The following is a 1,153,433-nucleotide window of genomic DNA, read 5'->3' on the forward strand; positions in this document are numbered from 1 at the left end:
TACGCTTCAGGATGCAGAGACCGACCTCATGACTATTACGGTGCAAAACGCTATGGAAATGTCCAATAATTACCAGCATACTGGTGGTTTCAGAAGGGTCAGGATGAAATCTGAAGCACGATCCACACTTTTCCCACCTCAGGCAAATATGCACTTACCAACTCTGGAGGTAAACCAATCAAAGGCAGGGCTGACAGAAGCCCCGCACTTACACCCCACCCAGAAATCTCAACTACCAGGCAGGATTCTTATGCTAATGCCAGAAACCTGCTCGGGTTCTGAAAATCATGGTGAAACCACAGTGGAACACTACTTAAAAGAACACTTTCTTTGTAGTCTCTAGGACCAACTATTGGAAATGCCAAGTTGACTGGTCCTCAGCCTGCTTTCGTCTGTGAAAACTCTCGTATGCTTAAGGATGTAGAGACCAATTTAGGACAATAACGGGGAAAAGTGCTACGGAAAAATACTAAATAGTTCTCCACCTAGCGGTTATTTCAGAAGTTGTGCCACACACCTCTTAGAAACATCGAGTTACATTGGCCTAGCCTTCGATTGGTCTGGAGAAGGAATCGCCATTCCTAGCTGATGAATCAAATGATTCTGAAAGGAACGGTGAAAAGTGCGGATCCTGTTTCAGTCTTTAGACTGAAGCAAGATCCGCACTATTCACCTGTCCCACAAAGGCGCACTTCTCATGTCTGGCGCTAGTCCAACAAACCCAGGACTAACAGAGGCCCTGCACTTGCCACCCCAGAAAAATATCTCATCTCCAAAGAAGGATTCTTACGCTAACGGTTGAAAAGGGCTCCCGTTCTTGAAACGGTGGTGAAAGGATGGTGAAATACTACTGAAAACAATCCTATCTTCCCAGGCTGCGGTGCCAGGTTTGGGAAATACCAAGTTCCCTGGTCCTCAGCAGAGGGATCTCTGATAAAAGCATCATAGGCTTCAGGATGCAGAGACCGACCTCATGACTATTACGGTGCAAAATGCTATGGAAATGGCCAAAAATTACCAACATACTGGTGATTTCAAAAGGGTCAGGACGAAATCTGAAGCACGATCCACACTTTTCCAACCTCAGGCAAATATGCACTTACCAACTCTGGAGGTAAACCAATCAAAGGCAGGGCTGACAGAAGCCCCGCACTTACACCCCACCCAGAAATCTCAACTACCAGGCAGGATTCTTATGCTAATGCGAGAAACCTGCTGGGGTTCTGAAAATCATGGTGAAACCATAGTGGAACACTACTTAAAAGAACACGTTCTTTGTAGTCTCTAGGACCAACTATTGGAAATGCCAAGTTTACTGGGCCTCAGCCTGCTTTCGTCTGTGAAAACTCTGGTACGCTTCAGGAGGCAGAGACCAACATTAGGACAATTACGGTGAAAAGTGCTACGGAAAAATACCAAATAGTTCTCCACCTAGCGGTTCTTTCAAAAGTTGTGCCACACACCTCTTGGAAAGATCGAGTTACAGTGGCCTAGCCTTCGATTGGTCTGGAGGAGGAATCGCCGTTCCTAGCTGATGAATCAAATGATTCTGAAAGGAACGGTGAAAAGTGCGGATCCTGTTTCAGTCTTTAGACTGAAACAGGATCCGCACTATTCACCTGTCCCACAAAGGCGCGCTTCTCATGTCTGGCGCTAGTTCAACAAACCCAGGATTGACAGAGGCCCTGCACTTGCCACCCCAGAAAAGTATCTCATCTCCAAAGAAGGATTCTTATGCTAACGGATGTAAAGGGCTCCCGTTCTTGAAACGGTGGTGAAAGGATGGTGAAATAATGCTGAAAACAATCCTATCTTCCAAGGCTCCGGTGCCAGGTTTGGGAAACACCAAGTTCCCTGGGCCTCAGCAGAGGGTTCTCTGTGAAAAGCATCATACGCTTCAGGATGCAGAGACCGACCTCATGACTATTACGGTGCAAAACGCTATGGAAATGTCCAATAATTACCAGCATACTGGTGATTTCAGAAGGGTCAGGATGAAATCTGAAGCACGATCCACACTTTTCCCACCTCAGGCAAATATGCACTTACCAACTCTGGAGGTAAACCAATCAAAGGCAGGGCTGACAGAAGCCCCGCACTTACACCCCACCCAGAAATCTCAACTACCAGGCAGGATTCTTATGCTAATGCCAGAAACCTGCTCGGGTTCTGAAAATCATGGTGAAACCACAGTGGAACACTACTTAAAAGAACACTTTCTTTGTAGTCTCTAGTACCAACTATTGGAAATGCCAAGTTGACTGGGCCTCAGCCTGCTTTCGTCTGTGAAAACTCTCGTATGCTTAAGGATGCAGAGACCAATTTAGGACAATAACGGGGAAAAGTGCTACGGTAAAAAACTAAATAGTTCTCCACCTAGCGGTTCTTTCAGAAGTTGTGCCACACACCTCTTAGAAACATCGAGTTACATTGGCCTAGCCTTCGATTGGTCTGGAGAAGGAATCGCCATTCCTAGCTGATGAATCAAATGATTCTGAAAGGAACGGTGAAAAGTGCGGATCCTGTTTCAGTCTTTAGACTGAAGCAAGATCCGCACTATTCACCTGTCCCACAAAGGCGCACTTCTCATGTCTGGCGCTAGTCCAACAAACCCAGGACTGACAGAGGCCCTGCACTTGCCACCCCAGAAAAATATCTCATCTCCAAAGAAGGATTCTTACGCTAACGGTTGAAAAGGGCTCCCGATCTTGAAACGGTGGTGAAAGGATGGTGAAATACTACTGAAAACAATCCTATCTTCCCAGGCTCCGGTGCCAGGTTTGGGAAATACCAAGTTCCCTGGTCCTCAGCAGAGGGATCTCTGATAAAAGCATCATAGGCTTCAGGATGCAGAGACCGACCTCATGACTATTACGGTGCAAAATGCTATGGAAATGGCCAAAAATTACCAACATACTGGTGATTTCAAAAGGGTCAGGACGAAATCTGAAGCACGATCCACACTTTTCCCACCTCAGGCAAATATGCACTTACCAACTCTGGAGGTAAACCAATCAAAGGCCTGGCTGACAGAAGCCCCGCACTTACACCCCACCCAGAAATCTCAACTACCAGGCAGGATTCTTATGCTAATGCGAGAAACCTGCTGGGGTTCTGAAAATCATGGTGAAACCATAGTGGAACACTACTTAAAAGAACACGTTCTTTGTAGTCTCTAGGACCAACTATTGGAAATGCCAAGTTTACTGGGCCTCAGCCTGCTTTCGTCTGTGAAAACTCTGGTACGCTTCAGGAGGCAGAGACCAACATTAGGACAATTACGGTGAAAAGTGCTACGGAAAAATACCAAATAGTTCTCCACCTAGTGGTTCTTTCAAAAGTTGTGCCACACACCTCTTGGAAAGATCCAGTTACTCTGGCCTAGCCTTCGATTGGTCTGGAGGAGGAATCGCCGTTCCTAGCTGATGAATCAAATGATTCTGAAAGAAACGGTGAAAAGTGCGGATCCTGTTTCAGTCTTTAGACTGAAACAGGATCCGCACTATTCACCTGTCCCACAAAGGGGCACTTCTCATGTCTGGCGCTAGTCCAACAAACCCAGGACTGACAGAGGCCCTGCACTTGCCACCCCAGAAAAATATCTCATCTCCAAAGAAGGATTCTTACGCTAACGGTTGAAAAGGGCTCCCGTTCTTGAAACGGTGGTGAAAGCATGGTGAAATACTACTGAAAACAATCCTATCTTCCCAGGCTCCGGTCCCAGGTTTGGGATATACCAAGTTCCCTGGTCCTCAGCAGAGGGATCTCTGATAAAAGCATCATAGGCTTCAGGATGCAGAGACCGACCTCATGACTATTACGGTGCAAAATGCTATGGAAATGGCCAAAAATTACCAACATACTGGTGATTTCAACAGGGTAGGGACGAAATCTGAAGCACGATCCACACTTTTCCCACCTCAGGCAAATATGCATTTACCAACTCTGGAGGTAAACCAATCAAAGGCAGGGCTGACAGAAGCCCCGCACTTACACCCCACCCAGAAATCTCAACTACCAGGCAGGATTCTTATGCTAATGCGAGAAACCTGCTCGGGTTCTGAAAATCATGGTGAAACCATAGTGGAACACTACTTAAAAGAACACGTTCTTTGTAGTCTCTAGGACCAACTATTGGAAATGCCAAGTTTACTGGGCCTCACCCTGCTTTCGTCTGTGAAAACTCTGGTACGCTTCAGGAGGCAGAGACCAACATTAGGACAATTACGGTGAAAAGTGCTACGGAAAAATACCAAATAGTTCTCCACCTAGCGGTTCTTTCAAAAGTTGTGCCACACACCTCTTGGAAAGATCCAGTTACTCTGGCCTAGCCTTCGATTGGTCTGGAGGAGGAATCGCCGTTCCTAGCTGATGAATCAAATGATTCTGAAAGGAACGGTGAAAAGTGCGGATCCTGTTTCAGTCTTTAGACTGAAACAGGATCCGCACTATTCACCTGTCCCACAAAGGCGCACTTCTCATGTCTAGCGCTAGTTCAACAAACCCAGGATTGACAGAGGCCCTGCACTTGCCACCCCAGAAAAGTATCTCATCTCCAAAGAAGGATTCTTATGCTAACGGATGTAAAGGGCTCCCGTTCTTGAACCGGTGGTGAAAGGATGGTGAAATAATGCTGAAAACAATCCTATCTTCCAAGGCTCCGGTGCCAGGTTTGGGAAACACCAAGTTCCCTGGGCCTCGGCAGAGGGTTCTCTGTGAAAAGCATCATACGCTTCAGGATGCAGAGACCGACCTCATGATTATTACGGTGCAAAACGCTATGGAAATGTCCAATAATTACCAGCATACTGGTGATTTCAGAAGGGTCAGGATGAAATCTGAAGCACGATCCACACTTTTCCCACCTCAGGCAAATATGCACTTACCAACTCTGGAGGTAAACCAATCAAAGGCAGGGCTGACAGAAGGCCCGCACTTACACCCCACCCAGAAATCTCAACTACCAGGCAGGATTCTTATGCTAATGCCAGAAACCTGCTCGGGTTCTGAAAATCATGGTGAAAGCACAGTGGAACACTACTTAAAAGAACACTTTCTTTGTAGTCTCTAGGACCAACTATTGGAAATGCCAAGTTGACTGGGCCTCAGCCTGCTTTCGTCTGTGAAAACTCTCGTATGCTTAAGGATGCAGAGACCAATTTAGGACAATAACGGGGAAAAGTGCTACGGAAAAATACTAAATAGTTCTCCACCTAGCGGTTCTTTCAGAAGTTGTGCCACACACCTCTTAGAAACATCGAGTTACATTGGCCTAGCCTTCGATTGGTCTGGAGAAGGAATCGCCATTCCTAGCTGATGAATCAAATGATTCTGAAAGGAACGGTGAAAAGTGCGGATCCTGTTTCAGTCTTTAGACTGAAGCAAGATCCGCACTATTCACCTGTCCCACAAAGGCGCACTTCTCATGTCTGGTGCTAGTCCAACAAACCCAGGACTGACAGAGGCCCTGCACTTGCCACCCCAGAAAATTATCTGATCTCCAAAGAAGGATTCTTACGCTAACGGTTGAAAAGGGCTCCCGTTCTTGAAACGGTGGTGAAAGGATGGTGAAATACTACTGAAAACAATCCTATCTTCCAAGGCTCCGGTGCCAGGTTTGGGAAATACCAAGTTCCCTGGTCCTCAGCAGAGGGATCTCTGATAAAAGCATCATAGGCTTCAGGATGCAGAGACCGACCTCATGACTATTACGGTGCAAAATGCTATGGAAATGGCCAAAAATTACCAACATACTGGTGATTTCAAAAGGGTCAGGACGAAATCTGAAGCACGATCCACACTTATCCCACCTCAGGCAAATATGCACTTTCCAACTCTGGAGGTAAACAAATCAAAGGCAGGGCTGACAGAATTGCCGCACTTACACCCCACCCAGAAATCTCAACTACCAGGCAGGATTCTTATGCTAATGCGAGAAACCTGCTCGGGTTCTGAAAATCATGGTGAAACCACAGTGGAACACTACTTAAAAGAACACTTTCTTTGTAGTCTCTAGGACCAACTATTGGAAATGCCAAGTTTACTGGGCCTCAGCCTGCTTTCGTCTGTGAAAACTCTCGTATGCTTAAGGATGGAGAGACCAATTTAGGACAATTACGGTGAAAAGTGCTACGGAAAAATACCAAATAGTTCTCCACCTAGCGGTTCTCTCAAAAGTTGTGCCACACACCTCTTAGAAACATCGAGTTACATTGGCCTAGCCTTCGATTGGTCTGGAGAAGGAATCACCGTTCCTAGCTGATGAATCAAATGATTCTGAAAGGAACGGTGAAAAGTGCGGATCCTGTTTCAGTCTTTAGACTGAAACAGGATCCGCACTATTCACCTGTCCCACAAAGGCGCACTTCTCATGTCTGGCGCTAGTCCAACAAACCCAGGACTGACAGAGGCCCTGCACTTGCCACCCCAGAAAATTATCTCATCTCCAAAGAAGGATTCTTACGCTAACGGTTGAAAAGGGCTCCCGTTCTTGAAACGGTGGTGAAAGGATGGTGAAATACTACTGAAAACAATCCTATCTTCCAAGGCTCCGGTGCCAGGTTTGGGAAATACCAAGTTCCCTGGTCCTCAGCAGAGGGATCTCTGATAAAAGCATCATAGGCTTCAGGATGCAGAGACCGACCTCATGACTATTACGGTGCAAAATGCTATGGAAATGGCCAAAAATTACCAACATACTGGTGATTTCAAAAGGGTCAGGACGAAATCTGAAGCACGATCCACACTTATCCCACCTCAGGCAAATATGCACTTTCCAACTCTGGAGGTAAACAAATCAAAGGCAGGGCTGACAGAATTGCCGCACTTACACCCCACCCAGAAATCTCAACTACCAGGCAGGATTCTTATGCTAATGCGAGAAACCTGCTCGGGTTCTGAAAATCATGGTGAAACCACAGTGGAACACTACTTAAAAGAACACTTTCTTTGTAGTCTCTAGGACCAACTATTGGAAATGCCAAGTTTACTGGGCCTCAGCCTGCTTTCGTCTGTGAAAACTCTCGTATGCTTAAGGATGGAGAGACCAATTTAGGACAATTACGGTGAAAAGTGCTACGGAAAAATACCAAATAGTTCTCCACCTAGCGGTTCTTTCAAAAGTTGTGCCACACACCTCTTAGAAACATCGAGTTACATTGGCCTAGCCTTCGATTGGTCTGGAGAAGGAATCACCGTTCCTAGCTGATGAATCAAATGATTCTGAAAGGAACGGTGAAAAGTGCGGATCCTGTTTCAGTCTTTAGACTGAAACAGGATCCGCACTATTCACCTGTCCCACAAAGGCGCACTTCTCATGTCTGGCGCTAGTCCAACAAACCCAGAACTGACAGAGGCCCTTCACTTGCCACCCCAGAAAAATATCTCATCTCCAAAGAAGGATTCTTACGCTAACGGTTCAAAAGGGCTCCCGTTCTTGAAACGGTGGTTAAAGCATGGTGAAATACTACTGAAAACAATCCTATCTTCCCAGGCTCCGGTGCCAGGTTTGGGAAATACCAAGTTCCCTGGTCCTCAACAGAGGGATCTCTGATAAAAGCATCATAGGCTTCAGGATGCAGAGACCGACCTCATGACTATTACGGTGCAAAATGCCATGGAAATGGCCAAAAATTACCAACATACTGGTGATTTCAAAAGGGTCAGGACGAAATCTGAAGCACGATCCACACTTTTCCCACCTCAGGCAAATATGCACTTACCAACTCTGGAGGTAAACCAATCAAAGGCAGGGCTGACAGAAGCCCCGCACTTACACCCCACCCAGAAATCTCAACTACCAGGCAGGATTCTTATGCTAATGCGAGAAACCTGCTGGGGTTCTGAAAATCATGGTGAAACCATAGTGGAACACTACTTAAAAGAACACGTTCTTTGTAGTCTCTAGGACCAACTATTGGAAATGCCAAGTTTACTGGGCCTCAGCCTGCTTTCGTCTGTGAAAACTCTGGTACGCTTCAGGAGGCAGAGACCAATATTAGGACAATTACGGTGAAAAGTGCTACGGAAAAATACCAAATAGTTCTCCACCTAGCGGTTCTTTCAAAAGTTGTGTCACACACCTCTTGGAAAGATCCAGTTACTCTGGCCTAGCCTTCGATTGGTCTGGAGGAGGAATCACCATTCCTAGCTGATGAATCAAATGATTCTGAAAGGAACGGTGAAAAGTGCGGATCCTGTTTCAGTCTTTAGACTGAAACAGGATCCGCACTATTCACCTGTCCCACAAAGGCGCACTTCTCATGTCTGGCGCTAGTTCAACAAACCCAGGATTGACAGAGGCCCTGCACTTGCCACCCCAGAAAAGTATCTCATCTCCAAAGAAGGATTCTTATGCTAACGGATGTAAAGGGCTCCCGTTCTTGAAACGGTGGTGAAAGGATGGTGAAATAATGCTGAAAACAATCCTATCTTCCAAGGCTCCGGTGCCAGGTTTGGGAAACACCAAGTTCCCTGGGCCTCAGCAGAGGGTTCTCTGTGAAAAGCATCATACGCTTCAGGATGCAGAGACCGACCTCATGACTATTACGGTGCAAAACGCTATGGAAATGTCCAATAATTACCAGCATACTGGTGATTTCAGAAGGGTCAGGATGAAATCTGAAGCACGATCCACACTTTTCCCACCTCAGGCAAATATGCACTTACCAACTCTGGAGGTAAACCAATCAAAGGCAGGGCTGACAGAAGCCCCGCACTTACACCCCACCCAGAAATCTCAACTACCAGGCAGGATTCTTATGCTAATGCCAGAAACCTGCTCGGGTTCTGAAAATCATGGTGAAACCACAGTGGAACACTACTTAAAAGAACACTTTCTTTGTAGTCTCTAGTACCAACTATTGGAAATGCCAAGTTGACTGGGCCTCAGCCTGCTTTCGTCTGTGAAAACTCTCGTATGCTTAAGGATGCAGAGACCAATTTAGGACAATAACGGGGAAAAGTGCTACGGTAAAAAACTAAATAGTTCTCCACCTAGCGGTTCTTTCAGAAGTTGTGCCACACACCTCTTAGAAACATCGAGTTACATTGGCCTAGCCTTCGATTGGTCTGGAGAAGGAATCGCCATTCCTAGCTGATGAATCAAATGATTCTGAAAGGAACGGTGAAAAGTGCGGATCCTGTTTCAGTCTTTAGACTGAAGCAAGATCCGCACTATTCACCTGTCCCACAAAGGCGCACTTCTCATGTCTGGCGCTAGTCCAACAAACCCAGGACTGACAGAGGCCCTGCACTTGCCACCCCAGAAAAATATCTCATCTCCAAAGAAGGATTCTTACGCTAACGGTTGAAAAGGGCTCCCGATCTTGAAACGGTGGTGAAAGGATGGTGAAATACTACTGAAAACAATCCTATCTTCCCAGGCTCCGGTGCCAGGTTTGGGAAATACCAAGTTCCCTGGTCCTCAGCAGAGGGATCTCTGATAAAAGCATCATAGGCTTCAGGATGCAGAGACCGACCTCATGACTATTACGGTGCAAAAATGCTATGGAAATGGCCAAAAATTACCAACATACTGGTGATTTCAAAAGGGTCAGGACGAAATCTGAAGCACGATCCACACTTTTCCCACCTCAGGCAAATATTCACTTACCAACTCTGGAGGTAAACCAATCAAAGGCAGGGCTGACAGAAGCCCCGCACTTACACCCCACCCAGAAATCTCAACTACCAGGCAGGATTCTTATGCTAATGCGAGAAACCTGCTGGGGTTCTGAAAATCATGGTGAAACCATAGTGGAACACTACTTAAAAGAACACGTTCTTTGTAGTCTCTAGGACCAACTATTGGAAATGCCAAGTTTACTGGGCCTCAGCCTGCTTTCGTCTGTGAAAACTCTGGTACGCTTCAGGAGGCAGAGACCAACATTAGGACAATTACGGTGAAAAGTGCTACGGAAAAATACCAAATAGTTCTCCACCTAGCGGTTCTTTCAAAAGTTGTGCCACACACCTCTTGGAAAGATCCAGTTACTCTGGCCTAGCCTTCGATTGGTCTGGAGGAGGAATCGCCGTTCCTAGCTGATGAATCAAATGATTCTGAAAGGAACGGTGAAAAGTGCGGATCCTGTTTCAGTCTTTAGACTGAAACAGGATCCGCACTATTCACCTGTCCCACAAAGGCGCACTTCTCATGTCTGGCGCTAGTCCAACAAACCCAGGACTGACAGAGGCCCTGCACTTGCCACCCCAGAAAAATATCTCATCTCCAAAGAAGGATTCTTACGCTAACGGTTGAAAAGGGCTCCCGTTCTTGAAACGGTGGTGAAAGGATGGTGAAATACTACTGAAAACAATCCTATCGTCCCAGGCTCCGGTCCGAGGTTTGGGATATACCAAGTTCCCTGGTCCTCAGCAGAGGGATCTCTGATAAAAGCATCATAGGCTTCAGGATGCAGAGACCGACCTCATGACTATTACGGTGCAAAATGCTATGGAAATGGCCAAAAATTACCAACATACTGGTGATTTCAAAAGGGTCAGGACGAAATCTGAAGCACGATCCACACTTTTCCCACCTCTGGCAAATATGCACTTACCAACTCTGGAGGTAAACCAATCAAAGGCAGGGCTGACAGAAGCCCCGCACTTACACTCCACCCAGAAATCTCAACTACCAGGCAGGATTCTTATGCTAATGCGAGAAACCTGCTGGGGTTCTGAAAATCATGGTGAAACCATAGTGGAACACTACTTAAAAGAACACGTTCTTTGTAGTCTCTAGGACCAACTATTGGAAATGCCAAGTTTACTGGGCCTCAGCCTGCTTTCGTCTGTGAAAACTCTGGTACGCTTCAGGAGGCAGAGACCAACATTAGGACAATTACGGTGAAAAGTGCTACGGAAAAATACCAAATAGTTCTCCACCTAGCGGTTCTTTCAAAAGTTGTGCCACACACCTCTTAGAAACATCGAGTTACAGTGGCCTAGCCTTCGATTGGTCTGGAGAAGGAATCACCGTTCCTAGCTGATGAATCAAATGATTCTGAAAGGAACAGTGAAAAGTGCGGATCCTGTTTCAGTCTTTAGACTGAAACAGGATCCGCACTATTCACCTGTCCCACAAAGGCGCACTTCTCATGTCTGGCGCTAGTCCAACAAACCCAGAACTGACAGAGGCCCTGCACTTGCCACCCCAGAAAAATATCTCATCTCCAAAGAAGGATTCTTACGCTAACGGTTGAAAAGGGCTCCCGTTCTTGAAACGGTGGTGAAAGGATGGTGAAATACTACTGAAAACAATCCTATCTTCCCAGGCTCCGGTGCCAGGTTTGGGAAATACCAAGTTCCCTGGTCCTCAGCAGAGGGATCTCTGATAAAAGCATCATAGGCTTCAGGATGCAGAGACCGACCTCATGACTATTACGGTGCAAAATGCTATGGAAATGGCCAAAAATTACCAACATACTGGTGATTTCAAAAGGGTCAGGACGAAATCTGAAGCACGATCCACACTTTTCCCACCTCAGGCAAATATGCACTTACCAACTCTGGAGGTAAACCAATCAAAGGCAGGGCTGACAGAAGCCCCGCACTTACAACCCACCCAGAAATCTCAACTACCAGGCAGGATTCTTATGCTAATGCGAGAAACCTGCTGGGGTTCTGAAAATCATGGTGAAACCATAGTGGAACACTACTTAAAAGAACACGTTCTTTGTAGTCTCTAGGACCAACTATTGGAAATGCCAAGTTGACTGGGCCTCAGCCTGCTTTCGTCTGTGAAAACTCTCGTATGCTTAAGGATGCAGAGACCAATTTAGGACAATAACGGGGAAAAGTGCTACGGAAAAATACTAAATAGTTCTCCACCTAGCGGTTCTTTCAGAAGTTGTGCCACACACCTCTTAGAAACATCGAGTTACATTGGCCTAGCCTTCGATTGGTCTGGAGAAGGAATCGCCATTCCTAGCTGATGAATCAAATGATTCTGAAAGGAACGGTGAAAAGTGCGGATCCTGTTTCAGTCTTTAGACTGAAGCAAGATCCGCACTATTCACCTGTTCCACAAAGGCGCACTTCTCATGTCTGGCGCTAGTCCAACAAACCCAGGACTGACAGAGGCCCTGCACTTGCCACCCCAGAAAAATATCTCATCTCCAAAGAAGGATTCTTACGCTAACGGTTGAAAAGGGCTCCCGATCTTGAAACGGTGGTGAAAGGATGGTGAAATACTACTGAAAACAATCCTATCTTCCCAGGCTCCGGTGCCAGGTTTGGGAAATACCAAGTTCCCTGGTCCTCAGCAGAGGGATCTCTGATAAAAGCATCATAGGCTTCAGGATGCAGAGACCGACCTCATGACTATTACGGTGCAAAATGCTATGGAAATGGCCAAAAATTACCAACATACTGGTGATTTCAAAAGGGTCAGGACGAAATCTGAAGCACGATCCACACTTATCCCACCTCAGGCAAATATGCACTTTCCAACTCTGGAGGTAAACAAATCAAAGGCAGGGCTGACAGAATTGCCGCACTTACACCCCACCCAGAAATCTCAACTACCAGGCAGGATTCTTATGCTAATGCGAGAAACCTGCTCGGGTTCTGAAAATCATGGTGAAACCACAGTGGAACACTACTTAAAAGAACACGTTCTTTGTAGTCTCTAGGACCAACTATTGGAAATGCCAAGTTTACTGGGCCTCAGCCTGCTTTCGTCTGTGAAAACTCTCGTATGCTTAAGGATGGAGAGACCAATTTAGGACAATTACGGTGAAAAGTGCTACGGAAAAATACCAAATAGTTCTCCACCTAGCGGTTCTTTCAAAAGTTGTGCCACACACCTCTTAGAAACATCGAGTTACAGTGGCCTAGCCTTCGATTGGTCTGGAGAAGGAATCACCGTTCCTAGCTGATGAATCAAATGATTCTGAAAGGAACAGTGAAAAGTGCGGATCCTGTTTCAGTCTTTAGACTGAAACAGGATCCGCACTATTCACCTGTCCCACAAAGGCGCACTTCTCATGTCTGGCGCTAGTCCAACAAACCCAGAACTGACAGAGGCCCTGCACTTGCCACCCCAGAAAAATATCTCATCTCCAAAGAAGGATTCTTACGCTAACGGTTGAAAAGGGCTCCCGTTCTTGAAACGGTGGTGAAAGCATGGTGACATACTACTGAAAACAATCCTATCTTCCCAGGCTCCGGTGCCAGGTTTGGGAAATACCAAGTTCCCTGGTCCTCAGCAGAGGGATCTCTGATAAAAGCATCATAGGCTTCAGGATGCAGAGACCGACCTCATGACTATTACGGTGCAAAATGCTATGGAAATGGCCAAAAATTACCAACATACTGGTGATTTCAAAAGGGTCAGGACGAAATCTGAAGCACGATCCACACTTTTCCCACCTCAGGCAAATATGCACCTACCAACTCTGGAGGTAAACCAATCAAAGGCAGGGCTGACAGAAGCCCCGCACTTACACCCCACCCAGAAATCTCAACTACCAGGCAGGATTCTTATGCTAATGCGAGAAACCTGCTGGGGTTCTGAAAATCATGGTGAAACCATAGTGGAACACTACTTAAAAGAACACGTTCTTTGTAGTCTCTAGGACCAACTATTGGAAATGCCAAGTTTACTGGGCCTCAGCCTGCTTTCGTCTGTGAAAACTCTGGTACGCTTCAGGAGGCAGAGACCAACATTAGGACAATTACGGTGAAAAGTGCTACGGAAAAATACCAAATAGTTCTCCACCTAGCGGTTCTTTCAAAAGTTGTGCCACACACCTCTTGGAAAGATCCAGTTACTCTGGCCTAGCCTTCGATTGGTCTGGAGGAGGAATCGCCGTTCCTAGCTGATGAATCAAATGATTCTGAAAGGAACGGTGAAAAGTGCGGATCCTGTTTCAGTCTTTAGACTGAAACAGGATCCGCACTATTCACCTGTCCCACAAAGGCGCACTTCTCATGTCTGGCGCTAGTCCAACAAACCCAGAACTGACAGAGGCCCTGCACTTGCCACCCCAGAAAAATATCTCATCTCCAAAGAAGGATTCTTACGCTAACGGTTGAAAAGGGCTCCCGTTCTTGAAACGGTGGTGAAAGCATGGTGAAATCCTACTGAAAACAATTCTATCTTCCCAGGCTCCGGTGCCAGGTTTGGGAAATACCAAGTTCCCTGGTCCTCAGCAGAGGGATCTCTGATAAAAGCATCATAGGCTTCAGGATGCAGAGACCGACCTCATGACTATTACGGTGCAAAATGCTATGGAAATGGCCAAAAATTACCAACATACTGGTGATTTCAAAAGGGTCAGGACGAAATCTGAAGCACGATCCACACTTTTCCCACCTCAGGCAAATATGCACTTACCAACTCTGGAGGTAAACCAATCAAAGGCAGGGCTGACAGAAGCCCCGCACTTACACCCCACCCAGAAATCTCAACTACCAGGCAGGATTCTTATGCTAATGCGAGAAACCTGCTGGGGTTCTGAAAATCATGGTGAAACCATAGTGGAACACTACTTAAAAGAACACGTTCTTTGTAGTCTCTAGGACCAACTATTGGAAATGCCAAGTTTACTGGGCCTCAGCCTGCTTTCGTCTGTGAAAACTCTGGTACGCTTCAGGAGGCAGAGACCAACATTAGGACAATTACGGTGAAAAGTGCTACGGAAAAATACCAAATAGTTCTCCACCTAGCGGTTCTTTCAAAAGTTGTGCCACACACCTCTTGGAAAGATCCAGTTACTCTGGCCTAGCCTTCGATTGGTCTGGAGGAGGAATCGCCGTTCCTAGCTGATGAATCAAATGATTCTGAAAGGAACCGTGAAAAGTGCGGATCCTGTTTCAGTCTTTAGACTGAAACAGGATCCGCACTATTCACCTGTCCCACAAAGGCGCACTTCTCATGTCTGGCGCTAGTCCAACAAACCCAGAACTGACAGAGGCCCTGCACTTGCCACCCCAGAAAAATATCTCATCTCCAAAGAAGGATTCTTACGCTAACGGTTGAAAAGGGCTCCCGTTCTTGAAACGGTGGTGAAAGCATGGTGAAATACTACTGAAAACAATCCTATCTTCCCAGGCTCCGGTCCCAGGTTTGGGATATACCAAGTTCCCTGGTCCTCAGCAGAGGGATCTCTGATAAAAGCATCATAGGCTTCAGGATGCAGAGACCGACCTCATGACTATTACGGTGCAAAATGCTATGGAAATGGCCAAAAATTACCAACATACTGGTGATTTCAAAAGGGTCGGGACGAAATCTGAAGCACGATCCACACTTTTCCCACCTCAGGCAAATATGCATTTACCAACTCTGGAGGTAAACCAATCAAAGGCAGGGCTGACAGAAGCCCCGCACTTACACCCCACCCAGAAATCTCAACTACCAGGCAGGATTCTTATGCTAATGCGAGAAACCTGCTCGGGTTCTGAAAATCATGGTGAAACCATAGTGGAACACTACTTAAAAGAACACGTTCTTTGTAGTCTCTAGGACCAACTATTGGAAATGCCAAGTTTACTGGGCCTCAGCCTGCTTTCGTCTGTGAAAACTCTGGTACGCTTCAGGAGGCAGAGACCAACATTAGGACAATTACGGTGAAAAGTGCTACGGAAAAATACCAAATAGTTCTCCACCTAGCGGTTCTTTCAAAAGTTGTGCCACACACCTCTTGGAAAGATCCAGTTACTCTGGCCTAGCCTTCGATTGGTCTGGAGGAGGAATCGCCGTTCCTAGCTGATGAATCAAATGATTCTGAAAGGAACGGTGAAAAGTGCGGATCCTGTTTCAGTCTTTAGACTGAAACAGGATCCGCACTATTCACCTGTCCCACAAAGGCGCACTTCTCATGTCTAGCGCTAGTTCAACAAACCCAGGATTGACAGAGGCCCTGCACTTGCCACCCCAGAAAAGTATCTCATCTCCAAAGAAGGATTCTTATGCTAACGGATGTAAAGGGCTCCCGTTCTTGAACCGGTGGTGAAAGGATGGTGAAATAATGCTGAAAACAATCCTATCTTCCAAGGCTCCGGTGCCAGGTTTGGGAAACACCAAGTTCCCTGGGCCTCAGCAGAGGGTTCTCTGTGAAAAGCATCATACGCTTCAGGATGCAGAGACCGACCTCATGACTATTACGGTGCAAAACGCTATGGAAATGTCCAATAATTACCAGCATACTGGTGATTTCAGAAGGGTCAGGATGAAATCTGAAGCACGATCCACACTTTTCCCACCTCAGGCAAATATGCACTTACCAACTCTGGAGGTAAACCAATCAAAGGCAGGGCTGACAGAAGGCCCGCACTTACACCCCACCCAGAAATCTCAACTACCAGGCAGGATTCTTATGCTAATGCCAGAAACCTGCTCGGGTTCTGAAAATCATGGTGAAACCACAGTGGAACACTACTTAAAAGAACACTTTCTTTGTAGTCTCTAGTACCAACTATTGGAAATGCCAAGTTGACTGGGCCTCAGCCTGCTTTCGTCTGTGAAAACTCTCGTATGCTTAAGGATGCAGAGACCAATTTAGGACAATAACGGGGAAAAGTGCTACGGAAAAATACTAAATAGTTCTCCACCTAGCGGTTCTTTCAGAAGTTGTGCCACACACCTCTTAGAAACATCGAGTTACATTGGCCTAGCCTTCGATTGGTCTGGAGAAGGAATCGCCATTCCTAGCTGATGAATCAAATGATTCTGAAAGGAACGGTGAAAAGTGCGGATCCTGTTTCAGTCTTTAGACTGAAGCAAGATCCGCACTATTCACCTGTCCCACAAAGGCGCACTTCTCATGTCTGGCGCTAGTCCAACAAACCCAGGACTGACAGAGGCCCTGCACTTGCCACCCCAGAAAAATATCTCATCTCCAAAGAAGGATTCTTACGCTAACGGTTGAAAAGGGCTCCCGATCTTGAAACGGTGGTGAAAGGATGGTGAAATACTACTGAAAACAATCCTATCTTCCCAGGCTCCGGTGCCAGGTTTGGGAAATACCAAGTTCCCTGGTCCTCAGCAGAGGGATCTCTGATAAAAGCATCATAGGCTTCAGGATGCAGAGACCGACCTCATGACTATTACGGTGCAAAATGCTATGGAAATGGCCAAAAATTACCAACATACTGGTGATTTCAAAAGGGTCAGGACGAAATCTGAAGCACGATCCACACTTATCCCTCCTCAGGCAAATATGCACTTTCCAACTCTGGAGGTAAACAAATCAAAGGCAGGGCAGACAGAATTGCCACACTTACACCCCACCCAGAAATCTCAACTACCAGGCAGGATTCTTATGCTAATGCGAGAAACCTGCTCGGGTTCTGAAAATCATGGTGAAACCACAGTGGAACACTACTTAAAAGAACACTTTCTTTGTAGTCTCTAGGACCAACTATTGGAAATGCCAAGTTTACTGGGCCTCAGCCTGCTTTCGACTGTGAAAACTCTCGTATGCTTAAGGATGGAGAGACCAATTTAGGACAATTACGGTGAAAAGTGCTACGGAAAAATACCAAATAGTTCTCCACCTAGCGGTTCTTTCAAAAGCTGTGCCACACACCTCTTAGAAACATCGAGTTACAGTGGCCTAGCCTTCGATTGGTCAGGAGAAGGAATCACCGTTCCTAGCTGATGAATCAAATGATTCTGAAAGGAACAGTGAAAAGTGCGGATCCTGTTTCAGTCTTTAGACTGAAACAGGATCCGCACTATTCACCTGTCCCACAAAGGCGCACTTCTCATGTCTGGCGCTAGTCCAACAAACCCAGAACTGACAGAGGCCCTGCACTTGCCACCCCAGAAAAATATCTCATCTCCAATGAAGGATTCTTACGCTAACGGTTGAAAAGGGCTCCCGTTCTTGAAACGGTGGTGAAAGCATGGTGAAATACTACTGAAAACAATCCTATCTTCCCAGGCTCCGGTGCCAGGTTTGGGAAATACCAAGTTCCCTGGTCCTCAGCAGAGGGATCTCTGATAAAAGCATCATAGGCTTCAGGATGCAGAGACCGACCTCATGACTATTACGGTGCAAAATGCTATGGAAATGGCCAAAAATTACCAACATACTGGTGATTTCAAAAGGGTCAGGACGAAATCTGAAGCACGATCCACACTTTTCCCACCTCAGGCAAATATGCACTTACCAACTCTGGAGGTAAACCAATCAAAGGCCTGGCTGACAGAAGCCCCGCACTTACACCCCACCCAGAAATCTCAACTACCAGGCAGGATTCTTATGCTAATGCGAGAAACCTGCTGGGGTTCTAAAAATCATGGTGAAACCATAGTGGAACACTACTTAAAAGAAAACGTTCTTTGTAGTCTCTAGGACCAACTATTGGAAATGCCAAGTTGACTGGGCCTCAGCCTGCTTTCGTCTGTGAAAACTCTGGTACGCTTCAGGAGGCAGAGACCAACATTAGGACAATTACGGTGAAAAGTGCTACGGAAAAATACCAAATAGTTCTCCACCTAGCGGTTCTTTCAAAAGTTGTGCCACACACCTCTTGGAAAGATCCAGTTACTCTGGCCTAGCCTTCGATTGGTCTGGAGGAGGAATCGCCGTTCCTAGCTGATGAATCAAATGATTCTGAAAGGAACGGTGAAAAGTGCGGATCCTGTTTCAGTCTTTAGACTGAAACAGGATCCGCACTATTCACCTGTCCCACAAAGGCGCACTTCTCATGTCTGGCGCTAGTCCAACAAACCCAGGACTGACAGAGGCCCTGCACTTGCCACCCCAGAAAAATATCTCATCTCCAAAGAAGGATTCTTACGCTAACGGTTGAAAAGGGCTCCCGTTCTTGAAACGGTGGTGAAAGCATGGTGAAATACTACTGAAAACAATCCTATCTTCCCAGGCTCCGGTCCCAGGTTTGGGATATACCAAGTTCCCTGGTCCTCAGCAGAGGGATCTCTGATAAAAGCATCATAGGCTTCAGGATGCAGAGACCGACCTCATGACTATTACGGTGCAAAATGCTATGGAAATGGCCAAAAATTACCAACATACTGGTGATTTCAAAAGGGTCGGGACGAAATCTGAAGCACGATCCACACTGTTCCCACCTCAGGCAAATATGCATTTACCAACTCTGGAGGTAAACCAATCAAAGGCAGGGCTGACAGAAGCCCCGCACTTACACCCCACCCAGAAATCTCAACTACCTGGCAGGATTCTTATGCTAATGCGAGAAACCTGCTCGGGTTCTTAAAATCATGGTGAAACCATAGTGGAACACTACTTAAAAGAACACGTTCTTTGTAGTCTCTAGGACCAACTATTGGAAATGCCAAGTTTACTGGGCCTCAGCCTGCTTTCGTCTGTGAAAACTCTGGTACGCTTCAGGAGGCAGAGACCAACATTAGGACAATTACGGTGAAAAGTGCTACGGAAAAATACCAAATAGTTCTCCACCTAGCGGTTCTTTCAAAAGTTGTGCCACACACCTCTTGGAAAGATCCAGTTACTCTGGCCTAGCCTTCGATTGGTCTGGAGGAGGAATCGCCGTTCCTAGCTGATGAATCAAATGATTCTGAAAGGAACGGTGAAAAGTGCGGATCCTGTTTCAGTCTTTAGACTGAAACAGGATCCGCACTATTCACCTGTCCCACAAAGGCGCACTTCTCATGTCTAGCGCTAGTTCAACAAACCCAGGATTGACAGAGGCCCTGCACTTGCCACCCCAGAAAAGTATCTCATCTCCAAAGAAGGATTCTTATGCTAACGGATGTAAAGGGCTCCCGTTCTTGAAACGGTGGTGAAAGGATGGTGAAATAATGCTGAAAACAATCCTATCTTCCAAGGCTCCGGTGCCAGGTTTGGGAAACACCAAGTTCCCTGGGCCTCAGCAGAGGGTTCTCTATGAAAAGCATCATACGCTTCAGGATGCAGAGACCGACCTCATGACTATTACGGTGCAAAACGCTATGGAAATGTCCAATAATTACCAGCATACTGGTGATTTCAGAAGGGTCAGGATGAAATCTGAAGCACGATCCACACTTTTCCCACCTCAGGCAAATATGCACTTACCACCTCTGGAGGTAAACCAATCAAAGGCAGGGCTGACAGAAGGCCCGCACTTACACCCCACCCAGAAATCTCAACTACCAGGCAGGATTCTTATGCTAATGCCAGAAACCTGCTCGGGTTCTGAAAATCATGGTGAAACCACAGTGGAACACTACTTAAAAGAACACTTTCTTTGTAGTCTCTAGTACCAACTATTGGAAATGCCAAGTTGACTGGGCCTCAGCCTGCTTTCGTCTGTGAAAACTCTCGTATGCTTAAGGATGCAGAGACCAATTTAGGACAATAACGGGGAAAAGTGCTACGGAAAAATACTAAATAGTTCTCCACCTAGCGGTTCTTTCAGAAGTTGTGCCACACACCTCTTAGAAACATCGAGTTACATTGGCCTAGCCTTCGATTGGTCTGGAGAAGGAATCGCCATTCCTAGCTGATGAATCAAATGATTCTGAAAGGAAAGGTGAAAAGTGCGGATCCTGTTTCAGTCTTTAGACTGAAGCAAGATCCGCACTATTCACCTGTCCCACAAAGGCGCACTTCTCATGTCTGGCGCTAGTCCAACAAACCCAGGACTGACAGAGGCCCTGCACTTGCCACCCCAGAAAAATATCTCATCTCCAAAGAAGGATTCTTACGCTAACGGTTGAAAAGGGCTCCCGATCTTGAAACGGTGGTGAAAGGATGGTGAAATACTACTGAAAACAATCCTATCTTCCCAGGCTCCGGTGCCAGGTTTGGGAAATACCAAGTTCCCTGGTCCTCAGCAGAGGGATCTCTGATAAAAGCATCATAGGCTTCAGGATGCAGAGACCGACCTCATGACTATTACGGTGCAAAATGCTATGGAAATGGCCAAAAATTACCAACATACTGGTGATTTCAAAAGGGTCAGGATGAAATCTGAAGCACGATCCACACTTATCCCACCTCAGGCAAATATGCACTTTCCAACTCTGGAGGTAAACAAATCAAAGGCAGGGCTGACAGAATTGCCGCACTTACACCCCACCCAGAAATTTCAACTACCAGGCAGGATTCTTATGCTAATGCGAGAAACCTGCTCGGGTTCTGAAAATCATGGTGAAACCACAGTGGAACACTACTTAAAAGAACACTTTCTTTGTAGTCTCTAGGACCAACTATTGGAAATGCCAAGTTTACTGGGCCTCAGCCTGCTTTCGTCTGTGAAAACTCTCGTATGCTTAAGGATGGAGAGACCAATTTAGGACAATTACGGTGAAAAGTGCTACGGAAAAATACCAAATAGTTCTCCGCCTAGCGGTTCTTTCAAAAGTTGTGCCACACACCTCTTAGAAACATCGAGTTACAGTGGCCTAGCCTTCGATTGGTCTGGAGGAGGAATCGCCGTTCCTAGCTGATGAATCAAATGATTCTGAAAGGAACGGTGAAAAGTGCGGATCCTGTTTCAGTCTTTAGACTGAAACAGGATCCGCACTATTCACCTGTCCCACAAAGGCGCACTTCTCATGTCTGGCGCTAGTCCAACAAACCCAGGACTGACAGAGGCCCTGCACTTGCCACCCCAGAAAAATATCTCATCTCCAAAGAAGGATTCTTACGCTAACGGTTGAAAAGGGCTCCCGTTCTTGAAACGGTGGTGAAAGCATGGTGAAATCCTACTGAAAACAATTCTATCTTCCCAGGCTCCGGTGCCAGGTTTGGGAAATACCAAGTTCCCTGGTCCTCAGCAGAGGGATCTCTGATAAAAGCATCATAGGCTTCAGGATGCAGAGACCGACCTCATGACTATTACGGTGCAAAATGCTATGGAAATGGCCAAAAATTACCAACATACTGGTGATTTCAAAAGGGTCAGGACGAAATCTGAAGCACGATCCACACTTTTCCCACCTCAGGCAAATATGCACTTACCAACTCTGGAGGTAAACCAATCAAAGGCAGGGCTGACAGAAGCCCCGCACTTACACCCCACCCAGAAATCTCAACTACCAGGCAGGATTCTTATGCTAATGCGAGAAACCTGCTGGGGTTCTGAAAATCATGGTGAAACCATAGTGGAACACTACTTAAAAGAACACGTTCTTTGTAGTCTCTAGGACCAACTATTGGAAATGCCAAGTTGACTGGGCCTCAGCCTGCTTTCGTCTGTGAAAACTCTGGTACGCTTCAGGAGGCAGAGACCAACATTAGGACAATTACGGTGAAAAGTGCTACGGAAAAATACCAAATAGTTCTCCACCTAGCGGTTCTTTCAAAAGTTGTGCCACACACCTCTTGGAAAGATCCAGTTACTCTGGCCTAGCCTTCGATTGGTCTGGAGGAGGAATCGCCGTTCCTAGCTGATGAATCAAATGATTCTGAAAGGAACCGTGAAAAGTGCGGATCCTGTTTCAGTCTTTAGACTGAAACAGGATCCGCACTATTCACCTGTCCCACAAAGGCGCACTTCTCATGTCTGGCGCTAGTCCAACAAACCCAGAACTGACAGAGGCCCTGCACTTGCCACCCCAGAAAAATATCTCATCTCCAAAGAAGGATTCTTACGCTAACGGTTGAAAAGGGCTCCCGTTCTTGAAACGGTGGTGAAAGCATGGTGAAATACTACTGAAAACAATCCTATCTTCCCAGGCTCCGGTCCCAGGTTTGGGATATACCAAGTTCCCTGGTCCTCAGCAGAGGGATCTCTGATAAAAGCATCATAGGCTTCAGGATGCAGAGACCGACCTCATGACTATTACGGTGCAAAATGCTATGGAAATGGCCAAAAATTACCAACATACTGGTGATTTCAAAAGGGTCGGGACGAAATCTGAAGCACGATCCACACTTTTCCCACCTCAGGCAAATATGCATTTACCAACTCTGGAGGTAAACCAATCAAAGGCAGGGCTGACAGAAGCCCCGCACTTACACCCCACCCAGAAATCTCAACTACCAGGCAGGATTCTTATGCTAATGCGAGAAACCTGCTCGGGTTCTGAAAATCATGGTGAAACCATAGTGGAACACTACTTAAAAGAACACGTTCTTTGTAGTCTCTAGGACCAACTATTGGAAATGCCAAGTTTACTGGGCCTCAGCCTGCTTTCGTCTGTGAAAACTCTGGTACGCTTCAGGAGGCAGAGACCAACATTAGGACAATTACGGTGAAAAGTGCTACGGAAAAATACCAAATAGTTCTCCACCTAGCGGTTCTTTCAAAAGTTGTGCCACACACCTCTTGGAAAGATCCAGTTACTCTGGCCTAGCCTTCGATTGGTCTGGAGGAGGAATCGCCGTTCCTAGCTGATGAATCAAATGATTCTGAAAGGAACGGTGAAAAGTGCGGATCCTGTTTCAGTCTTTAGACTGAAACAGGATCCGCACTATTCACCTGTCCCACAAAGGCGCACTTCTCATGTCTAGCGCTAGTTCAACAAACCCAGGATTGACAGAGGCCCTGCACTTGCCACCCCAGAAAAGTATCTCATCTCCAAAGAAGGATTCTTATGCTAACGGATGTAAAGGGCTCCCGTTCTTGAACCGGTGGTGAAAGGATGGTGAAATAATGCTGAAAACAATCCTATCTTCCAAGGCTCCGGTGCCAGGTTTGGGAAACACCAAGTTCCCTGGGCCTCAGCAGAGGGTTCTCTGTGAAAAGCATCATACGCTTCAGGATGCAGAGACCGACCTCATGACTATTACGGTGCAAAACGCTATGGAAATGTCCAATAATTACCAGCATACTGGTGATTTCAGAAGGGTCAGGATGAAATCTGAAGCACGATCCACACTTTTCCCACCTCAGGCAAATATGCACTTACCAACTCTGGAGGTAAACCAATCAAAGGCAGGGCTGACAGAAGGCCCGCACTTACACCCCACCCAGAAATCTCAACTACCAGGCAGGATTCTTATGCTAATGCCAGAAACCTGCTCGGGTTCTGAAAATCATGGTGAAACCACAGTGGAACACTACTTAAAAGAACACTTTCTTTGTAGTCTCTAGTACCAACTATTGGAAATGCCAAGTTGACTGGGCCTCAGCCTGCTTTCGTCTGTGAAAACTCTCGTATGCTTAAGGATGCAGAGACCAATTTAGGACAATAACGGGGAAAAGTGCTACGGAAAAATACTAAATAGTTCTCCACCTAGCGGTTCTTTCAGAAGTTGTGCCACACACCTCTTAGAAACATCGAGTTACATTGGCCTAGCCTTCGATTGGTCTGGAGAAGGAATCGCCATTCCTAGCTGATGAATCAAATGATTCTGAAAGGAACGGTGAAAAGTGCGGATCCTGTTTCAGTCTTTAGACTGAAGCAAGATCCGCACTATTCACCTGTCCCACAAAGGCGCACTTCTCATGTCTGGCGCTAGTCCAACAAACCCAGGACTGACAGAGGCCCTGCACTTGCCACCCCAGAAAAATATCTCATCTCCAAAGAAGGATTCTTACGCTAACGGTTGAAAAGGGCTCCCGATCTTGAAACGGTGGTGAAAGGATGGTGAAATACTACTGAAAACAATCCTATCTTCCCAGGCTCCGGTGCCAGGTTTGGGAAATACCAAGTTCCCTGGTCCTCAGCAGAGGGATCTCTGATAAAAGCATCATAGGCTTCAGGATGCAGAGACCGACCTCATGACTATTACGGTGCAAAATGCTATGGAAATGGCCAAAAATTACCAACATACTGGTGATTTCAAAAGGGTCAGGACGAAATCTGAAGCACGATCCACACTTATCCCTCCTCAGGCAAATATGCACTTTCCAACTCTGGAGGTAAACAAATCAAAGGCAGGGCTGACAGAATTGCCGCACTTACACCCCACCCAGAAATCTCAACTACCAGGCAGGATTCTTATGCTAATGCGAGAAACCTGCTCGGGTTCTGAAAATCATGGTGAAACCACAGTGGAACACTACTTAAAAGAACACTTTCTTTGTAGTCTCTAGGACCAACTATTGGAAATGCCAAGTTTACTGGGCCTCAGCCTGCTTTCGACTGTGAAAACTCTCGTATGCTTAAGGATGGAGAGACCAATTTAGGACAATTACGGTGAAAAGTGCTACGGAAAAATACCAAATAGTTCTCCACCTAGCGGTTCTTTCAAAAGCTGTGCCACACACCTCTTAGAAACATCGAGTTACAGTGGCCTAGCCTTCGATTGGTCAGGAGAAGGAATCACCGTTCCTAGCTGATGAATCAAATGATTCTGAAAGGAACAGTGAAAAGTGCGGATCCTGTTTCAGTCTTTAGACTGAAACAGGATCCGCACTATTCACCTGTCCCACAAAGGCGCACTTCTCATGTCTGGCGCTAGTCCAACAAACCCAGAACTGACAGAGGCCCTGCACTTGCCACCCCAGAAAAATATCTCATCTCCAATGAAGGATTCTTACGCTAACGGTTGAAAAGGGCTCCCGTTCTTGAAACGGTGGTGAAAGCATGGTGAAATACTACTGAAAACAATCCTATCTTCCCAGGCTCCGGTGCCAGGTTTGGGAAATACCAAGTTCCCTGGTCCTCAGCAGAGGGATCTCTGATAAAAGCATCATAGGCTTCAGGATGCAGAGACCGACCTCATGACTATTACGGTGCAAAATGCTATGGAAATGGCCAAAAATTACCAACATACTGGTGATTTCAAAAGGGTCAGGACGAAATCTGAAGCACGATCCACACTTTTCCCACCTCAGGCAAATATGCACTTACCAACTCTGGAGGTAAACCAATCAAAGGCCTGGCTGACAGAAGCCCCGCACTTACACCCCACCCAGAAATCTCAACTACCAGGCAGGATTCTTATGCTAATGCGAGAAACCTGCTGGGGTTCTAAAAATCATGGTGAAACCATAGTGGAACACTACTTAAAAGAAAACGTTCTTTGTAGTCTCTAGGACCAACTATTGGAAATGCCAAGTTTACTGGGCCTCAGCCTGCTTTCGTCTGTGAAAACTCTGGTACGCTTCAGGAGGCAGAGACCAACATTAGGACAATTACGGTGAAAAGTGCTACGGAAAAATACCAAATAGTTCTCCACCTAGCGGTTCTTTCAAAAGTTGTGCCACACACCTCTTGGAAAGATCCAGTTACTCTGGCCTAGCCTTCGATTGGTCTGGAGGAGGAATCGCCGTTCCTAGCTGATGAATCAAATGATTCTGAAAGGAACGGTGAAAAGTGCGGATCCTGTTTCAGTCTTTAGACTGAAACAGGATCCGCACTATTCACCTGTCCCACAAAGGCGCACTTCTCATGTCTGGCGCTAGTCCAACAAACCCAGGACTGACAGAGGCCCTGCACTTGCCACCCCAGAAAAATATCTCATCTCCAAAGAAGGATTCTTACGCTAACGGTTGAAAAGGGCTCCCGTTCTTGAAACGGTGGTGAAAGCATGGTGAAATACTACTGAAAACAATCCTATCTTCCCAGGCTCCGGTCCCAGGTTTGGGATATACCAAGTTCCCTGGTCCTCAGCAGAGGGATCTCTGATAAAAGCATCATAGGCTTCAGGATGCAGAGACCGACCTCATGACTATTACGGTGCAAAATGCTATGGAAATGGCCAAAAATTACCAACATACTGGTGATTTCAAAAGGGTCGGGACGAAATCTGAAGCACGATCCACACTGTTCCCACCTCAGGCAAATATGCATTTACCAACTCTGGAGGTAAACCAATCAAAGGCAGGGCTGACAGAAGCCCCGCACTTACACCCCACCCAGAAATCTCAACTACCTGGCAGGATTCTTATGCTAATGCGAGAAACCTGCTCGGGTTCTTAAAATCATGGTGAAACCATAGTGGAACACTACTTAAAAGAACACGTTCTTTGTAGTCTCTAGGACCAACTATTGGAAATGCCAAGTTTACTGGGCCTCAGCCTGCTTTCGTCTGTGAAAACTCTGGTACGCTTCAGGAGGCAGAGACCAACATTAGGACAATTACGGTGAAAAGTGCTACGGAAAAATACCAAATAGTTCTCCACCTAGCGGTTCTTTCAAAAGTTGTGCCACACACCTCTTGGAAAGATCCAGTTACTCTGGCCTAGCCTTCGATTGGTCTGGAGGAGGAATCGCCGTTCCTAGCTGATGAATCAAATGATTCTGAAAGGAACGGTGAAAAGTGCGGATCCTGTTTCAGTCTTTAGACTGAAACAGGATCCGCACTATTCACCTGTCCCACAAAGGCGCACTTCTCATGTCTAGCGCTAGTTCAACAAACCCAGGATTGACAGAGGCCCTGCACTTGCCACCCCAGAAAAGTATCTCATCTCCAAAGAAGGATTCTTATGCTAACGGATGTAAAGGGCTCCCGTTCTTGAAACGGTGGTGAAAGGATGGTGAAATAATGCTGAAAACAATCCTATCTTCCAAGGCTCCGGTGCCAGGTTTGGGAAACACCAAGTTCCCTGGGCCTCAGCAGAGGGTTCTCTGTGAAAAGCATCATACGCTTCAGGATGCAGAGACCGACCTCATGACTATTACGGTGCAAAACGCTATGGAAATGTCCAATAATTACCAGCATACTGGTGATTTCAGAAGGGTCAGGATGAAATCTGAAGCACGATCCACACTTTTCCCACCTCAGGCAAATATGCACTTACCACCTCTGGAGGTAAACCAATCAAAGGCAGGGCTGACAGAAGGCCCGCACTTACACCCCACCCAGAAATCTCAACTACCAGGCAGGATTCTTATGCTAATGCCAGAAACCTGCTCGGGTTCTGAAAATCATGGTGAAACCACAGTGGAACACTACTTAAAAGAACACTTTCTTTGTAGTCTCTAGTACCAACTATTGGAAATGCCAAGTTGACTGGGCCTCAGCCTGCTTTCGTCTGTGAAAACTCTCGTATGCTTAAGGATGCAGAGACCAATTTAGGACAATAACGGGGAAAAGTGCTACGGAAAAATACTAAATAGTTCTCCACCTAGCGGTTCTTTCAGAAGTTGTGCCACACACCTCTTAGAAACATCGAGTTACATTGGCCTAGCCTTCGATTGGTCTGGAGAAGGAATCGCCATTCCTAGCTGATGAATCAAATGATTCTGAAAGGAACGGTGAAAAGTGCGGATCCTGTTTCAGTCTTTAGACTGAAGCAAGATCCGCACTATTCACCTGTCCCACAAAGGCGCACTTCTCATGTCTGGCGCTAGTCCAACAAACCCAGGACTGACAGAGGCCCTGCACTTGCCACCCCAGAAAAATATCTCATCTCCAAAGAAGGATTCTTACGCTAACGGTTGAAAAGGGCTCCCGATCTTGAAACGGTGGTGAAAGGATGGTGAAATACTACTGAAAACAATCCTATCTTCCCAGGCTCCGGTGCCAGGTTTGGGAAATACCAAGTTCCCTGGTCCTCAGCAGAGGGATCTCTGATAAAAGCATCATAGGCTTCAGGATGCAGAGACCGACCTCATGACTATTACGGTGCAAAATGCTATGGAAATGGCCAAAAATTACCAACATACTGGTGATTTCAAAAGGGTCAGGATGAAATCTGAAGCACGATCCACACTTATCCCACCTCAGGCAAATATGCACTTTCCAACTCTGGAGGTAAACAAATCAAAGGCAGGGCTGACAGAATTGCCGCACTTACACCCCACCCAGAAATTTCAACTACCAGGCAGGATTCTTATGCTAATGCGAGAAACCTGCTCGGGTTCTGAAAATCATGGTGAAACCACAGTGGAACACTACTTAAAAGAACACTTTCTTTGTAGTCTCTAGGACCAACTATTGGAAATGCCAAGTTTACTGGGCCTCAGCCTGCTTTCGTCTGTGAAAACTCTGGTACGCTTCAGGAGGCAGAGACCAACATTAGGACAATTACGGTGAAAAGTGCTACGGAAAAATACCAAATAGTTCTCCACCTAGCGGTTCTTTCAAAAGTTGTGCCACACACCTCTTGGAAAGATCCAGTTACTCTGGCCTAGCCTTCGATTGGTCTGGAGGAGGAATCGCCGTTCCTAGCTGATGAATCAAATGATTCTGAAAGGAACGGTGAAAAGTGCGGATCCTGTTTCAGTCTTTAGACTGAAACAGGATCCGCACTATTCACCTGTCCCACAAAGGCGCACTTCTCATGTCTGGCGCTAGTCCAACAAACCCAGAACTGACAGAGGCCCTGCACTTGCCACCCCAGAAAAATATCTCATCTCCAAAGAAGGATTCTTACGCTAACGGTTGAAAAGGGCTCCCGTTCTTGAAACGGTGGTGAAAGCATGGTGAAATCCTACTGAAAACAATTCTATCTTCCCAGGCTCCGGTGCCAGGTTTGGGAAATACCAAGTTCCCTGGTCCTCAGCAGAGGGATCTCTGATAAAAGCATCATAGGCTTCAGGATGCAGAGACCGACCTCATGACTATTACGGTGCAAAATGCTATGGAAATGGCCAAAAATTACCAACATACTGGTGATTTCAAAAGGGTCAGGACGAAATCTGAAGCACGATCCACACTTTTCCCACCTCAGGCAAATATGCACTTACCAACTCTGGAGGTAAACCAATCAAAGGCAGGGCTGACAGAAGCCCCGCACTTACACCCCACCCAGAAATCTCAACTACCAGGCAGGATTCTTATGCTAATGCGAGAAACCTGCTGGGGTTCTGAAAATCATGGTGAAACCATAGTGGAACACTACTTAAAAGAACACGTTCTTTGTAGTCTCTAGGACCAACTATTGGAAATGCCAAGTTGACTGGGCCTCAGCCTGCTTTCGTCTGTGAAAACTCTGGTACGCTTCAGGAGGCAGAGACCAACATTAGGACAATTACGGTGAAAAGTGCTACGGAAAAATACCAAATAGTTCCCACCTAGCGGTTCTTTCAAAAGTTGTGCCACACACCTCTTGGAAAGATCCAGTTACTCTGGCCTAGCCTTCGATTGGTCTGGAGGAGGAATCGCCGTTCCTAGCTGATGAATCAAATGATTCTGAAAGGAACGGTGAAAAGTGCGGATCCTGTTTCAGTCTTTAGACTGAAACAGGATCCGCACTATTCACCTGTCCCACAAAGGCGCACTTCTCATGTCTGGCGCTAGTCCAACAAACCCAGGACTGACAGAGGCCCTGCACTTGCCACCCCAGAAAAATATCTCATCTCCAAAGAAGGATTCTTACGCTAACGGTTGAAAAGGGCTCCCGTTCTTGAAACGGTGGTGAAAGCATGGTGAAATACTACTGAAAACAATCCTATCTTCCCAGGCTCCGGTCCCAGGTTTGGGATATACCAAGTTCCCTGGTCCTCAGCAGAGGGATCTCTGATAAAAGCATCATAGGCTTCAGGATGCAGAGACCGACCTCATGACTATTACGGTGCAAAATGCTATGGAAATGGCCAAAAATTACCAACATACTGGTGATTTCAAAAGGGTCGGGACGAAATCTGAAGCACGATCCACACTTTTCCCACCTCAGGCAAATATGCATTTACCAACTCTGGAGGTAAACCAATCAAAGGCAGGGCTGACAGAAGCCCCGCACTTACACCCCACCCAGAAATCTCAACTACCAGGCAGGATTCTTATGCTAATGCGAGAAACCTGCTGGGGTTCTGAAAATCATGGTGAAACCATAGTGGAACACTACTTAAAAGAACACGTTCTTTGTAGTCTCTAGGACCAACTATTGGAAATGCCAAGTTGACTGGGCCTCAGCCTGCTTTCGTCTGTGAAAACTCTCGTATGCTTAAGGATGCAGAGACCAATTGAGGACAATAACGGGGAAAAGTGCTACGGAAAAATACTAAATAGTTCTCCACCTAGCGGTTCTTTCAGAAGTTGTGCCACACACCTCTTAGAAACATCGAGTTACATTGGCCTAGCCTTCGATTGGTCTGGAGAAGGAATCGCCATTCCTAGCTGATGAATCAAATGATTCTGAAAGGAACGGTGAAAAGTGCGGATCCTGTTTCAGTCTTTAGACTGAAGCAAGATCCGCACTATTCACCTGTCCCACAAAGGCGCACTTCTCATGTCTGGCGCTAGTCCAACAAACCCAGGACTGACAGAGGCCCTGCACTTGCCACCCCAGAAAATTATCTCATCTCCAAAGAAGGATTCTTACGCTAACGGTTGAAAAGGGCTCCCGTTCTTGAAACGGTGGTGAAAGGATGGTGAAATACTACTGAAAACAATCCTATCTTCCAAGGCTCCGGTGCCAGGTTTGGGAAATACCAAGTTCCCTGGTCCTCAGCAGAGGGATCTCTGATAAAAGCATCATAGGCTTCAGGATGCAGAGACCGACCTCATGACTATTACGGTGCAAAATGCTATGGAAATGGCCAAAAATTACCAACATACTGGTGATTTCAAAAGGGTCAGGACGAAATCTGAAGCACGATCCACACTTATCCCACCTCAGGCAAATATGCACTTTCCAACTCTGGAGGTAAACAAATCAAAGGCAGGGCTGACAGAAGCCCCGCACTTACACCCCACCCAGAAATCTCAACTACCAGGCAGGATTCTTATGCTAATGCGAGAAACCTGCTCGGGTTCTGAAAATCATGGTGAAACCACAGTGGAACACTACTTAAAAGAACACTTTCTTTGTAGTCTCTAGGACCAACTATTGGAAATGCCAAGTTTACTGGGCCTCAGCCTGCTTTCGTCTGTGAAAACTCTCGTATGCTTAAGGATGGAGAGACCAATTTAGGACAATTACGGTGAAAAGTGCTACGGAAAAATACCAAATAGTTCTCCACCTAGCGGTTCTTTCAAAAGTTGTGCCACACACCTCTTAGAAACATCGAGTTACATTGGCCTAGCCTTCGATTGGTCTGGAGAAGGAATCACCGTTCCTAGCTGATGAATCAAATGATTCTGAAAGGAACGGTGAAAAGTGCGGATCCTGTTTCAGTCTTTAGACTGAAACAGGATCCGCACTATTCACCTGTCCCACAAAGGCGCACTTCTCATGTCTGGCGCTAGTCCAACAAACCCAGAACTGACAGAGGCCCTTCACTTGCCACCCCAGAAAAATATCTCATCTCCAAAGAAGGATTCTTACGCTAACGGTTGAAAAGGGCTCCCGTTCTTGAAACGGTGGTGAAAGCATGGTGACATACTACTGAAAACAATCCTATCTTCCCAGGCTCCGGTGCCAGGTTTGGGAAATACCAAGTTCCCTGGTCCTCAGCAGAGGGATCTCTGATAAAAGCATCATAGGCTTCAGGATGCAGAGACCGACCTCATGACTATTACGGTGCAAAATGCCATGGAAATGGCCAAAAATTACCAACATACTGGTGATTTCAAAAGGGTCAGGACGAAATCTGAAGCACGATCCACACTTTTCCCACCTCAGGCAAATATGCACCTACCAACTCTGGAGGTAAACCAATCAAAGGCAGGGCTGACAGAAGCCCCGCACTTACACCCCACCCAGAAATCTCAACTACCAGGCAGGATTCTTATGCTAATGCGAGAAACCTGCTGGGGTTCTGAAAATCATGGTGAAACCATAGTGGAACACTACTTAAAAGAACACGTTCTTTGTAGTCTCTAGGACCAACTATTGGAAATGCCAAGTTTACTGGGCCTCAGCCTGCTTTCGTCTGTGAAAACTCTGGTACGCTTCCGGAGGCAGAGACCAACATTAGGACAATTACGGTGAAAAGTGCTACGGAAAAATACCAAATAGTTCTCCACCTAGCGGTTCTTTCAAAAGTTGTGCCACACACCTCTTGGAAAGATCCAGTTACTCTGGCCTAGCCTTCGATTGGTCTGGAGGAGGAATCGCCGTTCCTAGCTGATGAATCAAATGATTCTGAAAGGAACGGTGAAAAGTGCGGATCCTGTTTCAGTCTTTAGACTGAAACAGGATCCGCACTATTCACCTGTCCCACAAAGGCGCACTTCTCATGTCTGGCGCTAGTCCAACAAACCCAGGACTGACAGAGGCCCTGCACTTTCCACCCCAGAAAAATATCTCATCTCCAAAGAAGGATTCTTAAGTTAGCGGTTGAAAAGGCTTCACTTTCTTGAAACAGTGGTGAAAGGATGGTGAAATAACACTGAAAACAATCCTATCTTCCAAGGCTCCTGTGCCAGTTATGGGAAAGAGCAAGGTACCTGGGCCTCAGCAGAGGTTTCTCTGCAAAAAGCATCACAGGCTTCAGGATGCAGAGACCGACCTCATGACTATTACGGTGCAAAACGCTATGGAAATGTCCAATAATTACCAGCATACTGGTGATTTCAGAAGGGTCAGGATGAAATCTGAAGCACGATCCACACTTTTCCCACCTCAGGCAAATATGCACTTACCAACTCTGGAGGTAAACCAATCAAAGGCAGGGCTGACAGAAGGCCCGCACTTACACCCCACCCAGAAATCTCAACTACCAGGCAGGATTCTTATGCTAATGCCAGAAACCTGCTCGGGTTCTGAAAATCATGGTGAAACCACAGTGGAACACTACTTAAAAGAACACTTTCTTTGTAGTCTCTAGTACCAACTATTGGAAATGCCAAGTTGACTGGGCCTCAGCCTGCTTTCGTCTGTGAAAACTCTCGTATGCTTAAGGATGCAGAGACCAATTTAGGACAATAACGGGGAAAAGTGCTACGGTAAAAAACTAAATAGTTCTCCACCTAGCGGTTCTTTCAGAAGTTGTGCCACACACCTCTTAGAAACATCGAGTTACATTGGCCTAGCCTTCGATTGGTCTGGAGAAGGAATCGCCATTCCTAGCTGATGAATCAAATGATTCTGAAAGGAACTGTGAAAAGTGCGGATCCTGTTTCAGTCTTTAGACTGAAGCAAGATCCGCACTATTCACCTGTCCCACAAAGGCGCACTTCTCATGTCTGGCGCTAGTCCAACAAACCCAGGACTGACAGAGGCCCTGCACTTGCCACCCCAGAAAAATATCTCATCTCCAATGAAGGATTCTTACGCTAACGGTTGAAAAGGGCTCCCGTTCTTGAAACGGTGGTGAAAGGATGGTGAAATACTACTGAAAACAATCCTATCTTCCCAGGCTCCGGTGCCAGGTTTGGGAAATACCAAGTTCCCTGGTCCTCAGCAGAGGGATCTCTGATAAAAGCATCATAGGCTTCAGGATGCAGAGACCGACCTCATGACTATTACGGTGCAAAATGCTATGGAAATGGCCAAAAATTACCAACATACTGGTGATTTCAAAAGGGTCAGGACGAAATCTGAAGCACGATCCACACTTTTCCCACCTCAGGCAAATATGCACTTACCAACTCTGGAGGTAAACCAATCAAAGGCAGGGCTGACAGAAGCCCCGCACTTACACCCCACCCAGAAATCTCAACTACCAGGCAGGATTCTTATGCTAATGCGAGAAACCTGCTGGGGTTCTGAAAATCATGGTGAAACCATAGTGGAACACTACTTAAAGGAACACGTTCTTTGTAGTCTCTAGGACCAACTATTGGAAATGCCAAGTTTACTGGGCCTCAGCCTGCTTTCGTCTGTGAAAACTCTGGTACGCTTCAGGAGGCAGCGACCAACATTAGGACAATTACGGTGAAAAGTGCTACGGAAAAATACCAAATAGTTCTCCACCTAGCGGTTCTTTCAAAAGTTGTGCCACACACCTCTTGGAAAGATCCAGTTACTCTGGCCTAGCCTTCGATTGGTCTGGAGGAGGAATCGCCGTTCCTAGCTGATGAATCAAATGATTCTGAAAGGAACGGTGAAAAGTGCGGATCCTGTTACAGTCTTTAGACTGAAACAGGATCCGCACTATTCACCTGTCCCACAAAGGCGCACTTCTCATGTCTAGCGCTAGTTCAACAAACCCAGGATTGACAGAGGCCCTGCACTTGCCACCCCAGAAAAGTATCTCATCTCCAAAGAAGGATTCTTATGCTAACGGATGTAAAGGGCTCCCGTTCTTGAAACGGTGGTGAAAGGATGGTGAAATAATGCTGAAAACAATCCTATCTTCCAAGGCTCCGGTGCCAGGTTTGGGAAACACGAAGTTCCCTGGGCCTCAGCAGAGGGTTCTCTGTGAAAAGCATCATACGCTTCAGGATGCAGAGACCGACCTCATGCCTATTACGGTGCAAAACGCTATGGAAATGTCCAATAATTACCAGCATACTGGTGATTTCAGAAGGGTCAGGATGAAATCTGAAGCACGATCCACACTTTTCCCACCTCAGGCAAATATGCACTTACCAACTCTGAAGGTAAACCAATCAAAGGCAGGGCTGACAAAAGGCCCGCACTTACACCCCACCCAGAAATCTCAACTACCAGGCAGGATTCTTATGCTAATGCCAGAAACCTGCTCGGGTTCTGAAAATCATGGTGAAACCACAGTGGAACACTACTTAAAAGAACACTTTCTTTGTAGTCTCTAGTACCAACTATTGGAAATGCCAAGTTGACTGGGCCTCAGCCTGCTTTCGTCTGTGAAAACTCTCGTATGCTTAAGGATGCAGAGACCAATTTAGGACAATAACGGGGAAAAGTGCTACGGAAAAATACTAAATAGTTCTCCACCTAGCGGTTCTTTCAGAAGTTGTGCCACACACCTCTTAGAAACATCGAGTTACATTGGCCTAGCCTTCGATTGGTCTGGAGAAGGAATCGCCATTCCTAGCTGATAAATCAAATGATTCTGAAAGGAACGGTGAAAAGTGCGGATCCTGTTTCAGTCTTTAGACTGAAGCAAGATCCGCACTATTCACCTGTCCCACAAAGGCGCACTTCTCATGTCTGGCGCTAGTCCAACAAACCCAGGACTGACAGAGGCCCTGCACTTGCCACCCCAGAAAAATATCTCATCTCCAAAGAAGGATTCTTACGCTAACGGTTGAAAAGGGCTCCCGATCTTGAAACGGTGGTGAAAGGATGGTGAAATACTACTGAAAACAATCCTATCTTCCCAGGCTCCGGTGCCAGGTTTGGGAAATACCAAGTTCCCTGGTCCTCAGCAGAGGGATCTCTGATAAAAGCATCATAGGCTTCAGGATGCAGAGACCGACCTCATGACTATTACGGTGCAAAATGCTATGGAAATGGCCAAAAATTACCAACATACTGGTGATTTCAAAAGGGTCAGGACGAAATCTGAAGCACGATCCACACTTATCCCACCTCACGCAAATATGCACTTTCCAACTCTGGAGGTAAACAAATCAAAGGCAGGGCTGACAGAATTGCCGCACTTACACCCCACCCAGAAATCTCAACTACCAGGCAGGATTCTTATGCTAATGCGAGAAACCTGCTCGGGTTCTGAAAATCATGGTGAAACCACAGTGGAACACTACTTAAAAGAACACTTTCTTTGTAGTCTCTAGGACCAACTATTGGAAATGCCAAGTTTACTGGGCCTCAGCCTGCTTTCGTCTGTGAAAACTCTCGTATGCTTAAGGATGGAGAGACCAATTTAGGACAATTACGGTGAAAAGTGCTACGGAAAAATACCAAATAGTTCTCCACCTAGCGGTTCTTTCAAAAGTTGTGCCACACACCTCTTAGAAACATCGAGTTACAGTGGCCTAGCCTTCGATTGGTCTGGAGAAGGAATCACCGTTCCTAGCTGATGAATCAAATGATTCTGAAAGGAACAGTGAAAAGTGCGGATCCTGTTTCAGTCTTTAGACTGAAACAGGATCCGCACTATTCACCTGTCCCACAAAGGCGCACTTCTCATGTCTGGCGCTAGTCCAACAAACCCAGAACTGACAGAGGCCCTGCACTTGCCACCCCAGAAAAATATCTCATCTCCAAAGAAGGATTCTTACGCTAACGGTTGAAAAGGGCTCCCGTTCTTGAAACGGTGGTGAAAGCATAGTGACATACTACTGAAAACAATCCTATCTTCCCAGGCTCCGGTGCCAGGTTTGGGAAATACCAAGTTCCCTGGTCCTCAGCAGAGGGATCTCTGATAAAAGCATCATAGGCTTCAGGATGCAGAAACCGACCTCATGACTATTACGGTGCAAAATGCTATGGAAATGGCCAAAAATTACCAACATACTGGTGATTTCAAAAGGGTCAGGACGAAATCTGAAGCACGATCCACACTTTTCCCACCTCAGGCAAATATGCACTTACCAACTCTGGAGGTAAACCAATCAAAGGCAGGGCTGACAGAAGCCCCGCACTTACACCCCACCCAGAAATCTCAACTACCAGGCAGGATTCTTATGCTAATGCGAGAAACCTGCTCGGGTTCTGAAAATCATGGTGAAACCATAGTGGAACACTACTTAAAAGAACACGTTCTTTGTAGTCTCTAGGACCAACTATTGGAAATGCCAAGTTTACTGGGCCTCAGCCTGCTTTCGTCTGTGAAAACTCTGGTACGCTTCAGGAGGCAGAGACCAACATTAGGACAATTACGGTGAAAAGTGCTACGGAAAAATACCAAATAGTTCTCCACCTAGCGGTTCTTTCAAAAGTTGTGCCACACACCTCTTGGAAAGATCCAGTTACTCTGGCCTAGCCTTCGATTGGTCTGGAGGAGGAATCGCCGTTCCTAGCTGATGAATCAAATGATTCTGAAAGGAACGGTGAAAAGTGCGGATCCTGTTTCAGTCTTTAGACTGAAACAGGATCCGCACTATTCACCTGTCCCACAAAGGCGCACTTCTCATGTCTGGCGCTAGTCCAACAAACCCAGGACTGACAGAGGCCCTGCACTTGCCACCCCAGAAAAATATCTCATCTCCAAAGAAGGATTCTTACGCTAACGGTTGAAAAGGGCTCCCGTTCTTGAAACGGTGGTGAAAGCATGGTGAAATACTACTGAAAACAATCCTATCTTCCCAGGCTCCGGTCCCAGGTTTGGGATATACCAAGTTCCCTGGTCCTCAGCAGAGGGATCTCTGATAAAAGCATCATAGGCTTCAGGATGCAGAGACCGACCTCATGACTATTACGGTGCAAAATGCTATGGAAATGGCCAAAAATTACCAACATACTGGTGATTTCAAAAGGGTCGGGACGAAATCTGAAGCACGATCCACACTGTTCCCACCTCAGGCAAATATGCATTTACCAACTCTGGAGGTAAACCAATCAAAGGCAGGGCTGACAGAAGCCCCGCACTTACACCCCACCCAGAAATCTCAACTACCTGGCAGGATTCTTATGCTAATGCGAGAAACCTGCTCGGGTTCTTAAAATCATGGTGAAACCATAGTGGAACACTACTTAAAAGAACACGTTCTTTGTAGTCTCTAGGACCAACTATTGGAAATGCCAAGTTTACTGGGCCTCAGCCTGCTTTCGTCTGTGAAAACTCTGGTACGCTTCAGGAGGCAGAGACCAACATTAGGACAATTACGGTGAAAAGTGCTACGGAAAAATACCAAATAGTTCTCCACCTAGCGGTTCTTTCAAAAGTTGTGCCACACACCTCTTGGAAAGATCCAGTTACTCTGGCCTAGCCTTCGATTGGTCTGGAGGAGGAATCGCCGTTCCTAGCTGATGAATCAAATGATTCTGAAAGGAACGGTGAAAAGTGCGGATCCTGTTTCAGTCTTTAGACTGAAACAGGATCCGCACTATTCACCTGTCCCACAAAGGCGCACTTCTCATGTCTAGCGCTAGTTCAACAAACCCAGGATTGACAGAGGCCCTGCACTTGCCACCCCAGAAAAGTATCTCATCTCCAAAGAAGGATTCTTATGCTAACGGATGTAAAGGGCTCCCGTTCTTGAAACGGTGGTGAAAGGATGGTGAAATAATGCTGAAAACAATCCTATCTTCCAAGGCTCCGGTGCCAGGTTTGGGAAACACCAAGTTCCCTGGGCCTCAGCAGAGGGTTCTCTGTGAAAAGCATCATACGCTTCAGGATGCAGAGACCGACCTCATGACTATTACGGTGCAAAACGCTATGGAAATGTCCAATAATTACCAGCATACTGGTGATTTCAGAAGGGTCAGGATGAAATCTGAAGCACGATCCACACTTTTCCCACCTCAGGCAAATATGCACTTACCACCTCTGGAGGTAAACCAATCAAAGGCAGGGCTGACAGAAGGCCCGCACTTACACCCCACCCAGAAATCTCAACTACCAGGCAGGATTCTTATGCTAATGCCAGAAACCTGCTCGGGTTCTGAAAATCATGGTGAAACCACAGTGGAACACTACTTAAAAGAACACTTTCTTTGTAGTCTCTAGTACCAACTATTGGAAATGCCAAGTTGACTGGGCCTCAGCCTGCTTTCGTCTGTGAAAACTCTCGTATGCTTAAGGATGCAGAGACCAATTGAGGACAATAACGGGGAAAAGTGCTACGGAAAAATACTAAATAGTTCTCCACCTAGCGGTTCTTTCAGAAGTTGTGCCACACACCTCTTAGAAACATCGAGTTACATTGGCCTAGCCTTCGATTGGTCTGGAGAAGGAATCGCCATTCCTAGCTGATGAATCAAATGATTCTGAAAGGAACGGTGAAAAGTGCGGATCCTGTTTCAGTCTTTAGACTGAAGCAAGATCCGCACTATTCACCTGTCCCACAAAGGCGCACTTCTCATGTCTGGCGCTAGTCCAACAAACCCAGGACTGACAGAGGCCCTGCACTTGCCACCCCAGAAAAATATCTCATCTCCAAAGAAGGATTCTTACGCTAACGGTTGAAAAGGGCTCCCGATCTTGAAACGGTGGTGAAAGGATGGTGAAATACTACTGAAAACAATCCTATCTTCCCAGGCTCCGGTGCCAGGTTTGGGAAATACCAAGTTCCCTGGTCCTCAGCAGAGGGATCTCTGATAAAAGCATCATAGGCTTCAGGATGCAGAGACCGACCTCATGACTATTACGGTGCAAAATGCTATGGAAATGGCCAAAAATTACCAACATACTGGTGATTTCAAAAGGGTCAGGATGAAATCTGAAGCACGATCCACACTTATCCCACCTCAGGCAAATATGCACTTTCCAACTCTGGAGGTAAACAAATCAAAGGCAGGGCTGACAGAATTGCCGCACTTACACCCCACCCAGAAATTTCAACTACCAGGCAGGATTCTTATGCTAATGCGAGAAACCTGCTCGGGTTCTGAAAATCATGGTGAAACCACAGTGGAACACTACTTAAAAGAACACTTTCTTTGTAGTCTCTAGGACCAACTATTGGAAATGCCAAGTTTACTGGGCCTCAGCCTGCTTTCGTCTGTGAAAACTCTGGTACGCTTCAGGAGGCAGCGACCAACATTAGGACAATTACGGTGAAAAGTGCTACGGAAAAATACCAAATAGTTCTCCACCTAGCGGTTCTTTCAAAAGTTGTGCCACACACCTCTTAGAAACATCGAGTTACAGTGGCCTAGCCTTCGATTGGTCAGGAGAAGGAATCACCGTTCCTAGCTGATGAATCAAATGATTCTGAAAGGAACGGTGAAAAGTGCGGATCCTGTTTCAGTCTTTAGACTGAAACAGGATCCGCACTATTCACCTGTCCCACAAAGGCGCACTTCTCATGTCTGGCGCTAGTCCAACAAACCCAGAACTGACAGAGGCCCTGCACTTGCCACCCCAGAAAAATATCTCATCTCCAATGAAGGATTCTTACGCTAACGGTTGAAAAGGGCTCCCGTTCTTGAAACGGTGGTGAAAGCATGGTGAAATACTACTGAAAACAATCCTATCTTCCCAGGCTCCGGTGCCAGGTTTGGGAAATACCAAGTTCCCTGGTCCTCAGCAGAGGGATCTCTGATAAAAGCATCATAGGCTTCAGGATGCAGAGACCGACCTCATGACTATTACGGTGCAAAATGCTATGGAAATGGCCAAAAATTACCAACATACTGGTGATTTCAAAAGGGTCAGGACGAAATCTGAAGCACGATCCACACTTTTCCCACCTCAGGCAAATATGCACTTACCAACTCTGGAGGTAAACCAATCAAAGGCCTGGCTGACAGAAGCCCCGCACTTACACCCCACCCAGAAATCTCAACTACCAGGCAGGATTCTTATGCTAATGCGAGAAACCTGCTGGGGTTCTGAAAATCATGGTGAAACCATAGTGGAACACTACTTAAAAGAACACGTTCTTTGTAGTCTCTAGGACCAACTATTGGAAATGCCAAGTTTACTGGGCCTCAGCCTGCTTTCGTCTGTGAAAACTCTGGTACGCTTCAGGAGGCAGAGACCAACATTAGGACAATTACGGTGAAAAGTGCTACGGAAAAATACCAAATAGTTCTCCACCTAGCGGTTCTTTCAAAAGTTGTGCCACACACCTCTTGGAAAGATCCAGTTACTCTGGCCTAGCCTTCGATTGGTCTGGAGGAGGAATCGCCGTTCCTAGCTGATGAATCAAATGATTCTGAAAGGAACGGTGAAAAGTGCGGATCCTGTTTCAGTCTTTAGACTGAAACAGGATCCGCACTATTCACCTGTCCCACAAAGGCGCACTTCTCATGTCTGGCGCTAGTCCAACAAACCCAGAACTGACAGAGGCCCTGCACTTGCCACCCCAGAAAAATATCTCATCTCCAAAGAAGGATTCTTACGCTAACGGTTGAAAAGGGCTCCCGTTCTTGAAACGGTGGTGAAAGCATGGTGAAATCCTACTGAAAACAATTCTATCTTCCCAGGCTCCGGTGCCAGGTTTGGGAAATACCAAGTTCCCTGGTCCTCAGCAGAGGGATCTCTGATAAAAGCATCATAGGCTTCAGGATGCAGAGACCGACCTCATGACTATTACGGTGCAAAATGCTATGGAAATGGCCAAAAATTACCAACATACTGGTGATTTCAAAAGGGTCAGGACGAAATCTGAAGCACGATCCACACTTTTCCCACCTCAGGCAAATATGCACTTACCAACTCTGGAGGTAAACCAATCAAAGGCAGGGCTGACAGAAGCCCCGCACTTACACCCCACCCAGAAATCTCAACTACCAGGCAGGATTCTTATGCTAATGCGAGAAACCTGCTGGGGTTCTGAAAATCATGGTGAAACCATAGTGGAACACTACTTAAAAGAACACGTTCTTTGTAGTCTCTAGGACCAACTATTGGAAATGCCAAGTTGACTGGGCCTCAGCCTGCTTTCGTCTGTGAAAACTCTGGTACGCTTCAGGAGGCAGAGACCAACATTAGGACAATTACGGTGAAAAGTGCTACGGAAAAATACCAAATAGTTCTCCACCTAGCGGTTCTTTCAAAAGTTGTGCCACACACCTCTTGGAAAGATCCAGTTACTCTGGCCTAGCCTTCGATTGGTCTGGAGGAGGAATCGCCGTTCCTAGCTGATGAATCAAATGATTCTGAAAGGAACGGTGAAAAGTGCGGATCCTGTTTCAGTCTTTAGACTGAAACAGGATCCGCACTATTCACCTGTCCCACAAAGGCGCACTTCTCATGTCTGGCGCTAGTCCAACAAACCCAGGACTGACAGAGGCCCTGCACTTGCCACCCCAGAAAAATATCTCATCTCCAAAGAAGGATTCTTACGCTAACGGTTGAAAAGGGCTCCCGTTCTTGAAACGGTGGTGAAAGCATGGTGAAATACTACTGAAAACAATCCTATCTTCCCAGGCTCCGGTCCCAGGTTTGGGATATACCAAGTTCCCTGGTCCTCAGCAGAGGGATCTCTGATAAAAGCATCATAGGCTTCAGGATGCAGAGACCGACCTCATGACTATTACGGTGCAAAATGCTATGGAAATGGCCAAAAATTACCAACATACTGGTGATTTCAAAAGGGTCGGGACGAAATCTGAAGCACGATCCACACTTTTCCCACCTCAGGCAAATATGCATTTACCAACTCTGGAGGTAAACCAATCAAAGGCAGGGCTGACAGAAGCCCCGCACTTACACCCCACCCAGAAATCTCAACTACCAGGCAGGATTCTTATGCTAATGCGAGAAACCTGCTGGGGTTCTGAAAATCATGGTGAAACCATAGTGGAACACTACTTAAAAGAACACGTTCTTTGTAGTCTCTAGGACCAACTATTGGAAATGCCAAGTTGACTGGGCCTCAGCCTGCTTTCGTCTGTGAAAACTCTCGTATGCTTAAGGATGCAGAGACCAATTGAGGACAATAACGGGGAAAAGTGCTACGGAAAAATACTAAATAGTTCTCCACCTAGCGGTTCTTTCAGAAGTTGTGCCACACACCTCTTAGAAACATCGAGTTACATTGGCCTAGCCTTCGATTGGTCTGGAGAAGGAATCGCCATTCCTAGCTGATGAATCAAATGATTCTGAAAGGAACGGTGAAAAGTGCGGATCCTGTTTCAGTCTTTAGACTGAAGCAAGATCCGCACTATTCACCTGTCCCACAAAGGCGCACTTCTCATGTCTGGCGCTAGTCCAACAAACCCAGGACTGACAGAGGCCCTGCACTTGCCACCCCAGAAAATTATCTCATCTCCAAAGAAGGATTCTTACGCTAACGGTTGAAAAGGGCTCCCGTTCTTGAAACGGTGGTGAAAGGATGGTGAAATACTACTGAAAACAATCCTATCTTCCAAGGCTCCGGTGCCAGGTTTGGGAAATACCAAGTTCCCTGGTCCTCAGCAGAGGGATCTCTGATAAAAGCATCATAGGCTTCAGGATGCAGAGACCGACCTCATGACTATTACGGTGCAAAATGCTATGGAAATGGCCAAAAATTACCAACATACTGGTGATTTCAAAAGGGTCAGGACGAAATCTGAAGCACGATCCACACTTATCCCACCTCAGGCAAATATGCACTTTCCAACTCTGGAGGTAAACAAATCAAAGGCAGGGCTGACAGAAGCCCCGCACTTACACCCCACCCAGAAATCTCAACTACCAGGCAGGATTCTTATGCTAATGCGAGAAACCTGCTCGGGTTCTGAAAATCATGGTGAAACCACAGTGGAACACTACTTAAAAGAACACTTTCTTTGTAGTCTCTAGGACCAACTATTGGAAATGCCAAGTTTACTGGGCCTCAGCCTGCTTTCGTCTGTGAAAACTCTCGTATGCTTAAGGATGGAGAGACCAATTTAGGACAATTACGGTGAAAAGTGCTACGGAAAAATACCAAATAGTTCTCCACCTAGCGGTTCTTTCAAAAGTTGTGCCACACACCTCTTAGAAACATCGAGTTACATTGGCCTAGCCTTCGATTGGTCTGGAGAAGGAATCACCGTTCCTAGCTGATGAATCAAATGATTCTGAAAGGAACGGTGAAAAGTGCGGATCCTGTTTCAGTCTTTAGACTGAAACAGGATCCGCACTATTCACCTGTCCCACAAAGGCGCACTTCTCATGTCTGGCGCTAGTCCAACAAACCCAGAACTGACAGAGGCCCTTCACTTGCCACCCCAGAAAAATATCTCATCTCCAAAGAAGGATTCTTACGCTAACGGTTGAAAAGGGCTCCCGTTCTTGAAACGGTGGTGAAAGCATGGTGACATACTACTGAAAACAATCCTATCTTCCCAGGCTCCGGTGCCAGGTTTGGGAAATACCAAGTTCCCTGGTCCTCAGCAGAGGGATCTCTGATAAAAGCATCATAGGCTTCAGGATGCAGAGACCGACCTCATGACTATTACGGTGCAAAATGCCATGGAAATGGCCAAAAATTACCAACATACTGGTGATTTCAAAAGGGTCAGGACGAAATCTGAAGCACGATCCACACTTTTCCCACCTCAGGCAAATATGCACTTACCAACTCTGGAGGTAAACCAATCAAAGGCAGGGCTGACAGAAGCCCCGCACTTACACCCCACCCAGAAATCTCAACTACCAGGCAGGATTCTTATGCTAATGCGAGAAACCTGCTGGGGTTCTGAAAATCATGGTGAAACCATAGTGGAACACTACTTAAAAGAACACGTTCTTTGTAGTCTCTAGGACCAACTATTGGAAATGCCAAGTTTACTGGGCCTCAGCCTGCTTTCGTCTGTGAAAACTCTGGTACGCTTCAGGAGGCAGAGACCAACATTAGGACAATTACGGTGAAAAGTGCTACGGAAAAATACCAAATAGTTCTCCACCTAGCGGTTCTTTCAAAAGTTGTGTCACACACCTCTTGGAAAGATCCAGTTACTCTGGCCTAGCCTTCGATTGGTCTGGAGGAGGAATCACCGTTCCTAGCTGATGAATCAAATGATTCTGAAAGGAACGGTGAAAAGTGCGGATCCTGTTTCAGTCTTTAGACTGAAACAGGATCCGCACTATTCACCTGTCCCACAAAGGCGCACTTCTCATGTCTGGCGCTAGTTCAACAAACCCAGGATTGACAGAGGCCCTGCACTTGCCACCCCAGAAAAGTATCTCATCTCCAAAGAAGGATTCTTATGCTAACGGATGTAAAGGGCTCCCGTTCTTGAAACGGTGGTGAAAGGATGGTGAAATAATGCTGAAAACAATCCTATCTTCCAAGGCTCCGGTGCCAGGTTTGGGAAACACCAAGTTCCCTGGGCCTCAGCAGAGGGTTCTCTGTGAAAAGCATCATACGCTTCAGGATGCAGAGACCGACCTCATGACTATTACGGTGCAAAACGCTATGGAAATGTCCAATAATTACCAGCATACTGGTGATTTCAGAAGGGTCAGGATGAAATCTGAAGCACGATCCACACTTTTCCCACCTCAGGCAAATATGCACTTACCAACTCTGGAGGTAAACCAATCAAAGGCAGGGCTGACAGAAGGCCCGCACTTACACCCCACCCAGAAATCTCAACTACCAGGCAGGATTCTTATGCTAATGCCAGAAACCTGCTCGGGTTCTGAAAATCATGGTGAAACCACAGTGGAACACTACTTAAAAGAACACTTTCTTTGTAGTCTCTAGTACCAACTATTGGAAATGCCAAGTTGACTGGGCCTCAGCCTGCTTTCGTCTGTGAAAACTCTCGTATGCTTAAGGATGCAGAGACCAATTTAGGACAATAACGGGGAAAAGTGCTACGGTAAAAAACTAAATAGTTCTCCACCTAGCGGTTCTTTCAGAAGTTGTGCCACACACCTCTTAGAAACATCGAGTTACATTGGCCTAGCCTTCGATTGGTCTGGAGAAGGAATCGCCATTCCTAGCTGATGAATCAAATGATTCTGAAAGGAACTGTGAAAAGTGCGGATCCTGTTTCAGTCTTTAGACTGAAGCAAGATCCGCACTATTCACCTGTCCCACAAAGGCGCACTTCTCATGTCTGGCGCTAGTCCAACAAACCCAGGACTGACAGAGGCCCTGCACTTGCCACCCCAGAAAAATATCTCATCTCCAATGAAGGATTCTTACGCTAACGGTTGAAAAGGGCTCCCGTTCTTGAAACGGTGGTGAAAGGATGGTGAAATACTACTGAAAACAATCCTATCTTCCCAGGCTCCGGTGCCAGGTTTGGGAAATACCAAGTTCCCTGGTCCTCAGCAGAGGGATCTCTGATAAAAGCATCATAGGCTTCAGGATGCAGAGACCGACCTCATGACTATTACGGTGCAAAATGCTATGGAAATGGCCAAAAATTACCAACATACTGGTGATTTCAAAAGGGTCAGGACGAAATCTGAAGCACGATCCACACTTTTCCCACCTCAGGCAAATATGCACTTACCAACTCTGGAGGTAAACCAATCAAAGGCAGGGCTGACAGAAGCCCCGCACTTACACCCCACCCAGAAATCTCAACTACCAGGCAGGATTCTTATGCTAATGCGAGAAACCTGCTGGGGTTCTGAAAATCATGGTGAAACCATAGTGGAACACTACTTAAAGGAACACGTTCTTTGTAGTCTCTAGGACCAACTATTGGAAATGCCAAGTTTACTGGGCCTCAGCCTGCTTTCGTCTGTGAAAACTCTGGTACGCTTCAGGAGGCAGCGACCAACATTAGGACAATTACGGTGAAAAGTGCTACGGAAAAATACCAAATAGTTCTCCACCTAGCGGTTCTTTCAAAAGTTGTGCCACACACCTCTTGGAAAGATCCAGTTACTCTGGCCTAGCCTTCGATTGGTCTGGAGGAGGAATCGCCGTTCCTAGCTGATGAATCAAATGATTCTGAAAGGAACGGTGAAAAGTGCGGATCCTGTTACAGTCTTTAGACTGAAACAGGATCCGCACTATTCACCTGTCCCACAAAGGCGCACTTCTCATGTCTAGCGCTAGTTCAACAAACCCAGGATTGACAGAGGCCCTGCACTTGCCACCCCAGAAAAGTATCTCATCTCCAAAGAAGGATTCTTATGCTAACGGATGTAAAGGGCTCCCGTTCTTGAAACGGTGGTGAAAGGATGGTGAAATAATGCTGAAAACAATCCTATCTTCCAAGGCTCCGGTGCCAGGTTTGGGAAACACGAAGTTCCCTGGGCCTCAGCAGAGGGTTCTCTGTGAAAAGCATCATACGCTTCAGGATGCAGAGACCGACCTCATGCCTATTACGGTGCAAAACGCTATGGAAATGTCCAATAATTACCAGCATACTGGTGATTTCAGAAGGGTCAGGATGAAATCTGAAGCACGATCCACACTTTTCCCACCTCAGGCAAATATGCACTTACCAACTCTGAAGGTAAACCAATCAAAGGCAGGGCTGACAAAAGGCCCGCACTTACACCCCACCCAGAAATCTCAACTACCAGGCAGGATTCTTATGCTAATGCCAGAAACCTGCTCGGGTTCTGAAAATCATGGTGAAACCACAGTGGAACACTACTTAAAAGAACACTTTCTTTGTAGTCTCTAGTACCAACTATTGGAAATGCCAAGTTGACTGGGCCTCAGCCTGCTTTCGTCTGTGAAAACTCTCGTATGCTTAAGGATGCAGAGACCAATTTAGGACAATAACGGGGAAAAGTGCTACGGAAAAATACTAAATAGTTCTCCACCTAGCGGTTCTTTCAGAAGTTGTGCCACACACCTCTTAGAAACATCGAGTTACATTGGCCTAGCCTTCGATTGGTCTGGAGAAGGAATCGCCATTCCTAGCTGATAAATCAAATGATTCTGAAAGGAACGGTGAAAAGTGCGGATCCTGTTTCAGTCTTTAGACTGAAGCAAGATCCGCACTATTCACCTGTCCCACAAAGGCGCACTTCTCATGTCTGGCGCTAGTCCAACAAACCCAGGACTGACAGAGGCCCTGCACTTGCCACCCCAGAAAAATATCTCATCTCCAAAGAAGGATTCTTACGCTAACGGTTGAAAAGGGCTCCCGATCTTGAAACGGTGGTGAAAGGATGGTGAAATACTACTGAAAACAATCCTATCTTCCCAGGCTCCGGTGCCAGGTTTGGGAAATACCAAGTTCCCTGGTCCTCAGCAGAGGGATCTCTGATAAAAGCATCATAGGCTTCAGGATGCAGAGACCGACCTCATGACTATTACGGTGCAAAATGCTATGGAAATGGCCAAAAATTACCAACATACTGGTGATTTCAAAAGGGTCAGGACGAAATCTGAAGCACGATCCACACTTATCCCACCTCACGCAAATATGCACTTTCCAACTCTGGAGGTAAACAAATCAAAGGCAGGGCTGACAGAATTGCCGCACTTACACCCCACCCAGAAATCTCAACTACCAGGCAGGATTCTTATGCTAATGCGAGAAACCTGCTCGGGTTCTGAAAATCATGGTGAAACCACAGTGGAACACTACTTAAAAGAACACTTTCTTTGTAGTCTCTAGGACCAACTATTGGAAATGCCAAGTTTACTGGGCCTCAGCCTGCTTTCGTCTGTGAAAACTCTCGTATGCTTAAGGATGGAGAGACCAATTTAGGACAATTACGGTGAAAAGTGCTACGGAAAAATACCAAATAGTTCTCCACCTAGCGGTTCTTTCAAAAGTTGTGCCACACACCTCTTAGAAACATCGAGTTACAGTGGCCTAGCCTTCGATTGGTCTGGAGAAGGAATCACCGTTCCTAGCTGATGAATCAAATGATTCTGAAAGGAACAGTGAAAAGTGCGGATCCTGTTTCAGTCTTTAGACTGAAACAGGATCCGCACTATTCACCTGTCCCACAAAGGCGCACTTCTCATGTCTGGCGCTAGTCCAACAAACCCAGAACTGACAGAGGCCCTGCACTTGCCACCCCAGAAAAATATCTCATCTCCAAAGAAGGATTCTTACGCTAACGGTTGAAAAGGGCTCCCGTTCTTGAAACGGTGGTGAAAGCATAGTGACATACTACTGAAAACAATCCTATCTTCCCAGGCTCCGGTGCCAGGTTTGGGAAATACCAAGTTCCCTGGTCCTCAGCAGAGGGATCTCTGATAAAAGCATCATAGGCTTCAGGATGCAGAGACCGACCTCATGACTATTACGGTGCAAAATGCTATGGAAATGGCCAAAAATTACCAACATACTGGTGATTTCAAAAGGGTCAGGACGAAATCTGAAGCACGATCCACACTTTTCCCACCTCAGGCAAATATGCACTTACCAACTCTGGAGGTAAACCAATCAAAGGCAGGGCTGACAGAAGCCCCGCACTTACACCCCACCCAGAAATCTCAACTACCAGGCAGGATTCTTATGCTAATGCGAGAAACCTGCTCGGGTTCTGAAAATCATGGTGAAACCATAGTGGAACACTACTTAAAAGAACACGTTCTTTGTAGTCTCTAGGACCAACTATTGGAAATGCCAAGTTCACTGGGCCTCAGCCTGCTTTCGTCTGTGAAAACTCTGGTACGCTTCAGGAGGCAGAGACCAACATTAGGACAATTACGGTGAAAAGTGCTACGGAAAAATACCAAATAGTTCTCCACCTAGCGGTTCTTTCAAAAGTTGTGCCACACACCTCTTGGAAAGATCCAGTTACTCTGGCCTAGCCTTCGATTGGTCTGGAGGAGGAATCGCCGTTCCTAGCTGATGAATCAAATGATTCTGAAAGGAACGGTGAAAAGTGCGGATCCTGTTTCAGTCTTTAGACTGAAACAGGATCCGCACTATTCACCTGTCCCACAAAGGCGCACTTCTCATGTCTGGCGCTAGTCCAACAAACCCAGAACTGACAGAGGCCCTGCACTTGCCACCCCAGAAAAATATCTCATCTCCAAAGAAGGATTCTTACGCTAACGGTTGAAAAGGGCTCCCGTTCTTGAAACGGTGGTGAAAGGATGGTGAAATACTACTGAAAACAATCCTATCTTCCCAGGCTCCGGTGCCAGGTTTGGGAAATACCAAGTTCCCTGGTCCTCAGCAGAGGGATCTCTGATAAAAGCATCATAGGCTTCAGGATGCAGAGACCGACCTCATGACTATTACGGTGCAAAATGCTATGGAAATGGCCAAAAATTACCAACATACTGGTGATTTCAAAAGGGTCAGGACGAAATCTGAAGCACGATCCACACTTATCACACCTCAGGCAAATATGCATTTACCAACTCTGGAGGTAAACCAATCAAAGGCAGGGCTGACAGAAGCCCCGCACTTACACCCCACCCAGAAATCTCAACTACCAGGCAGGATTCTTATGCTAATGCGAGAAACCTGCTCGGGTTCTGAAAATCATGGTGAAACCATAGTGGAACACTACTTAAAAGAACACGTTCTTTGTAGTCTCTAGGACCAACTATTGGAAATGCCAAGTTTACTGGGCCTCACCCTGCTTTCGTCTGTGAAAACTCTGGTACGCTTCAGGAGGCAGAGACCAACATTAGGACAATTACGGTGAAAAGTGCTACGGAAAAATACCAAATAGTTCTCCACCTAGCGGTTCTTTCAAAAGTTGTGCCACACACCTCTTGGAAAGATCCAGTTACTCTGGCCTAGCCTTCGATTGGTCTGGAGGAGGAATCGCCGTTCCTAGCTGATGAATCAAATGATTCTGAAAGGAACGGTGAAAAGTGCGGATCCTGTTTCAGTCTTTAGACTGAAACAGGATCCGCACTATTCACCTGTCCCACAAAGGCGCACTTCTCATGTCTAGCGCTAGTTCAACAAACCCAGGATTGACAGAGGCCCTGCACTTGCCACCCCAGAAAAGTATCTCATCTCCAAAGAAGGATTCTTATGCTAACGGATGTAAAGGGCTCCCGTTCTTGAAACGGTGGTGAAAGGATGGTGAAATAATGCTGAAAACAATCCTATCTTCCAAGGCTCCGGTGCCAGGTTTGGGAAACACCAAGTTCCCTGGGCCTCAGCAGAGGGTTCTCTGTGAAAAGCATCATACGCTTCAGGATGCAGAGACCGACCTCATGACTATTACGGTGCAAAACGCTATGGAAATGTCCAATAATTACCAGCATACTGGTGATTTCAGAAGGGTCAGGATGAAATCTGAAGCACGATCCACACTTTTCCCACCTCAGGCAAATATGCACTTACCAACTCTGGAGGTAAACCAATCAAAGGCAGGGCTGACAGAAGGCCCGCACTTACACCCCACCCAGAAATCTCAACTACCAGGCAGGATTCTTATGCTAATGCCAGAAACCTGCTCGGGTTCTGAAAATCATGGTGAAACCACAGTGGAACACTACTTAAAAGAACACTTTCTTTGTAGTCTCTAGTACCAACTATTGGAAATGCCAAGTTGACTGGGCCTCAGCCTGCTTTCGTCTGTGAAAACTCTCGTATGCTTAAGGATGCAGAGACCAATTGAGGACAATAACGGGGAAAAGTGCTACGGAAAAATACTAAATAGTTCTCCACCTAGCGGTTCTTTCAGAAGTTGTGCCACACACCTCTTAGAAACATCGAGTTACATTGGCCTAGCCTTCGATTGGTCTGGAGAAGGAATCGCCATTCCTAGCTGATGAATCAAATGATTCTGAAAGGAACGGTGAAAAGTGCGGATCCTGTTTCAGTCTTTAGACTGAAGCAAGATCCGCACTATTCACCTGTCCCACAAAGGCGCACTTCTCATGTCTGGCGCTAGTCCAAGAAACCCAGGACTGACAGAGGCCCTGCACTTGCCACCCCAGAAAATTATCTCATCTCCAAAGAAGGATTCTTACGCTAACGGTTGAAAAGGGCTCCCGTTCTTGAAACGGTGGTGAAAGGATGGTGAAATACTACTGAAAACAATCCTATCTTCCAAGGCTCCGGTGCCAGGTTTGGGAAATACCAAGTTCCCTGGTCCTCAGCAGAGGGATCTCTGATAAAAGCATCATAGGCTTCAGGATGCAGAGACCGACCTCATGACTATTACGGTGCAAAATGCTATGGAAATGGCCAAAAATTACCAACATACTGGTGATTTCAAAAGGGTCAGGACGAAATCTGAAGCACGATCCACACTTATCCCACCTCAGGCAAATATGCACTTTCCAACTCTGGAGGTAAACAAATCAAAGGCAGGGCTGACAGAATTGCCGCACTTACACCCCACCCAGAAATCTCAACTACCAGGCAGGATTCTTATGCTAATGCGAGAAACCTGCTGGGGTTCTGAAAATCATGGTGAAACCACAGTGGAACACTACTTAAAAGAACACTTTCTTTGTAGTCTCTAGGACCAACTATTGGAAATGCCAAGTTTACTGGGCCTCAGCCTGCTTTCGTCTGTGAAAACTCACGTATGCTTAAGGATGGAGAGACCAATTTAGGACAATTACGGTGAAAAGTGCTACGGAAAAATACCAAATAGTTCTCCACCTAGCGGTTCTTTCAAAAGTTGTGCCACACACCTCTTAGAAACATCGAGTTACATTGGCCTAGCCTTCGATTGGTCTGGAGAAGGAATCACCGTTCCTAGCTGATGAATCAAATGATTCTGAAAGGAACGGTGAAAAGTGCGGATCCTGTTTCAGTCTTTAGACTGAAACAGGATCCGCACTATTCACCTGTCCCACAAAGGCGCACTTCTCATGTCTGGCGCTAGTCCAACAAACCCAGAACTGACAGAGGCCCTTCACTTGCCACCCCAGAAAAATATCTCATCTCCAAAGAAGGATTCTTACGCTAACGGTTGAAAAGGGCTCCCGTTCTTGAAACGGTGGTGAAAGCATGGTGAAATACTACTGAAAACAATCCTATCTTCCCAGGCTCCGGTGCCAGGTTTGGGAAATACCAAGTTCCCTGGTCCTCAACAGAGGGATCTCTGATAAAAGCATCATAGGCTTCAGGATGCAGAGACCGACCTCATGACTATTACGGTGCAAAATGCCATGGAAATGGCCAAAAATTACCAACATACTGGTGATTTCAAAAGGGTCAGGACGAAATCTGAAGCACGATCCACACTTTTCCCACCTCAGGCAAATATGCACTTACCAACTCTGGAGGTAAACCAATCAAAGGCAGGGCTGACAGAAGCCCCGCACTTACACCCCACCCAGAAATCTCAACTACCAGGCAGGATTCTTATGCTAATGCGAGAAACCTGCTGGGGTTCTGAAAATCATGGTGAAACCATAGTGGAACACTACTTAAAAGAACACGTTCTTTGTAGTCTCTAGGACCAACTATTGGAAATGCCAAGTTTACTGGGCCTCAGCCTGCTTTCGTCTGTGAAAACTCTGGTACGCTTCAGGAGGCAGAGACCAACATTAGGACAATTACGGTGAAAAGTGCTACGGAAAAATACCAAATAGTTCTCCACCTAGCGGTTCTTTCAAAAGTTGTGTCACACACCTCTTGGAAAGATCCAGTTACTCTGGCCTAGCCTTCGATTGGTCTGGGGAGGAATCACCGTTCCTAGCTGATGAATCAAATGATTCTGAAAGGAACGGTGAAAAGTGCGGATCCTGTTTCAGTCTTTAGACTGAAACAGGATCCGCACTATTCACCTGTCCCACAAAGGCGCACTTCTCATGTCTGGCGCTAGTTCAACAAACCCAGGATTGACAGAGGCCCTGCACTTGCCACCCCAGAAAAGTATCTCATCTCCAAAGAAGGATTCTTATGCTAACGGATGTAAAGGGCTCCCGTTCTTGAAACGGTGGTGAAAGGATGGTGAAATAATGCTGAAAACAATCCTATCTTCCAAGGCTCCGGTGCCAGGTTTGGGAAACACCAAGTTCCCTGGGCCTCAGCAGAGGGTTCTCTGTGAAAAGCATCATACGCTTCAGGATGCAGAGACCGACCTCATGACTATTACGGTGCAAAACGCTATGGAAATGTCCAATAATTACCAGCATACTGGTGATTTCAGAAGGGTCAGGATGAAATCTGAAGCACGATCCACACTTTTCCCACCTCAGGCAAATATGCACTTACCAACTCTGGAGGTAAACCAATCAAAGGCAGGGCTGACAGAAGCCCCACACTTACACCCCACCCAGAAATCTCAACTACCAGGCAGGATTCTTATGCTAATGCCAGAACCCTGCTCGGGTTCTGAAAATCATGGTGAAACCGCAGTGGAACACTACTTAAAAGAACACTTTCTTTGTAGTCTCTAGTACCAACTATTGGAAATGCCAAGTTGACTGGGCCTCAGCCTGCTTTCGTCTGTGAAAACTCTCGTATGCTTAAGGATGCAGAGACCAATTTAGGACAATAACGGGGAAAAGTGCTACGGTAAAAAACTAAATAGTTCTCCACCTAGCGGTTCTTTCAGAAGTTGTGCCACACACCTCTTAGAAACATCGAGTTACATTGGCCTAGCCTTCGATTGGTCTGGAGAAGGAATCGCCATTCCTAGCTGATGAATCAAATGATTCTGAAAGGAACGGTGAAAAGTGCGGATCCTGTTTCAGTCTTTAGACTGAAGCAAGATCCGCACTATTCACCTGTCCCACAAAGGCGCACTTCTCATGTCTGGCGCTAGTCCAACACACCCAGGACTGACAGAGGCCCTGCACTTGCCAACCCAGAAAAATATCTCATCTCCAAAGAAGGATTCTTACGCTAACGGTTGAAAAGGGCTCCCGATCTTGAAACGGTGGTGAAAGGATGGTGAAATACTACTGAAAACAATCCTATCTTCCCAGGCTCCGGTGCCAGGTTTGGGAAATACCAAGTTCCCTGGTCCTCAGCAGAGGGATCTCTGATAAAAGCATCATAGGCTTCAGGATGCAGAGACCGACCTCATGACTATTACGGTGCAAGATGCTATGGAAATGGCCAAAAATTACCAACATACTGGTGATTTCAAAAGGGTCAGGACGAAATCTGAAGCACGATCCACACTTTTCCCACCTCAGGCAAATATGCACTTACCAACTCTGGAGGTAAACCAATCAAAGGCAGGGCTGACAGAAGCCCCGCACTTACACCCCACCCAGAAATCTCAACTACCAGGCAGGATTGTTATGCTAATGCGAGAAACCTGCTGGGGTTCTGAAAATCATGGTGAAACCATAGTGGAACACTACTTAAAAGAACACGTTCTTTGTAGTCTCTAGGACCAACTATTGGAAATGCCAAGTTTACTGGGCCTCAGCCTGCTTTCGTCTGTGAAAACTCTGGTACGCTTCAGGAGGCAGAGACCAACATTAGGACAATTACGGTGAAAAGTGCTACGGAAAAATACCAAATAGTTCTCCACCTAGCGGTTCTTTCAAAAGTTGTGCCACACACCTCTTGGAAAGATCCAGTTACTCTGGCCTAGCCTTCGATTGGTCTGGAGGAGGAATCGCCGTTCCTAGCTGATGAATCAAATGATTCTGAAAGGAACAGTGAAAAGTGCGGATCCTGTTTCAGTCTTTAGACTGAAACAGGATCCGCACTATTCACCTGTCCCACAAAGGCGCACTTCTCATGTCTGGCGCTAGTCCAACAAACCCAGGACTGACAGAGGCCCTGCACTTGCCACCCCAGAAAAATATCTCATCTCCAAAGAAGGATTCTTACGCTAACGGTTGAAAAGGGCTCCCGTTCTTGAAACGGTGGTGAAAGCATGGTGAAATACTACTGAAAACAATCCTATCTTCCTAGGCTCCGGTCCCAGGTTTGGGATATACCAAGTTCCCTGGTCCTCAGCAGAGGGATCTCTGATAAAAGCATCATAGGCTTCAGGATGCAGAGACCGACCTCATGACTATTACGGTGCAAAATGCTATGGAAATGGCCAAAAATTACCAACATACTGGTGATTTCAAAAGGGTCAGGACGAAATCTGAAGCACGATCCACACTTTTCCCACCTCTGGCAAATATGCACTTACCAACTCTGGAGGTAAACCAATCAAAGGCAGGGCTGACAGAAGCCCCGCACTTACACCCCACCCAGAAATCTCAACTACCAGGCAGGATTCTTATGCTAATGCGAGAAACCTGCTGGGGTTCTGAAAATCATGGTGAAACCATAGTGGAACACTACTTAAAAGAACACGTTCTTTGTAGTCTCTAGGACCAACTATTGGAAATGCCAAGTTGACTGGGCCTCAGCCTGCTTTCGTCTGTGAAAACTCTGGTACGCTTCAGGAGGCAGAGACCAACATTAGGACAATTACGGTGAAAAGTGCTACGGAAAAATACCAAATAGTTCTCCACCTAGCGGTTCTTTCAAAAGTTGTGTCACACACCTCTTGGAAAGATCCAGTTACTCTGGCCTAGCCTTCGATTGGTCTGGAGGAGGAATCACCGTTCCTAGCTGATGAATCAAATGATTCTGAAAGGAACGGTGAAAAGTGCGGATCCTGTTTCAGTCTTTAGACTGAAACAGGATCCGCACTATTCACCTGTCCCACAAAGGCGCACTTCTCATGTCTGGCGCTAGTTCAACAAACCCAGGATTGACAGAGGCCCTGCACTTGCCACCCCAGAAAAGTATCTCATCTCCAAAGAAGGATTCTTATGCTAACGGATGTAAAGGGCTCCCGTTCTTGAAACGGTGGTGAAAGGATGGTGAAATAATGCTGAAAACAATCCTATCTTCCAAGGCTCCGGTGCCAGGTTTGGGAAACACCAAGTTCCCTGGGCCTCAGCAGAGGGTTCTCTGTGAAAAGCATCATACGCTTCAGGATGCAGAGACCGACCTCATGACTATTACGGTGCAAAACGCTATGGAAATGTCCAATAATTACCAGCATACTGGTGATTTCAGAAGGGTCAGGATGAAGTCTGAAGCACGATCCACACTTTTCCCACCTCAGGCAAATATGCACTTACCAACTCTGGAGGTAAACCAATCAAAGGCAGGGCTGACAGAAGGCCCGCACTTACACCCCACCCAGAAATCTCAACTACCAGGCAGGATTCTTATGCTAATGCCAGAACCCTGCTCGGGTTCTGAAAATCATGGTGAAACCGCAGTGGAACACTACTTAAAAGAACACTTTCTTTGTAGTCTCTAGTACCAACTATTGGAAATGCCAAGTTGACTGGGCCTCAGCCTGCTTTCGTCTGTGAAAACTCTCGTATGCTTAAGGATGCAGAGACCAATTTAGGACAATAACGGGGAAAAGTGCTACGGTAAAAAACTAAATAGTTCTCCACCTAGCGGTTCTTTCAGAAGTTGTGCCACACACCTCTTAGAAACATCGAGTTACATTGGCCTAGCCTTCGATTGGTCTGGAGAAGGAATCGCCATTCCTAGCTGATGAATCAAATGATTCTGAAAGGAACGGTGAAAAGTGCGGATCCTGTTTCAGTCTTTAGACTGAAGCAAGATCCGCACTATTCACCTGTCCCACAAAGGCGCACTTCTCATGTCTGGCGCTAGTCCAACAAACCCAGGACTGACAGAGGCCCTGCACTTGCCAACCCAGAAAAATATCTCATCTCCAAAGAAGGATTCTTACGCTAACGGTTGAAAAGGGCTCCCGATCTTGAAACGGTGGTGAAAGGATGGTGAAATACTACTGAAAACAATCCTATCTTCCCAGGCTCCGGTGCCAGGTTTGGGAAATACCAAGTTCCCTGGTCCTCAGCAGAGGGATCTCTGATAAAAGCATCATAGGCTTCAGGATGCAGAGACCGACCTCATGACTATTACGGTGCAAAATGCTATGGAAATGGCCAAAAATTACCAACATACTGGTGATTTCAAAAGGGTCAGGACGAAATCTGAAGCACGATCCACACTTTTCCCACCTCAGGCAAATATGCACTTACCAACTCTGGAGGTAAACCAATCAAAGGCAGGGCTGACAGAAGCCCCGCACTTACACCCCACCCAGAAATCTCAACTACCAGGCAGGATTGTTATGCTAATGCGAGAAACCTGCTGGGGTTCTGAAAATCATGGTGAAACCATAGTGGAACACTACTTAAAAGAACACGTTCTTTGTAGTCTCTAGGACCAACTATTGGAAATGCCAAGTTGACTGGGCCTCAGCCTGCTTTCGTCTGTGAAAACTCTGGTACGCTTCAGGAGGCAGAGACCAACATTAGGACAATTACGGTGAAAAGTGCTACGGAAAAATACCAAATAGTTCTCCACCTAGCGGTTCTTTCAAAAGTTGTGCCACACACCTCTTGGAAAGATCCAGTTACTCTGGCCTAGCCTTCGATTGGTCTGGAGGAGGAATCGCCGTTCCTAGCTGATGAATCAAATGATTCTGAAAGGAACAGTGAAAAGTGCGGATCCTGTTTCAGTCTTTAGACTGAAACAGGATCCGCACTATTCACCTGTCCCACAAAGGCGCACTTCTCATGTCTGGCGCTAGTCCAACAAACCCAGGACTGACAGAGGCCCTGCACTTGCCACCCCAGAAAAATATCTCATCTCCAAAGAAGGATTCTTACGCTAACGGTTGAAAAGGGCTCCCGTTCTTGAAACGGTGGTGAAAGCATGGTGAAATACTACTGAAAACAATCCTATCTTCCTAGGCTCCGGTCCCAGGTTTGGGATATACCAAGTTCCCTGGTCCTCAGCAGAGGGATCTCTGATAAAAGCATCATAGGCTTCAGGATGCAGAGACCGACCTCATGACTATTACGGTGCAAAATGCTATGGAAATGGCCAAAAATTACCAACATACTGGTGATTTCAAAAGGGTCAGGACGAAATCTGAAGCACGATCCACACTTTTCCCACCTCTGGCAAATATGCACTTACCAACTCTGGAGGTAAACCAATCAAAGGCAGGGCTGACAGAAGCCCCGCACTTACACCCCACCCAGAAATCTCAACTACCAGGCAGGATTCTTATGCTAATGCGAGAAACCTGCTGGGGTTCTGAAAATCATGGTGAAACCATAGTGGAACACTACTTAAAAGAACACGTTCTTTGTAGTCTCTAGGACCAACTATTGGAAATGCCAAGTTTACTGGGCCTCAGCCTGCTTTCGTCTGTGAAAACTCTGGTACGCTTCAGGAGGCAGAGACCAACATTAGGACAATTACGGTGAAAAGTGCTACGGAAAAATACCAAATAGTTCTCCACCTAGCGGTTCTTTCAAAAGTTGTGTCACACACCTCTTGGAAAGATCCAGTTACTCTGGCCTAGCCTTCGATTGGTCTGGAGGAGGAATCACCGTTCCTAGCTGATGAATCAAATGATTCTGAAAGGAACGGTGAAAAGTGCGGATCCTGTTTCAGTCTTTAGACTGAAACAGGATCCGCACTATTCACCTGTCCCACAAAGGCGCACTTCTCATGTCTGGCGCTAGTTCAACAAACCCAGGATTGACAGAGGCCCTGCACTTGCCACCCCAGAAAAGTATCTCATCTCCAAAGAAGGATTCTTATGCTAACGGATGTAAAGGGCTCCCGTTCTTGAAACGGTGGTGAAAGGATGGTGAAATAATGCTGAAAACAATCCTATCTTCCAAGGCTCCGGTGCTAGGTTTGGGAAACACCAAGTTCCCTGGGCCTCAGCAGAGGGTTCTCTGTGAAAAGCATCATACGCTTCAGGATGCAGAGACCGACCTCATGACTATTACGGTGCAAAACGCTATGGAAATGTCCAATAATTACCAGCATACTGGTGATTTCAGAAGGGTCAGGATGAAGTCTGAAGCACGATCCACACTTTTCCCACCTCAGGCAAATATGCACTTACCAACTCTGGAGGTAAACCAATCAAAGGCAGGGCTGACAGAAGGCCCGCACTTACACCCCACCCAGAAATCTCAACTACCAGGCAGGATTCTTATGCTAATGCCAGAAACCTGCTCGGGTTCTGAAAATCATGGTGAAACCACAGTGGAACACTACTTAAAAGAACACTTTCTTTGTAGTCTCTAGTACCAACTATTGGAAATGCCAAGTTGACTGGGCCTCAGCCTGCTTTCGTCTGTGAAAACTCTCGTATGCTTAAGGATGCAGAGACCAATTTAGGACAATAACGGGGAAAAGTGCTACGGTAAAAAACTAAATAGTTCTCCACCTAGCGGTTCTTTCAGAAGTTGTGCCACACACCTCTTAGAAACATCGAGTTACATTGGCCTAGCCTTCGATTGGTCTGGAGAAGGAATCGCCATTCCTAGCTGATGAATCAAATGATTCTGAAAGGAACGGTGAAAAGTGCGGATCCTGTTTCAGTCTTTAGACTGAAGCAAGATCCGCACTATTCACCTGTCCCACAAAGGCGCACTTCTCATGTCTGGCGCTAGTCCAACAAACCCAGGACTGACAGAGGCCCTGCACTTGCCAACCCAGAAAAATATCTCATCTCCAAAGAAGGATTCTTACGCTAACGGTTGAAAAGGGCTCCCGATCTTGAAACGGTGGTGAAAGGATGGTGAAATACTACTGAAAACAATCCTATCTTCCCAGGCTCCGGTGCCAGGTTTGGGAAATACCAAGTTCCCTGGTCCTCAGCAGAGGGATCTCTGATAAAAGCATCATAGGCTTCAGGATGCAGAGACCGACCTCATGACTATTACGGTGCAAAATGCTATGGAAATGGCCAAAAATTACCAACATACTGGTGATTTCAAAAGGGTCAGGACGAAATCTGAAGCACGATCCACACTTTTCCCACCTCAGGCAAATATGCACTTACCAACTCTGGAGGTAAACCAATCAAAGGCAGGGCTGACAGAAGCCCCGCACTTACACCCCACCCAGAAATCTTAACTACCAGGCAGGATTCTTATGCTAATGCGAGAAACCTGCTGGGGTTCTGAAAATCATGGTGAAACCATAGTGGAACACTACTTAAAAGAACACGTTCTTTGTAGTCTCTAGGACCAACTATTGGAAATGCCAAGTTTACTGGGCCTCAGCCTGCTTTCGTCTGTGAAAACTCTGGTACGCTTCAGGAGGCAGAGACCAACATTAGGACAATTACGGTGAAAAGTGCTACGGAAAAATACCAAATAGTTCTCCACCTAGCGGTTCTTTCAAAAGTTGTGCCACACACCTCTTGGAAAGATCCAGTTACTCTGGCCTAGCCTTCGATTGGTCTGGAGGAGGAATCGCCGTTCCTAGCTGATGAATCAAATGATTCTGAAAGGAACAGTGAAAAGTGCGGATCCTGTTTCAGTCTTTAGACTGAAACAGGATCCGCACTATTCACCTGTCCCACAAAGGCGCACTTCTCATGTCTGGCGCTAGTCCAACAAACCCAGGACTGACAGAGGCCCTGCACTTGCCACCCCAGAAAAATATCTCATCTCCAAAGAAGGATTCTTACGCTAACGGTTGAAAAGGGCTCCCGTTCTTGAAACGGTGGTGAAAGGATGGTGAAATACTACTGAAAACAATCCTATCTTCCCAGGCTCCGGTCCCAGGTTTGGGATATACCAAGTTCCCTGGTCCTCAGCAGAGGGATCTCTGATAAAAGCATCATAGGCTTCAGGATGCAGAGACCGACCTCATGACTATTACGGTGCAAAATGCTATGGAAATGGCCAAAAATTACCAACATACTGGTGATTTCAAAAGGGTCAGGACGAAATCTGAAGCACGATCCACACTTTTCCCACCTCAGGCAAATATGCACTTACCAACTCTGGAGGTAAACCAATCAAAGGCAGGGCTGACAGAAGCCCCGCACTTACACCCCACCCAGAAATCTCAACTACCAGGCAGGATTCTTATGCTAATGCGAGAAACCTGCTGGGGTTCTGAAAATCATGGTGAAACCATAGTGGAACACTACTTAAAAGAACACGTTCTTTGTAGTCTCTAGGACCAACTATTGGAAATGCCAAGTTTACTGGGCCTCAGCCTGCTTTCGTCTGTGAAAACTCTGGTACGCTTCAGGAGGCAGAGACCAACATTAGGACAATTACGGTGAAAAGTGCTACGGAAAAATACCAAATAGTTCTCCACCTAGCGGTTCTTTCAAAAGTTGTGCCACACACCTCTTAGAAACATCGAGTTACAGTGGCCTAGCCTTCGATTGGTCTGGAGAAGGAATCACCGTTCCTAGCTGATGAATCAAATGATTCTGAAAGGAACAGTGAAAAGTGCGGATCCTGTTTCAGTCTTTAGACTGAAACAGGATCCGCACTATTCACCTGTCCCACAAAGGCGCACTTCTCATGTCTGGCGCTAGTCCAACAAACCCAGAACTGACAGAGGCCCTGCACTTGCCACCCCAGAAAAATATCTCATCTCCAAAGAAGGATTCTTACGCTAACGGTTGAAAAGGGCTCCCGTTCTTGAAACGGTGGTGAAAGGATGGGGAAATACTACTGAAAACAATCCTATCTTCCCAGGCTCCGGTGCCAGGTTTGGGAAATACCAAGTTCCCTGGTCCTCAGCAGAGGGATCTCTGATAAAAGCATCATAGGCTTCAGGATGCAGAGACCGACCTCATGACTATTACGGTGCAAAATGCTATGGAAATGGCCAAAAATTACCAACATACTGGTGATTTCAAAAGGGTCAGGACGAAATCTGAAGCACGATCCACACTTTTCCCACCTCAGGCAAATATGCACTTACCAACTCTGGAGGTAAACCAATCAAAGGCAGGGCTGACAGAAGCCCCGCACTTACACCCCACCCAGAAATCTCAACTACCAGGCAGGATTCTTATGCTAATGCGAGAAACCTGCTGGGGTTCTGAAAATCATGGTGAAACCATAGTGGAACACTACTTAAAGGAACACGTTCTTTGTAGTCTCTAGGACCAACTATTGGAAATGCCAAGTTTACTGGGCCTCAGCCTGCTTTCGTCTGTGAAAACTCTGGTACGCTTCAGGAGGCAGAGACCAACATTAGGACAATTACGGTGAAAAGTGCTACGGAAAAATACCAAATAGTTCTCCACCTAGCGGTTCTTTCAAAAGTTGTGCCACACACCTGTTGGAAAGATCCAGTTACTCTGGCCTAGCCTTCGATTGGTCTGGAGGAGGAATCGCCGTTCCTAGCTGATGAATCAAATGATTCTGAAAGGAACGGTGAAAAGTGCGGATCCTGTTACAGTCTTTAGACTGAAACAGGATCCGCACTATTCACCTGTCCCACAAAGGCGCACTTCTCATGTCTAGCGCTAGTTCAACAAACCCAGGATTGACAGAGGCCCTGCACTTGCCACCCCAGAAAAGTATCTCATCTCCAAAGAAGGATTCTTATGCTAACGGATGTAAAGGGCTCCCGTTCTTGAAACGGTGGTGAAAGGATGGTGAAATAATGCTGAAAACAATCCTATCTTCCAAGGCTCCGGTGCCAGGTTTGGGAAACACCAAGTTCCCTGGGCCTCAGCAGAGGGTTCTCTGTGAAAAGCATCATACGCTTCAGGATGTAGAGACAGACCTCATGACTATTACGGTGCAAAACGCTATGGAAATGTCCAATAATTACCAGCATACTGGTGATTTCAGAAGGGTCAGGATGAAATCTGAAGCACGATCCACACTTTTCCCACCTCAGGCAAATATGCACTTACCAACTCTGGAGGTAAACCAATCAAAGGCAGGGCTGACAGAAGCCCCGCACTTACACCCCACCCAGAAATCTCAACTACCAGGCAGGATTCTTATGCTAATGCCAGAAACCTGCTCGGGTTCTGAAAATCATGGTGAAACCACAGTGGAACACTACTTAAAAGAACACTTTCTTTGTAGTCTCTAGTACCAACTATTGGAAATGCCAAGTTGACTGGGCCTCAGCCTGCTTTCGTCTGTGAAAACTCTCGTATGCTTAAGGATGCAGAGACCAATTTAGGACAATAACGGGGAAAAGTGCTACGGAAAAATACTAAATAGTTCTCCACCTAGCGGTTCTTTCAGAAGTTGTGCCACACACCTCTTAGAAACATCGAGTTACATTGGCCTAGCCTTCGATTGGTCTGGAGAAGGAATCGCCATTCCTAGCTGATCAATCAAATGATTCTGAAAGGAACGGTGAAAAGTGCGGATCCTGTTTCAGTCTTTAGACTGAAGCAAGATCCGCACTATTCACGTGTCCCACAAAGGCGCACTTCTCATGTCTGGCGCTAGTCCAACAAACCCAGGACTGACAGAGGCCCTGCACTTGCCAACCCAGAAAAATATCTCATCTCCAAAGAAGGATTCTTACGCTAACGGTTGAAAAGGGCTCCCGATCTTGAAACGGTGGTGAAAGGATGGTGAAATACTACTGAAAACAATCCTATCTTCCCAGGCTCCGGTGCCAGGTTTGGGAAATACCAAGTTCCCTGGTCCTCAGCAGAGGGATCTCTGATAAAAGCATCATAGGCTTCAGGATGCAGAGACCGACCTCATGACTATTACGGTGCAAAATGCTATGGAAATGGCCAAAAATTACCAACATACTGGTGATTTCAAAAGGGTCAGGACGAAATCTGAAGCACGATCCACACTTTTCCCACCTCAGGCAAATATGCACTTACCAACTCTGGAGGTAAACCAATCAAAGGCAGGGCTGACAGAAGCCCCGCACTTACACCCCACCCAGAAATCTCAACTACCAGGCAGGATTCTTATGCTAATGCGAGAAACCTGCTGGGGTTCTGAAAATCATGGTGAAACCATAGTGGAACACTACTTAAAAGAACACGTTCTTTGTAGTCTCTAGGACCAACTATTGGAAATGCCAAGTTTACTGGGCCTCAGCCTGCTTTCGTCTGTGAAAACTCTGGTACGCTTCAGGAGGCAGAGACCAACATTAGGACAATTACGGTGAAAAGTGCTACGGAAAAATACCAAATAGTTCTCCACCTAGCGGTTCTTTCAAAAGTTGTGCCACACACCTCTTGGAAAGATCCAGTTACTCTGGCCTAGCCTTCGATTGGTCTGGAGGAGGAATCGCCGTTCCTAGCTGATGAATCAAATGATTCTGAAAGGAACGGTGAAAAGTGCGGATCCTGTTTCAGTCTTTAGACTGAAACAGGATCCGCACTATTCACCTGTCCCACAAAGGCGCACTTCTCATGTCTGGCGCTAGTCCAACAAACCCAGGACTGACAGAGGCCCTGTACTTGCCACCCCAGAAAAATATCTCATCTCCAAAGAAGGATTCTTACGCTAACGGTTGAAAAGGGCTCCCGTTCTTGAAACGGTGGTGAAAGCATGGTGAAATACTACTGAAAACAATCCTATCTTCCCAGGCTCCGGTGCCAGGTTTGGGAAATACCAAGTTCCCTGGTCCTCAGCAGAGGGATCTCTGATAAAAGCATCATAGGCTTCAGGATGCAGAGACCGACCTCATGACTATTACGGTGCAAAATGCTATGGAAATGGCCAAAAATTACCAACATACTGGTGATTTCAAAAGGGTCAGGACGAAATCTGAAGCACGATCCACACTTATCACACCTCAGGCAAATATGCACTTTCCAACTCTGGAGGTAAACAAATCAAAGGCAGGGCTGACAGAATTGCTGCACTTACACCCCACCCAGAAATCTCAACTACCAGGCAGGATTCTTATGCTAATGCGAGAAACCTGCTCGGGTTCTGAAAATCATGGTGAAACCACAGTGGAACACTATTTAAAAGAACACTTTCTTTGTAGTCTCTAGGACCAACTATTGGAAATGCCAAGTTTACTGGGCCTCAGCCTGCTTTCGTCTGTGAAAACTCTGGTACGCTTCAGGAGGCAGAGACCAACATTAGGACAATTACGGTGAAAAGTGCTACGGAAAAATACCAAATAGTTCTCCACCTAGCGGTTCTTTCAAAAGTTGTGCCACACACCTCTTGGAAAGATCCAGTTACTCTGGCCTAGCCTTCGATTGGTCTGGAAGAGGAATCGCCGTTCCTAGCTGATGAATCAAATGATTCTGAAAGGAACGGTGAAAAGTGCGGATCCTGTTTCAGTCTTTAGACTGAAACAGGATCCGCACTATTCACCTGTCCCACAAAGGCGCACTTCTCATGTCTAGCGCTAGTTCAACAAACCCAGGATTGACAGAGGCCCTGCACTTGCCACCCCAGAAAAGTATCTCATCTCCAAAGAAGGATTCTTATGCTAACGGATGTAAAGGGCTCCCGTTCTTGAAACGGTGGTGAAAGGATGGTGAAATAATGCTGAAAACAATCCTATCTTCCAAGGCTCCGGTGCCAGGTTTGGGAAACACCAAGTTCCCTGGGCCTCAGCAGAGGGTTCTCTGTGAAAAGCAACACACGCTTCAGGATGCAGAGACCGACCTCATGACTATTACGGTGCAAAACGCTATGGAAATGTCCAATAATTACCAGCATACTGGTGATTTCAGAAGGGTCAGGATGAAATCTGAAGCACGATCCACACTTTTCCCACCTCAGGCAAATATGCACTTACCAACTCTGGAGGTAAACCAATCAAAGGCAGGGCTGACAGAAGCCCCGCACTTACACCCCACCCAGAAATCTCAACTACCAGGCAGGATTCTTATGCTAATGCCAGAAACCTGCTCGGGTTCTGAAAATCATGGTGAAACCACAGTGGAACACTACTTAAAAGAACACTTTCTTTGTAGTCTCTAGTACCAACTATTGGAAATGCCAAGTTGACTGGGCCTCAGCCTGCTTTCGTCTGTGAAAACTCTCGTATGCTTAAGCATGCAGAGACCAATTTAGGACAATAACGGGGAAAAGTGCTACGGAAAAATACTAAATAGTTCTCCACCTAGCGGTTCTTTCAGAAGTTGTGCCACACACCTCTTAGAAACATCGAGTTACATTGGCCTAGCCTTCGATTGGTCTGGAGAAGGAATCGCCATTCCTAGCTGATAAATCAAATGATTCTGAAAGGAACGGTGAAAAGTGCGGATCCTGTTTCAGTCTTTAGACTGAAGCAAGATCCGCACTATTCACCTGTCCCACAAAGGCGCACTTCTCATGTCTGGCGCTAGTCCAACAAACCCAGGACTGACAGAGGCCCTGCACTTGCCACCCCAGAAAAATATCTCATCTCCAAAGAAGGATTCTTACGCTAACGGTTGAAAAGGGCTCCCGATCTTGAAACGGTGGTGAAAGGATGGTGAAATACTACTGAAAACAATCCTATCTTCCAAGGCTCCGGTGCCAGGTTTGGGAAATACCAAGTTCCCTGGTCCTCAGCAGAGGGATCTCTGATAAAAGCATCATAGGCTTCAGGATGCAGAGACCGACCTCATGACTATTACGGTGCAAAATGCTATGGAAATGGCCAAAAATTACCAACATACTGGTGATTTCAAAAGGGTCAGGACGAAATCTGAAGCACGATCCACACTTATCCAACCTCAGGCAAATATGCACTTTCCAACTCTGGAGGTAAAGAAATCAAAGGCAGGGCTGACAGAATTGCCGCACTTACACCCCACCCAGAAATCTCAACTACCAGGCAGGATTCTTATGCTAATGCGAGAAACCTGCTGGGGTTCTGAAAATCATGGTGAAACCACAGTGGAACACTACTTAAAAGAACACTTTCTTTGTAGTCTCTAGGACCAACTATTGGAAATGCCAAGTTTACTGGGCCTCAGCCTGCTTTCGTCTGTGAAAACTCTCGTATGCTTAAGGATGGAGAGACCAATTTAGGACAATTACGGTGAAAAGTGCTACGGAAAAATACCAAATAGTTCTCCACCTAGCGGTTCTTTCAAAAGTTGTGCCACACACCTCTTAGAAACATCGAGTTACAGTGGCCTAGCCTTCGATTGGTCAGGAGAAGGAATCACCGTTCCTAGCTGATGAATCAAATGATTCTGAAAGGAACAGTGAAAAGTGCGGATCCTGTTTCAGTCTTTAGACTGAAACAGGATCCGCACTATTCACCTGTCCCACAAAGGCGCACTTCTCATGTCTGGCGCTAGTCCAACAAACCCAGGACTGACAGAGGCCCTGCACTTGCCACCCCAGAAAAATATCTCATCTCCAAAGAAGGATGCTTACGCTAACGGTTGAAAAGGGCTCCCGATCTTGAAACGGTGGTGAAAGGATGGTGAAATACTACTGAAAACAATCCTATCTTCCAAGGCTCCGGTGCCAGGTTTGGGAAATACCAAGTTCCCTGGTCCTCAGCAGAGGGATCTCTGATAAAAGCATCATAGGCTTCAGGATGCAGAGACCGACCTCATGACTATTACGGTGCAAAATGCTATGGAAATGGCCAAAAATTACCAACATACTGGTGATTTCAAAAGGGTCAGGACGAAATCTGAAGCACGATCCACACTTATCCCACCTCAGGCAAATATGCACTTTCCAACTCTGGAGGTAAAGAAATCAAAGGCAGGGCTGACAGAATTGCCGCACTTACACCCCACCCAGAAATCTCAACTACCAGGCAGGATTCTTATGCTAATGCGAGAAACCTGCTGGGGTTCTGAAAATCATGGTGAAAACACAGTGGAACACTACTTAAAAGAACACTTTCTTTGTAGTCTCTAGGACCAACTATTGGAAATGCCAAGTTTACTGGGCCTCAGCCTGCTTTCGTCTGTGAAAACTCTGGTACGCTTCAGGAGGCAGAGACCAACATTAGGACAATTACGGTGAAAAGTGCTACGGAAAAATACCAAATAGTTCTCCACCTAGCGGTTCTTTCAAAAGTTGTGCCACACACCTCTTGGAAAGATCCAGTTACTCTGGCCTAGCCTTCGATTGGTCTGGAGGAGGAATCGCCGTTCCTAGCTGATGAATCAAATGATTCTGAAAGGAACGGTGAAAAGTGCGGATCCTGTTTCAGTCTTTAGACTGAAACAGGATCCGCACTATTCACCTGTCCCACAAAGGCGCACTTCTCATGTCTGGCGCTAGTCCAACAAACCCAGAACTGACAGAGGCCCTGCACTTGCCACCCCAGAAAAATATCTCATCTCCAAAGAAGGATTCTTACGCTAACGGTTGAAAAGGGCTCCCGTTCTTGAAACGGTGGTGAAAGGATGGTGAAATACTACTGAAAACAATCCTATCTTCCCAGGCTCCGGTGCCAGGTTTGGGAAATACCAAGTTCCCTGGTCCTCAGCAGAGGGATCTCTGATAAAAGCATCATAGGCTTCAGGATGCAGAGACCGACCTCATGACTATTACGGTGCAAAATGCTATGGAAATGGCCAAAAATTACCAACATACTGGTGATTTCAAAAGGGTCAGGACGAAATCTGAAGCACGATCCACACTTATCACACCTCAGGCAAATATGCATTTACCAACTCTGGAGGTAAACCAATCAAAGGCAGGGCTGACAGAAGCCCCGCACTTACACCCCACCCAGAAATCTCAACTACCAGGCAGGATTCTTATGCTAATGCGAGAAACCTGCTCGGGTTCTGAAAATCATGGTGAAACCATAGTGGAACACTACTTAAAAGAACACGTTCTTTGTAGTCTCTAGGACCAACTATTGGAAATGCCAAGTTTACTGGGCCTCAGCCTGCTTTCGTCTGTGAAAACTCTGGTACGCTTCAGGAGGCAGAGACCAACATTAGGACAATTACGGTGAAAAGTGCTACGGAAAAATACCAAATAGTTCTCCACCTAGCGGTTCTTTCAAAAGTTGTGCCACACACCTCTTGGAAAGATCCAGTTACTCTGGCCTAGCCTTCGATTGGTCTGGAGGAGGAATCGCCGTTCCTAGCTGATGAATCAAATGATTCTGAAAGGAACGGTGAAAAGTGCGGATCCTGTTTCAGTCTTTAGACTGAAACAGGATCCGCACTATTCACCTGTCCCACAAAGGCGCACTTCTCATGTCTAGCGCTAGTTCAACAAACCCAGGATTGACAGAGGCCCTGCACTTGCCACCCCAGAAAAGTATCTCATCTCCAAAGAAGGATTCTTATGCTAACGGATGTAAAGGGCTCCCGTTCTTGAAACGGTGGTGAAAGGATGGTGAAATAATGCTGAAAACAATCCTATCTTCCAAGGCTCCGGTGCCAGGTTTGGGAAACACCAAGTTCCCTGGGCCTCAGCAGAGGGTTCTCTGTGAAAAGCATCATACGCTTCAGGATGCAGAGACCGACCTCATGACTATTACGGTGCAAAACGCTATGGAAATGTCCAATAATTACCAGCATACTGGTGATTTCAGAAGGGTCAGGATGAAATCTGAAGCACGATCCACACTTTTCCCACCTCAGGCAAATATGCACTTACCAACTCTGGAGGTAAACCAATCAAAGGCAGGGCTGACAGAAGGCCCGCACTTACACCCCACCCAGAAATCTCAACTACCAGGCAGGATTCTTATGCTAATGCCAGAAACCTGCTCGGGTTCTGAAAATCATGGTGAAACCACAGTGGAACACTACTTAAAAGAACACTTTCTTTGTAGTCTCTAGTACCAACTATTGGAAATGCCAAGTTGACTGGGCCTCAGCCTGCTTTCGTCTGTGAAAACTCTCGTATGCTTAAGGATGCAGAGACCAATTGAGGACAATAACGGGGAAAAGTGCTACGGAAAAATACTAAATAGTTCTCCACCTAGCGGTTCTTTCAGAAGTTGTGCCACACACCTCTTAGAAACATCGAGTTACATTGGCCTAGCCTTCGATTGGTCTGGAGAAGGAATCGCCATTCCTAGCTGATGAATCAAATGATTCTGAAAGGAACGGTGAAAAGTGCGGATCCTGTTTCAGTCTTTAGACTGAAGCAAGATCCGCACTATTCACCTGTCCCACAAAGGCGCACTTCTCATGTCTGGCGCTAGTCCAAGAAACCCAGGACTGACAGAGGCCCTGCACTTGCCACCCCAGAAAATTATCTCATCTCCAAAGAAGGATTCTTACGCTAACGGTTGAAAAGGGCTCCCGTTCTTGAAACGGTGGTGAAAGGATGGTGAAATACTACTGAAAACAATCCTATCTTCCAAGGCTCCGGTGCCAGGTTTGGGAAATACCAAGTTCCCTGGTCCTCAGCAGAGGGATCTCTGATAAAAGCATCATAGGCTTCAGGATGCAGAGACCGACCTCATGACTATTACGGTGCAAAATGCTATGGAAATGGCCAAAAATTACCAACATACTGGTGATTTCAAAAGGGTCAGGACGAAATCTGAAGCACGATCCACACTTATCCCACCTCAGGCAAATATGCACTTTCCAACTCTGGAGGTAAACAAATCAAAGGCAGGGCTGACAGAATTGCCGCACTTACACCCCACCCAGAAATCTCAACTACCAGGCAGGATTCTTATGCTAATGCGAGAAACCTGCTGGGGTTCTGAAAATCATGGTGAAACCACAGTGGAACACTACTTAAAAGAACACTTTCTTTGTAGTCTCTAGGACCAACTATTGGAAATGCCAAGTTTACTGGGCCTCAGCCTGCTTTCGTCTGTGAAAACTCACGTATGCTTAAGGATGGAGAGACCAATTTAGGACAATTACGGTGAAAAGTGCTACGGAAAAATACCAAATAGTTCTCCACCTAGCGGTTCTTTCAAAAGTTGTGCCACACACCTCTTAGAAACATCGAGTTACATTGGCCTAGCCTTCGATTGGTCTGGAGAAGGAATCACCGTTCCTAGCTGATGAATCAAATGATTCTGAAAGGAACGGTGAAAAGTGCGGATCCTGTTTCAGTCTTTAGACTGAAACAGGATCCGCACTATTCACCTGTCCCACAAAGGCGCACTTCTCATGTCTGGCGCTAGTCCAACAAACCCAGAACTGACAGAGGCCCTTCACTTGCCACCCCAGAAAAATATCTCATCTCCAAAGAAGGATTCTTACGCTAACGGTTGAAAAGGGCTCCCGTTCTTGAAACGGTGGTGAAAGCATGGTGAAATACTACTGAAAACAATCCTATCTTCCCAGGCTCCGGTGCCAGGTTTGGGAAATACCAAGTTCCCTGGTCCTCAACAGAGGGATCTCTGATAAAAGCATCATAGGCTTCAGGATGCAGAGACCGACCTCATGACTATTACGGTGCAAAATGCCATGGAAATGGCCAAAAATTACCAACATACTGGTGATTTCAAAAGGGTCAGGACGAAATCTGAAGCACGATCCACACTTTTCCCACCTCAGGCAAATATGCACTTACCAACTCTGGAGGTAAACCAATCAAAGGCAGGGCTGACAGAAGCCCCGCACTTACACCCCACCCAGAAATCTCAACTACCAGGCAGGATTCTTATGCTAATGCGAGAAACCTGCTGGGGTTCTGAAAATCATGGTGAAACCATAGTGGAACACTACTTAAAAGAACACGTTCTTTGTAGTCTCTAGGACCAACTATTGGAAATGCCAAGTTTACTGGGCCTCAGCCTGCTTTCGTCTGTGAAAACTCTGGTACGCTTCAGGAGGCAGAGACCAACATTAGGACAATTACGGTGAAAAGTGCTACGGAAAAATACCAAATAGTTCTCCACCTAGCGGTTCTTTCAAAAGTTGTGTCACACACCTCTTGGAAAGATCCAGTTACTCTGGCCTAGCCTTCGATTGGTCTGGGGAGGAATCACCGTTCCTAGCTGATGAATCAAATGATTCTGAAAGGAACGGTGAAAAGTGCGGATCCTGTTTCAGTCTTTAGACTGAAACAGGATCCGCACTATTCACCTGTCCCACAAAGGCGCACTTCTCATGTCTGGCGCTAGTTCAACAAACCCAGGATTGACAGAGGCCCTGCACTTGCCACCCCAGAAAAGTATCTCATCTCCAAAGAAGGATTCTTATGCTAACGGATGTAAAGGGCTCCCGTTCTTGAAACGGTGGTGAAAGGATGGTGAAATAATGCTGAAAACAATCCTATCTTCCAAGGCTCCGGTGCCAGGTTTGGGAAACACCAAGTTCCCTGGGCCTCAGCAGAGGGTTCTCTGTGAAAAGCATCATACGCTTCAGGATGCAGAGACCGACCTCATGACTATTACGGTGCAAAACGCTATGGAAATGTCCAATAATTACCAGCATACTGGTGATTTCAGAAGGGTCAGGATGAAATCTGAAGCACGATCCACACTTTTCCCACCTCAGGCAAATATGCACTTACCAACTCTGGAGGTAAACCAATCAAAGGCAGGGCTGACAGAAGCCCCGCACTTACACCCCACCCAGAAATCTCAACTACCAGGCAGGATTCTTATGCTAATGCCAGAACCCTGCTCGGGTTCTGAAAATCATGGTGAAACCGCAGTGGAACACTACTTAAAAGAACACTTTCTTTGTAGTCTCTAGTACCAACTATTGGAAATGCCAAGTTGACTGGGCCTCAGCCTGCTTTCGTCTGTGAAAACTCTCGTATGCTTAAGGATGCAGAGACCAATTTAGGACAATAACGGGGAAAAGTGCTACGGTAAAAAACTAAATAGTTCTCCACCTAGCGGTTCTTTCAGAAGTTGTGCCACACACCTCTTAGAAACATCGAGTTACATTGGCCTAGCCTTCGATTGGTCTGGAGAAGGAATCGCCATTCCTAGCTGATGAATCAAATGATTCTGAAAGGAACGGTGAAAAGTGCGGATCCTGTTTCAGTCTTTAGACTGAAGCAAGATCCGCACTATTCACCTGTCCCACAAAGGCGCACTTCTCATGTCTGGCGCTAGTCCAACAAACCCAGGACTGACAGAGGCCCTGCACTTGCCAACCCAGAAAAATATCTCATCTCCAAAGAAGGATTCTTACGCTAACGGTTGAAAAGGGCTCCCGATCTTGAAACGGTGGTGAAAGGATGGTGAAATACTACTGAAAACAATCCTATCTTCCCAGGCTCCGGTGCCAGGTTTGGGAAATACCAAGTTCCCTGGTCCTCAGCAGAGGGATCTCTGATAAAAGCATCATAGGCTTCAGGATGCAGAGACCGACCTCATGACTATTACGGTGCAAGATGCTATGGAAATGGCCAAAAATTACCAACATACTGGTGATTTCAAAAGGGTCAGGACGAAATCTGAAGCACGATCCACACTTTTCCCACCTCAGGCAAATATGCACTTACCAACTCTGGAGGTAAACCAATCAAAGGCAGGGCTGACAGAAGCCCCGCACTTACACCCCACCCAGAAATCTCAACTACCAGGCAGGATTGTTATGCTAATGCGAGAAACCTGCTGGGGTTCTGAAAATCATGGTGAAACCATAGTGGAACACTACTTAAAAGAACACGTTCTTTGTAGTCTCTAGGACCAACTATTGGAAATGCCAAGTTTACTGGGCCTCAGCCTGCTTTCGTCTGTGAAAACTCTGGTACGCTTCAGGAGGCAGAGACCAACATTAGGACAATTACGGTGAAAAGTGCTACGGAAAAATACCAAATAGTTCTCCACCTAGCGGTTCTTTCAAAAGTTGTGCCACACACCTCTTGGAAAGATCCAGTTACTCTGGCCTAGCCTTCGATTGGTCTGCAGGAGGAATCGCCGTTCCTAGCTGATGAATCAAATGATTCTGAAAGGAACAGTGAAAAGTGCGGATCCTGTTTCAGTCTTTAGACTGAAACAGGATCCGCACTATTCACCTGTCCCACAAAGGCGCACTTCTCATGTCTGGCGCTAGTCCAACAAACCCAGGACTGACAGAGGCCCTGCACTTGCCACCCCAGAAAAATATCTCATCTCCAAAGAAGGATTCTTACGCTAACGGTTGAAAAGGGCTCCCGTTCTTGAAACGGTGGTGAAAGCATGGTGAAATACTACTGAAAACAATCCTATCTTCCTAGGCTCCGGTCCCAGGTTTGGGATATACCAAGTTCCCTGGTCCTCAGCAGAGGGATCTCTGATAAAAGCATCATAGGCTTCAGGATGCAGAGACCGACCTCATGACTATTACGGTGCAAAATGCTATGGAAATGGCCAAAAATTACCAACATACTGGTGATTTCAAAAGGGTCAGGACGAAATCTGAAGCACGATCCACACTTTTCCCACCTCTGGCAAATATGCACTTACCAACTCTGGAGGTAAACCAATCAAAGGCAGGGCTGACAGAAGCCCCGCACTTACACCCCACCCAGAAATCTCAACTACCAGGCAGGATTCTTATGCTAATGCGAGAAACCTGCTGGGGTTCTGAAAATCATGGTGAAACCATAGTGGAACACTACTTAAAAGAACACGTTCTTTGTAGTCTCTAGGACCAACTATTGGAAATGCCAAGTTTACTGGGCCTCAGCCTGCTTTCGTCTGTGAAAACTCTGGTACGCTTCAGGAGGCAGAGACCAACATTAGGACAATTACGGTGAAAAGTGCTACGGAAAAATACCAAATAGTTCTCCACCTAGCGGTTCTTTCAAAAGTTGTGTCACACACCTCTTGGAAAGATCCAGTTACTCTGGCCTAGCCTTCGATTGGTCTGGAGGAGGAATCACCGTTCCTAGCTGATGAATCAAATGATTCTGAAAGGAACGGTGAAAAGTGCGGATCCTGTTTCAGTCTTTAGACTGAAACAGGATCCGCACTATTCACCTGTCCCACAAAGGCGCACTTCTCATGTCTGGCGCTAGTTCAACAAACCCAGGATTGACAGAGGCCCTGCACTTGCCACCCCAGAAAAGTATCTCATCTCCAAAGAAGGATTCTTATGCTAACGGATGTAAAGGGCTCCCGTTCTTGAAACGGTGGTGAAAGGATGGTGAAATAATGCTGAAAACAATCCTATCTTCCAAGGCTCCGGTGCCAGGTTTGGGAAACACCAAGTTCCCTGGGCCTCAGCAGAGGGTTCTCTGTGAAAAGCATCATACGCTTCAGGATGCAGAGACCGACCTCATGACTATTACGGTGCAAAACGCTATGGAAATGTCCAATAATTACCAGCATACTGGTGATTTCAGAAGGGTCAGGATGAAGTCTGAAGCACGATCCACACTTTTCCCACCTCAGGCAAATATGCACTTACCAACTCTGGAGGTAAACCAATCAAAGGCAGGGCTGACAGAAGGCCCGCACTTACACCCCACCCAGAAATCTCAACTACCAGGCAGGATTCTTATGCTAATGCCAGAAACCTGCTCGGGTTCTGAAAATCATGGTGAAACCACAGTGGAACACTACTTAAAAGAACACTTTCTTTGTAGTCTCTAGTACCAACTATTGGAAATGCCAAGTTGACTGGGCCTCAGCCTGCTTTCGTCTGTGAAAACTCTCGTATGCTTAAGGATGCAGAGACCAATTTAGGACAATAACGGGGAAAAGTGCTACGGTAAAAAACTAAATAGTTCTCCACCTAGCGGTTCTTTCAGAAGTTGTGCCACACACCTCTTAGAAACATCGAGTTACATTGGCCTAGCCTTCGATTGGTCTGGAGAAGGAATCGCCATTCCTAGCTGATGAATCAAATGATTCTGAAAGGAACGGTGAAAAGTGCGGATCCTGTTTCAGTCTTTAGACTGAAGCAAGATCCGCACTATTCACCTGTCCCACAAAGGCGCACTTCTCATGTCTGGCGCTAGTCCAACAAACCCAGGACTGACAGAGGCCCTGCACTTGCCAACCCAGAAAAATATCTCATCTCCAAAGAAGGATTCTTACGCTAACGGTTGAAAAGGGCTCCCGATCTTGAAACGGTGGTGAAAGGATGGTGAAATACTACTGAAAACAATCCTATCTTCCCAGGCTCCGGTGCCAGGTTTGGGAAATACCAAGTTCCCTGGTCCTCAGCAGAGGGATCTCTGATAAAAGCATCATAGGCTTCAGGATGCAGAGACCGACCTCATGACTATTACGGTGCAAAATGCTATGGAAATGGCCAAAAATTACCAACATACTGGTGATTTCAAAAGGGTCAGGACGAAATCTGAAGCACGATCCACACTTTTCCCACCTCAGGCAAATATGCACTTACCAACTCTGGAGGTAAACCAATCAAAGGCAGGGCTGACAGAAGCCCCGCACTTACACCCCACCCAGAAATCTTAACTACCAGGCAGGATTCTTATGCTAATGCGAGAAACCTGCTGGGGTTCTGAAAATCATGGTGAAACCATAGTGGAACACTACTTAAAAGAACACGTTCTTTGTAGTCTCTAGGACCAACTATTGGAAATGCCAAGTTTACTGGGCCTCAGCCTGCTTTCGTCTGTGAAAACTCTGGTACGCTTCAGGAGGCAGAGACCAACATTAGGACAATTACGGTGAAAAGTGCTACGGAAAAATACCAAATAGTTCTCCACCTAGCGGTTCTTTCAAAAGTTGTGCCACACACCTCTTGGAAAGATCCAGTTACTCTGGCCTAGCCTTCGATTGGTCTGGAGGAGGAATCGCCGTTCCTAGCTGATGAATCAAATGATTCTGAAAGGAACAGTGAAAAGTGCGGATCCTGTTTCAGTCTTTAGACTGAAACAGGATCCGCACTATTCACCTGTCCCACAAAGGCGCACTTCTCATGTCTGGCGCTAGTCCAACAAACCCAGGACTGACAGAGGCCCTGCACTTGCCACCCCAGAAAAATATCTCATCTCCAAAGAAGGATTCTTACGCTAACGGTTGAAAAGGGCTCCCGTTCTTGAAACGGTGGTGAAAGGATGGTGAAATACTACTGAAAACAATCCTATCTTCCCAGGCTCCGGTCCCAGGTTTGGGATATACCAAGTTCCCTGGTCCTCAGCAGAGGGATCTCTGATAAAAGCATCATAGGCTTCAGGATGCAGAGACCGACCTCATGACTATTACGGTGCAAAATGCTATGGAAATGGCCAAAAATTACCAACATACTGGTGATTTCAAAAGGGTCAGGACGAAATCTGAAGCACGATCCACACTTTTCCCACCTCAGGCAAATATGCACTTACCAACTCTGGAGGTAAACCAATCAAAGGCAGGGCTGACAGAAGCCCCGCACTTACACCCCACCCAGAAATCTCAACTACCAGGCAGGATTCTTATGCTAATGCGAGAAACCTGCTGGGGTTCTGAAAATCATGGTGAAACCATAGTGGAACACTACTTAAAAGAACACGTTCTTTGTAGTCTCTAGGACCAACTATTGGAAATGCCAAGTTTACTGGGCCTCAGCCTGCTTTCGTCTGTGAAAACTCTGGTACGCTTCAGGAGGCAGAGACCAACATTAGGACAATTACGGTGAAAAGTGCTACGGAAAAATACCAAATAGTTCTCCACCTAGCGGTTCTTTCAAAAGTTGTGCCACACACCTCTTAGAAACATCGAGTTACAGTGGCCTAGCCTTCGATTGGTCTGGAGAAGGAATCACCGTTCCTAGCTGATGAATCAAATGATTCTGAAAGGAACAGTGAAAAGTGCGGATCCTGTTTCAGTCTTTAGACTGAAACAGGATCCGCACTATTCACCTGTCCCACAAAGGCGCACTTCTCATGTCTGGCGCTAGTCCAACAAACCCAGAACTGACAGAGGCCCTGCACTTGCCACCCCAGAAAAATATCTCATCTCCAAAGAAGGATTCTTACGCTAACGGTTGAAAAGGGCTCCCGTTCTTGAAACGGTGGTGAAAGGATGGGGAAATACTACTGAAAACAATCCTATCTTCCCAGGCTCCGGTGCCAGGTTTGGGAAATACCAAGTTCCCTGGTCCTCAGCAGAGGGATCTCTGATAAAAGCATCATAGGCTTCAGGATGCAGAGACCGACCTCATGACTATTACGGTGCAAAATGCTATGGAAATGGCCAAAAATTACCAACATACTGGTGATTTCAAAAGGGTCAGGACGAAATCTGAAGCACGATCCACACTTTTCCCACCTCAGGCAAATATGCACTTACCAACTCTGGAGGTAAACCAATCAAAGGCAGGGCTGACAGAAGCCCCGCACTTACACCCCACCCAGAAATCTCAACTACCAGGCAGGATTCTTATGCTAATGCGAGAAACCTGCTGGGGTTCTGAAAATCATGGTGAAACCATAGTGGAACACTACTTAAAGGAACACGTTCTTTGTAGTCTCTAGGACCAACTATTGGAAATGCCAAGTTTACTGGGCCTCAGCCTGCTTTCGTCTGTGAAAACTCTGGTACGCTTCAGGAGGCAGAGACCAACATTAGGACAATTACGGTGAAAAGTGCTACGGAAAAATACCAAATAGTTCTCCACCTAGCGGTTCTTTCAAAAGTTGTGCCACACACCTGTTGGAAAGATCCAGTTACTCTGGCCTAGCCTTCGATTGGTCTGGAGGAGGAATCGCCGTTCCTAGCTGATGAATCAAATGATTCTGAAAGGAACGGTGAAAAGTGCGGATCCTGTTACAGTCTTTAGACTGAAACAGGATCCGCACTATTCACCTGTCCCACAAAGGCGCACTTCTCATGTCTAGCGCTAGTTCAACAAACCCAGGATTGACAGAGGCCCTGCACTTGCCACCCCAGAAAAGTATCTCATCTCCAAAGAAGGATTCTTATGCTAACGGATGTAAAGGGCTCCCGTTCTTGAAACGGTGGTGAAAGGATGGTGAAATAATGCTGAAAACAATCCTATCTTCCAAGGCTCCGGTGCCAGGTTTGGGAAACACCAAGTTCCCTGGGCCTCAGCAGAGGGTTCTCTGTGAAAAGCATCATACGCTTCAGGATGTAGAGACAGACCTCATGACTATTACGGTGCAAAACGCTATGGAAATGTCCAATAATTACCAGCATACTGGTGATTTCAGAAGGGTCAGGATGAAATCTGAAGCACGATCCACACTTTTCCCACCTCAGGCAAATATGCACTTACCAACTCTGGAGGTAAACCAATCAAAGGCAGGGCTGACAGAAGGCCCGCACTTACACCCCACCCAGAAATCTCAACTACCAGGCAGGATTCTTATGCTAATGCCAGAAACCTGCTCGGGTTCTGAAAATCATGGTGAAACCACAGTGGAACACTACTTAAAAGAACACTTTCTTTGTAGTCTCTAGTACCAACTATTGGAAATGCCAAGTTGACTGGGCCTCAGCCTGCTTTCGTCTGTGAAAACTCTCGTATGCTTAAGGATGCAGAGACCAATTTAGGACAATAACGGGGAAAAGTGCTACGGAAAAATACTAAATAGTTCTCCACCTAGCGGTTCTTTCAGAAGTTGTGCCACACACCTCTTAGAAACATCGAGTTACATTGGCCTAGCCTTCGATTGGTCTGGAGAAGGAATCGCCATTCCTAGCTGATCAATCAAATGATTCTGAAAGGAACGGTGAAAAGTGCGGATCCTGTTTCAGTCTTTAGACTGAAGCAAGATCCGCACTATTCACGTGTCCCACAAAGGCGCACTTCTCATGTCTGGCGCTAGTCCAACAAACCCAGGACTGACAGAGGCCCTGCACTTGCCAACCCAGAAAAATATCTCATCTCCAAAGAAGGATTCTTACGCTAACGGTTGAAAAGGGCTCCCGATCTTGAAACGGTGGTGAAAGGATGGTGAAATACTACTGAAAACAATCCTATCTTCCCAGGCTCCGGTGCCAGGTTTGGGAAATACCAAGTTCCCTGGTCCTCAGCAGAGGGATCTCTGATAAAAGCATCATAGGCTTCAGGATGCAGAGACCGACCTCATGACTATTACGGTGCAAAATGCTATGGAAATGGCCAAAAATTACCAACATACTGGTGATTTCAAAAGGGTCAGGACGAAATCTGAAGCACGATCCACACTTTTCCCACCTCAGGCAAATATGCACTTACCAACTCTGGAGGTAAACCAATCAAAGGCAGGGCTGACAGAAGCCCCGCACTTACACCCCACCCAGAAATCTCAACTACCAGGCAGGATTCTTATGCTAATGCGAGAAACCTGCTGGGGTTCTGAAAATCATGGTGAAACCATAGTGGAACACTACTTAAAAGAACACGTTCTTTGTAGTCTCTAGGACCAACTATTGGAAATGCCAAGTTTACTGGGCCTCAGCCTGCTTTCGTCTGTGAAAACTCTGGTACGCTTCAGGAGGCAGAGACCAACATTAGGACAATTACGGTGAAAAGTGCTACGGAAAAATACCAAATAGTTCTCCACCTAGCGGTTCTTTCAAAAGTTGTGCCACACACCTCTTGGAAAGATCCAGTTACTCTGGCCTAGCCTTCGATTGGTCTGGAGGAGGAATCGCCGTTCCTAGCTGATGAATCAAATGATTCTGAAAGGAACGGTGAAAAGTGCGGATCCTGTTTCAGTCTTTAGACTGAAACAGGATCCGCACTATTCACCTGTCCCACAAAGGCGCACTTCTCATGTCTGGCGCTAGTCCAACAAACCCAGGACTGACAGAGGCCCTGTACTTGCCACCCCAGAAAAATATCTCATCTCCAAAGAAGGATTCTTACGCTAACGGTTGAAAAGGGCTCCCGTTCTTGAAACGGTGGTGAAAGCATGGTGAAATACTACTGAAAACAATCCTATCTTCCCAGGCTCCGGTGCCAGGTTTGGGAAATACCAAGTTCCCTGGTCCTCAGCAGAGGGATCTCTGATAAAAGCATCATAGGCTTCAGGATGCAGAGACCGACCTCATGACTATTACGGTGCAAAATGCTATGGAAATGGCCAAAAATTACCAACATACTGGTGATTTCAAAAGGGTCAGGACGAAATCTGAAGCACGATCCACACTTATCACACCTCAGGCAAATATGCACTTTCCAACTCTGGAGGTAAACAAATCAAAGGCAGGGCTGACAGAATTGCTGCACTTACACCCCACCCAGAAATCTCAACTACCAGGCAGGATTCTTATGCTAATGCGAGAAACCTGCTCGGGTTCTGAAAATCATGGTGAAACCACAGTGGAACACTATTTAAAAGAACACTTTCTTTGTAGTCTCTAGGACCAACTATTGGAAATGCCAAGTTTACTGGGCCTCAGCCTGCTTTCGTCTGTGAAAACTCTGGTACGCTTCAGGAGGCAGAGACCAACATTAGGACAATTACGGTGAAAAGTGCTACGGAAAAATACCAAATAGTTCTCCACCTAGCGGTTCTTTCAAAAGTTGTGCCACACACCTCTTGGAAAGATCCAGTTACTCTGGCCTAGCCTTCGATTGGTCTGGAAGAGGAATCGCCGTTCCTAGCTGATGAATCAAATGATTCTGAAAGGAACGGTGAAAAGTGCGGATCCTGTTTCAGTCTTTAGACTGAAACAGGATCCGCACTATTCACCTGTCCCACAAAGGCGCACTTCTCATGTCTAGCGCTAGTTCAACAAACCCAGGATTGACAGAGGCCCTGCACTTGCCACCCCAGAAAAGTATCTCATCTCCAAAGAAGGATTCTTATGCTAACGGATGTAAAGGGCTCCCGTTCTTGAAACGGTGGTGAAAGGATGGTGAAATAATGCTGAAAACAATCCTATCTTCCAAGGCTCCGGTGCCAGGTTTGGGAAACACCAAGTTCCCTGGGCCTCAGCAGAGGGTTCTCTGTGAAAAGCAACACACGCTTCAGGATGCAGAGACCGACCTCATGACTATTACGGTGCAAAACGCTATGGAAATGTCCAATAATTACCAGCATACTGGTGATTTCAGAAGGGTCAGGATGAAATCTGAAGCACGATCCACACTTTTCCCACCTCAGGCAAATATGCACTTACCAACTCTGGAGGTAAACCAATCAAAGGCAGGGCTGACAGAAGCCCCGCACTTACACCCCACCCAGAAATCTCAACTACCAGGCAGGATTCTTATGCTAATGCCAGAAACCTGCTCGGGTTCTGAAAATCATGGTGAAACCACAGTGGAACACTACTTAAAAGAACACTTTCTTTGTAGTCTCTAGTACCAACTATTGGAAATGCCAAGTTGACTGGGCCTCAGCCTGCTTTCGTCTGTGAAAACTCTCGTATGCTTAAGCATGCAGAGACCAATTTAGGACAATAACGGGGAAAAGTGCTACGGAAAAATACTAAATAGTTCTCCACCTAGCGGTTCTTTCAGAAGTTGTGCCACACACCTCTTAGAAACATCGAGTTACATTGGCCTAGCCTTCGATTGGTCTGGAGAAGGAATCGCCATTCCTAGCTGATAAATCAAATGATTCTGAAAGGAACGGTGAAAAGTGCGGATCCTGTTTCAGTCTTTAGACTGAAGCAAGATCCGCACTATTCACCTGTCCCACAAAGGCGCACTTCTCATGTCTGGCGCTAGTCCAACAAACCCAGGACTGACAGAGGCCCTGCACTTGCCACCCCAGAAAAATATCTCATCTCCAAAGAAGGATTCTTACGCTAACGGTTGAAAAGGGCTCCCGATCTTGAAACGGTGGTGAAAGGATGGTGAAATACTACTGAAAACAATCCTATCTTCCAAGGCTCCGGTGCCAGGTTTGGGAAATACCAAGTTCCCTGGTCCTCAGCAGAGGGATCTCTGATAAAAGCATCATAGGCTTCAGGATGCAGAGACCGACCTCATGACTATTACGGTGCAAAATGCTATGGAAATGGCCAAAAATTACCAACATACTGGTGATTTCAAAAGGGTCAGGACGAAATCTGAAGCACGATCCACACTTATCCAACCTCAGGCAAATATGCACTTTCCAACTCTGGAGGTAAAGAAATCAAAGGCAGGGCTGACAGAATTGCCGCACTTACACCCCACCCAGAAATCTCAACTACCAGGCAGGATTCTTATGCTAATGCGAGAAACCTGCTGGGGTTCTGAAAATCATGGTGAAACCACAGTGGAACACTACTTAAAAGAACACTTTCTTTGTAGTCTCTAGGACCAACTATTGGAAATGCCAAGTTTACTGGGCCTCAGCCTGCTTTCGTCTGTGAAAACTCTCGTATGCTTAAGGATGGAGAGACCAATTTAGGACAATTACGGTGAAAAGTGCTACGGAAAAATACCAAATAGTTCTCCACCTAGCGGTTCTTTCAAAAGTTGTGCCACACACCTCTTAGAAACATCGAGTTACAGTGGCCTAGCCTTCGATTGGTCAGGAGAAGGAATCACCGTTCCTAGCTGATGAATCAAATGATTCTGAAAGGAACAGTGAAAAGTGCGGATCCTGTTTCAGTCTTTAGACTGAAACAGGATCCGCACTATTCACCTGTCCCACAAAGGCGCACTTCTCATGTCTGGCGCTAGTCCAACAAACCCAGGACTGACAGAGGCCCTGCACTTGCCACCCCAGAAAAATATCTCATCTCCAAAGAAGGATTCTTACGCTAACGGTTGAAAAGGGCTCCCGATCTTGAAACGGTGGTGAAAGGATGGTGAAATACTACTGAAAACAATCCTATCTTCCCAGGCTGCGGTGCCAGGTTTGGGAAATACCAAGTTCCCTGGTCCTCAGCAGAGGGATCTCTGATAAAAGCATCATAGGCTTCAGGATGCAGAGACCGACCTCATGACTATTACGGTGCAAAATGCTATGGAAATGGCCAAAAATTACCAACATACTGGTGATTTCAAAAGGGTCAGGACGAAATCTGAAGCACGATCCACACTTTTCCCACCTCAGGCAAATATGCACTTACCAACTCTGGAGGTAAAGAAATCAAAGGCAGGGCTGACAGAATTGCCGCACTTACACCCCACCCAGAAATCTCAACTACCAGGCAGGATTCTTATGCTAATGCGAGAAACCTGCTGGGGTTCTGAAAATCATGGTGAAAACACAGTGGAACACTACTTAAAAGAACACTTTCTTTGTAGTCTCTAGGACCAACTATTGGAAATGCCAAGTTTACTGGGCCTCAGCCTGCTTTCGTCTGTGAAAACTCTGGTATGCTTAAGGATGGAGAGACCAATTTAGGACAATTACGGTGAAAAGTGCTACGGAAAAATACCAAATAGTTCTCCACCTAGCGGTTCTTTCAAAAGTTGTGCCACACACCTCTTAGAAACATCGAGTTACAGTGGCCTAGCCTTCGATTGGTCAGGAGAAGGAATCACCGTTCCTAGCTGATGAATCAAATGATTCTGAAAGGAACAGTGAAAAGTGCGGATCCTGTTTCAGTCTTTAGACTGAAACAGGATCCGCACTATTCACCTGTCCCACAAAGGCGCACTTCTCATGTATGGCGCTAGTCCAACAAACCCAGAACTGACAGAGGCCCTGCACTTGCCACCCCAGAAAAATATCTCATCTCCAAAGAAGGATTCTTACGCTAACGGTTGAAAAGGGCTCCCGTTCTTGAAACGGTGGTGAAAGCATGGTGAAATACTACTGAAAACAATCCTATCTTCCCAGGCTCCGGTGCCAGGTTTGGGAAATACCAAGTTCCCTGGTCCTCAGCAGAGGGATCTCTGATAAAAGCATCATAGGCTTCAGGATGCAGAGACCGACCTCATGACTATTACGGTGCAAAATGCTATGGAAATGGCCAAAAATTACCAACATACTGGTGATTTCAAAAGGGTCAGGACGAAATCTGAAGCACGATCCACACTTTTCCCACCTCAGGCAAATATGCACTTACCAACTCTGGAGGTAAACCAATCAAAGGCCTGGCTGACAGAAGCCCCGCACTTACACCCCACCCAGAAATCTCAACTACCAGGCAGGATTCTTATGCTAATGCGAGAAACCTGCTGGGGTTCTGAAAATCATGGTGAAACCATAGTGGAACACTACTTAAAAGAACACGTTCTTTGTAGTCTCTAGGACCAACTATTGGAAATGCCAAGTTTACTGGGCCTCAGCCTGCTTTCGTCTGTGAAAACTCTGGTACGCTTCAGGAGGCAGAGACCAACATTAGGACAATTACGGTGAAAAGTGCTACGGAAAAATACCAAATAGTTCTCCACCTAGCGGTTCTTTCAAAAGTTGTGCCACACACCTCTTGGAAAGATCCAGTTACTCTGGCCTAGCCTTCGATTGGTCTGGAGGAGGAATCGCCGTTCCTAGCCGATGAATCAAATGATTCTGAAAGGAACGGTGAAAAGTGCGGATCCTGTTTCAGTCTTTAGACTGAAACAGGATCCGCACTATTCACCTGTCCCACAAAGGCGCACTTCTCATGTCTGGCGCTAGTCCAACAAACCCAGGACTGACAGAGGCCCTGCACTTGCCACCCCAGAAAAATATCTCATCTCCAAAGAAGGATTCTTACGCTAACGGTTGAAAAGGGCTCCCGTTCTTGAAACGGTGGTGAAAGCATGGTGAAATACTACTGAAAACAATCCTATCTTCCCAGGCTCCGGTCCCAGGTTTGGGATATACCAAGTTCCCTGGTCCTCAGCAGAGGGATCTCTGATAAAAGCATCATAGGCTTCAGGATGCAGAGACCGACCTCATGACTATTACGGTGCAAAATGCTATGGAAATGGCCAAAAATTACCAACATACTGGTGATTTCAACAGGGTAGGGACGAAATCTGAAGCACGATCCACACTTTTCCCACCTCAGGCAAATATGCATTTACCAACTCTGGAGGTAAACCAATCAAAGACAGGGCTGACAGAAGCCCCGCACTTACACCCCACCCAGAAATCTCAACTACCAGGCAGGATTCTTATGCTAATGCGAGAAACCTGCTCGGGTTCTGAAAATCATGGTGAAACCATAGTGGAACACTACTTAAAAGAACACGTTCTTTGTAGTCTCTAGGACCAACTACTGGAAATGCCAAGTTTACTGGGCCTCAGCCTGCTTTCGTCTGTGAAAACTCTGGTACGCTTCAGGAGGCAGAGACCAACATTAGGACAATTACGGTGAAAAGTGCTACGGAAAAATACCAAATAGTTCTCCACCTAGCGGTTCTTTCAAAAGTTGTGCCACACACCTCTTGGAAAGATCCAGTTACTCTGGCCTAGCCTTCGATTGGTCTGGAGGAGGAATCGCCGTTCCTAGCTGATGAATCAAATGATTCTGAAAGGAACGGTGAAAAGTGCGGATCCTGTTTCAGTCTTTAGACTGAAACAGGATCCGCACTATTCACCTGTCCCACAAAGGCGCACTTCTCATGTCTAGCGCTAGTTCAACAAACCCAGGATTGACAGAGGCCCTGCACTTGCCACCCCAGAAAAGTATCTCATCTCCAAAGAAGGATTCTTATGCTAACGGATGTAAAGGGCTCCCGTTCTTGAAACGGTGGTGAAAGGATGGTGAAATAATGCTGAAAACAATCCTATCTTCCAAGGCTCCGGTGCCAGGTTTGGGAAACACCAAGTTCCCTGGGCCTCAGCAGAGGGTTCTCTGTGAAAAGCATCATACGCTTCAGGATGCAGAGACCGACCTCATGACTATTACGGTGCAAAACGCTATGGAAATGTCCAATAATTACCAGCATACTGGTGATTTCAGAAGGGTCAGGATGAAATCTGAAGCACGATCCACACTTTTCCCACCTCAGGCAAATATGCACTTACCAACTCTGGAGGTAAACCAATCAAAGGCAGAGCTGACAGAAGCCCCGCACTTACACCCCACCCAGAAATCTCAACTACCAGGCAGGATTCTTATGCTAATGCCAGAAACCTGCTCGGGTTCTGAAAATCATGGTGAAACCACAGTGGAACACTACTTAAAAGAACACTTTCTTTGTAGTCTCTAGTACCAACTATTGGAAATGCCAAGTTGACTGGGCCTCAGCCTGCTTTCGTCTGTGAAAACTCTCGTATGCTTAAGGATGCAGAGACCAATTTAGGACAATAACGGGGAAAAGTGCTACGGAAAAATACTAAATAGTTCTCCACCTAGCGGTTCTTTCAGAAGTTGTGCCACACACCTCTTAGAAACATCGAGTTACATTGGCCTAGCCTTCGATTGGTCTGGAGAAGGAATCGCCATTCCTAGCTGATGAATCAAATGATTCTGAAAGGAACGGTGAAAAGTGCGGATCCTGTTTCAGTCTTTAGACTGAAGCAAGATCCGCACTATTCACCTGTCCCACAAAGGCGCACTTCTCATGTCTGGCGCTAGTCCAACAAACCCAGGACTGACAGAGGCCCTGCACTTGCCACCCCAGAAAATTATCTCATCTCCAAAGAAGGATTCTTACGCTAACGGTTGAAAAGGGCTCCCGTTCTTGAAACGGTGGTGAAAGGATGGTGAAATACTACTGAAAACAATCCTATCTTCCAAGGCTCCGGTGCCAGGTTTGGGAAATACCAAGTTCCCTGGTCCTCAGCAGAGGGATCTCTGATAAAAGCATCATAGGCTTCAGGATGCAGAGACCGACCTCATGACTATTACGGTGCAAAATGCTATGGAAATGGCCAAAAATTACCAACATACTGGTGATTTCAACAGGGTAGGGACGAAATCTGAAGCACGATCCACACTTTTCCCACCTCAGGCAAATATGCATTTACCAACTCTGGAGGTAAACCAATCAAAGGCAGGGCTGACAGAAGCCCCGCACTTACACCCCACCCAGAAATCTCAACTACCAGGCAGGATTCTTATGCTAATGCGAGAAACCTGCTCGGGTTCTGAAAATCATGGTGAAACCATAGTGGAACACTACTTAAAAGAACACGTTCTTTGTAGTCTCTAGGACCAACTATTGGAAATGCCAAGTTTACTGGGCCTCAGCCTGCTTTCGTCTGTGAAAACTCTGGTACGCTTCAGGAGGCAGAGACCAACATTAGGACAATTACGGTGAAAAGTGCTACGGAAAAATACCAAATAGTTCTCCACCTAGCGGTTCTTTCAAAAGTTGTGCCACACACCTCTTGGAAAGATCCAGTTACTCTGGCCTAGCCTTCGATTGGTCTGGAGGAGGAATCGCCGTTCCTAGCTGATGAATCAAATGATTCTGAAAGGAACGGTGAAAAGTGCGGATCCTGTTTCAGTCTTTAGACTGAAACAGGATCCGCACTATTCACCTGTCCCACAAAGGCGCACTTCTCATGTCTAGCGCTAGTTCAACAAACCCAGGATTGACAGAGGCCCTGCACTTGCCACCCCAGAAAAGTATCTCATCTCCAAAGAAGGATTCTTATGCTAACGGATGTAAAGGGCTCCCGTTCTTGAACCGGTGGTGAAAGGATGGTGAAATAATGCTGAAAACAATCCTATCTTCCAAGGCTCCGGTGCCAGGTTTGGGAAACACCAAGTTCCCTGGGCCTCAGCAGAGGGTTCTCTGTGAAAAGCATCATACGCTTCAGGATGCAGAGACCGACCTCATGACTATTACGGTGCAAAACGCTATGGAAATGTCCAATAATTACCAGCATACTGGTGATTTCAGAAGGGTCAGGATGAAATCTGAAGCACGATCCACACTTTTCCCACCTCAGGCAAATATGCACTTACCAACTCTGGAGGTAAACCAATCAAAGGCAGGGCTGACAGAAGCCCCGCACTTACACCCCACCCAGAAATCTCAACTACCAGGCAGGATTCTTATGCTAATGCCAGAAACCTGCTCGGGTTCTGAAAATCATGGTGAAACCACAGTGGAACACTACTTAAAAGAACACTTTCTTTGTAGTCTCTAGTACCAACTATTGGAAATGCCAAGTTGACTGGGCCTCAGCCTGCTTTCGTCTGTGAAAACTCTCGTATGCTTAAGGATGCAGAGACCAATTTAGGACAATAACGGGGAAAAGTGCTACGGAAAAATACTAAATAGTTCTCCACCTAGCGGTTCTTTCAGAAGTTGTGCCACACACCTCTTAGAAACATCGAGTTACATTGGCCTAGCCTTCGATTGGTCTGGAGAAGGAATCGCCATTCCTAGCTGATGAATCAAATGATTCTGAAAGGAACGGTGAAAAGTGCGGATCCTGTTTCAGTCTTTAGACTGAAGCAAGATCCGCACTATTCACCTGTCCCACAAAGGCGCACTTCTCATGTCTGGCGCTAGTCCAACAAACCCAGGACTGACAGAGGCCCTGCACTTGCCAACCCAGAAAAATATCTCATCTCCAAAGAAGGATTCTTACGCTAACGGTTGAAAAGGGCTCCCGATCTTGAAACGGTGGTGAAAGGATGGTGAAATACTACTGAAAACAATCCTATCTTCCCAGGCTCCGGTGCCAGGTTTGGGAAATACCAAGTTCCCTGGTCCTCAGCAGAGGGATCTCTGATAAAAGCATCATAGGCTTCAGGATGCAGAGACCGACCTCATGACTATTACGGTGCAAAATGCTATGGAAATGGCCAAAAATTACCAACATACTGGTGATTTCAAAAGGGTCAGGACGAAATCTGAAGCACGATCCACACTTTTCCCACCTCAGGCAAATATGCACTTACCAACTCTGGAGGTAAACCAATCAAAGGCAGGGCTGACAGAAGCCCCGCACTTACACCCCACCCAGAAATCTTAACTACCAGGCAGGATTCTTATGCTAATGCGAGAAACCTGCTGGGGTTCTGAAAATCATGGTGAAACCATAGTGGAACACTACTTAAAAGAACACGTTCTTTGTAGTCTCTAGGACCAACTATTGGAAATGCCAAGTTTACTGGGCCTCAGCCTGCTTTCGTCTGTGAAAACTCTGGTACGCTTCAGGAGGCAGAGACCAACATTAGGACAATTACGGTGAAAAGTGCTACGGAAAAATACCAAATAGTTCTCCACCTAGCGGTTCTTTCAAAAGTTGTGCCACACACCTCTTGGAAAGATCCAGTTACTCTGGCCTAGCCTTCGATTGGTCTGGAGGAGGAATCGCCGTTCCTAGCTGATGAATCAAATGATTCTGAAAGGAACAGTGAAAAGTGCGGATCCTGTTTCAGTCTTTAGACTGAAACAGGATCCGCACTATTCACCTGTCCCACAAAGGCGCACTTCTCATGTCTGGCGCTAGTCCAACAAACCCAGGACTGACAGAGGCCCTGCACTTGCCACCCCAGAAAAATATCTCATCTCCAAAGAAGGATTCTTACGCTAACGGTTGAAAAGGGCTCCCGTTCTTGAAACGGTGGTGAAAGGATGGTGAAATACTACTGAAAACAATCCTATCTTCCCAGGCTCCGGTCCCAGGTTTGGGATATACCAAGTTCCCTGGTCCTCAGCAGAGGGATCTCTGATAAAAGCATCATAGGCTTCAGGATGCAGAGACCGACCTCATGACTATTACGGTGCAAAATGCTATGGAAATGGCCAAAAATTACCAACATACTGGTGATTTCAAAAGGGTCAGGACGAAATCTGAAGCACGATCCACACTTTTCCCACCTCAGGCAAATATGCACTTACCAACTCTGGAGGTAAACCAATCAAAGGCAGGGCTGACAGAAGCCCCGCACTTACACCCCACCCAGAAATCTCAACTACCAGGCAGGATTCTTATGCTAATGCGAGAAACCTGCTGGGGTTCTGAAAATCATGGTGAAACCATAGTGGAACACTACTTAAAAGAACACGTTCTTTGTAGTCTCTAGGACCAACTATTGGAAATGCCAAGTTTACTGGGCCTCAGCCTGCTTTCGTCTGTGAAAACTCTGGTACGCTTCAGGAGGCAGAGACCAACATTAGGACAATTACGGTGAAAAGTGCTACGGAAAAATACCAAATAGTTCTCCACCTAGCGGTTCTTTCAAAAGTTGTGCCACACACCTCTTAGAAACATCGAGTTACAGTGGCCTAGCCTTCGATTGGTCTGGAGAAGGAATCACCGTTCCTAGCTGATGAATCAAATGATTCTGAAAGGAACAGTGAAAAGTGCGGATCCTGTTTCAGTCTTTAGACTGAAACAGGATCCGCACTATTCACCTGTCCCACAAAGGCGCACTTCTCATGTCTGGCGCTAGTCCAACAAACCCAGAACTGACAGAGGCCCTGCACTTGCCACCCCAGAAAAATATCTCATCTCCAAAGAAGGATTCTTACGCTAACGGTTGAAAAGGGCTCCCGTTCTTGAAACGGTGGTGAAAGGATGGGGAAATACTACTGAAAACAATCCTATCTTCCCAGGCTCCGGTGCCAGGTTTGGGAAATACCAAGTTCCCTGGTGCTCAGCAGAGGGATCTCTGATAAAAGCATCATAGGCTTCAGGATGCAGAGACCGACCTCATGACTATTACGGTGCAGAATGCTATGGAAATGGCCAAAAATTACCAACATACTGGTGATTTCAAAAGGGTCAGGACGAAATCTGAAGCACGATCCACACTTTTCCCACCTCAGGCAAATATGCACTTACCAACTCTGGAGGTAAACCAATCAAAGGCAGGGCTGACAGAAGCCCCGCACTTACACCCCACCCAGAAATCTCAACTACCAGGCAGGATTCTTATGCTAATGCGAGAAACCTGCTGGGGTTCTGAAAATCATGGTGAAACCATAGTGGAACACTACTTAAAGGAACACGTTCTTTGTAGTCTCTAGGACCAACTATTGGAAATGCCAAGTTTACTGGGCCTCAGCCTGCTTTCGTCTGTGAAAACTCTGGTACGCTTCAGGAGGCAGAGACCAACATTAGGACAATTACGGTGAAAAGTGCTACGGAAAAATACCAAATAGTTCTCCACCTAGCGGTTCTTTCAAAAGTTGTGCCACACACCTGTTGGAAAGATCCAGTTACTCTGGCCTAGCCTTCGATTGGTCTGGAGGAGGAATCGCCGTTCCTAGCTGATGAATCAAATGATTCTGAAAGGAACGGTGAAAAGTGCGGATCCTGTTACAGTCTTTAGACTGAAACAGGATCCGCACTATTCACCTGTCCCACAAAGGCGCACTTCTCATGTCTAGCGCTAGTTCAACAAACCCAGGATTGACAGAGGCCCTGCACTTGCCACCCCAGAAAAGTATCTCATCTCCAAAGAAGGATTCTTATGCTAACGGATGTAAAGGGCTCCCGTTCTTGAAACGGTGGTGAAAGGATGGTGAAATAATGCTGAAAACAATCCTATCTTCCAAGGCTCCGGTGCCAGGTTTGGGAAACACCAAGTTCCCTGGGCCTCAGCAGAGGGTTCTCTGTGAAAAGCATCATACGCTTCAGGATGTAGAGACAGACCTCATGACTATTACGGTGCAAAACGCTATGGAAATGTCCAATAATTACCAGCATACTGGTGATTTCAGAAGGGTCAGGATGAAATCTGAAGCACGATCCACACTTTTCCCACCTCAGGCAAATATGCACTTACCAACTCTGGAGGTAAACCAATCAAAGGCAGGGCTGACAGAAGCCCCGCACTTACACCCCACCCAGAAATCTCAACTACCAGGCAGGATTCTTATGCTAATGCCAGAAACCTGCTCGGGTTCTGAAAATCATGGTGAAACCACAGTGGAACACTACTTAAAAGAACACTTTCTTTGTAGTCTCTAGTACCAACTATTGGAAATGCCAAGTTGACTGGGCCTCAGCCTGCTTTCGTCTGTGAAAACTCTCGTATGCTTAAGGATGCAGAGACCAATTTAGGACAATAACGGGGAAAAGTGCTACGGAAAAATACTAAATAGTTCTCCACCTAGCGGTTCTTTCAGAAGTTGTGCCACACACCTCTTAGAAACATCGAGTTACATTGGCCTAGCCTTCGATTGGTCTGGAGAAGGAATCGCCATTCCTAGCTGATCAATCAAATGATTCTGAAAGGAACGGTGAAAAGTGCGGATCCTGTTTCAGTCTTTAGACTGAAGCAAGATCCGCACTATTCACCTGTCCCACAAAGGCGCACTTCTCATGTCTGGCGCTAGTCCAACAAACCCAGGACTGACAGAGGCCCTGCACTTGCCAACCCAGAAAAATATCTCATTTCCAAAGAAGGATTCTTACGCTAACGGTTGAAAAGGGCTCCCGATCTTGAAACGGTGGTGAAAGGATGGTGAAATACTACTGAAAACAATCCTATCTTCCCAGGCTCCGGTGCCAGGTTTGGGAAATACCAACTTCCCTGGTCCTCAGCAGAGGGATCTCTGATAAAAGCATCATAGGCTTCAGGATGCAGAGACCGACCTCATGACTATTACGGTGCAAAATGCTATGGAAATGGCCAAAAATTACCAACATACTGGTGATTTCAAAAGGGTCAGGACGAAATCTGAAGCACGATCCACACTTTTCCCACCTCAGGCAAATATGCACTTACCAACTCTGGAGGTAAACCAATCAAAGGCAGGGCTGACAGAAGCCCCGCACTTACACCCCACCCAGAAATCTCAACTACCAGGCAGGATTCTTATGCTAATGCGAGAAACCTGCTGGGGTTCTGAAAATCATGGTGAAACCATAGTGGAACACTACTTAAAAGAACACGTTCTTTGTAGTCTCTAGGACCAACTATTGGAAATGCCAAGTTTACTGGGCCTCAGCCTGCTTTCGTCTGTGAAAACTCTGGTACGCTTCAGGAGGCAGAGACCAACATTAGGACAATTACGGTGAAAAGTGCTACGGAAAAATACCAAATAGTTCTCCACCTAGCGGTTCTTTCAAAAGTTGTGCCACACACCTCTTGGAAAGATCCAGTTACTCTGGCCTAGCCTTCGATTGGTCTGGAGGAGGAATCGCCGTTCCTAGCTGATGAATCAAATGATTCTGAAAGGAACGGTGAAAAGTGCGGATCCTGTTTCAGTCTTTAGACTGAAACAGGATCCGCACTATTCACCTGTCCCACAAAGGCGTACTTCTCATGTCTGGCGCTAGTCCAACAAACCCAGAACTGACAGAGGCCCTGCACTTGCCACCCCAGAAAAATATCTCATCTCCAAAGAAGGATTCTTACGCTAACGGTTGAAAAGGGCTCCCGTTCTTGAAACGGTGGTGAAAGCATGGTGAAATACTACTGAAAACAATCCTATCTTCCCAGGCTCCGGTGCCAGGTTTGGGAAATACCAAGTTCCCTGGTCCTCAGCAGAGGGATCTCTGATAAAAGCATCATAGGCTTCAGGATGCAGAGACCGACCTCATGACTATTACGGTGCAAAATGCTATGGAAATGGCCAAAAATTACCAACATACTGGTGATTTCAAAAGGGTCAGGACGAAATCTGAAGCACGATCCACACTTATCACACCTCAGGCAAATATGCACTTTCCAACTCTGGAGGTAAACAAATCAAAGGCAGGGCTGACAGAATTGCTGCACTTACACCCCACCCAGAAATCTCAACTACCAGGCAGGATTCTTATGCTAATGCGAGAAACCTGCTCGGGTTCTGAAAATCATGGTGAAACCACAGTGGAACACTACTTAAAAGAACACTTTCTTTGTAGTCTCTAGGACCAACTATTGGAAATGCCAAGTTTACTGGGCCTCAGCCTGCTTTCGTCTGTGAAAACTCTGGTACGCTTCAGGAGGCAGAGACCAACATTAGGACAATTACGGTGAAAAGTGCTACGGAAAAATACCAAATAGTTCTCCACCTAGCGGTTCTTTCAAAAGTTGTGCCACACACCTCTTGGAAAGATCCAGTTACTCTGGCCTAGCCTTCGATTGGTCTGGAAGAGGAATCGCCGTTCCTAGCTGATGAATCAAATGATTCTGAAAGGAACGGTGAAAAGTGCGGATCCTGTTTCAGTCTTTAGACTGAAACAGGATCCGCACTATTCACCTGTCCCACAAAGGCGCACTTCTCATGTCTAGCGCTAGTTCAACAAACCCAGGATTGACAGAGGCCCTGCACTTGCCACCCCAGAAAAGTATCTCATCTCCAAAGAAGGATTCTTATGCTAACGGATGTAAAGGGCTCCCGTTCTTGAAACGGTGGTGAAAGGATGGTGAAATAATGCTGAAAACAATCCTATCTTCCAAGGCTCCGGTGCCAGGTTTGGGAAACACCAAGTTCCCTGGGCCTCAGCAGAGGGTTCTCTGTGAAAAGCAACACACGCTTCAGGATGCAGAGACCGACCTCATGACTATTACGGTGCAAAACGCTATGGAAATGTCCAATAATTACCAGCATACTGGTGATTTCAGAAGGGTCAGGATGAAATCTGAAGCACGATCCACACTTTTCCCACCTCAGGCAAATATGCACTTACCAACTCTGGAGGTAAACCAATCAAAGGCAGGGCTGACAGAAGCCCCGCACTTACACCCCACCCAGAAATCTCAACTACCAGGCAGGATTCTTATGCTAATGCCAGAAACCTGCTCGGGTTCTGAAAATCATGGTGAAACCACAGTGGAACACTACTTAAAAGAACACTTTCTTTGTAGTCTCTAGTACCAACTATTGGAAATGCCAAGTTGACTGGGCCTCAGCCTGCTTTCGTCTGTGAAAACTCTCGTATGCTTAAGCATGCAGAGACCAATTTAGGACAATAACGGGGAAAAGTGCTACGGAAAAATACTAAATAGTTCTCCACCTAGCGGTTCTTTCAGAAGTTGTGCCACACACCTCTTAGAAACATCGAGTTACATTGGCCTAGCCTTCGATTGGTCTGGAGAAGGAATCGCAATTCCTAGCTGATAAATCAAATGATTCTGAAAGGAACGGTGAAAAGTGCGGATCCTGTTTCAGTCTTTAGACTGAAGCAAGATCCGCACTATTCACCTGTCCCACAAAGGCGCACTTCTCATGTCTGGCGCTAGTCCAACAAACCCAGGACTGACAGAGGCCCTGCACTTGCCACCCCAGAAAAATATCTCATCTCCAAAGAAGGATTCTTACGCTAACGGTTGAAAAGGGCTCCCGATCTTGAAACGGTGGTGAAAGGATGGTGAAATACTACTGAAAACAATCCTATCTTCCAAGGCTCCGGTGCCAGGTTTGGGAAATACCAAGTTCCCTGGTCCTCAGCAGAGGGATCTCTGATAAAAGCATCATAGGCTTCAGGATGCAGAGACCGACCTCATGACTATTACGGTGCAAAATGCTATGGAAATGGCCAAAAATTACCAACATACTGGTGATTTCAAAAGGGTCAGGACGAAATCTGAAGCACGATCCACACTTATCCAACCTCAGGCAAATATGCACTTTCCAACTCTGGAGGTAAAGAAATCAAAGGCAGGGCTGACAGAATTGCCGCACTTACACCCCACCCAGAAATCTCAACTACCAGGCAGGATTCTTATGCTAATGCGAGAAACCTGCTGGGGTTCTGAAAATCATGGTGAAACCACAGTGGAACACTACTTAAAAGAACACTTTCTTTGTAGTCTCTAGGACCAACTATTGGAAATGCCAAGTTTACTGGGCCACAGCCTGCTTTCGTCTGTGAAAACTCTCGTATGCTTAAGGATGGAGAGACCAATTTAGGACAATTACGGTGAAAAGTGCTACGGAAAAATACCAAATAGTTCTCCACCTAGCGGTTCTTTCAAAAGTTGTGCCACACACCTCTTAGAAACATCGAGTTACAGTGGCCTAGCCTTCGATTGGTCAGGAGAAGGAATCACCGTTCCTAGCTGATGAATCAAATGATTCTGAAAGGAACAGTGAAAAGTGCGGATCCTGTTTCAGTCTTTAGACTGAAACAGGATCCGCACTATTCACCTGTCCCACAAAGGCGCACTTCTCATGTCTGGCGCTAGTCCAACAAACCCAGGACTGACAGAGGCCCTGCACTTGCCACCCCAGAAAAATATCTCATCTCCAAAGAAGGATTCTTACGCTAACGGTTGAAAAGGGCTCCCGTTCTTGAAACGGTGGTGAAAGGATGGTGAAATACTACTGAAAACAATCCTATCTTCCCAGGCTCCGGTGCCAGGTTTGGGAAATACCAAGTTCCCTGGTCCTCAGCAGAGGGATCTCTGATAAAAGCATCATAGGCTTCAGGATGCAGAGACCGACCTCATGACTATTACGGTGCAAAATGCTATGGAAATGGCCAAAAATTACCAACATACTGGTGATTTCAAAAGGGTCGGGACGAAATCTGAAGCACGATCCACACTTATCCCACCTCAGGCAAATATGCACTTTCCAACTCTGGAGGTAAACCAATCAAAGGCAGGGCTGACAGAATTGCCGCACTTACACCCCACCCAGAAATCTCAACTACCAGGCAGGATTCTTATGGTAATGCGAGAAACCTGCTGGGGTTCTGAAAATCATGGTGAAACCACAGTGGAACACTACTTAAAAGAACAGGTTCTTTGTAGTCTCTAGGACCAACTATTGGAAATGCCAAGTTTACTGGGCCTCAGCCTGCTTTCGTCTGTGAAAACTCTGGTACGCTTCAGGAGGCAGAGACCAACATTAGGACAATTACGGTGAAAAGTGCTACGGAAAAATACCAAATAGTTCTCCACCTAGCGGTTCTTTCAAAAGTTGTGCCACACACCTCTTGGAAAGATCCAGTTACTCTGGCCTAGCCTTCGATTGGTCTGGAGGAGGAATCGCCGTTCCTAGCTGATGAATCAAATGATTCTGAAAGGAACGGTGAAAAGTGCGGATCCTGTTTCAGTCTTTAGACTGAAACAGGATCCGCACTATTCACCTGTCCCACAAAGGCGCACTTCTCATGTCTGGCGCTAGTCCAACAAACCCAGGACTGACAGAGGCCCTGCACTTGCCACCCCAGAAAAATATCTCATCTCCAAAGAAGGATTCTTACGCTAACGGTTGAAAAGGGCTCCCGTTCTTGAAACGGTGGTGAAAGCATGGTGAAATACTACTGAAAACAATCCTATCTTCCCAGGCTCCGGTCCCAGGTTTGGGATATACCAAGTTCCCTGGTCCTCAGCAGAGGGATCTCTGATAAAAGCATCATAGGCTTCAGGATGCAGAGACCGACCTCATGACTATTACGGTGCAAAATGCTATGGAAATGGCCAAAAATTACCAACATACTGGTGATTTCAAAAGGGTCAGGACGAAATCTGAAGCACGATCCACACTTTTCCCACCTCAGGCAAATATGCACTTACCAACTCTGGAGGTAAACCAATCAAAGGCAGGGCTGACAGAAGCCCCGCACTTACACCCCACCCAGAAATCTCAACTACCAGGCAGGATTCTTATGCTAATGCGAGAAACCTGCTGGGGTTCTGAAAATCATGGTGAAACCATAGTGGAACACTACTTAAAAGAACACGTTCTTTGTAGTCTCTAGGACCAACTATTGGAAATGCCAAGTTTACTGGGCCTCAGCCTGCTTTCGTCTGTGAAAACTCTGGTACGCTTCAGGAGGCAGAGACCAACATTAGGACAATTACGGTGAAAAGTGCTACGGAAAAATACCAAATAGTTCTCCACCTAGCGGTTCTTTCAAAAGTTGTGCCACACACCTCTTGGAAAGATCCAGTTACTCTGGCCTAGCCTTCGATTGGTCTGGAGGAGGAATCGCCGTTCCTAGCCGATGAATCAAATGATTCTGAAAGGAACGGTGAAAAGTGCGGATCCTGTTTCAGTCTTTAGACTGAAACAGGATCCGCACTATTCACCTGTCCCACAAAGGCGCACTTCTCATGTCTGGCGCTAGTCCAACAAACCCAGGACTGACAGAGGCCCTGCACTTGCCACCCCAGAAAAATATCTCATCTCCAAAGAAGGATTCTTACGCTAACGGTTGAAAAGGGCTCCCGTTCTTGAAACGGTGGTGAAAGCATGGTGAAATACTACTGAAAACAATCCTATCTTCCCAGGCTCCGGTCCCAGGTTTGGGATATACCAAGTTCCCTGGGCCTCAGCAGAGGGATCTCTGATAAAAGCATCATAGGCTTCAGGATGCAGAGACCGACCTCATGACTATTACGGTGCAAAACGCTATGGAAATGGCCAAAAATTACCAACATACTGGTGATTTCAACAGGGTAGGGACGAAATCTGAAGCACGATCCACACTTTTCCCACCTCAGGCAAATATGCATTTACCAACTCTGGAGGTAAACCAATCAAAGACAGGGCTGACAGAAGCCCCGCACTTACACCCCACCCAGAAATCTCAACTACCAGGCAGGATTCTTATGCTAATGCGAGAAACCTGCTCGGGTTCTGAAAATCATGGTGAAACCATAGTGGAACACTACTTAAAAGAACACGTTCTTTGTAGTCTCTAGGACCAACTACTGGAAATGCCAAGTTTACTGGGCCTCAGCCTGCTTTCGTCTGTGAAAACTCTGGTACGCTTCAGGAGGCAGAGACCAACATTAGGACAATTACGGTGAAAAGTGCTACGGAAAAATACCAAATAGTTCTCCACCTAGCGGTTCTTTCAAAAGTTGTGCCACACACCTCTTGGAAAGATCCAGTTACTCTGGCCTAGCCTTCGATTGGTCTGGAGGAGGAATCGCCGTTCCTAGCTGATGAATCAAATGATTCTGAAAGGAACGGTGAAAAGTGCGGATCCTGTTTCAGTCTTTAGACTGAAACAGGATCCGCACTATTCACCTGTCCCACAAAGGCGCACTTCTCATGTCTAGCGCTAGTTCAACAAACCCAGGATTGACAGAGGCCCTGCACTTGCCACCCCAGAAAAGTATCTCATCTCCAAAGAAGGATTCTTATGCTAACGGATGTAAAGGGCTCCCGTTCTTGAAACGGTGGTGAAAGGATGGTGAAATAATGCTGAAAACAATCCTATCTTCCAAGGCTCCGGTGCCAGGTTTGGGAAACACCAAGTTCCCTGGGCCTCAGCAGAGGGTTCTCTGTGAAAAGCATCATACGCTTCAGGATGCAGAGACCGACCTCATGACTATTACGGTGCAAAACGCTATGGAAATGTCCAATAATTACCAGCATACTGGTGATTTCAGAAGGGTCAGGATGAAATCTGAAGCACGATCCACACTTTTCCCACCTCAGGCAAATATGCACTTACCAACTCTGGAGGTAAACCAATCAAAGGCAGAGCTGACAGAAGCCCCGCACTTACACCCCACCCAGAAATCTCAACTACCAGGCAGGATTCTTATGCTAATGCCAGAAACCTGCTCGGGTTCTGAAAATCATGGTGAAACCACAGTGGAACACTACTTAAAAGAACACTTTCTTTGTAGTCTCTAGTACCAACTATTGGAAATGCCAAGTTGACTGGGCCTCAGCCTGCTTTCGTCTGTGAAAACTCTCGTATGCTTAAGGATGCAGAGACCAATTTAGGACAATAACGGGGAAAAGTGCTACGGAAAAATACTAAATAGTTCTCCACCTAGCGGTTCTTTCAGAAGTTGTGCCACACACCTCTTAGAAACATCGAGTTACATTGGCCTAGCCTTCGATTGGTCTGGAGAAGGAATCGCCATTCCTAGCTGATGAATCAAATGATTCTGAAAGGAACGGTGAAAAGTGCGGATCCTGTTTCAGTCTTTAGACTGAAGCAAGATCCGCACTATTCACCTGTCCCACAAAGGCGCACTTCTCATGTCTGGCGCTAGTCCAACAAACCCAGGACTGACAGAGGCCCTGCACTTGCCACCCCAGAAAATTATCTCATCTCCAAAGAAGGATTCTTACGCTAACGGTTGAAAAGGGCTCCCGTTCTTGAAACGGTGGTGAAAGGATGGTGAAATACTACTGAAAACAATCCTATCTTCCAAGGCTCCGGTGCCAGGTTTGGGAAATACCAAGTTCCCTGGTCCTCAGCAGAGGGATCTCTGATAAAAGCATCATAGGCTTCAGGATGCAGAGACCGACCTCATGACTATTACGGTGCAAAATGCTATGGAAATGGCCAAAAATTACCAACATACTGGTGATTTCAACAGGGTAGGGACGAAATCTGAAGCACGATCCACACTTTTCCCACCTCAGGCAAATATGCATTTACCAACTCTGGAGGTAAACCAATCAAAGGCAGGGCTGACAGAATTGCCGCACTTACACCCCACCCAGAAATCTCAACTACCAGGCAGGATTCTTATGCTAATGCGAGAAACCTGCTGCGGTTCTGAAAATCATGGTGAAACCATAGTGGAACACTACTTAAAAGAACACGTTCTTTGTAGTCTCTAGGACCAACTATTGGAAATGCCAAGTTTACTGGGCCTCAGCCTGCTTTCGTCTGTGAAAACTCTGGTACGCTTCAGGAGGCAGAGACCAACATTAGGACAATTACGGTGAAAAGTGCTACGGAAAAATACCAAATAGTTCTCCACCTAGCGGTTCTTTCAAAAGTTGTGCCACACACCTCTTGGAAAGATCCAGTTACTCTGGCCTAGCCTTCGATTGGTCTGGAGGAGGAATCGCCGTTCCTAGCTGATGAATCAAATGATTCTGAAAGGAACGGTGAAAAGTGCGGATCCTGTTTCAGTCTTTAGACTGAAACAGGATCCGCACTATTCACCTGTCCCACAAAGGCGCACTTCTCATGTCTAGCGCTAGTTCAACAAACCCAGGATTGACAGAGGCCCTGCACTTGCCACCCCAGAAAAGTATCTCATCTCCAAAGAAGGATTCTTATGCTAACGGATGTAAAGGGCTCCCGTTCTTGAACCGGTGGTGAAAGGATGGTGAAATAATGCTGAAAACAATCCTATCTTCCAAGGCTCCGGTGCCAGGTTTGGGAAACACCAAGTTCCCTGGGCCTCAGCAGAGGGTTCTCTGTGAAAAGCATCATACGCTTCAGGATGCAGAGACCGACCTCATGACTATTACGGTGCAAAACGCTATGGAAATGTCCAATAATTACCAGCATACTGGTGATTTCAGAAGGGTCAGGATGAAATCTGAAGCACGATCCACACTTTTCCCACCTCAGGCAAATATGCACTTACCAACTCTGGAGGTAAACCAATCAAAGGCAGGGCTGACAGAAGCCCCGCACTTACACCCCACCCAGAAATCTCAACTACCAGGCAGGATTCTTATGCTAATGCCAGAAACCTGCTCGGGTTCTGAAAATCATGGTGAAACCACAGTGGAACACTACTTAAAAGAACACTTTCTTTGTAGTCTCTAGTACCAACTATTGGAAATGCCAAGTTGACTGGGCCTCAGCCTGCTTTCGTCTGTGAAAACTCTCGTATGCTTAAGGATGCAGAGACCAATTTAGGACAATAACGGGGAAAAGTGCTACGGAAAAATACTAAATAGTTCTCCACCTAGCGGTTCTTTCAGAAGTTGTGCCACACACCTCTTAGAAACATCGAGTTACATTGGCCTAGCCTTCGATTGGTCTGGAGAAGGAATCGCCATTCCTAGCTGATGAATCAAATGATTCTGAAAGGAACGGTGAAAAGTGCGGATCCTGTTTCAGTCTTTAGACTGAAGCAAGATCCGCACTATTCACCTGTCCCACAAAGGCGCACTTCTCATGTCTGGCGCTAGTCCAACAAACCCAGGACTGACAGAGGCCCTGCACTTGCCAACCCAGAAAAATATCTCATCTCCAAAGAAGGATTCTTACGCTAACGGTTGAAAAGGGCTCCCGGTCTTGAAACGGTGGTGAAAGGATGGTGAAATACTACTGAAAACAATCCTATCTTCCCAGGCTCCGGTGCCAGGTTTGGGAAATACCAAGTTCCCTGGTCCTCAGCAGAGGGATCTCTGATAAAAGCATCATAGGCTTCAGGATGCAGAGACCGACCTCATGACTATTACGGTGCAAAATGCTATGGAAATGGCCAAAAATTACCAACATACTGGTGATTTCAAAAGGGTCAGGACGAAATCTGAAGCACGATCCACACTTTTCCCACCTCAGGCAAATATGCACTTACCAACTCTGGAGGTAAACCAATCAAAGGCAGGGCTGACAGAAGCCCCGCACTTACACCCCACCCAGAAATCTTAACTACCAGGCAGGATTCTTATGCTAATGCGAGAAACCTGCTGGGGTTCTGAAAATCATGGTGAAACCATAGTGGAACACTACTTAAAAGAACACGTTCTTTGTAGTCTCTAGGACCAACTATTGGAAATGCCAAGTTTACTGGGCCTCAGCCTGCTTTCGTCTGTGAAAACTCTGGTACGCTTCAGGAGGCAGAGACCAACATTAGGACAATTACGGTGAAAAGTGCTACGGAAAAATACCAAATAGTTCTCCACCTAGCGGTTCTTTCAAAAGTTGTGCCACACACCTCTTGGAAAGATCCAGTTACTCTGGCCTAGCCTTCGATTGGTCTGGAGGAGGAATCGCCGTTCCTAGCTGATGAATCAAATGATTCTGAAAGGAACAGTGAAAAGTGCGGATCCTGTTTCAGTCTTTAGACTGAAACAGGATCCGCACTATTCACCTGTCCCACAAAGGCGCACTTCTCATGTCTGGCGCTAGTCCAACAAACCCAGGACTGACAGAGGCCCTGCACTTGCCACCCCAGAAAAATATCTCATCTCCAAAGAAGGATTCTTACGCTAACGGTTGAAAAGGGCTCCCGTTCTTGAAACGGTGGTGAAAGGATGGTGAAATACTACTGAAAACAATCCTATCTTCCCAGGCTCCGGTCCCAGGTTTGGGATATACCAAGTTCCCTGGTCCTCAGCAGAGGGATCTCTGATAAAAGCATCATAGGCTTCAGGATGCAGAGACCGACCTCATGACTATTACGGTGCAAAATGCTATGGAAATGGCCAAAAATTACCAACATACTGGTGATTTCAAAAGGGTCAGGACGAAATCTGAAGCACGATCCACACTTTTCCCACCTCAGGCAAATATGCACTTACCAACTCTGGAGGTAAACCAATCAAAGGCAGGGCTGACAGAAGCCCCGCACTTACACCCCACCCAGAAATCTCAACTACCAGGCAGGATTCTTATGCTAATGCGAGAAACCTGCTGGGGTTCTGAAAATCATGGTGAAACCATAGTGGAACACTACTTAAAAGAACACGTTCTTTGTAGTCTCTAGGACCAACTATTGGAAATGCCAAGTTTACTGGGCCTCAGCCTGCTTTCGTCTGTGAAAACTCTGGTACGCTTCAGGAGGCAGAGACCAACATTAGGACAATTACGGTGAAAAGTGCTACGGAAAAATACCAAATAGTTCTCCACCTAGCGGTTCTTTCAAAAGTTGTGCCACACACCTCTTAGAAACATCGAGTTACAGTGGCCTAGCCTTCGATTGGTCTGGAGAAGGAATCACCGTTCCTAGCTGATGAATCAAATGATTCTGAAAGGAACAGTGAAAAGTGCGGATCCTGTTTCAGTCTTTAGACTGAAACAGGATCCGCACTATTCACCTGTCCCACAAAGGCGCACTTCTCATGTCTGGCGCTAGTCCAACAAACCCAGAACTGACAGAGGCCCTGCACTTGCCACCCCAGAAAAATATCTCATCTCCAAAGAAGGATTCTTACGCTAACGGTTGAAAAGGGCTCCCGTTCTTGAAACGGTGGTGAAAGGATGGGGAAATACTACTGAAAACAATCCTATCTTCCCAGGCTCCGGTGCCAGGTTTGGGAAATACCAAGTTCCCTGGTCCTCAGCAGAGGGATCTCTGATAAAAGCATCATAGGCTTCAGGATGCAGAGACCGACCTCATGACTATTACGGTGCAGAATGCTATGGAAATGGCCAAAAATTACCAACATACTGGTGATTTCAAAAGGGTCAGGACGAAATCTGAAGCACGATCCACACTTTTCCCACCTCAGGCAAATATGCACTTACCAACTCTGGAGGTAAACCAATCAAAGGCAGGGCTGACAGAAGCCCCGCACTTACACCCCACCCAGAAATCTCAACTACCAGGCAGGATTCTTATGCTAATGCGAGAAACCTGCTGGGGTTCTGAAAATCATGGTGAAACCATAGTGGAACACTACTTAAAGGAACACGTTCTTTGTAGTCTCTAGGACCAACTATTGGAAATGCCAAGTTTACTGGGCCTCAGCCTGCTTTCGTCTGTGAAAACTCTGGTACGCTTCAGGAGGCAGAGACCAACATTAGGACAATTACGGTGAAAAGTGCTACGGAAAAATACCAAATAGTTCTCCACCTAGCGGTTCTTTCAAAAGTTGTGCCACACACCTGTTGGAAAGATCCAGTTACTCTGGCCTAGCCTTCGATTGGTCTGGAGGAGGAATCGCCGTTCCTAGCTGATGAATCAAATGATTCTGAAAGGAACGGTGAAAAGTGCGGATCCTGTTACAGTCTTTAGACTGAAACAGGATCCGCACTATTCACCTGTCCCACAAAGGCGCACTTCTCATGTCTAGCGCTAGTTCAACAAACCCAGGATTGACAGAGGCCCTGCACTTGCCACCCCAGAAAAGTATCTCATCTCCAAAGAAGGATTCTTATGCTAACGGATGTAAAGGGCTCCCGTTCTTGAAACGGTGGTGAAAGGATGGTGAAATAATGCTGAAAACAATCCTATCTTCCAAGGCTCCGGTGCCAGGTTTGGGAAACACCAAGTTCCCTGGGCCTCAGCAGAGGGTTCTCTGTGAAAAGCATCATACGCTTCAGGATGTAGAGACAGACCTCATGACTATTACGGTGCAAAACGCTATGGAAATGTCCAATAATTACCAGCATACTGGTGATTTCAGAAGGGTCAGGATGAAATCTGAAGCACGATCCACACTTTTCCCACCTCAGGCAAATATGCACTTACCAACTCTGGAGGTAAACCAATCAAAGGCAGGGCTGACAGAAGCCCCGCACTTACACCCCACCCAGAAATCTCAACTACCAGGCAGGATTCTTATGCTAATGCCAGAAACCTGCTCGGGTTCTGAAAATCATGGTGAAACCACAGTGGAACACTACTTAAAAGAACACTTTCTTTGTAGTCTCTAGTACCAACTATTGGAAATGCCAAGTTGACTGGGCCTCAGCCTGCTTTCGTCTGTGAAAACTCTCGTATGCTTAAGGATGCAGAGACCAATTTAGGACAATAACGGGGAAAAGTGCTACGGAAAAATACTAAATAGTTCTCCACCTAGCGGTTCTTTCAGAAGTTGTGCCACACACCTCTTAGAAACATCGAGTTACATTGGCCTAGCCTTCGATTGGTCTGGAGAAGGAATCGCCATTCCTAGCTGATCAATCAAATGATTCTGAAAGGAACGGTGAAAAGTGCGGATCCTGTTTCAGTCTTTAGACTGAAGCAAGATCCGCACTATTCACGTGTCCCACAAAGGCGCACTTCTCATGTCTGGCGCTAGTCCAACAAACCCAGGACTGACAGAGGCCCTGCACTTGCCAACCCAGAAAAATATCTCATCTCCAAAGAAGGATTCTTACGCTAACGGTTGAAAAGGGCTCCCGATCTTGAAACGGTGGTGAAAGGATGGTGAAATACTACTGAAAACAATCCTATCTTCCCAGGCTCCGGTGCCAGGTTTGGGAAATACCAAGTTCCCTGGTCCTCAGCAGAGGGATCTCTGATAAAAGCATCATAGGCTTCAGGATGCAGAGACCGACCTCATGACTATTACGGTGCAAAATGCTATGGAAATGGCCAAAAATTACCAACATACTGGTGATTTCAAAAGGGTCAGGACGAAATCTGAAGCACGATCCACACTTTTCCCACCTCAGGCAAATATGCACTTACCAACTCTGGAGGTAAACCAATCAAAGGCAGGGCTGACAGAAGCCCCGCACTTACACCCCACCCAGAAATCTCAACTACCAGGCAGGATTCTTATGCTAATGCGAGAAACCTGCTGGGGTTCTGAAAATCATGGTGAAACCATAGTGGAACACTACTTAAAAGAACACGTTCTTTGTAGTCTCTAGGACCAACTATTGGAAATGCCAAGTTTACTGGGCCTCAGCCTGCTTTCGTCTGTGAAAACTCTGGTACGCTTCAGGAGGCAGAGACCAACATTAGGACAATTACGGTGAAAAGTGCTACGGAAAAATACCAAATAGTTCTCCACCTAGCGGTTCTTTCAAAAGTTGTGCCACACACCTCTTGGAAAGATCCAGTTACTCTGGCCTAGCCTTCGATTGGTCTGGAGGAGGAATCGCCTTTCCTAGCTGATGAATCAAATGATTCTGAAAGGAACGGTGAAAAGTGCGGATCCTGTTTCAGTCTTTAGACTGAAACAGGATCCGCACTATTCACCTGTCCCACAAAGGCGCACTTCTCATGTCTGGCGCTAGTCCAACAAACCCAGAACTGACAGAGGCCCTGCACTTGCCACCCCAGAAAAATATCTCATCTCCAAAGAAGGATTCTTACGCTAACGGTTGAAAAGGGCTCCCGTTCTTGAAACGGTGGTGAAAGCATGGTGAAATACTACTGAAAACAATCCTATCTTCCCAGGCTCCGGTGCCAGGTTTGGGAAATACCAAGTTCCCTGGTCCTCAGCAGAGGGATCTCTGATAAAAGCATCATAGGCTTCAGGATGCAGAGACCGACCTCATGACTATTACGGTGCAAAATGCTATGGAAATGGCCAAAAATTACCAACATACTGGTGATTTCAAAAGGGTCAGGACGAAATCTGAAGCACGATCCACACTTATCACACCTCAGGCAAATATGCACTTTCCAACTCTGGAGGTAAACAAATCAAAGGCAGGGCTGACAGAATTGCTGCACTTACACCCCACCCAGAAATCTCAACTACCAGGCAGGATTCTTATGCTAATGCGAGAAACCTGCTCGGGTTCTGAAAATCATGGTGAAACCACAGTGGAACACTACTTAAAAGAACACTTTCTTTGTAGTCTCTAGGACCAACTATTGGAAATGCCAAGTTTACTGGGCCTCAGCCTGCTTTCGTCTGTGAAAACTCTGGTACGCTTCAGGAGGCAGAGACCAACATTAGGACAATTACGGTGAAAAGTGCTACGGAAAAATACCAAATAGTTCTCCACCTAGCGGTTCTTTCAAAAGTTGTGCCACACACCTCTTGGAAAGATCCAGTTACTCTGGCCTAGCCTTCGATTCGTCTGGAAGAGGAATCGCCGTTCCTAGCTGATGAATCAAATGATTCTGAAAGGAACGGTGAAAAGTGCGGATCCTGTTTCAGTCTTTAGACTGAAACAGGATCCGCACTATTCACCTGTCCCACAAAGGCGCACTTCTCATGTCTAGCGCTAGTTCAACAAACCCAGGATTGACAGAGGCCCTGCACTTGCCACCCCAGAAAAGTATCTCATCTCCAAAGAAGGATTCTTATGCTAACGGATGTAAAGGGCTCCCGTTCTTGAAACGGTGGTGAAAGGATGGTGAAATAATGCTGAAAACAATCCTATCTTCCAAGGCTCCGGTGCCAGGTTTGGGAAACACCAAGTTCCCTGGGCCTCAGCAGAGGGTTCTCTGTGAAAAGCAACACACGCTTCAGGATGCAGAGACCGACCTCATGACTATTACGGTGCAAAACGCTATGGAAATGTCCAATAATTACCAGCATACTGGTGATTTCAGAAGGGTCAGGATGAAATCTGAAGCACGATCCACACTTTTCCCACCTCAGGCAAATATGCACTTACCAACTCTGGAGGTAAACCAATCAAAGGCAGGGCTGACAGAAGCCCCGCACTTACACCCCACCCAGAAATCTCAACTACCAGGCAGGATTCTTATGCTAATGCCAGAAACCTGCTCGGGTTCTGAAAATCATGGTGAAACCACAGTGGAACACTACTTAAAAGAACACTTTCTTTGTAGTCTCTAGTACCAACTATTGGAAATGCCAAGTTGACTGGGCCTCAGCCTGCTTTCGTCTGTGAAAACTCTCGTATGCTTAAGCATGCAGAGACCAATTTAGGACAATAACGGGGAAAAGTGCTACGGAAAAATACTAAATAGTTCTCCACCTAGCGGTTCTTTCAGAAGTTGTGCCACACACCTCTTAGAAACATCGAGTTACATTGGCCTAGCCTTCGATTGGTCTGGAGAAGGAATCGCCATTCCTAGCTGATAAATCAAATGATTCTGAAAGGAACGGTGAAAAGTGCGGATCCTGTTTCAGTCTTTAGACTGAAGCAAGATCCGCACTATTCACCTGTCCCACAAAGGCGCACTTCTCATGTCTGGCGCTAGTCCAACAAACCCAGGACTGACAGAGGCCCTGCACTTGCCACCCCAGAAAAATATCTCATCTCCAAAGAAGGATTCTTACGCTAACGGTTGAAAAGGGCTCCCGTTCTTGAAACGGTGGTGAAAGGATGGTGAAATACTACTGAAAACAATCCTATCTTCCAAGGCTCCGGTGCCAGGTTTGGGAAATACCAAGTTCCCTGGTCCTCAGCAGAGGGATCTCTGATAAAAGCATCATAGGCTTCAGGATGCAGAGACCGACCTCATGACTATTACGGTGCAAAATGCTATGGAAATGGCCAAAAATTACCAACATACTGGTGATTTCAAAAGGGTCAGGACGAAATCTGAAGCACGATCCACACTTATCCAACCTCAGGCAAATATGCACTTTCCAACTCTGGAGGTAAAGAAATCAAAGGCAGGGCTGACAGAATTGCCGCACTTACACCCCACCCAGAAATCTCAACTACCAGGCAGGATTCTTATGCTAATGCGAGAAACCTGCTGGGGTTCTGAAAATCATGGTGAAACCACAGTGGAACACTACTTAAAAGAACACTTTCTTTGTAGTCTCTAGGACCAACTATTGGAAATGCCAAGTTTACTGGGCCACAGCCTGCTTTCGTCTGTGAAAACTCTCGTATGCTTAAGGATGGAGAGACCAATTTAGGACAATTACGGTGAAAAGTGCTACGGAAAAATACCAAATAGTTCTCCACCTAGCGGTTCTTTCAAAAGTTGTGCCACACACCTCTTAGAAACATCGAGTTACAGTGGCCTAGCCTTCGATTGGTCAGGAGAAGGAATCACCGTTCCTAGCTGATGAATCAAATGATTCTGAAAGGAACAGTGAAAAGTGCGGATCCTGTTTCAGTCTTTAGACTGAAACAGGATCCGCACTATTCACCTGTCCCACAAAGGCGCACTTCTCATGTCTGGCGCTAGTCCAACAAACCCAGGACTGACAGAGGCCCTGCACTTGCCACCCCAGAAAAATATCTCATCTCCAAAGAAGGATTCTTACGCTAACGGTTGAAAAGGGCTCCCGTTCTTGAAACGGTGGTGAAAGGATGGTGAAATACTACTGAAAACAATCCTATCTTCCCAGGCTCCGGTGCCAGGTTTGGGAAATACCAAGTTCCCTGGTCCTCAGCAGAGGGATCTCTGATAAAAGCATCATAGGCTTCAGGATGCAGAGACCGACCTCATGACTATTACGGTGCAAAATGCTATGGAAATGGCCAAAAATTACCAACATACTGGTGATTTCAAAAGGGTCGGGACGAAATCTGAAGCACGATCCACACTTATCCCACCTCAGGCAAATATGCACTTTCCAACTCTGGAGGTAAACCAATCAAAGGCAGGGCTGACAGAATTGCCGCACTTACACCCCACCCAGAAATCTCAACTACCAGGCAGGATTCTTATGCTAATGCGAGAAACCTGCTGGGGTTCTGAAAATCATGGTGAAACCATAGTGGAACACTACTTAAAAGAACACGTTCTTTGTAGTCTCTAGGACCAACTATTGGAAATGCCAAGTTTACTGGGCCTCAGCCTGCTTTCGTCTGTGAAAACTCTGGTACGCTTCAGGAGGCAGAGACCAACATTAGGACAATTACGGTGAAAAGTGCTACGGAAAAATACCAAATAGTTCTCCACCTAGCGGTTCTTTCAAAAGTTGTGCCACACACCTCTTGGAAAGATCCAGTTACTCTGGCCTAGCCTTCGATTGGTCTGGAGGAGGAATCGCCGTTCCTAGCTGATGAATCAAATGATTCTGAAAGGAACGGTGAAAAGTGCGGATCCTGTTTCAGTCTTTAGACTGAAACAGGATCCGCACTATTCACCTGTCCCACAAAGGCGCACTTCTCATGTCTGGCGCTAGTCCAACAAACCCAGGACTGACAGAGGCCCTGCACTTGCCACCCCAGAAAAATATCTCATCTCCAAAGAAGGATTCTTACGCTAACGGTTGAAAAGGGCTCCCGTTCTTGAAACGGTGGTGAAAGCATGGTGAAATACTACTGAAAACAATCCTATCTTCCCAGGCTCCGGTGCCAGGTTTGGGAAATACCAAGTTCCCTGGTCCTCAGCAGAGGGATCTCTGATAAAAGCATCATAGGCTTCAGGATGCAGAGACCGACCTCATGACTATTACGGTGCAAAATGCTATGGAAATGGCCAAAAATTACCAACATACTGGTGATTTCAAAAGGGTCAGGACGAAATCTGAAGCACGATCCACACTTTTCCCACCTCAGGCAAATATGCACTTACCAACTCTGGAGGTAAACCAATCAAAGGCAGGGCTGACAGAAGCCCCGCACTTACACCCCACCCAGAAATCTCAACTACCAGGCAGGATTCTTATGCTAATGCGAGAAACCTGCTGGGGTTCTGAAAATCATGGTGAAACCATAGTGGAACACTACTTAAAAGAACACGTTCTTTGTAGTCTCTAGGACCAACTATTGGAAATGCCAAGTTTACTGGGCCTCAGCCTGCTTTCGTCTGTGAAAACTCTGGTACGCTTCAGGAGGCAGAGACCAACATTAGGACAATTACGGTGAAAAGTGCTACGGAAAAATACCAAATAGTTCTCCACCTAGCGATTCTTTCAAAAGTTGTGCCACACAACTCTTGGAAAGATCCAGTTACTCTGGCCTAGCCTTCGATTGGTCTGGAGGAGGAATCGCCGTTCCTAGCTGATGAATCAAATGATTCTGAAAGGAACGGTGAAAAGTGCGGATCCTGTTTCAGTCTTTAGACTGAAACAGGATCCGCACTATTCACCTGTCCCACAAAGGCGCACTTCTCATGTCTGGCGCTAGTTCAACAAACCCAGGATTGACAGAGGCCCTGCACTTGCCACCCCAGAAAAGTATCTCATCTCCAAAGAAGGATTCTTATGCTAACGGATGTAAAGGGCTCCCGTTCTTGAAACGGTGGTGAAAGGATGGTGAAATAATGCTGAAAACAATCCTATCTTCCAAGGCTCCGGTGCCAGGTTTGGGAAACACCAAGTTCCCTGGGCCTCAGCAGAGGGTTCTCTGTGAAAAGCATCATACGCTTCAGGATGCAGAGACCGACCTCATGACTATTACGGTGCAAAACGCTATGGAAATGTCCAATAATTACCAGCATACTGGTGATTTCAGAAGGGTCAGGATGAAATCTGAAGCACGATCCACACTTTTCCCACCTCAGGCAAATATGCACTTACCAACTCTGGAGGTAAACCAATCAAAGGCAGGGCTGACAGAAGCCCCGCACTTACACCCCACCCAGAAATCTCAACTACCAGGCAGGATTCTTATGCTAATGCCAGAAACCTGCTCGGGTTCTGAAAATCATGGTGAAACCACAGTGGAACACTACTTAAAAGAACACTTTCTTTGTAGTCTCTAGTACCAACTATTGGAAATGCCAAGTTGACTGGGCCTCAGTCTGCTTTCGTCTGTGAAAACTCTCGTATGCTTAAGGATGCAGAGACCAATTTAGGACAATAACGGGGAAAAGTGCTACGGAAAAATACTAAATAGTTCTCCACCTAGCGGTTCTTTCAGAAGTTGTGCCACACACCTCTTAGAAACATCGAGTTACATTGGCCTAGCCTTCGATTGGTCTGGAGAAGGAATCGCCATTCCTAGCTGATGAATCAAATGATTCTGAAAGGAACGGTGAAAAGTGCGGATCCTGTTTCAGTCTTTAGACTGAAGCAAGATCCGCACTATTCACCTGTCCCACAAAGGCGCACTTCTCATGTCTGGCGCTAGTCCAACAAACCCAGGACTGACAGAGGCCCTGCACTTGCCACCCCAGAAAATTATCTCATCTCCAAAGCAGGATTCTTACGCTAACGGTTGAAAAGGGCTCCCGTTCTTGAAACGGTGGTGAAAGGATGGTGAAATACTACTGAAAACAATCCTATCTTCGAAGGCTCCGGTGCCAGGTTTGGGAAATACCAAGTTCCCTGGTCCTCAGCAGAGGGATCTCTGATAAAAGCATCATAGGCTTCAGGATGCAGAGACCGACCTCATGACTATTACAGTGCAAAATGCTATGGAAATGGCCAAAAATTACCAACAACTGGTGATTTTAAAAGGGTCAGGACGAAATCTGAAGCACGATCCACACTTTTCCCACCTCAGGCAAATATGCACTTACCAACTCTGGAGGTAAACCAATCAAAGGCAGGGCTGACAGAAGCCCCGCACTTACACCCCACCCAGAAATCTCAACTACCAGGCAGGATTCTTATGCTAATGCGAGAAACCTGCTCGGGTTCTGAAAATCATGGTGAAACCATAGTGGAACACTACTTAAAAGAACACGTTCTTTGTAGTCTCTAGGACCAACTATTGGAAATGCCAAGTTGACTGGGCCTCAGCCTGCTTTCGTCTGTGAAAACTCTGGTACGCTTCAGGAGGCAGAGACCAACATTAGGACAATTACGGTGAAAAGTGCTACGGAAAAATACCAAATAGTTCTCCACCTAGCGGTTCTTTCAAAAGTTGTGCCACACACCTCTTGGAAAGATCCAGTTACTCTGGCCTAGCCTTCGATTGGTCTGGAGGAGGAATCGCCGTTCCTAGCTGATGAATCAAATGATTCTGAAAGGAACGGTGAAAAGTGCGGATCCTGTTTCAGTCTTTAGACTGAAACAGGATCCGCACTATTCACCTGTCCCACAAAGGCGCACTTCTCATGTCTGGCGCTAGTCCAACAAACCCAGGACTGACAGAGGCCCTGCACTTGCCACCCCAGAAAAATATCTCATCTCCAAAGAAGGATTCTTACACTGACGGATGTAAAGGGCTCCCGGTCTTGAAACGGTGGTGAAAGGATGGTGAAATAATGCTGAAAACAGTCCTATCTTCCAAGGCTCCTGTGCCAGCTATGGGAAAGAGCAAGGTACCTGGGCCTCAGCAGAGGTTTCTCTGCAAAAAGCATCACAGGCTTCAGGATGCAGAGACCGGCCTCATGACTATTACGGTGCACAACGCTATGGAAATGGCAAATAATTACCAACACAGGGGTGATTTCAAAAGTGTCAGGTTGAAATCTGAAGCACGATCCACACTTTTCCCATCTCACGCAAATATGCACTTACCAACTCTGGAGGTAAACAAATCAAAGGCTGGGCTGACAGAAGCCCCGCACTTACACCCCACCCAGAAATCTCAACTACCAGGCAGGATTCTAATGCTAATGCGAGAAACCTGCTAGGGTTCTGAAAACAATGGTGAAACCACAGTGGAATAATACTTAAAAGAACATTTTCTTTGTAGTCTCTAGGACAAACTATTGGAAATGTCAACTTTACTAGGCCTCAGCCTGTTTCATCTGTGAAAACTCTGGTATGCTTAAGGAAGCAGAGACCAACCTTAGGACAATTACGGTGAAAACTGCTGCAGAAAAATACCAAATAGTTCTTCACCTTGCGGTTCTTTGAAAAGTTGGGCCAAACACTTCTTGGAAAGATCGAGTTACTTTGGCCTAGCCTTGGATTGGTCTGGAGAAGCAATCGCCGTTCCTAGCTGATAAATCAAATCATTCTGAAAGGAACGGTGAAAAGTGCGGATCCTGTTTCAGTCTTTAGACTGAAACAGGATCCGCACTATTCACCTGTCCCACAAAGGCGCCCTTCTCATGTCTGGCGCTAGTCCAACAAACCCAGGACTGACAGAGGCCCTGCACTTGCCACCCCAGAAAAATATCTCATCTCCAAAGAAGGATTCTTATGTTAACGGTTGAAAAGGCTTCACTTTCTTGAAACAGTGGTGAAAGGATGGTGAAATAACACTGAAAACAATCCTATCTTCCAAGGCTCCTGTGCCAGCTATGGGAAAGAGCAAGGTACCTGGGCCTCAGCAGAGGTTTCTCTGCAAAAAGCATCACAGGCTTCAGGATGCAGAGACCGGCCTCATGACTATTACGGTGCACAACGCTATGGAAATGGCAAATAATTTCCAACACACTGGTGATTTCAAAAGTGTCAGGATGAAATCTGAAGCAGGATCCACACTTTTCCCATCTCACGCAAATATGCACTTACCAAATCTGGAGGTAAACAAATCAAACGCAGGGCTGACAGAAGCCCCGCACTTACACCCAACCAAGAAATCTCAACTACCAGGGAGGATTCTAATGCTAATGCGAGAAACCTGCTAGGGTTCTGAAAACAATGGTGAAACCACAGTGGAATAACACTTAAAAGAACAGTTTCTTTGTAGTCTCTAGGACGAACTATTGGAAATGTCAACTTTACTAGGACTCAACCTGTTTCTTCTGTGAAAACTCTGGTATGCTTAAGGATGCAGAGACCAACCTTAGGACAATTACGGTGAAAAGTGCTACAGAAAAATACCAAAAAGTTCTCCACCCAGCGGTTCTTTCAAAAGTTGGGCCACACACCCCTTGGAAAGATCGAGTTACTTTGGCCTGGCCTTGGATTGGTCTGGAGAAGCAATCGCCATTCCTAGCTGATGAATCAAATGATTCTGAAAGGAACGGTGAAAAGTGCGGATCCTGTTTCAGTCTTTAGACTGAAACAGGATCCGCACTATTCACCTGTCCCAAAAAAGCGCCCTTCTCATGTCTGGCGCTAGTCCAACAAACCCAGGACTGACAGAGGCTCTGCACTGGCCACCCCAGAAAAATATCTCATCTCCAAAGAAGGATTCTTATGCTAACGGTTGAAAAGGCTTCACGTTCTTGTAACAGTGGTGAAAGGATGGTGAAATAATACTGAAAACAATCCTATCTTCCAAGGCTCCCGTGCCAGCTATGGGAAAGAGCAAGGTACCTGGGCCTCAGCAGAGGTTTCTCTGCAAAAGGCATCACAGGCTTCAGGATGCAGAGACCGAGCTCATGACTATTACGGTGCACAACGCTATGGAAATGGCAAATAATTACCAACACACTGGTGATTTCAAAAGTGTCAGGATGAAATCTGAGGCACGATCCACACTTTTGCCATCTCACGCAAATATGCACTTACCAACTCTGGAGGTAAACAAATCAAAGGCTGGGCTGACAGAAGCCCCGCACTTACACCCCACCCAGAAATCTCAACTACCAGGCAGGATTCTAATGCTAATGCGAGAAACCTGCTAGGGTTCTGAAAACAATGGTGAAACCACAGTGGAATAATACTTAAAAGAACATTTTCTTTGTAGTCTCTAGGACAAACTATTGGAAATGTCAACTTCACTAGGCCTCAACCTGTTTCGTCTGTGAAAACTCTGGTATGCTTAAGGATGCAGAGACCAACCTTAGGACAATTACGGTGAAAAGTGCTACAGAAAAATACCAAATAGTTCTCCACCCAGCGGTTCTTTCAAAAGTTGGGCCACACACCCCTTGGAAAGATCGAGTTACTTTGGCCTAGCCTTGGATTGGTCTGGAGAAGCAATCGCCATTCCTAGCTGATGAATCAAATCATTCTGAAAGGAACGGTGAAAAGTGCGGATCCTGTTTCAGTCTTTAGACTGAAACAGGATCCGCAGTATTCACCTGTTCCACAAAGGCGCTCTTCTCATGTCTGGCGCTAGTCCAACAAACCCAGGACTGACAGAGGCCCTGCACTTGCCACCGTAGAAAAATATCTCATCTCCAAAGAAGGATTCTTATGCTAACGGTTGAAAAGTCTTCACGTTCTTGAAACAGTGGTGAAAGGATGGTGAAATAATACTGAAAACAGTCCTTTCTTCCAAGGCTCCGGTGCCAGCTATGGGAAAGTGCAAGGTACCTGGGCCTCAGCAGAGGTTTCTCTGCAAAAAGCATCACAGGCTTCAGGATGCAGAGACCGACCTCATGACTATTACGGTGCACAACGCTATGGAAATGGCAAATAATTACCAACATACTGGTGATTTCAAAAGTGTCAGGGTGAAATCTGAAGCAAGATCCATACTTTTCCCATCTCACGCAAATATGCACTTACCAACTCTGGAGGTAAACAAATCAAACGCTGGGCTGACAGAAGCCCCGCACATACACCCCACCCAGAAATCTCAACTACCAGGCAGGATTCTAATGCTAATGCGAGAAACCTGCTAGGGTTCTGAAAACAATGGTGAAACCACAGTGGAATAATACTTAAAAGAACATTTTCTTTGTCGTCTCTAGGACCAACTATTGGAAATGTCAACTTTACTAGGCCTCAGCCTGTTTCGTCTGCGAAAACTCTGGTATGCTTAAGGATGCAGAGACCAACCTTAGGACAATTACGGTGAAAAGTGCTACGGAAAAATACCAAATAGTTCTCCACCTAGCGGTTCTTTCAAAAGTTGTGCCACACACCTCTTGGAAAGATCCAGTTACTCTGGCCTAGCCTTCGATTCGTCTGGAGGAGCAATCGCCGTTCCTAGCTGATGAATCAAATGATTCTGAAAGGAACGGTGAAAAGTGCGGATCCTGTTTCAGTCTTTAGACTGAAACAGGATCCGCACTATTCACCTGTCCCACAAAGGCGCACTTCTCATGTCTGGCGCTAGTCCAACAAACCCAGGACTGACAGAGGCCCTGCACTTGCCACCCCAGAAAAATATCTCATCTCCAAAGAAGGATTCTTACGCTAACGGTTGAAAAGGGCTCCCGTTCTTGAAACGGTGGTGAAAGCATGGTGAAATACTACTGAAAACAATCCTATCTTCCCAGGCTCCGGTCCCAGGTTTGGGATATACCAAGTTCCCTGGTCCTCAGCAGAGGGATCTCTGATAAAAGCATCATAGGCTTCAGGATGCAGAGACCGACCTCATGACTATTACGGTGCAAAATGCTATGGAAATGGCCAAAAATTACCAACATACTGGTGATTTCAAAAGGGTCAGGACGAAATCTGAAGCACGATCCACACTTTTCCCACCTCAGGCAAATATGCGCTTACCAACTCTGGAGGTAAACCAATCAAAGGCAGGGCTGACAGAAGCCCCGCACTTACACCCCACCCAGAAATCTCAACTACCAGGCAGGATTCTTATGCTAATGCGAGAACCTGCTCGGGTTCTGAAAATCATGGTCAAACCATAGTGGAACTCTACCTAAAAGAACACGTTCTTTGTAGTCTCTAGGACCAACTATTGGAAATGCCAAGTTCACTGGGCCTCAGCCTGCTTTCGTTTGTGAAAACTCTTGTACGCTTCAGGAGGCAGAGACCAACATTAGGACAATTACGGTGAAAAGTGCTACGGAAAAATACCAAATAGTTCTCCACCTAGCGGTTCTTTCAAAAGTTGTGTCACACACCTCTTGGAAAGATCCAGTTACTCTGGCCTAGCCTTCGATTGGTCTGGAGGAGGAATCACCGTTCCTAGCTGATGAATCAAATGATTCTGAAAGGAACGGTGAAAAGTGCGGATCCTGTTTCAGTCTTTAGACTGAAACAGGATCCGCACTATTCACCTGTCCCACAAAGGCGCACTTCTCATGTCTGGCGCTAGTCCAACAAACCCAGGACTGACAGAGGCCCTGCACTTGCCACCCCAGAAAAATATCTCATCTCCAAAGAAGGATTCTTACGCTAACGGTTGAAAAGGGCTCCCGTTCTTGAAACGGTGGTGAAAGCATGGTGAAATACTACTGAAAACAATCCTATCTTCCCAGGCTCCGGTCCCAGGTTTGGGATATACCAAGTTCCCTGGTCCTCAGCAGAGGGATCTCTGATAAAAGCATCATAGGCTTCAGGATGCAGAGACCGACCTCATGACTATTACGGTGCAAAATGCCATGGAAATGGCCAAAAATTACCAACATACTGGTGATTTCAAAAGGGTAGGGACGAAATCTGAAGCACGATCCACACTTTTCCCACCTCAGGCAAATATGCATTTACCAACTCTGGAGGTAAACCAATCAAAGGCAGGGCTGACAGAAGCCCCGCACTTACACCCCACCCAGAAATCTCAACTGCCAGGCCGGATTCTTATGCTAATGCGAGAAACCTGCTCGGGTTCTGAAAATCATGGTGAAACCATAGTGGAACACTACTTAAAAGAACACGTTCTTTGTAGTCTCTAGGACCAACTATTGGAAATGCCAAGTTGACTGGGCCTCAGCCTGCTTTCGTCTGTGAAAACTCTGGTACGCTTCAGGAGGCAGAGACCAACATTAGGACAATTACGGTGAAAAGTGCTACGGAAAAATACCAAATAGTTCTCCACCTAGCGGTTCTTTCAAAAGTTGTGCCACACACCTCTTGGAAAGATCCAGTTACTCTGGCCTAGCCTTCGATTGGTCTGGAGGAGGAATCGCCGTTCCTAGCTGATGAATCAAATGATTCTGAAAGGAACGGTGAAAAGTGCGGATCCTGTTTCAGTCTTTAGACTGAAACAGGATCCGCACTATTCACCTGTCCCACAAAGGCGCACCTCTCATGTCTAGCGCTAGTTCAACAAACCCAGGATTGACAGAGGCCCTGCACTTGCCACCCCAGAAAAGTATCTCATCTCCAAAGAAGGATTCTTATGCTAACGGATGTAAAGGGCTCCCGTTCTTGAAACGGTGGTGAAAGGATGGTGAAATAATGCTGAAAACAATCCTGTCTTCCAAGGCTCCGGTGCCAGGTTTGGGAAACACCAAGTTCCCTGGGCCTCAGCAGAGGGTTCTCTGTGAAAAGCATCATACGCTTCAGGATGCAGAGACCGACCTCATGACTATTACGGTGAAAAACGCTATGGAAATGTCCAATAATTACCAGCATACTGGTGATTTCAGAAGGGTCAGGATGAAATCTGAAGCACGATCCACACTTTTCCCACCTCAGGCAAATATGCACTTACCAACTCTGGAGGTAAACCAATCAAAGGCAGGGCTGACAGAAGCCCCGCACTTACACCCCACCCAGAAATCTCAACTACCAGGCAGGATTCTTATGCTAATGCCAGAAACCTGCTCGGGTTCTGAAAATCATGGTGAAACCACAGTGGAACACTACTTAAAAGAACACTTTCTTTGTAGTCTCTAGTACCAACTATTGGAAATGCCAAGTTGACTGGGCCTCAGCCTGCTTTCGTCTGTGAAAACTCTCGTATGCTTAAGGATGCAGAGACCAATTTAGGACAATAACGGGGAAAAGTGCTACGGAAAAATACTAAATAGTTCTCCACCTAGCGGTTCTTTCAGAAGTTGTGCCACACACCTCTTAGAAACATCGAGTTACATTGGCCTAGCCTTCGATTGGTCTGGAGAAGGAATCGCCATTCCTAGCTGATGAATCAAATGATTCTGAAAGGAACGGTGAAAAGTGCGGATCCTGTTTCAGTCTTTAGACTGAAGCAAGATCCGCACTATTCACCTGTCCCACAAAGGCGCACTTCTCATGTCTGGCGCTAGTCCAACAAACCCAGGACTGACAGAGGCCCTGCACTTGCCACCCCAGAAAAATATCTCATCTCCAAAGAAGGATTCTTACGCTAACGGTTGAAAAGGGCTCCCGTTCTTGAAACGGTGGTGAAAGGATGGTGAAATACTACTGAAAACAATCCTATCTTCCCAGGCTCCGGTGCCAGGTTTGGGAAATACCAAGTTCCCTGGTCCTCAGCAGAGGGTTCTCTGATAAAAGCATCATAGGCTTCAGGATGCAGAGACCGACCTCATGACTATTACGGTGCAAAATGCTATGGAAATGGCCAAAAATTACCAACATACTGGTGATTTCAAAAGGGTCAGGACGAAATCTGAAGCACGATCCACACTTATCCCACCTCAGGCAAATATGCACTTTCCAACTCTGGAGGTAAACCAATCAAAGGCAGGGCTGACAGAATTGCCGCACTTACACCCCACCCAGAAATCTCAACTACCAGGCAGGATTCTTATGCTAATGCGAGAAACCTGCTGGGGTTCTGAAAATCATGGTGAAACCATAGTGGAACACTACTTAAAAGAACACGTTCTTTGTAGTCTCTAGGACCAACTATTGGAAATGCCAAGTTTACTGGGCCTCAGCCTGCTTTCGTCTGTGAAAACTCTGGTACGCTTCAGGAGGCAGAGACCAACATTAGGACAATTACGGTGAAAAGTGCTACGGAAAAATACCAAATAGTTCTCCACCTAGCGGTTCTTTCAAAAGTTGTGCCACACACCTCTTGGAAAGATCCAGTTACTCTGGCCTAGCCTTCGATTGGTCTGGAGGAGGAATCGCCGTTCCTAGCTGATGAATCAAATGATTCTGAAAGGAACGGTGAAAAGTGCGGATCCTGTTTCAGTCTTTAGACTGAAACAGGATCCGCACTATTCACCTGTCCCACAAAGGCGCACTTCTCATGTCTGGCGCTAGTCCAACAAACCCAGGACTGACAGAGGCCCTGCACTTGCCACCCCAGAAAAATATCTCATCTCCAAAGAAGGATTCTTACGCTAACGGTTGAAAAGGGCTCCCGTTCTTGAAACGGTGGTGAAAGCATGGTGAAATACTACTGAAAACAATCCTATCTTCCCAGGCTCCGGTGCCAGGTTTGGGAAATACCAAGTTCCCTGGTCCTCAGCAGAGGGATCTCTGATAAAAGCATCATAGGCTTCAGGATGCAGAGACCGACCTCATGACTATTACGGTGCAAAATGCTATGGAAATGGCCAAAAATTACCAACATACTGGTGATTTCAAAAGGGTCAGGACGAAATCTGAAGCACGATCCACACTTTTCCCACCTCAGGCAAATACGCACTTACCAACTCTGGAGGTAAACCAATCAAAGGCAGGGCTGACAGAAGCCCCGCACTTACACCCCACCCAGAAATCTCAACTACCAGGCAGGATTCTTATGCTAATGCGAGAAACCTGCTGGGGTTCTGAAAATCATGGTGAAACCATAGTGGAACACTACTTAAAGGAACACGTTCTTTGTAGTCTCTAGGACCAACTATTGGAAATGCCAAGTTTACTGGGCCTCAGCCTGCTTTCGTCTGTGAAAACTCTGGTACGCTTCAGGAGGCAGCGACCACCATTAGGACAATTACGGTGAAAAGTGCTACGGAAAAATACCAAATAGTTCTCAACCTAGCGGTTCTTTCAAAAGTTGTGCCACACACCTCTTGGAAAGATCCAGTTACTCTGGCCTAGCCTTCGATTGGTCTGGAGGAGGAATCGCCGTTCCTAGCTGATGAATCAAATGATTCTGAAAGGAACGGTGAAAAGTGCGGATCCTGTTTCAGTCTTTAGACTGAAACAGGATCCGCACTATTCACCTGTCCCACAAAGGCGCACTTCTCATGTCTAGCGCTAGTTCAACAAACCCAGGATTGACAGAGGCCCTGCACTTGCCACCCCAGAAAAGTATCTCATCTCCAAAGAAGGATTCTTATACTAACGGATGTAAAGGGCTCCCGTTCTTGAAACGGTGGTGAAAGGATGGTGAAATAATGCTGAAAACAATCCTATCTTCCAAGGCTCCGGTGCCAGGTTTGGGAAACACCAAGTTCCCTGGGCCTCAGCAGAGGGTTCTCTGTGAAAAGCATCATACGCTTCAGGATGCAGAGACCGACCTCATGACTATTACGGTGCAAAACGCTATGGAAATGTCCAATAATTACCAGCATACTGGTGGTTTCAGAAGGGTCAGGATGAAATCTGAAGCACGATCCACACTTTTCCCACCTCAGGCAAATATGCACTTACCAACTCTGGAGGTAAACCAATCAAAGGCAGGGCTGACAGAAGCCCCGCACTTACACCCCACCCAGAAATCTCAACTACCAGGCAGGATTCTTATGCTAATGCCAGAAACCTGCTCGGGTTCTGAAAATCATGGTGAAACCACAGTGGAACACTACTTAAAAGAACACTTTCTTTGTAGTCTCTAGGACCAACTATTGGAAATGCCAAGTTGACTGGTCCTCAGCCTGCTTTCGTCTGTGAAAACTCTCGTATGCTTAAGGATGTAGAGACCAATTTAGGACAATAACGGGGAAAAGTGCTACGGAAAAATACTAAATAGTTCTCCACCTAGCGGTTATTTCAGAAGTTGTGCCACACACCTCTTAGAAACATCGAGTTACATTGGCCTAGCCTTCGATTGGTCTGGAGAAGGAATCGCCATTCCTAGCTGATGAATCAAATGATTCTGAAAGGAACGGTGAAAAGTGCGGATCCTGTTTCAGTCTTTAGACTGAAGCAAGATCCGCACTATTCACCTGTCCCACAAAGGCGCACTTCTCATGTCTGGCGCTAGTCCAACAAACCCAGGACTAACAGAGGCCCTGCACTTGCCACCCCAGAAAAATATCTCATCTCCAAAGAAGGATTCTTACGCTAACGGTTGAAAAGGGCTCCCGTTCTTGAAACGGTGGTGAAAGGATGGTGAAATACTACTGAAAACAATCCTATCTTCCCAGGCTGCGGTGCCAGGTTTGGGAAATACCAAGTTCCCTGGTCCTCAGCAGAGGGATCTCTGATAAAAGCATCATAGGCTTCAGGATGCAGAGACCGACCTCATGACTATTACGGTGCAAAATGCTATGGAAATGGCCAAAAATTACCAACATACTGGTGATTTCAAAAGGGTCAGGACGAAATCTGAAGCACGATCCACACTTTTCCAACCTCAGGCAAATATGCACTTACCAACTCTGGAGGTAAACCAATCAAAGGCAGGGCTGACAGAAGCCCCGCACTTACACCCCACCCAGAAATCTCAACTACCAGGCAGGATTCTTATGCTAATGCGAGAAACCTGCTGGGGTTCTGAAAATCATGGTGAAACCATAGTGGAACACTACTTAAAAGAACACGTTCTTTGTAGTCTCTAGGACCAACTATTGGAAATGCCAAGTTTACTGGGCCTCAGCCTGCTTTCGTCTGTGAAAACTCTGGTACGCTTCAGGAGGCAGAGACCAACATTAGGACAATTACGGTGAAAAGTGCTACGGAAAAATACCAAATAGTTCTCCACCTAGCGGTTCTTTCAAAAGTTGTGCCACACACCTCTTGGAAAGATCCAGTTACTCTGGCCTAGCCTTGGATTGGTCTGGAGGAGGAATCGCCGTTCCTAGCTGATGAATCAAATGATTCTGAAAGGAACGGTGAAAAGTGCGGATCCTGTTTCAGTCTTTAGACTGAAACAGGATCCGCACTATTCACCTGTCCCACAAAGGCGCACTTCTCATGTCTGGCGCTAGTTCAACAAACCCAGGATTGACAGAGGCCCTGCACTTGCCACCCCAGAAAAGTATCTCATCTCCAAAGAAGGATTCTTATGCTAACGGATGTAAAGGGCTCCCGTTCTTGAAACGGTGGTGAAAGGATGGTGAAATAATGCTGAAAACAATCCTATCTTCCAAGGCTCCGGTGCCAGGTTTGGGAAACACCAAGTTCCCTGGGCCTCAGCAGAGGGTTCTCTGTGAAAAGCATCATACGCTTCAGGATGCAGAGACCGACCTCATGACTATTACGGTGCAAAACGCTATGGAAATGTCCAATAATTACCAGCATACTGGTGATTTCAGAAGGGTCAGGATGAAATCTGAAGCACGATCCACACTTTTCCCACCTCAGGCAAATATGCACTTACCAACTCTGGAGGTAAACCAATCAAAGGCAGGGCTGACAGAAGCCCCGCACTTACACCCCACCCAGAAATCTCAACTACCAGGCAGGATTCTTATGCTAATGCCAGAAACCTGCTCGGGTTCTGAAAATCATGGTGAAACCACAGTGGAACACTACTTAAAAGAACACTTTCTTTGTAGTCTCTAGGACCAACTATTGGAAATGCCAAGTTGACTGGGCCTCAGTCTGCTTTCGTCTGTGAAAACTCTCGTATGCTTAAGGATGCAGAGACCAATTTAGGACAATAACGGGGAAAAGTGCTACGGAAAAATACTAAATAGTTCTCCACCTAGCGGTTCTTTCAGAAGTTGTGCCACACACCTCTTAGAAACATCGAGTTACATTGGCCTAGCCTTCGATTGGTCTGGAGAAGGAATCGCCATTCCTAGCTGATGAATCAAATGATTCTGAAAGGAACGGTGAAAAGTGCGGATCCTGTTTCAGTCTTTAGACTGAAGCAAGATCCGCACTATTCACCTGTCCCACAAAGGCGCACTTCTCATGTCTGGCGCTAGTCCAACAAACCCAGGACTGACAGAGGCCCTGCACTTGCCACCCCAGAAAATTATCTCATCTCCAAAGCAGGATTCTTACGCTAACGGTTGAAAAGGGCTCCCGTTCTTGAAACGGTGGTGAAAGGATGGTGAAATACTACTGAAAACAATCCTATCTTCGAAGGCTCCGGTGCCAGGTTTGGGAAATACCAAGTTCCCTGGTCCTCAGAAGAGGGATCTGTGATAAAAGCATCATAGGCTTCAGGATGCAGAGACCGACCTCATGACTATTACAGTGCAAAATGCTATGGAAATGGCCAAAAATTACCAACAACTGGTGATTTCAAAAGGGTCAGGACGAAATCTGAAGCACGATCCACACTTTTCCCACCTCAGGCAAATATGCACTTACCAACTCTGGAGGTAAACCAATCAAAGGCAGGGCTGACAGAAGCCCCGCACTTACACCCCACCCAGAAATCTCAACTACCAGGCAGGATTCTTATGCTAATGCGAGAAACCTGCTCGGGTTCTGAAAATCATGGTGAAACCATAGTGGAACACTACTTAAAAGAACACGTTCTTTGTAGTCTCTAGGACCAACTATTGGAAATGCCAAGTTGACTGGGCCTCAGCCTGCTTTCGTCTGTGAAAACTCTGGTACGCTTCAGGAGGCAGAGACCAACATTAGGACAATTACGGTGAAAAGTGCTACGGAAAAATACCAAATAGTTCTCCACCTAGCGGTTCTTTCAAAAGTTGTGCCACACACCTCTTGGAAAGATCGAGTTACAGTGGCCTAGCCTTCGATTGGTCTGGAGGAGGAATCGCCGTTCCTAGCTGATGAATCAAATGATTCTGAAAGGAACGGTGAAAAGTGCGGATCCTGTTTCAGTCTTTAGACTGAAACAGGATCCGCACTATTCACCTGTCCCACAAAGGCGCACTTCTCATGTCTGGCGCTAGTCCAACAAACCCAGGACTGACAGAGGCCCTGCACTTGCCACCCCAGAAAAATATCTCATCTCCAAAGAAGGATTCTTACACTGACGGATGTAAAGGGCTCCCGGTCTTGAAACGGTGGTGAAAGGATGGTGAAATAATGCTGAAAACAGTCCTATCTTCCAAGGCTCCTGTGCCAGCTATGGGAAAGAGCAAGGTACCTGGGCCTCAGCAGAGGTTTCTCTGCAAAAAGCATCACAGGCTTCAGGATGCAGAGACCGGCCTCATGACTATTACGGTGCACAACGCTATGGAAATGGCAAATAATTACCAACACAGGGGTGATTTCAAAAGTGTCAGGTTGAAATCTGAAGCACGATCCACACTTTTCCCATCTCACGCAAATATGCACTTACCAACTCTGGAGGTAAACAAATCAAAGGCTGGGCTGACAGAAGCCCCGCACTTACACCCCACCCAGAAATCTCAACTACCAGGCAGGATTCTAATGCTAATGCGAGAAACCTGCTAGGGTTCTGAAAACAATGGTGAAACCACAGTGGAATAATACTTAAAAGAACATTTTCTTTGTAGTCTCTAGGACAAACTATTGGAAATGTCAACTTTACTAGGCCTCAGCCTGTTTCATCTGTGAAAACTCTGGTATGCTTAAGGAAGCAGAGACCAACCTTAGGACAATTACGGTGAAAACTGCTGCAGAAAAATACCAAATAGTTCTTCACCTTGCGGTTCTTTGAAAAGTTGGGCCAAACACTTCTTGGAAAGATCGAGTTACTTTGGCCTAGCCTTGGATTGGTCTGGAGAAGCAATCGCCGTTCCTAGCTGATGAATCAAATCATTCTGAAAGGAACGGTGAAAAGTGCGGATCCTGTTTCAGTCTTTAGACTGAAACAGGATCCGCACTATTCACCTGTCCCACAAAGGCGCCCTTCTCATGTCTGGCGCTAGTCCAACAAACCCAGGACTGACAGAGGCCCTGCACTTGCCACCCCAGAAAAATATCTCATCTCCAAAGAAGGATTCTTATGTTAACGGTTGAAAAGGCTTCACTTTCTTGAAACAGTGGTGAAAGGATGGTGAAATAACACTGAAAACAATCCTATCTTCCAAGGCTCCTGTGCCAGCTATGGGAAAGAGCAAGGTACCTGGGCCTCAGCAGAGGTTTCTCTGCAAAAAGCATCACAGGCTTCAGGATGCAGAGACCGACCTCATGACTATTACGGTGCACAACGCTATGGAAATGGCAAATAATTTCCAACACACTGGTGATTTCAAAAGTGTCAGGATGAAATCTGAAGCAGGATCCACACTTTTCCCATCTCACGCAAATATGCACTTACCAAATCTGGAGGTAAACAAATCAAACGCAGGGCTGACAGAAGCCCCGCACTTACACCCAACCAAGAAATCTCAACTACCAGGGAGGATTCTAATGCTAATGCGAGAAACCTGCTAGGGTTCTGAAAACAATGGTGAAACCACAGTGGAATAATACTTAAAAGAACAGTTTCTTTGTAGTCTCTAGGACGAACTATTGGAAATGTCAACTTTACTAGGACTCAACCTGTTTCTTCTGTGAAAACTCTGGTATGCTTAAGGATGCAGAGACCAACCTTAGGACAATTACGGTGAAAAGTGCTACAGAAAAATACCAAAAAGTTCTCCACCCAGCGGTTCTTTCAAAAGTTGGGCCACACACCCCTTGGAAAGATCGAGTTACTTTGGCCTGGCCTTGGATTGGTCTGGAGAAGCAATCGCCATTCCTAGCTGATGAATCAAATGATTCTGAAAGGAACGGTGAAAAGTGCGGATCCTGTTTCAGTCTTTAGACTGAAACAGGATCCGCACTATTCACCTGTCCCAAAAAAGCGCCCTTCTCAGGTCTGGCGCTAGTCCAACAAACCCAGGACTGACAGAGGCTCTGCACTGGCCACCCCAGAAAAATATCTCATCTCCAAAGAAGGATTCTTATGCTAAAGGTTGAAAAGGCTTCACGTTCTTGTAACAGTGGTGAAAGGATGGTGAAATAATACTGAAAACAATCCTATCTTCCAAGGCTCCCGTGCCAGCTATGGGAAAGAGCAAGGTACCTGGGTCTCAGCAGAGGTTTCTCTGCAAAAGGCATCACAGGCTTCAGGATGCAGAGACCGAGCTCATGACTATTACGGTGCACAACGCTATGGAAATGGCAAATAATTACCAACACACTGGTGATTTCAAAAGTGTCAGGATGAAATCTGAGGCACGATCCACACTTTTGCCATCTCACGCAAATATGCACTTACCAACTCTGGAGGTAAACAAATCAAAGGCTGGGCTGACAGAAGCCCCGCACTTACACCCCACCCAGAAATCTCAACTACCAGGCAGGATTCTAATGCTAATGCGAGAAACCTGCTAGGGTTCTGAAAACAATGGTGAAACCACAGTGGAATAATACTTAAAAGAACATTTTCTTTGTAGTCTCTAGGACAAACTATTGGAAATGTCAACTTCACTAGGCCTCAACCTGTTTCGTCTGTGAAAACTCTGGTATGCTTAAGGATGCAGAGACCAACCTTAGGACAATTACGGTGAAAAGTGCTACAGAAAAATACCAAATAGTTCTCCACCCAGCGGTTCTTTCAAAAGTTGGGCCACACACCCCTTGGAAAGATCGAGTTACTTTGGCCTAGCCTTGGATTGGTCTGGAGAAGCAATCGCCATTCCTAGCTGATGAATCAAATCATTCTGAAAGGAACGGTGAAAAGTGCGGATCCTGTTTCAGTCTTTAGACTGAAACAGGATCCGCAGTATTCACCTGTTCCACAAAGGCGCTCTTCTCATGTCTGGCGCTAGTCCAACAAACCCAGGACTGACAGAGGCCCTGCACTTGCCACCGTAGAAAAATATCTCATCTCCAAAGAAGGATTCTTATGCTAACGGTTGAAAAGTCTTCACGTTCTTGAAACAGTGGTGAAAGGATGGTGAAATAATACTGAAAACAGTCCTTTCTTCCAAGGCTCCGGTGCCAGCTATGGGAAAGTGCAAGGCACCTGGGCCTCAGCAGAGGTTTCTCTGCAAAAAGCATCACAGGCTTCAGGATGCAGAGACCGACCTCATGACTATTACGGTGCACAACGCTATGGAAATGGCAAATAATTACCAACATACTGGTGATTTCAAAAGTGTCAGGGTGAAATCTGAAGCAAGATCCATACTTTTCCCATCTCACGCAAATATGCACTTACCAACTCTGGAGGTAAACAAATCAAACGCTGGGCTGACAGAAGCCCCGCACATACACCCCACCCAGAAATCTCAACTACCAGGCAGGATTCTAATGCTAATGCGAGAAACCTGCTAGGGTTCTGAAAACAATGGTGAAACCACAGTGGAATAATACTTAAAAGAACATTTTCTTTGTCGTCTCTAGGACCAACTATTGGAAATGTCAACTTTACTAGGCCTCAGCCTGTTTCGTCTGCGAAAACTCTGGTATGCTTAAGGATGCAGAGACCAACCTTAGGACAATTACGGTGAAAAGTGCTACGGAAAAATACCAAATAGTTCTCCACCTAGCGGTTCTTTCAAAAGTTGTGCCACACACCTCTTGGAAAGATCCAGTTACTCTGGCCTAGCCTTCGATTCGTCTGGAGGAGCAATCGCCGTTCCTAGCTGATGAATCAAATGATTCTGAAAGGAACGGTGAAAAGTGCGGATCCTGTTTCAGTCTTTAGACTGAAACAGGATCCGCACTATTCACCTGTCCCACAAAGGCGCACTTCTCATGTCTGGCGCTAGTCCAACAAACTCAGGACTGACAGAGGCCCTGCACTTGCCACCCCAGAAAAATATCTCATCTCCAAAGAAGGATTCTTACGCTAACGGTTGAAAAGGGCTCCCGTTCTTGAAACGGTGGTGAAAGCATGGTGAAATACTACTGAAAACAATCCTATCTTCCCAGGCTCCGGTCGCAGGTTTGGGATATACCAAGTTCCCTGGTCCTCAGCAGAGGGATCTCTGATAAAAGCATCATAGGCTTCAGGATGCAGAGACCGACCTCATGACTATTACGGTGCAAAATGCTATGGAAATGGCCAAAAATTACCAACATACTGGTGATTTCAAAAGGGTCAGGACGAAATCTGAAGCACGATCCACACTTTTCCCACCTCAGGCAAATATGCGCTTACCAACTCTGGAGGTAAACCAATCAAAGGCAGGGCTGACAGAAGCCCCGCACTTACACCCCACCCAGAAATCTAAACTACCAGGCAGGATTCTTATGCTAATGCGAGAACCTGCTCGGGTTCTGAAAATCATGGTCAAACCATAGTGGAACACTACCTAAAAGAACACGTTCTTTGTAGTCTCTAGGACCAACTATTGGAAATGCCAAGTTCACTGGGCCTCAGCCTGCTTTCGTTTGTGAAAACTCTTGTACGCTTCAGGAGGCAGAGACCAACATTAGGACAATTACGGTGAAAAGTGCTACGGAAAAATACCAAATAGTTCTCCACCTAGCGGTTCTTTCAAAAGTTGTGTCACACACCTCTTGGAAAGATCCAGTTACTCTGGCCTAGCCTTCGATTGGTCTGGAGGAGGAATCACCGTTCCTAGCTGATGAATCAAATGATTCTGAAAGGAACGGTGAAAAGTGCGGATCCTGTTTCAGTCTTTAGACTGAAACAGGATCCGCACTATTCACCTGTCCCACAAAGGCGCACTTCTCATGTCTGGCGCTAGTCCAACAAACCCAGGACTGACAGAGGCCCTGCACTTGCCACCCCAGAAAAATATCTCATCTCCAAAGAAGGATTCTTACGCTAACGGTTGAAAAGGGCTCCCGTTCTTGAAACGGTGGTGAAAGCATGGTGAAATACTACTGAAAACAATCCTATCTTCCCAGGCTCCGGTCCCAGGTTTGGGATATACCAAGTTCCCTGGTCCTCAGCAGAGGGATCTCTGATAAAAGCATCATAGGCTTCAGGATGCAGAGACCGACCTCATGACTATTACGGTGCAAAATGCCATGGAAATGGCCAAAAATTACCAACATACTGGTGATTTCAAAAGGGTAGGGACGAAATCTGAAGCACGATCCACACTTTTCCCACCTCAGGCAAATATGCATTTACCAACTCTGGAGGTAAACCAATCAAAGGCAGGGCTGACAGAAGCCCCGCACTTACACCCCACCCAGAAATCTCAACTGCCAGGCAGGATTCTTATGCTAATGCGAGAAACCTGCTCGGGTTCTGAAAATCATGGTGAAACCATAGTGGAACACTACTTAAAAGAACACGTTCTTTGTAGTCTCTAGGACCAACTATTGGAAATGCCAAGTTTACTGGGCCTCAGCCTGCTTTCGTCTGTGAAAACTCTGGTACGCTTCAGGAGGCAGAGACCAACATTAGGACAATTACGGTGAAAAGTGCTACGGAAAAATACCAAATAGTTCTCCACCTAGCGGTTCTTTCAAAAGTTGTGCCACACACCTCTTGGAAAGATCCAGTTACTCTGGCCTAGCCTTCGATTGGTCTGGAGGAGGAATCGCCGTTCCTAGCTGATGAATCAAATGATTCTGAAAGGAACGGTGAAAAGTGCGGATCCTGTTTCAGTCTTTAGACTGAAACAGGATCCGCATTATTCACCTGTCCCACAAAGGCGCACCTCTCATGTCTAGCGCTAGTTCAACAAACCCAGGATTGACAGAGGCCCTGCACTTGCCACCCCAGAAAAGTATCTCATCTCCAAAGAAGGATTCTTATGCTAACGGATGTAAAGGGCTCCCGTTCTTGAAACGGTGGTGAAAGGATGGTGAAATAATGCTGAAAACAATCCTGTCTTCCAAGGCTCCAGTGCCAGGTTTGGGAAACACCAAGTTCCCTGGGCCTCAGCAGAGGGTTCTCTGTGAAAAGCATCATACGCTTCAGGATGCAGAGACTGACCTCATGACTATTACGGTGCAAAACGCTATGGAAATGTCCAATAATTACCAGCATACTGGTGATTTCAGAAGGGTCAGGATGAAATCTGAAGCACGATCCACACTTTTCCCACCTCAGGCAAATATGCACTTACCAACTCTGGAGGTAAACCAATCAAAGGCAGGGCTGACAGAAGCCCCGCACTTACACCCCACCCAGAAATCTCAACTACCAGGCAGGATTCTTATGCTAATGCCAGAAACCTGCTCGGGTTCTGAAAATCATGGTGAAACCACAGTGGAACACTACTTAAAAGAACACTTTCTTTGTAGTCTCTAGTACCAACTATTGGAAATGCCAAGTTGACTGGGCCTCAGCCTGCTTTCGTCTGTGAAAACTCTCGTATGCTTAAGGATGCAGAGACCAATTTAGGACAATAACGGGGAAAAGTGCTACGGAAAAATACTAAATAGTTCTCCACCTAGCGGTTCTTTCAGAAGTTGTGCCACACACCTCTGAGAAACATCGAGTTACATTGGCCTAGCCTTCGATTGGTCTGGAGAAGGAATCGCCATTCCTAGCTGATGAATCAAATGATTCTGAAAGGAACGGTGAAAAGTGCGGATCCTGTTTCAGTCTTTAGACTGAAGCAAGATCCGCACTATTCACCTGTCCCACAAAGGCGCACTTCTCATGTCTGGCGCTAGTCCAACAAACCCAGGACTGACAGAGGCCCTGCACTTGCCACCCCAGAAAAATATCTCATCTCCAAAGAAGGATTCTTACGCTAACGGTTGAAAAGGGCTCCCGTTCTTGAAACGGTGGTGAAAGCATGGTGAAATACTACTGAAAACAATCCTATCTTCCCAGGCTCCGGTGCCAGGTTTGGGATATACCAAGTTCCCTGGTCCTCAGCAGAGGGATCTCTGATAAAAGCATCATAGGCTTCAGGATGCAGAGACCGACCTCATGACTATTACGGTGCAAAATGCTATGGAAATGGCCAAAAATTACCAACATACTGGTGATTTCAACAGGGTCAGGACGAAATCTGAAGCACGATCCACACTTATCCCACCTCAGGCAAATATGCACTTTCCAACTCTGGAGGTAAACCAATCAAAGGCAGGGCTGACAGAATTGCCGCACTTACACCCCACCCAGAAATCTCAACTACCAGGCAGGATTCTTATGCTAATGCGAGAAACCTGCTCGGGTTCTGAAAATCATGGTGAAACCACAGTGGAACACTACTTAAAAGAACACTTTCTTTGTAGTCTCTAGGACCAACTATTGGAAATGCCAAGTTTACTGGGCCTCAGCCTGCTTTCGTCTGTGAAAACTCTCGTATGCTTAAGGATGGAGAGACCAATTTAGGACAATTACAGTGAAAAGTGCTACGGAAAAATACCAAATAGTTCTCCACCTAGCGGTTCTTTCAAAAGTTGTGCCACACACCTCTTAGAAACATCGAGTTACAGTGGCCTAGCCTTCGATTGGTCTGGAGAAGGAATCACCGTTCCTAGCTGATGAATCAAATGATTCTGAAAGGAACGGTGAAAAGTGCGGATCCTGTTTCAGTCTTTAGACTGAAACAGGATCCGCACTATTCACCTGTTCCACAAAGGCGCTCTTCTCATGTCTGGCGCTAGTCCAACAAACCCAGGACTGACAGAGGCCCTGCACTTGCCACCCCAGAAAAATATCTCATCTCCAAAGAAGGATTCTTATGTTAACGGTTGAAAAGGCTACAATTTCTTGAAACAGTGGTGAAAGGATGGTGAAATAACACTGAAAACAATCCTATCTTCCAAGGCTCCTGTGCCAGCTATGGGAAAGAGCAAGGTACCTGGGCCTCAGCAGAGGTTTCTCTGCAAAAAGCATCACAGGCTTCAGGATGCAGAGACCGACCTCATGACTATTACGGTGCACAACGCTATGGAAATGGCAAATAATTTCCAACACACTGGTGATTTCAAAAGTGTCAGGATGAAATCTGAAGCAGGATCCACACTTTTCCCATCTCACGAAAATATGCACTTACCAAATCTGGAGGTAAACAAATCAAACGCAGGGCTGACAGAAGCCCCGCACTTACACCCAACCAAGAAATCTCAACTACCAGGCAGGATTCTAATGCTAATGCGAGAAACCTGCTAGGGTTCTGAAAACAATGGTGAAACCACAGTGGAATAATACTTAAAAGAACATTTTCTTTGTAGTCTCTAGGGCAAACTATTGGAAATGTCAACTTTACTAGGCCTCAACCTGTTTCATCTGTGAAGACTCTGGTATGCTTAAGGATGCAGAGACCAACCTTAGGACAATTACGGTGAAAAGTGCTACAGAAAAATACCAAATAGTTCTCCACCCAGCGGTTCTTTCAAAAGTTGGGCCACACACCCCTTGGAAAGATCGAGTTACTTTGGCCTGGCTTTGGATTGGTCTGGAGAAGCAATCGCCATTCCTAGCTGATGAATCAAATGATTCTGAAAGGAACGGTGAAAAGTGCGGATCCTGTTTCAGTCTTTAGACTGAAACAGGATCCGCACTATTCACCTGTTCCACAAAGGCGCTCTTCTCATGTCTGGCGCCAGTCCAACAAACCCAGGACTGACAGAGGCCCTGCACTTGCCACCGCAGAAAAATATCTCATCTCCAAAGAAGGATTCTTATGCTAACGGTTGAAAAGTCTTCACGTTCTTGAAACAGTGGTGAAAGGATGGTGAAATAATACTGAAAACAGTCCTTTCTTCCAAGGCTCCGGTGCCAGCTATGGGAAAGAGCAAGGTACCTGGGCCTCAGCAGAGGTTTCTCTGCAAAAAGCATCACAGGCTTCAGGATGCAGAGACCGGCCTCATGAATATTACGGTGCACAACGCTATGGAAATGGCAAATAATTACCAACACAGGGGTGATTTCAAAAGTGTCAGGTTGAAATCTGAAGCACGATCCACACTTTTCCCATCACACGCAAATATGCACTTACCAACTCTGGAGGTAAACAAATCAAAGGCTATGCTGACAGAAGCCCCGCACTTACACCCCACCCAGAAATCTCAACTACCAGGCAGGATTCTAATGCTAATGCGAGAAACCTGCTAGGGTTCTGAAAACAATGGTGAAACCACAGTGGAATAATACTTAAAAGAACATTTTCTTTGTAGTCTCTAGGTCAAACTATTGGAAATGTCAACTTTACTAGGCCTCAGCCTGTTTCATCTGTGAAAAGTCTGGTATGCTTAAGGAAGCAGAGACCAACCTTAGGACAATTACGGTGAAAACTGCTGCAGAAAAATACCAAAAAGTTCTCCACCCAGCGGTTCTTTCAAAAGTTGGGCCACACACCCCTTGGAAAGATCGAGTTACTTTGGCCTGGCCTTGGATTGGTCTGGAGAAGCAATCGCCATTCCTAGCTGATGAATCAAATGATTCTGAAAGGAACGGTGAAAAGTGCGGATCCTGTTTCAGTCTTTAGACTGAAACAGGATCCGCACTATTCACCTGTCCCAAAAAGGCGCCCTTCTCATGTCTGGCGCTAGTCCAACAAACCCAGGACTGACAGAGGCTCTGCACTGGCCACCCCAGAAAAATATCTCATCTCCAAAGAAGGATTCTTATGCTAACGGTTGAAAAGGCTTCACGTTCTTGTAACAGTGGTGAAAGGATGGTGAAATAATACTGAAAACAATCCTATCTTCCAAGGCTCCCGTGCCAGCTATGGGAAAGAGCAAGGTACCTGGGCCTCAGCAGAGGTTTCTCTGCAAAAGGCATCACAGGCTTCAGGATGCAGAGACCGACCTCATGACTATTACGGTGCACAACGCTATGGAAATGGCAAATAATTACCAACACACTGGTGATTTCAAAAGTGTCAGGATGAAATCTGAAGCACGATCCACACTTTTGCCATCTCAGGCAAATATGCATTTACCAACTCTGGAGGTAAACCAATCAAAGGCAGGGCTGACAGAAGCCCCGCACTTACACCCCACCCAGAAATCTCAACTACCAGGCAGGATTCTTATGCTAATGCGAGAAACCTGCTCGGGTTCTGAAAATCATGGTGAAACCATAGTGGAACACTACTTAAAAGAACACGTTCTTTGTAGTCTCTAGGACCAACTATTGGAAATGCCAAGTTTACTGGGCCTCAGCCTGCTTTCGTCTGTGAAAACTCTGGTACGCTTCAGGAGGCAGAGACCAACATTAGGACAATTACGGTGAAAAGTGCTACGGAAAAATACCAAATAGTTCTCCACCTAGCGGTTCTTTCAAAAGTTGTGCCACACACCTCTTGGAAAGATCCAGTTACTCTGGCCTAGCCTTCGATGGGCTGGAGGAGGAATCGCCGTTCCTAGCTGATGAATCAAATGATTCTGAAAGGAACGGTGAAAAGTGCGGATCCTGTTTCAGTCCTTAGACTGAAACAGGATCCGCACTATTCACCTGTCCCACAAAGGCGCACTTCTCATGTCTTGCGCTAGTTCAACAAACCCAGGATTGACAGAGGCCCTGCACTTGCCACCCCAGAAAAGTATCTCATCTCCAAAGAAGGATTCTTATGCTAACGGATGTAAAGGGCTCCCGTTCTTGAAACGGTGGTGAAAGGATGGTGAAATAATGCTGAAAACAATCCTATCTTCCAAGGCTCCGGTGCCAGGTTTGGGAAACACCAAGTTCCCTGGGCCTCAGCAGAGGGTTCTCTGTGAAAAGCATCATACGCTTCAGGATGCAGAGACCGACCTCATGACTATTACGGTGCAAAACGCTATGGAAATGTCCAATAATTACCAGCATACTGGTGATTTCAGAAGGGTCAGGATGAAATCTGAAGCACGATCCACACTTTTCCCACCTCAGGCAAATATGCACTTACCAACTCTGGAGGTAAACCAATCAAAGGCAGGGCTGACAGAAGCCCCGCACTTACACCCCACCCAGAAATCTCAACTACCAGGCAGGATTCTTATGCTAATGCGAGAAACCTGCTCGGGTTCTGAAAATCATGGTGAAACCACAGTGGAACACTACTTAAAAGAACACTTTCTTTGTAGTCTCTAGTACCAACTATTGGAAATGCCAAGTTGACTGGGCCTCAGCCTGCTTTCGTCTGTGAAAACTCTCGTATGCTTAAGGATGGAGAGACCAATTTAGGACAATAACGGGGAAAAGTGCTACGGAAAAATACTAAATAGTTCTCCACCTAGCGGTTCTTTCAGAAGTTGTGCCACACACCTCTTAGAAACATCGAGTTACATTGGCCTAGCCTTCGATTGGTCTGGAGAAGGAATCGCCATTCCTAGCTGATGAATCAAATGATTCTGAAAGGAACGGTGAAAAGTGCGGATCCTGTTTCAGTCTTTAGACTGAAGCAAGATCCGCACTATTCACCTGTCCCACAAAGGCGCACTTCTCATGTCTGGCGCTAGTCCAACAAACCCAGGACTGACAGAGGCCCTGCACTTGCCACCACAGAAAAATATCTCATCTCCAAAGAAGGATTCTTACGCTAACGGTTGAAAAGGGCTCCCGATCTTGAAACGGTGGTGAAAGGATGGTGAAATACTACTGAAAGCAATCCTATCTTCCCAGGCTCCGGTGCCAGGTTTGGGAAATACCAAGTTCCCTGGTCCTCAGCAGAGGGATCTCTGATAAAAGCATCATAGGCTTCAGGATGCAGAGACCGACCTCATGACTATTACGGTGCAAAATGCTATGGAAATGGCCAAAAATTACCAACATACTGGTGATTTCAAAAGGGTCAGGACGAAATCTGAAGCACGATCCACACTTATCCCACCTCAGGCAAATATGCACTTTCCAACTCTGGAGGTAAACAAATCAAAGGCAGGGCTGACAGAATTGCAGCACTTACACCCCACCCAGAAATCTCAACTACCAGGCAGGATTCTTATGCTAATGCGAGAAACCTGCTCGGGTTCTGAAAATCATGGTGAAACCACAGTGGAACACTACTTAAAAGAACACTTTCTTTGTAGTCTCTAGGACCAACTATTGGAAATGCCAAGTTTACTGGGCCTCAGCCTGCTTTCGTCTGTGAAAACTCTCGTATGCTTAAGGATGGAGAGACCAATTTAGGACAATTACGGTGAAAAGTGCTACGGAAAAATACCAAATAGTTCTCCACCTAGCGGTTCTTTCAAAAGTTGTGCCACACACCTCTTAGAAACATCGAGTTACAGTGGCCTAGCCTTCGATTGGTCTGGAGAAGGAATCACCGTTCCTAGCTGATGAATCAAATGATTCTGAAAGGAACGGTGAAAAGTGCGGATCCTGTTTCAGTCTTTAGACTGAAACAGGATCCGCACTATTCACCTGTCCCACAAAGGCGCACTTCTCATGTCTGGCGCTAGTCCAACAAACCCAGAACTGACAGAGGCCCTGCACTTGCCACCCCAGAAAAATATCTCATCTCCAAAGAAGGATTCTTACGCTAACGGTTGAAAAGGGCTCCCGTTCTTGAAACGGTGGTGAAAGCATGGTGAAATACTACTGAAAACAATCCTATCTTCCCAGGCTCCGGTGCCAGGTTTGGGAAATACCAAGTTCCCTGGTCCTCAGCAGAGGGATCTCTGATAAAAGCATCATAGGCTTCAGGATGCAGAGACCGACCTCATGACTATTACGGTGCAAAATGCTATGGAAATGGCCAAAAATTACCAACATACTGGTGATTTCAAAAGGGTCAGGACGAAATCTGAAGCACGATCCACACTTTTCCCACCTCAGGCAAATATGCACTTACCAACTCTGGAGGTAAACCAATCAAAGGCAGGGCTGACAGAAGCCCCGCACTTACACCCCACCCAGAAATCTCAACTACCAGGCAGGATTCTTATGCTAATGCGAGAAACCTGCTGGGGATCTGAAAATCATGGTGAAACCATAGTGGAACACTACTTAAAAGAACACGTTCTTTGTAGTCTCTAGGACCAACTATTGGAAATGCCAAGTTTACTGGGCCTCAGCCTGCTTTCGTCTGTGAAAACTCTGGTACGCTTCAGGAGGCAGAGACCAACATTAGGACAATCATGGTGAAAAGTGCTACGGAAAAATACCAAATAGTTCTCCACCTAGCGGTTCTTTCAAAAGTTGTGCCACACACCTCTTGGAAAGATCCAGTTACTCTGGCCTAGCCTTCGATTGGTCTGGAGGAGGAATCGCCGTTCCTAGCTGATGAATCAAATGATTCTGAAAGGAACGGTGAAAAGTGCGGATCCTGTTTCAGTCTTTAGACTGAAACAGGATCCGCACTATTCACCTGTCCCACAAAGGCGCACTTCTCATGTCTGGCGCTAGTCCAACAAACCCAGAACTGACAGAGGCCCTGCACTTGCCACCCCAGAAAAATATCTCATCTCCAAAGAAGGATTCTTACGCTAACGGTTGAAAAGGGCTCCCGTTCTTGAAACGGTGGTGAAAGCATGGTGAAATACTACTGAAAACAATCCTATCTTCCCAGGCTCCGGTGCCAGGTTTGGGAAATACCAAGTTCCCTGGTCCTCAGCAGAGGGATCTCTGATAAAAGCATCATAGGCTTCAGGATGCAGAGACCGACCTCATGACTATTACGGTGCAAAATGCTATGGAAATGGCCAAAAATTACCAACATACTGGTGATTTCAAAAGGGTCAGGACGAAATCTGAAGCACGATCCACACTTTTCCCACCTCAGGCAAATATGCATTTACCAACTCTGGAGGTAAACCAATCAAAGGCAGGGCTGACAGAAGCCCCGCACTTACACCCCACCCAGAAATCTCAACTACCAGGCAGGATTCTTATGCTAATGCGAGAAAGCTGGTCGGGTTCTGAAAATCATGGTGAAACCATAGTGGAACACTACTTAAAAGAACACGTTCTTTGTAGTCTCTAGGACCAACTATTGGAAATGCCAAGTTTACTGGGCCTCAGCCTTCTTTCGTCTGTGAAAACTCTGGTACGCTTCAGGAGGCAGAGACCAACATTAGGACAATTACGGTGAAAAGTGCTACGGAAAAATACCAAATAGTTCTCCACCTAGCGGTTCTTTCAAAAGTGGTGCCACACACCTCTTGGAAAGATCCAGTTACTCTGGCCTAGCCTTCGATTGGTCTGGAGGAGGAATCGCCGTTCCTAGCTGATGAATCAAATGATTCTGAAAGGAACGGTGAAAAGTGCGGATCCGCACTATTCACCTGTCCCACAAAGGCGCACTTCTCATGTCTGGCGCTAGTCCAACAAACCCAGGACTGACAGAGGCCCTGCACTTGCCACCCCAGAAAAATATCTCATCTCCAAAGAAGGATTCTTACGCTAACGGTTGAAAAGGGCTCCCGTTCTTGAAACGGTGGTGAAAGCATGGTGAAATACTACTGAAAACAATCCTATCTTCCCAGGCTCCGGTCCCAGGTTTGGGATATACCAAGTTCCCTGGTCTTCAGCAGAGGGATCTCTGATAAAAGCATCATAGGCTTCAGGATGCAGAGACCGACCTCATGACTATTACGGTGCAAAATGCTATGGAAATGGCCAAAAATTACCAACAAACTGGTGATTTCAAAAGGGTCAGGACGAAATCTGAAGCACGATCCACACTTTTCCCACCTCAGGCAAATATGCATTTACCAACTCTGGAGGTAAACCAATCAAAGGCAGGGCTGACAGAAGCCCCGCACTTACACCCCACCCAGAAATCTCAACTACCAGGCAGGATTCTTATGCTAATGCGAGAAACCTGCTCGGGTTCTGAAAATCATGGTGAAACCATAGTGGAACACTACCTAAAAGAACACGTTCTTTGTAGTCTCTAGGACCAACTATTGGAAATGCCAAGTTTACTGGGCCTCAGCCTGCTTTCGTCTGTGAAAACTCTGGTACGCTTCAGGAGGCAGAGACCAACATTAGGACAATTACGGTGAAAAGTGCTACGGAAAAATACCAAATAGTTCTCCACCTAGCGGTTCTTTCAGAAGTTGTGCCACACTCCTCTTAGAAACATCGAGTTACATTGGCCTAGCCTTCGATTGGTCTGGAGAAGGAATCGCCATTCCTAGCTGATGAATCAAATGATTCTGAAAGGAACGGTGAAAAGTGCGGATCCTGTTTCAGTCTTTAGACTGAAGTAAGATCCGCACTATTCACCTGTCCTACAAAGGCGCACTTCTCATGTCTGGCGCTAGTCCAACAAACCCAGGACTGACAGAGGCCCTGCACTTGCCAACCCAGAAAAATATCTCATCTCCAAAGAAGGATTCTTACGCTAACGGTTGAAAAGGGCTCCCGATCTTGAAACGGTGGTGAAAGGATGGTGAAATACTACTGAAAACAATCCTATCTTCCCAGGCTCCGGTGCCAGGTTTGGGAAATACCAAGTTCCCTGGTCCTCAGCAGAGGGATCTCTGATAAAAGCATCATAGGCTTCAGGATGCAGAGACCGACCTCATGACTATTACGGTGCAAAATGCTATGGAAATGGCCAAAAATTACCAACATACTGGTGATTTCAAAAGGGTCAGGACGAAATCTGAAGCACGATCCACACTTATCCCACCTCAGGCAAATATGCACTTTCCAACTCTGGAGGTAAACAAATCAAAGGCAGGGATGACAGAATTGCCGCACTTACACCCCACCCAGAAATCTCAACTACCAGGCAGGATTCTTATGCTAATGCCAGAAACCTGCTCGGGTTCTGAAAATCATGGTGAAACCACAGTGGAACACTACTTAAAAGAACACTTTCTTTGTAGTCTCTAGGACCAACTATTGGAAATGCCAAGTTTACTGGGCCTCAGCCTGCTTTCGTCTGTGAAAACTCTCGTATGCTTAAGGATGGAGAGACCAATTTAGGACAATTACGGTGAAAAGTGCTACGGAAAAATACCAAATAGTTCTCCACCTAGCGGTTCTTTCAAAAGTTGTGCCACACACCTCTTAGAAACATCGAGTTACAGTGGCCTAGCCTTCGATTGGTCTGGAGAAGGAATCACCGTTCCTAGCTGATGAATCAAATGATTCTGAAAGGAACAGTGAAAAGTGCGGATCCTGTTTCAGTCTTTAGACTGAAACAGGATCCGCACTATTCACCTGTCCCACAAAGGCGCACTTCTCATGTCTGGCGCTAGTCCAACAAACCCAGAACTGACAGAGGCCCTGCACTTGCCACCCCAGAAAAATATCTCATCTCCAAAGAAGGATTCTTACGCTAACGGTTGAAAAGGGCTCCCGTTCTTGAAACGGTGGTGAAAGCATGGTGAAATACTACTGAAAACAATCCTATCTTCCAAGGCTCCGGTGCCAGGTTTGGGAAATACCAGGTTCCCTGGTCCTCAGCAGAGGGATCTCTGATAAAAGCATCATAGGCTTCAGGATGCAGAGACCGACCTCATGACTATTACGGTGCAAAATGCTATGGAAATGGCCAAAAATTACCAACATACTGGTGATTTCAAAAGGGTCAGGACGAAATCTGAAGCACGATCCACACTTTTCCCACCTCAGGCAAATATGCACTTACCAACTCTGGAGGTAAACCAATCAAAGGCAGGGCTGACAGAAGCCCCGCACTTACACCCCACCCAGAAATCTCAACTACCAGGCAGGATTCTTATGCTAATGCGAGAAACCTGCTGGGGTTCTGAAAATCATGGTGAAACCATAGTGGAACACTACTTAAAAGAACACGTTCTTTGTAGTCTCTAGGACCAACTATTGGAAATGCCAAGTTTACTGGGCCTCAGCCTGCTTTCGTCTGTGAAAACTCTGGTACGCTTCAGGAGGCAGAGACCAACATTAGGACAATTACGGTGAAAAGTGCTACGGAAAAATACCAAATAGTTCTCCACCTAGCGGTTCTTTCAAAAGTTGTGCCACACACCTCTTGGAAAGATCCAGTTACTCTGGCCTAGCCTTCGATTGGTCTGGAGGAGGAATCGCCGTTCCTAGCTGATGAATCAAATGATTCTGAAAGGAACGGTGAAAAGTGCGGATCCTGTTTCAGTCTTTAGACTGAAACAGGATCCGCACTATTCACCTGTCCCACAAAGGCGCACTTCTCATGTCTGGCGCTAGTCCAACAAAGCCAGAACTGACAGAGGCCCTGCACTTGCCACCCCAGAAAAATATCTCATCTCCAAAGAAGGATTCTTACGCTAACGGCTGAAAAGGGCTCCCGTTCTTGAAACGGAGGTGAAAGCATGGTGAAATACTACTGAAAACAATGCTATCTTCCCAGGCTCCGGTGCCAGGTTTGGGAAATACCAAGTTCCCTGGTCCTCAGCAGAGGGATCTCTGAGAAAAGCATCATAGGCTTCAGGATGCAGAGACCGACCTCATGACTATTACGGTGCAAAATGCTATGGAAATGGCCAAAAATTACCAACATACTGGTGATTTCAATAGGGTCAGGACGAAATCTGAAGCACGATCCACACTTTTCCCACCTCAGGCAAATATGCACTTACCAACTCTGGAGGTAAACCAATCAAAGGCAGGGCTGACAGAAGCCCCGCACTTACACCCCACCCAGAAATCTCAACTACCAGGCAGGATTCTTATGCTAATGCGAGAAACCTGCTCGGGTTCTGAAAATCATGGTGAAACCATGGTGGAACACTACTTAAAAGAACACGTTCTTTGTAGTCTCTAGGACCAACTATTGGAAATGCCAAGTTTACTGGGCCTCAGCCTGCTTTCGTCTGTGAAAACTCTGGTACGCTTCAGGAGGCAGAGACCAACATTAGGACAATTACGGTGAAAAGTGCTACGGAAAAATACCAAATAGTTCTCCACCTAGCGGTTCTTTCAAAAGTTGTGCCACACACCTCTTGGAAAGATCCAGTTACTCTGGCCTAGCCTTCGATTGGTCTGGAGGAGGAATCGCCGTTCCTAGCTGATGAATCAAATGATTCTGAAAGGAACGGTGAAAAGTGCGGATCCTGTTTCAGTCTTTAGACTGAAACAGGATCCGCACTTTTCACCTGTCCCACAAAGGCGCACTTCTCATGTCTAGCGCTAGTTCAACAAACCCAGGATTGACAGAGGCCCTGCACTTGCCACCCCAGAAAAGTATCTCATCTCCAAAGAAGGATTCTTATGCTAACGGATGTAAAGGGCTCCCGTTCTTGAAACGGTGGTGAAAGGATGGTGAAATAATGCTGAAAAGAATCCTATCTTCCAAGGCTCCGGTGCCAGGTTTGGGAAACACCAAGTTCCCTGGGCCTCAGCAGAGGGATCTCTGATAAAAGCATCATACGCTTCAGGATGCAGAGACCGACCTCATGACTATTACGGTGCAAAACGCTATGGAAATGTCCAATAATTACCAGCATACTGGTGATTTCAGAAGGGTCAGGATGAAATCTGAAATACGATCCACACTTTTCCCACCTCAGGCAAATATGCACTTACCAACTCTGGAGGTAAACCAATCAAAGGCAGGGCTGACAGAAGCCCCGCACTTACACCCCACCCAGAAATCTCAACTACCAGGCAGGATTCTTATGCTAATGCCAGAAACCTGCTGGGGTTCTGAAAATCATGGTGAAACCATAGTGGAACACTACTTAAAAGAACACGTTCTTTGTAGTCTCTAGGACCAACTATTGGAAATGCCAAGTTGACTGGGCCTCAGCCTGCTTTCGTCTGTGAAAACTCTGGTACGCTTCAGGAGGCAGAGACCAACATTAGGACAATTACGGTGAAAAGTGCTACGGAAAAATACCAAATAGTTCTCCACCTAGCGGTTCTTTCAAAAGTTGTGCCACACACCTCTTGGAAAGATCCAGTTACTCTGGCCTAGCCTTCGATTGGTCTGGAGGAGGAATCGCCGTTCCTAGCTGATGAATCAAATGATTCTGAAAGGAACGGTGAAAAGTGCGGATCCTGTTTCAGTCTTTAGACTGAAACAGGATCCGCACTATTCACCTGTCCCACAAAGGCGCACTTCTCATGTCTGGCGCTAGTCCAACAAACCCAGGACTGACAGAGGCCCTGCACTTGCCACCCCAGAAAAATATCTCATCTCCAAAGAAGGATTCTTATGCTAACGGTTGAAAAGGGCTCCCGTTCTTGAAACGGTGGTGAAAGCATGGTGAAATACTACTGAAAACAATCCTATCTTCCCAGGCTCCGGTCCCAGGTTTGGGATATACCAAGTTCCCTGGTCCTCAGCAGAGGGATCTCTGATAAAAGCATCATAGGCTTCAGGATGCAGAGACCGACCTCATGACTATTACGGTGCAAAATGCTATGGAAATGGCCAAAAATTACCAACATACTGGTGATTTCAAAAGGGTCGGGACGAAATCTGAAGCACGATCCACACTTTTCCCACCTCAGGCAAATATGCATTTACCAACTCTGGAGGTAAACCAATCAAAGGCAGGGCTGACAGAAGCCCCGCACTTACACCCCACCCAGAAATCTCAACTACCAGGCAGGATTCTTATGCTAATGCGAGAAACCTGCTCGGGTTCTGAAAATCATGGTGAAACCATAGTGGAACACTACTTAAAAGAACACGTTCTTTGTAGTCTCTAGGACCAACTATTGGAAATGCCAAGTTTACTGGGCCTCAGCCTGCTTTCGTCTGTGAAAACTCTGGTACGCTTCAGGAGGCAGAGACCAACATTAGGACAATTACGGTGAAAAGTGCTACGGAAAAATACCAAATAGTTCTCCACCTAGCGGTTCTTTCAAAAGTTGTGCCACACACCTCTTTTAAAGATCCAGTTACTCTGGCCTAGCCTTCGATTGGTCTGGAGGAGGAATCGCCGTTCCTAGCTGATGAATCAAATGATTCTGAAAGGAACGGTGAAAAGTGCGGATCCTGTTTCAGTCTTTAGACTGAAACAGGATCCGCACTATTCACCTGTCCCACAAAGGCGCACTTCTCATGTCTAGCGCTAGTTCAACAAACCCAGGATTGACAGAGGCCCTGCACTTGCCACCCCAGAAAAGTATCTCATCTCCAAAGAAGGATTCTTATGCTAACGGATGTAAAGGGCTCCCGTTCTTGAAACGGTGGTGAAAGGATGGTGAAATAATGCTGAAAACAATCCTATCTTCCAAGGCTCCGGTGCCAGGTTTGGGAAACACCAAGTTCCCTGGGCCTCAGCAGAGGGTTCTCTGTGAAAAGCATCATACGCTTCAGGATGCAGAGACCGACCTCATGACTATTACGGTGCAAAACGCTATGGAAATGTCCAATAATTACCAGCATACTGGTGATTTCAGAAGGGTCAGGATGAAATCTGAAGCACGATCCACACTTTTCCCACCTCAGGCAAATATGCACTTAACAACTCTGGAGGTAAACCAATCAAAGGCAGGGCTGACAGAAGCCCCGCACTTACACCCCACCCAGAAATCTCAACTACCAGGCAGGATTCTTATGCTAATGCCAGAAACCTGCTGGGGTTCTGAAAATCATGGTGAAACCACAGTGGAACACTACTTAAAAGAACACTTTCTTTGTAGTCTCTAGTACCAACTATTGGAAATGCCAAGTTGACTGGGCCTCAGCCTGCTTTCGTCTGAGAAAACTCTCGTATGCTTAAGGATGCAGAGACCAATTTAGGACAATAACGGGGAAAAGTGCTACGGAAAAATACTAAATAGTTCTCCACCTAGCGGTTCTTTCAGAAGTTGTGCCACAACCTCTTAGAAACATCGAGTTACATTGGCCTAGCCTTCGATTGGTCTGGAGAAGGAATCGCCATTCCTAGCTGATGAATCAAATGATTGTGAAAGGAACGGTGAAAAGTGCGGATCCTGTTTCAGTCTTTAGACTGAAGCAAGATCCGCACTATTCACCTGTCCCACAAAGGCGCACTTCTCATGTCTGGTGCTAGTCCAACAAACCCAGGACTGACAGAGGCCCTGCACTTGCCACCCCAGAAAAATATCTCATCTCCAAAGAAGGATTCTTACGCTAACGGTTGAAAAGGGCTCCCATTCTTGAAACGGTGGTGAAAGCATGGTGAAATACTACTGAAAACAATCCTATCTTCCAAGGCTCCGGTGCCAGGTTTGGGAAATACCAAGTTCCCTGGTCCTCAGCAGAGGGATCTCTGATAAAAGCATCATAGGCTTCAGGATGCAGAGACCGACCTCATGACTATTACGGTGCAAAATGCTATGGAAATGGCCAAAAATTACCAACATACTGGTGATTTCAATAGGGTCAGGACGAAATCTGAAGCACGATCCACACTTTTCCCACCTCAGGCAAATATGCACTTACCAACTCTGGAGGTAAACCAATCAAAGGCAGGGCTGACAGAAGCCCCGCACTTACACCCCACCCAGAAATCTCAACTACCAGGCAGGATTCTTATGCTAATGCGAGAAACCTGCTGGGGTTCTGAAAATCATGGTGAAACCATAGTGGAACACTACTTAAAAGAACACGTTCTTTGTAGTCTCTAGGACCAACTATTGGAAATGCCAAGTTGACTGGGCCTCAGCCTGCTTTCGTCTGTGAAAACTCTGGTACGCTTCAGGAGGCAGAGACCAACATTAGGACAATTACGGTGAAAAGTGCTACGGAAAAATACCAAATAGTTCTCCACCTAGCGGTTCTTTCAAAAGTTGTGCCACACACCTCTTGGAAAGATCCAGTTACTCTGGCCTAGCCTTCGATTGGTCTGGAGGAGGAATCGCCGTTCCTAGCTGATGAATCAAATGATTCTGAAAGGAACGGTGAAAAGTGCGGATCCTGTTTCAGTCTTTAGACTGAAACAGGATCCGCACTATTCACCTGTCCCACAAAGGCGCACTTCTCATGTCTGGCGCTAGTCCAACAAACCCAGGACTGACAGAGGCCCTGCACTTGCCACCCCAGAAAAATATCTCATCTCCAAAGAAGGATTCTTACGCTAACGGTTGAAAAGGGCTCCCGTTCTTGAAACGGTGGTGAAAGCATGGTGAAATACTACTGAAAACAATCCTATCTTCCCAGGCTCCGGTCCCAGGTTTGGGATATACCAAGTTCCCTGGTCCTCAGCAGAGGGATCTCTGATAAAAGCATCATAGGCTTCAGGATGCAGAGACCGACCTCATGACTATTACGGTGCAAAATGCTATGGAAATGGCCAAAAATTACCAACATACTGGTGATTTCAAAAGGGTCGGGACGAAATCTGAAGCACGATCCACACTTTTCCCACCTCAGGCAAATATGCATTTACCAACTCTGGAGGTAAACCAATCAAAGGCAGGGCTGACAGAAGCCCCGCACTTACACCCCACCCAGAAATCTCAACTACCAGGCAGGATTCTTATGCTAATGCGAGAAACCTGCTCGGGTTCTGAAAATCATGGTGAAACCATAGTGGAACACTACTTAAAAGAACACGTTCTTTGTAGTCTCTAGGACCAACTATTGGAAATGCCAAGTTTACTGGGCCTCAGCCTGCTTTCGTCTGTGAAAACTCTGGTACGCTTCAGGAGGCAGAGACCAACATTAGGACAATTACGGTGAAAAGTGCTACGGAAAAATACCAAATAGTTCTCCACCTAGCGGTTCTTTCAAAAGTTGTGCCACACACCTCTTTTAAAGATCCAGTTACTCTGGCCTAGCCTTCGATTGGTCTGGAGGAGGAATCGCCGTTCCTAGCTGATGAATCAAATGATTCTGAAAGGAACGGTGAAAAGTGCGGATCCTGTTTCAGTCTTTAGACTGAAACAGGATCCGCACTATTCACCTGTCCCACAAAGGCGCACTTCTCATGTCTAGCGCTAGTTCAACAAACCCAGGATTGACAGAGGCCCTGCACTTGCCACCCCAGAAAAGTATCTCATCTCCAAAGAAGGATTCTTATGCTAACGGATGTAAAGGGCTCCCGTTCTTGAAACGGTGGTGAAAGGATGGTGAAATAATGCTGAAAACAATCCTATCTTCCAAGGCTCCGGTGCCAGGTTTGGGAAACACCAAGTTCCCTGGGCCTCAGCAGAGGGTTCTCTGTGAAAAGCATCATACGCTTCAGGATGCAGAGACCGACCTCATGACTATTACGGTGCAAAACGCTATGGAAATGTCCAATAATTACCAGCATACTGGTGATTTCAGAAGGGTCAGGATGAAATCTGAAGCACGATCCACACTTTTCCCACCTCAGGCAAATATGCACTTACCAACTCTGGAGGTAAACCAATCAAAGGCAGGGCTGACAGAAGCCCCGCACTTACACCCCACCCAGAAATCTCAACTACCAGGCAGGATTCTTATGCTAATGCCAGAAACCTGCTGGGGTTCTGAAAATCATGGTGAAACCACAGTGGAACACTACTTAAAAGAACACTTTCTTTGTAGTCTCTAGTACCAACTATTGGAAATGCCAAGTTGACTGGGCCTCAGCCTGCTTTCGTCTGAGAAAACTCTCGTATGCTTAAGGATGCAGAGACCAATTTAGGACAATAACGGGGAAAAGTGCTACGGAAAAATACTAAATAGTTCTCCACCTAGCGGTTCTTTCAGAAGTTGTGCCACAACCTCTTAGAAACATCGAGTTACATTGGCCTAGCCTTCGATTGGTCTGGAGAAGGAATCGCCATTCCTAGCTGATGAATCAAATGATTGTGAAAGGAACGGTGAAAAGTGCGGATCCTGTTTCAGTCTTTAGACTGAAGCAAGATCCGCACTATTCACCTGTCCCACAAAGGCGCACTTCTCATGTCTGGTGCTAGTCCAACAAACCCAGGACTGACAGAGGCCCTGCACTTGCCACCCCAGAAAAATATCTCATCTCCAAAGAAGGATTCTTACGCTAACGGTTGAAAAGGGCTCCCATTCTTGAAACGGTGGTGAAAGCATGGTGAAATACTACTGAAAACAATCCTATCTTCCAAGGCTCCGGTGCCAGGTTTGGGAAATACCAAGTTCCCTGGTCCTCAGCAGAGGGATCTCTGATAAAAGCATCATAGGCTTCAGGATGCAGAGACCGACCTCATGACTATTACGGTGCAAAATGCTATGGAAATGGCCAAAAATTACCAACATACTGGTGATTTCAATAGGGTCAGGACGAAATCTGAAGCACGATCCACACTTTTCCCACCTCAGGCAAATATGCACTTACCAACTCTGGAGGTAAACCAATCAAAGGCAGGGCTGACAGAAGCCCCGCACTTACACCCCACCCAGAAATCTCAACTACCAGGCAGGATTCTTATGCTAATGCGAGAAACCTGCTGGGGTTCTGAAAATCATGGTGAAACCATAGTGGAACACTACTTAAAAGAACACGTTCTTTGTAGTCTCTAGGACCAACTATTGGAAATGCCAAGTTGACTGGGCCTCAGCCTGCTTTCGTCTGTGAAAACTCTGGTACGCTTCAGGAGGCAGAGACCAACATTAGGACAATTACGGTGAAAAGTGCTACGGATAAATACCAAATAGTTCTCCACCTAGCGGTTCTTTCAAAAGTTGTGCCACACACCTCTTGGAAAGATCCAGTTACTCTGGCCTAGCCTTCGATTGGTCTGGAGGAGGAATCGCCGTTCCTAGCTGATGAATCAAATGATTCTGAAAGGAACGGTGAAAAGTGCGGATCCTGTTTCAGTCTTTAGACTGAAACAGGATCCGCACTATTCACCTGTCCCACAAAGGCGCACTTCTCATGTCTAGCGCTAGTTCAACAAACCCAGGATTGACAGAGGCCCTGCACTTGCCACCCCAGAAAAGTATCTCATCTCCAAAGAAGGATTCTTATGCTAACGGATGTAAAGGGCTCCCGTTCTTGAAACGGTGGTGAAAGGATGGTGAAATAATGCTGAAAACAATCCTATCTTCCAAGGCTCCGGTGCCAGGTTTGGGAAACACCAAGTTCCCTGGGCCTCAGCAGAGGGTTCTCTGTGAAAAGCATCATACGCTTCAGGATGCAGAGACCGACGTCATGACTATTACGGTGCAAAACGCTATGGAAAAGTCCAATAATTACCAGCATACTGGTGATTTCAGAAGGGTCAGGATGAAATCTGAAGCACGATCCACACTTTTCCCACCTCAGGCAAATATGCACTTACCAACTCTGGAGGTAAACAAATCAAAGGCAGGGCTGACAGAAGCCCCGCACTTACACCCCACCCAGAAATCTCAACTACCAGGCAGGATTCTTATGCTAATGCCAGAAACCTGCTCGGGTTCTGAAAATCATGGTGAAACCACAGTGGAACACTACTTAAAAGAACACTTTCTTTGTAGACTCTAGTACCAACTATTGGAAATGCCAAGTTGACTGGGCCTCAGCCTGCTTTCGTCTGTGAAAACTCTCATATGCTTAAGGATGCAGAGACCAATTTAGGCCAATAACGGGGAAAAGTGCTACGGAAAAATACTAAATAGTTCTCCACCTAGCGGTTCTTTCAGAAGTTGTGCCACACACCTCTTAGAAACATCGAGTTACATTGGCCTAGCCTTCGATTGGTCTGGAGAAGGAATCGCCATTCCTAGCTGATGAATCAAATGATTCTGAAAGGAACGGTGAAAAGTGCGGATCCTGTTTCAGTCTTTAGACTGAAGCAAGATCCGCACTATTCACCTGTCCCACAAAGGCGCACTTCTCATGTCTGGCGCTAGTCCAACAAACCCAGGACTGACAGAGGCCCTGCACTTGCCACCCCAGAAAAATATCTCATCTCCAAAGAAGGATTCTTACGCTAACGGTTGAAAAGGGCTCCCGTTCTTGAAACGGTGGTGAAAGCATGGTGAAATACTACTGAAAACAATCCTATCTTCCCAGGCTCCGGTGCCAGGTTTGGGAAATACCAAGTTCCCTGGTCCTCAGCAGAGGGATCTCTGATAAAAGCATCATAGGCTTCAGGATGCAGAGACCGACCTCATGACTATTACGGTGCAAAATGCTATGGAAATGGCCAAAAATTACCAACATACTGGTGATTTCAAAAGGGTCAGGACGAAATCTGAAGCACGATCCACACTTTTCCCACCTCAGGCAAATATGCACTTACCAACTCTGGAGGTAAACCAATCAAAGGCAGGGCTGACAGAAGCCCCGCACTTACACCCCACCCAGAAATCTCAACTACCAGGCAGGATTCTTATGCTAATGCGAGAAACCTGCTGGGGATCTGAAAATCATGGTGAAACCATAGTGGAACACTACTTAAAAGAACACGTTCTTTGTAGTCTCTAGGACCAACTATTGGAAATGCCAAGTTTACTGGGCCTCAGCCTGCTTTCGTCTGTGAAAACTCTGGTACGCTTCAGGAGGCAGAGACCAACATTAGGACAATCATGGTGAAAAGTGCTACGGAAAAATACCAAATAGTTCTCCACCTAGCGGTTCTTTCAAAAGTTGTGCCACACACCTCTTGGAAAGATCCAGTTACTCTGGCCTAGCCTTCGATTGGTCTGGAGGAGGAATCGCCGTTCCTAGCTGATGAATCAAATGATTCTGAAAGGAACGGTGAAAAGTGCGGATCCTGTTTCAGTCTTTAGACTGAAACAGGATCCGCACTATTCACCTGTCCCACAAAGGCGCACTTCTCATGTCTGGCGCTAGTCCAACAAACCCAGAACTGACAGAGGCCCTGCACTTGCCACCCCAGAAAAATATCTCATCTCCAAAGAAGGATTCTTACGCTAACGGTTGAAAAGGGCTCCCGTTCTTGAAACGGTGGTGAAAGCATGGTGAAATACTACTGAAAACAATCCTATCTTCCCAGGCTCCGGTGCCAGGTTTGGGAAATACCAAGTTCCCTGGTCCTCAGCAGAGGGATCTCTGATAAAAGCATCATAGGCTTCAGGATGCAGAGACCGACCTCATGACTATTACGGTGCAAAATGCTATGGAAATGGCCAAAAATTACCAACATACTGGTGATTTCAAAAGGGTCAGGACGAAATCTGAAGCACGATCCACACTTTTCCCACCTCAGGCAAATATGCACTTACCAACTCTGGAGGTAAACCAATCAAAGGCAGGGCTGACAGAAGCCCCGCACTTACACCCCACCCAGAAATCTCAACTACCAGGCAGGATTCTTATGCTAATGCGAGAAACCTGCTGGGGTTCTGAAAATCATGGTGAAACCATAGTGGAACACTACTTAAAAGAACACGTTCTTTGTAGTCTCTAGGACCAACTATTGGAAATGCCAAGTTTACTGGGCCTCAGCCTGCTTTCGTCTGTGTAAACTCTGGTACGCTTCAGGAGGCAGAGACCAACATTAGGACAATTACGGTGAAAAGTGCTACGGAAAAATACCAAATAGTTCTCCACCTAGCGGTTCTTTCAAAAGTTGTGCCACACACCTCTTGGAAAGATCCAGTTACTCTGGCCTAGCCTTCGATTGGTCTGGAGGAGGAATCGCCGTTCCTAGCTGATGAATCAAATGATTCTGAAAGGAACGGTGAAAAGTGCGGATCCTGTTTCAGTCTTTAGACTGAAACAGGATCCGCACTATTCACCTGTCCCACAAAGGCGCACTTCTCATGTCTGGCGCTAGTCCAACAAACCCAGGACTGACAGAGGCCCTGCACTTGCCACCCCAGAAAAATATCTCATCTCCAAAGAAGGATTCTTACGCTAACGGTTGAAAAGGGCTCCCGTTCTTGAAACGGTGGTGAAAGCATGGTGAAATACTACTGAAAACAATCCTATCTTCCCAGGCTCCGGTCCCAGGTTTGGGATATACCAAGTTCCCTGGTCCTCAGCAGAGGGATCTCTGATAAAAGCATCATAGGCTTCAGGATGCAGAGACCGACCTCATGACTATTACGGTGCAAAATGCCATGGAAATGGCCAAAAATTACCAACATACTGGTGATTTCAAAAGGGTCAGGACGAAATCTGAAGCACGATCCACACTTTTCCCACCTCAGGCAAATATGCATTTACCAACTCTGGAGGTAAACCAATCAAAGGCAGGGCTGACAGAAGCCCCGCACTTACACCCCACCCAGAAATCTCAACTACCAGGCAGGATTCTTATGCTAATGCGAGAAAGCTGGTCGGGTTCTGAAAATCATGGTGAAACCATAGTGGAACACTACTTAAAAGAACACGTTCTTTGTAGTCTCTAGGACCAACTATTGGAAATGCCAAGTTTACTGGGCCTCAGCCTTCTTTCGTCTGTGAAAACTCTGGTACGCTTCAGGAGGCAGAGACCAACATTAGGACAATTACGGTGAAAAGTGCTACGGAAAAATACCAAATAGTTCTCCACCTAGCGGTTCTTTCAAAAGTGGTGCCACACACCTCTTGGAAAGATCCAGTTACTCTGGCCTAGCCTTCGATTGGTCTGGAGGAGGAATCGCCGTTCCTAGCTGATGAATCAAATGATTCTGAAAGGAACGGTGAAAAGTGCGGATCCGCACTATTCACCTGTCCCACAAAGGCGAACTTCTCATGTCTGGCGCTAGTCCAACAAACCCAGGACTGACAGAGGCCCTGCACTTGCCACCCCAGAAAAATATCTCATCTCCAAAGAAGGATTCTTACGCTAACGGTTGAAAAGGGCTCCCGTTCTTGAAACGGTGGTGAAAGCATGGTGAAATACTACTGAAAACAATCCTATCTTCCCAGGCTCCGGTCCCAGGTTTGGGATATACCAAGTTCCCTGGTCTTCAGCAGAGGGATCTCTGATAAAAGCATCATAGGCTTCAGGATGCAGAGACCGACCTCATGACTATTACGGTGCAAAATGCTATGGAAATGGCCAAAAATTACCAACAAACTGGTGATTTCAAAAGGGTCAGGACGAAATCTGAAGCACGATCCACACTTTTCCCACCTCAGGCAAATATGCATTTACCAACTCTGGAGGTAAACCAATCAAAGGCAGGGCTGACAGAAGCCCCGCACTTACACCCCACCCAGAAATCTCAACTACCAGGCAGGATTCTTATGCTAATGCGAGAAAACTGCTCGGGTTCTGAAAATCATGGTGAAACCATAGTGGAACACTACCTAAAAGAACACGTTCTTTGTAGTCTCTAGGACCAACTATTGGAAATGCCAAGTTTACTGGGCCTCAGCCTGCTTTCGTCTGTGAAAACTCTGGTACGCTTCAGGAGGCAGAGACCAACATTAGGACAATTACGGTGAAAAGTGCTACGGAAAAATACCAAATAGTTCTCCACCTAGCGGTTCTTTCAGAAGTTGTGCCACACTCCTCTTAGAAACATCGAGTTACATTGGCCTAGCCTTCGATTGGTCTGGAGAAGGAATCGCCATTCCTAGCTGATGAATCAAATGATTCTGAAAGGAACGGTGAAAAGTGCGGATCCTGTTTCAGTCTTTAGACTGAAGTAAGATCCGCACTATTCACCTGTCCTACAAAGGCGCACTTCTCATGTCTGGCGCTAGTCCAACAAACCCAGGACTGACAGAGGCCCTGCACTTGCCAACCCAGAAAAATATCTCATCTCCAAAGAAGGATTCTTACGCTAACGGTTGAAAAGGGCTCCCGATCTTGAAACGGTGGTGAAAGGATGGTGAAATACTACTGAAAACAATCCTATCTTGCCAGGCTCCGGTGCCAGGTTTGGGAAATACCAAGTTCCCTGGTCCTCAGCAGAGGGATCTCTGATAAAAGCATCATAGGCTTCAGGATGCAGAGACCGACCTCATGACTATTACGGTGCAAAATGCTATGGAAATGGCCAAAAATTACCAACATACTGGTGATTTCAAAAGGGTCAGGACGAAATCTGAAGCACGATCCACACTTATCCCACCTCAGGCAAATATGCACTTTCCAACTCTGGAGGTAAACAAATCAAAGGCAGGGATGACAGAATTGCCGCACTTACACCCCACCCAGAAATCTCAACTACCAGGCAGGATTCTTATGCTAATGCGAGAAACCTGCTCGGGTTCTGAAAATCATGGTGAAACCACAGTGGAACACTACTTAAAAGAACACTTTCTTTGTAGTCTCTAGGACCAACTATTGGAAATGCCAAGTTTACTGGGCCTCAGCCTGCTTTCGTCTGTGAAAACTCTCGTATGCTTAAGGATGGAGAGACCAATTTAGGACAATTACGGTGAAAAGTGCTACGGAAAAATACCAAATAGTTCTCCACCTAGCGGTTCTTTCAAAAGTTGTGCCACACACCTCTTAGAAACATCGAGTTACAGTGGCCTAGCCTTCGATTGGTCTGGAGAAGGAATCACCGTTCCTAGCTGATGAATCAAATGATTCTGAAAGGAACAGTGAAAAGTGCGGATCCTGTTTCAGTCTTTAGACTGAAACAGGATCCGCACTATTCACCTGTCCCACAAAGGCGCACTTCTCATGTCTGGCGCTAGTCCAACAAACCCAGAACTGACAGAGGCCCTGCACTTGCCACCCCAGAAAAATATCTCATCTCCAAAGAAGGATTCTTACGCTAACGGTTGAAAAGGGCTCCCGTTCTTGAAACGGTGGTGAAAGCATGGTGAAATACTACTGAAAACAATCCTATCTTCCAAGGCTCCGGTGCCAGGTTTGGGAAATACCAGGTTCCCTGGTCCTCAGCAGAGGGATCTCTGATAAAAGCATCATAGGCTTCAGGATGCAGAGACCGACCTCATGACTATTACGGTGCAAAATGCTATGGAAATGGCCAAAAATTACCAACATACTGGTGATTTCAAAAGGGTCAGGACGAAATCTGAAGCACGATCCACACTTTTCCCACCTCAGGCAAATATGCACTTACCAACTCTGGAGGTAAACCAATCAAAGGCAGGGCTGACAGAAGCCCCGCACTTACACCCCACCCAGAAATCTCAACTACCAGGCAGGATTCTTATGCTAATGCGAGAAACCTGCTGGGGTTCTGAAAATCATGGTGAAACCATAGTGGAACACTACTTAAAAGAACACGTTCTTTGTAGTCTCTAGGACCAACTATTGGAAATGCCAAGTTTACTGGGCCTCAGCCTGCTTTCGTCTGTGAAAACTCTGGTACGCTTCAGGAGGCAGAGACCAACATTAGGACAATTACGGTGAAAAGTGCTACGGAAAAATACCAAATAGTTCTCCACCTAGCGGTTCTTTCAAAAGTTGTGCCACACACCTCTTGGAAAGATCCAGTTACTCTGGCCTAGCCTTCGATTGGTCTGGAGGAGGAATCGCCGTTCCTAGCTGATGAATCAAATGATTCTGAAAGGAACGGTGAAAAGTGCGGATCCTGTTTCAGTCTTTAGACTGAAACAGGATCCGCACTATTCACCTGTCCCACAAAGGCGCACTTCTCATGTCTGGCGCTAGTCCAACAAAGCCAGAACTGACAGAGGCCCTGCACTTGCCACCCCAGAAAAATATCTCATCTCCAAAGAAGGATTCTTACGCTAACGGCTGAAAAGGGCTCCCGTTCTTGAAACGGAGGTGAAAGCATGGTGAAATACTACTGAAAACAATGCTATCTTCCCAGGCTCCGGTGCCAGGTTTGGGAAATACCAAGTTCCCTGGTCCTCAGCAGAGGGAACTCTGAGAAAAGCATCATAGGCTTCAGGATGCAGAGACCGACCTCATGACTATTACGGTGCAAAATGCTATGGAAATGGCCAAAAATTACCAACATACTGGTGATTTCAATAGGGTCAGGACGAAATCTGAAGCACGATCCACACTTTTCCCACCTCAGGCAAATATGCACTTACCAACTCTGGAGGTAAACCAATCAAAGGCAGGGCTGACAGAAGCCCCGCACTTACACCCCACCCAGAAATCTCAACTACCAGGCAGGATTCTTATGCTAATGCGAGAAACCTGCTCGGGTTCTGAAAATCATGGTGAAACCATGGTGGAACACTACTTAAAAGAACACGTTCTTTGTAGTCTCTAGGACCAACTATTGGAAATGCCAAGTTTACTGGGCCTCAGCCTGCTTTCGTCTGTGAAAACTCTGGTACGCTTCAGGAGGCAGAGACCAACATTAGGACAATTACGGTGAAAAGTGCTACGGAAAAATACCAAATAGTTCTCCACCTAGCGGTTCTTTCAAAAGTTGTGCCACACACCTCTTGGAAAGATCCAGTTACTCTGGCCTAGCCTTCGATTGGTCTGGAGGAGGAATCGCCGTTCCTAGCTGATGAATCAAATGATTCTGAAAGGAACGGTGAAAAGTGCGGATCCTGTTTCAGTCTTTAGACTGAAACAGGATCCGCACTTTTCACCTGTCCCACAAAGGCGCACTTCTCATGTCTAGTGCTAGTTCAACAAACCCAGGATTGACAGAGGCCCTGCACTTGCCACCCCAGAAAAGTATCTCATCTCCAAAGAAGGATTCTTATGCTAACGGATGTAAAGGGCTCCCGTTCTTGAAACGGTGGTGAAAGGATGGTGAAATAATGCTGAAAAGAATCCTATCTTCCAAGGCTCCGGTGCCAGGTTTGGGAAACACCAAGTTCCCTGGGCCTCAGCAGAGGGATCTCTGATAAAAGCATCATACGCTTCAGGATGCAGAGACCGACCTCATGACTATTACGGTGCAAAACGCTATGGAAATGTCCAATAATTACCAGCATACTGGTGATTTCAGAAGGGTCAGGATGAAATCTGAAATACGATCCACACTTTTCCCACCTCAGGCAAATATGCACTTACCAACTCTGGAGGTAAACCAATCAAAGGCAGGGCTGACAGAAGCCCCGCACTTACACCCCACCCAGAAATCTCAACTACCAGGCAGGATTCTTATGCTAATGCCAGAAACCTGCTGGGGTTCTGAAAATCATGGTGAAACCATAGTGGAACACTACTTAAAAGAACACGTTCTTTGTAGTCTCTAGGACCAACTATTGGAAATGCCAAGTTGACTGGGCCTCAGCCTGCTTTCGTCTGTGAAAACTCTGGTACGCTTCAGGAGGCAGAGACCAACATTAGGACAATTACGGTGAAAAGTGCTACGGAAAAATACCAAATAGTTCTCCACCTAGCGGTTCTTTCAAAAGTTGTGCCACACACCTCTTGGAAAGATCCAGTTACTCTGGCCTAGCCTTCGATTGGTCTGGAGGAGGAATCGCCGTTCCTAGCTGATGAATCAAATGATTCTGAAAGGAACGGTGAAAAGTGCGGATCCTGTTTCAGTCTTTAGACTGAAACAGGATCCGCACTATTCACCTGTCCCACAAAGGCGCACTTCTCATGTCTGGCGCTAGTCCAACAAACCCAGGACTGACAGAGGCCCTGCACTTGCCACCCCAGAAAAATATCTCATCTCCAAAGAAGGATTCTTACGCTAACGGTTGAAAAGGGCTCCCGTTCTTGAAACGGTGGTGAAAGCATGGTGAAATACTACTGAAAACAATCCTATCTTCCCAGGCTCCGGTCCCAGGTTTGGGATATACCAAGTTCCCTGGTCCTCAGCAGAGGGATCTCTGATAAAAGCATCATAGGCTTCAGGATGCAGAGACCGACCTCATGACTATTACGGTGCAAAATGCTATGGAAATGGCCAAAAATTACCAACATACTGGTGATTTCAAAAGGGTCGGGACGAAATCTGAAGCACGATCCACACTTTTCCCACCTCAGGCAAATATGCATTTACCAACTCTGGAGGTAAACCAATCAAAGGCAGGGCTGACAGAAGCCCCGCACTTACACCCCACCCAGAAATCTCAACTACCAGGCAGGATTCTTATGCTAATGCGAGAAACCTGCTCGGGTTCTGAAAATCATGGTGAAACCATAGTGGAACACTACTTAAAAGAACACGTTCTTTGTAGTCTCTAGGACCAACTATTGGAAATGCCAAGTTTACTGGGCCTCAGCCTGCTTTCGTCTGTGAAAACTCTGGTACGCTTCAGGAGGCAGAGACCAACATTAGGACAATTACGGTGAAAAGTGCTACGGAAAAATACCAAATAGTTCTCCACCTAGCGGTTCTTTCAAAAGTTGTGCCACACACCTCTTTTAAAGATCCAGTTACTCTGGCCTAGCCTTCGATTGGTCTGGAGGAGGAATCGCCGTTCCTAGCTGATGAATCAAATGATTCTGAATGGAACGGTGAAAAGTGCGGATCCTGTTTCAGTCTTTAGACTGAAACAGGATCCGCACTATTCACCTGTCCCACAAAGGCGCACTTCTCATGTCTAGCGCTAGTTCAACAAACCCAGGATTGACAGAGGCCCTGCACTTGCCACCCCAGAAAAGTATCTCATCTCCAAAGAAGGATTCTTATGCTAACGGATGTAAAGGGCTCCCGTTCTTGAAACGGTGGTGAAAGGATGGTGAAATAATGCTGAAAACAATCCTATCTTCCAAGGCCTCGGTGCCAGGTTTGGGAAACACCAAGTTCCCTGGGCCTCAGCAGAGGGTTCTCTGTGAAAAGCATCATACGCTTCAGGATGCAGAGACCGACCTCATGACTATTACGGTGCAAAACGCTATGGAAATGTCCAATAATTACCAGCATACTGGTGATTTCAGAAGGGTCAGGATGAAATCTGAAGCACGATCCACACTTTTCCCACCTCAGGCAAATATGCACTTACCAACTCTGGAGGTAAACCAATCAAAGGCAGGGCTGACAGAAGCCCCGCACTTACACCCCACCCAGAAATCTCAACTACCAGGCAGGATTCTTATGCTAATGCCAGAAACCTGCTGGGGTTCTGAAAATCATGGTGAAACCACAGTGGAACACTACTTAAAAGAACACTTTCTTTGTAGTCTCTAGTACCAACTATTGGAAATGCCAAGTTGACTGGGCCTCAGCCTGCTTTCGTCTGAGAAAACTCTCGTATGCTTAAGGATGCAGAGACCAATTTAGGACAATAACGGGGAAAAGTGCTACGGAAAAATACTAAATAGTTCTCCACCTAGCGGTTCTTTCAGAAGTTGTGCCACAACCTCTTAGAAACATCGAGTTACATTGGCCTAGCCTTCGATTGGTCTGGAGAAGGAATCGCCATTCCTAGCTGATGAATCAAATGATTGTGAAAGGAACGGTGAAAAGTGCGGATCCTGTTTCAGTCTTTAGACTGAAGCAAGATCCGCACTATTCACCTGTCCCACAAAGGCGCACTTCTCATGTCTGGTGCTAGTCCAACAAACCCAGGACTGACAGAGGCCCTGCACTTGCCACCCCAGAAAAATATCTCATCTCCAAAGAAGGATTCTTACGCTAACGGTTGAAAAGGGCTCCCGTTCTTGAAACGGTGGTGAAAGCATGGTGAAATACTACTGAAAACAATCCTATCTTCCCAGGCTCCGGTGCCAGGTTTGGGAAATACCAAGTTCCCTGGTCCTCAGCAGAGGGATCTCTGATAAAAGCATCATAGGCTTCAGGATGCAGAGACCGACCTCATGACTATTACGGTGCAAAATGCTATGGAAATGGCCAAAAATTACCAACATACTGGTGATTTCAAAAGGGTCAGGACGAAATCTGAAGCACGATCCACACTTTTCCCACCTCAGGCAAATATGCACTTACCAACTCTGGAGGTAAACCAATCAAAGGCAGGGCTGACAGAAGCCCCGCACTTACACCCCACCCAGAAATCTCAACTACCAGGCAGGATTCTTATGCTAATGCGAGAAACCTGCTGGGGTTCTGAAAATCATGGTGAAACCATAGTGGAACACTACTTAAAAGAACACGTTCTTTGTAGTCTCTAGGACCAACTATTGGAAATGCCAAGTTGACTGGGCCTCAGCCTGCTTTCGTCTGTGAAAACTCTGGTACGCTTCAGGAGGCAGAGACCAACATTAGGACAATTACGGTGAAAAGTGCTACGGAAAAATACCAAATAGTTCTCCACCTAGCGGTTCTTTCAAAAGTTGTGCCACACACCTCTTGGAAAGATCCAGTTACTCTGGCCTAGCCTTCGATTGGTCTGGAGGAGGAATCGCCGTTCCTAGCTGATGAATCAAATGATTCTGAAAGGAACGGTGAAAAGTGCGGATCCTGTTTCAGTCTTTAGACTGAAACAGGATCCGCACTATTCACCTGTCCCACAAAGGCGCACTTCTCATGTCTAGCGCTAGTTCAACAAACCCAGGATTGACAGAGGCCCTGCACTTGCCACCCCAGAAAAGTATCTCATCTCCAAAGAAGGATTCTTATGCTAACGGATGTAAAGGGCTCCCGTTCTTGAAACGGTGGTGAAAGGATGGTGAAATAATGCTGAAAACAATCCTATCTTCCAAGGCTCCGGTGCCAGGTTTGGGAAACACCAAGTTCCCTGGGCCTCAGCAGAGGGTTCTCTGTGAAAAGCATCATACGCTTCAGGATGCAGAGACCGACCTCATGACTATTACGGTGCAAAACGCTATGGAAAAGTCCAATAATTACCAGCATACTGGTGATTTCAGAAGGGTCAGGATGAAATCTGAAGCACGATCCACACTTTTCCCACCTCAGGCAAATATGCACTTACCAACTCTGGAGGTAAACAAATCAAAGGCAGGGCTGACAGAAGCCCCGCACTTACACCCCACCCAGAAATCTCAACTACCAGGCAGGATTCTTATGCTAATGCCAGAAACCTGCTCGGGTTCTGAAAATCATGGTGAAACCACAGTGGAACACTACTTAAAAGAACACTTTCTTTGTAGACTCTAGTACCAACTATTGGAAATGCCAAGTTGACTGGGCCTCAGCCTGCTTTCGTCTGTGAAAACTCTCGTATGCTTAAGGATGCAGAGACCAATTTAGGCCAATAACGGGGAAAAGTGCTACGGAAAAATACTAAATAGTTCTCCACCTAGCGGTTCTTTCAGAAGTTGTGCCACACACCTCTTAGAAACATCGAGTTACATTGGCCTAGCCTTCGATTGGTCTGGAGAAGGAATCGCCATTCCTAGCTGATGAATCAAATGATTGTGAAAGGAACGGTGAAAAGTGCGGATCCTGTTTCAGTCTTTAGACTGAAGCAAGATCCGCACTATTCACCTGTCCCACAAAGGCGCACTTCTCATGTCTGGCGCTAGTCCAACAAACCCAGGACTGACAGAGGCCCTGCACTTGCCACCCCAGAAAAATATCTCATCTCCAAAGAAGGATTCTTACGCTAACGGTTGAAAAGGGCTCCCGTTCTTGAAACGGTGGTGAAAGCATGGTGAAATACTACTGAAAACAATCCTATCTTCCCAGGCTCCGGTGCCAGGTTTGGGAAATACCAAGTTCCCTGGTCCTCAGCAGAGGGATCTCTGATAAAAGCATCATAGGCTTCAGGATGCAGAGACCGACCTCATGACTATTACGGTGCAAAATGCTATGGAAATGGCCAAAAATTACCAACATACTGGTGATTTCAAAAGGGTCAGGACGAAATCTGAAGCACGATCCACACTTTTCCCACCTCAGGCAAATATGCACTTACCAACTCTGGAGGTAAACCAATCAAAGGCAGGGCTGACAGAAGCCCCGCACTTACACCCCACCCAGAAATCTCAACTACCAGGCAGGATTCTTATGCTAATGCGAGAAACCTGCTGGGGTTCTGAAAATCATGGTGAAACCATAGTGGAACACTACTTAAAAGAACACATTCTTTGTAGTCTCTAGGACCAACTATTGGAAATGCCAAGTTTACTGGGCCTCAGCCTGCTTTCGTCTGTGAAAACTCTGGTACGCTTCAGGAGGCAGAGACCAACATTAGGACAATTACGGTGAAAAGTGCTACGGAAAAATACCAAATAGTTCTCCACCTAGCGGTTCTTTCAAAAGTTGTGCCACACACCTCTTGGAAAGATCCAGTTACTCTGGCCTAGCCTTCGATTGGTCTGGAGGAGGAATCGCCGTTCCTAGCTGATGAATCAAATGATTCTGAAAGGAACGGTGAAAAGTGCGGATCCTGTTTCAGTCTTTAGACTGAAACAGGATCCGCACTATTCACCTGTCCCACAAAGGCGCACTTCTCATGTCTGGCGCTAGTCCAACAAACCCAGGACTGACAGAGGCCCTGCACTTGCCACCCCAGAAAAATATCTCATCTCCAAAGAAGGATTCTTACGCTAACGGTTGAAAAGGGCTCCCGTTCTTGAAACGGTGGTGAAAGCATGGTGAAATACTACTGAAAACAATCCTATCTTCCCAGGCTCCGGTCCCAGGTTTGGGATATACCAAGTTCCCTGGTCCTCAGCAGAGGGATCTCTGATAAAAGCATCATAGGCTTCAGGATGCAGAGACCGACCTCATGACTATTACGGTGCAAAATGCTATGGAAATGGCCAAAAATTACCAACATACTGGTGATTTCAAAAGGGTCAGGACGAAATCTGAAGCACGATCCACACTTTTCCCACCTCAGGCAAATATGCATTTACCAACTCTGGAGGTAAACCAATCAAAGGCAGGGCTGACAGAAGCCCCGCACTTACACCCCACCCAGAAATCTCAACTACCAGGCAGGATTCTTATGCTAATGCGAGAAACCTGCTGGGGTTCTGAAAATCATGGTGAAACCATAGTGGAACACTACTTAAAAGAACACGTTCTTTGTAGTCTCTAGGACCAACTATTGGAAATGCCAAGTTTACTGGGCCTCAGCCTGCTTTCGTCTGTGAAAACTCTGGTACGCTTCAGGAGGCAGAGACCAACATTAGGACAATTACGGTGAAAAGTGCTACAGAAAAATACCAAATAGTTCTCCACCTAGCGGTTCTTTCAAAAGTTGTGCCACACACCTCTTGGAAAGATCCAGTTACTCTGGCCTAGCCTTCGATTGGTCTGGAGGAGGAATCGCCGTTCCTAGCTGATGAATCAAATGATTCTGAAAGGAACGGTGAAAAGTGCGGATCCTGTTTCAGTCTTTAGACTGAAACAGGATCCGCACTATTCACCTGTCCCACAAAGGCGCACTTCTCATGTCTAGCGCTAGTTGAACAAACCCAGGATTGACAGAGGCCCTGCACTTGCCACCCCAGAAAAGTATCTCATCTCCAAAGAAGGATTCTTATGCTAACGGATGTAAAGGGCTCCCGTTCTTGAAACGGTGGTGAAAGGATGGTGAAATAATGCTGAAAACAATCCTATCTTCCAAGGCTCCGGTGCCAGGTTTGGGAAACACCAAGTTCCCTGGGCCTCAGCAGAGGGTTCTCTGTGAAAAGCATCATACGCTTCAGGATGCAGAGACCGACCTCATGACTATTACGGTGCAAAACGCTATGGAAATGTCCAATAATTACCAGCATACTGGTGATTTCAGAAGGGTCAGGATGAAATCTGAAGCACGATCCACACTTTTCCCACCTCAGGCAAATATGCACTTACCAACTCTGGAGGTAAACCAATCAAAGGCAGGGCTGACAGAAGCCCCGCACTTACACCCCACCCAGAAATCTCAACTACCAGGCAGGATTCTTATGCTAATGCCAGAAACCTGCTCGGGTTCTGAAAATCATGGTGAAACCACAGTGGAACACTACTTAAAAGAACACTTTCTTTGTAGTCTCTAGTACCAACTATTGGAAATGCCAAGTTGACTGGGCCTCAGCCTGCTTTCGTCTGTGAAAACTCTCGTATGCTTAAGGATGCAGAGACCAATTTAGGACAATAACGGGGAAAAGTGCTACGGAAAAATACTAAATAGTTCTCCACCTAGCGGTTCTTTCAGAAGTTGTGCCACACACCTCTGAGAAACATCGAGTTACATTGGCCTAGCCTTCGATTGGTCTGGAGAAGGAATCGCCATTCCTGGCTGATGAATCAAATGATTCTGAAAGGAACGGTGAAAAGTGCGGATCCTGTTTCAGTCTTTAGACTGAAGCAAGATCCGCACTATTCACCTGTCCCACAAAGGCGCACTTCTCATGTCTGGCGCTAGTCCAACAAACCCAGGACTGACAGAGGCCCTGCACTTGCCACCCCAGAAAAATATCTCATCTCCAAAGAAGGATTCTTACGCTAACGGTTGAAAAGGGCTCCCGTTCTTGAAACGGTGGTGAAAGCATGGTGAAATACTACTGAAAACAATCCTATCTTCCCAGGCTCCGGTGCCAGGTTTGGGAAATACCAAGTTCCCTGGTCCTCAGCAGAGGGATCTCTGATAAAAGCATCATAGGCTTCAGGATGCAGAGACCGACCTCATGACTATTACGGTGCAAAATGCTATGGAAATGGCCAAAAATTACCAACATACTGGTGATTTCAAAAGGGTCAGGACGAAATCTGAAGCACGATCCACACTTTTCCCACCTCAGGCAAATATGCACTTACCAACTCTGGAGGTAAACCAATCAAAGGCAGGGCTGACAGAAGCCCCGCACTTACACCCCACCCAGAAATCTCAACTACCAGGCAGGATTCTTATGCTAATGCGAGAAACCTGCTGGGGTTCTGAAAATCATGGTGAAACCATAGTGGAACACTACTTAAAAGAACACATTCTTTGTAGTCTCTAGGACCAACTATTGGAAATGCCAAGTTTACTGGGCCTCAGCCTGCTTTCGTCTGTGAAAACTCTGGTACGCTTCAGGAGGCAGAGACCAACATTAGGACAATTACGGTGAAAAGTGCTACGGAAAAATACCAAATAGTTCTCCACCTAGCGGTTCTTTCAAAAGTTGTGCCACACACCTCTTGGAAAGATCCAGTTACTCTGGCCTAGCCTTCGATTGGTCTGGAGGAGGAATCGCCGTTCCTAGCTGATGAATCAAATGATTCTGAAAGGAACGGTGAAAAGTGCGGATCCTGTTTCAGTCTTTAGACTGAAACAGGATCCGCACTATTCACCTGTCCCACAAAGGCGCACTTCTCATGTCTGGCGCTAGTCCAACAAACCCAGGACTGACAGAGGCCCTGCACTTGCCACCCCAGAAAAATATCTCATCTCCAAAGAAGGATTCTTACGCTAACGGTTGAAAAGGGCTCCCGTTCTTGAAACGGTGGTGAAAGCATGGTGAAATACTACTGAAAACAATCCTATCTTCCCAGGCTCCGGTCCCAGGTTTGGGATATACCAAGTTCCCTGGTCCTCAGCAGAGGGATCTCTGATAAAAGCATCATAGGCTTCAGGATGCAGAGACCGACCTCATGACTATTACGGTGCAAAATGCTATGGAAATGGCCAAAAATTACCAACATACTGGTGATTTCAAAAGGGTCAGGACGAAATCTGAAGCACGATCCACACTTTTCCCACCTCAGGCAAATATGCATTTACCAACTCTGGAGGTAAACCAATCAAAGGCAGGGCTGACAGAAGCCCCGCACTTACACCCCACCCAGAAATCTCAACTACCAGGCAGGATTCTTATGCTAATGCGAGAAACCTGCTGGGGTTCTGAAAATCATGGTGAAACCATAGTGGAACACTACTTAAAAGAACACGTTCTTTGTAGTCTCTAGGACCAACTATTGGAAATGCCAAGTTTACTGGGCCTCAGCCTGCTTTCGTCTGTGAAAACTCTGGTACGCTTCAGGAGGCAGAGACCAACATTAGGACAATTACGGTGAAAAGTGCTACGGAAAAATACCAAATAGTTCTCCACCTAGCGGTTCTTTCAAAAGTTGTGCCACACACCTCTTGGAAAGATCCAGTTACTCTGGCCTAGCCTTCGATTGGTCTGGAGGAGGAATCGCCGTTCCTAGCTGATGAATCAAATGATTCTGAAAGGAACGGTGAAAAGTGCGGATCCTGTTTCAGTCTTTAGACTGAAACAGGATCCGCACTATTCACCTGTCCCACAAAGGCGCACTTCTCATGTCTAGCGCTAGTTGAACAAACCCAGGATTGACAGAGGCCCTGCACTTGCCACCCCAGAAAAGTATCCCATCTCCAAAGAAGGATTCTTATGCTAACGGATGTAAAGGGCTCCCGTTCTTGAAACGGTGGTGAAAGGATGGTGAAATAATGCTGAAAACAATCCTATCTTCCAAGGCTCCGGTGCCAGGTTTGGGAAACACCAAGTTCCCTGGGCCTCAGCAGAGGGTTCTCTGTGAAAAGCATCATACGCTTCAGGATGCAGAGACCGACCTCATGACTATTACGGTGCAAAACGCTATGGAAATGTCCAATAATTACCAGCATACTGGTGATTTCAGAAGGGTCAGGATGAAATCTGAAGCACGATCCACACTTTTCCCACCTCAGGCAAATATGCACTTACCAACTCTGGAGGTAAACCAATCAAAGGCAGGGCTGACAGAAGCCCCGCACTTACACCCCACCCAGAAATCTCAACTACCAGGCAGGATTCTTATGCTAATGCCAGAAACCTGCTCGGGTTCTGAAAATCATGGTGAAACCACAGTGGAACACTCCTTAAAAGAACACTTTCTTTGTAGTCTCTAGTACCAACTATTGGAAATGCCAAGTTGACTGGGCCTCAGCCTGCTTTCGTCTGTGAAAACTCTCGTATGCTTAAGGATGCAGAGACCAATTTAGGACAATAACGGGGAAAAGTGCTACGGAAAAATACTAAATAGTTCTCCACCTAGCGGTTCTTTCAGAAGTTGTGCCACACACCTCTGAGAAACATCGAGTTACATTGGCCTAGCCTTCGATTGGTCTGGAGAAGGAATCGCCATTCCTGGCTGATGAATCAAATGATTCTGAAAGGAACGGTGAAAAGTGCGGATCCTGTTTCAGTCTTTAGACTGAAGCAAGATCCGCACTATTCACCTGTCCCACAAAGGCGCACTTCTCATGTCTGGCGCTAGTCCAACAAACCCAGGACTGACAGAGGCCCTGCACTTGCCACCCCAGAAAAATATCTCATCTCCAAAGAAGGATTCTTACGCTAACGGTTGAAAAGGGCTCCCGTTCTTGAAACGGTGGTGAAAGGATGGTGAAATACTACTGAAAACAATCCTATCTTCCAAGGCTCCGGTGCCAGGTTTGGGAAATACCAAGTTCCCTGGTCCTCAGCAGAGGGATCTCTGATAAAAGCATCATAGGCTTCAGGATGCAGAGACCGACCTCATGACTATTACGGTGCAAAATGCTATGGAAATGGCCAAAAATTACCAACATACTGGTGATTTCAAAAGGGTCAGGACGAAATCTGAAGCACGATCCACACTTATCCCACCTCAGGCAAATATGCACTTTCCAACTCTGGAGGTAAACAAATCAAAGGCAGGGCTGACAGAATTGCCGCACTTACACCCCAACCAGAAATCTCAACTACCAGGCAGGATTCTTATGCTAATGCGAGAAACCTGCTGGGGTTCTGAAAATCATGGTGAAACCATAGTGGAACACTACTTAAAAGAACACGTTCTTTGTAGTCTCTAGGACCAACTATTGGAAATGCCAAGTTTACTGGGCCTCAGCCTGCTTTCGTCTGTGAAAACTCTGGTACGCTTCAGGAGGCAGAGACCAACATTAGGACAATTACGGTGAAAAGTGCTACAGAAAAATACCAAATAGTTCTCCACCTAGCGATTCTTTCAAAAGTTGTGCCACACACCTCTTGGAAAGATCCAGTTACTCTGGCCTAGCCTTCGATTGGTCTGGAGGAGGAATCGCCGTTCCTAGCTGATGAATCAAATGATTCTGAAAGGAACGGTGAAAAGTGCGGATCCTGTTTCAGTCTTTAGACTGAAACAGGATCCGCACTATTCACCTGTCCCACAAAGGCGCACTTCTCATGTCTGGCGCTAGTCCAACAAACCCAGGACTGACAGAGGCCCTGCACTTGCCACCCCAGAAAAATATCTCATCTCCAAAGAAGGATTCTTACGCTAACGGTTGAAAAGGGCTCCCGTTCTTGAAACGGTGGTGAAAGCATGGTGAAATACTACTGAAAACAATCCTATCTTCCCAGGCTCCGGTCCCAGGTTTGGGATATACCAAGTTCCCTGGTCCTCAGCAGAGGGATCTCTGATAAAAGCATCATAGGCTTCAGGATGCAGAGACCGACCTCATGACTATTACGGTGCAAAATGCTATGGAAATGGCCAAAAATTACCAACATACTGGTGATTTCAAAAGGGTCAGGACGAAATCTGAAGCACGATCCACACTTTTCCCACCTCAGGCAAATATGCATTTACCAACTCTGGAGGTAAACCAATCAAAGGCAGGGCTGACAGAAGCCCCGCACTTACACCCCACCCAGAAATCTCAACTACCAGGCAGGATTCTTATGCTAATGCGAGAAACCTGCTGGGGTTCTGAAAATCATGGTGAAACCATAGTGGAACACTACTTAAAAGAACACGTTCTTTGTAGTCTCTAGTACCAACTATTGGAAATGCCAAGTTTACTGGGCCTCAGCCTGCTTTCGTCTGTGAAAACTCTGGTACGCTTCAGGAGGCAGAGACCAACATTAGGACAATTACGGTGAAAAGTGCTACGGAAAAATACCAAATAGTTCTCCACCTAGCGGTTCTTTCAAAAGTTGTGCCACACACCTCTTGGAAAGATCCAGTTACTCTGGCCTAGCCTTCGATTGGTCTGGAGGAGGAATCGCCATTCCTAGCTGATGAATCAAATGATTCTGAAAGGAACGGTGAAAAGTGCGGATCCTGTTTCAGTCTTTAGACTGAAACAGGATCCGCACTATTCACCTGTCCCACAAAGGCGCACTTCTCATGTCTGGCGCTAGTTCAACAAACCCAGGATTGACAGAGGCCCTGCACTTGCCACCCCAGAAAAGTATCTCATCTCCAAAGAAGGATTCTTATGCTAACGGATGTAAAGGGCTCCCGTTCTTGAAACGGTGGTGAAAGGATGGTGAAATAATGCTGAAAACAATCCTATCTTCCAAGGCTCCGGTGCCAGGTTTGGGAAACACCAAGTTCCCTGGGCCTCAGCAGAGGGTTCTCTGTGAAAAGCATCATACGCTTCAGGATGCAGAGACCGACCTCATGACTATTACGGTGCAAAACGCTATGGAAATGTCCAATAATTACCAGCATACTGGTGATTTCAGAAGGGTCAGGATGAAATCTGAAGCACGATCCACACTTTTCCCACCTCAGGCAAATATGCACTTACCAACTCTGGAGGTAAACCAATCAAAGGCAGGGCTGACAGAAGCCCCGCACTTACACCCCACCCAGAAATCTCAACTACCAGGCAGGATTCTTATGCTAATGCCAGAAACCTGCTCGGGTTCTGAAAATCATGGTGAAACCACAGTGGAACACTCCTTAAAAGAACACTTTCTTTGTAGACTCTAGTACCAACTATTGGAAATGCCAAGTTGACTGGGCCTCAGCCTGCTTTCGTCTGTGAAAACTCTCGTATGCTTAAGGATGCAGAGACCAATTTAGGACAATAACGGGGAAAAGTGCTACGGAAAAATACTAAATAGTTCTCCACCTAGCGGTTCTTTCAGAAGTTGTGCCACACACCTCTTAGAAACATCGAGTTACATTGGCCTAGCCTTCGATTGGTCTGGAGAAGGAATCGCCATTCCTAGCTGATGAATCAAATGATTCTGAAAGGAACGGTGAAAAGTGCGGATCCTGTTTCAGTCTTTAGACTGAAGCAAGATCCGCACTATTCACCTGTCCCACAAAGGCGCACTTCTCATGTCTGGCGCTAGTCCAACAAACCCAGGACTGACAGAGGCCCTGCACTTGCCACCCCAGAAAAATATCTCATCTCCAAAGAAGGATTCTTACGCTAACGGTTGAAAAGGGCTCCCGTTCTTGAAACGGTGGTGAAAGCATGGTGAAATACTATTGAAAACAATCCTATCTTCCCAGACTCCGGTGCCAGGTTTGGGAAATACCAAGTTCCCTGGTCCTCAGCAGAGGGATCTCTGATAAAAGCATCATAGGCTTCAGGATGCAGAGACCGACCTCATGACTATTACGGTGCATAATGCTATGGAAATGGCCAAAAATTACCAACATACTGGTGATTTCAAAAGGGTCAGGACGAAATCTGAAGCACGATCCACACTTATCCCACCTCAGGCAAATATGCACTTTCCAACTCTGGAGGTAAACAAATCAAAGGCAGGGCTGACAGAATTGCCGCACTTACACCCCAACCAGAAATCTCAACTACCAGGCAGGATTCTTATGCTAATGCGAGAAACCTGCTGGGGTTCTGAAAATCATGGTGAAACCATAGTGGAACACTACTTAAAAGAACACGTTCTTTGTAGTCTCTAGGACCAACTATTGGAAATGCCAAGTTTACTGGGCCTCAGCCTGCTTTCGTCTGTGAAAACTCTGGTACGCTTCAGGAGGCAGAGACCAACATTAGGACAATTACGGTGAAAAGTGCTACGGAAAAATACCAAATAGTTCTCCACCTAGCGGTTCTTTCAAAAGTTGTGCCACACACCTCTTGGAAAGATCCAGTTACTCTGGCCTAGCCTTCGATTGGTCTGGAGGAGGAATCGCCATTCCTAGCTGATGAATCAAATGATTCTGATAGGAACGGTGAAAAGTGCGGATCCTGTTTCAGTCTTTAGACTGAAACAGGATCCGCACTATTCACCTGTCCCACAAAGGCGCACTTCTCATGTCTGGCGCTAGTTCAACAAACCCAGGATTGACAGAGGCCCTGCACTTGCCACCCCAGAAAAGTATCTCATCTCCAAAGAAGGATTCTTATGCTAACGGATGTAAAGGGCTCCCGTTCTTGAAACGGTGGTGAAAGGATGGTGAAATAATGCTGAAAACAATCCTATCTTCCAAGGCTCCGGTGCCAGGTTTGGGAAACACCAAGTTCCCTGGGCCTCAGCAGAGGGTTCTCTGTGAAAAGCATCATACGCTTCAGGATGCAGAGACCGACCTCATGACTATTACGGTGCAAAACGCTATGGAAATGTCCAATAATTACCAGCATACTGGTGATTTCAGAAGGGTCAGGATGAAATCTGAAGCACGATCCACACTTTTCCCACCTCAGGCAAATATGCACTTACCAACTCTGGAGGTAAACCAATAAAGGCAGGGCTGACAGAAGCCCCGCACTTACACCCCACCCAGAAATCTCAACTACCAGGCAGGATTCTTATGCTAATGCCAGAAACCTGCTCGGGTTCTGAAAATCATGGTGAAACCACAGTGGAACACTCCTTAAAAGAACACTTTCTTTGTAGACTCTAGTACCAACTATTGGAAATGCCAAGTTGACTGGGCCTCAGCCTGCTTTCGTCTGTGAAAACTCTCGTATGCTTAAGGATGCAGAGACCAATTTAGGACAATAACGGGGAAAAGTGCTACGGAAAAATACTAAATAGTTCTCCACCTAGCGGTTCTTTCAGAAGTTGTGCCACACACCTCTTAGAAACATCGAGTTACATTGGCCTAGCCTTCGATTGGTCTGGAGAAGGAATCGCCATTCCTAGCTGATGAATCAAATGATTCTGAAAGGAACGGTGAAAAGTGCGGATCCTGTTTCAGTCTTTAGACTGAAGCAAGATCCGCACTATTCACCTGTCCCACAAAGGCGCACTTCTCATGTCTGGCGCTAGTCCAACAAACCCAGGACTGACAGAGGCCCTGCACTTGCCACCCCAGAAAAATATCTCATCTCCAAAGAAGGATTCTTACGCTAACGGTTGAAAAGGGCTCCCGTTCTTGAAACGGTGGTGAAAGCATGGTGAAATACTATTGAAAACAATCCTATCTTCCCAGGCTCCGGTGCCAGGTTTGGGAAATACCAAGTTCCCTGGTCCTCAGCAGAGGGATCTCTGATAAAAGCATCATAGGCTTCAGGATGCAGAGACCGACCTCATGACTATTACGGTGCAAAATGCTATGGAAATGGCCAAAAATTACCAACATACTGGTGATTTCAAAAGGGTCAGGACGAAATCTGAAGCACGATCCACACTTATCCCACCTCAGGCAAATATGCACTTTCCAACTCTGGAGGTAAACAAATCAAAGGCAGGGCTGACAGAATTGCCGCACTTACACCCCACCCAGAAATCTCAACTACCAGGCAGGATTCTTATGCTAATGCGAGAAACCTGCTCGGGTTCTGAAAATCATGGTGAAACCACAGTGGAACACTACTTAAAAGAACACTTTCTTTGTAGTCTCTAGGACCAACTATTGGAAATGCCAAGTTTACTGGGCCTCAGCCTGCTTTCGTCTGTGAAAACTCTCGTATGCTTAAGGATGGAGAGACCAATTTAGGACAATTACGGTGAAAAGTGCTACGGAAAAATACCAAATAGTTCTCCACCTAGCGGTTCTTTCAAAAGTTGTGCCACACACCTCTTAGAAACATCGAGTTACAGTGGCCTAGCCTTCGATTGGTCTGGAGAAGGAATCACCGTTCCTAGCTGATGAATCAAATGATTCTGAAAGGAACGGTGAAAAGTGCGGATCCTGTTTCAGTCTTTAGACTGAAACAGGATCCGCACTATTCACCTGTCCCACAAAGGCGCACTTCTCATGTCTGGCGCTAGTCCAACAAACCCAGAACTGACAGAGGCCCTGCACTTGGCATTCCAGAAAAATATCTCATCTCCAAAGAAGGATTCTTACGCTAACGGTTGAAAAGGGCTCCCGTTCTTGAAACGGTGGTGAAAGCATGGTGAAATACTACTGAAAACAATCCTATCTTCCCAGGCTCCGGTGCCAGGTTTGGGAAATACCAAGTTCCCTGGTCCTCAGCAGAGGGATCTCTGATAAAAGCATCATAGGCTTCAGGATGCAGAGACCGACCTCATGACTATTACGGTGCAAAATGCTATGGAAATGGCCAAAAATTACCAACATACTGGTGATTTCAAAAGGGTCAGGACGAAATCTGAAGCACGATCCACACTTTTCCCACCTCAGGCAAATATGCACTTACCAACTCTGGAGGTAAACCAATCAAAGGCAGGGCTGACAGAATTGCCGCACTTACACCCCACCCAGAAATCTCAACTACCAGGCAGGATTCTTATGCTAATGCGAGAAACCTGCTGGGGTTCTGAAAATCATGGTGAAACCATAGTGGAACACTACTTAAAAGAACACGTTCTTTGTAGTCTCTAGGACCAACTATTGGAAATGCCAAGTTTACTGGGCCTCAGCCTGCTTTCGTCTGTGAAAACTCTGGTACGCTTCAGGAGGCAGAGACCAACATTAGGACAATTACGGTGAAAAGTGCTACGGAAAAATACCAAATAGTTCTCCACCTAGCGGTTCTTTCAAAAGTTGTGCCACACACCTCTTGGAAAGATCCAGTTACTCTGGCCTAGCCTTCGATTGGTCTGGAGGAGGAATCGCCGTTCCTAGCTGATGAATCAAATGATTCTGAAAGGAACGGTGAAAAGTGCGGATCCTGTTTCAGTCTTTAGACTGAAACAGGATCCGCACTATTCACCTGTCCCACAAAGGCGCACTTCTCATGTCTAGCGCTAGTTCAACAAACCCAGGATTGACAGAGGCCCTGCACTTGCCACCCCAGAAAAGTATCTCATCTCCAAAGAAGGATTCTTATGCTAACGGATGTAAAGGGCTCCCGTTCTTGAAACGGTGGTGAAAGGATGGTGAAATAATGCTGAAAACAATCCTATCTTCCAAGGCTCCGGTGCCAGGTTTGGGAAACACCAAGTTCCCTGGGCCTCAGCAGAGGGTTCTCTGTGAAAAGCATCATACGCTTCAGGATGCAGAGACCGACCTCATGACTATTACGGTGCAAAACGCTATGGAAATGTCCAATAATTACCAGCATACTGGTGATTTCAGAAGGGTCAGGATGAAATCTGAAGCACGATCCACACTTTTCCCACCTCAGGCAAATATGCACTTACCAACTCTGGAGGTAAACCAATCAAAGGCAGGGCTGACAGAAGCCCCGCACTTACACCCCACCCAGAAATCTCAACTACCAGGCAGGATTCTTATGCTAATGCGAGAAACCTGCTCGGGTTCTGAAAATCATGGTGAAACCACAGTGGAACACTACTTAAAAGAACACTTTCTTTGTAGACTCTAGTACCAACTATTGGAAATGCCAAGTTGACTGGGCCTCAGCCTGCTTTCGTCTGTGAAAACTCTCGTATGCTTAAGGATGCAGAGACCAATTTAGGCCAATAACGGGGAAAAGTGCTACGGAAAAATACTAAATAGTTCTCCACCTAGCGGTTCTTTCAGAAGTTGTGCCACACACCTCTTAGAAACATCGAGTTACATTGGCCTAGCCTTCGATTGGTTTGGAGAAGGAATCGCCATTCCTAGCTGATGAATCAAATGATTCTGAAAGGAACGGTGAAAAGTGCGGATCCTGTTTCAGTCTTTAGACTGAAGCAAGATCCGCACTATTCACCTGTCCCACAAAGGCGCACTTCTCATGTCTGGCGCTAGTCCAACAAACCCAGGACTGACAGAGGCCCTGCACTTGCCACCCCAGAAAAATATCTCATCTCCAAAGAAGGATTCTTACGCTAACGGTTGAAAAGGGCTCCCGTTCTTGAAACGGTGGTGAAAGCATGGTGAAATACTACTGAAAACAATCCTATCTTCCCAGGCTCCGGTGCCAGGTTTGGGAAATACCAAGTTCCCTGGTCCTCAGCAGAGGGATCTCTGATAAAAGCATCATAGGCTTCAGGATGCAGAGACCGACCTCATGACTATTACGGTGCAAAATGCTATGGAAATGGCCAAAAATTACCAACATACTGGTGATTTCAAAAGGGTCAGGACGAAATCTGAAGCACGATCCACACTTTTCCCACCTCAGGCAAATATGCACTTACCAACTCTGGAGGTAAACCAATCAAAGGCAGGGCTGACAGAAGCCCCGCACTTACACCCCACCCAGAAATCTCAACTACCAGGCAGGATTCTTATGCTAATGCGAGAAACCTGCTGGGGATCTGAAAATCATGGTGAAACCATAGTGGAACACTACTTAAAAGAACACGTTCTTTGTAGTCTCTAGGACCAACTATTGGAAATGCCAAGTTTACTGGGCCTCAGCCTGCTTTCGTCTGTGAAAACTCTGGTACGCTTCAGGAGGCAGAGACCAACATTAGGACAATCATGGTGAAAAGTGCTACGGAAAAATACCAAATAGTTCTCCACCTAGCGGTTCTTTCAAAAGTTGTGCCACACACCTCTTGGAAAGATCCAGTTACTCTGGCCTAGCCTTCGATTGGTCTGGAGGAGGAATCGCCGTTCCTAGCTGATGAATCAAATGATTCTGAAAGGAACGGTGAAAAGTGCGGATCCTGTTTCAGTCTTTAGACTGAAACAGGATCCGCACTATTCACCTGTCCCACAAAGGCGCACTTCTCATGTCTGGCGCTAGTCCAACAAACCCAGAACTGACAGAGGCCCTGCACTTGCCACCCCAGAAAAATATCTCATCTCCAAAGAAGGATTCTTACGCTAACGGTTGAAAAGGGCTCCCGTTCTTGAAACGGTGGTGAAAGCATGGTGAAATACTACTGAAAACAATCCTATCTTCCCAGGCTCCGGTGCCAGGTTTGGGAAATACCAAGTTCCCTGGTCCTCAGCAGAGGGATCTCTGATAAAAGCATCATAGGCTTCAGGATGCAGAGACCGACCTCATGACTATTACGGTGCAAAATGCTATGGAAATGGCCAAAAATTACCAACATACTGGTGATTTCAAAAGGGTCAGGACGAAATCTGAAGCACGATCCACACTTTTCCCACCTCAGGCAAATATGCACTTACCAACTCTGGAGGTAAACCAATCAAAGGCAGGGCTGACAGAAGCCCCGCACTTACACCCCACCCAGAAATCTCAACTACCAGGCAGGATTCTTATGCTAATGCGAGAAACCTGCTGGGGTTCTGAAAATCATGGTGAAACCATAGTGGAACACTACTTAAAAGAACACGTTCTTTGTAGTCTCTAGGACCAACTATTGGAAATGCCAAGTTTACTGGGCCTCAGCCTGCTTTCGTCTGTGAAAACTCTGGTACGCTTCAGGAGGCAGAGACCAACATTAGGACAATTACGGTGAAAAGTGCTACGGAAAAATACCAAATAGTTCTCCACCTAGCGGTTCTTTCAAAAGTTGTGCCACACACCTCTTGGAAAGATCCAGTTACTCTGGCCTAGCCTTCGATTGGTCTGGAGGAGGAATCGCCATTCCTAGCTGATGAATCAAATGATTCTGATAGGAACGGTGAAAAGTGCGGATCCTGTTTCAGTCTTTAGACTGAAACAGGATCCGCACTATTCACCTGTCCCACAAAGGCGCACTTCTCATGTCTGGCGCTAGTTCAACAAACCCAGGATTGACAGAGGCCCTGCACTTGCCACCCCAGAAAAGTATCTCATCTCCAAAGAAGGATTCTTATGCTAACGGATGTAAAGGGCTCCCGTTCTTGAAACGGTGGTGAAAGGATGGTGAAATAATGCTGAAAACAATCCTATCTTCCAAGGCTCCGGTGCCAGGTTTGGGAAACACCAAGTTCCCTGGGCCTCAGCAGAGGGTTCTCTGTGAAAAGCATCATACGCTTCAGGATGCAGAGACCGACCTCATGACTATTACGGTGCAAAACGCTATGGAAATGTCCAATAATTACCAGCATACTGGTGATTTCAGAAGGGTCAGGATGAAATCTGAAGCACGATCCACACTTTTCCCACCTCAGGCAAATATGCACTTACCAACTCTGGAGGTAAACCAATAAAGGCAGGGCTGACAGAAGCCCCGCACTTACACCCCACCCAGAAATCTCAACTACCAGGCAGGATTCTTATGCTAATGCCAGAAACCTGCTCGGGTTCTGAAAATCATGGTGAAACCACAGTGGAACACTCCTTAAAAGAACACTTTCTTTGTAGACTCTAGTACCAACTATTGGAAATGCCAAGTTGACTGGGCCTCAGCCTGCTTTCGTCTGTGAAAACTCTCGTATGCTTAAGGATGCAGAGACCAATTTAGGACAATAACGGGGAAAAGTGCTACGGAAAAATACTAAATAGTTCTCCACCTAGCGGTTCTTTCAGAAGTTGTGCCACACACCTCTTAGAAACATCGAGTTACATTGGCCTAGCCTTCGATTGGTCTGGAGAAGGAATCGCCATTCCTAGCTGATGAATCAAATGATTCTGAAAGGAACGGTGAAAAGTGCGGATCCTGTTTCAGTCTTTAGACTGAAGCAAGATCCGCACTATTCACCTGTCCCACAAAGGCGCACTTCTCATGTCTGGCGCTAGTCCAACAAACCCAGGACTGACAGAGGCCCTGCACTTGCCACCCCAGAAAAATATCTCATCTCCAAAGAAGGATTCTTACGCTAACGGTTGAAAAGGGCTCCCGTTCTTGAAACGGTGGTGAAAGCATGGTGAAATACTATTGAAAACAATCCTATCTTCCCAGGCTCCGGTGCCAGGTTTGGGAAATACCAAGTTCCCTGGTCCTCAGCAGAGGGATCTCTGATAAAAGCATCATAGGCTTCAGGATGCAGAGACCGACCTCATGACTATTACGGTGCAAAATGCTATGGAAATGGCCAAAAATTACCAACATACTGGTGATTTCAAAAGGGTCAGGACGAAATCTGAAGCACGATCCACACTTATCCCACCTCAGGCAAATATGCACTTTCCAACTCTGGAGGTAAACAAATCAAAGGCAGGGCTGACAGAATTGCCGCACTTACACCCCACCCAGAAATCTCAACTACCAGGCAGGATTCTTATGCTAATGCGAGAAACCTGCTCGGGTTCTGAAAATCATGGTGAAACCACAGTGGAACACTACTTAAAAGAACACTTTCTTTGTAGTCTCTAGGACCAACTATTGGAAATGCCAAGTTTACTGGGCCTCAGCCTGCTTTCGTCTGTGAAAACTCTCGTATGCTTAAGGATGGAGAGACCAATTTAGGACAATTACGGTGAAAAGTGCTACGGAAAAATACCAAATAGTTCTCCACCTAGCGGTTCTTTCAAAAGTTGTGCCACACACCTCTTAGAAACATCGAGTTACAGTGGCCTAGCCTTCGATTGGTCTGGAGAAGGAATCACCGTTCCTAGCTGATGAATCAAATGATTCTGAAAGGAACGGTGAAAAGTGCGGATCCTGTTTCAGTCTTTAGACTGAAACAGGATCCGCACTATTCACCTGTCCCACAAAGGCGCACTTCTCATGTCTGGCGCTAGTCCAACAAACCCAGAACTGACAGAGGCCCTGCACTTGGCATTCCAGAAAAATATCTCATCTCCAAAGAAGGATTCTTACGCTAACGGTTGAAAAGGGCTCCCGTTCTTGAAACGGTGGTGAAAGCATGGTGAAATACTACTGAAAACAATCCTATCTTCCCAGGCTCCGGTGCCAGGTTTGGGAAATACCAAGTTCCCTGGTCCTCAGCAGAGGGATCTCTGATAAAAGCATCATAGGCTTCAGGATGCAGAGACCGACCTCATGACTATTACGGTGCAAAATGCTATGGAAATGGCCAAAAATTACCAACATACTGGTGATTTCAAAAGGGTCAGGACGAAATCTGAAGCACGATCCACACTTTTCCCACCTCAGGCAAATATGCACTTACCAACTCTGGAGGTAAACCAATCAAAGGCAGGGCTGACAGAATTGCCGCACTTACACCCCACCCAGAAATCTCAACTACCAGGCAGGATTCTTATGCTAATGCGAGAAACCTGCTGGGGTTCTGAAAATCATGGTGAAACCATAGTGGAACACTACTTAAAAGAACACGTTCTTTGTAGTCTCTAGGACCAACTATTGGAAATGCCAAGTTTACTGGGCCTCAGCCTGCTTTCGTCTGTGAAAACTCTGGTACGCTTCAGGAGGCAGAGACCAACATTAGGACAATTACGGTGAAAAGTGCTACGGAAAAATACCAAATAGTTCTCCACCTAGCGGTTCTTTCAAAAGTTGTGCCACACACCTCTTGGAAAGATCCAGTTACTCTGGCCTAGCCTTCGATTGGTCTGGAGGAGGAATCGCCGTTCCTAGCTGATGAATCAAATGATTCTGAAAGGAACGGTGAAAAGTGCGGATCCTGTTTCAGTCTTTAGACTGAAACAGGATCCGCACTATTCACCTGTCCCACAAAGGCGCACTTCTCATGTCTAGCGCTAGTTCAACAAACCCAGGATAGACAGAGGCCCTGCACTTGCCACCCCAGAAAAGTATCTCATCTCCAAAGAAGGATTCTTATGCTAACGGATGTAAAGGGCTCCCGTTCTTGAAACGGTGGTGAAAGGATGGTGAAATAATGCTGAAAACAATCCTATCTTCCAAGGCTCCGGTGCCAGGTTTGGGAAACACCAAGTTCCCTGGGCCTCAGCAGAGGGTTCTCTGTGAAAAGCATCATACGCTTCAGGATGCAGAGACCGACCTCATGACTATTACGGTGCAAAACGCTATGGAAATGTCCAATAATTACCAGCATACTGGTGATTTCAGAAGGGTCAGGATGAAATCTGAAGCACGATCCACACTTTTCCCACCTCAGGCAAATATGCACTTACCAACTCTGGAGGTAAACCAATCAAAGGCAGGGCTGACAGAAGCCCCGCACTTACACCCCACCCAGAAATCTCAACTACCAGGCAGGATTCTTATGCTAATGCGAGAAACCTGCTCGGGTTCTGAAAATCATGGTGAAACCACAGTGGAACACTACTTAAAAGAACACTTTCTTTGTAGACTCTAGTACCAACTATTGGAAATGCCAAGTTGACTGGGCCTCAGCCTGCTTTCGTCTGTGAAAACTCTCGTATGCTTAAGGATGCAGAGACCAATTTAGGCCAATAACGGGGAAAAGTGCTACGGAAAAATACTAAATAGTTCTCCACCTAGCGGTTCTTTCAGAAGTTGTGCCACACACCTCTTAGAAACATCGAGTTACATTGGCCTAGCCTTCGATTGGTTTGGAGAAGGAATCGCCATTCCTAGCTGATGAATCAAATGATTCTGAAAGGAACGGTGAAAAGTGCGGATCCTGTTTCAGTCTTTAGACTGAAGCAAGATCCGCACTATTCACCTGTCCCACAAAGGCGCACTTCTCATGTCTGGCGCTAGTCCAACAAACCCAGGACTGACAGAGGCCCTGCACTTGCCACCCCAGAAAAATATCTCATCTCCAAAGAAGGATTCTTACGCTAACGGTTGAAAAGGGCTCCCGTTCTTGAAACGGTGGTGAAAGCATGGTGAAATACTACTGAAAACAATCCTATCTTCCCAGGCTCCGGTGCCAGGTTTGGGAAATACCAAGTTCCCTGGTCCTCAGCAGAGGGATCTCTGATAAAAGCATCATAGGCTTCAGGATGCAGAGACCGACCTCATGACTATTACGGTGCAAAATGCTATGGAAATGGCCAAAAATTACCAACATACTGGTGATTTCAAAAGGGTCAGGACGAAATCTGAAGCACGATCCACACTTTTCCCACCTCAGGCAAATATGCACTTACCAACTCTGGAGGTAAACCAATCAAAGGCAGGGCTGACAGAAGCCCCGCACTTACACCCCACCCAGAAATCTCAACTACCAGGCAGGATTCTTATGCTAATGCGAGAAACCTGCTGGGGATCTGAAAATCATGGTGAAACCATAGTGGAACACTACTTAAAAGAACACGTTCTTTGTAGTCTCTAGGACCAACTATTGGAAATGCCAAGTTTACTGGGCCTCAGCCTGCTTTCGTCTGTGAAAACTCTGGTACGCTTCAGGAGGCAGAGACCAACATTAGGACAATCATGGTGAAAAGTGCTACGGAAAAATACCAAATAGTTCTCCACCTAGCGGTTCTTTCAAAAGTTGTGCCACACACCTCTTGGAAAGATCCAGTTACTCTGGCCTAGCCTTCGATTGGTCTGGAGGAGGAATCGCCGTTCCTAGCTGATGAATCAAATGATTCTGAAAGGAACGGTGAAAAGTGCGGATCCTGTTTCAGTCTTTAGACTGAAACAGGATCCGCACTATTCACCTGTCCCACAAAGGCGCACTTCTCATGTCTGGCGCTAGTCCAACAAACCCAGAACTGACAGAGGCCCTGCACTTGCCACCCCAGAAAAATATCTCATCTCCAAAGAAGGATTCTTACGCTAACGGTTGAAAAGGGCTCCCGTTCTTGAAACGGTGGTGAAAGCATGGTGAAATACTACTGAAAACAATCCTATCTTCCCAGGCTCCGGTGCCAGGTTTGGGAAATACCAAGTTCCCTGGTCCTCAGCAGAGGGATCTCTGATAAAAGCATCATAGGCTTCAGGATGCAGAGACCGACCTCATGACTATTACGGTGCAAAATGCTATGGAAATGGCCAAAAATTACCAACATACTGGTGATTTCAAAAGGGTCAGGACGAAATCTGAAGCACGATCCACACTTTTCCCACCTCAGGCAAATATGCACTTACCAACTCTGGAGGTAAACCAATCAAAGGCAGGGCTGACAGAAGCCCCGCACTTACACCCCACCCAGAAATCTCAACTACCAGGCAGGATTCTAATGCTAATGCGAGAAACCTGCTAGGGTTCTGAAAACAATGGTGAAACCACAGTGGAATAATACTTAAAAGAACATTTTCTTTGTAGTCTCTAGGGCAAACTATTGGAAATGTCAACTTTACTAGGCCTCAACCTGTTTCGTCTGTGAAGACTCTGGTATGCTTAAGGATGCAGAGACCAACCTTAGGACAATTACGGTGAAAAGTGCTACAGAAAAATACCAAATAGTTCTCCACCCAGCGGTTCTTTCAAAAGTTGGGCCACACACCCCTTGAAAAGATCGAGTTACTTTGGCCTAGCCTTGGATTGGTCTGGAGAAGCAATCGCCATTCCTAGCTGATGAATCAAATGATTCTGAAAGGAACGGTGAAAAGTGCGGATCCTGTTTCAGTCTTTAGACTGAAACAGGATCCGCACTATTCACCTGTTCCACAAAGGCGCCCTTCTCATGTCTGGCGCTAGTCCAACAAACCCAGGACTGACAGAGGCCCTGCACTTGCCACCGCAGAAAAATATCTCATCTCCAAAGAAGGATTCTTATGCTAACGGTTGAAAAGTCTTCACGTTCTTGAAACAGTGGTGAAAGTATGGTGAAATAATACTGAAAACAGTCCTTTCTTCCAAGGCTCCCGTGCCAGCTATGGGAAAGAGCAAGGTACCTGGGCCTCAGCAGAGGTTTCTCTGCAAAAAGCATCACAGGCTTCAGGATGCAGAGACCGGCCTCATGACTATTACGGTGCACAACGCTATGGAAATGGCAAATAATTACCAACACAGGGGTGATTTCAAAAGTGTCAGGTTGAAATCTGAAGCACGATCCAAACTTTTCCCATCTCATGCAAATATGCACTTACCAACTCTGGAGGTAAACAAATCAAAGGCTGGGCTGACAGAAGCCCCACACTTACACCCCACCCAGAAATCTCAACTACCAGGCAGGATTCTAATGCTAATGCGAGAAACCTGCTAGGGTTCTGAAAACAATGGTGAAACCACAGTGGAATAATACTTAAAAGAACATTTTCTTTGTAGTCTCTAGGACAAACTATTGGAAATGTCAACTTTACTGGGCCTCAGCCTGTTTCATCTGTGAAAACTCTGGTATGCTTAAGGATGCAGAGACCAACCTTAGGGCAATTACGGTGAAAAGTGCTACGGAAAAATACCAAATAGTTCTCCACCTAGCGGTTCTTTCAAAAGTTGTGCCACACACCTCTTGGAAAGATCCAGTTACTCTGGCCTAGCCTTCGATTGGTCTGGAGGAGGAATCGCCGTTCCTAGCTGATGAATCAAATGATTCTGAAAGGAACGGTGAAAAGTGCGGATCCTGTTTCAGTCTTTAGACTGAAACAGGATCCGCACTATTCACCTGTCCCACAAAGGCGCACTTCTCATGTCTAGCGCTAGTTCAACAAACCCAGGATTGACAGAGGCCCTGCACTTGCCACCCCAGAAAAGTATCTCATCTCCAAAGAAGGATTCTTATGCTAACGGATGTAAAGGGCTCCCGTTCTTGAACCGGTGGTGAAAGGATGGTGAAATAATGCTGAAAACAATCCTATCTTCCAAGGCTCCGGTGCCAGGTTTGGGAAACACCAAGTTCCCTGGGCCTCAGCAGAGGGTTCTCTGTGAAAAGCATCATACGCTTCAGGATGCAGAGACCGACCTCATGACTATTACGGTGCAAAACGCTATGGAAATGTCCAATAATTACCAGCATACTGGTGATTTCAGAAGGGTCAGGATGAAATCTGAAGCACGATCCACACTTTTCCCACCTCAGGCAAATATGCACTTACCAACTCTGGAGGTAAACCAATCAAAGGCAGGGCTGACAGAAGCCCCGCACTTACACCCCACCCAGAAATCTCAACTACCAGGCAGGATTCTTATGCTAATGCCAGAAACCTGCTCGGGTTCTGAAAATCATGGTGAAACCACAGTGGAACACTACTTAAAAGAACACTTTCTTTGTAGTCTCTAGTACCAACTATTGGAAATGCCAAGTTGACTGGGCCTCAGCCTGCTTTCGTCTGTGAAAACTCTCGTATGCTTAAGGATGCAGAGACCAATTTAGGACAATAACGGGGAAAAGTGCTACGGAAAAATACTAAATAGTTCTCCACCTAGCGGTTCTTTCAGAAGTTGTGCCACACACCTCTTAGAAACATCGAGTTACATTGGCCTAGCCTTCGATTGGTCTGGAGAAGGAATCGCCATTCCTAGCTGATGAATCAAATGATTCTGAAAGGAACGGTGAAAAGTGCGGATCCTGTTTCAGTCTTTAGACTGAAGCAAGATCCGCACTATTCACCTGTCCCACAAAGGCGCACTTCTCATGTCTGGCGCTAGTCCAACAAACCCAGGACTGACAGAGGCCCTGCACTTGCCAACCCAGAAAAATATCTCATCTCCAAAGAAGGATTCTTACGCTAACGGTTGAAAAGGGCTCCCGATCTTGAAACGGTGGTGAAAGGATGGTGAAATACTACTGAAAACAATCCTATCTTCCCAGGCTCCGGTGCCAGGTTTGGGAAATACCAAGTTCCCTGGTCCTCAGCAGAGGGATCTCTGATAAAAGCATCATAGGCTTCAGGATGCAGAGACCGACCTCATGACTATTACGGTGCAAAATGCTATGGAAATGGCCAAAAATTACCAACATACTGGTGATTTCAAAAGGGTCAGGACGAAATCTGAAGCACGATCCACACTTTTCCCACCTCAGGCAAATATGCACTTACCAACTCTGGAGGTAAACCAATCAAAGGCAGGGCTGACAGAAGCCCCGCACTTACACCCCACCCAGAAATCTTAACTACCAGGCAGGATTCTTATGCTAATGCGAGAAACCTGCTGGGGTTCTGAAAATCATGGTGAAACCATAGTGGAACACTACTTAAAAGAACACGTTCTTTGTAGTCTCTAGGACCAACTATTGGAAATGCCAAGTTTACTGGGCCTCAGCCTGCTTTCGTCTGTGAAAACTCTGGTACGCTTCAGGAGGCAGAGACCAACATTAGGACAATTACGGTGAAAAGTGCTACGGAAAAATACCAAATAGTTCTCCACCTAGCGGTTCTTTCAAAAGTTGTGCCACACACCTCTTGGAAAGATCCAGTTACTCTGGCCTAGCCTTCGATTGGTCTGGAGGAGGAATCGCCGTTCCTAGCTGATGAATCAAATGATTCTGAAAGGAACAGTGAAAAGTGCGGATCCTGTTTCAGTCTTTAGACTGAAACAGGATCCGCACTATTCACCTGTCCCACAAAGGCGCACTTCTCATGTCTGGCGCTAGTCCAACAAACCCAGGACTGACAGAGGCCCTGCACTTGCCACCCCAGAAAAATATCTCATCTCCAAAGAAGGATTCTTACGCTAACGGTTGAAAAGGGCTCCCGTTCTTGAAACGGTGGTGAAAGGATGGTGAAATACTACTGAAAACAATCCTATCTTCCCAGGCTCCGGTCCCAGGTTTGGGATATACCAAGTTCCCTGGTCCTCAGCAGAGGGATCTCTGATAAAAGCATCATAGGCTTCAGGATGCAGAGACCGACCTCATGACTATTACGGTGCAAAATGCTATGGAAATGGCCAAAAATTACCAACATACTGGTGATTTCAAAAGGGTCAGGACGAAATCTGAAGCACGATCCACACTTTTCCCACCTCAGGCAAATATGCACTTACCAACTCTGGAGGTAAACCAATCAAAGGCAGGGCTGACAGAAGCCCCGCACTTACACCCCACCCAGAAATCTCAACTACCAGGCAGGATTCTTATGCTAATGCGAGAAACCTGCTGGGGTTCTGAAAATCATGGTGAAACCATAGTGGAACACTACTTAAAAGAACACGTTCTTTGTAGTCTCTAGGACCAACTATTGGAAATGCCAAGTTTACTGGGCCTCAGCCTGCTTTCGTCTGTGAAAACTCTGGTACGCTTCAGGAGGCAGAGACCAACATTAGGACAATTACGGTGAAAAGTGCTACGGAAAAATACCAAATAGTTCTCCACCTAGCGGTTCTTTCAAAAGTTGTGCCACACACCTCTTAGAAACATCGAGTTACAGTGGCCTAGCCTTCGATTGGTCTGGAGAAGGAATCACCGTTCCTAGCTGATGAATCAAATGATTCTGAAAGGAACAGTGAAAAGTGCGGATCCTGTTTCAGTCTTTAGACTGAAACAGGATCCGCACTATTCACCTGTCCCACAAAGGCGCACTTCTCATGTCTGGCGCTAGTCCAACAAACCCAGAACTGACAGAGGCCCTGCACTTGCCACCCCAGAAAAATATCTCATCTCCAAAGAAGGATTCTTACGCTAACGGTTGAAAAGGGCTCCCGTTCTTGAAACGGTGGTGAAAGGATGGGGAAATACTACTGAAAACAATCCTATCTTCCCAGGCTCCGGTGCCAGGTTTGGGAAATACCAAGTTCCCTGGTCCTCAGCAGAGGGATCTCTGATAAAAGCATCATAGGCTTCAGGATGCAGAGACCGACCTCATGACTATTACGGTGCAGAATGCTATGGAAATGGCCAAAAATTACCAACATACTGGTGATTTCAAAAGGGTCAGGACGAAATCTGAAGCACGATCCACACTTTTCCCACCTCAGGCAAATATGCACTTACCAACTCTGGAGGTAAACCAATCAAAGGCAGGGCTGACAGAAGCCCCGCACTTACACCCCACCCAGAAATCTCAACTACCAGGCAGGATTCTTATGCTAATGCGAGAAACCTGCTGGGGTTCTGAAAATCATGGTGAAACCATAGTGGAACACTACTTAAAGGAACACGTTCTTTGTAGTCTCTAGGACCAACTATTGGAAATGCCAAGTTTACTGGGCCTCAGCCTGCTTTCGTCTGTGAAAACTCTGGTACGCTTCAGGAGGCAGAGACCAACATTAGGACAATTACGGTGAAAAGTGCTACGGAAAAATACCAAATAGTTCTCCACCTAGCGGTTCTTTCAAAAGTTGTGCCACACACCTGTTGGAAAGATCCAGTTACTCTGGCCTAGCCTTCGATTGGTCTGGAGGAGGAATCGCCGTTCCTAGCTGATGAATCAAATGATTCTGAAAGGAACGGTGAAAAGTGCGGATCCTGTTACAGTCTTTAGACTGAAACAGGATCCGCACTATTCACCTGTCCCACAAAGGCGCACTTCTCATGTCTAGCGCTAGTTCAACAAACCCAGGATTGACAGAGGCCCTGCACTTGCCACCCCAGAAAAGTATCTCATCTCCAAAGAAGGATTCTTATGCTAACGGATGTAAAGGGCTCCCGTTCTTGAAACGGTGGTGAAAGGATGGTGAAATAATGCTGAAAACAATCCTATCTTCCAAGGCTCCGGTGCCAGGTTTGGGAAACACCAAGTTCCCTGGGCCTCAGCAGAGGGTTCTCTGTGAAAAGCATCATACGCTTCAGGATGTAGAGACAGACCTCATGACTATTACGGTGCAAAACGCTATGGAAATGTCCAATAATTACCAGCATACTGGTGATTTCAGAAGGGTCAGGATGAAATCTGAAGCACGATCCACACTTTTCCCACCTCAGGCAAATATGCACTTACCAACTCTGGAGGTAAACCAATCAAAGGCAGGGCTGACAGAAGCCCCGCACTTACACCCCACCCAGAAATCTCAACTACCAGGCAGGATTCTTATGCTAATGCCAGAAACCTGCTCGGGTTCTGAAAATCATGGTGAAACCACAGTGGAACACTACTTAAAAGAACACTTTCTTTGTAGTCTCTAGTACCAACTATTGGAAATGCCAAGTTGACTGGGCCTCAGCCTGCTTTCGTCTGTGAAAACTCTCGTATGCTTAAGGATGCAGAGACCAATTTAGGACAATAACGGGGAAAAGTGCTACGGAAAAATACTAAATAGTTCTCCACCTAGCGGTTCTTTCAGAAGTTGTGCCACACACCTCTTAGAAACATCGAGTTACATTGGCCTAGCCTTCGATTGGTCTGGAGAAGGAATCGCCATTCCTAGCTGATCAATCAAATGATTCTGAAAGGAACGGTGAAAAGTGCGGATCCTGTTTCAGTCTTTAGACTGAAGCAAGATCCGCACTATTCACGTGTCCCACAAAGGCGCACTTCTCATGTCTGGCGCTAGTCCAACAAACCCAGGACTGACAGAGGCCCTGCACTTGCCAACCCAGAAAAATATCTCATCTCCAAAGAAGGATTCTTACGCTAACGGTTGAAAAGGGCTCCCGATCTTGAAACGGTGGTGAAAGGATGGTGAAATACTACTGAAAACAATCCTATCTTCCCAGGCTCCGGTGCCAGGTTTGGGAAATACCAAGTTCCCTGGTCCTCAGCAGAGGGATCTCTGATAAAAGCATCATAGGCTTCAGGATGCAGAGACCGACCTCATGACTATTACGGTGCAAAATGCTATGGAAATGGCCAAAAATTACCAACATACTGGTGATTTCAAAAGGGTCAGGACGAAATCTGAAGCACGATCCACACTTTTCCCACCTCAGGCAAATATGCACTTACCAACTCTGGAGGTAAACCAATCAAAGGCAGGGCTGACAGAAGCCCCGCACTTACACCCCACCCAGAAATCTCAACTACCAGGCAGGATTCTTATGCTAATGCGAGAAACCTGCTGGGGTTCTGAAAATCATGGTGAAACCATAGTGGAACACTACTTAAAAGAACACGTTCTTTGTAGTCTCTAGGACCAACTATTGGAAATGCCAAGTTTACTGGGCCTCAGCCTGCTTTCGTCTGTGAAAACTCTGGTACGCTTCAGGAGGCAGAGACCAACATTAGGACAATTACGGTGAAAAGTGCTACGGAAAAATACCAAATAGTTCTCCACCTAGCGGTTCTTTCAAAAGTTGTGCCACACACCTCTTGGAAAGATCCAGTTACTCTGGCCTAGCCTTCGATTGGTCTGGAGGAGGAATCGCCGTTCCTAGCTGATGAATCAAATGATTCTGAAAGGAACGGTGAAAAGTGCGGATCCTGTTTCAGTCTTTAGACTGAAACAGGATCCGCACTATTCACCTGTCCCACAAAGGCGCACTTCTCATGTCTGGCGCTAGTCCAACAAACCCAGAACTGACAGAGGCCCTGCACTTGCCACCCCAGAAAAATATCTCATCTCCAAAGAAGGATTCTTACGCTAACGGTTGAAAAGGGCTCCCGTTCTTGAAACGGTGGTGAAAGCATGGTGAAATACTACTGAAAACAATCCTATCTTCCCAGGCTCCGGTGCCAGGTTTGGGAAATACCAAGTTCCCTGGTCCTCAGCAGAGGGATCTCTGATAAAAGCATCATAGGCTTCAGGATGCAGAGACCGACCTCATGACTATTACGGTGCAAAATGCTATGGAAATGGCCAAAAATTACCAACATACTGGTGATTTCAAAAGGGTCAGGACGAAATCTGAAGCACGATCCACACTTATCACACCTCAGGCAAATATGCACTTTCCAACTCTGGAGGTAAACAAATCAAAGGCAGGGCTGACAGAATTGCTGCACTTACACCCCACCCAGAAATCTCAACTACCAGGCAGGATTCTTATGCTAATGCGAGAAACCTGCTCGGGTTCTGAAAATCATGGTGAAACCACAGTGGAACACTACTTAAAAGAACACTTTCTTTGTAGTCTCTAGGACCAACTATTGGAAATGCCAAGTTTACTGGGCCTCAGCCTGCTTTCGTCTGTGAAAACTCTGGTACGCTTCAGGAGGCAGAGACCAACATTAGGACAATTACGGTGAAAAGTGCTACGGAAAAATACCAAATAGTTCTCCACCTAGCGGTTCTTTCAAAAGTTGTGCCACACACCTCTTGGAAAGATCCAGTTACTCTGGCCTAGCCTTCGATTCGTCTGGAAGAGGAATCGCCGTTCCTAGCTGATGAATCAAATGATTCTGAAAGGAACGGTGAAAAGTGCGGATCCTGTTTCAGTCTTTAGACTGAAACAGGATCCGCACTATTCACCTGTCCCACAAAGGCGCACTTCTCATGTCTAGCGCTAGTTCAACAAACCCAGGATTGACAGAGGCCCTGCACTTGCCACCCCAGAAAAGTATCTCATCTCCAAAGAAGGATTCTTATGCTAACGGATGTAAAGGGCTCCCGTTCTTGAAACGGTGGTGAAAGGATGGTGAAATAATGCTGAAAACAATCCTATCTTCCAAGGCTCCGGTGCCAGGTTTGGGAAACACCAAGTTCCCTGGGCCTCAGCAGAGGGTTCTCTGTGAAAAGCAACACACGCTTCAGGATGCAGAGACCGACCTCATGACTATTACGGTGCAAAACGCTATGGAAATGTCCAATAATTACCAGCATACTGGTGATTTCAGAAGGGTCAGGATGAAATCTGAAGCACGATCCACACTTTTCCCACCTCAGGCAAATATGCACTTACCAACTCTGGAGGTAAACCAATCAAAGGCAGGGCTGACAGAAGCCCCGCACTTACACCCCACCCAGAAATCTCAACTACCAGGCAGGATTCTTATGCTAATGCCAGAAACCTGCTCGGGTTCTGAAAATCATGGTGAAACCACAGTGGAACACTACTTAAAAGAACACTTTCTTTGTAGTCTCTAGTACCAACTATTGGAAATGCCAAGTTGACTGGGCCTCAGCCTGCTTTCGTCTGTGAAAACTCTCGTATGCTTAAGCATGCAGAGACCAATTTAGGACAATAACGGGGAAAAGTGCTACGGAAAAATACTAAATAGTTCTCCACCTAGCGGTTCTTTCAGAAGTTGTGCCACACACCTCTTAGAAACATCGAGTTACATTGGCCTAGCCTTCGATTGGTCTGGAGAAGGAATCGCCATTCCTAGCTGATAAATCAAATGATTCTGAAAGGAACGGTGAAAAGTGCGGATCCTGTTTCAGTCTTTAGACTGAAGCAAGATCCGCACTATTCACCTGTCCCACAAAGGCGCACTTCTCATGTCTGGCGCTAGTCCAACAAACCCAGGACTGACAGAGGCCCTGCACTTGCCACCCCAGAAAAATATCTCATCTCCAAAGAAGGATTCTTACGCTAACGGTTGAAAAGGGCTCCCGATCTTGAAACGGTGGTGAAAGGATGGTGAAATACTACTGAAAACAATCCTATCTTCCAAGGCTCCGGTGCCAGGTTTGGGAAATACCAAGTTCCCTGGTCCTCAGCAGAGGGATCTCTGATAAAAGCATCATAGGCTTCAGGATGCAGAGACCGACCTCATGACTATTACGGTGCAAAATGCTATGGAAATGGCCAAAAATTACCAACATACTGGTGATTTCAAAAGGGTCGGGACGAAATCTGAAGCACGATCCACACTTATCCCACCTCAGGCAAATATGCACTTTCCAACTCTGGAGGTAAACCAATCAAAGGCAGGGCTGACAGAATTGCCGCACTTACACCCCACCCAGAAATCTCAACTACCAGGCAGGATTCTTATGCTAATGCGAGAAACCTGCTGGGGTTCTGAAAATCATGGTGAAACCATAGTGGAACACTACTTAAAAGAACACGTTCTTTGTAGTCTCTAGGACCAACTATTGGAAATGCCAAGTTTACTGGGCCTCAGCCTGCTTTCGTCTGTGAAAACTCTGGTACGCTTCAGGAGGCAGAGACCAACATTAGGACAATTACGGTGAAAAGTGCTACGGAAAAATACCAAATAGTTCTCCACCTAGCGGTTCTTTCAAAAGTTGTGCCACACACCTCTTGGAAAGATCCAGTTACTCTGGCCTAGCCTTCGATTGGTCTGGAGGAGGAATCGCCGTTCCTAGCTGATGAATCAAATGATTCTGAAAGGAACGGTGAAAAGTGCGGATCCTGTTTCAGTCTTTAGACTGAAACAGGATCCGCACTATTCACCTGTCCCACAAAGGCGCACTTCTCATGTCTGGCGCTAGTCCAACAAACCCAGGACTGACAGAGGCCCTGCACTTGCCACCCCAGAAAAATATCTCATCTCCAAAGAAGGATTCTTACGCTAACGGTTGAAAAGGGCTCCCGTTCTTGAAACGGTGGTGAAAGCATGGTGAAATACTACTGAAAACAATCCTATCTTCCCAGGCTCCGGTGCCAGGTTTGGGAAATACCAAGTTCCCTGGTCCTCAGCAGAGGGATCTCTGATAAAAGCATCATAGGCTTCAGGATGCAGAGACCGACCTCATGACTATTACGGTGCAAAATGCTATGGAAATGGCCAAAAATTACCAACATACTGGTGATTTCAAAAGGGTCAGGACGAAATCTGAAGCACGATCCACACTTTTCCCACCTCAGGCAAATATGCACTTACCAACTCTGGAGGTAAACCAATCAAAGGCAGGGCTGACAGAAGCCCCGCACTTACACCCCACCCAGAAATCTCAACTACCAGGCAGGATTCTTATGCTAATGCGAGAAACCTGCTGGGGTTCTGAAAATCATGGTGAAACCATAGTGGAACACTACTTAAAAGAACACGTTCTTTGTAGTCTCTAGGACCAACTATTGGAAATGCCAAGTTTACTGGGCCTCAGCCTGCTTTCGTCTGTGAAAACTCTGGTACGCTTCAGGAGGCAGAGACCAACATTAGGACAATTACGGTGAAAAGTGCTACGGAAAAATACCAAATAGTTCTCCACCTAGCGATTCTTTCAAAAGTTGTGCCACACACCTCTTGGAAAGATCCAGTTACTCTGGCCTAGCCTTCGATTGGTCTGGAGGAGGAATCGCCGTTCCTAGCTGATGAATCAAATGATTCTGAAAGGAACGGTGAAAAGTGCGGATCCTGTTTCAGTCTTTAGACTGAAACAGGATCCGCACTATTCACCTGTCCCACAAAGGCGCACTTCTCATGTCTGGCGCTAGTTCAACAAACCCAGGATTGACAGAGGCCCTGCACTTGCCACCCCAGAAAAGTATCTCATCTCCAAAGAAGGATTCTTATGCTAACGGATGTAAAGGGCTCCCGTTCTTGAAACGGTGGTGAAAGGATGGTGAAATAATGCTGAAAACAATCCTATCTTCCAAGGCTCCGGTGCCAGGTTTGGGAAACACCAAGTTCCCTGGGCCTCAGCAGAGGGTTCTCTGTGAAAAGCATCATACGCTTCAGGATGCAGAGACCGACCTCATGACTATTACGGTGCAAAACGCTATGGAAATGTCCAATAATTACCAGCATACTGGTGATTTCAGAAGGGTCAGGATGAAATCTGAAGCACGATCCACACTTTTCCCACCTCAGGCAAATATGCACTTACCAACTCTGGAGGTAAACCAATCAAAGGCAGGGCTGACAGAAGCCCCGCACTTACACCCCACCCAGAAATCTCAACTACCAGGCAGGATTCTTATGCTAATGCCAGAAACCTGCTCGGGTTCTGAAAATCATGGTGAAACCACAGTGGAACACTACTTAAAAGAACACTTTCTTTGTAGTCTCTAGTACCAACTATTGGAAATGCCAAGTTGACTGGGCCTCAGCCTGCTTTCGTCTGTGAAAACTCTCGTATGCTTAAGCATGCAGAGACCAATTTAGGACAATAACGGGGAAAAGTGCTACGGAAAAATACTAAATAGTTCTCCACCTAGCGGTTCTTTCAGAAGTTGTGCCACACACCTCTTAGAAACATCGAGTTACATTGGCCTAGCCTTCGATTGGTCTGGAGAAGGAATCGCCATTCCTAGCTGATAAATCAAATGATTCTGAAAGGAACGGTGAAAAGTGCGGATCCTGTTTCAGTCTTTAGACTGAAGCAAGATCCGCACTATTCACCTGTCCCACAAAGGCGCACTTCTCATGTCTGGCGCTAGTCCAACAAACCCAGGACTGACAGAGGCCCTGCACTTGCCACCCCAGAAAAATATCTCATCTCCAAAGAAGGATTCTTACGCTAACGGTTGAAAAGGGCTCCCGATCTTGAAACGGTGGTGAAAGGATGGTGAAATACTACTGAAAACAATCCTATCTTCCAAGGCTCCGGTGCCAGGTTTGGGAAATACCAAGTTCCCTGGTCCTCAGCAGAGGGATCTCTGATAAAAGCATCATAGGCTTCAGGATGCAGAGACCGACCTCATGACTATTACGGTGCAAAATGCTATGGAAATGGCCAAAAATTACCAACATACTGGTGATTTCAAAAGGGTCGGGACGAAATCTGAAGCACGATCCACACTTATCCCACCTCAGGCAAATATGCACTTTCCAACTCTGGAGGTAAACCAATCAAAGGCAGGGCTGACAGAATTGCCGCACTTACACCCCACCCAGAAATCTCAACTACCAGGCAGGATTCTTATGCTAATGCGAGAAACCTGCTGGGGTTCTGAAAATCATGGTGAAACCATAGTGGAACACTACTTAAAAGAACACGTTCTTGTAGTCTCTAGGACCAACTATTGGAAATGCCAAGTTTACTGGGCCTCAGCCTGCTTTCGTCTGTGAAAACTCTGGTACGCTTCAGGAGGCAGAGACCAACATTAGGACAATTACGGTGAAAAGTGCTACGGAAAAATACCAAATAGTTCTCCACCTAGCGGTTCTTTCAAAAGTTGTGCCACACACCTCTTGGAAAGATCCAGTTACTCTGGCCTAGCCTTCGATTGGTCTGGAGGAGGAATCGCCGTTCCTAGCTGATGAATCAAATGATTCTGAAAGGAACGGTGAAAAGTGCGGATCCTGTTTCAGTCTTTAGACTGAAACAGGATCCGCACTATTCACCTGTCCCACAAAGGCGCACTTCTCATGTCTGGCGCTAGTCCAACAAACCCAGGACTGACAGAGGCCCTGCACTTGCCACCCCAGAAAAATATCTCATCTCCAAAGAAGGATTCTTACGCTAACGGTTGAAAAGGGCTCCCGTTCTTGAAACGGTGGTGAAAGCATGGTGAAATACTACTGAAAACAATCCTATCTTCCCAGGCTCCGGTGCCAGGTTTGGGAAATACCAAGTTCCCTGGTCCTCAGCAGAGGGATCTCTGATAAAAGCATCATAGGCTTCAGGATGCAGAGACCGACCTCATGACTATTACGGTGCAAAATGCTATGGAAATGGCCAAAAATTACCAACATACTGGTGATTTCAAAAGGGTCAGGACGAAATCTGAAGCACGATCCACACTTTTCCCACCTCAGGCAAATATGCACTTACCAACTCTGGAGGTAAACCAATCAAAGGCAGGGCTGACAGAAGCCCCGCACTTACACCCCACCCAGAAATCTCAACTACCAGGCAGGATTCTTATGCTAATGCGAGAAACCTGCTGGGGTTCTGAAAATCATGGTGAAACCATAGTGGAACACTACTTAAAAGAACACGTTCTTTGTAGTCTCTAGGACCAACTATTGGAAATGCCAAGTTTACTGGGCCTCAGCCTGCTTTCGTCTGTGAAAACTCTGGTACGCTTCAGGAGGCAGAGACCAACATTAGGACAATTACGGTGAAAAGTGCTACGGAAAAATACCAAATAGTTCTCCACCTAGCGATTCTTTCAAAAGTTGTGCCACACACCTCTTGGAAAGATCCAGTTACTCTGGCCTAGCCTTCGATTGGTCTGGAGGAGGAATCGCCGTTCCTAGCTGATGAATCAAATGATTCTGAAAGGAACGGTGAAAAGTGCGGATCCTGTTTCAGTCTTTAGACTGAAACAGGATCCGCACTATTCACCTGTCCCACAAAGGCGCACTTCTCATGTCTGGCGCTAGTTCAACAAACCCAGGATTGACAGAGGCCCTGCACTTGCCACCCCAGAAAAGTATCTCATCTCCAAAGAAGGATTCTTATGCTAACGGATGTAAAGGGCTCCCGTTCTTGAAACGGTGGTGAAAGGATGGTGAAATAATGCTGAAAACAATCCTATCTTCCAAGGCTCCGGTGCCAGGTTTGGGAAACACCAAGTTCCCTGGGCCTCAGCAGAGGGTTCTCTGTGAAAAGCATCATACGCTTCAGGATGCAGAGACCGACCTCATGACTATTACGGTGCAAAACGCTATGGAAATGTCCAATAATTACCAGCATACTGGTGATTTCAGAAGGGTCAGGATGAAATCTGAAGCACGATCCACACTTTTCCCACCTCAGGCAAATATGCACTTACCAACTCTGGAGGTAAACCAATCAAAGGCAGGGCTGACAGAAGCCCCGCACTTACACCCCACCCAGAAATCTCAACTACCAGGCAGGATTCTTATGCTAATGCCAGAAACCTGCTCGGGTTCTGAAAATCATGGTGAAACCACAGTGGAACACTACTTAAAAGAACACTTTCTTTGTAGTCTCTAGTACCAACTATTGGAAATGCCAAGTTGACTGGGCCTCAGTCTGCTTTCGTCTGTGAAAACTCTCGTATGCTTAAGGATGCAGAGACCAATTTAGGACAATAACGGGGAAAAGTGCTACGGAAAAATACTAAATAGTTCTCCACCTAGCGGTTCTTTCAGAAGTTGTGCCACACACCTCTTAGAAACATCGAGTTACATTGGCCTAGCCTTCGATTGGTCTGGAGAAGGAATCGCCATTCCTAGCTGATGAATCAAATGATTCTGAAAGGAACGGTGAAAAGTGCGGATCCTGTTTCAGTCTTTAGACTGAAGCAAGATCCGCACTATTCACCTGTCCCACAAAGGCGCACTTCTCATGTCTGGCGCTAGTCCAACAAACCCAGGACTGACAGAGGCCCTGCACTTGCCACCCCAGAAAATTATCTCATCTCCAAAGCAGGATTCTTACGCTAACGGTTGAAAAGGGCTCCCGTTCTTGAAACGGTGGTGAAAGGATGGTGAAATACTACTGAAAACAATCCTATCTTCGAAGGCTCCGGTGCCAGGTTTGGGAAATACCAAGTTCCCTGGTCCTCAGCAGAGGGATCTCTGATAAAAGCATCATAGGCTTCAGGATGCAGAGACCGACCTCATGACTATTACAGTGCAAAATGCTATGGAAATGGCCAAAAATTACCAACAACTGGTGATTTCAAAAGGGTCAGGACGAAATCTGAAGCACGATCCACACTTTTCCCACCTCAGGCAAATATGCACTTACCAACTCTGGAGGTAAACCAATCAAAGGCAGGGCTGACAGAAGCCCCGCACTTACACCCCACCCAGAAATCTCAACTACCAGGCAGGATTCTTATGCTAATGCGAGAAACCTGCTCGGGTTCTGAAAATCATGGTGAAACCATAGTGGAACACTACTTAAAAGAACACGTTCTTTGTAGTCTCTAGGACCAACTATTGGAAATGCCAAGTTGACTGGGCCTCAGCCTGCTTTCGTCTGTGAAAACTCTGGTACGCTTCAGGAGGCAGAGACCAACATTAGGACAATTACGGTGAAAAGTGCTACGGAAAAATACCAAATAGTTCTCCACCTAGCGGTTCTTTCAAAAGTTGTGCCACACACCTCTTGGAAAGATCCAGTTACTCTGGCCTAGCCTTCGATTGGTCTGGAGGAGGAATCGCCGTTCCTAGCTGATGAATCAAATGATTCTGAAAGGAACGGTGAAAAGTGCGGATCCTGTTTCAGTCTTTAGACTGAAACAGGATCCGCACTATTCACCTGTCCCACAAAGGCGCACTTCTCATGTCTGGCGCTAGTCCAACAAACCCAGGACTGACAGAGGCCCTGCACTTGCCACCCCAGAAAAATATCTCATCTCCAAAGAAGGATTCTTACACTGACGGATGTAAAGGGCTCCCGGTCTTGAAACGGTGGTGAAAGGATGGTGAAATAATGCTGAAAACAGTCCTATCTTCCAAGGCTCCTGTGCCAGCTATGGGAAAGAGCAAGGTACCTGGGCCTCAGCAGAGGTTTCTCTGCAAAAAGCATCACAGGCTTCAGGATGCAGAGACCGGCCTCATGACTATTACGGTGCACAACGCTATGGAAATGGCAAATAATTACCAACACAGGGGTGATTTCAAAAGTGTCAGGTTGAAATCTGAAGCACGATCCACACTTTTCCCATCTCACGCAAATATGCACTTACCAACTCTGGAGGTAAACAAATCAAAGGCTGGGCTGACAGAAGCCCCGCACTTACACCCCACCCAGAAATCTCAACTACCAGGCAGGATTCTAATGCTAATGCGAGAAACCTGCTAGGGTTCTGAAAACAATGGTGAAACCACAGTGGAATAATACTTAAAAGAACATTTTCTTTGTAGTCTCTAGGACAAACTATTGGAAATGTCAACTTCACTAGGCCTCAGCCTGTTTCATCTGTGAAAACTCTGGTATGCTTAAGGAAGCAGAGACCAACCTTAGGACAATTACGGTGAAAACTGCTGCAGAAAAATACCAAATAGTTCTTCACCTTGCGGTTCTTTGAAAAGTTGGGCCAAACACTTCTTGGAAAGATCGAGTTACTTTGGCCTAGCCTTGGATTGGTCTGGAGAAGCAATCGCCGTTCCTAGCTGATAAATCAAATCATTCTGAAAGGAACGGTGAAAAGTGCGGATCCTGTTTCAGTCTTTAGACTGAAACAGGATCCGCACTATTCACCTGTCCCACAAAGGCGCCCTTCTCATGTCTGGCGCTAGTCCAACAAACCCAGGACTGACAGAGGCCCTGCACTTGCCACCCCAGAAAAATATCTCATCTCCAAAGAAGGATTCTTATGTTAACGGTTGAAAAGGCTTCACTTTCTTGAAACAGTGGTGAAAGGATGGTGAAATAACACTGAAAACAATCCTATCTTCCAAGGCTCCTGTGCCAGCTATGGGAAAGAGCAAGGTACCTGGGCCTCAGCAGAGGTTTCTCTGCAAAAAGCATCACAGGCTTCAGGATGCAGAGACCGGCCTCATGACTATTACGGTGCACAACGCTATGGAAATGGCAAATAATTTCCAACACACTGGTGATTTCAAAAGTGTCAGGATGAAATCTGAAGCAGGATCCACACTTTTCCCATCTCACGCAAATATGCACTTACCAAATCTGGAGGTAAACAAATCAAACGCAGGGCTGACAGAAGCCCCGCACTTACACCCAACCAAGAAATCTCAACTACCAGGGAGGATTCTAATGCTAATGCGAGAAACCTGCTAGGGTTCTGAAAACAATGGTGAAACCACAGTGGAATAACACTTAAAAGAACAGTTTCTTTGTAGTCTCTAGGACGAACTATTGGAAATGTCAACTTTACTAGGACTCAACCTGTTTCTTCTGTGAAAACTCTGGTATGCTTAAGGATGCAGAGACCAACCTTAGGACAATTACGGTGAAAAGTGCTACAGAAAAATACCAAAAAGTTCTCCACCCAGCGGTTCTTTCAAAAGTTGGGCCACACACCCCTTGGAAAGATCGAGTTACTTTGGCCTGGCCTTGGATTGGTCTGGAGAAGCAATCGCCATTCCTAGCTGATGAATCAAATGATTCTGAAAGGAACGGTGAAAAGTGCGGATCCTGTTTCAGTCTTTAGACTGAAACAGGATCCGCACTATTCACCTGTCCCAAAAAAGCGCCCTTCTCATGTCTGGCGCTAGTCCAACAAACCCAGGACTGACAGAGGCTCTGCACTGGCCACCCCAGAAAAATATCTCATCTCCAAAGAAGGATTCTTATGCTAACGGTTGAAAAGGCTTCACGTTCTTGTAACAGTGGTGAAAGGATGGTGAAATAATACTGAAAACAATCCTATCTTCCAAGGCTCCCGTGCCAGCTATGGGAAAGAGCAAGGTACCTGGGCCTCAGCAGAGGTTTCTCTGCAAAAGGCATCACAGGCTTCAGGATGCAGAGACCGAGCTCATGACTATTACGGTGCACAACGCTATGGAAATGGCAAATAATTACCAACACACTGGTGATTTCAAAAGTGTCAGGATGAAATCTGAGGCACGATCCACACTTTTGCCATCTCACGCAAATATGCACTTACCAACTCTGGAGGTAAACAAATCAAAGGCTGGGCTGACAGAAGCCCCGCACTTACACCCCACCCAGAAATCTCAACTACCAGGCAGGATTCTAATGCTAATGCGAGAAACCTGCTAGGGTTCTGAAAACAATGGTGAAACCACAGTGGAATAATACTTAAAAGAACATTTTCTTTGTAGTCTCTAGGACAAACTATTGGAAATGTCAACTTCACTAGGCCTCAACCTGTTTCGTCTGTGAAAACTCTGGTATGCTTAAGGATGCAGAGACCAACCTTAGGACAATTACGGTGAAAAGTGCTACAGAAAAATACCAAATAGTTCTCCACCCAGCGGTTCTTTCAAAAGTTGGGCCACACACCCCTTGGAAAGATCGAGTTACTTTGGCCTAGCCTTGGATTGGTCTGGAGAAGCAATCGCCATTCCTAGCTGATGAATCAAATCATTCTGAAAGGAACGGTGAAAAGTGCGGATCCTGTTTCAGTCTTTAGACTGAAACAGGATCCGCAGTATTCACCTGTTCCACAAAGGCGCTCTTCTCATGTCTGGCGCTAGTCCAACAAACCCAGGACTGACAGAGGCCCTGCACTTGCCACCGTAGAAAAATATCTCATCTCCAAAGAAGGATTCTTATGCTAACGGTTGAAAAGTCTTCACGTTCTTGAAACAGTGGTGAAAGGATGGTGAAATAATACTGAAAACAGTCCTTTCTTCCAAGGCTCCGGTGCCAGCTATGGGAAAGTGCAAGGTACCTGGGCCTCAGCAGAGGTTTCTCTGCAAAAAGCATCACAGGCTTCAGGATGCAGAGACCGACCTCATGACTATTACGGTGCACAACGCTATGGAAATGGCAAATAATTACCAACATACTGGTGATTTCAAAAGTGTCAGGGTGAAATCTGAAGCAAGATCCATACTTTTCCCATCTCACGCAAATATGCACTTACCAACTCTGGAGGTAAACAAATCAAACGCTGGGCTGACAGAAGCCCCGCACATACACCCCACCCAGAAATCTCAACTACCAGGCAGGATTCTAATGCTAATGCGAGAAACCTGCTAGGGTTCTGAAAACAATGGTGAAACCACAGTGGAATAATACTTAAAAGAACATTTTCTTTGTCGTCTCTAGGACCAACTATTGGAAATGTCAACTTTACTAGGCCTCAGCCTGTTTCGTCTGCGAAAACTCTGGTATGCTTAAGGATGCAGAGACCAACCTTAGGACAATTACGGTGAAAAGTGCTACGGAAAAATACCAAATAGTTCTCCACCTAGCGGTTCTTTCAAAAGTTGTGCCACACACCTCTTGGAAAGATCCAGTTACTCTGGCCTAGCCTTCGATTCGTCTGGAGGAGCAATCGCCGTTCCTAGCTGATGAATCAAATGATTCTGAAAGGAACGGTGAAAAGTGCGGATCCTGTTTCAGTCTTTAGACTGAAACAGGATCCGCACTATTCACCTGTCCCACAAAGGCGCACTTCTCATGTCTGGCGCTAGTCCAACAAACCCAGGACTGACAGAGGCCCTGCACTTGCCACCCCAGAAAAATATCTCATCTCCAAAGAAGGATTCTTACGCTAACGGTTGAAAAGGGCTCCCGTTCTTGAAACGGTGGTGAAAGCATGGTGAAATACTACTGAAAACAATCCTATCTTCCCAGGCTCCGGTCCCAGGTTTGGGATATACCAAGTTCCCTGGTCCTCAGCAGAGGGATCTCTGATAAAAGCATCATAGGCTTCAGGATGCAGAGACCGACCTCATGACTATTACGGTGCAAAATGCCATGGAAATGGCCAAAAATTACCAACATACTGGTGATTTCAAAAGGGTAGGGACGAAATCTGAAGCACGATCCACACTTTTCCCACCTCAGGCAAATATGCATTTACCAACTCTGGAGGTAAACCAATCAAAGGCAGGGCTGACAGAAGCCCCGCACTTACACCCCACCCAGAAATCTCAACTGCCAGGCAGGATTCTTATGCTAATGCGAGAAACCTGCTCGGGTTCTGAAAATCATGGTGAAACCATAGTGGAACACTACTTAAAAGAACACGTTCTTTGTAGTCTCTAGGACCAACTATTGGAAATGCCAAGTTGACTGGGCCTCAGCCTGCTTTCGTCTGTGAAAACTCTGGTACGCTTCAGGAGGCAGAGACCAACATTAGGACAATTACGGTGAAAAGTGCTATGGAAAAATACCAAATAGTTCTCCACCTAGCGGTTCTTTCAAAAGTTGTGCCACACACCTCTTGGAAAGATCCAGTTACTCTGGCCTAGCCTTCGATTGGTCTGGAGGAGGAATCGCCGTTCCTAGCTGATGAATCAAATGATTCTGAAAGGAACGGTGAAAAGTGCGGATCCTGTTTCAGTCTTTAGACTGAAACAGGATCCGCACTATTCACCTGTCCCACAAAGGCGCACCTCTCATGTCTAGCGCTAGTTCAACAAACCCAGGATTGACAGAGGCCCTGCACTTGCCACCCCAGAAAAGTATCTCATCTCCAAAGAAGGATTCTTATGCTAACGGATGTAAAGGGCTCCCGTTCTTGAAACGGTGGTGAAAGGATGGTGAAATAATGCTGAAAACAATCCTGTCTTCCAAGGCTCCGGTGCCAGGTTTGGGAAACACCAAGTTCCCTGGGCCTCAGCAGAGGGTTCTCTGTGAAAAGCATCATACGCTTCAGGATGCAGAGACCGACCTCATGACTATTACGGTGCAAAACGCTATGGAAATGTCCAATAATTACCAGCATACTGGTGATTTCAGAAGGGTCAGGATGAAATCTGAAGCACGATCCACACTTTTCCCACCTCAGGCAAATATGCACTTACCAACTCTGGAGGTAAACCAATCAAAGGCAGGGCTGACAGAAGCCCCGCACTTACACCCCACCCAGAAATCTCAACTACCAGGCAGGATTCTTATGCTAATGCCAGAAACCTGCTCGGGTTCTGAAAATCATGGTGAAACCACAGTGGAACACTACTTAAAAGAACACTTTCTTTGTAGTCTCTAGTACCAACTATTGGAAATGCCAAGTTGACTGGGCCTCAGCCTGCTTTCGTCTGTGAAAACTCTCGTATGCTTAAGGATGCAGAGACCAATTTAGGACAATAACGGGGAAAAGTGCTACGGAAAAATACTAAATAGTTCTCCACCTAGCGGTTCTTTCAGAAGTTGTGCCACACACCTCTTAGAAACATCGAGTTACATTGGCCTAGCCTTCGATTGGTCTGGAGAAGGAATCGCCATTCCTAGCTGATGAATCAAATGATTCTGAAAGGAACGGTGAAAAGTGCGGATCCTGTTTCAGTCTTTAGACTGAAGCAAGATCCGCACTATTCACCTGTCCCACAAAGGCGCACTTCTCATGTCTGGCGCTAGTCCAACAAACCCAGGACTGACAGAGGCCCTGCACTTGCCACCCCAGAAAAATATCTCATCTCCAAAGAAGGATTCTTACGCTAACGGTTGAAAAGGGCTCCCGTTCTTGAAACGGTGGTGAAAGGATGGTGAAATACTACTGAAAACAATCCTATCTTCCCAGGCTCCGGTGCCAGGTTTGGGAAATACCAAGTTCCCTGGTCCTCAGCAGAGGGTTCTCTGATAAAAGCATCATAGGCTTCAGGATGCAGAGACCGACCTCATGACTATTACGGTGCAAAATGCTATGGAAATGGCCAAAAATTACCAACATACTGGTGATTTCAAAAGGGTCAGGACGAAATCTGAAGCACGATCCACACTTATCCCACCTCAGGCAAATATGCACTTTCCAACTCTGGAGGTAAACCAATCAAAGGCAGGGCTGACAGAATTGCCGCACTTACACCCCACCCAGAAATCTCAACTACCAGGCAGGATTCTTATGCTAATGCGAGAAACCTGCTGGGGTTCTGAAAATCATGGTGAAACCATAGTGGAACACTACTTAAAAGAACACGTTCTTTGTAGTCTCTAGGACCAACTATTGGAAATGCCAAGTTTACTGGGCCTCAGCCTGCTTTCGTCTGTGAAAACTCTGGTACGCTTCAGGAGGCAGAGACCAACATTAGGACAATTACGGTGAAAAGTGCTACGGAAAAATACCAAATAGTTCTCCACCTAGCGGTACTTTCAAAAGTTGTGCCACACACCTCTTGGAAAGATCCAGTTACTCTGGCCTAGCCTTCGATTGGTCTGGAGGAGGAATCGCCGTTCCTAGCTGATGAATCAAATGATTCTGAAAGGAACGGTGAAAAGTGCGGATCCTGTTTCAGTCTTTAGACTGAAACAGGATCCGCACTATTCACCTGTCCCACAAAGGCGCACTTCTCATGTCTGGCGCTAGTCCAACAAACCCAGGACTGACAGAGGCCCTGCACTTGCCACCCCAGAAAAATATCTCATCTCCAAAGAAGGATTCTTACGCTAACGGTTGAAAAGGGCTCCCGTTCTTGAAACGGTGGTGAAAGCATGGTGAAATACTACTGAAAACAATCCTATCTTCCCAGGCTCCGGTGCCAGGTTTGGGAAATACCAAGTTCCCTGGTCCTCAGCAGAGGGATCTCTGATAAAAGCATCATAGGCTTCAGGATGCAGAGACCGACCTCATGACTATTACGGTGCAAAATGCTATGGAAATGGCCAAAAATTACCAACATACTGGTGATTTCAAAAGGGTCAGGACGAAATCTGAAGCACGATCCACACTTTTCCCACCTCAGGCAAATACGCACTTACCAACTCTGGAGGTAAACCAATCAAAGGCAGGGCTGACAGAAGCCCCGCACTTACACCCCACCCAGAAATCTCAACTACCAGGCAGGATTCTTATGCTAATGCGAGAAACCTGCTGGGGTTCTGAAAATCATGGTGAAACCATAGTGGAACACTACTTAAAGGAACACGTTCTTTGTAGTCTCTAGGACCAACTATTGGAAATGCCAAGTTTACTGGGCCTCAGCCTGCTTTCGTCTGTGAAAACTCTGGTACGCTTCAGGAGGCAGCGACCACCATTAGGACAATTACGGTGAAAAGTGCTACGGAAAAATACCAAATAGTTCTCAACCTAGCGGTTCTTTCAAAAGTTGTGCCACACACCTCTTGGAAAGATCCAGTTACTCTGGCCTAGCCTTCGATTGGTCTGGAGGAGGAATCGCCGTTCCTAGCTGATGAATCAAATGATTCTGAAAGGAACGGTGAAAAGTGCGGATCCTGTTTCAGTCTTTAGACTGAAACAGGATCCGCACTATTCACGTGTCCCACAAAGGCGCACTTCTCATGTCTAGCGCTAGTTCAACAAACCCAGGATTGACAGAGGCCCTGCACTTGCCACCCCAGAAAAGTATCTCATCTCCAAAGAAGGATTCTTATACTAACGGATGTAAAGGGCTCCCGTTCTTGAAACGGTGGTGAAAGGATGGTGAAATAATGCTGAAAACAATCCTATCTTCCAAGGCTCCGGTGCCAGGTTTGGGAAACACCAAGTTCCCTGGGCCTCAGCAGAGGGTTCTCTGTGAAAAGCATCATACGCTTCAGGATGCAGAGACCGACCTCATGACTATTACGGTGCAAAACGCTATGGAAATGTCCAATAATTACCAGCATACTGGTGGTTTCAGAAGGGTCAGGATGAAATCTGAAGCACGATCCACACTTTTCCCACCTCAGGCAAATATGCACTTACCAACTCTGGAGGTAAACCAATCAAAGGCAGGGCTGACAGAAGCCCCGCACTTACACCCCACCCAGAAATCTCAACTACCAGGCAGGATTCTTATGCTAATGCCAGAAACCTGCTCGGGTTCTGAAAATCATGGTGAAACCACAGTGGAACACTACTTAAAAGAACACTTTCTTTGTAGTCTCTAGGACCAACTATTGGAAATGCCAAGTTGACTGGGCCTCAGTCTGCTTTCGTCTGTGAAAACTCTCGTATGCTTAAGGATGCAGAGACCAATTTAGGACAATAACGGGGAAAAGTGCTACGGAAAAATACTAAATAGTTCTCCACCTAGCGGTTCTTTCAGAAGTTGTGCCACACACCTCTTAGAAACATCGAGTTACATTGGCCTAGCCTTCGATTGGTCTGGAGAAGGAATCGCCATTCCTAGCTGATGAATCAAATGATTCTGAAAGGAACGGTGAAAAGTGCGGATCCTGTTTCAGTCTTTAGACTGAAGCAAGATCCGCACTATTCACCTGTCCCACAAAGGCGCACTTCTCATGTCTGGCGCTAGTCCAACAAACCCAGGACTGACAGAGGCCCTGCACTTGCCACCCCAGAAAATTATCTCATCTCCAAAGCAGGATTCTTACGCTAACGGTTGAAAAGGGCTCCCGTTCTTGAAACGGTGGTGAAAGGATGGTGAAATACTACTGAAAACAATCCTATCTTCGAAGGCTCCGGTGCCAGGTTTGGGAAATACCAAGTTCCCTGGTCCTCAGAAGAGGGATCTCTGATAAAAGCATCATAGGCTTCAGGATGCAGAGACCGACCTCATGACTATTACAGTGCAAAATGCTATGGAAATGGCCAAAAATTACCAACAACTGGTGATTTCAAAAGGGTCAGGACGAAATCTGAAGCACGATCCACACTTTTCCCACCTCAGGCAAATATGCACTTACCAACTCTGGAGGTAAACCAATCAAAGGCAGGGCTGACAGAAGCCCCGCACTTACACCCCACCCAGAAATCTCAACTACCAGGCAGGATTCTTATGCTAATGCGAGAAACCTGCTCGGGTTCTGAAAATCATGGTGAAACCATAGTGGAACACTACTTAAAAGAACACGTTCTTTGTAGTCTCTAGGACCAACTATTGGAAATGCCAAGTTGACTGGGCCTCAGCCTGCTTTCGTCTGTGAAAACTCTGGTACGCTTCAGGAGGCAGAGACGAACATTAGGACAATTACGGTGAAAAGTGCTACGGAAAAATACCAAATAGTTCTCCACCTAGCGGTTCTTTCAAAAGTTGTGCCACACACCTCTTGGAAAGATCGAGTTACAGTGGCCTAGCCTTCGATTGGTCTGGAGGAGGAATCGCCGTTCCTAGCTGATGAATCAAATGATTCTGAAAGGAACGGTGAAAAGTGCGGATCCTGTTTCAGTCTTTAGACTGAAACAGGATCCGCACTATTCACCTGTCCCACAAAGGCGCACTTCTCATGTCTGGCGCTAGTCCAACAAACCCAGGACTGACAGAGGCCCTGCACTTGCCACCCCAGAAAAATATCTCATCTCCAAAGAAGGATTCTTACACTGACGGATGTAAAGGGCTCCCGGTCTTGAAACGGTGGTGAAAGGATGGTGAAATAATGCTGAAAACAGTCCTATCTTCCAAGGCTCCTGTGCCAGCTATGGGAAAGAGCAAGGTACCTGGGCCTCAGCAGAGGTTTCTCTGCAAAAAGCATCACAGGCTTCAGGATGCAGAGACCGGCCTCATGACTATTACGGTGCACAACGCTATGGAAATGGCAAATAATTACCAACACAGGGGTGATTTCAAAAGTGTCAGGTTGAAATCTGAAGCACGATCCACACTTTTCCCATCTCACGCAAATATGCACTTACCAACTCTGGAGGTAAACAAATCAAAGGCTGGGCTGACAGAAGCCCCGCACTTACACCCCACCCAGAAATCTCAACTACCAGGCAGGATTCTAATGCTAATGCGAGAAACCTGCTAGGGTTCTGAAAACAATGGTGAAACCACAGTGGAATAATACTTAAAAGAACATTTTCTTTGTAGTCTCTAGGACAAACTATTGGAAATGTCAACTTTACTAGGCCTCAGCCTGTTTCATCTGTGAAAACTCTGGTATGCTTAAGGAAGCAGAGACCAACCTTAGGACAATTACGGTGAAAACTGCTGCAGAAAAATACCAAATAGTTCTTCACCTTGCGGTTCTTTGAAAAGTTGGGCCAAACACTTCTTGGAAAGATCGAGTTACTTTCGCCTAGCCTTGGATTGGTCTGGAGAAGCAATCGCCGTTCCTAGCTGATGAATCAAATCATTCTGAAAGGAACGGTGAAAAGTGCGGATCCTGTTTCAGTCTTTAGACTGAAACAGGATCCGCAGTATTCACCTGTTCCACAAAGGCGCTCTTCTCATGTCTGGCGCTAGTCCAACAAACCCAGGACTGACAGAGGCCCTGCACTTGCCACCGTAGAAAAATATCTCATCTCCAAAGAAGGATTCTTATGCTAACGGTTGAAAAGTCTTCACGTTCTTGAAACAGTGGTGAAAGGATGGTGAAATAATACTGAAAACAGTCCTTTCTTCCAAGGCTCCGGTGCCAGCTATGGGAAAGTGCAAGGTACCTGGGCCTCAGCAGAGGTTTCTCTGCAAAAAGCATCACAGGCTTCAGGATGCAGAGACCGACCTCATGACTATTACGGTGCACAACGCTATGGAAATGGCAAATAATTACCAACATACTGGTGATTTCAAAAGTGTCAGGGTGAAATCTGAAGCAAGATCCATACTTTTCCCATCTCACGCAAATATGCACTTACCAACTCTGGAGGTAAACAAATCAAACGCTGGGCTGACAGAAGCCCCGCACATACACCCCACCCAGAAATCTCAACTACCAGGCAGGATTCTAATGCTAATGCGAGAAACCTGCTAGGGTTCTGAAAACAATGGTGAAACCACAGTGGAATAATACTTAAAAGAACATTTTCTTTGTCGTCTCTAGGACCAACTATTGGAAATGTCAACTTTACTAGGCCTCAGCCTGTTTCGTCTGCGAAAACTCTGGTATGCTTAAGGATGCAGAGACCAACCTTAGGACAATTACGGTGAAAAGTGCTACGGAAAAATACCAAATAGTTCTCCACCTAGCGGTTCTTTCAAAAGTTGTGCCACACACCTCTTGGAAAGATCCAGTTACTCTGGCCTAGCCTTCGATTCGTCTGGAGGAGCAATCGCCGTTCCTAGCTGATGAATCAAATGATTCTGAAAGGAACGGTGAAAAGTGCGGATCCTGTTTCAGTCTTTAGACTGAAACAGGATCCGCACTATTCACCTGTCCCACAAAGGCGCACTTCTCATGTCTGGCGCTAGTCCAACAAACCCAGGACTGACAGAGGCCCTGCACTTGCCACCCCAGAAAAATATCTCATCTCCAAAGAAGGATTCTTACGCTAACGGTTGAAAAGGGCTCCCGTTCTTGAAACGGTGGTGAAAGCATGGTGAAATACTACTGAAAACAATCCTATCTTCCCAGGCTCCGGTCCCAGGTTTGGGATATACCAAGTTCCCTGGTCCTCAGCAGAGGGATCTCTGATAAAAGCATCATAGGCTTCAGGATGCAGAGACCGACCTCATGACTATTACGGTGCAAAATGCTATGGAAATGGCCAAAAATTACCAACATACTGGTGATTTCAAAAGGGTCAGGACGAAATCTGAAGCACGATCCACACTTTTCCCACCTCAGGCAAATATGCGCTTACCAACTCTGGAGGTAAACCAATCAAAGGCAGGGCTGACAGAAGCCCCGCACTTACACCCCACCCAGAAATCTCAACTACCAGGCAGGATTCTTATGCTAATGCGAGAACCTGCTCGGGTTCTGAAAATCATGGTCAAACCATAGTGGAACTCTACCTAAAAGAACACGTTCTTTGTAGTCTCTAGGACCAACTATTGGAAATGCCAAGTTCACTGGGCCTCAGCCTGCTTTCGTTTGTGAAAACTCTTGTACGCTTCAGGAGGCAGAGACCAACATTAGGACAATTACGGTGAAAAGTGCTACGGAAAAATACCAAATAGTTCTCCACCTAGCGGTTCTTTCAAAAGTTGTGTCACACACCTCTTGGAAAGATCCAGTTACTCTGGCCTAGCCTTCGATTGGTCTGGAGGAGGAATCACCGTTCCTAGCTGATGAATCAAATGATTCTGAAAGGAACGGTGAAAAGTGCGGATCCTGTTTCAGTCTTTAGACTGAAACAGGATCCGCACTATTCACCTGTCCCACAAAGGCGCACTTCTCATGTCTGGCGCTAGTCCAACAAACCCAGGACTGACAGAGGCCCTGCACTTGCCACCCCAGAAAAATATCTCATCTCCAAAGAAGGATTCTTACGCTAACGGTTGAAAAGGGCTCCCGTTCTTGAAACGGTGGTGAAAGCATGGTGAAATACTACTGAAAACAATCCTATCTTCCCAGGCTCCGGTCCCAGGTTTGGGATATACCAAGTTCCCTGGTCCTCAGCAGAGGGATCTCTGATAAAAGCATCATAGGCTTCAGGATGCAGAGACCGACCTCATGACTATTACGGTGCAAAATGCCATGGAAATGGCCAAAAATTACCAACATACTGGTGATTTCAAAAGGGTAGGGACGAAATCTGAAGCACGATCCACACTTTTCCCACCTCAGGCAAATATGCATTTACCAACTCTGGAGGTAAACCAATCAAAGGCAGGGCTGACAGAAGCCCCGCACTTACACCCCACCCAGAAATCTCAACTGCCAGGCAGGATTCTTATGCTAATGCGAGAAACCTGCTCGGGTTCTGAAAATCATGGTGAAACCATAGTGGAACACTACTTAAAAGAACACGTTCTTTGTAGTCTCTAGGACCAACTATTGGAAATGCCAAGTTTACTGGGCCTCAGCCTGCTTTCGTCTGTGAAAACTCTGGTACGCTTCAGGAGGCAGAGACCAACATTAGGACAATTACGGTGAAAAGTGCTACGGAAAAATACCAAATAGTTCTCCACCTAGCGGTTCTTTCAAAAGTTGTGCCACACACCTCTTGGAAAGATCCAGTTACTCTGGCCTAGCCTTCGATTGGTCTGGAGGAGGAATCGCCGTTCCTAGCTGATGAATCAAATGATTCTGAAAGGAACGGTGAAAAGTGCGGATCCTGTTTCAGTCTTTAGACTGAAACAGGATCCGCACTATTCACCTGTCCCACAAAGGCGCACCTCTCATGTCTAGCGCTAGTTCAACAAACCCAGGATTGACAGAGGCCCTGCACTTGCCACCCCAGAAAAGTATCTCATCTCCAAAGAAGGATTCTTATGCTAACGGATGTAAAGGGCTCCCGTTCTTGAAACGGTGGTGAAAGGATGGTGAAATAATGCTGAAAACAATCCTGTCTTCCAAGGCTCCGGTGCCAGGTTTGGGAAACACCAAGTTCCCTGGGCCTCAGCAGAGGGTTCTCTGTGAAAAGCATCATACGCTTCAGGATGCAGAGACCGACCTCATGACTATTACGGTGCAAAACGCTATGGAAATGTCCAATAATTACCAGCATACTGGTGATTTCAGAAGGGTCAGGATGAAATCTGAAGCACGATCCACACTTTTCCCACCTCAGGCAAATATGCACTTACCAACTCTGGAGGTAAACCAATCAAAGGCAGGGCTGACAGAAGCCCCGCACTTACACCCCACCCAGAAATCTCAACTACCAGGCAGGATTCTTATGCTAATGCCAGAAACCTGCTCGGGTTCTGAAAATCATGGTGAAACCACAGTGGAACACTACTTAAAAGAACACTTTCTTTGTAGTCTCTAGTACCAACTATTGGAAATGCCAAGTTGACTGGGCCTCAGCCTGCTTTCGTCTGTGAAACCTCTCGTATGCTTAAGGATGCAGAGACCAATTTAGGACAATAACGGGGAAAAGTGCTACGGAAAAATACTAAATAGTTCTCCACCTAGCGGTTCTTTCAGAAGTTGTGCCACACACCTCTTAGAAACATCGAGTTACATTGGCCTAGCCTTCGATTGGTCTGGAGAAGGAATCGCCATTCCTAGCTGATGAATCAAATGATTCTGAAAGGAACGGTGAAAAGTGCGGATCCTGTTTCAGTCTTTAGACTGAAGCAAGATCCGCACTATTCACCTGTCCCACAAAGGCGCACTTCTCATGTCTGGCGCTAGTCCAACAAACCCAGGACTGACAGAGGCCCTGCACTTGCCACCCCAGAAAAATATCTCATCTCCAAAGAAGGATTCTTACGCTAACGGTTGAAAAGGGCTCCCGTTCTTGAAACGGTGGTGAAAGGATGGTGAAATACTACTGAAAACAATCCTATCTTCCCAGGCTCCGGTGCCAGGTTTGGGAAATACCAAGTTCCCTGGTCCTCAGCAGAGGGTTCTCTGATAAAAGCATCATAGGCTTCAGGATGCAGAGACCGACCTCATGACTATTACGGTGCAAAATGCTATGGAAATGGCCAAAAATTACCAACATACTGGTGATTTCAAAAGGGTCAGGACGAAATCTGAAGCACGATCCACACTTATCCCACCTCAGGCAAATATGCACTTTCCAACTCTGGAGGTAAACCAATCAAAGGCAGGGCTGACAGAATTGCCGCACTTACACCCCACCCAGAAATCTCAACTACCAGGCAGGATTCTTATGCTAATGCGAGAAACCTGCTGGGGTTCTGAAAATCATGGTGAAACCATAGTGGAACACTACTTAAAAGAACACGTTCTTTGTAGTCTCTAGGACCAACTATTGGAAATGCCAAGTTTACTGGGCCTCAGCCTGCTTTCGTCTGTGAAAACTCTGGTACGCTTCAGGAGGCAGAGACCAACATTAGGACAATTACGGTGAAAAGTGCTACGGAAAAATACCAAATAGTTCTCCACCTAGCGGTTCTTTCAAAAGTTGTGCCACACACCTCTTGGAAAGATCCAGTTACTCTGGCCTAGCCTTCGATTGGTCTGGAGGAGGAATCGCCGTTCCTAGCTGATGAATCAAATGATTCTGAAAGGAACGGTGAAAAGTGCGGATCCTGTTTCAGTCTTTAGACTGAAACAGGATCCGCACTATTCACCTGTCCCACAAAGGCGCACTTCTCATGTCTGGCGCTAGTCCAACAAACCCAGGACTGACAGAGGCCCTGCACTTGCCACCCCAGAAAAATATCTCATCTCCAAAGAAGGATTCTTACGCTAACGGTTGAAAAGGGCTCCCGTTCTTGAAACGGTGGTGAAAGCATGGTGAAATACTACTGAAAACAATCCTATCTTCCCAGGCTCCGGTGCCAGGTTTGGGAAATACCAAGTTCCCTGGTCCTCAGCAGAGGGATCTCTGATAAAAGCATCATAGGCTTCAGGATGCAGAGACCGACCTCATGACTATTACGGTGCAAAATGCTATGGAAATGGCCAAAAATTACCAACATACTGGTGATTTCAAAAGGGTCAGGACGAAATCTGAAGCACGATCCACACTTTTCCCACCTCAGGCAAATACGCACTTACCAACTCTGGAGGTAAACCAATCAAAGGCAGGGCTGACAGAAGCCCCGCACTTACACCCCACCCAGAAATCTCAACTACCAGGCAGGATTCTTATGCTAATGCGAGAAACCTGCTGGGGTTCTGAAAATCATGGTGAAACCATAGTGGAACACTACTTAAAGGAACACGTTCTTTGTAGTCTCTAGGACCAACTATTGGAAATGCCAAGTTTACTGGGCCTCAGCCTGCTTTCGTCTGTGAAAACTCTGGTACGCTTCAGGAGGCAGCGACCACCATTAGGACAATTACGGTGAAAAGTGCTACGGAAAAATACCAAATAGTTCTCAACCTAGCGGTTCTTTCAAAAGTTGTGCCACACACCTCTTGGAAAGATCCAGTTACTCTGGCCTAGCCTTCGATTGGTCTGGAGGAGGAATCGCCGTTCCTAGCTGATGAATCAAATGATTCTGAAAGGAACGGTGAAAAGTGCGGATCCTGTTTCAGTCTTTAGACTGAAACAGGATCCGCACTATTCACCTGTCCCACAAAGGCGCACTTCTCATGTCTAGCGCTAGTTCAACAAACCCAGGATTGACAGAGGCCCTGCACTTGCCACCCCAGAAAAGTATCTCATCTCCAAAGAAGGATTCTTATACTAACGGATGTAAAGGGCTCCCGTTCTTGAAACGGTGGTGAAAGGATGGTGAAATAATGCTGAAAACAATCCTATCTTCCAAGGCTCCGGTGCCAGGTTTGGGAAACACCAAGTTCCCTGGGCCTCAGCAGAGGGTTCTCTGTGAAAAGCATCATACGCTTCAGGATGCAGAGACCGACCTCATGACTATTACGGTGCAAAACGCTATGGAAATGTCCAATAATTACCAGCATACTGGTGGTTTCAGAAGGGTCAGGATGAAATCTGAAGCACGATCCACACTTTTCCCACCTCAGGCAAATATGCACTTACCAACTCTGGAGGTAAACCAATCAAAGGCAGGGCTGACAGAAGCCCCGCACTTACACCCCACCCAGAAATCTCAACTACCAGGCAGGATTCTTATGCTAATGCCAGAAACCTGCTCGGGTTCTGAAAATCATGGTGAAACCACAGTGGAACACTACTTAAAAGAACACTTTCTTTGTAGTCTCTAGGACCAACTATTGGAAATGCCAAGTTGACTGGTCCTCAGCCTGCTTTCGTCTGTGAAAACTCTCGTATGCTTAAGGATGTAGAGACCAATTTAGGACAATAACGGGGAAAAGTGCTACGGAAAAATACTAAATAGTTCTCCACCTAGCGGTTATTTCAGAAGTTGTGCCACACACCTCTTAGAAACATCGAGTTACATTGGCCTAGCCTTCGATTGGTCTGGAGAAGGAATCGCCATTCCTAGCTGATGAATCAAATGATTCTGAAAGGAACGGTGAAAAGTGCGGATCCTGTTTCAGTCTTTAGACTGAAGCAAGATCCGCACTATTCACCTGTCCCACAAAGGCGCACTTCTCATGTCTGGCGCTAGTCCAACAAACCCAGGACTAACAGAGGCCCTGCACTTGCCACCCCAGAAAAATATCTCATCTCCAAAGAAGGATTCTTACGCTAACGGTTGAAAAGGGCTCCCGTTCTTGAAACGGTGGTGAAAGCATGGTGAAATACTACTGAAAACAATCCTATCTTCCCAGGCTGCGGTGCCAGGTTTGGGAAATACCAAGTTCCCTGGTCCTCAGCAGAGGGATCTCTGATAAAAGCATCATAGGCTTCAGGATGCAGAGACCGACCTCATGACTATTACAGTGCAAAATGCTATGGAAATGGCCAAAAATTACCAACAACTGGTGATTTCAAAAGGGTCAGGACGAAATCTGAAGCACGATCCACACTTTTCCCACCTCAGGCAAATATGCACTTACCAACTCTGGAGGTAAACCAATCAAAGGCAGGGCTGACAGAAGCCCCGCACTTACACCCCACCCAGAAATCTCAACTACCAGGCAGGATTCTTATGCTAATGCGAGAAACCTGCTCGGGTTCTGAAAATCATGGTGAAACCATAGTGGAACACTACTTAAAAGAACACGTTCTTTGTAGTCTCTAGGACCAACTATTGGAAATGCCAAGTTGACTGGGCCTCAGCCTGCTTTCGTCTGTGAAAACTCTGGTACGCTTCAGGAGGCAGAGACCAACATTAGGACAATTACGGTGAAAAGTGCTACGGAAAAATACCAAATAGTTCTCCACCTAGCGGTTCTTTCAAAAGTTGTGCCACACACCTCTTGGAAAGATCGAGTTACAGTGGCCTAGCCTTCGATTGGTCTGGAGGAGGAATCGCCGTTCCTAGCTGATGAATCAAATGATTCTGAAAGGAACGGTGAAAAGTGCGGATCCTGTTTCAGTCTTTAGACTGAAACAGGATCCGCACTATTCACCTGTCCCACAAAGGCGCACTTCTCATGTCTGGCGCTAGTCCAACAAACCCAGGACTGACAGAGGCCCTGCACTTGCCACCCCAGAAAAATATCTCATCTCCAAAGAAGGATTCTTACACTGACGGATGTAAAGGGCTCCCGGTCTTGAAACGGTGGTGAAAGGATGGTGAAATAATGCTGAAAACAGTCCTATCTTCCAAGGCTCCTGTGCCAGCTATGGGAAAGAGCAAGGTACCTGGGCCTCAGCAGAGGTTTCTCTGCAAAAAGCATCACAGGCTTCAGGATGCAGAGACCGGCCTCATGACTATTACGGTGCACAACGCTATGGAAATGGCAAATAATTACCAACACAGGGGTGATTTCAAAAGTGTCAGGTTGAAATCTGAAGCACGATCCACACTTTTCCCATCTCACGCAAATATGCACTTACCAACTCTGGAGGTAAACAAATCAAAGGCTGGGCTGACAGAAGCCCCGCACTTACACCCCACCCAGAAATCTCAACTACCAGGCAGGATTCTAATGCTAATGCGAGAAACCTGCTAGGGTTCTGAAAACAATGGTGAAACCACAGTGGAATAATACTTAAAAGAACATTTTCTTTGTAGTCTCTAGGACAAACTATTGGAAATGTCAACTTTACTAGGCCTCAGCCTGTTTCATCTGTGAAAACTCTGGTATGCTTAAGGAAGCAGAGACCAACCTTAGGACAATTACGGTGAAAACTGCTGCAGAAAAATACCAAATAGTTCTTCACCTTGCGGTTCTTTGAAAAGTTGGGCCAAACACTTCTTGGAAAGATCGAGTTACTTTGGCCTAGCCTTGGATTGGTCTGGAGAAGCAATCGCCGTTCCTAGCTGATGAATCAAATCATTCTGAAAGGAACGGTGAAAAGTGCGGATCCTGTTTCAGTCTTTAGACTGAAACAGGATCCGCACTATTCACCTGTCCCACAAAGGCGCCCTTCTCATGTCTGGCGCTAGTCCAACAAACCCAGGACTGACAGAGGCCCTGCACTTGCCACCCCAGAAAAATATCTCATCTCCAAAGAAGGATTCTTATGTTAACGGTTGAAAAGGCTTCACTTTCTTGAAACAGTGGTGAAAGGATGGTGAAATAACACTGAAAACAATCCTATCTTCCAAGGCTCCTGTGCCAGCTATGGGAAAGAGCAAGGTACCTGGGCCTCAGCAGAGGTTTCTCTGCAAAAAGCATCACAGGCTTCAGGATGCAGAGACCGACCTCATGACTATTACGGTGCACAACGCTATGGAAATGGCAAATAATTTCCAACACACTGGTGATTTCAAAAGTGTCAGGATGAAATCTGAAGCAGGATCCACACTTTTCCCATCTCACGCAAATATGCACTTACCAAATCTGGAGGTAAACAAATCAAACGCAGGGCTGACAGAAGCCCCGCACTTACACCCAACCAAGAAATCTCAACTACCAGGGAGGATTCTAATGCTAATGCGAGAAACCTGCTAGGGTTCTGAAAACAATGGTGAAACCACAGTGGAATAATACTTAAAAGAACAGTTTCTTTGTAGTCTCTAGGACGAACTATTGGAAATGTCAACTTTACTAGGACTCAACCTGTTTCTTCTGTGAAAACTCTGGTATGCTTAAGGATGCAGAGACCAACCTTAGGACAATTACGGTGAAAAGTGCTACAGAAAAATACCAAAAAGTTCTCCACCCAGCGGTTCTTTCAAAAGTTGGGCCACACACCCCTTGGAAAGATCGAGTTACTTTGGCCTGGCCTTGGATTGGTCTGGAGAAGCAATCGCCATTCCTAGCTGATGAATCAAATGATTCTGAAAGGAACGGTGAAAAGTGCGGATCCTGTTTCAGTCTTTAGACTGAAACAGGATCCGCACTATTCACCTGTCCCAAAAAAGCGCCCTTCTCAGGTCTGGCGCTAGTCCAACAAACCCAGGACTGACAGAGGCTCTGCACTGGCCACCCCAGAAAAATATCTCATCTCCAAAGAAGGATTCTTATGCTAAAGGTTGAAAAGGCTTCACGTTCTTGTAACAGTGGTGAAAGGATGGTGAAATAATACTGAAAACAATCCTATCTTCCAAGGCTCCCGTGCCAGCTATGGGAAAGAGCAAGGTACCTGGGTCTCAGCAGAGGTTTCTCTGCAAAAGGCATCACAGGCTTCAGGATGCAGAGACCGAGCTCATGACTATTACGGTGCACAACGCTATGGAAATGGCAAATAATTACCAACACACTGGTGATTTCAAAAGTGTCAGGATGAAATCTGAGGCACGATCCACACTTTTGCCATCTCACGCAAATATGCACTTACCAACTCTGGAGGTAAACAAATCAAAGGCTGGGCTGACAGAAGCCCCGCACTTACACCCCACCCAGAAATCTCAACTACCAGGCAGGATTCTAATGCTAATGCGAGAAACCTGCTAGGGTTCTGAAAACAATGGTGAAACCACAGTGGAATAATACTTAAAAGAACATTTTCTTTGTAGTCTCTAGGACAAACTATTGGAAATGTCAACTTCACTAGGCCTCAACCTGTTTCGTCTGTGAAAACTCTGGTATGCTTAAGGATGCAGAGACCAACCTTAGGACAATTACGGTGAAAAGTGCTACAGAAAAATACCAAATAGTTCTCCACCCAGCGGTTCTTTCAAAAGTTGGGCCACACACCCCTTGGAAAGATCGAGTTACTTTGGCCTAGCCTTGGATTGGTCTGGAGAAGCAATCGCCATTCCTAGCTGATGAATCAAATCATTCTGAAAGGAACGGTGAAAAGTGCGGATCCTGTTTCAGTCTTTAGACTGAAACAGGATCCGCAGTATTCACCTGTTCCACAAAGGCGCTCTTCTCATGTCTGGCGCTAGTCCAACAAACCCAGGACTGACAGAGGCCCTGCACTTGCCACCGTAGAAAAATATCTCATCTCCAAAGAAGGATTCTTATGCTAACGGTTGAAAAGTCTTCACGTTCTTGAAACAGTGGTGAAAGGATGGTGAAATAATACTGAAAACAGTCCTTTCTTCCAAGGCTCCGGTGCCAGCTATGGGAAAGTGCAAGGCACCTGGGCCTCAGCAGAGGTTTCTCTGCAAAAAGCATCACAGGCTTCAGGATGCAGAGACCGACCTCATGACTATTACGGTGCACAACGCTATGGAAATGGCAAATAATTACCAACATACTGGTGATTTCAAAAGTGTCAGGGTGAAATCTGAAGCAAGATCCATACTTTTCCCATCTCACGCAAATATGCACTTACCAACTCTGGAGGTAAACAAATCAAACGCTGGGCTGACAGAAGCCCCGCACATACACCCCACCCAGAAATCTCAACTACCAGGCAGGATTCTAATGCTAATGCGAGAAACCTGCTAGGGTTCTGAAAACAATGGTGAAACCACAGTGGAATAATACTTAAAAGAACATTTTCTTTGTCGTCTCTAGGACCAACTATTGGAAATGTCAACTTTACTAGGCCTCAGCCTGTTTCGTCTGCGAAAACTCTGGTATGCTTAAGGATGCAGAGACCAACCTTAGGACAATTACGGTGAAAAGTGCTACGGAAAAATACCAAATAGTTCTCCACCTAGCGGTTCTTTCAAAAGTTGTGCCACACACCTCTTGGAAAGATCCAGTTACTCTGGCCTAGCCTTCGATTCGTCTGGAGGAGCAATCGCCGTTCCTAGCTGATGAATCAAATGATTCTGAAAGGAACGGTGAAAAGTGCGGATCCTGTTTCAGTCTTTAGACTGAAACAGGATCCGCACTATTCACCTGTCCCACAAAGGCGCACTTCTCATGTCTGGCGCTAGTCCAACAAACTCAGGACTGACAGAGGCCCTGCACTTGCCACCCCAGAAAAATATCTCATCTCCAAAGAAGGATTCTTACGCTAACGGTTGAAAAGGGCTCCCGTTCTTGAAACGGTGGTGAAAGCATGGTGAAATACTACTGAAAACAATCCTATCTTCCCAGGCTCCGGTCGCAGGTTTGGGATATACCAAGTTCCCTGGTCCTCAGCAGAGGGATCTCTGATAAAAGCATCATAGGCTTCAGGATGCAGAGACCGACCTCATGACTATTACGGTGCAAAATGCTATGGAAATGGCCAAAAATTACCAACATACTGGTGATTTCAAAAGGGTCAGGACGAAATCTGAAGCACGATCCACACTTTTCCCACCTCAGGCAAATATGCGCTTACCAACTCTGGAGGTAAACCAATCAAAGGCAGGGCTGACAGAAGCCCCGCACTTACACCCCACCCAGAAATCTAAACTACCAGGCAGGATTCTTATGCTAATGCGAGAACCTGCTCGGGTTCTGAAAATCATGGTCAAACCATAGTGGAACACTACCTAAAAGAACACGTTCTTTGTAGTCTCTAGGACCAACTATTGGAAATGCCAAGTTCACTGGGCCTCAGCCTGCTTTCGTTTGTGAAAACTCTTGTACGCTTCAGGAGGCAGAGACCAACATTAGGACAATTACGGTGAAAAGTGCTACGGAAAAATACCAAATAGTTCTCCACCTAGCGGTTCTTTCAAAAGTTGTGTCACACACCTCTTGGAAAGATCCAGTTACTCTGGCCTAGCCTTCGATTGGTCTGGAGGAGGAATCACCGTTCCTAGCTGATGAATCAAATGATTCTGAAAGGAACGGTGAAAAGTGCGGATCCTGTTTCAGTCTTTAGACTGAAACAGGATCCGCACTATTCACCTGTCCCACAAAGGCGCACTTCTCATGTCTGGCGCTAGTCCAACAAACCCAGGACTGACAGAGGCCCTGCACTTGCCACCCCAGAAAAATATCTCATCTCCAAAGAAGGATTCTTACGCTAACGGTTGAAAAGGGCTCCCGTTCTTGAAACGGTGGTGAAAGCATGGTGAAATACTACTGAAAACAATCCTATCTTCCCAGGCTCCGGTCCCAGGTTTGGGATATACCAAGTTCCCTGGTCCTCAGCAGAGGGATCTCTGATAAAAGCATCATAGGCTTCAGGATGCAGAGACCGACCTTATGACTATTACGGTGCAAAATGCCATGGAAATGGCCAAAAATTACCAACATACTGGTGATTTCAAAAGGGTAGGGACGAAATCTGAAGCACGATCCACACTTTTCCCACCTCAGGCAAATATGCATTTACCAACTCTGGAGGTAAACCAATCAAAGGCAGGGCTGACAGAAGCCCCGCACTTACACCCCACCCAGAAATCTCAACTGCCAGGCAGGATTCTTATGCTAATGCGAGAAACCTGCTCGGGTTCTGAAAATCATGGTGAAACCATAGTGGAACACTACTTAAAAGAACACGTTCTTTGTAGTCTCTAGGACCAACTATTGGAAATGCCAAGTTTACTGGGCCTCAGCCTGCTTTCGTCTGTGAAAACTCTGGTACGCTTCAGGAGGCAGAGACCAACATTAGGACAATTACGGTGAAAAGTGCTACGGAAAAATACCAAATAGTTCTCCACCTAGCGGTTCTTTCAAAAGTTGTGCCACACACCTCTTGGAAAGATCCAGTTACTCTGGCCTAGCCTTCGATTGGTCTGGAGGAGGAATCGCCGTTCCTAGCTGATGAATCAAATGATTCTGAAAGGAACGGTGAAAAGTGCGGATCCTGTTTCAGTCTTTAGACTGAAACAGGATCCGCATTATTCACCTGTCCCACAAAGGCGCACCTCTCATGTCTAGCGCTAGTTCAACAAACCCAGGATTGACAGAGGCCCTGCACTTGCCACCCCAGAAAAGTATCTCATCTCCAAAGAAGGATTCTTATGCTAACGGATGTAAAGGGCTCCCGTTCTTGAAACGGTGGTGAAAGGATGGTGAAATAATGCTGAAAACAATCCTGTCTTCCAAGGCTCCAGTGCCAGGTTTGGGAAACACCAAGTTCCCTGGGCCTCAGCAGAGGGTTCTCTGTGAAAAGCATCATACGCTTCAGGATGCAGAGACTGACCTCATGACTATTACGGTGCAAAACGCTATGGAAATGTCCAATAATTACCAGCATACTGGTGATTTCAGAAGGGTCAGGATGAAATCTGAAGCACGATCCACACTTTTCCCACCTCAGGCAAATATGCACTTACCAACTCTGGAGGTAAACCAATCAAAGGCAGGGCTGACAGAAGCCCCGCACTTACACCCCACCCAGAAATCTCAACTACCAGGCAGGATTCTTATGCTAATGCGAGAAACCTGCTCGGGTTCTGAAAATCATGGTGAAACCACAGTGGAACACTACTTAAAAGAACACTTTCTTTGTAGTCTCTAGTACCAACTATTGGAAATGCCAAGTTGACTGGGCCTCAGCCTGCTTTCGTCTGTGAAAACTCTCGTATGCTTAAGGATGCAGAGACCAATTTAGGACAATAACGGGGAAAAGTGCTACGGAAAAATACTAAATAGTTCTCCACCTAGCGGTTCTTTCAGAAGTTGTGCCACACACCTCTGAGAAACATCGAGTTACATTGGCCTAGCCTTCGATTGGTCTGGAGAAGGAATCGCCATTCCTAGCTGATGAATCAAATGATTCTGAAAGGAACGGTGAAAAGTGCGGATCCTGTTTCAGTCTTTAGACTGAAGCAAGATCCGCACTATTCACCTGTCCCACAAAGGCGCACTTCTCATGTCTGGCGCTAGTCCAACAAACCCAGGACTGACAGAGGCCCTGCACTTGCCACCCCAGAAAAATATCTCATCTCCAAAGAAGGATTCTTACGCTAACGGTTGAAAAGGGCTCCCGTTCTTGAAACGGTGGTGAAAGCATGGTGAAATACTACTGAAAACAATCCTATCTTCCCAGGCTCCGGTGCCAGGTTTGGGATATACCAAGTTCCCTGGTCCTCAGCAGAGGGATCTCTGATAAAAGCATCATAGGCTTCAGGATGCAGAGACCGACCTCATGACTATTACGGTGCAAAATGCTATGGAAATGGCCAAAAATTACCAACATACTGGTGATTTCAACAGGGTCAGGACGAAATCTGAAGCACGATCCACACTTATCCCACCTCAGGCAAATATGCACTTTCCAACTCTGGAGGTAAACCAATCAAAGGCAGGGCTGACAGAATTGCCGCACTTACACCCCACCCAGAAATCTCAACTACCAGGCAGGATTCTTATGCTAATGCGAGAAACCTGCTCGGGTTCTGAAAATCATGGTGAAACCACAGTGGAACACTACTTAAAAGAACACTTTCTTTGTAGTCTCTAGGACCAACTATTGGAAATGCCAAGTTTACTGGGCCTCAGCCTGCTTTCGTCTGTGAAAACTCTCGTATGCTTAAGGATGGAGAGACCAATTTAGGACAATTACAGTGAAAAGTGCTACGGAAAAATACCAAATAGTTCTCCACCTAGCGGTTCTTTCAAAAGTTGTGCCACACACCTCTTAGAAACATCGAGTTACAGTGGCCTAGCCTTCGATTGGTCTGGAGAAGGAATCACCGTTCCTAGCTGATGAATCAAATGATTCTGAAAGGAACGGTGAAAAGTGCGGATCCTGTTTCAGTCTTTAGACTGAAACAGGATCCGCACTATTCACCTGTTCCACAAAGGCGCTCTTCTCATGTCTGGCGCTAGTCCAACAAACCCAGGACTGACAGAGGCCCTGCACTTGCCACCCCAGAAAAATATCTCATCTCCAAAGAAGGATTCTTATGTTAACGGTTGAAAAGGCTACAATTTCTTGAAACAGTGGTGAAAGGATGGTGAAATAACACTGAAAACAATCCTATCTTCCAAGGCTCCTGTGCCAGCTATGGGAAAGAGCAAGGTACCTGGGCCTCAGCAGAGGTTTCTCTGCAAAAAGCATCACAGGCTTCAGGATGCAGAGACCGACCTCATGACTATTACGGTGCACAACGCTATGGAAATGGCAAATAATTTCCAACACACTGGTGATTTCAAAAGTGTCAGGATGAAATCTGAAGCAGGATCCACACTTTTCCCATCTCACGAAAATATGCACTTACCAAATCTGGAGGTAAACAAATCAAACGCAGGGCTGACAGAAGCCCCGCACTTACACCCAACCAAGAAATCTCAACTACCAGGCAGGATTCTAATGCTAATGCGAGAAACCTGCTAGGGTTCTGAAAACAATGGTGAAACCACAGTGGAATAATACTTAAAAGAACATTTTCTTTGTAGTCTCTAGGGCAAACTATTGGAAATGTCAACTTTACTAGGCCTCAACCTGTTTCATCTGTGAAGACTCTGGTATGCTTAAGGATGCAGAGACCAACCTTAGGACAATTACGGTGAAAAGTGCTACAGAAAAATACCAAATAGTTCTCCACCCAGCGGTTCTTTCAAAAGTTGGGCCACACACCCCTTGGAAAGATCGAGTTACTTTGGCCTGGCTTTGGATTGGTCTGGAGAAGCAATCGCCATTCCTAGCTGATGAATCAAATGATTCTGAAAGGAACGGTGAAAAGTGCGGATCCTGTTTCAGTCTTTAGACTGAAACAGGATCCGCACTATTCACCTGTTCCACAAAGGCGCTCTTCTCATGTCTGGCGCCAGTCCAACAAACCCAGGACTGACAGAGGCCCTGCACTTGCCACCGCAGAAAAATATCTCATCTCCAAAGAAGGATTCTTATGCTAACGGTTGAAAAGTCTTCACGTTCTTGAAACAGTGGTGAAAGGATGGTGAAATAATACTGAAAACAGTCCTTTCTTCCAAGGCTCCGGTGCCAGCTATGGGAAAGAGCAAGGTACCTGGGCCTCAGCAGAGGTTTCTCTGCAAAAAGCATCACAGGCTTCAGGATGCAGAGACCGGCCTCATGAATATTACGGTGCACAACGCTATGGAAATGGCAAATAATTACCAACACAGGGGTGATTTCAAAAGTGTCAGGTTGAAATCTGAAGCACGATCCACACTTTTCCCATCACACGCAAATATGCACTTACCAACTCTGGAGGTAAACAAATCAAAGGCTATGCTGACAGAAGCCCCGCACTTACACCCCACCCAGAAATCTCAACTACCAGGCAGGATTCTAATGCTAATGCGAGAAACCTGCTAGGGTTCTGAAAACAATGGTGAAACCACAGTGGAATAATACTTAAAAGAACATTTTCTTTGTAGTCTCTAGGTCAAACTATTGGAAATGTCAACTTTACTAGGCCTCAGCCTGTTTCATCTGTGAAAAGTCTGGTATGCTTAAGGAAGCAGAGACCAACCTTAGGACAATTACGGTGAAAACTGCTGCAGAAAAATACCAAAAAGTTCTCCACCCAGCGGTTCTTTCAAAAGTTGGGCCACACACCCCTTGGAAAGATCGAGTTACTTTGGCCTGGCCTTGGATTGGTCTGGAGAAGCAATCGCCATTCCTAGCTGATGAATCAAATGATTCTGAAAGGAACGGTGAAAAGTGCGGATCCTGTTTCAGTCTTTAGACTGAAACAGGATCCGCACTATTCACCTGTCCCAAAAAGGCGCCCTTCTCATGTCTGGCGCTAGTCCAACAAACCCAGGACTGACAGAGGCTCTGCACTGGCCACCCCAGAAAAATATCTCATCTCCAAAGAAGGATTCTTATGCTAACGGTTGAAAAGGCTTCACGTTCTTGTAACAGTGGTGAAAGGATGGTGAAATAATACTGAAAACAATCCTATCTTCCAAGGCTCCCGTGCCAGCTATGGGAAAGAGCAAGGTACCTGGGCCTCAGCAGAGGTTTCTCTGCAAAAGGCATCACAGGCTTCAGGATGCAGAGACCGACCTCATGACTATTACGGTGCACAACGCTATGGAAATGGCAAATAATTACCAACACACTGGTGATTTCAAAAGTGTCAGGATGAAATCTGAAGCACGATCCACACTTTTGCCATCTCAGGCAAATATGCATTTACCAACTCTGGAGGTAAACCAATCAAAGGCAGGGCTGACAGAAGCCCCGCACTTACACCCCACCCAGAAATCTCAACTACCAGGCAGGATTCTTATGCTAATGCGAGAAACCTGCTCGGGTTCTGAAAATCATGGTGAAACCATAGTGGAACACTACTTAAAAGAACACGTTCTTTGTAGTCTCTAGGACCAACTATTGGAAATGCCAAGTTTACTGGGCCTCAGCCTGCTTTCGTCTGTGAAAACTCTGGTACGCTTCAGGAGGCAGAGACCAACATTAGGACAATTACGGTGAAAAGTGCTACGGAAAAATACCAAATAGTTCTCCACCTAGCGGTTCTTTCAAAAGTTGTGCCACACACCTCTTGGAAAGATCCAGTTACTCTGGCCTAGCCTTCGATGGGCTGGAGGAGGAATCGCCGTTCCTAGCTGATGAATCAAATGATTCTGAAAGGAACGGTGAAAAGTGCGGATCCTGTTTCAGTCCTTAGACTGAAACAGGATCCGCACTATTCACCTGTCCCACAAAGGCGCACTTCTCATGTCTTGCGCTAGTTCAACAAACCCAGGATTGACAGAGGCCCTGCACTTGCCACCCCAGAAAAGTATCTCATCTCCAAAGAAGGATTCTTATGCTAACGGATGTAAAGGGCTCCCGTTCTTGAAACGGTGGTGAAAGGATGGTGAAATAATGCTGAAAACAATCCTATCTTCCAAGGCTCCGGTGCCAGGTTTGGGAAACACCAAGTTCCCTGGGCCTCAGCAGAGGGTTCTCTGTGAAAAGCATCATACGCTTCAGGATGCAGAGACCGACCTCATGACTATTACGGTGCAAAACGCTATGGAAATGTCCAATAATTACCAGCATACTGGTGATTTCAGAAGGGTCAGGATGAAATCTGAAGCACGATCCACACTTTTCCCACCTCAGGCAAATATGCACTTACCAACTCTGGAGGTAAACCAATCAAAGGCAGGGCTGACAGAAGCCCCGCACTTACACCCCACCCAGAAATCTCAACTACCAGGCAGGATTCTTATGCTAATGCGAGAAACCTGCTCGGGTTCTGAAAATCATGGTGAAACCACAGTGGAACACTACTTAAAAGAACACTTTCTTTGTAGTCTCTAGTACCAACTATTGGAAATGCCAAGTTGACTGGGCCTCAGCCTGCTTTCGTCTGTGAAAACTCTCGTATGCTTAAGGATGGAGAGACCAATTTAGGACAATAACGGGGAAAAGTGCTACGGAAAAATACTAAATAGTTCTCCACCTAGCGGTTCTTTCAGAAGTTGTGCCACACACCTCTTAGAAACATCGAGTTACATTGGCCTAGCCTTCGATTGGTCTGGAGAAGGAATCGCCATTCCTAGCTGATGAATCAAATGATTCTGAAAGGAACGGTGAAAAGTGCGGATCCTGTTTCAGTCTTTAGACTGAAGCAAGATCCGCACTATTCACCTGTCCCACAAAGGCGCACTTCTCATGTCTGGCGCTAGTCCAACAAACCCAGGACTGACAGAGGCCCTGCACTTGCCACCCCAGAAAAATATCTCATCTCCAAAGAAGGATTCTTACGCTAACGGTTGAAAAGGGCTCCCGATCTTGAAACGGTGGTGAAAGGATGGTGAAATACTACTGAAAGCAATCCTATCTTCCCAGGCTCCGGTGCCAGGTTTGGGAAATACCAAGTTCCCTGGTCCTCAGCAGAGGGATCTCTGATAAAAGCATCATAGGCTTCAGGATGCAGAGACCGACCTCATGACTATTACGGTGCAAAATGCTATGGAAATGGCCAAAAATTACCAACATACTGGTGATTTCAAAAGGGTCAGGACGAAATCTGAAGCACGATCCACACTTATCCCACCTCAGGCAAATATGCACTTTCCAACTCTGGAGGTAAACAAATCAAAGGCAGGGCTGACAGAATTGCAGCACTTACACCCCACCCAGAAATCTCAACTACCAGGCAGGATTCTTATGCTAATGCGAGAAACCTGCTCGGGTTCTGAAAATCATGGTGAAACCACAGTGGAACACTACTTAAAAGAACACTTTCTTTGTAGTCTCTAGGACCAACTATTGGAAATGCCAAGTTTACTGGGCCTCAGCCTGCTTTCGTCTGTGAAAACTCTCGTATGCTTAAGGATGGAGAGACCAATTTAGGACAATTACGGTGAAAAGTGCTACGGAAAAATACCAAATAGTTCTCCACCTAGCGGTTCTTTCAAAAGTTGTGCCACACACCTCTTAGAAACATCGAGTTACAGTGGCCTAGCCTTCGATTGGTCTGGAGAAGGAATCACCGTTCCTAGCTGATGAATCAAATGATTCTGAAAGGAACGGTGAAAAGTGCGGATCCTGTTTCAGTCTTTAGACTGAAACAGGATCCGCACTATTCACCTGTCCCACAAAGGCGCACTTCTCATGTCTGGCGCTAGTCCAACAAACCCAGAACTGACAGAGGCCCTGCACTTGCCACCCCAGAAAAATATCTCATCTCCAAAGAAGGATTCTTACGCTAACGGTTGAAAAGGGCTCCCGTTCTTGAAACGGTGGTGAAAGCATGGTGAAATACTACTGAAAACAATCCTATCTTCCCAGGCTCCGGTGCCAGGTTTGGGAAATACCAAGTTCCCTGGTCCTCAGCAGAGGGATCTCTGATAAAAGCATCATAGGCTTCAGGATGCAGAGACCGACCTCATGACTATTACGGTGCAAAATGCTATGGAAATGGCCAAAAATTACCAACATACTGGTGATTTCAAAAGGGTCAGGACGAAATCTGAAGCACGATCCACACTTTTCCCACCTCAGGCAAATATGCACTTACCAACTCTGGAGGTAAACCAATCAAAGGCAGGGCTGACAGAAGCCCCGCACTTACACCCCACCCAGAAATCTCAACTACCAGGCAGGATTCTTATGCTAATGCGAGAAACCTGCTGGGGATCTGAAAATCATGGTGAAACCATAGTGGAACACTACTTAAAAGAACACGTTCTTTGTAGTCTCTAGGACCAACTATTGGAAATGCCAAGTTTACTGGGCCTCAGCCTGCTTTCGTCTGTGAAAACTCTGGTACGCTTCAGGAGGCAGAGACCAACATTAGGACAATCATGGTGAAAAGTGCTACGGAAAAATACCAAATAGTTCTCCACCTAGCGGTTCTTTCAAAAGTTGTGCCACACACCTCTTGGAAAGATCCAGTTACTCTGGCCTAGCCTTCGATTGGTCTGGAGGAGGAATCGCCGTTCCTAGCTGATGAATCAAATGATTCTGAAAGGAACGGTGAAAAGTGCGGATCCTGTTTCAGTCTTTAGACTGAAACAGGATCCGCACTATTCACCTGTCCCACAAAGGCGCACTTCTCATGTCTGGCGCTAGTCCAACAAACCCAGAACTGACAGAGGCCCTGCACTTGCCACCCCAGAAAAATATCTCATCTCCAAAGAAGGATTCTTACGCTAACGGTTGAAAAGGGCTCCCGTTCTTGAAACGGTGGTGAAAGCATGGTGAAATACTACTGAAAACAATCCTATCTTCCCAGGCTCCGGTGCCAGGTTTGGGAAATACCAAGTTCCCTGGTCCTCAGCAGAGGGATCTCTGATAAAAGCATCATAGGCTTCAGGATGCAGAGACCGACCTCATGACTATTACGGTGCAAAATGCTATGGAAATTGCCAAAAATTACCAACATACTGGTGATTTCAAAAGGGTCAGGACGAAATCTGAAGCACGATCCACACTTTTCCCACCTCAGGCAAATATGCACTTACCAACTCTGGAGGTAAACCAATCAAAGGCAGGGCTGACAGAAGCCCCGCACTTACACCCCACCCAGAAATCTCAACTACCAGGCAGGATTCTTATGCTAATGCGAGAAACCTGCTGGGGTTCTGAAAATCATGGTGAAACCATAGTGGAACACTACTTAAAAGAACACGTTCTTTGTAGTCTCTAGGACCAACTATTGGAAATGCCAAGTTTACTGGGCCTCAGCCTGCTTTCGTCTGTGAAAACTCTGGTACGCTTCAGGAGGCAGAGACCAACATTAGGACAATTACGGTGAAAAGTGCTACGGAAAAATACCAAATAGTTCTCCACCTAGCGGTTCTTTCAAAAGTTGTGCCACACACCTCTTGGAAAGATCCAGTTACTCTGGCCTAGCCTTCGATTGGTCTGGAGGAGGAATCCCCGTTCCTAGCTGATGAATCAAATGATTCTGAAAGGAACGGTGAAAAGTGCGGATCCTGTTTCAGTCTTTAGACTGAAACAGGATCCGCACTATTCACCTGTCCCACAAAGGCGCACTTCTCATGTCTGGCGCTAGTCCAACAAACCCAGGACTGACAGAGGCCCTGCACTTGCCACCCCAGAAAAATATCTCATCTCCAAAGAAGGATTCTTACGCTAACGGTTGAAAAGGGCTCCCGTTCTTGAAACGGTGGTGAAAGCATGGTGAAATACTACTGAAAACAATCCTATCTTCCCAGGCTCCGGTCCCAGGTTTGGGATATACCAAGTTCCCTGGTCCTCAGCAGAGGGATCTCTGATAAAAGCATCATAGGCTTCAGGATGCAGAGACCGACCTCATGACTATTACGGTGCAAAATGCCATGGAAATGGCCAAAAATTACCAACATACTGGTGATTTCAAAAGGGTCAGGACGAAATCTGAAGCACGATCCACACTTTTCCCACCTCAGGCAAATATGCATTTACCAACTCTGGAGGTAAACCAATCAAAGGCAGGGCTGACAGAAGCCCCGCACTTACACCCCACCCAGAAATCTCAACTACCAGGCAGGATTCTTATGCTAATGCGAGAAAGCTGGTCGGGTTCTGAAAATCATGGTGAAACCATAGTGGAACACTACTTAAAAGAACACGTTCTTTGTAGTCTCTAGGACCAACTATTGGAAATGCCAAGTTTACTGGGCCTCAGCCTTCTTTCGTCTGTGAAAACTCTGGTACGCTTCAGGAGGCAGAGACCAACATTAGGACAATTACGGTGAAAAGTGCTACGGAAAAATACCAAATAGTTCTCCACCTAGCGGTTCTTTCAAAAGTGGTGCCACACACCTCTTGGAAAGATCCAGTTACTCTGGCCTAGCCTTCGATTGGTCTGGAGGAGGAATCGCCGTTCCTAGCTGATGAATCAAATGATTCTGAAAGGAACGGTGAAAAGTGCGGATCCGCACTATTCACCTGTCCCACAAAGGCGCACTTCTCATGTCTGGCGCTAGTCCAACAAACCCAGGACTGACAGAGGCCCTGCACTTGCCACCCCAGAAAAATATCTCATCTCCAAAGAAGGATTCTTACGCTAACGGTTGAAAAGGGCTCCCGTTCTTGAAACGGTGGTGAAAGCATGGTGAAATACTACTGAAAACAATCCTATCTTCCCAGGCTCCGGTCCCAGGTTTGGGATATACCAAGTTCCCTGGTCTTCAGCAGAGGGATCTCTGATAAAAGCATCATAGGCTTCAGGATGCAGAGACCGACCTCATGACTATTACGGTGCAAAATGCTATGGAAATGGCCAAAAATTACCAACAAACTGGTGATTTCAAAAGGGTCAGGACGAAATCTGAAGCAGGATCCACACTTTTCCCACCTCAGGCAAATATGCATTTACCAACTCTGGAGGTAAACCAATCAAAGGCAGGGCTGACAGAAGCCCCGCACTTACACCCCACCCAGAAATCTCAACTACCAGGCAGGATTCTTATGCTAATGCGAGAAACCTGCTCGGGTTCTGAAAATCATGGTGAAACCATAGTGGAACACTACCTAAAAGAACACGTTCTTTGTAGTCTCTAGGACCAACTATTGGAAATGCCAAGTTTACTGGGCCTCAGCCTGCTTTCGTCTGTGAAAACTCTGGTACGCTTCAGGAGGCAGAGACCAACATTAGGACAATTACGGTGAAAAGTGCTACGGAAAAATACCAAATAGTTCTCCACCTAGCGGTTCTTTCAGAAGTTGTGCCACACTCCTCTTAGAAACATCGAGTTACATTGGCCTAGCCTTCGATTGGTCTGGAGAAGGAATCGCCATTCCTAGCTGATGAATCAAATGATTCTGAAAGGAACGGTGAAAAGTGCGGATCCTGTTTCAGTCTTTAGACTGAAGTAAGATCCGCACTATTCACCTGTCCTACAAAGGCGCACTTCTCATGTCTGGCGCTAGTCCAACAAACCCAGGACTGACAGAGGCCCTGCACTTGCCAACCCAGAAAAATATCTCATCTCCAAAGAAGGATTCTTACGCTAACGGTTGAAAAGGGCTCCCGATCTTGAAACGGTGGTGAAAGGATGGTGAAATACTACTGAAAACAATCCTATCTTCCCAGGCTCCGGTGCCAGGTTTGGGAAATACCAAGTTCCCTGGTCCTCAGCAGAGGGATCTCTGATAAAAGCATCATAGGCTTCAGGATGCAGAGACCGACCTCATGACTATTACGGTGCAAAATGCTATGGAAATGGCCAAAAATTACCAACATACTGGTGATTTCAAAAGGGTCAGGACGAAATCTGAAGCACGATCCACACTTATCCCACCTCAGGCAAATATGCACTTTCCAACTCTGGAGGTAAACAAATCAAAGGCAGGGATGACAGAATTGCCGCACTTACACCCCACCCAGAAATCTCAACTACCAGGCAGGATTCTTATGCTAATGCGAGAAACCTGCTCGGGTTCTGAAAATCATGGTGAAACCACAGTGGAACACTACTTAAAAGAACACTTTCTTTGTAGTCTCTAGGACCAACTATTGGAAATGCCAAGTTTACTGGGCCTCAGCCTGCTTTCGTCTGTGAAAACTCTCGTATGCTTAAGGATGGAGAGACCAATTTAGGACAATTACGGTGAAAAGTGCTACGGAAAAATACCAAATAGTTCTCCACCTAGCGGTTCTTTCAAAAGTTGTGCCACACACCTCTTAGAAACATCGAGTTACAGTGGCCTAGCCTTCGATTGGTCTGGAGAAGGAATCACCGTTCCTAGCTGATGAATCAAATGATTCTGAAAGGAACAGTGAAAAGTGCGGATCCTGTTTCAGTCTTTAGACTGAAACAGGATCCGCACTATTCACCTGTCCCACAAAGGCGCACTTCTCATGTCTGGCGCTAGTCCAACAAACCCAGAACTGACAGAGGCCCTGCACTTGCCACCCCAGAAAAATATCTCATCTCCAAAGAAGGATTCTTACGCTAACGGTTGAAAAGGGCTCCCGTTCTTGAAACGGTGGTGAAAGCATGGTGAAATACTACTGAAAACAATCCTATCTTCCAAGGCTCCGGTGCCAGGTTTGGGAAATACCAGGTTCCCTGGTCCTCAGCAGAGGGATCTCTGATAAAAGCATCATAGGCTTCAGGATGCAGAGACCGACCTCATGACTATTACGGTGCAAAATGCTATGGAAATGGCCAAAAATTACCAACATACTGGTGATTTCAAAAGGGTCAGGACGAAATCTGAAGCACGATCCACACTTTTCCCACCTCAGGCAAATATGCACTTACCAACTCTGGAGGTAAACCAATCAAAGGCAGGGCTGACAGAAGCCCCGCACTTACACCCCACCCAGAAATCTCAACTACCAGGCAGGATTCTTATGCTAATGCGAGAAACCTGCTGGGGTTCTGAAAATCATGGTGAAACCATAGTGGAACACTACTTAAAAGAACACGTTCTTTGTAGTCTCTAGGACCAACTATTGGAAATGCCAAGTTTACTGGGCCTCAGCCTGCTTTCGTCTGTGAAAACTCTGGTACGCTTCAGGAGGCAGAGACCAACATTAGGACAATTACGGTGAAAAGTGCTACGGAAAAATACCAAATAGTTCTCCACCTAGCGGTTCTTTCAAAAGTTGTGCCACACACCTCTTGGAAAGATCCAGTTACTCTGGCCTAGCCTTCGATTGGTCTGGAGGAGGAATCGCCGTTCCTAGCTGATGAATCAAATGATTCTGAAAGGAACGGTGAAAAGTGCGGATCCTGTTTCAGTCTTTAGACTGAAACAGGATCCGCACTATTCACCTGTCCCACAAAGGCGCACTTCTCATGTCTGGCGCTAGTCCAACAAAGCCAGAACTGACAGAGGCCCTGCACTTGCCACCCCAGAAAAATATCTCATCTCCAAAGAAGGATTCTTACGCTAACGGCTGAAAAGGGCTCCCGTTCTTGAAACGGAGGTGAAAGCATGGTGAAATACTACTGAAAACAATGCTATCTTCCCAGGCTCCGGTGCCAGGTTTGGGAAATACCAAGTTCCCTGGTCCTCAGCAGAGGGATCTCTGAGAAAAGCATCATAGGCTTCAGGATGCAGAGACCGACCTCATGACTATTACGGTGCAAAATGCTATGGAAATGGCCAAAAATTACCAACATACTGGTGATTTCAATAGGGTCAGGACGAAATCTGAAGCACGATCCACACTTTTCCCACCTCAGGCAAATATGCACTTACCAACTCTGGAGGTAAACCAATCAAAGGCAGGGCTGACAGAAGCCCCGCACTTACACCCCACCCAGAAATCTCAACTACCAGGCAGGATTCTTATGCTAATGCGAGAAACCTGCTCGGGTTCTGAAAATCATGGTGAAACCATGGTGGAACACTACTTAAAAGAACACGTTCTTTGTAGTCTCTAGGACCAACTATTGGAAATGCCAAGTTTACTGGGCCTCAGCCTGCTTTCGTCTGTGAAAACTCTGGTACGCTTCAGGAGGCAGAGACCAACATTAGGACAATTACGGTGAAAAGTGCTACGGAAAAATACCAAATAGTTCTCCACCTAGCGGTTCTTTCAAAAGTTGTGCCACACACCTCTTGGAAAGATCCAGTTACTCTGGCCTAGCCTTCGATTGGTCTGGAGGAGGAATCGCCGTTCCTAGCTGATGAATCAAATGATTCTGAAAGGAACGGTGAAAAGTGCGGATCCTGTTTCAGTCTTTAGACTGAAACAGGATCCGCACTTTTCACCTGTCCCACAAAGGCGCACTTCTCATGTCTAGCGCTAGTTCAACAAACCCAGGATTGACAGAGGCCCTGCACTTGCCACCCCAGAAAAGTATCTCATCTCCAAAGAAGGATTCTTATGCTAACGGATGTAAAGGGCTCCCGTTCTTGAAACGGTGGTGAAAGGATGGTGAAATAATGCTGAAAAGAATCCTATCTTCCAAGGCTCCGGTGCCAGGTTTGGGAAACACCAAGTTCCCTGGGCCTCAGCAGAGGGATCTCTGATAAAAGCATCATACGCTTCAGGATGCAGAGACCGACCTCATGACTATTACGGTGCAAAACGCTATGGAAATGTCCAATAATTACCAGCATACTGGTGATTTCAGAAGGGTCAGGATGAAATCTGAAATACGATCCACACTTTTCCCACCTCAGGCAAATATGCACTTACCAACTCTGGAGGTAAACCAATCAAAGGCAGGGCTGACAGAAGCCCCGCACTTACACCCCACCCAGAAATCTCAACTACCAGGCAGGATTCTTATGCTAATGCCAGAAACCTGCTGGGGTTCTGAAAATCATGGTGAAACCATAGTGGAACACTACTTAAAAGAACACGTTCTTTGTAGTCTCTAGGACCAACTATTGGAAATGCCAAGTTGACTGGGCCTCAGCCTGCTTTCGTCTGTGAAAACTCTGGTACGCTTCAGGAGGCAGAGACCAACATTAGGACAATTACGGTGAAAAGTGCTACGGAAAAATACCAAATAGTTCTCCACCTAGCGGTTCTTTCAAAAGTTGTGCCACACACCTCTTGGAAAGATCCAGTTACTCTGGCCTAGCCTTCGATTGGTCTGGAGGAGGAATCGCCGTTCCTAGCTGATGAATCAAATGATTCTGAAAGGAACGGTGAAAAGTGCGGATCCTGTTTCAGTCTTTAGACTGAAACAGGATCCGCACTATTCACCTGTCCCACAAAGGCGCACTTCTCATGTCTGGCGCTAGTCCAACAAACCCAGGACTGACAGAGGCCCTGCACTTGCCACCCCAGAAAAATATCTCATCTCCAAAGAAGGATTCTTACGCTAACGGTTGAAAAGGGCTCCCGTTCTTGAAACGGTGGTGAAAGCATGGTGAAATACTACTGAAAACAATCCTATCTTCCCAGGCTCCGGTCCCAGGTTTGGGATATACCAAGTTCCCTGGTCCTCAGCAGAGGGATCTCTGATAAAAGCATCATAGGCTTCAGGATGCAGAGACCGACCTCATGACTATTACGGTGCAAAATGCTATGGAAATGGCCAAAAATTACCAACATACTGGTGATTTCAAAAGGGTCGGGACGAAATCTGAAGCACGATCCACACTTTTCCCACCTCAGGCAAATATGAATTTACCAACTCTGGAGGTAAACCAATCAAAGGCAGGGCTGACAGAAGCCCCGCACTTACACCCCACCCAGAAATCTCAACTACCAGGCAGGATTCTTATGCTAATGCGAGAAACCTGCTCGGGTTCTGAAAATCATGGTGAAACCATAGTGGAACACTACTTAAAAGAACACGTTCTTTGTAGTCTCTAGGACCAACTATTGGAAATGCCAAGTTTACTGGGCCTCAGCCTGCTTTCGTCTGTGAAAACTCTGGTACGCTTCAGGAGGCAGAGACCAACATTAGGACAATTACGGTGAAAAGTGCTACGGAAAAATACCAAATAGTTCTCCACCTAGCGGTTCTTTCAAAAGTTGTGCCACACACCTCTTTTAAAGATCCAGTTACTCTGGCCTAGCCTTCGATTGGTCTGGAGGAGGAATCGCCGTTCCTAGCTGATGAATCAAATGATTCTGAAAGGAACGGTGAAAAGTGCGGATCCTGTTTCAGTCTTTAGACTGAAACAGGATCCGCACTATTCACCTGTCCCACAAAGGCGCACTTCTCATGTCTAGCGCTAGTTCAACAAACCCAGGATTGACAGAGGCCCTGCACTTGCCACCCCAGAAAAGTATCTCATCTCCAAAGAAGGATTCTTATGCTAACGGATGTAAAGGGCTCCCGTTCTTGAAACGGTGGTGAAAGGATGGTGAAATAATGCTGAAAACAATCCTATCTTCCAAGGCTCCGGTGCCAGGTTTGGGAAACACCAAGTTCCCTGGGCCTCAGCAGAGGGTTCTCTGTGAAAAGCATCATACGCTTCAGGATGCAGAGACCGACCTCATGACTATTACGGTGCAAAACGCTATGGAAATGTCCAATAATTACCAGCATACTGGTGATTTCAGAAGGGTCAGGATGAAATCTGAAGCACGATCCACACTTTTCCCACCTCAGGCAAATATGCACTTAACAACTCTGGAGGTAAACCAATCAAAGGCAGGGCTGACAGAAGCCCCGCACTTACACCCCACCCAGAAATCTCAACTACCAGGCAGGATTCTTATGCTAATGCCAGAAACCTGCTGGGGTTCTGAAAATCATGGTGAAACCACAGTGGAACACTACTTAAAAGAACACTTTCTTTGTAGTCTCTAGTACCAACTATTGGAAATGCCAAGTTGACTGGGCCTCAGCCTGCTTTCGTCTGAGAAAACTCTCGTATGCTTAAGGATGCAGAGACCAATTTAGGACAATAACGGGGAAAAGTGCTACGGAAAAATACTAAATAGTTCTCCACCTAGCGGTTCTTTCAGAAGTTGTGCCACAACCTCTTAGAAACATCGAGTTACATTGGCCTAGCCTTCGATTGGTCTGGAGAAGGAATCGCCATTCCTAGCTGATGAATCAAATGATTGTGAAAGGAACGGTGAAAAGTGCGGATCCTGTTTCAGTCTTTAGACTGAAGCAAGATCCGCACTATTCACCTGTCCCACAAAGGCGCACTTCTCATGTCTGGTGCTAGTCCAACAAACCCAGGACTGACAGAGGCCCTGCACTTGCCACCCCAGAAAAATATCTCATCTCCAAAGAAGGATTCTTACGCTAACGGTTGAAAAGGGCTCCCATTCTTGAAACGGTGGTGAAAGCATGGTGAAATACTACTGAAAACAATCCTATCTTCCCAGGCTCCGGTGCCAGGTTTGGGAAATACCAAGTTCCCTGGTCCTCAGCAGAGGGATCTCTGATAAAAGCATCATAGGCTTCAGGATGCAGAGACCGACCTCATGACTATTACGGTGCAAAATGCTATGGAAATGGCCAAAAATTACCAACATACTGGTGATTTCAAAAGGGTCAGGACGAAATCTGAAGCACGATCCACACTTTTCCCACCTCAGGCAAATATGCACTTACCAACTCTGGAGGTAAACCAATCAAAGGCAGGGCTGACAGAAGCCCCGCACTTACACCCCACCCAGAAATCTCAACTACCAGGCAGGATTCTTATGCTAATGCGAGAAACCTGCTGGGGTTCTGAAAATCATGGTGAAACCATAGTGGAACACTACTTAAAAGAACACGTTCTTTGTAGTCTCTAGGACCAACTATTGGAAATGCCAAGTTTACTGGGCCTCAGCCTGCTTTCGTCTGTGAAAACTCTGGTACGCTTCAGGAGGCAGAGACCAACATTAGGACAATTACGGTGAAAAGTGCTACGGAAAAATACCAAATAGTTCTCCACCTAGCGGTTCTTTCAAAAGTTGTGCCACACACCTCTTGGAAAGATCCAGTTACTCTGGCCTAGCCTTCGATTGGTCTGGAGGAGGAATCCCCGTTCCTAGCTGATGAATCAAATGATTCTGAAAGGAACGGTGAAAAGTGCGGATCCTGTTTCAGTCTTTAGACTGAAACAGGATCCGCACTATTCACCTGTCCCACAAAGGCGCACTTCTCATGTCTGGCGCTAGTCCAACAAACCCAGGACTGACAGAGGCCCTGCACTTGCCACCCCAGAAAAATATCTCATCTCCAAAGAAGGATTCTTACGCTAACGGTTGAAAAGGGCTCCCGTTCTTGAAACGGTGGTGAAAGCATGGTGAAATACTACTGAAAACAATCCTATCTTCCCAGGCTCCGGTGCCAGGTTTGGGAAATACCAAGTTCCCTGGTCCTCAGCAGAGGGATCTCTGATAAAAGCATCATAGGCTTCAGGATGCAGAGACCGACCTCATGACTATTACGGTGCAAAATGCTATGGAAATGGCCAAAAATTACCAACATACTGGTGATTTCAAAAGGGTCAGGACGAAATCTGAAGCACGATCCACACTTATCCCACCTCAGGCAAATATGCACTTTCCAACTCTGGAGGTAAACAAATCAAAGGCAGGGCTGACAGAATTGCCGCACTTACACCCCACCCAGAAATCTCAACTACCAGGCAGGATTCTTATGCTAATGCCAGAAACCTGCTCGGGTTCTGAAAATCATGGTGAAACCACAGTGGAACACTACTTAAAAGAACACTTTCTTTGTAGTCTCTAGGACCAACTATTGGAAATGCCAAGTTTACTGGGCCTCAGCCTGCTTTCGTCTGTGAAAACTCTCGTATGCTTAAGGATGGAGAGACCAATTTAGGACAATTACGGTGAAAAGTGCTACGGAAAAATACCAAATAGTTCTCCACCTAGCGGTTCTTTCAAAAGTTGTGCCACACCCCTCTTAGAAACATCGAGTTACAGTGGCCTAGCCTTCGATTGGTCTGGAGAAGGAATCACCGTTCCTAGCTGATGAATCAAATGATTCTGAAAGGAACGGTGAAAAGTGCGGATCCTGTTTCAGTCTTTAGACTGAAACAGGATCCGCACTATTCACCTGTCCCACAAAGGCGCACTTCTCATGTCTGGCGCTAGTCCAACAAACCCAGAACTGACAGAGGCCCTGCACTTGGCATTCCAGAAAAATATCTCATCTCCAAAGAAGGATTCTTACGCTAACGGTTGAAAAGGGCTCCCGTTCTTGAAACGGTGGTGAAAGCATGGTGAAATACTACTGAAAACAATCCTATCTTCCCAGGCTCCGGTGCCAGGTTTGGGAAATACCAAGTTCCCTGGTCCTCAGCAGAGGGATCTCTGATAAAAGCATCATAGGCTTCAGGATGCAGAGACCGACCTCATGACTATTACGGTGCAAAATGCTATGGAAATGGCCAAAAATTACCAACATACTGGTGATTTCAAAAGGGTCAGGACGAAATCTGAAGCACGATCCACACTTTTCCCACCTCAGGCAAATATGCACTTACCAACTCTGGAGGTAAACCAATCAAAGGCAGGGCTGACAGAATTGCCGCACTTACACCCCACCCAGAAATCTCAACTACCAGGCAGGATTCTTATGCTAATGCGAGAAACCTGCTGGGGTTCTGAAAATCATGGTGAAACCATAGTGGAACACTACTTAAAAGAACACGTTCTTTGTAGTCTCTAGGACCAACTATTGGAAATGCCAAGTTTACTGGGCCTCAGCCTGCTTTCGTCTGTGAAAACTCTGGTACGCTTCAGGAGGCAGAGACCAACATTAGGACAATTACGGTGAAAAGTGCTACGGAAAAATACCAAATAGTTCTCCACCTAGCGGTTCTTTCAAAAGTTGTGCCACACACCTCTTGGAAAGATCCAGTTACTCTGGCCTAGCCTTCGATTGGTCTGGAGGAGGAATCGCCGTTCCTAGCTGATGAATCAAATGATTCTGAAAGGAACGGTGAAAAGTGCGGATCCTGTTTCAGTCTTTAGACTGAAACAGGATCCGCACTATTCACCTGTCCCACAAAGGCGCACTTCTCATGTCTAGCGCTAGTTCAACAAACCCAGGATTGACAGAGGCCCTGCACTTGCCACCCCAGAAAAGTATCTCATCTCCAAAGAAGGATTCTTATGCTAACGGATGTAAAGGGCTCCCGTTCTTGAAACGGTGGTGAAAGGATGGTGAAATAATGCTGAAAACAATCCTATCTTCCAAGGCTCCGGTGCCAGGTTTGGGAAACACCAAGTTCCCTGGGCCTCAGCAGAGGGTTCTCTGTGAAAAGCATCATACGCTTCAGGATGCAGAGACCGACCTCATGACTATTACGGTGCAAAACGCTATGGAAATGTCCAATAATTACCAGCATACTGGTGATTTCAGAAGGGTCAGGATGAAATCTGAAGCACGATCCACACTTTTCCCACCTCAGGCAAATATGCACTTACCAACTCTGGAGGTAAACCAATCAAAGGCAGGGCTGACAGAAGCCCCGCACTTACACCCCACCCAGAAATCTCAACTACCAGGCAGGATTCTTATGCTAATGCGAGAAACCTGCTCGGGTTCTGAAAATCATGGTGAAACCACAGTGGAACACTACTTAAAAGAACACTTTCTTTGTAGACTCTAGTACCAACTATTGGAAATGCCAAGTTGACTGGGCCTCAGCCTGCTTTCGTCTGTGAAAACTCTCGTATGCTTAAGGATGCAGAGACCAATTTAGGCCAATAACGGGGAAAAGTGCTACGGAAAAATACTAAATAGTTCTCCACCTAGCGGTTCTTTCAGAAGTTGTGCCACACACCTCTTAGAAACATCGAGTTACATTGGCCTAGCCTTCGATTGGTTTGGAGAAGGAATCGCCATTCCTAGCTGATGAATCAAATGATTCTGAAAGGAACGGTGAAAAGTGCGGATCCTGTTTCAGTCTTTAGACTGAAGCAAGATCCGCACTATTCACCTGTCCCACAAAGGCGCACTTCTCATGTCTGGCGCTAGTCCAACAAACCCAGGACTGACAGAGGCCCTGCACTTGCCACCCCAGAAAAATATCTCATCTCCAAAGAAGGATTCTTACGCTAACGGTTGAAAAGGGCTCCCGTTCTTGAAACGGTGGTGAAAGCATGGTGAAATACTACTGAAAACAATCCTATCTTCCCAGGCTCCGGTGCCAGGTTTGGGAAATACCAAGTTCCCTGGTCCTCAGCAGAGGGATCTCTGATAAAAGCATCATAGGCTTCAGGATGCAGAGACCGACCTCATGACTATTACGGTGCAAAATGCTATGGAAATGGCCAAAAATTACCAACATACTGGTGATTTCAAAAGGGTCAGGACGAAATCTGAAGCACGATCCACACTTTTCCCACCTCAGGCAAATATGCACTTACCAACTCTGGAGGTAAACCAATCAAAGGCAGGGCTGACAGAAGCCCCGCACTTACACCCCACCCAGAAATCTCAACTACCAGGCAGGATTCTTATGCTAATGCGAGAAACCTGCTGGGGATCTGAAAATCATGGTGAAACCATAGTGGAACACTACTTAAAAGAACACGTTCTTTGTAGTCTCTAGGACCAACTATTGGAAATGCCAAGTTTACTGGGCCTCAGCCTGCTTTCGTCTGTGAAAACTCTGGTACGCTTCAGGAGGCAGAGACCAACATTAGGACAATCATGGTGAAAAGTGCTACGGAAAAATACCAAATAGTTCTCCACCTAGCGGTTCTTTCAAAAGTTGTGCCACACACCTCTTGGAAAGATCCAGTTACTCTGGCCTAGCCTTCGATTGGTCTGGAGGAGGAATCGCCGTTCCTAGCTGATGAATCAAATGATTCTGAAAGGAACGGTGAAAAGTGCGGATCCTGTTTCAGTCTTTAGACTGAAACAGGATCCGCACTATTCACCTGTCCCACAAAGGCGCACTTCTCATGTCTGGCGCTAGTCCAACAAACCCAGAACTGACAGAGGCCCTGCACTTGCCACCCCAGAAAAATATCTCATCTCCAAAGAAGGATTCTTACGCTAACGGTTGAAAAGGGCTCCCGTTCTTGAAACGGTGGTGAAAGCATGGTGAAATACTACTGAAAACAATCCTATCTTCCCAGGCTCCGGTGCCAGGTTTGGGAAATACCAAGTTCCCTGGTCCTCAGCAGAGGGATCTCTGATAAAAGCATCATAGGCTTCAGGATGCAGAGACCGACCTCATGACTATTACGGTGCAAAATGCTATGGAAATGGCCAAAAATTACCAACATACTGGTGATTTCAAAAGGGTCAGGACGAAATCTGAAGCACGATCCACACTTTTCCCACCTCAGGCAAATATGCACTTACCAACTCTGGAGGTAAACCAATCAAAGGCAGGGCTGACAGAAGCCCCGCACTTACACCCCACCCAGAAATCTCAACTACCAGGCAGGATTCTTATGCTAATGCGAGAAACCTGCTGGGGTTCTGAAAATCATGGTGAAACCATAGTGGAACACTACTTAAAAGAACACGTTCTTTGTAGTCTCTAGGACCAACTATTGGAAATGCCAAGTTTACTGGGCCTCAGCCTGCTTTCGTCTGTGAAAACTCTGGTACGCTTCAGGAGGCAGAGACCAACATTAGGACAATTACGGTGAAAAGTGCTACGGAAAAATACCAAATAGTTCTCCACCTAGCGGTTCTTTCAAAAGTTGTGCCACACACCTCTTGGAAAGATCCAGTTACTCTGGCCTAGCCTTCGATTGGTCTGGAGGAGGAATCCCCGTTCCTAGCTGATGAATCAAATGATTCTGAAAGGAACGGTGAAAAGTGCGGATCCTGTTTCAGTCTTTAGACTGAAACAGGATCCGCACTATTCACCTGTCCCACAAAGGCGCACTTCTCATGTCTGGCGCTAGTCCAACAAACCCAGGACTGACAGAGGCCCTGCACTTGCCACCCCAGAAAAATATCTCATCTCCAAAGAAGGATTCTTACGCTAACGGTTGAAAAGGGCTCCCGTTCTTGAAACGGTGGTGAAAGCATGGTGAAATACTACTGAAAACAATCCTATCTTCCCAGGCTCCGGTCCCAGGTTTGGGATATACCAAGTTCCCTGGTCCTCAGCAGAGGGATCTCTGATAAAAGCATCATAGGCTTCAGGATGCAGAGACCGACCTCATGACTATTACGGTGCAAAATGCCATGGAAATGGCCAAAAATTACCAACATACTGGTGATTTCAAAAGGGTCAGGACGAAATCTGAAGCACGATCCACACTTTTCCCACCTCAGGCAAATATGCATTTACCAACTCTGGAGGTAAACCAATCAAAGGCAGGGCTGACAGAAGCCCCGCACTTACACCCCACCCAGAAATCTCAACTACCAGGCAGGATTCTTATGCTAATGCGAGAAAGCTGGTCGGGTTCTGAAAATCATGGTGAAACCATAGTGGAACACTACTTAAAAGAACACGTTCTTTGTAGTCTCTAGGACCAACTATTGGAAATGCCAAGTTTACTGGGCCTCAGCCTTCTTTCGTCTGTGAAAACTCTGGTACGCTTCAGGAGGCAGAGACCAACATTAGGACAATTACGGTGAAAAGTGCTACGGAAAAATACCAAATAGTTCTCCACCCAGCGGTTCTTTCAAAAGTTGTGCCACACACCTCTTGGAAAGATCCAGTTACTCTGGCCTAGCCTTCGATTGGTCTGGAGGAGGAATCGCCATTCCTAGCTGATGAATCAAATGATTCTGAAAGGAACGGTGAAAAGTGCGGATCCTGTTTCAGTCTTTAGACTGAAACAGGATCCGCACTATTCACGTGTCCCACAAAGGCGCACTTCTCATGTCTGGCGCTAGTCCAACAAACCCAGGACTGACAGAGGCCCTGCACTGGCCACCCCAGAAAAATATCTCATCTCCAAAGAAGGATTCTTATGTTAACGGTTGAAAAGGCTTCACTTTCTTGAAACAGTGGTGAAAGGATGGTGAAATAACACTGAAAACAATCCTATCTTCCAAGGCTCCTGTGCCAGCTATGGGAAAGAGCAAGGTACCTGGGCCTCAGCAGAGGTTTCTCTGCAAAAAGCATCACAGGCTTCAGGATGCAGAGACCGACCTCATGACTATTACGGTGCACAACGCTATGGAAATGGCAAATAATTTCCAACACACTGGTGATTTCAAAAGTGTCAGGATGAAATCTGAAGCAGGATCCACACTTTTCCCATCTCACGCAAATATGCACTTACCAAATCTGGAGGTAAACAAATCAAACGCAGGGCTGACAGAAGCCCCGCACTTACACCCAACCAAGAAATCTCAACTACCAGGGAGGATTCTAATGCTAATGCGAGAAACCTGCTAGGGTTCTGAAAACAATGGTGAAACCACAGTGGAATAATACTTAAAAGAACAGTTTCTTTGTAGTCTCTAGGACGAACTATTGGAAATGTCAACTTTACTAGGCCTCAACCTGTTTCTTCTGTGAAAACTCTGGTATGCTTAAGGATGCAGAGACCAACCTTAGGGCAATTACGGTGAAAAGTGCTACAGAAAAATACCAAAAAGTTCTCCACCCAGCGGTTCTTTCAAAAGTTGGGCCACACACCCCTTGGAAAGATCGAGTTACTTTGGCCTGGCCTTGGATTGGTCTGGAGAAGCAATCGCCATTCCTAGCTGATGAATCAAATGATTCTGAAAGGAACGGTGAAAAGTGCGGATCCTGTTTCAGTCTTTAGACTGAAACAGGATCCGCACTATTCACCTGTCCCAAAAAGGCGCCCTTCTCATGTCTGGCGCTAGTCCAACAAACCCAGGACTGACAGAGGCTCTGCACTGGCCACCCCAGAAAAATATCTCATCTCCAAAGAAGGATTCTTATGCTAACGGTTGAAAAGGCTTCACGTTCTTGTAACAGTGGTGAAAGGATGGTGAAATAATACTGAAAACAATCGTATCTTCCAAGGCTCCCGTGCCAGCTATGGGAAAGAGCAAGGTACCTGGGCCTCAGCAGAGGTTTCTCTGCAAAAGGCATCACAGGCTTCAGGATGCAGAGACCGAGCTCATGACTATTACGGTGCACAACGCTATGGAAATGGCAAATAATTACCAACACACTGGTGATTTCAAAAGTGTCAGGATGAAATCTGAAGCACGATCCACACTTTTGCCATCTCAGGCAAATATGCACTTACCAACTCTGGAGGTAAACAAATCAAAGGCTGGGCTGACAGAAGCCCCGCACTTACACCCCACCCAGAAATCTCAACTACCAGGCAGGATTCTAATGCTAATGCGAGAAACCTGCTAGGGTTCTGAAAACAATGGTGAAACCACAGTGGAATAATACTTAAAAGAACATTTTCTTTGTAGTCTCTAGGGCAAACTATTGGAAATGTCAACTTTACTAGGCCTCAACCTGTTTCGTCTGTGAAGACTCTGGTATGCTTAAGGATGCAGAGACCAACCTTAGGACAATTACGGTGAAAAGTGCTACAGAAAAATACCAAATAGTTCTCCACCCAGCGGTTCTTTCAAAAGTTGGGCCACACACCCCTTGAAAAGATCGAGTTACTTTGGCCTAGCCTTGGATTGGTCTGGAGAAGCAATCGCCATTCCTAGCTGATGAATCAAATGATTCTGAAAGGAACGGTGAAAAGTGCGGATCCTGTTTCAGTCTTTAGACTGAAACAGGATCCGCACTATTCACCTGTTCCACAAAGGCGCCCTTCTCATGTCTGGCGCTAGTCCAACAAACCCAGGACTGACAGAGGCCCTGCACTTGCCACCGCAGAAAAATATCTCATCTCCAAAGAAGGATTCTTATGCTAACGGTTGAAAAGTCTTCACGTTCTTGAAACAGTGGTGAAAGTATGGTGAAATAATACTGAAAACAGTCCTTTCTTCCAAGGCTCCCGTGCCAGCTATGGGAAAGAGCAAGGTACCTGGGCCTCAGCAGAGGTTTCTCTGCAAAAAGCATCACAGGCTTCAGGATGCAGAGACCGGCCTCATGACTATTACGGTGCACAACGCTATGGAAATGGCAAATAATTACCAACACAGGGGTGATTTCAAAAGTGTCAGGTTGAAATCTGAAGCACGATCCAAACTTTTCCCATCTCATGCAAATATGCACTTACCAACTCTGGAGGTAAACAAATCAAAGGCTGGGCTGACAGAAGCCCCACACTTACACCCCACCCAGAAATCTCAACTACCAGGCAGGATTCTAATGCTAATGCGAGAAACCTGCTAGGGTTCTGAAAACAATGGTGAAACCACAGTGGAATAATACTTAAAAGAACATTTTCTTTGTAGTCTCTAGGACAAACTATTGGAAATGTCAACTTTACTAGGCCTCAGCCTGTTTCATCTGTGAAAACTCTGGTATGCTTAAGGATGCAGAGACCAACCTTAGGGCAATTACGGTGAAAAGTACTACAGAAAAATACCAAATAGTTCTCCACCCAGCGGTTCTTTCAAAAGTTGGGCCACACACCCCTTGGAAAGATCGAGTTACTTTGGCCTAGCCTTGGATTGGTCTGGAGAAGCAATCGCCATTCCTAGCTGATGAATCAAATGATTCTGAAAGGAACGGTGAAAAGTGCGGATCCTGTTTCAGTCTTTAGACTGAAACAGGATCCGCACTATTCACCTGTCCCACAAAGGCGCACTTCTCATGTCTGGCGCTAGTCCAACAAACCCAGGACTGACAGAGGCCCTGCACTTGCCACCCCAGAAAAATATCTCATCTCCAAAGAAGGATTCTTATGTTAACGGTTGAAAAGGCTTCACTTTCTTGAAACAGTGGTGAAAGGATGGTGAAATAACACTGAAAACAATCCTATCTTCCAAGGCTCCTGTGCCAGCTATGGGAAAGAGCAAGGTACCTGGGCCTCAGCAGAGGTTTCTCTGCAAAAAGCATCACAGGCTTCAGGATGCAGAGACCGACCTCATGACTATTACGGTGCACAACGCTATGGAAATGGCAAATAATTTCCAACACACTGGTGATTTCAAAAGTGTCAGGATGAAATCTGAAGCAGGATCCACACTTTTCCCATCTCACGCAAATATGCACTTACCAAATCTGGAGGTAAACAAATCAAACGCAGGGCTGACAGAAGCCCCGCACTTACACCCAACCAAGAAATCTCAACTACCAGGGAGGATTCTAATGCTAATGCGAGAAACCTGCTAGGGTTCTGAAAACAATGGTGAAACCACAGTGGAATAATACTTAAAAGAACAGTTTCTTTGTAGTCTCTAGGACGAACTATTGGAAATGTCAACTTTACTAGGCCTCAACCTGTTTCTTCTGTGAAAACTCTGGTATGCTTAAGGATGCAGAGACCAACCTTAGGGCAATTACGGTGAAAAGTGCTACAGAAAAATACCAAAAAGTTCTCCACCCAGCGGTTCTTTCAATAGTTGGGCCACACACCCCTTGGAAAGATCGAGTTACTTTGGCCTGGCCTTGGATTGGTCTGGAGAAGCAATCGCCATTCCTAGCTGATGAATCAAATGATTCTGAAAGGAACGGTGAAAAGTGCGGATCCTGTTTCAGTCTTTAGACTGAAACAGGATCCGCACTATTCACCTGTCCCAAAAAGGCGCCCTTCTCATGTCTGGCGCTAGTCCAACAAACCGAGGACTGACAGAGGCTCTGCACTGGCCACCCCAGAAAAATATCTCATCTCCAAAGAAGGATTCTTATGCTAACGGTTGAAAAGGCTTCACGTTCTTGTAACAGTGGTGAAAGGATGGTGAAATAATACTGAAAACAATCCTACCTTCCAAGGCTCCCGTGCCAGCTATGGGAAAGAGCAAGGTACCTGGGCCTCAGCAGAGGTTTCTCTGCAAAAGGCATCACAGGCTTCAGGATGCAGAGACCGACCTCATGACTATTACGGTGCACAACGCTATGGAAATGGCAAATAATTACCAACACACTGGTGATTTCAAAAGTGTCAGGATGAAATCTGAAGCACGATCCACACTTTTCCCATCTCACGCAAATATGCACTTACCAACTCTGGAGGTAAACAAATCAAAGGCTGGGCTGACAGAAGCCCCGCACTTACACCCCACCCAGAAATCTCAACTACCAGGCAGGATTCTAATGCTAATGCGAGAAACCTGCTAGGGTTCTGAAAACAATGGTGAAACCACAGTGGAATAATACTTAAAAGAACATTTTCTTTGTAGTCTCTAGGGCAAACTATTGGAAATGTCAACTTTACTAGGCCTCAACCTGTTTCGTCTGTGAAGACTCTGGTATGCTTAAGGATGCAGAGACCAACCTTAGGACAATTACGGTGAAAAGTGCTACAGAAAAATACCAAATAGTTCTCCACCCAGCGGTTCTTTCAAAAGTTGGGCCACACACCCCTTGAAAAGATCGAGTTACTTTGGCCTAGCCTTGGATTGGTCTGGAGAAGCAATCGCCATTCCTAGCTGATGAATCAAATGATTCTGAAAGGAACGGTGAAAAGTGCGGATCCTGTTTCAGTCTTTAGACTGAAACAGGATCCGCACTATTCACCTGTTCCACAAAGGCGCTCTTCTCATGTCTGGCGCCAGTCCAACAAACCCAGGACTGACAGAGGCCCTGCACTTGCCACCGCAGAAAAATATCTCATCTCCAAAGAAGGATTCTTATGCTAACGGTTGAAGAGTCTTCACGTTCTTGAAACAGTGGTGAAAGGACGGTGAAATAATACTGAAAACAGTCCTTTCTTCCAAGGCTCCCGTGCCAGCTATGGGAAAGAGCAAGGTACCTGGGCCTCAGCAGAGGTTTCTCTGCAAAAAGCATCACAGGCTTCAGGATGCAGAGACCGGCCTCATGACTATTACGGTGCACAACGCTATGGAAATGGCAAATAATTACCAACACAGGGGTGATTTCAAAAGTGTCAGGTTGAAATCTGAAGCACGATCCACACTTTTCCCATCTCACGCAAATATGCACGTACCAACTCTGGAGGTAAACAAATCAAAGGCTGGGCTGACAGAAGCCCCGCACTTACACCCCACCCAGAAATCTCAACTACCAGGCAGGATTCTAATGCTAATGCGAGAAACCTGCTAGGGTTCTGAAAATAATGGTGAAACCACAGTGGAATAATACTTAAAAGAACATTTTCTTTGTAGTCTCTAGGACAAACTATTGGAAATGTCAACTTTACTAGGCCTCAGCCTGTTTCATCTGTGAAAACTCTGGTATGCTTAAGGAAGCAGAGACCAACCTTAGGACAATTACGGTGAAAACTGCTGCAGAAAAATAGCAAATAGTTCTTCACCTTGCGGTTCTTTGAAAAGTTGGGCCAAACACTTCTTGGAAAGATCGAGTTACTTTGGCCTAGCCTTGGATTGGTCTGGAGAAGCAATCGCCATTCCTAGCTGATGAATCAAATGATTCTGAAAGGAACGGTGAAAAGTGCGGATCCTGTTTCAGTCTTTAGACTGAAACAGGATCCGCACTATTCACGTGTCCCACAAAGGCGCACTTCTCATGTCTGGCGCTAGTCCAACAAACCCAGGACTGACAGAGGCCCTGCACTTGCCACCCCAGAAAAATATCTCATCTCCAAAGAAGGATTCTTATGTTAACGGTTGAAAAGGCTTCACTTTCTTGAAACAGTGGTGAAAGGATGGTGAAATAACACTGAAAACAATCCTATCTTCCAAGGCTCCTGTGCCAGCTATGGGAAAGAGCAAGGTACCTGGGCCTCAGCAGAGGTTTCTCTGCAAAAAGCATCACAGGCTTCAGGATGCAGAGACCGACCTCATGACTATTACGGTGCACAACGCTATGGAAATGGCAAATAATTTCCAACACACTGGTGATTTCAAAAGTGTCAGGATGAAATCTGAAGCAGGATCCACACTTTTCCCATCTCACACAAATATGCACTTACCAAATCTGGAGGTAAGCAAATCAAACGCAGGGCTGACAGAAGCCCCGCACTTACACCCAACCAAGAAATCTCAACTACCAGGGAGGATTCTAATGCTAATGCGAGAAACCTGCTAGGGTTCTGAAAACAATGGTGAAACCACAGTGGAATAATACTTAAAAGAACAGTTTCTTTGTAGTCTCTAGGACGAACTATTGGAAATGTCAACTTTACTAGGCCTCAACCTGTTTCTTCTGTGAAAACTCTGGTATGCTTAAGGATGCAGAGACCAACCTTAGGGCAATTACGGTGAAAAGTGCTACAGAAAAATACCAAAAAGTTCTCCACCCAGCGGTTCTTTCAAAAGTTGGGCCACACACCCCTTGGAAAGATCGAGTTACTTTGGCCTGGCCTTGGATTGGTCTGGAGAAGCAATCGCCATTCCTAGCTGATGAATCAAATGATTCTGAAAGGAACGGTGAAAAGTGCGGATCCTGTTTCAGTCTTTAGACTGAAACAGGATCCGCACTATTCACCTGTCCCAAAAAGGCGCCCTTCTCATGTCTGGCGCTAGTCCAACAAACCCAGGACTGACAGAGGCTCTGCACTGGCCACCCCAGAAAAATATCTCATCTCCAAAGAAGGATTCTTATGCTAACGGTTGAAAAGGCTTCACGTTCTTGTAACAGTGGTGAAAGGATGGTGAAATAATACTGAAAACAATCCTATCTTCCAAGGCTCCCGTGCCAGCTATGGGAAAGAGCAAGGTACCTGGGCCTCAGCAGAGGTTTCTCTGCAAAAGGCATCACAGGCTTCAGGATGCAGAGACCGACCTCATGACTATTACGGTGCACAACGCTATGGAAATGGCAAATAATTACCAACACACTGGTGATTTCAAAAGTGTCAGGATGAAATCTGAAGCACGATCCACACTTTTCCCATCTCACGCAAATATGCACTTACCAACTCTGGAGGTAAACAAATCAAAGGCTGGGCTGACAGAAGCCCCGCACTTACACCCCACCCAGAAATCTCAACTACCAGGCAGGATTCTAATGCTAATGCGAGAAACCTGCTAGGGTTCTGAAAACAATGGTGAAACCACAGTGGAATAATACTTAAAAGAACATTTTCTTTGTAGTCTCTAGGGCAAACTATTGGAAATGTCAACTTTACTAGGCCTCAACCTGTTTCGTCTGTGAAGACTCTGGTATGCTTAAGGATGCAGAGACCAACCTTAGGACAATTACGGTGAAAACTGCTACAGAAAAATACCAAATAGTTCTCCACCCAGCGGTTCTTTCAAAAGTTGGGCCACACACCCCTTGAAAAGATCGAGTTACTTTGGCCTAGCCTTGGATTGGTCTGGAGAAGCAATCGCCATTCCTAGCTGATGAATCAAATGATTCTGAAAGGAACGGTGAAAAGTGCGGATCCTGTTTCAGTCTTTAGACTGAAACAGGATCCGCACTATTCACCTGTTCCACAAAGGCGCTCTTCTCATGTCTGGCGCTAGTCCAACAAACCCAGGACTGACAGAGGCCCTGCACTTGCCACCGCAGAAAAATATCTCATCTCCAAAGAAGGATTCTTATGCTAACGGTTGAAGAGTCTTCACGTTCTTGAAACAGTGGTGAAAGGATGGTGAAATAATACTGAAAACAGTCCTTTCTTCCAAGGCTCCCGTGCCAGCTATGGGAAAGAGCAAGGTACCTGGGCCTCAGCAGAGGTTTCTCTGCAAAAAGCATCACAGGCTTCAGGATGCAGAGACCGGCTTCATGACTATTACGGTGCACAACGCTATGGAAATGGCAAATAATTACCAACACAGGGGTGATTTCAAAAGTGTCAGGTTGAAATCTGAAGCACGATCCACACTTTTCCCATCTCACGCAAATATGCACGTACCAACTCTGGAGGTAAACAAATCAAAGGCTGGGCTGACAGAAGCCCCGCACTTACACCCCACCCAGAAATCTCAACTACCAGGCAGGATTCTAATGCTAATGCGAGAAACCTGCTAGGGTTCTGAAAACAATGGTGAAACCACAGTGGAATAATACTTAAAAGAACATTTTCTTTGTAGTCTCTAGGACAAACTATTGGAAATGTCAACTTTACTAGGCCTCAGCCTGTTTCATCTGTGAAAACTCTGGTATGCTTAAGGAAGCAGAGACCAACCTTAGGACAATTACGGTGAAAACTGCTGGAGAAAAATAGCAAATAGTTCTTCACCTTGCGGTTCTTTGAAAAGTTGGGCCAAACACTTCTTGGAAAGATCGAGTTACTTTAGCCTAGCCTTGGATTGGTCTGGAGAAGCAATCGCCATTCCTAGCTGATGAATCAAATGATTCTGAAAGGAACGGTGAAAAGTGCGGATCCTGTTTCAGTCTTTAGACTGAAACAGGATCCGCACTATTCACCTGTCCCACAAAGGCGCACTTCTCATGTCTGGCGCTAGTCCAACAAACCCAGGACTGACAGAGGCCCTGCACTTGCCACCTCAGAAAAATATCTCATGTCCAAAGAAGGATTCTTATGTTAACGGTTGAAAAGGCTTCACTTTCTTGAAACAGTGGTGAAAGGATGGTGAAATAACACTGAAAACAATCCTATCTTCCAAGGCTCCTGTGCCAGCTATGGGAAAGAGCAAGGTACCTGGGCCTCAGCAGAGGTTTCTCTGCAAAAAGCATCACAGGCTTCAGGATGCAGAGACCGACCTCATGACTATTACGGTGCACAACGCTATGGAAATGGCAAATAATTTCCAACACACTGGTGATTTCAAAAGTGTCAGGATGAAATCTGAAGCAGGATCCACACTTTTCCCATCTCACGCAAATATGCACTTACCAAATCTGGAGGTAAACAAATCAAACGCAGGGCTGACAGAAGCCCCGCACTTACACCCAACCAAGATATCTCAACTACCAGGGAGGATTCTAATGCTAATGCGAGAAACCTGCTAGGGTTCTGAAAACAATGGTGAAACCACAGTGGAATAATACTTAAAAGAACAGTTTCTTTGTAGTCTCTAGGATGAACTATTGGAAATGTCAACTTTACTAGGCCTCACCTGTTTCTTCTGTGAAAACTCTGGTATGCTTAAGGATGCAGAGACCAACCTTAGGGCAATTACGGTGAAAAGTGCTACAGAAAAATACCAAAAAGTTCTTCACCCAGCGGTTCTTTCAAAAGTTGGGCCACACACCCCTTGGAAAGGTCGAGTTACTTTGGCCTGGCCTTGGATTGGTCTGGAGAAGCAATCGCCATTCCTAGCTGATGAATCAAATGATTCTGAAAGGAACGGTGAAAAGTGCGGATCCTGTTTCAGTCTTTAGACTGAAACAGGATCCGCACTATTCACCTGTCCCAAAAAGGTGCCCTTCTCATGTCTGGCGCTAGTCCAACAAACCCAGGACTGACAGAGGCTCTGCACTGGCCACCCCAGAAAAATATCTCATCTCCAAAAAAGGATTCTTATGCTAACGGTTGAAAAGGCTTCACGTTCTTGTAACAGTGGTGAAAGGATGGTGAAATAATACTGAAAACAATCCTATCTTCCAAGGCTTCCGTGCCAGCTATGGGAAAGAGCAAGGTACCTGGGCCTCAGCAAAGGTTTCTCTGCAAAAGGCATCACAGGCTTCAGGATGCAGAGACCGACCTCATGACTATTACGGTGCACAACGCTATGGAAATGGCAAATAATTACCAACACACTGGTGATTTCAAAAGTGTCAGGATGAAATCTGAAGCACGATCCACACTTTTGCCATCTCAGGCAAATATGCACTTACCAACTCTGGAGGTAAACAAATCAAAGGCTGGGCTGACAGAAGCCCCGCACTTACACCCCACCCAGAAATCTCAACTACCAGGCAGGATTCTAATGCTAATGCGAGAAACCTGCTAGGGTTCTGAAAACAATGGTGAAACCACAGTGGAATAATACTTAAAAGAACATTTTCTTTGTAGTCTCTAGGACAAACTATTGGAAATGTCAACTTTACTAGGCCTCAACCTGTTTCGTCTGTGAAAACTCTGGTATGCTTAAGGATGCAGAGACCAACCTTAGGACAATTACGGTGAAAAGTGCTACAGAAAAATACCAAATAGTTCTCCACCCAGCGGTTCTTTCAAAAGTTGGGCCACACACCCCTTGGAAAGATCGAGTTACTTTGGCCTAGCCTTGGATTGGTCTGGAGAAGCAATCGCCATTCCTAGCTGATGAATCAAATGATTCTGAAAGGAACGGTGAAAAGTGCGGATCCTGTTTCAGTCTTTAGACTGAAACAGGATCCGCACTATTCACCTGTTCCACAAAGGCGCTCTTCTCATGTCTGGCGCTAGTCCAACAAACCCAGGACTGACAGAGGCCCTGCACTTGCCACCGCAGAAAAATATCTCATCTCCAAAGAAGGATTCTTATGCTAACGGTTGAAAAGTCTTCACGTTCTTGAAACAGTGGTGAAAGGATGGTGAAATAATACTGAAAACAGTCCTTTCTTCCAAGGCTCCGGTGCCAGCTATGGGAAAGAGCAAGGTACCTGGGCCTCAGCAGAGGTTTCTCTGCAAAAAGCATCACAGGCTTCAGGATGCAGAGACCGGCCTCATGACTATTACGGTGCACAACGCTATGGAAATGGCAAATAATTACCAACACAGGGGTGATTTCAAAAGTGTCAGGTTGAAATCTGAAGCACGATCCACACTTTTCCCATCTCACGCAAATATGCACTTACCAACTCTGGAGGTAAACAAATCAAAGGCTGGGCTGACAGAAGCCCCGCACTTACACCCCACCCAGAAATCTCAACTACCAGGCAGGATTCTAATGCTAATGCGAGAAACCTGCTAGGGTTCTGAAAACAATGGTGAAACCACAGTGGAATAATACTTAAAAGAACATTTTCTTTGTAGTCTCTAGGACAAACTATTGGAAATGTCAACTAGACTAGGCCTCAACCTGTTTCGTCTGTGAAAACTCTGGTATGCTTAAGGATGCAGAGACCAACCTTAGGACAATTACGGTGAAAAGTGCTACAGAAAAATACCAAATAGTTCTCCACCCAGCGGTTCTTTCAAAAGTTGGGCCACACACCCCTTGGAAAGATCGAGTTTCTTTGGCCTAGCCTTGGATTGGTCTGGAGAAGCAATCGCCATTCCTAGCTGATGAATCAAATCATTCTGAAAGGAACGGTGAAAAGTGCGGATCCTGTTTCAGTCTTTAGACTGAAACAGGATCCGCACTATTCACCTGTTCCACAAAGGCGCTCTTCTCATGTCTGGCGCTAGTCCAACAAACCCAGGACTGACAGAGGCCCTGCAGTTGCCACCGCAGAAAAATATCTCATCTCCAAAGAAGGATTCTTACGCTAACGGTTGAAAAGTCTTCACGTTCTTGAAACAGTGGTGAAAGGATGGTGAAATAATACTGAAAACAGTCCTTTCTTCCAAGGCTCTGGTGCCAGCTATGGGAAAGAGCAAGGTACCTGGGCCTCAGCAGAGGTTTCTCTGCAAAAAGCATCACAGGCTTCAGGATGCAGAGACCGACCTCATGACTATTACGGTGCACAACGCTATGGAAATGGCAAATAATTACCAACATACTGGTGATTTCAAAAGTGTCAGGGTGAAATCTGAAGCAAGATCCATACTTTTCCCATCTCACGCAAATATGCACTTACCAACTCTGGAGGTAAACAAATCAAACGCTGGGCTGACAGAAGCCCCGCACATACACCCCACCCAGAAATCTCAACTACCAGGCAGGATTCTAATGCTAATGCGAGAAACCTGCTAGGGTTCTGAAAACAATGGTGAAACCACAGTGGAATAATACTTAAAAGAACATTTTCTTTGTCGTCTCTAGGACCAACTATTGGAAATGTCAACTTTACTAGGCCTCAGCCTGTTTCGTCTGTGAAAACTCTGGTATGCTTATGGATGCAGAGACCAACCTTAGGACAATTACGGTGAAAAGTGCTACAGAAAAATACCAAATAGTTCTCCCCCAGCGGTTCTTTCAAAAGTTGGGCCCCACACCTCTTGGAAAGATGGAGTTACTTTGGCCTGGCCTTGGATTGGTCTGGAGAAGCAATCTCCATTCCTGGTTGATGAATCAAATGATTCTGAAAGGAACGGTGAAAAGTGCGGATCCTGTTTCAGTCTTTAGACTGAAACAGGATCCGCACTATTCACCTGTCCCACAAAGGCGCACTTCTCATGTCTGGCGCTAGTCCAACAAACCAAGGACTGACAGAGGCCCTGCACTTGCTACCCCAGAAAAATATCTCATCTCCAAAGAAGGATTCTTACGCTAACGGTTGAAAAGGGCCCCCGTTCTTGAAACGGTGGTGAAAGCATGGTGAAATACTACTGAAAACAATCCTATCTTCCCAGGCTCCGGTCCCAGGTTTGGGATATACCAAGTTCCCTGGTCCTCAGCAGAGGGATCTCTGATAAAAGCATCATACGCTTCAGGATGCAGAGACCGACCTCATGACTATTACGGTGCAAAACGCAATGGAAATGTCCAATAATTACCAGCATACTGGTGATTTCAGAAGGGTCAGGATGAAATCTGAAGCACGATCCACACTTTTCCCACCTCAGGCAAATATGCACTTACCAACTCTGGAGGTAAACCAATCAAAGGCAGGGCTGACAGAAGCCCCGCACTTACACCCCACCCAGAAATCTCAACTACCAGGCAGGATTCTTATGCTAATGCGAGAAACCTGCTCGGGTTCTGAAAATCATGGTGAAACCATAGTGGAACACTACTTAAAAGAACACGTTCTTTGTAGTCTCTAGGACCAACTATTGGAAATGCCAAGTTTACTGGGCCTCAGCCTGCTTTCGTCTGTGAAAACTCTGGTACGCTTCAGGAGGCAGAGACCAACATTAGGACAATTACGGTGAAAAGTGCTACGGAAAAATACCAAATAGTTCTCCACCTAGCGGTTCTTTCAAAAGTTGTGCCACACACCTCTTGGAAAGATCCAGTTACTCTGGCCTAGCCTTCGATTGGTCTGGAGGAGGAATCGCCGTTCCTAGCTGATGAATCAAATGATTCTGAAAGGAACGGTGAAAAGTGCGGATCCTGTTTCAGTCTTTAGACTGAAACAGGATCCGCACTATTCACCTGTCCCACAAAGGCGCACTTCTCATGTCTAGCACTAGTTCAACAAACCCAGGATTGACAGAGGCCCTGCACTTGCCACCCCAGAAAAGTATCTCATCTCCAAAGAAGGATTCTTATGCTAACGGATGTAAAGGGCTCCCGTTCTTGAAACGGTGGTGAAAGGATGGTGAAATAATGCTGAAAACAATCCTATCTTCCAAGGCTCCGGTGCCAGGTTTGGGAAACACCAAGTTCCCTGGGCCTCAGCAGAGGGTTCTCTGTGAAAAGCATCATACGCTTCAGGATGCAGAGACCGACCTCATGACTATTACGGTGCAAAACGCTATGGAAATGTCCAATATTTACCAGCATACTGGTGATTTCAGAAGGGTCAGGATGAAATCTGAAGCACGATCCACACTTTTCCCACCTCAGGCAAATATGCACTTACCAACTCTGGAGGTAAACCAATCAAAGGCAGGGCTGACAGAAGCCCCGCACTTACACCCCACCCAGAAATCTCAACTACCAGGCAGGATTCTTATGCTAATGCCAGAAACCTGCTCGGGTTCTGAAAATCATGGTGAAACCACAGTGGAACACTACTTAAAAGAACACTTTCTTTGTAGTCTCTAGTACCAACTATTGGAAATGCCAAGTTGACTGGGCCTCAGCCTGCTTTCGTCTGTGAAAACTCTCGTATGCTTAAGGATGCAGAGACCAATTTAGGACAATAACGGGGAAAAGTGCTACGGAAAAATACTAAATAGTTCTCCACCTAGCGGTTCTTTCAGAAGTTGTGCCACACACCTCTTAGAAACATCGAGTTACATTGGCCTAGCCTTCGATTGGTCTGGAGAAGGAATCGCCATTCCTAGCTGATGAATCAAATGATTCTGAAAGGAACGGTGAAAAGTGCGGATCCTGTTTCAGTCTTTAGACTGAAGCAAGATCCGCACTATTCACCTGTCCTACAAAGGCGCACTTCTCATGTCTGGCGCTAGTCCAACAAACCCAGGACTGACAGAGGCCCTGCACTTGCCAACCCAGAAAAATATCTCATCTCCAAAGAAGGATTCTTACGCTAACGGTTGAAAAGGGCTCCCGATCTTGAAACGGTGGTGAAAGGATGGTGAAATACTACTGAAAACAATCCTATCTTCCCAGGCTCCGGTGCCAGGTTTGGGAAATACCAAGTTCCCTGGTCCTCAGCAGAGGGATCTCTGATAAAAGCATCATAGGCTTCAGGATGCAGAGACCGACCTCATGACTATTACGGTGCAAAATGCTATGGAAATGGCCAAAAATTACCAACATACTGGTGATTTCAAAAGGGTCAGGACGAAATCTGAAGCACGATCCACACTTATCCCACCTCAGGCAAATATGCACTTTCCAACTCTGGAGGTAAACAAATCAAAGGCAGGGATGACAGAATTGCCGCACTTACACCCCACCCAGAAATCTCAACTACCAGGCAGGATTCTTATGCTAATGCGAGAAACCTGCTCGGGTTCTGAAAATCATGGTGAAACCACAGTGGAACACTACTTAAAAGAACACTTTCTTTGTAGTCTCTAGGACCAACTATTGGAAATGCCAAGTTTACTGGGCCTCAGCCTGCTTTCGTCTGTGAAAACTCTCGTATGCTTAAGGATGGAGAGACCAATTTAGGACAATTACGGTGAAAAGTGCTACGGAAAAATACCAAATAGTTCTCCACCTAGCGGTTCTTTCAAAAGTTGTGCCACACACCTCTTAGAAACATCGAGTTACAGTGGCCTAGCCTTCGATTGGTCTGGAGAAGGAATCACCGTTCCTAGCTGATGAATCAAATGATTCTGAAAGGAACAGTGAAAAGTGCGGATCCTGTTTCAGTCTTTAGACTGAAACAGGATCCGCACTATTCACCTGTCCCACAAAGGCGCACTTCTCATGTCTGGCGCTAGTCCAACAAACCCAGAACTGACAGAGGCCCTGCACTTGCCACCCCAGAAAAATATCTCATCTCCAAAGAAGGATTCTTACGCTAACGGTTGAAAAGGGCTCCCGTTCTTGAAACGGTGGTGAAAGCATGGTGAAATACTACTGAAAACAATCCTATCTTCCAAGGCTCCGGTGCCAGGTTTGGGAAATACCAGGTTCCCTGGTCCTCAGCAGAGGGATCTCTGATAAAAGCATCATAGGCTTCAGGATGCAGAGACCGACCTCATGACTATTACGGTGCAAAATGCTATGGAAATGGCCAAAAATTACCAACATACTGGTGATTTCAAAAGGGTCAGGACGAAATCTGAAGCACGATCCACACTTTTCCCACCTCAGGCAAATATGCACTTACCAACTCTGGAGGTAAACCAATCAAAGGCAGGGCTGACAGAAGCCCCGCACTTACACCCCACCCAGAAATCTCAACTACCAGGCAGGATTCTTATGCTAATGCGAGAAACCTGCTGGGGTTCTGAAAATCATGGTGAAACCATAGTGGAACACTACTTAAAAGAACACGTTCTTTGTAGTCTCTAGGACCAACTATTGGAAATGCCAAGTTTACTGGGCCTCAGCCTGCTTTCGTCTGTGAAAACTCTGGTACGCTTCAGGAGGCAGAGACCAACATTAGGACAATTACGGTGAAAAGTGCTACGGAAAAATACCAAATAGTTCTCCACCTAGCGGTTCTTTCAAAAGTTGTGCCACACACCTCTTGGAAAGATCCAGTTACTCTGGCCTAGCCTTCGATTGGTCTGGAGGAGGAATCGCCGTTCCTAGCTGATGAATCAAATGATTCTGAAAGGAACGGTGAAAAGTGCGGATCCTGTTTCAGTCTTTAGACTGAAACAGGATCCGCACTATTCACCTGTCCCACAAAGGCGCACTTCTCATGTCTGGCGCTAGTCCAACAAAGCCAGAACTGACAGAGGCCCTGCACTTGCCACCCCAGAAAAATATCTCATCTCCAAAGAAGGATTCTTACGCTAACGGCTGAAAAGGGCTCCCGTTCTTGAAACGGAGGTGAAAGCATGGTGAAATACTACTGAAAACAATGCTATCTTCCCAGGCTCCGGTGCCAGGTTTGGGAAATACCAAGTTCCCTGGTCCTCAGCAGAGGGATCTCTGAGAAAAGCATCATAGGCTTCAGGATGCAGAGACCGACCTCATGACTATTACGGTGCAAAATGCTATGGAAATGGCCAAAAATTACCAACATACTGGTGATTTCAATAGGGTCAGGACGAAATCTGAAGCACGATCCACACTTTTCCCACCTCAGGCAAATATGCACTTACCAACTCTGGAGGTAAACCAATCAAAGGCAGGGCTGACAGAAGCCCCGCACTTACACCCCACCCAGAAATCTCAACTACCAGGCAGGATTCTTATGCTAATGCGAGAAACCTGCTCGGGTTCTGAAAATCATGGTGAAACCATGGTGGAACACTACTTAAAAGAACACGTTCTTTGTAGTCTCTAGGACCAACTATTGGAAATGCCAAGTTTACTGGGCCTCAGCCTGCTTTCGTCTGTGAAAACTCTGGTACGCTTCAGGAGGCAGAGACCAACATTAGGACAATTACGGTGAAAAGTGCTACGGAAAAATACCAAATAGTTCTCCACCTAGCGGTTCTTTCAAAAGTTGTGCCACACACCTCTTGGAAAGATCCAGTTACTCTGGCCTAGCCTTCGATTGGTCTGGAGGAGGAATCGCCGTTCCTAGCTGATGAATCAAATGATTCTGAAAGGAACGGTGAAAAGTGCGGATCCTGTTTCAGTCTTTAGACTGAAACAGGATCCGCACTTTTCACCTGTCCCACAAAGGCGCACTTCTCATGTCTAGCGCTAGTTCAACAAACCCAGGATTGACAGAGGCCCTGCACTTGCCACCCCAGAAAAGTATCTCATCTCCAAAGAAGGATTCTTATGCTAACGGATGTAAAGGGCTCCCGTTCTTGAAACGGTGGTGAAAGGATGGTGAAATAATGCTGAAAAGAATCCTATCTTCCAAGGCTCCGGTGCCAGGTTTGGGAAACACCAAGTTCCCTGGGCCTCAGCAGAGGGATCTCTGATAAAAGCATCATACGCTTCAGGATGCAGAGACCGACCTCATGACTATTACGGTGCAAAACGCTATGGAAATGTCCAATAATTACCAGCATACTGGTGATTTCAGAAGGGTCAGGATGAAATCTGAAATACGATCCACACTTTTCCCACCTCAGGCAAATATGCACTTACCAACTCTGGAGGTAAACCAATCAAAGGCAGGGCTGACAGAAGCCCCGCACTTACACCCCACCCAGAAATCTCAACTACCAGGCAGGATTCTTATGCTAATGCCAGAAACCTGCTGGGGTTCTGAAAATCATGGTGAAACCATAGTGGAACACTACTTAAAAGAACACGTTCTTTGTAGTCTCTAGGACCAACTATTGGAAATGCCAAGTTGACTGGGCCTCAGCCTGCTTTCGTCTGTGAAAACTCTGGTACGCTTCAGGAGGCAGAGACCAACATTAGGACAATTACGGTGAAAAGTGCTACGGAAAAATACCAAATAGTTCTCCACCTAGCGGTTCTTTCAAAAGTTGTGCCACACACCTCTTGGAAAGATCCAGTTACTCTGGCCTAGCCTTCGATTGGTCTGGAGGAGGAATCGCCGTTCCTAGCTGATGAATCAAATGATTCTGAAAGGAACGGTGAAAAGTGCGGATCCTGTTTCAGTCTTTAGACTGAAACAGGATCCGCACTATTCACCTGTCCCACAAAGGCGCACTTCTCATGTCTGGCGCTAGTCCAACAAACCCAGGACTGACAGAGGCCCTGCACTTGCCACCCCAGAAAAATATCTCATCTCCAAAGAAGGATTCTTACGCTAACGGTTGAAAAGGGCTCCCGTTCTTGAAACGGTGGTGAAAGCATGGTGAAATACTACTGAAAACAATCCTATCTTCCCAGGCTCCGGTCCCAGGTTTGGGATATACCAAGTTCCCTGGTCCTCAGCAGAGGGATCTCTGATAAAAGCATCATAGGCTTCAGGATGCAGAGACCGACCTCATGACTATTACGGTGCAAAATGCTATGGAAATGGCCAAAAATTACCAACATACTGGTGATTTCAAAAGGGTCGGGACGAAATCTGAAGCACGATCCACACTTTTCCCACCTCAGGCAAATATGAATTTACCAACTCTGGAGGTAAACCAATCAAAGGCAGGGCTGACAGAAGCCCCGCACTTACACCCCACCCAGAAATCTCAACTACCAGGCAGGATTCTTATGCTAATGCGAGAAACCTGCTCGGGTTCTGAAAATCATGGTGAAACCATAGTGGAACACTACTTAAAAGAACACGTTCTTTGTAGTCTCTAGGACCAACTATTGGAAATGCCAAGTTTACTGGGCCTCAGCCTGCTTTCGTCTGTGAAAACTCTGGTACGCTTCAGGAGGCAGAGACCAACATTAGGACAATTACGGTGAAAAGTGCTACGGAAAAATACCAAATAGTTCTCCACCTAGCGGTTCTTTCAAAAGTTGTGCCACACACCTCTTTTAAAGATCCAGTTACTCTGGCCTAGCCTTCGATTGGTCTGGAGGAGGAATCGCCGTTCCTAGCTGATGAATCAAATGATTCTGAAAGGAACGGTGAAAAGTGCGGATCCTGTTTCAGTCTTTAGACTGAAACAGGATCCGCACTATTCACCTGTCCCACAAAGGCGCACTTCTCATGTCTAGCGCTAGTTCAACAAACCCAGGATTGACAGAGGCCCTGCACTTGCCACCCCAGAAAAGTATCTCATCTCCAAAGAAGGATTCTTATGCTAACGGATGTAAAGGGCTCCCGTTCTTGAAACGGTGGTGAAAGGATGGTGAAATAATGCTGAAAACAATCCTATCTTCCAAGGCTCCGGTGCCAGGTTTGGGAAACACCAAGTTCCCTGGGCCTCAGCAGAGGGTTCTCTGTGAAAAGCATCATACGCTTCAGGATGCAGAGACCGACCTCATGACTATTACGGTGCAAAACGCTATGGAAATGTCCAATAATTACCAGCATACTGGTGATTTCAGAAGGGTCAGGATGAAATCTGAAGCACGATCCACACTTTTCCCACCTCAGGCAAATATGCACTTAACAACTCTGGAGGTAAACCAATCAAAGGCAGGGCTGACAGAAGCCCCGCACTTACACCCCACCCAGAAATCTCAACTACCAGGCAGGATTCTTATGCTAATGCCAGAAACCTGCTGGGGTTCTGAAAATCATGGTGAAACCACAGTGGAACACTACTTAAAAGAACACTTTCTTTGTAGTCTCTAGTACCAACTATTGGAAATGCCAAGTTGACTGGGCCTCAGCCTGCTTTCGTCTGAGAAAACTCTCGTATGCTTAAGGATGCAGAGACCAATTTAGGACAATAACGGGGAAAAGTGCTACGGAAAAATACTAAATAGTTCTCCACCTAGCGGTTCTTTCAGAAGTTGTGCCACAACCTCTTAGAAACATCGAGTTACATTGGCCTAGCCTTCGATTGGTCTGGAGAAGGAATCGCCATTCCTAGCTGATGAATCAAATGATTGTGAAAGGAACGGTGAAAAGTGCGGATCCTGTTTCAGTCTTTAGACTGAAGCAAGATCCGCACTATTCACCTGTCCCACAAAGGCGCACTTCTCATGTCTGGTGCTAGTCCAACAAACCCAGGACTGACAGAGGCCCTGCACTTGCCACCCCAGAAAAATATCTCATCTCCAAAGAAGGATTCTTACGCTAACGGTTGAAAAGGGCTCCCATTCTTGAAACGGTGGTGAAAGCATGGTGAAATACTACTGAAAACAATCCTATCTTCCCAGGCTCCGGTGCCAGGTTTGGGAAATACCAAGTTCCCTGGTCCTCAGCAGAGGGATCTCTGATAAAAGCATCATAGGCTTCAGGATGCAGAGACCGACCTCATGACTATTACGGTGCAAAATGCTATGGAAATGGCCAAAAATTACCAACATACTGGTGATTTCAAAAGGGTCAGGACGAAATCTGAAGCACGATCCACACTTTTCCCACCTCAGGCAAATATGCACTTACCAACTCTGGAGGTAAACCAATCAAAGGCAGGGCTGACAGAAGCCCCGCACTTACACCCCACCCAGAAATCTCAACTACCAGGCAGGATTCTTATGCTAATGCGAGAAACCTGCTGGGGTTCTGAAAATCATGGTGAAACCATAGTGGAACACTACTTAAAAGAACACGTTCTTTGTAGTCTCTAGGACCAACTATTGGAAATGCCAAGTTTACTGGGCCTCAGCCTGCTTTCGTCTGTGAAAACTCTGGTACGCTTCAGGAGGCAGAGACCAACATTAGGACAATTACGGTGAAAAGTGCTACGGAAAAATACCAAATAGTTCTCCACCTAGCGGTTCTTTCAAAAGTTGTGCCACACACCTCTTGGAAAGATCCAGTTACTCTGGCCTAGCCTTCGATTGGTCTGGAGGAGGAATCCCCGTTCCTAGCTGATGAATCAAATGATTCTGAAAGGAACGGTGAAAAGTGCGGATCCTGTTTCAGTCTTTAGACTGAAACAGGATCCGCACTATTCACCTGTCCCACAAAGGCGCACTTCTCATGTCTGGCGCTAGTCCAACAAACCCAGGACTGACAGAGGCCCTGCACTTGCCACCCCAGAAAAATATCTCATCTCCAAAGAAGGATTCTTACGCTAACGGTTGAAAAGGGCTCCCGTTCTTGAAACGGTGGTGAAAGCATGGTGAAATACTACTGAAAACAATCCTATCTTCCCAGGCTCCGGTGCCAGGTTTGGGAAATACCAAGTTCCCTGGTCCTCAGCAGAGGGATCTCTGATAAAAGCATCATAGGCTTCAGGATGCAGAGACCGACCTCATGACTATTACGGTGCAAAATGCTATGGAAATGGCCAAAAATTACCAACATACTGGTGATTTCAAAAGGGTCAGGACGAAATCTGAAGCACGATCCACACTTATCCCACCTCAGGCAAATATGCACTTTCCAACTCTGGAGGTAAACAAATCAAAGGCAGGGCTGACAGAATTGCCGCACTTACACCCCACCCAGAAATCTCAACTACCAGGCAGGATTCTTATGCTAATGCCAGAAACCTGCTCGGGTTCTGAAAATCATGGTGAAACCACAGTGGAACACTACTTAAAAGAACACTTTCTTTGTAGTCTCTAGGACCAACTATTGGAAATGCCAAGTTTACTGGGCCTCAGCCTGCTTTCGTCTGTGAAAACTCTCGTATGCTTAAGGATGGAGAGACCAATTTAGGACAATTACGGTGAAAAGTGCTACGGAAAAATACCAAATAGTTCTCCACCTAGCGGTTCTTTCAAAAGTTGTGCCACACCCCTCTTAGAAACATCGAGTTACAGTGGCCTAGCCTTCGATTGGTCTGGAGAAGGAATCACCGTTCCTAGCTGATGAATCAAATGATTCTGAAAGGAACGGTGAAAAGTGCGGATCCTGTTTCAGTCTTTAGACTGAAACAGGATCCGCACTATTCACCTGTCCCACAAAGGCGCACTTCTCATGTCTGGCGCTAGTCCAACAAACCCAGAACTGACAGAGGCCCTGCACTTGCCACCCCAGAAAAATATCTCATCTCCAAAGAAGGATTCTTACGCTAACGGTTGAAAAGGGCTCCCGTTCTTGAAACGGTGGTGAAAGCATGGTGAAATACTACTGAAAACAATCCTATCTTCCCAGGCTCCGGTGCCAGGTTTGGGAAATACCAAGTTCCCTGGTCCTCAGCAGAGGGATCTCTGATAAAAGCATCATAGGCTTCAGGATGCAGAGACCGACCTCATGACTATTACGGTGCAAAATGCTATGGAAATGGCCAAAAATTACCAACATACTGGTGATTTCAAAAGGGTCAGGACGAAATCTGAAGCACGATCCACACTTTTCCCACCTCAGGCAAATATGCACTTACCAACTCTGGAGGTAAACCAATCAAAGGCAGGGCTGACAGAAGCCCCGCACTTACACCCCACCCAGAAATCTCAACTACCAGGCAGGATTCTTATGCTAATGCGAGAAACCTGCTGGGGTTCTGAAAATCATGGTGAAACCATAGTGGAACACTACTTAAAAGAACACGTTCTTTGTAGTCTCTAGGACCAACTATTGGAAATGCCAAGTTTACTGGGCCTCAGCCTGCTTTCGTCTGTGAAAACTCTGGTACGCTTCAGGAGGCAGAGACCAACATTAGGACAATTACGGTGAAAAGTGCTACGGAAAAATACCAAATAGTTCTCCACCTAGCGGTTCTTTCAAAAGTTGTGCCACACACCTCTTGGAAAGATCCAGTTACTCTGGCCTAGCCTTCGATTGGTCTGGAGGAGGAATCCCCGTTCCTAGCTGATGAATCAAATGATTCTGAAAGGAACGGTGAAAAGTGCGGATCCTGTTTCAGTCTTTAGACTGAAACAGGATCCGCACTATTCACCTGTCCCACAAAGGCGCACTTCTCATGTCTGGCGCTAGTCCAACAAACCCAGGACTGACAGAGGCCCTGCACTTGCCACCCCAGAAAAATATCTCATCTCCAAAGAAGGATTCTTACGCTAACGGTTGAAAAGGGCTCCCGTTCTTGAAACGGTGGTGAAAGCATGGTGAAATACTACTGAAAACAATCCTATCTTCCCAGGCTCCGGTCCCAGGTTTGGGATATACCAAGTTCCCTGGTCCTCAGCAGAGGGATCTCTGATAAAAGCATCATAGGCTTCAGGATGCAGAGACCGACCTCATGACTATTACGGTGCAAAATGCCATGGAAATGGCCAAAAATTACCAACATACTGGTGATTTCAAAAGGGTCAGGACGAAATCTGAAGCACGATCCACACTTTTCCCACCTCAGGCAAATATGCATTTACCAACTCTGGAGGTAAACCAATCAAAGGCAGGGCTGACAGAAGCCCCGCACTTACACCCCACCCAGAAATCTCAACTACCAGGCAGGATTCTTATGCTAATGCGAGAAAGCTGGTCGGGTTCTGAAAATCATGGTGAAACCATAGTGGAACACTACTTAAAAGAACACGTTCTTTGTAGTCTCTAGGACCAACTATTGGAAATGCCAAGTTTACTGGGCCTCAGCCTTCTTTCGTCTGTGAAAACTCTGGTACGCTTCAGGAGGCAGAGACCAACATTAGGACAATTACGGTGAAAAGTGCTACGGAAAAATACCAAATAGTTCTCCACCCAGCGGTTCTTTCAAAAGTTGTGCCACACACCTCTTGGAAAGATCCAGTTACTCTGGCCTAGCCTTCGATTGGTCTGGAGGAGGAATCGCCATTCCTAGCTGATGAATCAAATGATTCTGAAAGGAACGGTGAAAAGTGCGGATCCTGTTTCAGTCTTTAGACTGAAACAGGATCCGCACTATTCACGTGTCCCACAAAGGCGCACTTCTCATGTCTGGCGCTAGTCCAACAAACCCAGGACTGACAGAGGCCCTGCACTGGCCACCCCAGAAAAATATCTCATCTCCAAAGAAGGATTCTTATGTTAACGGTTGAAAAGGCTTCACTTTCTTGAAACAGTGGTGAAAGGATGGTGAAATAACACTGAAAACAATCCTATCTTCCAAGGCTCCTGTGCCAGCTATGGGAAAGAGCAAGGTACCTGGGCCTCAGCAGAGGTTTCTCTGCAAAAAGCATCACAGGCTTCAGGATGCAGAGACCGACCTCATGACTATTACGGTGCACAACGCTATGGAAATGGCAAATAATTTCCAACACACTGGTGATTTCAAAAGTGTCAGGATGAAATCTGAAGCAGGATCCACACTTTTCCCATCTCACGCAAATATGCACTTACCAAATCTGGAGGTAAACAAATCAAACGCAGGGCTGACAGAAGCCCCGCACTTACACCCAACCAAGAAATCTCAACTACCAGGGAGGATTCTAATGCTAATGCGAGAAACCTGCTAGGGTTCTGAAAACAATGGTGAAACCACAGTGGAATAATACTTAAAAGAACAGTTTCTTTGTAGTCTCTAGGACGAACTATTGGAAATGTCAACTTTACTAGGCCTCAACCTGTTTCTTCTGTGAAAACTCTGGTATGCTTAAGGATGCAGAGACCAACCTTAGGGCAATTACGGTGAAAAGTGCTACAGAAAAATACCAAAAAGTTCTCCACCCAGCGGTTCTTTCAAAAGTTGGGCCACACACCCCTTGGAAAGATCGAGTTACTTTGGCCTGGCCTTGGATTGGTCTGGAGAAGCAATCGCCATTCCTAGCTGATGAATCAAATGATTCTGAAAGGAACGGTGAAAAGTGCGGATCCTGTTTCAGTCTTTAGACTGAAACAGGATCCGCACTATTCACCTGTCCCAAAAAGGCGCCCTTCTCATGTCTGGCGCTAGTCCAACAAACCCAGGACTGACAGAGGCTCTGCACTGGCCACCCCAGAAAAATATCTCATCTCCAAAGAAGGATTCTTATGCTAACGGTTGAAAAGGCTTCACGTTCTTGTAACAGTGGTGAAAGGATGGTGAAATAATACTGAAAACAATCGTATCTTCCAAGGCTCCCGTGCCAGCTATGGGAAAGAGCAAGGTACCTGGGCCTCAGCAGAGGTTTCTCTGCAAAAGGCATCACAGGCTTCAGGATGCAGAGACCGAGCTCATGACTATTACGGTGCACAACGCTATGGAAATGGCAAATAATTACCAACACACTGGTGATTTCAAAAGTGTCAGGATGAAATCTGAAGCACGATCCACACTTTTGCCATCTCAGGCAAATATGCACTTACCAACTCTGGAGGTAAACAAATCAAAGGCTGGGCTGACAGAAGCCCCGCACTTACACCCCACCCAGAAATCTCAACTACCAGGCAGGATTCTAATGCTAATGCGAGAAACCTGCTAGGGTTCTGAAAACAATGGTGAAACCACAGTGGAATAATACTTAAAAGAACATTTTCTTTGTAGTCTCTAGGGCAAACTATTGGAAATGTCAACTTTACTAGGCCTCAACCTGTTTCGTCTGTGAAGACTCTGGTATGCTTAAGGATGCAGAGACCAACCTTAGGACAATTACGGTGAAAAGTGCTACAGAAAAATACCAAATAGTTCTCCACCCAGCGGTTCTTTCAAAAGTTGGGCCACACACCCCTTGAAAAGATCGAGTTACTTTGGCCTAGCCTTGGATTGGTCTGGAGAAGCAATCGCCATTCCTAGCTGATGAATCAAATGATTCTGAAAGGAACGGTGAAAAGTGCGGATCCTGTTTCAGTCTTTAGACTGAAACAGGATCCGCACTATTCACCTGTTCCACAAAGGCGCCCTTCTCATGTCTGGCGCTAGTCCAACAAACCCAGGACTGACAGAGGCCCTGCACTTGCCACCGCAGAAAAATATCTCATCTCCAAAGAAGGATTCTTATGCTAACGGTTGAAAAGTCTTCACGTTCTTGAAACAGTGGTGAAAGTATGGTGAAATAATACTGAAAACAGTCCTTTCTTCCAAGGCTCCCGTGCCAGCTATGGGAAAGAGCAAGGTACCTGGGCCTCAGCAGAGGTTTCTCTGCAAAAAGCATCACAGGCTTCAGGATGCAGAGACCGGCCTCATGACTATTACGGTGCACAACGCTATGGAAATGGCAAATAATTACCAACACAGGGGTGATTTCAAAAGTGTCAGGTTGAAATCTGAAGCACGATCCAAACTTTTCCCATCTCATGCAAATATGCACTTACCAACTCTGGAGGTAAACAAATCAAAGGCTGGGCTGACAGAAGCCCCACACTTACACCCCACCCAGAAATCTCAACTACCAGGCAGGATTCTAATGCTAATGCGAGAAACCTGCTAGGGTTCTGAAAACAATGGTGAAACCACAGTGGAATAATACTTAAAAGAACATTTTCTTTGTAGTCTCTAGGACAAACTATTGGAAATGTCAACTTTACTAGGCCTCAGCCTGTTTCATCTGTGAAAACTCTGGTATGCTTAAGGATGCAGAGACCAACCTTAGGGCAATTACGGTGAAAAGTACTACAGAAAAATACCAAATAGTTCTCCACCCAGCGGTTCTTTCAAAAGTTGGGCCACACACCCCTTGGAAAGATCGAGTTACTTTGGCCTAGCCTTGGATTGGTCTGGAGAAGCAATCGCCATTCCTAGCTGATGAATCAAATGATTCTGAAAGGAACGGTGAAAAGTGCGGATCCTGTTTCAGTCTTTAGACTGAAACAGGATCCGCACTATTCACCTGTCCCACAAAGGCGCACTTCTCATGTCTGGCGCTAGTCCAACAAACCCAGGACTGACAGAGGCCCTGCACTTGCCACCCCAGAAAAATATCTCATCTCCAAAGAAGGATTCTTATGTTAACGGTTGAAAAGGCTTCACTTTCTTGAAACAGTGGTGAAAGGATGGTGAAATAACACTGAAAACAATCCTATCTTCCAAGGCTCCTGTGCCAGCTATGGGAAAGAGCAAGGTACCTGGGCCTCAGCAGAGGTTTCTCTGCAAAAAGCATCACAGGCTTCAGGATGCAGAGACCGACCTCATGACTATTACGGTGCACAACGCTATGGAAATGGCAAATAATTTCCAACACACTGGTGATTTCAAAAGTGTCAGGATGAAATCTGAAGCAGGATCCACACTTTTCCCATCTCACGCAAATATGCACTTACCAAATCTGGAGGTAAACAAATCAAACGCAGGGCTGACAGAAGCCCCGCACTTACACCCAACCAAGAAATCTCAACTACCAGGGAGGATTCTAATGCTAATGCGAGAAACCTGCTAGGGTTCTGAAAACAATGGTGAAACCACAGTGGAATAATACTTAAAAGAACAGTTTCTTTGTAGTCTCTAGGACGAACTATTGGAAATGTCAACTTTACTAGGCCTCAACCTGTTTCTTCTGTGAAAACTCTGGTATGCTTAAGGATGCAGAGACCAACCTTAGGGCAATTACGGTGAAAAGTGCTACAGAAAAATACCAAAAAGTTCTCCACCCAGCGGTTCTTTCAATAGTTGGGCCACACACCCCTTGGAAAGATCGAGTTACTTTGGCCTGGCCTTGGATTGGTCTGGAGAAGCAATCGCCATTCCTAGCTGATGAATCAAATGATTCTGAAAGGAACGGTGAAAAGTGCGGATCCTGTTTCAGTCTTTAGACTGAAACAGGATCCGCACTATTCACCTGTCCCAAAAAGGCGCCCTTCTCATGTCTGGCGCTAGTCCAACAAACCGAGGACTGACAGAGGCTCTGCACTGGCCACCCCAGAAAAATATCTCATCTCCAAAGAAGGATTCTTATGCTAACGGTTGAAAAGGCTTCACGTTCTTGTAACAGTGGTGAAAGGATGGTGAAATAATACTGAAAACAATCCTACCTTCCAAGGCTCCCGTGCCAGCTATGGGAAAGAGCAAGGTACCTGGGCCTCAGCAGAGGTTTCTCTGCAAAAGGCATCACAGGCTTCAGGATGCAGAGACCGACCTCATGACTATTACGGTGCACAACGCTATGGAAATGGCAAATAATTACCAACACACTGGTGATTTCAAAAGTGTCAGGATGAAATCTGAAGCACGATCCACACTTTTCCCATCTCACGCAAATATGCACTTACCAACTCTGGAGGTAAACAAATCAAAGGCTGGGCTGACAGAAGCCCCGCACTTACACCCCACCCAGAAATCTCAACTACCAGGCAGGATTCTAATGCTAATGCGAGAAACCTGCTAGGGTTCTGAAAACAATGGTGAAACCACAGTGGAATAATACTTAAAAGAACATTTTCTTTGTAGTCTCTAGGGCAAACTATTGGAAATGTCAACTTTACTAGGCCTCAACCTGTTTCGTCTGTGAAGACTCTGGTATGCTTAAGGATGCAGAGACCAACCTTAGGACAATTACGGTGAAAAGTGCTACAGAAAAATACCAAATAGTTCTCCACCCAGCGGTTCTTTCAAAAGTTGGGCCACACACCCCTTGAAAAGATCGAGTTACTTTGGCCTAGCCTTGGATTGGTCTGGAGAAGCAATCGCCATTCCTAGCTGATGAATCAAATGATTCTGAAAGGAACGGTGAAAAGTGCGGATCCTGTTTCAGTCTTTAGACTGAAACAGGATCCGCACTATTCACCTGTTCCACAAAGGCGCTCTTCTCATGTCTGGCGCCAGTCCAACAAACCCAGGACTGACAGAGGCCCTGCACTTGCCACCGCAGAAAAATATCTCATCTCCAAAGAAGGATTCTTATGCTAACGGTTGAAGAGTCTTCACGTTCTTGAAACAGTGGTGAAAGGACGGTGAAATAATACTGAAAACAGTCCTTTCTTCCAAGGCTCCCGTGCCAGCTATGGGAAAGAGCAAGGTACCTGGGCCTCAGCAGAGGTTTCTCTGCAAAAAGCATCACAGGCTTCAGGATGCAGAGACCGGCCTCATGACTATTACGGTGCACAACGCTATGGAAATGGCAAATAATTACCAACACAGGGGTGATTTCAAAAGTGTCAGGTTGAAATCTGAAGCACGATCCACACTTTTCCCATCTCACGCAAATATGCACGTACCAACTCTGGAGGTAAACAAATCAAAGGCTGGGCTGACAGAAGCCCCGCACTTACACCCCACCCAGAAATCTCAACTACCAGGCAGGATTCTAATGCTAATGCGAGAAACCTGCTAGGGTTCTGAAAATAATGGTGAAACCACAGTGGAATAATACTTAAAAGAACATTTTCTTTGTAGTCTCTAGGACAAACTATTGGAAATGTCAACTTTACTAGGCCTCAGCCTGTTTCATCTGTGAAAACTCTGGTATGCTTAAGGAAGCAGAGACCAACCTTAGGACAATTACGGTGAAAACTGCTGCAGAAAAATAGCAAATAGTTCTTCACCTTGCGGTTCTTTGAAAAGTTGGGCCAAACACTTCTTGGAAAGATCGAGTTACTTTGGCCTAGCCTTGGATTGGTCTGGAGAAGCAATCGCCATTCCTAGCTGATGAATCAAATGATTCTGAAAGGAACGGTGAAAAGTGCGGATCCTGTTTCAGTCTTTAGACTGAAACAGGATCCGCACTATTCACGTGTCCCACAAAGGCGCACTTCTCATGTCTGGCGCTAGTCCAACAAACCCAGGACTGACAGAGGCCCTGCACTTGCCACCCCAGAAAAATATCTCATCTCCAAAGAAGGATTCTTATGTTAACGGTTGAAAAGGCTTCACTTTCTTGAAACAGTGGTGAAAGGATGGTGAAATAACACTGAAAACAATCCTATCTTCCAAGGCTCCTGTGCCAGCTATGGGAAAGAGCAAGGTACCTGGGCCTCAGCAGAGGTTTCTCTGCAAAAAGCATCACAGGCTTCAGGATGCAGAGACCGACCTCATGACTATTACGGTGCACAACGCTATGGAAATGGCAAATAATTTCCAACACACTGGTGATTTCAAAAGTGTCAGGATGAAATCTGAAGCAGGATCCACACTTTTCCCATCTCACACAAATATGCACTTACCAAATCTGGAGGTAAGCAAATCAAACGCAGGGCTGACAGAAGCCCCGCACTTACACCCAACCAAGAAATCTCAACTACCAGGGAGGATTCTAATGCTAATGCGAGAAACCTGCTAGGGTTCTGAAAACAATGGTGAAACCACAGTGGAATAATACTTAAAAGAACAGTTTCTTTGTAGTCTCTAGGACGAACTATTGGAAATGTCAACTTTACTAGGCCTCAACCTGTTTCTTCTGTGAAAACTCTGGTATGCTTAAGGATGCAGAGACCAACCTTAGGGCAATTACGGTGAAAAGTGCTACAGAAAAATACCAAAAAGTTCTCCACCCAGCGGTTCTTTCAAAAGTTGGGCCACACACCCCTTGGAAAGATCGAGTTACTTTGGCCTGGCCTTGGATTGGTCTGGAGAAGCAATCGCCATTCCTAGCTGATGAATCAAATGATTCTGAAAGGAACGGTGAAAAGTGCGGATCCTGTTTCAGTCTTTAGACTGAAACAGGATCCGCACTATTCACCTGTCCCAAAAAGGCGCCCTTCTCATGTCTGGCGCTAGTCCAACAAACCCAGGACTGACAGAGGCTCTGCACTGGCCACCCCAGAAAAATATCTCATCTCCAAAGAAGGATTCTTATGCTAACGGTTGAAAAGGCTTCACGTTCTTGTAACAGTGGTGAAAGGATGGTGAAATAATACTGAAAACAATCCTATCTTCCAAGGCTCCCGTGCCAGCTATGGGAAAGAGCAAGGTACCTGGGCCTCAGCAGAGGTTTCTCTGCAAAAGGCATCACAGGCTTCAGGATGCAGAGACCGACCTCATGACTATTACGGTGCACAACGCTATGGAAATGGCAAATAATTACCAACACACTGGTGATTTCAAAAGTGTCAGGATGAAATCTGAAGCACGATCCACACTTTTCCCATCTCACGCAAATATGCACTTACCAACTCTGGAGGTAAACAAATCAAAGGCTGGGCTGACAGAAGCCCCGCACTTACACCCCACCCAGAAATCTCAACTACCAGGCAGGATTCTAATGCTAATGCGAGAAACCTGCTAGGGTTCTGAAAACAATGGTGAAACCACAGTGGAATAATACTTAAAAGAACATTTTCTTTGTAGTCTCTAGGGCAAACTATTGGAAATGTCAACTTTACTAGGCCTCAACCTGTTTCGTCTGTGAAGACTCTGGTATGCTTAAGGATGCAGAGACCAACCTTAGGACAATTACGGTGAAAACTGCTACAGAAAAATACCAAATAGTTCTCCACCCAGCGGTTCTTTCAAAAGTTGGGCCACACACCCCTTGAAAAGATCGAGTTACTTTGGCCTAGCCTTGGATTGGTCTGGAGAAGCAATCGCCATTCCTAGCTGATGAATCAAATGATTCTGAAAGGAACGGTGAAAAGTGCGGATCCTGTTTCAGTCTTTAGACTGAAACAGGATCCGCACTATTCACCTGTTCCACAAAGGCGCTCTTCTCATGTCTGGCGCTAGTCCAACAAACCCAGGACTGACAGAGGCCCTGCACTTGCCACCGCAGAAAAATATCTCATCTCCAAAGAAGGATTCTTATGCTAACGGTTGAAGAGTCTTCACGTTCTTGAAACAGTGGTGAAAGGATGGTGAAATAATACTGAAAACAGTCCTTTCTTCCAAGGCTCCCGTGCCAGCTATGGGAAAGAGCAAGGTACCTGGGCCTCAGCAGAGGTTTCTCTGCAAAAAGCATCACAGGCTTCAGGATGCAGAGACCGGCTTCATGACTATTACGGTGCACAACGCTATGGAAATGGCAAATAATTACCAACACAGGGGTGATTTCAAAAGTGTCAGGTTGAAATCTGAAGCACGATCCACACTTTTCCCATCTCACGCAAATATGCACGTACCAACTCTGGAGGTAAACAAATCAAAGGCTGGGCTGACAGAAGCCCCGCACTTACACCCCACCCAGAAATCTCAACTACCAGGCAGGATTCTAATGCTAATGCGAGAAACCTGCTAGGGTTCTGAAAACAATGGTGAAACCACAGTGGAATAATACTTAAAAGAACATTTTCTTTGTAGTCTCTAGGACAAACTATTGGAAATGTCAACTTTACTAGGCCTCAGCCTGTTTCATCTGTGAAAACTCTGGTATGCTTAAGGAAGCAGAGACCAACCTTAGGACAATTACGGTGAAAACTGCTGGAGAAAAATAGCAAATAGTTCTTCACCTTGCGGTTCTTTGAAAAGTTGGGCCAAACACTTCTTGGAAAGATCGAGTTACTTTAGCCTAGCCTTGGATTGGTCTGGAGAAGCAATCGCCATTCCTAGCTGATGAATCAAATGATTCTGAAAGGAACGGTGAAAAGTGCGGATCCTGTTTCAGTCTTTAGACTGAAACAGGATCCGCACTATTCACCTGTCCCACAAAGGCGCACTTCTCATGTCTGGCGCTAGTCCAACAAACCCAGGACTGACAGAGGCCCTGCACTTGCCACCTCAGAAAAATATCTCATGTCCAAAGAAGGATTCTTATGTTAACGGTTGAAAAGGCTTCACTTTCTTGAAACAGTGGTGAAAGGATGGTGAAATAACACTGAAAACAATCCTATCTTCCAAGGCTCCTGTGCCAGCTATGGGAAAGAGCAAGGTACCTGGGCCTCAGCAGAGGTTTCTCTGCAAAAAGCATCACAGGCTTCAGGATGCAGAGACCGACCTCATGACTATTACGGTGCACAACGCTATGGAAATGGCAAATAATTTCCAACACACTGGTGATTTCAAAAGTGTCAGGATGAAATCTGAAGCAGGATCCACACTTTTCCCATCTCACGCAAATATGCACTTACCAAATCTGGAGGTAAACAAATCAAACGCAGGGCTGACAGAAGCCCCGCACTTACACCCAACCAAGATATCTCAACTACCAGGGAGGATTCTAATGCTAATGCGAGAAACCTGCTAGGGTTCTGAAAACAATGGTGAAACCACAGTGGAATAATACTTAAAAGAACAGTTTCTTTGTAGTCTCTAGGATGAACTATTGGAAATGTCAACTTTACTAGGCCTCACCTGTTTCTTCTGTGAAAACTCTGGTATGCTTAAGGATGCAGAGACCAACCTTAGGGCAATTACGGTGAAAAGTGCTACAGAAAAATACCAAAAAGTTCTTCACCCAGCGGTTCTTTCAAAAGTTGGGCCACACACCCCTTGGAAAGGTCGAGTTACTTTGGCCTGGCCTTGGATTGGTCTGGAGAAGCAATCGCCATTCCTAGCTGATGAATCAAATGATTCTGAAAGGAACGGTGAAAAGTGCGGATCCTGTTTCAGTCTTTAGACTGAAACAGGATCCGCACTATTCACCTGTCCCAAAAAGGTGCCCTTCTCATGTCTGGCGCTAGTCCAACAAACCCAGGACTGACAGAGGCTCTGCACTGGCCACCCCAGAAAAATATCTCATCTCCAAAAAAGGATTCTTATGCTAACGGTTGAAAAGGCTTCACGTTCTTGTAACAGTGGTGAAAGGATGGTGAAATAATACTGAAAACAATCCTATCTTCCAAGGCTTCCGTGCCAGCTATGGGAAAGAGCAAGGTACCTGGGCCTCAGCAAAGGTTTCTCTGCAAAAGGCATCACAGGCTTCAGGATGCAGAGACCGACCTCATGACTATTACGGTGCACAACGCTATGGAAATGGCAAATAATTACCAACACACTGGTGATTTCAAAAGTGTCAGGATGAAATCTGAAGCACGATCCACACTTTTGCCATCTCAGGCAAATATGCACTTACCAACTCTGGAGGTAAACAAATCAAAGGCTGGGCTGACAGAAGCCCCGCACTTACACCCCACCCAGAAATCTCAACTACCAGGCAGGATTCTAATGCTAATGCGAGAAACCTGCTAGGGTTCTGAAAACAATGGTGAAACCACAGTGGAATAATACTTAAAAGAACATTTTCTTTGTAGTCTCTAGGACAAACTATTGGAAATGTCAACTTTACTAGGCCTCAACCTGTTTCGTCTGTGAAAACTCTGGTATGCTTAAGGATGCAGAGACCAACCTTAGGACAATTACGGTGAAAAGTGCTACAGAAAAATACCAAATAGTTCTCCACCCAGCGGTTCTTTCAAAAGTTGGGCCACACACCCCTTGGAAAGATCGAGTTACTTTGGCCTAGCCTTGGATTGGTCTGGAGAAGCAATCGCCATTCCTAGCTGATGAATCAAATGATTCTGAAAGGAACGGTGAAAAGTGCGGATCCTGTTTCAGTCTTTAGACTGAAACAGGATCCGCACTATTCACCTGTTCCACAAAGGCGCTCTTCTCATGTCTGGCGCTAGTCCAACAAACCCAGGACTGACAGAGGCCCTGCACTTGCCACCGCAGAAAAATATCTCATCTCCAAAGAAGGATTCTTATGCTAACGGTTGAAAAGTCTTCACGTTCTTGAAACAGTGGTGAAAGGATGGTGAAATAATACTGAAAACAGTCCTTTCTTCCAAGGCTCCGGTGCCAGCTATGGGAAAGAGCAAGGTACCTGGGCCTCAGCAGAGGTTTCTCTGCAAAAAGCATCACAGGCTTCAGGATGCAGAGACCGGCCTCATGACTATTACGGTGCACAACGCTATGGAAATGGCAAATAATTACCAACACAGGGGTGATTTCAAAAGTGTCAGGTTGAAATCTGAAGCACGATCCACACTTTTCCCATCTCACGCAAATATGCACTTACCAACTCTGGAGGTAAACAAATCAAAGGCTGGGCTGACAGAAGCCCCGCACTTACACCCCACCCAGAAATCTCAACTACCAGGCAGGATTCTAATGCTAATGCGAGAAACCTGCTAGGGTTCTGAAAACAATGGTGAAACCACAGTGGAATAATACTTAAAAGAACATTTTCTTTGTAGTCTCTAGGACAAACTATTGGAAATGTCAACTAGACTAGGCCTCAACCTGTTTCGTCTGTGAAAACTCTGGTATGCTTAAGGATGCAGAGACCAACCTTAGGACAATTACGGTGAAAAGTGCTACAGAAAAATACCAAATAGTTCTCCACCCAGCGGTTCTTTCAAAAGTTGGGCCACACACCCCTTGGAAAGATCGAGTTTCTTTGGCCTAGCCTTGGATTGGTCTGGAGAAGCAATCGCCATTCCTAGCTGATGAATCAAATCATTCTGAAAGGAACGGTGAAAAGTGCGGATCCTGTTTCAGTCTTTAGACTGAAACAGGATCCGCACTATTCACCTGTTCCACAAAGGCGCTCTTCTCATGTCTGGCGCTAGTCCAACAAACCCAGGACTGACAGAGGCCCTGCAGTTGCCACCGCAGAAAAATATCTCATCTCCAAAGAAGGATTCTTACGCTAACGGTTGAAAAGTCTTCACGTTCTTGAAACAGTGGTGAAAGGATGGTGAAATAATACTGAAAACAGTCCTTTCTTCCAAGGCTCTGGTGCCAGCTATGGGAAAGAGCAAGGTACCTGGGCCTCAGCAGAGGTTTCTCTGCAAAAAGCATCACAGGCTTCAGGATGCAGAGACCGACCTCATGACTATTACGGTGCACAACGCTATGGAAATGGCAAATAATTACCAACATACTGGTGATTTCAAAAGTGTCAGGGTGAAATCTGAAGCAAGATCCATACTTTTCCCATCTCACGCAAATATGCACTTACCAACTCTGGAGGTAAACAAATCAAACGCTGGGCTGACAGAAGCCCCGCACATACACCCCACCCAGAAATCTCAACTACCAGGCAGGATTCTAATGCTAATGCGAGAAACCTGCTAGGGTTCTGAAAACAATGGTGAAACCACAGTGGAATAATACTTAAAAGAACATTTTCTTTGTCGTCTCTAGGACCAACTATTGGAAATGTCAACTTTACTAGGCCTCAGCCTGTTTCGTCTGTGAAAACTCTGGTATGCTTATGGATGCAGAGACCAACCTTAGGACAATTACGGTGAAAAGTGCTACAGAAAAATACCAAATAGTTCTCCCCCAGCGGTTCTTTCAAAAGTTGGGCCCCACACCTCTTGGAAAGATGGAGTTACTTTGGCCTGGCCTTGGATTGGTCTGGAGAAGCAATCTCCATTCCTGGTTGATGAATCAAATGATTCTGAAAGGAACGGTGAAAAGTGCGGATCCTGTTTCAGTCTTTAGACTGAAACAGGATCCGCACTATTCACCTGTCCCACAAAGGCGCACTTCTCATGTCTGGCGCTAGTCCAACAAACCAAGGACTGACAGAGGCCCTGCACTTGCTACCCCAGAAAAATATCTCATCTCCAAAGAAGGATTCTTACGCTAACGGTTGAAAAGGGCCCCCGTTCTTGAAACGGTGGTGAAAGCATGGTGAAATACTACTGAAAACAATCCTATCTTCCCAGGCTCCGGTCCCAGGTTTGGGATATACCAAGTTCCCTGGTCCTCAGCAGAGGGATCTCTGATAAAAGCATCATACGCTTCAGGATGCAGAGACCGACCTCATGACTATTACGGTGCAAAACGCAATGGAAATGTCCAATAATTACCAGCATACTGGTGATTTCAGAAGGGTCAGGATGAAATCTGAAGCACGATCCACACTTTTCCCACCTCAGGCAAATATGCACTTACCAACTCTGGAGGTAAACCAATCAAAGGCAGGGCTGACAGAAGCCCCGCACTTACACCCCACCCAGAAATCTCAACTACCAGGCAGGATTCTTATGCTAATGCGAGAAACCTGCTCGGGTTCTGAAAATCATGGTGAAACCATAGTGGAACACTACTTAAAAGAACACGTTCTTTGTAGTCTCTAGGACCAACTATTGGAAATGCCAAGTTTACTGGGCCTCAGCCTGCTTTCGTCTGTGAAAACTCTGGTACGCTTCAGGAGGCAGAGACCAACATTAGGACAATTACGGTGAAAAGTGCTACGGAAAAATACCAAATAGTTCTCCACCTAGCGGTTCTTTCAAAAGTTGTGCCACACACCTCTTGGAAAGATCCAGTTACTCTGGCCTAGCCTTCGATTGGTCTGGAGGAGGAATCGCCGTTCCTAGCTGATGAATCAAATGATTCTGAAAGGAACGGTGAAAAGTGCGGATCCTGTTTCAGTCTTTAGACTGAAACAGGATCCGCACTATTCACCTGTCCCACAAAGGCGCACTTCTCATGTCTAGCACTAGTTCAACAAACCCAGGATTGACAGAGGCCCTGCACTTGCCACCCCAGAAAAGTATCTCATCTCCAAAGAAGGATTCTTATGCTAACGGATGTAAAGGGCTCCCGTTCTTGAAACGGTGGTGAAAGGATGGTGAAATAATGCTGAAAACAATCCTATCTTCCAAGGCTCCGGTGCCAGGTTTGGGAAACACCAAGTTCCCTGGGCCTCAGCAGAGGGTTCTCTGTGAAAAGCATCATACGCTTCAGGATGCAGAGACCGACCTCATGACTATTACGGTGCAAAACGCTATGGAAATGTCCAATATTTACCAGCATACTGGTGATTTCAGAAGGGTCAGGATGAAATCTGAAGCACGATCCACACTTTTCCCACCTCAGGCAAATATGCACTTACCAACTCTGGAGGTAAACCAATCAAAGGCAGGGCTGACAGAAGCCCCGCACTTACACCCCACCCAGAAATCTCAACTACCAGGCAGGATTCTTATGCTAATGCCAGAAACCTGCTCGGGTTCTGAAAATCATGGTGAAACCACAGTGGAACACTACTTAAAAGAACACTTTCTTTGTAGTCTCTAGTACCAACTATTGGAAATGCCAAGTTGACTGGGCCTCAGCCTGCTTTCGTCTGTGAAAACTCTCGTATGCTTAAGGATGCAGAGACCAATTTAGGACAATAACGGGGAAAAGTGCTACGGAAAAATACTAAATAGTTCTCCACCTAGCGGTTCTTTCAGAAGTTGTGCCACACACCTCTTAGAAACATCGAGTTACATTGGCCTAGCCTTCGATTGGTCTGGAGAAGGAATCGCCATTCCTAGCTGATGAATCAAATGATTCTGAAAGGAACGGTGAAAAGTGCGGATCCTGTTTCAGTCTTTAGACTGAAGCAAGATCCGCACTATTCACCTGTCCCACAAAGGCGCACTTCTCATGTCTGGCGCTAGTCCAACAAACCCAGGACTGACAGAGGCCCTGCTCTTGCCACCCCAGAAAAATATCTCATCTCCAAAGAAGGATTCTTACGCTAACGGTTGAAAAGGGCTCCCGTTCTTGAAACGGTGGTGAAAGGATGGTGAAATACTACTGAAAACAATCCTATCTTCCAAGGCTCCGGTGCCAGGTTTGGGAAATACCAAGTTCCCTGGTCCTCAGCAGAGGGATCTCTGATAAAAGCATCATAGGCTTCAGGATGCAGAGACCGACCTCATGATTATTACGGTGCAAAATGCTATGGAAATGGCCAAAAATTACCAACATACTGGTGATTTCAAAAGGGTCAGGACGAAATCTGAAGCACGATCCACACTTATCCCACCTCAGGCAAATATGCACTTTCCAACTCTGGAGGTAAACCAATCAAAGGCAGGGCTGACAGAAGCCCCGCACTTACACCCCACCCAGAAATCTCAACTACCAGGCAGGATTCTTATGCTAATGCGAGAAACCTGCTCGGGTTCTGAAAATCATGGTGAAACCACAGTGGAACACTACTTAAAAGAACACGTTCTTTGTAGTCTCTAGGACCAACTATTGGAAATGCCAAGTTTACTGGGCCTCAGCCTGCTTTCGTCTGTGAAAACTCTGGTACGCTTCAGGAGGCAGAGACCAACATTAGGACAATTACGGTGAAAAGTGCTACGGAAAAATACCAAATAGTTCTCCACCTAGCGGTTCTTTCAAAAGTTGTGCCACACACCTCTTGGAAAGATCCAGTTACTCTGGCCTAGCCTTCGATTGGTCTGGAGGAGGAATCGCCGTTCCTAGCTGATGAATCAAATGATTCTGAAAGGAACGGTGAAAAGTGCGGATCCTGTTTCAGTCTTTAGACTGAAACAGGATCCGCACTATTCACCTGTCCCACAAAGGCGCACTTCTCATGTCTGGCGCTAGTCCAACAAACCCAGGACTGACAGAGGCCCTGCTCTTGCCACCCCAGAAAAATATCTCATCTCCAAAGAAGGATTCTTACGCTAACGGTTGAAAAGGGCTCCCGTTCTTGAAACGGTGGTGAAAGGATGGTGAAATACTACTGAAAACAATCCTATCTTCCAAGGCTCCGGTGCCAGGTTTGGGAAATACCAAGTTCCCTGGTCCTCAGCAGAGGGATCTCTGATAAAAGCATCATAGGCTTCAGGATGCAGAGACCGACCTCATGACTATTACGGTGCAAAATGCTATGGAAATTGCCAAAAATTACCAACATACTGGTGATTTCAAAAGGGTCAGGACGAAATCTGAAGCACGATCCACACTTATCCCACCTCAGGCAAATATGCACTTTCCAACTCTGGAGGTAAACAAATCAAAGGCAGGGCTGACAGAATTGCCGCACTTACACCCCACCCAGAAATCTCAACTACCAGGCAGGATTCTTATGCTAATGCGAGAAACCTGCTCGGGTTCTGAAAATCATGGTGAAACCATAGTGGAACACTACTTAAAAGAACACTTTCTTTGTAGTCTCTAGGACCAACTATTGGAAATGCCAAGTTTACTGGGCCTCAGCCTGCTTTCGTCTGTGAAAACTCTCGTATGCTTAAGGATGGAGAGACCAATTTAGGACAATTACGGTGAAAAGTGCTACGGAAAAATACCAAATAGTTCTCCACCTAGCGGTTCTTTCAAAAGTTGTGCCACACAACTCTTAGAAACATCGAGTTACAGTGGCCTAGCCTTCGATTGGTCTGGAGAAGGAATCACCGTTCCTAGCTGATGAATCAAATGATTCTGATAGGAACGGTGAAAAGTGCGGATCCTGTTTCAGTCTTTAGACTGAAACAGGATCCACACTATTCACCTGTCCCACAAAGGCGCACTTCTCATGTCTGGCGCTAGTCCAACAAACCCAGGACTGACAGAGGCCCTGCACTTGCCACCCCAGAAAAATATCTCATCTCCAAAGAAGGATTCCTACGCAAACGGTTGAAAAGGGCTCCCGTTCTTGAAACGGTGGTGAAAGCATGGTGAAATACTACTGAAAACAATCCTATCTTCCCAGGCTCCGGTGCCAGGTTTGGGAAATACCAAGTTCCCTGGTCCTCAGCAGAGGTTTCTCTGCAAAAAGCATCACAGGCTTCAGGATGCAGAGACCGACCTCATGACTATTACGGTGCACAACGCTATGGAAATGGCAAATAATTTCCAACACACTGGTGATTTCAAAAGTGTCAGGATGAAATCTGAAGCAGGATCCACACTTTTCCCATCTCACGCACATATGCACTTACCAAATCTGGAGGTAAACAAATCAAACGCAGGGCTGACAGAAGCCCCGCACTTACACCCAACCAAGAAATCTCAACTACCAGGGAGGATTCTAATGCTAATGCGAGAAACCTGCTAGGGTTCTGAAAACAATGGTGAAACCACAGTGGAATAATACTTAAAAGAACAGTTTCTTTGTAGTCTCTAGGACGAACTATTGGAAATGTCAACTTTACTAGGCCTCAACCTGTTTCTTCTGTGAAAACTCTGGTATGCTTAAGGATGCAGAGACCAACCTTAGGACAATTACGGTGAAAACTGCTGCAGAAAAATACCAAATAGTTCTCCACCCAGCGGTTCTTTCAAAAGTTGGGCCACACACCCCTTGGAAAGATCGAGTTACTTTGGCCTGGCCTTGGATTGGTCTGGAGAAGCAATCGCCATTCCTAACTGATGAATCAAATGATTCTGAAAGGAACGGTGAAAAGTGCGGATCCTGTTTCAGTCTTTAGACTGAAACAGGATCCGCACTATTCACCTGTCCCAAAAAGGCGCCCCTCTCATGTCTGGCGCTAGTCCAACAAACCCAGGACTGACAGAGGCTCTGCACTGGCCACCCCAGAAAAATATCTCATCTCCAAAGAAGGATTCTTATGCTAACGGTTGAAAAGGCTTCACGTTCTTGTAACAGTGGTGAAAGGATGGTGAAATAATACTGAAAACAATCCTATCTTCCAAGGCTCCCGTGCCAGCTATGGGAAAGAGCAAGGTACCTGGGCCTCAGCAGAGGTTTCTCTGCAAAAGGCATCACAGGCTTCAGGATGCAGAGACCGAGCTCATGACTATTACGGTGCACAACGCTATGGAAATGGCAAATAATTACCAACACACTGGTGATTTCAAAAGTGTCAGGATGAAATCTGAAGCACGATCCACACTTTTGCCATCTCAGGCAAATATGCACTTACCAACTCTGGAGGTAAACAAATCAAAGGCTGGGCTGACAGAAGCCCCGCACTTACACCCCACCCAGAAATCTCAACTACCAGGCAGGATTCTAATGCTAATGCGAGAAACCTGCTAGGGTTCTGAAAACAATGGTGAAACCACAGTGGAATAATACTTAAAAGAACATTTTCTTTGTAGTCTCTAGGGCAAACTATTGGAAATGTCAACTTTACTAGGCCTCAACCTGTTTCGTCTGTGAAAACTCTGGTATGCTTAAGGATGCAGAGACCAACCTTAGGACAATTACGGTGAAAAGTGCTACAGAAAAATACCAAATAGTTCTCCACCCAGCGGTTCTTTCAAAAGTTGGGCCACACACCCCTTGGAAAGATCGAGTTACTTTGGCCTAGCCTTGGATTGGTCTGGAGAAGCAATCGCCATTCCTAGCTGATGAATCAAATCATTCTGAAAGGAACGGTGAAAAGTGCGGATCCTGTTTCAGTCTTTAGACTGAAACAGGATCCGCACTATTCACCTGTCCCACAAAGGCGCTCTTCTCATGTCTGGCGCTAGTCCAACAAACCCAGGACTGACAGAGGCCCTGCACTTGCCACCGCAGAAAAATATCTCATCTCCAAAGAAGGATTCTTATGCTAACGGTTGAAAAGTCTTCACGTTCTTGAAACAGTGGTGAAAGGATGGTGAAATAATACTGAAAACAGTCCTTTCTTCCAAGGCTCCGGTGCCAGCTATGGGAAAGAGCAAGGTACCTGGGGCTCAGCAGAGGTTTCTCTGCAAAAAGCATCACAGGCTTCAGGATGCAGAGACCGACCTCATGACTATTACGGTGCACAACGCTATGGAAATCGCAAATAATTACCAACACAGGGGTGATTTCAAAAGTGTCAGGGTGAAATCTGAAGCAAGATCCATACTTTTCCCATCTCGCGCAAATATGCACTTACCAACTCTGGAGGTAAACAAATCAAAGGCTAGGCTGACAGAAGCGCCGCACATACACCCCACCCAGAAATCTCAACTACCAGGCAGGATTCTAATGCTAATGCGAGAAACCTGCTAGGGTTCTGAAAACAATGGTGAAACCACAGTGGAATAATACTTAAAAGAACATTTTCTTTGTAGTCTCTAGGACCAACTATTGGAAATGTCAACTTTACTAGGCCTCAGCCTGTTTCGTCTGTGAAAACTCTGGTATGCTTAAGGATGCAGAGACTAACCTTAGGACAATTACGGTGAAAAGTGCTACAGAAAAATACCAAATAGTTCTCCCCCAGCGGTTGTTTCAAAAGTTGGGCCCCACACCTCTTGGAAAGATCGAGTTACTTTGGCCTGGCCTTGGATTGGTCTGGAGAAGCAATCTCCATTCCTGGTTGATGAATCAAATGATTCTGAAAGGAACGGTGAAAAGTGCGGATCCTGTTTCAGTCTTTAGACTGAAACAGGATCCGCACTATTCACCTGTCCCACAAAGGCGCTCTTCTTATGACTGGCGCTAGTCCAACAAACCCAGGACTGACAGAGGCCCTGCACTCGCCACCCCAGAAAAATATCTCATCTCCAAAGAAGGATTCTTACGCTAACGGTTGAAAAGGGCTCCCGTTCTTGAAACGGTGGTGAAAGCATGGTGAAATACTACTGAAAACAATCCTATCTTCCCAGGCTCTGGTGCCAGGTTTGGGATATACCAAGTTCCCTGGTCCTCAGCAGAGGGATCTCTGATAAAAGCATCATAGGCTTCAGGATGCAGAGACCGACCTCATGACTATTACGGTGCAAAATGCTATGGAAATGGCCAAAAATTACCAACATACTGGTGATTTCAAAAGGGTCAGGACGAAATCTGAAGCACGATCCACACTTTTCCCACCTCAGGCAAATATGCACTTTCCAACTCTGGAGGTAAACCAATCAAAGGCAGGGCTGACAGAAGCCCCGCACTTACACCCCACCCAGAAATCTCAACTACCAGGCAGGATTCTTATGCTAATGCGAGAAACCTGCTCGGGTTCTGAAAATCATGGTGAAACCACAGTGGAACACTACTTAAAAGAACACGTTCTTTGTAGTCTCTAGGACCAACTATTGGAAATGCCAAGTTTACTGGGCCTCAGCCTGCTTTCGTCTGTGAAAACTCTGGTACGCTTCAGGAGGCAGAGACCAACATTAGGACAATTACGGTGAAAAGTGCTACGGAAAAATACCAAATATTTCACCACCTAGCGGTTCTTTCAAAAGTTGTGCCACACACCTCTTGGAAAGATCCAGTTACTCTGGCCTAGCCTTCGATTGGTCTGGAGGAGGAATCGCCGTTCCTAGCTGATGAATCAAATGATTCTGAAAGGAACGGTGAAAAGTGCGGATCCTGTTTCAGTCTTTAGACTGAAACAGGATCCGCACTATTCACCTGTCCCACAAAGGCGCACTTCTCATGTCTAGCGCTAGTTCAACAAACCCAGGATTGACAGAGGCCCTGCACTTGCCACCCCAGAAAAGTATCTCATCTCCAAAGAAGGATTCTTATGCTAACGGATGTAAAGGGCTCCCGTTCTTGAAACGGTGGTGAAAGGATGGTGAAATAATGCTGAAAACAATCCTATCTACCAAGGCTCCGGTGCCAGGTTTGGGAAACACCAAGTTCCCTGGGCCTCAGCAGAGGGTTCTCTGTGAAAAGCATCATACGCTTCAGGATGCAGAGACCGACCTCATGACTATTACGGTGCAAAACGCTATGGAAATGTCCAATAATTACCAGCATACTGGTGATTTCAGAAGGGTCAGGATGAAATCTGAAGCACGATCCACACTTTTCCCACCTCAGGCAAATATGCACTTACCAACTCTGGAGGTAAACCAATCAAAGGCAGGGCTGACAGAAGCCCCGCACTTACACCCCACCCAGAAATCTCAACTACCAGGCAGGATTCTTATGCTAATGCCAGAAACCTGCTCGGGTTCTGAAAATCATGGTGAAACCACAGTGGAACACTACTTAAAAGAACACTTTCTTTGTAGTCTCTAGTACCAACTATTGGAAATGCCAAGTTGACTGGGCCTCAGCCTGCTTTCGTCTGTGAAAACTCTCGTATGCTTAAGGATGCAGAGACCAATTCAGGACAATAACGGGGAAAAGTGCTACGGAAAAATACTAAATAGTTCTCCACCTAGCGGTTCTTTCAGAAGTTGTGCCACACACCTCTTAGAAACATCGAGTTACAGTGGCCTAGCTTTCGATTGGTCTGGAGAAGGAATCACCGTTCCTAGCTGATGAATCAAATGATTCTGAAAGGAACGGTGAAAAGTGCGGATCCTGTTTCAGTCTTTAGACTGAAACAGGATCCGCACTATTCACCTGTGCCACAAAGGCGCACTTCTCATGTCTGGCGCTAGTCCAACAAACCCAGGACTGACAGAGGCCCTGCACTTGCCACCCCAGAAAAATATCTCATCTCCAAAGAAGGATTCTTACGCTAACGGTTGAAAAGGGCTCCCGTTCTTGAAACGGTGGTGAAAGCATGGTGAAATACTACTGAAAACAATCCTATCTTCCCAGGCTCCGGTGCCAGGTTTGGGAAATACCAAGTTCCCTGGTCCTCAGCAGAGGGATCTCTGATAAAAGCATCATAGGCTTCAGGATGCAGAGACCGACCTCATGACTATTACGGTGCAAAATGCTATGGAAATGGCCAAAAATTACCAACATACTGGTGATTTCAAAAGGGTCAGGACGAAATCTGAAGCACGATCCACACTTTTCCCACCTCAGGCAAATATGCACTTACCAACTCTGGAGGTAAACCAATCAAAGGCAGGGCTGACAGAAGCCCCGCACTTACACCCCACCCAGAAATCTCAACTACCAGGCAGGATTCTTATGCTAATGCGAGAAACCTGCTCGGGTTCTGAAAATCATGGTGAAACCATAGTGGAACACTACTTAAAAGAACACGTTCTTTGTAGTCTCTAGGACCAACTATTGGAAATGCCAAGTTTACTGGGCCTCAGCCTGCTTTCGTCTCTGAAAACTCTGGTACGCTTCAGGAGGCAGAGACCAACATTAGGACAATTACGGTGAAAAGTGCTACGGAAAAATACCAAATAGTTCTCCACCTAGCGGTTCTTTCAAAAGTTGTGCCACACACCTCTTGGAAAGATCCAGTTACTCTGGCCTAGCCTTCGATTGGTCTGGAGGAGGAATCGCCGTTCCTAGCTGATGAATCAAATGATTCTGAAAGGAACGGTGAAAAGTGCGGATCCTGTTTCAGTCTTTAGACTGAAACAGGATCCGCACTATTCACCTGTCCCACAAAGACGCACTTCTCATGTCTAGCGCTAGTTCAACAAACCCAGGATTGACAGAGGCCCTGCACTTGCCACCCCAGAAAAGTATCTCATCTCCAAAGAAGGATTCTTATGCTAACGGATGTAAAGGGCTCCCGTTCTTGAAACGGTGGTGAAAGGATGGTGAAATAATGCTGAAAACAATCCTATCTTCCAAGGCTCCGGTGCCAGGTTTGGGAAACACCAAGTTCCCTGGGCCTCAGCAGAGGGTTCTCTGTGAAAAGCATCATACGCTTCAGGATGCAGAGACCGACCTCATGACTATTACGGTGCAAAACGCTATGGAAATGTCCAATAATTACCAGCATACTGGTGATTTCAGAAGGGTCAGGATGAAATCTGAAGCACGATCCACACTTTTCCCACCTCAGGCAAATATGCACTTACCAACTCTGGAGGTAAACCAATCAAAGGCAGGGCTGACAGAAGCCCCGCACTTACACCCCACCCAGAAATCTCAACTACCAGGCAGGATTCTTATGCTAATGCGAGAAACCTGCTCGGGTTCTGAAAATCATGGTGAAACCACAGTGGAACACTACTTAAAAGAACACTTTCTTTGTAGTCTCTAGTACCAACTATTGGAAATGCCAAGTTGACTGGGCCTCAGCCTGCTTTCGTCTGTGAAAACTCTCGTATGCTTAAGGATGCAGAGACCAATTTAGGACAATAACGGGGAAAAGTGCTACGGAAAAATACTAAATAGTTCTCCACCTAGCGGTTCTTTCAGAAGTTGTGCCACACACCTCTTAGAAACATCGAGTTACATTGGCCTAGCCTTCGATTGGTCTGGAGAAGGAATCGCCATTCCTAGCTGATGAATCAAATCATTCTGAAAGGAACGGTGAAAAGTGCGGATCCTGTTTCAGTCTTTAGACTGAAGCAAGATCCGCACTATTCACCTGTCCCACAAAGGCGCACTTCTCATGTCTGGCGCTAGTCCAACAAACCCAGGACTGACAGAGGCCCTGCACTTGCCATCCCAGAAAAATATCTCATCTCCAAAGAAGGATTCTGACGCTAACGGTTGAAAAGGGCTCCCGTTCTTGAAACGGTGGTGAAAGCATGGTGAAATACTACTGAAAACAATCCTATCTTCCCAGGCTCCGGTGCCAGGTTTGGGAAATACCAAGTTCCCTGGTCCTCAGCAGAGGGATCTCTGATAAAAGCATCATAGGCTTCAGGATGCAGAGACCGACCTCATGACTATTACGGTGCAAAATGCTATGGAAATGGCCAAAAATTACCAACATACTGGTGATTTCAAAAGGGTCAGGACGAAATCTGAAGCACGATCCACACTTTTCCCACCTCAGGCAAATATGCACTTACCAACTCTGGAGGTAAACCAACCAAAGGCAGGGCTGACAGAAGCCCCGCACTTACACCCCACCCAGAAATCTCAACTACCAGGCAGGATTCTTATGCTAATGCGAGAAACCTGCTGGGGTTCTGAAAATCATGGTGAAACCATAGTGGAACACTACTTAAAAGAACACGTTCTTTGTAGTCTCTAGGACCAACTATTGGAAATGCCAAGTTTACTGGGCCTCAGCCTGCTTTCGTCTGTGAAAACTCTGGTACGCTTCAGGAGGCAGAGACCAACATTAGGACAATTACGGTGAAAAGTGCTACGGAAAAATACCAAATAGTTCTCCACCTAGCGGTTCTTTCAAAAGTTGTGCCACACACCTCTTGGAAAGATCCAGTTACTCTGGCCTAGCCTTCGATTGGTCTGGAGGAGGAATCGCCGTTCCTAGCTGATGAATCAAATGATTCTGAAAGGAACGGTGAAAAGTGCGGATCCTGTTTCAGTCTTTAGACTGAAACAGGATCCGCACTATTCACCTGTCCCACAAAGGCGCACTTCTCATGTCTGGCGCTAGTCCAACAAACCCAGGACTGACAGAGGCCCTGCACTTTCCACCCCAGAAAAATATCTCATCTCCAAAGAAGGATTCTTAAGTTAGCGGTTGAAAAGGCTTCACTTTCTTGAAACAGTGGTGAAAGGATGGTGAAATAACACTGAAAACAATCCTATCTTCCAAGGCTCCTGTGCCAGTTATGGGAAAGAGCAAGGTACCTGGGCCTCAGCAGAGGTTTCTCTGCAAAAAGCATCACAGGCTTCAGGATGCAGAGACCGACCTCATGACTATTACGGTGCACAACGCTATGGAAATGGCAAATAATTTCCAACACACTGGTGATTTCAAAAGTGTCAGGATGAAATCTGAAGCAGGATCCACACTTTTCCCATCTCACGCAAATATGCACTTACCAAATCTGGAGGTAAACAAATCAAACGCAGGGCTGACAGAAGCCCCGCACTTACACCCAACCAAGAAATCTCAACTACCAGGGAGGATTCTAATGCTAATGCGAGAAACCTGCTAGGGTTCTGAAAACAATGGTGAAACCACAGTGGAATAATACTTAAAAGAACAGTTTCTTTGTAGTCTCTAGGACGAACTATTGGAAATGTCAACTTTACTAGGCCTCAACCTGTTTCTTCTGTGAAAACTCTGGTATGCTTAAGGATGCAGAGACCAACCTTAGGACAATTACGGTGAAAAGTGTTACAGAAAAATACCAAAAAGTTCTCCACCCAGCGGTCCTTTCAAAAGTTGGGCCACACACCCCTTGGAAAGATCGAGTTACTTTGGCCTGGCCTTGGATTGGTCTGGAGAAGCAATCGCCATTCCTAGCTGATGAATCAAATGATTCTGAAAGGAACGGTGAAAAGTGCGGATCCTGTTTCAGTCTTTAGACTGAAACAGGATCCGCACTATTCACCTGTCCCAAAAAGGCGCCCTTCTCATGTCTGGCGCTAGTCCAACAAACCCAGGACAGACAGAGGCTCTGCACTGGCCACCCCAGAAAAATATCTCATCTCCAAAGAAGGATTCTTATGCTAACGGTTGAAAAGGCTTCACGTTCTTGTAACAGTGGTGAAAGGATGGTGAAATAATACTGAAAACAATCCTATCTTCCAAGGCTCCCGTGCCAGCTATGGGAAAGAGCAAGGTACCTGGGCCTCAGCAAAGGTTTCTCTGCAAAAGGCATCACAGGCTTCAGGATGCAGAGACCGACCTCATGACTATTACGGTGCACAACGCTATGGAAATGGCAAATAATTACCAACACACTGGTGATTTCAAAAGTGTCAGGATGAAATCTGAAGCACGATCCACACTTTTCCCATCTCACGCAAATATGCACTTACCAACTCTGGAGGTAAACAAATCAAAGGCTGGGCTGACAGAAGCCCCGCACTTACACCCCACCCAGAAATCTCAACTACCAGGCAGGATTCTAATGCTAATGCGAGAAACCTGCTAGGGTTCTGAAAACAATGGTGAAACCACAGTGGAATAATACTTAAAAGAACATTTTCTTTGTAGTCTCTAGGACAAACTATTGGAAATGTCAACTTTACTAGGCCTCAACCTGTTTCGTCTGTGAAAACTCTGGTATGCTTAAGGATGCAGAGACCAACCTTAGGACAATTACGGTGAAAAGTGCTACAGAAAAATACCAAATAGTTCTCCACCCAGCGGTTCTTTCAAAAGTTGGGCCACACACCCCTTGGAAAGATCGAGTTACTTTGGTCTAGCCTTGGATTGGTCTGGAGAAGCAATCGCCATTCCTAGCTGATGAATCAAATCATTCTGAAAGGAACGGTGAAAAGTGCGGATCCTGTTTCAGTCTTTAGACTGAAACAGGATCCGCACTATTCACCTGTCCCACAAAGGCGCTCTTCTCATGTCTGGCGCTAGTCCAACAAACCCAGGACTGACAGAGGCCCTGCACTTGCCACCCCAGAAAAGTATGTCATCTCCAAAGAAGGATTCTTATGCTAACGGATGTAAAGGGCTCCCGTTCTTGAAACGGTGGTGAAAGGATGGTGAAATAATGCTGAAAACAATCCTATCTTCCAAGGCTCCGGTGCCAGGTTTGGGAAACACCAAGTTCCCTGGGCCTCAGCAGAGGGTTCTCTGTGAAAAGCATCATACGCTTCAGGATGCAGAGACCGACCTCATGACTATTACGGTGCAAAATGCTATGGAAATGGCCAATAATTACCAGCATACTGGTGATTTCAGAAGGGTCAGGATGAAATCTGAAGCACGATCCACACTTTTCCCACCTCAGGCAAATATGCACTTACCAACTCTGGAGGTAAACCAATCAAAGGCAGGGCTGACAGAAGCCCCGCACTTACACCCCACCCAGAAATCTCAACTACCAGGCAGGATTCTTATGCTAATGCGAGAAACCTGCTCGGGTTCTGAAAATCATGGTGAAACCACAGTGGAACACTACTTAAAAGAACACTTTCTTTGTAGTCTCTAGTACCAACTATTGGAAATGCCAAGTTGACTGGGCCTGAGCCTGCTTTCGTCTGTGAAAACTCTCGTATGCTTAAGGATGCAGAGACCAATTCAGGACAATAACGGGGAAAAGTGCTACGGAAAAATACTAAATAGTTCTCCACCTAGCGGTTCTTTCAGAAGTTGTGCCACACACCTCTTAGAAACATCGAGTTACATTAGCCTAGCCTTCGATTGGTCTGGAGAAGGAATCGCCATTCCTAGCTGATGAATCAAATGATTCTGAAAGGAACGGTGAAAAGTGCGGATCCTGTTTCAGTCTTTAGACTGAAGCAAGATCCGCACTATTCACCTGTCCCACAAAGGCGCACTTCTCATGTCTGGCGCTAGTCCAACAAACCCAGGACTGACAGAGGCCCTGCACTTGCCACCTCAGAAAAATATCTCATCTCCAAAGAAGGATTCTTACGCTAACGGTTGAAAAGGGCTCCCGTTCTTGAAACGGTGGTGAAAGGATGGTGAAATACTACTGAAAACAATCCTATCTTCCAAGGCTCCGGTGCCAGGTTTGGGAAATACCAAGTTCCCTGGTCCTCAGCAGAGGGATCTCTGATAAAAGCATCATAGGCTTCAGGATGCAGAGACCGACCTCATGACTATTACGGTGCAAAATGCTATGGAAATGGCCAAAAATTACCAACATACTGGTGATTTCAAAAGGGTCAGGACGAAATCTGAAGCACGATCCACACTTATCCCACCTCAGGCAAATATGCACTTTCCAACTCTGGAGGTAAACAAATCAAAGGCAGGGCTGACAGAATTGCCGCACTTACACCCCACCCAGAAATCTCAACTACCAGGCAGGATTCTTATGCTAATGCGAGAAACCTGCTCGGGTTCTGAAAATCATGGTGAAAGCATAGTGGAACACTACTTAAAAGAACACTTTCTTTGTAGTCTCTAGGACCAACTATTGGAAATGCCAAGTTTACTGGGCCTCAGCCTGCTTTCGTCTGTGAAAACTCTCGTATGCTTAAGGATGGAGAGACCAATTTAGGACAATTACGGTGAAAAGTGCTACGGAAAAATACCAAATAGTTCTCCACCTAGCGGTTCTTTCAAAAGTTGTGCCACACAACTCTTAGAAACATCGAGTTACAGTGGCCTAGCCTTCGATTGGTCTGGAGAAGGAATCACCGTTCCTAGCTGATGAATCAAATGATTCTGAAAGGAACGGTGAAAAGTGCGGATCCTGTTTCAGTCTTTAGACTGAAACAGGATCCACACTATTCCCCTGTCCCACAAAGGCGCACTTCTCATGTCTGGCGCTAGTCCAACAAACCCAGAACTGACAGAGGCCCTGCACTTGCCACCCCAGAAAAATATCTCATCTCCAAAGAAGGATTCTTACGCTAACGGTTGAAAAGGGCTCCAGTTCTTGAAACGGTGGTGAAAGCATGGTGAAATACTACTGAAAACAATCCTATCTTCCCAGGCTCCGGTGCCAGGTTTGGGAAATACCAAGTTCCCTGGTCCTCAGCAGAGGGATCTGATAAAAGCATCATAGGCTTCAGGATGCAGAGACCGGCCTCATGACTATTACGGTGCAAAATGCTATGGAAATGGCCAAAAATTACCAACATACTGGTGATTTCAAAAGGGTCAGGACGAAATCTGAAGCACGATCCACACTTTTCCCACCTCAGGCAAATATGCGCTTACCAACTCTGGAGGTAAACCAATCAAAGGCAGGGCTGACAGAATTGCCGCACTTACACCCCACCCAGAAATCTCAACTACCAGGCAGGATTCTTATGCTAATGCGAGAAACCTGCTCGGGTTCTGAAAATCATGGTGAAACCACAGTGGAATAATACTTAAAAGAACACATTCCTTGTAGTCTCTAGGACCACCTACTGGAAATGCCACGTTTACTGGGCCTCAGCCTGCTTTCTTCTGTGAAAACTCTCGAATGCTTCAGGAGGCAGAGACCAACATTAGGACAATTACCGTGAAAAGTGCTACGGAAAAATACCAAATAGTTCTCCACCTAGCGGTTCTTTCAAAAGTTGTGCAACACACCTCTTGGAAAGATCCAGTTACTCTGGCCTAGCCTTCGATTTGTCTGGAGGAGGAATCGCCGTTCCTAGCTGATGAATCAAATGATTCTGAAAGGAACGGTGAAAAGTGCGGATCCTGTTTCAGTCTTTAGACTGAAACAGGATCCGCACTATTCACCTGTCCCACAAAGGCGCACTTCTCATGTCTGGCGCTAGTCCAACAAACCCAGGACTGACAGAGGGCCTGCACTTGCCACCCCAGAAAAATATCTCATCTCCAAAGAAGGATTCTTATGTTAACGGTTGAAAAGGCTTCACTTTCTTGAAACAGTGGTGAAAGGATGGTGAAATAACACTGAAAACAATCCTATCTTCCAAGGCTCCTGTGCCAGCTATGGGAAAGAGCAAGGTACCTGGGCCTCAGCAGAGGTTTCTCTGCAAAAAGCATCACAGGCTTCAGGATGCAGAGACCGACCTCATGACTATTACGGTGCACAACGCTATGGAAATGGCAAATAATTTCCAACACACTGGTGATTTCAAAAGTGTCAGGATGAAATCTGAAGCAGGATCCACACTTTTCCCATCTCACGCACATATGCACTTACCAAATCTGGAGGTAAACAAATCAAACGCAGGGCTGACAGAAGCCCCGCACTTACACCCAACCAAGAAATCTCAACTACCAGGGAGGATTCTAATGCTAATGCGAGAAACCTGCTAGGGTTCTGAAAACAATGGTGAAACCACAGTGGAATAATACTTAAAAGAACAGTTTCTTTGTAGTCTCTAGGACGAACTATTGGAAATGTCAACTTTACTAGGCCTCAACCTGTTTCTTCTGTGAAAACTCTGGTATGCTTAAGGATGCAGAGACCAACCTTAGGACAATTACGGTGAAAACTGCTGCAGAAAAATACCAAATAGTTCTCCACCCAGCGGTTCTTTCAAAAGTTGGGCCACACACCCCTTGGAAAGATCGAGTTACTTTGGCCTGGCCTTGGATTGGTCTGGAGAAGCAATCGCCATTCCTAGCTGATGAATCAAATGATTCTGAAAGGAACGGTGAAAAGTGCGGATCCTGTTTCAGTCTTTAGACTGAAACAGGATCCGCACTATTCACCTGTCCCAAAAAGGCGCCCTTCTCATGTCTGGCGCTAGTCCAACAAACCCAGGACTGACAGAGGCTCTGCACTGGCCACCCCAGAAAAATATCTCATCTCCAAAGAAGGATTCTTATGCTAACGGTTGAAAAGGCTTCACGTTCTTGTAACAGTGGTGAAGGATGGTGAAATAATACTGAAAACAATCCTATCTTCCAAGGCTCCCGTGCCAGCTATGGGAAAGAGCAAGGTACCTGGGCCTCAGCAGAGGTTTCTCTGCAAAAGGCATCACAGGCTTCAGGATGCAGAGACCGACCTCATGACTATTACGGTGCACAACGCTATGGAAATGGCAAATAATTACCAACACACTGGTGATTTCAAAAGTGTCAGGATGAAATCTGAAGCACGATCCACACTTTTGCCATCTCAGGCAAATATGCACTTACCAACTCTGGAGGTAAACAAATCAAAGGCTGGGCTGACAGAAGCCCCGCACTTACACCCCACCCAGAAATCTCAACTACCAGGCAGGATTCTAATGCTAATGCGAGAAACCTGCTAGGGTTCTGAAAACAATGGTGAAACCACAGTGGAATAATACTTAAAAGAACATTTTCTTTGTAGTCTCTAGGACAAACTATTGGAAATGTCAACTTTACTAGGCCTCAACCTGTTTCGTCTGTGAAAACTCTGGTATGCTTAAGGATGCAGAGACCAACCTTAGGACAATTACGGTGAAAAGTGCTACAGAAAAATACCAAATAGTTCTCCACCCAGCGGTTCTTTCAAAAGTTGGGCCACACACCCCTTGGAAAGATCGAGTTACTTTGGCCTGGCCTTGGATTGGTCTGGAGAAGCAATCGCCATTCCTAGCTGATGAATCAAATGATTCTGAAAGGAACGGTGAAAAGTGCGGATCCTGTTTCAGTCTTTAGACTGAAACAGGATCCGCACTATTCACCTGTCCCAAAAAGGCGCCCTTCTCATGTCTGGCGCTAGTCCAACAAACCCAGGACAGACAGAGGCTCTGCACTGGCCACCCCAGAAAAATATCTCATCTCCAAAGAAGGATTCTTATGCTAACGGTTGAAAAGGCTTCACGTTCTTGTAACAGTGGTGAAAGGATGGTGAAATAATACTGAAAACAATCCTATCTTCCAAGGCTCCCGTGCCAGCTATGGGAAAGAGCAAGGTACCTGGGCCTCAGCAAAGGTTTCTCTGCAAAAGGCATCACAGGCTTCAGGATGCAGAGACCGACCTCATGACTATTACGGTGCACAACGCTATGGAAATGGCAAATAATTACCAACACACTGGTGATTTCAAAAGTGTCAGGATGAAATCTGAAGCACGATCCACACTTTTCCCATCTCACGCAAATATGCACTTACCAACTCTGGAGGTAAACAAATCAAAGGCTGGGCTGACAGAAGCCCCGCACTTACACCCCACCCAGAAATCTCAACTACCAGGCAGGATTCTAATGCTAATGCGAGAAACCTGCTAGGGTTCTGAAAACAATGGTGAAACCACAGTGGAATAATACTTAAAAGAACATTTTCTTTGTAGTCTCTAGGACAAACTATTGGAAATGTCAACTTTACTAGGCCTCAACCTGTTTCGTCTGTGAAAACTCTGGTATGCTTAAGGATGCAGAGACCAACCTTAGGACAATTACGGTGAAAAGTGCTACAGAAAAATACCAAATAGTTCTCCACCCAGCGGTTCTTTCAAAAGTTGGGCCACACACCCCTTGGAAAGATCGAGTTACTTTGGTCTAGCCTTGGATTGGTCTGGAGAAGCAATCGCCATTCCTAGCTGATGAATCAAATCATTCTGAAAGGAACGGTGAAAAGTGCGGATCCTGTTTCAGTCTTTAGACTGAAACAGGATCCGCACTATTCACCTGTCCCACAAAGGCGCTCTTCTCATGTCTGGCGCTAGTCCAACAAACCCAGGACTGACAGAGGCCCTGCACTTGCCACCCCAGAAAAGTATGTCATCTCCAAAGAAGGATTCTTATGCTAACGGATGTAAAGGGCTCCCGTTCTTGAAACGGTGGTGAAAGGATGGTGAAATAATGCTGAAAACAATCCTATCTTCCAAGGCTCCGGTGCCAGGTTTGGGAAACACCAAGTTCCCTGGGCCTCAGCAGAGGGTTCTCTGTGAAAAGCATCATACGCTTCAGGATGCAGAGACCGACCTCATGACTATTACGGTGCAAAATGCTATGGAAATGGCCAATAATTACCAGCATACTGGTGATTTCAGAAGGGTCAGGATGAAATCTGAAGCACGATCCACACTTTTCCCACCTCAGGCAAATATGCACTTACCAACTCTGGAGGTAAACCAATCAAAGGCAGGGCTGACAGAAGCCCCGCACTTACACCCCACCCAGAAATCTCAACTACCAGGCAGGATTCTTATGCTAATGCGAGAAACCTGCTCGGGTTCTGAAAATCATGGTGAAACCACAGTGGAACACTACTTAAAAGAACACTTTCTTTGTAGTCTCTAGTACCAACTATTGGAAATGCCAAGTTGACTGGGCCTGAGCCTGCTTTCGTCTGTGAAAACTCTCGTATGCTTAAGGATGCAGAGACCAATTCAGGACAATAACGGGGAAAAGTGCTACGGAAAAATACTAAATAGTTCTCCACCTAGCGGTTCTTTCAGAAGTTGTGCCACACACCTCTTAGAAACATCGAGTTACATTAGCCTAGCCTTCGATTGGTCTGGAGAAGGAATCGCCATTCCTAGCTGATGAATCAAATGATTCTGAAAGGAACGGTGAAAAGTGCGGATCCTGTTTCAGTCTTTAGACTGAAGCAAGATCCGCACTATTCACCTGTCCCACAAAGGCGCACTTCTCATGTCTGGCGCTAGTCCAACAAACCCAGGACTGACAGAGGCCCTGCACTTGCCACCTCAGAAAAATATCTCATCTCCAAAGAAGGATTCTTACGCTAACGGTTGAAAAGGGCTCCCGTTCTTGAAACGGTGGTGAAAGGATGGTGAAATACTACTGAAAACAATCCTATCTTCCAAGGCTCCGGTGCCAGGTTTGGGAAATACCAAGTTCCCTGGTCCTCAGCAGAGGGATCTCTGATAAAAGCATCATAGGCTTCAGGATGCAGAGACCGACCTCATGACTATTACGGTGCAAAATGCTATGGAAATGGCCAAAAATTACCAACATACTGGTGATTTCAAAAGGGTCAGGACGAAATCTGAAGCACGATCCACACTTATCCCACCTCAGGCAAATATGCACTTTCCAACTCTGGAGGTAAACAAATCAAAGGCAGGGCTGACAGAATTGCCGCACTTACACCCCACCCAGAAATCTCAACTACCAGGCAGGATTCTTATGCTAATGCGAGAAACCTGCTCGGGTTCTGAAAATCATGGTGAAAGCATAGTGGAACACTACTTAAAAGAACACTTTCTTTGTAGTCTCTAGGACCAACTATTGGAAATGCCAAGTTTACTGGGCCTCAGCCTGCTTTCGTCTGTGAAAACTCTCGTATGCTTAAGGATGGAGAGACCAATTTAGGACAATTACGGTGAAAAGTGCTACGGAAAAATACCAAATAGTTCTCCACCTAGCGGTTCTTTCAAAAGTTGTGCCACACAACTCTTAGAAACATCGAGTTACAGTGGCCTAGCCTTCGATTGGTCTGGAGAAGGAATCACCGTTCCTAGCTGATGAATCAAATGATTCTGAAAGGAACGGTGAAAAGTGCGGATCCTGTTTCAGTCTTTAGACTGAAACAGGATCCACACTATTCCCCTGTCCCACAAAGGCGCACTTCTCATGTCTGGCGCTAGTCCAACAAACCCAGAACTGACAGAGGCCCTGCACTTGCCACCCCAGAAAAATATCTCATCTCCAAAGAAGGATTCTTACGCTAACGGTTGAAAAGGGCTCCAGTTCTTGAAACGGTGGTGAAAGCATGGTGAAATACTACTGAAAACAATCCTATCTTCCCAGGCTCCGGTGCCAGGTTTGGGAAATACCAAGTTCCCTGGTCCTCAGCAGAGGGATCTGATAAAAGCATCATAGGCTTCAGGATGCAGAGACCGGCCTCATGACTATTACGGTGCAAAATGCTATGGAAATGGCCAAAAATTACCAACATACTGGTGATTTCAAAAGGGTCAGGACGAAATCTGAAGCACGATCCACACTTTTCCCACCTCAGGCAAATATGCGCTTACCAACTCTGGAGGTAAACCAATCAAAGGCAGGGCTGACAGAATTGCCGCACTTACACCCCACCCAGAAATCTCAACTACCAGGCAGGATTCTTATGCTAATGCGAGAAACCTGCTCGGGTTCTGAAAATCATGGTGAAACCACAGTGGAATAATACTTAAAAGAACACATTCCTTGTAGTCTCTAGGACCACCTACTGGAAATGCCACGTTTACTGGGCCTCAGCCTGCTTTCTTCTGTGAAAACTCTCGAATGCTTCAGGAGGCAGAGACCAACATTAGGACAATTACCGTGAAAAGTGCTACGGAAAAATACCAAATAGTTCTCCACCTAGCGGTTCTTTCAAAAGTTGTGCAACACACCTCTTGGAAAGATCCAGTTACTCTGGCCTAGCCTTCGATTTGTCTGGAGGAGGAATCGCCGTTCCTAGCTGATGAATCAAATGATTCTGAAAGGAACGGTGAAAAGTGCGGATCCTGTTTCAGTCTTTAGACTGAAACAGGATCCGCACTATTCACCTGTCCCACAAAGGCGCACTTCTCATGTCTGGCGCTAGTCCAACAAACCCAGGACTGACAGAGGGCCTGCACTTGCCACCCCAGAAAAATATCTCATCTCCAAAGAAGGATTCTTATGTTAACGGTTGAAAAGGCTTCACTTTCTTGAAACAGTGGTGAAAGGATGGTGAAATAACACTGAAAACAATCCTATCTTCCAAGGCTCCTGTGCCAGCTATGGGAAAGAGCAAGGTACCTGGGCCTCAGCAGAGGTTTCTCTGCAAAAAGCATCACAGGCTTCAGGATGCAGAGACCGACCTCATGACTATTACGGTGCACAACGCTATGGAAATGGCAAATAATTTCCAACACACTGGTGATTTCAAAAGTGTCAGGATGAAATCTGAAGCAGGATCCACACTTTTCCCATCTCACGCACATATGCACTTACCAAATCTGGAGGTAAACAAATCAAACGCAGGGCTGACAGAAGCCCCGCACTTACACCCAACCAAGAAATCTCAACTACCAGGGAGGATTCTAATGCTAATGCGAGAAACCTGCTAGGGTTCTGAAAACAATGGTGAAACCACAGTGGAATAATACTTAAAAGAACAGTTTCTTTGTAGTCTCTAGGACGAACTATTGGAAATGTCAACTTTACTAGGCCTCAACCTGTTTCTTCTGTGAAAACTCTGGTATGCTTAAGGATGCAGAGACCAACCTTAGGACAATTACGGTGAAAACTGCTGCAGAAAAATACCAAATAGTTCTCCACCCAGCGGTTCTTTCAAAAGTTGGGCCACACACCCCTTGGAAAGATCGAGTTACTTTGGCCTGGCCTTGGATTGGTCTGGAGAAGCAATCGCCATTCCTAGCTGATGAATCAAATGATTCTGAAAGGAACGGTGAAAAGTGCGGATCCTGTTTCAGTCTTTAGACTGAAACAGGATCCGCACTATTCACCTGTCCCAAAAAGGCGCCCTTCTCATGTCTGGCGCTAGTCCAACAAACCCAGGACTGACAGAGGCTCTGCACTGGCCACCCCAGAAAAATATCTCATCTCCAAAGAAGGATTCTTATGCTAACGGTTGAAAAGGCTTCACGTTCTTGTAACAGTGGTGAAGGATGGTGAAATAATACTGAAAACAATCCTATCTTCCAAGGCTCCCGTGCCAGCTATGGGAAAGAGCAAGGTACCTGGGCCTCAGCAGAGGTTTCTCTGCAAAAGGCATCACAGGCTTCAGGATGCAGAGACCGACCTCATGACTATTACGGTGCACAACGCTATGGAAATGGCAAATAATTACCAACACACTGGTGATTTCAAAAGTGTCAGGATGAAATCTGAAGCACGATCCACACTTTTGCCATCTCAGGCAAATATGCACTTACCAACTCTGGAGGTAAACAAATCAAAGGCTGGGCTGACAGAAGCCCCGCACTTACACCCCACCCAGAAATCTCAACTACCAGGCAGGATTCTAATGCTAATGCGAGAAACCTGCTAGGGTTCTGAAAACAATGGTGAAACCACAGTGGAATAATACTTAAAAGAACATTTTCTTTGTAGTCTCTAGGACAAACTATTGGAAATGTCAACTTTACTAGGCCTCAACCTGTTTCGTCTGTGAAAACTCTGGTATGCTTAAGGATGCAGAGACCAACCTTAGGACAATTACGGTGAAAAGTGCTACAGAAAAATACCAAATAGTTCTCCACCCAGCGGTTCTTTCAAAAGTTGGGCCACACACCCCTTGGAAAGATCGAGTTACTTTGGCCTAGCCTTGGATTGGTCTGGAGAAGCAATCGCCATTCCTAGCTGATGAATCAAATGATTCTGAAAGGAACGGTGAAAAGTGCGGATCCTGTTTCAGTCTTTAGACTGAAACAGGATCCGCACTATTCACCTGTTCCACAAAGGCGCTCTTCTCATGTCTGGCGCTAGTCCAACAAACCCAGGACTGACAGAGGCCCTGCACTTGCCACCGCAGAAAAATATCTCATCTCCAAAGAAGGATTCTTATGCTAACGGTTGAAAAGTCTTCACGTTCTTGAAACAGTGGTGAAAGGATGGTGAAATAATACTGAAAACAGTCCTTTCTTCCAAGGCTCCGGTGCCAGCTATGGGAAAGAGCAAGGTACCTGGGCCTCAGCAGAGGTTTCTCTGCAAAAAGCATCACAGGCTTCAGGATGCAGAGACCGGCCTCATGACTATTACGGTGCACAACGCTATGGAAATGGCAAATAATTACCAACACAGGGGTGATTTCAAAAGTGTCAGGTTGAAATCTGAAGCACGATCCACACTTTTGCCATCTCACGCAAATATGCACTTACCAACTCTGGAGGTAAACAAATCAAAGGCTGGGCTGACAGAAGCCCCGCACTTACACCCCACCCAGAAATCTCAACTACCAGGCAGGATTCTAATGCTAATGCGAGAAACCTGCTAGGGTTCTGAAAACAATGGTGAAACCACAGTGGAATAATACTTAAAAGAACATTTTCTTTGTAGTCTCTAGGACAAACTATTGGAAATGTCAACTTTACTAGGCCTCAGCCTGTTTCATCTGTGAAAACTCTGGTATGCTTAAGGAAGCAGAGACCAACCTTAGGACAATTACGGTGAAAACTGCTGCAGAAAAATACCAAATAGTTCTTCACCTTGCGGTTCTTTGAAAAGTTGGGCCAAACACTTCTTGGAAAGATCGAGTTACTTTGGCCTAGCCTTGGATTGGTCTGGAGAAGCAATCGCCATTCCTAGCTGATGAATCAAATGATTCTGAAAGGAACGGTGAAAAGTGCGGATCCTGTTTCAGCCTTTAGACTGAAACAGGATCCGCACTATTCACCTGTCCCAAAAAGGCGCCCTTCTCATGTCTGGCGCTAGTCCAACAAACCCAGGACTGACAGAGGCTCTGCACTGGCCACCCCAGAAAAATATCTCATCTCCAAAGAAGGATTCTTATGCTAACGGTTGAAAAGGCTTCACGTTCTTGGAACAGTGGTGAAAGGATGGTGAAATAATACTGAAAACAATCCTATCTTCCAAGGCTCCCGTGCCAGCTATGGGGAAGAGCAAGGTACCTAGGCCTCAGCAGAGGTTTCTCTGCAAAATGCATCACAGGCTTCAGGATGCAGAGACCGAGCTCATGACTATTACGGTGCACAACGCTATGGAAATGGCAAATAATTACCAACACAGTGGTGATTTCAAAAGTGTCAGGATGAAATCTGAAGCACGATCCACACTTTTGCCATCTCACGCAAATATGCACTTACCAACTCTGGAGGTAAACAAATCAAAGGCTGGGCTGACAGAAGCCCCGCACTTACACCCCACCCAGAAATCTCAACTACCAGGCAGGATTCTAATGCTAATGCGAGAAACCTGCTAGGGTTCTGAAAACAATGGTGAAACCACAGTGGAATAATACTTAAAAGAACAGTTTCTTTGTAGTCTCTAGGACGAACTATTGGAAATGTCAACTTTACTAGGCCTCAACCTGTTTCTTCTGTGAAAACTCTGGTATGCTTAAGGATGCAGAGACCAACCTTAGGACAATTACGGTGAAAAGTGTTACAGAAAAATACCAAAAAGTTCTCCACCCAGCGGTCCTTTCAAAAGTTGGGCCACACACCCCTTGGAAAGATCGAGTTACTTTGGCCTGGCCTTGGATTGGTCTGGAGAAGCAATCGCCATTCCTAGCTGATGAATCAAATGATTCTGAAAGGAACGGTGAAAAGTGCGGATCCTGTTTCAGTCTTTAGACTGAAACAGGATCCGCACTATTCACCTGTCCCAAAAAGGCGCCCTTCTCATGTCTGGCGCTAGTCCAACAAACCCAGGACTGACAGAGGCTCTGCACTGGCCACCCCAGAAAAATATCTCATCTCCAAAGAAGGATTCTTATGCTAACGGTTGAAAAGGCTTCACGTTCTTGTAACAGTGGTGAAAGGATGGTGAAATAATACTGAAAACAATCCTATCTTCCAAGGCTCCCGTGCCAGCTATGGGAAAGAGCAAGGTACCTGGGCCTCAGCAAAGGTTTCTCTGCAAAAGGCATCACAGGCTTCAGGATGCAGAGACCGACCTCATGACTACTACGGTGCACAACGCTATGGAAATGGCAAATAATTACCAACACACTGGTGATTTCAAAAGTGTCAGGATGAAATCTGAAGCACGATCCACACTTTTGCCATCTCACGCAAATATGCACTTGCCAACTCTGGAGGTAAACAAATCAAAGGCTGGGCTGACAGAAGCCCCGCACTTACACCCCACCCAGAAATCTCAACTACCAGGCAGGATTCTAATGCTAATGCGAGAAACCTGCTAGGGTTCTGAAAACAATGGTGAAACCACAGTGGAATAATACTTAAAAGAACATTTTCTTTGTAGTCTCTAGGACAAACTATTGGAAATGTCAACTTTACTAGGCCTCAACCTGTTTCGTCTGTGAAAACTCTGGTATGCTTAAGGATGCAGACACCAACCTTAGGAAAATTACGGTGAAAAGTGCTACAGAAAAATACCAAATAGTTCTCCACCCAGCGGTTCTTTCAAAAGTTGGGCCACACACCCCTTGGAAAGATCGAGTTACTTTGGCCTAGCCTTGGATTGGTCTGGAGAAGAAATCGCCATTCCTAACTGATGAATCAAATCATTCTGAAAGGAACGGTGAAAAGTGCGGATCCTGTTTCAGTCTTTAGACTGAAACAGGATCCGCACTATTCACCTGTCCCACAAAGGCGCTCTTCTCATGTCTGGCGCTAGTCCAACAAACCCAGGACTGACAGAGGCCCTGCACTTGCCACCGCAGAAAAATATCTCATCTCCAAAGAAGGATTCTTATGCTAACGGTTGAAAAGTCTTCACGTTCTTGAAACAGTGCTGAAAGGATGGTGAAATAATACTGAAAACAGTCCTTTCTTCCAAGGCTCCGGTGCCAGCTATGGGAAAGAGCAAGGTACCTGGGCCTCAGCAGAGGTTTCTCTGCAAAAAGCATCACAGGCTTCAGGATGCAGAGACCGGCCTCATGACTATTACGGTGCACAACGCTATGGAAATGGCAAATAATTACCAACACAGGGGTGATTTCAAAAGTGTCAGGGTGAAATCTGAAGCAAGATCCATACTTTTCCCATCTCGCGCAAATATGCACTTACCAACTCTGGAGGTAAACAAATCAAACGCTAGGCTGACAGAAGCCCCGCACATACACCCCACCCAGAAATCTCAACTACCAGGCAGGATTCTAATGCTAATGCGAGAAACCTGCTAGGGTTCTGAAAACAATGGTGAAACCACAGTGGAATAATACTTAAAAGAACATTTTCTTTGTCGTCTCTAGGACCAACTATTGGAAATGTCAACTTTACTAGGCCTCAGCCTGTTTCGTCTGTGAAAACTCTGGTATGCTTAAGGATGCAGAGACCAACCTTAGGACAATTACGGTGAAAAGTGCTACAGAAAAATACCAAATAGTTCTCCCCCAGCGGTTGTTTCAAAAGTTGGGCCCCACACCTCTTGGAAAGATCGAGTTACTTTGGCCTGGCCTTGGATTGGTCTGGAGAAGCAATCTCCATTCCTGGTTGATGAATCAAATGATTCTGAAAGGAACGGTGAAAAGTGCGGATCCTGTTTCAGTCTTTAGACTGAAACAGGATCCGCACTATTCACCTGTCCCACAAAGGCGCTCTTCTTATGACTGGCGCTAGTCCAACAAACCCAGGACTGACAGAGGCCCTGCACTCGCCACACCAGAAAAATATCTCATCTCCAAAGAAGGATTCTTACGCTAACGGTTGAAAAGGGCTCCCGTTCTTGAAACGGTGGTGAAAGCATGGTGAAATACTACTGAAAACAATCCTATCTTCCCAGGCTCTGGTGCCAGGTTTGGGATATACCAAGTTCCCTGGTCCTCCGCAGAGGGATCTCTGATAAAAGCATCATAGGCTTCAGGATGCAGAGACCGACCTCATGACTATTACGGTGCAAAATGCTATGGAAATGGCCAAAAATTACCAACACACTGGTGATTTCAAAAGTGTCAGGATGAAATCTGAAGCACGATCCACACTTTTGCCACCTCAGGCAAATATGCGCTTACCAACTCTGGAGGTAAAGAAATCAAAGGCTGGGCTGACAGAAGCCCCGCACTTACACCCCACCCAGAAATCTCAACTACCAGGCAGGATTCTAATGCTAATGCGAGAAACCTGCTAGGGTTCTGAAAACAATGGTGAAACCACAGTGGAATAATACTTAAAAGAACATTTTCTTTGTAGTCTCTCGGACAAACTATTGGAAATGTCAACTTTACTGGGCCTCAACCTGTTTCGTCTGTGAAAACTCTGGTATGCTTAAGGATGCAGAGACCAACCTTAGGACAATTACGGTGAAAAGTGCTACGGAAAAATACAAATAGTTCTCCACCCAGCGGTTCTTTCAAAAGTTTGGCCACACACCCCTTGGAAAGATCGAGTTACTTTGGCCTAGCCTTGAATTGGTCTGGAGAAGCAATCGCCATTCCTAGCTGATGAATCAAATCATTCTGAAAGGAACGGTGAAAAGTGCGGATCCTGTTTCAGTCTTTAGACTGAAACAGGATCCGCACTATTCACCTGTTCCACAAAGGCGCTCTTCTCATGTCTGGCGCTAGTCCAACAAACCCAGGACTGACAGAGGCCCTGCACTTGCCACCGCAGAAAAATATCTCATCTCCAAAGAAGGATTCTTATGCTAACGGTTGAAAAGTCTTCACGTTCTTGAAACGGTGGTGAAGGAATGGTGAAATAATACTGAAAACAGTCCTTTCTTCCAAGGCTCCGGTGCCAGCTATGGGAAAGAGCAAGGTACCTGGGCCTCAGCAGAGGTTTCTCTGCAAAAAGCATAACAGGCTTCAGGATGCAGAGACCGGCCTCATGACTATTACGGTGCACAACGCTATGGAAATGGCAAATAATTACCAACACAGGGGTGATTTCAAAAGTGTCAGGGTGAAATCTGAAGCACGATCCACACTTTTCCCATCTCACGCAAATATGCACTTACCAACTCTGGAGGTAAACAAATCAAAGGCTGGGCAGACAGAAGCCCCGCACTTACACCCCACCCAGAAATCTCAACTACCAGGCAGGATTCTAATGCTAATGCGAGAAACCTGCTAGGGTTCTGAAAACAATGGTGAAACCACAGTGGAATAATACTTAAAAGAACACTTTCTTTGTAGTCTCTAGGACCAACTATTGGAAATGTCAACTTTACTAGGCCTCAGCCTGTTTCGTCTGTGAAAACTCTGGTATGCTTAAGGATGCAGAGACCAACCTTAGGACAATTACGGTGAAAAGTGCTACAGAAAAATACCAAATAGTTCTCCACCTAGCGGTTCTTTCAAAAGTTGGTCCACACACCTCTTGGAAAGATCGAGTTACTTTGGCCTAGCCTTGGATTGGTCTGGAGAAGCAATCGCCATTCCTAGCTGATGAATCAAATGATTCTGAAAGGAACGGTGAAAAGTGCGGATCCTGTTTCAGTCTTTAGACTGAAACAGGATCCGCACTATTCACCTGTCCCACAAAGGCGCACTTCTCATGTCTGGGGCTAGTCCAACAGACCCAGGACTAACAGAGGCCCTGCACTTGCCACCCCAGAAAAATATGTCATCTCCAAAGAAGGATTCTTACGGTAACGGTTGAAAAGGCTTCACGTTCTTGAAACAGTTGTGAAAGCATGGTGAAATACTACTGAAAACAATCCTATCTTCCAAGGCTCCTGTGCCAGCTATGGGAAAGAGCAAGGTACCTGGGCCTCAGCAGAGGTTTCTCTGCAAAACGCATCACAGGCTTCAGGATGCAGAGACCGACCTCATGACTATTACGGTGCACAACGCTATGGAAATGGCAAATAATTACCAACACACTGGTGATTTCAAAAGTGTCAGGATGAAATCTGTAGCACGATCCACACTTTTCCCATCTCACGCAAATATGCACTTACCAACTCTGGAGGTAAACAAATCAAAGGCTGGGCTGACAGAAGCCCAGCACTTACACCCCACCCAGAAATCTCAACTACCAGGCAGGATTCTAATGCTAATGCGAGAAACCTGCTAGGGTTCTGAAAACAATGGTGAAACCACAGTGGAATAATACTTAAAAGAACATTTTCTTTGTAGCCTCTAGGACCAACTATTGGAAATGTCAACTTTACTAGGCCTCAGCCTGTTTCGTCTGTGAAAACTCTGGTATGCTTAAGGAAGCAGAGACCAACCTTAGGACAATTACGGTGGAAAGTGCTACAGAAAAATACCAAATAGTTCTCCACCCAGCGGTTCTTTGAAAAGTTGGGCCAAACACCTCTTGGAAAGATCGAGTTACTTTGGTCTAGCCTTGGATTGGTCTGGAGAAGCAATCGCCCTTCCTAGCTGATGAATCAAATGATTCAGAAAGGAACGGTGAAACGTGCGGATCCTGTTTCAGTCTTTAGACTGAAACAGGATCCGCACTATTCACCTGTCCCACAAAGGCGCCCTTCTCATGTCTGGCGCTAGTCCAACAAACCCAGGACTGACAGAGGCCCTGCACTTGCCACCGCAAAAAATATCTCATCTCCAAAGAAGGATTCTTACGCTAACGGTTGAAAAGGGCTCCCGTTCTTGAAACACTGTTGATAGGATGGTGAAATAATACTGAAAACAATCCTTTCTTCCAAGGCTCCGGTGCCAGCTATGGGAAATAGCAAGTTACCTGGGCCTCAGCAGAGGTTTCTCTGCAAAAAGCATCACAGGCTTCAGGATGCAGAGACCGACCTCATGACTATTACGGTGCACAACGCTATGGAAATGGCAAATAATTACCAACATACTGGTGATTTCAAAAGTGTCAGGGTGAAATCTGAAGCAAGATCCATACTTTTCCCATCTCACGCAAATATGCACTTACCAACTCTGGAGGTAAACAAATCAAACGCTGGGCTGACAGAAGCCCCGCACATACACCCCACTCAGAAATCTCAACTACCAGGCAGGATTCTAATGCTAATGCGAGAAACCTGCTAGGGTTCTGAAAACAATGGTGAAACCACAGTGGAATAATACTTAAAAGAACATTTTCTTTGTCGTCTCTAGGACCAACTATTGGAAATGTCAACTTTACTAGGCCTCAGCCTGTTTCGTCTGTGAAAACTCTGGTATGCTTAAGGATGCAGAGACCAACCTTAGGAAAATTACGGTGAAAAGTGCTACAGAAAAATACCAAATAGTTCTCCCCCAGCGGTTCTTTCAAAAGTTGGGCCCCACACCTCTTGGAAAGATCGAGTTACTTTGGCCTGGCCTTGGATTGGTCTGGAGAACAATCTCCATTCCTGGTTGATGAATCAAATGATTCTGAAAGGAACGGTGAAAAGTGCGGATCCTGTTTCAGTCTTTAGACTGAAACAGGATCCGCACTATTCACCTGTCCCACAAAGCCGATCTTCTCATGTCTGGCGCTAGTCCAACAAACCCAGGACTGACAGAGGCCCTGCACTTGCCACCCCAGAAAAATATCTCATCTCCAAAGAAGGATTCTTACGCTAACGGTTGAAAAGGGCTCCCGTTCTTGAAACGGTGGTGAAAGCATGGTGAAATACTACTGAAAACAATCCTATCTTCCCAGGCTCCGGTGCCAGGTTTGGGATATACCAAGTTCCCTGGTCCTCAGCAGAGGGATCTCTGATAAAAGCATCATAGGCTTCAGGATGCAGAGACCGACCTCATGACTATTACGGTGCAAAATGCTATGGAAATGGCCAAAAATTACCAACATACTGGTGATTTCAAAAGGGTCAGGACGAAATCTGAAGCACGATCCACACTTTTCCCTCCTCAGGCAAATATGCGCTTACCAACTCTGGAGGTAAACCAATCAAAGGCAGGGCTGACAGAAGCCCCGCACTTACACCCCACCCAGAAATCTAAACTACCAGGCAGGATTCTTATGCTAATGCGAGAAACCTGCTCGGTTTCTGAAAATCATGGTCAAACCATAGTGGAACACTACCTAAAAGAACACGTTCTTTGTAGTCTCTAGGACCAACTATTGGAAATGCCAAGTTGACTGGGCCTCAGCCTGCTTTCGTCTGTGAAAACTCTTGTACGCTTCAGGAGGCAGAGACCAACATTAGGACAATTACGGTGAAAAGTGCTACGGAAAAATACCAAATAGTTCTCCACCTAGCGGTTCTTTCAAAAGTTGTGTCACACACCTCTTGGAAAGATCCAGTTACTCTGGCCTAGCCTTCGATTGGTCTGGAGGAGGAATCACCGTTCCTAGCTGATGAATCAAATGATTCTGAAAGGAACGGTGAAAAGTGCGGATCCTGTTTCAGTCTTTAGAGTGAAACAGGATCCGCACTATTCACCTGTCCCACAAAGGCGCACTTCTCATGTCTGGCGCTAGTCCAACAAACCCAGGACTGACAGAGGCCCTGCACTTGCCACCCCAGAAAAATATCTCATCTCCAAAGAAGGATTCTTACGCTAACGGTTGAAAAGGGCTCCCGTTCTTGAAACGGTGGTGAAAGCATGGTGAAATACTACTGAAAACAATCCTATCTTCCCAGGCTCCGGTCCCAGGTTTGGGATATACCAAGTTCCCTGGTCCTCAGCAGAGGGATCTCTGATAAAAGCATCATAGGCTTCAGGATGCAGAGACCGATCTCATGACTATTACGGTGCAAAATGCCATGGAAATGGCCAAAAATTACCAACATACTGGTGATTTCAAAAGGGTCAGGACGAAATCTGAAGCAGGATCCACACTTTTCCCACCTCAGGCAAATATGCATTTACCAACTCTGGAGGTAAACCAATCAAAGGCAGGGCTGACAGAAGCCCCGCACTTACACCCCACCCAGAAATCTCAACTACCAGGCAGGATTCTTATGCTAATGCGAGAAACCTGCTCGGGTTCTGAAAATCATGGTGAAACCATAGTGGAACACTACTTAAAAGAACACGTTCTTTGTAGTCTCTAGGACCAACTATTGGAAATGCCAAGTTTACTGGGCCTCAGCCTGCTTTCGTCTGTGAAAACTCTGGTACGCTTCAGGAGGCAGAGACCAACATTAGGACAATTACGGTGAAAAGTGCTACGGAAAAATACCAAATAGTTCTCCACCCAGCGGTTCTTTCAAAAGTTGGGCCACACACCCCTTGGAAAGATCGAGTTACTTTGGCCTAGCCTTGGATTGGTCTGGAGAAGCAATCGCCATTCCTAGCTGATGAATCAAATGATTCTGAAAGGAACGGTGAAAAGTGCGGATCCTGTTTCAGTCTTTAGACTGAAACAGGATCCGCACTATTCACCTGTTCCACAAAGGCGCTCTTCTCATGTCTGGCGCTAGTCCAACAAACCCAGGACTGACAGAGGCCCTGCACTTGCCACCGCAGAAAAATATCTCATCTCCAAAGAAGGATTCTTTTGCTAACGGTTGAAAAGGTCACGTTCTTGAAACAGTGGTGAAAGGATGGTGAAATAATACTGAAAACAGTCCTTTTTTCCAAGGCTCCGGTGCCAGCTATGGGAAAGAGCAAGGTACCTGGGCCTCAGCAGAGGTTTCTCTGCAAAAAGCATCACAGGCTTCAGGATGCAGAGACCGGCCTCATGACTATTACGGTGCACAACGCTATGGAAATGGCAAATAATTACCAACACAGGGGTGATTTCAAAAGTGTCAGGTTGAAATCTGAAGCACGATCCACACTTTTCCCATCTCACGCAAATATGCACTTACCAACTCTGGAGGTAAACAAATCAAAGGCTATGCTGACAGAAGCCCCGCACTTACACCCCACCCAGAAATCTCAACTACCAGGCAGGATTCTAATGCTAATGCGAGAAACCTGCTAGGGTTCTGAAAACAATGGTGAAACCACAGTGGAATAATACTTAAAAGAACATTTTCTTTGTAGTCTCTAGGACAAACTATTGGAAATGTCAACTTTACTAGGCCTCAGCCTGTTTCATCTGTGAAAACTCTGGTATGCTTAAGGAAGCAGAGACCAACCTTAGGACAATTACGGTGAAAACTGCTGCAGAAAAATACCAAATAGTTCTTCACCTTGCGGTTCTTTGAAAAGTTGGGCCAAACACTTCTTGGAAAGATCGAGTTACTTTGGCCTAGCCTTGGATTGGTCTGGAGAAGCAATCGCCATTCCTAGCTGATGAATCAAATGATTCTGAAAGGAACGGTGAAAAGTGCGGATCCTGTTTCAGCCTTTAGACTGAAACAGGATCCGCACTATTCACCTGTCCCAAAAAGGCGCCCTTCTCATGTCTGGCGCTAGTCCAACAAACCCAGGACTGACAGAGGCTCTGCACTGGCCACCCCAGAAAAATATCTCATCTCCAAAGAAGGATTCTTATGCTAACGGTTGAAAAGGCTTCACGTTCTTGTAACAGTGGTGAAAGGATGGTGAAATAATACTGAAAACAATCCTATCTTCCAAGGCTCCCGTGCCAGCTATGGGGAAGAGCAAGGTACCTAGGCCTCAGCAGAGGTTTCTCTGCAAAATGCATCACAGGCTTCAGGATGCAGAGACCGACCTCATGACTATTACGGTGCACAACGCTATGGAAATGGCAAATAATTACCAACACACTGGTGATTTCAAAAGTGTCAGGATGAAATCTGAAGCACGATCCACACTTTTGCCATCTCACGCAAATATGCACTTACCAACTCTGGAGGTAAACAAATAAAAGGCTGGGCTGACAGAAGCCCCGCACTTACACCCCACCCAGAAATCTCAACTACCAGGCAGGATTCTAATGCTAATGCGAGAAACCTGCTAGGGTTCTGAAAACAATGGTGAAACCACAGTGGAATAATACTTAAAAGAACAGTTTCTTTGTAGTCTCTAGGACGAACTATTGGAAATGTCAACTTTACTAGGCCTCAACCTGTTTCTTCTGTGAAAACTCTGGTATGCTTAAGGATGCAGAGACCAACCTTAGGAAAATTACGCTGAAAAGTGTTACAGAAAAATACCAAAAAGTTCTCCACCCAGCGGTCCTTTCAAAAGTTGGGCCACACACCCTTTGGAAAGATCGAGTTACTTTGGCCTGGCCTTGGATTGGTCTGGAGAAGCAATCGCCATTCCTAGCTGATGAATCAAATGATTCTGAAAGGAACGGTGAAAAGTGCGGATCCTGTTTCAGTCTTTAGACTGAAACAGGATCCGCACTATTCACCTGTCCCAAAAAGGCGCCCTTCTCATGTCTGGCGCTAGTCCAACAAACCCAGGACTGACAGAGGCTCTGCACTGGCCACCCCAGAAAAATATCTCATCTCCAAAGAAGGATTCTTATGCTAACGGTTGAAAAGGCTTCACGTTCTTGTAACAGTGGTGAAAGGATGGTGAAATAATACTGAAAACAATCCTATCTTCCAAGGCTCCCGTGCCAGCTATGGGAAAGAGCAAGGTACCTGGGCCTCAGCAAAGGTTTCTCTGCAAAAGGCATCACAGGCTTCAGGATGCAGAGACCGACCTCATGACTACTACGGTGCACAACGCTATGGAAATGGCAAATAATTACCAACACACTGGTGATTTCAAAAGTGTCAGGATGAAATCTGAAGCACGATCCACACTTTTGCCATCTCACGCAAATATGCACTTGCCAACTCTGGAGGTAAACAAATCAAAGGCTGGGCTGACAGAAGCCCCGCACTTACACCCCACCCAGAAATCTCAACTACCAGGCAGGATTCTAATGCTAATGCGAGAAACCTGCTAGGGTTCTGAAAACAATGGTGAAACCACAGTGGAATAATACTTAAAAGAACATTTTCTTTGTAGTCTCTAGGACAAACTATTGGAAATGTCAACTTTACTAGGCCTCAACCTGTTTCGTCTGTGAAAACTCTGGTATGCTTAAGGATGCAGACACCAACCTTAGGAAAATTACGGTGAAAAGTGCTACAGAAAAATACCAAATAGTTCTCCACCCAGCGGTTCTTTCAAAAGTTGGGCCACACACCCCTTGGAAAGATCGAGTTACTTTGGCCTAGCCTTGGATTGGTCTGGAGAAGCAATCGCCATTCCTAGCTGATGAATCAAATCATTCTGAAAGGAACGGTGAAAAGTGCGGATCCTGTTTCAGTCTTTAGACTGAAACAGGATCCGCACTATTCACCTGTCCCACAAAGGCGCTCTTCTCATGTCTGGCGCTAGTCCAACAAACCCAGGACTGACAGAGGCCCTGCACTTGCCACCGCTGAAAAATATCTCATCTCCAAAGAAGGATTCTTATGCTAACGGTTGAAAAGTCTTCACGTTCTTGAAACAGTGCTGAAAGGATGGTGAAATAATACTGAAAACAGTCCTTTCTTCCAAGGCTCCGGTGCCAGCTATGGGAAAGAGCAAGGTACCTGGGCCTCAGCAGAGGTTTCTCTGCAAAAAGCATCACAGGCTTCAGGATGCAGAGACCGGCCTCATGACTATTACGGTGCACAACGCTATGGAAATGGCAAATAATTACCAACACAGGGGTGATTTCAAAAGTGTCAGGGTGAAATCTGAAGCAAGATCCATACTTTTCCCATCTCGCGCAAATATGCACTTACCAACTCTGGAGGTAAACAAATCAAACGCTAGGCTGACAGAAGCCCCGCACATACACCCCACCCAGAAATCTCAACTACCAGGCAGGATTCTAATGCTAATGCGAGAAACCTGCTAGGGTTCTGAAAACAATGGTGAAACCACAGTGGAATAATACTTAAAAGAACATTTTCTTTGTCGTCTCTAGGACCAACTATTGGAAATGTCAACTTTACTAGGCCTCAGCCTGTTTCGTCTGTGAAAACTCTGGTATGCTTAAGGATGCAGAGACCAACCTTAGGACAATTACGGTGAAAAGTGCTACAGAAAAATACCAAATAGTTCTCCCCCAGCGGTTGTTTCAAAAGTTGGGCCCCACACCTCTTGGAAAGATCGAGTTACTTTGGCCTGGCCTTGGATTGGTCTGGAGAAGCAATCTCCATTCCTGGTTGATGAATCAAATGATTCTGAAAGGAACGGTGAAAAGTGCGGATCCTGTTTCAGTCTTTAGACTGAAACAGGATCCGCACTATTCACCTGTCCCACAAAGGCGCTCTTCTTATGACTGGCGCTAGTCCAACAAACCCAGGACTGACAGAGGCCCTGCACTCGCCACACCAGAAAAATATCTCATCTCCAAAGAAGGATTCTTACGCTAACGGTTGAAAAGGGCTCCCGTTCTTGAAACGGTGGTGAAAGCATGGTGAAATACTACTGAAAACAATCCTATCTTCCCAGGCTCTGGTGCCAGGTTTGGGATATACCAAGTTCCCTGGTCCTCCGCAGAGGGATCTCTGATAAAAGCATCATAGGCTTCAGGATGCAGAGACCGACCTCATGACTATTACGGTGCAAAATGCTATGGAAATGGCCAAAAATTACCAACACACTGGTGATTTCAAAAGTGTCAGGATGAAATCTGAAGCACGATCCACACTTTTGCCACCTCAGACAAATATGCGCTTACCAACTCTGGAGGTAAAGAAATCAAAGGCTGGGCTGACAGAAGCCCCGCACTTACACCCCACCCAGAAATCTCAACTACCAGGCAGGATTCTAATGCTAATGCTAGAAACCTGCTAGGGTTCTGAAAACAATGGTGAAACCACAGTGGAATAATACTTAAAAGAACATTTTCTTTGTAGTCTCTCGGACAAACTATTGGAAATGTCAACTTTACTGGGCCTCAACCTGTTTCGTCTGTGAAAACTCTGGTATGCTTAAGGATGCAGAGACCAACCTTAGGACAATTACGGTGAAAAGTGCTACGGAAAAATACCAAATAGTTCTCCACCCAGCGGTTCTTTCAAAAGTTGGGCCACACACCCCTTGGAAAGATCGAGTTACTTTGGCCTAGCCTTGGATTGGTCTGGAGAAGCAATCGCCATTCCTAGCTGATGAATCAAATCATTCTGAAAGGAACGGTGAAAAGTGCGGATCCTGTTTCAGTCTTTAGACTGAAACAGGATCCGCACTATTCACCTGTTCCACAAAGGCGCTCTTCTCATGTCTGGCGCTAGTCCAACAAACCCAGGACTGACAGAGGCCCTGCACTTGCCACCACAGAAAAATATCTCATCTCCAAAGAAGGATTCTTATGCTAACGGTTGAAAAGTCTTCACGTTCTTGAAACGGTGGTGAAGGAATGGTGAAATAATACTGAAAACAGTCCTTTCTTCCAAGGCTCCGGTGCCAGCTATGGGAAAGAGCAAGGTACCTGGGCCTCAGCAGAGGTTTCTCTGCAAAAAGCATAACAGGCTTCAGGATGCAGAGACCGGCCTCATGACTATTACGGTGCACAACGCTATGGAAATGGCAAATAATTACCAACACAGGGGTGATTTCAAAAGTGTCAGGGTGAAATCTGAAGCACGATCCACACTTTTCCCATCTCACGCAAATATGCACTTACCAACTCTGGAGGTAAACAAATCAAAGGCTGGGCAGACAGAAGCCCCGCACTTACACCCCACCCAGAAATCTCAACTACCAGGCAGGATTCTAATGCTAATGCGAGAAACCTGCTAGGGTTCTGAAAACAATGGTGAAACCACAGTGGAATAATACTTAAAAGAACATTTTCTTTGTAGTCTCTAGGACCAACTATTGGAAATGTCAACTTTACTAGGCCTCAGCCTGTTTCGTCTGTGAAAACTCTGGTATGCTTAAGGATGCAGAGACCAACCTTAGGACAATTACGGTGAAAAGTGCTACAGAAAAATACCAAATAGTTCTCCACCTAGCGGTTCTTTCAAAAGTTGGTCCACACACCTCTTGGAAAGATAGAGTTACTTTGGCCTAGCCTTGGATTGGTCTGGAGAAGCAATCGCCATTCCTAGCTGATGAATCAAATGATTCTGAAAGGAACGGTGAAAAGTGCGGATCCTGTTTCAGTCTTTAGACTGAAACAGGATCCGCACTATTCACCTGTCCCACAAAGGCGCACTTCTCATGTCTGGCGCTAGTCCAACAGACCCAGGACTAACAGAGGCCCTGCACTTGCCACCCCAGAAAAATATGTCATCTCCAAAGAAGGATTCTTACGGTAACGGTTGAAAAGGCTTCACGTTCTTGAAACAGTTGTGAAAGCATGGTGAAATACTACTGAAAACAATCCTATCTTCCAAGGCTCCTGTGCCAGCTATGGGAAAGAGCAAGGTACCTGGGCCTCAGCAGAGGTTTCTCTGCAAAACGCATCACAGGCTTCAGGATGCAGAGACCGACCTCATGACTATTACGGTGCACAACGCTATGGAAATGGCAAATAATTACCAACACACTGGTGATTTCAAAAGTGTCAGGATGAAATCTGTAGCACGATCCACACTTTTCCCATCTCACGCAAATATGCACTTACCAACTCTGGAGGTAAACAAATCAAAGGCTGGGCTGACAGAAGCCCAGCACTTACACCCCACCCAGAAATCTCAACTACCAGGCAGGATTCTAATGCTAATGCGAGAAACCTGCTAGGGTTCTGAAAACAATGGTGAAACCACAGTGGAATAATACTTAAAAGAACATTTTCTTTGTAGCCTCTAGGACCAACTATTGGAAATGTCAACTTTACTAGGCCTCAGCCTGATTCGTCTGTGAAAACTCTGGTATGCTTAAGGAAGCAGAGACCAACCTTAGGACAATTACGGTGAAAAGTGCTACAGAAAAATACCAAATAGTTCTCCACCCAGCGGTTCTTTGAAAAGTTGGGCCAAACACCTCTTGGAAAGATCGAGTTACTTTGGCCTAGCCTTGGATTGGTCTGGAGAAGCAATCGCCCTTCCTAGCTGATGAATCAAATGATTCAGAAAGGAACGGTGAAACGTGCGGATCCTGTTTCAGTCTTTAGACTGAAACAGGATCCGCACTATTCACCTGTCCCACAAAGGCGCCCTTCTCATGTCTGGCGCTAGTCCAACAAACCCAGGACTGACAGAGGCCCTGCACTTGCCACCGCAAAAAATATCTCATCTCCAAAGAAGGATTCTTACGCTAACGGTTGAAAAGGGCTCCCGTTCTTGAAACACTGTTGATAGGATGGTGAAATAATACTGAAAACAATCCTTTCTTCCAAGGCTCCGGTGCCAGCTATGGGAAATAGCAAGTTACCTGGGCCTCAGCAGAGGTTTCTCTGCAAAAAGCATCACAGGCTTCAGGATGCAGAGACCGACCTCATGACTATTACGGTGCACAACGCTATGGAAATGGCAAATAATTACCAACATACTGGTGATTTCAAAAGTGTCAGGGTGAAATCTGAAGCAAGATCCATACTTTTCCCATCTCACGCAAATATGCACTTACCAACTCTGGAGGTAAACAAATCAAACGCTGGGCTGACAGAAGCCCCGCACATACACCCCACTCAGAAATCTCAACTACCAGGCAGGATTCTAATGCTAATGCGAGAAACCTGCTAGGGTTCTGAAAACAATGGTGAAACCACAGTGGAATAATACTTAAAAGAACATTTTCTTTGTCGTCTCTAGGGCCAACTATTGGAAATGTCAACTTTACTAGGCCTCAGCCTGTTTCGTCTGTGAAAACTCTGGTATGCTTAAGGATGCAGAGACCAACCTTAGGAAAATTACGGTGAAAAGTGCTACAGAAAAATACCAAATAGTTCTCCCCCAGCGGTTCTTTCAAAAGTTGGGCCCCACACCTCTTGGAAAGATCGAGTTACTTTGGCCTGGCCTTGGATTGGTCTGGAGAACAATCTCCATTCCTGGTTGATGAATCAAATGATTCTGAAAGGAACGGTGAAAAGTGCGGATCCTGTTTCAGTCTTTAGACTGAAACAGGATCCGCACTATTCACCTGTCCCACAAAGCCGATCTTCTCATGTCTGGCGCTAGTCCAACAAACCCAGGACTGACAGAGGCCCTGCACTTGCCACCCCAGAAAAATATCTCATCTCCAAAGAAGGATTCTTACGCTAACGGTTGAAAAGGGCTCCCGTTCTTGAAACGGTGGTGAAAGCATGGTGAAATACTACTGAAAACAATCCTATCTTCCCAGGCTCCGGTGCCAGGTTTGGGATATACCAAGTTCCCTGGTCCTCAGCAGAGGGATCTCTGATAAAAGCATCATAGGCTTCAGGATGCAGAGACCGACCTCATGACTATTACGGTGCAAAATGCTATGGAAATGGCCAAAAATTACCAACATACTGGTGATTTCAAAAGGGTCAGGACGAAATCTGAAGCACGATCCACACTTTTCCCTCCTCAGGCAAATATGCGCTTACCAACTCTGGAGGTAAACCAATCAAAGGCAGGGCTGACAGAAGCCCCGCACTTACACCCCACCCAGAAATCTAAACTACCAGGCAGGATTCTTATGCTAATGCGAGAAACCTGCTCGGGTTCTGAAAATCATGGTCAAACCATAGTGGAACACTACCTAAAAGAACACGTTCTTTGTAGTCTCTAGGACCAACTATTGGAAATGCCAAGTTGACTGGGCCTCAGCCTGCTTTCGTCTGTGAAAACTCTTGTACGCTTCAGGAGGCAGAGACCAACATTAGGACAATTACGGTGAAAAGTGCTACGGAAAAATACCAAATAGTTCTCCACCTAGCGGTTCTTTCAAAAGTTGTGTCACACACCTCTTGGAAAGATCCAGTTACTCTGGCCTAGCCTTCGATTGGTCTGGAGGAGGAATCACCGTTCCTAGCTGATGAATCAAATGATTCTGAAAGGAACGGTGAAAAGTGCGGATCCTGTTTCAGTCTTTAGAGTGAAACAGGATCCGCACTATTCACCTGTCCCACAAAGGCGCACTTCTCATGTCTGGCGCTAGTCCAACAAACCCAGGACTGACAGAGGCCCTGCACTTGCCACCCCAGAAAAATATCTCATCTCCAAAGAAGGATTCTTACGCTAACGGTTGAAAAGGGCTCCCGTTCTTGAAACGGTGGTGAAAGCATGGTGAAATACTACTGAAAACAATCCTATCTTCCCAGGCTCCGGTCCCAGGTTTGGGATATACCAAGTTCCCTGTTCCTCAGCAGAGGGATCTCTGATAAAAGCATCATAGGCTTCAGGATGCAGAGACCGATCTCATGACTATTACGGTGCAAAATGCCATGGAAATGGCCAAAAATTACCAACATACTGGTGATTTCAAAAGGGTCAGGACGAAATCTGAAGCAGGATCCACACTTTTCCCACCTCAGGCAAATATGCATTTACCAACTCTGGAGGTAAACCACTCAAAGGCAGGGCTGACAGAAGCCCCGCACTTACACCCCACCCAGAAATCTCAACTACCAGGCAGGATTCTTATGCTAATGCGAGAAACCTGCTCGGCTTCTGAAAATCATGGTGAAAACATAGTGGAACACTACTTAAAAGTACACGTTCTTTGTAGTCTCTAGGACCAACTATTGGAAATGCCAAGTTTACTGGGCCTCAGCCTGCTTTCGTCTGTGAAAACTCTGGTACGCTTCAGGAGGCAGAGACCAACATTAGGACAATTACGGTGAAAAGTGCTACGGAAAAATACCAAATAGTTCTCCACCTAGCGGTTCTTTCAAAAGTTGTGCCACACACCTCTTGGAAAGATCCAGTTACTCTGGCCGAGCCTTCGATTGGTCTGGAGGAGGAATCGCCGTTCCTAGCTGATGAATCAAATGATTCTGAAAGGAACGGTGAAAAGTGCGGATCCTGTTTCAGTCTTTAGACTGAAACAGGATCCGCACTATTCACCTGTCCCACAAAGGCGCACTTCTCATGTCTAGCGCTAGTTCAACAAACCCAGGATTGACAGAGGCCCTGCACTTGCCACCCCAGAAAAGTATCTCATCTCCAAAGAAGGATTCTTATGCTAACGGATGTAAAGGGCTCCCGTTCTTGAAACGGTGGTGAAAGGATGGTGAAATAATGCTGAAAACAATCCTATCTTCCAAGGCTCCGGTGCCAGGTTTGGGAAACACCAAGTTCCCTGGGCCTCAGCAGAGGGTTCTCTGTGAAAAGCATCATACGCTTCAGGATGCAGAGACCGACCTCATGACTATTACGGTGCAAAACGCTATGGAAATGTCCAATAATTACCAGCATACTGGTGATTTCAGAAGTGTCAGGATGAAATCTGAAGCACGATCCACACTTTTCCCACCTCAGGCAAATATGCACTTACCAACTCTGGAGGTAAACCAATCAAAGGCAGGGCTGACAGAAGCCCCGCACTTACACCCCACCCAGAAATCTCAACTACCAGGCAGGATTCTTATGCTAATGCCAGAAACCTGCTCGGGTTCTGAAAATCATGGTGAAAGCACAGTGGAACACTACTTAAAAGAACACTTTCTTTGTAGTCTCTAGTACCAACTATTGGAAATGCCAAGTTGACTGGGCCTCAGCCTGCTTTCGTCTGTGAAAACTCTCGTATGCTTAAGGATGCAGAGACCAATTTAGGACAATAACGGGGAAAAGTGCTACGGAAAAATACTAAATAGTTCTCCACCTAGCGGTTCTTTCAGAAGTTGTGCCACACACCTCTTAGAAACATCGAGTTACATTGGCCTAGCCTTCGATTGGTCTGGAGAAGGAATCGCCATTCCTAGCTGATGAATCAAATGATTCTGAAAGGAACGGTGAAAAGTGCGGATCCTGTTTCAGTCTTTAGACTGAAGCAAGATCCGCACTATTCACCTGTCCCACAGAGCCGCACTTCTCATGTCTGGCGCTAGTCCAACAAACCCAGGACTGACAGAGGCCCTGCACTTGCCACCCCAGAAAACTATCTCATCTCCAAAGAAGGATTTTTACGCTAACGGTTGAAAAGGGCTCCCGTTCTTGAAACGGTGGTGAAAGGATGGTGAAATACTACTGAAAACAATCCTATCTTCCAAGGCTCCGGTGCCAGGTTTGGGAAATACCAAGTTCCCTGGTCCTCAGTAGAGGGATCTCTGATAAAAGCATCATAGGCTTCAGGATGCAGAGACCGACCTCATGACTATTACGGTGCAAAATGCTATGGAAATGGCCAAAAATTACCAACATACTGGTGATTTCAAAAGGGTCAGGACGAAATCTGAAGCACGATCCACACTTATCCCACCTCAGGCAAATATGCACTTTCCAACTCTGGAGGTAAACAAATCAAAGGCAGGGCTGACAGAATTGCCGCACTTACACCCCACCCAGAAATCTCAACTACCAGGCAGGATTCTTATGCTAATGCGAGAAACCTGCTCGGGTTCTGAAAATCATGGTGAAAGCACAGTGGAACACTACTTAAAAGAACACTTTCTTTGTAGTCTCTAGGACCAACTATTGGAAATGCCAAGTTTACTGGGCCTCAGCCTGCTTTCGTCTGTGAAAACTCTCGTATGCTTAAGGATGGAGAGACCAATTTAGGACAATTACGGTGAAAAGTGCTACGGAAAAATACCAAATAGTTCTCCACCTAGCGGTTCTTTCAAAAGTTGTGCCACACACCTCTTAGAAACATCGAGTTACAGTGGCCTAGCCTTCGATTGGTCTGGAGAAGGAATCGCCGTTCCTAGCTGATGAATCAAATGATTCTGAAAGGAACGGTGAAAAGTGCGGATCCTGTTTCAGTCTTTAGACTGAAACAGGATCCGCACTATTCACCTGTCCCACAAAGGCGCACTTCTCATGTCTGGCGCTAGTCCAACAAACCCAGAACTGACAGAGGCCCTGCACTTGCCACCCCAGAAAAATATCTCATCTCCAAAGAAGGATTCTTACGCTAACGGTTGAAAAGGGCTCCCGTTCTTGAAACGGTGGTGAAAGCATGGTGAAATACTACTGAAAACAATCCTATCTTCCCAGGCTCCGGTGCCAGGTTTGGGAAATACCAAGTTCCCTGGTCCTCAGCAGAGGGATCTCTGATAAAAGCATCATAGGCTTCAGGATGCAGAGACCGACCTCATGACTATTACGGTGCAAAATGCTATGGAAATGGCCAAAAATTACCAACATACTGGTGATTTCAAAAGGGTCAGGACGAAATCTGAAGCACGATCCACACTTTTCCCACCTCAGGCAAATATGCACTTACCAACTCTGGAGGTAAACCAATCAAAGGCCTGGCTGACAGAAGCCCCGCACTTACACCCCACCCAGAAATCTCAACTACCAGGCAGGATTCTTATGCTAATGCGAGAAACCTGCTGGCGTTCTGAAAATCATGGTGAAACCATAGTGGAACACTACTTAAAAGAACACGTTCTTTGTAGTCTCTAGGACCAACTATTGGAAATGCCAAGTTTACTGGGCCTCAGCCTGCTTTCGTCTGTGAAAACTCTGGTACGCTTCAGGAGGCAGAGACCAACATTAGGACAATTACGGTGAAAAGTGCTACGGAAAAATACCAAATAGTTCTCCACCTAGCGGTTCTTTCAAAAGTTGTGCCACACACCTCTTGGAAAGATCCAGTTACTCTGGCCTAGCCTTCGATTGGTCTGGAGGAGGAATCGCCGTTCCTAGCTGATGAATCAAATGATTCTGAAAGGAACGGTGAAAAGTGCGGATCCTGTTTCAGTCTTTAGACTGAAACAGGATCCGCACTATTCACCTGTCCCACAAAGGCGCACTTCTCATGTCTGGCGCTAGTCCAACAAACCCAGGACTGACCGAGGCCCTGCACTTGCCACCCCAGAAAAATATCTCATCTCCAAAGAAGGATTCTTACGCTAACGGTTGAAAAGGGCTCCCGTTCTTGAAACGGTGGTGAAAGCATGGTGAAATACTACTGAAAACAATCCTATCTTCCCAGGCTCCGGTCCCAGGTTTGGGATATACCAAGTTCCCTGGTCCTCAGCAGAGGGATCTCTGATAAAAGCATCATAGGCTTCAGGATGCAGAGACCGACCTCATGACTATTACGGTGCAAAATGCTATGGAAATGGCCAAAAATTACCGACATACTGGTGATTTCAAAAGGGTCAGGACGAAATCTGAAGCACGATCCACACTTTTCCCACCTCAGGCAAATATGCATTTACCAACTCTGGAGGTAAACCAATCAAAGGCAGGGCTGACAGAAGCCCCGCACTTACACCCCACCCAGAAATCTCAACTACCAGGCAGGATTCTTATGCTAATGCGAGAAACCTGCTGGGGTTCTGAAAATCATGGTCAAACCATAGTGGAACACTACTTAAAAGAACACGTTCTTTGTAGTCTCTAGGACCAACTATTGGAAATGCCAAGTTTACTGGGCCTCAGCCTGCTTTCGTCTGTGAAAACTCTGGTACGCTTCAGGAGGCAGAGACCAACATTAGGACAATTACGGTGAAAAGTGCTACGGAAAAATACCAAATAGTTCTCCACCTAGCGGTTCTTTCAAAAGTTGTGCCACACACCTCTTGGAAAGATCCAGTTACTCTGGCCTAGCCTTCGATTGGTCTGGAGGAGGAATCGCCGTTCCTAGCTGATGAATCAAATGATTCTGAAAGGAACGGTGAAAAGTGCGGATCCTGTTTCAGTCTTTAGACTGAAACAGGATCCGCACTATTCACCTGTCCCACAAAGGCGCACTTCTCATGTCTAGCGCTAGTTCAACAAACCCAGGATTGACAGAGGCCCTGCACTTGCCACCCCAGAAAAGTATCTCATCTCCAAAGAAGGATTCTTATGCTAACGGATGTAAAGGGCTCCCGTTCTTGAAACGGTGGTGAAAGGATGGTGAAATAATGCTGAAAACAATCCTATCTTCCAAGGCTCCGGTGCCAGGTTTGGGAAACACCAAGTTCCCTGGGCCTCAGCAGAGGGTTCTCTGTGAAAAGCATCATACGCTTCAGGATGCAGAGACCGACCTCATGACTATTACGGTGCAAAATGCTATGGAAATGGCCAAAAATTACCAACATACTGGTGATTTCAAAAGGGTCAGGACGAAATCTGAAGCACGATCCACACTTTTCCCACCTCAGGCAAATATGCACTTACCAACTCTGGAGGTAAACCAATCAAAGGCCTGGCTGACAGAAGCCCGCACTTACACCCCACCCAGAAATCTCAACTACCAGGCAGGATTCTTATGCTAATGCGAGAAACCTGCTGGGGTTCTGAAAATCATGGTGAAACCATAGTGGAACACTACTTAAAAGAACACGTTCTTTGTAGTCTCTAGGACCAACTATTGGAAATGCCAAGTTTACTGGGCCTCAGCCTGCTTTCGTCTGTGAAAACTCTGGTACGCTTCAGGAGGCAGAGACCAACATTAGGACAATTACGGTGAAAAGTGCTACGGAAAAATACCAAATAGTTCTCCACCTAGCGGTTCTTTCAAAAGTTGTGCCACACACCTCTTGGAATGATCCAGTTACTCTGGCCTAGCCTTCGATTGGTCTGGAGGAGGAATCGCCGTTCCTAGCTGATGAATCAAATGATTCTGAAAGGAACGGTGAAAAGTGCGGATCCTGTTTCAGTCTTTAGACTGAAGCAAGATCCGCACTATTCACCTGTCCCACAAAGGCGCACTTCTCATGTCTGGCGCTAGTCCAACAAACCCAGGACTGACAGAGGCCCTGCACTTGCCACCCCAGAAAAATATCTCATCTCCAAAGAAGGATTCTTACGCTAACGGTTGAAAAGGGCTCCCGTTCTTGAAACGGTGGTGAAAGCATGGTGAAATACTACTGAAAACAATCCTATCTTCCCAGGCACCGGTGCCAGGTTTGGGATATACCAAGTTCCCTGGTCCTCAGCAGAGGGATCTCTGATAAAAGCATCATAGGCTTCAGGATGCAGAGACCGACCTCATGACTATTACGGTGCAAAATGCTATGGAAATGGCCAAAAATTACCAACATACTGGTGATTTCAAAAGGGTCAGGACGAAATCTGAAGCACGATCCACACTTTTCCCTCCTCAGGCAAATATGCGCTTACCAACTCTGGAGGTAAACCAATCAAAGGCAGGGCTGACAGAAGCCCCGCACTTACACCCCACCCAGAAATCTAAACTACCAGGCAGGATTCTTATGCTAATGCGAGAAACCTGCTCGGGTTCTGAAAATCATGGTCAAACCATAGTGGAACACTACCTAAAAGAACACGTTCTTTGTAGTCTCTAGGACCAACTATTGGAAATGCCAAGTTGACTGGGCCTCAGCCTGCTTTCGTCTGTGAAAACTCTTGTACGCTTCAGGAGGCAGAGACCAACATTAGGACAATTACGGTGAAAAGTGCTACGGAAAAATACCAAATAGTTCTCCACCTAGCGGTTCTTTCAAAAGTTGTGTCACACACCTCTTGGAAAGATCCAGTTACTCTGGCCTAGCCTTCGATTGGTCTGGAGGAGGAATCACCGTTCCTAGCTGATGAATCAAATGATTCTGAAAGGAACGGTGAAAAGTGCGGATCCTGTTTCAGTCTTTAGAGTGAAACAGGATCCGCACTATTCACCTGTCCCACAAAGGCGCACTTCTCATGTCTGGCGCTAGTCCAACAAACCCAGGACTGACAGAGGCCCTGCACTTGCCACCCCAGAAAAATATCTCATCTCCAAAGAAGGATTCTTACGCTAACGGTTGAAAAGGGCTCCCGTTCTTGAAACGGTGGTGAAAGCATGGTGAAATACTACTGAAAACAATCCTATCTTCCCAGGCTCCGGTCCCAGGTTTGGGATATACCAAGTTCCCTGGTCCTCAGCAGAGGGATCTCTGATAAAAGCATCATAGGCTTCAGGATGCAGAGACCGATCTCATGACTATTACGGTGCAAAATGCCATGGAAATGGCCAAAAATTACCAACATACTGGTGATTTCAAAAGGGTCAGGACGAAATCTGAAGCACGATCCACACTTTTCCCACCTCAGGCAAATATGCATTTACCAACTCTGGAGGTAAACCACTCAAAGGCAGGGCTGACAGAAGCCCCGCACTTACACCCCACCCAGAAATCTCAACTACCAGGCAGGATTCTTATGCTAATGCGAGAAACCTGCTCGGCTTCTGAAAATCATGGTGAAACCATAGTGGAACACTACTTAAAAGTACACGTTCTTTGTAGTCTCTAGGACCAACTATTGGAAATGCCAAGTTTACTGGGCCTCAGCCTGCTTTCGTCTGTGAAAACTCTGGTACGCTTCAGGAGGCAGAGACCAACATTAGGACAATTACGGTGAAAAGTGCTACGGAAAAATACCAAATAGTTCTCCACCTAGCGGTTCTTTCAAAAGTTGTGCCACACACCTCTTGGAAAGATCCAGTTACTCTGGCCGAGCCTTCGATTGGTCTGGAGGAGGAATCGCCGTTCCTAGCTGATGAATCAAATGATTCTGAAAGGAACGGTGAAAAGTGCGGATCCTGTTTCAGTCTTTAGACTGAAACAGGATCCGCACTATTCACCTGTCCCACAAAGGCGCACTTCTCATGTCTAGCGCTAGTTCAACAAACCCAGGATTGACAGAGGCCCTGCACTTGCCACCCCAGAAAAGTATCTCATCTCCAAAGAAGGATTCTTATGCTAACGGATGTAAAGGGCTCCCGTTCTTGAAACGGTGGTGAAAGGATGGTGAAATAATGCTGAAAACAATCCTATCTTCCAAGGCTCCGGTGCCAGGTTTGGGAAACACCAAGTTCCCTGGGCCTCAGCAGAGGGTTCTCTGTGAAAAGCATCATACGCTTCAGGATGCAGAGACCGACCTCATGACTATTACGGTGCAAAACGCTATGGAAATGTCCAATAATTACCAGCATACTGGTGATTTCAGAAGTGTCAGGATGAAATCTGAAGCACGATCCACACTTTTCCCACCTCAGGCAAATATGCACTTACCAACTCTGGAGGTAAACCAATCAAAGGCAGGGCTGACAGAAGCCCCGCACTTACACCCCACCCAGAAATCTCAACTACCAGGCAGGATTCTTATGCTAATGCCAGAAACCTGCTCGGGTTCTGAAAATCATGGTGAAAGCACAGTGGAACACTACTTAAAAGAACACTTTCTTTGTAGTCTCTAGGACCAACTATTGGAAATGCCAAGTTTACTGGGCCTCAGCCTGCTTTCGTCTGTGAAAACTCTCGTATGCTTAAGGATGGAGAGACCAATTTAGGACAATTACGGTGAAAAGTGCTACGGAAAAATACCAAATAGTTCTCCACCTAGCGGTTCTTTCAAAAGTTGTGCCACACACCTCTTAGAAACATCGAGTTACAGTGGCCTAGCCTTCGATTGGTCTGGAGAAGGAATCGCCGTTCCTAGCTGATGAATCAAATGATTCTGAAAGGAACGGTGAAAAGTGCGGATCCTGTTTCAGTCTTTAGACTGAAACAGGATCCGCACTATTCACCTGTCCCACAAAGGCGCACTTCTCATGTCTGGCGCTAGTCCAACAAACCCAGGACTGACAGAGGCCCTGCACTTGCCACCCCAGAAAAATATCTCATCTCCAAAGAAGGATTCTTACGCTAACGGTTGAAAAGGGCTCCCGTTCTTGAAACGGTGGTGAAAGCATGGTGAAATACTACTGAAAACAATCCTATCTTCCCAGGCTCCGGTGCCAGGTTTGGGAAATACCAAGTTCCCTGGTCCTCAGCAGAGGGATCTCTGATAAAAGCATCATAGGCTTCAGGATGCAGAGACCGACCTCATGACTATTACGGTGCAAAATGCTATGGAAATGGCCAAAAATTACCAACATACTGGTGATTTCAAAAGGGTCAGGACGAAATCTGAAGCACGATCCACACTTTTCCCACCTCAGGCAAATATGCACTTACCAACTCTGGAGGTAAACCAATCAAAGGCCTGGCTGACAGAAGCCCCGCACTTACACCCCACCCAGAAATCTCAACTACCAGGCAGGATTCTTATGCTAATGCGAGAAACCTGCTGGGGTTCTGAAAATCATGGTGAAACCATAGTGGAACACTACTTAAAAGAACACGTTCTTTGTAGTCTCTAGGACCAACTATTGGAAATGCCAAGTTTACTGGGCCTCAGCCTGCTTTCGTCTGTGAAAACTCTGGTACGCTTCAGGAGGCAGAGACCAACATTAGGACAATTACGGTGAAAAGTGCTACGGAAAAATACCAAATAGTTCTCCACCTAGCGGTTCTTTCAAAAGTTGTGCCACACACCTCTTGGAAAGATCCAGTTACTCTGGCCTAGCCTTCGATTGGTCTGGAGGAGGAATCGCCGTTCCTAGCTGATGAATCAAATGATTCTGAAAGGAACGGTGAAAAGTGCGGATCCTGTTTCAGTCTTTAGACTGAAACAGGATCCGCACTATTCACCTGTCCCACAAAGGCGCACTTCTCATGTCTGGCGCTAGTCCAACAAACCCAGGATTGACAGAGGCCCTGCACTTGCCACCCCAGAAAAGTATCTCATCTCCAAAGAAGGATTCTTATGCTAACGGATGTAAAGGGCTCCCGTTCTTGAAACGGTGGTGAAAGGATGGTGAAATAATGCTGAAAACAATCCTATCTTCCAAGGCTCCGGTGCCAGGTTTGGGAAACACCAAGTTCCCTGGGCCTCAGCAGAGGGTTCTCTGTGAAAAGCATCATACGCTTCAGGATGCAGAGACCGACCTCATGACTATTACGGTGCAAAATGCTATGGAAATGGCCAAAAATTACCAACATACTGGTGATTTCAAAAGGGTCAGGACGAAATCTGAAGCACGATCCACACTTTTCCCACCTCAGGCAAATATGCACTTACCAACTCTGGAGGTAAACCAATCAAAGGCCTGGCTGACAGAAGCCCGCACTTACACCCCACCCAGAAATCTCAACTACCAGGCAGGATTCTTATGCTAATGCGAGAAACCTGCTGGGGTTCTGAAAATCATGGTGAAACCATAGTGGAACACTACTTAAAAGAACACGTTCTTTGTAGTCTCTAGGACCAACTATTGGAAATGCCAAGTTTACTGGGCCTCAGCCTGCTTTCGTCTGTGAAAACTCTGGTACGCTTCAGGAGGCAGAGACCAACATTAGGACAATTACGGTGAAAAGTGCTACGGAAAAATACCAAATAGTTCTCCACCTAGCGGTTCTTTCAAAAGTTGTGCCACACACCTCTTGGAATGATCCAGTTACTCTGGCCTAGCCTTCGATTGGTCTGGAGGAGGAATCGCCGTTCCTAGCTGATGAATCAAATGATTCTGAAAGGAACGGTGAAAAGTGCGGATCCTGTTTCAGTCTTTAGACTGAAGCAAGATCCGCACTATTCACCTGTCCCACAAAGGCGCACTTCTCATGTCTGGCGCTAGTCCAACAAACCCAGGACTGACAGAGGCCCTGCACTTGCCACCCCAGAAAAATATCTCATCTCCAAAGAAGGATTCTTACGCTAACGGTTGAAAAGGGCTCCCGTTCTTGAAACGGTGGTGAAAGGATGGTGAAATACTACTGAAAACAATCCTATCTTCCAAGGCTCCGGTGCCAGGTTTGGGAAATACCAAGTTCCCTGGTCCTCAGCAGAGGGATCTCTGATAAAAGCATCATAGGCTTCAGGATGCAGAGACCGACCTCATGACTATTACGGTGCAAAATGCTATGGAAATGGCCAAAAATTACCAACATACTGGTGATTTCAAAAGGGTCAGGACGAAATCTGAAGCACGATCCACACTTCACCCCACCCAGAAATCTCAACTACCAGGCAGGATTCTTATGCTAATGCGGGAAACCTGCTGGGGTTCTGAAAATCATGGTGAAACCATAGTGGAACACTACTTAAAAGAACACGTTCTTTGTAGTCTCTAGGACCAACTATTGGAAATGCCAAGTTTACTGGGCCTCAGCCTGCTTTCGTCTGTGAAAACTCTGGTACGCTTCAGGAGGCAGAGACCAACATTAGGACAATTACGGTGAAAAGTGCTACGGAAAAATACCAAATAGTTCTCCACCTAGCGGTTCTTTCAAAAGTTGTGCCACACACCTCTTGGAAAGATCCAGTTACTCTGGCCTAGCCTTCGATTGGTCTGGAGGAGGAATCGCCGTTCCTAGCTGATGAATCAAATGATTCTGAAAGGAACGGTGAAAAGTGCGGATCCTGTTTCAGTCTTTAGACTGAAACAGGATCCGCACTATTCACCTGTCCCAAAAAGGCGCACTTCTCATGTCTAGCGCTAGTTCAACAAACCCAGGATTGACAGAGGCCCTGCACTTGCCACCCCAGAAAAGTATCTCATCTCCAAAGAAGGATTCTTATGCTAACGGATGTAAAGGGCTCCCGTTCTTGAAACGGTGGTGAAAGGATGGTGAAATAATGCTGAAAACAATCCTATCTTCCAAGGCTCCGGTGCCAGGTTTGGGAAACACCAAGTTCCCTGGGCCTCAGCAGAGGGTTCTCTGTGAAAAGCATCATACGCTTCAGGATGCAGAGACCGACCTCATGACTATTACGGTGCAAAACGCTATGGAAATGTCCAATAATTACCAGCATACTGGTGATTTCAGAAGGGTCAGGACGAAATCTGAAGCACGATCCACACTTTTCCCACCTCAGGCAAATATGCACTTACCAACTCTGGAGGTAAACCAATCAAAGGCAGGGCTGACAGAAGCCCCGCACTTACACCCCACCCAGAAATCTCAACTACCAGGCAGGATTCTTATGCTAATGCCAGAAACCTGCTCGGGTTCTGAAAATCATGGTGAAACCACAGTGGAACACTACTTAAAAGAACACTTTCTTTGTAGTCTCTAGTACCAACTATTGGAAATGCCAAGTTGACTGGGCCTCAGCCTGCTTTCGTCTGTGAAAACTCTCGTATGCTTAAGGATGTAGAGACCAATTTAGGACAATAACGGGGAAAAGTGCTACGGAAAAATACTAAATAGTTCTCCACCTAGCGGTTCTTTCAGAAGTTGTGCCACACACCTCTTAGAAACATCGAGTTACATTGGCCTAGCCTTCGATTGGTCTGGAGAAGGAATCGCCATTCCTAGCTGATGAATCAAATGATTCTGAAAGGAACGGTGAAAAGTGCGGATCCTGTTTCAGTCTTTAGACTGAAGCAAGATCCGCACTATTCACCTGTCCCACAAAGGCGCACTTCTCATGTCTGGCGCTAGTCCAACAAACCCAGGACTGACAGAGGCCCTGCACTTGCCACCCCAGAAAAATATCTCATCTCCAAAGAAGGATTCTTACGCTAACGGTTGAAAAGGGCTCCCGTTCTTGAAACGGTGGTGAAAGCATGGTGAAATACTACTGAAAACAATCCTATCTTCCCAGGCTCCGGTCCCAGGTTTGGGATATACCAAGTTCCCTGGTCCTCAGCAGAGGGATCTCTGATAAAAGCATCATAGGCTTCAGGATGCAGAGACCGATCTCATGACTATTACGGTGCAAAATGCCATGGAAATGGCCAAAAATTACCAACATACTGGTGATTTCAAAAGGGTCAGGACGAAATCTGAAGCAGGATCCACACTTTTCCCACCTCAGGCAAATATGCATTTACCAACTCTGGAGGTAAACCAATCAAAGGCAGGGCTGACAGAAGCCCCGCACTTACACCCCACCCAGAAATCTCAACTACCAGGCAGGATTCTTATGCTAATGCGAGAAACCTGCTCGGCTTCTGAAAATCATGGTGAAACCATAGTGGAACACTACTTAAAAGTACACGTTCTTTGTAGTCTCTAGGACCAACTATTGGAAATGCCAAGTTTACTGGGCCTCAGCCTGCTTTCGTCTGTGAAAACTCTGGTACGCTTCAGGAGGCAGAGACCAACATTAGGACAATTACGGTGAAAAGTGCTACGGAAAAATACCAAATAGTTCTCCACCTAGCGGTTCTTTCAAAAGTTGTGCCACACACCTCTTGGAAAGATCCAGTTACTCTGGCCGAGACTTCGATTGGTCTGGAGGAGGAATCGCCGTTCCTAGCTGATGAATCAAATGATTCTGAAAGGAACGGTGAAAAGTGCGGATCCTGTTTCAGTCTTTAGACTGAAACAGGATCCGCACTATTCACCTGTCCCACAAAGGCGCACTTCTCATGTCTAGCGCTAGTTCAACAAACCCAGGATTGACAGAGGCCCTGCACTTGCCACCCCAGAAAAGTATCTCATCTCCAAAGAAGGATTCTTATGCTAACGGATGTAAAGGGCTCCCGTTCTTGAAACGGTGGTGAAAGGATGGTGAAATAATGCTGAAAACAATCCTATCTTCCAAGGCTCCGGTGCCAGGTTTGGGAAACACCAAGTTCCCTGGGCCTCAGCAGAGGGTTCTCTGTGAAAAGCATCATACGCTTCAGGATGCAGAGACCGACCTCATGACTATTACGGTGCAAAACGCTATGGAAATGTCCAATAATTACCAGCATACTGGTGATTTCAGAAGGGTCAGGACGAAATCTGAAGCACGATCCACACTTTTCCCACCTCAGGCAAATATGCACTTACCAACTCTGGAGGTAAACCAATCAAAGGCAGGGCTGACAGAAGCCCCGCACTTACACCCCACCCAGAAATCTCAACTACCAGGCAGGATTCTTATGCTAATGCCAGAAACCTGCTCGGGTTCTGAAAATCATGGTGAAACCACAGTGGAACACTACTTAAAAGAACACTTTCTTTGTAGTCTCTAGTACCAACTATTGGAAATGCCAAGTTGACTGGGCCTCAGCCTGCTTTCGTCTGTGAAAACTCTCGTATGCTTAAGGATGCAGAGACCAATTTAGGACAATAACGGGGAAAAGTGCTACGGAAAAATACTAAATAGTTCTCCACCTAGCGGTTCTTTCAGAAGTTGTGCCACACACCTCTTAGAAACATCGAGTTACATTGGCCTAGCCTTCGATTGGTCTGGAGAAGGAATCGCCATTCCTAGCTGATGAATCAAATGATTCTGAAAGGAACGGTGAAAAGTGCGGATCCTGTTTCAGTCTTTAGACTGAAGCAAGATCCGCACTATTCACCTGTCCCACAGAGCCGCACTTCTCATGTCTGGCGCTAGTCCAACAAACCCAGGACTGACAGAGGCCCTGCACTTGCCACCCCAGAAAACTATCTCATCTCCAAAGAAGGATTTTTACGCTAACGGTTGAAAAGGGCTCCCGTTCTTGAAACGGTGGTGAAAGGATGGTGAAATACTACTGAAAACAATCCTATCTTCCAAGGCTCCGGTGCCAGGTTTGGGAAATACCAAGTTCCCTGGTCCTCAGTAGAGGGATCTCTGATAAAAGCATCATAGGCTTCAGGATGCAGAGACCGACCTCATGACTATTACGGTGCAAAATGCTATGGAAATGGCCAAAAATTACCAACATACTGGTGATTTCAAAAGGGTCAGGACGAAATCTGAAGCACGATCCACACTTATCCCACCTCAGGCAAATATGCACTTTCCAACTCTGGAGGTAAACAAATCAAAGGCAGGGCTGACAGAATTGCCGCACTTACACCCCACCCAGAAATCTCAACTACCAGGCAGGATTCTTATGCTAATGCGAGAAACCTGCTCGGGTTCTGAAAATCATGGTGAAAGCACAGTGGAACACTACTTAAAAGAACACTTTCTTTGTAGTCTCTAGGACCAACTATTGGAAATGCCAAGTTTACTGGGCCTCAGCCTGCTTTCGTCTGTGAAAACTCTCGTATGCTTAAGGATGGAGAGACCAATTTAGGACAATTATGGTGAAAAGTGCTACGGAAAAATACCAAATAGTTCTCCACCTAGCGGTTCTTTCAAAAGTTGTGCCACACACCTCTTAGAAACATCGAGTTACAGTGGCCTAGCCTTCGATTGGTCTGGAGGAGGAATCGCCGTTCCTAGCTGATGAATCAAATGATTCTGAAAGGAACGGTGAAAAGTGCGGATCCTGTTTCAGTCTTTAGACTGAAACAGGATCCGCACTATTCACCTGTCCCACAAAGGCGCACTTCTCATGTCTGGCGCTAGTCCAACAAACCCAGAACTGACAGAGGCCCTGCACTTGCCACCCCAGAAAAATATCTCATCTCCAAAGAAGGATTCTTACGCTAACGGTTGAAAAGGGCTCCCGTTCTTGAAACAGTGGTGAAAGCATGGTGAAATACTACTGAAAACAATCCTATCTTCCCAGGCTCCGGTGCCAGGTTTGGGAAATACCAAGTTCCCTGGTCCTCAGCAGAGGGATCTCTGATAAAAGCATCATAGGCTTCAGGATGCAGAGACCGACCTCATGACTATTACGGTGCAAAATGCTATGGAAATGGCCAAAAATTACCAACATACTGGTGATTTCAAAAGGGTCAGGACGAAATCTGAAGCACGATCCACACTTTTCCCACCTCAGGCAAATATGCACTTACCAACTCTGGAGGTAAACCAATCAAAGGCCTGGCTGACAGAAGCCCCGCACTTACACCCCACCCAGAAATCTCAACTACCAGGCAGGATTCTTATGCTAATGCGAGAAACCTGCTGGGGTTCTGAAAATCATGGTGAAACCATAGTGGAACACTACTTAAAAGAACACGTTCTTTGTAGTCTCTAGGACCAACTATTGGAAATGCCAAGTTTACTGGGCCTCAGCCTGCTTTCGTCTGTGAAAACTCTGGTACGCTTCAGGAGGCAGAGACCAACATTAGGACAATTACGGTGAAAAGTGCTACGGAAAAATACCAAATAGTTCTCCACCTAGCGGTTCTTTCAAAAGTTGTGCCACACACCTCTTGGAAAGATCCAGTTACTCTGGCCTAGCCTTCGATTGGTCTGGAGGAGGAATCGCCGTTCCTAGCTGATGAATCAAATGATTCTGAAAGGAACGGTGAAAAGTGCGGATCCTGTTTCAGTTTTTAGACTGAAACAGGATCCGCACTATTCACCTGTCCCACAAAGGCGCACTTCTCATGTCTGGCGCTAGTCCAACAAACCCAGGACTGACCGAGGCCCTGCACTTGCCACCCCAGAAAAATATCTCATCTCCAAAGAAGGATTCTTACGCTAACGGTTGAAAAGGGCTCCCGTTCTTGAAACGGTGGTGAAAGCATGGTGAAATACTACTGAAAACAATCCTATCTTCCCAGGCTCCGGTCCCAGGTTTGGGATATACCAAGTTCCCTGGTCCTCAGCAGAGGGATCTCTGATAAAAGCATCATAGGCTTCAGGATGCAGAGACCGACCTCATGACTATTACGGTGCAAAATGCTATGGAAATGGCCAAAAATTACCAACATACTGGTGATTTCAAAAGGGTCAGGACGAAATCTGAAGCACGATCCACACTTTTCCCACCTCAGGCAAATATGCACTTACCAACTCTGGAGGTAAACCAATCAAAGGCCTGGCTGACAGAAGCCCCGCACTTACACCCCACCCAGAAATCTCAACTACCAGGCAGGATTCTTATGCTAATGCGAGAAACCTGCTGGCGTTCTGAAAATCATGGTGAAACCATAGTGGAACACTACTTAAAAGAACACGTTCTTTGTAGTCTCTAGGACCAACTATTGGAAATGCCAAGTTTACTGGGCCTCAGCCTGCTTTCGTCTGTGAAAACTCTGGTACGCTTCAGGAGGCAGAGACCAACATTAGGACAATTACGGTGAAAAGTGCTACGGAAAAATACCAAATAGTTCTCCACCTAGCGGTTCTTTCAAAAGTTGTGCCACACACCTCTTGGAAAGATCCAGTTACTCTGGCCTAGCCTTCGATTGGTCTGGAGGAGGAATCGCCGTTCCTAGCTGATGAATCAAATGATTCTGAAAGGAACGGTGAAAAGTGCGGATCCTGTTTCAGTCTTTAGACTGAAACAGGATCCGCACTATTCACCTGTCCCACAAAGGCGCACTTCTCATGTCTGGCGCTAGTCCAACAAACCCAGGACTGACCGAGGCCCTGCACTTGCCACCCCAGAAAAATATCTCATCTCCAAAGAAGGATTCTTACGCTAACGGTTGAAAAGGGCTCCCGTTCTTGAAACGGTGGTGAAAGCATGGTGAAATACTACTGAAAACAATCCTATCTTCCCAGGCTCCGGTCCCAGGTTTGGGATATACCAAGTTCCCTGGTCCTCAGCAGAGGGATCTCTGATAAAAGCATCATAGGCTTCAGGATGCAGAGACCGACCTCATGACTATTACGGTGCAAAATGCTATGGAAATGGCCAAAAATTACCGACATACTGGTGATTTCAAAAGGGTCAGGACGAAATCTGAAGCACGATCCACACTTTTCCCACCTCAGGCAAATATGCATTTACCAACTCTGGAGGTAAACCAATCAAAGGCAGGGCTGACAGAAGCCCCGCACTTACACCCCACCCAGAAATCTCAACTACCAGGCAGGATTCTTATGCTAATGCGAGAAACCTGCTGGGGTTCTGAAAATCATGGTCAAACCATAGTGGAACACTACTTAAAAGAACACGTTCTTTGTAGTCTCTAGGACCAACTATTGGAAATGCCAAGTTTACTGGGCCTCAGCCTGCTTTCGTCTGTGAAAACTCTGGTACGCTTCAGGAGGCAGAGACCAACATTAGGACAATTACGGTGAAAAGTGCTACGGAAAAATACCAAATAGTTCTCCACCTAGCGGTTCTTTCAAAAGTTGTGCCACACACCTCTTGGAAAGATCCAGTTACTCTGGCCTAGCCTTCGATTGGTCTGGAGGAGGAATCGCCGTTCCTAGCTGATGAATCAAATGATTCTGAAAGGAACGGTGAAAAGTGCGGATCCTGTTTCAGTCTTTAGACTGAAACAGGATCCGCACTATTCACCTGTCCCACAAAGGCGCACTTCTCATGTCTAGCGCTAGTTCAACAAACCCAGGATTGACAGAGGCCCTGCACTTGCCACCCCAGAAAAGTATCTCATCTCCAAAGAAGGATTCTTATGCTAACGGATGTAAAGGGCTCCCGTTCTTGAAACGGTGGTGAAAGGATGGTGAAATAATGCTGAAAACAATCCTATCTTCCAAGGCTCCGGTGCCAGGTTTGGGAAACACCAAGTTCCCTGGGCCTCAGCAGAGGGTTCTCTGTGAAAAGCATCATACGCTTCAGGATGCAGAGACCGACCTCATGACTATTACGGTGCAAAATGCTATGGAAATGGCCAAAAATTACCAACATACTGGTGATTTCAAAAGGGTCAGGACGAAATCTGAAGCACGATCCACACTTTTCCCACCTCAGGCAAATATGCACTTACCAACTCTGGAGGTAAACCAATCAAAGGCCTGGCTGACAGAAGCCCGCACTTACACCCCACCCAGAAATCTCAACTACCAGGCAGGATTCTTATGCTAATGCGAGAAACCTGCTGGGGTTCTGAAAATCATGGTGAAACCATAGTGGAACACTACTTAAAAGAACACGTTCTTTGTAGTCTCTAGGACCAACTATTGGAAATGCCAAGTTTACTGGGCCTCAGCCTGCTTTCGTCTGTGAAAACTCTGGTACGCTTCAGGAGGCAGAGACCAACATTAGGACAATTACGGTGAAAAGTGCTACGGAAAAATACCAAATAGTTCTCCACCTAGCGGTTCTTTCAAAAGTTGTGCCACACACCTCTTGGAATGATCCAGTTACTCTGGCCTAGCCTTCGATTGGTCTGGAGGAGGAATCGCCGTTCCTAGCTGATGAATCAAATGATTCTGAAAGGAACGGTGAAAAGTGCGGATCCTGTTTCAGTCTTTAGACTGAAGCAAGATCCGCACTATTCACCTGTCCCACAAAGGCGCACTTCTCATGTCTGGCGCTAGTCCAACAAACCCAGGACTGACAGAGGCCCTGCACTTGCCACCCCAGAAAAATATCTCATCTCCAAAGAAGGATTCTTACGCTAACGGTTGAAAAGGGCTCCCGTTCTTGAAACGGTGGTGAAAGCATGGTGAAATACTACTGAAAACAATCCTATCTTCCCAGGCACCGGTGCCAGGTTTGGGATATACCAAGTTCCCTGGTCCTCAGCAGAGGGATCTCTGATAAAAGCATCATAGGCTTCAGGATGCAGAGACCGACCTCATGACTATTACGGTGCAAAATGCTATGGAAATGGCCAAAAATTACCAACATACTGGTGATTTCAAAAGGGTCAGGACGAAATCTGAAGCACGATCCACACTTTTCCCTCCTCAGGCAAATATGCGCTTACCAACTCTGGAGGTAAACCAATCAAAGGCAGGGCTGACAGAAGCCCCGCACTTACACCCCACCCAGAAATCTAAACTACCAGGCAGGATTCTTATGCTAATGCGAGAAACCTGCTCGGGTTCTGAAAATCATGGTCAAACCATAGTGGAACACTACCTAAAAGAACACGTTCTTTGTAGTCTCTAGGACCAACTATTGGAAATGCCAAGTTGACTGGGCCTCAGCCTGCTTTCGTCTGTGAAAACTCTTGTACGCTTCAGGAGGCAGAGACCAACATTAGGACAATTACGGTGAAAAGTGCTACGGAAAAATACCAAATAGTTCTCCACCTAGCGGTTCTTTCAAAAGTTGTGTCACACACCTCTTGGAAAGATCCAGTTACTCTGGCCTAGCCTTCGATTGGTCTGGAGGAGGAATCACCGTTCCTAGCTGATGAATCAAATGATTCTGAAAGGAACGGTGAAAAGTGCGGATCCTGTTTCAGTCTTTAGAGTGAAACAGGATCCGCACTATTCACCTGTCCCACAAAGGCGCACTTCTCATGTCTGGCGCTAGTCCAACAAACCCAGGACTGACAGAGGCCCTGCACTTGCCACCCCAGAAAAATATCTCATCTCCAAAGAAGGATTCTTACGCTAACGGTTGAAAAGGGCTCCCGTTCTTGAAACGGTGGTGAAAGCATGGTGAAATAATGCTGAAAACAATCCTATCTTCCAAGGCTCCGGTGCCAGGTTTGGGAAACACCAAGTTCCCTGGGCCTCAGCAGAGGGTTCTCTGTGAAAAGCATCATACGCTTCAGGATGCAGAGACCGACCTCATGACTATTACGGTGCAAAACGCTATGGAAATGTCCAATAATTACCAGCATACTGGTGATTTCAGAAGTGTCAGGATGAAATCTGAAGCACGATCCACACTTTTCCCACCTCAGGCAAATATGCACTTACCAACTCTGGAGGTAAACCAATCAAAGGCAGGGCTGACAGAAGCCCCGCACTTACACCCCACCCAGAAATCTCAACTACCAGGCAGGATTCTTATGCTAATGCCAGAAACCTGCTCGGGTTCTGAAAATCATGGTGAAAGCACAGTGGAACACTACTTAAAAGAACACTTTCTTTGTAGTCTCTAGGACCAACTATTGGAAATGCCAAGTTTACTGGGCCTCAGCCTGCTTTCGTCTGTGAAAACTCTCGTATGCTTAAGGATGGAGAGACCAATTTAGGACAATTACGGTGAAAAGTGCTACGGAAAAATACCAAATAGTTCTCCACCTAGCGGTTCTTTCAAAAGTTGTGCCACACACCTCTTAGAAACATCGAGTTACAGTGGCCTAGCCTTCGATTGGTCTGGAGAAGGAATCGCCGTTCCTAGCTGATGAATCAAATGATTCTGAAAGGAACGGTGAAAAGTGCGGATCCTGTTTCAGTCTTTAGACTGAAACAGGATCCGCACTATTCACCTGTCCCACAAAGGCGCACTTCTCATGTCTGGCGCTAGTCCAACAAACCCAGAACTGACAGAGGCCCTGCACTTGCCACCCCAGAAAAATATCTCATCTCCAAAGAAGGATTCTTACGCTAACGGTTGAAAAGGGCTCCCGTTCTTGAAACGGTGGTGAAAGCATGGTGAAATACTACTGAAAACAATCCTATCTTCCCAGGCTCCGGTGCCAGGTTTGGGAAATACCAAGTTCCCTGGTCCTCAGCAGAGGGATCTCTGATAAAAGCATCATAGGCTTCAGGATGCAGAGACCGACCTCATGACTATTACGGTGCAAAATGCTATGGAAATGGCCAAAAATTACCAACATACTGGTGATTTCAAAAGGGTCAGGACGAAATCTGAAGCACGATCCACACTTTTCCCACCTCAGGCAAATATGCACTTACCAACTCTGGAGGTAAACCAATCAAAGGCCTGGCTGACAGAAGCCCCGCACTTACACCCCACCCAGAAATCTCAACTACCAGGCAGGATTCTTATGCTAATGCGAGAAACCTGCTGGGGTTCTGAAAATCATGGTGAAACCATAGTGGAACACTACTTAAAAGAACACGTTCTTTGTAGTCTCTAGGACCAACTATTGGAAATGCCAAGTTTACTGGGCCTCAGCCTGCTTTCGTCTGTGAAAACTCTGGTACGCTTCAGGAGGCAGAGACCAACATTAGGACAATTACGGTGAAAAGTGCTACGGAAAAATACCAAATAGTTCTCCACCTAGCGGTTCTTTCAAAAGTTGTGCCACACACCTCTTGGAAAGATCCAGTTACTCTGGCCTAGCCTTCGATTGGTCTGGAGGAGGAATCGCCGTTCCTAGCTGATGAATCAAATGATTCTGAAAGGAACGGTGAAAAGTGCGGATCCTGTTTCAGTCTTTAGACTGAAACAGGATCCGCACTATTCACCTGTCCCACAAAGGCGCACTTCTCATGTCTGGCGCTAGTCCAACAAACCCAGGATTGACAGAGGCCCTGCACTTGCCACCCCAGAAAAGTATCTCATCTCCAAAGAAGGATTCTTATGCTAACGGATGTAAAGGGCTCCCGTTCTTGAAACGGTGGTGAAAGGATGGTGAAATAATGCTGAAAACAATCCTATCTTCCAAGGCTCCGGTGCCAGGTTTGGGAAACACCAAGTTCCCTGGGCCTCAGCAGAGGGTTCTCTGTGAAAAGCATCATACGCTTCAGGATGCAGAGACCGACCTCATGACTATTACGGTGCAAAATGCTATGGAAATGGCCAAAAATTACCAACATACTGGTGATTTCAAAAGGGTCAGGACGAAATCTGAAGCACGATCCACACTTTTCCCACCTCAGGCAAATATGCACTTACCAACTCTGGAGGTAAACCAATCAAAGGCCTGGCTGACAGAAGCCCGCACTTACACCCCACCCAGAAATCTCAACTACCAGGCAGGATTCTTATGCTAATGCGAGAAACCTGCTGGGGTTCTGAAAATCATGGTGAAACCATAGTGGAACACTACTTAAAAGAACACGTTCTTTGTAGTCTCTAGGACCAACTATTGGAAATGCCAAGTTTACTGGGCCTCAGCCTGCTTTCGTCTGTGAAAACTCTGGTACGCTTCAGGAGGCAGAGACCAACATTAGGACAATTACGGTGAAAAGTGCTACGGAAAAATACCAAATAGTTCTCCACCTAGCGGTTCTTTCAAAAGTTGTGCCACACACCTCTTGGAATGATCCAGTTACTCTGGCCTAGCCTTCGATTGGTCTGGAGGAGGAATCGCCGTTCCTAGCTGATGAATCAAATGATTCTGAAAGGAACGGTGAAAAGTGCGGATCCTGTTTCAGTCTTTAGACTGAAGCAAGATCCGCACTATTCACCTGTCCCACAAAGGCGCACTTCTCATGTCTGGCGCTAGTCCAACAAACCCAGGACTGACAGAGGCCCTGCACTTGCCACCCCAGAAAAATATCTCATCTCCAAAGAAGGATTCTTACGCTAACGGTTGAAAAGGGCTCCCGTTCTTGAAACGGTGGTGAAAGGATGGTGAAATACTACTGAAAACAATCCTATCTTCCAAGGCTCCGGTGCCAGGTTTGGGAAATACCAAGTTCCCTGGTCCTCAGCAGAGGGATCTCTGATAAAAGCATCATAGGCTTCAGGATGCAGAGACCGACCTCATGACTATTACGGTGCAAAATGCTATGGAAATGGCCAAAAATTACCAACATACTGGTGATTTCAAAAGGGTCAGGACGAAATCTGAAGCACGATCCACACTTCACCCCACCCAGAAATCTCAACTACCAGGCAGGATTCTTATGCTAATGCGGGAAACCTGCTGGGGTTCTGAAAATCATGGTGAAACCATAGTGGAACACTACTTAAAAGAACACGTTCTTTGTAGTCTCTAGGACCAACTATTGGAAATGCCAAGTTTACTGGGCCTCAGCCTGCTTTCGTCTGTGAAAACTCTGGTACGCTTCAGGAGGCAGAGACCAACATTAGGACAATTACGGTGAAAAGTGCTACGGAAAAATACCAAATAGTTCTCCACCTAGCGGTTCTTTCAAAAGTTGTGCCACACACCTCTTGGAAAGATCCAGTTACTCTGGCCTAGCCTTCGATTGGTCTGGAGGAGGAATCGCCGTTCCTAGCTGATGAATCAAATGATTCTGAAAGGAACGGTGAAAAGTGCGGATCCTGTTTCAGTCTTTAGACTGAAACAGGATCCGCACTATTCACCTGTCCCAAAAAGGCGCACTTCTCATGTCTAGCGCTAGTTCAACAAACCCAGGATTGACAGAGGCCCTGCACTTGCCACCCCAGAAAAGTATCTCATCTCCAAAGAAGGATTCTTATGCTAACGGATGTAAAGGGCTCCCGTTCTTGAAACGGTGGTGAAAGGATGGTGAAATAATGCTGAAAACAATCCTATCTTCCAAGGCTCCGGTGCCAGGTTTGGGAAACACCAAGTTCCCTGGGCCTCAGCAGAGGGTTCTCTGTGAAAAGCATCATACGCTTCAGGATGCAGAGACCGACCTCATGACTATTACGGTGCAAAACGCTATGGAAATGTCCAATAATTACCAGCATACTGGTGATTTCAGAAGGGTCAGGACGAAATCTGAAGCACGATCCACACTTTTCCCACCTCAGGCAAATATGCACTTACCAACTCTGGAGGTAAACCAATCAAAGGCAGGGCTGACAGAAGCCCCGCACTTACACCCCACCCAGAAATCTCAACTACCAGGCAGGATTCTTATGCTAATGCCAGAAACCTGCTCGGGTTCTGAAAATCATGGTGAAACCACAGTGGAACACTACTTAAAAGAACACTTTCTTTGTAGTCTCTAGTACCAACTATTGGAAATGCCAAGTTGACTGGGCCTCAGCCTGCTTTCGTCTGTGAAAACTCTCGTATGCTTAAGGATGTAGAGACCAATTTAGGACAATAACGGGGAAAAGTGCTACGGAAAAATACTAAATAGTTCTCCACCTAGCGGTTCTTTCAGAAGTTGTGCCACACACCTCTTAGAAACATCGAGTTACATTGGCCTAGCCTTCGATTGGTCTGGAGAAGGAATCGCCATTCCTAGCTGATGAATCAAATGATTCTGAAAGGAACGGTGAAAAGTGCGGATCCTGTTTCAGTCTTTAGACTGAAGCAAGATCCGCACTATTCACCTGTCCCACAAAGGCGCACTTCTCATGTCTGGCGCTAGTCCAACAAACCCAGGACTGACAGAGGCCCTGCACTTGCCACCCCAGAAAAATATCTCATCTCCAAAGAAGGATTCTTACGCTAACGGTTGAAAAGGGCTCCCGTTCTTGAAACGGTGGTGAAAGCATGGTGAAATACTACTGAAAACAATCCTATCTTCCCAGGCTCCGGTCCCAGGTTTGGGATATACCAAGTTCCCTGGTCCTCAGCAGAGGGATCTCTGATAAAAGCATCATAGGCTTCAGGATGCAGAGACCGATCTCATGACTATTACGGTGCAAAATGCCATGGAAATGGCCAAAAATTACCAACATACTGGTGATTTCAAAAGGGTCAGGACGAAATCTGAAGCAGGATCCACACTTTTCCCACCTCAGGCAAATATGCATTTACCAACTCTGGAGGTAAACCAATCAAAGGCAGGGCTGACAGAAGCCCCGCACTTACACCCCACCCAGAAATCTCAACTACCAGGCAGGATTCTTATGCTAATGCGAGAAACCTGCTCGGCTTCTGAAAATCATGGTGAAACCATAGTGGAACACTACTTAAAAGTACACGTTCTTTGTAGTCTCTAGGACCAACTATTGGAAATGCCAAGTTTACTGGGCCTCAGCCTGCTTTCGTCTGTGAAAACTCTGGTACGCTTCAGGAGGCAGAGACCAACATTAGGACAATTACGGTGAAAAGTGCTACGGAAAAATACCAAATAGTTCTCCACCTAGCGGTTCTTTCAAAAGTTGTGCCACACACCTCTTGGAAAGATCCAGTTACTCTGGCCGAGACTTCGATTGGTCTGGAGGAGGAATCGCCGTTCCTAGCTGATGAATCAAATGATTCTGAAAGGAACGGTGAAAAGTGCGGATCCTGTTTCAGTCTTTAGACTGAAACAGGATCCGCACTATTCACCTGTCCCACAAAGGCGCACTTCTCATGTCTAGCGCTAGTTCAACAAACCCAGGATTGACAGAGGCCCTGCACTTGCCACCCCAGAAAAGTATCTCATCTCCAAAGAAGGATTCTTATGCTAACGGATGTAAAGGGCTCCCGTTCTTGAAACGGTGGTGAAAGGATGGTGAAATAATGCTGAAAACAATCCTATCTTCCAAGGCTCCGGTGCCAGGTTTGGGAAACACCAAGTTCCCTGGGCCTCAGCAGAGGGTTCTCTGTGAAAAGCATCATACGCTTCAGGATGCAGAGACCGACCTCATGACTATTACGGTGCAAAACGCTATGGAAATGTCCAATAATTACCAGCATACTGGTGATTTCAGAAGGGTCAGGACGAAATCTGAAGCACGATCCACACTTTTCCCACCTCAGGCAAATATGCACTTACCAACTCTGGAGGTAAACCAATCAAAGGCAGGGCTGACAGAAGCCCCGCACTTACACCCCACCCAGAAATCTCAACTACCAGGCAGGATTCTTATGCTAATGCCAGAAACCTGCTCGGGTTCTGAAAATCATGGTGAAACCACAGTGGAACACTACTTAAAAGAACACTTTCTTTGTAGTCTCTAGTACCAACTATTGGAAATGCCAAGTTGACTGGGCCTCAGCCTGCTTTCGTCTGTGAAAACTCTCGTATGCTTAAGGATGCAGAGACCAATTTAGGACAATAACGGGGAAAAGTGCTACGGAAAAATACTAAATAGTTCTCCACCTAGCGGTTCTTTCAGAAGTTGTGCCACACACCTCTTAGAAACATCGAGTTACATTGGCCTAGCCTTCGATTGGTCTGGAGAAGGAATCGCCATTCCTAGCTGATGAATCAAATGATTCTGAAAGGAACGGTGAAAAGTGCGGATCCTGTTTCAGTCTTTAGACTGAAGCAAGATCCGCACTATTCACCTGTCCCACAGAGCCGCACTTCTCATGTCTGGCGCTAGTCCAACAAACCCAGGACTGACAGAGGCCCTGCACTTGCCACCCCAGAAAACTATCTCATCTCCAAAGAAGGATTTTTACGCTAACGGTTGAAAAGGGCTCCCGTTCTTGAAACGGTGGTGAAAGGATGGTGAAATACTACTGAAAACAATCCTATCTTCCAAGGCTCCGGTGCCAGGTTTGGGAAATACCAAGTTCCCTGGTCCTCAGTAGAGGGATCTCTGATAAAAGCATCATAGGCTTCAGGATGCAGAGACCGACCTCATGACTATTACGGTGCAAAATGCTATGGAAATGGCCAAAAATTACCAACATACTGGTGATTTCAAAAGGGTCAGGACGAAATCTGAAGCACGATCCACACTTATCCCACCTCAGGCAAATATGCACTTTCCAACTCTGGAGGTAAACAAATCAAAGGCAGGGCTGACAGAATTGCCGCACTTACACCCCACCCAGAAATCTCAACTACCAGGCAGGATTCTTATGCTAATGCGAGAAACCTGCTCGGGTTCTGAAAATCATGGTGAAAGCACAGTGGAACACTACTTAAAAGAACACTTTCTTTGTAGTCTCTAGGACCAACTATTGGAAATGCCAAGTTTACTGGGCCTCAGCCTGCTTTCGTCTGTGAAAACTCTCGTATGCTTAAGGATGGAGAGACCAATTTAGGACAATTATGGTGAAAAGTGCTACGGAAAAATACCAAATAGTTCTCCACCTAGCGGTTCTTTCAAAAGTTGTGCCACACACCTCTTAGAAACATCGAGTTACAGTGGCCTAGCCTTCGATTGGTCTGGAGGAGGAATCGCCGTTCCTAGCTGATGAATCAAATGATTCTGAAAGGAACGGTGAAAAGTGCGGATCCTGTTTCAGTCTTTAGACTGAAACAGGATCCGCACTATTCACCTGTCCCACAAAGGCGCACTTCTCATGTCTGGCGCTAGTCCAACAAACCCAGAACTGACAGAGGCCCTGCACTTGCCACCCCAGAAAAATATCTCATCTCCAAAGAAGGATTCTTACGCTAACGGTTGAAAAGGGCTCCCGTTCTTGAAACAGTGGTGAAAGCATGGTGAAATACTACTGAAAACAATCCTATCTTCCCAGGCTCCGGTGCCAGGTTTGGGAAATACCAAGTTCCCTGGTCCTCAGCAGAGGGATCTCTGATAAAAGCATCATAGGCTTCAGGATGCAGAGACCGACCTCATGACTATTACGGTGCAAAATGCTATGGAAATGGCCAAAAATTACCAACATACTGGTGATTTCAAAAGGGTCAGGACGAAATCTGAAGCACGATCCACACTTTTCCCACCTCAGGCAAATATGCACTTACCAACTCTGGAGGTAAACCAATCAAAGGCCTGGCTGACAGAAGCCCCGCACTTACACCCCACCCAGAAATCTCAACTACCAGGCAGGATTCTTATGCTAATGCGAGAAACCTGCTGGGGTTCTGAAAATCATGGTGAAACCATAGTGGAACACTACTTAAAAGAACACGTTCTTTGTAGTCTCTAGGACCAACTATTGGAAATGCCAAGTTTACTGGGCCTCAGCCTGCTTTCGTCTGTGAAAACTCTGGTACGCTTCAGGAGGCAGAGACCAACATTAGGACAATTACGGTGAAAAGTGCTACGGAAAAATACCAAATAGTTCTCCACCTAGCGGTTCTTTCAAAAGTTGTGCCACACACCTCTTGGAAAGATCCAGTTACTCTGGCCTAGCCTTCGATTGGTCTGGAGGAGGAATCGCCGTTCCTAGCTGATGAATCAAATGATTCTGAAAGGAACGGTGAAAAGTGCGGATCCTGTTTCAGTTTTTAGACTGAAACAGGATCCGCACTATTCACCTGTCCCACAAAGGCGCACTTCTCATGTCTGGCGCTAGTCCAACAAACCCAGGACTGACCGAGGCCCTGCACTTGCCACCCCAGAAAAATATCTCATCTCCAAAGAAGGATTCTTACGCTAACGGTTGAAAAGGGCTCCCGTTCTTGAAACGGTGGTGAAAGCATGGTGAAATACTACTGAAAACAATCCTATCTTCCCAGGCTCCGGTCCCAGGTTTGGGATATACCAAGTTCCCTGGTCCTCAGCAGAGGGATCTCTGATAAAAGCATCATAGGCTTCAGGATGCAGAGACCGACCTCATGACTATTACGGTGCAAAATGCTATGGAAATGGCCAAAAATTACCGACATACTGGTGATTTCAAAAGGGTCAGGACGAAATCTGAAGCACGATCCACACTTTTCCCACCTCAGGCAAATATGCATTTACCAACTCTGGAGGTAAACCAATCAAAGGCAGGGCTGACAGAAGCCCCGCACTTACACCCCACCCAGAAATCTCAACTACCAGGCAGGATTCTTATGCTAATGCGAGAAACCTGCTGGGGTTCTGAAAATCATGGTCAAACCATAGTGGAACACTACTTAAAAGAACACGTTCTTTGTAGTCTCTAGGACCAACTATTGGAAATGCCAAGTTTACTGGGCCTCAGCCTGCTTTCGTCTGTGAAAACTCTGGTACGCTTCAGGAGGCAGAGACCAACATTAGGACAATTACGGTGAAAAGTGCTACGGAAAAATACCAAATAGTTCTCCACCTAGCGGTTCTTTCAAAAGTTGTGCCACACACCTCTTGGAAAGATCCAGTTACTCTGGCCTAGCCTTCGATTGGTCTGGAGGAGGAATCCGCATTCCTAGCTGATGAATCAAATGATTCTGAAAGGAACGGTGAAAAGTGCGGATCCTGTTTCAGTCTTTAGACTGAAACAGGATCCGCACTATTCACCTGTCCCACAAAGGCGCACTTCTCATGTCTAGCGCTAGTTCAACAAACCCAGGATTGACAGAGGCCCTGCACTTGCCACCCCAGAAAAGTATCTCATCTCCAAAGAAGGATTCTTATGCTAACGGATGTAAAGGGCTCCCGTTCTTGAAACGGTGGTGAAAGGATGGTGAAATAATGCTGAAAACAATCCTATCTTCCAAGGCTCCGGTGCCAGGTTTGGGAAACACCAAGTTCCCTGGGCCTCAGCAGAGGGTTCTCTGTGAAAAGCATCATACGCTTCAGGATGCAGAGACCGACCTCATGACTATTACGGTGCAAAATGCTATGGAAATGGCCAAAAATTACCAACATACTGGTGATTTCAAAAGGGTCAGGACGAAATCTGAAGCACGATCCACACTTTTCCCACCTCAGGCAAATATGCACTTACCAACTCTGGAGGTAAACCAATCAAAGGCCTGGCTGACAGAAGCCCGCACTTACACCCCACCCAGAAATCTCAACTACCAGGCAGGATTCTTATGCTAATGCGAGAAACCTGCTGGGGTTCTGAAAATCATGGTGAAACCATAGTGGAACACTACTTAAAAGAACACGTTCTTTGTAGTCTCTAGGACCAACTATTGGAAATGCCAAGTTTACTGGGCCTCAGCCTGCTTTCGTCTGTGAAAACTCTGGTACGCTTCAGGAGGCAGAGACCAACATTAGGACAATTACGGTGAAAAGTGCTACGGAAAAATACCAAATAGTTCTCCACCTAGCGGTTCTTTCAAAAGTTGTGCCACACACCTCTTGGAAAGATCCAGTTACTCTGGCCTAGCCTTCGATTGGTCTGGAGGAGGAATCGCCGTTCCTAGCTGATGAATCAAATGATTCTGAAAGGAACGGTGAAAAGTGCGGATCCTGTTTCAGTCTTTAGACTGAAGCAAGATCCGCACTATTCACCTGTCCCACAAAGGCGCACTTCTCATGTCTGGCGCTAGTCCAACAAACCCAGGACTGACAGAGGCCCTGCACTTGCCACCCCAGAAAAATATCTCATCTCCAAAGAAGGATTCTTACGCTAACGGTTGAAAAGGGCTCCCGTTCTTGAAACGGTGGTGAAAGGATGGTGAAATACTACTGAAAACAATCCTATCTTCCAAGGCTCCGGTGCCAGGTTTGGGAAATACCAAGTTCCCTGGTCCTCAGCAGAGGGATCTCTGATAAAAGCATCATAGGCTTCAGGATGCAGAGACCGACCTCATGACTATTACGGTGCAAAATGCTATGGAAATGGCCAAAAATTACCAACATACTGGTGATTTCAAAAGGGTCAGGACGAAATCTGAAGCACGATCCACACTTCACCCCACCCAGAAATCTCAACTACCAGGCAGGATTCTTATGCTAATGCGAGAAACCTGCTGGGGTTCTGAAAATCATGGTGAAACCATAGTGGAACACTACTTAAAAGAACACGTTCTTTGTAGTCTCTAGGACCAACTATTGGAAATGCCAAGTTTACTGGGCCTCAGCCTGCTTTCGTCTGTGAAAACTCTGGTACGCTTCAGGAGGCAGAGACCAACATTAGGACAATTACGGTGAAAAGTGCTACGGAAAAATACCAAATAGTTCTCCACCTAGCGGTTCTTTCAAAAGTTGTGCCACACACCTCTTGGAAAGATCCAGTTACTCTGGCCTAGCCTTCGATTGGTCTGGAGGAGGAATCGCCGTTCCTAGCTGATGAATCAAATGATTCTGAAAGGAACGGTGAAAAGTGCGGATCCTGTTTCAGTCTTTAGACTGAAACAGGATCCGCACTATTCACCTGTCCCACAAAGGCGCACTTCTCATGTCTAGCGCTAGTTCAACAAACCCAGGATTGACAGAGGCCCTGCACTTGCCACCCCAGAAAAGTATCTCATCTCCAAAGAAGGATTCTTATGCTAACGGATGTAAAGGGCTCCCGTTCTTGAAACGGTGGTGAAAGGATGGTGAAATAATGCTGAAAACAATCCTATCTTCCAAGGCTCCGGTGCCAGGTTTGGGAAACACCAAGTTCCCTGGGCCTCAGCAGAGGGTTCTCTGTGAAAAGCATCATACGCTTCAGGATGCAGAGACCGACCTCATGACTATTACGGTGCAAAACGCTATGGAAATGTCCAATAATTACCAGCATACTGGTGATTTCAGAAGGGTCAGGACGAAATCTGAAGCACGATCCACACTTTTCCCACCTCAGGCAAATATGCACTTACCAACTCTGGAGGTAAACCAATCAAAGGCAGGGCTGACAGAAGCCCCGCACTTACACCCCACCCAGAAATCTCAACTACCAGGCAGGATTCTTATGCTAATGCCAGAAACCTGCTCGGGTTCTGAAAATCATGGTGAAACCACAGTGGAACACTACTTAAAAGAACACTTTCTTTGTAGTCTCTAGTACCAACTATTGGAAATGCCAAGTTGACTGGGCCTCAGCCTGCTTTCGTCTGTGAAAACTCTCGTATGCTTAAGGATGTAGAGAACAATTTAGGACAATAACGGGGAAAAGTGCTACGGAAAAATACTAAATAGTTCTCCACCTAGCGGTTCTTTCAGAAGTTGTGCCACACACCTCTTAGAAACATCGAGTTACATTGGCCTAGCCTTCGATTGGTCTGGAGAAGGAATCGCCATTCCTAGCTGATGAATCAAATGATTCTGAAAGGAACGGTGAAAAGTGCGGATCCTGTTTCAGTCTTTAGACTGAAGCAAGATCCGCACTATTCACCTGTCCCACAAAGGCGCACTTCTCATGTCTGGCGCTAGTCCAACAAACCCAGGACTGACAGAGGCCCTGCACTTGCCACCCCAGAAAAATATCTCATCTCCAAAGAAGGATTCTTACGCTAACGGTTGAAAAGGGCTCCCGTTCTTGAAACGGTGGTGAAAGGATGGTGAAATACTACTGAAAACAATCCTATCTTCCCAGGCTCCGGTGCCAGGTTTGGGAAATACCAAGTTCCCTGGTCCTCAGCAGAGGGATCTCTGATAAAAGCATCATAGGCTTCAGGATGCAGAGACCGACCTCATGACTATTACGGTGCAAAATGCTATGGAAATGGCCAAAAATTACCAACATACTGGTGATTTCAAAAGGGTCAGGACGAAATCTGAAGCACGATCCACACTTTTCCCACCTCAGGCAAATATGCACTTACCAACTCTGGAGGTAAACCAATCAAAGGCAGGGCTGACAGAAGCCCCGCACTTACACCCCACCCAGAAATCTCAACTACCAGGCAGGATTCTTATGCTAATGCGAGAAACCTGCTCGGGTTCTGAAAATCATGGTGAAACCATAGTGGAACACTACTTAAAAGAACACGTTCTTTGTAGTCTCTAGGACCAACTATTGGAAATGCCAAGTTTACTGGGCCTCAGCCTGCTTTCGTCTGTGAAAACTCTGGTACGCTTCAGGAGGCAGAGACCAACATTAGGACAATTACGGTGAAAAGTGCTACGGAAAAATACCAAATAGTTCTCCACGTAGCGGTTCTTTCAAAAGTTGTGCCACACACCTCTTAGGAACATCGAGTTACAGTGGCCTAGCCTTCGATTGGTCTGGAGAAGGAATCACCGTTCCTAGCTGATGAATCAAATCATTGTGAAAGGAACGGTGAAAAGTGCGGATCCTGTTTCAGTCTTTAGACTGAAACAGGATCCGCACTATTCACCTGTCCCACAAAGGCGCACTTCTCATGTCTGGCGCTAGTCCAACAAACCCAGGACTGACAGAGGCCCTGCACTTGCCACCCCAGAAAAATATCTCATCTCCAAAGAAGGATTCTTACGCTAACGGTTGAAAAGGGCTCCCGTTCTTGAAACGGTGGTGAAAGCATGGTGAAATACTACTGAAAACAATCCTATCTTCCCAGGCTCCGGTCCCAGGTTTGTGATATACCAAGTTCCCTGGTCCTCAGCAGAGGGATCTCTGATAAAAGCATCATAGGCTTCAGGATGCAGAGACCGACCTCATGACTATTACGGTGCAAAATGCTATGGAAATGGCCAAAAATTACCAACATACTGGTGATTTCAAAAGGGTCAGGACGAAATCTGAAGCACGATCCACACTTTTCCCACCTCAGGCAAATATGCACTTACCAACTCTGGAGGTAAACCAATCAAAGGCAGGGCTGACAGAAGCCCCGCACTTACACCCCACCCAGAAATCTCAACTACCAGGCAGGATTCTTATGCTAATGCGAGAAACCTGCTGGGGTTCTGAAAATCATGGTGAAACCATAGTGGAACACTACTTAAAAGAACACGTTCTTTGTAGTCTCTAGGACCAACTATTGGAAATGCCAAGTTTACTGGGCCTCAGCCTGCTTTCGTCTGTGAAAACTCTGGTACGCTTCAGGAGGCAGAGACCAACATTAGGACAATTACGGTGAAAAGTGCTACGGAAAAATACCAAATAGTTCTCCACCTAGCGGTTCTTTCAAAAGTTGTGTCACACACCTCTTGGAAAGATCCAGTTACTCTGGCCTAGCCTTCGATTGGTCTGGAGGAGGAATCGCCGTTCCTAGCTGATGAATCAAATGATTCTGAAAGGAACGGTGAAAAGTGCGGATCCTGTTTCAGTCTTTAGACTGAAACAGGATCCGCACTATTCACCTGTCCCACAAAGGCGCACTTCTCATGTCTGGCGCTAGTTCAACAAACCCAGGATTGACAGAGGCCCTGCACTTGCCACCCCAGAAAAGTATCTCATCTCCAAAGAAGGATTCTTATGCTAACGGATGTAAAGGGCTCCCGTTCTTGAAACGGTGGTGAAAGGATGGTGAAATAATGCTGAAAACAATCCTATCTTCCAAGGCTCCGGTGCCAGGTTTGGGAAACACCAAGTTCCCTGGGCCTCAGCAGAGGGTTCTCTGTGAAAAGCATCATACGCTTCAGGATGCAGAGACCGACCTCATGACTATTACGGTGCAAAACGCTATGGAAATGTCCAATAATTACCAGCATACTGGTGATTTCAGAAGGGTCAGGATGAAATCTGAAGCACGATCCACACTTTTCCCACCTCAGGCAAATATGCACTTACCAACTCTGGAGGTAAACCAATCAAAGGCAGGGCTGACAGAAGCCCCGCACTTACACCCCACCCAGAAATCTCAACTACCAGGCAGGATTCTTATGCTAATGCCAGAAACCTGCTCGGGTTCTGAAAATCATGGTGAAACCACAGTGGAACACTACTTAAAAGAACACTTTCTTTGTAGTCTCTAGTACCAACTATTGGAAATGCCAAGTTGACTGGGCCTCAGCCTGCTTTCGTCTGTGAAAACTCTCGTATGCTTAAGGATGCAGAGACCAATTTAGGACAATAACGGGGAAAAGTGCTACGGAAAAATACTAAATAGTTCTCCACCTAGCGGTTCTTTCAGAAGTTGTGCCACACACCTCTTAGAAACATCGAGTTACATTGGCCTAGCCTTCGATTGGTCTGGAGAAGGAATCGCCATTCCTAGCTGATGAATCAAATGATTCTGAAAGGAACGGTGAAAAGTGCGGATCCTGTTTCAGTCTTTAGACTGAAGCAAGATCCGCACTATTCACCTGTCCCACAAAGGCGCACTTCTCATGTCTGGCGCTAGTCCAACAAACCCAGGACTGACAGAGGCCCTGCACTTGCCACCCCAGAAAAATATCTCATCTCCAAAGAAGGATTCTTACGCTAACGGTTGAAAAGGGCTCCCGATCTTGAAACGGTGGTGAAAGGATGGTGAAATACTACTGAAAACAATCCTATCTTCCCAGGCTCCGGTGCCAGGTTTGGGAAATACCAAGTTCCCTGGTCCTCAGCAGAGGGATCTCTGATAAAAGCATCATAGGCTTCAGGATGCAGAGACCGACCTCATGACTATTACGGTGCAAAATGCTATGGAAATGGCCAAAAATTACCAACATACTGGTGATTTCAAAAGGGTCAGGACGAAATCTGAAGCACGATCCACACTTTTCCCACCTCAGGCAAATATGCACTTACCAACTCTGGAGGTAAACCAATCAAAGGCCTGGCTGACAGAAGCCCTGCACTTACACCCCACCCAGAAATCTCAACTACCAGGCAGGATTCTTATGCTAATGCGAGAAACCTGCTGGGGTTCTGAAAATCATGGTGAAACCATAGTGGAACACTACTTAAAAGAACACGTTCTTTGTAGTCTCTAGGACCAACTATTGGAAATGCCAAGTTTACTGGGCCTCACCCTGCTTTCGTCTGTGAAAACTCTGGTACGCTTCAGGAGGCAGAGACCAACATTAGGACAATTACGGTGAAAAGTGCTACGGAAAAATACCAAATAGTTCTCCACGTAGCGGTTCTTTCAAAAGTTGTGCCACACACCTCTTAGGAACATCGAGTTACAGTGGCCTAGCCTTCGATTGGTCTGGAGAAGGAATCACCGTTCCTAGCTGATGAATCAAATCATTGTGAAAGGAACGGTGAAAAGTGCGGATCCTGTTTCAGTCTTTAGACTGAAACAGGATCCGCACTATTCACCTGTCCCACAAAGGCGCACTTCTCATGTCTGGCGCTAGTCCAACAAACCCAGGACTGACAGAGGCCCTGCACTTGCCACCCCAGAAAAATATCTCATCTCCAAAGAAGGATTCTTACGCTAACGGTTGAAAAGGGCTCCCGTTCTTGAAACGGTGGTGAAAGCATGGTGAAATACTACTGAAAACAATCCTATCTTCCCAGGCTCCGGTCCCAGGTTTGTGATATACCAAGTTCCCTGGTCCTCAGCAGAGGGATCTCTGATAAAAGCATCATAGGCTTCAGGATGCAGAGACCGACCTCATGACTATTACGGTGCAAAATGCTATGGAAATGGCCAAAAATTACCAACATACTGGTGATTTCAAAAGGGTCAGGACGAAATCTGAAGCACGATCCACACTTTTCCCACCTCAGGCAAATATGCACTTACCAACTCTGGAGGTAAACCAATCAAAGGCAGGGCTGACAGAAGCCCCGCACTTACACCCCACCCAGAAATCTCAACTACCAGGCAGGATTCTTATGCTAATGCGAGAAACCTGCTGGGGTTCTGAAAATCATGGTGAAACCATAGTGGAACACTACTTAAAAGAACACGTTCTTTGTAGTCTCTAGGACCAACTATTGGAAATGCCAAGTTTACTGGGCCTCAGCCTGCTTTCGTCTGTGAAAACTCTGGTACGCTTCAGGAGGCAGAGACCAACATTAGGACAATTACGGTGAAAAGTGCTACGGAAAAATACCAAATAGTTCTCCACCTAGCGGTTCTTTCAAAAGTTGTGTCACACACCTCTTGGAAAGATCCAGTTACTCTGGCCTAGCCTTCGATTGGTCTGGAGGAGGAATCGCCGTTCCTAGCTGATGAATCAAATGATTCTGAAAGGAACGGTGAAAAGTGCGGATCCTGTTTCAGTCTTTAGACTGAAACAGGATCCGCACTATTCACCTGTCCCACAAAGGCGCACTTCTCATGTCTGGCGCTAGTTCAACAAACCCAGGATTGACAGAGGCCCTGCACTTGCCACCCCAGAAAAGTATCTCATCTCCAAAGAAGGATTCTTATGCTAACGGATGTAAAGGGCTCCCGTTCTTGAAACGGTGGTGAAAGGATGGTGAAATAATGCTGAAAACAATCCTATCTTCCAAGGCTCCGGTGCCAGGTTTGGGAAACACCAAGTTCCCTGGGCCTCAGCAGAGGGTTCTCTGTGAAAAGCATCATACGCTTCAGGATGCAGAGACCGACCTCATGACTATTACGGTGCAAAACGCTATGGAAATGTCCAATAATTACCAGCATACTGGTGATTTCAGAAGGGTCAGGATGAAATCTGAAGCACGATCCACACTTTTCCCACCTCAGGCAAATATGCACTTACCAACTCTGGAGGTAAACCAATCAAAGGCAGGGCTGACAGAAGCCCCGCACTTACACCCCACCCAGAAATCTCAACTACCAGGCAGGATTCTTATGCTAATGCCAGAAACCTGCTCGGGTTCTGAAAATCATGGTGAAACCACAGTGGAACACTACTTAAAAGAACACTTTCTTTGTAGTCTCTAGTACCAACTATTGGAAATGCCAAGTTGACTGGGCCTCAGCCTGCTTTCGTCTGTGAAAACTCTCGTATGCTTAAGGATGCAGAGACCAATTTAGGACAATAACGGGGAAAAGTGCTACGGAAAAATACTAAATAGTTCTCCACCTAGCGGTTCTTTCAGAAGTTGTGCCACACACCTCTTAGAAACATCGAGTTACATTGGCCTAGCCTTCGATTGGTCTGGAGAAGGAATCGCCATTCCTAGCTGATGAATCAAATGATTCTGAAAGGAACGGTGAAAAGTGCGGATCCTGTTTCAGTCTTTAGACTGAAGCAAGATCCGCACTATTCACCTGTCCCACAAAGGCGAACTTCTCATGTCTGGCGCTAGTCCAACAAACCCAGGACTGACAGAGGCCCTGCACTTGCCACCCCAGAAAAATATCTCATCTCCAAAGAAGGATTCTTACGCTAACGGTTGAAAAGGGCTCCCGATCTTGAAACGGTGGTGAAAGGATGGTGAAATACTACTGAAAACAATCCTATCTTCCCAGGCTCCGGTGCCAGGTTTGGGAAATACCAAGTTCCCTGGTCCTCAGCAGAGGGATCTCTGATAAAAGCATCATAGGCTTCAGGATGCAGAGACCGACCTCATGACTATTACGGTGCAAAATGCTATGGAAATGGCCAAAAATTACCAACATACTGGTGATTTCAAAAGGGTCAGGACGAAATCTGAAGCACGATCCACACTTTTCCCACCTCAGGCAAATATGCACTTACCAACTCTGGAGGTAAACCAATCAAAGGCCTGGCTGACAGAAGCCCTGCACTTACACCCCACCCAGAAATCTCAACTACCAGGCAGGATTCTTATGCTAATGCGAGAAACCTGCTGGGGTTCTGAAAATCATGGTGAAACCATAGTGGAACACTACTTAAAAGAACACGTTCTTTGTAGTCTCTAGGACCAACTATTGGAAATGCCAAGTTTACTGGGCCTCACCCTGCTTTCGTCTGTGAAAACTCTGGTACGCTTCAGGAGGCAGAGACCAACATTAGGACAATTACGGTGAAAAGTGCTACGGAAAAATACCAAATAGTTCTCCACCTAGCGGTTCTTTCAAAAGTTGTGCCACACACCTCTTGGAAAGATCCAGTTACTCTGGCCTAGCCTTCGATTGGTCTGGAGGAGGAATCGCCGTTCCTAGCTGATGAATCAAATGATTCTGAAAGGAACGGTGAAAAGTGCGGATCCTGTTTCAGTCTTTAGACTGAAACAGGATCCGCACTATTCACCTGTCCCACAAAGGCGCACTTCTCATGTCTAGCGCTAGTTCAACAAACCCAGGATTGACAGAGGCCCTGCACTTGCCACCCCAGAAAAGTATCTCATCTCCAAAGAAGGATTCTTATGCTAACGGATGTAAAGGGCTCCCGTTCTTGAAACGGTGGTGAAAGGATGGTGAAATAATGCTGAAAACAATCCTATCTTCCAAGGCTCCGGTGCCAGGTTTGGGAAACACCAAGTTCCCTGGGCCTCAGCAGAGGGTTCTCTGTGAAAAGCATCATACGCTTCAGGATGCAGAGACCGACCTCATGACTATTACGGTGCAAAACGCTATGGAAATGTCCAATAATTACCAGCATACTGGTGATTTCAGAAGGGTCACGATGAAATCTGAAGCACGATCCACACTTTTCCCACCTCAGGCAAATATGCACTTACCAACTCTGGAGGTAAACCAATCAAAGGCAGGGCTGACAGAAGGCCCGCACTTACACCCCACCCAGAAATCTCAACTACCAGGCAGGATTCTTATGCTAATGCCAGAAACCTGCTCGGGTTCTGAAAATCATGGTGAAATCACAGTGGAACACTACTTAAAAGAACACTTTCTTTGTAGTCTCTAGTACCAACTATTGGAAATGCCAAGTTGACTGGGCCTCAGCCTGCTTTCGTCTGTGAAAACTCTCGTATGCTTAAGGATGCAGAGACCAATTTAGGACAATAACGGGGAAAAGTGCTACGGAAAAATACTAAATAGTTCTCCACCTAGCGGTTCTTTCAGAAGTTGTGCCACACACCTCTTAGAAACATCGAGTTACATTGGCCTAGCCTTCGATTGGTCTGGAGAAGGAATCGCCATTCCTAGCTGATGAATCAAATGATTCTGAAAGGAACGGTGAAAAGTGCGGATCCTGTTTCAGTCTTTAGACTGAAGCAAGATCCGCACTATTCACCTGTCCCACAAAGGCGCACTTCTCATGTCTGGCGCTAGTCCAACAAACCCAGGACTGACAGAGGCCCTGCACTTGCCACCCCAGAAAATTATCTCATCTCCAAAGAAGGATTCTTACGCTAACGGTTGAAAAGGGCTCCCGTTCTTGAAACGGTGGTGAAAGGATGGTGAAATACTACTGAAAACAATCCTATCTTCCAAGGCTCCGGTGCCAGGTTTGGGAAATACCAAGTTCCCTGGTCCTCAGCAGAGGGATCTCTGATAAAAGCATCATAGGCTTCAGGATGCAGAGACCGACCTCATGACTATTACGGTGCAAAATGCTATGGAAATGGCCAAAAATTACCAACATACTGGTGATTTCAAAAGGGTCAGGACGAAATCTGAAGCACGATCCACACTTATCCCACCTCAGGCAAATATGCACTTTCCAACTCTGGAGGTAAACAAATCAAAGGCAGGGCTGACAGAATTGCCGCACTTACACCCCACCCAGAAATCTCAACTACCAGGCAGGATTCTTATGCTAATGCGAGAAACCTGCTCGGGTTCTGAAAATCATGGTGAAACCACAGTGGAACACTACTTAAAAGAACACTTTCTTTGTAGTCTCTAGGACCAACTATTGGAAATGCCAAGTTTACTGGGCCTCAGCCTGCTTTCGTCTGTGAAAACTCTCGTATGCTTAAGGATGGAGAGACCAATTTAGGACAATTACGGTGAAAAGTGCTACGGAAAAATACCAAATAGTTCTCCACCTAGCGGTTCTTTCAAAAGTTGTGCCACACACCTCTTAGAAACATCGAGTTACATTGGCCTAGCCTTCGATTGGTCTGGAGAAGGAATCACCGTTCCTAGCTGATGAATCAAATGATTCTGAAAGGAACGGTGAAAAGTGCGGATCCTGTTTCAGTCTTTAGACTGAAACAGGATCCGCACTATTCACCTGTCCCACAAAGGCGCACTTCTCATGTCTGGCGCTAGTCCAACAAACCCAGAACTGACAGAGGCCCTTCACTTGCCACCCCAGAAAAATATCTCATCTCCAAAGAAGGATTCTTACGCTAACGGTTGAAAAGGGCTCCCGTTCTTGAAACGGTGGTGAAAGCATGGTGAAATACTACTGAAAACAATCCTATCTTCCCAGGCTCCGGTGCCAGGTTTGGGAAATACCAAGTTCCCTGGTCCTCAACAGAGGGATCTCTGATAAAAGCATCATAGGCTTCAGGATGCAGAGACCGACCTCATGACTATTACGGTGCAAAATGCCATGGAAATGGCCAAAAATTACCAACATACTGGTGATTTCAAAAGGGTCAGGACGAAATCTGAAGCACGATCCACACTTTTCCCACCTCAGGCAAATATGCACTTACCAACTCTGGAGGTAAACCAATCAAAGGCAGGGCTGACAGAAGCCCCGCACTTACACCCCACCCAGAAATCTCAACTACCAGGCAGGATTCTTATGCTAATGCGAGAAACCTGCTGGGGTTCTGAAAATCATGGTGAAACCATAGTGGAACACTACTTAAAAGAACACGTTCTTTGTAGTCTCTAGGACCAACTATTGGAAATGCCAAGTTTACTGGGCCTCAGCCTGCTTTCGTCTGTGAAAACTCTGGTACGCTTCAGGAGGCAGAGACCAACATTAGGACAATTACGGTGAAAAGTGCTACGGAAAAATACCAAATAGTTCTCCACCTAGCGGTTCTTTCAAAAGTTGTGTCACACACCTCTTGGAAAGATCCAGTTACTCTGGCCTAGCCTTCGATTGGTCTGGAGGAGGAATCACCGTTCCTAGCTGATGAATCAAATGATTCTGAAAGGAACGGTGAAAAGTGCGGATCCTGTTTCAGTCTTTAGACTGAAACAGGATCCGCACTATTCACCTGTCCCACAAAGGCGCGCTTCTCATGTCTGGCGCTAGTTCAACAAACCCAGGATTGACAGAGGCCCTGCACTTGCCACCCCAGAAAAGTATCTCATCTCCAAAGAAGGATTCTTATGCTAACGGATGTAAAGGGCTCCCGTTCTTGAAACGGTGGTGAAAGGATGGTGAAATAATGCTGAAAACAATCCTATCTTCCAAGGCTCCGGTGCCAGGTTTGGGAAACACCAAGTTCCCTGGGCCTCAGCAGAGGGTTCTCTGTGAAAAGCATCATACGCTTCAGGATGCAGAGACCGACCTCATGACTATTACGGTGCAAAACGCTATGGAAATGTCCAATAATTACCAGCATACTGGTGATTTCAGAAGGGTCAGGATGAAATCTGAAGCACGATCCACACTTTTCCCACCTCAGGCAAATATGCACTTACCAACTCTGGAGGTAAACCAATCAAAGGCAGGGCTGACAGAAGCCCCGCACTTACACCCCACCCAGAAATCTCAACTACCAGGCAGGATTCTTATGCTAATGCCAGAAACCTGCTCGGGTTCTGAAAATCATGGTGAAACCACAGTGGAACACTACTTAAAAGAACACTTTCTTTGTAGTCTCTAGTACCAACTATTGGAAATGCCAAGTTGACTGGGCCTCAGCCTGCTTTCGTCTGTGAAAACTCTCGTATGCTTAAGGATGCAGAGACCAATTTAGGACAATAACGGGGAAAAGTGCTACGGTAAAAAACTAAATAGTTCTCCACCTAGCGGTTCTTTCAGAAGTTGTGCCACACACCTCTTAGAAACATCGAGTTACATTGGCCTAGCCTTCGATTGGTCTGGAGAAGGAATCGCCATTCCTAGCTGATGAATCAAATGATTCTGAAAGGAACGGTGAAAAGTGCGGATCCTGTTTCAGTCTTTAGACTGAAGCAAGATCCGCACTATTCACCTGTCCCACAAAGGCGCACTTCTCATGTCTGGCGCTAGTCCAACAAACCCAGGACTGACAGAGGCCCTGCACTTGCCACCCCAGAAAAATATCTCATCTCCAAAGAAGGATTCTTACGCTAACGGTTGAAAAGGGCTCCCGATCTTGAAACGGTGGTGAAAGGATGGTGAAATACTACTGAAAACAATCCTATCTTCCCAGGCTCCGGTGCCAGGTTTGGGAAATACCAAGTTCCCTGGTCCTCAGCAGAGGGATCTCTGATAAAAGCATCATAGGCTTCAGGATGCAGAGACCGACCTCATGACTATTACGGTGCAAAATGCTATGGAAATGGCCAAAAATTACCAACATACTGGTGATTTCAAAAGGGTCAGGACGAAATCTGAAGCACGATCCACACTTTTCCCACCTCAGGCAAATATGCACTTACCAACTCTGGAGGTAAACCAATCAAAGGCCTGGCTGACAGAAGCCCCGCACTTACACCCCACCCAGAAATCTCAACTACCAGGCAGGATTCTTATGCTAATGCGAGAAACCTGCTGGGGTTCTGAAAATCATGGTGAAACCATAGTGGAACACTACTTAAAAGAACACGTTCTTTGTAGTCTCTAGGACCAACTATTGGAAATGCCAAGTTTACTGGGCCTCAGCCTGCTTTCGTCTGTGAAAACTCTGGTACGCTTCAGGAGGCAGAGACCAACATTAGGACAATTACGGTGAAAAGTGCTACGGAAAAATACCAAATAGTTCTCCACCTAGTGGTTCTTTCAAAAGTTGTGCCACACACCTCTTGGAAAGATCCAGTTACTCTGGCCTAGCCTTCGATTGGTCTGGAGGAGGAATCGCCGTTCCTAGCTGATGAATCAAATGATTCTGAAAGGAACGGTGAAAAGTGCGGATCCTGTTTCAGTCTTTAGACTGAAACAGGATCCGCACTATTCACCTGTCCCACAAAGGCGCACTTCTCATGTCTGGCGCTAGTCCAACAAACCCAGGACTGACAGAGGCCCTGCACTTGCCACCCCAGAAAAATATCTCATCTCCAAAGAAGGATTCTTACGCTAACGGTTGAAAAGGGCTCCCGTTCTTGAAACGGTGGTGAAAGCATGGTGAAATACTACTGAAAACAATCCTATCTTCCCAGGCTCCGGTCCCAGGTTTGGGATATACCAAGTTCCCTGGTCCTCAGCAGAGGGATCTCTGATAAAAGCATCATAGGCTTCAGGATGCAGAGACCGACCTCATGACTATTACGGTGCAAAATGCTATGGAAATGGCCAAAAATTACCAACATACTGGTGATTTCAACAGGGTAGGGACGAAATCTGAAGCACGATCCACACTTTTCCCACCTCAGGCAAATATGCATTTACCAACTCTGGAGGTAAACCAATCAAAGGCAGGGCTGACAGAAGCCCCGCACTTACACCCCACCCAGAAATCTCAACTACCAGGCAGGATTCTTATGCTAATGCGAGAAACCTGCTCGGGTTCTGAAAATCATGGTGAAACCATAGTGGAACACTACTTAAAAGAACACGTTCTTTGTAGTCTCTAGGACCAACTATTGGAAATGCCAAGTTTACTGGGCCTCACCCTGCTTTCGTCTGTGAAAACTCTGGTACGCTTCAGGAGGCAGAGACCAACATTAGGACAATTACGGTGAAAAGTGCTACGGAAAAATACCAAATAGTTCTCCACCTAGCGGTTCTTTCAAAAGTTGTGCCACACACCTCTTGGAAAGATCCAGTTACTCTGGCCTAGCCTTCGATTGGTCTGGAGGAGGAATCGCCGTTCCTAGCTGATGAATCAAATGATTCTGAAAGGAACGGTGAAAAGTGCGGATCCTGTTTCAGTCTTTAGACTGAAACAGGATCCGCACTATTCACCTGTCCCACAAAGGCGCACTTCTCATGTCTAGCGCTAGTTCAACAAACCCAGGATTGACAGAGGCCCTGCACTTGCCACCCCAGAAAAGTATCTCATCTCCAAAGAAGGATTCTTATGCTAACGGATGTAAAGGGCTCCCGTTCTTGAACCGGTGGTGAAAGGATGGTGAAATAATGCTGAAAACAATCCTATCTTCCAAGGCTCCGGTGCCAGGTTTGGGAAACACCAAGTTCCCTGGGCCTCGGCAGAGGGTTCTCTGTGAAAAGCATCATACGCTTCAGGATGCAGAGACCGACCTCATGATTATTACGGTGCAAAACGCTATGGAAATGTCCAATAATTACCAGCATACTGGTGATTTCAGAAGGGTCAGGATGAAATCTGAAGCACGATCCACACTTTTCCCACCTCAGGCAAATATGCACTTACCAACTCTGGAGGTAAACCAATCAAAGGCAGGGCTGACAGAAGGCCCGCACTTACACCCCACCCAGAAATCTCAACTACCAGGCAGGATTCTTATGCTAATGCCAGAAACCTGCTCGGGTTCTGAAAATCATGGTGAAACCACAGTGGAACACTACTTAAAAGAACACTTTCTTTGTAGTCTCTAGGACCAACTATTGGAAATGCCAAGTTGACTGGGCCTCAGCCTGCTTTCGTCTGTGAAAACTCTCGTATGCTTAAGGATGCAGAGACCAATTTAGGACAATAACGGGGAAAAGTGCTACGGAAAAATACTAAATAGTTCTCCACCTAGCGGTTCTTTCAGAAGTTGTGCCACACACCTCTTAGAAACATCGAGTTACATTGGCCTAGCCTTCGATTGGTCTGGAGAAGGAATCGCCATTCCTAGCTGATGAATCAAATGATTCTGAAAGGAACGGTGAAAAGTGCGGATCCTGTTTCAGTCTTTAGACTGAAGCAAGATCCGCACTATTCACCTGTCCCACAAAGGCGCACTTCTCATGTCTGGCGCTAGTCCAACAAACCCAGGACTGACAGAGGCCCTGCACTTGCCACCCCAGAAAATTATCTGATCTCCAAAGAAGGATTCTTACGCTAACGGTTGAAAAGGGCTCCCGTTCTTGAAACGGTGGTGAAAGGATGGTGAAATACTACTGAAAACAATCCTATCTTCCAAGGCTCCGGTGCCAGGTTTGGGAAATACCAAGTTCCCTGGTCCTCAGCAGAGGGATCTCTGATAAAAGCATCATAGGCTTCAGGATGCAGAGACCGACCTCATGACTATTACGGTGCAAAATGCTATGGAAATGGCCAAAAATTACCAACATACTGGTGATTTCAAAAGGGTCAGGACGAAATCTGAAGCACGATCCACACTTATCCCACCTCAGGCAAATATGCACTTTCCAACTCTGGAGGTAAACAAATGAAAGGCAGGGCTGACAGAATTGCCGCACTTACACCCCACCCAGAAATCTCAACTACCAGGCAGGATTCTTATGCTAATGCGAGAAACCTGCTCGGGTTCTGAAAATCATGGTGAAACCACAGTGGAACACTACTTAAAAGAACACTTTCTTTGTAGTCTCTAGGACCAACTATTGGAAATGCCAAGTTTACTGGGCCTCAGCCTGCTTTCGTCTGTGAAAACTCTCGTATGCTTAAGGATGGAGAGACCAATTTAGGACAATTACGGTGAAAAGTGCTACGGAAAAATACCAAATAGTTCTCCACCTAGCGGTTCTCTCAAAAGTTGTGCCACACACCTCTTAGAAACATCGAGTTACATTGGCCTAGCCTTCGATTGGTCTGGAGAAGGAATCACCGTTCCTAGCTGATGAATCAAATGATTCTGAAAGGAACGGTGAAAAGTGCGGATCCTGTTTCAGTCTTTAGACTGAAACAGGATCCGCACTATTCACCTGTCCCACAAAGGCGCACTTCTCATGTCTGGCGCTAGTCCAACAAACCCAGGACTGACAGAGGCCCTGCACTTGCCACCCCAGAAAATTATCTCATCTCCAAAGAAGGATTCTTACGCTAACGGTTGAAAAGGGCTCCCGTTCTTGAAACGGTGGTGAAAGGATGGTGAAATACTACTGAAAACAATCCTATCTTCCAAGGCTCCGGTGCCAGGTTTGGGAAATACCAAGTTCCCTGGTCCTCAGCAGAGGGATCTCTGATAAAAGCATCATAGGCTTCAGGATGCAGAGACCGACCTCATGACTATTACGGTGCAAAATGCTATGGAAATGGCCAAAAATTACCAACATACTGGTGATTTCAAAAGGGTCAGGACGAAATCTGAAGCACGATCCACACTTATCCCACCTCAGGCAAATATGCACTTTCCAACTCTGGAGGTAAACAAATCAAAGGCAGGGCTGACAGAATTGCCGCACTTACACCCCACCCAGAAATCTCAACTACCAGGCAGGATTCTTATGCTAATGCGAGAAACCTGCTCGGGTTCTGAAAATCATGGTGAAACCACAGTGGAACACTACTTAAAAGAACACTTTCTTTGTAGTCTCTAGGACCAACTATTGGAAATGCCAAGTTTACTGGGCCTCAGCCTGCTTTCGTCTGTGAAAACTCTCGTATGCTTAAGGATGGAGAGACCAATTTAGGACAATTACGGTGAAAAGTGCTACGGAAAAATACCAAATAGTTCTCCACCTAGCGGTTCTTTCAAAAGTTGTGCCACACACCTCTTAGAAACATCGAGTTACATTGGCCTAGCCTTCGATTGGTCTGGAGAAGGAATCACCGTTCCTAGCTGATGAATCAAATGATTCTGAAAGGAACGGTGAAAAGTGCGGATCCTGTTTCAGTCTTTAGACTGAAACAGGATCCGCACTATTCACCTGTCCCACAAAGGCGCACTTCTCATGTCTGGCGCTAGTCCAACAAACCCAGAACTGACAGAGGCCCTTCACTTGCCACCCCAGAAAAATATCTCATCTCCAAAGAAGGATTCTTACGCTAACGGTTCAAAAGGGCTCCCGTTCTTGAAACGGTGGTGAAAGCATGGTGAAATACTACTGAAAACAATCCTATCTTCCCAGGCTCCGGTGCCAGGTTTGGGAAATACCAAGTTCCCTGGTCCTCAACAGAGGGATCTCTGATAAAAGCATCATAGGCTTCAGGATGCAGAGACCGACCTCATGACTATTACGGTGCAAAATGCCATGGAAATGGCCAAAAATTACCAACATACTGGTGATTTCAAAAGGGTCAGGACGAAATCTGAAGCACGATCCACACTTTTCCCACCTCAGGCAAATATGCACTTACCAACTCTGGAGGTAAACCAATCAAAGGCAGGGCTGACAGAAGCCCCGCACTTACACCCCACCCAGAAATCTCAACTACCAGGCAGGATTCTTATGCTAATGCGAGAAACCTGCTGGGGTTCTGAAAATCATGGTGAAACCATAGTGGAACACTACTTAAAAGAACACGTTCTTTGTAGTCTCTAGGACCAACTATTGGAAATGCCAAGTTTACTGGGCCTCAGCCTGCTTTCGTCTGTGAAAACTCTGGTACGCTTCAGGAGGCAGAGACCAACATTAGGACAATTACGGTGAAAAGTGCTACGGAAAAATACCAAATAGTTCTCCACCTAGCGGTTCTTTCAAAAGTTGTGTCACACACCTCTTGGAAAGATCCAGTTACTCTGGCCTAGCCTTCGATTGGTCTGGAGGAGGAATCACCATTCCTAGCTGATGAATCAAATGATTCTGAAAGGAACGGTGAAAAGTGCGGATCCTGTTTCAGTCTTTAGACTGAAACAGGATCCGCACTATTCACCTGTCCCACAAAGGCGCACTTCTCATGTCTGGCGCTAGTTCAACAAACCCAGGATTGACAGAGGCCCTGCACTTGCCACCCCAGAAAAGTATCTCATCTCCAAAGAAGGATTCTTATGCTAACGGATGTAAAGGGCTCCCGTTCTTGAAACGGTGGTGAAAGGATGGTGAAATAATGCTGAAAACAATCCTATCTTCCAAGGCTCCGGTGCCAGGTTTGGGAAACACCAAGTTCCCTGGGCCTCAGCAGAGGGTTCTCTGTGAAAAGCATCATACGCTTCAGGATGCAGAGACCGACCTCATGACTATTACGGTGCAAAACGCTATGGAAATGTCCAATAATTACCAGCATACTGGTGATTTCAGAAGGGTCAGGATGAAATCTGAAGCACGATCCACACTTTTCCCACCTCAGGCAAATATGCACTTACCAACTCTGGAGGTAAACCAATCAAAGGCAGGGCTGACAGAAGCCCCGCACTTACACCCCACCCAGAAATCTCAACTACCAGGCAGGATTCTTATGCTAATGCCAGAAACCTGCTCGGGTTCTGAAAATCATGGTGAAACCACAGTGGAACACTACTTAAAAGAACACTTTCTTTGTAGTCTCTAGTACCAACTATTGGAAATGCCAAGTTGACTGGGCCTCAGCCTGCTTTCGTCTGTGAAAACTCTCGTATGCTTAAGGATGCAGAGACCAATTTAGGACAATAACGGGGAAAAGTGCTACGGTAAAAAACTAAATAGTTCTCCACCTAGCGGTTCTTTCAGAAGTTGTGCCACACACCTCTTAGAAACATCGAGTTACATTGGCCTAGCCTTCGATTGGTCTGGAGAAGGAATCGCCATTCCTAGCTGATGAATCAAATGATTCTGAAAGGAACGGTGAAAAGTGCGGATCCTGTTTCAGTCTTTAGACTGAAGCAAGATCCGCACTATTCACCTGTCCCACAAAGGCGCACTTCTCATGTCTGGCGCTAGTCCAACAAACCCAGGACTGACAGAGGCCCTGCACTTGCCACCCCAGAAAAATATCTCATCTCCAAAGAAGGATTCTTACGCTAACGGTTGAAAAGGGCTCCCGATCTTGAAACGGTGGTGAAAGGATGGTGAAATACTACTGAAAACAATCCTATCTTCCCAGGCTCCGGTGCCAGGTTTGGGAAATACCAAGTTCCCTGGTCCTCAGCAGAGGGATCTCTGATAAAAGCATCATAGGCTTCAGGATGCAGAGACCGACCTCATGACTATTACGGTGCAAAAATGCTATGGAAATGGCCAAAAATTACCAACATACTGGTGATTTCAAAAGGGTCAGGACGAAATCTGAAGCACGATCCACACTTTTCCCACCTCAGGCAAATATTCACTTACCAACTCTGGAGGTAAACCAATCAAAGGCAGGGCTGACAGAAGCCCCGCACTTACACCCCACCCAGAAATCTCAACTACCAGGCAGGATTCTTATGCTAATGCGAGAAACCTGCTGGGGTTCTGAAAATCATGGTGAAACCATAGTGGAACACTACTTAAAAGAACACGTTCTTTGTAGTCTCTAGGACCAACTATTGGAAATGCCAAGTTTACTGGGCCTCAGCCTGCTTTCGTCTGTGAAAACTCTGGTACGCTTCAGGAGGCAGAGACCAACATTAGGACAATTACGGTGAAAAGTGCTACGGAAAAATACCAAATAGTTCTCCACCTAGCGGTTCTTTCAAAAGTTGTGCCACACACCTCTTGGAAAGATCCAGTTACTCTGGCCTAGCCTTCGATTGGTCTGGAGGAGGAATCGCCGTTCCTAGCTGATGAATCAAATGATTCTGAAAGGAACGGTGAAAAGTGCGGATCCTGTTTCAGTCTTTAGACTGAAACAGGATCCGCACTATTCACCTGTCCCACAAAGGCGCACTTCTCATGTCTGGCGCTAGTCCAACAAACCCAGGACTGACAGAGGCCCTGCACTTGCCACCCCAGAAAAATATCTCATCTCCAAAGAAGGATTCTTACGCTAACGGTTGAAAAGGGCTCCCGTTCTTGAAACGGTGGTGAAAGGATGGTGAAATACTACTGAAAACAATCCTATCGTCCCAGGCTCCGGTCCGAGGTTTGGGATATACCAAGTTCCCTGGTCCTCAGCAGAGGGATCTCTGATAAAAGCATCATAGGCTTCAGGATGCAGAGACCGACCTCATGACTATTACGGTGCAAAATGCTATGGAAATGGCCAAAAATTACCAACATACTGGTGATTTCAAAAGGGTCAGGACGAAATCTGAAGCACGATCCACACTTTTCCCACCTCTGGCAAATATGCACTTACCAACTCTGGAGGTAAACCAATCAAAGGCAGGGCTGACAGAAGCCCCGCACTTACACCCCACCCAGAAATCTCAACTACCAGGCAGGATTCTTATGCTAATGCGAGAAACCTGCTGGGGTTCTGAAAATCATGGTGAAACCATAGTGGAACACTACTTAAAAGAACACGTTCTTTGTAGTCTCTAGGACCAACTATTGGAAATGCCAAGTTTACTGGGCCTCAGCCTGCTTTCGTCTGTGAAAACTCTGGTACGCTTCAGGAGGCAGAGACCAACATTAGGACAATTACGGTGAAAAGTGCTACGGAAAAATACCAAATAGTTCTCCACCTAGCGGTTCTTTCAAAAGTTGTGCCACACACCTCTTAGAAACATCGAGTTACAGTGGCCTAGCCTTCGATTGGTCTGGAGAAGGAATCACCGTTCCTAGCTGATGAATCAAATGATTCTGAAAGGAACAGTGAAAAGTGCGGATCCTGTTTCAAAAGACTGAAACAGGATCCGCACTATTCACCTGTCCCACAAAGGCGCACTTCTCATGTCTGGCGCTAGTCCAACAAACCCAGAACTGACAGAGGCCCTGCACTTGCCACCCCAGAAAAATATCTCATCTCCAAAGAAGGATTCTTACGCTAACGGTTGAAAAGGGCTCCCGTTCTTGAAACGGTGGTGAAAGGATGGTGAAATACTACTGAAAACAATCCTATCTTCCCAGGCTCCGGTGCCAGGTTTGGGAAATACCAAGTTCCCTGGTCCTCAGCAGAGGGATCTCTGATAAAAGCATCATAGGCTTCAGGATGCAGAGACCGACCTCATGACTATTACGGTGCAAAATGCTATGGAAATGGCCAAAAATTACCAACATACTGGTGATTTCAAAAGGGTCAGGACGAAATCTGAAGCACGATCCACACTTTTCCCACCTCAGGCAAATATGCACTTACCAACTCTGGAGGTAAACCAATCAAAGGCAGGGCTGACAGAAGCCCCGCACTTACAACCCACCCAGAAATCTCAACTACCAGGCAGGATTCTTATGCTAATGCGAGAAACCTGCTGGGGTTCTGAAAATCATGGTGAAACCATAGTGGAACACTACTTAAAAGAACACGTTCTTTGTAGTCTCTAGGACCAACTATTGGAAATGCCAAGTTGACTGGGCCTCAGCCTGCTTTCGTCTGTGAAAACTCTCGTATGCTTAAGGATGCAGAGACCAATTTAGGACAATAACGGGGAAAAGTGCTACGGAAAAATACTAAATAGTTCTCCACCTAGCGGTTCTTTCAGAAGTTGTGCCACACACCTCTTAGAAACATCGAGTTACATTGGCCTAGCCTTCGATTGGTCTGGAGAAGGAATCGCCATTCCTAGCTGATGAATCAAATGATTCTGAAAGGAACGGTGAAAAGTGCGGATCCTGTTTCAGTCTTTAGACTGAAGCAAGATCCGCACTATTCACCTGTTCCACAAAGGCGCACTTCTCATGTCTGGCGCTAGTCCAACAAACCCAGGACTGACAGAGGCCCTGCACTTGCCACCCCAGAAAAATATCTCATCTCCAAAGAAGGATTCTTACGCTAACGGTTGAAAAGGGCTCCCGATCTTGAAACGGTGGTGAAAGGATGGTGAAATACTACTGAAAACAATCCTATCTTCCCAGGCTCCGGTGCCAGGTTTGGGAAATACCAAGTTCCCTGGTCCTCAGCAGAGGGATCTCTGATAAAAGCATCATAGGCTTCAGGATGCAGAGACCGACCTCATGACTATTACGGTGCAAAATGCTATGGAAATGGCCAAAAATTACCAACATACTGGTGATTTCAAAAGGGTCAGGACGAAATCTGAAGCACGATCCACACTTATCCCACCTCAGGCAAATATGCACTTTCCAACTCTGGAGGTAAACAAATCAAAGGCAGGGCTGACAGAATTGCCGCACTTACACCCCACCCAGAAATCTCAACTACCAGGCAGGATTCTTATGCTAATGCGAGAAACCTGCTCGGGTTCTGAAAATCATGGTGAAACCACAGTGGAACACTACTTAAAAGAACACGTTCTTTGTAGTCTCTAGGACCAACTATTGGAAATGCCAAGTTTACTGGGCCTCAGCCTGCTTTCGTCTGTGAAAACTCTCGTATGCTTAAGGATGGAGAGACCAATTTAGGACAATTACGGTGAAAAGTGCTACGGAAAAATACCAAATAGTTCTCCGCCTAGCGGTTCTTTCAAAAGTTGTGCCACACACCTCTTAGAAACATCGAGTTACAGTGGCCTAGCCTTCGATTGGTCTGGAGAAGGAATCACCGTTCCTAGCTGATGAATCAAATGATTCTGAAAGGAACAGTGAAAAGTGCGGATCCTGTTTCAGTCTTTAGACTGAAACAGGATCCGCACTATTCACCTGTCCCACAAAGGCGCACTTCTCATGTCTGGCGCTAGTCCAACAAACCCAGAACTGACAGAGGCCCTGCACTTGCCACCCCAGAAAAATATCTCATCTCCAAAGAAGGATTCTTACGCTAACGGTTGAAAAGGGCTCCCGTTCTTGAAACGGTGGTGAAAGCATGGTGACATACTACTGAAAACAATCCTATCTTCCCAGGCTCCGGTGCCAGGTTTGGGAAATACCAAGTTCCCTGGTCCTCAGCAGAGGGATCTCTGATAAAAGCATCATAGGCTTCAGGATGCAGAGACCGACCTCATGACTATTACGGTGCAAAATGCTATGGAAATGGCCAAAAATTACCAACATACTGGTGATTTCAAAAGGGTCAGGACGAAATCTGAAGCACGATCCACACTTTTCCCACCTCAGGCAAATATGCACCTACCAACTCTGGAGGTAAACCAATCAAAGGCAGGGCTGACAGAAGCCCCGCACTTACACCCCACCCAGAAATCTCAACTACCAGGCAGGATTCTTATGCTAATGCGAGAAACCTGCTGGGGTTCTGAAAATCATGGTGAAACCATAGTGGAACACTACTTAAAAGAACACGTTCTTTGTAGTCTCTAGGACCAACTATTGGAAATGCCAAGTTTACTGGGCCTCAGCCTGCTTTCGTCTGTGAAAACTCTGGTACGCTTCAGGAGGCAGAGACCAACATTAGGACAATTACGGTGAAAAGTGCTACGGAAAAATACCAAATAGTTCTCCACCTAGCGGTTCTTTCAAAAGTTGTGCCACACACCTCTTGGAAAGATCCAGTTACTCTGGCCTAGCCTTCGATTGGTCTGGAGGAGGAATCGCCGTTCCTAGCTGATGAATCAAATGATTCTGAAAGGAACGGTGAAAAGTGCGGATCCTGTTTCAGTCTTTAGACTGAAACAGGATCCGCACTATTCACCTGTCCCACAAAGGCGCACTTCTCATGTCTGGCGCTAGTCCAACAAACCCAGAACTGACAGAGGCCCTGCACTTGCCACCCCAGAAAAATATCTCATCTCCAAAGAAGGATTCTTACGCTAACGGTTGAAAAGGGCTCCCGTTCTTGAAACGGTGGTGAAAGCATGGTGAAATCCTACTGAAAACAATTCTATCTTCCCAGGCTCCGGTGCCAGGTTTGGGAAATACCAAGTTCCCTGGTCCTCAGCAGAGGGATCTCTGATAAAAGCATCATAGGCTTCAGGATGCAGAGACCGACCTCATGACTATTACGGTGCAAAATGCTATGGAAATGGCCAAAAATTACCAACATACTGGTGATTTCAAAAGGGTCAGGACGAAATCTGAAGCACGATCCACACTTTTCCCACCTCAGGCAAATATGCACTTACCAACTCTGGAGGTAAACCAATCAAAGGCAGGGCTGACAGAAGCCCCGCACTTACACCCCACCCAGAAATCTCAACTACCAGGCAGGATTCTTATGCTAATGCGAGAAACCTGCTGGGGTTCTGAAAATCATGGTGAAACCATAGTGGAACACTACTTAAAAGAACACGTTCTTTGTAGTCTCTAGGACCAACTATTGGAAATGCCAAGTTTACTGGGCCTCAGCCTGCTTTCGTCTGTGAAAACTCTGGTACGCTTCAGGAGGCAGAGACCAACATTAGGACAATTACGGTGAAAAGTGCTACGGAAAAATACCAAATAGTTCTCCACCTAGCGGTTCTTTCAAAAGTTGTGCCACACACCTCTTGGAAAGATCCAGTTACTCTGGCCTAGCCTTCGATTGGTCTGGAGGAGGAATCGCCGTTCCTAGCTGATGAATCAAATGATTCTGAAAGGAACCGTGAAAAGTGCGGATCCTGTTTCAGTCTTTAGACTGAAACAGGATCCGCACTATTCACCTGTCCCACAAAGGCGCACTTCTCATGTCTGGCGCTAGTCCAACAAACCCAGAACTGACAGAGGCCCTGCACTTGCCACCCCAGAAAAATATCTCATCTCCAAAGAAGGATTCTTACGCTAACGGTTGAAAAGGGCTCCCGTTCTTGAAACGGTGGTGAAAGCATGGTGAAATACTACTGAAAACAATCCTATCTTCCCAGGCTCCGGTCCCAGGTTTGGGATATACCAAGTTCCCTGGTCCTCAGCAGAGGGATCTCTGATAAAAGCATCATAGGCTTCAGGATGCAGAGACCGACCTCATGACTATTACGGTGCAAAATGCTATGGAAATGGCCAAAAATTACCAACATACTGGTGATTTCAAAAGGGTCGGGACGAAATCTGAAGCACGATCCACACTTTTCCCACCTCAGGCAAATATGCATTTACCAACTCTGGAGGTAAACCAATCAAAGGCAGGGCTGACAGAAGCCCCGCACTTACACCCCACCCAGAAATCTCAACTACCAGGCAGGATTCTTATGCTAATGCGAGAAACCTGCTCGGGTTCTGAAAATCATGGTGAAACCATAGTGGAACACTACTTAAAAGAACACGTTCTTTGTAGTCTCTAGGACCAACTATTGGAAATGCCAAGTTGACTGGGCCTCAGCCTGCTTTCGTCTGTGAAAACTCTGGTACGCTTCAGGAGGCAGAGACCAACATTAGGACAATTACGGTGAAAAGTGCTACGGAAAAATACCAAATAGTTCTCCACCTAGCGGTTCTTTCAAAAGTTGTGCCACACACCTCTTGGAAAGATCCAGTTACTCTGGCCTAGCCTTCGATTGGTCTGGAGGAGGAATCGCCGTTCCTAGCTGATGAATCAAATGATTCTGAAAGGAACGGTGAAAAGTGCGGATCCTGTTTCAGTCTTTAGACTGAAACAGGATCCGCACTATTCACCTGTCCCACAAAGGCGCACTTCTCATGTCTAGCGCTAGTTCAACAAACCCAGGATTGACAGAGGCCCTGCACTTGCCACCCCAGAAAAGTATCTCATCTCCAAAGAAGGATTCTTATGCTAACGGATGTAAAGGGCTCCCGTTCTTGAAACGGTGGTGAAAGGATGGTGAAATAATGCTGAAAACAATCCTATCTTCCAAGGCTCCGGTGCCAGGTTTGGGAAACACCAAGTTCCCTGGGCCTCAGCAGAGGGTTCTCTGTGAAAAGCATCATACGCTTCAGGATGCAGAGACCGACCTCATGACTATTACGGTGCAAAACGCTATGGAAATGTCCAATAATTACCAGCATACTGGTGATTTCAGAAGGGTCAGGATGAAATCTGAAGCACGATCCACACTTTTCCCACCTCAGGCAAATATGCACTTACCACCTCTGGAGGTAAACCAATCAAAGGCAGGGCTGACAGAAGGCCCGCACTTACACCCCACCCAGAAATCTCAACTACCAGGCAGGATTCTTATGCTAATGCCAGAAACCTGCTCGGGTTCTGAAAATCATGGTGAAACCACAGTGGAACACTACTTAAAAGAACACTTTCTTTGTAGTCTCTAGTACCAACTATTGGAAATGCCAAGTTGACTGGGCCTCAGCCTGCTTTCGTCTGTGAAAACTCTCGTATGCTTAAGGATGCAGAGACCAATTTAGGACAATAACGGGGAAAAGTGCTACGGAAAAATACTAAATAGTTCTCCACCTAGCGGTTCTTTCAGAAGTTGTGCCACACACCTCTTAGAAACATCGAGTTACATTGGCCTAGCCTTCGATTGGTCTGGAGAAGGAATCGCCATTCCTAGCTGATGAATCAAATGATTCTGAAAGGAACGGTGAAAAGTGCGGATCCTGTTTCAGTCTTTAGACTGAAGCAAGATCCGCACTATTCACCTGTCCCACAAAGGCGCACTTCTCATGTCTGGCGCTAGTCCAACAAACCCAGGACTGACAGAGGCCCTGCACTTGCCACCCCAGAAAAATATCTCATCTCCAAAGAAGGATTCTTACGCTAACGGTTGAAAAGGGCTCCCGATCTTGAAACGGTGGTGAAAGGATGGTGAAATACTACTGAAAACAATCCTATCTTCCCAGGCTCCGGTGCCAGGTTTGGGAAATACCAAGTTCCCTGGTCCTCAGCAGAGGGATCTCTGATAAAAGCATCATAGGCTTCAGGATGCAGAGACCGACCTCATGACTATTACGGTGCAAAATGCTATGGAAATGGCCAAAAATTACCAACATACTGGTGATTTCAAAAGGGTCAGGATGAAATCTGAAGCACGATCCACACTTATCCCACCTCAGGCAAATATGCACTTTCCAACTCTGGAGGTAAACAAATCAAAGGCAGGGCTGACAGAATTGCCGCACTTACACCCCACCCAGAAATCTCAACTACCAGGCAGGATTCTTATGCTAATGCGAGAAACCTGCTCGGGTTCTGAAAATCATGGTGAAACCACAGTGGAACACTACTTAAAAGAACACTTTCTTTGTAGTCTCTAGGACCAACTATTGGAAATGCCAAGTTTACTGGGCCTCAGCCTGCTTTCGACTGTGAAAACTCTCGTATGCTTAAGGATGGAGAGACCAATTTAGGACAATTACGGTGAAAAGTGCTACGGAAAAATACCAAATAGTTCTCCACCTAGCGGTTCTTTCAAAAGCTGTGCCACACACCTCTTAGAAACATCGAGTTACAGTGGCCTAGCCTTCGATTGGTCAGGAGAAGGAATCACCGTTCCTAGCTGATGAATCAAATGATTCTGAAAGGAACAGTGAAAAGTGCGGATCCTGTTTCAGTCTTTAGACTGAAACAGGATCCGCACTATTCACCTGTCCCACAAAGGCGCACTTCTCATGTCTGGCGCTAGTCCAACAAACCCAGAACTGACAGAGGCCCTGCACTTGCCACCCCAGAAAAATATCTCATCTCCAATGAAGGATTCTTACGCTAACGGTTGAAAAGGGCTCCCGTTCTTGAAACGGTGGTGAAAGCATGGTGAAATACTACTGAAAACAATCCTATCTTCCCAGGCTCCGGTGCCAGGTTTGGGAAATACCAAGTTCCCTGGTCCTCAGCAGAGGGATCTCTGATAAAAGCATCATAGGCTTCAGGATGCAGAGACCGACCTCATGACTATTACGGTGCAAAATGCTATGGAAATGGCCAAAAATTACCAACATACTGGTGATTTCAAAAGGGTCAGGACGAAATCTGAAGCACGATCCACACTTTTCCCACCTCAGGCAAATATGCACTTACCAACTCTGGAGGTAAACCAATCAAAGGCCTGGCTGACAGAAGCCCCGCACTTACACCCCACCCAGAAATCTCAACTACCAGGCAGGATTCTTATGCTAATGCGAGAAACCTGCTGGGGTTCTAAAAATCATGGTGAAACCATAGTGGAACACTACTTAAAAGAAAACGTTCTTTGTAGTCTCTAGGACCAACTATTGGAAATGCCAAGTTTACTGGGCCTCAGCCTGCTTTCGTCTGTGAAAACTCTGGTACGCTTCAGGAGGCAGAGACCAACATTAGGACAATTACGGTGAAAAGTGCTACGGAAAAATACCAAATAGTTCTCCACCTAGCGGTTCTTTCAAAAGTTGTGCCACACACCTCTTGGAAAGATCCAGTTACTCTGGCCTAGCCTTCGATTGGTCTGGAGGAGGAATCGCCGTTCCTAGCTGATGAATCAAATGATTCTGAAAGGAACGGTGAAAAGTGCGGATCCTGTTTCAGTCTTTAGACTGAAACAGGATCCGCACTATTCACCTGTCCCACAAAGGCGCACTTCTCATGTCTGGCGCTAGTCCAACAAACCCAGGACTGACAGAGGCCCTGCACTTGCCACCCCAGAAAAATATCTCATCTCCAAAGAAGGATTCTTACGCTAACGGTTGAAAAGGGCTCCCGTTCTTGAAACGGTGGTGAAAGCATGGTGAAATACTACTGAAAACAATCCTATCTTCCCAGGCTCCGGTCCCAGGTTTGGGATATACCAAGTTCCCTGGTCCTCAGCAGAGGGATCTCTGATAAAAGCATCATAGGCTTCAGGATGCAGAGACCGACCTCATGACTATTACGGTGCAAAATGCTATGGAAATGGCCAAAAATTACCAACATACTGGTGATTTCAAAAGGGTCGGGACGAAATCTGAAGCACGATCCACACTGTTCCCACCTCAGGCAAATATGCATTTACCAACTCTGGAGGTAAACCAATCAAAGGCAGGGCTGACAGAAGCCCCGCACTTACACCCCACCCAGAAATCTCAACTACCTGGCAGGATTCTTATGCTAATGCGAGAAACCTGCTCGGGTTCTTAAAATCATGGTGAAACCATAGTGGAACACTACTTAAAAGAACACGTTCTTTGTAGTCTCTAGGACCAACTATTGGAAATGCCAAGTTTACTGGGCCTCAGCCTGCTTTCGTCTGTGAAAACTCTGGTACGCTTCAGGAGGCAGAGACCAACATTAGGACAATTACGGTGAAAAGTGCTACGGAAAAATACCAAATAGTTCTCCACCTAGCGGTTCTTTCAAAAGTTGTGCCACACACCTCTTGGAAAGATCCAGTTACTCTGGCCTAGCCTTCGATTGGTCTGGAGGAGGAATCGCCGTTCCTAGCTGATGAATCAAATGATTCTGAAAGGAACCGTGAAAAGTGCGGATCCTGTTTCAGTCTTTAGACTGAAACAGGATCCGCACTATTCACCTGTCCCACAAAGGCGCACTTCTCATGTCTGGCGCTAGTCCAACAAACCCAGAACTGACAGAGGCCCTGCACTTGCCACCCCAGAAAAATATCTCATCTCCAAAGAAGGATTCTTACGCTAACGGTTGAAAAGGGCTCCCGTTCTTGAAACGGTGGTGAAAGCATGGTGAAATACTACTGAAAACAATCCTATCTTCCCAGGCTCCGGTCCCAGGTTTGGGATATACCAAGTTCCCTGGTCCTCAGCAGAGGGATCTCTGATAAAAGCATCATAGGCTTCAGGATGCAGAGACCGACCTCATGACTATTACGGTGCAAAATGCTATGGAAATGGCCAAAAATTACCAACATACTGGTGATTTCAAAAGGGTCGGGACGAAATCTGAAGCACGATCCACACTTTTCCCACCTCAGGCAAATATGCATTTACCAACTCTGGAGGTAAACCAATCAAAGGCAGGGCTGACAGAAGCCCCGCACTTACACCCCACCCAGAAATCTCAACTACCAGGCAGGATTCTTATGCTAATGCGAGAAACCTGCTCGGGTTCTGAAAATCATGGTGAAACCATAGTGGAACACTACTTAAAAGAACACGTTCTTTGTAGTCTCTAGGACCAACTATTGGAAATGCCAAGTTTACTGGGCCTCAGCCTGCTTTCGTCTGTGAAAACTCTGGTACGCTTCAGGAGGCAGAGACCAACATTAGGACAATTACGGTGAAAAGTGCTACGGAAAAATACCAAATAGTTCTCCACCTAGCGGTTCTTTCAAAAGTTGTGCCACACACCTCTTGGAAAGATCCAGTTACTCTGGCCTAGCCTTCGATTGGTCTGGAGGAGGAATCGCCGTTCCTAGCTGATGAATCAAATGATTCTGAAAGGAACGGTGAAAAGTGCGGATCCTGTTTCAGTCTTTAGACTGAAACAGGATCCGCACTATTCACCTGTCCCACAAAGGCGCACTTCTCATGTCTAGCGCTAGTCCAACAAACCCAGGATTGACAGAGGCCCTGCACTTGCCACCCCAGAAAAGTATCTCATCTCCAAAGAAGGATTCTTATGCTAACGGATGTAAAGGGCTCCCGTTCTTGAACCGGTGGTGAAAGGATGGTGAAATAATGCTGAAAACAATCCTATCTTCCAAGGCTCCGGTGCCAGGTTTGGGAAACACCAAGTTCCCTGGGCCTCAGCAGAGGGTTCTCTGTGAAAAGCATCATACGCTTCAGGATGCAGAGACCGACCTCATGACTATTACGGTGCAAAACGCTATGGAAATGTCCAATAATTACCAGCATACTGGTGATTTCAGAAGGGTCAGGATGAAATCTGAAGCACGATCCACACTTTTCCCACCTCAGGCAAATATGCACTTACCACCTCTGGAGGTAAACCAATCAAAGGCAGGGCTGACAGAAGGCCCGCACTTACACCCCACCCAGAAATCTCAACTACCAGGCAGGATTCTTATGCTAATGCCAGAAACCTGCTCGGGTTCTGAAAATCATGGTGAAACCACAGTGGAACACTACTTAAAAGAACACTTTCTTTGTAGTCTCTAGTACCAACTATTGGAAATGCCAAGTTGACTGGGCCTCAGCCTGCTTTCGTCTGTGAAAACTCTCGTATGCTTAAGGATGCAGAGACCAATTTAGGACAATAACGGGGAAAAGTGCTACGGAAAAATACTAAATAGTTCTCCACCTAGCGGTTCTTTCAGAAGTTGTGCCACACACCTCTTAGAAACATCGAGTTACATTGGCCTAGCCTTCGATTGGTCTGGAGAAGGAATCGCCATTCCTAGCTGATGAATCAAATGATTCTGAAAGGAACGGTGAAAAGTGCGGATCCTGTTTCAGTCTTTAGACTGAAGCAAGATCCGCACTATTCACCTGTCCCACAAAGGCGCACTTCTCATGTCTGGCGCTAGTCCAACAAACCCAGGACTGACAGAGGCCCTGCACTTGCCACCCCAGAAAAATATCTCATCTCCAAAGAAGGATTCTTACGCTAACGGTTGAAAAGGGCTCCCGATCTTGAAACGGTGGTAAAAGGATGGTGAAATACTACTGAAAACAATCCTATCTTCCCAGGCTCCGGTGCCAGGTTTGGGAAATACCAAGTTCCCTGGTCCTCAGCAGAGGGATCTCTGATAAAAGCATCATAGGCTTCAGGATGCAGAGACCGACCTCATGACTATTACGGTGCAAAATGCTATGGAAATGGCCAAAAATTACCAACATACTGGTGATTTCAAAAGGGTCAGGACGAAATCTGAAGCACGATCCACACTTATCCCTCCTCAGGCAAATATGCACTTTCCAACTCTGGAGGTAAACAAATCAAAGGCAGGGCTGACAGAATTGCCGCACTTACACCCCACCCAGAAATCTCAACTACCAGGCAGGATTCTTATGCTAATGCGAGAAACCTGCTCGGGTTCTGAAAATCATGGTGAAACCACAGTGGAACACTACTTAAAAGAACACTTTCTTTGTAGTCTCTAGGACCAACTATTGGAAATGCCAAGTTTACTGGGCCTCAGCCTGCTTTCGACTGTGAAAACTCTCGTATGCTTAAGGATGGAGAGACCAATTTAGGACAATTACGGTGAAAAGTGCTACGGAAAAATACCAAATAGTTCTCCACCTAGCGGTTCTTTCAAAAGCTGTGCCACACACCTCTTAGAAACATCGAGTTACAGTGGCCTAGCCTTCGATTGGTCAGGAGAAGGAATCACCGTTCCTAGCTGATGAATCAAATGATTCTGAAAGGAACAGTGAAAAGTGCGGATCCTGTTTCAGTCTTTAGACTGAAACAGGATCCGCACTATTCACCTGTCCCACAAAGGCGCACTTCTCATGTCTGGCGCTAGTCCAACAAACCCAGAACTGACAGAGGCCCTGCACTTGCCACCCCAGAAAAATATCTCATCTCCAATGAAGGATTCTTACGCTAACGGTTGAAAAGGGCTCCCGTTCTTGAAACGGTGGTGAAAGCATGGTGAAATACTACTGAAAACAATCCTATCTTCCCAGGCTCCGGTGCCAGGTTTGGGAAATACCAAGTTCCCTGGTCCTCAGCAGAGGGATCTCTGATAAAAGCATCATAGGCTTCAGGATGCAGAGACCGACCTCATGACTATTACGGTGCAAAATGCTATGGAAATGGCCAAAAATTACCAACATACTGGTGATTTCAAAAGGGTCAGGACGAAATCTGAAGCACGATCCACACTTTTCCCACCTCAGGCAAATATGCACTTACCAACTCTGGAGGTAAACCAATCAAAGGCCTGGCTGACAGAAGCCCCGCACTTACACCCCACCCAGAAATCTCAACTACCAGGCAGGATTCTTATGCTAATGCGAGAAACCTGCTGGGGTTCTAAAAATCATGGTGAAACCATAGTGGAACACTACTTAAAAGAACACGTTCTTTGTAGTCTCTAGGACCAACTATTGGAAATGCCAAGTTTACTGGGCCTCAGCCTGCTTTCGTCTGTGAAAACTCTGGTACGCTTCAGGAGGCAGAGACCAACATTAGGACAATTACGGTGAAAAGTGCTACGGAAAAATACCAAATAGTTCTCCACCTAGCGGTTCTTTCAAAAGTTGTGCCACACACCTCTTGGAAAGATCCAGTTACTCTGGCCTAGCCTTCGATTGGTCTGGAGGAGGAATCGCCGTTCCTAGCTGATGAATCAAATGATTCTGAAAGGAACGGTGAAAAGTGCGGATCCTGTTTCAGTCTTTAGACTGAAACAGGATCCGCACTATTCACCTGTCCCACAAAGGCGCACTTCTCATGTCTGGCGCTAGTCCAACAAACCCAGAACTGACAGAGGCCCTGCACTTGCCACCCCAGAAAAATATCTCATCTCCAAAGAAGGATTCTTACGCTAACGGTTGAAAAGGGCTCCCGTTCTTGGAACGGTGGTCAAAGCATGGTGAAATCCTACTGAAAACAATTCTATCTTCCCAGGCTCCGGTGCCAGGTTTGGGAAATACCAAGTTCCCTGGTCCTCAGCAGAGGGATCTCTGATAAAAGCATCATAGGCTTCAGGATGCAGAGACCGACCTCATGACTATTACGGTGCAAAATGCTATGGAAATGGCCAAAAATTACCAACATACTGGTGATTTCAAAAGGGTCAGGACGAAATCTGAAGCACGATCCACACTTTTCCCACCTCAGGCAAATATGCACTTACCAACTCTGGAGGTAAACCAATCAAAGGCAGGGCTGACAGAAGCCCCGCACTTACACCCCACCCAGAAATCTCAACTACCAGGCAGGATTCTTATGCTAATGCGAGAAACCTGCTGGGGTTCTGAAAATCATGGTGAAACCATAGTGGAACACTACTTAAAAGAACACGTTCTTTGTAGTCTCTAGGACCAACTATTGGAAATGCCAAGTTGACTGGGCCTCAGCCTGCTTTCGTCTGTGAAAACTCTGGTACGCTTCAGGAGGCAGAGACCAACATTAGGACAATTACGGTGAAAAGTGCTACGGAAAAATACCAAATAGTTCTCCACCTAGCGGTTCTTTCAAAAGTTGTGCCACACACCTCTTGGAAAGATCCAGTTACTCTGGCCTAGCCTTCGATTGGTCTGGAGGAGGAATCGCCGTTCCTAGCTGATGAATCAAATGATTCTGAAAGGAACGGTGAAAAGTGCGGATCCTGTTTCAGTCTTTAGACTGAAACAGGATCCGCACTATTCACCTGTCCCACAAAGGCGCACTTCTCATGTCTGGCGCTAGTCCAACAAACCCAGGACTGACAGAGGCCCTGCACTTGCCACCCCAGAAAAATATCTCATCTCCAAAGAAGGATTCTTACGCTAACGGTTGAAAAGGGCTCCCGTTCTTGAAACGGTGGTGAAAGCATGGTGAAATACTACTGAAAACAATCCTATCTTCCCAGGCTCCGGTCCCAGGTTTGGGATATACCAAGTTCCCTGGTCCTCAGCAGAGGGATCTCTGATAAAAGCATCATAGGCTTCAGGATGCAGAGACCGACCTCATGACTATTACGGTGCAAAATGCTATGGAAATGGCCAAAAATTACCAACATACTGGTGATTTCAAAAGGGTCGGGACGAAATCTGAAGCACGATCCACACTTTTCCCACCTCAGGCAAATATGCATTTACCAACTCTGGAGGTAAACCAATCAAAGGCAGGGCTGACAGAAGCCCCGCACTTACACCCCACCCAGAAATCTCAACTACCAGGCAGGATTCTTATGCTAATGCGAGAAACCTGCTGGGGTTCTGAAAATCATGGTGAAACCATAGTGGAACACTACTTAAAAGAACACGTTCTTTGTAGTCTCTAGGACCAACTATTGGAAATGCCAAGTTGACTGGGCCTCAGCCTGCTTTCGTCTGTGAAAACTCTCGTATGCTTAAGGATGCAGAGACCAATTGAGGACAATAACGGGGAAAAGTGCTACGGAAAAATACTAAATAGTTCTCCACCTAGCGGTTCTTTCAGAAGTTGTGCCACACACCTCTTAGAAACATCGAGTTACATTGGCCTAGCCTTCGATTGGTCTGGAGAAGGAATCGCCATTCCTAGCTGATGAATCAAATGATTCTGAAAGGAACGGTGAAAAGTGCGGATCCTGTTTCAGTCTTTAGACTGAAGCAAGATCCGCACTATTCACCTGTCCCACAAAGGCGCACTTCTCATGTCTGGCGCTAGTCCAACAAACCCAGGACTGACAGAGGCCCTGCACTTGCCACCCCAGAAAATTATCTCATCTCCAAAGAAGGATTCTTACGCTAACGGTTGAAAAGGGCTCCCGTTCTTGAAACGGTGGTGAAAGGATGGTGAAATACTACTGAAAACAATCCTATCTTCCAAGGCTCCGGTGCCAGGTTTGGGAAATACCAAGTTCCCTGGTCCTCAGCAGAGGGATCTCTGATAAAAGCATCATAGGCTTCAGGATGCAGAGACCGACCTCATGACTATTACGGTGCAAAATGCTATGGAAATGGCCAAAAATTACCAACATACTGGTGATTTCAAAAGGGTCAGGACGAAATCTGAAGCACGATCCACACTTATCCCACCTCAGGCAAATATGCACTTTCCAACTCTGGAGGTAAACAAATCAAAGGCAGGGCTGACAGAAGCCCCGCACTTACACCCCACCCAGAAATCTCAACTACCAGGCAGGATTCTTATGCTAATGCGAGAAACCTGCTCGGGTTCTGCAAATCATGGTGAAACCACAGTGGAACACTACTTAAAAGAACACTTTCTTTGTAGTCTCTAGGACCAACTATTGGAAATGCCAAGTTTACTGGGCCTCAGCCTGCTTTCATCTGTGAAAACTCTCGTATGCTTAAGGATGGAGAGACCAATTTAGGACAATTACGGTGAAAAGTGCTACGGAAAAATACCAAATAGTTCTCCACCTAGCGGTTCTTTCAAAAGTTGTGCCACACACCTCTTAGAAACATCGAGTTACATTGGCCTAGCCTTCGATTGGTCTGGAGAAGGAATCACCGTTCCTAGCTGATGAATCAAATGATTCTGAAAGGAACGGTGAAAAGTGCGGATCCTGTTTCAGTCTTTAGACTGAAACAGGATCCGCACTATTCACCTGTCCCACAAAGGCGCACTTCTCATGTCTGGCGCTAGTCCAACAAACCCAGAACTGACAGAGGCCCTTCACTTGCCACCCCAGAAAAATATCTCATCTCCAAAGAAGGATTCTTACGCTAACGGTTGAAAAGGGCTCCCGTTCTTGAAACGGTGGTGAAAGCATGGTGAAATACTACTGAAAACAATCCTATCTTCCCAGGCTCCGGTGCCAGGTTTGGGAAATACCAAGTTCCCTGGTCCTCAACAGAGGGATCTCTGATAAAAGCATCATAGGCTTCAGGATGCAGAGACCGACCTCATGACTATTACGGTGCAAAATGCCATGGAAATGGCCAAAAATTACCAACATACTGGTGATTTCAAAAGGGTCAGGACGAAATCTGAAGCACGATCCACACTTTTCCCACCTCAGGCAAATATGCACTTACCAACTCTGGAGGTAAACCAATCAAAGGCAGGGCTGACAGAAGCCCCGCACTTACACCCCACCCAGAAATCTCAACTACCAGGCAGGATTCTTATGCTAATGCGAGAAACCTGCTGGGGTTCTGAAAATCATGGTGAAACCATAGTGGAACACTACTTAAAAGAACACGTTCTTTGTAGTCTCTAGGACCAACTATTGGAAATGCCAAGTTTACTGGGCCTCAGCCTGCTTTCGTCTGTGAAAACTCTGGTACGCTTCAGGAGGCAGAGACCAACATTAGGACAATTACGGTGAAAAGTGCTACGGAAAAATACCAAATAGTTCTCCACCTAGCGGTTCTTTCAAAAGTTGTGTCACACACCTCTTGGAAAGATCCAGTTACTCTGGCCTAGCCTTCGATTGGTCTGGAGGAGGAATCACCGTTCCTAGCTGATGAATCAAATGATTCTGAAAGGAACGGTGAAAAGTGCGGATCCTGTTTCAGTCTTTAGACTGAAACAGGATCCGCACTATTCACCTGTCCCACAAAGGCGCACTTCTCATGTCTGGCGCTAGTTCAACAAACCCAGGATTGACAGAGGCCCTGCACTTGCCACCCCAGAAAAGTATCTCATCTCCAAAGAAGGATTCTTATGCTAACGGATGTAAAGGGCTCCCGTTCTTGAAACGGTGGTGAAAGGATGGTGAAATAATGCTGAAAACAATCCTATCTTCCAAGGCTCCGGTGCCAGGTTTGGGAAACACCAAGTTCCCTGGGCCTCAGCAGAGGGTTCTCTGTGAAAAGCATCATACGCTTCAGGATGCAGAGACCGACCTCATGACTATTACGGTGCAAAACGCTATGGAAATGTCCAATAATTACCAGCATACTGGTGATTTCAGAAGGGTCAGGATGAAATCTGAAGCACGATCCACACTTTTCCCACCTCAGGCAAATATGCACTTACCAACTCTGGAGGTAAACCAATCAAAGGCAGGGCTGACAGAAGGCCCGCACTTACACCCCACCCAGAAATCTCAACTACCAGGCAGGATTCTTATGCTAATGCCAGAAACCTGCTCGGGTTCTGAAAATCATGGTGAAACCACAGTGGAACACTACTTAAAAGAACACTTTCTTTGTAGTCTCTAGTACCAACTATTGGAAATGCCAAGTTGACTGGGCCTCAGCCTGCTTTCGTCTGTGAAAACTCTCGTATGCTTAAGGATGCAGAGACCAATTTAGGACAATAACGGGGAAAAGTGCTACGGTAAAAAACTAAATAGTTCTCCACCTAGCGGTTCTTTCAGAAGTTGTGCCACACACCTCTTAGAAACATCGAGTTACATTGGCCTAGCCTTCGATTGGTCTGGAGAAGGAATCGCCATTCCTAGCTGATGAATCAAATGATTCTGAAAGGAACTGTGAAAAGTGCGGATCCTGTTTCAGTCTTTAGACTGAAGCAAGATCCGCACTATTCACCTGTCCCACAAAGGCGCACTTCTCATGTCTGGCGCTAGTCCAACAAACCCAGGACTGACAGAGGCCCTGCACTTGCCACCCCAGAAAAATATCTCATCTCCAATGAAGGATTCTTACGCTAACGGTTGAAAAGGGCTCCCGTTCTTGAAACGGTGGTGAAAGGATGGTGAAATACTACTGAAAACAATCCTATCTTCCCAGGCTCCGGTGCCAGGTTTGGGAAATACCAAGTTCCCTGGTCCTCAGCAGAGGGATCTCTGATAAAAGCATCATAGGCTTCAGGATGCAGAGACCGACCTCATGACTATTACGGTGCAAAATGCTATGGAAATGGCCAAAAATTACCAACATACTGGTGATTTCAAAAGGGTCAGGACGAAATCTGAAGCACGATCCACACTTTTCCCACCTCAGGCAAATATGCACTTACCAACTCTGGAGGTAAACCAATCAAAGGCAGGGCTGACAGAAGCCCCGCACTTACACCCCACCCAGAAATCTCAACTACCAGGCAGGATTCTTATGCTAATGCGAGAAACCTGCTGGGGTTCTGAAAATCATGGTGAAACCATAGTGGAACACTACTTAAAGGAACACGTTCTTTGTAGTCTCTAGGACCAACTATTGGAAATGCCAAGTTTACTGGGCCTCAGCCTGCTTTCGTCTGTGAAAACTCTGGTACGCTTCAGGAGGCAGCGACCAACATTAGGACAATTACGGTGAAAAGTGCTACGGAAAAATACCAAATAGTTCTCCACCTAGCGGTTCTTTCAAAAGTTGTGCCACACACCTCTTGGAAAGATCCAGTTACTCTGGCCTAGCCTTCGATTGGTCTGGAGGAGGAATCGCCGTTCCTAGCTGATGAATCAAATGATTCTGAAAGGAACGGTGAAAAGTGCGGATCCTGTTACAGTCTTTAGACTGAAACAGGATCCGCACTATTCACCTGTCCCACAAAGGCGCACTTCTCATGTCTAGCGCTAGTTCAACAAACCCAGGATTGACAGAGGCCCTGCACTTGCCACCCCAGAAAAGTATCTCATCTCCAAAGAAGGATTCTTATGCTAACGGATGTAAAGGGCTCCCGTTCTTGAAACGGTGGTGAAAGGATGGTGAAATAATGCTGAAAACAATCCTATCTTCCAAGGCTCCGGTGCCAGGTTTGGGAAACACGAAGTTCCCTGGGCCTCAGCAGAGGGTTCTCTGTGAAAAGCATCATACGCTTCAGGATGCAGAGACCGACCTCATGCCTATTACGGTGCAAAACGCTATGGAAATGTCCAATAATTACCAGCATACTGGTGATTTCAGAAGGGTCAGGATGAAATCTGAAGCACGATCCACACTTTTCCCACCTCAGGCAAATATGCACTTACCAACTCTGAAGGTAAACCAATCAAAGGCAGGGCTGACAAAAGGCCCGCACTTACACCCCACCCAGAAATCTCAACTACCAGGCAGGATTCTTATGCTAATGCCAGAAACCTGCTCGGGTTCTGAAAATCATGGTGAAACCACAGTGGAACACTACTTAAAAGAACACTTTCTTTGTAGTCTCTAGTACCAACTATTGGAAATGCCAAGTTGACTGGGCCTCAGCCTGCTTTCGTCTGTGAAAACTCTCGTATGCTTAAGGATGCAGAGACCAATTTAGGACAATAACGGGGAAAAGTGCTACGGAAAAATACTAAATAGTTCTCCACCTAGCGGTTCTTTCAGAAGTTGTGCCACACACCTCTTAGAAACATCGAGTTACATTGGCCTAGCCTTCGATTGGTCTGGAGAAGGAATCGCCATTCCTAGCTGATAAATCAAATGATTCTGAAAGGAACGGTGAAAAGTGCGGATCCTGTTTCAGTCTTTAGACTGAAGCAAGATCCGCACTATTCACCTGTCCCACAAAGGCGCACTTCTCATGTCTGGCGCTAGTCCAACAAACCCAGGACTGACAGAGGCCCTGCACTTGCCACCCCAGAAAAATATCTCATCTCCAAAGAAGGATTCTTACGCTAACGGTTGAAAAGGGCTCCCGATCTTGAAACGGTGGTGAAAGGATGGTGAAATACTACTGAAAACAATCCTATCTTCCCAGGCTCCGGTGCCAGGTTTGGGAAATACCAAGTTCCCTGGTCCTCAGCAGAGGGATCTCTGATAAAAGCATCATAGGCTTCAGGATGCAGAGACCGACCTCATGACTATTACGGTGCAAAATGCTATGGAAATGGCCAAAAATTACCAACATACTGGTGATTTCAAAAGGGTCAGGACGAAATCTGAAGCACGATCCACACTTATCCCACCTCACGCAAATATGCACTTTCCAACTCTGGAGGTAAACAAATCAAAGGCAGGGCTGACAGAATTGCCGCACTTACACCCCACCCAGAAATCTCAACTACCAGGCAGGATTCTTATGCTAATGCGAGAAACCTGCTCGGGTTCTGAAAATCATGGTGAAACCACAGTGGAACACTACTTAAAAGAACACTTTCTTTGTAGTCTCTAGGACCAACTATTGGAAATGCCAAGTTTACTGGGCCTCAGCCTGCTTTCGTCTGTGAAAACTCTCGTATGCTTAAGGATGGAGAGACCAATTTAGGACAATTACGGTGAAAAGTGCTACGGAAAAATACCAAATAGTTCTCCACCTAGCGGTTCTTTCAAAAGTTGTGCCACACACCTCTTAGAAACATCGAGTTACAGTGGCCTAGCCTTCGATTGGTCTGGAGAAGGAATCACCGTTCCTAGCTGATGAATCAAATGATTCTGAAAGGAACAGTGAAAAGTGCGGATCCTGTTTCAGTCTTTAGACTGAAACAGGATCCGCACTATTCACCTGTCCCACAAAGGCGCACTTCTCATGTCTGGCGCTAGTCCAACAAACCCAGAACTGACAGAGGCCCTGCACTTGCCACCCCAGAAAAATATCTCATCTCCAAAGAAGGATTCTTACGCTAACGGTTGAAAAGGGCTCCCGTTCTTGAAACGGTGGTGAAAGCATAGTGACATACTACTGAAAACAATCCTATCTTCCCAGGCTCCGGTGCCAGGTTTGGGAAATACCAAGTTCCCTGGTCCTCAGCAGAGGGATCTCTGATAAAAGCATCATAGGCTTCAGGATGCAGAGACCGACCTCATGACTATTACGGTGCAAAATGCTATGGAAATGGCCAAAAATTACCAACATACTGGTGATTTCAAAAGGGTCAGGACGAAATCTGAAGCACGATCCACACTTTTCCCACCTCAGGCAAATATGCACTTACCAACTCTGGAGGTAAACCAATCAAAGGCAGGGCTGACAGAAGCCCCGCACTTACACCCCACCCAGAAATCTCAACTACCAGGCAGGATTCTTATGCTAATGCGAGAAACCTGCTGGGGTTCTGAAAATCATGGTGAAACCATAGTGGAACACTACTTAAAAGAACACGTTCTTTGTAGTCTCTAGGACCAACTATTGGAAATGCCAAGTTTACTGGGCCTCAGCCTGCTTTCGTCTGTGAAAACTCTGGTACGCTTCAGGAGGCAGAGACCAACATTAGGACAATTACGGTGAAAAGTGCTACGGAAAAATACCAAATAGTTCTCCACCTAGCGGTTCTTTCAAAAGTTGTGCCACACACCTCTTGGAAAGATCCAGTTACTCTGGCCTAGCCTTCGATTGGTCTGGAGGAGGAATCGCCGTTCCTAGCTGATGAATCAAATGATTCTGAAAGGAACGGTGAAAAGTGCGGATCCTGTTTCAGTCTTTAGACTGAAACAGGATCCGCACTATTCACCTGTCCCACAAAGGCGCACTTCTCATGTCTGGCGCTAGTCCAACAAACCCAGAACTGACAGAGGCTCTGCACTTGCCACCCCAGAAAAATATCTCATCTCCAAAGAAGGATTCTTACGCTAACGGTTGAAAAGGGCTCCCGTTCTTGAAACGGTGGTGAAAGGATGGTGAAATACTACTGAAAACAATCCTATCTTCCCAGGCTCCGGTGCCAGGTTTGGGAAATACCAAGTTCCCTGGTCCTCAGCAGAGGGATCTCTGATAAAAGCATCATAGGCTTCAGGATGCAGAGACCGACCTCATGACTATTACGGTGCAAAATGCTATGGAAATGGCCAAAAATTACCAACATACTGGTGATTTCAAAAGGGTCAGGACGAAATCTGAAGCACGATCCACACTTATCACACCTCAGGCAAATATGCATTTACCAACTCTGGAGGTAAACCAATCAAAGGCAGGGCTGACAGAAGCCCCGCACTTACACCCCACCCAGAAATCTCAACTACCAGGCAGGATTCTTATGCTAATGCGAGAAACCTGCTCGGGTTCTGAAAATCATGGTGAAACCATAGTGGAACACTACTTAAAAGAACACGTTCTTTGTAGTCTCTAGGACCAACTATTGGAAATGCCAAGTTTACTGGGCCTCACCCTGCTTTCGTCTGTGAAAACTCTGGTACGCTTCAGGAGGCAGAGACCAACATTAGGACAATTACGGTGAAAAGTGCTACGGAAAAATACCAAATAGTTCTCCACCTAGCGGTTCTTTCAAAAGTTGTGCCACACACCTCTTGGAAAGATCCAGTTACTCTGGCCTAGCCTTCGATTGGTCTGGAGGAGGAATCGCCGTTCCTAGCTGATGAATCAAATGATTCTGAAAGGAACGGTGAAAAGTGCGGATCCTGTTTCAGTCTTTAGACTGAAACAGGATCCGCACTATTCACCTGTCCCACAAAGGCGCACTTCTCATGTCTAGCGCTAGTTCAACAAACCCAGGATTGACAGAGGCCCTGCACTTGCCACCCCAGAAAAGTATCTCATCTCCAAAGAAGGATTCTTATGCTAACGGATGTAAAGGGCTCCCGTTCTTGAAACGGTGGTGAAAGGATGGTGAAATAATGCTGAAAACAATCCTATCTTCCAAGGCTCCGGTGCCAGGTTTGGGAAACACCAAGTTCCCTGGGCCTCAGCAGAGGGTTCTCTGTGAAAAGCATCATACGCTTCAGGATGCAGAGACCGACCTCATGACTATTACGGTGCAAAACGCTATGGAAATGTCCAATAATTACCAGCATACTGGTGATTTCAGAAGGGTCAGGATGAAATCTGAAGCACGATCCACACTTTTCCCACCTCAGGCAAATATGCACTTACCAACTCTGGAGGTAAACCAATCAAAGGCAGGGCTGACAGAAGGCCCGCACTTACACCCCACCCAGAAATCTCAACTACCAGGCAGGATTCTTATGCTAATGCCAGAAACCTGCTCGGGTTCTGAAAATCATGGTGAAACCACAGTGGAACACTACTTAAAAGAACACTTTCTTTGTAGTCTCTAGTACCAACTATTGGAAATGCCAAGTTGACTGGGCCTCAGCCTGCTTTCGTCTGTGAAAACTCTCGTATGCTTAAGGATGCAGAGACCAATTGAGGACAATAACGGGGAAAAGTGCTACGGAAAAATACTAAATAGTTCTCCACCTAGCGGTTCTTTCAGAAGTTGTGCCACACACCTCTTAGAAACATCGAGTTACATTGGCCTAGCCTTCGATTGGTCTGGAGAAGGAATCGCCATTCCTAGCTGATGAATCAAATGATTCTGAAAGGAACGGTGAAAAGTGCGGATCCTGTTTCAGTCTTTAGACTGAAGCAAGATCCGCACTATTCACCTGTCCCACAAAGGCGCACTTCTCATGTCTGGCGCTAGTCCAAGAAACCCAGGACTCACAGAGGCCCTGCACTTGCCACCCCAGAAAATTATCTCATCTCCAAAGAAGGATTCTTACGCTAACGGTTGAAAAGGGCTCCCGTTCTTGAAACGGTGGTGAAAGGATGGTGAAATACTACTGAAAACAATCCTATCTTCCAAGGCTCCGGTGCCAGGTTTGGGAAATACCAAGTTCCCTGGTCCTCAGCAGAGGGATCTCTGATAAAAGCATCATAGGCTTCAGGATGCAGAGACCGACCTCATGACTATTACGGTGCAAAATGCTATGGAAATGGCCAAAAATTACCAACATACTGGTGATTTCAAAAGGGTCAGGACGAAATCTGAAGCACGATCCACACTTATCCCACCTCAGGCAAATATGCACTTTCCAACTCTGGAGGTAAACAAATCAAAGGCAGGGCTGACAGAATTGCCGCACTTACACCCCACCCAGAAATCTCAACTACCAGGCAGGATTCTTATGCTAATGCGAGAAACCTGCTGGGGTTCTGAAAATCATGGTGAAACCACAGTGGAACACTACTTAAAAGAACACTTTCTTTGTAGTCTCTAGGACCAACTATTGGAAATGCCAAGTTTACTGGGCCTCAGCCTGCTTTCGTCTGTGAAAACTCTCGTATGCTTAAGGATGGAGAGACCAATTTAGGACAATTACGGTGAAAAGTGCTACGGAAAAATACCAAATAGTTCTCCACCTAGCGGTTCTTTCAAAAGTTGTGCCACACACCTCTTAGAAACATCGAGTTACATTGGCCTAGCCTTCGATTGGTCTGGAGAAGGAATCACCGTTCCTAGCTGATGAATCAAATGATTCTGAAAGGAACGGTGAAAAGTGCGGATCCTGTTTCAGTCTTTAGACTGAAACAGGATCCGCACTATTCACCTGTCCCACAAAGGCGCACTTCTCATGTCTGGCGCTAGTCCAACAAACCCAGAACTGACAGAGGCCCTTCACTTGCCACCCCAGAAAAATATCTCATCTCCAAAGAAGGATTCTTACGCTAACGGTTGAAAAGGGCTCCCGTTCTTGAAACGGTGGTGAAAGCATGGTGAAATACTACTGAAAACAATCCTATCTTCCCAGGCTCCGGTGCCAGGTTTGGGAAATACCAAGTTCCCTGGTCCTCAACAGAGGGATCTCTGATAAAAGCATCATAGGCTTCAGGATGCAGAGACCGACCTCATGACTATTACGGTGCAAAATGCCATGGAAATGGCCAAAAATTACCAACATACTGGTGATTTCAAAAGGGTCAGGACGAAATCTGAAGCACGATCCACACTTTTCCCACCTCAGGCAAATATGCACTTACCAACTCTGGAGGTAAACCAATCAAAGGCAGGGCTGACAGAAGCCCCGCACTTACACCCCACCCAGAAATCTCAACTACCAGGCAGGATTCTTATGCTAATGCGAGAAACCTGCTGGGGTTCTGAAAATCATGGTGAAACCATAGTGGAACACTACTTAAAAGAACACGTTCTTTGTAGTCTCTAGGACCAACTATTGGAAATGCCAAGTTTACTGGGCCTCAGCCTGCTTTCGTCTGTGAAAACTCTGGTACGCTTCAGGAGGCAGAGACCAACATTAGGACAATTACGGTGAAAAGTGCTACGGAAAAATACCAAATAGTTCTCCACCTAGCGGTTCTTTCAAAAGTTGTGCCACACACCTCTTGGAAAGATCCAGTTACTCTGGCCTAGCCTTCGATTGGTCTGGAGGAGGAATCGCCGTTCCTAGCTGATGAATCAAATGATTCTGAAAGGAACGGTGAAAAGTGCGGATCCTGTTTCAGTCTTTAGACTGAAACAGGATCCGCACTATTCACCTGTCCCACAAAGGCGCACTTCTCATGTCTAGCGCTAGTTCAACAAACCCAGGATTGACAGAGGCCCTGCACTTGCCACCCCAGAAAAGTATCTCATCTCCAAAGAAGGATTCTTATGCTAACGGATGTAAAGGGCTCCCGTTCTTGAAACGGTGGTGAAAGGATGGTGAAATAATGCTGAAAACAATCCTATCTTCCAAGGCTCCGGTGCCAGGTTTGGGAAACACCAAGTTCCCTGGGCCTCAGCAGAGGGTTCTCTGTGAAAAGCATCATACGCTTCAGGATGCAGAGACCGACCTCATGACTATTACGGTGCAAAACGCTATGGAAATGTCCAATAATTACCAGCATACTGGTGATTTCAGAAGGGTCAGGATGAAATCTGAAGCACGATCCACACTTTTCCCACCTCAGGCAAATATGCACTTACCAACTCTGGAGGTAAACCAATCAAAGGCAGGGCTGACAGAAGGCCCGCACTTACACCCCACCCAGAAATCTCAACTACCAGGCAGGATTCTTATGCTAATGCCAGAAACCTGCTCGGGTTCTGAAAATCATGGTGAAACCACAGTGGAACACTACTTAAAAGAACACTTTCTTTGTAGTCTCTAGTACCAACTATTGGAAATGCCAAGTTGACTGGGCCTCAGCCTGCTTTCGTCTGTGAAAACTCTCGTATGCTTAAGGATGCAGAGACCAATTGAGGACAATAACGGGGAAAAGTGCTACGGAAAAATACTAAATAGTTCTCCACCTAGCGGTTCTTTCAGAAGTTGTGCCACACACCTCTTAGAAACATCGAGTTACATTGGCCTAGCCTTCGATTGGTCTGGAGAAGGAATCGCCATTCCTAGCTGATGAATCAAATGATTCTGAAAGGAACGGTGAAAAGTGCGGATCCTGTTTCAGTCTTTAGACTGAAGCAAGATCCGCACTATTCACCTGTCCCACAAAGGCGCACTTCTCATGTCTGGCGCTAGTCCAAGAAACCCAGGACTGACAGAGGCCCTGCACTTGCCACCCCAGAAAATTATCTCATCTCCAAAGAAGGATTCTTACGCTAACGGTTGAAAAGGGCTCCCGTTCTTGAAACGGTGGTGAAAGGATGGTGAAATACTACTGAAAACAATCCTATCTTCCAAGGCTCCGGTGCCAGGTTTGGGAAATACCAAGTTCCCTGGTCCTCAGCAGAGGGATCTCTGATAAAAGCATCATAGGCTTCAGGATGCAGAGACCGACCTCATGACTATTACGGTGCAAAATGCTATGGAAATGGCCAAAAATTACCAACATACTGGTGATTTCAAAAGGGTCAGGACGAAATCTGAAGCACGATCCACACTTATCCCACCTCAGGCAAATATGCACTTTCCAACTCTGGAGGTAAACAAATCAAAGGCAGGGCTGACAGAATTGCCGCACTTACACCCCACCCAGAAATCTCAACTACCAGGCAGGATTCTTATGCTAATGCGAGAAACCTGCTGGGGTTCTGAAAATCATGGTGAAACCACAGTGGAACACTACTTAAAAGAACACTTTCTTTGTAGTCTCTAGGACCAACTATTGGAAATGCCAAGTTTACTGGGCCTCAGCCTGCTTTCGTCTGTGAAAACTCTCGTATGCTTAAGGATGGAGAGACCAATTTAGGACAATTACGGTGAAAAGTGCTACGGAAAAATACCAAATAGTTCTCCACCTAGCGGTTCTTTCAAAAGTTGTGCCACACACCTCTTAGAAACATCGAGTTACATTGGCCTAGCCTTCGATTGGTCTGGAGAAGGAATCACCGTTCCTAGCTGATGAATCAAATGATTCTGAAAGGAACGGTGAAAAGTGCGGATCCTGTTTCAGTCTTTAGACTGAAACAGGATCCGCACTATTCACCTGTCCCACAAAGGCGCACTTCTCATGTCTGGCGCTAGTCCAACAAACCCAGAACTGACAGAGGCCCTTCACTTGCCACCCCAGAAAAATATCTCATCTCCAAAGAAGGATTCTTACGCTAACGGTTGAAAAGGGCTCCCGTTCTTGAAACGGTGGTGAAAGCATGGTGAAATACTACTGAAAACAATCCTATCTTCCCAGGCTCCGGTGCCAGGTTTGGGAAATACCAAGTTCCCTGGTCCTCAACAGAGGGATCTCTGATAAAAGCATCATAGGCTTCAGGATGCAGAGACCGACCTCATGACTATTACGGTGCAAAATGCCATGGAAATGGCCAAAAATTACCAACATACTGGTGATTTCAAAAGGGTCAGGACGAAATCTGAAGCACGATCCACACTTTTCCCACCTCAGGCAAATATGCACTTACCAACTCTGGAGGTAAACCAATCAAAGGCAGGGCTGACAGAAGCCCCGCACTTACACCCCACCCAGAAATCTCAACTACCAGGCAGGATTCTTATGCTAATGCGAGAAACCTGCTGGGGTTCTGAAAATCATGGTGAAACCATAGTGGAACACTACTTAAAAGAACACGTTCTTTGTAGTCTCTAGGACCAACTATTGGAAATGCCAAGTTTACTGGGCCTCAGCCTGCTTTCGTCTGTGAAAACTCTGGTACGCTTCAGGAGGCAGAGACCAACATTAGGACAATTACGGTGAAAAGTGCTACGGAAAAATACCAAATAGTTCTCCACCTAGCGGTTCTTTCAAAAGTTGTGTCACACACCTCTTGGAAAGATCCAGTTACTCTGGCCTAGCCTTCGATTGGTCTGGGGAGGAATCACCGTTCCTAGCTGATGAATCAAATGATTCTGAAAGGAACGGTGAAAAGTGCGGATCCTGTTTCAGTCTTTAGACTGAAACAGGATCCGCACTATTCACCTGTCCCACAAAGGCGCACTTCTCATGTCTGGCGCTAGTTCAACAAACCCAGGATTGACAGAGGCCCTGCACTTGCCACCCCAGAAAAGTATCTCATCTCCAAAGAAGGATTCTTATGCTAACGGATGTAAAGGGCTCCCGTTCTTGAAACGGTGGTGAAAGGATGGTGAAATAATGCTGAAAACAATCCTATCTTCCAAGGCTCCGGTGCCAGGTTTGGGAAACACCAAGTTACCTGGGCCTCAGCAGAAGGTTCTCTGTGAAAAGCATCATACGCTTCAGGATGCAGAGACCGACCTCATGACTATTACGGTGCAAAACGCTATGGAAATGTCCAATAATTACCAGCATACTGGTGATTTCAGAAGGGTCAGGATGAAATCTGAAGCACGATCCACACTTTTCCCACCTCAGGCAAATATGCACTTACCAACTCTGGAGGTAAACCAATCAAAGGCAGGGCTGACAGAAGGCCCGCACTTACACCCCACCCAGAAATCTCAACTACCAGGCAGGATTCTTATGCTAATGCCAGAACCCTGCTCGGGTTCTGAAAATCATGGTGAAACCGCAGTGGAACACTACTTAAAAGAACACTTTCTTTGTAGTCTCTAGTACCAACTATTGGAAATGCCAAGTTGACTGGGCCTCAGCCTGCTTTCGTCTGTGAAAACTCTCGTATGCTTAAGGATGCAGAGACCAATTTAGGACAATAACGGGGAAAAGTGCTACGGTAAAAAACTAAATAGTTCTCCACCTAGCGGTTCTTTCAGAAGTTGTGCCACACACCTCTTAGAAACATCGAGTTACATTGGCCTAGCCTTCGATTGGTCTGGAGAAGGAATCGCCATTCCTAGCTGATGAATCAAATGATTCTGAAAGGAACGGTGAAAAGTGCGGATCCTGTTTCAGTCTTTAGACTGAAGCAAGATCCGCACTATTCACCTGTCCCACAAAGGCGCACTTCTCATGTCTGGCGCTAGTCCAACAAACCCAGGACTGACAGAGGCCCTGCACTTGCCAACCCAGAAAAATATCTCATCTCCAAAGAAGGATTCTTACGCTAACGGTTGAAAAGGGCTCCCGATCTTGAAACGGTGGTGAAAGGATGGTGAAATACTACTGAAAACAATCCTATCTTCCCAGGCTCCGGTGCCAGGTTTGGGAAATACCAAGTTCCCTGGTCCTCAGCAGAGGGATCTCTGATAAAAGCATCATAGGCTTCAGGATGCAGAGACCGACCTCATGACTATTACGGTGCAAGATGCTATGGAAATGGCCAAAAATTACCAACATACTGGTGATTTCAAAAGGGTCAGGACGAAATCTGAAGCACGATCCACACTTTTCCCACCTCAGGCAAATATGCACTTACCAACTCTGGAGGTAAACCAATCAAAGGCAGGGCTGACAGAAGCCCCGCACTTACACCCCACCCAGAAATCTTAACTACCAGGCAGGATTCTTATGCTAATGCGAGAAACCTGCTGGGGTTCTGAAAATCATGGTGAAACCATAGTGGAACACTACTTAAAAGAACACGTTCTTTGTAGTCTCTAGGACCAACTATTGGAAATGCCAAGTTTACTGGGCCTCAGCCTGCTTTCGTCTGTGAAAACTCTGGTACGCTTCAGGAGGCAGAGACCAACATTAGGACAATTACGGTGAAAAGTGCTACGGAAAAATACCAAATAGTTCTCCACCTAGCGGTTCTTTCAAAAGTTGTGCCACACACCTCTTGGAAAGATCCAGTTACTCTGGCCTAGCCTTCGATTGGTCTGGAGGAGGAATCGCCGTTCCTAGCTGATGAATCAAATGATTCTGAAAGGAACAGTGAAAAGTGCGGATCCTGTTTCAGTCTTTAGACTGAAACAGGATCCGCACTATTCACCTGTCCCACAAAGGCGCACTTCTCATGTCTGGCGCTAGTCCAACAAACCCAGGACTGACAGAGGCCCTGCACTTGCCACCCCAGAAAAATATCTCATCTCCAAAGAAGGATTCTTACGCTAACGGTTGAAAAGGGCTCCCGTTCTTGAAACGGTGGTGAAAGCATGGTGAAATACTACTGAAAACAATCCTATCTTCCCAGGCTCCGGTGCCAGGTTTGGGAAATACCAAGTTCCCTGGTCCTCAACAGAGGGATCTCTGATAAAAGCATCATAGGCTTCAGGATGCAGAGACCGACCTCATGACTATTACGGTGCAAAATGCCATGGAAATGGCCAAAAATTACCAACATACTGGTGATTTCAAAAGGGTCAGGACGAAATCTGAAGCACGATCCACACTTTTCCCACCTCAGGCAAATATGCACTTACCAACTCTGGAGGTAAACCAATCAAAGGCAGGGCTGACAGAAGCCCCGCACTTACACCCCACCCAGAAATCTCAACTACCAGGCAGGATTCTTATGCTAATGCGAGAAACCTGCTGGGGTTCTGAAAATCATGGTGAAACCATAGTGGAACACTACTTAAAAGAACACGTTCTTTGTAGTCTCTAGGACCAACTATTGGAAATGCCAAGTTTACTGGGCCTCAGCCTGCTTTCGTCTGTGAAAACTCTGGTACGCTTCAGGAGGCAGAGACCAACATTAGGACAATTACGGTGAAAAGTGCTACGGAAAAATACCAAATAGTTCTCCACCTAGCGGTTCTTTCAAAAGTTGTGTCACACACCTCTTGGAAAGATCCAGTTACTCTGGCCTAGCCTTCGATTGGTCTGGGGAGGAATCACCGTTCCTAGCTGATGAATCAAATGATTCTGAAAGGAACGGTGAAAAGTGCGGATCCTGTTTCAGTCTTTAGACTGAAACAGGATCCGCACTATTCACCTGTCCCACAAAGGCGCACTTCTCATGTCTGGCGCTAGTTCAACAAACCCAGGATTGACAGAGGCCCTGCACTTGCCACCCCAGAAAAGTATCTCATCTCCAAAGAAGGATTCTTATGCTAACGGATGTAAAGGGCTCCCGTTCTTGAAACGGTGGTGAAAGGATGGTGAAATAATGCTGAAAACAATCCTATCTTCCAAGGCTCCGGTGCCAGGTTTGGGAAACACCAAGTTACCTGGGCCTCAGCAGAAGGTTCTCTGTGAAAAGCATCATACGCTTCAGGATGCAGAGACCGACCTCATGACTATTACGGTGCAAAACGCTATGGAAATGTCCAATAATTACCAGCATACTGGTGATTTCAGAAGGGTCAGGATGAAATCTGAAGCACGATCCACACTTTTCCCACCTCAGGCAAATATGCACTTACCAACTCTGGAGGTAAACCAATCAAAGGCAGGGCTGACAGAAGGCCCGCACTTACACCCCACCCAGAAATCTCAACTACCAGGCAGGATTCTTATGCTAATGCCAGAACCCTGCTCGGGTTCTGAAAATCATGGTGAAACCGCAGTGGAACACTACTTAAAAGAACACTTTCTTTGTAGTCTCTAGTACCAACTATTGGAAATGCCAAGTTGACTGGGCCTCAGCCTGCTTTCGTCTGTGAAAACTCTCGTATGCTTAAGGATGCAGAGACCAATTTAGGACAATAACGGGGAAAAGTGCTACGGTAAAAAACTAAATAGTTCTCCACCTAGCGGTTCTTTCAGAAGTTGTGCCACACACCTCTTAGAAACATCGAGTTACATTGGCCTAGCCTTCGATTGGTCTGGAGAAGGAATCGCCATTCCTAGCTGATGAATCAAATGATTCTGAAAGGAACGGTGAAAAGTGCGGATCCTGTTACAGTCTTTAGACTGAAACAGGATCCGCACTATTCACCTGTCCCACAAAGGCGCACTTCTCATGTCTGGCGCTAGTTCAACAAACCCAGGATTGACAGAGGCCCTGCACTTGCCACCCCAGAAAAGTATCTCATCTCCAAAGAAGGATTCTTATGCTAACGGATGTAAAGGGCTCCCGTTCTTGAAACGGTGGTGAAAGGATGGTGAAATAATGCTGAAAACAATCCTATCTTCCAAGGCTCCGGTGCCATGTTTGGGAAACACCAAGTTCCCTGGGCCTCAGCAGAGGGTTCTCTGTGAAAAGCATCATACGCTTCAGGATGCAGAGACCGACCTCATGACTATTACGGTGCAAAACGCTATGGAAATGTCCAATAATTACCAGCATACTGGTGATTTCAGAAGGGTCAGGATGAAGTCTGAAGCACGATCCACACTTTTCCCACCTCAGGCAAATATGCACTTACCAACTCTGGAGGTAAACCAATCAAAGGCAGGGCTGACAGAAGGCCCGCACTTACACCCCACCCAGAAATCTCAACTACCAGGCAGGATTCTTATGCTAATGCCAGAAACCTGCTCGGGTTCTGAAAATCATGGTGAAACCACAGTGGAACACTACTTAAAAGAACACTTTCTTTGTAGTCTCTAGTACCAACTATTGGAAATGCCAAGTTGACTGGGCCTCAGCCTGCTTTCGTCTGTGAAAACTCTCGTATGCTTAAGGATGCAGAGACCAATTTAGGACAATAACGGGGAAAAGTGCTACGGTAAAAAACTAAATAGTTCTCCACCTAGCGGTTCTTTCAGAAGTTGTGCCACACACCTCTTAGAAACATCGAGTTACATTGGCCTAGCCTTCGATTGGTCTGGAGAAGGAATCGCCATTCCTAGCTGATGAATCAAATGATTCTGAAAGGAACGGTGAAAAGTGCGGATCCTGTTTCAGTCTTTAGACTGAAGCAAGATCCGCACTATTCACCTGTCCCACAAAGGCGCACTTCTCATGTCTGGCGCTAGTCCAACAAACCCAGGACTGACAGAGGCCCTGCACTTGCCAACCCAGAAAAATATCTCATCTCCAAAGAAGGATTCTTACGCTAACGGTTGAAAAGGGCTCCCGATCTTGAAACGGTGGTGAAAGGATGGTGAAATACTACTGAAAACAATCCCATCTTCCCAGGCTCCGGTGCCAGGTTTGGGAAATACCAAGTTCCCTGGTCCTCAGCAGAGGGATCTCTGATAAAAGCATCATAGGCTTCAGGATGCAGAGACCGACCTCATGACTATTACGGTGCAAAATGCTATGGAAATGGCCAAAAATTACCAACATACTGGTGATTTCAAAAGGGTCAGGACGAAATCTGAAGCACGATCCAAACTTTTCCCACCTCAGGCAAATATGCACTTACCAACTCTGGAGGTAAACCAATCAAAGGCAGGGCTGACAGAAGCCCCGCACTTACACCCCACCCAGAAATCTTAACTACCAGGCAGGATTCTTATGCTAATGCGAGAAACCTGCTGGGGTTCTGAAAATCATGGTGAAACCATAGTGGAACACTACTTAAAAGAACACGTTCTTTGTAGTCTCTAGGACCAACTATTGGAAATGCCAAGTTTACTGGGCCTCAGCCTGCTTTCGTCTGTGAAAACTCTGGTACGCTTCAGGAGGCAGAGACCAACATTAGGACAATTACGGTGAAAAGTGCTACGGAAAAATACCAAATAGTTCTCCACCTAGCGGTTCTTTCAAAAGTTGTGCCACACACCTCTTGGAAAGATCCAGTTACTCTGGCCTAGCCTTCGATTGGTCTGGAGGAGGAATCGCCGTTCCTAGCTGATGAATCAAATGATTCTGAAAGGAACAGTGAAAAGTGCGGATCCTGTTTCAGTCTTTAGACTGAAACAGGATCCGCACTATTCACCTGTCCCACAAAGGCGCACTTCTCATGTCTGGCGCTAGTCCAACAAACCCAGGACTGACAGAGGCCCTGCACTTGCCACCCCAGAAAAATATCTCATCTCCAAAGAAGGATTCTTACGCTAACGGTTGAAAAGGGCTCCCGTTCTTGAAACGGTGGTGAAAGGATGGTGAAATACTACTGAAAACAATCCTATCTTCCCAGGCTCCGGTCCCAGGTTTGGGATATACCAAGTTCCCTGGTCCTCAGCAGAGGGATCTCTGATAAAAGCATCATAGGCTTCAGGATGCAGAGACCGACCTCATGACTATTACGGTGCAAAATGCTATGGAAATGGCCAAAAATTACCAACATACTGGTGATTTCAAAAGGGTCAGGACGAAATCTGAAGCACGATCCACACTTTTCCCACCTCAGGCAAATATGCACTTACCAACTCTGGAGGTAAACCAATCAAAGGCAGGGCTGACAGAAGCCCCGCACTTACACCCCACCCAGAAATCTCAACTACCAGGCAGGATTCTTATGCTAATGCGAGAAACCTGCTGGGGTTCTGAAAATCATGGTGAAACCATAGTGGAACACTACTTAAAAGAACACGTTCTTTGTAGTCTCTAGGACCAACTATTGGAAATGCCAAGTTTACTGGGCCTCAGCCTGCTTTCGTCTGTGAAAACTCTGGTACGCTTCAGGAGGCAGAGACCAACATTAGGACAATTACGGTGAAAAGTGCTACGGAAAAATACCAAATAGTTCTCCACCTAGCGGTTCTTTCAAAAGTTGTGCCACACACCTCTTAGAAACATCGAGTTACAGTGGCCTAGCCTTCGATTGGTCTGGAGAAGGAATCACCGTTCCTAGCTGATGAATCAAATGATTCTGAAAGGAACAGTGAAAAGTGCGGATCCTGTTTCAGTCTTTAGACTGAAACAGGATCCGCACTATTCACCTGTCCCACAAAGGCGCACTTCTCATGTCTGGCGCTAGTCCAACAAACCCAGAACTGACAGAGGCCCTGCACTTGCCACCCCAGAAAAATATCTCATCTCCAAAGAAGGATTCTTACGCTAACGGTTGAAAAGGGCTCCCGTTCTTGAAACGGTGGTGAAAGGATGGGGAAATACTACTGAAAACAATCCTATCTTCCCAGGCTCCGGTGCCAGGTTTGGGAAATACCAAGTTCCCTGGTCCTCAGCAGAGGGATCTCTGATAAAAGCATCATAGGCTTCAGGATGCAGAGACCGACCTCATGACTATTACGGTGCAAAATGCTATGGAAATGGCCAAAAATTACCAACATACTGGTGATTTCAAAAGGGTCAGGACGAAATCTGAAGCACGATCCACACTTTTCCCACCTCAGGCAAATATGCACTTACCAACTCTGGAGGTAAACCAATCAAAGGCAGGGCTGACAGAAGCCCCGCACTTACACCCCACCCAGAAATCTCAACTACCAGGCAGGATTCTTATGCTAATGCGAGAAACCTGCTGGGGTTCTGAAAATCATGGTGAAACCATAGTGGAACACTACTTAAAGGAACACGTTCTTTGTAGTCTCTAGGACCAACTATTGGAAATGCCAAGTTTACTGGGCCTCAGCCTGCTTTCGTCTGTGAAAACTCTGGTACGCTTCAGGAGGCAGAGACCAACATTAGGACAATTACGGTGAAAAGTGCTACGGAAAAATACCAAATAGTTCTCCACCTAGCGGTTCTTTCAAAAGTTGTGCCACACACCTGTTGGAAAGATCCAGTTACTCTGGCCTAGCCTTCGATTGGTCTGGAGGAGGAATCGCCGTTCCTAGCTGATGAATCAAATGATTCTGAAAGGAACGGTGAAAAGTGCGGATCCTGTTACAGTCTTTAGACTGAAACAGGATCCGCACTATTCACCTGTCCCACAAAGGCGCACTTCTCATGTCTAGCGCTAGTTCAACAAACCCAGGATTGACAGAGGCCCTGCACTTGCCACCCCAGAAAAGTATCTCATCTCCAAAGAAGGATTCTTACGCTAACGGTTGAAAAGGGCTCCCGTTCTTGAAACGGTGGTGAAAGGATGGTGAAATAATGCTGAAAACAATCCTATCTTCCAAGGCTCCGGTGCCAGGTTTGGGAAACACCAAGTTCCCTGGGCCTCAGCAGAGGGTTCTCTGTGAAAAGCATCATACGCTTCAGGATGTAGAGACAGACCTCATGACTATTACGGTGCAAAACGCTATGGAAATGTCCAATAATTACCAGCATACTGGTGATTTCAGAAGGGTCAGGATGAAATCTGAAGCACGATCCACACTTTTCCCACCTCAGGCAAATATGCACTTACCAACTCTGGAGGTAAACCAATCAAAGGCAGGGCTGACAGAAGGCCCGCACTTACACCCCACCCAGAAATCTCAACTACCAGGCAGGATTCTTATGCTAATGCCAGAAACCTGCTCGGGTTCTGAAAATCATGGTGAAACCACAGTGGAACACTACTTAAAAGAACACTTTCTTTGTAGTCTCTAGTACCAACTATTGGAAATGCCAAGTTGACTGGGCCTCAGCCTGCTTTCGTCTGTGAAAACTCTCGTATGCTTAAGGATGCAGAGACCAATTTAGGACAATAACGGGGAAAAGTGCTACGGAAAAATACTAAATAGTTCTCCACCTAGCGGTTCTTTCAGAAGTTGTGCCACACACCTCTTAGAAACATCGAGTTACATTGGCCTAGCCTTCGATTGGTCTGGAGAAGGAATCGCCATTCCTAGCTGATCAATCAAATGATTCTGAAAGGAACGGTGAAAAGTGCGGATCCTGTTTCAGTCTTTAGACTGAAGCAAGATCCGCACTATTCACGTGTCCCACAAAGGCGCACTTCTCATGTCTGGCGCTAGTCCAACAAACCCAGGACTGACAGAGGCCCTGCACTTGCCAACCCAGAAAAATATCTCATCTCCAAAGAAGGATTCTTACGCTAACGGTTGAAAAGGGCTCCCGATCTTGAAACGGTGGTGAAAGGATGGTGAAATACTACTGAAAACAATCCTATCTTCCCAGGCTCCGGTGCCAGGTTTGGGAAATACCAAGTTCCCTGGTCCTCAGCAGAGGGATCTCTGATAAAAGCATCATAGGCTTCAGGATGCAGAGACCGACCTCATGACTATTACGGTGCAAAATGCTATGGAAATGGCCAAAAATTACCAACATACTGGTGATTTCAAAAGGGTCAGGACGAAATCTGAAGCACGATCCACACTTTTCCCACCTCAGGCAAATATGCACTTACCAACTCTGGAGGTAAACCAATCAAAGGCAGGGCTGACAGAAGCCCCGCACTTACACCCCACCCAGAAATCTCAACTACCAGGCAGGATTCTTATGCTAATGCGAGAAACCTGCTGGGGTTCTGAAAATCATGGTGAAACCATAGTGGAACACTACTTAAAAGAACACGTTCTTTGTAGTCTCTAGGACCAACTATTGGAAATGCCAAGTTTACTGGGCCTCAGCCTGCTTTCGTCTGTGAAAACTCTGGTACGCTTCAGGAGGCAGAGACCAACATTAGGACAATTACGGTGAAAAGTGCTACGGAAAAATACCAAATAGTTCTCCACCTAGCGGTTCTTTCAAAAGTTGTGCCACACACCTCTTGGAAAGATCCAGTTACTCTGGCCTAGCCTTCGATTGGTCTGGAGGAGGAATCGCCGTTCCTAGCTGATGAATCAAATGATTCTGAAAGGAACGGTGAAAAGTGCGGATCCTGTTTCAGTCTTTAGACTGAAACAGGATCCGCACTATTCACCTGTCCCACAAAGGCGCACTTCTCATGTCTGGCGCTAGTCCAACAAACCCAGGACTGACAGAGGCCCTGCACTTGCCACCCCAGAAAAATATCTCATCTCCAAAGAAGGATTCTTACGCTAACGGTTGAAAAGGGCTCCCGTTCTTGAAACGGTGGTGAAAGCATGGTGAAATACTACTGAAAACAATCCTATCTTCCCAGGCTCCGGTGCCAGGTTTGGGAAATACCAAGTTCCCTGGTCCTCAGCAGAGGGATCTCTGATAAAAGCATCATAGGCTTCAGGATGCAGAGACCGACCTCATGACTATTACGGTGCAAAATGCTATGGAAATGGCCAAAAATTACCAACATACTGGTGATTTCAAAAGGGTCAGGACGAAATCTGAAGCACGATCCACACTTATCACACCTCAGGCAAATATGCACTTTCCAACTCTGGAGGTAAACAAATCAAAGGCAGGGCTGACAGAATTGCTGCACTTACACCCCACCCAGAAATCTCAACTACCAGGCAGGATTCTTATGCTAATGCGAGAAACCTGCTCGGGTTCTGAAAATCATGGTGAAACCACAGTGGAACACTATTTAAAAGAACACTTTCTTTGTAGTCTCTAGGACCAACTATTGGAAATGCCAAGTTTACTGGGCCTCAGCCTGCTTTCGTCTGTGAAAACTCTGGTACGCTTCAGGAGGCAGAGACCAACATTAGGACAATTACGGTGAAAAGTGCTACGGAAAAATACCAAATAGTTCTCCACCTAGCGGTTCTTTCAAAAGTTGTGCCACACACCTCTTGGAAAGATCCAGTTACTCTGGCCTAGCCTTCGATTGGTCTGGAAGAGGAATCGCCGTTCCTAGCTGATGAATCAAATGATTCTGAAAGGAACGGTGAAAAGTGCGGATCCTGTTTCAGTCTTTAGACTGAAACAGGATCCGCACTATTCACCTGTCCCACAAAGGCGCACTTCTCATGTCTAGCGCTAGTTCAACAAACCCAGGATTGACAGAGGCCCTGCACTTGCCACCCCAGAAAAGTATCTCATCTCCAAAGAAGGATTCTTATGCTAACGGATGTAAAAGGCTCCCGTTCTTGAAACGGTGGTGAAAGGATGGTGAAATAATGCTGAAAACAATCCTATCTTCCAAGGCTCCGGTGCCAGGTTTGGGAAACACCAAGTTCCCTGGGCCTCAGCAGAGGGTTCTCTGTGAAAAGCAACACACGCTTCAGGATGCAGAGACCGACCTCATGACTATTACGGTGCAAAACGCTATGGAAATGTCCAATAATTACCAGCATACTGGTGATTTCAGAAGGGTCAGGATGAAATCTGAAGCACGATCCACACTTTTCCCACCTCAGGCAAATATGCACTTACCAACTCTGGAGGTAAACCAATCAAAGGCAGGGCTGACAGAAGCCCCGCACTTACACCCCACCCAGAAATCTCAACTACCAGGCAGGATTCTTATGCTAATGCCAGAAACCTGCTCGGGTTCTGAAAATCATGGTGAAACCACAGTGGAACACTACTTAAAAGAACACTTTCTTTGTAGTCTCTAGTACCAACTATTGGAAATGCCAAGTTGACTGGGCCTCAGCCTGCTTTCGTCTGTGAAAACTCTCGTATGCTTAAGCATGCAGAGACCAATTTAGGACAATAACGGGGAAAAGTGCTACGGAAAAATACTAAATAGTTCTCCACCTAGCGGTTCTTTCAGAAGTTGTGCCACACACCTCTTAGAAACATCGAGTTACATTGGCCTAGCCTTCGATTGGTCTGGAGAAGGAATCGCCATTCCTAGCTGATAAATCAAATGATTCTGAAAGGAACGGTGAAAAGTGCGGATCCTGTTTCAGTCTTTAGACTGAAGCAAGATCCGCACTATTCACCTGTCCCACAAAGGCGCACTTCTCATGTCTGGCGCTAGTCCAACAAACCCAGGACTGACAGAGGCCCTGCACTTGCCACCCCAGAAAAATATCTCATCTCCAAAGAAGGATTCTTACGCTAACGGTTGAAAAGGGCTCCCGATCTTGAAACGGTGGTGAAAGGATGGTGAAATACTACTGAAAACAATCCTATCTTCCAAGGCTCCGGTGCCAGGTTTGGGAAATACCAAGTTCCCTGGTCCTCAGCAGAGGGATCTCTGATAAAAGCATCATAGGCTTCAGGATGCAGAGACCGACCTCATGACTATTACGGTGCAAAATGCTATGGAAATGGCCAAAAATTACCAACATACTGGTGATTTCAAAAGGGTCAGGACGAAATCTGAAGCACGATCCACACTTATCCAACCTCAGGCAAATATGCACTTTCCAACTCTGGAGGTAAAGAAATCAAAGGCAGGGCTGACAGAATTGCCGCACTTACACCCCACCCAGAAATCTCAACTACCAGGCAGGATTCTTATGCTAATGCGAGAAACCTGCTGGGGTTCTGAAAATCATGGTGAAACCACAGTGGAACACTACTTAAAAGAACACTTTCTTTGTAGTCTCTAGGACCAACTATTGGAAATGCCAAGTTTACTGGGCCTCAGCCTGCTTTCGTCTGTGAAAACTCTCGTATGCTTAAGGATGGAGAGACCAATTTAGGACAATTACGGTGAAAAGTGCTACGGAAAAATACCAAATAGTTCTCCACCTAGCGGTTCTTTCAAAAGTTGTGCCACACACCTCTTAGAAACATCGAGTTACAGTGGCCTAGCCTTCGATTGGTCAGGAGAAGGAATCACCGTTCCTAGCTGATGAATCAAATGATTCTGAAAGGAACAGTGAAAAGTGCGGATCCTGTTTCAGTCTTTAGACTGAAACAGGATCCGCACTATTCACCTGTCCCACAAAGGCGCACTTCTCATGTCTGGCGCTAGTCCAACAAACCCAGGACTGACAGAGGCCCTGCACTTGCCACCCCAGAAAAATATCTCATCTCCAAAGAAGGATTCTTACGCTAACGGTTGAAAAGGGCTCCCGATCTTGAAACGGTGGTGAAAGGATGGTGAAATACTACTGAAAACAATCCTATCTTCCAAGGCTCCGGTGCCAGGTTTGGGAAATACCAAGTTCCCTGGTCCTCAGCAGAGGGATCTCTGATAAAAGCATCATAGGCTTCAGGATGCAGAGACCGACCTCATGACTATTACGGTGCAAAATGCTATGGAAATGGCCAAAAATTACCAACATACTGGTGATTTCAAAAGGGTCAGGACGAAATCTGAAGCACGATCCACACTTATCCCACCTCAGGCAAATATGCACTTTCCAACTCTGGAGGTAAAGAAATCAAAGGCAGGGCTGACAGAATTGCCGCACTTACACCCCACCCAGAAATCTCAACTACCAGGCAGGATTCTTATGCTAATGCGAGAAACCTGCTGGGGTTCTGAAAATCATGGTGAAAACACAGTGGAACACTACTTAAAAGAACACTTTCTTTGTAGTCTCTAGGACCAACTATTGGAAATGCCAAGTTTACTGGGCCTCAGCCTGCTTTCGTCTGTGAAAACTCTCGTATGCTTAAGGATGGAGAGACCAATTTAGGACAATTACGGTGAAAAGTGCTACGGAAAAATACCAAATAGTTCTCCACCTAGCGGTTCTTTCAAAAGTTGTGCCACACACCTCTTAGAAACATCGAGTTACAGTGGCCTAGCCTTCGATTGGTCAGGAGAAGGAATCACCGTTCCTAGCTGATGAATCAAATGATTCTGAAAGGAACAGTGAAAAGTGCGGATCCTGTTTCAGTCTTTAGACTGAAACAGGATCCGCACTATTCACCTGTCCCACAAAGGCGCACTTCTCATGTATGGCGCTAGTCCAACAAACCCAGAACTGACAGAGGCCCTGCACTGGCCACCCCAGAAAAATATCTCATCTCCAAAGAAGGATTCTTACGCTAACGGTTGAAAAGGGCTCCCGTTCTTGAAACGGTGGTGAAAGCATGGTGAAATACTACTGAAAACAATCCTATCTTCCCAGGCTCCGGTGCCAGGTTTGGGAAATACCAAGTTCCCTGGTCCTCAGCAGAGGGATCTCTGATAAAAGCATCATAGGCTTCAGGATGCAGAGACCGACCTCATGACTATTACGGTGCAAAATGCTATGGAAATGGCCAAAAATTACCAACATACTGGTGATTTCAAAAGGGTCAGGACGAAATCTGAAGCACGATCCACACTTTTCCCACCTCAGGCAAATATGCACTTACCAACTCTGGAGGTAAACCAATCAAAGGCCTGGCTGACAGAAGCCCCGCACTTACACCCCACCCAGAAATCTCAACTACCAGGCAGGATTCTTATGCTAATGCGAGAAACCTGCTGGGGTTCTGAAAATCATGGTGAAACCATAGTGGAACACTACTTAAAAGAACACGTTCTTTGTAGTCTCTAGGACCAACTATTGGAAATGCCAAGTTTACTGGGCCTCAGCCTGCTTTCGTCTGTGAAAACTCTGGTACGCTTCAGGAGGCAGAGACCAACATTAGGACAATTACGGTGAAAAGTGCTACGGAAAAATACCAAATAGTTCTCCACCTAGCGGTTCTTTCAAAAGTTGTGCCACACACCTCTTGGAAAGATCCAGTTACTCTGGCCTAGCCTTCGATTGGTCTGGAGGAGGAATCGCCGTTCCTAGCCGATGAATCAAATGATTCTGAAAGGAACGGTGAAAAGTGCGGATCCTGTTTCAGTCTTTAGACTGAAACAGGATCCGCACTATTCACCTGTCCCACAAAGGCGCACTTCTCATGTCTGGCGCTAGTCCAACAAACCCAGGACTGACAGAGGCCCTGCACTTGCCACCCCAGAAAAATATCTCATCTCCAAAGAAGGATTCTTACGCTAACGGTTGAAAAGGGCTCCCGTTCTTGAAACGGTGGTGAAAGCATGGTGAAATACTACTGAAAACAATCCTATCTTCCCAGGCTCCAGTCCCAGGTTTGGGATATACCAAGTTCCCTGGTCCTCAGCAGAGGGATCTCTGATAAAAGCATCATAGGCTTCAGGATGCAGAGACCGACCTCATGACTATTACGGTGCAAAATGCTATGGAAATGGCCAAAAATTACCAACATACTGGTGATTTCAACAGGGTAGGGACGAAATCTGAAGCACGATCCACACTTTTCCCACCTCAGGCAAATATGCATTTACCAACTCTGGAGGTAAACCAATCAAAGACAGGGCTGACAGAAGCCCCGCACTTACACCCCACCCAGAAATCTCAACTACCAGGCAGGATTCTTATGCTAATGCGAGAAACCTGCTCGGGTTCTGAAAATCATGGTGAAACCATAGTGGAACACTACTTAAAAGAACACGTTCTTTGTAGTCTCTAGGACCAACTACTGGAAATGCCAAGTTTACTGGGCCTCAGCCTGCTTTCGTCTGTGAAAACTCTGGTACGCTTCAGGAGGCAGAGACCAACATTAGGACAATTACGGTGAAAAGTGCTACGGAAAAATACCAAATAGTTCTCCACCTAGCGGTTCTTTCAAAAGTTGTGCCACACACCTCTTGGAAAGATCCAGTTACTCTGGCCTAGCCTTCGATTGGTCTGGAGGAGGAATCGCCGTTCCTAGCTGATGAATCAAATGATTCTGAAAGGAACGGTGAAAAGTGCGGATCCTGTTTCAGTCTTTAGACTGAAACAGGATCCGCACTATTCACCTGTCCCACAAAGGCGCACTTCTCATGTCTAGCGCTAGTTCAACAAACCCAGGATTGACAGAGGCCCTGCACTTGCCACCCCAGAAAAGTATCTCATCTCCAAAGAAGGATTCTTATGCTAAGGGATGTAAAGGGCTCCCGTTCTTGAAACGGTGGTGAAAGGATGGTGAAATAATGCTGAAAACAATCCTATCTTCCAAGGCTCCGGTGCCAGGTTTGGGAAACGCCAAGTTCCCTGGGCCTCAGCAGAGGGTTCTCTGTGAAAAGCATCATACGCTTCAGGATGCAGAGACCGACCTCATGACTATTACGGTGCAAAACGCTATGGAAATGTCCAATAATTACCAGCATACTGGTGATTTCAGAAGGGTCAGGATGAAATCTGAAGCACGATCCACACTTTTCCCACCTCAGGCAAATATGCACTTACCAACTCTGGAGGTAAACCAATCAAAGGCAGAGCTGACAGAAGCCCCGCACTTACACCCCACCCAGAAATCTCAACTACCAGGCAGGATTCTTATGCTAATGCCAGAAACCTGCTCGGGTTCTGAAAATCATGGTGAAACCACAGTGGAACACTACTTAAAAGAACACTTTCTTTGTAGTCTCTAGTACCAACTATTGGAAATGCCAAGTTGACTGGGCCTCAGCCTGCTTTCGTCTGTGAAAACTCTCGTATGCTTAAGGATGCAGAGACCAATTTAGGACAATAACGGGGAAAAGTGCTACGGAAAAATACTAAATAGTTCTCCAACTAGCGGTTCTTTCAGAAGTTGTGCCACACACCTCTTAGAAACATCGAGTTACATTGGCCTAGCCTTCGATTGGTCTGGAGAAGGAATCGCCATTCCTAGCTGATGAATCAAATGATTCTGAAAGGAACGGTGAAAAGTGCGGATCCTGTTTCAGTCTTTAGACTGAAGCAAGATCCGCACTATTCACCTGTCCCACAAAGGCGCACTTCTCATGTCTGGCGCTAGTCCAACAAACCCAGGACTGACAGAGGCCCTGCACTTGCCACCCCAGAAAATTATCTCATCTCCAAAGAAGGATTCTTACGCTAACGGTTGAAAAGGGCTCCCGTTCTTGAAACGGTGGTGAAAGGATGGTGAAATACTACTGAAAACAATCCTATCTTCCAAGGCTCCGGTGCCAGGTTTGGGAAATACCAAGTCCCCTGGTCCTCAGCAGAGGGATCTCTGATAAAAGCATCATAGGCTTCAGGATGCAGAGACCGACCTCATGACTATTACGGTGCAAAATGCTATGGAAATGGCCAAAAATTACCAACATACTGGTGATTTCAACAGGGTAGGGACGAAATCTGAAGCACGATCCACACTTTTCCCACCTCAGGCAAATATGCATTTACCAACTCTGGAGGTAAACCAATCAAAGGCAGGGCTGACAGAAGCCCCGCACTTACACCCCACCCAGAAATCTCAACTACCAGGCAGGATTCTTATGCTAATGCGAGAAACCTGCTCGGGTTCTGAAAATCATGGTGAAACCATAGTGGAACACTACTTAAAAGAACACGTTCTTTGTAGTCTCTAGGACCAACTATTGGAAATGCCAAGTTTACTGGGCCTCAGCCTGCTTTCGTCTGTGAAAACTCTGGTACGCTTCAGGAGGCAGAGACCAACATTAGGACAATTACGGTGAAAAGTGCTACGGAAAAATACCAAATAGTTCTCCACCTAGCGGTTCTTTCAAAAGTTGTGCCACACACCTCTTGGAAAGATCCAGTTACTCTGGCCTAGCCTTCGATTGGTCTGGAGGAGGAATCGCCGTTCCTAGCTGATGAATCAAATGATTCTGAAAGGAACGGTGAAAAGTGCGGATCCTGTTTCAGTCTTTAGACTGAAACAGGATCCGCACTATTCACCTGTCCCACAAAGGCGCACTTCTCATGTCTAGCGCTAGTTCAACAAACCCAGGATTGACAGAGGCCCTGCACTTGCCACCCCAGAAAAGTATCTCATCTCCAAAGAAGGATTCTTATGCTAACGGATGTAAAGGGCTCCCGTTCTTGAAACGGTGGTGAAAGGATGGTGAAATAATGCTGAAAACAATCCTATCTTCCAAGGCTCCGGTGCCAGGTTTGGGAAACACCAAGTTCCCTGGGCCTCAGCAGAGGGTTCTCTGTGAAAAGCATCATACGCTTCAGGATGCAGAGACCGACCTCATGACTATTACGGTGCAAAACGCTATGGAAATGTCCAATAATTACCAGCATACTGGTGATTTCAGAAGGGTCAGGATGAAATCTGAAGCACGATCCACACTTTTCCCACCTCAGGCAAATATGCACTTACCAACTCTGGAGGTAAACCAATCAAAGGCAGGGCTGACAGAAGCCCCGCACTTACACCCCACCCAGAAATCTCAACTACCAGGCAGGATTCTTATGCTAATGCCAGAAACCTGCTCGGGTTCTGAAAATCATGGTGAAACCACAGTGGAACACTACTTAAAAGAACACTTTCTTTGTAGTCTCTAGTACCAACTATTGGAAATGCCAAGTTGACTGGGCCTCAGCCTGCTTTCGTCTGTGAAAACTCTCGTATGCTTAAGGATGCAGAGACCAATTTAGGACAATAACGGGGAAAAGTGCTACGGAAAAATACTAAATAGTTCTCCACCTAGCGGTTCTTTCAGAAGTTGTGCCACACACCTCTGAGAAACATCGAGTTACATTGGCCTAGCCTTCGATTGGTCTGGAGAAGGAATCGCCATTCCTAGCTGATGAATCAAATGATTCTGAAAGGAACGGTGAAAAGTGCGGATCCTGTTTCAGTCTTTAGACTGAAGCAAGATCCGCACTATTCACCTGTCCCACAAAGGCGCACTTCTCATGTCTGGCGCTAGTCCAACAAACCCAGGACTGACAGAGGCCCTGCACTTGCCAACCCAGAAAAATATCTCATCTCCAAAGAAGGATTCTTACGCTAACGGTTGAAAAGGGCTCCCGATCTTGAAACGGTGGTGAAAGGATGGTGAAATACTACTGAAAACAATCCTATCTTCCCAGGCTCCGGTGCAGGGTTGGGAAATACCAAGTTCCCTGGTCCTCAGCAGAGGGATCTCTGATAAAAGCATCATAGGCTTCAGGATGCAGAGACCGACCTCATGACTATTACGGTGCAAAATGCTATGGAAATGGCCAAAAATTACCAACATACTGGTGATTTCAAAAGGGTCAGGACGAAATCTGAAGCACGATCCACACTTTTCCCACCTCAGGCAAATATGCACTTACCAACTCTGGAGGTAAACCAATCAAAGGCAGGGCTGACAGAAGCCCCGCACTTACACCCCACCCAGAAATCTTAACTACCAGGCAGGATTCTTATGCTAATGCGAGAAACCTGCTGGGGTTCTGAAAATCATGGTGAAACCATAGTGGAACACTACTTAAAAGAACACGTTCTTTGTAGTCTCTAGGACCAACTATTGGAAATGCCAAGTTTACTGGGCCTCAGCCTGCTTTCGTCTGTGAAAACTCTGGTACGCTTCAGGAGGCAGAGACCAACATTAGGACAATTACGGTGAAAAGTGCTACGGAAAAATACCAAATAGTTCTCCACCTAGCGGTTCTTTCAAAAGTTGTGCCACACACCTCTTGGAAAGATCCAGTTACTCTGGCCTAGCCTTCGATTGGTCTGGAGGAGGAATCGCCGTTCCTAGCTGATGAATCAAATGATTCTGAAAGGAACAGTGAAAAGTGCGGATCCTGTTTCAGTCTTTAGACTGAAACAGGATCCGCACTATTCACCTGTCCCACAAAGGCGCACTTCTCATGTCTGGCGCTAGTCCAACAAACCCAGGACTGACAGAGGCCCTGCACTTGCCACCCCAGAAAAATATCTCATCTCCAAAGAAGGATTCTTACGCTAACGGTTGAAAAGGGCTCCCGTTCTTGAAACGGTGGTGAAAGGATGGTGAAATACTACTGAAAACAATCCTATCTTCCCAGGCTCCGGTCCCAGGTTTGGGATATACCAAGTTCCCTGGTCCTCAGCAGAGGGATCTCTGATAAAAGCATCATAGGCTTCAGGATGCAGAGACCGACCTCATGACTATTACGGTGCAAAATGCTATGGAAATGGCCAAAAATTACCAACATACTGGTGATTTCAAAAGGGTCAGGACGAAATCTGAAGCACGATCCACACTTTTCCCACCTCAGGCAAATATGCACTTACCAACTCTGGAGGTAAACCAATCAAAGGCAGGGCTGACAGAAGCCCCGCACTTACACCCCACCCAGAAATCTCAACTACCAGGCAGGATTCTTATGCTAATGCGAGAAACCTGCTGGGGTTCTGAAAATCATGGTGAAACCATAGTGGAACACTACTTAAAAGAACACGTTCTTTGTAGTCTCTAGGACCAACTATTGGAAATGCCAAGTTTACTGGGCCTCAGCCTGCTTTCGTCTGTGAAAACTCTGGTACGCTTCAGGAGGCAGAGACCAACATTAGGACAATTACGGTGAAAAGTGCTACGGAAAAATACCAAATAGTTCTCCACCTAGCGGTTCTTTCAAAAGTTGTGCCACACACCTCTTAGAAACATCGAGTTACAGTGGCCTAGCCTTCGATTGGTCTGGAGAAGGAATCACCGTTCCTAGCTGATGAATCAAATGATTCTGAAAGGAACAGTGAAAAGTGCGGATCCTGTTTCAGTCTTTAGACTGAAACAGGATCCGCACTATTCACCTGTCCCACAAAGGCGCACTTCTCATGTCTGGCGCTAGTCCAACAAACCCAGGACTGACAGAGGCCCTGCACTTGCCACCCCAGAAAAATATCTCATCTCCAAAGAAGGATTCTTACGCTAACGGTTGAAAAGGGCTCCCGTTCTTGAAACGGTGGTGAAAGCATGGTGAAATACTACTGAAAACAATCCTATCTTCCCAGGCTCCGGTGCCAGGTTTGGGAAATACCAAGTTCCCTGGTCCTCAGCAGAGGGATCTCTGATAAAAGCATCATAGGCTTCAGGATGCAGAGACCGACCTCATGACTATTACGGTGCAAAATGCTATGGAAATGGCCAAAAATTACCAACATACTGGTGATTTCAAAAGGGTCAGGACGAAATCTGAAGCACGATCCACACTTATCACACCTCAGGCAAATATGCACTTTCCAACTCTGGAGGTAAACAAATCAAAGGCAGGGCTGACAGAATTGCTGCACTTACACCCCACCCAGAAATCTCAACTACCAGGCAGGATTCTTATGCTAATGCGAGAAACCTGCTCGGGTTCTGAAAATCATGGTGAAACCACAGTGGAACACTACTTAAAAGAACACTTTCTTTGTAGTCTCTAGGACCAACTATTGGAAATGCCAAGTTTACTGGGCCTCAGCCTGCTTTCGTCTGTGAAAACTCTGGTACGCTTCAGGAGGCAGAGACCAACATTAGGACAATTACGGTGAAAAGTGCTACGGAAAAATACCAAATAGTTCTCCACCTAGCGGTTCTTTCAAAAGTTGTGCCACACACCTCTTGGAAAGATCCAGTTACTCTGGCCTAGCCTTCGATTGGTCTGGAAGAGGAATCGCCGTTCCTAGCTGATGAATCAAATGATTCTGAAAGGAACGGTGAAAAGTGCGGATCCTGTTTCAGTCTTTAGACTGAAACAGGATCCGCACTATTCACCTGTCCCACAAAGGCGCACTTCTCATGTCTAGCGCTAGTTCAACAAACCCAGGATTGACAGAGGCCCTGCACTTGCCACCCCAGAAAAGTATCTCATCTCCAAAGAAGGATTCTTATGCTAACGGATGTAAAGGGCTCCCGTTCTTGAAACGGTGGTGAAAGGATGGTGAAATAATGCTGAAAACAATCCTATCTTCCAAGGCTCCGGTGCCAGGTTTGGGAAACACCAAGTTCCCTGGGCCTCAGCAGAGGGTTCTCTGTGAAAAGCAACACACGCTTCAGGATGCAGAGACCGACCTCATGACTATTACGGTGCAAAACGCTATGGAAATGTCCAATAATTACCAGCATACTGGTGATTTCAGAAGGGTCAGGATGAAATCTGAAGCACGATCCACACTTTTCCCACCTCAGGCAAATATGCACTTACCAACTCTGGAGGTAAACCAATCAAAGGCAGGGCTGACAGAAGCCCCGCACTTACACCCCACCCAGAAATCTCAACTACCAGGCAGGATTCTTATGCTAATGCCAGAAACCTGCTCGGGTTCTGAAAATCATGGTGAAACCACAGTGGAACACTACTTAAAAGAACACTTTCTTTGTAGTCTCTAGTACCAACTATTGGAAATGCCAAGTTGACTGGGCCTCAGCCTGCTTTCGTCTGTGAAAACTCTCGTATGCTTAAGCATGCAGAGACCAATTTAGGACAATAACGGGGAAAAGTGCTACGGAAAAATACTAAATAGTTCTCCACCTAGCGGTTCTTTCAGAAGTTGTGCCACACACCTCTTAGAAACATCGAGTTACATTGGCCTAGCCTTCGATTGGTCTGGAGAAGGAATCGCCATTCCTAGCTGATCAATCAAATGATTCTGAAAGGAACGGTGAAAAGTGCGGATCCTGTTTCAGTCTTTAGACTGAAGCAAGATCCGCACTATTCACGTGTCCCACAAAGGCGCACTTCTCATGTCTGGCGCTAGTCCAACAAACCCAGGACTGACAGAGGCCCTGCACTTGCCAACCCAGAAAAATATCTCATCTCCAAAGAAGGATTCTTACGCTAACGGTTGAAAAGGGCTCCCGATCTTGAAACGGTGGTGAAAGGATGGTGAAATACTACTGAAAACAATCCTATCTTCCCAGGCTCCGGTGCCAGGTTTGGGAAATACCAAGTTCCCTGGTCCTCAGCAGAGGGATCTCTGATAAAAGCATCATAGGCTTCAGGATGCAGAGACCGACCTCATGACTATTACGGTGCAAAATGCTATGGAAATGGCCAAAAATTACCAACATACTGGTGATTTCAAAAGGGTCAGGACGAAATCTGAAGCACGATCCACACTTATCCAACCTCAGGCAAATATGCACTTTCCAACTCTGGAGGTAAAGAAATCAAAGGCAGGGCTGACAGAATTGCCGCACTTACACCCCACCCAGAAATCTCAACTACCAGGCAGGATTCTTATGCTAATGCGAGAAACCTGCTGGGGTTCTGAAAATCATGGTGAAACCACAGTGGAACACTACTTAAAAGAACACTTTCTTTGTAGTCTCTAGGACCAACTATTGGAAATGCCAAGTTTACTGGGCCACAGCCTGCTTTCGTCTGTGAAAACTCTCGTATGCTTAAGGATGGAGAGACCAATTTAGGACAATTACGGTGAAAAGTGCTACGGAAAAATACCAAATAGTTCTCCACCTAGCGGTTCTTTCAAAAGTTGTGCCACACACCTCTTAGAAACATCGAGTTACAGTGGCCTAGCCTTCGATTGGTCAGGAGAAGGAATCACCGTTCCTAACTGATGAATCAAATGATTCTGAAAGGAACAGTGAAAAGTGCGGATCCTGTTTCAGTCTTTAGACTGAAACAGGATCCGCACTATTCACCTGTCCCACAAAGGCGCACTTCTCATGTCTGGCGCTAGTCCAACAAACCCAGGACTGACAGAGGCCCTGCACTTGCCACCCCAGAAAAATATCTCATCTCCAAAGAAGGATTCTTACGCTAACGGTTGAAAAGGGCTCCCGTTCTTGAAACGGTGGTGAAAGGATGGTGAAATACTACTGAAAACAATCCTATCTTCCCAGGCTCCGGTGCCAGGTTTGGGAAATACCAAGTTCCCTGGTCCTCAGCAGAGGGATCTCTGATAAAAGCATCATAGGCTTCAGGATGCAGAGACCGACCTCATGACTATTACGGTGCAAAATGCTATGGAAATGGCCAAAAATTACCAACATACTGGTGATTTCAAAAGGGTCAGGACGAAATCTGAAGCACGATCCACACTTATCCCACCTCAGGCAAATATGCACTTTCCAACTCTGGAGGTAAACCAATCAAAGGCAGGGCTGACAGAATTGCCGCACTTACACCCCACCCAGAAATCTCAACTACCAGGCAGGATTCTTATGCTAATGCGAGAAACCTGCTGGGGTTCTGAAAATCATGGTGAAACCATAGTGGAACACTACTTAAAAGAACACGTTCTTTGTAGTCTCTAGGACCAACTATTGGAAATGCCAAGTTTACTGGGCCTCAGCCTGCTTTCGTCTGTGAAAACTCTGGTACGCTTCAGGAGGCAGAGACCAACATTAGGACAATTACGGTGAAAAGTGCTACGGAAAAATACCAAATAGTTCTCCACCTAGCGGTTCTTTCAAAAGTTGTGCCACACACCTCTTGGAAAGATCCAGTTACTCTGGCCTAGCCTTCGATTGGTCTGGAGGAGGAATCGCCGTTCCTAGCTGATGAATCAAATGATTCTGAAAGGAACGGTGAAAAGTGCGGATCCTGTTTCAGTCTTTAGACTGAAACAGGATCCGCACTATTCACCTGTCCCACAAAGGCGCACTTCTCATGTCTGGCGCTAGTCCAACAAACCCAGGACTGACAGAGGCCCTGCACTTGCCACCCCAGAAAAATATCTCATCTCCAAAGAAGGATTCTTACGCTAACGGTTGAAAAGGGCTCCCGTTCTTGAAACGGTGGTGAAAGCATGGTGAAATACTACTGAAAACAATCCTATCTTCCCAGGCTCCGGTGCCAGGTTTGGGAAATACCAAGTTCCCTGGTCCTCAGCAGAGGGATCTCTGATAAAAGCATCATAGGCTTCAGGATGCAGAGACCGACCTCATGACTATTACGGTGCAAAATGCTATGGAAATGGCCAAAAATTACCAACATACTGGTGATTTCAAAAGGGTCAGGACGAAATCTGAAGCACGATCCACACTTTTCCCACCTCAGGCAAATATGCACTTACCAACTCTGGAGGTAAACCAATCAAAGGCAGGGCTGACAGAAGCCCCGCACTTACACCCCACCCAGAAATCTCAACTACCAGGCAGGATTCTTATGCTAATGCGAGAAACCTGCTGGGGTTCTGAAAATCATGGTGAAACCATAGTGGAACACTACTTAAAAGAACACGTTCTTTGTAGTCTCTAGGACCAACTATTGGAAATGCCAAGTTTACTGGGCCTCAGCCTGCTTTCGTCTGTGAAAACTCTGGTACGCTTCAGGAGGCAGAGACCAACATTAGGACAATTACGGTGAAAAGTGCTACGGAAAAATACCAAATAGTTCTCCACCTAGCGATTCTTTCAAAAGTTGTGCCACACACCTCTTGGAAAGATCCAGTTACTCTGGCCTAGCCTTCGATTGGTCTGGAGGAGGAATCGCCGTTCCTAGCTGATGAATCAAATGATTCTGAAAGGAACGGTGAAAAGTGCGGATCCTGTTTCAGTCTTTAGACTGAAACAGGATCCGCACTATTCACCTGTCCCACAAAGGCGCACTTCTCATGTCTGGCGCTAGTTCAACAAACCCAGGATTGACAGAGGCCCTGCACTTGCCACCCCAGAAAAGTATCTCATCTCCAAAGAAGGATTCTTATGCTAACGGATGTAAAGGGCTCCCGTTCTTGAAACGGTGGTGAAAGGATGGTGAAATAATGCTGAAAACAATCCTATCTTCCAAGGCTCCGGTGCCAGGTTTGGGAAACACCAAGTTCCCTGGGCCTCAGCAGAGGGTTCTCTGTGAAAAGCATCATACGCTTCAGGATGCAGAGACCGACCTCATGACTATTACGGTGCAAAACGCTATGGAAATGTCCAATAATTACCAGCATACTGGTGATTTCAGAAGGGTCAGGATGAAATCTGAAGCACGATCCACACTTTTCCCACCTCAGGCAAATATGCACTTACCAACTCTGGAGGTAAACCAATCAAAGGCAGGGCTGACAGAAGCCCCGCACTTACACCCCACCCAGAAATCTCAACTACCAGGCAGGATTCTTATGCTAATGCCAGAAACCTGCTCGGGTTCTGAAAATCATGGTGAAACCACAGTGGAACACTACTTAAAAGAACACTTTCTTTGTAGTCTCTAGTACCAACTATTGGAAATGCCAAGTTGACTGGGCCTCAGTCTGCTTTCGTCTGTGAAAACTCTCGTATGCTTAAGGATGCAGAGACCAATTTAGGACAATAACGGGGAAAAGTGCTACGGAAAAATACTAAATAGTTCTCCACCTAGCGGTTCTTTCAGAAGTTGTGCCACACACCTCTTAGAAACATCGAGTTACATTGGCCTAGCCTTCGATTGGTCTGGAGAAGGAATCGCCATTCCTAGCTGATGAATCAAATGATTCTGAAAGGAACGGTGAAAAGTGCGGATCCTGTTTCAGTCTTTAGACTGAAGCAAGATCCGCACTATTCACCTGTCCCACAAAGGCGCACTTCTCATGTCTGGCGCTAGTCCAACAAACCCAGGACTGACAGAGGCCCTGCACTTGCCACCCCAGAAAATTATCTCATCTCCAAAGCAGGATTCTTACGCTAACGGTTGAAAAGGGCTCCCGTTCTTGAAACGGTGGTGAAAGGATGGTGAAATACTACTGAAAACAATCCTATCTTCGAAGGCTCCGGTGCCAGGTTTGGGAAATACCAAGTTCCCTGGTCCTCAGCAGAGGGATCTCTGATAAAAGCATCATAGGCTTCAGGATGCAGAGACCGACCTCATGACTATTACAGTGCAAAATGCTATGGAAATGGCCAAAAATTACCAACAACTGGTGATTTCAAAAGGGTCAGGACGAAATCTGAAGCACGATCCACACTTTTCCCACCTCAGGCAAATATGCACTTACCAACTCTGGAGGTAAACCAATCAAAGGCAGGGCTGACAGAAGCCCCGCACTTACACCCCACCCAGAAATCTCAACTACCAGGCAGGATTCTTATGCTAATGCGAGAAACCTGCTCGGGTTCTGAAAATCATGGTGAAACCATAGTGGAACACTACTTAAAAGAACACGTTCTTTGTAGTCTCTAGGACCAACTATTGGAAATGCCAAGTTGACTGGGCCTCAGCCTGCTTTCGTCTGTGAAAACTCTGGTACGCTTCAGGAGGCAGAGACCAACATTAGGACAATTACGGTGAAAAGTGCTACGGAAAAATACCAAATAGTTCTCCACCTAGCGGTTCTTTCAAAAGTTGTGCCACACACCTCTTGGAAAGATCCAGTTACTCTGGCCTAGCCTTCGATTGGTCTGGAGGAGGAATCGCCGTTCCTAGCTGATGAATCAAATGATTCTGAAAGGAACGGTGAAAAGTGCGGATCCTGTTTCAGTCTTTAGACTGAAACAGGATCCGCACTATTCACCTGTCCCACAAAGGCGCACTTCTCATGTCTGGCGCTAGTCCAACAAACCCAGGACTGACAGAGGCCCTGCACTTGCCACCCCAGAAAAATATCTCATCTCCAAAGAAGGATTCTTACACTGACGGATGTAAAGGGCTCCCGGTCTTGAAACGGTGGTGAAAGGATGGTGAAATAATGCTGAAAACAGTCCTATCTTCCAAGGCTCCTGTGCCAGCTATGGGAAAGAGCAAGGTACCTGGGCCTCAGCAGAGGTTTCTCTGCAAAAAGCATCACAGGCTTCAGGATGCAGAGACCGGCCTCATGACTATTACGGTGCACAACGCTATGGAAATGGCAAATAATTTCCAACACACTGGTGATTTCAAAAGTGTCAGGATGAAATCTGAAGCAGGATCCACACTTTTCCCATCTCACGCAAATATGCACTTACCAAATCTGGAGGTAAACAAATCAAACGCAGGGCTGACAGAAGCCCCGCACTTACACCCAACCAAGAAATCTCAACTACCAGGGAGGATTCTAATGCTAATGCGAGAAACCTGCTAGGGTTCTGAAAACAATGGTGAAACCACAGTGGAATAACACTTAAAAGAACAGTTTCTTTGTAGTCTCTAGGACGAACTATTGGAAATGTCAACTTTACTAGGACTCAACCTGTTTCTTCTGTGAAAACTCTGGTATGCTTAAGGATGCAGAGACCAACCTTAGGACAATTACGGTGAAAAGTGCTACAGAAAAATACCAAAAAGTTCTCCACCCAGCGGTTCTTTCAAAAGTTGGGCCACACACCCCTTGGAAAGATCGAGTTACTTTGGCCTGGCCTTGGATTGGTCTGGAGAAGCAATCGCCATTCCTAGCTGATGAATCAAATGATTCTGAAAGGAACGGTGAAAAGTGCGGATCCTGTTTCAGTCTTTAGACTGAAACAGGATCCGCACTATTCACCTGTCCCAAAAAAGCGCCCTTCTCATGTCTGGCGCTAGTCCAACAAACCCAGGACTGACAGAGGCTCTGCACTGGCCACCCCAGAAAAATATCTCATCTCCAAAGAAGGATTCTTATGCTAACGGTTGAAAAGGCTTCACGTTCTTGTAACAGTGGTGAAAGGATGGTGAAATAATACTGAAAACAATCCTATCTTCCAAGGCTCCCGTGCCAGCTATGGGAAAGAGCAAGGTACCTGGGCCTCAGCAGAGGTTTCTCTGCAAAAGGCATCACAGGCTTCAGGATGCAGAGACCGAGCTGATGACTATTACGGTGCACAACGCTATGGAAATGGCAAATAATTACCAACACACTGGTGATTTCAAAAGTGTCAGGATGAAATCTGAGGCACGATCCACACTTTTGCCATCTCACGCAAATATGCACTTACCAACTCTGGAGGTAAACAAATCAAAGGCTGGGCTGACAGAAGCCCCGCACTTACACCCCACCCAGAAATCTCAACTACCAGGCAGGATTCTAATGCTAATGCGAGAAACCTGCTAGGGTTCTGAAAACAATGGTGAAACCACAGTGGAATAATACTTAAAAGAACATTTTCTTTGTAGTCTCTAGGACAAACTATTGGAAATGTCAACTTCACTAGGCCTCAACCTGTTTCGTCTGTGAAAACTCTGGTATGCTTAAGGATGCAGAGACCAACCTTAGGACAATTACGGTGAAAAGTGCTACAGAAAAATACCAAATAGTTCTCCACCCAGCGGTTCTTTCAAAAGTTGGGCCACACACCCCTTGGAAAGATCGAGTTACTTTGGCCTAGCCTTGGATTGGTCTGGAGAAGCAATCGCCATTCCTAGCTGATGAATCAAATCATTCTGAAAGGAACGGTGAAAAGTGCGGATCCTGTTTCAGTCTTTAGACTGAAACAGGATCCGCAGTATTCACCTGTTCCACAAAGGCGCTCTTCTCATGTCTGGCGCTAGTCCAACAAACCCAGGACTGACAGAGGCCCTGCACTTGCCACCGTAGAAAAATATCTCATCTCCAAAGAAGGATTCTTATGCTAACGGTTGAAAAGTCTTCACGTTCTTGAAACAGTGGTGAAAGGATGGTGAAATAATACTGAAAACAGTCCTTTCTTCCAAGGCTCCGGTGCCAGCTATGGGAAAGTGCAAGGTACCTGGGCCTCAGCAGAGGTTTCTCTGCAAAAAGCATCACAGGCTTCAGGATGCAGAGACCGACCTCATGACTATTACGGTGCACAACGCTATGGAAATGGCAAATAATTACCAACATACTGGTGATTTCAAAAGTGTCAGGGTGAAATCTGAAGCAAGATCCATACTTTTCCCATCTCACGCAAATATGCACTTACCAACTCTGGAGGTAAACAAATCAAACGCTGGGCTGACAGAAGCCCCGCACATACACCCCACCCAGAAATCTCAACTACCAGGCAGGATTCTAATGCTAATGCGAGAAACCTGCTAGGGTTCTGAAAACAATGGTGAAACCACAGTGGAATAATACTTAAAAGAACATTTTCTTTGTCGTCTCTAGGACCAACTATTGGAAATGTCAACTTTACTAGGCCTCAGCCTGTTTCGTCTGCGAAAACTCTGGTATGCTTAAGGATGCAGAGACCAACCTTAGGACAATTACGGTGAAAAGTGCTACGGAAAAATACCAAATAGTTCTCCACCTAGCGGTTCTTTCAAAAGTTGTGCCACACACCTCTTGGAAAGATCCAGTTACTCTGGCCTAGCCTTCGATTCGTCTGGAGGAGCAATCGCCGTTCCTAGCTGATGAATCAAATGATTCTGAAAGGAACGGTGAAAAGTGCGGATCCTGTTTCAGTCTTTAGACTGAAACAGGATCCGCACTATTCACCTGTCCCACAAAGGCGCACTTCTCATGTCTGGCGCTAGTCCAACAAACCCAGGACTGACAGAGGCCCTGCACTTGCCACCCCAGAAAAATATCTCATCTCCAAAGAAGGATTCTTACGCTAACGGTTGAAAAGGGCTCCCGTTCTTGAAACGGTGGTGAAAGCATGGTGAAATACTACTGAAAACAATCCTATCTTCCCAGGCTCCGGTCCCAGGTTTGGGATATACCAAGTTCCCTGGTCCTCAGCAGAGGGATCTCTGATAAAAGCATCATAGGCTTCAGGATGCAGAGACCGACCTCATGACTATTACGGTGCAAAATGCTATGGAAATGGCCAAAAATTACCAACATACTGGTGATTTCAAAAGGGTCAGGACGAAATCTGAAGCACGATCCACACTTTTCCCACCTCAGGCAAATATGCGCTTACCAACTCTGGAGGTAAACCAATCAAAGGCAGGGCTGACAGAAGCCCCGCACTTACACCCCACCCAGAAATCTCAACTACCAGGCAGGATTCTTATGCTAATGCGAGAACCTGCTCGGGTTCTGAAAATCATGGTCAAACCATAGTGGAACTCTACCTAAAAGAACACGTTCTTTGTAGTCTCTAGGACCAACTATTGGAAATGCCAAGTTCACTGGGCCTCAGCCTGCTTTCGTTTGTGAAAACTCTTGTACGCTTCAGGAGGCAGAGACCAACATTAGGACAATTACGGTGAAAAGTGCTACGGAAAAATACCAAATAGTTCTCCACCTAGCGGTTCTTTCAAAAGTTGTGTCACACACCTCTTGGAAAGATCCAGTTACTCTGGCCTAGCCTTCGATTGGTCTGGAGGAGGAATCACCGTTCCTAGCTGATGAATCAAATGATTCTGAAAGGAACGGTGAAAAGTGCGGATCCTGTTTCAGTCTTTAGACTGAAACAGGATCCGCACTATTCACCTGTCCCACAAAGGCGCACTTCTCATGTCTGGCGCTAGTCCAACAAACCCAGGACTGACAGAGGCCCTGCACTTGCCACCCCAGAAAAATATCTCATCTCCAAAGAAGGATTCTTACGCTAACGGTTGAAAAGGGCTCCCGTTCTTGAAACGGTGGTGAAAGCATGGTGAAATACTACTGAAAACAATCCTATCTTCCCAGGCTCCGGTCCCAGGTTTGGGATATACCAAGTTCCCTGGTCCTCAGCAGAGGGATCTCTGATAAAAGCATCATAGGCTTCAGGATGCAGAGACCGACCTCATGACTATTACGGTGCAAAATGCCATGGAAATGGCCAAAAATTACCAACATACTGGTGATTTCAAAAGGGTAGGGACGAAATCTGAAGCACGATCCACACTTTTCCCACCTCAGGCAAATATGCATTTACCAACTCTGGAGGTAAACCAATCAAAGGCAGGGCTGACAGAAGCCCCGCACTTACACCCCACCCAGAAATCTCAACTGCCAGGCAGGATTCTTATGCTAATGCGAGAAACCTGCTCGGGTTCTGAAAATCATGGTGAAACCATAGTGGAACACTACTTAAAAGAACACGTTCTTTGTAGTCTCTAGGACCAACTATTGGAAATGCCAAGTTGACTGGGCCTCAGCCTGCTTTCGTCTGTGAAAACTCTGGTACGCTTCAGGAGGCAGAGACCAACATTAGGACAATTACGGTGAAAAGTGCTACGGAAAAATACCAAATAGTTCTCCACCTAGCGGTTCTTTCAAAAGTTGTGCCACACACCTCTTGGAAAGATCCAGTTACTCTGGCCTAGCCTTCGATTGGTCTGGAGGAGGAATCGCCGTTCCTAGCTGATGAATCAAATGATTCTGAAAGGAACGGTGAAAAGTGCGGATCCTGTTTCAGTCTTTAGACTGAAACAGGATCCGCACTATTCACCTGTCCCACAAAGGCGCACCTCTCATGTCTAGCGCTAGTTCAACAAACCCAGGATTGACAGAGGCCCTGCACTTGCCACCCCAGAAAAGTATCTCATCTCCAAAGAAGGATTCTTATGCTAACGGATGTAAAGGGCTCCCGTTCTTGAAACGGTGGTGAAAGGATGGTGAAATAATGCTGAAAACAATCCTGTCTTCCAAGGCTCCGGTGCCAGGTTTGGGAAACACCAAGTTCCCTGGGCCTCAGCAGAGGGTTCTCTGTGAAAAGCATCATACGCTTCAGGATGCAGAGACCGACCTCATGACTATTACGGTGCAAAACGCTATGGAAATGTCCAATAATTACCAGCATACTGGTGATTTCAGAAGGGTCAGGATGAAATCTGAAGCACGATCCACACTTTTCCCACCTCAGGCAAATATGCACTTACCAACTCTGGAGGTAAACCAATCAAAGGCAGGGCTGACAGAAGCCCCGCACTTACACCCCACCCAGAAATCTCAACTACCAGGCAGGATTCTTATGCTAATGCCAGAAACCTGCTCGGGTTCTGAAAATCATGGTGAAACCACAGTGGAACACTACTTAAAAGAACACTTTCTTTGTAGTCTCTAGTACCAACTATTGGAAATGCCAAGTTGACTGGGCCTCAGCCTGCTTTCGTCTGTGAAAACTCTCGTATGCTTAAGGATGCAGAGACCAATTTAGGACAATAACGGGGAAAAGTGCTACGGAAAAATACTAAATAGTTCTCCACCTAGCGGTTCTTTCAGAAGTTGTGCCACACACCTCTTAGAAACATCGAGTTACATTGGCCTAGCCTTCGATTGGTCTGGAGAAGGAATCGCCATTCCTAGCTGATGAATCAAATGATTCTGAAAGGAACGGTGAAAAGTGCGGATCCTGTTTCAGTCTTTAGACTGAAGCAAGATCCGCACTATTCACCTGTCCCACAAAGGCGCACTTCTCATGTCTGGCGCTAGTCCAACAAACCCAGGACTGACAGAGGCCCTGCACTTGCCACCCCAGAAAAATATCTCATCTCCAAAGAAGGATTCTTACGCTAACGGTTGAAAAGGGCTCCCGTTCTTGAAACGGTGGTGAAAGGATGGTGAAATACTACTGAAAACAATCCTATCTTCCCAGGCTCCGGTGCCAGGTTTGGGAAATACCAAGTTCCCTGGTCCTCAGCAGAGGGTTCTCTGATAAAAGCATCATAGGCTTCAGGATGCAGAGACCGACCTCATGACTATTACGGTGCAAAATGCTATGGAAATGGCCAAAAATTACCAACATACTGGTGATTTCAAAAGGGTCAGGACGAAATCTGAAGCACGATCCACACTTATCCCACCTCAGGCAAATATGCACTTTCCAACTCTGGAGGTAAACCAATCAAAGGCAGGGCTGACAGAATTGCCGCACTTACACCCCACCCAGAAATCTCAACTACCAGGCAGGATTCTTATGCTAATGCGAGAAACCTGCTGGGGTTCTGAAAATCATGGTGAAACCATAGTGGAACACTACTTAAAAGAACACGTTCTTTGTAGTCTCTAGGACCAACTATTGGAAATGCCAAGTTTACTGGGCCTCAGCCTGCTTTCGTCTGTGAAAACTCTGGTACGCTTCAGGAGGCAGAGACCAACATTAGGACAATTACGGTGAAAAGTGCTACGGAAAAATACCAAATAGTTCTCCACCTAGCGGTTCTTTCAAAAGTTGTGCCACACACCTCTTGGAAAGATCCAGTTACTCTGGCCTAGCCTTCGATTGGTCTGGAGGAGGAATCGCCGTTCCTAGCTGATGAATCAAATGATTCTGAAAGGAACGGTGAAAAGTGCGGATCCTGTTTCAGTCTTTAGACTGAAACAGGATCCGCACTATTCACCTGTCCCACAAAGGCGCACTTCTCATGTCTGGCGCTAGTCCAACAAACCCAGGACTGACAGAGGCCCTGCACTTGCCACCCCAGAAAAATATCTCATCTCCAAAGAAGGATTCTTACGCTAACGGTTGAAAAGGGCTCCCGTTCTTGAAACGGTGGTGAAAGCATGGTGAAATACTACTGAAAACAATCCTATCTTCCCAGGCTCCGGTGCCAGGTTTGGGAAATACCAAGTTCCCTGGTCCTCAGCAGAGGGATCTCTGATAAAAGCATCATAGGCTTCAGGATGCAGAGACCGACCTCATGACTATTACGGTGCAAAATGCTATGGAAATGGCCAAAAATTAACAAAATACTGGTGATTTCAAAAGGGTCAGGACGAAATCTGAAGCACGATCCACACTTTTCCCACCTCAGGCAAATACGCACTTACCAACTCTGGAGGTAAACCAATCAAAGGCAGGGCTGACAGAAGCCCCGCACTTACACCCCACCCAGAAATCTCAACTACCAGGCAGGATTCTTATGCTAATGCGAGAAACCTGCTGGGGTTCTGAAAATCATGGTGAAACCATAGTGGAACACTACTTAAAGGAACACGTTCTTTGTAGTCTCTAGGACCAACTATTGGAAATGCCAAGTTTACTGGGCCTCAGCCTGCTTTCGTCTGTGAAAACTCTGGTACGCTTCAGGAGGCAGCGACCACCATTAGGACAATTACGGTGAAAAGTGCTACGGAAAAATACCAAATAGTTCTCAACCTAGCGGTTCTTTCAAAAGTTGTGCCACACACCTCTTGGAAAGATCCAGTTACTCTGGCCTAGCCTTCGATTGGTCTGGAGGAGGAATCGCCGTTCCTAGCTGATGAATCAAATGATTCTGAAAGGAACGGTGAAAAGTGCGGATCCTGTTTCAGTCTTTAGACTGAAACAGGATCCGCACTATTCACCTGTCCCACAAAGGCGCACTTCTCATGTCTAGCGCTAGTTCAACAAACCCAGGATTGACAGAGGCCCTGCACTTGCCACCCCAGAAAAGTATCTCATCTCCAAAGAAGGATTCTTATACTAACGGATGTAAAGGGCTCCCGTTCTTGAAACGGTGGTGAAAGGATGGTGAAATAATGCTGAAAACAATCCTATCTTCCAAGGCTCCGGTGCCAGGTTTGGGAAACACCAAGTTCCCTGGGCCTCAGCAGAGGGTTCTCTGTGAAAAGCATCATACGCTTCAGGATGCAGAGACCGACCTCATGACTATTACGGTGCAAAACGCTATGGAAATGTCCAATAATTACCAGCATACTGGTGGTTTCAGAAGGGTCAGGATGAAATCTGAAGCACGATCCACACTTTTCCCACCTCAGGCAAATATGCACTTACCAACTCTGGAGGTAAACCAATCAAAGGCAGGGCTGACAGAAGCCCCGCACTTACACCCCACCCAGAAATCTCAACTACCAGGCAGGATTCTTATGCTAATGCCAGAAACCTGCTCGGGTTCTGAAAATCATGGTGAAACCACAGTGGAACACTACTTAAAAGAACACTTTCTTTGTAGTCTCTAGGACCAACTATTGGAAATGCCAAGTTGACTGGTCCTCAGCCTGCTTTCGTCTGTGAAAACTCTCGTATGCTTAAGGATGTAGAGACCAATTTAGGACAATAACGGGGAAAAGTGCTACGGAAAAATACTAAATAGTTCTCCACCTAGCGGTTATTTCAGAAGTTGTGCCACACACCTCTTAGAAACATCGAGTTACATTGGCCTAGCCTTCGATTGGTCTGGAGAAGGAATCGCCATTCCTAGCTGATGAATCAAATGATTCTGAAAGGAACGGTGAAAAGTGCGGATCCTGTTTCAGTCTTTAGACTGAAGCAAGATCCGCACTATTCACCTGTCCCACAAAGGCGCACTTCTCATGTCTGGCGCTAGTCCAACAAACCCAGGACTAACAGAGGCCCTGCACTTGCCACCCCAGAAAAATATCTCATCTCCAAAGAAGGATTCTTACGCTAACGGTTGAAAAGGGCTCCCGTTCTTGAAACGGTGGTGAAAGGATGGTGAAATACTACTGAAAACAATCCTATCTTCCCAGGCTGCGGTGCCAGGTTTGGGAAATACCAAGTTCCCTGGTCCTCAGCAGAGGGATCTCTGATAAAAGCATCATAGGCTTCAGGATGCAGAGACCGACCTCATGACTATTACGGTGCAAAATGCTATGGAAATGGCCAAAAATTACCAACATACTGGTGATTTCAAAAGGGTCAGGACGAAATCTGAAGCACGATCCACACTTTTCCAACCTCAGGCAAATATGCACTTACCAACTCTGGAGGTAAACCAATCAAAGGCAGGGTGACAGAAGCCCCGCACTTACACCCCACCCAGAAATCTCAACTACCAGGCAGGATTCTTATGCTAATGCGAGAAACCTGCTGGGGTTCTGAAAATCATGGTGAAACCATAGTGGAACACTACTTAAAAGAACACGTTCTTTGTAGTCTCTAGGACCAACTATTGGAAATGCCAAGTTTACTGGGCCTCAGCCTGCTTTCGTCTGTGAAAACTCTGGTACGCTTCAGGAGGCAGAGACCAACATTAGGACAATTACGGTGAAAAGTGCTACGGAAAAATACCAAATAGTTCTCCACCTAGCGGTTCTTTCAAAAGTTGTGCCACACACCTCTTGGAAAGATCCAGTTACTCTGGCCTAGCCTTGGATTGGTCTGGAGGAGGAATCGCCGTTCCTAGCTGATGAATCAAATGATTCTGAAAGGAACGGTGAAAAGTGCGGATCCTGTTTCAGTCTTTAGACTGAAACAGGATCCGCACTATTCACCTGTCCCACAAAGGCGCACTTCTCATGTCTGGCGCTAGTTCAACAAACCCAGGATTGACAGAGGCCCTGCACTTGCCACCCCAGAAAAGTATCTCATCTCCAAAGAAGGATTCTTATGCTAACGGATGTAAAGGGCTCCCGTTCTTGAAACGGTGGTGAAAGGATGGTGAAATAATGCTGAAAACAATCCTATCTTCCAAGGCTCCGGTGCCAGGTTTGGGAAACACCAAGTTCCCTGGGCCTCAGCAGAGGGTTCTCTGTGAAAAGCATCATACGCTTCAGGATGCAGAGACCGACCTCATGACTATTACGGTGCAAAACGCTATGGAAATGTCCAATAATTACCAGCATACTGGTGATTTCAGAAGGGTCAGGATGAAATCTGAAGCACGATCCACACTTTTCCCACCTCAGGCAAATATGCACTTACCAACTCTGGAGGTAAACCAATCAAAGGCAGGGCTGACAGATGCCCCGCACTTACACCCCACCCAGAAATCTCAACTACCAGGCAGGATTCTTATGCTAATGCCAGAAACCTGCTCGGGTTCTGAAAATCATGGTGAAACCACAGTGGAACACTACTTAAAAGAACACTTTCTTTGTAGTCTCTAGGACCAACTATTGGAAATGCCAAGTTGACTGGGCCTCAGTCTGCTTTCGTCTGTGAAAACTCTCGTATGCTTAAGGATGCAGAGACCAATTTAGGACAATAACGGGGAAAAGTGCTACGGAAAAATACTAAATAGTTCTCCACCTAGCGGTTCTTTCAGAAGTTGTGCCACACACCTCTTAGAAACATCGAGTTACATTGGCCTAGCCTTCGATTGGTCTGGAGAAGGAATCGCCATTCCTAGCTGATGAATCAAATGATTCTGAAAGGAACGGTGAAAAGTGCGGATCCTGTTTCAGTCTTTAGACTGAAGCAAGATCCGCACTATTCACCTGTCCCACAAAGGCGCACTTCTCATGTCTGGCGCTAGTCCAACAAACCCAGGACTGACAGAGGCCCTGCACTTGCCACCCCAGAAAATTATCTCATCTCCAAAGCAGGATTCTTACGCTAACGGTTGAAAAGGGCTCCCGTTCTTGAAACGGTGGTGAAAGGATGGTGAAATACTACTGAAAACAATCCTATCTTCGAAGGCTCCGGTGCCAGGTTTGGGAAATACCAAGTTCCCTGGTCCTCAGAAGAGGGATCTCTGATAAAAGCATCATAGGCTTCAGGATGCAGAGACCGACCTCATGACTATTACAGTGCAAAATGCTATGGAAATGGCCAAAAATTACCAACAACTGGTGATTTCAAAAGGGTCAGGACGAAATCTGAAGCACGATCCACACTTTTCCCACCTCAGGCAAATATGCACTTACCAACTCTGGAGGTAAACCAATCAAAGGCAGGGCTGACAGAAGCCCCGCACTTACACCCCACCCAGAAATCTCAACTACCAGGCAGGATTCTTATGCTAATGCGAGAAACCTGCTCGGGTTCTGAAAATCATGGTGAAACCATAGTGGAACACTACTTAAAAGAACACGTTCTTTGTAGTCTCTAGGACCAACTATTGGAAATGCCAAGTTGACTGGGCCTCAGCCTGCTTTCGTCTGTGAAAACTCTGGTACGCTTCAGGAGGCACAGACCAACATTAGGACAATTACGGTGAAAAGTGCTACGGAAAAATACCAAATAGTTCTCCACCTAGCGGTTCTTTCAAAAGTTGTGCCACACACCTCTTGGAAAGATCGAGTTACAGTGGCCTAGCCTTCGATTGGTCTGGAGGAGGAATCGCCGTTCCTAGCTGATGAATCAAATGATTCTGAAAGGAACGGTGAAAAGTGCGGATCCTGTTTCAGTCTTTAGACTGAAACAGGATCCGCACTATTCACCTGTCCCACAAAGGCGCACTTCTCATGTCTGGCGCTAGTCCAACAAACCCAGGACTGACAGAGGCCCTGCACTTGCCACCCCAGAAAAATATCTCATCTCCAAAGAAGGATTCTTACACTGACGGATGTAAAGGGCTCCCGGTCTTGAAACGGTGGTGAAAGGATGGTGAAATAATGCTGAAAACAGTCCTATCTTCCAAGGCTCCTGTGCCAGCTATGGGAAAGAGCAAGGTACCTGGGCCTCAGCAGAGGTTTCTCTGCAAAAAGCATCACAGGCTTCAGGATGCAGAGACCGGCCTCATGACTATTACGGTGCACAACGCTATGGAAATGGCAAATAATTACCAACACAGGGGTGATTTCAAAAGTGTCAGGTTGAAATCTGAAGCACGATCCACACTTTTCCCATCTCACGCAAATATGCACTTACCAACTCTGGAGGTAAACAAATCAAAGGCTGGGCTGACAGAAGCCCCGCACTTACACCCCACCCAGAAATCTCAACTACCAGGCAGGATTCTAATGCTAATGCGAGAAACCTGCTAGGGTTCTGAAAACAATGGTGAAACCACAGTGGAATAATACTTAAAAGAACATTTTCTTTGTAGTCTCTAGGACAAACTATTGGAAATGTCAACTTTACTAGGCCTCAGCCTGTTTCATCTGTGAAAACTCTGGTATGCTTAAGGAAGCAGAGACCAACCTTAGGACAATTACGGTGAAAACTGCTGCAGAAAAATACCAAATAGTTCTTCACCTTGCGGTTCTTTGAAAAGTTGGGCCAAACACTTCTTGGAAAGATCGAGTTACTTTGGCCTAGCCTTGGATTGGTCTGGAGAAGCAATCGCCGTTCCTAGCTGATGAATCAAATCATTCTGAAAGGAACGGTGAAAAGTGCGGATCCTGTTTCAGTCTTTAGACTGAAACAGGATCCGCACTATTCACCTGTCCCACAAAGGCGCCCTTCTCATGTCTGGCGCTAGTCCAACAAACCCAGGACTGACAGAGGCCCTGCACTTGCCACCCCAGAAAAATATCTCATCTCCAAAGAAGGATTCTTATGTTAACGGTTGAAAAGGCTTCACTTTCTTGAAACAGTGGTGAAAGGATGGTGAAATAACACTGAAAACAATCCTATCTTCCAAGGCTCCTGTGCCAGCTATGGGAAAGAGCAAGGTACCTGGGCCTCAGCAGAGGTTTCTCTGCAAAAAGCATCACAGGCTTCAGGATGCAGAGACCGACCTCATGACTATTACGGTGCACAACGCTATGGAAATGGCAAATAATTTCCAACACACTGGTGATTTCAAAAGTGTCAGGATGAAATCTGAAGCAGGATCCACACTTTTCCCATCTCACGCAAATATGCACTTACCAAATCTGGAGGTAAACAAATCAAACGCAGGGCTGACAGAAGCCCCGCACTTACACCCAACCAAGAAATCTCAACTACCAGGGAGGATTCTAATGCTAATGCGAGAAACCTGCTAGGGTTCTGAAAACAATGGTGAAACCACAGTGGAATAATACTTAAAAGAACAGTTTCTTTGTAGTCTCTAGGACGAACTATTGGAAATGTCAACTTTACTAGGACTCAACCTGTTTCTTCTGTGAAAACTCTGGTATGCTTAAGGATGCAGAGACCAACCTTAGGACAATTACGGTGAAAAGTGCTACAGAAAAATACCAAAAAGTTCTCCACCCAGCGGTTCTTTCAAAAGTTGGGCCACACACCCCTTGGAAAGATCGAGTTACTTTGGCCTGGCCTTGGATTGGTCTGGAGAAGCAATCGCCATTCCTAGCTGATGAATCAAATGATTCTGAAAGGAACGGTGAAAAGTGCGGATCCTGTTTCAGTCTTTAGACTGAAACAGGATCCGCACTATTCACCTGTCCCAAAAAAGCGCCCTTCTCAGGTCTGGCGCTAGTCCAACAAACCCAGGACTGACAGAGGCTCTGCACTGGCCACCCCAGAAAAATATCTCATCTCCAAAGAAGGATTCTTATGCTAAAGGTTGAAAAGGCTTCACGTTCTTGTAACAGTGGTGAAAGGATGGTGAAATAATACTGAAAACAATCCTATCTTCCAAGGCTCCCGTGCCAGCTATGGGAAAGAGCAAGGTACCTGGGTCTCAGCAGAGGTTTCTCTGCAAAAGGCATCACAGGCTTCAGGATGCAGAGACCGAGCTCATGACTATTACGGTGCACAACGCTATGGAAATGGCAAATAATTACCAACACACTGGTGATTTCAAAAGTGTCAGGATGAAATCTGAGGCACGATCCACACTTTTGCCATCTCACGCAAATATGCACTTACCAACTCTGGAGGTAAACAAATCAAAGGCTGGGCTGACAGAAGCCCCGCACTTACACCCCACCCAGAAATCTCAACTACCAGGCAGGATTCTAATGCTAATGCGAGAAACCTGCTAGGGTTCTGAAAACAATGGTGAAACCACAGTGGAATAATACTTAAAAGAACATTTTCTTTGTAGTCTCTAGGACAAACTATTGGAAATGTCAACTTCACTAGGCCTCAACCTGTTTCGTCTGTGAAAACTCTGGTATGCTTAAGGATGCAGAGACCAACCTTAGGACAATTACGGTGAAAAGTGCTACAGAAAAATACCAAATAGTTCTCCACCCAGCGGTTCTTTCAAAAGTTGGGCCACACACCCCTTGGAAAGATCGAGTTACTTTGGCCTAGCCTTGGATTGGTCTGGAGAAGCAATCGCCATTCCTAGCTGATGAATCAAATCATTCTGAAAGGAACGGTGAAAAGTGCGGATCCTGTTTCAGTCTTTAGACTGAAACAGGATCCGCAGTATTCACCTGTTCCACAAAGGCGCTCTTCTCATGTCTGGCGCTAGTCCAACAAACCCAGGACTGACAGAGGCCCTGCACTTGCCACCGTAGAAAAATATCTCATCTCCAAAGAAGGATTCTTATGCTAACGGTTGAAAAGTCTTCACGTTCTTGAAACAGTGGTGAAAGGATGGTGAAATAATACTGAAAACAGTCCTTTCTTCCAAGGCTCCGGTGCCAGCTATGGGAAAGTGCAAGGCACCTGGGCCTCAGCAGAGGTTTCTCTGCAAAAAGCATCACAGGCTTCAGGATGCAGAGACCGACCTCATGACTATTACGGTGCACAACGCTATGGAAATGGCAAATAATTACCAACATACTGGTGATTTCAAAAGTGTCAGGGTGAAATCTGAAGCAAGATCCATACTTTTCCCATCTCACGCAAATATGCACTTACCAACTCTGGAGGTAAACAAATCAAACGCTGGGCTGACAGAAGCCCCGCACATACACCCCACCCAGAAATCTCAACTACCAGGCAGGATTCTAATGCTAATGCGAGAAACCTGCTAGGGTTCTGAAAACAATGGTGAAACCACAGTGGAATAATACTTAAAAGAACATTTTCTTTGTCGTCTCTAGGACCAACTATTGGAAATGTCAACTTTACTAGGCCTCAGCCTGTTTCGTCTGCGAAAACTCTGGTATGCTTAAGGATGCAGAGACCAACCTTAGGACAATTACGGTGAAAAGTGCTACGGAAAAATACCAAATAGTTCTCCACCTAGCGGTTCTTTCAAAAGTTGTGCCACACACCTCTTGGAAAGATCCAGTTACTCTGGCCTAGCCTTCGATTCGTCTGGAGGAGCAATCGCCGTTCCTAGCTGATGAATCAAATGATTCTGAAAGGAACGGTGAAAAGTGCGGATCCTGTTTCAGTCTTTAGACTGAAACAGGATCCGCACTATTCACCTGTCCCACAAAGGCGCACTTCTCATGTCTGGCGCTAGTCCAACAAACTCAGGACTGACAGAGGCCCTGCACTTGCCACCCCAGAAAAATATCTCATCTCCAAAGAAGGATTCTTACGCTAACGGTTGAAAAGGGCTCCCGTTCTTGAAACGGTGGTGAAAGCATGGTGAAATACTACTGAAAACAATCCTATCTTCCCAGGCTCCGGTCGCAGGTTTGGGATATACCAAGTTCCCTGGTCCTCAGCAGAGGGATCTCTGATAAAAGCATCATAGGCTTCAGGATGCAGAGACCGACCTCATGACTATTACGGTGCAAAATGCTATGGAAATGGCCAAAAATTACCAACATACTGGTGATTTCAAAAGGGTCAGGACGAAATCTGAAGCACGATCCACACTTTTCCCACCTCAGGCAAATATGCGCTTACCAACTCTGGAGGTAAACCAATCAAAGGCAGGGCTGACAGAAGCCCCGCACTTACACCCCACCCAGAAATCTAAACTACCAGGCAGGATTCTTATGCTAATGCGAGAACCTGCTCGGGTTCTGAAAATCATGGTCAAACCATAGTGGAACACTACCTAAAAGAACACGTTCTTTGTAGTCTCTAGGACCAACTATTGGAAATGCCAAGTTCACTGGGCCTCAGCCTGCTTTCGTTTGTGAAAACTCTTGTACGCTTCAGGAGGCAGAGACCAACATTAGGACAATTACGGTGAAAAGTGCTACGGAAAAATACCAAATAGTTCTCCACCTAGCGGTTCTTTCAAAAGTTGTGTCACACACCTCTTGGAAAGATCCAGTTACTCTGGCCTAGCCTTCGATTGGTCTGGAGGAGGAATCACCGTTCCTAGCTGATGAATCAAATGATTCTGAAAGGAACGGTGAAAAGTGCGGATCCTGTTTCAGTCTTTAGACTGAAACAGGATCCGCACTATTCACCTGTCCCACAAAGGCGCACTTCTCATGTCTGGCGCTAGTCCAACAAACCCAGGACTGACAGAGGCCCTGCACTTGCCACCCCAGAAAAATATCTCATCTCCAAAGAAGGATTCTTACGCTAACGGTTGAAAAGGGCTCCCGTTCTTGAAACGGTGGTGAAAGCATGGTGAAATACTACTGAAAACTATCCTATCTTCCCAGGCTCCGGTCCCAGGTTTGGGATATACCAAGTTCCCTGGTCCTCAGCAGAGGGATCTCTGATAAAAGCATCATAGGCTTCAGGATGCAGAGACCGACCTCATGACTATTACGGTGCAAAATGCCATGGAAATGGCCAAAAATTACCAACATACTGGTGATTTCAAAAGGGTAGGGACGAAATCTGAAGCACGATCCACACTTTTCCCACCTCAGGCAAATATGCATTTACCAACTCTGGAGGTAAACCAATCAAAGGCAGGGCTGACAGAAGCCCCGCACTTACACCCCACCCAGAAATCTCAACTGCCAGGCAGGATTCTTATGCTAATGCGAGAAACCTGCTCGGGTTCTGAAAATCATGGTGAAACCATAGTGGAACACTACTTAAAAGAACACGTTCTTTGTAGTCTCTAGGACCAACTATTGGAAATGCCAAGTTTACTGGGCCTCAGCCTGCTTTCGTCTGTGAAAACTCTGGTACGCTTCAGGAGGCAGAGACCAACATTAGGACAATTACGGTGAAAAGTGCTACGGAAAAATACCAAATAGTTCTCCACCTAGCGGTTCTTTCAAAAGTTGTGCCACACACCTCTTGGAAAGATCCAGTTACTCTGGCCTAGCCTTCGATTGGTCTGGAGGAGGAATCGCCGTTCCTAGCTGATGAATCAAATGATTCTGAAAGGAACGGTGAAAAGTGCGGATCCTGTTTCAGTCTTTAGACTGAAACAGGATCCGCATTATTCACCTGTCCCACAAAGGCGCACCTCTCATGTCTAGCGCTAGTTCAACAAACCCAGGATTGACAGAGGCCCTGCACTTGCCACCCCAGAAAAGTATCTCATCTCCAAAGAAGGATTCTTATGCTAACGGATGTAAAGGGCTCCCGTTCTTGAAACGGTGGTGAAAGGATGGTGAAATAATGCTGAAAACAATCCTGTCTTCCAAGGCTCCAGTGCCAGGTTTGGGAAACACCAAGTTCCCTGGGCCTCAGCAGAGGGTTCTCTGTGAAAAGCATCATACGCTTCAGGATGCAGAGACTGACCTCATGACTATTACGGTGCAAAACGCTATGGAAATGTCCAATAATTACCAGCATACTGGTGATTTCAGAAGGGTCAGGATGAAATCTGAAGCACGATCCACACTTTTCCCACCTCAGGCAAATATGCACTTACCAACTCTGGAGGTAAACCAATCAAAGGCAGGGCTGACAGAAGCCCCGCACTTACACCCCACCCAGAAATCTCAACTACCAGGCAGGATTCTTATGCTAATGCCAGAAACCTGCTCGGGTTCTGAAAATCATGGTCAAACCACAGTGGAACACTACTTAAAAGAACACTTTCTTTGTAGTCTCTAGTACCAACTATTGGAAATGCCAAGTTGACTGGGCCTCAGCCTGCTTTCGTCTGTGAAAACTCTCGTATGCTTAAGGATGCAGAGACCAATTTAGGACAATAACGGGGAAAAGTGCTACGGAAAAATACTAAATAGTTCTCCACCTAGCGGTTCTTTCAGAAGTTGTGCCACACACCTCTGAGAAACATCGAGTTACATTGGCCTAGCCTTCGATTGGTCTGGAGAAGGAATCGCCATTCCTAGCTGATGAATCAAATGATTCTGAAAGGAACGGTGAAAAGTGCGGATCCTGTTTCAGTCTTTAGACTGAAGCAAGATCCGCACTATTCACCTGTCCCACAAAGGCGCACTTCTCATGTCTGGCGCTAGTCCAACAAACCCAGGACTGACAGAGGCCCTGCACTTGCCACCCCAGAAAAATATCTCATCTCCAAAGAAGGATTCTTACGCTAACGGTTGAAAAGGGCTCCCGTTCTTGAAACGGTGGTGAAAGCATGGTGAAATACTACTGAAAACAATCCTATCTTCCCAGGCTCCGGTGCCAGGTTTGGGATATACCAAGTTCCCTGGTCCTCAGCAGAGGGATCTCTGATAAAAGCATCATAGGCTTCAGGATGCAGAGACCGACCTCATGACTATTACGGTGCAAAATGCTATGGAAATGGCCAAAAATTACCAACATACTGGTGATTTCAACAGGGTCAGGACGAAATCTGAAGCACGATCCACACTTATCCCACCTCAGGCAAATATGCACTTTCCAACTCTGGAGGTAAACCAATCAAAGGCAGGGCTGACAGAATTGCCGCACTTACACCCCACCCAGAAATCTCAACTACCAGGCAGGATTCTTATGCTAATGCGAGAAACCTGCTCGGGTTCTGAAAATCATGGTGAAACCACAGTGGAACACTACTTAAAAGAACACTTTCTTTGTAGTCTCTAGGACCAACTATTGGAAATGCCAAGTTTACTGGGCCTCAGCCTGCTTTCGTCTGTGAAAACTCTCGTATGCTTAAGGATGGAGAGACCAATTTAGGACAATTACAGTGAAAAGTGCTACGGAAAAATACCAAATAGTTCTCCACCTAGCGGTTCTTTCAAAAGTTGTGCCACACACCTCTTAGAAACATCGAGTTACAGTGGCCTAGCCTTCGATTGGTCTGGAGAAGGAATCACCGTTCCTAGCTGATGAATCAAATGATTCTGAAAGGAACGGTGAAAAGTGCGGATCCTGTTTCAGTCTTTAGACTGAAACAGGATCCGCACTATTCACCTGTTCCACAAAGGCGCTCTTCTCATGTCTGGCGCTAGTCCAACAAACCCAGGACTGACAGAGGCCCTGCACTTGCCACCCCAGAAAAATATCTCATCTCCAAAGAAGGATTCTTATGTTAACGGTTGAAAAGGCTACAATTTCTTGAAACAGTGGTGAAAGGATGGTGAAATAACACTGAAAACAATCCTATCTTCCAAGGCTCCTGTGCCAGCTATGGGAAAGAGCAAGGTACCTGGGCCTCAGCAGAGGTTTCTCTGCAAAAAGCATCACAGGCTTCAGGATGCAGAGACCGACCTCATGACTATTACGGTGCACAACGCTATGGAAATGGCAAATAATTTCCAACACACTGGTGATTTCAAAAGTGTCAGGATGAAATCTGAAGCAGGATCCACACTTTTCCCATCTCACGAAAATATGCACTTACCAAATCTGGAGGTAAACAAATCAAACGCAGGGCTGACAGAAGCCCCGCACTTACACCCAACCAAGAAATCTCAACTACCAGGCAGGATTCTAATGCTAATGCGAGAAACCTGCTAGGGTTCTGAAAACAATGGTGAAACCACAGTGGAATAATACTTAAAAGAACATTTTCTTTGTAGTCTCTAGGGCAAACTATTGGAAATGTCAACTTTACTAGGCCTCAACCTGTTTCATCTGTGAAGACTCTGGTATGCTTAAGGATGCAGAGACCAACCTTAGGACAATTACGGTGAAAAGTGCTACAGAAAAATACCAAATAGTTCTCCACCCAGCGGTTCTTTCAAAAGTTGGGCCACACACCCCTTGGAAAGATCGAGTTACTTTGGCCTGGCTTTGGATTGGTCTGGAGAAGCAATCGCCATTCCTAGCTGATGAATCAAATGATTCTGAAAGGAACGGTGAAAAGTGCGGATCCTGTTTCAGTCTTTAGACTGAAACAGGATCCGCACTATTCACCTGTTCCACAAAGGCGCTCTTCTCATGTCTGGCGCCAGTCCAACAAACCCAGGACTGACAGAGGCCCTGCACTTGCCACCGCAGAAAAATATCTCATCTCCAAAGAAGGATTCTTATGCTAACGGTTGAAAAGTCTTCACGTTCTTGAAACAGTGGTGAAAGGATGGTGAAATAATACTGAAAACAGTCCTTTCTTCCAAGGCTCCGGTGCCAGCTATGGGAAAGAGCAAGGTACCTGGGCCTCAGCAGAGGTTTCTCTGCAAAAAGCATCACAGGCTTCAGGATGCAGAGACCGGCCTCATGAATATTACGGTGCACAACGCTATGGAAATGGCAAATAATTACCAACACAGGGGTGATTTCAAAAGTGTCAGGTTGAAATCTGAAGCACGATCCACACTTTTCCCATCACACGCAAATATGCACTTACCAACTCTGGAGGTAAACAAATCAAAGGCTATGCTGACAGAAGCCCCGCACTTACACCCCACCCAGAAATCTCAACTACCAGGCAGGATTCTAATGCTAATGCGAGAAACCTGCTAGGGTTCTGAAAACAATGGTGAAACCACAGTGGAATAATACTTAAAAGAACATTTTCTTTGTAGTCTCTAGGTCAAACTATTGGAAATGTCAACTTTACTAGGCCTCAGCCTGTTTCATCTGTGAAAAGTCTGGTATGCTTAAGGAAGCAGAGACCAACCTTAGGACAATTACGGTGAAAACTGCTGCAGAAAAATACCAAAAAGTTCTCCACCCAGCGGTTCTTTCAAAAGTTGGGCCACACACCCCTTGGAAAGATCGAGTTACTTTGGCCTGGCCTTGGATTGGTCTGGAGAAGCAATCGCCATTCCTAGCTGATGAATCAAATGATTCTGAAAGGAACGGTGAAAAGTGCGGATCCTGTTTCAGTCTTTAGACTGAAACAGGATCCGCACTATTCACCTGTCCCAAAAAGGCGCCCTTCTCATGTCTGGCGCTAGTCCAACAAACCCAGGACTGACAGAGGCTCTGCACTGGCCACCCCAGAAAAATATCTCATCTCCAAAGAAGGATTCTTATGCTAACGGTTGAAAAGGCTTCACGTTCTTGTAACAGTGGTGAAAGGATGGTGAAATAATACTGAAAACAATCCTATCTTCCAAGGCTCCCGTGCCAGCTATGGGAAAGAGCAAGGTACCTGGGCCTCAGCAGAGGTTTCTCTGCAAAAGGCATCACAGGCTTCAGGATGCAGAGACCGACCTCATGACTATTACGGTGCACAACGCTATGGAAATGGCAAATAATTACCAACACACTGGTGATTTCAAAAGTGTCAGGATGAAATCTGAAGCACGATCCACACTTTTGCCATCTCAGGCAAATATGCATTTACCAACTCTGGAGGTAAACCAATCAAAGGCAGGGCTGACAGAAGCCCCGCACTTACACCCCACCCAGAAATCTCAACTACCAGGCAGGATTCTTATGCTAATGCGAGAAACCTGCTCGGGTTCTGAAAATCATGGTGAAACCATAGTGGAACACTACTTAAAAGAACACGTTCTTTGTAGTCTCTAGGACCAACTATTGGAAATGCCAAGTTTACTGGGCCTCAGCCTGCTTTCGTCTGTGAAAACTCTGGTACGCTTCAGGAGGCAGAGACCAACATTAGGACAATTACGGTGAAAAGTGCTACGGAAAAATACCAAATAGTTCTCCACCTAGCGGTTCTTTCAAAAGTTGTGCCACACACCTCTTGGAAAGATCCAGTTACTCTGGCCTAGCCTTCGATGGGCTGGAGGAGGAATCGCCGTTCCTAGCTGATGAATCAAATGATTCTGAAAGGAACGGTGAAAAGTGCGGATCCTGTTTCAGTCCTTAGACTGAAACAGGATCCGCACTATTCACCTGTCCCACAAAGGCGCACTTCTCATGTCTTGCGCTAGTTCAACAAACCCAGGATTGACAGAGGCCCTGCACTTGCCACCCCAGAAAAGTATCTCATCTCCAAAGAAGGATTCTTATGCTAACGGATGTAAAGGGCTCCCGTTCTTGAAACGGTGGTGAAAGGATGGTGAAATAATGCTGAAAACAATCCTATCTTCCAAGGCTCCGGTGCCAGGTTTGGGAAACACCAAGTTCCCTGGGCCTCAGCAGAGGGTTCTCTGTGAAAAGCATCATACGCTTCAGGATGCAGAGACCGACCTCATGACTATTACGGTGCAAAACGCTATGGAAATGTCCAATAATTACCAGCATACTGGTGATTTCAGAAGGGTCAGGATGAAATCTGAAGCACGATCCACACTTTTCCCACCTCAGGCAAATATGCACTTACCAACTCTGGAGGTAAACCAATCAAAGGCAGGGCTGACAGAAGCCCCGCACTTACACCCCACCCAGAAATCTCAACTACCAGGCAGGATTCTTATGCTAATGCGAGAAACCTGCTCGGGTTCTGAAAATCATGGTGAAACCACAGTGGAACACTACTTAAAAGAACACTTTCTTTGTAGTCTCTAGTACCAACTATTGGAAATGCCAAGTTGACTGGGCCTCAGCCTGCTTTCGTCTGTGAAAACTCTCGTATGCTTAAGGATGGAGAGACCAATTTAGGACAATAACGGGGAAAAGTGCTACGGAAAAATACTAAATAGTTCTCCACCTAGCGGTTCTTTCAGAAGTTGTGCCACACACCTCTTAGAAACATCGAGTTACATTGGCCTAGCCTTCGATTGGTCTGGAGAAGGAATCGCCATTCCTAGCTGATGAATCAAATGATTCTGAAAGGAACGGTGAAAAGTGCGGATCCTGTTTCAGTCTTTAGACTGAAGCAAGATCCGCACTATTCACCTGTCCCACAAAGGCGCACTTCTCATGTCTGGCGCTAGTCCAACAAACCCAGGACTGACAGAGGCCCTGCACTTGCCACCCCAGAAAAATATCTCATCTCCAAAGAAGGATTCTTACGCTAACGGTTGAAAAGGGCTCCCGATCTTGAAACGGTGGTGAAAGGATGGTGAAATACTACTGAAAGCAATCCTATCTTCCCAGGCTCCGGTGCCAGGTTTGGGAAATACCAAGTTCCCTGGTCCTCAGCAGAGGGATCTCTGATAAAAGCATCATAGGCTTCAGGATGCAGAGACCGACCTCATGACTATTACGGTGCAAAATGCTATGGAAATGGCCAAAAATTACCAACATACTGGTGATTTCAAAAGGGTCAGGACGAAATCTGAAGCACGATCCACACTTATCCCACCTCAGGCAAATATGCACTTTCCAACTCTGGAGGTAAACAAATCAAAGGCAGGGCTGACAGAATTGCAGCACTTACACCCCACCCAGAAATCTCAACTACCAGGCAGGATTCTTATGCTAATGCGAGAAACCTGCTCGGGTTCTGAAAATCATGGTGAAACCACAGTGGAACACTACTTAAAAGAACACTTTCTTTGTAGTCTCTAGGACCAACTATTGGAAATGCCAAGTTTACTGGGCCTCAGCCTGCTTTCGTCTGTGAAAACTCTCGTATGCTTAAGGATGGAGAGACCAATTTAGGACAATTACGGTGAAAAGTGCTACGGAAAAATACCAAATAGTTCTCCACCTAGCGGTTCTTTCAAAAGTTGTGCCACACACCTCTTAGAAACATCGAGTTACAGTGGCCTAGCCTTCGATTGGTCTGGAGAAGGAATCACCGTTCCTAGCTGATGAATCAAATGATTCTGAAAGGAACGGTGAAAAGTGCGGATCCTGTTTCAGTCTTTAGACTGAAACAGGATCCGCACTATTCACCTGTCCCACAAAGGCGCACTTCTCATGTCTGGCGCTAGTCCAACAAACCCAGAACTGACAGAGGCCCTGCACTTGCCACCCCAGAAAAATATCTCATCTCCAAAGAAGGATTCTTACGCTAACGGTTGAAAAGGGCTCCCGTTCTTGAAACGGTGGTGAAAGCATGGTGAAATACTACTGAAAACAATCCTATCTTCCCAGGCTCCGGTGCCAGGTTTGGGAAATACCAAGTTCCCTGGTCCTCAGCAGAGGGATCTCTGATAAAAGCATCATAGGCTTCAGGATGCAGAGACCGACCTCATGACTATTACGGTGCAAAATGCTATGGAAATGGCCAAAAATTACCAACATACTGGTGATTTCAAAAGGGTCAGGACGAAATCTGAAGCACGATCCACACTTTTCCCACCTCAGGCAAATATGCACTTACCAACTCTGGAGGTAAACCAATCAAAGGCAGGGCTGACAGAAGCCCCGCACTTACACCCCACCCAGAAATCTCAACTACCAGGCAGGATTCTTATGCTAATGCGAGAAACCTGCTGGGGATCTGAAAATCATGGTGAAACCATAGTGGAACACTACTTAAAAGAACACGTTCTTTGTAGTCTCTAGGACCAACTATTGGAAATGCCAAGTTTACTGGGCCTCAGCCTGCTTTCGTCTGTGAAAACTCTGGTACGCTTCAGGAGGCAGAGACCAACATTAGGACAATCATGGTGAAAAGTGCTACGGAAAAATACCAAATAGTTCTCCACCTAGCGGTTCTTTCAAAAGTTGTGCCACACACCTCTTGGAAAGATCCAGTTACTCTGGCCTAGCCTTCGATTGGTCTGGAGGAGGAATCGCCGTTCCTAGCTGATGAATCAAATGATTCTGAAAGGAACGGTGAAAAGTGCGGATCCTGTTTCAGTCTTTAGACTGAAACAGGATCCGCACTATTCACCTGTCCCACAAAGGCGCACTTCTCATGTCTGGCGCTAGTCCAACAAACCCAGAACTGACAGAGGCCCTGCACTTGCCACCCCAGAAAAATATCTCATCTCCAAAGAAGGATTCTTACGCTAACGGTTGAAAAGGGCTCCCGTTCTTGAAACGGTGGTGAAAGCATGGTGAAATACTACTGAAAACAATCCTATCTTCCCAGGCTCCGGTGCCAGGTTTGGGAAATACCAAGTTCCCTGGTCCTCAGCAGAGGGATCTCTGATAAAAGCATCATAGGCTTCAGGATGCAGAGACCGACCTCATGACTATTACGGTGCAAAATGCTATGGAAATGGCCAAAAATTACCAACATACTGGTGATTTCAAAAGGGTCAGGACGAAATCTGAAGCACGATCCACACTTTTCCCACCTCAGGCAAATATGCACTTACCAACTCTGGAGGTAAACCAATCAAAGGCAGGGCTGACAGAAGCCCCGCACTTACACCCCACCCAGAAATCTCAACTACCAGGCAGGATTCTTATGCTAATGCGAGAAACCTGCTGGGGTTCTGAAAATCATGGTGAAACCATAGTGGAACACTACTTAAAAGAACACGTTCTTTGTAGTCTCTAGGACCAACTATTGGAAATGCCAAGTTTACTGGGCCTCAGCCTGCTTTCGTCTGTGAAAACTCTGGTACGCTTCAGGAGGCAGAGACCAACATTAGGACAATTACGGTGAAAAGTGCTACGGAAAAATACCAAATAGTTCTCCACCTAGCGGTTCTTTCAAAAGTTGTGCCACACACCTCTTGGAAAGATCCAGTTACTCTGGCCTAGCCTTCGATTGGTCTGGAGGAGGAATCCCCGTTCCTAGCTGATGAATCAAATGATTCTGAAAGGAACGGTGAAAAGTGCGGATCCTGTTTCAGTCTTTAGACTGAAACAGGATCCGCACTATTCACCTGTCCCACAAAGGCGCACTTCTCATGTCTGGCGCTAGTCCAACAAACCCAGGACTGACAGAGGCCCTGCACTTGCCACCCCAGAAAAATATCTCATCTCCAAAGAAGGATTCTTACGCTAACGGTTGAAAAGGGCTCCCGTTCTTGAAACGGTGGTGAAAGCATGGTGAAATACTACTGAAAACAATCCTATCTTCCCAGGCTCCGGTCCCAGGTTTGGGATATACCAAGTTCCCTGGTCCTCAGCAGAGGGATCTCTGATAAAAGCATCATAGGCTTCAGGATGCAGAGACCGACCTCATGACTATTACGGTGCAAAATGCCATGGAAATGGCCAAAAATTACCAACATACTGGTGATTTCAAAAGGGTCAGGACGAAATCTGAAGCACGATCCACACTTTTCCCACCTCAGGCAAATATGCATTTACCAACTCTGGAGGTAAACCAATCAAAGGCAGGGCTGACAGAAGCCCCGCACTTACACCCCACCCAGAAATCTCAACTACCAGGCAGGATTCTTATGCTAATGCGAGAAAGCTGGTCGGGTTCTGAAAATCATGGTGAAACCATAGTGGAACACTACTTAAAAGAACACGTTCTTTGTAGTCTCTAGGACCAACTATTGGAAATGCCAAGTTTACTGGGCCTCAGCCTTCTTTCGTCTGTGAAAACTCTGGTACGCTTCAGGAGGCAGAGACCAACATTAGGACAATTACGGTGAAAAGTGCTACGGAAAAATACCAAATAGTTCTCCACCTAGCGGTTCTTTCAAAAGTGGTGCCACACACCTCTTGGAAAGATCCAGTTACTCTGGCCTAGCCTTCGATTGGTCTGGAGGAGGAATCGCCGTTCCTAGCTGATGAATCAAATGATTCTGAAAGGAACGGTGAAAAGTGCGGATCCGCACTATTCACCTGTCCCACAAAGGCGCACTTCTCATGTCTGGCGCTAGTCCAACAAACCCAGGACTGACAGAGGCCCTGCACTTGCCACCCCAGAAAAATATCTCATCTCCAAAGAAGGATTCTTACGCTAACGGTTGAAAAGGGCTCCCGTTCTTGAAACGGTGGTGAAAGCATGGTGAAATACTACTGAAAACAATCCTATCTTCCCAGGCTCCGGTCCCAGGTTTGGGATATACCAAGTTCCCTGGTCTTCAGCAGAGGGATCTCTGATAAAAGCATCATAGGCTTCAGGATGCAGAGACCGACCTCATGACTATTACGGTGCAAAATGCTATGGAAATGGCCAAAAATTACCAACAAACTGGTGATTTCAAAAGGGTCAGGACGAAATCTGAAGCACGATCCACACTTTTCCCACCTCAGGCAAATATGCATTTACCAACTCTGGAGGTAAACCAATCAAAGGCAGGGCTGACAGAAGCCCCGCACTTACACCCCACCCAGAAATCTCAACTACCAGGCAGGATTCTTATGCTAATGCGAGAAACCTGCTCGGGTTCTGAAAATCATGGTGAAACCATAGTGGAACACTACCTAAAAGAACACGTTCTTTGTAGTCTCTAGGACCAACTATTGGAAATGCCAAGTTTACTGGGCCTCAGCCTGCTTTCGTCTGTGAAAACTCTGGTACGCTTCAGGAGGCAGAGACCAACATTAGGACAATTACGGTGAAAAGTGCTACGGAAAAATACCAAATAGTTCTCCACCTAGCGGTTCTTTCAGAAGTTGTGCCACACTCCTCTTAGAAACATCGAGTTACATTGGCCTAGCCTTCGATTGGTCTGGAGAAGGAATCGCCATTCCTAGCTGATGAATCAAATGATTCTGAAAGGAACGGTGAAAAGTGCGGATCCTGTTTCAGTCTTTAGACTGAAGTAAGATCCGCACTATTCACCTGTCCTACAAAGGCGCACTTCTCATGTCTGGCGCTAGTCCAACAAACCCAGGACTGACAGAGGCCCTGCACTTGCCAACCCAGAAAAATATCTCATCTCCAAAGAAGGATTCTTACGCTAACGGTTGAAAAGGGCTCCCGATCTTGAAACGGTGGTGAAAGGATGGTGAAATACTACTGAAAACAATCCTATCTTCCCAGGCTCTGGTGCCAGGTTTGGGAAATACCAAGTTCCCTGGTCCTCAGCAGAGGGATCTCTGATAAAAGCATCATAGGCTTCAGGATGCAGAGACCGACCTCATGACTATTACGGTGCAAAATGCTATGGAAATGGCCAAAAATTACCAACATACTGGTGATTTCAAAAGGGTCAGGACGAAATCTGAAGCACGATCCACACTTATCCCACCTCAGGCAAATATGCACTTTCCAACTCTGGAGGTAAACAAATCAAAGGCAGGGATGACAGAATTGCCGCACTTACACCCCACCCAGAAATCTCAACTACCAGGCAGGATTCTTATGCTAATGCGAGAAACCTGCTCGGGTTCTGAAAATCATGGTGAAACCACAGTGGAACACTACTTAAAAGAACACTTTCTTTGTAGTCTCTAGGACCAACTATTGGAAATGCCAAGTTTACTGGGCCTCAGCCTGCTTTCGTCTGTGAAAACTCTCGTATGCTTAAGGATGGAGAGACCAATTTAGGACAATTACGGTGAAAAGTGCTACGGAAAAATACCAAATAGTTCTCCACCTAGCGGTTCTTTCAAAAGTTGTGCCACACACCTCTTAGAAACATCGAGTTACAGTGGCCTAGCCTTCGATTGGTCTGGAGAAGGAATCACCGTTCCTAGCTGATGAATCAAATGATTCTGAAAGGAACAGTGAAAAGTGCGGATCCTGTTTCAGTCTTTAGACTGAAACAGGATCCGCACTATTCACCTGTCCCACAAAGGCGCACTTCTCATGTCTGGCGCTAGTCCAACAAACCCAGAACTGACAGAGGCCCTGCACTTGCCACCCCAGAAAAATATCTCATCTCCAAAGAAGGATTCTTACGCTAACGGTTGAAAAGGGCTCCCGTTCTTGAAACGGTGGTGAAAGCATGGTGAAATACTACTGAAAACAATCCTATCTTCCAAGGCTCCGGTGCCAGGTTTGGGAAATACCAGGTTCCCTGGTCCTCAGCAGAGGGATCTCTGATAAAAGCATCATAGGCTTCAGGATGCAGAGACCGACCTCATGACTATTACGGTGCAAAATGCTATGGAAATGGCCAAAAATTACCAACATACTGGTGATTTCAAAAGGGTCAGGACGAAATCTGAAGCACGATCCACACTTTTCCCACCTCAGGCAAATATGCACTTACCAACTCTGGAGGTAAACCAATCAAAGGCAGGGCTGACAGAAGCCCCGCACTTACACCCCACCCAGAAATCTCAACTACCAGGCAGGATTCTTATGCTAATGCGAGAAACCTGCTGGGGTTCTGAAAATCATGGTGAAACCATAGTGGAACACTACTTAAAAGAACACGTTCTTTGTAGTCTCTAGGACCAACTATTGGAAATGCCAAGTTTACTGGGCCTCAGCCTGCTTTCGTCTGTGAAAACTCTGGTACGCTTCAGGAGGCAGAGACCAACATTAGGACAATTACGGTGAAAAGTGCTACGGAAAAATACCAAATAGTTCTCCACCTAGCGGTTCTTTCAAAAGTTGTGCCACACACCTCTTGGAAAGATCCAGTTACTCTGGCCTAGCCTTCGATTGGTCTGGAGGAGGAATCGCCGTTCCTAGCTGATGAATCAAATGATTCTGAAAGGAACGGTGAAAAGTGCGGATCCTGTTTCAGTCTTTAGACTGAAACAGGATCCGCACTATTCACCTGTCCCACAAAGGCGCACTTCTCATGTCTGGCGCTAGTCCAACAAAGCCAGAACTGACAGAGGCCCTGCACTTGCCACCCCAGAAAAATATCTCATCTCCAAAGAAGGATTCTTACGCTAACGGCTGAAAAGGGCTCCCGTTCTTGAAACGGAGGTGAAAGCATGGTGAAATACTACTGAAAACAATGCTATCTTCCCAGGCTCCGGTGCCAGGTTTGGGAAATACCAAGTTCCCTGGTCCTCAGCAGAGGGATCTCTGAGAAAAGCATCATAGGCTTCAGGATGCAGAGACCGACCTCATGACTATTACGGTGCAAAATGCTATGGAAATGGCCAAAAATTACCAACATACTGGTGATTTCAATAGGGTCAGGACGAAATCTGAAGCACGATCCACACTTTTCCCACCTCAGGCAAATATGCACTTACCAACTCTGGAGGTAAACCAATCAAAGGCAGGGCTGACAGAAGCCCCGCACTTACACCCCACCCAGAAATCTCAACTACCAGGCAGGATTCTTATGCTAATGCGAGAAACCTGCTCGGGTTCTGAAAATCATGGTGAAACCATGGTGGAACACTACTTAAAAGAACACGTTCTTTGTAGTCTCTAGGACCAACTATTGGAAATGCCAAGTTTACTGGGCCTCAGCCTGCTTTCGTCTGTGAAAACTCTGGTACGCTTCAGGAGGCAGAGACCAACATTAGGACAATTACGGTGAAAAGTGCTACGGAAAAATACCAAATAGTTCTCCACCTAGCGGTTCTTTCAAAAGTTGTGCCACACACCTCTTGGAAAGATCCAGTTACTCTGGCCTAGCCTTCGATTGGTCTGGAGGAGGAATCGCCGTTCCTAGCTGATGAATCAAATGATTCTGAAAGGAACGGTGAAAAGTGCGGATCCTGTTTCAGTCTTTAGACTGAAACAGGATCCGCACTTTTCACCTGTCCCACAAAGGCGCACTTCTCATGTCTAGCGCTAGTTCAACAAACCCAGGATTGACAGAGGCCCTGCACTTGCCACCCCAGAAAAGTATCTCATCTCCAAAGAAGGATTCTTATGCTAACGGATGTAAAGGGCTCCCGTTCTTGAAACGGTGGTGAAAGGATGGTGAAATAATGCTGAAAAGAATCCTATCTTCCAAGGCTCCGGTGCCAGGTTTGGGAAACACCAAGTTCCCTGGGCCTCAGCAGAGGGATCTCTGATAAAAGCATCATACGCTTCAGGATGCAGAGACCGACCTCATGACTATTACGGTGCAAAACGCTATGGAAATGTCCAATAATTACCAGCATACTGGTGATTTCAGAAGGGTCAGGATGAAATCTGAAATACGATCCACACTTTTCCCACCTCAGGCAAATATGCACTTACCAACTCTGAGGGTAAACCAATCAAAGGCAGGGCTGACAGAAGCCCCGCACTTACACCCCACCCAGAAATCTCAACTACCAGGCAGGATTCTTATGCTAATGCCAGAAACCTGCTGGGGTTCTGAAAATCATGGTGAAACCACAGTGGAACACTACTTAAAAGAACACTTTCTTTGTAGTCTCTAGTACCAACTATTGGAAATGCCAAGTTGACTGGGCCTCAGCCTGCTTTCGTCTGAGAAAACTCTCGTATGCTTAAGGATGCAGAGACCAATTTAGGACAATAACGGGGAAAAGTGCTACGGAAAAATACTAAATAGTTCTCCACCTAGCGGTTCTTTCAGAAGTTGTGCCACAACCTCTTAGAAACATCGAGTTACATTGGCCTAGCCTTCGATTGGTCTGGAGAAGGAATCGCCATTCCTAGCTGATGAATCAAATGATTGTGAAAGGAACGGTGAAAAGTGCGGATCCTGTTTCAGTCTTTAGACTGAAGCAAGATCCGCACTATTCACCTGTCCCACAAAGGCGCACTTCTCATGTCTGGTGCTAGTCCAACAAACCCAGGACTGACAGAGGCCCTGCACTTGCCACCCCAGAAAAATATCTCATCTCCAAAGAAGGATTCTTACGCTAACGGTTGAAAAGGGCTCCCATTCTTGAAACGGTGGTGAAAGCATGGTGAAATACTACTGAAAACAATCCTATCTTCCAAGGCTCCGGTGCCAGGTTTGGGAAATACCAAGTTCCCTGGTCCTCAGCAGAGGGATCTCTGATAAAAGCATCATAGGCTTCAGGATGCAGAGACCGACCTCATGACTATTACGGTGCAAAATGCTATGGAAATGGCCAAAAATTACCAACATACTGGTGATTTCAATAGGGTCAGGACGAAATCTGAAGCACGATCCACACTTTTCCCACCTCAGGCAAATATGCACTTACCAACTCTGGAGGTAAACCAATCAAAGGCAGGGCTGACAGAAGCCCCGCACTTACACCCCACCCAGAAATCTCAACTACCAGGCAGGATTCTTATGCTAATGCGAGAAACCTGCTGGGGTTCTGAAAATCATGGTGAAACCATAGTGGAACACTACTTAAAAGAACACGTTCTTTGTAGTCTCTATGACCAACTATTGGAAATGCCAAGTTGACTGGGCCTCAGCCTGCTTTCGTCTGTGAAAACTCTGGTACGCTTCAGGAGGCAGAGACCAACATTAGGACAATTACGGTGAAAAGTGCTACGGAAAAATACCAAATAGTTCTCCACCTAGCGGTTCTTTCAAAAGTTGTGCCACACACCTCTTGGAAAGATCCAGTTACTCTGGCCTAGCCTTCGATTGGTCTGGAGGAGGAATCGCCGTTCCTAGCTGATGAATCAAATGATTCTGAAAGGAACGGTGAAAAGTGCGGATCCTGTTTCAGTCTTTAGACTGAAACAGGATCCGCACTATTCACCTGTCCCACAAAGGCGCACTTCTCATGTCTAGCGCTAGTTCAACAAACCCAGGATTGACAGAGGCCCTGCACTTGCCACCCCAGAAAAGTATCTCATCTCCAAAGAAGGATTCTTATGCTAACGGATGTAAAGGGCTCCCGTTCTTGAAACGGTGGTGAAAGGATGGTGAAATAATGCTGAAAACAATCCTATCTTCCAAGGCTCCGGTGCCAGGTTTGGGAAACACCAAGTTCCCTGGGCCTCAGCAGAGGGTTCTCTGTGAAAAGCATCATACGCTTCAGGATGCAGAGACCGACCTCATGACTATTACGGTGCAAAACGCTATGGAAAAGTCCAATAATTACCAGCATACTGGTGATTTCAGAAGGGTCAGGATGAAATCTGAAGCACGATCCACACTTTTCCCACCTCAGGCAAATATGCACTTACCAACTCTGGAGGTAAACAAATCAAAGGCAGGGCTGACAGAAGCCCCGCACTTACACCCCACCCAGAAATCTCAACTACCAGGCAGGATTCTTATGCTAATGCCAGAAACCTGCTCGGGTTCTGAAAATCATGGTGAAACCACAGTGGAACACTACTTAAAAGAACACTTTCTTTGTAGACTCTAGTACCAACTATTGGAAATGCCAAGTTGACTGGGCCTCAGCCTGCTTTCGTCTGTGAAAACTCTCATATGCTTAAGGATGCACAGACCAATTTAGGCCAATAACGGGGAAAAGTGCTACGGAAAAATACTAAATAGTTCTCCACCTAGCGGTTCTTTCAGAAGTTGTGCCACACACCTCTTAGAAACATCGAGTTACATTGGCCTAGCCTTCGATTGGTCTGGAGAAGGAATCGCCATTCCTAGCTGATGAATCAAATGATTCTGAAAGGAACGGTGAAAAGTGCGGATCCTGTTTCAGTCTTTAGACTGAAGCAAGATCCGCACTATTCACCTGTCCCACAAAGGCGCACTTCTCATGTCTGGCGCTAGTCCAACAAACCCAGGACTGACAGAGGCCCTGCACTTGCCAACCCAGAAAAATATCTCATCTCCAAAGAAGGATTCTTACGCTAACGGTTGAAAAGGGCTCCCGTTCTTGAAACGGTGGTGAAAGCATGGTGAAATACTACTGAAAACAATCCTATCTTCCCAGGCTCCGGTGCCAGGTTTGGGAAATACCAAGTTCCCTGGTCCTCAGCAGAGGGATCTCTGATAAAAGCATCATAGGCTTCAGGATGCAGAGACCGACCTCATGACTATTACGGTGCAAAATGCTATGGAAATGGCCAAAAATTACCAACATACTGGTGATTTCAAAAGGGTCAGGACGAAATCTGAAGCACGATCCACACTTTTCCCACCTCAGGCAAATATGCACTTACCAACTCTGGAGGTAAACCAATCAAAGGCAGGGCTGACAGAAGCCCCGCACTTACACCCCACCCAGAAATCTCAACTACCAGGCAGGATTCTTATGCTAATGCGAGAAACCTGCTGGGGATCTGAAAATCATGGTGAAACCATAGTGGAACACTACTTAAAAGAACACGTTCTTTGTAGTCTCTAGGACCAACTATTGGAAATGCCAAGTTTACTGGGCCTCAGCCTGCTTTCGTCTGTGAAAACTCTGGTACGCTTCAGGAGGCAGAGACCAACATTAGGACAATCATGGTGAAAAGTGCTACGGAAAAATACCAAATAGTTCTCCACCTAGCGGTTCTTTCAAAAGTTGTGCCACACACCTCTTGGAAAGATCCAGTTACTCTGGCCTAGCCTTCGATTGGTCTGGAGGAGGAATCGCCGTTCCTAGCTGATGAATCAAATGATTCTGAAAGGAACGGTGAAAAGTGCGGATCCTGTTTCAGTCTTTAGACTGAAACAGGATCCGCACTATTCACCTGTCCCACAAAGGCGCACTTCTCATGTCTGGCGCTAGTCCAACAAACCCAGAACTGACAGAGGCCCTGCACTTGCCACCCCAGAAAAATATCTCATCTCCAAAGAAGGATTCTTACGCTAACGGTTGAAAAGGGCTCCCGTTCTTGAAACGGTGGTGAAAGCATGGTGAAATACTACTGAAAACAATCCTATCTTCCCAGGCTCCGGTGCCAGGTTTGGGAAATACCAAGTTCCCTGGTCCTCAGCAGAGGGATCTCTGATAAAAGCATCATAGGCTTCAGGATGCAGAGACCGACCTCATGACTATTACGGTGCAAAATGCTATGGAAATGGCCAAAAATTACCAACATACTGGTGATTTCAAAAGGGTCAGGACGAAATCTGAAGCACGATCCACACTTTTCCCACCTCAGGCAAATATGCACTTACCAACTCTGGAGGTAAACCAATCAAAGGCAGGGCTGACAGAAGCCCCGCACTTACACCCCACCCAGAAATCTCAACTACCAGGCAGGATTCTTATGCTAATGCGAGAAACCTGCTGGGGTTCTGAAAATCATGGTGAAACCATAGTGGAACACTACTTAAAAGAACACGTTCTTTGTAGTCTCTAGGACCAACTATTGGAAATGCCAAGTTTACTGGGCCTCAGCCTGCTTTCGTCTGTGAAAACTCTGGTACGCTTCAGGAGGCAGAGACCAACATTAGGACAATTACGGTGAAAAGTGCTACGGAAAAATACCAAATAGTTCTCCACCTAGCGGTTCTTTCAAAAGTTGTGCCACACACCTCTTGGAAAGATCCAGTTACTCTGGCCTAGCCTTCGATTGGTCTGGAGGAGGAATCCCCGTTCCTAGCTGATGAATCAAATGATTCTGAAAGGAACGGTGAAAAGTGCGGATCCTGTTTCAGTCTTTAGACTGAAACAGGATCCGCACTATTCACCTGTCCCACAAAGGCGCACTTCTCATGTCTGGCGCTAGTCCAACAAACCCAGGACTGACAGAGGCCCTGCACTTGCCACCCCAGAAAAATATCTCATCTCCAAAGAAGGATTCTTACGCTAACGGTTGAAAAGGGCTCCCGTTCTTGAAACGGTGGTGAAAGCATGGTGAAATACTACTGAAAACAATCCTATCTTCCCAGGCTCCGGTCCCAGGTTTGGGATATACCAAGTTCCCTGGTCCTCAGCAGAGGGATCTCTGATAAAAGCATCATAGGCTTCAGGATGCAGAGACCGACCTCATGACTATTACGGTGCAAAATGCCATGGAAATGGCCAAAAATTACCAACATACTGGTGATTTCAAAAGGGTCAGGACGAAATCTGAAGCACGATCCACACTTTTCCCACCTCAGGCAAATATGCATTTACCAACTCTGGAGGTAAACCAATCAAAGGCAGGGCTGACAGAAGCCCCGCACTTACACCCCACCCAGAAATCTCAACTACCAGGCAGGATTCTTATGCTAATGCGAGAAAGCTGGTCGGGTTCTGAAAATCATGGTGAAACCATAGTGGAACACTACTTAAAAGAACACGTTCTTTGTAGTCTCTAGGACCAACTATTGGAAATGCCAAGTTTACTGGGCCTCAGCCTTCTTTCGTCTGTGAAAACTCTGGTACGCTTCAGGAGGCAGAGACCAACATTAGGACAATTACGGTGAAAAGTGCTACGGAAAAATACCAAATAGTTCTCCACCTAGCGGTTCTTTCAAAAGTGGTGCCACACACCTCTTGGAAAGATCCAGTTACTCTGGCCTAGCCTTCGATTGGTCTGGAGGAGGAATCGCCGTTCCTAGCTGATGAATCAAATGATTCTGAAAGGAACGGTGAAAAGTGCGGATCCGCACTATTCACCTGTCCCACAAAGGCGTACTTCTCATGTCTGGCGCTAGTCCAACAAACCCAGGACTGACAGAGGCCCTGCACTTGCCACCCCAGAAAAATATCTCATCTCCAAAGAAGGATTCTTACGCTAACGGTTGAAAAGGGCTCCCGTTCTTGAAACGGTGGTGAAAGCATGGTGAAATACTACTGAAAACAATCCTATCTTCCCAGGCTCCGGTCCCAGGTTTGGGATATACCAAGTTCCCTGGTCTTCAGCAGAGGGATCTCTGATAAAAGCATCATAGGCTTCAGGATGCAGAGACCGACCTCATGACTATTACAGTGCAAAATGCTATGGAAATGGCCAAAAATTACCAACAAACTGGTGATTTCAAAAGGGTCAGGACGAAATCTGAAGCACGATCCACACTTTTCCCACCTCAGGCAAATATGCATTTACCAACTCTGGAGGTAAACCAATCAAAGGCAGGGCTGACAGAAGCCCCGCACTTACACCCCACCCAGAAATCTCAACTACCAGGCAGGATTCTTATGCTAATGCGAGAAACCTGCTCGGGTTCTGAAAATCATGGTGAAACCATAGTGGAACACTACCTAAAAGAACACGTTCTTTGTAGTCTCTAGGACCAACTATTGGAAATGCCAAGTTTACTGGGCCTCAGCCTGCTTTCGTCTGTGAAAACTCTGGTACGCTTCAGGAGGCAGAGACCAACATTAGGACAATTACGGTGAAAAGTGCTACGGAAAAATACCAAATAGTTCTCCACCTAGCGGTTCTTTCAAAAGTTGTGCCACACACCTCTTTTAAAGATCCAGTTACTCTGGCCTAGCCTTCGATTGGTCTGGAGGAGGAATCGCCGTTCCTAGCTGATGAATCAAATGATTCTGAAAGGAACGGTGAAAAGTGCGGATCCTGTTTCAGTCTTTAGACTGAAACAGGATCCGCACTATTCACCTGTCCCACAAAGGCGCACTTCTCATGTCTGGCGCTAGTCCAACAAACCCAGAACTGACAGAGGCCCTGCACTTGCCACCCCAGAAAAGTATCTCATCTCCAAAGAAGGATTCTTATGCTAACGGATGTAAAGGGCTCCCGTTCTTGAAACGGTGGTGAAAGGATGGTGAAATAATGCTGAAAACAATCCTATCTTCCAAGGCTCCGGTGCCAGGTTTGGGAAACACCAAGTTCCCTGGGCCTCAGCAGAGGGTTCTCTGTGAAAAGCATCATACGCTTCAGGATGCAGAGACCGACCTCATGACTATTACGGTGCAAAACGCTATGGAAAAGTCCAATAATTACCAGCATACCGGTGATTTCAGAAGGGTCAGGATGAAATCTGAAGCACGATCCACACTTTTCCCACCTCAGGCAAATATGCACTTACCAACTCTGGAGGTAAACAAATCAAAGGCAGGGCTGACAGAAGCCCCGCACTTACACCCCACCCAGAAATCTCAACTACCAGGCAGGATTCTTATGCTAATGCCAGAAACCTGCTCGGGTTCTGAAAATCATGGTGAAACCACAGTGGAACACTACTTAAAAGAACACTTTCTTTGTAGACTCTAGTACCAACTATTGGAAATGCCAAGTTGACTGGGCCTCAGCCTGCTTTCGTCTGTGAAAACTCTCGTATGCTTAAGGATGCAGAGACCAATTTAGGCCAATAACGGGGAAAAGTGCTACGGAAAAATACTAAATAGTTCTCCACCTAGCGGTTCTTTCAGAAGTTGTGCCACACACCTCTTAGAAACATCGAGTTACATTGGCCTAGCCTTCGATTGGTCTGGAGAAGGAATCGCCATTCCTAGCTGATGAATCAAATGATTGTGAAAGGAACGGTGAAAAGTGCGGATCCTGTTTCAGTCTTTAGACTGAAGCAAGATCCGCACTATTCACCTGTCCCACAAAGGCGCACTTCTCATGTCTGGCGCTAGTCCAACAAACCCAGGACTGACAGAGGCCCTGCACTTGCCACCCCAGAAAAATATCTCATCTCCAAAGAAGGATTCTTACGCTAACGGTTGAAAAGGGCTCCCGTTCTTGAAACGGTGGTGAAAGCATGGTGAAATACTACTGAAAACAATCCTATCTTCCCAGGCTCCGGTGCCAGGTTTGGGAAATACCAAGTTCCCTGGTCCTCAGCAGAGGGATCTCTGATAAAAGCATCATAGGCTTCAGGATGCAGAGACCGACCTCATGACTATTACGGTGCAAAATGCTATGGAAATGGCCAAAAATTACCAACATACTGGTGATTTCAAAAGGGTCAGGACGAAATCTGAAGCACGATCCACACTTTTCCCACCTCAGGCAAATATGCACTTACCAACTCTGGAGGTAAACCAATCAAAGGCAGGGCTGACAGAAGCCCCGCACTTACACCCCACCCAGAAATCTCAACTACCAGGCAGGATTCTTATGCTAATGCGAGAAACCTGCTGGGGTTCTGAAAATCATGGTGAAACCATAGTGGAACACTACTTAAAAGAACACATTCTTTGTAGTCTCTAGGACCAACTATTGGAAATGCCAAGTTTACTGGGCCTCAGCCTGCTTTCGTCTGTGAAAACTCTGGTACGCTTCAGGAGGCAGAGACCAACATTAGGACAATTACGGTGAAAAGTGCTACGGAAAAATACCAAATAGTTCTCCACCTAGCGGTTCTTTCAAAAGTTGTGCCACACACCTCTTGGAAAGATCCAGTTACTCTGGCCTAGCCTTCGATTGGTCTGGAGGAGGAATCGCCGTTCCTAGCTGATGAATCAAATGATTCTGAAAGGAACGGTGAAAAGTGCGGATCCTGTTTCAGTCTTTAGACTGAAACAGGATCCGCACTATTCACCTGTCCCACAAAGGCGCACTTCTCATGTCTGGCGCTAGTCCAACAAACCCAGGACTGACAGAGGCCCTGCACTTGCCACCCCAGAAAAATATCTCATCTCCAAAGAAGGATTCTTACGCTAACGGTTGAAAAGGGCTCCCGTTCTTGAAACGGTGGTGAAAGCATGGTGAAATACTACTGAAAACAATCCTATCTTCCCAGGCTCCGGTCCCAGGTTTGGGATATACCAAGTTCCCTGGTCCTCAGCAGAGGGATCTCTGATAAAAGCATCATAGGCTTCAGGATGCAGAGACCGACCTCATGACTATTACGGTGCAAAATGCTATGGAAATGGCCAAAAATTACCAACATACTGGTGATTTCAAAAGGGTCAGGACGAAATCTGAAGCACGATCCACACTTTTCCCACCTCAGGCAAATATGCATTTACCAACTCTGGAGGTAAACCAATCAAAGGCAGGGCTGACAGAAGCCCCGCACTTACACCCCACCCAGAAATCTCAACTACCAGGCAGGATTCTTATGCTAATGCGAGAAACCTGCTGGGGTTCTGAAAATCATGGTGAAACCATAGTGGAACACTACTTAAAAGAACACGTTCTTTGTAGTCTCTAGGACCAACTATTGGAAATGCCAAGTTTACTGGGCCTCAGCCTGCTTTCGTCTGTGAAAACTCTGGTACGCTTCAGGAGGCAGAGACCAACATTAGGACAATTACGGTGAAAAGTGCTACGGAAAAATACCAAATAGTTCTCCACCTAGCGGTTCTTTCAAAAGTTGTGCCACACACCTCTTGGAAAGATCCAGTTACTCTGGCCTAGCCTTCGATTGGTCTGGAGGAGGAATCGCCGTTCCTAGCTGATGAATCAAATGATTCTGAAAGGAACGGTGAAAAGTGCGGATCCTGTTTCAGTCTTTAGACTGAAACAGGATCCGCACTATTCACCTGTCCCACAAAGGCGCACTTCTCATGTCTAGCGCTAGTTGAACAAACCCAGGATTGACAGAGGCCCTGCACTTGCCACCCCAGAAAAGTATCTCATCTCCAAAGAAGGATTCTTATGCTAACGGATGTAAAGGGCTCCCGTTCTTGAAACGGTGGTGAAAGGATGGTGAAATAATGCTGAAAACAATCCTATCTTCCAAGGCTCCGGTGCCAGGTTTGGGAAACACCAAGTTCCCTGGGCCTCAGCAGAGGGTTCTCTGTGAAAAGCATCATACGCTTCAGGATGCAGAGACCGACCTCATGACTATTACGGTGCAAAACGCTATGGAAATGTCCAATAATTACCAGCATACTGGTGATTTCAGAAGGGTCAGGATGAAATCTGAAGCACGATCCACACTTTTCCCACCTCAGGCAAATATGCACTTACCAACTCTGGAGGTAAACCAATCAAAGGCAGGGCTGACAGAAGCCCCGCACTTACACCCCACCCAGAAATCTCAACTACCAGGCAGGATTCTTATGCTAATGCCAGAAACCTGCTCGGGTTCTGAAAATCATGGTGAAACCACAGTGGAACACTACTTAAAAGAACACTTTCTTTGTAGTCTCTAGTACCAACTATTGGAAATGCCAAGTTGACTGGGCCTCAGCCTGCTTTCGTCTGTGAAAACTCTCGTATGCTTAAGGATGCAGAGACCAATTTAGGACAATAACGGGGAAAAGTGCTACGGAAAAATACTAAATAGTTCTCCACCTAGCGGTTCTTTCAGAAGTTGTGCCACACACCTCTTAGAAACATCGAGTTACATTGGCCTAGCCTTCGATTGGTCTGGAGAAGGAATCGCCATTCCTGGCTGATGAATCAAATGATTCTGAAAGGAACGGTGAAAAGTGCGGATCCTGTTTCAGTCTTTAGACTGAAGCAAGATCCGCACTATTCACCTGTCCCACAAAGGCGCACTTCTCATGTCTGGCGCTAGTCCAACAAACCCAGGACTGACAGAGGCCCTGCACTTGCCACCCCAGAAAAATATCTCATCTCCAAAGAAGGATTCTTACGCTAACGGTTGAAAAGGGCTCCCGTTCTTGAAACGGTGGTGAAAGCATGGTGAAATACTACTGAAAACAATCCTATCTTCCCAGGCTCCGGTGCCAGGTTTGGGAAATACCAAGTTCCCTGGTCCTCAGCAGAGGGATCTCTGATAAAAGCATCATAGGCTTCAGGATGCAGAGACCGACCTCATGACTATTACGGTGCAAAATGCTATGGAAATGGCCAAAAATTACCAACATACTGGTGATTTCAAAAGGGTCAGGACGAAATCTGAAGCACGATCCACACTTTTCCCACCTCAGGCAAATATGCACTTACCAACTCTGGAGGTAAACCAATCAAAGGCAGGGCTGACAGAAGCCCCGCACTTACACCCCACCCAGAAATCTCAACTACCAGGCAGGATTCTTATGCTAATGCGAGAAACCTGCTGGGGTTCTGAAAATCATGGTGAAACCATAGTGGAACACTACTTAAAAGAACACATTCTTTGTAGTCTCTAGGACCAACTATTGGAAATGCCAAGTTTACTGGGCCTCAGCCTGCTTTCGTCTGTGAAAACTCTGGTACGCTTCAGGAGGCAGAGACCAACATTAGGACAATTACGGTGAAAAGTGCTACGGAAAAATACCAAATAGTTCTCCACCTAGCGGTTCTTTCAAAAGTTGTGCCACACACCTCTTGGAAAGATCCAGTTACTCTGGCCTAGCCTTCGATTGGTCTGGAGGAGGAATCGCCGTTCCTAGCTGATGAATCAAATGATTCTGAAAGGAACGGTGAAAAGTGCGGATCCTGTTTCAGTCTTTAGACTGAAACAGGATCCGCACTATTCACCTGTCCCACAAAGGCGCACTTCTCATGTCTGGCGCTAGTCCAACAAACCCAGGACTGACAGAGGCCCTGCACTTGCCACCCCAGAAAAATATCTCATCTCCAAAGAAGGATTCTTACGCTAACGGTTGAAAAGGGCTCCCGTTCTTGAAACGGTGGTGAAAGCATGGTGAAATACTACTGAAAACAATCCTATCTTCCCAGGCTCCGGTCCCAGGTTTGGGATATACCAAGTTCCCTGGTCCTCAGCAGAGGGATCTCTGATAAAAGCATCATAGGCTTCAGGATGCAGAGACCGACCTCATGACTATTACGGTGCAAAATGCTATGGAAATGGCCAAAAATTACCAACATACTGGTGATTTCAAAAGGGTCGGGACGAAATCTGAAGCACGATCCACACTTTTCCCACCTCAGGCAAATATGCATTTACCAACTCTGGAGGTAAACCAATCAAAGGCAGGGCTGACAGAAGCCCCGCACTTACACCCCACCCAGAAATCTCAACTACCAGGCAGGATTCTTATGCTAATGCGAGAAACCTGCTCGGGTTCTGAAAATCATGGTGAAACCATAGTGGAACACTACTTAAAAGAACACGTTCTTTGTAGTCTCTAGGACCAACTATTGGAAATGCCAAGTTTACTGGGCCTCAGCCTGCTTTCGTCTGTGAAAACTCTGGTACGCTTCAGGAGGCAGAGACCAACATTAGGACAATTACGGTGAAAAGTGCTACGGAAAAATACCAAATAGTTCTCCACCTAGCGGTTCTTTCAAAAGTTGTGCCACACACCTCTTTTAAAGATCCAGTTACTCTGGCCTAGCCTTCGATTGGTCTGGAGGAGGAATCGCCGTTCCTAGCTGATGAATCAAATGATTCTGAAAGGAACGGTGAAAAGTGCGGATCCTGTTTCAGTCTTTAGACTGAAACAGGATCCGCACTATTCACCTGTCCCACAAAGGCGCACTTCTCATGTCTGGCGCTAGTCCAACAAACCCAGAACTGACAGAGGCCCTGCACTTGCCACCCCAGAAAAGTATCTCATCTCCAAAGAAGGATTCTTATGCTAACGGATGTAAAGGGCTCCCGTTCTTGAAACGGTGGTGAAAGGATGGTGAAATAATGCTGAAAACAATCCTATCTTCCAAGGCTCCGGTGCCAGGTTTGGGAAACACCAAGTTCCCTGGGCCTCAGCAGAGGGTTCTCTGTGAAAAGCATCATACGCTTCAGGATGCAGAGACCGACCTCATGACTATTACGGTGCAAAACGCTATGGAAAAGTCCAATAATTACCAGCATACCGGTGATTTCAGAAGGGTCAGGATGAAATCTGAAGCACGATCCACACTTTTCCCACCTCAGGCAAATATGCACTTACCAACTCTGGAGGTAAACAAATCAAAGGCAGGGCTGACAGAAGCCCCGCACTTACACCCCACCCAGAAATCTCAACTACCAGGCAGGATTCTTATGCTAATGCCAGAAACCTGCTCGGGTTCTGAAAATCATGGTGAAACCACAGTGGAACACTACTTAAAAGAACACTTTCTTTGTAGACTCTAGTACCAACTATTGGAAATGCCAAGTTGACTGGGCCTCAGCCTGCTTTCGTCTGTGAAAACTCTCGTATGCTTAAGGATGCAGAGACCAATTTAGGCCAATAACGGGGAAAAGTGCTACGGAAAAATACTAAATAGTTCTCCACCTAGCGGTTCTTTCAGAAGTTGTGCCACACACCTCTTAGAAACATCGAGTTACATTGGCCTAGCCTTCGATTGGTCTGGAGAAGGAATCGCCATTCCTAGCTGATGAATCAAATGATTGTGAAAGGAACGGTGAAAAGTGCGGATCCTGTTTCAGTCTTTAGACTGAAGCAAGATCCGCACTATTCACCTGTCCCACAAAGGCGCACTTCTCATGTCTGGCGCTAGTCCAACAAACCCAGGACTGACAGAGGCCCTGCACTTGCCACCCCAGAAAAATATCTCATCTCCAAAGAAGGATTCTTACGCTAACGGTTGAAAAGGGCTCCCGTTCTTGAAACGGTGGTGAAAGCATGGTGAAATACTACTGAAAACAATCCTATCTTCCCAGGCTCCGGTGCCAGGTTTGGGAAATACCAAGTTCCCTGGTCCTCAGCAGAGGGATCTCTGATAAAAGCATCATAGGCTTCAGGATGCAGAGACCGACCTCATGACTATTACGGTGCAAAATGCTATGGAAATGGCCAAAAATTACCAACATACTGGTGATTTCAAAAGGGTCAGGACGAAATCTGAAGCACGATCCACACTTTTCCCACCTCAGGCAAATATGCACTTACCAACTCTGGAGGTAAACCAATCAAAGGCAGGGCTGACAGAAGCCCCGCACTTACACCCCACCCAGAAATCTCAACTACCAGGCAGGATTCTTATGCTAATGCGAGAAACCTGCTGGGGTTCTGAAAATCATGGTGAAACCATAGTGGAACACTACTTAAAAGAACACATTCTTTGTAGTCTCTAGGACCAACTATTGGAAATGCCAAGTTTACTGGGCCTCAGCCTGCTTTCGTCTGTGAAAACTCTGGTACGCTTCAGGAGGCAGAGACCAACATTAGGACAATTACGGTGAAAAGTGCTACGGAAAAATACCAAATAGTTCTCCACCTAGCGGTTCTTTCAAAAGTTGTGCCACACACCTCTTGGAAAGATCCAGTTACTCTGGCCTAGCCTTCGATTGGTCTGGAGGAGGAATCGCCGTTCCTAGCTGATGAATCAAATGATTCTGAAAGGAACGGTGAAAAGTGCGGATCCTGTTTCAGTCTTTAGACTGAAACAGGATCCGCACTATTCACCTGTCCCACAAAGGCGCACTTCTCATGTCTGGCGCTAGTCCAACAAACCCAGGACTGACAGAGGCCCTGCACTTGCCACCCCAGAAAAATATCTCATCTCCAAAGAAGGATTCTTACGCTAACGGTTGAAAAGGGCTCCCGTTCTTGAAACGGTGGTGAAAGCATGGTGAAATACTACTGAAAACAATCCTATCTTCCCAGGCTCCGGTCCCAGGTTTGGGATATACCAAGTTCCCTGGTCCTCAGCAGAGGGATCTCTGATAAAAGCATCATAGGCTTCAGGATGCAGAGACCGACCTCATGACTATTACGGTGCAAAATGCTATGGAAATGGCCAAAAATTACCAACATACTGGTGATTTCAAAAGGGTCAGGACGAAATCTGAAGCACGATCCACACTTTTCCCACCTCAGGCAAATATGCATTTACCAACTCTGGAGGTAAACCAATCAAAGGCAGGGCTGACAGAAGCCCCGCACTTACACCCCACCCAGAAATCTCAACTACCAGGCAGGATTCTTATGCTAATGCGAGAAACCTGCTGGGGTTCTGAAAATCATGGTGAAACCATAGTGGAACACTACTTAAAAGAACACGTTCTTTGTAGTCTCTAGGACCAACTATTGGAAATGCCAAGTTTACTGGGCCACAGCCTGCTTTCGTCTGTGAAAACTCTGGTACGCTTCAGGAGGCAGAGACCAACATTAGGACAATTACGGTGAAAAGTGCTACGGAAAAATACCAAATAGTTCTCCACCTAGCGGTTCTTTCAAAAGTTGTGCCACACACCTCTTGGAAAGATCCAGTTACTCTGGCCTAGCCTTCGATTGGTCTGGAGGAGGAATCGCCGTTCCTAGCTGATGAATCAAATGATTCTGAAAGGAACGGTGAAAAGTGCGGATCCTGTTTCAGTCTTTAGACTGAAACAGGATCCGCACTATTCACCTGTCCCACAAAGGCGCACTTCTCATGTCTAGCGCTAGTTGAACAAACCCAGGATTGACAGAGGCCCTGCACTTGCCACCCCAGAAAAGTATCTCATCTCCAAAGAAGGATTCTTATGCTAACGGATGTAAAGGGCTCCCGTTCTTGAAACGGTGGTGAAAGGATGGTGAAATAATGCTGAAAACAATCCTATCTTCCAAGGCTCCGGTGCCAGGTTTGGGAAACACCAAGTTCCCTGGGCCTCAGCAGAGGGTTCTCTGTGAAAAGCATCATACGCTTCAGGATGCAGAGACCGACCTCATGACTATTACGGTGCAAAACGCTATGGAAATGTCCAATAATTACCAGCATACTGGTGATTTCAGAAGGGTCAGGATGAAATCTGAAGCACGATCCACACTTTTCCCACCTCAGGCAAATATGCACTTACCAACTCTGGAGGTAAACCAATCAAAGGCAGGGCTGACAGAAGCCCCGCACTTACACCCCACCCAGAAATCTCAACTACCAGGCAGGATTCTTATGCTAATGCCAGAAACCTGCTCGGGTTCTGAAAATCATGGTGAAACCACAGTGGAACACTACTTAAAAGAACACTTTCTTTGTAGTCTCTAGTACCAACTATTGGAAATGCCAAGTTGACTGGGCCTCAGCCTGCTTTCGTCTGTGAAAACTCTCGTATGCTTAAGGATGCAGAGACCAATTTAGGACAATAACGGGGAAAAGTGCTACGGAAAAATACTAAATAGTTCTCCACCTAGCGGTTCTTTCAGAAGTTGTGCCACACACCTCTGAGAAACATCGAGTTACATTGGCCTAGCCTTCGATTGGTCTGGAGAAGGAATCGCCATTCCTGGCTGATGAATCAAATGATTCTGAAAGGAACGGTGAAAAGTGCGGATCCTGTTTCAGTCTTTAGACTGAAGCAAGATCCGCACTATTCACCTGTCCCACAAAGGCGCACTTCTCATGTCTGGCGCTAGTCCAACAAACCCAGGACTGACAGAGGCCCTGCACTTGCCACCCCAGAAAAATATCTCATCTCCAAAGAAGGATTCTTACGCTAACGGTTGAAAAGGGCTCCCGTTCTTGAAACGGTGGTGAAAGCATGGTGAAATACTACTGAAAACAATCCTATCTTCCCAGGCTCCGGTGCCAGGTTTGGGAAATACCAAGTTCCCTGGTCCTCAGCAGAGGGATCTCTGATAAAAGCATCATAGGCTTCAGGATGCAGAGACCGACCTCATGACTATTACGGTGCAAAATGCTATGGAAATGGCCAAAAATTACCAACATACTGGTGATTTCAAAAGGGTCAGGACGAAATCTGAAGCACGATCCACACTTTTCCCACCTCAGGCAAATATGCACTTACCAACTCTGGAGGTAAACCAATCAAAGGCAGGGCTGACAGAAGCCCCGCACTTACACCCCACCCAGAAATCTCAACTACCAGGCAGGATTCTTATGCTAATGCGAGAAACCTGCTGGGGTTCTGAAAATCATGGTGAAACCATAGTGGAACACTACTTAAAAGAACACATTCTTTGTAGTCTCTAGGACCAACTATTGGAAATGCCAAGTTTACTGGGCCTCAGCCTGCTTTCGTCTGTGAAAACTCTGGTACGCTTCAGGAGGCAGAGACCAACATTAGGACAATTACGGTGAAAAGTGCTACGGAAAAATACCAAATAGTTCTCCACCTAGCGGTTCTTTCAAAAGTTGTGCCACACACCTCTTGGAAAGATCCAGTTACTCTGGCCTAGCCTTCGATTGGTCTGGAGGAGGAATCGCCGTTCCTAGCTGATGAATCAAATGATTCTGAAAGGAACGGTGAAAAGTGCGGATCCTGTTTCAGTCTTTAGACTGAAACAGGATCCGCACTATTCACCTGTCCCACAAAGGCGCACTTCTCATGTCTGGCGCTAGTCCAACAAACCCAGGACTGACAGAGGCCCTGCACTTGCCACCCCAGAAAAATATCTCATCTCCAAAGAAGGATTCTTACGCTAACGGTTGAAAAGGGCTCCCGTTCTTGAAACGGTGGTGAAAGCATGGTGAAATACTACTGAAAACAATCCTATCTTCCCAGGCTCCGGTCCCAGGTTTGGGATATACCAAGTTCCCTGGTCCTCAGCAGAGGGATCTCTGATAAAAGCATCATAGGCTTCAGGATGCAGAGACCGACCTCATGACTATTACGGTGCAAAATGCTATGGAAATGGCCAAAAATTACCAACATACTGGTGATTTCAAAAGGGTCAGGACGAAATCTGAAGCACGATCCACACTTTTCCCACCTCAGGCAAATATGCATTTACCAACTCTGGAGGTAAACCAATCAAAGGCAGGGCTGACAGAAGCCCCGCACTTACACCCCACCCAGAAATCTCAACTACCAGGCAGGATTCTTATGCTAATGCGAGAAACCTGCTGGGGTTCTGAAAATCATGGTGAAACCATAGTGGAACACTACTTAAAAGAACACGTTCTTTGTAGTCTCTAGGACCAACTATTGGAAATGCCAAGTTTACTGGGCCTCAGCCTGCTTTCGTCTGTGAAAACTCTGGTACGCTTCAGGAGGCAGAGACCAACATTAGGACAATTACGGTGAAAAGTGCTACGGAAAAATACCAAATAGTTCTCCACCTAGCGGTTCTTTCAAAAGTTGTGCCACACACCTCTTGGAAAGATCCAGTTACTCTGGCCTAGCCTTCGATTGGTCTGGAGGAGGAATCGCCGTTCCTAGCTGATGAATCAAATGATTCTGAAAGGAACGGTGAAAAGTGCGGATCCTGTTTCAGTCTTTAGACTGAAACAGGATCCGCACTATTCACCTGTCCCACAAAGGCGCACTTCTCATGTCTGGCGCTAGTCCAACAAACCCAGGACTGACAGAGGCCCTGCACTTGCCACCCCAGAAAAATATCTCATCTCCAAAGAAGGATTCTTACGCTAACGGTTGAAAAGGGCTCCCGTTCTTGAAACGGTGGTGAAAGCATGGTGAAATACTACTGAAAACAATCCTATCTTCCCAGGCTCCGGTCCCAGGTTTGGGATATACCAAGTTCCCTGGTCCTCAGCAGAGGGATCTCTGATAAAAGCATCATAGGCTTCAGGATGCAGAGACCGACCTCATGACTATTACGGTGCAAAATGCTATGGAAATGGCCAAAAATTACCAACATACTGGTGATTTCAAAAGGGTCGGGACGAAATCTGAAGCACGATCCACACTTTTCCCACCTCAGGCAAATATGCATTTACCAACTCTGGAGGTAAACCAATCAAAGGCAGGGCTGACAGAAGCCCCGCACTTACACCCCACCCAGAAATCTCAACTACCAGGCAGGATTCTTATGCTAATGCGAGAAACCTGCTCGGGTTCTGAAAATCATGGTGAAACCATAGTGGAACACTACTTAAAAGAACACGTTCTTTGTAGTCTCTAGGACCAACTATTGGAAATGCCAAGTTTACTGGGCCTCAGCCTGCTTTCGTCTGTGAAAACTCTGGTACGCTTCAGGAGGCAGAGACCAACATTAGGACAATTACGGTGAAAAGTGCTACGGAAAAATACCAAATAGTTCTCCACCTAGCGGTTCTTTCAAAAGTTGTGCCACACACCTCTTTTAAAGATCCAGTTACTCTGGCCTAGCCTTCGATTGGTCTGGAGGAGGAATCGCCGTTCCTAGCTGATGAATCAAATGATTCTGAAAGGAACGGTGAAAAGTGCGGATCCTGTTTCAGTCTTTAGACTGAAACAGGATCCGCACTATTCACCTGTCCCACAAAGGCGCACTTCTCATGTCTGGCGCTAGTCCAACAAACCCAGAACTGACAGAGGCCCTGCACTTGCCACCCCAGAAAAGTATCTCATCTCCAAAGAAGGATTCTTATGCTAACGGATGTAAAGGGCTCCCGTTCTTGAAACGGTGGTGAAAGGATGGTGAAATAATGCTGAAAACAATCCTATCTTCCAAGGCTCCGGTGCCAGGTTTGGGAAACACCAAGTTCCCTGGGCCTCAGCAGAGGGTTCTCTGTGAAAAGCATCATACGCTTCAGGATGCAGAGACCGACCTCATGACTATTACGGTGCAAAACGCTATGGAAAAGTCCAATAATTACCAGCATACCGGTGATTTCAGAAGGGTCAGGATGAAATCTGAAGCACGATCCACACTTTTCCCACCTCAGGCAAATATGCACTTACCAACTCTGGAGGTAAACAAATCAAAGGCAGGGCTGACAGAAGCCCCGCACTTACACCCCACCCAGAAATCTCAACTACCAGGCAGGATTCTTATGCTAATGCCAGAAACCTGCTCGGGTTCTGAAAATCATGGTGAAACCACAGTGGAACACTACTTAAAAGAACACTTTCTTTGTAGACTCTAGTACCAACTATTGGAAATGCCAAGTTGACTGGGCCTCAGCCTGCTTTCGTCTGTGAAAACTCTCGTATGCTTAAGGATGCAGAGACCAATTTAGGCCAATAACGGGGAAAAGTGCTACGGAAAAATACTAAATAGTTCTCCACCTAGCGGTTCTTTCAGAAGTTGTGCCACACACCTCTTAGAAACATCGAGTTACATTGGCCTAGCCTTCGATTGGTCTGGAGAAGGAATCGCCATTCCTAGCTGATGAATCAAATGATTGTGAAAGGAACGGTGAAAAGTGCGGATCCTGTTTCAGTCTTTAGACTGAAGCAAGATCCGCACTATTCACCTGTCCCACAAAGGCGCACTTCTCATGTCTGGCGCTAGTCCAACAAACCCAGGACTGACAGAGGCCCTGCACTTGCCACCCCAGAAAAATATCTCATCTCCAAAGAAGGATTCTTACGCTAACGGTTGAAAAGGGCTCCCGTTCTTGAAACGGTGGTGAAAGCATGGTGAAATACTACTGAAAACAATCCTATCTTCCCAGGCTCCGGTGCCAGGTTTGGGAAATACCAAGTTCCCTGGTCCTCAGCAGAGGGATCTCTGATAAAAGCATCATAGGCTTCAGGATGCAGAGACCGACCTCATGACTATTACGGTGCAAAATGCTATGGAAATGGCCAAAAATTACCAACATACTGGTGATTTCAAAAGGGTCAGGACGAAATCTGAAGCACGATCCACACTTTTCCCACCTCAGGCAAATATGCACTTACCAACTCTGGAGGTAAACCAATCAAAGGCAGGGCTGACAGAAGCCCCGCACTTACACCCCACCCAGAAATCTCAACTACCAGGCAGGATTCTTATGCTAATGCGAGAAACCTGCTGGGGTTCTGAAAATCATGGTGAAACCATAGTGGAACACTACTTAAAAGAACACATTCTTTGTAGTCTCTAGGACCAACTATTGGAAATGCCAAGTTTACTGGGCCTCAGCCTGCTTTCGTCTGTGAAAACTCTGGTACGCTTCAGGAGGCAGAGACCAACATTAGGACAATTACGGTGAAAAGTGCTACGGAAAAATACCAAATAGTTCTCCACCTAGCGGTTCTTTCAAAAGTTGTGCCACACACCTCTTGGAAAGATCCAGTTACTCTGGCCTAGCCTTCGATTGGTCTGGAGGAGGAATCGCCGTTCCTAGCTGATGAATCAAATGATTCTGAAAGGAACGGTGAAAAGTGCGGATCCTGTTTCAGTCTTTAGACTGAAACAGGATCCGCACTATTCACCTGTCCCACAAAGGCGCACTTCTCATGTCTGGCGCTAGTCCAACAAACCCAGGACTGACAGAGGCCCTGCACTTGCCACCCCAGAAAAATATCTCATCTCCAAAGAAGGATTCTTACGCTAACGGTTGAAAAGGGCTCCCGTTCTTGAAACGGTGGTGAAAGCATGGTGAAATACTACTGAAAACAATCCTATCTTCCCAGGCTCCGGTCCCAGGTTTGGGATATACCAAGTTCCCTGGTCCTCAGCAGAGGGATCTCTGATAAAAGCATCATAGGCTTCAGGATGCAGAGACCGACCTCATGACTATTACGGTGCAAAATGCTATGGAAATGGCCAAAAATTACCAACATACTGGTGATTTCAAAAGGGTCAGGACGAAATCTGAAGCACGATCCACACTTTTCCCACCTCAGGCAAATATGCATTTACCAACTCTGGAGGTAAACCAATCAAAGGCAGGGCTGACAGAAGCCCCGCACTTACACCCCACCCAGAAATCTCAACTACCAGGCAGGATTCTTATGCTAATGCGAGAAACCTGCTGGGGTTCTGAAAATCATGGTGAAACCATAGTGGAACACTACTTAAAAGAACACGTTCTTTGTAGTCTCTAGGACCAACTATTGGAAATGCCAAGTTTACTGGGCCACAGCCTGCTTTCGTCTGTGAAAACTCTGGTACGCTTCAGGAGGCAGAGACCAACATTAGGACAATTACGGTGAAAAGTGCTACGGAAAAATACCAAATAGTTCTCCACCTAGCGGTTCTTTCAAAAGTTGTGCCACACACCTCTTGGAAAGATCCAGTTACTCTGGCCTAGCCTTCGATTGGTCTGGAGGAGGAATCGCCGTTCCTAGCTGATGAATCAAATGATTCTGAAAGGAACGGTGAAAAGTGCGGATCCTGTTTCAGTCTTTAGACTGAAACAGGATCCGCACTATTCACCTGTCCCACAAAGGCGCACTTCTCATGTCTAGCGCTAGTTGAACAAACCCAGGATTGACAGAGGCCCTGCACTTGCCACCCCAGAAAAGTATCTCATCTCCAAAGAAGGATTCTTATGCTAACGGATGTAAAGGGCTCCCGTTCTTGAAACGGTGGTGAAAGGATGGTGAAATAATGCTGAAAACAATCCTATCTTCCAAGGCTCCGGTGCCAGGTTTGGGAAACACCAAGTTCCCTGGGCCTCAGCAGAGGGTTCTCTGTGAAAAGCATCATACGCTTCAGGATGCAGAGACCGACCTCATGACTATTACGGTGCAAAACGCTATGGAAATGTCCAATAATTACCAGCATACTGGTGATTTCAGAAGGGTCAGGATGAAATCTGAAGCACGATCCACACTTTTCCCACCTCAGGCAAATATGCACTTACCAACTCTGGAGGTAAACCAATCAAAGGCAGGGCTGACAGAAGCCCCGCACTTACACCCCACCCAGAAATCTCAACTACCAGGCAGGATTCTTATGCTAATGCCAGAAACCTGCTCGGGTTCTGAAAATCATGGTGAAACCACAGTGGAACACTACTTAAAAGAACACTTTCTTTGTAGTCTCTAGTACCAACTATTGGAAATGCCAAGTTGACTGGGCCTCAGCCTGCTTTCGTCTGTGAAAACTCTCGTATGCTTAAGGATGCAGAGACCAATTTAGGACAATAACGGGGAAAAGTGCTACGGAAAAATACTAAATAGTTCTCCACCTAGCGGTTCTTTCAGAAGTTGTGCCACACACCTCTGAGAAACATCGAGTTACATTGGCCTAGCCTTCGATTGGTCTGGAGAAGGAATCGCCATTCCTGGCTGATGAATCAAATGATTCTGAAAGGAACGGTGAAAAGTGCGGATCCTGTTTCAGTCTTTAGACTGAAGCAAGATCCGCACTATTCACCTGTCCCACAAAGGCGCACTTCTCATGTCTGGCGCTAGTCCAACAAACCCAGGACTGACAGAGGCCCTGCACTTGCCACCCCAGAAAAATATCTCATCTCCAAAGAAGGATTCTTACGCTAACGGTTGAAAAGGGCTCCCGTTCTTGAAACGGTGGTGAAAGCATGGTGAAATACTACTGAAAACAATCCTATCTTCCCAGGCTCCGGTGCCAGGTTTGGGAAATACCAAGTTCCCTGGTCCTCAGCAGAGGGATCTCTGATAAAAGCATCATAGGCTTCAGGATGCAGAGACCGACCTCATGACTATTACGGTGCAAAATGCTATGGAAATGGCCAAAAATTACCAACATACTGGTGATTTCAAAAGGGTCAGGACGAAATCTGAAGCACGATCCACACTTTTCCCACCTCAGGCAAATATGCACTTACCAACTCTGGAGGTAAACCAATCAAAGGCAGGGCTGACAGAAGCCCCGCACTTACACCCCACCCAGAAATCTCAACTACCAGGCAGGATTCTTATGCTAATGCGAGAAACCTGCTGGGGTTCTGAAAATCATGGTGAAACCATAGTGGAACACTACTTAAAAGAACACATTCTTTGTAGTCTCTAGGACCAACTATTGGAAATGCCAAGTTTACTGGGCCTCAGCCTGCTTTCGTCTGTGAAAACTCTGGTACGCTTCAGGAGGCAGAGACCAACATTAGGACAATTACGGTGAAAAGTGCTACGGAAAAATACCAAATAGTTCTCCACCTAGCGGTTCTTTCAAAAGTTGTGCCACACACCTCTTGGAAAGATCCAGTTACTCTGGCCTAGCCTTCGATTGGTCTGGAGGAGGAATCGCCGTTCCTAGCTGATGAATCAAATGATTCTGAAAGGAACGGTGAAAAGTGCGGATCCTGTTTCAGTCTTTAGACTGAAACAGGATCCGCACTATTCACCTGTCCCACAAAGGCGCACTTCTCATGTCTGGCGCTAGTCCAACAAACCCAGGACTGACAGAGGCCCTGCACTTGCCACCCCAGAAAAATATCTCATCTCCAAAGAAGGATTCTTACGCTAACGGTTGAAAAGGGCTCCCGTTCTTGAAACGGTGGTGAAAGCATGGTGAAATACTACTGAAAACAATCCTATCTTCCCAGGCTCCGGTCCCAGGTTTGGGATATACCAAGTTCCCTGGTCCTCAGCAGAGGGATCTCTGATAAAAGCATCATAGGCTTCAGGATGCAGAGACCGACCTCATGACTATTACGGTGCAAAATGCTATGGAAATGGCCAAAAATTACCAACATACTGGTGATTTCAAAAGGGTCAGGACGAAATCTGAAGCACGATCCACACTTTTCCCACCTCAGGCAAATATGCATTTACCAACTCTGGAGGTAAACCAATCAAAGGCAGGGCTGACAGAAGCCCCGCACTTACACCCCACCCAGAAATCTCAACTACCAGGCAGGATTCTTATGCTAATGCGAGAAACCTGCTGGGGTTCTGAAAATCATGGTGAAACCATAGTGGAACACTACTTAAAAGAACACGTTCTTTGTAGTCTCTAGGACCAACTATTGGAAATGCCAAGTTTACTGGGCCTCAGCCTGCTTTCGTCTGTGAAAACTCTGGTACGCTTCAGGAGGCAGAGACCAACATTAGGACAATTACGGTGAAAAGTGCTACGGAAAAATACCAAATAGTTCTCCACCTAGCGGTTCTTTCAAAAGTTGTGCCACACACCTCTTGGAAAGATCCAGTTACTCTGGCCTAGCCTTCGATTGGTCTGGAGGAGGAATCGCCGTTCCTAGCTGATGAATCAAATGATTCTGAAAGGAACGGTGAAAAGTGCGGATCCTGTTTCAGTCTTTAGACTGAAACAGGATCCGCACTATTCACCTGTCCCACAAAGGCGCACTTCTCATGTCTAGCGCTAGTTGAACAAACCCAGGATTGACAGAGGCCCTGCACTTGCCACCCCAGAAAAGTATCTCATCTCCAAAGAAGGATTCTTATGCTAACGGATGTAAAGGGCTCCCGTTCTTGAAACGGTGGTGAAAGGATGGTGAAATAATGCTGAAAACAATCCTATCTTCCAAGGCTCCGGTGCCAGGTTTGGGAAACACCAAGTTCCCTGGGCCTCAGCAGAGGGTTCTCTGTGAAAAGCATCATACGCTTCAGGATGCAGAGACCGACCTCATGACTATTACGGTGCAAAACGCTATGGAAATGTCCAATAATTACCAGCATACTGGTGATTTCAGAAGGGTCAGGATGAAATCTGAAGCACGATCCACACTTTTCCCACCTCAGGCAAATATGCACTTACCAACTCTGGAGGTAAACCAATCAAAGGCAGGGCTGACAGAAGCCCCGCACTTACACCCCACCCAGAAATCTCAACTACCAGGCAGGATTCTTATGCTAATGCCAGAAACCTGCTCGGGTTCTGAAAATCATGGTGAAACCACAGTGGAACACTACTTAAAAGAACACTTTCTTTGTAGTCTCTAGTACCAACTATTGGAAATGCCAAGTTGACTGGGCCTCAGCCTGCTTTCGTCTGTGAAAACTCTCGTATGCTTAAGGATGCAGAGACCAATTTAGGACAATAACGGGGAAAAGTGCTACGGAAAAATACTAAATAGTTCTCCACCTAGCGGTTCTTTCAGAAGTTGTGCCACACACCTCTGAGAAACATCGAGTTACATTGGCCTAGCCTTCGATTGGTCTGGAGAAGGAATCGCCATTCCTGGCTGATGAATCAAATGATTCTGAAAGGAACGGTGAAAAGTGCGGATCCTGTTTCAGTCTTTAGACTGAAGCAAGATCCGCACTATTCACCTGTCCCACAAAGGCGCACTTCTCATGTCTGGCGCTAGTCCAACAAACCCAGGACTGACAGAGGCCCTGCACTTGCCACCCCAGAAAAATATCTCATCTCCAAAGAAGGATTCTTACGCTAACGGTTGAAAAGGGCTCCCGTTCTTGAAACGGTGGTGAAAGCATGGTGAAATACTACTGAAAACAATCCTATCTTCCCAGGCTCCGGTGCCAGGTTTGGGAAATACCAAGTTCCCTGGTCCTCAGCAGAGGGATCTCTGATAAAAGCATCATAGGCTTCAGGATGCAGAGACCGACCTCATGACTATTACGGTGCAAAATGCTATGGAAATGGCCAAAAATTACCAACATACTGGTGATTTCAAAAGGGTCAGGACGAAATCTGAAGCACGATCCACACTTTTCCCACCTCAGGCAAATATGCACTTACCAACTCTGGAGGTAAACCAATCAAAGGCAGGGCTGACAGAAGCCCCGCACTTACACCCCACCCAGAAATCTCAACTACCAGGCAGGATTCTTATGCTAATGCGAGAAACCTGCTGGGGTTCTGAAAATCATGGTGAAACCATAGTGGAACACTACTTAAAAGAACACATTCTTTGTAGTCTCTAGGACCAACTATTGGAAATGCCAAGTTTACTGGGCCTCAGCCTGCTTTCGTCTGTGAAAACTCTGGTACGCTTCAGGAGGCAGAGACCAACATTAGGACAATTACGGTGAAAAGTGCTACGGAAAAATACCAAATAGTTCTCCACCTAGCGGTTCTTTCAAAAGTTGTGCCACACACCTCTTGGAAAGATCCAGTTACTCTGGCCTAGCCTTCGATTGGTCTGGAGGAGGAATCGCCGTTCCTAGCTGATGAATCAAATGATTCTGAAAGGAACGGTGAAAAGTGCGGATCCTGTTTCAGTCTTTAGACTGAAACAGGATCCGCACTATTCACCTGTCCCACAAAGGCGCACTTCTCATGTCTGGCGCTAGTCCAACAAACCCAGGACTGACAGAGGCCCTGCACTTGCCACCCCAGAAAAATATCTCATCTCCAAAGAAGGATTCTTACGCTAACGGTTGAAAAGGGCTCCCGTTCTTGAAACGGTGGTGAAAGCATGGTGAAATACTACTGAAAACAATCCTATCTTCCCAGGCTCCGGTCCCAGGTTTGGGATATACCAAGTTCCCTGGTCCTCAGCAGAGGGATCTCTGATAAAAGCATCATAGGCTTCAGGATGCAGAGACCGACCTCATGACTATTACGGTGCAAAATGCTATGGAAATGGCCAAAAATTACCAACATACTGGTGATTTCAAAAGGGTCAGGACGAAATCTGAAGCACGATCCACACTTTTCCCACCTCAGGCAAATATGCATTTACCAACTCTGGAGGTAAACCAATCAAAGGCAGGGCTGACAGAAGCCCCGCACTTACACCCCACCCAGAAATCTCAACTACCAGGCAGGATTCTTATGCTAATGCGAGAAACCTGCTGGGGTTCTGAAAATCATGGTGAAACCATAGTGGAACACTACTTAAAAGAACACGTTCTTTGTAGTCTCTAGGACCAACTATTGGAAATGCCAAGTTTACTGGGCCTCAGCCTGCTTTCGTCTGTGAAAACTCTGGTACGCTTCAGGAGGCAGAGACCAACATTAGGACAATTACGGTGAAAAGTGCTACGGAAAAATACCAAATAGTTCTCCACCTAGCGGTTCTTTCAAAAGTTGTGCCACACACCTCTTGGAAAGATCCAGTTACTCTGGCCTAGCCTTCGATTGGTCTGGAGGAGGAATCGCCGTTCCTAGCTGATGAATCAAATGATTCTGAAAGGAACGGTGAAAAGTGCGGATCCTGTTTCAGTCTTTAGACTGAAACAGGATCCGCACTATTCACCTGTCCCACAAAGGCGCACTTCTCATGTCTGGCGCTAGTCCAACAAACCCAGGACTGACAGAGGCCCTGCACTTGCCACCCCAGAAAAATATCTCATCTCCAAAGAAGGATTCTTACGCTAACGGTTGAAAAGGGCTCCCGTTCTTGAAACGGTGGTGAAAGCATGGTGAAATACTACTGAAAACAATCCTATCTTCCCAGGCTCCGGTCCCAGGTTTGGGATATACCAAGTTCCCTGGTCCTCAGCAGAGGGATCTCTGATAAAAGCATCATAGGCTTCAGGATGCAGAGACCGACCTCATGACTATTACGGTGCAAAATGCTATGGAAATGGCCAAAAATTACCAACATACTGGTGATTTCAAAAGGGTCGGGACGAAATCTGAAGCACGATCCACACTTTTCCCACCTCAGGCAAATATGCATTTACCAACTCTGGAGGTAAACCAATCAAAGGCAGGGCTGACAGAAGCCCCGCACTTACACCCCACCCAGAAATCTCAACTACCAGGCAGGATTCTTATGCTAATGCGAGAAACCTGCTCGGGTTCTGAAAATCATGGTGAAACCATAGTGGAACACTACTTAAAAGAACACGTTCTTTGTAGTCTCTAGGACCAACTATTGGAAATGCCAAGTTTACTGGGCCTCAGCCTGCTTTCGTCTGTGAAAACTCTGGTACGCTTCAGGAGGCAGAGACCAACATTAGGACAATTACGGTGAAAAGTGCTACGGAAAAATACCAAATAGTTCTCCACCTAGCGGTTCTTTCAAAAGTTGTGCCACACACCTCTTTTAAAGATCCAGTTACTCTGGCCTAGCCTTCGATTGGTCTGGAGGAGGAATCGCCGTTCCTAGCTGATGAATCAAATGATTCTGAAAGGAACGGTGAAAAGTGCGGATCCTGTTTCAGTCTTTAGACTGAAACAGGATCCGCACTATTCACCTGTCCCACAAAGGCGCACTTCTCATGTCTGGCGCTAGTCCAACAAACCCAGAACTGACAGAGGCCCTGCACTTGCCACCCCAGAAAAGTATCTCATCTCCAAAGAAGGATTCTTATGCTAACGGATGTAAAGGGCTCCCGTTCTTGAAACGGTGGTGAAAGGATGGTGAAATAATGCTGAAAACAATCCTATCTTCCAAGGCTCCGGTGCCAGGTTTGGGAAACACCAAGTTCCCTGGGCCTCAGCAGAGGGTTCTCTGTGAAAAGCATCATACGCTTCAGGATGCAGAGACCGACCTCATGACTATTACGGTGCAAAACGCTATGGAAAAGTCCAATAATTACCAGCATACCGGTGATTTCAGAAGGGTCAGGATGAAATCTGAAGCACGATCCACACTTTTCCCACCTCAGGCAAATATGCACTTACCAACTCTGGAGGTAAACAAATCAAAGGCAGGGCTGACAGAAGCCCCGCACTTACACCCCACCCAGAAATCTCAACTACCAGGCAGGATTCTTATGCTAATGCCAGAAACCTGCTCGGGTTCTGAAAATCATGGTGAAACCACAGTGGAACACTACTTAAAAGAACACTTTCTTTGTAGACTCTAGTACCAACTATTGGAAATGCCAAGTTGACTGGGCCTCAGCCTGCTTTCGTCTGTGAAAACTCTCGTATGCTTAAGGATGCAGAGACCAATTTAGGCCAATAACGGGGAAAAGTGCTACGGAAAAATACTAAATAGTTCTCCACCTAGCGGTTCTTTCAGAAGTTGTGCCACACACCTCTTAGAAACATCGAGTTACATTGGCCTAGCCTTCGATTGGTCTGGAGAAGGAATCGCCATTCCTAGCTGATGAATCAAATGATTGTGAAAGGAACGGTGAAAAGTGCGGATCCTGTTTCAGTCTTTAGACTGAAGCAAGATCCGCACTATTCACCTGTCCCACAAAGGCGCACTTCTCATGTCTGGCGCTAGTCCAACAAACCCAGGACTGACAGAGGCCCTGCACTTGCCACCCCAGAAAAATATCTCATCTCCAAAGAAGGATTCTTACGCTAACGGTTGAAAAGGGCTCCCGTTCTTGAAACGGTGGTGAAAGCATGGTGAAATACTACTGAAAACAATCCTATCTTCCCAGGCTCCGGTGCCAGGTTTGGGAAATACCAAGTTCCCTGGTCCTCAGCAGAGGGATCTCTGATAAAAGCATCATAGGCTTCAGGATGCAGAGACCGACCTCATGACTATTACGGTGCAAAATGCTATGGAAATGGCCAAAAATTACCAACATACTGGTGATTTCAAAAGGGTCAGGACGAAATCTGAAGCACGATCCACACTTTTCCCACCTCAGGCAAATATGCACTTACCAACTCTGGAGGTAAACCAATCAAAGGCAGGGCTGACAGAAGCCCCGCACTTACACCCCACCCAGAAATCTCAACTACCAGGCAGGATTCTTATGCTAATGCGAGAAACCTGCTGGGGTTCTGAAAATCATGGTGAAACCATAGTGGAACACTACTTAAAAGAACACATTCTTTGTAGTCTCTAGGACCAACTATTGGAAATGCCAAGTTTACTGGGCCTCAGCCTGCTTTCGTCTGTGAAAACTCTGGTACGCTTCAGGAGGCAGAGACCAACATTAGGACAATTACGGTGAAAAGTGCTACGGAAAAATACCAAATAGTTCTCCACCTAGCGGTTCTTTCAAAAGTTGTGCCACACACCTCTTGGAAAGATCCAGTTACTCTGGCCTAGCCTTCGATTGGTCTGGAGGAGGAATCGCCGTTCCTAGCTGATGAATCAAATGATTCTGAAAGGAACGGTGAAAAGTGCGGATCCTGTTTCAGTCTTTAGACTGAAACAGGATCCGCACTATTCACCTGTCCCACAAAGGCGCACTTCTCATGTCTGGCGCTAGTCCAACAAACCCAGGACTGACAGAGGCCCTGCACTTGCCACCCCAGAAAAATATCTCATCTCCAAAGAAGGATTCTTACGCTAACGGTTGAAAAGGGCTCCCGTTCTTGAAACGGTGGTGAAAGCATGGTGAAATACTACTGAAAACAATCCTATCTTCCCAGGCTCCGGTCCCAGGTTTGGGATATACCAAGTTCCCTGGTCCTCAGCAGAGGGATCTCTGATAAAAGCATCATAGGCTTCAGGATGCAGAGACCGACCTCATGACTATTACGGTGCAAAATGCTATGGAAATGGCCAAAAATTACCAACATACTGGTGATTTCAAAAGGGTCAGGACGAAATCTGAAGCACGATCCACACTTTTCCCACCTCAGGCAAATATGCATTTACCAACTCTGGAGGTAAACCAATCAAAGGCAGGGCTGACAGAAGCCCCGCACTTACACCCCACCCAGAAATCTCAACTACCAGGCAGGATTCTTATGCTAATGCGAGAAACCTGCTGGGGTTCTGAAAATCATGGTGAAACCATAGTGGAACACTACTTAAAAGAACACGTTCTTTGTAGTCTCTAGGACCAACTATTGGAAATGCCAAGTTTACTGGGCCACAGCCTGCTTTCGTCTGTGAAAACTCTGGTACGCTTCAGGAGGCAGAGACCAACATTAGGACAATTACGGTGAAAAGTGCTACGGAAAAATACCAAATAGTTCTCCACCTAGCGGTTCTTTCAAAAGTTGTGCCACACACCTCTTGGAAAGATCCAGTTACTCTGGCCTAGCCTTCGATTGGTCTGGAGGAGGAATCGCCGTTCCTAGCTGATGAATCAAATGATTCTGAAAGGAACGGTGAAAAGTGCGGATCCTGTTTCAGTCTTTAGACTGAAACAGGATCCGCACTATTCACCTGTCCCACAAAGGCGCACTTCTCATGTCTAGCGCTAGTTGAACAAACCCAGGATTGACAGAGGCCCTGCACTTGCCACCCCAGAAAAGTATCTCATCTCCAAAGAAGGATTCTTATGCTAACGGATGTAAAGGGCTCCCGTTCTTGAAACGGTGGTGAAAGGATGGTGAAATAATGCTGAAAACAATCCTATCTTCCAAGGCTCCGGTGCCAGGTTTGGGAAACACCAAGTTCCCTGGGCCTCAGCAGAGGGTTCTCTGTGAAAAGCATCATACGCTTCAGGATGCAGAGACCGACCTCATGACTATTACGGTGCAAAACGCTATGGAAATGTCCAATAATTACCAGCATACTGGTGATTTCAGAAGGGTCAGGATGAAATCTGAAGCACGATCCACACTTTTCCCACCTCAGGCAAATATGCACTTACCAACTCTGGAGGTAAACCAATCAAAGGCAGGGCTGACAGAAGCCCCGCACTTACACCCCACCCAGAAATCTCAACTACCAGGCAGGATTCTTATGCTAATGCCAGAAACCTGCTCGGGTTCTGAAAATCATGGTGAAACCACAGTGGAACACTACTTAAAAGAACACTTTCTTTGTAGTCTCTAGTACCAACTATTGGAAATGCCAAGTTGACTGGGCCTCAGCCTGCTTTCGTCTGTGAAAACTCTCGTATGCTTAAGGATGCAGAGACCAATTTAGGACAATAACGGGGAAAAGTGCTACGGAAAAATACTAAATAGTTCTCCACCTAGCGGTTCTTTCAGAAGTTGTGCCACACACCTCTGAGAAACATCGAGTTACATTGGCCTAGCCTTCGATTGGTCTGGAGAAGGAATCGCCATTCCTGGCTGATGAATCAAATGATTCTGAAAGGAACGGTGAAAAGTGCGGATCCTGTTTCAGTCTTTAGACTGAAGCAAGATCCGCACTATTCACCTGTCCCACAAAGGCGCACTTCTCATGTCTGGCGCTAGTCCAACAAACCCAGGACTGACAGAGGCCCTGCACTTGCCACCCCAGAAAAATATCTCATCTCCAAAGAAGGATTCTTACGCTAACGGTTGAAAAGGGCTCCCGTTCTTGAAACGGTGGTGAAAGCATGGTGAAATACTACTGAAAACAATCCTATCTTCCCAGGCTCCGGTGCCAGGTTTGGGAAATACCAAGTTCCCTGGTCCTCAGCAGAGGGATCTCTGATAAAAGCATCATAGGCTTCAGGATGCAGAGACCGACCTCATGACTATTACGGTGCAAAATGCTATGGAAATGGCCAAAAATTACCAACATACTGGTGATTTCAAAAGGGTCAGGACGAAATCTGAAGCACGATCCACACTTTTCCCACCTCAGGCAAATATGCACTTACCAACTCTGGAGGTAAACCAATCAAAGGCAGGGCTGACAGAAGCCCCGCACTTACACCCCACCCAGAAATCTCAACTACCAGGCAGGATTCTTATGCTAATGCGAGAAACCTGCTGGGGTTCTGAAAATCATGGTGAAACCATAGTGGAACACTACTTAAAAGAACACATTCTTTGTAGTCTCTAGGACCAACTATTGGAAATGCCAAGTTTACTGGGCCTCAGCCTGCTTTCGTCTGTGAAAACTCTGGTACGCTTCAGGAGGCAGAGACCAACATTAGGACAATTACGGTGAAAAGTGCTACGGAAAAATACCAAATAGTTCTCCACCTAGCGGTTCTTTCAAAAGTTGTGCCACACACCTCTTGGAAAGATCCAGTTACTCTGGCCTAGCCTTCGATTGGTCTGGAGGAGGAATCGCCGTTCCTAGCTGATGAATCAAATGATTCTGAAAGGAACGGTGAAAAGTGCGGATCCTGTTTCAGTCTTTAGACTGAAACAGGATCCGCACTATTCACCTGTCCCACAAAGGCGCACTTCTCATGTCTGGCGCTAGTCCAACAAACCCAGGACTGACAGAGGCCCTGCACTTGCCACCCCAGAAAAATATCTCATCTCCAAAGAAGGATTCTTACGCTAACGGTTGAAAAGGGCTCCCGTTCTTGAAACGGTGGTGAAAGCATGGTGAAATACTACTGAAAACAATCCTATCTTCCCAGGCTCCGGTCCCAGGTTTGGGATATACCAAGTTCCCTGGTCCTCAGCAGAGGGATCTCTGATAAAAGCATCATAGGCTTCAGGATGCAGAGACCGACCTCATGACTATTACGGTGCAAAATGCTATGGAAATGGCCAAAAATTACCAACATACTGGTGATTTCAAAAGGGTCAGGACGAAATCTGAAGCACGATCCACACTTTTCCCACCTCAGGCAAATATGCATTTACCAACTCTGGAGGTAAACCAATCAAAGGCAGGGCTGACAGAAGCCCCGCACTTACACCCCACCCAGAAATCTCAACTACCAGGCAGGATTCTTATGCTAATGCGAGAAACCTGCTGGGGTTCTGAAAATCATGGTGAAACCATAGTGGAACACTACTTAAAAGAACACGTTCTTTGTAGTCTCTAGGACCAACTATTGGAAATGCCAAGTTTACTGGGCCTCAGCCTGCTTTCGTCTGTGAAAACTCTGGTACGCTTCAGGAGGCAGAGACCAACATTAGGACAATTACGGTGAAAAGTGCTACGGAAAAATACCAAATAGTTCTCCACCTAGCGGTTCTTTCAAAAGTTGTGCCACACACCTCTTGGAAAGATCCAGTTACTCTGGCCTAGCCTTCGATTGGTCTGGAGGAGGAATCGCCGTTCCTAGCTGATGAATCAAATGATTCTGAAAGGAACGGTGAAAAGTGCGGATCCTGTTTCAGTCTTTAGACTGAAACAGGATCCGCACTATTCACCTGTCCCACAAAGGCGCACTTCTCATGTCTAGCGCTAGTTGAACAAACCCAGGATTGACAGAGGCCCTGCACTTGCCACCCCAGAAAAGTATCTCATCTCCAAAGAAGGATTCTTATGCTAACGGATGTAAAGGGCTCCCGTTCTTGAAACGGTGGTGAAAGGATGGTGAAATAATGCTGAAAACAATCCTATCTTCCAAGGCTCCGGTGCCAGGTTTGGGAAACACCAAGTTCCCTGGGCCTCAGCAGAGGGTTCTCTGTGAAAAGCATCATACGCTTCAGGATGCAGAGACCGACCTCATGACTATTACGGTGCAAAACGCTATGGAAATGTCCAATAATTACCAGCATACTGGTGATTTCAGAAGGGTCAGGATGAAATCTGAAGCACGATCCACACTTTTCCCACCTCAGGCAAATATGCACTTACCAACTCTGGAGGTAAACCAATCAAAGGCAGGGCTGACAGAAGCCCCGCACTTACACCCCACCCAGAAATCTCAACTACCAGGCAGGATTCTTATGCTAATGCCAGAAACCTGCTCGGGTTCTGAAAATCATGGTGAAACCACAGTGGAACACTACTTAAAAGAACACTTTCTTTGTAGTCTCTAGTACCAACTATTGGAAATGCCAAGTTGACTGGGCCTCAGCCTGCTTTCGTCTGTGAAAACTCTCGTATGCTTAAGGATGCAGAGACCAATTTAGGACAATAACGGGGAAAAGTGCTACGGAAAAATACTAAATAGTTCTCCACCTAGTGGTTCTTTCAGAAGTTGTGCCACACACCTCTGAGAAACATCGAGTTACATTGGCCTAGCCTTCGATTGGTCTGGAGAAGGAATCGCCATTCCTGGCTGATGAATCAAATGATTCTGAAAGGAACGGTGAAAAGTGCGGATCCTGTTTCAGTCTTTAGACTGAAGCAAGATCCGCACTATTCACCTGTCCCACAAAGGCGCACTTCTCATGTCTGGCGCTAGTCCAACAAACCCAGGACTGACAGAGGCCCTGCACTTGCCACCCCAGAAAAATATCTCATCTCCAAAGAAGGATTCTTACGCTAACGGTTGAAAAGGGCTCCCGTTCTTGAAACGGTGGTGAAAGCATGGTGAAATACTACTGAAAACAATCCTATCTTCCCAGGCTCCGGTCCCAGGTTTGGGATATACCAAGTTCCCTGGTCCTCAGCAGAGGGATCTCTGATAAAAGCATCATAGGCTTCAGGATGCAGAGACCGACCTCATGACTATTACGGTGCAAAATGCTATGGAAATGGCCAAAAATTACCAACATACTGGTGATTTCAAAAGGGTCAGGACGAAATCTGAAGCACGATCCACACTTTTCCCACCTCAGGCAAATATGCATTTACCAACTCTGGAGGTAAACCAATCAAAGGCAGGGCTGACAGAAGCCCCGCACTTACACCCCACCCAGAAATCTCAACTACCAGGCAGGATTCTTATGCTAATGCGAGAAACCTGCTGGGGTTCTGAAAATCATGGTGAAACCATAGTGGAACACTACTTAAAAGAACACGTTCTTTGTAGTCTCTAGGACCAACTATTGGAAATGCCAAGTTTACTGGGCCTCAGCCTGCTTTCGTCTGTGAAAACTCTGGTACGCTTCAGGAGGCAGAGACCAACATTAGGACAATTACGGTGAAAAGTGCTACGGAAAAATACCAAATAGTTCTCCACCTAGCGGTTCTTTCAAAAGTTGTGCCACACACCTCTTGGAAAGATCCAGTTACTCTGGCCTAGCCTTCGATTGGTCTGGAGGAGGAATCGCCGTTCCTAGCTGATGAATCAAATGATTCTGAAAGGAACGGTGAAAAGTGCGGATCCTGTTTCAGTCTTTAGACTGAAACAGGATCCGCACTATTCACCTGTCCCACAAAGGCGCACTTCTCATGTCTAGCGCTAGTTGAACAAACCCAGGATTGACAGAGGCCCTGCACTTGCCACCCCAGAAAAGTATCTCATCTCCAAAGAAGGATTCTTATGCTAACGGATGTAAAGGGCTCCCGTTCTTGAAACGGTGGTGAAAGGATGGTGAAATAATGCTGAAAACAATCCTATCTTCCAAGGCTCCGGTGCCAGGTTTGGGAAACACCAAGTTCCCTGGGCCTCAGCAGAGGGTTCTCTGTGAAAAGCATCATACGCTTCAGGATGCAGAGACCGACCTCATGACTATTACGGTGCAAAACGCTATGGAAATGTCCAATAATTACCAGCATACTGGTGATTTCAGAAGGGTCAGGATGAAATCTGAAGCACGATCCACACTTTTCCCACCTCAGGCAAATATGCACTTACCAACTCTGGAGGTAAACCAATCAAAGGCAGGGCTGACAGAAGCCCCGCACTTACACCCCACCCAGAAATCTCAACTACCAGGCAGGATTCTTATGCTAATGCCAGAAACCTGCTCGGGTTCTGAAAATCATGGTGAAACCACAGTGGAACACTACTTAAAAGAACACTTTCTTTGTAGTCTCTAGTACCAACTATTGGAAATGCCAAGTTGACTGGGCCTCAGCCTGCTTTCGTCTGTGAAAACTCTCGTATGCTTAAGGATGCAGAGACCAATTTAGGACAATAACGGGGAAAAGTGCTACGGAAAAATACTAAATAGTTCTCCACCTAGCGGTTCTTTCAGAAGTTGTGCCACACACCTCTGAGAAACATCGAGTTACATTGGCCTAGCCTTCGATTGGTCTGGAGAAGGAATCGCCATTCCTGGCTGATGAATCAAATGATTCTGAAAGGAACGGTGAAAAGTGCGGATCCTGTTTCAGTCTTTAGACTGAAGCAAGATCCGCACTATTCACCTGTCCCACAAAGGCGCACTTCTCATGTCTGGCGCTAGTCCAACAAACCCAGGACTGACAGAGGCCCTGCACTTGCCACCCCAGAAAAATATCTCATCTCCAAAGAAGGATTCTTACGCTAACGGTTGAAAAGGGCTCCCGTTCTTGAAACGGTGGTGAAAGGATGGTGAAATACTACTGAAAACAATCCTATCTTCCAAGGCTCCGGTGCCAGGTTTGGGAAATACCAAGTTCCCTGGTCCTCAGCAGAGGGATCTCTGATAAAAGCATCATAGGCTTCAGGATGCAGAGACCGACCTCATGACTATTACGGTGCAAAATGCTATGGAAATGGCCAAAAATTACCAACATACTGGTGATTTCAAAAGGGTCAGGACGAAATCTGAAGCACGATCCACACTTATCCCACCTCAGGCAAATATGCACTTTCCAACTCTGGAGGTAAACAAATCAAAGGCAGGGCTGACAGAATTGCCGCACTTACACCCCAACCAGAAATCTCAACTACCAGGCAGGATTCTTATGCTAATGCGAGAAACCTGCTGGGGTTCTGAAAATCATGGTGAAACCATAGTGGAACACTACTTAAAAGAACACGTTCTTTGTAGTCTCTAGGACCAACTATTGGAAATGCCAAGTTTACTGGGCCTCAGCCTGCTTTCGTCTGTGAAAACTCTGGTACGCTTCAGGAGGCAGAGACCAACATTAGGACAATTACGGTGAAAAGTGCTACAGAAAAATACCAAATAGTTCTCCACCTAGCGATTCTTTCAAAAGTTGTGCCACACACCTCTTGGAAAGATCCAGTTACTCTGGCCTAGCCTTCGATTGGTCTGGAGGAGGAATCGCCGTTCCTAGCTGATGAATCAAATGATTCTGAAAGGAACGGTGAAAAGTGCGGATCCTGTTTCAGTCTTTAGACTGAAACAGGATCCGCACTATTCACCTGTCCCACAAAGGCGCACTTCTCATGTCTGGCGCTAGTCCAACAAACCCAGGACTGACAGAGGCCCTGCACTTGCCACCCCAGAAAAATATCTCATCTCCAAAGAAGGATTCTTACGCTAACGGTTGAAAAGGGCTCCCGTTCTTGAAACGGTGGTGAAAGCATGGTGAAATACTACTGAAAACAATCCTATCTTCCCAGGCTCCGGTCCCAGGTTTGGGATATACCAAGTTCCCTGGTCCTCAGCAGAGGGATCTCTGATAAAAGCATCATAGGCTTCAGGATGCAGAGACCGACCTCATGACTATTACGGTGCAAAATGCTATGGAAATGGCCAAAAATTACCAACATACTGGTGATTTCAAAAGGGTCAGGACGAAATCTGAAGCACGATCCACACTTTTCCCACCTCAGGCAAATATGCATTTACCAACTCTGGAGGTAAACCAATCAAAGGCAGGGCTGACAGAAGCCCCGCACTTACACCCCACCCAGAAATCTCAACTACCAGGCAGGATTCTTATGCTAATGCGAGAAACCTGCTGGGGTTCTGAAAATCATGGTGAAACCATAGTGGAACACTACTTAAAAGAACACGTTCTTTGTAGTCTCTAGTACCAACTATTGGAAATGCCAAGTTTACTGGGCCTCAGCCTGCTTTCGTCTGTGAAAACTCTGGTACGCTTCAGGAGGCAGAGACCAACATTAGGACAATTACGGTGAAAAGTGCTACGGAAAAATACCAAATAGTTCTCCACCTAGCGGTTCTTTCAAAAGTTGTGCCACACACCTCTTGGAAAGATCCAGTTACTCTGGCCTAGCCTTCGATTGGTCTGGAGGAGGAATCGCCGTTCCTAGCTGATGAATCAAATGATTCTGAAAGGAACGGTGAAAAGTGCGGATCCTGTTTCAGTCTTTAGACTGAAACAGGATCCGCACTATTCACCTGTCCCACAAAGGCGCACTTCTCATGTCTGGCGCTAGTTCAACAAACCCAGGATTGACAGAGGCCCTGCACTTGCCACCCCAGAAAAGTATCTCATCTCCAAAGAAGGATTCTTATGCTAACGGATGTAAAGGGCTCCCGTTCTTGAAACGGTGGTGAAAGGATGGTGAAATAATGCTGAAAACAATCCTATCTTCCAAGGCTCCGGTGCCAGGTTTGGGAAACACCAAGTTCCCTGGGCCTCAGCAGAGGGTTCTCTGTGAAAAGCATCATACGCTTCAGGATGCAGAGACCGACCTCATGACTATTACGGTGCAAAACGCTATGGAAATGTCCAATAATTACCAGCATACTGGTGATTTCAGAAGGGTCAGGATGAAATCTGAAGCACGATCCACACTTTTCCCACCTCAGGCAAATATGCACTTACCAACTCTGGAGGTAAACCAATCAAAGGCAGGGCTGACAGAAGCCCCGCACTTACACCCCACCCAGAAATCTCAACTACCAGGCAGGATTCTTATGCTAATGCCAGAAACCTGCTCGGGTTCTGAAAATCATGGTGAAACCACAGTGGAACACTCCTTAAAAGAACACTTTCTTTGTAGACTCTAGTACCAACTATTGGAAATGCCAAGTTGACTGGGCCTCAGCCTGCTTTCGTCTGTGAAAACTCTCGTATGCTTAAGGATGCAGAGACCAATTTAGGACAATAACGGGGAAAAGTGCTACGGAAAAATACTAAATAGTTCTCCACCTAGCGGTTCTTTCAGAAGTTGTGCCACACACCTCTTAGAAACATCGAGTTACATTGGCCTAGCCTTCGATTGGTCTGGAGAAGGAATCGCCATTCCTAGCTGATGAATCAAATGATTCTGAAAGGAACGGTGAAAAGTGCGGATCCTGTTTCAGTCTTTAGACTGAAGCAAGATCCGCACTATTCACCTGTCCCACAAAGGCGCACTTCTCATGTCTGGCGCTAGTCCAACAAACCCAGGACTGACAGAGGCCCTGCACTTGCCACCCCAGAAAAATATCTCATCTCCAAAGAAGGATTCTTACGCTAACGGTTGAAAAGGGCTCCCGTTCTTGAAACGGTGGTGAAAGCATGGTGAAATACTATTGAAAACAATCCTATCTTCCCAGACTCCGGTGCCAGGTTTGGGAAATACCAAGTTCCCTGGTCCTCAGCAGAGGGATCTCTGATAAAAGCATCATAGGCTTCAGGATGCAGAGACCGACCTCATGACTATTACGGTGCAAAATGCTATGGAAATGGCCAAAAATTACCAACATACTGGTGATTTCAAAAGGGTCAGGACGAAATCTGAAGCACGATCCACACTTATCCCACCTCAGGCAAATATGCACTTTCCAACTCTGGAGGTAAACAAATCAAAGGCAGGGCTGACAGAATTGCCGCACTTACACCTCAACCAGAAATCTCAACTACCAGGCAGGATTCTTATGCTAATGCGAGAAACCTGCTGGGGTTCTGAAAATCATGGTGAAACCATAGTGGAACACTACTTAAAAGAACACGTTCTTTGTAGTCTCTAGGACCAACTATTGGAAATGCCAAGTTTACTGGGCCTCAGCCTGCTTTCGTCTGTGAAAACTCTGGTACGCTTCAGGAGGCAGAGACCAACATTAGGACAATTACGGTGAAAAGTGCTACAGAAAAATACCAAATAGTTCTCCACCTAGCGATTCTTTCAAAAGTTGTGCCACACACCTCTTGGAAAGATCCAGTTACTCTGGCCTAGCCTTCGATTGGTCTGGAGGAGGAATCGCCGTTCCTAGCTGATGAATCAAATGATTCTGAAAGGAACGGTGAAAAGTGCGGATCCTGTTTCAGTCTTTAGACTGAAACAGGATCCGCACTATTCACCTGTCCCACAAAGGCGCACTTCTCATGTCTGGCGCTAGTCCAACAAACCCAGGACTGACAGAGGCCCTGCACTTGCCACCCCAGAAAAATATCTCATCTCCAAAGAAGGATTCTTACGCTAACGGTTGAAAAGGGCTCCCGTTCTTGAAACGGTGGTGAAAGCATGGTGAAATACTACTGAAAACAATCCTATCTTCCCAGGCTCCGGTCCCAGGTTTGGGATATACCAAGTTCCCTGGTCCTCAGCAGAGGGATCTCTGATAAAAGCATCATAGGCTTCAGGATGCAGAGACCGACCTCATGACTATTACGGTGCAAAATGCTATGGAAATGGCCAAAAATTACCAACATACTGGTGATTTCAAAAGGGTCAGGACGAAATCTGAAGCACGATCCACACTTTTCCCACCTCAGGCAAATATGCATTTACCAACTCTGGAGGTAAACCAATCAAAGGCAGGGCTGACAGAAGCCCCGCACTTACACCCCACCCAGAAATCTCAACTACCAGGCAGGATTCTTATGCTAATGCGAGAAACCTGCTGGGGTTCTGAAAATCATGGTGAAACCATAGTGGAACACTACTTAAAAGAACACGTTCTTTGTAGTCTCTAGTACCAACTATTGGAAATGCCAAGTTTACTGGGCCTCAGCCTGCTTTCGTCTGTGAAAACTCTGGTACGCTTCAGGAGGCAGAGACCAACATTAGGACAATTACGGTGAAAAGTGCTACGGAAAAATACCAAATAGTTCTCCACCTAGCGGTTCTTTCAAAAGTTGTGCCACACACCTCTTGGAAAGATCCAGTTACTCTGGCCTAGCCTTCGATTGGTCTGGAGGAGGAATCGCCATTCCTAGCTGATGAATCAAATGATTCTGATAGGAACGGTGAAAAGTGCGGATCCTGTTTCAGTCTTTAGACTGAAACAGGATCCGCACTATTCACCTGTCCCACAAAGGCGCACTTCTCATGTCTGGCGCTAGTTCAACAAACCCAGGATTGACAGAGGCCCTGCACTTGCCACCCCAGAAAAGTATCTCATCTCCAAAGAAGGATTCTTATGCTAACGGATGTAAAGGGCTCCCGTTCTTGAAACGGTGGTGAAAGGATGGTGAAATAATGCTGAAAACAATCCTATCTTCCAAGGCTCCGGTGCCAGGTTTGGGAAACACCAAGTTCCCTGGGCCTCAGCAGAGGGTTCTCTGTGAAAAGCATCATACGCTTCAGGATGCAGAGACCGACCTCATGACTATTACGGTGCAAAACGCTATGGAAATGTCCAATAATTACCAGCATACTGGTGATTTCAGAAGGGTCAGGATGAAATCTGAAGCACGATCCACACTTTTCCCACCTCAGGCAAATATGCACTTACCAACTCTGGAGGTAAACCAATAAAGGCAGGGCTGACAGAAGCCCCGCACTTACACCCCACCCAGAAATCTCAACTACCAGGCAGGATTCTTATGCTAATGCCAGAAACCTGCTCGGGTTCTGAAAATCATGGTGAAACCACAGTGGAACACTCCTTAAAAGAACACTTTCTTTGTAGACTCTAGTACCAACTATTGGAAATGCCAAGTTGACTGGGCCTCAGCCTGCTTTCGTCTGTGAAAACTCTCGTATGCTTAAGGATGCAGAGACCAATTTAGGACAATAACGGGGAAAAGTGCTACGGAAAAATACTAAATAGTTCTCCACCTAGCGGTTCTTTCAGAAGTTGTGCCACACACCTCTTAGAAACATCGAGTTACATTGGCCTAGCCTTCGATTGGTCTGGAGAAGGAATCGCCATTCCTAGCTGATGAATCAAATGATTCTGAAAGGAACGGTGAAAAGTGCGGATCCTGTTTCAGTCTTTAGACTGAAGCAAGATCCGCACTATTCACCTGTCCCACAAAGGCGCACTTCTCATGTCTGGCGCTAGTCCAACAAACCCAGGACTGACAGAGGCCCTGCACTTGCCACCCCAGAAAAATATCTCATCTCCAAAGAAGGATTCTTACGCTAACGGTTGAAAAGGGCTCCCGTTCTTGAAACGGTGGTGAAAGCATGGTGAAATACTATTGAAAACAATCCTATCTTCCCAGGCTCCGGTGCCAGGTTTGGGAAATACCAAGTTCCCTGGTCCTCAGCAGAGGGATCTCTGATAAAAGCATCATAGGCTTCAGGATGCAGAGACCGACCTCATGACTATTACGGTGCAAAATGCTATGGAAATGGCCAAAAATTACCAACATACTGGTGATTTCAAAAGGGTCAGGACGAAATCTGAAGCACGATCCACACTTATCCCACCTCAGGCAAATATGCACTTTCCAACTCTGGAGGTAAACAAATCAAAGGCAGGGCTGACAGAATTGCCGCACTTACACCCCACCCAGAAATCTCAACTACCAGGCAGGATTCTTATGCTAATGCGAGAAACCTGCTCGGGTTCTGAAAATCATGGTGAAACCACAGTGGAACACTACTTAAAAGAACACTTTCTTTGTAGTCTCTAGGACCAACTATTGGAAATGCCAAGTTTACTGGGCCTCAGCCTGCTTTCGTCTGTGAAAACTCTCGTATGCTTAAGGATGGAGAGACCAATTTAGGACAATTACGGTGAAAAGTGCTACGGAAAAATACCAAATAGTTCTCCACCTAGCGGTTCTTTCAAAAGTTGTGCCACACACCTCTTAGAAACATCGAGTTACAGTGGCCTAGCCTTCGATTGGTCTGGAGAAGGAATCACCGTTCCTAGCTGATGAATCAAATGATTCTGAAAGGAACGGTGAAAAGTGCGGATCCTGTTTCAGTCTTTAGACTGAAACAGGATCCGCACTATTCACCTGTCCCACAAAGGCGCACTTCTCATGTCTGGCGCTAGTCCAACAAACCCAGAACTGACAGAGGCCCTGCACTTGCCATTCCAGAAAAATATCTCATCTCCAAAGAAGGATTCTTACGCTAACGGTTGAAAAGGGCTCCCGTTCTTGAAACGGTGGTGAAAGCATGGTGAAATACTACTGAAAACAATCCTATCTTCCCAGGCTCCGGTGCCAGGTTTGGGAAATACCAAGTTCCCTGGTCCTCAGCAGAGGGATCTCTGATAAAAGCATCATAGGCTTCAGGATGCAGAGACCGACCTCATGACTATTACGGTGCAAAATGCTATGGAAATGGCCAAAAATTACCAACATACTGGTGATTTCAAAAGGGTCAGGACGAAATCTGAAGCACGATCCACACTTTTCCCACCTCAGGCAAATATGCACTTACCAACTCTGGAGGTAAACCAATCAAAGGCAGGGCTGACAGAATTGCCGCACTTACACCCCACCCAGAAATCTCAACTACCAGGCAGGATTCTTATGCTAATGCGAGAAACCTGCTGGGGTTCTGAAAATCATGGTGAAACCATAGTGGAACACTACTTAAAAGAACACGTTCTTTGTAGTCTCTAGGACCAACTATTGGAAATGCCAAGTTTACTGGGCCTCAGCCTGCTTTCGTCTGTGAAAACTCTGGTACGCTTCAGGAGGCAGAGACCAACATTAGGACAATTACGGTGAAAAGTGCTACGGAAAAATACCAAATAGTTCTCCACCTAGCGGTTCTTTCAAAAGTTGTGCCACACACCTCTTGGAAAGATCCAGTTACTCTGGCCTAGCCTTCGATTGGTCTGGAGGAGGAATCGCCGTTCCTAGCTGATGAATCAAATGATTCTGAAAGGAACGGTGAAAAGTGCGGATCCTGTTTCAGTCTTTAGACTGAAACAGGATCCGCACTATTCACCTGTCCCACAAAGGCGCACTTCTCATGTCTAGCGCTAGTTCAACAAACCCAGGATTGACAGAGGCCCTGCACTTGCCACCCCAGAAAAGTATCTCATCTCCAAAGAAGGATTCTTATGCTAACGGATGTAAAGGGCTCCCGTTCTTGAAACGGTGGTGAAAGGATGGTGAAATAATGCTGAAAACAATCCTATCTTCCAAGGCTCCGGTGCCAGGTTTGGGAAACACCAAGTTCCCTGGGCCTCAGCAGAGGGTTCTCTGTGAAAAGCATCATACGCTTCAGGATGCAGAGACCGACCTCATGACTATTACGGTGCAAAACGCTATGGAAATGTCCAATAATTACCAGCATACTGGTGATTTCAGAAGGGTCAGGATGAAATCTGAAGCACGATCCACACTTTTCCCACCTCAGGCAAATATGCACTTACCAACTCTGGAGGTAAACCAATCAAAGGCAGGGCTGACAGAAGCCCCGCACTTACACCCCACCCAGAAATCTCAACTACCAGGCAGGATTCTTATGCTAATGCCAGAAACCTGCTGGGGTTCTGAAAATCATGGTGAAACCACAGTGGAACACTACTTAAAAGAACACTTTCTTTGTAGTCTCTAGTACCAACTATTGGAAATGCCAAGTTGACTGGGCCTCAGCCTGCTTTCGTCTGAGAAAACTCTCGTATGCTTAAGGATGCAGAGACCAATTTAGGACAATAACGGGGAAAAGTGCTACGGAAAAATACTAAATAGTTCTCCACCTAGCGGTTCTTTCAAAAGTTGTGCCACACACCTCTTGGAAAGATCCAGTTACTCTGGCCTAGCCTTCGATTGGTCTGGAGGAGGAATCGCCGTTCCTAGCTGATGAATCAAATGATTCTGAAAGGAACGGTGAAAAGTGCGGATCCTGTTTCAGTCTTTAGACTGAAACAGGATCCGCACTATTCACCTGTCCCACAAAGGCGCACTTCTCATGTCTGGCGCTAGTCCAACAAACCCAGGACTGACAGAGGCCCTGCACTTGCCACCCCAGAAAAATATCTCATCTCCAAAGAAGGATTCTTACGCTAACGGTTGAAAAGGGCTCCCGTTCTTGAAACGGTGGTGAAAGCATGGTGAAATACTACTGAAAACAATCCTATCTTCCCAGGCTCCGGTCCCAGGTTTGGGATATACCAAGTTCCCTGGTCCTCAGCAGAGGGATCTCTGATAAAAGCATCATAGGCTTCAGGATGCAGAGACCGACCTCATGACTATTACGGTGCAAAATGCTATGGAAATGGCCAAAAATTACCAACATACTGGTGATTTCAAAAGGGTCAGGACGAAATCTGAAGCACGATCCACACTTTTCCCACCTCAGGCAAATATGCATTTACCAACTCTGGAGGTAAACCAATCAAAGGCAGGGCTGACAGAAGCCCCGCACTTACACCCCACCCAGAAATCTCAACTACCAGGCAGGATTCTTATGCTAATGCGAGAAACCTGCTGGGGTTCTGAAAATCATGGTGAAACCATAGTGGAACACTACTTAAAAGAACACGTTCTTTGTAGTCTCTAGTACCAACTATTGGAAATGCCAAGTTTACTGGGCCTCAGCCTGCTTTCGTCTGTGAAAACTCTGGTACGCTTCAGGAGGCAGAGACCAACATTAGGACAATTACGGTGAAAAGTGCTACGGAAAAATACCAAATAGTTCTCCACCTAGCGGTTCTTTCAAAAGTTGTGCCACACACCTCTTGGAAAGATCCAGTTACTCTGGCCTAGCCTTCGATTGGTCTGGAGGAGGAATCGCCATTCCTAGCTGATGAATCAAATGATTCTGATAGGAACGGTGAAAAGTGCGGATCCTGTTTCAGTCTTTAGACTGAAACAGGATCCGCACTATTCACCTGTCCCACAAAGGCGCACTTCTCATGTCTGGCGCTAGTTCAACAAACCCAGGATTGACAGAGGCCCTGCACTTGCCACCCCAGAAAAGTATCTCATCTCCAAAGAAGGATTCTTATGCTAACGGATGTAAAGGGCTCCCGTTCTTGAAACGGTGGTGAAAGGATGGTGAAATAATGCTGAAAACAATCCTATCTTCCAAGGCTCCGGTGCCAGGTTTGGGAAACACCAAGTTCCCTGGGCCTCAGCAGAGGGTTCTCTGTGAAAAGCATCATACGCTTCAGGATGCAGAGACCGACCTCATGACTATTACGGTGCAAAACGCTATGGAAATGTCCAATAATTACCAGCATACTGGTGATTTCAGAAGGGTCAGGATGAAATCTGAAGCACGATCCACACTTTTCCCACCTCAGGCAAATATGCACTTACCAACTCTGGAGGTAAACCAATAAAGGCAGGGCTGACAGAAGCCCCGCACTTACACCCCACCCAGAAATCTCAACTACCAGGCAGGATTCTTATGCTAATGCCAGAAACCTGCTCGGGTTCTGAAAATCATGGTGAAACCACAGTGGAACACTCCTTAAAAGAACACTTTCTTTGTAGACTCTAGTACCAACTATTGGAAATGCCAAGTTGACTGGGCCTCAGCCTGCTTTCGTCTGTGAAAACTCTCGTATGCTTAAGGATGCAGAGACCAATTTAGGACAATAACGGGGAAAAGTGCTACGGAAAAATACTAAATAGTTCTCCACCTAGCGGTTCTTTCAGAAGTTGTGCCACACACCTCTTAGAAACATCGAGTTACATTGGCCTAGCCTTCGATTGGTCTGGAGAAGGAATCGCCATTCCTAGCTGATGAATCAAATGATTCTGAAAGGAACGGTGAAAAGTGCGGATCCTGTTTCAGTCTTTAGACTGAAGCAAGATCCGCACTATTCACCTGTCCCACAAAGGCGCACTTCTCATGTCTGGCGCTAGTCCAACAAACCCAGGACTGACAGAGGCCCTGCACTTGCCACCCCAGAAAAATATCTCATCTCCAAAGAAGGATTCTTACGCTAACGGTTGAAAAGGGCTCCCGTTCTTGAAACGGTGGTGAAAGCATGGTGAAATACTATTGAAAACAATCCTATCTTCCCAGGCTCCGGTGCCAGGTTTGGGAAATACCAAGTTCCCTGGTCCTCAGCAGAGGGATCTCTGATAAAAGCATCATAGGCTTCAGGATGCAGAGACCGACCTCATGACTATTACGGTGCAAAATGCTATGGAAATGGCCAAAAATTACCAACATACTGGTGATTTCAAAAGGGTCAGGACGAAATCTGAAGCACGATCCACACTTATCCCACCTCAGGCAAATATGCACTTTCCAACTCTGGAGGTAAACAAATCAAAGGCAGGGCTGACAGAATTGCCGCACTTACACCCCACCCAGAAATCTCAACTACCAGGCAGGATTCTTATGCTAATGCGAGAAACCTGCTCGGGTTCTGAAAATCATGGTGAAACCACAGTGGAACACTACTTAAAAGAACACTTTCTTTGTAGTCTCTAGGACCAACTATTGGAAATGCCAAGTTTACTGGGCCTCAGCCTGCTTTCGTCTGTGAAAACTCTCGTATGCTTAAGGATGGAGAGACCAATTTAGGACAATTACGGTGAAAAGTGCTACGGAAAAATACCAAATAGTTCTCCACCTAGCGGTTCTTTCAAAAGTTGTGCCACACACCTCTTAGAAACATCGAGTTACAGTGGCCTAGCCTTCGATTGGTCTGGAGAAGGAATCACCGTTCCTAGCTGATGAATCAAATGATTCTGAAAGGAACGGTGAAAAGTGCGGATCCTGTTTCAGTCTTTAGACTGAAACAGGATCCGCACTATTCACCTGTCCCACAAAGGCGCACTTCTCATGTCTGGCGCTAGTCCAACAAACCCAGAACTGACAGAGGCCCTGCACTTGCCATTCCAGAAAAATATCTCATCTCCAAAGAAGGATTCTTACGCTAACGGTTGAAAAGGGCTCCCGTTCTTGAAACGGTGGTGAAAGCATGGTGAAATACTACTGAAAACAATCCTATCTTCCCAGGCTCCGGTGCCAGGTTTGGGAAATACCAAGTTCCCTGGTCCTCAGCAGAGGGATCTCTGATAAAAGCATCATAGGCTTCAGGATGCAGAGACCGACCTCATGACTATTACGGTGCAAAATGCTATGGAAATGGCCAAAAATTACCAACATACTGGTGATTTCAAAAGGGTCAGGACGAAATCTGAAGCACGATCCACACTTTTCCCACCTCAGGCAAATATGCACTTACCAACTCTGGAGGTAAACCAATCAAAGGCAGGGCTGACAGAATTGCCGCACTTACACCCCACCCAGAAATCTCAACTACCAGGCAGGATTCTTATGCTAATGCGAGAAACCTGCTGGGGTTCTGAAAATCATGGTGAAACCATAGTGGAACACTACTTAAAAGAACACGTTCTTTGTAGTCTCTAGGACCAACTATTGGAAATGCCAAGTTTACTGGGCCTCAGCCTGCTTTCGTCTGTGAAAACTCTGGTACGCTTCAGGAGGCAGAGACCAACATTAGGACAATTACGGTGAAAAGTGCTACGGAAAAATACCAAATAGTTCTCCACCTAGCGGTTCTTTCAAAAGTTGTGCCACACACCTCTTGGAAAGATCCAGTTACTCTGGCCTAGCCTTCGATTGGTCTGGAGGAGGAATCGCCGTTCCTAGCTGATGAATCAAATGATTCTGAAAGGAACGGTGAAAAGTGCGGATCCTGTTTCAGTCTTTAGACTGAAACAGGATCCGCACTATTCACCTGTCCCACAAAGGCGCACTTCTCATGTCTAGCGCTAGTTCAACAAACCCAGGATTGACAGAGGCCCTGCACTTGCCACCCCAGAAAAGTATCTCATCTCCAAAGAAGGATTCTTATGCTAACGGATGTAAAGGGCTCCCGTTCTTGAAACGGTGGTGAAAGGATGGTGAAATAATGCTGAAAACAATCCTATCTTCCAAGGCTCCGGTGCCAGGTTTGGGAAACACCAAGTTCCCTGGGCCTCAGCAGAGGGTTCTCTGTGAAAAGCATCATACGCTTCAGGATGCAGAGACCGACCTCATGACTATTACGGTGCAAAACGCTATGGAAATGTCCAATAATTACCAGCATACTGGTGATTTCAGAAGGGTCAGGATGAAATCTGAAGCACGATCCACACTTTTCCCACCTCAGGCAAATATGCACTTACCAACTCTGGAGGTAAACCAATCAAAGGCAGGGCTGACAGAAGCCCCGCACTTACACCCCACCCAGAAATCTCAACTACCAGGCAGGATTCTTATGCTAATGCGAGAAACCTGCTCGGGTTCTGAAAATCATGGTGAAACCACAGTGGAACACTACTTAAAAGAACACTTTCTTTGTAGACTCTAGTACCAACTATTGGAAATGCCAAGTTGACTGGGCCTCAGCCTGCTTTCGTCTGTGAAAACTCTCGTATGCTTAAGGATGCAGAGACCAATTTAGGCCAATAACGGGGAAAAGTGCTACGGAAAAATACTAAATAGTTCTCCACCTAGCGGTTCTTTCAGAAGTTGTGCCACACACCTCTTAGAAACATCGAGTTACATTGGCCTAGCCTTCGATTGGTTTGGAGAAGGAATCGCCATTCCTAGCTGATGAATCAAATGATTCTGAAAGGAACGGTGAAAAGTGCGGATCCTGTTTCAGTCTTTAGACTGAAGCAAGATCCGCACTATTCACCTGTCCCACAAAGGCGCACTTCTCATGTCTGGCGCTAGTCCAACAAACCCAGGACTGACAGAGGCCCTGCACTTGCCACCCCAGAAAAATATCTCATCTCCAAAGAAGGATTCTTACGCTAACGGTTGAAAAGGGCTCCCGTTCTTGAAACGGTGGTGAAAGCATGGTGAAATACTACTGAAAACAATCCTATCTTCCCAGGCTCCGGTGCCAGGTTTGGGAAATACCAAGTTCCCTGGTCCTCAGCAGAGGGATCTCTGATAAAAGCATCATAGGCTTCAGGATGCAGAGACCGACCTCATGACTATTACGGTGCAAAATGCTATGGAAATGGCCAAAAATTACCAACATACTGGTGATTTCAAAAGGGTCAGGACGAAATCTGAAGCACGATCCACACTTTTCCCACCTCAGGCAAATATGCACTTACCAACTCTGGAGGTAAACCAATCAAAGGCAGGGCTGACAGAAGCCCCGCACTTACACCCCACCCAGAAATCTCAACTACCAGGCAGGATTCTTATGCTAATGCGAGAAACCTGCTGGGGTTCTGAAAATCATGGTGAAACCATAGTGGAACACTACTTAAAAGAACACGTTCTTTGTAGTCTCTAGGACCAACTATTGGAAATGCCAAGTTTACTGGGCCTCAGCCTGCTTTCGTCTGTGAAAACTCTGGTACGCTTCAGGAGGCAGAGACCAACATTAGGACAATTACGGTGAAAAGTGCTACGGAAAAATACCAAATAGTTCTCCACCTAGCGGTTCTTTCAAAAGTTGTGCCACACACCTCTTGGAAAGATCCAGTTACTCTGGCCTAGCCTTCGATTGGTCTGGAGGAGGAATCCCCGTTCCTAGCTGATGAATCAAATGATTCTGAAAGGAACGGTGAAAAGTGCGGATCCTGTTTCAGTCTTTAGACTGAAACAGGATCCGCACTATTCACCTGTCCCACAAAGGCGCACTTCTCATGTCTGGCGCTAGTCCAACAAACCCAGGACTGACAGAGGCCCTGCACTTGCCACCCCAGAAAAATATCTCATCTCCAAAGAAGGATTCTTACGCTAACGGTTGAAAAGGGCTCCCGTTCTTGAAACGGTGGTGAAAGCATGGTGAAATACTACTGAAAACAATCCTATCTTCCCAGGCTCCGGTCCCAGGTTTGGGATATACCAAGTTCCCTGGTCCTCAGCAGAGGGATCTCTGATAAAAGCATCATAGGCTTCAGGATGCAGAGACCGACCTCATGACTATTACGGTGCAAAATGCCATGGAAATGGCCAAAAATTACCAACATACTGGTGATTTCAAAAGGGTCAGGACGAAATCTGAAGCACGATCCACACTTTTCCCACCTCAGGCAAATATGCATTTACCAACTCTGGAGGTAAACCAATCAAAGGCAGGGCTGACAGAAGCCCCGCACTTACACCCCACCCAGAAATCTCAACTACCAGGCAGGATTCTTATGCTAATGCGAGAAAGCTGGTCGGGTTCTGAAAATCATGGTGAAACCATAGTGGAACACTACTTAAAAGAACACGTTCTTTGTAGTCTCTAGGACCAACTATTGGAAATGCCAAGTTTACTGGGCCTCAGCCTTCTTTCGTCTGTGAAAACTCTGGTACGCTTCAGGAGGCAGAGACCAACATTAGGACAATTACGGTGAAAAGTGCTACGGAAAAATACCAAATAGTTCTCCACCTAGCGGTTCTTTCAAAAGTGGTGCCACACACCTCTTGGAAAGATCCAGTTACTCTGGCCTAGCCTTCGATTGGTCTGGAGGAGGAATCGCCGTTCCTAGCTGATGAATCAAATGATTCTGAAAGGAACGGTGAAAAGTGCGGATCCTGTTTCAGTCTTTAGACTGAAACAGGATCCGCACTATTCACCTGTCCCACAAAGGCGCACTTCTCATGTCTGGCGCTAGTCCAACAAACCCAGAACTGACAGAGGCCCTGCACTTGCCATTCCAGAAAAATATCTCATCTCCAAAGAAGGATTCTTACGCTAACGGTTGAAAAGGGCTCCCGTTCTTGAAACGGTGGTGAAAGCATGATGAAATACTACTGAAAACAATCCTATCTTCCCAGGCTCCGGTGCCAGGTTTGGGAAATACCAAGTTCCCTGGTCCTCAGCAGAGGGATCTCTGATAAAAGCATCATAGGCTTCAGGATGCAGAGACCGACCTCATGACTATTACGGTGCAAAATGCTATGGAAATGGCCAAAAATTACCAACATACTGGTGATTTCAAAAGGGTCAGGACGAAATCTGAAGCACGATCCACACTTTTCCCACCTCAGGCAAATATGCACTTACCAACTCTGGAGGTAAACCAATCAAAGGCAGGGCTGACAGAATTGCCGCACTTACACCCCACCCAGAAATCTCAACTACCAGGCAGGATTCTTATGCTAATGCGAGAAACCTGCTGGGGTTCTGAAAATCATGGTGAAACCATAGTGGAACACTACTTAAAAGAACACGTTCTTTGTAGTCTCTAGGACCAACTATTGGAAATGCCAAGTTTACTGGGCCTCAGCCTGCTTTCGTCTGTGAAAACTCTGGTACGCTTCAGGAGGCAGAGACCAACATTAGGACAATTACGGTGAAAAGTGCTACGGAAAAATACCAAATAGTTCTCCACCTAGCGGTTCTTTCAAAAGTTGTGCCACACACCTCTTGGAAAGATCCAGTTACTCTGGCCTAGCCTTCGATTGGTCTGGAGGAGGAATCGCCGTTCCTAGCTGATGAATCAAATGATTCTGAAAGGAACGGTGAAAAGTGCGGATCCTGTTTCAGTCTTTAGACTGAAACAGGATCCGCACTATTCACCTGTCCCACAAAGGCGCACTTCTCATGTCTAGCGCTAGTTCAACAAACCCAGGATTGACAGAGGCCCTGCACTTGCCACCCCAGAAAAGTATCTCATCTCCAAAGAAGGATTCTTATGCTAACGGATGTAAAGGGCTCCCGTTCTTGAAACGGTGGTGAAAGGATGGTGAAATAATGCTGAAAACAATCCTATCTTCCAAGGCTCCGGTGCCAGGTTTGGGAAACACCAAGTTCCCTGGGCCTCAGCAGAGGGTTCTCTGTGAAAAGCATCATACGCTTCAGGATGCAGAGACCGACCTCATGACTATTACGGTGCAAAACGCTATGGAAATGTCCAATAATTACCAGCATACTGGTGATTTCAGAAGGGTCAGGATGAAATCTGAAGCACGATCCACACTTTTCCCACCTCAGGCAAATATGCACTTACCAACTCTGGAGGTAAACCAATCAAAGGCAGGGCTGACAGAAGCCCCGCACTTACACCCCACCCAGAAATCTCAACTACCAGGCAGGATTCTTATGCTAATGCGAGAAACCTGCTCGGGTTCTGAAAATCATGGTGAAACCACAGTGGAACACTACTTAAAAGAACACTTTCTTTGTAGACTCTAGTACCAACTATTGGAAATGCCAAGTTGACTGGGCCTCAGCCTGCTTTCGTCTGTGAAAACTCTCGTATGCTTAAGGATGCAGAGACCAATTTAGGCCAATAACGGGGAAAAGTGCTACGGAAAAATACTAAATAGTTCTCCACCTAGCGGTTCTTTCAGAAGTTGTGCCACACACCTCTTAGAAACATCGAGTTACATTGGCCTAGCCTTCGATTGGTTTGGAGAAGGAATCGCCATTCCTAGCTGATGAATCAAATGATTCTGAAAGGAACGGTGAAAAGTGCGGATCCTGTTTCAGTCTTTAGACTGAAGCAAGATCCGCACTATTCACCTGTCCCACAAAGGCGCACTTCTCATGTCTGGCGCTAGTCCAACAAACCCAGGACTGACAGAGGCCCTGCACTTGCCACCCCAGAAAAATATCTCATCTCCAAAGAAGGATTCTTACGCTAACGGTTGAAAAGGGCTCCCGTTCTTGAAACGGTGGTGAAAGCATGGTGAAATACTACTGAAAACAATCCTATCTTCCCAGGCTCCGGTGCCAGGTTTGGGAAATACCAAGTTCCCTGGTCCTCAGCAGAGGGATCTCTGATAAAAGCATCATAGGCTTCAGGATGCAGAGACCGACCTCATGACTATTACGGTGCAAAATGCTATGGAAATGGCCAAAAATTACCAACATACTGGTGATTTCAAAAGGGTCAGGACGAAATCTGAAGCACGATCCACACTTTTCCCACCTCAGGCAAATATGCACTTACCAACTCTGGAGGTAAACCAATCAAAGGCAGGGCTGACAGAAGCCCCGCACTTACACCCCACCCAGAAATCTCAACTACCAGGCAGGATTCTTATGCTAATGCGAGAAACCTGCTGGGGATCTGAAAATCATGGTGAAACCATAGTGGAACACTACTTAAAAGAACACGTTCTTTGTAGTCTCTAGGACCAACTATTGGAAATGCCAAGTTTACTGGGCCTCAGCCTGCTTTCGTCTGTGAAAACTCTGGTACGCTTCAGGAGGCAGAGACCAACATTAGGACAATCATGGTGAAAAGTGCTACGGAAAAATACCAAATAGTTCTCCACCTAGCGGTTCTTTCAAAAGTTGTGCCACACACCTCTTGGAAAGATCCAGTTACTCTGGCCTAGCCTTCGATTGGTCTGGAGGAGGAATCGCCGTTCCTAGCTGATGAATCAAATGATTCTGAAAGGAACGGTGAAAAGTGCGGATCCTGTTTCAGTCTTTAGACTGAAACAGGATCCGCACTATTCACCTGTCCCACAAAGGCGCACTTCTCATGTCTGGCGCTAGTCCAACAAACCCAGAACTGACAGAGGCCCTGCACTTGCCACCCCAGAAAAATATCTCATCTCCAAAGAAGGATTCTTACGCTAACGGTTGAAAAGGGCTCCCGTTCTTGAAACGGTGGTGAAAGCATGGTGAAATACTACTGAAAACAATCCTATCTTCCCAGGCTCCGGTGCCAGGTTTGGGAAATACCAAGTTCCCTGGTCCTCAGCAGAGGGATCTCTGATAAAAGCATCATAGGCTTCAGGATGCAGAGACCGACCTCATGACTATTACGGTGCAAAATGCTATGGAAATGGCCAAAAATTACCAACATACTGGTGATTTCAAAAGGGTCAGGACGAAATCTGAAGCACGATCCACACTTTTCCCACCTCAGGCAAATATGCACTTACCAACTCTGGAGGTAAACCAATCAAAGGCAGGGCTGACAGAAGCCCCGCACTTACACCCCACCCAGAAATCTCAACTACCAGGCAGGATTCTTATGCTAATGCGAGAAACCTGCTGGGGTTCTGAAAATCATGGTGAAACCATAGTGGAACACTACTTAAAAGAACACGTTCTTTGTAGTCTCTAGGACCAACTATTGGAAATGCCAAGTTTACTGGGCCTCAGCCTGCTTTCGTCTGTGAAAACTCTGGTACGCTTCAGGAGGCAGAGACCAACATTAGGACAATTACGGTGAAAAGTGCTACGGAAAAATACCAAATAGTTCTCCACCTAGCGGTTCTTTCAAAAGTTGTGCCACACACCTCTTGGAAAGATCCAGTTACTCTGGCCTAGCCTTCGATTGGTCTGGAGGAGGAATCCCCGTTCCTAGCTGATGAATCAAATGATTCTGAAAGGAACGGTGAAAAGTGCGGATCCTGTTTCAGTCTTTAGACTGAAACAGGATCCGCACTATTCACCTGTCCCACAAAGGCGCACTTCTCATGTCTGGCGCTAGTCCAACAAACCCAGGACTGACAGAGGCCCTGCACTTGCCACCCCAGAAAAATATCTCATCTCCAAAGAAGGATTCTTACGCTAACGGTTGAAAAGGGCTCCCGTTCTTGAAACGGTGGTGAAAGCATGGTGAAATACTACTGAAAACAATCCTATCTTCCCAGGCTCCGGTCCCAGGTTTGGGATATACCAAGTTCCCTGGTCCTCAGCAGAGGGATCTCTGATAAAAGCATCATAGGCTTCAGGATGCAGAGACCGACCTCATGACTATTACGGTGCAAAATGCCATGGAAATGGCCAAAAATTACCAACATACTGGTGATTTCAAAAGGGTCAGGACGAAATCTGAAGCACGATCCACACTTTTCCCACCTCAGGCAAATATGCATTTACCAACTCTGGAGGTAAACCAATCAAAGGCAGGGCTGACAGAAGCCCCGCACTTACACCCCACCCAGAAATCTCAACTACCAGGCAGGATTCTTATGCTAATGCGAGAAAGCTGGTCGGGTTCTGAAAATCATGGTGAAACCATAGTGGAACACTACTTAAAAGAACACGTTCTTTGTAGTCTCTAGGACCAACTATTGGAAATGCCAAGTTTACTGGGCCTCAGCCTTCTTTCGTCTGTGAAAACTCTGGTACGCTTCAGGAGGCAGAGACCAACATTAGGACAATTACGGTGAAAAGTGCTACGGAAAAATACCAAATAGTTCTCCACCTAGCGGTTCTTTCAAAAGTGGTGCCACACACCTCTTGGAAAGATCCAGTTACTCTGGCCTAGCCTTCGATTGGTCTGGAGGAGGAATCGCCGTTCCTAGCTGATGAATCAAATGATTCTGAAAGGAACGGTGAAAAGTGCGGATCCGCACTATTCACCTGTCCCACAAAGGCGCACTTCTCATGTCTGGCGCTAGTCCAACAAACCCAGGACTGACAGAGGCCCTGCACTTGCCACCCCAGAAAAATATCTCATCTCCAAAGAAGGATTCTTACGCTAACGGTTGAAAAGGGCTCCCGTTCTTGAAACGGTGGTGAAAGCATGGTGAAATACTACTGAAAACAATCCTATCTTCCCAGGCTCCGGTCCCAGGTTTGGGATATACCAAGTTCCCTGGTCTTCAGCAGAGGGATCTCTGATAAAAGCATCATAGGCTTCAGGATGCAGAGACCGACCTCATGACTATTACGGTGCAAAATGCTATGGAAATGGCCAAAAATTACCAACAAACTGGTGATTTCAAAAGGGTCAGGACGAAATCTGAAGCACGATCCACACTTTTCCCACCTCAGGCAAATATGCATTTACCAACTCTGGAGGTAAACCAATCAAAGGCAGGGCTGACAGAAGCCCCGCACTTACACCCCACCCAGAAATCTCAACTACCAGGCAGGATTCTTATGCTAATGCGAGAAACCTGCTCGGGTTCTGAAAATCATGGTGAAACCATAGTGGAACACTACCTAAAAGAACACGTTCTTTGTAGTCTCTAGGACCAACTATTGGAAATGCCAAGTTTACTGGGCCTCAGCCTGCTTTCGTCTGTGAAAACTCTGGTACGCTTCAGGAGGCAGAGACCAACATTAGGACAATTACGGTGAAAAGTGCTACGGAAAAATACCAAATAGTTCTCCACCTAGCGGTTCTTTCAGAAGTTGTGCCACACTCCTCTTAGAAACATCGAGTTACATTGGCCTAGCCTTCGATTGGTCTGGAGAAGGAATCGCCATTCCTAGCTGATGAATCAAATGATTCTGAAAGGAACGGTGAAAAGTGCGGATCCTGTTTCAGTCTTTAGACTGAAGTAAGATCCGCACTATTCACCTGTCCTACAAAGGCGCACTTCTCATGTCTGGCGCTAGTCCAACAAACCCAGGACTGACAGAGGCCCTGCACTTGCCAACCCAGAAAAATATCTCATCTCCAAAGAAGGATTCTTACGCTAACGGTTGAAAAGGGCTCCCGATCTTGAAACGGTGGTGAAAGGATGGTGAAATACTACTGAAAACAATCCTATCTTCCCAGGCTCCGGTGCCAGGTTTGGGAAATACCAAGTTCCCTGGTCCTCAGCAGAGGGATCTCTGATAAAAGCATCATAGGCTTCAGGATGCAGAGACCGACTTCATGACTATTACGGTGCAAAATGCTATGGAAATGGCCAAAAATTACCAACATACTGGTGATTTCAAAAGGGTCAGGACGAAATCTGAAGCACGATCCACACTTATCCCACCTCAGGCAAATATGCACTTTCCAACTCTGGAGGTAAACAAATCAAAGGCAGGGATGACAGAATTGCCGCACTTACACCCCACCCAGAAATCTCAACTACCAGGCAGGATTCTTATGCTAATGCGAGAAACCTGCTCGGGTTCTGAAAATCATGGTGAAACCACAGTGGAACACTACTTAAAAGAACACTTTCTTTGTAGTCTCTAGGACCAACTATTGGAAATGCCAAGTTTACTGGGCCTCAGCCTGCTTTCGTCTGTGAAAACTCTCGTATGCTTAAGGATGGAGAGACCAATTTAGGACAATTACGGTGAAAAGTGCTACGGAAAAATACCAAATAGTTCTCCACCTAGCGGTTCTTTCAAAAGTTGTGCCACACACCTCTTAGAAACATCGAGTTACAGTGGCCTAGCCTTCGATTGGTCTGGAGAAGGAATCACCGTTCCTAGCTGATGAATCAAATGATTCTGAAAGGAACAGTGAAAAGTGCGGATCCTGTTTCAGTCTTTAGACTGAAACAGGATCCGCACTATTCACCTGTCCCACAAAGGCGCACTTCTCATGTCTGGCGCTAGTCCAACAAACCCAGAACTGACAGAGGCCCTGCACTTGCCACCCCAGAAAAATATCTCATCTCCAAAGAAGGATTCTTACGCTAACGGTTGAAAAGGGCTCCCGTTCTTGAAACGGTGGTGAAAGCATGGTGAAATACTACTGAAAACAATCCTATCTTCCAAGGCTCCGGTGCCAGGTTTGGGAAATACCAGGTTCCCTGGTCCTCAGCAGAGGGATCTCTGATAAAAGCATCATAGGCTTCAGGATGCAGAGACCGACCTCATGACTATTACGGTGCAAAATGCTATGGAAATGGCCAAAAATTACCAACATACTGGTGATTTCAAAAGGGTCAGGACGAAATCTGAAGCACGATCCACACTTTTCCCACCTCAGGCAAATATGCACTTACCAACTCTGGAGGTAAACCAATCAAAGGCAGGGCTGACAGAAGCCCCGCACTTACACCCCACCCAGAAATCTCAACTACCAGGCAGGATTCTTATGCTAATGCGAGAAACCTGCTGGGGTTCTGAAAATCATGGTGAAACCATAGTGGAACACTACTTAAAAGAACACGTTCTTTGTAGTCTCTAGGACCAACTATTGGAAATGCCAAGTTTACTGGGCCTCAGCCTGCTTTCGTCTGTGAAAACTCTGGTACGCTTCAGGAGGCAGAGACCAACATTAGGACAATTACGGTGAAAAGTGCTACGGAAAAATACCAAATAGTTCTCCACCTAGCGGTTCTTTCAAAAGTGGTGCCACACACCTCTTGGAAAGATCCAGTTACTCTGGCCTAGCCTTCGATTGGTCTGGAGGAGGAATCGCCGTTCCTAGCTGATGAATCAAATGATTCTGAAAGGAACGGTGAAAAGTGCGGATCCGCACTATTCACCTGTCCCACAAAGGCGCACTTCTCATGTCTGGCGCTAGTCCAACAAACCCAGGACTGACAGAGGCCCTGCACTTGCCACCCCAGAAAAATATCTCATCTCCAAAGAAGGATTCTTACGCTAACGGTTGAAAAGGGCTCCCGTTCTTGAAACGGTGGTGAAAGCATGGTGAAATACTACTGAAAACAATCCTATCTTCCCAGGCTCCGGTCCCAGGTTTGGGATATACCAAGTTCCCTGGTCTTCAGCAGAGGGATCTCTGATAAAAGCATCATAGGCTTCAGGATGCAGAGACCGACCTCATGACTATTACGGTGCAAAATGCTATGGAAATGGCCAAAAATTACCAACAAACTGGTGATTTCAAAAGGGTCAGGACGAAATCTGAAGCACGATCCACACTTTTCCCACCTCAGGCAAATATGCATTTACCAACTCTGGAGGTAAACCAATCAAAGGCAGGGCTGACAGAAGCCCCGCACTTACACCCCACCCAGAAATCTCAACTACCAGGCAGGATTCTTATGCTAATGCGAGAAACCTGCTCGGGTTCTGAAAATCATGGTGAAACCATAGTGGAACACTACCTAAAAGAACACGTTCTTTGTAGTCTCTAGGACCAACTATTGGAAATGCCAAGTTTACTGGGCCTCAGCCTGCTTTCGTCTGTGAAAACTCTGGTACGCTTCAGGAGGCAGAGACCAACATTAGGACAATTACGGTGAAAAGTGCTACGGAAAAATACCAAATAGTTCTCCACCTAGCGGTTCTTTCAGAAGTTGTGCCACACTCCTCTTAGAAACATCGAGTTACATTGGCCTAGCCTTCGATTGGTCTGGAGAAGGAATCGCCATTCCTAGCTGATGAATCAAATGATTCTGAAAGGAACGGTGAAAAGTGCGGATCCTGTTTCAGTCTTTAGACTGAAGTAAGATCCGCACTATTCACCTGTCCTACAAAGGCGCACTTCTCATGTCTGGCGCTAGTCCAACAAACCCAGGACTGACAGAGGCCCTGCACTTGCCAACCCAGAAAAATATCTCATCTCCAAAGAAGGATTCTTACGCTAACGGTTGAAAAGGGCTCCCGATCTTGAAACGGTGGTGAAAGGATGGTGAAATACTACTGAAAACAATCCTATCTTCCCAGGCTCCGGTGCCAGGTTTGGGAAATACCAAGTTCCCTGGTCCTCAGCAGAGGGATCTCTGATAAAAGCATCATAGGCTTCAGGATGCAGAGACCGACCTCATGACTATTACGGTGCAAAATGCTATGGAAATGGCCAAAAATTACCAACATACTGGTGATTTCAAAAGGGTCAGGACGAAATCTGAAGCACGATCCACACTTATCCCACCTCAGGCAAATATGCACTTTCCAACTCTGGAGGTAAACAAATCAAAGGCAGGGATGACAGAATTGCCGCACTTACACCCCACCCAGAAATCTCAACTACCAGGCAGGATTCTTATGCTAATGCGAGAAACCTGCTCGGGTTCTGAAAATCATGGTGAAACCACAGTGGAACACTACTTAAAAGAACACTTTCTTTGTAGTCTCTAGGACCAACTATTGGAAATGCCAAGTTTACTGGGCCTCAGCCTGCTTTCGTCTGTGAAAACTCTCGTATGCTTAAGGATGGAGAGACCAATTTAGGACAATTACGGTGAAAAGTGCTACGGAAAAATACCAAATAGTTCTCCACCTAGCGGTTCTTTCAAAAGTTGTGCCACACACCTCTTAGAAACATCGAGTTACAGTGGCCTAGCCTTCGATTGGTCTGGAGAAGGAATCACCGTTCCTAGCTGATGAATCAAATGATTCTGAAAGGAACAGTGAAAAGTGCGGATCCTGTTTCAGTCTTTAGACTGAAACAGGATCCGCACTATTCACCTGTCCCACAAAGGCGCACTTCTCATGTCTGGCGCTAGTCCAACAAACCCAGAACTGACAGAGGCCCTGCACTTGCCACCCCAGAAAAATATCTCATCTCCAAAGAAGGATTCTTACGCTAACGGCTGAAAAGGGCTCCCGTTCTTGAAACGGAGGTGAAAGCATGGTGAAATACTACTGAAAACAATGCTATCTTCCCAGGCTCCGGTGCCAGGTTTGGGAAATACCAAGTTCCCTGGTCCTCAGCAGAGGGATCTCTGAGAAAAGCATCATAGGCTTCAGGATGCAGAGACCGACCTCATGACTATTACGGTGCAAAATGCTATGGAAATGGCCAAAAATTACCAACATACTGGTGATTTCAATAGGGTCAGGACGAAATCTGAAGCACGATCCACACTTTTCCCACCTCAGGCAAATATGCACTTACCAACTCTGGAGGTAAACCAATCAAAGGCAGGGCTGACAGAAGCCCCGCACTTACACCCCACCCAGAAATCTCAACTACCAGGCAGGATTCTTATGCTAATGCGAGAAACCTGCTCGGGTTCTGAAAATCATGGTGAAACCATGGTGGAACACTACTTAAAAGAACACGTTCTTTGTAGTCTCTAGGACCAACTATTGGAAATGCCAAGTTTACTGGGCCTCAGCCTGCTTTCGTCTGTGAAAACTCTGGTACGCTTCAGGAGGCAGAGACCAACATTAGGACAATTACGGTGAAAAGTGCTACGGAAAAATACCAAATAGTTCTCCACCTAGCGGTTCTTTCAAAAGTTGTGCCACACACCTCTTGGAAAGATCCAGTTACTCTGGCCTAGCCTTCGATTGGTCTGGAGGAGGAATCGCCGTTCCTAGCTGATGAATCAAATGATTCTGAAAGGAACGGTGAAAAGTGCGGATCCTGTTTCAGTCTTTAGACTGAAACAGGATCCGCACTATTCACCTGTCCCACAAAGGCGCACCTCTCATGTCTAGCGCTAGTTCAACAAACCCAGGATTGACAGAGGCCCTGCACTTGCCACCCCAGAAAAGTATCTCATCTCCAAAGAAGGATTCTTATGCTAACGGATGTAAAGGGCTCCCGTTCTTGAAACGGTGGTGAAAGGATGGTGAAATAATGCTGAAAACAATCCTGTCTTCCAAGGCTCCGGTGCCAGGTTTGGGAAACACCAAGTTCCCTGGGCCTCAGCAGAGGGATCTCTGATAAAAGCATCATACGCTTCAGGATGCAGAGACCGACCTCATGACTATTACGGTGCAAAACGCTATGGAAATGTCCAATAATTACCAGCATACTGGTGATTTCAGAAGGGTCAGGATGAAATCTGAAATACGATCCACACTTTTCCCCCCCTCAGGCAAATATGCACTTACCAGCTCTGGAGGTAAACCAATCAAAGGCAGGGCTGACAGAAGCCCCGCACTTACACCCCACCCAGAAATCTCAACTACCAGGCAGGATTCTTATGCTAATGCGAGAAACCTGCTGGGGTTCTGAAAATCATGGTGAAACCATAGTGGAACACTACTTAAAAGAACACGTTCTTTGTAGTCTCTAGGACCAACTATTGGAAATGCCAAGTTGACTGGGCCTCAGCCTGCTTTCGTCTGTGAAAACTCTGGTACGCTTCAGGAGGCAGAGACCAACATTAGGACAATTACGGTGAAAAGTGCTACGGAAAAATACCAAATAGTTCTCCACCTAGCGGTTCTTTCAAAAGTTGTGCCACACACCTCTTGGAAAGATCCAGTTACTCTGGCCTAGCCTTCGATTGGTCTGGAGGAGGAATCGCCGTTCCTAGCTGATGAATCAAATGATTCTGAAAGGAACGGTGAAAAGTGCGGATCCTGTTTCAGTCTTTAGACTGAAACAGGATCCGCACTATTCACCTGTCCCACAAAGGCGCACTTCTCATGTCTGGCGCTAGTCCAACAAACCCAGGACTGACAGAGGCCCTGCACTTGCCACCCCAGAAAAATATCTCATCTCCAAAGAAGGATTCTTACGCTAACGGTTGAAAAGGGCTCCCGTTCTTGAAACGGTGGTGAAAGCATGGTGAAATACTACTGAAAACAATCCTATCTTCCCAGGCTCCGGTCCCAGGTTTGGGATATACCAAGTTCCCTGGTCCTCAGCAGAGGGATCTCTGATAAAAGCATCATAGGCTTCAGGATGCAGAGACCGACCTCATGACTATTACGGTGCAAAATGCTATGGAAATGGCCAAAAATTACCAACATACTGGTGATTTCAAAAGGGTCGGGACGAAATCTGAAGCACGATCCACACTTTTCCCACCTCAGGCAAATATGCATTTACCAACTCTGGAGGTAAACCAATCAAAGGCAGGGCTGACAGAATTGCCGCACTTACACCCCACCCAGAAATCTCAACTACCAGGCAGGATTCTTATGCTAATGCGAGAAACCTGCTCGGGTTCTGAAAATCATGGTGAAACCACAGTGGAACACTACTTAAAAGAACACGTTCTTTGTAGTCTCTAGGACCAACTATTGGAAATGCCAAGTTTACTGGGCCTCAGCCTGCTTTCGTCTGTGAAAACTCTGGTACGCTTCAGGAGGCAGAGACCAACATTAGGACAATTACGGTGAAAAGTGCTACGGAAAAATACCAAATAGTTCTCCACCTAGCGGTTCTTTCAAAAGTTGTGCCACACACCTCTTTCAAAGATCCAGTTACTCTGGCCTAGCCTTCGATTGGTCTGGAGGAGGAATCGCCGTTCCTAGCTGATGAATCAAATGATTCTGAAAGGAACGGTGAAAAGTGCGGATCCTGTTTCAGTCTTTAGACTGAAACAGGATCCGCACTATTCACCTGTCCCACAAAGGCGCACTTCTCATGTCTAGCGCTAGTTCAACAAACCCAGGATTGACAGAGGCCCTGCACTTGCCACCCCAGAAAAGTATCTCATCTCCAAAGAAGGATTCTTATGCTAACGGATGTAAAGGGCTCCCGTTCTTGAAACGGTGGTGAAAGGATGGTGAAATAATGCTGAAAACAATCCTATCTTCCAAGGCTCCGGTGCCAGGTTTGGGAAACACCAAGTTCCCTGGGCCTCAGCAGAGGGTTCTCTGTGAAAAGCATCATACGCTTCAGGATGCAGAGACCGACCTCATGACTATTACGGTGCAAAACGCTATGGAAATGTCCAATAATTACCAGCATACTGGTGATTTCAGAAGGGTCAGGATGAAATCTGAAGCACGATCCACACTTTTCCCACCTCAGGCAAATATGCACTTACCAACTCTGGAGGTAAACCAATCAAAGGCAGGGCTGACAGAAGCCCCGCACTTACACCCCACCCAGAAATCTCAACTACCAGGCAGGATTCTTATGCTAATGCCAGAAACCTGCTGGGGTTCTGAAAATCATGGTGAAACCACAGTGGAACACTACTTAAAAGAACACTTTCTTTGTAGTCTCTAGTACCAACTATTGGAAATGCCAAGTTGACTGGGCCTCAGCCTGCTTTCGTCTGAGAAAACTCTCGTATGCTTAAGGATGCAGAGACCAATTTAGGACAATAACGGGGAAAAGTGCTACGGAAAAATACTAAATAGTTCTCCACCTAGCGGTTCTTTCAGAAGTTGTGCCACAACCTCTTAGAAACATCGAGTTACATTGGCCTAGCCTTCGATTGGTCTGGAGAAGGAATCGCCATTCCTAGCTGATGAATCAAATGATTCTGAAAGGAACGGTGAAAAGTGCGGATCCTGTTTCAGTCTTTAGACTGAAGCAAGATCCGCACTATTCACCTGTCCCACAAAGGCGCACTTCTCATGTCTGGTGCTAGTCCAACAAACCCAGGACTGACAGAGGCCCTGCACTTGCCACCCCAGAAAAATATCTCATCTCCAAAGAAGGATTCTTACGCTAACGGTTGAAAAGGGCTCCCGTTCTTGAAACGGTGGTGAAAGCATGGTGAAATACTACTGAAAACAATCCTATCTTCCAAGGCTCCGGTGCCAGGTTTGGGAAATACCAAGTTCCCTGGTCCTCAGCAGAGGGATCTCTGATAAAAGCATCATAGGCTTCAGGATGCAGAGACCGACCTCATGACTATTACGGTGCAAAATGCTATGGAAATGGCCAAAAATTACCAACATACCGGTGATTTCAAAAGGGTCAGGACGAAATCTGAAGCACGATCCACACTTTTCCCACCTCAGGCAAATATGCACTTACCAACTCTGGAGGTAAACCAATCAAAGGCAGGGCTGACAGAAGCCCCGCACTTACACCCCACCCAGAAATCCCAACTACCAGGCAGGATTCTTATGCTAATGCGAGAAACCTGCTGGGGTTCTGAAAATCATGGTGAAACCATAGTGGAACACTACTTAAAAGAACACGTTCTTTGTAGTCTCTAGGACCAACTATTGGAAATGCCAAGTTGACTGGGCCTCAGCCTGCTTTCGTCTGTGAAAACTCTGGTACGCTTCAGGAGGCAGAGACCAACATTAGGACAATTACGGTGAAAAGTGCTACGGAAAAATACCAAATAGTTCTCCACCTAGCGGTTCTTTCAAAAGTTGTGCCACACACCTCTTGGAAAGATCCAGTTACTCTGGCCTAGCCTTCGATTGGTCTGGAGGAGGAATCGCCGTTCCTAGCTGATGAATCAAATGATTCTGAAAGGAACGGTGAAAAGTGCGGATCCTGTTTCAGTCTTTAGACTGAAACAGGATCCGCACTATTCACCTGTCCCACAAAGGCGCACTTCTCATGTCTAGCGCTAGTTCAACAAACCCAGGATTGACAGAGGCCCTGCACTTGCCACCCCAGAAAAGTATCTCATCTCCAAAGAAGGATTCTTATGCTAACGGATGTAAAGGGCTCCCGTTCTTGAAACGGTGGTGAAAGGATGGTGAAATAATGCTGAAAACAATCCTATCTTCCAAGGCTCCGGTGCCAGGTTTGGGAAACACCAAGTTCCCTGGGCCTCAGCAGAGGGTTCTCTGTGAAAAGCATCATACGCTTCAGGATGCAGAGACCGACCTCATGACTATTACGGTGCAAAACGCTATGGAAAAGTCCAATAATTACCAGCATACTGGTGATTTCAGAAGGGTCAGGATGAAATCTGAAGCACGATCCACACTTTTCCCACCTCAGGCAAATATGCACTTACCAACTCTGGAGGTAAACAAATCAAAGGCAGGGCTGACAGAAGCCCCGCACTTACACCCCACCCAGAAATCTCAACTACCAGGCAGGATTCTTATGCTAATGCCAGAAACCTGCTCGGGTTCTGAAAATCATGGTGAAACCACAGTGGAACACTACTTAAAAGAACACTTTCTTTGTAGACTCTAGTACCAACTATTGGAAATGCCAAGTTGACTGGGCCTCAGCCTGCTTTCGTCTGTGAAAACTCTCGTATGCTTAAGGATGCAGAGACCAATTTAGGCCAATAACGGGGAAAAGTGCTACGGAAAAATACTAAATAGTTCTCCACCTAGCGGTTCTTTCAGAAGTTGTGCCACACACCTCTTAGAAACATCGAGTTACATTGGCCTAGCCTTCGATTGGTCTGGAGAAGGAATCGCCATTCCTAGCTGATGAATCAAATGATTCTGAAAGGAACGGTGAAAAGTGCGGATCCTGTTTCAGTCTTTAGACTGAAGCAAGATCCGCACTATTCACCTGTCCCACAAAGGCGCACTTCTCATGTCTGGCGCTAGTCCAACAAACCCAGGACTGACAGAGGCCCTGCACTTGCCACCCCAGAAAAATATCTCATCTCCAAAGAAGGATTCTTACGCTAACGGTTGAAAAGGGCTCCCGTTCTTGAAACGGTGGTGAAAGCATGGTGAAATACTACTGAAAACAATCCTATCTTCCCAGGCTCCGGTGCCAGGTTTGGGAAATACCAAGTTCCCTGGTCCTCAGCAGAGGGATCTCTGATAAAAGCATCATAGGCTTCAGGATGCAGAGACCGACCTCATGACTATTACGGTGCAAAATGCTATGGAAATGGCCAAAAATTACCAACATACTGGTGATTTCAAAAGGGTCAGGACGAAATCTGAAGCACGATCCACACTTTTCCCACCTCAGGCAAATATGCACTTACCAACTCTGGAGGTAAACCAATCAAAGGCAGGGCTGACAGAAGCCCCGCACTTACACCCCACCCAGAAATCTCAACTACCAGGCAGGATTCTTATGCTAATGCGAGAAACCTGCTGGGGTTCTGAAAATCATGGTGAAACCATAGTGGAACACTACTTAAAAGAACACATTCTTTGTAGTCTCTAGGACCAACTATTGGAAATGCCAAGTTTACTGGGCCTCAGCCTGCTTTCGTCTGTGAAAACTCTGGTACGCTTCAGGAGGCAGAGACCAACATTAGGACAATTACGGTGAAAAGTGCTACGGAAAAATACCAAATAGTTCTCCACCTAGCGGTTCTTTCAAAAGTTGTGCCACACACCTCTTGGAAAGATCCAGTTACTCTGGCCTAGCCTTCGATTGGTCTGGAGGAGGAATCGCCGTTCCTAGCTGATGAATCAAATGATTCTGAAAGGAACGGTGAAAAGTGCGGATCCTGTTTCAGTCTTTAGACTGAAACAGGATCCGCACTATTCACCTGTCCCACAAAGGCGCACTTCTCATGTCTGGCGCTAGTCCAACAAACCCAGGACTGACAGAGGCCCTGCACTTGCCACCCCAGAAAAATATCTCATCTCCAAAGAAGGATTCTTACGCTAACGGTTGAAAAGGGCTCCCGTTCTTGAAACGGTGGTGAAAGCATGGTGAAATACTACTGAAAACAATCCTATCTTCCCAGGCTCCGGTCCCAGGTTTGGGATATACCAAGTTCCCTGGTCCTCAGCAGAGGGATCTCTGATAAAAGCATCATAGGCTTCAGGATGCAGAGACCGACCTCATGACTATTACGGTGCAAAATGCTATGGAAATGGCCAAAAATTACCAACATACTGGTGATTTCAAAAGGGTCAGGACGAAATCTGAAGCACGATCCACACTTTTCCCACCTCAGGCAAATATGCATTTACCAACTCTGGAGGTAAACCAATCAAAGGCAGGGCTGACAGAAGCCCCGCACTTACACCCCACCCAGAAATCTCAACTACCAGGCAGGATTCTTATGCTAATGCGAGAAACCTGCTGGGGTTCTGAAAATCATGGTGAAACCATAGTGGAACACTACTTAAAAGAACACGTTCTTTGTAGTCTCTAGGACCAACTATTGGAAATGCCAAGTTTACTGGGCCTCAGCCTGCTTTCGTCTGTGAAAACTCTGGTACGCTTCAGGAGGCAGAGACCAACATTAGGACAATTACGGTGAAAAGTGCTACGGAAAAATACCAAATAGTTCTCCACCTAGCGGTTCTTTCAAAAGTTGTGCCACACACCTCTTGGAAAGATCCAGTTACTCTGGCCTAGCCTTCGATTGGTCTGTAGGAGGAATCGCCGTTCCTAGCTGATGAATCAAATGATTCTGAAAGGAACGGTGAAAAGTGCGGATCCTGTTTCAGTCTTTAGACTGAAACAGGATCCGCACTATTCACCTGTCCCACAAAGGCGCACTTCTCATGTCTAGCGCTAGTTGAACAAACCCAGGATTGACAGAGGCCCTGCACTTGCCACCCCAGAAAAGTATCTCATCTCCAAAGAAGGATTCTTATGCTAACGGATGTAAAGGGCTCCCGTTCTTGAAACGGTGGTGAAAGGATGGTGAAATAATGCTGAAAACAATCCTATCTTCCAAGGCTCCGGTGCCAGGATTGGGAAACACCAAGTTCCCTGGGCCTCAGCAGAGGGTTCTCTGTGAAAAGCATCATACGCTTCAGGATGCAGAGACCGACCTCATGACTATTACGGTGCAAAACGCTATGGAAATGTCCAATAATTACCAGCATACTGGTGATTTCAGAAGGGTCAGGATGAAATCTGAAGCACGATCCACACTTTTCCCACCTCAGGCAAATATGCACTTACCAACTCTGGAGGTAAACCAATCAAAGGCAGGGCTGACAGAAGCCCCGCACTTACACCCCACCCAGAAATCTCAACTACCAGGCAGGATTCTTATGCTAATGCCAGAAACCTGCTCGGGTTCTGAAAATCATGGTGAAACCACAGTGGAACACTACTTAAAAGAACACTTTCTTTGTAGTCTCTAGTACCAACTATTGGAAATGCCAAGTTGACTGGGCCTCAGCCTGCTTTCGTCTGTGAAAACTCTCGTATGCTTAAGGATGCAGAGACCAATTTAGGACAATAACGGGGAAAAGTGCTACGGAAAAATACTAAATAGTTCTCCACCTAGCGGTTCTTTCAGAAGTTGTGCCACACACCTCTGAGAAACATCGAGTTACATTGGCCTAGCCTTCGATTGGTCTGGAGAAGGAATCGCCATTCCTGGCTGATGAATCAAATGATTCTGAAAGGAACGGTGAAAAGTGCGGATCCTGTTTCAGTCTTTAGACTGAAGCAAGATCCGCACTATTCACCTGTCCCACAAAGGCGCACTTCTCATGTCTGGCGCTAGTCCAACAAACCCAGGACTGACAGAGGCCCTGCACTTGCCACCCCAGAAAAATATCTCATCTCCAAAGAAGGATTCTTACGCTAACGGTTGAAAAGGGCTCCCGTTCTTGAAACGGTGGTGAAAGCATGGTGAAATACTACTGAAAACAATCCTATCTTCCCAGGCTCCGGTCCCAGGTTTGGGATATACCAAGTTCCCTGGTCCTCAGCAGAGGGATCTCTGATAAAAGCATCATAGGCTTCAGGATGCAGAGACCGACCTCATGACTATTACGGTGCAAAATGCTATGGAAATGGCCAAAAATTACCAACATACTGGTGATTTCAAAAGGGTCAGGACGAAATCTGAAGCACGATCCACACTTTTCCCACCTCAGGCAAATATGCATTTACCAACTCTGGAGGTAAACCAATCAAAGGCAGGGCTGACAGAAGCCCCGCACTTACACCCCACCCAGAAATCTCAACTACCAGGCAGGATTCTTATGCTAATGCGAGAAACCTGCTGGGGTTCTGAAAATCATGGTGAAACCATAGTGGAACACTACTTAAAAGAACACGTTCTTTGTAGTCTCTAGGACCAACTATTGGAAATGCCAAGTTTACTGGGCCTCAGCCTGCTTTCGTCTGTGAAAACTCTGGTACGCTTCAGGAGGCAGAGACCAACATTAGGACAATTACGGTGAAAAGTGCTACGGAAAAATACCAAATAGTTCTCCACCTAGCGGTTCTTTCAAAAGTTGTGCCACACACCTCTTGGAAAGATCCAGTTACTCTGGCCTAGCCTTCGATTGGTCTGGAGGAGGAATCGCCGTTCCTAGCTGATGAATCAAATGATTCTGAAAGGAACGGTGAAAAGTGCGGATCCTGTTTCAGTCTTTAGACTGAAACAGGATCCGCACTATTCACCTGTCCCACAAAGGCGCACTTCTCATGTCTAGCGCTAGTTGAACAAACCCAGGATTGACAGAGGCCCTGCACTTGCCACCCCAGAAAAGTATCTCATCTCCAAAGAAGGATTCTTATGCTAACGGATGTAAAGGGCTCCCGTTCTTGAAACGGTGGTGAAAGGATGGTGAAATAATGCTGAAAACAATCCTATCTTCCAAGGCTCCGGTGCCAGGTTTGGGAAACACCAAGTTCCCTGGGCCTCAGCAGAGGGTTCTCTGTGAAAAGCATCATACGCTTCAGGATGCAGAGACCGACCTCATGACTATTACGGTGCAAAACGCTATGGAAATGTCCAATAATTACCAGCATACTGGTGATTTCAGAAGGGTCAGGATGAAATCTGAAGCACGATCCACACTTTTCCCACCTCAGGCAAATATGCACTTACCAACTCTGGAGGTAAACCAATCAAAGGCAGGGCTGACAGAAGCCCCGCACTTACACCCCACCCAGAAATCTCAACTACCAGGCAGGATTCTTATGCTAATGCCAGAAACCTGCTCGGGTTCTGAAAATCATGGTGAAACCACAGTGGAACACTACTTAAAAGAACACTTTCTTTGTAGTCTCTAGTACCAACTATTGGAAATGCCAAGTTGACTGGGCCTCAGCCTGCTTTCGTCTGTGAAAACTCTCGTATGCTTAAGGATGCAGAGACCAATTTAGGACAATAACGGGGAAAAGTGCTACGGAAAAATACTAAATAGTGCTCCACCTAGCGGTTCTTTCAGAAGTTGTGCCACACACCTCTGAGAAACATCGAGTTACATTGGCCTAGCCTTCGATTGGTCTGGAGAAGGAATCGCCATTCCTGGCTGATGAATCAAATGATTCTGAAAGGAACGGTGAAAAGTGCGGATCCTGTTTCAGTCTTTAGACTGAAGCAAGATCCGCACTATTCACCTGTCCCACAAAGGCGCACTTCTCATGTCTGGCGCTAGTCCAACAAACCCAGGACTGACAGAGGCCCTGCACTTGCCACCCCAGAAAAATATCTCATCTCCAAAGAAGGATTCTTACGCTAACGGTTGAAAAGGGCTCCCGTTCTTGAAACGGTGGTGAAAGGATGGTGAAATACTACTGAAAACAATCCTATCTTCCAAGGCTCCGGTGCCAGGTTTGGGAAATACCAAGTTCCCTGGTCCTCAGCAGAGGGATCTCTGATAAAAGCATCATAGGCTTCAGGATGCAGAGACCGACCTCATGACTATTACGGTGCAAAATGCTATGGAAATGGCCAAAAATTACCAACATACTGGTGATTTCAAAAGGGTCAGGACGAAATCTGAAGCACGATCCACACTTATCCCACCTCAGGCAAATATGCACTTTCCAACTCTGGAGGTAAACAAATCAAAGGCAGGGCTGACAGAATTGCCGCACTTACACCCCAACCAGAAATCTCAACTACCAGGCAGGATTCTTATGCTAATGCGAGAAACCTGCTGGGGTTCTGAAAATCATGGTGAAACCATAGTGGAACACTACTTAAAAGAACACGTTCTTTGTAGTCTCTAGGACCAACTATTGGAAATGCCAAGTTTACTGGGCCTCAGCCTGCTTTCGTCTGTGAAAACTCTGGTACGCTTCAGGAGGCAGAGACCAACATTAGGACAATTACGGTGAAAAGTGCTACAGAAAAATACCAAATAGTTCTCCACCTAGCGATTCTTTCAAAAGTTGTGCCACACACCTCTTGGAAAGATCCAGTTACTCTGGCCTAGCCTTCGATTGGTCTGGAGGAGGAATCGCCGTTCCTAGCTGATGAATCAAATGATTCTGAAAGGAACGGTGAAAAGTGCGGATCCTGTTTCAGTCTTTAGACTGAAACAGGATCCGCACTATTCACCTGTCCCACAAAGGCGCACTTCTCATGTCTGGCGCTAGTCCAACAAACCCAGGACTGACAGAGGCCCTGCACTTGCCACCCCAGAAAAATATCTCATCTCCAAAGAAGGATTCTTACGCTAACGGTTGAAAAGGGCTCCCGTTCTTGAAACGGTGGTGAAAGCATGGTGAAATACTACTGAAAACAATCCTATCTTCCCAGGCTCCGGTCCCAGGTTTGGGATATACCAAGTTCCCTGGTCCTCAGCAGAGGGATCTCTGATAAAAGCATCATAGGCTTCAGGATGCAGAGACCGACCTCATGACTATTACGGTGCAAAATGCTATGGAAATGGCCAAAAATTACCAACATACTGGTGATTTCAAAAGGGTCAGGATGAAATCTGAAGCACGATCCACACTTTTCCCACCTCAGGCAAATATGCATTTACCAACTCTGGAGGTAAACCAATCAAAGGCAGGGCTGACAGAAGCCCCGCACTTACACCCCACCCAGAAATCTCAACTACCAGGCAGGATTCTTATGCTAATGCGAGAAACCTGCTGGGGTTCTGAAAATCATGGTGAAACCATAGTGGAACACTACTTAAAAGAACACGTTCTTTGTAGTCTCTAGTACCAACTATTGGAAATGCCAAGTTTACTGGGCCTCAGCCTGCTTTCGTCTGTGAAAACTCTGGTACGCTTCAGGAGGCAGAGACCAACATTAGGACAATTACGGTGAAAAGTGCTACGGAAAAATACCAAATAGTTCTCCACCTAGCGGTTCTTTCAAAAGTTGTGCCACACACCTCTTGGAAAGATCCAGTTACTCTGGCCTAGCCTTCGATTGGTCTGGAGGAGGAATCGCCATTCCTAGCTGATGAATCAAATGATTCTGATAGGAACGGTGAAAAGTGCGGATCCTGTTTCAGTCTTTAGACTGAAACAGGATCCGCACTATTCACCTGTCCCACAAAGGCGCACTTCTCATGTCTGGCGCTAGTTCAACAAACCCAGGATTGACAGAGGCCCTGCACTTGCCACCCCAGAAAAGTATCTCATCTCCAAAGAAGGATTCTTATGCTAACGGATGTAAAGGGCTCCCGTTCTTGAAACGGTGGTGAAAGGATGGTGAAATAATGCTGAAAACAATCCTATCTTCCAAGGCTCCGGTGCCAGGTTTGGGAAACACCAAGTTCCCTGGGCCTCAGCAGAGGGTTCTCTGTGAAAAGCATCATACGCTTCAGGATGCAGAGACCGACCTCATGACTATTACGGTGCAAAACGCTATGGAAATGTCCAATAATTACCAGCATACTGGTGATTTCAGAAGGGTCAGGATGAAATCTGAAGCACGATCCACACTTTTCCCACCTCAGGCAAATATGCACTTACCAACTCTGGAGGTAAACCAATCAAAGGCAGGGCTGACAGAAGCCCCGCACTTACACCCCACCCAGAAATCTCAACTACCAGGCAGGATTCTTATGCTAATGCCAGAAACCTGCTCGGGTTCTGAAAATCATGGTGAAACCACAGTGGAACACTCCTTAAAAGAACACTTTCTTTGTAGACTCTAGTACCAACTATTGGAAATGCCAAGTTGACTGGGCCTCAGCCTGCTTTCGTCTGTGAAAACTCTGGTACGCTTCAGGAGGCAGAGACCAACATTAGGACAATTACGGTGAAAAGTGCTACGGAAAAATACCAAATAGTTCTCCACCTAGCGGTTCTTTCAAAAGTTGTGCCACACACCTCTTGGAAAGATCCAGTTACTCTGGCCTAGCCTTCGATTGGTCTGGAGGAGGAATCGCCGTTCCTAGCTGATGAATCAAATGATTCTGAAAGGAACGGTGAAAAGTGCGGATCCTGTTTCAGTCTTTAGACTGAAACAGGATCCGCACTATTCACCTGTCCCACAAAGGCGCACTTCTCATGTCTAGCGCTAGTTGAACAAACCCAGGATTGACAGAGGCCCTGCACTTGCCACCCCAGAAAAGTATCTCATCTCCAAAGAAGGATTCTTATGCTAACGGATGTAAAGGGCTCCCGTTCTTGAAACGGTGGTGAAAGGATGGTGAAATAATGCTGAAAACAATCCTATCTTCCAAGGCTCCGGTGCCAGGTTTGGGAAACACCAAGTTCCCTGGGCCTCAGCAGAGGGTTCTCTGTGAAAAGCATCATACGCTTCAGGATGCAGAGACCGACCTCATGACTATTACGGTGCAAAACGCTATGGAAATGTCCAATAATTACCAGCATACTGGTGATTTCAGAAGGGTCAGGATGAAATCTGAAGCACGATCCACACTTTTCCCACCTCAGGCAAATATGCACTTACCAACTCTGGAGGTAAACCAATCAAAGGCAGGGCTGACAGAAGCCCCGCACTTACACCCCACCCAGAAATCTCAACTACCAGGCAGGATTCTTATGCTAATGCCAGAAACCTGCTCGGGTTCTGAAAATCATGGTGAAACCACAGTGGAACACTACTTAAAAGAACACTTTCTTTGTAGTCTCTAGTACCAACTATTGGAAATGCCAAGTTGACTGGGCCTCAGCCTGCTTTCGTCTGTGAAAACTCTCGTATGCTTAAGGATGCAGAGACCAATTTAGGACAATAACGGGGAAAAGTGCTACGGAAAAATACTAAATAGTTCTCCACCTAGCGGTTCTTTCAGAAGTTGTGCCACACACCTCTGAGAAACATCGAGTTACATTGGCCTAGCCTTCGATTGGTCTGGAGAAGGAATCGCCATTCCTGGCTGATGAATCAAATGATTCTGAAAGGAACGGTGAAAAGTGCGGATCCTGTTTCAGTCTTTAGACTGAAGCAAGATCCGCACTATTCACCTGTCCCACAAAGGCGCACTTCTCATGTCTGGCGCTAGTCCAACAAACCCAGGACTGACAGAGGCCCTGCACTTGCCACCCCAGAAAAATATCTCATCTCCAAAGAAGGATTCTTACGCTAACGGTTGAAAAGGGCTCCCGTTCTTGAAACGGTGGTGAAAGCATGGTGAAATACTACTGAAAACAATCCTATCTTCCCAGGCTCCGGTCCCAGGTTTGGGATATACCAAGTTCCCTGGTCCTCAGCAGAGGGATCTCTGATAAAAGCATCATAGGCTTCAGGATGCAGAGACCGACCTCATGACTATTACGGTGCAAAATGCTATGGAAATGGCCAAAAATTACCAACATACTGGTGATTTCAAAAGGGTCAGGACGAAATCTGAAGCACGATCCACACTTTTCCCACCTCAGGCAAATATGCATTTACCAACTCTGGAGGTAAACCAATCAAAGGCAGGGCTGACAGAAGCCCCGCACTTACACCCCACCCAGAAATCTCAACTACCAGGCAGGATTCTTATGCTAATGCGAGAAACCTGCTGGGGTTCTGAAAATCATGGTGAAACCATAGTGGAACACTACTTAAAAGAACACGTTCTTTGTAGTCTCTAGGACCAACTATTGGAAATGCCAAGTTTACTGGGCCTCAGCCTGCTTTCGTCTGTGAAAACTCTGGTACGCTTCAGGAGGCAGAGACCAACATTAGGACAATTACGGTGAAAAGTGCTACGGAAAAATACCAAATAGTTCTCCACCTAGCGGTTCTTTCAAAAGTTGTGCCACACACCTCTTGGAAAGATCCAGTTACTCTGGCCTAGCCTTCGATTGGTCTGGAGGAGGAATCGCCGTTCCTAGCTGATGAATCAAATGATTCTGAAAGGAACGGTGAAAAGTGCGGATCCTGTTTCAGTCTTTAGACTGAAACAGGATCCGCACTATTCACCTGTCCCACAAAGGCGCACTTCTCATGTCTAGCGCTAGTTGAACAAACCCAGGATTGACAGAGGCCCTGCACTTGCCACCCCAGAAAAGTATCTCATCTCCAAAGAAGGATTCTTATGCTAACGGATGTAAAGGGCTCCCGTTCTTGAAACGGTGGTGAAAGGATGGTGAAATAATGCTGAAAACAATCCTATCTTCCAAGGCTCCGGTGCCAGGTTTGGGAAACACCAAGTTCCCTGGGCCTCAGCAGAGGGTTCTCTGTGAAAAGCATCATACGCTTCAGGATGCAGAGACCGACCTCATGACTATTACGGTGCAAAACGCTATGGAAATGTCCAATAATTACCAGCATACTGGTGATTTCAGAAGGGTCAGGATGAAATCTGAAGCACGATCCACACTTTTCCCACCTCAGGCAAATATGCACTTACCAACTCTGGAGGTAAACCAATCAAAGGCAGGGCTGACAGAAGCCCCGCACTTACACCCCACCCAGAAATCTCAACTACCAGGCAGGATTCTTATGCTAATGCCAGAAACCTGCTCGGGTTCTGAAAATCATGGTGAAACCACAGTGGAACACTACTTAAAAGAACACTTTCTTTGTAGTCTCTAGTACCAACTATTGGAAATGCCAAGTTGACTGGGCCTCAGCCTGCTTTCGTCTGTGAAAACTCTCGTATGCTTAAGGATGCAGAGACCAATTTAGGACAATAACGGGGAAAAGTGCTACGGAAAAATACTAAATAGTTCTCCACCTAGCGGTTCTTTCAGAAGTTGTGCCACACACCTCTGAGAAACATCGAGTTACATTGGCCTAGCCTTCGATTGGTCTGGAGAAGGAATCGCCATTCCTGGCTGATGAATCAAATGATTCTGAAAGGAACGGTGAAAAGTGCGGATCCTGTTTCAGTCTTTAGACTGAAGCAAGATCCGCACTATTCACCTGTCCCACAAAGGCGCACTTCTCATGTCTGGCGCTAGTCCAACAAACCCAGGACTGACAGAGGCCCTGCACTTGCCACCCCAGAAAAATATCTCATCTCCAAAGAAGGATTCTTACGCTAACGGTTGAAAAGGGCTCCCGTTCTTGAAACGGTGGTGAAAGGATGGTGAAATACTACTGAAAACAATCCTATCTTCCAAGGCTCCGGTGCCAGGTTTGGGAAATACCAAGTTCCCTGGTCCTCAGCAGAGGGATCTCTGATAAAAGCATCATAGGCTTCAGGATGCAGAGACCGACCTCATGACTATTACGGTGCAAAATGCTATGGAAATGGCCAAAAATTACCAACATACTGGTGATTTCAAAAGGGTCAGGACGAAATCTGAAGCACGATCCACACTTATCCCACCTCAGGCAAATATGCACTTTCCAACTCTGGAGGTAAACAAATCAAAGGCAGGGCTGACAGAATTGCCGCACTTACACCCCAACCAGAAATCTCAACTACCAGGCAGGATTCTTATGCTAATGCGAGAAACCTGCTGGGGTTCTGAAAATCATGGTGAAACCATAGTGGAACACTACTTAAAAGAACACGTTCTTTGTAGTCTCTAGGACCAACTATTGGAAATGCCAAGTTTACTGGGCCTCAGCCTGCTTTCGTCTGTGAAAACTCTGGTACGCTTCAGGAGGCAGAGACCAACATTAGGACAATTACGGTGAAAAGTGCTACAGAAAAATACCAAATAGTTCTCCACCTAGCGATTCTTTCAAAAGTTGTGCCACACACCTCTTGGAAAGATCCAGTTACTCTGGCCTAGCCTTCGATTGGTCTGGAGGAGGAATCGCCGTTCCTAGCTGATGAATCAAATGATTCTGAAAGGAACGGTGAAAAGTGCGGATCCTGTTTCAGTCTTTAGACTGAAACAGGATCCGCACTATTCACCTGTCCCACAAAGGCGCACTTCTCATGTCTGGCGCTAGTCCAACAAACCCAGGACTGACAGAGGCCCTGCACTTGCCACCCCAGAAAAATATCTCATCTCCAAAGAAGGATTCTTACGCTAACGGTTGAAAAGGGCTCCCGTTCTTGAAACGGTGGTGAAAGCATGGTGAAATACTACTGAAAACAATCCTATCTTCCCAGGCTCCGGTCCCAGGTTTGGGATATACCAAGTTCCCTGGTCCTCAGCAGAGGGATCTCTGATAAAAGCATCATAGGCTTCAGGATGCAGAGACCGACCTCATGACTATTACGGTGCAAAATGCTATGGAAATGGCCAAAAATTACCAACATACTGGTGATTTCAAAAGGGTCAGGATGAAATCTGAAGCACGATCCACACTTTTCCCACCTCAGGCAAATATGCATTTACCAACTCTGGAGGTAAACCAATCAAAGGCAGGGCTGACAGAAGCCCCGCACTTACACCCCACCCAGAAATCTCAACTACCAGGCAGGATTCTTATGCTAATGCGAGAAACCTGCTGGGGTTCTGAAAATCATGGTGAAACCATAGTGGAACACTACTTAAAAGAACACGTTCTTTGTAGTCTCTAGTACCAACTATTGGAAATGCCAAGTTTACTGGGCCTCAGCCTGCTTTCGTCTGTGAAAACTCTGGTACGCTTCAGGAGGCAGAGACCAACATTAGGACAATTACGGTGAAAAGTGCTACGGAAAAATACCAAATAGTTCTCCACCTAGCGGTTCTTTCAAAAGTTGTGCCACACACCTCTTGGAAAGATCCAGTTACTCTGGCCTAGCCTTCGATTGGTCTGGAGGAGGAATCGCCATTCCTAGCTGATGAATCAAATGATTCTGATAGGAACGGTGAAAAGTGCGGATCCTGTTTCAGTCTTTAGACTGAAACAGGATCCGCACTATTCACCTGTCCCACAAAGGCGCACTTCTCATGTCTGGCGCTAGTTCAACAAACCCAGGATTGACAGAGGCCCTGCACTTGCCACCCCAGAAAAGTATCTCATCTCCAAAGAAGGATTCTTATGCTAACGGATGTAAAGGGCTCCCGTTCTTGAAACGGTGGTGAAAGGATGGTGAAATAATGCTGAAAACAATCCTATCTTCCAAGGCTCCGGTGCCAGGTTTGGGAAACACCAAGTTCCCTGGGCCTCAGCAGAGGGTTCTCTGTGAAAAGCATCATACGCTTCAGGATGCAGAGACCGACCTCATGACTATTACGGTGCAAAACGCTATGGAAATGTCCAATAATTACCAGCATACTGGTGATTTCAGAAGGGTCAGGATGAAATCTGAAGCACGATCCACACTTTTCCCACCTCAGGCAAATATGCACTTACCAACTCTGGAGGTAAACCAATCAAAGGCAGGGCTGACAGAAGCCCCGCACTTACACCCCACCCAGAAATCTCAACTACCAGGCAGGATTCTTATGCTAATGCCAGAAACCTGCTCGGGTTCTGAAAATCATGGTGAAACCACAGTGGAACACTCCTTAAAAGAACACTTTCTTTGTAGACTCTAGTACCAACTATTGGAAATGCCAAGTTGACTGGGCCTCAGCCTGCTTTCGTCTGTGAAAACTCTCGTATGCTTAAGGATGCAGAGACCAATTTAGGACAATAACGGGGAAAAGTGCTACGGAAAAATACTAAATAGTTCTCCACCTAGCGGTTCTTTCAGAAGTTGTGCCACACACCTCTGAGAAACATCGAGTTACATTGGCCTAGCCTTCGATTGGTCTGGAGAAGGAATCGCCATTCCTAGCTGATGAATCAAATGATTCTGAAAGGAACGGTGAAAAGTGCGGATCCTGTTTCAGTCTTTAGACTGAAGCAAGATCCGCACTATTCACCTGTCCCACAAAGGCGCACTTCTCATGTCTGGCGCTAGTCCAACAAACCCAGGACTGACAGAGGCCCTGCACTTGCCACCCCAGAAAAATATCTCATCTCCAAAGAAGGATTCTTACGCTAACGGTTGAAAAGGGCTCCCGTTCTTGAAACGGTGGTGAAAGGATGGTGAAATACTACTGAAAACACTCCTATCTTCCCAGGCTCCGGTGCCAGGTTTGGGAAATACCAAGTTCCCTGGTCCTCAGCAGAGGGATCTCTGATAAAAGCATCATAGGCTTCAGGATGCAGAGACCGACCTCATGACTGTTACGGTGCAAAATGCTATGGAAATGGCCAAAAATTACCAACATACTGGTGATTTCAAAAGGGTCAGGACGAAATCTGAAGCACGATCCACACTTATCCCACCTCAGGCAAATATGCACTTTCCAACTCTGGAGGTAAACAAATCAAAGGCAGGGCTGACAGAATTGCCGCACTTACACCCCACCCAGAAATCTCAACTACCAGGCAGGATTCTTATGCTAATGCCAGAAACCTGCTCGGGTTCTGAAAATCATGGTGAAACCACAGTGGAACACTACTTAAAAGAACACTTTCTTTGTAGTCTCTAGGACCAACTATTGGAAATGCCAAGTTTACTGGGCCTCAGCCTGCTTTCGTCTGTGAAAACTCTCGTATGCTTAAGGATGGAGAGACCAATTTAGGACAATTACGGTGAAAAGTGCTACGGAAAAATACCAAATAGTTCTCCACCTAGCGGTTCTTTCAAAAGTTGTGCCACACACCTCTTAGAAACATCGAGTTACAGTGGCCTAGCCTTCGATTGGTCTGGAGAAGGAATCACCGTTCCTAGCTGATGAATCAAATGATTCTGAAAGGAACGGTGAAAAGTGCGGATCCTGTTTCAGTCTTTAGACTGAAACAGGATCCGCACTATTCACCTGTCCCACAAAGGCGCACTTCTCATGTCTGGCGCTAGTCCAACAAACCCAGAACTGACAGAGGCCCTGCACTTGCCACCCCAGAAAAATATCTCATCTCCAAAGAAGGATTCTTACGCTAACGGTTGAAAAGGGCTCCCGTTCTTGAAACGGTGGTGAAAGCATGGTGAAATACTACTGAAAACAATCCTATCTTCCCAGGCTCCGGTGCCAGGTTTGGGAAATACCAAGTTCCCTGGTCCTCAGCAGAGGGATCTCTGATAAAAGCATCATAGGCTTCAGGATGCAGAGACCGACCTCATGACTATTACGGTGCAAAATGCTATGGAAATGGCCAAAAATTACCAACATACTGGTGATTTCAAAAGGGTCAGGACGAAATCTGAAGCACGATCCACACTTTTCCCACCTCAGGCAAATATGCACTTACCAACTCTGGAGGTAAACCAATCAAAGGCAGGGCTGACAGAAGCCCCGCACTTACACCCCACCCAGAAATCTCAACTACCAGGCAGGATTCTTATGCTAATGCGAGAAACCTGCTGGGGTTCTGAAAATCATGGTGAAACCATAGTGGAACACTACTTAAAAGAACACGTTCTTTGTAGTCTCTAGGACCAACTATTGGAAATGCCAAGTTTACTGGGCCTCAGCCTGCTTTCGTCTGTGAAAACTCTGGTACGCTTCAGGAGGCAGAGACCAACATTAGGACAATTACGGTGAAAAGTGCTACGGAAAAATACCAAATAGTTCTCCACCTAGCGGTTCTTTCAAAAGTTGTGCCACACACCTCTTGGAAAGATCCAGTTACTCTGGCCTAGCCTTCGATTGGTCTGGAGGAGGAATCGCCGTTCCTAGCTGATGAATCAAATGATTCTGAAAGGAACGGTGAAAAGTGCGGATCCTGTTTCAGTCTTTAGACTGAAACAGGATCCGCACTATTCACCTGTCCCACAAAGGCGCACTTCTCATGTCTAGCGCTAGTTCAACAAACCCAGGATTGACAGAGGCCCTGCACTTGCCACCCCAGAAAAGTATCTCATCTCCAAAGAAGGATTCTTATGCTAACGGATGTAAAGTGCTCCCGTTCTTGAAACGGTGGTGAAAGGATGGTGAAATAATGCTGAAAACAATCCTATCTTCCAAGGCTCCGGTGCCAGGTTTGGGAAACACCAAGTTCCCTGGGCCTCAGCAGAGGGTTCTCTGTGAAAAGCATCATACGCTTCAGGATGCAGAGACCGACCTCATGACTATTACGGTGCAAAACGCTATGGAAATGTCCAATAATTACCAGCATACTGGTGATTTCAGAAGGGTCAGGATGAAATCTGAAGCACGATCCACACTTTTCCCACCTCAGGCAAATATGCACTTACCAACTCTGGAGGTAAACCAATCAAAGGCAGGGCTGACAGAAGCCCCGCACTTACACCCCACCCAGAAATCTCAACTACCAGGCAGGATTCTTATGCTAATGCCAGAAACCTGCTCGGGTTCTGAAAATCATGGTGAAACCACAGTGGAACACTACTTAAAAGAACACTTTCTTTGTAGTCTCTAGTACCAACTATTGGAAATGCCAAGTTGACTGGGCCTCAGCCTGCTTTCGTCTGTGAAAACTCTCGTATGCTTAAGGATGCAGAGACCAATTTAGGACAATAACGGGGAAAAGTGCTACGGAAAAATACTAAATAGTTCTCCACCTAGCGGTTCTTTCAGAAGTTGTGCAACACACCTCTGAGAAACATCGAGTTACATTGGCCTAGCCTTCGATTGGTCTGGAGAAGGAATCGCCATTCCTAGCTGATGAATCAAATGATTCTGAAAGGAACGGTGAAAAGTGCGGATCCTGTTTCAGTCTTTAGACTGAAGCAAGATCCGCACTATTCACCTGTCCCACAAAGGCGCACTTCTCATGTCTGGCGCTAGTCCAACAAACCCAGGACTGACAGAGGCGCTGCGCTTGCCACCCCAGAAAAATATCTCATCTCCAAAGAAGGATTCTTACGCTAACGGTTGAAAAGGGCTCCCGTTCTTGAAACGGTGGTGAACGGATGGTGAAATACTACTGAAAACACTCCTATCTTCCAAGGCTCCGGTGCCAGGTTTGGGAAATACCAAGTTACCTGGTCCTCAGCAGAGGGATCTCTGATAAAAGCATCATAGGCTTCAGGATGCAGAGACCGACCTCATGACTATTACGGTGCAAAATGCTATGGAAATGGCCAAAAATTACCAACATACTGGTGATTTCAAAGGGTCAGGACGAAATCTGAAGCACGATCCACACTTATCCCACCTCAGGCAAATATGCACTTTCCAACTCTGGAGGTAAACAAATCAAAGGCAGGGCTGACAGAATTGCCGCACTTACACCCCACCCAGAAATCTCAACTACCAGGCAGGATTCTTATGCTAATGCGAGAAACCTGCTCGGGTTCTGAAAATCATGGTGAAACCACAGTGGAACACTACTTAAAAGAACACTTTCTTTGTAGTCTCTAGGACCAACTATTGGAAATGCCAAGTTTACTGGGCCTCAGCCTGCTTTCGTCTGTGAAAACTCTCGTATGCTTAAGGATGGAGAGACCAATTTAGGACAATTACGGTGAAAAGTGCTACGGAAAAATACCAAATAGTTCTCCACCTAGCGGTTCTTTCAAAAGTTGTGCCACACACCTCTTAGAAACATCGAGTTACAGTGGCCTAGCCTTCGATTGGTCTGGAGAAGGAATCACCGTTCCTAGCTGATGAATCAAATGATTCTGAAAGGAACGGTGAAAAGTGCGGATCCTGTTTCAGTCTTTAGACTGAAACAGGATCCGCACTATTCACCTGTCCCACAAAGGCGCACTTCTCATGTCTGGCGCTAGTCCAACAAACCCAGAACTGACAGAGGCCCTGCACTTGCCATTCCAGAAAAATATCTCATCTCCAAAGAAGGATTCTTACGCTAACGGTTGAAAAGGGCTCCCGTTCTTGAAACGGTGGTGAAAGCATGGTGAAATACTACTGAAAACAATCCTATCTTCCCAGGCTCCGGTGCCAGGTTTGGGAAATACCAAGTTACCTGGTCCTCAGCAGAGGGATCTCTGATAAAAGCATCATAGGCTTCAGGATGCAGAGACCGACCTCATGACTATTACGGTGCAAAATGCTATGGAAATGGCCAAAAATTACCAACATACTGGTGATTTCAAAAGGGTCAGGACGAAATCTGAAGCACGATCCACACTTTTCCCACCTCAGGCAAATATGCACTTACCAACTCTGGAGGTAAACCAATCAAAGGCAGGGCTGACAGAATTGCCGCACTTACACCCCACCCAGAAATCTCAACTACCAGGCAGGATTCTTATGCTAATGCGAGAAACCTGCTGGGGTTCTGAAAATCATGGTGAAACCATAGTGGAACACTACTTAAAAGAACACGTTCTTTGTAGTCTCTAGGACCAACTATTGGAAATGCCAAGTTTACTGGGCCTCAGCCTGCTTTCGTCTGTGAAAACTCTGGTACGCTTCAGGAGGCAGAGACCAACATTAGGACAATTATGGTGAAAAGTGCTACGGAAAAATACCAAATAGTTCTCCACCTAGCGGTTCTTTCAAAAGTTGTGCCACACACCTCTTGGAAAGATCCAGTTACTCTGGCCTAGCCTTCGATTGGTCTGGAGGAGGAATCGCCGTTCCTAGCTGATGAATCAAATGATTCTGAAAGGAACGGTGAAAAGTGCGGATCCTGTTTCAGTCTTTAGACTGAAACAGGATCCGCACTATTCACCTGTCCCACAAAGGCGCACTTCTCATGTCTAGCGCGAGTTCAACAAACCCAGGATTGACAGAGGCCCTGCACTTGCCACCCCAGAAAAGTATCTCATCTCCAAAGAAGGATTCTTATGCTAACGGATGTAAAGGGCTCCCGTTCTTGAAACGGTGGTGAAAGGATGGTGAAATAATGCTGAAAACAATCCTATCTTCCAAGGCTCCGGTGCCAGGTTTGGGAAACACCAAGTTCCCTGGGCCTCAGCAGAGGGTTCTCTGTGAAAAGCATCATACGCTTCAGGATGCAGAGACCGACCTCATGACTATTACGGTGCAAAACGCTATGGAAATGTCCAATAATTACCAGCATACTGGTGATTTCAGAAGGGTCAGGATGAAATCTGAAGCACGATCCACACTTTTCCCACCTCAGGCAAATATGCACTTACCAACTCTGGAGGTAAACCAATCAAAGGCAGGGCTGACAGAAGCCCCGCACTTACACCCCACCCAGAAATCTCAACTACCAGGCAGGATTCTTATGCTAATGCCAGAAACCTGCTCGGGTTCTGAAAATCATGGTGAAACCACAGTGGAACACTACTTAAAAGAACACTTTCTTTGTAGTCTCTAGTACCAACTATTGGAAATGCCAAGTTGACTGGGCCTCAGCCTGCTTTCGTCTGTGAAAACTCTCGTATGCTTAAGGATGCAGAGACCAATTTAGGACAATAACGGGGAAAAGTGCTACGGAAAAATACTAAATAGTTCTCCACCTAGCGGTTCTTTCAAAAGTTGTGCCACACACCTCTGAGAAACATCGAGTTACATTGGCCTAGCCTTCGATTGGTCTGGAGAAGGAATCGCCATTCCTAGCTGATGAATCAAATGATTCTGAAAGGAACGGTGAAAAGTGCGGATCCTGTTTCAGTCTTTAGACTGAAGCAAGATCCGCACTATTCACCTGTCCCACAAAGGCGCACTTCTCATGTCTGGCGCTAGTCCAACAAACCCAGGACTGACAGAGGCGCTGCGCTTGCCACCCCAGAAAAATATCTCATCTCCAAAGAAGGATTCTTACGCTAACGGTTGAAAAGGGCTCCCGTTCTTGAAACGGTGGTGAACGGATGGTGAAATACTACTGAAAACACTCCTATCTTCCAAGGCTCCGGTGCCAGGTTTGGGAAATACCAAGTTCCCTGGTCGTCAGCAGAGGGATCTCTGATAAAAGCATCATAGGCTTCAGGATGCAGAGACCGACCTCATGACTGTTACGGTGCAAAATGCTATGGAAATGGCCAAAAATTACCAACATACTGGTGATTTCAAAAGGGTCAGGACGAAATCTGAAGCACGATCCACACTTATCCCACCTCAGGCAAATATGCACTTTCCAACTCTGGAGGTAAACAAATCAAAGGCAGGGCTGACAGAATTGCCGCACTTACACCCCACCCAGAAATCTCAACTACCAGGCAGGATTCTTATGCTAATGCCAGAAACCTGCTCGGGTTCTGAAAATCATGGTGAAACCACAGTGGAACACTACTTAAAAGAACACTTTCTTTGTAGTCTCTAGGACCAACTATTGGAAATGCCAAGTTTACTGGGCCTCAGCCTGCTTTCGTCTGTGAAAACTCTCGTATGCTTAAGGATGGAGAGACCAATTTAGGACAATTACGGTGAAAAGTGCTACGGAAAAATACCAAATAGTTCTCCACCTAGCGGTTCTTTCAAAAGTTGTGCCACACACCTCTTAGAAACATCGAGTTACAGTGGCCTAGCCTTCGATTGGTCTGGAGAAGGAATCACCGTTCCTAGCTGATGAATCAAATGATTCTGAAAGGAACGGAGAAAAGTGCGGATCCTGTTTCAGTCTTTAGACTGAAACAGGATCCGCACTATTCACCTGTCCCACAAAGGCGCACTTCTCATGTCTGGCGCTAGTCCAACAAACCCAGAACTGACAGAGGCCCTGCACTTGCCATTCCAGAAAAATATCTCATCTCCAAAGAAGGATTCTTACGCTAACGGTTGAAAAGGGCTCCCGTTCTTGAAACGGTGGTGAAAGCATGGTGAAATACTACTGAAAACAATCCTATCTTCCCAGGCTCCGGTGCCAGGTTTGGGAAATACCAAGTTCCCTGGTCCTCAGCAGAGGGATCTCTGATAAAAGCATCATAGGCTTCAGGATGCAGAGACCGACCTCATGACTATTACGGTGCAAAATGCTATGGAAATGGCCAAAAATTACCAACATACTGGTGATTTCAAAAGGGTCAGGACGAAATCTGAAGCACGATCCACACTTATCCCACCTCAGGCAAATATGCACTTTCCAACTCTGGAGGTAAACAAATCAAAGGCAGGGCTGACAGAATTGCCGCACTTACACCCCACGCAGAAATCTCAACTACCAGGCAGGATTCTTATGCTAATGCGAGAAACCTGCTCGGGTTCTGAAAATCATGGTGAAACCACAGTGGAACACTACTTAAAAGAACACTTTCTTTGTAGTCTCTAGGACCAACTATTGGAAATGCCAAGTTTACTGGGCCTCAGCCTGCTTTCGTCTGTGAAAACTCTCGTATGCTTAAGGATGGAGAGACCAATTTAGGACAATTACGGTGAAAAGTGCTACGGAAAAATACCAAATAGTTCTCCACCTAGCGGTTCTTTCAAAAGTTGTGCCACACACCTCTTAGAAACATCGAGTTACAGTGGCCTAGCCTTCGATTGGTCTGGAGAAGGAATCACCGTTCCTAGCTGATGAATCAAATGATTCTGAAAGGAACGGTGAAAAGTGCGGATCCTGTTTCAGTCTTTAGACTGAAACAGGATCCGCACTATTCACCTGTCCCACAAAGGCGCACTTCTCATGTCTAGCGCGAGTTCAACAAACCCAGGATTGACAGAGGCCCTGCACTTGCCACCCCAGAAAAGTATCTCATCTCCAAAGAAGGATTCTTATGCTAACGGATGTAAAGGGCTCCCGTTCTTGAAACGGTGGTGAAAGGATGGTGAAATAATGCTGAAAACAATCCTATCTTCCAAGGCTCCGGTGCCAGGTTTGGGAAACACCAAGTTCCCTGGGCCTCAGCAGAGGGTTCTCTGTGAAAAGCATCATACGCTTCAGGATGCAGAGACCGACCTCATGACTATTACGGTGCAAAACGCTATGGAAATGTCCAATAATTACCAGCATACTGGTGATTTCAGAAGGGTCAGGATGAAATCTGAAGCACGATCCACACTTTTCCCACCTCAGGCAAATATGCACTTACCAACTCTGGAGGTAAACCAATCAAAGGCAGGGCTGACAGAAGCCCCGCACTTACACCCCACCCAGAAATCTCAACTACCAGGCAGGATTCTTATGCTAATGCCAGAAACCTGCTCGGGTTCTGAAAATCATGGTGAAACCACAGTGGAACACTACTTAAAAGAACACTTTCTTTGTAGTCTCTAGTACCAACTATTGGAAATGCCAAGTTGACTGGGCCTCAGCCTGCTTTCGTCTGTGAAAACTCTCGTATGCTTAAGGATGCAGAGACCAATTTAGGACAATAACGGGGAAAAGTGCTACGGAAAAATACTAAATAGTTCTCCACCTAGCGGTTCTTTCAAAAGTTGTGCCACACACCTCTGAGAAACATCGAGTTACATTGGCCTAGCCTTCGATTGGTCTGGAGAAGGAATCGCCATTCCTAGCTGATGAATCAAATGATTCTGAAAGGAACGGTGAAAAGTGCGGATCCTGTTTCAGTCTTTAGACTGAAGCAAGATCCGCACTATTCACCTGTCCCACAAAGGCGCACTTCTCATGTCTGGCGCTAGTCCAACAAACCCAGGACTGACAGAGGCGCTGCGCTTGCCACCCCAGAAAAATATCTCATCTCCAAAGAAGGATTCTTACGCTAACGGTTGAAAAGGGCTCCCGTTCTTGAAACGGTGGTGAACGGATGGTGAAATACTACTGAAAACACTCCTATCTTCCAAGGCTCCGGTGCCAGGTTTGGGAAATACCAAGTTCCCTGGTCGTCAGCAGAGGGATCTCTGATAAAAGCATCATAGGCTTCAGGATGCAGAGACCGACCTCATGACTGTTACGGTGCAAAATGCTATGGAAATGGCCAAAAATTACCAACATACTGGTGATTTCAAAAGGGTCAGGACGAAATCTGAAGCACGATCCACACTTATCCCACCTCAGGCAAATATGCACTTTCCAACTCTGGAGGTAAACAAATCAAAGGCAGGGCTGACAGAATTGCCGCACTTACACCCCACCCAGAAATCTCAACTACCAGGCAGGATTCTTATGCTAATGCCAGAAACCTGCTCGGGTTCTGAAAATCATGGTGAAACCACAGTGGAACACTACTTAAAAGAACACTTTCTTTGTAGTCTCTAGGACCAACTATTGGAAATGCCAAGTTTACTGGGCCTCAGCCTGCTTTCGTCTGTGAAAACTCTCGTATGCTTAAGGATGGAGAGACCAATTTAGGACAATTACGGTGAAAAGTGCTACGGAAAAATACCAAATAGTTCTCCACCTAGCGGTTCTTTCAAAAGTTGTGCCACACACCTCTTAGAAACATCGAGTTACAGTGGCCTAGCCTTCGATTGGTCTGGAGAAGGAATCACCGTTCCTAGCTGATGAATCAAATGATTCTGAAAGGAACGGTGAAAAGTGCGGATCCTGTTTCAGTCTTTAGACTGAAACAGGATCCGCACTATTCACCTGTCCCACAAAGGCGCACTTCTCATGTCTGGCGCTAGTCCAACAAACCCAGAACTGACAGAGGCCCTGCACTTGCCATTCCAGAAAAATATCTCATCTCCAAAGAAGGATTCTTACGCTAACGGTTGAAAAGGGCTCCCGTTCTTGAAACGGTGGTGAAAGCATGGTGAAATACTACTGAAAACAATCCTATCTTCCCAGGCTCCGGTGCCAGGTTTGGGAAATACCAAGTTCCCTGGTCCTCAGCAGAGGGATCTCTGATAAAAGCATCATAGGCTTCAGGATGCAGAGACCGACCTCATGACTATTACGGTGCAAAATGCTATGGAAATGGCCAAAAATTACCAACATACTGGTGATTTCAAAAGGGTCAGGACGAAATCTGAAGCACGATCCACACTTATCCCACCTCAGGCAAATATGCACTTACCAACTCTGGAGGTAAACAAATCAAAGGCAGGGCTGACAGAAGCCCCGCACTTACACCCCACCCAGAAATCTCAACTACCAGGCAGGATTCTTATGCTAATGCGAGAAACCTGCTGGGGTTCTGAAAATCATGGTGAAACCATAGTGGAACACTACTTAAAAGAACACGTTCTTTGTAGTCTCTAGGACCAACTATTGGAAATGCCAAGTTTACTGGGCCTCAGCCTGCTTTCGTCTGTGAAAACTCTGGTACGCTTCAGGAGGCAGAGACCAACATTAGGACAATTACGGTGAAAAGTGCTACGGAAAAATACCAAATAGTTCTCCACCTAGCGGTTCTTTCAAAAGTTGTGCCACACACCTCTTGGAAAGATCCAGTTACTCTGGCCTAGCCTTCGATTGGTCTGGAGGAGGAATCGCCGTTCCTAGCTGATGAATCAAATGATTCTGAAAGGAACGGTGAAAAGTGCGGATCCTGTTTCAGTCTTTAGACTGAAACAGGATCCGCACTATTCACCTGTCCCACAAAGGCGCACTTCTCATGTCTGGCGCTAGTCCAACAAACCCAGGACTGACAGAGGCCCTGCACTTGCCACCCCAGAAAAATATCTCATCTCCAAAGAAGGATTCTTACGCTAACGGTTGAAAAGGGCTCCCGTTCTTGAAACGGTGGTGAAAGCATGGTGAAATACTACTGAAAACAATCCTATCTTCCCAGGCTCCGGTCCCAGGTTTGGGATATACCAAGTTCCCTGGTCCTCAGCAGAGGGATCTCTGATAAAAGCATCATAGGCTTCAGGATGCAGAGACCGACCTCATGACTATTACGGTGCAAAATGCTATGGAAATGGCCAAAAATTACCAACATACTGGTGATTTCAAAAGGGTCAGGACGAAATCTGAAGCACGATCCACACTTTTCCCACCTCTGGCAAATATGCATTTACCAACTCTGGAGGTAAACCAATCAAAGGCAGGGCTGACAGAAGCCCCGCACTTACACCCCACCCAGAAATCTCAACTACCAGGCAGGATTCTTATGCTAATGCGAGAAACCTGCTGGGGTTCTGAAAATCATGGTGAAACCATAGTGGAACACTACTTAAAAGAACACGTTCTTTGTAGTCTCTAGGACCAACTATTGGAAATGCCAAGTTTACTGGGCCTCAGCCTGCTTTCGTCTGTGAAAACTCTGGTACGCTTCAGGAGGCAGAGACCAACATTAGGACAATTACGGTGAAAAGTGCTACGGAAAAATACCAAATAGTTCTCCACCTAGCGGTTCTTTCAAAAGTTGTGCCACACACCTCTTGGAAAGATCCAGTTACTCTGGCCTAGCCTTCGATTGGTCTGGAGGAGGAATCGCCGTTCCTAGCTGATGAATCAAATGATTCTGAAAGGAACGGTGAAAAGTGCGGATCCTGTTTCAGTCTTTAGACTGAAACAGGATCCGCACTATTCACCTGTCCCACAAAGGCGCACTTCTCATGTCTAGCGCTAGTTGAACAAACCCAGGATTGACAGAGGCCCTGCACTTGCCACCCCAGAAAAGTATCTCATCTCCAAAGAAGGATTCTTATGCTAACGGATGTAAAGGGCTCCCGTTCTTGAAACGGTGGTGAAAGGATGGTGAAATAATGCTGAAAACAATCCTATCTTCCAAGGCTCCGGTGCCAGGTTTGGGAAACACCAAGTTCCCTGGGCCTCAGCAGAGGGTTCTCTGTGAAAAGCATCATACGCTTCAGGATGCAGAGACCGACCTCATGACTATTACGGTGCAAAACGCTATGGAAATGTCCAATAATTACCAGCATACTGGTGATTTCAGAAGGGTCAGGATGAAATCTGAAGCACGATCCACACTTTTCCCACCTCAGGCAAATATGCACTTACCAACTCTGGAGGTAAACCAATCAAAGGCAGGGCTGACAGAAGCCCCGCACTTACACCCCACCCAGAAATCTCAACTACCAGGCAGGATTCTTATGCTAATGCCAGAAACCTGCTCGGGTTCTGAAAATCATGGTGAAACCACAGTGGAACACTACTTAAAAGAACACTTTCTTTGTAGTCTCTAGTACCAACTATTGGAAATGCCAAGTTGACTGGGCCTCAGCCTGCTTTCGTCTGTGAAAACTCTCGTATGCTTAAGGATGCAGAGACCAATTTAGGACAATAACGGGGAAAAGTGCTACGGAAAAATACTAAATAGTTCTCCACCTAGCGGTTCTTTCAGAAGTTGTGCCACACACCTCTGAGAAACATCGAGTTACATTGGCCTAGCCTTCGATTGGTCTGGAGAAGGAATCGCCATTCCTAGCTGATGAATCAAATGATTCTGAAAGGAACGGTGAAAAGTGCGGATCCTGTTTCAGTCTTTAGACTGAAGCAAGATCCGCACTATTCACCTGTCCCACAAAGGCGCACTTCTCATGTCTGGCGCTAGTCCAACAAACCCAGGACTGACAGAGGCCCTGCACTTGCCACCCCAGAAAAATATCTCATCTCCAAAGAAGGATTCTTACGCTAACGGTTGAAAAGGGCTCCCGTTCTTGAAACGGTGGTGAAAGGATGGTGAAATACTACTGAAACCCTCCTATCTTCCAAGGCTCCGGTGCCAGGTTTGGGAAATACCAAGTTCCCTGGTCCTCAGCAGAGGGATCTCTGATAAAAGCATCATAGGCTTCAGGATGCAGAGACCGACCTCATGACTATTACGGTGCAAAATGCTATGGAAATGGCCAAAAATTACCAACATACTGGTGATTTCAAAAGGGTCAGGACGAAATCTGAAGCACGATCCACACTTATCCCACCTCAGGCAAATATGCACTTTCCAACTCTGGAGGTAAACAAATCAAAGGCAGGGCTGACAGAATTGCCGCACTTACACCCCAACCAGAAATCTCAACTACCAGGCAGGATTCTTATGCTAATGCCAGAAACCTGCTCGGGTTCTGAAAATCATGGTGAAACCACAGTGGAACACTACTTAAAAGAACACTTTCTTTGTAGTCTCTAGGACCAACTATTGGAAATGCCAAGTTTACTGGGCCTCAGCCTGCTTTCGTCTGTGAAAACTCTCGTATGCTTAAGGATGGAGAGACCAATTTAGGACAATTACGGTGAAAAGTGCTACGGAAAAATACCAAATAGTTCTCCACCTAGCGGTTCTTTCAAAAGTTGTGCCACACACCTCTTAGAAACATCGAGTTACAGTGGCCTAGCCTTCGATTGGTCTGGAGAAGGAATCACCGTTCCTAGCTGATGAATCAAATGATTCTGAAAGGAACGGTGAAAAGTGCGGATCCTGTTTCAGTCTTTAGAATGAAACAGGATCCGCACTATTCACCTGTCCCACAAAGGCGCACTTCTCATGTCTGGCGCTAGTCCAACAAACCCAGAACTGACAGAGGCCCTGAACTTGCCATTCCAGAAAAATATCTCATCTCCAAAGAAGGATTCTTACGCTAACGGTTGAAAAGGGCTCCCGTTCTTGAAACGGTGGTGAAAGCATGGTGAAATACTACTGAAAACAATCCTATCTTCCCAGGCTCCGGTGCCAGGTTTGGGAAATACCAAGTTCCCTGGTCCTCAGCAGAGGGATCTCTGATAAAAGCATCATAGGCTTCAGGATGCAGAGACCGACCTCATGACTATTACGGTGCAAAATGCTATGGAAATGGCCAAAAATTACCAACATACTGGTGATTTCAAAAGGGTCAGGACGAAATCTGAAGCACGATCCACACTTATCCCACCTCAGGCAAATATGCACTTTCCAACTCTGGAGGTAAACAAATCAAAGGCAGGGCTGACAGAATTGCCGCACTTACACCCCACCCAGAAATCTCAACTACCAGGCAGGATTCTTATGCTAATGCGAGAAACCTGCTGGGGTTCTGAAAATCATGGTGAAACCATAGTGGAACACTACTTAAAAGAACACGTTCTTTGTAGTCTCTAGGACCAACTATTGGAAATGCCAAGTTTACTGGGCCTCAGCCTGCTTTCGTCTGTGAAAACTCTGGTACGCTTCAGGAGGCAGAGACCAACATTAGGACAATTACGGTGAAAAGTGCTACGGAAAAATACCAAATAGTTCTCCACCTAGCGGTTCTTTCAAAAGTTGTGCCACACACCTCTTGGAAAGATCCAGTTACTCTGGCCTAGCCTTCGATTGGTCTGGAGGAGGAATCGCCGTTCCTAGCTGATGAATCAAATGATTCTGAAAGGAACGGTGAAAAGTGCGGATCCTGTTTCAGTCTTTAGACTGAAACAGGATCCGCACTATTCACCTGTCCCACAAAGGCGCACTTCTCATGTCTGGCGCTAGTCCAACAAACCCAGGACTGACAGAGGCCCTGCACTTGCCACCCCAGAAAAATATCTCATCTCCAAAGAAGGATTCTTACGCTAACGGTTGAAAAGGGCTCCCGTTCTTGAAACGGTGGTGAAAGCATGGTGAAATACTACTGAAAACAATCCTATCTTCCCAGGCTCCGGTCCCAGGTTTGGGATATACCAAGTTCCCTGGTCCTCAGCAGAGGGATCTCTGATAAAAGCATCATAGGCTTCAGGATGCAGAGACCGACCTCATGACTATTACGGTGCAAAATGCTATGGAAATGGCCAAAAATTACCAACATACTGGTGATTTCAAAAGGGTCAGGACGAAATCTGAAGCACGATCCACACTTTTCCCACCTCTGGCAAATATGCATTTACCAACTCTGGAGGTAAACCAATCAAAGGCAGGGCTGACAGAAGCCCCGCACTTACACCCCACCCAGAAATCTCAACTACCAGGCAGGATTCTTATGCTAATGCGAGAAACCTGCTGGGGTTCTGAAAATCATGGTGAAACCATAGTGGAACACTACTTAAAAGAACACGTTCTTTGTAGTCTCTAGGACCAACTATTGGAAATGCCAAGTTTACTGGGCCTCAGCCTGCTTTCGTCTGTGAAAACTCTGGTACGCTTCAGGAGGCAGAGACCAACATTAGGACAATTACGGTGAAAAGTGCTACGGAAAAATACCAAATAGTTCTCCACCTAGCGGTTCTTTCAAAAGTTGTGCCACACACCTCTTGGAAAGATCCAGTTACTCTGGCCTAGCCTTCGATTGGTCTGGAGGAGGAATCGCCGTTCCTAGCTGATGAATCAAATGATTCTGAAAGGAACGGTGAAAAGTGCGGATCCTGTTTCAGTCTTTAGACTGAAACAGGATCCGCACTATTCACCTGTCCCACAAAGGCGCACTTCTCATGTCTAGCGCTAGTTCAACAAACCCAGGATTGACAGAGGCCCTGCACTTGCCACCCCAGAAAAGTATCTCATCTCCAAAGAAGGATTCTTATGCTAACGGATGTAAAGGGCTCCCGTTCTTGAAACGGTGGTGAAAGGATGGTGAAATAATGCTGAAAACAATCCTATCTTCCAAGGCTCCGGTGCCAGGTTTGGGAAACACCAAGTTCCCTGGGCCTCAGCAGAGGGTTCTCTGTGAAAAGCATCATACGCTTCAGGATGCAGAGACCGACCTCATGACTATTACGGTGCAAAACGCTATGGAAATGTCCAATAATTACCAGCATACTGGTGATTTCAGAAGGGTCAGGATGAAATCTGAAGCACGATCCACACTTTTCCCACCTCAGGCAAATATGCACTTACCAACTCTGGAGGTAAACCAATCAAAGGCAGGGCTGACAGAAGCCCCGCACTTACACCCCACCCAGAAATCTCAACTACCAGGCAGGATTCTTATGCTAATGCCAGAAACCTGCTCGGGTTCTGAAAATCATGGTGAAACCACAGTGGAACACTACTTAAAAGAACACTTTCTTTGTAGTCTCTAGTACCAACTATTGGAAATGCCAAGTTGACTGGGCCTCAGCCTGCTTTCGTCTGTGAAAACTCTCGTATGCTTAAGGATGCAGAGACCAATTTAGGACAATAACGGGGAAAAGTGCTACGGAAAAATACTAAATAGTTCTCCACCTAGCGGTTCTTTCAGAAGTTGTGCCACACACCTCTGAGAAACATCGAGTTACATTGGCCTAGCCTTCGATTGGTCTGGAGAAGGAATCGCCATTCCTAGCTGATGAATCAAATGATTCTGAAAGGAACGGTGAAAAGTGCGGATCCTGTTTCAGTCTTTAGACTGAAGCAAGATCCGCACTATTCACCTGTCCCACAAAGGCGCACTTCTCATGTCTGGCGCTAGTCCAACAAACCCAGGACTGACAGAGGCCCTGCACTTGCCACCCCAGAAAAATATCTCATCTCCAAAGAAGGATTCTTACGCTAACGGTTGAAAAGGGCTCCCGTTCTTGAAACGGTGGTGAAAGGATGGTGAAATACTACTGAAACCCTCCTATCTTCCAAGGCTCCGGTGCCAGGTTTGGGAAATACCAAGTTCCCTGGTCCTCAGCAGAGGGATCTCTGATAAAAGCATCATAGGCTTCAGGATGCAGAGACCGACCTCATGACTATTACGGTGCAAAATGCTATGGAAATGGCCAAAAATTACCAACATACTGGTGATTTCAAAAGGGTCAGGACGAAATCTGAAGCACGATCCACACTTATCCCACCTCAGGCAAATATGCACTTTCCAACTCTGGAGGTAAACAAATCAAAGGCAGGGCTGACAGAATTGCCGCACTTACACCCCAACCAGAAATCTCAACTACCAGGCAGGATTCTTATGCTAATGCCAGAAACCTGCTCGGGTTCTGAAAATCATGGTGAAACCACAGTGGAACACTACTTAAAAGAACACTTTCTTTGTAGTCTCTAGGACCAACTATTGGAAATGCCAAGTTTACTGGGCCTCAGCCTGCTTTCGTCTGTGAAAACTCTCGTATGCTTAAGGATGGAGAGACCAATTTAGGACAATTACGGTGAAAAGTGCTACGGAAAAATACCAAATAGTTCTCCACCTAGCGGTTCTTTCAAAAGTTGTGCCACACACCTCTTAGAAACATCGAGTTACAGTGGCCTAGCCTTCGATTGGTCTGGAGAAGGAATCACCGTTCCTAGCTGATGAATCAAATGATTCTGAAAGGAACGGTGAAAAGTGCGGATCCTGTTTCAGTCTTTAGAATGAAACAGGATCCGCACTATTCACCTGTCCCACAAAGGCGCACTTCTCATGTCTGGCGCTAGTCCAACAAACCCAGAACTGACAGAGGCCCTGAACTTGCCATTCCAGAAAAATATCTCATCTCCAAAGAAGGATTCTTACGCTAACGGTTGAAAAGGGCTCCCGTTCTTGAAACGGTGGTGAAAGCATGGTGAAATACTACTGAAAACAATCCTATCTTCCCAGGCTCCGGTGCCAGGTTTGGGAAATACCAAGTTCCCTGGTCCTCAGCAGAGGGATCTCTGATAAAAGCATCATAGGCTTCAGGATGCAGAGACCGACCTCATGACTATTACGGTGCAAAATGCTATGGAAATGGCCAAAAATTACCAACATACTGGTGATTTCAAAAGGGTCAGGACGAAATCTGAAGCACGATCCACACTTATCCCACCTCAGGCAAATATGCACTTACCAACTCTGGAGGTAAACAAATCAAAGGCAGGGCTGACAGAATTGCCGCACTTACACCCCACCCAGAAATCTCAACTACCAGGCAGGATTCTTATGCTAATGCGAGAAACCTGCTGGGGTTCTGAAAATCATGGTGAAACCATAGTGGAACACTACTTAAAAGAACACGTTCTTTGTAGTCTCTAGGACCAACTATTGGAAATGCCAAGTTTACTGGGCCTCAGCCTGCTTTCGTCTGTGAAAACTCTGGTACGCTTCAGGAGGCAGAGACCAACATTAGGACAATTACGGTGAAAAGTGCTACGGAAAAATACCAAATAGTTCTCCACCTAGCGGTTCTTTCAAAAGTTGTGCCACACACCTCTTGGAAAGATCCAGTTACTCTGGCCTAGCCTTCGATTGGTCTGGAGGAGGAATCGCCGTTCCTAGCTGATGAATCAAATGATTCTGAAAGGAACGGTGAAAAGTGCGGATCCTGTTTCAGTCTTTAGACTGAAACAGGATCCGCACTATTCACCTGTCCCACAAAGGCGCACTTCTCATGTCTAGCGCGAGTTCAACAAACCCAGGATTGACAGAGGCCCTGCACTTGCCACCCCAGAAAAGTATCTCATCTCCAAAGAAGGATTCTTATGCTAACGGATGTAAAGGGCTCCCGTTCTTGAAACGGTGGTGAAAGGATGGTGAAATAATGCTGAAAACAATCCTATCTTCCAAGGCTCCGGTGCCAGGTTTGGGAAACACCAAGTTCCCTGGGCCTCAGCAGAGGGTTCTCTGTGAAAAGCATCATACGCTTCAGGATGCAGAGACCGACCTCATGACTATTACGGTGCAAAACGCTATGGAAATGTCCAATAATTACCAGCATACTGGTGATATCAGAAGGGTCAGGATGAAATCTGAAGCACGATCCACACTTTTCCCACCTCAGGCAAATATGCACTTACCAACTCTGGAGGTAAACCAATCAAAGGCAGGGCTGACAGAAGCCCCGCACTTACACCCCACCCAGAAATCTCAACTACCAGGCAGGATTCTTATGCTAATGCCAGAAACCTGCTCGGGTTCTGAAAATCATGGTGAAACCACAGTGGAACACTACTTAAAAGAACACTTTCTTTGTAGTCTCTAGTACCAACTATTGGAAATGCCAAGTTGACTGGGCCTCAGCCTGCTTTCGACTGTGAAAACTCTCGTATGCTTAAGGATGCAGAGACCAATTTAGGACAATAACGGGGAAAAGTGCTACGGAAAAATACTAAATAGTTCTCCACCTAGCGGTTCTTTCAAAAGTTGTGCCACACACCTCTGAGAAACATCGAGTTACATTGGCCTAGCCTTCGATTGGTCTGGAGAAGGAATCGCCATTCCTAGCTGATGAATCAAATGATTCTGAAAGGAACGGTGAAAAGTGCGGATCCTGTTTCAGTCTTTAGACTGAAGCAAGATCCGCACTATTCACCTGTCCCACAAAGGCGCACTTCTCATGTCTGGCGCTAGTCCAACAAACCCAGGACTGACAGAGGCCCTGCACTTGCCACCCCAGAAAAATATCTCATCTCCAAAGAAGGATTCTTACGCTAACGGTTGAAAAGGGCTCCCGTTCTTGAAACGGTGGTGAAAGGATGGTGAAATACTACTGAAAACACTCCTATCTTCCAAGGCTCCGGTGCCAGGTTTGGGAAATACCAAGTTCCCTGGTCCTCAGCAGAGGGATCTCTGATAAAAGCATCATAGGCTTCAGGATGCAGAGACCGACCTCATGACTATTACGGTGCAAAATGCTATGGAAATGGCCAAAAATTACCAACATACTGGTGATTTCAAAAGGGTCAGGACGAAATCTGAAGCACGATCCACACTTATCCCACCTCAGGCAAATATGCACTTTCCAACTCTGGAGGTAAACAAATCAAAGGCAGGGCTGACAGAATTGCCGCACTTACACCCCAACCAGAAATCTCAACTACCAGGCAGGATTCTTATGCTAATGCCAGAAACCTGCTCGGGTTCTGAAAATCATGGTGAAACCACAGTGGAACACTACTTAAAAGAACACTTTCTTTGTAGTCTCTAGGACCAACTATTGGAAATGCCAAGTTTACTGGGCCTCAGCCTGCTTTCGTCTGTGAAAACTCTCGTATGCTTAAGGATGGAGAGACCAATTTAGGACAATTACGGTGAAAAGTGCTACGGAAAAATACCAAATAGTTCTCCACCTAGCGGTTCTTTCAAAAGTTGTGCCACACACCTCTTAGAAACATCGAGTTACAGTGGCCTAGCCTTCGATTGGTCTGGAGAAGGAATCACCGTTCCTAGCTGATGAATCAAATGATTCTGAAAGGAATGGTGAAAAGTGCGGATCCTGTTTCAGTCTTTAGAATGAAACAGGATCCGCACTATTCACCTGTCCCACAAAGGCGCACTTCTCATGTCTGGCGCTAGTCCAACAAACCCAGGACTGACAGAGGCCCTGCACTTGCCATTCCAGAAAAATATCTCATCTCCAAAGAAGGATTCTTACGCTAACGGTTGAAAAGGGCTCCCGTTCTTGAAACGGTGGTGAAAGCATGGTGAAATACTACTGAAAACAATCCTATCTTCCCAGGCTCCGGTGCCAGGTTTGGGAAATACCAAGTTCCCTGGTCCTCAGCAGAGGGATCTCTGATAAAAGCATCATAGGCTTCAGGATGCAGAGACCGACCTCATGACTATTACGGTGCAAAATGCTATGGAAATGGCCAAAAATTACCATCATACTGGTGATTTCAAAAGGGTCAGGACGAAATCTGAAGCACGATCCACACTTTTCCCACCTCAGGCAAATATGCACTTACCAACTCTGGAGGTAAACAAATCAAAGGCAGGGCTGACAGAATTGCCGCACTTACACCCCACCCAGAAATCTCAACTACCAGGCAGGATTCTTATGCTAATGCGAGAAACCTGCTGGGGTTCTGAAAATCATGGTGAAACCATAGTGGAACACTACTTAAAAGAACACGTTCTTTGTAGTCTCTAGGACCAACTATTGGAAATGCCAAGTTTACTGGGCCTCAGCCTGCTTTCGTCTGTGAAAACTCTGGTACGCTTCAGGAGGCAGAGACCAACATTAGGACAATTACGGTGAAAAGTGCTACGGAAAAATACCAAATAGTTCTCCACCTAGCGGTTCTTTCAAAAGTTGTGCCACACACCTCTTGGAAAGATCCAGTTAATCTGGCCTAGCCTTCGATTGGTCTGGAGGAGGAATCGCCGTTCCTAGCTGATGAATCAAATGATTCTGAAAGGAACGGTGAAAAGTGCGGATCCTGTTTCAGTCTTTAGACTGAAACAGGATCCGCACTATTCACCTGTCCCACAAAGGCGCACTTCTCATGTCTAGCGCTAGTTCAACAAACCCAGGATTGACAGAGGCCCTGCACTTGCCACCCCAGAAGAGTATCTCATCTCCAAAGAAGGATTCTTATGCTAACGGATGTAAAGGGCTCCCGTTCTTGAAACGGTGGTGAAAGGATGGTGAAATAATGCTGAAAACAATCCTATCTTCCAAGGCTCCGGTGCCAGGTTTGGGAAACACCAAGTTCCCTGGGCCTCAGCAGAGGGTTCTCTGTGAAAAGCATCATACGCTTCAGGATGCAGAGACCGACCTCATGACTATTACGGTGCAAAACGCTATGGAAATGTCCAATAATTACCAGCATACTGGTGATTTCAGAAGGGTCAGGATGAAATCTGAAGCACGATCCACACTTTTCCCACCTCAGGCAAATATGCACTTACCAACTCTGGAGGTAAACCAATCAAAGGCAGGGCTGACAGAAGCCCCGCACTTACACCCCACCCAGAAATCTCAACTACCAGGCAGGATTCTTATGCTAATGCCAGAAACCTGCTCGGGTTCTGAAAATCATGGTGAAACCACAGTGGAACACTACTTAAAAGAACACTTTCTTTGTAGTCTCTAGTACCAACTATTGGAAATGCCAAGTTGACTGGGCCTCAGCCTGCTTTCGTCTGTGAAAACTCTCGTATGCTTAAGGATGCAGAGACCAATTTAGGACAATAACGGGGAAAAGTGCTACGGAAAAATACTAAATAGTTCTCCACCTAGCGGTTCTTTCAGAAGTTGTGCCACACACCTCTGAGAAACATCGAGTTACATTGGCCTAGCCTTCGATTGGTCTGGAGAAGGAATCGCCATTCCTAGCTGATGAATCAAATGATTCTGAAAGGAACGGTGAAAAGTGCGGATCCTGTCCCACAAAGGCGCACTTCTCATGTCTGGCGGTAGTCCAACAAACCCAGGACTGACAGAGGCCCTGCACTTGCCACCCCAGAAAAATATCTCATCTCCAAAGAAGGATTCTTACGCTAACGGTTGAAAAGGGCTCCCGTTCTTGAAACGGTGGTGAAAGGATGGTGAAATACTACTGAAAACAATCCTATCTTCCCAGGCTCCGGTGCCAGGTTTGGGAAATACCAAGTTCCCTGGTCCTCAGCAGAGGGATCTCTGATAAAAGCATCATAGGCTTCAGGATGCAGAGACCGACCTCATGACTATTACGGTGCAAAATGCTATGGAAATGGCCAAAAATTACCAACATACTGGTGATTTCAAAAGGGTCAGGACGAAATCTGAAGCACGATCCACACTTATCCCACCTCAGGCAAATATGCACTTTCCAACTCTGGAGGTAAACAAATCAAAGGCAGGGCTGACAGAATTGCCCCACTTACACCCCACCCAGAAATCTCAACTACCAGGCAGGATTCTTATGCTAATGCGAGAAACCTGCTGGGGTTCTGAAAATCATGGTGAAACCATAGTGGAACACTACTTAAAAGAACACGTTCTTTGTAGTCTCTAGGACCAACTATTGGAAATGCCAAGTTTACTGGGCCTCAGCCTGCTTTCGTCTGTGAAAACTCTGGTACGCTTCAGGAGGCAGAGACCAACATTAGGACAATTACGGTGAAAAGTGCTACGGAAAAATACCAAATAGTTCTCCACCTAGCGGTTCTTTCAAAAGTTGTGCCACACACCTCTTGGAAAGATCCAGTTACTCTGGCCTAGCCTTCGATTGGTCTGGAGGAGGAATCGCCGTTCCTAGCTGATGAATCAAATGATTCTGAAAGGAACGGTGAAAAGTGCGGATCCTGTTTCAGTCTTTAGACTGAAACAGGATCCGCACTATTCACCTGTCCCACAAAGGCGCACTTCTCATGTCTAGCGCGAGTTCAACAAACCCAGGATTGACAGAGGCCCTGCACTTGCCACCCCAGAAAAGTATCTCATCTCCAAAGAAGGATTCTTATGCTAACGGATGTAAAGGGCTCCCGTTCTTGAAACGGTGGTGAAAGGATGGTGAAATAATGCTGAAAACAATCCTATCTTCCAAGGCTCCGGTGCCAGGTTTGGGAAACACCAAGTTCCCTGGGCCTCAGCAGAGGGTTCTCTGTGAAAAGCATCATACGCTTCAGGATGCAGAGACCGACCTCATGACTATTACGGTGCAAAACGCTATGGAAATGTCCAATAATTACCAGCATACTGGTGATATCAGAAGGGTCAGGATGAAATCTGAAGCACGATCCACACTTTTCCCACCTCAGGCAAATATGCACTTACCAACTCTGGAGGTAAACCAATCAAAGGCAGGGCTGACAGAAGCCCCGCACTTACACCCCACCCAGAAATCTCAACTACCAGGCAGGATTCTTATGCTAATGCCAGAAACCTGCTCGGGTTCTGAAAATCATGGTGAAACCACAGTGGAACACTACTTAAAAGAACACTTTCTTTGTAGTCTCTAGTACCAACTATTGGAAATGCCAAGTTGACTGGGCCTCAGCCTGCTTTCGACTGTGAAAACTCTCGTATGCTTAAGGATGCAGAGACCAATTTAGGACAATAACGGGGAAAAGTGCTACGGAAAAATACTAAATAGTTCTCCACCTAGCGGTTCTTTCAAAAGTTGTGCCACACACCTCTGAGAAACATCGAGTTACATTGGCCTAGCCTTCGATTGGTCTGGAGAAGGAATCGCCATTCCTAGCTGATGAATCAAATGATTCTGAAAGGAACGGTGAAAAGTGCGGATCCTGTTTCAGTCTTTAGACTGAAGCAAGATCCGCACTATTCACCTGTCCCACAAAGGCGCACTTCTCATGTCTGGCGCTAGTCCAACAAACCCAGGACTGACAGAGGCCCTGCACTTGCCACCCCAGAAAAATATCTCATCTCCAAAGAAGGATTCTTACGCTAACGGTTGAAAAGGGCTCCCGTTCTTGAAACGGTGGTGAAAGGATGGTGAAATACTACTGAAAACACTCCTATCTTCCAAGGCTCCGGTGCCAGGTTTGGGAAATACCAAGTTCCCTGGTCCTCAGCAGAGGGATCTCTGATAAAAGCATCATAGGCTTCAGGATGCAGAGACCGACCTCATGACTATTACGGTGCAAAATGCTATGGAAATGGCCAAAAATTACCAACATACTGGTGATTTCAAAAGGGTCAGGACGAAATCTGAAGCACGATCCACACTTATCCCACCTCAGGCAAATATGCACTTTCCAACTCTGGAGGTAAACAAATCAAAGGCAGGGCTGACAGAATTGCCGCACTTACACCCCAACCAGAAATCTCAACTACCAGGCAGGATTCTTATGCTAATGCCAGAAACCTGCTCGGGTTCTGAAAATCATGGTGAAACCACAGTGGAACACTACTTAAAAGAACACTTTCTTTGTAGTCTCTAGGACCAACTATTGGAAATGCCAAGTTTACTGGGCCTCAGCCTGCTTTCGTCTGTGAAAACTCTCGTATGCTTAAGGATGGAGAGACCAATTTAGGACAATTACGGTGAAAAGTGCTACGGAAAAATACCAAATAGTTCTCCACCTAGCGGTTCTTTCAAAAGTTGTGCCACACACCTCTTAGAAACATCGAGTTACAGTGGCCTAGCCTTCGATTGGTCTGGAGAAGGAATCACCGTTCCTAGCTGATGAATCAAATGATTCTGAAAGTAATGGTGAAAAGTGCGGATCCTGTTTCAGTCTTTAGACTGAAACAGGATCCGCACTATTCACCTGTCCCACAAAGGCGCACTTCTCATGTCTGGCGCTAGTCCAACAAACCCAGGACTGACAGAGGCCCTGCACTTGCCATTCCAGAAAAATATCTCATCTCCAAAGAAGGATTCTTACGCTAACGGTTGAAAAGGGCTCCCGTTCTTGAAACGGTGGTGAAAGCATGGTGAAATACTACTGAAAACAATCCTATCTTCCCAGGCTCCGGTGCCAGGTTTGGGAAATACCAAGTTCCCTGGTCCTCAGCAGAGGGATCTCTGATAAAAGCATCATAGGCTTCAGGATGCAGAGACCGACCTCATGACTATTACGGTGCAAAATGCTATGGAAATGGCCAAAAATTACCATCATACTGGTGATTTCAAAAGGGTCAGGACGAAATCTGAAGCACGATCCACACTTTTCCCACCTCAGGCAAATATGCACTTACCAACTCTGGAGGTAAACAAATCAAAGGCAGGGCTGACAGAATTGCCGCACTTACACCCCACCCAGAAATCTCAACTACCAGGCAGGATTCTTATGCTAATGCGAGAAACCTGCTGGGGTTCTGAAAATCATGGTGAAACCATAGTGGAACACTACTTAAAAGAACACGTTCTTTGTAGTCTCTAGGACCAACTATTGGAAATGCCAAGTTTACTGGGCCTCAGCCTGCTTTCGTCTGTGAAAACTCTGGTACGCTTCAGGAGGCAGAGACCAACATTAGGACAATTACGGTGAAAAGTGCTACGGAAAAATACCAAATAGTTCTCCACCTAGCGGTTCTTTCAAAAGTTGTGCCACACACCTCTTGGAAAGATCCAGTTAATCTGGCCTAGCCTTCGATTGGTCTGGAGGAGGAATCGCCGTTCCTAGCTGATGAATCAAATGATTCTGAAAGGAACGGTGAAAAGTGCGGATCCTGTTTCAGTCTTTAGACTGAAACAGGATCCGCACTATTCACCTGTCCCACAAAGGCGCACTTCTCATGTCTAGCGCTAGTTCAACAAACCCAGGATTGACAGAGGCCCTGCACTTGCCACCCCAGAAGAGTATCTCATCTCCAAAGAAGGATTCTTATGCTAACGGATGTAAAGGGCTCCCGTTCTTGAAACGGTGGTGAAAGGATGGTGAAATAATGCTGAAAACAATCCTATCTTCCAAGGCTCCGGTGCCAGGTTTGGGAAACACCAAGTTCCCTGGGCCTCAGCAGAGGGTTCTCTGTGAAAAGCATCATACGCTTCAGGATGCAGAGACCGACCTCATGACTATTACGGTGCAAAACGCTATGGAAATGTCCAATAATTACCAGCATACTGGTGATTTCAGAAGGGTCAGGATGAAATCTGAAGCACGATCCACACTTTTCCCACCTCAGGCAAATATGCACTTACCAACTCTGGAGGTAAACCAATCAAAGGCAGGGCTGACAGAAGCCCCGCACTTACACCCCACCCAGAAATCTCAACTACCAGGCAGGATTCTTATGCTAATGCCAGAAACCTGCTCGGGTTCTGAAAATCATGGTGAAACCACAGTGGAACACTACTTAAAAGAACACTTTCTTTGTAGTCTCTAGTACCAACTATTGGAAATGCCAAGTTGACTGGGCCTCAGCCTGCTTTCGTCTGTGAAAACTCTCGTATGCTTAAGGATGCAGAGACCAATTTAGGACAATAACGGGGAAAAGTGCTACGGAAAAATACTAAATAGTTCTCCACCTAGCGGTTCTTTCAGAAGTTGTGCCACACACCTCTGAGAAACATCGAGTTACATTGGCCTAGCCTTCGATTGGTCTGGAGAAGGAATCGCCATTCCTAGCTGATGAATCAAATGATTCTGAAAGGAACGGTGAAAAGTGCGGATCCTGTCCCACAAAGGCGCACTTCTCATGTCTGGCGGTAGTCCAACAAACCCAGGACTGACAGAGGCCCTGCACTTGCCACCCCAGAAAAATATCTCATCTCCAAAGAAGGATTCTTACGCTAACGGTTGAAAAGGGCTCCCGTTCTTGAAACGGTGGTGAAAGGATGGTGAAATACTACTGAAAACAATCCTATCTTCCCAGGCTCCGGTGCCAGGTTTGGGAAATACCAAGTTCCCTGGTCCTCAGCAGAGGGATCTCTGATAAAAGCATCATAGGCTTCAGGATGCAGAGACCGACCTCATGACTATTACGGTGCAAAATGCTATGGAAATGGCCAAAAATTACCAACATACTGGTGATTTCAAAAGGGTCAGGACGAAATCTGAAGCACGATCCACACTTATCCCACCTCAGGCAAATATGCACTTTCCAACTCTGGAGGTAAACAAATCAAAGGCAGGGCTGACAGAATTGCCCCACTTACACCCCACCCAGAAATCTCAACTACCAGGCAGGATTCTTATGCTAATGCGAGAAACCTGCTCGGGTTCTGAAAATCATGGTGAAACCACAGTGGAACACTACTTAAAAGAACACTTTCTTTGTAGTCTCTAGGACCAACTATTGGAAATGCCACGTTTACTGGGCCTCAGCCTGCTTTCGTCTGTGAAAACTCTCGTATGCTTAAGGATGGAGAGACCAATTTAGGACAATTACGGTGAAAAGTGCTACGGAAAAATACCAAATAGTTCTCCACCTAGCGGTTCTTTCAAAAGTTGTGCCACACACCTCTTAGAAACATCGAGTTACAGTGGCCTAGCCTTCGATTGGTCTGGAGTAGGAATCACCGTTCCTAGCTGATGAATCAAATGATTCTGAAAGGAACGGTGAAAAGTGCGGATCCTGTTTCAGTCTTTAGACTGAAACAGGATCCGCACTATTCACCTGTCCCACAAAGGCGCACTTCTCATGTCTGGCGCTAGTCCAACAAACCCAGAACTGACAGAGGCCCTGCACTTGCCACCCCAGAAAAATATCTCATCTCCAAAGAAGGATTCTTACGCTAACGGTTGAAAAGGGCTCCCGTTCTTGAAACGGTGGTGAAAGCATGGTGAAATACTACTGAAAACAATCCTATCTTCCCAGGCTCCGGTGCCAGGTTTGGGAAATACCAAGTTCCCTGGTCCTCAGCAGAGGGATCTCTGATAAAAGCATCATAGGCTTCAGGATGCAGAGACCGACCTCATGACTATTACGGTGCAAAATGCTATGGAAATGGCCAAAAATTACCAACATACTGGTGATTTCAAAAGGGTCAGGACGAAATCTGAAGCACGATCCACACTTTTCCCACCTCAGGCAAATATGCACCTACCAACTCTGGAGGTAAACCAATCAAAGGCAGGGCTGACAGAAGCCCCGCACTTACACCCCACCCAGAAATCTCAACTACCAGGCAGGATTCTTATGCTAATGCGAGAAACCTGCTGGGGTTCTGAAAATCATGGTGAAACCATAGTGGAACACTACTTAAAAGAACACGTTCTTTGTAGTCTCTAGGACCAACTATTGGAAATGCCAAGTTTACTGGGCCTCAGCCTGCTTTCGTCTGTGAAAACTCTGGTACGCTTCAGGAGGCAGAGACCAACATTAGGACAATTACGGTGAAAAGTGCTACGGAAAAATACCAAATAGTTCTCCACCTAGCGGTTCTTTCAAAAGTTGTGCCACACACCTCTTGGAAAGATCCAGTTACTCTGGCCTAGCCTTCGATTGGTCTGGAGGAGGAATCGCCGTTCCTAGCTGATGAATCAAATGATTCTGAAAGGAACGGTGAAAAGTGCGGATCCTGTTTCAGTCTTTAGACTGAAACAGGATCCGCACTATTCACCTGTCCCACAAAGGCGCACTTCTCATGTCTAGCGCTAGCTCAACAAACCCAGGATTGACAGAGGCCCTGAACTTGCCACCCCAGAAAAGTATCTCATCTCCAAAGAAGGATTCTTATGCTAACGGATGTAAAGGGCTCCCGTTCTTGAAACGGTGGTGAAAGGATGGTGAAATAATGCTGAAAACAATCCTATCTTCCAAGGCTCCGGTGCCAGGTTTGGGAAATACCAAGTTCCCTGGTCCTCAGCAGAGGGATCTCTGATAAAAGCATCATAGGCTTCAGGATGCAGAGACCGACCTCATGACTATTACGGTGCAAAATGCTATGGAAATGGCCAAAAATTACCAACATACTGGTGATTTCAAAAGGGTCAGGACGAAATCTGAAGCACGATCCACACTTATTCCACCTCAGGCAAATATGCACTTTCCAACTCTGGAGGTAAACAAATCAAAGGCAGGGCTGACAGAATTGCCGCACTTACACCCCACCCAGAAATCTCAACTACCAGGCAGGATTCTTATGCTAATGCCAGAAACCTGCTCGGGTTCTGAAAATCATGGTGAAACCACAGTGGAACACTACTTAAAAGAACACTTTCTTTGTAGTCTCTAGGACCAACTATTGGAAATGCCAAGTTTACTGGGCCTCAGCCTGCTTTCGTCTGTGAAAACTCTCGTATGCTTAAGGATGGAGAGACCAATTTAGGACAATTACGGTGAAAAGTGCTACGGAAAAATACCAAATAGTTCTCCACCTAGCGGTTCTTTCAAAAGTTGTGCCACACACCTCTTAGAAACATCGAGTTACAGTGGCCTAGCCTTCGATTGGTCTGGAGAAGGAATCACCGTTCCTAGCTGATGAATCAAATGATTCTGAAAGGAACGGTGAAAAGTGCGGATCCTGTTTCAGTCTTTAGACTGAAACAGGATCCGCACTATTCACCTGTCCCACAAAGGCGCACTTCTCATGTCTGGCGCTAGTCCAACAAACCCAGGACTGACAGAGGCCCTGCACTTGCCACCCCAGAAAAATATCTCATCTCCAAAGAAGGATTCTTACGCTAACGGTTGAAAAGGGCTCCCGTTCTTGAAACGGTGGTGAAAGCATGGTGAAATACTACTGAAAACAATCCTATCTTCCCAGGCTCCGGTCCCAGGTTTGGGATATACCAAGTTCCCTGGTCCTCAGCAGAGGGATCTCTGATAAAAGCATCATAGGCTTCAGGATGCAGAGACCGACCTCATGACTATTACGGTGCAAAATGCTATGGAAATGGCCAAAAATTACCAACATACTGGTGATTTCAAAAGGGTCAGGACGAAATCTGAAGCACGATCCACACTTTTCCCACCTCAGGCAAATATGCACTTACCAACTCTGGAGGTAAACAAATCAAAGGCAGGGCTGACAGAATTGCCGCACTTACACCCCACCCAGAAATCTCAACTACCAGGCAGGATTCTTATGCTAATGCGAGAAACCTGCTGGGGTTCTGAAAATCATGGTGAAACCATAGTGGAACACTACTTAAAAGAACACGTTCTTTGTAGTCTCTAGGACCAACTATTGGAAATGCCAAGTTTACTGGGCCTCAGCCTGCTTTCGTCTGTGAAAACTCTGGTACGCTTCAGGAGGCAGAGACCAACATTAGGACAATTACGGTGAAAAGTGCTACGGAAAAATACCAAATAGTTCTCCACCTAGCGGTTCTTTCAAAAGTTGTGCCACACACCTCTTGGAAAGATCCAGTTACTCTGGCCTAGCCTTCGATTGGTCTGGAGGAGGAATCGCCGTTCCTAGCTGATGAATCAAATGATTCTGAAAGGAACGGTGAAAAGTGCGGATCCTGTTTCAGTCTTTAGACTGAAACAGGATCCGCACTATTCACCTGTCCCACAAAGGCGCACTTCTCATGTCTGGCGCTAGTCCAACAAACCCAGGACTGACAGAGGCCCTGCACTTGCCACCCCAGAAAAATATCTCATCTCCAAAGAAGGATTCTTACGCTAACGGTTGAAAAGGGCTCCCGTTCTTGAAACGGTTGTGAAAGCATGGTGAAATACTACTGAAAACAATCCTATCTTCCCAGGCTCCGGTCCCAGGTTTGGGATATACCAAGTTCCCTGGTCCTCAGCAGAGGGATCTCTGATAAAAGCATCATAGGCTTCAGGATGCAGAGACCGACCTCATGACTGTTACGGTGCAAAATGCTATGGAAATGGCCAAAAATTACCAACATACTGGTGATTTCAAAAGGGTCAGGACGAAATCTGAAGCATGATCCACACTTTTCCCACCTCTGGCAAATATGCATTTACCAACTCTGGAGGTAAACCAATCAAAGGCAGGGCTGACAGAAGCCCCGCACTTACACCCCACCCAGAAATCTCAACTACCAGGCAGGATTCTTATGCTAATGCGAGAAACCTGCTGGGGTTCTGAAAATCATGGTGAAACCATAGTGGAACACTACTTAAAAGAACACGTTCTTTGTAGTCTCTAGGACCAACTATTGGAAATGCCAAGTTTACTGGGCCTCAGCCTGCTTTCGTCTGTGAAAACTCTGGTACGCTTCAGGAGGCAGAGACCAACATTAGGACAATTACGGTGAAAAGTGCTACGGAAAAATACCAAATAGTTCTCCACCTAGCGGTTCTTTCAAAAGTTGTGCCACACACCTCTTGGAAAGATCCAGTTACTCTGGCCTAGCCTTCGATTGGTCTGGAGGAGGAATCGCCCTTCCTAGCTGATGAATCAAATGATTCTGAAAGGAACGGTGAAAAGTGCGGATCCTGTTTCAGTCTTTAGACTGAAACAGGATCCGCACTATTCACCTGTCCCACAAAGGCGCACTTCTCATGTCTAGCGCTAGTTCAACAAACCCAGGATTGACAGAGGCCCTGCACTTGCCACCCCAGAAAAGTATCTCATCTCCAAAGAAGGATTCTTATGCTAACGGATGTAAAGGGCTCCCGTTCTTGAAACGGTGGTGAAAGGATGGTGAAATAATGCTGAAAACAATCCTATCTTCCAAGGCTCCGGTGCCAGGTTTGGGAAACACCAAGTTCCCTGGGCCTCAGCAGAGGGTTCTCTGTGAAAAGCATCATACGCTTCAGGATGCAGAGACCGACCTCATGACTATTACGGTGCAAAACGCTATGGAAATGTCCAATAATTACCAGCATACTGGTGATTTCAGAAGGGTCAGGATGAAATCTGAAGCACGATCCACACTTTTCCCACCTCAGGCAAATATGCACTTACCAACTCTGGAGGTAAACCAATCAAAGGCAGGGCTGACAGAAGCCCCGCACTTACACCCCACCCAGAAATCTCAACTACCAGGCAGGATTCTTATGCTAATGCCAGAAACCTGCTCGGGTTCTGAAAATCATGGTGAAACCACAGTGGAACACTACTTAAAAGAACACTTTCTTTGTAGTCTCTAGTACCAACTATTGGAAATGCCAAGTTGACTGGGCCTCAGCCTGCTTTCGTCTGTGAAAACTCTCGTATGCTTAAGGATGCAGAGACCAATTTAGGACAATAACGGGGAAAAGTGCTACGGAAAAATACTAAATAGTTCTCCACCTAGCGGTTCTTTCAGAAGTTGTGCCACACACCTCTGAGAAACATCGAGTTACATTGGCCTAGCCTTCGATTGGTCTGGAGAAGGAATCGCCATTCCTAGGTGATGAATCAAATGATTCTGAAAGGAACGGTGAAAAGTGCGGATCCTGTTTCAGTCTTTAGACGGAAGCAAGATCCGCACTATTCACCTGTCCCACAAAGGCGCACTTCTCATGTCTGGCGCTAGTCCAACAAACCCAGGACTGACAGAGGCCCTGCACTTGCCACCCCAGAAAAATATCTCATCTCCAAAGAAGGATTCTTACGCTAACGGTTGAAAAGGGCTCCCGTTCTTGAAACGGTGGTGAAAGGATGGTGAAATACTACTGAAAACAATCCTATCTTCCCAGGCTCCGGTGCCAGGTTTGGGAAATACCAAGTTCCCTGGTCCTCAGCAGAGGGATCTCTGATAAAAGCATCATAGGCTTCAGGATGCAGAGACCGACCTCATGACTATTACGGTGCAAAATGCTATGGAAATGGCCAAAAATTACCAACATACTGGTGATTTCAAAAGGGTCAGGACGAAATCTGAAGCACGATCCACACTTATCCCACCTCAGGCAAATATGCACTTTCCAACTCTGGAGGTAAACAAATCAAAGGCAGGGCTGACAGAATTGCCGCACTTACACCCCACCCAGAAATCTCAACTACCAGGCAGGATTCTTATGCTAATGCGAGAAACCTGCTCGGGTTCTGAAAATCATGGTGAAACCACAGTGGAACACTACTTAAAAGAACACTTTCTTTGTAGTCTCTAGGACCAACTATTGGAAATGCCAAGTTTACTGGGCCTCAGCCTGCTTTCGTCTGTGAAAACTCTCGTATGCTTAAGGATGGAGAGACCAATTTAGGACAATTACGGTGAAAAGTGCTACGGAAAAATACCAAATAGTTCTCCACCTAGCGGTTCTTTCAAAAGTTGTGCCACACACCTCTTAGAAACATCGAGTTACAGTGGCCTAGCCTTCGATTGGTCTGGAGTAGGAATCACCGTTCCTAGCTGATGAATCAAATGATTCTGAAAGGAACGGTGAAAAGTGCGGATCCTGTTTCAGTCTTTAGACTGAAACAGGATCCGCACTATTCACCTGTCCCACAAAGGCGCACTTCTCATGTCTGGCGCTAGTCCAACAAACCCAGAACTGACAGAGGCCCTGCACTTGCCACCCCAGAAAAATATCTCATCTCCAAAGAAGGATTCTTACGCTAACGGTTGAAAAGGGCTCCCGTTCTTGAAACGGTGGTGAAAGCATGGTGAAATACTACTGAAAACAATCCTATCTTCCCAGGCTCCGGTGCCAGGTTTGGGAAATACCAAGTTCCCTGGTCCTCAGCAGAGGGATCTCTGATAAAAGCATCATAGGCTTCAGGATGCAGAGACCGACCTCATGACTATTACGGTGCAAAATGCTATGGAAATGGCCAAAAATTACCAACATACTGGTGATTTCAAAAGGGTCAGGACGAAATCTGAAGCACGATCCACACTTTTCCCACCTCAGGCAAATATGCACCTACCAACTCTGGAGGTAAACCAATCAAAGGCAGGGCTGACAGAAGCCCCGCACTTACACCCCACCCAGAAATCTCAACTACCAGGCAGGATTCTTATGCTAATGCGAGAAACCTGCTGGGGTTCTGAAAATCATGGTGAAACCATAGTGGAACACTACTTAAAAGAACACGTTCTTTGTAGTCTCTAGGACCAACTATTGGAAATGCCAAGTTTACTGGGCCTCAGCCTGCTTTCGTCTGTGAAAACTCTGGTACGCTTCAGGAGGCAGAGACCAACATTAGGACAATTACGGTGAAAACTGCTACGGAAAAATACCAAATAGTTCTCCACCTAGCGGTTCTTTCAAAAGTTGTGCCACACACCTCTTGGAAAGATCCAGTTACTCTGGCCTAGCCTTCGATTGGTCTGGAGGAGGAATCGCCGTTCCTAGCTGATGAATCAAATGATTCTGAAAGGAACGGTGAAAAGTGCGGATCCTGTTTCAGTCTTTAGACTGAAACAGGATCCGCACTACTCACCTGTCCCACAAAGGCGCACTTCTCATGTCTGGCGCTAGTCCAACAAACCCAGCACTGACAGAGGCCCTGCACTTGCCACCCCAGAAAAATATCTCATCTCCAAAGAAGGATTCTTACGCTAACGGTTGAAAAGGGCTCCCGTTCTTGAAACGGTGGTGAAAGCATGGTGAAATACTACTGAAAACAATCCTATCTTCCCAGGCTCCGGTCCCAGGTTTGGGATATACCAAGTTCCCTGGTCCTCAGCAGAGGGATCTCTGATAAAAGCATCATAGGCTTCAGGATGCAGAGACCGACCTCATGACTATTACGGTGCAAAATGCTATGGAAATGGCCAAAAATTACCAACATACTGGTGATTTCAAAAGGGTAGGGACGAAATCTGAAGCACGATCCACACTTTTCCCACCTCAGGCAAATATGCATTTACCAATTCTGGAGGTAAACCAATCAAAGGCAGGGCTGACAGAAGCCCCGCACTTACACCCCACCCAGAAATCTCAACTACCAGACAGGATTCTTATGCTAATGCGAGAAACCTGCTCGGGTTCTGAAAATCATGGTGAAACCATAGTGGAACACTACTTAAAAGAACACGTTCTTTGTAGTCTCTAGGACCAACTATTGGAAATGCCAAGTTTACTGGGCCTCAGCCTGCTTTCGTCTGTGAAAACTCTGGTACGCTTCAGGAGGCAGAGACCAACATTAGGACAATTACGGTGAAAACTGCTACGGAAAAATACCAAATAGTTCTCCACCTAGCGGTTCTTTCAAAAGTTGTGCCACACACCTCTTGGAAAGATCCAGTTACTCTGGCCTAGCCTTCGATTGGTCTGGAGGAGGAATCGCCGTTCCTAGCTGATGAATCAAATGATTCTGAAAGGAACGGTGAAAAGTGCGGATCCTGTTTCAGTCTTTAGACTGAAACAGGATCCGCACTATTCACCTGTCCCACAAAGGCGCACTTCTCATGTCTAGCGCTAGTTCAACAAACCCAGGATTGACAGAGGCCCTGCACTTGCCACCCCAGAAAAGTATCTCATCTCCAAAGAAGGATTCTTATGCTAACGGATGTAAAGGGCTCCCGTTCTTGAAACGGTGGTGAAAGGATGGTGAAATAATGCTGAAAACAATCCTATCTTCCAAGGCTCCGGTGCCAGGTTTGGGAAACACCAAGTTCCCTGGGCCTCAGCAGAGGGTTCTCTGTGAAAAGCATCATACGCTTCAGGATGCAGAGACCGACCTCATGACTATTACGGTGCAAAACGCTATGGAAATGTCCAATAATTACCAGCATACTGGTGATTTCAGAAGGGTCAGGATGAAATCTGAAGCACGATCCACACTTTTCCCACCTCAGGCAAATATGCACTTACCAACTCTGGAGGTAAACCAATCAAAGGCAGGGCTGACAGAAGCCCCGCACTTACACCCCACCCAGAAATCTCAACTACCAGGCAGGATTCTTATGCTAATGCCAGAAACCTGCTCGGGTTCTGAAAATCATGGTGAAACCACAGTGGAACACTACTTAAAAGAACACTTTCTTTGTAGTCTCTAGTACCAACTATTGGAAATGCCAAGTTGACTGGGCCTCAGCCTGCTTTCGTCTGTGAAAACTCTCGTATGCTTAAGGATGCAGAGACCAATTTAGGCCAATAACGGGGAAAAGTGCTACGGAAAAATACTAAATAGTTCTCCACCTAGCGGTTCTTTCAGAAGTTGTGCCACACACCTCTTAGAAACATCGAGTTACATTGGCCTAGCCTTCGATTGGTCTGGAGAAGGAATCGCCATTCCTAGCTGATGAATCAAATGATTCTGAAAGGAACGGTGAAAAGTGCGGATCCTGTTTCAGTCTTTAGACTGAAGCAAGATCCGCACTATTCACCTGTCCCACAAAGGCGCACTTCTCATGTCTGGCGCTAGTCCAACAAACCCAGGACTGACAGAGGCCCTGCACTTGCCACCCCAGAAAAATATCTCATCTCCAAAGAACGATTCTTACGCTAACGGTTGAAAAGGGCTCCCGATCTTGAAACGGTGGTGAAAGGATGGTGAAATACTACTGAAAACAATCCTATCTTCCCAGGCTCCGGTGCCAGGTTTGGGAAATACCAAGTTCCCTGGTCCTCAGCAGAGGGATCTCTGATAAAAGCATCATAGGCTTCAGGATGCAGAGACCGACCTCATGACTATTACGGTGCAAAATGCTATGGAAATGGCCAAAAATTACCAACATACTGGTGATTTCAAAAGGGTCAGGACGAAATCTGAAGCACGATCCACACTTATCCCACCTCAGGCAAATATGCACTTTCCAACTCTGGAGGTAAACAAATCAAAGGCAGGGCTGACAGAATTGCCGCACTTACACCCCACCCAGAAATCTCAACTACCAGGCAGGATTCTTATGCTAATGCGAGAAACCTGCTCGGGTTCTGAAAATCATGGTGAAACCACAGTGGAACACTACTTAAAAGAACACTTTCTTTGTAGTCTCTAGGACCAACTATTGGAAATGCCAAGTTTACTGGGCCTCAGCCTGCTTTCGTCTGTGAAAACTCTCGTATGCTTAAGGATGGAGAGACCAATTTAGGACAATTACGGTGAAAAGTGCTACGGAAAAATACCAAATAGTTCTCCACCTAGCGGTTCTTTCAAAAGTTGTGCCACACACCTCTTAGAAACATCGAGTTACAGTGGCCTAGCCTTCGATTGGTCTGGAGAAGGAATCACCGTTCCTAGCTGATGAATCAAATGATTCTGAAAGGAACAGTGAAAAGTGCGGATCCTGTTTCAGTCTTTAGACTGAAACAGGATCCGCACTATTCACCTGTCCCACAAAGGCGCACTTCTCATGTCTGGCGCTAGTCCAACAAACCCAGAACTGACAGAGGCCCTGCACTTGCCACCCCAGAAAAATATCTCATCTCCAAAGAAGGATTCTTACGCTAACGGTTGAAAAGGGCTCCCGTTCTTGAAACGGTGGTGAAAGCATGGTGAAATACTACTGAAAACAATCCTATCTTCCCAGGCTCCGGTGCCAGGTTTGGGAAATACCAAGTTCCCTGGTCCTCAGCAGAGGGATCTCTGATAAAAGCATCATAGGCTTCAGGATGCAGAGACCGACCTCATGACTATTACGGTGCAAAATGCTATGGAAATGGCCAAAAATTACCAACATACTGGTGATTTCAAAAGGGTCAGGACGAAATCTGAAGCACGATCCACACTTTTCCCACCTCAGGCAAATATGCACCTACCAACTCTGGAGGTAAACCAATCAAAGGCAGGGCTGACAGAAGCCCCGCACTTACACCCCACCCAGAAATCTCAACTACCAGGCAGGATTCTTATGCTAATGCGAGAAACCTGCTGGGGTTCTGAAAATCATGGTGAAACCATAGTGGAACACTACTTAAAAGAACACGTTCTTTGTAGTCTCTAGGACCAACTATTGGAAATGCCAAGTTTACTGGGCCTCAGCCTGCTTTCGTCTGTGAAAACTCTGGTACGCTTCAGGAGGCAGAGACCAACATTAGGACAATTACGGTGAAAAGTGCTACGGAAAAATACCAAATAGTTCTCCACCTAGCGGTTCTTTCAAAAGTTGTGCCACACACCTCTTGGAAAGATCCAGTTACTCTGGCCTAGCCTTCGATTGGTCTGGAGGAGGAATCGCCGTTCCTAGCTGATGAATCAAATGATTCTGAAAGGAACGGTGAAAAGTGCGGATCCTGTTTCAGTCTTTAGACTGAAACAGGATCCGCACTATTCACCTGTCCCACAAAGGCGCACTTCTCATGTCTAGCGCTAGCTCAACAAACCCAGGATTGACAGAGGCCCTGAACTTGCCACCCCAGAAAAGTATCTCATCTCCAAAGAAGGATTCTTATGCTAACGGATGTAAAGGGCTCCCGTTCTTGAAACGGTGGTGAAAGGATGGTGAAATAATGCTGAAAACAATCCTATCTTCCAAGGCTCCGGTGCCAGGTTTGGGAAATACCAAGTTCCCTGGTCCTCAGCAGAGGGATCTCTGATAAAAGCATCATAGGCTTCAGGATGCAGAGACCGACCTCATGACTATTACGGTGCAAAATGCTATGGAAATGGCCAAAAATTACCAACATACTGGTGATTTCAAAAGGGTCAGGACGAAATCTGAAGCACGATCCACACTTATCCCACCTCAGGCAAATATGCACTTTCCAACTCTGGAGGTAAACAAATCAAAGGCAGGGCTGACAGAATTGCCGCACTTACACCCCACCCAGAAATCTCAACTACCAGGCAGGATTCTTATGCTAATGCCAGAAACCTGCTCGGGTTCTGAAAATCATGGTGAAACCACAGTGGAACACTACTTAAAAGAACACTTTCTTTGTAGTCTCTAGGACCAACTATTGGAAATGCCAAGTTTACTGGGCCTCAGCCTGCTTTCGTCTGTGAAAACTCTCGTATGCTTAAGGATGGAGAGACCAATTTAGGACAATTACGGTGAAAAGTGCTACGGAAAAATACCAAATAGTTCTCCACCTAGCGGTTCTTTCAAAAGTTGTGCCACACACCTCTTAGAAACATCGAGTTACAGTGGCCTAGCCTTCGATTGGTCTGGAGAAGGAATCACCGTTCCTAGCTGATGAATCAAATGATTCTGAAAGGAACGGTGAAAAGTGCGGATCCTGTTTCAGTCTTTAGACTGAAACAGGATCCGCACTATTCACCTGTCCCACAAAGGCGCACTTCTCATGTCTGGCGCTAGTCCAACAAACCCAGAACTGACAGAGGCCCTGCACTTGCCATTCCAGAAAAATATCTCATCTCCAAAGAAGGATTCTTACGCTAACGGTTGAAAAGGGCTCCCGTTCTTGAAACGGTGGTGAAAGCATGGTGAAATACTACTGAAAACAATCCTATCTTCCCAGGCTCCGGTCCCAGGTTTGGGAAATACCAAGTTCCCTGGTCCTCAGCAGAGGGATCTCTGATAAAAGCATCATAGGCTTCAGGATGCAGAGACCGACCTCATGACTATTACGGTGCAAAATGCTATGGAAATGGCCAAAAATTACCAACATACTGGTGATTTCAAAAGGGTCAGGACGAAATCTGAAGCACGATCCACACTTGTCCCACCTCAGGCAAATATGCACTTACCAACTCTGGAGGTAAACCAAACAAAGGCAGGGCTGACAGAATTGCCGCACTTACACCCCACCCAGAAATCTCAACTACCAGGCAGGATTCTTATGCTAATGCGAGAAACCTGCTGGGGTTCTGAAAATCATGGTGAAACCATAGTGGAACACTACTTAAAAGAACACGTTCTTTGTAGTCTCTAGGACCAACTATTGGAAATGCCAAGCTTACTGGGCCTCAGCCTGCTTTCGTCTGTGAAAACTCTGGTACGCTTCAGGAGGCAGAGACCAACATTAGGACAATTACGGTGAAAAGTGCTACGGAAAAATACCAAATAGTTCTCCACCTAGCGGTTCTTTCAAAAGTTGTGCCACACACCTCTTGGAAAGATCCAGTTACTCTGGCCTAGCCTTCGATTGGTCTGGAGGAGGAATCGCCGTTCCTAGCTGATGAATCAAATGATTCTGAAAGGAACGGTGAAAAGTGCGGATCCTGTTTCAGTCTTTAGACTGAAACAGGATCCGCACTATTCACCTGTCCCACAAAGGCGCACTTCTCATGTCTAGCGCGAGTTCAACAAACCCAGGATTGACAGAGGCCCTGCACTTGCCACCCCAGAAAAGTATCTCATCTCCAAAGAAGGATTCTTATGCTAACGGATGTAAAGGGCTCCCGTTCTTGAAACGGTGGTGAAAGGATGGTGAAATAATGCTGAAAACAATCCTATCTTCCAAGGCTCCGGTGCCAGGTTTGGGAAACACCAAGTTCCCTGGGCCTCAGCAGAGGGTTCTCTGTGAAAAGCATCATACGCTTCAGGATGCAGAGACCGACCTCATGACTATTACGGTGCAAAACGCTATGGAAATGTCCAATAATTACCAGCATACTGGTGATATCAGAAGGGTCAGGATGAAATCTGAAGCACGATCCACACTTTTCCCACCTCAGGCAAATATGCACTTACCAACTCTGGAGGTAAACCAATCAAAGGCAGGGCTGACAGAAGCCCCGCACTTACACCCCACCCAGAAATCTCAACTACCAGGCAGGATTCTTATGCTAATGCCAGAAACCTGCTCGGGTTCTGAAAATCATGGTGAAACCACAGTGGAACACTACTTAAAAGAACACTTTCTTTGTAGTCTCTAGTACCAACTATTGGAAATGCCAAGTTGACTGGGCCTCAGCCTGCTTTCGACTGTGAAAACTCTCGTATGCTTAAGGATGCAGAGACCAATTTAGGACAATAACGGGGAAAAGTGCTACGGAAAAATACTAAATAGTTCTCCACCTAGCGGTTCTTTCAAAAGTTGTGCCACACACCTCTGAGAAACATCGAGTTACATTGGCCTAGCCTTCGATTGGTCTGGAGAAGGAATCGCCATTCCTAGCTGATGAATCAAATGATTCTGAAAGGAACGGTGAAAAGTGCGGATCCTGTTTCAGTCTTTAGACTGAAGCAAGATCCGCACTATTCACCTGTCCCACAAAGGCGCACTTCTCATGTCTGGCGCTAGTCCAACAAACCCAGGACTGACAGAGGCCCTGCACTTGCCACCCCAGAAAAATATCTCATCTCCAAAGAAGGATTCTTACGCTAACGGTTGAAAAGGGCTCCCGTTCTTGAAACGGTGGTGAAAGGATGGTGAAATACTACTGAAAACACTCCTATCTTCCAAGGCTCCGGTGCCAGGTTTGGGAAATACCAAGTTCCCTGGTCCTCAGCAGAGGGATCTCTGATAAAAGCATCATAGGCTTCAGGATGCAGAGACCGACCTCATGACTATTACGGTGCAAAATGCTATGGAAATGGCCAAAAATTACCAACATACTGGTGATTTCAAAAGGGTCAGGACGAAATCTGAAGCACGATCCACACTTATCCCACTTCAGGCAAATATGCACTTTCCAACTCTGGAGGTAAACAAATCAAAGGCAGGGCTGACAGAATTGCCGCACTTACACCCCACCCAGAAATCTCAACTACCAGGCAGGATTCTTATGCTAATGCCAGAAACCTGCTCGGGTTCTGAAAATCATGGTGAAACCACAGTGGAACACTACTTAAAAGAACACTTTCTTTGTAGTCTCTAGGACCAACTATTGGAAATGCCAAGTTTACTGGGCCTCAGCCTGCTTTCGTCTGTGAAAACTCTCGTATGCTTAAGGATGGAGAGACCAATTTAGGACAATTACGGTGAAAAGTGCTACGGAAAAATACCAAATAGTTCTCCACCTAGCGGTTCTTTCAAAAGTTGTGCCACACACCTCTTAGAAACATCGAGTTACAGTGGCCTAGCCTTCGATTGGTCTGGAGAAGGAATCACCGTTCCTAGCTGATGAATCAAATGATTCTGAAAGGAATGGTGAAAAGTGCGGATCCTGTTTCAGTCTTTAGACTGAAACAGGATCCGCACTATTCACCTGTCCCACAAAGGCGCACTTCTCATGTCTGGCGCTAGTCCAACAAACCCAGGACTGACAGAGGCCCTGCACTTGCCATTCCAGAAAAATATCTCATCTCCAAAGAAGGATTCTTACGCTAACGGTTGAAAAGGGCTCCCGTTCTTGAAACGGTGGTGAAAGCATGGTGAAATACTACTGAAAACAATCCTATCTTCCCAGGCTCCGGTGCCAGGTTTGGGAAATACCAAGTTCCCTGGTCCTCAGCAGAGGGATCTCTGATAAAAGCATCATAGGCTTCAGGATGCAGAGACCGACCTCATGACTATTACGGTGCAAAATGCTATGGAAATGGCCAAAAATTACCATCATACTGGTGATTTCAAAAGGGTCAGGACGAAATCTGAAGCACGATCCACACTTTTCCCACCTCAGGCAAATATGCACTTACCAACTCTGGAGGTAAACAAATCAAAGGCAGGGCTGACAGAATTGCCGCACTTACACCCCACCCAGAAATCTCAACTACCAGGCAGGATTCTTATGCTAATGCGAGAAACCTGCTGGGGTTCTGAAAATCATGGTGAAACCATAGTGGAACACTACTTAAAAGAACACGTTCTTTGTAGTCTCTAGGACCAACTATTGGAAATGCCAAGTTTACTGGGCCTCAGCCTGCTTTCGTCTGTGAAAACTCTGGTACGCTTCAGGAGGCAGAGACCAACATTAGGACAATTACGGTGAAAAGTGCTACGGAAAAATACCAAATAGTTCTCCACCTAGCGGTTCTTTCAAAAGTTGTGCCACACACCTCTTGGAAAGATCCAGTTAATCTGGCCTAGCCTTCGATTGGTCTGGAGGAGGAATCGCCGTTCCTAGCTGATGAATCAAATGATTCTGAAAGGAACGGTGAAAAGTGCGGATCCTGTTTCAGTCTTTAGACTGAAACAGGATCCGCACTATTCACCTGTCCCACAAAGGCGCACTTCTCATGTCTAGCGCTAGTTCAACAAACCCAGGATTGACAGAGGCCCTGCACTTGCCACCCCAGAAGAGTATCTCATCTCCAAAGAAGGATTCTTATGCTAACGGATGTAAAGGGCTCCCGTTCTTGAAACGGTGGTGAAAGGATGGTGAAATAATGCTGAAAACAATCCTATCTTCCAAGGCTCCGGTGCCAGGTTTGGGAAACACCAAGTTCCCTGGGCCTCAGCAGAGGGTTCTCTGTGAAAAGCATCATACGCTTCAGGATGCAGAGACCGACCTCATGACTATTACGGTGCAAAACGCTATGGAAATGTCCAATAATTACCAGCATACTGGTGATTTCAGAAGGGTCAGGATGAAATCTGAAGCACGATCCACACTTTTCCCACCTCAGGCAAATATGCACTTACCAACTCTGGAGGTAAACCAATCAAAGGCAGGGCTGACAGAAGCCCCGCACTTACACCCCACCCAGAAATCTCAACTACCAGGCAGGATTCTTATGCTAATGCCAGAAACCTGCTCGGGTTCTGAAAATCATGGTGAAACCACAGTGGAACACTACTTAAAAGAACACTTTCTTGGTAGTCTCTAGTACCAACTATTGGAAATGCCAAGTTGACTGGGCCTCAGCCTGCTTTCGTCTGTGAAAACTCTCGTATGCTTAAGGATGCAGAGACCAATTTAGGACAATAACGGGGAAAAGTGCTACGGAAAAATACTAAATAGTTCTCCACCTAGCGGTTCTTTCAGAAGTTGTGCCACACACCTCTGAGAAACATCGAGTTACATTGGCCTAGCCTTCGATTGGTCTGGAGAAGGAATCGCCATTCCTAGCTGATGAATCAAATGATTCTGAAAGGAACGGTGAAAAGTGCGGATCCTGTCCCACAAAGGCGCACTTCTCATGTCTGGCGGTAGTCCAACAAACCCAGGACTGACAGAGGCCCTGCACTTGCCACCCCAGAAAAATATCTCATCTCCGAAGAAGGATTCTTACGCTAACGGTTGAAAAGGGCTCCCGTTCTTGAAACGGTGGTGAAAGGATGGTGAAATACTACTGAAAACAATCCTATCTTCCCAGGCTCCGGTGCCAGGTTTGGGAAATACCAAGTTCCCTGGTCCTCAGCAGAGGGATCTCTGATAAAAGCATCATAGGCTTCAGGATGCAGAGACCGACCTCATGACTATTACGGTGCAAAATGCTATGGAAATGGCCAAAAATTACCAACATACTGGTGATTTCAAAAGGGTCAGGACGAAATCTGAAGCACGATCCACACTTATCCCACCTCAGGCAAATATGCACTTTCCAACTCTGGAGGTAAACAAATCAAAGGCAGGGCTGACAGAATTGCCCCACTTACACCCCACCCAGAAATCTCAACTACCAGACAGGATTCTTATGCTAATGCGAGAAACCTGCTCGGGTTCTGAAAATCATGGTGAAACCACAGTGGAACAACACTTAAAAGAACACTTTCTTTGTAGTCTCTAGGACCAACTATTGGAAATGCCACGTTTACTGGGCCTCAGCCTGCTTTCGTCTGTGAAAACTCTCGTATGCTTAAGGATGGAGAGACCAATTTAGGACAATTACGGTGAAAAGTGCTACGGAAAAATACCAAATAGTTCTCCACCTAGCGGTTCTTTCAAAAGTTGTGCCACACACCTCTTAGAAACATCGAGTTACAGTGGCCTAGCCTTCGATTGGTCTGGAGTAGGAATCACCGTTCCTAGCTGATGAATCAAATGATTCTGAAAGGAACGGTGAAAAGTGCGGATCCTGTTTCAGTCTTTAGACTGAAACAGGATCCGCACTATTCACCTGTCCCACAAAGGCGCACTTCTCATGTCTGGCGCTAGTCCAACAAACCCAGAACTGACAGAGGCCCTGCACTTGCCACCCCAGAAAAATATCTCATCTCCAAAGAAGGATTCTTACGCTAACGGTTGAAAAGGGCTCCCGTTCTTGAAACGGTGGTGAAAGCATGGTGAAATACTACTGAAAACAATCCTATCTTCCCAGGCTCCGGTGCCAGGTTTGGGAAATACCAAGTTCCCTGGTACTCAGCAGAGGGATCTCTGATAAAAGCATCATAGGCTTCAGGATGCAGAGACCGACCTCATGACTATTACGGTGCAAAATGCTATGGAAATGGCCAAAAATTACCAACATACTGGTGATTTCAAAAGGGTCAGGACGAAATCTGAAGCACGATCCACACTTTTCCCACCTCAGGCAAATATGCACCTACCAACTCTGGAGGTAAACCAATCAAAGGCAGGGCTGACAGAAGCCCCGCACTTACACCCCACCCAGAAATCTCAACTACCAGGCAGGATTCTTATGCTAATGCGAGAAACCTGCTGGGGTTCTGAAAATCATGGTGAAACCATAGTGGAACACTACTTAAAAGAACACGTTCTTTGTAGTCTCTAGGACCAACTATTGGAAATGCCAAGTTTACTGGGCCTCAGCCTGCTTTCGTCTGTGAAAACTCTGGTACGCTTCAGGAGGCAGAGACCAACATTAGGACAATTACGGTGAAAAGTGCTACGGAAAAATACCAAATAGTTCTCCACCTAGCGGTTCTTTCAAAAGTTGTGCCACACACCTCTTGGAAAGATCCAGTTACTCTGGCCTAGCCTTCGATTGGTCTGGAGGAGGAATCGCCGTTCCTAGCTGATGAATCAAATGATTCTGAAAGGAACGGTGAAAAGTGCGGATCCTGTTTCAGTCTTTAGACTGAAACAGGATCCGCACTATTCACCTGTCCCACAAAGGCGCACTTCTCATGTCTAGCGCTAGCTCAACAAACCCAGGATTGACAGAGGCCCTGAACTTGCCACCCCAGAAAAGTATCTCATCTCCAAAGAAGGATTCTTATGCTAACGGATGTAAAGGGCTCCCGTTCTTGAAACGGTGGTGAAAGGATGGTGAAATAATGCTGAAAACAATCCTATCTTCCAAGGCTCCGGTGCCAGGTTTGGGAAATACCAAGTTCCCTGGTCCTCAGCAGAGGGATCTCTGATAAAAGCATCATAGGCTTCAGGATGCAGAGACCGACCTCATGACTATTACGGTGCAAAATGCTATGGAAATGGCCAAAAATTACCAACATACTGGTGATTTCAAAAGGGTCAGGACGAAATCTGAAGCACGATCCACACTTATCCCACCTCAGGCAAATATGCACTTTCCAACTCTGGAGGTAAACAAATCAAAGGCAGGGCTGACAGAATTGCCGCACTTACACCCCACCCAGAAATCTCAACTACCAGGCAGGATTCTTATGCTAATGCCAGAAACCTGCTCGGGTTCTGAAAATCATGGTGAAACCACAGTGGAACACTACTTAAAAGAACACTTTCTTTGTAGTCTCTAGGACCAACTATTGGAAATGCCAAGTTTACTGGGCCTCAGCCTGCTTTCGTCTGTGAAAACTCTCGTATGCTTAAGGATGGAGAGACCAATTTAGGACAATTACGGTGAAAAGTGCTACGGAAAAATACCAAATAGTTCTCCACCTAGCGGTTCTTTCAAAAGTTGTGCCACACACCTCTTAGAAACATCGAGTTACAGTGGCCTAGCCTTCGATTGGTCTGGAGAAGGAATCACCGTTCCTAGCTGATGAATCAAATGATTCTGAAAGGAACGGTGAAAAGTGCGGATCCTGTTTCAGTCTTTAGACTGAAACAGGATCCGCACTATTCACCTGTCCCACAAAGGCGCACTTCTCATGTCTGGCGCTAGTCCAACAAACCCAGGACTGACAGAGGCCCTGCACTTGCCACCCCAGAAGAGTATCTCATCTCCAAAGAAGGATTCTTACGCTAACGGTTGAAAAGGGCTCCCGTTCTTGAAACGGTGGTGAAAGCATGGTGAAATACTACTGAAAACAATCCTATCTTCCCAGGCTCCGGTCCCAGGTTTGGGATATACCAAGTTCCCTGGTCCTCAGCAGAGGGATCTCTGATAAAAGCATCATAGGCTTCAGGATGCAGAGACCGACCTCATGACTATTACGGTGCAAAATGCTATGGAAATGGCCAAAAATTACCAACATACTGGTGATTTCAAAAGGGTCAGGACGAAATCTGAAGCACGATCCACACTTTTCCCACCTCAGGCAAATATGCACTTACCAACTCTGGAGGTAAACAAATCAAAGGCAGGGCTGACAGAATTGCCGCACTTACACCCCACCCAGAAATCTCAACTACCAGGCAGGATTCTTATGCTAATGCGAGAAACCTGCTGGGGTTCTGAAAATCATGGTGAAACCATAGTGGAACACTACTTAAAAGAACACGTTCTTTGTAGTCTCTAGGACCAACTATTGGAAATGCCAAGTTTACTGGGCCTCAGCCTGCTTTCGTCTGTGAAAACTCTGGTACGCTTCAGGAGGCAGAGACCAACATTAGGACAATTACGGTGAAAAGTGCTACGGAAAAATACCAAATAGTTCTCCACCTAGCGGTTCTTTCAAAAGTTGTGCCACACACCTCTTGGAAAGATCCAGTTACTCTGGCCTAGCCTTCGATTGGTCTGGAGGAGGAATCGCCGTTCCTAGCTGATGAATCAAATGATTCTGAAAGGAACGGTGAAAAGTGCGGATCCTGTTTCAGTCTTTAGACTGAAACAGGATCCGCACTATTCACCTGTCCCACAAAGGCGCACTTCTCATGTCTGGCGCTAGTCCAACAAACCCAGGACTGACAGAGGCCCTGCACTTGCCACCCCAGAAAAATATCTCATCTCCAAAGAAGGATTCTTATGCTAACGGTTGAAAAGGGCTCCCGTTCTTGAAACGGTGGTGAAAGCATGGTGAAATACTACTGAAAACAATCCTATCTTCCCAGGCTCCGGTCCCAGGTTTGGGATATACCAAGTTCCCTGGTCCTCAGCAGAGGGATCTCTGATAAAAGCATCATAGGCTTCAGGATGCAGAGACCGACCTCATGACTGTTACGGTGCAAAATGCTATGGAAATGGCCAAAAATTACCAACATACTGGTGATTTCAAAAGGGTCAGGACGAAATCTGAAGCATGATCCACACTTTTCCCACCTCTGGCAAATATGCATTTACCAACTCTGGAGGTAAACCAATCAAAGGCAGGGCTGACAGAAGCCCCGCACTTACACCCCACCCAGAAATCTCAACTACCAGGCAGGATTCTTATGCTAATGCGAGAAACCTGCTGGGGTTCTGAAAATCATGGTGAAACCATAGTGGAACACTACTTAAAAGAACACGTTCTTTGTAGTCTCTAGGACCAACTATTGGAAATGCCAAGTTTACTGGGCCTCAGCCTGCTTTCGTCTGTGAAAACTCTGGTACGCTTCAGGAGGCAGAGACCAACATTAGGACAATTACGGTGAAAAGTGCTACGGAAAAATACCAAATAGTTCTCCACCTAGCGGTTCTTTCAAAAGTTGTGCCACACACCTCTTGGAAAGATCCAGTTACTCTGGCCTAGCCTTCGATTGGTCTGGAGGAGGAATCGCCCTTCCTAGCTGATGAATCAAATGATTCTGAAAGGAACGGTGAAAAGTGCGGATCCTGTTTCAGTCTTTAGACTGAAACAGGATCCGCACTATTCACCTGTCCCACAAAGGCGCACTTCTCATGTCTAGCGCTAGTTCAACAAACCCAGGATTGACAGAGGCCCTGCACTTGCCACCCCAGAAAAGTATCTCATCTCCAAAGAAGGATTCTTATGCTAACGGATGTAAAGGGCTCCCGTTCTTGAAACGGTGGTGAAAGGATGGTGAAATAATGCTGAAAAGAATCCTATCTTCCAAGGCTCCGGTGCCAGGTTTGGGAAACACCAAGTTCCCTGGGCCTCAGCAGAGGGTTCTCTGTGAAAAGCATCATACGCTTCAGGATGCAGAGACCGACCTCATGACTATTACGGTGCAAAACGCTATGGAAATGTCCAATAATTACCAGCATACTGGTGATTTCAGAAGGGTCAGGATGAAATCTGAAGCACGATCCACACTTTTCCCACCTCAGGCAAATATGCACTTACCAACTCTGGAGGTAAACCAATCAAAGGCAGGGCTGACAGAAGCCCCGCACTTACACCCCACCCAGAAATCTCAACTACCAGGCAGGATTCTTATGCTAATGCCAGAAACCTGCTCGGGTTCTGAAAATCATGGTGAAACCACAGTGGAACACTACTTAAAAGAACACTTTCTTGGTAGTCTCTAGTACCAACTATTGGAAATGCCAAGTTGACTGGGCCTCAGCCTGCTTTCGTCTGTGAAAACTCTCGTATGCTTAAGGATGCAGAGACCAATTTAGGACAATAACGGGGAAAAGTGCTACGGAAAAATACTAAATAGTTCTCCACCTAGCGGTTCTTTCAGAAGTTGTGCCACACACCTCTGAGAAACATCGAGTTACATTGGCCTAGCCTTCGATTGGTCTGGAGAAGGAATCGCCATTCCTAGCTGATGAATCAAATGATTCTGAAAGGAACGGTGAAAAGTGCGGATCCTGTTTCAGTCTTTAGACTGAAGCAAGATCCGCACTATTCACCTGTCCCACAAAGGCGCACTTCTCATGTCTGGCGCTAGTCCAACAAACCCAGGACTGACAGAGGCCCTGCACTTGCCACCCCAGAAAAATATCTCATCTCCAAAGAAGGATTCTTACGCTAACGGTTGAAAAGGGCTCCCGTTCTTGAAACGGTGGTGAAAGGATGGTGAAATACTACTGAAAACAATCCTATCTTCCCAGGCTCCGGTGCCAGGTTTGGGAAATACCAAGTTCCCTGGTCCTCAGCAGAGGGATCTCTGATAAAAGCATCATAGGCTTCAGGATGCAGAGACCGACCTCATGACTATTACGGTGCAAAATGCTATGGAAATGGCCAAAAATTACCAACATACTGGTGATTTCAAAAGGGTCAGGACGAAATCTGAAGCACGATCCACACTTATCCCACCTCAGGCAAATATGCACTTTCCAACTCTGGAGGTAAACAAATCAAAGGCAGGGCTGACAGAATTGCCGCACTTACACCCCACCCAGAAATCTCAACTACCAGGCAGGATTCTTATGCTAATGCGAGAAACCTGCTCGGGTTCTGAAAATCATGGTGAAACCACAGTGGAACACTACTTAAAAGAACACTTTCTTTGTAGTCTCTAGGACCAACTATTGGAAATGCCAAGTTTACTGGGCCTCAGCCTGCTTTCGTCTGTGAAAACTCTCGTATGCTTAAGGATGGAGAGACCAATTTAGGACAATTACGGTGAAAAGTGCTACGGAAAAATACCAAATAGTTCTCCACCTAGCGGTTCTTTCAAAAGTTGTGCCACACACCTCTTAGAAACATCGAGTTACAGTGGCCTAGCCTTCGATTGGTCTGGAGTAGGAATCACCGTTCCTAGCTGATGAATCAAATGATTCTGAAAGGAACGGTGAAAAGTGCGGAACCTGTTTCAGTCTTTAGACTGAAACAGGATCCGCACTATTCACCTGTCCCACAAAGGCGCACTTCTCATGTCTGGCGCTAGTCCAACAAACCCAGAACTGACAGAGGCCCTGCACTTGCCACCCCAGAAAAATATCTCATCTCCAAAGAAGGATTCTTACGCTAACGGTTGAAAAGGGCTCCCGTTCTTGAAACGGTGGTGAAAGGATGGTGAAATACTACTGAAAACAATCCTATCTTCCCAGGCTCCGGTGCCAGGTTTGGGAAATACCAAGTTCCCTGGTCCTCAGCAGAGGGATCTCTGATAAAAGCATCATAGGCTTCAGGATGCAGAGACCGACCTCATGACTATTACGGTGCAAAATGCTATGGAAATGGCCAAAAATTACCAACATACTGGTGATTTCAAAAGGGTCAGGACGAAATCTGAAGCACGATCCACACTTTTCCCACCTCAGGCAAATATGCACCTACCAACTCTGGAGGTAAACCAATCAAAGGCAGGGCTGACAGAAGCCCCGCACTTACACCCCACCCAGAAATCTCAACTACCAGGCAGGATTCTTATGCTAATGCGAGAAACCTGCTGGGGTTCTGAAAATCATGGTGAAACCATAGTGGAACACTACTTAAAAGAACACGTTCTTTGTAGTCTCTAGGACCAACTATTGGAAATGCCAAGTTTACTGGGCCTCAGCCTGCTTTCGTCTGTGAAAACTCTGGTACGCTTCAGGAGGCAGAGACCAACATTAGGACAATTACGGTGAAAAGTGCTACGGAAAAATACCAAATAGTTCTCCACCTAGCGGTTCTTTCAAAAGTTGTGCCACACACCTCTTGGAAAGATCCAGTTACTCTGGCCTAGCCTTCGATTGGTCTGGAGGAGGAATCGCCGTTCCTAGCTGATGAATCAAATGATTCTGAAAGGAACGGTGAAAAGTGCGGATCCTGTTTCAGTCTTTAGACTGAAACAGGATCCGCACTATTCACCTGTCCCACAAAGGCGCACTTCTCATGTCTGGCGCTAGTCCAACAAACCCAGCACTGACAGAGGCCCTGCACTTGCCACCCCAGAAAAATATCTCATCTCCAAAGAAGGATTCTTACGCTAACGGTTGAAAAGGGCTCCCGTTCTTGAAACGGTGGTGAAAGCATGGTGAAATACTACTGAAAACAATCCTATCTTCCCAGGCTCCGGTCCCAGGTTTGGGATATACCAAGTTCCCTGGTCCTCAGCAGAGGGATCTCTGATAAAAGCATCATAGGCTTCAGGATGCAGAGACCGACCTCATGACTATTACGGTGCAAAATGCTATGGAAATGGCCAAAAATTACCAACATACTGGTGATTTCAAAAGGGTAGGGACGAAATCTGAAGCACGATCCACACTTTTCCCACCTCAGGCAAATATGCATTTACCAATTCTGGAGGTAAACCAATCAAAGGCAGGGCTGACAGAAGCCCCGCACTTACACCCCACCCAGAAATCTCAACTACCAGACAGGATTCTTATGCTAATGCGAGAATCCTGCTCGGGTTCTGAAAATCATGGTGAAACCATAGTGGAACACTACTTAAAAGAACACGTTCTTTGTAGTCTCTAGGACCAACTATTGGAAATGCCAAGTTTACTGGGCCTCAGCCTGCTTTCGTCTGTGAAAACTCTGGTACGCTTCAGGAGGCAGAGACCAACATTAGGACAATTACGGTGAAAAGTGCTACGGAAAAATACCAAATAGTTCTCCACCTAGCGGTTCTTTCAAAAGTTGTGCCACACACCTCTTGGAAAGATCCAGTTACTCTGGCCTAGCCTTCGATTGGTCTGGAGGAGGAATCGCCGTTCCTAGCTGATGAATCAAATGATTCTGAAAGGAACGGTGAAAAGTGCGGATCCTGTTTCAGTCTTTAGACTGAAACAGGATCCGCACTATTCACCTGTCCCACAAAGGCGCACTTCTCATGTCTAGCGCTAGTTCAACAAACCCAGGATTGACAGAGGCCCTGCACTTGCCACCCCAGAAAAGTATCTCATCTCCAAAGAAGGATTCTTATGCTAACGGATGTAAAGGGCTCCCGTTCTTGAAACGGTGGTGAAAGGATGGTGAAATAATGCTGAAAACAATCCTATCTTCCAAGGCTCCGGTGCCAGGTTTGGGAAACACCAAGTTCCCTGGGCCTCAGCAGAGGGTTCTCTGTGAAAAGCATCATACGCTTCAGGATGCAGAGACCGACCTCATGACTATTACGGTGCAAAACGCTATGGAAATGTCCAATAATTACCAGCATACTGGTGATTTCAGAAGGGTCAGGATGAAATCTGAAGCACGATCCACACTTTTCCCACCTCAGGCAAATATGCACTTACCAACTCTGGAGGTAAACCAATCAAAGGCAGGGCTGACAGAAGCCCCGCACTTACACCCCACCCAGAAATCTCAACTACCAGGCAGGATTCTTATGCTAATGCCAGAAACCTGCTCGGGTTCTGAAAATCATGGTGAAACCACAGTGGAACACTACTTAAAAGAACACTTTCTTTGTAGTCTCTAGTACCAACTATTGGAAATGCCAAGTTGACTGGGCCTCAGCCTGCTTTCGTCTGTGAAAACTCTCGTATGCTTAAGGATGCAGAGACCAATTTAGGACAATAACGGGGAAAAGTGCTACGGAAAAATACTAAATAGTTCTCCACCTAGCGGTTCTTTCAGAAGTTGTGCCACACACCTCTTAGAAACATCGAGTTACATTGGCCTAGCCTTCGATTGGTCTGGAGAAGGAATCGCCATTCCTAGCTGATGAATCAAATGATTCTGAAAGGAACGGTGAAAAGTGCGGATCCTGTTTCAGTCTTTAGACTGAAGCAAGATCCGCACTATTCACCTGTCCCACAAAGGCGCACTTCTCATGTCTGGCGCTAGTCCAACAAACCCAGGACTGACAGAGGCCCTGCACTTGCCACCCCAGAAAAATATCTCATCTCCAAAGAACGATTCTTACGCTAACGGTTGAAAAGGGCTCCCGATCTTGAAACGGTGGTGAAAGGATGGTGAAATACTACTGAAAACAATCCTATCTTCCCAGGCTCCGGTGCCAGGTTTGGGAAATACCAAGTTCCCTGGTCCTCAGCAGAGGGATCTCTGATAAAAGCATCATAGGCTTCAGGATGCAGAGACCGACCTCATGACTATTACGGTGCAAAATGCTATGGAAATGGCCAAAAATTACCAACATACTGGTGATTTCAAAAGGGTCAGGACGAAATCTGAAGCACGATCCACACTTATCCCACCTCAGGCAAATATGCACTTTCCAACTCTGGAGGTAAACAAATCAAAGGCAGGGCTGACAGAATTGCCGCACTTACACCCCACCCAGAAATCTCAACTACCAGGCAGGATTCTTATGCTAATGCGAGAAACCTGCTCGGGTTCTGAAAATCATGGTGAAACCACAGTGGAACACTACTTAAAAGAACACTTTCTTTGTAGTCTCTAGGACCAACTATTGGAAATGCCAAGTTTACTGGGCCTCAGCCTGCTTTCGTCTGTGAAAACTCTCGTATGCTTAAGGATGGAGAGACCAATTTAGGACAATTACGGTGAAAAGTGCTACGGAAAAATACCAAATAGTTCTCCACCTAGCGGTTCTTTCAAAAGTTGTGCCACACACCTCTTAGAAACATCGAGTTACAGTGGCCTAGCCTTCGATTGGTCTGGAGAAGGAATCACCGTTCCTAGCTGATGAATCAAATGATTCTGAAAGGAACAGTGAAAAGTGCGGATCCTGTTTCAGTCTTTAGACTGAAACAGGATCCGCACTATTCACCTGTCCCACAAAGGCGCACTTCTCATGTCTGGCGCTAGTCCAACAAACCCAGAACTGACAGAGGCCCTGCACTTGCCACCCCAGAAAAATATCTCATCTCCAAAGAAGGATTCTTACGCTAACGGTTGAAAAGGGCTCCCGTTCTTGAAACGGTGGTGAAAGCATGGTGAAATACTACTGAAAACAATCCTATCTTCCCAGGCTCCGGTGCCAGGTTTGGGAAATACCAAGTTCCCTGGTCCTCAGCAGAGGGATCTCTGATAAAAGCATCATAGGCTTCAGGATGCAGAGACTGACCTCATGACTATTACGGTGCAAAATGCTATGGAAATGGCCAAAAATTACCAACATACTGGTGATTTCAAAAGGGTCAGGACGAAATCTGAAGCACGATCCACACTTTTCCCACCTCAGGCAAATATGCACCTACCAACTCTGGAGGTAAACCAATCAAAGGCAGGGCTGACAGAAGCCCCGCACTTACACCCCACCCAGAAATCTCAACTACCAGGCAGGATTCTTATGCTAATGCGAGAAACCTGCTGGGGTTCTGAAAATCATGGTGAAACCATAGTGGAACACTACTTAAAAGAACACGTTCTTTGTAGTCTCTAGGACCAACTATTGGAAATGCCAAGTTTACTGGGCCTCAGCCTGCTTTCGTCTGTGAAAACTCTGGTACGCTTCAGGAGGCAGAGACCAACATTAGGACAATTACGGTGAAAAGTGCTACGGAAAAATACCAAATAGTTCTCCACCTAGCGGTTCTTTCAAAAGTTGTGCCACACACCTCTTGGAAAGATCCAGTTACTCTGGCCTAGCCTTCGATTGGTCTGGAGGAGGAATCGCCGTTCCTAGCTGATGAATCAAATGATTCTGAAAGGAACGGTGAAAAGTGCGGATCCTGTTTCAGTCTTTAGACTGAAACAGGATCCGCACTATTCACCTGTCCCACAAAGGCGCACTTCTCATGTCTAGCGCTAGCTCAACAAACCCAGGATTGACAGAGGCCCTGAACTTGCCACCCCAGAAAAGTATCTCATCTCCAAAGAAGGATTCTTATGCTAACGGATGTAAAGGGCTCCCGTTCTTGAAACGGTGGTGAAAGGATGGTGAAATAATGCTGAAAACAATCCTATCTTCCAAGGCTCCGGTGCCAGGTTTGGGAAATACCAAGTTCCCTGGTCCTCAGCAGAGGGATCTCTGATAAAATCATCATAGGCTTCAGGATGCAGAGACCGACCTCATGACTATTACGGTGCAAAATGCTATGGAAATGGCCAAAAATTACCAACATACTGGTGATTTCAAAAGGGTCAGGACGAAATCTGAAGCACGATCCACACTTATCCCACCTCAGGCAAATATGCACTTTCCAACTCTGGAGGTAAACAAATCAAAGGCAGGGCTGACAGAATTGCCGCACTTACACCCCACCCAGAAATCTCAACTACCAGGCAGGATTCTTATGCTAATGCCAGAAACCTGCTCGGGTTCTGAAAATCATGGTGAAACCACAGTGGAACACTACTTAAAAGAACACTTTCTTTGTAGTCTCTAGGACCAACTATTGGAAATGCCAAGTTTACTGGGCCTCAGCCTGCTTTCGTCTGTGAAAACTCTCGTATGCTTAAGGATGGAGAGACCAATTTAGGACAATTACGGTGAAAAGTGCTACGGAAAAATACCAAATAGTTCTCCACCTAGCGGTTCTTTCAAAAGTTGTGCCACACACCTCTTAGAAACATCGAGTTACAGTGGCCTAGCCTTCGATTGGTCTGGAGAAGGAATCACCGTTCCTAGCTGATGAATCAAATGATTCTGAAAGGAACGGTGAAAAGTGCGGATCCTGTTTCAGTCTTTAGACTGAAACAGGATCCGCACTATTCACCTGTCCCACAAAGGCGCACTTCTCATGTCTGGCGCTAGTCCAACAAACCCAGAACTGACAGAGGCCCTGCACTTGCCATTCCAGAAAAATATCTCATCTCCAAAGAAGGATTCTTACGCTAACGGTTGAAAAGGGCTCCCGTTCTTGAAACGGTGGTGAAAGCATGGTGAAATACTACTGAAAACAATCCTATCTTCCCAGGCTCCGGTGCCAGGTTTGGGAAATACCAAGTTCCCTGGTCCTCAGCAGAGGGATCTCTGATAAAAGCATCATAGGCTTCAGGATGCAGAGACCGACCTCATGACTATTACGGTGCAAAATGCTATGGAAATGGCCAAAAATTACCAACATACTGGTGATTTCAAAAGGGTCAGGACGAAATCTGAAGCACGATCCACACTTTTCCCACCTCAGGCAAATATGCACTTACCAACTCTGGAGGTAAACCAATCAAAGGCAGGGCTGACAGAAGCCCCGCACTTACACCCCACCCAGAAATCTCAACTACCAGGCAGGATTCTTATGCTAATGCGAGAAACCTGCTGGGGTTCTGAAAATCATGGTGAAACCATAGTGGAACACTACTTAAAAGAACACGTTCTTTGTAGTCTCTAGGACCAACTATTGGAAATGCCAAGTTTACTGGGCCTCAGCCTGCTTTCGTCTGTGAAAACTCTGGTACGCTTCAGGAGGCAGAGACCAACATTAGGACAATTACGGTGAAAAGTGCTACGGAAAAATACCAAATAGTTCTCCACCTAGCGGTTCTTTCAAAAGTTGTGCCACACACCTCTTGGAAAGATCCAGTTACTCTGGCCTAGCCTTCGATTGGTCTGGAGGAGGAATCGCCGTTCCTAGCTGATGAATCAAATGATTCTGAAAGGAACGGTGAAAAGTGCGGATCCTGTTTCAGTCTTTAGACTGAAACAGGATCCGCACTATTCACCTGTCCCACAAAGGCGCACTTCTCATGTCTAGCGCTAGCTCAACAAACCCAGGATTGACAGAGGCCCTGAACTTGCCACCCCAGAAAAGTATCTCATCTCCAAAGAAGGATTCTTATGCTAACGGATGTAAAGGGCTCCCGTTCTTGAAACGGTGGTGAAAGGATGGTGAAATAATGCTGAAAACAATCCTATCTTCCAAGGCTCCGGTGCCAGGTTTGGGAAACACCAAGTTCCCTGGGCCTCAGCAGAGGGTTCTCTGTGAAAAGCATCATAGGCTTCAGGATGCAGAGACCGACCTCATGACTATTACGGTGCAAAACGCTATGGAAATGTCCAATAATTACCAGCATACTGGTGATTTCAGAAGGGTCAGGATGAAATCTGAAGCACGATCCACACTTTTCCCACCTCAGGCAAATATGCACTTACCAACTCTGGAGGTAAACCAATCAAAGGCAGGGCTGACAGAAGCCCCGCACTTACACCCCACCCAGAAATCTCAACTACCAGGCAGGATTCTTATGCTAATGCGAGAAACCTGCTCGGGTTCTGAAAATCATGGTGAAACCACAGTGGAACACTACTTAAAAGAACACTTTCTTTGTAGTCTCTAGTACCAACTATTGGAAATGCCAAGTTGACTGGGCCTCAGCCTGCTTTCGTCAGTGAAAACTCTCGTATGCTTAAGGATGGAGAGACCAATTTAGGACAATTACGGTGAAAAGTGCTACGGAAAAATACCAAATAGTTCTCCACCTAGCGGTTCTTTCAAAAGTTGTGCCACACACCTCTTAGAAACATCGAGTTACAGTGGCCTAGCCTTCGATTGGTCTGGAGAAGGAATCACCGTTCCTAGCTGATGAATCAAATGATTCTGAAAGGAACGGTGAAAAGTGCGGATCCTGTTTCAGTCTTTAGACTGAAACAGGATCCGCACTATTCACCTGTCCCACAAAGGCGCACTTCTCATGTCTGGCGCTAGTCCAACAAACCCAGAACTGACAGAGGCCCTGCACTTGCCACCCCAGAAAAATATCTCATCTCCAAAGAAGGATTCTTACGCTAACGGTTGAAAAGGGCTCCCGTTCTTGAAACGGTGGTGAAAGCATGGTGAAATACTACTGAAAACAATCCTATCTTCCCAGGCTCCGGTGCCAGGTTTGGGAAATACCAAGTTCCCTGGTCCTCAGCAGAGGGATCTCTGATAAAAGCATCATAGGCTTCAGGATGCAGAGACCGACCTCATGACTATTACGGTGCAAAATGCTATGGAAATGGCCAAAAATTACCAACATACTGGTGATTTCAAAAGGGTCAGGACGAAATCTGAAGCACGATCCACACTTTTCCCACCTCAGGCAAATATGCACTTACCAACTCTGGAGGTAAACCAATCAAAGGCAGGGCTGACAGAATTGCCCCACTTACACCCCACCCAGAAATCTCAACTACCAGGCAGGATTCTTATGCTAATGCGAGAAACCTGCTGGGGTTCTGAAAATCATGGTGAAACCATAGTGGAACACTACTTAAAAGAACACGTTCTTTGTAGTCTCTAGGACCAACTATTGGAAATGCCAAGTTTACTGGGCCTCAGCCTGCTTTCGTCTGTGAAAACTCTGGTACGCTTCAGGAGGCAGAGACCAACATTAGGACAATTACGGTGAAAAGTGCTACGGAAAAATACCAAATAGTTCTCCACCTAGCGGTTCTTTCAAAAGTTGTGCCACACACCTCTTGGAAAGATCCAGTTACTCTGGCCTAGCCTTCGATTGGTCTGGAGGAGGAATCGCCGTTCCTAGCTGATGAATCAAATGATTCTGAAAGGAACGGTGAAAAGTGCGGATCCTGTTTCAGTCTTTAGACTGAAACAGGATCCGCACTATTCACCTGTCCCACAAAGGCGCACTTCTCATGTCTAGCGCTAGTTCAACAAACCCAGGATTGACAGAGGCCCTGCACTTGCCACCCCAGAAAAGTATCTCATCTCCAAAGAAGGATTCTTATGCTAACGGATGTAAAGGGCTCCCGTTCTTGAAACGGTGGTGAAAGGATGGTGAAATAATGCTGAAAATAATCCTATCTTCCAAGGCTCCGGTGCCAGGTTTGGGAAACACCAAGTTCCCTGGGCCTCAGCAGAGGGTTCTCTGTGAAAAGCATCATACGCTTCAGGATGCAGAGACCGACCTCATGACTATTACGGTGCAAAACGCTATGGAAATGTCCAATAATTACCAGCATACTGGTGATTTCAGAAGGGTCAGGATGAAATCTGAAGCACGATCCACACTTTTCCCACCTCAGGCAAATATGCACTTACCAACTCTGGAGGTAAACCAATCAAAGGCAGGGCTGACAGAAGCCCCGCACTTACACCCCACCCAGAAATCTCAACTACCAGGCAGGATTCTTATGCTAATGCCAGAAACCTGCTCGGGTTCTGAAAATCATGGTGAAACCACAGTGGAACACTACTTAAAAGAACACTTTCTTTGTAGTCTCTAGTACCAACTATTGGAAATGCCAAGTTGACTGGGCCTCAGCCTGCTTTCGTCTGTGAAAACTCTCGTATGCTTAAGGATGCAGAGACCAATTTAGGACAATAACGGGGAAAAGTGCTACGGAAAAATACTAAATAGTTCTCCACCTAGCGGTTCTTTCAGAAGTTGTGCAACACACCTCTGAGAAACATCGAGTTACATTGGCCTAGCCTTCGATTGGTCTGGAGAAGGAATCGCCATTCCTAGCTGATGAATCAAATGATTCTGAAAGGAACGGTGAAAAGTGCGGATCCTGTTTCAGTCTTTAGACTGAAGCAAGATCCGCACTATTCACCTGTCCCACAAAGGCGCACTTCTCATGTCTGGCGCTAGTCCAACAAACCCAGGACTGACAGAGGCCCTGCACTTGCCACCCCAGAAAAATATCTCATCTCCAAAGAAGGATTCTTACGCTAACGGTTGAAAAGGGCTCCCGTTCTTGAAACGGTGGTGAAAGGATGGTGAAATACTACTGAAAACACTCCTATCTTCCAAGGCTCCGGTGCGAGGTTTGGGAAATACCAAGTTCCCTGGTCCTCAGCAGAGGGATCTCTGATAAAAGCATCATAGGCTTCAGGATGCAGAGACCGACCTCATGACTATTACGGTGCAAAATGCTATGGAAATGGCCAAAAATTACCAACATACTGGTGATTTCAAAAGGGTCAGGACGAAATCTGAAGCACGACCCACACTTATCCCACCTCAGGCAAATATGCACTTTCCAACTCTGGAGGTAAACCAATCAAAGGCAGGGCTGACAGAATTGCCGCACTTACACCCCACCCAGAAATCTCAACTACCAGGCAGGATTCTTATGCTAATGCGAGAAACCTGCTGGGGTTCTGAAAATCATGGTGAAACCATAGTGGAACACTACTTAAAAGAACACGTTCTTTGTAGTCTCTAGGACCAACTATTGGAAATGCCAAGTTTACTGGGCCTCAGCCTGCTTTCGTCTGTGAAAACTCTGGTACGCTTCAGGAGGCAGAGACCAACATTAGGACAATTACGGTGAAAAGTGCTACGGAAAAATACCAAATAGTTCTCCACCTAGCGGTTCTTTCAAAAGTTGTGCCACACACCTCTTGGAAAGATCCAGTTACTCTGGCCTAGCCTTCGATTGGTCTGGAGGAGGAATCGCCGTTCCTAGCTGATGAATCAAATGATTCTGAAAGGAACGGTGAAAAGTGCGGATCCTGTTTCAGTCTTTAGACTGAAACAGGATCCGCACTATTCACCTGTCCCACAAAGGCGCACTTCTCATGTCTGGCGCTAGTCCAACAAACCCAGGACTGACAGAGGCCCTGCACTTGCCACCCCAGAAAAATATCTCATCTCCAAAGAAGGATTCTTACGCTAACGGTTGAAAAGGGCTCCCGTTCTTGAAACGGTGGTGAAAGCATGGTGAAATACTACTGAAAACAATCCTATCTTCCCAGGCTCCGGTCCCAGGTTTGGGATATACCAAGTTCCCTGGTCCTCAGCAGAGGGATCTCTGATAAAAGCATCATAGGCTTCAGGATGCAGAGACCGACCTCATGACTATTACGGTGCAAAATGCTATGGAAATGGCCAAAAATTACCAACATACTGGTGATTTCAAAAGGGTCAGGACGAAATCTGAAGCACGATCCACACTTTTCCCACCTCAGGCAAATATGCATTTACCAACTCTGGAGGTAAACCAATCAAAGGCAGGGCTGACAGAAGCCCCGCACTTACACCCCACCCAGAAATCTCAACTACCAGGCAGGATTCTTATGCTAATGCGAGAAACCTGCTGGGGTTCTGAAAATCATGGTGAAACCATAGTGGAACACTACTTAAAAGAACACGTTCTTTGTAGTCTCTAGGACCAACTATTGGAAATGCCAAGTTTACTGGGCCTCAGCCTGCTTTCGTCTGTGAAAACTCTGGTACGCTTCAGGAGGCAGAGACCAACATTAGGACAATTACGGTGAAAAGTGCTACGGAAAAATACCAAATAGTTCTCCACCTAGCGGTTCTTTCAAAAGTTGTGCCACACACCTCTTGGAAAGATCCAGTTACTCTGGCCTAGCCTTCGATTGGTCTGGAGGAGGAATCGCCGTTCCTAGCTGATGAATCAAATGATTCTGAAAGGAACGGTGAAAAGTGCGGATCCTGTTTCAGTCTTTAGACTGAAACAGGATCCGTACTATTCACCTGTCCCACAAAGGCGCACTTCTCATGTCTAGCGCTAGCTCAACAAACCCAGGATTGACAGAGGCCCTGAACTTGCCACCCCAGAAAAGTATCTCATCTCCAAAGAAGGATTCTTATGCTAACGGATGTAAAGGGCTCCCGTTCTTGAAACGGTGGTGAAAGGATGGTGAAATAATGCTGAAAACAATCCTATCTTCCAAGGCTCCGGTGCCAGGTTTGGGAAATACCAAGTTCCCTGGTCCTCAGCAGAGGGATCTCTGATAAAATCATCATAGGCTTCAGGATGCAGAGACCGACCTCATGACTATTACGGTGCAAAATGCTATGGAAATGGCCAAAAATTACCAACATACTGGTGATTTCAAAAGGGTCAGGACGAAATCTGAAGCACGATCCACACTTATCCCACCTCAGGCAAATATGCACTTTCCAACTCTGGAGGTAAACAAATCAAAGGCAGGGCTGACAGAATTGCCGCACTTACACCCCACCCAGAAATCTCAACTACCAGGCAGGATTCTTATGCTAATGCCAGAAACCTGCTCGGGTTCTGAAAATCATGGTGAAACCACAGTGGAACACTACTTAAAAGAACACTTTCTTTGTAGTCTCTAGGACCAACTATTGGAAATGCCAAGTTTACTGGGCCTCAGCCTGCTTTCGTCTGTGAAAACTCTCGTATGCTTAAGGATGGAGAGACCAATTTAGGACAATTACGGTGAAAAGTGCTACGGAAAAATACCAAATAGTTCTCCACCTAGCGGTTCTTTCAAAAGTTGTGCCACACACCTCTTAGAAACATCGAGTTACAGTGGCCTAGCCTTCGATTGGTCTGGAGAAGGAATCACCGTTCCTAGCTGATGAATCAAATGATTCTGAAAGGAACGGTGAAAAGTGCGGATCCTGTTTCAGTCTTTAGACTGAAACAGGATCCGCACTATTCACCTGTCCCACAAAGGCGCACTTCTCATGTCTGGCGCTAGTCCAACAAACCCAGAACTGACAGAGGCCCTGCACTTGCCATTCCAGAAAAATATCTCATCTCCAAAGAAGGATTCTTACGCTAACGGTTGAAAAGGGCTCCCGTTCTTGAAACGGTGGTGAAAGCATGGTGAAATACTACTGAAAACAATCCTATCTTCCCAGGCTCCGGTCCCAGGTTTGGGAAATACCAAGTTCCCTGGTCCTCAGCAGAGGGATCTCTGATAAAAGCATCATAGGCTTCAGGATGCAGAGACCGACCTCATGACTATTACGGTGCAAAATGCTATGGAAATGGCCAAAAATTACCAACATACTGGTGATTTCAAAAGGGTCAGGACGAAATCTGAAGCACGATCCACACTTTTCCCACCTCAGGCAAATATGCACTTACCAACTCTGGAGGTAAACCAATCAAAGGCAGGGCTGACAGAAGCCCCGCACTTACACCCCACCCAGAAATCTCAACTACCAGGCAGGATTCTTATGCTAATGCGAGAAACCTGCTGGGGTTCTGAAAATCATGGTGAAACCATAGTGGAACACTACTTAAAAGAACACGTTCTTTGTAGTCTCTAGGACCAACTATTGGAAACGCCAAGTTTACTGGGCCTCAGCCTGCTTTCGTCTGTGAAAACTCTGGTACGCTTCAGGAGGCAGAGACCAACATTAGGACAATTACGGTGAAAAGTGCTACGGAAAAATACCAAATAGTTCTCCACCTAGCGGTTCTTTCAAAAGTTGTGCCACACACCTCTTGGAAAGATCCAGTTACTCTGGCCTAGCCTTCGATTGGTCTGGAGGAGGAATCGCCGTTCCTAGCTGATGAATCAAATGATTCTGAAAGGAACGGTGAAAAGTGCGGATCCTGTTTCAGTCTTTAGACTGAAACAGGATCCGCACTATTCACCTGTCCCACAAAGGCGCACTTCTCATGTCTAGCGCTAGTTCAACAAACCCAGGATTGACAGAGGCCCTGCACTTGCCACCCCAGAAAAGTATCTCATCTCCAAAGAAGGATTCTTATGCTAACGGATGTAAAGGGCTCCCGTTCTTGAAACGGTGGTGAAAGGATGGTGAAATAATGCTGAAAACAATCCTATCTTCCAAGGCTCCGGTGCCAGGTTTGGGAAACACCAAGTTCCCTGGGCCTCAGCAGAGGGTTCTCTGTGAAAAGCATCATACGCTTCAGGATGCAGAGACCGACCTCATGACTATTACGGTGCAAAACGCTATGGAAATGTCCAATAATTACCAGCATACTGGTGATTTCAGAAGGGTCAGGATGAAATCTGAAGCACGATCCACACTTTTCCCACCTCAGGCAAATATGCACTTACCAACTCTGGAGGTAAACCAATCAAAGGCAGGGCTGACAGAAGCCCCGCACTTACACCCCACCCAGAAATCTCAACTACCAGGCAGGATTCTTATGCTAATGCCAGAAACCTGCTCGGGTTCTGAAAATCATGGTGAAACCACAGTGGAACACTACTTAAAAGAACACTTTCTTTGTAGTCTCTAGTACCAACTATTGGAAATGCCAAGTTGACTGGGCCTCAGCCTGCTTTCGTCTGTGAAAACTCTCGTATGCTTAAGGATGCAGAGACCAATTTAGGACAATAACGGGGAAAAGTGCTACGGAAAAATACTAAATAGTTCTCCACCTAGCGGTTCTTTCAGAAGTTGTGCAACACACCTCTGAGAAACATCGAGTTACATTGGCCTAGCCTTCGATTGGTCTGGAGAAGGAATCGCCATTCCTAGCTGATGAATCAAATGATTCTGAAAGGAACGGTGAAAAGTGCGGATCCTGTTTCAGTCTTTAGACTGAAGCAAGATCCGCACTATTCACCTGTCCCACAAAGGCGCACTTCTCATGTCTGGCGCTAGTCCAACAAACCCAGGACTGACAGAGGCCCTGCACTTGCCACCCCAGAAAAATATCTCATCTCCAAAGAAGGATTCTTACGCTAACGGTTGAAAAGGGCTCCCGTTCTTGAAACGGTGGTGAAAGGATGGTGAAATACTACTGAAAACACTCCTATCTTCCAAGGCTCCGGTGCCAGGTTTGGGAAATACCAAGTTCCCTGGTCCTCAGCAGAGGGATCTCTGATAAAAGCATCATAGGCTTCAGGATGCAGAGACCGACCTCATGACTATTACGGTGCAAAATGCTATGGAAATGGCCAAAAATTACCAACATACTGGTGATTTCAAAAGGGTCAGGACGAAATCTGAAGCACGACCCACACTTATCCCACCTCAGGCAAATATGCACTTTCCAACTCTGGAGGTAAACAAATCAAAGGCAGGGCTGACAGAAGCCCCGCACTTACACCCCACCCAGAAATCTCAACTACCAGGCAGGATTCTTATGCTAATGCGAGAAACCTGCTGGGGTTCTGAAAATCATGGTGAAACCATAGTGGAACACTACTTAAAAGAACACGTTCTTTGTAGTCTCTAGGACCAACTATTGGAAATGCCAAGTTTACTGGGCCTCAGCCTGCTTTCGTCTGTGAAAACTCTGGTACGCTTCAGGAGGCAGAGACCAACATTAGGACAATTACGGTGAAAAGTGCTACGGAAAAATACCAAATAGTTCTCCACCTAGCGGTTCTTTCAAAAGTTGTGCCACACACCTCTTGGAAAGATCCAGTTACTCTGGCCTAGCCTTCGATTGGTCTGGAGGAGGAATCGCCGTTCCTAGCTGATGAATCAAATGATTCTGAAAGGAACGGTGAAAAGTGCGGATCCTGTTTCAGTCTTTAGACTGAAACAGGATCCGCACTATTCACCTGTCCCACAAAGGCGCACTTCTCATGTCTGGCGCTAGTCCAACAAACCCAGGACTGACAGAGGCCCTGCACTTGCCACCCCAGAAAAATATCTCATCTCCAAAGAAGGATTCTTACGCTAACGGTTGAAAAGGGCTCCCGTTCTTGAAACGGTGGTGAAAGCATGGTGAAATACTACTGAAAACAATCCTATCTTCCCAGGCTCCGGTCCCAGGTTTGGGATATACCAAGTTCCCTGGTCCTCAGCAGAGGGATCTCTGATAAAAGCATCATAGGCTTCAGGATGCAGAGACCGACCTCATGACTATTACGGTGCAAAATGCTATGGAAATGGCCAAAAATTACCAACATACTGGTGATTTCAAAAGGGTCAGGACGAAATCTGAAGCACGATCCACACTTTTCCCACCTCAGGCAAATATGCATTTACCAACTCTGGAGGTAAACCAATCAAAGGCAGGGCTGACAGAAGCCCCGCACTTACACCCCACCCAGAAATCTCAACTACCAGGCAGGATTCTTATGCTAATGCGAGAAACCTGCTGGGGTTCTGAAAATCATGGTGAAACCATAGTGGAACACTACTTAAAAGAACACGTTCTTTGTAGTCTCTAGGACCAACTATTGGAAATGCCAAGTTTACTGGGCCTCAGCCTGCTTTCGTCTGTGAAAACTCTGGTACGCTTCAGGAGGCAGAGACCAACATTAGGACAATTACGGTGAAAAGTGCTACGGAAAAATACCAAATAGTTCTCCACCTAGCGGTTCTTTCAAAAGTTGTGCCACACACCTCTTGGAAAGATCCAGTTACTCTGGCCTAGCCTTCGATTGGTCTGGAGGAGGAATCGCCGTTCCTAGCTGATGAATCAAATGATTCTGAAAGGAACGGTGAAAAGTGCGGATCCTGTTTCAGTCTTTAGACTGAAACAGGATCCGCACTATTCACCTGTCCCACAAAGGCGCACTTCTCATGTCTAGCGCTAGCTCAACAAACCCAGGATTGACAGAGGCCCTGAACTTGCCACCCCAGAAAAGTATCTCATCTCCAAAGAAGGATTCTTATGCTAACGGATGTAAAGGGCTCCCGTTCTTGAAACGGTGGTGAAAGGATGGTGAAATAATGCTGAAAACAATCCTATCTTCCAAGGCTCCGGTGCCAGGTTTGGGAAATACCAAGTTCCCTGGTCCTCAGCAGAGGGATCTCTGATAAAATCATCATAGGCTTCAGGATGCAGAGACCGACCTCATGACTATTACGGTGCAAAATGCTATGGAAATGGCCAAAAATTACCAACATACTGGTGATTTCAAAAGGGTCAGGACGAAATCTGAAGCACGATCCACACTTATCCCACCTCAGGCAAATATGCACTTTCCAACTCTGGAGGTAAACAAATCAAAGGCAGGGCTGACAGAATTGCCGCACTTACACCCCACCCAGAAATCTCAACTACCAGGCAGGATTCTTATGCTAATGCCAGAAACCTGCTCGGGTTCTGAAAATCATGGTGAAACCACAGTGGAACACTACTTAAAAGAACACTTTCTTTGTAGTCTCTAGGACCAACTATTGGAAATGCCAAGTTTACTGGGCCTCAGCCTGCTTTCGTCTGTGAAAACTCTCGTATGCTTAAGGATGGAGAGACCAATTTAGGACAATTACGGTGAAAAGTGCTACGGAAAAATACCAAATAGTTCTCCACCTAGCGGTTCTTTCAAAAGTTGTGCCACACACCTCTTAGAAACATCGAGTTACAGTGGCCTAGCCTTCGATTGGTCTGGAGAAGGAATCACCGTTCCTAGCTGATGAATCAAATGATTCTGAAAGGAACGGTGAAAAGTGCGGATCCTGTTTCAGTCTTTAGACTGAAACAGGATCCGCACTATTCACCTGTCCCACAAAGGCGCACTTCTCATGTCTGGCGCTAGTCCAACAAACCCAGAACTGACAGAGGCCCTGCACTTGCCATTCCAGAAAAATATCTCATCTCCAAAGAAGGATTCTTACGCTAACGGTTGAAAAGGGCTCCCGTTCTTGAAACGGTGGTGAAAGCATGGTGAAATACTACTGAAAACAATCCTATCTTCCCAGGCTCCGGTGCCAGGTTTGGGAAATACCAAGTTCCCTGGTCCTCAGCAGAGGGATCTCTGATAAAAGCATCATAGGCTTCAGGATGCAGAGACCGACCTCATGACTATTACGGTGCAAAATGCTATGGAAATGGCCAAAAATTACCAACATACTGGTGATTTCAAAAGGGTCAGGACGAAATCTGAAGCACGATCCACACTTTTCCCACCTCAGGCAAATATGCACTTACCAACTCTGGAGGTAAACCAATCAAAGGCAGGGCTGACAGAAGCCCCGCACTTACACCCCACCCAGAAATCTCAACTACCAGGCAGGATTCTTATGCTAATGCGAGAAACCTGCTGGGGTTCTGAAAATCATGGTGAAACCATAGTGGAACACTACTTAAAAGAACACGTTCTTTGTAGTCTCTAGGACCAACTATTGGAAATACCAAGTTTACTGGGCCTCAGCCTGCTTTCGTCTGTGAAAACTCTGGTACGCTTCAGGAGGCAGAGACCAACATTAGGACAATTACGGTGAAAAGTGCTACGGAAAAATACCAAATAGTTATCCACCTAGCGGTTCTTTCAAAAGTTGTGCCACACACCTCTTGGAAAGATCCAGTTACTCTGGCCTAGCCTTCGATTGGTCTGGAGGAGGAATCGCCGTTCCTAGCTGATGAATCAAATGATTCTGAAAGGAACGGTGAAAAGTGCGGATCCTGTTTCAGTCTTTAGACTGAAACAGGATCCGCACTATTCACCTGTCCCACAAAGGCGCACTTCTCATGTCTGGCGCTAGTCCAACAAACCCAGGACTGACAGAGGCCCTGCACTTGCCACCCCAGAAAAATATCTCATCTCCAAAGAAGGATTCTTACGCTAACGGTTGAAAAGGGCTCCCGTTCTTGAAACGGTGGTGAAAGCATGGTGAAATACTACTGAAAACAATCCTATCTTCCCAGGCTCCGGTCCCAGGTTTGGGATATACCAAGTTCCCTGGTCCTCAGCAGAGGGATCTCTGATAAAAGCATCATAGGCTTCAGGATGCAGAGACCGACCTCATGACTATTACGGTGCAAAATGCTATGGAAATGGCCAAAAATTACCAACATACTGGTGATTTCAAAAGGGTCAGGACGAAATCTGAAGCACGATCCACACTTTTCCCACCTCAGGCAAATATGCATTTACCAACTCTGGAGGTAAACCAATCAAAGGCAGGGCTGACAGAAGCCCCGCACTTACACCCCACCCAGAAATCTCAACTACCAGGCAGGATTCTTATGCTAATGCGAGAAACCTGCTGGGGTTCTGAAAATCATGGTGAAACCATAGTGGAACACTACTTAAAAGAACACGTTCTTTGTAGTCTCTAGGACCAACTATTGGAAATGCCAAGTTTACTGGGCCTCAGCCTGCTTTCGTCTGTGAAAACTCTGGTACGCTTCAGGAGGCAGAGACCAACATTAGGACAATTACGGTGAAAAGTGCTACGGAAAAATACCAAATAGTTCTCCACCTAGCGGTTCTTTCAAAAGTTGTGCCACACACCTCTTGGAAAGATCCAGTTACTCTGGCCTAGCCTTCGATTGGTCTGTAGGAGGAATCGCCGTTCCTAGCTGATGAATCAAATGATTCTGAAAGGAACGGTGAAAAGTGCGGATCCTGTTTCAGTCTTTAGACTGAAACAGGATCCGCACTATTCACCTGTCCCACAAAGGCGCACTTCTCATGTCTAGCGCTAGTTCAACAAACCCAGGATTGACAGAGGCCCTGCACTTGCCACCCCAGAAAAGTATCTCATCTCCAAAGAAGGATTCTTATGCTAACGGATGTAAAGGGCTCCCGTTCTTGAAACGGTGGTGAAAGGATGGTGAAATAATGCTGAAAACAATCCTATCTTCCAAGGCTCCGGTGCCAGGTTTGGGAAACACCAAGTTCCCTGGGCCTCAGCAGAGGGTTCTCTGTGAAAAGCATCATACGCTTCAGGATGCAGAGACCGACCTCATGACTATTACGGTGCAAAACGCTATGGAAATGTCCAATAATTACCAGCATACTGGTGATTTCAGAAGGGTCAGGATGAAATCTGAAGCACGATCCACACTTTTCCCACCTCAGGCAAATATGCACTTACCAACTCTGGAGGTAAACCAATCAAAGGCAGGGCTGACAGAAGCCCCGCACTTACACCCCACCCAGAAATCTCAACTACCAGGCAGGATTCTTATGCTAATGCGAGAAACCTGCTCGGGTTCTGAAAATCATGGTGAAACCACAGTGGAACACTACTTAAAAGAACACTTTCTTTGTAGTCTCTAGTACCAACTATTGGAAATGCCAAGTTGACTGGGCCTCAGCCTGCTTTCGTCTGTGAAAACTCTCGTATGCTTAAGGATGGAGAGACCAATTTAGGACAATTACGGTGAAAAGTGCTACGGAAAAATACCAAATAGTTCTCCACCTAGCGGTTCTTTCAAAAGTTGTGCCACACACCTCTTAGAAACATCGAGTTACAGTGGCCTAGCCTTCGATTGGTCTGGAGAAGGAATCACCGTTCCTAGCTGATGAATCAAATGATTCTGAAAGGAACGGTGAAAAGTGCGGATCCTGTTTCAGTCTTTAGACTGAAACAGGGTCCGCACTATTCACCTGTCCCACAAAGGCGCACTTCTCATGTCTGGCGCTAGTCCAACAAACCCAGAACTGACAGAGGCCCTGCACTTGCCATTCCAGAAAAATATCTCATCTCCAAAGAAGGATTCTTACGCTAACGGTTGAAAAGGGCTCCCGTTCTTGAAACGGTGGTGAAAGCATGGTGAAATACTACTGAAAACAATCCTATCTTCCCAGGCTCCGGTGCCAGGTTTGGGAAATACCAAGTTCCCTGGTCCTCAGCAGAGGGATCTCTGATAAAAGCATCATAGGCTTCAGGATGCAGAGACCGACCTCATGACTATTACGGTGCAAAATGCTATGGAAATGGCCAAAAATTACCAACATACTGGTGATTTCAAAAGGGTCAGGACGAAATCTGAAGCACGATCCACACTTTTCCCACCTCAGGCAAATATGCACTTACCAACTCTGGAGGTAAACCAATCAAAGGCAGGGCTGACAGAAGCCCCGCACTTACACCCCACCCAGAAATCTCAACTACCAGGCAGGATTCTTATGCTAATGCGAGAAACCTGCTGGGGTTCTGAAAATCATGGTGAAACCATAGTGGAACACTACTTAAAAGAACACGTTCTTTGTAGTCTCTAGGACCAACTATTGGAAATGCCAAGTTTACTGGGCCTCAGCCTGCTTTCGTCTGTGAAAACTCTGGTACGCTTCAGGAGGCAGAGACCAACATTAGGACAATTACGGTGAAAAGTGCTACGGAAAAATACCAAATAGTTCTCCACCTAGCGGTTCTTTCAAAAGTTGTGCCACACACCTCTTGGAAAGATCCAGTTACTCTGGCCTAGCCTTCGATTGGTCTGGAGGAGGAATCGCCGTTCCTAGCTGATGAATCAAATGATTCTGAAAGGAACGGTGAAAAGTGCGGATCCTGTTTCAGTCTTTAGACTGAAACAGGATCCGCACTATTCACCTGTCCCACAAAGGCGCACTTCTCATGTCTAGCGCTAGTTCAACAAACCCAGGATTGACAGAGGCCCTGCACTTGCCACCCCAGAAAAGTATCTCATCTCCAAAGAAGGATTCTTATGCTAACGGATGTAAAGGGCTCCCGTTCTTGAAACGGTGGTGAAAGGATGGTGAAATAATGCTGAAAACAATCCTATCTTCCAAGGCTCCGGTGCCAGGTTTGGGAAACACCAAGTTCCCTGGGTATCAGCAGAGGGTTCTCTGTGAAAAGCATCATACGCTTCAGGATGCAGAGACCGACCTCATGACTATTACGGTGCAAAACGCTATGGAAATGTCCAATAATTACCAGCATACTGGTGATTTCAGAAGGGTCAGGATGAAATCTGAAGCACGATCCACACTTTTCCCACCTCAGGCAAATATGCACTTACCAACTCTGGAGGTAAACCAATCAAAGGCAGGGCTGACAGAAGCCCCGCACTTACACCCCACCCAGAAATCTCAACTACCAGGCAGGATTCTTATGCTAATGCCAGAAACCTGCTCGGGTTCTGAAAATCATGGTGAAACCACAGTGGAACACTACTTAAAAGAACACTTTCTTTGTAGTCTCTAGTACCAACTATTGGAAATGCCAAGTTGACTGGGCCTCAGCCTGCTTTCGTCTGTGAAAACTCTCGTATGCTTAAGGATGCAGAGACCAATTTAGGACAATAACGGGGAAAAGTGCTACGGAAAAATACTAAATAGTTCTCCACCTAGCGGTTCTTTCAGAAGTTGTGCAACACACCTCTGAGAAACATCGAGTTACATTGGCCTAGCCTTCGATTGGTCTGGAGAAGGAATCGCCATTCCTAGCTGATGAATCAAATGATTCTGAAAGGAACGGTGAAAAGTGCGGATCCTGTTTCAGTCTTTAGACTGAAGCAAGATCCGCACTATTCACCTGTCCCACAAAGGCGCACTTCTCATGTCTGGCGCTAGTCCAACAAACCCAGGACTGACAGAGGCCCTGCACTTGCCACCCCAGAAAAATATCTCATCTCCAAAGAAGGATTCTTACGCTAACGGTTGAAAAGGGCTCCCGTTCTTGAAACGGTGGTGAAAGGATGGTGAAATACTACTGAAAACACTCCTATCTTCCAAGGCTCCGGTGCCAGGTTTGGGAAATACCAAGTTCCCTGGTCCTCAGCAGAGGGATCTCTGATAAAAGCATCATAGGCTTCAGGATGCAGAGACCGACCTCATGACTATTACGGTGCAAAATGCTATGGAAATGGCCAAAAATTACCAACATACTGGTGATTTCAAAAGGGTCAGGACGAAATCTGAAGCACGACCCACACTTATCCCACCTCAGGCAAATATGCACTTTCCAACTCTGGAGGTAAACAAATCAAAGGCAGGGCTGACAGAAGCCCCGCACTTACACCCCACCCAGAAATCTCAACTACCAGGCAGGATTCTTATGCTAATGCGAGAAACCTGCTCGGGTTCTGAAAATCATGGTGAAACCACAGTGGAACACTACTTAAAAGAACACTTTCTTTGTAGTCTCTAGGACCAACTATTGGAAATGCCAAGTTTACTGGGCCTCAGCCTGCTTTCGTCTGTGAAAACTCTGGTACGCTTCAGGAGGCAGAGACCAACATTATGACAATTACGGTCAAAAGTGCTACGGAAAAATACCAAATAGTTCTCCACCTAGCGGTTCTTTCAAAAGTTGTGCCACACACCTCTTGGAAAGATCCAGTTACTCTGGCCTAGCCTTCGATTGGTCTGGAGGAGGAATCGCCGTTCCTAGCTGATGAATCAAATGATTCTGAAAGGAACGGTGAAAAGTGCGGATCCTGTTTCAGTCTTTAGACTGAAACAGGATCCGCACTATTCACCTGTCCCACAAAGGCGCACTTCTCATGTCTGGCGCTAGTCCAACAAACCCAGGACTGACAGAGGCCCTGCACTTGCCACCCCAGAAAAATATCTCATCTCCAAAGAAGGATTCTTACGCTAACGGTTGAAAAGGGCTCCCGTTCTTGAAACGGTGGTGAAAGCATGGTGAAATACTACTGAAAACAATCCTATCTTCCCAGGCTCCGGTCCCAGGTTTGGGATATACCAAGTTCCCTGGTCCTCAGCAGAGGGATCTCTGATAAAAGCATCATAGGCTTCAGGATGCAGAGACCGACCTCATGACTATTACGGTGCAAAATGCTATGGAAATGGCCAAAAATTACCAACATACTGGTGATTTCAAAAGGGTCAGGACGAAATCTGAAGCACGATCCACACTTTTCCCACCTCAGGCAAATATGCATTTACCAACTCTGGAGGTAAACCAATCAAAGGCAGGGCTGACAGAAGCCCCGCACTTACACCCCACCCAGAAATCTCAACTACCAGGCAGGATTCTTATGCTAATGCGAGAAACCTGCTGGGGTTCTGAAAATCATGGTGAAACCATAGTGGAACACTACTTAAAAGAACACGTTCTTTGTAGTCTCTAGGACCAACTATTGGAAATGCCAAGTTTACTGGGCCTCAGCCTGCTTTCGTCTGTGAAAACTCTGGTACGCTTCAGGAGGCAGAGACCAACATTAGGACAATTACGGTGAAAAGTGCTACGGAAAAATACCAAATAGTTCTCCACCTAGCGGTTCTTTCAAAAGTTGTGCCACACACCTCTTGGAAAGATCCAGTTACTCTGGCCTAGCCTTCGATTGGTCTGTAGGAGGAATCGCCGTTCCTAGCTGATGAATCAAATGATTCTGAAAGGAACGGTGAAAAGTGCGGATCCTGTTTCAGTCTTTAGACTGAAACAGGATCCGCACTATTCACCTGTCCCACAAAGGCGCACTTCTCATGTCTAGCGCTAGTTCAACAAACCCAGGATTGACAGAGGCCCTGCACTTGCCACCCCAGAAAAGTATCTCATCTCCAAAGAAGGATTCTTATGCTAACGGATGTAAAGGGCTCCCGTTCTTGAAACGGTGGTGAAAGGATGGTGAAATAATGCTGAAAACAATCCTATCTTCCAAGGCTCCGGTGCCAGGTTTGGGAAACACCAAGTTCCCTGGGCCTCAGCAGAGGGTTCTCTGTGAAAAGCATCATACGCTTCAGGATGCAGAGACCGACCTCATGACTATTACGGTGCAAAACGCTATGGAAATGTCCAATAATTACCAGCATACTGGTGATTTCAGAAGGGTCAGGATGAAATCTGAAGCACGATCCACACTTTTCCCACCTCAGGCAAATATGCACTTACCAACTCTGGAGGTAAACCAATCAAAGGCAGGGCTGACAGAAGCCCCGCACTTACACCCCACCCAGAAATCTCAACTACCAGGCAGGATTCTTATGCTAATGCGAGAAACCTGCTCGGGTTCTGAAAATCATGGTGAAACCACAGTGGAACACTACTTAAAAGAACACTTTCTTTGTAGTCTCTAGTACCAACTATTGGAAATGCCAAGTTGACTGGGCCTCAGCCTGCTTTCGTCTGTGAAAACTCTCGTATGCTTAAGGATGGAGAGACCAATTTAGGACAATTACGGTGAAAAGTGCTACGGAAAAATACCAAATAGTTCTCCACCTAGCGGTTCTTTCAAAAGTTGTGCCACACACCTCTTAGAAACATCGAGTTACAGTGGCCTAGCCTTCGATTGGTCTGGAGAAGGAATCACCGTTCCTAGCTGATGAATCAAATGATTCTGAAAGGAACGGTGAAAAGTGCGGATCCTGTTTCAGTCTTTAGACTGAAACAGGATCCGCACTATTCACCTGTCCCACAAAGGCGCACTTCTCATGTCTGGCGCTAGTCCAACAAACCCAGAACTGACAGAGGCCCTGCACTTGCCATTCCAGAAAAATATCTCATCTCCAAAGAAGGATTCTTACGCTAACGGTTGAAAAGGGCTCCCGTTCTTGAAACGGTGGTGAAAGCATGGTGAAATACTACTGAAAACAATCCTATCTTCCCAGGCTCCGGTGCCAGGTTTGGGAAATACCAAGTTCCCTGGTCCTCAGCAGAGGGATCTCTGATAAAAGCATCATAGGCTTCAGGATGCAGAGACCGACCTCATGACTATTACGGTGCAAAATGCTATGGAAATGGCCAAAAATTACCAACATACTGGTGATTTCAAAAGGGTCAGGACGAAATCTGAAGCACGATCCACACTTTTCCCACCTCAGGCAAATATGCACTTACCAACTCTGGAGGTAAACCAATCAAAGGCAGGGCTGACAGAATTGCCGCACTTACACCCCACCCAGAAATCTCAACTACCAGGCAGGATTCTTATGCTAATGCGAGAAACCTGCTGGGGTTCTGAAAATCATGGTGAAACCATAGTGGAACACTACTTAAAAGAACACGTTCTTTGTAGTCTCTAGGACCAACTATTGGAAATGCCAAGTTTACTGGGCCTCAGCCTGCTTTCGTCTGTGAAAACTCTGGTACGCTTCAGGAGGCAGAGACCAACATTAGGACAATTACGGTGAAAAGTGCTACGGAAAAATACCAAATAGTTCTCCACCTAGCGGTTCTTTCAAAAGTTGTGCCACACACCTCTTGGAAAGATCCAGTTACTCTGGCCTAGCCTTCGATTGGTCTGGAGGAGGAATCGCCGTTCCTAGCTGATGAATCAAATGATTCTGAAAGGAACGGTGAAAAGTGCGGATCCTGTTTCAGTCTTTAGACTGAAACAGGATCCGCACTATTCACCTGTCCCACAAAGGCGCACTTCTCATGTCTGGCGCTAGTCCAACAAACCCAGGACTGACAGAGGCCCTGCACTTGCCACCCCAGAAAAATATCTCATCTCCAAAGAAGGATTCTTACGCTAACGGTTGAAAAGGGCTCCCGTTCTTGAAACGGTGGTGAAAGGATGGTGAAATACTACTGAAAACACTCCTATCTTCCAAGGCTCCGGTGCCAGGTTTGGGAAATACCAAGTTCCCTGGTCCTCAGCAGAGGGATCTCTGATAAAAGCATCATAGGCTTCAGGATGCAGAGACCGACCTCATGACTATTACGGTGCAAAATGCTATGGAAATGGCCAAAAATTACCAACATACTGGTGATTTCAAAAGGGTCAGGACGAAATCTGAAGCACGACCCACACTTATCCCACCTCAGGCAAATATGCACTTTCCAACTCTGGAGGTAAACAAATCAAAGGCAGGGCTGACAGAATTGCCGCACTTACACCCCACCCAGAAATCTCAACTACCAGGCAGGATTCTTATGCTAATGCGAGAAACCTGCTCGGGTTCTGAAAATCATGGTGAAACCACAGTGGAACACTACTTAAAAGAACACTTTCTTTGTAGTCTCTAGGACCAACTATTGGAAATGCCAAGTTTACTGGGCCTCAGCCTGCTTTCGTCTGTGAAAACTCTGGTACGCTTCAGGAGGCAGAGACCAACATTAGGACAATTACGGTGAAAAGTGCTACGGAAAAATACCAAATAGTTCTCCACCTAGCGGTTCTTTCAAAAGTTGTGCCACACACCTCTTGGAAAGATCCAGTTACTCTGGCCTAGCCTTCGATTGGTCTGGAGGAGGAATCGCCGTTCCTAGCTGATGAATCAAATGATTCTGAAAGGAACGGTGAAAAGTGCGGATCCTGTTTCAGTCTTTAGACTGAAACAGGATCCGCACTATTCACCTGTCCCACAAAGGCGCACTTCTCATGTCTGGCGCTAGTCCAACAAACCCAGGACTGACAGAGGCCCTGCACTTGCCACCCCAGAAAAATATCTCATCTCCAAAGAAGGATTCTTACGCTAACGGTTGAAAAGGGCTCCCGTTCTTGAAACGGTGGTGAAAGCATGGTGAAATACTACTGAAAACAATCCTATCTTCCCAGGCTCCGGTCCCAGGTTTGGGATATACCAAGTTCCCTGGTCCTCAGCAGAGGGATCTCTGATAAAAGCATCATAGGCTTCAGGATGCAGAGACCGACCTCATGACTATTACGGTGCAAAATGCTATGGAAATGGCCAAAAATTACCAACATACTGGTGATTTCAAAAGGGTCAGGACGAAATCTGAAGCACGATCCACACTTTTCCCACCTCTGGCAAATATGCATTTACCAACTCTGGAGGTAAACCAATCAAAGGCAGGGCTGACAGAAGCCCCGCACTTACACCCCACCCAGAAATCTCAACTACCAGGCAGGATTCTTATGCTAATGCGAGAAACCTGCTGGGGTTCTGAAAATCATGGTGAAACCATAGTGGAACACTACTTAAAAGAACACGTTCTTTGTAGTCTCTAGGACCAACTATTGGAAATGCCAAGTTTACTGGGCCTCAGCCTGCTTTCGTCTGTGAAAACTCTGGTACGCTTCAGGAGGCAGAGACCAACATTAGGACAATTACGTTGAAAAGTGCTACGGAAAAATACCAAATAGTTCTCCACCTAGCGGTTCTTTCAAAAGTTGTGCCACACACCTCTTGGAAAGATCCAGTTACTCTGGCCTAGCCTTCGATTGGTCTGGAGGAGGAATCGCCGTTCCTAGCTGATGAATCAAATGATTCTGAAAGGAACGGTGAAAAGTGCGGATCCTGTTTCAGTCTTCAGACTGAAACAGGATCCGCACTATTCACCTGTCCCACAAAGGCGCACTTCTCATGTCTAGCGCTAGTTCAACAAACCCAGGATTGACAGAGGCCCTGCACTTGCCACCCCAGAAAAGTATCTCATCTCCAAAGAAGGATTCTTATGCTAACGGATGTAAAGGGCTCCCGTTCTTGAAACGGTGGTGAAAGGATGGTGAAATAATGCTGAAAACAATCCTATCTTCCAAGGCTCCGGTGCCAGGTTTGGGAAACACCAAGTTCCCTGGGCCTCAGCAGAGGGTTCTCTGTGAAAAGCATCATACGCTTCAGGATGCAGAGACCGACCTCATGACTATTACGGTGCAAAACGCTATGGAAATGTCCAATAATTACCAGCATACTGGTGATTTCAGAAGGGTCAGGATGAAATCTGAAGCACGATCCACACTTTTCCCACCTCAGGCAAATATGCACTTACCAACTCTGGAGGTAAACCAATCAAAGGCAGGGCTGACAGAAGCCCCGCACTTACACCCCACCCAGAAATCTCAACTACCAGGCAGGATTCTTATGCTAATGCCAGAAACCTGCTCGGGTTCTGAAAATCATGGTGAAACCACAGTGGAACACTACTTAAAAGAACACTTTCTTTGTAGTCTCTAGTACCAACTATTGGAAATGCCAAGTTGACTGGGCCTCAGCCTGCTTTCGTCTGTGAAAACTCTCGTATGCTTAAGGATGCAGAGACCAATTTAGGACAATAACGGGGAAAAGTGCTACGGAAAAATACTAAATAGTTCTCCACCTAGCGGTTCTTTCAGAAGTTGTGCCACACACCTCTGAGAAACATCGAGTTACATTGGCCTAGCCTTCGATTGGTCTGGAGAAGGAATCGCCATTCCTAGCTGATGAATCAAATGATTCTGAAAGGAACGGTGAAAAGTGCGGATCCTGTTTCAGTCTTTAGACTGAAGCAAGATCCGCACAATTCACCTGTCCCACAAAGGCGCACTTCTCATGTCTGGCGCTAGTCCAACAAACCCAGGACTGACAGAGGCCCTGCACTTGCCACCCCAGAAAAATATCTCATCTCCAAAGAAGGATTCTTACGCTAACGGTTGAAAAGGGCTCCCGTTCTTGAAACGGTGGTGAAAGGATGGTGAAATACTACTGAAAACAATCCTATCTTCCCAGGCTCCGGTGCCAGGTTTGGGAAATACCAAGTTCCCTGGTCCTCAGCAGAGGGATCTCTGATAAAAGCATCATAGGCTTCAGGATGCAGAGACCGACCTCATGACTATTACGGTGCAAAATGCTATGGAAATGGCCAAAAATTACCAACATACTGGTGATTTCAAAAGGGTCGGGACGAAATCTGAAGCACGATCCACACTTATCCCACCTCAGGCAAATATGCACTTTCCAACTCTGGAGGTAAACAAATCAAAGGCAGGGCTGACAGAATTGCCGCACTTACACCCCACCCAGAAATCTCAACTACCAGGCAGGATTCTTATGCTAATGCGAGAAACCTGCTCGGGTTCTGAAAATCATGGTGAAACCACAGTGGAACACTACTTAAAAGAACACTTTCTTTGTAGTCTCTAGGACCAACTATTGGAAATGCCAAGTTTACTGGGCCTCAGCCTGCTTTCGTCTGTGAAAACTCTCGTATGCTTAAGGATGGAGAGACCAATTTAGGACAATTACGGTGAAAAGTGCTACGGAAAAATACCAAATAGTTCTCCACCTAGCGGTTCTTTCAAAAGTTGTGCCACACACCTCTTAGAAACATCGAGTTACAGTGGCCTAGCCTTCGATTGGTCTGGAGAAGGAATCACCGTTCCTAGCTGATGAATCAAATGATTCTGAAAGGAACGGTGAAAAGTGCGGATCCTGTTTCAGTCTTTAGACTGAAACAGGATCCGCACTATTCACCTGTCCCACAAAGGCGCACTTCTCATGTCTGGCGCTAGTCCAACAAACCCAGAACTGACAGAGGCCCTGCACTTGCCATTCCAGAAAAATATCTCATCTCCAAAGAAGGATTCTTACGCTAACGGTTGAAAAGGGCTCCCGTTCTTGAAACGGTGGTGAAAGCATGGTGAAATACTACTGAAAACAATCCTATCTTCCCAGGCTCCGGTGCCAGGTTTGGGAAATACCAAGTTCCCTGGTCCTCAGCAGAGGGATCTCTGATAAAAGCATCATAGGCTTCAGGATGCAGAGACCGACCTCATGACTATTACGGTGCAAAATGCTATGGAAATGGCCAAAAATTACCAACATACTGGTGATTTCAAAAGGGTCAGGACGAAATCTGAAGCACGATCCACACTTTTCCCACCTCAGGCAAATATGCACTTACCAACTCTGGAGGTAAACCAATCAAAGGCAGGGCTGACAGAATTGCCGCACTTACACCCCACCCAGAAATCTCAACTACCAGGCAGGATTCTTATGCTAATGCGAGAAACCTGCTGGGGTTCTGAAAATCATGGTGAAACCATAGTGGAACACTACTTAAAAGAACACGTTCTTTGTAGTCTCTAGGACCAACTATTGGAAATGCCAAGTTTACTGGGCCTCAGCCTGCTTTCGTCTGTGAAAACTCTGGTACGCTTCAGGAGGCAGAGACCAACATTAGGACAATTACGGTGAAAAGTGCTACGGAAAAATACCAAATAGTTCTCCACCTAGCGGTTCTTTCAAAAGTTGTGCCACACACCTCTTGGAAAGATCCAGTTACTCTGGCCTAGCCTTCGATTGGTCTGGAGGAGGAATCGCCGTTCCTAGCTGATGAATCAAATGATTCTGAAAGGAACGGTGAAAAGTGCGGATCCTGTTTCAGTCTTTAGACTGAAACAGGATCCGCACTATTCACCTGTCCCACAAAGGCGCACTTCTCATGTCTGGCGCTAGTCCAACAAACCCAGGACTGACAGAGGCCCTGCACTTGCCACCCCAGAAAAATATCTCATCTCCAAAGAAGGATTCTTACGCTAACGGTTGAAAAGGGCTCCCGTTCTTGAAACGGTGTTGAAAGCATGGTGAAATACTACTGAAAACAATCCTATCTTCCCAGGCTCCGGTCCCAGGTTTGGGATATACCAAGTTCCCTGGTCCTCAGCAGAGGGATCTCTGATAAAAGCATCATAGGCTTCAGGATGCAGAGACCGACCTCATGACTATTACGGTGCAAAATGCTATGGAAATGGCCAAAAATTACCAACATACTGGTGATTTCAAAAGGGTCAGGACGAAACCTGAAGCACGATCCACACTTTTCCCACCTCAGGCAAATATGCATTTACCAACTCTGGAGGTAAACCAATCAAAGGCAGGGCTGACAGAAGCCCCGCACTTACACCCCACCCAGAAATCTCAACTACCAGGCAGGATTCTTATGCTAATGCGAGAAACCTGCTCGGGTTCTGAAAATCATGGTGAAACCATAGTGGAACACTACTTAAAAGAACACGTTCTTTGTAGTCTCTAGGACCAACTATTGGAAATGCCAAGTTTACTGGGCCTCAGCCTGCTTTCGTCTGTGAAAACTCTGGTACGCTTCAGGAGGCAGAGACCAACATTAGGACAATTACGGTGAAAAGTGCTACGGAAAAATACCAAATAGTTCTCCACCTAGCGGTTCTTTCAAAAGTTGTGCCACACACCTCTTGGAAAGATCCAGTTACTCGGGCCTAGCCTTCGATTGGTCTGGAGGAGGAATCGCCGTTCCTAGCTGATGAATCAAATGATTCTGAAAGGAACGGTGAAAAGTGCGGATCCTGTTTCAGTCTTTAGACTGAAACAGGATCCGCACTATTCACCTGTCCCACAAAGGCGCACTTCTCATGTCTAGCGCTAGTTCAACAAACCCAGGATTGACAGAGGCCCTGCACTTGCCACCCCAGAAAAGTATCTCATCTCCAAAGAAGGATTCTTATGCTAACGGATGTAAAGGGCTCCCGTTCTTGAAACGGTGGTGAAAGGATGGTGAAATAATGCTGAAAACAATCCTATCTTCCAAGGCTCCGGTGCCAGGTTTGGGAAACACCAAGTTCCCTGGGCCTCAGCAGAGGGTTCTCTGTGAAAAGCATCATACGCTTCAGGATGCAGAGACCGACCTCATGACTATTACGGTGCAAAACGCTATGGAAATGTCCAATAATTACCAGCATACTGGTGATTTCAGAAGGGTCAGGATGAAATCTGAAGCACGATCCACACTTTTCCCACCTCAGGCAAATATGCACTTACCAACTCTGGAGGTAAACCAATCAAAGGCAGGGCTGACAGAAGCCCCGCACTTACACCCCACCCAGAAATCTCAACTACCAGGCAGGATTCTTATGCTAATGCCAGAAACCTGCTCGGGTTCTGAAAATCATGGTGAAACCACAGTGGAACACTACTTAAAAGAACACTTTCTTTGTAGTCTCTAGTACCAACTATTGGAAATGCCAAGTTGACTGGGCCTCAGCCTGCTTTCGTCTGTGAAAACTCTCGTATGCTTAAGGATGCAGAGACCAATTTAGGACAATAACGGGGAAAAGTGCTACGGAAAAATACTAAATAGTTCTCCACCTAGCGGTTCTTTCAGAAGTTGTGCCACACACCTCTGAGAAACATCGAGTTACATTGGCCTAGCCTTCGATTGGTCTGGAGAAGGAATCGCCATTCCTAGCTGATGAATCAAATGATTCTGAAAGGAACGGTGAAAAGTGCGGATCCTGTTTCAGTCTTTAGACTGAAGCAAGATCCGCACTATTCACCTGTCCCACAAAGGCGCACTTCTCATGTCTGGCGCTAGTCCAACAAACCCAGGACTGACAGAGGCCCTGCACTTGCCACCCCAGAAAAATATCTCATCTCCAAAGAAGGATTCTTACGCTAACGGTTGAAAAGGGCTCCCGATCTTGAAACGGTGGTGAAAGGATGGTGAAATACTACTGAAAACAATCCTATCTTCCCAGGCTCCGGTGCCAGGTTTGGGAAATACCAAGTTCCCTGGTCCTCAGCAGAGGGATCTCTGATAAAAGCATCATAGGCTTCAGGATGCAGAGACCGACCTCATGACTATTACTGTGCAAAATGCTATGGAAATGGCCAAAAATTACCAACATACTGGTGATTTGAAAAGGGTCAGGACGAAATCTGAAGCACGATCCACACTTATCCCACCTCAGGCAAATATGCACTTTCCAACTCTGGAGGTAAACAAATCAAAGGCAGGGCTGACAGAATTGCGGCACTTACACCCCACCCAGAAATCTCAACTACCAGGCAGGATTCTTATGCTAATGCCAGAAACCTGCTCGGGTTCTGAAAATCATGGTGAAACCACAGTGGAACACTACTTAAAAGAACACTTTCTTTGTAGTCTCTAGGACCAACTATTGGAAATGCCAAGTTTACTGGGCCTCAGCCTGCTTTCGTCTGTGAAAACTCTCGTATGCTTAAGGATGGAGAGACCAATTTAGGACAATTACGGTGAAAAGTGCTACGGAAAAATACCAAATAGTTCTCCACCTAGCGGTTCTTTCAAAAGTTGTGCCACACACCTCTTAGAAACATCGAGTTACAGTGGCCTAGCCTTCGATTGGTCTGGAGAAGGAATCACCGTTCCTAGCTGATGAATCAAATGATTCTGAAAGGAACAGTGAAAAGTGCGGATCCTGTTTCAGTCTTTAGACTGAAACAGGATCCGCACTATTCACCTGTCCCACAAAGGCGCACTTCTCATGTCTGGCGCTAGTCCAACAAACCCAGAACTGACAGAGGCCCTGCACTTGCCACCCCAGAAAAATATCTCATCTCCAAAGAAGGATTCTTACGCTAACGGTTGAAAAGGGCTCCCGTTCTTGAAACGGTGGTGAAAGCATGGTGAAATACTACTGAAAACAATCCTGTCTTCCCAGGCTCCGGTGCCAGGTTTGGGAAATACCAAGTTCCCTGGTCCTCAGCAGAGGGATCTCTGATAAAAGCATCATAGGCTTCAGGATGCAGAGACCGACCTCATGACTATTACGGTGCAAAATGCTATGGAAATGGCCAAAAATTACCAACATACTGGTGATTTCAAAAGGGTCAGGACGAAATCTGAAGCACGATCCACACTTTTCCCACCTCAGGCAAATATGCACCTACCAACTCTGGAGGTAAACCAATCAAAGGCAGGGCTGACAGAAGCCCCGCACTTACACCCCACCCAGAAATCTCAACTACCAGGCAGGATTCTTATGCTAATGCGAGAAACCTGCTGGGGTTCTGAAAATCATGGTGAAACCATAGTGGAACACTACTTAAAAGAACACGTTCTTTGTAGTCTCTAGGACCAACTATTGGAAATGCCAAGTTTACTGGGCCTCAGCCTGCTTTCGTCTGTGAAAACTCTGGTACGCTTCAGGAGGCAGAGACCAACATTAGGACAATTACGGTGAAAAGTGCTACGGAAAAATACCAAATAGTTCTCCACCTAGCGGTTCTTTCAAAAGTTGTGCCACACACCTCTTGGAAAGATCCAGTTACTCTGGCCTAGCCTTCGATTGGTCTGGAGGAGGAATCGCCGTTCCTAGCTGATGAATCAAATGATTCTGAAAGGAACGGTGAAAAGTGCGGATCCTGTTTCAGTCTTTAGACTGAAACAGGATCCGCACTATTCACCTGTCCCACAAAGGCGCACTTCTAATGTCTAGCGCTAGCTCAACAAACCCAGGATTGACAGAGGCCCTGAACTTGCCACCCCAGAAAAGTATCTCATCTCCAAAGAAGGATTCTTATGCTAACGGATGTAAAGGGCTCCCGTTCTTGAAACGGTGGTGAAAGGATGGTGAAATAATGCTGAAAACAATCCTATCTTCCAAGGCTCCGGTGCCAGGTTTGGGAAATACCAAGTTCCCTGGTCCTCAGCAGAGGGATCTCTGATAAAAGCATCATAGGCTTCAGGATGCAGAGACCGACCTCATGACTATTACGGTGCAAAATGCTATGGAAATGGCCAAAAATTACCAACATACTGGTGATTTCAAAAGGGTCAGGACGAAATCTGAAGCACGATCCACACTTATCCCACCTCAGGCAAATATGCACTTTCCAACTCTGGAGGTAAACAAATCAAAGGCAGGGCTGACAGAATTGCCGCACTTACACCCCACCCAGAAATCTCAACTACCAGGCAGGATTCTTATGCTAATGCCAGAAACCTGCTCGGGTTCTGAAAATCATGGTGAAACCACAGTGGAACACTACTTAAAAGAACACTTTCTTTGTAGTCTCTAGGACCAACTATTGGAAATGCCAAGTTTACTGGGCCTCAGCCTGCTTTCGTCTGTGAAAACTCTCGTATGCTTAAGGATGGAGAGACCAATTTAGGACAATTACGGTGAAAAGTGCTACGGAAAAATACCAAATAGTTCTCCACCTAGCGGTTCTTTCAAAAGTTGTGCCACACACCTCTTAGAAACATCGAGTTACAGTGGCCTAGCCTTCGATTGGTCTGGAGAAGGAATCACCGTTCCTAGCTGATGAATCAAATGATTCTGAAAGGAACGGTGAAAAGTGCGGATCCTGTTTCAGTCTTTAGACTGAAACAGAATCCGCACTATTCACCTGTCCCACAAAGGCGCACTTCTCATGTCTGGCGCTAGTCCAACAAACCCAGAACTGACAGAGGCCCTGCACTTGCCATTCCAGAAAAATATCTCATCTCCAAAGAAGGATTCTTACGCTAACGGTTGAAAAGTGCTCCCGTTCTTGAAACGGTGGTGAAAGCATGGTGAAATACTACTGAAAACAATCCTATCTTCCCAGGCTCCGGTGCCAGGTTTGGGAAATACCAAGTTCCCTGGGCCTCAGCAGAGGGATCTCTGATAAAAGCATCATAGGCTTCAGGATGCAGAGACCGACCTCATGACTATTACGGTGCAAAATGCTATGGAAATGGCCAAAAATTACCAACATACTGGTGATTTCAAAAGGGTCAGGACGAAATCTGAAGCACGATCCACACTTTTCCCACCTCAGGCAAATATGCACTTACCAACTCTGGAGGTAAACCAATCAAAGGCAGGGCTGACAGAAGCCCCGCACTTACACCCCACCCAGAAATCTCAACTACCAGGCAGGATTCTTATGCTAATGCGAGAAACCTGCTGGGGTTCTGAAAATCATGGTGAAACCATAGTGGAACACTACTTAAAAGAACACGTTCTTTGTAGTCTCTAGGACCAACTATTGGAAATGCCAAGTTGACTGGGCCTCAGCCTGCTTTCGTCTGTGAAAACTCTGGTACGCTTCAGGAGGCAGAGACCAACATTAGGACAATTACGGTGAAAAGTGCTACGGAAAAATACCAAATAGTTCTCCACCTAGCGGTTCTTTCAAAAGTTGTGCCACACACCTCTTGGAAAGATCCAGTTACTCTGGCCTAGCCTTCGATTGGTCTGGAGGAGGAATCGCCGTTCCTAGCTGATGAATCAAATGATTCTGAAAGGAACGGTGAAAAGTGCGGATCCTGTTTCAGTCTTTAGACTGAAACAGGATCCGCACTATTCACCTGTCCCACAAAGGCGCACTTCTCATGTCTGGCGCTAGTCCAACAAACCCAGGACTGACAGAGGCCCTGCACTTGCCACCCCAGAAAAATATCTCATCTCCAAAGAAGGATTCTTACGCTAACGGTTGAAAAGGGCTCCCGTTCTTGAAACGGTGGTGAAAGCATGGTGAAATACTACTGAAAACAATCCTATCTTCCCAGGCTCCGGTCCCAGGTTTGGGATATACCAAGTTCCCTGGTCCTCAGCAGAGGGATCTCTGATAAAAGCATCATAGGCTTCAGGATGCAGAGACCGACCCCATGACTATTACGGTGCAAAATGCTATGGAAATGGCCAAAAATTACCAACATACTGGTGATTTCAAAAGAGTCAGGACGAAATCTGAAGCACGATCCACACTTTTCCCACCTCAGGCAAATATGCATTTACCAACTCTGGAGGTAAACCAATCAAAGGCAGGGCTGACAGAAGCCCCGCACTTACACCCCACCCAGAAATCTCAACTACCAGGCAGGATTCTTATGCTAATGCGAGAAACCTGCTGGGGTTCTGAAAATCATGGTGAAACCATAGTGGAACACTACTTAAAAAAACACGTTCTTTGTAGTCTCTAGGACCAACTATTGGAAATGCCAAGTTGACTGGGCCTCAGCCTGCTTTCGTCTGTGAAAACTCTGGTACGCTTCAGGAGGCAGAGACCAACATTAGGACAATTACGATGAAAAGTGCTACGGAAAAATACCAAATAGTTCTCCACCTAGAGGTTCTTTCAAGAGTTGTGCCACACACCTCTTGGAAAGATCCAGTTACTCTGGCCTAGCCTTCGATTGGTCTGGAGGAGGAATCGCCGTTCCTAGCTGATGAATCAAATGATTCTGAAAGGAACGGTGAAAAGTGCGGATCCTGTTTCAGTCTTTAGACTGAAACAGGATCCGCACTATTCACCTGTCCCACAAAGGCGCACTTCTCATGTCTAGCGCTAGTTCAACAAACCCAGGATTGACAGAGGCCCTGCACTTGCCACCCCAGAAAAGTATCTCATCTCCAAAGAAGGATTCTTATGCTAACGGATGTAAAGGGCTCACGTTCTTGAAACGGTGGTGAAAGGATGGTGAAATACTACTGAAAACAATCCTATCTTCCAAGGCTCCGGTGCCAGGTTTGGGAAACACCAAGTTCCCTGGGCCTCAGCAGAGGGTTCTCTGTGAAAAGCATCATAGGCTTCAGGATGCAGAGACCGACCTCATGACTATTACGGTGCAAAATGCTATGGAAATGGCCAAAAATTACCAACATACTGGTGATTTCAAAAGGGTCAGGACGAAATCTGAAGCACGATCCACACTTTTCCCACCTCAGGCAAATATGCACCTACCAACTCTGGAGGTAAACCAATCAAAGGCAGGGCTGACAGAAGCCCCGCACTTACACCCCACCCAGAAATCTCAACTACCAGGCAGGATTCTTATGCTAATGCCAGAAACCTGCTCGGGTTCTGAAAATCATGGTGAAACCACAGTGGAACACTACTTAAAAGAACACTTTCTTTGTAGTCTCTAGTACCAACTATTGGAAATGCCAAGTTGACTGGGCCTCAGCCTGCTTTCGACTGTGAAAACTCTCGTATGCTTAAGGATGCAGAGACCAATTTAGGACAATAACGGGGAAAAGTGCTACGGAAAAATACTAAATAGTTCTCCACCTAGCGGTTCTTTCAGAAGTTGTGCCACACACCTCTGAGAAACATCGAGTTACATTGGCCTAGCCTTCGATTGGTCTGGAGAAGGAATCGCCATTCCTAGCTGATGAATCAAATGATTCTGAAAGGAACGGTGAAAAGTGCGGATCCTGTTTCAGTCTTTAGACTGAAGCAAGATCCGCACTATTCACCTGTCCCACAAAGGCGCACTTCTCATGTCTGGCGCTAGTCCAACAAACCCAGGACTGACAGAGGCCCTGCACTTGCCACCCCAGAAAAATATCTCATTTCCAAAGAAGGATTCTTACGCTAACGGTTGAAAAGGGCTCCCGTTCTTGAAACGGTGGTGAAAGGATGGTGAAATACTACTGAAAACACTCCTATCTTCCAAGGCTCCGGTGCCAGGTTTGGGAAATACCAAGTTCCCTGGTCCTCAGCAGAGGGATCTCTGATAAAAGCATCATAGGCTTCAGGATGCAGAGACCGACCTCATGACTATTACGGTGCAAAATGCTATGGAAATGGCCAAAAATTACCAACATACTGGTGATTTCAAAACGGTCAGGACGAAATCTGAAGCACGATCCACACTTATCCCACCTCAGGCAAATATGCACTTTCCAACTCTGGAGGTAAACAAATCAAAGGCAGGGCTGACAGAATTGCCGCACTTACACCCCACCCAGAAATCTCAACTACCAGGCAGGATTCTTATGCTAATGCCAGAAACCTGCTCGGGTTCTGAAAATCATGGTGAAACCACAGTGGAACACTACTTAAAAGAACACTTTCTTTGTAGTCTCTAGGACCAACTATTGGAAATGCCAAGTTTACTGGGCCTCAGCCTGCTTTCGTCTGTGAAAACTCTCGTATGCTTAAGGATGGAGAGACCAATTTAGGACAATTACGGTGAAAAGTGCTACGGAAAAATACCAAATAGTTCTCCACCTAGCGGTTCTTTCAAAAGTTGTGCCACACACCTCTTAGAAACATCGAGTTACAGTGGCCTAGCCTTCGATTGGTCTGGAGAAGGAATCACCGTTCCTAGCTGATGAATCAAATGATTCTGAAAGGAACGGTGAAAAGTGCGGATCCTGTTTCAGTCTTTAGACTGAAACAGGATCCGCACTATTCACCTGTCCCACAAAGGCGCACTTCTTATGTCTGGCGCTAGTCCAACAAACCCAGAACTGACAGAGGCCCTGCACTTGCCACCCCAGAAAAATATCTCATCTCCAAAGAAGGATTCTTACGCTAACGGTTGAAAAGGGCTCCCGTTCTTGAAACGGTGGTGAAAGCATGGTGAAATACTACTGAAAACAATCCTATCTTCCCAGGCTCCGGTGCAAGGTTTGGGAAATACCAAGTTCCCTGGTCCTCAGCAGAGGGATCTCTGATAAAAGCATCATAGGCTTCAGGATGCAGAGACCGACCTCATGACTATTACGGTGCAAAATGCTATGGAAATGGCCAAAAATTACCAACATACTGGTGATTTCAAAAGGGTCAGGACGAAATCTGAAGCACGATCCACACTTTTCCACCTCAGGCAAATATGCACTTACCAACTCTGGAGGTAAACCAATCAAAGGCAGGGCTGACAGAAGCCCCGCACTTACACCCCACCCAGAAATCTCAACTACCAGGCAGGATTCTTATGCTAATGCGAGAAACCTGCTGGGGTTCTGAAAATCATGGTGAAACCATAGTGGAACACTACTTAAAAGAACACGTTCTTTGTAGTCTCTAGGACCAACTATTGGAAATGCCAAGTTTACTGGGCCTCAGCCTGCTTTCGTCTGTGAAAACTCTGGTACGCTTCAGGAGGCAGAGACCAACATTAGGACAATTACGGTGAAAAGTGCTACGGAAAAATACCAAATAGTTCTCCACCTAGCGGTTCTTTCAAAAGTTGTGCCACACACCTCTTGGAAAGATCCAGTTACTCTGGCCTAGCCTTCGATTGGTCTGGAGGAGGAATCGCCGTTCCTAGCTGATGAATCAAATGATTCTGAAAGGAACGGTGAAAAGTGCGGATCCTGTTTCAGTCTTTAGACTGAAACAGGATCCGCACTATTCACCTGTCCCACAAAGGCGCACTTCTCATGTCTAGCGCTAGTTCAACAAACCCAGGATTGACAGAGGCCCTGCACTTGCCACCCCAGAAAAGTATCTCATCTCCAAAGAAGGATTCTTATGCTAACGGATGTAAAGGGCTCACGTTCTTGAAACGGTGGTGAAAGGATGGTGAAATAATGCTGAAAACAATCCTATCTTCCAAGGCTCCGGTGCCAGGTTTGGGAAACACCAAGTTCCCTGGGCCTCAGCAGAGGGTTCTCTGTGAAAAGCATCATAGGCTTCAGGATGCAGAGACCGACCTCATGACTATTACGGTGCAAAACTCTATGGAAATGTCCAATAATTACCAGCATACTGGTGATTTCAGAAGGGTCAGGATGAAATCTGAAGCACGATCCACACTTTTCCCACCTCAGGCAAATATGCACTTACCAACTCTGGAGGTAAACCAATCAAAGGCAGGGCTGACAGAAGCCCCGCACTTACACCCCACCCAGAAATCTCAACTACCAGGCAGGATTCTTATGCTAATGCCAGAAACCTGCTCGGGTTCTGAAAATCATGGTGAAACCACAGTGGAACACTACTTAAAAGAACACTTTCTTTGTAGTCTCTAGTACCAACTATTGGAAATGCCAAGTTGACTGGGCCTCAGACTGCTTTCGTCTGTGAAAACTCTCGTATGCTTAAGGATGCAGAGACCAATTTAGGACAATAACGGGGAAAAGTGCTACGGAAAAATACTAAATAGTTCTCCACCTAGCGGTTCTTTCAGAAGTTGTGCCACACACCACTTAGAAACATCGAGTTACATTGGCCTAGCCTTCGATTGGTCTGGAGAAGGAATCGCCATTCCTAGCTGATGAATCAAATGATTCTGAAAGGAACGGTGAAAAGTGCGGATCCTGTTTCAGTCTTTAGACTGAAGCAAGATCCGCACTATTCACCTGTCCCACAAAGGCGCACTTCTCATGTCTGGCGCTAGTCCAACAAACCCAGGACTGACAGAGGCCCTGCACTTGCCACCCCAGAAAAATATCTCATCTCCAAAGAAGGATTCTTAGGCTAACGGTTGAAAAGTGCTCCCGATCTTGAAACGGTGGTGAAAGGATGGTGAAATACTACTGAAAACAATCCTATCTTCCCAGGCTCCGGTGCCAGGTTTGGGAAATACCAAGTTCCCTGGTCCTCAGCAGAGGGATCTCTGATAAAAGCATCATAGGCTTCAGGATGCAGAGACCGACCTCATGACTATTACGGTGCAAAATGCTATGGAAATGGCGAAAAATTACCGACATACTGGTGATTTCAAAAGGGTCAGGACGAAATCTGAAGCACGATCCACACTTTTCCCACCTCAGGCAAATATGCACTTACCAACTCTGGAGGTAAACCAATCAAAGGCAGGGCTGACAGAAGCCCCGCACTTACACCCCACCCAGAAATCTCAACTACCAGGCAGGATTCTTATGCTAATGCGAGAAACCTGCTGGGGTTCTGAAAATCATGGTGAAACCACAGTGGAACACTACTTAAAAGAACACGTTCTTTGTAGTCTCTAGGACCAACTATTGGAAATGCCAAGTTTACTGGGCCTCAGCCTGCTTTCGTCTGTGAAAACTCTGGTACGCTTCAGGAGGCAGAGACCAACATTAGGACAATTACGGTGAAAAGTGCTACGGAAAAATACCAAATAGTTCTCCACCTAGCGGTTCTTTCAAAAGTTGTGCCACACACCTCTTGGAAAGATCCAGTTACTCTGGCCTAGCCTTCGATTGGTCTGGAGGAGGAATCGCCGTTCCTAGCTGATGAATCAAATGATTCTGAAAGGAACGGTGAAAAGTGCGGATCCTGTTTCAGTCTTTAGACTGAAACAGGATCCGCACTATTCACCTGTCCCACAAAGGCGCACTTCTCATGTCTGGCGCTAGTCCAACAAACCCAGGACTGACAGAGGCCCTGCACTTGCCACCCCAGAAAAATATCTCATCTCCAAAGAAGGATTCTTACGCTAACGGTTGAAAAGGGCTCCCGTTCTTGAAACGGTGTTGAAAGCATGGTGAAATACTACTGAAAACAATCCTATCTTCCCAGGCTCCGGTCCCAGGTTTGGGATATACCAAGTTCCCTGGTCCTCAGCAGAGGGATCTCTGATAAAAGCATCATAGGCTTCAGGATGCAGAGACCGACCTCATGACTATTACGGTGCAAAATGCTATGGAAATGGCCAAAAATTACCAACATACTGGTGATTTCAAAAGGGTAGGGACGAAATCTGAAGCACGATCCACACTTTTCCCACCTCAGGCAAATATGCATTTACCAATTCTGGAGGTAAACCAATCAAAGGCAGGGCTGACAGACGCCCCGCACTTACACCCCACCCAGAAATCTCAACTACCAGGCAGGATTCTTATGCTAATGCGAGAAACCTGCTCGGGTTCTGAAAATCATGGTGAAACCATAGTGGAACACTACTTAAAAGAACACGTTCTTTGTAGTCTCTAGGACCAACTATTGGAAATGCCAAGTTTACTGGGCCTCAGCCTGCTTTCGTCTGTGAAAACTCTGGTACGCTTCAGGAGGCAGAGACCAACATTAGGACAATTACGGTGAAAAGTGCTACGGAAAAATACCAAATAGTTCTCCACCTAGCGGTTCTTTCAAAAGTTGTGCCACACACCTCTTGGAAAGATCCAGTTACTCTGGCCTAGCCTTCGATTGGTCTGGAGGAGGAATCGCCGTTCCAAGCTGATGAATCAAATGATTCTGAAAGGAACGGTGAAAAGTGCGGATCCTGTTTCAGTCTTTAGACTGAAACAGGATCCGCACTATTCACCTGTCCCACAAAGGCGCACTTCTCATGTCTAGCGCTAGTTCAACAAACCCAGGATTGACAGAGGCCCTGCACTTGCCACCCCAGAAAAGTATCTCATCTCCAAAGAAGGATTCTTATGCTAACGGATGTAAAGGGCTCCCGTTCTTGAAACGGTGGTGAAAGGATGGTGAAATAATGCTGAAAACAATCCTATCTTCCAAGGCTCCGGTGCCAGGTTTGGGAAACACCAAGTTCCCTGGGCCTCAGCAGAGGGTTCTCTGTGAAAAGCATCATACGCTTCAGGATGCAGAGACCGACCTCATGACTATTACGGTGCAAAACGCTATGGAAATGTCCAATAATTACCAGCATACTGGTGATTTCAGAAGGGTCAGGATGAAATCTGAAGCACGATCCACACTTTTCCCACCTCAGGCAAATATGCACTTACCAACTCTGGAGGTAAACCAATCAAAGGCAGGGCTGACAGAAGCCCCGCACTTACACCCCACCCAGAAATCTCAACTACCAGGCAGGATTCTTATGCTAATGCCAGAAACCTGCTCGGGTTCTGAAAATCATGGTGAAACCACAGTGGAACACTACTTAAAAGAACACTTTCTTTGTAGTCTCTAGTACCAACTATTGGAAATGCCAAGTTGACTGGGCCTCAGCCTGCTTTCGTCTGTGAAAACTCTCGTATGCTTAAGGATGCAGAGACCAATTTAGGACAATAACGGGGAAAAGTGCTACGGAAAAATACTAAATAGTTCTCCACCTAGCGGTTCTTTCAGAAGTTGTGCCACACACCTCTTAGAAACATCGAGTTACATTGGCCTAGCCTTCGATTGGTCTGGAGAAGGAATCGCCATTCCTAGCTGATGAATCAAATGATTCTGAAAGGAACGGTGAAAAGTGCGGATCCTGTTTCAGTCTTTAGACTGAAGCAAGATCCGCACTATTCACCTGTCCCACAAAGGCGCACTTCTCATGTCTGGCGCTAGTCCAACAAACCCAGGACTGACAGAGGCCCTGCACTTGCCACCCCAGAAAATTATCTCATCTCCAAAGAACGATTCTTACGCTAACGGTTGAAAAGGGCTCCCGATCTTGAAACGGTGGTGAAAGGATGGTGAAATACTACTGAAAACAATCCTATCTTCCCAGGCTCCGGTGCCAGGTTTGGGAAATACCAAGTTCCCTGGTCCTCAGCAGAGGGATCTCTGATAAAAGCATCATAGGCTTCAGGATGCAGAGACCGACCTCATGACTATTACGGTGCAAAATGCTATGGAAATGGCCAAAAATTACCAACATACTGGTGATTTCAAAAGGGTCAGGACGAAATCTGAAGCACGATCCACACTTTTCCCACCTCAGGCAAATATGCACTTTCCAACTCTGGAGGTAAACAAATCAAAGGCAGGGCTGACAGAATTGCCGCACTTACACCCCACCCAGAAATCTCAACTACCAGGCAGGATTCTTATGCTAATGCGAGAAACCTGCTCGGGTTCTGAAAATCATGGTGAAACCACAGTGGAACACTACTTAAAAGAACACTTTCTTTGTAGTCTCTAGGACCAACTATTGGAAATGCCAAGTTTACTGGGCCTCAGCCTGCTTTCGTCTGTGAAAACTCTCGTATGCTTAAGGATGGAGAGACCAATTTAGGACAATTACGGTGAAAAGTGCTACGGAAAAATACCAAATAGTTCTCCACCTAGCGGTTCTTTCAAAAGTTGTGCCACACACCTCTTAGAAACATCGAGTTACATTGGCCTAGCCTTCGATTGGTCTGGAGAAGGAATCACCGTTCCTAGCTGATGAATCAAATGATTCTGAAAGGAACGGTGAAAAGTGCGGATCCTGTTTCAGTCTTTGGACTGAAACAGGATCCGCACTATTCACCTGTCCCACAAAGGCGCACTTCTCATGTCTGGCGCTAGTCCAACAAACCCAGGACTGACAGAGGCCCTGCACTTGCCACCCCAGAAAAATATCTCATCTCCAAAGAAGGATTCTTACGCTAACGGTTGAAAAGGGCTCCCGTTCTTGAAACGGTGGTGAAAGCATGGTGAAATACTACTGAAAACAATCCTATCTTCCCAGGCTCCGGTGCCAGGTTTGGGAAATACCAAGTTCCCTGGTCCTCAGCAGAGGGATCTCTGATAAAAGCATCATAGGCTTCAGGATGCAGAGACCGACCTCATGACTATTACGGTGCAAAATGCTATGGAAATGGCCAAAAATTACCAACATACTGGTGATTTCAAAAGGGTCAGGACGAAATCTGAAGCACGATCCACACTTTTCCCACCTCAGGCAAATATGCACCTACCAACTCTGGAGGTAAACCAATCAAAGGCAGGGCTGACAGAAGCCCCGCACTTACACCCCACCCAGAAATCTCAACTACGAGGCAGGATTCTTATGCTAATGCGAGAAACCTGCTGGGGTTCTGAAAATCATGGTGAAACCATAGTGGAACACTACTTAAAAGAACACGTTCTTTGTAGTCTCTAGGACCAACTATTGGAAATGCCAAGTTTACTGGGCCTCAGCCTGCTTTCGTCTGTGAAAACTCTGGTACGCTTCAGGAGGCAGAGACCAACATTAGGACAATTACGGTGAAAAGTGCTACGGAAAAATACCAAATAGTTCTCCACCTAGCGGTTCTTTCAAAAGTTGTGCCACACACCTCTTGGAAAGATCCAGTTACTCTGGCCTAGCCTTCGATTGGTCTGGAGGAGGAATCGCCGTTCCTAGCTGATGAATCAAATGATTCTAAAAGGAACGGTGAAAAGTGCGGATCCTGTTTCAGTCTTTAGACTGAAACAGGATCCGCACTATTCACCTGTCCCACAAAGGCGCACTTCTCATGTCTGGCGCTAGTCCAACAAACCCAGGACTGACAGAGGCCCTGCACTTGCCACCCCAGAAAAATATCTCATCTCCAAAGAAGGATTCTTACGCTAACGGTTGAAAAGGGCTCCCGTTCTTGAAACGGTGTTGAAAGCATGGTGAAATACTACTGAAAACAATCCTATCTTCCCAGGCTCCGGTCCCAGGTTTGGGATATACCAAGTTCCCTGGTCCTCAGCAGAGGGATCTCTGATAAAAGCATCATAGGCTTCAGGATGCAGAGACCGACCTCATGACTATTACGGTGCAAAATGCCATGGAAATGGCCAAAAATTACCAACATACTGGTGATTTCAAAAGGGTCAGGACGAAATCTGAAGCACGATCCACACTTTTCCCACCTCAGGCAAATATGCATTTACCAACTCTGGAGGTAAACCAATCAAAGGCAGGGCTGACAGAAGCCCCGCACTTACACCCCACCCAGAAATCTAAACTACCAGACAGGATTCTTATGCTAATGCGAGAAACCTGCTCGGGTTCTGAAAATCATGGTGAAACCATAGTGGAACACTACTTAAAAGAACACGTTCTTTGTAGTCTCTAGGACCAACTATTGGAAATGCCAAGTTGACTGGGCCTCAGCCTGCTTTCGTCTGTGAAAACTCTGGTACGCTTCAGGAGGCAGAGACCAACATTAGGACAATTACGGTGAAAAGTGCTACGGAAAAATACCAAATAGTTCTCCACCTAGCGGTTCTTTCAAAAGTTGTGCCACACACCTCTTGGAAAGATCCAGTTACTCTGGCCTAGCCTTCGATTGGTCTGGAGGAGGAATCGCCGTTCCTAGCTGATGAATCAAATGATTCTGAAAGGAACGGTGAAAAGTGCGGATCCTGTTTCAGTCTTTAGACTGAAACAGGATCCGCACTATTCACCTGTCCCACAAAGGCGCACTTCTCATGTCTAGCGCTAGTTCAACAAACCCAGGATTGACAGAGGCCCTGCACTTGCCACCCCAGAAAAGTATCTCATCTCCAAAGAAGGATTCTTATGCTAACGGATGTAAAGGGCTCCCGTTCTTGAAACGGTGGTGAAAGGATGGTGAAATAATGCTGAAAACAATCCTATCTTCCAAGGCTCCGGTGCCAGGTTTGGGAAACACCAAGTTCCCTGGGCCTCAGCAGAGGGTTCTCTGTGAAAAGCATCATACGCTTCAGGATGCAGAGACCGACCTCATGACTATTACGGTGCAAAACGCTATGGAAATGTCCAATAATTACCAGCATACTGGTGATTTCAGAAGGGTCAGGATGAAATCTGAAGCACGATCCACACTTTTCCCACCTCAGGCAAATATGCACTTACCAACTCTGGAGGTAAACCAATCAAAGGCAGGGCTGACAGAAGCCCCGCACTTACACCCCACCCAGAAATCTCAACTACCAGGCAGGATTCTTATGCTAATGCCAGAAACCTGCTCGGGTTCTGAAAATCATGGTGAAACCACAGTGGAACACTACTTAAAAGAACACTTTCTTTGTAGTCTCTAGTACCAACTATTGGAAATGCCAAGTTGACTGGGCCTCAGCCTGCTTTCGACTGTGAAAACTCTCGTATGCTTAAGGATGCAGAGACCAATTTAGGACAATAACGGGGAAAAGTGCTACGGAAAAATACTAAATAGTTCTCCACCTAGCGGTTCTTTCAGAAGTTGTGCCACACACCTCTGAGAAACATCGAGTTACATTGCCCTAGCCTTCGATTGGTCTGGAGAAGGAATCGCCATTCCTAGCTGATGAATCAAATGATTCTGAAAGGAACGGTGAAAAGTGCGGATCCTGTTTCAGTCTTTAGACTGAAGCAAGATCCGCACTATTCACCTGTCCCACAAAGGCGCACTTCTCATGTCTGGCGCTAGTCCAACAAACCCAGGACTGACAGAGGCCCTGCACTTGCCACCCCAGAAAAATATCTCATCTCCAAAGAAGGATTCTTACGCTAACGGTTGAAAAGGGCTCCCGATCTTGAAACGGTGGTGAAAGGATGGTGAAATACTACTGAAAACAATCCTATCTTCCCAGGCTCCGGTGCCAGGTTTGGGAAATACCAAGTTCCCTGGTCCTCAGCAGAGGGATCTCTGATAAAAGCATCATAGGCTTCAGGATGCAGAGACCGACCTCATGACTATTACGGTGCAAAATGCTATGGAAATGGCCAAAAATTACCAACATACTGGTGATTTCAAAAGGGTCAGGACGAAATCTGAAGCACGATCCACACTTATCCCACCTCAGGCAAATATGCACTTTCCAACTCTGGAGGTAAACAAATCAAAGGCAGGGCTGACAGAATTGCCGCACTTACACCCCACCCAGAAATCTCAACTACCAGGCAGGATTCTTATGCTAATGCGAGAAACCTGCTCGGGTTCTGAAAATCATGGTGAAACCACAGTGGAACACTACTTAAAAGAACACTTTCTTTGTAGTCTCTAGGACCAACTATTGGAAATGCCAAGTTTACTGGGCCTCAGCCTGCTTTCGTCTGTGAAAACTCTCGTATGCTTAAGGATGGAGAGACCAATTTAGGACAATTACGGTGAAAAGTGCTACGGAAAAATACCAAATAGTTCTCCACCTAGCGGTTCTTTCAAAAGTTGTGCCACACACCTCTTAGAAACATCGAGTTACAGTGGCCTAGCCTTCGATTGGTCTGGAAGGAATCACCGTTCCTAGCTGATGAATCAAATGATTCTGAAAGGAACAGTGAAAAGTGCGGATCCTGTTTCAGTCTTTAGACTGAAACAGGATCCGCACTATTCACCTGTCCCACAAAGGCGCATTTCTCATGTCTGGCGCTAGTCCAACAAACCCAGAACTGACAGAGGCCCTGCACTTGCCACCCCAGAAAAATATCTCATCTCCAAAGAAGGATTCTTACGCTAACGGTTGAAAAGGGCTCCCGTTCTTGAAACGGTGGTGAAAGGATGGTGAAATACTACTGAAAACAATCCTATCTTCCCAGGCTCCGGTGCCAGGTTTGGGAAATACCAAGTTCCCTGGTCCTCAGCAGAGGGATCTCTGATAAAAGCATCATAGGCTTCAGGATGCAGAGACCGACCTCATGACTATTACGGTGCAAAATGCTATGGAAATGGCCAAAAATTACCAACATACTGGTGATTTCAAAAGGGTCAGGACGAAATCTGAAGCACGATCCACACTTTTCCCACCTCAGGCAAATATGCACCTACCAACTCTGGAGGTAAACCAATCAAAGGCAGGGCTGACAGAAGCCCCGCACTTACACCCCACCCAGAAATCTCAACTACCAGGCAGGATTCTTACGCTAATGCGAGAAACCTGCTGGGGTTCTGAAAATCATGGTGAAACCATAGTGGAACACTACTTAAAAGAACACGTTCTTTGTAGTCTCTAGGACCAACTATTGGAAATGCCAAGTTTACTGGGCCTCAGCCTGCTTTCGTCTGTGAAAACTCTGGTACGCTTCAGGAGGCAGAGACCAACATTAGGACAATTACGGTGAAAAGTGCTACGGAAAAATACCAAATAGTTCTCCACCTAGCGGTTCTTTCAAAAGTTGTGCCACACACCTCTTGGAAAGATCCAGTTACTCTGGCCTAGCCTTCGATTGGTCTGGAGGAGGAATCGCCGTTCCAAGCTGATGAATCAAATGATTCTGAAAGGAACGGTGAAAAGTGCGGATCCTGTTTCAGTCTTTAGACTGAAACAGGATCCGCACTATTCACCTGTCCCACAAAGGCGCACTTCTCATGTCTAGCGCTAGTTCAACAAACCCAGGATTGACAGAGGCCCTGCACTTGCCACCCCAGAAAAGTATCTCATCTCCAAAGAAGGATTCTTATGCTAACGGATGTAAAGGGCTCCCGTTCTTGAAACGGTGGTGAAAGGATGGTGAAATAATGCTGAAAACAATCCTATCTTCCAAGGCTCCGGTGCCAGGTTTGGGAAACACCAAGTTCCCTGGGCCTCAGCAGAGGGTTCTCTGTGAAAAGCATCATACGCTTCAGGATGCAGAGACCGACCTCATGACTATTACGGTGCAAAACGCTATGGAAATGTCCAATAATTACCAGCATACTGGTGATTTCAGAAGGGTCAGGATGAAATCTGAAGCACGATCCACACTTTTCCCACCTCAGGCAAATATGCACTTACCAACTCTGGAGGTAAACCAATCAAAGGCAGGGCTGACAGAAGCCCCGCACTTACACCCCACCCAGAAATCTCAACTACCAGGCAGGATTCTTATGCTAATGCCAGAAACCTGCTCGGGTTCTGAAAATCATGGTGAAACCACAGTGGAACACTACTTAAAAGAACACTTTCTTTGTAGTCTCTAGTACCAACTATTGGAAATGCCAAGTTGACTGGGCCTCAGCCTGCTTTCGTCTGTGAAAACTCTCGTATGCTTAAGGATGCAGAGACCAATTTAGGACAATAACGGGGAAAAGTGCTACGGAAAAATACTAAATAGTTCTCCACCTAGCGGTTCTTTCAGAAGTTGTGCCACACACCTCTTAGAAACATCGAGTTACATTGGCCTAGCCTTCGATTGGTCTGGAGAAGGAATCGCCATTCCTAGCTGATGAATCAAATGATTCTGAAAGGAACGGTGAAAAGTGCGGATCCTGTTTCAGTCTTTAGACTGAAGCAAGATCCGCACTATTCACCTGTCCCACAAAGGCGCACTTCTCATGTCTGGCGCTAGTCCAACAAACCCAGGACTGACAGAGGCCCTGCACTTGCCACCCCAGAAAAATATCTCATCTCCAAAGAAGGATTCTTACGCTAACGGTTGAAAAGGGCTCCCGATCTGGAAACGGTGGTGAAAGGATGGTGAAATACTACTGAAAACAATCGTATCTTCCCAGGCTCCGGTGCCAGGTTTGGGAAATACCAAGTTCCCTGGTCCTCAGCAGAGGGATCTCTGATAAAAGCATCATAGGCTTCAGGATGCAGAGACCGACCTCATGACTATTACGGTGCAAAATGCTATGGAAATGGCCAAAAATTACCAACATACTGGTGATTTCAAAAGGGTCAGGACGAAATCTGAAGCACGATCCACACTTATCCCACCTCAGGCAAATATGCACTTTCCAACTCTGGAGGTAAACAAATCAAAGGCAGGGCTGACAGAAGCCCCGCACTTACACCCCACCCAGAAATCTCAACTACCAGGCAGGATTCTTATGCTAATGCCAGAAACCTGCTCGGGTTCTGAAAATCATGGTGAAACCACAGTGGAACACTACTTAAAAGAACACTTTCTTTGTAGTCTCTAGGACCAACTATTGGAAATGCCAAGTTTACTGGGCCTCAGCCTGCTTTCGTCTGTGAAAACTCTCGTATGCTTAAGGATGGAGAGACCAATTTAGGACAATTACGGTGAAAAGTGCTACGGAAAAATACCAAATAGTTCTCCACCTAGCGGTTCTTTCAAAAGTTGTGCCACACACCTCTTAGAAACATCGAGTTACAGTGGCCTAGCCTTCGATTGGTCTGGAGAAGGAATCACCGTTCCTAGCTGATGAATCAAATGATTCTGAAAGGAACAGTGAAAAGTGCGGATCCTGTTTCAGTCTTTAGACTGAAACAGGATCCGCACTATTCACCTGTCCCACAAAGGCGCACTTCTCATGTCTGGCGCTAGTCCAACAAACCCAGAACTGACAGAGGCCCTGCACTTGCCACCCCAGAAAAATATCTCATCTCCAAAGAAGGATTCTTACGCTAACGGTTGAAAAGGGCTCCCGTTCTTGAAACGGTGGTGAAAGCATGGTGAAATACTACTGAAAACAATCCTATCTTCCCAGGCTCCGGTGCCAGGTTTGGGAAATACCAAGTTCCCTGGTCCTCAGCAGAGGGATCTCTGATAAAAGCATCATAGGCTTCAGGATGCAGAGACCGACCTCATGACTATTACGGTGCAAAATGCTATGGAAATGGCCAAAAATTACCAACATACTGGTGATTTCAAAAGGGTCAGGACGAAATCTGAAGCACGATCCACACTTTTCCCACCTCAGGCAAATATGCACTTACCAACTCTGGAGGTAAACCAATCAAAGGCAGGGCTGACAGAAGCCCCGCACTTACACCCCACCCAGAAATCTCAACTACCAGGCAGGATTCTTATGCTAATGCGAGAAACCTGCTGGGGTTCTGAAAATCATGGTGAAACCACAGTGGAACACTACTTAAAAGAACACGTTCTTTGTAGTCTCTAGGACCAACTATTGGAAATGCCAAGTTTACTGGGCCTCAGCCTGCTTTCGTCTGTGAAAACTCTGGTACGCTTCAGGAGGCAGAGACCAACATTAGGACAATTACGGTGAAAAGTGCTACGGAAAAATACCAAATAGTTCTCCACCTAGCGGTTCTTTCAAAAGTTGTGCCACACACCTCTTGGAAAGATCCAGTTACTCTGGCCTAGCCTTCGATTGGTCTGGAGGAGGAATCGCCGTTCCTAGCTGATGAATCAAATGATTCTGAAAGGAACGGTGAAAAGTGCGGATCCTGTTTCAGTCTTTAGACTGAAACAGGATCCGCACTATTCACCTGTCCCACAAAGGCGCACTTCTCATGTCTGGCGCTAGTCCAACAAACCCAGGACTGACAGAGGCCCTGCACTTGCCACCCCAGAAAAATATCTCATCTCCAAAGAAGGATTCTTACGCTAACGGTTGAAAAGGGCTCCCGTTCTTGAAAAGGTGTTGAAAGCATGGTGAAATACTACTGAAAACAATCCTATCTTCCCAGGCTCCGGTCCCAGGTTTGGGATATACCAAGTTCCCTGGTCCTCAGCAGAGGGATCTCTGATAAAAGCATCATAGGCTTCAGGATGCAGAGACCGACCTCATGACTATTACGGTGCAAAATGCTATGGAAATGGCCAAAAATTACCAACATACTGGTGATTTCAAAAGGGTAGGGACGAAATCTGAAGCACGATCCACACTTTTCCCACCTCAGGCAAATATGCATTTACCAACTCTGGAGGTAAACCAATCAAAGGCAGGGCTGACAGAAGCCCCGCACTTACACCCCACCCAGAAATCTCAACTACCAGGCAGGATTCTTATGCTAATGCGAGAAACCTGCTGGGGTTCTGAAAATCATGGTGAAACCATAGTGGAACACTACTTAAAAGAACACGTTCTTTGTAGTCTCTAGGACCAACTATTGGAAATGCCAAGTTTACTGGGCCTCAGCCTGCTTTCGTCTGTGAAAACTCTGGTACGCTTCAGGAGGCAGAGACCAACATTAGGACAATTACGGTGAAAAGTGCTACGGAAAAATACCAAATAGTTCTCCACCTAGCGGTTCTTTCAAAAGTTGTGCCACACACCTCTTGGAAAGATCCAGTTACTCTGGCCTAGCCTTCGATTGGTCTGGAGGAGGAATCGCCGTTCCAAGCTGATGAATCAAATGATTCTGAAAGGAACGGTGAAAAGTGCGGATCCTGTTTCAGTCTTTAGACTGAAACAGGATCCGCACTATTCACCTGTCCCACAAAGGCGCACTTCTCATGTCTAGCGCTAGTTCAACAAACCCAGGATTGACAGAGGCCCTGCACTTGCCACCCCAGAAAAGTATCTCATCTCCAAAGAAGGATTCTTATGCTAACGGATGTAAAGGGCTCCCGTTCTTGAAACGGTGGTGAAAGGATGGTGAAATAATGCTGAAAACAATCCTATCTTCCAAGGCTCCGGTGCCAGGTTTGGGAAACACCAAGTTCCCTGGGCCTCAGCAGAGGGTTCTCTGTGAAAAGCATCATACGCTTCAGGATGCAGAGACCGACCTCATGACTATTACGGTGCAAAACGCTATGGAAATGTCCAATAATTACCAGCATACTGGTGATTTCAGAAGGGTCAGGATGAAATCTGAAGCACGATCCACACTTTTCCCACCTCAGGCAAATATGCACTTACCAACTCTGGAGGTAAACCAATCAAAGGCAGGGCTGACAGAAGCCCCGCACTTACACCCCACCCAGAAATCTCAACTACCAGGCAGGATTCTTATGCTAATGCCAGAAACCTGCTCGGGTTCTGAAAATCATGGTGAAACCACAGTGGAACACTACTTAAAAGAACACTTTCTTTGTAGTCTCTAGTACCAACTATTGGAAATGCCAAGTTGACTGGGCCTCAGCCTGCTTTCGTCTGTGAAAACTCTCGTATGCTTAAGGATGCAGAGACCAATTTAGGACAATAACGGGGAAAAGTGCTACGGAAAAATACTAAATAGTTCTCCACCTAGCGGTTCTTTCAGAAGTTGTGCCACACACCTCTTAGAAACATCGAGTTACATTGGCCTAGCCTTCGATTGGTCTGGAGAAGGAATCGCCATTCCTAGCTGATGAATCAAATGATTCTGAAAGGAACGGTGAAAAGTGCGGATCCTGTTTCAGTCTTTAGACTGAAGCAAGATCCGCACTATTCACCTGTCCCACAAAGACGCACTTCTCATGTCTGGCGCTAGTCCAACAAACCCAGGACTGACAGAGGCCCTGCACTTGCCACCCCAGAAAAATATCTCATCTCCAAAGAAGGATTCTTACGCTAACGGTTGAAAAGGGCTCCCGATCTGGAAACGGTGGTGAAAGGATGGTGAAATACTACTGAAAACAATCCTATCTTCCCAGGCTCCGGTGCCAGGTTTGGGAAATACCAAGTTCCCTGGTCCTCAGCAGAGGGATCTCTGATAAAAGCATCATAGGCTTCAGGATGCAGAGACCGACCTCATGACTATTACGGTGCAAAATGCTATGGAAATGGCCAAAAATTACCAACATACTGGTGATTTCAAAAGGGTCAGGACGAAATCTGAAGCAGGATCCACACTTATCCCACCTCAGGCAAATATGCACTTTCCAACTCTGGAGGTAAACAAATCAAAGGCAGGGCTGACAGAAGCCCCGCACTTACACCCCACCCAGAAATCTCAACTACCAGGCAGGATTCTTATGCTAATGCCAGAAACCTGCTCGGGTTCTGAAAATCATGGTGAAACCACAGTGGAACACTACTTAAAAGAACACTTTCTTTGTAGTCTCTAGTACCAACTATTGGAAATGCCAAGTTTACTGGGCCTCAGCCTGCTTTCGTCTGTGAAAACTCTCGTATGCTTAAGGATGGAGAGACCAATTTAGGACAATTACGGTGAAAAGTGCTACAGAAAAATACCAAATAGTTCTCCACCTAGCGGTTCTTTCAAAAGTTGTGCCACACACCTCTTAGAAACATCGAGTTACAGTGGCCTAGCCTTCGATTGGTCTGGAGAAGGAATCACCGTTCCTAGCTGATGAATCAAATGATTCTGAAAGGAACAGTGAAAAGTGCGGATCCTGTTTCAGTCTTTAGACTGAAACAGGATCCGCACTATTCACCTGTCCCACAAAGGCGCACTTCTCATGTCTGGCGCTAGTCCAACAAACCCAGAACTGACAGAGGCCCTGCACTTGCCACCCCAGAAAAATATCTCATCTCCAAAGAAGGATTCTTACGCTAACGGTTGAAAAGGGCTCCCGTTCTTGAAACGGTGGTGAAAGCATGGTGAAATACTACTGAAAACAATCCTATCTTCCCAGGCTCCGGTGCCAGGTTTGGGAAATACCAAGTTCCCTGGTCCTCAGCAGAGGGATCTCTGATAAAAGCATCATAGGCTTCAGGATGCAGAGACCGACCTCATGACTATTACGGTGCAAAATGCTATGGAAATGGCCAAAAATTACCAACATACTGGTGATTTCAAAAGGGTCAGGACGAAATCTGAAGCACGATCCACACTTTTCCCACCTCAGGCAAATATGCACCTACCAACTCTGGAGGTAAACCAATCAAAGGCAGGGCTGACAGAAGCCCCGCACTTACACCCCACCCAGAAATCTCAACTACCAGGCAGGATTCTTATGCTAATGCGAGAAACCTGCTGGGGTTCTGAAAATCATGGTGAAACCATAGTGGAACACTACTTAAAAGAACACGTTCTTTGTAGTCTCTAGGACCAACTATTGGAAATGCCAAGTTGACTGGGCCTCAGCCTGTTTTCGTCTGTGAAAACTCTGGTACGCTTCAGGAGGCAGAGACCAACATTAGGACAATTACGGTGAAAAGTGCTACGGAAAAATACCAAATAGTTCTCCACCTAGCGGTTCTTTCAAAAGTTGTGCCACACACCTCTTGGAAAGATCCAGTTACTCTGGCCTAGCCTTCGATTGGTCTGGAGGAGGAATCGCCGTTCCTAGCTGATGAATCAAATGATTCTGAAAGGAACGGTGAAAAGTGCGGATCCTGTTTCAGTCTTTAGACTGAAACAGGATCCGCACTATTCACCTGTCCCACAAAGGCGCACTTCTCATGTCTGGCGCTAGTCCAACAAACCCAGAACTGACAGAGGCCCTGCACTTGCCACCCCAGAAAAATATCTCATCTCCAAAGAAGGATTCTTACGCTAACGGTTGAAAAGGGTTCCCGTTCTTGAAACGGTGTTGAAAGCATGGTGAGATACTACTGAAAACAATCCTATCTTCCCAGGCTCCGGTCCCCGGTTTGGGATATACCAAGTTCCCTGGTCCTCAGCAGAGGGATCTCTGATAAAAGCATCATAGGCTTCAGGATGCAGAGACCGACCTCATGACTATTACGGTGCAAAATGCTATGGAAATGGCCAAAAATTACCAACATACTGGTGATTTCTAAAGGGTAGGGACGAAATCTGAAGCACGATCCACACTTTTCCCACCTCAGGCAAATATGCATTTACCAATTCTGGAGGTAAACCAATCAAAGGCAGGGCTGACAGAAGCCCCGCACTGACACCCCACCCAGAAATCTCAACTACCAGGCAGGATTCTTATGCTAATGCGAGAAACCTGCTCGGGTTCTGAAAATCATGGTGAAACCATAGTGGAACACTACTTAAAAGAACACGTTCTTTGTAGTCTCTAGGACCAACTATTGGAAATGCCAAGTTTACTGGGCCTCAGCCTGCTTTCGTCTGTGAAAACTCTGGTACGCTTCAGGAGGCAGAGACCAACATTAGGACAATTACGGTGAAAAGTGCTACGGAAAAATACCAAATAGTTCTCCACCTAGCGGTTCTTTCAAAAGTTGTGCCACACACCTCTTGGAAAGATCCAGTTACTCTGGCCTAGCCTTCGATTGGTCTGGAGGAGGAATCGCCGTTCCTAGCTGATGAATCAAATGATTCTGAAAGGAACGGTGAAAAGTGCGGATCCTGTTTCAGTCTTTAGACTGAAACAGGATCCGCACTATTCACCTGTCCCACAAAGGCGCACTTCTCATGTCTAGCGCTAGTTCAACAAACCCAGGATTGACAGAGGCCCTGCACTTGCCACCCCAGAAAAGTATCTCATCACCAAAGAAGGATTCTTATGCTAACGGATGTAAAGGGCTCCCGTTCTTGAAACGGTGGTGAAAGGATGGTGAAATAATGCTGAAAACAATCCTATCTTCCAAGGCTCCGGTGCCAGGTTTGGGAAACACCAAGTTCCCTGGGCCTCAGCAGAGGGTTCTCTGATAAAAGCATCATAGGCTTCAGGATGCAGAGACCGACCTCATGACTATTACGGTGCAAAACGCTATGGAAATGTCCAATAATTACCAGCATACTGGTGATTTCAGAAGGGTCAGGATGAAATCTGAAGCACGATCCACACTTTTCCCACCTCAGGCAAATATGCACTTACCAACTCTGGAGGTAAACCAATCAAAGGCAGGGCTGACAGAAGCCCCGCACTTACACCCCACCCAGAAATCTCAACTACCAGGCAGGATTCTTATGCTAATGCCAGAAACCTGCTCGGGTTCTGAAAATCATGGTGAATCCACAGTGGAACACTACTTAAAAGAACACTTTCTTTGTAGTCTCTAGTACCAACTATTGGAAATGCCAAGTTGACTGGGCCTCAGCCTGCTTTCGTCTGTGAAAACTCTCGTATGCTTAAGGATGCAGAGACCAATTTAGGACAATAACGGGGAAAAGTGCTACGGAAAAATACTAAATAGTTCTCCACCTAGCGGTTCTTTCAGAAGTTGTGCCACACACCTCTTAGAAACATCGAGTTACATTGGCCTAGCCTTCGATTGGTCTGGAGAAGGAATCGCCATTCCTAGCTGATGAATCAAATGATTCTGAAAGGAACGGTGAAAAGTGCGGATCCTGTTTCAGTCTTTAGACTGAAGCAAGATCCGCACTATTCACCTGTCCCACAAAGGCGCACTTCTCATGTCTGGTGCTAGTCCAACAAACCCAGGACTGACAGAGGCCCTGCACTTGCCACCCCAGAAAAATATCTCATCTCCAAAGAAGGATTCTTACGCTAACGGTTGAAAAGGGCTCCCGTTCTTGAAACGGTGGTGAAAGGATGGTGAAATACTACTGAAAACACTCCTATCTTGCAAGGCTCCGGTGCCAGGTTTGGGAAATACCAAGTTCCCTGGTCCTCAGCAGAGGGATCTCTGATAAAAGCATCATAGGCTTCAGGATGCAGAGACCGACCTCATGACTATTACGGTGCAAAATGCTATGGAAATGGCCAAAAATTACCAACATACTGGTGATTTCAAAAGGGTAGGGACGAAATCTGAAGCACGATCCACACTTTTGCCACCTCAGGCAAATATGCACTTACCAACTCTGGAGGTAAACCAATCAAAGGCAGGGCTGACAGAAGCCCCGCACTTACACCCCACCCAGAAATCTCAACTACCAGACAGGATTCTTATGCTAATGCGAGAAACCTGCTCGGGTTCTGAAAATCATGGTGAAACCACAGTGGAACACTACTTAAAAGAACACGTTCTTTGTAGTCTCTAGGACCAACTATTGGAAATGCCAAGTTTACTGGGCCTCAGCCTGCTTTCGTCTGTGAAAACTCTGGTACGCTTCAGGAGGCAGAGACCAACATTAGGACAATTACGGTGAAAAGTGCTACGGAAAAATACCAAATAGTTCTCCACCTAGCGGTTCTTTCAAAAGTTGTGCCACACACCTCTTGGAAAGATCCAGTTACTCTGGCCTAGCCTTCGATTGGTCTGGAGGAGGAATCGCCGTTCCTAGCTGATGAATCAAATGATTCTGAAAGGAACGGTGAAAAGTGCGGATCCTGTTTCAGTCTTTAGACTGAAACAGGATCCGCACTATTCACCTGTCCCACAAAGGCGCACTTCTCATGTCTGGCGCTAGTTCAACAAACCCAGGATTGACAGAGGCCCTGCACTTGCCACCCCAGAAAAGTATCTCATCTCCAAAGAAGGATTCTTATGCTAACGGATGTAAAGGGCTCCCGTTCTTGAAACGGTGGTGAAAGGATGGTGAAATAATGCTGAAAACAATCCTATCTTCCAAGGCTCCGGTGCCAGGTTTGGGAAACACCAAGTTCCCTGGGCCTCAGCAGAGGGTTCTCTGTGAAAAGCATCATACGCTTCAGGATGCAGAGACCGACCTCATGACTATTACGGTGCAAAACGCTATGGAAATGTCCAATAATTACCAGCATACTGGTGATTTCAGAAGGGTCAGGATGAAATCTGAAGCACGATCCACACTTTTCCCACCTCAGGCAAATATGCACTTACCAACTCTGGAGGTAAACCAATCAAAGGCAGGGCTGACAGAAGCCCCGCACTTACACCCCACCCAGAAATCTCAACTACCAGGCAGGATTCTTATGCTAATGCCAGAAACCTGCTCGGGTTCTGAAAATCATGGTGAAACCACAGTGGAACACTACTTAAAAGAACACTTTCTTTGTAGTCTCTAGTACCAACTATTGGAAATGCCAAGTTGACTGGGCCTCAGCCTGCTTTCGTCTGTGAAAACTCTCGTATGCTTAAGGATGCAGAGACCAATTTAGGACAATAACGGGGAAAAGTGCTACGGAAAAATACTAAATAGTTCTCCACCTAGTGGTTCTTTCAGAAGCTGTGCCACACACCTCTTAGAAACATCGAGTTACATTGGCCTAGCCTTCGATTGGTCTGGAGAAGGAATCGCCATTCCTAGCTGATGAATCAAATGATTCTGAAAGGAACGGTGAAAAGTGCGGATCCTGTTTCAGTCTTTAGACTGAAGCAAGATCCGCACTATTCACCTGTCCCACAAAGGCGCACTTCTCATGTCTGGCGCTAGTCCAACAAACCCAGGACTGACAGAGGCCCTGCACTTGCCACCCCAGAAAAATATCTCATCTCCAAAGAAGGATTCTTACGCTAACGGTTGAAAAGGGCTCCCGTTCTTGAAACGGTGGTGAAAGGATGGTGAAATACTACTGAAAACAATCCTATCTTCCAAGGCTCCGGTGCCAGGTTTGGGAAATACCAAGTTCCCTGGTCCTCAGCAGAGGGATCTCTGATAAAAGCATCATAGGCTTCAGGATGCAGAGACCGACCTCATGACTATTACGGTGCAAAATGCTATGGAAATGGCCAAAAATTACCAACATACTGGTGATTTCAAAAGGGTCAGGACGAAATCTGAAGCACGATCCACACTTTTCCCACCTCAGGCAAATATGCACTTACCAACTCTGGAGGTAAACCAATCAAAGGCAGGGCTGACAGAAGCCCCGCACTTACACCCCACCCAGAAATCTCAACTACCAGGCAGGATTCTTATGCTAATGCGAGAAACCTGCTGGGGTTCTGAAAATCATGGTGAAACCACAGTGGAACACTACTTAAAAGAACACGTTCTTTGTAGTCTCTAGGACCAACTATTGGAAATGCCAAGTTGACTGGGCCTCAGCCTGCTTTCGTCTGTGAAAACTCTGGTACGCTTCAGGAGGCAGAGACCAACATTAGGACAATTACGGTGAAAAGTGCTACGGAAAAATACCAAATAGTTCTCCACCTAGCGGTTCTTTCAAAAGTTGTGCCACACACCTCTTGGAAAGATCCAGTTACTCTGGCCTAGCCTTCGATTGGTCTGGAGGAGGAATCGCCGTTCCTAGCTGATGAATCAAATGATTCTGAAAGGAACGGTGAAAAGTGCGGATCCTGTTTCAGTCTTTAGACTGAAACAGGATCCGCACTATTCACCTGTCCCACAAAGGCGCACTTCTCATGTCTAGCGCTAGTTCAACAAACCCAGGATTGACAGAGGCCCTGCACTTGCCACCCCAGAAAAGTATCTCATCTCCAAAGAAGGATTCTTATGCTAACGGATGTAAAGGGCTCCCGTTCTTGAAACGGTGGTGAAAGGATGGTGAAATAATGCTGAAAACAATCCTATCTTCCAAGGCTCCGGTGCCAGGTTTGGGAAACACCAAGTTCCCTGGGCCTCAGCAGAGGGTTCTCTGTGAAAAGCATCATACGCTTCAGGATGCAGAGACCGACCTCATGACTATTACGGTGCAAAACGCTATGGAAATGTCCAATAATTACCAGCATACTGGTGATTTCAGAAGGGTCAGGATGAAATCTGAAGCACGATCCACACTTTTCCCACCTCAGGCAAATATGCACTTACCAACTCTGGAGGTAAACCAATCAAAGGCAGGGCTGACAGAAGCCCCGCACTTACACCCCACCCAGAAATCTCAACTACCAGGCAGGATTCTTATGCTAATGCCAGAAACCTGCTCGGGTTCTGAAAATCATGGTGAAACCACAGTGGAACACTACTTAAAAGAACACTTTCTTTGTAGTCTCTAGTACCAACTATTGGAAATGCCAAGTTGACTGGGCCTCAGCCTGCTTTCGTCTGTGAAAACTCTCGTATGCTTAAGGATGCAGAGACCAATTTAGGACAATAACGGGGAAAAGTGCTACGGAAAAATACTAAATAGTTCTCCACCTAGCGGTTCTTTCAGAAGTTGTGCCACACACCTCTTAGAAACATCGAGTTACATTGGCCTAGCCTTCGATTGGTCTGGAGAAGGAATCGCCATTCCTAGCTGATGAATCAAATGATTCTGAAAGGAACGGTGAAAAGTGCGGATCCTGTTTCAGTCTTTAGACTGAAGCAAGATCCGCACTATTCACCTGTCCCACAAAGGCGCACTTCTCATGTCTGGCGCTAGTCCAACAAACCCAGGACTGACAGAGGCCCTGCACTTGCCACCCCAGAAAAATATCTCATCTCCAAAGAAGGATTCTTACGCTAACGGTTGAAAAGGGCTCCCGATCTGGAAACGGTGGTGAAAGGATGGTGAAATACTACTGAAAACAATCCTATCTTCCCAGGCTCCGGTGCCAGGTTTGGGAAATACCAAGTTCCCTGGTCCTCAGCAGAGGGATCTCTGATAAAAGCATCATAGGCTTCAGGATGCAGAGACCGACCTCATGACTATTACGGTGCAAAATGCTATGGAAATGGCCAAAAATTACCAACATACTGGTGATTTCAAAAGGGTCAGGACGAAATCTGAAGCACGATCCACACTTTTCCCACCTCAGGCAAATATGCACTTACCAACTCTGGAGGTAAACCAATCAAAGGCAGGGCTGACAGAAGCCCCGCACTTACACCCCACCCAGAAATCTCAACTACCAGGCAGGATTCTTATGCTAATGCGAGAAACCTGCTGGGGTTCTGAAAATCATGGTGAAACCACAGTGGAACACTACTTAAAAGAACACGTTCTTTGTAGTCTCTAGGACCAACTATTGGAAATGCCAAGTTTACTGGGCCTCAGCCTGCTTTCGTCTGTGAAAACTCTGGTACGCTTCAGGAGGCAGAGACCAACATTAGGACAATTACGGTGAAAAGTGCTACGGAAAAATACCAAATAGTTCTCCACCTAGCGGTTCTTTCAAAAGTTGTGCCACACACCTCTTGGAAAGATCCAGTTACTCTGGCCTAGCCTTCGATTGGTCTGGAGGAGGAATCGCCGTTCCTAGCTGATGAATCAAATGATTCTGAAAGGAACGGTGAAAAGTGCGGATCCTGTTTCAGTCTTTAGACTGAAACAGGATCCGCACTATTCACCTGTCCCACAAAGGCGCACTTCTCATGTCTGGCGCTAGTCCAACAAACCCAGGACTGACAGAGGCCCTGCACTTGCCACCCCAGAAAAATATCTCATCTCCAAAGAAGGATTCTTACGCTAACGGTTGAAAAGGGCTCCCGTTCTTGAAAAGGTGTTGAAAGCATGGTGAAATACTACTGAAAACAATCCTATCTTCCCAGGCTCCGGTCCCAGGTTTGGGATATACCAAGTTCCCTGGTCCTCAGCAGAGGGATCTCTGATAAAAGCATCATAGGCTTCAGGATGCAGAGACCGACCTCATGACTATTACGGTGCAAAATGCTATGGAAATGGCCAAAAATTACCAACATACTGGTGATTTCAAAAGGGTAGGGACGAAATCTGAAGCACGATCCACACTTTTCCCACCTCAGGCAAATATGCATTTACCAACTCTGGAGGTAAACCAATGAAAGGCAGGGCTGACAGAAGCCCCGCACTTACACCCCACCCAGAAATCTCAACTACCAGGCAGGATTCTTATGCTAATGCGACAAACCTGCTCGGGTTCTGAAAATCATGGTGAAACCATAGTGGAACACTACTTAAAAGAACACGTTCTTTGTAGTCTCTAGGACCAACTATTGGAAATGCCAAGTTTACTGGGCCTCAGCCTGCTTTCGTCTGTGAAAACTCTGGTACGCTTCAGGAGGCAGAGACCAACATTAGGACAATTACGGTGAAAAGTGCTACGGAAAAATACCAAATAGTTCTCCACCTAGCGGTTCTTTCAAAAGTTGTGCCACACACCTCTTGGAAAGATCCAGTTACTCTGGCCTAGCCTTCGATTGGTCTGGAGGAGGAATCGCCGTTCCTAGCTGATGAATCAAATGATTCTGAAAGGAACGGTGAAAAGTGCGGATCCTGTTTCAGTCTTTAGACTGAAACAGGATCCGCACTATTCACCTGTCCCACAAAGGCGCACTTCTCATGTCTAGCGCTAGTTCAACAAACCCAGGATTGACAGAGGCCCTGCACTTGCCACCCCAGAAAAGTATCTCATCTCCAAAGAAGGATTCTTATGCTAACGGATGTAAAGGGCTCCCGTTCTTGAAACGGTGGTGAAAGGATGGTGAAATAATGCTGAAAACAATCCTATCTTCCAAGGCTCCGGTGCCAGGTTTGGGAAACACCAAGTTCCCTGGGCCTCAGCAGAGGGTTCTCTGTGAAAAGCATCATACGCTTCAGGATGCAGAGACCGACCTCATGACTATTACGGTGCAAAACGCTATGGAAATGTCCAATAATTACCAGCATACTGGTGATTTCAGAAGGGTCAGGATGAAATCTGAAGCACGATCCACACTTTTCCCACCTCAGGCAAATATGCACTTACCAACTCTGGAGGTAAACCAATCAAAGGCAGGGCTGACAGAAGCCCCGCACTTACACCCCACCCAGAAATCTCAACTACCAGGCAGGATTCTTATGCTAATGCCAGAAACCTGCTCGGGTTCTGAAAATCATGGTGAATCCACAGTGGAACACTACTTAAAAGAACACTTTCTTTGTAGTCTCTAGTACCAACTATTGGAAATGCCAAGTTGACTGGGCCTCAGCCTGCTTTCGTCTGTGAAAACTCTCGTATGCTTAAGGATGCAGAGACCAATTTAGGACAATAACGGGGAAAAGTGCTACGGAAAAATACTAAATAGTTCTCCACCTAGCGGTTCTTTCAGAAGTTGTGCCACACACCTCTGAGAAACATCGAGTTACATTGGCCTAGCCTTCGATTGGTCTGGAGAAGGAATCGCCATTCCTAGCTGATGAATCAAATGATTCTGAAAGGAACGGTGAAAAGTGCGGATCCTGTTTCAGTCTTTAGACTGAAGCAAGATCCGCACTATTCACCTGTCCCACAAAGGCGCACTTCTCATGTCTGGCGCTAGTCCAACAAACCCAGGACTGACAGAGGCCCTGCACTTGCCACCCCAGAAAAATATCTCATCTCCAAAGAAGGATTCTTACGCTAACGGTTGAAAAGGGCTCCCGATCTTGAAACGGTGGTGAAAGGATGGTGAAATACTACTGAAAACACTCCTATCTTCCCAGGCTCCGGTGCCAGGTTTGGGAAATACCAAGTTCCCTGGTCCTCAGCAGAGGGATCTCTGATAAAAGCATCATAGGCTTCAGGATGCAGAGACCGACCTCATGACTATTACGGTGCAAAATGCTATGGAAATGGCCAAAAATTACCAACATACTGGTGATTTCAAAAGGGTCAGGACGAAATCTGAAGCACGATCCACACTTTTCCCACCTCAGGCAAATATGCACTTACCAACTCTGGAGGTAAACCAATCAAAGGCAGGGCTGACAGAAGCCCCGCACTTACACCCCACCCAGAAATCTCAACTACCAGGCAGGATTCTTATGCTAATGCGAGAAACCTGCTGGGGTTCTGAAAATCATGGTGAAACCACAGTGGAACACTACTTAAAAGAACACGTTCTTTGTAGTCTCTAGGACCAACTATTGGAAATGCCAAGTTTACTGGGCCTCAGCCTGCTTTCGTCTGTGAAAACTCTGGTACGCTTCAGGAGGCAGAGACCAACATTAGGACAATTACGGTGAAAAGTGCTACGGAAAAATACCAAATAGTTCTCCACCTAGCGGTTCTTTCAAAAGTTGTGCCACACACCTCTTGGAAAGATCCAGTTACTCTGGCCTAGCCTTCGATTGGTCTGGAGGAGGAATCGCCGTTCCTAGCTGATGAATCAAATGATTCTGAAAGGAACGGTGAAAAGTGCGGATCCTGTTTCAGTCTTTAGACTGAAACAGGATCCGCACTATTCACCTGTCCCACAAAGGCGCACTTCTCATGTCTGGCGCTAGTCCAACAAACCCAGGACTGACAGAGGCCCTGCACTTGCCACCCCAGAAAAATATCTCATCTCCAAAGAAGGATTCTTACGCTAACGGTTGAAAAGGGCTCCCGTTCTTGAAAAGGTGTTGAAAGCATGGTGAAATACTACTGAAAACAATCCTATCTTCCCAGGCTCCGGTCCCAGGTTTGGGATATACCAAGTTCCCTGGTCCTCAGCAGAGGGATCTCTGATAAAAGCATCATAGGCTTCAGGATGCAGAGACCGACCTCATGACTATTACGGTGCAAAATGCTATGGAAATGGCCAAAAATTACCAACATACTGGTGATTTCAAAAGGGTAGGGACGAAATCTGAAGCACGATCCACACTTTTCCCACCTCAGGCAAATATGCATTTACCAACTCTGGAGGTAAACCAATGAAAGGCAGGGCTGACAGAAGCCCCGCACTTACACCCCACCCAGAAATCTCAACTACCAGGCAGGATTCTTATGCTAATGCGACAAACCTGCTCGGGTTCTGAAAATCATGGTGAAACCATAGTGGAACACTACTTAAAAGAACACGTTCTTTGTAGTCTCTAGGACCAACTATTGGAAATGCCAAGTTTACTGGGCCTCAGCCTGCTTTCGTCTGTGAAAACTCTGGTACGCTTCAGGAGGCAGAGACCAACATTAGGACAATTACGGTGAAAAGTGCTACGGAAAAATACCAAATAGTTCTCCACCTAGCGGTTCTTTCAAAAGTTGTGCCACACACCTCTTGGAAAGATCCAGTTACTCTGGCCTAGCCTTCGATTGGTCTGGAGGAGGAATCGCCGTTCCTAGCTGATGAATCAAATGATTCTGAAAGGAACGGTGAAAAGTGCGGATCCTGTTTCAGTCTTTAGACTGAAACAGGATCCGCACTATTCACCTGTCCCACAAAGGCGCACTTCTCATGTCTAGCGCTAGTTCAACAAACCCAGGATTGACAGAGGCCCTGCACTTGCCACCCCAGAAAAGTATCTCATCTCCAAAGAAGGATTCTTATGCTAACGGATGTAAAGGGCTCCCGTTCTTGAAACGGTGGTGAAAGGATGGTGAAATAATGCTGAAAACAATCCTATCTTCCAAGGCTCCGGTGCCAGGTTTGGGAAACACCAAGTTCCCTGGGCCTCAGCAGAGGGTTCTCTGTGAAAAGCATCATACGCTTCAGGATGCAGAGACCGACCTCATGACTATTACGGTGCAAAACGCTATGGAAATGTCCAATAATTACCAGCATACTGGTGATTTCAGAAGGGTCAGGATGAAATCTGAAGCACGATCCACACTTTTCCCACCTCAGGCAAATATGCACTTACCAACTCTGGAGGTAAACCAATCAAAGGCAGGGCTGACAGAAGCCCCGCACTTACACCCCACCCAGAAATCTCAACTACCAGGCAGGATTCTTATGCTAATGCCAGAAACCTGCTCGGGTTCTGAAAATCATGGTGAAACCACAGTGGAACACTACTTAAAAGAACACTTTCTTTGTAGTCTCTAGTACCAACTATTGGAAATGCCAAGTTGACTGGGCCTCAGCCTGCTTTCGTCTGTGAAAACTCTCGTATGCTTAAGGATGCAGAGACCAATTTAGGACAATAACGGGGAAAAGTGCTACGGAAAAATACTAAATAGTTCTCCACCTAGCGGTTCTTTCAGAAGTTGTGCCACACACCTCTTAGAAACATCGAGTTACATTGGCCTAGCCTTCGATTGGTCTGGAGAAGGAATCGCCATTCCTAGCTGATGAATCAAATGATTCTGAAAGGAACGGTGAAAAGTGCGGATCCTGTTTCAGTCTTTAGACTGAAGCAAGATCCGCACTATTCACCTGTCCCACAAAGGCGCACTTCTCATGTCTGGCGCTAGTCCAACAAACCCAGGACTGACAGAGGCCCTGCACTTGCCACCCCAGAAAAATATCTCATCTCCAAAGAAGGATTCTTACGCTAACGGTTGAAAAGGGCTCCCGATCTGGAAACGGTGGTGAAAGGATGGTGAAATACTACTGAAAACAATCCTATCTTCCCAGGCTCCGGTGCCAGGTTTGGGAAATACCAAGTTCCCTGGTCCTCAGCAGAGGGATCTCTGATAAAAGCATCATAGGCTTCAGGATGCAGAGACCGACCTCATGACTATTACGGTGCAAAATGCTATGGAAATGGCCAAAAATTACCAACATACTGGTGATTTCAAAAGGGTCAGGACGAAATCTGAAGCACGATCCACACTTTTCCCACCTCAGGCAAATATGCACTTACCAACTCTGGAGGTAAACCAATCAAAGGCAGGGCTGACAGAAGCCCCGCACTTACACCCCACCCAGAAATCTCAACTACCAGGCAGGATTCTTATGCTAATGCGAGAAACCTGCTGGGGTTCTGAAAATCATGGTGAAACCACAGTGGAACACTACTTAAAAGAACACGTTCTTTGTAGTCTCTAGGACCAACTATTGGAAATGCCAAGTTTACTGGGCCTCAGCCTGCTTTCGTCTGTGAAAACTCTGGTACGCTTCAGGAGGCAGAGACCAACATTAGGACAATTACGGTGAAAAGTGCTACGGAAAAATACCAAATAGTTCTCCACCTAGCGGTTCTTTCAAAAGTTGTGCCACACACCTCTTGGAAAGATCCAGTTACTCTGGCCTAGCCTTCGATTGGTCTGGAGGAGGAATCGCCGTTCCTAGCTGATGAATCAAATGATTCTGAAAGGAACGGTGAAAAGTGCGGATCCTGTTTCAGTCTTTAGACTGAAACAGGATCCGCACTATTCACCTGTCCCACAAAGGCGCACTTCTCATGTCTGGCGCTAGTCCAACAAACCCAGGACTGACAGAGGCCCTGCACTTGCCACCCCAGAAAAATATCTCATCTCCAAAGAAGGATTCTTACGCTAACGGTTGAAAAGGGCTCCCGTTCTTGAAAAGGTGTTGAAAGCATGGTGAAATACTACTGAAAACAATCCTATCTTCCCAGGCTCCGGTCCCAGCTTTGGGATATACCAAGTTCCCTGGTCCTCAGCAGAGGGATCTCTGATAAAAGCATCATAGGCTTCAGGATGCAGAGACCGACCTCATGACTATTACGGTGCAAAATGCTATGGAAATGGCCAAAAATTACCAACATACTGGTGATTTCAAAAGGGTAGGGACGAAATCTGAAGCACGATCCACACTTTTCCCACCTCAGGCAAATATGCATTTACCAACTCTGGAGGTAAACCAATGAAAGGCAGGGCTGACAGAAGCCCCGCACTTACACCCCACCCAGAAATCTCAACTACCAGGCAGGATTCTTATGCTAATGCGACAAACCTGCTCGGGTTCTGAAAATCATGGTGAAACCATAGTGGAACACTACTTAAAAGAACACGTTCTTTGTAGTCTCTAGGACCAACTATTGGAAATGCCAAGTTTACTGGGCCTCAGCCTGCTTTCGTCTGTGAAAACTCTGGTACGCTTCAGGAGGCAGAGACCAACATTAGGACAATTACGGTGAAAAGTGCTACGGAAAAATACCAAATAGTTCTCCACCTAGCGGTTCTTTCAAAAGTTGTGCCACACACCTCTTGGAAAGATCCAGTTACTCTGGCCTAGCCTTCGATTGGTCTGGAGGAGGAATCGCCGTTCCTAGCTGATGAATCAAATGATTCTGAAAGGAACGGTGAAAAGTGCGGATCCTGTTTCAGTCTTTAGACTGAAACAGGATCCGCACTATTCACCTGTCCCACAAAGGCGCACTTCTCATGTCTAGCGCTAGTTCAACAAACCCAGGATTGACAGAGGCCCTGCACTTGCCACCCCAGAAAAGTATCTCATCTCCAAAGAAGGATTCTTATGCTAACGGATGTAAAGGGCTCCCGTTCTTGAAACGGTGGTGAAAGGATGGTGAAATAATGCTGAAAACAATCCTATCTTCCAAGGCTCCGGTGCCAGGTTTGGGAAACACCAAGTTCCCTGGGCCTCAGCAGAGGGTTCTCTGTGAAAAGCATCATACGCTTCAGGATGCAGAGACCGACCTCATGACTATTACGGTGCAAAACGCTATGGAAATGTCCAATAATTACCAGCATACTGGTGATTTCAGAAGGGTCAGGATGAAATCTGAAGCACGATCCACACTTTTCCCACCTCAGGCAAATATGCACTTACCAACTCTGGAGGTAAACCAATCAAAGGCAGGGCTGACAGAAGCCCCGCACTTACACCCCACCCAGAAATCTCAACTACCAGGCAGGATTCTTATGCTAATGCCAGAAACCTGCTCGGGTTCTGAAAATCATGGTGAAACCACAGTGGAACACTACTTAAAAGAACACTTTCTTTGTAGTCTCTAGTACCAACTATTGGAAATGCCAAGTTGACTGGGCCTCAGCCTGCTTTCGTCTGTGAAAACTCTCGTATGCTTAAGGATGCAGAGACCAATTTAGGACAATAACGGGGAAAAGTGCTACGGAAAAATACTAAATAGTTCTCCACCTAGCGGTTCTTTCAGAAGTTGTGCCACACACCTCTTAGAAACATCGAGTTACATTGGCCTAGCCTTCGATTGGTCTGGAGAAGGAATCGCCATTCCTAGCTGATGAATCAAATGATTCTGAAAGGAACGGTGAAAAGTGCGGATCCTGTTTCAGTCTTTAGACTGAAGCAAGATCCGCACTATTCACCTGTCCCACAAAGGCGCACTTCTCATGTCTGGCGCTAGTCCAACAAACCCAGGACTGACAGAGGCCCTGCACTTGCCACCCCAGAAAAATATCTCATCTCCAAAGAAGGATTCTTACGCTAACGGTTGAAAAGGGCTCCCGATCTGGAAACGGTGGTGAAAGGATGGTGAAATACTACTGAAAACAATCCTATCTTCCCAGGCTCCGGTGCCAGGTTTGGGAAATACCAAGTTCCCTGGTCCTCAGCAGAGGGATCTCTGATAAAAGCATCATAGGCTTCAGGATGCAGAGACCGACCTCATGACTATTACGGTGCAAAATGCTATGGAAATGGCCAAAAATTACCAACATAGTGGTGATTTCAAAAGGGTCAGGACGAAATCTGAAGCAGGATCCACACTTATCCCACCTCAGGCAAATATGCACTTTCCAACTCTGGAGGTAAACAAATCAAAGGCAGGGCTGACAGAATTGCCGCACTTACACCCCACCCAGAAATCTCAACTACCAGGCAGGATTCTTATGCTAATGCGAGAAACCTGCTCGGGTTCTGAAAATCATGGTGAAACCACAGTGGAACACTACTTAAAAGAACACTTTCTTTGTAGTCTCTAGGACCAACTATTGGAAATGCCAAGTTTACTGGGCCTCAGCCTGCTTTCGTCTGTGAAAACTCTCGTATGCTTAAGGATGGAGAGACCAATTTAGGACAATTACGGTGAAAAGTGCTACAGAAAAATACCAAATAGTTCTCCACCTAGCGGTTCTTTCAAAAGTTGTGCCACACACCTCTTAGAAACATCGAGTTACAGTGGCCTAGCCTTCGATTGGTCTGGAGAAGGAATCACCGTTCCTAGCTGATGAATCAAATGATTCTGAAAGGAACAGTGAAAAGTGCGGATCCTGTTTCAGTCTTTAGACTGAAACAGGATCCGCACTATTCACCTGTCCCACAAAGGCGCACTTCTCATGTCTGGCGCTAGTCCAACAAACCCAGAACTGACAGAGGCCCTGTACTTGCCACCCCAGAAAAATATCTCATCTCCAAAGAAGGATTCTTACGCTAACGGTTGAAAAGGGCTCCCGTTCTTGAAACGGTGGTGAAAGCATGGTGAAATACTACTGAAAACAATCCTATCTTCCCAGGCTCCGGTGCCAGGTTTGGGAAATACCAAGTTCCCTGGTCCTCAGCAGAGGGATCTCTGATAAAAGCATCATAGGCTTCAGGATGCAGAGACCGACCTCATGACTATTACGGTGCAAAATGCTATGGAAATGGCCAAAAATTACCAACATACTGGTGATTTCAAAAGGGTCAGGACGAAATCTGAAGCACGATCCACACTTTTCCCACCTCAGGCAAATATGCACCTACCAACTCTGGAGGTAAACCAATCAAAGGCAGGGCTGACAGAAGCCCCGCACTTACACCCCACCCAGAAATCTCAACTACCAGGCAGGATTCTTATGCTAATGCGAGAAACCTGCTGGGGTTCTGAAAATCATGGTGAAACCACAGTGGAACACTACTTAAAAGAACACGTTCTTTGTAGTCTCTAGGACCAACTATTGGAAATGCCAAGTTTACTGGGCCTCAGCCTGCTTTCGTCTGTGAAAACTCTGGTACGCTTCAGGAGGCAGAGACCAACATTAGGACAATTACGGTGAAAAGTGCTACGGAAAAATACCAAATAGTTCTCCACCTAGCGGTTCTTTCAAAAGTTGTGCCACACACCTCTTGGAAAGATCCAGTTACTCTGGCCTAGCCTTCGATTGGTCTGGAGGAGGAATCGCCGTTCCTAGCTGATGAATCAAATGATTCTGAAAGGAACGGTGAAAAGTGCGGATCCTGTTTCAGTCTTTAGACTGAAACAGGATCCGCACTATTCACCTGTCCCACAAAGGCGCACTTCTCATGTCTGGCGCTAGTCCAACAAACCCAGAACTGACAGAGGCCCTGCACTTGCCACCCCAGAAAAATATCTCATCTCCAAAGAAGGATTCTTACGCTAACGGTTGAAAAGGGTTCCCGTTCTTGAAACGGTGTTGAAAGCATGGTGAGATACTACTGAAAACAATCCTATCTTCCCAGGCTCCGGTCCCCGGTTTGGGATATACCAAGTTCCCTGGTCCTCAGCAGAGGGATCTCTGATAAAAGCATCATAGGCTTCAGGATGCAGAGACCGACCTCATGACTATTACGGTGCAAAATGCTATGGAAATGGCCAAAAATTACCAACATACTGGTGATTTCAAAAGGGTAGGGACGAAATCTGAAGCACGATCCACACTTTTCCCACCTCAGGCAAATATGCATTTACCAATTCTGGAGGTAAACCAATCAAAGGCAGGGCTGACAGAAGCCCCGCACTGACACCCCACCCAGAAATCTCAACTACCAGGCAGGATTCTTATGCTAATGCGAGAAACCTGCTCGGGTTCTGAAAATCATGGTGAAACCATAGTGGAACACTACTTAAAAGAACACGTTCTTTGTAGTCTCTAGGACCAACTATTGGAAATGCCAAGTTTACTGGGCCTCAGCCTGCTTTCGTCTGTGAAAACTCTGGTACGCTTCAGGAGGCAGAGACCAACATTAGGACAATTACGGTGAAAAGTGCTACGGAAAAATACCAAATCGTTCTCCACCTAGCGGTTCTTTCAAAAGTTGTGCCACACACCTCTTGGAAAGATCCAGTTACTCTGGCCTAGCCTTCGATTGGTCTGGAGGAGGAATCGCCGTTCCTAGCTGATGAATCAAATGATTCTGAAAGGAACGGTGAAAAGTGCGGATCCTGTTTCAGTCTTTAGACTGAAACAGGATCCGCACTATTCACCTGTCCCACAAAGGCGCACTTCTCATGTCTAGCGCTAGTTCAACAAACCCAGGATTGACAGAGGCCCTGCACTTGCCACCCCAGAAAAGTATCTCATCTCCAAAGAAGGATTCTTATGCTAACGGATGTAAAGGGCTCCCGTTCTTGAAACGGTGGTGAAAGGATGGTGAAATAATGCTGAAAACAATCCTATCTTCCAAGGCTCCGGTGCCAGGTTTGGGAAACACCAAGTTCCCTGGGCCTCAGCAGAGGGTTCTCTGTGAAAAGCATCATACGCTTCAGGATGCAGAGACCGACCTCATGACTATTACGGTGCAAAACGCTATGGAAATGTCCAATACTTACCAGCATACTGGTGATTTCAGAAGGGTCAGGATGAAATCTGAAGCACGATCCACACTTTTCCCACCTCAGGCAAATATGCACTTACCAACTCTGGAGGTAAACCAATCAAAGGCAGGGCTGACAGAAGCCCCGCACTTACACCCCACCCAGAAATCTCAACTACCAGGCAGGATTCTTATGCTAATGCCAGAAACCTGCTCGGGTTCTGAAAATCATGGTGAATCCACAGTGGAACACTACTTAAAAGAACACTTTCTTTGTAGTCTCTAGTACCAACTATTGGAAATGCCAAGTTGACTGGGCCTCAGCCTGCTTTCGTCTGTGAAAACTCTCGTATGCTTAAGGATGCAGAGACCAATTTAGGACAATAACGGGGAAAAGTGCTACGGAAAAATACTAAATAGTTCTCCACCTAGCGGTTCTTTCAGAAGTTGTGCCACACACCTCTTAGAAACATCGAGTTACATTGGCCTAGCCTTCGATTGGTCTGGAGAAGGAATCGCCATTCCTAGCTGATGAATCAAATGATTCTGAAAGGAACGGTGAAAAGTGCGGATCCTGTTTCAGTCTTTAGACTGAAGCAAGATCCGCACTATTCACCTGTCCCACAAAGGCGCACTTCTCATGTCTGGTGCTAGTCCAACAAACCCAGGACTGACAGAGGCCCTGCACTTGCCACCCCAGAAAAATATCTCATCTCCAAAGAAGGATTCTTACGCTAACGGTTGAAAAGGGCTCCCGTTCTTGAAACGGTGGTGAAAGGATGGTGAAATACTACTGAAAACACTCCTATCTTGCAAGGCTCCGGTGCCAGGTTTGGGAAATACCAAGTTCCCTGGTCCTCAGCAGAGGGATCTCTGATAAAAGCATCATAGGCTTCAGGATGCAGAGACCGACCTCATGACTATTACGGTGCAAAATGCTATGGAAATGGCCAAAAATTACCAACATACTGGTGATTTCAAAAGGGTAGGGACGAAATCTGAAGCACGATCCACACTTTTGCCACCTCAGGCAAATATGCACTTACCAACTCTGGAGGTAAACCAATCAAAGGCAGGGCTGACAGAAGCCCCGCACTTACACCCCACCCAGAAATCTCAACTACCAGGCAGGATTCTTATGCTAATGCGAGAAACCTGCTCGGGTTCTGAAAATCATGGTGAAACCACAGTGGAACACTACTTAAAAGAACACGTTCTTTGTAGTCTCTAGGACCAACTATTGGAAATGCCAAGTTTACTGGGCCTCAGCCTGCTTTCGTCTGTGAAAACTCTGGTACGCTTCAGGAGGCAGAGACCAACATTAGGACAATTACGGTGAAAAGTGCTACGGAAAAATACCAAATAGTTCTCCACCTAGCAGTTCTTTCAAAAGTTGTGCCACACACCTCTTGGAAAGATCCAGTTACTCTGGCCTAGCCTTCGATTGGTCTGGAGGAGGAATCGCCGTTCCTAGCTGATGAATCAAATGATTCTGAAAGGAACGGTGAAAAGTGCGGATCCTGTTTCAGTCTTTAGACTGAAACAGGATCCGCACTATTCACCTGTCCCACAAAGGCGCACTTCTCATGTCTGGCGCTAGTTCAACAAACCCAGGATTGACAGAGGCCCTGCACTTGCCACCCCAGAAAAGTATCTCATCTCCAAAGAAGGATTCTTATGCTAACGGATGTAAAGGGCTCCCGTTCTTGAAACGGTGGTGAAAGGATGGTGAAATAATGCTGAAAACAATCCTATCTTCCAAGGCTCCGGTGCCAGGTTTGGGAAACACCAAGTTCCCTGGGCCTCAGCAGAGGGTTCTCTGTGAAAAGCATCATACGCTTCAGGATGCAGAGACCGACCTCATGACTATTACGGTGCAAAACGCTATGGAAATGTCCAATAATTACCAGCATACTGGTGATTTCAGAAGGGTCAGGATGAAATCTGAAGCACGATCCACACTTTTCCCACCTCAGGCAAATATGCACTTACCAACTCTGGAGGTAAACCAATCAAAGGCAGGGCTGACAGAAGCCCCGCACTTACACCCCACCCAGAAATCTCAACTACCAGGCAGGATTCTTATGCTAATGCCAGAAACCTGCTCGGGTTCTGAAAATCATGGTGAAACCACAGTGGAACACTACTTAAAAGAACACTTTCTTTGTAGTCTCTAGTACCAACTATTGGAAATGCCAAGTTGACTGGGCCTCAGCCTGCTTTCGTCTGTGAAAACTCTCGTATGCTTAAGGATGCAGAGACCAATTTAGGACAATAACGGGGAAAAGTGCTACGGAAAAATACTAAATAGTTCTCCACCTAGCGGTTCTTTCAGAAGTTGTGCCACACACCTCTTAGAAACATCGAGTTACATTGGCCTAGCCTTCGATTGGTCTGGAGAAGGAATCGCCATTCCTAGCTGATGAATCAAATGATTCTGAAAGGAACGGTGAAAAGTGCGGATCCTGTTTCAGTCTTTAGACTGAAGCAAGATCCGCACTATTCACCTGTCCCACAAAGGCGCACTTCTCATGTCTGGCGCTAGTCCAACAAACCCAGGACTGACAGAGGCCCTGCACTTGCCACCCCAGAAAAATATCTCATCTCCAAAGAAGGATTCTTACGCTAACGGTTGAAAAGGGCTCCCGTTCTTGAAACGGTGGTGAAAGGATGGTGAAATACTACTGAAAACAATCCTATCTTCCAAGGCTCCGGTGCCAGGTTTGGGAAATACCAAGTTCCCTGGTCCTCAGCAGAGGGATCTCTGATAAAAGCATCATAGGCTTCAGGATGCAGAGACCGACCTCATGACTATTACGGTGCAAAATGCTATGGAAATGGCCAAAAATTACCAACATACTGGTGATTTCAAAAGGGTCAGGACGAAATCTGAAGCACGATCCACACTTTTCCCACCTCAGGCAAATATGCACTTACCAACTCTGGAGGTAAACCAATCAAAGGCAGGGCTGACAGAAGCCCCGCACTTACACCCCACCCAGAAATCTCAACTACCAGGCAGGATTCTTATGCTAATGCGAGAAACCTGCTGGGGTTCTGAAAATCATGGTGAAACCACAGTGGAACACTACTTAAAAGAACACGTTCTTTGTAGTCTCTAGGACCAACTATTGGAAATGCCAAGTTGACTGGGCCTCAGCCTGCTTTCGTCTGTGAAAACTCTGGTACGCTTCAGGAGGCAGAGACCAACATTAGGACAATTACGGTGAAAAGTGCTACGGAAAAATACCAAATAGTTCTCCACCTAGCGGTTCTTTCAAAAGTTGTGCCACACACCTCTTGGAAAGATCCAGTTACTCTGGCCTAGCCTTCGATTGGTCTGGAGGAGGAATCGCCGTTCCTAGCTGATGAATCAAATGATTCTGAAAGGAACGGTGAAAAGTGCGGATCCTGTTTCAGTCTTTAGACTGAAACAGGATCCGCACTATTCACCTGTCCCACAAAGGCGCACTTCTCATGTCTAGCGCTAGTTCAACAAACCCAGGATTGACAGAGGCCCTGCACTTGCCACCCCAGAAAAGTGTCTCATCTCCAAAGAAGGATTCTTATGCTAACGGATGTAAAGGGCTCCCGTTCTTGAAACGGTGGTGAAAGGATGGTGAAATAATGCTGAAAACAATCCTATCTTCCAAGGCTCCGGTGCCAGGTTTGGGAAACACCAAGTTCCCTGGGCCTCAGCAGAGGGTTCTCTGTGAAAAGCATCATACGCTTCAGGATGCAGAGACCGACCTCATGACTATTACGGTGCAAAACGCTATGGAAATGTCCAATAATTACCAGCATACTGGTGATTTCAGAAGGGTCAGGATGAAATCTGAAGCACGATCCACACTTTTCCCACCTCAGGCAAATATGCACTTACCAACTCTGGAGGTAAACCAATCAAAGGCAGGGCTGACAGAAGCCCCGCACTTACACCCCACCCAGAAATCTCAACTACCAGGCAGGATTCTTATGCTAATGCCAGAAACCTGCTCGGGTTCTGAAAATCATGGTGAAACCACAGTGGAACACTACTTAAAAGAACACTTTCTTTGTAGTCTCTAGTACCAACTATTGGAAATGCCAAGTTGACTGGGCCTCAGCCTGCTTTCGTCTGTGAAAACTCTCGTATGCTTAAGGATGCAGAGACCAATTTAGGACAATAACGGGGAAAAGTGCTACGGAAAAATACTAAATAGTTCTCCACCTAGCGGTTCTTTCAGAAGTTGTGCCACACACCTCTTAGAAACATCGAGTTACATTGGCCTAGCCTTCGATTGGTCTGGAGAAGGAATCGCCATTCCTAGCTGATGAATCAAATGATTCTGAAAGGAACGGTGAAAAGTGCGGATCCTGTTTCAGTCTTTAGACTGAAGCAAGATCCGCACTATTCACCTGTCCCACAAAGGCGCACTTCTCATGTCTGGCGCTAGTCCAACAAACCCAGGACTGACAGAGGCCCTGCACTTGCCACCCCAGAAAAATATCTCATCTCCAAAGAAGGATTCTTACGCTAACGGTTGAAAAGGGCTCCCGTTCTTGAAACGGTGGTGAAAGGATGGTGAAATACTACTGAAAACAATCCTATCTTCCAAGGCTCCGGTGCCAGGTTTGGGAAATACCAAGTTCCCTGGTCCTCAGCAGAGGGATCTCTGATAAAAGCATCATAGGCTTCAGGATGCAGAGACCGACCTCATGACTATTACGGTGCAAAATGCTATGGAAATGGCCAAAAATTACCAACATACTGGTGATTTCAAAAGGGTCAGGACGAAATCTGAAGCACGATCCACACTTTTCCCACCTCAGGCAAATATGCACTTACCAACTCTGGAGGTAAACCAATCAAAGGCAGGGCTGACAGAAGCCCCGCACTTACACCCCACCCAGAAATCTCAACTACCAGGCAGGATTCTTATGCTAATGCGAGAAACCTGCTGGGGTTCTGAAAATCATGGTGAAACCACAGTGGAACACTACTTAAAAGAACACGTTCTTTGTAGTCTCTAGGACCAACTATTGGAAATGCCAAGTTGACTGGGCCTCAGCCTGCTTTCGTCTGTGAAAACTCTGGTACGCTTCAGGAGGCAGAGACCAACATTAGGACAATTACGGTGAAAAGTGCTACGGAAAAATACCAAATAGTTCTCCACCTAGCGGTTCTTTCAAAAGTTGTGCCACACACCTCTTGGAAAGATCCAGTTACTCTGGCCTAGCCTTCGATTGGTCTGGAGGAGGAATCGCCGTTCCTAGCTGATGAATCAAATGATTCTGAAAGGAACGGTGAAAAGTGCGGATCCTGTTTCAGTCTTTAGACTGAAACAGGATCCGCACTATTCACCTGTCCCACAAAGGCGCACTTCTCATGTCTGGCGCTAGTCCAACAAACCCAGGACTGACAGAGGCCCTGCACTTGCCACCCCAGAAAAATATCTCATCTCCAAAGAAGGATTCTTACGCTAACGGATGTAAAGGGCTCCCGTTCTTGAAACGGTGGTGAAAGGATGGTGAAATAATGCTGAAAACAATCCTATCTTCCAAGGCTCCGGTGCCAGGTTTGGGAAACACCAAGTTCCCTGGGCCTCAGCAGAGGGTTCTCTGTGAAAAGCATCATACGCTTCAGGATGCAGAGACCGACCTCATGACTATTACGGTGCAAAACGCTATGGAAATGTCCAATAATTACCAGCATACTGGTGATTTCAGAAGGGTCAGGATGAAATCTGAAGCACGATCCACACTTTTCCCACCTCAGGCAAATATGCACTTACCAACTCTGGAGGTAAACCAATCAAAGGCAGGGCTGACAGAAGCCCCGCACTTACACCCCACCCAGAAATCTCAACTACCAGGCAGGATTCTTATGCTAATGCCAGAAACCTGCTCGGGTTCTGAAAATCATGGTGAAACCACAGTGGAACACTACTTAAAAGAACACTTTCTTTGTAGTCTCTAGTACCAACTATTGGAAATGCCAAGTTGACTGGGCCTCAGCCTGCTTTCGTCTGTGAAAACTCTCGTATGCTTAAGGATGCAGAGACCAATTTAGGACAATAACGGGGAAAAGTGCTACGGAAAAATACTAAATAGTTCTCCACCTAGCGGTTCTTTCAGAAGTTGTGCCACACACCTCTTAGAAACATCGAGTTACATTGGCCTAGCCTTCGATTGGTCTGGAGAAGGAATCGCCATTCCTAGCTGATGAATCAAATGATTCTGAAAGGAACGGTGAAAAGTGCGGATCCTGTTTCAGTCTTTAGACTGAAGCAAGATCCGCACTATTCACCTGTCCCACAAAGGCGCACTTCTCATGTCTGGCGCTAGTCCAACAAACCCAGGACTGACAGAGGCCCTGCACTTGCCACCCCAGAAAAATATCTCATCTCCAAAGAAGGATTCTTACGCTAACGGTTGAAAAGGGCTCCCGTTCTTGAAACGGTGGTGAAAGGATGGTGAAATACTACTGAAAACAATCCTATCTTCCAAGGCTCCGGTGCCAGGTTTGGGAAATACCAAGTTCCCTGGTCCTCAGCAGAGGGATCTCTGATAAAAGCATCATAGGCTTCAGGATGCAGAGACCGACCTCATGACTATTACGGTGCAAAATGCTATGGAAATGGCCAAAAATTACCAACATACTGGTGATTTCAAAAGGGTCAGGACGAAATCTGAAGCACGATCCACACTTTTCCCACCTCAGGCAAATATGCACTTACCAACTCTGGAGGTAAACCAATCAAAGGCAGGGCTGACAGAAGCCCCGCACTTACACCCCACCCAGAAATCTCAACTACCAGGCAGGATTCTTATGCTAATGCGAGAAACCTGCTGGGGTTCTGAAAATCATGGTGAAACCACAGTGGAACACTACTTAAAAGAACACGTTCTTTGTAGTCTCTAGGACCAACTATTGGAAATGCCAAGTTTACTGGGCCTCAGCCTGCTTTCGTCTGTGAAAACTCTGGTACGCTTCAGGAGGCAGAGACCAACATTAGGACAATTACGGTGAAAAGTGCTACGGAAAAATACCAAATAGTTCTCCACCTAGCGGTTCTTTCAAAAGTTGTGCCACACACCTCTTGGAAAGATCCAGTTACTCTGGCCTAGCCTTCGATTGGTCTGGAGGAGGAATCGCCGTTCCTAGCTGATGAATCAAATGATTCTGAAAGGAACGGTGAAAAGTGCGGATCCTGTTTCAGTCTTTAGACTGAAACAGGATCCGCACTATTCACCTGTCCCACAAAGGCGCACTTCTCATGTCTAGCGCTAGTTCAACAAACCCAGGATTGACAGAGGCCCTGCACTTGCCACCCCAGAAAAGTGTCTCATCTCCAAAGAAGGATTCTTATGCTAACGGATGTAAAGGGCTCCCGTTCTTGAAACGGTGGTGAAAGGATGGTGAAATAATGCTGAAAACAATCCTATCTTCCCAGGCTCCGGTGCCAGGTTTGGGAAACACCAAGTTCCCTGGGCCTCAGCAGAGGGTTCTCTGTGAAAAGCATCATACGCTTCAGGATGCAGAGACCGACCTCATGACTATTACGGTGCAAAACGCTATGGAAATGTCCAATAATTACCAGCATACTGGTGATTTCAGAAGGGTCAGGATGAAATCTGAAGCACGATCCACACTTTTCCCACCTCAGGCAAATATGCACTTACCAACTCTGGAGGTAAACCAATCAAAGGCAGGGCTGACAGAAGCCCCGCACTTACACCCCACCCAGAAATCTCAACTACCAGGCAGGATTCTTATGCTAATGCCAGAAACCTGCTCGGGTTCTGAAAATCATGGTGAAACCACAGTGGAACACTACTTAAAAGAACACTTTCTTTGTAGTCTCTAGTACCAACTATTGGAAATGCCAAGTTGACTGGGCCTCAGCCTGCTTTCGTCTGTGAAAACTCTCGTATGCTTAAGGATGCAGAGACCAATTTAGGACAATAACGGGGAAAAGTGCTACGGAAAAATACTAAATAGTTCTCCACCTAGCGGTTCTTTCAGAAGTTGTGCCACACACCTCTTAGAAACATCGAGTTACATTGGCCTAGCCTTCGATTGGTCTGGAGAAGGAATCGCCATTCCTAGCTGATGAATCAAATGATTCTGAAAGGAACGGTGAAAAGTGCGGATCCTGTTTCAGTCTTTAGACTGAAGCAAGATCCGCACTATTCACCTGTCCCACAAAGGCGCACTTCTCATGTCTGGCGCTAGTCCAACAAACCCAGGACTGACAGAGGCCCTGCACTTGCCACCCCAGAAAAATATCTCATCTCCAAAGAAGGATTCTTACGCTAACGGTTGAAAAGGGCTCCCGTTCTTGAAACGGTGGTGAAAGGATGGTGAAATACTACTGAAAACAATCCTATCTTCCAAGGCTCCGGTGCCAGGTTTGGGAAATACCAAGTTCCCTGGTCCTCAGCAGAGGGATCTCTGATAAAAGCATCATAGGCTTCAGGATGCAGAGACCGACCTCATGACTATTACGGTGCAAAATGCTATGGAAATGGCCAAAAATTACCAACATACTGGTGATTTCAAAAGGGTCAGGACGAAATCTGAAGCACGATCCACACTTTTCCCACCTCAGGCAAATATGCACTTACCAACTCTGGAGGTAAACCAATCAAAGGCAGGGCTGACAGAAGCCCCGCACTTACACCCCACCCAGAAATCTCAACTACCAGGCAGGATTCTTATGCTAATGCGAGAAACCTGCTGGGGTTCTGAAAATCATGGTGAAACCACAGTGGAACACTACTTAAAAGAACACGTTCTTTGTAGTCTCTAGGACCAACTATTGGAAATGCCAAGTTGACTGGGCCTCAGCCTGCTTTCGTCTGTGAAAACTCTGGTACGCTTCAGGAGGCAGAGACCAACATTAGGACAATTACGGTGAAAAGTGCTACGGAAAAATACCAAATAGTTCTCCACCTAGCGGTTCTTTCAAAAGTTGTGCCACACACCTCTTGGAAAGATCCAGTTACTCTGGCCTAGCCTTCGATTGGTCTGGAGGAGGAATCGCCGTTCCTAGCTGATGAATCAAATGATTCTGAAAGGAACGGTGAAAAGTGCGGATCCTGTTTCAGTCTTTAGACTGAAACAGGATCCGCACTATTCACCTGTCCCACAAAGGCGCACTTCTCATGTCTGGCGCTAGTCCAACAAACCCAGGACTGACAGAGGCCCTGCACTTGCCACCCCAGAAAAATATCTCATCTCCAAAGAAGGATTCTTACGCTAACGGATGTAAAGGGCTCCCGTTCTTGAAACGGTGGTGAAAGGATGGTGAAATAATGCTGAAAACAATCCTATCTTCCAAGGCTCCGGTGCCAGGTTTGGGAAACACCAAGTTCCCTGGGCCTCAGCAGAGGGTTCTCTGTGAAAAGCATCATACGCTTCAGGATGCAGAGACCGACCTCATGACTATTACGGTGCAAAACGCTATGGAAATGTCCAATAATTACCAGCATACTGGTGATTTCAGAAGGGTCAGGATGAAATCTGAAGCACGATCCACACTTTTCCCACCTCAGGCAAATATGCACTTACCAACTCTGGAGGTAAACCAATCAAAGGCAGGGCTGACAGAAGCCCCGCACTTACACCCCACCCAGAAATCTCAACTACCAGGCAGGATTCTTATGCTAATGCCAGAAACCTGCTCGGGTTCTGAAAATCATGGTGAAACCACAGTGGAACACTACTTAAAAGAACACTTTCTTTGTAGTCTCTAGTACCAACTATTGGAAATGCCAAGTTGACTGGGCCTCAGCCTGCTTTCGTCTGTGAAAACTCTCGTATGCTTAAGGATGCAGAGACCAATTTAGGACAATAACGGGGAAAAGTGCTACGGAAAAATACTAAATAGTTCTCCACCTAGCGGTTCTTTCAGAAGTTGTGCCACACACCTCTTAGAAACATCGAGTTACATTGGCCTAGCCTTCGATTGGTCTGGAGAAGGAATCGCCATTCCTAGCTGATGAATCAAATGATTCTGAAAGGAACGGTGAAAAGTGCGGATCCTGTTTCAGTCTTTAGACTGAAGCAAGATCCGCACTATTCACCTGTCCCACAAAGGCGCACTTCTCATGTCTGGCGCTAGTCCAACAAACCCAGGACTGACAGAGGCCCTGCACTTGCCACCCCAGAAAAATATCTCATCTCCAAAGAAGGATTCTTACGCTAACGGTTGAAAAGGGCTCCCGTTCTTGAAACGGTGGTGAAAGGATGGTGAAATACTACTGAAAACAATCCTATCTTCCAAGGCTCCGGTGCCAGGTTTGGGAAATACCAAGTTCCCTGGTCCTCAGCAGAGGGATCTCTGATAAAAGCATCATAGGCTTCAGGATGCAGAGACCGACCTCATGACTATTACGGTGCAAAATGCTATGGAAATGGCCAAAAATTACCAACATACTGGTGATTTCAAAAGGGTCAGGACGAAATCTGAAGCACGATCCACACTTTTCCCACCTCAGGCAAATATGCACTTACCAACTCTGGAGGTAAACCAATCAAAGGCAGGGCTGACAGAAGCCCCGCACTTACACCCCACCCAGAAATCTCAACTACCAGGCAGGATTCTTATGCTAATGCGAGAAACCTGCTGGGGTTCTGAAAATCATGGTGAAACCACAGTGGAACACTACTTAAAAGAACACGTTCTTTGTAGTCTCTAGGACCAACTATTGGAAATGCCAAGTTTACTGGGCCTCAGCCTGCTTTCGTCTGTGAAAACTCTGGTACGCTTCAGGAGGCAGAGACCAACATTAGGACAATTACGGTGAAAAGTGCTACGGAAAAATACCAAATAGTTCTCCACCTAGCGGTTCTTTCAAAAGTTGTGCCACACACCTCTTGGAAAGATCCAGTTACTCTGGCCTAGCCTTCGATTGGTCTGGAGGAGGAATCGCCGTTCCTAGCTGATGAATCAAATGATTCTGAAAGGAACGGTGAAAAGTGCGGATCCTGTTTCAGTCTTTAGACTGAAACAGGATCCGCACTATTCACCTGTCCCACAAAGGCGCACTTCTCATGTCTGGCGCTAGTCCAACAAACCCAGGACTGACAGAGGCCCTGCACTTGCCACCCCAGAAAAATATCTCATCTCCAAAGAAGGATTCTTACGCTAACGGATGTAAAGGGCTCCCGTTCTTGAAACGGTGGTGAAAGGATGGTGAAATAATGCTGAAAACAATCCTATCTTCCAAGGCTCCGGTGCCAGGTTTGGGAAACACCAAGTTCCCTGGGCCTCAGCAGAGGGTTCTCTGTGAAAAGCATCATACGCTTCAGGATGCAGAGACCGACCTCATGACTATTACGGTGCAAAACGCTATGGAAATGTCCAATAATTACCAGCATACTGGTGATTTCAGAAGGGTCAGGATGAAATCTGAAGCACGATCCACACTTTTCCCACCTCAGGCAAATATGCACTTACCAACTCTGGAGGTAAACCAATCAAAGGCAGGGCTGACAGAAGCCCCGCACTTACACCCCACCCAGAAATCTCAACTACCAGGCAGGATTCTTATGCTAATGCCAGAAACCTGCTCGGGTTCTGAAAATCATGGTGAAACCACAGTGGAACACTACTTAAAAGAACACTTTCTTTGTAGTCTCTAGTACCAACTATTGGAAATGCCAAGTTGACTGGGCCTCAGCCTGCTTTCGTCTGTGAAAACTCTCGTATGCTTAAGGATGCAGAGACCAATTTAGGACAATAACGGGGAAAAGTGCTACGGAAAAATACTAAATAGTTCTCCACCTAGCGGTTCTTTCAGAAGTTGTGCCACACACCTCTTAGAAACATCGAGTTACATTGGCCTAGCCTTCGATTGGTCTGGAGAAGGAATCGCCATTCCTAGCTGATGAATCAAATGATTCTGAAAGGAACGGTGAAAAGTGCGGATCCTGTTTCAGTCTTTAGACTGAAGCAAGATCCGCACTATTCACCTGTCCCACAAAGGCGCACTTCTCATGTCTGGCGCTAGTCCAACAAACCCAGGACTGACAGAGGCCCTGCACTTGCCACCCCAGAAAAATATCTCATCTCCAAAGAAGGATTCTTACGCTAACGGTTGAAAAGGGCTCCCGTTCTTGAAACGGTGGTGAAAGGATGGTGAAATACTACTGAAAACAATCCTATCTTCCAAGGCTCCGGTGCCAGGTTTGGGAAATACCAAGTTCCCTGGTCCTCAGCAGAGGGATCTCTGATAAAAGCATCATAGGCTTCAGGATGCAGAGACCGACCTCATGACTATTACGTTGCAAAATGCTATGGAAATGGCCAAAAATTACCAACATACTGGTGATTTCAAAAGGGTCAGGACGAAATCTGAAGCACGATCCACACTTATCCCACCTCAGGCAAATATGCACTTTCCAACTCTGGAGGTAAACAAATCAAAGGCAGGGCTGACAGAATTGCCGCACTTACACCCCACCCAGAAATCTCAACTACCAGGCAGGATTCTTATGCTAATGCGAGAAACCTTCTCGGGTTCTGAAAATCATGGTCAAACCATAGTGGAACACTACCTAAAAGAACACGTTCTTTGTAGTCTCTAGGACCAACTATTGGAAATGCCAAGTTGACTGGGCCTCAGCCTGCTTTCGTCTGTGAGAACTCTTGTACGCTTCAGGAGGCAGAGACCAACATTAGGACAATTACGGTGAAAAGTGCTACGGAAAAATACCAAATAGTTATCCACCTAGCGGTTCTTTCAAAAGTTGTGTCACACACCTCTTGGAAAGATCCAGTTACTCTGGCCTAGCCTTCGATTGGTCTGGAGGAGGAATCACCGTTCCTAGCTGATGAATCAGATGATTCTGAAAGGAACGGTGAAAAGTGCGGATCCTGTTTCAGTCTTTAGACTGAAACAGGATCCGCACTATTCACCTGTCCCACAAAGGCGCACTTCTCATGTCTGGCGTTAGTCCAACAAACCCAGGACTGACAGAGGCCCTGCACTTGCCACCCCAGAAAAATATCTCATCTCCAAAGAAGGATTCTTACGCTAACGGTTGAAAAGGGCTCCCGTTCTTGAAACGGTGGTGAAAGCATGGTGAAATACTACTGAAAACAATCCTATCTTCCCAGGCTCCGGTCCCAGGTTTGGGATATACCAAGTTCCCTGGTCCTCAGCAGAGGGATCTCTGATAAAAGCATCATAGGCTTCAGGATGCAGAGACCGACCTCATGACTATTACGGTGCAAAATGCCATGGAAATGGCCAAAAATTACCAACATACTGGTGATTTCAAAAGGGTCAGGACGAAATCTGAAGCACGATCCACACTTTTCCCACCTCAGGCAAATATGCATTTACCAACTCTGGAGGTAAACCAATCAAAGGCAGGGCTGACAGAAGCCCCGCACTTACACCCCACCCAGAAATCTCAACTACCAGGCAGGATTCTTATGCTAATGCGAGAAACCTGCTGGGGTTCTGAAAATCATGGTGAAACCATAGTGGAACACTACTTAAAAGAACACGTTCTTTGTAGTCTCTAGGACCAACTATTGGAAATGCCAAGTTTACTGGGCCTCAGCCTGCTTTCGTCTGTGAAAACTCTGGTACGCTTCAGGAGGCAGAGACCAACATTAGGACAATTACGGTGAAAAGTGCTACGGAAAAATACCAAATAGTTCTCCACCTAGCGGTTCTTTCAAAAGTTGTGCCACACACCTCTTGGAAAGATCCAGTTACTCTGGCCTAGCCTTCGATTGGTCTGGAGGAGGAATCGCCGTTCCTAGCTGATGAATCAAATGATTCTGAAAGGAACGGTGAAAAGTGCGGATCCTGTTTCAGTCTTTAGACTGAAACAGGATCCGCACTATTCACCTGTCCCACAAAGGCGCACTTCTCATGTCTAGCGCTAGTTCAACAAACCCAGGATTGACAGAGGCCCTGCACTTGCCACCCCAGAAAAGTGTCTCATCTCCAAAGAAGGATTCTTATGCTAACGGATGTAAAGGGCTCCCGTTCTTGAAACGGTGGTGAAAGGATGGTGAAATAATGCTGAAAACAATCCTATCTTCCAAGGCTCCGGTGCCAGGTTTGGGAAACACCAAGTTCCCTGGGCCTCAGCAGAGGGTTCTCTGTGAAAAGCATCATACGCTTCAGGATGCAGAGACCGACCTCATGACTATTACGGTGCAAAACGCTATGGAAATGGCCAATAATTACCAGCATACTGGTGATTTCAGAAGGGTCAGGATGAAATCTGAAGCACGATCCACACTTTTCCCACCTCAGGCAAATATGCACTTACCAACTCTGGAGGTAAACCAATCAAAGGCAGGGCTGACAGAAGCCCCGCACTTACACCCCACCCAGAAATCTCAACTACCAGGCAGGATTCTTATGCTAATGCCAGAAACCTGCTCGGGTTCTGAAAATCATGGTGAAACCACAGTGGAACACTACTTAAAAGAACACTTTCTTTGTAGTCTCTAGTACCAACTATTGGAAATGCCAAGTTGACTGGGCCTCAGCCTGCTTTCGTCTGTGAAAACTCTCGTATGCTTAAGGATGCAGAGACCAATTTAGGACAATAACGGGGAAAAGTGCTACGGAAAAATACTAAATAGTTCTCCACCTAGCGGTTCTTTCAGAAGTTGTGCCACACACCTCTTAGAAACATCGAGTTACATTGGCCTAGCCTTCGATTGGTCTGGAGAAGGAATCGCCATTCCTAGCTGATGAATCAAATGATTCTGAAAGGAACGGTGAAAAGTGCGGATCCTGTTTCAGTCTTTAGACTGAAGCAAGATCCGCAATATTCACCTGTCCCACAAAGGCGCACTTCTCATGTCTGGCGCTAGTCCAACAAACCCAGGACTGACAGAGGCCCTGCACTTGCCACCCCAGAAAAATATCTCATCTCCAAAGAAGGATTCTTACGCTAACGGTTGAAAAGGGCTCCCGTTCTTGAAACGGTGGTGAAAGGATGGTGAAATACTACTGAAAACAATCCTATCTTCCAAGGCTCCGGTGCCAGGTTTGGGAAATACCAAGTTCCCTGGTCCTCAGCAGAGGGATCTCTGATAAAAGCATCATAGGCTTCAGGATGCAGAGACCGACCTCATGACTATTACGGTGCAAAATGCTATGGAAATGGCCAAAAATTACCAACATACTGGTGATTTCAAAAGGGTCAGGACGAAATCTGAAGCACGATCCACACTTATCCCACCTCAGGCAAATATGCACTTTCCAACTCTGGAGGTAAACAAATCAAAGGCAGGGCTGACAGAATTGCCGCACTTACACCCCACCCAGAAATCTCAACTACCAGGCAGGATTCTTATGCTAATGCGAGAAACCTGCTCGGGTTCTGAAAATCATGGTCAAACCATAGTGGAACACTACCTAAAAGAACACGTTCTTTGTAGTCTCTAGGACCAACTATTGGAAATGCCAAGTTGACTGGGCCTCAGCCTGCTTTCGTCTGTGAGAACTCTTGTACGCTTCAGGAGGCAGAGACCAACATTAGGACAATTACGGTGAAAAGTGCTACGGAAAAATACCAAATAGTTATCCACCTAGCGGTTCTTTCAAAAGTTGTGTCACACACCTCTTGGAAAGATCCAGTTACTCTGGCCTAGCCTTCGATTGGTCTGGAGGAGGAATCACCGTTCCTAGCTGATGAATCAAATGATTCTGAAAGGAACGGTGAAAAGTGCGGATCCTGTTTCAGTCTTTAGACTGAAACAGGATCCGCACTATTCACCTGTCCCACAAAGGCGCACTTCTCATGTCTGGCGCTAGTCCAACAAACCCAGGACTGACAGAGGAACTGCACTTGCCACCCCAGAAAAATATCTCATCTCCAAAGAAGGATTCTTACGCTAACGGTTGAAAAGGGCTCCCGTTCTTGAAACGGTGGTGAAAGCATGGTGAAATACTACTGAAAACAATCCTATCTTCCCAGGCTCCGGTCCCAGGTTTGGGATATACCAAGTTCCCTGGTCCTCAGCAGAGGGATCTCTGATAAAAGCATCATAGGCTTCAGGATGCAGAGACCGACCTCATGACTATTACGGTGCAAAATGCCATGGAAATGGCCAAAAATTACCAACATACTGGTGATTTCAAAAGGGTCAGCACGAAATCTGAAGCACGATCCACACTTTTCCCACCTCAGGCAAATATGCATTTACCAACTCTGGAGGTAAACCAATCAAAGGCAGGGCTGACAGAAGCCCCGCACTTACACCCCACCCAGAAATCTCAACTACCAGGCAGGATTCTTATGCTAATGCGAGAAACCTGCTCGGGTTCTGAAAATCATGGTGAAACCATAGTGGAACACTACTTAAAAGAACACGTTCTTTGTAGTCTCTAGGACCAACTATTGGAAATGCCAAGTTTACTGGGCCTCAGCCTGCTTTCGTCTGTGAAAACTCTGGTACGCTTCAGGAGGCAGAGACCAACATTAGGACAATTACGGTGAAAAGTGCTACGGAAAAATACCAAATAGTTCTCCACCTAGCGGTTCTTTCAAAAGTTGTGCCACACACCTCTTGGAAAGATCCAGTTACTCTGGCCTAGCCTTCGATTGGTCTGGAGGAGGAATCGCCGTTCCTAGCTGATGAATCAAATGATTCTGAAAGGAACGGTGAAAAGTGCGGATCCTGTTTCAGTCTTTAGACTGAAACAGGATCCGCACTATTCACCTGTCCCACAAAGGCGCACTTCTCATGTCTAGCGCTAGTTCAACAAACCCAGGATTGACAGAGGCCCTGCACTTGCCACCCCAGAAAAGTATCTCATCTCCAAAGAAGGATTCTTATGCTAACGGATGTAAAGGGCTCCCGTTCTTGAAACGGTGGTGAAAGGATGGTGAAATAATGCTGAAAACAATCCTATCTTCCAAGGCTCCGGTGCCAGGTTTGGGAAACACCAAGTTCCCTGGGCCTCAGCAGAGGGTTCTCTGTGAAAAGCATCATACGCTTCAGGATGCAGAGACCGACCTCATGACTATTACGGTGCAAAACTCTATGGAAATGTCCAATAATTACCAGCATACTGGTGATTTCAGAAGGGTCAGGATGAAATCTGAAGCACGATCCACACTTTTCCCACCTCAGGCAAATATGCACTTACCAACTCTGGAGGTAAACCAATCAAAGGCAGGGCTGACAGAAGCCCCGCACTTACACCCCACCCAGAAATCTCAACTACCAGGCAGGATTCTTATGCTAATGCCAGAAACCTGCTCGGGTTCTGAAAATCATGGTGAAACCACAGTGGAACACTACTTAAAAGAACACTTTCTTTGTAGTCTCTAGTACCAACTATTGGAAATGCCAAGTTGACTGGGCCTCAGCCTGCTTTCGTCTGTGAAAACTCTCGTATGCTTAAGGATGCAGAGACCAATTTAGGACAATAACGGGGAAAAGTGCTACGGAAAAATACTAAATAGTTCTCCACCTAGCGGTTCTTTCAGAAGTTGTGCCACACACCTCTTAGAAACATCGAGTTACATTGGCCTAGCCTTCGATTGGTCTGGAGAAGGAATCGCCATTCCTAGCTGATGAATCAAATGATTCTGAAAGGAACGGTGAAAAGTGCGGATCCTGTTTCAGTCTTTAGACTGAAGCAAGATCCGCACTATTCACCTGTCCCACAAAGGCGCACTTCTCATGTCTGGCGCTAGTCCAACAAACCCAGGACTGTCAGAGGCCCTGCACTTGCCACCCCAGAAAAATATCTCATCTCCAAAGAAGGATTCTTACGCTAACGGTTGAAAAGGGCTCCCGATCTGGAAACGGTGGTGAAAGGATGGTGAAATACTACTGAAAACAATCCTATCTTCCCAGGCTCCGGTGCCAGGTTTGGGAAATACCAAGTTCCCTGGTCCTCAGCAGAGGGATCTCTGATAAAAGCATCATAGGCTTCAGGATGCAGAGACCGACCTCATGACTATTACGGTGCAAAATGCTATGGAAATGGCCAAAAATTACCAACATACTGGTGATTTCAAAAGGGTCAGGACGAAATCTGAAGCACGATCCACACTTATCCCACCTCAGGCAAATATGCACTTTCCAACTCTGGAGGTAAACAAATCAAAGGCAGGGCTGACAGAATTGCCGCACTTACACCCCACCCAGAAATCTCAACTACCAGGCAGGATTCTTATGCTAATGCGAGAAACCTGCTCGGGTTCTGAAAATCATGGTGAAACCACAGTGGAACACTACTTAAAAGAACACTTTCTTTGTAGTCTCTAGGACCAACTATTGGAAATGCCAAGTTTACTGGGCCTCAGCCTGCTTTCGTCTGTGAAAACTCTCGTATGCTTAAGGATGGAGAGACCAATTTAGGACAATTACGGTGAAAAGTGCTACGGAAAAATACCAAATAGTTCTCCACCTAGCGGTTCTTTCAAAAGTTGTGCCACACACCTCTTAGAAACATCGAGTTACAGTGGCCTAGCCTTCGATTGGTCTGGAGAAGGAATCACCGTTCCTAGCTGATGAATCAAATGATTCTGAAAGGAACAGTGAAAAGTGCGGATCCTGTTTCAGTCTTTAGACTGAAACAGGATCCGCACTATTCACCTGTCCCACAAAGGCGCACGTCTCATGTCTAGCGCTAGTCCAACAAACCCAGAACTGACAGAGGCCCTGCACTTGCCACCCCAGAAAAATATCTCATCTCCAAAGAAGGATTCTTACGCTAACGGTTGAAAAGGGCTCCCGTTCTTGAAACGGTGGTGAAAGCATGGTGAAATACTACTGAAAACAATCCTATCTTCCCAGGCTCCGGTGCCAGGTTTGGGAAATACCAAGTTCCCTGGTCCTCAGCAGAGGGATCTCTGATAAAAGCATCATAGGCTTCAGGATGCAGAGACCGACCTCATGACTATTACGGTGCAAAATGCTATGGAAATGGCCAAAAATTACCAACATACTGGTGATTTCAAAAGGGTCAGGACGAAATCTGAAGCACGATCCACACTTTTCCCACCCCAGGCAAATGTGCACCTACCAACTCTGGAGGTAAACCAATCAAAGGCAGGGCTGACAGAAGCCCCGCACTTACACCCCACCCAGAAATCTCAACTACCAGGCAGGATTCTTATGCTAATGCGAGAAACCTGCTGGGGTTCTGAAAATCATGGTGAAACCATAGTGGAACACTACTTAAAAGAACACGTTCTTTGTAGTCTCTAGGACCAACTATTGGAAATGCCAAGTTGACTGGGCCTCAGCCTGCTTTCGTCTGTGAAAACTCTGGTACGCTTCAGGAGGCAGAGACCAACATTAGGACAATTACGGTGAAAAGTGCTACGGAAAAATACCAAATAGTTCTCCACCTAGCGGTTCTTTCAAAAGTTGTGCCACACACCTCTTGGAAAGATCCAGTTACTCTGGCCTAGCCTTCGATTGGTCTGGAGGAGGAATCGCCGTTCCTAGCTGATGAATCAAATGATTCTGAAAGGAACGGTGAAAAGTGCGGATCCTGTTTCAGTCTTTAGACTGAAACAGGATCCGCACTATTCACCTGTCCCACAAAGGCGCACTTCTCATGTCTGGCGCTAGTCCAACAAACCCAGGACTGACAGAGGCCCTGCACTTGCCACCCCAGAAAAATATCTCATCTCCAAAGAAGGATTCTTTCGCTAACGGTTGAAAAGGGTTCCCGTTCTTGAAACGGTGTTGAAAGCATGGTGAGATACTACTGAAAACAATCCTATCTTCCCAGTCTCCGGTCCCCGGTTTGGGATATACCAAGTTCCCTGGTCCTCAGCAGAGGGATCTCTGATAAAAGCATCATAGGCTTCAGGATGCAGAGACCGACCTCATGACTATTACGGTGCAAAATGCTATGGAAATGGCCAAAAATTACCAACATACTGGTGATTTCAAAAGGGTAGGGACGAAATCTGAAGCACGATCCACACTTTTCCCACCTCAGGCAAATATGCATTTACCAATTCTGGAGGTAAACCAATCAAAGGCAGGGCTGACAGAAGCCCCGCACTTACACCCCACCCAGAAATCTCAACTACCAGGCAGGATTCTTATGCTAATGCGAGAAACCTGCTCGGGTTCTGAAAATCATGGTGAAACCATAGTGGAACACTACTTAAAAGAACACGTTCTTTGTAGTCTCTAGGACCAACTATTGGAAATGCCAAGTTTACTGGGCCTCAGCCTGCTTTCGTCTGTGAAAACTCTGGTACGCTTCAGGAGGCAGAGACCAACATTAGGACAATTACGGTGAAAAGTGCTACGGAAAAATACCAAATAGTTCTCCACCTAGCGGTTCTTTCAAAAGTTGTGCCACACACCTCTTGGAAAGATCCAGTTACTCTGGCCTAGCCTTCGATTGGTCTGGAGGAGGAATCGCCGTTCCTAGCTGATGAATCAAATGATTCTGAAAGGAACGGTGAAAAGTGCGGATCCTGTTTCAGTCTTTAGACTGAAACAGGATCCGCACTATTCACCTGTCCCACAAAGGCGCACTTCTCATGTCTAGCGCTAGTTCAACAAACCCAGGATTGACAGAGGCCCTGCACTTGCCACCCCAGAAAAGTATCTCATCTCCAAAGAAGGATTCTTATGCTAACGGATGTAAAGGGCTCCCGTTCTTGAAACGGTGGTGAAAGGATGGTGAAATAATGCTGAAAACAATCCTATCTTCCAAGGCTCCGGTGCCAGGTTTGGGAAACACCAAGTTCCCTGGGCCTCAGCAGAGGGTTCTCTGTGAAAAGCATCATACGCTTCAGGATGCAGAGACCGACCTCATGACTATTACGGTGCAAAACGCTATGGAAATGTCCAATAATTACCAGCATACTGGTGATTTCAGAAGGGTCAGGATGAAATCTGAAGCACGATCCACACTTTTCCCACCTCAGGCAAATATGCACTTACCAACTCTGGAGGTAAACCAATCAAAGGCAGGGCTGACAGAAGCCCCGCACTTACACCCCACCCAGAAATCTCAACTACCAGGCAGGATTCTTATGCTAATGCCAGAAACCTGCTCGGGTTCTGAAAATCATGGTGAATCCACAGTGGAACACTACTTAAAAGAACACTTTCTTTGTAGTCTCTAGTACCAACTATTGGAAATGCCAAGTTGACTGGGCCTCAGCCTGCTTTCGTCTGTGAAAACTCTCGTATGCTTAAGGATGCAGAGACCAATTTAGGACAATAACGGGGAAAAGTGCTACGGAAAAATACTAAATAGTTCTCCACCTAGCGGTTCTTTCAGAAGTTGTGCCACACACCTCTTAGAAACATCGAGTTACATTGGCCTAGCCTTCGATTGGTCTGGAGAAGGAATCGCCATTCCTAGCTGATGAATCAAATGATTCTGAAAGGAACGGTGAAAAGTGCGGATCCTGTTTCAGTCTTTAGACTGAAGCAAGATCCGCACTATTCACCTGTCCCACAAAGGCGCACTTCTCATGTCTGGCGCTAGTCCAACAAACCCAGGACTGACAGAGGCCCTGCACTTGCCACCCCAGAAAAATATCTCATCTCCAAAGAAGGATTCTTACGCTAACGGTTGAAAAGGGCTCCCGATCTTGAAACGGTGGTGAAAGGATGGTGAAATACTACTGAAAACACTCCTATCTTCCCAGGCTCCGGTGCCAGGTTTGGGAAATACCAAGTTCCCTGGTCCTCAGCAGAGGGATCTCTGATAAAAGCATCATAGGCTTCAGGATGCAGAGACCGACCTCATGACTATTACGGTGCAAAATGCTATGGAAATGGCCAAAAATTACCAACATACTGGTGATTTCAAAAGGGTCAGGACGAAATCTGAAGCACGATCCACACTTTTCCCACCTCAGGCAAATATGCACTTACCAACTCTGGAGGTAAACCAATCAAAGGCAGGGCTGACAGAAGCCCCGCACTTACACCCCACCCAGAAATCTCAACTACCAGGCAGGATTCTTATGCTAATGCGAGAAACCTGCTGGGGTTCTGAAAATCATGGTGAAACCACAGTGGAACACTACTTAAAAGAACACGTTCTTTGTAGTCTCTAGGACCAACTATTGGAAATGCCAAGTTTACTGGGCCTCAGCCTGCTTTCGTCTGTGAAAACTCTGGTACGCTTCAGGAGGCAGAGACCAACATTAGGACAATTACGGTGAAAAGTGCTACGGAAAAATACCAAATAGTTCTCCACCTAGCGGTTCTTTCTAAAGTTGTGCCACACACCTCTTGGAAAGATCCAGTTACTCTGGCCTAGCCTTCGATTGGTCTGGAGGAGGAATCGCCGTTCCTAGCTGATGAATCAAATGATTCTGAAAGGAACGGTGAAAAGTGCGGATCCTGTTTCAGTCTTTAGACTGAAACAGGATCCGCACTATTCACCTGTCCCACAAAGGCGCACTTCTCATGTCTGGCGCTAGTCCAACAAACCCAGGACTGACAGAGGCCCTGCACTTGCCACCCCAGAAAAATATCTCATCTCCAAAGAAGGATTCTTACGCTAACGGTTGAAAAGGGCTCCCGTTCTTGAAAAGGTGTTGAAAGCATGGTGAAATACTACTGAAAACAATCCTATCTTCCCAGGCTCCGGTCCCAGGTTTGGGATATACCAAGTTCCCTGGTCCTCAGCAGAGGGATCTCTGATAAAAGCATCATAGGCTTCAGGATGCAGAGACCGACCTCATGACTATTACGGTGCAAAATGCTATGGAAATGGCCAAAAATTACCAACATACTGGTGATTTCAAAAGGGTAGGGACGAAATCTGAAGCACGATCCACACTTTTCCCACCTCAGGCAAATATGCATTTACCAACTCTGGAGGTAAACCAATCAAAGGCAGGGCTGACAGAAGCCCCGCACTTACACCCCACCCAGAAATCTCAACTACCAGGCAGGATTCTTATGCTAATGCGACAAACCTGCTCGGGTTCTGAAAATCATGGTGAAACCATAGTGGAACACTACTTAAAAGCACACGTTCTTTGTAGTCTCTAGGACCAACTATTGGAAATGCCAAGTTTACTGGGCCTCAGCCTGCTTTCGTCTGTGAAAACTCTGGTACGCTTCAGGAGGCAGAGACCAACATTAGGACAATTACGGTGAAAAGTGCTACGGAAAAATACCAAATAGTTCTCCACCTAGCGGTTCTTTCAAAAGTTGTGCCACACACCTCTTGGAAAGATCCAGTTACTCTGGCCTAGCCTTCGATTGGTCTGGAGGAGGAATTGCCGTTCCTAGCTGATGAATCAAATGATTCTGAAAGGAACGGTGAAAAGTGCGGATCCTGTTTCAGTCTTTAGACTGAAACAGGATCCGCACTATTCACCTGTCCCACAAAGGCGCACTTCTCATGTCTAGCGCTAGTTCAACAAACCCAGGATTGACAGAGGCCCTGCACTTGCCACCCCAGAAAAGTATCTCATCTCCAAAGAAGGATTCTTATGCTAACGGATGTAAAGGGCTCCCGTTCTTGAAACGGTGGTGAAAGGATGGTGAAATAATGCTGAAAACAATCCTATCTTCCAAGGCTCCGGTGCCAGGTTTGGGAAACACCAAGTTCCCTGGGCCTCAGCAGAGGGTTCTCTGTGAAAAGCATCATACGCTTCAGGATGCAGAGACCGACCTCATGACTATTACGGTGCAAAACGCTATGGAAATGTCCAATAATTACCAGCATACTGGTGATTTCAGAAGGGTCAGGATGAAATCTGAAGCACGATCCACACTTTTCCCACCTCAGGCAAATATGCACTTACCAACTCTGGAGGTAAACCAATCAAAGGCAGGGCTGACAGAAGCCCCGCACTTACACCCCACCCAGAAATCTCAACTACCAGGCAGGATTCTTATGCTAATGCCAGAAACCTGCTCGGGTTCTGAAAATCATGGTGAATCCACAGTGGAACACTACTTAAAAGAACACTTTCTTTGTAGTCTCTAGTACCAACTATTGGAAATGCCAAGTTGACTGGGCCTCAGCCTGCTTTCGTCTGTGAAAACTCTCGTATGCTTAAGGATGCAGAGACCAATTTAGGACAATAACGGGGAAAAGTGCTACGGAAAAATACTAAATAGTTCTCCACCTAGCGGTTCTTTCAGAAGTTGTGCCACACACCTCTTAGAAACATCGAGTTACATTGGCCTAGCCTTCGATTGGTCTGGAGAAGGAATCGCCATTCCTAGCTGATGAATCAAATGATTCTGAAAGGAACGGTGAAAAGTGCGGATCCTGTTTCAGTCTTTAGACTGAAGCAAGATCCGCACTATTCACCTGTCCCACAAAGGCGCACTTCTCATGTCTGGCGCTAGTCCAACAAACCCAGGACTGACAGAGGCCCTGCACTTGCCACCCCAGAAAAATATCTCATCTCCAAAGAAGGATTCTTACGCTAACGGTTGAAAAGGGCTCCCGATCTTGAAACGGTGGTGAAAGGATGGTGAAATACTACTGAAAACACTCCTATCTTCCCAGGCTCCGGTGCCAGGTTTGGGAAATACCAAGTTCCCTGGTCCTCAGCAGAGGGATCTCTGATAAAAGCATCATAGGCTTCAGGATGCAGAGACCGACCTCATGACTATTACGGTGCAAAATGCTATGGAAATGGCCAAAAATTACCAACATACTGGTGATTTCAAAAGGGTCAGGACGAAATCTGAAGCACGATCCACACTTTTCCCACCTCAGGCAAATATGCACTTACCAACTCTGGAGGTAAACCAATCAAAGGCAGGGCTGACAGAAGCCCCGCACTTACACCCCACCCAGAAATCTCAACTACCAGGCAGGATTCTTATGCTAATGCGAGAAACCTGCTGGGGTTCTGAAAATCATGGTGAAACCACAGTGGAACACTACTTAAAAGAACACGTTCTTTGTAGTCTCTAGGACCAACTATTGGAAATGCCAAGTTGACTGGGCCTCAGCCTGCTTTCGTCTGTGAAAACTCTGGTACGCTTCAGGAGGCAGAGACCAACATTAGGACAATTACGGTGAAAAGTGCTACGGAAAAATACCAAATAGTTCTCCACCTAGCGGTTCTTTCAAAAGTTGTGCCACACACCTCTTGGAAAGATCCAGTTACTCTGGCCTAGCCTTCGATTGGTCTGGAGGAGGAATCGCCGTTCCTAGCTGATGAATCAAATGATTCTGAAAGGAACGGTGAAAAGTGCGGATCCTGTTTCAGTCTTTAGACTGAAACAGGATCCGCACTATTCACCTGTCCCACAAAGGCGCACTTCTCATGTCTGGCGCTAGTCCAACAAACCCAGGACTGACAGAGGCCCTGCACTTGCCACCCCAGAAAAATATCTCATCTCCAAAGAAGGATTCTTACGCTAACGGTTGAAAAGGGCTCCCGTTCTTGAAAAGGTGTTGAAAGCATGGTGAAATACTACTGAAAACAATCCTATCTTCCCAGGCTCCGGTCCCAGGTTTGGGATATACCAAGTTCCCTGGTCCTCAGCAGAGGGATCTCTGATAAAAGCATCATAGGCTTCAGGATGCAGAGACCGACCTCATGACTATTACGGTGCAAAATGCTATGGAAATGGCCAAAAATTACCAACATACTGGTGATTTCAAAAGGGTAGGGACGAAATCTGAAGCACGATCCACACTTTTCCCACCTCAGGCAAATATGCATTTACCAACTCTGGAGGTAAACCAATCAAAGGCAGGGCTGACAGAAGCCCCGCACTTACACCCCACCCAGAAATCTCAACTACCAGGCAGGATTCTTATGCTAATGCGAGAAACCTGCTGGGGTTCTGAAAATCATGGTGAAACCATAGTGGAACACTACTTAAAAGAACACGTTCTTTGTAGTCTCTAGGACCAACTATTGGAAATGCCAAGTTGACTGGGCCTCAGCCTGCTTTCGTCTGTGAAAACTCTGGTACGCTTCAGGAGGCAGAGACCAACATTAGGACAATTACGGTGAAAAGTGCTACGGAAAAATACCAAATAGTTCTCCACCTAGCGGTTCTTTCAAAAGTTGTGCCACACACCTCTTGGAAAGATCCAGTTACTCTGGCCTAGCCTTCGATTGGTCTGGAGGAGGAATCGCCGTTCCTAGCTGATGAATCAAATGATTCTGAAAGGAACGGTGAAAAGTGCGGATCCTGTTTCAGTCTTTAGACTGAAACAGGATCCGCACTATTCACCTGTCCCACAAAGGCGCACTTCTCATGTCTGGCGCTAGTTCAACAAACCCAGGATTGACAGAGGCCCTGCACTTGCCACCCCAGAAAAGTATCTCATCTCCAAAGAAGGATTCTTATGCTAACGGATGTAAAGGGCTCCCGTTCTTGAAACGGTGGTGAAAGGATGGTGAAATAATGCTGAAAACAATCCTATCTTCCAAGGCTCCGGTGCCAGGTTTGGGAAACACCAAGTTCCCTGGGCCTCAGCAGAGGGTTCTCTGTGAAAAGCATCATACGCTTCAGGATGCAGAGACCGACCTCATGACTATTACGGTGCAAAACGCTATGGAAATGTCCAATAATTACCAGCATACTGGTGATTTCAGAAGGGTCAGGATGAAATCTGAAGCACGATCCACACTTTTCCCACCTCAGGCAAATATGCACTTACCAACTCTGGAGGTAAACCAATCAAAGGCAGGGCTGACAGAAGCCCCGCACTTACACCCCACCCAGAAATCTCAACTACCAGGCAGGATTCTTATGCTAATGCCAGAAACCTGCTCGGGTTCTGAAAATCATGGTGAAACCACAGTGGAACACTACTTAAAAGAACACTTTCTTTGTAGTCTCTAGTACCAACTATTGGAAATGCCAAGTTGACTGGGCCTCAGCCTGCTTTCGTCTGTGAAAACTCTCGTATGCTTAAGGATGCAGAGACCAATTTAGGACAATAACGGGGAAAAGTGCTACGGAAAAATACTAAATAGTTCTCCACCTAGCGGTTCTTTCAGAAGTTGTGCCACACACCTCTTAGAAACATCGAGTTACATTGGCCTAGCCTTCGATTGGTCTGGAGAAGGAATCGCCATTCCTAGCTGATGAATCAAATGATTCTGAAAGGAACGGTGAAAAGTGCGGATCCTGTTTCAGTCTTTAGACTGAAGCAAGATCCGCACTATTCACCTGTCCCACAAAGGCGCACTTCTCATGTCTGGCGCTAGTCCAACAAACCCAGGACTGACAGAGGCCCTGCACTTGCCACCCCAGAAAAATATCTCATCTCCAAAGAAGGATTCTTACGCTAACGGTTGAAAAGGGCTCCCGATCTGGAAACGGTGGTGAAAGGATGGTGAAATACTACTGAAAACAATCCTATCTTCCCAGGTTCCGGTGCCAGGTTTGGGAAATACCAAGTTCCCTGGTCCTCAGCAGAGGGATCTCTGATAAAAGCATCATAGGCTTCAGGATGCAGAGACCGACCTCATGACTATTACGGTGCAAAATGCTATGGAAATGGCCAAAAATTACCAACATAGTGGTGATTTCAAAAGGGTCAGGACGAAATCTGAAGCAGGATCCACACTTATCCCACCTCAGGCAAATATGCACTTTCCAACTCTGGAGGTAAACAAATCAAAGGCAGGGCTGACAGAATTGCCGCACTTACACCCCACCCAGAAATCTCAACTACCAGGCAGGATTCTTATGCTAATGCGAGAAACCTGCTCGGGTTCTGAAAATCATGGTGAAACCACAGTGGAACACTACTTAAAAGAACACTTTCTTTGTAGTCTCTAGGACCAACTATTGGAAATGCCAAGTTTACTGGGCCTCAGCCTGCTTTCGTCTGTGAAAACTCTCGTATGCTTAAGGATGGAGAGACCAATTTAGGACAATTACGGTGAAAAGTGCTACAGAAAAATACCAAATAGTTCTCCACCTAGCGGTTCTTTCAAAAGTTGTGCCACACACCTCTTAGAAACATCGAGTTACAGTGGCCTAGCCTTCGATTGGTCTGGAGAAGGAATCACCGTTCCTAGCTGATGAATCAAATGATTCTGAAAGGAACAGTGAAAAGTGCGGATCCTGTTTCAGTCTTTAGACTGAAACAGGATCCGCACTATTCACCTGTCCCACAAAGGCGCACTTCTCATGTCTGGCGCTAGTCCAACAAACCCAGAACTGACAGAGGCCCTGCACTTGCCACCCCAGAAAAATATCTCATCTCCAAAGAAGGATTCTTACGCTAACGGTTGAAAAGGGCTCCCGTTCTTGAAACGGTGGTGAAAGCATGGTGAAATACTACTGAAAACAATCCTATCTTCCCAGGCTCCGGTGCCAGGTTTGGGAAATACCAAGTTCCCTGGTCCTCAGCAGAGGGATCTCTGATAAAAGCATCATAGGATTCAGGATGCAGAGACCGACCTCATGACTATTACGGTGCAAAATGCTATGGAAATGGCCAAAAATTACCAACATACTGGTGATTTCAAAAGGGTCAGGACGAAATCTGAAGCACGATCCACACTTTTCCCACCTCAGGCAAATATGCACCTACCAACTCTGGAGGTAAACCAATCAAAGGCAGGGCTGACAGAAGCCCCGCACTTACACCCCACCCAGAAATCTCAACTACCAGGCAGGATTCTTATGCTAATGCGAGAAACCTGCTGGGGTTCTGAAAATCATGGTGAAACCATAGTGGAACACTACTTAAAAGAACACGTTCTTTGTAGTCTCTAGGACCAACTATTGGAAATGCCAAGTTGACTGGGCCTCAGCCTGCTTTCGTCTGTGAAAACTCTGGTACGCTTCAGGAGGCAGAGACCAACATTAGGACAATTACGGTGAAAAGTGCTACGGAAAAATACCAAATAGTTCTCCACCTAGCGGTTCTTTCAAAAGTTGTGCCACACACCTCTTGGAAAGATCCAGTTACTCTGGCCTAGCCTTCGATTGGTCTGGAGGAGGAATCGCCGTTCCTAGCTGATGAATCAAATGATTCTGAAAGGAACGGTGAAAAGTGCGGATCCTGTTTCAGTCTAGACTGAAACAGGATCCGCACTATTCACCTGTCCCACAAAGGCGCACTTCTCATGTCTGGCGCTAGTCCAACAAACCCAGAACTGACAGAGGCCCTGCACTTGCCACCCCAGAAAAATATCTCATCTCCAAAGAAGGATTCTTACGCTAACGGTTGAAAAGGGTTCCCGTTCTTGAAACGGTGTTGAAAGCATGGTGAGATACTACTGAAAACAATCCTATCTTCCCAGGCTCCGGTCCCCGGTTTGGGATATACCAAGTTCCCTGGTCCTCAGCAGAGGGATCTCTGATAAAAGCATCATAGGCTTCAGGATGCAGAGACCGACCTCATGACTATTACGGTGCAAAATGCTATGGAAATGGCCAAAAATTACCAACATACTGGTGATTTCAAAAGGGTAGGGACGAAATCTGAAGCACGATCCACACTTTTCCCACCTCAGGCAAATATGCATTTACCAATTCTGGAGGTAAACCAATCAAAGGCAGGGCTGACAGAAGCCCCGCACTGACACCCCATCCAGAAATCTCAACTACCAGGCAGGATTCTTATGCTAATGCGAGAAACCTGCTCGGGTTCTGAAAATCATGGTGAAACCATAGTGGAACACTACTTAAAAGAACACGTTCTTTGTAGTCTCTAGGACCAACTATTGGAAATGCCAAGTTTACTGGGCCTCAGCCTGCTTTCGTCTGTGAAAACTCTGGTACGCTTCAGGAGGCAGAGACCAACATTAGGACAATTACGGTGAAAAGTGCTACGGAAAAATACCAAATAGTTCTCCACCTAGCGGTTCTTTCAAAAGTTGTGCCACACACCTCTTGGAAAGATCCAGTTACTCTGGCCTAGCCTTCGATTGGTCTGGAGGAGGAATCGCCGTTCCTAGCTGATGAATCAAATGATTCTGAAAGGAACGGTGAAAAGTGCGGATCCTGTTTCAGTCTTTAGACTGAAACAGGATCCGCACTATTCACCTGTCCCACAAAGGCGCACTTCTCATGTCTAGCGCTAGTTCAACAAACCCAGGATTGACAGAGGCCCTGCACTTGCCACCCCAGAAAAGTATCTCATCTCCAAAGAAGGATTCTTATGCTAACGGATGTAAAGGGCTCCCGTTCTTGAAACGGTGGTGAAAGGATGGTGAAATAATGCTGAAAACAATCCTATCTTCCAAGGCTCCGGTGCCAGGTTTGGGAAACACCAAGTTCCCTGGGCCTCAGCAGAGGGTTCTCTGTGAAAAGCATCATACGCTTCAGGATGCAGAGACCGACCTCATGACTATTACGGTGCAAAACGCTATGGAAATGTCCAATAATTACCAGCATACTGGTGATTTCAGAAGGGTCAGGATGAAATCTGAAGCACGATCCACACTTTTCCCACCTCAGGCAAATATGCACTTACCAACTCTGGAGGTAAACCAATCAAAGGCAGGGCTGACAGAAGCCCCGCACTTACACCCCACCCAGAAATCTCAACTACCAGGCAGGATTCTTATGCTAATGCCAGAAACCTGCTCGGGTTCTGAAAATCATGGTGAATCCACAGTGGAACACTACTTAAAAGAACACTTTCTTTGTAGTCTCTAGTACCAACTATTGGAAATGCCAAGTTGACTGGGCCTCAGCCTGCTTTCGTCTGTGAAAACTCTCGTATGCTTAAGGATGCAGAGACCAATTTAGGACAATAACGGGGAAAAGTGCTACGGAAAAATACTAAATAGTTCTCCACCTAGCGGTTCTTTCAGAAGTTGTGCCACACACCTCTTAGAAACATCGAGTTACATTGGCCTAGCCTTCGATTGGTCTGGAGAAGGAATCGCCATTCCTAGCTGATGAATCAAATGATTCTGAAAGGAACGGTGAAAAGTGCGGATCCTGTTTCAGTCTTTAGACTGAAGCAAGATCCGCACTATTCACCTGTCCCACAAAGGCGCACTTCTCATGTCTGGTGCTAGTCCAACAAACCCAGGACTGACAGAGGCCCTGCACTTGCCACCCCAGAAAAATATCTCATCTCCAAAGAAGGATTCTTACGCTAACGGTTGAAAAGGGCTCCCGTTCTTGAAACGGTGGTGAAAGGATGGTGAAATACTACTGAAAACACTCCTATCTTCCAAGGCTCCGGTGCCAGGTTTGGGAAATACCAAGTTCCCTGGTCCTCAGCAGAGGGATCTCTGATAAAAGCATCATAGGCTTCAGGATGCAGAGACCGACCTCATGACTATTACGGTGCAAAATGCTATGGAAATGGCCAAAAATTACCAACATACTGGTGATTTCAAAAGGGTAGGGACGAAATCTGAAGCACGATCCACACTTTTGCCACCTCAGGCAAATATGCACTTACCAACTCTGGAGGTAAACCAATCAAAGGCAGGGCTGACAGAAGCCCCGCACTTACACCCCACCCAGAAATCTCAACTACCAGGCAGGATTCTTATGCTAATGCGAGAAACCTGCTCGGGTTCTCAAAATCATGGTGAAACCACAGTGGAACACTACTTAAAAGAACACGTTCTTTGTAGTCTCTAGGACCAACTATTGGAAATGCCAAGTTTACTGGGCCTCAGCCTGCTTTCGTCTGTGAAAACTCTGGTACGCTTCAGGAGGCAGAGACCAACATTAGGACAATTACGGTGAAAAGTGCTACGGAAAAATACCAAATAGTTCTCCACCTAGCGGTTCTTTCAAAAGTTGTGCCACACACCTCTTGGAAAGATCCAGTTACTCTGGCCTAGCCTTCGATTGGTCTGGAGGAGGAATCGCCGTTCCTAGCTGATGAATCAAATGATTCTGAAAGGAACGGTGAAAAGTGCGGATCCTGTTTCAGTCTTTAGACTGAAACAGGATCCGCACTATTCACCTGTCCCACAAAGGCGCACTTCTCATGTCTGGCGCTAGTTCAACAAACCCAGGATTGACAGAGGCCCTGCACTTGCCACCCCAGAAAAGTATCTCATCTCCAAAGAAGGATTCTTATGCTAACGGATGTAAAGGGCTCCCGTTCTTGAAACGGTGGTGAAAGGATGGTGAAATAATGCTGAAAACAATCCTATCTTCCAAGGCTCCGGTGCCAGGTTTGGGAAACACCAAGTTCCCTGGGCCTCAGCAGAGGGTTCTCTGTGAAAAGCATCATACGCTTCAGGATGCAGAGACCGACCTCATGACTATTACGGTGCAAAACGCTATGGAAATGTCCAATAATTACCAGCATACTGGTGATTTCAGAAGGGTCAGGATGAAATCTGAAGCACGATCCACACTTTTCCCACCTCAGGCAAATATGCACTTACCAACTCTGGAGGTAAACCAATCAAAGGCAGGGCTGACAGAAGCCCCGCACTTACACCCCACCCAGAAATCTCAACTACCAGGCAGGATTCTTATGCTAATGCCAGAAACCTGCTCGGGTTCTGAAAATCATGGTGAAACCACAGTGGAACACTACTTAAAAGAACACTTTCTTTGTAGTCTCTAGTACCAACTATTGGAAATGCCAAGTTGACTGGGCCTCAGCCTGCTTTCGTCTGTGAAAACTCTCGTATGCTTAAGGATGCAGAGACCAATTTAGGACAATAACGGGGAAAAGTGCTACGGAAAAATACTAAATAGTTCTCCACCTAGCGGTTCTTTCAGAAGTTGTGCCACACACCTCTTAGAAACATCGAGTTACATTGGCCTAGCCTTCGATTGGTCTGGAGAAGGAATCGCCATTCCTAGCTGATGAATCAAATGATTCTGAAAGGAACGGTGAAAAGTGCGGATCCTGTTTCAGTCTTTAGACTGAAGCAAGATCCGCACTATTCACCTGTCCCACAAAGGCGCACTTCTCATGTCTGGCGCTAGTCCAACAAACCCAGGACTGACAGAGGCCCTGCACTTGCCACCCCAGAAAAATATCTCATCTCCAAAGAAGGATTCTTACGCTAACGGTTGAAAAGGGCTCCCGTTCTTGAAACGGTGGTGAAAGGATGGTGAAATACTACTGAAAACAATCCTATCTTCCAAGGCTCCGGTGCCAGGTTTGGGAAATACCAAGTTCCCTGGTCCTCAGCAGAGGGATCTCTGATAAAAGCATCATAGGCTTCAGGATGCAGAGACCGACCTCATGACTATTACGGTGCAAAATGCTATGGAAATGGCCAAAAATTACCAACATACTGGTGATTTCAAAAGGGTCAGGACGAAATCTGAAGCACGATCCACACTTTTCCCACCTCAGGCAAATATGCACTTACCAACTCTGGAGGTAAACCAATCAAAGGCAGGGCTGACAGAATTGCCGCACTTACACCCCACCCAGAAATCTCAACTACCAGGCAGGATTCTTATGCTAATGCGAGAAACCTGCTGGGGTTCTGAAAATCATGGTGAAACCACAGTGGAACACTACTTAAAAGAACACGTTCTTTGTAGTCTCTAGGACCAACTATTGGAAATGCCAAGTTTACTGGGCCTCAGCCTGCTTTCGTCTGTGAAAACTCTGGTACGCTTCAGGAGGCAGAGACCAACATTAGGACAATTACGGTGAAAAGTGCTACGGAAAAATACCAAATAGTTCTCCACCTAGCGGTTCTTTCAAAAGTTGTGCCACACACCTCTTGGAAAGATCCAGTTACTCTGGCCTAGCCTTCGATTGGTCTGGAGGAGGAATCGCCGTTCCTAGCTGATGAATCAAATGATTCTGAAAGGAACGGTGAAAAGTGCGGATCCTGTTTCAGTCTTTAGACTGAAACAGGATCCGCACTATTCACCTGTCCCACAAAGGCGCACTTCTCATGTCTAGCGCTAGTTCAACAAACCCAGGATTGACAGAGGCCCTGCACTTGCCACCCCAGAAAAGTGTCTCATCTCCAAAGAAGGATTCTTATGCTAACGGATGTAAAGGGCTCCCGTTCTTGAAACGGTGGTGAAAGGATGGTGAAATAATGCTGAAAACAATCCTATCTTCCAAGGCTCCGGTGCCAGGTTTGGGAAACACCAAGTTCCCTGGGCCTCAGCAGAGGGTTCTCTGTGAAAAGCATCATACGCTTCAGGATGCAGAGACCGACCTCATGACTATTACGGTGCAAAACGCTATGGAAATGTCCAATAATTACCAGCATACTGGTGATTTCAGAAGGGTCAGGATGAAATCTGAAGCACGATCCACACTTTTCCCACCTCAGGCAAATATGCACTTACCAACTCTGGAGGTAAACCAATCAAAGGCAGGGCTGACAGAAGCCCCGCACTTACACCCCACCCAGAAATCTCAACTACCAGGCAGGATTCTTATGCTAATGCCAGAAACCTGCTCGGGTTCTGAAAATCATGGTGAATCCACAGTGGAACACTACTTAAAAGAACACTTTCTTTGTAGTCTCTAGTACCAACTATTGGAAATGCCAAGTTGACTGGGCCTCAGCCTGCTTTCGTCTGTGAAAACTCTCGTATGCTTAAGGATGCAGAGACCAATTTAGGACAATAACGGGGAAAAGTGCTACGGAAAAATACTAAATAGTTCTCCACCTAGCGGTTCTTTCAGAAGTTGTGCCACACACCTCTTAGAAACATCGAGTTACATTGGCCTAGCCTTCGATTGGTCTGGAGAAGGAATCGCCATTCCTAGCTGATGAATCAAATGATTCTGAAAGGAACGGTGAAAAGTGCGGATCCTGTTTCAGTCTTTAGACTGAAGCAAGATCCGCACTATTCACCTGTCCCACAAAGGCGCACTTCTCATGTCTGGCGCTAGTCCAACAAACCCAGGACTGACAGAGGCCCTGCACTTGCCACCCCAGAAAAATATCTCATCTCCAAAGAAGGATTCTTACGCTAACGGTTGAAAAGGGCTCCCGTTCTTGAAACGGTGGTGAAAGGATGGTGAAATACTACTGAAAACAATCCTATCTTCCAAGGCTCCGGTGCCAGGTTTGGGAAATACCAAGTTCCCTGGTCCTCAGCAGAGGGATCTCTGATAAAAGCATCATAGGCTTCAGGATGCAGAGACCGACCTCATGACTATTACGGTGCAAAATGCTATGGAAATGGCCAAAAATTACCAACATACTGGTGATTTCAAAAGGGTCAGGACGAAATCTGAAGCACGATCCACACTTTTCCCACCTCAGGCAAATATGCACTTACCAACTCTGGAGGTAAACCAATCAAAGGCAGGGCTGACAGAAGCCCCGCACTTACACCCCACCCAGAAATCTCAACTACCAGGCAGGATTCTTATGCTAATGCGAGAAACCTGCTGGGGTTCTGAAAATCATGGTGAAACCACAGTGGAACACTACTTAAAAGAACACGTTCTTTGTAGTCTCTAGGACCAACTATTGGAAATGCCAAGTTGACTGGGCCTCAGCCTGCTTTCGTCTGTGAAAACTCTGGTACGCTTCAGGAGGCAGAGACCAACATTAGGACAATTACGGTGAAAAGTGCTACGGAAAAATACCAAGTAGTTCTCCACCTAGCGGTTCTTTCAAAAGTTGTGCCACACACCTCTTGGAAAGATCCAGTTACTCTGGCCTAGCCTTCGATTGGTCTGGAGGAGGAATCGCCGTTCCTAGCTGATGAATCAAATGATTCTGAAAGGAACGGTGAAAAGTGCGGATCCTGTTTCAGTCTTTAGACTGAAACAGGATCCGCACTATTCACCTGTCCCACAAAGGCGCACTTCTCATGTCTGGCGCTAGTTCAACAAACCCAGGATTGACAGAGGCCCTGCACTTGCCACCCCAGAAAAGTATCTCATCTCCAAAGAAGGATTCTTATGCTAACGGATGTAAAGGGCTCCCGTTCTTGAAACGGTGGTGAAAGGATGGTGAAATAATGCTGAAAACAATCCTATCTTCCAAGGCTCCGGTGCCAGGTTTGGGAAACACCAAGTTCCCTGGGCCTCAGCAGAGGGTTCTCTGTGAAAAGCATCATACGCTTCAGGATGCAGAGACCGACCTCATGACTATTACGGTGCAAAACGCTATGGAAATGTCCAATAATTACCAGCATACTGGTGATTTCAGAAGGGTCAGGATGAAATCTGAAGCACGATCCACACTTTTCCCACCTCAGGCAAATATGCACTTACCAACTCTGGAGGTAAACCAATCAAAGGCAGGGCTGACAGAAGCCCCGCACTTACACCCCACCCACAAATCTCAACTACCAGGCAGGATTCTTATGCTAATGCCAGAAACCTGCTCGGGTTCTGAAAATCATGGTGAAACCACAGTGGAACACTACTTAAAAGAACACTTTCTTTGTAGTCTCTAGTACCAACTATTGGAAATGCCAAGTTGACTGGGCCTCAGCCTGCTTTCGTCTGTGAAAACTCTCGTATGCTTAAGGATGCAGAGACCAATTTAGGACAATAACGGGGAAAAGTGCTACGGAAAAATACTAAATAGTTCTCCACCTAGCGGTTCTTTCAGAAGTTGTGCCACACACCTCTTAGAAACATCGAGTTACATTGGCCTAGCCTTCGATTGGTCTGGAGAAGGAATCGCCATTCCTAGCTGATGAATCAAATGATTCTGAAAGGAACGGTGAAAAGTGCGGATCCTGTTTCAGTCTTTAGACTGAAGCAAGATCCGCACTATTCACCTGTCCCACAAAGGCGCACTTCTCATGTCTGGCGCTAGTCCAACAAACCCAGGACTGACAGAGGCCCTGCACTTGCCACCCCAGAAAAATATCTCATCTCCAAAGAAGGATTCTTACGCTAACGGTTGAAAAGGGCTCCCGTTCTTGAAACGGTGGTGAAAGGATGGTGAAATACTACTGAAAACAATCCTATCTTCCAAGGCTCCGGTGCCAGGTTTGGGAAATACCAAGTTCCCTGGTCCTCAGCAGAGGGATCTCTGATAAAAGCATCATAGGCTTCAGGATGCAGAGACCGACCTCATGACTATTACGGTGCAAAATGCTATGGAAATGGCCAAAAATTACCAACATACTGGTGATTTCAAAAGGGTCAGGACGAAATCTGAAGCACGATCCACACTTTTCCCACCTCAGGCAAATATGCACTTACCAACTCTGGAGGTAAACCAATCAAAGGCAGGGCTGACAGAAGCCCCGCACTTACACCCCACCCAGAAATCTCAACTACCAGGCAGGATTCTTATGCTAATGCGAGAAACCTGCTGGGGTTCTGAAAATCATGGTGAAACCACAGTGGAACACTACTTAAAAGAACACGTTCTTTGTAGTCTCTAGGACCAACTATTGGAAATGCCAAGTTGACTGGGCCTCAGCCTGCTTTCGTCTGTGAAAACTCTGGTACGCTTCAGGAGGCAGAGACCAACATTAGGACAATTACGGTGAAAAGTGCTACGGAAAAATACCAAATAGTTCTCCACCTAGCGGTTCTTTCAAAAGTTGTGCCACACACCTCTTGGAAAGATCCAGTTACTCTGGCCTAGCCTTCGATTGGTCTGGAGGAGGAATCGCCGTTCCTAGCTGATGAATCAAATGATTCTGAAAGGAACGGTGAAAAGTGCGGATCCTGTTTCAGTCTTTAGACTGAAACAGGATCCGCACTATTCACCTGTCCCACAAAGGCGCACTTCTCATGTCTAGCGCTAGTTCAACAAACCCAGGATTGACAGAGGCCCTGCACTTGCCACCCCAGAAAAGTGTCTCATCTCCAAAGAAGGATTCTTATGCTAACGGATGTAAAGGGCTCCCGTTCTTGAAACGGTGGTGAAAGGATGGTGAAATAATGCTGAAAACAATCCTATCTTCCAAGGCTCCGGTGCCAGGTTTGGGAAACACCAAGTTCCCTGGGCCTCAGCAGAGGGTTCTCTGTGAAAAGCATCATACGCTTCAGGATGCAGAGACCGACCTCATGACTATTACGGTGCAAAACGCTATGGAAATGTCCAATAATTACCAGCATACTGGTGATTTCAGAAGGGTCAGGATGAAATCTGAAGCACGATCCACACTTTTCCCACCTCAGGCAAATATGCACTTACCAACTCTGGAGGTAAACCAATCAAAGGCAGGGCTGACAGAAGCCCCGCACTTACACCCCACCCAGAAATCTCAACTACCAGGCAGGATTCTTATGCTAATGCCAGAAACCTGCTCGGGTTCTGAAAATCATGGTGAAACCACAGTGGAACACTACTTAAAAGAACACTTTCTTTGTAGTCTCTAGTACCAACTATTGGAAATGCCAAGTTGACTGGGCCTCAGCCTGCTTTCGTCTGTGAAAACTCTCGTATGCTTAAGGATGCAGAGAACAATTTAGGACAATAACGGGGAAAAGTGCTACGGAAAAATACTAAATAGTTCTCCACCTAGCGGTTCTTTCAGAAGTTGTGCCACACACCTCTTAGAAACATCGAGTTACATTGGCCTAGCCTTCGATTGGTCTGGAGAAGGAATCGCCATTCCTAGCTGATGAATCAAATGATTCTGAAAGGAACGGTGAAAAGTGCGGATCCTGTTTCAGTCTTTAGACTGAAGCAAGATCCGCACTATTCACCTGTCCCACAAAGGCGCACTTCTCATGTCTGGCGCTAGTCCAACAAACCCAGGACTGACAGAGGCCCTGCACTTGCCACCCCAGAAAAATATCTCATCTCCAAAGAAGGATTCTTACGCTAACGGTTGAAAAGGGCTCCCGTTCTTGAAACGGTGGTGAAAGGATGGTGAAATACTACTGAAAACAATCCTATCTTCCAAGGCTCCGGTGCCAGGTTTGGGAAATACCAAGTTCCCTGGTCCTCAGCAGAGGGATCTCTGATAAAAGCATCATAGGCTTCAGGATGCAGAGACCGACCTCATGACTATTACGGTGCAAAATGCTATGGAAATGGCCAAAAATTACCAACATACTGGTGATTTCAAAAGGGTCAGGACGAAATCTGAAGCACGATCCACACTTTTCCCACCTCAGGCAAATATGCACTTACCAACTCTGGAGGTAAACCAATCAAAGGCAGGGCTGACAGAAGCCCCGCACTTACACCCCACCCAGAAATCTCAACTACCAGGCAGGATTCTTATGCTAATGCGAGAAACCTGCTGGGGTTCTGAAAATCATGGTGAAACCACAGTGGAACACTACTTAAAAGAACACGTTCTTTGTAGTCTCTAGGACCAACTATTGGAAATGCCAAGTTGACTGGGCCTCAGCCTGCTTTCGTCTGTGAAAACTCTGGTACGCTTCAGGAGGCAGAGACCAACATTAGGACAATTACGGTGAAAAGTGCTACGGAAAAATACCAAGTAGTTCTCCACCTAGCGGTTCTTTCAAAAGTTGTGCCACACACCTCTTGGAAAGATCCAGTTACTCTGGCCTAGCCTTCGATTGGTCTGGAGGAGGAATCGCCGTTCCTAGCTGATGAATCAAATGATTCTGAAAGGAACGGTGAAAAGTGCGGATCCTGTTTCAGTCTTTAGACTGAAACAGGATCCGCACTATTCACCTGTCCCACAAAGGCGCACTTCTCATGTCTGGCGCTAGTCCAACAAACCCAGGACTGACAGAGGCCCTGCACTTGCCACCCCAGAAAAATATCTCATCTCCAAAGAAGGATTCTTACGCTAACGGATGTAAAGGGCTCCCGTTCTTGAAACGGTGGTGAAAGGATGGTGAAATAATGCTGAAAACAATCCTATCTTCCAAGGCTCCGGTGCCAGGTTTGGGAAACACCAAGTTCCCTGGGCCTCAGCAGAGGGTTCTCTGTGAAAAGCATCATACGCTTCAGGATGCAGAGACCGACCTCATGACTATTACGGTGCAAAACGCTATGGAAATGTCCAATAATTACCAGCATACTGGTGATTTCAGAAGGGTCAGGATGAAATCTGAAGCACGATCCACACTTTTCCCACCTCAGGCAAATATGCACTTACCAACTCTGGAGGTAAACCAATCAAAGGCAGGGCTGACAGAAGCCCCGCACTTACACCCCACCCAGAAATCTCAACTACCAGGCAGGATTCTTATGCTAATGCCAGAAACCTGCTCGGGTTCTGAAAATCATGGTGAAACCACAGTGGAACACTACTTAAAAGAACACTTTCTTTGTAGTCTCTAGTACCAACTATTGGAAATGCCAAGTTGACTGGGCCTCAGCCTGCTTTCGTCTGTGAAAACTCTCGTATGCTTAAGGATGCAGAGACCAATTTAGGACAATAACGGGGAAAAGTGCTACGGAAAAATACTAAATAGTTCTCCACCTAGCGGTTCTTTCAGAAGTTGTGCCACACACCTCTTAGAAACATCGAGTTACATTGGCCTAGCCTTCGATTGGTCTGGAGAAGGAATCGCCATTCCTAGCTGATGAATCAAATGATTCTGAAAGGAACGGTGAAAAGTGCGGATCCTGTTTCAGTCTTTAGACTGAAGCAAGATCCGCACTATTCACCTGTCCCACAAAGGCGCACTTCTCATGTCTGGCGCTAGTCCAACAAACCCAGGACTGACAGAGGCCCTGCACTTGCCACCCCAGAAAAATATCTCATCTCCAAAGAAGGATTCTTACGCTAACGGTTGAAAAGGGCTCCCGTTCTTGAAACGGTGGTGAAAGGATGGTGAAATACTACTGAAAACAATCCTATCTTCCAAGGCTCCGGTGCCAGGTTTGGGAAATACCAAGTTCCCTGGTCCTCAGCAGAGGGATCTCTGATAAAAGCATCATAGGCTTCAGGATGCAGAGACCGACCTCATGACTATTACGTTGCAAAATGCTATGGAAATGGCCAAAAATTACCAACATACTGGTGATTTCAAAAGGGTCAGGACGAAATCTGAAGCACGATCCACACTTATCCCACCTCAGGCAAATATGCACTTTCCAACTCTGGAGGTAAACAAATCAAAGGCAGGGCTGACAGAATTGCCGCACTTACACCACACCCAGAAATCTCAACTACCAGGCAGGATTCTTATGCTAATGCGAGAAACCTTCTCGGGTTCTGAAAATCATGGTCAAACCATAGTGGAACACTACCTAAAAGAACACGTTCTTTGTAGTCTCCAGGACCAACTATTGGAAATGCCAAGTTGACTGGGCCTCAGCCTGCTTTCGTCTGTGAGAACTCTTGTACGCTTCAGGAGGCAGAGACCAACATTAGGACAATTACGGTGAAAAGTGCTACGGAAAAATACCAAATAGTTATCCACCTAGCGGTTCTTTCAAAAGTTGTGTCACACACCTCTTGGAAAGATCCAGTTACTCTGGCCTAGCCTTCGATTGGTCTGGAGGAGGAATCACCGTTCCTAGCTGATGAATCAAATGATTCTGAAAGGAACGGTGAAAAGTGCGGATCCTGTTTCAGTCTTTAGACTGAAACAGGATCCGCACTATTCACCTGTCCCACAAAGGCGCACTTCTCATGTCTGGCGTTAGTCCAACAAACCCAGGACTGACAGAGGCCCTGCACTTGCCACCCCAGAAAAATATCTCATCTCCAAAGAAGGATTCTTACGCTAACGGTTGAAAAGGGCTCCCGTTCTTGAAACGGTGGTGAAAGCATGGTGAAATACTACTGAAAACAATCCTATCTTCCCAGGCTCCGGTCCCAGGTTTGGGATATACCAAGTTCCCTGGTCCTCAGCAGAGGGATCTCTGATAAAAGCATCATAGGCTTCAGGATGCAGAGACCGACCTCATGACTATTACGGTGCAAAATGCCATGGAAATGGCCAAAAATTACCAACATACTGGTGATTTCAAAAGGGTCAGGACGAAATCTGAAGCACGATCCACACTTTTCCCACCTCAGGCAAATATGCATTTACCAACTCTGGAGGTAAACCAATCAAAGGCAGGGCTGACAGAAGCCCCGCACTTACACCCCACCCAGAAATCTCAACTACCAGGCAGGATTCTTATGCTAATGCGAGAAACCTGCTCGGGTTCTGAAAATCATGGTGAAACCATAGTGGAACACTACTTAAAAGAACACGTTCTTTGTAGTCTCTAGGACCAACTATTGGAAATGCCAAGTTTACTGGGCCTCAGCCTGCTTTCGTCTGTGAAAACTCTGGTACGCTTCAGGAGGCAGAGACCAACATTAGGACAATTACGGTGAAAAGTGCTACGGAAAAATACCAAATAGTTCTCCACCTAGCGGTTCTTTCAAAAGTTGTGCCACACACCTCTTGGAAAGATCCAGTTACTCTGGCCTAGCCTTCGATTGGTCTGGAGGAGGAATCGCCGTTCCTAGCTGATGAATCAAATGATTCTGAAAGGAACGGTGAAAAGTGCGGATCCTGTTTCAGTCTTTAGACTGAAACAGGATCCGCACTATTCACCTGTCCCACAAAGGCGCACTTCTCATGTCTAGCGCTAGTTCAACAAACCCAGGATTGACAGAGGCCCTGCACTTGCCACCCCAGAAAAGTGTCTCATCTCCAAAGAAGGATTCTTATGCTAACGGATGTAAAGGGCTCCCGTTCTTGAAACGGTGGTGAAAGGATGGTGAAATAATGCTGAAAACAATCCTATCTTCCAAGGCTCCGGTGCCAGGTTTGGGAAACACCAAGTTCCCTGGGCCTCAGCAGAGGGTTCTCTGTGAAAAGCATCATACGCTTCAGGATGCAGAGACCGACCTCATGACTATTACGGTGCAAAACGCTATGGAAATGTCCAATAATTACCAGCATACTGGTGATTTCAGAAGGGTCAGGATGAAATCTGAAGCACGATCCACACTTTTCCCACCTCAGGCAAATATGCACTTACCAACTCTGGAGGTAAACCAATCAAAGGCAGGGCTGACAGAAGCCCCGCACTTACACCCCACCCAGAAATCTCAACTACCAGGCAGGATTCTTATGCTAATGCCAGAAACCTGCTCGGGTTCTGAAAATCATGGTGAAACCACAGTGGAACACTACTTAAAAGAACACTTTCTTTGTAGTCTCTAGTACCAACTATTGGAAATGCCAAGTTGACTGGGCCTCAGCCTGCTTTCGTCTGTGAAAACTCTCGTATGCTTAAGGATGCAGAGACCAATTTAGGACAATAACGGGGAAAAGTGCTACGGAAAAATACTAAATAGTTCTCCACCTAGCGGTTCTTTCAGAAGTTGTGCCACACACCTCTTAGAAACATCGAGTTACATTGGCCTAGCCTTCGATTGGTCTGGAGAAGGAATCGCCATTCCTAGCTGATGAATCAAATGATTCTGAAAGGAACGGTGAAAAGTGCGGATCCTGTTTCAGTCTTTAGACTGAAGCAAGATCCGCACTATTCACCTGTCCCACAAAGGCGCACTTCTCATGTCTGGCGCTAGTCCAACAAACCCAGGACTGACAGAGGCCCTGCACTTGCCACCCCAGAAAAATATCTCATCTCCAAAGAAGGATTCTTACGCTAACGGTTGAAAAGGGCTCCCGATCTTGAAACGGTGGTGAAAGGATGGTGAAATACTACTGAAAACAATCCTATCTTCCCAGGCTCCGGTGCCAGGTTTGGGAAATACCAAGTTCCCTGGTCCTCAGCAGAGGGATCTCTGATAAAAGCATCATAGGCTTCAGGATGCAGAGACCGACCTCATGACTATTACGGTGCAAAATGCTATGGAAATTGCCAAAAATTACCAACATACTGGTGATTTCAAAAGGGTCAGGACGAAATCTGAAGCACGATCCACACTTTTCCCACCTCAGGCAAATATGCACTTTCCAACTCTGGAGGTAAACAAATCAAAGGCAGGGCTGACAGAATTGCTGCACTTACACCCCACCCAGAAATCTCAACTACCAGGCAGGATTCTTATGCTAATGCGAGAAACCTGCTCGGGTTCTGAAAATCATGGTCAAACCATAGTGGAACACTACCTAAAAGAACACGTTCTTTGTAGTCTCTAGGACCAACTATTGGAAATGCCAAGTTGACTGGGCCTCAGCCTGCTTTCGTCTGTGAGAACTCTTGTACGCTTCAGGAGGCAGAGACCAACATTAGGACAATTACGGTGAAAAGTGCTACGGAAAAATACCAAATAGTTATCCACCTAGCGGTTCTTTCAAAAGTTGTGTCACACACCTCTTGGAAAGATCCAGTTACTCTGGCCTAGGCTTCGATTGGTCTGGAGGAGGAATCACCGTTCCTAGCTGATGAATCAAATGATTCTGAAAGGAACGGTGAAAAGTGCGGATCCTGTTTCAGTCTTTAGACTGAAACAGGATCCGCACTATTCACCTGTCCCACAAAGGCGCACTTCTCATGTCTGGCGCTAGTCCAACAAACCCAGGACTGACAGAGGCCCTGCACTTGCCACCCCAGAAAATTATCTCATCTCCAAACAAGGATTCTTACGCTAACGGTTGAAAAGGGCTCCCGTTCTTGAAACGGTGGTGAAAGCATGGTGAAATACTACTGAAAACAATCCTATCTTCCCAGGCTCCGGTCCCAGGTTTGGGATATACCAAGTTCCCTGGTCCTCAGCAGAGGGATCTCTGATAAAAGCATCATAGGCTTCAGGATGCAGAGACCGACCTCATGACTATTACGGTGCAAAATGCCATGGAAATGGCCAAAAATTACCAACATACTGGTGATTTCAAAAGGGTCAGCACGAAATCTGAAGCACGATCCACACTTTTCCCACCTCAGGCAAATATGCATTTACCAACTCTGGAGGTAAACCAATCAAAGGCAGGGCTGACAGAAGCCCCGCACTTACACCCCACCCAGAAATCTCAACTACCAGGCAGGATTCTTATGCTAATGCGAGAAACCTGCTCGGGTTCTGAAAATCATGGTGAAACCATAGTGGAACACTACTTAAAAGAACACGTTCTTTGTAGTCTCTAGGACCAACTACTGGAAATGCCAAGTTTACTGGGCCTCAGCCTGCTTTCGTCTGTGAAAACTCTGGTACGCTTCAGGAGGCAGAGACCAACATTAGGACAATTACGTTGAAAAGTGCTACGGAAAAATACCAAATAGTTCTCCACCTAGCGGTTCTTTCAAAAGTTGAGCCACACACCTCTTGGAAAGATCCAGTTACTCTGGCCTAGCCTTCGATTGGTCTGGAGGAGGAATCGCCGTTCCTAGCTGATGAATCAAATGATTCTGAAAAGAACGGTGAAAAGTGCGGATCCTGTTTCAGTCTTTAGACTGAAACAGGATCCGCACTATTCACCTGTCCCACAAAGGCGCACTTCTCATGTCTAGCGCTAGTTCAACAAACCCAGGATTGACAGAGGCCCTGCACTTGCCACCCCAGAAAAGTGTCTCATCTCCAAAGAAGGATTCTTATGCTAACGGATGTAAAGGGCTCCCGTTCTTGAAACGGTGGTGAAAGGATGGTGAAATAATGCTGAAAACAATCCTATCTTCCAAGGCTCCGGTGCCAGGTTTGGGAAACACCAAGTTCCCTGGGCCTCAGCAGAGGGTTCTCTGTGAAAAGCATCATACGCTTCAGGATGCAGAGACCGACCTCATGACTATTAAGGTGCAAAACGCTATGGAAATGTCCAATAATTACCAGCATACTGGTGATTTCAGAAGGGTCAGGATGAAATCTGAAGCACGATCCACACTTTTCCCACCTCAGGCAAATATGCACTTACCAACTCTGGAGGTAAACCAATCAAAGGCAGGGCTGACAGAAGCCCCGCACTTACACCCCACCCAGAAATCTCAACTACCAGGCAGGATTCTTATGCTAATGCCAGAAACCTGCTCGGGTTCTGAAAATCATGGTGAAACCACAGTGGAACACTACTTAAAAGAACACTTTCTTTGTAGTCTCTAGTACCAACTATTGGAAATGCCAAGTTGACTGGGCCTCAGCCTGCTTTCGTCTGTGAAAACTCTCGTATGCTTAAGGATGCAGAGACCAATTTAGGACAATAACGGGGAAAAGTGCTACGGAAAAATACTAAATAGTTCTCCACCTAGCGGTTCTTTCAAAAGTTGTGCCACACACCTCTTGGAAAGATCCAGTTACTCTGGCCTAGCCTTCGATTGGTCTGGAGGAGGAATCGCCGTTCCTAGCTGATGAATCAAATGATTCTGAAAGGAACGGTGAAAAGTGCGGATCCTGTTTCAGTCTTTAGACTGAAACAGGATCCGCACTATTCACCTGTCCCACAAAGGCGCACTTCTCATGTCTGGCGCTAGTCCAACAAACCCAGGACTGACAGAGGCCCTGCACTTGCCACCCCAGAAAAATATCTCATCTCCAAAGAAGGATTCTTACGCTAACGGTTGAAAAGGGCTCCCGTTCTTGAAACGGTGTTGAAAGCATGGTGAAATACTACTGAAAACAATCCTATCTTCCCAGGCTCCGGTCCCAGGTTTGGGATATACCAAGTTCCCTGGTCCTCAGCAGAGGGATCTCTGATAAAAGCATCATAGGCTTCAGGATGCAGAGACCGACCTCATGACTATTACGGTGCAAAATGCTATGGAAATGGCCAAAAATTACCAACATACTGGTGATTTCAAAAGGGTAGGGACGAAATCTGAAGCACGATCCACACTTTTCCCACCTCAGGCAAATATGCATTTACCAATTCTGGAGGTAAACCAATCAAAGGCAGGGCTGACAGAAGCCCCGCACTTACACCCCACCCAGAAATCTCAACTACCAGGCAGGATTCTTATGCTAATGCGAGAAACCTGCTCGGGTTCTGAAAATCATGGTGAAACCATAGTGGAACACTACTTAAAAGAACACGTTCTTTGTAGTCTCTAGGACCAACTATTGGAAATGCCAAGTTTACTGGGCCTCAGCCTGCTTTCGTCTGTGAAAACTCTGGTACGCTTCAGGAGGCAGAGACCAACATTAGGACAATTACGGTGAAAAGTGCTACGGAAAAATACCAAATAGTTCTCCACCTAGCGGTTCTTTCAAAAGTTGTGCCACGCACCTCTTGGAAAGATCCAGTTACTCTGGCCTAGCCTTCGATTGGTCTGGAGGAGGAATCGCCGTTCCAAGCTGATGAATCAAATGATTCTGAAAGGAACGGTGAAAAGTGCGGATCCTGTTTCAGTCTTTAGACTGAAACAGGATCCGCACTATTCACCTGTCCCACAAAGGCGCACTTCTCATGTCTAGCGCTAGTTCAACAAACCCAGGATTGACAGAGGCCCTGCACTTGCCACCCCAGAAAAGTATCTCATCTCCAAAGAAGGATTCTTATGCTAACGGATGTAAAGGGCTCCCGTTCTTGAAACGGTGGTGAAAGGATGGTGAAATAATGCTGAAAACAATCCTATCTTCCAAGGCTCCGGTGCCAGGTTTGGGAAACACCAAGTTCCCTGGGCCTCAGCAGAGGGATCTCTGATAAAAGCATCATAGGCTTCAGGATGCAGAGACCGACCTCATGACTATTACGGTGCAAAACGCTATGGAAATGTCCAATAATTACCAGCATACTGGTGATTTCAGAAGGGTCAGGATGAAATCTGAAGCACGATCCACACTTTTCCCACCTCAGGCAAATATGCACTTACCAACTCTGGAGGTAAACCAATCAAAGGCAGGGCTGACAGAAGCCCCGCACTTACACCCCACCCAGAAATCTCAACTACCAGGCAGGATTCTTATGCTAATGCGAGAAACCTGCTCGGGTTCTGAAAATCATGGTGAAACCACAGTGGAACACTACTTAAAAGAACACTTTCTTTGTAGTCTCTAGTACCAACTATTGGAAATGCCAAGTTGACTGGGCCTCAGCCTGCTTTCGTCTGTGAAAACTCTCGTATGCTTAAGGATGCAGAGACCAATTTAGGACAATAACGGGGAAAAGTGCTACGGAAAAATACTAAATAGTTCTCCACCTAGCGGTTCTTTCAGAAGTTGTGCCACACACCTCTTAGAAACATCGAGTTACATTGGCCTAGCCTTCGATTGGTCTGGAGAAGGAATCGCCATTCCTAGCTGATGAATCAAATGATTCTGAAAGGAACGGTGAAAAGTGCGGATCCTGTTTCAGTCTTTAGACTGAAGCAAGATCCGCACTATTCACCTGTCCCACAAAGGCGCACTTCTCATGTCTGGCGCTAGTCCAACAAACCCAGGACTGACAGAGGCCCTGCACTTGCCACCCCAGAAAAATATCTCATCTCCAAAGAAGGATTCTTACGCTAACGGTTGAAAAGGGCTCCCGATCTTGAAACGGTGGTGAAAGGATGGTGAAATACTACTGAAAACAATCCTATCTTCCCAGGCTCCGGTGCCAGGTTTGGGAAATACCAAGTTCCCTGGTCCTCAGCAGAGGGATCTCTGATAAAAGCATCATAGGCTTCAGGATGCAGAGACCGACCTCATGACTATTACGGTGCAAAATGCTATGGAAATGGCCAAAAATTACCAACATACTGGTGATTTCAAAAGGGTCAGGACGAAATCTGAAGCACGATCCACACTTTTCCCACCTCAGGCAAATATGCACTTTCCAACTCTGGAGGTAAACAAATCAAAGGCAGGGCTGACAGAAGCCCCGCACTTACACCCCACCCAGAAATCTCAACTACCAGGCAGGATTCTTATGCTAATGCCAGAAACCTGCTCGGGTTCTGAAAATCATGGTGAAACCACAGTGGAACACTACTTAAAAGAACACTTTCTTTGTAGTCTCTAGTACCAACTATTGGAAATGCCAAGTTGACTGGGCCTCAGCCTGCTTTCGTCTGTGAAAACTCTCGTATGCTTAAGGATGCAGAGACCAATTTAGGACAATAACGGGGAAAAGTGCTACGGAAAAATACTAAATAGTTCTCCACCTAGCGGTTCTTTCAAAAGTTGTGCCACACACCTCTTGGAAAGATCCAGTTACTCTGGCCTAGCCTTCGATTGGTCTGGAGGAGGAATCGCCGTTCCTAGCTGATGAATCAAATGATTCTGAAAGGAACGGTGAAAAGTGCGGATCCTGTTTCAGTCTTTAGACTGAAACAGGATCCGCACTATTCACCTGTCCCACAAAGGCGCATTTCTCATGTCTGGCGCTAGTCCAACAAACCCAGGACTGACAGAGGCCCTGCACTTGCCACCCCAGAAAAATATCTCATCTCCAAAGAAGGATTCTTACGCTAACGGTTGAAAAGGGCTCCCGTTCTTGAAACGGTGTTGAAAGCATGGTGAAATACTACTGAAAACAATCCTATCTTCCCAGGCTCCGGTCCCAGGTTTGGGATATACCAAGTTCCCTGGTCCTCAGCAGAGGGATCTCTGATAAAAGCATCATAGGCTTCAGGATGCAGAGACCGACCTCATGACTATTACGGTGCAAAATGCTATGGAAATGGCCAAAAATTACCAACATACTGGTGATTTCAAAAGGGTAGGGACGAAATCTGAAGCACGATCCACACTTTTCCCACCTCAGGCAAATATGCATTTACCAATTCTGGAGGTAAACCAATCAAAGGCAGGGCTGACAGAAGCCCCGCACTTACACCCCACCCAGAAATCTCAACTACCAGGCAGGATTCTTATGCTAATGCGAGAAACCTGCTCGGGTTCTGAAAATCATGGTGAAACCATAGTGGAACACTACTTAAAAGAACACGTTCTTTGTAGTCTCTAGGACCAACTATTGGAAATGCCAAGTTTACTGGGCCTCAGCCTGCTTTCGTCTGTGAAAACTCTGGTACGCTTCAGGAGGCAGAGACCAACATTAGGACAATTACGGTGAAAAGTGCTACGGAAAAATACCAAATAGTTCTCCACCTAGCGGTTCTTTCAAAAGTTGTGCCACGCACCTCTTGGAAAGATCCAGTTACTCTGGCCTAGCCTTCGATTGGTCTGGAGGAGGAATCGCCGTTCCAAGCTGATGAATCAAATGATTCTGAAAGGAACGGTGAAAAGTGCGGATCCTGTTTCAGTCTTTAGACTGAAACAGGATCCGCACTATTCACCTGTCCCACAAAGGCGCACTTCTCATGTCTAGCGCTAGTTCAACAAACCCAGGATTGACAGAGGCCCTGCACTTGCCACCCCAGAAAAGTATCTCATCTCCAAAGAAGGATTCTTATGCTAACGGATGTAAAGGGCTCCCGTTCTTGAAACGGTGGTGAAAGGATGGTGAAATAATGCTGAAAACAATCCTATCTTCCAAGGCTCCGGTGCCAGGTTTGGGAAACACCAAGTTCCCTGGGCCTCAGCAGAGGGATCTCTGATAAAAGCATCATAGGCTTCAGGATGCAGAGACCGACCTCATGACTATTACGGTGCAAAACGCTATGGAAATGTCCAATAATTACCAGCATACTGGTGATTTCAGAAGGGTCAGGATGAAATCTGAAGCACGATCCACACTTTTCCCACCTCAGGCAAATATGCACTTACCAACTCTGGAGGTAAACCAATCAAAGGCAGGGCTGACAGAAGCCCCGCACTTACACCCCACCCAGAAATCTCAACTACCAGGCAGGATTCTTATGCTAATGCGAGAAACCTGCTCGGGTTCTGAAAATCATGGTGAAACCACGGTGGAACACTACTTAAAAGAACACTTTCTTTGTAGTCTCTAGTACCAACTATTGGAAATGCCAAGTTGACTGGGCCTCAGCCTGCTTTCGTCTGTGAAAACTCTCGTATGCTTAAGGATGCAGAGACCAATTTAGGACAATAACGGGGAAAAGTGCTACGGAAAAATACTAAATAGTTCTCCACCTAGCGGTTCTTTCAGAAGTTGTGCCACACACCTCTTAGAAACATCGAGTTACATTGGCCTAGCCTTCGATTGGTCTGGAGAAGGAATCGCCATTCCTAGCTGATGAATCAAATGATTCTGAAAGGAACGGTGAAAAGTGCGGATCCTGTTTCAGTCTTTAGACTGAAGCAAGATCCGCACTATTCACCTGTCCCACAAAGGCGCACTTCTCATGTCTGGCGCTAGTCCAACAAACCCAGGACTGACAGAGGCCCTGCACTTGCCAACCCAGAAAAATATCTCATCTCCAAAGAAGGATTCTTACGCTAACGGTTGAAAAGGGCTCCCGATCTTGAAACGGTGGTGAAAGGATGGTGAAATACTACTGAAAACAATCCTATCTTCCCAGGCTCCGGTGCCAGGTTTGGGAAATACCAAGTTCCCTGGTCCTCAGCAGAGGGATCTCTGATAAAAGCATCATAGGCTTCAGGATGCAGAGACCGACCTCATGACTATTACGGTGCAAAATGCTATGGAAATTGCCAAAAATTACCAACATACTGGTGATTTCAAAAGGGTCAGGACGAAATCTGAAGCACGATCCACACTTTTCCCACCTCAGGCAAATATGCACTTTCCAACTCTGGAGGTAAACAAATCAAAGGCAGGGCTGACAGAATTGCTGCACTTACACCCCACCCAGAAATCTCAACTACCAGGCAGGATTCTTATGCTAATGCGAGAAACCTGCTCGGGTTCTGAAAATCATGGTCAAACCATAGTGGAACACTACCTAAAAGAACACGTTCTTTGTAGTCTCTAGGACCAACTATTGGAAATGCCAAGTTGACTGGGCCTCAGCCTGCTTTCGTCTGTGAGAACTCTTGTACGCTTCAGGAGGCAGAGACCAACATTAGGACAATTACGGTGAAAAGTGCTACGGAAAAATACCAAATAGTTATCCACCTAGCGGTTCTTTCAAAAGTTGTGTCACACACCTCTTGGAAAGATCCAGTTACTCTGGCCTAGCCTTCGATTGGTCTGGAGGAGGAATCACCGTTCCTAGCTGATGAATCAAATGATTCTGAAAGGAACGGTGAAAAGTGCGGATCCTGTTTCAGTCTTTAGACTGAAACAGGATCCGCACTATTCACCTGTCCCACAAAGGCGCACTTCTCATGTCTGGCGCTAGTCCAACAAACCCAGGACTGACAGAGGCCCTGCACTTGCCACCCCAGAAAATTATCTCATCTCCAAAGAAGGATTCTTACGCTAACGGTTGAAAAGGGCTCCCGTTCTTGAAACGGTGGTGAAAGCATGGTGAAATACTACTGAAAACAATCCTATCTTCCCAGGCTCCGGTCCCAGGTTTGGGATATACCAAGTTCCCTGGTCCTCAGCAGAGGGATCTCTGATAAAAGCATCATAGGCTTCAGGATGCAGAGACCGACCTCATGACTATTACGGTGCAAAATGCCATGGAAATGGCCAAAAATTACCAACATACTGGTGATTTCAAAAGGGTCAGCACGAAATCTGAAGCACGATCCACACTTTTCCCACCTCAGGCAAATATGCATTTACCAACTCTGGAGGTAAACCAATCAAAGGCAGGGCTGACAGAAGCCCCGCACTTACACCCCACCCAGAAATCTCAACTACCAGGCAGGATTCTTATGCTAATGCGAGAAACCTGCTCGGGTTCTGAAAATCATGGTGAAACCATAGTGGAACACTACTTAAAAGAACACGTTCTTTGTAGTCTCTAGGACCAACTATTGGAAATGCCAAGTTTACTGGGCCTCAGCCTGCTTTCGTCTGTGAAAACTCTGGTACGCTTCAGGAGGCAGAGACCAACATTAGGACAATTACGTTGAAAAGTGCTACGGAAAAATACCAAATAGTTCTCCACCTAGCGGTTCTTTCAAAAGTTGTGCCACACACCTCTTGGAAAGATCCAGTTACTCTGGCCTAGCCTTCGATTGGTCTGGAGGAGGAATCGCCGTTCCTAGCTGATGAATCAAATGATTCTGAAAGGAACGGTGAAAAGTGCGGATCCTGTTTCAGTCTTTAGACTGAAACAGGATCCGCACTATTCACCTGTCCCACAAAGGCGCACTTCTCATGTCTAGCGCTAGTTCAACAAACCCAGGATTGACAGAGGCCCTGCACTTGCCACCCCAGAAAAGTGTCTCATCTCCAAAGAAGGATTCTTATGCTAACGGATGTAAAGGGCTCCCGTTCTTGAAACGGTGGTGAAAGGATGGTGAAATAATGCTGAAAACAATCCTATCTTCCAAGGCTCCGGTGCCAGGTTTGGGAAACACCAAGTTCCCTGGGCCTCAGCAGAGGGTTCTCTGTGAAAAGCATCATACGCTTCAGGATGCAGAGACCGACCTCATGACTATTACGGTGCAAAACGCTATGGAAATGTCCAATAATTACCAGCATACTGGTGATTTCAGAAGGGTCAGGATGAAATCTGAAGCACGATCCACACTTTTCCCACCTCAGGCAAATATGCACTTACCAACTCTGGAGGTAAACCAATCAAAGGCAGGGCTGACAGAAGCCCCGCACTTACACCCCACCCAGAAATCTCAACTACCAGGCAGGATTCTTATGCTAATGCCAGAAACCTTCTCGAGTTCTGAAAATCATGGTGAAACCACAGTGGAACACTACTTAAAAGAACACTTTCTTTGTAGTCTCTAGTACCAACTATTGGAAATGCCAAGTTGACTGGGCCTCAGCCTGCTTTCGTCTGTGAAAACTCTCGTATGCTTAAGGATGCAGAGACCAATTTAGGACAATAACGGGGAAAAGTGCTACGGAAAAATACTAAATAGTTCTCCACCTAGCGGTTCTTTCAGAAGTTGTGCCACACACCTCTTAGAAACATCGAGTTACATTGGCCTAGCCTTCGATTGGTCTGGAGAAGGAATCGCCATTCCTAGCTGATGAATCAAATGATTCTGAAAGGAACGGTGAAAAGTGCGGATCCTGTTTCAGTCTTTAGACTGAAACAGGATCCGCACTATTCACCTGTCCCACAAAGGCGCACTTCCCATGTCTAGCGCTAGTTCAACAAACCCAGGATTGACAGAGGCCCTGCACTTGCCACCCCAGAAAAGTGTCTCATCTCCAAAGAAGGATTCTTATGCTAACGGATGTAAAGGGCTCCCGTTCTTGAAACGGTGGTGAAAGGATGGTGAAATAATGCTGAAAACAATCCTATCTTCCAAGGCTCCGGTGCCAGGTTTGGGAAACACCATGTTCCCTGGGCCTCAGCAGAGGGTTCTCTGTGAAAAGCATCATACGCTTCAGGATGCAGAGACCGACCTCATGACTATTACGGTGCAAAACGCTATGGAAATGTCCAATAATTACCAGCATACTGGTGATTTCAGAAGGGTCAGGATGAAATCTGAAGCACGATCCACACTTTTCCCACCTCAGGCAAATATGCACTTACCAACTCTGGAGGTAAACCAATCAAAGGCAGGGCTGACAGAAGCCCCGCACTTACACCCCACCCAGAAATCTCAACTACCAGGCAGGATTCTTATGCTAATGCCAGAAACCTGCTCGGGTTCTGAAAATCATGGTGAAACCACAGTGGAACACTACTTAAAAGAACACTTTCTTTGTAGTCTCTAGTACCAACTATTGGAAATGCCAAGTTGACTGGGCCTCAGCCTGCTTTCGTCTGTGAAAACTCTCGTATGCTTAAGGATGCAGAGACCAATTTAGGACAATAACGGGGAAAAGTGCTACGGAAAAATACTAAATAGTTCTCCACCTAGCGGTTCTTTCAGAAGTTGTGCCACACACCTCTTAGAAACATCGAGTTACATTGGCCTAGCCTTCGATTGGTCTGGAGAAGGAATCGCCATTCCTAGCTGATGAATCAAATGATTCTGAAAGGAACGGTGAAAAGTGCGGATCCTGTTTCAGTCTTTAGACTGAAGCAAGATCCGCACTATTCACCTGTCCCACAAAGGCGCACTTCTCATGTCTGGCGCTAGTCCAACAAACCCAGGACTGACAGAGGCCCTGCACTGGCCACCCCAGAAAAATATCTCATCTCCAAAGAAGGATTCTTACGCTAACGGTTGAAAAGGGCTCCCGTTCTTGAAACGGTGGTGAAAGGATGGTGAAATACTACTGAAAACAATCCTATCTTCCAAGGCTCCGGTGCCAGGTTTGGGAAATACCAAGTTCCCTGGTCCTCAGCAGAGGGATCTCTGATAAAAGCATCATAGGCTTCAGGATGCAGAGACCGACCTCATGACTATTACGGTGCAAAATGCTATGGAAATGGCCAAAAATTACCAACATACTGGTGATTTCAAAAGGGTCAGGACGAAATCTGAAGCACGATCCACACTTATCCCACCTCAGGCAAATATGCACTTTCCAACTCTGGAGGTAAACAAATCAAAGGCAGGGCTGACAGAATTGCCGCACTTACACCCCACCCAGAAATCTCAACTACCAGGCAGGATTCTTATGCTAATGCGAGAAACCTGCTCGGGTTCTGAAAATCATGGTCAAACCATAGTGGAACACTACCTAAAAGAACACGTTCTTTGTAGTCTCTAGGACCAACTATTGGAAATGCCAAGTTGACTGGGCCTCAGCCTGCTTTCGTCTGTGAGAACTCTTGTACGCTTCAGGAGGCAGAGACCAACATTAGGACAATTACGGTGAAAAGTGCTACGGAAAAATACCAAATAGTTATCCACCTAGCGGTTCTTTCAAAAGTTGTGTCACACACCTCTTGGAAAGATCCAGTTACTCTGGCCTAGCCTTCGATTGGTCTGGAGGAGGAATCACCGTTCCTAGCTGATGAATCAAATGATTCTGAAAGGAACGGTGAAAAGTGCGGATCCTGTTTCAGTCTTTAGACTGAAACAGGATCCGCACTATTCACCTGTCCCACAAAGGCGCACTTCTCATGTCTGGCGCTAGTCCAACAAACCCAGGACTGACAGAGGCCCTGCACTTGCCACCCCAGAAAAATATCTCATCTCCAAAGAAGGATTCTTACGCTAACGGTTGAAAAGGGCTCCCGTTCTTGAAACGGTGGTGAAAGCATGGTGAAATACTACTGAAAACAATCCTATCTTCCCAGGCTCCGGTCCCAGGTTTGGGATATACCAAGTTCCCTGGTCCTCAGCAGAGGGATCTCTGATAAAAGCATCATAGGCTTCAGGATGCAGAGACCGACCTCATGACTATTACGGTGCAAAATGCCATGGAAATGGCCAAAAATTACCAACATACTGGTGATTTCAAAAGGGTCAGCACGAAATCTGAAGCACGATCCACACTTTTCCCACCTCAGGCAAATATGCATTTACCAACTCTGGAGGTAAACCAATCAAAGGCAGGGCTGACAGAAGCCCCGCACTTACACCCCACCCAGAAATCTCAACTACCAGGCAGGATTCTTATGCTAATGCGAGAAACCTGCTCGGGTTCTGAAAATCATGGTGAAACCATAGTGGAACACTACTTAAAAGAACACGTTCTTTGTAGTCTCTAGGACCAACTATTGGAAATGCCAAGTTTACTGGGCCTCAGCCTGCTTTCGTCTGTGAAAACTCTGGTACGCTTCAGGAGGCAGAGACCAACATTAGGACAATTACGGTGAAAAGTGCTACGGAAAAATACCAAATAGTTCTCCACCTAGCGGTTCTTTCAAAAGTTGTGCCACACACCTCTTGGAAAGATCCAGTTACTCTGGCCTAGCCTTCGATTGGTCTGGAGGAGGAATCGCCGTTCCTAGCTGATGAATCAAATGATTCTGAAAGGAACGGTGAAAAGTGCGGATCCTGTTTCAGTCTTTAGACTGAAACAGGATCCGCACTATTCACCTGTCCCACAAAGGCGCACTTCTCATGTCTAGCGCTAGTTCAACAAACCCAGGATTGACAGAGGCCCTGCACTTGCCACCCCAGAAAAGTATCTCATCTCCAAAGAAGGATTCTTATGCTAACGGATGTAAAGGGCTCCCGTTCTTGAAACGGTGGTGAAAGGATGGTGAAATAATGCTGAAAACAATCCTATCTTCCAAGGCTCCGGTGCCAGGTTTGGGAAACACCAAGTTCCCTGGGCCTCAGCAGAGGGTTCTCTGTGAAAAGCATCATACGCTTCAGGATGCAGAGACCGACCTCATGACTATTACGGTGCAAAACGCTATGGAAATGTCCAATAATTACCAGCATACTGGTGATTTCAGAAGGGTCAGGATGAAATCTGAAGCACGATCCACACTTTTCCCACCTCAGGCAAATATGCACTTACCAACTCTGGAGGTAAACCAATCAAAGGCAGGGCTGACAGAAGCCCCGCACTTACACCCCACCCAGAAATCTCAACTACCAGGCAGGATTCTTATGCTAATGCCAGAAACCTGCTCGGGTTCTGAAAATCATGGTGAAACCACAGTGGAACACTACTTAAAAGAACACTTTCTTTGTAGTCTCTAGTACCAACTACTGGAAATGCCAAGTTGACTGGGCCTCAGCCTGCTTTCGTCTGTGAAAACTCTCGTATGCTTAAGGATGCAGAGACCAATTTAGGACAATAACGGGGAAAAGTGCTACGGAAAAATACTAAATAGTTCTCCACCTAGCGGTTCTTTCAGAAGTTGTGCCACACACCTCTTAGAAACATCGAGTTACATTGGCCTAGCCTTCGATTGGTCTGGAGAAGGAATCGCCATTCCTAGCTGATGAATCAAATGATTCTGAAAGGAACGGTGAAAAGTGCGGATCCTGTTTCAGTCTTTAGACTGAAGCAAGATCCGCACTATTCACCTGTCCCACAAAGGCGCACTTCTCATGTCTGGCGCTAGTCCAACAAACCCAGGACTGACAGAGGCCCTGCACTTGCCACCCCAGAAAAATATCTCATCTCCAAAGAAGGATTCTTACGCTAACGGTTGAAAAGGGCTCCCGTTCTTGAAACGGTGGTGAAAGGATGGTGAAATACTACTGAAAACAATCCTATCTTCCAAGGCTCCGGTGCCAGGTTTGGGAAATACCAAGTTCCCTGGTCCTCAGCAGAGGGATCTCTGATAAAAGCATCATAGGCTTCAGGATGCAGAGACCGACCTCATGACTATTACGGTGCAAAATGCTATGGAAATGGCCAAAAATTACCAACATACTGGTGATTTCAAAAGGGTCAGGACGAAATCTGAAGCACGATCCACACTTATCCCACCTCAGGCAAATATGCACTTTCCAACTCTGGAGGTAAACAAATCAAAGGCAGGGCTGACAGAATTGCCACACTTACACCCCACCCAGAAATCTCAACTACCAGGCAGGATTCTTATGCTAATGCGAGAAACCTGCTCGGGTTCTGAAAATCATGGTCAAACCATAGTGGAACACTACCTAAAAGAACACGTTCTTTGTAGTCTCTAGGACCAACTATTGGAAATGCCAAGTTGACTGGGCCTCAGCCTGCTTTCGTCTGTGAGAACTCTTGTACGCTTCAGGAGGCAGAGACCAACATTAGGACAATTACGGTGAAAAGTGCTACGGAAAAATACCAAATAGTTATCCACCTAGCGCTTCTTTCAAAAGTTGTGTCACACACCTCTTGGAAAGATCCAGTTACTCTGGCCTAGCCTTCGATTGGTCTGGAGGAGGAATCACCGTTCCTAGCTGATGAATCAAATGATTCTGAAAGGAACGGTGAAAAGTGCGGATCCTGTTTCAGTCTTTAGACTGAAACAGGATCCGCACTATTCACCTGTCCCACAAAGGCGCACTTCTCATGTCTGGCGCTAGTCCAACAAACCCAGGACTGACAGAGGAACTGCACTTGCCACCCCAGAAAAATATCTCATCTCCAAAGAAGGATTCTTACGCTAACGGTTGAAAAGGGCTCCCGTTCTTGAAACGGTGGTGAAAGCATGGTGAAATACTACTGAAAACAATCCTATCTTCCCAGGCTCCGGTCCCAGGTTTGGGATATACCAAGTTCCCTGGTCCTCAGCAGAGGGATCTCTGATAAAAGCATCATAGGCTTCAGGATGCAGAGACCGACCTCATGACTATTACGGTGCAAAATGCCATGGAAATGGCCAAAAATTACCAACATACTGGTGATTTCAATAGGGTCAGCACGAAATCTGAAGCACGATCCACACTTTTCCCACCTCAGGCAAATATGCATTTACCAACTCTGGAGGTAAACCAATCAAAGGCAGGGCTGACAGAAGCCCCGCACTTACACCCCACCCAGAAATCTCAACTACCAGGCAGGATTCTTATGCTAATGCGAGAAACCTGCTGGGGTTCTGAAAATCATGGTGAAACCATAGTGGAACACTACTTAAAAGAACACGTTCTTTGTAGTCTCTAGGACCAACTATTGGAAATGCCAAGTTTACTGGGCCTCAGCCTGCTTTCGTCTGTGAAAACTCTGGTACGCTTCAGGAGGCAGAGACCAACATTAGGACAATTACGGTGAAAAGTGCTACGGAAAAATACCAAATAGTTCTCCACCTAGCGGTTCTTTCAAAAGTTGTGCCACACACCTCTTGGAAAGATCCAGTTACTCTGGCCTAGCCTTCGATTGGTCTGGAGGAGGAATCGCCGTTCCTAGCTGATGAATCAAATGATTCTGAAAGGAACGGTGAAAAGTGCGGATCCTGTTTCAGTCTTTAGACTGAAACAGGATCCGCACTATTCACCTGTCCCACAAAGGCGCACTTCTCATGTCTAGCGCTAGTTCAACAAACCCAGGATTGACAGAGGCCCTGCACTTGCCACCCCAGAAAAGTATCTCATCTCCAAAGAAGGATTCTTATGCTAACGGATGTAAAGGGCTCCCGTTCTTGAAACGGTGGTGAAAGGATGGTGAAATAATGCTGAAAACAATCCTATCTTCCAAGGCTCCGGTGCCAGGTTTGGGAAACACCAAGTTCCCTGGGCCTCAGCAGAGGGTTCTCTGTGAAAAGCATCATACGCTTCAGGATGCAGAGACCGACCTCATGACTATTACGGTGCAAAACGCTATGGAAATGTCCAATAATTACCAGCATACTGGTGATTTCAGAAGGGTCAGGATGAAATCTGAAGCACGATCCACACTTTTCCCACCTCAGGCAAATATGCACTTACCAACTCTGGAGGTAAACCAATCAAAGGCAGGGCTGACAGAAGCCCCGCACTTACACCCCACCCAGAAATCTCAACTACCAGGCAGGATTCTTATGCTAATGCCAGAAACCTGCTCGGGTTCTGAAAATCATGGTGAAACCACAGTGGAACACTACTTAAAAGAACACTTTCTTTGTAGTCTCTAGTACCAACTATTGGAAATGCCAAGTTGACTGGGCCTCAGCCTGCTTTCGTCTGTGAAAACTCTCGTATGCTTAAGGATGCAGAGACCAATTTAGGACAATAACGGGGAAAAGTGCTACGGAAAAATACTAAATAGTTCTCCACCTAGCGGTTCTTTCAGAAGTTGTGCCACACACCTCTTAGAAACATCGAGTTACATTGGCCTAGCCTTCGATTGGTCTGGAGAAGGAATCGCCATTCCTAGCTGATGAATCAAATGATTCTGAAAGGAACGGTGAAAAGTGCGGATCCTGTTTCAGTCTTTAGACTGAAGCAAGATCCGCACTATTCACCTGTCCCACAAAGGCGCACTTCTCATGTCTGGCGCTAGTCCAACAAACCCAGGACTGACAGAGGCCCTGCACTTGCCACCCCAGAAAAATATCTCATCTCCAAAGAAGGATTCTTACGCTAACGGTTGAAAAGGGCTCCCGTTCTTGAAACGGTGGTGAAAGGATGGTGAAATACTACTGAAAACAATCCTATCTTCCAAGGCTCCGGTGCCAGGTTTGGGAAATACCAAGTTCCCTGGTCCTCAGCAGAGGGATCTCTGATAAAAGCATCATAGGCTTCAGGATGCAGAGACCGACCTCATGACTATTACGGTGCAAAATGCTATGGAAATGGCCAAAAATTACCAACATACTGGTGATTTCAAAAGGGTCAGGACGAAATCTGAAGCACGATCCACACTTATCCCACCTCAGGCAAATATGCACTTTCCAACTCTGGAGGTAAACAAATCAAAGGCAGGGCTGACAGAATTGCCGCACTTACACCCCACCCAGAAATCTCAACTACCAGGCAGGATTCTTATGCTAATGCGAGAAACCTGCTCGGGTTCTGAAAATCATGGTGAAACCACAGTGGAACACTACTAAAAAGAACACTTTCTTTGTAGTCTCTAGGACCAACTATTGGAAATGCCAAGTTTACTGGGCCTCAGCCTGCTTTCGTCTGTGAAAACTCTCGTATGCTTAAGGATGGAGAGACCAATTTAGGACAATTACGGTGAAAAGTGCTACGGAAAAATACCAAATAGTTCTCCACCTAGCGGTTCTTTCAAAAGTTGTGCCACACACCTCTTAGAAACATCGAGTTACATTGGCCTAGCCTTCGATTGGTCTGGAGAAGGAATCACCGTTCCTAGCTGATGAATCAAATGATTCTGAAAGGAACGGTGAAAAGTGCGGATCCTGTTTCAGTCTTTAGACTGAAACAGGATCCGCACTATTCACCTGTCCCACAAAGGCGCACTTCTCATGTCTGGCGCTAGTCCAACAAACCCAGAACTGACAGAGGCCCTGCACTTGCCACCCCAGAAAAATATCTCATCTCCAAAGAAGGATTCTTACGCTAACGGTTGAAAAGGGCTCCCGTTCTTGAAACGGTGGTGAAAGCATGGTGAAATACTACTGAAAACAATCCTATCTTCCCAGGCTCCGGTGCCAGGTTTGGGAAATACCAAGTTCCCTGGTCCTCAGCAGAGGGATCTCTGATAAAAGCATCATAGGCTTCAGGATGCAGAGACCGACCTCATGACTATTACGGTGCAAAATGCCATGGAAATGGCCAAAAATTACAAACATACTGGTGATTTCAAAAGGGTCAGGACGAAATCTGAAGCACGATCCACACTTTTCCCACCTCAGGCAAATATGCACTTACCAACTCTGGAGGTAAACCAATCAAAGGCAGGGCTGACAGAAGCCCCGCACTTACACCCCACCCAGAAATCTCAACTACCAGGCAGGATTCTTATGCTAATGCGAGAAACCTGCTGGGGTTCTGAAAATCATGGTGAAACCATAGTGGAACACTACTTAAAAGAACACGTTCTTTGTAGTCTCTAGGACCAACTATTGGAAATGCCAAGTTTACTGGGCCTCAGCCTCCTTCGTCTGTGAAAACTCTGGTACGCTTCAGGAGGCAGAGACCAACATTAGGACAATTACGGTGAAAAGTGCTACGGAAAAATACCAAATAGTTCTCCACCTAGCGGTTCTTTCAAAAGTTGTGCCACACACCTCTTGGAAAGATCCAGTTACTCTGGCCTAGCCTTCGATTGGTCTGGAGGAGGAATCGCCGTTCCTAGCTGATGAATCAAATGATTCTGAAAGGAACGGTGAAAAGTGCGGATCCGCACTATTCACCTGTCCCACAAAGGCGCACTTCTCATGTCTGGCGCTAGTCCAACAAACCCAGGACTGACAGAGGCCCTGCACTTGCCACCCCAGAAAAATATCTCATCTCCAAAGAAGGATTCTTACGCTAACGGTTGAAAAGGGCTCCCGTTCTTGAAACGGTGGTGAAAGCATGGTGAAATACTACTGAAAACAATCCTATCTTCCCAGGCTCCGGTCCCAGGTTTGGGATATACCAAGTTCCCTGGTCCTCAGCAGAGGGATCTCTGATAAAAGCATCATAGGCTTCAGGATGCAGAGACCGACCTCATGACTATTACGGTGCAAAATGCCATGGAAATGGCCAAAAATTACCAACATACTGGTGATTTCAAAAGGGTCAGGACGAAATCTGAAGCACGATCCACACTTTTCCCACCTCAGGCAAATATGCATTTACCAACTCTGGAGGTAAACCAATCAAAGGCAGGGCTGACAGAAGCCCCGCACTTACACCCCACCCAGAAATCTCAACTACCAGGCAGGATTCTTATGCTAATGCGAGAAACCTGCTCGGGTTCTGAAAATCATGGTGAAACCATAGTGGAACACTACCTAAAAGAACACGTTCTTTGTAGTCTCTAGGACCAACTATTGGAAATGCCAAGTTTACTGGGCCTCAGCCTGCTTTCGTCTGTGAAAACTCTGGTACGCTTCAGGAGGCAGAGACCAACATTAGGACAATTACGGTGAAAAGTGCTACGGAAAAATACCAAATAGTTCTCCACCTAGCGGTTCTTTCAAAAGTTGTGCCACACACCTCTTGGAAAGATCCAGTTACTCTGGCCTAGCCTTCGATTGGTCTGGAGGAGGAATCGCCGTTCCTAGCTGATGAATCAAATGATTCTGAAAGGAACGGTGAAAAGTGCGGATCCTGTTTCAGTCTTTAGACTGAAACAGGATCCGCACTATTCACCTGTCCCACAAAGGCGCACTTCTCATGTCTGGCGCTAGTTCAACAAACCCAGGATTGACAGAGGCCCTGCACTTGCCACCCCAGAAAAGTATCTCATCTCCAAAGAAGGATTCTTATGCTAACGGATGTAAAGGGCTCCCGTTCTTGAAACGGTGGTGAAAGGATGGTGAAATAATGCTGAAAACAATCCTATCTTCCAAGGCTCCGGTGCCAGGTTTGGGAAACACCAAGTTCCCTGGGCCTCAGCAGAGGGTTCTCTGTGAAAAGCATCATACGCTTCAGGATGCAGAGACCGACCTCATGACTATTACGGTGCAAAACGCTATGGAAATGTCCAATAATTACCAGCATACTGGTGATTTCAGAAGGGTCAGGATGAAATCTGAAGCACGATCCACACTTTTCCCACCTCAGGCAAATATGCACTTACCAACTCTGGAGGTAAACCAATCAAAGGCAGGGCTGACAGAAGCCCCGCACTTACACCCCACCCAGAAATCTCAACTACCAGGCAGGATTCTTATGCTAATGCCAGAAACCTGCTCGGGTTCTGAAAATCATGGTGAAACCACAGTGGAACACTACTTAAAAGAACACTTTCTTTGTAGTCTCTAGTACCAACTATTGGAAATGCCAAGTTGACTGGGCCTCAGCCTGCTTTCGTCTGTGAAAACTCTCGTATGCTTAAGGATGCAGAGACCAATTTAGGACAATAACGGGGAAAAGTGCTACGGTAAAAAACTAAATAGTTCTCCACCTAGCGGTTCTTTCAGAAGTTGTGCCACACACCTCTTAGAAACATCGAGTTACATTGGCCTAGCCTTCGATTGGTCTGGAGAAGGAATCGCCATTCCTAGCTGATGAATCAAATGATTCTGAAAGGAACGGTGAAAAGTGCGGATCCTGTTTCAGTCTTTAGACTGAAGTAAGATCCGCACTATTCACCTGTCCCACAAAGGCGCACTTCTCATGTCTGGCGCTAGTCCAACAAACCCAGGACTGACAGAGGCCCTGCACTTGCCACCCCAGAAAAATATCTCATCTCCAAAGAAGGATTCTTACGCTAACGGTTGAAAAGGGCTCCCGTTCTTGAAACGGTGGTGAAAGGATGGTGAAATACTACTGAAAACAATCCTATCTTCCAAGGCTCCGGTGCCAGGTTTGGGAAATACCAAGTTCCCTGGTCCTCAGCAGAGGGATCTCTGATAAAAGCATCATAGGCTTCAGGATGCAGAGACCGACCTCATGACTATTACGGTGCAAAATGCTATGGAAATGGCCAAAAATTACCAACATACTGGTGATTTCAAAAGGGTCAGGACGAAATCTGAAGCACGATCCACACTTATCCCACCTCAGGCAAATATGCACTTTCCAACTCTGGAGGTAAACAAATGAAAGGCAGGGCTGACAGAATTGCCGCACTTACACCCCACCCAGAAATCTCAACTACCAGGCAGGATTCTTATGCTAATGCGAGAAACCTGCTCGGGTTCTGAAAATCATGGTGAAACCACAGTGGAACACCACTTAAAAGAACACTTTCTTTGTAGTCTCTAGGACCAACTATTGGAAATGCCAAGTTTATTGGGCCTCAGCCTGCTTTCGTCTGTGAAAACTCTCGTATGCTTAAGGATGGAGAGACCAATTTAGGACAATTACGGTGAAAAGTGATACGGAAAAATACCAAAAAGTTCTCCACCTAGCGGTTCTTTCAAAAGTTGTGCCACACACCTCTTAGAAACATCGAGTTACATTGGCCTAGCCTTCGATTGGTCTGGAGAAGGAATCACCGTTCCTAGCTGATGAATCAAATGATTCTGAAAGGAACGGTGAAAAGTGCGGATCCTGTTTCAGTCTTTAGACTGAAACAGGATCCGCACTATTCACCTGTCCCACAAAGGCGCACTTCTCATGTCTGGCGCTAGTCCAACAAACCCAGAACTGACAGAGGCCCTTCACTTGCCACCCCAGAAAAATATCTCATCTCCAAAGAAGGATTCTTACGCTAACGGTTGAAAAGGGCTCCCGTTCTTGAAACGGTGGTGAAAGCATGGTGAAATACTACTGAAAACAATCCTATCTTCCCAGGCTCCGGTCCCAGGTTTGGGATATACCAAGTTCCCTGGTCCTCAGCAGAGGGATCTCTGATAAAAGCATCATAGGCTTCAGGATGCAGAGACCGACCTGATGATTATTACGGTGCAAAATGCTATGGAAATGGCCAAAAATTACCAACATACTGGTGATTTCAAAAGGGTCAGGACGAAATCTGAAGCACGATCCACACTTTTCCCACCTCAGGCAAATATGCATTTACCAACTCTGGAGGTAAACCAATCAAAGGCAGGGCTGACAGAAGCCCCGCACTTACACCCCACCCAGAAATCTCAACTACCAGGCAGGATTCTTATGCTAATGCGAGAAACCTGCTGGGGTTCTGAAAATCATGGTGAAACCATAGTGGAACACTACTTAAAAGAACACGTTCTTTGTAGTCTCTAGGACCAACTATTGGAAATGCCAAGTTGACTGGGCCTCAGCCTGCTTTCGTCTGTGAAAACTCTGGTACGCTTCAGGAGGCAGAGACCAACATTAGGACAATTACGGTGAAAAGTGCTACGGAAAAATACCAAATAGTTCTCCACCTAGCGGTTCTTTCAAAAGTTGTGCCACACACCTCTTGGAAAGATCCAGTTACTCTGGCCTAGCCTTCGATTGGTCTGGAGGAGGAATCGCCGTTCCTAGCTGATGAATCAAATGATTCTGAAAGGAACGGTGAAAAGTGCGGATCCTGTTTCAGTCTTTAGACTGAAACAGGATCCGCACTATTCACCTGTCCCACAAAGGCGCACTTCTCATGTCTGGCGCTAGTTCAACAAACCCAGGATTGACAGAGGCCCTGCACTTGCCACCCCAGAAAAGTATCTCATCTCCAAAGAAGGATTCTTATGCTAACGGATGTAAAGGGCTCCCGTTCTTGAAACGGTGGTGAAAGGATGGTGAAATAATGCTGAAAACAATCCTATCTTCCAAGGCTCCGGTGCCAGGTTTGGGAAACACCAAGTTCCCTGGGCCTCAGCAGAGGGTTCTCTGTGAAAAGCATCATACGCTTCAGGATGCAGAGACCGACCTCATGACTATTACGGTGCAAAACGCTATGGAAATGTCCAATAATTACCAGCATACTGGTGATTTCAGAAGGGTCAGGATGAAATCTGAAGCACGATCCACACTTTTCCCACCTCAGGGAAATATGCACTTACCAACTCTGGAGGTAAACCAATCAAAGGCAGGGCTGACAGAAGCCCCGCACTTACACCCCACCCAGAAATCTCAACTACCAGGCAGGATTCTTATGCTAATGCCAGAAACCTGCTCGGGTTCTGAAAATCATGGTGAAACCACAGTGGAACACTACTTAAAAGAACACTTTCTTTGTAGTCTCTAGTACCAACTATTGGAAATGCCAAGTTGACTGGGCCTCAGCCTGCTTTCGTCTGTGAAAACTCTCGTATGCTTAAGGATGCAGAGACCAATTTAGGACAATAACGGGGAAAAGTGCTACGGAAAAATACTAAATAGTTCTCCACCTAGCGGTTCTTTCAGAAGTTGTGCCACACACCTCTGAGAAACATCGAGTTACATTGGCCTAGCCTTCGATTGGTCTGGAGAAGGAATCGCCATTCCTAGCTGATGAATCAAATGATTCTGAAAGGAACGGTGAAAAGTGCGGATCCTGTTTCAGTCTTTAGACTGAAGCAAGATCCGCACTATTCACCTGTCCCACAAAGGCGCACTTCTCATGTCTGGCGCTAGTCCAACAAACCCAGGACTGACAGAGGCCCTGCACTTGCCACCCCAGAAAAATATCTCATCTCCAAAGAAGGATTCTTACGCTAACGGTTGAAAAGGGCTCCCGTTCTTGAAACGGTGGTGAAAGCATGGTGAAATACTACTGAAAACAATCCTATCTTCCAAGGCTCCGGTGCCAGGTTTGGGAAATACCAAGTTCCCTGGTCCTCAGCAGAGGGATCTCTGATAAAAGCATCATAGGCTTCAGGATGCAGAGACCGACCTCATGACTATTACGGTGCAAAATGCTATGGAAATGGCCAAAAATTACCAACATACTGGTGATTTCAAAAGGGTCAGGACGAAATCTGAAGCACGATCCACACTTATCCCACCTCAGGCAAATATGCACTTTCCAACTCTGGAGGTAGACAAATCAAAGGCAGGGCTGACAGAATTGCCGCACTTACACCCCACTCAGAAATCTCAACTACCAGGCAGGATTCTTATGCTAATGCGAGAAACCTGCTCGGGTTCTGAAAATCATGGTGAAACCACAGTGGAACACTACTTAAAAGAACACTTTCTTTGTAGTCTCTAGGACCAACTATTGGAAATGCCACGTTTACTGGGCCTCAGCCTGCTTTCGTCTGTGAAAACTCTCGTATGCTTAAGGATGGAGAGACCAATTTAGGACAATTACGGTGAAAAGTGCTACGGAAAAATACCAAATAGTTCTCCACCTAGCGGTTCTTTCAAAAGTTGTGCCACACACCTCTTAGAAACATCGAGTTACAGTGGCCTAGCCTTCGATTGGTCTGGAGAAGGAATCACCGTTCCTAGCTGATGAATCAAATGATTCTGAAAGGAACGGTGAAAAGTGCGTATCCTGTTTCAGTCTTTAGACTGAAACAGGATCCGCACTATTCACCTGTCCCACAAAGGCGCACTTCTCATGTCTGGCTCTAGTCCAACAAACCCAGAACTGACAGAGGCCCTGCACTTGCCACCCCAGAAAAATATCTCATCTCCAAAGAAGGATTCTTACGCTAACGGTTGAAAAGGGCTCCCGTTCTTGAAACGGTGGTGATAGCATGGTGAAATACTACTGAAAACAATCCTATCTTCCCAGGCTCCGGTGCCAGGTTTGGGAAATACCAAGTTCCCTGGGCCTCAGCAGAGGGATCTCTGATAAAAGCATCATAGGCTTCAGGATGCAGAGACCGACCTCATGACTATTACGGTGCAAAATGCTATGGAAATGGCCAAAAATTACCAACATACTGGTGATTTCAAAAGGGTCAGGACGAAATCTGAAGCACGATCCACACTTTTCCCACCTCAGGCAAATATGCACTTACCAACTCTGGAGGTAAACCAATCAAAGGCAGGGCTGACAGAAGCCCCGCACTTACACCCCACCCAGAAATCTCAACTACCAGGCAGGATTCTTATGCTAATGCGAGAAACCTGCTGGGGTTCTGAAAATCATGGTGAAACCATAGTGGAACACTACTTAAAAGAACACGTTCTTTGTAGTCTCTAGGACCAACTATTGGAAATGCCAAGTTGACTGGGCCTCAGCCTGCTTTCGTCTGTGAAAACTCTGGTACGCTTCAGGAGGCAGAGACCAACATTAGGACAATTACGGTGAAAAGTGCTACGGAAAAATACCAAAAAGTTCTCCACCTAGCGGTTCTTTCAAAAGTTGTGCCACACACCTCTTGGAAAGATCCAGTTACTCTGGCCTAGCCTTCGATTGGTCTGGAGGAGGAATCGCCGTTCCTAGCTGATGAATCAAATGATTCTGAAAGGAACGGTGAAAAGTGCGGATCCTGTTTCAGTCTTTAGACTGAAACAGGATCCGCACTATTCACCTGTCCCACAAAGGCGCACTTCTCATGTCTGGCGCTAGTCCAACAAACCCAGGACTGACAGAGGCCCTGCACTTGCCACCCCAGAAAAATATCTCATCTCCAAAGAAGGATTCTTACGCTAACGGTTGAAAAGGGCTCCCGTTCTTGAAACGGTGGTGAAAGCATGGTGAAATACTACTGAAAACAATCCTATCTTCCCAGGCTCCGGCCCCAGGTTTGGGATATACCAAGTTCCCTGGTCCTCAGCAGAGGGATCTCTGATAAAAGCATCATAGGCTTCAGGATGCAGAGACCGACCTCATGACTATTACGGTGAAAAATGCTATGGAAATGGCCAAAAATTACCAACATACTGGTGATTTCAAAAGGGTCAGGACGAAATGTGAAGCACGATCCACACTTTTCCCACCTCAGGCAAATATGCATTTACCAACTCTGGAGGTAAACCAATCAAAGGCAGGGCTGACAGAAGCCCCGCACTTACACCCCACCCAGAAATCTCAACTACCAGGCAGGATTCTTATGCTAATGCGAGAAACCTGCTCGGGTTCTGAAAATCATGGTGAAACCATAGTGGAACACTACTTAAAAGAACACGTTCTTTGTAGTCTCTAGGACCAACTATTGGAAATGCCAAGTTTACTGGGCCTCAGCCTGCTTTCGTCTGTGAAAACTCTGGTACGCTTCAGGAGGCAGAGACCAACATTAGGACAATTACGGTGAAAAGTGCTACGGAAAAATACCAAATAGTTCTCCACCTAGCGGTTCTTTCAAAAGTTGTGCCACACACCTCTTGGAAAGATCCAGTTACTCTGGCCTAGCCTTCGATTGGTCTGGAGGAGGAATCGCCGTTCCTAGCTGATGAATCAAATGATTCTGAAAGGAACGGTGAAAAGTGCGGATCCTGTTTCAGTCTTTAGACTGAAACAGGATCCGCACTATTCACCTGTCCCACAAAGGCGCACTTCTCATGTCTAGCGCTAGTTCAACAAACCCAGGATTGACAGAGGCCCTGCACTTGCCACCCCAGAAAAGTATCTCATCTCCAAAGAAGGATTCTTATGCTAACGGATGTAAAGGGCTCCCGTTCTTGAAACGGTGGTGAAAGGATGGTGAAATAATGCTGAAAACAATCCTATCTTCCAAGGCTCCGGTGCCAGGTTTGGGAAACACCAAGTTCCCTGGGCCTCAGCAGAGGGTTCTCTGTGAAAAGCATCATACGCTTCAGGATGCAGAGACCGACCTCATGACTATTACGGTGCAAAACGCTATGGAAATGTCCAATAATTACCAGCATACTGGTGATTTCAGAAGGGTCAGGATGAAATCTGAAGCACGATCCACACTTTTCCCACCTCAGGCAAATATGCACTTACCAACTCTGGAGGTAAACCAATCAAAGGCAGGGCTGACAGAAGCCCCGCACTTACACCCCACCCAGAAATCTCAACTACCAGGCAGGATTCTTATGCTAATGCCAGAAACCTGCTCGGGTTCTGAAAATCATGGTGAAACCACAGTGGAACACTCCTTAAAAGAACACTTTCTTTGTAGACTCTAGTACCAACTATTGGAAATGCCAAGTTGACTGGGCCTCAGCCTGCTTTCGTCTGTGAAAACTCTCGTATGCTTAAGGATGCAGAGACCAATTTAGGACAATAACGGGGAAAAGTGCTACGGAAAAATACTAAATAGTTCTCCACCTAGCGGTTCTTTCAGAAGTTGTGCCACACACCTCTTAGAAACATCGAGTTACATTGGCCTAGCCTTCGATTGGTCTGGAGAAGGAATCGCCATTCCTAGCTGATGAATCAAATGATTCTGAAAGGAACGGTGAAAAGTGCGGATCCTGTTTCAGTCTTTAGACTGAAGCAAGATCCGCACTATTCACCTGTCCCACAAAGGCGCACTTCTCATGTCTGGCGCTAGTCCAACAAACCCAGGACTGACAGAGGCCCTGCACTTGCCACCCCAGAAAAATATCTCATCTCCAAAGAAGGATTCTTACGCTAACGGTTGAAAAGGGCTCCCGTTCTTGAAACGGTGGTGAAAGCATGGTGAAATACTACTGAAAACAATCATATCTTCCCAGGCTCCGGTGCCAGGTTTGGGAAATACCAAGTTCCCTGGTCCTCAGCAGAGGGATCTCTGATAAAAGCATCATAGGCTTCAGGATGCAGAGACCGACCTCATGACTATTACGGTGCAAAATGCTATGGAAATGGCCAAAAATTACCAACATACTGGTGATTTCAAAAGGGTCAGGACGAAATCTGAAGCACGATCCACACTTATCCCACCTCAGGCAAATATGCACTTTCCAACTCTGGAGGTAAACAAATCAAAGGCAGGGCTGACAGAATTGCCGCACTTACACCCCACCCAGAAATCTCAACTACCAGGCAGGATTCTTATGCTAATGCCAGAAACCTGCTCGGGTTCTGAAAATCATGGTGAAACCACAGTGGAACACTACTTAAAAGAACACTTTCTTTGTAGTCTCTAGGACCAACTATTGGAAATGCCAAGTTTACTGAGCCTCAGCCTGCTTTCGTCTGTGAAAACTCTCGTATGCTTAAGGATGGAGAGACCAATTTAGGACAATTACGGTGAAAAGTGCTACGGAAAAATACCAAATAGTTCTCCACCTAGCGGTTCTTTCAAAAGTTGTGCCACACACCTCTTAGAAACATCGAGTTACAGTGGCCTAGCCTTCGATTGGTCTGGAGAAGGAATCACCGTTCCTAGCTGATGAATCAAATGATTCTGAAAGGAACAGTGAAAAGTGCGGATCCTGTTTCAGTCTTTAGACTGAAACAGGATCCGCACTGTTCACCTGTCCCACAAAGGCGCACTTCTCATGTCTGGCGCTAGTCCAACAAACCCAGAACTGACAGAGGCCCTGCACTTGCCACCCCAGAAAAATATCTCATCTCCAAAGAAGGATTCTTACGCTAACGGTTGAAAAGGGCTCCCGTTCTTGAAACGGTGGTGAAAGCATGGTGAAATACTACTGAAAACAATCCTATCTTCCCAGGCTCCGGTGCCAGGTTTGGGAAATACCAAGTTCCCTGGTCCTCAGCAGAGGGATCTCTGATAAAAGCATCATAGGCTTCAGGATGCAGAGACCGACCTCATGACTATTACGGTGCAAAATGCTATGGAAATGGCCAAAAATTACCAACATACTGGTGATTTCAAAAGGGTCAGGACGAAATCTGAAGCACGATCCACACTTTTCCCACCTCAGGCAAATATGCACCTACCAGCTCTGGAGGTAAACAAATGAAAGGCAGGGCTGACAGAAGCCCCGCACTTACACCCCACCCAGAAATCTCAACTACCAGGCAGGATTCTTATGCTAATGCGAGAAACCTGCTGGGGTTCTGAAAATCATGGTGAAACCATAGTGGAACACTACTTAAAAGAACACGTTCTTTGTAGTCTCTAGGACCAACTATTGGAAATGCCAAGTTTACTGGGCCTCAGCCTGCTTTCGTCTGTGAAAACTCTGGTACGCTTCAGGAGGCAGAGACCAACATTAGGACAATTACGGTGAAAAGTGCTACGGAAAAATACCAAATAGTTCTCCACCTAGCGGTTCTTTCAAAAGTTGTGCCACACACCTCTTGGAAAGATCCAGTTACTCTGGCCTAGCCTTCGATTGGTCTGGAGGAGGAATCGCCGTTCCTAGCTGATGAATCAAATGATTCTGAAAGGAACGGTGAAAAGTGCGGATCCTGTTTCAGTCTTTAGACTGAAACAGGATCCGCACTATTCACCTGTCCCACAAAGGCGCACTTCTCATGTCTAGCGCTAGTTCAACAAACCCAGGATTGACAGAGGCCCTGCACTTGCCACCCCAGAAAAGTATCTCATCTCCAAAGAAGGATTCTTATGCTAACGGATGTAAAGGGCTCCCGTTCTTGAAACGGTGGTGAAAGGATGGTGAAATAATGCTGAAAACAATCCTATCTTCCAAGGCTCCGGTGCCAGGTTTGGGAAACACCAAGTTCCCTGGGCCTCAGCAGAGGGATCTCTGATAAAAGCATCATAGGCTTCAGGATGCAGAGACCGACCTCATGACTATTACGGTGCAAAACGCTATGGAAATGTCCAATAATTACCAGCATACTGGTGATTTCAGAAGGGTCAGCATGAAATCTGAAGCACGATCCACACTTTTCCCACCTCAGGCAAATATGCACTTACCAACTCTGGAGGTAAACCAATCAAAGGCAGGGCTGACAGAACCCCCGCACTTACACCCCACCCAGAAATCTCAACTACCAGGCAGGATTCTTATGCTAATGCCAGAAACCTGCTCGGGTTCTGAAAATCATGGTGAAACCACAGTGGAACACTACTTAAAAGAACACTTTCTTTGTAGTCTCTAGTACCAACTATTGGAAATGCCAAGTTGACTGGGCCTCAGCCTGCTTTCGTCTGTGAAAACTCTCGTATGCTTAAGGATGCAGAGACCAATTTAGGACAATAACGGGGAAAAGTGCTACGGAAAAATACTAAATAGTTCTCCACCTAGCGGTTCTTTCAGAAGTTGTGCCACACACCTCTGAGAAACATCGAGTTACATTGGCCTAGCCTTCGATTGGTCTGGAGAAGGAATCGCCATTCCTAGCTGATGAATCAAATGATTCTGAAAGAAACGGTGAAAAGTGCGGATCCTGTTTCAGTCTTTAGACTGAAGCAAGATCCGCACTATTCACCTGTCCCACAAAGGCGCACTTCTCATGTCTGGCGCTAGTCCAACAAACCCAGGACTGACAGAGGCCCTGCACTTGCCACCCCAGAAAAATATCTCATCTCCAAAGAAGGATTCTTACGCTAACGGTTGAAAAGGGCTCCCGATCTTGAAACGGTGGTGAAAGGATGGTGAAATACTACTGAAAACAATCCTATCTTCCCAGGCTCCGGTGCCAGGTTTGGGAAATACCAAGTTCCCTGGTCCTCAGCAGAGGGATCTCTGATAAAAGCATCATAGGCTTCAGGATGCAGAGACCGACCTCATGACTATTACGGTGCAAAATGCTATGGAAATGGCCAAAAATTACCAACATACTGGTGATTTCAAAAGGGTCAGGACGAAATCTGAAGCACGATCCACACTTTTCCCACCTCAGGCAAATATGCACTTACCAACTCTGGAGGTAAACCAATCAAAGGCAGGGCTGACAGAAGCCCCGCACTTACACCCCACCCAGAAATCTCAACTACCAGGCAGGATTCTTATGCTAATGCGAGAAACCTGCTGGGGTTCTGAAAATCATGGTGAAACCATAGTGGAACACTACTTAAAAGAACACGTTCTTTGTAGTCTCTAGGACCAACTATTGGAAATGCCAAGTTTACTGGGCCTCAGCCTGCTTTCGTCTGTGAAAACTCTGGTACGCTTCAGGAGGCAGAGACCAACATTAGGACAATTACGGTGAAAAGTGCTACGGAAAAATACCAAATAGTTCTCCACCTAGCGGTTCTTTCAAAAGTTGTGCCACACACCTCTTGGAAAGATCCAGTTACTCTGGCCTAGCCTTCGATTGGTCTGGAGGAGGAATCGCCGTTCCTAGCTGATGAATCAAATGATTCTGAAAGGAACGGTGAAAAGTGCGGATCCTGTTTCAGTCTTTAGACTGAAACAGGATCCGCACTATTCACCTGTCCCACAAAGGCGCACTTCTCATGTCTGGCGCTAGTCCAACAAACCCAGGACTGACAGAGGCCCTGCACTTGCCACCCCAGAAAAATATCTCATCTGCAAAGAAGGATTCTTACGCTAACGGTTGAAAAGGGCTCCCGTTCTTGAAACGGTGGTGAAAGCATGGTGAAATACTACTGAAAACAATCCTATCTTCCCAGGCTCCGGTCCCAGGTTTGGGATATACCAAGTTCCCTGGTCCTCAGCAGAGGGATCTCTGATAAAAGCATCATAGGCTTCAGGATGCAGAGACCGACCTCATGACTATTACGGTGCAAAATGCTATGGAAATGGCCAAAAATTACCAACATACTGGTGATTTCAAAAGGGTAGGGACGAAATCTGAAGCACGATCCACACTTTTCCCACCTCAGGCAAATATGCATTTACCAACTCTGGAGGTAAACCAATCAAAGGCAGGGCTGACAGAAGCCCCGCACTTACACCCCACCCAGAAATCTCAACTACCAGGCAGGATTCTTATGCTAATGCGAGAAACCTGCTGGGGTTCTGAAAATCATGGTGAAACCATAGTGGAACACTACTTAAAAGAACACGTTCTTTGTAGTCTCTAGGACCAACTATTGGAAATGCCAAGTTTACTGGGCCTCAGCCTGCTTTCGTCTGTGAAAACTCTGGTACGCTTCAGGAGGCAGAGACCAACATTAGGACAATTACGGTGAAAAGTGCTACGGAAAAATACCAAATAGTTCTCCACCTAGCGGTTCTTTCAAAAGTTGTGCCACACACCTCTTGGAAAGATCCAGTTACTCTGGCCTAGCCTTCGATTGGTCTGGAGGAGGAATCGCCGTTCCTAGCTGATGAATCAAATGATTCTGAAAGGAACGGTGAAAAGTGCGGATCCTGTTTCAGTCTTTAGACTGAAACAGGATCCGCACTATTCACCTGTCCCACAAAGGCGCACTTCTCATGTCTAGCGCTAGTTCAACAAACCCAGGATTGACAGAGGCCCTGCACTTGCCACCCCAGAAAAGTATCTCATCTCCAAAGAAGGATTCTTATGCTAACGGATGTAAAGGGCTCCCGTTCTTGAAACGGTGGTGAAAGGATGATGAAATAATGCTGAAAACAATCCTATCTTCCAAGGCTCCGGTGCCAGGTTTGGGAAACACCAAGTTCCCTGGGCCTCAGCAGAGGGTTCTCTGTGAAAAGCATCATACGCTTCAGGATGCAGAGACCGACCTCATGACTATTACGGTGCAAAACGCTATGGAAATGTCCAATAATTACCAGCATACTGGTGATTTCAGAAGGGTCAGGATGAAATCTGAAGCACGATCCACACTTTTCCCACCTCAGGAAATATGCACTTACCAACTCTGGAGGTAAACCAATCAAAGGCAGGGCTGACAGAAGCCCCGCACTTACACCCCACCCAGAAATCTCAACTACCATGCAGGATTCTTATGCTAATGCCAGAAACCTGCTCGGGTTCTGAAAATCATGGTGAAACCACAGTGGAACACTACTTAAAAGAATACTTTCTTTGTAGTGTCTAGTACCAACTATTGGAAATGCCAAGTTGACTGGGCCTCAGCCTGCTTTCGTCTCTGAAAACTCCCGTATGCTTAAGGATGCAGAGACCAATTTAGGACAATAACGGGGAAAAGTGCTACGGAAAAATACTAAATAGTTCTCCACCTAGCGGTTCTTTCAGAAGTTGTGCCACACACCTCTTAGAAACATCGAGTTACATTGGCCTAGCCTTCGATTGGTCTGGAGAAGGAATCGCCATTCCTAGCTGATGAATCAAATGATTCTGAAAGGAACGGTCAAAAGTGCGGATCCTGTTTCAGTCTTTAGACTGAAGCAAGATCCGCACTATTCACCTGTCCCACAAAGGCGCACTTCTCATGTCTGGCGCTAGTCCAACAAACCCAGGACTGACAGAGGCCCTGCACTTGCCACCCCAGAAAAATATCTCATCTCCAAAGAAGGATTCTTACGCTAACGGTTGAAAAGGGCTCCCGATCTTGAAACGGTGGTGAAAGCATGGTGAAATACTACTGAAAACAATCCTATCTTCCCAGGCTCCGGTGCCAGGTTTGGGAAACACCAAGTTCCCTGGTCCTCAGCAGAGGGATCTCTGATAAAAGCATCATAGGCTTCAGGATGCAGAGACCGACCTCATGACTATTACGGTGCAAAATGCTATGGAAATGGCCAAAAATTACCAACATACTGGTGATTTCAAAAGGGTCAGGACGAAATCTGAAGCACGATCCACACTTTTCCCACCTCAGGCAAATATGCACTTACCAACTCTGGAGGTAAACCAATCAAAGGCAGGGCTGACAGAAGCCCCGCACTTACACCCCACCCAGAAATCTCAACTACCAGGCAGGATTCTTATGCTAATGCGAGAAACCTGCTGGGGTTCTGAAAATCATGGTGAAACCATAGTGGAACACTACTTAAAAGAACACGTTCTTTGTAGTCTCTAGGACCAACTATTGGAAATGCCAAGTTGACTGGGCCTCAGCCTGCTTTCGTCTGTGAAAACTCTGGTACGCTTCAGGAGGCAGAGACCAACATTAGGACAATTACGGTGAAAAGTGCTACGGAAAAATACCAAATAGTTCTCCACCTAGCGGTTCTTTCAAAAGTTGTGCCACACACCTCTTGGAAAGATCCAGTTACTCTGGCCTAGCCTTCGATTGGTCTGGAGGAGGAATCGCCGTTCCTAGCTGATGAATCAAATGATTCTGAAAGGAACGGTGAAAAGTGCGGATCCTGTTTCAGTCTTTAGACTGAAACAGGATCCGCACTATTCACCTGTCCCACAAAGGCGCACTTCTCATGTCTGGCGCTAGTCCAACAAACCCAGGACTGACAGAGGCCCTGCACTTGCCACCCCAGAAAAATATCTCATCTGCAAAGAAGGATTCTTACGCTAACGGTTGAAAAGGGCTCCCGTTCTTGAAACGGTGGTGAAAGCATGGTGAAATACTACTGAAAACAATCCTATCTTCCCAGGCTCCGGTCCCAGGTTTGGGATATACCAAGTTCCCTGGTCCTCAGCAGAGGGATCTCTGATAAAAGCATCATAGGCTTCAGGATGCAGAGACCGACCTCATGACTATTACGGTGCAAAATGCTATGGAAATGGCCAAAAATTACCAACATACTGGTGATTTCAAAAGGGTAGGGACGAAATCTGAAGCACGATCCACACTTTTCCCACCTCAGGCAAATATGCATTTACCAACTCTGGAGGTAAACCAATCAAAGGCAGGGCTGACAGAAGCCCCGCACTTACACCCCACCCAGAAATCTCAACTACCAGGCAGGATTCTTATGCTAATGCGAGAAACCTGCTGGGGTTCTGAAAATCATGGTGAAACCATAGTGGAACACTACTTAAAAGAACACGTTCTTTGTAGTCTCTAGGACCAACTATTGGAAATGCCAAGTTTACTGGGCCTCAGCCTGCTTTCGTCTGTGAAAACTCTGGTACGCTTCAGGAGGCAGAGACCAACATTAGGACAATTACGGTGAAAAGTGCTACGGAAAAATACCAAATAGTTCTCCACCTAGCGGTTCTTTCAAAAGTTGTGCCACACACCTCTTGGAAAGATCCAGTTACTCTGGCCTAGCCTTCGATTGGTCTGGAGGAGGAATCGCCGTTCCTAGCTGATGAATCAAATGATTCTGAAAGGAACGGTGAAAAGTGCGGATCCTGTTTCAGTCTTTAGACTGAAACAGGATCCGCACTATTCACCTGTCCCACAAAGGCGCACTTCTCATGTCTAGCGCTAGTTCAACAAACCCAGGATTGACAGAGGCCCTGCACTTGCCACCCCAGAAAAGTATCTCATCTCCAAAGAAGGATTCTTATGCTAACGGATGTAAAGGGCTCCCGTTCTTGAAACGGTGGTGAAAGGATGGTGAAATAATGCTGAAAACAATCCTATCTTCCAAGGCTCCGGTGCCAGGTTTGGGAAACACCAAGTTCCCTGGGCCTCAGCAGAGGGTTCTCTGTGAAAAGCATCATACGCTTCAGGATGCAGAGACCGACCTCATGACTATTACGGTGCAAAACGCTATGGAAATGTCCAATAATTACCAGCATACTGGTGATTTCAGAAGGGTCAGGATGAAATCTGAAGCACGATCCACACTTTTCCCACCTCAGGAAATATGCACTTACCAACTCTGGAGGTAAACCAATCAAAGGCAGGGCTGACAGAAGCCCCGCACTTACACCCCACCCAGAAATCTCAACTACCATGCAGGATTCTTATGCTAATGCCAGAAACCTGCTCGGGTTCTGAAAATCATGGTGAAACCACAGTGGAACACTACTTAAAAGAATACTTTCTTTGTAGTGTCTAGTACCAACTATTGGAAATGCCAAGTTGACTGGGCCTCAGCCTGCTTTCGTCTGTGAAAACTCCCGTATGCTTAAGGATGCAGAGACCAATTTAGGACAATAACGGGGAAAAGTGCTACGGAAAAATACTAAATAGTTCTCCACCTAGCGGTTCTTTCAGAAGTTGTGCCACACACCTCTTAGAAACATCGAGTTACATTGGCCTAGCCTTCGATTGGTCTGGAGAAGGAATCGCCATTCCTAGCTGATGAATCAAATGATTCTGAAAGGAACGGTCAAAAGTGCGGATCCTGTTTCAGTCTTTAGACTGAAGCAAGATCCGCACTATTCACCTGTCCCACAAAGGCGCACTTCTCATGTCTGGCGCTAGTCCAACAAACCCAGGACTGACAGAGGCCCTGCACTTGCCACCCCAGAAAAATATCTCATCTCCAAAGAAGGATTCTTACGCTAACGGTTGAAAAGGGCTCCCGATCTTGAAACGGTGGTGAAAGCATGGTGAAATACTACTGAAAACAATCCTATCTTCCCAGGCTCCGGTGCCAGGTTTGGGAAACACCAAGTTCCCTGGTCCTCAGCAGAGGGATCTCTGATAAAAGCATCATAGGCTTCAGGATGCAGAGACCGACCTCATGACTATTACGGTGCAAAATGCTATGGAAATGGCCAAAAATTACCAACATACTGGTGATTTCAAAAGGGTCAGGACGAAATCTGAAGCACGATCCACACTTTTCCCACCTCAGGCAAATATGCACTTACCAACTCTGGAGGTAAACCAATCAAAGGCAGGGCTGACAGAAGCCCCGCACTTACACCCCACCCAGAAATCTCAACTACCAGGCAGGATTCTTATGCTAATGCGAGAAACCTGCTGGGGTTCTGAAAATCATGGTGAAACCATAGTGGAACACTACTTAAAAGAACACGTTCTTTGTAGTCTCTAGGACCAACTATTGGAAATGCCAAGTTGACTGGGCCTCAGCCTGCTTTCGTCTGTGAAAACTCTGGTACGCTTCAGGAGGCAGAGACCAACATTAGGACAATTACGGTGAAAAGTGCTACGGAAAAATACCAAATAGTTCTCCACCTAGCGGTTCTTTCAAAAGTTGTGCCACACACCTCTTGGAAAGATCCAGTTACTCTGGCCTAGCCTTCGATTGGTCTGGAGGAGGAATCGCCGTTCCTAGCTGATGAATCAAATGATTCTGAAAGGAACGGTGAAAAGTGCGGATCCTGTTTCAGTCTTTAGACTGAAACAGGATCCGCACTATTCACCTGTCCCACAAAGGCGCACTTCTCATGTCTGGCGCTAGTCCAACAAACCCAGGACTGACAGAGGCCCTGCACTTGCCACCCCAGAAAAATATCTCATCTGCAAAGAAGGATTCTTACGCTAACGGTTGAAAAGGGCTCCCGTTCTTGAAACGGTGGTGAAAGCATGGTGAAATACTACTGAAAACAATCCTATCTTCCCAGGCTCCGGTCCCAGGTTTGGGATATACCAAGTTCCCTGGTCCTCAGCAGAGGGATCTCTGATAAAAGCATCATAGGCTTCAGGATGCAGAGACCGACCTCATGACTATTACGGTGCAAAATGCTATGGAAATGGCCAAAAATTACCAACATACTGGTGATTTCAAAAGGGTAGGGACGAAATCTGAAGCACGATCCACACTTTTCCCACCTCAGGCAAATATGCATTTACCAATTCTGGAGGTAAACCAATCAAAGGCAGGGCTGACAGAAGCCCCGCACTTACACCCCACCCAGAAATCTCAACTACCAGGCAGGATTCTTATGCTAATGCGAGAAACCTGCTCGGGTTCTGAAAATCATGGTGAAACCATAGTGGAACACTACTTAAAAGAACACGTTCTTTGTAGTCTCTAGGACCAACTATTGGAAATGCCAAGTTTACTGGGCCTCAGCCTGCTTTCGTCTGTGAAAACTCTGGTACGCTTCAGGAGGCAGAGACCAACATTAGGACAATTACGGTGAAAAGTGCTACGGAAAAATACCAAATCGTTCTCCACCTAGCGGTTCTTTCAAAAGTTGTGCCACACACCTCTTGGAAAGATCCAGTTACTCTGGCCTAGCCTTCGATTGGTCTGGAGGAGGAATCGCCGTTCCTAGCTGATGAATCAAATGATTCTGAAAGGAACGGTGAAAAGTGCGGATCCTGTTTCAGTCTTTAGACTGAAACAGGATCCGCACTATTCACCTGTCCCACAAAGGCGCACTTCTCATGTCTAGCACTAGTTCAACAAACCCAGGATTGACAGAGGCCCTGCACTTGCCACCCCAGAAAAGTATCTCATCTCCAAAGAAGGATTCTTATGCTAACGGATGTAAAGGGCTCCCGTTCTTGAAACGGTGGTGAAAGGATGGTGAAATAATGCTGAAAACAATCCTATCTTCCAAGGCTCCGGTGCCAGGTTTGGGAAACACCAAGTTCCCTGGGCCTCAGCAGAGGGTTCTCTGTGAAAAGCATCATACGCTTCAGGATGCAGAGACCGACCTCATGACTATTACGGTGCAAAACGCTATGGAAATGTCCAATAATTACCAGCATACTGGTGATTTCAGAAGGGTCAGGATGAAATCTGAAGCACGATCCACACTTTTCCCACCTCAGGGAAATATGCACTTACCAACTCTGGAGGTAAACCAATCAAAGGCAGGGCTGACAGAAGCCCCGCACTTACACCCCACCCAGAAATCTCAACTACCAGGCAGGATTCTTATGCTAATGCCAGAAACCTGCTCGGGTTCTGAAAATCATGGTGAAACCACAGTGGAACACTACTTAAAAGAACACTTTCTTTGTAGTCTCTAGTACCAACTATTGGAAATGCCAAGTTGACTGGGCCTCAGCCTGCTTTCGTCTGTGAAAACTCTCGTATGCTTAAGGATGCAGAGACCAATTTAGGACAATAACGGGGAAAAGTGCTACGGAAAAATACTAAATAGTTCTCCACCTAGCGGTTCTTTCAGAAGTTGTGCCACACACCTCTTAGAAACATCGAGTTACATTGGCCTAGCCTTCGATTGGTCTGGAGAAGGAATCGCCATTCCTAGCTGATGAATCAAATGATTCTGAAAGGAACGGTGAAAAGTGCGGATCCTGTTTCAGTCTTTAGACTGAAGCAAGATCCGCACTATTCACCTGTCCCACAAAGGCGCACTTCTCATGTCTGGCGCTAGTCCAACAAACCCAGGACTGACAGAGGCCCTGCACCTGCCACCCCAGAAAAATATCTCATCTCCAAAGAAGGATTCTTACGCTAACGGTTGAAAAGGGCTCCCGATCTTGAAACGGTGGTGAAAGGATGGTGAAATACTACTGAAAACAATCCTATCTTCCCAGGCTCCGGTGCCAGGTTTGGGAAATACCAAGTTCCCTGGTCCTCAGCAGAGGGATCTCTGATAAAAGCATCATAGGCTTCAGGATGCAGAGACCGACCTCATGACTATTACGGTGCAAAATGCTATGGAAATGGCCAAAAATTACCAACATACTGGTGATTTCAAAAGGGTAGGGACGAAATCTGAAGCACGATCCACACTTTTCCCACCTCAGGCAAATATGCATTTACCAACTCTGGAGGTAAACCAATCAAAGGCAGGGCTGACAGAAGCCCCGCACTTACACCCCACCCAGAAATCTCAACTACCAGGCAGGATTCTTATGCTAATGCGAGAAACCTGCTGGGGTTCTGAAAATCATGGTGAAACCATAGTGGAACACTACTTAAAAGAACACGTTCTTTGTAGTCTCTAGGACCAACTATTGGAAATGCCAAGTTTACTGGGCCTCAGCCTGCTTTCGTCTGTGAAAACTCTGGTACGCTTCAGGAGGCAGAGACCAACATTAGGACAATTACGGTGAAAAGTGCTACGGAAAAATACCAAATAGTTCTCCACCTAGCGGTTCTTTCAAAAGTTGTGCCACACACCTCTTGGAAAGATCCAGTTACTCGGGCCTAGCCTTCGATTGGTCTGGAGGAGGAATCGCCGTTCCTAGCTGATGAATCAAATGATTCTGAAAGGAACGGTGAAAAGTGCGGATCCTGTTTCAGTCTTTAGACTGAAACAGGATCCGCACTATTCACCTGTCCCACAAAGGCGCACTTCTCATGTCTAGCACTAGTTCAACAAACCCAGGATTGACAGAGGCCCTGCACTTGCCACCCCAGAAAAGTATCTCATCTCCAAAGAAGGATTCTTATGCTAACGGATGTAAAGGGCTCCCGTTCTTGAAACGGTGGTGAAAGGATGGTGAAATAATGCTGAAAACAATCCTATCTTCCAAGGCTCCGGTGCCAGGTTTGGGAAACACCAAGTTCCCTGGGCCTCAGCAGAGGGTTCTCTGTGAAAAGCATCATACGCTTCAGGATGCAGAGACCGACCTCATGACTATTACGGTGCAAAACGCTATGGAAATGTCCAATAATTACCAGCATACTGGTGATTTCAGAAGGGTCAGGATGAAATCTGAAGCACGATCCACACTTTTCCCACCTCAGGCAAATATGCACTTACCAACTCTGGAGGTAAACCAATCAAAGGCAGGGCTGACAGAAGCCCCGCACTTACACCCCACCCAGAAATCTCAACTACCAGGCAGGATTCTTATGCTAATGCCAGAAACCTGCTCGGGTTCTGAAAATCATGGTGAAACCACAGTGGAACACTACTTAAAAGAACACTTTCTTTGTAGTCTCTAGTACCAACTATTGGAAATGCCAAGTTGACTGGGCCTCAGCCTGCTTTCGTCTGTGAAAACTCTCGTATGCTTAAGGATGCAGAGACCAATTTAGGACAATAACGGGGAAAAGTGCTACGGAAAAATACTAAATCGTTCTCCACCTAGCGGTTCTTTCAGAAGTTGTGCCACACACCTCTTAGAAACATCGAGTTACATTGGCCTAGCCTTCGATTGGTCTGGAGAAGGAATCGCCATTCCTAGCTGATGAATCAAATGATTCTGAAAGGAACGGTGAAAAGTGCGGATCCTGTTTCAGTCTTTAGACTGAAGCAAGATCCGCACTATTCACCTGTCCCACAAAGGCGCACTTCTCATGTCTGGCGCTAGTCCAACAAACCCAGGACTGACAGAGGCCCTGCACTTGCCACCCCAGAAAAATATCTCATCTCCAAAGAAGGATTCTTACGCTAACGGTTGAAAAGGGCTCCCGATCTTGAAACGGTGGTGAAAGGATGGTGAAATACTACTGAAAACAATCCTATCTTCCCAGGCTCCGGTGCCAGGTTTGGGAAATACCAAGTTCCCTGGTCCTCAGCAGAGGGATCTCTGATAAAAGCATCATAGGCTTCAGGATGCAGAGACCGACCTCATGACTATTACGGTGCAAAATGCTATGGAAATGGCCAAAAATTACCAACATACTGGTGATTTCAAAAGGGTCAGGACGAAATCTGAAGCACGATCCACACTTTTCCCACCTCAGGCAAATATGCACTTACCAACTCTGGAGGTAAACCAATCAAAGGCAGGGCTGACAGAAGCCCCGCACTTACACCCCACCCAGAAATCTCAACTACCAGGCAGGATTCTTATGCTAATGCGAGAATCCTGCTGGGGTTCTGAAAATCATGGTGAAACCATAGTGGAACACTACTTAAAAGAACACGTTCTTTGTAGTCTCTAGGACCAACTATTGGAAATGCCAAGTTTACTGGGCCTCAGCCTGCTTTCGTCTGTGAAAACTCTGGTACGCTTCAGGAGGCAGAGACCAACATTAGGACAATTACGGTGAAAAGTGCTACGGAAAAATACCAAATAGTTCTCCACCTAGCGGTTCTTTCAAAAGTTGTGCCACACACCTCTTGGAAAGATCCAGTTACTCTGGCCTAGCCTTCGATTGGTCTGGAGGAGGAATCGCCGTTCCTAGCTGATGAATCAAATGATTCTGAAAGGAACGGTGAAAAGTGCGGATCCTGTTTCAGTCTTTAGACTGAAACAGGATCCGCACTATTCACCTGTCCCACAAAGGCGCACTTCTCATGTCTGGCGCTAGTCCAACAAACCCAGAACTGACAGAGGCACTGCACTTGCAACCCCAGAAAAATATCTCATCTCCAAAGAAGGATTCTTACGCTAACGGTTGAAAAGGGCTCCCGTTCTTGAAACGGTGGTGAAAGCATGGTGAAATACTACTGAAAACAATCCTATCTTCCCAGGCTCCGGTGCCAGGTTTGGGAAATACCAAGTTCCCTGGTCCTCAGCAGAGGGATCTCTGATAAAAGCATCATAGGCTTCAGGATGCAGAGACCGACCTCATGACTATTACGGTGCAAAATGCTATGGAAATGGCCAAAAATTACCAACATACTGGTGATTTCAAAAGGGTCAGGACGAAATCTGAAGCACGATCCACACTTTTCCCACCTCAGGCAAATATGCACTTACCAACTCTGGAGGAAAACCAATCAAAGGCAGGGCTGACAGAAGCCCCGCACTTACACCCCACCCAGAAATCTCAACTACCAGGCAGGATTCTTATGCTAATGCGAGAAACCTGCTGGGGTTCTGAAAATCATGGTGAAACCATAGTGGAACACTACTTAAAAGAACACGTTCTTTGTAGTCTCTAGGACCAACTATTGGAAATGCCAAGTTTACTGGGCCTCAGCCTGCTTTCGTCTGTGAAAACTCTGGTACGCTTCAGGAGGCAGAGACCAACATTAGGACAATTACGGTGAAAAGTGCTACGGAAAAATACCAAATAGTTCTCCACCTAGCGGTTCTTTCAAAAGTTATGCCACACACCTCTTGGAAAGATCCAGTTACTCTGGCCTAGCCTTCGATTGGTCTGGAGGAGGAATCGCCGTTCCTAGCTGATGAATCAAATGATTCTGAAAGGAACGGTGAAAAGTGCGGATCCTGTTTCAGTCTTTAGACTGAAACAGGATCCGCACTATTCACCTGTCCCACAAAGGCGCACTTCTCATGTCTAGCGCTAGTTCAACAAACCCAGGATTGACAGAGGCCCTGCACTTGCCACCCCAGAAAAGTATCTCATCTCCAAAGAAGAATTCTTATGCTAACGGATGTAAAGGGCTCCCGTTCTTGAAACGGTGGTGAAAGGATGGTGAAATAATGCTGAAAACAATCCTATCTTCCAAGGCTCCGGTGCCAGGTTTGGGAAACACCAAGTTCCCTGGGCCTCAGCAGAGGGTTCTCTGTGAAAAGCATCATACGCTTCAGGATGCAGAGACCGACCTCATGACTATTACGGTGCAAAACGCTATGGAAATGTCCAATAATTACCAGCATACTGGTGATTTCAGAAGGGTCAGGATGAAATCTGAAGCACGATCCACACTTTTCCCACCTCAGGCAAATATGCACTTACCAACTCTGGAGGTAAACCAATCAAAGGCAGGGCTGACAGAAGCCCCGCACTTACACCCCACCCAGAAATCTCAACTACCAGGCAGGATTCTTATGCTAATGCCAGAAACCTGCTCGGGTTCTGAAAATCATGGTGAAACCACAGTGGAACACTACTTAAAAGAACACTTTCTTTGTAGTCTCTAGTACCAACTATTGGAAATGCCAAGTTGACTGGGCCTCAGCCTGCTTTCGTCTGTGAAAACTCTCGTATGCTTAAGGATGCAGAGACCAATTTAGGACAATAACGGGGAAAAGTGCTACGGAAAAATACTAAATAGTTCTCCACCTAGCGGTTCTTTCAGAAGTTGTGCCACACACCTCTTAGAAACATCGAGTTACATTGGCCTAGCCTTCGATTGGTCTGGAGAAGGAATCGCCATTCCTAGCTGATGAATCAAATGATTCTGAAAGGAACGGTGAAAAGTGCGGATCCTGTTTCAGTCTTTAGACTGAAGCAAGATCCGCACTATTCACCTGTCCCACAAAGGCGCACTTCTCATGTCTGGCGCTAGTCCAACAAACCCAGGACTGACAGAGGCCCTGCACTTGCCACCCCAGAAAAATATCTCATCTCCAAAGAAGGATTCTTACGCTAACGGTTGAAAAGGGCTCCCGATCTTGAAACGGTGGTGAAAGGATGGTGAAATACTACTGAAAACAATCCTATCTTCCCAGGCTCCGGTGCCAGGTTTGGGAAATACCAAGTTCCCTGGTCCTCAGCAGAGGGATCTCTGATAAAAGCATCATAGGCTTCAGGATGCAGAGACCGACCTCATGACTATTACGGTGCAAAATGCTATGGAAATGGCCAAAAATTACCAACATACTGGTGATTTCAAAAGGGTAGGGACGAAATCTGAAGCACGATCCACACTTTTCCCACCTCAGGCAAATATGCATTTACCAATTCTGGAGGTAAACCAATCAAAGGCAGGGCTGACAGAAGCCCCGCACTTACACCCCACCCAGAAATCTCAACTACCAGGCAGGATTCTTATGCTAATGCGAGAAACCTGCTCGGGTTCTGAAAATCATGGTGAAACCATAGTGGAACACTACTTAAAAGAACACGTTCTTTGTAGTCTCTAGGACCAACTATTGGAAATGCCAAGTTTACTGGGCCTCAGCCTGCTTTCGTCTGTGAAAACTCTGGTACGCTTCAGGAGGCAGAGACCAACATTAGGACAATTACGGTGAAAAGTGCTACGGAAAAATACCAAATAGTTCTCCACCTAGCGGTTCTTTCAAAAGTTGTGCCACACACCTCTTGGAAAGATCCAGTTACTCGGGCCTAGCCTTCGATTGGTCTGGAGGAGGAATCGCCGTTCCTAGCTGATGAATCAAATGATTCTGAAAGGAACGGTGAAAAGTGCGGATCCTGTTTCAGTCTTTAGACTGAAACAGGATCCGCACTATTCACCTGTCCCACAAAGGCGCACTTCTCATGTCTAGCGCTAGTTCAACAAACCCAGGATTGACAGAGGCCCTGCACTTGCCACCCCAGAAAAGTATCTCATCTCCAAAGAAGGATTCTTATGCTAACGGATGTAAAGGGCTCCCGTTCTTGAAACGGTGGTGAAAGGATGGTGAAATAATGCTGAAAACAATCCTATCTTCCAAGGCTCCGGTGCCAGGTTTGGGAAACACCAAGTTCCCTGGGCCTCAGCAGAGGGTTCTCTGTGAAAAGCATCATACGCTTCAGGATGCAGAGACCGACCTCATGACTATTACGGTGCAAAACGCTATGGAAATGTCCAATAATTACCAGCATACTGGTGATTTCAGAAGGGTCAGGATGAAATCTGAAGCACGATCCACACTTTTCCCACCTCAGGCAAATATGCACTTACCAACTCTGGAGGTAAACCAATCAAAGGCAGGGCTGACAGAAGCCCCGCACTTACACCCCACCCAGAAATCTCAACTATCAGGCAGGATTCTTATGCTAATGCCAGAAACCTGCTCGGGTTCTGAAAATCATGGTGAAACCGTAGTGGAACACTACTTAAAAGAACACGTTCTTTGTAGTCTCTAGGACCAACTATTGGAAATGCCAAGTTGACTGGGCCTCAGCCTGCTTTCGTCTGTGAAAACTCTGGTACGCTTCAGGAGGCAGAGACCAACATTAGGACAATTACGGTGAAAAGTGCTACGGAAAAATACCAAATAGTTCTCCACCTAGCGGTTCTTTCAAAAGTTGTGCCACACACCTCTTGGAAAGATCCAGTTACTCTGGCCTAGCCTTCGATTGGTCTGGAGGAGGAATCGCCGTTCCTAGCTGATGAATCAAATGATTCTGAAAGGAACGGTGAAAAGTGCGGATCCTGTTTCAGTCTTTAGACTGAAACAGGATCCGCACTATTCACCTGTCCCACAAAGGCGCACTTCTCATGTCTGGCGCTAGTCCAACAAACCCAGGACTGACAGAGGCCCTGCACTTGCCACCCCAGAAAAATATCTCATCTCCAAAGAAGGATTCTTACGCTAACGGTTGAAAAGGGCTCCCGTTCTTGAAACGGTGGTGAAAGCATGGTGAAATACTACTGAAAACAATCCTATCTTCCCAGGCTCCGGTGCCAGGTTTGGGAAATACCAAGTTCCCTGGTCCTCAGCAGAGGGATCTCTGATAAAAGCATCATAGGCTTCAGGATGCAGAGACCGACCTCATGACTATTACGGTGCAAAATGCTATGGAAATGGCCAAAAATTACCAACATACTGGTGATTTCAAAAGGGTAGGGACGAAATCTGAAGCACGATCCACACTTTTCCCACCTCAGGCAAATATGCATTTACCAATTCTGGAGGTAAACCAATCAAAGGCAGGGCTGACAGAAGCCCCGCACTTACACCCCACCCAGAAATCTCAACTACCAGACAGGATTCTTATGCTAATGCGAGAAACCTGCTCGGGTTCTGAAAATCATGGTGAAACCATAGTGGAACACTACTTAAAAGAACACGTTCTTTGTAGTCTCTAGGACCAACTATTGGAAATGCCAAGTTGACTGGGCCTCAGCCTGCTTTCGTCTGTGAAAACTCTGGTACGCTTCAGGAGGCAGAGACCAACATTAGGACAATTACGGTGAAAAGTGCTACGGAAAAATACCAAATAGTTCTCCACCTAGCGGTTCTTTCAAAAGTTGTGCCACACACCTCTTGGAAATATCCAGTTACTCTGGCCTAGCCTTCGATTGGTCTGGAGGAGGAATCGCCGTTCCTAGCTGATGAATCAAATGATTCTGAAAGGAACGGTGAAAAGTGCGGATCCTGTTTCAGTCTTTAGACTGAAACAGGATCCGCACTATTCACCTGTCCCACAAAGGCGCACTTCTCATGTCTAGCGCTAGTTCAACAAACCCAGGATTGACAGAGGCCCTGCACTTGCCACCCCAGAAAAGTATCTCATCTCCAAAGAAGGATTCTTATGCTAACGGATGTAAAGGGCTCCCGTTCTTGAAACGGTGGTGAAAGGATGGTGAAATAATGCTGAAAACAATCCTATCTTCCAAGGCTCCGGTGCCAGGTTTGGGAAACACCAAGTTCCCTGGGCCTCAGCAGAGGGTTCTCTGTGAAAAGCATCATACGCTTCAGGATGCAGAGACCGACCTCATGACTATTACGGTGCAAAACGCTATGGAAATGTCCAATACTTACCAGCATACTGGTGATTTCAGAAGGGTCAGGATGAAATCTGAAGCACGATCCACACTTTTCCCACCTCAGGCAAATATGCACTTACCAACTCTGGAGGTAAACCAATCAAAGGCAGGGCTGACAGAAGCCCCGCACTTACACCCCACCCAGAAATCTCAACTACCAGGCAGGATTCTTATGCTAATGCCAGAAACCTGCTCGGGTTCTGAAAATCATGGTGAAACCACAGTGGAACACTACTTAAAAGAACACTTTCTTTGTAGTCTCTAGTACCAACTATTGGAAATGCCAAGTTGACTGGGCCTCAGCCTGCTTTCGTCTGTGAAAACTCTCGTATGCTTAAGGATGCAGAGACCAATTTAGGACAATAACGGGGAAAAGTGCTACGGAAAAATACTAAATAGTTCTCCACCTAGCGGTTCTTTCAGAAGTTGTGCCACACACCTCTTAGAAACATCGAGTTACATTGGCCTAGCCTTCGATTGGTCTGGAGAAGGAATCGCCATTCCTAGCTGATGAATCAAATGATTCTGAAAGGAACGGTGAAAAGTGCGGATCCTGTTTCAGTCTTTAGACTGAAGCAAGATCCGCACTATTCACCTGTCCCACAAAGGCGCACTTCTCATGTCTGGCGCTAGTCCAACAAACCTAGGACTGACAGAGGCCCTGCACTTGCCACCCCAGAAAAATATCTCATCTCCAAAGAAGGATTCTTACGCTAACGGTTGAAAAGGGCTCCCGATCTTGAAACGGTGGTGAAAGGATGGTGAAATACTACTGAAAACAATCCTATCTTCCCAGGCTCCGGTGCCAGGTTTGGGAAATACCAAGTTCCCTGGTCCTCAGCAGAGGGATCTCTGATAAAAGCATCATAGGCTTCAGGATGCAGAGACCGACCTGATGACTATTACGGTGCAAAATGCTATGGAAATGGCCAAAAATTACCAACATACTGGTGATTTCAAAAGGGTAGGGACGAAATCTGAAGCACGATCCACACTTTTCCCACCTCAGGCAAATATGCATTTACCAATTCTGGAGGTAAACCAATCAAAGGCAGGGCTGACAGAAGCCCCGCACTTACACCCCACCCAGAAATCTCAACTACCAGGCAGGATTCTTATGCTAATGCGAGAAACCTGCTGGGGTTCTGAAAATCATGGTGAAACCATAGTGGAACACTACTTAAAAGAACACGTTCTTTGTAGTCTCTAGGACCAACTATTGGAAATGCCAAGTTGACTGGGCCTCAGCCTGCTTTCGTCTGTGAAAACTCTGGTACGCTTCAGGAGGCAGAGACCAACATTAGGACAATTACGGTGAAAAGTGCTACGGAAAAATACCAAATAGTTCTCCACCTAGCGGTTCTTTCAAAAGTTGTGCCACACACCTCTTGGAAAGATCCAGTTACTCTGGCCTAGCCTTCGATTGGTCTGGAGGAGGAATCGCCGTTCCTAGCTGATGAATCAAATGATTCTGAAAGGAACGGTGAAAAGTGCGGATCCTGTTTCAGTCTTTAGACTGAAACAGGATCCGCACTATTCACCTGTCCCACAAAGGCGCACTTCTCATGTCTGGCGCTAGTTCAACAAACCCAGGATTGACAGAGGCCCTGCACTTGCCACCCCAGAAAAGTATCTCATCTCCAAAGAAGGATTCTTATGCTAACGGATGTAAAGGGCTCCCGTTCTTGAAACGGTGGTGAAAGGATGGTGAAATAATGCTGAAAACAATCCTATCTTCCAAGGCTCCGGTGCCAGGTTTGGGAAACACCAAGTTCCCTGGGCCTCAGCAGAGGGTTCTCTGTGAAAAGCATCATACGCTTCAGGATGCAGAGACCGACCTCATGACTATTACGGTGCAAAACGCTATGGAAATGTCCAATAATTACCAGCATACTGGTGATTTCAGAAGGGTCAGGATGAAATCTGAAGCACGATCCACACTTTTCCCACCTCAGGGAAATATGCACTTACCAACTCTGGAGGTAAACCAATCAAAGGCAGGGCTGACAGAAGCCCCGCACTTACACCCCACCCAGAAATCTCAACTACCAGGCAGGATTCTTATGCTAATGCCAGAAACCTGCTCGGGTTCTGAAAATCATGGTGAAACCACAGTGGAACACTACTTAAAAGAACACTTTCTTTGTAGTCTCTAGTACCAACTATTGGAAATGCCAAGTTGACTGGGCCTCAGCCTGCTTTCGTCTGTGAAAACTCTCGTATGCTTAAGGATGCAGAGACCAATTTAGGACAATAACGGGGAAAAGTGCTACGGAAAAATACTAAATAGTTCTCCACCTAGCGGTTCTTTCAGAAGTTGTGCCACACACCTCTGAGAAACATCGAGTTACATTGGCCTAGCCTTCGATTGGTCTGGAGAAGGAATCGCCATTCCTAGCTGATGAATCAAATGATTCTGAAAGGAACGGTGAAAAGTGCGGATCCTGTTTCAGTCTTTAGACTGAAGCAAGATCCGCACTATTCACCTGTCCCACAAAGGCGCACTTCTCATGTCTGGCGCTAGTCCAACAAACCCAGGACTGACAGAGGCCCTGCACTTGCCACCCCAGAAAAATATCTCATCTCCAAAGAAGGATTCTTACGCTAACGGTTGAAAAGGGCTCCCGTTCTTGAAACGGTGGTGAAAGCATGGTGAAATACTACTGAAAACAATCCTATCTTCCAAGGCTCCGGTGCCAGGTTTGGGAAATACCAAGTTCCCTGGTCCTCAGCAGAGGGATCTCTGATAAAAGCATCATAGGCTTCAGGATGCAGAGACCGACCTCATGACTATTACGGTGCAAAATGCTATGGAAATGGCCAAAAATTACCAACATACTGGTGATTTCAAAAGGGTCAGGACGAAATCTGAAGCACGATCCACACTTATCCCACCTCAGGCAAATATGCACTTTCCAACTCTGGAGGTAGACAAATCAAAGGCAGGGCTGACAGAATTGCCGCACTTACACCCCACTCAGAAATCTCAACTACCAGGCAGGATTCTTATGCTAATGCGAGAAACCTGCTCGGGTTCTGAAAATCATGGTGAAACCACAGTGGAACACTACTTAAAAGAACACTTTCTTTGTAGTCTCTAGGACCAACTATTGGAAATGCCACGTTTACTGGGCCTCAGCCTGCTTTCGTCTGTGAAAACTCTCGTATGCTTAAGGATGGAGAGACCAATTTAGGACAATTACGGTGAAAAGTGCTACGGAAAAATACCAAATAGTTCTCCACCTAGCGGTTCTTTCAAAAGTTGTGCCACACACCTCTTAGAAACATCGAGTTACAGTGGCCTAGCCTTCGATTGGTCTGGAGAAGGAATCACCGTTCCTAGCTGATGAATCAAATGATTCTGAAAGGAACGGTGAAAAGTGCGTATCCTGTTTCAGTCTTTAGACTGAAACAGGATCCGCACTATTCACCTGTCCCACAAAGGCGCACTTCTCATGTCTGGCTCTAGTCCAACAAACCCAGAACTGACAGAGGCCCTGCACTTGCCACCCCAGAAAAATATCTCATCTCCAAAGAAGGATTCTTACGCTAACGGTTGAAAAGGGCTCCCGTTCTTGAAACGGTGGTGATAGCATGGTGAAATACTACTGAAAACAATCCTATCTTCCCAGGCTCCGGTGCCAGGTTTGGGAAATACCAAGTTCCCTGGGCCTCAGCAGAGGGATCTCTGATAAAAGCATCATAGGCTTCAGGATGCAGAGACCGACCTCATGACTATTACGGTGCAAAATGCTATGGAAATGGCCAAAAATTACCAACATACTGGTGATTTCAAAAGGGTCAGGACGAAATCTGAAGCACGATCCACACTTTTCCCACCTCAGGCAAATATGCACTTACCAACTCTGGAGGTAAACCAATCAAAGGCAGGGCTGACAGAAGCCCCGCACTTACACCCCACCCAGAAATCTCAACTACCAGGCAGGATTCTTATGCTAATGCGAGAAACCTGCTGGGGTTCTGAAAATCATGGTGAAACCATAGTGGAACACTACTTAAAAGAACACGTTCTTTGTAGTCTCTAGGACCAACTATTGGAAATGCCAAGTTGACTGGGCCTCAGCCTGCTTTCGTCTGTGAAAACTCTGGTACGCTTCAGGAGGCAGAGACCAACATTAGGACAATTACGGTGAAAAGTGCTACGGAAAAATACCAAAAAGTTCTCCACCTAGCGGTTCTTTCAAAAGTTGTGCCACACACCTCTTGGAAAGATCCAGTTACTCTGGCCTAGCCTTCGATTGGTCTGGAGGAGGAATCGCCGTTCCTAGCTGATGAATCAAATGATTCTGAAAGGAACGGTGAAAAGTGCGGATCCTGTTTCAGTCTTTAGACTGAAACAGGATCCGCACTATTCACCTGTCCCACAAAGGCGCACTTCTCATGTCTGGCGCTAGTCCAACAAACCCAGGACTGACAGAGGCCCTGCACTTGCCACCCCAGAAAAATATCTCATCTCCAAAGAAGGATTCTTACGCTAACGGTTGAAAAGGGCTCCCGTTCTTGAAACGGTGGTGAAAGCATGGTGAAATACTACTGAAAACAATCCTATCTTCCCAGGCTCCGGCCCCAGGTTTGGGATATACCAAGTTCCCTGGTCCTCAGCAGAGGGATCTCTGATAAAAGCATCATAGGCTTCAGGATGCAGAGACCGACCTCATGACTATTACGGTGAAAAATGCTATGGAAATGGCCAAAAATTACCAACATACTGGTGATTTCAAAAGGGTCAGGACGAAATGTGAAGCACGATCCACACTTTTCCCACCTCAGGCAAATATGCATTTACCAACTCTGGAGGTAAACCAATCAAAGGCAGGGCTGACAGAAGCCCCGCACTTACACCCCACCCAGAAATCTCAACTACCAGGCAGGATTCTTATGCTAATGCGAGAAACCTGCTCGGGTTCTGAAAATCATGGTGAAACCATAGTGGAACACTACTTAAAAGAACACGTTCTTTGTAGTCTCTAGGACCAACTATTGGAAATGCCAAGTTGACTGGGCCTCAGCCTGCTTTCGTCTGTGAAAACTCTGGTACGCTTCAGGAGGCAGAGACCAACATTAGGACAATTACGGTGAAAAGTGCTACGGAAAAATACCAAATAGTTCTCCACCTAGCGGTTCTTTCAAAAGTTGTGCCACACACCTCTTGGAAAGATCCAGTTACTCTGGCCTAGCCTTCGATTGGTCTGGAGGAGGAATCGCCGTTCCTAGCTGATGAATCAAATGATTCTGAAAGGAACGGTGAAAAGTGCGGATCCTGTTTCAGTCTTTAGACTGAAACAGGATCCGCACTATTCACCTGTCCCACAAAGGCGCACTTCTCATGTCTAGCGCTAGTTCAACAAACCCAGGATTGACAGAGGCCCTGCACTTGCCACCCCAGAAAAGTATCTCATCTCCAAAGAAGGATTCTTATGCTAACGGATGTAAAGGGCTCCCGTTCTTGAAACGGTGGTGAAAGGATGGTGAAATAATGCTGAAAACAATCCTATCTTCCAAGGCTCCGGTGCCAGGTTTGGGAAACACCAAGTTCCCTGGGCCTCAGCAGAGGGTTCTCTGTGAAAAGCATCATACGCTTCAGGATGCAGAGACCGACCTCATGACTATTACGGTGCAAAACGCTATGGAAATGTCCAATAATTACCAGCATACTGGTGATTTCAGAAGGGTCAGGATGAAATCTGAAGCACGATCCACACTTTTCCCACCTCAGGCAAATATGCACTTACCAACTCTGGAGGTAAACCAATCAAAGGCAGGGCTGACAGAAGCCCCGCACTTACACCCCACCCAGAAATCTCAACTACCAGGCAGGATTCTTATGCTAATGCCAGAAACCTGCTCGGGTTCTGAAAATCATGGTGAAACCACAGTGGAACACTCCTTAAAAGAACACTTTCTTTGTAGACTCTAGTACCAACTATTGGAAATGCCAAGTTGACTGGGCCTCAGCCTGCTTTCGTCTGTGAAAACTCTCGTATGCTTAAGGATGCAGAGACCAATTTAGGACAATAACGGGGAAAAGTGCTACGGAAAAATACTAAATAGTTCTCCACCTAGCGGTTCTTTCAGAAGTTGTGCCACACACCTCTTAGAAACATCGAGTTACATTGGCCTAGCCTTCGATTGGTCTGGAGAAGGAATCGCCATTCCTAGCTGATGAATCAAATGATTCTGAAAGGAACGGTGAAAAGTGCGGATCCTGTTTCAGTCTTTAGACTGAAGCAAGATCCGCACTATTCACCTGTCCCACAAAGGCGCACTTCTCATGTCTGGCGCTAGTCCAACAAACCCAGGACTGACAGAGGCCCTGCACTTGCCACCCCAGAAAAATATCTCATCTCCAAAGAAGGATTCTTACGCTAACGGTTGAAAAGGGCTCCCGTTCTTGAAACGGTGGTGAAAGCATGGTGAAATACTACTGAAAACAATCATATCTTCCCAGGCTCCGGTGCCAGGTTTGGGAAATACCAAGTTCCCTGGTCCTCAGCAGAGGGATCTCTGATAAAAGCATCATAGGCTTCAGGATGCAGAGACCGACCTCATGACTATTACGGTGCAAAATGCTATGGAAATGGCCAAAAATTACCAACATACTGGTGATTTCAAAAGGGTCAGGACGAAATCTGAAGCACGATCCACACTTATCCCACCTCAGGCAAATATGCACTTTCCAACTCTGGAGGTAAACAAATCAAAGGCAGGGCTGACAGAATTGCCGCACTTACACCCCACCCAGAAATCTCAACTACCAGGCAGGATTCTTATGCTAATGCCAGAAACCTGCTCGGGTTCTGAAAATCATGGTGAAACCACAGTGGAACACTACTTAAAAGAACACTTTCTTTGTAGTCTCTAGGACCAACTATTGGAAATGCCAAGTTTACTGAGCCTCAGCCTGCTTTCGTCTGTGAAAACTCTCGTATGCTTAAGGATGGAGAGACCAATTTAGGACAATTACGGTGAAAAGTGCTACGGAAAAATACCAAATAGTTCTCCACCTAGCGGTTCTTTCAAATGTTGTGCCACACACCTCTTAGAAACATCGAGTTACAGTGGCCTAGCCTTCGATTGGTCTGGAGAAGGAATCACCGTTCCTAGCTGATGAATCAAATGATTCTGAAAGGAACAGTGAAAAGTGCGGATCCTGTTTCAGTCTTTAGACTGAAACAGGATCCGCACTGTTCACCTGTCCCACAAAGGCGCACTTCTCATGTCTGGCGCTAGTCCAACAAACCCAGAACTGACAGAGGCCCTGCACTTGCCACCCCAGAAAAATATCTCATCTCCAAAGAAGGATTCTTACGCTAACGGTTGAAAAGGGCTCCCGTTCTTGAAACGGTGGTGAAAGCATGGTGAAATACTACTGAAAACAATCCTATCTTCCCAGGCTCCGGTGCCAGGTTTGGGAAATACCAAGTTCCCTGGTCCTCAGCAGAGGGATCTCTGATAAAAGCATCATAGGCTTCAGGATGCAGAGACCGACCTCATGACTATTACGGTGCAAAATGCTATGGAAATGGCCAAAAATTACCAACATACTGGTGATTTCAAAAGGGTCAGGACGAAATCTGAAGCACGATCCACACTTTTCCCACCTCAGGCAAATATGCACCTACCAGCTCTGGAGGTAAACAAATGAAAGGCAGGGCTGACAGAAGCCCCGCACTTACACCCCACCCAGAAATCTCAACTACCAGGCAGGATTCTTATGCTAATGCGAGAAACCTGCTGGGGTTCTGAAAATCATGGTGAAACCATAGTGGAACACTACTTAAAAGAACACGTTCTTTGTAGTCTCTAGGACCAACTATTGGAAATGCCAAGTTTACTGGGCCTCAGCCTGCTTTCGTCTGTGAAAACTCTGGTACGCTTCAGGAGGCAGAGACCAACATTAGGACAATTACGGTGAAAAGTGCTACGGAAAAATACCAAATAGTTCTCCACCTAGCGGTTCTTTCAAAAGTTGTGCCACACACCTCTTGGAAAGATCCAGTTACTCTGGCCTAGCCTTCGATTGGTCTGGAGGAGGAATCGCCGTTCCTAGCTGATGAATCAAATGATTCTGAAAGGAACGGTGAAAAGTGCGGATCCTGTTTCAGTCTTTAGACTGAAACAGGATCCGCACTATTCACCTGTCCCACAAAGGCGCACTTCTCATGTCTAGCGCTAGTTCAACAAACCCAGGATTGACAGAGGCCCTGCACTTGCCACCCCAGAAAAGTATCTCATCTCCAAAGAAGGATTCTTATGCTAACGGATGTAAAGGGCTCCCGTTCTTGAAACGGTGGTGAAAGGATGGTGAAATAATGCTGAAAACAATCCTATCTTCCAAGGCTCCGGTGCCAGGTTTGGGAAACACCAAGTTCCCTGGGCCTCAGCAGAGGGATCTCTGATAAAAGCATCATAGGCTTCAGGATGCAGAGACCGACCTCATGACTATTACGGTGCAAAACGCTATGGAAATGTCCAATAATTACCAGCATACTGGTGATTTCAGAAGGGTCAGCATGAAATCTGAAGCACGATCCACACTTTTCCCACCTCAGGCAAATATGCACTTACCAACTCTGGAGGTAAACCAATCAAAGGCAGGGCTGACAGAACCCCCGCACTTACACCCCACCCAGAAATCTCAACTACCAGGCAGGATTCTTATGCTAATGCCAGAAACCTGCTCGGGTTCTGAAAATCATGGTGAAACCACAGTGGAACACTACTTAAAAGAACACTTTCTTTGTAGTCTCTAGTACCAACTATTGGAAATGCCAAGTTGACTGGGCCTCAGCCTGCTTTCGTCTGTGAAAACTCTCGTATGCTTAAGGATGCAGAGACCAATTTAGGACAATAACGGGGAAAAGTGCTACGGAAAAATACTAAATAGTTCTCCACCTAGCGGTTCTTTCAGAAGTTGTGCCACACACCTCTGAGAAACATCGAGTTACATTGGCCTAGCCTTCGATTGGTCTGGAGAAGGAATCGCCATTCCTAGCTGATGAATCAAATGATTCTGAAAGAAACGGTGAAAAGTGCGGATCCTGTTTCAGTCTTTAGACTGAAGCAAGATCCGCACTATTCACCTGTCCCACAAAGGCGCACTTCTCATGTCTGGCGCTAGTCCAACAAACCCAGGACTGACAGAGGCCCTGCACTTGCCACCCCAGAAAAATATCTCATCTCCAAAGAAGGATTCTTACGCTAACGGTTGAAAAGGGCTCCCGATCTTGAAACGGTGGTGAAAGGATGGTGAAATACTACTGAAAACAATCCTATCTTCCCAGGCTCCGGTGCCAGGTTTGGGAAATACCAAGTTCCCTGGTCCTCAGCAGAGGGATCTCTGATAAAAGCATCATAGGCTTCAGGATGCAGAGACCGACCTCATGACTATTACGGTGCAAAATGCTATGGAAATGGCCAAAAATTACCAACATACTGGTGATTTCAAAAGGGTCAGGACGAAATCTGAAGCACGATCCACACTTTTCCCACCTCAGGCAAATATGCACTTACCAACTCTGGAGGTAAACCAATCAAAGGCAGGGCTGACAGAAGCCCCGCACTTACACCCCACCCAGAAATCTCAACTACCAGGCAGGATTCTTATGCTAATGCGAGAAACCTGCTGGGGTTCTGAAAATCATGGTGAAACCATAGTGGAACACTACTTAAAAGAACACGTTCTTTGTAGTCTCTAGGACCAACTATTGGAAATGCCAAGTTTACTGGGCCTCAGCCTGCTTTCGTCTGTGAAAACTCTGGTACGCTTCAGGAGGCAGAGACCAACATTAGGACAATTACGGTGAAAAGTGCTACGGAAAAATACCAAATAGTTCTCCACCTAGCGGTTCTTTCAAAAGTTGTGCCACACACCTCTTGGAAAGATCCAGTTACTCTGGCCTAGCCTTCGATTGGTCTGGAGGAGGAATCGCCGTTCCTAGCTGATGAATCAAATGATTCTGAAAGGAACGGTGAAAAGTGCGGATCCTGTTTCAGTCTTTAGACTGAAACAGGATCCGCACTATTCACCTGTCCCACAAAGGCGCACTTCTCATGTCTGGCGCTAGTCCAACAAACCCAGGACTGACAGAGGCCCTGCACTTGCCACCCCAGAAAAATATCTCATCTGCAAAGAAGGATTCTTACGCTAACGGTTGAAAAGGGCTCCCGTTCTTGAAACGGTGGTGAAAGCATGGTGAAATACTACTGAAAACAATCCTATCTTCCCAGGCTCCGGTCCCAGGTTTGGGATATACCAAGTTCCCTGGTCCTCAGCAGAGGGATCTCTGATAAAAGCATCATAGGCTTCAGGATGCAGAGACCGACCTCATGACTATTACGGTGCAAAATGCTATGGAAATGGCCAAAAATTACCAACATACTGGTGATTTCAAAAGGGTAGGGACGAAATCTGAAGCACGATCCACACTTTTCCCACCTCAGGCAAATATGCATTTACCAACTCTGGAGGTAAACCAATCAAAGGCAGGGCTGACAGAAGCCCCGCACTTACACCCCACCCAGAAATCTCAACTACCAGGCAGGATTCTTATGCTAATGCGAGAAACCTGCTGGGGTTCTGAAAATCATGGTGAAACCATAGTGGAACACTACTTAAAAGAACACGTTCTTTGTAGTCTCTAGGACCAACTATTGGAAATGCCAAGTTTACTGGGCCTCAGCCTGCTTTCGTCTGTGAAAACTCTGGTACGCTTCAGGAGGCAGAGACCAACATTAGGACAATTACGGTGAAAAGTGCTACGGAAAAATACCAAATAGTTCTCCACCTAGCGGTTCTTTCAAAAGTTGTGCCACACACCTCTTGGAAAGATCCAGTTACTCTGGCCTAGCCTTCGATTGGTCTGGAGGAGGAATCGCCGTTCCTAGCTGATGAATCAAATGATTCTGAAAGGAACGGTGAAAAGTGCGGATCCTGTTTCAGTCTTTAGACTGAAACAGGATCCGCACTATTCACCTGTCCCACAAAGGCGCACTTCTCATGTCTAGCGCTAGTTCAACAAACCCAGGATTGACAGAGGCCCTGCACTTGCCACCCCAGAAAAGTATCTCATCTCCAAAGAAGGATTCTTATGCTAACGGATGTAAAGGGCTCCCGTTCTTGAAACGGTGGTGAAAGGATGGTGAAATAATGCTGAAAACAATCCTATCTTCCAAGGCTCCGGTGCCAGGTTTGGGAAACACCAAGTTCCCTGGGCCTCAGCAGAGGGTTCTCTGTGAAAAGCATCATACGCTTCAGGATGCAGAGACCGACCTCATGACTATTACGGTGCAAAACGCTATGGAAATGTCCAATAATTACCAGCATACTGGTGATTTCAGAAGGGTCAGGATGAAATCTGAAGCACGATCCACACTTTTCCCACCTCAGGAAATATGCACTTACCAACTCTGGAGGTAAACCAATCAAAGGCAGGGCTGACAGAAGCCCCGCACTTACACCCCACCCAGAAATCTCAACTACCATGCAGGATTCTTATGCTAATGCCAGAAACCTGCTCGGGTTCTGAAAATCATGGTGAAACCACAGTGGAACACTACTTAAAAGAATACTTTCTTTGTAGTGTCTAGTACCAACTATTGGAAATGCCAAGTTGACTGGGCCTCAGCCTGCTTTCGTCTGTGAAAACTCCCGTATGCTTAAGGATGCAGAGACCAATTTAGGACAATAACGGGGAAAAGTGCTACGGAAAAATACTAAATAGTTCTCCACCTAGCGGTTCTTTCAGAAGTTGTGCCACACACCTCTTAGAAACATCGAGTTACATTGGCCTAGCCTTCGATTGGTCTGGAGAAGGAATCGCCATTCCTAGCTGATGAATCAAATGATTCTGAAAGGAACGGTCAAAAGTGCGGATCCTGTTTCAGTCTTTAGACTGAAGCAAGATCCGCACTATTCACCTGTCCCACAAAGGCGCACTTCTCATGTCTGGCGCTAGTCCAACAAACCCAGGACTGACAGAGGCCCTGCACTTGCCACCCCAGAAAAATATCTCATCTCCAAAGAAGGATTCTTACGCTAACGGTTGAAAAGGGCTCCCGATCTTGAAACGGTGGTGAAAGCATGGTGAAATACTACTGAAAACAATCCTATCTTCCCAGGCTCCGGTGCCAGGTTTGGGAAACACCAAGTTCCCTGGTCCTCAGCAGAGGGATCTCTGATAAAAGCATCATAGGCTTCAGGATGCAGAGACCGACCTCATGACTATTACGGTGCAAAATGCTATGGAAATGGCCAAAAATTACCAACATACTGGTGATTTCAAAAGGGTCAGGACGAAATCTGAAGCACGATCCACACTTTTCCCACCTCAGGCAAATATGCACTTACCAACTCTGGAGGTAAACCAATCAAAGGCAGGGCTGACAGAAGCCCCGCACTTACACCCCACCCAGAAATCTCAACTACCAGGCAGGATTCTTATGCTAATGCGAGAAACCTGCTGGGGTTCTGAAAATCATGGTGAAACCATAGTGGAACACTACTTAAAAGAACACGTTCTTTGTAGTCTCTAGGACCAACTATTGGAAATGCCAAGTTGACTGGGCCTCAGCCTGCTTTCGTCTGTGAAAACTCTGGTACGCTTCAGGAGGCAGAGACCAACATTAGGACAATTACGGTGAAAAGTGCTACGGAAAAATACCAAATAGTTCTCCACCTAGCGGTTCTTTCAAAAGTTGTGCCACACACCTCTTGGAAAGATCCAGTTACTCTGGCCTAGCCTTCGATTGGTCTGGAGGAGGAATCGCCGTTCCTAGCTGATGAATCAAATGATTCTGAAAGGAACGGTGAAAAGTGCGGATCCTGTTTCAGTCTTTAGACTGAAACAGGATCCGCACTATTCACCTGTCCCACAAAGGCGCACTTCTCATGTCTGGCGCTAGTCCAACAAACCCAGGACTGACAGAGGCCCTGCACTTGCCACCCCAGAAAAATATCTCATCTGCAAAGAAGGATTCTTACGCTAACGGTTGAAAAGGGCTCCCGTTCTTGAAACGGTGGTGAAAGCATGGTGAAATACTACTGAAAACAATCCTATCTTCCCAGGCTCCGGTCCCAGGTTTGGGATATACCAAGTTCCCTGGTCCTCAGCAGAGGGATCTCTGATAAAAGCATCATAGGCTTCAGGATGCAGAGACCGACCTCATGACTATTACGGTGCAAAATGCTATGGAAATGGCCAAAAATTACCAACATACTGGTGATTTCAAAAGGGTAGGGACGAAATCTGAAGCACGATCCACACTTTTCCCACCTCAGGCAAATATGCATTTACCAATTCTGGAGGTAAACCAATCAAAGGCAGGGCTGACAGAAGCCCCGCACTTACACCCCACCCAGAAATCTCAACTACCAGGCAGGATTCTTATGCTAATGCGAGAAACCTGCTCGGGTTCTGAAAATCATGGTGAAACCATAGTGGAACACTACTTAAAAGAACACGTTCTTTGTAGTCTCTAGGACCAACTATTGGAAATGCCAAGTTTACTGGGCCTCAGCCTGCTTTCGTCTGTGAAAACTCTGGTACGCTTCAGGAGGCAGAGACCAACATTAGGACAATTACGGTGAAAAGTGCTACGGAAAAATACCAAATCGTTCTCCACCTAGCGGTTCTTTCAAAAGTTGTGCCACACACCTCTTGGAAAGATCCAGTTACTCTGGCCTAGCCTTCGATTGGTCTGGAGGAGGAATCGCCGTTCCTAGCTGATGAATCAAATGATTCTGAAAGGAACGGTGAAAAGTGCGGATCCTGTTTCAGTCTTTAGACTGAAACAGGATCCGCACTATTCACCTGTCCCACAAAGGCGCACTTCTCATGTCTAGCACTAGTTCAACAAACCCAGGATTGACAGAGGCCCTGCACTTGCCACCCCAGAAAAGTATCTCATCTCCAAAGAAGGATTCTTATGCTAACGGATGTAAAGGGCTCCCGTTCTTGAAACGGTGGTGAAAGGATGGTGAAATAATGCTGAAAACAATCCTATCTTCCAAGGCTCCGGTGCCAGGTTTGGGAAACACCAAGTTCCCTGGGCCTCAGCAGAGGGTTCTCTGTGAAAAGCATCATACGCTTCAGGATGCAGAGACCGACCTCATGACTATTACGGTGCAAAACGCTATGGAAATGTCCAATAATTACCAGCATACTGGTGATTTCAGAAGGGTCAGGATGAAATCTGAAGCACGATCCACACTTTTCCCACCTCAGGCAAATATGCACTTACCAACTCTGGAGGTAAACCAATCAAAGGCAGGGCTGACAGAAGCCCCGCACTTACACCCCACCCAGAAATCTCAACTACCAGGCAGGATTCTTATGCTAATGCCAGAAACCTGCTCGGGTTCTGAAAATCATGGTGAAACCACAGTGGAACACTACTTAAAAGAACACTTTCTTTGTAGTCTCTAGTACCAACTATTGGAAATGCCAAGTTGACTGGGCCTCAGCCTGCTTTCGTCTGTGAAAACTCTCGTATGCTTAAGGATGCAGAGACCAATTTAGGACAATAACGGGGAAAAGTGCTACGGAAAAATACTAAATAGTTCTCCACCTAGCGGTTCTTTCAGAAGTTGTGCCACACACCTCTTAGAAACATCGAGTTACATTGGCCTAGCCTTCGATTGGTCTGGAGAAGGAATCGCCATTCCTAGCTGATGAATCAAATGATTCTGAAAGGAACGGTGAAAAGTGCGGATCCTGTTTCAGTCTTTAGACTGAAGCAAGATCCGCACTATTCACCTGTCCCACAAAGGCGCACTTCTCATGTCTGGCGCTAGTCCAACAAACCCAGGACTGACAGAGGCCCTGCACCTGCCACCCCAGAAAAATATCTCATCTCCAAAGAAGGATTCTTACGCTAACGGTTGAAAAGGGCTCCCGATCTTGAAACGGTGGTGAAAGGATGGTGAAATACTACTGAAAACAATCCTATCTTCCCAGGCTCCGGTGCCAGGTTTGGGAAATACCAAGTTCCCTGGTCCTCAGCAGAGGGATCTCTGATAAAAGCATCATAGGCTTCAGGATGCAGAGACCGACCTCATGACTATTACGGTGCAAAATGCTATGGAAATGGCCAAAAATTACCAACATACTGGTGATTTCAAAAGGGTAGGGACGAAATCTGAAGCACGATCCACACTTTTCCCACCTCAGGCAAATATGCATTTACCAACTCTGGAGGTAAACCAATCAAAGGCAGGGCTGACAGAAGCCCCGCACTTACACCCCACCCAGAAATCTCAACTACCAGGCAGGATTCTTATGCTAATGCGAGAAACCTGCTGGGGTTCTGAAAATCATGGTGAAACCATAGTGGAACACTACTTAAAAGAACACGTTCTTTGTAGTCTCTAGGACCAACTATTGGAAATGCCAAGTTTACTGGGCCTCAGCCTGCTTTCGTCTGTGAAAACTCTGGTACGCTTCAGGAGGCAGAGACCAACATTAGGACAATTACGGTGAAAAGTGCTACGGAAAAATACCAAATAGTTCTCCACCTAGCGGTTCTTTCAAAAGTTGTGCCACACACCTCTTGGAAAGATCCAGTTACTCGGGCCTAGCCTTCGATTGGTCTGGAGGAGGAATCGCCGTTCCTAGCTGATGAATCAAATGATTCTGAAAGGAACGGTGAAAAGTGCGGATCCTGTTTCAGTCTTTAGACTGAAACAGGATCCGCACTATTCACCTGTCCCACAAAGGCGCACTTCTCATGTCTAGCACTAGTTCAACAAACCCAGGATTGACAGAGGCCCTGCACTTGCCACCCCAGAAAAGTATCTCATCTCCAAAGAAGGATTCTTATGCTAACGGATGTAAAGGGCTCCCGTTCTTGAAACGGTGGTGAAAGGATGGTGAAATAATGCTGAAAACAATCCTATCTTCCAAGGCTCCGGTGCCAGGTTTGGGAAACACCAAGTTCCCTGGGCCTCAGCAGAGGGTTCTCTGTGAAAAGCATCATACGCTTCAGGATGCAGAGACCGACCTCATGACTATTACGGTGCAAAACGCTATGGAAATGTCCAATAATTACCAGCATACTGGTGATTTCAGAAGGGTCAGGATGAAATCTGAAGCACGATCCACACTTTTCCCACCTCAGGCAAATATGCACTTACCAACTCTGGAGGTAAACCAATCAAAGGCAGGGCTGACAGAAGCCCCGCACTTACACCCCACCCAGAAATCTCAACTACCAGGCAGGATTCTTATGCTAATGCCAGAAACCTGCTCGGGTTCTGAAAATCATGGTGAAACCACAGTGGAACACTACTTAAAAGAACACTTTCTTTGTAGTCTCTAGTACCAACTATTGGAAATGCCAAGTTGACTGGGCCTCAGCCTGCTTTCGTCTGTGAAAACTCTCGTATGCTTAAGGATGCAGAGACCAATTTAGGACAATAACGGGGAAAAGTGCTACGGAAAAATACTAAATCGTTCTCCACCTAGCGGTTCTTTCAGAACTTGTGCCACACACCTCTTAGAAACATCGAGTTACATTGGCCTAGCCTTCGATTGGTCTGGAGAAGGAATCGCCATTCCTAGCTGATGAATCAAATGATTCTGAAAGGAACGGTGAAAAGTGCGGATCCTGTTTCAGTCTTTAGACTGAAGCAAGATCCGCACTATTCACCTGTCCCACAAAGGCGCACTTCTCATGTCTGGCGCTAGTCCAACAAACCCAGGACTGACAGAGGCCCTGCACTTGCCACCCCAGAAAAATATCTCATCTCCAAAGAAGGATTCTTACGCTAACGGTTGAAAAGGGCTCCCGATCTTGAAACGGTGGTGAAAGGATGGTGAAATACTACTGAAAACAATCCTATCTTCCCAGGCTCCGGTGCCAGGTTTGGGAAATACCAAGTTCCCTGGTCCTCAGCAGAGGGATCTCTGATAAAAGCATCATAGGCTTCAGGATGCAGAGACCGACCTCATGACTATTACGGTGCAAAATGCTATGGAAATGGCCAAAAATTACCAACATACTGGTGATTTCAAAAGGGTAGGGACGAAATCTGAAGCACGATCCACACTTTTCCCACCTCAGGCAAATATGCATTTACCAATTCTGGAGGTAAACCAATCAAAGGCAGGGCTGACAGAAGCCCCGCACTTACACCCCACCCAGAAATCTCAACTACCAGGCAGGATTCTTATGCTAATGCGAGAAACCTGCTCGGGTTCTGAAAATCATGGTGAAACCATAGTGGAACACTACTTAAAAGAACACGTTCTTTGTAGTCTCTAGGACCAACTATTGGAAATGCCAAGTTTACTGGGCCTCAGCCTGCTTTCGTCTGTGAAAACTCTGGTACGCTTCAGGAGGCAGAGACCAACATTAGGACAATTACGGTGAAAAGTGCTACGGAAAAATACCAAATAGTTCTCCACCTAGCGGTTCTTTCAAAAGTTGTGCCACACACCTCTTGGAAAGATCCAGTTACTCGGGCCTAGCCTTCGATTGGTCTGGAGGAGGAATCGCCGTTCCTAGCTGATGAATCAAATGATTCTGAAAGGAACGGTGAAAAGTGCGGATCCTGTTTCAGTCTTTAGACTGAAACAGGATCCGCACTATTCACCTGTCCCACAAAGGCGCACTTCTCATGTCTAGCGCTAGTTCAACAAACCCAGGATTGACAGAGGCCCTGCACTTGCCACCCCAGAAAAGTATCTCATCTCCAAAGAAGGATTCTTATGCTAACGGATGTAAAGGGCTCCCGTTCTTGAAACGGTGGTGAAAGGATGGTGAAATAATGCTGAAAACAATCCTATCTTCCAAGGCTCCGGTGCCAGGTTTGGGAAACACCAAGTTCCCTGGGCCTCAGCAGAGGGTTCTCTGTGAAAAGCATCATACGCTTCAGGATGCAGAGACCGACCTCATGACTATTACGGTGCAAAACGCTATGGAAATGTCCAATAATTACCAGCATACTGGTGATTTCAGAAGGGTCAGGATGAAATCTGAAGCACGATCCACACTTTTCCCACCTCAGGCAAATATGCACTTACCAACTCTGGAGGTAAACCAATCAAAGGCAGGGCTGACAGAAGCCCCGCACTTACACCCCACCCAGAAATCTCAACTATCAGGCAGGATTCTTATGCTAATGCCAGAAACCTGCTCGGGTTCTGAAAATCATGGTGAAACCATAGTGGAACACTACTTAAAAGAACACGTTCTTTGTAGTCTCTAGGACCAACTATTGGAAATGCCAAGTTTACTGGGCCTCAGCCTGCTTTCGTCTGTGAAAACTCTGGTACGCTTCAGGAGGCAGAGACCAACATTAGGACAATTACGGTGAAAAGTGCTACGGAAAAATACCAAATAGTTCTCCACCTAGCGGTTCTTTCAAAAGTTGTGCCACACACCTCTTGGAAAGATCCAGTTACTCTGGCCTAGCCTTCGATTGGTCTGGAGGAGGAATCGCCGTTCCTAGCTGATGAATCAAATGATTCTGAAAGGAACGGTGAAAAGTGCGGATCCTGTTTCAGTCTTTAGACTGAAACAGGATCCGCACTATTCACCTGTCCCACAAAGGCGCACTTCTCATGTCTGGCGCTAGTCCAACAAACCCAGGACTGACAGAGGCCCTGCACTTGCCACCCCAGAAAAATATCTCATCTCCAAAGAAGGATTCTTACGCTAACGGTTGAAAAGGGCTCCCGTTCTTGAAACGGTGGTGAAAGCATGGTGAAATACTACTGAAAACAATCCTATCTTCCAAGGCTCCGGTGCCAGGTTTGGGAAATACCAAGTTCCCTGGTCCTCAGCAGAGGGATCTCTGATAAAAGCATCATAGGCTTCAGGATGCAGAGACCGACCTCATGACTATTACGGTGCAAAATGCTATGGAAATGGCCAAAAATTACCAACATACTGGTGATTTCAAAAGGGTCAGGACGAAATCTGAAGCACGATCCACACTTTTCCCACCTCAGGCAAATATGCATTTACCAATTCTGGAGGTAAACCAATCAAAGGCAGGGCTGACAGAAGCCCCGCACTTACACCCCACCCAGAAATCTCAACTACCAGACAGGATTCTTATGCTAATGCGAGAAACCTGCTCGGGTTCTGAAAATCATGGTGAAACCATAGTGGAACACTACTTAAAAGAACACGTTCTTTGTAGTCTCTAGGACCAACTATTGGAAATGCCAAGTTGACTGGGCCTCAGCCTGCTTTCGTCTGTGAAAACTCTGGTACGCTTCAGGAGGCAGAGACCAACATTAGGACAATTACGGTGAAAAGTGCTACGGAAAAATACCAAATAGTTCTCCACCTAGCGGTTCTTTCAAAAGTTGTGCCACACACCTCTTGGAAATATCCAGTTACTCTGGCCTAGCCTTCGATTGGTCTGGAGGAGGAATCGCCGTTCCTAGCTGATGAATCAAATGATTCTGAAAGGAACGGTGAAAAGTGCGGATCCTGTTTCAGTCTTTAGACTGAAACAGGATCCGCACTATTCACCTGTCCCACAAAGGCGCACTTCTCATGTCTAGCGCTAGTTCAACAAACCCAGGATTGACAGAGGCCCTGCACTTGCCACCCCAGAAAAGTATCTCATCTCCAAAGAAGGATTCTTATGCTAACGGATGTAAAGGGCTCCCGTTCTTGAAACGGTGGTGAAAGGATGGTGAAATAATGCTGAAAACAATCCTATCTTCCAAGGCTCCGGTGCCAGGTTTGGGAAACACCAAGTTCCCTGGGCCTCAGCAGAGGGTTCTCTGTGAAAAGCATCATACGCTTCAGGATGCAGAGACCGACCTCATGACTATTACGGTGCAAAACGCTATGGAAATGTCCAATACTTACCAGCATACTGGTGATTTCAGAAGGGTCAGGATGAAATCTGAAGCACGATCCACACTTTTCCCACCTCAGGCAAATATGCACTTACCAACTCTGGAGGTAAACCAATCAAAGGCAGGGCTGACAGAAGCCCCGCACTTACACCCCACCCAGAAATCTCAACTACCAGGCAGGATTCTTATGCTAATGCCAGAAACCTGCTCGGGTTCTGAAAATCATGGTGAAACCACAGTGGAACACTACTTAAAAGAACACTTTCTTTGTAGTCTCTAGTACCAACTATTGGAAATGCCAAGTTGACTGGGCCTCAGCCTGCTTTCGTCTGTGAAAACTCTCGTATGCTTAAGGATGCAGAGACCAATTTAGGACAATAACGGGGAAAAGTGCTACGGAAAAATACTAAATAGTTCTCCACCTAGCGGTTCTTTCAGAAGTTGTGCCACACACCTCTGAGAAACATCGAGTTACATTGGCCTAGCCTTCGATTGGTCTGGAGAAGGAATCGCCATTCCTAGCTGATGAATCAAATGATTCTGAAAGGAACGGTGAAAAGTGCGGATCCTGTTTCAGTCTTTAGACTGAAGCAAGATCCGCACTATTCACCTGTCCCACAAAGGCGCACTTCTCATGTCTGGCGCTAGTCCAACAAACCCAGGACTGACAGAGGCCCTGCACTTGCCACCCCAGAAAAATATCTCATCTCCAAAGAAGGATTCTTACGCTAACGGTTGAAAAGGGCTCCCGTTCTTGAAACGGTGGTGAAAGCATGGTGAAATACTACTGAAAACAATCCTATCTTCCAAGGCTCCGGTGCCAGGTTTGGGAAATACCAAGTTCCCTGGTCCTCAGCAGAGGGATCTCTGATAAAAGCATCATAGGCTTCAGGATGCAGAGACCGACCTCATGACTATTACGGTGCAAAATGCTATGGAAATGGCCAAAAATTACCAACATACTGGTGATTTCAAAAGGGTCAGGACGAAATCTGAAGCACGATCCACACTTATCCCACCTCAGGCAAATATGCACTTTCCAACTCTGGAGGTAGACAAATCAAAGGCAGGGCTGACAGAATTGCCGCACTTACACCCCACTCAGAAATCTCAACTACCAGGCAGGATTCTTATGCTAATGCGAGAAACCTGCTCGGGTTCTGAAAATCATGGTGAAACCACAGTGGAACACTACTTAAAAGAACACTTTCTTTGTAGTCTCTAGGACCAACTATTGGAAATGCCACGTTTACTGGGCCTCAGCCTGCTTTCGTCTGTGAAAACTCTCGTATGCTTAAGGATGGAGAGACCAATTTAGGACAATTACGGTGAAAAGTGCTACGGAAAAATACCAAATAGTTCTCCACCTAGCGGTTCTTTCAAAAGTTGTGCCACACACCTCTTAGAAACATCGAGTTACAGTGGCCTAGCCTTCGATTGGTCTGGAGAAGGAATCACCGTTCCTAGCTGATGAATCAAATGATTCTGAAAGGAACGGTGAAAAGTGCGTATCCTGTTTCAGTCTTTAGACTGAAACAGGATCCGCACTATTCACCTGTCCCACAAAGGCGCACTTCTCATGTCTGGCTCTAGTCCAACAAACCCAGAACTGACAGAGGCCCTGCACTTGCCACCCCAGAAAAATATCTCATCTCCAAAGAAGGATTCTTACGCTAACGGTTGAAAAGGGCTCCCGTTCTTGAAACGGTGGTGATAGCATGGTGAAATACTACTGAAAACAATCCTATCTTCCCAGGCTCCGGTGCCAGGTTTGGGAAATACCAAGTTCCCTGGGCCTCAGCAGAGGGATCTCTGATAAAAGCATCATAGGCTTCAGGATGCAGAGACCGACCTCATGACTATTACGGTGCAAAATGCTATGGAAATGGCCAAAAATTACCAACATACTGGTGATTTCAAAAGGGTCAGGACGAAATCTGAAGCACGATCCACACTTTTCCCACCTCAGGCAAATATGCACTTACCAACTCTGGAGGTAAACCAATCAAAGGCAGGGCTGACAGAAGCCCCGCACTTACACCCCACCCAGAAATCTCAACTACCAGGCAGGATTCTTATGCTAATGCGAGAAACCTGCTGGGGTTCTGAAAATCATGGTGAAACCATAGTGGAACACTACTTAAAAGAACACGTTCTTTGTAGTCTCTAGGACCAACTATTGGAAATGCCAAGTTGACTGGGCCTCAGCCTGCTTTCGTCTGTGAAAACTCTGGTACGCTTCAGGAGGCAGAGACCAACATTAGGACAATTACGGTGAAAAGTGCTACGGAAAAATACCAAAAAGTTCTCCACCTAGCGGTTCTTTCAAAAGTTGTGCCACACACCTCTTGGAAAGATCCAGTTACTCTGGCCTAGCCTTCGATTGGTCTGGAGGAGGAATCGCCGTTCCTAGCTGATGAATCAAATGATTCTGAAAGGAACGGTGAAAAGTGCGGATCCTGTTTCAGTCTTTAGACTGAAACAGGATCCGCACTATTCACCTGTCCCACAAAGGCGCACTTCTCATGTCTGGCGCTAGTCCAACAAACCCAGGACTGACAGAGGCCCTGCACTTGCCACCCCAGAAAAATATCTCATCTCCAAAGAAGGATTCTTACGCTAACGGTTGAAAAGGGCTCCCGTTCTTGAAACGGTGGTGAAAGCATGGTGAAATACTACTGAAAACAATCCTATCTTCCCAGGCTCCGGCCCCAGGTTTGGGATATACCAAGTTCCCTGGTCCTCAGCAGAGGGATCTCTGATAAAAGCATCATAGGCTTCAGGATGCAGAGACCGACCTCATGACTATTACGGTGAAAAATGCTATGGAAATGGCCAAAAATTACCAACATACTGGTGATTTCAAAAGGGTCAGGACGAAATGTGAAGCACGATCCACACTTTTCCCACCTCAGGCAAATATGCATTTACCAACTCTGGAGGTAAACCAATCAAAGGCAGGGCTGACAGAAGCCCCGCACTTACAACCCACCCAGAAATCTCAACTACCAGGCAGGATTCTTATGCTAATGCGAGAAACCTGCTGGGGTTCTGAAAATCATGGTGAAACCACAGTGGAACACTACTTAAAAGAACACGTTCTTTGTAGTCTCTAGGACCAACTATTGGAAATGCCAAGTTGACTGGGCCTCAGCCTGCTTTCGTCTGTGAAAACTCTGGTACGCTTCAGGAGGCAGAGACCAACATTAGGACAATTACGGTGAAAAGTGCTACGGAAAAATACCAAATAGTTCTCCACCTAGCGGTTCTTTCAAAAGTTGTGCCACACACCTCTTGGAAAGATCCAGTTACTCTGGCCTAGCCTTCGATTGGTCTGGAGGAGGAATCGCCGTTCCTAGCTGATGAATCAAATGATTCTGAAAGGAACGGTGAAAAGTGCGGATCCTGTTTCAGTCTTTAGACTGAAACAGGATCCGCACTATTCACCTGTCCCACAAAGGCGCACTTCTCATGTCTGGCGCTAGTCCAACAAACCCAGGACTGACAGAGGCCCTGCACTTGCCACCCCAGAAAAATATCTCATCTCCAAAGAAGGATTCTTACGCTAACGGTTGAAAAGGGCTCCCGTTCTTGAAACGGTGGTGAAAGCATGGTGAAATACTACTGAAAACAATCCTATCTTCCCAGGCTCCGGTCCCAGGTTTGGGATATACCAAGTTCCCTGGTCCTCAGCAGAGGGATCTCTGATAAAAGCATCATAGGCTTCAGGATGCAGAGACCGACCTCATGACTATTACGGTGCAAAATGCTATGGAAATGGCCAAAAATTACCAACATACTGGTGATTTCAAAAGGGTAGGGACGAAATCTGAAGCACGATCCACACTTTTCCCACCTCAGGCAAATATGCATTTACCAATTCTGGAGGTAAACCAATCAAAGGCAGGGCTGACAGAAGCCCCGCACTTACACCCCACCCAGAAATCTCAACTACCAGGCAGGATTCTTATGCTAATGCGAGAAACCTGCTCGGGTTCTGAAAATCATGGTGAAACCATAGTGGAACACTACTTAAAAGAACACGTTCTTTGTAGTCTCTAGGACCAACTATTGGAAATGCCAAGTTGACTGGGCCTCAGCCTGCTTTCGTCTGTGAAAACTGTGGTACGCTTCAGGAGGCAGAGACCAACATTAGGACAATTACGGTGAAAAGTGCTACGGAAAAATACCAAATAGTTCTCCACCTAGCGGTTCTTTCAAAAGTTGTGCCACACACCTCTTGGAAAGATCCAGTTACTCTGGCCTAGCCTTCGATTGGTCTGGAGGAGGAATCGCCGTTCCTAGCTGATGAATCAAATGATTCTGAAAGGAACGGTGAAAAGTGCGGATCCTGTTTCAGTCTTTAGACTGAAACAGGATCCGCACTATTCACCTGTCCCACAAAGGCGCACTTCTCATGTCTAGCGCTAGTTCAACAAACCCAGGATTGACAGAGGCCCTGCACTTGCCACCCCAGAAAAGTATCTCATCTCCAAAGAAGGATTCTTATGCTAACGGATGTAAAGGGCTCCCGTTCTTGAAACGGTGGTGAAAGGATGGTGAAATAATGCTGAAAACAATCCTATCTTCCAAGGCTCCGGTGCCAGGTTTGGGAAACACCAAGTTCCCTGGGCCTCAGCAGAGGGTTCTCTGTGAAAAGCATCATACGCTTCAGGATGCAGAGACCGACCTCATGACTATTACGGTGCAAAACGCTATGGAAATGTCCAATAATTACCAGCATACTGGTGATTTCAGAAGGGTCAGGATGAAATCTGAAGCACGATCCACACTTTTCCCACCTCAGGCAAATATGCACTTACCAACTCTGGAGGTAAACCAATCAAAGGCAGGGCTGACAGAAGCCCCGCACTTACACCCCACCCAGAAATCTCAACTACCATGCAGGATTCTTATGCTAATGTCAGAAACCTGCTCGGGTTCTGAAAATCATGGTGAAACCACAGTGGAACACTACTTAAAAGAACACTTTCTTTGTAGTCTCTAGTACCAACTATTGGAAATGCCAAGTTGACTGGGCCTCAGCCTGCTTTCGTCTGTGAAAACTCTCGTATGCTTAAGGATGCAGAGACCAATTTAGGACAATAACGGGGAAAAGTGCTACGGAAAAATACTAAATAGTTCTCCACCTAGCGGTTCTTTCAGAAGTTGTGCCACACACCTCTTAGAAACATCGAGTTACATTGGCCTAGCCTTCGATTGGTCTGGAGAAGGAATCGCCATTCCTAGCTGATGAATCAAATGATTCTGAAAGGAACGGTGAAAAGTGCGGATCCTGTTTCAGTCTTTAGACTGAAGCAAGATCCGCACTATTCACCTGTCCCACAAAGGCGCACTTCTCATGTCTGGCGCTAGTCCAACAAACCCAGGACTGACAGAGGCCCTGCACTTGCCACCCCAGAAAAATATCTCATCTCCAAAGAAGGATTCTTACGCTAACGGTTGAAAAGGGCTCCCGATCTTGAAACGGTGGTGAAAGGATGGTGAAATACTACTGAAAACAATCCTATCTTCCCAGGCTCCGGTGCCAGGTTTGGGAAATACCAAGTTCCCTGGTCCTCAGCAGAGGGATCTCTGATAAAAGCATCATAGGCTTCAGGATGCAGAGACCGACCTCATGACTATTACGGTGCAAAATGCTATGGAAATGGCCAAAAATTACCAACATACTGGTGATTTCAAAAGGGTCAGGACGAAATCTGAAGCACGATCCACACTTTTCCCACCTCAGGCAAATATGCACTTACCAACTCTGGAGGTAAACCAATCAAAGGCAGGGCTGACAGAAGCCCCGCACTTACACCCCACCCAGAAATCTCAACTACCAGGCAGGATTCTTATGCTAATGCGAGAATCCTGCTGGGGTTCTGAAAATCATGGTGAAACCATAGTGGAACACTACTTAAAAGAACACGTTCTTTGTAGTCTCTAGGACCAACTATTGGAAATGCCAAGTTTACTGGGCCTCAGCCTGCTTTCGTCTGTGAAAACTCTGGTACGCTTCAGGAGGCAGAGACCAACATTAGGACAATTACGGTGAAAAGTGCTACGGAAAAATACCAAATAGTTCTCCACCTAGCGGTTCTTTCAAAAGTTGTGCCACACACCTCTTGGAAAGATCCAGTTACTCTGGCCTAGCCTTCGATTGGTCTGGAGGAGGAATCGCCGTTCCTAGCTGATGAATCAAATGATTCTGAAAGGAACGGTGAAAAGTGCGGATCCTGTTTCAGTCTTTAGACTGAAACAGGATCCGCACTATTCACCTGTCCCACAAAGGCGCACTTCTCATGTCTGGCGCTAGTCCAACAAACCCAGAACTGACAGAGGCCCTGCACTTGCCACCCCAGAAAAATATCTCATCTCCAAAGAAGGATTCTTACGCTAACGGTTGAAAAGGGCTCCCGTTCTTGAAACGGTGGTGAAAGCATGGTGAAATACTACTGAAAACAATCCTATCTTCCCAGGCTCCGGTGCCAGGTTTGGGAAATACCAAGTTCCCTGGTCCTCAGCAGAGGGTTCTCTGTGAAAAGCATCATACGCTTCAGGATGCAGAGACCGACCTCATGACTATTACGGTGCAAAACGCTATGGAAATGTCCAATAATTACCAGCATACTGGTGATTTCAGAAGGGTCAGGATGAAATCTGAAGCACGATCCACACTTTTCCCACCTCAGGCAAATATGCACTTACCAACTCTGGAGGTAAACCAATCAAAGGCAGGGCTGACAGAAGCCCCGCACTTACACCCCACCCAGAAATCTCAACTACCAGGCAGGATTCTTATGCTAATGCCAGAAACCTGCTCGGGTTCTGAAAATCATGGTGAAACCACAGTGGAACACTACTTAAAAGAACACTTTCTTTGTAGTCTCTAGTACCAACTATTGGAAATGCCAAGTTGACTGGGCCTCAGCCTGCTTTCGTCTGTGAAAACTCTCGTATGCTTAAGGATGCAGAGACCAATTTAGGACAATAACGGGGAAAAGTGCTACGGAAAAATACTAAATCGTTCTCCACCTAGCGGTTCTTTCAGAAGTTGTGCCACACACCTCTTAGAAACATCGAGTTACATTGGCCTAGCCTTCGATTGGTCTGGAGAAGGAATCGCCATTCCTAGCTGATGAATCAAATGATTCTGAAAGGAACGGTGAAAAGTGCGGATCCTGTTTCAGTCTTTAGACTGAAGCAAGATCCGCACTATTCACCTGTCCCACAAAGGCGCACTTCTCATGTCTGGCGCTAGTCCAACAAACCCAGGACTGACAGAGGCCCTGCACTTGCAACCCCAGAAAAATATCTCATCTCCAAAGAAGGATTCTTACGCTAACGGTTGAAAAGGGCTCCCGATCTTGAAACGGTGGTGAAAGGATGGTGAAATACTACTGAAAACAGTCCTATCTTCCCAGGCTCCGGTGCCAGGTTTGGGAAATACCAAGTTCCCTGGTCCTCAGCAGAGGGATCTCTGATAAAAGCATCATAGGCTTCAGGATGCAGAGACCGACCTCATGACTATTACGGTGCAAAATGCTATGGAAATGGCCAAAAATTACCAACATACTGGTGATTTCAAAAGGGTCAGGACGAAATCTGAAGCACGATCCACACTTTTCCCACCTCAGGCAAATATGCACTTACCAACTCTGGAGGTAAACCAATCAAAGGCAGGGCTGACAGAAGCCCCGCACTTACACCCCACCCAGAAATCTCAACTACCAGGCAGGATTCTTATGCTAATGCGAGAAACCTGCTGGGGTTCTGAAAATCATGGTGAAACCACAGTGGAACACTACTTAAAAGAACACGTTCTTTGTAGTCTCTAGGACCAACTATTGGAAATGCCAAGTTGACTGGGCCTCAGCCTGCTTTCGTCTGTGAAAACTCTGGTACGCTTCAGGAGGCAGAGACCAACATTAGGACAATTACGGTGAAAAGTGCTACGGAAAAATACCAAATAGTTCTCCACCTAGCGGTTCTTTCAAAAGTTGTGCCACACACCTCTTGGAAAGATCCAGTTACTCTGGCCTAGCCTTCGATTGGTCTGGAGGAGGAATCGCCGTTCCTAGCTGATGAATCAAATGATTCTGAAAGGAACGGTGAAAAGTGCGGATCCTGTTTCAGTCTTTAGACTGAAACAGGATCCGCACTATTCACCTGTCCCACAAAGGCGCACTTCTCATGTCTGGCGCTAGTCCAACAAACCCAGGACTGACAGAGGCCCTGCACTTGCCACCCCAGAAAAATATCTCATCTCCAAAGAAGGATTCTTACGCTAACGGTTGAAAAGGGCTCCCGTTCTTGAAACGGTGGTGAAAGCATGGTGAAATACTACTGAAAACAATCCTATCTTCCCAGGCTCCGGTCCCAGGTTTGGGATATACCAAGTTCCCTGGTCCTCAGCAGAGGGATCTCTGATAAAAGCATCATAGGCTTCAGGATGCAGAGACCGACCTCATGACTATTACGGTGCAAAATGCTATGGAAATGGCCAAAAATTACCAACATACTGGTGATTTCAAAAGGGTAGGGACGAAATCTGAAGCACGATCCACACTTTTCCCACCTCAGGCAAATATGCATTTACCAATTCTGGAGGTAAACCAATCAAAGGCAGGGCTGACAGAAGCCCCGCACTTACACCCCACCCAGAAATCTCAACTACCAGGCAGGATTCTTATGCTAATGCCAGAAACCTGCTCGGGTTCTGAAAATCATGGTGAAACCATAGTGGAACACTACTTAAAAGAACACGTTCTTTGTAGTCTCTAGGACCAACTATTGGAAATGCCAAGTTGACTGGGCCTCAGCCTGCTTTCGTCTGTGAAAACTGTGGTACGCTTCAGGAGGCAGAGACCAACATTAGGACAATTACGGTGAAAAGTGCTACGGAAAAATACCAAATAGTTCTCCACCTAGCGGTTCTTTCAAAAGTTGTGCCACACACCTCTTGGAAAGATCCAGTTACTCTGGCCTAGCCTTCGATTGGTCTGGAGGAGGAATCGCCGTTCCTAGCTGATGAATCAAATGATTCTGAAAGGAACGGTGAAAAGTGCGGATCCTGTTTCAGTCTTTAGACTGAAACAGGATCCGCACTATTCACCTGTCCCACAAAGGCGCACTTCTCATGTCTAGCGCTAGTTCAACAAACCCAGGATTGACAGAGGCCCTGCACTTGCCACCCCAGAAAAGTATCTCATCTCCAAAGAAGGATTCTTATGCTAACGGATGTAAAGGGCTCCCGTTCTTGAAACGGTGGTGAAAGGATGGTGAAATAATGCTGAAAACAATCCTATCTTCCAAGGCTCCGGTGCCAGGTTTGGGAAACACCAAGTTCCCTGGGCCTCAGCAGAGGGTTCTCTGTGAAAAGCATCATACGCTTCAGGATGCAGAGACCGACCTCATGACTATTACGGTGCAAAACGCTATGGAAATGTCCAATAATTACCAGCATACTGGTGATTTCAGAAGGGTCAGGATGAAATCTGAAGCACGATCCACACTTTTCCCACCTCAGGCAAATATGCACTTACCAACTCTGGAGGTAAACCAATCAAAGGCAGGGCTGACAGAAGCCCCGCACTTACACCCCACCCAGAAATCTCAACTACCATGCAGGATTCTTATGCTAATGTCAGAAACCTGCTCGGGTTCTGAAAATCATGGTGAAACCACAGTGGAACACTACTTAAAAGAACACTTTCTTTGTAGTCTCTAGTACCAACTATTGGAAATGCCAAGTTGACTGGGCCTCAGCCTGCTTTCGTCTGTGAAAACTCTCGTATGCTTAAGGATGCAGAGACCAATTTAGGACAATAACGGGGAAAAGTGCTACGGAAAAATACTAAATAGTTCTCCACCTAGCGGTTCTTTCAGAAGTTGTGCCACACACCTCTTAGAAACATCGAGTTACATTGGCCTAGCCTTCGATTGGTCTGGAGAAGGAATCGCCATTCCTAGCTGATGAATCAAATGATTCTGAAAGGAACGGTGAAAAGTGCGGATCCTGTTTCAGTCTTTAGACTGAAGCAAGATCCGCACTATTCACCTGTCCCACAAAGGCGCACTTCTCATGTCTGGCGCTAGTCCAACAAACCCAGGACTGACAGAGGCCCTGCACTTGCCACCCCAGAAAAATATCTCATCTCCAAAGAAGGATTCTTACGCTAACGGTTGAAAAGGGCTCCCGATCTTGAAACGGTGGTGAAAGGATGGTGAAATACTACTGAAAACAATCCTATCTTCCCAGGCTCCGGTGCCAGGTTTGGGAAATACCAAGTTCCCTGGTCCTCAGCAGAGGGATCTCTGATAAAAGCATCATAGGCTTCAGGATGCAGAGACCGACCTCATGACTATTACGGTGCAAAATGCTATGGAAATGGCCAAAAATTACCAACATACTGGTGATTTCAAAAGGGTCAGGACGAAATCTGAAGCACGATCCACACTTTTCCCACCTCAGGCAAATATGCACTTACCAACTCTGGAGGTAAACCAATCAAAGGCAGGGCTGACAGAAGCCCCGCACTTACACCCCACCCAGAAATCTCAACTACCAGGCAGGATTCTTATGCTAATGCGAGAATCCTGCTGGGGTTCTCAAAATCATGGTGAAACCATAGTGGAACACTACTTAAAAGAACACGTTCTTTGTAGTCTCTAGGACCAACTATTGGAAATGCCAAGTTTACTGGGCCTCAGCCTGCTTTCGTCTGTGAAAACTCTGGTACGCTTCAGGAGGCAGAGACCAACATTAGGACAATTACGGTGAAAAGTGCTACGGAAAAATACCAAATAGTTCTCCACCTAGCGGTTCTTTCAAAAGTTGTGCCACACACCTCTTGGAAAGATCCAGTTACTCTGGCCTAGCCTTCGATTGGTCTGGAGGAGGAATCGCCGTTCCTAGCTGATGAATCAAATGATTCTGAAAGGAACGGTGAAAAGTGCGGATCCTGTTTCAGTCTTTAGACTGAAACAGGATCCGCACTATTCACCTGTCCCACAAAGGCGCACTTCTCATGTCTGGCGCTAGTCCAACAAACCCAGAACTGACAGAGGCCCTGCACTTGCCACCCCAGAAAAATATCTCATCTCCAAAGAAGGATTCTTACGCTAACGGTTGAAAAGGGCTCCCGTTCTTGAAACGGTGGTGAAAGCATGGTGAAATACTACTGAAAACAATCCTATCTTCCCAGGCTCCGGTGCCAGGTTTGGGAAATACCAAGTTCCCTGGTCCTCAGCAGAGGGTTCTCTGTGAAAAGCATCATACGCTTCAGGATGCAGAGACCGACCTCATGACTATTACGGTGCAAAACGCTATGGAAATGTCCAATAATTACCAGCATACTGGTGATTTCAGAAGGGTCAGGATGAAATCTGAAGCACGATCCACACTTTTCCCACCTCAGGCAAATATGCACTTACCAACTCTGGAGGTAAACCAATCAAAGGCAGGGCTGACAGAAGCCCCGCACTTACACCCCACCCAGAAATCTCAACTACCAGGCAGGATTCTTATGCTAATGCCAGAAACCTGCTCGGGTTCTGAAAATCATGGTGAAACCACAGTGGAACACTACTTAAAAGAACACTTTCTTTGTAGTCTCTAGTACCAACTATTGGAAATGCCAAGTTGACTGGGCCTCAGCCTGCTTTCGTCTGTGAAAACTCTCGTATGCTTAAGGATGCAGAGACCAATTTAGGACAATAACGGGGAAAAGTGCTACGGAAAAATACTAAATAGTTCTCCACCTAGCGGTTCTTTCAGAAGTTGTGCCACACACCTCTTAGAAACATCGAGTTACATTGGCCTAGCCTTCGATTGGTCTGGAGAAGGAATCGCCATTCCTAGCTGATGAATCAAATGATTCTGAAAGGAACGGTGAAAAGTGCGGATCCTGTTTCAGTCTTTAGACTGAAGCAAGATCCGCACTATTCACCTGTCCCACAAAGGCGCACTTCTCATGTCTGGCGCTAGTCCAACAAACCCAGGACTGACAGAGGCCCTGCACTTGCCACCCCAGAAAAATATCTCATCTCCAAAGAAGGATTCTTACGCTAACGGTTGAAAAGGGCTCCCGTTCTTGAAACGGTGGTGAAAGGATGGTGAAATACTACTGAAAACAATCCTAACTCCCCAGGCTCCTGTGCCAGGTTTGGGAAATACCAAGTTCCCTGGTCCTCAGCAGAGGGATCTCTGATAAAAGCATCATAGGCTTCAGGATGCAGAGACCGACCTCATGACTATTACGGTGCAAAATGCTATGGAAATGGCCAAAAATTACCAACATACTGGTGATTTCAAAAGGGTAGGACGAAATCTGAAGCACGATCCACACTTTTCCCACCTCAGGCAAATATGCACTTACCAACTCTGGAGGTAAACCAATCAAAGGCAGGGCTGACAGAAGCCCGGCACTTACACCCCACCCAGAAATCTCAACTACCAGGCAGGATTCTTATGCTAATGCGAGAAACCTGCTGGGGTTCTGAAAATCATGGTGAAACCATAGTGGAACACTACTTAAAAGAACACGTTCTTTGTAGTCTCTAGGACCAACTATTGGAAATGCCAAGTTTACTGGGCCTCAGCCTGCTTTCGTCTGTGAAAACTCTGGTACGCTTCAGGAGGCAGAGACCAACATTAGGACAATTACGGTGAAAAGTGCTACGGAAAAATACCAAATAGTTCTCCACCTAGCGGTTCTTTCAAAAGTTGTGCCACACACCTCTTGGAAAGATCCAGTTACTCTGGCCTAGCCTTCGATTGGTCTGGAGGAGGAATCGCCGATCCTAGCTGATGATTCAAATGATTCTGAAAGGAACGGTGAAAAGTGCGGATCCTGTTTCAGTCTTTAGACTGAAACAGGATCCGCACTATTCACCTGTCCCAAAAAGGCGCACTTCTCATGTCTAGCGCTAGTTCAACAAACCCAGGATTGACAGAGGCCCTGCACTTGCCACCCCAGAAAAGTATCTCATCTCCAAAGAAGGATTCTTATGCTAACGGATGTAAAGGGCTCCCGTTCTTGAAACGGTGGTGAAAGGATGGTGAAATAATGCTGAAAACAATCCTATCTTCCAAGGCTCCGGTGCCAGGTTTGGGAAACACCAAGTTCCCTGGGCCTCAGCAGAGGGTTCTCTGTGAAAAGCATCATACGCTTCAGGATGCAGAGACCGACCTCATGACTATTACGGTGCAAAACGCTATGGAAATGTCCAATAATTACCAGCATACTGGTGATTTCAGAAGGGTCAGGATGAAATCTGAAGCACGATCCACACTTTTCCCACCTCAGGCAAATATGCACTTACCAACTCTGGAGGTAAACCAATCAAAGGCAGGGCTGACAGAAGCCCCGCACTTACACCCCACCCAGAAATCTCAACTACCAGGCAGGATTCTTATGCTAATGCCAGAAACCTGCTCGGGTTCTGAAAATCATGGTGAAAGCACAGTGGAACACTACTTAAAAGAACACTTTCTTTGTAGTCTCTAGTACCAACTATTGGAAATGCCAAGGTGACTGGGCCTCAGCCTGCTTTCGTCTGTGAAAACTCCCGTATGCTTAAGGATGCAGAGACCAATTTAGGACAATAACGGGGAAAAGTGCTACGGAAAAATACTAAATAGTTCTCCACCTAGCGGTTCTTTCAGAAGTTGTGCCACACACCTCTTAGAAACATCGAGTTACATTGGCCTAGCCTTCGATTGGTCTGGAGAAGGAATCGCCATTCCTAGCTGATGAATCAAATGATTCTGAAAGGAACGGTGAAAAGTGCGGATCCTGTTTCAGTCTTTAGACTGAAGCAAGATCCGCACTATTCACCTGTCCCACAAAGGCGCACTTCTCATGTCTGGCGCTAGTCCAACAAACCCAGGACTGACAGAGGCCCTGCACTTGCCACCCCAGAAAAATATCTCATCTCCAAAGAAGGATTCTTACGCTAACGGTTGAAAAGGGCTCCCGTTCTTGAAACGGTGGTGAAAGCATGGTGAAATACTACTGAAAACAATCCTATCTTCCCAGGCTCCGGTGCCAGGTTTGGGAAATACCAAGTTCCCTGGTCCTCAGCAGAGGGATCTCTGATAAAAGCATCATAGGCTTCAGGATGCAGAGACCGACCTCATGACTATTACGGTGCAAAATGCTATGGAAATGGCCAAAAATTACCAACATACTGGTGATTTCAAAAGGGTCAGGACGAAATCTGAAGCACGATCCACACTTATCCCACCTCAGGCAAATATGCACTTTCCAACTCTGGAGGTAAACAAATCAAAGGCAGGGCTGACAGAATTGCCGCACTTACACCCCACCCAGAAATCTCAACTACCAGGCAGGATTCTTATGCTAATGCGAGAAACCTGCTCGGGTTCTGAAAATCATGGTGAAACCACAGTGGAACACTACTTAAAAGAACACTTTCTTTGTAGTCTCTAGGACCAACTATTGGAAATGCCAAGTTGACTGGGCCTCAGCCTGCTTTCGTCTGTGAAAACTCTCGTATGCTTAAGGATGGAGAGACCAATTTAGGACAATTACGGTGAAAAGTGCTACGGAAAAATACCAAATAGTTCTCCACCTAGCGGTTCTTTCAAAAGTTGTGCCACACACCTCTTAGAAACATCGAGTTACAGTGGCCTAGCCTTCGATTGGTCTGGAGAAGGAATCACCGTTCCTAGCTGATGAATCAAATGATTCTGAAAGGAACGGTGAAAAGTGCGGATCCTGTTTCAGTCTTTAGACTGAAACAGGATCCGCACTATTCACCTGTCCCACAAAGGCGCACTTCTCATGTCTGGCGCTAGTCCAACAAACCCAGGACTGACAGAGGCCCTGCACTTGCCACCCCAGAAAAATATCTCATCTCCAAAGAAGGATTCTTACGCTAACGGTTGAAAAGGGCTCCCGTTCTTGAAACGGTGGTGAAAGCATGGTGAAATACTACTGAAAACAATCCTATCTTCCCAGGCTCCGGTGCCAGGTTTGGGAAATACCAAGTTCCCTGGTCCTCAGCAGAGGGATCTCTGATAAAAGCATCATAGGCTTCAGGATGCAGAGACCGACCTCATGACTATTACGGTGCAAAATGCTATGGAAATGGCCAAAAATTACCAACATACTGGTGATTTCAAAAGGGTCAGGACGAAATCTGAAGCACGATCCACACTTTTCCCACCTCAGGCAAATATGCACTTACCAACTCTGGAGGTAAACCAATCAAAGGCAGGGCTGACAGAAGCCCCGCACTTACACCCCACCCAGAAATCTCAACTACCAGGCAGGATTCTTATGCTAATGCGAGAAACCTGCTGGGGTTCTGAAAATCATGGTGAAACCATAGTGGAACACTACTTAAAAGAACACGTTCTTTTTAGTCTCTAGGACCAACTATTGGAAATGCCAAGTTTACTGGGCCTCAGCCTGCTTTCGTCTGTGAAAACTCTGGTACGCTTCAGGAGGCAGGGACCAACATTAGGACAATTACGGTGAAAAGTGCTACGGAAAAATACCAAATAGTTCTCCACCTAGCGGTTCTTTCAAAAGTTGTGCCACACACCTCTTGGAAAGATCCAGTTACTCTGGCCTAGCCTTCGATTGGTCTGGAGGAGGAATCGCCGTTCCTAGCTGATGAATCAAATGATTCTGAAAGGAACGGTGAAAAGTGCGGATCCTGTTTCAGTCTTTAGACTGAAACAGGATCCGCACTATTCACCTGTCCCAAAAAGGCGCACTTCTCATGTCTAGCGCTAGTTCAACAAACCCAGGATTGACAGAGGCCCTGCACTTGCCACCCCAGAAAAGTATCTCATCTCCAAAGAAGGATTCTTATGCTAACGGATGTAAAGGGCTCCCGTTCTTGAAACGGTGGTGAAAGGATGGTGAAATAATGCTGAAAACAATCCTATCTTCCAAGGCTCCGGTGCCAGGTTTGGGAAACACCAAGTTCCCTGGGCCTCAGCAGAGGGTTCTCTGTGAAAAGCATCATACGCTTCAGGATGCAGAGACCGACCTCATGACTATTACGGTGCAAAACGCTATGGAAATGTCCAATAATTACCAGCATACTGGTGATTTCAGAAGGGTCAGGATGAAATCTGAAGCACGATCCACACTTTTCCCACCTCAGGCAAATATGCACTTACCAACTCTGGAGGTAAACCAATCAAAGGCAGGGCTGACAGAAGCCCCGCACTTACACCCCACCCAGAAATCTCAACTACCAGGCAGGATTCTTATGCTAATGCGAGAAACCTGCTCGGGTTCTGAAAATCATGGTGAAACCACAGTGGAACACTACTTAAAAGAACACTTTCTTTGTAGTCTCTAGTACCAACTATTGGAAATGCCAAGTTGACTGGGCCTCAGCCTGCTTTCGTCTGTGAAAACTCCCGTATGCTTAAGGATGCAGAGACCAATTTAGGACAATAACGGGGAAAAGTGCTACGGAAAAATACTAAATAGTTCTCCACCTAGCGGTTCTTTCAGAAGTTGTGCCACACACCTCTTAGAAACATCGAGTTACATTGGCCTAGCCTTCGATTGGTCTGGAGAAGGAATCGCCATTCATAGCTGATGAATCAAATGATTCTGAAAGGAACGGTGAAAAGTGCGGATCCTGTTTCAGTCTTTAGACTGAAGCAAGATCCGCACTATTCACCTGTCCCACAAAGGCGCACTTCTCATGTCTGGCGCTAGTCCAACAAACCCAGGACTGACAGAGGCCCTGCACTTGCCACCCCAGAAAAATATCTCATCTCCAAAGAAGGATTCTTACGCTAACGGTTGAAAAGGGCTCCCGTTCTTGAAACGGTGGTGAAAGGATGGTGAAATACTACTGAAAACACTCCTATCTTCCAAGGCTCCGGTGCCAGGTTTGGGAAATACCAAGTTCCCTGGTCCTCAGCAGAGGGATTTCTGATAAAAGCATCATAGGCTTCAGGATGCAGAGACCGACCTCATGACTATTACGGTGCAAAAGGCTATGGAAATGGCCAAAAATTACCAACATACTGGTGATTTCAAAAGGGTCAGGACGAAATCTGAAGCACGATCCACACTTTTCCCACCTCAGGCAAATATGCACTTACCAACTCTGGAGGTAAACAAATCAAAGGCAGGGCTGACAGAATTGCCGCACTTACACCCCACCCAGAAATCTCAACTACCAGGCAGGATTCTTATGCTAATGCGAGAAACCTGCTGGGGTTCTGAAAATCATGGTGAAACCACAGTGGAACACTACTTAAAAGAACACGTTCTTTGTAGTCTCTAGGACCAACTATTGGAAATGCCAAGTTTACTGGGCCTCAGCCTGCTTTCGTCTGTGAAAACTCTGGTACGCTTCAGGAGGCAGAGACCAACATTAGGACAATTACGGTGAAAAGTGCTACGGAAAAATACCAAATAGTTCTCCACCTAGCGGTTCTTTCAAAAGTTGTGCCACACACCTCTTGGAAAGATCCAGTTACTCTGGCCTAGCCTTCGATTGGTCTGGAGGAGGAATCGCCGTTCCTAGCTGATGAATCAAATGATTCTGAAAGGAACGGTGAAAAGTGCGGATCCTGTTTCAGTCTTTAGACTGAAACAGGATCCGCACTATTCACCTGTCCCACAAAGGCGCACTTCTCATGTCTAGCGCTAGTTCAACAAACCCAGGATTGACAGAGGCCCTGCACTTGCCACCCCAGAAAAGTATCTCATCTCCAAAGAAGGATTCTTATGCTAACGGATGTAAAGGGCTCCCGTTCTTGAAACGGTGGTGAAAGGATGGTGAAATAATGCTGAAAACAATCCTATCTTCCAAGGCTCTGGTGCCAGGTTTGGGAAACACCAAGTTCCCTGGGCCTCAGCAGAGGGTTCTCTGTGAAAAGCATCATACGCTTCAGGATGCAGAGACCGACCTCATGACTATTACGGTGCAAAACGCTATGGAAATGTCCAATAATTACCAGCATACTGGTGATTTCAGAAGGGTCAGGATGAAATCTGAAGCACGATCCACACTTTTCCCACCTCAGGCAAATATGCACTTACCAACTCTGGAGGTAAACCAATCAAAGGCAGGGCTGACAGAAGCCCCGCACTTACACCCCACCCAGAAATCTCAACTACCAGGCAGGATTCTTATGCTAATGCCAGAAACCTGCTCGGGTTCTGAAAATCATGGTGAAACCACAGTGGAACACTACTTAAAAGAACACTTTCTTTGTAGTCTCTAGTACCAACTATTGGAAATGCCAAGTTGACTGGGCCTCAGCCTGCTTTCGTCTGTGAAAACTCCCGTATGCTTAAGGATGCAGAGACCAATTTAGGACAATAACGGGGAAAAGTGCTACGGAAAAATACTAAATAGTTCTCCACCTAGCGGTTCTTTCAGAAGTTGTGCCACACACCTCTTAGAAACATCGAGTTACATTGGCCTAGCCTTCGATTGGTCTGGAGAAGGAATCGCCATTCCTAGCTGATGAATCAAATGATTCTGAAAGGAACGGTGAAAAGTGCGGATCCTGTTTCAGTCTTTAGACTGAAGCAAGATCCGCACTATTCACCTGTCCCACAAAGGCGCACTTCTCATGTCTGGCGCTAGTCCAACAAACCCAGGACTGACAGAGGCCCTGCACTTGCCACCCCAGAAAAATATCTCATCTCCAAAGAAGGATTCTTACGCTAACGGTTGAAAAGGGCTCCCGTTCTTGAAACGGTGGTGAAAGGATGGTGAAATACTACTGAAAACACTCCTATCTTCCAAGGCTCCGGTGCCAGGTTTGGGAAATACCAAGTTCCCTGGTCCTCAGCAGAGGGATCTCTGATAAAAGCATCATAGGCTTCAGGATGCAGAGACCGACCTCATGACTATTACGGTGCAAAAGGCTATGGAAATGGCCAAAAATTACCAACATACTGGTGATTTCAAAAGGGTCAGGACGAAATCTGAAGCACGATCCACACTTTTCCCACCTCAGGCAAATATGCACTTACCAACTCTGGAGGTAAACAAATCAAAGGCAGGGCTGACAGAATTGCCGCACTTACACCCCACCCAGAAATCTCAACTACCAGGCAGGATTCTTATGCTAATGCGAGAAACCTGCTGGGGTTCTGAAAATCATGGTGAAACCACAGTGGAACACTACTTAAAAGAACACGTTCTTTGTAGTCTCTAGGACCAACTATTGGAAATGCCAAGTTTACTGGGCCTCAGCCTGCTTTCGTCTGTGAAAACTCTGGTACGCTTCAGGAGGCAGAGACCAACATTAGGACAATTACGGTGAAAAGTGCTACGGAAAAATACCAAATAGTTCTCCACCTAGCGGTTCTTTCAAAAGTTGTGCCACACACCTCTTGGAAAGATCCAGTTACTCTGGCCTAGCCTTCGATTGGTCTGGAGGAGGAATCGCCGTTCCTAGCTGATGAATCAAATGATTCTGAAAGGAACGGTGAAAAGTGCGGATCCTGTTTCAGTCTTTAGACTGAAACAGGATCCGCACTATTCACCTGTCCCACAAAGGCGCACTTCTCATGTCTAGCGCTAGTTCAACAAACCCAGGATTGACAGAGGCCCTGCACTTGCCACCCCAGAAAAGTATCTCATCTCCAAAGAAGGATTCTTATGCTAACGGATGTAAAGGGCTCCCGTTCTTGAAACGGTGGTGAAAGGATGGTGAAATAATGCTGAAAACAATCCTATCTTCCAAGGCTCTGGTGCCAGGTTTGGGAAACACCAAGTTCCCTGGGCCTCAGCAGAGGGTTCTCTGTGAAAAGCATCATACGCTTCAGGATGCAGAGACCGACCTCATGACTATTACGGTGCAAAACGCTATGGAAATGTCCAATAATTACCAGCATACTGGTGATTTCAGAAGGGTCAGGATGAAATCTGAAGCACGATCCACACTTTTCCCACCTCAGGCAAATATGCACTTACCAACTCTGGAGGTAAACCAATCAAAGGCAGGGCTGACAGAAGCCCCGCACTTACACCCCACCCAGAAATCTCAACTACCAGGCAGGATTCTTATGCTAATGCCAGAAACCTGCTCGGGTTCTGAAAATCATGGTGAAACCACAGTGGAACACTACTTAAAAGAACACTTTCTTTGTAGTCTCTAGTACCAACTATTGGAAATGCCAAGTTTACTGGGCCTCAGCCTGCTTTCGTCTGTGAAAACTCCCGTATGCTTAAGGATGCAGAGACCAATTTAGGACAATAACGGGGAAAAGTGCTACGGAAAAATACTAAATAGTTCTCCACCTAGCGGTTCTTTCAGAAGTTGTGCCACACACCTCTTAGAAACATCGAGTTACATTGGCCTAGCCTTCGATTGGTCTGGAGAAGGAATCGCCATTCCTAGCTGATGAATCAAATGATTCTGAAAGGAACGGTGAAAAGTGCGGATCCTGTTTCAGTCTTTAGACTGAAGCAAGATCCGCACTATTCACCTGTCCCACAAAGGCGCACTTCTCATGTCTGGCGCTAGTCCAACAAACCCAGGACTGACAGAGGCCCTGCACTTGCCACCCCAGAAAAATATCTCATCTCCAAAGAAGGATTCTTACGCTAACGGTTGAAAAGGGCTCCCGTTCTTGAAACGGTGGTGAAAGGATGGTGAAATACTACTGAAAACACTCCTATCTTCCAAGGCTCCGGTGCCAGGTTTGGGAAATACCAAGTTCCCTGGTCCTCAGCAGAGGGATCTCTGATAAAAGCATCATAGGCTTCAGGATGCAGAGACCGACCTCATGACTATTACGGTGCAAAATGCTATGGAAATGGCCAAAAATTACCAACATACTGGTGATTTCAAAAGGGTCAGGACGAAATCTGAAGCACGATCCACACTTATCCCACCTCAGGCAAATATGCACTTTCCAACTCTGGAGGTAAACAAATCAAAGGCAGGGCTGACAGAATTGCCGCACTTACACCCCACCCAGAAATCTCAACTACCAGGCAGGATTCTTATGCTAATGCCAGAAACCTGCTCGGGTTCTGAAAATCATGGTGAAACCACAGTGGAACACTACTTAAAAGAACACGTTCTTTGTAGTCTCTAGGACCAACTATTGGAAATGCCAAGTTTACTGGGCCTCAGCCTGCTTTCGTCTGTGAAAACTCTGGTACGCTTCAGGAGGCAGAGACCAACATTAGGACAATTACGGTGAAAAGTGTTACGGAAAAATACCAAATAGTTCTCCACCTAGCGGTTCTTTCAAAAGTTGTGCCACACACCTCTTGGAAAGATCCAGTTACTCTGTCCTAGCCTTCGATTGGTCTGGAGGAGGAATCGCCGTTCCTAGCTGATGAATCAAATGATTCTGAAAGGAACGGTGAAAAGTGCGGATCCTGTTTCAGTCTTTAGACTTAAACAGGATCCGCACAATTCACCTGTCCCACAAAGGCGCACTTCTCATGTCTGGCGCTAGTCCAACAAACCCAGGACTGACAGAGGCCCTGCACTTGCCACCCCAGAAAAATATCTCATCTCCAAAGAAGGATTCTTACGCTAACGGTTGAAAAGGGCTCCCGTTCTTGAAACGGTGGTGAAAGCATGGTGAAATACTACTGAAAACAATCCTATCTTCCCAGGCTCCGGTGCCAGGTTTGGGAAATACCAAGTTCCCTGGTCCTCAGCAGAGGGATCTCTGATAAAAGCATCATAGGCTTCAGGATGCAGAGACCGACCTCATGACTATTACGGTGCAAAATGCTATGGAAATGGCCAAAAATTACCAACATACTGGTGATTTCAAAAGGGTCAGGACGAAATCTGAAGCACGATCCACACTTTTCCCACCTCAGGCAAATATGCATTTACCAACTCTGGAGGTAAACCAATCAAAGGCAGGGCTGACAGAAGCCCCGCACTTACACCCCACCCAGAAATCTCAACTACCAGGCAGGATTCTTATGCTAATGCGAGAAACCTGCTGGGGTTCTGAAAATCATGGTGAAACCATAGTGGAACACTACTTAAAAGAACACGTTCTTTGTAGTCTCTAGGACCAACTATTGGAAATGCCAAGTTTACTGGGCCTCAGCCTGCTTTCGTCTGTGAAAACTCTGGTACGCTTCAGGAGGCAGAGACCAACATTAGGACAATTACGGTGAAAAGTGCTACGGAAAAATACCAAATAGTTCTCCACCTAGCGGTTCTTTCAAAAGTTGTGCCACACACCTCTTGGAAAGATCCAGTTACTCTGGCCTAGCCTTCGATTGGTCTGGAGGAGGAATCGCCGTTCCTAGCTGATGAATCAAATGATTCTGAAAGGAACGGTGAAAAGTGCGGATCCTGTTTCAGTCTTTAGACTGAAACAGGATCCGCACTATTCACCTGTCCCACAAAGGCGCACTTCTCATGTCTAGCGCTAGTTCAACAAACCCAGGATTGACAGAGGCCCTGCACTTGCCACCCCAGAAAAGTATCTCATCTCCAAAGAAGGATTCTTATGCTAACGGATGTAAAGGGCTCCCGTTCTTGAAACGGTGGTGAAAGGATGGTGAAATAATGCTGAAAACAATCCTATCTTCCAAGGCTCCGGTGCCAGGTTTGGGAAACACCAAGTTCCCTGGGCCTCAGCAGAGGGTTCTCTGTGAAAAGCATCATACGCTTCAGGATGCAGAGACCGACCTCATGACTATTACGGTGCAAAACGCTATGGAAATGTCCAATAATTACCAGCATACTGGTGATTTCAGAAGGGTCAGGATGAAATCTGAAGCACGATCCACACTTTTCCCACCTCAGGCAAATATGCACTTACCAACTCTGGAGGTAAACCAATCAAAGGCAGGGCTGACAGAAGCCCCGCACTTACACCCCACCCAGAAATCTCAACTACCAGGCAGGATTCTTATGCTAATGCCAGAAACCTGCTCGGGTTCTGAAAATCATGGTGAAACCACAGTGGAACACTACTTAAAAGAACACTTTCTTTGTAGTCTCTAGTACCAACTATTGGAAATGCCAAGTTGACTGGGCCTCAGCCTGCTTTCGTCTGTGAAAACTCTCGTATGCTTAAGGATGCAGAGACCAATTTAGGACAATAACGGGGAAAAGTGCTACGGAAAAATACTAAATAGTTCTCCACCTAGCGGTTCTTTCAGAAGTTGTGCCACACACCTCTTAGAAACATCGAGTTACATTGGCCTAGCCTTCGATTGGTCTGGAGAAGCAATCGCCATTCCTAGCTGATGAATCAAATGATTCTGAAAGGAACGGTGAAAAGTGCGGATCCTGTTTCAGTCTTTAGACTGAAGCAAGATCCGCACTATTCACCTGTCCCACAAAGGCGCACTTCTCATGTCTGGCGCTAGTCCAACAAACCCAGGACTGACAGAGGCCCTGCACCTGCCACCCCAGAAAAATATCTCATCTCCAAAGAAGGATTCTTACGCTAACGGTTGAAAAGGGCTCCCGTTCTTGAAACGGTGGTGAAAGCATGGTGAAATACTACTGAAAACAATCCTATCTTCCCAGGCTCCGGTGCCAGGTTTGGGAAATACCAAGTTCCCTGGTCCTCAGCAGAGGGATCTCTGATAAAAGCATCATAGGCTTCAGGATGCAGAGACCGACCTCATGACTATTACGGTGCAAAATGCTATGGAAATGGCCAAAAATTACCAACATACTGGTGATTTCAAAAGGGTCAGGACGAAATCTGAAGCACGATCCACACTTTTCCCACCTCAGGCAAATATGCACTTACCAACTCTGGAGGTAAACCAATCAAAGGCAGGGCTGACAGAAGCCCCGCACTTACACCCCACCCAGAAATCTCAACTACCAGGCAGGATTCTTATGCTAATGCGAGAAACCTGCTGGGGTTCTGAAAATCATGGTGAAACCATAGTGGAACACTACTTAAAAGAACACGTTCTTTTTAGTCTCTAGGACCAACTATTGGAAATGCCAAGTTTACTGGGCCTCAGCCTGCTTTCGTCTGTGAAAACTCTGGTACGCTTCAGGAGGCAGAGACCAACATTAGGACAATTACGGTGAAAAGTGCTACGGAAAAATACCAAATAGTTCTCCACCTAGCGGTTCTTTCAAAAGTTGTGCCACACACCTCTTGGAAAGATCCAGTTACTCTGGCCTAGCCTTCGATTGGTCTGGAGGAGGAATCGCCATTCCTAGCTGATGAATCAAATGATTCTGAAAGGAACGGTGAAAAGTGCGGATCCTGTTTCAGTCTTTAGACTGAAACAGGATCCGCACTATTCACCTGTCCCACAAAGGCGCACTTCTCATGTCTGGCGCTAGTCCAACAAACCCAGGACTGACAGAGGCCCTGCACTTGCCACCCCAGAAAAATATCTCATCTCCAAAGAAGGATTCTTACGCTAACGGTTGAAAAGGGCTCCCGTTCTTGAAACGGTGGTGAAAGCATGGTGAAATACTACTGAAAACAATCCTATCTTCCCAGGCTCCGGTCCCAGGTTTGGGGTATACCAAGTTCCCTGGTCCTCAGCAGAGGGATCTCTGATAAAAGCATCATAGGCTTCAGGATGCAGAGACCGACCTCATGATTATTATGGTGCAAAATGCTATGGAAATGGCCAAAAATTACCAACATACTGGTGATTTCAAAAGGGTCAGGACGAAATCTGAAGCACAATCCACACTTTTCCCACCTCAGGCAAATTTGCATTTACCAACTCTGGAGGTAAACCAATCAAAGGCAGGGCTGACAGAAGCCCCGCACTTACACCCCACCCAGACATCTCAACAACCAGGCAGGATTCTTATGCTAATGCGAGAAACCTGCTCGGGTTCTGAAAATCATGGTGAAACCATAGTGGAACACTACTTAAAAGAACACGTTCTTTGTAGTCTCTAGGACCAACTATTGGAAATGCCAAGTTTACTGGGCCTCAGCCTGCTTTCGTCTATGAAAACTCTGGTACGCTTCAGGAGGCAGAGACCAACATTAGGACAATTACGGTGAAAAGTGCTACGGAAAAATACCAAATAGTTCTCCACCTAGCGGTTCTTTCAAAAGTTGTGCCACACACCTCTTGGAAAGATCCAGTTACTCTGGCCTAGCCTTCGATTGGTCTGGAGGAGGAATCGCCGTTCCTAGCTGATGAATCAAATGATTCTGAAAGGAACGGTGAAAAGTGCAGATCCTGTTTCAGTCTTTAGACTGAAACAGGATCCGCACTACTCACCTGTCCCACAAAGGCGCACTTCTCATGTCTAGCGCTAGTTCAACAAACCCAGGATTGACAGAGGCCCTGCACTTGCCACCCCAGAAAAGTATCTCATCTCCAAAGAAGGATTCTTATGCTAACGGATGTAAAGGGCTCCCGTTCTTGAAACGGTGGTGAAAGGATGGTGAAATAATGCTGAAAACAATCCTATCTTCCAAGGCTCCGGTGCCAGGTTTGGGAAACACCAAGTTCCCTGGGCCTCAGCAGAGGGTTCTCTGTGAAAAGCATCATACGCTTCAGGATGCAGAGACCGACCTCATGACTATTACGGTGCAAAACGCTATGGAAATGTCCAATAATTACCAGCATACTGGTGATTTCAGAAGGGTCAGGATGAAATCTGAAGCACGATCCACACTTTTCCCACCTCAGGCAAATATGCACTTACCAACTCTGGAGGTAAACCAATCAAAGGCAGGGCTGACAGAAGCCCCGCACTTACACCCCACCCAGAAATCTCAACTACCAGGCAGGATTCTTATGCTAATGCCAGAAACCTGCTCGGGTTCTGAAAATCATGGTGAAACCACAGTGGAACACTACTTAAAAGAACACTTTCTTTGTAGTCTCTAGTACCAACTATTGGAAATGCCAAGTTGACTGGGCCTCAGCCTGCTTTCGTCTGTGAAAACTCTCGTATGCTTAAGGATGCAGAGACCAATTTAGGACAATAACGGGGAAAAGTGCTACGGAAAAATACTAAATAGTTCTCCACCTAGCGGTTCTTTCAGAAGTTGTGCCACACACCTCTTAGAAACATCGAGTTACATTGGCCTAGCCTTCGATTGGTCTGGAGAAGGAATCGCCATTCCTAGCTGATGAATCAAATGATTCTGAAAGGAACGGTGAAAAGTGCGGATCCTGTTTCAGTCTTTAGACTGAAACAGGATCCGCACTATTCACCTGTCCCACAAAGGCGCACTTCTCATGTCTGGCGCTAGTCCAACAAACCCAGAACTGACAGAGGCCCTGCACTTGCCACCCCAGAAAAATATCTCATCTCCAAAGAAGGATTCTTACGCTAACGGTTGAAAAGGGCTCCCGTTCTTGAAACGGTGGTGAAAGGATGGTGAAATACTACTGAAAACAATCCTATCTTCCCAGGCTCCGGTGCCAGGTTTGGGAAATACCAAGTTCCCTGGTCCTCAGCAGAGGGATCTCTGATAAAAGCATCATAGGCTTCAGGATGCAGAGACCGACCTCATGACTATTACGGTGCAAAATGCTATGGAAATGGCCAAAAATTACCAACATACTGGTGATTTCAAAAGGGTCAGGACGAAATCTGAAGCACGATCCACACTTTTCCCACCTCAGGCATATATGCATTTACCAACTCTGGAGGTAAACCAATCAAAGGCAGGGCTGACAGAAGCCCCGCACTTACACCCCACCCAGAAATCTCAACTACCAGGCAGGATTCTTATGCTAATGCGAGAAACCTGCTGGGGTTCTGAAAATCATGGTGAAACCATAGTGGAACACTACTTAAAAGAACACGTTCTTTGTAGTCTCTAGGACCAACTATTGGAAATGCCAAGTTTACTGGGCCTCAGCCTGCTTTCGTCTGTGAAAACTCTGGTACGCTTGAGGAGGCAGAGACCAACATTAGGACAATTACGGTGAAAAGTGCTACGGAAAAATACCAAATAGTTCTCCACCTAGCGGTTCTTTCAAAAGTTGTGCCACACACCTCTTGGAAAGATCCAGTTACTCTGGCCTAGCCTTCGATTGGTCTGGAGGAGGAATCGCCGTTCCTAGCTGATGAATCAAATGATTCTGAAAGGAACGGTGAAAAGTGCGGATCCTGTTTCAGTCTTTAGACTGAAACAGGATCCGCACTATTCACCTGTCCCACAAAGGCGCACTTCTCATGTCTAGCGCTAGTTCAACAAACCCAGGATTGACAGAGGCCCTGCACTTGCCACCCCAGAAAAGTATCTCATCTCCAAAGAAGGATTCTTATGCTAACGGATGTAAAGGGCTCCCGTTCTTGAAACGGTGGTGAAAGGATGGTGAAATAATGCTGAAAACAATCCTATCTTCCAAGGCTCCGGTGCCAGGTTTGGGAAACACCAAGTTCCCTGGGCCTCAGCAGAGGGTTCTCTGTGAAAAGCATCATACGCTTCAGGATGCAGAGACCGACCTGATGACTATTACGGTGCAAAACGCTATGGAAATGTCCAATAATTACCAGCATACTGGTGATTTCAGAAGGGTCAGGATGAAATCTGAAGCACGATCCACACTTTTCCCACCTCAGGCAAATATGCACTTACCAACTCTGGAGGTAAACCAATCAAAGGCAGGGCTGACAGAAGCCCCGCACTTACACCCCACCCAGAAATCTCAACTACCAGGCAGGATTCTTATGCTAATGCCAGAAACCTGCTCGGGTTCTGAAAATCATGGTGAAACCACAGTGGAACACTACTTAAAAGAACACTTTCTTTGTAGTCTCTAGTACCAACTATTGGAAATGCCAAGTTGACTGGGCCTCAGCCTGCTTTCGTCTGTGAAAACTCTCGTATGCTTAAGGATGCAGAGACCAATTTAGGACAATAACGGGGAAAAGTGCTACGGAAAAATACTAAATAGTTCTCCACCTAGCGGTTCTTTCAGAAGTTGTGCCACACACCTCTTAGAAACATCGAGTTACATTGGCCTAGCCTTCGATTGGTCTGGAGAAGGAATCGCCATTCCTAGCTGATGAATCAAATGATTCTGAAAGGAACGGTGAAAAGTGCGGATCCTGTTTCAGTCTTTAGACTGAAGCAAGATCCGCACTATTCACCTGTCCCACAAAGGCGCACTTCTCATGTCTGGCGCTAGTCCAACAAACCCAGGACTGACAGAGGCCCTGCACTTGCCACCCCAGAAAAATATCTCATCTCCAAAGAAGGATTCTTACGCTAACGGTTGAAAAGGGCTCCCGTTCTTGAAACGGTGGTGAAAGCATGGTGAAATACTACTGAAAACAATCCTATCTTCCCAGGCTCCGGTGCCAGGTTTGGGAAATACCAAGTTCCCTGGTCCTCAGCAGAGGGATCTCTGATAAAAGCATCATAGGCTTCAGGATGCAGAGACCGACCTCATGACTATTACGGTGCAAAATGCTATGGAAATGGCCAAAAATTACCAACATACTGGTGATTTCAAAAGGGTCAGGACGAAATCTGAGGCACGATCCACACTTATCCCACCTCAGGCAAATATGCACTTTCCAACTCTGGAGGTAAACAAATCAAAGGCAGGGCTGACAGAATTGCCGCACTTACACCCCACCCAGAAATCTCAACTACCAGGCAGGATTCTTATGCTAATGCGAGAAACCTGCTCGGGTTCTGAAAATCATGGTGAAACCACAGTGGAACACTACTTAAAAGAACACTTTCTTTGTAGTCTCTAGGACCAACTATTGGAAATGCCAAGTTTACTGGGCCTCAGCCTGCTTTCGTCTGTGAAAACTCTCGTATGCTTAAGGATGGAGAGACCAATTTAGGACAATTATGGTGAAAAGTGCTACGGAAAAATACCAAATAGTTCTCCACCTAGCGGTTCTTTCAAAAGTTGTGCCACACACCTCTTAGAAACATCGAGTTACAGTGGCCTAGCCTTCGATTGGTCTGGAGAAGGAATCACCGTTCCTAGCTGATGAATCAAATGATTCTGAAAGGAACGGTGAAAAGTGCGGATCCTGTTTCAGTCTTTAGACTGAAACAGGATCCGCACTATTCACCTGTCCCACAAAGGCGCACTTCTCATGTCTGGCGCTAGTCCAACAAACCCAGAACTGACAGAGGCCCTGCACTTGCCACCCCAGAAAAATATCTCATCTCCAAAGAAGGATTCTTACGCTAACGGTTGAAAAGGGCTCCCGTTCTTGAAACGGTGGTGAAAGCATGGTGAAATACTACTGAAAACAATCCTATCTTCCCAGGCTCCGGTGCCAGGTTTGGGAAATACCAAGTTCCCTGGTCCTCAGCAGAGGGATCTCTGATAAAAGCATCATAGGCTTCAGGATGCAGAGACCGACCTCATGACTATTACGGTGCAAAATGCTATGGAAATGGCCAAAAATTACCAACATACTTGTGATTTCAAAAGGGTCAGGACGAAATCTGAAGCACGATCCACACTTATCCCACCTCAGGCAAATATGCACTTACCAACTCTGGAGGTAAACCAATCAAAGGCAGGGCTGACAGAAGCCCCGCACTTACACCCCACCCAGAAATCTCAACTACCAGGCAGGATTCTTATGCTAATGCGAGAAACCTGCTGGGGTTCTGAAAATCATGGTGAAACCATAGTGGAACACTACTTAAAAGAACACGTTCTTTGTAGTCTCTAGGACCAACTATTGGAAATGCCAAGTTTACTGGGCCTCAGCCTGCTTTCGTCTGTGAAAACTCTGGTACGCTTCAGGAGGCAGAGACCAACATTAGGACAATTACGGTGAAAAGTGCTACGGAAAAATACCAAATAGTTCTCCACCTAGCGGTTCTTTCAAAAGTTGTGCCACACACCTCTTGGAAAGATCCAGTTACTCTGGCCTAGCCTTCGATTGGTCTGGAGGAGGAATCGCCGTTCCTAGCTGATGAATCAAATGATTCTGAAAGGAACGGTGAAAAGTGCGGATCCTGTTTCAGTCTTTAGACTGAAACAGGATCCGCACTATTCACCTGTCCCACAAAGGCGCACTTCTCATGTCTAGCGCTAGTTCAACAAACCCAGGATTGACAGAGGCCCTGCACTTGCCACCCCAGAAAAGTATCTCATCTCCAAAGAAGGATTCTTATGCTAACGGATGTAAAGGGCTCCCGTTCTTGAAACGGTGGTGAAAGGATGGTGAAATAATGCTGAAAACAATCCTATCTTCCAAGGCTCCGGTGCCAGGTTTGGGAAACACCAAGTTCCCTGGGCCTCAGCAGAGGGTTCTCTGTGAAAAGCATCATACGCTTGAGGATGCAGAGACCGACCTCATGACTATTACGGTGCAAAACGCTATGGAAATGTCCAATAATTACCAGCATACTGGTGATTTCAGAAGGGTCAGGATGAAATCTGAAGCACGATCCACACTTTTCCCACCTCAGGCAAATATGCACTTACCAACTCTGGAGGTAAACCAATCAAAGGCAGGGCTGACAGAAGCCCCGCACTTACACCCCACCCAGAAATCTCAACTACCAGGCAGGATTCTTATGCTAATGCGAGAAACCTGCTGGGGTTCTGAAAATCATGGTGAAACCATAGTGGAACACTACTTAAAAGAACACGTTCTTTGTAGTCTCTAGGACCGACTATTGGAAATGCCAAGTTTACTGGGCCTCAGCCTGCATTCGTCTGTGAAAACTCTGGTACGCTTCAGGAGGCAGAGACCAACATTAGGACAATTACGGTGAAAAGTGCTACGGAAAAATACCAAATAGTTCTCCACCTAGCGGTTCTTTCAAAAGTTGTACCACACACCTCTTGGAAAGATCCAGTTACTCTGGCCTAGCCTTCGATTGGTCTGGAGGAGGAATCGCCGTTCCTAGCTGATGAATCAAATGATTCTGAAAGGAACGGTGAAAAGTGCGGATCCTGTTTCAGTCTTTAGACTGAAACAGGATCCGCACTATTCACCTGTCCAACAAAGGCGCACTTCTCATGTCTGGCGCTAGTCCAACAAACCCAGGACTGACAGAGGCCCTGCACTTGCCACCCCAGAAAAATATCTCATCTCCAAAGAAGGATTCTTATGCTAACGGTTGAAAAGGGCTCCGGTTCTTGAAACGGTGGTGAAAGCATGGTGAAATACTACTGAAAACAATCCTATCTTCCCAGGCTCCGGTCCTAGGTTTGGGATATACCAAGTTCCCTGGTCCTCAGCAGAGGGATCTCTGATAAAAGCATCATAGGCTTCGGGATGCAGAGACCGACCTCATGACTATTACGGTGCAAAATGCTATGGAAATGGCCAAAAATTACCAACATACTGGTGATTTCAAAAGGGTAGGGACGAAATCTGAAGCACGATCCACACTTTTCCCACCTCAGGCAAATATGCATTTACCAATTCTGGAGGTAAACCAATCAAAGGCAGGGCTGACAGAAGCCCCGCACTTACACCCCACCCAGAAATCTCAACTACCAGACAGGATTCTTATGCTAATGCGAGAAACCTGCTGTGGTTCTGAAAATCATGGTGAAACCATAGTGGAACACTACTTAAAAGAACACGTTCTTTGTAGTCTCTAGGACCAACTATTGGAAATGCCAAGTTTACTGGGCCTCAGCCTGCTTTCGTCTGTGAAAACTCTGGTACGCTTCAGGAGGCAGAGACCAACATTAGGACAATTACGGTGAAAAGTGCTACGGAAAAATACCAAATAGTTCTCCACCTAGCGGTTCTTTCAAAAGTTGTGCCACACACCTCTTGGAAAGATCCAGTTACTCTGGCCTAGCCTTCGATTGGTCTGGAGGAGGAATCGCCGTTCCTAGCTGATGAATCAAATGATTCTGAAAGGAACGGTGAAAAGTGCGGATCCTGTTTCAGTCTTTAGACTGAAACAGGATCCGCACTATTCACCTGTCCCACAAAGGCGCACTTCTCATGTCTAGCGCTAGTTCAACAAACCCAGGATTGACAGAGGCCCTGCACTTGCCACCCCAGAAAAGTATCTCATCTCCAAAGAAGGATTCTTATGCTAACGGATGTAAAGGGCTCCCGTTCTTGAAACGGTGGTGAAAGGATGGTGAAATAATGCTGAAAACAATCCTATCTTCCAAGGCTCCGGTGCCAGGTTTGGGAAACACCAAGTTCCCTGGGCCTCAGCAGAGGGTTCTCTGTGAAAAGCATCATACGCTTCAGGATGCAGAGACCGACCTCATGACTATTACGGTGCAAAACGCTATGGAAATGTCCAATAATTACCAGCATACTGGTGATTTCAGAAGGGTCAGGATGAAATCTGAAGCACGATCCACACTTTTCCCACCTCAGGCAAATATGCACTTACCAACTCTGGAGGTAAACCAATCAAAGGCAGGGCTGACAGAAGCCCCGCACTTACACCCCACCCAGAAATCTCAACTACCAGGCAGGATTCTTATGCTAATGCCAGAAACCTGCTCGGGTTCTGAAAATCATGGTGAAACCACAGTGGAACACTACTTAAAAGAACACTTTCTTTGTAGTCTCTAGTACCAACTATTGGAAATGCCAAGTTGACTGGGCCTCAGCCTGCTTTCGTCTGTGAAAACTCTCGTATGCTTAAGGATGCAGAGACCAATTTAGGACAATAACGGGGAAAAGTGCTACGGAAAAATACTAAATAGTTCTCCACCTAGCGGTTCTTTCAGAAGTTGTGCCACACACCTCTTAGAAACATCGAGTTACATTGGCCTAGCCTTCGATTGGTCTGGAGAAGGAATCGCCATTCCTAGCTGATGAATCAAATGATTCTGAAAGGAACGGTGAAAAGTGCGGATCCTGTTTCAGTCTTTAGACTGAAGCAAGATCCGCACTATTCACCTGTCCCACAAAGGCGCACTTCTCATGTCTGGCGCTAGTCCAACAAACCCAGGACTGACAGAGGCCCTGCACTTGCCACCCCAGAAAAATATCTCATCTCCAAAGAAGGATTCTTACGCTAACGGTTGAAAAGGGCTCCCGTTCTTGAAACGGTGGTGAAAGCATGGTGAAATACTACTGAAAACAATCCTATCTTCCCAGGCTCCGGTGCCAGGTTTGGGAAATACCAAGTTCCCTGGTCCTCAGCAGAGGGATCTCTGATAAAAGCATCATAGGCTTCAGGATGCAGAGACCGACCTCATGACTATTACGGTGCAAAATGCTATGGAAATGGCCAAAAATTACCAACATACTGGTGATTTCAAAAGGGTCAGGACGAAATCTGAAGCACGATCCACACTTATCCCACCTCAGGCAAATATGCACTTTCCAACTCTGGAGGTAAACAAATCAAAGGCAGGGCTGACAGAATTGCCGCACTTACACCCCACCCAGAAATCTCAACTACCAGGCAGGATTCTTATGCTAATGCGAGAAACCTGCTCGGGTTCTGAAAATCATGTTGAAACCACAGTGGAACACTACTTAAAAGAACACTTTCTTTGTAGTCTCTAGGACCAACTATTGGAAATGCCAAGTTTACTGGGCCTCAGCCTGCTTTCGTCTGTGAAAACTCTCGTATGCTTAAGGATGGAGAGACCAATTTAGGACAATTACGGTGAAAAGTGCTACGGAAAAATACCAAATAGTTCTCCACCTAGCGGTTCTTTCAAAAGTTGTGCCACACACCTCTGAGAAACATCGAGTTACAGTGGCCTAGCCTTCGATTGGTCTGGAGAAGGAATCACCGTTCCTAGCTGATGAATCAAATGATTCTGAAAGGAACGGTGAAAAGTGCGGATCCTGTTTCAGTCTTTAGACTGAAACAGGATCCGCACTATTCACCTGTCCCACAAAGGCGCACTTCTCATGTCTGGCGCTAGTCCAACAAACCCAGAACTGACAGAGGCCCTGCACTTGCCACCCCAGAAAAATATCTCATCTCCAAAGAAGGATTCTTACGCTAACGGTTGAAAAGGGCTCCCGTTCTTGAAACGGTGGTGAAAGCATGGTGAAATACTACTGAAAACAATCCTATCTTCCCAGGCTCCGGTGCCAGGTTGGGAAATACCAAGTTCCCTGGTCCTCAGCAGAGGGATCTCTGATAAAAGCATCATAGGCTTCAGGATGCAGAGACCGACCTCATGACTATTACGGTGCAAAATGCTATGGAAATGGCCAAAAATTACCAACATACTTGTGATTTCAAAAGGGTCAGGACGAAATCTGAAGCACGATCCACACTTATCCCACCTCAGGCAAATATGCACTTACCAACTCTGGAGGTAAACCAATCAAAGGCAGGGCTGACAGAAGCCCCGCACTTACACCCCACCCAGAAATCTCAACTACCAGGCAGGATTCTTATGCTAATGCGAGAAACCTGCTGGGGTTCTGAAAATCATGGTGAAACCATAGTGGAACACTACTTAAAAGAACACGTTCTTTGTAGTCTCTAGGACCAACTATTGGAAATGCCAAGTTTACTGGGCCTCAGCCTGCTTTCGTCTGTGAAAACTCTGGTACGCTTCAGGAGGCAGAGACCAACATTAGGACAATTACGGTGAAAAGTGCTACGGAAAAATACCAAATAGTTCTCCACCTAGCGGTTCTTTCAAAAGTTGTGCCACACACCTCTTGGAAAGATCCAGTTACTCTGGCCTAGCCTTCGATTGGTCTGGAGGAGGAATCGCCGTTCCTAGCTGATGAATCAAATGATTCTGAAAGGAACGGTGAAAAGTGCGGATCCTGTTTCAGTCTTTAGACTGAAACAGGATCCGCACTATTCACCTGTCCCACAAAGGCGCACTTCTCATGTCTAGCGCTAGTTCAACAAACCCAGGATTGACAGAGGCCCTGCACTTGCCACCCCAGAAAAGTATCTCATCTCCAAAGAAGGATTCTTATGCTAACGGATGTAAAGGGCTCCCGTTCTTGAAACGGTGGTGAAAGGATGGTGAAATAATGCTGAAAACAATCCTATCTTCCAAGGCTCCGGTGCCAGGTTTGGGAAACACCAAGTTCCCTGGGCCTCAGCAGAGGGTTCTCTGTGAAAAGCATCATACGCTTCAGGATGCAGAGACCGACCTCATGACTATTACGGTGCAAAACGCTATGGAAATGTCCAATAATTACCAGCATACTGGTGATTTCAGAAGGGTCAGGATGAAATCTGAAGCACGATCCACACTTTTCCCACCTCAGGCAAATATGCACTTACCAACTCTGGAGCTAAACCAATCAAAGGCAGGGCTGACAGAAGCCCCGCACTTACACCCCACCCAGAAATCTCAACTACCAGGCAGGATTCTTATGCTAATGCGAGAAACCTGCTGGGGTTCTGAAAATCATGGTGAAACCATAGTGGAACACTACTTAAAAGAACACGTTCTTTGTAGTCTCTAGGACCGACTATTGGAAATGCCAAGTTTACTGGGCCTCAGCCTGCATTCGTCTGTGAAAACTCTGGTACGCTTCAGGAGGCAGAGACCAACATTAGGACAATTACGGTGAAAAGTGCTACGGAAAAATACCAAATAGTTCTCCACCTAGCGGTTCTTTCAAAAGTTGTACCACACACCTCTTGGAAAGATCCAGTTACTCTGGCCTAGCCTTCGATTGGTCTGGAGGAGGAATCGCCGTTCCTAGCTGATGAATCAAATGATTCTGAAAGGAACGGTGAAAAGTGCGGATCCTGTTTCAGTCTTTAGACTGAAACAGGATCCGCACTATTCACCTGTCCGACAAAGGCGCACTTCTCATGTCTGGCGCTAGTCCAACAAACCCAGGACTGACAGAGGCCCTGCACTTGCCACCCCAGAAAAATATCTCATCTCCAAAGAAGGATTCTTACGCTAACGGTTGAAAAGGGCTCCGGTTCTTGAAACGGTGGTGAAAGCATGGTGAAATACTACTGAAAACAATCCTATCTTCCCAGGCTCCGGTCCTAGGTTTGGGATATACCAAGTTCCCTGGTCCTCAGCAGAGGGATCTCTGATAAAAGCATCATAGGCTTCGGGATGCAGAGACCGACCTCATGACTATTACGGTGCAAAATGCTATGGAAATGGCCAAAAATTACCAACATACTGGTGATTTCAAAAGGGTAGGGACGAAATCTGAAGCACGATCCACACTTTTCCCACCTCAGGCAAATATGCATTTACCAATTCTGGAGGTAAACCAATCAAAGGCAGGGCTGACAGAAGCCCCGCACTTACACCCCACCCAGAAATCTCAACTACCAGACAGGATTCTTATGCTAATGCGAGAAACCTGCTGTGGTTCTGAAAATCATGGTGAAACCATAGTGGAACACTACTTAAAAGAACACGTTCTTTGTAGTCTCTAGGACCAACTATTGGAAATGCCAAGTTTACTGGGCCTCAGCCTGCTTTCGTCTGTGAAAACTCTGGTACGCTTCAGGAGGCAGAGACCAACATTAGGACAATTACGGTGAAAAGTGCTACGGAAAAATACCAAATAGTTCTCCACCTAGCGGTTCTTTCAAAAGTTGTGCCACACACCTCTTGGAAAGATCCAGTTACTCTGGCCTAGCCTTCGATTGGTCTGGAGGAGGAATCGCCGTTCCTAGCTGATGAATCAAATGATTCTGAAAGGAACGGTGAAAAGTGCGGATCCTGTTTCAGTCTTTAGACTGAAACAGGATCCGCACTATTCACCTGTCCCACAAAGGCGCACTTCTCATGTCTAGCGCTAGTTCAACAAACCCAGGATTGACAGAGGCCCTGCACTTGCCACCCCAGAAAAGTATCTCATCTCCAAAGAAGGATTCTTATGCTAACGGATGTAAAGGGCTCCCGTTCTTGAAACGGTGGTGAAAGGATGGTGAAATAATGCTGAAAACAATCCTATCTTCCAAGGCTCCGGTGCCAGGTTTGGGAAACACCAAGTTCCCTGGGCCTCAGCAGAGGGTTCTCTGTGAAAAGCATCATACGCTTCAGGATGCAGAGACCGACCTCATGACTATTACGGTGCAAAACGCTATGGAAATGTCCAATAATTACCAGCATACTGGTGATTTCAGAAGGGTCAGGATGAAATCTGAAGCACGATCCACACTTTTCCCACCTCAGGCAAATATGCACTTACGAACTCTGGAGGTAAACCAATCAAAGGCAGGGCTGACAGAAGCCCCGCACTTACACCCCACCCAGAAATCTCAACTACCAGGCAGGATTCTTATGCTAATGCCAGAAACCTGCTCGGGTTCTGAAAATCATGGTGAAACCACAGTGGAACACTACTTAAAAGAACACGTTCTTTGTAGTCTCTAGTACCAACTATTGGAAATGCCAAGTTGACTGGGCCTCAGCCTGCTTTCGTCTGTGAAAACTCTCGTATGCTTAAGGATGCAGAGACCAATTTAGGACAATAACGGGGAAAAGTGCTACGGAAAAATACTAAATAGTTCTCCACCTAGCGGTTCTTTCAGAAGTTGTGCCACACACCTCTTAGAAACATCGAGTTACATTGGCCTAGCCTTCGATTGGTCTGGAGAAGGAATCGCCATTCCTAGCTGATGAATCAAATGATTCTGAAAGGAACGGTGAAAAGTGCGGATCCTGTTTCAGTCTTTAGACTGAAGCAAGATCCGCACTATTCACCTGTCCCACAAAGGCGCACTTCTCATGTCTGGCGCTAGTCCAACAAACCCAGGACTGACAGAGGCCCTGCACTTGCCACCCCAGAAAAATATCTCATCTCCAAAGAAGGATTCTTACGCTAACGGTTGAAAAGGGCTCCCGTTCTTGAAACGGTGGTGAAAGCATGGTGAAATACTACTGAAAACAATCCTATCTTCCCAGGCTCCGGTGCCAGGTTTGGGAAATACCAAGTTCCCTGGTCCTCAGCAGAGGGATCTCTGATAAAAGCATCATAGGCTTCAGGATGCAGAGACCGACCTCATGACTATTACGGTGCAAAATGCTATGGAAATGGCCAAAAATTACCAACATACTGGTGATTTCAAAAGGGTCAGGACGAAATCTGAAGCACGATCCACACTTATCCCACCTCAGGCAAATATGCACTTTCCAACTCTGGAGGTAAAAAAATCAAAGGCAGGGCTGACAGAATTGCCGCACTTACACCCCACCCAGAAATCTCAACTACCAGGCAGGATTCTTATGCTAATGCGAGAAACCTGCTCGGGTTCTGAAAATCATGTTGAAACCACAGTGGAACACTACTTAAAAGAACACTTTCTTTGTAGTCTCTAGGACCAACTATTGGAAATGCCAAGTTTACTGGGCCTCAGCCTGCTTTCGTCTGTGAAAACTCTCGTATGCTTAAGGATGGAGAGACCAATTTAGGACAATTACGGTGAAAAGTGCTACGGAAAAATACCAAATAGTTCTCCACCTAGCGGTTCTTTCAAAAGTTGTGCCACACACCTCTGAGAAACATCGAGTTACAGTGGCCTAGCCTTCGATTGGTCTGGAGAAGGAATCACCGTTCCTAGCTGATGAATCAAATGATTCTGAAAGGAACGGTGAAAAGTGCGGATCCTGTTTCAGTCTTTAGACTGAAACAGGATCCGCACTATTCACCTCTCCCACAAAGGCGCACTTCTCATGTCTGGCGCTAGTCCAACAAACCCAGAACTGACAGAGGCCCTGCACTTGCCACCCCAGAAAAATATCTCATCTCCAAAGAAGGATTCTTACGCTAACGGTTGAAAAGGGCTCCCGTTCTTGAAACGGTGGTGAAAGCATGGTAAAATACTACTGAAAACAATCCTATCTTCCCAGGCTCCGGTGCCAGGTTTGGGAAATACCAAGTTCCCTGGTCCTCAGCAGAGGGATCTCTGATAAAAGCATCATAGGCTTCAGGATGCAGAGACCGACCTCATGACTATTACGGTGCAAAATGCTATGGAAATGGCCAAAAATTACCAACATACTTGTGATTTCAAAAGGGTCAGGACGAAATCTGAAGCACGATCCACACTTATCCCACCTCAGGCAAATATGCACTTACCAACTCTGGAGGTAAACCAATCAAAGGCAGGGCTGACAGAAGCCCCGCACTTACACCCCACCCAGAAATCTCAACTACCAGGCAGGATTCTTATGCTAATGCGAGAAACCTGCTGGGGTTCTGAAAATCATGGTGAAACCATAGTGGAACACTACTTAAAAGAACACGTTCTTTGTAGTCTCTAGGACCAACTATTGGAAATGCCAAGTTTACTGGGCCTCAGCCTGCTTTCGTCTGTGAAAACTCTGGTACGCTTCAGGAGGCAGAGACCAACATTAGGACAATTACGGTGAAAAGTGCTACGGAAAAATACCAAATAGTTCTCCACCTAGCGGTTCTTTCAAAAGTTGTGCCACACACCTCTTGGAAAGATCCAGTTACTCTGGCCTAGCCTTCGATTGGTCTGGAGGAGGAATCGCCGTTCCTAGCTGATGAATCAAATGATTCTGAAAGGAACGGTGAAAAGTGCGGATCCTGTTTCAGTCTTTAGACTGAAACAGGATCCGCACTATTCACCTGTCCCACAAAGGCGCACTTCTCATGTCTAGCGCTAGTTCAACAAACCCAGGATTGACAGAGGCCCTGCACTTGCCACCCCAGAAAAGTATCTCATCTCCAAAGAAGGATTCTTATGCTAACGGATGTAAAGGGCTCCCGTTCTTGAAACGGTGGTGAAAGGATGGTGAAATAATGCTGAAAACAATCCTATCTTCCAAGGCTCCGGTGCCAGGTTTGGGAAACACCAAGTTCCCTGGGCCTCAGCAGAGGGTTCTCTGTGAAAAGCATCATACGCTTGAGGATGCAGAGACCGACCTCATGACTATTACGGTGCAAAACGCTATGGAAATGTCCAATAATTACCAGCATACTGGTGATTTCAGAAGGGTCAGGATGAAATCTGAAGCACGATCCACACTTTTCCCACCTCAGGCAAATATGCACTTACCAACTCTGGAGGTAAACCAATCAAAGGCAGGGCTGACAGAAGCCCCGCACTTACACCCCACCCAGAAATCTCAACTACCAGGCAGGATTCTTATGCTAATGCGAGAAACCTGCTGGGGTTCTGAAAATCATGGTGAAACCATAGTGGAACACTACTTAAAAGAACACGTTCTTTGTAGTCTCTAGGACCGACTATTGGAAATGCCAAGTTTACTGGGCCTCAGCCTGCTTTCGTCTGTGAAAACTCTGGTACGCTTCAGGAGGCAGAGACCAACATTAGGACAATTACGGTGAAAAGTGCTACGGAAAAATACCAAATAGTTCTCCACCTAGCGGTTCTTTCAAAAGTTGTACCACACACGTCTTGGAAAGATCCAGTTACTCTGGCCTAGCCTTCGATTGGTCTGGAGGAGGAATCGCCGTTCCTAGCTGATGAATCAAATGATTCTGAAAGGAACGGTGAAAAGTGCGGATCCTGTTTCAGTCTTTAGACTGAAACAGGATCCGCACTATTCACCTGTCCGACAAAGGCGCACTTCTCATGTCTGGCGCTAGTCCAACAAACCCAGGACTGACAGAGGCCCTGCACTTGCCACCCCAGAAAAATATCTCATCTCCAAAGAAGGATTCTTACGCTAACGGTTGAAAAGGGCTCCGGTTCTTGAAACGGTGGTGAAAGCATGGTGAAATACTACTGAAAACAATCCTATCTTCCCAGGCTCCGGTCCCAGGTTTGGGATATACCAAGTTCCCTGGTCCTCAGCAGAGGGATCTCTGATAAAAGCATCATAGGCTTCAGGATGCAGAGACCGACCTCATGACTATTACGGTGCAAAATGCTATGGAAATGGCCAAAAATTACCAACATACTGGTGATTTCAAAAGGGTCAGGACGAAATCTGAAGCACGATCCACACTTTTCCCACCTCAGGCAAATATGCATTTACCAACTCTGGAGGTAAACCAATCAAAGGCAGGGCTGACAGAAGCCCCGCACTTACACCCCACCCAGAAATCTCAACTACCAGGCAGGATTCTTATGCTAATGCGAGAAACCTGCTCGGGTTCTGAAAATCATGGTGAAACCATAGTGGAACACTACTTAAAAGAACACGTTCTTTGTAGTCTCTAGGACCAACTATTGGAAATGCCAAGTTTACTGGGCCTCAGCCTGCTTTCGTCTGTGAAAACTCTGGTACGCTTCAGGAGGCAGAGACCAACATTAGGACAATTACGGTGAAAAGTGCTACGGAAAAATACCAAATAGTTCTCCACCTAGCGGTTCTTTCAAAAGTTGTGCCACACACCTCTTGGAAAGATCCAGTTACTCTGGCCTAGCCTTCGATTGGTCTGGAGGAGGAATCGCCGTTCCTAGCTGATGAATCAAATGATTCTGAAAGGAACGGTGAAAAGTGCGGATCCTGTTTCAGTCTTTAGACTGAAACAGGTTCCGCACTATTCACCTGTCCCACAAAGGCGCACTTCTCTTGTCTGGCGCTAGTCCAACAAACCCAGGACTGACAGAGGCCCTGCACTTGCCACCCCAGAAAAATATCTCATCTCCAAAGAAGGATTCTTACGCTAACGGTTGAAAAGGGCTCCCGTTCTTGAAACGGTGGTGAAAGCATGGTGAAATACTACTGAAAACAATCCTATCTTCCCAGGCTCCGGTGCCAGGTTTGGGAAATACCAAGTTCCCTGGTCCTCAGCAGAGGGATCTCTGATAAAAGCATCATAGGCTTCAGGATGCAGAGACCGACCTCATGACTATTACGGTGCAAAATGCTATGGAAATGGCCAAAAATTACCAACATACTGGTGATTTCAAAAGGGTCAGGACGAAATCTGAAGCACGATCCACACTTATCCCACCTCAGGCAAATATGCGCTTACCAACTCTAGAGGTAAACCAATCAAAGGCAGGGCTGACAGAAGCCCCGCACTTACACCCCACCCAGAAATCTCAACTACCAGGCAGGATTCTTATGCTAATGCGAGAATCCTGCTCGGGTTCTGAAAATCATGGTGAAACCATAGTGGAACACTACTTAAAAGAACACGTTCTTTGTAGTCTCTAGGACCAACTACTGAAAATGCCACGTTTACTGGGCCTCAGCCTGCTTTCGTCTGTGAAAACTCTCGTATGCTTCAGGAGGCAGAGACCAACATTAGGAAAATTACCGTGAAAAGTGCTACGGAAAAATACCAAATAGTTCTCCACCTAGCGGTTCTTTCAAAAGTTGTGCCACACATCTCTTGGAAACATCGAGTTACATTGGCCTAGCCTTCGATTGGTCTGCAGAAGGAATCGCCGTTCCTAGCTGATGAATCAAATGATTCTGAAAGGAACGGTGAAAAGTGCGGATCCTGTTTCAGTCTTTAGACTGAAACAGGATCCGCACTATTCAACTGTCCCACAAAGGCGCACTTCTCATGTCTGGCGCTAGTCCAACAAACCCAGGACTGACAGAGGCCCTGCACTTGCCACCCCAGAAAAATATCTCATCTCCAAAGAAGGATTCTTACACTGACGGATGTAAAGGGCTCCCGGTCTTGAAACGGTGGTGAAAGGATGGTGAAATAATGCTGAAAACAGTCCTATCATCCAAGGCTCCGGTGCAAGGTTTGGGAAACTCTAAGTTCCCTGGGCCTCAGCAGAGGGTTCTCTGCGAGAAGCATCATAGGCTTCAGGATGCAGAGACGGACCTAATGACTATTACGGTGCAAAACGCTATGGAAATGGCAAATAATTACCGGCATACTGGTGATTTCAAAAGGGTCAGGACGAAATCTGAAGCACGATCCACACTTTTCCCACCTCAGGCAAATATGCATTTACCAACTCTGGAGGTAAACCAATCAAAGGCAGGGCTGACAGAAGCCCCGCACTTACACCCCACCCAGAAATCTCAACTACCAGGCAGGATTCTTATGCTAATGCGAGAAACCTGCTCGGGTTCTGAAAATCATGGTGAAACCATAGTGGAACACTACTTAAAAGAACACGTTCTTTGTAGTCTCTAGGACCAACTATTGGAAATGCCAAGTTTACTGGGCCTCAGCCTGCTTTCGTCTGTGAAAACTCTGGTACGCTTCAGGAGGCAGAGACCAACATTAGGACAATTACGGTGAAAAGTGCTACGGAAAAATACCAAATAGTTCTCCACCTAGCGGTTCTTTCAAAAGTTGTGCCACACACCTCTTGGAAAGATCCAGTTACTCTGGCCTAGCCTTCGATTGGTCTGGAGGAGGAATCGCCGTTCCTAGCTGATGAATCAAATGATTCTGAAAGGAACGGTGAAAAGTGCGGATCCTGTTTCAGTCTTTAGACTGAAACAGGATCCGCACTATTCACCTGTCCCACAAAGGCGCACTTCTCATGTCTAGCGCTAGTTCAACAAACCCAGGATTGACAGAGGCCCTGCACTTGCCACCCCAGAAAAGTATCTCATCTCCAAAGAAGGATTCTTATGCTAACGGATGTAAAGGGCTCCCGTTCTTGAAACGGTGGTGAAAGGATGGTGAAATAATGCTGAAAACAATCCTATCTTCCAAGGCTCCGGTGCCAGGTTTGGGAAACACCAAGTTCCCTGGGCCTCAGCAGAGGGTTCTCTGTGAAAAGCATCATACGCTTCAGGATGCAGAGACCGACCTCATGACTATTACGGTGCAAAACGCTATGGAAATGTCCAATAATTACCAGCATACTGGTGATTTCAGAAGGGTCAGGATGAAATCTGAAGCACGATCCACACTTTTCCCACCTCAGGCAAATATGCACTTACCAACTCTGGAGGTAAACCAATCAAAGGCAGGGCTGACAGAAGCCCCGCACTTACACCCCACCCAGAAATCTCAACTACCAGGCAGGATTCTTATGCTAATGCGAGAAACCTGCTGGGGTTCTGAAAATCATGGTGAAACCATAGTGGAACAATACTTAAAAGAACACGTTCTTTGTAGTGTCTAGGACCAACTATTGGAAATGCCAAGTTTACTGGGCCTCAGCCTGCTTTCGTCTGTGAAAACTCTGGTACGCTTCAGGAGGCAGAGACCAACATTAGGACAATTACGGTGAAAAGTGCTACGGAAAAATACCAAATAGTTCTCCACCTAGCGGTTCTTTCAAAAGTTGTGCCACACACCTCTTGGAAAGATCCAGTTACTCTGGCCTAGCCTTCGATTGGTCTGGAGTAGGAATCGCCGTTCCTAGCTGATGAATCAAATGATTCTGAAAGGAACGGTGAAAAGTGCGGATCCTGTTTCAGTCTTTAGACTGAAACAGGTTCCGCACTATTCACCTGTCCCACAAAGGCGCACTTCTCTTGTCTGGCGCTAGTCCAACAAACCCAGGACTGACAGAGGCCCTGCACTTGCCACCCCAGAAAAATATCTCATCTCCAAAGAAGGATTCTTACGCTAACGGTTGAAAAGGGCTCCCGTTCTTGAAACGGTGGTGAAGGCATGGTGAAATACTACTGAAAACAATCCTATCTTCCCAGGCTCCGGTTCCAGGTTTGGGAAATACCAAGTTCCCTGGTCCTCAGCAGAGGGATCTCTGATAAAAGCATCATAGGCTTCAGGATGCAGAGACCGACCTCATGACTATTACGGTGCAAAATGCTATGGAAATGGCCAAAAATTACCAACATACTGGTGATTTCAAAAGGGTCAGGACGAAATCTGAAGCACGATCCACACTTATCCCACCTCAGGCAAATATGCGCTTACCAACTCTGGAGGTAAACCAATCAAAGGCAGGGCTGACAGAAGCCCCGCACTTACACCCCACCCAGAAATCTCAACTACCAGGCAGGATTCTTATGCTAATGCGAGAATCCTGCTCGGGTTCTGAAAATCATGGTGAAACCATAGTGGAACACTACTTAAAAGAACACGTTCTTTGTAGTCTCTAGGACCAACTACTGAAAATGCCACGTTTACTGGGCCTCAGCCTGCTTTCGTCTGTGAAAACTCTCGTATGCTTCAGGAGGCAGAGACCAACATTAGGAAAATTACCGTGAAAAGTGCTACGGAAAAATACCAAATAGTTCTCCACCTAGCGGTTCTTTCAAAAGTTGTGCCACACACCTCTTGGAAACATCGAGTTACATTGGCCTAGCCTTCGATTGGTCTGCAGAAGGAATCGCCGTTCCTAGCTGATGAATCAAATGATTCTGAAAGGAACGGTGAAAAGTGCGGATCCTGTTTCAGTCTTTAGACTGAAACAGGATCCGCACTATTCACCTGTCCCACAAAGGCGCACTTCTCATGTCTGGCGCTAGTCCAACAAACCCAGGACTGACAGAGGCCCTGCACTTGCTACCCCAGAAAAATATCTCATCTCCAAAGAAGGATTCTTACACTGACGGATGTAAAGGGCTCCCGGTCTTGAAACGGTGGTGAAAGGATGGTGAAATAATGCTGAAAACAGTCCTATCATCCAAGGCTCCGGTGCAAGGTTTGGGAAACTCTAAGTTCCCTGGGCCTCAGCAGAGGGTTCTCTGCGAGAAGCATCATAGGCTTCAGGATGCAGAGACGGACCTCATGACTATTACGGTGCAAAACGCTATGGAAATGTCCAATAATTACCAGCATACTGGTGATTTCAGAAGGGTCAGGATGAAATCTGAAGCACGATCCACACTTTTCCCACCTCAGGCAAATATGCACTTACCAACTCTGGAGGTAAACCTATCAAAGGCAGGGCTGACAGAAGCCCCACACTTACACCCCACCCAGAAATCTCAACTACCAGGCAGGATTCTTATGCTAATGCGAGAAACCTGCTGTGGTTCTGAAAATCATGGTGAAACCACAGTGGAACACTACTTAAAAGAACACTTTCTTTGTAGTCTCTAGTACCAACTATTGGAAATGCCAAGTTGACTGGGCCTCAGCCTGCTTTCGTCTGTGAAAACTCTCGTATGCTTAAGGATGCAGAGACCAATTTAGGACAATAACGGGGAAAAGTGCTACGGAAAAATACTAAATAGTTCTCCACCTAGCGGTTCTTTCAGAAGTTGTGCCACACACCTCTTAGAAACATCGAGTTACATTGGCCTAGCCTTCGATTGGTCTGGAGAAGGAATCGCCATTCCTAGCTGATGAATCAAATGATTCTGAAAGGAACGGTGAAAAGTGCGGATCCTGTTTCAGTCTTTAGACTGAAGCAAGATCCGCACTATTCACCTGTCCCACAAAGGCGCACTTCTCATGTCTGGCGCTAGTCCAACAAACCCAGGACTGACAGAGGCCCTGCACTTGCCACCCCAGAAAAATATCTCATCTCCAAAGAAGGATTCTTACGCTAACGGTTGAAAAGGGCTCCCGTTCTTGAAACGGTGGTGAAAGCATGGTGAAATACTACTGAAAACAATCCTATCTTCCCAGGCTCCGGTGCCAGGTTTGGGAAATACCAAGTTCCCTGGTCCTCAGCAGAGGGATCTCTGATAAAAGCATCATAGGCTTCAGGATGCAGAGACCGACCTCATGACTATTACGGTGCAAAATGCTATGGAAATGGCCAAAAATTACCAACATACTGGTGATTTCAAAAGGGTCAGGACGAAATCTGAAGCACGATCCACACTTATCCCACCTCAGGCAAATATGCACTTTCCAACTCTGGAGGTAAACAAATCAAAGGCAGGGCTGACAGAATTGCCGCACTTACACCCCACCCAGAAATCTCAACTACCAGGCAGGATTCTTATGCTAATGCGAGAAACCTGCTCGGGTTCTGAAAATCATGGTGAAACCACAGTGGAACACTACTTAAAAGAACACTTTCTTTGTAGTCTCTAGGACCAACTATTGGAAATGCCAAGTTTACTGGGCCTCAGCCTGCTTTCGTCTGTGAAAACTCTCGTATGCTTAAGGATGGAGAGACCAATTTAGGACAATTACGGTGAAAAGTGCTACGGAAAAATACCAAATAGTTCTCCACCTAGCGGTTCTTTCAAAAGTTGTGCCACACACCTCTTAGAAACATCGAGTTACAGTGGCCTAGCCTTCGATTGGTCTGGAGAAGGAATCACCGTTCCTAGCTGATGAATCAAATGATTCTGAAAGGAACGGTGAAAAGTGCGGATCCTGTTTCAGTCTTTAGACTGAAACAGGATCCGCACTATTCACCTGTCCCACAAAGGCGCACTTCTCATGTCTGGCGCTAGTCCAACAAACCCAGAACTGACAGAGGCCCTGCACTTGCCACCCCAGAAAAATATCTCATCTCCAAAGAAGGATTCTTACGCTAACGGTTGAAAAGGGCTCCCGTTCTTGAAACAGTGGTGAAAGCATGGTGAAATACTACTGAAAACAATCCTATCTTCCCAGGCTCCGGTGCCAGGTTTGGGAAATACCAAGTTCCCTGGTCCTCAGCAGAGGGATCTCTGATAAAAGCATCATAGGCTTCAGGATGCAGAGACCGACCTCATGACTATTACGGTGCAAAATGCTATGGAAATGGCCAAAAATTACCAACATACTGGTGATTTCAAAAGGGTCAGGACGAAATCTGAAGCACGATCCACACTTTTCCCACCTCAGGCAAATATGCACTTACCAACTCTGGAGGTAAACCAATCAAAGGCAGGGCTGACAGAAGCCCCGCACTTACACCCCACCCAGAAATCTCAACTACCAGGCAGGATTCTTATGCTAATGCGAGAAACCTGCTGGGGTTCTGAAAATCATGGTGAAACCATAGTGGAACACTACTTAAAAGAACACGTTCTTTTTAGTCTCTAGGACCAACTATTGGAAATGCCAAGTTTACTGGGCCTCAGCCTGCTTTCGTCTGTGAAAACTCTGGTACGCTTCAGGAGGCAGAGACCAACATTAGGACAATTACGGTGAAAAGTGCTACGGAAAAATACCAAATAGTTCTCCACCTAGCGGTTCTTTCAAAAGTTGTGCCACACACCTCTTGGAAAGATCCAGTTACTCTGGCCTAGCCTTCGATTGGTCTGGAGGAGGAATCGCCGTTCCCAGCTGATGAATCAAATGATTCTGAAAGGAACGGTGAAAAGTGCGGATCCTGTTTCAGTCTTTAGACTGAAACAGGATCCGCACTATTCACCTGTCCCACAAAGGCGCACTTCTCATGTCTAGCGCTAGTTCAACAAACCCAGGATTGACAGAGGCCCTGCACTTGCCACCCCAGAAAAGTATCTCATCTCCAAAGAAGGATTCTTATGCTAACGGATGTAAAGGGCTCCCGTTCTTGAAACGGTGGTGAAAGGATGCTGAAATAATGCTGAAAACAATCCTATCTTCCAAGGCTCCGGTGCCAGGTTTGGGAAACACCAAGTTCCCTGGGCCTCAGCAGAGGGTTCTCTGTGAAAAGCATCATACGCTTCAGGATGCAGAGACCGACCTCATGACTATTACGGTGCAAAACGCTATGGAAATGTCCAATAATTACCAGCATACTGGTGATTTCAGAAGGGTCAGGATGAAATCTGAAGCACGATCCACACTTTTCCCACCTCAGGCAAATATGCACTTACCAACTCTGGAGGTAAACCAATCAAAGGCAGGGCTGACAGAAGCCCCGCACTTACACCCCACCCAGAAATCTCAACTACCAGGCAGGATTCTTATGCTAATGCCAGAAACCTGCTCGGGTTCTGAAAATCATGGTGAAACCACAGTGGAACACTACTTAAAAGAACACTTTCTTTGTAGTGTCTAGGACCAACTACTGAAAATGCCACGTTTACTGGGCCTCAGCCTGCTTTCGTCTGTGAAAACTCTCGTATGCTTCAGGAGGTAGAGACCAACATTAGGAAAATTACCGTTAAAAGTGCTACGGAAAAATACCAAATAGTTCTCCACCCAGCGGTTCTTTCAAAAGTTGTGCCACACATCTCTTGGAAACATCGAGTTACATTGGCCTAGCCTTCGATTGGTCTGGAGAAGGAATCGCCGTTCCTAGCTGATGAATCAAATGATTCTGAAAGGAACGGTGAAAAGTGCGGATCCTGTTTCAGTCTTTAGACTGAAACAGGATCCGCACTATTCACCTGTCCCACAAAGGCGCACTTCTCATGTCTGGCGCTAGTCCAACAAACCCAGGACTGACAGAGGCCCTGCACTTGCCACCCCAGAAAAATATCTCATCTCCAAAGAAGGATTCTTACACTGACGGATGTAAAGGGCTCCCGGTCTTGAAACGGTGGTGAAAGGATGGTGAAATAATGCTGAAAACAGTCCTATCTTCCAAGGCTCTGGTGCAAGGTTTGGGAAACTCTAAGTTCCCTGGGCCTCAGCAGAGGGTTCTCTGCGAGAAGCATCATAGGCTTCAGGATGCAGAGACGGACCTCATGACTATTACGGTGCAAAACGCTATGGAAATGGCAAATAATTACCGGCATACTGGTGAATTCAAAAGGGTCAGGATGAAATCTGAAGCACGATCCACTCTTTTCCCAATCCACGCAAATATGCACTTACCAACTCTGGAGGTAAAGAAATCAAACGCAGGGCTGACAGAAGCCCCGCACTTACACCCCACCCAGAAATCTCAACTACCAGGGAGGATTCTTATGCTAATGCCAGAAACCTGCTCGAGTTCTGAAAATCATGGTGAAACCACAGTGGAATAATACTTAAAAGAACACATTCCTTGTACTCTCTAGGACCACCTACTGAAAATGCCACGTTTACTGGGCCTCAGCCTGCTTTCGTCTGTGAAAACTCTCATATGCTTCAGGAGGCAGAGACCAACGTTAGGACAATTACCGTGAAAAGTGCTACGGAAAAATACCAAATAGTTCTCCACCTAGCGGTTCTTTCAAAAGTTGTGCCACACACCTCTTGGAAACATCGAGTTACATTGGCCTAGCCTTCGATTGGTCTGGAGAAGGAATCGCCGTTCCTAGCTGATGAATGAAATGATTCTGAAAGGAACGGTGAAAAGTGCGGATCCTGTTTCAGTCTTTAGACTGAAACAGGATCCGCACTATTCACCTGTCCCACAAAGGCGCACTTCTCATGTCTGGCGCTAGTCCAACAAACCCAGGATTGACAGAGGCCCTGCACTTGCCACCCCAGAAAAGTATCTCATCTCCAAAGAAGGATTCTTATGCTAACGGATGTAAAGGGCTCCCGTTCTTGAAACGGTGGTGAAAGGATGGTGAAATAATGCTGAAAACAATCCTATCTTCCAAGGCTCCGGTGCCAGGTTTGGGAAACACCAAGTTCCCTGGTCCTCAGCAGAGGGATCTCTGATAAAAGCATCATAGGCTTCAGGATGCAGAGACCGACCTCATGATTATTACGGTGCAAAATGCTATGGAAATGGCCAAAAATTACCAACATACTGGTGATTTCAAAAGGGTCAGGACGAAATCTGAAGCACGATCCACACTTATCCCACCTCAGGCAAATATGCACTTTCCAACTCTGGAGGTAAACAAATCAAAGGCAGGGCTGACAGAATTGCGGCACTTACACCCCACCCAGAAATCTCAACTACCAGGCAGGATTCTTATGCTAATGCGAGAAACCTGCTCGGGTTCTGAAAATCATGGTGAAACCACAGTGGAACACTACTTAAAAGAACACTTTCTTTGTAGTCTCTAGGACCAACTATTGGAAATGCCAAGTTTACTGGGCCTCAGCCTGCTTTCGTCTGTGAAAACTCTCGTATGCTTAAGGATGGAGAGACCAATTTAGGACAATTACGGTGAAAAGTGCTACGGAAAAATACCAAATAGTTCTCCACCTAGCGGTTCTTTCAAAAGTTGTGCCACACACCTCTTAGAAACATCGAGTTACAGTGGCCTAGCCTTCGATTGGTCTGGAGAAGGAATCACCGTTCCTAGCTGATGAATCAAATGATTCTGAAAGGAACGGTGAAAAGTGCGGATCCTGTTTCAGTCTTTAGACTGAAACAGGATCCGCACTATTCACCTGTCCCACAAAGGCGCACTTCTCATGTCTGGCGCTAGTCCAACAAACCCAGAACTGACAGAGGCCCTGCACTTGCCACCCCAGAAAAATATCTCATCTCCAAAGAAGGATTCTTACGCTAACGGTTGAAAAGGGCTCCCGTTCTTGAAACGGTGGTGAAAGCATGGTGAAATACTACTGAAAACAATCCTATCTTCCCAGGCTCCGGTGCCAGGTTTGGGAAATACCAAGTTCCCTGGTCCTCAGCAGAGGGATCTCTGATAAAAGCATCATAGGCTTCAGGATGCAGAGACCGACCTCATGACTATTACGGTGCAAAATGCTATGGAAATGGCCAAAAATTACCAACATACTGGTGATTTCAAAAGGGTCAGGACGAAATCTGAAGCACGATCCACACTTTTCCCACCTCAGGCAAATATGCACTTACCAACTCTGGAGGTAAACCAATCAAAGGCAGGGCTGACAGAAGCCCCGCACTTACACCCCACCCAGAAATCTCAACTACCAGGCAGGATTCTTATGCTAATGCGAGAAACCTGCTGGGGTTCTGAAAATCATGGTGAAACCATAGTGGAACACTACTTAAAAGAACACGTTCTTTGTAGTCTCTAGGACCAACTATTGGAAATGCCAAGTTTACTGGGCCTCAGCCTGCTTTCGTCTGTGAAAACTCTGGTACGCTTCAGGAGGCAGAGACCAACATTAGGACAATTACGGTGAAAAGTGCTACGGAAAAATACCAAATAGTTCTCCACCTAGCGGTTCTTTCAAAAGTTGTGCCACACACCTCTTGGAAAGATCCAGTTACTCTGGCCTAGCCTTCGATTGGTCTGGAGGAGGAATCGCCGTTCCCAGCTGATGAATCAAATGATTCTGAAAGGAACGGTGAAAAGTGCGGATCCTGTTTCAGTCTTTAGACTGAAACAGGATCCGCACTATTCACCTGTCCCACAAAGGCGCACTTCTCATGTCTAGCGCTAGTTCAACAAACCCAGGATTGACAGAGGCCCTGCACTTGCCACCCCAGAAAAGTATCTCATCTCCAAAGAAGGATTCTTATGCTAACGGATGTAAAGGGCTCCCGTTCTTGAAACGGTGGTGAAAGGATGGTGAAATAATGCTGAAAACAATCCTATCTTCCAAGGCTCCGGTGCCAGGTTTGGGAAACACCAAGTTCCCTGGGCCTCAGCAGAGGGTTCTCTGTGAAAAGCATCATACGCTTCAGGATGCAGAGACCGACCTCATGACTATTACGGTGCAAAACGCTATGGAAATGTCCAATAATTACCAGCATACTGGTGATTTCAGAAGGGTCAGGATGAAATCTGAAGCACGATCCACACTTTTCCCACCTCAGGCAAATATGCACTTACCAACTCTGGAGGTAAACCAATCAAAGGCAGGGCTGACAGAAGCCCCGCACTTACACCCCACCCAGAAATCTCAACTACCAGGCAGGATTCTTATGCTAATGCCAGAAACCTGCTCGGGTTCTGAAAATCATGGTGAAACCACAGTGGAACACTACTTAAAAGAACACTTTCTTTGTAGTGTCTAGGACCAACTACTGAAAATGCCACGTTTACTGGGCCTCAGCCTGCTTTCGTCTGTGAAAACTCTCGTATGCTTCAGGAGGTAGAGACCAACATTAGGAAAATTACCGTTAAAAGTGCTACGGAAAAATACCAAGTAGTTCTCCACCTAGCGGTTCTTTCAAAAGTTGTGCCACACATCTCTTGGAAACATCGAGTTACATTGGCCTAGCCTTCGATTGGTCTGGAGAAGGAATCGCCGTTCCTAGCTGATGAATCAAATGATTCTGAAAGGAACGGTGAAAAGTGCGGATCCTGTTTCAGTCTTTAGACTGAAACAGGATCCGCACTATTCACCTGTCCCACAAAGGTGCACTTCTCATGTCTGGCGCTAGTCCAACAAACCCAGGACTGACAGAGGCCCTGCACTTGCCACCCCAGAAAAATATCTCATCTCCAAAGAAGGATTCTTACACTGACGGATGTAAAGGGCTCCCGGTCTTGAAACGGTGGTGAAAGGATGGTGAAATAATGCTGAAAACAGTCCTATCTTCCAAGGCTCTGGTGCAAGGTTTGGGAAACTCTAAGTTCCCTGGGCCTCAGCAGAGGGTTCTCTGCGAGAAGCATCATAGGCTTCAGGATGCAGAGACGGACCTCATGACTATTACGGTGCAAAACGCTATGGAAATGGCAAATAATTACCGGCATACTGGTGAATTCAAAAGGGTCAGGATGAAATCTGAAGCACGATCCACTCTTTTCCCAATCCACGCAAATATGCACTTACCAACTCTGGAGGTAAAGAAATCAAACGCAGGGCTGACAGAAGCCCCGCACTTACACCCCACCCAGAAATCTCAACTACCAGGGAGGATTCTTATGCTAATGCCAGAAACCTGCTGGAGTTCTGAAAATCATGGTGAAACCACAGTGGAATAATACTTAAAAGAACACATTCCTTGTACTCTCTAGGACCACCTACTGAAAATGCCACGTTTACTGGGCCTCAGCCTGCTTTCGTCTGTGAAAACTCTCATATGCTTCAGGAGGCAGAGACCAACGTTAGGACAATTACCGTGAAAAGTGCTACGGAAAAATACCAAATAGTTCTCCACCTAGCGGTTCTTTCAAAAGTTGTGCCACACACCTCTTGGAAACATCGAGTTACATTGGCCTAGCCTTCGATTGGTCTGGAGAAGGAATCGCCGTTCCTAGCTGATGAATGAAATGATTCTGAAAGGAACGGTGAAAAGTGCGGATCCTGTTTCAGTCTTTAGACTGAAACAGGATCCGCACTATTCACCTCTCCCACAAAGGCGCACTTCTCATGTCTGGCGCTAGTTCAACAAACCCAGGATTGACAGAGGCCCTGCACTTGCCACCCCAGAAAAGTATCTCATCTCCAAAGAAGGATTCTTATGCTAACGGATGTAAAGGGCTCCCGTTCTTGAAACGGTGGTGAAAGGATGGTGAAATAATGCTGAAAACAATCCTATCTTCCAAGGCTCCGGTGCCAGGTTTGGGAAACACCAAGTTCCCTGGGCCTCAGCAGAGGGTTCTCTGTGAAAAGCATCATACGCTTCAGGATGCAGAGACCGACCTCATGACTATTACGGTGCAAAACGCTATGGAAATGTCCAATAATTACCAGCATACTGGTGATTTCAGAAGGGTCAGGATGAAATCTGAAGCACGATCCACACTTTTCCCACCTCAGGCAAATATGCACTTACCAACTCTGGAGGTAAACCAATCAAAGGCAGGGCTGACAGAAGCCCCGCACTTACACCCCACCCAGAAATCTCAACTACCAGGCAGGATTCTTATGCTAATGCCAGAAACCTGCTCGGGTTCTGAAAATCATGGTGAAACCACAGTGGAACACTACTTAAAAGAACACTTTCTTTGTAGTCTCTAGTACCAACTATTGGAAATGCCAAGTTGACTGGGCCTCAGCCTGCTTTCGTCTGTGAAAACTCTCGTATGCTTAAGGATGCAGAGACCAATTTAGGACAATAACGGGGAAAAGTGCTACGGAAAAATACCAAATAGTTCTCCACCTAGCGGTTCTTTCAAAAGTTGTGCCACACACCTCTTGGAAAGATCCAGTTACTCTGGCCTAGCCTTCGATTGGTCTGGAGGAGGAATCGCCGTTCCTAGCTGATGAATCAAATGATTCTGAAAGGAACGGTGAAAAGTGCGGATCCTGTTTCAGTCTTTAGACTGAAACAGGATCCGCACTATTCACCTGTCCCACAAAGGCGCACTTCTCATGTCTAGCGCTAGTTCAACAAACCCAGGATTGACAGAGGCCCTGCACTTGCCACCCCAGAAAAGTATCTCATCTCCAAAGAAGGATTCTTATGCTAACGGATGTAAAGGGCTCCCGTTCTTGAAACGGTGGTGAAAGGATGGTGAAATAATGCTGAAAACAATCCTATCTTCCAAGGCTCCGGTGCCAGGTTTGGGAAACACCAAGTTCCCTGGGCCTCAGCAGAGGGTTCTCTGTGAAAAGCATCATACGCTTCAGGATGCAGAGACCGACCTCATGACTATTACGGTGCAAAACGCTATGGAAATGTCCAATAATTACCAGCATACTGGTGATTTCAGAAGGGTCAGGATGAAATCTGAAGCACGATCCACACTTTTCCCACCTCAGGCAAATATGCACTTACCAACTCTGGAGGTAAACCAATCAAAGGCAGGGCTGACAGAAGCCCCGCACTTACACCCCACCCAGAAATCTCAACTACCAGGCAGGATTCTTATGCTAATGCGAGAAACCTGCTGGGGTTCTGAAAATCATGGTGAAACCATAGTGGAACAATACTTAAAAGAACACGTTCTTTGTAGTGTCTAGGACCAACTATTGGAAATGCCAAGTTTACTGGGCCTCAGCCTGCTTTCGTCTGTGAAAACTCTGGTACGCTTCAGGAGGCAGAGACCAACATTAGGACAATTACGGTGAAAAGTGCTACGGAAAAATACCAAATAGTTCTCCACCTAGCGGTTCTTTCAAAAGTTGTGCCACACACCTCTTGGAAAGATCCAGTTACTCTGGCCTAGCCTTCGATTGGTCTGGAGGAGGAATCGCCGTTCCTAGCTGATGAATCAAATGATTCTGAAAGGAACGGTGAAAAGTGCGGATCCTGTTTCAGTCTTTAGACTGAAACAGGTTCCGCACTATTCACCTGTCCCACAAAGGCGCACTTCTCTTGTCTGGCGCTAGTCCAACAAACCCAGGACTGACAGAGGCCCTGCACTTGCCACCCCAGAAAAATATCTCATCTCCAAAGAAGGATTCTTACGCTAACGGTTGAAAAGGGCTCCCGTTCTTGAAACGGTGGTGAAGGCATGGTGAAATACTACTGAAAACAATCCTATCTTCCCAGGCTCCGGTTCCAGGTTTGGGAAATACCAAGTTCCCTGGTCCTCAGCAGAGGGATCTCTGATAAAAGCATCATAGGCTTCAGGATGCAGAGACCGACCTCATGACTATTACGGTGCAAAATGCTATGGAAATGGCCAAAAATTACCAACATACTGGTGATTTCAAAAGGGTCAGGACGAAATCTGAAGCACGATCCACACTTATCCCACCTCAGGCAAATATGCGCTTACCAACTCTGGAGGTAAACCAATCAAAGGCAGGGCTGACAGAAGCCCCGCACTTACACCCCACCCAGAAATCTCAACTACCAGGCAGGATTCTTATGCTAATGCGAGAATCCTGCTCGGGTTCTGAAAATCATGGTGAAACCATAGTGGAACACTACTTAAAAGAACACGTTCTTTGTAGTCTCTAGGACCAACTACTGAAAATGCCACGTTTACTGGGCCTCAGCCTGCTTTCGTCTGTGAAAACTCTCGTATGCTTCAGGAGGCAGAGACCAACATTAGGAAAATTACCGTGAAAAGTGCTACGGAAAAATACCAAATAGTTCTCCACCTAGCGGTTCTTTCAAAAGTTGTGCCACACACCTCTTGGAAACATCGAGTTACATTGGCCTAGCCTTCGATTGGTCTGCAGAAGGAATCGCCGTTCCTAGCTGATGAATCAAATGATTCTGAAAGGAACGGTGAAAAGTGCGGATCCTGTTTCAGTCTTTAGACTGAAACAGGATCCGCACTATTCACCTGTCCCACAAAGGCGCACTTCTCATGTCTGGCGCTAGTCCAACAAACCCAGGACTGACAGAGGCCCTGCACTTGCCACCCCAGAAAAATATCTCATCTCCAAAGAAGGATTCTTACACTGACGGATGTAAAGGGCTCCCGGTCTTGAAACGGTGGTGAAAGGATGGTGAAATAATGCTGAAAACAGTCCTATCATCCAAGGCTCCGGTGCAAGGTTTGGGAAACTCTAAGTTCCCTGGGCCTCAGCAGAGGGTTCTCTGCGAGAAGCATCATAGGCTTCAGGATGCAGAGACGGACCTCATGACTATTACGGTGCAAAACGCTATGGAAATGTCCAATAATTACCAGCATACTGGTGATTTCAGAAGGGTCAGGATGAAATCTGAAGCACGATCCACACTTTTCCCACCTCAGGCAAATATGCACTTACCAACTCTGGAGGTAAACCTATCAAAGGCAGGGCTGACAGAAGCCCCACACTTACACCCCACCCAGAAATCTCAACTACCAGGCAGGATTCTTATGCTAATGCGAGAAACCTGCTGTGGTTCTGAAAATCATGGTGAAACCACAGTGGAACACTACTTAAAAGAACACTTTCTTTGTAGTCTCTAGTACCAACTATTGGAAATGCCAAGTTGACTGGGCCTCAGCCTGCTTTCGTCTGTGAAAACTCTCGTATGCTTAAGGATGCAGAGACCAATTTAGGACAATAACGGGGAAAAGTGCTACGGAAAAATACTAAATAGTTCTCCACCTAGCGGTTCTTTCAGAAGTTGTGCCACACACCTCTTAGAAACATCGAGTTACATTGGCCTAGCCTTCGATTGGTCTGGAGAAGGAATCGCCATTCCTAGCTGATGAATCAAATGATTCTGAAAGGAACGGTGAAAAGTGCGGATCCTGTTTCAGTCTTTAGACTGAAGCAAGATCCGCACTATTCACCTGTCCCACAAAGGCGCACTTCTCATGTCTGGCGCTAGTCCAACAAACCCAGGACTGACAGAGGCCCTGCACTTGCCACCCCAGAAAAATATCTCATCTCCAAAGAAGGATTCTTACGCTAACGGTTGAAAAGGGCTCCCGTTCTTGAAACGGTGGTGAAAGCATGGTGAAATACTACTGAAAACAATCCTATCTTCCCAGGCTCCGGTGCCAGGTTTGGGAAATACCAAGTTCCCTGGTCCTCAGCAGAGGGATCTCTGATAAAAGCATCATAGGCTTCAGGATGCAGAGACCGACCTCATGACTATTACGGTGCAAAATGCTATGGAAATGGCCAAAAATTACCAACATACTGGTGATTTCAAAAGGGTCAGGACGAAATCTGAAGCACGATCCACACTTATCCCACCTCAGGCAAATATGCACTTTCCAACTCTGGAGGTAAACAAATCAAAGGCAGGGCTGACAGAATTGCGGCACTTACACCCCACCCAGAAATCTCAACTACCAGGCAGGATTCTTATGCTAATGCGAGAAACCTGCTCGGGTTCTGAAAATCATGGTGAAACCACAGTGGAACACTACTTAAAAGAACACTTTCTTTGTAGTCTCTAGGACCAACTATTGGAAATGCCAAGTTTACTGGGCCTCAGCCTGCTTTCGTCTGTGAAAACTCTCGTATGCTTAAGGATGGAGAGAACAATTTAGGACAATTACGGTGAAAAGTGCTACGGAAAAATACCAAATAGTTCTCCACCTAGCGGTTCTTTCAAAAGTTGTGCCACACACCTCTTAGAAACATCGAGTTACAGTGGCCTAGCCTTCGATTGGTCTGGAGAAGGAATCACCGTTCCTAGCTGATGAATCAAATGATTCTGAAAGGAACGGTGAAAAGTGCGGATCCTGTTTCAGTCTTTAGACTGAAACAGGATCCGCACTATTCACCTGTCCCACAAAGGCGCACTTCTCATGTCTGGCGCTAGTCCAACAAACCCAGAACTGACAGAGGCCCTGCACTTGCCACCCCAGAAAAATATCTCATCTCCAAAGAAGGATTCTTACGCTAACGGTTGAAAAGGGCTCCCGTTCTTGAAACAGTGGTGAAAGCATGGTGAAATACTACTGAAAACAATCCTATCTTCCCAGGCTCCGGTGCCAGGTTTGGGAAATACCAAGTTCCCTGGTCCTCAGCAGAGGGATCTCTGATAAAAGCATCATAGGCTTCAGGATGCAGAGACCGACCTCATGACTATTACGGTGCAAAATGCTATGGAAATGGCCAAAAATTACCAACATACTGGTGATTTCAAAAGGGTCAGGACGAAATCTGAAGCACGATCCACACTTTTCCCACCTCAGGCAAATATGCACTTACCAACTCTGGAGGTAAACCAATCAAAGGCAGGGCTGACAGAAGCCCCGCACTTACACCCCACCCAGAAATCTCAACTACCAGGCAGGATTCTTATGCTAATGCGAGAAACCTGCTGGGGTTCTGAAAATCATGGTGAAACCATAGTGGAACACTACTTAAAAGAACACGTTCTTTGTAGTCTCTAGGACCAACTATTGGAAATGCCAAGTTTACTGGGCCTCAGCCTGCTTTCGTCTGTGAAAACTCTGGTACGCTTCAGGAGGCAGAGACCAACATTAGGACAATTACGGTGAAAAGTGCTACGGAAAAATACCAAATAGTTCTCCACCTAGCGGTTCTTTCAAAAGTTGTGCCACACACCTCTTGGAAAGATCCAGTTACTCTGGCCTAGCCTTCGATTGGTCTGGAGGAGGAATCGCCGTTCCAAGCTGATGAATCAAATGATTCTGAAAGGAACGGTGAAAAGTGCGGATCCTGTTTCAGTCTTTAGACTGAAACAGGATCCGCACTATTCACCTGTCCCACAAAGGCGCACTTCTCATGTCTAGCGCTAGTTCAACAAACCCAGGATTGACAGAGGCCCTGCACTTGCCACCCCAGAAAAGTATCTCATCTCCAAAGAAGGATTCTTATGCTAACGGATGTAAAGGGCTCCCGTTCTTGAAACGGTGGTGAAAGGATGGTGAAATAATGCTGAAAACAATCCTATCTTCCAAGGCTCCGGTGCCAGGTTTGGGAAACACCAAGTTCCCTGGGCCTCAGCAGAGGGTTCTCTGTGAAAAGCATCATACGCTTCAGGATGCAGAGACCGACCTCATGACTATTACGGTGCAAAACGCTATGGAAATGTCCAATAATTACCAGCATACTGGTGATTTCAGAAGGGTCAGGATGAAATCTGAAGCACGATCCACACTTTTCCCACCTCAGGCAAATATGCACTTACCAACTCTGGAGGTAAACCAATCAAAGGCAGGGCTGACAGAAGCCCCGCACTTACACCCCACCCAGAAATCTCAACTACCAGGCAGGATTCTTATGCTAATGCCAGAAACCTGCTCGGGTTCTGAAAATCATGGTGAAACCACAGTGGAACACTACTTAAAAGAACACTTTCTTTGTAGTGTCTAGGACCAACTACTGAAAATGCCACGTTTACTGGGCCTCAGCCTGCTTTCGTCTGTGAAAACTCTCGTATGCTTCAGGAGGTAGAGACCAACATTAGGAAAATTACCGTTAAAAGTGCTACGGAAAAATACCAAATAGTTCTCCACCTAGCGGTTCTTTCAAAAGTTGTGCCACACATCTCTTGGAAACATCGAGTTACATTGGCCTAGCCTTCGATTGGTCTGGAGAAGGAATCGCCGTTCCTAGCTGATGAATCAAATGATTCTGAAAGGAACGGTGAAAAGTGCGGATCCTGTTTCAGTCTTTAGACTGAAACAGGATCCGCACTATTCACCTGTCCCACAAAGGCGCACTTCTCATGTCTGGCGCTAGTCCAACAAACCCAGGACTGACAGAGGCCCTGCACTTGCCACCCCAGAAAAATATCTCATCTCCAAAGAAGGATTCTTACACTGACGGATGTAAAGGGCTCCCGGTCTTGAAACGGTGGTGAAAGGATGGTGAAATAATGCTGAAAACAGTCCTATCTTCCAAGGCTCTGGTGCAAGGTTTGGGAAACTCTAAGTTCCCTGGGCCTCAGCAGAGGGTTCTCTGCGAGAAGCATCATAGGCTTCAGGATGCAGAGACGGACCTCATGACTATTACGGTGCAAAACGCTATGGAAATGGCAAATAATTACCGGCATACTGGTGAATTCAAAAGGGTCAGGATGAAATCTGAAGCACGATCCACTCTTTTCCCAATCCACGCAAATATGCACTTACCAACTCTGGAGGTAAAGAAATCAAACGCAGGGCTGACAGAAGCCCCGCACTTACACCCCACCCAGAAATCTCAACTACCAGGGAGGATTCTTATGCTAATGCCAGAAACCTGCTCGAGTTCTGAAAATCATGGTGAAACCACAGTGGAATAATACTTAAAAGAACACATTCCTTGTACTCTCTAGGACCACCTACTGAAAATGCCACGTTTACTGGGCCTCAGCCTGCTTTCGTCTGTGAAAACTCTCATATGCTTCAGGAGGCAGAGACCAACGTTAGGACAATTACCGTGAAAAGTGCTACGGAAAAATACCAAATAGTTCTCCACCTAGCGGTTCTTTCAAAAGTTGTGCCACACACCTCTTGGAAACATCGAGTTACATTGGCCTAGCCTTCGATTGGTCTGGAGAAGGAATCGCCGTTCCTAGCTGATGAATGAAATGATTCTGAAAGGAACGGTGAAAAGTGCGGATCCTGTTTCAGTCTTTAGACTGAAACAGGATCCGCACTATTCACCTGTCCCACAAAGGCGCACTTCTCATGTCTGGCGCTAGTCCAACAAACCCAGGATTGACAGAGGCCCTGCACTTGCCACCCCAGAAAAGTATCTCATCTCCAAAGAAGGATTCTTATGCTAACGGATGTAAAGGGCTCCCGTTCTTGAAACGGTGGTGAAAGGATGGTGAAATAATGCTGAAAACAATCCTATCTTCCAAGGCTCCGGTGCCAGGTTTGGGAAACACCAAGTTCCCTGGTCCTCAGCAGAGGGATCTCTGATAAAAGCATCATAGGCTTCAGGATGCAGAGACCGACCTCATGATTATTACGGTGCAAAATGCTATGGAAATGGCCAAAAATTACCAACATACTGGTGATTTCAAAAGGGTCAGGACGAAATCTGAAGCACGATCCACACTTATCCCACCTCAGGCAAATATGCACTTTCCAACTCTGGAGGTAAACAAATCAAAGGCAGGGCTGACAGAATTGCGGCACTTACACCCCACCCAGAAATCTCAACTACCAGGCAGGATTCTTATGCTAATGCGAGAAACCTGCTCGGGTTCTGAAAATCATGGTGAAACCACAGTGGAACACTACTTAAAAGAACACTTTCTTTGTAGTCTCTAGGACCAACTATTGGAAATGCCAAGTTTACTGGGCCTCAGCCTGCTTTCGTCTGTGAAAACTCTCGTATGCTTAAGGATGGAGAGACCAATTTAGGACAATTACGGTGAAAAGTGCTACGGAAAAATACCAAATAGTTCTCCACCTAGCGGTTCTTTCAAAAGTTGTGCCACACACCTCTTAGAAACATCGAGTTACAGTGGCCTAGCCTTCGATTGGTCTGGAGAAGGAATCACCGTTCCTAGCTGATGAATCAAATGATTCTGAAAGGAACGGTGAAAAGTGCGGATCCTGTTTCAGTCTTTAGACTGAAACAGGATCCGCACTATTCACCTGTCCCACAAAGGCGCACTTCTCATGTCTGGCGCTAGTCCAACAAACCCAGAACTGACAGAGGCCCTGCACTTGCCACCCCAGAAAAATATCTCATCTCCAAAGAAGGATTCTTACGCTAACGGTTGAAAAGGGCTCCCGTTCTTGAAACGGTGGTGAAAGCATGGTGAAATACTACTGAAAACAATCCTATCTTCCCAGGCTCCGGTGCCAGGTTTGGGAAATACCAAGTTCCCTGGTCCTCAGCAGAGGGATCTCTGATAAAAGCATCATAGGCTTCAGGATGCAGAGACCGACCTCATGACTATTACGGTGCAAAATGCTATGGAAATGGCCAAAAATTACCAACATACTGGTGATTTCAAAAGGGTCAGGACGAAATCTGAAGCACGATCCACACTTTTCCCACCTCAGGCAAATATGCACTTACCAACTCTGGAGGTAAACCAATCAAAGGCAGGGCTGACAGAAGCCCCGCACTTACACCCCACCCAGAAATCTCAACTACCAGGCAGGATTCTTATGCTAATGCGAGAAACCTGCTGGGGTTCTGAAAATCATGGTGAAACCATAGTGGAACACTACTTAAAAGAACACGTTCTTTGTAGTCTCTAGGACCAACTATTGGAAATGCCAAGTTTACTGGGCCTCAGCCTGCATTCGTCTGTGAAAACTCTGGTACGCTTCAGGAGGCAGAGACCAACATTAGGACAATTACGGTGAAAAGTGCTACGGAAAAATACCAAATAGTTCTCCACCTAGCGGTTCTTTCAAAAGTTGTGCCACACACCTCTTGGAAAGATCCAGTTACTCTGGCCTAGCCTTCGATTGGTCTGGAGGAGGAATCGCCGTTCCCAGCTGATGAATCAAATGATTCTGAAAGGAACGGTGAAAAGTGCGGATCCTGTTTCAGTCTTTAGACTGAAACAGGATCCGCACTATTCACCTGTCCCACAAAGGCGCACTTCTCATGTCTAGCGCTAGTTCAACAAACCCAGGATTGACAGAGGCCCTGCACTTGCCACCCCAGAAAAGTATCTCATCTCCAAAGAAGGATTCTTATGCTAACGGATGTAAAGGGCTCCCGTTCTTGAAACGGTGGTGAAAGGATGGTGAAATAATGCTGAAAACAATCCTATCTTCCAAGGCTCCGGTGCCAGGTTTGGGAAACACCAAGTTCCCTGGGCCTCAGCAGAGGGTTCTCTGTGAAAAGCATCATACGCTTCAGGATGCAGAGACCGACCTCATGACTATTACGGTGCAAAACGCTATGGAAATGTCCAATAATTACCAGCATACTGGTGATTTCAGAAGGGTCAGGATGAAATCTGAAGCACGATCCACACTTTTCCCACCTCAGGCAAATATGCACTTACCAACTCTGGAGGTAAACCAATCAAAGGCAGGGCTGACAGAAGCCCCGCACTTACACCCCACCCAGAAATCTCAACTACCAGGCAGGATTCTTATGCTAATGCCAGAAACCTGCTCGGGTTCTGAAAATCATGGTGAAACCACAGTGGAACACTACTTAAAAGAACACTTTCTTTGTAGTGTCTAGGACCAACTACTGAAAATGCCACGTTTACTGGGCCTCAGCCTGCTTTCGTCTGTGAAAACTCTCGTATGCTTCAGGAGGTAGAGACCAACATTAGGAAAATTACCGTTAAAAGTGCTACGGAAAAATACCAAGTAGTTCTCCACCTAGCGGTTCTTTCAAAAGTTGTGCCACACATCTCTTGGAAACATCGAGTTACATTGGCCTAGCCTTCGATTGGTCTGGAGAAGGAATCGCCGTTCCTAGCTGATGAATCAAATGATTCTGAAAGGAACGGTGAAAAGTGCGGATCCTGTTTCAGTCTTTAGACTGAAACAGGATCCGCACTATTCACCTGTCCCACAAAGGTGCACTTCTCATGTCTGGCGCTAGTCCAACAAACCCAGGACTGACAGAGGCCCTGCACTTGCCACCCCAGAAAAATATCTCATCTCCAAAGAAGGATTCTTACACTGACGGATGTAAAGGGCTCCCGGTCTTGAAACGGTGGTGAAAGGATGGTGAAATAATGCTGAAAACAGTCCTATCTTCCAAGGCTCTGGTGCAAGGTTTGGGAAACTCTAAGTTCCCTGGGCCTCAGCAGAGGGTTCTCTGCGAGAAGCATCATAGGCTTCAGGATGCAGAGACGGACCTCATGACTATTACGGTGCAAAACGCTATGGAAATGGCAAATAATTACCGGCATACTGGTGAATTCAAAAGGGTCAGGATGAAATCTGAAGCACGATCCACTCTTTTCCCAATCCACGCAAATATGCACTTACCAACTCTGGAGGTAAAGAAATCAAACGCAGGGCTGACAGAAGCCCCGCACTTACACCCCACCCAGAAATCTCAACTACCAGGGAGGATTCTTATGCTAATGCCAGAAACCTGCTGGAGTTCTGAAAATCATGGTGAAACCACAGTGGAATAATACTTAAAAGAACACATTCCTTGTACTCTCTAGGACCACCTACTGAAAATGCCACGTTTACTGGGCCTCAGCCTGCTTTCGTCTGTGAAAACTCTCATATGCTTCAGGAGGCAGAGACCAACGTTAGGACAATTACCGTGAAAAGTGCTACGGAAAAATACCAAATAGTTCTCCACCTAGCGGTTCTTTCAAAAGTTGTGCCACACACCTCTTGGAAACATCGAGTTACATTGGCCTAGCCTTCGATTGGTCTGGAGAAGGAATCGCCGTTCCTAGCTGATGAATGAAATGATTCTGAAAGGAACGGTGAAAAGTGCGGATCCTGTTTCAGTCTTTAGACTGAAACAGGATCCGCACTATTCACCTGTCCCACAAAGGCGCACTTCTCATGTCTGGCGCTAGTTCAACAAACCCAGGATTGACAGAGGCCCTGCACTTGCCACCCCAGAAAAGTATCTCATCTCCAAAGAAGGATTCTTATGCTAACGGATGTAAAGGGCTCCCGTTCTTGAAACGGTGGTGAAAGGATGGTGAAATAATGCTGAAAACAATCCTATCTTCCAAGGCTCCGGTGCCAGGTTTGGGAAACACCAAGTTCCCTGGGCCTCAGCAGAGGGTTCTCTGTGAAAAGCATCATACGCTTCAGGATGCAGAGACCGACCTCATGACTATTACGGTGCAAAACGCTATGGAAATGTCCAATAATTACCAGCATACTGGTGATTTCAGAAGGGTCAGGATGAAATCTGAAGCACGATCCACACTTTTCCCACCTCAGGCAAATATGCACTTACCAACTCTGGAGGTAAACCAATCAAAGGCAGGGCTGACAGAAGCCCCGCACTTACACCCCACCCAGAAATCTCAACTACCAGGCAGGATTCTTATGCTAATGCCAGAAACCTGCTCGGGTTCTGAAAATCATGGTGAAACCACAGTGGAACACTACTTAAAAGAACACTTTCTTTGTAGTCTCTAGTACCAACTATTGGAAATGCCAAGTTGACTGGGCCTCAGCCTGCTTTCGTCTGTGAAAACTCTCGTATGCTTAAGGATGCAGAGACCAATTTAGGACAATAACGGGGAAAAGTGCTACGGAAAAATACTAAATAGTTCTCCACCTAGCGGTTCTTTCAGAAGTTGTGCCACACACCTCTTAGAAACATCGAGTTACATTGGCCTAGCCTTCGATTGGTCTGGAGAAGGAATCGCCATTCCTAGCTGATGAATCAAATGATTCTGAAAGGAACGGTGAAAAGTGCGGATCCTGTTTCAGTCTTTAGACTGAAGCAAGATCCGCACTATTCACCTGTCCCACAAAGGCGCACTTCTCATGTCTGGCGCTAGTCCAACAAACCCAGGACTGACAGAGGCCCTGCACTTGCCACCCCAGAAAAATATCTCATCTCCAAAGAAGGATTCTTACGCTAACGGTTGAAAAGGGCTCCCGTTCTTGAAACGGTGGTGAAAGGATGGTGAAATACTACTGAAAACAATCCTATCTTCCAAGGCTCCGGTGCCAGGTTTGGGAAATACCAAGTTCCCTGGTCCTCAGCAGAGGGATCTCTGATAAAAGCATCATAGGCTTCAGGATGCAGAGACCGACCTCATGATTATTACGGTGCAAAATGCTATGGAAATGGCCAAAAATTACCAACATACTGGTGATTTCAAAAGGGTCAGGACGAAATCTGAAGCACGATCCACACTTATCCCACCTCAGGCAAATATGCACTTTCCAACTCTGGAGGTAAACAAATCAAAGGCAGGGCTGACAGAATTGCGGCACTTACACCCCACCCAGAAATCTCAACTACCAGGCAGGATTCTTATGCTAATGCGAGAAACCTGCTCGGGTTCTGAAAATCATGGTGAAACCACAGTGGAACACTACTTAAAAGAACACTTTCTTTGTAGTCTCTAGGACCAACTATTGGAAATGCCAAGTTTACTGGGCCTCAGCCTGCTTTCGTCTGTGAAAACTCTCGTATGCTTAAGGATGGAGAGACCAATTTAGGACAATTACGGTGAAAAGTGCTACGGAAAAATACCAAATAGTTCTCCACCTAGCGGTTCTTTCAAAAGTTGTGCCACACACCTCTTAGAAATATCGAGTTACAGTGGCCTAGCCTTCGATTGGTCTGGAGAAGGAATCACCGTTCCTAGCTGATGAATCAAATGATTCTGAAAGGAACGGTGAAAAGTGCGGATCCTGTTTCAGTCTTTAGAGTGAAACAGGATCCGCACTATTCACCTGTCCCACAAAGGCGCACTTCTCATGTCTGGCGCTAGTCCAACAAACCCAGAACTGACAGAGGCCCTGCACTTGCCACCCCAGAAAAATATCTCATCTCCAAAGAAGGATTCTTACGCTAACGGTTGAAAAGGGCTCCCGTTCTTGAAACGGTGGTGAAAGCATGGTGAAATACTACTGAAAACAATCCTATCTTCCCAGGCTCCGGTGCCAGGTTTGGGAAATACCAAGTTCCCTGGTCCTCAGCAGAGGGATCTCTGATAAAAGCATCATAGGCTTCAGGATGCAGAGACCGACCTCATGACTATTACGGTGCAAAATGCTATGGAAATGGCCAAAAATTACCAACATACTGGTGATTTCAAAAGGGTCAGGACGAAATCTGAAGCACGATCCACACTTTTCCCACCTCAGGCAAATATGCACTTACCAACTCTGGAGGTAAACCAATCAAAGGCAGGGCTGACAGAAGCCCCGCACTTACACCCCACCCAGAAATCTCAACTACCTGGCAGGATTCTTATGCTAATGCGAGAAACCTGCTGGGGTTCTGAAAATCATGGTGAAACCATAGTGGAACACTACTTAAAAGAACACGTTCTTTGTAGTCTCTAGGACCAACTATTGGAAATGCCAAGTTTACTGGGCCTCAGCCTGCTTTCGTCTGTGAAAACTCTGGTACGCTTCAGGAGGCAGAGACCAACATTAGGACAATTACGGTGAAAAGTGCTACGGAAAAATACCAAATAGTTCTCCACCTAGCGGTTCTTTCAAAAGTTGTGCCACACACCTCTTGGAAAGATCCAGTTACTCTGGCCTAGCCTTCGATTGGTCTGGAGGAGGAATCGCCGTTCCCAGCTGATGAATCAAATGATTCTGAAAGGAACGGTGAAAAGTGCGGATCCTGTTTCAGTCTTTAGACTGAAACAGGATCCGCACTATTCACCTGTCCCACAAAGGCGCACTTCTCATGTCTAGCGCTAGTTCAACAAACCCAGGATTGACAGAGGCCCTGCACTTGCCACCCCAGAAAAGTATCTCATCTCCAAAGAAGGATTCTTATGCTAACGGATGTAAAGGGCTCCCGTTCTTGAAACGGTGGTGAAAGGATGGTGAAATAATGCTGAAAACAATCCTATCTTCCAAGGCTCCGGTGCCAGGTTTGGGAAACACCAAGTTCCCTGGGCCTCAGCAGAGGGTTCTCTGTGAAAAGCATCATACGCTTCAGGATGCAGAGACCGACCTCATGACTATTACGGTGCAAAACGCTATGGAAATGTCCAATAATTACCAGCATACTGGTGATTTCAGAAGGGTCAGGATGAAATCTGAAGCACGATCCACACTTTTCCCACCTCAGGCAAATATGCACTTACCAACTCTGGAGGTAAACCAATCAAAGGCAGGGCTGACAGAAGCCCCGCACTTACACCCCACCCAGAAATCTCAACTACCAGGCAGGATTCTTATGCTAATGCCAGAAACCTGCTCGGGTTCTGAAAATCATGGTGAAACCACAGTGGAACACTACTTAAAAGAACACTTTCTTTGTAGTGTCTAGGACCAACTACTGAAAATGCCACGTTTACTGGGCCTCAGCCTGCTTTCGTCTGTGAAAACTCTCGTATGCTTCAGGAGGTAGAGACCAACATTAGGAAAATTACCGTTAAAAGTGCTACGGAAAAATACCAAGTAGTTCTCCACCTAGCGGTTCTTTCAAAAGTTGTGCCACACATCTCTTGGAAACATCGAGTTACATTGGCCTAGCCTTCGATTGGTCTGGAGAAGGAATCGCCGTTCCTAGCTGATGAATCAAATGATTCTGAAAGGAACGGTGAAAAGTGCGGATCCTGTTTCAGTCTTTAGACTGAAACAGGATCCGCACTATTCACCTGTCCCACAAAGGCGCACTTCTCATGTCTGGCGCTAGTCCAACAAACCCAGGACTGACAGAGGCCCTGCACTTGCCACCCCAGAAAAATATCTCATCTCCAAAGAAGGATTCTTACACTGACGGATGTAAAGGGCTCCCGGTCTTGAAACGGTGGTGAAAGGATGGTGAAATAATGCTGAAAACAGTCCTATCTTCCAAGGCTCTGGTGCAAGGTTTGGGAAACTCTAAGTTCCCTGGGCCTCAGCAGAGGGTTCTCTGCGAGAAGCATCATAGGCTTCAGGATGCAGAGACGGACCTCATGACTATTACGGTGCAAAACGCTATGGAAATGGCAAATAATTACCGGCATACTGGTGAATTCAAAAGGGTCAGGATGAAATCTGAAGCACGATCCACTCTTTTCCCAATCCACGCAAATATGCACTTACCAACTCTGGAGGTAAAGAAATCAAACGCAGGGCTGACAGAAGCCCCGCACTTACACCCCACCCAGAAATCTCAACTACCAGGGAGGATTCTTATGCTAATGCCAGAAACCTGCTGGAGTTCTGAAAATCATGGTGAAACCACAGTGGAATAATACTTAAAAGAACACATTCCTTGTACTCTCTAGGACCACCTACTGAAAATGCCACGTTTACTGGGCCTCAGCCTGCTTTCGTCTGTGAAAACTCTCATATGCTTCAGGAGGCAGAGACCAACGTTAGGACAATTACCGTGAAAAGTGCTACGGAAAAATACCAAATAGTTCTCCACCTAGCGGTTCTTTCAAAAGTTGTGCCACACACCTCTTGGAAACATCGAGTTACATTGGCCTAGCCTTCGATTGGTCTGGAGAAGGAATCGCCGTTCCTAGCTGATGAATGAAATGATTCTGAAAGGAACGGTGAAAAGTGCGGATCCTGTTTCAGTCTTTAGACTGAAACAGGATCCGCACTATTCACCTGTCCCACAAAGGCGCACTTCTCATGTCTGGCGCTAGTTCAACAAACCCAGGATTGACAGAGGCCCTGCACTTGCCACCCCAGAAAAGTATCTCATCTCCAAAGAAGGATTCTTATGCTAACGGATGTAAAGGGCTCCCGTTCTTGAAACGGTGGTGAAAGGATGGTGAAATAATGCTGAAAACAATCCTATCTTCCAAGGCTCCGGTGCCAGGTTTGGGAAACACCAAGTTCCCTGGGCCTCAGCAGAGGGTTCTCTGTGAAAAGCATCATACGCTTCAGGATGCAGAGACCGACCTCATGACTATTACGGTGCAAAACGCTATGGAAATGTCCAATAATTACCAGCATACTGGTGATTTCAGAAGGGTCAGGATGAAATCTGAAGCACGATCCACACTTTTCCCACCTCAGGCAAATATGCACTTACCAACTCTGGAGGTAAACCAATCAAAGGCAGGGCTGACAGAAGCCCCGCACTTACACCCCACCCAGAAATCTCAACTACCAGGCAGGATTCTTATGCTAATGCCAGAAACCTGCTCGGGTTCTGAAAATCATGGTGAAACCACAGTGGAACACTACTTAAAAGAACACTTTCTTTGTAGTCTCTAGTACCAACTATTGGAAATGCCAAGTTGACTGGGCCTCAGCCTGCTTTCGTCTGTGAAAACTCTCGTATGCTTAAGGATGCAGAGACCAATTTAGGACAATAACGGGGAAAAGTGCTACGGAAAAATACTAAATAGTTCTCCACCTAGCGGTTCTTTCAGAAGTTGTGCCACACACCTCTTAGAAACATCGAGTTACATTGGCCTAGCCTTCGATTGGTCTGGAGAAGGAATCGCCATTCCTAGCTGATGAATCAAATGATTCTGAAAGGAACGGTGAAAAGTGCGGATCCTGTTTCAGTCTTTAGACTGAAGCAAGATCCGCACTATTCACCTGTCCCACAAAGGTGCACTTCTCATGTCTGGCGCTAGTCCAACAAACCCAGGACTGACAGAGGCCCTGCACTTGCCACCCCAGAAAAATATCTCATCTCCAAAGAAGGATTCTTACGCTAACGGTTGAAAAGGGCTCCCGTTCTTGAAACGGTGGTGAAAGGATGGTGAAATACTACTGAAAACAATCCTATCTTCCAAGGCTCCGGTGCCAGGTTTGGGAAATACCAAGTTCCCTGGTCCTCAGCAGAGGGATCTCTGATAAAAGCATCATAGGCTTCAGGATGCAGAGACCGACCTCATGATTATTACGGTGCAAAATGCTATGGAAATGGCCAAAAATTACCAACATACTGGTGATTTCAAAAGGGTCAGGACGAAATCTGAAGCACGATCCACACTTATCCCACCTCAGGCAAATATGCACTTTCCAACTCTGGAGGTAAACAAATCAAAGGCAGGGCTGACAGAATTGCCGCACTTACACCCCACCCAGAAATCTCAACTACCAGGCAGGATTCTTATGCTAATGCGAGAAACCTGCTCGGGTTCTGAAAATCATGGTGAAACCACAGTGGAACACTACTTAAAAGAACACTTTCTTTGTAGTCTCTAGGACCAACTATTGGAAATGCCAAGTTTACTGGGCCTCAGCCTGCTTTCGTCTGTGAAAACTCTCGTATGCTTAAGGATGGAGAGACCAATTTAGGACAATTACGGTGAAAAGTGCTACGGAAAAATACCAAATAGTTCTCCACCTAGCGGTTCTTTCAAAAGTTGTGCCACACACCTCTTAGAAACATCGAGTTACAGTGGCCTAGCCTTCGATTGGTCTGGAGAAGGAATCACCGTTCCTAGCTGATGAATCAAATGATTCTGAAAGGAACGGTGAAAAGTGCGGATCCTGTTTCAGTCTTTAGACTGAAACAGGATCCGCACTATTCACCTGTCCCACAAAGGCGCACTTCTCATGTCTGGCGCTAGTCCAACAAACCCAGAACTGACAGAGGCCCTGCACTTGCCACCCCAGAAAAATATCTCATCTCCAAAGAAGGATTCTTACGCTAACGGTTGAAAAGGGCTCCCGTTCTTGAAACGGTGGTGAAAGCATGGTGAAATACTACTGAAAACAATCCTATCTTCCCAGGCTCCGGTGCCAGGTTTGGGAAATACCAAGTTCCCTGGTCCTCAGCAGAGGGATCTCTGATAAAAGCATCATAGGCTTCAGGATGCAGAGACCGACCTCATGACTATTACGGTGCAAAATGCTATGGAAATGGCCAAAAATTACCAACATACTGGTGATTTCAAAAGGGTCAGGACGAAATCTGAAGCACGATCCACACTTTTCCCACCTCAGGCAAATATGCACTTACCAACTCTGGAGGTAAACCAATCAAAGGCAGGGCTGACAGAAGCCCCGCACTTACACCCCACCCAGAAATCTCAACTACCAGGCAGGATTCTTATGCTAATGCGAGAAACCTGCTGGGGTTCTGAAAATCATGGTGAAACCATAGTGGAACACTACTTAAAAGAACACGTTCTTTGTAGTCTCTAGGACCAACTATTGGAAATGCCAAGTTTACTGGGCCTCAGCCTGCTTTCGTCTGTGAAAACTCTGGTACGCTTCAGGAGGCAGAGACCAACATTAGGACAATTACGGTGAAAAGTGCTACGGAAAAATACCAAATAGTTCTCCACCTAGCGGTTCTTTCAAAAGTTGTGCCACACACCTCTTGGAAAGATCCAGTTACTCTGGCCTAGCCTTCGATTGGTCTGGAGGAGGAATCGCCGTTCCCAGCTGATGAATCAAATGATTCTGAAAGGAACGGTGAAAAGTGCGGATCCTGTTTCAGTCTTTAGACTGAAACAGGATCCGCACTATTCACCTGTCCCACAAAGGCGCACTTCTCATGTCTAGCGCTAGTTCAACAAACCCAGGATTGACAGAGGCCCTGCACTTGCCACCCCAGAAAAGTATCTCATCTCCAAAGAAGGATTCTTACACTGACGGATGTAAAGGGCTCCCGGTCTTGAAACGGTGGTGAAAGGATGGTGAAATAATGCTGAAAACAGTCCTATCTTCCAAGGCTCTGGTGCAAGGTTTGGGAAACTCTAAGTTCCCTGGGCCTCAGCAGAGGGTTCTCTGCGAGAAGCATCATAGGCTTCAGGATGCAGAGACGGACCTCATGACTATTACGGTGCAAAACGCTATGGAAATGGCAAATAATTACCGGCATACTGGTGAATTCAAAAGGGTCAGGATGAAATCTGAAGCACGATCCACTCTTTTCCCAATCCACGCAAATATGCACTTACCAACTCTGGAGGTAAAGAAATCAAACGCAGGGCTGACAGAAGCCCCGCACTTACACCCCACCCAGAAATCTCAACTACCAGGGAGGATTCTTATGCTAATGCCAGAAACCTGCTCGAGTTCTGAAAATCATGGTGAAACCACAGTGGAATAATACTTAAAAGAACACATTCCTTGTACTCTCTAGGACCACCTACTGAAAATGCCACGTTTACTGGGCCTCAGCCTGCTTTCGTCTGTGAAAACTCTCATATGCTTCAGGAGGCAGAGACCAACATTAGGACAATTACGGTGAAAAGTGCTACGGAAAAATACCAAATAGTTCTCCACCTAGCGGTTCTTTCAAAAGTTGTGCCACACACCTCTTGGAAACATCGAGTTACATTGGCCTAGCCTTCGATTGGTCTGGAGAAGGAATCGCCGTTCCTAGCTGATGAATGAAATGATTCTGAAAGGAACGGTGAAAAGTGCGGATCCTGTTTCAGTCTTTAGACTGAAACAGGATCCGCACTATTCACCTGTCCCACAAAGGCGCACTTCTCATGTCTGGCGCTAGTTCAACAAACCCAGGATTGACAGAGGCCCTGCACTTGCCACCCCAGAAAAGTATCTCATCTCCAAAGAAGGATTCTTATGCTAACGGATGTAAAGGGCTCCCGTTCTTGAAACGGTGGTGAAAGGATGGTGAAATAATGCTGAAAACAATCCTATCTTCCAAGGCTCCGGTGCCAGGTTTGGGAAACACCAAGTTCCCTGGGCCTCAGCAGAGGGTTCTCTGTGAAAAGCATCATACGCTTCAGGATGCAGAGACCGACCTCATGACTATTACGGTGCAAAACGCTATGGAAATGTCCAATAATTACCAGCATACTGGTGATTTCAGAAGGGTCAGGATGAAATCTGAAGCACGATCCACACTTTTCCCACCTCAGGCAAATATGCACTTACCAACTCTGGAGGTAAACCAATCAAAGGCAGGGCTGACAGAAGCCCCGCACTTACACCCCACCTAGAAATCTCAACTACCAGGCAGGATTCTTATGCTAATGCCAGAAACCTGCTCGGGTTCTGAAAATCATGGTGAAACCACAGTGGAACACTACTTAAATGAACACTTTCTTTGTAGTGTCTAGGACCAACTACTGAAAATGCCACGTTTACTGGGCCTCAGCCTGCTTTCGTCTGTGAAAACTCTCGTATGCTTCAGGAGGTAGAGACCAACATTAGGAAAATTACCGTTAAAAGTGCTACGGAAAAATACCAAATAGTTCTCCACCTAGCGGTTCTTTCAAAAGTTGTGCCACACATCTCTTGGAAACATCGAGTTACATTGGCCTAGCCTTCGATTGGTCTGGAGAAGGAATCGCCGTTCCTAGCTGATGAATCAAATGATTCTGAAAGGAACGGTGAAAAGTGCGGATCCTGTTTCAGTCTTTAGACTGAAACAGGATCCGCACTATTCACCTGTCCCACAAAGGCGCACTTCTCATGTCTGGCGCTAGTCCAACAAACCCAGGACTGACAGAGGCCCTGCACTTGCCACCCCAGAAAAATATCTCATCTCCAAAGAAGGATTCTTACACTGACGGATGTAAAGGGCTCCCGGTCTTGAAACGGTGGTGAAAGGATGGTGAAATAATGCTGAAAACAGTCCTATCTTCCAAGGCTCTGGTGCAAGGTTTGGGAAACTCTAAGTTCCCTGGGCCTCAGCAGAGGGTTCTCTGCGAGAAGCATCATAGGCTTCAGGATGCAGAGACGGACCTCATGACTATTACGGTGCAAAACGCTATGGAAATGGAAAATAATTACCGGCATACTGGTGAATTCAAAAGGGTCAGGATGAAATCTGAAGCACGATCCACTCTTTTCCCAATCCACGCAAATATGCACTTACCAACTCTGGAGGTAAAGAAATCAAACGCAGGGCTGACAGAAGCCCCGCACTTACACCCCACCCAGAAATCTCAACTACCAGGGAGGATTCTTATGCTAATGCCAGAAACCTGCTCGAGTTCTGAAAATCATGGTGAAACCACAGTGGAATAATACTTAAAAGAACACATTCCTTGTACTCTCTAGGACCACCTACTGAAAATGCCACGTTTACTGGGCCACAGCCTGCTTTCGTCTGTGAAAACTCTCATATGCTTCAGGAGGCAGAGACCAACGTTAGGACAATTACCGTGAAAAGTGCTACGGAAAAATACCAAATAGTTCTCCACCTAGCGGTTCTTTCAAAAGTTGTGCCACACACCTCTTGGAAACATCGAGTTACATTGGCCTAGCCTTCGATTGGTCTGGAGAAGGAATCGCCGTTCCTAGCTGATGAATGAAATGATTCTGAAAGGAACGGTGAAAAGTGCGGATCCTGTTTCAGTCTTTAGACTGAAACAGGATCCGCACTATTCACCTGTCCCACAAAGGCGCACTTCTCATGTCTGGCGCTAGTTCAACAAACCCAGGATTGACAGAGGCCCTGCACTTGCCACCCCAGAAAAGTATCTCATCTCCAAAGAAGGATTCTTATGCTAACGGATGTAAAGGGCTCCCGTTCTTGAAACGTTGGTGAAAGGATGGTGAAATAATGCTGAAAACAATCCTATCTTCCAAGGCTCCGGTGCCAGGTTTGGGAAACACCAAGTTCCCTGGGCCTCAGCAGAGGGTTCTCTGTGAAAAGCATCATACGCTTCAGGATGCAGAGACCGACCTCATGACTATTACGGTGCAAAACGCTATGGAAATGTCCAATAATTACCAGCATACTGGTGATTTCAGAAGGGTCAGGATGAAATCTGAAGCACGATCCACACTTTTCCCACCTCAGGCAAATATGCACTTACCAACTCTGGAGGTAAACCAATCAAAGGCAGGGCTGACAGAAGCCCCGCACTTACACCCCACCCAGAAATCTCAACTACCAGGCAGGATTCTTATGCTAATGCCAGAAACCTGCTCGGGTTCTGAAAATCATGGTGAAACCACAGTGGAACACTACTTAAAAGAACACTTTCTTTGTAGTGTCTAGGACCAACTACTGAAAATGCCACGTTTACTGGGCCTCAGCCTGCTTTCGTCTGTGAAAACTCTCGTATGCTTCAGGAGGTAGAGACCAACATTAGGAAAATTACCGTTAAAAGTGCTACGGAAAAATACCAAATAGTTCTCCACCTAGCGGTTCTTTCAAAACTTGTGCCACACATCTCTTGGAAACATCGAGTTACATTGGCCTAGCCTTCGATTGGTCTGGAGAAGGAATCGCCGTTCCTAGCTGATGAATCAAATGATTCTGAAAGGAACGGTGAAAAGTGCGGATCCTGTTTCAGTCTTTAGACTGAAACAGGATCCGCACTATTCACCTGTCCCACAAAGGCGCACTTCTCATGTCTGGCGCTAGTCCAACAAACCCAGGACTGACAGAGGCCCTGCACTTGCCACCCCAGAAAAATATCTCATCTCCAAAGAAGGATTCTTACACTGACGGATGTAAAGGGCTCCCGGTCTTGAAACGGTGGTGAAAGGATGGTGAAATAATGCTGAAAACAGTCCTATCTTCCAAGGCTCTGGTGCAAGGTTTGGGAAACTCTAAGTTCCCTGGGCCTCAGCAGAGTGTTCTCTGCGAGAAGCATCATAGGCTTCAGGATGCAGAGACGGACCTCATGACTATTACGGTGCAAAACGCTATGCAAATGGCAAATAATTACCGGCATACTGGTGAATTCAAAAGGGTCAGGATGAAATCTGAAGCACGATCCACTCTTTTCCCAATCCACGCAAATATGCACTTACCAACTCTGGAGGTAAAGAAATCAAACGCAGGGCTGACAGAATCCCCGCACTTACACCCCACCCAGAAATCTCAACTACCAGGGAGGATTCTTATGCTAATGCCAGAAACCTGCTCGAGTTCTGAAAATCATGGTGAAACCACAGTGGAATAATACTTAAAAGAACACATTCCTTGTACTCTCTAGGACCACCTACTGAAAATGCCACGTTTACTGGGCCTCAGCCTGCTTTCGTCTGTGAAAACTCTCATATGCTTCAGGAGGCAGAGACCAACGTTAGGACAATTACCGTGAAAAGTGCTACGGAAAAATACCAAATAGTTCTCCACCTAGCGGTTCTTTCAAAAGTTGTGCCACACACCTCTTGGAAACATCGAGTTACATTGGCCTAGCCTTCGATTGGTCTGGAGAAGGAATCGCCGTTCCTAGCTGATGAATCAAATGATTCTGAAAGGAACGGTGAAAAGTGCGGATCCTGTTTCAGTCTTTAGACTGAAACAGGATCCGCACTATTCACCTGTCCCACAAAGGCGCACTTCTCATGTCTGGCGCTAGTTCAACAAACCCAGGATTGACAGAGGCCCTGCACTTGCCACCCCAGAAAAGTATCTCATCTCCAAAGAAGGATTCTTATGCTAACGGATGTAAAGCGCTCCCGTTCTTGAAACGGTGGTGAAAGGATGGTGAAATAATGCTGAAAACAATCCTATCTTCCAAGGCTCCGGTGCCAGGTTTGGGAAACACCAAGTTCCCTGGGCCTCAGCAGAGGGTTCTCTGTGAAAAGCATCATACGCTTCAGGATGCAGAGACCGACCTCATGACTATTACGGTGCAAAACGCTATGGAAATGTCCAATAATTACCAGCATACTGGTGATTTCAGAAGGGTCAGGATGAAATCTGAAGCACGATCCACACTTTTCCCACCTCAGGCAAATATGCACTTAACAACTCTGGAGGTAAACCAATCAAAGGCAGGGCTGACAGAAGCCCAGCACTTACACCCCACCCAGAAATCTCAACTACCAGGCAGGATTCTTATGCTAATGCGAGAAACCTGCTCGGGTTCTGAAAATCATGGTGAAACCACAGTGGAACACTACTTAAAAGAACACTTTCTTTGTAGTCTCTAGTACCAACTATTGGAAATGCCAAGTTGACTGGGCCTCAGCCTGCCTTCGTCTGTGAAAACTCTCGTATGCTTAAGGATGCAGAGACCAATTTAGGACAATAACGGGGAAAAGTGCTACGGAAAAATACTAAATAGTTCTCCACCTAGCGGTTCTTTCAGAAGTTGTGCCACACACCTCTTAGAAACATCGAGTTACATTGGCCTAGCCTTCGATTGGTCTGGAGAAGGAATCGCCATTCCTAGCTGATGAATCAAATGATTCTGAAAGGAACGGTGAAAAGTGCGGATCCTGTTTCAGTCTTTAGACTGAAGCAAGATCCGCACTATTCACCTGTCCCACAAAGGCGCACTTCTCATGTCTGGCGCTAGTCCAACAAACCCAGGACTGACAGAGGCCCTGCACTTGCCACCCCAGAAAAATATCTCATCTCCAAAGAAGGATTCTTACGCTAACGGTTGAAAAGGGCTCCCGTTCTTGAAACGGTGGTGAAAGGATGGTGAAATACTACTGAAAACAATCCTATCTTCCAAGGCTCCGGTGCCAGGTTTGGGAAATACCAAGTTCCCTGGTCCTCAGCAGAGGGATCTCTGATAAAAGCATCATAGGCTTCAGGATGCAGAGACCGACCTCATGATTATTACGGTGCAAAATGCTATGGAAATGGCCAAAAATTACCAACATACTGGTGATTTCAAAAGGGTCAGGACGAAATCTGAAGCACGATCCACACTTATCCCACCTCAGGCAAATATGCACTTTCCAACTCTGGAGGTAAACAAATCAAAGGCAGGGCTGACAGAATTGCGGCACTTACACCCCACCCAGAAATCTCAACTACCAGGCAGGATTCTTATGCTAATGCGAGAAACCTGCTCGGGTTCTGAAAATCATGGTGAAACCACAGTGGAACACTACTTAAAAGAACACTTTCTTTGTAGTCTCTAGGACCAACTATTGGAAATGCCAAGTTTACTGGGCCTCAGCCTGCTTTCGTCTGTGAAAACTCTCGTATGCTTAAGGATGGAGAGACCAATTTAGGACAATTACGGTGAAAAGTGCTATGGAAAAATACCAAATAGTTCTCCACCTAGCGGTTCTTTCAAAAGTTGTGCCACACACCTCTTAGAAACATCGAGTTACAGTGGCCTAGCCTTCGATTGGTCTGGAGAAGAAATCACCGTTCCTAGCTGATGAATCAAATGATTCTGAAAGGAACGGTGAAAAGTGCGGATCCTGTTTCAGTCTTTAGACTGAAACAGGATCCGCACTATTCACCTGTCCCACAAAGGCGCACTTCTCATGTCTGGCGCTAGTCCAACAAACCCAGAACTGACAGAGGCCCTGCACTTGCCACCCCAGAAAAATATCTCATCTCCAAAGAAGGATTCTTACGCTAACGGTTGAAAAGGGCTCCCGTTCTTGAAACGGTGGTGAAAGCATGGTGAAATACTACTGAAAACAATCCTATCTTCCCAGGCTCCGGTGCCAGGTTTGGGAAATACCAAGTTCCCTGGTCCTCAGCAGAGGGATCTCTGATAAAAGCATCATAGGCTTCAGGATGCAGAGACCGACCTCATGACTATTACGGTGCAAAATGCTATGGAAATGGCCAAAAATTACCAACATACTGGTGATTTCAAAAGGGTCAGGACGAAATCTGAAGCACGATCCACACTTATCCCACCTCAGGCAAATATGCACTTTCCAACTCTGGAGGTAAACAAATCAAAGGCAGGGCTGACAGAAGCCCCGCACTTACACCCCACCCAGAAATCTCAACTACCAGGCAGGATTCTTATGCTAATGCGAGAAACCTGCTGGGGTTCTGAAAATCATGGTGAAACCATAGTGGAACACTACTTAAAAGAACACGTTCTTTGTAGTCTCTAGGACCAACTATTGGAAATGCCAAGTTTACTGGGCCTCAGCCTGCTTTCGTCTGTGAAAACTCTGGTACGCTTCAGGAGGCAGAGACCAACATTAGGACAATTACGGTGAAAAGTGCTACGGAAAAATACCAAATAGTTCTCCACCTAGCGGTTCTTTCAAAAGTTGTGCCACACACCTCTTGGAAAGATCCAGTTACTCTGGCCTAGCCTTCGATTGGTCTGGAGGAGGAATCGCCGTTCCCAGCTGATGAATCAAATGATTCTGAAAGGAACGGTGAAAAGTGCGGATCCTGTTTCAGTCTTTAGACTGAAACAGGATCCGCACTATTCACCTGTCCCACAAAGGCGCACTTCTCATGTCTAGCGCTAGTTCAACAAACCCAGGATTGACAGAGGCCCTGCACTTGCCACCCCAGAAAAGTATCTCATCTCCAAAGAAGGATTCTTATGCTAACGGATGTAAAGGGCTCCCGTTCTTGAAACGGTGGTGAAAGGATGGTGAAATAATGCTGAAAAGAATCCTATCTTCCAAGGCTCTGGTGCCAGGTTTGGGAAACACCAAGTTCCCTGGGCCTCAGCAGAGGGTTCTCTGTGAAAAGCATCATACGCTTCAGGATGCAGAGACCGACCTCATGACTATTACGGTGCAAAACGCTATGGAAATGTCCAATAATTACCAGCATACTGGTGATTTCAGAAGGGTCAGGATGAAATCTGAAGCACGATCCACACTTTTCCCACCTCAGGCAAATATGCACTTTCCAACTCTGGAGGTAAACCAATCAAAGGCAGGGCTGACAGAAGCCCCACACTTACACCCCACCCAGAAATCTCAACTACCAGGCAGGATTCTTATGCTAATGCCAGAAACCTGCTCGGGTTCTGAAAATCATGGTGAAACCACAGTGGAACACTACTTAAAAGAACACTTTCTTTGTAGTCTCTAGTACCAACTATTGGAAATGCCAAGTTGACTGGGCCTCAGCCTGCTTTCGTCTGTGAAAACTCTCGTATGCTTCAGGAGGCAGAGACCAATTTAGGACAATAACGGGGAAAACTGCTACGGAAAAATACTAAATAGTTCTCCACCTAGCGGTTCTTTCAGAAGTTGTGCCACACACCTCTTAGAAACATCGAGTTACATTGGCCTAGCCTTCGATTGGTCTGGAGAAGGAATCGCCATTCCTAGCTGATGAATCAAATGATTCTGAAAGGAACGGTGAAAAGTGCGGATCCTGTTTCAGTCTTTAGACTGAAGCAAGATCCGCACTATTCACCTGTCCCACAAAGGCGCACTTCTCATGTCTGGCGCTAGTCCAACAAACCCAGGACTGACAGAGGCCCTGCACTTGCCACCCCAGAAAAATATCTCATCTCCAAAGAAGGATTCTTACGCTAACGGTTGAAAAGGGCTCCCGTTCTTGAAACGGTGGTGAAAGGATGGTGAAATACTACTGAAAACAATCCTATCTTCCAAGGCTCCGGTGCCAGGTTTGGGAAATACCAAGTTCCCTGGTCCTCAGCAGAGGGATCTCTGATAAAAGCATCATAGGCTTCAGGATGCAGAGACCGACCTCATGACTATTACGGTGCAAAATGCTATGGAAATGGCCAAAAATTACCAACATACTGGTGATTTCAAAAGGGTCAGGACGAAATCTGAAGCACGATCCACACTTATCCCACCTCAGGCAAATATGCACTTTCCAACTCTGGAGGTAAAAAAATCAAAGGCAGGGCTGACAGAAGCCCCGCACTTACATCCCACCCAGAAATCTCAACTACCAGGCAGGATTCTTATGCTAATGCGAGAAACCTGCTCGGGTTCTGAAAATCATGGTGAAACCACAGTGGAACACTACTTAAAAGAACACTTTCTTTGTAGTCTCTAGGACCAACTATTGGAAATGCCAAGTTTACTGGGCCTCAGCCTGCTTTCGTCTGTGAAAACTCTCGTATGCTTCAGGAGGTAGAGACCAACATTAGGAAAATTACCGTGAAAAGTGCTACGGAAAAATACCAAATAGTTCTCCACCTAGCGGTTCTTTCAAAAGTTTTGCCACACATCTCTTGGAAACATCGATTTACATTGGCCTAGCCTTCGATTGGTCTGGAGAAGGAATCGCCGTTCCTAGCTGATGAATGAAATGATTCTGAAAGGAACGGTGAAAAGTGCGGATCCTGTTTCAGTCTTTAGACTGAAACAGGATCCGCACTATTCACCTGTCCCACAAAGGCGCACTTCTCATGTCTGGCGCTAGTCCAACAAACCCAGGACTGACAGAGGCCCTGCACTTGCCACCCCAGAAAAATATCTCATCTCCAAAGAAGGATTCTTACACTGACGGATGTAAAGGGCTCCCGGTCTTGAAACGGTGGTGAAAGGATGGTGAAATAATGCTGAAAACAGTCCTATCTTCCAAGGCTCTGGTGCAAGGTTTGGGAAACTCTAAGTTCCCTGGGCCTCAGCAGAGGGTTCTCTGCGAGAAGCATCATAGGCTTCAGGATGCAGAGACGGACCTCATGACTATTACGGTGCAAAACGCTATGGAAATGGCAAATAATTACCGGCATACTGGTGAATTCAAAAGGGTCAGGATGAAATCTGAAGCACGATCCACTCTTTTCCCAATCCACGCAAATATGCACTTACCAACTCTGGAGGTAAAGAAAACAAAGGCAGGGCTGACAGAAGCCCCGCACTTACACCCCACCCAGAAATCTCAACTACCAGGGAGGATTCTTATGCTAATGCCAGAAACCTGCTCGAGTTCTGAAAATCATGGTGAAACCACAGTGGAATAATACTTAAAAGAACACATTCCTTGTACTCTCTAGGACCACCTACTGAAAATGCCACGTTTACTGGGCCTCAGCCTGCTTTCGTCTGTGAAAACTCTCATATGCTTCAGGAGGCAGAGACCAACGTTAGGACAATTACCGTGAAAAGTGCTACGGAAAAATACCAAATAGTTCTCCACCTAGCGGTTCTTTCAAAAGTTGTGCCACACACCTCTTGGAAACATCGAGTTACATTGGCCTAGCCTTTGATTGGCCTGGAGAAGGAATCGCCGTTCCTAGCTGATGAATCAAATGATTCTGAAAGGAACGGTGAAAAGTGCGGATCCTGTTTCAGTCTTTAGACTGAAACAGGATCCGCACTATTCACCTGTCCCACAAAGGCGCACTTCTCCTGTCTGGCGCTAGTCCAACAAACCCAGGACTGTCAGAGGCCCTGCACTTGCCACCCCAGAAAAATATCTCATCTCCAAAGAAGGATTCTTACGCTAACGGTTGAAAAGGGCTCCCGTTCTTGAAACGGTGGTGAAAGCATGGTGAAATACTACTGAAAACAATCCTATCTTCCCAGGCTCCGGTGCCAGGTTTGGGAAATACCAAGTTCCCTGGTCCTCAGCAGAGGGATCTCTGATAAAAGCATCATAGGCTTCAGGATGCAGAGACCGACCTCATGACTATTACGGTGCAAAATGCTATGGAAATGGCCAAAAATTACCAACATACTGGTGATTTCAAAAGGGTCAGGACGAAATCTGAAGCACGATCCACACTTATCCCACCTCAGGCAAATATGCACCTTCCAACTCTGGAGGTAAACAAATCAAAGGCAGGGCTGACAGAATTGCCGCACTTACACCCCACCCAGAAATCTCAACTACTAGGCAGGATTCTTATGCTAATGCCAGAAACCTGCTCGGGTTCTGAAAATCATGGTGAAACCACAGTGGAATAATACTTAAAAGAACACATTCCTTGTAGTCTCTAGGACCACCTACTGGAAATGCCACGTTTACTGGGCCTCAGCCTGCTTTCTTCTGTGAAAACTCTCGAATGCTTCAGGAGGCAGAGACCAACATTAGGACAATTACCGTGAAAAGTGCTACGGAAAAATACCAAATAGTTCTCCACCTAGCGGTTCTTTCAAAAGTTGTGCAACACACCTCTTGGAAAGATCCAGTTACTCCGGCCTAGCCTTCGATTTGTCTGGAGGAGGAATCGCCGTTCCTAGCTGATGAATCAAATGATTCTGAAAGGAACGGTGAAAAGTGCGGATCCTGTTTCAGTCTTTAGACTGAAACAGGATCCGCACTATTCACCTGTCCCACAAAGGCGCACTTCTCATGTCTGGCGCTAGTCCAACAAACCCAGGACTGACAGAGGCCCTGCACTTGCCACCCCAGAAAAATATCTCATCTCCAAAGAAGGATTCTTATGTTAACGGTTGAAAAGGCTTCACTTTCTTGAAACAGTGGTGAAAGGATGGTGAAATAACACTGAAAACAATCCTATCTTCCAAGGCTCCTGTGCCAGCTATGGGAAAGAGCAAGGTACCTGGGCCTCAGCAGATGTTTCTCTGCAAAAAGCATCACAGGCTTCAGGATGCAGAGACCGACCTCATGACTATTACGGTGCACAACGCTATGGAAATGGCAAATAATTTCCAACACACTGGTGATTTCAAAAGTGTCAGGATGAAATCTGAAGCAGGATCCACACTTTTCCCATCTCACGCAAATATGCACTTACCAAATCTGGAGGTAAACAAATCAAACGCAGGGCTGACAGAAGCCCCGCGCTTACACCCAACCAAGAAATCTCAACTACCAGGGAGGATTCTAATGCTAATGCGAGAAACCTGCTAGGGTTCTGAAAACAATGGTGAAACCGCAGTGGAATAATACTTAAAAGAACAGTTTCTTTGAAGTCTCTAGGACGAACTATTGGAAATGTCAACTTTACTAGGCCTCAACCTGTTTCTTCTGTGAAAACTCTGGTATGCTTAAGGATGCAGAGACCAACCTTAGGACAATTACGGTGAAAAGTGCTACAGAAAAATACCAAATAGTTCTCCACCCAGCGGTTCTTTCAAAAGTTGGGCCACACACCCCTTGGAAAGATCGAGTTACTTTGGCCTAGCCTTGGATTGGTCTGGAGAAGCAATCGCCATTCCTAGCTGATGAATCAAATGATTCTGAAAGGAACGGTGAAAAGTGCGGATCCTGTTTCAGTCTTTAGACTGAAACAGGATCCGCACTATTCACCTGTTCCACAAAGGCGCTCTTCTCATGTCTGGCGCTAGTCCAACAAACCCAGGACTGACAGAGGCCCTGCACTTGCCACCGCAGAAAAATATCTCATCTCCAAAGAAGGATTCTTATGCTAACGGTTGAAAAGTCTTCACGTTCTTGAAACAGTGGTGAAAGGATGGTGAAATAATACTGAAAACAGTCCTTTCTTCCAAGGCTCCGGTGCCAGCTATGGGAAAGAGCAAGGTACCTGGGCCTCAGCAGAGGTTTCTCTGCAAAAAGCATCACAGGCTTCAGGATGCAGAGACCGGCCTCATGACTATTACGGTGCACAACGCTATGGAAATGGCAAATAATTACCAACACAGGGGTGATTTTAAAAGTGTCAGGATGAAATCTGAAGCAAGATCCACACTTTTGCCATCTCACGCAAATATGCACTTACCAACTCTGGAGGTAAACAAATCAAAGGCAGGGCTGACAGAAGCCCCGCACTTACACCCCACCCAGAAATCTCAACTACCAGGCAGGATTCTAATGCTAATGCGAGAAACCTGCTAGGGTTCTGAAAACAATGGTGAAACCACAGTGGAATAATACTTAAAAGAACATTTTCTTGGTAGTCTCTAGGACCAACTATTGGAAATGTCAACTTTACTAGGTCTCAGCCTGTTTTGTCTGTGAAAACTCTGGTATGCTTAAGGATGCAGAGACCAACCTTAGGACAATTACGGTGAAAAGTGCTACAGAAAAATACCAAATAGTTCTCCAGCTAGCGGTTCTTTCAAAAGTTGGGCCACACACCTCTTGGAATGATCGAGTTAGTTTGGCCTAGCCTTGGATTGGTCTGGAGAAGCAATCGCCATTCCTAGCTGATGAATCAAATGATTCTGAAAGGAACGGTGAAAAGTGCGGATCCTGTTTCAGTCTTTAGACTGAAACAGGATCCGCACTATTCACCTATCCCACAAAGGCGCACTTCTCATGTCTGGCGCTAGTCCAACAAACCCAGGACTGACAGAGGCCCTGCACTTGCCACCCCAGAAAAATATCTCATCTCCAAAGAAGGATTCTTATGTTAACGGTTGAAAAGGCTTCACTTTCTTGAAACAGTGGTGAAAGGATGGTGAAATAACACTGAAAACAATCCTATCTTCCAAGGCTCCTGTGCCAGCTATGGGAAAGAGCAAGGTACCTGGGCCTCAGCAGAGGTTTCTCTGCAAAAGGCATCACAGGCTTTAGGATGCAGAGACCGACCTCATGACTATTACGGTGCACAACGCTATGGAAATGGCAAATAATTTCCAACACACTGGTGATTTCAAAAGTGTCAGGATGAAATCTGAAGCAGGATCCACACTTTTCCCATCTCAGGCAAATATGCACTTACCAAATCTGGAGGTAAACAAATCAAACGCAGGGCTGACAGAAGCCCCGCACTTACACCCAACCCAGAAATCTCAACTACCAGGCAGGATTCTAATGCTAATGCGAGAAACCTGCTAGGGTTCTGAAAACAATGGTGAAACCACAGTGGAATAATACTTAAAAGAACATTTTCTTTGTAGTCTCTAGGGCAAACTATTGGAAATGTCAACTTTACTAGGCCTCAACCTGTTTCGTCTGTGAAAACTCTGGTATGCTTAAGGATGCAGAGACCAACCTTAGGACAATTATGGTGAAAAGTGCTACAGAAAAATACCAAATAATTCTCCACCCAGTGGTTCTTTCAAAAGTTGGGCCACACACCCCTTGGAAAGATCGAGTTACTTTGGCCTAGCCTTGGATTGGTCTGGAGAAGCAATCGCCATTCCTAGCTGATGAATCAAATCATTCTGAAAGGAACGGTGAAAAGTGCGGATCCTGTTTCAGTCTTTAGACTGAAACAGGATCCGCACTATTCACCTGTTCCACAAAGGCGCACTTCTCATGACTGGCGCTAGTCCAACAAACCCAGGACTGACAGAGGCCCTGCACTTGCCACCCCAGAAAAATATCTCATCTCCAAAGAAGGATTCTTACGCTAACGGTTGAAAAGGGCTCCCGTTCTTGAAACGGTGGTGAAAGCATGGTGAAATACTACTGAAAACAATCCTATCTTCCCAGGCTCCGGTGCCAGGTTTGGGAAATACCAAGTTCCCTGGTCCTCAGCAGAGGGATCTCTGATAAAAGCATCATAGGCTTCAGGATGCAGAGACCGACCTCATGACTATTACGGTGCAAAATGCTATGGAAATGGCCAAAAATTACCAACATACTGGTGATTTCAAAAGGGTCAGGACGAAATCTGAAGCACGATCCACACTTTTCCCACCTCAGGCAAATATGCACTTACCAACTCTGGAGGTAAACCAATCAAAGGCAGGGCTGACAGAAGCCCCGCACTTACACCCCACCCAGAAATCTCAACTACCAGGCAGGATTCTTATGCTAATGCGAGAAACCTGCTGGGGTTCTGAAAATCATGGTGAAACCACAGTGGAATAATACTTAAAAGAACACATTCCTTGTACTCTCTAGGACCACCTACTGAAAATGCCACGTTTACTGGGCCTCAGCCTGCTTTCGTCTGTGAAAACTCTCATATGCTTCAGGAGGCAGAGACCAACGTTAGGACAATTACCGTGAAAAGTGCTACGGAAAAATACCAAATAGTTCTCCACCTAGCGGTTCTTTCAAAAGTTGTGCCACACACCTCTTGGAAACATCGAGTTACATTGGCCTAGCCTTCGATTGGTCTGGAGAAGGAATCGCCGTTCCTAGCTGATGAATCAAATGATTCTGAAAGGAACGGTGAAAAGTGCGGATCCTGTTTCAGTCTTTAGACTGAAACAGGATCCGCACTATTCACCTGTCCCACAAAGGCGCACTTCTCATGTCTGGCGCTAGTTCAACAAACCCAGGATTGACAGAGGCCCTGCACTTGCCACCCCAGAAAAGTATCTCATCTCCAAAGAAGGATTCTTATGCTAACGGATGTAAAGGGCTCCCGTTCTTGAAACGGTGGTGAAAGCATGGTGAAATACTACTGAAAACAATCCTATCTTCCCAGGCTCCGGTCCCAGGTTTGGGATGTACCAAGTTCCGTGGTCCTCAGCAGAGGGATCTCTGATAAAAGCATCATAGGCTTCAGGATGCAGAGACCGACCTCATGACTATTACGGTGCAAAATGCTATTCAAATGGCCAAAAATTACCAACATACTGGTGATTTCAAAAGGGTCAGGACGAAATCTGAAGCACGATCCACACTTTTCCCACCTCAGGCAAATATGCATTTACCAACTCTGGAGGTAAACCAATCAAAGGCAGGGCTGACAGAAGCCCCGCACTTACACCCCACCCAGAAATCTCAACTACCAGGCAGGATTCTTATGCTAATGCGAGAAACCTGCTGGGGTTCTGAAAATCATGGTGAAACCATAGTGGAACACTACTTAAAAGAACACGTTCTTTGTAGTCTCTAGGACCAACTATTGGAAATGCCAAGTTTACTGGGCCTCAGCCTGCTTTCGTCTGTGAAAACTCTGGTACGCTTCAGGAGGCAGAGACCAACATTAGGACAATTACGGTGAAAAGTGCTACGGAAAAATACCAAATAGTTCTCCACCTAGCGGTTCTTTCAAAAGTTGTGCCACACACCTCTTGGAAAGATCCAGTTACTCTGGCCTAGCCTTCGATTGGTCTGGAGGAGGAATCGCCGTTCCTAGCTGATGAATCAAATGATTCTGAAAGGAACGGTGAAAAGTGCGGATCCTGTTTCAGTCTTTAGACTGAAACAGGATCCGCACTATTCACCTGTCCCACAAAGGCGCACTTCTCATGTCTAGCGCTAGTTCAACAAACCCAGGATTGACAGAGGCCCTGCACTTGCCACCCCAGAAAAGTATCTCATCTCCAAAGAAGGATTCTTATGCTAACGGATGTAAAGGGCTCCCGTTCTTGAAACGGTGGTGAAAGGATGGTGAAATAATGCTGAAAACAATCCTATCTTCCAAGGCTCCGGTGCCAGGTTTGGGAAACACCAAGTTCCCTGGGCCTCAGCAGAGGGTTCTCTGTGAAAAGCATCATACGCTTCAGGATGCAGAGACCGACCTCATGACTATTACGGTGCAAAACGCTATGGAAATGTCCAATAATTACCAGCATACTGGTGATTTCAGAAGGGTCAGGATGAAATCTGAAGCACGATCCACACTTTTCCCACCTCAGGCAAATATGCACTTACCAACTCTGGAGGTAAACCAATCAAAGGCAGGGCTGACAGAAGCCCCGCACTTACACCCCACCCAGAAATCTCAACTACCAGGCAGGATTCTTATGCTAATGCCAGAAACCTGCTCGGGTTCTGAAAATCATGGTGAAACCACAGTGGAACACTACTTAAAAGAACACTTTCTTTGTAGTCTCTAGTACCAACTATTGGAAATGCCAAGTTGACTGGGCCTCAGCCTGCTTTCGTCTGTGAAAACTCTCGTATGCTTAAGGATGCAGAGACCAATTTAGGACAATAACGGGGAAAAGTGCTACGGAAAAATACTAAATAGTTCTCCACCTAGCGGTTCTTTCAGAAGTTGTGCCACACACCTCTTAGAAACATCGAGTTACATTGGCCTAGCCTTCGATTGGTCTGGAGAAGGAATCGCCATTCCTAGCTGATGAATCAAATGATTCTGAAAGGAACGGTGAAAAGTGCGGATCCTGTTTCAGTCTTTAGACTGAAGCAAGATCCGCACTATTCACCTGTCCCACAAAGGCGCACTTCTCATGTCTGGCGCTAGTCCAACAAACCCAGGACTGACAGAGGCCCTGCACTTGCCACCCCAGAAAAATATCTCATCTCCAAAGAAGGATTCTTACGCTAACGGTTGAAAAGGGCTCCCGTTCTTGAAACGGTGGTGAAAGCATGGTGAAATACTACTGAAAACAATCCTATCTTCCCAGGCTCCGGTGCCAGGTTTGGGAAATACCAAGTTCCCTGGTCCTCAGCAGAGGGATCTCTGATAAAAGCATCATAGGCTTCAGGATGCAGAGACCGACCTCATGACTATTACGGTGCAAAATGCTATGGAAATGGCCAAAAATTACCAACAGACTGGTGATTTCAAAACGGTCAGGACGAAATCTGAAGCACGATCCACACTTTTCCCACCTCAGGCAAATATGCACTTACCAACTCTGAAGGTAAACCAATCAAAGGCAGGGCTGACAGAAGCCCCGCACTTACACCCCACCCAGAAATCTCAACTACCAGGCAGGATTCTTATGCTAATGCGAGAAACCTGCTCGGGTTCTGAAAATCATGGTGAAACCACAGTGGAACACTACTTAAAAGAACACTTTCTTTGTAGTCTCTAGGACCAACTATTGGAAATGCCAAGTTTACTGGGCCTCAGCCTGCTTTCGTCTGTGAAAACTCTCGTATGCTTCAGGAGGTAGAGACCAACATTAGGAAAATTACCGTGAAAAGTGCTACGGAAAAATACCAAATAGTTCTCCACCTAGCGGTTCTTTCAAAAGTTGTGCCACACATCTCTTGGAAACATCGATTTACATTGGCCTAGCCTTCGATTGGTCTGGAGAAGGAATCGCCGTTCCTAGCTGATGAATCAAATGATTCTGAAAGGAACGGTGAAAAGTGCGGATCCTGTTTCAGTCTTTAGACTGAAACAGGATCCGCACTATTCACCTGTCCCACAAAGGCGCACTTCTCATGTCTGGCGCTAGTCCAACAAACCCAGTGCTGACAGAGGCCCTGCACTTGCCACCCCAGAAAAATATCTCATCTCCAAAGAAGGATTCTTACCCTGACGGATGTAAAGGGCTCCCGGTCTTGAAACGGTGGTGAAAAGATGGTGAAATAATGCTGAAAACAGTCCTATCTTCCAAGGCTCTGGTGCAAGGTTTGGGAAACTCTAAGTTCCCTGGGCCTCAGCAGAGGGTTCTCTGCGAGAAGCATCATAGGCTTCAGGATGCAGAGACGGACCTCATGACTATTACGGTGCAAAACGCTATGGAAATGGCAAATAATTACCGGCATACTGGTGAATTCAAAAGGGTCAGGATGAAATCTGAAGCACGATCCACTCTTTTCCCAATCCACGCAAATATGCACTTACCAACTCTGGAGGTAAAGAAATCAAAGGCAGGGCTGACAGAAGCCCCGCACTTACACCCCACCCAGAAATCTCAACTACCAGGGAGGATTCTTATGCTAATGCCGGAAACCTGCTCGAGTTCTGAAAATCATGGTGAAACCACAGTGGAATAATACTTAAAAGAACACATTCCTTGTACTCTCTAGGACCACCTACTGAAAATGCCACGTTTACTGGGCCTCAGCCTGCTTTCGTCTGTGAAAACTCTCATATGCTTCAGGAGGCAGAGACCAACGTTAGGACAATTACCGTGAAAAGTGCTACGGAAAAATACCAAATAGTTCTCCACCTAGCGGTTCTTTCAAAAGTTGTGCCACACACCTCTTGGAAACATCGAGTTACATTGGCCTAGCCTTTGATTGGTCTGGAGAAGGAATCGCCGTTCCTAGCTGATGAATCAAATGATTCTGAAAGGAACGGTGAAAAGTGCGGATCCTGTTTCAGTCTTTAGACTGAAACAGGATCCGCACTATTCACCTGTCCCACAAAGGCGCACTTCTCCTGTCTGGCGCTAGTCCAACAAACCCAGGACTGACAGAGGCCCTGCACTTGCCACCGCAGAAAAATATCTCATCTCCAAAGAAGGATTCTTATGCTAACGGTTGAAAAGTCTTCACGTTCTTGAAACAGTGGTGAAAGGATGGTGAAATAATACTGAAAACAGTCCTTTCTTCCAAGGCTCCGGTGCCAGCTATGGGAAAGAGCAAGGTACCTGGGCCTCAGCAGAGGTTTCTCTGCAAAAAGCATCACAGGCTTCAGGATGCAGAGACCGGCCTCATGACTATTACGGTGCACAACGCTATGGAAATGGCAAATAATTACCAACACAGGGGTGACTTTAAAAGTGTCAGGATGAAATCTGAAGCAAGATCCACACTTTTGCCATCTCACGCAAATATGCACTTACCAACTCTGGAGGTAAACAAATCAAAGGCAGGGCTGACAGAAGCCCCGCACTTACACCCCACCCAGAAATCTCAACTACCAGGCAGGATTCTAATGCTAATGCGAGAAACCTGCTAGGGTTCTGAAAACAATGGTGAAACCACAGTGGAATAATACTTAAAAGAACATTTTCTTGGTAGTCTCTAGGACCAACTATTGGAAATGTCAACTTTACTAGGTCTCAGCCTGTTTTGTCTGTGAAAACTCTGGTATGCTTAAGGATGCAGAGACCAACCTTAGGACAATTACGGTGAAAAGTGCTACAGAAAAATACCAAATAGTTCTCCAGCTAGCGGTTCTTTCAAAAGTTGGGCCACACACCTCTTGGAATGATCGAGTTACTTTGGCCTAGCCTTGGATTGGTCTGGAGAAGCAATCGCCATTCCTAGCTGATGAATCAAATGATTCTGAAAGGAACGGTGAAAAGTGCGGATCCTGTTTCAGTCTTTAGACTGAAACAGGATCCGCACTATTCACCTGTCCCACAAAGGCGCACTTCTCATGTCTGGCGCTAGTCCAACAAACCCAGGACTGACAGAGGCCCTGCACTTGCCACCCCAGAAAAATATCTCATCTCCAAAGAAGAATTCTTATGTTAACGGTTGAAAAGGCTTCACTTTCTTGAAACAGTGGTGAAAGGATGGTGAAATAACACTGAAAACAATCCTATCTTCCAAGGCTCCTGTGCCAGCTATGGGAAAGAGCAAGGTACCTGGGCCTCAGCAGAGGTTTCTCTGCAAAAGGCATCACAGGCTTCAGGATGCAGAGACCGACCTCATGACTATTACGGTGCACAACGCTATGGAAATGGCAAATAATTTCCAACACACTGGTGATTTCAAAAGTGTCAGGACGAAATCTGAAGCACGATCCACACTTTTCCCACCTCAGGCAAATATGCCCTTACCAACTCTGGAGGTAAACCAATCAAAGGCAGGGCTGACAGAAGCCCCGCACTTACACCACACCCAGAAATCTCAACTACCAGGCAGGATTCTTATGCTAATGCGAGAAACCTGCTGGGGTTCTGAAAATCATGGTGAAACCATAGTGGAACACTAGTTAAAAGAACACGTTCTTTGTAGTCTCTAGGACCAACTATTGGAAATGCCAAGTTTACTGGGCCTCAGCCTGCTTTCGTCTGTGAAAACTCTGGTACGCTTCAGGAGGCAGAGACCAACATTAGGACAATTACGGTGAAAAGTGCTACGGAAAAATACCAAATAGTTCTCCACCTAGCGGTTCTTTCAAAAGTTGTGCCACACACCTCTTGGAAAGATCCAGTTACTCTGGCCTAGCCTTCGATTGGTCTGGAGGAGGAATCGCCGTTCCTAGCTGATGAATCAAATGATTCTGAAAGGAACGGTGAAAAGTGCGGATCCTGTTTCAGTCTTTAGACTGAAACAGGATCCGCACTATTCACCTGTCCCACAAAGGCGCACTTCTCATGTCTAGCGCTAGTTCAACAAACCCAGGATTGACAGAGGCCCTGCACTTGCCACCCCAGAAAAGTATCTCATCTCCAAAGAAGGATTCTTATGCTAACGGATGTAAAGGGCTCCCGTTCTTGAAACGGTAGTGAAAGGATGGTGAAATAATGCTGAAAACAATCCTATCTTCCAAGGCTCCGGTGCCAGGTTTGGGAAACACCAAGTTCCCTGGGCCTCAGCAGAGGGTTCTCTGTGAAAAGCATCATACGCTTCAGGATGCAGAGACCGACCTCATGACTATTACGGTGCAAAACGCTAAGGAAATGTCCAATAATTACCAGCATACTGGTGATTTCAGAAGGGTCAGGATGAAATCTGAAGCACGATCCACACTTTTCCCACCTCAGGCAAATATGCACTTACCAACTCTGGAGGTAAACCAATCAAAGGCAGGGCTGACAGAAGCCCCGCACTTACACCCCACCCAGAAATCTCAACTACCAGGCAGGATTCTTGTGCTAATGCCAGAAACCTGCTCGGGTTCTGAAAATCATGGTGAAACCACAGTGGAACACTACTTAAAAGAACACTTTCTTTGTAGTCTCTAGTACCAACTATTGGAAATGCCAAGTTGACTGGGCCTCAGCCTGCTTTCGTCTGTGAAAACTCTCGTATTCTTAAGGATGCAGAGACCAATTTAGGACAATAACGGGGAAAAGTGCTACGGAAAAATACTAAATAGTTCTCCACCTAGCGGTTCTTTCAGAAGTTGTGCCACACACCTCTTAGAAACATCGAGTTACATTGGCCTAGCCTTCGATTGGTCTGGAGAAGGAATCGCCATTCCTAGCTGATGAATCAAATGATTCTGAAAGGAACGGTGAAAAGTGCGGATCCTGTTTCAGTCTTTAGACTGAAGCAAGATCCGCACTATTCACCTGTCCCACAAAGGCGCACTTCTCATGTCTGGCGCTAGTCCAACAAACCCAGGACTGACAGAGGCCCTGCACTTGCCACCCCAGAAAAATATCTCATCTCCAAAGAAGGATTCTTACGCTAACGGTTGAAAAGTGCTCCCGTTCTTGAAACGGTGGTCAAAGGATGGTGAAATACTACTGAAAACAATCCTATCTTCCCAGGCTCCGGTGCCAGGTTTGGGAAATACCAAGTTCCCTGGTCCTCAGCAGAGGGATCTCTGATAAAAGCATCATAGGCTTCAGGATGCAGAGACCGACCTCATGACTATTGGGTGCAAAATGCTATGGAAATGGCCAAAAATTACCAACATACTGGTGATTTCAAAAGGGTCAGGACGAAATCTGAAGCACGATCCACACTTATCCCACCTCAGGCAAATATGCACTTTCCAACTCTGGAGGTAAACAAATCAAAGGCAGGGCTGACAGAATTGCCGCACTTACACCCCACCCAGAAATCTCAACTACCAGGCAGGATTCTTATGCTAATGCGAGAAACCTGCTCGGGTTCTGAAAATCATGGTGAAACCACAGTGGAACACTACTTAAAAGAACACTTTCTTTGTAGTCTCTAGGACCAACTATTGGAAATGCCAAGTTTACTGGGCCTCAGCCTGCTTTCATCTGTGAAAACTCTCGTATGCTTAAGGATGGAGAGACCAATTTAGGACAATTACGGTGAAAAGTGCTACGGAAAAATACCAAATAGTTCTCCACCTAGCGGTTCTTTCAAAAGTTGTGCCACACACCTCTTAGAAACATCGAGTTACAGTGGCCTAGCCTTCGATTGGTCTGGAGAAGGAATCACCGTTCCTAGCTGATGAATCAAATGATTCTGAAAGGAACGGTGAAAAGTGCGGATCCTGTTTCAGTCTTTAGACTGAAACAGGATCCGCACTATTCACCTGTCCCACAAAGGCGCACTTCTCATGTCTGGCGCTAGTCCAACAAACCCAGAACTGACAGAGGCCCTGCACTTGCCACCCCAGAAAAATATCTCATCTCCAAAGAAGGATTCTTACGCTAACGGTTGAAAAGGGCTCCCGTTCTTGAAACAGTGGTGAAAGCATGGTGAAATACTACTGAAAACAATCCTATCTTCCCAGGCTCCGGTGCCAGGTTTGGGAAATACCAAGTTCCCTGGTCCTCAGCAGAGGGATCTCTGATAAAAGCATCATAGGCTTCAGGATGCAGAGACCGACCTCATGACTATTACGGTGCAAAATGCTATGGAAATGGCCAAAAATTACCAACATACTGGTGATTTCAAAAGGGTCAGGACGAAATCTGAAGCACGATCCACACTTTTCCCACCTCAGGCAAATATGCACTTACCAACTCTGGAGGTAAACCAATCAAAGGCAGGGCTGATAGAAGCCCCGCACTTACACCCCACCCAGAAATCTCAACTACCAGGCAGGATTCTTATGCTAATGCGAGAAACCTGCTGGGGTTCTGAAAATCATGGTGAAACCATAGTGGAACACTACTTAAAAGAACACGTTCTTTGTAGTCTCTAGGACCAACTATTGGAAATGCCAAGTTTACTGGGCCTCAGCCTGCTTTCGTCTGAGAAAACTCTGGTACGCTTCAGGAGGCAGAGACCAACCTTAGGACAATTACGGTGAAAACTGCTGCAGAAAAATACCAAATAGTTCTTCACCTTGCGGTTCTTTGAAAAGTTGGGCCACACACCCCTTGGAAAGATCGAGTTACTCTGGCCTAGCCTTGGATTGGTCTGGAGAAGCAATCGCCATTCCTAGCTGATGCATCAAATCATTCTGAAAGGAACGGTGAAAAGTGCGGATCCTGTTTCAGTCTTTAGACTGAAACAGGATCCGCACTATTCACCTGTCCCACAAAGGCGCACTTCTCATGTCTGGCGCTAGTCCAACAAACCCAGGACTGACAGAGGCCCTGCACTTGCCACCCCAGAAAAATATCTCATCTCCAAAGAAGGATTCTTATGTTAACGGTTGAAAAGGCTTCACTTTCTTGAAACAGTGGTGAAAGGATGGTGAAATAACACTGAAAACAATCCTATCTTCCAAGGCTCCTGTGCCAGCTATGGGAAAGAGCAATGTACCTGGGCCTCAGCAGAGGTTTCTCTGCAAAAAGCATCACAGGCTTCAGGATGCAGAGACCGACCTCATGACTATTACGGTGCACAACGCTATGGAAATGGCAAATAATTTCCAACACACTGGTGATTTCAGAAGGGTCAGGATGAAATCTGAAGCAGGATCCACACTTTTCCCATCTCAGGCAAATATGCACTTACCAACTCGGGAGGTAAACAAATCAAAGGCTGGGCTGACAGAAGCCCCGCACTTACACCCCACCCAGAAATCTCAACTACCAGGCAGGATTCTAATTCTAATGCGAGAAACCTGCTAGGGTTCTGAAAACAATGGTGAAACCACAGTGGAATAATACTTAAAAGAACATTTTCTTTGTAGTCTCTAGGGCAAACTATTGGAAATGTCAACTTTACTAGGCCTCAACCTGTTTCGTCTGTGAAACCTCTAGTATGCTTAAGGATGCAGAGACCAACCTTAGGACAATTACGGTGAAAAGTGCTACAGAAAAATACCAAATAGTTCTCCACCCAGCGGTTCTTTCAAAGTTGGGCCACACACCCCTTGGAAAGATCGAGTTACTTTGGCCTAGCCTTGGATTGGTCTGGAGAAGCAATCGCCATTCCTAGCTGATGAATCAAATCATTCTGAAAGGAACGGTGAAAAGTGCGGATCCTGTTTCAGTCTTTAGACTGAAACAGGATCCGCACTATTCACCTGTCCCACAAAGGCGCACTTCTCATGTCTGGCGCTAGACCAACAAACCCAGGACTGACAGAGACCCTGCACTTGCCACCCCAGAAAAATATCTCATCTCCAAAGAAGGATTCTTACGCTAACGGTTGAAAAGGGCTCCCGTTCTTGAAACGGTGGTGAAAGCATGGTGAAATACTACTGAAAACAATCCTATCTTCCCAGGCTCCGGTGCCAGGTTTGGGAAATACCAAGATCCCTGGTCCTCAGCAGAGGGATCTCTGATAAAAGCATCATAGGCTTCAGGATGCAGAGACCGACCTCATGACTATTACGGTGCAAAATGCTATGGAAATGGCCAAAAATTACCAACATACTGGTGATTTCAAAAGGGTCAGGACGAAATCTGAAGCACGATCCACACTTTTCCCACCTCAGGCAAATATGCACTTACCAATTCTGGAGGTAAACCAATCAAAGGCAGGGCTGACAGAAGCCCCGCACTTACACCCCACCCAGAAATCTCAACTACCAGGCAGGATTCTTATGCTAATGCGAGAAACCTGCTCGGGTTCTGAAAATCATGGTGAAACCATAGTGGAACACTACTTAAAAGAACACGTTCTTTGTAGTCTCTAGGACCAACTATTGGAAATGCCAAGTTTACTGGGCCTCAGCCTGCTTTCGTCTGTGAAAACTCTGGTACGCTTCAGGAGGCAGAGACCAACATTAGGACAATTACGGTGAAAAGTGCTACGGAAAAATACCAAATAGTTCTCCACCTAGCGGTTCTTTCAAAAGTTGTGCCACACACCTCTTAGAAACATCGAGTTACAGTGGCCTAGCCTTCGATTTGTCTGGAGAAGGAATCACCGTTCCCAGCTGATGAATCAAATGATTCTGAAAGGAACGGTGAAAAGTGCGGATCCTGTTTCAGTCTTTAGACTGAAACAGGATCCGCACTATTCACCTGTCCCACAAAGGCGCACTTCTCATGTCTGGCGCTAGTCCAACAAACCCAGAACTGACAGAGGCCCTGCACTTGCCACCCCAGAAAAATATCTCATCTCCAAAGAAGGATTCTTACGCTAACGGTTGAAAAGGGCTCCCGTTCTTGAAACGGTGGTGAAAGCATGGTGAAATACTACTGAAAACAATCCTATCTTCCCAGGCTCCGGTGCCAGGTTTGGGAAATACCAAGTTCCCTGGTCCTCAGCAGAGGGATCTCTGAGAAAAGCATCATAGGCTTCAGGATGCAGAGACCGACCTCATGACTATTACGGTGCAAAATGCTATGGAAATGGCCAAAAATTACCAACATACTGGTGATTTCAAAAGGGTCAGGACGAAATCTGAAGCACGATCCACACTTTTCCCACCTCAGGCAAATATGCACTTACCAACTCTGGAGGTAAACCAATCAAAGGCAGGGCTGATAGAAGCCCCGCACTTACACCCCACCCAGAAATCTCAGCTACCAGGCAGGATTCTTATGCTAATGCGAGAAACCTGCTGGGGTTCTGAAAATCATGGTGAAACCATAGTGGAACACTACTTAAAAGAACACGTTCTTTGTAGTCTCTAGGACCAACTATTGGAAATGCCAATTTACTGGGCCTCAGCCTGCTTTCGTCTGTGAAAACTCTGGTACGCTTCAGGAGGCAGAGACCAACCTTAGGACAATTACGGTGAAAACTGCTGCAGAAAAATACCAAATAGTTCTTCACCTTGCGGTTCTTTGAAAAGTTGGGCCACACACCCCTTGGAAAGATCGAGTTACTCTGGCCTAGCCTTGGATTGGTCTGGAGAAGCAATCGCCATTCCTAGCTGATGAATCAAATGATTCTGAAAGGAACGGTGAAAAGTGCGGATCCTGTTTCAGTCTTTAGACTGAAACAGGATCCGCACTATTCACCTGTCCCACAAAGGCGCACTTCTCATGTCTGGCGCTAGTCCAACAAACCCAGGACTGACAGAGGCCCTGCACTTGCCACCCCAGAAAAATATCTCATCTCCAAAGAAGGATTCTTATGTTAACGGTTGAAAAGGCTTCACTTTCTTGAAACAGTGGTGAAAGGATGGTGAAATAACACTGAAAACAATCCTATCTTCCAAGGCTCCTGTGCCAGCTATGGGAAAGAGCAAGGTACCTGGGCCTCAGCAGAGGTTTCTCTGCAAAAAGCATCACAGGCTTCAGGATGCAGAGACCGACCTCATGACTATTACGGTGCACAACGCTATGGAAATGGCAAATAATTTCCAACACACTGGTGATTTCAGAAGGGTCAGGATGAAATCTGAAGCAGGATCCACACTTTTCCCATCTCAGGCAAATATGCACTTACCAACTCTGGAGGTAAACAAATCAAAGGCTGGCCTGACAGAAGCCCCGCACTTACACCCCACCCAGAAATCTCAACTACCAGGCAGGATTCTAATTCTAATGCGAGAAACCTGCTAGGGTTCTGAAAACAATGGTGAAACCACAGTGGAATAATACTTAAAAGAACATTTTCTTTGTAGTCTCTAGGGCAAACTATTGGAAATGTCAACTTTACTAGGCCTCAACCTGTTTCGTCTGTGAAAACTCTGGTATGCTTAAGGATGCAGAGACCAACCTTAGGACAATTACAGTGAAAAGTGCTACAGAAAAATACCAAATAGTTCTCCACCCAGCGGTTCTTTCAAAGTTGGGCCACACACCCCTTGGAAAGATCGAGTTACTTTGGCCTAGCCTTGGATTGGTCTGGAGAAGCAATCGCCATTCCTAGCTGATGAATCAAATCATTCTGAAAGGAACGGTGAAAAGTGCGGATCCTGTTTCAGTCTTTAGACTGAAACAGGATCCGCACTATTCACCTGTCCCACAAAGGCGCACTTCTCATGTCTGGCGCTAGTCCAACAAACCCAGGACTGACAGAGGCCCTGCACTTGCCACCCCAGAAAAATATCTCATCTCCAAAGAAGGATTCTTACGCTAACGGTTGAAAAGGGCTCCCGTTCTTGAAACGGTGGTGAAAGCATGGTGAAATACTACTGAAAACAATCCTATCTTCCCAGGCTCCGGTGCCAGGTTTGGGAAATACCAAGTTCCCTGGTCCTCAGCAGAGGGATCTCTGATAAAAGCATCATAGGCTTCAGGATGCAGAGACCGACCTCATGACTATTACGGTGCAAAATGCTATGGAAATGGCCAAAAATTACCAACATACTGGTGATTTCAAAAGGGTCAGGACGAAATCTGAAGCACGATCCACACTTTTCCCACCTCAGGCAAATATGCACTTACCAATTCTGGAGGTAAACCAATCAAAGGCAGGGCTGACAGAAGCCCCGCACTTACACCCCACCCAGAAATCTCAACTACCAGGCAGGATTCTTATGCTAATGCGAGAAACCTGCTGGGGTTCTGAAAATCATGGTGAAACCATAGTGGAACACTACTTAAAAGAACACGTTCTTTGTAGTCTCTAGGACCAACTATTGGAAATGCCAAGTTTACTGGGCCTCAGCCTGCTTTCGTCTGTGAAAACTCTGGTACGCTTCAGGAGGCAGAGACCAACATTAGGACAATTACGGTGAAAAGTGCTACGGAAAAATACCAAATAGTTCTCCACCTAGCGGTTCTTTCAAAAGTTGTGCCACACACCTCTTAGAAACATCGAGTTACAGTGGCCTAGCCTTCGATTGGTCTGGAGAAGGAATCACCGTTCCTAGCTGATGAATCAAATGATTCTGAAAGGAACGGTGAAAAGTGCGGATCCTGTTTCAGTCTTTAGACTGAAACAGGATCCGCACTATTCACCTGTCCCACAAAGGCGCACTTCTCATGTCTGGCGCTAGTCCAACAAACCCAGAACTGACAGAGGCCCTGCACTTGCCACCCCAGAAAAATATCTCATCTCCAAAGAAGGATTCTTACGCTAACGGTTGAAAAGGGCTCCCGTTCTTGAAACGGTGGTGAAAGCATGGTGAAATACTACTGAAAACAATCCTATCTTCCCAGGCTCCGGTGCCAGGTTTGGGAAATACCAAGTTCCCTGTTCCTCAGCAGAGGGATCTCTGATAAAGGCATCATAGGCTTCAGGATGCAGAGACCGACCTCATGACTATTACGGTGCAAAATGCTATGGAAATGGCCAAAAATTACCAACATACTGGTGATTTCAAAAGGGTCAGGACGAAATCTGAAGCACGATCCACACTTTTCCCACCTCAGGCAAATATGCACTTACCAACTCTGGAGGTAAACCAATCAAAGGCAGGGCTGATAGAAGCCCCGCACTTACACCCCACCCAGAAATCTCAACTACCAGGCAGGATTCTTATGCTAATGCGAGAAACCTGCTGGGGTTCTGAAAATCATGGTGAAACCATAGTGGAACACTACTTAAAAGAACACGTTCTTTCTGGTCTCCCGGACCAACTATTGGAAATGCCAAGTTTACTGGGCCTCAGCCTGCTTTCGTCTGTGAAAACTCTGGTACGCTTCAGGAGGCAGAGACCAACCTTAGGACAATTACGGTGAAAACTGCTGCAGAAAAATACCAAATAGTTCTTCACCTTGCGGTTCTTTGAAAAGTTGGGCCACACACCCCTTGGAAAGATCGAGTTACTCTGGCCTAGCCTTGGATTGGTCTGGAGAAGCAATCGCCATTCCTAGCTGATGAATCAAATGATTCTGAAAGGAACGGTGAAAAGTGCAGATCCTGTTTCAGTCTTTAGACTGAAACAGGATCCGCACTATTCACCTGTCCCACAAAGGCGCACTTCTCATGTCTGGCGCTAGTCCAACAAACCCAGGACTGACAGAGGCCCTGCACTTGCCACCCCAGAAAAATATCTCATCTCCAAAGAAGGATTCTTATGTTAACGGTTGAAAAGGCTTCACTTTCTTGAAACAGTGGTGAAAGGATGGTGAAATAACACTGAAAACAATCCTATCTTCCAAGGCTCCTGTGCCAGCTATGGGAAAGAGCAAGGTACCTGGGCCTCAGCAGAGGTTTCTCTGCAAAAAGCATCACAGGCTTCAGGATGCAGAGACCGACCTCATGACTATTACGGTGCACAACGCTATGGAAATGGCAAATAATTTCCAACACACTGGTGATTTCAGAAGGGTCAGGATGAAATCTGAAGCAGGATCCACACTTTTCCCATCTCAGGCAAATATGCACTTACCAACTCTGGAGGTAAACAAATCAAAGGCTGGGCTGACAGAAGCCCCGCACTTACACCCCACCCAGAAATCTCAACTACCAGGCAGGATTCTAATTCTAATGCGAGAAACCTGCTAGGGTTCTGAAAACAATGGTGAAACCACAGTGGAATAATACTTAAAAGAACATTTTCTTTGTAGTCTCTAGGGCAAACTATTGGAAATGTCAACTTTACTGGGCCTCAACCTGTTTCGTCTGTGAAAACTCTGGTATGCTTAAGGATGCAGAGACCAACCTTAGGACAATTACGGTGAAAAGTGCTACAGAAAAATACCAAATAGTTCTCCACCCAGCGGTTCTTTCAAAGTTGGGCCACACACCCCTTGGAAAGATCGAGTTACTTTGGCCTAGCCTTGGATTGGTCTGGAGAAGCAATCGCCATTCCTAGCTGATGAATCAAATCATTCTGAAAGGAACGGTGAAAAGTGCGGATCCTGTTTCAGTCTTTAGACTGAAACAGGATCCGCACTATTCACCTGTCCCACAAAGGCGCACTTCTCATGTCTGGCGCTAGTCCAACAAACCCAGGACTGACAGAGGCCCTGCACTTGCCACCCCAGAAAAATATCTCATCTCCAAAGAAGGATTCTTACGCTAACGGTTAAAAAGGGCTCCCGTTCTTGAAACGGTGGTGAAAGCATGGTGAAATACTACTGAAAACAATCCTATCTTCCCAGGCTCCGGTGCCAGGTTTGGGAAATACCAAGTTCCCTGGTCCTCAGCAGAGGGATCTCTGATAAAAGCATCATAGGCTTCAGGATGCAGAGACCGACCTCATGACTATTACGGTGCAAAATGCTATGGAAATGGCCAAAAATTACCAACATACTGGTGATTTCAAAAGGGTCAGGACGAAATCTGAAGCAAGATCCACACTTTTCCCACCTCAGGCAAATATGCACTTACCAACTCTGGAGGTAAACCAATCAAAGGCAGGGCTGACAGAAGCCCCGCACTTACACCCCACCCAGAAATCTCAACTACCAGGCAGGATTCTTATGCTAATGCCAGAAACCTGCTCGGGTTCTGAAAATCATGGTGAAACCACAGTGGAACACTACTTAAAAGAACACTTTCTTTGTAGTCTCTAGGACCAACTACTGAAAATGCCACGTTTACTGGGCCTCAGCCTGCTTTCGTCTGTGAAAACTCTCGTATGCTTCAGGAGGTAGAGACCAACATTAGGAAAATTACCGTTAAAAGTGCTACGGAAAAATACCAAATAGTTCTCCACCTAGCGGTTCTTTCAAAAGTTGTGCCACACATCTCTTGGAAACATCGAGTTACATTGGCCTAGCCTTCGATTGGTCTGGAGAAGGAATCGCCGTTCCTAGCTGATGAATCAAATGATTCTGAAAGGAACGGTGAAAAGTGCGGATCCTGTTTCAGTCTTTAGACTGAAACAGGATCCGCACTATTCACCTGTCCCACAAAGGTGCACTTCTCATGTCTGGCGCTAGTCCAACAAACCCAGGACTGACAGAGGCCCTGCACTTGCCACCCCAGAAAAATATCTCATCTCCAAAGAAGGATTCTTACACTGACGGATGTAAAGGGGTCCCGGTCTTGAAACGGTGGTGAAAGGATGGTGAAATAATGCTGAAAACAGTCCTATCTTCCAAGGCTCTGGTGCAAGGTTTGGGAAACTCTAAGTTCCCTGGGCCTCAGCAGAGGGTTCTCTGCGAGAAGCATCATAGGCTTCAGGATGCAGAGACGGACCTCATGACTATTACGGTGCAAAACGCTATGGAAATGGCAAATAATTACCGGCATACTGGTGAATTCAAAAGGGTCAGGATGAAATCTGAAGCACGATCCACTCTTTTCCCAATCCACGCAAATATGCACTTACCAACTCTGGAGGTAAAGAAATCAAACGCAGGGCTGACAGAAGCCCCGCACTTACACCCCACCCAGAAATCTCAACTACCAGGGAGGATTCTTATGCTAATGCCAGAAACCTGCTCGAGTTCTGAAAATCATGGTGAAACCACAGTGGAATAATACTTAAAAGAACACATTCCTTGTAATCTCTAGGACCACCTACTGAAAATGCCACGTTTACTGGGCCTCAGCCTGCTTTCGTCTGTGAAAACTCTCATATGCTTCAGGAGGCAGAGACCAACGTTAGGACAATTACCGTGAAAAGTGCTACGGAAAAATACCAAATAGTTCTCCACCTAGCGGTTCTTTCAAAAGTTGTGCCACACACCTCTTGGAAACATCGAGTTACATTGGCCTAGCCTTCGATTGGTCTGGAGAAGGAATCGCCGTTCCTAGCTGATGAATCAAATGATTCTGAAAGGAACGGTGAAAAGTGCGGATCCTGTTTCAGTCTTTAGACTGAAACAGGATCCGCACTATTCACCTGTCCCACAAAGGCGCACTTCTCATGTCTAGCGCTAGTTCAACAAACCCAGGATTGACAGAGGCCCTGCACTTGCCACCCTAGAAAAGTATCTCATCTCCAAAGAAGGATTCTTATGCTAACGGATGTAAAGGGCTCCCGTTCTTGAAACGGTGGTGAAAGGATGGTGAAATAATGCTGAAAACAATCCTATCTTCCAAGGCTCCGGTGCCAGGTTTGGGAAACACCAAGTTCCCTGGGCCTCAGCAGAGGGTTCTCTGTGAAAAGCATCATACGCTTCAGGATGCAGAGACCGACCTCATGACTATTACGGTGCAAAACGCTATGGAAATGTCCAATAATTACCAGCATACTGGTGATTTCAGAAGGGTCAGGATGAAATCTGAAGCACCATCCACACTTTTCCCACCTCAGGCAAATATGCACTTACCAACTCTGGAGGTAAACCAATCAAAGGCAGGGCTGACAGAAGCCCCGCACTTACACCCCACCCAGAAATCTCAACTACCAGGCAGGATTCTTATGCTAATGCGAGAAACCTGCTCGGGTTCTGAAAATCATGGTGAAACCATAGTGGAACACTACTTAAAAGAACACGTTCTTTGTAGTCTCTAGGACCAACTATTGGAAATGCCAAGTTTACTGGGCCTCAGCCTGCTTTCGTCTGTGAAAACTCTGGTACGCTTCAGGAGGCAGAGACCAACATTAGGACAATTACGGTGAAAAGTGCTACGGAAAAATACCAAATAGTTCTCCACCTAGCGGTTCTTTCAAAAGTTGTGCCACACACCTCTTGGAAAGATCCAGTTACTCTGGCCTAGCCTTCGATTGGTCTGGAGGAGGAATCGCCGTTCCTAGCTGATGAATCAAATGATTCTGAAAGGAACGGTGAAAAGTGCGGATCCTGTTTCAGTCTTTAGACTGAAACAGGATCCGCACTATTCACCTGTCCCACAAAGGCGCACTTCTCATGTCTGGCGCTAGTCCAACAAACCCAGGACTGACAGAGGCCCTGCACTTGCCACCCCAGAAAAATATCTCATCTCCAAAGAAGGATTCTTACGCTAACGGTTGAAAAGGGCTCCCGTTCTTGAAACGGTGGTGAAAGGATGGTGAAATACTACTGAAAACAATCCTATCTTCCCAGGCTCCAGTCCCAGGTTTGGGAAATACCAAGTTCCCTGGTCCTCAGCAGAGGGATCTCTGATAAAAGCATCATAGGCTTCAGGATGCAGAGACCGACCTCATGACTATTACGGTGCAAAATGCTATGGAAATGGCCAAAAATTACCAACATACTGGTGATTTCAAAAGGGTCAGGACGAAATCTGAAGCACGATCCACACTTTTCCCACCTCAGGCAAATATGCATTTACCAACTCTGGAGGTAAACCAATCAAAGGCAGGGCTGACAGAAGCCCCGCACTTACACCCCACCCAGAAATCTCAACTACCAGGCAGGATTCTTATGCTAATGCGAGAAACCTGCTCGGGTTCTGAAAATCATGGTGAAACCACAGTGGAACACTACTTAAAAGAACACTTTCTTTGTAGTCTCTAGGACCAACTATTGGAAATGCCAAGTTTACTGGGCCTCAGCCTGCTTTCGTCTGTGAAAACTCTCGTATGCTTAAGGACGGAGAGACCAATTTAGGACAATTACGGTGAAAAGTGCTACGGAAAAATACCAAATAGTTCTCCACCTAGCGGTTCTTTCAAAAGTTGTGCCACACACCTCTTAGAAACATCGAGTTACAGTGGCCTAGCCTTCGATTGGTCTGGAGAAGGAATCACCGTTCCTAGCTGATGAATCAAATGATTCTGAAAGGAACGGTGAAAAGTGCGGATCCTGTTTCAGTCTTTAGACTGAAACAGGATCCGCACTATTCACCTGTCCCACAAAGGCGCACTTCTCATGTCTGGCGCTAGTCCAACAAACCCAGAACTGACAGAGGCCCTGCACTTGCCACCCCAGAAAAATATCTCATCTCCAAAGAAGGATTCTTACGCTAACGGTTGAAAAGGGCTCCCGTTCTTGAAACGGTGGTGAAAGCATGGTGAAATACTACTGAAAACAATCCTATCTTCCCAGGCTCCGGTGCCAGGTTTGGGAAATACCAAGTTCCCTGGTCCTCAGCAGAGGGATCTCTGATAAAAGCATCATAGGCTTCAGGATGCAGAGACCGACCTCATGACTATTACGGTGCAAAATGCTATGGAAATGGCCAAAAATTACCAACATACTGGTGATTTCAAAAGGGTCAGGACGAAATCTGAAGCACGATCCACACTTTTCCCACCTCAGGCAAATATGCACTTACCAACTCTGGAGGTAAACCAATCAAAGGCAGGGCTGACAGAAGCCCCGCACTTACACCCCACCCAGAAATCTCAACTACCAGGCAGGATTCTTATGCTAATGCGAGAAACCTGCTGGGGTTCTGAAAATCATGGTGAAACCATAGTGGAACACTACTTAAAAGAACACGTTCTTTGTAGTCTCTAGGACCAACTATTGGAAATGCCAAGTTTACTGGGCCTCAGCCTGCTTTCGTCTGTGAAAACTCTGGTACGCTTCAGGAGGCAGAGACCAACATTAGGACAATTACGGTGAAAAGTGCTACGGAAAAATACCAAATAGTTCTCCACCTAGCGGTTCTTTCAAAAGTTGTGCCACACACCTCTTGGAAAGATCCAGTTACTCTGGCCTAGCCTTCGATTGGTCTGGAGGAGGAATCGCCGTTCCTAGCTGATGAATCAAATGATTCTGAAAGGAACGGTGAAAAGTGCGGATCCTGTTTCAGTCTTTAGACTGAAACAGGATCCGCACTATTCACCTGTCCCACAAAGGCGCACTTCTCATGTCTAGCGCTAGTTCAACAAACCCAGGATTGACAGAGGCCCTGCACTTGCCACCCCAGAAAAGTATCTCATCTCCAAAGAAGGATTCTTATGCTAACGGATGTAAAGGGCTCCCGTTCTTGAAACGGTGGTGAAAGGATGGTGAAATAATGCTGAAAACAATCCTATCTTCCAAGGCTCCGGTGCCAGGTTTGGGAAACACCAAGTTCCCTGGGCCTCAGCAGAGGGTTCTCTGTGAAAAGCATCATACGCTTCAGGATGCAGAGACCGACCTCATGACTATTACGGTGCAAAACGCTATGGAAATGTCCAATAATTACCAGCATACTGGTGATTTCAGAAGGGTCAGGATGAAATCTGAAGCACGATCCACACTTTTCCCACCTCAGGCAAATATGCACTTACCAACTCTGGAGGTAAACCAATCAAAGGCAGGGCTGACAGAAGCCCCGCACTTACACCCCACCCAGAAATCTCAACTACCAGGCAGGATTCTTATGCTAATGCCAGAAACCTGCTCGGGTTCTGAAAATCATGGTGAAACCACAGTGGAACACTACTTAAAAGAACACTTTCTTTGTAGTGTCTAGGACCAACTACTGAAAATGCCACGTTTACTGGGCCTCAGCCTGCTTTCGTCTGTGAAAACTCTCGTATGCTTCAGGAGGTAGAGACCAACATTAGGAAAATTACCGTTAAAAGTGCTACGGAAAAATACCAAATAGTTCTCCACCTAGCGGTTCTTTCAAAAGTTGTGCCACACATCTCTTGGAAACATCGAGTTACATTGGCCTAGCCTTCGATTGGTCTGGAGAAGGAATCGCCGTTCCTAGCTGATGAATCAAATGATTCTGAAAGGAACGGTGAAAAGTGCGGATCCTGTTTCAGTCTTTAGACTGAAACAGGATCCGCACTATTCACCTGTCCCACAAAGGCGCACTTCTCATGTCTGGCGCTAGTCCAACAAACCCAGGACTGACAAAGGCCCTGCACTTGCCACCCCAGAAAAATATCTCATCTCCAAAGAAGGATTCTTACACTGACGGATGTAAAGGGCTCCCGGTCTTGAAACGGTGGTGAAAGGATGGTGAAATAATGCTGAAAACAGTCCTATCTTCCAAGGCTCTGGTGCAAGGTTTGGGAAACTCTAAGTTCCCTGGGCCTCAGCAGAGGGTTCTCTGCGAGAAGCATCATAGGCTTCAGGATGCAGAGACGGACCTCATGACTATTACGGTGCAAAACGCTATGGAAATGGCAAATAATTACCGGCATACTGGTGAATTCAAAAGGGTCAGGATGAAATCTGAAGCACGATCCACTCTTTTCCCAATCCACGCAAATATGCACTTACCAACTCTGGAGGTAAAGAAATCAAACGCAGGGCTGACAGAAGCCCCGCACTTACACCCCACCCATAAATCTCAACTACCAGGGAGGATTCTTATGCTAATGCCAGAAACCTGCTCGAGTTCTGAAAATCATGGTGAAACCACAGTGGAATAATACTTAAAAGAACACATTCCTTGTACTCTCTAGGACCACCTACTGAAAATGCCACCTTTACTGGGCCTCAGCCTGCTTTCGTCTGTGAAAACTCTCATATGCTTCAGGAGGCAGAGACCAACGTTAGGACAATTACCGTGAAAAGTGCTACGGAAAAATACCAAATAGTTCTCCACCTAGCGGTTCTTTCAAAAGTTGTGCCACACACCTCTTGGAAACATTGAGTTACATTGGCCTAGCCTTCGATTGGTCTGGAGAAGGAATCGCCGTTCCTAGCTGATGAATCAAATGATTCTGAAAGGAACGGTGAAAAGTGCGGATCCTGTTTCAGTCTTTAGACTGAAACAGGATCCGCACTATTCACCTGTCCCACAAAGGCGCACTTCTCATGTCTGGCGCTAGTTCAACAAACCCAGGATTGACAGAGGCCCTGCACTTGCCACCCCAGAAAAGTATCTCATCTCCAAAGAAGGATTCTTATGCTAACGGATGTAAAGGGCTCCCGTTCTTGAAACGGTGGTGAAAGGATGGTGAAATAATGCTGAAAACAATCCTATCTTCCAAGGCTCCGGTGCCAGGTTTGGGAAACACCAAGTTCCCTGGGCCTCAGCAGAGGGTTCTCTGTGAAAAGCATCATACGCTTCAGGATGCAGAGACCGACCTCATGACTATTACGGTGCAAAACGCTATGGAAATGTCCAATAATTACCAGCATACTGGTGATTTCAGAAGGGTCAGGATGAAATCTGAAGCACGATCCACACTTTTCCCACCTCAGGCAAATATGCACTTACCAACTCTGGAGGTAAACCAATCAAAGGCAGGGCTGACAGAAGCCCCGCACTTACACCCCACCCAGAAATCTCAACTACCAGGCAGGATTCTTATGCTAATGCGAGAAACCTGCTCGGGTTCTGAAAATCATGGTGAAACCACAGTGGAACACTACTTAAAAGAACACTTTCTTTGTAGTCTCTAGTACCAACTATTGGAAATGCCAAGTTGACTGGGCCTCAGCCTGCTTTCGTCTGTGAAAACTCTCGTATGCTTAAGGATGCAGAGACCAATTTAGGACAATAACGGGGAAAAGTGCTACGGAAAAATACTAAATAGTTCTCCACCTAGCGGTTCTTTCAGAAGTTGTGCCACACACCTCTTAGAAACATCGAGTTACATTGGCCTAGCCTTCGATTGGTCTGGAGAAGGAATCGCCATTCCTAGCTGATGAATCAAATGATTCTGAAAGGAACGGTGAAAAGTGCGGATCCTGTTTCAGTCTTTAGACTGAAGCAAGATCCGCACTATTCACCTGTCCCACAAAGGCGCACTTCTCATGTCTGGCGCTAGTCCAACAAACCCAGGACTGACAGAGGCCCTGCACTTGCCACCCCAGAAAAATATCTCATCTCCAAAGAAGGATTCTTACGCTAACGGTTGAAAAGGGCTCCCGTTCTTGAAACGGTGGTGAAAGGATGGTGAAATACTACTGAAAACAATCCTATCTTCCAAGGCTCCGGTGCCAGGTTTGGGAAATACCAAGTTCCCTGGTCCTCAGCAGAGGGATCTCTGATAAAAGCATCATAGGCTTCAGGATGCAGAGACCGACCTCATGATTATTACGGTGCAAAATGCTATGGAAATGGCCAAAAATTACCACCATACTGGTGATTTCAAAAGGGTCAGGACGAAATCTGAAGCACGATCCACACTTATCCCACCTCAGGCAAATATGCACTTTCCAACTCTGGAGGTAAACAAATCAAAAGCAGGGCTGACAGAATTGCCGCACTTACACCCCACCCAGAAATCTCAACTACCAGGCAGGATTCTTATGCTAATGCCAGAAACCTGCTCGGGTTCTGAAAATCATGGTGAAACCACAGTGGAACACTACTTAAAAGAACACTTTCTTTGTAGTCTCTAGTACCAACTATTGGAAATGCCAAGTTGACTGGGCCTCAGCCTGCTTTCGTCTGTGAAAACTCTCGTATGCTTAAGGATGCAGAGACCAATTTAGGACAATAACGGGGAAAAGTGCTACGGAAAAATACTAAATAGTTCTCCACCTAGCGGTTCTTTCAGAAGTTGTGCCACACACCTCTTAGAAACATCGAGTTACATTGGCCTAGCCTTCGATTGGTCTGGAGAAGGACTCGCCGTTCCTAGCTGATGAATCAAATGATTCTGAAAGGAACGGTGAAAAGTGCGGATCCTGTTTCAGTCTTTAGACTGAAGCAAGATCCGCACTATTCACCTGTCCCACAAAGGCGCACTTCTCATGTCTGGCGCTAGTCCAACAAACCCAGGACTGACAGAGGCCCTGCACTTGCCACCCCAGAAAAATATCTCATCTCCAAAGAAGGATTCTTACGCTAACGGTTGAAAAGGGCTCCCGTTCTTGAAACGGTGGTGAAAGGATGGTGAAATACTACTGAAAACAATCCTATCTTCCAAGGCTCCGGTGCCAGGTTTGGGAAATACCAAGTTCCCTGGTCCTCAGCAGAGGGATCTCTGATAAAAGCATCATAGGCTTCAGGATGCAGAGACCGACCTCATGATTATTACGGTGCAAAATGCTATGGAAATGGCCAAAAATTACCAACATACTGGTGATTTCAAAAGGGTCAGGACGAAATCTGAAGCACGATCCACACTTATCCCACCTCAGGCAAATATGCACTTTCCAACTCTGGAGGTAAACAAATCAAAGGCAGGGCTGACAGAATTGCGGCACTTACACCCCACCCAGAAATCTCAACTACCAGGCAGGATTCTTATGCTAATGCGAGAAACCTGCTCGGGTTCTGAAAATCATGGTGAAACCACAGTGGAACACTACTTAAAAGAACACTTTCTTTGTAGTCTCTAGGACCAACTATTGGAAATGCCAAGTTGACTGGGCCTCAGCCTGCTTTCGTCTGTGAAAACTCTCGTATGCTTAAGGATGGAGAGACCAATTTAGGACAATTACGGTGAAAAGTGCTACGGAAAAATACCAAATAGTTCTCCACCTAGCGGTTCTTTCAAAAGTTGTGCCACACACCTCTTAGAAACATCGAGTTACAGTGGCCTAGCCTTCGATTGGTCTGGAGAAGGAATCACCGTTCCCAGCTGATGAATCAAATGATTCTGAAAGGAACGGTGAAAAGTGCGGATCCTGTTTCAGTCTTTAGACTGAAACAGGATCCGCACTATTCACCTGTCCCACAAAGGCGCACTTCTCATGTCTGGCGCTAGTCCAACAAACCCAGAACTGACAGAGGCCCTGCACTTGCCACCCCAGAAAAATATCTCATCTCCAAAGAAGGATTCTTACGCTAACGGTTGAAAAGGGCTCCCGTTCTTGAAACGGTGGTGAAAGCATGGTGAAATACTACTGAAAACAATCCTATCTTCCCAGGCTCCGGTGCCAGGTTTGGGAAATACCAAGTTCCCTGGTCCTCAGCAGAGGGATCTCTGATAAAAGCATCATAGGCTTCAGGATGCAGAGACCGACCTCATGACTATTACGGTGCAAAATGCTATGGAAATGGCCAAAAATTACCAACATACTGGTGATTTCAAAAGGGTCAGGACGAAATCTGAAGCACGATCCACACTTTTCCCACCTCAGGCAAATATGCACTTACCAACTCTGGAGGTAAACCAATCAAAGGCAGGGCTGACAGAAGCCCCGCACTTACACCCCACCCAGAAATCTCAACTACCAGGCAGGATTCTTATGCTAATGCGAGAAACCTGCTCGGGTTCTGAAAATCATGGTGAAACCATAGTGGAACACTACTTAAAAGAAAACGTTCTTTGTAGTCTCTAGGACCAACTATTGGAAATGCCAAGTTTACTGGGCCTCAGCCTGCTTTCGTCTGTGAAAACTCTGGTACGCTTCAGGAGGCAGAGACCAACATTAGGACAATTACGGTGAAAAGTGCTACGGAAAAATACCAAATAGTTCTCCACCTAGCGGTTCTTTCAAAAGTTGTGCCACACACCTCTTCGAAAGATCCAGTTACTCTGGCCTAGCCTTCGATTGGTCTGGAGGAGGAATCGCCGTTCCTAGCTGATGAATCAAATGATTCTGAAAGGAACGGTGAAAAGTGCGGATCCTGTTTCAGTCTTTAGACTGAAACAGGATCCGCACTATTCACCTGTCCCACAAAGGCGCACTTCTCATGTCTAGCGCTAGTTCAACAAACCCAGGATTGACAGAGGCCCTGCACTTGCCACCCCAGAAAAGTATCTCATCTCCAAAGAAGGATTCTTATGCTAACGGATGTAAAGGGCTCCCGTTCTTGAAACGGTGGTGAAAGGATGGTGAAATAATGCTGAAAACAATCCTATCTTCCAAGGCTCTGGTGCCAGGTTTGGGAAACACCAAGTTCCCTGGGCCTCAGCAGAGGGTTCTCTGTGAAAAGCATCATACGCTTCAGGATGCAGAGACGGACCTCATGACTATTACGGTGCAAAACGCTATGGAAATGTCCAATAATTACCAGCATACTGGTGATTTCAGAAGGGTCAGGATGAAATCTGAAGCACGATCCACACTTTTCCCACCTCAGGCAAATATGCACTTACCAACTCTGGAGGTAAACCAATCAAAGGCAGGGCTGACAGAAGCCCCACACTTACACCCCACCCAGAAATCTCAACTACCAGGCAGGATTCTTATGCTAATGCCAGAAACCTGCTCGGGTTCTGAAAATCATGGTGAAACCACAGTGGAACACTACTTAAAAGAACACTTTCTTTGTAGTCTCTAGTACCAACTATTGGAAATGCCAAGTTGACTGGGCCTCAGCCTGCTTTCGTCTGTGAAAACTCTCGTATGCTTAAGGATGCAGAGACCAATTTAGGACAATAACGGGGAAAAGTGCTACGGAAAAATACTAAATAGTTCTCCACCTAGCGGTTCTTTCAGAAGTTGTGCCACACACCTCTTAGAAACATCGAGTTACATTGGCCTAGCCTTCGATTGGTCTGGAGAAGGAATCGCCATTCCTAGCTGATGAATCAAATGATTCTGAAAGGAACGGTGAAAAGTGCGGATCCTGTTTCAGTCTTTAGACTGAAGCAAGATCCGCACTATTCACCTGTCCCACAAAGGCGCACTTCTCATGTCTGGCGCTAGTCCAACAAACCCAGGACTGACAGAGGCCCTGCACTTGCCACCCCAGAAAAATATCTCATGTCCAAAGAAGGATTCTTACGCTAACGGTTGAAAAGGGCTCCCGTTCTTGAAACGGTGGTGAAAGGATGGTGAAATACTACTGAAAACAATCCTATCTTCCAAGGCTCCGGTGCCAGGTTTGGGAAATACCAAGTTCCCTGGTCCTCAGCAGAGGGATCTCTGATAAAAGCATCATAGGCTTCAGGATGCAGAGACCGACCTCATGAGTATTACGGTGCAAAATGCTATGGAAATGGCCAAAAATTACCAACATACTGGTGATTTCAAAAGGGTCAGGACGAAATCTGAAGCACGATCCACACTTATCCGACCTCAGGCAAATATGCACTTTCCAACTCTGGAGGTAAACAAATCAAAGGCAGGGCTGACAGAATTGCCGCACTTACACCCCACCCAGAAATCTCAACTACCAGGCAGGATTCTTATGCTAATGCGAGAAACCTGCTCGGGTTCTGAAAATCATGGTGAAACCACAGTGGAACACTACTTAAAAGAACACTTTCTTTGTAGTCTCTAGGACCAACTATTGGAAATGCCAAGTTTACTGGGCCTCAGCCTGCTTTCGTCTGTGAAAACTCTCGTATGCTTAAGGATGGAGAGACCAATTTAGGACAATTACGGTGAAAAGTGCTACGGAAAAATACCAAATAGTTCTCCACCTAGCGGTTCTTTCAAAAGTTGTGCCACACACCTCTTAGAAACATCGAGTTACAGTGGCCTAGCCTTCGATTGGTCTGGAGAAGGAATCGCCATTCCTAGCTGATGAATCAAATGATTCTGAAAGGAACGGTGAAAAGTGCGGATCCTGTTTCAGTCTTTAGACTGAAACAGGATCCGCACTATTCACCTGTCCCACAAAGGCGCACTTCTCTTGTCTGGCGCTAGTCCAACAAACCCAGGACTGACAGATTCCCTGCACTTGCCACCCCAGAAAAATATCTCATCTCCAAAGAAGGATTCTTACGCTAACGGTTGAAAAGGGCTCCCGTTCTTGAAACGGTGGTGAAAGCATGGTGAAATACTACTGAAAACAATCATATCTTCCCAGGCTCCGGTGCCAGGTTTGGGAAATACCAAGTTCCCTGGTCCTCAGCAGAGGGATCTCTGATAAAAGCATCATAGGCTTCAGGATGCAGAGACCGACCTCATGACTATTACGGTGCAAAATGCTATGGAAATGGCCAAAAATTACCAACATACTGGTGATTTCAAAAGGGTCAGGACGAAATCTGAAGCACGATCCACACTTTTCCCACCTCAGGCAAATATGCATTTACCAACTCTGGAGGTAAACCAATCAAAGGCAGGGCTGACAGAAGCCCCGCACTTACACCCCACCCAGAAATCTCAACTGCCAGGCAGGATTCTTATGCTAATGCGAGAAACCTGCTCGGGTTCTGAAAATCATGGTGAAACCACAGTGGAACACTACTTAAAAGAACACTTTCTTTGTAGTGTCTAGGACCAACTACTGAAAATGCCACGTTTACTGGGCCTCAGCCTGCTTTCGTCTGTGAAAACTCTCGTATGCTTCAGGAGGTAGAGACCAACATTAGGAAAATTACCGTTAAAAGTGCTACGGAAAAATACCAAATAGTTCTCCACCTAGCGGTTCTTTCAAAAGTTGTGCCACACATCTCTTGGAAACATCGAGTTACATTGGCCTAGCCTTCGATTGGTCTGGAGAAGGAATCGCCGTTCCTAGCTGATGAATCAAATGATTCTGAAAGGAACGGTGAAAAGTGCGTATCCTGTTTCAGTCTTTAGACTGAAACAGGATCCGCACTATTCACCTGTCTCACAAAGGCGCACTTCTCATGTCTGGCGCTAGTCCAACAAACCCAGGACTGACAGAGGCCCTGCACTTGCCACCCCAGAAAAATATCTCATCTCCAAAGAAGGATTCTTACACTGACGGATGTAAAGGGCTCCCGGTCTTGAAACGGTGGTGAAAGGATGGTGAAATAATGCTGAAAACAGTCCTATCTTCCAAGGCTCTGGTGCAAGGTTTGGGAAACTCTAAGTTCCCTGGGCCTCAGCAGAGGGTTCTCTGCGAGAAGCATCATAGGCTTCAGGATGCAGAGACGGACCTCATGACTATTACGGTGCAAAACGCTATGGAAATGGCAAATAATTACCGGCATACTGGTGAATTCAAAAGGGTCAGGATGAAATCTGAAGCACGATCCACTCTTTTCCCAATCCACGCAAATATGCACTTACCAACTCTGGAGGTAAAGAAATCAAACGCAGGGCTGACAGAAGCCCCGCACTTACACCCCACCCAGAAATCTCAACTACCAGGGAGGATTCTTATGCTAATGCCAGAAACCTGCTCGAGTTCTGAAAATCATGGTGAAACCACAGTGGAATAATACTTAAAAGAACACATTCCTTGTACTCTCTAGGACCACCTACTGAAAATGCCACGTTTACTGGGCCTCAGCCTGCTTTCGTCTGTGAAAACTCTCATATGCTTCAGGAGGCAGAGACCAACGTTAGGACAATTACCGTGAAAAGTGCTACGGAAAAATACCAAATAGTTCTCCACCTAGCGGTTCTTTCAAAAGTTGTGCCACACACCTCTTGGAAACATCGAGTTACATTGGCCTAGCCTTCGATTGGTCTGGAGAAGGAATCGCCGTTCCTAGCTGATGAATCAAATGATTCTGAAAGGAACGGTGAAAAATGCGGATCCTGTTTCAGTCTTTAGACTGAAACAGGATCCGCACTATTCACCTGTCCCACAAAGGCGCACTTCTCATGTCTAGCGCTAGTTCAACAAACCCAGGATTGACAGAGGCCCTGCACTTGCCACCCCAGAAAAGTATCTCATCTCCAAAGAAGGATTCTTATGCTAACGGATGTAAAGGGCTCCCGTTCTTGAAACGGTGGTGAAAGGATGGTGAAATAATGCTGAAAGCAATCCTATCTTCCAAGGCTCCGGTGCCAGGTTTGGGAAACACCAAGTTCCCTGGGCCTCAGCAGAGGGTTCTCTGTGAAAAGCATCATACGCTTCAGGATGCAGAGACCGACCTCATGACTATTACGGTGCAAAACGCTATGGAAATGTCCAATAATTACCAGCATACTGGTGATTTCAGAAGGGTCAGGATGAAATCTGAAGCACGATCCACACTTTTCCCACCTCAGGCAAATATGCACTTACCAACTCTGGAGGTAAACCAATCAAAGGCAGGGCTGACAGAAGCCCCGCACTTACACCCCACCCAGAAATCTCAACTACCAGGCAGGATTCTTATGCTACTGCCAGAAACCTGCTCGGGTTCTGAAAATCATGGTGAAACCACAGTGGAACACTACTTAAAAGAACACTTTCTTTGTAGTCTCTAGTACCAACTATTGGAAATGCCAAGTTGACTGGGCCTCAGCCTGCTTTCGTCTGTGAAAACTCTCGTATGCTTAAGGATGCAGAGACCAATTTAGGACAATAACGGGGAAAAGTGCTACGGAAAAATACTAAATAGTTCTCCACCTAGCGGTTCTTTCAGAAGTTGTGCCACACACCTCTTAGAAACATCGAGTTACATTGGCCTAGCCTTCGATTGGTCTGGAGAAGGAATCGCCATTCCTAGCTGATGAATCAAATGATTCTGAAAGGAACGGTGAAAAGTGCGGATCCTGTTTCAGTCTTTAGACTGAAGCAAGATCCGCACTATTCACCTGTCCCACAAAGGCGCACTTCTCATGTCTGGCGCTAGTCCAACAAACCCAGGACTGACAGAGGCCCTGCACTTGCCACCCCAGAAAAATATCTCATCTCCAAAGAAGGATTCTTACGCTAACGGTTGAAAAGGGCTCCCGTTCTTGAAACGGTGGTGAAAGGATGGTGAAATACTACTGAAAACAATCCTATCTTCCCAGGCTCCGGTGCCAGGTTTGGGAAATACCAAGTTCCCTGGTCCTCAGCAGAGGGATCTCTGATAAAAGCATCATAGGCTTCAGGATGCAGAGACCGACCTCATGACTATTACGGTGCAAAATGCTATGGAAATGGCCAAAAATTACCAACATACTGGTGATTTCAAAAGGGTCAGGAAGAAATCTGAAGCACGATCCACACTTATCCCACCTCAGGCAAATATGCACTTTCCAACTATGGAGGTAAACAAATCAAAGGCAGGGCTGACAGAATTGCCGCACTTACACCCCACCCAGAAATCTCAACTACCAGGCAGGATTCTTATGCTAATGCGAGAAACCTGCTCGGGTTCTGAAAATCATGGTGAAACCACAGTGGAACACTACTTAAAAGAACACTTTCTTTGTAGTCTCTAGGACCAACTATTGGAAATGCCAAGTTTACTGGGCCTCAGCCTGCTTTCGTCTGTGAAAACTCTCGTATGCTTAAGGACGGAGAGACCAATTTAGGACAATTACGGTGAAAAGTGCTACGGAAAAATACCAAATAGTTCTCCACCTAGCGGTTCTTTCAAAAGTTGTGCCACACACCTCTTAGAAACATCGAGTTACAGTGGCCTAGCCTTCGATTGGTCTGGAGAAGGAATCACCGTTCCTAGCTGATGAATCAAATGATTCTGAAAGGAACGGTGAAAAGTGCGGATCCTGTTTCAGTCTTTAGACTGAAACAGGATCCGCACTATTCACCTGTCCCACAAAGGCGCACTTCTCATGTCTGGCGCTAGTCCAACAAACCCAGAACTGACAGAGGCCCTGCACTTGCCACCCCAGAAAAATATCTCATCTCCAAAGAAGGATTCTTACGCTAACGGTTGAAAAGGGCTCCCGTTCTTGAAACGGTGGTGAAAGCATGGTGAAATACTACTGAAAACAATCCTATCTTCCCAGGCTCCGGTGCCAGGTTTGGGAAATACCAAGTTCCCTGGTCCTCAGCAGAGGGATCTCTGATAAAAGCATCATAGGCTTCAGGATGCAGAGACCGACCTCATGACTATTACGGTGCAAAATGCTATGGAAATGGCCAAAAATTACCAACATACTGGTGATTTCAAAAGGGTCAGGACGAAATCTGAAGCACGATCCACACTTTTCCCACCTCAGGCAAATATGCACTTACCAACTCTGGAGGTAAACCAATCAAAGGCAGGGCTGACAGAAGCCCCGCACTTACACCCCACCCAGAAATCTCAACTACCAGGCAGGATTCTTATGCTAATGCGAGAAACCTGCTGGGGTTCTGAAAATCATGGTGAAACCATAGTGGAACACTACTTAAAAGAACACGTTCTTTGTAGTCTCTAGGACCAACTATTGGAAATGCCAAGTTTCCTGGGCCTCAGCCTGCTTTCGTCTGTGAAAACTCTGGTACGCTTCAGGAGGCAGAGACCAACATTAGGACAATTACGGTGAAAAGTGCTACGGAAAAATACCAAATAGTTCTCCACCTAGCGGTTCTTTCAAAAGTTGTGCCACACACCTCTTGGAAAGATCCAGTTACTCTGGCCTAGCCTTCGATTGGTCTGGAGGAGGAATCGCCGTTCCTAGCTGATGAATCAAATGATTCTGAAAGGAACGGTGAAAAGTGCGGATCCTGTTTCAGTCTTTAGACTGAAACAGGATCCGCACTATTCACCTGTCCCACAAAGGCGCACTTCTCATGTCTAGCGCTAGTTCAACAAACCCAGGATTGACAGAGGCCCTGCACTTGCCACCCCAGAAAAGTATCTCATCTCCAAAGAAGGATTCTTATGCTAACGGATGTAAAGGGCTCCCGTTCTTGAAACGGTGGTGAAAGGATGGTGAAATAATGCTGAAAACAATCCTATCTTCCAAGGCTCCGGTGCCAGGTTTGGGAAACACCAAGTTCCCTGGGCCTCAGCAGAGGGTTCTCTGTGAAAAGCATCATACGCTTCAGGATGCAGAGACCGACCTCATGACTATTACGGTGCAAAACGCTATGGAAATGTCCAATAATTACCAGCATACTGGTGATTTCAGAAGGGTCAGGATGAAATCTGAAGCACGATCCACACTTTTCCCACCTCAGGCAAATATGCACTTACCAACTCTGGAGGTAAACCAATCAAAGGCAGGGCTGACAGAAGCCCCGCACTTACACCCCACCCAGAAATCTCAACTACCAGGCAGGATTCTTATGCTAATGCCAGAAACCTGCTCGGGTTCTGAAAATCATGGTGAAACCACAGTGGAACACTACTTAAAAGAACACTTTCTTTGTAGTGTCTAGGACCAACTACTGAAAATGCCACGTTTACTGGGCCTCAGCCTGCTTTCGTCTGTGAAAACTCTCGTATGCTTCAGGAGGTAGAGACCAACATTAGGAAAATTACCGTTAAAAGTGCTACGGAAAAATACCAAATAGTTCTCCACCTAGCGGTTCTTTCAAAAGTTGTGCCACACATCTCTTGGAAACATCGAGTTACATTGGCCTAGCCTTCGATTGGTCTGGAGAAGGAATCGCCGTTCCTAGCTGATGAATCAAATGATTCTGAAAGGAACGGTGAAAAGTGCGGATCCTGTTTCAGTCTTTAGACTGAAACAGGATCCGCACTATTCACCTGTCCCACAAAGGCGCACTTCTCATGTCTGGCGCTAGTCCAACAAACCCAGGACTGACAAAGGCCCTGCACTTGCCACCCCAGAAAAATATCTCATCTCCAAAGAAGGATTCTTACACTGACGGATGTAAAGGGCTCCCGGTCTTGAAACGGTGGTGAAAGGATGGTGAAATAATGCTGAAAACAGTCCTATCTTCCAAGGCTCTGGTGCAAGGTTTGGGAAACTCTAAGTTCCCTGGGCCTCAGCAGAGGGTTCTCTGCGAGAAGCATCATAGGCTTCAGGATGCAGAGACGGACCTCATGACTATTACGGTGCAAAACGCTATGGAAATGGCAAATAATTACCGGCATACTGGTGAATTCAAAAGGGTCAGGATGAAATCTGAAGCACGATCCACTCTTTTCCCAATCCACGCAAATATGCACTTACCAACTCTGGAGGTAAAGAAATCAAACGCAGGGCTGACAGAAGCCCCGCACTTACACCCCACCCATAAATCTCAACTACCAGGGAGGATTCTTATGCTAATGCCAGAAACCTGCTCGAGTTCTGAAAATCATGGTGAAACCACAGTGGAATAATACTTAAAAGAACACATTCCTTGTACTCTCTAGGACCACCTACTGAAAATGCCACCTTTACTGGGCCTCAGCCTGCTTTCGTCTGTGAAAACTCTCATATGCTTCAGGAGGCAGAGACCAACGTTAGGACAATTACCGTGAAAAGTGCTACGGAAAAATACCAAATAGTTCTCCACCTAGCGGTTCTTTCAAAAGTTGTGCCACACACCTCTTGGAAACATTGAGTTACATTGGCCTAGCCTTCGATTGGTCTGGAGAAGGAATCGCCGTTCCTAGCTGATGAATCAAATGATTCTGAAAGGAACGGTGAAAAGTGCGGATCCTGTTTCAGTCTTTAGACTGAAACAGGATCCGCACTATTCACCTGTCCCACAAAGGCGCACTTCTCATGTCTGGCGCTAGTTCAACAAACCCAGGATTGACAGAGGCCCTGCACTTGCCACCCCAGAAAAGTATCTCATCTCCAAAGAAGGATTCTTATGCTAACGGATGTAAAGGGCTCCCGTTCTTGAAACGGTGGTGAAAGGATGGTGAAATAATGCTGAAAACAATCCTATCTTCCAAGGCTCCGGTGCCAGGTTTGGGAAACACCAAGTTCCCTGGGCCTCAGCAGAGGGTTCTCTGTGAAAAGCATCATACGCTTCAGGATGCAGAGACCGACCTCATGACTATTACGGTGCAAAACGCTATGGAAATGTCCAATAATTACCAGCATACTGGTGATTTCAGAAGGGTCAGGATGAAATCTGAAGCACGATCCACACTTTTCCCACCTCAGGCAAATATGCACTTACCAACTCTGGAGGTAAACCAATCAAAGGCAGGGCTGACAGAAGCCCCGCACTTACACCCCACCCAGAAATCTCAACTACCAGGCAGGATTCTTATGCTAATGCGAGAAACCTGCTCGGGTTCTGAAAATCATGGTGAAACCACAGTGGAACACTACTTAAAAGAACACTTTCTTTGTAGTCTCTAGTACCAACTATTGGAAATGCCAAGTTGACTGGGCCTCAGCCTGCTTTCGTCTGTGAAAACTCTCGTATGCTTAAGGATGCAGAGACCAATTTAGGACAATAACGGGGAAAAGTGCTACGGAAAAATACTAAATAGTTCTCCACCTAGCGGTTCTTTCAGAAGTTGTGCCACACACCTCTTAGAAACATCGAGTTACATTGGCCTAGCCTTCGATTGGTCTGGAGAAGGAATCGCCATTCCTAGCTGATGAATCAAATGATTCTGAAAGGAACGGTGAAAAGTGCGGATCCTGTTTCAGTCTTTAGACTGAAGCAAGATCCGCACTATTCACCTGTCCCACAAAGGCGCACTTCTCATGTCTGGCGCTAGTCCAACAAACCCAGGACTGACAGAGGCCCTGCACTTGCCACCCCAGAAAAATATCTCATCTCCAAAGAAGGATTCTTACGCTAACGGTTGAAAAGGGCTCCCGTTCTTGAAACGGTGGTGAAAGGATGGTGAAATACTACTGAAAACAATCCTATCTTCCAAGGCTCCGGTGCCAGGTTTGGGAAATACCAAGTTCCCTGGTCCTCAGCAGAGGGATCTCTGATAAAAGCATCATAGGCTTCAGGATGCAGAGACCGACCTCATGATTATTACGGTGCAAAATGCTATGGAAATGGCCAAAAATTACCACCATACTGGTGATTTCAAAAGGGTCAGGACGAAATCTGAAGCACGATCCACACTTATCCCACCTCAGGCAAATATGCACTTTCCAACTCTGGAGGTAAACAAATCAAAAGCAGGGCTGACAGAATTGCCGCACTTACACCCCACCCAGAAATCTCAACTACCAGGCAGGATTCTTATGCTAATGCCAGAAACCTGCTCGGGTTCTGAAAATCATGGTGAAACCACAGTGGAACACTACTTAAAAGAACACTTTCTTTGTAGTCTCTAGTACCAACTATTGGAAATGCCAAGTTGACTGGGCCTCAGCCTGCTTTCGTCTGTGAAAACTCTCGTATGCTTAAGGATGCAGAGACCAATTTAGGACAATAACGGGGAAAAGTGCTACGGAAAAATACTAAATAGTTCTCCACCTAGCGGTTCTTTCAGAAGTTGTGCCACACACCTCTTAGAAACATCGAGTTACATTGGCCTAGCCTTCGATTGGTCTGGAGAAGGACTCGCCGTTCCTAGCTGATGAATCAAATGATTCTGAAAGGAACGGTGAAAAGTGCGGATCCTGTTTCAGTCTTTAGACTGAAGCAAGATCCGCACTATTCACCTGTCCCACAAAGGCGCACTTCTCATGTCTGGCGCTAGTCCAACAAACCCAGGACTGACAGAGGCCCTGCACTTGCCACCCCAGAAAAATATCTCATCTCCAAAGAAGGATTCTTACGCTAACGGTTGAAAAGGGCTCCCGTTCTTGAAACGGTGGTGAAAGGATGGTGAAATACTACTGAAAACAATCCTATCTTCCAAGGCTCCGGTGCCAGGTTTGGGAAATACCAAGTTCCCTGGTCCTCAGCAGAGGGATCTCTGATAAAAGCATCATAGGCTTCAGGATGCAGAGACCGACCTCATGACTATTACGGTGCAAAATGCTATGGAAATGGCCAAAAATTACCAACATACTGGTGATTTCAAAAGGGTCAGGACGAAATCTGAAGCACGATCCACACTTTTCCCACCTCAGGCAAATATGCACTTACCAACTCTGGAGGTAAACCAATCAAAGGCAGGGCTGACAGAAGCCCCGCACTTACACCCCACCCAGAAATCTCAACTACCAGGCAGGATTCTTATGCTAATGCGAGAAACCTGCTGGGGTTCTGAAAATCATGGTGAAACCATAGTGGAACACTACTTAAAAGAACACGTTCTTTGTAGTCTCTAGGACCAACTATTGGAAATGCCAAGTTTACTGGGCCTCAGCCTGCTTTCGTCTGTGAAAACTCTGGTACGCTTCAGGAGGCAGAGACCAACATTAGGACAATTACGGTGAAAAGTGCTACGGAAAAATACCAAATAGTTCTCCACCTAGCGGTTCTTTCAAAAGTTGTGCCACACACCTCTTGGAAAGATCCAGTTACTCTGGCCTAGCCTTCGATTGGTCTGGAGGAGGAATCGCCGTTCCTAGCTGATGAATCAAATGATTCTGAAAGGAACGGTGAAAAGTGCGGATCCTGTTTCAGTCTTTAGACTGAAACAGGATCCGCACTATTCACCTGTCCCACAAAGGCGCACTTCTCATGTCTAGCGCTAGTTCAACAAACCCAGGATTGACAGAGGCCCTGCACTTGCCACCCCAGAAAAGTATCTCATCTCCAAAGAAGGATTCTTATGCTAACGGATGTAAAGGGCTCCCGTTCTTGAAACGGTGGTGAAAGGATGGTGAAATAATGCTGAAAACAATCCTATCTTCCAAGGCTCCGGTGCCAGGTTTGGGAAACACCAAGTTCCCTGGGCCTCAGCAGAGGGTTCTCTGTGAAAAGCATCATACGCTTCAGGATGCAGAGACCGACCTCATGACTATTACGGTGCAAAACGCTATGGAAATGTCCAATAATTACCAGCATACTGGTGATTTCAGAAGGGTCAGGATGAAATCTGAAGCACGATCCACACTTTTCCCACCTCAGGCAAATATGCACTTACCAACTCTGGAGGTAAACCAATCAAAGGCAGGGCTGACAGAAGCCCCGCACTTACACCCCACCCAGAAATCTCAACTACCAGGCAGGATTCTTATGCTAATGCCAGAAACCTGCTCGGGTTCTGAAAATCATGGTGAAACCACAGTGGAACACTACTTAAAAGAACACTTTCTTTGTAGTGTCTAGGACCAACTACTGAAAATGCCACGTTTACTGGGCCTCAGCCTGCTTTCGTCTGTGAAAACTCTCGTATGCTTCAGGAGGTAGAGACCAACATTAGGAAAATTACCGTTAAAAGTGCTACGGAAAAATACCAAATAGTTCTCCACCTAGCGGTTCTTTCAAAAGTTGTGCCACACATCTCTTGGAAACATCGAGTTACATTGGCCTAGCCTTCGATTGGTCTGGAGAAGGAATCGCCGTTCCTAGCTGATGAATCAAATGATTCTGAAAGGAACGGTGAAAAGTGCGGATCCTGTTTCAGTCTTTAGACTGAAACAGGATCCGCACTATTCACCTGTCCCACAAAGGCGCACTTCTCATGTCTGGCGCTAGTCCAACAAACCCAGGACTGACAAAGGCCCTGCACTTGCCACCCCAGAAAAATATCTCATCTCCAAAGAAGGATTCTTACACTGACGGATGTAAAGGGCTCCCGGTCTTGAAACGGTGGTGAAAGGATGGTGAAATAATGCTGAAAACAGTCCTATCTTCCAAGGCTCTGGTGCAAGGTTTGGGAAACTCTAAGTTCCCTGGGCCTCAGCAGAGGGTTCTCTGCGAGAAGCATCATAGGCTTCAGGATGCAGAGACGGACCTCATGACTATTACGGTGCAAAACGCTATGGAAATGGCAAATAATTACCGGCATACTGGTGAATTCAAAAGGGTCAGGATGAAATCTGAAGCACGATCCACTCTTTTCCCAATCCACGCAAATATGCACTTACCAACTCTGGAGGTAAAGAAATCAAACGCAGGGCTGACAGAAGCCCCGCACTTACACCCCACCCATAAATCTCAACTACCAGGGAGGATTCTTATGCTAATGCCAGAAACCTGCTCGAGTTCTGAAAATCATGGTGAAACCACAGTGGAATAATACTTAAAAGAACACATTCCTTGTACTCTCTAGGACCACCTACTGAAAATGCCACCTTTACTGGGCCTCAGCCTGCTTTCGTCTGTGAAAACTCTCATATGCTTCAGGAGGCAGAGACCAACGTTAGGACAATTACCGTGAAAAGTGCTACGGAAAAATACCAAATAGTTCTCCACCTAGCGGTTCTTTCAAAAGTTGTGCCACACACCTCTTGGAAACATTGAGTTACATTGGCCTAGCCTTCGATTGGTCTGGAGAAGGAATCGCCGTTCCTAGCTGATGAATCAAATGATTCTGAAAGGAACGGTGAAAAGTGCGGATCCTGTTTCAGTCTTTAGACTGAAACAGGATCCGCACTATTCACCTGTCCCACAAAGGCGCACTTCTCATGTCTGGCGCTAGTTCAACAAACCCAGGATTGACAGAGGCCCTGCACTTGCCACCCCAGAAAAGTATCTCATCTCCAAAGAAGGATTCTTATGCTAACGGATGTAAAGGGCTCCCGTTCTTGAAACGGTGGTGAAAGGATGGTGAAATAATGCTGAAAACAATCCTATCTTCCAAGGCTCCGGTGCCAGGTTTGGGAAACACCAAGTTCCCTGGGCCTCAGCAGAGGGTTCTCTGTGAAAAGCATCATACGCTTCAGGATGCAGAGACCGACCTCATGACTATTACGGTGCAAAACGCTATGGAAATGTCCAATAATTACCAGCATACTGGTGATTTCAGAAGGGTCAGGATGAAATCTGAAGCACGATCCACACTTTTCCCACCTCAGGCAAATATGCACTTACCAACTCTGGAGGTAAACCAATCAAAGGCAGGGCTGACAGAAGCCCCGCACTTACACCCCACCCAGAAATCTCAACTACCAGGCAGGATTCTTATGCTAATGCGAGAAACCTGCTCGGGTTCTGAAAATCATGGTGAAACCACAGTGGAACACTACTTAAAAGAACACTTTCTTTGTAGTCTCTAGTACCAACTATTGGAAATGCCAAGTTGACTGGGCCTCAGCCTGCTTTCGTCTGTGAAAACTCTCGTATGCTTAAGGATGCAGAGACCAATTTAGGACAATAACGGGGAAAAGTGCTACGGAAAAATACTAAATAGTTCTCCACCTAGCGGTTCTTTCAGAAGTTGTGCCACACACCTCTTAGAAACATCGAGTTACATTGGCCTAGCCTTCGATTGGTCTGGAGAAGGAATCGCCATTCCTAGCTGATGAATCAAATGATTCTGAAAGGAACGGTGAAAAGTGCGGATCCTGTTTCAGTCTTTAGACTGAAGCAAGATCCGCACTATTCACCTGTCCCACAAAGGCGCACTTCTCATGTCTGGCGCTAGTCCAACAAACCCAGGACTGACAGAGGCCCTGCACTTGCCACCCCAGAAAAATATCTCATCTCCAAAGAAGGATTCTTACGCTAACGGTTGAAAAGGGCTCCCGTTCTTGAAACGGTGGTGAAAGGATGGTGAAATACTACTGAAAACAATCCTATCTTCCAAGGCTCCGGTGCCAGGTTTGGGAAATACCAAGTTCCCTGGTCCTCAGCAGAGGGATCTCTGATAAAAGCATCATAGGCTTCAGGATGCAGAGACCGACCTCATGATTATTACGGTGCAAAATGCTATGGAAATGGCCAAAAATTACCACCATACTGGTGATTTCAAAAGGGTCAGGACGAAATCTGAAGCACGATCCACACTTATCCCACCTCAGGCAAATATGCACTTTCCAACTCTGGAGGTAAACAAATCAAAAGCAGGGCTGACAGAATTGCCGCACTTACACCCCACCCAGAAATCTCAACTACCAGGCAGGATTCTTATGCTAATGCCAGAAACCTGCTCGGGTTCTGAAAATCATGGTGAAACCACAGTGGAACACTACTTAAAAGAACACTTTCTTTGTAGTCTCTAGTACCAACTATTGGAAATGCCAAGTTGACTGGGCCTCAGCCTGCTTTCGTCTGTGAAAACTCTCGTATGCTTAAGGATGCAGAGACCAATTTAGGACAATAACGGGGAAAAGTGCTACGGAAAAATACTAAATAGTTCTCCACCTAGCGGTTCTTTCAGAAGTTGTGCCACACACCTCTTAGAAACATCGAGTTACATTGGCCTATCCTTCGATTGGTCTGGAGAAGGACTCGCCGTTCCTAGCTGATGAATCAAATGATTCTGAAAGGAACGGTGAAAAGTGCGGATCCTGTTTCAGTCTTTAGACTGAAGCAAGATCCGCACTATTCACCTGTCCCACAAAGGCGCACTTCTCATGTCTGGCGCTAGTCCAACAAACCCAGGACTGACAGAGGCCCTGCACTTGCCACCCCAGAAAAATATCTCATCTCCAAAGAAGGATTCTTACGCTAACGGTTGAAAAGGGCTCCCGTTCTTGAAACGGTGGTGAAAGGATGGTGAAATACTACTGAAAACAATCCTATCTTCCAAGGCTCCGGTGCCAGGTTTGGGAAATACCAAGTTCCCTGGTCCTCAGCAGAGGGATCTCTGATAAAAGCATCATAGGCTTCAGGATGCAGAGACCGACCTCATGATTATTACGGTGCAAAATGCTATGGAAATGGCCAAAAATTACCAACATACTGGTGATTTCAAAAGGGTCAGGACGAAATCTGAAGCACGATCCACACTTATCCCACCTCAGGCAAATATGCACTTTCCAACTCTGGAGGTAAACAAATCAAAGGCAGGGCTGACAGAATTGCGGCACTTACACCCCACCCAGAAATCTCAACTACCAGGCAGGATTCTTATGCTAATGCGAGAAACCTGCTCGGGTTCTGAAAATCATGGTGAAACCACAGTGGAACACTACTTAAAAGAACACTTTCTTTGTAGTCTCTAGGACCAACTATTGGAAATGCCAAGTTGACTGGGCCTCAGCCTGCTTTCGTCTGTGAAAACTCTCGTATGCTTAAGGATGGAGAGACCAATTTAGGACAATTACGGTGAAAAGTGCTACGGAAAAATACCAAATAGTTCTCCACCTAGCGGTTCTTTCAAAAGTTGTGCCACACACCTCTTAGAAACATCGAGTTACAGTGGCCTAGCCTTCGATTGGTCTGGAGAAGGAATCACCGTTCCTAGCTGATGAATCAAATGATTCTGAAAGGAACGGTGAAAAGTGCGGATCCTGTTTCAGTCTTTAGACTGAAACAGGATCCGCACTATTCACCTGTCCCACAAAGGCGCACTTCTCATGTCTGGCGCTAGTCCAACAAACCCAGAACTGACAGAGGCCCTGCACTTGCCACCCCAGAAAAATATCTCATCTCCAAAGAAGGATTCTTACGCTAACGGTTGAAAAGGGCTCCCGTTCTTGAAACGGTGGTGAAAGCATGGTGAAATACTACTGAAAACAATCCTATCTTCCCAGGCTCCGGTGCCAGGTTTGGGAAATACCAAGTTCCCTGGTCCTCAGCAGAGGGATCTCTGATAAAAGCATCATAGGCTTCAGGATGCAGAGACCGACCTCATGACTATTACGGTGCAAAATGCTATGGAAATGGCCAAAAATTACCAACATACTGGTGATTTCAAAAGGGTCAGGACGAAATCTGAAGCACGATCCACACTTTTCCCACCTCAGGCAAATATGCACTTACCAACTCTGGAGGTAAACCAATCAAAGGCAGGGCTGACAGAAGCCCCGCACTTACACCCCACCCAGAAATCTCAACTACCAGGCAGGATTCTTATGCTAATGCGAGAAACCTGCTCGGGTTCTGAAAATCATGGTGAAACCATAGTGGAACACTACTTAAAAGAAAACGTTCTTTGTAGTCTCTAGGACCAACTATTGGAAATGCCAAGTTTACTGGGCCTCAGCCTGCTTTCGTCTGTGAAAACTCTGGTACGCTTCAGGAGGCAGAGACCAACATTAGGACAATTACGGTGAAAAGTGCTACGGAAAAATACCAAATAGTTCTCCACCTAGCGGTTCTTTCAAAAGTTGTGCCACACACCTCTTCGAAAGATCCAGTTACTCTGGCCTAGCCTTCGATTGGTCTGGAGGAGGAATCGCCGTTCCTAGCTGATGAATCAAATGATTCTGAAAGGAACGGTGAAAAGTGCGGATCCTGTTTCAGTCTTTAGACTGAAACAGGATCCGCACTATTCACCTGTCCCACAAAGGCGCACTTCTCATGTCTAGCGCTAGTTCAACAAACCCAGGATTGACAGAGGCCCTGCACTTGCCACCCCAGAAAAGTATCTCATCTCCAAAGAAGGATTCTTATGCTAACGGATGTAAAGGGCTCCCGTTCTTGAAACGGTGGTGAAAGGATGGTGAAATAATGCTGAAAACAATCCTATCTTCCAAGGCTCTGGTGCCAGGTTTGGGAAACACCAAGTTCCCTGGGCCTCAGCAGAGGGTTCTCTGTGAAAAGCATCATACGCTTCAGGATGCAGAGACGGACCTCATGACTATTACGGTGCAAAACGCTATGGAAATGTCCAATAATTACCAGCATACTGGTGATTTCAGAAGGGTCAGGATGAAATCTGAAGCACGATCCACACTTTTCCCACCTCAGGCAAATATGCACTTACCAACTCTGGAGGTAAACCAATCAAAGGCAGGGCTGACAGAAGCCCCACACTTACACCCCACCCAGAAATCTCAACTACCAGGCAGGATTCTTATGCTAATGCCAGAAACCTGCTCGGGTTCTGAAAATCATGGTGAAACCACAGTGGAACACTACTTAAAAGAACACTTTCTTTGTAGTCTCTAGTACCAACTATTGGAAATGCCAAGTTGACTGGGCCTCAGCCTGCTTTCGTCTGTGAAAACTCTCGTATGCTTAAGGATGCAGAGACCAATTTAGGACAATAACGGGGAAAAGTGCTACGGAAAAATACTAAATAGTTCTCCACCTAGCGGTTCTTTCAGAAGTTGTGCCACACACCTCTTAGAAACATCGAGTTACATTGGCCTAGCCTTCGATTGGTCTGGAGAAGGAATCGCCATTCCTAGCTGATGAATCAAATGATTCTGAAAGGAACGGTGAAAAGTGCGGATCCTGTTTCAGTCTTTAGACTGAAGCAAGATCCGCACTATTCACCTGTCCCACAAAGGCGCACTTCTCATGTCTGGCGCTAGTCCAACAAACCCAGGACTGACAGAGGCCCTGCACTTGCCACCCCAGAAAAATATCTCATGTCCAAAGAAGGATTCTTACGCTAACGGTTGAAAAGGGCTCCCGTTCTTGAAACGGTGGTGAAAGGATGGTGAAATACTACTGAAAACAATCCTATCTTCCAAGGCTCCGGTGCCAGGTTTGGGAAATACCAAGTTCCCTGGTCCTCAGCAGAGGGATCTCTGATAAAAGCATCATAGGCTTCAGGATGCAGAGACCGACCTCATGAGTATTACGGTGCAAAATGCTATGGAAATGGCCAAAAATTACCAACATACTGGTGATTTCAAAAGGGTCAGGACGAAATCTGAAGCACGATCCACACTTATCCGACCTCAGGCAAATATGCACTTTCCAACTCTGGAGGTAAACAAATCAAAGGCAGGGCTGACAGAATTGCCGCACTTACACCCCACCCAGAAATCTCAACTACCAGGCAGGATTCTTATGCTAATGCGAGAAACCTGCTCGGGTTCTGAAAATCATGGTGAAACCACAGTGGAACACTACTTAAAAGAACACTTTCTTTGTAGTCTCTAGGACCAACTATTGGAAATGCCAAGTTTACTGGGCCTCAGCCTGCTTTCGTCTGTGAAAACTCTCGTATGCTTAAGGATGGAGAGACCAATTTAGGACAATTACGGTGAAAAGTGCTACGGAAAAATACCAAATAGTTCTCCACCTAGCGGTTCTTTCAAAAGTTGTGCCACACACCTCTTAGAAACATCGAGTTACAGTGGCCTAGCCTTCGATTGGTCTGGAGAAGGAATCGCCATTCCTAGCTGATGAATCAAATGATTCTGAAAGGAACGGTGAAAAGTGCGGATCCTGTTTCAGTCTTTAGACTGAAACAGGATCCGCACTATTCACCTGTCCCACAAAGGCGCACTTCTCTTGTCTGGCGCTAGTCCAACAAACCCAGGACTGACAGATTCCCTGCACTTGCCACCCCAGAAAAATATCTCATCTCCAAAGAAGGATTCTTACGCTAACGGTTGAAAAGGGCTCCCGTTCTTGAAACGGTGGTGAAAGCATGGTGAAATACTACTGAAAACAATCATATCTTCCCAGGCTCCGGTGCCAGGTTTGGGAAATACCAAGTTCCCTGGTCCTCAGCAGAGGGATCTCTGATAAAAGCATCATAGGCTTCAGGATGCAGAGACCGACCTCATGACTATTACGGTGCAAAATGCTATGGAAATGGCCAAAAATTACCAACATACTGGTGATTTCAAAAGGGTCAGGACGAAATCTGAAGCACGATCCACACTTTTCCCACCTCAGGCAAATATGCATTTACCAACTCTGGAGGTAAACCAATCAAAGGCAGGGCTGACAGAAGCCCCGCACTTACACCCCACCCAGAAATCTCAACTGCCAGGCAGGATTCTTATGCTAATGCGAGAAACCTGCTCGGGTTCTGAAAATCATGGTGAAACCACAGTGGAACACTACTTAAAAGAACACTTTCTTTGTAGTGTCTAGGACCAACTACTGAAAATGCCACGTTTACTGGGCCTCAGCCTGCTTTCGTCTGTGAAAACTCTCGTATGCTTCAGGAGGTAGAGACCAACATTAGGAAAATTACCGTTAAAAGTGCTACGGAAAAATACCAAATAGTTCTCCACCTAGCGGTTCTTTCAAAAGTTGTGCCACACATCTCTTGGAAACATCGAGTTACATTGGCCTAGCCTTCGATTGGTCTGGAGAAGGAATCGCCGTTCCTAGCTGATGAATCAAATGATTCTGAAAGGAACGGTGAAAAGTGCGTATCCTGTTTCAGTCTTTAGACTGAAACAGGATCCGCACTATTCACCTGTCCCACAAAGGCGCACTTCTCATGTCTGGCGCTAGTCCAACAAACCCAGGACTGACAGAGGCCCTGCACTTGCCACCCCAGAAAAATATCTCATCTCCAAAGAAGGATTCTTACACTGACGGATGTAAAGGGCTCCCGGTCTTGAAACGGTGGTGAAAGGATGGTGAAATAATGCTGAAAACAGTCCTATCTTCCAAGGCTCTGGTGCAAGGTTTGGGAAACTCTAAGTTCCCTGGGCCTCAGCAGAGGGTTCTCTGCGAGAAGCATCATAGGCTTCAGGATGCAGAGACGGACCTCATGACTATTACGGTGCAAAACGCTATGGAAATGGCAAATAATTACCGGCATACTGGTGAATTCAAAAGGGTCAGGATGAAATCTGAAGCACGATCCACTCTTTTCCCAATCCACGCAAATATGCACTTACCAACTCTGGAGGTAAAGAAATCAAACGCAGGGCTGACAGAAGCCCCGCACTTACACCCCACCCAGAAATCTCAACTACCAGGGAGGATTCTTATGCTAATGCCAGAAACCTGCTCGAGTTCTGAAAATCATGGTGAAACCACAGTGGAATAATACTTAAAAGAACACATTCCTTGTACTCTCTAGGACCACCTACTGAAAATGCCACGTTTACTGGGCCTCAGCCTGCTTTCGTCTGTGAAAACTCTCATATGCTTCAGGAGGCAGAGACCAACGTTAGGACAATTACCGTGAAAAGTGCTACGGAAAAATACCAAATAGTTCTCCACCTAGCGGTTCTTTCAAAAGTTGTGCCACACACCTCTTGGAAACATCGAGTTACATTGGCCTAGCCTTCGATTGGTCTGGAGAAGGAATCGCCGTTCCTAGCTGATGAATCAAATGATTCTGAAAGGAACGGTGAAAAGTGCGGATCCTGTTTCAGTCTTTAGACTGAAACAGGATCCGCACTATTCACCTGTCCCACAAAGGCGCACTTCTCATGTCTAGCGCTAGTTCAACAAACCCAGGATTGACAGAGGCCCTGCACTTGCCACCCCAGAAAAGTATCTCATCTCCAAAGAAGGATTCTTATGCTAACGGATGTAAAGGGCTCCCGTTCTTGAAACGGTGGTGAAAGGATGGTGAAATAATGCTGAAAACAATCCTATCTTCCAAGGCTCCGGTGCCAGGTTTGGGAAACACCAAGTTCCCTGGGCCTCAGCAGAGGGTTCTCTGTGAAAAGCATCATACGCTTCAGGATGCAGAGACCGACCTCATGACTATTACGGTGCAAAACGCTATGGAAATGTCCAATAATTACCAGCATACTGGTGATTTCAGAAGGGTCAGGATGAAATCTGAAGCACGATCCACACTTTTCCCACCTCAGGCAAATATGCACTTACCAACTCTGGAGGTAAACCAATCAAAGGCAGGGCTGACAGAAGCCCCGCACTTACACCCCACCCAGAAATCTCAACTACCAGGCAGGATTCTTATGCTAATGCCAGAAACCTGCTCGGGTTCTGAAAATCATGGTGAAACCACAGTGGAACACTACTTAAAAGAACACTTTCTTTGTAGTCTCTAGTACCAACTATTGGAAATGCCAAGTTGACTGGGCCTCAGCCTGCTTTCGTCTGTGAAAACTCTCGTATGCTTAAGGATGCAGAGACCAATTTAGGACAATAACGGGGAAAAGTGCTACGGAAAAATACTAAATAGTTCTCCACCTAGCGGTTCTTTCAGAAGTTGTGCCACACACCTCTTAGAAACATCGAGTTACATTGGCCTAGCCTTCGATTGGTCTGGAGAAGGAATCGCCATTCCTAGCTGATGAATCAAATGATTCTGAAAGGAACGGTGAAAAGTGCGGATCCTGTTTCAGTCTTTAGACTGAAGCAAGATCCGCACTATTCACCTGTCCCACAAAGGCGCACTTCTCATGTCTGGCGCTAGTCCAACAAACCCAGGACTGACAGAGGCCCTGCACTTGCCACCCCAGAAAAATATCTCATCTCCAAAGAAGGATTCTTACGCTAACGGTTGAAAAGGGCTCCCGTTCTTGAAACGGTGGTGAAAGGATGGTGAAATACTACTGAAAACAATCCTATCTTCCCAGGCTCCGGTGCCAGGTTTGGGAAATACCAAGTTCCCTGGTCCTCAGCAGAGGGATCTCTGATAAAAGCATCATAGGCTTCAGGATGCAGAGACCGACCTCATGACTATTACGGTGCAAAATGCTATGGAAATGGCCAAAAATTACCAACATACTGGTGATTTCAAAAGGGTCAGGACGAAATCTGAAGCACGATCCACACTTATCCCACCTCAGGCAAATATGCACTTTCCAACTATGGAGGTAAACAAATCAAAGGCAGGGCTGACAGAATTGCCGCACTTACACCCCACCCAGAAATCTCAACTACCAGGCAGGATTCTTATGCTAATGCGAGAAACCTGCTCGGGTTCTGAAAATCATGGTGAAACCACAGTGGAACACTACTTAAAAGAACACTTTCTTTGTAGTCTCTAGGACCAACTATTGGAAATGCCAAGTTTACTGGGCCTCAGCCTGCTTTCGTCTGTGAAAACTCTCGTATGCTTAAGGACGGAGAGACCAATTTAGGACAATTACGGTGAAAAGTGCTACGGAAAAATACCAAATAGTTCTCCACCTAGCGGTTCTTTCAAAAGTTGTGCCACACACCTCTTAGAAACATCGAGTTACAGTGGCCTAGCCTTCGATTGGTCTGGAGAAGGAATCACCGTTCCTAGCTGATGAATCAAATGATTCTGAAAGGAACGGTGAAAAGTGCGGATCCTGTTTCAGTCTTTAGACTGAAACAGGATCCGCACTATTCACCTGTCCCACAAAGGCGCACTTCTCATGTCTGGCGCTAGTCCAACAAACCCAGAACTGACAGAGGCCCTGCACTTGCCACCCCAGAAAAATATCTCATCTCCAAAGAAGGATTCTTACGCTAACGGTTGAAAAGGGCTCCCGTTCTTGAAACGGTGGTGAAAGCATGGTGAAATACTACTGAAAACAATCCTATCTTCCCAGGCTCCGGTGCCAGGTTTGGGAAATACCAAGTTCCCTGGTCCTCAGCAGAGGGATCTCTGATAAAAGCATCATAGGCTTCAGGATGCAGAGACCGACCTCATGACTATTACGGTGCAAAATGCTATGGAAATGGCCAAAAATTACCAACATACTGGTGATTTCAAAAGGGTCAGGACGAAATCTGAAGCACGATCCACACTTTTCCCACCTCAGGCAAATATGCACTTACCAACTCTGGAGGTAAACCAATCAAAGGCAGGGCTGACAGAAGCCCCGCACTTACACCCCACCCAGAAATCTCAACTACCAGGCAGGATTCTTATGCTAATGCGAGAAACCTGCTGGGGTTCTGAAAATCATGGTGAAACCATAGTGGAACACTACTTAAAAGAACACGTTCTTTGTAGTCTCTAGGACCAACTATTGGAAATGCCAAGTTTACTGGGCCTCAGCCTGCTTTCGTCTGTGAAAACTCTGGTACGCTTCAGGAGGCAGAGACCAACATTAGGACAATTACAGTGAAAAGTGCTACGGAAAAATACCAAATAGTTCTCCACCTAGTGGTTCTTTCAAAAGTTGTGCCACACACCTCTTGGAAAGATCCAGTTACTCTGGCCTAGCCTTCGATTGGTCTGGAGGAGGAATCGCCGTTCCTAGCTGATGAATCAAATGATTCTGAAAGGAACGGTGAAAAGTGCGGATCCTGTTTCAGTCTTTAGACTGAAACAGGATCCGCACTATTCACCTGTCCCACAAAGGCGCACTTCTCATGTCTAGCGCTAGTTCAACAAACCCAGGATTGACAGAGGCCCTGCACTTGCCACCCCAGAAAAGTATCTCATCTCCAAAGAAGGATTCTTATGCTAACGGATGTAAAGGGCTCCCGTTCTTGAAACGGTGGTGAAAGGATGGTGAAATAATGCTGAAAACAATCCTATCTTCCAAGGCTCCGGTGCCAGGTTTGGGAAACACCAAGTTCCCTGGGCCTCAGCAGAGGGTTCTCTGTGAAAAGCATCATACGCTTCAGGATGCAGAGACCGACCTCATGACTATTACGGTGCAAAACGCTATGGAAATGTCCAATAATTACCAGCATACTGGTGATTTCAGAAGGGTCAGGATGAAATCTGAAGCACGATCCACACTTTTCCCACCTCAGGCAAATATGCACTTACCAACTCTGGAGGTAAACCAATCAAAGGCAGGGCTGACAGAAGCCCCGCACTTACACCCCACCCAGAAATCTCAACTACCAGGCAGGATTCTTATGCTAATGCCAGAAACCTGCTCGGGTTCTGAAAATCATGGTGAAACCACAGTGGAACACTACTTAAAAGAACACTTTCTTTGTAGTGTCTAGGACCAACTACTGAAAATGCCACGTTTACTGGGCCTCAGCCTGCTTTCGTCTGTGAAAACTCTCGTATGCTTCAGGAGGTAGAGACCAACATTAGGAAAATTACCGTTAAAAGTGCTACGGAAAAATACCAAATAGTTCTCCACCTAGCGGTTCTTTCAAAAGTTGTGCCACACATCTCTTGGAAACATCGAGTTACATTGGCCTAGCCTTCGATTGGTCTGGAGAAGGAATCGCCGTTCCTAGCTGATGAATCAAATGATTCTGAAAGGAACGGTGAAAAGTGCGGATCCTGTTTCAGTCTTTAGACTGAAACAGGATCCGCACTATTCACCTGTCCCACAAAGGCGCACTTCTCATGTCTGGCGCTAGTCCAACAAACCCAGGACTGACAAAGGCCCTGCACTTGCCACCCCAGAAAAATATCTCATCTCCAAAGAAGGATTCTTACACTGACGGATGTAAAGGGCTCCCGGTCTTGAAACGGTGGTGAAAGGATGGTGAAATAATGCTGAAAACAGTCCTATCTTCCAAGGCTCTGGTGCAAGGTTTGGGAAACTCTAAGTTCCCTGGGCCTCAGCAGAGGGTTCTCTGCGAGAAGCATCATAGGCTTCAGGATGCAGAGACGGACCTCATGACTATTACGGTGCAAAACGCTATGGAAATGGCAAATAATTACCGGCATACTGGTGAATTCAAAAGGGTCAGGATGAAATCTGAAGCACGATCCACTCTTTTCCCAATCCACGCAAATATGCACTTACCAACTCTGGAGGTAAAGAAATCAAACGCAAGGCTGACAGAAGCCCCGCACTTACACCCCACCCATAAATCTCAACTACCAGGGAGGATTCTTATGCTAATGCCAGAAACCTGCTCGAGTTCTGAAAATCATGGTGAAACCACAGTGGAATAATACTTAAAAGAACACATTCCTTGTACTCTCTAGGACCACCTACTGAAAATGCCACCTTTACTGGGCCTCAGCCTGCTTTCGTCTGTGAAAACTCTCATATGCTTCAGGAGGCAGAGACCAACGTTAGGACAATTACCGTGAAAAGTGCTACGGAAAAATACCAAATAGTTCTCCACCTAGCGGTTCTTTCAAAAGTTGTGCCACACACCTCTTGGAAACATTGAGTTACATTGGCCTAGCCTTCGATTGGTCTGGAGAAGGAATCGCCGTTCCTAGCTGATGAATCAAATGATTCTGAAAGGAACGGTGAAAAGTGCGGATCCTGTTTCAGTCTTTAGACTGAAACAGGATCCGCACTATTCACCTGTCCCACAAAGGCGCACTTCTCATGTCTGGCGCTAGTTCAACAAACCCAGGATTGACAGAGGCCCTGCACTTGCCACCCCAGAAAAGTATCTCATCTCCAAAGAAGGATTCTTATGCTAACGGATGTAAAGGGCTCCCGTTCTTGAAACGGTGGTGAAAGGATGGTGAAATAATGCTGAAAACAATCCTATCTTCCAAGGCTCCGGTGCCAGGTTTGGGAAACACCAAGTTCCCTGGGCCTCAGCAGAGGGTTCTCTGTGAAAAGCATCATACGCTTCAGGATGCAGAGACCGACCTCATGACTATTACGGTGCAAAACGCTATGGAAATGTCCAATAATTACCAGCATACTGGTGATTTCAGAAGGGTCAGGATGAAATCTGAAGCACGATCCACACTTTTCCCACCTCAGGCAAATATGCACTTACCAACTCTGGAGGTAAACCAATCAAAGGCAGGGCTGACAGAAGCCCCGCACTTACACCCCACCCAGAAATCTCAACTACCAGGCAGGATTCTTATGCTAATGCGAGAAACCTGCTCGGGTTCTGAAAATCATGGTGAAACCACAGTGGAACACTACTTAAAAGAACACTTTCTTTGTAGTCTCTAGTACCAACTATTGGAAATGCCAAGTTGACTGGGCCTCAGCCTGCTTTCGTCTGTGAAAACTCTCGTATGCTTAAGGATGCAGAGACCAATTTAGGACAATAACGGGGAAAAGTGCTACGGAAAAATACTAAATAGTTCTCCACCTAGCGGTTCTTTCAGAAGTTGTGCCACACACCTCTTAGAAACATCGAGTTACATTGGCCTAGCCTTCGATTGGTCTGGAGAAGGAATCGCCATTCCTAGCTGATGAATCAAATGATTCTGAAAGGAACGGTGAAAAGTGCGGATCCTGTTTCAGTCTTTAGACTGAAGCAAGATCCGCACTATTCACCTGTCCCACAAAGGCGCACTTCTCATGTCTGGCGCTAGTCCAACAAACCCAGGACTGACAGAGGCCCTGCACTTGCCACCCCAGAAAAATATCTCATCTCCAAAGAAGGATTCTTACGCTAACGGTTGAAAAGGGCTCCCGTTCTTGAAACGGTGGTGAAAGGATGGTGAAATACTACTGAAAACAATCCTATCTTCCAAGGCTCCGGTGCCAGGTTTGGGAAATACCAAGTTCCCTGGTCCTCAGCAGAGGGATCTCTGATAAAAGCATCATAGGCTTCAGGATGCAGAGACCGACCTCATGATTATTACGGTGCAAAATGCTATGGAAATGGCCAAAAATTACCACCATACTGGTGATTTCAAAAGGGTCAGGACGAAATCTGAAGCACGATCCACACTTATCCCACCTCAGGCAAATATGCACTTTCCAACTCTGGAGGTAAACAAATCAAAAGCAGGGCTGACAGAATTGCCGCACTTACACCCCACCCAGAAATCTCAACTACCAGGCAGGATTCTTATGCTAATGCCAGAAACCTGCTCGGGTTCTGAAAATCATGGTGAAACCACAGTGGAACACTACTTAAAAGAACACTTTCTTTGTAGTCTCTAGTACCAACTATTGGAAATGCCAAGTTGACTGGGCCTCAGCCTGCTTTCGTCTGTGAAAACTCTCGTATGCTTAAGGATGCAGAGACCAATTTAGGACAATAACGGGGAAAAGTGCTACGGAAAAATACTAAATAGTTCTCCACCTAGCGGTTCTTTCAGAAGTTGTGCCACACACCTCTTAGAAACATCGAGTTACATTGGCCTAGCCTTCGATTGGTCTGGAGAAGGACTCGCCGTTCCTAGCTGATGAATCAAATGATTCTGAAAGGAACGGTGAAAAGTGCGGATCCTGTTTCAGTCTTTAGACTGAAGCAAGATCCGCACTATTCACCTGTCCCACAAAGGCGCACTTCTCATGTCTGGCGCTAGTCCAACAAACCCAGGACTGACAGAGGCCCTGCACTTGCCACCCCAGAAAAATATCTCATCTCCAAAGAAGGATTCTTACGCTAACGGTTGAAAAGGGCTCCCGTTCTTGAAACGGTGGTGAAAGGATGGTGAAATACTACTGAAAACAATCCTATCTTCCAAGGCTCCGGTGCCAGGTTTGGGAAATACCAAGTTCCCTGGTCCTCAGCAGAGGGATCTCTGATAAAAGCATCATAGGCTTCAGGATGCAGAGACCGACCTCATGATTATTACGGTGCAAAATGCTATGGAAATGGCCAAAAATTACCAACATACTGGTGATTTCAAAAGGGTCAGGACGAAATCTGAAGCACGATCCACACTTATCCCACCTCAGGCAAATATGCACTTTCCAACTCTGGAGGTAAACAAATCAAAGGCAGGGCTGACAGAATTGCGGCACTTACACCCCACCCAGAAATCTCAACTACCAGGCAGGATTCTTATGCTAATGCGAGAAACCTGCTCGGGTTCTGAAAATCATGGTGAAACCACAGTGGAACACTACTTAAAAGAACACTTTCTTTGTAGTCTCTAGGACCAACTATTGGAAATGCCAAGTTGACTGGGCCTCAGCCTGCTTTCGTCTGTGAAAACTCTCGTATGCTTAAGGATGGAGAGACCAATTTAGGACAATTACGGTGAAAAGTGCTACGGAAAAATACCAAATAGTTCTCCACCTAGCGGTTCTTTCAAAAGTTGTGCCACACACCTCTTAGAAACATCGAGTTACAGTGGCCTAGCCTTCGATTGGTCTGGAGAAGGAATCACCGTTCCTAGCTGATGAATCAAATGATTCTGAAAGGAACGGTGAAAAGTGCGGATCCTGTTTCAGTCTTTAGACTGAAACAGGATCCGCACTATTCACCTGTCCCACAAAGGCGCACTTCTCATGTCTGGCGCTAGTCCAACAAACCCAGAACTGACAGAGGCCCTGCACTTGCCACCCCAGAAAAATATCTCATCTCCAAAGAAGGATTCTTACGCTAACGGTTGAAAAGGGCTCCCGTTCTTGAAACGGTGGTGAAAGCATGGTGAAATACTACTGAAAACAATCCTATCTTCCCAGGCTCCGGTGCCAGGTTTGGGAAATACCAAGTTCCCTGGTCCTCAGCAGAGGGATCTCTGATAAAAGCATCATAGGCTTCAGGATGCAGAGACCGACCTCATGACTATTACGGTGCAAAATGCTATGGAAATGGCCAAAAATTACCAACATACTGGTGATTTCAAAAGGGTCAGGACGAAATCTGAAGCACGATCCACACTTTTCCCACCTCAGGCAAATATGCACTTACCAACTCTGGAGGTAAACCAATCAAAGGCAGGGCTGACAGAAGCCCCGCACTTACACCCCACCCAGAAATCTCAACTACCAGGCAGGATTCTTATGCTAATGCGAGAAACCTGCTGGGGTTCTGAAAATCATGGTGAAACCATAGTGGAACACTACTTAAAAGAACACGTTCTTTGTAGTCTCTAGGACCAACTATTGGAAATGCCAAGTTTACTGGGCCTCAGCCTGCTTTCGTCTGTGAAAACTCTGGTACGCTTCAGGAGGCAGAGACCAACATTAGGACAATTACGGTGAAAAGTGCTACGGAAAAATACCAAATAGTTCTCCACCTAGCGGTTCTTTCAAAAGTTGTGCCACACACCTCTTGGAAAGATCCAGTTACTCTGGCCTAGCCTTCGATTGGTCTGGAGGAGGAATCGCCGTTCCCAGCTGATGAATCAAATGATTCTGAAAGGAACGGTGAAAAGTGCGGATCCTGTTTCAGTCTTTAGACTGAAACAGGATCCGCACTATTCACCTGTCCCACAAAGGCGCACTTCTCATGTCTAGCGCTAGTTCAACAAACCCAGGATTGACAGAGGCCCTGCACTTGCCACCCCAGAAAAGTATCTCATCTCCAAAGAAGGATTCTTATGCTAACGGATGTAAAGGGCTCCCGTTCTTGAAACGGTGGTGAAAGGATGGTGAAATAATGCTGAAAAGAATCCTATCTTCCAAGGCTCTGGTGCCAGGTTTGGGAAACACCAAGTTCCCTGGGCCTCAGCAGAGGGTTCTCTGTGAAAAGCATCATACGCTTCAGGATGCAGAGACCGACCTCATGACTATTACGGTGCAAAACGCTATGGAAATGTCCAATAATTACCAGCATACTGGTGATTTCAGAAGGGTCAGGATGAAATCTGAAGCACGATCCACACTTTTCCCACCTCAGGCAAATATGCACTTACCAACTCTGGAGGTAAACCAATCAAAGGCAGGGCTGACAGAAGCCCCGCACTTACACCCCACCCAGAAATCTCAACTACCAGGCAGGATTCTTATGCTAATGCCAGAAACCTGCTCGGGTTCTGAAAATCATGGTGAAACCACAGTGGAACACTACTTAAAAGAACACTTTCTTTGTAGTGTCTAGGACCAACTACTGAAAATGCCACGTTTACTGGGCCTCAGCCTGCTTTCGTCTGTGAAAACTCTCGTATGCTTCAGGAGGTAGAGACCAACATTAGGAAAATTACCGTTAAAAGTGCTACGGAAAAATACCAAATAGTTCTCCACCTAGCGGTTCTTTCAAAAGTTGTGCCACACATCTCTTGGAAACATCGAGTTACATTGGCCTAGCCTTCGATTGGTCTGGAGAAGGAATCGCCGTTCCTAGCTGATGAATCAAATGATTCTGAAAGGAACGGTGAAAAGTGCGGATCCTGTTTCAGTCTTTAGACTGAAACAGGATCCGCACTATTCACCTGTCCCACAAAGGCGCACTTCTCATGTCTGGCGCTAGTCCAACAAACCCAGGACTGACAAAGGCCCTGCACTTGCCACCCCAGAAAAATATCTCATCTCCAAAGAAGGATTCTTACACTGACGGATGTAAAGGGCTCCCGGTCTTGAAACGGTGGTGAAAGGATGGTGAAATAATGCTGAAAACAGTCCTATCTTCCAAGGCTCTGGTGCAAGGTTTGGGAAACTCTAAGTTCCCTGGGCCTCAGCAGAGGGTTCTCTGCGAGAAGCATCATAGGCTTCAGGATGCAGAGACGGACCTCATGACTATTACGGTGCAAAACGCTATGGAAATGGCAAATAATTACCGGCATACTGGTGAATTCAAAAGGGTCAGGATGAAATCTGAAGCACGATCCACTCTTTTCCCAATCCACGCAAATATGCACTTACCAACTCTGGAGGTAAAGAAATCAAACGCAGGGCTGACAGAAGCCCCGCACTTACACCCCACCCATAAATCTCAACTACCAGGGAGGATTCTTATGCTAATGCCAGAAACCTGCTCGAGTTCTGAAAATCATGGTGAAACCACAGTGGAATAATACTTAAAAGAACACATTCCTTGTACTCTCTAGGACCACCTACTGAAAATGCCACCTTTACTGGGCCTCAGCCTGCTTTCGTCTGTGAAAACTCTCATATGCTTCAGGAGGCTGAGACCAACGTTAGGACAATTACCGTGAAAAGTGCTACGGAAAAATACCAAATAGTTCTCCACCTAGCGGTTCTTTCAAAAGTTGTGCCACACACCTCTTGGAAACATTGAGTTACATTGGCCTAGCCTTCGATTGGTCTGGAGAAGGAATCGCCGTTCCTAGCTGATGAATCAAATGATTCTGAAAGGAACGGTGAAAAGTGCGGATCCTGTTTCAGTCTTTAGACTGAAACAGGATCCGCACTATTCACCTGTCCCACAAAGGCGCACTTCTCATGTCTGGCGCTAGTTCAACAAACCCAGGATTGACAGAGGCCCTGCACTTGCCACCCCAGAAAAGTATCTCATCTCCAAAGAAGGATTCTTATGCTAACGGATGTAAAGGGCTCCCGTTCTTGAAACGGTGGTGAAAGGATGGTGAAATAATGCTGAAAACAATCCTATCTTCCAAGGCTCCGGTGCCAGGTTTGGGAAACACCAAGTTCCCTGGGCCTCAGCAGAGGGTTCTCTGTGAAAAGCATCATACGCTTCAGGATGCAGAGACCGACCTCATGACTATTACGGTGCAAAACGCTATGGAAATGTCCAATAATTACCAGCATACTGGTGATTTCAGAAGGGTCAGGATGAAATCTGAAGCACGATCCACACTTTTCCCACCTCAGGCAAATATGCACTTACCAACTCTGGAGGTAAACCAATCAAAGGCAGGGCTGACAGAAGCCCCGCACTTACACCCCACCCAGAAATCTCAACTACCAGGCAGGATTCTTATGCTAATGCGAGAAACCTGCTCGGGTTCTGAAAATCATGGTGAAACCACAGTGGAACACTACTTAAAAGAACACTTTCTTTGTAGTCTCTAGTACCAACTATTGGAAATGCCAAGTTGACTGGGCCTCAGCCTGCTTTCGTCTGTGAAAACTCTCGTATGCTTAAGGATGCAGAGACCAATTTAGGACAATAACGGGGAAAAGTGCTACGGAAAAATACTAAATAGTTCTCCACCTAGCGGTTCTTTCAGAAGTTGTGCCACACACCTCTTAGAAACATCGAGTTACATTGGCCTAGCCTTCGATTGGTCTGGAGAAGGAATCGCCATTCCTAGCTGATGAATCAAATGATTCTGAAAGGAACGGTGAAAAGTGCGGATCCTGTTTCAGTCTTTAGACTGAAGCAAGATCCGCACTATTCACCTGTCCCACAAAGGCGCACTTCTCATGTCTGGCGCTAGTCCAACAAACCCAGGACTGACAGAGGCCCTGCACTTGCCACCCCAGAAAAATATCTCATCTCCAAAGAAGGATTCTTACGCTAACGGTTGAAAAGGGCTCCCGTTCTTGAAACGGTGGTGAAAGGATGGTGAAATACTACTGAAAACAATCCTATCTTCCAAGGCTCCGGTGCCAGGTTTGGGAAATACCAAGTTCCCTGGTCCTCAGCAGAGGGATCTCTGATAAAAGCATCATAGGCTTCAGGATGCAGAGACCGACCTCATGATTATTACGGTGCAAAATGCTATGGAAATGGCCAAAAATTACCACCATACTGGTGATTTCAAAAGGGTCAGGACGAAATCTGAAGCACGATCCACACTTATCCCACCTCAGGCAAATATGCACTTTCCAACTCTGGAGGTAAACAAATCAAAAGCAGGGCTGACAGAATTGCCGCACTTACACCCCACCCAGAAATCTCAACTACCAGGCAGGATTCTTATGCTAATGCCAGAAACCTGCTCGGGTTCTGAAAATCATGGTGAAACCACAGTGGAACACTACTTAAAAGAACACTTTCTTTGTAGTCTCTAGTACCAACTATTGGAAATGCCAAGTTGACTGGGCCTCAGCCTGCTTTCGTCTGTGAAAACTCTCGTATGCTTAAGGATGCAGAGACCAATTTAGGACAATAACGGGGAAAAGTGCTACGGAAAAATACTAAATAGTTCTCCACCTAGCGGTTCTTTCAGAAGTTGTGCCACACACCTCTTAGAAACATCGAGTTACATTGGCCTAGCCTTCGATTGGTCTGGAGAAGGACTCGCCGTTCCTAGCTGATGAATCAAATGATTCTGAAAGGAACGGTGAAAAGTGCGGATCCTGTTTCAGTCTTTAGACTGAAGCAAGATCCGCACTATTCACCTGTCCCACAAAGGCGCACTTCTCATGTCTGGCGCTAGTCCAACAAACCCAGGACTGACAGAGGCCCTGCACTTGCCACCCCAGAAAAATATCTCATCTCCAAAGAAGGATTCTTACGCTAACGGTTGAAAAGGGCTCCCGTTCTTGAAACGGTGGTGAAAGGATGGTGAAATACTACTGAAAACAATCCTATCTTCCAAGGCTCCGGTGCCAGGTTTGGGAAATACCAAGTTCCCTGGTCCTCAGCAGAGGGATCTCTGATAAAAGCATCATAGGCTTCAGGATGCAGAGACCGACCTCATGATTATTACGGTGCAAAATGCTATGGAAATGGCCAAAAATTACCAACATACTGGTGATTTCAAAAGGGTCAGGACGAAATCTGAAGCACGATCCACACTTATCCCACCTCAGGCAAATATGCACTTTCCAACTCTGGAGGTAAACAAATCAAAGGCAGGGCTGACAGAATTGCGGCACTTACACCCCACCCAGAAATCTCAACTACCAGGCAGGATTCTTATGCTAATGCGAGAAACCTGCTCGGGTTCTGAAAATCATGGTGAAACCACAGTGGAACACTACTTAAAAGAACACTTTCTTTGTAGTCTCTAGGACCAACTATTGGAAATGCCAAGTTGACTGGGCCTCAGCCTGCTTTCGTCTGTGAAAACTCTCGTATGCTTAAGGATGGAGAGACCAATTTAGGACAATTACGGTGAAAAGTGCTACGGAAAAATACCAAATAGTTCTCCACCTAGCGGTTCTTTCAAAAGTTGTGCCACACACCTCTTAGAAACATCGAGTTACAGTGGCCTAGCCTTCGATTGGTCTGGAGAAGGAATCACCGTTCCTAGCTGATGAATCAAATGATTCTGAAAGGAACGGTGAAAAGTGCGGATCCTGTTTCAGTCTTTAGACTGAAACAGGATCCGCACTATTCACCTGTCCCACAAAGGCGCACTTCTCATGTCTGGCGCTAGTCCAACAAACCCAGAACTGACAGAGGCCCTGCACTTGCCACCCCAGAAAAATATCTCATCTCCAAAGAAGGATTCTTACGCTAACGGTTGAAAAGGGCTCCCGTTCTTGAAACGGTGGTGAAAGCATGGTGAAATACTACTGAAAACAATCCTATCTTCCCAGGCTCCGGTGCCAGGTTTGGGAAATACCAAGTTCCCTGGTCCTCAGCAGAGGGATCTCTGATAAAAGCATCATAGGCTTCAGGATGCAGAGACCGACCTCATGACTATTACGGTGCAAAATGCTATGGAAATGGCCAAAAATTACCAACATACTGGTGATTTCAAAAGGGTCAGGACGAAATCTGAAGCACGATCCACACTTTTCCCACCTCAGGCAAATATGCACTTACCAACTCTGGAGGTAAACCAATCAAAGGCAGGGCTGACAGAAGCCCCGCACTTACACCCCACCCAGAAATCTCAACTACCAGGCAGGATTCTTATGCTAATGCGAGAAACCTGCTGGGGTTCTGAAAATCATGGTGAAACCATAGTGGAACACTACTTAAAAGAACACGTTCTTTGTAGTCTCTAGGACCAACTATTGGAAATGCCAAGTTTACTGGGCCTCAGCCTGCTTTCGTCTGTGAAAACTCTGGTACGCTTCAGGAGGCAGAGACCAACATTAGGACAATTACGGTGAAAAGTGCTACGGAAAAATACCAAATAGTTCTCCACCTAGCGGTTCTTTCAAAAGTTGTGCCACACACCTCTTGGAAAGATCCAGTTACTCTGGCCTAGCCTTCGATTGGTCTGGAGGAGGAATCGCCGTTCCCAGCTGATGAATCAAATGATTCTGAAAGGAACGGTGAAAAGTGCGGATCCTGTTTCAGTCTTTAGACTGAAACAGGATCCGCACTATTCACCTGTCCCACAAAGGCGCACTTCTCATGTCTAGCGCTAGTTCAACAAACCCAGGATTGACAGAGGCCCTGCACTTGCCACCCCAGAAAAGTATCTCATCTCCAAAGAAGGATTCTTATGCTAACGGATGTAAAGGGCTCCCGTTCTTGAAACGGTGGTGAAAGGATGGTGAAATAATGCTGAAAAGAATCCTATCTTCCAAGGCTCTGGTGCCAGGTTTGGGAAACACCAAGTTCCCTGGGCCTCAGCAGAGGGTTCTCTGTGAAAAGCATCATACGCTTCAGGATGCAGAGACCGACCTCATGACTATTACGGTGCAAAACGCTATGGAAATGTCCAATAATTACCAGCATACTGGTGATTTCAGAAGGGTCAGGATGAAATCTGAAGCACGATCCACACTTTTCCCACCTCAGGCAAATATGCACTTACCAACTCTGGAGGTAAACCAATCAAAGGCAGGGCTGACAGAAGCCCTGCACTTACACCCCACCCAGAAATCTCAACTACCAGGCAGGATTCTTATGCTAATGCCAGAAACCTGCTCGGGTTCTGAAAATCATGGTGAAACCACAGTGGAACACTACTTAAAAGAACACTTTCTTTGTAGTCTCTAGTACCAACTATTGGAAATGCCAAGTTGACTGGGCCTCAGCCTGCTTTCGTCTGTGAAAACTCTCGTATGCTTCAGGAGGCAGAGACCAATTTAGGACAATAACGGGGAAAAGTGCTACGGAAAAATACTAAATAGTTCTCCACCTAGCGGTTCTTTCAGAAGTTGTGCCACACACCTCTTAGAAACATCGAGTTACATTGGCCTAGCCTTCGATTGGTCTGGAGAAGGAATCGCCATTCCTAGCTGATGAATCAAATGATTCTGAAAGGAACGGTGAAAAGTGCGGATCCTGTTTCAGTCTTTAGACTGAAGCAAGATCCGCACTATTCACCTGTCCCACAAAGGCGCACTTCTCATGTCTGGCGCTAGTCCAACAAACCCAGGACTGACAGAGGCCCTGCACTTGCCACCCCAGAAAAATATCTCATCTCCAAAGAAGGATTCTTACGCTAACGGTTGAAAAGGGCTCCCGTTCTTGAAACGGTGGTGAAAGGATGGTGAAATACTACTGAAAACAATCCTATCTTCCAAGGCTCCGGTGCCAGGTTTGGGAAATACCAAGTTCCCTGGTCCTCAGCAGAGGGATCTCTGATAAAAGCATCATAGGCTTCAGGATGCAGAGACCGACCTCATGACTATTACGGTGCAAAATGCTATGGAAATGGCCAAAAATTGCCAACATACTGGTGATTTCAAAAGGGTCAGGACGAAATCTGAAGCACGATCCACACTTTTCCCACCTCAGGCAAATATGCGCTTACCAACTCTGGAGGTAAACCAATCAAAGGCAGGGCTGACAGAAGCCCCGCACTTACACCCCACCCAGAAATCTCAACTGCCAGGCAGGATTCTTATGCTAATGCGAGAAACCTGCTCGGGTTCTGAAAATCATGGTGAAACCACAGTGGAACACTACTTAAAAGAACACTTTCTTTGTAGTGTCTAGGACCAACTACTGAAAATGCCACGTTTACTGGGCCTCAGCCTGCTTTCGTCTGTGAAAACTCTCGTATGCTTCAGGAGGTAGAGACCAACATTAGGAAAATTACCGTTAAAAGTGCTACGGAAAAATACCAAATAGTTCTCCACCTAGCGGTTCTTTCAAAAGTTGTGCCACACATCTCTTGGAAACATCGAGTTACATTGGCCTAGCCTTCGATTGGTCTGGAGAAGGAATCGCCGTTCCTAGCTGATGAATCAAATGATTCTGAAAGGAACGGTGAAAAGTGCGGATCCTGTTTCAGTCTTTAGACTGAAACAGGATCCGCACTATTCACCTGTCCCACAAAGGCGCACTTCTCATGTCTGGCGCTAGTCCAACAAACCCAGGACTGACAGAGGCCCTGCACTTGCCACCCCAGAAAAATATCTCATCTCCAAAGAAGGATTCTTACACTGACGGATGTAAAGGGCTCCCGGTCTTGAAACGGTGGTGAAAGGATGGTGAAATAATGCTGAAAACAGTCCTATCTTCCAAGGCTCTGGTGCAAGGTTTGGGAAACTCTAAGTTCCCTGGGCCTCAGCAGAGGGTTCTCTGCGAGAAGCATCATAGGCTTCAGGATGCAGAGACGGACCTCATGACTATTACGGTGCAAAACGCTATGGAAATGGCAAATAATTACCGGCATACTGGTGAATTCAAAAGGGTCAAGATGAAATCTGAAGCACGATCCACTCTTTTCCCAATCCACGCAAATATGCACTTACCAACTCTGGAGGTAAAGAAATCAAACGCAGGGCTGACAGAAGCCCCGCACTTACACCCCACCCAGAAATCTCAACTACCAGGGAGGATTCTTATGCTAATGCCAGAAACCTGCTCGAGTTCTGAAAATCATGGTGAAACCACAGTGGAATAATACTTAAAAGAACACATTCCTTGTAATCTCTAGGACCACCTACTGAAAATGCCACGTTTACTGGGCCTCAGCCTGCTTTCGTCTGTGAAAACTCTCATATGCTTCAGGAGGCAGAGACCAACATTAGGACAATTACGGTGAAAAGTGCTACGGAAAAATACCAAATAGTTCTCCACCTAGCGGTTCTTTCAAAAGTTGTGCCACACACCTCTTCGAAAGATCCAGTTACTCTGGCCTAGCCTTCGATTGGTCTGGAGGAGGAATCGCCGTTCCTAGCTGATGAATCAAATGATTCTGAAAGGAACGGTGAAAAGTGCGGATCCTGTTTCAGTCTTTAGACTGAAACAGGATCCGCACTATTCACCTGTCCCACAAAGGCGCACTTCTCATGTCTAGCGCTAGTTCAACAAACCCAGGATTGACAGAGGCCCTGCACTTGCCACCCCAGAAAAGTATCTCATCTCCAAAGAAGGATTCTTATGCTAACGGATGTAAAGGGCTCCCGTTCTTGAAACGGTGGTGAAAGGATGGTGAAATAATGCTGAAAAGAATCCTATCTTCCAAGGCTCTGGTGCCAGGTTTGGGAAACACCAAATTCCCTGGGCCTCAGCAGAGGGTTCTCTGTGAAAAGCATCATACGCTTCAGGATGCAGAGACCGACCTCATGACTATTACGGTGCAAAACGCTATGGAAATGTCCAATAATTACCAGCATACTGGTGATTTCAGAAGGGTCAGGATGAAATCTGAAGCACGATCCACACTTTTCCCACCTCAGGCAAATATGCACTTACCAACTCTGGAGGTAAACCAATCAAAGGCAGGGCTGACAGAAGCCCCACACTTACACCCCACCCAGAAATCTCAACTACCAGGCAGGATTCTTATGCTAATGCCAGAAACCTGCTCGGGTTCTGAAAATCATGGTGAAACCACAGTGGAACACTACTTAAAAGAACACTTTCTTTGTAGTCTCTAGTACCAACTATTGGAAATGCCAAGTTGACTGGGCCTCAGCCTGCTTTCGTCTGTGAAAACTCTCGTATGCTTCAGGAGGCAGAGACCAATTTAGGACAATAACGGGGAAAAGTGCTACGGAAAAATACTAAATAGTTCTCCACCTAGCGGTTCTTTCAGAAGTTGTGCCACACACCTCTTAGAAACATCGAGTTACATTGGCCTAGCCTTCGATTGGTCTGGAGAAGGAATCGCCATTCCTAGCTGATGAATCAAATGATTCTGAAAGGAACGGTGAAAAGTGCGGATCCTGTTTCAGTCTTTAGACTGAAGCAAGATCCGCACTATTCACCTGTCCCACAAAGGCGCACTTCTCATGTCTGGCGCTAGTCCAACAAACCCAGGACTGACAGAGGCCCTGCACTTGCCACCCCAGAAAAATATCTCATCTCCAAAGAAGGATTCTTACGCTAACGGTTGAAAAGGGCTCCCGTTCTTGAAACGGTGGTGAAAGGATGGTGAAATACTACTGAAAACAATCCTATCTTCCCAGGCTCCGGTGCCAGGTTTGGGAAATACCAAGTTCCCTGGTCCTCAGCAGAGGGATCTCTTATAAAAGCATCATACGCTTCAGGATGCAGAGACCGACCTCATGACTATTACGGTGCAAAATGCTATGGAAATGGCCAAAAATTACCAACATACTGGTGATTTCAAAAGGGTCAGGACGAAATCTGAAGCACGATCCACACTTTTCCCACCTCAGGCAAATATGCACTTACCAACTCTGGAGGTAAACCAATCAAAGGCAGGGCTGACAGAAGCCCCGCACTTACACCCCACCCAGAAATCTCAACTACCAGGCAGGATTCTTATGCTAATGCGAGAAACCTGCTGGGGTTCTGAAAATCATGGTGAAACCATAGTGGAACACTACTTAAAAGAACACGTTCTTTGTAGTCTCTAGGACCAACTATTGGAAATGCCAAGTTTACTGGGCCTCAGCCTGCTTTCGTCTGTGAAAACTCTGGTACGCTTCAGGAGGCAGAGACCAACATTAGGACAATTACGGTGAAAAGTGCTACGGAAAAATACCAAATAGTTCTCCACCTAGCGGTTCTTTCAAAAGTTGTGCCACACACCTCTTGGAAAGATCCAGTTACTCTGGCCTAGCCTTCGATTGGTCTGGAGGAGGAATCGCCGTTCCCAGCTGATGAATCAAATGATTCTGAAAGGAACGGTGAAAAGTGCGGATCCTGTTTCAGTCTTTAGACTGAAACAGGATCCGCACTATTCACCTGTCCCACAAAGGCGCACTTCTCATGTCTAGCGCTAGTTCAACAAACCCAGGATTGACAGAGGCCCTGCACTTGCCACCCCAGAAAAGTATCTCATCTCCAAAGAAGGATTCTTATGCTAACGGATGTAAAGGGCTCCCGTTCTTGAAACGGTGGTGAAAGGATGGTGAAATAATGCTGAAAAGAATCCTATCTTCCAAGGCTCTGGTGCCAGGTTTGGGAAACACCAAGTTCCCTGGGCCTCAGCAGAGGGTTCTCTGTGAAAAGCATCATACGCTTCAGGATGCAGAGACCGACCTCATGACTATTACGGTGCAAAACGCTATGGAAATGTCCAATAATTACCAGCATACTGGTGATTTCAGAAGGGTCAGGATGAAATCTGAAGCACGATCCACACTTTTCCCACCTCAGGCAAATATGCACTTACCAACTCTGGAGGTAAACCAATCAAAGGCAGGGCTGACAGAAGCCCTGCACTTACACCCCACCCAGAAATCTCAACTACCAGGCAGGATTCTTATGCTAATGCCAGAAACCTGCTCGGGTTCTGAAAATCATGGTGAAACCACAGTGGAACACTACTTAAAAGAACACTTTCTTTGTAGTCTCTAGTACCAACTATTGGAAATGCCAAGTTGACTGGGCCTCAGCCTGCTTTCGTCTGTGAAAACTCTCGTATGCTTCAGGAGGCAGAGACCAATTTAGGACAATAACGGGGAAAAGTGCTACGGAAAAATACTAAATAGTTCTCCACCTAGCGGTTCTTTCAGAAGTTGTGCCACACACCTCTTAGAAACATCGAGTTACATTGGCCTAGCCTTCGATTGGTCTGGAGAAGGAATCGCCATTCCTAGCTGATGAATCAAATGATTCTGAAAGGAACGGTGAAAAGTGCGGATCCTGTTTCAGTCTTTAGACTGAAGCAAGATCCGCACTATTCACCTGTCCCACAAAGGCGCACTTCTCATGTCTGGCGCTAGTCCAACAAACCCAGGACTGACAGAGGCCCTGCACTTGCCACCCCAGAAAAATATCTCATCTCCAAAGAAGGATTCTTACGCTAACGGTTGAAAAGGGCTCCCGTTCTTGAAACGGTGGTGAAAGGATGGTGAAATACTACTGAAAACAATCCTATCTTCCAAGGCTCCGGTGCCAGGTTTGGGAAATACCAAGTTCCCTGGTCCTCAGCAGAGGGATCTCTGATAAAAGCATCATAGGCTTCAGGATGCAGAGACCGACCTCATGACTATTACGGTGCAAAATGCTATGGAAATGGCCAAAAATTGCCAACATACTGGTGATTTCAAAAGGGTCAGGACGAAATCTGAAGCACGATCCACACTTTTCCCACCTCAGGCAAATATGCGCTTACCAACTCTGGAGGTAAACCAATCAAAGGCAGGGCTGACAGAAGCCCCGCACTTACACCCCACCCAGAAATCTCAACTGCCAGGCAGGATTCTTATGCTAATGCGAGAAACCTGCTCGGGTTCTGAAAATCATGGTGAAACCACAGTGGAACACTACTTAAAAGAACACTTTCTTTGTAGTGTCTAGGACCAACTACTGAAAATGCCACGTTTACTGGGCCTCAGCCTGCTTTCGTCTGTGAAAACTCTCGTATGCTTCAGGAGGTAGAGACCAACATTAGGAAAATTACCGTTAAAAGTGCTACGGAAAAATACCAAATAGTTCTCCACCTAGCGGTTCTTTCAAAAGTTGTGCCACACATCTCTTGGAAACATCGAGTTACATTGGCCTAGCCTTCGATTGGTCTGGAGAAGGAATCGCCGTTCCTAGCTGATGAATCAAATGATTCTGAAAGGAACGGTGAAAAGTGCGGATCCTGTTTCAGTCTTTAGACTGAAACAGGATCCGCACTATTCACCTGTCCCACAAAGGCGCACTTCTCATGTCTGGCGCTAGTCCAACAAACCCAGGACTGACAGAGGCCCTGCACTTGCCACCCCAGAAAAATATCTCATCTCCAAAGAAGGATTCTTACACTGACGGATGTAAAGGGCTCCCGGTCTTGAAACGGTGGTGAAAGGATGGTGAAATAATGCTGAAAACAGTCCTATCTTCCAAGGCTCTGGTGCAAGGTTTGGGAAACTCTAAGTTCCCTGGGCCTCAGCAGAGGGTTCTCTGCGAGAAGCATCATAGGCTTCAGGATGCAGAGACGGACCTCATGACTATTACGGTGCAAAACGCTATGGAAATGGCAAATAATTACCGGCATACTGGTGAATTCAAAAGGGTCAAGATGAAATCTGAAGCACGATCCACTCTTTTCCCAATCCACGCAAATATGCACTTACCAACTCTGGAGGTAAAGAAATCAAACGCAGGGCTGACAGAAGCCCCGCACTTACACCCCACCCAGAAATCTCAACTACCAGGGAGGATTCTTATGCTAATGCCAGAAACCTGCTCGAGTTCTGAAAATCATGGTGAAACCACAGTGGAATAATACTTAAAAGAACACATTCCTTGTAATCTCTAGGACCACCTACTGAAAATGCCACGTTTACTGGGCCTCAGCCTGCTTTCGTCTGTGAAAACTCTCATATGCTTCAGGAGGCAGAGACCAACATTAGGACAATTACGGTGAAAAGTGCTACGGAAAAATACCAAATAGTTCTCCACCTAGCGGTTCTTTCAAAAGTTGTGCCACACACCTCTTCGAAAGATCCAGTTACTCTGGCCTAGCCTTCGATTGGTCTGGAGGAGGAATCGCCGTTCCTAGCTGATGAATCAAATGATTCTGAAAGGAACGGTGAAAAGTGCGGATCCTGTTTCAGTCTTTAGACTGAAACAGGATCCGCACTATTCACCTGTCCCACAAAGGCGCACTTCTCATGTCTAGCGCTAGTTCAACAAACCCAGGATTGACAGAGGCCCTGCACTTGCCACCCCAGAAAAGTATCTCATCTCCAAAGAAGGATTCTTATGCTAACGGATGTAAAGGGCTCCCGTTCTTGAAACGGTGGTGAAAGGATGGTGAAATAATGCTGAAAAGAATCCTATCTTCCAAGGCTCTGGTGCCAGGTTTGGGAAACACCAAGTTCCCTGGGCCTCAGCAGAGGGTTCTCTGTGAAAAGCATCATACGCTTCAGGATGCAGAGACCGACCTCATGACTATTACGGTGCAAAACGCTATGGAAATGTCCAATAATTACCAGCATACTGGTGATTTCAGAAGGGTCAGGATGAAATCTGAAGCACGATCCACACTTTTCCCACCTCAGGCAAATATGCACTTACCAACTCTGGAGGTAAACCAATCAAAGGCAGGGCTGACAGAAGCCCCACACTTACACCCCACCCAGAAATCTCAACTACCAGGCAGGATTCTTATGCTAATGCCAGAAACCTGCTCGGGTTCTGAAAATCATGGTGAAACCACAGTGGAACACTACTTAAAAGAACACTTTCTTTGTAGTCTCTAGTACCAACTATTGGAAATGCCAAGTTGACTGGGCCTCAGCCTGCTTTCGTCTGTGAAAACTCTCGTATGCTTCAGGAGGCAGAGACCAATTTAGGACAATAACGGGGAAAAGTGCTACGGAAAAATACTAAATAGTTCTCCACCTAGCGGTTCTTTCAGAAGTTGTGCCACACACCTCTTAGAAACATCGAGTTACATTGGCCTAGCCTTCGATTGGTCTGGAGAAGGAATCGCCATTCCTAGCTGATGAATCAAATGATTCTGAAAGGAACGGTGAAAAGTGCGGATCCTGTTTCAGTCTTTAGACTGAAGCAAGATCCGCACTATTCACCTGTCCCACAAAGGCGCACTTCTCATGTCTGGCGCTAGTCCAACAAACCCAGGACTGACAGAGGCCCTGCACTTGCCACCCCAGAAAAATATCTCATCTCCAAAGAAGGATTCTTACGCTAACGGTTGAAAAGGGCTCCCGTTCTTGAAACGGTGGTGAAAGGATGGTGAAATACTACTGAAAACAATCCTATCTTCCCAGGCTCCGGTGCCAGGTTTGGGAAATACCAAGTTCCCTGGTCCTCAGCAGAGGGATCTCTGATAAAAGCATCATACGCTTCAGGATGCAGAGACCGACCTCATGACTATTACGGTGCAAAATGCTATGGAAATGGCCAAAAATTACCAACATACTGGTGATTTCAAAAGGGTCAGGACGAAATCTGAAGCACGATCCACACTTTTCCCACCTCAGGCAAATATGCACTTACCAACTCTGGAGGTAAACCAATCAAAGGCAGGGCTGACAGAAGCCCCGCACTTACACCCCACCCAGAAATCTCAACTACCAGGCAGGATTCTTATGCTAATGCGAGAAACCTGCTGGGGTTCTGAAAATCATGGTGAAACCATAGTGGAACACTACTTAAAAGAACACGTTCTTTGTAGTCTCTAGGACCAACTATTGGAAATGCCAAGTTTACTGGGCCTCAGCCTGCTTTCGTCTGTGAAAACTCTGGTACGCTTCAGGAGGCAGAGACCAACCTTAGGACAATTACGGTGAAAAGTGCTACGGAAAAATACCAAATAGTTCTCCACCTAGCGGTTCTTTCAAAAGTTGTGCCACACACCTCTTGGAAAGATCCAGTTACTCTGGCCTAGCCTTCGATTGGTCTGGAGGAGGAATCGCCGTTCCCAGCTGATGAATCAAATGATTCTGAAAGGAACGGTGAAAAGTGCGGATCCTGTTTCAGTCTTTAGACTGAAACAGGATCCGCACTATTCACCTGTCCCACAAAGGCGCACTTCTCATGTCTAGCGCTAGTTCAACAAACCCAGGATTGACAGAGGCCCTGCACTTGCCACCCCAGAAAAGTATCTCATCTCCAAAGAAGGATTCTTATGCTAACGGATGTAAAGGGCTCCCGTTCTTGAAACGGTGGTGAAAGGATGGTGAAATAATGCTGAAAACAATCCTATCTTCCAAGGCTCCGGTGCCAGGTTTGGGAAACACCAAGTTCCCTGGGCCTCAGCAGAGGGTTCTCTGTGAAAAGCATCATACGCTTCAGGATGCAGAGACCGACCTCATGACTATTACGGTGCAAAACGCTATGGAAATGTCCAATAATTACCAGCATACTGGTGATTTCAGAAGGGTCAGGATGAAATCTGAAGCACGATCCACACTTTTCCCACCTCAGGCAAATATGCACTTACCAACTCTGGAGGTAAACCAATCAAAGGCAGGGCTGACAGAAGCCCCGCACTTACACCCCACCCAGAAATCTCAACTACCAGGCAGGATTCTTATGCTAATGCCAGAAACCTGCTCGGGTTCTGAAAATCATGGTGAAACCACAGTGGAACACTACTTAAAAGAACACTTTCTTTGTAGTCTCTAGTACCAACTATTGGAAATGCCAAGTTGACTGGGCCTCAGCCTGCTTTCGTCTGTGAAAACTCTCGTATGCTTAAGGATGCAGAGACCAATTTAGGACAATAACGGGGAAAAGTGCTACGGAAAAATACTAAATAGTTCTCCACCTAGCGGTTCTTTCAGAAGTTGTGCCACACACCTCTTAGAAACATCGAGTTACATTGGCCTAGCCTTCGATTGGTCTGGAGAAGGAATCGCCATTCCTAGCTGATGAATCAAATGATTCTGAAAGGAACGGTGAAAAGTGCGGATCCTGTTTCAGTCTTTAGACTGAAGCAAGATCCGCACTATTCACCTGTCCCACAAAGGCGCACTTCTCATGTCTGGCGCTAGTCCAACAAACCCAGGACTGACAGAGGCCCTGCACTTGCCACCCCAGAGAAATATCTCATCTCCAAAGAAGGATTCTTACGCTAACGGTTGAAAAGGGCTCCCGTTCTTGAAACGGTGGTGAAAGCATGGTGAAATACTACTGAAAACAATCCTATCTTCCAAGGCTCCGGTGCCAGGTTTGGGAAATACCAAGTTCCCTGGTCCTCAGCAGAGGGATCTCTCATAAAAGCATCATAGGCTTCAGGATGCAGAGACCGACCTCATGACTATTACGGTGCAAAATGCTATGGAAATGGCCAAAAATTACCAACATACTGGTGATTTCAAAAGGGTCAGGACGAAATCTGAAGCACGATCCACACTTTTCCCACCTCAGGCAAATATGCACTTTCCAACTCTGGAGGTAAACAAATCAAAGGCAGGGCTGACAGAATTGCCGCACTTACACCCCACCCAGAAATCTCAACTACCAGGCAGGATTCTTATGCTAATGCGAGAAACCTGCTCGGGTTCTGAAAATCATGGTGAAACCACAGTGGAACACTACTTAAAAGAACACTTTCTTTGTAGTCTCTAGGACCAACTATTGGAAATGCCAAGTTTACTGGGCCTCAGCCTGCTTTCGTCTGTGAAAACTCTGGTACGCTTCAGGAGGCAGAGACCAACATTAGGACAATAACGGTGAAAAGTGCTACGGAAAAATACCAAATAGTTCTCCACCTAGCGGTTCTTTCAAAAGTTGTGCCACACACCTCTTAGAAACATCGATTTACATTGGCCTAGCCTTCGATTGGTCTGGAGAAGGAATCACCGTTCCTAGCTGATGAATCAAATGATTCTGAAAGGAACGGTGAAAAGTGCGGATCCTGTTTCAGTCTTTAGACTGAAACAGGATCCGCACTATTCACCTGTCCCACAAAGGCGCACTTCTCATGTCTGGCGCTAGTCCAACAAACCCAGAACTGACAGAGGCCCTGCACTTGCCACCCCAGAAAAATATCTCATCTCCAAAGAAGGATTCTTACGCTAACGGTTGAAAAGGGCTCCCGTTCTTGAAACGGTGGTGAAAGCATGGTGAAATACTACTGAAAACAATCCTATCTTCCCAGGCTCCGGTGCCAGGTTTGGGAAATACCAAGTTCCCTGGTCCTCAGCAGAGGGATCTCTGATAAAAGCATCATAGGCTTCAGGATGCAGAGACCGACCTCATGACTATTACGGTGCAAAATGCTATGGAAATGGCCAAAAATTACCAACATACTGGTGATTTCAAAAGGGTCAGGACGAAATCTGAAGCACGATCCACACTTTTCCCACCTCAGGCAAATATGCACTTACCAACTCTGGAGGTAAACCAATCAAAGGCAGGGCTGACAGAAGCCCCGCACTTACACCCCACCCAGAAATCTCAACTACCAGGCAGGATTCTTATGCTAATGCGAGAAACCTGCTGGGGTTCTGAAAATCATGGTGAAACCATAGTGGAACACTACTTAAAAGAACACGTTCTTTGTAGTCTCTAGGACCAACTATTGGAAATGCCAAGTTGACTGGGCCTCAGCCTGCTTTCGTCTGTGAAAACTCTGGTACGCTTCAGGAGGCAGAGACCAACATTAGGACAATTACGGTGAAAAGTGCTACGGAAAAATACCAAATAGTTCTCCACCTAGCGGTTCTTTCAAAAGTTGTGCCACACACCTCTTGGAAAGATCCAGTTACTCTGGCCTAGCCTTCGATTGGTCTGGAGGAGGAATCGCCGTTCCTAGCTGATGAATCAAATGATTCTGAAAGGAACGGTGAAAAGTGCGGATCCTGTTTCAGTCTTTAGACTGAAACAGGATCCGCACTATTCACCTGTCCCACAAAGGCGCACTTCTCATGTCTGGCGCTAGTTCAACAAACCCAGGATTGACAGAGGCCCTGCACTTGCCACCCCAGAAAAGTATCTCATCTCCAAAGAAGGATTCTTATGCTAACGGATGTAAAGGGCTCCCGTTCTTGAAACGGTGGTGAAAGGATGGTGAAATAATGCTGAAAACAATCCTATCTTCCAAGGCTCCGGTGCCAGGTTTGGGAAACACCAAGTTCCCTGGGCCTCAGCAGAGGGTTCTCTGTGAAAAGCATCATACGCTTCAGGATGCAGAGACCGACCTCATGACTATTACGGTGCAAAACGCTATGGAAATGTCCAATAATTACCAGCATACTGGTGATTTCAGAAGGGTCAGGATGAAATCTGAAGCACGATCCACACTTTTCCCACCTCAGGCAAATATGCACTTACCAACTCTGGAGGTAAACCAATCAAAGGCAGGGCTGACAGAAGCCCCGCACTTACACCCCACCCAGAAATCTCAACTACCAGGCAGGATTCTTATGCTAATGCCAGAAACCTGCTCGGGTTCTGAAAATCATGGTGAAACCACAGTGGAACACTACTTAAAAGAACACTTTCTTTGTAGTCTCTAGTACCAACTATTGGAAATGCCAAGTTGACTGGGCCTCAGCCTGCTTTCGTCTGTGAAAACTCTCGTATGCTTAAGGATGCAGAGACCAATTTAGGACAATAACGGGGAAAAGTGCTACGGAAAAATACTAAATAGTTCTCCACCTAGAGGTTCTTTCAGAAGTTGTGCCACACACCTCTTAGAAACATGGAGTTACATTGGCCTAGCCTTCGATTGGTCTGGAGAAGGAATCGCCATTCCTAGCTGATGAATCAAATGATTCTGAAAGGAACGGTGAATAGTGCGGATCCTGTTTCAGTCTTTAGACTGAAGCAAGATCCGCACTATTCACCTGTCCCACAAAGGCGCACTTCTCATGTCTGGCGCTAGTCCAACAAACCCAGGACTGACAGAGGCCCTGCACTTGCCACCCCAGAAAAATATCTCATCTCCAAAGATGGATTCTTACGCTAACGGTTGAAAAGGGCTCCCGTTCTTGAAACGGTGGTGCAAGGATGGTGAAATGCTACTGAAAACAATCCTATCTTCCAAGGCTCCGGTGCCAGGTTTGGGAAATACCAAGTTCCCTGGTCCTCAGCAGAGGGATCTCTGATAAAAGCATCATAGGCTTCAGGATGCAGAGACCGACCTCATGACTATTACGGTGCAAAATGCTATGGAAATGGCCAAAAATTACCAACATACTGGTGATTTCAAAAGGGTCAGGACGAAATCTGAAGCACGATCCACACTTATCCCACCTCAGGCAAATATGCACTTTCCAACTCTGGAGGTAAACAAATCAAAGGCAGGGCTGACAGAATTGCCGCACTTACACCCCACCCAGAAATCTCAACTACCAGGCAGGATTCTTATGCTAATGCCAGAAACCTGCTCGGGTTCTGAAAATCATGGTGAAACCACAGTGGAACACTACTTAAAAGAACACTTTCTTTGTAGTCTCTAGGACCAACTATTGGAAATGCCAAGTTTACTGGGCCTCAGCCTGCTTTCGTCTGTGAAAACTCTCGTATGCTTAAGGATGGAGAGACCAATTTAGGACAATTACGGTGAAAAGTGCTGCGGAAAAATACCAAATAGTTCTCCACCTAGCGGTTCTTTCAAAAGTTGTGCCACACACCTCTTAGAAACATCGAGTTACAGTGGCCTAGCCTTCGATTGGTCTGGAGAAGGAATCACCGTTCCTAGCTGATGAATCAAATGATTCTGAAAGGAACGGTGAAAAGTGCGGATCCTGTTTCAGTCTTTAGACTGAAACAGGATCCGCACTATTCACCTGTCCCACAAAGGCGCACTTCTCATGTCTGGCGCTAGTCCAACAAACCCAGAACTGACAGAGGCCCTGCACTTGCCACCCCAGAAAAGTATCTCATCTCCAAAGAAGGATTCTTACGCTAACGGTTGAAAAGGGCTCCCGTTCTTGAAACGGTGGTGAAAGCATGGTGAAATACTACTGAAAACAATCCTATCTTCCCAGGCTCCGGTGCCAGGTTTGGGAAATACCAAGTTCCCTGGTCCTCAGCAGAGGGATCTCTGATAAAAGCATCATAGGCTTCAGGATGCAGAGACCGACCTCATGACTATTACGGTGCAAAATGCTATGGAAATGGCCAAAAATTACCAACATACTGGTGATTTCAAAAGGGTCAGGACGAAATCTGAAGCACGATCCACACTTTTCCCACCTCAGGCAAATATGCACTTACCAACTCTGGAGGTAAACCAATCAAAGGCAGGGCTGACAGAAGCCCCGCACTTACACCCCACCCAGAAATCTCAACTACCAGGCAGGATTCTTATGCTAATGCGAGAAACCTGCTGGGGTTCTGAAAATCATGGTGAAACCATAGTGGAACACTACTTAAAAGAACACGTTCTTTGTAGTCTCTAGGACCAACTATTGGAAATGCCAAGTTTACTGGGCCTCAGCCTGCTTTCGTCTGTGAAAACTCTGGTACGCTTCAGGAGGCAGAGACCAACATTAGGACAATTACGGTGAAAAGTGCTACGGAAAAACACCAAATAGTTCTCCACCTAGCGGTTCTTTCAAAAGTTGTGCCACACACCTCTTGGAAAGATCCAGTTACTCTGGCCTAGCCTTCGATTGGTCTGGAGGAGGAATCGCCGTTCCTAGCTGATGAATCAAATGATTCTGAAAGGAACGGTGAAAAGTGCGGATCCTGTTTCAGTCTTTAGACTGAAACAGGATCCGCACTATTCACCTGTCCCACAAAGGCGCACTTCTCATGTCTGGCGCTAGTTCAACAAACCCAGGATTGACAGAGGCCCTGCACTTGCCACCCCAGAAAAGTATCTCATCTCCAAAGAAGGATTCTTATGCTAACGGATGTAAAGGGCTCCCGTTCTTGAAACGGTGGTGAAAGGATGGTGAAATAATGCTGAAAACAATCCTATCTTCCAAGGCTCCGGTGCCAGGTTTGGGAAACACCAAGTTCCCTGGGCCTCAGCAGAGGGTTCTCTGTGAAAAGCATCATACGCTTCAGGATGCAGAGACCGACCTCATGACTATTACGGTGCAAAACGCTATGGAAATGTCCAATAATTACCAGCATACTGGTGATTTCAGAAGGGTCAGGATGAAATCTGAAGCACGATCCACACTTTTCCCACCTCAGGCAAATATGCACTTACCAACTCTGGAGGTAAACCAATCAAAGGCAGGGCTGACAGAAGCCCCGCACTTACACCCCACCCAGAAATCTCAACTACCAGGCAGGATTCTTATGCTAATGCCAGAAACCTGCTCGGGTTCTGAAAATCATGGTGAAACCACAGTGGAACACTACTTAAAAGAACACTTTCTTTGTAGTCTCTAGTACCAACTATTGGAAATGCCAAGTTGACTGGGCCTCAGCCTGCTTTCGTCTGTGAAAACTCTCCTATGCTTAAGGATGCAGAGACCAATTTAGGACAATAACGGGGAAAAGTGCTACGGAAAAATACTAAATAGTTCTCCACCTAGAGGTTCTTTCAGAAGTTGTGCCACACACCTCTTAGAAACATGGAGTTACATTGGCCTAGCCTTCGATTGGTCTGGAGAAGGAATCGCCATTCCTAGCTGATGAATCAAATGATTCTGAAAGGAACGGTGAAAAGTGCGGATCCTGTTTCAGTCTTTAGACTGAAGCAAGATCCGCACTATTCACCTGTCCCACAAAGGCGCACTTCTCATGTCTGGCGCTAGTCCAACAAACCCAGGACTGACAGAGGCCCTGCACTTGCCACCCCAGAAAAATATCTCATCTCCAAAGAAGGATTCTTACGCTAACGGTTGAAAAGGGCTCCCGTTCTTGAAACGGTGGTGAAAGCATGGTGAAATACTACTGAAAACAATCCTATCTTCCAAGGCTCCGGTGCCAGGTTTGGGAAATACCAAGTTCCCTGGTCCTCAGCAGAGGGATCTCTGATAAAAGCATCATAGGCTTCAGGATGCAGAGACCGACCTCATGACTATTACGGTGCAAAATGCTATGGAAATGGCCAAAAATTACCAACATACTGGTGATTTCAAAAGGGTCAGGACGAAATCTGAAGCACGATCCACACTTATCCCACCTCAGGCAAATATGCAATTACCAACTCTGGAGGTAAACAAATCAAAGGCAGGGCTGACAGAATTGCCGCACTTACACCCCACCCAGAAATCTCAACTACCAGGCAGGATTCTTATGCTAATGCGAGAAACCTGCTCGGGTTCTGAAAATCATGGTGAAACCACAGTGGAACACTACTTAAAAGAACACTTTCTTTGTAGTCTCTAGGACCAACTATTGGAAATGCCAAGTTTACTGGGCCTCAGCCTGCTTTCGTCTGTGAAAACTCTCGTATGCTTAAGGATGGAGAGACCAATTTAGGACAATTACGGTGAAAAGTGCTGCGGAAAAATACCAAATAGTTCTCCACCTAGCGGTTCTTTCAAAAGTTGTGCCACACACCTCTTAGAAACATCGAGTTACAGTGGCCTAGCCTTCGATTGGTCTGGAGAAGGAATCACCGTTCCTAGCTGATGAATCAAATGATTCTGAAAGGAACGGTGAAAAGTGCGGATCCTGTTTCAGTCTTTAGACAGAAACAGGATCCGCACTATTCACCTGTCCCACAAAGGCGCACTTCTCATGTCTGGCGCTAGTCCAACAAACCCAGAACTGACAGAGGCCCTGCACTTGCCACCCCAGAAAAATATCTCATCTCCAAAGAAGGATTCTTACGCTTACGGTTGAAAAGGGCTCCCGTTCTTGAAACGGTGGTGAAAGCATGGTGAAATACTACTGAAAACAATCCTATCTTCCAAGGCTCCGGTGCCAGGTTTGGGAAATACCAAGTTCCCTGGTCCTCAGCAGAGGGATCTCTGATAAAAGCATCATAGGCTTCAGGATGCAGAGACCGACCTCATGACTATTACGGTGCAAAATGCTATGGAAATGGCCAAAAATTACCAACATACTGGTGATTTCAAAAGGGTCAGGACGAAATCTGAAGCACGATCCACACTTTTCCCACCTCAGGCAAATATGCACTTACCAACTCTGGAGGTAAACCAATCAAAGGCAGGGCTGACAGAAGCCCCGCACTTACACCCCACCCAGAAATCTCAACTACCAGGCAGGATTCTTATGCTAATGCGAGAAACCTGCTGGGGTTCTGAAAATCATGGTGAAACCATAGTGGAACACTACTTAAAAGAACACGTTCTTTGTAGTCTCTAGGACCAACTATTGGAAATGCCAAGTTGACTGGGCCTCAGCCTGCTTTCGTCTGTGAAAACTCTGGTACGCTTCAGGAGGCAGAGACCAACATTAGGACAATTACGGTGAAAAGTGCTACGGAAAAATACCAAATAGTTCTCCACCTAGCGGTTCTTTCAAAAGTTGTGCCACACACCTCTTGGAAAGATCCAGTTACTCTGGCCTAGCCTTCGATTGGTCTGGAGGAGGAATCGCCGTTCCTAGCTGATGAATCAAATGATTCTGAAAGGAACGGTGAAAAGTGCGGATCCTGTTTCACTCTTTAGACTGAAACAGGATCCGCACTATTCACCTGTCCCACAAAGGCGCACTTCTCATGTCTGGCGCTAGTCCAACAAACCCAGGACTGACAGAGGCCCTGCACTTGCCACCCCAGAAAAATATCTCATCTCCAAAGAAGGATTCTTACGTTAACAGTTGAAAAGGGCTCCCGTTCCTGAAACGGTGGTGAAAGCATGGTGAAATACTACTGAAAACAATCCTATCTTCCCAGGCTCCGGTCCCAGGTTTGGGATATACCAAGTTCCGTGGTCCTCAGCAGAGGGATCTCTGATAAAAGCATCATAGGCTTCAGGATGCAGAGACCGACCTCATGACTATTACGGTGCAAAATGCTATGGAAATGGCCAAAAATTACCAACATACTGGTGATTTCAAAAGGGTCAGGACGAAATCTGAAGCACGATCCACACTTTTCCCACCTCAGGCAAATATGCATTTACCAACTCTGGAGGTAAACCAATCAAAGGCAGGGCTGACAGAATTGCCGCACTTACACCCCACCCAGAAATCTCAACTACCAGGCAGGATTCTTATGCTAATGCGAGAAACCTGCTGGGGTTCTGAAAATCATGGTGAAACCATAGTGGAACACTACTTAAAAGAACACGTTCTTTGTAGTCTCTAGGACCAACTATTGGAAATGCCAAGTTTACTGGGCCTCAGCCTGCTTTCGTCTGTGAAAACTCTGGTACGCTTCAGGAGGCAGAGACCAACATTAGGACAATTACGGTGAAAAGTGCTACGGAAAAATACCAAATAGTTCTCCACCTCGCGGTTCTTTCAAAAGTTGTGCCACACACCTCTTGGAAAGATCCAGTTACTCTGGCCTAGCCTTCGATTGGTCTGGAGGAGGAATCGCCGTTCCTAGCTGATGAATCAAATGATTCTGAAAGGAACGGTGAAAAGTGCGGATCCTGTTTCAGTCTTTAGACTGAAACAGGATCCGCACTATTCACCTGTCCCACAAAGGCGCACTTCTCATGTCTAGCGCTAGTTCAACAAACCCAGGATTGACAGAGGCCCTGCACTTGCCACCCCAGAAAAGTATCTCATCTCCAAAGAAGGATTCTTATGCTAACGGATGTAAAGGGCTCCCGTTCTTGAAACGGTGGTGAAAGGATGGTGAAATAATGCTGAAAACAATCCTATCTTCCAAGGCTCCGGTGCCAGGTTTGGGAAACACCAAGTTCCCTGGGCCTCAGCAGAGGGTTCTCTGTGAAAAGCATCATACGCTTCAGGATGCAGAGACCGACCTCATGACTATTACGGTGCAAAACGCTATGGAAATGTCCAATAATTACCAGCATACTGGTGATTTCAGAAGGGTCAGGATGAAATCTGAAGCACGATCCACACTTTTCCCACCTCAGGCAAATATGCACTTACCAACTCTGGAGGTAAACCAATCAAAGGCAGGGCTGACAGAAGCCCCGCACTTACACCCCACCCAGAAATCTCAACTACCAGGCAGGATTCTTATGCTAATGCCAGAAACCTGCTCGGGTTCTGAAAATCATGGTGAAACCACAGTGGAACACTACTTAAAAGAACACTTTCTTTGTAGTCTCTAGTACCAACTATTGGAAATGCCAAGTTGACTGGGCCTCAGCCTGCTTTCGTCTGTGAAAACTCTCGTATGCTTAAGGATGCAGAGACCAATTTAGGACAATAACGGGGAAAAGTGCTACGGAAAAATACTAAATAGTTCTCCACCTAGCGGTTCTTTCAGAAGTTGTGCCACACACCTCTTAGAAACATCGAGTTACTTGGCCTAGCCTTCGATTGGTCTGGAGAAGGAATCGCCATTCCTAGCTGATGAATCAAATGATTCTGAAAGGAACGGTGAAAAGTGCGGATCCTGTTTCAGTCTTTAGACTGAAGCAAGATCCGCACTATTCACCTGTCCCACAAAGGCGCACTTCTCATGTCTGGCGCTAGTCCAACAAACCCAGGACTGACAGAGGCCCTGCACTTGCCACCCCAGAGAAATATCTCATCTCCAAAGAAGGATTCTTACGCTAACGGTTGAAAAGGGCTCCCGTTCTTGAAACGGTGGTGAAAGCATGGTGAAATACTACTGAAAACAATCCTATCTTCCAAGGCTCCGGTGCCAGGTTTGGGAAATACCAAGTTCCCTGGTCCTCAGCAGAGGGATCTCTCATAAAAGCATCATAGGCTTCAGGATGCAGAGACCGACCTCATGACTATTACGGTGCAAAATGCTATGGAAATGGCCAAAAATTACCAACATACTGGTGATTTCAAAAGGGTCAGGACGAAATCTGAAGCACGATCCACACTTTTCCCACCTCAGGCAAATATGCACTTTCCAACTCTGGAGGTAAACAAATCAAAGGCAGGGCTGACAGAATTGCCGCACTTACACCCCACCCAGAAATCTCAACTACCAGGCAGGATTCTTATGCTAATGCGAGAAACCTGCTCGGGTTCTGAAAATCATGGTGAAACCACAGTGGAACACTACTTAAAAGAACACTTTCTTTGTAGTCTCTAGGACCAACTATTGGAAATGCCAAGTTTACTGGGCCTCAGCCTGCTTTCGTCTGTGAAAACTCTCGTATGCTTAAGGATGGAGAGACCAATTTAGGACAATTACGGTGAAAAGTGCTGCGGAAAAATACCAAATAGTTCTCCACCTAGCGGTTCTTTCAAAAGTTGTGCCACACACCTCTTAGAAACATCGAGTTACAGTGGCCTAGCCTTCGATTGGTCTGGAGAAGGAATCACCGTTCCTAGCTGATGAATCAAATGATTCTGAAAGGAACGGTGAAAAGTGCGGATCCTGTTTCAGTCTTTAGACAGAAACAGGATCCGCACTATTCACCTGTCCCACAAAGGCGCACTTCTCATGTCTGGCGCTAGTCCAACAAACCCAGAACTGACAGAGGCCCTGCACTTGCCACCCCAGAAAAATATCTCATCTCCAAAGAAGGATTCTTACGCTTACGGTTGAAAAGGGCTCCCGTTCTTGAAACGGTGGTGAAAGCATGGTGAAATACTACTGAAAACAATCCTATCTTCCAAGGCTCCGGTGCCAGGTTTGGGAAATACCAAGTTCCCTGGTCCTCAGCAGAGGGATCTCTGATAAAAGCATCATAGGCTTCAGGATGCAGAGACCGACCTCATGACTATTACGGTGCAAAATGCTATGGAAATGGCCAAAAATTACCAACATACTGGTGATTTCAAAAGGGTCAGGACGAAATCTGAAGCACGATCCACACTTTTCCCACCTCAGGCAAATATGCACTTACCAACTCTGGAGGTAAACCAATCAAAGGCAGGGCTGACAGAAGCCCCGCACTTACACCCCACCCAGAAATCTCAACTACCAGGCAGGATTCTTATGCTAATGCGAGAAACCTGCTGGGGTTCTGAAAATCATGGTGAAACCATAGTGGAACACTACTTAAAAGAACACGTTCTTTGTAGTCTCTAGGACCAACTATTGGAAATGCCAAGTTGACTGGGCCTCAGCCTGCTTTCGTCTGTGAAAACTCTGGTACGCTTCAGGAGGCAGAGACCAACATTAGGACAATTACGGTGAAAAGTGCTACGGAAAAATACCAAATAGTTCTCCACCTAGCGGTTCTTTCAAAAGTTGTGCCACACACCTCTTGGAAAGATCCAGTTACTCTGGCCTAGCCTTCGATTGGTCTGGAGGAGGAATCGCCGTTCCTAGCTGATGAATCAAATGATTCTGAAAGGAACGGTGAAAAGTGCGGATCCTGTTTCACTCTTTAGACTGAAACAGGATCCGCACTATTCACCTGTCCCACAAAGGCGCACTTCTCATGTCTGGCGCTAGTCCAACAAACCCAGGACTGACAGAGGCCCTGCACTTGCCACCCCAGAAAAATATCTCATCTCCAAAGAAGGATTCTTACGTTAACAGTTGAAAAGGGCTCCCGTTCCTGAAACGGTGGTGAAAGCATGGTGAAATACTACTGAAAACAATCCTATCTTCCCAGGCTCCGGTCCCAGGTTTGGGATATACCAAGTTCCGTGGTCCTCAGCAGAGGGATCTCTGATAAAAGCATCATAGGCTTCAGGATGCAGAGACCGACCTCATGACTATTACGGTGCAAAATGCTATGGAAATGGCCAAAAATTACCAACATACTGGTGATTTCAAAAGGGTCAGGACGAAATCTGAAGCACGATCCACACTTTTCCCACCTCAGGCAAATATGCATTTACCAACTCTGGAGGTAAACCAATCAAAGGCAGGGCTGACAGAATTGCCGCACTTACACCCCACCCAGAAATCTCAACTACCAGGCAGGATTCTTATGCTAATGCGAGAAACCTGCTGGGGTTCTGAAAATCATGGTGAAACCATAGTGGAACACTACTTAAAAGAACACGTTCTTTGTAGTCTCTAGGACCAACTATTGGAAATGCCAAGTTTACTGGGCCTCAGCCTGCTTTCGTCTGTGAAAACTCTGGTACGCTTCAGGAGGCAGAGACCAACATTAGGACAATTACGGTGAAAAGTGCTACGGAAAAATACCAAATAGTTCTCCACCTCGCGGTTCTTTCAAAAGTTGTGCCACACACCTCTTGGAAAGATCCAGTTACTCTGGCCTAGCCTTCGATTGGTCTGGAGGAGGAATCGCCGTTCCTAGCTGATGAATCAAATGATTCTGAAAGGAACGGTGAAAAGTGCGGATCCTGTTTCAGTCTTTAGACTGAAACAGGATCCGCACTATTCACCTGTCCCACAAAGGCGCACTTCTCATGTCTAGCGCTAGTTCAACAAACCCAGGATTGACAGAGGCCCTGCACTTGCCACCCCAGAAAAGTATCTCATCTCCAAAGAAGGATTCTTATGCTAACGGATGTAAAGGGCTCCCGTTCTTGAAACGGTGGTGAAAGGATGGTGAAATAATGCTGAAAACAATCCTATCTTCCAAGGCTCCGGTGCCAGGTTTGGGAAACACCAAGTTCCCTGGGCCTCAGCAGAGGGTTCTCTGTGAAAAGCATCATACGCTTCAGGATGCAGAGACCGACCTCATGACTATTACGGTGCAAAACGCTATGGAAATGTCCAATAATTACCAGCATACTGGTGATTTCAGAAGGGTCAGGATGAAATCTGAAGCACGATCCACACTTTTCCCACCTCAGGCAAATATGCACTTACCAACTCTGGAGGTAAACCAATCAAAGGCAGGGCTGACAGAAGCCCCGCACTTACACCCCACCCAGAAATCTCAACTACCAGGCAGGATTCTTATGCTAATGCCAGAAACCTGCTCGGGTTCTGAAAATCATGGTGAAACCACAGTGGAACACTACTTAAAAGAACACTTTCTTTGTAGTCTCTAGTACCAACTATTGGAAATGCCAAGTTGACTGGGCCTCAGCCTGCTTTCGTCTGTGAAAACTCTCGTATGCTTAAGGATGCAGAGACCAATTTAGGACAATAACGGGGAAAAGTGCTACGGAAAAATACTAAATAGTTCTCCACCTAGCGGTTCTTTCAGAAGTTGTGCCACACACCTCTTAGAAACATCGAGTTACTTGGCCTAGCCTTCGATTGGTCTGGAGAAGGAATCGCCATTCCTAGCTGATGAATCAAATGATTCTGAAAGGAACGGTGAAAAGTGCGGATCCTGTTTCAGTCTTTAGACTGAAGCAAGATCCGCACTATTCACCTGTCCCACAAAGGCGCACTTCTCATGTCTGGCGCTAGTCCAACAAACCCAGGACTGACAGAGGCCCTGCACTTGCCACCCCAGAGAAATATCTCATCTCCAAAGAAGGATTCTTACGCTAACGGTTGAAAAGGGCTCCCGTTCTTGAAACGGTGGTGAAAGCATGGTGAAATACTACTGAAAACAATCCTATCTTCCAAGGCTCCGGTGCCAGGTTTGGGAAATACCAAGTTCCCTGGTCCTCAGCAGAGGGATCTCTCATAAAAGCATCATAGGCTTCAGGATGCAGAGACCGACCTCATGACTATTACGGTGCAAAATGCTATGGAAATGGCCAAAAATTACCAACATACTGGTGATTTCAAAAGGGTCAGGACGAAATCTGAAGCACGATCCACACTTTTCCCACCTCAGGCAAATATGCACTTTCCAACTCTGGAGGTAAACAAATCAAAGGCAGGGCTGACAGAATTGCCGCACTTACACCCCACCCAGAAATCTCAACTACCAGGCAGGATTCTTATGCTAATGCGAGAAACCTGCTCGGGTTCTGAAAATCATGGTGAAACCACAGTGGAACACTACTTAAAAGAACACTTTCTTTGTAGTCTCTAGGACCAACTATTGGAAATGCCAAGTTTACTGGGCCTCAGCCTGCTTTCGTCTGTGAAAACTCTGGTACGCTTCAGGAGGCAGAGACCAACATTAGGACAATAACGGTGAAAAGTGCTACGGAAAAATACCAAATAGTTCTCCACCTAGCGGTTCTTTCAAAAGTTGTGCCACACACCTCTTAGAAACATCGAGTTACATTGGCCTAGCCTTCGATTGGTCTGGAGAAGGAATCGCCGTTCCTAGCTGATGAATCAAATGATTCTGAAAGGAACGGTGAAAAGTGCGGTCCTGTTTCAGTCTTTAGACTGAAACAGGATCCGCACTATTCACCTGTCCCACAAAGGCGCACTTCTCATGTCTGGCGCTAGTCCAACAAACCCAGGACTGACAGAGGCCCTGCACTTGCCACCCCAGAAAAATATCTCATCTCCAAAGAAGGATTCTTACGCTAACGGTTGAAAAGGGCTCCCGTTCTTGAAATGGTGGTGAAAGCATGGTGAAATACTACTGAAAACAATCCTATCCTCCCAGGCTCCGGTGCCAGGTTTGGGAAATACCAAGTTCCCTGGTCCTCAGCAGAGGGATCTCTGATAAAAGCATCATAGGCTTCAGGATGCAGAGACCGACCTCATGACTATTACGGTGCAAAATGCTATTGAAATGGCCAAAAATTACCAACATACTGGTGATTTCAAAAGGGTCAGGACGAAATCTGAAGCACGATCCACACTTTTCCCACCTCAGGCAAATATGCACTTACCAACTCTGGAGGTAAACCAATCAAAGGCAGGGCTGACAGAAGCCCCGCACTTACACCCCACCCAAAAATCTCAACTACCAGGCAGGATTCTTATGCTAATGCGAGAAACCTGCTCGGGTTCTGAAAATCATGGTGAAACCATAGTGGAATACTACTTAAAAGAACACGTTCTTTGTAGTCTCTAGGACCAACTACTGGAAATGCCAAGTTTACTGGGCCTCAGCCTGCTTTCGTCTGTGAAAACTCTTGTACGCTTCAGGAGGCAGAGACCAACATTAGGACAATTACGGTGAAAAGTGCTACGGAAAAATACCAAATAGTTCTCCACCTAGCGGTTCTTTCAAAAGTTGTGCCACACACCTCTTGGAAAGATCCAGTTACTCTGGCCTAGCCTTCGATTGGTCTGGAGAAGGAATCACCGTTCCTAGCTGATGAATCAAATGATTCTGAAAGGAACGGTGAAAAGTGCGGATCCTGTTTCAGTCTTTAGACTGAAACAGGATCCGCACTATTCACCTGTCCCACAAAGGTGCACTTCTCATGTCTGGCGTTAGTCCAACAAACCCAGGATTGACAGAGGCCCTGCACTTGCCACCCGAGAAAAATATCTCATCTCCAAAGAAGGATTCTTATGCTAACGGATGTAAAGGGCTCCCGTTCTTGAAACGGTGGTGAAAGGATGGTGAAATAATGCTGAAAACAATCCTATCTTCCAAGGCTCCGGTGCCAGGTTCGGGAAACACCAAGTTCCCTGGGCCTCAACAGAGGGTTCTCTGCGAAAAGCATCATAGGCTTCAGGATGCAGAGACGGACCTCATGACTATTACGGTGCAAAACGCTATGGAAATGGCAAATAATTACCGGCATACTGGTGAATTCAGAAGAGTCAGGATGAAATCTGAAGCACGATCCAGACTTTTCCCAATCCACGCAAATATGCACTTACCAACTCTGGAGGAAAAGAAATCAAAGGCAGGGCTGACAGAAGCCCCGCACTTACACCCCACCCAGAAATCTCAACTACCAGGCAGGATTCTTATGCTAATGCGAGAAACCTGCTCGAGTTCTGAAAATCATGGTGAAACCACAGTGGAATAATACTTAAAAGAACACAGTCCTTGTAGTCTCTAGGACCACCTACTGAAAATGCCACGTTTACTGGGCCTCAGCCTGCTTTCGTCTGTGAAAACTCTCGTATGCTTCAGGAGGCAGAGACCAACATTAGGACAATTACCGTGAAAAGTGCTACGGAAAAATACCAAATAGTTCTCCACCTAGCGGTTCTTTCAAAAGTTGTGCCACACACCTCTTGGAAACATCGAGTTACATTGGCCTAGCCTTCGATTGGTCTGGAGAAGGAATCGCCGTTCCTAGCTGATGAATCAAATGATTCTGAAAGGAACGGTGAAAAGTGCGGATCCTGTTTCAGTCTTTAGACTGAAACAGGATCCGCACTATTCACCTGTCCCACAAAGGCGCACTTCTCATGTCTGGCGCTAGTCCAACAAACCCAGGACTGACAGAGGCCCTGCACTTGCCACCCCAGAAAAATATCTCATCTCCAAAGAAGGATTCTTACGCTAACGGTTGAAAAGGGCTCCCGTTCTTGAAACGGTGGTGAAAGCATGGTGAAATACTACTGAAAACAATCCTATCTTCCCAGGCTCCGGTGCCAGGTTTGGGAAATACCAAGTTCCCTGGTCCTCAGCAGACGGATCTCTGATAAAAGCATCATAGGCTTCAGGATGCAGAGACCGACCTCATGACTATTACGGTGCAAAACGCTATGGAAATGGCCAAAAATTACCAACATACTGGTGATTTCAAAAGGGTCAGGACGAAATCTGAAGCACGATCCACACTTTTCCCACCTCAGGCAAATATGCACTTACCAACTCTGGAGGTAAACCAATCAAAGGCAGGGCTGACAGAAGCCCCGCACTTACACCCCACCCAGAAATCTCAACTACCAGGCAGGATTCTTATGCTAATGCGAGAAACCTGTTCGGGTTCTGAAAATCCTGGTGAAACCATAGTGGACCACTACTTAAAAGAACACATTCTTTGTAGTCTCTAGGACCAACTATTGGAAATGCCAAGTTTACTGGGCCTCAGCCTGCTTTCGTCTGTGAAAACTCTTGTACGCTTCAGGAGGCAGAGACCAACATTAGGACAATTACGGTGCAAAGTGCTACGGAAAAATACCAAATAGTTCTCCACCTAGCGGTTCTTTCAAAAGTTGTGCCACACACCTCTTGGAAAGATCCAGTTACTCTGGCCTAGCCTTCGATTGGTCTGGAGGAGGAATCGCCGTTCCTAGCTGATGAATCAAATGATTCTGAAAGGAACGGTGAATAGTGCGGATCCTGTTTCAGTCTTTAGACTGAAACAGGATCCGCACTATTCACCTGTCCCACAAAGGCGCACTTCTCATGTCTAGTGCTAGTCCAACAAACCCAGGACTGACAGAGGCCCTGCACTTGCCACCCCAGAAAAATATCTCATCTCCAAAGAAGGATTCTTATGCTAACGGATGTAAAGGGCTCCCGGTCTTGAAACGGTGGTGAAAGGATGGTGAAATAATGCTGAAAACAATCCTATCTTCCAAGGCTCCGGTGCCAGGTTTGGGAAACACCAAGTTCCCTGGGCCTCAACAGAGGGTTCTCTGTGAAAAGCATCATAGGCTTCAGGATGCAGAGACCGACCTCATGACTATTACGGTGCAAAACGCTATGGAAATGTCCAATAATTACCAGCATACTGGTGATTTCAGAAGGGTCAGGATGAAATCTGAAGCACGATCCACACTTTTCCCACCTCAGGCAAATATGCACTTACCAACTCTGGAGGTAAACAAATCAAAGGCAGGGCTGACAGAAGCCCCGCACTTACACCCCACCCAGAAATCTCAACTACCAGGCAGGATTCTTATGCTAATGCGAGAAACCTGCTCGGGTTCTGAAAATCATGGTCAAACCACAGTGGAACACTACTTAAAAGAACACTTTCTTTGTAGTCTCTAGTACCAACTATTTTAAATGCCAAGTTTACTGGGCCTCAGCCTGCTTTCGTCTGTGAAAACTCTCGTATGCTTAAGGATGCAGAGACCAATTTAGAACAATAACGGTGAAAAGTGCTACGGAAAAATACCAAATAGTTCTCCACCTAGCGGTTCTTTCAAAAGTTGTGCCACACACCTCTTAGAAACATCGAGTTACATTGGCCTAGCCTTCGATTGGTCTGGAGAAGGAATCGCCGTTCCTAGCTGATGAATCAAATGATTCTGAAAGGAACGGTGAAAAGTGCGGATCCTGTTTCAGTCTTTAGACTGAAGCAAGATCCGCACTATTCACCTCTCCCACAAAGGCGCACTTCTCATGTCTGGCGCTAGTCCAACAAACCCAGGACTGACAGAGGCCCTGCACTTGCCACCCCAGAAAAATATCTCATCCCCAAAGAAGGATTCTTACGCTAACGGTTGAAAAGGGCTCCCGTTCTTGAAACGGTGGTGAAAGGATGGTGAAATACTACTGAAAACAATCCTATCTTCCAAGGCTCCGGTGCCAGGTTTGGGAAATACCAAGTTCCCTGGTCCTCAGCAGAGGGATCTCTGATAAAAGCATCATAGGCTTCAGGATGCAGAGACCGACCTCATGACTATTACGGTGCAAAATGCTATGGAAATGGCCAAAAATTACCAACATACTGGTGATTTCAGAAGGGTCAGGACGAAATCTGAAGCACGATCCACACTTATCCCACCTGAGGCAAATATGCACTTTCCAACTCTGGAGGGTAAACAAATCAAAGGCAGGGCTGACAGAATTGCCGCACTTACACCCCACCCAGAAATCTCAACTACCAGGCAGGATTCTTATGCTAATGCGAGAAACCTGCTCCGGTTCTGAAAATCATGGTGAAACCACAGTGGAACACTACTTAAAAGAACACTTTCTTTGTAGTCTCTAGGACCAACTTTTGGAAATGCCAAGTTTACTGGGCCTCAGCCTGCTTTCGTCTGTGAAAACTCTCGTATGCTTAAGGATGCAGAGACCAATTTAGGACAATAACGGTGAAAAGTGCTACGGAAAAATACCAAATAGTTCTCCACCTAGCGGTTCTTTCAAAAGTTGTGCCACATACCGCTTAGAAACATCGAGTTACAGTGGCCTAGCCTTCGATTTGTCTGGAGAAGGAATCACCGTTCCTAGCTGATGAATCAAATGATTCTGAAAGGAACGGTGAAAAGTGCGGATCCTGTTTCAGTCTTTAGACTGAAACAGGATCCGCACTATTCACCTGTCCCACAAAGGCGCACTTCTCATGTCTGGCGCTAGTCCAACAAACCCAGGATTGACAGAGGCCCTGCACTTGCCACCCAAGAAAAATATCTCATCTCCAAAGAAGGATTCTTATGCTAACGGATGTAAAGGGCTCCCGTTCTTGAAACGGTGGTGAAAGGATGGTGAAATAATGCTGAAAACAATCCTATCTTCCAAGGCTCCGGTGCCAGGTTCGGGAAACACCAAGTTCCCTGGGCCTCAACAGAGGGTTCTCTGTGAAAAGCATCATATGCTTCAAGATGCAGAGACCGACCTCATGACTATTACGGTGCAAAACGCTATGGAAATGTCCAATGATTACCAGCATACTGGTGATTTCAGAAGGGTCAGGATGAAATCTGAAGCACGATCCACACTTTTCCCACCTCAGGCAAATATGCACTTACCAACTCTGGAGGTAAACAAATCAAAGGCAGGGCTGACAGAAGCCCCGCACTTACACCCCACCCAGAAATCTCAACTACCAGGCACGATTCTTATGCTAATGCGAGAAACCGGCTAGGGTTCTGAAAATCATGGTGAAACCACAGTGGAATACTACTTAAAAGAACACTTTCTTTGTAGTCTCTAGGACCACCTACTGAAAATGCCACCTTTACTGGGCCTCAGCCTGCTTTCGTCTGTGAAAACTCTCGTATGCTTCAGGAGGCAGAGACCAACATTAGGACAATTACCATGAAAAGTGCTATGGAAAAATACCAAATAATTCTCCACCTAGCGGTTCTTTCAAAAGTTGTGCCACACACCTCTTGGAAACATCGAGTTACATTGGCCTAGCCTTCGATTGGTCTGGAGAAGGAATCGCCGTTCCTAGCTGATGAATCAAATGATTCTGAAAGGAACGGTGAAAAGTGCGGATCCTGTTTCAGTCTTTAGACTGAAACAGGATCCGCACTATTCACCTGTCCCACAAAGGCGCACTTCTCATGTCTGGCGCTAGTCCAACAAACCCAGGACTGACAGAGGCCCTGCACTTGCCACCCCAGAAAAATATCTCATCTCCAAAGAAGGATTCTTACGCTAACGGTTGAAAAGGGCTCCCGTTCTTGAAACGGTGGTGAAAGCATGGTGAAATACTACTGAAAACAATCCTATCCTCCCAGGCTCCGGTGCCAGGTTTGGGAAATACCAAGTTCCCTGGTCCTCAGCAGAGGGATCTCTGATAAAAGCATCATAGGCTTCAGGATGCAGAGACCGACCTCATGACTATTACGGTGCAAAATGCTATTGAAATGGCCAAAAATTACCAACATACTGGTGATTTCAAAAGGGTCAGAACGAAATCTGAAGCACGATCCACACTTTTCCCACCTCAGGCAAATATGCACTTACCAACTCTGGAGGTAAACCAATCAAAGGCAGGGCTGACAGAAGCCCCGCACTTACACCCCACCCAGAAATCTCAACTACCAGGCAGGATTCTTATGCTAATGCGAGAAACCTGCTCGGGTTCTGAAAATCATGGTGAAACCATAGTGGAATACTACTTAAAAGAACACGTTCTTTGTAGTCTCTAGGACCAACTACTGGAAATGCCAAGTTTACTGGGCCTCAGCCTGCTTTCGTCTGTGAAAACTCTTGTACGCTTCAGGAGGCAGAGACCAACATTAGGACAATTACGGTGAAAAGTGCTACGGAAAAATACCAAATAGTTCTCCACCTAGCGGTTCTTTCAAAAGTTGTGCCACACACCTCTTGGAAAGATCCAGTTACTCTGGCCTAGCCTTCGATTGGTCTGGAGAAGGAATCACCGTTCCTAGCTGATGAATCAAATGATTCTGAAAGGAACGGTGAAAAGTGCGGATCCTGTTTCAGTCTTTAGACTGAAACAGGATCCGCACTATTCACCTGTCCCACAAAGGTGCACTTCTCATGTCTGGCGTTAGTCCAACAAACCCAGGATTGACAGAGGCCCTGCACTTGCCACCCGAGAAAAATATCTCATCTCCAAAGAAGGATTCTTATGCTAACGGATGTAAAGGGCTCCCGTTCTTGAAACGGTGGTGAAAGGATGGTGAAATAATGCTGAAAACAATCCTATCTTCCAAGGCTCCGGTGCCAGGTTCGGGAAACACCAAGTTCCCTGGGCCTCAACAGAGGGTTCTCTGCGAAAAGCATCATAGGCTTCAGGATGCAGAGACGGACCTCATGACTATTACGGTGCAAAACGCTATGGAAATGGCAAATAATTACCGGCATACTGGTGAATTCAGAAGAGTCAGGATGAAATCTGAAGCACGATCCAGACTTTTCCCAATCCACGCAAATATGCACTTACCAACTCTGGAGGAAAAGAAATCAAAGGCAGGGCTGACAGAAGCCCCGCACTTACACCCCACCCAGAAATCTCAACTACCAGGCAGGATTCTTATGCTAATGCGAGAAACCTGCTCGAGTTCTGAAAATCATGGTGAAACCACAGTGGAATAATACTTAAAAGAACACAGTCCTTGTAGTCTCTAGGACCACCTACTGAAAATGCCACGTTTACTGGGCCTCAGCCTGCTTTCGTCTGTGAAAACTCTCGTATGCTTCAGGAGGCAGAGACCAACATTAGGACAATTACCGTGAAAAGTGCTACGGAAAAATACCAAATAGTTCTCCACCTAGCGGTTCTTTCAAAAGTTGTGCCACACACCTCTTGGAAACATCGAGTTACATTGGCCTAGCCTTCGATTGGTCTGGAGAAGGAATCGCCGTTCCTAGCTGATGAATCAAATGATTCTGAAAGGAACGGTGAAAAGTGCGGATCCTGTTTCAGTCTTTAGACTGAAACAGGATCCGCACTATTCACCTGTCCCACAAAGGCGCACTTCTCATGTCTGGTGCTAGTCCAACAGACCCAGGACTGACAGAGGCCCTGCACTTGCCACCCCAGAAAAATATCTCATCTCCAAAGAAGGATTCTTACGCTAACGGTTGAAAAGGGCTCCCGTTCTTGAAACGGTGGTGAAAGCATGGTGAAATACTACTGAAAACAATCCTATCTTCCCAGGCTCCGGTGCCAGGTTTGGGAAATACCAAGTTCCCTGGTCCTCAGCAGACGGATCTCTGATAAAAGCATCATAGGCTTCAGGATGCAGAGACCGACCTCATGACTATTACGGTGCAAAACGCTATGGAAATGGCCAAAAATTACCAACATACTGGTGATTTCAAAAGGGTCAGGACGAAATCTGAAGCACGATCCACACTTTTCCCACCTCAGGCAAATATGCACTTACCAACTCTGGAGGTAAACCAATCAAAGGCAGGGCTGACAGAAGCCCCGCACTTACACCCCACCCAGAAATCTCAACTACCAGGCAGGATTCTTATGCTAATGCGGGAAACCTGTTCGGGTTCTGAAAATCATGGTGAAACCATAGTGGACCACTACTTAAAAGAACACATTCTTTGTAGTCTCTAGGACCAACTATTGGAAATGCCAAGTTTACTGGGCCTCAGCCTGCTTTCGTCTGTGAAAACTCTTGTACGCTTCAGGAGGCAGAGACCAACATTAGGACAATTACGGTGAAAAGTGCTACGGAAAAATACCAAATAGTTCTCCACCTAGCGGTTCTTTCAAAAGTTGTGCCACACACCTCTTGGAAAGATCCAGTTACTCTGGCCTAGCCTTCGATTGGTCTGGAGGAGGAATCGCCGTTCCTAGCTGATGAATCAAATGATTCTGAAAGGAACGGTGAATAGTGCGGATCCTGTTTCAGTCTTTAGACTGAAACAGGATCCGCACTATTCACCTGTCCCACAAAGGCGCACTTCTCATGTCTAGTGCTAGTCCAACAAACCCAGGACTGACAGAGGCCCTGCACTTGCCACCCCAGAAAAATATCTCATCTCCAAAGAAGGATTCTTATGCTAACGGATGTAAAGGGCTCCCGGTCTTGAAACGGTGGTGAAAGGATGGTGAAATAATGCTGAAAACAATCCTATCTTCCAAGGCTCCGGTGCCAGGTTTGGGAAACACCAAGTTCCCTGGGCCTCAACAGAGGGTTCTCTGTGAAAAGCATCATAGGCTTCAGGATGCAGAGACCGACCTCATGACTATTACGGTGCAAAACGCTATGGAAATGTCCAATAATTACCAGCATACTGGTGATTTCAGAAGGGTCAGGATGAAATCTGAAGCACGATCCACACTTTTCCCACCTCAGGCAAATATGCACTTACCAACTCTGGAGGTAAACCAATCAAAGGCAGGGCTGACAGAAGCCCCGCACTTACACCCCACCCAGAAATCTCAACTACCAGGCAGGATTCTTATGCTAATGCGAGAAACCTGCTCGGGTTCTGAAAATCATGGTGAAACCACAGTGGAACACTAGTTAAAAGAACACTTTCTTTGTAGTCTCTAGTACCAACTATTTTAAATGCCAAGTTTACTGGGCCTCAGCCTGCTTTCGTCTGTGAAAACTCTCGTATGCTTAAGGATGCAGAGACCAATTTAGAACAATAACGGTGAAAAGTGCTACGGAAAAATACCAAATAGTTCTCCACCTAGCGGTTCTTTCAAAAGTTGTGCCACACACCTCTTAGAAACATCGAGTTACATTGGCCTAGCCTTCGATTGGTCTGGAGAAGGAATCGCCGTTCCTAGCTGATGAATCAAATGATTCTGAAAGGAACGGTGAAAAGTGCGGATCCTGTTTCAGTCTTTAGACTGAAGCAAGATCCGCACTATTCACCTCTCCCACAAAGGCGCACTTCTCATGTCTGGCGCTAGTCCAACAAACCCAGGACTGACAGAGGCCCTGCACTTGCCACCCCAGAAAAATATCTCCTCCCCAAAGAAGGATTCTTACACTAACGGTTGAAAAGGGCTCCCGTTCTTGAAACGGTGGTGAAAGGATGGTGAAATACTACTGAAAACAATCCTATCTTCCCAGGCTCCGGTGCCAGGTTTGGGAAATACCAAGTTCCCTGGTCCTCAGCAGAGGGATCTCTGATAAAAGCATCATAGGCTTCAGGATGCAGAGACCGACCTCATGACTATTACGGTGCAAAACGCTATGGAAATGGCCAAAAATTACCAACATACTGGTGATTTCAAAAGGGTCAGGACGAAATCTGAAGCACGATCCACACTTTTCCCACCTCAGGCAAATATGCACTTACCAGCTCTGGAGGTAAACCAATCAAAGGCAGGGCTGACAGAAGCCCCGCACTTACACCCCACCCAGAAATCTCAACTACCAGGCAGGATTCTTATGCTAATGCGAGAAACCTGTTCGGGTTCTGAAAATCATGGTGAAACCATAGTGGACCACTACTTAAAAGAACACATTCTTTGTAGTCTCTAGGACCAACTATTGGAAATGCCAAGTTTACTGGGCCTCAGCCTGCTTTCGTCTGTGAAAACTCTTGTACGCTTCAGGAGGCAGAGACCAACATTAGGACAATTACGGTGAAAAGTGCTACGGAAAAATACCAAATAGTTCTCCACCTAGCGGTTCTTTCAAAAGTTGTGCCACACACCTCTTGGAAAGATCCAGTTACTCTGGCCTAGCCTTCGATTGGTCTGGAGGAGGAATCGCCGTTCCTAGCTGATGAATCAAATGATTCTGAAAGGAACGGTGAAAAGTGCGGATCCTGTTTCAGTCTTTAGACTGAAGCAAGATCCGCACTATTCACCTGTCCCACAAAGGCGCACTTCTCATGTCTGGCGCTAGTCCAACAAACCCAGGATTGACAGGGGCCCTGCACTTGCCACCCGAGAAAAATATCTCATCTCCAAAGAAGGATTCTTATGCTAACGGATGTAAAGGGCTCCCGGTCTTGAAACGGTGGTGAAAGGATGGTGAAATAATGCTGAAAACAATCCTATCTTCCAAGGCTCCGGTGCCAGGTTCGGGAAACACCAAGTTCCCTGGGCCTCAACAGAGGGTTCTCTGTGAAAAGCATCATATGCTTCAGGATGCAGAGACCGACCTCATGACTATTACGGTGCAAAACGCTATGGAAATGTCCAATAATTACCAGCATACTGGTGATTTCAGAAGGGTCAGGATGAAATCTGAAGCACGATCCACACTTTTCCCACCTCAGGCAAATATGCACTTACCAACTCTGGAGGTAAACAAATCAAAGGCAGGGCTGACAGAAGCCCCGCACTTACACCCCACCCAGAAATCTCAACTACCAGGCAGGATTCTTATGCTAATGCGAGAAACCGGCTAGGGTTCTGAAAATCATGGTGAAACCACAGTGGAATACTACTTAAAAGAACACTTTCTTTGTAGTCTCTAGGACCACCTACTGAAAATGCCACGTTTACTGGGCCTCAGCCTGCTTTCGTCTGTGAAAACTCTCGTATGCTTCAGGAGGCAGAGACCAACATTAGGACAATTACCATGAAAAGTGCTATGGAAAAATACCAAATAGTTCTCCACCTAGCGGTTCTTTCAAAAGTTGTGCCACACACCTCTTGGAAACATCGAGTTACATTGGCCTAGCCTTCGATTGGTCTGGAGAAGGAATCGCCGTTCCTAGCTGATGAATCAAATGATTCTGAAAGGAACGGTGAAAAGTGCGGATCCTGTTTCAGTCTTTAGACTGAAACAGGATCCGCACTATTCACCTGTCCCACAAAGGCGCACTTCTCATGTCTGGCGCTAGTCCAACAAACCCAGGACTGACAGAGGCCCTGCACTTGCCACCCCAGAAAAATATCTCATCTCCAAAGAAGGCTTCTTACGCTAACGGTTGAAAAGGGCTCCCGTTCTTGAAACGGTGGTGAAAGCATGGTGAAATACTACTGAAAACAATCCTATCTTCCCAGGCTCCGGTGCCAGGTTTGGGAAATACCAAGTTCCCTGGTCCTCAGCAGACGGATCTCTGATAAAAGCATCATAGGCTTCAGGATGCAGAGACCGACCTCATGACTATTACGGTGCAAAACGCTATGGAAATGGCCAAAAATTACCAACATACTGGTGATTTCAAAAGGGTCAGGACGAAATCTGAAGCACGATCCACACTTTTCCCACCTCAGGCAAATATGCACTTACCAACTCTGGAGGTAAACCAATCAAAGGCAGGGCTGACAGAAGCCCCGCACTTACACCCCACCCAGAAATCTCAACTACCAGGCAGGATTCTTATGCTAATGCGAGAAACCTGTTCGGGTTCTGAAAATCATGGTGAAACCATAGTGGACCACTACTTAAAAGAACACATTCTTTGTAGTCTCTAGGACCAACTATTGGAAATGCCAAGTTTACTGGGCCTCAGCCTGCTTTCGTCTGTGAAAACTCTTGTACGCTTCAGGAGGCAGAGACCAACATTAGGACAATTACGGTGAAAAGTGCTACGGAAAAATACCAAATAGTTCTCCACCTAGCGGTTCTTTCAAAAGTTGTGCCACACACCTCTTGGAAAGATCCAGTTACTCTGGCCTAGCCTTCGATTGGTCTGGAGGAGGAATCGCCGTTCCTAGCTGATGAATCAAATGATTCTGAAAGGAACGGTGAATAGTGCGGATCCTGTTTCAGTCTTTAGACTGAAACAGGATCCGCACTATTCACCTGTCCCACAAAGGCGCACTTCTCATGTCTAGTGCTAGTCCAACAAACCCAGGACTGACAGAGGCCCTGCACTTGCCACCCCAGAAAAATATCTCATCTCCAAAGAAGGATTCTTATGCTAACGGATGTAAAGGGCTCCCGGTCTTGAAACGGTGGTGAAAGGATGGTGAAATAATGCTGAAAACAATCCTATCTTCCAAGGCTCCGGTGCCAGGTTTGGGAAACACCAAGTTCCCTGAGCCTCAACAGAGGGTTCTCTGTGAAAAGCATCATAGGCTTCAGAATGCAGAGACCGACCTCATGACTATTACGGTGCAAAACGCTATGGAAATGTCCAATAATTACCAGCATACTGGTGATTTCAGAAGGGTCAGGATGAAATCTGAAGCACGATCCACACTTTTCCCACCTCAGGCAAATATGCACTTACCAACTCTGGAGGTAAACAAATCAAAGGCAGGGCTGACAGAAGCCCCGCACTTACACCCCACCCAGAAATCTCAACTACCAGGCAGGATTCTTATGCTAATGCGAGAAACCTGCTCGGGTTCTGAAAATCATGGTGAAACCACAGTGGAACACTAGTTAAAAGAACACTTTCTTTGTAGTCTCTAGTACCAACTATTGGAAATGCCAAGTTTACTGGGCCTCAGCCTGCTTTCGTCTGTGAAAACTCTCGTATGCTTAAGGATGCAGAGACCAATTTAGAACAATAACGGTGAAAAGTGCTACGGAAAAATACCAAATAGTTCTCCACCTAGCGGTTCTTTCAAAAGTTGTGCCACACACCTCTTAGAAACATCGAGTTACATTGGCCTAGCCTTCGATTGGTCTGGAGAAGGAATCGCCGTTCCTAGCTGATGAATCAAATGATTCTGAAAGGAACGGTGAAAAGTGCGGATCCTGTTTCAGTCTTTAGACTGAAGCAAGATCCGCACTATTCACCTGTCCCACAAAGGCGCACTTCTCATGTCTGGCGCTAGTCCAACAAACCCAGGACTGACAGAGGCCCTGCACTTGCCACCCCAGAAAAATATCTCATCTCCAAAGAAAGATTCTTACGCTAACGGTTGAAAAGGGCTCCCGTTCTTGAAACGGTGGTGAAAGCATGGTGAAATACTACTGAAAACAATCCTATCTTCCAAGGCTCCGGTGCCAGGTTTGGGAAATACCAAGTTCCCTGGTCCTCAGCAGAGGGATCTCTGATAAAAGCATCATAGGCTTCAGGATGCAGAGACCGACCTCATGACTATTACGGTGCAAAATGCTATGGAAATGGCCAAAAATTACCAACATACTGGTGATTTCAGAAGGGTCAGGACGAAATCTGAAGCACGATCCACACTTATCCCACCTGAGGCAAATATGCACTTTCCAACTCTGGAGGGTAAACAAATCAAAGGCAGGGCTGACAGAGTTGCCGCACTTACACCCCACCCAGAAATCTCAACTACCAGGCAGGATTCTTATGCTAATGCGAGAAACCTGCTCGGGTTCTGAAAATCATGGTGAAACCACAGTGGAACACTACTTAAAAGAACACTTTCTTTGTAGTCTCTAGGACCAACTTTTGGAAATGCCAAGTTTACTGGGCCTCAGCCTGCTTTCGTCTGTGAAAACTCTCGTATGCTTAAGGATGCAGAGACCAATTTAGGACAATAACGGTGAAAAGTGCTACGGAAAAATACCAAATAGTTCTCCACCTAGCGGGTCTTTCAAAAGTTGTGCCACACACCGCTTAGAAACATCGAGTTACAGTGGCCTAGCCTTCGATTGGTCTGGAGAAGGAATCACCGTTCCTAGCTGATGAATCAAATGATTCTGAAAGGAACGGTGAAAAGTGCGGATCCTGTTTCAGTCTTTAGACTGAAACAGGATCCGCACTATTCACCTGTCCCACAAAGGCGCACTTCTCATGTCTGGCGCTAGTCCAACAAACCCAGGATTGACAGAGGCCCTGCACTTGCCACCCGAGAAAAATATCTCATCTCCAAAGAAGGATTCTTATGCTAACGGATGTAAAGGGCTCCCGTTCTTGAAACGGTGGTGAAAGGATGGTGAAATAATGCTGAAAACAATCCTATCTTCCAAGGCTCCGGTGCCAGGTTCGGGAAACACCAAGTTCCCTGGGCCTCAACAGAGGGTTCTCTGTGAAAAGCATCATATGCTTCAGGATGCAGAGACCGACCTCATGACTATTACGGTGCAAAACGCTATGGAAATGTCCAATAATTACCAGCATACTGGTGATTTCAGAAGGGTCAGGATGAAATCTGAAGCACGATCCACACTTTTCCCACCTCAGGCAAATATGCACTTACCAACTCTGGAGGTAAACAAATCAAAGGCAGGGCTGACAGAAGCCCCGCACTTACACCCCACCCAGAAATCTCAACTACCAGGCACGATTCTTATGCTAATGCGAGAAACCGGCTAGGGTTCTGAAAATCATGGTGAAACCACAGTGGAATACGACTTAAAAGAACACTTTCTTTGTAGTCTCTAGGACCACCTACTGAAAATGCCACGTTTACTGGGCCTCAGCCTGCTTTCGTCTGTGAAAACTCTCGTATGCTTCAGGAGGCAGAGACCAACATTAGGACAATTACCATGAAAAGTGCTATGGAAAAATACCAAATAATTCTCCACCTAGCGGTTCTTTCAAAAGTTGTGCCACACACCTCTTGGAAACATCGAGTTACATTGGCCTAGCCTTCGATTGGTCTGGAGAAGGAATCGCCGTTCCTAGCTGATGAATCAAATGATTCTGAAAGGAACGGTGAAAAGTGCGGATCCTGTTTCAGTCTTTAGACTGAAACAGGATCCGCACTATTCACCTGTCCCACAAAGGCGCACTTCTCATGTCTGGCGCTAGTCCAACAAACCCAGGACTGACAGAGGCCCTGCACTTGCCACCCCAGAAAAATATCTCATCTCCAAAGAAGGATTCTTACGCTAACGGTTGAAAAGGGCTCCCGTTCTTGAAACGGTGGTGAAAGCATGGTGAAATACTACTGAAAACAATCCTATCCTCCCAGGCTCCGGTGCCAGGTTTGGGAAATACCAAGTTCCCTGGTCCTCAGCAGAGGGATCTCTGATAAAAGCATCATAGGCTTCAGGATGCAGAGACCGACCTCATGACTATTACGGTGCAAAATGCTATTGAAATGGCCAAAAATTACCAACATACTGGTGATTTCAAAAGGGTCAGAACGAAATCTGAAGCACGATCCACACTTTTCCCACCTCAGGCAAATATGCACTTACCAACTCTGGAGGTAAACCAATCAAAGGCAGGGCTGACAGAAGCCCCGCACTTACACCCCACCCAGAAATCTCAACTACCAGGCAGGATTCTTATGCTAATGCGAGAAACCTGCTCGGGTTCTGAAAATCATGGTGAAACCATAGTGGAATACTACTTAAAAGAACACGTTCTTTGTAGTCTCTAGGACCAACTACTGGAAATGCCAAGTTTACTGGGCCTCAGCCTGCTTTCGTCTGTGAAAACTCTTGTACGCTTCAGGAGGCAGAGACCAACATTAGGACAATTACGGTGAAAAGTGCTACGGAAAAATACCAAATAGTTCTCCACCTAGCGGTTCTTTCAAAAGTTGTGCCACACACCTCTTGGAAAGATCCAGTTACTCTGGCCTAGCCTTCGATTGGTCTGGAGAAGGAATCACCGTTCCTAGCTGATGAATCAAATGATTCTGAAAGGAACGGTGAAAAGTGCGGATCCTGTTTCAGTCTTTAGACTGAAACAGGATCCGCACTATTCACCTGTCCCACAAAGGTGCACTTCTCATGTCTGGCGTTAGTCCAACAAACCCAGGATTGACAGAGGCCCTGCACTTGCCACCCGAGAAAAATATCTCATCTCCAAAGAAGGATTCTTATGCTAACGGAAGTAAAGTGCTCCCGTTCTTGAAACGGTGGTGAAAGGATGGTGAAATAATGCTGAAAACAATCCTATCTTCCAAGGCTCCGGTGCCAGGTTCGGGAAACACCAAGTTCCCTGGGCCTCAACAGAGGGTTCTCTGCGAAAAGCATCATAGGCTTCAGGATGCAGAGACCGACCTCATGACTATTACGGTGCAAAACGCTATGGAAATGGCAAATAATTACCGGCATACTGGTGAATTCAGAAGAGTCAGGATGAAATCTGAAGCACGATCCAGACTTTTCCCAATCCACGCAAATATGCACTTACCAACTCTGGAGGAAAAGAAATCAAAGGCAGGGCTGACAGAAGCCCCGCACTTACACCCCACCCAGAAATCTCAACTACCAGGCAGGATTCTTATGCTAATGCGAGAAACCTGCTCGAGTTCTGAAAATCATGGTGAAACCACAGTGGAATAATACTTAAAAGAACACAGTCCTTGTAGTCTCTAGGACCACCTACTGAAAATGCCACGTATACTGGGCCTCAGCCTGCTTTCGTCTGTGAAAACTCTCGTATGCTTCAGGAGGCAGAGACCAACATTAGGACAATTACCGTGAAAAGTGCTACGGAAAAATACCAAATAGTTCTCCACCTAGCGGTTCTTTCAAAAGTTGTGCCACACACCTCTTGGAAACATCGAGTTACATTGGCCTAGCCTTCGATTGGTCTGGAGAAGGAATCGCCGTTCCTAGCTGATGAATCAAATGATTCTGAAAGGAACGGTGAAAAGTGCGGATCCTGTTTCAGTCTTTAGACTGAAACAGGATCCGCACTATTCACCTGTCCCACAAAGGCGCACTTCTCATGTCTGGCGCTAGTCCAACAAACCCAGGACTGACAGAGGCCCTGCACTTGCCACCCCAGAAAAATATCTCATCTCCAAAGAAGGATTCTTACGCTAACGGTTGAAAAGGGCTCCCGTTCTTGAAACGGTGGTGAAAGCATGGTGAAATACTACTGAAAACAATCCTATCTTCCCAGGCTCCGGTGCCAGGTTTGGGAAATACCAAGTTCCCTGGTCCTCAGCAGACGGATCTCTGATAAAAGCATCATAGGCTTCAGGATGCAGAGACCGACCTCATGACTATTACGGTGCAAAACGCTATGGAAATGGCCAAAAATTACCAACATACTGGTGATTTCAAAAGGGTCAGGACGAAATCTGAAGCACGATCCACACTTTTCCCACCTCAGGCAAATATGCACTTACCAACTCTGGAGGTAAACAAATCAAAGGCAGGGCTGACAGAAGCCCCGCACTTACACCCCACCCAGAAATCTCAACTACCAGGCAGGATTCTTATGCTAATGCGAGAAACCTGCTCGGGTTCTGAAAATCATGGTGAAACCACAGTGGAACACTAGTTAAAAGAACACTTTCTTTGTAGTCTCTAGTACCAACTATTGGAAATGCCAAGTTTACTGGGCCTCAGCCTGCTTTCGTCTGTGAAAACTCTCGTATGCTTAAGGATGCAGAGACCAATTTAGAACAATAACGGTGAAAAGTGCTACGGAAAAATACCAAATAGTTCTCCACCTAGCGGTTCTTTCAAAAGTTGTGCCACACACCTCTTAGAAACATCGAGTTACATTGGCCTAGCCTTCGATTGGTCTGGAGAAGGAATCGCCGTTCCTAGCTGATGAATCAAATGATTCTGAAAGGAACGGTGAAAAGTGCGGATCCTGTTTCAGTATTTAGACTGAAGCAAGATCCGCACTATTCACCTCTCCCACAAAGGCGCACTTCTCATGTCTGGCGCTAGTCCAACAAACCCAGGACTGACAGAGGCCCTGCACTTGCCACCCCAGAAAAATATCTCATCTCCAAAGAAAGATTCTTACGCTAACGGTTGAAAAGGGCTCCCGTTCTTGAAACGGTGGTGAAAGCATGGTGAAATACTACTGAAAACAATCCTATCTTCCAAGGCTCCGGTGCCATGTTTGGGAAATACCAAGTTCCCTGGTCCTCAGCAGAGGGATCTCTGATAAAAGCATCATAGGCTTCAGGATGCAGAGACCGACCTCATGACTATTACGGTGCAAAATGCTATGGAAATGGCCAAAAATTACCAACATACTGGTGATTTCAGAAGGGTCAGGACGAAATCTGAAGCACGATCCACACTTATCCCACCTGAGGCAAATATGCACTTTCCAACTCTGGAGGGTAAACAAATCAAAGGCAGGGCTGACAGAATTGCGGCACTTACACCCCACCCAGAAATCTCAACTACCAGGCAGGATTCTTATGCTAATGCGAGAAACCTGCTCGGGTTCTGAAAATCATGGTGAAACCACAGTGGAACACTACTTAAAAGAACACTTTCTTTGTAGTCTCTAGGACCAACTTTTGGAAATGCCAAGTTTACTGGGCCTCAGCCTGCTTTCGTCTGTGAAAACTCTCGTATGCTTAAGGATGCAGAGACCAATTTAGGACAATAACGGTGAAAAGTGCTACGGAAAAATACCAAATAGTTCTCCACCTAGCGGTTCTTTCAAAAGTTGTGCCACACACCTCTTGGAAACATCGAGTTACATTGGCCTAGCCTTCGATTGGTCTGGAGAAGGAATCGCCGTTCCTAGCTGATGAATCAAATGATTCTGAAAGGAACGGTGAAAAGTGCGGATCCTGTTTCAGTCTTTAGACTGAAACAGGATCCGCACTATTCACCTGTCCCACAAAGGCGCACTTCTCATGTCTGGCGCTAGTCCAACAAACCCAGGACTGACAGAGGCCCTGCACTTGCCACCCCAGAAAAATATCTCATCTCCAAAGAAGGATTCTTACGCTAACGGTTGAAAAGGGCTCCCGTTCTTGAAACGGTGGTGAAAGCATGGTGAAATACTACTGAAAACAATCCTATCCTCCCAGGCTCCGGTGCCAGGTTTGGGAAATACCAAGTTCCCTGGTCCTCAGCAGAGGGATCTCTGATAAAAGCATCATAGGCTTCAGGATGCAGAGACCGACCTCATGACTATTACGGTGCAAAATGCTATTGAAATGGCCAAAAATTACCAACATACTGGTGATTTCAAAAGGGTCAGAACGAAATCTGAAGCACGATCCACACTTTTCCCACCTCAGGCAAATATGCACTTACCAACTCTGGAGGTAAACCAATCAAAGGCAGGGCTGACAGAAGCCCCGCACTTACACCCCACCCAGAAATCTCAACTACCAGGCAGGATTCTTATGCTAATGCGAGAAACCTGCTCGGGTTCTGAAAATCATGGTGAAACCATAGTGGAATACTACTTAAAAGAACACGTTCTTTGTAGTCTCTAGGACCAACTACTGGAAATGCCAAGTTTACTGGGCCTCAGCCTGCTTTCGTCTGTGAAAACTCTTGTACGCTTCAGGAGGCAGAGACCAACATTAGGACAATTACGGTGAAAAGTGCTACGGAAAAATACCAAATAGTTCTCCACCTAGCGGTTCTTTCAAAAGTTGTGCCACACACCTCTTGGAAAGATCCAGTTACTCTGGCCTAGCCTTCGATTGGTCTGGAGAAGGAATCACCGTTCCTAGCTGATGAATCAAATGATTCTGAAAGGAACGGTGAAAAGTGCGGATCCTGTTTCAGTCTTTAGACTGAAACAGGATCCGCACTATTCACCTGTCCCACAAAGGTGCACTTCTCATGTCTGGCGTTAGTCCAACAAACCCAGGATTGACAGAGGCCCTGCACTTGCCACCCGAGAAAAATATCTCATCTCCAAAGAAGGATTCTTATGCTAACGGAAGTAAAGTGCTCCCGTTCTTGAAACGGTGGTGAAAGGATGGTGAAATAATGCTGAAAACAATCCTATCTTCCAAGGCTCCGGTGCCAGGTTCGGGAAACACCAAGTTCCCTGGGCCTCAACAGAGGGTTCTCTGCGAAAAGCATCATAGGCTTCAGGATGCAGAGACCGACCTCATGACTATTACGGTGCAAAACGCTATGGAAATGGCAAATAATTACCGGCATACTGGTGAATTCAGAAGAGTCAGGATGAAATCTGAAGCACGATCCAGACTTTTCCCAATCCACGCAAATATGCACTTACCAACTCTGGAGGAAAAGAAATCAAAGGCAGGACTGACAGAAGCCCCGCACTTACACCCCACCCAGAAATCTCAACTACCAGGCAGGATTCTTATGCTAATGCGAGAAACCTGCTCGAGTTCTGAAAATCATGGTGAAACCACAGTGGAATAATACTTAAAAGAACACAGTCCTTGTAGTCTCTAGGACCACCTACTGAAAATGCCACGTATACTGGGCCTCAGCCTGCTTTCGTCTGTGAAAACTCTCGTATGCTTCAGGAGGCAGAGACCAACATTAGGACAATTACCGTGAAAAGTGCTACGGAAAAATACCAAATAGTTCTCCACCTAGCGGTTCTTTCAAAAGTTGTGCCACACACCTCTTGGAAACATCGAGTTACATTGGCCTAGCCTTCGATTGGTCTGGAGAAGGAATCGCCGTTCCTAGCTGATGAATCAAATGATTCTGAAAGGAACGGTGAAAAGTGCGGATCCTGTTTCAGTCTTTAGACTGAAACAGGATCCGCACTATTCACCTGTCCCACAAAGGCGCACTTCTCATGTCTGGCGCTAGTCCAACAAACCCAGGACTGACAGAGGCCCTGCACTTGCCACCCCAGAAAAATATCTCATCTCCAAAGAAGGATTCTTACGCTAACGGTTGAAAAGGGCTCCCGTTCTTGAAACGGTGGTGAAAGCATGGTGAAATACTACTGAAAACAATCCTATCTTCCCAGGCTCCGGTGCCAGGTTTGGGAAATACCAAGTTCCCTGGTCCTCAGCAGACGGATCTCTGATAAAAGCATCATAGGCTTCAGGATGCAGAGACCGACCTCATGACTATTACGGTGCAAAACGCTATGGAAATGGCCAAAAATTACCAACATACTGGTGATTTCAAAAGGGTCAGGACGAAATCTGAAGCACGATCCACACTTTTCCCACCTCAGGCAAATATGCACTTACCAACTCTGGAGGTAAACAAATCAAAGGCAGGGCTGACAGAAGCCCCGCACTTACACCCCACCCAGAAATCTCAACTACCAGGCAGGATTCTTATGCTAATGCGAGAAACCTGCTCGGGTTCTGAAAATCATGGTGAAACCACAGTGGAACACTAGTTAAAAGAACACTTTCTTTGTAGTCTCTAGTACCAACTATTGGAAATGCCAAGTTTACTGGGCCTCAGCCTGCTTTCGTCTGTGAAAACTCTCGTATGCTTAAGGATGCAGAGACCAATTTAGAACAATAACGGTGAAAAGTGCTACGGAAAAATACCAAATAGTTCTCCACCTAGCGGTTCTTTCAAAAGTTGTGCCACACACCTCTTAGAAACATCGAGTTACATTGGCCTAGCCTTCGATTGGTCTGGAGAAGGAATCGCCGTTCCTAGCTGATGAATCAAATGATTCTGAAAGGAACGGTGAAAAGTGCGGATCCTGTTTCAGTATTTAGACTGAAGCAAGATCCGCACTATTCACCTCTCCCACAAAGGCGCACTTCTCATGTCTGGCGCTAGTCCAACAAACCCAGGACTGACAGAGGCCCTGCACTTGCCACCCCAGAAAAATATCTCATCTCCAAAGAAAGATTCTTACGCTAACGGTTGAAAAGGGCTCCCGTTCTTGAAACGGTGGTGAAAGCATGGTGAAATACTACTGAAAACAATCCTATCTTCCAAGGCTCCGGTGCCATGTTTGGGAAATACCAAGTTCCCTGGTCCTCAGCAGAGGGATCTCTGATAAAAGCATCATAGGCTTCAGGATGCAGAGACCGACCTCATGACTATTACGGTGCAAAATGCTATGGAAATGGCCAAAAATTACCAACATACTGGTGATTTCAGAAGGGTCAGGACGAAATCTGAAGCACGATCCACACTTATCCCACCTGAGGCAAATATGCACTTTCCAACTCTGGAGGGTAAACAAATCAAAGGCAGGGCTGACAGAATTGCCGCACTTACACCCCACCCAGAAATCTCAACTACCAGGCAGGATTCTTATGCTAATGCGAGAAACCTGCTCGGGTTCTGAAAATCATGGTGAAACCACAGTGGAACACTACTTAAAAGAACACTTTCTTTGTAGTCTCTAGGACCAACTTTTGGAAATGCCAAGTTTACTGGGCCTCAGCCTGCTTTCGTCTGTGAAAACTCTCGTATGCTTAAGGATGCAGAGACCAATTTAGGACAATAACGGTGAAAAGTGCTACGGAAAAATACCAAATAGTTCTCCACCTAGCGGTTCTTTCAAAAGTTGTGCCACACACCGCTTAGAAACATCGAGTTACAGTGGCCTAGCCTTCGATTGGTCTGGAGAAGGAATCACCGTTCCTAGCTGATGAATCAAATGATTCTGAAAGGAACGGTGAAAAGTGCGGATCCTGTTTCAGTCTTTAGACTGAAACAGGATCCGCACTATTCACCTGTCCCACAAAGGCGCACTTCTCATGTCTGGCGCTAGTCCAACAAACCCAGGATTGACAGAGGCCCTGCACTTGCCACCCGAGAAAAATATCTCATCTCCAAAGAAGGATTCTTATGCTAACGGATGTAAAGGGCTCCCGTTCTTGAAACGGTGGTGAAAGGATGGTGAAATAATGCTGAAAACAATCCTATCTTCCAAGGCTCCGGTGCCAGGTTCGGGAAACACCAAGTTCCCTGGGCCTCAACAGAGGGTTCTCTGTGAAAAGCATCATATGCTTCAGGATGCAGAGACCGACCTCATGACTATTACGGTGCAAAACGCTATGGAAATGTCCAATAATTACCAGCATACTGGTGATTTCAGAAGGGTCAGGATGAAATCTGAAGCACGATCCACACTTTTCCCACCTCAGGCAAATATGCACTTACCAACTCTGGAGGTAAACAAATCAAAGGCAGGGCTGACAGAAGCCCCGCACTTACACCCCACCCAGAAATCTCAACTACCAGGCACGATTCTTATGCTAATGCGAGAAACCGGCTAGGGTTCTGAAAATCATGGTGAAACCACAGTGGAATACTACTTAAAAGAACACTTTCTTTGTAGTCTCTAGGACCACCTACTGAAAATGCCACCTTTACTGGGCCTCAGCCTGCTTTCGTCTGTGAAAACTCTGGTACGCTTCAGGAGGCAGAGACCAACATTAGGACAATTACGGTGAAAAGTGCTATGGAAAAATACCAAATAATTCTCCACCTAGCGGTTCTTTCAAAAGTTGTGCCACACACCTCTTGGAAACATCGAGTTACATTGGCCTAGCCTTCGATTGGTCTGGAGAAGGAATCGCCGTTCCTAGCTGATGAATCAAATGATTCTGAAAGGAACGGTGAAAAGTGCGGATCCTGTTTCAGTCTTTAGACTGAAACAGGATCCGCACTATTCACCTGTCCCACAAAGGCGCACTTCTCATGTCTGGCGCTAGTCCAACAAACCCAGGACTGACAGAGGCCCTGCACTTGCCACCCCAGAAAAATATCTCATCTCCAAAGAAGGATTCTTACGCTAACGGTTGAAAAGGGCTCCCGTTCTTGAAACGGTGGTGAAAGCATGGTGAAATACTACTGAAAACAATCCTATCCTCCCAGGCTCCGGTGCCAGGTTTGGGAAATACCAAGTTCCCTGGTCCTCAGCAGAGGGATCTCTGATAAAAGCATCATAGGCTTCAGGATGCAGAGACCGACCTCATGACTATTACGGTGCAAAATGCTATTGAAATGGCCAAAAATTACCAACATACTGGTGATTTCAAAAGGGTCAGAACGAAATCTGAAGCAGGATCCACACTTTTCCCACCTCAGGCAAATATGCACTTACCAACTCTGGAGGTAAACCAATCAAAGGCAGGGCTGACAGAAGCCCCGCACTTACACCCCACCCAGAAATCTCAACTACCAGGCAGGATTCTTATGCTAATGCGAGAAACCTGCTCGGGTTCTGAAAATCATGGTGAAACCATAGTGGAATACTACTTAAAAGAACACGTTCTTTGTAGTCTCTAGGACCAACTACTGGAAATGCCAAGTTTACTGGGCCTCAGCCTGCTTTCGTCTGTGAAAACTCTTGTACGCTTCAGGAGGCAGAGACCAACATTAGGACAATTACGGTGAAAAGTGCTACGGAAAAATACCAAATAGTTCTCCACCTAGCGGTTCTTTCAAAAGTTGTGCCACACACCTCTTGGAAAGATCCAGTTACTCTGGCCTAGCCTTCGATTGGTCTGGAGAAGGAATCACCGTTCCTAGCTGATGAATCAAATGATTCTGAAAGGAACGGTGAAAAGTGCGGATCCTGTTTCAGTCTTTAGACTGAAACAGGATCCGCACTATTCACCTGTCCCACAAAGGTGCACTTCTCATGTCTGGCGTTAGTCCAACAAACCCAGGATTGACAGAGGCCCTGCACTTGCCACCCGAGAAAAATATCTCATCTCCAAAGAAGGATTCTTATGCTAACGGATGTAAAGGGCTCCCGTTCTTGAAACGGTGGTGAAAGGATGGTGAAATAATGCTGAAAACAATCCTATCTTCCAAGGCTCCGGTGCCAGGTTCGGGAAACACCAAGTTCCCTGGGCCTCAACAGAGGGTTCTCTGCGAAAAGCATCATAGGCTTCAGGATGCAGAGACGGACCTCATGACTATTACGGTGCAAAACGCTATGGAAATGGCAAATAATTACCGGCATACTGGTGAATTCAGAAGAGTCAGGATGAAATCTGAAGCACGATCCAGACTTTTCCCAATCCACGCAAATATGCACTTACCAACTCTGGAGGAAAAGAAATCAAAGGCAGGGCTGACAGAAGCCCCGCACTTACACCCCACCCAGAAATCTCAACTACCAGGCAGGATTCTTATGCTAATGCGAGAAACCTGCTCGAGTTCTGAAAATCATGGTGAAACCACAGTGGAATAATACTTAAAAGAACACAGTCCTTGTAGTCTCTAGGACCACCTACTGAAAATGCCACGTTTACTGGGCCTCAGCCTGCTTTCGTCTGTGAAAACTCTCGTATGCTTCAGGAGGCAGAGACCAACATTAGGACAATTACCGTGAAAAGTGCTACGGAAAAATACCAAATAGTTCTCCACCTAGCGGTTCTTTCAAAAGTTGTGCCACACACCTCTTGGAAACATCGAGTTACATTGGCCTAGCCTTCGATTGGTCTGGAGAAGGAATCGCCGTTCCTAGCTGATGAATCAAATGATTCTGAAAGGAACGGTGAAAAGTGCGGATCCTGTTTCAGTCTTTAGACTGAAACAGGATCCGCACTATTCACCTGTCCCACAAAGGCGCACTTCTCATGTCTGGCGCTAGTCCAACAAACCCAGGACTGACAGAGGCCCTGCACTTGCCACCCCAGAAAAATATCTCATCTCCAAAGAAGGATTCTTACGCTAACGGTTGAAAAGGGCTCCCGTTCTTGAAACGGTGGTGAAAGCATGGTGAAATACTACTGAAAACAATCCTATCTTCCCAGGCTCCGGTGCCAGGTTTGGGAAATACCAAGTTCCCTGGTCCTCAGCAGACGGATCTCTGATAAAAGCATCATAGGCTTCAGGATGCAGAGACCGACCTCATGACTATTACGGTGCAAAACGCTATGGAAATGGCCAAAAATTACCAACATACTGGTGATTTCAAAAGGGTCAGGACGAAATCTGAAGCACGATCCACACTTTTCCCACCTCAGGCAAATATGCACTTACCAACTCTGGAGGTAAACCAATCAAAGGCAGGGCTGACAGAAGCCCCGCACTTACACCCCACCCAGAAATCTCAACTACCAGGCAGGATTCTTATGCTAATGCGAGAAACCTGTTCGGGTTCTGAAAATCATGGTGAAACCATAGTGGACCACTACTTAAAAGAACACATTCTTTGTAGTCTCTAGGACCAACTATTGGAAATGCCAAGTTTACTGGGCCTCAGCCTGCTTTCGTCTGTGAAAACTCTTGTACGCTTCAGGAGGCAGAGACCAACATTAGGACAATTACGGTGAAAAGTGCTACGGAAAAATACCAAATAGTTCTCCACCTAGCGGTTCTTTCAAAAGTTGTGCCACACACCTCTTGGAAAGATCCAGTTACTCTGGCCTAGCCTTCGATTGGTCTGGAGGAGGAATCGCCGTTCCTAGCTGATGAATCAAATGATTCTGAAAGGAACGGTGAATAGTGCGGATCCTGTTTCAGTCTTTAGACTGAAACAGGATCCGCACTATTCACCTGTCCCACAAAGGCGCACTTCTCATGTCTAGTGCTAGTCCAACAAACCCAGGACTGACAGAGGCCCTGCACTTGCCACCCCAGAAAAATATCTCATCTCCAAAGAAGGATTCTTATGCTAACGGATGTAAAGGGCTCCCTGTCTTGAAACGGTGGTGAAAGGATGGTGAAATAATGCTGAAAACAATCCTATCTTCCAAGGCTCCGGTGCCAGGTTTGGGAAACACCAAGTTCCCTGGGCCTCAACAGAGGGTTCTCTGTGAAAAGCATCATAGGCTTCAGGATGCAGAGACCGACCTCATGACTATTACGGTGCAAAACGCTATGGAAATGTCCAATAATTACCAGCATACTGGTGATTTCAGAAGGGTCAGGATGAAATCTGAAGCACGATCCACACTTTTCCCACCTCAGGCAAATATGCACTTACCAACTCTGGAGGTAAACAAATCAAAGGCAGGGCTGACAGAAGCCCCGCACTTACACCCCACCCAGAAATCTCAACTACCAGGCAGGATTCTTATGCTAATGCGAGAAACCTGCTCGGGTTCTGAAAATCATGGTGAAACCACAGTGGAACACTAGTTAAAAGAACACTTTCTTTGTAGTCTCTAGTACCAACTATTGGAAATGCCAAGTTTACTGGGCCTCAGCCTGCTTTCGTCTGTGAAAACTCTCGTATGCTTAAGGATGCAGAGACCAATTTAGAACAATAACGGTGAAAAGTGCTACGGAAAAATACCAAATAGTTCTCCACCTAGCGGTTCTTTCAAAAGTTGTGCCACACACCTCTTAGAAACATCGAGTTACATTGGCCTAGCCTTCGATTGGTCTGGAGAAGGAATCGCCGTTCCTAGCTGATGAATCAAATGATTCTGAAAGGAACGGTGAAAAGTGCGGATCCTGTTTCAGTCTTTAGACTGAAGCAAGATCCGCACTATTCACCTCTCCCACAAAGGCGCACTTCTCATGTCTGGCGCTAGTCCAACAAACCCAGGACTGACAGAGGCCCTGCACTTGCCACCCCAGAAAAATATCTCATCTCCAAAGAAAGATTCTTACGCTAACGGTTGAAAAGGGCTCCCGTTCTTGAAACGGTGGTGAAAGCATGGTGAAATACTACTGAAAACAATCCTATCTTCCAAGGCTCCGGTGCCATGTTTGGGAAATACCAAGTTCCCTGGTCCTCAGCAGAGGGATCTCTGATAAAAGCATCATAGGCTTCAGGATGCAGAGACCGACCTCATGACTATTACGGTGCAAAATGCTATGGAAATGGCCAAAAATTACCAACATACTGGTGATTTCAGAAGGGTCAGGACGAAATCTGAAGCACGATCCACACTTATCCCACCTGAGGCAAATATGCACTTTCCAACTCTGGAGGGTAAACAAATCAAAGGCAGGGCTGACAGAGTTGCCGCACTTACACCCCACCCAGAAATCTCAACTACCAGGCAGGATTCTTATGCTAATGCGAGAAACCTGCTCGGGTTCTGAAAATCATGGTGAAACCACAGTGGAACACTACTTAAAAGAACACTTTCTTTGTAGTCTCTAGGACCAACTTTTGGAAATGCCAAGTTTACTGGGCCTCAGCCTGCTTTCGTCTGTGAAAACTCTCGTATGCTTAAGGATGCAGAGACCAATTTAGGACAATAACGGTGAAAAGTGCTACGGAAAAATACCAAATAGTTCTCCACCTAGCGGGTCTTTCAAAAGTTGTGCCACACACCGCTTAGAAACATCGAGTTACAGTGGCCTAGCCTTCGATTGGTCTGGAGAAGGAATCACCGTTCCTAGCTGATGAATCAAATGATTCTGAAAGGAACGGTGAAAAGTGCGGATCCTGTTTCAGTCTTTAGACTGAAACAGGATCCGCACTATTCACCTGTCCCACAAAGGCGCACTTCTCATGTCTGGCGCTAGTCCAACAAACCCAGGATTGACAGAGGCCCTGCACTTGCCACCCGAGAAAAATATCTCATCTCCAAAGAAGGATTCTTATGCTAACGGATGTAAAGGGCTCCCGTTCTTGAAACGGTGGTGAAAGGATGGTGAAATAATGCTGAAAACAATCCTATCTTCCAAGGCTCCGGTGCCAGGTTCGGGAAACACCAAGTTCCCTGGGCCTCAACAGAGGGTTCTCTGTGAAAAGCATCATATGCTTCAGGATGCAGAGACCGACCTCATGACTATTACGGTGCAAAACGCTATGGAAATGTCCAATAATTACCAGCATACTGGTGATTTCAGAAGGGTCAGGATGAAATCTGAAGCACGATCCACACTTTTCCCACCTCAGGCAAATATGCACTTACCAACTCTGGAGGTAAACAAATCAAAGGCAGGGCTGACAGAAGCCCCGCACTTACACCCCACCCAGAAATCTCAACTACCAGGCACGATTCTTATGCTAATGCGAGAAACCGGCTAGGGTTCTGAAAATCATGGTGAAACCACAGTGGAATACGACTTAAAAGAACACTTTCTTTGTAGTCTCTAGGACCACCTACTGAAAATGCCACGTTTACTGGGCCTCAGCCTGCTTTCGTCTGTGAAAACTCTCGTATGCTTCAGGAGGCAGAGACCAACATTAGGACAATTACCATGAAAAGTGCTATGGAAAAATACCAAATACTTCTCCACCTAGCGGTTCTTTCAAAAGTTGTGCCACACACCTCTTGGAAACATCGAGTTACATTGGCCTAGCCTTCGATTGGTCTGGAGAAGGAATCGCCGTTCCTAGCTGATGAATCAAATGATTCTGAAAGGAACGGTGAAAAGTGCGGATCCTGTTTCAGTCTTTAGACTGAAACAGGATCCGCACTATTCACCTGTCCCACAAAGGCGCACTTCTCATGTCTGGCGCTAGTCCAACAAACCCAGGACTGACAGAGGCCCTGCACTTGCCACCCCAGAAAAATATCTCATCTCCAAAGAAGGATTCTTACGCTAACGGTTGAAAAGGGCTCCCGTTCTTGAAACGGTGGTGAAAGCATGGTGAAATACTACTGAAAACAATCCTATCCTCCCAGGCTCCGGTGCCAGGTTTGGGAAATACCAAGTTCCCTGGTCCTCAGCAGAGGGATCTCTGATAAAAGCATCATAGGCTTCAGGATGCAGAGACCGACCTCATGACTATTACGGTGCAAAATGCTATTGAAATGGCCAAAAATTACCAACATACTGGTGATTTCAAAAGGGTCAGAACGAAATCTGAAGCACGATCCACACTTTTCCCACCTCAGGCAAATATGCACTTACCAACTCTGGAGGTAAACCAATCAAAGGCAGGGCTGACAGAAGCCCCGCACTTACACCCCACCCAGAAATCTCAAATACCAGGCAGGATTCTTATGCTAATGCGAGAAACCTGCTCGGGTTCTGAAAATCATGGTGAAACCATAGTGGAATACTACTTAAAAGAACACGTTCTTTGTAGTCTCTAGGACCAACTACTGGAAATGCCAAGTTTACTGGGCCTCAGCCTGCTTTCGTCTGTGAAAACTCTTGTACGCTTGAGGAGGCAGAGACCAACATTAGGACAATTACGGTGAAAAGTGCTACGGAAAAATACCAAATAGTTCTCCACCTAGCGGTTCTTTCAAAAGTTGTGCCACACACCTCTTGGAAAGATCCAGTTACTCTGGCCTAGCCTTCGATTGGTCTGGAGAAGGAATCACCGTTCCTAGCTGATGAATCAAATGATTCTGAAAGGAACGGTGAAAAGTGCGGATCCTGTTTCAGTCTTTAGACTGAAACAGGATCCGCACTATTCACCTGTCCCACAAAGGTGCACTTCTCATGTCTGGCGTTAGTCCAACAAACCCAGGATTGACAGAGGCCCTGCACTTGCCACCCGAGAAAAATATCTCATCTCCAAAGAAGGATTCTTATGGTAACGGAAGTAAAGTGCTCCCGTTCTTGAAACGGTGGTGAAAGGATGGTGAAATAATGCTGAAAACAATCCTATCTTCCAAGGCTCCGGTGCCAGGTTCGGGAAACACCAAGTTCCCTGGGCCTCAACAGAGGGTTCTCTGCGAAAAGCATCATAGGCTTCAGGATGCAGAGACCGACCTCATGACTATTACGGTGCAAAACGCTATGGAAATGGCAAATAATTACCGGCATACTGGTGAATTCAGAAGAGTCAGGATGAAATCTGAAGCACGATCCAGACTTTTCCCAATCCACGCAAATATGCACTTACCAACTCTGGAGGAAAAGAAATCAAAGGCAGGACTGACAGAAGCCCCGCACTTACACCCCACCCAGAAATCTCAACTACCAGGCAGGATTCTTATGCTAATGCGAGAAACCTGCTCGAGTTCTGAAAATCATGGTGAAACCACAGTGGAATAATACTTAAAAGAACACAGTCCTTGTAGTCTCTAGGACCACCTACTGAAAATGCCACGTATACTGGGCCTCAGCCTGCTTTCGTCTGTGAAAACTCTCGTATGCTTCAGGAGGCAGAGACCAACATTAGGACAATTACCGTGAAAAGTGCTACGGAAAAATACCAAATAGTTCTCCACCTAGCGGTTCTTTCAAAAGTTGTGCCACACACCTCTTGGAAACATCGAGTTACATTGGCCTAGCCTTCGATTGGTCTGGAGAAGGAATCGCCGTTCCTAGCTGATGAATCAAATGATTCTGAAAGGAACGGTGAAAAGTGCGGATCCTGTTTCAGTCTTTAGACTGAAACAGGATCCGCACTATTCACCTGTCCCACAAAGGCGCACTTCTCATGTCTGGCGCTAGTCCAACAAACCCAGGACTGACAGAGGCCCTGCACTTGCCACCCCAGAAAAATATCTCATCTCCAAAGAAGGATTCTTACGCTAACGGTTGAAAAGGGCTCCCGTTCTTGAAACGGTGGTGAAAGCATGGTGAAATACTACTGAAAACAATCCTATCTTCCCAGGCTCCGGTGCCAGGTTTGGGAAATACCAAGTTCCCTGGTCCTCAGCAGACGGATCTCTGATAAAAGCATCATAGGCTTCAGGATGCAGAGACCGACCTCATGACTATTACGGTGCAAAACGCTATGGAAATGGCCAAAAATTACCAACATACTGGTGATTTCAAAAGGGTCAGGACGAAATCTGAAGCACGATCCACACTTTTCCCACCTCAGGCAAATATGCACTTACCAACTCTGGAGGTAAACAAATCAAAGGCAGGGCTGACAGAAGCCCCGCACTTACACCCCACCCAGAAATCTCAACTACCAGGCAGGATTCTTATGCTAATGCGAGAAACCTGCTCGGGTTCTGAAAATCATGGTGAAACCACAGTGGAACACTAGTTAAAAGAACACTTTCTTTGTAGTCTCTAGTACCAACTATTGGAAATGCCAAGTTTACTGGGCCTCAGCCTGCTTTCGTCTGTGAAAACTCTCGTATGCTTAAGGATGCAGAGACCAATTTAGAACAATAACGGTGAAAAGTGCTACGGAAAAATACCAAATAGTTCTCCACCTAGCGGTTCTTTCAAAAGTTGTGCCACACACCTCTTAGAAACATCGAGTTACATTGGCCTAGCCTTCGATTGGTCTGGAGAAGGAATCGCCGTTCCTAGCTGATGAATCAAATGATTCTGAAAGGAACGGTGAAAAGTGCGGATCCTGTTTCAGTATTTAGACTGAAGCAAGATCCGCACTATTCACCTCTCCCACAAAGGCGCACTTCTCATGTCTGGCGCTAGTCCAACAAACCCAGGACTGACAGAGGCCCTGCACTTGCCACCCCAGAAAAATATCTCATCTCCAAAGAAAGATTCTTACGCTAACGGTTGAAAAGGGCTCCCGTTCTTGAAACGGTGGTGAAAGCATGGTGAAATACTACTGAAAACAATCCTATCTTCCAAGGCTCCGGTGCCATGTTTGGGAAATACCAAGTTCCCTGGTCCTCAGCAGAGGGATCTCTGATAAAAGCATCATAGGCTTCAGGATGCAGAGACCGACCTCATGACTATTACGGTGCAAAATGCTATGGAAATGGCCAAAAATTACCAACATACTGGTGATTTCAGAAGGGTCAGGACGAAATCTGAAGCACGATCCACACTTATCCCACCTGAGGCAAATATGCACTTTCCAACTCTGGAGGGTAAACAAATCAAAGGCAGGGCTGACAGAATTGCCGCACTTACACCCCACCCAGAAATCTCAACTACCAGGCAGGATTCTTATGCTAATGCGAGAAACCTGCTCGGGTTCTGAAAATCATGGTGAAACCACAGTGGAACACTACTTAAAAGAACACTTTCTTTGTAGTCTCTAGGACCAACTTTTGGAAATTCCAAGTTTACTGGGCCTCAGCCTGCTTTCGTCTGTGAAAACTCTCGTATGCTTAAGGATGCAGAGACCAATTTAGGACAATAACGGTGAAAAGTGCTACGGAAAAATACCAAATAGTTCTCCACCTAGCGGTTCTTTCAAAAGTTGTGCCACACACCGCTTAGAAACATCGAGTTACAGTGGCCTAGCCTTCGATTGGTCTGGAGAAGGAATCACCGTTCCTAGCTGATGAATCAAATGATTCTGAAAGGAACGGTGAAAAGTGCGGATCCTGTTTCAGTCTTTAGACTGAAACAGGATCCGCACTATTCACCTGTCCCACAAAGGCGCACTTCTCATGTCTGGCGCTAGTCCAACAAACCCAGGATTGACAGAGGCCCTGCACTTGCCACCCGAGAAAAATATCTCATCTCCAAAGAAGGATTCTTATGCTAACGGATGTAAAGGGCTCCCGTTCTTGAAACGGTGGTGAAAGGATGGTGAAATAATGCTGAAAACAATCCTATCTTCCAAGGCTCCGGTGCCAGGTTCGGGAAACACCAAGTTCCCTGGGCCTCAACAGAGGGTTCTCTGTGAAAAGCATCATATGCTTCAGGATGCAGAGACCGACCTCATGACTATTACGGTGCAAAACGCTATGGAAATGTCCAATAATTACCAGCATACTGGTGATTTCAGAAGGGTCAGGATGAAATCTGAAGCACGATCCACACTTTTCCCACCTCAGGCAAATATGCACTTACCAACTCTGGAGGTAAACAAATCAAAGGCAGGGCTGACAGAAGCCCCGCACTTACACCCCACCCAGAAATCTCAACTACCAGGCACGATTCTTATGCTAATGCGAGAAACCGGCTAGGGTTCTGAAAATCATGGTGAAACCACAGTGGAATACTACTTAAAAGAACACTTTCTTTGTAGTCTCTAGGACCACCTACTGAAAATGCCACCTTTACTGGGCCTCAGCCTGCTTTCGTCTGTGAAAACTCTCGTATGCTTCAGGAGGCAGAGACCAACATTAGGACAATTACCATGAAAAGTGCTATGGAAAAATACCAAATAATTCTCCACCTAGCGGTTCTTTCAAAAGTTGTGCCACACACCTCTTGGAAACATCGAGTTACATTGGCCTAGCCTTCGATTGGTCTGGAGAAGGAATCGCCGTTCCTAGCTGATGAATCAAATGATTCTGAAAGGAACGGTGAAAAGTGCGGATCCTGTTTCAGTCTTTAGACTGAAACAGGATCCGCACTATTCACCTGTCCCACAAAGGCGCACTTCTCATGTCTGGCGCTAGTCCAACAAACCCAGGACTGACAGAGGCCCTGCACTTGCCACCCCAGAAAAATATCTCATCTCCAAAGAAGGATTCTTACGCTAACGGTTGAAAAGGGCTCCCGTTCTTGAAACGGTGGTGAAAGCATGGTGAAATACTACTGAAAACAATCCTATCCTCCCAGGCTCCGGTGCCAGGTTTTGGAAATACCAAGTTCCCTGGTCCTCAGCAGAGGGATCTCTGATAAAAGCATCATAGGCTTCAGGATGCAGAGACCGACCTCATGACTATTACGGTGCAAAATGCTATTGAAATGGCCAAAAATTACCAACATACTGGTGATTTCAAAAGGGTCAGAACGAAATCTGAAGCAGGATCCACACTTTTCCCACCTCAGGCAAATATGCACTTACCAACTCTGGAGGTAAACCAATCAAAGGCAGGGCTGACAGAAGCCCCGCACTTACACCCCACCCAGAAATCTCAACTACCAGGCAGGATTCTTATGCTAATGCGCGAAACCTGCTCGGGTTCTGAAAATCATGGTGAAACCATAGTGGAATACTACTTAAAAGAACACGTTCTTTGTAGTCTCTAGGACCAACTACTGGAAATGCCAAGTTTACTGGGCCTCAGCCTGCTTTCGTCTGTGAAAACTCTTGTACGCTTCAGGAGGCAGAGACCAACATTAGGACAATTACGGTGAAAAGTGCTACGGAAAAATACCAAATAGTTCTCCACCTAGCGGTTCTTTCAAAAGTTGTGCCACACACCTCTTGGAAAGATCCAGTTACTCTGGCCTAGCCTTCGATTGGTCTGGAGAAGGAATCACCGTTCCTAGCTGATGAATCAAATGATTCTGAAAGGAACGGTGAAAAGTGCGGATCCTGTTTCAGTCTTTAGACTGAAACAGGATCCGCACTATTCACCTGTCCCACAAAGGTGCACTTCTCATGTCTGGCGTTAGTCCAACAAACCCAGGATTGACAGAGGCCCTGCACTTGCCACCCGAGAAAAATATCTCATCTCCAAAGAAGGATTCTTATGCTAACGGATGTAAAGGGCTCCCGTTCTTGAAACGGTGGTGAAAGGATGGTGAAATAATGCTGAAAACAATCCTATCTTCCAAGGCTCCGGTGCCAGGTTCGGGAAACACCAAGTTCCCTGGGCCTCAACAGAGGGTTCTCTGCGAAAAGCATCATAGGCTTCAGGATGCAGAGACGGACCTCATGACTATTACGGTGCAAAACGCTATGGAAATGGCAAATAATTACCGGCATACTGGTGAATTCAGAAGAGTCAGGATGAAATCTGAAGCACGATCCAGACTTTTCCCAATCCACGCAAATATGCACTTACCAACTCTGGAGGAAAAGAAATCAAAGGCAGGGCTGACAGAAGCCCCGCACTTACACCCCACCCAGAAATCTCAACTACCAGGCAGGATTCTTATGCTAATGCGAGAAACCTGCTCGAGTTCTGAAAATCATGGTGAAACCACAGTGGAATAATACTTAAAAGAACACAGTCCTTGTAGTCTCTAGGACCACCTACTGAAAATGCCACGTTTACTGGGCCTCAGCCTGCTTTCGTCTGTGAAAACTCTCGTATGCTTCAGGAGGCAGAGACCAACATTAGGACAATTACCGTGAAAAGTGCTACAGAAAAATACCAAATAGTTCTCCACCTAGCGGTTCTTTCAAAAGTTGTGCCACACACCTCTTGGAAACATCGAGTTACATTGGCCTAGCCTTCGATTGGTCTGGAGAAGGAATCGCCGTTCCTAGCTGATGAATCAAATGATTCTGAAAGGAACGGTGAAAAGTGCGGATCCTGTTTCAGTCTTTAGACTGAAACAGGATCCGCACTATTCACCTGTCCCACAAAGGCGCACTTCTCATGTCTGGCGCTAGTCCAACAAACCCAGGACTGACAGAGGCCCTGCACTTGCCACCCCAGAAAAATATCTCATCTCCAAAGAAGGATTCTTACGCTAACGGTTGAAAAGGGCTCCCGTTCTTGAAACGGTGGTGAAAGCATGGTGAAATACTACTGAAAACAATCCTATCTTCCCAGGCTCCGGTGCCAGGTTTGGGAAATACCAAGTTCCCTGGTCCTCAGCAGACGGATCTCTGATAAAAGCATCATAGGCTTCAGGATGCAGAGACCGACCTCATGACTATTACGGTGCAAAACGCTATGGAAATGGCCAAAAATTACCAACATACTGGTGATTTCAAAAGGGTCAGGACGAAATCTGAAGCACGATCCACACTTTTCCCACCTCAGGCAAATATGCACTTACCAACTCTGGAGGTAAACCAATCAAAGGCAGGGCTGACAGAAGCCCCGCACTTACACCCCACCCAGAAATCTCAACTACCAGGCAGGATTCTTATGCTAATGCGAGAAACCTGTTCGGGTTCTGAAAATCATGGTGAAACCATAGTGGACCACTACTTAAAAGAACACATTCTTTGTAGTCTCTAGGACCAACTATTGGAAATGCCAAGTTTACTGGGCCTCAGCCTGCTTTCGTCTGTGAAAACTCTTGTACGCTTCAGGAGGCAGAGACCAACATTAGGACAATTACGGTGAAAAGTGCTACGGAAAAATACCAAATAGTTCTCCACCTAGCGGTTCTTTCAAAAGTTGTGCCACACACCTCTTGGAAAGATCCAGTTACTCTGGCCTAGCCTTCGATTGGTCTGGAGGAGGAATCGCCGTTCCTAGCTGATGAATCAAATGATTCTGAAAGGAACGGTGAATAGTGCGGATCCTGTTTCAGTCTTTAGACTGAAACAGGATCCGCACTATTCACCTGTCCCACAAAGGCGCACTTCTCATGTCTAGTGCTAGTCCAACAAACCCAGGACTGACAGAGGCCCTGCACTTGCCACCCCAGAAAAATATCTCATCTCCAAAGAAGGATTCTTATGCTAACGGATGTAAAGGGCTCCCTGTCTTGAAACGGTGGTGAAAGGATGGTGAAATAATGCTGAAAACAATCCTATCTTCCAAGGCTCCGGTGCCAGGTTTGGGAAACACCAAGTTCCCTGGGCCTCAACAGAGGGTTCTCTGTGAAAAGCATCATAGGCTTCAGGATGCAGAGACCGACCTCATGACTATTACGGTGCAAAACGCTATGGAAATGTCCAATAATTACCAGCATACTGGTGATTTCAGAAGGGTCAGGATGAAATCTGAAGCACGATCCACACTTTTCCCACCTCAGGCAAATATGCACTTACCAACTCTGGAGGTAAACAAATCAAAGGCAGGGCTGACAGAAGCCCCGCACTTACACCCCACCCAGAAATCTCAACTACCAGGCAGGATTCTTATGCTAATGCGAGAAACCTGCTCGGGTTCTGAAAATCATGGTGAAACCACAGTGGAACACTAGTTAAAAGAACACTTTCTTTGTAGTCTCTAGTACCAACTATTGGAAATGCCAAGTTTACTGGGCCTCAGCCTGCTTTCGTCTGTGAAAACTCTCGTATGCTTAAGGATGCAGAGACCAATTTAGAACAATAACGGTGAAAAGTGCTACGGAAAAATACCAAATAGTTCTCCACCTAGCGGTTCTTTCAAAAGTTGTGCCACACACCTCTTAGAAACATCGAGTTACATTGGCCTAGCCTTCGATTGGTCTGGAGAAGGAATCGCCGTTCCTAGCTGATGAATCAAATGATTCTGAAAGGAACGGTGAAAAGTGCGGATCCTGTTTCAGTCTTTAGACTGAAGCAAGATCCGCACTATTCACCTCTCCCACAAAGGCGCACTTCTCATGTCTGGCGCTAGTCCAACAAACCCAGGACTGACAGAGGCCCTGCACTTGCCACCCCAGAAAAATATCTCATCTCCAAAGAAAGATTCTTACGCTAACGGTTGAAAAGGGCTCCCGTTCTTGAAACGGTGGTGAAAGCATGGTGAAATACTACTGAAAACAATCCTATCTTCCAAGGCTCCGGTGCCATGTTTGGGAAATACCAAGTTCCCTGGTCCTCAGCAGAGGGATCTCTGATAAAAGCATCATAGGCTTCAGGATGCAGAGACCGACCTCATGACTATTACGGTGCAAAATGCTATGGAAATGGCCAAAAATTACCAACATACTGGTGATTTCAGAAGGGTCAGGACGAAATCTGAAGCACGATCCACACTTATCCCACCTGAGGCAAATATGCACTTTCCAACTCTGGAGGGTAAACAAATCAAAGGCAGGGCTGACAGAGTTGCCGCACTTACACCCCACCCAGAAATCTCAACTACCAGGCAGGATTCTTATGCTAATGCGAGAAACCTGCTCGGGTTCTGAAAATCATGGTGAAACCACAGTGGAACACTACTTAAAAGAACACTTTCTTTGTAGTCTCTAGGACCAACTTTTGGAAATGCCAAGTTTACTGGGCCTCAGCCTGCTTTCGTCTGTGAAAACTCTCGTATGCTTAAGGATGCAGAGACCAATTTAGGACAATAACGGTGAAAAGTGCTACGGAAAAATACCAAATAGTTCTCCACCTAGCGGTTCTTTCAAAAGTTGTGCCACACACCGCTTAGAAACATCGAGTTACAGTGGCCTAGCCTTCGATTGGTCTGGAGAAGGAATCACCGTTCCTAGCTGATGAATCAAATGATTCTGAAAGGAACGGTGAAAAGTGCGGATCCTGTTTCAGTCTTTAGACTGAAACAGGATCCGCACTATTCACCTGTCCCACAAAGGCGCACTTCTCATGTCTGGCGCTAGTCCAACAAACCCAGGATTGACAGAGGCCCTGCACTTGCCACCCGAGAAAAATATCTCATCTCCAAAGAAGGATTCTTATGCTAACGGATGTAAAGGGCTCCCGTTCTTGAAACGGTGGTGAAAGGATGGTGAAATAATGCTGAAAACAATCCTATCTTCCAAGGCTCCGGTGCCAGGTTCGGGAAACACCAAGTTCCCTGGGCCTCAACAGAGGGTTCTCTGTGAAAAGCATCATATGCTTCAGGATGCAGAGACCGACCTCATGACTATTATGGTGCAAAACGCTATGGAAATGTCCAATAATTACCAGCATACTGGTGATTTCAGAAGGGTCAGGATGAAATCTGAAGCACGATCCACACTTTTCCCACCTCAGGCAAATATGCACTTACCAACTCTGGAGGTAAACAAATCAAAGGCAGGGCTGACAGAAGCCCCGCACTTACACCCCACCCAGAAATCTCAACTACCAGGCACGATTCTTATGCTAATGCGAGAAACCGGCTAGGGTTCTGAAAATCATGGTGAAACCACAGTGGAATACGACTTAAAAGAACACTTTCTTTGTAGTCTCTAGGACCACCTACTGAAAATGCCACGTTTACTGGGCCTCAGCCTGCTTTCGTCTGTGAAAACTCTCGTATGCTTCAGGAGGCAGAGACCAACATTAGGACAATTACCATGAAAAGTGCTATGGAAAAATACCAAATAATTCTCCACCTAGCGGTTCTTTCAAAAGTTGTGCCACACACCTCTTGGAAACATCGAGTTACATTGGCCTAGCCTTCGATTGGTCTGGAGAAGGAATCGCCGTTCCTAGCTGATGAATCAAATGATTCTGAAAGGAACGGTGAAAAGTGCGGATCCTGTTTCAGTCTTTAGACTGAAACAGGATCCGCACTATTCACCTGTCCCACAAAGGCGCACTTCTCATGTCTGGCGCTAGTCCAACAAACCCAGGACTGACAGAGGCCCTGCACTTGCCACCCCAGAAAAATATCTCATCTCCAAAGAAGGATTCTTACGCTAACGGTTGAAAAGGGCTCCCGTTCTTGAAACGGTGGTGAAAGGATGGTGAAATACTACTGAAAACAATCCTATCCTCCCAGGCTCCGGTGCCAGGTTTGGGAAATACCAAGTTCCCTGGTCCTCAGCAGAGGGATCTCTGATAAAAGCATCATAGGCTTCAGGATGCAGAGACCGACCTCATGACTATTACGGTGCAAAATGCTATAGAAATGGCCAAAAATTACCAACATACTGGTGATTTCAGAAGGGTCAGGACGAAATCTGAAGCACGATCCACACTTATCCCACCTGAGGCAAATATGCACTTTCCAACCCTGGAGGTAAACAAATCAAAGGCAGGGCTGACAGAATTGCCGCACTTACACCCCACCCAGAAATCTCAACTACCAGGCAGGATTCTTATGCTAATGCGAGAAACCTGCTCGGGTTCTGAAAATCATGGTGAAACCACAGTAGAACACTACTTAAAAGAACACTTTCTTTGTAGTCTCTAGGACCAACTTTTGGAAATGCCAAGTTTACTGGGCCTCAGCCTGCTTTCGTCTGTGAAAACTCTCGTATGCTTAAGGATGCAGAGACCAATTTAGGACAATAACGGTGAAAAGTGCTACGGAAAAATACCAAATAGTTCTCCACCTAGCGGTTCTTTCAAAAGTTGTGCCACACACCGCTTAGAAACATTGAGTTACAGTGGCCTAGCCTTCGATTGGTCTGGAGAAGGAATCACCGTTCCTAGCTGATGAATCAAATGATTCTGAAAGGAACGGTGAAAAGTGCGGATCCTGTTTCAGTCTTTAGACTGAAACAGGATCCGCACTATTCACCTGTCCCACAAAGGCGCACTTCTCATGTCTGGCGCCAGTCCAACAAACCCAGGATTGACAGAGGCCCTGCACTTGCCACCCGAGAAAAATATCTCATCTCCAAAGAGGGATTCTTATGCTAACGGATGTAAAGGGCTCCCGTTCTTGAAACGGTGGTGAAAGGATGGTGAAATAATGCTGAAAACAATCCTATCTTCCAAGGCTCCGGTGCCAGGTTCGGGAAACACCAAGTTCCCTGGGCCTCAACAGAGGGTTCTCTGTGAAAAGCATCATATGCTTCAGGATGCAGAGACCGACCTCATGACTATTACGGTGCAAAACGCTATGGAAATGTCCAATAATTACCAGCATACTGGTGATTTCAGAAGGGTCAGGATGAAATCTGAAGCACGATCCACACTTTTCCCACCTCAGGCAAATATGCACTTACCAACTCTGGAGGTAAACCAATCAAAGGCAGGGCTGACAGAAGCCCCGCACTTACACCCCACCCAGAAATCTCAACTACCAGGCAGGATTCTTATGCTAATGCGAGAAACCGGCTAGGGTTCTGAAAATCATGGTGAAACCACAGTGGAATACTACTTAAAAGAACACTTTCTTTGTAGTCTCTAGGACCACCTACTGAAAATGCCACGTTTACTGGGCCTCAGCCTGCTTTCGTCTGTGAAAACTCTCGTATGCTTCAGGAGGCAGAGACCAACATTAGGACACTTACCATGAAAAGTGCTATGGAAAAATACCAAATAATTCTCCACCTAGCGGTTCTTTCAAAAGTTGTGCCACACACCTCTTGGAAACATCGAGTTACATTGGCCTAGCCTTCGATTGGTCTAGAGAAGGAATTGCCATTCCTAGCTGATGAATCAAATGATTCTGAAAGGAACGGTGAAAAGTGCGGATCCTGTTTCAGTCTTTAGACTGAAACAGGATCCGCACTATTCACCTGTCCCACAAAGGCGCACTTCTCATGTCTGGAGCTAGTCCAACAAACCCAGGACTGACAGAGGCCCTGCACTTGCCACCCCAGAAAAATATCTCATCTCCAAAGAAGGATTCTTACGCTAACGGTTGAAAAGGGCTCCCGTTCTTGAAACGGTGGTGAAAGCATGGTGAAATACTACTGAAAAAAAACCTATCTTACCAGGCTCCGGTCCCAGGTTTGGGATATACCAAGTTCCCTGGTCCTCAGCAGAGGGATCTCTGATAAAAGCATCATAGGCTTCAGGATGCAGAGACCGACCTCATGACTATTACGGTGCAAAACGCTATGGAAATGGCCAATAATTACCAGCATACTGGTGATTTCAGAAGGGTCAGGACGAAATCTGAAGCACGATCCACACTTTTCCCACCTCAGGCAAATATGCATTTACCAACTCTGGAGGTAAACCAATCAAAGGCAGGGCTGACAGAAGCCCCGCACTTACACCCCACCCAGAAATCTCAACTACGAGGCAGGATTCTTATGCTAATGCGAGAAACCTGCTGGGGTTCTGAAAATCATGGTGAAACCATAGTGGAACACTACTTAAAAGAACACGTTCTTTGTAGTCTCTAGGACCAACTATTGGAAATGCCAAGTTTACTGGGCCTCAGCCTGCTTTCGTCTGTGAAAACTCTGGTACGCTTCAGGAGGCAGAGACCAACATTAGGACAATTACGGTGAAAAGTGCTACGGAAAAATACCAAATAGTTCTCCACCTAGCGGTTCTTTCAAAAGTTGTGCCACACACCTCTTGGAAAGATCCAGTTACTCTGGCCTAGCCTTCGATTGGTCTGGAGGAGGAATCGCCGTTCCTAGCTGATGAATCAAATGATTCTGAAAGGAACGGTGAAAAGTGCGGATCCTGTTTCAGTCTTTAGACTGAAACAGGATCCGCACTATTCACCTGTCCCACAAAGGCGCACTTCTCATGTCTAGCGCTAGTTCAACAAACCCAGGATTGACAGAGGCCCTGCACTTGCCACCCCAGAAAAGTATCTCATCTCCAAAGAAGGATTCTTATGCTAACGGATGTAAAGGGCTCCCGTTCTTGAAACGGTGGTGAAAGGATGGTGAAATAATGCTGAAAACAATCCTATCTTCCAAGGCTCCGGTGCCAGGTTTGGGAAACACCAAGTTCCCTGGGCCTCAGCAGAGGGTTCTCTGTGAAAAGCATCATACGCTTCAGGATGCAGAGACCGACCTCATGACTATTACGGTGCAAAACGCTATGGAAATGTCCAATAATTACCAGCATACTGGTGATTTCAGAAGGGTCAGGATGAAATCTGAAGCACGATCCACACTTTTCCCACCTCAGGCAAATATGCACTTACCAACTCTGGAGGTAAACCAATCAAAGGCAGGGCTGACAGAAGCCCCGCACTTACACCCCACCCAGAAATCTCAACTACCAGGCAGGATTCTTATGCTAATGCCAGAAACCTGCTCGGGTTCTGAAATTCATGGTGAAACCACAGTGGAACACTACTTAAAAGAACACTTTCTTTGTAGACTCTAGTACCAACTATTGGAAATGCCAAGTTCACTGGGCCTCAGCCTGCTTTCGTCTGTGAAAACTCTCGTATGCTTAAGGATGCAGAGACCAATTTAGGACAATAACGGGGAAAAGTGCTACGGAAAAATACTAAATACTTCTCCACCTAGCGGTTCTTTCAGAAGTTGTGCCACACACCTCTGAGAAACATCGAGTTACATTGGCCTAGCCTTCGATTGGTCTGGAGAAGGAATCGCCATTCCTAGCTGATGAATCAAATGATTCTGAAAGGAACGGTGAAAAGTGCAGATCCTGTTTCAGTCTTTAGACTGAAGCAAGATCCGCACTATTCACCTCTCCCACAAAGGCGCACTTCTCATGTGTGGCGCTAGTCCAACAAACCCAGGACTGACAGAGGCCCTGCACTTGCCACCCCAGAAAAATATCTCATCTCCAAAGAAGGATTCTTATGCTAATGGATGTAAAGGGCTCCCGGTCTTGAAACGGTGGTGAAAGGATGGTGAAATAATGCTGAAAACAATCCTATCTTCCAAGGCTCCGGTGCCAGGTTTGGGAAACACCAAGTTCCCTGGGCCTCAGCAGAGGGTTCTCTGTGAAAAGCATCATACGCTTCAGGATGCAGAGACCGACCTCATGACTATTACGGTGCAAAACTCTATGGAAATGTCCAATAATTACCAGCATACTGGTGATTTCAGAAGGGTCAGGATGAAATCTGAAGCACGATCCACACTTTTCCCACCTCAGGCAAATATGCACTTACCAACTCTGGAGGTAAACCAATCAAAGGCAGGGCTGACAGAAGCCCCGCACTTACACCCCACCCAGAAATCTCAACTACCAGGCAGGATTCTTATGCTAATGCGAGAAACCTGCTCGGGTTCTGAAAATCATGGTGAAACCACAGTGGAACACTACTTAAAAGAACACTTTCTTTGTAGTCTCTAGGACCAACTTTTGGAAATGCCAAGTTTACTGGGCCTCAGCCTGCTTTCGTCTGAGAAAACTCTCGTATGCTTAAGGATGCAGAGACCAATTTAGGACAATAACGGTGAAAAGTGCTACGGAAAAATACCAAATAGTTCTCCACCTAGCGGTTCTTTCAAAAGTTGTGCCACACACCGCTTAGAAACATCGAGTTACAGTGGCCTAGCCTTCGATTGGTCTGGAGAAGGAATCACCGTTCCTAGCTGATGAATCAAATGATTCTGAAAGGAACGGTGAAAAGTGCGGATCCTGTTTCAGTCTTTAGACTGAAACAGGATCCGCACTATTCACCTGTCCCACAAAGGCGCACTTCTCATGTCTGGCGCTAGTCCAACAAACCCAGGACTGACAGAGGCCCTGCACTTGCCACCCCAGAAAAATATCTCATCTCCAAAGAAGGATTCTTATGCTAACGGATGTAAAGGGCTCCCGTTCTTGAAACGGTGGTGAAAGGATGGTGAAATAATGCTGAAAACAATCCTATCTTCCAAGGCTCCGGTGCCAGGTTCGGGAAACACCAAGTTCCCTGGGCCTCAACAGAGGGTTCTCTGTGAAAAGCATCATATGCTTCAGGATGCAGAGACCGACCTCATGACTATTACGGTGCAAAACGCTATGGAAATGTCCAATAATTACCAGCATACTGGTGATTTCAGAAGGGTCAGGATGAAATCTGAAGCACGATCCACACTTTTCCCACCTCAGGCAAATATGCACTTACCAACTCTGGAGGTAAACAAATCAAAGGCAGGGCTGACAGAAGCCCCGCACTTACACCCCACCCAGAAATCTCAACTACCAGGCACGATTCTTATGCTAATGCGAGAAATCGGCTAGGGTTCTGAAAATCATGGTGAAACCACAGTGGAATACGACTTAAAAGAACACTTTCTTTGTAGTCTCTAGGACCACCTACTGAAAATGCCACGTTTACTGGGCCTCAGCCTGCTTTCGTCTGTGAAAACTCTCGTATGCTTCAGGAGGCAGAGACCAACATTAGGACAATTACCATGAAAAGTGCTATGGAAAAATACCAAATAATTCTCCACCTAGCGGTTCTTTCAAAAGTTGTGCCACACACCTCTTGGAAACATCGAGTTACATTGGCCTAGCCTTCGATTGGTCTGGAGAAGGAATCGCCGTTCCTAGCTGATGAATCAAATGATTCTGAAAGGAACGGTGAAAAGTGCGGATCCTGTTTCAGTCTTTAGACTGAAGCAAGATCCGCACTATTCACCTGTCCCACAAAGGCGCACTTCTCATGTCTGGCGCTAGTCCAACAAACCCAGGACTGACAGAGGCCCTGCACTTGCCACCCCAGAAAAATATCTCATCTCCAAAGAAGGATTCTTACGCTAACGGTTGAAAAGGGCTCCCGTTCTTGAAACGGTGGTGAAAGGATGGTGAAATACTACTGAAAACAATCCTATCCTCCCAGGCTCCGGTGCCAGGTTTGGGAAATACCAAGTTCCCTGGTCCTCAGCAGAGGGATCTCTGATAAAAGCATCATAGGCTTCAGGATGCAGAGACCGACCTCATGACTATTACGGTGCAAAATGCTATGGAAATGGCCAAAAATTACCAACATACTGGTGATTTCAAAAGGGTCAGAACGAAATCTGAAGCACGATCCACACTTTTCCCACCTCAGGCAAATATGCACTTACCAACTCTGGAGGTAAACCAATCAAAGGCAGGGCTGACAGAAGCCCCGCACTTACACCCCACCCAGAAATCTCAACTACCAGGCAGGATTCTTATGCTAATGCGAGAAACCTGCTCGGGTTCTGAAAATCATGGTGAAACCATAGTGGAATACTACTTAAAAGAACACGTTCTTTGTAGTCTCTAGGACCAACTACTGGAAATGCCAAGTTTACTGGGCCTCAGCCTGCTTTCGTCTATGAAAACTCTTGTACGCTTGAGGAGGCAGAGACCAACATTAGGACAATTACGGTGAAAAGTGCTACGGAAAAATACCAAATAGTTCTCCACCTAGCGGTTCTTTCAAAAGTTGTGCCACACACCTCTTGGAAAGATCCAGTTACTCTGGCCTAGCCTTCGATTGGTCTGGAGAAGGAATCACCGTTCCTAGCTGATGAATCAAATGATTCTGAAAGGAACGGTGAAAAGTGCGGATCCTGTTTCAGTCTTTAGACTGAAACAGGATCCGCACTATTCACCTGTCCCACAAAGGTGCACTTCTCATGTCTGGCGTTAGTCCAACAAACCCAGGATTGACAGAGGCCCTGCACTTGCCACCCGAGAAAAATATCTCATCTCCAAAGAAGGATTCTTATGCTAACGGATGTAAAGGGCTCCCGTTCTTGAAACGGTGGTGAAAGGATGGTGAAATAATGCTGAAAACAATCCTATCTTCCAAGGCTCCGGTGCCAGGTTCGGGAAACACCAAGTTCCCTGGGCCTCAACAGAGGGTTCTCTGCGAAAAGCATCATAGGCTTCAGGATGCAGAGACCGACCTCATGACTATTACGGTGCAAAACGCTATGGAAATGTCCAATAATTACCAGCATACTGGTGATTTCAGAAGGGTCAGGATGAAATCTGAAGCACGATCCACACTTTTCCCACCTCAGGCAAATATGCACTTACCAACTCTGGAGGTAAATAAATCAAAGGCAGGGCTGACAGAAGCCCCGCACTTACACCCCACCCAGAAATCTCAACTACCAGGCAGGATTCTTATGCTAATGCGAGAAACCTGCTCGGGTTCTGAAAATCATGGTGAAACCACAGTGGAACACTAGTTAAAAGAACACTTTCTTTGTAGTCTCTAGTACCAACTATTGGAAATGCCAAGTTTACTGGGCCTCAGCCTGCTTTCGTCTGTGAAAACTCTCGTATGCTTAAGGATGCAGAGACCAATTTAGAACAATAACGGTGAAAAGTGCTACGGAAAAATACCAAATAGTTCTCCACCTAGCGGTTCTTTCAAAAGTTGTGCCACACACCTATTAGAAACATCGAGTTACATTGGCCTAGCCTTCGATTGGTCTGGAGAAGGAATCGCCGTTCCTAGCTGATGAATCAAATGATTCTGAAAGGAACGGTTAAAAGTGCGGATCCTGTTTCAGTCTTTAGACTGAAGCAAGATCCGCACTATTCACCTCTCCCACAAAGGCGCACTTCTCATGTCTGGCGCTAGTCCAACAAACCCAGGACTGACAGAGGCCCTGCACTTGCCACCCGAGAAAAATATCTCATCTCCAAAGAAAGATTCTTACGCTAACGGTTGAAAAGGGCTCCCGTTCTTGAAACGGTGGTGAAAGCATGGTGAAATACTACTGAAAACAATCCTATCTTCCAAGGCTCCGGTGCCAGGTTTGGGAAATACCAAGTTCCCTGGTCCTCAGCAGAGGGATCTCTGATAAAAGCATCATAGGCTTCAGGATGCAGAGACCGACTTCATGACTATTACGGTGCAAAATGCTATGGAAATGGCCAAAAATTACCAACATACTGGTGATTTCAGAAGGGTCAGGACGAAATCTGAAGCACGATCCACACTTTTCCCACCTCAGGCAAATATGCACTTACCAACTCTGGAGGTAAACCAATCAAAGGCAGGGCTGACAGAAGCCCCGCACTTACACCCCACCCAGAAATCTCAACTACCAGGCAGGATTCTTATGCTAATGCCAGAAACCTGCTGGGGTTCTGAAAATCATGGTGAAACCATAGTGGAACACTACTTAAAAGAACACGTTCTTTGTAGTCTCTAGGACCAACTATTGGAAATGCCAAGTTGACTGGGCCTCAGCCTGCTTTCGTCTGTGAAAACTCTGGTACGCTTCAGGAGGCAGAGACCAACATTAGGACAATTACGGTGAAAAGTGCTACGGAAAAATACCAAATAGTTCTCCACCTAGCGGTTCTTTCAAAAGTTGTGCCACACACCTCTTGGAAAGATCCAGTTACTCTGGCCTAGCCTTCGATTGGTCTGGAGGAGGAATCGCCGTTCCTAGCTGATGAATCAAATGATTCTGAAAGGAACGGTGAAAAGTGCGGATCCTGTTTCAGTCTTTAGACTGAAACAGGATCCGCACTATTCACCTGTCCCACAAAGGCGCACTTCTCATGTCTGGCGCTAGTCCAACAAACCCAGGACTGACAGAGGCCCTGCACTTGCCACCCCAGAAAAATATCTCATCTCCAAAGAAGGATTCTTACGCTAACGGTTGAAAAGGGCTCCCGTTCTTGAAACGGTGGTGAAAGCATGGTGAAATACTACTGAAAACAATCCTATCTTCCCAGGCTCCGGTCCCAGGTTTGGGATATACCAAGTTCCCTGGTCCTCAGCAGAGGGATCTCTGATAAAAGCATCATAGGCTTCAGGATGCAGAGACCGACCTGATGACTATTACGGTGCAAAATGCTATGGAAATGGCCAAAAATTACCAACATACTGGTGATTTCAAAAGGGTCAGGACGAAATCTGAAGCACGATCCACACTTTTCCCACCTCAGGCAAATATGCATTTACCAACTCTGGAGGTAAACCAATCAAAGGCAGGGCTGACAGAAGCCCCGCACTTACACCCCACCCAGAAATCTCAACTACGAGGCAGGATTCTTATGCTAATGCGAGAAACCTGCTGGGGTTCTGAAAATCATGGTGAAACCATAGTGGAACACTACTTAAAAGAACACGTTCTTTGTAGTCTCTAGGACCAACTACTGGAAATGCCAAGTTTACTGGGCCTCAGCCTGCTTTCGTCTGTGAAAACTCTGGTACGCTTCAGGAGGCAGAGACCAACATTAGGACAATTACGGTGAAAAGTGCTACGGAAAAATACCAAATAGTTCTCCACCTAGCGGTTCTTTCAAAAGTTGTGCCACACACCTCTTGGAAAGATCCAGTTACTCTGGCCTAGCCTTCGATTGGTCTGGAGGAGGAATCGCCGTTCCTAGCTGATGAATCAAATGATTCTGAAAGGAACGGTGAAAAGTGCGGATCCTGTTTCAGTCTTTAGACTGAAACAGGATCCGCACTATTCACCTGTCCCACAAAGGCGCACTTCTCATGTCTAGCGCTAGTTCAACAAACCCAGGATTGACAGAGGCCCTGCACTTGCCACCCCAGAAAAGTATCTCATCTCCAAAGAAGGATTCTTATGCTAACGGATGTAAAGGGCTCCCGTTCTTGAAACGGTGGTGAAAGGATGGTGAAATAATGCTGAAAACAATCCTATCTTCCAAGGCTCCGGTGCCAGGTTTGGGAAACACCAAGTTCCCTGGGCCTCAGCAGAGGGTTCTCTGTGAAAAGCATCATACGCTTCAGGATGCAGAGACCGACCTCATGACTATTACGGTGCAAAACGCTATGGAAATGTCCAATAATTACCAGCATACTGGTGATTTCAGAAGGGTCAGGATGAAATCTGAAGCACGATCCACACTTTTCCCACCTCAGGCAAATATGCACTTACCAACTCTGGAGGTAAACCAATCAAAGGCAGGGCTGACAGAAGCCCCGCACTTACACCCCACCCAGAAATCTCAACTACCAGGCAGGATTCTTATGCTAATGCCAGAAACCTGCTCGGGTTCTGAAATTCATGGTGAAACCACAGTGGAACACTACTTAAAAGAACACTTTCTTTGTAGACTCTAGTACCAACTATTGGAAATGCCAAGTTGACTGGGCCTCAGCCTGCTTTCGTCTGTGAAAACTCTCGTATGCTTAAGGATGCAGAGACCAATTTAGGACAATAACGGGGAAAAGTGCTACGGAAAAATACTAAATAGTTCTCCACCTAGCGGTTCTTTCAGAAGTTGTGCCACACACCTCTTAGAAACATCGAGTTACATTGGCCTAGCCTTCGATTGGTCTGGAGAAGGAATCGCCATTCCTAGCTGATGAATCAAATGATTCTGAAAGGAACGGTGAAAAGTGCGGATCCTGTTTCAGTCTTTAGACTGAAACAGGATCCGCACTATTCACCTGTCCCACAAAGGCGCACTTCTCATGTCTGGCGCTAGTCCAACAAACCCAGGACTGACAGAGGCCCTGCACTTGCCACCCCAGAAAAATATCTCATCTCCAAAGAAGGATTCTTACGCTAACGGTTGAAAAGGGCTCCCGTTCTTGAAACGGTGGTGAAAGGATGGTGAAATACTACTGAAAACAATCCTATCTTCCAAGGCTCCGGTGCCAGGTTTGGGAAATACCAAGTTCCCTGGTCCTCAGCAGAGGGATCTCTGATAAAAGCATCATAGGCTTCAGGATGCAGAGACCGACCTCATGACTATTACGGTGCAAAATGCTATGGAAATGGCCAAAAATTACCAACATACTGGTGATTTCAAAAGGGTCAGGACGAAATCTGAAGCACGATCCACACTTATCCCACCTCAGGCAAATATGCACTTTCCAACTCTGGGGGTAAACAAATCAAAGGCAGGGCTGACAGAATTGCCGCACTTACACCCCACTCAGAAATCTCAACTACCAGGCAGGATTCTTATGCTAATGCGAGAAACCTGCTCGGGTTCTGAAAATCATGGTGAAACCACAGTGGAACACTACTTAAAAGAACACTTTCTTTGTAGTCTCTAGGACCAACTATTGGAAATGCCACGTTTACTGGGCCTCAGCCTGCTTTCGTCTGTGAAAACTCTCGTATGCTTAAGGATGGAGAGACCAATTTAGGACAATTACGGTGAAAAGTGCTACGGAAAAATACCAAATAGTTCTCCACCTAGCGGTTCTTTCAAAAGTTGTGCCACACACCGCTTAGAAACATCGAGTTACAGTGGCCTAGCCTTCGATTGGTCTGGAGAAGGAATCACCGTTCCTAGCTGATGAATCAAATGATTCTGAAAGGAACGGTGAAAAGTGCGGATCCTGTTTCAGTCTTTAGACTGAAACAGGATCCGCACTATTCACCTGTCCCACAAAGGCGCACTTCTCATGTCTGGCGCTAGTCCAACAAACCCAGGACTGACAGAGGCCCTGCACTTGCCACCCCAGAAAAATATCTCATCTCCAAAGAAGGATTCTTACGCTAACGGTTGAAAAGGGCTCCCGTTCTTGAAACGGTGGTGAAAGCATGGTGAAATACTACTGAAAACAATCCTATCTTCCCAGGCTCCGGTCCCAGGTTTGGGATATACCAAGTTCCCTGGTCCTCAGCAGAGGGATCTCTGATAAAAGCATCATAGGCTTCAGGATGCAGAGACCGACCTGATGACTATTACGGTGCAAAATGCTATGGAAATGGCCAAAAATTACCAACATACTGGTGATTTCAAAAGGGTCAGGACGAAATCTGAAGCACGATCCACACTTTTCCCACCTCAGGCAAATATGCATTTACCAACTCTGGAGGTAAACCAATCAAAGGCAGGGCTGACAGAAGCCCCGCACTTACACCCCACCCAGAAATCTCAACTACGAGGCAGGATTCTTATGCTAATGCGAGAAACCTGCTCGGGTTCTGAAAATCATGGTGAAACCATAGTGGAACACTACTTAAAAGAACACGTTCTTTGTAGTCTCTAGGACCAACTATTGGAAATGCCAAGTTTACTGGGCCTCAGCCTGCTTTCGTCTGTGAAAACTCTGGTACGCTTCAGGAGGCAGAGACCAACATTAGGACAATTACGGTGAAAAGTGCTACGGAAAAATACCAAATAGTTCTCCACCTAGCGGTTCTTTCAAAAGTTGTGCCACACACCTCTTGGAAAGATCCAGTTACTCTGGCCTAGCCTTCGATTGGTCTGGAGGAGGAATCGCCGTTCCTAGCTGATGAATCAAATGATTCTGAAAGGAACGGTGAAAAGTGCGGATCCTGTTTCAGTCTTTAGACTGAAACAGGATCCGCACTATTCACCTGTCCCACAAAGGCGCACTTCTCATGTCTAGCGCTAGTTCAACAAACCCAGGATTGACAGAGGCCCTGCACTTGCCACCCCAGAAAAGTATCTCATCTCCAAAGAAGGATTCTTATGCTAACGGATGTAAAGGGCTCCCGTTCTTGAAACGGTGGTGAAAGGATGGTGAAATAATGCTGAAAACAATCCTATCTTCCAAGGCTCCGGTGCCAGGTTTGGGAAACACCAAGTTCCCTGGGCCTCAGCAGAGGGTTCTCTGTGAAAAGCATCATACGCTTCAGGATGCAGAGACCGACCTCATGACTATTACGGTGCAAAACGCTATGGAAATGTCCAATAATTACCAGCATACTGGTGATTTCAGAAGGGTCAGGATGAAATCTGAAGCACGATCCACACTTTTCCCACCTCAGGCAAATATGCACTTACCAACTCTGGAGGTAAACCAATCAAAGGCAGGGCTGACAGAAGCCCCGCACTTACACCCCACCCAGAAATCTCAACTACCAGGCAGGATTCTTATGCTAATGCCAGAAACCTGCTCGGGTTCTGAAAATCATGGTGAAACCACAGTGGAACACTACTTAAAAGAACACTTTCTTTGTAGTCTCTAGTACCAACTATTGGAAATGCCAAGTTGACTGGGCCTCAGCCTGCTTTCGTCTGTGAAAACTCTCGTATGCTTAAGGATGCAGAGACCAATTTAGGACAATAACGGGGAAAAGTGCTACGGAAAAATACTAAATAGTTCTCCACCTAGCGGTTCTTTCAGAAGTTGTGCCACACACCTCTGAGAAACATCGAGTTACATTGGCCTAGCCTTCGATTGGTCTGGAGAAGGAATCGCCATTCCTAGCTGATGAATCAAATGATTCTGAAAGGAACGGTGAAAAGTGCGGATCCTGTTTCAGTCTTTAGACTGAAGCAAGATCCGCACTATTCACCTGTCCCACAAAGGCGCACTTCTCATGTCTGGCGCTAGTCCAACAAACCCAGGACTGACAGAGGCCCTGCACTTGCCACCCCAGAAAAATATCTCATCTCCAAAGAAGGATTCTTACGCTAACGGTTGAAAAGGGCTCCCGTTCTTGAAACGGTGGTGAAAGCATGGTGAAATACTACTGAAAACACTCCTACCTTCCAAGGCTCCGGTGCCAGGTTTGGGAAATACCAAGTTCCCTGGTCCTCAGCAGAGGGATCTCTGATAAAAGCATCATAGGCTTCAGGATGCAGAGACCGACCTCATGACTATTACGGTGCAAAATGCTATGGAAATGGCCAAAAATTACCAACATACTGGTGATTTCAAAAGGGTCAGGACGAAATCTGAAGCACGATCCACACTTATCCCACCTCAGGCAAATATGCACTTTCCAACTCTGGAGGTAAACAAATCAAAGGCAGGGCTGACAGAATTGCCGCACTTACACCCCACCCAGAAATCTCAACTACCCGGCAGGATTCTTATGCTAATGCCAGAAACCTGCTCGGGTTCTGAAAATCATGGTGAAACCACAGTGGAACACTACTTAAAAGAACACTTTCTTTGTAGTCTCTAGGACCAACTATTGGAAATGCCAAGTTTACTGGGCCTCAGCCTGCTTTCGTCTGTGAAAACTCTCGTATGCTTAAGGATGGAGAGACCAATTTAGGACAATTACGGTGAAAAGTGCTACGGAAAAATACCAAATAGTTCTCCACCTAGCGGTTCTTTCAAAAGTTGTGCCACACACCTCTTAGAAACATCGAGTTACAGTGGCCTAGCCTTCGATTGGTCTGGAGAAGGAATCACCGTTCCTAGCTGATGAATCAAATGATTCTGAAAGGAACGGTGAAAAGTGCGGATCCTGTTTCAGTCTTTAGACTGAAACAGGATCCGCACTATTCACCTGTCCCACAAAGGCGCACTTCTCATGTCTGGTGCTAGTCCAACAAACCCAGAACTGACAGAGGCCCTGCACTTGCCATTCCAGAAAAATATCTCATCTCCAAAGAAGGATTCTTACGCTAACGGTTGAAAAGGGCTCCCGTTCTTGAAACGGTGGTGAAAGCATGGTGAAATACTACTGAAAACAATCCTATCTTCCCAGGCTCCGGTGCCAGGTTTGGGAAATACCAAGTTCCCTGGTCCTCAGCAGAGGGATCTCTGATAAAAGCATCATAGGCTTCAGGATGCAGAGACCGACCTCATGACTATTACGGTGCAAAATGCTATGGAAATGGCCAAAAATTACCAACATACTGGTGATTTCAAAAGGGTCAGGACGAAATCTGAAGCACGATCCACACTTTTCCCACCTCAGGCAAATATGCATTTACCAACTCTGGAGGTAAACCAATCAAAGGCAGGGCTGACAGAAGCCCCGCACTTACACCCCACCCAGAAATCTCAACTACGAGGCAGGATTCTTATGCTAATGCGAGAAACCTGCTCGGGTTCTGAAAATCATGGTGAAACCATAGTGGAACACTACTTAAAAGAACACGTTCTTTGTAGTCTCTAGGACCAACTATTGGAAATGCCAAGTTTACTGGGCCTCAGCCTGCTTTCGTCTGTGAAAACTCTGGTACGCTTCAGGAGGCAGAGACCAACATTAGGACAATTACGGTGAAAAGTGCTACGGAAAAATACCAAATAGTTCTCCACCTAGCGGTTCTTTCAAAAGTTGTGCCACACACCTCTTGGAAAGATCCAGTTACTCTGGCCTAGCCTTCGATTGGTCTGGAGGAGGAATCGCCGTTCCTAGCTGATGAATCAAATGATTCTGAAAGGAACGGTGAAAAGTGCGGATCCTGTTTCAGTCTTTAGACTGAAACAGGATCCGCACTATTCACCTGTCCCACAAAGGCGCACTTCTCATGTCTAGCGCTAGTTCAACAAACCCAGGATTGACAGAGGCCCTGCACTTGCCACCCCAGAAAAGTATCTCATCTCCAAAGAAGGATTCTTATGCTAACGGATGTAAAGGGCTCCCGTTCTTGAAACGGTGGTGAAAGGATGGTGAAATAATGCTGAAAACAATCCTATCTTCCAAGGCTCCGGTGCCAGGTTTGGGAAACACCAAGTTCCCTGGGCCTCAGCAGAGGGTTCTCTGTGAAAAGCATCATACGCTTCAGGATGCAGAGACCGACCTCATGACTATTACGGTGCAAAACGCTATGGAAATGTCCAATAATTACCAGCATACTGGTGATTTCAGAAGGGTCAGGATGAAATCTGAAGCACGATCCACACTTTTCCCACCTCAGGCAAATATGCACTTACCAACTCTGGAGGTAAACCAATCAAAGGCAGGGCTGACAGAAGCCCCGCACTTACACCCCACCCAGAAATCTCAACTACCAGGCAGGATTCTTATGCTAATGCCAGAAACCTGCTCGGGTTCTGAAAATCATGGTGAAACCACAGTGGAACACTACTTAAAAGAACACTTTCTTTGTAGTCTCTAGTACCAACTATTGGAAATGCCAAGTTGACTGGGCCTCAGCCTGCTTTCGTCTGTGAAAACTCTGGTACGCTTCAGGAGGCAGAGACCAATTTAGGACAATAACGGGGAAAAGTGCTACGGAAAAATACTAAATAGTTCTCCACCTAGCGGTTCTTTCAGAAGTTGTGCCACACACCTCTGAGAAACATCGAGTTACATTGGCCTAGCCTTCGATTGGTCTGGAGAAGGAATCGCCATTCCTAGCTGATGAATCAAATGATTCTGAAAGGAACGGTGAAAAGTGCGGATCCTGTTTCAGTCTTTAGACTGAAGCAAGATCCGCACTATTCACCTGTCCCACAAAGGCGCACTTCTCATGTCTGGCGCTAGTCCAACAAACCCAGGACTGACAGAGGCCCTGCACTTGCCACCCCAGAAAAATATCTCATCTCCAAAGAAGGATTCTTACGCTAACGGTTGAAAAGGGCTCCCGTTCTTGAAACGGTGGTGAAAGCATGGTGAAATACTACTGAAAACACTCCTACCTTCCAAGGCTCCGGTGCCAGGTTTGGGAAATACCAAGTTCCCTGGTCCTCAGCAGAGGGATCTCTGATAAAAGCATCATAGGCTTCAGGATGCAGAGACCGACCTCATGACTATTACGGTGCAAAATGCTATGGAAATGGCCAAAAATTACCAACATACTGGTGATTTCAAAAGGGTCAGGACGAAATCTGAAGCACGATCCACACTTATCCCACCTCAGGCAAATATGCACTTTCCAACTCTGGAGGTAAACAAATCAAAGGCAGGGCTGACAGAATTGCCGCACTTACACCCCACCCAGAAATCTCAACTACCCGGCAGGATTCTTATGCTAATGCCAGAAACCTGCTCGGGTTCTGAAAATCATGGTGAAACCACAGTGGAACACTACTTAAAAGAACACTTTCTTTGTAGTCTCTAGGACCAACTATTGGAAATGCCAAGTTTACTGGGCCTCAGCCTGCTTTCGTCTGTGAAAACTCTCGTATGCTTAAGGATGGAGAGACCAATTTAGGACAATTACGGTGAAAAGTGCTACGGAAAAATACCAAATAGTTCTCCACCTAGCGGTTCTTTCAAAAGTTGTGCCACACACCTCTTAGAAACATCGAGTTACAGTGGCCTAGCCTTCGATTGGTCTGGAGAAGGAATCACCGTTCCTAGCTGATGAATCAAATGATTCTGAAAGGAACGGTGAAAAGTGCGGATCCTGTTTCAGTCTTTAGACTGAAACAGGATCCGCACTATTCACCTGTCCCACAAAGGCGCACTTCTCATGTCTGGTGCTAGTCCAACAAACCCAGAACTGACAGAGGCCCTGCACTTGCCATTCCAGAAAAATATCTCATCTCCAAAGAAGGATTCTTACGCTAACGGTTGAAAAGGGCTCCCGTTCTTGAAACGGTGGTGAAAGGATGGTGAAATACTACTGAAAACAATCCTATCTTCCCAGGCTCTGGTGCCAGGTTTGGGAAATACCAAGTTCCCTGGTCCTCAGCAGAGGGATCTCTGATAAAAGCATCATAGGCTTCAGGATGCAGAGACCGACCTCATGACTATTACGGTGCAAAATGCTATGGAAATGGCCAAAAATTACCAACATACTGGTGATTTCAAAAGGGTCAGGACGAAATCTGATGCACGATCCACACTTTTCCCACCTCAGGCAAATATGCACTTACCAACTCTGGAGGTAAACCAATCAAAGGCAGGGCTGACAGAAGCCCCGCACTTACACCCCACCCAGAAATCTCAACTACCAGGCAGGATTCTTATGCTAATGCGAGAAACCTGCTGGGGTTCTGAAAATCATGGTGAAACCATAGTGGAACACTACTTAAAAGAACACGTTCTTTGTAGTCTCTAGGACCAACTATTGGAAATGCCAAGTTTACTGGGCCTCAGCCTGCTTTCGTCTGTGAAAACTCTGGTACGCTTCAGGAGGCAGAGACCAACATTAGGACAATTACGGTGAAAAGTGCTACGGAAAAATACCAAATAGTTCTCCACCTAGCGGTTCTTTCAAAAGTTGTGCCACACACCTCTTGGAAAGATCCAGTTACTCTGGCCTAGCCTTCGATTGGTCTGGAGGAGGAATCGCCGTTCCTAGCTGATGAATCAAATGATTCTGAAAGGAACGGTGAAAAGTGCGGATCCTGTTTCAGTCTTTAGACTGAAACAGGATCCGCACTATTCACCTGTCCCACAAAGGCGCACTTCTCATGTCTGGCGCTAGTCCAACAAACCCAGAACTGACAGAGGCCCTGCACTTGCCACCCCAGAAAAATATCTCATCTCCAAAGAAGGATTCTTACGCTAACGGTTGAAAAGGGCTCCCGTTCTTGAAACGGTGGTGAAAGCATGGTGAAATACTACTGAAAACAATCCTATCTTCCCAGGCTCCGGTCCCAGGTTTGGGATATACCAAGTTCCCTGGTCCTCAGCAGAGGGATCTCTGATAAAAGCATCATAGGCTTCAGGATGCAGAGACCGACCTGATGACTATTACGGTGCAAAAGGCTATGGAAATGGCCAAAAATTACCAACATACTGGTGATTTCAAAAGGGTCAGGACGAAATCTGAAGCACGATCCACACTTTTCCCACCTCAGGCAAATATGCATTTACCAACTCTGGAGGTAAACCAATCAAAGGCAGGGCTGACAGAAGCCCCGCACTTACACCCCACCCAGAAATCTCAACTACCAGGCAGGATTCTTATGCTAATGCGAGAAACCTGCTGGGGTTCTGAAAATCATGGTGAAACCATAGTGGAACACTACTTAAAAGAACACGTTCTTTGTAGTCTCTAGGACCAACTATTGGAAATGCCAAGTTTACTGGGCCTCAGCCTGCTTTCGTCTGTGAAAACTCTGGTACGCTTCAGGAGGCAGAGACCAACATTAGGACAATTACGGTGAAAAGTGCTACGGAAAAATACCAAATAGTTCTCCACCTAGCGGTTCTTTCAAAAGTTGTGCCACACACCTCTTGGAAAGATCCAGTTACTCTGGCCTAGCCTTCGATTGGTCTGGAGGAGGAATCGCCGTTCCTAGCTGATGAATCAAATGATTCTGAAAGGAACGGTGAAAAGTGCGGATCCTGTTTCAGTCTTTAGACTGAAACAGGATCCGCACTATTCACCTGTCGCACAAAGGCGCACTTCTCATGTCTAGCGCTAGTTCAACAAACCCAGGATTGACAGAGGCCCTGCACTTTCCACCCGAGAAAAGTATCTCATCTCCAAAGAAGGATTCTTATGCTAACGGATGTAAAGGGCTCCCGTTCTTGAAACGGTGGTGAAAGGATGGTGAAATAATGCTGAAAACAATCCTATCTTCCAAGGCTCCGGTGCCAGGTTTGGGAATCACCAAGTTCCCTGGGCCTCAGCAGAGGGTTCTCTGTGAAAAGCATCATACGCTTCAGGATGCAGAGACCGACCTCATGACTATTACGGTGCAAAACGCTATGGAAATGTCCAATAATTACCAGCATACTGGTGATTTCAGAAGGGTCAGGATGAAATCTGAAGCACGATCCACACTTTTCCCACCTCAGGCAAATATGCACTTACCAACTCTGGAGGTAAACCAATCAAAGGCAGGGCTGACAGAAGCCCCGCACTTACACCCCACCCAGAAATCTCAACTACCAGGCAGGATTCTTATGCTAATGCCAGAAACCTGCTCGGGTTCTGAAAATCATGGTGAAACCACAGTGGAACACTACTTAAAAGAACACTTTCTTTGTAGTGTCTAGGACCAACTACTGAAAATGCCACGTTTACTGGGCCTCAGCCTGCTTTCGTCTGTGAAAACTCTCGTATGCTTCAGGAGGTAGAGACCAACATTAGGAAAATTACCGTTAAAAGTGCTACGGAAAAATACCAAATAGTTCTCCACCTAGCGGTTCTTTCAAAAGTTGTGCCACACATCTCTTGGAAACATCGAGTTACATTGGCCTAGCCTTCGATTGGTCTGGAGAAGGAATCGCCGTTCCTAGCTGATGAATCAAATGATTCTGAAAGGAACGGTGAAAAGTGCGGATCCTGTTTCAGTCTTTAGACTGAAACAGGATCCGCACTATTCACCTGTCCCACAAAGGCGCACTTCTCATGTCTGGCGCTAGTCCAACAAACCCAGGACTGACAGAGGCCCTGCACTTGCCACCCCAGAAAAATATCTCATCTCCAAAGAAGGATTCTTACGCTAACGGTTGAAAAGGGCTCCCGTTCTTGAAACGGTGGTGAAAGGATGGTGAAATACTACTGAAAACAATCCTATCTTCCAAGGCTCCGGTGCCAGGTTTGGGAAATACCAAGTTCCCTGGTCCTCAGCAGAGGGATCTCTGATAAAAGCATCATAGGCTTCAGGATGCAGAGACCGACCTCATGACTGTTACGGTGCAAAATGCTATGGAAATGGCCAAAAATTACCAACATACTGGTGATTTCAAAAGGGTCAGGACGAAATCTGAAGCACGATCCACACTTATCCCACCTCAGGCAAATATGCACTTTCCAACTCTGGAGGTAAACAAATCAAAGGCAGGGCTGACAGAATTGCCGCACTTACACCCCACTCAGAAATCTCAACTACCAGGCAGGATTCTTATGCTAATGCGAGAAACCTGCTCGGGTTCTGAAAATCATGGTGAAACCACAGTGGAACACTACTTAAAAGAACACTTTCTTTGTAGTCTCTAGGACCAACTATTGGAAATGCCAAGTTTACTGGGCCTCAGCCTGCTTTCGTCTGTGAAAACTCTGGTACGCTTCAGGAGGCAGAGACCAACATTAGGACAATTACGGTGAAAAGTGCTACGGAAAAATACCAAATAGTTCTCCACCTAGCGGTTCTTTCAAAAGTTGTGCCACACACCTCTTAGAAACATCGAGTTACAGTGGCCTAGCCTTCGATTGGTCTGGAGAAGGAATCACCGTTCCTAGCTGATGAATCAAATGATTCTGAAAGGAACGGTGAAAAGTGCGGATCCTGTTTCAGTCTTTAGACTGAAACAGGATCCGCACTATTCACCTGTCCCACAAAGGCGCACTTCTCATGTCTGGCGCTAGTCCAACAAACCCAGGACTGACAGAGGCCCTGCACTTGCCACCCCAGAAAAATATCTCATCTCCAAAGAAGGATTCTTACGCTAACGGTTGAAAAGGGCTCCCGTTCTTGAAACGGTGGTGAAAGCATGGTGAAATACTACTGAAAACAATCCTATCTTCCCAGGCTCCGGTCCCAGGTTTGGGATATACCAAGTTCCCTGGTCCTCAGCAGAGGGATCTCTGATAAAAGCATCATAGGCTTCAGGATGCAGAGACCGACCTGATGACTATTACGGTGCAAAATGCTATGGAAATGGCCAAAAATTACCAACATACTGGTGATTTCAAAAGGGTCAGGACGAAATCTGAAGCACGATCCACACTTTTCCCACCTCAGGCAAATATGCATTTACCAACTCTGGAGGTAAACCAATCAAAGGCAGGGCTGACAGAAGCCCCGCACTTACACCCCACCCAGAAATCTCAACTACGAGGCAGGATTCTTATGCTAATGCGAGAAACCTGCTCGGGTTCTGAAAATCATGGTGAAACCATAGTGGAACACTACTTAAAAGAACACGTTCTTTGTAGTCTCTAGGACCAACTATTGGAAATGCCAAGTTTACTGGGCCTCAGCCTGCTTTCGTCTGTGAAAACTCTGGTACGCTTCAGGAGGCAGAGACCAACATTAGGACAATTACGGTGAAAAGTGCTACGGAAAAATACCAAATAGTTCTCCACCTAGCGGTTCTTTCAAAAGTTGTGCCACACACCTCTTGGAAAGATCCAGTTACTCTGGCCTAGCCTTCGATTGGTCTGGAGGAGGAATCGCCGTTCCTAGCTGATGAATCAAATGATTCTGAAAGGAACGGTGAAAAGTGCGGATCCTGTTTCAGTCTTTAGACTGAAACAGGATCCGCACTATTCACCTGTCCCACAAAGGCGCACTTCTCATGTCTAGCGCTAGTTCAACAAACCCAGGATTGACAGAGGCCCTGCACTTGCCACCCCAGAAAAGTATCTCATCTCCAAAGAAGGATTCTTATGCTAACGGATGTAAAGGGCTCCCGTTCTTGAAACGGTGGTGAAAGGATGGTGAAATAATGCTGAAAACAATCCTATCTTCCAAGGCTCCGGTGCCAGGTTTGGGAAACACCAAGTTCCCTGGGCCTCAGCAGAGGGTTCTCTGTGAAAAGCATCATACGCTTCAGGATGCAGAGACCGACCTCATGACTATTACGGTGCAAAACGCTATGGAAATGTCCAATAATTACCAGCATACTGGTGATTTCAGAAGGGTCAGGATGAAATCTGAAGCACGATCCACACTTTTCCCACCTCAGGCAAATATGCACTTACCAACTCTGGAGGTAAACCAATCAAAGGCAGGGCTGACAGAAGCCCCGCACTTACACCCCACCCAGAAATCTCAACTACCAGGCAGGATTCTTATGCTAATGCCAGAAACCTGCTCGGGTTCTGAAAATCATGGTGAAACCACAGTGGAACACTACTTAAAAGAACACTTTCTTTGTAGTCTCTAGTACCAACTATTGGAAATGCCAAGTTGACTGGGCCTCAGCCTGCTTTCGTCTGTGAAAACTCTCGTATGCTTAAGGATGCAGAGACCAATTTAGGACAATAACGGGGAAAAGTGCTACGGAAAAATACTAAATAGTTCTCCACCTAGCGGTTCTTTCAGAAGTTGTGCCACACACCTCTGAGAAACATCGAGTTACATTGGCCTAGCCTTCGATTGGTCTGGAGAAGGAATCGCCATTCCTAGCTGATGAATCAAATGATTCTGAAAGGAACGGTGAAAAGTGCGGATCCTGTTTCAGTCTTTAGACTGAAGCAAGATCCGCACTATTCACCTGTCCCACAAAGGCGCACTTCTCATGTCTGGCGCTAGTCCAACAAACCCAGGACTGACAGAGGCCCTGCACTTGCCACCCCAGAAAAATATCTCATCTCCAAAGAAGGATTCTTACGCTAACGGTTGAAAAGGGCTCCCGTTCTTGAAACGGTGGTGAAAGCATGGTGAAATACTACTGAAAACACTCCTACCTTCCAAGGCTCCGGTGCCAGGTTTGGGAAATACCAAGTTCCCTGGTCCTCAGCAGAGGGATCTCTGATAAAAGCATCATAGGCTTCAGGATGCAGAGACCGACCTCATGACTATTACGGTGCAAAATGCTATGGAAATGGCCAAAAATTACCAACATACTGGTGATTTCAAAAGGGTCAGGACGAAATCTGAAGCACGATCCACACTTATCCCACCTCAGGCAAATATGCACTTTCCAACTCTGGAGGTAAACAAATCAAAGGCAGGGCTGACAGAATTGCCGCACTTACACCCCACCCAGAAATCTCAACTACCCGGCAGGATTCTTATGCTAATGCCAGAAACCTGCTCGGGTTCTGAAAATCATGGTGAAACCACAGTGGAACACTACTTAAAAGAACACTTTCTTTGTAGTCTCTAGGACCAACTATTGGAAATGCCAAGTTTACTGGGCCTCAGCCTGCTTTCGTCTGTGAAAACTCTCGTATGCTTAAGGATGGAGAGACCAATTTAGGACAATTACGGTGAAAAGTGCTACGGAAAAATACCAAATAGTTCTCCACCTAGCGGTTCTTTCAAAAGTTGTGCCACACACCTCTTAGAAACATCGAGTTACAGTGGCCTAGCCTTCGATTGGTCTGGAGAAGGAATCACCGTTCCTAGCTGATGAATCAAATGATTCTGAAAGGAACGGTGAAAAGTGCGGATCCTGTTTCAGTCTTTAGACTGAAACAGGATCCGCACTATTCACCTGTCCCACAAAGGCGCACTTCTCATGTCTGGTGCTAGTCCAACAAACCCAGAACTGACAGAGGCCCTGCACTTGCCATTCCAGAAAAATATCTCATCTCCAAAGAAGGATTCTTACGCTAACGGTTGAAAAGGGCTCCCGTTCTTGAAACGGTGGTGAAAGCATGGTGAAATACTACTGAAAACAATCCTATCTTCCCAGGCTCCGGTGCCAGGTTTGGGAAATACCAAGTTCCCTGGTCCTCAGCAGAGGGATCTCTGATAAAAGCATCATAGGCTTCAGGATGCAGAGACCGACCTCATGACTATTACGGTGCAAAATGCTATGGAAATGGCCAAAAATTACCAACATACTGGTGATTTCAAAAGGGTCAGGACGAAATCTGAAGCACGATCCACACTTTTCCCACCTCAGGCAAATATGCATTTACCAACTCTGGAGGTAAACCAATCAAAGGCAGGGCTGACAGAAGCCCCGCACTTACACCCCACCCAGAAATCTCAACTACGAGGCAGGATTCTTATGCTAATGCGAGAAACCTGCTCGGGTTCTGAAAATCATGGTGAAACCATAGTGGAACACTACTTAAAAGAACACGTTCTTTGTAGTCTCTAGGACCAACTATTGGAAATGCCAAGTTTACTGGGCCTCAGCCTGCTTTCGTCTGTGAAAACTCTGGTACGCTTCAGGAGGCAGAGACCAACATTAGGACAATTACGGTGAAAAGTGCTACGGAAAAATACCAAATAGTTCTCCACCTAGCGGTTCTTTCAAAAGTTGTGCCACACACCTCTTGGAAAGATCCAGTTACTCTGGCCTAGCCTTCGATTGGTCTGGAGGAGGAATCGCCGTTCCTAGCTGATGAATCAAATGATTCTGAAAGGAACGGTGAAAAGTGCGGATCCTGTTTCAGTCTTTAGACTGAAACAGGATCCGCACTATTCACCTGTCCCACAAAGGCGCACTTCTCATGTCTAGCGCTAGTTCAACAAACCCAGGATTGACAGAGGCCCTGCACTTGCCACCCCAGAAAAGTATCTCATCTCCAAAGAAGGATTCTTATGCTAACGGATGTAAAGGGCTCCCGTTCTTGAAACGGTGGTGAAAGGATGGTGAAATAATGCTGAAAACAATCCTATCTTCCAAGGCTCCGGTGCCAGGTTTGGGAAACACCAAGTTCCCTGGGCCTCAGCAGAGGGTTCTCTGTGAAAAGCATCATACGCTTCAGGATGCAGAGACCGACCTCATGACTATTACGGTGCAAAACGCTATGGAAATGTCCAATAATTACCAGCATACTGGTGATTTCAGAAGGGTCAGGATGAAATCTGAAGCACGATCCACACTTTTCCCACCTCAGGCAAATATGCACTTACCAACTCTGGAGGTAAACCAATCAAAGGCAGGGCTGACAGAAGCCCCGCACTTACACCCCACCCAGAAATCTCAACTACCAGGCAGGATTCTTATGCTAATGCCAGAAACCTGCTCGGGTTCTGAAAATCATGGTGAAACCACAGTGGAACACTACTTAAAAGAACACTTTCTTTGTAGTCTCTAGTACCAACTATTGGAAATGCCAAGTTGACTGGGCCTCAGCCTGCTTTCGTCTGTGAAAACTCTCGTATGCTTAAGGATGCAGAGACCAATTTAGGACAATAACGGGGAAAAGTGCTACGGAAAAATACTAAATAGTTCTCCACCTAGCGGTTCTTTCAGAAGTTGTGCCACACACCTCTGAGAAACATCGAGTTACATTGGCCTAGCCTTCGATTGGTCTGGAGAAGGAATCGCCATTCCTAGCTGATGAATCAAATGATTCTGAAAGGAACGGTGAAAAGTGCGGATCCTGTTTCAGTCTTTAGACTGAAGCAAGATCCGCACTATTCACCTGTCCCACAAAGGCGCACTTCTCATGTCTGGCGCTAGTCCAACAAACCCAGGACTGACAGAGGCCCTGCACTTGCCACCCCAGAAAAATATCTCATCTCCAAAGAAGGATTCTTACGCTAACGGTTGAAAAGGGCTCCCGTTCTTGAAACGGTGGTGAAAGCATGGTGAAATACTACTGAAAACACTCCTACCTTCCAAGGCTCCGGTGCCAGGTTTGGGAAATACCAAGTTCCCTGGTCCTCAGCAGAGGGATCTCTGATAAAAGCATCATAGGCTTCAGGATGCAGAGACCGACCTCATGACTATTACGGTGCAAAATGCTATGGAAATGGCCAAAAATTACCAACATACTGGTGATTTCAAAAGGGTCAGGACGAAATCTGAAGCACGATCCACACTTATCCCACCTCAGGCAAATATGCACTTTCCAACTCTGGAGGTAAACAAATCAAAGGCAGGGCTGACAGAATTGCCGCACTTACACCCCACCCAGAAATCTCAACTACCCGGCAGGATTCTTATGCTAATGCCAGAAACCTGCTCGGGTTCTGAAAATCATGGTGAAACCACAGTGGAACACTACTTAAAAGAACACTTTCTTTGTAGTCTCTAGGACCAACTATTGGAAATGCCAAGTTTACTGGGCCTCAGCCTGCTTTCGTCTGTGAAAACTCTCGTATGCTTAAGGATGGAGAGACCAATTTAGGACAATTACGGTGAAAAGTGCTACGGAAAAATACCAAATAGTTCTCCACCTAGCGGTTCTTTCAAAAGTTGTGCCACACACCTCTTAGAAACATCGAGTTACAGTGGCCTAGCCTTCGATTGGTCTGGAGAAGGAATCACCGTTCCTAGCTGATGAATCAAATGATTCTGAAAGGAACGGTGAAAAGTGCGGATCCTGTTTCAGTCTTTAGACTGAAACAGGATCCGCACTATTCACCTGTCCCACAAAGGCGCACTTCTCATGTCTGGTGCTAGTCCAACAAACCCAGAACTGACAGAGGCCCTGCACTTGCCATTCCAGAAAAATATCTCATCTCCAAAGAAGGATTCTTACGCTAACGGTTGAAAAGGGCTCCCGTTCTTGAAACGGTGGTGAAAGGATGGTGAAATACTACTGAAAACAATCCTATCTTCCCAGGCTCTGGTGCCAGGTTTGGGAAATACCAAGTTCCCTGGTCCTCAGCAGAGGGATCTCTGATAAAAGCATCATAGGCTTCAGGATGCAGAGACCGACCTCATGACTATTACGGTGCAAAATGCTATGGAAATGGCCAAAAATTACCAACATACTGGTGATTTCAAAAGGGTCAGGACGAAATCTGATGCACGATCCACACTTTTCCCACCTCAGGCAAATATGCACTTACCAACTCTGGAGGTAAACCAATCAAAGGCAGGGCTGACAGAAGCCCCGCACTTACACCCCACCCAGAAATCTCAACTACCAGGCAGGATTCTTATGCTAATGCGAGAAACCTGCTGGGGTTCTGAAAATCATGGTGAAACCATAGTGGAACACTACTTAAAAGAACACGTTCTTTGTAGTCTCTAGGACCAACTATTGGAAATGCCAAGTTTACTGGGCCTCAGCCTGCTTTCGTCTGTGAAAACTCTGGTACGCTTCAGGAGGCAGAGACCAACATTAGGACAATTACGGTGAAAAGTGCTACGGAAAAATACCAAATAGTTCTCCACCTAGCGGTTCTTTCAAAAGTTGTGCCACACACCTCTTGGAAAGATCCAGTTACTCTGGCCTAGCCTTCGATTGGTCTGGAGGAGGAATCGCCGTTCCTAGCTGATGAATCAAATGATTCTGAAAGGAACGGTGAAAAGTGCGGATCCTGTTTCAGTCTTTAGACTGAAACAGGATCCTCACTATTCACCTGTCCCACAAAGGCGCACTTCTCATGTCTGGCGCTAGTCCAACAAACCCAGAACTGACAGAGGCCCTGCACTTGCCACCCCAGAAAAATATCTCATCTCCAAAGAAGGATTCTTACGCTAACGGTTGAAAAGGGCTCCCGTTCTTGAAACGGTGGTGAAAGCATGGTGAAATACTACTGAAAACAATCCTATCTTCCCAGGCTCCGGTCCCAGGTTTGGGATATACCAAGTTCCCTGGTCCTCAGCAGAGGGATCTCTGATAAAAGCATCATAGGCTTCAGGATGCAGAGACCGACCTGATGACTATTACGGTGCAAAAGGCTATGGAAATGGCCAAAAATTACCAACATACTGGTGATTTCAAAAGGGTCAGGACGAAATCTGAAGCACGATCCACACTTTTCCCACCTCAGGCAAATATGCATTTACCAACTCTGGAGGTAAACCAATCAAAGGCAGGGCTGACAGAAGCCCCGCACTTACACCCCACCCAGAAATCTCAACTACCAGGCAGGATTCTTATGCTAATGCGAGAAACCTGCTGGGGTTCTGAAAATCATGGTGAAACCATAGTGGAACACTACTTAAAAGAACACGTTCTTTGTAGTCTCTAGGACCAACTATTGGAAATGCCAAGTTTACTGGGCCTCAGCCTGCTTTCGTCTGTGAAAACTCTGGTACGCTTCAGGAGGCAGAGACCAACATTAGGACAATTACGGTGAAAAGTGCTACGGAAAAATACCAAATAGTTCTCCACCTAGCGGTTCTTTCAAAAGTTGTGCCACACACCTCTTGGAAAGATCCAGTTACTCTGGCCTAGCCTTCGATTGGTCTGGAGGAGGAATCGCCGTTCCTAGCTGATGAATCAAATGATTCTGAAAGGAACGGTGAAAAGTGCGGATCCTGTTTCAGTCTTTAGACTGAAACAGGATCCGCACTATTCACCTGTCGCACAAAGGCGCACTTCTCATGTCTAGCGCTAGTTCAACAAACCCAGGATTGACAGAGGCCCTGCACTTTCCACCCGAGAAAAGTATCTCATCTCCAAAGAAGGATTCTTATGCTAACGGATGTAAAGGGCTCCCGTTCTTGAAACGGTGGTGAAAGGATGGTGAAATAATGCTGAAAACAATCCTATCTTCCAAGGCTCCGGTGCCAGGTTTGGGAATCACCAAGTTCCCTGGGCCTCAGCAGAGGGTTCTCTGTGAAAAGCATCATACGCTTCAGGATGCAGAGACCGACCTCATGACTATTACGGTGCAAAACGCTATGGAAATGTCCAATAATTACCAGCATACTGGTGATTTCAGAAGGGTCAGGATGAAATCTGAAGCACGATCCACACTTTTCCCACCTCAGGCAAATATGCACTTACCAACTCTGGAGGTAAACCAATCAAAGGCAGGGCTGACAGAAGCCCCGCACTTACACCCCACCCAGAAATCTCAACTACCAGGCAGGATTCTTATGCTAATGCCAGAAACCTGCTCGGGTTCTGAAAATCATGGTGAAACCACAGTGGAACACTACTTAAAAGAACACTTTCTTTGTAGTGTCTAGGACCAACTACTGAAAATGCCACGTTTACTGGGCCTCAGCCTGCTTTCGTCTGTGAAAACTCTCGTATGCTTCAGGAGGTAGAGACCAACATTAGGAAAATTACCGTTAAAAGTGCTACGGAAAAATACCAAATAGTTCTCCACCTAGCGGTTCTTTCAAAAGTTGTGCCACACATCTCTTGGAAACATCGAGTTACATTGGCCTAGCCTTCGATTGGTCTGGAGAAGGAATCGCCGTTCCTAGCTGATGAATCAAATGATTCTGAAAGGAACGGTGAAAAGTGCGGATCCTGTTTCAGTCTTTAGACTGAAACAGGATCCGCACTATTCACCTGTCCCACAAAGGCGCACTTCTCATGTCTGGCGCTAGTCCAACAAACCCAGGACTGACAGAGGCCCTGCACTTGCCACCCCAGAAAAATATCTCATCTCCAAAGAAGGATTCTTACGCTAACGGTTGAAAAGGGCTCCCGTTCTTGAAACGGTGGTGAAAGGATGGTGAAATACTACTGAAAACAATCCTATCTTCCAAGGCTCCGGTGCCAGGTTTGGGAAATACCAAGTTCCCTGGTCCTCAGCAGAGGGATCTCTGATAAAAGCATCATAGGCTTCAGGATGCAGAGACCGACCTCATGACTGTTACGGTGCAAAATGCTATGGAAATGGCCAAAAATTACCAACATACTGGTGATTTCAAAAGGGTCAGGACGAAATCTGAAGCACGATCCACACTTATCCCACCTCAGGCAAATATGCACTTTCCAACTCTGGAGGTAAACAAATCAAAGGCAGGGCTGACAGAATTGCCGCACTTACACCCCACTCAGAAATCTCAACTACCAGGCAGGATTCTTATGCTAATGCGAGAAACCTGCTCGGGTTCTGAAAATCATGGTGAAACCACAGTGGAACACTACTTAAAAGAACACTTTCTTTGTAGTCTCTAGGACCAACTATTGGAAATGCCAAGTTTACTGGGCCTCAGCCTGCTTTCGTCTGTGAAAACTCTGGTACGCTTCAGGAGGCAGAGACCAACATTAGGACAATTACGGTGAAAAGTGCTACGGAAAAATACCAAATAGTTCTCCACCTAGCGGTTCTTTCAAAAGTTGTGCCACACACCTCTTAGAAACATCGAGTTACAGTGGCCTAGCCTTCGATTGGTCTGGAGAAGGAATCACCGTTCCTAGCTGATGAATCAAATGATTCTGAAAGGAACGGTGAAAAGTGCGGATCCTGTTTCAGTCTTTAGACTGAAACAGGATCCGCACTATTCACCTGTCCCACAAAGGCGCACTTCTCATGTCTGGCGCTAGTCCAACAAACCCAGGACTGACAGAGGCCCTGCACTTGCCACCCCAGAAAAATATCTCATCTCCAAAGAAGGATTCTTACGCTAACGGTTGAAAAGGGCTCCCGTTCTTGAAACGGTGGTGAAAGCATGGTGAAATACTACTGAAAACAATCCTATCTTCCCAGGCTCCGGTCCCAGGTTTGGGATATACCAAGTTCCCTGGTCCTCAGCAGAGGGATCTCTGATAAAAGCATCATAGGCTTCAGGATGCAGAGACCGACCTGATGACTATTACGGTGCAAAATGCTATGGAAATGGCCAAAAATTACCAACATACTGGTGATTTCAAAAGGGTCAGGACGAAATCTGAAGCACGATCCACACTTTTCCCACCTCAGGCAAATATGCATTTACCAACTCTGGAGGTAAACCAATCAAAGGCAGGGCTGACAGAAGCCCCGCACTTACACCCCACCCAGAAATCTCAACTACCAGGCAGGATTCTTATGCTAATGCGAGAAACCTGCTCGGGTTCTGAAAATCATGGTGAAACCATAGTGGAACACTACTTAAAAGAACACGTTCTTTGTAGTCTCTAGGACCAACTATTGGAAATGCCAAGTTTACTGGGCCTCAGCCTGCTTTCGTCTGTGAAAACTCTGGTACGCTTCAGGAGGCAGAGACCAACATTAGGACAATTACGGTGAAAAGTGCTACGGAAAAATACCAAATAGTTCTCCACCTAGCGGTTCTTTCAAAAGTTGTGCCACACACCTCTTGGAAAGATCCAGTTACTCTGGCCTAGCCTTCGATTGGTCTGGAGGAGGAATCGCCGTTCCTAGCTGATGAATCAAATGATTCTGAAAGGAACGGTGAAAAGTGCGGATCCTGTTTCAGTCTTTAGACTGAAACAGGATCCGCACTATTCACCTGTCCCACAAAGGCGCACTTCTCATGTCTAGCGCTAGTTCAACAAACCCAGGATTGACAGAGGCCCTGCACTTGCCACCCCAGAAAAGTATCTCATCTCCAAAGAAGGATTCTTATGCTAACGGATGTAAAGGGCTCCCGTTCTTGAAACGGTGGTGAAAGGATGGTGAAATAATGCTGAAAACAATCCTATCTTCCAAGGCTCCGGTGCCAGGTTTGGGAAACACCAAGTTCCCTGGGCCTCAGCAGAGGGTTCTCTGTGAAAAGCATCATACGCTTCAGGATGCAGAGACCGACCTCATGACTATTACGGTGCAAAACGCTATGGAAATGTCCAATAATTACCAGCATACTGGTGATTTCAGAAGGGTCAGGATGAAATCTGAAGCACGATCCACACTTTTCCCACCTCAGGCAAATATGCACTTACCAACTCTGGAGGTAAACCAATCAAAGGCAGGGCTGACAGAAGCCCCGCACTTACACCCCACCCAGAAATCTCAACTACCAGGCAGGATTCTTATGCTAATGCCAGAAACCTGCTCGGGTTCTGAAAATCATGGTGAAACCACAGTGGAACACTACTTAAAAGAACACTTTCTTTGTAGTCTCTAGTACCAACTATTGGAAATGCCAAGTTGACTGGGCCTCAGCCTGCTTTCGTCTGTGAAAACTCTCGTATGCTTAAGGATGCAGAGACCAATTTAGGACAATAACGGGGAAAAGTGCTACGGAAAAATACTAAATAGTTCTCCACCTAGCGGTTCTTTCAGAAGTTGTGCCACACACCTCTGAGAAACATCGAGTTACATTGGCCTAGCCTTCGATTGGTCTGGAGAAGGAATCGCCATTCCTAGCTGATGAATCAAATGATTCTGAAAGGAACGGTGAAAAGTGCGGATCCTGTTTCAGTCTTTAGACTGAAGCAAGATCCGCACTATTCACCTGTCCCACAAAGGCGCACTTCTCATGTCTGGCGCTAGTCCAACAAACCCAGAACTGACAGAGGCCCTGCACTTGCCATTCCAGAAAAATATCTCATCTCCAAAGAAGGATTCTTACGCTAACGGTTGAAAAGGGCTCCCGTTCTTGAAACGGTGGTGAAAGGATGGTGAAATACTACTGAAAACAATCCTATCTTCCCAGGCTCCGGTGCCAGGTTTGGGAAATACCAAGTTCCCTGGTCCTCAGCAGAGGGATCTCTGATAAAAGCATCATAGGCTTCAGGATGCAGAGACCGACCTCATGACTATTACGGTGCAAAATGCTATGGAAATGGCCAAAAATTACCAACATACTGGTGATTTCAAAAGGGTCAGGACGAAATCTGAAGCACGATCCACACTTTTCCCACCTCAGGCAAATATGCACTTACCAACTCTGGAGGTAAACCAATCAAAGGCAGGGCTGACAGAAGCCCCGCACTTACACCCCACCCAGAAATCTCAACTACCAGGCAGGATTCTTATGCTAATGCGAGAAACCTGCTGGGGTTCTGAAAATCATGGTGAAACCATAGTGGAACACTACTTAAAAGAACACGTTCTTTGTAGTCTCTAGGACCAACTATTGGAAATGCCAAGTTTACTGGGCCTCAGCCTGCTTTCGTCTGTGAAAACTCTGGTACGCTTCAGGAGGCAGAGACCAACATTAGGACAATTACGGTGAAAAGTGCTACGGAAAAATACCAAATAGTTCTCCACCTAGCGGTTCTTTCAAAAGTTGTGCCACACACCTCTTGGAAAGATCCAGTTACTCTGGCCTAGCCTTCGATTGGTCTGGAGGAGGAATCGCCGTTCCTAGCTGATGAATCAAATGATTCTGAAAGGAACGGTGAAAAGTGCGGATCCTGTTTCAGTCTTTAGACTGAAACAGGATCCGCACTATTCACCTGTCCCACAAAGGCGCACTTCTCATGTCTGGCGCTAGTCCAACAAACCCAGAACTGACAGAGGCCCTGCACTTGCCACCCCAGAAAAATATCTCATCTCCAAAGAAGGATTCTTACGCTAACGGTTGAAAAGGGCTCCCGTTCTTGAAACGGTGGTGAAAGCATGGTGAAATACTACTGAAAACAATCCTATCTTCCCAGGCTCCGGTCCCAGGTTTGGGATATACCAAGTTCCCTGGTCCTCAGCAGAGGGATCTCTGATAAAAGCATCATAGGCTTCAGGATGCAGAGACCGACCTCATGACTATTACGGTGCAAAATGCTATGGAAATGGCCAAAAATTACCAACATACTGGTGATTTCAAAAGGGTCAGGACGAAATCTGAAGCACGATCCACACTTTTCCCACCTCAGGCAAATATGCATTTACCAACTCTGGAGGTAAACCAATCAAAGGCAGGGCTGACAGAAGCCCCGCACTTACACCCCACCCAGAAATCTCAACTACCAGGCAGGATTCTTATGCTAATGCGAGAAACCTGCTGGGGTTCTGAAAATCATGGTGAAACCATAGTGGAACACTACTTAAAAGAACACGTTCTTTGTAGTCTCTAGGACCAACTATTGGAAATGCCAAGTTTACTGGGCCTCAGCCTGCTTTCGTCTGTGAAAACTCTGGTACGCTTCAGGAGGCAGAGACCAACATTAGGACAATTACGGTGAAAAGTGCTACGGAAAAATACCAAATAGTTCTCCACCTAGCGGTTCTTTCAAAAGTTGTGCCACACACCTCTTGGAAAGATCCAGTTACTCTGGCCTAGCCTTCGATTGGTCTGGAGGAGGAATCGCCGTTCCTAGCTGATGAATCAAATGATTCTGAAAGGAACGGTGAAAAGTGCGGATCCTGTTTCAGTCTTTAGACTGAAACAGGATCCGCACTATTCACCTGTCCCACAAAGGCGCACTTCTCATGTCTAGCGCTAGTTCAACAAACCCAGGATTGACAGAGGCCCTGCACTTGCCACCCCAGAAAAGTATCTCATCTCCAAAGAAGGATTCTTATGCTAACGGATGTAAAGGGCTCCCGTTCTTGAAACGGTGGTGAAAGGATGGTGAAATAATGCTGAAAACAATCCTATCTTCCAAGGCTCCGGTGCCAGGTTTGGGAAACACCAAGTTCCCTGGGCCTCAGCAGAGGGTTCTCTGTGAAAAGCATCATACGCTTCAGGATGCAGAGACCGACCTCATGACTATTACGGTGCAAAACGCTATGGAAATGTCCAATAATTACCAGCATACTGGTGATTTCAGAAGGGTCAGGATGAAATCTGAAGCACGATCCACACTTTTCCCACCTCAGGCAAATATGCACTTACCAACTCTGGAGGTAAACCAATCAAAGGCAGGGCTGACAGAAGCCCCGCACTTACACCCCACCCAGAAATCTCAACTACCAGGCAGGATTCTTATGCTAATGCCAGAAACCTGCTCGGGTTCTGAAAATCATGGTGAAACCACAGTGGAACACTACTTAAAAGAACACTTTCTTTGTAGTCTCTAGTACCAACTATTGGAAATGCCAAGTTGACTGGGCCTCAGCCTGCTTTCGTCTGTGAAAACTCTCGTATGCTTAAGGATGCAGAGACCAATTTAGGACAATAACGGGGAAAAGTGCTACGGAAAAATACTAAATAGTTCTCCACCTAGCGGTTCTTTCAGAAGTTGTGCCACACACCTCTGAGAAACATCGAGTTACATTGGCCTAGCCTTCGATTGGTCTGGAGAAGGAATCGCCATTCCTAGCTGATGAATCAAATGATTCTGAAAGGAACGGTGAAAAGTGCGGATCCTGTTTCAGTCTTTAGACTGAAGCAAGATCCGCACTATTCACCTGTCCCACAAAGGCGCACTTCTCATGTCTGGCGCTAGTCCAACAAACCCAGGATTGACAGAGGCCCTGCACTTGCCACCCCAGAAAAATATCTCATCTCCAAAGAAGGATTCTTACGCTAACGGTTGAAAAGGGCTCCCGTTCTTGAAACGGTGGTGAAAGGATGGTGAAATACTACTGAAAACAATCCTATCTTCCAAGGCTCCGGTGCCAGGTTTGGGAAATACCAAGTTCCCTGGTCCTCAGCAGAGGGATCTCTGATAAAAGCATCATAGGCTTCAGGATGCAGAGACCGACCTCATGACTATTACGGTGCAAAATGCTATGGAAATGGCCAAAAATTACCAACATACTGGTGATTTCAAAAGGGTCAGGACGAAATCTGAAGCACGATCCACACTTATCCCACCTCAGGCAAATATGCACTTACCAACTCTGGAGGTAAACAAATCAAAGGCAGGGCTGACAGAATTGCCGCACTTACACCCCACTCAGAAATCTCAACTACCAGGCAGGATTCTTATGCTAATGCGAGAAACCTGCTCGGGTTCTGAAAATCATGGTGAAACCACAGTGGAACACTACTTAAAAGAACACTTTCTTTGTAGTCTCTAGGACCAACTATTGGAAATGCCACGTTTACTGGGCCTCAGCCTGCTTTCGTCTGTGAAAACTCTCGTATGCTTAAGGATGGAGAGACCAATTTAGGACAATTACGGTGAAAAGTGCTACGGAAAAATACCAAATAGTTCTCCACCTAGCGGTTCTTTCAAAAGTTGTGCCACACACCTCTTAGAAACATCGAGTTACAGTGGCCTAGCCTTCGATTGGTCTGGAGAAGGAATCACCGTTCCTAGCTGATGAATCAAATGATTCTGAAAGGAACGGTGAAAAGTGCGGATCCTGTTTCAGTCTTTAGACTGAAACAGGATCCGCACTATTCACCTGTCCCACAAAGGCGCACTTCTCATGTCTGGCGCTAGTCCAACAAACCCAGAACTGACAGAGGCCCTGCACTTGCCACCCCAGAAAAATATCTCATCTCCAAAGAAGGATTCTTACGCTAACGGTTGAAAAGGGCTCCCGTTCTTGAAACGGTGGTGAAAGCATGGTGAAATACTACTGAAAACAATCCTATCTTCCCAGGCTCCGGTGCCAGGTTTGGGAAATACCAAGTTCCCTGGGCCTCAGCAGAGGGATCTCTGATAAAAGCATCATAGGCTTCAGGATGCAGAGACCGACCTCATGACTATTACGGTGCAAAATGCTATGGAAATGGCCAAAAATTACCAACATACTGGTGATTTCAAAAGGGTCAGGACGAAATCTGAAGCACGATCCACACTTATCCCACCTCAGGCAAATATGCCCTTTCCAACTCTGGAGGTAAACAAATCAAAGGCAGGGCTGACAGAATTGCCGCACTTACACCCCACCCAGAAATCTCAACTACCAGGCAGGATTCTTATGCTAATGCGAGAAACCTGCTCGGGTTCTGAAAATCATGGTGAAACCACAGTGGAACACTACTTAAAAGAACACTTTCTTTGTAGTCTCTAGGACCAACTATTGGAAATGCCAAGTTTACTGGGCCTCAGCCTGCTTTCGTCTGTGAAAACTCTCGTATGCTTAAGGATAGAGAGACCAATTTAGGACAATTACGGTGAAAAGTGCTACGGAAAAATACCAAATAGTTCTCCACCTAGCGGTTCTTTCAAAAGTTGTGCCACACACCTCTTAGAAACATCGAGTTACAGTGGCCTAGCCTTCGATTGGTCTGGAGAAGGAATCACCGTTCCTAGCTGATGAATCAAATGATTCTGAAAGGAACAGTGAAAAGTGCGGATCCTGTTTGAGTATTTAGACTGAAACAGGATCCGCACTATTCACCTGTCCCACAAAGGCGCACTTCTCATGTTTGGCGCTAGTCCAACAAACCCAGGACTGACAGAGGCCCTGCACTTGCCACCCCAGAAAAATATCTCATCTCCAAAGAAGGATTCTTACGCTAACGGTTGAAAAGGGCTCCCGTTCTTGAAACGGTGGTGAAAGCATGGTGAAATACTACTGAAAACAATCCTATCTTCCCAGGCTCCGGTGCCAGGTTTGGGAAATACCAAGTTCCCTGGTCCTCATCAGAGGGATCTCTGATAAAAGCATCATAGGCTTCAGGATGCAGAGACCGACCTCATGACTATTACGGTGCAAAATGCTATGGAAATGGCCAAAAATTACCAACATACTGGTGATTTCAAAAGGGTCAGGACGAAATCTGAAGCACGATCCACACTTTTCCCACCTCAGGCAAATATGCACTTACCAACTCTGGAGGTAAACCAATCAAAGGCAGGGCTGACAGAAGACCCGCACTTACACCCCACCCAGAAATCTCAACTACCAGGCAGGATTCTTATGCTAATGCGAGAAACCTGCTCGGGTTCTGAAAATCATGGTGAAACCATAGTGGAACACTACTTAAAAGAACACGTTCTTTGTAGTCTCTAGGACCAACTATTGGAAATGCCAAGTTTACTGGGCCTCAGCCTGCTTTCGTCTGTGAAAACTCTGGTACGCTTCAGGAGGCAGAGACCAACATTAGGACAATTACGGTGAAAAGTGCTACGGAAAAATACCAAATAGTTCTCCACCTAGCGGTTCTTTCAAAAGTTGTGCCACACACCTCTTGGAAAGATCCAGTTACTCTGGCCTAGCCTTCGATTGGTCTGGAGGAGGAATCGCCGTTCCTAGCTGATGAATCAAATGATTCTGAAAGGAACGGTGAAAAGTGCAGATCCTGTTTCAGTCTTTAGACTGAAACAGGATCCGCACTATTCACCTGTCCCACAAAGGCGCACTTCTCATGTCTAGCGCTAGTTCAACAAACCCAGGATTGACAGAGGCCCTGCACTTGCCACCCCAGAAAAGTATCTCATCTCCAAAGAAGGATTCTTATGCTAACGGATGTAAAGGGCTCCCGTTCTTGAAACGGTGGTGAAAGGATGGTGAAATAATGCTGAAAACAATCCTATCTTCCAAGGCTCCGGTGCCAGGTTTGGGAAACACCAAGTTCCCTGGGCCTCAGCAGAGGGTTCTCTGTGAAAAGCATCATACGCTTCAGGATGCAGAGACCGACCTCATGACTATTACGGTGCAAAACGCTATGGAAATGTCCAATAATTACCAGCATACTGGTGATTTCAGAAGGGTCAGGATGAAATCTGAAGCACGATCCACACTTTTCCCACCTCAGGCAAATATGCACTTACCAACTCTGGAGGTAAACCAATCAAAGGCAGGGCTGACAGAAGCCCCGCACTTACACCCCACCCAGAAATCTCAATTACCAGGCAGGATCCTTATGCTAATGCCAGAAACCTGCTCGGGTTCTGAAAATCATGGTGAAACCACAGTGGAACACTACTTAAAAGAACACTTTCTTTGTAGTCTCTAGTACCAACTATTGGAAATGCCAAGTTGACTGGGCCTCAGCCTGCTTTCGTCTGTGAAAACTCTCGTATGCTTAAGGATGCAGAGACCAATTTAGGACAATAACGGGGAAAAGTGCTACGGAAAAATACTAAATAGTTCTCCACCTAGCGGTTCTTTCAGAAGTTGTGCCACACACCTCTTAGAAACATCGAGTTACATTGGCCTAGCCTTCGATTGGTCTGGAGAAGGAATCGCCATTCCTAGCTGATGAATCAAATGATTCTGAAAGGAACGGTGAAAAGTGCGGATCCTGTTTCAGTCTTTAGACTGAAGCAAGATCCGCACTATTCACCTGTCCCACAAAGGCGCACTTCTCATGTCTGGCGCTAGTCCAACAAACCCAGGACTGACAGAGGCCCTGCACTTGCCACCCCAGAAAAATATCTCATCTCCAAAGAAGGATTCTTACGCTAACGGTTGAAAAGGGCTCCCGTTCTTGAAACGGTGGTGAAAGGATGGTGAAATACTACTGAAAACACTCCTATCTTCCAAGGCTCCGGTGCCAGGTTTGGGAAATACCAAGTTCCCTGGTCCTCAGCAGAGGGATCTCTGATAAAAGCATCATAGGCTTCAGGATGCAGAGACCGACCTCATGACTATTACGGTGCAAAATGCTATGGAAATGGCCAAAAATTACCAACATACTGGTGATTTCAAAAGGGTCAGGACGAAATCTGAAGCACGATCCACACTTATCCCACCTCAGGCAAATATGCACTTTCCAACTCTGGAGGTAAACAAATCAAAGGCAGGGCTGACAGAATTGCCCCACTTACACCCCACCCAGAAATCTCAACTACCAGGCAGGATTCTTATGCTAATGCCAGAAACCTGCTCGGGTTCTGAAAATCATGGTGAAACCACAGTGGAACACTACTTAAAAGAACACTTTCTTTGTAGTCTCTAGGACCAACTATTGGAAATGCCAAGTTTACTGAGCCTCAGCCTGCTTTCGTCTGTGAAAACTCTCGTATGCTTAAGGATGGAGAGACCAATTTAGGACAATTACGGTGAAAAGTGCTACGGAAAAATACCAAATAGTTCTCCACCTAGCGGTTCTTTCAAAAGTTGTGCCACACACCTCTTAGAAACATCGAGTTACAGTGGCCTAGCCTTCGATTGGTCTGGAGAAGGAATCACCGTTCCTAGCTGATGAATCAAATGATTCTGAAAGGAACAGTGAAAAGTGCGGATCCTGTTTCAGTCTTTAGACTGAAACAGGATCCGCACTATTCACCTGTCCCACAAAGGCGCACTTCTCATGTCTGGCGCTAGTCCAACAAACCCAGAACTGACAGAGGCCCTGCACTTGCCACCCCAGAAAAATATCTCATCTCCAAAGAAGGATTCTTACGCTAACGGTTGAAAAGGGCTCCCGTTCTTGAAACGGTGGTGAAAGCATGGTGAAATACTACTGAAAACAATCCTATCTTCCCAGGCTCCGGTGCCAGGTTTGGGAAATACCAAGTTCCCTGGTCCTCAGCAGAGGGATCTCTGATAAAAGCATCATAGGCTTCAGGATGCAGAGACCGACCTCATGACTATTACGGTGCAAAATGCTATGGAAATGGCCAAAAATTACCAACATACTGGTGATTTCAAAAGGGTCAGGACGAAATCTGAAGCACGATCCACACTTTTCCCACCTCAGGCAAATATGCACCTACCAACTCTGGAGGTAAACCAATCAAAGGCAGGGCTGACAGAAGCCCCGCACTTACACCCCACCCAGAAATCTCAACTACCAGGCAGGATTCTTATGCTAATGCGAGAAACCTGCTGGGGTTCTGAAAATCATGGTGAAACCATAGTGGAACACTACTTAAAAGAACACGTTCTTTGTAGTCTCTAGGACCAACTATTGGAAATGCCAAGTTTACTGGGCCTCAGCCTGCTTTCGTCTGTGAAAACTCTGGTACGCTTCAGGAGGCAGAGACCAACATTAGGACAATTACGGTGAAAAGTGCTACGGAAAAATACCAAATAGTTCTCCACCTAGCGGTTCTTTCAAAAGTTGTGCCACACACCTCTTGGAAAGATCCAGTTACTCTGGCCTAGCCTTCGATTGGTCTGGAGGAGGAATCGCCGTTCCTAGCTGATGAATCAAATGATTCTGAAAGGAACGGTGAAAAGTGCGGATCCTGTTTCAGTCTTTAGACTGAAACAGGATCCGCACTATTCACCTGTCCCACAAAGGCGCACTTCTCATGTCTGGCGCTAGTCCAACAAACCCAGAACTGACAGAGGCCCTGCACTTGCCACCCCAGAAAAATATCTCATCTCCAAAGAAGGATTCTTACGCTAACGGTTGAAAAGGGTTCCCTTTCTTGAAACGGTGTTGAAAGCATGGTGAAATACTACTGAAAACAATCCTATCTTCCCAGGCTCCGGTCCCAGGTTTGGGATATACCAAGTTCCCTGGTCCTCAGCAGAGGGATCTCTGATAAAAGCATCATAGGCTTCAGGATGCAGAGACCGACCTCATGACTATTACGGTGCAAAATGCTATGGAAATGGCCAAAAATTACCAACATACTGGTGATTTCAAAAGGGTCAGGACGAAATCTGAAGCACGATCCACACTTTTCCCACCTCAGGGAAAAATGCACCTACCAACTCTGGAGGTAAACCAATCAAAGGCAGGGCTGACAGAAGCCCCGCACTTACACCCCACCCAGAAATCTCAACTACCAGGCAGGATTCTTATGCTAATGCGAGAAACCTGCTGGGGTTCTGAAAATCATGGTGAAACCATAGTGGAACACTACTTAAAAGAACACGTTCTTTGTAGTCTCTAGGACCAACTATTGGAAATGCCAAGTTTACTGGGCCTCAGCCTGCTTTCGTCTGTGAAAACTCTTGTACGCTTCAGGAGGCAGAGACCAACATTAGGACAATTACGGTGAAAAGTGCTACGGAAAAATACCAAATAGTTCTCCACCTAGCGGTTCTTTCAAAAGTTGTGCCACACACCTCTTGGAAAGATCCAGTTACTCTGGCCTAGCCTTCGATTGGTCTGGAGGAGGAATCGCCGTTCCTAGCTGATGAATCAAATGATTCTGAAAGGAACGGTGAAAAGTGCGGATCCTGTTTCAGTCTTTAGACTGAAACAGGATCCGCACTATTCACCTGTCCCACAAAGGCGCACTTCTCATGTCTGGCGCTAGTCCAACAAACCCAGAACTGACAGAGGCCCTGCACTTGCCACCCCAGAAAAATATCTCATCTCCAAAGAAGGATTCTTACGCTAACGGTTGAAAAGGGTTCCCTTTCTTGAAACGGTGTTGAAAGCATGGTGAAATACTACTGAAAACAATCCTATCTTCCCAGGCTCCGGTCCCAGGTTTGGGATATACCAAGTTCCCTGGTCCTCAGCAGAGGGATCTCTGATAAAAGCATCATAGGCTTCAGGATGCAGAGACCGACCTCATGACTATTACGGTGCAAAATGCTATGGAAATGGCCAAAAATTACCAACATACTGGTGATTTCAAAAGGGTCAGGACGAAATCTGAAGCACGATCCACACTTTTCCCACCTCAGGCAAATATGCATTTACCAATTCTGGAGGTAAACCAATCAAAGGCAGGGCTGACAGAAGCCCCGCACTTACACCCCACCCAGAAATCTCAACTACCAGGCAGGATTCTTATGCTAATGCGAGAAACCTGCTGGGGTTCTGAAAATCATGGTGAAACCATAGTGGAACACTACTTAAAAGAACACGTTCTTTGTAGTCTCTAGGACCAACTATTGGAAATGCCAAGTTTACTGGGCCTCAGCCTGCTTTCGTCTGTGAAAACTCTGGTACGCTTCAGGAGGCAGAGACCAACATTAGGACAATTACGGTGAAAAGTGCTACGGAAAAATACCAAATAGTTCTCCACCTAGCGGTTCTTTCAAAAGTTGTGCCACACACCTCTTGGAAAGATCCAGTTACTCTGGCCTAGCCTTCGATTGGTCTGGAGGAGGAATCGCCGTTCCTAGCTGATGAATCAAATGATTCTGAAAGGAACGGTGAAAAGTGCGGATCCTGTTTCAGTCTTTAGACTGAAACAGGATCCGCACTATTCACCTGTCCCACAAAGGCGCACTTCTCATGTCTGGCGCTAGTTCAACAAACCCAGGATTGACAGAGGCCCTGCACTTGCCACCCCAGAAAAGTATCTCATCTCCAAAGAAGGATTCTTATGCTAACGGATGTAAAGGGCTCCCGTTCTTGAAACGGTGGTGAAAGGATGGTGAAATAATGCTGAAAACAATCCTATCTTCCAAGGCTCCGGTGCCAGGTTTGGGAAACACCAAGTTCCCTGGGCCTCAGCAGAGGGATCTCTGATAAAAGCATCATAGGCTTCAGGATGCAGAGACCGACCTCATGACTATTACGGTGCAAAACGCTATGGAAATGTCCAATAATTACCAGCACACTGGTGATTTCAGAAGGGTCAGGATGAAATCTGAAGCACGATCCACACTTTTCCCACCTCAGGCAAATATGCACTTACCAACTCTGGAGGTAAACCAATCAAAGGCAGGGCTGACAGAAGCCCCGCACTTACACCCCACCCAGAAATCTCAACTACCAGGCAGGATTCTTATGCTAATGCCAGAAACCTGCTCGGGTTCTGAAAATCATGGTGAAACCACAGTGGAACACTACTTAAAAGAACACTTTCTTTGTAGTCTCTAGTACCAACTATTGGAAATGCCAAGTTGACTGGGCCTCAGCCTGCTTTCGTCTGTGAAAACTCCCGTATGCTTAAGGATGCAGAGACCAATTTAGGACAATAACGGGGAAAAGTGCTACGGAAAAATACTAAATAGTTCTCCACCTAGCGGTTCTTTCAGAAGTTGTGCCACACACCTCTTAGAAACATCGAGTTACATTGGCCTAGCCTTCGATTGGTCTGGAGAAGGAATCGCCATTCCTAGCTGATGAATCAAATGATTCTGAAAGGAACGGTGAAAAGTGCGGATCCTGTTTCAGTCTTTAGACTGAAGCAAGATCCGCACTATTCACCTGTCCCACAAAGGCGCACTTCTCATGTCTGGCGCTAGTCCAACAAACCCAGGACTGACAGAGGCCCTGCACTTGCCACCCCAGAAAAATATCTCATCTCCAAAGAAGGATTCTTACGCTAACGGTTGAAAAGGGCTCCCGATCTTGAAACGGTGGTGAAAGGATGGTGAAATACTACTGAAAACAATCCTATCTTCCCAGGCTCCGGTGCCAGGTTTGGGAAATACCAAGTTCCCTGGTCCTCAGCAGAGGGATCTCTGATAAAAGCATCATAGGCTTCAGGATGCAGAGACCGACCTCATGACTATTACGGTGCAAAATGCTATGGAAATGGCCAAAAATTACCAACATACTGGTGATTTCAAAAGGGTCAGGACGAAATCTGAAGCACGATCCACACTTTTCCCACCTCAGGCAAATATGCACTTACCAACTCTGGAGGTAAACCAATCAAAGGCAGGGCTGACAGAAGCCCCGCACTTACACCCCACCCAGAAATCTCAACTACCAGGCAGGATTCTTATGCTAATGCGAGAAACCTGCTGGGGTTCTGAAAATCATGGTGAAACCATAGTGGAACACTACTTAAAAGAACACGTTCTTTGTAGTCTCTAGGACCAACTATTGGAAATGCCAAGTTTACTGGGCCTCAGCCTGCTTTCGTCTGTGAAATCTCTGGTACGCTTCAAGAGGCAGAGACCAACATTAGGACAATTACGGTGAAAAGTGCTACGGAAAAATACCAAATAGTTCTCCACCTAGCGGTTCTTTCAAAAGTTGTGCCACACACCTCTTGGAAAGATCCAGTTACTCTGGCCTAGCCTTCGATTGGTCTGGAGGAGGAATCGCCATTCCTAGCTGATGAATCAAATGATTCTGAAAGGAACGGTGAAAAGTGCGGATCCTGTTTCAGTCTTTAGACTGAAACAGGATCCGCACTATTCACCTGTCCCACAAAGGCGCACTTCTCATGTCTGGCGCTAGTCCAACAAACCCAGGACTGACAGAGGCCCTGCACTTGCCACCCCAGAAAAATATCTCATCTCCAAAGAAGGATTCTTACGCTAACGGTTGAAAAGGGCTCCCGTTCTTGAAACGGTGTTGAAAGCATGGTGAAATACTACTGAAAACAATCCTATCTTCCCAGGCTCCGGTCCCAGGTTTGGGATATACCAAGTTCCCTGGTCCTCAGCAGAGGGATCTCTGATAAAAGCATCATAGGCTTCAGGATGCAGAGACCGACCTCATGACTATTACGGTGCAAAATGCTATGGAAATGGCCAAAAATTACCAACATACTGGTGATTTCAAAAGGGTAGGGACGAAATCTGAAGCACGATCCACACTTTTCCCACCTCAGGCAAATATGCATTTACCAATTCTGGAGGTAAACCAATCAAAGGCAGGGCTGACAGAAGCCCCGCACTTACACCCCACCCAGAAATCTCAACTACCAGGCAGGATTCTTATGCTAATGCGAGAAACCTGCTGGGGTTCTGAAAATCATGGTGAAACCATAGTGGAACACTACTTAAAAGAACACGTTCTTTGTAGTCTCTAGGACCAACTATTGGAAATGCCAAGTTTACTGGGCCTCAGCCTGCTTTCGTCTGTGAAAACTCTGGTACGCTTCAGGAGGCAGAGACCAACATTAGGACAATTACGGTGAAAAGTGCTACGGAAAAATACCAAATAGTTCTCCACCTAGCGGTTCTTTCAAAAGTTGTGCCACACACCTCTTGGAAAGATCCAGTTACTCTGGCCTAGCCTTCGATTGGTCTGGAGGAGGAATCGCCGTTCCTAGCTGATGAATCAAATGATTCTGAAAGGAACGGTGAAAAGTGCGGATCCTGTTTCAGTCTTTAGACTGAAACAGGATCCGCACTATTCACCTGTCCCACAAAGGCGCACTTCTCATGTCTAGCGCTAGTTCAACAAACCCAGGATTGACAGAGGCCCTGCACTTGCCACCCCAGAAAAGTATCTCATCTCCAAAGAAGGATTCTTATGCTAACGGATGTAAAGGGCTCCCGTTCTTGAAACGGTGGTGAAAGGATGGTGAAATAATGCTGAAAACAATCCTATCTTCCAAGGCTCCGGTGCCAGGTTTGGGAAACACCAAGTTCCCTGGGCCTCAGCAGAGGGTTCTCTGTGAAAAGCATCATACGCTTCAGGATGCAGAGACCGACCTCATGACTATTACGGTGCAAAACGCTATGGAAATGTCCAATAATTACCAGCATACTGGTGATTTCAGAAGGGTCAGGATGAAATCTGAAGCACGATCCACACTTTTCCCACCTCAGGCAAATATGCACTTACCAACTCTGGAGGTAAACCAATCAAAGGCAGGGCTGACAGAAGCCCCGCACTTACACCCCACCCAGAAATCTCAACTACCAGGCAGGATTCTTATGCTAATGCCAGACCTGCTCGGGTTCTGAAAATCATGGTGAAACCACAGTGGAACACTACTTAAAAGAACACTTTCTTTGTAGTCTCTAGTACCAACTATTGGAAATGCCAAGTTGACTGGGCCTCAGCCTGCTTTCGTCTGTGAAAACTCTCGTATGCTTAAGGATGCAGAGACCAATTTAGGACAATAACGGGGAAAAGTGCTACGGAAAAATACTAAATAGTTCTCCACCTAGCGGTTCTTTCAGAAGTTGTGCCACACACCTCTTAGAAACATCGAGTTACATTGGCCTAGCCTTCGATTGGTCTGGAGAAGGAATCGCCATTCCTAGCTGATGAATCAAATGATTCTGAAAGGAACGGTGAAAAGTGCGGATCCTCTTTCAGTCTTTAGACTGAAGCAAGATCCGCACTATTCACCTGTCCCACAAAGGCGCACTTCTCATGTCTGGCGCTAGTCCAACAAACCCAGGACTGACAGAGGCCCTGCACTTGCCACCCCAGAAAAATATCTCATCTCCAAAGAAGGATTCTTACGCTAACGGTTGAAAAGGCCTCCCGATCTTGAAACGGTGGTGAAAGGATGGTGAAATACTACTGAAAACAATCCTATCTTCCCATGCTCCGGTGCCAGGTTTGGGAAATACCAAGTTCCCTGGTCTTCAGCAGAGGGATCTCTGATAAAAGCATCATAGGCTTCAGGATGCAGAGACCGACCTCATGACTATTACGGTGCAAAATGCTATGGAAATGGCCAAAAATTACCAACATACTGGTGATTTCAAAAGGGTAGGGACGAAATCTGAAGCACGATCCACACTTTTCCCACCTCAGGCAAATATGCATTTACCAATTCTGGAGGTAAACCAATCAAAGGCAGGGCTGACAGAAGCCCCGCACTTACACCCCACCCAGAAATCTCAACTACCAGGCAGGATTCTTATGCTAATGCGAGAAACCTGCTCGGGTTCTGAAAATCATGGTGAAACCATAGTGGAACACTACTTAAAAGAACACGTTCTTTGTAGTCTCTAGGACCAACTATTGGAAATGCCAAGTTGACTGGGCCTCAGCCTGCTTTCGTCTGTGAAAACTCTGGTACGCTTCAGGAGGCAGAGACCAACATTAGGACAATTACGGTGAAAAGTGCTACGGAAAAATACCAAATAGTTCTCCACCTAGCGGTTCTTTCAAAAGTTGTGCCACACACCTCTTGGAAAGATCCAGTTACTCTGGCCTAGCCTTCGATTGGTCTGGAGGAGGAATCGCCGTTCCTAGCTGATGAATCAAATGATTCTGAAAGGAACGGTGAAAAGTGCGGATCCTGTTTCAGTCTTTAGACTGAAACAGGATCCGCACTATTCACCTGTCCCACAAAGGCGCACTTCTCATGTCTAGCGCTAGTTCAACAAACCCAGGATTGACAGAGGCCCTGCACTTGCCACCCCAGAAAAGTATCTCATCTCCAAAGAAGGATTCTTATGCTAACGGATGTAAAGGGCTCCCGTTCTTGAAACGGTGGTGAAAGGATGGTGAAATAATGCTGAAAACAATCCTATCTTCCAAGGCTCCGGTGCCAGGTTTGGGAAACACCAAGTTCCCTGGGCCTCAGCAGAGGGTTCTCTGTGAAAAGCATCATACGCTTCAGGATGCAGAGACCGACCTCATGACTATTACGGTGCAAAACGCTATGGAAATGTCCAATAATTACCAGCATACTGGTGATTTCAGAAGGGTCAGGATGAAATCTGAAGCACGATCCACACTTTTCCCACCTCAGGCAAATATGCACTTACCAACTCTGGAGGTAAACCAATCAAAGGCAGGGCTGACAGAAGCCCCGCACTTACACCCCACCCAGAAATCTCAACTACCAGGCAGGATTCTTATGCTAATGCCAGAAACCTGCTCGGGTTCTGAAAATCATGGTGAAACCACAGTGGAACACTACTTAAAAGAACACTTTCTTTGTAGTCTCTAGTACCAACTATTGGAAATGCCAAGTTGACTGGGCCTCAGCCTGCTTTCGTCTGTGAAAACTCTCGTATGCTTAAGGATGCAGAGACCAATTTAGGACAATAACGGGGAAAAGTGCTACGGAAAAATACTAAATAGTTCTCCACCTAGCGGTTCTTTCAGAAGTTGTGCCACACACCTCTTAGAAACATCGAGTTACATTGGCCTAGCCTTCGATTGGTCTGGAGAAGGAATCGCCATTCCTAGCTGATGAACCAAATGATTCTGAAAGGAACGGTGAAAAGTGCGGATCCTGTTTCAGTCTTTAGACTGAAGCAAGATCCGCACTATTCACCTGTCCCACAAAGGCGCACTTCTCATGTCTGGCGCTAGTCCAACAAACCCAGGACTGACAGAGGCCCTGCACTTGCCACCCCAGAAAAATATCTCATCTCCAAAGAAGGATTCTTACGCTAACGGTTGAAAAGGGCTCCCGATCTTGAAACGGTGGTGAAAGGATGGTGAAATACTACTGAAAACAATCCTATCTTCCCAGGCTCCGGTGCCAGGTTTGGGAAATACCAAGTTCCCTGGTCCTCAGCAGAGGGATCTCTGATAAAAGCATCATAGGCTTCAGGATGCAGAGACCGACCTCATGACTATTACGGTGCAAAATGCTATGGAAATGGCCAAAAATTACCAACATACTGGTGATTTCAAAAGGGTCAGGACGAAATCTGAAGCACGATCCACACTTTTCCCACCTCAGGCAAATATGCACTTACCAACTCTGGAGGTAAACCAATCAAAGGCAGGGCTGACAGAAGCCCCGCACTTACACCCCACCCAGAAATCTCAACTACCAGGCTGGATTCTTATGCTAATGCGAGAATCCTGCTGGGGTTCTGAAAATCATGGTGAAACCATAGTGGAACACTACTTAAAAGAACACGTTCTTTGTAGTCTCTAGGACCAACTATTGGAAATGCCAAGTTTACTGGGCCTCAGCCTGCTTTCGTCTGTGAAAACTCTGGTACGCTTCAGGAGGCAGAGACCAACATTAGGACAATTACGGTGAAAAGTGCTACGGAAAAATACCAAATAGTTCTCCACCTAGCGGTTCTTTCAAAAGTTGTGCCACACACCTCTTGGAAAGATCCAGTTACTCTGGCCTAGCCTTCGATTGGTCTGGAGGAGGAATCGCCGTTCCTAGCTGATGAATCAAATGATTCTGAAAGGAACGGTGAAAAGTGCGGATCCTGTTTCAGTTTTTAGACTGAAACAGGATCCGCACTATTCACCTGTCCCACAAAGGCGCACTTCTCATGTCTGGCGCTAGTCCAACAAACCCAGAACTGACAGAGGCCCTGCACTTGCCACCCCAGAAAAATATCTCATCTCCAAAGAAGGATTCTTACGCTAACGGTTGAAAAGGGCTCCCGTTCTTGAAACGGTGGTGAAAGCATGGTGAAATACTACTGAAAACAATCCTATCTTCCCAGGCTCCGGTGCCAGGTTTGGGAAATACCAAGTTCCCTGGTCCTCAGCAGAGGGATCTCTGATAAAAGCATCATAGGCTTCAGGATGCAGAGACCGACCTCATGACTATTACGGTGCAAAATGCTATGGAAATGGCCAAAAATTACCAACATACTGGTGATTTCAGAAGGGTCAGGACGAAATCTGAAGCACGATCCACACTTTTCCCACCTCAGGCAAATATGCACTTACCAACTCTGGAGGAAAACCAATCAAAGGCAGGGCTGACAGAAGCCCCGCACTTACACCCCACCCAGAAATCTCAACTACCAGGCAGGATTCTTATGCTAATGCCAGAAACCTGCTCGGGTTCTGAAAATCATGGTGAAACCACAGTGGAACACTACTTAAAAGAACACTTTCTTTGTAGTCTCTAGTACCAACTATTGGAAATGCCAAGTTGACTGGGCCTCAGCCTGCTTTCGTCTGTGAAAACTCTCGTATGCTTAAGGATGCAGAGACCAATTTAGGACAATAACGGGGAAAAGTGCTACGGAAAAATACTAAATAGTTCTCCACCTAGCGGTTCTTTCAGAAGTTGTGCCACACACCTCTTAGAAACATCGAGTTACATTGGCCTAGCCTTCGATTGGTCTGGAGAAGGAATCGCCATTCCTAGCTGATGAACCAAATGATTCTGAAAGGAACGGTGAAAAGTGCGGATCCTGTTTCAGTCTTTAGACTGAAGCAAGATCCGCACTATTCACCTGTCCCACAAAGGCGCACTTCTCATGTCTGGCGCTAGTCCAACAAACCCAGGACTGACAGAGGCCCTGCACTTGCCACCCCAGAAAAATATCTCATCTCCAAAGAAGGATTCTTACGCTAACGGTTGAAAAGGGCTCCCGATCTTGAAACGGTGGTGAAAGGATGGTGAAATACTACTGAAAACAATCCTATCTTCCCAGGCTCCGGTGCCAGGTTTGGGAAATACCAAGTTCCCTGGTCCTCAGCAGAGGGATCTCTGATAAAAGCATCATAGGCTTCAGGATGCAGAGACCGACCTCATGACTATTACGGTGCAAAATGCTATGGAAATGGCCAAAAATTACCAACATACTGGTGATTTCAAAAGGGTCAGGACGAAATCTGAAGCACGATCCACACTTTTCCCACCTCAGGCAAATATGCACTTACCAACTCTGGAGGTAAACCAATCAAAGGCAGGGCTGACAGAAGCCCCGCACTTACACCCCACCCAGAAATCTCAACTACCAGGCAGGATTCTTATGCTAATGCGAGAATCCTGCTGGGGTTCTGAAAATCATGGTGAAACCATAGTGGAACACTACTTAAAAGAACACGTTCTTTGTAGTCTCTAGGACCAACTATTGGAAATGCCAAGTTTACTGGGCCTCAGCCTGCTTTCGTCTGTGAAAACTCTGGTACGCTTCAGGAGGCAGAGACCAACATTAGGACAATTACGGTGAAAAGTGCTACGGAAAAATACCAAATAGTTCTCCACCTAGCGGTTCTTTCAAAAGTTGTGCCACACACCTCTTGGAAAGATCCAGTTACTCTGGCCTAGCCTTCGATTGGTCTGGAGGAGGAATCGCCGTTCCTAGCTGATGAATCAAATGATTCTGAAAGGAACGGTGAAAAGTGCGGATCCTGTTTCAGTTTTTAGACTGAAACAGGATCCGCACTATTCACCTGTCCCACAAAGGCGCACTTCTCATGTCTGGCGCTAGTCCAACAAACCCAGAACTGACAGAGGCCCTGCACTTGCCACCCCAGAAAAATATCTCATCTCCAAAGAAGGATTCTTACGCTAACGGTTGAAAAGGGCTCCCGTTCTTGAAACGGTGGTGAAAGCATGGTGAAATACTACTGAAAACAATCCTATCTTCCCAGGCTCCGGTGCCAGGTTTGGGAAATACCAAGTTCCCTGGTCCTCAGCAGAGGGATCTCTGATAAAAGCATCATAGGCTTCAGGATGCAGAGACCGACCTCATGACTATTACGGTGCAAAATGCTATGGAAATGGCCAAAAATTACCAACATACTGGTGATTTCAAAAGGGTCAGGACGAAATCTGAAGCACGATCCACACTTTTCCCACCTCAGGCAAATATGCACTTACCAACTCTGGAGGAAAACCAATCAAAGGCAGGGCTGACAGAAGCCCCGCACTTACACCCCACCCAGAAATCTCAACTACCAGGCAGGATTCTTATGCTAATGCGAGAAACCTGCTGGGGTTCTGAAAATCATGGTGAAACCATAGTGGAACACTACTTAAAAGAACACGTTCTTTGTAGTCTCTAGGACCAACTATTGGAAATGCCAAGTTTACTGAGCCTCAGCCTGCTTTCGTCTGTGAAAACTCTGGTACGCTTCAGGAGGCAGAGACCAACATTAGGACAATTACGGTGAAAAGTGCTACGGAAAAATACCAAATAGTTCTCCACCTAGCGGTTCTTTCAAAAGTTGTGCCACACACCTCTTGGAAAGATCCAGTTACTCTGGCCTAGCCTTCGATTGGTCTGGAGGAGGAATCGCCGATCCTAGCTGATGATTCAAATGATTCTGAAAGGAACGGTGAAAAGTGCGGATCCTGTTTCAGTCTTTAGACTGAAACAGGATCCGCACTATTCACCTGTCCCACAAAGGCGCACTTCTCATGTCTAGCGCTAGTTCAACAAACCCAGGATTGACAGAGGCCCTGCACTTGCCACCCCAGAAAAGTATCTCATCTCCAAAGAAGGATTCTTATGCTAACGGATGTAAAGGGCTCCCGTTCTTGAAACGGTGGTGAAAGGATGGTGAAATAATGCTGAAAACAATCCTATCTTCCAAGGCTCCGGTGCCAGGTTTGGGAAACACCAAGTTCCCTGGGCCTCAGCAGAGGGTTCTCTGTGAAAAGCATCATAGGCTTCAGGATGCAGAGACCGACCTCATGACTATTACGGTGCAAAACGCTATGGAAATGTCCAATACTTACCAGCATACTGGTGATTTCAGAAGGGTCAGGATGAAATCTGAAGCACGATCCACACTTTTCCCACCTCAGGCAAATATGCACTTACCAACTCTGGAGGTAAACCTATCAAAGGCAGGGCTGACAGAAGCCCCGCACTTACACCCCACCCAGAAATCTCAACTACCAGGCAGGATTCTTATGCTAATGCCAGAAACCTGCTCGGGTTCTGAAAATCATGGTGAAAGCACAGTGGAACACTACTTAAAAGAACACTTTCTTTGTAGTCTCTAGTACCAACTATTGGAAATGCCAAGGTGACTGGGCCTCAGCCTGCTTTCGTCTGTGAAAACTCCCGTATGTTTAAGGATGCAGAGACCAATTTAGGACAATAACGGGGAAAAGTGCTACGGAAAAATACTAAATAGTTCTCCACCTAGCGGTTCTTTCAGAAGTTGTGCCACACACCTCTTAGAAACATCGAGTTACATTGGCCTAGCCTTCGATTGGTCTGGAGAAGGAATCGCCATTCCTAGCTGATGAATCAAATGATTCTGAAAGGAACGGTGAAAAGTGCGGATCCTGTTTCAGTCTTTAGACTGAAGCAAGATCCGCACTATTCACCTGTCCCACAAAGGCGCACTTCTCATGTCTGGCGCTAGTCCAACAAACCCAGGACTGACAGAGGCCCTGCACTTGCCACCCCAGAAAAGTATCTCATGTCCAAAGAAGGATTCTTACGCTAACGGTTGAAAAGGGCTCCCGTTCTTGAAACGGTGGTGAAAGGATGGTGAAATACTACTGAAAACAATCCTATCTTCCCAGGCTCCGGTGCCAGGTTTGGGAAATACCAAGTTCCCTGGTCCTCAGCAGAGGGATCTCTGATAAAAGCATCATAGGCTTCAGGATGCAGAGACCGACCTCATGACTATTACGGTGCAAAATGCTATGGAAATGGCCAAAAATTACCAACATACTGGTGATTTCAAGAGGGGCAGGACGAAATCTGAAGCACGATCCACACTTATCCCACCTCAGGCAAATATGCACTTTCCAACTCTGGAGGTAAACAAATCAAAGGCAGGGCTGACAGAATTGCCGCACTTACACCCCACCCAGAAATCTCAACTACCAGGCAGGATTCTTATGCTAATGCGAGAAACCTGCTCGGGTTCTGAAAATCATGGTGAAACCACAGTGGAACACTACTTAAAAGAACACGTTCTTTGTAGTCTCTAGGACCAACTATTGGAAATGCCAAGTTTACTGGGCCTCAGCCTGCTTTCGTCTGTGAAATCTCTGGTACGCTTCAAGAGGCAGAGACCAACATTAGGACAATTACGGTGAAAAGTGCTACGGAAAAATACCAAATAGTTCTCCACCTAGCGGTTCTTTCAAAAGTTGTGCCACACACCTCTTGGAAAGATCCAGTTACTCTGGCCTAGCCTTCGATTGGTCTGGAGGAGGAATCGCCGTTCCTAGCTGATGAATCAAATGATTCTGAAAGGAACGGTGAAAAGTGCGGATCCTCTTTCAGTCTTTAGACTGAAACAGGATCCGCACTATTCACCTGTCCCACAAAGGCGCACTTCTCATGTCTGGCGCTAGTCCAACAAACCCAGGACTGACAGAGGCCCTGCACTTGCCACCCCAGAAAAATATCTCATCTCCAAAGAAGGATTCTTACGCTAACGGTTGAAAAGGGCTCCCGTTCTTGAAACGGTGTTGAAAGCATGGTGAAATACTACTGAAAACAATCCTATCTTCCCAGGCTCCGGTCCCAGGTTTGGGATATACCAAGTTCCCTGGTCCTCAGCAGAGGGATCTCTGATAAAAGCATCATAGGCTTCAGGATGCAGAGACCGACCTCATGACTATTACGGTGCAAAATGCTATGGAAATGGCCAAAAATTACCAACATACTGGTGATTTCAAAAGGGTAGGGACGAAATCTGAAGCACGATCCACACTTTTCCCACCTCAGGCAAATATGCATTTACCAATTCTGGAGGTAAACCAATCAAAGGCAGGGCTGACAGAAGCCCCGCACTTACACCCCACCCAGAAATCTCAACTACCAGGCAGGATTCTTATGCTAATGCGAGAAACCTGCTCGGGTTCTGAAAATCATGGTGAAACCACAGTGGAACACTACTTAAAAGAACACGTTCTTTGTAGTCTCTAGGACCAACTATTGGAAATGCCAAGTTTACTGGGCCTCAGCCTGCTTTCGTCTGTGAAATCTCTGGTACGCTTCAAGAGGCAGAGACCAACATTAGGACAATTACGGTGAAAAGTGCTACGGAAAAATACCAAATAGTTCTCCACCTAGCGGTTCTTTCAAAAGTTGTGCCACACACCTCTTGGAAAGATCCAGTTACTCTGGCCTAGCCTTCGATTGGTCTGGAGGAGGAATCGCCGTTCCTAGCTGATGAATCAAATGATTCTGAAAGGAACGGTGAAAAGTGCGGATCCTGTTTCAGTCTTTAGACTGAAACAGGATCCGCACTATTCACCTGTCCCACAAAGGCGCACTTCTCATGTCTGGCGCTAGTCCAACAAACCCAGGACTGACAGAGGCCCTGCACTTGCCACCCCAGAAAAATATCTCATCTCCAAAGAAGGATTCTTACGCTAACGGTTGAAAAGGGCTCCCGTTCTTGAAACGGTGGTGAAAGCATGGTGAAATACTACTGAAAACAATCCTATCTTCCCAGGCTCCGGTCCCAGGTTTGGGATATACCAAGTTCCCTGGTCCTCAGCAGAGGGATCTCTGATAAAAGCATCATAGGCTTCAGGATGCAGAGACCGACCTCATGACTATTACGGTGCAAAATGCTATGGAAATGGCCAAAAATTACCAACATACTGGTGATTTCAAAAGGGTAGGGACGAAATCTGAAGCACGATCCACACTTTTCCCACCTCAGGCAAATATGCATTTACCAATTCTGGAGGTAAACCAATCAAAGGCAGGGCTGACAGAAGCCCCGCACTTACACCCCACCCAGAAATCTCAACTACCAGGCAGGATTCTTATGCTAATGCGAGAAACCTGCTCGGGTTCTGAAAATCATGGTGAAACCATAGTGGAACACTACTTAAAAGAACACGTTCTTTGTAGTCTCTAGGACCAACTATTGGAAATGCCAAGTTTACTGGGCCTCAGCCTGCTTTCGTCTGTGAAAACTCTGGTACGCTTCAGGAGGCAGAGACCAACATTAGGACAATTACGGTGAAAAGTGCTACGGAAAAATACCAAATAGTTCTCCACCTAGCGGTTCTTTCAAAAGTTGTGCCACACACCTCTTGGAAAGATCCAGTTACTCTGGCCTAGCCTTCGATTGGTCTGGAGGAGGAATCGCCGTTCCTAGCTGATGAATCAAATGATTCTGAAAGGAACGGTGAAAAGTGCGGATCCTGTTTCAGTCTTTAGACTGAAACAGGATCCGCACTATTCACCTGTCCCACAAAGGCGCACTTCTCATGTCTAGCGCTAGTTCAACAAACCCAGGATTGACAGAGGCCCTGCACTTGCCACCCCAGAAAAGTATCTCATCTCCAAAGAAGGATTCTTATGCTAACGGATGTAAAGGGCTCCCGTTCTTGAAACGGTGGTGAAAGGATGGTGAAATAATGCTGAAAACAATCCTATCTTCCCAGGCTCCGGTGCCAGGTTTGGGAAACACCAAGTTCCCTGGGCCTCAGCAGAGGGTTCTCTGTGAAAAGCATCATACGCTTCAGGATGCAGAGACCGACCTCATGACTATTACGGTGCAAAACGCTATGGAAATGTCCAATAATTACCAGCATACTGGTGATTTCAGAAGGGTCAGGATGAAATCTGAAGCACGATCCACACTTTTCCCACCTCAGGCAAATATGCACTTACCAACTCTGGAGGTAAACCAATCAAAGGCAGGGCTGACAGAAGCCCCGCACTTACACCCCACCCAGAAATCTCAACTACCAGGCAGGATTCTTATGCTAATGCCAGACCTGCTCGGGTTCTGAAAATCATGGTGAAACCACAGTGGAACACTACTTAAAAGAACACTTTCTTTGTAGTCTCTAGTACCAACTATTGGAAATGCCAAGTTGACTGGGCCTCAGCCTGCTTTCGTCTGTGAAAACTCTCGTATGCTTAAGGATGCAGAGACCAATTTAGGACAATAACGGGGAAAAGTGCTACGGAAAAATACTAAATAGTTCTCCACCTAGCGGTTCTTTCAGAAGTTGTGCCACACACCTCTTAGAAACATCGAGTTACATTGGCCTAGCCTTCGATTGGTCTGGAGAAGGAATCGCCATTCCTAGCTGATGAATCAAATGATTCTGAAAGGAACGGTGAAAAGTGCGGATCCTCTTTCAGTCTTTAGACTGAAGCAAGATCCGCACTATTCACCTGTCCCACAAAGGCGCACTTCTCATGTCTGGCGCTAGTCCAACAAACCCAGGACTGACAGAGGCCCTGCACTTGCCACCCCAGAAAAATATCTCATCTCCAAAGAAGGATTCTTACGCTAACGGTTGAAAAGGCCTCCCGATCTTGAAACGGTGGTGAAAGGATGGTGAAATACTACTGAAAACAATCCTATCTTCCCAGGCTCCGGTGCCAGGTTTGGGAAATACCAAGTTCCCTGGTCCTCAGCAGAGGGATCTCTGATAAAAGCATCATAGGCTTCAGGATGCAGAGACCGACCTCATGACTATTACGGTGCAAAATGCTATGGAAATGGCCAAAAATTACCAACATACTGGTGATTTCAAAAGGGTAGGGACGAAATCTGAAGCACGATCCACACTTTTCCCACCTCAGGCAAATATGCATTTACCAATTCTGGAGGTAAACCAATCAAAGGCAGGGCTGACAGAAGCCCCGCACTTACACCCCACCCAGAAATCTCAACTACCAGGCAGGATTCTTATGCTAATGCGAGAAACCTGCTCGGGTTCTGAAAATCATGGTGAAACCATAGTGGAACACTACTTAAAAGAACACGTTCTTTGTAGTCTCTAGGACCAACTATTGGAAATGCCAAGTTGACTGGGCCTCAGCCTGCTTTCGTCTGTGAAAACTCTGGTACGCTTCAGGAGGCAGAGACCAACATTAGGACAATTACGGTGAAAAGTGCTACGGAAAAATACCAAATAGTTCTCCACCTAGCGGTTCTTTCAAAAGTTGTGCCACACACCTCTTGGAAAGATCCAGTTACTCTGGCCTAGCCTTCGATTGGTCTGGAGGAGGAATCGCCATTCCTAGCTGATGAATCAAATGATTCTGAAAGGAACGGTGAAAAGTGCGGATCCTGTTTCAGTCTTTAGACTGAAACAGGATCCGCACTATTCACCTGTCCCACAAAGGCGCACTTCTCATGTCTAGCGCTAGTTCAACAAACCCAGGATTGACAGAGGCCCTGCACTTGCCACCCCAGAAAAGTATCTCATCTCCAAAGAAGGATTCTTATGCTAACGGATGTAAAGGGCTCCCGTTCTTGAAACGGTGGTGAAAGGATGGTGAAATAATGCTGAAAACAATCCTATCTTCCAAGGCTCCGGTGCCAGGTTTGGGAAACACCAAGTTCCCTGGGCCTCAGCAGAGGGTTCTCTGTGAAAAGCATCATACGCTTCAGGATGCAGAGACCGACCTCATGACTATTACGGTGCAAAACGCTATGGAAATGTCCAATAATTACCAGCATACTGGTGATTTCAGAAGGGTCAGGATGAAATCTGAAGCACGATCCACACTTTTCCCACCTCAGGCAAATATGCACTTACCAACTCTGGAGGTAAACCAATCAAAGGCAGGGCTGACAGAAGCCCCGCACTTACACCCCACCCAGAAATCTCAACTACCAGGCAGGATTCTTATGCTAATGCCAGAAACCTGCTCGGGTTCTGAAAATCATGGTGAAACCACAGTGGAACACTACTTAAAAGAACACTTTCTTTGTAGTCTCTAGTACCAACTATTGGAAATGCCAAGTTGACTGGGCCTCAGCCTGCTTTCGTCTGTGAAAACTCTCGTATGCTTAAGGATGCAGAGACCAATTTAGGACAATAACGGGGAAAAGTGCTACGGAAAAATACTAAATAGTTCTCCACCTAGCGGTTCTTTCAGAAGTTGTGCCACACACCTCTTAGAAACATCGAGTTACATTGGCCTAGCCTTCGATTGGTCTGGAGAAGGAATCGCCATTCCTAGCTGATGAACCAAATGATTCTGAAAGGAACGGTGAAAAGTGCGGATCCTGTTTCAGTCTTTAGACTGAAGCAAGATCCGCACTATTCACCTGTCCCACAAAGGCGCACTTCTCATGTCTGGCGCTAGTCCAACAAACCCAGGACTGACAGAGGCCCTGCACTTGCCACCCCAGAAAAATATCTCATCTCCAAAGAAGGATTCTTACGCTAACGGTTGAAAAGGGCTCCCGATCTTGAAACGGTGGTGAAAGGATGGTGAAATACTACTGAAAACAATCCTATCTTCCCAGGCTCCGGTGCCAGGTTTGGGAAATACCAAGTTCCCTGGTCCTCAGCAGAGGGATCTCTGATAAAAGCATCATAGGCTTCAGGATGCAGAGACCGACCTCATGACTATTACGGTGCAAAATGCTATGGAAATGGCCAAAAATTACCAACATACTGGTGATTTCAAAAGGGTCAGGACGAAATCTGAAGCACGATCCACACTTTTCCCACCTCAGGCAAATATGCACTTACCAACTCTGGAGGTAAACCAATCAAAGGCAGGGCTGACAGAAGCCCCGCACTTACACCCCACCCAGAAATCTCAACTACCAGGCAGGATTCTTATGCTAATGCGAGAATCCTGCTGGGGTTCTGAAAATCATGGTGAAACCATAGTGGAACACTACTTAAAAGAACACGTTCTTTGTAGTCTCTAGGACCAACTATTGGAAATGCCAAGTTTACTGGGCCTCAGCCTGCTTTCGTCTGTGAAAACTCTGGTACGCTTCAGGAGGCAGAGACCAACATTAGGACAATTACGGTGAAAAGTGCTACGGAAAAATACCAAATAGTTCTCCACCTAGCGGTTCTTTCAAAAGTTGTGCCACACACCTCTTGGAAAGATCCAGTTACTCTGGCCTAGCCTTCGATTGGTCTGGAGGAGGAATCGCCGTTCCTAGCTGATGAATCAAATGATTCTGAAAGGAACGGTGAAAAGTGCGGATCCTGTTTCAGTCTTTAGACTGAAACAGGATCCGCACTATTCACCTGTCCCACAAAGGCGCACTTCTCATGTCTGGCGCTAGTCCAACAAACCCAGAACTGACAGAGGCCCTGCACTTGCCACCCCAGAAAAATATCTCATCTCCAAAGAAGGATTCTTACGCTAACGGTTGAAAAGGGCTCCCGTTCTTGAAACGGTGGTGAAAGCATGGTGAAATACTACTGAAAACAATCCTATCTTCCCAGGCTCCGGTGCCAGGTTTGGGAAATACCAAGTTCCCTGGTCCTCAGCAGAGGGATCTCTGATAAAAGCATCATAGGCTTCAGGATGCAGAGACCGACCTCATGACTATTACGGTGCAAAATGCTATGGAAATGGCCAAAAATTACCAACATACTGGTGATTTCAAAAGGGTCAGGACGAAATCTGAAGCACGATCCACACTTTTCCCACCTCAGGCAAATATGCACTTACCAACTCTGGAGGAAAACCAATCAAAGGCAGGGCTGACAGAAGCCCCGCACTTACACCCCACCCAGAAATCTCAACTACCAGGCAGGATTCTTATGCTAATGCGAGAAACCTGCTGGGGTTCTGAAAATCATGGTGAAACCATAGTGGAACACTACTTAAAAGAACACGTTCTTTGTAGTCTCTAGGACCAACTATTGGAAATGCCAAGTTTACTGAGCCTCAGCCTGCTTTCGTCTGTGAAAACTCTGGTACGCTTCAGGAGGCAGAGACCAACATTAGGACAATTACGGTGAAAAGTGCTACGGAAAAATACCAAATAGTTCTCCACCTAGCGGTTCTTTCAAAAGTTGTGCCACACACCTCTTGGAAAGATCCAGTTACTCTGGCCTAGCCTTCGATTGGTCTGGAGGAGGAATCGCCGATCCTAGCTGATGATTCAAATGATTCTGAAAGGAACGGTGAAAAGTGCGGATCCTGTTTCAGTCTTTAGACTGAAACAGGATCCGCACTATTCACCTGTCCCACAAAGGCGCACTTCTCATGTCTAGCGCTAGTTCAACAAACCCAGGATTGACAGAGGCCCTGCACTTGCCACCCCAGAAAAGTATCTCATCTCCAAAGAAGGATTCTTATGCTAACGGATGTAAAGGGCTCCCGTTCTTGAAACGGTGGTGAAAGGATGGTGAAATAATGCTGAAAACAATCCTATCTTCCAAGGCTCCGGTGCCAGGTTTGGGAAACACCAAGTTCCCTGGGCCTCAGCAGAGGGTTCTCTGTGAAAAGCATCATAGGCTTCAGGATGCAGAGACCGACCTCATGACTATTACGGTGCAAAACGCTATGGAAATGTCCAATACTTACCAGCATACTGGTGATTTCAGAAGGGTCAGGATGAAATCTGAAGCACGATCCACACTTTTCCCACCTCAGGCAAATATGCACTTACCAACTCTGGAGGTAAACCTATCAAAGGCAGGGCTGACAGAAGCCCCGCACTTACACCCCACCCAGAAATCTCAACTACCAGGCAGGATTCTTATGCTAATGCCAGAAACCTGCTCGGGTTCTGAAAATCATGGTGAAAGCACAGTGGAACACTACTTAAAAGAACACTTTCTTTGTAGTCTCTAGTACCAACTATTGGAAATGCCAAGGTGACTGGGCCTCAGCCTGCTTTCGTCTGTGAAAACTCCCGTATGTTTAAGGATGCAGAGACCAATTTAGGACAATAACGGGGAAAAGTGCTACGGAAAAATACTAAATAGTTCTCCACCTAGCGGTTCTTTCAGAAGTTGTGCCACACACCTCTTAGAAACATCGAGTTACATTGGCCTAGCCTTCGATTGGTCTGGAGAAGGAATCGCCATTCCTAGCTGATGAATCAAATGATTCTGAAAGGAACGGTGAAAAGTGCGGATCCTGTTTCAGTCTTTAGACTGAAGCAAGATCCGCACTATTCACCTGTCCCACAAAGGCGCACTTCTCATGTCTGGCGCTAGTCCAACAAACCCAGGACTGACAGAGGCCCTGCACTTGCCACCCCAGAAAAATATCTCATCTCCAAAGAAGGATTCTTACGCTAACGGTTGAAAAGGGCTCCCGTTCTTGAAACGGTGGTGAAAGGATGGTGAAATACTACTGAAAACAATCCTATCTTCCCAGGCTCCGGTGCCAGGTTTGGGAAATACCAAGTTCCCTGGTCCTCAGCAGAGGGATCTCTGATAAAAGCATCATAGGCTTCAGGATGCAGAGACCGACCTCATGACTATTACGGTGCAAAATGCTATGGAAATGGCCAAAAATTACCAACATACTGGTGATTTCAAAAGGGGCAGGACGAAATCTGAAGCACGATCCACACTTATCCCACCTCAGGCAAATATGCACTTTCCAACTCTGGAGGTAAACAAATCAAAGGCAGGGCTGACAGAATTGCCGCACTTACACCCCACCCAGAAATCTCAACTACCAGGCAGGATTCTTATGCTAATGCGAGAAACCTGCTCGGGTTCTGAAAATCATGGTGAAACCACAGTGGAACACTACTTAAAAGAACACTTTCTTTGTAGTCTCTAGGACCAACTATTGGAAATGCCAAGTTTACTGGGCCTCAGCCTGCTTTCGTCTGTGAAAACTCTCGTATGCTTAAGGATGGAGAGACCAATTTAGGACAATTACGGTGAAAAGTGCTACGGAAAAATACCAAATAGTTCTCCACCTAGCGGTTCTTTCAAAAGTTGTGCCACACACCTCTTAGAAACATCGAGTTACAGTGGCCTAGCCTTCGATTGGTCTGGAGAAGGAATCACCGTTCCTAGCTGATGAATCAAATGATTCTGAAAGGAACGGTGAAAAGTGCGGATCCTGTTTCAGTCTTTAGACTGAAACAGGATCCGCACTATTCACCTGTCCCACAAAGGCGCACTTCTCATGTTTGGCGCTAGTCCAACAAACCCAGGACTGACAGAGGCCCTGCACTTGCCACCCCAGAAAAATATCTCATCTCCAAAGAAGGATTCTTACGCTAACGGTTGAAAAGGGCTCCCGTTCTTGAAACGGTGGTGAAAGCATGGTGAAATACTACTGAAAACAATCCTATCTTCCCAGGCTCCGGTGCCAGGTTTGGGAAATACCAAGTTCCCTGGTCCTCAGCAGAGGGATCTCTGATAAAAGCATCATAGGCTTCAGGATGCAGAGACCGACCTCATGACTATTACGGTGCAAAATGCTATGGAAATGGCCAAAAATTACCAACATACTGGTGATTTCAAAAGGGTCAGGACGAAATCTGAAGCACGATCCACACTTTTCCCACCTCAGGCAAATATGCACTTACCAACTCTGGAGGTAAACCAATCAAAGGCAGGGCTGACAGAAGACCCGCACTTACACCCCACCCAGAAATCTCAACTACCAGGCAGGATTCTTATGCTAATGCGAGAAACCTGCTCGGGTTCTGAAAATCATGGTGAAACCATAGTGGAACACTACTTAAAAGAACACGTTCTTTGTAGTCTCTAGGACCAACTATTGGAAATGCCAAGTTTACTGGGCCTCAGCCTGCTTTCGTCTGTGAAAACTCTGGTACGCTTCAGGAGGCAGAGACCAACATTAGGACAATTACGGTGAAAAGTGCTACGGAAAAATACCAAATAGTTCTCCACCTAGCGGTTCTTTCAAAAGTTGTGCCACACACCTCTTGGAAAGATCCAGTTACTCTGGCCTAGCCTTCGATTGGTCTGGAGGAGGAATCGCCGTTCCTAGCTGATGAATCAAATGATTCTGAAAGGAACGGTGAAAAGTGCAGATCCTGTTTCAGTCTTTAGACTGAAACAGGATCCGCACTATTCACCTGTCCCACAAAGGCGCACTTCTCATGTCTAGCGCTAGTTCAACAAACCCAGGATTGACAGAGGCCCTGCACTTGCCACCCCAGAAAAGTATCTCATCTCCAAAGAAGGATTCTTATGCTAACGGATGTAAAGGGCTCCCGTTCTTGAAACGGTGGTGAAAGGATGGTGAAATAATGCTGAAAACAATCCTATCTTCCAAGGCTCCGGTGCCAGGTTTGGGAAACACCAAGTTCCCTGGGCCTCAGCAGAGGGTTCTCTGTGAAAAGCATCATACGCTTCAGGATGCAGAGACCGACCTCATGACTATTACGGTGCAAAACGCTATGGAAATGTCCAATAATTACCAGCATACTGGTGATTTCAGAAGGGTCAGGATGAAATCTGAAGCACGATCCACACTTTTCCCACCTCAGGCAATTATGCACTTACCAACTCTGGAGGTAAACCAATCAAAGGCAGGGCTGACAGAAGCCCCGCACTTACACCCCACCCAGAAATCTCAATTACCAGGCAGGATCCTTATGCTAATGCCAGAAACCTGCTCGGGTTCTGAAAATCATGGTGAAACCACAGTGGAACACTACTTAAAAGAACACTTTCTTTGTAGTCTCTAGTACCAACTATTGGAAATGCCAAGTTGACTGGGCCTCAGCCTGCTTTCGTCTGTGAAAACTCTCGTATGCTTAAGGATGCAGAGACCAATTTAGGACAATAACGGGGAAAAGTGCTACGGAAAAATACTAAATAGTTCTCCACCTAGCGGTTCTTTCAGAAGTTGTGCCACACACCTCTTAGAAACATCGAGTTACATTGGCCTAGCCTTCGATTGGTCTGGAGAAGGAATCGCCATTCCTAGCTGATGAATCAAATGATTCTGAAAGGAACGGTGAAAAGTGCGGATCCTGTTTCAGTCTTTAGACTGAAGCAAGATCCGCACTATTCACCTGTCCCACAAAGGCGCACTTCTCATGTCTGGCGCTAGTCCAACAAACCCAGGACTGACAGAGGCCCTGCACTTGCCACCCCAGAAAAATATCTCATCTCCAAAGAAGGATTCTTACGCTAACGGTTGAAAAGGGCTCCCGTTCTTGAAACGGTGGTGAAAGGATGGTGAAATACTACTGAAAACACTCCTATCTTCCAAGGCTCCGGTGCCAGGTTTGGGAAATACCAAGTTCCCTGGTCCTCAGCAGAGGGATCTCTGATAAAAGCATCATAGGCTTCAGGATGCAGAGACCGACCTCATGACTATTACGGTGCAAAATGCTATGGAAATGGCCAAAAATTACCAACATACTGGTGATTTCAAAAGGGTCAGGACGAAATCTGAAGCACGATCCACACTTATCCCACCTCAGGCAAATATGCACTTTCCAACTCTGGAGGTAAACAAATCAAAGGCAGGGCTGACAGAATTGCCCCACTTACACCCCACCCAGAAATCTCAACTACCAGGCAGGATTCTTATGCTAATGCCAGAAACCTGCTCGGGTTCTGAAAATCATGGTGAAACCACAGTGGAACACTACTTAAAAGAACACTTTCTTTGTAGTCTCTAGGACCAACTATTGGAAATGCCAAGTTTACTGAGCCTCAGCCTGCTTTCGTCTGTGAAAACTCTCGTATGCTTAAGGATGGAGAGACCAATTTAGGACAATTACGGTGAAAAGTGCTACGGAAAAATACCAAATAGTTCTCCACCTAGCGGTTCTTTCAAAAGTTGTGCCACACACCTCTTAGAAACATCGAGTTACAGTGGCCTAGCCTTCGATTGGTCTGGAGAAGGAATCACCGTTCCTAGCTGATGAATCAAATGATTCTGAAAGGAACAGTGAAAAGTGCGGATCCTGTTTCAGTCTTTAGACTGAAACAGGATCCGCACTATTCACCTGTCCCACAAAGGCGCACTTCTCATGTCTGGCGCTAGTCCAACAAACCCAGAACTGACAGAGGCCCTGCACTTGCCACCCCAGAAAAATATCTCATCTCCAAAGAAGGATTCTTACGCTAACGGTTGAAAAGGGCTCCCGTTCTTGAAACGGTGGTGAAAGCATGGTGAAATACTACTGAAAACAATCCTATCTTCCCAGGCTCCGGTGCCAGGTTTGGGAAATACCAAGTTCCCTGGTCCTCAGCAGAGGGATCTCTGATAAAAGCATCATAGGCTTCAGGATGCAGAGACCGACCTCATGACTATTACGGTGCAAAATGCTATGGAAATGGCCAAAAATTACCAACATACTGGTGATTTCAAAAGGGTCAGGACGAAATCTGAAGCACGATCCACACTTTTCCCACCTCAGGGAAATATGCACCTACCAACTCTGGAGGTAAACCAATCAAAGGCAGGGCTGACAGAAGCCCCGCACTTACACCCCACCCAGAAATCTCAACTACCAGGCAGGATTCTTATGCTAATGCGAGAAACCTGCTGGGGTTCTGAAAATCATGGTGAAACCATAGTGGAACACTACTTAAAAGAACACGTTCTTTGTAGTCTCTAGGACCAACTATTGGAAATGCCAAGTTTACTGGGCCTCAGCCTGCTTTCGTCTGTGAAAACTCTTGTACGCTTCAGGAGGCAGAGACCAACATTAGGACAATTACGGTGAAAAGTGCTACGGAAAAATACCAAATAGTTCTCCACCTAGCGGTTCTTTCAAAAGTTGTGCCACACACCTCTTGGAAAGATCCAGTTACTCTGGCCTAGCCTTCGATTGGTCTGGAGGAGGAATCGCCGTTCCTAGCTGATGAATCAAATGATTCTGAAAGGAACGGTGAAAAGTGCGGATCCTGTTTCAGTCTTTAGACTGAAACAGGATCCGCACTATTCACCTGTCCCACAAAGGCGCACTTCTCATGTCTGGCGCTAGTCCAACAAACCCAGAACTGACAGAGGCCCTGCACTTGCCACCCCAGAAAAATATCTCATCTCCAAAGAAGGATTCTTACGCTAACGGTTGAAAAGGGTTCCCTTTCTTGAAACGGTGTTGAAAGCATGGTGAAATACTACTGAAAACAATCCTATCTTCCCAGGCTCCGGTCCCAGGTTTGGGATATACCAAGTTCCCTGGTCCTCAGCAGAGGGATCTCTGATAAAAGCATCATAGGCTTCAGGATGCAGAGACCGACCTCATGACTATTACGGTGCAAAATGCTATGGAAATGGCCAAAAATTACCAACATACTGGTGATTTCAAAAGGGTCAGGACGAAATCTGAAGCACGATCCACACTTTTCCCACCTCAGGCAAATATGCATTTACCAATTCTGGAGGTAAACCAATCAAAGGCAGGGCTGACAGAAGCCCCGCACTTACACCCCACCCAGAAATCTCAACTACCAGGCAGGATTCTTATGCTAATGCGAGAAACCTGCTGGGGTTCTGAAAATCATGGTGAAACCACAGTGGAACACTACTTAAAAGAACACTTTCTTTTTAGTCTCTAGGACCAACTATTGGAAATGCCAAGTTTACTGGGCCTCAGCCTGCTTTCGTCTGTGAAAACTCTGGTACGCTTCAGGAGGCAGAGACCAACATTAGGACAATTACGGTGAAAAGTGCTACGGAAAAATACCAAATAGTTCTCCACCTAGCGGTTCTTTCAAAAGTTGTGCCACACACCTCTTGGAAAGATCCAGTTACTCTGGCCTAGCCTTCGATTGGTCTGGAGGAGGAATCGCCGTTCCTAGCTGATGAATCAAATGATTCTGAAAGGAACGGTGAAAAGTGCGGATCCTGTTTCAGTCTTTAGACTGAAACAGGATCCGCACTATTCACCTGTCCCACAAAGGCGCACTTCTCATGTCTGGCGCTAGTTCAACAAACCCAGGATTGACAGAGGCCCTGCACTTGCCACCCCAGAAAAGTATCTCATCTCCAAAGAAGGATTCTTATGCTAACGGATGTAAAGGGCTCCCGTTCTTGAAACGGTGGTGAAAGGATGGTGAAATAATGCTGAAAACAATCCTATCTTCCAAGGCTCCGGTGCCAGGTTTGGGAAACACCAAGTTCCCTGGGCCTCAGCAGAGGGATCTCTGATAAAAGCATCATAGGCTTCAGGATGCAGAGACCGACCTCATGACTATTACGGTGCAAAACGCTATGGAAATGTCCAATAATTACCAGCACACTGGTGATTTCAGAAGGGTCAGGATGAAATCTGAAGCACGATCCACACTTTTCCCACCTCAGGCAAATATGCACTTACCAACTCTGGAGGTAAACCAATCAAAGGCAGGGCTGACAGAAGCCCCGCACTTACACCCCACCCAGAAATCTCAACTACCAGGCAGGATTCTTATGCTAATGCCAGAAACCTGCTCGGGTTCTGAAAATCATGGTGAAACCACAGTGGAACACTACTAAAAAGAACACTTTCTTTGTAGTCTCTAGTACCAACTATTGGAAATGCCAAGTTGACTGGGCCTCAGCCTGCTTTCGTCTGTGAAAACTCCCGTATGCTTAAGGATGCAGAGACCAATTTAGGACAATAACGGGGAAAAGTGCTACGGAAAAATACTAAATAGTTCTCCACCTAGCGGTTCTTTCAGAAGTTGTGCCACACACCTCTTAGAAACATCGAGTTACATTGGCCTAGCCTTCGATTGGTCTGGAGAAGGAATCGCCATTCCTAGCTGATGAATCAAATGATTCTGAAAGGAACGGTGAAAAGTGCGGATCCTGTTTCAGTCTTTAGACTGAAGCAAGATCCGCACTATTCACCTGTCCCACAAAGGCGCACTTCTCATGTCTGGCGCTAGTCCAACAAACCCAGGACTGACAGAGGCCCTGCACTTGCCACCCCAGAAAAATATCTCATCTCCAAAGAAGGATTCTTACGCTAACGGTTGAAAAGGGCTCCCGATCTTGATACGGTGGTGAAAGGATGGTGAAATACTACTGAAAACAATCCTATCTTCCCAGGCTCCGGTGCCAGGTTTGGGAAATACCAAGTTCCCTGGTCCTCAGCAGAGGGATCTCTGATAAAAGCATCATAGGCTTCAGGATGCAGAGACCGACCTCATGACTATTACGGTGCAAAATGCTATGGAAATGGCCAAAAATTACCAACATACTGGTGATTTCAAAAGGGTCAGGACGAAATCTGAAGCACGATCCACACTTTTCCCACCTCAGGCAAATATGCACTTACCAACTCTGGAGGTAAACCAATCAAAGGCAGGGCTGACAGAAGCCCCGCACTTACACCCCACCCAGAAATCTCAACTACCAGGCAGGATTCTTATGCTAATGCGAGAAACCTGCTGGGGTTCTGAAAATCATGGTGAAACCATAGTGGAACACTACTTAAAAGAACACGTTCTTTGTAGTCTCTAGGACCAACTATTGGAAATGCCAAGTTTACTGGGCCTCAGCCTGCTTTCGTCTGTGAAATCTCTGGTACGCTTCAAGAGGCAGAGACCAACATTAGGACAATTACGGTGAAAAGTGCTACGGAAAAATACCAAATAGTTCTCCACCTAGCGGTTCTTTCAAAAGTTGTGCCACACACCTCTTGGAAAGATCCAGTTACTCTGGCCTAGCCTTCGATTGGTCTGGAGGAGGAATCGCCATTCCTAGCTGATGAATCAAATGATTCTGAAAGGAACGGTGAAAAGTGCGGATCCTGTTTCAGTCTTTAGACTGAAACAGGATCCGCACTATTCACCTGTCCCACAAAGGCGCACTTCTCATGTCTGGCGCTAGTCCAACAAACCCAGGACTGACAGAGGCCCTGCACTTGCCACCCCAGAAAAATATCTCATCTCCAAAGAAGGATTCTTACGCTAACGGTTGAAAAGGGCTCCCGTTCTTGAAACGGTGTTGAAAGCATGGTGAAATACTACTGAAAACAATCCTATCTTCCCAGGCTCCGGTCCCAGGTTTGGGATATACCAAGTTCCCTGGTCCTCAGCAGAGGGATCTCTGATAAAAGCATCATAGGCTTCAGGATGCAGAGACCGACCTCATGACTATTACGGTGCAAAATGCTATGGAAATGGCCAAAAATTACCAACATACTGGTGATTTCAAAAGGGTAGGGACGAAATCTGAAGCACGATCCACACTTTTCCCACCTCAGGCAAATATGCATTTACCAATTCTGGAGGTAAACCAATCAAAGGCAGGGCTGACAGAAGCCCCGCACTTACACCCCACCCAGAAATCTCAACTACCAGGCAGGATTCTTATGCTAATGCGAGAAACCTGCTGGGGTTCTGAAAATCATGGTGAAACCATAGTGGAACACTACTTAAAAGAACACGTTCTTTGTAGTCTCTAGGACCAACTATTGGAAATGCCAAGTTTACTGGGCCTCAGCCTGCTTTCGTCTGTGAAAACTCTGGTACGCTTCAGGAGGCAGAGACCAACATTAGGACAATTACGGTGAAAAGTGCTACGGAAAAATACCAAATAGTTCTCCACCTAGCGGTTCTTTCAAAAGTTGTGCCACACACCTCTTGGAAAGATCCAGTTACTCTGGCCTAGCCTTCGATTGGTCTGGAGGAGGAATCGCCGTTCCTAGCTGATGAATCAAATGATTCTGAAAGGAACGGTGAAAAGTGCGGATCCTGTTTCAGTCTTTAGACTGAAACAGGATCCGCACTATTCACCTGTCCCACAAAGGCGCACTTCTCATGTCTAGCGCTAGTTCAACAAACCCAGGATTGACAGAGGCCCTGCACTTGCCACCCCAGAAAAGTATCTCATCTCCAAAGAAGGATTCTTATGCTAACGGATGTAAAGGGCTCCCGTTCTTGAAACGGTGGTGAAAGGATGGTGAAATAATGCTGAAAACAATCCTATCTTCCAAGGCTCCGGTGCCAGGTTTGGGAAACACCAAGTTCCCTGGGCCTCAGCAGAGGGTTCTCTGTGAAAAGCATCATACGCTTCAGGATGCAGAGACCGACCTCATGACTATTACGGTGCAAAACGCTATGGAAATGTCCAATAATTACCAGCATACTGGTGATTTCAGAAGGGTCAGGATGAAATCTGAAGCACGATCCACACTTTTCCCACCTCAGGCAAATATGCACTTACCAACTCTGGAGGTAAACCAATCAAAGGCAGGGCTGACAGAAGCCCCGCACTTACACCCCACCCAGAAATCTCAACTACCAGGCAGGATTCTTATGCTAATGCCAGACCTGCTCGGGTTCTGAAAATCATGGTGAAACCACAGTGGAACACTACTTAAAAGAACACTTTCTTTGTAGTCTCTAGTACCAACTATTGGAAATGCCAAGTTGACTGGGCCTCAGCCTGCTTTCGTCTGTGAAAACTCTCGTATGCTTAAGGATGCAGAGACCAATTTAGGACAATAACGGGGAAAAGTGCTACGGAAAAATACTAAATAGTTCTCCACCTAGCGGTTCTTTCAGAAGTTGTGCCACACACCTCTTAGAAACATCGAGTTACATTGGCCTAGCCTTCGATTGGTCTGGAGAAGGAATCGCCATTCCTAGCTGATGAATCAAATGATTCTGAAAGGAACGGTGAAAAGTGCGGATCCTCTTTCAGTCTTTAGACTGAAGCAAGATCCGCACTATTCACCTGTCCCACAAAGGCGCACTTCTCATGTCTGGCGCTAGTCCAACAAACCCAGGACTGACAGAGGCCCTGCACTTGCCACCCCAGAAAAATATCTCATCTCCAAAGAAGGATTCTTACGCTAACGGTTGAAAAGGCCTCCCGATCTTGAAACGGTGGTGAAAGGATGGTGAAATACTACTGAAAACAATCCTATCTTCCCATGCTCCGGTGCCAGGTTTGGGAAATACCAAGTTCCCTGGTCTTCAGCAGAGGGATCTCTGATAAAAGCATCATAGGCTTCAGGATGCAGAGACCGACCTCATGACTATTACGGTGCAAAATGCTATGGAAATGGCCAAAAATTACCAACATACTGGTGATTTCAAAAGGGTAGGGACGAAATCTGAAGCACGATCCACACTTTTCCCACCTCAGGCAAATATGCATTTACCAATTCTGGAGGTAAACCAATCAAAGGCAGGGCTGACAGAAGCCCCGCACTTACACCCCACCCAGAAATCTCAACTACCAGGCAGGATTCTTATGCTAATGCGAGAAACCTGCTCGGGTTCTGAAAATCATGGTGAAACCATAGTGGAACACTACTTAAAAGAACACGTTCTTTGTAGTCTCTAGGACCAACTATTGGAAATGCCAAGTTGACTGGGCCTCAGCCTGCTTTCGTCTGTGAAAACTCTGGTACGCTTCAGGAGGCAGAGACCAACATTAGGACAATTACGGTGAAAAGTGCTACGGAAAAATACCAAATAGTTCTCCACCTAGCGGTTCTTTCAAAAGTTGTGCCACACACCTCTTGGAAAGATCCAGTTACTCTGGCCTAGCCTTCGATTGGTCTGGAGGAGGAATCGCCATTCCTAGCTGATGAATCAAATGATTCTGAAAGGAACGGTGAAAAGTGCGGATCCTGTTTCAGTCTTTAGACTGAAACAGGATCCGCACTATTCACCTGTCCCACAAAGGCGCACTTCTCATGTCTAGCGCTAGTTCAACAAACCCAGGATTGACAGAGGCCCTGCACTTGCCACCCCAGAAAAGTATCTCATCTCCAAAGAAGGATTCTTATGCTAACGGATGTAAAGGGCTCCCGTTCTTGAAACGGTGGTGAAAGGATGGTGAAATAATGCTGAAAACAATCCTATCTTCCAAGGCTCCGGTGCCAGGTTTGGGAAACACCAAGTTCCCTGGGCCTCAGCAGAGGGTTCTCTGTGAAAACCATCATACGCTTCAGGATGCAGAGACCGACCTCATGACTATTACGGTGCAAAACGCTATGGAAATGTCCAATAATTACCAGCATACTGGTGATTTCAGAAGGGTCAGGATGAAATCTGAAGCACGATCCACACTTTTCCCACCTCAGGCAAATATGCACTTACCAACTCTGGAGGTAAACCAATCAAAGGCAGGGCTGACAGAAGCCCCGCACTTACACCCCACCCAGAAATCTCAACTACCAGGCAGGATTCTTATGCTAATGCCAGAAACCTGCTCGGGTTCTGAAAATCATGGTGAAACCACAGTGGAACACTACTTAAAAGAACACTTTCTTTGTAGTCTCTAGTACCAACTATTGGAAATGCCAAGTTGACTGGGCCTCAGCCTGCTTTCGTCTGTGAAAACTCTCGTATGCTTAAGGATGCAGAGACCAATTTAGGACAATAACGGGGAAAAGTGCTACGGAAAAATACTAAATAGTTCTCCACCTAGCGGTTCTTTCAGAAGTTGTGCCACACACCTCTTAGAAACATCGAGTTACATTGGCCTAGCCTTCGATTGGTCTGGAGAAGGAATCGCCATTCCTAGCTGATGAACCAAATGATTCTGAAAGGAACGGTGAAAAGTGCGGATCCTGTTTCAGTCTTTAGACTGAAGCAAGATCCGCACTATTCACCTGTCCCACAAAGGCGCACTTCTCATGTCTGGCGCTAGTCCAACAAACCCAGGACTGACAGAGGCCCTGCACTTGCCACCCCAGAAAAATATCTCATCTCCAAAGAAGGATTCTTACGCTAACGGTTGAAAAGGGCTCCCGATCTTGAAACGGTGGTGAAAGGATGGTGAAATACTACTGAAAACAATCCTATCTTCCCAGGCTCCGGTGCCAGGTTTGGGAAATACCAAGTTCCCTGGTCCTCAGCAGAGGGATCTCTGATAAAAGCATCATAGGCTTCAGGATGCAGAGACCGACCTCATGACTATTACGGTGCAAAATGCTATGGAAATGGCCAAAAATTACCAACATACTGGTGATTTCAAAAGGGTCAGGACGAAATCTGAAGCACGATCCACACTTTTCCCACCTCAGGCAAATATGCACTTACCAACTCTGGAGGTAAACCAATCAAAGGCAGGGCTGACAGAAGCCCCGCACTTACACCCCACCCAGAAATCTCAACTACCAGGCAGGATTCTTATGCTAATGCGAGAATCCTGCTGGGGTTCTGAAAATCATGGTGAAACCATAGTGGAACACTACTTAAAAGAACACGTTCTTTGTAGTCTCTAGGACCAACTATTGGAAATGCCAAGTTTACTGGGCCTCAGCCTGCTTTCGTCTGTGAAAACTCTGGTACGCTTCAGGAGGCAGAGACCAACATTAGGACAATTACGGTGAAAAGTGCTACGGAAAAATACCAAATAGTTCTCCACCTAGCGGTTCTTTCAAAAGTTGTGCCACACACCTCTTGGAAAGATCCAGTTACTCTGGCCTAGCCTTCGATTGGTCTGGAGGAGGAATCGCCGTTCCTAGCTGATGAATCAAATGATTCTGAAAGGAACGGTGAAAAGTGCGGATCCTGTTTCAGTTTTTAGACTGAAACAGGATCCGCACTATTCACCTGTCCCACAAAGGCGCACTTCTCATGTCTGGCGCTAGTCCAACAAACCCAGAACTGACAGAGGCCCTGCACTTGCCACCCCAGAAAAATATCTCATCTCCAAAGAAGGATTCTTACGCTAACGGTTGAAAAGGGCTCCCGTTCTTGAAACGGTGGTGAAAGCATGGTGAAATACTACTGAAAACAATCCTATCTTCCCAGGCTCCGGTGCCAGGTTTGGGAAATACCAAGTTCCCTGGTCCTCAGCAGAGGGATCTCTGATAAAAGCATCATAGGCTTCAGGATGCAGAGACCGACCTCATGACTATTACGGTGCAAAATGCTATGGAAATGGCCAAAAATTACCAACATACTGGTGATTTCAGAAGGGTCAGGACGAAATCTGAAGCACGATCCACACTTTTCCCACCTCAGGCAAATATGCACTTACCAACTCTGGAGGAAAACCAATCAAAGGCAGGGCTGACAGAAGCCCCGCACTTACACCCCACCCAGAAATCTCAACTACCAGGCAGGATTCTTATGCTAATGCCAGAAACCTGCTCGGGTTCTGAAAATCATGGTGAAACCACAGTGGAACACTACTTAAAAGAACACTTTCTTTGTAGTCTCTAGTACCAACTATTGGAAATGCCAAGTTGACTGGGCCTCAGCCTGCTTTCGTCTGTGAAAACTCTCGTATGCTTAAGGATGCAGAGACCAATTTAGGACAATAACGGGGAAAAGTGCTACGGAAAAATACTAAATAGTTCTCCACCTAGCGGTTCTTTCAGAAGTTGTGCCACACACCTCTTAGAAACATCGAGTTACATTGGCCTAGCCTTCGATTGGTCTGGAGAAGGAATCGCCATTCCTAGCTGATGAACCAAATGATTCTGAAAGGAACGGTGAAAAGTGCGGATCCTGTTTCAGTCTTTAGACTGAAGCAAGATCCGCACTATTCACCTGTCCCACAAAGGCGCACTTCTCATGTCTGGCGCTAGTCCAACAAACCCAGGACTGACAGAGGCCCTGCACTTGCCACCCCAGAAAAATATCTCATCTCCAAAGAAGGATTCTTACGCTAACGGTTGAAAAGGGCTCCCGATCTTGAAACGGTGGTGAAAGGATGGTGAAATACTACTGAAAACAATCCTATCTTCCCAGGCTCCGGTGCCAGGTTTGGGAAATACCAAGTTCCCTGGTCCTCAGCAGAGGGATCTCTGATAAAAGCATCATAGGCTTCAGGATGCAGAGACCGACCTCATGACTATTACGGTGCAAAATGCTATGGAAATGGCCAAAAATTACCAACATACTGGTGATTTCAAAAGGGTCAGGACGAAATCTGAAGCACGATCCACACTTTTCCCACCTCAGGCAAATATGCACTTACCAACTCTGGAGGTAAACCAATCAAAGGCAGGGCTGACAGAAGCCCCGCACTTACACCCCACCCAGAAATCTCAACTACCAGGCAGGATTCTTATGCTAATGCGAGAATCCTGCTGGGGTTCTGAAAATCATGGTGAAACCATAGTGGAACACTACTTAAAAGAACACGTTCTTTGTAGTCTCTAGGACCAACTATTGGAAATGCCAAGTTTACTGGGCCTCAGCCTGCTTTCGTCTGTGAAAACTCTGGTACGCTTCAGGAGGCAGAGACCAACATTAGGACAATTACGGTGAAAAGTGCTACGGAAAAATACCAAATAGTTCTCCACCTAGCGGTTCTTTCAAAAGTTGTGCCACACACCTCTTGGAAAGATCCAGTTACTCTGGCCTAGCCTTCGATTGGTCTGGAGGAGGAATCGCCGTTCCTAGCTGATGAATCAAATGATTCTGAAAGGAACGGTGAAAAGTGCGGATCCTGTTTCAGTTTTTAGACTGAAACAGGATCCGCACTATTCACCTGTCCCACAAAGGCGCACTTCTCATGTCTGGCGCTAGTCCAACAAACCCAGAACTGACAGAGGCCCTGCACTTGCCACCCCAGAAAAATATCTCATCTCCAAAGAAGGATTCTTACGCTAACGGTTGAAAAGGGCTCCCGTTCTTGAAACGGTGGTGAAAGCATGGTGAAATACTACTGAAAACAATCCTATCTTCCCAGGCTCCGGTGCCAGGTTTGGGAAATACCAAGTTCCCTGGTCCTCAGCAGAGGGATCTCTGATAAAAGCATCATAGGCTTCAGGATGCAGAGACCGACCTCATGACTATTACGGTGCAAAATGCTATGGAAATGGCCAAAAATTACCAACATACTGGTGATTTCAAAAGGGTCAGGACGAAATCTGAAGCACGATCCACACTTTTCCCACCTCAGGCAAATATGCACTTACCAACTCTGGAGGAAAACCAATCAAAGGCAGGGCTGACAGAAGCCCCGCACTTACACCCCACCCAGAAATCTCAACTACCAGGCAGGATTCTTATGCTAATGCGAGAAACCTGCTGGGGTTCTGAAAATCATGGTGAAACCATAGTGGAACACTACTTAAAAGAACACGTTCTTTGTAGTCTCTAGGACCAACTATTGGAAATGCCAAGTTTACTGAGCCTCAGCCTGCTTTCGTCTGTGAAAACTCTGGTACGCTTCAGGAGGCAGAGACCAACATTAGGACAATTACGGTGAAAAGTGCTACGGAAAAATACCAAATAGTTCTCCACCTAGCGGTTCTTTCAAAAGTTGTGCCACACACCTCTTGGAAAGATCCAGTTACTCTGGCCTAGCCTTCGATTGGTCTGGAGGAGGAATCGCCGATCCTAGCTGATGATTCAAATGATTCTGAAAGGAACGGTGAAAAGTGCGGATCCTGTTTCAGTCTTTAGACTGAAACAGGATCCGCACTATTCACCTGTCCCACAAAGGCGCACTTCTCATGTCTAGCGCTAGTTCAACAAACCCAGGATTGACAGAGGCCCTGCACTTGCCACCCCAGAAAAGTATCTCATCTCCAAAGAAGGATTCTTATGCTAACGGATGTAAAGGGCTCCCGTTCTTGAAACGGTGGTGAAAGGATGGTGAAATAATGCTGAAAACAATCCTATCTTCCAAGGCTCCGGTGCCAGGTTTGGGAAACACCAAGTTCCCTGGGCCTCAGCAGAGGGTTCTCTGTGAAAAGCATCATAGGCTTCAGGATGCAGAGACCGACCTCATGACTATTACGGTGCAAAACGCTATGGAAATGTCCAATACTTACCAGCATACTGGTGATTTCAGAAGGGTCAGGATGAAATCTGAAGCACGATCCACACTTTTCCCACCTCAGGCAAATATGCACTTACCAACTCTGGAGGTAAACCTATCAAAGGCAGGGCTGACAGAAGCCCCGCACTTACACCCCACCCAGAAATCTCAACTACCAGGCAGGATTCTTATGCTAATGCCAGAAACCTGCTCGGGTTCTGAAAATCATGGTGAAAGCACAGTGGAACACTACTTAAAAGAACACTTTCTTTGTAGTCTCTAGTACCAACTATTGGAAATGCCAAGGTGACTGGGCCTCAGCCTGCTTTCGTCTGTGAAAACTCCCGTATGTTTAAGGATGCAGAGACCAATTTAGGACAATAACGGGGAAAAGTGCTACGGAAAAATACTAAATAGTTCTCCACCTAGCGGTTCTTTCAGAAGTTGTGCCACACACCTCTTAGAAACATCGAGTTACATTGGCCTAGCCTTCGATTGGTCTGGAGAAGGAATCGCCATTCCTAGCTGATGAATCAAATGATTCTGAAAGGAACGGTGAAAAGTGCGGATCCTGTTTCAGTCTTTAGACTGAAGCAAGATCCGCACTATTCACCTGTCCCACAAAGGCGCACTTCTCATGTCTGGCGCTAGTCCAACAAACCCAGGACTGACAGAGGCCCTGCACTTGCCACCCCAGAAAAGTATCTCATGTCCAAAGAAGGATTCTTACGCTAACGGTTGAAAAGGGCTCCCGTTCTTGAAACGGTGGTGAAAGGATGGTGAAATACTACTGAAAACAATCCTATCTTCCCAGGCTCCGGTGCCAGGTTTGGGAAATACCAAGTTCCCTGGTCCTCAGCAGAGGGATCTCTGATAAAAGCATCATAGGCTTCAGGATGCAGAGACCGACCTCATGACTATTACGGTGCAAAATGCTATGGAAATGGCCAAAAATTACCAACATACTGGTGATTTCAAGAGGGGCAGGACGAAATCTGAAGCACGATCCACACTTATCCCACCTCAGGCAAATATGCACTTTCCAACTCTGGAGGTAAACAAATCAAAGGCAGGGCTGACAGAATTGCCGCACTTACACCCCACCCAGAAATCTCAACTACCAGGCAGGATTCTTATGCTAATGCGAGAAACCTGCTCGGGTTCTGAAAATCATGGTGAAACCACAGTGGAACACTACTTAAAAGAACACGTTCTTTGTAGTCTCTAGGACCAACTATTGGAAATGCCAAGTTTACTGGGCCTCAGCCTGCTTTCGTCTGTGAAATCTCTGGTACGCTTCAAGAGGCAGAGACCAACATTAGGACAATTACGGTGAAAAGTGCTACGGAAAAATACCAAATAGTTCTCCACCTAGCGGTTCTTTCAAAAGTTGTGCCACACACCTCTTGGAAAGATCCAGTTACTCTGGCCTAGCCTTCGATTGGTCTGGAGGAGGAATCGCCGTTCCTAGCTGATGAATCAAATGATTCTGAAAGGAACGGTGAAAAGTGCGGATCCTGTTTCAGTCTTTAGACTGAAACAGGATCCGCACTATTCACCTGTCCCACAAAGGCGCACTTCTCATGTCTGGCGCTAGTCCAACAAACCCAGGACTGACAGAGGCCCTGCACTTGCCACCCCAGAAAAATATCTCATCTCCAAAGAAGGATTCTTACGCTAACGGTTGAAAAGGGCTCCCGTTCTTGAAACGGTGGTGAAAGCATGGTGAAATACTACTGAAAACAATCCTATCTTCCCAGGCTCCGGTCCCAGGTTTGGGATATACCAAGTTCCCTGGTCCTCAGCAGAGGGATCTCTGATAAAAGCATCATAGGCTTCAGGATGCAGAGACCGACCTCATGACTATTACGGTGCAAAATGCTATGGAAATGGCCAAAAATTACCAACATACTGGTGATTTCAAAAGGGTAGGGACGAAATCTGAAGCACGATCCACACTTTTCCCACCTCAGGCAAATATGCATTTACCAATTCTGGAGGTAAACCAATCAAAGGCAGGGCTGACAGAAGCCCCGCACTTACACCCCACCCAGAAATCTCAACTACCAGGCAGGATTCTTATGCTAATGCGAGAAACCTGCTCGGGTTCTGAAAATCATGGTGAAACCATAGTGGAACACTACTTAAAAGAACACGTTCTTTGTAGTCTCTAGGACCAACTATTGGAAATGCCAAGTTTACTGGGCCTCAGCCTGCTTTCGTCTGTGAAAACTCTGGTACGCTTCAGGAGGCAGAGACCAACATTAGGACAATTACGGTGAAAAGTGCTACGGAAAAATACCAAATAGTTCTCCACCTAGCGGTTCTTTCAAAAGTTGTGCCACACACCTCTTGGAAAGATCCAGTTACTCTGGCCTAGCCTTCGATTGGTCTGGAGGAGGAATCGCCGTTCCTAGCTGATGAATCAAATGATTCTGAAAGGAACGGTGAAAAGTGCGGATCCTGTTTCAGTCTTTAGACTGAAACAGGATCCGCACTATTCACCTGTCCCACAAAGGCGCACTTCTCATGTCTAGCGCTAGTTCAACAAACCCAGGATTGACAGAGGCCCTGCACTTGCCACCCCAGAAAAGTATCTCATCTCCAAAGAAGGATTCTTATGCTAACGGATGTAAAGGGCTCCCGTTCTTGAAACGGTGGTGAAAGGATGGTGAAATAATGCTGAAAACAATCCTATCTTCCCAGGCTCCGGTGCCAGGTTTGGGAAACACCAAGTTCCCTGGGCCTCAGCAGAGGGTTCTCTGTGAAAAGCATCATACGCTTCAGGATGCAGAGACCGACCTCATGACTATTACGGTGCAAAACGCTATGGAAATGTCCAATAATTACCAGCATACTGGTGATTTCAGAAGGGTCAGGATGAAATCTGAAGCACGATCCACACTTTTCCCACCTCAGGCAAATATGCACTTACCAACTCTGGAGGTAAACCAATCAAAGGCAGGGCTGACAGAAGCCCCGCACTTACACCCCACCCAGAAATCTCAACTACCAGGCAGGATTCTTATGCTAATGCCAGACCTGCTCGGGTTCTGAAAATCATGGTGAAACCACAGTGGAACACTACTTAAAAGAACACTTTCTTTGTAGTCTCTAGTACCAACTATTGGAAATGCCAAGTTGACTGGGCCTCAGCCTGCTTTCGTCTGTGAAAACTCTCGTATGCTTAAGGATGCAGAGACCAATTTAGGACAATAACGGGGAAAAGTGCTACGGAAAAATACTAAATAGTTCTCCACCTAGCGGTTCTTTCAGAAGTTGTGCCACACACCTCTTAGAAACATCGAGTTACATTGGCCTAGCCTTCGATTGGTCTGGAGAAGGAATCGCCATTCCTAGCTGATGAATCAAATGATTCTGAAAGGAACGGTGAAAAGTGCGGATCCTCTTTCAGTCTTTAGACTGAAGCAAGATCCGCACTATTCACCTGTCCCACAAAGGCGCACTTCTCATGTCTGGCGCTAGTCCAACAAACCCAGGACTGACAGAGGCCCTGCACTTGCCACCCCAGAAAAATATCTCATCTCCAAAGAAGGATTCTTACGCTAACGGTTGAAAAGGCCTCCCGATCTTGAAACGGTGGTGAAAGGATGGTGAAATACTACTGAAAACAATCCTATCTTCCCAGGCTCCGGTGCCAGGTTTGGGAAATACCAAGTTCCCTGGTCCTCAGCAGAGGGATCTCTGATAAAAGCATCATAGGCTTCAGGATGCAGAGACCGACCTCATGACTATTACGGTGCAAAATGCTATGGAAATGGCCAAAAATTACCAACATACTGGTGATTTCAAAAGGGTAGGGACGAAATCTGAAGCACGATCCACACTTTTCCCACCTCAGGCAAATATGCATTTACCAATTCTGGAGGTAAACCAATCAAAGGCAGGGCTGACAGAAGCCCCGCACTTACACCCCACCCAGAAATCTCAACTACCAGGCAGGATTCTTATGCTAATGCGAGAAACCTGCTCGGGTTCTGAAAATCATGGTGAAACCATAGTGGAACACTACTTAAAAGAACACGTTCTTTGTAGTCTCTAGGACCAACTATTGGAAATGCCAAGTTGACTGGGCCTCAGCCTGCTTTCGTCTGTGAAAACTCTGGTACGCTTCAGGAGGCAGAGACCAACATTAGGACAATTACGGTGAAAAGTGCTACGGAAAAATACCAAATAGTTCTCCACCTAGCGGTTCTTTCAAAAGTTGTGCCACACACCTCTTGGAAAGATCCAGTTACTCTGGCCTAGCCTTCGATTGGTCTGGAGGAGGAATCGCCATTCCTAGCTGATGAATCAAATGATTCTGAAAGGAACGGTGAAAAGTGCGGATCCTGTTTCAGTCTTTAGACTGAAACAGGATCCGCACTATTCACCTGTCCCACAAAGGCGCACTTCTCATGTCTAGCGCTAGTTCAACAAACCCAGGATTGACAGAGGCCCTGCACTTGCCACCCCAGAAAAGTATCTCATCTCCAAAGAAGGATTCTTATGCTAACGGATGTAAAGGGCTCCCGTTCTTGAAACGGTGGTGAAAGGATGGTGAAATAATGCTGAAAACAATCCTATCTTCCAAGGCTCCGGTGCCAGGTTTGGGAAACACCAAGTTCCCTGGGCCTCAGCAGAGGGTTCTCTGTGAAAAGCATCATACGCTTCAGGATGCAGAGACCGACCTCATGACTATTACGGTGCAAAACGCTATGGAAATGTCCAATAATTACCAGCATACTGGTGATTTCAGAAGGGTCAGGATGAAATCTGAAGCACGATCCACACTTTTCCCACCTCAGGCAAATATGCACTTACCAACTCTGGAGGTAAACCAATCAAAGGCAGGGCTGACAGAAGCCCCGCACTTACACCCCACCCAGAAATCTCAACTACCAGGCAGGATTCTTATGCTAATGCCAGAAACCTGCTCGGGTTCTGAAAATCATGGTGAAACCACAGTGGAACACTACTTAAAAGAACACTTTCTTTGTAGTCTCTAGTACCAACTATTGGAAATGCCAAGTTGACTGGGCCTCAGCCTGCTTTCGTCTGTGAAAACTCTCGTATGCTTAAGGATGCAGAGACCAATTTAGGACAATAACGGGGAAAAGTGCTACGGAAAAATACTAAATAGTTCTCCACCTAGCGGTTCTTTCAGAAGTTGTGCCACACACCTCTTAGAAACATCGAGTTACATTGGCCTAGCCTTCGATTGGTCTGGAGAAGGAATCGCCATTCCTAGCTGATGAACCAAATGATTCTGAAAGGAACGGTGAAAAGTGCGGATCCTGTTTCAGTCTTTAGACTGAAGCAAGATCCGCACTATTCACCTGTCCCACAAAGGCGCACTTCTCATGTCTGGCGCTAGTCCAACAAACCCAGGACTGACAGAGGCCCTGCACTTGCCACCCCAGAAAAATATCTCATCTCCAAAGAAGGATTCTTACGCTAACGGTTGAAAAGGGCTCCCGATCTTGAAACGGTGGTGAAAGGATGGTGAAATACTACTGAAAACAATCCTATCTTCCCAGGCTCCGGTGCCAGGTTTGGGAAATACCAAGTTCCCTGGTCCTCAGCAGAGGGATCTCTGATAAAAGCATCATAGGCTTCAGGATGCAGAGACCGACCTCATGACTATTACGGTGCAAAATGCTATGGAAATGGCCAAAAATTACCAACATACTGGTGATTTCAAAAGGGTCAGGACGAAATCTGAAGCACGATCCACACTTTTCCCACCTCAGGCAAATATGCACTTACCAACTCTGGAGGTAAACCAATCAAAGGCAGGGCTGACAGAAGCCCCGCACTTACACCCCACCCAGAAATCTCAACTACCAGGCAGGATTCTTATGCTAATGCGAGAATCCTGCTGGGGTTCTGAAAATCATGGTGAAACCATAGTGGAACACTACTTAAAAGAACACGTTCTTTGTAGTCTCTAGGACCAACTATTGGAAATGCCAAGTTTACTGGGCCTCAGCCTGCTTTCGTCTGTGAAAACTCTGGTACGCTTCAGGAGGCAGAGACCAACATTAGGACAATTACGGTGAAAAGTGCTACGGAAAAATACCAAATAGTTCTCCACCTAGCGGTTCTTTCAAAAGTTGTGCCACACACCTCTTGGAAAGATCCAGTTACTCTGGCCTAGCCTTCGATTGGTCTGGAGGAGGAATCGCCGTTCCTAGCTGATGAATCAAATGATTCTGAAAGGAACGGTGAAAAGTGCGGATCCTGTTTCAGTCTTTAGACTGAAACAGGATCCGCACTATTCACCTGTCCCACAAAGGCGCACTTCTCATGTCTGGCGCTAGTCCAACAAACCCAGAACTGACAGAGGCCCTGCACTTGCCACCCCAGAAAAATATCTCATCTCCAAAGAAGGATTCTTACGCTAACGGTTGAAAAGGGCTCCCGTTCTTGAAACGGTGGTGAAAGCATGGTGAAATACTACTGAAAACAATCCTATCTTCCCAGGCTCCGGTGCCAGGTTTGGGAAATACCAAGTTCCCTGGTCCTCAGCAGAGGGATCTCTGATAAAAGCATCATAGGCTTCAGGATGCAGAGACCGACCTCATGACTATTACGGTGCAAAATGCTATGGAAATGGCCAAAAATTACCAACATACTGGTGATTTCAAAAGGGTCAGGACGAAATCTGAAGCACGATCCACACTTTTCCCACCTCAGGCAAATATGCACTTACCAACTCTGGAGGAAAACCAATCAAAGGCAGGGCTGACAGAAGCCCCGCACTTACACCCCACCCAGAAATCTCAACTACCAGGCAGGATTCTTATGCTAATGCGAGAAACCTGCTGGGGTTCTGAAAATCATGGTGAAACCATAGTGGAACACTACTTAAAAGAACACGTTCTTTGTAGTCTCTAGGACCAACTATTGGAAATGCCAAGTTTACTGAGCCTCAGCCTGCTTTCGTCTGTGAAAACTCTGGTACGCTTCAGGAGGCAGAGACCAACATTAGGACAATTACGGTGAAAAGTGCTACGGAAAAATACCAAATAGTTCTCCACCTAGCGGTTCTTTCAAAAGTTGTGCCACACACCTCTTGGAAAGATCCAGTTACTCTGGCCTAGCCTTCGATTGGTCTGGAGGAGGAATCGCCGATCCTAGCTGATGATTCAAATGATTCTGAAAGGAACGGTGAAAAGTGCGGATCCTGTTTCAGTCTTTAGACTGAAACAGGATCCGCACTATTCACCTGTCCCACAAAGGCGCACTTCTCATGTCTAGCGCTAGTTCAACAAACCCAGGATTGACAGAGGCCCTGCACTTGCCACCCCAGAAAAGTATCTCATCTCCAAAGAAGGATTCTTATGCTAACGGATGTAAAGGGCTCCCGTTCTTGAAACGGTGGTGAAAGGATGGTGAAATAATGCTGAAAACAATCCTATCTTCCAAGGCTCCGGTGCCAGGTTTGGGAAACACCAAGTTCCCTGGGCCTCAGCAGAGGGTTCTCTGTGAAAAGCATCATAGGCTTCAGGATGCAGAGACCGACCTCATGACTATTACGGTGCAAAACGCTATGGAAATGTCCAATACTTACCAGCATACTGGTGATTTCAGAAGGGTCAGGATGAAATCTGAAGCACGATCCACACTTTTCCCACCTCAGGCAAATATGCACTTACCAACTCTGGAGGTAAACCTATCAAAGGCAGGGCTGACAGAAGCCCCGCACTTACACCCCACCCAGAAATCTCAACTACCAGGCAGGATTCTTATGCTAATGCCAGAAACCTGCTCGGGTTCTGAAAATCATGGTGAAAGCACAGTGGAACACTACTTAAAAGAACACTTTCTTTGTAGTCTCTAGTACCAACTATTGGAAATGCCAAGGTGACTGGGCCTCAGCCTGCTTTCGTCTGTGAAAACTCCCGTATGTTTAAGGATGCAGAGACCAATTTAGGACAATAACGGGGAAAAGTGCTACGGAAAAATACTAAATAGTTCTCCACCTAGCGGTTCTTTCAGAAGTTGTGCCACACACCTCTTAGAAACATCGAGTTACATTGGCCTAGCCTTCGATTGGTCTGGAGAAGGAATCGCCATTCCTAGCTGATGAATCAAATGATTCTGAAAGGAACGGTGAAAAGTGCGGATCCTGTTTCAGTCTTTAGACTGAAGCAAGATCCGCACTATTCACCTGTCCCACAAAGGCGCACTTCTCATGTCTGGCGCTAGTCCAACAAACCCAGGACTGACAGAGGCCCTGCACTTGCCACCCCAGAAAAATATCTCATGTCCAAAGAAGGATTCTTACGCTAACGGTTGAAAAGGGCTCCCGTTCTTGAAACGGTGGTGAAAGGATGGTGAAATACTACTGAAAACAATCCTATCTTCCCAGGCTCCGGTGCCAGGTTTGGGAAATACCAAGTTCCCTGGTCCTCAGCAGAGGGATCTCTGATAAAAGCATCATAGGCTTCAGGATGCAGAGACCGACCTCATGACTATTACGGTGCAAAATGCTATGGAAATGGCCAAAAATTACCAACATACTGGTGATTTCAAAAGGGGCAGGACGAAATCTGAAGCACGATCCACACTTATCCCACCTCAGGCAAATATGCACTTTCCAACTCTGGAGGTAAACAAATCAAAGGCAGGGCTGACAGAATTGCCGCACTTACACCCCACCCAGAAATCTCAACTACCAGGCAGGATTCTTATGCTAATGCGAGAAACCTGCTCGGGTTCTGAAAATCATGGTGAAACCACAGTGGAACACTACTTAAAAGAACACTTTCTTTGTAGTCTCTAGGACCAACTATTGGAAATGCCAAGTTTACTGGGCCTCAGCCTGCTTTCGTCTGTGAAAACTCTCGTATGCTTAAGGATGGAGAGACCAATTTAGGACAATTACGGTGAAAAGTGCTACGGAAAAATACCAAATAGTTCTCCACCTAGCGGTTCTTTCAAAAGTTGTGCCACACACCTCTTAGAAACATCGAGTTACAGTGGCCTAGCCTTCGATTGGTCTGGAGAAGGAATCACCGTTCCTAGCTGATGAATCAAATGATTCTGAAAGGAACGGTGAAAAGTGCGGATCCTGTTTCAGTCTTTAGACTGAAACAGGATCCGCACTATTCACCTGTCCCACAAAGGCGCACTTCTCATGTCTGGCGCTAGTCCAACAAACCCAGGACTGACAGAGGCCCTGCACTTGCCACCCCAGAAAAATATCTCATCTCCAAAGAAGGATTCTTACGCTAACGGTTGAAAAGGGCTCCCGTTCTTGAAACGGTGGTGAAAGCATGGTGAAATACTACTGAAAACAATCCTATCTTCCCAGGCTCCGGTGCCAGGTTTGGGAAATACCAAGTTCCCTGGTCCTCAGCAGAGGGATCTCTCATAAAAGCATCATAGGCTTCAGGATGCAGAGACCGACCTCATGACTATTACGGTGCAAAATGCTATGGAAATGGCCAAAAATTACCAACATACTGGTGATTTCAAAAGGGTCAGGACGAAATCTGAAGCACGATCCACACTTTTCCCACCTCAGGCAAATATGCACTTACCAACTCTGGAGGTAAACCAATCAAAGGCAGGGCTGACAGAAGCCCCGCACTTACACCCCACCCAGAAATCTCAACTACCAGGCAGGATTCTTATGCTAATGCGAGAAACCTGCTGGGGTTCTGAAAATCATGGTGAAACCATAGTGGAACACTACTTAAAAGAACACGTTCTTTGTAGTCTCTAGGACCAACTATTGGAAATGCCAAGTTTACTGGGCCTCAGCCTGCTTTCGTCTGTGAAAACTCTGGTACGCTTCAGGAGGCAGAGACCAACATTAGGACAATTACGGTGAAAAGTGCTACGGAAAAATACCAAATAGTTCTCCACCTAGCGGTTCTTTCAAAAGTTGTGCCACACACCTCTTGGAAAGATCCAGTTACTCTGGCCTAGCCTTCGATTGGTCTGGAGGAGGAATCGCCGTTCCTAGCTGATGAATCAAATGATTCTGAAAGGAACGGTGAAAAGTGCGGATCCTGTTTCAGTCTTTAGACTGAAACAGGATCCGCACTATTCACCTGTCCCACAAAGGCGCACTTCTCATGTCTAGCGCTAGTTCAACAAACCCAGGATTGACAGAGGCCCTGCACTTGCCACCCCAGAAAAGTATCTCATCTCCAAAGAAGGATTCTTATGCTAACGGATGTAAAGGGCTCCCGTTCTTGAAACGGTGGTGAAAGGATGGTGAAATAATGCTGAAAACAATCCTATCTTCCAAGGCTCCGGTGCCAGGTTTGGGAAACACCAAGTTCCCTGGGCCTCAGCAGAGGGTTCTCTGTGAAAAGCATCATACGCTTCAGGATGCAGAGACCGACCTCATGACTATTACGGTGCAAAACGCTATGGAAATGTCCAATAATTACCAGCATACTGGTGATTTCAGAAGGGTCAGGATGAAATCTGAAGCACGATCCACACTTTTCCCACCTCAGGCAAATATGCACTTACCAACTCTGGAGGTAAACCAATCAAAGGCAGGGCTGACAGAAGCCCCGCACTTACACCCCACCCAGAAATCTCAACTACCAGGCAGGATTCTTATGCTAATGCCAGAAACCTGCTCGGGTTCTGAAAATCATGGTGAAACCACAGTGGAACACTACTTAAAAGAACACTTTCTTTGTAGTCTCTAGTACCAACTATTGGAAATGCCAAGTTGACTGGGCCTCAGCCTGCTTTCGTCTGTGAAAACTCCCGTATGCTTAAGGATGCAGAGACCAATTTAGGACAATAACGGGGAAAAGTGCTACGGAAAAATACTAAATAGTTCTCCACCTAGCGGTTCTTTCAGAAGTTGTGCCACACACCTCTTAGAAACATCGAGTTACATTGGCCTAGCCTTCGATTGGTCTGGAGAAGGAATCGCCATTCCTAGCTGATGAATCAAATGATTCTGAAAGGAACGGTGAAAAGTGCGGATCCTGTTTCAGTCTTTAGACTGAAGCAAGATCCGCACTATTCACCTGTCCCACAAAGGCGCACTTCTCATGTCTGGCGCTAGTCCAACAAACCCAGGACTGACAGAGGCCCTGCACTTGCCACCCCAGAAAAATATCTCATCTCCAAAGAAGGATTCTTACGCTAACGGTTGAAAAGGGCTCCCGTTCTTGAAACGGTGGTGAAATGATGGTGAAATACTACTGAAAACAATCCTATCTTCCCAGGCTCCGGTGCCAGGTTTGGGAAATACCAAGTTCCCTGGTCCTCAGCAGAGGGATCTCTGATAAAAGCATCATAGGCTTCAGGATGCAGAGACCGACCTCATGACTATTACGGTGCAAAATGCTATGGAAATGGCCAAAAATTACCAACATACTGGTGATTTCAAAAGGGTCAGGACGAAATCTGAAGCACGATCCACACTTATCCCACCTCAGGCAAATATGCACTTTCCAACTCTGGAGGTAAACAAATCAAAGGCAGGGCTGACAGAATTGCCGCACTTACACCCCACCCAGAAATCTCAACTACCAGGCAGGATTCTTATGCTAATGCGAGAAACCTGCTCGGGTTCTGAAAATCATGGTGAAACCACAGTGGAACACTACTTAAAAGAACACTTTCTTTGTAGTCTCTAGGACCAACTATTGGAAATGCCAAGTTTACTGGGCCTCAGCCTGCTTTCGTCTGTGAAAACTCTCGTATGCTTAAGGATGGAGAGACCAATTTAGGACAATTACGGTGAAAAGTGCTACGGAAAAATACCAAATAGTTCTCCACCTAGCGGTTCTTTCAAAAGTTGTGCCACACACCTCTTAGAAACATCGAGTTACAGTGGCCTAGCCTTCGATTGGTCTGGAGAAGGAATCACCGTTCCTAGCTGATGAATCAAATGATTCTGAAAGGAACGGTGAAAAGTGCGGATCCTGTTTCAGTCTTTAGACTGAAACAGGATCCGCACTATTCACCTGTCCCACAAAGGCGCACTTCTCATGTCTGGCGCTAGTCCAACAAACCCAGGACTGACAGAGGCCCTGCACTTGCCACCCCAGAAAAATATCTCATCTCCAAAGGAGGATTCTTACGCTAACGGTTGAAAAGGGCTCCCGTTCTTGAAACGGTGGTGAAAGGATGGTGAAATACTACTGAAAACAATCCTATCTTCCCAGGCTCCGGTGCCAGGTTTGGGAAATACCAAGTTCCCTGGTCCTCAGCAGAGGGATCTCTGATAAAAGCATCATAGGCTTCAGGATGCAGAGACCGACCTCATGACTATTACGGTGCAAAATGCTATGGAAATGGCCAAAAATTACCAACATACTGGTGATTTCAAAAGGGTCAGGACGAAATCTGAAGCACGATCCACACTTTTCCCACCTCAGGCAAATATGCACTTACCAACTCTGGAGGTAAACCAATCAAAGGCAGGGCTGACAGAAGCCCCGCACTTACACCCCACCCAGAAATCTCAACTACCAGGCAGGATTCTTATGCTAATGCGAGAAACCTGCTGGGGTTCTGAAAATCATGGTGAAACCATAGTGGAACACTACTTAAAAGAACACGTTCTTTGTAGTCTCTAGGACCAACTATTGGAAATGCCAAGTTTACTGGGCCTCAGCCTGCTTTCGTCTGTGAAAACTCTGGTACGCTTCAGGAGGCAGAGACCAACATTAGGACAATTACGGTGAAAAGTGCTACGGAAAAATACCAAATAGTTCTCCACCTAGCGGTTCTTTCAAAAGTTGTGCCACACACCTCTTGGAAAGATCCAGTTACTCTGGCCTAGCCTTCGATTGGTCTGGAGGAGGAATCGCCGATCCTAGCTGATGAATCAAATGATTCTGAAAGGAACGGTGAAAAGTGCGGATCCTGTTTCAGTCTTTAGACTGAAACAGGATCCGCACTATTCACCTGTCCCACAAAGGCGCACTTCTCATGTCTAGCGCTAGTTCAACAAACCCAGGATTGACAGAGGCCCTGCACTTGCCACCCCAGAAAAGTATCTCATCTCCAAAGAAGGATTCTTATGCTAACGGATGTAAAGGGCTCCCGTTCTTGAAACGGTGGTGAAAGGATGGTGAAATAATGCTGAAAACAATCCTATCTTCCAAGGCTCCGGTGCCAGGTTTGGGAAACACCAAGTTCCCTGGGCCTCAGCAGAGGGTTCTCTGTGAAAAGCATCATACGCTTCAGGATGCAGAGACCGACCTCATGACTATTACGGTGCAAAACGCTATGGAAATGTCCAATAATTACCAGCATACTGGTGATTTCAGAAGGGTCAGGATGAAATCTGAAGCACGATCCACACTTTTCCCACCTCAGGCAAATATGCACTTACCAACTCTGGAGGTAAACCAATCAAAGGCAGGGCTGACAGAAGCCCCGCACTTACACCCCACCCAGAAATCTCAACTACCAGGCAGGATTCTTATGCTAATGCGAGAAACCTGCTCGGGTTCTGAAAATCATGGTGAAACCACAGTGGAACACTACTTAAAAGAACACTTTCTTTGTAGTCTCTAGTACCAACTATTGGAAATGCCAAGTTGACTGGGCCTCAGCCTGCTTTCGTCTGTGAAAACTCCCGTATGCTTAAGGATGCAGAGACCAATTTAGGACAATAACGGGGAAAAGTGCTACGGAAAAATACTAAATAGTTCTCCACCTAGCGGTTCTTTCAGAAGTTGTGCCACACACCTCTTAGAAACATCGAGTTACATTGGCCTAGCCTTCGATTGGTCTGGAGAAGGAATCGCCATTCATAGCTGATGAATCAAATGATTCTGAAAGGAACGGTGAAAAGTGCGGATCCTGTTTCAGTCTTTAGACTGAAGCAAGATCCGCACTATTCACCTGTCCCACAAAGGCGCACTTCTCATGTCTGGCGCTAGTCCAACAAACCCAGGACTGACAGAGGCCCTGCACTTGCCACCCCAGAAAAATATCTCATCTCCAAAGAAGGATTCTTACGCTAACGGTTGAAAAGGGCTCCCGTTCTTGAAACGGTGGTGAAAGGATGGTGAAATACTACTGAAAACACTCCTATCTTCCAAGGCTCCGGTGCCAGGTTTGGGAAATACCAAGTTCCCTGGTCCTCAGCAGAGGGATTTCTGATAAAAGCATCATAGGCTTCAGGATGCAGAGACCGACCTCATGACTATTACGGTGCAAAAGGCTATGGAAATGGCCAAAAATTACCAACATACTGGTGATTTCAAAAGGGTCAGGACGAAATCTGAAGCACGATCCACACTTTTCCCACCTCAGGCAAATATGCACTTACCAACTCTGGAGGTAAACAAATCAAAGGCAGGGCTGACAGAATTGCCGCACTTACACCCCACCCAGAAATCTCAACTACCAGGCAGGATTCTTATGCTAATGCGAGAAACCTGCTGGGGTTCTGAAAATCATGGTGAAACCACAGTGGAACACTACTTAAAAGAACACGTTCTTTGTAGTCTCTAGGACCAACTATTGGAAATGCCAAGTTGACTGGGCCTCAGCCTGCTTTCGTCTGTGAAAACTCTGGTACGCTTCAGGAGGCAGAGAACAACATTAGGACAATTACGGTGAAAAGTGCTACGGAAAAATACCAAATAGTTCTCCACCTAGCGGTTCTTTCAAAAGTTGTGCCACACACCTCTTGGAAAGATCCAGTTACTCTGGCCTAGCCTTCGATTGGTCTGGAGGAGGAATCGCCGTTCCTAGCTGATGAATCAAATGATTCTGAAAGGAACGGTGAAAAGTGCGGATCCTGTTTCAGTCTTTAGACTGAAACAGGATCCGCACTATTCACCTGTCCCACAAAGGCGCACTTCTCATGTCTAGCGCTAGTTCAACAAACCCAGGATTGACAGAGGCCCTGCACTTGCCACCCCAGAAAAGTATCTCATCTCCAAAGAAGGATTCTTATGCTAACGGATGTAAAGGGCTCCCGTTCTTGAAACGGTGGTGAAAGGATGGTGAAATAATGCTGAAAACAATCCTATCTTCCAAGGCTCCGGTGCCAGGTTTGGGAAACACCAAGTTCCCTGGGCCTCAGCAGAGGGTTCTCTGTGAAAAGCATCATACGCTTCAGGATGCAGAGACCGACCTCATGACTATTACGGTGCAAAACGCTATGGAAATGTCCAATAATTACCAGCATACTGGTGATTTCAGAAGGGTCAGGATGAAATCTGAAGCACGATCCACACTTTTCCCACCTCAGGCAAATATGCACTTACCAACTCTGGAGGTAAACCAATCAAAGGCAGGGCTGACAGAAGCCCCGCACTTACACCCCACCCAGAAATCTCAACCACCAGGCAGGATTCTTATGCTACTGCCAGAAACCTGCTCGGGTTCTGAAAATCATGGTGAAACCACAGTGGAACACTACTTAAAAGAACACTTTCTTTGTAGTCTCTAGTACCAACTATTGGAAATGCCAAGTTGACTGGGCCTCAGCCTGCTTTCGTCTGTGAAAACTCCCGTATGCTTAAGGATGCAGAGACCAATTTAGGACAATAACGGGGAAAAGTGCTACGGAAAAATGCTAAATAGTTCTCCACCTAGCGGTTCTTTCAGAAGTTGTGCCACACACCTCTTAGAAACATCGAGTTACATTGGCCTAGCCTTCGATTGGTCTGGAGGAGGAATCGCCATTCCTAGCTGATGAATCAAATGATTCTGAAAGGAACGGTGAAAAGTGCGGATCCTGTTTCACTCTTTAGACTGAAGCAAGATCCGCACTATTCACCTGTCCCACAAAGGCGCACTTCTCATGTCTGGCGCTAGTCCAACAAACCCAGGACTGACAGAGGCCCTGCACTTGCCAACCCAGAAAAATATCTCATCTCCAAAGAAGGATTCTTACGCTAACGGTTGAAAAGGGCTCCCGTTCTTGAAACGGTGGTGAAAGGATGGTGAAATACTACTGAAAACAATCCTATCTCCCCAGGCTCCGGTGCCAGGTTTGGGAAATACCAAGTTCCCTGGTCCTCAGCAGAGGGATCTCTGATAAAAGCATCATAGGCTTCAGGATGCAGAGACCGACCTCATGACTATTACGGTGCAAAATGCTATGGAAATGGCCAAAAATTACCAACATACTGGTGATTTCAAAAGGGTCAGGACGAAATCTGAAGCACGATCCACACTTTTCCCACCTCAGGCAAATAGGCACTTACCAACTCTGGAGGTAAACCAATCAAAGGCAGGGCTGACAGAAGCCCCGCACTTACACCCCACCCAGAAATCTCAACTACCAGGCAGGATTCTTATGCTAATGCGAGAAACCTGCTGGGGTTCTGAAAATCATGGTGAAACCATAGTGGAACACTACTTAAAAGAACACGTTCTTTGTAGTCTCTAGGACCAACTATTGGAAATGCCAAGTTTACTGGGCCTCAGCCTGCTTTCGTCTGTGAAAACTCTGGTACGCTTCAGGAGGCAGAGACCAACATTAGGACAATTACGGTGAAAAGTGCTACGGAAAAATACCAAATAGTTCTCCACCTAGCGGTTCTTTCAAAAGTTGTGCCACACACCTCTTGGAAAGATCCAGTTACTCTGGCCTAGCCTTCGATTGGTCTGGAGGAGGAATCGCCGTTCCTAGCTGATGAATCAAATGATTCTGAAAGGAACGGTGAAAAGTGCGGATCCTGTTTCAGTCTTTAGACTGAAACAGGATCCGCACTATTCACCTGTCCCACAAAGGCGCACTTCTCATGTCTAGCGCTAGTTCAACAAACCCAGGATTGACAGAGGCCCTGCACTTGCCACCCCAGAAAAGTATCTCATCTCCAAAGAAGGATTCTTATGGTAACGGATGTAAAGGGCTCCCGTTCTTGAAACGGTGGTGAAAGGATGGTGAAATAATGCTGAAAACAATCCTATCTTCCAAGGCTCCGGTGCCAGGTTTGGGAAACACCAAGTTCCCTGGGCCTCAGCAGAGGGTTCTCTGTGAAAAGCATCATACGCTTCAGGATGCAGAGACCGACCTCATGACTATTACGGTGCAAAACGCTATGGAAATGTCCAATAATTACCAGCATACTGGTGATTTCAGAAGGGTCAGGATGAAATCTGAAGCACGATCCACACTTTTCCCACCTCAGGCAAATATGCACTTACCAACTCTGGAGGTAAACCAATCAAAGGCAGGGCTGACAGAAGCCCCGCACTTACACCCCACCCAGAAATCTCAACTACCAGGCAGGATTCTTATGCTAATGCCAGAAACCTGCTCGGGTTCTGAAAATCATGGTGAAACCACAGTGGAACACTACTTAAAAGAACACGTTCTTTGTAGTCTCTAGGACCAACTATTGGAAATGCCAAGTTTACTGGGCCTCAGCCTGCTTTCGTCTGTGAAAACTCTGGTACGCTTCAGGAGGCAGAGACCAACATTAGGACAATTACGGTGAAAAGTGTTACGGAAAAATACCAAATAGTTCTCCACCTAGCGGTTCTTTCAAAAGTTGTGCCACACACCTCTTGGAAAGATCCAGTTACTCTGGCCTAGCCTTCGATTGGTCTGGAGGAGGAATCGCCGTTCCTAGCTGATGAATCAAATGATTCTGAAAGGAACGGTGAAAAGTGCGGATCCTGTTTCAGTCTTTAGACTTAAACAGGATCCGCACAATTCACCTGTCCCACAAAGGCGCACTTCTCATGTCTGGCGCTAGTCCAACAAACCCAGGACGGACAGAGGCCCTGCACTTGCCACCCCAGAAAAATATCTCATCTCCAAAGAAGGATTCTTACGCTAACGGTTGAAAAGGGCTCCCGTTCTTGAAACGGTGGTGAAAGCATGGTTAAATACTACTGAAAACAATCCTATCTTCCCAGGCTCCGGTGCCAGGTTTGGGAAATACCAAGTTCCCTGGTCCTCAGCAGAGGGATCTCTGATAAAAGCATCATAGGCTTCAGGATGCAGAGACCGACCTCATGACTATTACGGTGCAAAATGCTATGGAAATGGCCAAAAATTACCAACATACTGGTGATTTCAAAAGGGTCAGGACGAAATCTGAAGCACGATCCACACTTTTCCCACCTCAGGCAAATATGCATTTACCAACTCTGGAGGTAAACCAATCAAAGGCAGGGCTGACAGAAGCCCCGCACTTACACCCCACCCAGAAATCTCAACTACCAGGCAGGATTCTTATGCTAATGCGAGAAACCTGCTGGGGTTCTGAAAATCATGGTGAAACCATAGTGGAACACTACTTAAAAGAACACGTTCTTTGTAGTCTCTAGGACCAACTATTGGAAATGCCAAGTTGACTGGGCCTCAGCCTGCTTTCGTCTGTGAAAACTCTGGTACGCTTCAGGAGGCAGAGACCAACATTAGGACAATTACGGTGAAAAGTGCTACGGAAAAATACCAAATAGTTCTCCACCTAGCGGTTCTTTCAAAAGTTGTGCCACACACCTCTTGGAAAGATCCAGTTACTCTGGCCTAGCCTTCGATTGGTCTGGAGGAGGAATCGCCGTTCCTAGCTGATGAATCAAATGATTCTGAAAGGAACGGTGAAAAGTGCGGATCCTGTTTCAGTCTTTAGACTGAAACAGGATCCGCACTATTCACCTGTCCCACAAAGGCGCACTTCTCATGTCTGGCGCTAGTCCAACAAACCCAGGACTGACAGAGGCCCTGCACTTGCCACCCCAGAAAAATATCTCATCTCCAAAGAAGGATTCTTACGCTAACGGTTGAAAAGGGCTCCCGTTCTTGAAACGGTGGTGAAAGCATGGTGAAATACTACTGAAAACAATCCTATCTTCCCAGGCTCCGGTCCCAGGTTTGGGAAATACCAAGTTCCCTGGTCCTCAGCAGAGGGATCTCTGATAAAAGCATCATAGGCTTCAGGATGCAGAGACCGACCTCATGATTATTACGGTGCAAAATGCTATGGAAATGGCCAAAAATTACCAACATACTGGTGATTTCAAAAGGGTCAGGACGAAATCTGAAGCACGATCCACACTTTTCCCACCTCAGGCAAATATGCATTTACCAACTCTGGAGGTAAACCAATCAAAGGCAGGGCTGACAGAAGCCCCGCACTTACACCCCACCCAGAAATCTCAACTACCAGGCAGGATTCTTATGCTAATGCGAGAACCCTGCTCGGGTTCTGAAAATCATGGTGAAACCATAGTGGAACACTACTTAAAAGAACACGTTCTTTGTAGTCTCTAGGACCAACTATTGGAAATGCCAAGTTGACTGGGCCTCAGCCTGCTTTCGTCTGTGAAAACTCTGGTACGCTTCAGGAGGCAGAGACCAACATTAGGACAATTACGGTGAAAAGTGCTACGGAAAAATACCAAATAGTTCTCCACCTAGCGGTTCTTTCAAAAGTTGTGCCACACACCTCTTGGAAAGATCCAGTTACTCTGGCCTAGCCTTCGATTGGTCTGGAGGAGGAATCGCCGTTCCTAGCTGATGAATCAAATGATTCTGAAAGGAACGGTGAAAAGTGCGGATCCTGTTTCAGTCTTTAGACTGAAACAGGATCCGCACTATTCACCTGTCCCACAAAGGCGCACTTCTCATGTCTAGCGCTAGTTCAACAAACCCAGGATTGACAGAGGCCCTGCACTTGCCACCCCAGAAAAGTATCTCATCTCCAAAGAAGGATTCTTATGCTAACGGATGTAAAGGGCTCCCGTTCTTGAAACGGTGGTGAAAGGATGGTGAAATAATGCTGAAAACAATCCTATCTTCCAAGGCTCCGGTGCCAGGTTTGGGAAACACCAAGTTCCCTGGGCCTCAGCAGAGGGTTCTCTGTGAAAAGCATCATACGCTTCAGGATGCAGAGACCGACCTCATGACTATTACGGTGCAAAATGCTATGGAAATGTCCAATAATTACCAGCATACTGGTGATTTCAGAAGGGTCAGGATGAAATCTGAAGCACGATCCACACTTTTCCCACCTCAGGCAAATATGCACTTTCCAACTCTGGAGGTAAACCAATCAAAGGCAGGGCTGACAGAAGCCCCGCACTTACACCCCACCCAGAAATCTCAACTACCAGGCAGGATTCTTATGCTAATGCCAGAAACCTGCTCGGGTTCTGAAAATCATGGTGAAACCACAGTGGAACACTACTTAAAAGAACACTTTCTTTGTAGTCTCTAGTACCAACTATTGGAAATGCCAAGTTGACTGGGCCTCAGCCTGCTTTCGTCTGTGAAAACTCCCGTATGCTTAAGGATGCAGAGACCAATTTAGGACAATAACGGGGAAAAGTGCTACGGAAAAATACTAAATAGTTCTCCACCTAGCGGTTCTTTCAGAAGTTGTGCCACACACCTCTTAGAAACATCGAGTTACATTGGCCTAGCCTTCGATTGGTCTGGAGAAGGAATCGCCATTCCTAGCTGATGAATCAAATGATTCTGAAAGGAACGGTGAAAAGTGCGGATCCTGTTTCAGTCTTTAGACTGAAGCAAGATCCGCACTATTCACCTGTCCCACAAAGGCGCACTTCTCATGTCTGGCGCTAGTCCAACAAACCCAGGACGGACAGAGGCCCTGCACTTGCCACCCCAGAAAAATATCTCATCTCCAAAGAAGGATTCTTACGCTAACGGTTGAAAAGGGCTCCCGTTCTTGAAACGGTGGTGAAAGGATGGTGAAATACTACTGAAAACACTCCTATCTTCCAAGGCTCCGGTGCCAGGTTTGGGAAATACCAAGTTCCCTGGTCCTCAGCAGAGGGATCTCTGATAAAAGCATCATAGGCTTCAGGATGCAGAGACCGACCTCATGACTATTACGGTGCAAAATGCTATGGAAATGGCCAAAAATTACCAACATACTGGTGATTTCAAAAGGGTCAGGACGAAATCTGAAGCACGATCCACACTTATCCCACCTCAGGCAAATATGCACTTTCCAACTCTGGAGGTAAACAAATCAAAGGCAGGGCTGACAGAATTGCCGCACTTACACCCCACCCAGAAATCTCAACTACCAGGCAGGATTCTTATGCTAATGCCAGAAACCTGCTCGGGTTCTGAAAATCATGGTGAAACCACAGTGGAACACTACTTAAAAGAACACGTTCTTTGTAGTCTCTAGGACCAACTATTGGAAATGCCAAGTTTACTGGGCCTCAGCCTGCTTTCGTCTGTGAAAACTCTGGTACGCTTCAGGAGGCAGAGACCAACATTAGGACAATTACGGTGAAAAGTGTTACGGAAAAATACCAAATAGTTCTCCACCTAGCGGTTCTTTCAAAAGTTGTGCCACACACCACTTGGAAAGATCCAGTTACTCTGTCCTAGCCTTCGATTGGTCTGGAGGAGGAATCGCCGTTCCTAGCTGATGAATCAAATGATTCTGAAAGGAACGGTGAAAAGTGCGGATCCTGTTTCAGTCTTTAGACTTAAACAGGATCCGCACAATTCACCTGTCCCACAAAGGCGCACTTCTCATGTCTGGCGCTAGTCCAACAAACCCAGGACTGACAGAGGCCCTGCACTTGCCACCCCAGAAAAATATCTCATCTCCAAAGAAGGATTCTTACGCTAACGGTTGAAAAGGGCTCCCGTTCTTGAAACGGTGGTGAAAGCATGGTGAAATACTACTGAAAACAATCCTATCTTCCCAGGCTCCGGTGCCAGGTTTGGGAAATACCAAGTTCCCTGGTCCTCAGCAGAGGGATCTCTGATAAAAGCATCATAGGCTTCAGGATGCAGAGACCGACCTCATGACTATTACGGTGCAAAATGCTATGGAAATGGCCAAAAATTACCAACATACTGGTGATTTCAAAAGGGTCAGGACGAAATCTGAAGCACGATCCACACTTTTCCCACCTCAGGCAAATATGCATTTACCAACTCTGGAGGTAAACCAATCAAAGGCAGGGCTGACAGAAGCCCCGCACTTACACCCCACCCAGAAATCTCAACTACCAGGCAGGATTCTTATGCTAATGCGAGAAACCTGCTGGGGTTCTGAAAATCATGGTGAAACCATAGTGGAACACTACTTAAAAGAACACGTTCTTTGTAGTCTCTAGGACCAACTATTGGAAATGCCAAGTTGACTGGGCCTCAGCCTGCTTTCGTCTGTGAAAACTCTGGTACGCTTCAGGAGGCAGAGACCAACATTAGGACAATTACGGTGAAAAGTGCTACGGAAAAATACCAAATAGTTCTCCACCTAGCGGTTCTTTCAAAAGTTGTGCCACACACCTCTTGGAAAGATCCAGTTACTCTGGCCTAGCCTTCGATTGGTCTGGAGGAGGAATCGCCGTTCCTAGCTGATGAATCAAATGATTCTGAAAGGAACGGTGAAAAGTGCGGATCCTGTTTCAGTCTTTAGACTGAAACAGGATCCGCACTATTCACCTGTCCCACAAAGGCGCACTTCTCATGTCTGGCGCTAGTCCAACAAACCCAGGACTGACAGAGGCCCTGCACTTGCCACCCCAGAAAAATATCTCATCTCCAAAGAAGGATTCTTACGCTAACGGTTGAAAAGGGCTCCCGTTCTTGAAACGGTGGTGAAAGCATGGTGAAATACTACTGAAAACAATCCTATCTTCCCAGGCTCCGGTCCCAGGTTTGGGAAATACCAAGTTCCCTGGTCCTCAGCAGAGGGATCTCTGATAAAAGCATCATAGGCTTCAGGATGCAGAGACCGACCTCATGATTATTACGGTGCAAAATGCTATGGAAATGGCCAAAAATTACCAACATACTGGTGATTTCAAAAGGGTCAGGACGAAATCTGAAGCACGATCCACACTTTTCCCACCTCAGGCAAATATGCATTTACCAACTCTGGAGGTAAACCAATCAAAGGCAGGGCTGACAGAAGCCCCGCACTTACACCCCACCCAGAAATCTCAACTACCAGGCAGGATTCTTATGCTAATGCGAGGACCCTGCTCGGGTTCTGAAAATCATGGTGAAACCATAGTGGAACACTACTTAAAAGAACACGTTCTTTGTAGTCTCTAGGACCAACTATTGGAAATGCCAAGTTTACTGGGCCTCAGCCTGCTTTCGTCTGTGAAAACTCTGGTACGCTTCAGGAGGCAGAGACCAACATTAGGACAATTACGGTGAAAAGTGCTACGGAAAAATACCAAATAGTTCTCCACCTAGCGGTTCTTTCAAAAGTTGTGCCACACACCTCTTGGAAAGATCCAGTTACTCTGGCCTAGCCTTCGATTGGTCTGGAGGAGGAATCGCCGTTCCTAGCTGATGAATCAAATGATTCTGAAAGGAACGGTGAAAAGTGCGGATCCTGTTTCAGTCTTTAGACTGAAACAGGATCCGCACTATTCACCTGTCCCACAAAGGCGCACTTCTCATGTCTAGCGCTAGTTCAACAAACCCAGGATTGACAGAGGCCCTGCACTTGCCACCCCAGAAAAGTATCTCATCTCCAAAGAAGGATTCTTACGCTAACGGATGTAAAGGGCTCCCGTTCTTGAAACGGTGGTGAAAGGATGGTGAAATAATGCTGAAAACAATCCTATCTTCCAAGGCTCCGGTGCCAGGTTTGGGAAACACCAAGTTCCCTGGGCCTCAGCAGAGGGTTCTCTGTGAAAAGCATCATACGCTTCAGGATGCAGAGACCGACCTCATGACTATTACGGTGCAAAACGCTATGGAAATGTCCAATAATTACCAGCATACTGGTGATTTCAGAAGGGTCAGGATGAAATCTGAAGCACGATCCACACTTTTCCCACCTCAGGCAAATATGCACTTACCAACTCTGGAGGTAAACCAATCAAAGGCAGGGCTGACAGAAGCCCCGCACTTACACCCCACCCAGAAATCTCAACTACCAGGCAGGATTCTTATGCTAATGCCAGAAACCTGCTCGGGTTCTGAAAATCATGGTGAAACCACAGTGGAACACTACTTAAAAGAACACTTTCTTTGTAGTCTCTAGTACCAACTATTGGAAATGCCAAGTTGACTGGGCCTCAGCCTGCTTTCGTCTGTGAAAACTCCCGTATGCTTAAGGATGCAGAGACCAATTTAGGACAATAACGGGGAAAAGTGCTACGGAAAAATACTAAATAGTTCTCCACCTAGCGGTTCTTTCAGAAGTTGTGCCACACACCTCTTAGAAACATCGAGTTACATTGGCCTAGCCTTCGATTGGTCTGGAGAAGGAATCGCCATTCCTAGCTGATGAATCAAATGATTCTGAAAGGAACGGTGAAAAGTGCGGATCCTGTTTCAGTCTTTAGACTGAAGCAAGATCCGCACTATTCACCTGTCCCACAAAGGCGCACTTCTCATGTCTGGCGCTAGTCCAACAAACCCAGGACTGACAGAGGCCCTGCACTTGCCACCCCAGAAAAATATCTCATCTCCAAAGAAGGATTCTTACGCTAACGGTTGAAAAGGGCTCCCGTTCTTGAAACGGTGGTGAAAGGATGGTGAAATACTACTGAAAACACTCCTATCTTCCAAGGCTCCGGTGCCAGGTTTGGGAAATACCAAGTTCCCTGGTCCTCAGCAGAGGGATCTCTGATAAAAGCATCATAGGCTTCAGGATGCAGAGACCGACCTCATGACTATTACGGTGCAAAATGCTATGGAAATGGCCAAAAATTACCAACATACTGGTGATTTCAAAAGGGTCAGGACGAAATCTGAAGCACGATCCACACTTATCCCACCTCAGGCAAATATGCACTTTCCAACTCTGGAGGTAAACAAATCAAAGGCAGGGCTGACAGAATTGCCGCACTTACACCCCACCCAGAAATCTCAACTACCAGGCAGGATTCTTATGCTAATGCCAGAAACCTGCTCGGGTTCTGAAAATCATGGTGAAACCACAGTGGAACACTACTTAAAAGAACACGTTCTTTGTAGTCTCTAGGACCAACTATTGGAAATGCCAAGTTTACTGGGCCTCAGCCTGCTTTCGTCTGTGAAAACTCTGGTACGCTTCAGGAGGCAGAGACCAACATTAGGACAATTACGGTGAAAAGTGTTACGGAAAAATACCAAATAGTTCTCCACCTAGCGGTTCTTTCAAAAGTTGTGCCACACACCTCTTGGAAAGATCCAGTTACTCTGTCCTAGCCTTCGATTGGTCTGGAGGAGGAATCGCCGTTCCTAGCTGATGAATCAAATGATTCTGAAAGGAACGGTGAAAAGTGCGGATCCTGTTTCAGTCTTTAGACTTAAACAGGATCCGCACAATTCACCTGTCCCACAAAGGCGCACTTCTCATGTCTGGCGCTAGTCCAACAAACCCAGGACTGACAGAGGCCCTGCACTTGCCACCCCAGAAAAATATCTCATCTCCAAAGAAGGATTCTTACGCTAACGGTTGAAAAGGGCTCCCGTTCTTGAAACGGTGGTGAAAGCATGGTGAAATACTACTGAAAACAATCCTATCTTCCCAGGCTCCGGTGCCAGGTTTGGGAAATACCAAGTTCCCTGGTCCTCAGCAGAGGGATCTCTGATAAAAGCATCATAGGCTTCAGGATGCAGAGACCGACCTCATGACTATTACGGTGCAAAATGCTATGGACATGGCCAAAAATTACCAACATACTGGTGATTTCAAAAGGGTCAGGACGAAATCTGAAGCACGATCCACACTTTTCCCACCTCAGGCAAATATGCATTTACCAACTCTGGAGGTAAACCAATCAAAGGCAGGGCTGACAGAAGCCCCGCACTTACACCCCACCCAGAAATCTCAACTACCAGGCAGGATTCTTATGCTAATGCGAGAAACCTGCTCGGGTTCTGAAAATCATGGTGAAACCATAGTGGAACACTACTTAAAAGAACACGTTCTTTGTAGTCTCTAGGACCAACTATTGGAAATGCCAAGTTGACTGGGCCTCAGCCTGCTTTCGTCTGTGAAAACTCTGGTACGCTTCAGGAGGCAGAGACCAACATTAGGACAATTACGGTGAAAAGTGCTACGGAAAAATACCAAATAGTTCTCCACCTAGCGGTTCTTTCAAAAGTTGTGCCACACACCTCTTGGAAAGATCCAGTTACTCTGGCCTAGCCTTCGATTGGTCTGGAGGAGGAATCGCCGTTCCTAGCTGATGAATCAAATGATTCTGAAAGGAACGGTGAAAAGTGCGGATCCTGTTTCAGTCTTTAGACTGAAACAGGATCCGCACTATTCACCTGTCCCACAAAGGCGCACTTCTCATGTCTAGCGCTAGTTCAACAAACCCAGGATTGACAGAGGCCCTGCACTTGCCACCCCAGAAAAGTATCTCATCTCCAAAGAAGGATTCTTATGCTAACGGATGTAAAGGGCTCCCGTTCTTGAAACGGTGGTGAAAGGATGGTGAAATAATGCTGAAAACAATCCTATCTTCCAAGGCTCCGGTGCCAGGTTTGGGAAACACCAAGTTCCCTGGGCCTCAGCAGAGGGTTCTCTGTGAAAAGCATCATACGCTTCAGGATGCAGAGACCGACCTCATGACTATTACGGTGCAAAACGCTATGGAAATGTCCAATAATTACCAGCATACTGGTGATTTCAGAAGGGTCAGGATGAAATCTGAAGCACGATCCACACTTTTCCCACCTCAGGCAAATATGCACTTACCAACTCTGGAGGTAAACCAATCAAAGGCAGGGCTGACAGAAGCCCCGCACTTACACCCCACCCAGAAATCTCAACTACCAGGCAGGATTCTTATGCTAATGCCAGAAACCTGCTCGGGTTCTGAAAATCATGGTGAAACCACAGTGGAACACTACTTAAAAGAACACTTTCTTTGTAGTCTCTAGTACCAACTATTGGAAATGCCAAGTTGACTGGGCCTCAGCCTGCTTTCGTCTGTGAAAACTCCCGTATGCTTAAGGATGCAGAGACCAATTTAGGACAATAACGGGGAAAAGTGCTACGGAAAAATACTAAATAGTTCTCCACCTAGCGGTTCTTTCAGAAGTTGTGCCACACACCTCTTAGAAACATCGAGTTACATTGGCCTAGCCTTCGATTGGTCTGAAGAAGGAATCGCCATTCCTAGCTGATGAATCAAATGATTCTGAAAGGAACGGTGAAAAGTGCGGATCCTGTTTCAGTCTTTAGACTGAAGCAAGATCCGCACTATTCACCTGTCCCACAAAGGCGCACTTCTCATGTCTGGCGCTAGTCCAACAAACCCAGGACTGACAGAGGCCCTGCACTTGCCACCCCAGAAAAATATCTCATCTCCAAAGAAGGATTCTTACGCTAACGGTTGAAAAGGGCTCCCGTTCTTGAAACGGTGGTGAAAGGATGGTGAAATACTACTGAAAACAATCCTATCTTCCAAGGCTCCGGTGCCAGGTTTGGGAAATACCAAGTTCCCTGGTCCTCAGCAGAGGGATCTCTGATAAAAGCATCATAGGCTTCAGGATGCAGAGACCGACCTCATGACTATTACGGTGCAAAATGCTATGGAAATGGCCAAAAATTACCAACATACTGGTGATTTCAAAAGGGTCAGGACGAAATCTGAAGCACGATCCACACTTATCCCACCTCAGGCAAATATGCACTTTCCAACTCTGGAGGTAAACAAATCAAAGGCAGGGCTGACAGAATTGCCGCACTTACACCCCACCCAGAAATCTCAACTACCAGGCAGGATTCTTATGCTAATGCGAGAAACCTGCTCGGGTTCTGAAAATCATGGTGAAACCACAGTGGAACACTACTTAAAAGAACACTTTCTTTGTAGTCTCTAGGACCAACTATTGGAAATGCCAAGTTTACTGGGCCTCAGCCTGCTTTCGTCTGTGAAAACTCTCGTATGCTTAAGGATGGAGAGACCAATTTAGGACAATTACGGTGAAAAGTGCTACGGAAAAATACCAAATAGTTCTCCACCTAGCGGTTCTTTCAAAAGTTGTGCCACACACCTCTTAGAAACATCGAGTTACAGTGGCCTAGCCTTCGATTGGTCTGGAGAAGGAATCACCGTTCCTAGCTGATGAATCAAATGATTCTGAAAGGAACGGTGAAAAGTGCGGATCCTGTTTCAGTCTTTAGACTGAAACAGGATCCGCACTATTCACCTGTCCCACAAAGGCGCACTTCTCATGTCTGGCGCTAGTCCAACAAACCCAGAACTGACAGAGGCCCTGCACTTGCCACCCCAGAAAAATATCTCATCTCCAAAGAAGGATTCTTACGCTAACGGTTGAAAAGGGCTCCCGTTCTTGAAACGGTGGTGAAAGCATGGTGAAATACTACTGAAAACAATCCTATCTTCCCAGGCTCCGGTGCCAGGTTTGGGAAATACCAAGTTCCCTGGTCCTCAGCAGAGGGATCTCTGATAAAAGCATCATAGGCTTCAGGATGCAGAGACCGACCTCATGACTATTACGGTGCAAAATGCTATGGAAATGGCCAAAAATTACCAACATACTGGTGATTTCAAAAGGGTCAGGACGAAATCTGAAGCACGATCCACACTTTTCCCACCTCAGGCATATATGCATTTACAAACTCTGGAGGTAAACCAATCAAAGGCAGGGCTGACAGAAGCCCCGCACTTACACCCCACCCAGAAATCTCAACTACCAGGCAGGATTCTTATGCTAATGCGAGAAACCTGCTGGGGTTCTGAAAATCATGGTGAAACCATAGTGGAACACTACTTAAAAGAACACGTTCTTTGTAGTCTCTAGGACCAACTATTGGAAATGCCAAGTTTACTGGGCCTCAGCCTGCTTTCGTCTGTGAAAACTCTGGTACGCTTCAGGAGGCAGAGACCAACATTAGGACAATTACGGTGAAAAGTGCTACGGAAAAATACCAAATAGTTCTCCACCTAGCGGTTCTTTCAAAAGTTGTGCCACACACCTCTTGGAAAGATCCAGTTACTCTGGCCTAGCCTTCGATTGGTCTGGAGGAGGAATCGCCGTTCCTAGCTGATGAATCAAATGATTCTGAAAGGAACGGTGAAAAGTGCGGATCCTGTTTCAGTCTTTAGACTGAAACAGGATCCGCACTATTCACCTGTCCCACAAAGGCGCACTTCTCATGTCTAGCGCTAGTTCAACAAACCCAGGATTGACAGAGGCCCTGCACTTGCCACCCCAGAAAAGTATCTCATCTCCAAAGAAGGATTCTTATGCTAACGGATGTAAAGGGCTCCCGTTCTTGAAACGGTGGTGAAAGGATGGTGAAATAATGCTAAAAACAATCCTATCTTCCAAGGCTCCGGTGCCAGGTTTGGGAAACACCAAGTTCCCTGGGCCTCAGCAGAGGGTTCTCTGTGAAAAGCATCATACGCTTCAGGATGCAGAGACCGACCTCATGACTATTACGGTGCAAAACGCTATGGAAATGTCCAATAATTACCAGCATACTGGTGATTTCAGAAGGGTCAGGATGAAATCTGAAGCACGATCCACACTTTTCCCACCTCAGGCAAATATGCACTTACCAACTCTGGAGGTAAACCAATCAAAGGCAGGGCTGACAGAAGCCCCGCACTTACACCCCACCCAGAAATCTCAACTACCAGGCAGGATTCTTATGCTAATGCCAGAAACCTGCTCGGGTTCTGAAAATCATGGTGAAACCACAGTGGAACACTACTTAAAAGAACACTTTCTTTGTAGTCTCTAGTACCAACTATTGGAAATGCCAAGTTGACTGGGCCTCAGCCTGCTTTCGTCTGTGAAAACTCCCGTATGCTTAAGGATGCAGAGACCAATTTAGGACAATAACGGGGAAAAGTGCTACGGAAAAATACTAAATAGTTCTCCACCTAGCGGTTCTTTCAGAAGTTGTGCCACACACCTCTTAGAAACATCGAGTTACATTGGCCTAGCCTTCGATTGGTCTGAAGAAGGAATCGCCATTCCTAGCTGATGAATCAAATGATTCTGAAAGGAACGGTGAAAAGTGCGGATCCTGTTTCAGTCTTTAGACTGAAGCAAGATCCGCACTATTCACCTGTCCCACAAAGGCGCACTTCTCATGTCTGGCGCTAGTCCAACAAACCCAGGACTGACAGAGGCCCTGCACTTGCCACCCCAGAAAAATATCTCATCTCCAAAGAAGGATTCTTACGCTAACGGTTGAAAAGGGCTCCCGTTCTTGAAACGGTGGTGAAAGGATGGTGAAATACTACTGAAAACAATCCTATCTTCCAAGGCTCCGGTGCCAGGTTTGGGAAATACCAAGTTCCCTGGTCCTCAGCAGAGGGATCTCTGATAAAAGCATCATAGGCTTCAGGATGCAGAGACCGACCTCATGACTATTACGGTGCAAAATGCTATGGAAATGGCCAAAAATTACCAACATACTGGTGATTTCAAAAGGGTCAGGACGAAATCTGAAGCACGATCCACACTTATCCCACCTCAGGCAAATATGCACTTTCCAACTCTGGAGGTAAACAAATCAAAGGCAGGGCTGACAGAATTGCCGCACTTACACCCCACCCAGAAATCTCAACTACCAGGCAGGATTCTTATGCTAATGCGAGAAACCTGCTCGGGTTCTGAAAATCATGGTGAAACCACAGTGGAACACTACTTAAAAGAACACTTTCTTTGTAGTCTCTAGGACCAACTATTGGAAATGCCAAGTTTACTGGGCCTCAGCCTGCTTTCGTCTGTGAAAACTCTCGTATGCTTAAGGATGGAGAGACCAATTTAGGACAATTACGGTGAAAAGTGCTACGGAAAAATACCAAATAGTTCTCCACCTAGCGGTTCTTTCAAAAGTTGTGCCACACACCTCTTAGAAACATCGAGTTACAGTGGCCTAGCCTTCGATTGGTCTGGAGAAGGAATCACCGTTCCTAGCTGATGAATCAAATGATTCTGAAAGGAACGGTGAAAAGTGCGGATCCTGTTTCAGTCTTTAGACTGAAACAGGATCCGCACTATTCACCTGTCCCACAAAGGCGCACTTCTCATGTCTGGCGCTAGTCCAACAAACCCAGAACTGACAGAGGCCCTGCACTTGCCACCCCAGAAAAATATCTCATCTCCAAAGAAGGATTCTTACGCTAACGGTTGAAAAGGGCTCCCGTTCTTGAAACGGTGGTGAAAGCATGGTGAAATACTACTGAAAACAATCCTATCTTCCCAGGCTCCGGTGCCAGGTTTGGGAAATACCAAGTTCCCTGGTCCTCAGCAGAGGGATCTCTGATAAAAGCATCATAGGCTTCAGGATGCAGAGACCGACCTCATGACTATTACGGTGCAAAATGCTATGGAAATGGCCAAAAATTACCAACATACTGGTGATTTCAAAAGGGTCAGGACGAAATCTGAAGCACGATCCACACTTTTCCCACCTCAGGCATATATGCATTTACAAACTCTGGAGGTAAACCAATCAAAGGCAGGGCTGACAGAAGCCCCGCACTTACACCCCACCCAGAAATCTCAACTACCAGGCAGGATTCTTATGCTAATGCGAGAAACCTGCTCGGGTTCTGAAAATCATGGTGAAACCATAGTGGAACACTACTTAAAAGAACACGTTCTTTGTAGTCTCTAGGACCAACTATTGGAAATGCCAAGTTTACTGGGCCTCAGCCTGCTTTCGTCTGTGAAAACTCTGGTACGCTTCAGGAGGCAGAGACCAACATTAGGACAATTACGGTGAAAAGTGCTACGGAAAAATACCAAATAGTTCTCCACCTAGCGGTTCTTTCAAAAGTTGTGCCACACACCTCTTGGAAAGATCCAGTTACTCTGGCCTAGCCTTCGATTGGTCTGGAGGAGGAATCGCCGTTCCTAGCTGATGAATCAAATGATTCTGAAAGGAACGGTGAAAAGTGCGGATCCTGTTTCAGTCTTTAGACTGAAACAGGATCCGCACTATTCACCTGTCCCACAAAGGCGCACTTCTCATGTCTAGCGCTAGTTCAACAAACCCAGGATTGACAGAGGCCCTGCACTTGCCACCCCAGAAAAGTATCTCATCTCCAAAGAAGGATTCTTATGCTAACGGATGTAAAGGGCTCCCGTTCTTGAAACGGTGGTGAAAGGATGGTGAAATAATGCTGAAAACAATCCTATCTTCCAAGGCTCCGGTGCCAGGTTTGGGAAACACCAAGTTCCCTGGGCCTCAGCAGAGGGTTCTCTGTGAAAAGCATCATACGCTTCAGGATGCAGAGACCGACCTCATGACTATTACGGTGCAAAACGCTATGGAAATGTCCAATAATTACCAGCATACTGGTGATTTCAGAAGGGTCAGGATGAAATCTGAAGCACGATCCACACTTTTCCCACCTCAGGCAAATATGCACTTACCAACTCTGGAGGTAAACCAATCAAAGGCAGGGCTGACAGAAGCCCCGCACTTACACCCCACCCAGAAATCTCAACTACCAGGCAGGATTCTTATGCTAATGCCAGAAACCTGCTCGGGTTCTGAAAATCATGGTGAAACCACAGTGGAACACTACTTAAAAGAACACTTTCTTTGTAGTCTCTAGTACCAACTATTGGAAATGCCAAGTTGACTGGGCCTCAGCCTGCTTTCGTCTGTGAAAACTCTCGTATGCTTAAGGATGCAGAGACCAATTTAGGACAATAACGGGGAAAAGTGCTACGGAAAAATACTAAATAGTTCTCCACCTAGCGGTTCTTTCAGAAATTGTGCCACACACCTCTTAGAAACATCGAGTTACATTGGCCTAGCCTTCGATTGGTCTGGAGAAGGAATCGCCATTCCTAGCTGATGAATCAAATGATTCTGAAAGGAACGGTGAAAAGTGCGGATCCTGTTTCAGTCTTTAGACTGAAGCAAGATCCGCACTATTCACCTGTCCCACAAAGGCGCACTTCTCATGTCTGGCGCTAGTCCAACAAACCCAGGACTGACAGAGGCCCTGCACTTGCCACCCCAGAAAAATATCTCATCTCCAAAGAAGGATTCTTACGCTAACGGTTGAAAAGGGCTCCCGTTCTTGAAACGGTGGTGAAAGCATGGTGAAATACTACTGAAAACAATCCTATCTTCCCAGGCTCCGGTGCCAGGTTTGGGAAATACCAAGTTCCCTGGTCCTCAGCAGAGGGATCTCTGATAAAAGCATCATAGGCTTCAGGATGCAGAGACCGACCTCATGACTATTACGGTGCAAAATGCTATGGAAATGGCCAAAAATTACCAACATACTGGTGATTTCAAAAGGGTCAGGACGAAATCTGAAGCACGATCCACACTTTTCCCACCTCAGGCATATATGCATTTACAAACTCTGGAGGTAAACCAATCAAAGGCAGGGCTGACAGAAGCCCCGCACTTACACCCCACCCAGAAATCTCAACTACCAGGCAGGATTCTTATGCTAATGCGAGAAACCTGCTCGGGTTCTGAAAATCATGGTGAAACCATAGTGGAACACTACTTAAAAGAACACGTTCTTTGTAGTCTCTAGGACCAACTATTGGAAATGCCAAGTTTACTGGGCCTCAGCCTGCTTTCGTCTGTGAAAACTCTGGTACGCTTCAGGAGGCAGAGACCAACATTAGGACAATTACGGTGAAAAGTGCTACGGAAAAATACCAAATAGTTCTCCACCTAGCGGTTCTTTCAAAAGTTGTGCCACACACCTCTTGGAAAGATCCAGTTACTCTGGCCTAGCCTTCGATTGGTCTGGAGGAGGAATCGCCGTTCCTAGCTGATGAATCAAATGATTCTGAAAGGAACGGTGAAAAGTGCGGATCCTGTTTCAGTCTTTAGACTGAAACAGGATCCGCACTATTCACCTGTCCCACAAAGGCGCACTTCTCATGTCTAGCGCTAGTTCAACAAACCCAGGATTGACAGAGGCCCTGCACTTGCCACCCCAGAAAAGTATCTCATCTCCAAAGAAGGATTCTTATGCTAACGGATGTAAAGGGCTCCCGTTCTTGAAACGGTGGTGAAAGGATGGTGAAATAATGCTGAAAACAATCCTATCTTCCAAGGCTCCGGTGCCAGGTTTGGGAAACACCAAGTTCCCTGGGCCTCAGCAGAGGGTTCTCTGTGAAAAGCATCATACGCTTCAGGATGCAGAGACCGACCTCATGACTATTACGGTGCAAAACGCTATGGAAATGTCCAATAATTACCAGCATACTGGTGATTTCAGAAGGGTCAGGATGAAATCTGAAGCACGATCCACACTTTTCCCACCTCAGGCAAATATGCACTTACCAACTCTGGAGGTAAACCAATCAAAGGCAGGGCTGACAGAAGCCCCGCACTTACACCCCACCCAGAAATCTCAACTACCAGGCAGGATTCTTATGCTAATGCCAGAAACCTGCTCGGGTTCTGAAAATCATGGTGAAACCACAGTGGAACACTACTTAAAAGAACACTTTCTTTGTAGTCTCTAGTACCAACTATTGGAAATGCCAAGTTGACTGGGCCTCAGCCTGCTTTCGTCTGTGAAAACTCTCGTATGCTTAAGGATGCAGAGACCAATTTAGGACAATAACGGGGAAAAGTGCTACGGAAAAATACTAAATAGTTCTCCACCTAGCGGTTCTTTCAGAAATTGTGCCACACACCTCTTAGAAACATCGAGTTACATTGGCCTAGCCTTCGATTGGTCTGGAGAAGGAATCGCCATTCCTAGCTGATGAATCAAATGATTCTGAAAGGAACGGTGAAAAGTGCGGATCCTGTTTCAGTCTTTAGACTGAAGCAAGATCCGCACTATTCACCTGTCCCACAAAGGCGCACTTCTCATGTCTGGCGCTAGTCCAACAAACCCAGGACTGACAGAGGCCCTGCACTTGCCACCCCAGAAAAATATCTCATCTCCAAAGAAGGATTCTTACGCTAACGGTTGAAAAGGGCTCCCGTTCTTGAAACGGTGGTGAAAGGATGGTGAAATACTACTGAAAACAATCCTATCTTCCCAGGCTCCGGTGCCAGGTTTGGGAAATACCAAGTTCCCTGGTCCTCAGCAGAGGGATCTCTGATAAAAGCATCATAGGCTTCAGGATGCAGAGACCGACCTCATGACTATTACGGTGCAAAATGCTATGGAAATGGCCAAAAATTACCAACATACTGGTGATTTCAAAAGGGTCAGGACGAAATCTGAAGCACGATCCACACTTATCCCACCTCAGGCAAATATGCACTTTCCAACTCTGGAGGTAAACAAATCAAAGGCAGGGCTGACAGAATTGCCGCACTTACACCCCACCCAGAAATCTCAACTACCAGGCAGGATTCTTATGCTAATGCGAGAAACCTGCTCGGGTTCTGAAAATCATGGTGAAACCACAGTGGAACACTACTTAAAAGAACACTTTCTTTGTAGTCTCTAGGACCAACTATTGGAAATGCCAAGTTTACTGGGCCTCAGCCTGCTTTCGTCTGTGAAAACTCTCGTATGCTTAAGGATGGAGAGACCAATTTAGGACAATTACGGTGAAAAGTGCTACGGAAAAATACCAAATAGTTCTCCACCTAGCGGTTCTTTCAAAAGTTGTGCCACACACCTCTTAGAAACATCGAGTTACAGTGGCCTAGCCTTCGATTGGTCTGGAGAAGGAATCACCGTTCCTAGCTGATGAATCAAATGATTCTGAAAGGAACGGTGAAAAGTGCGGATCCTGTTTCAGTCTTTGGACTGAAACAGGATCCGCACTATTCACCTGTCCCACAAAGGCGCACTTCTCATGTCTGGCGCTAGTCCAACAAACCCAGAACTGACAGAGGCCCTGCACTTGCCACCCCAGAAAAATATCTCATCTCCAAAGAAGGATTCTTACGCTAACGGTTGAAAAGGGCTCCCGTTCTTGAAATGGTGGTGAAAGCATGGTGAAATACTACTGAAAACAATCCTATCTTCCCAGGCTCCGGTGCCAGGTTTGGGAAATACCAAGTTCCCTGGTCCTCAGCAGAGGGATCTCTGATAAAGGCATCATAGGCTTCAGGATGCAGAGACCGACCTCATGACTATTACGGTGCAAAATGCTATGCAAATGGCCAAAAATTACCAACATACTGGTGATTTCAAAAGGGTCAGGACGAAATCTGAAGCACGATCCACACTTTTCCCACCTCAGGCAAATAGGCACTTACCAACTCTGGAGGTAAACCAATCAAAGGCAGGGCTGACAGAAGCCCCGCACTTACACCCCACCCAGAAATCTCAACTACCAGGCAGGATTCTTATGCTAATGCGAGAAACCTGCTGTGGTTCTGAAAATCATGGTGAAACCATAGTGGAACACTACTTAAAAGAACACGTTCTTTGTAGTGTCTAGGACCAACTATTGGAAATGCCAAGTTTACTGGGCCTCAGCCTGCTTTCGTCTGTGAAAACTCTGGTACGCTTCAGGAGGCAGAGACCAACATTAGGACAATTACGGTGAAAAGTGCTACGGAAAAATACCAAATAGTTCTCCACCTAGCGGTTCTTTCAAAAGTTGTGCCACACACCTCTTGGAAAGATCCAGTTACTCTGGCCTAGCCTTCGATTGGTCTGGAGGAGGAATCGCCGTTCCTAGCTGATGAATCAAATGATTCTGAAAGGAACGGTGAAAAGTGCGGATCCTGTTTCAGTCTTTAGACTGAAACAGGATCCGCACTATTCACCTGTCCCACAAAGGCGCACTTCTCATGTCTAGCGCTAGTTCAACAAACCCAGGATTGACAGAGGCCCTGCACTTGCCACCCCAGAAAAGTATCTCATCTCCAAAGAAGGATTCTTATGCTAACGGATGTAAAGGGCTCCCGTTCTTGAAACGGTGGTGAAAGGATGGTGAAATAATGCTGAAAACAATCCTATCTTCCAAGGCTCCGGTGCCAGGTTTGGGAAACACCAAGTTCCCTGGGCCTCAGCAGAGGGTTCTCTGTGAAAAGCATCATACGCTTCAGGATGCAGAGACCGACCTCATGACTATTACGGTGCAAAACGCTATGGAAATGTCCAATAATTACCAGCATACTGGTGATTTCAGAAGGGTCAGGATGAAATCTGAAGCACGATCCACACTTTTCCCACCTCAGGCAAATATGCACTTACCAACTCTGGAGGTAAACCAATCAAAGGCAGGGCTGACAGAAGCCCCGCACTTACACCCCACCCAGAAATCTCAACTACCAGGCAGGATTCTTATGCTAATGCCAGAAACCTGCTCGGGTTCTGAAAATCATGGTGAAACCACAGTGGAACACTACTTAAAAGAACACTTTCTTTGTAGTCTCTAGTACCAACTATTGGAAATGCCAAGTTGACTGGGCCTCAGCCTGCTTTCGTCTGTGAAAACTCTCGTATGCTTAAGGATGCAGAGACCAATTTAGGACAATAACGGGGAAAAGTGCTACGGAAAAATACTAAATAGTTCTCCACCTAGCGGTTCTTTCAGAAGTTGTGCCACACACCTCTTAGAAACATCGAGTTACATTGGCCTAGCCTTCGATTGGTCTGGAGAAGGAATCGCCATTCCTAGCTGATGAATCAAATGATTCTGAAAGGAACGGTGAAAAGTGCGGATCCTGTTTCAGTCTTTAGACTGAAGCAAGATCCGCACTATTCACCTGTCCCACAAAGGCGCACTTCTCATGTCTGGCGCTAGTCCAACAAACCCAGGACTGACAGAGGCCCTGCACTTGCCACCCCAGAAAAATATCTCATCTCCAAAGAAGGATTCTTACGCTAACGGTTGAAAAGGGCTCCCGTTCTTGAAACGGTGGTGAAAGCATGGTGAAATACTACTGAAAACAATCCTATCTTCCCAGGCTCCGGTGCCAGGTTTGGGAAATACCAAGTTCCCTGGTCCTCAGCAGAGGGATCTCTGATAAAAGCATCATAGGCTTCAGGATGCAGAGACCGACCTCATGACTATTACGGTGCAAAATGCTATGGAAATGGCCAAAAATTACCAACATACTGGTGATTTCAAAAGGGTCAGGACGAAATCTGAAGCACGATCCACACTTATCCCACCTCAGGCAAATATGCACTTTCCAACTCTGGAGGTAAACAAATCAAAGGCAGGGCTGACAGAATTGCCGCACTTACACCCCACCCAGAAATCTCAACTACCAGGCAGGATTCTTATGCTAATGCGAGAAACCTGCTCGGGTTCTGAAAATCATGTTGAAACCACAGTGGAACACTACTTAAAAGAACACTTTCTTTGTAGTCTCTAGGACCAACTATTGGAAATGCCAAGTTGACTGGGCCTCAGCCTGCTTTCGTCTGTGAAAACTCTCGTATGCTTAAGGATGGAGAGACCAATTTAGGACAATTACGGTGAAAAGTGCTACGGAAAAATACCAAATAGTTCTCCACCTAGCGGTTCTTTCAAAAGTTGTGCCACACACCTCTTAGAAACATCGAGTTACAGTGGCCTAGCCTTCGATTGGTCTGGAGAAGGAATCACCGTTCCTAGCTGATGAATCAAATGATTCTGAAAGGAACGGTGAAAAGTGCGGATCCTGTTTCAGTCTTTAGACTGAAACAGGATCCGCACTATTCACCTGTCCCACAAAGGCGCACTTCTCATGTCTGGCGCTAGTCCAACAAACCCAGAACTGACAGAGGCCCTGCACTTGCCACCCCAGAAAAATATCTCATCTCCAAAGAAGGATTCTTACGCTAACGGTTGAAAAGGGCTCCCGTTCTTGAAACGGTGGTGAAAGCATGGTGAAATACTACTGAAAACAATCCTATCTTCCCAGGCTCCGGTGCCAGGTTTGGGAAATACCAAGTTCCCTGGTCCTCAGCAGAGGGATCTCTGATAAAAGCATCATAGGCTTCAGGATGCAGAGACCGACCTCATGACTATTACGGTGCAAAATGCTATGGAAATGGCCAAAAATTACCAACATACTTGTGATTTCAAAAGGGTCAGGACGAAATCTGAAGCACGATCCACACTTATCCCACCTCAGGCAAATATGCACTTACCAACTCTGGAGGTAAACCAATCAAAGGCAGGGCTGACAGAAGCCCCGCACTTACACCCCACCCAGAAATCTCAACTACCAGGCAGGATTCTTATGCTAATGCGAGAAACCTGCTGGGGTTCTGAAAATCATGGTGAAACCATAGTGGAACACTACTTAAAAGAACACGTTCTTTGTAGTCTCTAGGACCAACTATTGGAAATGCCAAGTTTACTGGGCCTCAGCCTGCTTTCGTCTGTGAAAACTCTGGTACGCTTCAGGAGGCAGAGACCAACATTAGGACAATTACGGTGAAAAGTGCTACGGAAAAATACCAAATAGTTCTCCACCTAGCGGTTCTTTCAAAAGTTGTGCCACACACCTCTTGGAAAGATCCAGTTACTCTGGCCTAGCCTTCGATTGGTCTGGAGGAGGAATCGCCGTTCCTAGCTGATGAATCAAATGATTCTGAAAGGAACGGTGAAAAGTGCGGATCCTGTTTCAGTCTTTAGACTGAAACAGGATCCGCACTATTCACCTGTCCCACAAAGGCGCACTTCTCATGTCTAGCGCTAGTTCAACAAACCCAGGATTGACAGAGGCCCTGCACTTGCCACCCCAGAAAAGTATCTCATCTCCAAAGAAGGATTCTTATGCTAACGGATGTAAAGGGCTCCCGTTCTTGAAACGGTGGTGAAAGGATGGTGAAATAATGCTGAAAACAATCCTATCTTCCAAGGCTCCGGTGCCAGGTTTGGGAAACACCAAGTTCCCTGGGCCTCAGCAGAGGGTTCTCTGTGAAAAGCATCATACGCTTCAGGATGCAGAGACCGACCTCATGACTATTACGGTGCAAAACGCTATGGAAATGTCCAATAATTACCAGCATACTGGTGATTTCAGAAGGGTCAGGATGAAATCTGAAGCACGATCCACACTTTTCCCACCTCAGGCAAATATGCACTTACCAACTCTGGAGGTAAACCAATCAAAGGCAGGGCTGACAGAAGCCCCGCACTTACACCCCACCCAGAAATCTCAACTACCAGGCAGGATTCTTATGCTAATGCGAGAAACCTGCTGGGGTTCTGAAAATCATGGTGAAACCATAGTGGAACACTACTTAAAAGAACACGTTCTTTGTAGTCTCTAGGACCGACTATTGGAAATGCCAAGTTGACTGGGCCTCAGCCTGCATTCGTCTGTGAAAACTCTGGTACGCTTCAGGAGGCAGAGACCAACATTAGGACAATTACGGTGAAAAGTGCTACGGAAAAATACCAAATAGTTCTCCACCTAGCGGTTCTTTCAAAAGTTGTACCACACACCTCTTGGAAAGATCCAGTTACTCTGGCCTAGCCTTCGATTGGTCTGGAGGAGGAATCGCCGTTCCTAGCTGATGAATCAAATGATTCTGAAAGGAACGGTGAAAAGTGCGGATCCTGTTTCAGTCTTTAGACTGAAACAGGATCCGCACTATTCACCTGTCCGACAAAGGCGCACTTCTCATGTCTGGCGCTAGTCCAACAAACCCAGGACTGACAGAGGCCCTGCACTTGCCACCCCAGAAAAATATCTCATCTCCAAAGAAGGATTCTTACGCTAACGGTTGAAAAGGGCTCCGGTTCTTGAAACGGTGGTGAAAGCATGGTGAAATACTGCTGAAAACAATCCTATCTTCCCAGGCTCCGGTCCCAGGTTTGGGATATACCAAGTTCCCTGGTCCTCAGCGGAGGGATCTCTGATAAAAGCATCATAGGCTTCAGGATGCAGAGACCGACCTCATGACTATTACGGTGCAAAATGCTATGGAAATGGCCAAAAATTACCAACATACTGGTGATTTCAAAAGGGTAGGGACGAAATCTGAAGCACGATCCACACTTTTCCCACCTCAGGCAAATATGCATTTACCAATTCTGGAGGTAAACCAATCAAAGGCAGGGCTGACAGAAGCCCCGCACTTACACCCCACCCAGAAATCTCAACTACCAGACAGGATTCTTATGCTAATGCGAGAAACCTGCTGTGGTTCTGAAAATCATGGTGAAACCATAGTGGAACACTACTTAAAAGAACACGTTCTTTGTAGTCTCTAGGACCAACTATTGGAAATGCCAAGTTTACTGGGCCTCAGCCTGCTTTCGTCTGTGAAAACTCTGGTACGCTTCAGGAGGCAGAGACCAACATTAGGACAATTACGGTGAAAAGTGCTACGGAAAAATACCAAATAGTTCTCCACCTAGCGGTTCTTTCAAAAGTTGTGCCACACACCTCTTGGAAAGATCCAGTTACTCTGGCCTAGCCTTCGATTGGTCTGGAGGAGGAATCGCCGTTCCTAGCTGATGAATCAAATGATTCTGAAAGGAACGGTGAAAAGTGCGGATCCTGTTTCAGTCTTTAGACTGAAACAGGATCCGCACTATTCACCTGTCCCACAAAGGCGCACTTCTCATGTCTAGCGCTAGTTCAACAAACCCAGGATTGACAGAGGCCCTGCACTTGCCACCCCAGAAAAGTATCTCATCTCCAAAGAAGGATTCTTATGCTAACGGATGTAAAGGGCTCCCGTTCTTGAAACGGTGGTGAAAGGATGGTGAAATAATGCTGAAAACAATCCTATCTTCCAAGGCTCCGGTGCCAGGTTTGGGAAACACCAAGTTCCCTGGGCCTCAGCAGAGGGTTCTCTGTGAAAAGCATCATACGCTTCAGGATGCAGAGACCGACCTCATGACTATTACGGTGCAAAACGCTATGGAAATGTCCAATAATTACCAGCATACTGGTGATTTCAGAAGGGTCAGGATGAAATCTGAAGCACGATCCACACTTTTCCCACCTCAGGCAAATATGCACTTACCAACTCTGGAGGTAAACCAATCAAAGGCAGGGCTGACAGAAGCCCCGCACTTACACCCCACCCAGAAATCTCAACTACCAGGCAGGATTCTTATGCTAATGCCAGAAACCTGCTCGGGTTCTGAAAATCATGGTGAAACCACAGTGGAACACTACTTAAAAGAACACTTTCTTTGTAGTCTCTAGTACCAACTATTGGAAATGCCAAGTTGACTGGGCCTCAGCCTGCTTTCGTCTGTGAAAACTCTCGTATGCTTAAGGATGCAGAGACCAATTTAGGACAATAACGGGGAAAAGTGCTACGGAAAAATACTAAATAGTTCTCCACCTAGCGGTTCTTTCAAAAGTTGTGCCACACACCTCTTAGAAACATCGAGTTACATTGGCCTAGCCTTCGATTGGTCTGGAGAAGGAATCGCCATTCCTAGCTGATGAATCAAATGATTCTGAAAGGAACGGTGAAAAGTGCGGATCCTGTTTCAGTCGTTAGACTGAAGCAAGATCCGCACTATTCACCTGTCCCACAAAGGCGCACTTCTCATGTCTGGCGCTAGTCCAAAAAACCCAGGACTGACAGAGGCCCTGCACTTGCCACCCCAGAAAAATATCTCATCTCCAAAGAAGGATTCTTACGCTAACGGTTGAAAAGGGCTCCCGTTCTTGAAACGGTGGTGAAAGCATGGTGAAATACTACTGAAAACAATCCTATCTTCCCAGGCTCCGGTGCCAGGTTTGGGAAATACCAAGTTCCCTGGTCCTCAGCAGAGGGATCTCTGATAAAAGCATCATAGGCTTCAGGATGCAGAGACCGACCTCATGACTATTACGGTGCAAAATGCTATGAAAATGGCCAAAAATTACCAACATACTGGTGATTTCAAAAGGGTCAGGACGAAATCTGAAGCACGATCCACACTTATCCCACCTCAGGCAAATATGCACTTTCCAACTCTGGAGGTAAACAAATCAAAGGCAGGGCTGACAGAATTGCCGCACTTACACCCCACCCAGAAATCTCAACTACCAGGCAGGATTCTTATGCTAATGCGAGAAACCTGCTCGGGTTCTGAAAATCATGTTGAAACCACAGTGGAACACTACTTAAAAGAACACTTTCTTTGTAGTCTCTAGGACCAACTATTGGAAATGCCAAGTTTACTGGGCCTCAGCCTGCTTTCGTCTGTGAAAACTCTCGTATGCTTAAGGATGGAGAGACCAATTTAGGACAATTACGGTGAAAAGTGCTACGGAAAAATACCAAATAGTTCTCCACCTAGCGGTTCTTTCAAAAGTTGTGCCACACACCTCTTAGAAACATCGAGTTACAGTGGCCTAGCCTTCGATTGGTCTGGAGAAGGAATCACCGTTCCTAGCTGATGAATCAAATGATTCTGAAAGGAACGGTGAAAAGTGCGGATCCTGTTTCAGTTTTTAGACTGAAACAGGATCCGCACTATTCACCTGTCCCACAAAGGCGCACTTCTCATGTCTGGCGCTAGTCCAACAAACCCAGAACTGACAGAGGCCCTGCACTTGCCACCCCAGAAAAATATCTCATCTCCAAAGAAGGATTCTTACGCTAACGGTTGAAAAGGGCTCCCGTTCTTGAAACGGTGGTGAAAGCATGGTGAAATACTACTGAAAACAATCCTATCTTCCCAGGCTCCGGTGCCAGGTTTGGGAAATACCAAGTTCCCTGGTCCTCAGCAGAGGGATCTCTGATAAAAGCATCATAGGCTTCAGGATGCAGAGACCGACCTCATGACTATTACGGTGCAAAATGCTATGGAAATGGCCAAAAATTACCAACATACTTGTGATTTCAAAAGGGTCAGGACGAAATCTGAAGCACGATCCACACTTATCCCACCTCAGGCAAATATGCACTTACCAACTCTGGAGGTAAACCAATCAAAGGCAGGGCTGACAGAAGCCCCGCACTTACACCCCACCCAGAAATCTCAACTACCAGGCAGGATTCTTATGCTAATGCGAGAAACCTGCTGGGGTTCTGAAAATCATGGTGAAACCATAGTGGAACACTACTTAAAAGAACACGTTCTTTGTAGTCTCTAGGACCAACTATTGGAAATGCCAAGTTTACTGGGCCTCAGCCTGCTTTCGTCTGTGAAAACTCTGGTACGCTTCAGGAGGCAGAGACCAACATTAGGACAATTACGGTGAAAAGTGCTACGGAAAAATACCAAATAGTTCTCCACCTAGCGGTTCTTTCAAAAGTTGTGCCACACACCTCTTGGAAAGATCCAGTTACTCTGGCCTAGCCTTCGATTGGTCTGGAGGAGGAATCGCCGTTCCTAGCTGATGAATCAAATGATTCTGAAAGGAACGGTGAAAAGTGCGGATCCTGTTTCAGTCTTTAGACTGAAACAGGATCCGCACTATTCACCTGTCCCACAAAGGCGCACTTCTCATGTCTAGCGCTAGTTCAACAAACCCAGGATTGACAGAGGCCCTGCACTTGCCACCCCAGAAAAGTATCTCATCTCCAAAGAAGGATTCTTATGCTAACGGATGTAAAGGGCTCCCGTTCTTGAAACGGTGGTGAAAGGATGGTGAAATAATGCTGAAAACAATCCTATCTTCCAAGGCTCCGGTGCCAGGTTTGGGAAACACCAAGTTCCCTGGGCCTCAGCAGAGGGTTCTCTGTGAAAAGCATCATACGCTTCAGGATGCAGAGACCGACCTCATGACTATTACGGTGCAAAACGCTATGGAAATGTCCAATAATTACCAGCATACTGGTGATTTCAGAAGGGTCAGGATGAAATCTGAAGCACGATCCACACTTTTCCCACCTCAGGCAAATATGCACTTACCAACTCTGGAGGTAAACCAATCAAAGGCAGGGCTGACAGAAGCCCCGCACTTACACCCCACCCAGAAATCTCAACTACCAGGCAGGATTCTTATGCTAATGCGAGAAACCTGCTGGGGTTCTGAAAATCATGGTGAAACCATAGTGGAACACTACTTAAAAGAACACGTTCTTTGTAGTCTCTAGGACCAACTATTGGAAATGCCAAGTTTACTGGGCCTCAGCCTGCATTCGTCTGTGAAAACTCTGGTACGCTTCAGGAGGCAGAGACCAACATTAGGACAATTACGGTGAAAAGTGCTACGGAAAAATACCAAATAGTTCTCCACCTAGCGGTTCTTTCAAAAGTTGTACCACACACCTCTTGGAAAGATCCAGTTACTCTGGCCTAGCCTTCGATTGGTCTGGAGGAGGAATCGCCGTTCCTAGCTGATGAATCAAATGATTCTGAAAGGAACGGTGAAAAGTGCGGATCCTGTTTCAGTCTTTAGACTGAAACAGGATCCGCACTATTCACCTGTCCGACAAAGGCGCACTTCTCATGTCTGGCGCTAGTCCAACAAACCCAGGACTGACAGAGGCCCTGCACTTGCCACCCCAGAAAAATATCTCATCTCCAAAGAAGGATTCTTACGCTAACGGTTGAAAAGGGCTCCCGTTCTTGAAACGGTGGTGAAAGCATGGTGAAATACTACTGAAAACAATCCTATCTTCCCAGGCTCCGGTCCCAGGTTTGGGATATACCAAGTTCCCTGGTCCTCAGCAGAGGGATCTCTGATAAAAGCATCATAGGCTTCAGGATGCAGAGACCGACCTCATGACTATTACGGTGCAAAATGCTATGGAAATGGCCAAAAATTACCAACATACTGGTGATTTCAAAAGGGTCAGGACGAAATCTGAAGCACGATCCACACTTTTCCCACCTCAGGCAAATATGCATTTACCAACTCTGGAGGTAAACCAATCAAAGGCAGGGCTGACAGAATTGCCGCACTTACACCCCACCCAGAAATCTCAACTACCAGGCAGGATTCTTATGCTAATGCGAGAAACCTGCTGTGGTTCTGAAAATCATGGTGAAACCATAGTGGAACACTACTTAAAAGAACACTTTCTTTGTAGTCTCTAGTACCAACTATTGGAAATGCCAAGTTGACTGGGCCTCAGCCTGCTTTCGTCTGTGAAAACTCTCGTATGCTTAAGGATGGAGAGACCAATTTAGGACAATTACGGTGAAAAGTGCTACGGAAAAATACCAAATAGTTCTCCAAATAGCGGTTCTTTCAAAAGTTGTGCCACACACCTCTTAGAAACATCGAGTTACAGTGGCCTAGCCTTCGATTGGTCTGGAGAAGGAATCACCGTTCCTAGCTGATGAATCAAATGATTCTGAAAGGAACGGTGAAAAGTGCGGATCCTGTTTCAGTCTTTAGACTGAAACAGGATCCGCACTATTCACCTGTCCCACAAAGGCGCACTTCTCATGTCTGGCGCTAGTCCAACAAACCCAGAACTGACAGAGGCCCTGCACTTGCCACCCCAGAAAAATATCTCATCTCCAAAGAAGGATTCTTACGCTAACGGTTGAAAAGGGCTCCCGTTCTTGAAACGGTGGTGAAAGCATGGTGAAATACTACTGAAAACAATCCTATCTTCCCAGGCTCCGGTGCCAGGTTTGGGAAATACCAAGTTCCCTGGTCCTCAGCAGAGGGATCTCTGATAAAAGCATCATAGGCTTCAGGATGCAGAGACCGACCTCATGACTATTACGGTGCAAAATGCTATGGAAATGGCCAAAAATTACCAACATACTTGTGATTTCAAAAGGGTCAGGACGAAATCTGAAGCACGATCCACACTTATCCCACCTCAGGCAAATATGCACTTACCAACTCTGGAGGTAAACCAATCAAAGGCAGGGCTGACAGAAGCCCCGCACTTACACCCCACCCAGAAATCTCAACTACCAGGCAGGATTCTTATGCTAATGCGAGAAACCTGCTGGGGTTCTGAAAATCATGGTGAAACCATAGTGGAACACTACTTAAAAGAACACGTTCTTTGTAGTCTCTAGGACCAACTATTGGAAATGCCAAGTTTACTGGGCCTCAGCCTGCTTTCGTCTGTGAAAACTCTGGTACGCTTCAGGAGGCAGAGACCAACATTAGGACAATTACGGTGAAAAGTGCTACGGAAAAATACCAAATAGTTCTCCACCTAGCGGTTCTTTCAAAAGTTGTGCCACACACCTCTTGGAAAGATCCAGTTACTCTGGCCTAGCCTTCGATTGGTCTGGAGGAGGAATCGCCGTTCCTAGCTGATGAATCAAATGATTCTGAAAGGAACGGTGAAAAGTGCGGATCCTGTTTCAGTCTTTAGACTGAAACAGGATCCGCACTATTCACCTGTCCCACAAAGGCGCACTTCTCATGTCTAGCGCTAGTTCAACAAACCCAGGATTGACAGAGGCCCTGCACTTGCCACCCCAGAAAAGTATCTCATCTCCAAAGAAGGATTCTTATGCTAACGGATGTAAAGGGCTCCCGTTCTTGAAACGGTGGTGAAAGGATGGTGAAATAATGCTGAAAACAATCCTATCTTCCAAGGCTCCGGTGCCAGATTTGGGAAACACCAAGTTCCCTGGGCCTCAGCAGAGGGTTCTCTGTGAAAAGCATCATACGCTTGAGGATGCAGAGACCGACCTCATGACTATTACGGTGCAAAACGCTATGGAAATGTCCAATAATTACCAGCATACTGGTGATTTCAGAAGGGTCAGGATGAAATCTGAAGCACGATCCACACTTTTCCCACCTCAGGCAAATATGCACTTACCAACTCTGGAGGTAAACCAATCAAAGGCAGGGCTGACAGAAGCCCCGCACTTACACCCCACCCAGAAATCTCAACTACCAGGCAGGATTCTTATGCTAATGCGAGAAACCTGCTGGGGTTCTGAAAATCATGGTGAAACCATAGTGGAACACTACTTAAAAGAACACGTTCTTTGTAGTCTCTAGGACCGACTATTGGAAATGCCAAGTTGACTGGGCCTCAGCCTGCTTTCGTCTGTGAAAACTCTGGTACGCTTCAGGAGGCAGAGACCAACATTAGGACAATTACGGTGAAAAGTGCTACGGAAAAATACCAAATAGTTCTCCACCTAGCGGTTCTTTCAAAAGTTGTACCACACACCTCTTGGAAAGATCCAGTTACTCTGGCCTAGCCTTCGATTGGTCTGGAGGAGGAATCGCCGTTCCTAGCTGATGAATCAAATGATTCTGAAAGGAACGGTGAAAAGTGCGGATCCTGTTTCAGTCTTTAGACTGAAACAGGATCCGCACTATTCACCTGTCCGACAAAGGCGCACTTCTCATGTCTGGCGCTAGTCCAACAAACCCAGGACTGACAGAGGCCCTGCACTTGCCACCCCAGAAAAATATCTCATCTCCAAAGAAGGATTCTTACGCTAACGGTTGAAAAGGGCTCCGGTTCTTGAAACGGTGGTGAAAGCATGGTGAAATACTACTGAAAACAATCCTATCTTCCCAGGCTCCGGTGCCAGGTTTGGGAAATACCAAGTTCCCTGGTCCTCAGCAGAGGGATCTCTGAAAAAAGCATCATAGGCTTCAGGATGCAGAGACCGACCTCATGACTATTACGGTGCAAAATGCTATGGAAATGGCCAAAAATTACCAACATACTGGTGATTTCAAAAGGGTCAGGACGAAATCTGAAGCACGATCCACACTTTTCCCACCTCAGGCAAATATGCATTTACCAACTCTGGAGGTAAACCAATCAAAGGCAGGGCTGACAGAAGCCCCGCACTTACACCCCACCCAGAAATCTCAACTACCAGGCAGGATTCTTATGCTAATGCGAGAAACCTGCTCGGGTTCTGAAAATCATGGTGAAACCATAGTGGAACACTACTTAAAAGAACACGTTCTTTGTAGTCTCTAGGACCAACTATTGGAAATGCCAAGTTTACTGGGCCTCAGCCTGCTTTCGTCTGTGAAAACTCTGGTACGCTTCAGGAGGCAGAGACCAACATTAGGACAATTACGGTGAAAAGTGCTACGGAAAAATACCAAATAGTTCTCCACCTAGCGGTTCTTTCAAAAGTTGTGCCACACACCTCTTGGAAAGATCCAGTTACTCTGGCCTAGCCTTCGATTGGTCTGGAGGAGGAATCGCCGTTCCTAGCTGATGAATCAAATGATTCTGAAAGGAACGGTGAAAAGTGCGGATCCTGTTTCAGTCTTTAGACTGAAACAGGATCCGCACTATTCACCTGTCCCACAAAGGCGCACTTCTCATGTCTAGCACTAGTTCAACAAACCCAGGATTGACAGAGGCCCTGCACTTGCCACCCCAGAAAAGTATCTCATCTCCAAAGAAGGATTCTTATGCTAACGGATGTAAAGGGCTCCCGTTCTTGAAACGGTGGTGAAAGGATGGTGAAATAATGCTGAAAACAATCCTATCTTCCAAGGCTCCGGTGCCAGGTTTGGGAAACACCAAGTTCCCTGGGCCTCAGCAGAGGGTTCTCTGTGAAAAGCATCATACGCTTCAGGATGCAGAGACCGACCTCATGACTATTACGGTGCAAAACGCTATGGAAATGTCCAATAATTACCAGCATACTGGTGATTTCAGAAGGGTCAGGATGAAATCTGAAGCACGATCCACACTTTTCCCACCTCAGGCAAATATGCGCTTACCAACTCTGGAGGTAAACCAATCAAAGGCAGGGCTGACAGAAGCCCCGCACTTACACCCCACCCAGAAATCTCAACTACCAGGCAGGATTCTTATGCTAATGCCAGAAACCTGCTCGGGTTCTGAAAATCATGGTGAAACCACAGTGGAACACTACTTAAAAGAACACGTTCTTTGTAGTCTCTAGTACCAACTATTGGAAATGCCAAGTTGACTGGGCCTCAGCCTGCTTTCGTCTGTGAAAACTCTCGTATGCTTAAGGATGCAGAGACCAATTTAGGACAATAACGGGGAAAAGTGCTACGGAAAAATACTAAATAGTTCTCCACCTAGCGGTTCTTTCAGAAGTTGTGCCACACACCTCTTAGAAACATCGAGTTACATTGGCCTAGCCTTCGATTGGTCTGGAGAAGGAATCGCCATTCCTAGCTGATGAATCAAATGATTCTGAAAGGAACGGTGAAAAGTGCGGATCCTGTTTCAGTCTTTAGACTGAAGCAAGATCCGCACTATTCACCTGTCCCACAAAGGCGCACTTCTCATGTCTGGCGCTAGTCCAACAAACCCAGGACTGACAGAGGCCCTGCACTTGCCACCCCAGAAAAATATCTCATCTCCAAAGAAGGATTCTTACGCTAACGGTTGAAAAGCGCTCCCGTTCTTGAAACGGTGGTGAAAGCATGGTGAAATACTACTGAAAACAATCCTATCTTCCCAGGCTCCGGTGCCAGGTTTGGGAAATACCAAGTTCCCTGGTCCTCAGCAGAGGGATCTCTGATAAAAGCATCATAGGCTTCAGGATGCAGAGACCGACCTCATGACTATTACGGTGCAAAATGCTATGGAAATGGCCAAAAATTACCAACATACTGGTGATTTCAAAAGGGTCAGGACGAAATCTGAAGCACGATCCACACTTATCCCACCTCAGGCAAATATGCACTTTCCAACTCTGGAGGTAAACAAATCAAAGGCAGGGCTGACAGAATTGCCGCACTTACACCCCACCCAGAAATCTCAACTACCAGGCAGGATTCTTATGCTAATGCGAGAAACCTGCTCGGGTTCTGAAAATCATGGTGAAACCACAGTGGAACACTACTTAAAAGAACACTTTCTTTGTAGTCTCTAGGACCAACTATTGGAAATGCCAAGTTTACTGGGCCTCAGCCTGCTTTCGTCTGTGAAAACTCTCGTATGCTTAAGGATGGAGAGACCAATTTAGGACAATTACGGTGAAAAGTGCTACGGAAAAATACCAAATAGTTCTCCACCTAGCGGTTCTTTCAAAAGTTGTGCCACACACCTCTTAGAAACATCGAGTTACAGTGGCCTAGCCTTCGATTGGTCTGGAGAAGGAATCACCGTTCCTAGCTGATGAATCAAATGATTCTGAAAGGAACGGTGAAAAGTGCGGATCCTGTTTCAGTCTTTAGACTGAAACAGGATCCGCACTATTCACCTGTCCCACAAAGGCGCACTTCTCATGTCTGGCGCTAGTCCAACAAACCCAGAACTGACAGAGGCCCTGCACTTGCCACCCCAGAAAAGTATCTCATCTCCAAAGAAGGATTCTTACGCTAACGGTTGAAAAGGGCTCCCGTTCTTGAAACGGTGGTGAAAGCATGGTGAAATACTACTGAAAACAATCCTATCTTCCCAGGCTCCGGTGCCAGGTTTGGGAAATACCAAGTTCCCTGGTCCTCAGCAGAGGGATCTCTGATAAAAGCATCATAGGCTTCAGGATGCAGAGACCGACCTCATGACTATTACGGTGCAAAATGCTATGGAAATGGCCAAAATTACCAACATACTTGTGATTTCAAAAGGGTCAGGACGAAATCTGAAGCACGATCCACACTTATCCCACCTCAGGCAAATATGCACTTACCAACTCTGGAGGTAAACCAATCAAAGGCAGGGCTGACAGAAGCCCCGCACTTACACCCCACCCAGAAATCTCAACTACCAGGCAGGATTCTTATGCTAATGCGAGAAACCTGCTGGGGTTCTGAAAATCATGGTGAAACCATAGTGGAACACTACTTAAAAGAACACGTTCTTTGTAGTCTCTAGGACCAACTATTGGAAATGCCAAGTTTACTGGGCCTCAGCCTGCTTTCGTCTGTGAAAACTCTGGTACGCTTCAGGAGGCAGAGACCAACATTAGGACAATTACGGTGAAAAGTGCTACGGAAAAATACCAAATAGTTCTCCACCTAGCGGTTCTTTCAAAAGTTGTGCCACACACCTCTTGGAAAGATCCAGTTACTCTGGCCTAGCCTTCGATTGGTCTGGAGGAGGAATCGCCGTTCCTAGCTGATGAATCAAATGATTCTGAAAGGAACGGTGAAAAGTGCGGATCCTGTTTCAGTCTTTAGACTGAAACAGGATCCGCACTATTCACCTGTCCCACAAAGGCGCACTTCTCATGTCTAGCGCTAGTTCAACAAACCCAGGATTGACAGAGGCCCTGCACTTGCCACCCCAGAAAAGTATCTCATCTCCAAAGAAGGATTCTTATGCTAACGGATGTAAAGGGCTCCCGTTCTTGAAACGGTGGTGAAAGGATGGTGAAATAATGCTGAAAACAATCCTATCTTCCAAGGCTCCGGTGCCAGGTTTGGGAAACACCAAGTTCCCTGGGCCTCAGCAGAGGGTTCTCTGTGAAAAGCATCATACGCTTCAGGATGCAGAGACCGACCTCATGACTATTACGGTGCAAAACGCTATGGAAATGTCCAATAATTACCAGCATACTGGTGATTTCAGAAGGGTCAGGATGAAATCTGAAGCACGATCCACACTTTTCCCACCTCAGGCAAATATGCACTTACCAACTCTGGAGGTAAACCAATCAAAGGCAGGGCTGACAGAAGCCCCGCACTTACACCCCACCCAGAAATCTCAACTACCAGGCAGGATTCTTATGCTAATGCGAGAAACCTGCTGGGGTTCTGAAAATCATGGTGAAACCATAGTGGAACACTACTTAAAAGAACACGTTCTTTGTAGTCTCTAGGACCGACTATTGGAAATGCCAAGTTTACTGGGCCTCAGCCTGCTTTCGTCTGTGAAAACTCTGGTACGCTTCAGGAGGCAGAGACCAACATTAGGACAATTACGGTGAAAAGTGCTACGGAAAAATACCGAATAGTTCTCCACCTAGCGGTTCTTTCAAAAGTTGTACCACACACCTCTTGGAAAGATCCAGTTACTCTGGCCTAGCCTTCGATTGGTCTGGAGAAGGAATCGCCATTCCTAGCTGATGAATCAAATGATTCTGAAAGGAACGGTGAAAAGTGCGGATCCTGTTTCAGTCTTTAGACTGAAGCAAGATCCGCACTATTCACCTGTCCCACAAAGGCGCACTTCTCATGTCTGGCGCTAGTCCAACAAACCCAGGACTGACAGAGGCCCTGCACTTGCCACCCCAGAAAAATATCTCATCTCCAAAGAAGGATTCTTACGCTAACGGTTGAAAAGGGCTCCCGTTCTTGAAACGGTGGTGAAAGCATGGTGAAATACTACTGAAAACAATCCTATCTTCCCAGGCTCCGGTGCCAGGTTTGGGAAATACCAAGTTCCCTGGTCCTCAGCAGAGGGATCTCTGATAAAAGCATCATAGGCTTCAGGATGCAGAGACCGACCTCATGACTATTACGGTGCAAAATGCTATGGAAATGGCCAAAAATTACCAACATACTGGTGATTTCAAAAGGGTCAGGACGAAATCTGAAGCACGATCCACACTTATCCCACCTCAGGCAAATATGCACTTTCCAACTCTGGAGGTAAACAAATCAAAGGCAGGGCTGACAGAATTGCCGCACTTACACCCCACCCAGAAATCTCAACTACCAGGCAGGATTCTTATGCTAATGCGAGAAACCTGCTCGGGTTCTGAAAATCATGGTGAAACCACAGTGGAACACTACTTAAAAGAACACTTTCTTTGTAGTCTCTAGGACCAACTATTGGAAATGCCAAGTTTACTGGGCCTCAGCCTGCTTTCGTCTGTGAAAACTCTCGTATGCTTAAGGATGGAGAGACCAATTTAGGACAATTACGGTGAAAAGTGCTACGGAAAAATACCAAATAGTTCTCCACCTAGCGGTTCTTTCAAAAGTTGTGCCACACACCTCTTAGAAACATCGAGTTACAGTGGCCTAGCCTTCGATTGGTCTGGAGAAGGAATCACCGTTCCTAGCTGATGAATCAAATGATTCTGAAAGGAACGGTGAAAAGTGCGGATCCTGTTTCAGTCTTTAGACTGAAACAGGATCCGCACTATTCACCTGTCCCACAAAGGCGCACTTCTCATGTCTGGCGCTAGTCCAACAAACCCAGAACTGACAGAGGCCCTGCACTTGCCACCCCAGAAAAATATCTCATCTCCAAAGAAGGATTCTTACGCTAACGGTTGAAAAGGGCTCCCGTTCTTGAAACGGTGGTGAAAGCATGGTGAAATACTACTGAAAACAATCCTATCTTCCCAGGCTCCGGTGCCAGGTTTGGGAAATACCAAGTTCCCTGGTCCTCAGCAGAGGGATCTCTGATAAAAGCATCATAGGCTTCAGGATGCAGAGACCGACCTCATGACTATTACGGTGCAAAATGCTATGGAAATGGCCAAAAATTACCAACATACTGGTGATTTCAAAAGGGTCAGGACGAAATCTGAAGCACGATCCACACTTTTCCCACCTCAGGCAAATATGCATTTACCAACTCTGGAGGTAAACCAATCAAAGGCAGGGCTGACAGAAGCCCCGCACTTACACCCCACCCAGAAATCTCAACTACCAGGCAGGATTCTTATGCTAATGCGAGAAACCTGCTCGGGTTCTGAAAATCATGGTGAAACCATAGTGGAACACTACTTAAAAGAACACGTTCTTTGTAGTCTCTAGGACCAACTATTGGAAATGCCAAGTTTACTGGGCCTCAGCCTGCTTTCGTCTGTGAAAACTCTGGTACGCTTCAGGAGGCAGAGACCAACATTAGGACAATTACGGTGAAAAGTGCTACGGAAAAATACCAAATAGTTCTCCACCTAGCGGTTCTTTCAAAAGTTGTGCCACACACCTCTTGGAAAGATCCAGTTACTCTGGCCTAGCCTTCGATTGGTCTGGAGGAGGAATCGCCGTTCCTAGCTGATGAATCAAATGATTCTGAAAGGAACGGTGAAAAGTGCGGATCCTGTTTCAGTCTTTAGACTGAAACAGGATCCGCACTATTCACCTGTCCCACAAAGGCGCACTTCTCATGTCTAGCGCTAGTTCAACAAACCCAGGATTGACAGAGGCCCTGCACTTGCCACCCCAGAAAAGTATCTCATCTCCAAAGAAGGATTCTTATGCTAACGGATGTAAAGGGCTCCCGTTCTTGAAACGGTGGTGAAAGGATGGTGAAATAATGCTGAAAACAATCCTATCTTCCATGGCTCCGGTGCCAGGTTTGGGAAACACCAAGTTCCCTGGGCCTCAGCAGAGGGTTCTCTGTGAAAAGCATCATACGCTTCAGGATGCAGAGACCGACCTCATGACTATTACGGTGCAAAACGCTATGGAAATGTCCAATAATTACCAGCATACTGGTGATTTCAGAAGGGTCAGGATGAAATCTGAAGCACGATCCACACTTTTCCCACCTCAGGCAAATATGCACTTACCAACTCTGGAGGTAAACCAATCAAAGGCAGGGCTGACAGAAGCCCCGCACTTACACCCCACCCAGAAATCTCAACTACCAGGCAGGATTCTTATGCTAATGCCAGAAACCTGCTCGGGTTCTGAAAATCATGGTGAAACCACAGTGGAACACTACTTAAAAGAACACTTTCTTTGTAGTCTCTAGTACCAACTATTGGAAATGCCAAGTTGACTGGGCCTCAGCCTGCTTTCGTCTGTGAAAACTCTCGTATGCTTAAGGATGCAGAGACCAATTTAGGACAATAACGGGGAAAAGTGCTACGGAAAAATACTAAATAGTTCTCCACCTAGCGGTTCTTTCAGAAGTTGTGCCACACACCTCTTAGAAACATCGAGTTACATTGGCCTAGCCTTCGATTGGTCTGGAGAAGGAATCGCCATTCCTAGCTGATGAATCAAATGATTCTGAAAGGAACGGTGAAAAGTGCGGATCCTGTTTCAGTCTTTAGACTGAAGCAAGATCCGCACTATTCACCTGTCCCACAAAGGCGCACTTCTCATGTCTGGCGCTAGTCCAACAAACCCAGGACTGACAGAGGCCCTGCACTTGCCACCCCAGAAAAATATCTCATCTCCAAAGAAGGATTCTTACGCTAACGGTTGAAAAGGGCTCCCGTTCTTGAAACGGTGGTGAAAGCATGGTGAAATACTACTGAAAACAATCCTATCTTCCCAGGCTCCGGTGCCAGGTTTGGGAAATACCAAGTTCCCTGGTCCTCAGCAGAGGGATCTCTGATAAAAGCATCATAGGCTTCAGGATGCAGAGACCGACCTCATGACTATTACGGTGCAAAATGCTATGGAAATGGCCAAAAATTACCAACATACTGGTGATTTCAAAAGGGTCAGGACGAAATCTGAAGCACGATCCACACTTATCCCACCTCAGGCAAATATGCACTTTCCAACTCTGGAGGTAAACAAATCAAAGGCAGGGCTGACAGAATTGCCGCACTTACACCCCACCCAGAAATCTCAACTACCAGGCAGGATTCTTATGCTAATGCGAGAAACCTGCTCGGGTTCTGAAAATCATGGTGAAACCACAGTGGAACACTACTTAAAAGAACACTTTCTTTGTAGTCTCTAGGACCAACTATTGGAAATGCCAAGTTTACTGGGCCTCAGCCTGCTTTCGTCTGTGAAAACTCTCGTATGCTTAAGGATGGAGAGACCAATTTAGGACAATTACGGTGAAAAGTGCTACGGAAAAATACCAAATAGTTCTCCACCTAGCGGTTCTTTCAAAAGTTGTGCCACACACCTCTTAGAAACATCGAGTTACAGTGGCCTAGCCTTCGATTGGTCTGGAGAAGGAATCACCGTTCCTAGCTGATGAATCAAATGATTCTGAAAGGAACGGTGAAAAGTGCGGATCCTGTTTCAGTCTTTAGACTGAAACAGGATCCGCACTATTCACCTGTCCCACAAAGGCGCACTTCTCATGTCTGGCGCTAGTCCAACAAACCCAGAACTGACAGAGGCCCTGCACTTGCCACCCCAGAAAAATATCTCATCTCCAAAGAAGGATTCTTACGCTAACGGTTGAAAAGGGCTCCCGTTCTTGAAACGGTGGTGAAAGCATGGTGAAATACTACTGAAAACAATCCTATCTTCCCAGGCTCCGGTGCCAGGTTTGGGAAATACCAAGTTCCCTGGTCCTCAGCAGAGGGATCTCTGATAAAAGCATCATAGGCTTCAGGATGCAGAGACCGACCTCATGACTATTACGGTGCAAAATGCTATGGAAATGGCCAAAAATTACCAACATACTTGTGATTTCAAAAGGGTCAGGACGAAATCTGAAGCACGATCCACACTTATCCCACCTCAGGCAAATATGCACTTACCAACTCTGGAGGTAAACCAATCAAAGGCAGGGCTGATAGAAGCCCCGCACTTACACCCCACCCAGAAATCTCAACTACCAGGCAGGATTCTTATGCTAATGCGAGAAACCTGCTCGGGTTCTGAAAATCATGGTGAAACCATAGTGGAACACTACTTAAAAGAACACGTTCTTTGTAGTCTCTAGGACCAACTATTGGAAATGCCAAGTTTACTGGGCCTCAGCCTGCTTTCGTCTGTGAAAACTCTGGTACGCTTCAGGAGGCAGAGACCAACATTAGGACAATTACGGTGAAAAGTGCTACGGAAAAATACCAAATAGTTCTCCACCTAGCGGTTCTTTCAAAAGTTGTGCCACACACCTCTTGGAAAGATCCAGTTACTCTGGCCTAGCCTTCGATTGGTCTGGAGGAGGAATCGCCGTTCCTAGCTGATGAATCAAATGATTCTGAAAGGAACGGTGAAAAGTGCGGATCCTGTTTCAGTCTTTAGACTGAAACAGGATCCGCACTATTCACCTGTCCCACAAAGGCGCACTTCTCATGTCTAGCGCTAGTTCAACAAACCCAGGATTGACAGAGGCCCTGCACTTGCCACCCCAGAAAAGTATCTCATCTCCAAAGAAGGATTCTTATGCTAACGGATGTAAAGGGCTCCCGTTCTTGAAACGGTGGTGAAAGGATGGTGAAATAATGCTGAAAACAATCCTATCTTCCAAGGCTCCGGTGCCAGGTTTGGGAAACACCAAGTTCCCTGGGCCTCAGCAGAGGGTTCTCTGTGAAAAGCATCATACGCTTGAGGATGCAGAGACCGACCTCATGACTATTACGGTGCAAAACGCTATGGAAATGTCCAATAATTACCAGCATACTGGTGATTTCAGAAGGGTCAGGATGAAATCTGAAGCACGATCCACACTTTTCCCACCTCAGGCAAATATGCACTTACCAACTCTGGAGGTAAACCAATCAAAGGCAGGGCTGACAGAAGCCCCGCACTTACACCCCACCCAGAAATCTCAACTACCAGGCAGGATTCTTATGCTAATGCGAGAAACCTGCTGGGGTTCTGAAAATCATGGTGAAACCATAGTGGAACACTACTTAAAAGAACACGTTCTTTGTAGTCTCTAGGACCTACTATTGGAAATGCCAAGTTTACTGGGCCTCAGCCTGCTTTCGTCTGTGAAAACTCTGGTACGCTTCAGGAGGCAGAGACCAACATTAGGACAATTACGGTGAAAAGTGCTACGGAAAAATACCAAATAGTTCTCCACCTAGCGGTTCTTTCAAAAGTTGTACCACACACCTCTTGGAAAGATCCAGTTACTCTGGCCTAGCCTTCGATTGATCTGGAGGAGGAATCGCCGTTCCTAGCTGATGAATCAAATGATTCTGAAAGGAACGGTGAAAAGTGCGGATCCTGTTTCAGTCTTTAGACTGAAACAGGATCCGCACTATTCACCTGTCCCACAAAGGCGCACTTCTCATGTCTGGCGCTAGTCCAACAAACCCAGGACTGACAGAGGCCCTGCACTTGCCACCCCAGAAAAATGTCTCATCTCCAAAGAAGGATTCTTACGCTAACGGTTGAAAAGGGCTCCCGTTCTTGAAACGGTGGTGAAAGCATGGTGAAATACTACTGAAAACAATCCTATCTTCCCAGGCTCCGGTCCCAGGTTTGGGATATACCAAGTTCCCTGGTCCTCAGCAGAGGGATCTCTGATAAAAGCATCATAGGCTTCAGGATGCAGAGACCGACCTCATGACTATTACGGTGCAAAATGCTATGGAAATGGCCAAAAATTACCAACATACTGGTGATTTCAAAAGGGTCAGGACGAAATCTGAAGCACGATCCACACTTTTCCCACCTCAGGCAAATATGCATTTACCAACTCTGGAGGTAAACCAATCAAAGGCAGGGCTGACAGAAGCCCCGCACTTACACCCCACCCAGAAATCTCAACTACCAGGCAGGATTCTTATGCTAATGCGAGAAACCTGCTGTGGTTCTGAAAATCATGGTGAAACCATAGTGGAACACTACTTAAAAGAACACGTTCTTTGTAGTCTCTAGGACCAACTATTGGAAATGCCAAGTTTACTGGGCCTCAGCCTGCTTTCGTCTGTGAAAACTCTGGTACGCTTCAGGAGGCAGAGACCAACATTAGGACAATTACGGTGAAAAGTGCTACGGAAAAATACCAAATAGTTCTCCACCTAGCGGTTCTTTCAAAAGTTGTGCCACACACCTCTTGGAAAGATCCAGTTACTCTGGCCTAGCCTTCGATTGGTCTGGAGGAGGAATCGCCGTTCCTAGCTGATGAATCAAATGATTCTGAAAGGAACGGTGAAAAGTGCGGATCCTGTTTCAGTCTTTAGACTGAAACAGGATCCGCACTATTCACCTGTCCCACAAAGGCGCACTTCTCATGTCTAGCGCTAGTTCAACAAACCCAGGATTGACAGAGGCCCTGCACTTGCCACCCCAGAAAAGTATCTCATCTCCAAAGAAGGATTCTTATGCTAACGGATGTAAAGGGCTCCCGTTCTTGAAACGGTGGTGAAAGGATGGTGAAATAATGCTGAAAACAATCCTATCTTCCAAGGCTCCGGTGCCAGGTTTGGGAAACACCAAGTTCCCTGGGCCTCAGCAGAGGGTTCTCTGTGAAAAGCATCATACGCTTCAGGATGCAGAGACCGACCTCATGACTATTACGGTGCAAAACGCTATGGAAATGTCCAATAATTACCAGCATACTGGTGATTTCAGAAGGGTCAGGATAAAATCTGAAGCACGATCCACACTTTTCCCACCTCAGGCAAATATGCACTTACCAACTCTGGAGGTAAACCAATCAAAGGCAGGGCTGACAGAAGCCCCGCACTTACACCCCACCCAGAAATCTCAACTACCAGGCAGGATTCTTATGCTAATGCCAGAAACCTGCTCGGGTTCTGAAAATCATGGTGAAACCACAGTGGAACACTACTTAAAAGAACACTTTCTTTGTAGTCTCTAGTACCAACTATTGGAAATGCCAAGTTGACTGGGCCTCAGCCTGCTTTCGTCTGTGAAAACTCTCGAATGCTTAAGGATGCAGAGACCAATTTAGGACAATAACGGGGAAAAGTGCTACGGAAAAATACTAAATAGTTCTCCACCTAGCGGTTCTTTCAGAAGTTGTGCCACACACCTCTTAGAAACATCGAGTTACATTGGCCTAGCCTTCGATTGGTCTGGAGAAGGAATCGCCATTCCTAGCTGATGAATCAAATGATTCTGAAAGGAACGGTGAAAAGTGCGGATCCTGTTTCAGTCTTTAGACTGAAGCAAGATCCGCACTATTCACCTGTCCCACAAAGGCGCACTTCTCATGTCTGGCGCTAGTCCAACAAACCCAGGACTGACAGAGGCCCTGCACTTGCCACCCCAGAAAAATATCTCATCTCCAAAGAAGGATTCTTACGCTAACGGTTGAAAAGGGCTCCCGTTCTTGAAACGGTGGTGAAAGCATGGTGAAATACTACTGAAAACAATCCTATCTTCCCAGGCTCCGGTGCCAGGTTTGGGAAATACCAAGTTCCCTGGTCCTCAGCAGAGGGATCTCTGATAAAAGCATCATAGGCTTCAGGATGCAGAGACCGACCTCATGACTATTACGGTGCAAAATGCTATGGAAATGGCCAAAAATTACCAACATACTGGTGATTTCAAAAGGGTCAGGACGAAATCTGAAGCACGATCCACACTTATCCCACCTCAGGCAAATATGCACTTTCCAACTCTGGAGGTAAACAAATCAAAGGCAGGGCTGACAGAATTGCCGCACTTACACCCCACCCAGAAATCTCAACTACCAGGCAGGATTCTTATGCTAATGCGAGAAACCTGCTCGGGTTCTGAAAATCATGGTGAAACCACAGTGGAACACTACTTAAAAGAACACTTTCTTTGTAGTCTCTAGGACCAACTATTGGAAATGCCAAGTTTACTGGGCCTCAGCCTGCTTTCGTCTGTGAAAACTCTCGTATGCTTAAGGATGGAGAGACCAATTTAGGACAATTACGGTGAAAAGTGCTACGGAAAAATACTAAATAGTTCTCCACCTAGCGGTTCTTTCAAAAGTTGTGCCACACACCTCTTAGAAACATCGAGTTACAGTGGCCTAGCCTTCGATTGGTCTGGAGAAGGAATCACCATTCCTAGCTGATGAATCAAATGATTCTGAAAGGAACGGTGAAAAGTGCGGATCCTGTTTCAGTCTTTAGACTGAAACAGGATCCGCACTATTCACCTGTCCCACAAAGGCGCACTTCTCATGTCTGGCGCTAGTCCAACAAACCCAGAACTGACAGAGGCCCTGCACTTGCCACCCCAGAAAAATATCTCATCTCCAAAGAAGGATTCTTACGCTAACGGTTGAAAAGGGCTCCCGTTCTTGAAACGGTGGTGAAAGCATGGTGAAATACTACTGAAAACAATCCTATCTTCCCAGGCTCCGGTGCCAGGTTTGGGAAATACCAAGTTCCCTGGTCCTCAGCAGAGGGATCTCTGATAAAAGCATCATAGGCTTCAGGATGCAGAGACCGACCTCATGACTATTACGGTGCAAAATGCTATGGAAATGGCCAAAAATTACCAACATACTTGTGATTTCAAAAGGGTCAGGACGAAATCTGAAGCACGATCCACACTTATCCCACCTCAGGCAAATATGCACTTACCAACTCTGGAGGTAAACCAATCAAAGGCAGGGCTGATAGAAGCCCCGCACTTACACCCCACCCAGAAATCTCAACTACCAGGCAGGATTCTTATGCTAATGCGAGAAACCTGCTCGGGTTCTGAAAATCATGGTGAAACCATAGTGGAACACTACTTAAAAGAACACGTTCTTTGTAGTCTCTAGGACCAACTATTGGAAATGCCAAGTTTACTGGGCCTCAGCCTGCTTTCGTCTGTGAAAACTCTGGTACGCTTCAGGAGGCAGAGACCAACATTAGGACAATTACGGTGAAAAGTGCTACGGAAAAATACCAAATAGTTCTCCACCTAGCGGTTCTTTCAAAAGTTGTGCCACACACCTCTTGGAAAGATCCAGTTACTCTGGCCTAGCCTTCGATTGGTCTGGAGGAGGAATCGCCGTTCCTAGCTGATGAATCAAATGATTCTGAAAGGAACGGTGAAAAGTGCGGATCCTGTTTCAGTCTTTAGACTGAAACAGGATCCGCACTATTCACCTGTCCCACAAAGGCGCACTTCTCATGTCTAGCGCTAGTTCAACAAACCCAGGATTGACAGAGGCCCTGCACTTGCCACCCCAGAAAAGTATCTCATCTCCAAAGAAGGATTCTTATGCTAACGGATGTAAAGGGCTCCCGTTCTTGAAACGGTGGTGAAAGGATGGTGAAATAATGCTGAAAACAATCCTATCTTCCAAGGCTCCGGTGCCAGGTTTGGGAAACACCAAGTTCCCTGGGCCTCAGCAGAGGGTTCTCTGTGAAAAGCATCATACGCTTGAGGATGCAGAGACCGACCTCATGACTATTACGGTGCAAAACGCTATGGAAATGTCCAATAATTACCAGCATACTGGTGATTTCAGAAGGGTCAGGATGAAATCTGAAGCACGATCCACACTTTTCCCACCTCAGGCAAATATGCACTTACCAACTCTGGAGGTAAACCAATCAAAGGCAGGGCTGACAGAAGCCCCGCACTTACACCCCACCCAGAAATCTCAACTACCAGGCAGGATTCTTATGCTAATGCGAGAAACCTGCTGGGGTTCTGAAAATCATGGTGAAACCATAGTGGAACACTACTTAAAAGAACACGTTCTTTGTAGTCTCTAGGACCGACTATTGGAAATGCCAAGTTTACTGGGCCTCAGCCTGCTTTCGTCTGTGAAAACTCTGGTACGCTTCAGGAGGCAGAGACCAACATTAGGACAATTACGGTGAAAAGTGCTACGGAAAAATACCAAATAGTTCTCCACCTAGCGGTTCTTTCAAAAGTTGTACCACACACCTCTTGGAAAGATCCAGTTACTCTGGCCTAGCCTTCGATTGGTCTGGAGGAGGAATCGCCGTTCCTAGCTGATGAATCAAATGATTCTGAAAGGAACGGTGAAAAGTGCGGATCCTGTTTCAGTCTTTAGACTGAAACAGGATCCGCACTATTCACCTGTCCGACAAAGGCGCACTTCTCATGTCTGGCGCTAGTCCAACAAACCCAGGACTGACAGAGGCCCTGCACTTGCCACCCCAGAAAAATATCTCATCTCCAAAGAAGGATTCTTACGCTAACGGTTGAAAAGGGCTCCGGTTCTTGAAACGGTGGTGAAAGCATGGTGAAATACTACTGAAAACAATCCTATCTTCCCAGGCTCCGGTCCCAGGTTTGGGATATACCAAGTTCCCTGGTCCTCAGCAGAGGGATCTCTGATAAAAGCATCATAGGCTTCAGGATGCAGAGACCGACCTCATGACTATTACGGTGCAAAATGCTATGGAAATGGCCAAAAATTACCAACATACTGGTGATTTCAAAAGGGTCAGGACGAAATCTGAAGCACGATCCACACTTTTCCCACCTCAGGCAAATATGCATTTACCAACTCTGGAGGTAAACCAATCAAAGGCAGGGCTGACAGAAGCCCCGCACTTACACCCCACCCAGAAATCTCAACTACCAGGCAGGATTCTTATGCTAATGCGAGAAACCTGCTGTGGTTCTGAAAATCATGGTGAAACCATAGTGGAACACTACTTAAAAGAACACGTTCTTTGTAGTCTCTAGGACCAACTATTGGAAATGCCAAGTTTACTGGGCCTCAGCCTGCTTTCGTCTGTGAAAACTCTGGTACGCTTCAGGAGGCAGAGACCAACATTAGGACAATTACGGTGAAAAGTGCTACGGAAAAATACCAAATAGTTCTCCACCTAGCGGTTCTTTCAAAAGTTGTGCCACACACCTCTTGGAAAGATCCAGTTACTCTGGCCTAGCCTTCGATTGGTCTGGAGGAGGAATCGCCGTTCCTAGCTGATGAATCAAATGATTCTGAAAGGAACGGTGAAAAGTGCGGATCCTGTTTCAGTCTTTAGACTGAAACAGGATCCGCACTATTCACCTGTCCCACAAAGGCGCACTTCTCATGTCTAGCGCTAGTTCAACAAACCCAGGATTGACAGAGGCCCTGCACTTGCCACCCCAGAAAAGTATCTCATCTCCAAAGAAGGATTCTTATGCTAACGGATGTAAAGGGCTCCCGTTCTTGAAACGGTGGTGAAAGGATGGTGAAATAATGCTGAAAACAATCCTATCTTCCAAGGCTCCGGTGCCAGGTTTGGGAAACACCAAGTTCCCTGGGCCTCAGCAGAGGGTTCTCTGTGAAAAGCATCATACGCTTCAGGATGCAGAGACCGACCTCATGACTATTACGGTGCAAAACGCTATGGAAATGTCCAATAATTACCAGCATACTGGTGATTTCAGAAGGGTCAGGATGAAATCTGAAGCACGATCCACACTTTTCCCACCTCAGGCAAATATGCACTTTCCAACTCTGGAGGTAAACCAATCAAAGGCAGGGCTGACAGAAGCCCCGCACTTACACCCCACCCAGAAATCTCAACTACCAGGCAGGATTCTTATGCTAATGCCAGAAACCTGCTCGGGTTCTGAAAATCATGGTGAAACCACAGTGGAACACTACTTAAAAGAACACTTTCTTTGTAGTCTCTAGTACCAACTATTGGAAATGCCAAGTTGACTGGGCCTCAGCCTGCTTTCGTCTGTGAAAACTCTCGTATGCTTAAGGATGCAGAGACCAATTTAGGACAATAACGGGGAAAAGTGCTACGGAAAAATACTAAATAGTTCTCCACCTAGCGGTTCTTTCAGAAGTTGTGCCACACACCTCTTAGAAACATCGAGTTACATTGGCCTAGCCTTCGATTGGTCTGGAGAAGGAATCGCCATTCCTAGCTGATGAATCAAATGATTCTGAAAGGAACGGTGAAAAGTGCGGATCCTGTTTCAGTCTTTAGACTGAAGCAAGATCCGCACTATTCACCTGTCCCACAAAGGCGCACTTCTCATGTCTGGCGCTAGTCCAACAAACCCAGGACTGACAGAGGCCCTGCACTTGCCACCCCAGAAAAATATCTCATCTCCAAAGAAGGATTCTTACGCTAACGGTTGAAAAGGGCTCCCGTTCTTGAAACGGTGGTGAAAGCATGGTGAAATACTACTGAAAACAATCCTATCTTCCCAGGCTCCGGTGCCAGGTTTGGGAAATACCAAGTTCCCTGGTCCTCAGCAGAGGGATCTCTGATAAAAGCATCATAGGCTTCAGGATGCAGAGACCGACCTCATGACTATTACGGTGCAAAATGCTATGGAAATGGCCAAAAATTACCAACATACTGGTGATTTCAAAAGGGTCAGGACGAAATCTGAAGCACGATCCACACTTATCCCACCTCAGGCAAATATGCACTTTCCAACTCTGGAGGTAAACAAATCAAAGGCAGGGCTGACAGAATTGCCGCACTTACACCCCACCCAGAAATCTCAACTACCAGGCAGGATTCTTATGCTAATGCGAGAAACCTGCTCGGGTTCTGAAAATCATGGTGAAACCACAGTGGAACACTACTTAAAAGAACACTTTCTTTGTAGTCTCTAGGACCAACTATTGGAAATGCCAAGTTTACTGGGCCTCAGCCTGCTTTCGTCTGTGAAAACTCTCGTATGCTTAAGGATGGAGAGACCAATTTAGGACAATTACGGTGAAAAGTGCTACGGAAAAATACCAAATAGTTCTCCACCTAGCGGTTCTTTCAAAAGTTGTGCCACACACCTCTTAGAAACATCGAGTTACAGTGGCCTAGCCTTCGATTGGTCTGGAGAAGGAATCACCGTTCCTAGCTGATGAATCAAATGATTCTGAAAGAAACGGTGAAAAGTGCGGATCCTGTTTCAGTCTTTAGACTGAAACAGGATCCGCACTATTCACCTGTCCCACAAAGGCGCACTTCTCATGTCTGGCGCTAGTCCAACAAACCCAGAACTGACAGAGGCCCTGCACTTGCCACCCCAGAAAAATATCTCATCTCCAAAGAAGGATTCTTACGCTAACGGTTGAAAAGGGCTCCCGTTCTTGAAACGGTGGTGAAAGCATGGTGAAATACTACTGAAAACAATCCTATCTTCCCAGACTCCGGTGCCAGGTTTGGGAAATACCAAGTTCCCTGGTCCTCAGCAGAGGGATCTCTGATAAAAGCATCATAGGCTTCAGGATGCAGAGACCGACCTCATGACTATTACGGTGCAAAATGCTATGGAAATGGCCAAAAATTACCAACATACTGGTGATTTCAAAAGGGTCAGGACGAAATCTGAAGCACGATCCACACTTTTCCCACCTCAGGCAAATAGGCACTTACCAACTCTGGAGGTAAACCAATCAAAGGCAGGGCTGACAGAATTGCCGCACTTACACCCAACCCAGAAATCTCAACTACCAGGCAGGATTCTTATGCTAATGCGAGAAACCTGCTGGGGTTCTGAAAATCATGGTGAAACCATAGTGGAACAATACTTAAAAGAACACGTTCTTTGTAGTCTCTAGGACCAACTATTGGAAATGCCAAGTTTACTGGGCCTCAGCCTGCTTTCGTCTGTGAAAACTCTGGTACGCTTCAGGAGGTAGAGACCAACATTAGGACAATTACGGTGAAAAGTGCTACGGAAAAATACCAAATAGTTCTCCACCTAGCGGTTCTTTCAAAAGTTGTGCCACACACCTCTTGGAAAGATCCAGTTACTCTGGCCTAGCCTTCGATTGGTCTGGAGGAGGAATCGCCGTTCCTAGCTGATGAATCAAATGATTCTGAAAGGAACGGTGAAAAGTGCGGATCCTGTTTCAGTCTTTAGACTGAAACAGGTTCCGCACTATTCACCTGTCCCACAAAGGCGCACTTCTCTTGTCTGGCGCTAGTCCAACAAACCCAGGACTGACAGAGGCCCTGCACTTGCCACCCCAGAAAAATATCTCATCTCCAAAGAAGGATTCTTACGCTAACGGTTGAAAAGGGCTCCCGTTCTTGAAACGGTGGTGAAAGCATGGTGAAATACTACTGAAAACAATCCTATCTTCCCAGGCTCCGGTGCCAGGTTTGGGAAATACCAAGTTCCCTGGTCCTCAGCAGAGGGATCTCTGATAAAAGCATCATAGGCTTCAGGATGCAGAGACCAACCTCATGACTATTACGGTGCAAAATGCTATGGAAATGGCCAAAAATTACCAACATACTGGTGATTTCAAAAGGGTCAGGACGAAATCTGAAGCACGATCCACACTTATCCCACCTCAGGCAAATATGCGCTTACCAACTCTGGAGGTAAACCAATCAAAGGCAGGGCTGACAGAAGCCCCGCACTTACACCCCACCCAGAAATCTCAACTACCAGGCAGGATTCTTATGCTAATGCGAGAATCCTGCTCGGGTTCTGAAAATCATGGTGAAACCATAGTGGAACACTACTTAAAAGAACACGTTCTTTGTAGTCTCTAGGACCAACTACTGAAAATGCCACGTTTACTGGGCCTCAGCCTGCTTTCGTCTGTGAAAACTCTCGTATGCTTCAGGAGGCATAGACCAACATTAGGAAAATTACCGTGAAAAGTGCTACGGAAAAATACCAAATAGTTCTCCACCTAGCGGTTCTTTCAAAAGTTGTGCCACACATCTCTTGGAAACATCGAGTTACATTGGCCTAGCCTTCGATTGGTCTGCAGAAGGAATCGCCGTTCCTAGCTGATGAATCAAATGATTCTGAAAGGAACGGTGAAAAGTGCGGATCCTGTTTCAGTCTTTAGACTGAAACAGGATCCGCACTATTCACCTGTCCCACAAAGGCGCACTTCTCATGTCTGGCGCTAGTCCAACAAACCCAGGACTGACAGAGGCCCTGCACTTGCCACCCCAGAAAAATATCTCATCTCCAAAGAAGGATTCTTACACTGACGGATGTAAAGGGCTCCCGGTCTTGAAACGGTGGTGAAAGGATGGTGAAATAATGCTGAAAACAGTCCTATCATCCAAGGCTCCGGTGCAAGGTTTGGGAAACTCTAAGTTGCCTGGGCCTCAGCAGAGGGTTCTCTGCGAGAAGCATCATAGGCTTCAGGATGCAGAGACCGACCTCATGACTATTACGGTGCAAAACGCTATGGAAATGGCAAATAATTACCGGCATACTGGTGATTTCAAAAGGGTCAGGACGAAATCTGAAGCACGATCCACACTTTTCCCACCTCAGGCAAATATGCATTTACCAACTCTGGAGGTAAACCAATCAAAGGCAGGGCTGACAGAAGCCCCGCACTTACACCCCACCCAGAAATCTCAACTACCAGGCAGGATTCTTATGCTAATGCGAGAAACCTGCTCGGGTTCTGAAAATCATGGTGAAACCATAGTGGAACACTACTTAAAAGAACACGTTCTTTGTAGTCTCTAGGACCAACTATTGGAAATGCCAAGTTTACTGGGCCTCAGCCTGCTTTCGTCTGTGAAAACTCTGGTACGCTTCAGGAGGCAGAGACCAACATTAGGACAATTACGGTGAAAAGTGCTACGGAAAAATACCAAATAGTTCTCCACCTAGCGGTTCTTTCAAAAGTTGTGCCACACACCTCTTGGAAAGATCCAGTTACTCTGGCCTAGCCTTCGATTGGTCTGGAGGAGGAATCGCCGTTCCTATCTGATGAATCAAATGATTCTGAAAGGAACGGTGAAAAGTGCGGATCCTGTTTCAGTCTTTAGACTGAAACAGGATCCGCACTATTCACCTGTCCCACAAAGGCGCACTTCTCATGTCTAGCGCTAGTTCAACAAACCCAGGATTGACAGAGGCCCTGCACTTGCCACCCCAGAAAAGTATCTCATCTCCAAAGAAGGATTCTTATGCTAACGGATGTAAAGGGCTCCCGTTCTTGAAACGGTGGTGAAAGGATGGTGAAATAATGCTGAAAACAATCCTATCTTCCAAGGCTCCGGTGCCAGGTTTGGGAAACACCAAGTTCCCTGGGCCTCAGCAGAGGGTTCTCTGTGAAAAGCATCATACGCTTCAGGATGCAGAGACCGACCTCATGACTATTACGGTGCAAAACGCTATGGAAATGTCCAATAATTACCAGCATACTGGTGATTTCAGAAGGGTCAGGATGAAATCTGAAGCACGATCCACACTTTTCCCACCTCAGGCAAATATGCACTTACCAACTCTGGAGGTAAACCAATCAAAGGCAGGGCTGACAGAAGCCCCGCACTTACACCCCACCCAGAAATCTCAACTACCAGGCAGGATTCTTATGCTAATGCGAGAAACCTGCTGTGGTTCTGAAAATCATGGTGAAACCATAGTGGAACACTACTTAAAAGAACACGTTCTTTGTAGTCTCTAGGACCAACTATTGGAAATGCCAAGTTTACTGGGCCTCAGCCTGCTTTCGTCTGTGAAAACTCTGGTACGCTTCAGGAGGCAGAGACCAACATTAGGACAATTACGGTGAAAAGTGCTACGGAAAAATACCAAATAGTTCTCCACCTAGCGGTTCTTTCAAAAGTTGTGCCACACACCTCTTGGAAAGATCCAGTTACTCTGGCCTAGCCTTCGATTGGTCTGGAGGAGGAATCGCCGTTCCTAGCTGATGAATCAAATGATTCTGAAAGGAACGGTGAAAAGTGCGGATCCTGTTTCAGTCTTTAGACTGAAACAGGTTCCGCACTATTCACCTGTCCCACAAAGGCGCACTTCTCTTGTCTGGCGCTAGTCCAACAAACCCAGGACTGACAGAGGCCCTGCACTTGCCACCCCAGAAAAATATCTCATCTCCAAAGAAGGATTCTTACGCTAACGGTTGAAAAGGGCTCCCGTTCTTGAAACGGTGGTGAAAGCATGGTGAAATACTACTGAAAACAATCCTATCTTCCCAGGCTCCGGTTCCAGGTTTGGGAAATACCAAGTTCCCTGGTCCTCAGCAGAGGGATCTCTGATAAAAGCATCATAGGCTTCAGGATGCAGAGACCGACCTCATGACTATTACGGTGCAAAATGCTATGGAAATGGCCAAAAATTACCAACATACTGGTGATTTCAAAAGGGTCAGGACGAAATCTGAAGCACGATCCACACTTATCCCACCTCAGGCAAATATGCGCTTACCAACTCTGGAGGTAAACCAATCAAAGGCAGGGCTGACAGAAGCCCCGCACTTACACCCCACCCAGAAATCTCAACTACCAGGCAGGATTCTTATGCTAATGCGAGAATCCTGCTCGGGTTCTGAAAATCATGGTGAAACCATAGTGGAACACTACTTAAAAGAACACGTTCTTTGTAGTCTCTAGGACCAACTACTGAAAATGCCACGTTTACTGGGCCTCAGCCTGCTTTCGTCTGTGAAAACTCTCGTATGCTTCAGGAGGCAGAGACCAACATTAGGACAATTACCGTGAAAAGTGCTACGGAAAAATACCAAATAGTTCTCCACCTAGCGGTTCTTTCAAAAGTTGTGCCACACATCTCTTGGAAACATCGAGTTACATTGGCCTAGCCTTCGATTGGTCTGCAGAAGGAATCGCCGTTCCTAGCTGATGAATCAAATGATTCTGAAAGGAACGGTGAAAAGTGCGGATCCTGTTTCAGTCTTTAGACTGAAACAGGATCCGCACTATTCACCTGTCCCACAAAGGCGCACTTCTCATGTCTGGCGCTAGTCCAACAAACCCAGGACTGACAGAGGCCCTGCACTTGCCACCCCAGAAAAATATCTCATCTCCAAAGAAGGATTCTTACACTGACGGATGTAAAGGGCTCCCGGTCTTGAAACGGTGGTGAAAGGATGGTGAAATAATGCTGAAAACAGTCCTATCATCCAAGGCTCCGGTGCAAGGTTTGGGAAACTCTAAGTTGCCTGGGCCTCAGCAGAGGGTTCTCTGCGAGAAGCATCATAGGCTTCAGGATGCAGAGACGGACCTCATGACTATTACGGTGCAAAACGCTATGGAAATGTCCAATAATTACCAGCATACTGGTGATTTCAGAAGGGTCAGGATGAAATCTGAAGCACGATCCACACTTTTCCCACCTCAGGCAAATATGCACTTACCAACTCTGGAGGTAAACCTATCAAAGGCAGGGCTGACAGAAGCCCCACACTTACACCCCACCCAGAAATCTCAACTACCAGGCAGGATTCTTATGCTAATGCGAGAAACCTGCTGTGGTTCTGAAAATCATGGTGAAACCACAGTGGAACACTACTTAAAAGAACACTTTCTTTGTAGTCTCTAGTACCAACTATTGGAAATGCCAAGTTGACTGGGCCTCAGCCTGCTTTCGTCTGTGAAAACTCTCGTATGCTTAAGGATGCAGAGACCAATTTAGGACAATAACGGGGAAAAGTGCTACGGAAAAATACTAAATAGTTCTCCACCTAGCGGTTCTTTCAGAAGTTGTGCCACACACCTCTTAGAAACATCGAGTTACATTGGCCTAGCCTTCGATTGGTCTGGAGAAGGAATCGCCATTCCTAGCTCATGAATCAAATGATTCTGAGAGGAACGGTGAAAAGTGCGGATCCTGTTTCAGTCTTTAGACTGAAGCAAGATCCGCACTATTCACCTGTCCCACAAAGGCGCACTTCTCATGTCTGGCGCTACTCCAACAAACCCAGGACTGACAGAGGCCCTGCACTTGCCACCCCAGAAAAATATCTCATCTCCAAAGAAGGATTCTTACGCTAACGGTTGAAAAGGGCTCCCGTTCTTGAAACGGTGGTGAAAGGATGGTGAAATAATGCTGAAAACAATCCTATCTTCCAAGGCTCCGGTGCCAGGTTTGGGAAACACCAAGTTCCCTGGGCCTCAGCAGAGGGTTCTCTGTGAAAAGCATCATACGCTTCAGGATGCAGAGACCGACCTCATGACTATTACGTTGCAAAACGCTATGGAAATGTCCAATAATTACCAGCATACTGGTGATTTCAGAAGGGTCAGGATGAAATCTGAAGCACGATCCACACTTTTCCCACCTCAGGCAAATATGCACTTACCAACTCTGGAGGTAAACCAATCAAAGGCAGGGCTGACAGAAGCCCCGCACTTACACCCCACCCAGAAATCTCAACTACCAGGCAGGATTCTTATGCTAATGCCAGAAACCTGCTCGGGTTCTGAAAATCATGGTGAAACCACAGTGGAACACTACTTAAAAGAACACTTTCTTTGTAGTCTCTAGTACCAACTATTGGAAATGCCAAGTTGACTGGGCCTAAGCCTGCTTTCGTCTGTGAAAACTCTCGTATGCTTAAGGATGCAGAGACCAATTTGGGACAATAACGGGGAAAAGTGCTACGGAAAAATACTAAATAGTTCTCCACCTAGCGGTTCTTTCAGAAGTTGTGCCACACACCTCTTAGAAACATCGAGTTACATTGGCCTAGCCTTCGATTGGTCTGGAGAAGGAATCGCCATTCCTAGCTGATGAATCAAATGATTCTGAAAGGAACGGTGAAAAGTGCGGATCCTGTTTCAGTCTTTAGACTGAAGCAAGATCCGCACTATTCACCTGTCCCACAAAGGCGCACTTCTCATGTCTGGCGCTAGTCCAACAAACCCAGGACTGACAGAGGCCCTGCACTTGCCACCCCAGAAAAATATCTCATCTCCAAAGAAGGATTCTTACGCTAACGGTTGAAAAGGGCTCCCGTTCTTGAAACGGTGGTGAAAGCATGGTGAAATACTACTGAAAACAATCCTATCTTCCCAGGCTCCGGTGCCAGGTTTGGGAAATACCAAGTTCCCTGGTCCTCAGCAGAGGGATCTCTGATAAAAGCATCATAGGCTTCAGGATGCAGAGACCGACCTCATGACTATTACGGTGCAAAATGCTATGGAAATGGCCAAAAATTACCAACATACTGGTGATTTCAAAAGGGTCAGGACGAAATCTGAAGCACGATCCACACTTATCCCACCTCAGGCAAATATGCACTTTCCAACTCTGGAGGTAAACAAATCAAAAGCAGGGCTGACAGAATTGCCGCACTTACACCCCACCCAGAAATCTCAACTACCAGGCAGGATTCTTATGCTAATGCGAGAAACCTGCTCGGGTTCTGAAAATCATGGTGAAACCACAGTGGAACACTACTTAAAAGAACACTTTCTTTGTAGTCTCTAGGACCAACTATTGGAAATGCCAAGTTTACTGGGCCTCAGCCTGCTTTCGTCTGTGAAAACTCTCGTATGCTTAAGGATGGAGAGACCAATTTAGGACAATTACGGTGAAAAGTGCTACGGAAAAATACCAAATAGTTCTCCACCTAGCGGTTCTTTCAAAAGTTGTGCCACACACCTCTTAGAAACATCGAGTTACAGTGGCCTAGCCTTCGATTGGTCTGGAGAAGGAATCACCGTTCCTAGCTGATGAATCAAATGATTCTGAAAGGAACGGTGAAAAGTGCGGATCCTGTTTCAGTCTTTAGACTGAAACAGGATCCGCACTATTCACCTGTCCCACAAAGGCGCACTTCTCATGTCTGGCGCTAGTCCAACAAACCCAGAACTGACAGAGGCCCTGCACTTGCCACCCCAGAAAAATATCTCATCTCCAAAGAAGGATTCTTACGCTAACGGTTGAAAAGGGCTCCCGTTCTTGAAACGGTGGTGAAAGCATGGTGAAATACTACTGAAAACAATCCTATCTTCCCAGGCTCCGGTGCCAGGTTTGGGAAATACCAAGTTCCCTGGTCCTCAGCAGAGGGATCTCTGATAAAAGCATCATAGGCTTCAGGATGCAGAGACCGACCTCATGACTATTACGGTGCAAAATGCTATGGAAATGGCCAAAAATTACCAACATACTTGTGATTTCAAAAGGGTCAGGACGAAATCTGAAGCACGATCCACACTTATCCCACCTCAGGCAAATATGCACTTACCAACTCTGGAGGTAAACCAATCAAAGGCAGGGCTGATAGAAGCCCCGCACTTACACCCCACCCAGAAATCTCAACTACCAGGCAGGATTCTTATGCTAATGCGAGAAACCTGCTCGGGTTCTGAAAATCATGGTGAAACCATAGTGGAACACTACTTAAAAGAACACGTTCTTTGTAGTCTCTAGGACCAACTATTGGAAATGCCAAGTTTACTGGGCCTCAGCCTGCTTTCGTCTGTGAAAACTCTGGTACGCTTCAGGAGGCAGAGACCAACATTAGGACAATTACGGTGAAAAGTGCTACGGAAAAATACCAAATAGTTCTCCACCTAGCGGTTCTTTCAAAAGTTGTGCCACACACCTCTTGGAAAGATCCAGTTACTCTGGCCTAGCCTTCGATTGGTCTGGAGGAGGAATCGCCGTTCCTAGCTGATGAATCAAATGATTCTGAAAGGAACGGTGAAAAGTGCGGATCCTGTTTCAGTCTTTAGACTGAAACAGGATCCGCACTATTCACCTGTCCCACAAAGGCGCACTTCTCATGTCTAGCGCTAGTTCAACAAACCCAGGATTGACAGAGGCCCTGCACTTGCCACCCCAGAAAAGTATCTCATCTCCAAAGAAGGATTCTTATGCTAACGGATGTAAAGGGCTCCCGTTCTTGAAACGGTGGTGAAAGGATGGTGAAATAATGCTGAAAACAATCCTATCTTCCAAGGCTCCGGTGCCAGGTTTGGGAAACACCAAGTTCCCTGGGCCTCAGCAGAGGGTTCTCTGTGAAAAGCATCATACGCTTGAGGATGCAGAGACCGACCTCATGACTATTACGGTGCAAAACGCTATGGAAATGTCCAATAATTACCAGCATACTGGTGATTTCAGAAGGGTCAGGATGAAATCTGAAGCACGATCCACACTTTTCCCACCTCAGGCAAATATGCACTTACCAACTCTGGAGGTAAACCAATCAAAGGCAGGGCTGACAGAAGCCCCGCACTTACACCCCACCCAGAAATCTCAACTACCAGGCAGGATTCTTATGCTAATGCGAGAAACCTGCTGGGGTTCTGAAAATCATGGTGAAACCATAGTGGAACACTACTTAAAAGAACACGTTCTTTGTAGTCTCTAGGACCTACTATTGGAAATGCCAAGTTTACTGGGCCTCAGCCTGCTTTCGTCTGTGAAAACTCTGGTACGCTTCAGGAGGCAGAGACCAACATTAGGACAATTACGGTGAAAAGTGCTACGGAAAAATACCAAATAGTTCTCCACCTAGCGGTTCTTTCAAAAGTTGTACCACACACCTCTTGGAAAGATCCAGTTACTCTGGCCTAGCCTTCGATTGATCTGGAGGAGGAATCGCCGTTCCTAGCTGATGAATCAAATGATTCTGAAAGGAACGGTGAAAAGTGCGGATCCTGTTTCAGTCTTTAGACTGAAACAGGATCCGCACTATTCACCTGTCCCACAAAGGCGCACTTCTCATGTCTGGCGCTAGTCCAACAAACCCAGGACTGACAGAGGCCCTGCACTTGCCACCCCAGAAAAATATCTCATCTCCAAAGAAGGATTCTTACGCTAACGGTTGAAAAGGGCTCCGGTTCTTGAAACGGTGGTGAAAGCATGGTGAAATACTACTGAAAACAATTCTATCTTCCCAGGCTCCGGTCCCAGGTTTGGGATATACCAAGTTCCCTGGGCCTCAGCAGAGGGATCTCTGATAAAAGCATCATAGGCTTCAGGATGCAGAGACCGACCTCATGACTATTACGGTGCAAAATGCTATGGAAATGGCCAAAAATTACCAACATACTGGTGATTTCAAAAGGGTCAGGACGAAATCTGAAGCACGATCCACACTTTTCCCACCTCAGGCAAATATGCATTTACCAACTCTGGAGGTAAACCAATCAAAGGCAGGGCTGACAGAAGCCCCGCACTTACACCCCACCCAGAAATCTCAACTACCAGGCAGGATTCTTATGCTAATGCGAGAAACCTGCTGTGGTTCTGAAAATCATGGTGAAACCATAGTGGAACACTACTTAAAAGAACACGTTCTTTGTAGTCTCTAGGACCAACTATTGGAAATGCCAAGTTTACTGGGCCTCAGCCTGCTTTCGTCTGTGAAAACTCTGGTACGCTTCAGGAGGCAGAGACCAACATTAGGACAATTACGGTGAAAAGTGCTACGGAAAAATACCAAATAGTTCTCCACCTAGCGGTTCTTTCAAAAGTTGTGCCACACACCTCTTGGAAAGATCCAGTTACTCTGGCCTAGCCTTCGATTGGTCTGGAGGAGGAATCGCCGTTCCTAGCTGATGAATCAAATGATTCTGAAAGGAACGGTGAAAAGTGCGGATCCTGTTTCAGTCTTTAGACTGAAACAGGATCCGCACTATTCACCTGTCCCACAAAGGCGCACTTCTCATGTCTAGCGCTAGTTCAACAAACCCAGGATTGACAGAGGCCCTGCACTTGCCACCCCAGAAAAGTATCTCATCTCCAAAGAAGGATTCTTATGCTAACGGATGTAAAGGGCTCCCGTTCTTGAAACGGTGGTGAAAGGATGGTGAAATAATGCTGAAAACAATCCTATCTTCCAAGGCTCCGGTGCCAGGTTTGGGAAACACCAAGTTCCCTGGGCCTCAGCAGAGGGTTCTCTGTGAAAAGCATCATACGCTTCAGGATGCAGAGACCGACCTCATGACTATTACGGTGCAAAACGCTATGGAAATGTCCAATAATTACCAGCATACTGGTGATTTCAGAAGGGTCAGGATAAAATCTGAAGCACGATCCACACTTTTCCCACCTCAGGCAAATATGCACTTACCAACTCTGGAGGTAAACCAATCAAAGGCAGGGCTGACAGAAGCCCCGCACTTACACCCCACCCAGAAATCTCAACTACCAGGCAGGATTCTTATGCTAATGCCAGAAACCTGCTCGGGTTCTGAAAATCATGGTGAAACCACAGTGGAACACTACTTAAAAGAACACTTTCTTTGTAGTCTCTAGTACCAACTATTGGAAATGCCAAGTTGACTGGGCCTCAGCCTGCTTTCGTCTGTGAAAACTCTCGTATGCTTAAGGATGCAGAGACCAATTTAGGACAATAACGGGGAAAAGTGCTACGGAAAAATACTAAATAGTTCTCCACCTAGCGGTTCTTTCAGAAGTTGTGCCACACACCTCTTAGAAACATCGAGTTACATTGGCCTAGCCTTCGATTGGTCTGGAGAAGGAATCGCCATTCCTAGCTGATGAATCAAATGATTCTGAAAGGAACGGTGAAAAGTGAGGATCCTGTTTCAGTCTTTAGACTGAAGCAAGATCCGCACTATTCACCTGTCCGACAAAGGCGCACTTCTCATGTCTGGCGCTAGTCCAACAAACCCAGGACTGACAGAGGCCCTGCACTTGCCACCCCAGAAAAATATCTCATCTCCAAAGAAGGATTCTTACGCTAACGGTTGAAAAGGGCTCCCGTTCTTGAAACGGTGGTGAAAGCATGGTGAAATACTACTGAAAACAATCCTATCTTCCCAGGCTCCGGTGCCAGGTTTGGGAAATACCAAGTTCCCTGGTCCTCAGCAGAGGGATCTCTGATAAAAGCATCATAGGCTTCAGGATGCAGAGACCGACCTCATGACTATTACGGTGCAAAATGCTATGGAAATGGCCAAAAATTACCAACATACTGGTGATTTCAAAAGGGTCAGGACGAAATCTGAAGCACGATCCACACTTATCCCACCTCAGGCAAATATGCACTTTCCAACTCTGGAGGTAAACAAATCAAAGGCAGGGCTGACAGAATTGCCGCACTTACACCCCACCCAGAAATCTCAACTACCAGGCAGGATTCTTATGCTAATGCGAGAAACCTGCTCGGGTTCTGAAAATCATGGTGAAACCACAGTGGAACACTACTTAAAAGAACACTTTCTTTGTAGTCTCTAGGACCAACTATTGGAAATGCCAAGTTTACTGGGCCTCAGCCTGCTTTCGTCTGTGAAAACTCTCGTATGCTTAAGGATGGAGAGACCAATTTAGGACAATTACGGTGAAAAGTGCTACGGAAAAATACCAAATAGTTCTCCACCTAGCGGTTCTTTCAAAAGTTGTGCCACACACCTCTTAGAAACATCGAGTTACAGTGGCCTAGCCTTCGATTGGTCTGGAGAAGGAATCACCATTCCTAGCTGATGAATCAAATGATTCTGAAAGGAACGGTGAAAAGTGCGGATCCTGTTTCAGTCTTTAGACTGAAACAGGATCCGCACTATTCACCTGTCCCACAAAGGCGCACTTCTCATGTCTGGCGCTAGTCCAACAAACCCAGAACTGACAGAGGCCCTGCACTTGCCACCCCAGAAAAATATCTCATCTCCAAAGAAGGATTCTTACGCTAACGGTTGAAAAGGGCTCCCGTTCTTGAAACGGTGGTGAAAGCATGGTGAAATACTACTGAAAACAATCCTATCTTCCCAGGCTCCGGTGCCAGGTTTGGGAAATACCAAGTTCCCTGGTCCTCAGCAGAGGGATCTCTGATAAAAGCATCATAGGCTTCAGGATGCAGAGACCGACCTCATGACTATTACGGTGCAAAATGCTATGGAAATGGCCAAAAATTACCAACATACTTGTGATTTCAAAAGGGTCAGGACGAAATCTGAAGCACGATCCACACTTATCCCACCTCAGGCAAATATGCACTTACCAACTCTGGAGGTAAACCAATCAAAGGCAGGGCTGATAGAAGCCCCGCACTTACACCCCACCCAGAAATCTCAACTACCAGGCAGGATTCTTATGCTAATGCGAGAAACCTGCTCGGGTTCTGAAAATCATGGTGAAACCATAGTGGAACACTACTTAAAAGAACACGTTCTTTGTAGTCTCTAGGACCAACTATTGGAAATGCCAAGTTGACTGGGCCTCAGCCTGCTTTCGTCTGTGAAAACTCTGGTACGCTTCAGGAGGCAGAGACCAACATTAGGACAATTACGGTGAAAAGTGCTACGGAAAAATACCAAATAGTTCTCCACCTAGCGGTTCTTTCAAAAGTTGTGCCACACACCTCTTGGAAAGATCCAGTTACTCTGGCCTAGCCTTCGATTGGTCTGGAGGAGGAATCGCCGTTCCTAGCTGATGAATCAAATGATTCTGAAAGGAACGGTGAAAAGTGCGGATCCTGTTTCAGTCTTTAGACTGAAACAGGATCCGCACTATTCACCTGTCCCACAAAGGCGCACTTCTCATGTCTAGCGCTAGTTCAACAAACCCAGGATTGACAGAGGCCCTGCACTTGCCACCCCAGAAAAGTATCTCATCTCCAAAGAAGGATTCTTATGCTAACGGATGTAAAGGGCTCCCGTTCTTGAAACGGTGGTGAAAGGATGGTGAAATAATGCTGAAAACAATCCTATCTTCCAAGGCTCCGGTGCCAGGTTTGGGAAACACCAAGTTCCCTGGGCCTCAGCAGAGGGTTCTCTGTGAAAAGCATCATACGCTTGAGGATGCAGAGACCGACCTCATGACTATTACGGTGCAAAACGCTATGGAAATGTCCAATAATTACCAGCATACTGGTGATTTCAGAAGGGTCAGGATGAAATCTGAAGCACGATCCACACTTTTCCCACCTCAGGCAAATATGCACTTACCAACTCTGGAGGTAAACCAATCAAAGGCAGGGCTGACAGAAGCCCCGCACTTACACCCCACCCAGAAATCTCAACTACCAGGCAGGATTCTTATGCTAATGCGAGAAACCTGCTGGGGTTCTGAAAATCATGGTGAAACCATAGTGGAACACTACTTAAAAGAACACGTTCTTTGTAGTCTCTAGGACCGACTATTGGAAATGCCAAGTTTACTGGGCCTCAGCCTGCTTTCGTCTGTGAAAACTCTGGTACGCTTCAGGAGGCAGAGACCAACATTAGGACAATTACGGTGAAAAGTGCTACGGAAAAATACCAAATAGTTCTCCACCTAGCGGTTCTTTCAAAAGTTGTACCACACACCTCTTGGAAAGATCCAGTTACTCTGGCCTAGCGTTCGATTGGTCTGGAGGAGGAATCGCCGTTCCTAGCTGATGAATCAAATGATTCTGAAAGGAACGGTGAAAAGTGCGGATCCTGTTTCAGTCTTTAGACTGAAACAGGATCCGCACTATTCACCTGTGCGACAAAGGCGCACTTCTCATGTCTGGCGCTAGTCCAACAAACCCAGGACTGACAGAGGCCCTGCACTTGCCACCCCAGAAAAATATCTCATCTCCAAAGAAGGATTCTTACGCTAACGGTTGAAAAGGGCTCCGGTTCTTGAAACGGTGGTGAAAGCATGGTGAAATACTACTGAAAACAATCCTATCTTCCCAGGCTCCGGTCCCAGGTTTGGGATATACCAAGTTCCCTGGTCCTCAGCAGAGGGATCTCTGATAAAAGCATCATAGGCTTCAGGATGCAGAGACCGACCTCATGACTATTACGGTGCAAAATGCTATGGAAATGGCCAAAAATTACCAACATACTGGTGATTTCAAAAGGGTCAGGACGAAATCTGAAGCACGATCCACACTTTTCCCACCTCAGGCAAATATGCACTTACCAACTCTGGAGGTAAACCAATCAAAGGCAGGGCTGACAGAAGCCCCGCACTTACACCCCACCCAGAAATCTCAACTAGCAGGCAGGATTCTTATGCTAATGCCAGAAACCTGCTCGGGTTCTGAAAATCATGGTGAAACCACAGTGGAACACTACTTAAAAGAACACGTTCTTTGTAGTCTCTAGGACCAACTATTGGAAATGCCAAGTTTACTGGGCCTCAGCCTGCTTTCGTCTGTGAAAACTCTGGTACGCTTCAGGAGGCAGAGACCAACATTAGGACAATTACGGTTAAAAGTGCTACGGAAAAATACCAAATAGTTCTCCACCTAGCGGTTCTTTCAAAAGTTGTGCCACATACCTCTTGGAAAGATCCAGTTACTCTGGCCTAGCCTTCGATTGGTCTGGAGGAGGAATCGCCGTTCCTAGCTGATGAATCAAATGATTCTGAAAGGAACGGTGAAAAGTGCGGATCCTGTTTCAGTCTTTAGACTGAAACAGGATCCGCACTATTCACCTGTCCCACAAAGGCGCACTTCTCATGTCTGGCGCTAGTCCAACAAACCCAGGACTGACAGAGGCCCTGCACTTGCCACCCCAGAAAAATATCTCATCTCCAAAGAAGGATTCTTACGCTAACGGTTGAAAAGGGCTCCCGTTCTTGAAACGGTGGTGAAAGCATGGTGAAATACTACTGAAAACAATCCTATCTTCCCAGGCTCCGGTCCCAGGTTTGGGATATACCAAGTTCCCTGGTCCTCAACAGAGGGATCTCTGATAAAAGCATCATAGGCTTCAGGATGCAGAGACCGACCTCATGACTATTACGGTGCAAAATGCTATGGAAATGGCCAAAAATTACCAACATACTGGTGATTTCAAAAGGGTCAGGACGAAATCTGAAGCACGATCCACACTTTTCCCACCTCAGGCAAATATGCATTTACCAACTCTGGAGGTAAACCAATCAAAGGCAGGGCTGACAGAAGCCCCGCACTTACACCCCACCCAGAAATCTCAACTACCAGGCAGGATTCTTATGCTAATGCGAGAAACCTGCTGTGGTTCTGAAAATCATGGTGAAACCATAGTGGAACACTACTTAAAAGAACACGTTCTTTGTAGTCTCTAGGACCAACTATTGGAAATGCCAAGTTTACTGGGCCTCAGCCTGCTTTCGTCTGTGAAAACTCTGGTACGCTTCAGGAGGCAGAGACCAACATTAGGACAATTACGGTGAAAAGTGCTACGGAAAAATACCAAATAGTTCTCCACCTAGCGGTTCTTTCAAAAGTTGTGCCACACACCTCTTGGAAAGATCCAGTTACTCTGGCCTAGCCTTCGATTGGTCTGGAGGAGGAATCGCCGTTCCTAGCTGATGAATCAAATGATTCTGAAAGGAACGGTGAAAAGTGCGGATCCTGTTTCAGTCTTTAGACTGAAACAGGATCCGCACTATTCACCTGTCCCACAAAGGCGCACTTCTCATGTCTGGCGCTAGTCCAACAAACCCAGAACTGACAGAGGCCCTGCACTTGCCACCCCAGAAAAATATCTCATCTCCAAAGAAGGATTCTTACGCTAACGGTTGAAAAGGGCTCCCATTCTTGAAACGGTGGTGAAAGGATGGTGAAATACTACTGAAAACAATCCTATCTTCCAAGGCTCCGGTGCCAGGTTTGGGAAATACCAAGTTCCCTGGTCCTCAGCAGAGGGATCTCTGATAAAAGCATCATAGGCTTCAGGATGCAGAGACCGACCTCATGACTATTACGGTGCAAAATGCTATGGAAATGGCCAAAAATTACCAACATACTGGTGATTTCAAAAGGGTCAGGACGAAATCTGAAGCACGATCCACACTTTTCCCACCTCAGGCAAATATGCATTTACCAACTCTGGAGGTAAACCAATCAAAGGCAGGGCTGACAGAAGCCCCGCACTTACACCCCACCCAGAAATCTCAACTACCAGGCAGGATTCTTATGCTAATGCGAGAAACCTGCTCGGGTTCTGAAAATCATGGTGAAACCATAGTGGAACACTACTTAAAAGAACACGTTCTTTGTAGTCTCTAGGACCAACTATTGGAAATGCCAATTTTACTGGGCCTCAGCCTGCTTTCGTCTGTGAAAACTCTGGTACGCTTCAGGAGGCAGAGACCAACATTAGGACAATTACGGTGAAAAGTGCTACGGAAAAATACCAAATAGTTCTCCACCTAGCGGTTCTTTCAAAAGTTGTGCCACACACCTCTTGGAAAGATCCAGTTACTCTGGCCTAGCCTTCGATTGGTCTGGAGGAGGAATCGCCGTTCCTAGCTGATGAATCAAATGATTCTGAAAGGAACGGTGAAAAGTGCGGATCCTGTTTCAGTCTTTAGACTGAAACAGGATCCGCACTATTCACCTGTCCCACAAAGGCGCACTTCTCATGTCTGGCGCTAGTCCAACAAACCCAGGACTGACAGAGGCCCTGCACTTGCCACCCCAGAAAAATATCTCATCTCCAAAGAAGGATTCTTACGCTAACGGTTGAAAAGGGCTCCCGTTCTTGAAACGGTGGTGAAAGCATGGTGAAATACTACTGAAAACAATCCTATCTTCCCAGGCTCCGGTCCCAGGTTTGGGATATACCAAGTTCCCTGGTCCTCAGCAGAGGGATCTCTGATAAAAGCATCATAGGCTTCAGGATGCAGAGACCGACCTCATGACTATTACGGTGCAAAATGCTATGGAAATGGCCAAAAATTACCAACATACTGGTGATTTCAAAAGGGTCAGGACGAAATCTGAAGCACGATCCACACTTATCCCACCTCAGGCAAATATGCATTTACCAACTCTGGAGGTAAACCAATCAAAGGCAGGGCTGACAGAAGCCCCGCACTTACACCCCACCCAGAAATCTCAACTACCAGGCAGGATTCTTATGCTAATGCGAGAAACCTGCTCGGGTTCTGAAAATCATGGTGAAACCATAGTGGAACACTACTTAAAAGAACACGTTCTTTGTAGTCTCTAGGACCAACTATTGGAAATGCCAAGTTTACTGGGCCTCAGCCTGCTTTCGTCTGTGAAAACTCTGGTACGCTTCAGGAGGCAGAGACCAACATTAGGACAATTACGGTGAAAAGTGCTACGGAAAAATACCAAATAGTTCTCCACCTAGCGGTTCTTTCAAAAGTTGTGCCACACACCTCTTAGAAACATCGAGTTACAGTGGCCTAGCCTTCGATTGGTCTGGAGAAGGAATCACCGTTCCTAGCTGATGAATCAAATGATTCTGAAAGGAACGGTGAAAAGTGCGGATCCTGTTTCAGTCTTTAGACTGAAACAGGATCCGCACTATTCACCTGTCCCACAAAGGCGCACTTCTCATGTCTGGCGCTAGTCCAACAAACCCAGAACTGACAGAGGCCCTGCACTTGCCACCCCAGAAAAATATCTCATCTCCAAAGAAGGATTCTTACGCTAACGGTTGAAAAGGGCTCCCGTTCTTGAAACGGTGGTGAAAGCATGGTGAAATACTACTGAAAACAATCCTATCTTCCCAGGCTCCGGTGAGAGGTTTGGGAAATACCAAGTTCCCTGGTCCTCAGCAGAGGGATCTCTGATAAAAGCATCATAGGCTTCAGGATGCAGAGACCGACCTCATGACTATTACGGTGCAAAATGCTATGGAAATGGCCAAAAATTACCAACATACTGGTGATTTCAAAAGGGTCAGGACGAAATCTGAAGCACGATCCACACTTTTCCCACCTCAGGCAAATATGCACTTACCAACTCTGGAGGTAAACCAATCAAAGGCAGGGCTGACAGAAGCCCCGCACTTACACCCCACCCAGAAATCTCAACTACCAGGCAGGATTCTTATGCTAATGCGAGAAACCTGCTGGGGTTCTGAAAATCATGGTGAAACCATAGTGGAACACTACTTAAAAGAACACGTTCTTTGTAGTCTCTAGTACCAACTATTGGAAATGCCAAGTTGACTGGGCCTCAGCCTGCTTTCGTCTGTGAAAACTCTCGTATGCTTAAGGATGCAGAGACCAATTTAGGACAATAACGGGGAAAAGTGCTACGGAAAAATACTAAATAGTTCTCCACCTAGCGGTTCTTTCAGAAGTTGTGCCACACACCTCTTAGAAACATCGAGTTACATTGGCCTAGCCTTCGATTGGTCTGGAGAAGGAATCGCCATTCCTAGCTGATGAATCAAATGATTCTGAAAGGAACGGTGAAAAGTGCGGATCCTGTTTCAGTCTTTAGACTGAAGCAAGATCCGCACTATTCACCTGTCCCACAAAGGCGCACTTCTCATGTCTGGCGCTAGTCCAACAAACCCAGGACTGACAGAGGCCCTGCACTTGCCACCCCAGAAAAATATCTCATCTCCAAAGAAGGATTCTTACGCTAACGGTTGAAAAGGGCTCCCGTTCTTGAAACGGTGGTGAAAGCATGGTGAAATACTACTGAAAACAATCCTATCTTCCCAGGCTCCGGTGCCAGGTTTGGGAAATACCAAGTTCCCTGGTCCTCAGCAGAGGGATCTCTGATAAAAGCATCATAGGCTTCAGGATGCAGAGACCGACCTCATGACTATTACGGTGCAAAATGCTATGGAAATGGCCAAAAATTACCAACATACTGGTGATTTCAAAAGGGTCAGGACGAAATCTGAAGCACGATCCACACTTATCCCACCTCAGGCAAATATGCATTTACCAACTCTGGAGGTAAACCAATCAAAGGCAGGGCTGACAGAAGCCCCGCACTTACACCCCACCCAGAAATCTCAACTACCAGGCAGGATTCTTATGCTAATGCGAGAAACCTGCTCGGGTTCTGAAAATCATGGTGAAACCACAGTGGAACACTACTTAAAAGAACACTTTCTTTGTAGTCTCTAGGACCAACTATTGGAAATGCCAAGTTTACTGGGCCTCAGCCTGCTTTCGTCTGTGAAAACTCTCGTATGCTTAAGGATGGAGAGACCAATTTAGGACAATTACGGTGAAAAGTGCTACGGAAAAATACCAAATAGTTCTCCACCTAGCGGTTCTTTCAAAAGTTGTGCCACACACCTCTTAGAAACATCGAGTTACAGTGGCCTAGCCTTCGATTGGTCTGGAGAAGGAATCACCGTTCCTAGCTGATGAATCAAATGATTCTGAAAGAAACGGTGAAAAGTGCGGATCCTGTTTCAGTCTTTAGACTGAAACAGGATCCGCACTATTCACCTGTCCCACAAAGGCGCACTTCTCATGTCTGGCGCTAGTCCAACAAACCCAGAACTGACAGAGGCCCTGCACTTGCCACCCCAGAAAAATATCTCATCTCCAAAGAAGGATTCTTACGCTAACGGTTGAAAAGGGCTCCCGTTCTTGAAACAGTGGTGAAAGCATGGTGAAATACTACTGAAAACAATCCTATCTTCCCAGACTCCGGTGCCAGGTTTGGGAAATACCAAGTTCCCTGGTCCTCAGCAGAGGGATCTCTGATAAAAGCATCATAGGCTTCAGGATGCAGAGACCGACCTCATGACTATTACGGTGCAAAATGCTATGGAAATGGCCAAAAATTACCAACATACTGGTGATTTCAAAAGGGTCAGGACGAAATCTGAAGCACGATCCACACTTTTCCCACCTCAGGCAAATAGGCACTTACCAACTCTGGAGGTAAACCAATCAAAGGCAGGGCTGACAGAATTGCCGCACTTACACCCAACCCAGAAATCTCAACTACCAGGCAGGATTCTTATGCTAATGCGAGAAACCTGCTGGGGTTCTGAAAATCATGGTGAAACCATAGTGGAACAATACTTAAAAGAACACGTTCTTTGTAGTCTCTAGGACCAACTATTGGAAATGCCAAGTTTACTGGGCCTCAGCCTGCTTTCGTCTGTGAAAACTCTGGTACGCTTCAGGAGGTAGAGACCAACATTAGGACAATTACGGTGAAAAGTGCTACGGAAAAATACCAAATAGTTCTCCACCTAGCGGTTCTTTCAAAAGTTGTGCCACACACCTCTTGGAAAGATCCAGTTACTCTGGCCTAGCCTTCGATTGGTCTGGAGGAGGAATCGCCGTTCCTAGCTGATGAATCAAATGATTCTGAAAGGAACGGTGAAAAGTGCGGATCCTGTTTCAGTCTTTAGACTGAAACAGGTTCCGCACTATTCACCTGTCCCACAAAGGCGCACTTCTCTTGTCTGGCGCTAGTCCAACAAACCCAGGACTGACAGAGGCCCTGCACTTGCCACCCCAGAAAAATATCTCATCTCCAAAGAAGGATTCTTACGCTAACGGTTGAAAAGGGCTCCCGTTCTTGAAACGGTGGTGAAAGCATGGTGAAATACTACTGAAAACAATCCTATCTTCCCAGGCTCCGGTGCCAGGTTTGGGAAATACCAAGTTCCCTGGTCCTCAGCAGAGGGATCTCTGATAAAAGCATCATAGGCTTCAGGATGCAGAGACCAACCTCATGACTATTACGGTGCAAAATGCTATGGAAATGGCCAAAAATTACCAACATACTGGTGATTTCAAAAGGGTCAGGACGAAATCTGAAGCACGATCCACACTTATCCCACCTCAGGCAAATATGCGCTTACCAACTCTGGAGGTAAACCAATCAAAGGCAGGGCTGACAGAAGCCCCGCACTTACACCCCACCCAGAAATCTCAACTACCAGGCAGGATTCTTATGCTAATGCGAGAATCCTGCTCGGGTTCTGAAAATCATGGTGAAACCATAGTGGAACACTACTTAAAAGAACACGTTCTTTGTAGTCTCTAGGACCAACTACTGAAAATGCCACGTTTACTGGGCCTCAGCCTGCTTTCGTCTGTGAAAACTCTCGTATGCTTCAGGAGGCATAGACCAACATTAGGAAAATTACCGTGAAAAGTGCTACGGAAAAATACCAAATAGTTCTCCACCTAGCGGTTCTTTCAAAAGTTGTGCCACACATCTCTTGGAAACATCGAGTTACATTGGCCTAGCCTTCGATTGGTCTGCAGAAGGAATCGCCGTTCCTAGCTGATGAATCAAATGATTCTGAAAGGAACGGTGAAAAGTGCGGATCCTGTTTCAGTCTTTAGACTGAAACAGGATCCGCACTATTCACCTGTCCCACAAAGGCGCACTTCTCATGTCTGGCGCTAGTCCAACAAACCCAGGACTGACAGAGGCCCTGCACTTGCCACCCCAGAAAAATATCTCATCTCCAAAGAAGGATTCTTACACTGACGGATGTAAAGGGCTCCCGGTCTTGAAACGGTGGTGAAAGGATGGTGAAATAATGCTGAAAACAGTCCTATCATCCAAGGCTCCGGTGCAAGGTTTGGGAAACTCTAAGTTCCCTGGGCCTCAGCAGAGGGTTCTCTGCGAGAAGCATCATAGGCTTCAGGATGCAGAGACGGACCTCATGACTATTACGGTGCAAAACGCTATGGAAATGGCAAATAATTACCGGCATACTGGTGATTTCAAAAGGGTCAGGACGAAATCTGAAGCACGATCCACACTTTTCCCACCTCAGGCAAATATGCATTTACCAACTCTGGAGGTAAACCAATCAAAGGCAGGGCTGACAGAAGCCCCGCACTTACACCCCACCCAGAAATCTCAACTACCAGGCAGGATTCTTATGCTAATGCGAGAAACCTGCTCGGGTTCTGAAAATCATGGTGAAACCATAGTGGAACACTACTTAAAAGAACACGTTCTTTGTAGTCTCTAGGACCAACTATTGGAAATGCCAAGTTTACTGGGCCTCAGCCTGCTTTCGTCTGTGAAAACTCTGGTACGCTTCAGGAGGCAGAGACCAACATTAGGACAATTACGGTGAAAAGTGCTACGGAAAAATACCAAATAGTTCTCCACCTAGCGGTTCTTTCAAAAGTTGTGCCACACACCTCTTGGAAAGATCCAGTTACTCTGGCCTAGCCTTCGATTGGTCTGGAGGAGGAATCGCCGTTCCTAGCTGATGAATCAAATGATTCTGAAAGGAACGGTGAAAAGTGCGGATCCTGTTTCAGTCTTTAGACTGAAACAGGATCCGCACTATTCACCTGTCCCACAAAGGCGCACTTCTCATGTCTAGCGCTAGTTCAACAAACCCAGGATTGACAGAGGCCCTGCACTTGCCACCCCAGAAAAGTATCTCATCTCCAAAGAAGGATTCTTATGCTAACGGATGTAAAGGGCTCCCGTTCTTGAAACGGTGGTGAAAGGATGGTGAAATAATGCTGAAAACAATCCTATCTTCCAAGGCTCCGGTGCCAGGTTTGGGAAACACCAAGTTCCCTGGGCCTCAGCAGAGGGTTCTCTGTGAAAAGCATCATACGCTTCAGGATGCAGAGACCGACCTCATGACTATTACGGTGCAAAACGCTATGGAAATGTCCAATAATTACCAGCATACTGGTGATTTCAGAAGGGTCAGGATGAAATCTGAAGCACGATCCACACTTTTCCCACCTCAGGCAAATATGCACTTACCAACTCTGGAGGTAAACCAATCAAAGGCAGGGCTGACAGAAGCCCCGCACTTACACCCCACCCAGAAATCTCAACTACCAGGCAGGATTCTTATGCTAATGCGAGAAACCTGCTGGGGTTCTGAAAATCATGGTGAAACCATAGTGGAACAATACTTAAAAGAACACGTTCTTTGTAGTCTCTAGGACCAACTATTGGAAATGCCAAGTTTACTGGGCCTCAGCCTGCTTTCGTCTGTGAAAACTCTGGTACGCTTCAGGAGGCAGAGACCAACATTAGGACAATTACGGTGAAAAGTGCTACGGAAAAATACCAAATAGTTCTCCACCTAGCGGTTCTTTCAAAAGTTGTGCCACACACCTCTTGGAAAGATCCAGTTACTCTGGCCTAGCCTTCGATTGGTCTGGAGGAGGAATCGCCGTTCCTAGCTGATGAATCAAATGATTCTGAAAGGAACGGTGAAAAGTGCGGATCCTGTTTCAGTCTTTAGACTGAAACAGGTTCCGCACTATTCACCTGTCCCACAAAGGCGCACTTCTCTTGTCTGGCGCTAGTCCAACAAACCCAGGACTGACAGAGGCCCTGCACTTGCCACCCCAGAAAAATATCTCATCTCCAAAGAAGGATTCTTACGCTAACGGTTGAAAAGGGCTCCCGTTCTTGAAACGGTGGTGAAAGCATGGTGAAATACTACTGAAAACAATCCTATCTTCCCAGGCTCCGGTTCCAGGTTTGGGAAATACCAAGTTCCCTGGTCCTCAGCAGAGGGATCTCTGATAAAAGCATCATAGGCTTCAGGATGCAGAGACCGACCTCATGACTATTACGGTGCAAAATGCTATGGAAATGGCCAAAAATTACCAACATACTGGTGATTTCAAAAGGGTCAGGACGAAATCTGAAGCACGATCCACACTTATCCCACCTCAGGCAAATATGCGCTTACCAACTCTGGAGGTAAACCAATCAAAGGCAGGGCTGACAGAAGCCCCGCACTTACACCCCACCCAGAAATCTCAACTACCAGGCAGGATTCTTATGCTAATGCGAGAATCCTGCTCGGGTTCTGAAAATCATGGTGAAACCATAGTGGAACACTACTTAAAAGAACACGTTCTTTGTAGTCTCTAGGACCAACTACTGAAAATGCCACGTTTACTGGGCCTCAGCCTGCTTTCGTCTGTGAAAACTCTCGTATGCTTCAGGAGGCAGAGACCAACATTAGGACAATTACCGTGAAAAGTGCTACGGAAAAATACCAAATAGTTCTCCACCTAGCGGTTCTTTCAAAAGTTGTGCCACACATCTCTTGGAAACATCGAGTTACATTGGCCTAGCCTTCGATTGGTCTGCAGAAGGAATCGCCGTTCCTAGCTGATGAATCAAATGATTCTGAAAGGAACGGTGAAAAGTGCGGATCCTGTTTCAGTCTTTAGACTGAAACAGGATCCGCACTATTCACCTGTCCCACAAAGGCGCACTTCTCATGTCTGGCGCTAGTCCAACAAACCCAGGACTGACAGAGGCCCTGCACTTGCCACCCCAGAAAAATATCTCATCTCCAAAGAAGGATTCTTACACTGACGGATGTAAAGGGCTCCCGGTCTTGAAACGGTGGTGAAAGGATGGTGAAATAATGCTGAAAACAGTCCTATCATCCAAGGCTCCGGTGCAAGGTTTGGGAAACTCTAAGTTGCCTGGGCCTCAGCAGAGGGTTCTCTGCGAGAAGCATCATAGGCTTCAGGATGCAGAGACGGACCTCATGACTATTACGGTGCAAAACGCTATGGAAATGTCCAATAATTACCAGCATACTGGTGATTTCAGAAGGGTCAGGATGAAATCTGAAGCACGATCCACACTTTTCCCACCTAAGGCAAATATGCACTTACCAACTCTGGAGGTAAACCTATCAAAGGCAGGGCTGACAGAAGCCCCACACTTACACCCCACCCAGAAATCTCAACTACCAGGCAGGATTCTTATGCTAATGCGAGAAACCTGCTGTGGTTCTGAAAATCATGGTGAAACCACAGTGGAACACTACTTAAAAGAACACTTTCTTTGTAGTCTCTAGTACCAACTATTGGAAATGCCAAGTTGACTGGGCCTCAGCCTGCTTTCGTCTGTGAAAACTCTCGTATGCTTAAGGATGCAGAGACCAATTTAGGACAATAACGGGGAAAAGTGCTACGGAAAAATACTAAATAGTTCTCCACCTAGCGGTTCTTTCAGAAGTTGTGCCACACACCTCTTAGAAACATCGAGTTACATTGGCCTAGCCTTCGATTGGTCTGGAGAAGGAATCGCCATTCCTAGCTGATGAATCAAATGATTCTGAGAGGAACGGTGAAAAGTGCGGATCCTGTTTCAGTCTTTAGACTGAAGCAAGATCCGCACTATTCACCTGTCCCACAAAGGCGCACTTCTCATGTCTGGCGCTACTCCAACAAACCCAGGACTGACAGAGGCCCTGCACTTGCCACCCCAGAAAAATATCTCATCTCCAAAGAAGGATTCTTACGCTAACGGTTGAAAAGGGCTCCCGTTCTTGAAACGGTGGTGAAAGGATGGTGAAATAATGCTGAAAACAATCCTATCTTCCAAGGCTCCGGTGCCAGGTTTGGGAAACACCAAGTTCCCTGGGCCTCAGCAGAGGGTTCTCTGTGAAAAGCATCATACGCTTCAGGATGCAGAGACCGACCTCATGACTATTACGTTGCAAAACGCTATGGAAATGTCCAATAATTACCAGCATACTGGTGATTTCAGAAGGGTCAGGATGAAATCTGAAGCACGATCCACACTTTTCCCACCTCAGGCAAATATGCACTTACCAACTCTGGAGGTAAACCAATCAAAGGCAGGGCTGACAGAAGCCCCGCACTTACACCCCACCCAGAAATCTCAACTACCAGGCAGGATTCTTATGCTAATGCCAGAAACCTGCTCGGGTTCTGAAAATCATGGTGAAACCACAGTGGAACACTACTTAAAAGAACACTTTCTTTGTAGTCTCTAGTACCAACTATTGGAAATGCCAAGTTGACTGGGCCTCAGCCTGCTTTCGTCTGTGAAAACTCTCGTATGCTTAAGGATGCAGAGACCAATTTGGGACAATAACGGGGAAAAGTGCTACGGAAAAATACTAAATAGTTCTCCACCTAGCGGTTCTTTCAGAAGTTGTGCCACACACCTCTTAGAAACATCGAGTTACATTGGCCTAGCCTTCGATTGGTCTGGAGAAGGAATCGCCATTCCTAGCTGATGAATCAAATGATTCTGAAAGGAACGGTGAAAAGTGCGGATCCTGTTTCAGTCTTTAGACTGAAGCAAGATCCGCACTATTCACCTGTCCCACAAAGGCGCACTTCTCATGTCTGGCGCTAGTCCAACAAACCCAGGACTGACAGAGGCCCTGCACTTGCCACCCCAGAAAAATATCTCATCTCCAAAGAACGATTCTTACGCTAACGGTTGAAAAGGGCTCCCGTTCTTGAAACGGTGGTGAAAGCATGGTGAAATACTACTGAAAACAATCCTATCTTCCCAGGCTCCGGTGCCAGGTTTGGGAAATACCAAGTTCCCTGGTCCTCAGCAGAGGGATCTCTGATAAAAGCATCATAGGCTTCAGGATGCAGAGACCGACCTCATGACTATTACGGTGCAAAATGCTATGGAAATGGCCAAAAATTACCAACATACTGGTGATTTCAAAAGGGTCAGGACGAAATCTGAAGCACGATCCACACTTATCCCACCTCAGGCAAATATGCACTTTCCAACTCTGGAGGTAAACAAATCAAAAGCAGGGCTGACAGAATTGCCGCACTTACACCCCACCCAGAAATCTCAACTACCAGGCAGGATTCTTATGCTAATGCGAGAAACCTGCTGGGGTTCTGAAAATCATGGTGAAACCACAGTGGAACACTACTTAAAAGAACACTTTCTTTTTAGTCTCTAGGACCAACTATTGGAAATGCCAAGTTTACTGGGCCTCAGCCTGCTTTCGTCTGTGAAAACTCTCGTATGCTTAAGGATGGAGAGACCAATTTAGGACAATTACGGTGAAAAGTGCTACGGAAAAATACCAAATAGTTCTCCACCTAGCGGTTCTTTCAAAAGTTGTGCCACACACCTCTTAGAAACATCGAGTTACAGTGGTCTAGCCTTCGATTGGTCTGGAGAAGG

The sequence above is a fragment of the Lemur catta genome, chromosome 10 (genome assembly GCF_020740605.2).
Source record: "Lemur catta isolate mLemCat1 chromosome 10, mLemCat1.pri, whole genome shotgun sequence".
Lineage (NCBI taxonomy): Eukaryota > Metazoa > Chordata > Mammalia > Primates > Lemuridae > Lemur > Lemur catta.